At 39.7% G+C, this 1,153,433-nt stretch overlaps 4 protein-coding genes and 1 long non-coding RNA gene across 7 annotated transcripts; 3 read left to right on the forward strand and 2 right to left on the reverse strand.

Moving 5' to 3' along the window:
• Nucleotides 1-1,037: 1,037 nt before the first annotated feature.
• On the reverse strand, nucleotides 1,038-112,593 carry TYR (tyrosinase). The gene is made up of 5 exons (XM_005896255.2): nucleotides 111,775-112,593; nucleotides 101,847-102,063; nucleotides 65,233-65,380; nucleotides 19,423-19,604; nucleotides 1,038-1,644 (listed from the first exon to the last, which is right to left on the reverse strand). The coding sequence occupies exons 1-5, from the start codon at nucleotides 112,591-112,593 to the stop codon at nucleotides 1,418-1,420; spliced, it is 1,593 nt and encodes a 530-aa protein (XP_005896317.1). The 3' UTR covers nucleotides 1,038-1,417.
• Nucleotides 112,594-229,761: 117,168 nt separating this feature from the next.
• GRM5 (glutamate metabotropic receptor 5) lies at nucleotides 229,762-873,312 on the forward strand. The gene is made up of 10 exons (XM_070365141.1): nucleotides 229,762-229,899; nucleotides 251,175-252,036; nucleotides 469,959-470,208; nucleotides 689,149-689,384; nucleotides 761,500-761,746; nucleotides 765,946-766,114; nucleotides 772,573-772,699; nucleotides 799,131-800,070; nucleotides 850,887-850,982; nucleotides 872,469-873,312. Exons 2-10 carry the CDS (start codon nucleotides 251,376-251,378, stop codon nucleotides 873,310-873,312), a joined length of 3,570 nt encoding a protein of 1,189 aa, XP_070221242.1. The 5' UTR covers nucleotides 229,762-229,899; nucleotides 251,175-251,375.
• Nucleotides 873,313-969,816: 96,504 nt separating this feature from the next.
• LOC138986226 (uncharacterized) lies at nucleotides 969,817-980,712 on the reverse strand. 2 transcript variants are annotated; one of them, XR_011463084.1, is made up of 4 exons: nucleotides 980,395-980,712; nucleotides 974,027-974,118; nucleotides 972,045-972,537; nucleotides 969,817-970,760 (listed from the first exon to the last, which is right to left on the reverse strand). It is a non-coding gene; the product is annotated as an uncharacterized lncRNA (long non-coding RNA). The 2 variants fall into 2 exon arrangements; XR_011463085.1 differs by lacking the exon at nucleotides 980,395-980,712 and adding an exon at nucleotides 977,633-979,134.
• A 62,443-nt stretch (nucleotides 980,713-1,043,155) lies between these two features.
• On the forward strand, nucleotides 1,043,156-1,043,536 carry LOC102273005 (histone H2B type 1-C/E/F/G/I). The gene has a single exon (XM_005908725.2). It carries the CDS (start codon nucleotides 1,043,156-1,043,158, stop codon nucleotides 1,043,534-1,043,536), a length of 381 nt encoding a protein of 126 aa, XP_005908787.2.
• Nucleotides 1,043,537-1,059,803: 16,267 nt separating this feature from the next.
• Nucleotides 1,059,804-1,100,070, forward strand: CTSC (cathepsin C). 2 transcript variants are annotated; one of them, XM_005908724.2, is made up of 7 exons: nucleotides 1,059,817-1,060,075; nucleotides 1,062,171-1,062,316; nucleotides 1,080,927-1,081,093; nucleotides 1,086,127-1,086,282; nucleotides 1,090,585-1,090,700; nucleotides 1,096,969-1,097,100; nucleotides 1,099,079-1,100,070. In XM_005908724.2, the coding sequence occupies exons 1-7, from the start codon at nucleotides 1,059,904-1,059,906 to the stop codon at nucleotides 1,099,579-1,099,581; spliced, it is 1,392 nt and encodes a 463-aa protein (XP_005908786.1). In that variant the 5' UTR covers nucleotides 1,059,817-1,059,903; the 3' UTR covers nucleotides 1,099,582-1,100,070. The 2 variants fall into 2 exon arrangements, with proteins under 2 accessions (XP_014338031.1, XP_005908786.1); XM_014482545.2 differs by lacking the exons at nucleotides 1,080,927-1,081,093; nucleotides 1,086,127-1,086,282; nucleotides 1,090,585-1,090,700; nucleotides 1,096,969-1,097,100; nucleotides 1,099,079-1,100,070 and adding exons at nucleotides 1,067,108-1,067,192; nucleotides 1,068,831-1,071,310 and having other exon boundaries at nucleotides 1,059,804-1,060,075.
• The last annotated feature ends 53,363 nt before the right edge of the window (nucleotides 1,100,071-1,153,433 follow it).

A 1,153,433-nucleotide genomic window follows, 5' to 3' on the forward strand; every position in this document is an offset into this window, starting at 1 on the left:
AGACAGTGTTTAGGGATAGGGCTGGAAGTATAAGTTAAGCAGTCAAATGGAGATACATACCTAAAAATGCTGAGCAATTAAATGCAAACTAGACATAAGGGAACTAAAAGAGACTAAGGATTCAAGCACAGAGCTATTGAGTTTGGATGAGACGGTGGAAGAAGAAATTTGGTGAAACACACTGAAATACTGTGGTAGAGTCAGAGGGCCCTTTTCTAGAGCATGTTTGGCCTCATTTCTGAATGGGGAGTTGTTATAAGCCCTGAGCCAATGTAAATAAGTATGACTATAGACTCAATACTTAAATTCTATTTCTAGAATTCAAGTCAAATTTGTCATCCAACCTCTATGTGAAGAACTTTAGTGTCAAACACTTATTTTTTTCCAAAAATGTCCATTTTGGTTTTGGAAAACTCTGAATATTGGACAGTTTTTCCTTTTCTTATACCCAAATGAGTCCCTGATAACTTCCACCCACTAGTCTTTTATGCTGTACATAACAATAGAAGGAATGGAATATCAATTGGATAATTTTTAGAAATTCAACTGGACCAAAAATTCAAGTAGCAAGATTATCTGGACATCTTAACTTAGGGTCTTAATTGCCAGGAAAAATAGAAATAAGTTATTTTACTAAAACTACAGACAGGCTAATATTCATGTAATTGTTTTCTACTAGCAAATGTTTCACAGCATTTTAAACATTCTGTAATAAAATAAAGTCCTTTTTAGAAGATATTTTAAAAGCACTATAATAAGATTATTATCTTTATTGTCAACACCTTCGGTGAGGACATCTTGAGGCAGGTACTTAGCTTGATTCTTTGCAGGAGAAACGTCCTTGATGTCAATGACCTTCAAATGTACAGTCAAAATTATGGCAGGAAAAGTCTGAAGACTATTTTTTACTTGAATTCCATAACATATTTTGGAGCAAGAATGTAAAATATAAGGGGAACATTGTGCTTTCTTAAGATAATTGGAATGTATTTATCAAGCTCAAAGGAGTCAATTAGTGTAAATTTGTTGCTATTTTATTAAAATTAAAGAAAGGGGATAATAAAAGGAACAAGTCATTCCACAATCAAGAGGAAAAGAATCACAATCGTTCCCATATTTTACAAGAGCACGTTCATTCAGATACATCTATAGTTACTTATTACCAAATGGCATCCTTTCCATGGAAATATGAGCTTGAGAAGAACCCTTCGGGGAATGATCAAAATCCAGCAAAGCAAGCACAGGTGGCTTCTACCTGAGTAGGAGGAGGGCTACATTTTGTATTGATAACAGTTTTGATAAGGGTCTCCAGAGACACATGCCAAGGATTTCCGCTGGGACATCCCCTGGGGACTTTAACATCATTTAAGTTATAGCGAGGTCAGGTTTTTTGCCCCAGCTCTATTGCCTAAACCTTTCATAAATGGCTCTGATACATCAAATTGTGGTAATCCTCTTTTTCCATGAGCAGGGGCTGCTTTTCTTCTGGAAGCTGGTTTCTCTTTCGACGACGTAACAGGCTAGTAAGTCCTCCCAGCACAGCAGTAAGGACAGACCCAACCACAGCTGCCCCAATGAGCCACGGCCAGATTCGTTGCGCTTGCTCTAAGTAGGGCTTAATGTAATCTTGAAAAATGTCCGGTTCTGAAATAGAAAGACATCCCAATGTTTTTACTATCATCATCATCACCATCATCCTTGCTGCATACTTTGGAGTCAGAGGCTTAAGTCTAAATGCCAGCTCTGCTACTTACTAGCTATACGAGCTTGGGAAAGTTACACCTAATACCCCAAGGCTTCAGTGTCTTCAACAGGAAAATAGGAAAACAATACCACCTTGCTTGGATGTTTCAAACTTCATAGACAGTATCTGACCTGTAAATTGTATAGTGCCTGCTCCCTGCCAGCTACTCTAACTCCTTTAGCTATTTTTAGTTATTTGGACTCCATATTTCTAAATAATAGGCAAATACTACTATCTCTTAATTTCTTGAGTTTATCTCTGGAGTTTGTCATGCATAAGCAATTATTTTAGCTCTCTCACAACTTCCCTTTTCTCCATCTTTTCAGTATAATAACATCAGGATTTGGGGCCAAATCCACATCTAGGACTTTCATTATTTTTAGTATTTAAATTTGATTCACAATTGAACCTAATAGTATTCTATGATTACATTATGATTACATTTCTTTCTCACATCATTTTCCTCTTGGAGTTGCTTGATTTTAAAGGAACCATCATTATTTACAAGACACTCTAAAATATCAGTTTTGTGACACAAAGGAAAGAAGAGAGTGTATCTTGGGCTTACCTTGCAAAAAAAATATGACTTTATGTGACTCAAGTCTTAAGCAAAAGTAATGCATGTAACTGTGGGGCAGTTCCCTAAAAAAGAAAAAGGATGCCTTCTCCTTTTCCCTTTTCTCCTTTCAACTAATGCAAATAGCATGTTGGTGAGCCAGCACAGGTCATGTGATCAAGGGTACACCCTAGGTCTTACAGAACTACAAGGAAGCAGCGGCTCTGGTCCCTGAAATTATGGGGCATGTATTTAACTATATACCAAGACTGCTATTTGACCAATTAATAAACTAACTTATCTAGGCCATGGATATTTGAGCCTATATCTGTTCCCCAACCTTACTTTCCCTTTGTGGCTGATGTTGGAACTGTAACAGCTTTTTTTATAACCTATTTTGTTGGCTACAATTGATTAGTTCTGAGTGAACCACTGACTCAAGATGGGCCAATCAGAATTGGCCATTACTCAGAATTCACTGTGAAGAATTGAGTCCAGTGACTCAGGAGCTGGTAACAGTCTTAGTGCTAGGGAAGGGGTGGGGAGGGGAAAATGACAAAGGGAGAGAGAGAGGAGATAAATCTTTAGACTGCTTGTTTCCTGGTTCCTACTGTTTCTCAGTCCCAGCTACATTTTTGTCTTTTTTATATTTCTAGTGTTCCTTCCTTCCTTGGGTTCTGTAAACCAATAAATTATCTTTTTATGTAATCTTGTTTCTATGGAGTTTCTGACATTTGCACTTCAAAAAGTCCTAATTATTTTTAAAGGTTAATTAGATTCCTGCAGTAATAAAAGATGGAGTAAGTACCTTAAGATACTCTGAAATTACAGTTATATGAAAGCTATGTTGTCATAAAAAATTACATCAAATAAAAAGAAAATGAGTATTAGTTTATAAAATAACTAGGAAAGAATGGGTAGCAATGTGTTGTGAATATAAAATGAGAGTCTCAATGTTCACCATAAATTCAAGAACTCAGAACAATTAAAACAAGAGAATTTGTTAAAAATTAATTTTATATTATATTTCAATCTTCATTCAAAGGAGGAAAAAGTGGCGTTTCCTGACTTAAGCAGGACAGAGCTCAGACCCTGTTTCTCCTGTTACCTTCTGCATTCCTGTCCTTCACACAGCATTTTGCCAGCTGTCACTAAGATACTTTTAATATTCTTAGGTTCCATTAAGCATAATTTGAAAAATATAGCCAATTAATGTTTCTCTTCATCATGAAGGGGCAATAAGCTCCAAAGAATTAACATTATAGAGTAAATAATAATAACAACAATTTATAACTTTGAATTAATATTAATTTAAATCTAAGAAATAAAAGCTAACAAAACTAAAATAAATTTTAAAATGTGAAAAATATTTTCATCAAACATAAAAGTACCTGTTTTAATACATTTAAAAATCATATTGAAAATGAGACTACAAATGCTGAGCTTGCATTGCTATTAATCACTTCAATATAGCATGCATTTTAACTGTGACATAATGCAGATACATAGACGTTACATAATAATTATGATTTTCTTTATTGCTTGCTGCTCAGCTCAAATGCTTTCAAAATTTTAAAATACTATTTCTTTATATGTCCTTTCCAGCTTATTTTATTATTTCTCTACTTTGGTTCATTTCAAGCAGTTTTAAATTTTACTGTCATCAGTGGACTATCTTCTTTGAAACAATCCGTGTTTCTTAATGGCTTCAATCTAAACTTTTGACTTTTCCTTCTCAGTTGTTTGTTTTGCAGCCTCAATAGTGCTCCTGTAAATTATTTTTTAATATAAAAAGTTTTCTATTATTTTTACCTACTTAAAATTTCATTTTTCTTGTTACCTATTCTCTATAGAATAATCATATAGTTTTCTATTTGTTTGGTGCTCTGTCATTTCCAAAGCATTATTCACATGCCCATTTATCTATACAAGAAATGCATAAGGTAGTTAGGAATCATTATCCTAATTTAATGAATTCCCAACTTGAAACTTAGAAAATTTGCCTGTAATATTTAAATTCTGCAATGTATGTGTAACGTTAGGTATGATGCCTTTCACATAAAAAGTAATTTATAACTCTTATTTATTATTCTTATTCTATACTGTTCATGGGGTTCTCAAGGCAACAATACTGAAGTGGTTCACCATTCTCTTCTCCAGTGGACCACATTCTGTCAGACCTCTCCACCATGACCTGGCCATCTTGGGTGACCTCTGCATGGCATGGCTTAGTTTCATTGAGTTAGACAAGGCTGTAGTCCACGTGATCAGATTGGCTCATTTTCTGTGATTGTGGTGATGAAAAGGCAAAAAGTTAGGATACTGAAAGATGAACTCCCTAGGTCATTAGGTGCCCCATATGCTACTGGAGATCAGTAGAGGAATAACTCCAGAAAGAATGAAGTGACAGCCAAAGCAAAAGCAACACCCAGTTGTGGATGTGACTGATGATAGAAGCAAGGTCTAATGCTGTAAAAAAACAATATTATATAGGAACCTGAAATGATAGGTCGATGAATCAAGGCAAATTGGAAGTGGTCAAACAAGAGATGGCAAGAGTGAACTTCAACATTCTAGGAATCAGCAAACTAAAATTGACTGGAATGGGTGAATTTAACTCAGATGACCATTATATCTACTACTATGAGCAGGAATCCCTTGGAAGAAATGGAGTCATAGTCAACAAACGAGTCCGAAATGTATTACTTGGATGCAATCTCAAAAACGACAGAATGATCTCTGTTCGTTTCCAAGGCAAACCATTCAATATTACGGTAATCCAAGTCTATGACCCGACCAGTAATGCTGAAGAAGCTGAAGTTGAACGGTTCTATGAAGACCTACAAGACCTTCTAGAATTAACACACAAAAGAGATGCCTTTTTCATTATAGAGGACTGGAATGCAAAAGTAGGAAGTCAAGAAACACCTTAAGTAACAGGCAAATTTGGCCTTGGAGTACAGAATGAAGCAGGCAAAGGCTAATAGAGTTTTGCCAAGAGAATACACTGGTCATAGAAAATACCCTCTTCCAACAACACAAGAGAAAACTCTACCCATGGACATCACCAGATGGCCAACACTGAAATCAGATTGATTATATTCTTTGCCGCAAAAGATGAAAAAGCTCTATACAGTCAGCAAAAACAAGACTTCTGACTCTGACTCATGAAACCGTATTGCCAAATTCAGACTGAAATTGAAGAAAGTGGGGGAAACCACTAGATCATTAGGTATGACCTAAATCAAATCCCTTATGAGTATACAGTGGAAGGGAGAAATAGATTTAAGGGACTAGATCTGATAGACAGAATGCCTGATGAACTATGGACGGAGGTTTGTGACATTGTACAGGAGACAGGGGTCAAGACCATCCCCAAGAAAAAGAAATGCAAAAAAGCAAAATGACTGTTTGGGGAGGCTTTACAAATAGCTGTGAAAAGAAGAGAAGTGAAAAGCAAAGGAGAAAAGGAAAGATACACCCATTTGAAAACGGAGTTATAGAGAATAGCAAGGAGAGATAAGAAAGCCTTCCTCAGCGATCAATGCAAAGAAATAGAGGAAAACAATAGAATGGGAAAGACTAGAGATCTCTTCAAGAAAATTAGAGATACCAAGGGAACATTTCATGCAAAGATGGGCTCAATAAAGGACAAAAATGGTATGGACCTAACAGAAGCAGAAGATATTTAGAAGAGGTGACAAGAATACACAGAAGAAATGTACAAAAAAGATGTTCATAAGATCTTCATGACCCAGATAATCATGTTGGTGTGCTCACTCACCTAGAGCCAGACATCCTGGAATGTGAAGTCAAGTGGGCCTTAGGAAGCATCACTATGAACAAAGCAAGTGGAGGTGAGGGAATTCCAGTTGAGCTATTTCAACTCCTAAACGATGATGCTGTGAAAGTGCTGCACTCAGTATGCCAGCAAATTTGGAAAACTCAGCAGTGGCCACAGGGCTGGAAAAGGGCAGTTTTCATTCCAATGCCAAAGAAAGGCAATGCCAAAGAATGCTCAAACTACCACACAATTGCACTCATCTCACACGCTAGTAAAGTAATGCTCAAAATTCTCCAGGCCAGGCTTCAGCAGTACATGAATTTCCAGATGTTCAAACTGGTTTTAGAAAAGACAGAGGAACCAGAGATCAAATTGCCAATATCTTTTGGATCATCAAAAAAGCAAGAGAGTTCCAGAAAAACATCTATTTCTGCTTTATTGACTATGCCAAAGCCTTTGACTGTGTGGATGACAATAAACTGTGGAAAATTTTGAAAGAGATGGGAATACCAGACCACCTGACTTGCCTCTTGAGAAACCTATATGCAGGTCAGGAAGCAACAGTCAGAACTGGGCATGGAAAATCAGACTGGCTCCAAATAGGAAAAGGAGTACGTCAAGGCTGTATATTGTCACCCTGCTTATTTAACTTATATGCAGAGTACATCATGAGAAACGCTGGGCTGGAGGAAGCACAAGCTGGAATAATGATTGCCGGGAGAAATATCAATAACCTCAGATATGTGGATGACACCACCCTTAAGGCAGAAAGTGAAGAAGAACTAAAGACCATCTTGATGAAAATGAAAGAGGAGAGTGAAAGAGTTGGCTTAAAGCTCAACATTCAGAAAACTAAGATCATGGCTTCCACTCCCGTCACTTCATGGCAAATAGATGGGGAAACAGTGGAAACGGTATCAGACTTTATTTTTTGGGGCTCCAAAATCACGGCAGATGGTGTTTACTCCATGATATTAAAAGACACTTACTCCATGGAAGAAAAGTTATGACCAACCTAGACAGCAGAGGCATTACTTTGTTAACAAAGGTCCATCTAGTCAAGGCTATGGTTTTTCCAGTAGTCACGTATGGATGTGAGAGTTGGCCTATAAAGAAAGCTGATTGCTAAAGAATTGATGCTTTTGAACTGTGGTGTTGGAGAAGACTCTTGAGAGTCCCTTGGTCTGCAAGGAGATCCAAACAGTCCATCCTAAATGAGATCAGTCCTGGGTGTTCATTGGAAGGACTGATGTTGAAGCCAAAACTCCAATACTTTGGCCACCTGATGCGAAGAGCTGACTCATCTGAAAAGACCCTGATGCTGGGAAAGACTGAGGGCAAGAGGAGCAGGGGACAACAGAGGATGAGGTGGTTGCATGGCATCATGGACTCAATGGACATGAGTTTGGGTAGACTCCAGGAGTTGGGATGGACAGGGAGGCCTGCCATGCTGAGGTTCATGGGTCACAAAGAGTTGGAAATGACTGAGCGACTGAACTGAACTGAACTGAATTCTTATTCCAAAGTAGTACCATCAGTATTTCAAATGAATCAGCTTGCAATAAAATTTTATCTCTTTAAACTTGTTTTGGTCACTGATTTTGTTCAATTTTCTCTTCTGGATTCCCAGATTCTTTTCTTCTATGCTCCTTTGTGACACTCGGCACAATCATCTATGTGTTATAGTTATTTATATATGTTTCTTACTTTTCAAACTTGATCACAAACTCTTGACAGCAAGTAGTGTATCTTTTTTTTTTTAATTTTATTTTATTTTTAAACTTTACAATATTGTATTAGTTTTGCCAAACATCGAAATGAATCCACCACAGGTATACCTGTGCTCCCCATCCTGAACCCTCCTCCCTCCGCGTACCCTCACTCTGGGTCTTCCCAGTGCACTAGCCCCAAGCATCCAGTATTGTGCATCGAACCTGGACTGGCGACTCATTTCATACTTGATATTATACATGTTTCAATGCCATTCTCCCAAATCTCCCCACCCTCTCCCTCTCCCACAGAGTCCATAAGACTGATCTATACATCAGTGTCTCTTTTGCTGTCTCGTACACAGGGTTATTGTTACCATCTTTCTAAATTCCATATATATGCGTTAGTATACTGTATTGGTGTTTTTCTTTCTGGCTTACTTCACTCTGTATAATAGGCTCCAGTTTCATCCACCTCATTAGAACTGATTCAAATGTATTCTTTTTAATGGCTGAGTAATACTCCATTGTGTATACGTACCACAGCTTTCTTATCCATTCATCTGCTGATGGGCCTCTAGGTTGCTTCCATGTCCTGGCTATTATAAACAGTGTTGCGATGGACATGGGGTACATGTGTCTCTTTCCCTTCTGGTTTCCTCAGTGTGTATGCCCAGCAGTGGGATTGCTGGATCATAAGGCAGTTCTATTTCCAGTTTTTTAAGGAATCTCCACACTGTTCTCCATAGTGGCTGTACTAGTTTGCATTCCCACCAACAGTGTAAGAGGGTTCCCTTTTCTCCACACCCTCTCCAGCATTTATTGCTTGTAGACTTTTGGATCGCAGCCATTCTGACTGGTGTGAAATGGTACCTCATAGTGGTTTTGATTTGCATTTCTCTGATAATGAGTGATGTTGAGCATCTTTTCATGTGTTTGTTAGCCATCTGTATGTCTTCTTTGGAGAAATGTCTGTTTAGTTCTTTGGCCCATTTTTTGATTGGGTCATTTATTTTTCTGGAGTTGAGCTGCAGGAGTTGCTTGTATATTTTTGAAATTAGTTGTTTGTCAGTTGCTTCATTTGCTATTATTTTCTCCCATTCTGAAAGCTGCCTTTTCACCTTGCTAATAGTTTCCTTTGTTGTGCAGAAGCTTTTAAGTTTAATTAGGTCCCATTTGCTTATTTTTGCTTTTATTTCCAATATTCTGGGAGGTGGGTCATAGAGGATCCTGCTGTGATGTATGTCGGAGAGTGTTTTGCCTATGTTCTCCTCTAGGAGTTTTATAGTTTCTGGTCTTACGTTGAGATCTTTAATCCATTTTGAGTTTATTTTTGTGTATGGTGTTAGAAAGTGTTCTAGATTCATTCTTTTACAAGTGGTTGACCAGTTTTCCCAGCACCACTTGTTAAAGAGATTGTCTTTAATCCATTGTATATTCTTGCCTCCTTTGTCAAAGAAATTAAGGAAACACTTCCATTCTCCATTGCAACGGAAAGAATAAAGTACTTAGGAATGTATCTACCTAAAGAAACTAAAGACCTATATATAGAAAACTATAAAACACTGGTGAAAGAAATCAAAGAGGACACTAATAGATGTTCATGGGTTGGAAGAATCAATATAGTGAAAATGAGTATACTACCCAAAGCAATTTATAGATTCAATGTAATCCCTATCAAGCTACCAACGGTATTCTTCACAGAGCTAGAACAAACAATTTCACAATTTGTATGGAAATACAAAAAACCTCGAATAGCCAAAGCTATCTTGAGAAAGAAGAATGGAACTGGAGGAATCAACCTACTTGACTTCAGGCTCTATTACAAAGCCACAGTTATCAAGACAGTATGGTACTGGCACAAAGACAAAAATATTGATCAATGGAACAAAATAGAAAGCCCAGAGATAAATCCACGCACATAAGTAGTGTATCTTTATTTATCTTTCATTCTTCTATTTATTTATTCATTCATACAGCAACATTTACTGAGACACAATATATGCCACTTGGTTGTTCACACATGTGAAAGGATCAGAGCCCCTGGCCTGAAGGAAACAATAACTGGAAGAGGAGCCTGACAAGTAAACAAATTGTTTTAAGAACAATGCTGTTCTAATGAAAGCATGTAAAAGATATAATGGGATCACAGGGAAAAGACCTCCTCTATCTGTCTGGGGAATCAGAGAAGGCATCCCAGGAGACTATCCCTCTGAGTAGAATGAATTAGAACTTGAATGTAGGATGCTGATGGCAAGCCATTCCTGGCAGAAGGAACAGAATACACCTTTGCATACACATAGGCAAGCATAAGTGAACAAATCCACGAACAACAGAGACCTCATCAAATCCCGTGTGCAGAATGAAATATTCCAATTATTGTGCATGCCTCTTCCTCTCATTTTTAAAAATTAATTTATTCATTTTAATTGGAGGCTAATTACTTTACAATGTTGTAGTGGTTTTTGCCATAGATTGACATGAATCAGCCATGGGTGTACATGTGTTCCCCATCCTGAACCCCCCTCCCATCTCCTTCCCCATCCCATCCCTCAGGGTTGTCCCATTGCACCGGTTTTGAGTGCCCTGTTTCATGCATCGAACTTGGACTGATGATCTATCTCACATATGGTAATATACATGTTTCAATGCTATTCTCTCAAATCATCCTACTTTGGCCTTCTCCCACAGAGTCCAAAAGTCTTTTCTTTATATCTGTGTCTCTATTGCTGTCTCACGTATAGGGTTGTCAGTACCATCTTTCTAAATTCCATATATATGCATTAATATATCGTATTAGTGTTTTTCTTTCTGACTTACTTAACTCTGTATAATAGGCTCAAGTTTCATCCAGCTTATTAGAACTGATTCAAATGTGTTCTTTTAAATAGCTGAGCAATATTCCATTGTGTATATATACTACAGCTTTCTTACCCATTCACCTGCCAATGGACATCTAGGTTTGTCCATGTCCTAGCTATTGTAAACAGTGCAAAAAAACAATCCCATTCACCACTGTGATGAAAAGAATAAAATCTTTAGGAATAAAAAGTGAAAGTGAAGTTGCTCAGTCGTGTCCGACTCTTTGCTACCCCCATGGACTGTAGCCTACCAGACTTCTCCATCCATGGGATTTTCCAGGCAAGAGTATTGGAGTGGGTTGCCATTTCCTTCTCCAGGATATCTTCCCGACCCAGGGATTGAACCCTGGTCTCCCGCATTGTAGGCAGAAGCTTTACCAGCTTAGCCATTTATCCTTAGGAATAAATCTACCTAAAAAACAAAAGACCTATATATAGAAAACTATAAAACACTGATGAAAGAAATCAAAGATGACACAAATAGATGGAGAAATATACCATGTTCATGGATTGGAAGAATCAATATAGTGAAAATGAGTATACTACTCAAAGCAATCTAAAGATTCAATGAAATCCCTATCAAGCTACCAATGGTATTTTTCACAGAACTAGAAAAAATAACTTCACAATTTGTATGGAAATACAAAAAATCTCAAATAGCCAAAGCATCTTGAGAAAGAAAAATGGAACTGGAGGAATCAACCTGCCTGACTTCAGACTATACCACAAAGCTACAGTCATCAAGTATGGATGTGAGAGTTGGACTGTGAAGAAAGCTGAGTGCCGAAGAATTGATGCTTTTGAACTGTGGTGTTGGAGAAGACTCTTGAGAGTCCCTTGAACTCCAAGGAGATCCAACCAGTCCATCCTAAAGGAGATCAGTCATGGGTGTTAATTGGAAGGACTGATGCTGAGGCTGAAACTCCAATACTTTGGCCACCTCATGTGAAGAGTTGACTCATTGCAAAAGACCCTGATGCTGGGAGGGATTGAGGGCAGGAGGAGAAGGGAATGACAGAGGATGAGATGGCTGGATGGCATCACTGACTCGATGCACATGAGTTTGGAGGAACTCCGGGAGTTGGTGATGGACAGGGAGGCCTGGCATGCTGCGGTTCATGGGGTTGCAGAGTCAAACATGACTGAGCAATTGAACTGATTGACTGACAGTCATCAGGACAGTATGGTACTGGCACAAAGACATAAATATAGATCAATGGAACAAAGTAGAAATCCCAGAGATAAATCCATGCACCTATGGACACCTTATCTTTGACAAAAGAAGCAAAAATATATAATGGAGAAAAGGCAATCTCTTTAACAAGTAGTGCTGGGAAAACTGGACAACCACCTGTAAAATAATGGAACTAGAACACTTTCTAACACCATTCACAAAAATAAACTCAAAATGGATTAAAGATCTAAATGTAAGACCAGAAACTATAAAACTCCTAGACCAGAAACTATAAAACTCCTATAAAACATAAGTAAAACACTCTCTGACATAAATCACAGCAAGATCCTCTATGACCCACCTCTCAGAGTAATGGAAATAAAAGCTGAAATAAACAAATGAGACCTAATTAAACTTAAAAGCTTTTGCACAATGAAGGATACTATAAGCAAGGTGAAAAAACAGCCTTCAGGATGGGAGAAAATAATAGCAAACAAGGCAACTGACAAAGAGTTAATCTCTAAAATATACAAGCAGCTCATGCAGCTCAATACCATAAAAATAAACTACTCAATCAAAAAATGGGCCAAAGAACTAAACAGACATTTCTCCAAAGAAGACATACAGATGGCTAACAAATACATAAAAAGATGCTCAACATTTCCCATTATCAGAGAAATGCAAATCAAAACCACAATGAGGTACCATCTCATGCCAGTCAGAATGGCTGCTATCAAAAAGTCTGCCAAAAAATAAATGCTGGAGACGGTGTGGGGAAAAGGGAACCCTCTTCCCCTGAAAGTGGCACTGCACAGTAGTGTGGCCACTATGGAGAACAGTGTGGAGATTCCTTAAGAAAACTGGAACTAGAACTGCCATATGACCCAGCAATCCCACTGCTGGGCATACACACCAAGGAAACCAGAATTGAAAGTGACACGTGCATCCTCCTCTCATTTTTAAAATCAAATGTCAAGTCTTTTGGAATATATTAGAAGAAGGAAGCTCTTAGCAAAGTAGCACCATATAGATGGATAAAAAAACAAGACCCCTACATATGTTGTCTACAAGAGACCCACCTCAAAACAGGGGACACATACAGACTGAAAGTGAAGGGCTGGAAAAAGATTTTCCATGCAAATAGGGACCAAAAGAAAGCAGGAGTCACAATACTCGTATCAGATAAATTAGACTTTAAAACAAAGGCTGTGAAAAGAGACAAAGAAGGTCACTACATAATGATCAAAGGATCAATCCAAGAAGAAGATATAACAATTATAAATATATATGCACCCAACATGGGAGCACCGCAGTATGTAAGACAAATGCTAACAAGTGTGAAAGGAGAAATTAACAATAACATAATAAAAGTGGGAGACTTTAATACCCCACTCACACCTATGGATAGATCAACTAAACAGAAAATTAACAAAGAAACACAAACTTTAAACGATACAATAGACCAGTTAGACCTAATTGATAGCTATAGGACATTTCATCCCAAAACAATGAATTTCACCTTTTTCTTAAGCGCACATGGAAAAAAAAAAAAAAAAAACAGCTTACTTGAAAAAAAAAAGCATTTCAATGAAATAGCAGTAAATAGAAATTATGATTCCTCTTTCTATGAAATGTCAAACATTAGGAGAAATAATATTAAAATTCCCAAATACCTCCATGATAGCAATATTCAGGAAATAGTTTATGGTAAACATTTTTAATAAACAGCAGCATAAAATAATCAGTGTTTAATATCTCTGGTGTGTGAAATACAAATGCATATATCCTCAATATAAAATAGGCTTCTTGTCATTACAATTTCATGCTTGTCTATTTGAAATGCCCATAATAACAAAAAAATAAATTAAAAAATAAATAAAAATAAAAAACATTAAATTGTATATCTTAGCACGGAGGCAATATGATAATCAATAAGTTCAAAATCTTCATGAATCTTTAAATTAAGACTTCTACTACAGCATATATTTTCCCCCAGGAAAATGCAATAAAATTTAACTGAATAATGCATAAAAAAAAATGAAGTATATATGTTTTAGAAATACATACAGATTAAAAGTTAAAAATACTGTTGAAAAAATAAATAAATAAAAAAATAAAATAAAATAAAATGTCAAGTCTTTTGGAATATATTAGAAGAAGGAAACTCTTAGCAAAGTAGCACCATATAGAAAGCAGGAGTACATTTGCCAACAGGATTCAACCCATTTCGGTTTCATCTTTTAACCAGTTATGAATGTGAAAAAATGACCTGCTACTCAATTTTTTAAAACATCGCTATATTCAATTATAAGAGAAAATGTTTGACTAAAGCAAGAAATTATCAGCAGCCTTAATTATAAACATGTCTGCCTAAATGATGAATAATTAACTGCCTGAACTAAATTATATTGAAAAATTTAAAGACATTTTTAGTAAGGTGGTTAGAGTTTAGCAATTAATAGAGATAAAACTTAAACTCCTTGAAAGTACTATAGGAGCACTAGAATAATTCATAAAATGGAAAATAGGCAACAATTGTTATTTATTTTAAAGCAAAACTTTTCTAAAACTTGTGCAAATTCACAGCTGTATGAAAATACTGTAAATACATAAAACATTTAAAATCAATTTTATTTTAAAAAATCTAACTATAAATAAATAATAAATACCATTAATCCCTTAATGTGATACTCCTTTCCCTTTTCTTCTCTAATACTTCTTGTTGCCTTTTCGGTAAAAAGTACCCATTTGGACATTAGGGAAGGAACAATGAGGTGGAGCTTTGTAGGCTGCAGTCTACGGGGTTGCAAAGAGTTGAACATAACTGAGCATGAACACATGCATGCATACAATGAGGTGGAGCATGAAAGTCACTACCGCATTGTGATCATAAAGGACTGTAAAGACTGGCAGTTTATATGCTCATGTCTCGCACATCAGCATCTACAGGCCCCAATCTCTTCTGAGGTTCGAGGCCATCTAGCTACCTCAGAGACATCTTGACTCTGATGTGCCATTCACCCCATTTCACTGTGTAATGGATACCACCGTGAGATTCTCTCCATGTCTGGCCCTGTTCCTATTGTTACTGCCTTAACGAATTCAATCACCATTTATCATAGGCCAGAAAGCTTAAAGTCATCTCTAATATTTCCTTCTTTCTCATCTATTACATAAATCATTTTCCAAGTTCCATAAATTTTGCTTTCAAAATAACTTCAAATTCTTTTGTCCTTTCTACCTCGCCTCCTATCACTGCTGCTGCAATTCAAATTTCCTTCAGCTCTCCCCTGGATACTTGTAATAGCATTTTCATCAGCCTCCCTGAATGTGCTTTGCGACTGCCATAAAACTTCCTACACGCTGCAGCAAACATAATCTTATGAAAACTCAAATTCGACCCTGATTTGTTTAAAATTCATTAATGAATCTGTTATCCTAGCAGTCTGGCCCAAATTCATGATCAAGACTCCCTTTTCAACTAATGAATTCCTCCTGTCATGGATATTCTCTGAAATGTCACTTCATTGACTCCTAGAGATAAGCACATCTCTAAATAAATGAGTCATTAGGAACGTGGTGGTTTAAGGTCTTTCTCTTTCATTAGGAGGAGACTACGTTGCTTGCCACTGTATTTGTAGTGTCTAAAAGAATGCCTTGTACAAGACAGTTACTAAACATATGTATGTAAAAGGAATAAATAAACCAATAAAATCACCTAAAAAATACCTAGTGCAATAGAAGGCTTGAAATACAGTTTAGTTCAGTTCAGTTGCTCAGTCGTGTCTGACTCTTTGCGACCCCATGAATCGCAGCACACCAGGCCTCCCTGTCCATCACCAACTCCCGGAGTTCACTCAGACTCACGTCCATCGAGTCAGCGATGCCATCCAACCATCTCATCCTCTGTCATCCCCTTCTCTTCCTGCCCCCAATCCCTCCCAGCATCAGAGTCTTTTCCAATGAGTCAACTCTTCGCATGAGGTGGCCAAAGTATGGGAGTTTCAGCTTTAGCATTATTCCTTCCAAAGAAATCCCAGGGCTGATCTCCTTGAGAATGGACTGGTTGGATCTCCTTGCAGTCCAAGGGACTCTCAAGAGTCTTCTCTAACACCACAGTTCAAAAGCATCAATTCTTCAGTGCTCAGCCTTCTTCACAGTCCAACTCTCACATCCATACATGACCACTGGAAAAGCCATAGCCTTGACTAGACGGACCTTTGTTGGCAAAGTAGTGTCTCTGCTTTTCAATATGCCATCTAGGTTGTTCATAACTTTCCTTCCAAGGAGCAAGCATCTTTTAATTTCATGGCTGCAGTCACCATCTGCAGTGACTTTGGAGCCCCCCAAAATAAAGTCTGACACTTTCCACTGTTTCCCCATCTATTTCCCATGAAGTGATGGGACCGGATGCCATGATCTTCATTTTCTGAATGTTGAGCTTTAAGCCAACTTTTTCACTCTCCACTTTCACTTTCATCAAGAGTCTTTTTAGTTCCTCTTCACTTTCTGCCTTAAGGGTGGTGTCATCTGCATATCTGAGGTTATTGATATTTCTCCCGGCACATTAAAAATATCTAAAAATGACCTGAGTATTAAGCGGTGTGATTTTTTTTTTAGCAAGCTTTATTTATATGTATTGTACTATACACAAGAAAGTGTTAGGCCCTCAGTTGTGTCCATCTCTGTGACCCCATGAACTGTAGCCCACCAGGCTCTTGTGTCTGTGGGATTTCCCAGGCAAGAATACTGGATTGGGTTAAGTATACTTTATTTGTGTGTAATTACATGTAAGTCATACTTACATGCATTTATTCTTCATGATAAATATCACTTGTGTTCAATTTAATTCATTGATTTTACCCCATACCAGATATTCTTTGGTATTTAGACTAGAGAAGCTTGCAAGATATCAATTCTGATTTTGTAGGGCTTACAGCCAAAGTAGAAAGAAAGAAAGTGAAGTTGCTCAGTTCTGTCTGACTCTTTGTGATCCTATGGACTGTGGCCCAACAGGCTCTTCTGTCCATGGGATTTTCCAGGCAAGAATACTGGAGTGGGTTGCCATTTCCTCCTACAACAGCCAAGGTAGAGAGGGGGACAAATCATATGTAGAAAAACTAGCATGCAATTCTAACAAAGGAGTGATTAAACATGACTGTGTGTATATGTGTGTGTGTATATATATATATATATAATTATTTTGTATCTGAGAGTTTGACAAATAGATGAAGAGGATCAGAATTTAGCTAGAGAGAATAGTGTGATCAAAAGCATGAGCCCATGAAAGAGTCTATTATGTTCTGGGAATGGAAATCATAAAATCTTGATGGTGAATCTTTGAAAGACTGTTATCAACATGTTCCTTTCTTTACACACTATGGGTGTTTCTAGAAGGAAGGGGAAACATGTCACTGGAGATGACCCTTCTTTTTGACTCACAGGAATTCACCCCCCTTATCACTTCTCCACACTCCACCCTTATCACATCTTAACCCTGTTCACAGTGATCTTAAGGTTTTCAAAGAACTGATCTCCTCCACCTGGAGAAGGCAATGGCACCCTACTCTAGTACTCTTGCCTGGAAAATCCCATGGACGGAGGAGACTGGCAGGCTGCAGTCCATGGGGTCATGAAGAGTCAGACACGACTGAGCCACTTCACTTTCACTTTTCACTTTCATGCATTGGAGAAGGAAATGGCAACCCACTCCAGTGTTTTTGCCTGGAGAATCCCAAGGACGAGGGAGCCTGGTGGGCTGCCGTCTATGGGGTCCCACAGAGTCGGACACGACTGAAACGACTTAGCAGCAGCAGCAGCAGCAGATCTCCTCCACCAGCCATTTTAGTCCTCTTCCCATTGGCTATGATCTTCAGATAAAACAGAACAGGTCAATCAAACCCATATCTGTCCAACCAATGGCTCCCCAAAGGGCAAGAGAATATTGATAAAATACAGATTCTCCTGTTGACCTTAAAGTGTGGTTCTGCTATGCCACATACTAGCTAGATGGCCTGGGACAAGTTATTCATATGCTTTACGCCTCTATTTTCTCATCTATGATCTGGAAAAAGAAATAATAGTATCTTCATAAGGGTAGTTATGAAGATTAAAGCAAATAATGCATACAGCACATCTAGAAGAGTTCATGACACCTAAAAAGATTCATAATGTGTTGGCTATTATGAAGTGATTCAGTTTATCACATCTGTGTAATTTCCCGTTGCTCATGCTTCTCAAATTGGACAATTTAGCATTCCAGAAATATATAGTACACTTTATACCTCTATTTTGTTATTCTTTTACTTTAGAATACTCCCTACTCTTTTCCATCTGGTACCTGCCCGCTCACCTTTCACGGCCTCATCTTGTTTCTCTAGTTTGAACTATTCTGAAGTCATTGCTTTCTCCTCTGTGCTCCCGTAGTATTCTGTTTATGACTCCTTTACTGCACTTAACACAGCCTGATGTTTCATAGTTTCTTTGCCAATGGTCTGATTTGTACGCCGAATTTAGAGCTCTTTGACGCTAGAGGTATGTCATTAATGTATGTGTCACTAAGGTGTAACAAGAGGGGGTAGGAAGTTGATAAATGTAATTTATCTGTTCATTTAATTTTACTAATTTATTCACCTTTTCATGAATTATCCATGAATATAATGAAACATCAGTGCTTGTTGAATACCTCTTATCCACAAGCTCTGTGTTGTTTTATTGCTTTTGACCATCTTCTGTTAAGTGGAGAGGACCCTGTAGAATTGAAATCTGGCTCTTACGTATGCTTGTATTTGATACTGGGAAAGTCACTGAGATTGTTTTAGCATCAATGTCCTCACCTTATTCTAGGGATAATAATACTTACCTAATATATTCTGACTAATAATGCATGTATAGTATGGAGTAGACTCTCAGATTGTATGGGAACTTTGCTATCTGTTCCTCATTTATCAAGAAAATACACACATACTTAAACTAAGGAAGATTATTCAAAGCCTAGGTATAGTTACAATCCTAGGCTTTTATAACACTACCTTAATCATAGTCATAGCAATTATTATTATTATATCTATTAGCATTATTATTATTAATAGAATTTAATATCAAAATGTTCACAGGTTTTCTTGATAACCCTAGCAGGAAGCTCCCAAAGATGATTCTAAAACTGGTAGATATTTTTCTTGTGCAGACTGCACTAGGTTCTTAATGCCCTTAATTATCATAATATCTCTTTGAGGTATTATATTCCCAATATCTTAGGTTAAGAAGCTGAAATTCAGGGAATGGAAGTCAGAATTCCCAAGGTCACACCAAAGTCTGTTAGCATCAGGTCTCACACTCTCTGATTTTAATTCTTGTGCTCTTCCCAGGTTGCCACACACAGAATGCCTTATATTAAGCACAATGGATAAGAGCTTAAAGATTATTTCAGCTTGGGCCATGTAATAATAAATCAGTGATGAACTAAGGATTATAATGCACTTTCCAAGTTAAAACATTGGGGGATAACACTTTAAAATCATAAGGTTTTGCACACTCTCAAAAAAGATTGGTCACATCAGACTGAGCAATTCATATGAAAGAAACTGAGCTTTACCTGAATCTTGTAGGTAGCTATAGTCATAGCCTAGATCTTTGGATGAAATAAAGAAGTCACCGTTTCTGTAGAGAGGGATGAAAGGAACCATGTAGGATTCCCGGTTGTGCCCAATGGGTGCATTAGCTTCTGGATAAACATCTTGAAGAGGATGATACTTTCGAAGCCACTGTTCAAAAATACTGCAGAGGAAAGGATTATTCAGAATCAGAAACATATTGTTGTTGAAGAAATATCTGGAGTTCTTAAAGTAAAATAACAAGGCATATCTTAAAATCTAAAGCCATGGAAATATACCAAACATAGTTTTCATGCTTTGAAAAGATTTTGTAAAGCCACAGTTCATGCTGTCAGGCCCTGATGAAATCCACTCATTTGAGAGAAATATTAGAGGATAATTTTGGAAAAGGAATTTCTTAGATGATAAGTGAAAGTTAAATGACAAGTTAAAACCCTTCAGAATGCCACAGAGCAAGTGTAATTATTGGCTGAGTGACAACCGAGACATAGTCATAAATAATATATGTCTCTTATCTCAAAGAAAGTTCACCCAAAGAAAGAACATGCAAAACTAAATTGGAATCAGTATTAGAAGTTGGCTATTTTTTGATCATGGTAGGGGACTTTATTTCAACCTCCTTGTTATGTTTAGAGAAGTATATGTTTAATGAGGGCTGTCCCTGTTGGTTTGGCGGTAAAGAATCTGCCTGCAATGCATCAGTCCCTGGGTTGGGAAGGTTCCCTGGAGAAGGGCATGGCAACCACTCCAGTATTCTTGCATCTCATGGACAGAGGAGCCTGGTGGGCCACAGTCCATGGGGTCACAAAGAGTTGGACATGACTGAAGTGACTTAGCATGCATGCACACATACTTCATAAGTCTTGTTGAGAAAAAGAGCTCACCTTCCATGACAGAAGGTAAACATACTTAGCACTTACCATTTCCCAGCTTCCCAGAAAGCTAAAGTATGACCACATGATCAATACTCAGCCAATCAGACATACCCATTCAAGACTGAAACAGGAGATACTGATACGAAAAAGTAAGGACAACGGAAAAGCATTCTAGCAGTGGGCAAGGGCAGTGGTGCTAACATCATCCTGTTTATAAGCATGAGATCAGAGGTATCAGTAAAGGTAAGCGCTGCCCAGAGGCAGCCTGTGTTCGAGAGCACAGCTTTGGCAGATGATTTGGCTGCTGCCCTCCTTTCTCGTTCTTACCTGTTTCTCAACCTGCATCTCCACGATCTCCTGAATTATCCATTATTCTTTCAGCAAATTTGTTCCCTTTTTAATTCAGCCAGAGTGAGTTTCTGTTGCAAGCAATTAAAAACCCTGACAGGAACAAAAGCTAAAAAACTAAGAGATCAAAACTGTCCAGTAGGGACGGAAGTGAAACTAAGTATAACAGAACATGTAGTGGATAATTACAGGGGTGACAAAGACAATGCCTTTGTATGATCAGACCACATAGCATAGAGGGAAGAACACTAGATCTGGGGTCAGAAAACTCCCCTTGGGTCCTAGATTTGTGATTTAAGAGCTGTATACATTGCATAAGCTCATAAGCAAATCACAGAAACTCTTGAAGGTTTAGCCTTCACATCCTTAAAATGAAAGTAATAATATCTATCCCATCTGTCTCCAAACAAATTCTCCAACGTGGTAGTTTTTAGGAAAGTGCTAAATAGATAAGCTATTGTTATTTAGCTCTAGAATTAAAGCTCAGAGGCAAAAGTTTTGTGCAAGAAGCTGGTATCGAAAAAAAAAAAAGTGATGTTTCAAGTAGACAGAGAAGTTTAAAAAAATTTTTTTTTTGAAGTACGATAAAGACGAGAACAAGGAAGCCAGATGGCAGCAGTGATAATTGCTTTTTGGTGATGAAAAAGAATTCTATTTGTTTAAAAAATCCGGACTTCAAATGCTAGTTGTGGTCAAAGTTGTTTTCATTGTGAATTAATTGAAGGATAAGTAGGCTGCTGATAAATACCTCGATTATTAAATACATTTTCTGAGTATTTACTATATATTTAGTTTTGAAGAAATATGAACCTACATAAAACTCAAGTTCTGTGGGTTTTGACAAAGTTGTCTTAACGTTAAGACAACTTTAAGACTCTAAAATGTTTTAACCTGTTTAATTTTTCTTTTATTCATCTGAATAATGAGAGTGATATTTAAGTCATGAAGGTATTGCAAGGATTAATTAAGCAACCTAAATGTCAGATGAATGGATAAAGAAGATGTGATATATATTTATATATATATATATATATATATATATATATATATACACACACAATGCAATATTGCTCAGCCCATAAAAAGAATGATATAATGCCATTTTCAGTAACATGGATGGACCTAAAAATTACCATGCTAAGTGAATTAAATAGGTAGACAAAGACAAATATCATATTATATTACTTATATGTGGAATCTAAAATAGGATACAAATGAACTTATTTATAAAACAGAAATAGACTCACAGACATAGGAAAAACTTGTGGTTGCTAAAGGGGAAGGGAGTAGAATGGTAAAATAGGAATTTGGGATTAACACATATATACTACTATACATAAAATAGATAAACAAGGACCTACTGTATTCAATGTCTTAAAATAACCTCTAATGGGAACTGTATTCAATGTCTTGTAATAACCCATAATGGAAAAGTATCTGAAAAGTATATATACACATGGGCATCTCTGGTGGCTCAGTGGTAAACAATCTGACTGCCAATGCAGGAGATGTGGGTTCAATCCCTGGGTCAGAAAGATCACTAAGAAAAGGAAATGGCAACCCACACCAGTATTCTTGCCTGGGAAATCCCACGGACAGAGGATCCTGGCGGGCTACAGTCCATGGGGTTGCAGAAGAGTTGGACATGACTCAGTGACTAAATAACAACAATGTATGCATATATATGTGTGTGTGTGTGTGTGTGTACAATATAAACTAATCAATTTGCTGTACACCTGAAACATTGTAAGTCAACTCTACATCAATAAAAATTAATTAATTGAAAAGATTAAAGGGTTAATTAAAATAACATAAGTAAGATATTAGAACAGATCCTGATGCTGGTAAAGACTGAAATCTAAGGAGAAGGTGCAACAGAGGATGAGACAGTTAGATCGCATCACTGACTCAATGGATGTGAATGTGAACAAACTTTGGGAGACGATGAAGGAATGGAGCCTGGTGTGCTGCAGTCCACGGGGTCTCAGAGTTGAACACAGCTTAGTGACTGAGCAACAACAACTGAAATATATGGCTAAGCGTTGGACAGATGGTGAGGAGACGCCGTCTTCACCCCACAGCATCTTTCTCTTCTTCATGATTCATGTTATACTAGAAGTTACAGCTGGTGAGAGATGTGAGACATGCTATCACAGAAATGCCAAAGCTGTGCATATTTGAACTAGCTCTTTTAAAATGGTTATTATTCTTTAAGCAGCAATGGGGAAACAGTATTCAAGAGGAATTTTTTTTTTTTTTGGTGTGTACCTCCATTTCCTCAAGTGAAGAAATTAGGAACTGGCTTAACTGGCTTAACAAATAAATCCCAAATTCTTTTCAAGTCCTGTATTTTATGAACTACTCTTCTTATTTTGATGTCTATGGTTTTCTTCTTTTCATGAAAGCATTACTTGTTCATTACACAAAATTCAGAAAATAGAAACATGCAAAAAGGAGAAAATTAAAAAAAACACACATACTTGCTTAATATTTCTGTTAGTTTTTTAAATATGCAAATATAACACTATATATATATTTTAACAAAAAGAATTATAACATAGACACTATTTTATAAGACTTTTTATTAGTATTAAATGTTGAAGTTATATTTAAACATGTTTAAACAATATTATCCCAGGGACGGGGGAGCCTGGTGAGCTGCTGTCTATGGGGTTGCACAGAGTCGGACACAACTGAAGCGACTTAGCAGCAGCAGCAGCAGAAACAATATTCAGCAGTTTGCAAGTGGTAAATCTATTTTTTAATGAGAAGGAGGCCCTCTGATAATTAATCTCTCCCCATCCCTATTAAACTTTGGCTGATTTAGAAACAGTCCAATATACAATGAGCTATTATATAAGAGCTTCAGGCAGACATTGTGCCTTTTGTCAATTGAGAAAAATTACTCTTATAGTTCAGTTTATATATAATCTTATTTCTGCCAAGAAATAAAAATTCTTTACCTAAATAGGACAAGGACATCAATTCTTAGCACCAAGAGATATAATGGATGAAACCATTAATGTGCTCACCTACCTTATCCACCTTTTAAAATGAAGGTATTAATCCTGTTTAAATTCTTCATCAGTGGTTCTCATCTTCAGTTAATTTCATCACACCATGTCTAGAATGGCTCACATCAGAATACTAATGTTTAACTTGGATAAGCACACTGACATTTTGGGAAGCAAATTATCTTCTTACCAAAGATTTATTTAACCTGCATCTAGATGGTTTTTTGGAAGCCTGGGCAACAATGAAATGCACAAGAGAGGGTTTAGGAAAAGGTTAAGCTGATCACAGACAAAAACAAGGAGGAATGTGTTTTATGTATAAAAATAGCACGGATGTCTGGTCACTTCCATCCTTACAATAAGACAAAGCTAGATAAGTGGAAAATCAATAACTTTTCTTGGACTTATGAGAGAACCGAGGTCACAGAGCAGACTACTTCTCCCCAAACTGCAGAGATAACTGCAAGCAGAGGAACTCAACTGCTATTCCCTTTTCAGGAGGAGAAGCTAGATCCATAAACCCAAACACTTTGATAAATGCCTGGAGACTGGTGATGAGAGAAGCTAGTGATGAGATGGACAGCTAGTGATGAGAGACACTCCTGGGACCCATAGTCTTAGGGGGATTCCCACACATGTGGGGCTTTTACTTCCAGGAACTCTGTCCAATTTTCACAATAAAGATCTGAGAAAGATCCTCTCCTGGCTGTGTTGGGGGAGGGAAAGAGTATCCATTGTGAAATACACACAGAGGTCTTCCCCACACCAAAGCCCTTCAATCCAGAGGAAATAACCACCAGAGTATTATTCCAGTAGGAGGAAGGGAACTCCTCAGTCCAGCCTCTTTCAGCCTTCCTGTCTCATTTAAGGCTACATGGGTCAGGGCTTCAAGGAAACAGATTGGGAATATGACAACTAAAAAGGGAGATCAGAGGTGGAAAAATCAAGAAGCTATACCACTGCAGAAACACTCATGACAGTCACAGCCCGAAGACACTGGCCAACTAAAAGATTGAAATTTAATCAGAATACTATAGGACACTTTCCCTCTCCTGTACTCTACCATGATACCAACAGAGTTCTAATATGATAAGAGTGGATTATAACTAAAAGATCTGTGAGACAAATAGTTTCTGAGGAATAGTATCACTTTGAGTCATAGAATAAATGTTTGATTATAAGCAAAAGTGTAAAATAATAGTCTCTGTGGAATAGTATCAATTTGAGACATGGAATAAACGATTGTAAGCAAAAGTGTAAAATAAATATAGATGAATGCAAACTGATAATATGTATACCTACCTACATCTACCATGTGGAAGAATTCCAAATAATTATGCAGACATCTCATCCTCTATCATCCCCTTCTCCTCCTGCCTTCAATCTTTCCCAGCATCAGGGTCTTTTCCAGTGAGTCAGTTCTTCTCCAGAGAAGGCAATGGCACCCCACTCCAGTACTCTTGCCTGGAAAATCCCATGGATGGAGGAGCCTGGTAGGCTGCAGGCCACAGGGTCGCTGAGGGTCGGACACGACTGAGCTACTTCACTTTCACTTTTCACTTTCATGCATTGGAGAAGGAAATGGCAACCCACTCCAGTACTCTTGCCTGGAAAATCCCATGGATGGAGGAGCCTGGTAGGCTGCAGGCCACAGAGTCGCTGAGGGTCGGACACGACTGAGCGACTTCACTTTCACTTTTCACTTTCATGCATTGGAGAAGGAAATGGCAACCCACTCCAGTGTTCTTGCCTGGAGAATCCCAGGGACGGCAGAGCCTGGTGGGCTGCCGTCTATGGGGTCGCACAGAGTTGGACACGACTGAAGTGACTTAGCAGATGCAGACATTTTGAGTACATAAAGGAGCAATGCGTAACTCCCACTCCTTATGTATGGGGTGTCTGTAGTAACTTTCCCCCAAAGAGCGCAATATGGAAGGGCAGTGGAACCATTTAGGAGTTTGAAAGTGAAAGTATTAGTCGCTCAGTCATGTCCGACCCTTTGCCAACCCTATGGACTATAGCCCGCCAGGCTTCTCAGTCCATGGAATTCTCCAGGCCAGAATACTGGAGTGGGTTGCCATGCACTTCTCCGGGGGATCTTCCCGACTCAGGGATCAAACCCAGGTCGCAGATTCTTTACCATCAGAGCCACCAGGGAAGTCCTTAGGTTTGAGAAAACTGGTGAATATGGTATCTGCCAAGTGACCAAAGCAAACACTGCCCATGGTCAGCCATGTTGATAGCGTGTACCCTTGATATGATGGGGAGAGAAGAGTGCTTTCCACTCGGTCCTCTTCCTCCCCAAGTAACTCCAGTCTACAAAATTCCAGTCGAGGGTCAATCTGTAAAACACCTGAGCAGTACTCCTCAAAACTGTCAAGGTCATCAAAAACAAGCAAAGCTCGAAAAATAGCCACAGTCAAGAAGGAGGGAGGAGACATGATCACTAAATGTAATATGAGATCCTGGATGGGATCTTGAAATACAAAGAGATATTAGATAACAACTAAGTAATCTTAATAGACTGTAGTTAATAATAATATAGCGAAGTTGTTTCTTGAATTGTGACAAAACTTCCATACTGATGTAAATTAAGAATAGGGGAAACTGGATGTGAGATATATGCAAACTCTGGTATGTAAAGAGAAAATGATTCTTAAATTTCCTTTTTAAAAATAGAACAACAGGGTTCAGGATGGGGAACACATGTATACCTGTGGCGGATTCATTTTGATATTTGGCAAAACTAATACAATTATGTAAAGTTTAAAAATAAAATAAAATTTAAAAAAATAAAATTAAATAAAATTAAAAAAAAATAGAACAACAAAGAAACCTAATGTGATTGGATATTAGGGAACTGATTTGCTTTAGTACATTCACTGGTACAACACAATTGTATAAAAACAATAGAATTCTTTTTCATTGACTTATTCAACCATTTCATAAATAGTTGAATACATATACGCATCTATAAACGGGCTCTTTGTCGGGTATTGATGTAGTTCTGTGTCCTTGTAGTACTTAGATCTAGTGGTGGGGATAGATACTAACCAGTAATTTCAGAAATGTATCTTTAGTTACAGACTGGCAGATACAAAAGCAACATGGCAATACAATTTAGTGAAGAGGTCTGATTGATTCTGCCGCCTTTGGGAAAGTCTTTGATGGTGTTAAAGGATGACTATTTGGAGAAGTGGTATATGAGTTTTTCTGAAAAAGAATAGAATTTGCAAGAACCTTCAATGGGAGGCTACATTCTCTTATCTGTCTCACTCCTCCCGTAGCTTGACTTATTATCTACAGCTGATGACTTCTCAATTTATATTTACAGAGTAAATCTTGGTCTTAAATCTCAGCCCAAATTTCCAGCTGCCCATCTGGCACCCTCATTGAAATATCTCAAAAGCATCTTAAAGCACAGCACACAGAATCTTCAAAAATCTTGACATTAACATCTCTTCCTTATGCTACCCTTCTCCACTGATCTGTAACTTTGGGAATAAAAATATCTGTCCAGCCAGAATATGTAAAGAGTGACCAATGTATCTATGGAGAGAACAGTTTGAGATGAAGCTAGAGAGGAATCAGGGTCAAAATCAAGAAGGGCAGTTGAGGACATGCAAGAAGTATTTGCAATTTCTCCTAAGAGCAATAGGAAGTCACTGTTTGTCTCTGCAGTGGTGAGAGATAACATGAACAGATAATTTTTTAAAGAGTACACAGATTGCACTGTGAAGAAAGAACTGGAGGATAGTCAGAACTGATGTGCAGGGAACAAGGGAGGAGGAAATCAGCAAGAAAATGTATCTATGTTAAAAAAAAAAAAAATGTGTAGCTTTCCAAGTGGTACAACTCAGGAGTGAGGCATCACAGAAGACTCCACATTTTCTGGTTAAAGGGGACTCACAATCAAAACAGAAGCAGAAGAAAGGAAACTGGAGAAATTTGGTAAGGCCCTGGAGGCAGATAAGAACCCAGGTCTTTGGGCTGATATACTCGGGCTGCTTTTTCCTCTGACACTCCAGTCACCTCTGCCGGGGACTTGGTTTTTTTCTTCCTTATTTTCCCCAAGTGGATCCTGAATTACTTCTGTCACTGACTAAGCCTTGCATTCGGGGGCAGGGTTTGGAGACAGGACTGGAAACGTACAGAAAAATAGATGCTAGAATATGAGTTAAAGACTCCACTTCAGAAGTTATCTCTGAAAATAGAAAATAGTCTATAGTCATCCACTATAGTCTATAGTCATCCTGTTTTCTTTCCCTGTGGGAGAAACAAACCTAGAATGAGACAGACATTGTTTTCAGAGCAAGCAAAAGTACACTGGAGAATATCAGTGCTATCTCCAAGCTACAAACCTCATCCTTCTAATCTTCCTTTTCTCTGTGCCTAACACATAGTAGGTGTTTAATATTTACATGATCATTGCTGCCGCCCTCCTGAGTTTATAATCTCACCCAGGAGAATGAGTTCTTAATAAAGCCATTTCTCTTAACACAACCTCTCGGTGTATGTTGCTTATTGACGTAAGCTTCAACAAATCAAGGAGGTAACTGTTATATTGATCCCATTTTACAGAAGAGAACATTGACTCAAAGGGTTGAAACTCTGCCAATGCTGACCCAACAAGACTGTGGCAGAGAATCCAGTGTTTCATGTCAGATTTCTGTTAGTTTTACAATTATACTCAACTTGCAGAGCTGTGGCCAGAGCCCAGGTGTTCTATTCCAAGTTAAATATTCTTCCACTAACAAGCGAAATGTTATTGATTACTATTTAAAGCAGAAAGATGGACAAAGCATTAATGCTTTACTCCAGGTGGTGCTAGTGGTAAAGAACCCATCTGCCAATGCAGGAGACTTGAGATGCGGGTTCGGTCCCTAGGTTGGGAAGATGCCCTGGAGAGGAGCATGGCAACAATGCCAGTGTTCTTGCCTGGAGAATCCCATGGACAGAGGAGGCTGGGAGGCTATAGCCCATAGTGTTGCACAGTGTCAGACACGATTGAAGTGACTTAGCACACACTAAGCATTTTAGAGCTGTGCACAGAAGTGAGAACTAGGTATCCTTTGTCATTTTACTTTACCTGAGAAATGAACATTTTAATACAAAGTGTCTCAACAGTGCAGAGAAGAGTTGTGAAATATTAACATCGATAGTCTGAAGAAGTGATTTTTATCTGTGGAACTGAGACCCTTTTTACTTCCTCCCAAAGGCCATGAGAACCCATAGACCAGCACTGGCTTAGTAGGTCACAAAGTGGAGACAGAGAAGGGGGCCAAAGAGAATGGCCTTGGCACGGATTCTGGGTCTGTGCGTTGACCTGTCCTTGAGGACCAATGGAGAGTTCCTCCCGACGGAGGCCAGTGAGCACCCGTGAAGTGACTCTGGAAGTGCTGAGCCTTATCTAGAAGCTCACACTCACTGCAGGCACGTGGGAGAAAGAGGAGCTAAGGGAAGAGGTGCAATGCATGCTGTGAACACAGGGGAGCCCTGCAGGAGGTGTGGACAAAAGGGCAAAAATCCAGCTTCAACCGTTTATAAGCAAAGGTTCAATGCCTGAGTGTGTGCTAAGTCGCTCTCAGTCATGTCAGACTCGAGAGACCCTATCCACGGGATTCTCCAGGCCAGAATACTGGAGTGGGTTGCATGTCCTCCTCCAGAGGATCTTCCCAACCCAGGGACTGAACCCTCACCTCTTATGCCTTTTGCATTGGCAGGGGGGTTCTTTACCACTAGTGCCATCTGGGAAGCCCAAAGCTTCAATAAAAAGTCCCAGTTTGGGTGCTGGGATTTGGGGTCCCCAAAAGAAGCCAAAACATAAAATTTCTTGAGAGACCTTGATTCATATTTCTGGTTTTGGTTTTGTGAGAGGAGAGAGGATAATCTTTGTGAGCCTCAGTTTACTCATCTGTAAAATGTGGATAATAAACTTCAAAATGCCGTGAGATATAACTGAGATTAGGTGTACAGTACACCCAGAACAGTGCCAACACACAGTAAGCACTCAACAGTGGGTAATTGTTGTTGTTGTTCTTACACCCATCAGAAGCCATCATTTCGGCAGTTTAATATAAGGAGCCAATTTGAATTCCCTTAGAACAGAGGTTTTATATTTCTACTCCTTGGGAATTTTGGTGTATCACAAGAAGGATGGAGTTAACTTAACAAACAAATATGTCAGTGAATTTTATTTCTTGTTTTAAAGAAATTATATGAACAGAGAGTGAATTAATTATAGAAGTTAGCTTCACAGATGCTGAAATTGGATTGCTCAGATTCAGATTTTGGTTGTGATGCTCAGAAGCTGTGCAAACTTGGGCAAACTATTTCACCTCTGTGTGCTTCAGTTTCCTTCCCAGTAAAATGACAGCTACAATATGGGTTGGATTGTGCCTCCCCAAAATACACGTGTGGGTTTTCAGAAAGTGGTTATATTTAGAGATAGGGTCTTTAAAGAGCTAATTAAGTGAATATGAGATCCTCGGGGTTGGTTCTAATTCATTATGTCTGGTGCCCTTATAAGGAGGAGAAATTTGGACACAGACAGGTACAACAGAAGGAAGAGCCTGTGAAGACACAAGGAAAAGGGAGTCAAGAAGAAACCATGAAGTGAGGTCTCAAAAGTCACCAGTTTTGCCCATACCTTGATCTTGAAATTTCTAGTCTCCAGGATTGCAAGAAAATAAATTTCTCTTGTTTAAGCCACCAAGTCTATGGTACTATGTCACGGTAGCCGTAGTGGTTTAATACAAAACAGCATGTTATATGAAGGGTTTCTTGTAAGTATTTAGTGAATAAATATATGTAAAATTACTTAGAATAATACATATAATAGAATACAGAATGCTGTTACTTTTATGAAAATTATAGCTACTTTGTTTTTAAGTTTCTTATTGGAGTATAATTGCTTTACCATGTTGCATTAGTTTCTGCTGTGGAACAAACTGAACCAACTCTATGTACACATACATCCCTCCCTCTTAGGCATCCCGCCTGCCCCACTCCTTTCCACCCCCCAGGTCATCACAGAGCACTGAGCTGAGCCCCTTGTGCAATACAGCAGGATCCCATTAGCCATTATTTTACACGTGGTAGTGAATACATGTCAGTGCTAATCTCTCAGTTCATCCCTCCCCTTCCCCTACTGTGTCCACATGGCTATTTTTGTGTGTGTTCTTGAATTTTGAGTCTGTTTTTGAGTTCTTCTTCCTTTGCTGTTGCTGTTTAGTTGCTAAGTCATGTCCAACTCTTTCTCAATCCCAAGAACTGCAGCCCACCAAGACGTGTCTGTCCATGGGATTTCCCAGACAAGAATACTGGAGTGTGTTGCCATTTTCTTCTCCAGGGTATCTTCCCAACGCAGGGATCGAACCCATGACTCCTGCATTGCAAGTGGATTCTTTACCATGGAGCCACCAGGGAAACCCCTTTCCTTATGATTTCCTTAAACTTTTATTTGCCACTGTATCCTTTGCTTCTTTAAGGCTTTTAGGGTATAAAAACATCAATCAGATTTACTGTTTCCCTCCTTTGATCATTACATATGTCATGCTAGATTGTAATTATTTGATATTGTGTCATTCTCCAATAGTATATGGGGAATCCAGGGAGAGTAATTACATTGTCTTATTGGTCACTGCAGACCAAATGGCCATCACAATGCCTTCTCATTAACAAAAGGGCTAGATTTGTGTAGATCAAAAATAGGTAAAATTTGAGAATTTTGTAGTATTTTTGGGAGAGAGCCTACATTTTATCAAATTCTGAAAGAGTATGAATTAAAGAATCATTTACTTAGTGGTTAACTATTAGAACTGAGAGAAGGAGAAATCCAAGAGATGCTGATGATTTATTTTGAGTTGGTTGTCTCTAAATGTGGAGTTACTCTCTGATCCACACCAGTTAGCACAGTGTCTGGCATGTAATAAGCATTGTTGTTGTTGTTGTTTTTCTGTTGCTTAGTCACATCCAAAACTTTGAGACCCCATACCCAGCCTCCCTGTCTATCACCATCTCCCAGAGCCTGCTCAAACTCATGTCCATCGAGTCAGTGATGCCATCCAACCATCTCATCCTCTGTCATCCCCTTCTCCTCCCACCTCCTTCCTTTTCTGCTGAGACCACTGGAAAGACTTGGAGCCTTTCTTTGGGTTTGAAATAACAGTGTCCCAGTAATTCCTCGTCTTCATGTTGCTGGCTAATGATATTATAGAACTCATTTAAGGAGTATTTGAAAATTTTTACTGAAAAGCAATACTTTTAAAAGAAATGGACACTTTAAGAGCATAAATTATTAGGAATGAGTAGCTGCAAATGAAAAGCCTGCTATACAGCTAAAAAATTCAACCTCAGTTGACTATAATTCCAAATGTATACTCTACTCCACAATTTCTTAGCTTAGTTGAGGAAAAGGCAAAGAAGTCTTTGGGGAATGGTACAGAGTGAAAACCAGATTACAATCATTTAAGCTAATGATAAAACTTGAAGGAACTTAGGGTACAAACCAAAATATCAATGATAGCGAACTGAAAAAAAACAGTAAACTAGAAGTCTAAAGGGAGGAAAAGGCAGTTTCATAAGTTACTGTTTTTTTCTTTTCCCATAAATATTTACTGGTATCATAAAGTGGCAAGGTACACTACTAAGAACTGTGTACACTACCATATGTAAAATAGGCAGCCAATGGAAATTTGCTGCATGACTCAAGGAACTCAAACCAAGGCTCTGTAACAACCTAGAGGGATGGGAAAGGGTGGGAAGTGGGAGGGAGCTTTAAGAGGGAGGGGACACATGTAAACCTATGGCTAATTCATGCTGATGCATGGCAGAAACCAAAGCAATATTGTAAAGCAATTATCCTCCAGTTAAAAATAAATATTTTAAAAAACATGAAAAAAGCAAGCCATAGTGCTTCCCATGTGAAGATAACATGCACCCAGAATTGAGAGAAAATTCATTAGACAAAAATAGATTGAAATCAAATGAGCCAAGATGCACTCACAGACCAGAGCTAGTTAGAGTGAATTTGTGAAAAAGGTATCCTAAAGGGTCAGCCCTCTCAGCTGATGCTCACTGTAAGTGAGAGGAAGGCTATTCATGTGGCTCTTAGTAAACACTACTGATTGACCTTCAGAGACTCTGTGCTGTTACCTGGGAAGTTGTGCTAATAAAGCTTACCTTGTTCCTTTCACTATGGTGCCCATTTTGTAATTCGTTAAATATTGTATCTTGAACCCACTACATGTTAAATTCCAAGGATGGAAAAGTAATGTTCCAATTCTCATGGATCTCACTCCATGATAAAAAGATAAATAAAATTTCAAAGCAATGTAAATGACACTTTGGAGGGGGCATGTGTATAAAACCTATGGGATTACAGAAGAAGCAGCTAACTGCTGGAGTCAAGGAAAGTTTCACAGCAGGGATGATATTTAAACTGGATGGATAGATTATAGGGAAGGCATTGCACAGACCAACAGGGAGCCTGGGCACTCATGCTACTGAAAAATGAAAGTGGCTTGTTGTGTCAGAGTGGAATATAGAGTTGTGCAGGATCAACAGGAAGTGAGACAAGAAAGGTGAGAAGAGTCAGACTGTAAAAGATCAGCTGTCCACCAAGGAGATGGAAGAAGTAGGGATGGGGAAGTAATTTTAATTCCATTCTCAGAGTTAATTTGCCATCTAAGTACACCTGATAAGGAGTGAACATGACTAAACTTGAATTTTCTAAATGCAATTATAATGGATATGTATATTATTAGATAACAATAAATCAACATCTATTACTTCTGTCTATTGAAGATCGCACAGTGTAACAGTGGACCAATAGTAAAACCTATGCAGACAATTACTACTTTTCTGCAGGTAGTTACGATGCCTCTCTTTCATACAAAATTTCTCTTCTCTTAACTTTTCCATCACTTTCTACTCTTCAGAGTGATGCTTGTAAACAACTAAGCAATTCAGTAATGATTCCCATTTATTACGTAGTCATGTATCTACTAGGCTTGGGATTTTGATATATATCATTATATTATTTCTCCACCAATACTGCAAGAGAGGTCTTAGTAACAGTAGCAGTAGTGAGAGTTAGCTCATATAACACTCACTATATATCAGGTACCATTCTAGGTACTCCTATATGGGAACTCAATTAATCCCCAAATAATTCCATAAGGAATGTTCTGTTGTTATTCCTATTTTGTGCATGAGAAAACTGAACCACAAAATGGTTATGACAATGGCCCATGGTCACATAGCTTGGATTCAAATCCAGGATTTGGAAGGATTCAAATGCAGGAGTGGCAGGATTCAAATCTAGGCAGTCTGATCTCAGTACTAGCTCTTAGCCTTAGCAAAGTACGACCTCATGGTGGTATTCACATTAAAATACAGGAAAAAAAACAAGCAAACAAAAAGCAGGAGTTTAAATAACTTTCCTCAGTTTATTTAGCTAATAAATGTAGCGGCAGGGCTCAAACTCAGGTTTGCTGCACTCAGCACTTCCCATAAATGCTTCCAGTTGTGTGTTGTGCAAACACACACACACACACAGAGTAGACCTGTGTGACTTGCACATTTTCCAATTTAGTCAGGAAAAGAAAAAGAATGTTGGAAAGAGATTTTGAGTCTCAGAGATTTTCTGTGACTGAGTATTAGAAATGAAAGCTCAATCTGTTCACTGTTATATTCATAGAACTTAGAATAGCATCTGTACACAGCTGGCACTCAATAAATGTTGGATAAATAACGATCCCAGAGGGATATGGAGAATATATTGTACATATTCAGTGAACAGTGGTGGTGGTTTAGTATTTAAGTTGTGTCCGACTCTTGTGACCCACAAACTGCAAGCCCACCAGGCTCCTCTGTCCATGAGATTTCCCAGGCAAGAATGTTGGAGTGGGTAGCCATTTCCTTCTCCAGATATTTAGTGAATATTTATTCACTAAATGGGGATTTATTGAGCATCTCCCCATGCAGGCAAGTCAGGCAGTATACATGGTAATGTGGAAGATAAAAGGCTACAAAAGGCAGAGTCTTTCCCATAAGCAATGTTTAGGAAGGATTTATACCATTTACACATATTGTTTTTGTATCTTTCCTTTAGTCAAGGCTCTAGGACCTGTATATGATGTGAAAAGCCTTTTTAGGTATTGATACTTAAAAGTCATCCTTTGTGGTAATAACAATATGCTCAAGGTGGGCATAATTAGTATACAGTTTCACCCACCTAACATTCCTTTCATGAACACTAGACAATACTCTGTGGTTTCCAACTTTCCCTGTGAATTATGGTTTTAATACCATTATCTCTATGTCATAGGGGCTTCCCAGGTGGCGCTAGTGGTAAAGAATCCATCTGCCAATGCAGGAGATGTAAGAGTTGTGGATTCGATTCCTCTGTCGGGAAGATCCCCTGGAAAAGGAAAAGGCAACCCACTCCAGTATTCTTGCCTGAAGAATCCCATGGACAGAGGAGCCTGGCAGGCTACAGTCTTTGGGGCCGTGAAGAGTCGGACACGACTGAAGTGACCTAGCACAAACGCAAGCTTATATAAGCATCACTTTCAATATGATGTTAATGGCTTTACTGATTATGGTAGGATTCACCTCATTCTGATGGTCACGGTGGAAAGTCCATCAAACTAAATAGATAGAGAACTCCTTCATTTGGAGAGATAACACCTTCCTCCAGACAAAAGGATATTGCTACCATTTTAGCACAGTGCCCTTCAGACACAGCTTGTATAATTTCAGCCTCTCATGGAATTGATATTGGTTTGATAGGAATTCAGAGAAGTTATGGAATTATTCCTTCACCTCATAGACTACATCACAACCTAGAGATAATGTGCATTCACAGTTAAACAAAGACTATAAAATCAATTTTATTTCCCTTGCTGGCTCTAAGAGTCCATGTTAATAGAAATTACTAAGATCCTCATTTTTCATCTTGGCTCACTAATAGGATATTTGTCAATTTATCAATATCCATACCTGGCCTGCATATTTGCTGGTCTCTGTCTCTTTTCCAGAACATATAATGAGAAAACTGAATAGGTTAATTCAGTACATATGTATTTTAAAAGTGAGTAATGAGGAAAGTGAGCCGATAGGACAAAAATCTATGATTGTCAGCTTAAGGCATTTGCACTTCTCCATATGTAATGAGTCTGTGTTGCCATTTGAGAGGTTGAATGACATGAAAATAACTTATGCATAAAAGGATTTATATGAAAGTGTCACACTTTTTTTAGTTGGAGGGAATTAGAGGATTTTTTGGTTGGAGAGATTAGAGGCAACGCATACTTCTAGGCAGTTAAGTATCTTACAGCCTCTACTAAAAATGTAAGAAAAATCAAAGGTAATGTGTGTAAATGAGATAAGGGAGCAAAGAAGATCACAAATGTTTGAACACCAAGGATGCCATCTGGCAGAGGGAAAAAAATCATTCTGAGCTCAAGTACTGCATTTCAATGAACAGAAAATATTCCATGCACGCCTAAGAGTATTTATGATGTTGTACAATTATAGAAACATATGCAACAGAAATGCATAAATAATTTATAAAGTAATAATACTAATATCATTAGCCATTTAGATGAAAAAATATATAATGTGCTCAAGACTAGCATAATGAACAAAGAAGACAATGTAAAACATCCTTTAGAAAGTAAATTCATCTGGAGCTGACAACCTGACATCTTAATCACAACTAATGATTCTGACGGCTGGAAGGAAAGAGCCCAGGAAAACACAGGTCAAGGACTGAAGAAGAGATTATTTTCTGTGTGATTTTCTTTAAAATAGTAGTTATATACCCATCTAGTCACTTTTTTTTTTCCTGCAGCTGAAATCTTCATCTACGAATATGCCCTAATCTTTCCTTTCCTACTCCTCTAATCTCCTATTCAACTTGAGAAAAACTGATGATATATTTCTTACAAAGGTCAGTGATCTGTCCCCCAACCTGGAATGCTGCTATGGAACACTTTCTCATCTTTACACCAGTATGTCACAAACTACATTTGTATATATTGAGTACCTATCATTTTTAACTTTAAAATTTCCTCTTAATAAGATTTATCTCTTTATTAATATTCTCTGGTAAGTTGCCCTTCTTATATTGTCCTTTAATTCTTTATATATGGTATCCTTTAGCTCCCTGCACATATTTAAAATAATTTATTAAAGTATATTCCTAGGAAGTCTAACGTCTAGATTCCCTTAGTCACAGTTTCCACTGACTGTTTTTCCTTCCTTGTGTGTGGGATACACTATTTGTCTTTTCATTCATTATGAATACAATTTTTAAATACTCAACAAAATACCACCAAACCCAATCCATAAATACATAAAAAGAATTATACAGAGTAACGAAGTGGGATTTATCCTAGGAATTCAAGTTTGGTTTAACATCCCAAAATCAATTAATGGAGTTCACTCATGATCTCCTAACTAAAGAGAATAATAGGATTAAATAATGAGAATAATTTTTAATTATCATTAGAAGAAATTCAGTACAATAATAGTGGCATATGTTTTAAGAAGTTCCAAATGTTTCTGTTGTTACTTACTGATGTTAGGTCAACAAATACATTTGCAAAATTGAATTTCAGCTTGGAACAAAAGAATGTAGTCACAAGTAAATGAAGTTTCAACACTGCCCTGGCTTTTGGTAGGTAAATCTTAAATGCAGAATCCAGGGATCCAAACAGAAGCATTCAAAGGCACGTGATGGACTCTGGTTTGACTTTGACTTACCTAAATTCACAGGTATTGAAAAGTCATTCCTGGGTCCTCCTATTTCTTCCAACCCTTCGTATGAATAATATCCCCCCCCCCACCGCCACAACCTAGCTACATTAGATACTTAAGTCAAGTCATATTTGGCACTATTTACAATTTTTTTCTTTTTGCAGAAGGACCAAATTTAATTTCCGTGGGTCAGGGGCAGATGAGTGCTAAGGTTATAGTTGTAGGTAGTCTGTCTGCTTGATATTTTTAAAATCAAGCAGACTTAAACAGTGGTTTAAATCGTGATAGAGGTTTAAACAGCCTCAACCTTCTTGAAAAAGAGGCTAAGAAGAGTCAGGCAAGATATATTAGCATCCTAGCCAAATATCCTTCACAACAAGGAAGAATTTGATTTTCAATATGAAGAGTTTCTCCTGTGTCTCTGGAGTAAAGAATCCACCTGCAATGCAGGAGACCTGGGTTTGATCCTCGGGTCAGGAAGATCCCCTGGAGAAGGAAACGGCTACCCACTCCAGAACTCTTGCCTGGAGAATCCCACGAGCAGAAGACACTGGTGGATCGTGGGGTTGGAAAAGAAGCAGACAAGACTGAGGGATTAAACTACAAGCTTGAAAGAAAGAAGTCCAGGTGCACAAAGAGCAGGTTAACAGAATGCTGTATGTTGGTGGATATCTGTGTTCATAAAATTAACTTTTGCCAAGTCTGTGGTAATGTGAACGGTGCTTATTCAACCTATTCATCTAGGGCATGAACATAGTGGTTCTGAGCACATTAAAATGCTGATGCCCAAGCTTCCATATTTATTAACTAAGAAGTTCTATGTCTCAGGTCTGTATCTGGGTATTTTTAAAAAGGTATCCAATGGATTTAAGCAGCAAGGATTGAGAACCACTTTTACAGTAAATAACCTATTTTGTTAGGTTTGATTTATGAAATGAATGAGACAGACACTGAACAGAACATAAGTATCTCAAGCTGAGTGGAGCTGCAAAGCTACTGACTAATTGATTTTTAAAAAATAAGCCATTCACAGTTCTCATAAAATTTAAAATGTGTAATTGTGTTTTGGTAAAAACAAAATCCCAAGAGATTGCTTTAATTGCTTCCACAATATTTATTTTTATGTCTTTTGATTCATTTTGAAAGAGTGGCATTGTGACAGTGGGATGCATACTGATTACTGTGGAGAAAGGCAAAAATTATCTCAGACGATTTCAGACAGTCTCTCCCTGAACACAGATGAAAAACAGTTGTGTTTTTTGTCTTTGTTTATTTTACTATTATAACTTGAAGAATCGTGACACCTTATATCTTGAAGGCAATGAAGAAGAAAAATTGCATTTTCATATTAGCTGTCTGCATCAAATCAAGCAAGAATAAAAAGAAAATTGATTTTTTTTCTAAAAGTCTGGTGGATAGAGTAACCTGTTTTAAAGAAAATAAGGAAAAATTTCCATCACCTATTTGCCAACATCTGGCCAAATAAAATGTGCAAAATGGAAAAATAGCAAAATTACCTGGGGATACTGTTTATTCAGTGTGAAAAATGAAAAGATTTTCTATTTAGATATTAGACTAGAGAAATGAGGATTTAAGGGCCACCTCTTTTGGTACCTTGGACGATGTGCATCACAGATGGTATTTGGGGGAAAATCTCATGACGTTATGATTGGAAGAGTGAATAAATCGATAAACAAACAAAAGCAAAACATATATTGATAGATATTGCATGGATTTGAGAAAAAATGGAATATTTTTATTGCCCACAAAATAATCATTATGATGTTCGTTGTAGACAATGTAAATAAACACTGACCTATTTTTCCAGCCCCAACAGGCCCCTTTCATGCAGATCTTGCTAATTTCTGCCCGGAGTTCAGGGTTGTCCCAGTTTTGAGGACTGATCTTGATCTCAGTAGGAAGAACTGGTTATTGTTGTTGTTGCGGTTTAGTTGCTAAGTTGTGTCCAACTCTTTGCAACAGCATCGACTGTAGCCCACCAGGCTTCTTGTCCACAGGATTTCCCAGGCAAGAATACTGGTGTAGGTTGTCATTTCCTTCACCAGGGGATCTTCCTGACTCCTGTGTCTCCTGCATTGCCTGGTGGATTCCTTACCCTGGGCCACCAGGGAAGCCCAGGAAGACCTGGGACATGACTACAATAGAACTTAAGTCCTACCATAGACTAACCCTGACCGTTTGTTGACATATCTATTCCAATAACTCTGCTTCTTTTCTGCCATGTTTCCTTGATCTGGCTACTATCTTATTAACTTATTTGTGAAGTTCTTCTAGAATTGAGTCTCTACCTATCTAAACAAAACTTCCAAAGACAATCGGGTGTCTTGCCCCAAATTGAATCTACTTGAGTAAGCAATTTTCTTTTCTAAACAGACTGTCCCTTTCAACTGCAGCTAATACAATGTTAACTGTCCATACCCTGCCTAGAACAGAACAGAATATTCAGCACATTCTCCTTCTGCAATTAAGAGTTAGTATTTGTTAATCCCCAAATTCAAATACCTCCTAAAAATTCAGCAAATATTTCTGAGTGGCTACTATGATTCTTGCACATAAAAATCTTAAAAATATATTTCCTGCACTTAAAAGCACACAATCTGGAAAGGAAGACAGATATATGAATATGCTATTTTAATCTACACTAGGATAGAGACAAGTAAAAGACAGTAAAAAGGAGGAAGTGATCAGCTTCTATTGAAAGGAAATAGAAAGTAACAGTGTTTGAGCTGAATATCAAAATGCTGCTAGAAGACCAGGTGATAAATGAAGACCGAGAAGCTGGTGGAGAATTTCGAGGAAGAGATTCTAGTTTACACAAAGGCTCCGTGGAGCGGGGTACATTTGTGACAATTCCACGCAGGGATATCTTAAGGAGCTGGCACGTATACTTTGCCTTCAACACTTGGTGCCCTGTGTTATGGTATCTACTTTTCATTCTCTCCTCAAAGGTTGTGTACTGCCCTTCTCTGCATTTAGAGGCCTGTAGGCCAATAGGAAGAAGCTTCATGATTCATCATGATATACCAAAATCTTTGGGGTTTGTCAGTCTAAGAAGGAGTGAAAGACACTTTGAAGAATACTTCATTTCCTTTTCTCCATAGAAATAATTCTCAAGGGAGGAGTCTCTGAGGGAATTTTTATTGAGGGGGTTAGATGCTATAGAAAAATATTTTATATTTAGATCCTGTGATAGTTATTATACTATTGCTTTACAGACCCAAATATACCCTACCACTATCAATAATAACGTGGACAAACTGCTATATTCTGTTGAGGTCATCCATCCTCTTTGCCAAGTTGCAACAATGTTTGCTCAATACATTCATGTACAGAGTAGCCACAGTGGCAGAGATGGAGGCCAGGACATGGGTTCAACCATATAGCTCATACAGGTTTCCTTCTCAGGAAGGCTGACCTAGCTACCACCACTGACTGCCAAATCTGCTAACACCAGGGATCTGTTTCGAGGTTCTGATCAAGTGACAACCTTTGGAAGCAGAGCATAATTTACTACCTGGTATGTTGATTATATTGGATTCCTATCATCATAAAGTATACCACAACTGCTTTCACCAGCACAGATGAAAATTTGTGTATAATTGATGTTTTTGAACTGTGGTGTTGGAGAAGACTCTTGAGAGTCCCTTGGACTGCAAGGAGATCCAACCAGTCCATTCTGAAGGAGATCAGCCCTGGGTGTTCTTTGGAAGGAATGATGCTAAAGCTGAAACTCCAGTACTTTGGCCACCTCATGTGAAGAGTTGACTCATTGGAAAAGATCCTGATGCTGGGAGAAATTGGGGGCAGGAGGAGAAGGGGACGGCAGAGGATGAGATGGCTGGATGGCATGACCGACTTGATGGACCTGAGTCTGAGTGAACTCCAGGAGTTGGTGATGGACAGGGAGGCCTGGCGTGCTGTGATTCATGGGGTCACAAAGAGTCGGACACGACTGAGCAACTGAACTGAACTGAACTGTACTTTCTCTGTACTTCTGCAACTACCACCACCCATAGACCCATGAAATGTTTCTTTAGTGCTACATTCTCCCATTCAACATTACTTCTGAGTACAGAATCCATCTCATAGCAAAACCAATGCAACACAGCTATTTCCTATGGAATTCACTAGTTTTACCATGTATTCCTATCTAAAAGCAACCAGCCTGATAAAATGATGAATTGGCCACTGAAGATTCAGTTAGGTGCCAGTGAGGACTTGCATCCTAAAGAGCTGAGGTCCTCTGTTTTATAAAGACAGTAAATGCTTTTAAAGACAGTGGTGGTGGTTTAGTCGCTAAGTCATGTCCGACTCTTGCGATCCCTGGACTGTGCCTGCCAGGCTCCTTTGTCCATGGGACTCTCCAGGCAAGAGTACTGGAGTGGGTTATCATTGCCTTCTCCAGCAGATCTTCCCAACCCGGGAATCGAACCCGGGTCCCCTGCACTGTAGGCAGATGACTCACGAATTGAGCTATGAAGGAAACCCCAAAAACATGATTCACTACTAAAACTGTCACTGGTGGTGGTGGTTTAGTCACTAAGTTGTATCCGACTCTTGCAATCCCATGGACTATAGCCCGCCAGGCTCCTCTGTCCATGGGATTCTCCAGGCAAGAATACTGGAGTGGGTTGCCATTTCCTTCTCCAGGGGATCTTCCCAATCCAGGAATCGAACCCAGGTCTCCACCATTGCAGGCAGATTCTTTACCGACTGAGCTACAAGGGAAGATTTGAAATTATATACTGTTGAAAGACAGTATATGCTTTGAAATTCTCCTGTGTATATTCTCTACAGGCACTAGAAATAAGAGTGGAAATGGAATGGTTCCTTTCACAATAACATCTTATAACACACTTACAAACGTTTTTCCTGTCACTATCATTTTGAAATTGTCTGGTTTTTAGGTATTAATTTTCTGAAATAGAAGAACTGCTTCCACATGGGTACATAGAAATATTTCATTGAATTGGAAATTTAATTGAAAAATATTTTAGGTGCTTCATGATACTGAGTATATGCATATGAAAGAGGATTACTATATTGGTTAATGATTCTATGTTAAATTATCCTGATTATTAAGGTATATTTGAGTTTCTTCCACACAGTAGTGCAGGAAGCACTATGTAAGATATTCAGGGAATTCTCTGGGGGCGTTTTTAGTGTTTCTACATTAAATACTAATGAATTAGTGGAAGACTGTTGTAACCAGAGAAAGGTAAAACAACTTAAAATTCAGGTTCTCTAGGAATAAAAGTTCGATATTAAATAGCCAATGGATGGGCTCCGCTTGTTATTAGCTAGTGTTTCTCAGTCCCAAAGATACTTCTACTTCTACTGGGAATGGGACTGTATAATTTGCACACATCCTTTGCCAAATGGATCCCTGACAGACACTGCTAGTAGACTGGAAGAAGCAAAGGGACTTGTTCATCCTCGTTTATTTCAGCAACTGCTTGTTACCCTCAGAAGGGCAGCAGAATATAGAGAACAAACGTATGGATACCAAGGCGGAAAGGAGGGGTAGGATGCATTGAGACATTGGGATTGACATATATACGCTAATTATACTACGTACAAAATAGATCACCAATGAGAACCTGCCATATAGCACAGGGAACTCTACTCAATGCTCTGTAGTGACTTAAATGGGAAGGAAATCCAAAAAAGAGGGGGCATATATATATGGCATAGCTGATTCACTTTGCTGTACAGGAGAAACTAACCCAACACTGTAAAACAACTATAATTAAATAATTTTTTTTTTTTTAAAGAGAAGAGCAGTAGAGTCCAGCCTCCAGCTTTTTTTATCTAAACTCCTAGTCATCATCACCATTCCGTCTAAGAAGTGTCTACATTGTTGGGCTAGCACCTCCCACCAAAGTCTGGTATCTAGTGCTGTAAAATGCTGAAGACCAGCTGACTAGAACCCCCAACGAAACTTTTGAATTCCTGCTCTGTGAGGCCCCTCTTCCAATGTCAAAACACCACGAAATACCTATTCTAGCTGAACAATACCCTCTGTCAGAAGTCTGAGTCCATTTCTGTGTTTTGTTGTTTAGTCAGTAAGCTGTGTCTGACCCTTTTGCAACCCCATGAACTGTACCCCACTTCTTTCAAATGCCACTTATCTCTAACCATCGCCATATCTCCCCTCAGCCTTAGAAGGGGTACTGCTTCTTCTACTTCCTTTCCCTGGATATATTCTTTCAATTTCTTTGTTTACTTTTTAATTCTCTAATCTGATATGAAACACACACACAAATCCTTATCATTTTTCATAATAAACTACAGAAAATTAAGTTCTTATTGGCTAATTGATTATGGGTTAATTTTTTTTCCATACAAAGTTAAGAAAAACCCAGTGAGTAATCATAGAGCATAGTTTGAAGATATAAGGCATAGGACAGTACCACAAATATTTGAGATGTATTGGGGTTGCACAGAGTCGGACACAACTGAAGCAACTTAGCAGCAGCCGCAGATTTCATATATTTTACAGGTGAAAAAGTATATTCACATACTCAAATTGTTCCAAGCATACAAATTTTTTAATAACAGATGCACACATCTGTTTTTGAAGTAAAACTAAAAATTACATCTTGAGTTGCACTAGTGAAATTTCCAGTGCTCAAAAGTCAAATTTGCAGACCTAGATGATTAACCTTCTTACTTATATTAGACTACGATGATATAAGGTAAGGTTAAGGTAAGGTGAAGTCGCTCAGTCGTGTCTGTCTCTTTACGACCCCACGGACTGTAGCCTGCCAGGCTCTTCCATCCCTGGGATTTTCTAGGCAAGAGTACTGGAATGGGTTGCCATTTCCTTCTCCAGAGGCTCTTCCTGACCCAGGGATCGAACCCAGGTCTCCCACATTGTAGGCAGAGCTTTACCGTCTGAGCTATATGTGGCAGTCGTATGATGCCAAAGATCAGAATGCAAATAAAATACCACTATTCAATGATGTTTCCATTTTCCATCTTTGTTCTAATTTTACACGTGCCCACAAGACTGACAGAGCTAGGGAACACAGCTCTCTCATGTCAATCCCATCATAATAACAGTGCACCACGAGAAATATCTTGGATGGAAACTGGGGCCACAGCAGCACGTGACTCTTTTTCTTCTTTTTGTTTTTGTTTCTGAGCTTTTGTACTTACTCATGAACTTTGCTTCCTGAGTTTACACCACTCTGTTTCAGCAGTTCCTCTGACATCAATTCTGTCTCCGCCTCTGAACACATTTTTATGTCTTAGCTATTATTCATTGATCTCTCAGGATTCCTCACTCCCTAGTCTCTGTCCCAAGGTCTTTGCTTGATGGCTTCCATATTTACACTCACCACTGACACTAGTATTGCCTTTACTTGTAACTGAGAAGACAAAATTAATACTTGTCAGTAATCAGTTCTGTTTCTGCTTAAGAGGTAAAATGTTGCAAGAGGTTGTAGCTCCTAATTTAACAATAAGAAGAAAAATCATTAAAACAAACAAACAAACAAACATATGTTTGTCTCATCCAAGAGCTAGAGTCACAATGAAACCAGCAAACTGATTACGGTGGGTGATAAAAAAAATGTTGAGGGGAGACAGGATATGTGAACGGTTTCACCTTTGGCAGAATAAAAGTCATTAAACTGGGCAAGAGGGAAACACTGAAATTTTAACAAATTGATTAAGCTACATGTGGGCTACGGAACAGTTTAGGAGTCCTGGGAATCCCAGACGGAGGAATACACAACCGCTTGCCAGTCCTTTTCTCCAGGACTCCACTGGATGCCTATGGACAGACTGGGAGGCCTGCCTGTGTTCTGAAGATGAAGGAGGTGCACCTGGAGGGCCCACTGTGCTCAGGGGCGAAGGTGATAACTGACTGTGTTCAGACCCCAGATCTTTCTTTCATATGAAGAAAGCTACTGGGAAATGGAAGATGCTGGTTCACAAACCACCTTGGGAACTTTCCCCATGTAATCTGAAACTCACCCCCTTAGCAGGGGGCTGGGACAGCCAGAAGCAAGAGGCAGACCACTTCTGACTGGTAGGTGGAGGGTTTAATACCCAAGGGATCTACATTGCGGAGGCTGGTCTTGGGGGCTTCCAGGTGGCTCAGCATTAAAGAATCCGCCTGCAATGCAAGACCTCAGGAAACTCTGTTTGATCCCTGAGTCAGGAAGATCCCCTGGAGGAGGGTATAGCAACCCACACCAATATCCTTGTCTGCAGAATCCTATGGACAGAGCATCCTGGCAGGCCTGATGCTGGAAAAGATTGAAGGCAGGAGGAGAAGGGGCTGACTGAGGATGATGGTTAGATGGCATCACTGACTCAATGGACATGAGTTTGTGTAAACTCTGGGAGTTGGCAATGGACAGGGAGGCCTGGTGTGCTGCAGTCCATGGGATTGCAAAGAGTCAGACAAACTAAGCAACTGAACTAACTATCTCAAGCCTAGGTCTTGGGCATAGCTCCCACTGTCAATGAATGGGAGTCAGACTGTCCATTCCTAATATGGGCAAGTAGATTAGGAGCCTCTGATTGCCTGGTTTCAGCTCTAAAGAAGACCACAATAGTCACATCTTCTCAATGACCTCCTTCAGCAGGGGGAAGCATTTCACCACCACCCCTGTCATCAGACAAAAATTAACTGCCTGTGGGAGATAGCTAAGAATTCTGCCACCAGACTCCATGCTGTAACTGACATTAGCACACCCCCACAACACAAATCTGAAAACTTGTTCTGATTTTTCCTCCCCTCCTGAAATTAAAGGGACTCTGCTGCTTCCATTTTTGAGGAAGTGAGCCTTTTGTTTTACAGAAACGATTTTTCTTTTGGTAAATATTTCTCTTTCTCCAGATAAACTCCTCCGTTTAAGGATATAGCTGTAGAAAATTCTTTTCATTACTGACATTTTTGACATTGTGAGTCTAGTAACATGTCTTTCCTGAGATTCCAACAGATTCTCATCCTCACTGCTATTTCTAGACTATTGTGACATCTTGTGCTTGACATTAGTTTTCTTGGGGGTTGTTGACTTCAGGATGGAAATAACATTTGTATCATACATCCTTGCAAAAACTTTGTTTTGATATTTCCAGAAATCTTCATATCATCTAAATCACCTTAATAAAACAAATGCATACTGTAAAAAGACGTTTTATGAATAATTTGACAATTGAGGTTCTGAATATAGCATTTCTTATTGATAGTTTGCACATTAGTTATCATTCTTCGATTAATTTTTTCTTTGGGAAAAATATGGGATAATCTACTCTAGATGATTATCTTTTAGAATTAAAACTGTCTATCTTTTTTCTTTATTTTTTAAAGCATTTCAATGTGCTTCATTTCAATGCTGTTTTTTCTTATTTCCTTAGCAATATTTCCCTTAAATTATAATTCAGGCATGTATCTCTTTCTATTTGTTGATGGAAAGAAAAGCCATTCCAAAAAGATCTTTTTCTTAAATCTTTTCCTCAAAAAATTTGTTGTCCTTTCTGTTTTAGTTTGTTACCACATTTAAAAAACTTTGACCTAATTTAACATTTTCAATTCCTTTTCTGTTACTAGTATAGTTAGAAAGTCTACTACAGTTAGATTTCCAGACTCACCACTCGTTAGGATGAAAATTATGCTCCCCCAAGCCAAATTCATATGTTAAAGTTCGCATCTACAGAACCTTCAGTTCAGTTCAGTTCAGTCGCTCAGTTGTCTCTGACTCTTTGCAACCCCATGGACTGCAGCACGCCAGGCTTCCCTGTCTGTCACCAACTCCCAGAGCTTGCTCAAACTCATGTCCATCAAGTCTGTGATGCCATCCAACCATCTCATCCTCTGTTGTCCCCTTCTCCTCCTGTCTTCAGTCTTTCCCAGTATCAGGGTCTTTTCAAATGTGTCATTTCTTCACATCAGGTAGTCAAAGTATTGGGGTTTCAGCTTCAGCATCAGTCCTTCCAATGAACACCCAGGACTGATCTCCTTTAGGATGGAGTGGTTTGATCTCCTTGCAGTCCAAGGGATTCTCAAGAGTCTTCTCCAACACCAGAGTTCAAAAGCATCAATTCTTCAGCACTCAGCTTTTTTATAATCCAACTCTCACATCCATACATGACTACTGGAAAAACCATAGCTTTGACTAGATGGACATTTGTTGGTAAAGCAATGCCTCTGCTTTTTAAAATGCTGTCTAGGTAGCTCATAACTTTTCTTCCAAGGAGCAAGCGTCTTTTAATTTCATGGCTGCACTCACCACCTGCAGTGATTTTGGAGCCCAAAAAATTGGTCTGCCACTGTTTCTATTGTTTCCTCACCTATTTGCAACGACGTGATGGGACAAGGTGCCATGATCTTAGTTTTCTGAATGTTGAGTTTTAAGCCAACTTTCTCACTCTCCTCTTTCACTTTCATCCAGAGGCTCTTTAGTTCTTCTTTGCTTTCTGCCATAACAGTGGTGTCATCTTCATATCTGAGGTTATTGATATTTCTCCCAGCAATCTTGATTCCAGCTTGTGCTTCATCCAGCCCAGCGTTTCTCATGATGTACTCTGCATAGAAGTTAAATAAGCAGGGTGACAATATACAGTGACATACTCCTTTCCTATTTGGAACCAGTCTGTTGTTCCATGTCCAGTTCTAACTCTTGCTTCTCGATCTGCTTATGGATTTCTCAGGAGGCAGGTCAGGTGATCTGGTGTTCCCATCTCTTTATGAATTTTCCAGTTTGTTGTGATCTACACAGTCAAAGGCTTTGGCATAGTCAATAAAGCAGAAGTAGATGTTTTTCTTGAACTCTCTTGCTTTTTCTATGATCCAACAGATGTTGGCAATTTTATCTCTACTTCCTCTGCTTTTTCTAAATCCAGCTTGAACATCTGGAAATTCACTATTCAGGTTCTGTTGAAGCCTGGCTTGGAGAATTTTGAGTATTACTTTGCTAGCATGTGAGATGAGTGCAATTGTGCGGTAGTTTGAGCATTCTTTGGCAGAACCATAGAATGTAACTATATAGAGATAGGGTCTTTGAAGAAGTAATTAAGTTAAAATGAGGCCATTAGAGTGGTCTTCTACCCAATCTGACTTGTGTCCCTATAAGAAGAGGAAATTAGGACATGGACATGTACAGAGAGAAGATCCTGTGGAAATATTGAGAGAAGACAGCCATATACAAGCCAAGGAGACAGAAACTAAACCTGCCAGTACAGTGATCTCAAACTTCTAGCCTCCAGAATTGTGAGAAAATTAGAGTGTAAGCATCCTAATGTCAAATACCTTGTCTATTTTGTAACTGTGTGCCAGCAACTTGAATATGCATTTATAAAAATACAATATTAACTATTAAAGCTACAACTTCAGATTGGTACCAATATTAGCAGAATTTAATGGCTGAGGAAGGTAAGACTTAGAGGAGAATAAATAGCTTGCCAGAGATCATGTAGCTAGATGTAGCAGCCTTGGGATTCAAAATGTCACATATCTGATGCTAAAATCTGTGGCCTTAATCACATGATTGACTGCCTCCAGGTCTCCTGATTTTTGACCTTTTGATAAATTTTACAGTCCTGTTCATCCCTTGAATCTGATATTTGGTGCTATTTCAGCAGGCCTAAGCTTTGGATCTCTATATGATTATGGTGAGTAGCTTCCTATAGTCACACTACTTCTGCCTTCTTTGGTTAAATCTCCCCTGTCATATTAGATATTCCATTCTTACCCTTCCCCACAAGACCTTGAAACACTCTTCCCTTTACTTTGCAAAAAAGTGTGTCCTTGGTTAAGTTATACTCTCTGGGCCTCAATTTCTTAACACTCTGTTTCAGATTTAAAAGTTCAGCAATAATAGTCACAACTCATGTTTCTTTATTGTCTTTCATTTGGAACTTTTAAGTTATCATGATTTTAACTTCAGCAATTTAATTTCCCTACTACTAAGACATACGAATCCTACAAAGAGTTGGGAGATTCCCCAGATTGTAGGAAGGTCATTCTTTACCTTATTTATAGCATATGGCCTCTTCATCAGTTAATCAAGTACAACAATGCTTTAATAAGTATTTCATGAATGTCTCCTATGTGCTAGGGTCTTTGTTAGGAGTTTGGTGTGTTGAGATGCTACAGATGATCAGTGCATAGATGTGGCCACATGTGTGCATGCTCACTCACTTTAGTCTGTCCAACTCTTTGCAATCCCATGGATGGTAGCCCGCCAGGCCCCTCTGTCCATGGGATTCTCCAGGCAAGAATACTGAAGTCAGTTACCATGCCCTCCTCCAGGGGATCTTCCTGAACTAGGAATTGAACCCATGTCTCCTGCATTGCAGGTGGATTCTTTACCATTGAGCCACTGGGGAAGCCCAGGTGTGGCCTTAAAGGAGTTCAAAATTGAGTGGGAGATACAGACAAACCTATGATACGTCTAGTCAAAGCAACTGATATCAGAGTTAAATCCAATGATAACAGCAACAACAAAATCAGTTGTGGAAATATGGATAAGCATGACTATAATGGTATAACTTTCTATTTGTTCTGGGGATTTAAGTCCAGGGAGCATCTTTAAAGCCGGTAGAATCCAAAAGTATGAAAAGAAACCAAGAAACAGGGAGGTCCTCCTCTACCATCTGATCTGATTCCTACAGCAGAATTTCAGACACTCCTCTGGTTTCTGAGTTCACCTCCTTCCCTAACCCTGGGATTTCTGTCTTTTTAAGCAAGCTTCAGCCTTGCAATCACCAGCAGGCAGGCAATCTGCTGTTCATTCCTGAAGCTCCAGGGATCTGCTTTCTGCTTGGACTATTTTTGAGCTGCCACATTGGCAAGGCATTTGGTTTGCAGGCATGTGGGTCGGGGCAGCCTTCTTAGCAAGATGACCCAGGGGAGGCTTGAGGAATAGAATGGAAAGGAAGCCTCATCAGCAATCACAGCCAAGAAGTCACTCCAAAAGATATAGTTAATCTGTAGCTGAGGAGTGAGGCAGGCTTGGCATCCCTGGAATGTTTTGTTTCAGGTTAGTACCTAGCTGGGATTCCAATGCCCTCAAGAGACAGACTACAGGAGAACTGAGGAAGTGTTGTTGATCCCAGAGAGCACTTGAAAATAGAGCAAAGAACAAAAGTATTACATATGCTTCACAAAAGTGCCTTATACTCTACTCTCTTTACAAGAACTAGTCATATGTGTGTGCTCAGTCGCTTCAGTTGTGACTGACTCTCTGCGACCCCATGGACTGTAGCCCACTAGGCTTCTCTGCCCATGGGATTCTCCAGGAAAGAATACTGGAGTGAGTTGCTATGCCCTCCCTTCAGGGGATCTTCCCGACCCAGGGACTGAACCCGAGTCTCCTGTGTCTCTTGAATTGCAGGGAGATTCTTCACCACTGAGTCACCAGGGAAGCCCTAGTTCTTGTATATAATGCATTATCAACTGCAAAGTCATTTTCCTATGAGAAAAGGAATAATATTACCACACTGTGAGTGAGGAAACAGAGGTGGGGAGAGGTTCAGCCACCTTCCCAGGGTTGTACTTGTATCTCAAAGCAAAGCCAGGACGCGCTCACAGGCCTTCTGCTCCCAGGTCTCATGGTTCTTCCGCTACAGGACTTCTCATCCACGCTTAGAGTCTAGGAACTATGCTATGAGATTCTAGAGGTTGGGTGTCCTTTCCTGCCTTCTCCAACTTTGCCACATTTACTTCCTGAGTCAGTGCCTGCTGCCTGCTCAGCAAAGATGAGCCCTACCCACATCAGAGGAGGGTTTAACATGAATGCATAAAGAAGGTGTATTTTATATATATATATATATATATATATATATATATATATATAAAACATATGACATATGACATTTTAGATGCATGGAATATCATCAAAATATATTACATGATATGCCACAGGGTATGTCCAAGTGATGTTTGAAGAATTTAGAGTCTACATTGGAAACCTGTGCAAAATTAAGGATAAGTTATTCTATTTGGGGCAAAAACTAATGTGGTTGCAGACTTCTGTACTGTGTGTGTGTGTATGTGTGTGTGTGTGTGTGTGTGTGTGTGTAGTATGGGCTTCCCTAGTGACTCAGTGGTAAAGAATAACTGGCCATTGCAGGAGACACAGGTTCAATCCCTAGGTTTGAATCCCCTGGAAAAGGAAATGCAACCCACTCCAGTTCTGGCCTGGGATCCCATGGACAGAGGGGCCTAGCGGGCTACAGTCCATGGAGCTGCAAAAGAGTTGGATACAACTTAGTGACTAAACAAAATGTGTAGTATACACACAATGGAATATTCAGTTCAGTTCAGTTTAGTTGCTCAGTCATGTCCGACTCTTTGCAACCCCATGAATCGCAGCACGCCAGGGCTCCCTGTCCATCACTAACACCCGGAGTTCACTCAGACTCATGTCCATCGAGTCAGTGATGCCATCCAGCCATCTCATCCTCTGTCGTCCCCTTCTCCTCCTGCCCCCAATCCCTCCCAGCATCAAAGTCTTTTCCAATGAGTCAACTCTTTGCATGAGGTGGCCAAGGTACTGGAGTGTCAGCTTTAGCATCATTCCTTTCAAAGAACACCCAGGACTACTCAGCCATAAAAGAATGAGATAATGCCATTTGCAGCAACATGAATGGGCCGAGAGAGTCTCATACTAAATAAACTAAGAGAGAGATAAATATATGATATAGCTTACATGTGGAATCTAAAAAAAAAGATACAAATTAATTTATTTACAAAACAGACTCACAGACATAAAAAATGAACTTATGATTATCAAAGGACAAAGAAGATGAGGAATAAATTAGGAGTTGGGTTTAAAATATATGTACTACCGTATATAAAATAGATAAGAACCTATTGTATAGCACAAGGAACTCCACTCAACATCTTGTAATAACCATAATGAAGAAAAATGTAAAAATAACATATAAATATATTTTTTCATTTATATATGTAAAACTAAATCACTTTGCTGTGCAACTGAAATTAACACAACATTGTAAATCAGTTATATTTCAATACAATTTTTAAAAAGAATCAGTTAAAACTGCAGGCTCAAGCTTCTGGGGACTCTAAACTGCAACCTTTATTCCAAATATTTGGTCTGGTTTTTGTTACGCTTAACATCTCCCATTCCTCACTGTCTAGCCTCCACTTGCCCCCTGCACCCTTCCCCGACCCTCACACTCCCCCTGTTGCCCCACACCCTGTCCAGTTTGAGGTTGCTAAATTTTTCACCATCTAATTCTGCTTAGTTGATTGGCCTCCTGCTGCAGTAACCACGCTGCTTGACTAGGGCTCAAGATAACCACCTATTCTGTTAGCTCCTGTTCTTATGTTGGGGTAATATTAGATTCTCTCTATATATAGACATATACTTCTTCTGTTCTCCAAACCCTTTATGAAGCAGTAAATAGTACAGGATGAGAACATGGGTTTATATCCTGACAGGTTACTTAAACTTCCTGTACTTTAGTCCGATCGTCCCTAAGATGGGGATAATAATGGCACTTAATTGGTAGGATTGCTGTAACTATTAAATGGGTCAGTCCGTGGATGCCCTGAACATGTGGTGTGTAGCATGCACTCACATCCTAAATCCTAAAAGATGATGCTGTTAAAGTGCCGCACTCAATATGCCAGCAAATTAAACTGGAAAAGCTCAGCTTTCTTTTCAGTCCCTAAGAAAGGCAATGCCTAAGACTGTTTAAACTACCACACAATTGCAATTATCTCACATACTAGCAAAGTAATGCTCAAAATTCTCCAAGTCAGTCTTTAACAGCACATGAACTGTGAACTTTCAGATGTTCAAGCTGGATTTAAAAAAAGGCAGAGGAACCAGAGATCAAACTGCCAACATCTGTTGGATCATCGAAAAAGCAAGAGAGTGCCAGAAAAACATCTACTTCTACTTTATTGACTACACCAAAGCCTTTGACTGTGTGGATCAAAACAAACTGTGGAAAATTCTGAAAGAGATGGGAATACCAGACCACCTGACCTGCCTCCTGAGAAATCTGTATGCAAGTCAAGAGGCAATAGTTAGAACTGGACATGGAACAAAACACTGGTTCCAAATAGGAAAAGGAGTACATCAAGGCTGTATATTGTCACCCTGCTTATTTAACTTATATGCAGAGTACATCATGCAACATGTTGGACTGGATGAAGCACAAGCTGAAATCAAGATTTCCAGGAGAAATATCAATGACTTCAGATATGCAGATGATACCACCCTTATGGCAGAAAGCAAAGAAGAGCTAAAGAGCCTCTGGATGAAAGTGAAAGAGGTGAGTGAAAAAGTTGGCTTAAAACTCAACACTCAGAAAACTAAGATTATGGTATCTGGTCCCATCACTTCATGGCAAATAGATGGGGGAACAATGGAAACAGTGACAGACTTTATGTTTTGGGGCTCCAAAATCACTGCAGGTGGTGACTGCAGCCATGAAACTAAGAGATGCTTGCTCCTTAGAAGAAAAGCTATGACCAACCTAGATAACATATTAAAAAGCAAACACATTACTTTGCCAACAAAGGTCCATCTAGTCAAGGCTATGGCTTTGCCAGTAGTCATGTATGGATGTGAGAGTTGGACCATAAAGAAAGCTGAGTGCTGAAGAATTGATGCTTTTGAACTGTGGTTTTGGAGAAGACTCTTGAGAGTCCTTTGGACTGCAAGGAGATCCAACCAGTCAATCCTAAAGGAAATCAACACTGAATATTCCTTGGAAGGACTGATGCTGAAGCTGAAACTCCAATACTTTGGCCACCTGATGAGCAAAGACTCATTGGAAAAGACTCTGATGCTGGGAAAGATTGAAGGCGGGAGGAGAAGAGGACGACAGAAGATGAGATGGTTGGATGGCATCACTGACTCAATGGACACAAGTTTAAGCAAGCTCCGTAGTTGGTGATAGACAGGGAAGCCTGGCGTGCTGCAGTGCATGGGGTCTCAAAGAGTTGGACATGACTGAGCAACTGAAGAGAACTGAACTGAAGCACTCACATTAGGGCTTCCCTAGTGGCTCAAATGGTAAAGAGATAGCCTGCAATGGAGAAGACTCGAGTTAAGCTGTGGTTTCAGTATTTTATTTGGGTATTAACAATGACCTATTTCCTGAAGTTTCTGAGTTTTTCTTGTTTTGTTTCTCATGAATTGACATTTTTTACTATCGAACTTCACGTGTCAAAATCTTACTCATTCTTCATAAAGTTATCAGTCATATGAATTCCAAACAGTAGACTCTAACAACTATTCATGACTCTCTGCTCTGCGCTTGGCAGACTGCTTGGTCTTGCAGATCCAGGGGTTGAGGAGGACCATTCTGTGGCCTCTACTTCCTTGATGCTCTTCTCTTCACTCTCATATATTCCGGCCTATTAAGCCACTACCCCTGCAGAAGTTACATTTTCTTTTATGTTACTTAGTTTTTACATATCTGGATCAGTGGCATTAGGTGGGGAGGAATAATATTAGTGACTGCTGCATCCTGGTGGCCTAATATATAATATAGCACACAAAACAGAGAGAGGACTTATTGTTTGTTGAATTAACAGCTGAATGAATGCATGCATGCAGAGATGTGCTTATTTTTGTCCACTTGAGCCCTCCTAAGTAATGAGGTATTAAGGAAAAGAAAGTATTTCTAAAGCTCTCTCTGTTTCTCTGACAGTTATCCATAGAGTACCCTCAGGCATCAATGTTCGTCTTCCTTCTGGAGGAATTTATGGGCATAAACATTCCAGATTCCATAGCTAAAAACATCAGCTTGGCTTGATGGGTGCTGTAGTCTTAGGTTGCTTTAAAGTTTCAAGTGTCTCTGTTTTTAGCATACTCAAAATCTGATCTTCTTAGAGAAAAAGAATAAACAACATTCCAAACTATTTGCTTTTTTAAGAGAATCACTCTTCAATCCTTTCTTCTTTTGAAAAGTTTTTTTACAGATCTGAGAACAGAATGGAGTCCTTTGTCAGACCTTAATCTTTATAGCAGAGAAAAATAATTTACACTATAAATTGGACTTATCTATTTGCCAGTTACCTATTAATCATTAACTAAAAGCATGATTACAATGTCACTAAGAAACCCGCCTAAAGCCCTGTAATTGTCCTAATGCATTCTACTTTCATCTCATCAAAAGCACGTTATCCAAAGGACTGTAAAGTTGAGAAAGAACCAAGGAGTTTGAGATCAGTCCATTCTTTTGACAAAGAAGAATACTGAAGAACAAAGAGTTAAAGACTCTGAAGCTATAAACATTGAATATGAAAAATTATATAAAAGGTCATATATTAACTTCTGAATACCAAGAAACATACCAAATGACAATTAACAACTGCAGAAAATATTCATATAGATAATGACAAAAAAGACCAACTAAGAAACTATGAGGATCCTATACAATTCAATAATAAAGTGACAAGTTAACCTAATATAACATACCAAAGAATGTAAATAGACACACATAGGAGACAGAAAATACAGATAAATATTTTTCCACTTGAGTCAAAAGATTATTAAGTTTGAGAATAGATAGTGTAAATGAGAGTACAGGTTGGCCAACACACTTTATTTGTGGAAATGTGTAAATAGGTAGCACAACCAGTTTTGAATGGCAATTTTAAAATATTGACAAATTTTAAATGTATTTAACCTCTCACCTTTCAATTCCAATATGAAAAATCTATTCTTTAGCTATGCTTACAAATGTCCAAAGTCATATATATATGATTTAAATTTTTATAAATAAATATTATATTAAATAATATATGTATATTATTTTACCAAAAAAAGATAGAAAAAAGAAACAATCAAAATGCCTGTTAATAAGTGATTGTTGTTGTGTTTAGTCACTAAGTCATGTCTGACTCATTTGCAACCTCATGGGTTGTAGCCCATCAGGATTCTCTCTCCAGATTTCCCAGGAGTTCCCAGGCAAGAGTACTGGAGTGGGTTGCCATTTCCTTCTCCAGGGGATCTTCCTGACTCCGGGATTGAATCTGATTACTAAAGAATGTTGCAACCAATACAATGAAATTCTATTTTTTTTAAATATTTTATTGAATCACTTAAACAGTGACTAGATTAACACTGCATGATAATAACATCTTTTAAAAATTTATTTATTTATTTTAATTGGAGGCTAATTACTTTACAATATTGTGGGTTTTGCCATACATTGACATGAATCAGCCATGACATCTTAATATTATAATGAAATTAGTGTTGACCTTGTGGAGTCCCTAGAATCTGTCTTAAAGTGCCATTGTGTTCCAGGATATGAAGGAGTTAATGAAGGATAAATTTTGGAAAGTGAATTTTATTTATAATACCTAAGTTTGAAAAATAAGTTATAAAATTTTTTAAAACTTTAAAATGGTCTCAATTTTGACTTGGTTTACTTACTGACAGACTTATTTACTTATTTATTTACTCACTGGCTTACTGCTTACAACCTTTGCCTACAATATAAAGATTAAAAAAAACCTTTCTAGATAGCAGATATTTTGTGTCTAACTAGAAGAATTTTCTGAGACTTATGTAGCCTTTACTATAATCTTGATTGTTTAAGAGAGAAAAGCAAATGTTTCTTGTTCCTCACTTAGAATGAAGATTCTTTACAATCCTGTTACTGTCTTTTTAAAAGTTTTATTGACACTTTGATTAAAAATATAATGAAATATTATTTCTCAGCCATTCATAATCCTACTTACTCATGCCCACGTTTCCTCCTTCGATTTTTGCCTTGCTCAAATCAGATCCTCCGTATAGAAAATGTGAAATAAATCTTGTAGAGTATCTTTTAAATTACCTTCGTGATTTCTTAGAGGGTTCTCAGAAAATAACAGAGTTTTGTTGCTTCACCTTACAAGAAGAGAGATGCTAGAAATACTTGGGTTCATTTATTAGTTACGTTTGATGAGTTGCATGAGAAACATTCTCAAATAAGAAGCTACTCAGGCTGCTGCTACTGCTAAGTAGCTTCAGTCGTGTCCAACTCTGTGCGACCCCATAGATGGAAGCCCACCAGGCTCCTCTGTCCACAGGATTCTCTAGGCAAAAATACTGGAGTGGGTTGCTATTTCCTTCTCCAACTCAGGCTACCTAGGTTAAATTGGTATAAGTCAATGCCATTAACTTTTTTGAACTTCTGGGCTTTATGACAGTTTCCTAGAGATTCATCAATGCCTCACTGTCCATGTCACATTTCTGATTATGAGTCTTGATGGTGTATTGCTTGATATTAGGCAACAACAGTATATTGTGACCAGTCATAATTTCAGTTATTTAAAGTGCTAACTTGGCTACAGCCATACTTACCTCTTTTTAAACACCTTTTTGAAAGAGAAGTTTTAGCCTTACAACAAAATTAAAGGAAGACAGAGATTTCCAGATACCTCCCTCTCCCTCCACCACACACACATAACCTCCCCCTCATCAACATCCCCCACCAGAGTGGTGCATTTACTATAACTGATGAACCTACAAAGTGATGCCACAGGCAAGCAAAGTCCATAGGTTACCTTAGGTTCACTCTTGGCCTCATATGTTCTATGCATTTGGACAAACGTATAATGATGTAACCATCATTTTGCTATCATACAGCATTATGCTATCATACAAATTCTACTGCCATCATCATTTTGCTATCAGACAGCATTATGCTATCATACAAATTCTACTGCCCTACAAATCCTCTGTGTTCTACTTGTGTTCATTCCTGCTGCTCTTAACACTGACAACAACTGATCATTTCATAATCTCCACTGTATTGCTTTTTTTGAGAATGTTCTATAGTTGGAATCATACAATACATAGCCTTTTCAGGTTGGCTTCTTTTGCTTAGTAATATGCATTTAGGTTTCTTCATGTCTTTTCATGCCTTGATAGCTCATTTCTTTTTAGCACTGAATAATATATTATTGTCTGCATTTATTTATCCATTCACCTATTGAAAGACTTTCTGTTTGTATCCAAGTTTGGAAGTTGGAGGTTGCTATACACATGTATGTTCAGGATTTTAAGTGCACATAGGTTTTCAACTCCTTCGTGTAAATACCAAGAAGCATGTTTATTAGATCCTATGGTAAGAGTATTTTTAGTTTATGAGAAGCTACCAAACAGTCTTCCAAAGTGGCTTGCATAATTTTGCGTTTCCACCAGCAATGACTGAGAGTTCTCACAGCTCCATGTCCTCACCAGCATTTGGTATTGTCAGATGCTCCCAGTTCTTCTAAGTGTATAGTGGTATCTCTGTGTTATAATTTGCATTTCTCCAATGACATATAACATGGAACACTTTTTTATGTGTTTGTGCGCCATTGTATATCTTCTTTGGTGAAGCGTCTGCTAAGACTTTGACCCATTTTTTACTTGGGACCATTTTCTTATTGTTGAATTTTAAGAATTCTTTGTGCATTTTAGATAACTATTTTTACCATATGTGTGTTTTACAAATATTTTCCCCCAATATGTGGCTTAAAATGAAATTCTATGAAGCTTTTAAAAAGAAAGAGATAGATCTGTATGTACTGATGTAGAAATATACCTGATACAGATTATTAAATAGAGGGAAAAGTATAGAATCAAGACAACTTTGTGCATATCAGACAAATATTTTTCTTTCTGGAAATACCAAAGAAAAATGGTTATGTGAAACTTCTCTTACTTTGTTTCTTTCTCTACTTTTTAAAATTTTCTAAACATTTAAAATTCATTTATTGTACTTAGATGGTAGTATAGACTTTAGGCAATTTTCCTCAATTTGCTTATTCCTTAGGTTGTATGTGTGATTTAATTTAAAATTAAAGAAAAACTAACATATTTTAATAGAATTTTAAAGGAAATCCTTCAAAGAAATCAAGAACATGCAAGTTTCCCCAAATTTGACCTTAGCTTTCTCAATATTCGCTCATGGAAAACTATTCTCCAGCCAGCCTGGCCAAATACCTCAGTTTGTTTTCATCTATCTTACAATTTATCTATTTTGTTTCCTTAGTATGACATACACTTCCTTACCTTCCTGTCATGTCTGTAATTTCTCCTCATCTTTAAGAATCAATCTAAGCATAGTCTTCTTTAGAAAGCATTTAATTTTCAGGACAAAGTTAAGTTCTTCCTTCTCTGGATTCACATACCTCTTACATTTTTTTCATGGGCTTTCCGGGCAGTTCAGCCATAAAGAATTTGCTTGCATTGCAGGAGATGCAGGTGAAAGTGTTATATTACTATTTATTTTTGTCTCCTGTCTTTTTGAAGGATTATAAAGAAGGTTGAGAGCCAAAGAACTGAAGCTTTCAAACTGTGGTACTGGAGAATAGTCTTGAGAGTCTCTTGAACGGCAGGGAGATCAAACCAGTCAATCTTAAAAAAATCAACCCTGAGTATTCATTGAAAGGAATTATGCTGAAGCTGAAGCTCCAATATTTTGGCCACTTGATGCAAAGAGCCAACTCACTGAAAAAGATCTGATGATAGGAATGATTGAGGGCAGGAGGAGAAGGGGGCAACAGAGGATGAGATAGTTGGATAGCATCACTGACTCAATGGACATGAATTTGAGTAAACTCTGGGAGATAGTGAAGGACAAGAAAACCTGGCATGCTGCAGTCCATGGGGTTGCAAGGAGTTGGAACAACTTGGCTACTAAACACCACCAAAGCATCTGGAGGTCAGGCCTTTTTATTCATACCAATAGATAAAAAGGCACAGTTACTGGCATAGTATCTAGAATATAGTAAAAACTTAAAATGTTTGATGAATGAATGAATTTTTAATGAAAATGATTTATCCTCAATCTAAGAGTAGTCAAATCAAGTCAAGTCTAGTCAAGGCTTTTTCCAGTAGTCATATATGGATGTGAGCGTTGGACTACAAAGAAAGCTGAGTGCCGAAGAATTGATGCTTTTGAACAGTGGTGTTGGAGAAGACTTTTGAGAGTCCCTTGGACTGCAAGGAGACCCAACCAGTCCATCCTAAAGGAAATCAGTCCTGAATATTCATTGGAAAGACTGATATTGAAGATGAAACTCCAATACTATGGCCACATGATGCGAATAACTGACTCATTGGAAAAGACCCTGATGCTGGGCAAGATTGAAGGCAGGAGGAGAAGGGGACAACAGAGGATGAGATGGTTGGATGGCATCCCCGACTTGATGCACATGAATTTGAGGAAACTCCAGGAGTTGGTGATGGACAGGGAGGTCTGGCATGCTGCAGTCCATGGTGTCGCAGAGTCGGATACGAATGAGCAACTGAACTGAACTGAAGAGTAGTCAAAAGTAAAACTCATCTTTGGACTTTTCAAGAATTCTCCACTGTGGTTAAGAACATGGCTCTTTAGTAAGACTGCATTGTTTAACTTTCAGTTCTGCTCTCTTATTAGCTATATATCTTGGGACAATTACAGAACTTCTCCAACTCTCATTTTTAAAATATAAAGTAAGGATAATACTAGAACATTGCAGACTTGTTGTGGATTAAATGAAATAAAACTTGTAAAGAGTTTAGAATAGCGCCTACATGCGTGCATGCTCGGTCGGAAGTCATGTACAATTCTTCTGCAATTCCATGGACTGTAGCCCACCAGGCTCTTCTGTCCATGGAATTTTCCAGACAAGAATACCAGAGTGGGTTGCCATTTCCTCCTCCAGGGGATCTTCCTGATCCAGGAATCGAACCTGCGTCTCCCAAGTCTCATGCATAGGCAGGCAGATTCTTTTTGACTGAGCCACCTGGGAACAGTGTCTAGCACACAGTAAAAGCTAAATACATATTATCCTTTAGAATTACTGTATTAGATCCATTCTCCTACTTTTTTAGAAAAAAAAATATTAATTCATTATTTTTAAAATTTTTGGCTGAGCTGGATCTTTGTTGCTTCTTGTGGACTTTCTCTAGTTGCAGCAAGAAGGGATTATGCTCTCATTGCTGTGCATGGACTTCTCATTGCAGTGGAGCACAGGCTTTAGCATGCAAGGGTTTCAGAAGTTATAGCTCACGGGCTCACCAGTTGTGGCTCACCAGCTTAATTGCCCTGTGGCATGTGGGATCTTCTCTGTTCGGGGATGTATCAACTACATTGGCAGGTGGCTTCATAAACATTGAACCACTACAGAAGTCTCATTCTCTGATTTTCTTTTCTTTCTTTCTTTTTTTTTTTTTAACTTAAAGTGATGGAAAGAATTGGAATTACTCTATGTCTTGAGAGTCGCTTGGACTGCAAGGAGATCCAGCCAGTCCATCCTAAAGGAAGTTAGTCCTGATTATTCATTGGAAGGACTGATATTGAAGCTGAAACTCCAATACTTTGGCCACCTGATCTGAAGAACTGACTCATTGGAAAAGACCCTGATGCTGGGAAAGATTGAAGGTGGAGGAGAAGGGGACGACAGAGGATGAGATGGTTGGATGGCATCACTGACTCAATGGACATAAGTTTGAGTAAGATGCGGGAGTTGATGATGGACAGAGAGGCCTGGTGTGCTGCAGTCCATGGGGTCACAAAGAGTCGGACATGACTGAGCAGCTGAACTGAGCTGATGTCTTTATTTGCCCAACAATGGTACGTTTTGGTGGTAAGCTAATTTGTTACTGGAATCTTCTCACTTTCTCTAAACATGCGCTTTGAGACATGTTTTCCTAGTTTTGGATCCTACGTTTCCATTTTCTTCTTCAGTTCATGTTTCTGGCTTGTGCCTGGTTTCAATGAGGTAAGAGTTATTCTCCCGATCCTGAGTATCCTTTTTGTCTTGTAGGCCTGCCGCTCTTCAGGGTTCCATTCATGTTTCATCCTTTTTATGTAGTTTTCCAAGAATGGCTGTAATGATCACATGAATTATAATATACTACAGTTGTTTACTTGTTTGTATTTCCCAGTAGACTAAGCTTTGTTAAGCCAGTGATCTTATCTCATTATTCTGTTTAGCCAATGCCAAGAACAAGGTCTAATGGTCTAGAAACATGCTAAATCTTGAAGCAAGTTTATAGCTTTGGATGATTTGTGCTTTACCAGACTTGCAAAAAACATTTTTTAGCTAAAATGACTTCTCTATAATTTCCTTTGTAGCTATGATGAAAGTAACTTGCTAAGATTTTTTTCAATTATTTATTTATTTTATACAAATTTATTACAGATCTTCTAATTACAAAGTAGACAAAATGTTGTGGGGAAAAACAAAACAACAGATATAATTCCAGACGTGGGTCCTGCCATAGTGGCTCAGAGATTAGTGGTAGAGACAAAGCACAATCAATAAGAAAAGCACACAATCAATAAGAATGATATAAATGATGTGTTCAAAATAAGAAGTAGAGAAAGTGATGTGAGTTAACAGATAGGAGCAGGATTATGCTGGCCATTATTTTAACAACCAGCTCTCTGAGTGAAAGCCTTGATTTGTAGCATTTGCCAGCTTCCTGATGTAAATACTCCTACCAACACTGGTTTCTAGCTATGCTTGAGATCACCGAATGCAAAGTTGTGAAAATATGTACATAATTCAACCTTGCTAGTGATTTGCGGCTAGCTCCAACATGCCTTTGGATGGGAGAAGTGGTTTTAGACAGTCATGGTCTGGTCATTCATCATGGAAGAGCCAGAAATTGAAAATAGTCTTGAAGACTGCATAGAAAATAGTTTAGTCATGGAAAAGACATTCCAGATTTGGAGACTGGTAAAAGCAATGCATAACAGCAGTAATGAGTGTGGGACATTCAGGCAAAGGTATTCAGCACACAGTAGGCATTCAACAAATATGTTTGTGAATAATTGAACAGTAGTAAATAGACCATCTGATTGGAAAATGCATCTCTGTATGCCGAGAACTAAGAGGACGGCTCAGATGTTGCAGCAATCCACAGGTCTCTATCTTTCTTCGTAAAGATGCTTTTCAGAGGAGATGATTGGATGACATCACTGTTTCAATGGACATGAGTTTGAGCAAATTGTAGGAGATGGGGAAGGACAGGGAAGCCTGGCATGCTGCAGTCCATGGGGTCACAAAGAGTTGGACACAACTGAGAAGCCATAAGATAGGATTAACAAATAATTCTAAGAAAGAAGAAAATTTTAGTTTTCATAGGTGGGAGAGGCTTCTAAATGTTGTATATCTTCCTAATAGCTTTACCTCCCTTAAACATGCCTCTAAACGTTGAATTAAATTATAGTATTTTCTATAAATATAGATCAAGGAGGGCTAGATAAAGATCAATCATTTTCTCTCACCTGGCTTATAAATATGGAATTCGGTGGTTGGCAGGAGTCAAGAAATGTTTTTTTTTGTAAATGACCAGAAACTAGATCTTTTCTACTTTGTGGGCCATATAGTCTTGTTTCAACTCTGCCATTTTAGCACGAAAACAGCCATAGACAATATGTAGATGAATGAGTGTGGTTGTGTTCCAATTACATCTTATTTATGAATAAGGTAAGGGACAGATATGGCCTAAAAGCCATAGTTTGCATGTTTCTTGCCTGGGGCATCAAGAGATCTAGGAAATTTAGGTTTCTTTAAAGTTCACAGGATGGCAGCAAAGATCAAAAAAATGCCAAAAATTCACAAAGATAATATGACATAAAAATGACTCAGTAATCAGGATGAGATGGTGAGAGGCATCATTGACTCAATGGACATGAGTTTGAGCAAACTCCCAGAGACAGTGAAGGACAAGGAAGCCTGGCATGCTGCAGTCCATCGGGTTGCAAAGAGTCATACAAGACTGAGTGACTGAACAACAACAGCAAACAGAGTTTAATCTGTTCTGGTAGGATATTATTCCCAACACTCTTCCTTCTGCCTTGATGTCTAGGTTTGGTGGTTTTGATATTTGCTATCATAATTTTGGTACTTATATACTTTCTTGAAAATTGATCTCTGAATAAAACTTGATATGGGATATTACTTAATTCTATTATAATATTAAAGTTGCCAAGAAAACAATAAAATCTGCTTAATAATCTTCCACTTACTTATTTGATACTATATCCATGTTCTTGGGAACATGAGTGAGGTGGAGATGGTAACAACTTCTTCAACCACTCATCCATTGATAGACCCTTATGTTGTGTCCACATGCTGGTTATTGTAAATAATGCTGCTATGAAGGTAGGAGTGCTTTTTTCGAGTTAAGTGTTTTGTTTTCTTTGGATATGTTCCCAGAATTGGGACTGCTGGATCATATGGCGGTTGTACTTTTAATTTTTTGAGGATCCTCCATAGCATTTTCCATAATGGCTATATCAATTTACAAATTTCACCAACACTGCACAAGGATTCCCCTTTCTCCACATCCAGGCCAGTGTCTATCTCTCGTTTTTTGTTGATGGCCATTCTAACAAGCAAGAAGTACTGTTTCATTTTGGTTTTAATTTGCATTTCTCTAATGACTAGTGATGAAGGCAATGGCAAGCCACTCCAGTACTCTTGCCTAGAAAATCCCATGGATGGAGGAGCCTGGTGGGCTACAGTCCATGGGGTCACCACGAGTCGGTCGCGACTGAGCGACTTCACTTTCACTTTTCACTTTCATGCAGTGGAGAAGGAAATGGCAACCCACTCCAGTGTTCTTGCCTGGAGAATCCCAGGGATGGCAGAGCCTGGTGGACTGCTGTCTATGGGGTCGCACAGCGTCGGACATGACTGAAGCGACTTAGCAGCAGCAGCAGCAATGACTAGTGATGCTGAGCATCTTTTTATGGACCTGTTGGCTTTTTGTACATCTTCTTGACATCCACTACATTTAAAACCAATAAGCACGTAATTTATGAAGTGCCAACCAACCTGTCAACAAACGCGTGATGAAGAAGGAAGATGGGATCATTGGCAGATCCTGGTACCTGAGACATCGTTCCGTTCATGTAGATGTGCAAGGCGTTGTGCATACTGCTTTGAGAGGCATCTGCTATCCCAGTAAGTGGATCAGCAAATCCTGTTGGCAAAAAGAAAATCGGGGGGGAAAAAAAAAGTAGTTTGTTTTAATGATTGAAAATCTAAGTGAGTTTCTCATTTGGTTTACAACTGCACTTGAAAAATAATTGCCTGATTCAAAACAATAAAGTCAATCATAAAATGCATTCTGTATTGGGATTGTTCATATTCTAGATACCCAGTGAGCATTTAGTAAATCTTTGTAGAGTTGAATGGTATTAATCTGGTCACAATGGACTGATTAGCCAGATGGAATTGGCTAAGCCAGTCTGTGTTCCATCCTGTTGCTTCTGCCTACTATTCCTCCTTTAGATCCTAAAAAGTAATAAGATCTTTTTGTAATAATCAGCATAGTCACTCTCACTTCAGTCTGTACCAGCACTTAAAAACAGATCTTTCCAGCTGTTATGTGTCCTCTTGCCCTCTAGTTCTGGTGGTTACTTTTTTTATTTCTGATTCCAGAGAAAAATTAAAACTTGTGACCACTGACATTACAATTCATCTTTGACAGTCTGGAGGACTTCGGGTAATGTATTTCATTTTGCAAAATATTTCCAAGTTAATCAGGACTCCATTAAACGGCTCTATTCATTGCACCAGGAATAATAATTATGATAAGAGTTATTTTTTTCTGTATATTAATTGAGCTAAATGCTTTCTGTGACATAAGTCCTTCAGTCTTTGCAGTAGCTCTACTGATTAGAAATTATCCCTACTGGAAAGAAGAGAAAAATGAAGCTTAGAAAAGTCCTGAGTTTTCCAAGCTTGCATAGGTAGTAGCAGAGTTGGTATTTTAACCCATATCAGTTAGACGGCAATATCTGAGCTCTTGATATTCTGTGTTCTCTCCCATACATTACCAGGGAATAGGTGAAGTATGATATCATTTCAGTGTCCATTCAGGGAAAACACAAAACAAAAATAGAACTCAGATTTAAAATCAAACAAAGAGGGAGGAACAGAGTTAAACTGTAAATCAGAACCAAGCTAAAGGAAAATGCCAAGGACATATTGAATTTCAAAATTTAGCCTTATCAGGAAAACAGAAACTGTGAGGTTATAATTTTATTTTAAAAGGTAGGATAGAAACAGTGCAGACAATAGGAGGCAGAGGGAAACTAGCTTCCTTTCAAACAATTAGGATTATTTTGTTGTCAGCTCCATTTTTAAAGTGCAGCTCTTGACTTTTGAGTTCAATGCTTTGTTTTCTCCTACATTTGTGGGTGACAGTATCTCTGCCCCTTTAGCTGATGTTTTTGTCTCCTCCTTTTGAGCTTTTATATTCATTCTCAGAGACAGTATCAAGCCCAGTTACCTCCGGAAGCTTAGCCCAAGAGCACACACTTCTTTCTCCCCTCTGACTTTGCTCGTGTATGACAACTTTTATGATTGTGTATGTGTGTGTGTGCTCAGTTGCTCAGTCATGTCTGACTCTTTGAGGACCATGGACTGTAGCCCACCAGGCTCCTCTGTCTACGGGATTTTCCAGGAAAGAATACTGGAGTGGGTTGCTGTTTCTTCTCCAGGGGATCTTCCTGACCCAGGGATCAAATCCACATTTCTTGCTTCTCCTGCATTGGCAGGTGGATTCTTTACAACGAGCGCAACCTGAGAAGCCCAAGATTGTATATACATGGTTCTTAACATGTGCAGGGATTTTTCTAAAAGCTTAACATGATTATTTTCTTGTAACCTTCAGAATGATTCTACAAATTAGATATCTTCATAATCTCTGTTATGTAGATTTGGATAAAGCAGTTTAGAGAGTTTAAGCAAACTGTCTAAGATTAAAAAGCAAACAACAGAAGCTAAGGTTGGAACATAAACCTGTTTTATTCCAGAACTTAAGCTCTTAAATGCATTGGTTTATTGCTTTTTCTATTAGTAATAAGTCATATATCATGGGGGGAATTTTTGTAGAGCAATGGTCTTTAAGCTTTTATCTTTGAGTAGAACAAAATGAAAGCTTTAAAACCATCTTTTATGTATGCTCTCACATATTTTAAGTAGCTTCTAAATTGCTTTAATTATAATTGCAAATAGTTTTAGAGGAAAAAATTCAGGTGTAGATATTGCAAATAGTATAAATTTTAAAATAAAAATTTGAAATCACTTTATAAAAATGTATCCAGTGTAATGATTTGATATTTGCCATCATCCATATCAAAAGTACCTAAACAAACTCTTCTATTATAGTCTGAAATTTTATAGGATTTCCTTTTTTTCACTAGATCTCATGTTCTTGTTCTGTTTTCCCACAGGAATATGCCAAAATGTTATATATTATGCTTGAAATATTTTTTAAAAATTCATCAGCCTATCATACTTTTCTGAAACAAAACTAGGTATAAAAGTTAAAATTACCTTTTAAAAACTTCATGTGACAATATAATCTAGATTGTCATTAAAAATTTTAGTAATACATATTTTATTAGAACGATGTAACACTAAATATTTTACAAAATAAGTTATTAAATGTAAAAAGTAAAGTTTTATTGAAAATTCATTTATGAACAATATTTATGGAAGATTGTTATTTAAAAGGGCTTCCCTGGTGGCTCAGACAGTAAAGGATCTGCCAACAATGCAGGAGATCAAGCTCGATCCCTGGGTTGGAAAGATCCTCTGGAAAAGGGATGGCTTCCCACTCCAGCATTCTTGCCTGGAAAATCCCATAGATGGAGGAGCCCGGTAGGCTATAGTCTATGGGGTCTCAAAGAGTCAGACACGACTGAGCGACTTCACTCACTCACTCACCCACTCCAGTATTCTTGCCTGGAGAATCCCATGGACAGAGGAGCCTGGTGGGGTGCAGTCCATGGGGTTGTAAAGAGTCAGACATGACTGAGTGACTAACGTCCCTTAGTTAAAAATTATTGCAGATATCTACAATACCCTACAATAGTCATTGCTAGAAAGAATAAGGCTCAGCATATTACTCAGCCATTAAAAAGAATACATTTGAATCAGTTCTAATGAGGTGGATGAAACTGGAGCCTATTACACAGAGCGAAGTAAGCCAGAAAGAAAAACACCAATACAGTATACTAGCGCATATATATGGAATTTAGAAAGATGGTAACAATAACCCTGTATACGAGACAGCAAAAGAGACACTGATGTATAGAACAGTCTTTTGGACTCTGTCGGAGAGGGAGAGGGTGGGATGATTTGGGAGAATGGCATTGAAACATGTATAATATCATATATGAAACGAGTCGCCAGTCCAGGTTCGATGCACAATACTGGATACTTGGGGCTGGTGCACTGAGACGACCCAGAGGGATGGTACAGGGAGGGAGGAGGGAGGAGGGTTCAGGATGGGGAACACGTATATACCTGTGGCAGATTCATGTTGATATATGGCAAAACCAATACAATATTGTAAAGTTAAAAAATAAAATCAAATAAAAAAAGAAAACAAACAAACAAACAACAACAAAAAACCATTAGTCCTGAAAACTTAATTCTCATAAAAAACTAGATGGTAATAAAAAGATTTTTATAGGAGTTTCACTTAATTACTTAAAGTCTTTTCTTAGTATATGCCAAAAATGACATAGCTGATTCAGCATGAAAATAATCTAATCCATCAGTGACAACTCAAACAAAAATTCTCTGATGAAAGTAGCTATAAGTGCTTTTGTTTACAAAGCACTTAACTTTCAAGATACTCACTACTTTTCGTTAGAGCCATTCATTCCAGCAACACTGGCATCAATATTCTGAGTTCTCTGCTGCTTTAGTACCTCGTATGATTTTACCCCTTCTGGGAGTGTACTGTGATAAGTAGGGATATAGGCTAGAGGTACGCCTTTCTTCTGAAAAGTTGAAGGGAGATTATGCAAGGGTATGTGGTAAAGAAGAATCTCAGGAGATTTTTCATTCAGAGTCATTTTAGTAAAGTATATTTGGAAGAAAGATCTGGAAATAAATTTTCTTAAAACTCTCTGTGCGAGGTACCCTTTAAAGTGTCTTAGTGAACCTGTAGTGGTGTTTTTTTTTTTTTTTTTTTTTTTTTTAGCAATTTGAAGATACTGTTTGTAGAGAAAAGACTTTTAGAGAAGACCAAACTGGGTTTAAATTCTACGTTTCTTACTGAAAGTATTACTTTTCTAGTTATGTTTTGTGAGCCTTGTTTTCTTCACTGGTAAAAGAGGGAATAATTAATACCCATCTCTCATACCCTTAGTCAGTCAGTTCAGCCACGGAGTCCTGTCTGACTCTTTGCAACCCCATGGACTGCAGCACACCAGGGCTCCCTGTCCATCACCAGCTCTTGGAGTTTACTCAAACTCATGTCCATTGAGTCGGTGATTCCATCCAACCATCTCATCCTCTGTTGTCCCCTTCTCCTCTTGCCTTCAATCTTTCAGAGCATCAGGGTCTTTTCCAGTGAGTCAATTCTTCGCATCAGGTGGCCAAAGTATTGGAGTTTCAGCTTCAGCATCAGTCCTTCCAATGAATATTCAGGACTGATTTCTTTTAGGATGGACTGGTTGGATCTCCTTGCAGTCCAAGGGACTCTCAGGAGTCTTCTCCAACACCACAGTTCAAAAGCATCAGTTGTTCAGTGCTCAGCTTTCTTTATAGTCCAACTTTCACATCCATACATGACTACTGGAAAAGCCATAGCTTTGACTAGACAGACCGTTGTTGGCAAAGTAGTATCTCTACTTTTGAATATGCTGTCTGGGTTGGTCATAGCTTTTCTTCCAAGGAGCAAGCGTTTTTTAATTTCATGGCTGCAGTCACCATCTGCAGTGATTTTGGAGCCCAAACACTATAAAGTCTCTCAGTGTTTCCATTGTTTCCTCATCTATTTGTCTATTTATCAAACAATTTCTCTCACTTTTATAGCAAGTGTGTTACAATTAGTATAGAATCTAGCACAAGACAAATGCTTCCTGAATAGCACCTATCTAAGTTTGCTGCATCTGAGAAATCGGTGCCTATCCAGAGAGCTGCTAACCAAGAATATGGGCCACTCCAACTGCAGAAAAACTGCTTTTGCCACAAATTTCCACCTTAAGGATCCTTCCCAGCATCAGACACTTCTTGACTCATGACCCCATGGTCTGTAGCCTGCCAGGCTCCTCTGTCCCTGGGATTTACCAGGCAAGAGTACTGGAGTGGGTTGCCATTTCCTTCTCCAGGGGATCTTCCTGATCCAGGGATGAGACCCATGTCTCTTCCACCTCCTGCACTGGCCACAGATTCTTTCTAGCACCACTTGGGAAACCTCTCCTAAACTCGATTTCTCTACAAAAGCCTGCCTGCTTGCCCTCAGCCAACAATAGATGCGTCAGGGTGATCTTGAAAACTAGATTGCTATTCGAAGCATGTTTTCAGCTAGGCTAGAGTTTCTATACTCATTTTTTTTGCTAACTTGCCAGATGATGCATCTAGGAAAGTCTCCAATGTTCTTATGAAGGGTATTTGAATGAGAAGCATGTGGGGTTTGTCAGAATATATCGTGTTATGTGCTCAGAAATAGTTCAAAGGTATAGGTTGGACAAACTCCCAACCTCTTTGTGATAAATACCAAATTGTTAATACAGACAATCTGATTATATTAACAATTTTAAACGGACTATGTGTATCTAATGTCTTAAAATAGGACTGGAAAGTCCTCAGAAACAGAAACCAAAGACTTTGCTTTGATTGTCCATAGTCAGAAACAGAACCTTGCACATCTTTGTATTTAAAAGAAAATATAAAGTATTTCTCAACATATGTATGTGTATATGTATATATATATATATATTATATGTATATACAGATACATACAACGTATATATGTGTGTGTTTGTTATACACAGTGGAATACTACTCCAGCCCTAAAAATGACAGAACTTTCGCCATTGGCACCAGCATGGATGGACTTGGAGAGCATTACACTGAGTGAAATAAGTCAGATAGAGAAAGCCAAATAGTGTATAATACAACTTATATGTGGAATCTAAAAAATATATCAAACTAGTGAGTATAACAAGAAAGGAGCAGACTCACATATATGGAGAAGAATTTAGAAACCATCAGTGAGGAGAGAAGTGGGGAAGGGCCGGTATAGGGATAGGTGAATAAGTATGAACTATTAGGTGTAAAATAGGCTACAAGGATATATTGTACAAGACAGGGAATATAGCCAATACTTTATAACTATAAATGAAAGATAACCTTTGAAAATTGTGAATCAGTATGTTGTACACCCGTAACATATGATATTATACAGTAACTATACATCAATTTTTTAAAAAGCCTTAAAAAATACTTCTCAATTCTTCACTGATACCATCCTGTAAAGATTGGGAGGAGGAAAAATAACAGTGCTCTCCATAAAATCTACAAGGGACCTTTAAAGAGCTCTATGTGCCTAGTTGTTAAGTGACCAAATAAAGAGAATGTCATGGATGTAAATTAATATAAAATGTGAATAATTTGTTTTCTATTTTACTTCTTCACACAATTCATTTTTTGCCTGGTGAATCACCTTGAAAAAATAGAAAAAATAACACCAACATCAGTAGTTTCTTTTGCCAAGATTTTATTCCCTTTTGGAAGAGCGAGTCCAGGAGGAATTCTAGTCTATAGATTAAACTTTTCAAATATCTTTCATGTACATGATCTCATTTGAATCCCAGGGGTGAATATTATCACTGCCCCAAGTTTTCAGATGAGAAGACTTAATGGAAGTTAAAAAACACACTTAAATTCAAGCTAGAAACCAAGGCAATCAAGGAATTGACTATGGCTCTGACTGATTTCAAATGCCATGCTCTTTTCTGCACACTAAACCAGGGTAGTGTTCATATTGACTTGCTGACACACCTTGAAAACCTTTTATTATGCCCTATGAGATGAATTTAGTGACTTGCTATTCTCATCCGTTGACTATCATCAGCAAGGTGCAGAATGCATTATTGCCTCTCTCTTGTCCAAGGGTTCCCCATGGATGGAAAGTCTAATAAGCCAGCAGGGACCTTGTTAGCAGTCACAAATGCCAAAATGGCTCAAAGTTCTTTGTGAAGGGCAGTGACAGTTGCCCAAATTACTCTTTGTTATGCCTTCATGTCTGCGTGCTACATTCCTATGGGAAATTAATAAACACAGTTTCAGGCTAATGATAACAATAGGAAATTTCAGCTTGTCACTCCATCTATCTTTCTCTTTCGTTTCTTCCCCAATAGCACTCTGGAGAGTTTTTGTGTTTGTTCGCTTGTTTTTTAATATTGATGCCTATCTCTGAGCCCTGGAGATTCAGATTTAATTGGTACAGAGTGGGGCTTAGGCACTTGGAGTTTTAAAAACTCCCCAGGTGGTTCTAATGTGCAAACAGGGTGGAAATTCAATGATTTAGGCAAAATTGCTCTCTAACCTCTAAACTTGAACTCACACTTAAAAAACTTTACCTCTGAATATATTATTTTCTTCACCTAAAATATTTTCCTCCTATATTGTGACAGTCTAAAAATGCTTGTCTTTAAAATTCCACATCATGAACTTCTACCTTGAAATATTTTCATATTGATGACTGCTCCAATGTGTACCCATGAAAATGATGTTTTAAAAAATTGAGCAACTACTACAAAGCAGGCACTAGGTAGGCGTTTTCACATGTATTATCTAATTCAGTATACTCCTTTCTAGGAAGCTGGGCTATAAATGTTACATTTTATCATGTCTGTTGGAGTCTGAAATGGTAAAAAATACATGGTTAAATTTTTAGAACAGAGTACATTGAATTTATTTAATTTTAAGTGCTTCTCTAACCTATTTTAACATTTCATAGAGTTTCAGGGATATAACTGGAGGAAAAAACCAAACAGAAGATAGAAAAATGTACATTGATGCATGTAAAGATCAAAGAGAAGGGACGGTTGATAGCATTCCCCACTCCCTACCCTCCCCAGCTATATTCCAATTCACTCTCCTGGTGCAGCTTTCTTCTGGAACTATGAAGTACATAGCCTCACAGGGTTACACACAATGATTTTATGAGGTTGTATTTCATGGTTGAGTACTTTTCAAAAGTTTATAATTTAGATGACTTGCAGCAGAAATATAATACTGTAGATCAAAAAGGATCCTCGGACCTGTGCAAGTCCCTAGTTACAATGAAGCATTAACTTTCATTCCAACTTCAAGGTTTCTTACACAAAGTGCTAGCTCTACAGTCATAATTAATTAGCATTTATGTTTATTAAAAATATTTTTAATTTGACTCAGGAAGTCTCTTCAACTATGCGGAACAAAGCAATGAAGCAAACACGGTTGTGGGTGACTGTTTACCCTGTAATTATTAGATGGCAGTTAAAAGGTCACAGTTCAGATGGTGCAGAATCTGCCTGCAATGCAAGAGACCCTGGTTTGATTCCTGGGTCAGAAAGTTCCTCTGGAGAAGGGATAGGCTACGCACTTCAGTATTCTTGGGCTTCCTAGGTGGCTCAATTGGTAAAGAATCTGCCTGTAGTGGGGAGGCCTGGGTTCGATCTGTGCGTTGGGAAGATCCCCTGGAGGAGGGCATGGCACCCGACTCCAGTATTCTTGCCTGGAGAATCCCCATGGACAGAGGAGCCTGGAGGGCTACATACAGTCCATGGGGTCTCAGAGAGTTGGACATGACTGAGCGACACAGCACACACAGCACAGAAGGTCACAAATGATCCACAAATTATGTAAATTGCTTAGAAATGCAAACACTCAAACGCGACCAAAAACTGTGAATCAGAAAGTCACTGGGATTCACCATTTGTGTTAAAAAGTCTTTCCCGTGGTTCTAAGGCACACTAAAGTCTGCATTAGAGAACTGCTGCTCTAATTTTCATTGTTTGCCCAAAGACAATGGTGAAACCAGTCAAAATTATAGTCATCTCCATGAACTCAATAAAGAAAGTAGAATTATTTTCTGTATTATCACTTGAAATGGTTTATTTTAAATATCAGACTGATTTCTCCTCTTGGTAACACCAATGTTCATGTGTGTATATGTATACTTGTGTGTGTGTGTATGCAAAGAAAATGACATGTAATCCTTTTGTTTATATACATATTTACACAGTATACATGTGATTTACATTATCCAGTGATTTTTTCAACATTTCTTAGATCTTATCTCCAGTTTATAAACATATCTATAAAATTTTCTTACACATTAATCATAATGGTTCAGTCTTCATTTACAATTTGTCTGAAGGTTGTTTTAAGGTAAAATTTTAAATGGCATTCCATATTCTTAGACTTGTGCATTCAGGAAAACTCAGGAGTCACAGTAGAATCATTTAGTTCACTAAATGGCATAGACTGAATCAAGCAAACGTCTTATAGGCAAAGTGGTATTCAAGCTGTCTTCTCTTCCTTGTCCTTACTTATGACTGAATTGATAGTACCTCCTACAGTTGGTATACTTCATTAGGTGTGATAAGTCTTTGATAATACATTAATGTTAATTTAATGCTAACTGTTTTTGAAGCAAAGGTAGAGTCACAACCATCTTAGTCTCTGTTTCCCCCAGTCTATTCTGATTTTAGCACTAAAAGTCCTGGGTCCTAGGTAGAGCCAGCTTTATTGCAACTGAGTGTTCCTCACCCAAACCTATCTATATCTGGTTTAATGCTTTGCTGTTGCTATCTTGAAATTTTTAATAATTTTTGAATGAACTGCTTCATGTTTTCATTTTGTGATATATTCTGGAAATTATATAGCTCATCTTAATTCTGGAAAACCCCATAGTCTCGGGCAAACAAGGATGGTTAGTCATACTGCAAAATTTCTATATATAATATTCCTTCATCAGCTTGATTTGATAGGGCATTTCTATCATACAGAAGTCTATTAAATCATTTAAATGTATCCTACAAGCTCATTTATGTCTCTGCTTTTTAATTAGATAAGATCATTTAATGATACTTTCATATGCAACTCACAGATTGTCACTCTATTTATAATTTTTTGTAATGAATATTATAACATATTTGCATAACATGTTAGAGTTCATAAAGCATTTTTTCACTTGACATTCCCAGTAATGTACTAGAAAAATATTAACCTTATCTCAGAGGAAAAATGAGGGTGGTAGTGGAGAATATATCGACTTGTACTGTCTGTCAATTTCCATAATGTAAATAGTCCCATGATTGTTTCTTTCAAAGTACCAACTGGGTCTCATTGAGTAAAGGGTCGGGAAAAGGTATTGTCAACTCTCAAAGCAGATATGAATTAGCACACACTTGTATGTTCCTCACATAAAGGAGACAGAATAAAGCTCAGCATGCTTATGCTACAAATAAAGTTAATGAGATTGAAAATCTAGATGACACATTAAAAGTCACATGTCTTCTGAATGGCTAATTCCAAAACTGTATCAATCATCTCATTTCAAATCCCATATTTTCTCCTTATATCATTGTTTTTCTCCTCTTTCATATCTATAAACTTGTATATGAGTTATTGCTATGAATGTGTAAGAGCATACATATGCACAGATGAAAAAAAAATCAACATCAAATAAAGTTAGGTGGTGCTAGTGGTAAAGAGCCCACCTGCCAATGCAGGAGACATAAGAGACGAGATGTAGGTTCAATTTCTAGGTTGGAAAATACCCTGGAGAAGGAAATGGCAACTCACTCCAGGATTCTTGCCTGGAGAATCCCATGAACAGAAGAGCCTGATGGGCTACAGCCCATGAGGTCACACAAGAGTCAGATATGACTGAAGCAACTTAGCACACAAAGTTAGCCGCAGGAAAGTATAATTAGTAAAGATTCTATTTGTACTAAGGGTAATTATTTTTAAGATGCTTTGATTAAAGTCACTTGAAAATGTTTGAATTTTTTCATAGGTGTGCTTACATTCATCAACCTTCAATTTAAAAAAGAGTCTTCCCTAGGCTAACAAATTACAAAGCCTCATCTTCATAGTTTAATTATAAATGGAAGTATAATTCATATCTTTGTTATGGCTTAATTACCACTTGGCAACAGAGATTACTGCTTTTACTATGCTCTCAACTACTGTGTAGTGGCCTGTTTTATTACATAGTTATGAAACAATCCTCACAGTAACTCTGTAAAGAGGATACAATTGAAGCAACTTTCAGGTGGTGAAACTAATGCTTAGAAAGATTCACTGGTTTATCCAAGGTCATTCAACTGGTAAGTGGTGAAGCCAGAATTTGGGCTAGTTATCGAGCAGATTTCTGCTCTCAATCATTCTGTTATACTCCCTTACTCGGTGCAGATTTATTAATTGTATTGAAATATAAATACATTAAGATGACAGCAGATCTTTTTTTCTAGTTATAACGGTACCCTTAATTCTTTTTAAGGAATTCCCTTAATTCTTTTTATGAAAAAAGTTGTGGGGGAAAAAAAAAAAAAACAAAGCATCGAGGACTTCCCTGATGGTCCAGTTGCTTTGGTCTTCACCTTGCAATGCAGGTGTTGTGTGTTCGACCCCTGGTCAGGGAGCTAAGATACCACATGCCTTGCAGCCAAAAACCAAAACATAAAACAGAAGCAATATTGTAACACATTCAATACCGACTTTACAAATGTTCCACGTTAAAAAAAAACTTAAAAAAAACAAACAAACAAACAAAAAAACACAAGGCATCGTATCCAGCCCCGTTTTCTATAAAATACTCTTTAAGCATAGAGAAGGCCCTTGATATTATGGACATTCCCACTGTCTTTAGATGACTACCTTAAAAGCTTTGTGTTATAGAACTTCAAAGGCATGTAGTCAGTTGAATCAATCAGATTTTTGTCACAAAACACAGAGAAGTTTGGAATTATTTGGTAATGCCACCAATATACAAGGTCAGATGTTTATCCAGTGTTTGACTCTGTCAAATGCAATTCCCTTGCTGAATGTCAAATGTTTGTAGACTATATTTTTCCTTCTTTTCCCTTGATATTCATTGTCACTTGCTGCTGTTGTCAATTCCTCTTCCATCATCCCACTCCATCCATCAGCTTCCCAGGCAATTGCTCTTTTCCTTTCTGCTTTTATTTTTAGCCATGCAGGATCCTAGTTCCTATTTTAGAGGGCTGTCTACCAGCATCAATACCATGCAGAGTGCAAGGTGAAAAGAAAAATCAGTAATACTGACTCTGTCTTTATTTAAATTTTTGGTATTTCATTTTAAAAAAGTTTCTAGACTAGAGATATAACTCCATCTCAAAGATTGCTTTTATGAATCTTTCTAAGTAGAAAGTACTATCATTTTGCTACAATTTGGATATCAGCTCAGCTTAGATCTTATATATATAACGTTTCTGAAATATATAATATATAATGTTTCTGAAACATTTTTTGTCCACTGGAGGTCTCAAATACTGGTCTATTCCATTGTTTAGAATTTACTTTCTAAATGGAGTTAAAAAATAGACTAAGCATCAACATGCAAGAGAGTGACTTTATCACTTAATGAAAATTTTCCATTAATAGATACGCATTTACAGATATCTGTAAAGATAACGTAAATTTTACAACGATGTATGAGGTAGGTATTGTGATTTTCCGTATTTTGTAAATGAAGTAATTCAAGTCAAGACAGTGACCAAAGGTCAACTAATTAGTAAGTAATAGTTATCAGGATTTTAACCCAGGTAATCTGTTAACCATGGGAGAAGGAAATGGCACCCCACTCCAGTGTTCTTGCCTGGAGAATCCCAGGGACAGGGGAGCTTGGTGGGCTGCCATCTATGGGGTCACACAGAGTCGGACATGACTGAAGCGACTCAGCAGCAGTAGCAGCAGCAATCTGTTAACTGGGATTCCTGGTGGTTGAATGGTAAAGAATTTGCCTGCCAATGCAGGAAATGGCAACCCACTCCAGTATTCTTGCCTGGGAAATCCCATGGACAGAGGAGCCTGGTCCTCTAAGTGTTGGATACAACTTAGTGACTAAACAACAACAAATCTGTTAACCACAACCTTATGGTTCCTATAAAACTCTATTTGGAAGACTTGGGGATATGACCTACCCTGGTGATGGTCTAACTTTACTACCTATTAGCTGTGTAACCTTGTCAAGTTAAATTCTCTGAATCTCAGTCCTTCATCTACGAGTGTAATAATGAATACGGTATTAGTCATTTGAAAGGAGTAATTAAGATAATGGATATGAAAGGCTGTCAGGAACTGAAAATGTAGGGCTACATTGATGTCGGCAGTGGTTTTTAATTACAAGGGACTCTGGGAATTTCCACGACTATTTTTTAGCAGACTGAAAAAATGTGCATTTTTTCCCTTTTTTTCCTTTGGACCTTACCTGACATTCCAGTTCATCTCTGAGAATATCAGATCCTCAGAGTTTCTCTGACAATAAACACTTGTTTAGGTCCCCTCTATTTAATAATACTCATAATTCCCTGCTTTTAGTCATTTATTTTCTTTAGATTATAGTTATTCACCACCCAGTTCTTAATTACACTGTAAATTCCAAGACAAAAACATCTGCATCATATTTGTTAGTTATTCCTGGTGTCATATCTTTTCCCCTTTTCATACTGTTCATGAGGTTCTCAAGGCAAGACTGCTGAAGTTGTTTGCCATTCCCTTCTCCAGTGGACCATGTTTTGTTAGAACTCTCCACCATAACCCATCTGCTTTCAGTGGCCCTACATGGGCCATAGTTTCATTGAGTTAGACAAGGCTGTGATCCCTGTGATCAGTTTGATTAGTTTTCTGTGCTAGTGGTTTTCATTCAGTTTGCCCTCTGATGGATGAGGTCAAAGCTGTGGTTTTTCCAGTAATCATGTATGGATGTGAGAGTTGGACCATAAAGAAGGCTGAGTGCCGGAGAACTGATGCTTTTGAACTGTGGTATTAGAGAAGACTCTTGAGAGTCCCTTGGACTGCAAGGAGATCAAACCAGCCCATCCTAAAGGAAATCAACCTTGAACATTCATTGGAAGGACTGATGCTGAAGCTGAAGTCCCAATACTTTGGCCACCTGAAGAGCCAACTCATTAGAAAAGATCCTGATGCTGGGAAAGATTGAAGGCAGGAGAAGGGGCAACAGAGGATGAGATGGTTGGATGGCATCATTAACTCAATGGACATGAGTTTGAGCAAGCTCCAGGAGATAGTGAAAGACAGGGAAGCCTTGCATGCTGCAGTCCATGAGGTCGCAGAGTCAGACACAACTGAGCAACTAAACGACAATAATTCCTAGTGAATAGCGAAGTGCCTGCACAGAGTGGATACTTTATAAAAGTTTGTTGAATAAATAAATATGGAATATTTTTCTTTCTAAAACCATGTAACTCCAGTTGCTAGCATAATTTTATTTGACCTTATTTTAAATTTAAGTCCTTGATTTATTTTTACAAACAATTTCCAAGTACAATAGCATAATTATAAAATCAGTTAAGCTGAAATTTTTGGAACATGCCTTTAGTATTCCAAGGTTTATGATTGAGTAAAATGGATCTTGGCCCTGAATTGGCTCTTATGCTTTTATTTAATAGGTGATCCTATCAATATTCTCCTGAGGGAACAGTTAATTACATATAGAGAAGACCCTGAGCTTGTATGAAAAATAGGTATGGTGTTGCTCAGCATGTAGATGATAATAGATGTTAGGAGAGGAGAGATAGGCAATTCTTTTCTCAAACAAACCATATTAATATAAATAATTATTCACCCATAAATAATGGAATATATTTTGGGAAGTTCCATAGAAAAAAAGGACATGGAATGGCTAAGGAAAACAGAATTTCATAGCCTTTTTATACTTGTTGGAAAATGAGCTTAAGTGGGAAAATTTTATAGAAAATGGAGAAAAGTAAATAATGGCACGTGAGAGAAAATAATTTACTTTTTCTCAGTCAAGAATTGAGGCTTCAACATAAGTGAGGCATCCTAGACCAAAACTAAAATCCCAAGCAATTACTAGATCCTAAAGTGTAAAAAATTGAAAAGGCTCAAACAGAAAGACCTAACACACATCTGTTAATATGTTCACTAAACCCATTTCCTCAAACTCCTACTCACAACCAAACTCATACCCAGTTTTGGCCTTGTCAATGAATTGTGGACAGTGGAATGTGGGCAGTAGGCAGGTAGATCACTTTCAGGTTTGGCCCATATATTCCTCCTCTGCTAACTGCTAAGTCACTTTAGTTGTGTCCGACTCTGTGCGACCCCATAGACGGCAGCCTACCAGGCTCCTCTGTCCATGGGATTTTCCAGGCAAGAGTACTGGAGTGGGGTGTCATTGCCTTCTCCAATTCCTCCTCTGGGACCCTCCAAATACGCTTTTGCCTTATCTCCCAGAAGATGCAGAAGATCATCAGGGAGATGGGGTTTAGAGAAGCCATTAAAATGGTCATGTGAAAGACTGCTCACCAGCCATTAACATCCACACTGGACTTGGCATGAGCAAGAAATCAACCCATTTTTATTAAGTTAGGCCATTGGGTTTGTTTGTTACAGCTTCTATGACTTGTCAGTTTGGACTACCATAACAAAGTACAATAGACTGAGTGTTATACACAACATAAATTTATTTCTCAGAGTACTGGAGGCTGAAAGTCTGAGATTAGGGTGCTGGCATGATCAAGTTTTGATGACAGCACTTTCAGGTTGCAAACTGCTACATTCTGGTATACCCTCACATGGTAGACAGCAGAGAAGGGAAGCAAAATTGTGTTGTCACTTACAATGGCACTAATTCTATTCATGAGGGCTCCACCCACATGACCTCATCTAATCCCAATTGAATCTCAAAGGTCCAACTTCTAATAGCATCACACTGGGGAGGAGATAAAGTTTCAACACAAGAATTTGGAAAGAACACAAACATTCAGTCTATAATATCTTAACATGTTTCTCTTATACATTCTAATTTCCATTTGTAAAACAAATGCTCATAAGTTTAATAACTTGAAAAGTCTGGAGTAAAAGAATATCTTGGCATTTCATTTACCAGTAGAGAATTAGTTTTGTTTTAAATGAAACCCAGACATAATACTGTGGTAAAGGTATATGATTTTAATTTTATGCACTTCAATGAACACTAGGAAAAGGCACTGTGACAGAAGCTGCTCCTTTTTTTTTTTTTTTTTTTTACCAATACTAATTCCTTTCTTTTCCAAATAATGACTATACTAAATGTGGGGCACATGGCTACTGGCTGGAGGTTTTATTTTCCAGTTTCCCTTTAGAGCTAAGTGTGGCCATGTCTGTGTGACCATGGGGATAAAATAGAATTGATAAAAAACTCATCCAACGTAGGTCTTTAAATAGGAATGGGCATGTGCTCCTTTCCCCATTTTGTGTGCTTCCTACTGATTAGAGTGAAGGCATTAGAATGCCTTCTAGAGGTGGAAGTTGGGAATCAAGGACCATAGAATTGTACTACCAGTTCTAGATCATCTACCTCTGCATTGTTTCATCAGAGCAAAATAAGCAACCACTTTTTCAGTCACATTATTTTGGGGTTTTTTTCTTACAATATTTTAACAGGAGAAATAGACTAATTCAGCAATGTCCTATGAAACTCACGGCATATGGAAGGAATCTCAGAAGGGATACTTAAAATCACAGTTGCTGTTGGTGTATATATAAATGGGGCTTCTTATCCTGATTAATTACCATACTTCAAGTATTTATTACAACTGATCCTTTTTATCAATATATTCTTTTCTACCTTTTTAAACACCTAAGTTATAATTTCAAGTTCACAAGCTTTCAAAGCTTTTATTTTCAAGTCACCTACTGTGAAGTCATTGTCACAAGATTCTGAATTTATTCTAGTATGGAAAAGAAAAATATATACAGATAAGGTTAAAATTAATAACCAAAGGTAACAATTCTAATACTTTGAATAAATCCTAAACAGTACTTTCTTCATTGTAATATTTAACATTTAACAAACATTATCTGATTGGAGGAAGAAATGGCGACCCACTCCAGTATTCTTACCTGGGAAATCCCACGGACAGAAGAGCCTGGCAACAACAGTCCATGGAATTGGACACAACTTACTGACTAAATAGCAATAATCTTATTTGATACATGGACATTCAGAGATAATACAGAAATACTATCTCCATTTTATAAACGAAAAAGATGTGCTCTGTGAACTTCAATGACTTACACAACGTCTCAAGTCGAGCTCAATAGAGCGTGTAACAGGAGCAGCTGTCAGCGTGCGACTGTTATCGCGAGATTGGCCGTTAGCGCGCTGCTGTTAGCCGTCCCCTCCACCAACGGTTAGAGTCACAGTGGTCCCCATGGCACCAGTCTCCCAGGGTGGCAGTCTGTGGAACCTGGCCCAGTTGCCTGCCAGCGCTGACACCGGGCAGGGCAGGGCCCCTTTGTTTGGCTTGTAAAAACTGCGAAACAGAGGCGCCCTCAGTGACAGCCGGCGAGCAGCCCCAAGCTGGAGTGGCGGCCTGTGGGCTACTGTGAGGAGCATCGATGGTGGAGGTGACCTCCTGCCCGGCCTCGCACCGGCTGCCCCGCAGGTGTGAAAGGAGCCTGTTCTGACATCTGAGGGAGGCTCCGTGAGTCCCTTCTCTGATTGTTAAACTTCAGGAGTATTATACTTTTAGATAAAATTTTGCAGAACAGATAATAGCATTTGTTGCTTTGGAGGTTTACAGGAACATCGTGACCTGACCCACATGGTCAGCTGCAAGAACAAGAAGTATGCAACAATTAACCACGTCCCTCCATCACCTTGCCTTTAAAAGGACTTTGCTGAAAGGCTTCTGGGAGTTTGGGTTTTTTTTGTTTTTTTTTTTTGTTTTGTTTTTTTTACGGCGTGAACCACTCCTCTTCTGCAATAAACTTCTGTCTCCTTCAAACTCTGATGTTTTGGTACCATTTAGCCTCACTGTGCCCTGGGCACAGGGACTTGGGGTGAGTAACAGTCATTCTTCAAGGATCAGAGTATCCTTATAATATATCTAAGCATTTCCCAATGAGATTATGAGCTCAGAATTCGGCATTTGTATTCAAGGTTTTATGATCTACATTTGGATTTCAGCTCTTATGATTTATGTGCTGCAAGCAGATGGCTTCCAACATACTTTTTTTAAATCTATGAAATGGGGATAATAGAAATCAAGGCTGATACCAGGCAGATAAATTGTATACTAAAACACCTTATTTAGTAGTAACCTCTCAATAAATGTTAGCTGTTAGTTCTTTTTGAGTTTTAATTTTTGAGACAGAATAGATTTATAGGACAATAAAAATACACAACCCTAGGGAGTACCATTTATGTTGTATTTTATGATAATATATTCCCTAGCACAATACAATAAAATCTGGATGTTGCCCCTAGAGTTGTACAATGTAGTAACCTTAATGAATTTTTTTAAAAAAACAATTGAATAGCTTTTATCTTGAGGAAAGTGGTATCTCACCACACACTCAGCATTGAAGATAAGCTCCTATTTCACATGTATTCCCTTGGATCCGGCTAAAGCTGTAATATAAATTTCTGCTGAAATTGACCTAAATAAATAAATAATCACTTTCATCCTCTTATATTTCACTTTTAAAAGGCAAGGATAATTATTCATAGTCTCTGGCATGAAATTGATTGGCTCTAAAAAGATGAAGACTAGAGTTAACCCTTGGCATTTGTAGCTGTGATATTTTAAAAGACCAGATTTTCCTAAGTAAGTTTCTTGAGATTTAAGAGTAAAAAGTTTATTTAAAATTTTTTTTTGAAGTAACATTGGTTTGTGATGTTATATGTTTCATGTGTTAAACATTATATTCAACTTCTGTCCTGCTGCTGCTAAGTCGCTTCAGTCGTGTCCAACTCTGTGCGACCCCATAGACGGAAGCCCACCAGGCTTCCCCGCCCCTGGGATTCTCCAGGCAAGAACACTGGAGTGGGTTGCCATTTCCTTCTCCAATACATGAAAGTGAAAAGTGAAAGTGAAGTCATTCAGTCGTGTCCGACTCTTAGCGACCCCATGGACTACAGCCTACCAGGCTCCTCCATCCTTGGGATTTTCCAGGCAAGAGTACTGGAGTGGGGTGCCATTGCCTTCTCCGAGCTTCTGTCCACACTATAGCAAAAGTTTAGTTCCATCTATCATACAATTGATTCCATTTACCCTTTCTGCTCTCTCTCAACCCCTTCCCTTCTGGTAACCACTATTCTGTTCACTGTATCTATTTTCTTTTTATTTATTTGGCTTTTGGTTTTTTTTTTTAGTAAAATAATAGAATATCTGTCTTTGCCTGACTTATTTCATATAGCCTAATACCCTCAAGGTTCATCCATGTTTTTGTAAATGGCAAAATTTTCTGTTTTTTTAAGGCTGAGTTATATACCATTGTGTGTGTGTGTGTTTATCTCATCTTTACTTCTCATCCACTGATGGACATTTAGGTTGTTTTCATACCTTATAAATAATGCTGTAATGAATATATGAACATAAGTAGTGTTAGTTGCTCAGTTGAGTCCGACTCTGCAACCCCATGGACTGTAGCCTGTCAGGCTCCTCTGTCCATAGAATTCTCCAGGCCAGAATACCGGGGTTGCCATTTCATTCTCCCAGGATCTTCCCAACCCAGCGATTGAACCTGGGTCTCCTGCATTGAAGGCAGACTCAGGGGATATATTTTTTCAAATTGATATTTTCTTATTCTTCAGATAAGTATGCAGAAGTGGAATAGCTGGTTCATACAGTAATTCTATTCTTAATTGTTTTGAGGAATCTTCATAATGTTTTCCACAGTGGCTGTACAAACTTGCATTCCCACCAGCAGTTGTAGAGGGTACTTTTTTTCTCCCCATCTTCTTCAACGTTCTTTTTTGGCCAAGTCACATTATTTGCAGCATCTCAGTTCCCTAACCTGCAATTGAACCCATGTCCAGTACTTTTAATTTCTTGCCTTTTTGATAAAAGCCATTCTAACAGGTATGAGGTGATATCTCATTGTGGTTTTGATTTGCATTTCCTTAATAATTATTACTTTGACAACAAAGGTCCGTCTAGTCAAGGCTATGGTTTTTCCTGTGGTCATGTATGGATGTGAGAGTTGGACTGTGAAGAAGGCTGAGCGCCAAAGAATTGATGCTTTTAAACTGTGGTGTTGGAGAAGACTCTTGAGAGTCCCTTGGACTGCAAGGAGATCCAACCAGTCCATTCTGAAGGAGATCAGCCCTGGGATTTCTTTGGAAGGAATGATGCTAAAGCTGAAACTCCAGTACTTTGGCCACCTCATGCGAAGAGTTGACTCATTGGAAAAGACTCTGATGCTGGGAGGGATTGGGGGCAGGAGGAGAAGGGGACGACAGAGGATGAGATGACTGGATGGCATCACTGACTCAATGGACGTGAGTCTGAGTGAACTCCGGGATTTGGTGATGGACAGGGAGGCCTGGCGTGCTGCGATTCATGGGTCGCAAAGAGTCGGACACGACTGAGTGACTGAACTGAACTGAATTGAATAATTACTGATGTTGAACATCTTTTCTTCTGCCTGTTGACCGTCTTTGAAAAAATGTCTATCCAACTCCTCGGTCCATTTTTAAATTAGGTTCTGTGTTTTTTGTTTTCTCTTTGCTGTTTTTGAATTGTATGCTGCTGCTGCTAAGTTGCTTCAGTCATGTCCAACTCTATGAGACCCCATAGACGGCAGCCAAGAAGGCTCCTCTGTCCCTGGGATTCTCCAGGCAAGAATACTGGAGTGGGTTGCCATTTCCTTCTCCAATGCATGCATGCGTGCTAAGTCGCTTCAGTTGTGTCCAACTCTTTGCGACCCTATGGACAACAGCCCACCAGGCTCCTCTGTCCACGGGATTCTCTAGGCAAGAGTAGTGGACTGGGTTGCCATTTCCTTCTCCTGAGTTGTATGAATTTTGTATAATTGGGATATTAACCCCTTATCAAATATATGATTTGCAAGTATCTTCTTCCATTCAGTAGATTGTCATTTCATTTTGCTTTTTTTAATTGTGAAGAAGATTTTTAGCTTGAGATAGTCTCATTTTTTATTTCTGCTTTTATTTCCTTTATCTGAGGAGACACATTCAGAAATATATTGCTGAGACTCATGTCAGAGAACAAAGAGGAATAGGGAAAAGTATATCTAATCTACTTCCTCAGAAGTAGAAATGTATACTTTTATTAGTGTGTTGACTATGATTCTTCCATATTTTTGGCCATCTAAAATGTCCACTGTTTTCACAAAAGAATTTCTTCTAAGCATCCCACATAGAGTAGAGTGATTAGTGCTGAACCATGAAACAGATGCAGGATTAGAAGTGTGTCAGAGCTCTAAGTTCTGCTCTGCCAACTTAGGGAAGCCAGAATGGGATACACATGTAATATTTTACATATATAGTATTTCTGCTGCATTTTGAAATATGATGGTTACCTAGAGTAAAAGCCCTTATGCTTGTGCTGAGAACTGAAGTAACCATATACAGTACTTTCCAAGGAATGCCATTTTTACCTGAAGGCACACTTGAGAAATTAACTATGATTATTCAGAATTAGGCAGTTTGGTAGACAATGTATTCAAAGTAAGTATGTCACTTAACACAACTGATAATATTTTTTGCTAATGAGAAAATTTTAGCTTTCAAGCAAAAATTAGAATTTTGGAATGTTTTATTCCATCATTGTAATTTTGCCAGATTCTCAGTATTTAAAGACATTCTTCATGAGATTGTTGGTGATATTAATAAATTTGACATTTAGTATTGTACAATGAGAAATGTCAGCATTTGAAAGATCTACATATTGCAGTGAACCTGTATTTTGCAAATGATCCATATGTGATATTACAAACTAATTATGATAAAAATCATTCATAATGTAAGATAGATCAACAAATTTTAATATAACAAATACAAAAAGCTTATTGATCTGCTTTCAGCTTTGACAGTACAACTGAACATTTAAGAAATTATACTAGTTAAGTTTTGGTAGAGAAAGATAAAGAAGATCCAGAATTATCAAAAAATATTTTTAAAACACTGTTCCTATTCCAGTTTTATATGTGTGAAGATGGATTTTCTTCAAGGTCTTCAATTAAACATCTTATCATAGTATGTTGAGTGTGGAAGCAGACATAGAATCCAGATGTCTTTTTTTTTTTTTGGCAAATATATAAATCAGTGTCATGCCACTCACTACTTTTTTAAAAATAAAATTATGTTATTTATATTAGCATGGAATGACTAATATTATTATATAAATATTTACAAATATTATGTTTTACTTTAAAAATGGCAAGTAGCTATCAACATAACCCACATTAAAAAAAAGCTTTTTGGCATTCTCCATATATTATAAGATGTGTAAGTAGATACTGAAACCAAAATACAGGATTTTAGATCAATCATTGTAGAAGATTATAAAGCAGTCGTACAAATACATGAGGCATAGCCAAATTGTATTTGGTTCCTCAAGTCTCCCAACTCATAATTTTTAAGTGAACAAATGCATAAAATAGAATTCTAATTTTTCTTTGCAGTGTTTTTACTGCTAATAAGTGGTGGCATTTTCCCCAAGATTTGTCCCAAGGAAGTGAAATCTCCACAGACCAAATGCCTGACTCTACATTTAGAAAAGATACATTGTTAACTTTCTCCTTAAAGGTCTTCTAGGTCCTTAAATTGAAACATTTATTGGAAAAAAAATATTATCCTGTGGAAAATGGCTATTTGCCATTTTTTACCTTCCAAAGGTAAAAAACCTAAATGAAAACTACTATTAGTAAATACATATCATTAAACTAGTAACCCATGCCTAATTATAAGGGACAGTGGGATGACTAATGAGATTGCAAAGAAGACAGATGTAGGGGGAAAAAGAAACATGTCTTACATACACAGTTGGAGGTACTGATGTGTACATCCTTACAATAACCTCGATATGTAATTATTAAATACATTTTTAAATGAGGGAGAAGACGCTCATAATGTTAGAATTGATGCTCAAGTATATTGCTACATGCCTTCAAAATTAGTATTTCAATCCCTTTTAAATGGCCCTGTCCCAGTATGAGATATTTTTCCTCTCTGAACTTCCCAGATGGCGTTAGTGGTAAAGAACTCACCTAACAATGCAGGAGACAGTAAGAGACTGTATTAGATCCCTGGGTCGGGGAGATCTCCTGGAGAAAGAAATGGCAACTCACTCCAGTATTTTTGCCTGGAGTATCCTGCCGGGAGCCGGTGAGGCATTCTGCTCATGACAAAGGTCATGAGGAAGGAGGCTCGGCATACGCAAAGGCGGGATCGAGCCTCAGGAGTCCGCCCGGATATTCTCGAGCATTTTCCCCCAAAAAACCAGAGTCTGCCTACTTTATTGCTTTGTGCTCTCACCTCTGACTTTACTGGGGGCTGTCCCCTACCACCATCTCTCTCTCTCTGTCAAAGAGTTAACTTACAGCTCCAATTAATAAAGTTCCTGGGCAATTAGGAGTGTTTAAATCCAAACCCCTCAGATGGCTCTCTAACTCGCCTGACAAGTTTACCCGGACTCCTGCAGCTACGCATACGATTGTTTACAGTCTCCTAGCCTCCAGAGGCACAGGAAGCTTAAGATATTCAAATAGCTTAGAGCCTCTCAGAGAGTTAAAAACTGTCAGAATAAACTAGTAAAGGACTTCATTGATGAGTCAATGCTTGTTGCCAAGTTTTCACATCCCCTGAATTGTATCCTTGAATGTGTATTAATTAATAGTTGGTATATAGTAAAAAATAAGTAGTGGCCTTGGTGTTAGTAACTTTAGACCCTTAAGGTAATAAATTCTTTCCTTTGTTGTAAACCCATTACACATCCGCCCTATAGGAATGCAATTTTATCTTTGGAAGATGGCGCCAAACCTTAAAATAATTACTCTTAGAGAAAATAAGTCTTTGTTGATAAGTCCTTGTCAAGAGTCATAAAATGTTAGTAGGCCTTCTGGCCAGAAGATGATGTAAATCACCTAAACCATTTGTATACGATAAATTTGCAGGAAAGAAACCTTGGTTTTTGATAAGAATCAAAGACTGCTGACTTTGCATCCCCTATTATCCTCTATGTGTAACTTAGGGTATAAAATCCCCTGTTAAAAATAAAGCTACGGGCCTTGTTCACCAACGCTTGGTCTCCCCATGTCATTCTTCCCTTTAACTTCCAGCTGAGTCTCCATCTGGAGCGCGGAACCCACCACGCTTACTAATTATGCCTGGGCTTCTAAGACCCACTCGAGAAGGTGTCTAGGGTGAGGCACCTTCCGCTATTCGAGAGGGCGCCTGCGGCCTACGTAAGTGGTGCAAACTTCTTGTCTTGAAGTTTTATTGGTCTCCCGCGTAAACCAAGCTACTCAGCTTCTTTTCTCCACTGAATTTTCCTACTGAGCTATCCTCATTCTATTGTTCTCTATATCTCTAATTAGCATATAAATAGTCGCCTAGGCCGTCTCTCCTTCGAATACCCTGGATCAGCTGGGGCTGGTCCCCAGCAGTATCCCATGAACAGAGGTGCCTGGCAGGCTGCAGTCCATGGGGTCGCAAAGAACTGGACACAACTGAAGTGACTTAGTACTTTCTCTAATGTAGCACTCCATATTATTTCAGGCTTTTTAAAAAGGGAACATTACCTTCTAATAAAAGAATCCCAATTCAAAGCAAATTCACTCAGACAATAATATCCAGGATACTTATTTAAATTTCTTACATATAATAGAAAGGATCCTATTTGCACTGAGAGTTTGAAGTAAAGAGAAAAAAGAATATTCTTCAGGTCAAATTAGTTGAATCAGCTCATTCAACTAAAAGGAGACAGGATATCTCCTAAACTCATTGAATAACTACTTCACTGAAGATGGTGCTTCAGCTTAATTTGTGAATATTAAATATTGCAAGAGTGTTGCGAGGATTAAGTGATATAGCATGTGGGAAATGAGAAGTCTGGCACACAGAGGATTTTATTATTATGATCAGGATCATTGCCTGTTCAGAATATCAACAAGGTTGGCAAGGTGATAATTCTGGGGTGTTAAGTAATCCAGGCAAAGAAAGATTTTCCTGGTCTGCATGAACTCTTTCTCAAAATCTTCCACCTCATTCTAAGTCAGAGTACACCAATCTATACCAACCTACTTAGTTTTTTTATTTTCTCAGCACTGGTAAAGAAGATGGGTAAGGAAGAGCTTGAGCCTTGCCATCACTAGAATGGCTCATCGCACTTAACAAATCTCCTTGGCATTCTGGTTTACACAGTAGTTCTGTTTAATTTATATTTTGAGTTTGAGTGACCATTTCTGGATATACTAAGAAAGTCCATTTCTCAGGCAGGGAGACTGGAAACTAGAACATCCTTTGAGACATCATTGTGACCTGTCACTGACCTTTCTCTTCTGGTATGAACAGTTACCTTAAGACTTTATGCAAAATTTCAAAATTCCCATTATCTTTCATGAAAACCCAGAACTGACAATTTCCTAGACTGGCTTCCCTGGCAGCACAGTGGTAAAGAATCCACCTGTAATGCAGGAGGCCGCTTGCAACACAGGAGACTCAGGTTCGATCCCTGGCTCAGGAAGATCCTCTGGAGAAGGAAATGGCAACCCACTCCAGTATTCTTGCTTGGGAAATCCCATGGACAAAGGAGCCTGGTGGGCTACAGTCCCTGGGGTCACAAGAGTTGGACATGACTGAGAAACTAAACTACCACCAGACTGCTCCTCAAAAAATTCTGGCAAATGAAAAGGTAAGATACTTTCCAGTAGTCACAATAAAATAGAAAGGGTAGATAGACTGCATGAAAAAAAGATTCCAGAGAATCATAAAAGGGATTTTTTTAGAAGAGCTGCTACATAAACTAGATGTTTTAGTGTTGTACAGCTTAAGAGGACAAAACAAGGACCAATTATTAGAAGTCAATGGCAGAAGTTTCATAATTCTCAATCTGATGCTTACCTTTCTGCCTCCTAAAATAGTCACCAAGTGTTTATGATACTCTGTACTCTAGAGTCTACAAGATTTTCTATACTCCAACCAACTCATCTTCATCTCCTTCATCCTACCTTGGATAAAGTCCTCACCATTCATCATCCTCCCACAGCTTGTTGATTAGTATATTCTACACCTTCTATTGTTGTTTTTGTTCAGTCGTTAAGTCGTGTCCAATGCTTTGCTACCCCATGGACTGCAGCATGTTAGGCTTCTCTGTCCTTCACTATCTCTGAGTTTGCTCAAACTCATGTCCATGGAGTTAGTGATGCCATTCAAGCATTTCATCCTCTGTCACCCTTTCTCCTCTTGCCCTCAGTCTTTCCCAACATCAGGGTCTTTTCCAGTGAGTCAACTTTTTGCATTAGGTGGCCAGAGTATTGGAGCTTCAGCTTAAGCATCAGTCCTTCCAATGAATATTCAAGGTTGATTTCCTTTAGGATTGACTGGTTTGATCTCCTCGCTGTCCAAGGGGCTCTCAAGAGTCTTCTCCAACACCACAGTTCAAAAGCATCAATTCTTTGGTGCTCAGCCTTCTTCACAGTCCAACTCTCACATCCATACATGACTACTGGAAAAACCATAGCTTTGACTATATGGACCTTTGCCAGCAAAGTGATATCTCTGCTTTATAATACACTGTCTTGGTTTGCCATAGCTTTTCTTCCAAGGAGCAAGCATCTTTTAATTTCATGGCTGCAGTCACCATCTACAGTGATTTTGGGGCCCAAGAAAATGAATCTGACACTGTTTCCATATTTTCCCCATCAATTTGCCATGAAGTGATAGGACTGGATGCCATGATCTTAGTTTTTTGAATGCTGAGTTTTAAGCCAGCTTTTTCACTCTCTTTCACATTCATCTAGAGGCTCTTTAGTTCTCATCACTTTTTGCCAGTTTAATGGTGTCATCTGCATACATGAGGTTGTTGATAATTTCTTCCAGCAATCTTGATTCCAACTTGTGCTTCACTCAGCCCAGCATTTTGCATGATGTTCTCTGCATATAAGTTAAATAAGCAGGGTGACAATATACAGCCTTGATGTACTCCTTTCCTAATTTTGAACCAGTCCCATATTCTATGTCCAGTTCTAACTGTTGCTTCTTGTCCTGCATACAGGTTTCTCAGGAGACAGGTAATGTGGTCTGGTATTCCCATCTCATTAAGAAGATTCCATAGATTTTGTGATCCAGTCAAGGGCTTTAGCATAGTCAGTGAAGCAGAAGTAGATTTTTTTTGGAATTCCCTTGCTTTTTCTCTGATCTGCCTTCTATATGTCTTTGCTATTTCTCACTATAAACATGGGCTTCCTTCATAGCTCAGTTGATAAAGAATCCATCCGCAATGCAGGAGACCCCAGTTCGATTCCAGGTTCGGGAAGATCTGCTGGAGAAGGGATAAGCTACCCACTTAAGTATCCTTGGGCTTCTGTTATGGCTCAGCTGGTAAAGAATCCACCTGCAAAGTGGGCGATCTGGCTTCAGTCCCTGGGTCGGGAAGATCCCCTGGAGAAGGGAAAGGCTACCCACTCCAGTGTTCTGGCCTGGAGAATTCCATGGACTGTGTAGTCCATGGATTTGCAAATAGTTGGACATGACTGAGTTAATTTCACTTTCACTATAAACACTATTCTAGCCATATATATTTTATCCTTTTGTTTTATCTACACTTATGTTTTCATACTTCTGTTTCACTGCATAAGTTGTTCCCTCTACTAGAAATGCTTTTCCTTCCCTTCTTTTCTTGGTGAGAAATTACTGATATTTCAACTGTCAGTTCCAGTTTCACCAGCTTGGGAGATAGTTCTGGTTTAGCTCTGGGTTCCTATCTCATTTTATATTGACCATCATATTGTGTTTTCCTTGTGGATTTGTGTGATGTTTTCTCACTAGACAGTGAGCTTCTCAAGGTCAGAAAGTGTGTAAGAGTCATCTTTGTATGTCTTTGAACTTTCATAATTTTCCATAGTACCAGTTGAATGCAATTAGATTTCATCTTAACCTAAAGAACTTCCTTTTTTTTCCCTAATGAGATAGGTTGATCTGTATCCTTAAATGGTCACATAGACATACCATTAGAGTGGACATGTCAGCAAAATACGAGATGTTGAAATGAATATGTTGAGAAGAGTCTTTGAACTATAAGTCCCATGGTTCTATGCTGCAATGTGCTTGAAGCTGAAACATACCATTCAATTAGAGTTGTTCCTTGTTCCTGCACCTTCTTCTATTTTAAGTAACAGAAACTGCTTTTGCTCTTTCCTCCTTGATTCTGGGAATTCACCCTGAAAAGCAATAGCTTTTATCTCCAGAAATGCTCCTTCCCTGAGTCAATCTCAAGAAATTTTCTTTTCTGTCCTTGCTCCTCCCTATGTTTTTCTCTATACCTCGCACATCATAATCTGTTTTCTCAGGACTCAGTCTATACTTTGCTTCTAAGCTAATTGTCAGAAAAATTAATGACTGATAACCAAGTTGTCAAAAACTAATTCCAGTTTAACATAATAATAGCTGCCATTTATTGAAAAAATCTTATATGTTCCTTACATGTATTATATTATTAAATCCTTACATGAACCCTGTAAGTTATTATTCTTATCTACATTTTCCAGATGATGACATTAAGGCCCTGAGAAGTTAAATAGCTTACTCAAGGTAACAGATGTAGGAAGTGGTAGAATTTAAATCAAATCCCAGTCACCTTGACTGCCTTTAACTACTTTGCTAAACTGCCAACCCATACCCATCCTCCAATATACACTCCAGTATGAATTTTGCATTAACATTATTATAAAGTGTGCAATGCAACACACCATGGGTATCAGAGATTTGCACATGAGAAGATTCTTCTCTGAATCCATAGCCCATACTCCACAGGGACCACCTAATCAGAAGGCTACCTTTTATAATGCATGCTAATTTTTCTTTGCTTTCTGGGTATCTTTCATGCAATTTATAAATCGCACATCTTCAATCTTTAGCATTTAAATCTAAGAGGAAAGCTGCAGTTCCTCCATCCCAGGACTGACTGTGGGAATCTGTTTTATGGGAAGTACATTACATACCTCTAACAAGACCCAAAAGAAAAAAGAAAAGGCAGCAATAACTGTGAGGTTCAATCAAAACCCACAGTTCAACTCCACCTGCAATAATTGAGGGAGCAGAGAGTCTGTGCTCCAGCTTCTCCAGTCGTGTCCTCCTGGCAGCTGTACCCACTTGAGCACTCCCTGAAGTCCAAGACACCTCTAATCCTTAGCTCCTATCCTGGTTTTGAGATGAACTCTGTCTCTCCGGTGAGCAAACTATTCTCTCGATCTTGATCTTTGTCTTTATCCTTCCCCACTGAAAGGAACCAATGTTTCTTGGAGATATGGCTGATTCCAGGCTTTGGGCAGTGTAGGCACAAGATGAATCTAGAATATTTTTTTGCACCAGAAAAAAAAAGAAAGAAAACGCTAAAAATGATAGGTCATGAAACAGAGACAGAGCGTCACAAGAATCAGCTTAAAGGTAGGCTCAGTGGTGAAATCTGGAACGGTTATTGTGCAGTGGGGAATCTGGGCCACACCTAGAGCAGGTGATCAAATTAATGTCTCCTAAGTGAGACATGTTCACCATGTACCTTCAGCTGTCATACTCTCTTAGAAAGACACAAAACCACTTCTATAAAATTCTGGCTAAGAATATACTACCTGGATCCATTCTGTTAAAAATTCTATTTAAAATGTGTTGTGTGCATGGTCAGTCATGTCCAACTCTTTGCAACTCCATGGACTACAACCACCAGGCTCCTCTGTCCATGGAGTTTTCCAGGCAAGAATACTGGAGTGGTTGCCACTTCCTACTCCAAGGGATCTTCCCGATCCAGGGACTGAACCCACATTTCCAGAGTCTCCTGCATTGGCAGGTAGGTTTTCTACCACTGAGTCACCTGGGAGGCCCACCCACTAAAAGTAGGAACATTTTATTTAAAATCGGGAGACTATATTCTCTAAAAATCATGAATCTCATTTAAGAAAAGGTTGTGAAGATATTTCAGATTAAAAGAAGCTCAAAGAGACAGAACAACTAAATGTCACTTGACCCTAGACTAGATCCTGTTACAGAGAAGAAAAAATGATATAAAGGATATTATTAGTGAATTAAAAATATTGCACTATAAACAGCAGATTAAAGCATTACACCTGTATAGAATTTACTGAAGTTGTTAACTGTTTTGTGCTTATATAAGAGAATGATACCGTGAAATATCCAAGGGTAAAGTATTCTTTACCCTTACAATGTATCTATGCAGTTTATCCTCAGATGGTTCAGAATAAGAAAGGAAAAAAAAAAAAAAGATAAAATGTAAACAGTAAGCGAATCTGAGTAGAAAGTATATGTGTGAATGAGAAAGAAAAAAAACTTAAAATGTAAACAGTAAGTGAATCTGAATAGAAAGCATATGTATGGTTTTTTACAGATTTTATTGTTGTAATTTTTCTGTAAGCTTAACATTATTTCTTAGTAAAAGTTTAAAGATAAGAATAAATAACTATGTCCCTTGTAAGGAAAAGCTCTTGGTGGTGGCTGAGATCAATGTTTTCTGACATCTTGCTACCAGTAAATAGGCTTCATACAATCGGTACAGACAAACTAAGTGTTGGGTTAAGTGCAATTGGAAGAGTTTTAGATAATATTTATGTTTTCATCATCAAACACACATTGAATATTTATTAATATTATGTTCTATAATGTCTTTTCTCTCCTCAAGAAAGAATAGTAGATTGTGTGTATGTCGGGAGCCGCATTGGGCATTACTGACAAAATAGAGGCACGGCCCTAAACCCCCTCCCTTTGTTCTGTAGGCACGGACCCGGAATGAAGGAGTTAGGCTTTGTGATTCTGACTTGTTTTTCCCTTTCCTCGGCTGAGTTGACTGAAGAGAATATTAAGGTGCTTATTGTTTTTGAGAGGAGCATGAGAAGGCATAAAGCCTTCTGCAGCTGTGCTCAAAGAATAATTCATAAAGTTAATCACTGACATTTGTTCAAGGACTTTTACAAAAAAGCATTCCAGGGTAAGCACATAGGCCACAGCTTGAGGCCATGGGAGGGATTGCTATCTGAAGCCCATTTGTGAGAAAAGTTTATGGCAAAGGCGTTTGCTGAATTTAGGGCTTCGGAATAATTAAAATAGTTAGAAGCTAAAGATTTAAGGATTGCTGTAGTGTTAGCATATTCTACTATAGCTTATAGAAATTAGGGACTTTAGAGATATTATTAGCTAGAAGCCCCTTCTAAGAAATGGTGAGCTTAGGATACTAGGGGCAAATAGGACTTAGAAAGACAAGAAATAAACTGAGGAATGTGGTCTGCAGCCCAGACATTAGCATGAGTTACAGTGTATTCACAAGGACACATGAGAAAAAGTAGATAAGAGAATCGCTGAGGAAGGAACTCCTTTTGAGGGGCAACAATGATTTTTGGAGAAAAATAAATCTGGGTCCATGGGAACTAAAAATATCAAACCTCTGACCTAATCCTTTTGTAAAAGTATAAAAGAGAATCATAAGCTTGAAATAAACAGGCAGTCCAATAAAACTGAGAGGCTGCCTCAGTTTCTCTCTTGCCGACACCGCTCACCCCTTCAGGCTGAATCCCTGGCTGCTGGAGCTGGACTCCGGCATGTGTACATAAGAATGCTTTATAGGAAAAAAATAATTTACAAACATAACTTATTAGTATTAACAAATTATTTACAATAAGCCTGATGTCATCTACTGATTCTGCACATTAGAAACTTATTTGAAAGCCACTGGCTCTGTTGACATGACTCAAGCAGTTTTCTTTTTTGACTTGAGATCCAGAGAAATGAGGATCCCTACCTTATTTTTAAGATCAGCCCAATTTCCCAAATAACAAAATTCATGCTTTCTCCCAGTTAGAAAATATGTCTGAATAACCTGTAAACGTCTTGATCCCTGTCTCCTGTAAATGTCACAAACCTCCGTCCATAGATCTTCAGGCACTCTTTCAGATCTAATTCCTTGAATCTATTTGTCACTTCCACTGTATAATTGTAAGGGATTTGATTTAGGTCATACCTGAATGGTCTAGTGGTTTTCTTGACTTTCTTCAGTTTAAGTCTGAATTTGGCAATGAGGAGTTCATGGTCTGTGCCACAGTCAGTTCCTGGTCTTGTTTTTGCTGACTGTATAGAACTCCTCCATCTTTGGCTGTAAAGAATATAATCAATCTGATTTTGGTATTGACCATCTGGTGATGTCCATGTGTAGAGTCTTCTCTTGTGTTGTTGGAAGAGGGTGTTTGCTATGACCTGTGTGTTCTCTTAGCAAAACTCTGTTAGCCTTTGCCCTGTTCATACTGTACTCCAAGGCCAAATTTGCCTGTTACTCCAGGTATTTCTTGACTTCCTACTTTTGAAATCCACTCCCCTATAGTGAAAAGGACATCTGTTTTGGGGTGTTAGTTCTAGAAGGTCTTGTAGGTATTCATAGAACCATTCAATTTCAGCTTCTTCAGCATTACTGGTCAGGGCATAGATTTGGATTACTGTGATATTAGATGGTTTGCCTTGGAAATGAACAGAGATCATTATGTTGTTTTTGAGATTGCATCCAACTACTGCATTTCAGACTGGACATGGAACAATAGACTGGTTCCAAATAGGAGAAGGAATACGTCAAGGCTGTATATTGTCACCCTGCTTATTTAACTTATATGCAGAGTACATCATGAGAAACGCTGGGTTAGATGAAGCACAAGCTGAAATCAAGATTGCCTGGAGAAATATCAATAACTTCAGATATGCAGATGACAATACCCATATGGCAGAAAGTGAAGAAGGACTAAAGAGCCTCTTGACAAAAGTAAAAGAGGAGAGTGAAAAAATTGGCTTAAAGCTCAACATTCAGAAAACAAAGATCATGGCATCTGGTCCCATCACTTCATGGGAAATAGATGGGGAAACAGTGGAAACAGTGTCAGACTTTACCTTTTTGGGCTCCAAAATCACTGCAGATGGTGACTGCATCCATAAAATTAAAAGATGCTTACTCCTTAGAAGAAAAGTTATGACCAATCTAGACAGCATATTAAAAAGCAGAGACATTACTTTGCCAACAAAGGTTCGTCTAGTCAAGGCTATGGTTTTTCTAGCAGTCATGTATAGATGCGAGAGTTGGACTATAAAGAAAGCTGAGCACCAAAGAATTGATGCTTTTGAACTGTTGTGTTGGAGTAGACTCTTGAGAGTCCTTTGGACTGCAAGGAAATCCAACCAGTCCATCCTAAAGGAGATCAGTCCTGAGTGTTCATTGGAAAGTTTGATGTTGAAGCTGAAACTCCAATACTTTTGGCCACCTCATGCGAAGAGTTGACTCATTGGAAAAGACCCTGATGCTGGGAAAGATTGAGAGCAGGAGGTGAAGGGGAAGACAGAGGATGAGATGGTTGGGTGGCATCACCCACTCAATGGACGTGAGTTTGTGTAGGATCTGGGAGTTGGTGACGGACAGGGAGGCCTGGCATGCTGCAGTTCATGGGGTCTCAAAGAGTTGGACACGACTGAGCGACTGAACTGAACTGAACTGCATTTCAGAATCTTTTGTTGACTACGATGGCTACTCCATTTCTTCTAAGGGATTCTTGCCCAAAGTAGTAGATATAATGGCCATGTGAGTTAAATTTACCCATTCCAGTCCATTTTAGTTCACTGGTTCCAAATAGGGAAAGGAGTACATCAAGGCTGTATATTGTCATCCTGCTTATTTTACTTATATGCAGAGTATATCATGAGAAATGCTGGGCTGGATGAAGCACAAGCTGAAATCAAGATTTCCAGGAGAAATATCAATAACCTCAGATATGCAGACGACACCACCCTTATGGTAGAAAGTGAAGAAGAACTAAAGAGCCTCTTGACGAAAGTGAAAGAAGAGAGTGAAAATGTTGGCTTAAAGCTCAACATTCAGAAAACTAAGATCATGGCATTTGTCCCATCACTTCTTGGCAAACAGATGGGGAAACAGCGACAGACTTTATTTTTCTGGGCTCCAAAGTCACTGCAGATGGTGACTGCAGCCATGAAATTAAATGATGCTTGCTCCTTGGAAGACAAGTTATGACCAACCTAGACAGCATATTAAAAAGCAGAGACATTACTTTGCCAAGAAAGCTTTGTCTTGTCAAGGCTGTAGTTTTTCTAGTAGTCATGTATGGATGTGAGAGTTGGACTATAAGAAAGCTGAGTGCCAAATAATTGATGCTTTTGAACTGTGGTGTTGGATAAGACTTTTGAGGGTCCCTTGGACTGCAAGGAGATCCAACCAGTCCATCCTACATGAAATCAGTCCCGAATATTCCTTGTAAGGACTGATGCTGAAGCTGAAATTCCAATACTTTGGCCACCTGATGCACAGAACTGACTCATTTGAAAAGACCCTGATGCTGGAAAAGATTGAAGGCAGGAGGAGAAGGGGATGACAGAGGATGAGATGGCTGGATTCATCACCATCACTGACTCAATGGACATGAGTCTGAGTAAACTCTGGATGTTGGTGATGAACAGGGAGGCCTGGCGTGCTGCAGTCCATGGGGTTGCAGAGAGTCAAACACAACTTAGCGACTGAACTGACTGAGGCTGCAATGGACTGTAATTCCCTTAAGAATCAAGTCCTGCTTTATAATGTCTTTAAGTCAACATCTGGAATCTAGCTATTAACCCCTACAAAATCCAACAGTGTGCCCAGTCGTCCCATGCGGTGACCGCCAACTTGTCTGTGTGCCTTTCTCTTAGTTGTAGCTTCAGACTCTTGTGTACCATACAGTGCCTTCTCGTGTTATGTTATTGTAGGACCAGCTTGATGTTTGGCCTTCAAGAAATGTTCAACTCACTCAGGGTCATCAGAGTGCAATAGAAAGGACTCTTGGATTTTGGCACTTGGCAAATCCAGGAATATATTTAGCTCTGTTGCTGCTGCTGCTGCTGCTAAGTCGCTTCAGTCGTGTCCGACTCTGTGCGACCCCAGAGATGGCAGCCCACTCGGCTCCCCTGTCCCTGGGATTCTCCAGGCAAGAACACTGGAGTGGGTTGCCATTTCCTTCTCCAATGCATGAAAGTGAAAAGTGAAAGTGAAGTTGCTCACTCGTGTCCAACTCCTAGCGACCCCATGGACTGCAGCCTACCAGGCTCCTCTGTCCATGGGATTTTCCAGGCAAGAGTACTGGAGTGGGGTGCCATTGCCTTCTCCGATATTTAGCTCTGCCACTTAGCAAATGGATGGTAGCCAAAGTACTTAATATCTCTGATCTTGTTTCCTCTCTTTAAATTGGAAATAACAATGCTACTTCCTCAGAGGATGGTTGTAAGAATTGAGACAGTGCTACACAGAATCTTTGGTATGGTGACTTGCACATGGTGATTATTGGAAAACATTAATTACTAACACTATTTAAGGAAAATAAACAAAATTTTTATTTTAATAGCTGCACCATGTTCTCTTTAGTGTGATACTCTTCTTATTTAAATTCTTCTGGGAAAAAGCAAGGCTCTAAGGTGTTCGGGATTAAAAGAATCCAGGAAAATGAAAGAGACAATGAAACTATCCTGCGTAGCTCAGCAACAGAAGTTAGAGGACACAGCAGAAACCACAATGACGAGAATCAAGTGAAAAGTCAAGGAGGTTAAGGAGAAAATAGGAAAAGAGAAAGTTTCATCTCCACGATAAGGTACCAGAGAGATAAAATATCTAGTGGTAAATTTTGAGTATCTGCCTTGCCACGAATTGGCAGCCTTTGTCTTCCTGGAACTCAAATTAAATCTGTAACTTGAGTGAATGTTCCTATTTTCTCTGTTTGTAGGCTTGTTTCCACAGTGAAAATTGAAGTGGCGGAGATGAGTTCTCATGACTGAGATGTCGCTGAGCAGAGAAGGATGAACAGGTACTTAAGGGAAGGTGTAAGCAAGGTTGAGAGCTTTGCAGGAGAAGTAAGTAGGCCTTAGAAGAGGCTATGAGAGGGGATCTCTGATAAAGCACAGAAAACTTGAGGGATAACAGGATGGGACCTTAACCTGACCTCTGGATTTTATCCTTATTATAGTTAAGAACATGGACTTGTCTCAAAGAAGCTTGTGTTCAGAATATTTTAAACTAGATAAAAATACTAAAAGTTAGAAAAATATGATAGGTCCCCAGTCCTCTATCTATGATTCCAAAATACAACAGTTCTAACAATGTGTTGTTTTGTTTGGCACCCATAAAGTGGTGAAACCTGACTTTATTCTCCAGTAGGCTGCCTATTGTTTCTGTTTATTGCCACGGTAGGTATAGTCATACAATTTGCTGAAGAGTTATTCATGTTTTGGAATATGTGTGCCACCCACGTTCTGCTAGAGTGATTGGTTTTATTTATATTATCATATTCTCAAACACTTCTGGGCCCAGGGTTTTGGATAAGAGTTTGTAAACATAAATTCAGAAAAAAGGAAAATTTAAATGAGTGAAAAAAAAAGAAAAAGCATTTACCTTCCAGGGTATTTCTAAAGCTGAAATTGGCAGCTTTATCCATGGAACCTGATTCATACTGGGTCAAACTCAGGCAAAACTCCACATCAGCCGAGGAGGGGAGCCTCGGGGTCCTGGCTTTGTCGTGGTTTCCAGGATTGCGCAGTAATGGTCCCTCAGACGTCCCGTTGCATAAAGCCTGGCGACTGTTGTACTCCTCCAGTCTGCTGCAGACGATCTGCACAGAACGCCTTTGTGTTAAGAGTTTTGTAAAAGGGGGAAGGTAGGGAGGTTGGGATTCCTTATTTGGATTTTGGATATTTGGAAGTCTAATCATCAGGAGATTCATGTCTTAAATTGTTGAAGGAAGCAGCTTTCTGACGCTTGCAGAGTAACTGTAACCCATGAAAGTTACAGTTCAGACCACAGTTCTAGTCTTGCATCTACCACTTAAGAAAATAAATTCCACAGATCTCATCTAACAAATAATAATAATTACTTCATATAATTGTTGTCAAATATTTGTTAGGAAAATTAACTTGACAAACATTTGCTAAACATCCACTGTGTATCTTCACTGGGCATATGCCTGTGAAGCTAGCCATGGCCCAGAGTTTAGGTCTGTACCCTCTTCTTTTAATTCTTCCTCTATCTGCCTCCTTGGCTATAATAACCAGTTTCATGGCTTACATGCCACTGCATGATAAGAACTTTATAATTCCTATCTCAAGTTCAAAAGCTCTCTTCTGAGCTCTAACCCTGTATATCCACCTCTGACTTCATATTTCAGTGTTATCTCACAGGCATGTCAAATGTAGTATTTCAAAAAAAAATTGCTCCTTCATAATAGCTAATAAGGGGAAAAATCTGAAAAAAGATATATATGCACATATAACTGAATCACTTTGTGGTACACCTGAAACTAGCACAACACTGTAAATCAACTATGTTGTTATTATTGTTTAGTTGCTAAGTTGTGTTTGAATCTTTGACCCCATGGACTTCAGCCCACCAGGCTCCTCTGTCCATGGGATTTCCCACCAAAGGATACTGGAGTGGGTTGTCATTTCCTTCTCCATGGGATCTTCCTGACCCAGGGATCAAACCTGTGTCTCCTGCACTGGCAAGTGTGTTCTTTACCACTGAGCCACTTTACTATAAAAATTAAATGTAAAAAGAAGTTAAAAAATGAAAAAAACTTGAAATTAAAACAAGGTTAAAGAATTGTATTCCTCTCCCTATACTTCCAGTCATATCAACTATCCTGAAACTTAAACCAGAAGTCCATAAATCTTCATTTTATAGCCAAAGACTGTTCTCATCTGTATTTTGTTCCCCTTTATTTTTCGCATTGAAATCATCAGCCAAACTTATCAATTCTACCTCCAGAATACATCTTGAATCTCTATTTGTTTACAAATTAGACCAAGTCAGACTGGCTACTCTTCTCTGCGCATCACCTGTGCTTCTCCATCCCATGCCTTTGTTTCTACCTAAGCACATCCATTCCTTACCGTTTATCTGATATTCTACTTAGTCTTCAAGGTTAAATCAATATTTCGTAAAAAAAATGAAAAGGTCAACTATGACTTAAAAATTCAAAATTGTCCAACTCTAAAATCTGAAGAAGTTTGAGATACTTCGCCAAATTGCTTTGCCTACAATTTCATCTATATGTGAAAGTCACTCAGTCATCTCGGACTCTTTGTGACTCCATGGGCTGTAGCCTGCCAGGCTCCTCTGTCCGTGGAATTCTCCAGGCCAGAGTACTGGGGTGGTTAGCTGTTCCTTTCTCCAGGGTATCTTCCCAATCCAGGGATTGAACCCAGGTCTCCAACGTTGCAGGAGGATTCTTTACTGTCTGAGCCACCAGGGAAGCCCCAAAATACTGGAATGGGCAGCCTATCCCTTCTCCAGGAGATCTTCCTGACCCAGGAATCGAACTGAGGTCACCTGCATTACAGGTGGATTCTTTACCATCTGAGCTACCAGGGAAGTGCTCACTTATATGCTGGCAGAAGAATAAACTATGATCAAAATATTTGACAAGTCAAAAGGAGTTCTTTTGATAAATACAAAATAAAAATTCTAAGTGATTAAAAATATCACATTATAATTTAATTAGCAGATTTTTTTTCTCAGTGGTATGTAAGTTAATTCCTCAACTTAAAATCATTGATGCCTTAAATTCCATGAAGGCAATTAAACAGGTAGCAAGATAACAAACTTAAACCAAAGCATAAAGTATAGGAGAGCTCACCTTGCCATTTGTGACTATTCACAATGGCACTTAATCCATAAGAGGCCTGTGCCCACTGAGTAGATAATAAGGTTGTTTGTCAAACTCAAACTTGACTCATTTTAATCTCCCTTGATAGTCAGTAGCACATCCTTTTAAAATAATATCTCCATGAAGATAACTTTCTTTTTTTTTTCAATTGTGTTCTTCCCCAGAATCTAGAATAGAGATGCTATAAATATTTGATGGAATAATAAAAAAAAAATCAATGGAAGAATCAGTGACTCTTCAACTACCAACATGTGTTGAACACCACTTTTTCCTAGTTCTGTTATTGGTACCAACATTGGCCCTAAAAGATATTTTCAAAAATGTATCATTTGTGTTAAACATATATTGAGTCCTCACTCTCAACAGGAAAGGCATCTCTGTGTACACTTTCTAAAATTCACAAATCGCCTTGTAGGTTGATATCATTTTATTCCTATTTTAATGATAAGGAAGCTGAGTGTGGAAGTGTGTAAGAGGCTGGTAGGATCTAAAGCCCTGTACCATGATTAATTTATGGGCAACAGGCAAGGTACATGGAACAAAACTTTAAAAGTGAGTCTTCCTGCTTAACTGTTTATATCACTGTTAAGAATAATCAAGGTAATCCTATCAGTGTCCTACTCCAGTGAGTTGGCAATCTATAAGAATGTAAAATCAAGTTATGTTGTTGTGCTCAGTCGCTTCAGTCATGTCCAGCTCTGCAATGCCATGGACTACAGCCCACCAGGCTCCTCTGTCCATTTCTCCAGGCAAGAATATTGGAGTGGGTTGCCATGCCCTCCTCCAGGGGATCTTCCCAACCTTGGGATCACACCTGCATCTCATGTCTCCTGCATGGGCAGGCAGGTTCTTTACCACAAATGCCATCAAGTAAAATCACCATCAAATAGAACTGAATGAGCCTTGCTCCCCAGGAATGGCTGCTACTATGTTACACAACAGACACTTGGAGAAGCTTTTAATTTCCAGTCACAAAGATATCACTTACTAAATCAAGGGCTGTGTGTTAGAAAAAAAGTAGGTTCCACATTCACATTGGTGTGGGCTTCAGTTCTGGCTCAGCGACTTACTAGCAATGTGTCAATGAATATATTATTTAGGCTTGCTAAGTCTCAATTTCTTCAACTGTAATACGAAATAATAAATATAATGTTAATATATATCGTATTTACATGTGTTTATTTTTAAAATATACTTAAACACATTATTCATATTTAAATATGCATTAAATATATATAACAGACTAGTTCAAAATTGGGAAAGGAGTACATCAAGGCTGTATATTGTTATCTTGCTTATTTAACTTATATCAGAGTACATCATGTGAAATATCAATAACCTCAGATATGCAAATGATACCACCCTTATGGCAGAAAGTGAACCAAAGAGCTTCTTGATAAAGGTGAAAGAAGAGAGTGAAAAAGCTTACTTAAAACTCAACATTCAGAAATCTAAGACCATGCATCCAGTCCCATCAGTTCATGGCAAAACAGTGGAAACAGTGACAGACTTTATTTTCTTGGGCTCTAAAATCACTGCAGACGGTGACTGCAGCCAAGAAGTTAAAAGACACTTGCTCCTTGGAAGAAAAGCTATGACAAACCTAGACAGCATATTGAAAAGCAGAAACATTACTTTACTTTGGGGGATACTGAAGGACAGGGAATCCTGGTGCATGCAGTCCATGGGGTAGCAAATAGTCAGATACAACTTAGGGATGGAACAACAATTTTTGCATTAAATGTAATATATTGGATCCCTTTATAGTGTTAATTAACTACCCATCACAGCATGTATATAGATGGAAGCATTTTCATTCCTGTTTGAAAAATAAATCATACCCAGATATTTTTAAAAGATCTAAAAAATCCTACTGCCTAGAAGACTCCTGCAGTAGACTCAGTTAAATTAGAGAGGTTTGAATGAAACTATTTTACTTAAATTACAACTGCCAAGTGACTAAATGTTCAGATGGCTAAATGTCTTAGTAACAAGGAGTAAATCTACCCCAGTTCCAGAAATAATTTGAAATAAATCTCAAATTATTGTTCTTATATTTGATATAAAAGGGGAGGCAGGGTAGGAGAAAGTATTAGCACTAGCTATCATCATGGAGATTGCAATCAGACATGGTTTCCAAACTGAGCAAATTACATAATCTCCTACTATCAAGGTTTTTCATCTGTAAATGGGGACTATAACAACTTTTTATGAAGGATCCAATAATTTTACCTATGTAAAGCACTTAGTATATAATGCCAAGTAGAGAGTGTTTAATAATGACAGCTATTATATTATTATTGCATACAAGACTATTGGGCAGGCCACCAAATTGTTAACCCTGACTCTATTACACAGGATGAATAATCATTATTATAATAGCTATCATCAATATATCATATGAGGATATATTGTGATAATAATTCCATACTTAAAATTCAAAGAATATGTCAGATACTAAACTAGTCATTTTACATTAACAGTTTTCATTGAATCCCTTCAGGATAATGCTTTAAAATATATTATTCTAATTTTCAGGGGGAAAAGGTCTCAGATAATTAAGTAACTTTTCCAGGATCTTGTAGCTAAGTGAGTTACAAAAGTCATGTTTTTATGGCTCAAAAGCCTATCCCCTTCCACTTCATTAATCTGCTTTCCATTCAGCTTAGTATTTTCATTAGCACAGAAAGCACACATATATCTTAATTGCACCCCATTTTTTTCTGTTGAGAAAAGAAGCCAAAGGTCAAAGATTACAAATAACTTGTCCAATATCATCTGACAAGTGGCAGAGGTAGAATCTGGTGACAAAAGTCTTCTGGTGAGGATTTGTTCTTTTTCTGTTTCAACAAAGGTGACTTATATAATGTAGAGAAAAATCAAGTGTCCCAAGTCAAATGAAAAAAAAAAAAAAAAAAGAAGAAACGGATTAATGGAGAAGGTGAGCTTAGTGTTCTCTTAAACTTAAAGAAATAGCAGGAAAAAAAGCCCAGTTATTAAAAGCGTTAGGAGCAAAAATTCTATTATGGCATTAGAGGTTTATCTAAAAGAATGTAAAACATATGACATTCCACAGAATGTTTTTCATAAAGAAAAAAAGAGAAGCTGTTATTTCACAGAGCTATTGCCATGGTTACCTAAAACCCATGACTCTCTGCTGAAATGTAACTTTTTTTCTTCCTATTGTTTGCTTCCATGTGATGTGCTTTTCACCTGATGAGTGAATTCCCTGGCCATACTTCACTCATGTCCATCATCTCGAAATGTTTTTTCCTCTTTATTTTGATCCATCATAACAGCTCTTCTTGAAATACCTTTTCTTCTTACAGCTAGCTCATCTGCTGCTTGCATAACATTGGATCTAATTGTGTTGAGCAAAGTTCGCCGCACCCCCCACCTCCAAAATCAGTGAACTGCTTTAATTCAGGAGCACTTTAAACATGCTTCTAGTTTAAAGGCTCTTGGAATTAAACAAACCAATAAATAAATAAATAAATGAACAAATATACAGAAGATATGAATACTGAAAATAAGCTTTCTATAAAAAGTAACATTTAGTAATTAAGTAATGCTTTTTAATGTATTACTTTATTTAATAATAAAACTTGTCAGTAAATATTATTAGTCTCACTTAAAACTCAGATTGGGTTATAACATGCTTGATCTTCTCTATGTGTGCTTTCTTTTTTTGCACACACACAAACACACACCTAGAGAAAGCTACCAAAAATGTTTTATTCCAGATTATAAGTTGCTGCTTATTTTTGGCATCATTGTTTTCTTGGTCTTGGTTATCCAGTGGTTAAGGTTATGGTTATGGTTTAAGGTTCCAGAAATCTAGCTATGTCTATACAGAGTTTAGTTTTTTATGTGTGTTAGCACTGGAGCTAATGTTTCTATGGTTTTCAATTTTGTTCAATTTAGCATATACTGATAAAGCCCATTCTATGTATATATTATGTTCCTGGGTTATGTGGATATAAAAATAAATTAGAAATGGTTTCTACATTGGAACAATTGGCAGTCTGTTAGATAAAGACAGGTCTGAAAACCTGAAGAATTACAGTTAGTATGTTATAAAATCTGTACAAAGTGTAATGATAGTACACAAGGGTGAAGGTCAATTCTACCTGAATAAGGGCTATGAATAAATAAACACCTAATGGAATATTTTCACTATAAAGTGAATGAAAGGGACTACTTCAGAATATCTGCCGCAGTTGTGTAACTGAACTTTAAGAGAGTTAAAGCGACTACAAGTCAGAATTTACTTCCATGAATTAGCGGCTCGTTTGATCCTTTCTCAGCCTAAATGGCCCTTTATAAATAGGAAACTGCATGGTTGACTTGAAATAGCACTGGAGTCAAAGGCACTGGTTTTTTCCGTCCTCAGCTGTGTCACCTTAGGCAAAGTATTTTACCTTTGGGGGCCTCACTATGTTTTACAAAATGTAGGTACAACACTACAGACCAATTGCGGTCTCTCAGCTAAGCGTTAATAAATTCAGTGAATTTCTGAAAACTCCATTTTTTGTGTGTGAAGTAAAAGATATTTTAAATCAAGAAAAAGCAGAAGGTATTTTTTTTTTTTTTACCAAAGGGGCTGAGTATAACTACTTAGGAAGATATTAATGAATTCACCAAGTGTGGAAGATATTTAGTCTCACCATCTCACACAGTCTAGTTTTTTATTTGAGTGTTCGATTCAGGCAAACGCATTTCAATTAGTGATATGTTTATTATAGAACCTAAGTCTGTAAAGTGAAAAAGATACCAAAACAATTTCCATATTAATTAAATCAGTCATTCTTAGGGCTGGCTCTGCATTAGAATTACAGTAGAAGGTTTTAAAAATACAGATGCTAACGGGGGAAATTGGAAGAGGGGACATATGGGAACTCTGTACTATTGTCTCAATTTTTCTGTGAATATAAACTATTCCAAAAAATAAAGTGTATTTAAAAACCTACATTCAGCTAGAAGAAAATTAAAGGCTTTCTTGAAGACAATAAAAAAATAAAAATACAGATGCTTGAACTTCACAGTGGACCTCCTGAATATGATTTTCTGGCAGAAGGTAGATGGTGGAGCACATAAAAGTTTTTAAGTTCTTAAGTGAGTGATTTAGAAGATACTGAGAATGGCTGCATTGTTGTTGTTGTTCCATTGCAGAGTCATGTCCCACTCTTTGCGACCCCATGGGCTGTAGCATGCTAGGCTTCCCTGTCCTTCCCTATCTCTCGGAGTTAGGTCAGTTGCATTGATTTAATTGCATTAAATCGATATAAATAACTGATCTTCATTTTTAAAGGACTTTAACCAGAAATGTGCAAAGGAATGGAAACAGCCAACTAGAACTGAGTTTGACTGTAACCACAGGTAGCAACACTGCTCACAGCAGGTGGGCATAAATGTTCACTCATTCTACCTTCCTTAAAGTATTGTTTGCTCACTTTTCTTCAGTGGTCTTTGTCCCCTGTATTTCCTAATTTTATTTTTAATACCAGTTACTCCACAGTGGTTTAATCATAGAATGATATTAAATCTAATGCTGCAACTATTTTAACCTAGTGTTTACATACTAGACACACAAAAAACTGTTTAGAAGTAAAATTGAATATAATCATAAAGAAAAAAGAGAACAATTCCACTCAATAATCAATAAATGAATAGAAAAAGTTAACATAATTTGGTACTTCTCATGTAATTAAGTGGCTTCCCAGGTAGCCAGTGGGAAGCCAGTGAGCCAGTGGCTCAGTGGTAAAGAATCTGCCACCCAATACAGGAGATGCAGGAGACATGGGTTCAATCCCTTGGTCAGGAAGATCTCCTGAAGGAGGAAATGACAACCCACTCCAGTATTTTTGCCTCAGAAATTTCATGGACAGAGGATGCTGGCAAGGTACAGCCTGTGGGGTCACAAAGAGTTGTACACAACTGAGCACACACACACACAAATACATGTAATTAAATACCAATTAGTATTTGTCTATGAAGCTTCAGTGTGGATGTTGTAACTTTTTGGTAATTTAGATAATCCACCAGTTTTTCTAGGTCAAGACAAGCTGTACAGTTAAGGAAAGCATTATAACTAACTGAAAAATCCCATGTTCAAGCTTAACAGTATTTTAAGCAGTAACAGAGGATGTGAGAGTTAGATGAGTTTTGCACTATATAGATTAAGGTAGGAGGTCTGAAGGCTTATTGAAATAGATTTTTTTGAAGCACATTTTTTCCAGCCTTTCCTGCACAAATACACTCCTTGCTTTTGGTAAATAGCTGACATTAGTGACACCAGATATTACAGTGGCCATTTTCAATGAGTTTCAATAGGTCCATTTTGAAGTTGTAGTAACTTAGTGTGGGGTTTGGGGGGTTGGGGGTGGGGGAGGGGGAATGTTTGGGAAGCAGTTCACATTTCAAAATTGCAGAGTTCAGGTGAGAAGGCAAGATTCTTCCCATCTTATTTAAATATTGAGCTTATTTCCATAAAGCATGGCTAGTCAAAAGTGCTGTGTTAGAAATGGTTGGAACACAGGCAGACAAGCATTCCTTCTACCTTATAGTTTTAAAATAATAAATAATTAAAAGCATATTTCTTTTGTTACCTTTTGCCCCTAATCCAAGTGAAAAAAATCAGAATAGGAAAAATAGAAATTAAATTTCAAAATAGCGATCTCTTATCCTATACCTCAAAAGTTTACACAGGTTTAGGGAAAATGCTTATTTCTTCTGCATCCTATTTTAAAAAGTGAGTCAGGATGGGTCAGATCCTTTGCCTAAAGATATCATCACAGATAGGTCCTTGGAAATAGTATAGTGTGGTTGTGCAACCAGGCTGCCTGAGAAAAAATTTTGTCTCTGCTACTTACTAGCTTTGATATCCTGTACAAGTTACATAATATCTCTAAACCTCAGTTGTTGTTTTTTTTTAAATCTTTAACATGGGGAAGGTTAGTAAGATTATTAAATGAATTAATGCACAAAACCACTCAGAATAGGGCCTCACACTTGCTAATCGATCAATGAATATTAGCTATTTTCATTGTTTACCTGTTTAAGCCTGAGTATTCATATTTTTTTAAAAGAAGATTTAATCTAAGTAATATTCCCCTAAATTCCTAATGGTAATAATCACTATAGACATTTAGTAAATGATGTCTTCCCAGGACCCTCCTTTGAATATTCTTATCAATAGGGATCCTGGGATATGGCCAGAGATTTGTATTTTCAATTTATACACTGAATTTTATTGGGAATAAAATTTCAGAAATATTGACCTAAATCATTTTTTTTACTTAATCATCTAAATACTCATTCATCCATTGGTTCAACAAATACTTCATGAGCTCTTACAATTTGCCTGGCATCGTATTATGTGCTAGGAGATAGAGTGATGAACCAAGTACTTTTTATTCATTAGATTTTAGGACCCAAGTACAGGATATTGGACAAAGAACCGCACAAATCTCTATGGAACTGCAATTGTGAAGTGTGCTATAAAGGAAAATTATAAAGTATGTTGAGAGCTTTTGACAGGGGACATTTTCTAGGCTTGGCAGGAGAATAACAGATGGAAAAGGAGGTTTCTGAAGACCTGCCAGAAGTGGTGGCTAAGGTTCTTTTAAGCTTTGATACTGTATGTCCTGCACACCTTACCTGCCAAGAGGAGAAGAAGGATGCTGGGCTGAGTAGATTAGGGTTTGCAGGGTTGCGCCCTCCCATGTACTCATCTGTGCAAACGTCACAGTTTTCTGCATCTCTCCAGTCCCAGTATGGAATCGTGAAGTTCTCATCCCCGGTCAGCTTCTGGATTTCCTGTTCCCACAGCAGCAGGAAGAGTCTATGCCAAGGCAGGAAACCTGGGGCTTCATGAGCAAAATCAATGTCTCTCCAGACTTCAGAGTCCCCAAGCAGCGTGTCCCTTGACACATAATAATGCATCCAGACAAACAGGTCGTAAACACTGACGTCATTAAACAGGGGTGTTGTTCCATGATTCATTTGGCCATAGGTGCCTGTGGGGATGACGTAGTCTGGGCTGGTGGTATGTTTTGCCAAAGTGAGATAGGCAAGAAATTTGTTCTTCTCTGGGACACTCAAATCAAAGATGTTTCTTCTCACCAAAAGTCGCCTTTCTGTGCAGCGGGGTCCCCTAAATCCAAACTTACAACTTCCGCAATTGAATCCCATGAAGTTGCCAAAGCACTGGCAGGTTCTGTTATAAAAGATGGAGGGCCAAGACTCGCGGTCGTCCACCCCCGTGAAGGGGAACTGAGGTCCGAGTGGTGCCGTGGACAGAATGACGTCCTGGCAGGAGCCCCTGCCTGAGAGCCGGCCACAGGGGCTCCCATCGCCCACCCAGGGCGGGCAGCACTCCTTCTCCGTCAGGCTCTTGGAGGAGGCACAGGCTCGAGGGAAGTGGCCAGCGGAGGTTCGGAAACTCCACAGTAGGCAGTACAGGGCAGCCAGGAGCATTCTTCCTCCGGTCCTCACACGGTCTGCCTGAGCTGGTTAATGGAGCCACACTCTTCCCTTTCCAGCTCCCCACTCAGTGACTATCACATGTTTTGGCTAAGATCTATATAATACCACTCCCACCTCCCGCATTAAACCCTCTCAGCCTTTATCTAAGCTTTCATCTTCTGAAAACCACATGACTAACTTTTCTCTGGAGTTGGCATATATCCATCCCATCAGTGGGATAGGCCTATGTTAAAGTCAGAAACACTATTCACCATTAATAGTTTAAGTCTTATGGTTAGAATAATACTAATAATACCATCTCATCTACATAAACCCAGTTAATTGACTATATAACTAGTGATATTTCAATTTGAAAATAAGAAGGCATGCCAGGAATAGAGCCTCTTTATAAGACAATTCAGGTACTGTTAGAGATTTTGGACGTAAGATGGTTTGTTTCTCAAAGACCCTAAATAATAAATAGGCCAAGGCATTGGTAGGATTTGGCTTTGCAGGAAGAGACGTTTTTCAGAGCCTGGAGATTATGTCTTATATTTGAAGCTTATTTATTTTATACAAAGTATCAGAAGATTAAAACTTTTTCTGATACACTTCCAGATTATCTTGATGCCAGTTGCTGCTTGCTGTCTAATTGCTCATTTTCTGAATATTGCTAAGGATATGTCACTTTGATAGCTGGGTCGTCAGCTTTACTTTGGAAACATTTTCTGGCGAATATTTGAAAGAAATCTTCCCAGGTGGCTCAGTGGTAAAGAATCTGTCTGCCAATGCAGAAGAATCAAGAGACATAGGTTCAATCCTTGGCTTGGGAAGATCATCTGGAAATGGCAACCCATTCCAGTATTCTTGCCTGGAAAATCCCTTGGACAGAGGAGCTGGTGGGCTATAGTCCATGGGCTCACAAAGAGACAGACACGACTGGGCAATTGAAAACACAGCACACATTAGAAAGGAAACTTTTTTATTGAAGTGTAGGTGGTTGTCAATATTTTATTAGTTTCAGGTATACAACATAGTGATTCAATATTTTAGTGTTATACTAAAGTTATTATAAAATATCGGCTATATTACCTGTGCTGCACAATATGTATTTCTGCTTATTTATATATAGTATTATATACATAATAGTTTGTACTTTTCTTATTTTAATGCTTTCACCACCTTGTTTCACCCATAAGTTCTAGAAATCAGTAATTCATTTGAAGTTTTGTTTGCAATTTGGTCTTGCAAAGGAGTTCTCATTGCAGTGAGTGAGCGAATAAGGTCTGATACTTTATTCAACAAATTTTTATTGATCATGCAAATTCTTTCAAGATTTTTTTGTCTCTCTGTGTATAGTGATCTGCTGCTGCTGCTGCTGCTAAGTCGCTTCAGTCGTGTCCGACTCTGTGCGACCCCATAGACGGTAGCTCACCAGGCTCCCCCGTCCCTGGGATTCTCCAGGCAAGAACACTGGAGTGGGTTGCCATTTCCTTCTCCAATGCATGAAAGTGAGAAGTGAAAGTGAAGTCGCTCAGTCGTGTCCGACTCTTAGCGACCCCATGGACTGCAGCCCACCAGGCTCCTCCATCCATGGGATTTTCTAGACAAGAGTACTGGAGTGGGGTTCCATTGCCTTCTCCAGTACAGTGAGCTAGATAAACTGAAATGCATGGATAGAAATATCATTTTACCACTACACTAGTTTTTAAATGAGTAGTGTGTCGATGTATGGCAAAACCAATACAATATTGAAAAGTAAAAATAATAATAATAATAATAAAGAAAATCAAAACATCAGACTTTTAATGGAGAGACATCTTTGAGAACTGAGGATATAGAAAAGATTGAATAGTTTGAAATAATAATGCAAGAGTTTTTTAATAGAAGTATTCTCTGAGTCAAGCTTTAAAGGATAGGCGTAAGTTGGAAAGACAAATGAGAATGGAGACAATACTTCAGGCAGGGGAAACTGTAGAGAGATGAGAGCTGTATTTTTCATCTGCTGAGTAGGAGCATGAGCTTCATGTATGCACCCACGCCATAGGAATTAAACCTGGGCCCAATCCATGTGCTGTGCTCTGCTTAGTTGCTCAGTCATGTCTGACTCTTTGTGACCCCAGGGACTGTAGACCGCCAGGCTCCTCTGTCCATGGGGATTCTCCAAGGAAGAATACTGGAGTGGGTTGCTATGCCCTCCTCTAGGGGATCTACCCAACCCAGGGATCGAACCCAGGTCTCCCACATTGCAGGTGGTCTTTACCATCTGAGGCACCAGGGACCCAATCCATGGAGGGGCTTAAAAACTAAGTGGTTTGAACTCAAGTGAGTTGAAGAACTAGAAGATAAGAGCAGTCAAGTCAAAGTTGTCCCTGTGAGGCTTTTTTTCCTTATCCTGTTCCATACTTAAAGCTAGTGGCCCCTTGAACTTGCAGAACAAGGCAAGAAGGTGAAAACTGAAAAAGCAGCAGGGATGCAGAGAAGGTCATTGCTACATGTGATGCTGGAATGTCAGCCTTTCTGTTCTCTTCCCATTCTGCTTGAGTTTGTCTCGCTATTTAGAAAAAATATTGAGGCCGCCCTACAACTCTCTTGAGACTCAAGTAGCCGTTTTAGGTGGAAGGAAGCAGTGTGTGCATGAGAGGAAGAGAAGAGAAGTTTCCATGGAAATGCTGCCTCTGGCTGGATCAGAAAGTCATCACATGATCTCCACAAGGAGGCTTAATCTTTTTTCTTTTTGCTTTCAGAGCCAGAGAGAGACTAACACAAGGCTTCTTGTCCCTGGAAGTCTTGCTTCTATAAGCAAGCATATGTGGCCTTTTAAAATTCTATTCCATCTACTTACAGACAGAACTTAACTTTTCATGTTCAATTTAATTAGAAATTTTGCTTTATATCCCCTCCCCACCACCCCTGCATCAGGCTTCCCAGTGAATAACTGAGAAAGCCTCCATCATACCACTGGACTTCTGTGTCTATTCTCCCAAGTCTCTTTTTCATACTCTTCAGAGCATGCTCAGAGGAATTCCTGATGTACTTTGTCCTCTTAATTTCATTTGCAAAACTGATAACCTTAAATTGGTAGACTTCTTTATTAGTCTCAAATATAGGACATTATCTCCTCTGGCCTATTTGTAAAACAGTCTTATTGCTAATACAAAATTCTTTGGAGAAATGTCTATTGGTACAGTCACTATGGAGAACAGCATGTACGTTGCTTTAAAAACTGAAAATAGAGCTACTATATGATTTAGCAAGCCAACTCCTGGGCATATATTAACAGAAAATCATAATTTGAAAAGATGCATGTACCCCTGTGTTCATTGCAGCACAATTTACTATAGCCAAGACACGGGAGCAACATAAAAATCCATTAACAGATAAATGGATAAAGAAGAAGTGCTTCATATATACAATGGACTATTACTCAGTCATAAAAGAGAATGAAATAATGCCTTTTGCAGCAACGTGCATGGACCTAGAGATTGTCATACTAAGTCAGATCAGATCAGATCAGATCAGATCAGTCGCTCAGTCGTGTCCGACTCTTTGCGACCCCATGAATCGCAGCACGCCAGGCCTCCCTGTCCATGACCAACTCCCGGAGTTCACTCAGACTCACGTCCATTGAGTCAGTGATGCCATCCAGCCATCTCATCCTCTGTCGTCCCCTTCTCCTCCTGCCCCCAATCCCTCCCAGCATCAGAGTCTTTTCCAATGAGTCAACTCTTCGCATGAGGTGGCCAAAGTACTGGAGTTTCAGCTTTAGCATCATTCCTTCCAAAGAAATCCCAGGGCTGATCTCCTTCAGAATGGACTGGTTGGATCTCCTTGCAGTCCAAGGGACTCTCAAGAGTCTTCTCCAACACCACAGTTCAAAAGCATCAATTCTTCGGTGCTCAGCCTTCTTCACAGTCCAACTCTCACATCCATACATGACCACAGGAAAAACCATAGCCTTGACTAGACGAACCTTTGTTGGCAAAGTAATGTCTCTGCTTTTGAATATGCTATCTAGGTTGGTCAGAGAAAGACAAATATCATTTGATATCATTTATATGTAGAATCTAAAAATAAAAAAATTATACAAGTGAGCTTACATAAAAAAAAAAACAGAAATAAACTCACAGACATAGAAAACAAAGAGATGATTACCAAAGGGGAAAAGAGGTGGAGAGATAAATTAGGAGCTTGGGATTAACATATACACATTACTATACAAGAAATAGACAACAAGGATCTGTTGTATAGTACAGAGAAAATAATATTTTGTTATTACTTATAAGGGAAAAGAATCTGAAAATTATATATATATAGATATATATATATCTATATATGTATATATCTATATCTGAATCACTTTGCTATGTGCCTGAAACTAACACAACATCATAAATCAACTATATTTCAATTTTTAAAAAGTGCAAAGTTTTTGTCAAACCCCATCTAGATTGGTTCCTCCTTGAACTCTAGATATACATTTACTAAGTGTCTCCAGTTTACAGAATTTGAAAGTGTTCTGTCCTATCCTGGGAGATTATTGTATGAGTTAACACCTTAGCTAATGTGAGACTATATTAGTCAGAATTAGGGCCTCTGTAAATATTCTGCAATTATTTATGGAGCATCAATTATCAGGCATACTGTGAGGAAGGGATACTATGGGAAGCACAATGAAAGGTTTGGTTTCTCATATGAGAGGTTTCTACCCTCATGAAACATATAGCCTATTAAAATAATATCTTAATTTTAGTAATTTTAATAATATTTATTGGAGAAGGGAATGGCAGCCTACTCCAGCATTCTTGCCTGAAGAATCCCAAGAATGAAGGAGCCTGGAGGATTGCAGTCCATAGGGTCACAAAGAGTTGTCATGACCAACAGACCAAGAACAGCACAGCACAGCATATTTCAAGAGACATCTGAAAGATTACTAGAAGTCTGTTTGGTGAAGAGAATAATAGGAGTGTAAGCTTTCTAGACCGAGGAAACACAATATGCAGAAGTTCCAACTTGGAAACAGTATGGCATGTTCAAGGATCCTAAGCAGTTAAAGTGGCTATAACCCCCAAAGAGATGTGATGTATGTATAGAAGGTATGTGTGGATGGGGTCATAGTACTTGAAGAATTTGAAGCAGAGTTTTGATGTAATCATGTGCATGTTTAAAATATTTAAACATAAAACTCAAGCTGCTGACGTGAAAACAGATGTAGGGTGGAAGCAAGAGTAAATGTAGAAATAATTCCTTGGAGATTATTGGAGTAACCTAGACAATAAATTATGTGGCTTGGACCAGAGTGATGATCCCTGTGATAAAAAGAAGGGAAGGAATTTAAGACACACACAAGTGATGAATTCAAGAGGCATGAGAGGTGAAGAGAAAGAGGATCAGGTGTTGACTTCTAGGTTTCTGGTTTGTAGAGGGTAAAATGTTTTTTGTGAATTGAAGATGGTTTCAATTTTAGACATATTGAATTTGAGTGTTTAAGTTTAGTCTAGCCACAAACAACTGTCCTCTCTTTTCTGGTGTTTGCACTGGTAATTCAGCTACTCACAAGTTGTGGCCTAGCCAACTTTGATAGTTTCCTTCACTCTGACCACTTGCCTTTGCTTCTTTATTTGATGAGGACTTGAACCTTCTTTTCCAGCATTTTTAGACCCCTCTTCTAAATTTTAACAATAGCTAACATTTATTGAATATAAGTAACATAATTAGTTCAGTTTGAGTAGTTACCATTTTTAAAATAAATATAACTATGCATATTAAAAAGCAGAGACATTATTTTGCCAACAAAGGTCTGTCTAGTCAAGGCTATGGTTTTTCCAGTAGTCATGTATGGATGTGAAAGTTGGACCATAAACAAAGCTGAGTGCCGAAGAATTGATACTTTTGAACTGTGGTGTTGGAGAAGACTCCTGAGAGTCCCTTGGACTGCAAGGAGATCCAACCAGTCCATCCTAAAGGAGATCAGTCCTGGGTGTTCATTGGAAGGACTAATGCTGAAGCTGAAGCTCCAGTACTTTGGCCACCTGATGCGAAGAACTGACTCATTTGAAAAGACCCTGATGTTGGGAAAGATTGAAGGCAGGAGGAGAAGGGGACGACAGAGAATGAGATGGTTGGATGGCATCACTGACTCAATGGACATGAGCTTGAGTAAACTCCAGGAGTTGGTAATGGACGGGGAGGCCTGGCATGCTGCAGTCCATGGGGTCGCAGAGTTGGACACGACTGAGTGACTGAACTGAACTGATGCAAATAGTTAAATACACTCAAGTTAGGAAAAATAATATAATGAATTAGCATGTACCCATCATCAAGCTTCTTTAACTATCATCTTTCTCTAGGTACTGTTTCTTCAGTCCTATCCACAAAAAAAGCAAAAAATTGTTTAGTGTTTTAAAACTCTCAGATAGCATATATTGCCTGTGATATCTCAGTGAAGATAGTTCACAATTAAGAACTTGAAAATACAAACAGAGAAGTAGTACAACATCTCAGACAGAGAGAACAGTAACTCCTTAATATCATCTGATTTTAAGTTTATGCTCAATTTAATTATATTAAAAGTATATTTTTCCCAAGATCCAAATAAGGCCTATACATTGCTTTTGGTTGATATATTTCTTAGGCTTTCTTTTTAATCAATGTTTCACTTCTTTTTTTTCTTCCAAATAAAATACTTAAGGAAGAAACTAGATTCTCTTCTATAGAATTCTCCACATTTTGAGGTTGACTAATTTTATCCTGTGGCTTCATTTAATGTTTCTTTATCCCATATTTCCTATCACTTCATGAATCAGTTCAGCTCAGTCTCTCAGTCGTGTCCGACTCTTTGCCACCCCATGAATTGCAGCACGCCAGGCCTCCCTGTCCATCACCAACTCCCAGAGTTCACACAAACTCATGTGCATTGAGTCGGTGATGCCATCCAGCCATCTCATCCTATGTCGTCCCCTTCTCCTCTTGCCCCCAATCCCTCCCAGCATCAGAGTCTTTTCCAGTGAGTCAACTCTTCGCATGAGGTGGCCAAAGTATTGGAGTTTCAGCTTCAGCATCAGTCCTTCCAATGAACACCCAGGACTGATCTCCTTTAGGATGGACTGGTTGGATCTCCTTGCAGTCCAAGGGACTCTCAAGAGTCTTCTCCAACACCACAGTTCAAAAGCATCAATTCTTTGGCACTCAGCTTTCTTTATGGTCCAACTTTCACATCCATACATGACTACTGGAAAAACCATAGCCTTGACTAGACGGAACTTTGTTGGCAAAGTAATGTCCCTGCTTCTGAATATGCTATTTAGGTTGGTCATAACTTTCCTTCCAAGGAGTAAGCATCTTTTAATTTCATGGCTGCAATCACCATCTGCAGTAATTTTGGAGCCCCCAAAAATAAAGTCTGACACTGTTTCCACTGTTTCCCCATCTATTTCCCATGAAGTGATGGGACCAGATGCCATGATCTTCGTTTTCTGAATGTTGAGCTTTAAGCCAACTTTTTCACTCTCCACTTTCACTTCATCAAGAAAGAGGCTTTTTAGTTCCTCTTCATTTTCTGCCATAAGGGTGGTGTTATCTGCATATCTGAGGTTATTGATATTTCTCCCGACAATCTTGATTCCATCTTGCGCTTCTTCCAGCCCAGCTTTTCCCATGATGTACTCTGCATATAAGTTAAATAAGCAGGGTGACAATATACTTCATGAATATTCACTTATAATCTCATATTTTCTATAATTAGGGAATTAGAAATAGGAGATTTGATTAGATTCAAATGCAATTTTGTGTTTATTTTGTTTAGAATGACTTCATATGTGTTTCTGTGGCCTGTTAGTTTAAAGACATCAGAGGAAATGGTTGTCTTATTTTTGCACTGTTAGTTTTTTTTAAATTTGTTATCAATATTTATTAACTACACATGTGATATCATTGAACAAGCAACATTAGGCTTTTTTTTTCATGTAGATTTTTATTTTAAAATTCCAGCATATTTTTAAATCCCTGATCAGAATATTTTATTTACTTATTTTAATATAAATTTATTTATTTTAATTGGAGGATAATTACTTTACAATATTGTATTGGTTTTGCCATACATCAACATGAATCCATCATGGGTGTACACATGTTCCCCATCCTGAACCCCCCTCCCACTTCCCTCCCTATACCATCCCTCTGGGTCATCCCAGTGCACCAGACCCAGGATCCTGTATCATGCATCAAACCTGGGCTGGTGATTTGTTTCACATATGATATTATACATGTTTCAATGCCATTCTCCCAAATCATCGCACCCTCGCCCTCTCCCACAAAGTCCAAAAGGCTGTTCTATACATCTATGTCTCTTTTGCTGTCTCGCATACAGGGTTATCATTACCATCTTTCTAAATTCCCTATATATGTGTTAGTACTGTATTGGTGTTTTTCTTTCTGGCTTACTTCTATAATAGGCTCCAGTTTCATTCACCTCATTAGAACTGATTCAAATGTATTCTTTTTAATATCTGAGTAATATTCCATTGTGTGTATGTACCACAGCTTTCCTTTCCATTCATCTGCTGATGGACATCTAGGTTGCTTCCATGTCCTGGCTATTATAAACAGTGCTGCGATGAACACTGGGGTACAGATATATCTTTCAATTCTGGTTTCCTTGGTGTGTATGCCCAGCAGTGGGATTGCTGGGTCATATGGCAGTTCTATTTCCAGTTTTTTAAGGAATCTCCACACTGTTCTCCATAGTGGCTGTACTAGTTTGCATTCCCACCAACAGTGTAAGAGGGTTACCTTTTCTCCACACCCTCTCCAGCATTTATTGCTTGTAGACTTTTGGATCGCAGCCATTCTGACTGGCGTGAAATGGTACCTCATTGTCGTTTTGATTTGCATTTCTCTGATAAGGAAGCAACAGTTAGAACTGGACATGGAACAACAGACTGGTTCCAAATAGGAAAAGGAGTTCGTCAAGGCTGTATATTGTCACCCTGTTTATTTAACTTATATGCAGAGTACATCATGAGAAACGCTGGACTGGAAAACACAAACTGGAATCAAGATTGCCGGGAGAAATATCAATAACCTCAGATATGCAGATGACACCACCCTTATGGCAGAAAGTGAAGAACTCAGAAGCCTCTTGATGAAAGTGAAAGTGGAGAGTGAAAAAGTTGGCTTAAAGCTCAACATTCAGAAAACAAAGATCATGGCATCTGGTCCCATCACTTCATGGGAAATAGATGGGGAAACAGTGGAAACAGTGTCAGACTTTATTTTGGGGGGCTCCAAAACCACTACAGATGGTGACTGCAGCCATGATTAAAGACGCTTACTCCTTGGAAGGAAAGTTATGACCAACCTAGATAGCATATTCAAAAGCAGAGACATTACTTTGCCAACAAAGGTTCGTCTAGTCAAGGCTATGGTTTTTCCTGTGGTCATGTATGGATGTGAGTTGGACTGTGAAGAAGGCTGAGCACCGAAGAATTGATGCTTTTGAACTGTGGTGTTGGAGAAGACTCTTGAGAGTCCCTTGGACTGCAAGGAGATCCAACCAGTCCATTCTGAAGGAGATCAGTCCTGGGATTTCTTTGGAAGGAATGATGCTAAAGCTGAAACTCCAGTACTTTGGCCACCTCATGTGAAGAGTTGACTCACTGGAAAAGACTCTGATGCTGGGAGGGATTGGGGGCAGGAGGAGAAGGGGACGACAGAGGATGAGATGGCTGGATAGCATCACTGACTCGATGGACGTGAGTCTGAGTGAACTCCAGGAGTTGGTGATGGACAGGGAGGCCTGGCGTGCTGCGATTCATGGGGTCGCAAAGAGTTGGACATGACTGAGCGACTGATCTAATCTGATCTGATAATGAGTGATGTTCAGCATCTTTTCATGTGTTTGTTAGCCATCTGTATGTCTTCTTTGGAGAAATGTCTGTTTAGTTCTTTGGCCCACTTTTGGATTGCGTCGTTTATTTTTCTGGAATTGAGCTGCAGGAGTTGCTTGTATATTTTTGAGATTAATTCTTTGTCCATTGTTTCATTTGCTATAATTTTCTCCCATTCTGAAGGCTGTCTTTTCACTTTGCTTATAGTTTCCTTTGTTGTGCAGAAGTTTTTAATTTTAATTAGGTCCTATTCATTTATTTTGGTTTTTATTTCCAATATACTGGGAGGTGGGTCATAGAGGATCCTGCTGTGATTTATGTCGGAGAGTGTTTTGCCTATGTTCTCCTCTAGGAGTTTTATAGTTTCTGGTCTTACGTTTAGATCTTTAATCCATTTAGAGTTTATTTTTGTGTATGGTGTTAGAAAGTGTTCTAGTTTCATTCTTTTACAAGTGGTTGACCAGTTTCCCCAGCACAAATTGTTAAAGAGATTGTCTTTTCTCCATTGTATATTTTTGCCTCCTTTGGCAAAGATAAGGTGTCCATAGGTGCGTGGATTTATCTCTGGGCTTTCTATTTTGTTCCACTGATCTATATTTCTGTCTTTGTGCCAGTACCGTACTGTCTTGATGACTGTGGCTTTGTAGTAGAGCCTGAAGTCAAGCAGGTTGATTCCTCTACTTCCATTCTTCTTTCTCAAGATAGCTTTGGCTATTCAAAGTTTTATGTATTTCCATACAAATTGTGAAATTATTTGTTCTAGCTCTGTGAAAAATACAGTTGGTAGCTTGATAGGGATTGTGTTGAATCTATGGAATGCTTTGGGTAGTATACTCATTTTCACTATATTGATTCTTCTGATCCATGAACACGGTATATTTCTCCATCTATTAGTGTCCTCTTTCATTTCTTCACCAGTGTTTTATAGTTTTCTCTATATAGGTCTTTGTTTCTTTAGGTAGATATAGTCCTAAGTATTTTATTCTTTTCGTTGCAATGGTGAATGGAATTGTTTCCTTAATTTCTCTTTCTATTTTCTCATTATTAGTGTATAGGAATGCAAGGGATTTCTGTGTGTTGATTTTATATCCTGCAACTTTACTATATTCATTGATTAGCTTTGGTAATTTTCCGGTTGAGTCTTTAGGGTTTTCTATGTAGAAGATCATGTCATCTGCAAACAGTGAGAGCTTTACTTCTTCCTTTCCAATTTGGATTCCTTTTATTTCTTTTTCTGCTCTGATTGCTGTGGCCAAAACTTCCAAAACTATGTTGAATAGTAGTGGTGAGAGTGGGCACCCTTGTCTTGTTCCTGACTTTAGGGGAAATGCTTTCAATTTTTCACCATTGAGGATAATGTTTGCTGTGGGGTTGTCATATATAGCTTTTATTATGTTGAGGTATGTTCCTTCTATTCCTGCTTTCTGTAGGGTTTTTTTTTTTTAAATCATAAATGGATGTTGAATTTTGTCAAAGGCTGTCTCTGCATCTATTGAGATAATCAAATGGTTTTTATTTTTCAATTTGTTAATGTAGTGTATTACGTTGACTGATTTGCGGATATTGATGAATCCTTTCATCCCTGGGATAAAGCCCACTTGGTCATGATGTATGATCTTTTTAATGTGTTGTTGGATTCTGATTGCTAGAATTTTGTTAAGGATTTTCCCGTCTATGTTCATCAGTGATATTGGCCTGTAGTTTTCTTTTTTTGTGGCTTCTTTGTCAGGGTTTGGTATTAGGGTGATGGTGGCCTCATAAAGTGAGTTTGGAAGTTTACCTTCCTCTGCAATTTTCTGGAAGAGTTTGAGTAGGATAGGTGTTAGCTCTTCTCTAAATTTTTGGTAGAATTCAGCTGTGAAGCCATCTGGACCTGGGCTTTTTGCTGGAAGATTTTTGATTACAGTTTCAATTTCCATCCTTGTGATGGGTCTGTTAAGATTTCCTATTTCTTCCTGGCTCAGTTTTGGAAAGTTGTACTTTTCTAAGAATTTGTCCATTACTTCCAAGTTGTCCATTTTATTGGCATATAATTGCTGATAGTAATCTCTTATGATCCTTTGTATTTGTGTGTTGTCTGTTGTGATCTCTCCTTTTTCATTTCTAATTTTATTGATTTGATTTTTCTCTCTTTGTTTCTCGATGAGTCTGGCTAGTGGTTTGTCAATTTTACTTATCCTCTCAAAGAACCAGCTTTTGGCTTTGTTGATTTTTGCTCTGGTCTGTTTTGTTTCTTTTGCATTTATTTCTGCCCTAATTTTTAAGATTTCTTTCCTTCTACTAACCCGAGGTTTCTTCAGTTCTTTTTTTTCTAGTTACTTTAGGTGTGCTAAGTCACTTCAGTCATGTCTGACTCTGTGCGACCCCATAGATGGCAGCCCACCAGGCTCCCCCGTCCCTGGGACTCTCCAGGCAACAACATTGGAGTGGGTTGCCATTTCCTTCTCCAATGCATGAAAGTGAAAAGTGAAAGTGAAGTCGCTTAGTCATGTCCGACTCTTAGCGACCCCATGGAGTGCAGCGTACCAGGCTCCTCCATCCACTGGATTTTCCAGGCAAGAGTACTGGAGTGGGGTGCCATTGCCTTCTCCAACTTTAGGTGTAGAGTTAGGTTATTTATTTGACTTTTTTCTTGCTTCTTGAGATATGCCTGTATTGCTATGAACCTTCCCCTTAGCACTTCTTTTACAGTGTCACACAGGTTTTGAGTTGTTGTGTTTTCATTTTCATTCATTTCTATGCATTTTTTTAATTTCTTTTTTGATATCTTCTATGATTTCTTGGTTATTCAGCAGCATGTTGTTCAGCCTCCATATGTTGGAATTTTTAATAGTTTTTCTCCTGTAACTGAGATCTAATCTTACTGCATTGTGGTCAGAAAAGATGCTTGGAATGATATCAGTTTTTTTGAATTTATCAAGGCTAGATTTATGGCCCAGGATGTGATCTATCATAGAGAAGGTTCCGTGTGCACTTGAGAAAAAGGTGAAATTCATTGTTTTGGGGTGAAATGTCCTATAGATATCAATTAGGTCTAACTGGTCTATTGTATCATTTAAAGTTTGTGTTTCCTTGTTAAGTTTCTGTTTAGTTGATCTATCCATAGGTGTGAGTGGGGTATTAAAGTCTCCCACTATTATTGTGTTATTGTTAATTTTCCCTTTCATACTTGTTAGCATTTGTCTTACATATTGCGGTGCTCCTATGTTGGGTGCATATATATTTACAATTGTTATATCTTCTTCTTGGATTGATCCTTTGATCATTATGTAGTGTCCTTCCTTGTCTCTTTTCACAGCCTTTGTTTTAAAGTGTATTTCATCTGATATGAGTATTGGTATTCCTGCTTTCTTTTGGTCTCTATTTGCATAGAATATCTTTTTCCAGCCCTTTACTTTCTGTCTGTATGTGTCCCTTGTTTCGAGGTGAGTCTCTTGTTGACAGCATTTATAGGGGTGTTGTTTTTGTATCCATTCAGCCAGTCTTTGTCTTTTGGTTGGGGCATTCAACCCATTTAAGTTTAAGGTAATCATTGATAAGTATGATCCATTGCCATTTACTTTATTGTTTTGGGTTTGAGTTTATATACCCTTTTGTGTTTCCTGTCTAGAGAAAGTCCTTTAGTATTTGTTGGAGAGCTGGTTTGGTGGTGCTGAATTCTCTCAGCATTTGCTTGTCTGTCAAGGTTTTGATTTCTCCTTCATATTTGAATGAGATCCTTGCTGGGTACAGTAATCTGGGCTGTAGGTTATTTTCTTTCATCACTTTAAGTATGTCTTGCCATTCCCTCCTGACTTGAAGAGCTTCTATTGAAAGATCAGCTGTTATCCTTATGGGAATGCCCTTGTGTCTTATTTGTTGTTTTTCTGTTGCTGCTTTTAAAATTTATTCTTTGTGTTTGATCTTTGTTAATTTGATTAATATGTGTCTTGGGGTGTTTCGCCTTGAGTTTATCCTGTTTGGGACTCCCTGGGTTTCTTGGACTTGGGTGATTATTTCCTTACCCATTTTAGGGAAGTTTTCAACTATTATCTCCTCAAGTATTTTCTCATGGTTTTTCTTTTTGTCTTCTTCTTCTGGGACGCCTATGATTCAAATGTTGTGGCATTTAACAGTGTCCAAGAGGTCTCTGAGATTGTCCTCATTTCTTTTAATTCGTTTTTCTTTTTTCCTTTCTGATTCATTTATTTCTACCATTCTATCTTCTACCTCACTAATCTTATCTTCTGCCTCTGTTATTCTACTATTTGTTCCCTCCAAAGTGTTTTTGATCTCATTTCTTGCATTATTCATTATATATTGACTCTTTTTTTATTACGTATAGGTCCTTGTTAAACTTTTCTTGCATCTTCTCAATCCTTGTCTCCAGGCTATTTATCTGTGATTCCATTTTGATTTCAAGATTTTGGGTCATTTTCACTATCATTATTCAGAATTCTTTATCAGGTAGATTCCCTATCTCTTCCTCTTTTGTTTGATTTGTTGGGCGTTTATCCTGTGCCTTTACCTGCTGGGTATTCCTCTGTCTCTTCATCTTGTTTATATTGCTGTGTTTGGGGTGGCCTTTTTGTATTCTGGCAGTTTGTGGATTTCTCTTTATTGTAGAGTTTCCTTACTGTGGGTGGGGGTTGTACGGGTGGCTTGTCAAGGTTTCTTGGTTAGGGAAGCTTGTGTCGGTGTTCTGATGAGTGGAGCTGGATTTCTTCTCTCTGGAGTGCAATGAAGTGTCCAGTAATGAGTTATGAGATGTCAATGGGTTTGCAGTGACTTTGGGCAGCCTGTATGTTGAAACTCAGGGCTATGTTCCTGTGTTGCTGGAGAATTTGCATGGTATATCTTTCTCTGGAACTTGTTGGCCCTTGGGTGGTGCTTGGTTTCAGTGTAGGTATGGAGGCTTTTGGTGAGCTTCTGTTGATTAATGTTCCCTGGAGTCAGGAGTTCTCTGGTGTTCTCAGGATTTGGACTTAAGCCTTCTCCTTCTGGTTTTCAGTCTTATTTTTACAGTAGCCTCAAGACTTCTCCATCTATACAGCACTGTTGATAAAACATCTAGGTTAAAGATGAAAAGTTTCTCCACAGTGAGGGACACCCAGAGAGGTTCACAGAGTTACATGGAGAAGAAAAGAGGGAGGAAGGAGACAGAGGTGCCCAGGAGGATAAAGGGGGAAATCAAAAGGAGAGAGACAGATCCGGCCAGTAATCAGTTCCCTAAGTGTTCTCCACCATCCAGAACACACAAAGAGATTCACAGAGTTGCATAGAAAAGAGAAGGGGGAGGGAGGAGATAGAGGCGACCTGGTGGAGAAAAAGGAGAGTCCAAAAGGGGAGAGAGCAGTCAAGCCAGTAATCCTGCTCCCAAGTAAAAATGGGTACTGAAGATTGGCTTCTTTGAGGTACAAAATTGATAACAAATACCAAAAAGCAAAGATTAAAAATCTAGAGTAGAGGTTGGATTTTCAAAAATACAATATTAAAAAAGAAGACAAAGTCACAAAAATTATAAAATATATATATACATATATATATATATATATATATATATATATATATATGAGCTTTTTTTAAAAATAGGGTATCTCTCTGTCTCTTCTTTTTTTTTTTGCAAAGTAATAGTAGGTTGTAAAAATGAAAATTAAAGGAGTAATTGAGGACTTAAAAATAAAAAAAAATTAAAGAATGATAGTAAAACTATATCTAGGACTTTCTCTGGTGTTGTTGTGGGAAGTGTGGTGTCAGTTCATTTTTGGATAGTTCCTTGGTCCGGCTTATATTTCTCAAGATCTATAGGCCCCTTCCTATGTAGTTGGTACTAACTACAGGGTTTTACCCTATTGCACCTGTCACTTCCAAGGAGGTTCCCTCTGTTTTAGCTTCTTCTGTTTGCTGGTCTCATCAGTGTCTAATTTCCACCCTGGCACAAGGGGCGGTGGTGGACACTTTTTTAGGCTCACTTGTTGAGTCATGCTGTGGGGAGGGAGGGACGCTGCAAACAAATAACACTGGTGTGTGCTTGCAGTGTCTCGGCCACACTGGATTTGCCTCCACTCACAGTTGTGTGCTTTCCCTGTCTACCCTGCTTAGGCTCTAGGTTGCTCTGCCAGGAACTGTCTGAGGCCGGCCCTGGGTTGTATACACTTCCCAGGTCTAAGCCGCTCAGGTTCAGGTACTCGGGTGGTCCTCAGAGGCACAGACTGAGCAGCTCAGGTGACCAGGTGTTTGGCAAGCGTGGTCGCCGCTCCCGCACCTTCGCAGGTGGATGTTGACCATCCAGAATTCCAAGAAATCTTGGTTAGCAACGAAGCCTGCTTGCAGTTTGGTAGATGATGCCTCTCTGGGGCGTGACTGCCCCCTTCCGGCTCTGGCTTTCCTCCACTGCCTGTCACCAGAGGGGCGGGATGGGCTGGTCTGCAGCCTGCTAGCTCTGCTCAGTCCTTTGTTCTGTGAGCAGGCCTGGCAGTGTCTTAGGTTAGGGCTTTTCACGTGGTAACTATCCCACAGTCTCATTTGCTAGCCCAAGTTAGTTCCCTCAGATTGCCCTCGGGGCATTCAGGCCAGGTCCTTACTCTAAGCAGTGCAGCCTGCACCTTCCTGCCCAGCCCCTGCTTGCTAGTGGCGGATGCAGGCCTCTGAGCTGCTTTTCCGCTGGGAGTTACCATTGGGCACGTAATCTGTGGGTTTTAATTATTTATTTTTCCTCCCAGTTATGTTGCCCTCTGTGGTTCCAAGGCTCGCCACAGACTTGGCAGTAAGAGTGTTTCCTGGTGTTTGGAAACCTCTCTCTTTTTTGACTCCCTTCCCGGGATGGAGCTCCATCCCTACCTCTTTTGTCTCTCTTTTTATCTTTTATATTTTTTCCTACCTCCTTTCAAAGACAATGGGCTGCTTTTCCAGGTTCCTGATGTCCTCTGCCAGCATTCAGAAGTTGTTTTGTGGAATTTACTCAGTGTTCAAATGTTCTTTTGATGAATTTGTGGGGGATAAAGTGGTCTCCCCGTCCTATTCCTCCACCATCTTCTCTGCTATCTGCACTGTTATTTTTTAAATTGATCCGTGGTTTGAGGTGATGTCAGATGGTCTTCTCTATTATATAGTTTTTAAAAGCAGAGACATTACTTTGCCAATGAAGATCCATCTAGTCAAAGCTATGGTTTTTCTAGTAGTCATGTATGAGCATGAGAGTTGGACTATAAAGAAAGCTGAGCACTGAATAATAGATTCTTTTGAACCATGGTGTTGGAAAAGACTCTTGAGTGTCCCTTGGACTGAAAGGAGATTCAACCAGTCCATCCTAAAGGAAATCAGTCCTAAATATTCATTGGAAGGACTGATGCTGAAGCTGAAACTCCAGTACTTTGGCCACTTGATGTGAAAAGCTGACTCATTTGAAAAGACCCTGATGCTGGGAAAGATTGAAGGCAGGAGAAGAAGGGGATGACAGAGGATAAGATGGTTGGATGGCATCACCAACTCAGTGGACATAAGTTTGAGTAAGCTCTGGGAGTTGGTGATGGACAGGGAAGCCTGGCATACTGTAGTCCATGGGGTTGCAAAGTCAGACACGGCTGAGGGACTCAACTGAACTAACAAACTTTTACCTCATGGCTTCATCATTCACTAATTGTTTCTTACTTCCAGAATTTCAACTAAAGATTGCAAGAATAGGTAATTTTGTAGTTGTACTTCTCCACTTGCATTTATTAAACATGATTCTTTTGTAAAAAAAAATAATAACTTTTCCTCACCAACTATTTGGCTACTCTGAAATATGCTCAGTACAAGAAAGGTGGGGAAATGTTCAGTTCTTACCCCTGATTTACTGATTTTCAGAATAATGATTTGATGCCCCAACAACCTCTAAACAGAACCTATATTTTTGTTTTAACGCTCATGAAGACTTCTGGAGTTTTATGTGTTTGATGTGTTTCCTTTAGATGTAAAAATTGATGCATCTTTGGTCAATGTTCAGTTTATTAGTGGCCATTAGCCAAACTACATTATGATATGTTAGACATTGATTTTTATAATTGTGTTAGGTCTATGCTAGTGAAGAACTGAAGGGGGAAAATTGTAACCACTAACCCTCTACCTTCTAAGTTTAAACTCATTAAATTTATTCAGTAAATATTGAGCATCTACCATGCCTCTGAACCTGTACTAAATACTGAAGAAATGCAAAGCTGTATAAGTCACAGGCTTCAGCTGCCCCTGGATTTGATGCCCTGAAGTCAGACTTTTTTTTTAATCTAAGGTCTATGAATTATTAATTCATAGACCCCATGAAGAGAAAAGGGAGGAGGAAATAAGCAAATAGTTACATCTTGTTCAGTAATATAATTTGTTGCAGCTTCAGTATATTTAGCCATACCAAATAGGGCTCTCTTGAGTCTTAAATGGTATAATACATGTTAAACACTCAACACAAGGTCTGACACCTATTAAGTACTCAATAAATGTTGAAACTGTTATTATTAAAGACTACAAATTGGGTATGGACTGTGTTCATTGGTACAGGGTTCTCATTAGTTCTATATCTTTTCAGTGTAAAGAGCTAGGAAATAGCCATTTTATTAGATATAATTAAATACCATTATTATAAATTGGCCCCTTTTTCTCTTTCCAGCAACCTCACTTGCCCTTTCTCTCCAATTAAATCCTTATTTTATAAGATACTAAACTTTTGTCATTATACTGAGAAATCATGCTTCCTCGGGACTCAGCTTAGCACAGGCTCCTTCCCCAATAAAATCCTTCCTTTTTTATTTCACTTTCACAGTCTTGTTACAATGAAAGATTCAGTTCAGATATTAAGGAAGACTTTGCTAACATACAAACCTCCTTCAAGGATTCGTTGTGGGACTTTCCTCTATTTTCTCACTGATTCATGGGATCACCTTTGTCATTGCACTCATCTCATTCAGCACTGGTTTAGAAGAGTCATCGTGATAAGGTAGAAAGCAATGGGACTCAGAATAGTTCAAGTTAACTTTGGTGCTGCCATGTTATGTGTGACTTTGGGCAAAGCACCTAAACTTTCTGATTTTCAACTTCTTCAGTTAAAAGTCATAGTGCCTGCCTTTGTTGTTGTTCAGTCGCTAGTCATGTAAGACTCTTTGCAGTGCCATGAACTGCAGCACACCAGGCTTCCCTGTCCTTCACTATCTCCCAGAGTTTGCTTAAACTCATGTCCTTTGAGTTAGTGATGCCATCCAACCATCTCATCCTCTGTCGACCCCTTCTCCTCCTGCCCTCAATCTTTCCCAGCATCAGGGTCTTTTCCAAGGGGACAGATCTTCACATCAGGTGGCCAAAGTATTGAAGTTTTGGCTTCAGCATCAGTTCTTCAGGGTTGATTTCCTTTAGGATTGAGTGGCTTGATCTCCTTGCAGTCCAAGGGACTCTCAGGAGTCTTTTCCAGCACCAAAGTTCAAAAGTATCAATTCTTCGGTGCTCAGTCTTCTTTATGGTCCAACTCTCACATACGTGTGTGACTACTGGAAAAGCCATAGCTTTGACTATGTGGACCTTTGTCGACAAAGTGATGCCAACAAAGTTTGCTTTTTAGTATGCTTGTTAGGTTTGTCATAGCCTTTCTTCCAAGGAGCAAGTTTCTTTTAATGTCATGGCTGCAGTCACCATCTGAAGAGATTATGGAGCCCAAGAAAATGAAATCATCTACTGTTTCCATTTTTTCTCCATCTATTTGCCATGAAATGATGGGACCAGATGCCATAATTTAGTTTTTTTCAGTGCTGAGTTTTAGGCCAACTTTTTCACTCTCCTCTTCACCTTCGTCAGGAGGATCTTTAGTTCCTCTTTACTTTCTGCTATTAGGGTGGTAATATTTCTATTACCACCAGATTATTTCTCCCAGCAATCTTGATTCCAGCTTGAGTTTAATCCAGCCCAGAATTTTGTGTAATATACTCTGAATATAAATTAAATAAGCAGAGTGACAATATACAGCTTTGATGTACTCCTTTCTGAATTTTGAACCAGTCTGTTTTTCCAGGTCTGGTTTTAACTGTTGCTTCTTGATCTGCATACAGATTTCTCAGGAGGCAGGTCAGGTGGTCTGGAATTCCCATCTCTTTAAGAATTTTCCATAGTTTGTTGTGATCCACAGAGACAAAGGCTTTAGCATAATCAATAAAGCAGAAGTAGATATTTTTCTGGAATTCCCTTGCTTTTTCTGTGATCAATGGATTTGACAATTTAATCTCTGGTTCCTCTCTATACCTTTTCTAAATCCAGCTTGTACATCTGGAAGTTCTTGGTTCACAGAGTAGCATAGGTTCAAGCATAGCTTGAAGGATTTTGAGCATTACCATGCTAGCATATGAAATGAGTGCAGTTGTGCAGTAGTTTGAACATTCTTTGGCATTGCCTTCCTTTGAGATTAGGATGAAAACTGACCTTTTCCAGTCCTGCGGCCACTGCTAAATTTTCCAAATTTTCTGGTATATTGAGTGTAGTACTTTCACAGCATCATCTTTTAGGATTTGAAGTACTCAACTGGAATTCCATCACTTCCACTAGCTTTGTTCATAATATTCCTTCCTACGGTTCACTAGACTTCATACTCCAGGATATCTGACTCTAGGTGAGTGGTCACACCATTGTGTTTATCTAGGTCATTAAGACCTTTTTTTTTGTGTAGCTCTTCTATGTATTCTTTAGACCTCTTCTCAATCTCTTCTGCTTCTGTTGGGTTCTTGCGGTTTCTGTCCTTTATTGTGTCCATGTTTGCATAAAATATTCCTTAGTATCTCGTTTTCTTGAAGAGATCTCTAGTCTTTCCCATTCTATTATTTTCCTCTATTTCTTTGCACTGTTCACTTAAGAAGGCTTTCTTGTCTCTTCTTGCTATTCTCTGAATCTCTACATTCAGTTGGGAATATCTTTTCCCTTTCTCCTTTGCTTTTTGCTTCTTTTCTTTTTTTCCAGCTATTTGTTAGGCCTTCTCAGACAGCTATTTTTTCTTCTTGCCTTTCTTTTTCTTTGGAATGGTTTTGGTCACCACCTCCTGTACAGAGATATGAACCTCTGTCCATAGTTCTTCCAGCACTCTGTTTATCAGTTCTAATCCCTTGAATCTATTTGCCATTTCTACTGCGTAATCATAGGGAATTTTATTTAGGTCATACCTGAATGGCCTAGTGGTTTTCCCTACTTTGTCCAATTTAAGTCTGAATTTGGCAATAAAGAGTTCATGATCTGAGCCACAGTCAGTTCCAGATCTTGTTTTTGCTGACTGTATAGAGCTCTGGCAGAAGGAGAAGGGGACAACAGAGTATGAGATGGTTGGATAGCATCACCGATTCGATGGACTTGAGTTTGAGCAGGAGCTGGGAGTTGGTGATGGACAGGGAAGCCTGGCGTGCTGCAGTCCACGGGGTTGCAAAGAATCGGACATGACTGAGCAATTAAACTGAATAGAGCTTCTCCATCTTCAACTGCAAAATATAATCAGTCTGATTTTAGTATTAACCACCTGGTGATATCTATGTGTAGAGTCATCTCTTGTGTTGTTGCTAGTGGGTGTTTGCTATGACCAATGTGTTCTCTTGGCAAAACTCTGTTAGTTAGTTAGACCTGTTTCATTTTGTACTCCAAGGCCAAACTTGCTTATTATTCCAGGTATCTCCTGACTTCCTACTTTTGTATTCCAATCCCCTATGATGAAAAGGCCATCTGGATTTTTGGTGTGTTTTGTTTTGTTTTTTGCGTTAGTTCTAGAAGATTTTGTAGGTCTTCACAGAAGAAGCGTTCAACTTCATCTTCTTCAGCATTAGTAGTTGGGGCATAGACTTGGATTACTGTGATGTTGAATGTTTTGCTTTGGAAGTGAACTGAGGTCATTCTGTCATTTTCGAGATTGCACCCAAGTACTACATTTTGGATTCTTTTGTTGAATATAAGCACCACTGCATTTCTTCTAAGGGATTCTTGCCCACAGTAGTAGATATAATGGTCACCTGAATTAAATTTGCCCATTCCCATCCATTTTAGTTTACTGATTCCTAAAATGTCAATATTCACTCTTATCATCTCCCGTTTGACCACATCCAGTTTACCTTGATTCATGGACCTAACATTCCAGGTTCCTGTGTAATACTGCATTGGACTTTACTTTCACCAACAGATGCATCCACAACTGGATGTCATTTCTGCTTTGGCTCAGCCTCTTCGTTCTTTCTGGAGCTATATTTTCGCTCTTCCTCAATAGTCTATTGGACACTTACTGACCTGTGGGGGATGGGGCCTCATCTTCCAGTGTCATACCTTTTTACCTTTTCCTACTTTTCATGGGGTTCTCAAGCCAAGAATATTGAATAAATGGTTTGCCATTCCCTTCTCCAGTGGACCACATTTTGTCAGAATTCTCTACCATGACCCATCAGTCTTGCATGGCACTGTATGGCATGGTTCATAGCTTCATTGAATTACGCAAGACTGTGATCCATGTGATAATTTTGGTTCATTTTCTGTGATTGTGGTTTTCATTCTGGAGGCCATGGGATTGTAGTTTTTTCTTTCTTCTTCTGTCTGCCCTCTGATGGATGAGGCTAAAAGACTTGTGCCTTGATGGGAGGGACTAGCTGTGGGGAAAACTGAGTCCTGCTCTGGTGGGCAGGGTCATGTTCAATAAATCTTTAATCCAATTTTCTGCTAATGGGTGATGCTGTACTCCCTCTCTGTTAGTTGTTTGGCCTAATGTAGCTCAGTCCTGGAGTCTGCAGTCTCTACTGTATGGCTATAGGCTCTATAGTAAGGTAAACGGTGACCTCCTTCAAGAGAACTCATGCCAACACATCATGCCTCCCAGGACTGCTGCTACCAATGCCTCTGACCCCACCTCAGGCCACTGTAGACCCACACCTCCACAGGAGACCCCCCCAAACACTCACATGCAGGTCTGGCTCAGTCTCTTGTGGGGTCACTGCTCGTTTCCCCTGGGCCGATACACACAAGGTTTTGTTTGTGCCTGCCAGGTTTCTCTGTTTCCCCCAAGCCTGTGGAAGTTCTGAAATAAAATCTTCTGCCCTTCAATGTCAGATTCCCTGGGGATTCCAGTATTTGTCGAGGTGCCTATTTAGGGTAAATCCCTTGATTATTGTAGTATTGTAGTCAGTTTTGAAATCAGGAGGAATGGTTGCTTCAACTCCCACCTCCCCTCCCCCACCCCAGGATTCTTTTGGCTATTCTGAGTCCCTTGTCCTGCTGTATGAATTTTAAGATCTGTTTGTCAATTTATACTGCCTCACATTAATGGTAGACACCTCTGACTAGGAAATCTGTCTGCCCTTTGGCACTACAAACTGGAGCACCCAAAGCAGGGCTGCCTGCTGCCTATGAGGAGTGGGACAGCCATTGAGGCGAACGGCAGACAGACCCGGGGGGGTTTTCCGGGCCACGTGGGCAGCCCAGGGGCCTCAGGGCAGGAAGTCCACTGGCGGGGGATGCACATGACTGGCTGGCTAGGGCAGTGGTGGTGGCCTCTCCTATCTGCTTCCAAAAGTTGCTAATGTGCCACAGCTTTCTTCTTCTTCTTCTTCTTTTAAATATATAGCCTTAGATAACAAAAACTCAATTTCTTGTCTCTTAAAGTTTAAACTGTTTCATCCAAAATCTGAGCACTCATTACAGTTCACAATTTCTGATTGGCCATTTTAAGTCAATTGTCTTTTCCTGAGCGGCTCCTCTTGTCCCTGAGTATCCTGTGATCCATTCAATAAATAAAAAATATAATTCCCAACATAGGTCTTAGCAAGCCAAGTTAACATCATTAGCATATCTTTTATGGTGAATACAAAAAAATTAACCTAGTGATTAAGTTTGAGGTGATATATTTCCAAATGGATGCAGCAGAATAATGTTCTATGCAAGATGACAGTTGAAAAAATGTTACCTAAATAATCTATAGAATTTTTTCTTTCCCACTTCACTTTTCTCCAAATAGCTGCATAAATTACTAAAGTATGGGTTTATGAACATATTCACCTAATCTCAGCTTTTGTGCCCTCTCTATAGCATTCAATGAGTCTTGACTATCCTTTTAAGCTAATTTTTTTGACACTTAACCTGATAGCCTTTTGACTGTTTCCAAGATCAGTTTGCCCAGAAATATTCCTTTTAATCATATTATGTTCTTATTTCTGGGCAAACTCACATTCATTGCAGCAAATATTTATTTATATTATTCACTGTGAAGCTTGTACTCAGAAGAATAAAGGGCAGTGCCTTATTTTTTCATTTAATCAACCAACATACATTTATTAAAGCTTGTATTTTGCCCAGCAATGTATGTGACAATGGAAGATAACAGTGACTAATGAGCCATGGTCTCTGCTCTGAAGTAGTTTGGCAAGGGAATTCAGAAAAATCAAGAGAAAATTGTGGAACAGTTTGTTAAGTGCATATTGTTAATAATAGTGAATGTGGTATCTGTCAGGGCCCTTGCAGGAAACAGCTGACACACTCAAGTTGACTTTTTGAGGAGAGTTTAATAAAGGAACTATTTACAATTTTGGCAACAAGGTTAAAGGAAAGGAACATGGGATAATGCTGTACCCTGGGCATGAAGGGCAAGGGGAGGAAACAATTACTGGAAGACAGAAAGGTTACTGTGTTGACTGAGCCAGCTGGCAGTAGCTGTGGCCTTGTAGAAGGAAGCAGGCAACCCCTTGCTACGTGGCAAAGAAGGATTGGGAGATTAAATACACTGACCCCTGACTCCACTTGCTTTCTGATTTTTCTGTCTGTGCACCTATATGGATGAAGCCAAGCTTAAGCCAGAGGAGCAAGGAGCCCACTAATCCAGATCTTATAAGTCAGTTATGTATTACTTGGGGCCCAGAACAGGGTGGAGAAGGCAAAAAAAAATGGGTCTGGAAGACCAAAGGAATGATATTCAGCACAAATGCCAGTTCTGTGCTTTTCACATAATGTTATGCATCTTTACAATAAACCTGAATAAAGTGGTTATTCTAATTCTGCAGATTAAAAAAATGAGGTTCAGAAATAATAAATGACTTATCTGAGAGTATGCAACTAATAACTGATGAATCCAGGGCTTAATACACTGTCTCTGTCCTTTTCACCAAGTCTATCTCTTGGGATTTATGTGCAGGGAATCATGGGAACACAGTAGAGACACATACTATCCTGTGAAAAGGCCTGCAGAGACAAGATTGTCAGGAACGGCTTCCTGGGGAAAGATGATACCTGAACTGAACTTTGAAGGAACACTGGTCTAAGTGAACAGATGAAGGGAAGGAAGTGCAGTGTAGGTAGAGGGAGCAGCAAAATTCAGAGATCACAGATGCAATTAATTGATTATGGATGGAGCAGACAAAGCAGAAACAAAAATATGATTTCTATTCAAGCAGTGTGAAAAACTGATAGAATTTCGTATTTAGGGCATTTTAGGTGAGTTAAAGACTGGATGCTTTAAAATATGTGGAAAAACGGTACAGATGAACCTATTTGCAGAGCAGGAATAGAGATACAAAAGTGAGAATAGATGCCTGGACATGGTTGAGGGTGAGGTGAGTTAGTAGTTTAGGATCGACTTATATACAGTACCATGTTTTCTTTTTTTCCTAATTTTATTTTTATTTTTAAACTTTACATAATTGTATTAGTTTTGCCAAATATCAAAATGAATCCGCCACAGGTATACAGGTGTTCCCCATCCTGAACCCTCCTCCCTCCTCCCTCCCCATACCATCCCCTCTGGGTCGTCCCAGTGCACTAGCCCCAAGCATCCAGTATCGTGCATCGAACCTGGACTGGCAACTCGTTTCTTACATGATATTTTACATGTTTCAATGCCATTCTCCCAAATCTTCCCACCCTCTCCCACAGAGTCCATAAGACTGTTCTATACATCAGTGTCTCTTTTGCTGTCTCGTACACCGGGTTATTGTTAGCATCTTTCTAAATTCCATATATATGTGTTAGTATACTGTATTTATACAGTACCATGTTTTAAATAGATAGCCAGTGGAAACCAGCTGTAGAGCTCAGGGAGCCCAGCTTGGTGCTCTCTGGTGCCCTAGAAGGGTAGGATGGGGGTGGGTGAGAAGGGGCTAAAGGAGGGAAGGGAGATATGTAGGTGTGTGGCTCATTCATTTTGTTGTGCAGTGGAAGCTAACACAATGCTATGGAGCAACTATACCCCAATAAATTAAAGAAAAAAACTGGATACTATTACTTCATGGCATATAGATATTGGAGTTTATCTGGACAAATACATAGGATTATTTTCAATGAAAATAAGAGCAAAGGAGATATATTAAAAAGTCATCATCATGACCAGTGACACAACATGTTTCCTCATTACTGAAACCCGACTCTTTTACCATTCCCCGATTCATCACTCTCAAGGATGAGGCCATCATTTTCTAGAAGTTTCACCATGATAAAATTTATAATTTTTACTACTTCCCAGAGTATAATAATTTGTGCTGTTAATGTGGCTGACAGACCTAATCCCATTAAAATATTACATATGTGAAAAAAAATCAATCAATAATGCTAGGTCTATGAGGAGATTAATAAGATTTCTGGTCCCAAAGTTCTATAATAGCACATTTGTTATAGCTTGGTGCCCACACCACTTAGATATAAACTGTATTATTTTTGTTAAACATTTCCTTTTTATCCAGTGGCCGATGACATAGCCTCCTACGTAGAGTCAATCATTATGTATACCAAAATCCAACATATAAACAAAAATAGGCTTTGAAACAAGTGAGTCCATTACACAAAACCAAAGTTTTGTCTCATACAATATTTGCCTCATTTTGAGCCCTCGTTTGTTTGTTTATGGTAAAATAAGGGTAATAAAATCAGTTTACAGGATTACTGTGAGAACTAAATTAGACAGTGTTTTTAAAACAGAAGACTTCAATCCTCAACCCTAAAATGTTCCATAACTTTTCCTCTTGTATTCTATACACTTCTTTTCTGGAGGACATGCCATTGTTTGACTTTTAAAAAGACAGGTGCTGTTTTAAAGTGTAGAAATCATGTACATTTAGTTTGTTCCTAATTAAGCAATTCTAAAAGATTGTTAGGCAATGAACATGAAAGAATTATATAGAATTTTAAATTATCAACTTCCCTTTCATCTCACATTATCTGAACTTATTAATAACTGAGCTTAATGACAAATATATTTTTATACTACTAAGATTATACATCACACTATTCTTATTTTATAAGCTAGAGAATCAGAAAACTTAAGATATCAAGAAACTTTTCTCTGATCCTTTGCATATTTCATAGTTGTAACTAAGTTCCCAGGCATAGAATTCCTCATTCTTTCTGATCACTTTACTCCTCAAGGATCTGATATTTTTAAATCCCTTTGATAGCATCATATGAAAATCACTACTGTACACAAAGGCATATTTACATCATATGATCAAAGGAGTGAAATAGAAAGCATGCTTTATGCCACAGGCAAGCAATTCTGATGCAATCTCAACTTTTTTGGCTTTAACTTAGCCTGGAATAAGCTAGAAATGAGGCAAATGCCTCACACTCAGTTCGTGTTATGAACTAGTTCTGAGGAAAGAGAAACTCCAGGAAAATCGGCAAGCTTTCCATAAAATCAGGAACTTTCACCTACACTTCAAGTGTGTCTTCCCACTGGCTTGACTGTAAAACCAACCTGCTTCTTTTCACCCTGTAGAGATGATAGTTTATTATCAACTAGGAACATACAGAGCACACTGACAGCTTTCAGACCAACTTTCATGCCAACTATATGACGCAGTTTCACTTCATTGAGGAACAATGGTTAAATGCAAAGCCCAAAGGCCACACTCTACAAAGGGCGAGCGAGGGATATCAGGACTGTGTCAGAATGACTGAAGAAAAGGCAATTTTCCTTTGATCTGACAGCCTAGGCCCGACTTCAAACTCAGTTACCTTGTCTACGGTGCTATTTAGTGGCTTAGAATCTTTCCAGCCAAGAGTTGGCCTAATAGTGAAAGTCATACGATTTTCAGTATATCAGGTAAAGATATAAGAAACTATGTCAGACATAAGCTTTTTGTTATTAAACTCCTAGGGATGCATGTGTTTATTAATTTCATTTTCTTCCAGCTTATACACATATATATTTATAGAAACATGAAGTAAAATACTGATGCAGACACTCAGTTGCTTTAAAAGAAATTTAAATTTGAAAAAAGATATTGAAAAATATATTACATGAGTGTTAGTTGCTCATGCGTGTCTGACTCTTTGCAACCCCATGGACTTAGCCAGCCAGGCTAAGTCTGCCCATAGGATTTCCAGGCAAGAATACTGGAAAAAGTTGCCATTCTCTTCTCCAGAGGATATTCTTGACTCAGGGATTGAACCTGGGTCTCCTGCATTGCAGGCAGATTCTTTACTGTCTGAACCACCAGGGAAGCCCTACAAGGTTGAAGTCAAAAAAAGAAAGAAAAGAAAAGAAAAAAGGTGGAAAGAGGGAGGAAGGAAAAAGGAAGGAGGGAAGGGAGGGAGGGTGGGGGAAAAAAAGAAATGTAGGGTAGGAAAACATTTCCTATCTTCTTTTCTAGTTTCTTCAGTTCAGTTCAGTTCAGTTCAGTCTCTGAGTTGTGTCTGACTCTTTGCAACCCCATGGACTGCAGCACGCCAGGCTTCCCTATCCATCACCAACTCCTGGAGTTTGCTCAAGCTCATGTCCATCGAGTCAGTGATGCCATCCAACCATCTCATCCTCTGTCATCCCCTTTTCCTCCTGCCTTCAATATTTCCCAGCATCAAGGTCTTTTCCAAGGAGTCTAGTTTCTTAGGCTGGTCTAATAACTGATGTGAGACAGATTAACAGGAGAAAAACAAGTTTACTGTTGTAAATACAGAAGGTCGTAAAAAATATGAGTCTCAGAGAAGTGACCAAAGCAGGCAGCTTTCATGCATTTTAGACAAAGAATCAATTATTTGTGAAGATTTGACAAAATAAAGGGATTGGGGGTTGGAGTAACAAATTAATGAAGTAATAAAGTTCTTTTGTACAGTGTTCTTGTCCTTGAATTTCCTGTCTGGTGATAAGGTGTAGGGTGAATACCTTCACATGGGAGATTTAATTCATGCTTTCAAAGGATAAAGGAAGGTTAGAATGTCCTTCTTGCATTGTTATTTCTCAAGTAACTTTAATTCAAAATAGTCAATGTGCCAAAGTGGCATATTTGGAGGTAGTGCATTTTGCTCTCCCTTAGAAAGAAAGAAAGGCAAAGAGGAAGGAAAGATGGATGGAGAGAATTCAGAAAGGGAAATACTTGGTTAATAATATAGATAGGGACTTAATGGTAGGAGGTAAGGTTTCAACACCCAAGTAGGACATTAAATAATTTGAGTGATATAAAAATGAGGTAGAACTCTAAGATTAATTAACAAACAGTACAGACTTTAAGCTAAAAGCTTTATTAAGGAAAAATAGTCATTTCTTAAAGATGCCAGAATCAATTTATTTACCAGAAAAGTAAAAATTTTCTCAATTTGAATACACCTGTTTATTGCTCAAACCCAAATCCCAAAAGTGAAGTTACCAAAAGGATGAAATACAGAGAAAAGAAGAAAACTAGGAAATTATTAACCAAAATCTGTGGTAGCTTTATCAGATAAAATAGATAAAAGATTTATTAAGGATAAAGAAAGTTATTGTTGACAATAAAAGGAACAATTTCTTACCATATGAATTCAGGATTATTAACTTACATTTACTAGTATCTTCTGTGTATAATAAACGTTCAATTGTATTGTTTTTGTTGTATAATTTAAAATATTTTATAGTTTTGCATCAGCAATACACAAATTCTCTGTACTTTTATATTTCCCCAAATTTGTAGAGTGAACACTGACCAAATTGAACATTGATGTTGAAATGTTTAAAATTATAGCAGGGATCTTTCAGAAACTATTACACCAAAGTCCATCATTTTAGTAAAGTATTAAACATTTCAATAATTGACCATCAACCAGGCCAAAAATTAAATATCAAAAATACTGAGTAAATAAAATTACAGAGATGACTTTTCTGACCATATTACAATAAAGTAATTAGATACAAAAAAGGCAAAGCTACAAAACATATATTTATAAATGTGCAAATTATATAAGAAATTAAAATAGATGTTAACATATATTTAGGAGTTAACACACAAGTTATATGTAACAAAACCTGGGGGATGCAGGAAAAATGTTTCTTAGAAAGAAATTTGTAGTTCAAACTGCATATATTTCAATACAGGTCCCACTGAGAATTAGTGATTTAAGTGTTCCGTTGAAGAAATTAAAGGAAAAAAAAAATAAACCAAAGAAAGTAGAACAAAATAAATACAATTAAAGTAGTGATTTTTAAGACAATGAAACAACAAAAAAATATTTTTCTTGAGAACTAGTAGTTCAATTTCTAAGATCAATAAGAAACTCCAGTGAAATCATAAGTTAACTCTATTAAATTGTAAAGAAAGCATAACTATAAGTCCAGAGAGAATTAAACAAAATCATAAGAATTATATAAGCATTTATGATCAAAATTCTTAAGTTTAAATGTTTATGATCAAAATGGAATGTATACATCTAGGGGAAAATACAATAAACAAAACTAACTTGATAAGAAATAGAAAATATAAATATACTCTAAAACCATTAAATAAATTTAGTCAGTAATAATATATCTATGTATTTTCAGAAATGCAACTTTTCCAGTTGGTCTTATAATTGTTTAATTAAAACATCCAGGAACACATATCTCCTATATTATATTAAAAATAGTAAAAATGGGAAACGATGCTATAACTTATTTTATGAGTCTAGTTCAATTTATTTCAAAACTAAACCAAGATAATATGAGACAGGAAGACAAGAGGGGATTAGCATTTATGGAAATCATGAAAAAAGTTCAATTTTAGCAGAGAAAATTAGCAAAGTAATCAGAAAACAACATGTTATGACAAACTAGGACTTATCTTAGTAATTAGAAGATAATTTCAAACTATAAATTCATTACTGCTGCTGCTGCTGCTGCTAAGTCGCTTCAGTCATGTCTGACTCTGTGCGACCCCACAGACGGCAGCCCACAAGGCTCCCCCTATCCCTGGGATTCTCCAGGCAAGAACACTGGAGTGGGTTGCCACTTCCTTCTCCAATGCATGAAAGTGAAAAGTGAAAGTGAAGTCAGTCAGTCATGTTCGACTAAGCATACTTAATTTCACTTACTGCTAACATTAAACACAAATACATGATAAAAGGAATTCTTAAATGAATAAATTCACAAGGACATGACTCAAAGGAGAGATGGTGACACATCACAGGAGGGAGAGACGTAAAGGATGAACACAAACGCCTACAAAATTGAACCTGAGCCAGAAGAAAGGAAATCAACAAAGCTACAGAATATGGACTGTAGAAATTCCAAAGTGAAAGTCGCTCCCTGTCTGACTCTTTGGGACCCCATGGACTATACAGTCCATGGAATTCACCAGGCCAGAATACTGGAGTGGGTAACCGTTCCCGTCTCCAGGGGAATCTTCCCAACCCAGGGATTGAATCCAGGTCTCCTGCATTGCAGGCAGATTCTTTACCAGCTGAGCTATCAGGGAAGCACATAGAAATTTCAAAGGGCTCAGCAATTGACAGCACAGTGCAGGCCTGGAAGTGTGTTTGGAGGCTAACCTGGATACAACTTGATTATTTGAAAGACTTTTGAAGATGCAGTTGAATTCTAAGATCTTTAACCCCAATTCTGAGAAACTGTGTCTTCTGCACTCCACTGTCTTGCCAGCAGAAGTCAGAAGATTCTTCTCTGAGAAGGGCAGGAAGTGCACAATTGGGGGAGGAGTATAGTGTTAAAAACAGAGGAAATGGGGAAAAGCCCATCCAGTTTTTGAAAAGGAGCCCCCAAACGTCAATCTTCATCCTCTCCTTGGCTTGTAGATTTTGAACAGTATTTTTTTTTTTATTCTAGAGAAGAGATTGGAAATATTATTTGAAAAACATTACCAGCCCTAAGAACTCAGTGTTTCTGGAAAGCTTTCTGAAAAGCTACTTGACTCCCTGTGATTAATCTTACAGGCTACAAGCCCCTCCTCCCAGTGGCTCATGTTTTCCAATTAGCTTTTTTTTTAATTCAAATTAAAGTGTGAGCAAAGATCACACAATACTCAAAGAAAGCTTTCATGTGAAAGAGACAAAAGCAAAGAGGTGACAGTAACTGTGACCCTAAACTAACTGATACAAGATTTTATTTTGTCCTCCAGAAGCACCTAATGTCAGATTTCTCCATCAGAATATAAAGATGAATATACATGAACTTCAGACATTAGCTTTTACAGAGAAGTATGAGGCCAACCTCCTTTTTATTTCTTTATAGATAACTTATTTTATCTATTTGGATTCTTATAAGATTCTTTTCATCTTCATAGAAAAGATCAGAATTTTGTAAAGATTTTATAGAGAGGAAAAGAAGAAATTTCATTGAGTACCTGCTAAAAGGTCTTTAGGAAATTTTTGATAAAGAAGATTATTATGAAGTCTTGAAATGTAGTTTTCCTTTTGTTGCCTCTTTTAAAATACTTCACTAAATATACATAATTTTTTGAGAGTGTGACATCAATGTTTAGTTCTTTTTGATGGTATGCCATGTCTCTAAGACTGTCCACAAATTGTCCCAGTTATATTTGGGTAACAGGGTAAGTGCCAACCATTTCGTTAATGTTTCCTTAGAATTGTTAAACCTTTATGGGTATTTTCATATCTGGGGGCATGGGGAGAAGAATGATAACCTCACATATCAGACATAGCATTTAACAAGAGGTAGTTGCTCATTGTCCTCTGACAAAAACCTGGGGTTCTAAATGGAAGAATTTCAAATCGACAGGAGTGAGACAGAAATTACCTCCCTAACTTCTTCAGTTGTGTAGGATTGTCCTTCAAGAGATGATTCAGGAATAGGACACAATGATATTTGTTTGTGAATTGGTTTATCTTACCCAGTTATATCAGTTTTATAATTAGTGGAAATTCTTAAGGTTTAAGCTGGCAGTGTCCATTAAATTATGGTATGCATATTTGTCTTTGTCTACATCCCTAAAAGTACTTTGATGTAAGTATAAGAGGTTGTATATGGAGTTTGCTAGTCAAGTACCACTTTAAAGAAGTCGAAGTCGTCATTTAATTGAATAGGCAGTTCCATATTAAACGTGCTAAGTTAAACATTTAGCATCTTTACTAAAACTCTCTGACTCTCCAGTGAGAAAAAATGATTTGAAGTATTCATCCACAGAAACTGTTTATTTTTTATCACTATGTACTGAACTCTGTGTTTGATCCTGCTGCTGCAGCTGCTGCTAAATCCCTTCAGTCATGTCCGACTCTGTGCGACCCCACAGACGGAAGCCCACCAGGCTCCCCCATCCCTGGGATTCTCCAGGCAAGAACACTGAAGTGGGTTGCCATTTCCTTCTCCAATGCATGAAAGTGAAAGTGAAATCGCTCAGTCATGTCTAACTCTTAGCGACCCCATGGACTGCAGCCTACTAGGCTCCTCCATCCATGGGATTTTCCTAGGGAAATACTTATTAATGTGGTATTACTTCACGTCCCAAAAGGAGAACAATCTAATGTGAAGACAGCCATGAAACTATGAAATTCAGTGCAAGTGGAAAGAGCTATGATAACGGGCAGCACAGAGTAGCATCATACACACCAACCTAGGCAATCGGGGAGGATTCTTGGAAGAAATAACCAGGGTCAAACACCGATAGAGGGTTCAGAGTAGAACAAAAGGCTCCCACATAATTTTTTTTAGTTTGATGCAAATATCTTTTCAAATTAATTTTTAGTGTCTTTATTGAGATATAATTCATATACCATGCAATTCACTTAAAGTGTACAATGTGTTGGTTTTGGGGTTTTTTGTTGTTGTTGTTTGTATTTAGTTTCTTTTATCATTGCTGTTCCTTTTTTAATTGGAATATAATTGCTTTTCAATATTGTGTTAATTTCTGCTGTACAATGAAGTGAATCAATCATATCAATGCATGTATTCCCCTCCCTCTTGGGCATTCCTCCCACCCCAACCCCATCCAACACCTTTAGGTCATCACAGAGCCCTGAGCTGAGCTTCCTATGTTATACAGCAGGTTCCCACTAGCTATCTAGTTTACATTGGTATTGATTTTTAATATATTCAAAGACATGTGTAGCCATCAGCACAGTCAGTCTTAGAACATTTTCATCACTTCAGCAAGAAACCCCACACTCTTTAGCCTTTAGCCCTTATATTCTCCCCTCTACTTTCAGCCTTTTGCCATCATTAGTATACTTTCTGTCTATCAATTCAGTTCAGTTCAGTTGCTCAGTCATGTCCGACTCTTTGCAACCCCATGAATTGCAGCACTCCAGGCCTCCCTGTCCATCACCATCTCCCGGAGTTCACTCAAACTCACGTCCATCGAGTCGGTGATGTCATCCAGCCATCTCATCCTCTGTTGTCCCCGTCTCCTCCTGCCCCCAATCCCTCCCAGCATCAGAGTCTTTTCCAATGAGTCAACTCTTTGCATGAGGTGGCCAAAGTACTGGAGTTTCAGCTTTAGCATCATTCCTTCCAAAGAACACCCAGGGCTGATCTCCTTTAGAATGGACTGGTTGGATCTCCTTGCAGTCCAAGGGACTCTCAAGAGTCTTCTCAACACCACAGTTCAAAAGCATTAATTCTTCGGTGCTCAGCGTTCTTCACAGTCCAATTCTCACATCCATTCATGACCACTGGAAAAACCATAGCCTCAACTAGACGGACCTCTGTGGGCAAAGTAATGTCTCTGCTTTTCAATATGCTCTCTAGGTTGGTCATAACTTTTCTTCCTATAGATTTCTTTATTTTGTACTTTCAAATGAGTGAAATCATATAGTATGTAGTCTTTGTTACTGGCTGCTTCCACTTTGCATAATGTTTTCACTAAGCATGGAATTACCATATGACCCAGCAGTTTTAATCCTAGGTTTATATGCAAGAGAAATGAAAACATATGTTCACATAGAAATGTGTATATGAATGTTTATGGCAGCATTATTCAAAACAGCCAAAAAAAGTGGAAACATACCGAGTGTCTATTAATGAATGAATGAATGGGTAAACAAAATGCAGTGCACATTTACAGTGGAATGTTACCCAGTCATAAAAAGGAATAACCCACATCCACGCTTCTATATGCGTGTTCTGTGACAGCGAGCATGAGGGGTCTAAAACAAATTAGGACTGCAATCATCACCAATTCCTATTAGCCTGAATTGCATTGTCCACAAGGCATATTCTCTGTCTCCGTCTAAAATCTTCATCCAAGTCTCTAAGATCATAGGCTTTCTGAGAAAATTGAAGGCTATGCAACTGGGTTTGACTCAGATTATTTTGTCATTCACCAGAATGACCAGAAATTTACCAGAATCACCAGAAATTTACCAGTTTGAAGAGATATATGAGGAAAAACTGAAAAAAAGAAAGGTTAAAGGAAAGAAATAAGCAACTCTAAAAGACAGCAACATTTGCTGTAATAGAAGAAAGGAAGAAGTCTCTTTGTTTGAACTTGCTGAACACCGATCCTGCCCCCCAGATTGGGAGAGCCACTGTGAGGATCGCTGGAGGAGGTCATGGAGAGGACTAGACCGTTGATTGACCCTTGAGCCAGCCCCAGGCAATCAGAGGGTCCTCACCCCTCCTCTGTCCTTGGAATGCACATCTGCCCACCGTTCCCACAATAGGAGCCATTTTCAAGGACACGGCTCTGAGAGAACACTGTGTTTTTGAGACCTTCTGGATGGTATATGTGGTTAATTATTCACAATAAGGCCTCTATATAAACTTATGTATGTATATGAGAAGCTGTCAGGTAGGTATGGAAATGTACTCATCTCAGACTCACCAAGGCAAGCTTCCTACGTAAGTTTCCTTGCTTATTAAAGGATTCCTACCAGTCTGGAGTGGTCTGCCTATTTCTTTGGGATCTCTTTGACCCCAAGGTACAGGTCCCAATATGCAAACTAAAAGAGATACAGAAAAGAGAATAAATACATTAGTCAGTGCAATATGAACAACAACAAATTCCTCCTTCTTGTTCAATTGTCTGCTTCAATTTTCAAGCTTTTCAAAGTTTACCTTATACTATGTCTTTCTTGGTGCCACAGTACAGATAATCGCAACTATGATGCCATCAGTATTACACTAGATCGTTTTTGGCACATGATCCAGAGTTCAGTTTTGTCTCACTTGGTGTCTTTCTCTCTGGGGCTCTGTCCTCTCTTTCCCTTTCTCCCTTCACCCCTTCTGTGCTCTTTGTCTTTATGTGTATTCTCTCTTTCTCTCTCTCTCTCTCTCTCTCTCTCTCTCTCTCTCTCCCTCTCAGAAATGTTTATACTTATTGAAGTTAAAAGAATTTCTTAAGATTTTGGTGTCCATTTTCTAAAGCTTAGTGACACATTTCTTATTCACCTGAATCTCAGTTTCATGTACCAATTTTTTGAAGCATAGGTCTTTTTTTGTGGGGAAAATAGAGGAACTTAAAGATGATGTGTTAATAATTCCATTCATTCTCTAGAGCAGGAAAATAAGGGGAAAAGAGATGTAATAAAGTAGTCAAAATTACAGTCAGATAGGAGCAGAACAAGGAATATGGTCAAGTTTTCTTGACCCTTTTTTAATGCTCTTTAAATCCTTCATCCCTACCTGTTGTGAGAAACTTGAAAGAATTCAAGATATGAAGCCTTTGAAAATTGTCTATCGTATCTATAAATCAAAAGCAGATTTCCCATGTGTGTTTTCTTACGAGGCCCCTTCAGAGCCCTTTCCATTGTGAGACTTTTCTCCCACTCCTGTTTATTTTTCCCTCAAACCATTAATGATGATTAACTCGGTGAGACTGCTATGCACACAGTCTTTTACCTCTTTCCAGACACCTCTCTGCTCACCACCAGAGGCTGGTTTGGTAACAATCTGATTCCATGCACAGTAGCTTTCACATTGCCACTCCCAACAAGTTTGTGAGACTCGGATTCAGTCCAGAGTATAATTTTAGCATGATAAAACATATAGCACTATTGAAAACCAAGATCTTCCAAATACCTTCTTAGTTCCTACCCTTTCACTGGTGTTTACTGTGAAAACATTCTATTCAAATCAGTATTTATTGGATAAAGATATCTGCTAGATGCTTTGGCGAATAAGAAGCATATTGAAGAGGTACTTCATGAGAAGAAAGAGGAAGTAAAAGCCTCTTTCAACCTAGTAGAAAAAATAACATCACTTTAGTTCAGAAATGTACCTGAATGCAGTATCTGAATACAGACCTGACTGCAGGAGAATCACCTGCAAACTCTGGCAAAATGAGGATTCCCAGGCTCCATTGTTAAAGATTTTCATTCAAGAGAACCAGGCAGAAGTCAGGAAACTTTAATTTTGAAGTTAAGATTAAAGTTTTAACATCCCCAGAAGATTCTAATATGAAGCCAGATTTGATTAAGCTCATCAATATTTTGCAGTTTGGGGCATACAAATTTTGCACATCGTTGCACATATTCTGTTGGATTTATCCATGAGAATTTTATGCATTTTTACGATTGTAACTGGTACTATTTATCTAATTTCATTTTTTTTCAAATAGTCATTGCTACTATGTAAATATTCAACAAATATCTTGGTACCTCTTTGAGATTTTCTGTATATTCAATCATATCATTTGTGGAAAAAGCAACAGCTTTTATGCCTTCCTTTCCAATCTGTGTTTTTACCTCCTTCACTTGCTGTACTGATTAAACCTCATATTCCTGGGATAAGTTCCACTTAATGTATTTTACTATTTATAGGTTACTGTTTTGATATACTTTTTTTTTAGGAATTTTTGCATCCCTGTTATATAAATATGATAGTAGAGTTCATGGGTTAAATGTTATAGAATAAGAATAATAAGTTCTAGGCTAAATTCTGGCTGAGAATATGGGATCTTATTCATTCTAAGCTATCACTGTTCATCTAAACAATATTAATATAAATATCTTGCTTTTATCATACATGTACACTTTAAATATTTCTCTCATAAGCATTATTTCATAAGATTTTAAAAATAACCCTGTGGAGGAATATTTTTTCATTTTTCAGATAAAGTGCCTGAAATCTGAGAAAAGGTGATATAAGCTCAAGTGCTTACAATTTATTAGTTTTATTAGTAATTAGGGGACTGCACTCTAATATAGCTAGTATTTGGAATATAACATTTCTAAATTTGAATCAGTGTTAACATTCTCCCTATGTTCCTACTAACACTTTGGCTTGTTAATTGCAATTGCTGCTGGCTATAAAGTATTGGAAATTCTTAATGTCTCTATAGAACTAAAATTTACATGTTGCGATCATAATAGATTTTCACTTTTTGTGTTTTCTCCGTGTTTTCCAAATACATTTTAAAGAATATTAAAGAAACACGAGATCAGTCCTGAGTGTTCATTGGTAGGACTGATGTTGAAGCTGAAACTCCAATACTTTGGCCGCCTGATGTGAAGAACTGACTCATTTGAAAAGACTCTGATGCTAGGAAAGATTGAAGGCTGGAGGAGAAGGGGACGACAGAGGATGAGATGGTTGGGTGGCATCACCGACTCAATGGACATGAGTTTGAGTAAACTCCGGGCATTGGTAATGGACAGGGAGGCCTGGCGTGCTGCAGTCCATGGGGTTGCAAACAGTCAAACATAACTGAGCGACTGAATTGAACTGAGCTGGAGTAAGTCTTGGAAAGATGAGGGGAGGCCATTGGAAAAGTTAAGATTGCAAATCTTTGCACTTAATCCTTTGCATTACATGGATTTCCATAATAATGAGACGATGAAAGAATTGGAGAGGGGGATTCTGGTGGTATTCTTTAGCTATTTTAACATACAAAATCTTTGTACCTGAATCTCCTGGATTGCAGACAGATTCTTTACCGTCTGAGCCACCAGGGAAACCCTTGTAAAATCCCCTCTTTCTCAATTAGGCTTAGCCTAATTAAGCAAGGCCACATATCAGGAAAAATCCCTAAGATCTGCCAGGCAAATGACGTTCATTTCTTTCTAGAGTATTTTCCCATTTTAGAATGTCCCTTTACCCTCAAAAGGGCTGTATCTACTCAAAAAGGGAATGGATGGAGTGGATACTTGTAACAGAACACTCTTAGTTCCTAGTTAGTGGAAGAAACAGGTGATTATTTCTGTAACCACTCTAGGGTCACTATAGGCATCAATATTCTTATGAAATCAACTAATTCTTCATCTTATTTTTAGTAAAGCCTCATCAGGTGAAAGAAGTAAGCATTGGAATGGAAGCTTCTGAAGATTTCATAATGAAATCTCCGAGAGTTTAAAGACTGATGTGCCCCAAATCTGTCAGAGAGGACCCTGTGTATGGGTTTTTTTTTTTTTCCCCTCATTTACTGTGATGCTCTTAGTCACACTACTTTCTGAACTTCTATTAAAGCACGCTACAGTAGTAGGCACTGGAGCAATGAGAAATAAATTTTGCAATATTTATAGTTAACTCCCCACTTCCTGATTTTCTCCCTCCCTGACCATGAAGCCTCAAGAGCCCGACTTATCTTCTACAGATCAGATTGACATTGAGTAAGGTGTATCCAGAGTTTGAGCCTGAATCTGTTATGACAGATAATAAATCACCTTGAATACTTACTGTATTTGAGGAGGTGTCAAAATCACTTCTATAGCAAGTTGATGACAGGGATTATTTTTCCCCTGAGATAAGAACTTTCACAGTAACACCAATTTTAGAATGGTTACTGAACTAATGATCCAATTCCAATCAAATGCTTATGATTATTTCTTGCCATCTAATTTGTGATCATGAAGAAAGTGGAGTGCTGAAAGCACTAATGTTGTGATTTTTTTCATATCTTTTAATACATAGAGAAAGCATTCTTATTAATCTCCTAAGTACTTCCTCCCTATCTTTTTCTACTCAAAATCCAGTAAGTTTCATTAATAATGTTTTCTCCTAGATTCCCAGAGTGACATCACTAGGGAAAAAAATCACAGTTCTGTGACTGTCTAGTCAAATACAAATTAAATTTATATAACTTCAACTGGACCTTGAGTGCACCTTTTCATCTTTTCTACAAATACTCCAAACTTTAAACACACACACACACACACACATACACGTACACACTTCCTGGCAGAGGACCTGATCTTTTATCTTAGCTAGAAAATGTCTCCCTTTTTCAAAGGAAGAAGCGCTTGTACCCTTCTTTCCATTATTTTATTTCTTCTTTGTTTCTTTTTTCAATGTTTATTTGGTTGCATTGGGTCTTGGTTGCGGCATGCAAGATTGTTGTGTCATGTGGGATCTTTGCTGTGGTGCAGAGACTCTCTAGTTGTGGGCTCAGTAGTTATGGCATGAGAGCTTAGTTGCTCCACAACATGTAGGACATGAAGGATCTTAGTTCCTTGACTATGGATCAAACCTGCATCCCCCACATTGCAAGGCAGATTCTTAACCACCGGACCACCAAGGAAGTCCCCTCCCATCCTTTCATTTCTCTGGCACCATGCATTTTTGCTCTTTTGTACCTCTTCTCAAGTCCTGCCCGCATGCCCATATTGTATGCTGTGACAGTCTTTGATTTCTGCCCTGAACTCATCAAATCTTTCTTCCTTCAGTTGTAGAAGAAGAGAAGCTTGATGAGTTTCAAAGAAAAACTTTCTCTTGACTCTCTCAGGATGGCTTTACCCTGCCTTCATTTCACTGCCCACTTCCCTTCATCTTCTAATCTGATGAGTTTCCTTCAAGATACTAAATACCTCTTTAACAGGTCAGTGGCAGATCCCTAGAGCTGTAGTGATTAGTCTTTGATGTCTCTCTGCACACTGATTCTGTTATCTTCCTCCTCTCTACTGAAAATCTCCCCACTTTGGTTGTCCATAATTTCTTCCTTCCCTGATCATTCCACCTGCTCCTTCACTTGCTTTTTTCCTATTATTGTCACTTATGAATAGATTTCTCAAGGTTCTATTCTCAACCTCTTCTTTTAATATACTTATTTGCTTTCCCTGGGAGAATATCTAAACTTGAATAGTTTTAAATATTCTTTAAAAAGTATTTCCAAATCTATAACTCCTAAATTGTTTCTCTTGTATTTTAATTTCCTAAGCAGAAAAATCTAGGAGCTATTTGTAGAATTTTTTTTTTTGTCTTTCCATTTAGACCAATAAGCCATGAAGGGGAGCAGAACTTGCCACCCCCAAAATATGACTCTGTGCATAAAGATCGTCTTAAGCTGGTTGTTATTTTTTTTGAAATAGCAGACACAGAAAAGCTCTGAAAACCAAGTAGAAGTTATCCTTTTGTAAAAGACACATATTATAAGGGAAATCTCCATCTTAAGGATGACTGTCTCTGGAGAGAGGAGGGTGACAAATTATCCAGAAACTCTTATTGATGGTGATGGCCAAGGGAAGGAATTAAACCTACATTAGCAACCATACCCTTGTTAACTGGATTTTCCTGACAGCCCTCCCTAACTCACTCTTCCCGACCCCTCAAAATCTTTTTTTTGTATTTAACTGGAGATTGTGTTTAGGTGGTGACTTGGGCCATTTCATACTGTTCATGGGGTTCTCAAGGCAAGAATACTGAAGTGGTTTGCCATTCCCTTCTGCAGTGGACCACATTTTATCAGAACTCTCCACCATGACCCATATGTCTTAGGTGACCCTACATGGCATGGCTTATAGTTTCATTGAGTTAAACAAGACTGTGGTCCATGTGATCAGATTGGTTAGTTTTCTGTGACTGTGGTTTTCAGTCTGTCTGCCCTCTGATGGAGAAGGATAATAGCTTACGGAAACTTCCTGATGGGAGAGAATTTGGCCACCTGACACAAAGAATGGACTCGTTGGAAAAGACCCTGATGCTGGGAAAGATTGAAGGCAGGAGGAGAAGGGGATGACAGAGGATGAGGTGGCTGGATGGCATCACCGACTCAACAGACATGAGTTCGAGTAAACTCCAGGACTTGGTGATGGACAGGGAAGCCTGGCGTGCTGCAGTCCATGGAGTCACAGAGTCAGACACAACTGAGTGACTGACCTGAACAGAACTGAACTGGGCCATTTCAGTTACTCAGTTTTCCTGGGTATCTCTCACGCATACAGGAGGTATTCGTGTTATTAAACCGCTGCTCTTTTTTTTTTTTTTTTTCTGTTAATCTTTTTTAAGGGGAATGGGGGAAGAAATGGTCTTATTCAAGAACTAGAAGGGAAGGCTACTTTTCCTCCCTTACACATCTAATCAAGATGCTACCTCCAAAATACTACTCCTTGACTCATTTCCTTCATCCTGAGTACACTGCTTCCTCTTTAAAAAGTCACCATTTCTTGTCTGGACATGTGAAACCATCACCCAACTCTTCTCCACACCTTTACTTTCTGATCCCACATCTGTTTCTCTAACCGATACTTTGCTAGAGTATTCTCTCTAAAAATTTGCCTAAGCCTGTCTTTCTTTTACTTGTAGAGTCTTGGCAGTGGCTCTTCAAAGTATGCTCCAGCAAACAAATGTAAGGTTTATTTCTCTTTCAATTATTATCATAATGTGATAAATCAGTGCCTGCTTATTTTTTCATTTCTCCAGTGGAAAACAATGAAAATTGACAGATACAAGCCTGAGGTTGCTCTGAGATCTGAAAATAGATCAGAAAATATAATTGATCTTGGGTGGTCTCAGCCTAAAATCAGTTGGAGTGGGAATTGGGTTCCCAGCCAGAGACTGAGATTGGACCTCGGCAGTGAGAACACCAGATCCCAGACACTAGACCAGTGGTCAGTGTCAAGGGCCCTGGCTCTTTGGCTTTGCAGAAAAGAATTCCCACAAAGACAGAAGGTAGCACACAAGTAAAGTATTTATTAAGAGGAAAAAAGTACAGTGTGTGTGGATAGACACTTGGGCAGATTCAGGAGAGAGAGAGTCACTGAGTCATGCCCTCATGGCAGTTTGAATTACTTTTGCGGGTTATTTGTTCCAGGTTTCCTTTGGCAAGTCATTTTGATTTGCCTGGTTCACAGTCCACATTTAGTGTACCTCAGGATGGCCCATGTGTGCACACACATCTCTTAGCCAAGAAGGATTGTACCAAAAAGGCATATGGGTAGAGAAAATCCATTGACATAGCTTCCTCTTTGACCTCCAAGGAGCCTTTTCTGCACATGTGTGGTCAGGGAGGTCTCCTGACTTCGAGAACAAGAAATATGTGGTCTGCACAGGGCCCAGGCTTCTCTCTTAATTGTCCTGCTATTCTTGTCTTAGATTTTGGACTGTAGGGAATTAATCTCCAGTTGCTTTACTGAGGGGCCCACCTACTTCCTGCCTCATGATTATAATACAGATTTCAAATTTTTTTTGTCTAACATGCTGATTAGTTATACTTATTCAAACTCAGACAGCTTCTAAATAAATAAACACATGCAAAAAAATGAGTAAATCCCATTGGTATTTGTCATGATATTATAAGTGGGTTACTCATTAAATAAGAAGCAGTAATCATTTTAAAAAATGGATATCCATCTGGCTGGATATTAAAATTACCTAGGAAATTTGTTTGTTTTCTTACTGTTGATACATAAGCCTCAACAGAATCTTCAGAGGTGGGGAGTGTGCATGTGCTCATGTGCGTACACACACACACACACACACACACACACACACACAGGTATTTTAAGACTCCCAGTTGATTCTAATCACAGACAAGGTTGAGAATCAACAGTATCCTTTGTGAGTTAAAGTGATTCTTCCGCCAGTAGTAATGTTACCAAATGCAAGTTCTTTTGTCCAATGCCCAATGAGGCCAAACAAATCAAATGTTGAAATTTAGAGCAAAGAAAGGTTTATTAAAAGGCCAAGCAAAGAGAATGGGTGGCTCAAACTCCCAATAGTTTGGGGAGAGAAGTTTTTAGAGGCAAAATTTGGGATGAGGACTTCCGAGTTGGTAATTTTCTTCAGATTGATTGGTGGTGGGTAAGAGGACTGCTCCAGAAATCTTGTGTTATAATGGCAGTTATTATTAAAGGCCTGTCCCACATATTTCAGGCAATTTTGCCTCCCTGATCCCTGTTTCCCCCCATATCCTCTGCTTTAGCTCCTCTTTGAAGTATGTAGATAATAGGATTCAATCCACATTTCCTGAATTGTTTGGCAGATATGAAGACGCCCCTCCCCACCAAATGGAAGTGTTAACTACTTGATGACCCTGAACACATAGCCCCAGGCCTCTTGGAGCCTAAGGACTGATAAAGTTAACCCCTATGACACTACTCTGTTACCTCATCATTAGTCAGAGAACTGTACATGTTCTATAAGGACAAAGACCCATATAGTCAAAGCTATGGTTTTTCCATTAGTAATGTATGGTTGAGAAAGTTGGCCCTAAAGAAGGCTGAGTGGTGAAGAATTGATGTTTTAGAATTGTGGTGTTGGAGATGACTCTTGAGAGTCTCATGGACTGCAAGGAGGTCAAATCAGTCCATCCATAAGAAAATCAACCCTGAATATTCATTGAAAGGACTGATGTTGAAGCTGAAGCTCCAATACTTTGGCCACCTGATATGAAGAACCGACTCATTGGAAAAGACCTTGATGCTGGAGAAGACTGAGAGCAGGAGGAGAAGGGGACGACAGAGGATGAGATGTTTGGATGGCATCACCGTGTTTGGATGGACATGAGTTTGAGCAAACTTCGGGAGATAGTGAAGGACAAGGAAGCCTAGCGTGCGGCAGTTCATGGGGTCACAAAGAGTTGGACAGAACTTAGAGACTGAACAACAACAGCATGATCTGATCACATACCCTCTGATACCCTCTCCCTATCTGGCATTTGAAAATGCTTTGCTGAAACCCTTCAGGGAACTTGAGGATTTTAGAGACCTGTGCCACCTCATCAAGTTGCATGATCCTTTCTCTGCTCCAGCCTCCTGTGTTTCAGATTGTTTGGCCTCACTGTGCATAGGGCACATGAGCTTGCATTAACATGTTCACTAATAATCAGCAGCATGCCCTAGTGATTTTGGTAACTTAAAATATCCCAATAAATTGACAGTCACTCTCAGGGAGATGGTATTATCCCAAGTTTAGAGCTATCATATAGCTAGTTGGTCATTAAGCCCAAAGAATAGGGGAGGTTAAATCCATCAGTTGGGAGTTATTCTCACTGCAAATCTCTGAGTCTTGTTAGCATTGGTCCTTATCTTTCTTGTTGTCTTTGTTTTGATCCATTATGTAAATCAGTGATCCCTGCTAGCGCCGTATCTAGATTTCTGAATCCTTCAGAGCATTTCCAAAAGCTATAGAGGCTCAAATTTCTCAGAGAGGTTTTGCCCTATGAAAAGATCACAAAAGTTTACAGCCAATGGGGAATATTACAACAACAATACCAATGGGATTACCTGGGCCTGATCACAGTTATGCTGTGATCACATCATCTTTAGCCATCCATCCTTAACTTCCAAATATCTATCAGAGATTTTTTTTTTCCTAAATCACTAATCAGATTGTGTCATTCTGCTACTTAAAGATACTTTATTGGTTTCCATTTGCTAAAGATAAAAATGTAGATCCTTAGTGTGGCATTTTAAAAAAGTACCATAATATGTGAATAAGTTGCCTTTTTCTCACATATTCATACAAACCCATACACCCACACACTCTCTCTCCCTCTCCATTTCTCTGTCATTTCCAGTGTGCACATGCTCATTCGCTAAGTCATGTCTGACTCTTTGCAACTCCATGGACTGTAGCCACCTAGTCCCTTCTGTCTGTGGGATTTTCCAGGCAAGAATACTGGAGTGGGTTGCCCTTTCCTATTCCAAAGGATCTTCCTGACCCATGTATTGAACCTATGTCTCCCACAGCTCCTGCACTGGCAGATGGATTATTTACCACTGAGCCAATTCCAGTAACTTGAGCCTTTTCTGACTAAATTTTTACTATTTGGCAAATGACATATACTCTACATCTCTAAGCTTTTGCTCCTGTGACTTGGAATGCCTTTTTCAACTTGACAGTCTAATAAAAATCTTGTGTAACTTTCAAAGCATCTTTGAAATGTCAAATGTCAGATTGCATCTCCTCTGCAAAAAAAAAAAATCTGCAACACTGATGTGGACCAGTCACTTCTTTCTGCTCATGCCTTCAGACTCATACCACTCATGGCAGCGATCCACATGGAATTATAATACATGGTGGATATTGCCGTGTTGCCAGAAGGCGGACCCATTTCAGGGCCCAAGAGTGAGCACTTGTCTAACACTCAGAAAAGAAATTTTCTGAGGAGACACATGTACTGACAAAGCAAAGGACTTTATTGGGAAGGGGCACTGTAGCAGAGTGCAGCAGCCTGAGGGAACCCAGGAGAACGTCCTTGCCATGTGACTCACAGTTGGGTTTTATGGCAATGAGGTTAGTTTTACAGGTTGTCTGTGTCTCCATCTTCCTTGTCCCCATTTCTGGTCTGACTCAGAGTCCTTCCTAGTGGTATGTGCATCTCCAAGCCAAGATGGATTCCAGCATGACCATTTCTGAGAGGTTGGCAGGACATATGGGCTAGTGGCCCCTCCTTGCTTGTGGCCCCTCCTAAATTCTCCACGTTAGTTATCCACGGCAGCACAGTGTTTCTTATTGCAACTTGCTGTTGTGAGACAACTCAAACAAGCATTTATTATCATTCATGGCACAAGTGGGCAGGCGGTTTAGGTCAGAAGTTCCCCCAAAGTAGGACATATCTTTTTTCCTTCCCTTCATTCCAGTCTGGGCTGTTAGAGGAGGGCACTCCCGTAGATCACGTGTCCTCTGACATCATGCTGAGATGGCAGCTTCCATCATCTGTGAATGGCCCTACTTGTCCCACTCAGAAGAGAAAGAGTAGTTAACCTACTATGTGAGACTCTGGCGTGTAATGAGCAACACTGTTCTGCTAGCTGTTAGGAGTCCTTTGTCTACATATTAGGAAAGACCCTTAGGAAAGACCCTTTGCTTTCCCTTGCACTGCCTGTCTCACAGACGAGAAGGAAGGTCAGTGGAAGAAGTTTCCTCCATGTGGTAACAATCTAGGGTCAGAGTCTTAAAACTGCCTTCTAAAGGAGTAGCCTTCGTCTCTCCTTGTCTCTGTCTGTCTTCATCTTTGTGTGTGTGTGTGATTCTCATTGCCTCCTCCTTCTCCTTGCCTGTTTTTGTGTATTCTCTGTCTTTATGTCTTCCTCCCTCTTTTCCTTGACTCTTAATTGTGAGAGGCCTGAATTTTTTGAAGCTAATAAAGTGAACTCCATGCCTTAGTTATGTGTATGTGTGCGTTTGTGTGTGTGTGCGTGCACTTGTGTGTGTATGTACCTGCGCAGTCATGTGTCTGACTCTGCAACCTCCCTGGACAGTAGCCGGCCACGTTCATCTGTCCATGGAATTCTTCAGGCAAGAACACTGGAGTGGGTTGCCATTTCCTTCTCCAGGAGATCTTCCCAACCAAGAGATCAAATCAGCATCTTTTGCATCTCCTGCATTGGCAGGTGGATTCTTTACCATTGAGCCACCTGGGAAGCCCATAACATAGGTGGGTGTTCCAGGCTATTAATATGGGTAGATTATAAAAACACCCAATTACTAAGCCACTTTCTTTAGTATACTTTTGAGAGATTTGTTCTCTGGAACTATCAGAGACATTGCTTGACTGATTAAAAGGTTTTCATTTGGTCTGCTTTTCTTGAGTCTTGTTTCAATTTTCCTGATAGAACTTGTGGAGAACCCCCCAACCCCACTTGATCTCCAGCATGTTGGTGTATTGGTCATAGGGAGTGCTGGGAAAGAGGGTGGCAGTTGCTCTATTGTGGCTAAATTGATCCCGATTCTTTGAAATTGCATAATAAATAAGAAAAGTTGGGTTTTCAGAAGGTAACTATTATAAAGGAAACCATGTTCCATTTAAATAAGACCTGCCTTAGATAAGACTAGCAAAACTAAGATACTGATGCTGGAACACATTTGGATATTGATGCAGGAAGACGTCATAGGGTTGATTTAATAAGATGTCTGGTGTCTAAATATGACACTATTGCAACATTTTTAAGTTTTGAAAGAGTACAAGAGCATTTAAGATTCCTCAAATGATTTTCCTTTCAAATTTGCAGCTCCCTGAATATCATTTATATATCTTTGTTATTTTTTTTTTGTAATGACAGTCTAAACTGTTCTTAGTCATAGTTGCAAGAAGCAAAATTTTGCTCAGCATATTTTTTTGAAGTACTATATTGTTTTTGCAATGTTTTAGAGAGAAAATGCATGTCTAGTTGTAGAGCTGATTATGTGATATTCTTTGAGTCCTATTGCCTTTTCTCAAGTCTTTAGAAAAGTGGAACTTACAAGAGACTTAGAGTAGGATTAATATAATTCCAAAGATGTTGGAGGAGTTACAGCTATGCTGAGGAACCAAGATATTATTTGAGAGAAATTCTTTGAATTGAGACTGAATGTATTAAGATATCAGGTTGTTAGAAATTTCTAATTTGAATTTCTTTAAGCCAGAAAGCGTGGGTGATTTCATTTTTTGGACTTAAATTTTCTTACTAAGAGGAGAGAATTAATAATCTTTAAACATGAATTTTTTATATGGCAAAAACTGTATATTATTTCAAGTATGCTGGCTCACAGCACTCACTGTCCAACATGTCCTGTGAGACCCACTTGACTACATGACAAGGAAAACTTAAGATCGAAATTAGATTGGAAAAAAATGTAATTAATATACATTTTTAAAGTCCATTTTAGATTCATCTGAATATATAAACACTGAACCACAGGAAACTTGTTCCAGAAGAGCAGAGATTAGGGAGCAACATGAGGAAGGTGAGTGTAGACCAAGCATGATTTATCATCGGTCTTTCTTCTTGGTGTCTCACAAATACTACTGGCTGACCACAGATATCACTATTGACTATCTGGATAAAAAAGCAAAATCTGAAGAATGTGAAGGGAAACCTTCTTTCTTTCTATGATATTCTACTTTAGCCTCACTGGAGAAGTGCTGTAGGAAAATTTCTGTCTTATAACCCCACCCCCTTTCCTTCAACTCATTCTTACCTATATAAATAAGAAAAAGTAATTGGACTGGTGAGATTTTTCCTTCAGTAAGCTATATTCTCCTCTATAAGTTGGTGCTCTGCATTCAAATTCACTTCTCGTGTAAGCAATGGTCTGTTATTTGGTGGGCACTTGGATTCTCTTTTCTTCTTAAACACAAACTGTTTCCACTCAACAAGCACACCATCAGACAAGGACAGATCCATCTCCTGATTTTTATATTTGTCCTGTAGAATTTGGCCAGCCATTCTTTCACTTTTTGTTTTTGCAGGCAATTTGATACAAGAGCAAATGCCACACAAATTGGATAAAGCTTGTGCTACAAATCTGATTCCCATCACTGTGCCCCAAGGTTTAGTTTCCAGGAGGTAGTGAGCTGGCCCATTATAATACCAATTTAAATCCATACACTCTGACCCAGTATTCCAGAAATCCTACATTTGAAAATAATTGAACATTAACATCTCTGCTGGGAATCAAGATTGCTGGAAGAAATATCAATAACCTCAGATATGCAGATGACACCGCCCTTATGGCAGAAAGTGTAGAAGAACTAAAGAGCCTCTTGATGAAAGTGAAAGAGGAGAGTGAAAAAGTTGGCTTAAAGCTCAACATTCAGAAAACGAAGATCATGGCATCTGGTCCCATCACTCCATGGCAAATAGATGGGGAAACAGTAGAAACAGTGTCAGACTTTATTTTTTTGGGCTCCAAAATCACTGCAGATGGTGACTGCAGCCATGAAATTAAAAGACGCATACTCCTTGGAAGGAAAGTTATGACCAACCTAGATAGCATATTCAAAAGCAGACATTACTTTGCCAACAAAGGTCCATCTAGTCAAGACTATGGTTTTTCCAGTGGTCACGTATGGATGTGAAAGTTGGACTGTGAAGAAGGCTGAGCACCAAAGAATTGATGCTTTTGAACTGTGGTGTTGGAGAAGACTTGAGAGTCCCTTGGACTGCAAGGAGATCCAACCAGTCAATCCTAAAGGAAGTAAGTCCTGAATATTCATTGGAAGGACTGATGCTGAAGCTGAAACTGCAATACTTTGGCTACCTGATGCGAGGAACTGACTCTTTGGAAAAGACCCTGATATTGGGAAAGATTGAAGGCAGGAGAAAAAGGGGATAACGGAGGATGATTTGGTTGGATGGCATCACCAACTCAATGGACATGAGTTTGAGCAAGCTCCAGGAATTGGTGACAGACAAGGAAGCCTGGCATGCTGCAGTCTATGGGGTCATAAGAGTTGGACACAACTGAGCAACTGAACTGAACTGACTGAACTTCCTTGTTAATAAATGTGTTCTTTGATTTTCATTTAGACTGCCTCTGTGTTTATTATTTCCATCATTCCTCTATTACTTGAAACTTGGATAAAAGGTGGACTGAAGACAGGCTCTTGTTCCCTCTCTCTGAAATGCTTGTGTCCTAGATAGCTACTCAACTTACTCAATTTTTTCATTCTGTTCTCTGTTGAAAGGTCACCTTTTCAGAATACCTTCATCTGACAATCCTGTCTAAATTCATATGTTTGTCTTGCTTTGGCCTCTTCATATGTTCTAACTTTCTAATTTTGATTAATGAGTCAATTTTGTATAGCCATGTTGTGATAATTTCCTGAATTTTTGTTGCACATTTAACACTATAAAACATTATATAAGTAAATTTATACTAAAGGTATATAATTATGTAATATGTAATACCCGAAAAGAAATTATCATATACATACATTGTTGTTGTTTAGTCACTAAGTAGTGTCCTGCTCTCTGTGATCCCATGGACCGTGCACACCAGGGCTCCTGTCCTTCATTATCTCTCAGACTTTGCTCAAACTCATGTGCATTGAGTCAGTGATGCCATCCAACCGTCTCATCCTCTCATTCCCTTCTTCTCCTGCTCTAAATCTTTACCAGCAGCAGGGTCTTTCCCAATGAGATAGCTCTTCACATCAGGCTGCCAAAGTACTGAAGCTTCAGCTTCAGCGTTGGTGTTTCCAATGATTACTCAGGGTTGATTTCCTTTACACACACATCAGTCAGTTCAGTTCAGTTGCTCAGTCATGTCCGACTCTTTGCAACCCCATGAATTGCAGCATGCCAGGCCTCCATGTCCACCACCACTCACAGAGTTCACCCAAATCCATGTGCATCGAGTTGGTGACGCCTTCCAGCCATCTCATCCTCTGTCGTTCCCTTCTCCTCCTGCCCTCAATCCCTCCCACATCAGAGTCTTTTCCAATGAGTCAACACTTTGCATGAGGTGGCCAAAGTATCGGAGTTTCAACCTCAGCATCAGTCCTTCCAATGAACACTCAGCACTGATATCCTTTAGGATGGACTGGTTGGATCTCCTTGCAGTCCAAGGGACTCACAACAGTCTTCTCCAGCACCACAGTTCAAAACCATCAATTCTTTGGCACTCAGCTTTCTTCACAGTCCAACTCTCACATCCATACAAGACCTCTGGAAAACCATAGCCTTGACTAGATGGACCTTTGTTGGCAAGGTAATATATTTGCTTTTGAATATGCTATCTAGGTTGGTCATAACTTTCCTTCCAAGGAGTAAGCATCTTTTAATTTCATGGCTGCAATCACCATCTGCAGTGATTTGGAGCCCAGAAAAATAAAGTCTGACACTGTTTCCACTGTTTCCCCATCTATTTGCCATGAAGTGATGGGACCAGATGCCATGATCTTCATTTCCTGAATGTTGAGCTTTAAGCCAACTTTTTCACTCTCCTCTTTCACTTTCATCAAGAGGCTCTTTAGTTCCTCTTCATGTTCTGGCATAAGGGTGGTGTCATCTGCATATCTGAAGTTATTGATATTTCTCCCAGCAATCTTGATTCCAGCTTGTGCTTCTTCCAGCCCAGCATTTCTCATGATGTACTCTGCATAGAAGTTACATAAGTAGGGTGACAATATACAGCCTTGACGGACTCCTTTTCCTATTTGGAACCAGTCTGTTGTTCCATGTACAGTTCTAACTGTTGCTTCCTGACCTGCATATAGGTTTCTCAAGAGGCAGGTCAGGTGGTCTGGTATTCCCATCTCTTTCAGAATTTTCCAGTTTATTGTGATCCACACAGTCAAAGATTTTGGCATAGTCAATAAAGCAGAAATAGATGTTTTTCTGGAACTCTCTTGCTTTTTCGATGATCCAGCAGATGTTGGCAATTTGATCTCTGGTTCCTCTGCCTTTTCTAAAAGCAGCTTGAACATCAGAAAGTTCACGGTTCACATATTGCTGAAGCCTGGCTTGGAGAATTTTGAGCATTACTTTACTAGCGTGTGGGATGAGTCCAATTGTGCAGTAGTTTGAGCATTCTTTGGTATTGCCTTTCTTTGGTATTGGAATGAAAACTGCCCTTTTCCAGCCCTGTGGCCACTGCTGAGTTTTCCAAATTTGCTGGCATATTGAGTGCAGCACTTTCATAACATCATCTTTCAGGATTTTAAAGAGCTGAACTGGAATTCCATCACCTCCACTAGCTTTGTTCGTAGTGATGCTTTCTAAGGCCCACTTGAGTTCACATTCTAGGATGTCTGGCTCTAGGTGAGTGATCACACCATCGTGATTATCTGGGTTATGAAGATCTTTTTATGAAGATCTTCTGTGTATTCTTGCCACGTCTTCTTAATATCTTCTGTTTCTTTTAGGTCCCTACCACTTCTGTCCTTTATTGAGGCCATTTTTGCATGAAATGTTCCCTTGGTATCTCTAATTTTCTTGAAGAGATCTCTAGTCTTTCCCATTCTGTTGTTTTCCTCTACTTCTTTGCATTGATCACTGAGGAAGGCTTTCTTATCTCTCCTTGCTTTTCCTTGGAACTCTGCATTTAAATGGGAATTCTTTCCTTTTCTCCTTTGCTTTTCTCTTCTCTTCTTTTCACAGGGATTTGTAAGGCCTCCTCAAACAGCCATTTTGCTTTTTTGCATTTCTTTTCCATGGGGATGGTCTTAATCCCTGTCTCCTGTACAATGTCACGAACCTCCGTCCATAGTTCATTAGGCACTCTATCAGATCTAGCCCTTTAAATCTATTTCTCACTTCCACTGTATAATCATAAGGGATTTGATTTAGGTCTTACCTGAATGGTCTAGTGGTTTTCCCCACTTTCTTCAATTTCAGTCTGAATTTGGCAATAAGGAGTTCATGATCTGAGCCACAGTCAGCTCCTGGTCTTGTTTTTGCTGACTGTATAGAGCTTCACCATCTTTGGCTGCAAAGAATATAATCAATCTGATTTCGGTGTTGACCATCTGATGATGTCCATGTATAGAGTCTTCTCTTGTGATGTTTGAATAGGGTGTTTGTTATGACCAGTGCATTCTCTTGGCAGAACTCTATTAGCTTTTGCCTTGCTTCATTCGGTATTCCAAGGCCAAATTTGCCTGTTATTCCAGGTGTTTCTTGACTTCCTATTTTTGCATTCCAGTCCCCTATAATGAAAAGGACATCTTTTTTGGGTGTTAGTTCTAAAAGGTCTTGTAGGTCTTCATAGAACCGTTCAGGTTCTTCAGTGTTACTGGTTGAGGCATAGCCTTGGATCACCATGATATTGAATGGTTTGCCTTGGAAACAAACAGAGATCATTCTGTCGTTTTTGAGATTGCATCCAAGTACTGCATTTTGGACTCTTTTGTTGACCATGATGGCTACTCCATTTCTTCTAAGGGATTCCTGCCCACAGTAGTAGATATAATGGTCATCTGAGTTAAATTCACTCATTCCAGTCCATTTTAGTTTGCTAATTCCTAGAATGTCGACATTCACTCTTGCCATCTCCTGTTTGACCACTTCCAATTTGACTTGATTCATGGACCTAACATTCCAGGTTCCTATGCAATATTGCTCTTTACAGCATGGCACCTTGCTTCTATCACCAGTCACATCCACAACTGTGTATTGTTCTTGCTTTGGTTCCATCCCTTCATTCTTTCTGGAGTTATTTCTCCACTGATCGATCTCCTGTAGCATATTGGGCACCTACCAACCTGGGGAGTTCCTCTTTCAGAATCCTATCATTTTGCCTTTTCATACTGTTCATGGGGTTCTCAAGGCAAGAATACTGAAGTGGTTTGCCATTCCCTTCTCCAGTGGACCACATTCTTTCAGACATCTCCACTGTGACCCACCCATCTTGGGTGGCCCCACACAGCATGGCTTAGTTTCATTGAGTTAGACAAGGCTGTGGTCCATGTGATCAGATCGACTAGTTTTCTGTGATTGTTTTCAGTGTGTCTGCCCTCTGATGCCCCCTCACAACATCTACCATCTTACTTGGGTTTCTCTTACCTTAGACATGGGGCATCTCTTCACGGCTGGTCCAGCAAAGCACAGCTGGTGCTCCTTACCAAATGCACACATGCACATATAATCAATCAGGTTTGAGTTGAGAATATGTACAAAGACCTTAAGTAGATAATGCTAAGAGTTTGAATTACTAGTAATTACTGACAGCAATATCTCTAACTTTCAGGAGATTTTACAATGTGTGTGTGCATATATATGTGTGTGTGTATATATATATATGTGTGTGTGTGTGTGTGTGTATATATATATATATATATAATCAGATTATGGTTTGGGAAGTGGTTTACAATATAAGTCATATGCTATTTAGAGTCTTTGTGCATAGTTTTCAACTCAAACATAATTGATAGAGTACATATCTGTATGTGTATGTGCATTGAGTGTTTATATGTGTCTAAGTGTATATATATATATATATATATATACACTATACACACACTTTTTAAGGTATTTTATATAGAAAATATATTATACTATATATACTATATACATCTCATCTTTTTATAGAATGATTTATTATGAAACATATGCAATCTAAAGTATCCCTTAAATCAACCTTCATCATAAGAGCACTTAAAAAAAATAGTACTGAGTATTTTAAAAGTTTGTTATTCTCATGTGTTTTCACTTTTTATTTCTCATCTTACTCTGAGTCTTCGATTGGAATCTTTTTTATCGGTTTGACTTTAACCTTTGGTTTTATGAAAGAATTATAGAATTTCAGAGCTGGAAGCCCTTGCTGAACATCAAAGGGCCGGAGCCGCTTATCTTTGAAGCAGTCAGATATTCTCTGACTTGGCCACAGGCTCTGTCCACCCATCCTGAGTTGTTTGGCCTGACAGGGAAGATTTTAATTCACTTTTATGCCCCACTGCCCTCAGAGAACTGTTACTTTCTCTATATTCTTCATTAAGAAAACAGACAGAAAAGGAAGGGGAATAGAATTCAGACTTCCACTATGCCAAGAATTCATATTACTCTTACCAACTTGTCTTTGCTTTGATGAATTTTACCAGGCTGTCCCTAGCAGCAGCTCAAAATTCCCACACAGCTTGGTTTTTGGAGCAGCAATACAGTGGAAGGGTGACCAAGGTGGTCTTAAATCTGCATGTACATGGAATGCACACAGTTTTTATTTACAGATATTATTTGTAAAAGTATTGTATTCAGTTCACTTCAGTCGCTCAGTCATGTCTGACTCTTTGTGACCCCATGAACTGCAGCACACCAGCCTTCCCTGTCCATTACCAACTCCCGGAGTTTACCCAAACTCATATCCATTGAGTTGGTGATGCCATCCAACTATCTCATCCTCTCTTGTCCCCTTCTCCTTCTGCCTTCAATCTTCAGTTTTCCCCAACATCAGGGTCTTTTCAAATGAGTCAGCTCTTCGCATCAGGTGGCCAAAATATATATACAAATATACAAAAAGGGTACATACAGTTTCTAAAAATGATGCTTTTCAGTTTTACATAAAGTTGAGGAAATATCCATTGTCTTTATAAATTAGTTTTTGGTGTTGTGATTCGGGTGTTCCTGGAGATTATCTAGGTGTGAGTACTAAAGCCCTCCACAACTATTTTTGGCACCATCACTAACAAAGCAATTTAATTAATTTATTTGAAAATAGTTTGTTTTAATGACCTACTTCTTTCAGTATCAACTATCAAGTCTTGAAAGCTAAGGGTAGTCAGGATTATTTTTTTCAGGAAATATTTGGTTAATAGGAAATTCATCCATTATCCCAATAATCCATAACCTGAGATCCAAGTTCAGATGGACAGACTTCATCTCATCCAAAAATACCTAAAATCTGAGCAAAATTCACATGGATATGCACTTTTCTGTAGAGAGGGTCTATAATTCCATAGAAGCATGCTAGATTATACTGGTTCATAGGATGTTTGTAAGGCTGAATATGAGAAAGAAAGAATGTTTTGAAATCTTAACATGATAGAAATGTATTTCTTCCTCACTTAAAATTCTAGGCTGATATGGTGACACTACATTCTGAAATGGTCAAAGATCCAGGATCCTTTCATCCTTTGTTCCACTATTCTATGATATTTATTTCCAGACAGATCATAAATAGATCAGAGTTTGAGCCAATAAAGAGAACTCTTCCCTTTAAAAGTAAGCCTGAAAATTGTTCCATGCTTTCAATAAATACCCTATTAATTAAAACTTAAAGTCCTCATTTTGGGTTGCATGTATCTAGGCAAATATTAAATGTTCTGTTACCTTAAAGGAGGAAGAGGGTGGATACTAGGTAGTATCAGTAGTCTCTGACATAAACATACACTGTTAGTGGTTAGAATGATACTTGGTACACACAAAAAAAATGTGTAATAAATAAATACAGCTCTTTTAACCATGGATTCTTTTAAAGAGCTCTATCTTATCTAGGACGGAAAGAAAGTAGAAGCAGAAGAGTCAAGATAATATGATTTATAAATTATTCCACGTAGTATTGCCTTTTTCATCTTATAGATAATTTATTGAATTCTGCCTTAGTAAGAATGATCTACTACAGTGAGATCCAAACTGTTTCTTCCACAGTGCTAGGGATGCACGAGAGGACTTGCTCGTTCACAGAATTCCAGAGTGATAACTTCAGTTTGTGATCATTGAAAAGCATTCTGTCAGGTGTGAGGCTTTAGCTGTAGATATTCTTTATCCTCTGCTACATGGGAATAGATATTCTAGACTTGCACTAAAGAAATAATGGCTCTACAGGATTATTTTATGCCAACCACATTGTTCTATTTGATGCAAGAGGCAGGGTTAATATTTTTTTTTTAATTTCTCCAGAACAAAGAAATACAACTTTGTATATCTCAAAGAAGAGATATGGCATATATATATCAATATTTCTAAACTATCTTAGAATATTATTATGTATTATTATTATCATCATCATTATTGATATTAAAATTATTTCTCCATGAGGAGCTTGATGATTATCTAATCAAGAAGATGGCACATCTTTGGAGATTCTCAATGTCATAAAATCTAAGTTCCATATCTAATCAGATTCATTACTTTATAAACTATAATACCATATGTTTGGCATCAAATAGCATTACTATTCCCCTTATTTAGTATTTGTTGTTGTTGTCCAGTTGCTCAGTCGTGTCCGACTCTTGTGACCCCATGGACTGCAGCCCGCCTGGCTTCCCTGTCCATCAGCGTCTCTCAGAGATTGCTCAAAGCCATGTCCATTGAGTCAGTGATGCCATCCAACCATCTCATCCTCTGTTGTCCCCTTCTCCTCCTGCCTTCAGTCTTTCCCAGTATCACGGTCTTTTCTAGTGAGTTGGCTCTTTGCATCAGGTGGCCAAAGTACTGGAGCTTCAGTTTCAGCATCAGTCCTTCCAATGAATGTTCAGGTTTGATTTCCTTTAGGGTTGACTGGTTTGATCTCCTTGCTGTCCATGGGACATTCAAGAGTCTTCTCCAAAACCACACTTTGAAAGCATCAATTTTTTGGCATTCAGCCTTCTTTATGGTCCAACTCTCACATCCATACATGACTACTGAAAAAACCATAGCTTTGAATAGGTAGTCCTTTGTTGGCAAAGTAATGTCTCTGCTTTTTAATACACTGTCTAGGTTTATCCTAGCTTTTCTTCCAAGGAGCAATCATCTTTTAATTTCATGGCTGCAGTCACCATCTGCAGTGATTTTGGAGCCCAAGAAAATAAAGTCTGTCACTGTTTCCATTGTTTCCCCATCTATTTACCATGAAGTGTTGGGACTGGATGCCATGATCTTAGTTTTTTGAATGTTGAGTTATTTAGTATACAGAGACTTAAATATGATTTATTATTCTCAATAATTATGAAAAACAATTCCCAATAACTATAATCATGAAACATGAATTTGATATTTGTTAGGGATTTTATCAAAAGCATTCAAGTGTTACACTGGGAATTAGAATAGGTGAGTTTTATTGCTCCTTTCAGCTCCAAAAGGTCATTATTATTTTATCAATTATGAGACCTAGATTCTAATTCTAGTTCCTCTCCTAACTGTGCAAATATAAGTAAGTCATCCAAATTTCCAATTCTATAAGGCCAAATGATCCACTTCAAAAAAAATGTAAATCTAAATCTAAAGATTTATAATCTAAATTTAGCCATTAAGTGTATTAATTTCAGAGAAAAATCTTTAAAAGAACATATTGATGGAAACTTTGTAATTTTTCTTGCAAATAAAGAAACATTTTAAAATAAATTAATAAAATAGGTGGAAGAAAGATTTCTTAGAAAGCAATGGAAGCATTTATCTTTGAAAACATTTCATGACCAGATGAATCATAATGGCTAGGTTCAGGGGATAATATAACTGGCAAGCCTTGGCATATGTCCACCTTTGTGCTTGCAATAGGGTTGCTGGTCTATAATCAGAGAAGGAAGAGTATTGTAAGAGGCCTTCATATTCACGTGGAATTTTCTCTATATACATGTTTATGTCCCAAAATTTCCTTTTTATAACACCAGTTATATTGGATTAAGCTTCAACCAAATGACCTAACTTCATCATCTCTGTAAAATCCTATCTCTAAATTATTGGGGGTGAGGTCTTTAACATAAGACTTTCTGGGGGTTATGGGTCAACCCATAACTAGAATGGGTCCATATTTAAAACTTTATTTAAAGATACATAAAGATCACATCTCTTCAGTAATTCATTTTGCTTTTACCTTTCCAAGACCAGGAGCTGACTGTGGCTCAGACCATGCACTCCATATTGCCAAATTCAGACTTAAATTGAAGAAAGTAGGGAAAACCACTAGACCATTCAGGTATGACCTAAATCAAATCCCTTATGATTATACAGTGGAAGTGAGAAATAGATTTAAGGGCCTAGATCTGATAGATAGAGTGCCTGATGAACTATGGAATGAGGTTCGTGACATTGTACAGGAGACAGGGATCAAGACCATCCCCATGGAAAAGAAATGCAAAAAAGCAAAATGGCTGTCTGGGGAAGCCTTACAAATAGCTGTGAAAAGAAGAGAAGCAAAAAGCAAAGGAGAAAATGAAAGATATAAACATCTGAATGCAGAGTTCCAAAGAATAGCAAGAAGAGATAAGAAAGCCTTCTTCAGTGATCAATGCAAAGAAATAGAGGAAAACAACAGAATGGGAAAGACTGGAGATCTCTTCAAGAAAATCAGAGATACCAAAGGAACATTTCATGCAAAGATGAGCTCGATAAAGGACAGAAATGGTATGGACCTAACAGAAGCAGAAGATATTAAGAAGAGGTGGCAAGAATACACAGAAGAACTCTACAAAAAAGATCTTCACAACCCAGATAATCACGATAGTGTGATCACTGACCTAACACCAGACATCCTGGAATGTGAAGTCAAGTGGGCCTTAGAAAGCATCACTACGAACAAAGCTAGTGGAGGTGATGGAATTCCAGTTGAGCTATTCCAAATCCTGAAAGATGATGCTGTGAAAGTGCTTCACTCAATATGCCAGCAAATTTGGAAAACTCAGCAGTGGCCACAGGACTGGAAAAGGTCAGTTTTCATTCCAATACCAAAAGAAAGGCAATGCCAAAGAATGCTCAAACTACCACACAACTGCACTCATCTCACACACTAGTAAAGTAATGCTCAAAATTCTCCAAGCCAGGCTTCAGCAATATGTGAACCGTGAACCTCCTGATGTTCAAGCTGGTTTTAGAAAAGGCAGAGGAACCAGAGATCAAATTGCCAACATCTGCTGGATCATGGAAAAAGCAAGAGAGTTCCAGAAAAACATCTATTTCTGCTTTATTGACTATGCCAAAATCTTTGACTGTGTGGATCACAATAAATTGTGGAAAATTCTGAAAGAGATGAGAATACCAGACCACGTGATCTGCCTCTTGAGAAACCTGTATGCAGGTCAGGAAGCAACAGTTAGAACTGGACATGGAACAACAGACTGGTTCCAAATAGGAAAAGGAGTTCATCAAGGCTGTATATTGTCACCCTGTTTATTTAACTTCTATGCAGAGTACATCATGAGAAACGCTGGACTGGAAGAAACACAAGCTGGAATCAAAATTGCTGGGAGAAATATCAATAACCTCTGATATGCAGATGACACCACCCTTATGGCAGAAAGTGAAGAGGAACTCAAAAGCCAATTGATGAAAGTGAAAGAGGAGAGTGAAAAAGTTGGCTTAAAGCTGAACATTCAGGAAATGAAGATCATGGCATCCGGTCCCACCACTTCATGGGAAATAGATGGGGAAACAGTGGAAACAGTGTCAGACTTTATTTTTCTGGGCTCCAAAATCACTATAGTTGGTGACTGCAGTCATGAAATTAAAAGACGCTTACTCCTTGGAAGGAAAGTTATGACCAACCTAGATAGCATATTCAAAAGCAGAGACATTACTTTGCCAACAAAGGTTCATCTAGTCAAGGCTATGGTTTTTCCAGTGGTCATGTATGGATGTGAGAGTTGGACGTGAAGAAGGCTGAGTGCTGAAAGAATTGATGCTTTTGAACTGTGGTGTTGGAGAAGACTCTTGAAGAGTCCCTTGGACTGCAAGGAGATCCAACCAGTCCATTCTGAAGGAGATCAGCTCTGGGATTTCTTTGGAAGGAATGATGCTAAAGCTGAAACTCCAGTACCTTGGCCACTTCATGCGAAGAGTTGACTCATTGGAAAAGACTCTGATGCTGGGAGGGATTGGGGGCAGGAGGAGAAAGGGACGACAGAGGATGAGATGGCTGGATGGCATCACTGACTTGATGGACGTGAGTCTGAGTGAACTCCAGGAGTCGATGAGGGACAGGGAGGCCTGGCGTGCTGCGATTAATGGGGTCGCAAAGAGTTGGACATGACTGAGCGACTGATCTGATCTGATGTTAGTAGAAAATGTATGATCTCTTTTAGTGTAGCTTCCTCCCTTGAATTACATTGTTTAATAATCCCGTAATTTATTCAGTCCTGGGAGCCAGTCTGCTGGAAAATATTCAATGCAAGAAACTTAAAGGTTTTGATCAGTGTAGCAGTGTTTCCCCCCACCCCCTGCTGCCTTTGTTTTTTCACTGACACCTGATGTCACTGTTTTAGGGAGACCCCAGATAGTAAGGATGTTCTCAGTTACCCACTACTCCAGTGGCTCCTTCACTCGTCAGGCAGGAGTTTCTAAAGCTATGAGATGGGAAAGAAATGGTTTCTACAAAGTATTATGCTTGGCGGTTGTAGCCATATGGACAGCTGGGGCTGTCAGGCTGACTGTGCTTGAATAACCCAGGAGGATGTAGATCCCTTCACAGTCTGTTGTGACTTAGTTGGAGAACTGCCAGAATCAGTCTGCCTTGTGGTCTCCAGAATTACCGGTTTTTATTTGACCTGGTATGCTGAGTGACTATTCCCAGAGTACTCCCTCTGGACCAAAGTATTTGGGATGTCAGGGGTGGGAGTGGAAGGTTTTCAGCCTTATCCATACATTTTTTTCTTTGTGACATCCTTTTTCTCCATAAACACTCAGTCTTGGAAGTGAGCCTGAATCACTTGCCTGGACAATTCCGAGTGAGTAGCCCTTGGATGACCTTGATTTCTTTTCAGCCAGCATTCCCAACCTGGTTGATTTCAAGCCGTGAGACCAGAAAAATTTTAATAAAACTGAGCCTAAGGAAGGAGAGGGATTGAGTATAAACTCTAGCTTATGTTTTTCTCTCTGAGGCTCCTTGCCTCTATAAAGATATTTTTTGACCCATTTATCAGTGATATGAAATAGATGTTATCAGTTAAACCACAACTTACCAGTAATGGCTTAGTCCACCTTTTTTAGCTAGAGTGATTTTCCCTTTTGTGATCTTAGCTAGAAGAGAAAATTTAAGCAATTATTCCTATAGCAACAATGACATCAGAAAGGCCCACTCTGTCAAAATAAATATTTTTAAGTTAAAAATAGTAATTCTTATACAAATGTATATGAAACACATTTCAAAAATTTAATACTTTGAGGGAGTCAATAGAGTGGTAATTCTGGTTCAAAATACGTTTGTTCTTTGCATCTTGTAGACACAAAGAATAGATTAGTTGTTGCCAGAGGTAAAGGGTGCAGGGTGGTTGAAATGGATGAGGGGGATCAAAAGGAACAAGCTTCCAGTTGTAGAAAACTAAGTCATAAGGATAAAACCTGTAGCAAGGCAGCTACAGTTAATAATACTCTACTGCGCATTTGTATGTTGCTAAGAGAATAGTTCTTAAAAGTTCTCATCACAAGAAAAGAATTGTAACTATGTATGGTGATGGGTACATTGTTGTAGTGATCATTTCACAATGTATACAAATATTGAATCATTATGTTGTACATATAAAACTAATATTTATATGCTATATGTCAATTATACCTCAATAAAAAAGATTCATACAATGGATTCCCTTAGGGCAATGAGGGAAAACATAACTTGGATGAATTTCACAAATTTAATGTTGAATTGAAGCAGTCAGATAGGAAAGAGCACATCCTTTATGACTATATATATATATAATAATGATATATGATATATGTGATATAGAGAAGCTTGGCATACATATAACTTGTACTTTATATGTGTACATATGTATTCATTTTATGTATAATGCAAAAATAATCATGATTAGAAGTCAAGTGGTGGCTATCATTTTGTGTGTAAACTGAGTTTGTAGGGGCTTCTCTGATGATTACCACAGTCTGCATCCTGATTTGAGTGCTGGTTACATTGGGCGAGTTCAATTTTTGAAAATTCATTGAACTGACACTTATTCTTAATATCCCTACCCCCAAAAAACAAAGAAAATTTGTGGAACACATTTATTTATTAAGCTATCAGATAAATGTGTAAATGCATTTGCTAAGTTAGATTTAAAAAAAACTGATATCCTACATGTAAATAATACTATAATGTTTGGGGTTATCTTTTCTATTGGGCAAGAGTTATTTTATATTTACACGGACTAAAATATTTTCAATTAGGAAATTTCTGAAGGTTTAAAAAGTTTGCAGCTCTATTGTACAGTATTTTACAGAATCTATTTTACAGAATAGATTTTACAGAATTTAAAAATTTTACAGAATTTTACACATCCCTGTGTGCTTCGTTGCCCAGTCGTGTCCAACTCTTTGAGACCCTTTGTACTATAGCCCTCCAGGCTCCTCTGTCCATGGGATTTCCCAGGCAACATACTTGCCTGGGAAAGTAGAATACTTGCCAAGGAAATGGAGTGGATTGTCATTTCCTTCTCCAGAAAAGTGCCCTGCTGCTGCTGCTGCTGCTAAATCGCTTCAGTCATGTCCGACTCTTAGCGACCCCATGGACTGCAGCCTACCAGGCTCCTCCGTCTATGGGATTTTCCAGGCAAGAGTACTGGAGTGGGGTGCCATTGCCTTCTCCAAAAAGTGCCCTAATCAATAGTAAATAGTAAGTCAAATATACATTCACCTAGGAAATAAGTTAATCATGGGTTGTGTGTTTAATTTAGCAAACTTATTTCTGCATTCTTTTCCTTACTGATTATACATCTTTACTTCTCAAATACTCTTTGAATTCTTGGCTGGATCTGTTAGACAATGTGACATTTAAAAGTACGAAATAATCTTTTTGTGCTATTTCCATATTTTGAATAATTTTATCTTAATTACTCTAAAGTTACATTCTGCATAAATAATAGCTTTGGGAAGGAAATCGATCTTTAAAACGGCAAATTCTCTCCCTTAAATATAATTTTAAAAATTTTATATTATCAGTCACCCAGATACATGTTAATTGTTATTAATAAAATAAATCAAGGCCTTAAATTTTCTCAGTATCTACTTATATTATCACTTCTCTTTCAACAAGTTAATGAACAACAAAAAATTAACAGGTTCCTCGAAAACGTTTGTTGGACATAAAAAATATGCCTGTTTATCATGAGAGGAGATTAATCCTCAAAACAGTTTGGCAAGGTTGGTATTAATTTGTCACTAATTCATCAAAATATGTAAGTAATTGGTCCAAGATCACTTGACTTATAAGTAGTGGATTGAGATCATAAGCCCTCAATCTTTTTCCAATATCATCTCAGAGATGACTTCTCAACAATTTGCAAGGGGCTTGTTGGAAGAGTGAAATTTAATGAGGTGATTATCAAGAGTTTAGCCTAAATCTCTAATAGGATAAAAGCAATTTTGTTTGAAATGGCTAAATGAGCATTAAAGAATGTCAACTATTCTAATTCCACATAATGAAAAACCAATGTCTACTTTTTTTCTGTCTCACACTGGATGTCAGATATGATAAATGTGGAAAGGGCAGAAGGTGATGTCATTAGGGTTAGAATTACACTGATTGCTACTGGCTTGAATTGATGATTGTTAAAAACCCAGGAAGAGACTATTAGCAAAAGGAATACAACATGAACGTATAGACTGAGTCTGGAGTTCTAGATTTTAATTGTACCCTACCAGCAAATTTCTATAGCCTGACGAGCCAGATGGTCCTCTCTGAGCTTCAGTTCCTTGCTGTAAATTAAAATAGTTGAGCTAGGTGGCCTCCACGGTCCATTTTAGCTTGAACCCAGTAAGGAGTCAGTAATAGAAGACTGAACTGAACTGAACTGAAGACAGTATTTACACAGAAGCATCATTTTCTTGCTTAAAAACTTTCAATGACTCCCCATTACAATATAGCATTGTAGTTTAAAAATTAATTTCTCTCTATCCCTATTTTCTTATTTGGGTTGTTGTAAGGATTTAAGTAAGATTCAATTCAGGTCAGTTCAGTCGTGTCCAACTCTTTGTGACCCCATGGACTGCAGCATGCCAGGCTTCCCTGTCTGTCACCAACTCCCAGAGTTTGCTCAAACTCATGTCTATTGAGTCGGTGATACCATTCAACCATCTCATCCGCTGTCATCCTCTTCTTCTGCCTTCACTCTTTCCCAGCATCAGGGTCTTTTCCAGTGGGTCAGTTCTTTGCATCAGGCGGCCATAGTATAGGAGCTTCAGCTTCAGCATCAGTCCTTCCAATCAATATTGAGGGTTGATTTCCTTTAGGATTGATTGGTTTGATCTCCTTGCTGTCTGAGGGACTCTCAAGAGTCTTCTCCAACACCACAGTTCAAAAGCATCAATTCTTCGGCACTCAGCTTTCTTTATGGCCCAATTCTCACATCCATACATGACTACTGGAAAAAAACATAGCTCTGACTATACAGACCTTTGTTGGCAAAGTAATGTCTCTGCTTTTTAATATGCTATGTCAGTTTGTCATAGCCTTTCTTCCAAGGAGCAAGTGTCTTTTAATCTCATGGCTGCAGTTCCCATCTGCAGTGATTTTGGATCCCAAGAAAATAAAATCTGTCACTGTTTCCATTGTTTCCCCAACTATTTGCCATGAAGGATGGGGCTGGATGCCATGATCATAGTTTTTTGAATGTTGAGTTTGAAGTCATCTGCATATCTGAAGTTATTGATATTTCTCCTGGAAATCTTGATTCCAGCTTGTGTTTCATCCAACCCAGTATTTTGCATGATGTACTCTGCATATGAATTAAATAAGCAAGGTGACAATATACAGCCTTGACATACTCCTTTCCCAATTTGGAAACAGTCCATTGTTTCATGTCTGGTTCTAACTTGCTTCTTTACTTGCATACAGGTTTCTCAGGAGGCAGGTAAGGTAAGGTGGTCTAGTATTCCGTCTCTTTCAGAATTTTCCACAATTTGTTGTGATCCACACAGTCACAGGCTTTAGCATAGTCAATTAAGTATGTTAAAAATACCACAGTGTTCATAAAATGGTAAACATTTAATAAATACTGGCTATTACTATTGACCATGGGCTGAATTAATTTTTCACCTGACTCACCTAACAGCCTTTAGTCTGCATTTTATCCACCTCACTACCATTGTCTCTCACCGTTCTCTGCCTTACTCGTCCTGCTGAACGAAACAAGAGTCTGTTTTTCAAGGATCATTTGCAGGGTAAGGATTCTAAATTAGTCATTTTTGTCCCTCAACACTTTATTCACTCTATTTCCTTCTTGCTTGCCTAGTTTCTGAGAAGTTGGATGTAATTGTCTTTTTTTCTGGCTTCTTTAGGGACTTCTTTTCATCTGTGATTTTTCTGCAATTTAAATATGACATGTAGAGATGAATTTTTTTTTTTTTGGCATTTATCCTACTTGATGTTCTCTGAGTTCCTGGATCTGTGATTTGATGTCTGACATTAGACTGGGGAAATTCTCAGTCATTATTGCCTCAAATATTTTTAATATTCCTTTTCAGCTTTCTTCTCTTTCTGATATTCCCCATTACAAGTATGTTGCACCTTTATTTATTTGGCTGAGCTGGATCTTAACAGTGGGACCTGGGATATAGTTCCCTGACCTGGGGTTGAACCTGGGTCCCCTTCATTGGGAGCATAGAGTCTTAGCCACTGGATCATCAGGGAAGTCCCTATTGCATCTTTTATAATTGTCCCACATTTCTGGTTATTCTGGGTTTGTTTCTTTTTTCAGTCTTCTTTTCTCTTTGCTTTTCAGTCTGGGTGATTTCTGTTTAGATGTCCTCAGGCTCAGAGATTCTTTCTTGAGGGGTCCACTGTGTTAGTAAGCCCATTAAAGACATTCTTTAGTTTGTTTCCATCTCTAACATGTCTTTTTTATTTTTACTTCAAATTTCCATCTCTCTGCTTACATTACCCCATCTACTCTTTTCTTTTAAATTTGTTTTTAATTGGAGGATCACTGCTTCACAGTGTCCTGTTGGTCTCTGCCTTACAACAGCATGAATCAGCCCTAAGGACACATGTGTTCTCTCCCTCTGAAACCTCTCTCCCACTTCCCACCCCACCCCACCCCTCTAGGTTATCACAGAGGACCAGGTTGAGCTCCCTGTGAAATATAGCAATTTCCCATTAGCTATCTATTTTACAAACCCTATCTCTTCTTGTATACTGTCTACTTTATTGGAGTTCTTATATTAATCATAGTTGTTTTGAATTTTCACAGTCTGATCATTCTAACATACCAGCGGTATCAGAATCTGGTTGTGTTGCTTACTTGGTCTCTTAAAATTAAAACTGTATTTTTCACCCTTTTGTATGTTTTATATTTTTTTCTGGGTACCTGGACACAATGTGTTGGGTTAGAGAACTTCTTTAAATAGGCCTGTAGTCATGTGGTGATATACAGAATGGACATGAATTTGAGCAAACTCTGGTAGGTAGTGACGACAGCGGAGCTTGGCGTGCTTCAGTCCATGGGGTCACAAAGAATCGGACATGACTTAGTGACCGAACAACAGCCACAACGTGGTGACAGGGTGTCAGGGGATGGGAAGCATCTAGGGTCCTGTGACCAGATCTTGATCTTTTAATGAGTCTGGGCCTCTGGAGTGTTGATTTCACAAGCGCTTCTGAGTTCTCCCTGCCCTCAGGTGGGAAAAGAACAAGCATTTTTCCTGACATTGAATTAATGTGTGTGTTCTTAGACACTGAATAGCAAAATAAAAAATACTTAACACCTTATCTAAACAACCTCTATGTCTTCCATGGCGCTTATGAGGCCAACCAAGAATGCAGAAGGGAATGTACTAGATTTTCTCTGTTGCTTAATGTCTTGGTAAACTGGCTACTCCCTTTTTGCTTGCTAACAACTGAAGAAGCAGTTGCATCACCTATCCAAGAATAAGTGAAAAAAGTCATTTTGAGTTATGTGTCCAGACTTTCAGACCCTTTCCATTTGTACAACTCAGAAGATTGATGAGGTCACCACTCTAAATTTCATTTCAGAATCAAACCACTAGCCCTGAATTTCATGTGCTAGAAATCCTTGGTGGATAAAGGATGAACCACCAAGAGCTACGCAATGATGCTGAGAAGAGAGCAGTATCCAGGAGACACTTAAATAATAACAGGACCACCTCACCTGAGAAAAGAACTCCTTCTGCATCAAGTGGTTTTACTGTAAAGTAGTGAAATTATTGGATTGCTTTTTTTTTTTTTTAGTATTTCTGTGACTCACTTGGAAAAGAAAGGAAAGGGAACAAGTAAAATGTTAAATTTTGGATTTAATTTTATAGCAGTAAACTCGGTAAAGACATTCTCATAGGTCAGGGGAAAAAAAGATCAATTTTTTCATATATGAGGCATAAAATCATGTGTTAATGTAAACTGACAGAATGTATGGTATTGGAACAAGAATAGAGAGGACTGTGAAATATAACAAAAGGAAAAGTAGATCCTGAAAAATGTGGAATGATAAAAGTGGCATCTCAAATCTGTCACAGATAAGCTTTTTAATAAATGTTGGAGCAACTGGTGAACCATTCGAAAAAAAAAAAATTATAAACTTTGACCAATCCTTTACCCTACACACAAAAATGTCTAAATGAGTTAAGCAGTATTATAGCAAAATCAAACCAAACTAGTACTAGAAGAATAAATCTTTTTACCACTTGTAAAAATTAACTCAAAATGGATTACGGACCTGAAATTTAAGAGCTAAAAACTAATATCTAGAAGAAAACATAGAAGGTCTTGAATTCAGATATTTTAATAGTACAAAAGGAAATGAGATATCAAAGGATGAATTCAACTTTATCAAAATTTAGACATTTTACTCTTTAGAAGACTCATTAACCAATGAAAAAAAATTAAGCTATGGCTGGGGGAAAACATTTGCAAAACATTGACAAAAGAAATATATATCTAGAATATATAAAGAACATTTCAACTCAATAATAAACCAATTTAAAAATAGGCAAAAGATTTTCATAGACACTTCATAAAAGATGGAAAATAGAAAAATGGTCCTGATGAACCTCTTGGCAGGGCAGCAGTGGGGACGCAGACATAGAGAGCAGACTTTTGGACACAGTGGCGGAAGGAGAGGGTGGGACAAACTGAGAGCATAGCATGGAAACGTATAAATTACCGTATGTAAAATAGATAGCAAGTGGGAATTTGCTGTGTGACACAGGAAGCTCAACCTAGTGCCCTGTGACCACCTAGAGGGGTGCGGGGGTGATGAGCGGGGAGGCTCGGGAAGGAGGGGACATGTGTAAACTTGTGGCTGAACCGTGTTGATATATGGCAGAGAGCAGCACAATATTATAAAGCAGTTACCTTCCAATAAAAAAAAATCCAAAACAAGATCCTTAATATCAGGTGTAAGGAAAATGCAAATTTAAACCACAATGAGTCAACACTACAGAGCTGCTGTAATGCTTACAACTTTAAAGATGAACTAGCCAAGTGTAGGTGAGCAACCGGAACTCTAAGACACCACTGACAGAATGTAAAATGGTACAATCAATTATTTTCTACTTCCTTTCCTCTGTTTATCTTGGATTTGATTTGCTCAACCTTTCCAAGTGTCTTAAAGTGAAAGTTGAAGTCATTATCTGAGACCTTCCTTCTTATCTAATATCGGCTTTTATGCTCTAATTTTACTCTGATTATTGCATTAGGTGCATCCACAAATTTTAATATGCCACGTTTTCACTTCCATTCAGTTTAAAATGTTTTCTATTTTGATGTCTTCTTTGAACCATTTTCAAGTATGACATTTAGTTTCCAAATATTTGGTGATTTTCTGGATATCTTTCCACTATTGATTTTTATTGAAATTTAATTCTGATCAAACATATTTATAAGACTTGTTTTATGAACCAGAAGATAGTCTATCTTGGTAATATTTCATGTGCACTTGTAAAATATGTGTATTCTGATATTTTTGGATGGGATGTTACATAAATGTCAAACAGGTCATGTTAGTTGATAATGAAGTGAAAATCTCCTATATCTCTACTGACTTTCTGTCTCCTTGTTCTCTAAAATATTGAGACATCCTCAACTATATTTGTGGACTTCTTTATTTGTATAAGTCTATGCTTCATGTGTTTTGAAGTTTCATTATTAAGTGCAGAAGTATTTAAAACTGTTATGTCTTCTTGATGATTTAACACCTTTATCATTATAAAATGACTATTTTATTCAAGGTTATAATCTTTACTCTTAAATATACATTTTCTGATATTAAATTTGCCATTCTACCTTCCTTTTGATCACGTTAACCTGACATGTCTTTTTTCATCCTTTCACTGATGTATATTCTTACTATTAAAGTGAATTTCTTTTAGTCAACATATAGCTGGATCTTTTTATAAAATTCAATATACTTTTTATACTTTTTGATTGCTTGTTTACATAATATACATTCAACATAATTATTGATATGGTTTGGGTTAAATCTTCCGTCTTGTTTTTTTTTTTTTTTTTTTTAATTTCTTTTTCTTAACGCTAAAGGAAAATATCTTCTGCCATCTCTGAGGAGGAATAAAAGGTAGACAGAAGATTAAAATGAGTCCTATTTCAGCGTAAAGAAAAGTTGCAACTGCCGTCCATTGGAGTGTCATTGTTTTTCTTCACACCCCGCCTGCGGCTGCCTGGCTGCCCGCGCTGCTCCTCGGCTGCTCCGCGGCCGCCGACGCGCGGGACGTCAGACGCCGCGGCCCCCGTCTTGTTTTTTATTTCAATTGATCCTCTTTGTGGTTATCACAATTTCCCTTAATTTCTTTATTTTGGATTAACTGAATATTTTTAGTCATTACTCCATTTTATCTTCTTTGCTAACTTACTAGTTTTACCTATTTATTTGAATATTCAGTGGTTCTTTTAGTGTTCATATTATGCATCTTTATATTCCTTGAACTACTTTAGTCCTGTAAGTATATAAATTAAGAGGGCCAAAGCATTTGGCCTCTCCTTTTGGTTAAATTTTGGATTGTTTCTTTTCTATGCCTTAAGTCACTAATATTCTGCCCCACCCCAAGTGTGTGCTCTTCTCTTAACCAAATATAATGTAATATAGTTTTTGCTTCAGACAATACATATTTTTTATCTCTAGAAATTCAGTTTTGCATATTTCTGTTTTTAATCTCTCTCCTTAACATGGTCATGGTTTCGCCTACTTTCTTGAACATATGAGATATACTCTGTTATGTCCTTATGTACTTATGCTGTTATCTGTGCCTTTTTCATTTACATTACTCAGTTTTCCTTCTTATTAGAGGTTATATTTTTCTGCTTCTTGTATATTTGCTAAATTTTTTATTAAATGGCAGATATGGTGGATTTTACCTTGTTGAGTACTGGATAATAGATTCTTTAAATATTTCTGAGTTTTTATCTGTGGTGCAGTTTATTTTCTTAAGATTAGTTTCAACCTCTGAGGCTTGCTTTTTAGCTTTGTGAAGTTGGTCTAGAGCAAGGTCAAGTTTTTCCATAATATTCAGGTAACATTAATTACCTGAGTCCTCGACCTGGTGCGTCATAACACATAATGTTTTCCACTCTGGCTAGAGGGAAGGAAAACTGTTTCTAGCCAGAGTCTTCCATGTGCCCCTGTTTGGCAGTCCTTGCCCTGGCTGTGAGTAATATCTCACACTCATGCACAGTTCTGCACTCAGCCAAAGATTCAGAGGAAGCCCTCTGCAAAGGGTTTTTTCGGCTCTCTATGTAGTTTCTTCCACTCCTGGCAGCTTTCCTTGTTCTGGTACCTGCCTCCAAAATTGCAGCTGCAAGTATAAAATGATGGGTATTATCCTTATCTGACTGGGTTTTTGTGATGATTGAATTAGACTGACCATGATATAAATAAGGTATAATGTCCCTACCCATCAAGGGGTTACCAAATGTTACTTCCTGTTCTCTATTCTTTCTCCTTACTCAAGAATAAATGAGGCTAGTTTGAGTTTCCACTTTAGTCAATGGGGTAACAGTATTTTTAGAAGGAAGGACTAGAAGACAATTCACCTGCTTACAAGCGTTTTCTTTTTTTTTTTTTTTTTTTCTCCAGCCGCCGCGCTTCCCTCTCCGCGCCCGGTGGCGCCCGCGGGCTACCAGCGTCCTGGCTCAAGCGTTTTCTTAAAAGTATAGCAGTAAGACATACTTTCCACTGTGCTTTGCTGGATTAGATTCACAGCTTCCACCCTTCTCCCCACGCTGCACAGAGATTAAACAGAATGAAAGTGGCTAATTGCTTATCTATGCTCTATACGTCACAAGTAAATGGGCTGCCTTCACATGGAAAGCTTTGAAAATAGCCTGTGACTAGTGTATGTATGTATGTGTGCTCAGTCATGTCTGACTCTCTGGGACACCGTGGACTATAGCCCGCCAGGCTCCTCTGTCCATGGGACTTCCCAGGCAAGAATACTAGAGCAGGTTGCCTTTTCCTACTCAAAGGGATCTTCCCAACCCAGGGATGGAACTCGTGTCTACTGCATCTCCTGCACTGGCAGGCAGATTCTTTACCACTGAGCCACCTGGGAAGACAAGACTATGTAGTAGCCAGTCTCTAAGATGGACCCCAAGGATCCTCCCTCCTGATACTGAAAACCTTGCTTACCTGCCTCCAACAATGTATCAGGTATAGTCTGCATGCCAAATAGAATACAACAGAAATAAAGAAATGACAGCTTCTGACTCTGAAGAGCATAGATCAAAAAAGCCACTGAAGTTTCCTGCTTTCTTGCTCACTCTCTCTTTCTGAAATTATTCACACTGGGGAAAAGTCAGCTACAGTTGTTTGAGGAGTCACATGGAGAGGTCCCTGTCACAGGGAACTGAGTTCTCCTGCCAATAGCTATACGAGTGACTTGGAAGTGAAGCCTTCTGCCCCAGTCAGGTTTCCAGATGACTGCAACTTCAGCAAAAACTTGATTGAAACTTCACAAGTGCTCCTAAACTAGAACCCAGGTAGCCTGCTCCTGGAGTCCTAGTCTTCAGAAACTGTGCTAGATATTTAATGTTTAATGTTTTAAATTGCCAAGTTTTGGAGTAATTTTTTATACAGACTGGATAACTAATATTGATGTTGGTATTTGGATGTGGGAGTGGTCTAACAAATATCTAAAAAATTGGTAGTGGCTTTGGAACCAGGAAGTGTTAGAAGCTGGAATGATATGAAGAGTTTTAGTGAGGAAACTGTCGGCCAGACATCATGGATTTTGAGAAGGCTTCCTGTGATGGGATAAAGGGGCATGAGGATAATACTGGAAAACAGGAAGGAAGATCCTAGTTATGTGGTAGCTAAAAGTTTAGCAAAATTTTCATCTACAATAATGTCCTGAATATTCATTGAAAGGACTGATGATGAAGCTGAAACTCCAATACTTTGGCCACCTGATGTGAAGAACTGGTGCATTGGAAAAGACCCTGATGCTGGGAAAGATTGAAGGCAGGAGGAGAAGGGGACAACAGAGGATGAGATGGTCGGATGGCATCACCGACTCAATGGACATGGGTTTGAGTAAGCTCCAGGAGTTGGTGATAGGGAAGCCTGGCGTGCTGCAGTTCATGGGGTCACAAAGAGTTGGACACGACTGAGTGACTGAACTGAACCGAACTGAATGTGAAAAGTAGAAAACACGCTTATTGAACTAAATGACCGAGTAGGGAGATTCTTGGACAAGATGTTTTTCTCCTTGTTGCTTCTAGTAAATGAAAAAGAAAAGTGGTAAACAAAAGCAAAAACTGTTATATGTGAAAAGGCTAGGATGTGATTGCTTTAAAATTACTAAGCCTCTGAAGATAGCAAAGGATGTTAAAATTAAGAAGTTATTTATTAATTAAAAAATTAAACATTCCTTGGGATTTCCCTCGGGGTCCATTGCTTAGGACTTCGCCTTCCAATGCAGAGGGTACAGGTTCCATCTTTGGTCAAGGAGCTGAGATCCCACATGCCTGGCAGCCAATAAACCAAAACGAAAAAACAGAAACAAATTCAATAAAGACTTTTAAAATGGTTCACATGAAAAAAAATCTTTAAAAAAATATTAAGCAATCCAGGCTACTTCCAGGAAAACTAAAGATGTAACAAATACTGTAACAGAAAAATATTTTGGTAAGATTCAGATAGATTGAAGGTGATGTCTCCAGGTATGTCTGGAGGCAGAAGACCCTCCAGAGACATAGGGTTTCTGGGATAATTAAGGGTGCTGTACATTAGCATCACCCAGCATTGGACAGAGACCCACAGAAGAGAAAGGGTTATTACAAAGGCATTTGTTACAGTAGATTTTGTCTAATGAACTCCAAGAAGATTCACAGGGGACCCAAAAATTTTTTAAGAGGATTATATCAGTAGAAACAATGTCAGCTTGGAGCAAAAGGGACAGAAAGAGGGCAAAGTGAAACACCTTCATACTCTAAGACTCCACTAGGAGGAAATAGGCTGATAAGACAGCTTACCTGTTAATACGCACTGTTTCTCATGGAAAAGGATGAGTGGCTTGGTGTAACCAAGAGCCTGGAAGGCAAACTCAAAAGCCATGGAACATAACTCCTGAAGAGGAGTAGGACTGACTGATTTATAACAACAACAACAAAAACTTTCAACATTTTCTCAGCAGGATCTGAGAGCTTCCAGGAACCATGACTCCTGTGTGCCACTCATGTCTCCCTTTTTGAAAAAGGATGTGAGTAGTATACGTAGACATTCTTGTATGTTTATGTTGGATGTATGAGGGCAGATAACTAGTTTCATTAGTTTATGACTTCAAATGGAAAGGAACTAAACTTCAGGATTTCAACACAAAATTATATCCGAGGATCCTTATTGACAGCTGGACTTTAGTTAGATGACCAGATTATGTACATCAAGCAGACACTATAATGGAATGAAGCTTTGAGGGGCCTTGAATGTGTTTGTGCGTTTTGATATAGGAGTGATATGAATCCCTGGATCCAGACAGAAACATATTAATAACATAGTCTTTACTGATCCCCACCTCCTAGTACTCATGTCCTTGCATATTCCCTACCTGCTTTATATTGTAGATACTCTGTGTGTACAATGGAATACAACAGAAGAGGCGCTGTGAAACTTTGGACACTGTAGGTCAGAAAAATTGAATATATGTTCTCTCTCTTCCTTCCTCTCTCTCTCTTTCACTTTTTCCACTACAGGAAACCACCTACGATGTTATGAGCAATGCTATGGAATCAATATTTGGATGAGATTCTCTAGTCCATGCCAAGCCTCTACATGATTGCAGTCCTACCTGATAGCTTGACTGAAATCTCATGACACACCATGGATCAAAAATATTCACTTAACCTGTTCCAGGATCTGTGCTCCTCAGAAACTGCAGGTGAAAAAATGTTGATTTAGGTGGATAACTTGGGAGTACTTTATTAGACAAAGATAAATAATTAATACACCACTTATGCAAAGCAATGATGTGCAGGACAGCTGGTCTAAGCATCAAGCTGTCTTATTATTTCACCAGCTAAAAAATAAAGCAGAAGATGGTGGGTTCCATTATAATCACTGAGCAGCAGTAGCATCGAAACATGGCTTTTCTGTATGGTTTGTACTCAGTTATTCCTGATAAAACCTTAACAGAGTAAGTGAGATGTGCTGCGATTTATTGCCCACTTGGTAAGTCAACTGTTTCCATCACTCTTGTGTTACAGCCCATACTTCACCCACATAGAATGACTTGTATTTCCCCAGTGTGTCATATTTTTTATATGCTTGCATCGGATTTTCCCTTTGTCCTGTTGTCTTCTTGTCCAGCTAACAAACTCCTTCTCATCCTTCCTCAAATATGTCCTCTTCTGTAATGCCTTCCATAATGCTTTCGAGAAAATTGGCTCATTCTTTCGCCTGCTAATGCACCTTGAATATAATTCTTCCTGATGTCTATAATACTACAATATCTCTTTATTCCCAGTGCTTCCTAGACTGCCATACATGGAATAGGTGTTATTAATAAATATTCTCTGGCTTAAGGAAAGAATGAAAAGATGAGAAAGCCCTCTCAGGAGATCTGTTGAATAGGAAATACAAAATAAAAAATAAACTTAAGTTCTAGAATAAAGAGATGCAATATGCAATTAAGAAGTGACAATTTTATTATAGTGTTCCTAAATGTATCATTACTTTAAAATAGAAATATCTAACATATCACCAAGACAGATCCCTTGATTTAATATAGAAGCAAATTTTAATTTTTGTAGGAAAAAAAGCTGTGTTTTCTACTCGAGATGAATGACTGGACTAGTTGAATCTGATAGTTGTAAAACTCTGTGTGTGCACACACACTCAGTCATGTCCGACTCTTTGCAACCCCATGGACTATAGCCTATCAAGGTCCTCTGTTCATGGAATTTTCCAGGTGCAAATACTGGAATGGGTTGCTATTTTCTTCTCCAAGGAGATCTTCCCAACCCAGGGATCAAACCTGAGTCTCTTGTGTCTGCTGCATTGGCAGGCAGATTCTTTACCACTGCACCCCCTGGGAAGCACATAAAACAGCTATATCCCACTTATATTCCCAGAGATCATAAATTATGTTTCAAGACTGGCACATCTAGCAATGGTAAAAGAGATGCCAAGCAACTGGACTCGGCCAAACTGAACCGCAGATTCCAGGACCCTTTATAAAACAGCAGGGTCAGTGAGAGTTTCTGTTGACTTAGGGACATGTTTCTAAACACCTAGCACATACTTGAGCTTAAGAGTGGGCACGGACCCTGCCCATGAACTTCCTACAACAGAATACAAAAAGTAAGGAAACTTGGCAAGTGACTCATAGAATGATGGGTAAGACACCATAAGAGATGTAACAAACAGAAATTGAAAAGAGGCAACTAGGAATGTTGAAAGAATGGTAGCTCTTAAAGGGCATGATGGAGAATGTGGGTCTGAAAGAGGTTTTGAAGTACAGTTACACACCAGTGTATTCTATTACTCATTCAATGATTCTAAGAAACAGTACAACAAAGGATTGAGAGCATCACAGTGAGAGCCAGAGAGAACAGATCTGAAATTGTGCTTTTCCTTCTTGCTAATTATATGACCTTGAATATATGAACTTACCTTTCTGGGTCTCAACTTTATTGCATGTAAAATGAGGTCAAATAAAACTGTACGTAGAATAGTCAGAAAGATTATGTAAGGGAATCTATAGAAAAAAATATTATACAACCTAGCATATGTGCAGTTACAAACACACTGAAATAATTATTACTGCTCTTATTATAGCTATTAATATTAATATTAGTAGTTCTGTAGCTACCTGAGAGCCACAAAGGTGAACTTGTCCCTTTTCTCCTTCATACTGCTGTGATGGATGCCGATATGATGCCTGAAGTTGGAGCAATCTCCATGTGATGATGAGAAAAGGTCAAGAGCATGATACAGCGGTAGAAATGTTGACACTGTTTTCATTGGGCCTTTGGATCATGCCATTGGCATCTTTATTTTATTTATTTATTTATGACCATGCTGGGCCTTGGTGCTGCACAGCTTTCCTCTGGTTGTGGAGAGCAGGGCAGCTCTCTAGCTGTGGGGCGTCTGCTCCTCACTGCCGTGGCTTCTCTTGTCGTGGAGCAGGGCTCCAGGCACGTGGGCTTCAGTCCTTGTGGCTCCTGGGCTCTAGAGCACAGGCTCAGAAGCTGTGGCTCACAGGCTTAGCTCCTCTGCGGTGTATGGGATCCTCCCAACCCAGGGATCAAACCCGCATCTTCTATACTGCCAGGTGGATTCTTTACCACTGAGCCAGCAGCGAAGTCCCGACATCAGCATCTTACTGTAAGATGGTTGTTATAGGAGAGTCATAATTTATGTATTTTAAGTCACTAGTTAATAAATTTTATTTGTATCCCCAAGCACTGCTGGCTGGTCTGTTAACCATCCAGCAAAGCCCTTCTGGAATGATTATGATGTGGGAGACACTACATGGCATGATGGTGTTGGTAGGTGAAAGCAGGCCCCTTTGTTCTAGAAAGCAATACTATCCTGCAAAGTCTCACTAGATTCCAGGTTGGGAGGAAAGAGGACCGCTGCCGTCTGGATTCAGACTGCAGGCCCTTCCTTCCCCTTTGTGTTATCTCTGTGCCTATGTCGGAATCTGAGTTTCCTCATTGGCAGAATGGAAATAAATAATGAAGACTTTATCAAGCTGTCATGAGGAATAGATACAATAACATATGAAAATTTTCTTCCATAGTGCCTGGCAATAGAAATCATCATCAACTTGTAGTTATTCATGTTTTTATAGCATCATATTATCATTTCCTAATGGATTTTCTTGAAAAATTCCCCAAGTATGTAATATGTAAGCAACTAGGCTCCTAATTTGAAGTATCATTACAAAATTCCTCCTGGTCCAAGACCCAACTATTCTTATTTTTGATCTGTTTCTCTTATCCCCAGCCCCACCCGCCAACCAGTCAGAGCCCAGCTTAAAGGCCAGTTTATTGAACTGAACATTTCCAAAGTACCTTTATGTATATGGTAAAGAATATGGGCTTCCCTGTGGCTCAGAGGTTAAAGCGTCTGCCTCCAATGCGGGAAACCGGGGTTCGATCCCTGGGTTGGGAAGATCCCCTGGAGAAGGAAATGGCAACCCACTCCAGTATTCTTGCCTGAAGAATCCCATGGACGGAGGAGCTTGGTAGGCTACAGTCCATGGGGTCGCAAAGAGTTGGACACGACTGAGTGACTTCACTTTCACTTTCATGGTAAAGAATCCGCCTGCAGTGCAAGAGACCCAGGTTCAATCCCTAGGTTAAGAAGATGCCCTGTAGAAGGGAATCGCTACCTGCTCCACTATTCTTGCTTGGATAATTTCATGGACGGAGTGGCCTGGTAGGCTACAGTCCATGGGGTCACAAAGAGACATGCCTATCACTTTTTCTTTCACAAGAGCACCACTATTCCTTTACATATTTGAGGCTGCTCCCATGATACAAATGTGAGACTCCTGAGAGTTTTTGTTAAGTGATTATATCATACTAATTATCCTTGGAGGTTAAAATTTCTAAAAGTTAAATAGGAACCTCAGATTTTCTTTGAAATATACATTTACTTCCTGGGCATAATGAAGAGAAGTTTGCAAACTGTGTGAGAGTTGCATTAGAAGAGCTCATTTTGATTATGTTTTAAATGGTGATAATAAGGAAACATCCTAACTAATGGCTCCATTAGCATATTTCTTGGAATCGTGTTAGCACTATGTGACAGGGTTGAATCTAAATTAGTGAGTAATTTAGAGATAAAAAGTTTCTGCTCTAACTACAATTATATCTGCAAGTTCTTGAAATTATGGAGTAGAACACTTTTTAAGGTCATAGACACCTTAAAAACTTCGGGTGACCTATCTGATCCTATACTGATTCTATTTCCCATGGGATTTTGAGAAAAATTAAGTAGTATCTCCAAGCCTCACTGTTCATTTGTAAAATGCTAATGATCATTATATTCACTGAATAGAGTTGTGAGAATTGGATAAAACCATGAATGGAAAAATGCACTGAAAGTCATCCACGGGTTACAGGTATAATCTAGACATCAGACTCTCCTTTCTTCACAATACCTGGGTTGGATCAGCCTGAGTCCCCCTGTTGCATACCATATTTTCTCTCCAGTATTTCTGAAATCCTGAGGGAGGTCAGTTCTCACAGTCATATTTCATCTTGGCCTTCATTTCTGTTCAATACTGTTCTCTGTGTGAATTTCAGGATTTTTCTCTTTGTTGCTGTTCAGTGTCAATTCAAACAAAGCAAAGCGCATCCTCCTGATTTTCTTCTGTAAAAATTTAGTTCTTACTAGACCCCACTGCCACACTCTGCTCTATATCTCAGGTTTGTATAATCATATCATTAAACATCCATTAATGTACTCTGCCAAACAACTGGACTGCCTCCGCCCTTGGTTTCTCTTTCCCACTTTCCCATCTGAGAGTATTTATGTCACTGCTGCTTACCTCCCCATCCTCTCCACACACGTGATTATTGTGTTTGTTTTTTATGTCTTTTTAGCATTTTGAGTAAAGGAAATGTAGTTCTGTATGTTTTTAATTACCTAATGAATGGGCAAGTTGAGTTGCTCTTAAGAATCCATCTAGGACTGAAAAGACCCATCTTATCTTGACCGCCTGTTTGATCTTAGTTATAAGTTGAACAGCCTGACCTACTTTACAAGGGCAGGCCATTTGTTTAAGGAAGATAGTATTTATTTTCAAAGTGTATATGCTCTCATTCTGGCCTTAATATGCTCATCTGTCTGAAGAGAGAAAGAATATTTTATCTGTCCAATATGGTGCTTGTGATGAGTAAATTAGAAAATCAGTATTGATATATTTTGCAAAATGTAAAATCTAATACATGGGCAAAATTGAATTGAAACATGGCACAGTAAACAAAACATGGACCCTAAAATTAATAGACCTGTTAAGTGACCTTAATGAGTCTTTCGACCTGCCTTTACTTCACTGACTCTTAAAAACATTGTTGCTGTTGTTCAGTTGCTAAGTCCTGTGTGACTCTTTGTGACCCCATGGACTACAGCATGCCAGGCACCTCTGTCCTCCGCTATCTCCCTGAGTTTGCTCAGATTCGTGTCCACTGAGTCGGTGATGCCATCCAACCATCTCCTCTTCTGTTGTCCCCTTCCCCTCCTGTCTTCAATCTTTCCCAGCATCAGGGTCTTTCCCAAGGAGTCGGCTCTCCTCATCAGGTGGCCAAAGTACTGGAACTTCAGCTTCAACATCAGTCCTACCAATGAATATCCAGGGTTGATTTCCTTTAGGATTGACTGGTTTGACCTTGCTGTCCAAGGGACTCTCAAGAGTCTCCCCCAACCCCACAGTTCGAAAGCATCAATTCTTTGGTGCTCAGCCTTCTTTATGGTCCAACTCTCACATCCATACATGACTACTGGAAAAACCATGGCTTTGACTGTACAGATCTTTATCTGTAAAGTGATGTCTCTGCTTTTTAATACACATCTAGGTTTGTCATTTTTCCTGAAAAAGAAGAAAATAATAATACTTTTCTGCAGATCTGTTACAAAAATTAAGAGAAAGCTTTGAATTAGTTTCTTTTTTGTTTTTACAGTACAAAAAGAATAGACTAAATGAATTCTATTCATACTCCTTTCTCATATATTTGGCTCTGGGAGTCAAGAATATTATCTTTCTTCTTGCCCAGAATTCTGTTAGCTCTGCTTGAGGGAGACAGGATGGTAAATGTGCTGTAGCTGACAGGCAGCAGGACCCTGTCCATGAAAAGCACAGAAGAGAGCACAGGTCTTAGGCCTTGTTTGGACCGCGGGTCGGGGGATGATCATCTTAAGGCCATTCTGCTTTCCTTTCATGCAGTTTAGCTTCATTCATTCGGTGTCACTGTCAGCTTGCTGCCTAAAGAGATAAGTAGGTGAGAGGCTTCCTTCGTGGTGCTGCTGACAAAGGAAGAGTTATGTCTGGTTTCTGCTGAGCATAAGATAGAAACAAAATTTGTCACACTACTGCCCCTTTTTAGGAAGACAAACTTTAAAAATTACCATCTGGGTTAACTGCTTTTTGCGATAATATGAAGTCTTACAATAAATAGCAATGAGTATCTATAAGGTACCAGGCACTGGGCTTGTTGCTGGGATTGCAGAGAAAAATCCCACACGGTGATTTGCTCCTGCCTTCATGTAGTTCTCAAATTAGGGGAGAATCTGAGACTCAAGTTTTAATTCTGTATGCTGCTGCTGCTGCTAAGTCGCTTCAGTTGTGTCCGACTCTGTGCGACCCCATAGACGGCAGCCCACCAGGCTCTGCCGTCCCTGGGATTCTCCAGGCAAGAACACTGGACTGGGTTGCCATTTCCTTCTCCAATGCATGAAAGGAAAAGTGAAAGCGAAGTCGCTCAGTCGTGTCCAACTCTTAGCGACCCCATGGACTGCAGCCTACCGGGCACCTCCGTCCATGGGATTTTCCAGGCGAGAGTACTGGAGTGGGGTGCCATTGCCTACTCCATTAATTCTGTATAGGCTCCGCTTAAGCTGGGGACTCAATATGAACAGATGTTTGCCAGAGAAGGAAAAAAAAAGGTTTGGGTCTTAAGGTCTCTCAGAACACTCAGAAGCCATCGTGTTGCTAATGGGGTGGAATTGAACAGAGATAGAGTAAAGAGGGGCCACTGTAGGGATAGACACTTGTCATGTTATTTAGCAAGAAATGGAATGCTTGTTAATAGGTAAGGGAGCTTCTTGGGGCTTCTCACGTGGCTCAGTGGTGAAGGATCCATTTGCAGTGCAGGAGACAGGGTTCAATCCCTGAGTAAGGAAGATTCCCCGGAGAAGCAATGGCAACCGATGACAGTGTTCTTGACTGGGAAATCCCATGGACAGAGGACCCTGGCGGGCTCTAGTCCATGGAGTCACAAAAGAGTCAGACATGACTTAGCAACTAAACAACAGGAGAGTTTATTAGAAAAGTGCTCTCAAATTGTCACTTCAATATGCTACACTCTCCCTTCTTTCCAGGGCATGTCAGTTCTATAGTAGTCCCAGCTCTTATAAAAGCTGTTGCTGAGGCCAACTCTTGGACTACCTTAATGCTGTATTTGAACTGATCTCGTTGGGGGAAGACCTACGCCCGCAGCGGCGTTCACTCTGCAACCCTCTGCTACCCTCTTCTGGTGAGAGTCTATCACTGCAACTAGCCCTTAAATCCGGGCCAATCTGTCATCTCTAGGTATGGTTCAGATCAGATCAGGTAAGATCAGATCAGTTGCTCAGTCGTGTCCGACTCTTTGCGACCCCATGAATCGCAGCACTCCAGGCCTCCCTGTCCATCACCAACTCCCGGAGTTCACTCAGACTCACGTCCATCGAGTCAGTGATGCCATCCAGCCATCTCATCCTCTGTCGTCCCCTTCTCCTCTTGCCCCCAATCCCTCCCAGCATCAGAGTCTTTTCCAATGAGTCAACTCTTCGCATGAGGTGGCCAAAGTATTGGAGTTTCAGCTTTAGCATCATTCCTTCCAAAGAAATCCAAGAGCTGATCTCCTTCAGAATGGACTGGTTGGATCTCCTTGCAGTCCAAGGGACTCTCAAGAGTCTTCTCCAACACCACAGTTCAAAAGCATCAATTCTTCGGCACTCAGCCTTTTTCACAGTCCAACTCTCACATCCATACATGACCACTGGAAAAACCATAGCCTTGACTAGACAAACCTTTGTTGGCAAAGTAATGTCTCTGCTTTTGAATATGATATCTAGGTTGGTCATAACTTTCCTTCCAAGGAGTAAGCGTCTTTTAATTTCATGGCTGCAGTCACCATCTGCAGTGTTTATGGTTGGTAAGGGCCAAATTGCGGAAAATGACATAGGGCAGGACTTCATAGCCAGATCCAGCTCCAGGATTTAGGAAAACAAGCACAACCCAAGAATTTGACATCTGAAGGCGATGGTGAGAGACTTCAGGTGGTGGGCTCAAAGTCATATCAGGCAATGACCCATTCCGTCACTGGCATGCTCCCCTCAAAAGGGTAGACAATACATGAGTAACAAAAAGATTATTTTCCATTAGATCATGTTAGGAAGCATCTTCCATGATACCTTTCCTGGTCATCTTATTTAAAATGATAATCTTCCCACTTCTATTTCTTTTCATGTTTCATTTTTCTCTATAACATTTAGTTATCTAACAGATTATATTTAATAGCTTAATTTTTATTAATTGTCTGTATATGCTGCTAGAACAGCAGGAGATCATGGCCTTTTTGTGTGTGTGTCACTGTTCTGTCTGTAACACTTAGATTGGGGCCCAACACCTATTATTTGCTCCATAAACACTTTCCGAATAAAGAAAAAACACTAGGAATCAGAATCTGATCACTAGATTATAGGTTGGGATGAGAATCTTCCATTACAAATGCAATTAAATCCTTCATTCCTGCTGCTTAGAAGTGAGAACCAGGTAAGGACTGTAGATATGAACTGAATTATCAAAATTAGGCCCAAGATTAGTCTCACTTTCAGTTAGTGTGATTGGTGGGTTTGGCTATCATTCTCAAAGTTTATAAGAATTACCCAGGAGGCTTGTTTAAATGCAGATTCCTGAATCCCAACCCTAGAAGTTATAATTCAGAGGGAATGGATTGTGGTTCAAACATCCGGATTTTAAACAAGCACCCCCAAGATATTCTAATGGAGGAAGTCCATTCATGACATTTAAACGGAAAGGAAAAAAAAAACATAAAAGCAAGTCCTTCATGATTCAAGATTAAAATCATTCTTAGAGATTGAGGCAGAAAAAGCAATGGTACCCCACTCCAGTACCATTGCCTGGAAAATCTCATGGATGGAGGAGCCTGGTGGGCTGCAGTCCATGGGGTCGCTAAGAGTCGGACACAACTGAGCGAGTTCACTTTCACTTTTCCCTTTCAGGCATTGGAGAAGGAAATGGCAACCCACTCCAGTGTTCTTGCCTGGAGAATCCCAGGGACAGGGAAGCCTGGTGGACTGCTGTCTATGGGGTCGCACAGAGTTGGACAAGACTGAAGCGACTTAGCAGCAGCAGTGGCAGTAGAGATTGAGGAAGATCATTCAAGTGGGAATTTTGCTTATGGAATAAAATGGTGGTGGAGACTGGGGACCAGTGAAGCCTGAATGTATCAGAGCATCACTGCAAGCTTGATTTTAGCACTTGCTAAAATGTACTTTCTGCGATGTTATTCTCAAGAGTTGCATTTTAGTATTCAACGGTGATTTTGATGCTAGGAGTCCGAAAGTCATACTTTGAAAAATACTGGTATGAAAGGAAGAGAAGGGAAATTTGAAAAAAAAAAATACGTGCTGATTTCAAGTACTATTCCAAAAGAGCTTTACACAGAGGAAAATATTACGACCATTATTTTACAGGTGAGAAAAATTAGAACTACACATGATATAAGACCCTGCGGTCACATTGATAGGAAAGAGGTGAGCTTTGACTTGAGTAAAAGAATTCTTAAATTCACCAGCGATGGTCCTTTTGCTGCTGTTAGATTTATCTAGTGTTTGCAGTGATCATCTTGTAGCACTTATACAGTTTGGCCAACTCTCCATAGTTGTGTGGGCTTCCCAGGCGGTGCTAGTGGTAAAGCACGCACCTGCCAATGCAGGAGATGTAAGAGATGCAGGTTTGATCCCTGGGTCAGGAAGATCCCCTGGAGAAGGGCATGGCAACCCACTCCAGTATCCTCAGCTGGAGAATCCCATGGACAAAGGAGCTTGGCAGGCTATACACAGTCCATAGGGTCACACAGAGTAGGACATGGTTGGAGTGACTTAGCATGCAAGCACACATGTAGTTGTGTAAACCCTGCTACAATCAAGATATAGAATCTTACCACCACCCCAGAAGATCCTCTGGGACCATTTTGCAATTATTTCCCTTCTCTCATCACTGGAAGCCACCTTTCTATTTTCTGTTTCTGAGTTTGACTAATTTCAGTTCAGTTCAGTCACTCAATCTTGTCCAACTCTTTGCAACCCCATGAATTGCAGCACGCCAGGCCTCCCTGTCCATCACCAACTCCCGGAGTTCACTCAAACTCACGTCCATCGAGTCAGTGATGCCATCCAGCCATCTCATCCTTTGTCGTCCCCTTCTCCTCCTGCCCCCAATCCTTCCCAGCATCAGAGTCTTTTCCAATGAGTCAACTCTTCGCATGAGGTGGCCAAAATATTGGAGTTTCAGCTTCAGCATCAGTCCTTCCAATGAACATCCAGGACTGATCTCCATCAGAAAGGACTTGGGTCTCCTTGCAGTCCAAGGGACTCTCAAGAGTCTTCTCCAGCACCACAGTTCAAAACCATCAATTCTTTGGCACTCAGCTTTCTTCACAGCCCAACTCTCACATCCATACATGACCACAGGAAAAACCATAGCCTTGACTAGACGGACCTTTGTTGGCAAAGTAATGACTCTGCTTCTGAATATGCTATCTAGGTTGGTTGGAACTTTTCTTCCAAGGAGTAAGCGTCTTTTAATTTCATGGCTGCAATCACCATCTGCAGTAATTTTGGACCCCCCCCAAAATAAAGTCTGACACTGTTTCCACTGTTTCCCCATCTATTTCCCATGAAGTGATGGGACCAGATGCCATGATCTTCGTTTTCTGAATGTTGTGCTTTAAGCCAACTTTTTCACTCTCCTCTTTCACTTTCATCAAGAGGCTTTTGAGTTCCTCTTCACTTTCTGCCATAAAAGTGGTGTCATCTGCATATCTGAGGTTATTGATATTTCTCCCAGCAATCTTGATTCCAGCTTGTGTTTCTTCCAGTCCAGCGTTTCTCATGATGTACTCTGCATATAAGTTAAATAAGCAGGGTGACAATATACAGCCTTGAGGTACTCCTTTTCCTATTTGGAACCAGTCTATTGTTCCATGTCCAGTTCTAACTGTTGCTTCCTGACCTGCATACAGGTTTCTCAAGAGGCAGGTCAGGTGGTCTGGTATTCCCATCTCTTTCAGAATTTTCCACAGTTTATTGTGATCCACATAGTCAAAGGCTTTGGCATAGTCAATAAAGCAGAAATAGATGGTTTTCTGGAACTCTCTTGCTTTTTCCATGATCCAGTGGATGTTGGCAATTTGGTCTCTGGTTCCTCTGCCTTTTCTAAAACCAGCTTGAACATCTGGAAGTTCACAGTCCACGTATTGCTGAAGCCTGGCTTGGAGAATTTTGAGCATTACTTTACCAGCGTGTGAGATAAGTGCAATTGTGCGGTAGTTTGAGCATTCTTTGGCATTTCTTTTCTTTGGGGTTGGAATGAAAACTGACTTTTTCCAGTCCTGCGGCCACTGCTGAGTTTTCCAAATTTGCTGGCATATTGAGTGCAGCACTTTCACAGCATCATCTTTCAGGATTTGGAATAGCTCAACTGGAATTCCATCACCTCCACTAGCTTTGTTCGTAGTGATGCTTTCTAAGGTCCACTTGACTTCACATTCCAGGATGTCTGGCTCTAGGTGAGTGATTGATCACACCATAGTGATTATCTTGGTCATGAAGATCTTTTTTTTTTTGTAGAGTTCTTCTGTGTATTCTTGCCACCTCTTCTTAATATCTTCTGCTTCTGTTAGGTCCATACCATTTCTGTTCTTTATCGAGCCCATCTTTGCATGAAATGTTCCCTTGGTATCTCTAATTTTCTTGAAGAGATCTCTAGTCTTTCCCATTCTGTTGTTTTCCTCTATTTCTTTGCATTGATCGATGACTAATTTAAGTATCTCATATAATTGAATCATGAAATTTTTGTTTTTTAGCCATGGGATTATGTAACTCACCATAATGTCCTTAAGGTTCATCTGTGTTGTGTATATGACAGGATTTCCTTTTTGAAAGCTGAATAGTATTCCATTGTGTATGTGTGTGTTCATATATATGTGTGTATGTGTATCTATATATATTTATTACATCATATTTTCTTTATCCATTCATCCATTGATAGACACTTAGGCTGTTTCCATGTGTTGGCTATTTTAAATAATGCTGCAACAAACATGGATATGCAAATATCTCTTTGAGAATTTTATTTTTATTCTTCTGGATAAATGCCCAGAAGTGGGATTGCTGAATTATATGGTTATTTTTAATTTTTAAAGAACTCTATATAGTGGTTTCTAGACCATCTGCACCACTTTACACTCTCATCAATAGTGCACAAGGATTCTGAATTCTCCACATCTTTACCAGCATTTGTTATTTTATGCTGTGTTTTTTTTTTTTTTTTTGTAGTGGCTAATCAAACTGGCATTAGGTGATATTTCATTATGGTTTTGATTTGCATTTCTCTGATGATTAGTGATGTTGAGCATTAAAAAATATTTTTAATGTCTTTCAGCCTACTGGGGGTCCAGCACTCAGTTGCAACCACAGACTGAATCCTGACTCTCGTGCTGTCTCTGTGACTGCCTTCACCCCAGCTCCTCTTGGTACCTTTAATAAATTTAATGGCAATTTTTATATCTTCTTTAAAGAAATAGCTACTTCAGTCCTTCTTACCTTCTCCTGGTAACTTGAAGGGATGTTCTCATCCAGCTGATCACTCAAAAGATTCTTACACAAAATTTCTTCTTTGGAGACCGCAAGGTAGAAACGCCCTTATTGTCTTGCTGGCTTCATAAATATCAGCATTCGTGCTGTGTGCAGATTGATTCAGAGCTTTTAGACACCTACAGTTTTATGCCAAAAATAAGATGAAATCACTGTTTCCTAGGCAACAATTTCATGGAAAATACATAGTTTTCCTCCAAAAGTGTCTTAAATGGTAAAATTTACTATTTACTATCCTAACGTGTTCACTTTTTAAAGGAACAATTGACAACCAAATGCTTTAGCAGGCATGGATTATTAAATTAGGCAGCTAAACTCTGATCGAGTTCTAACTCATGCACAAGGGCCGGATGACCTTTTCTGTGTAAGCACTACATGGCAGATACCAATGGGGCAGGGTGTAAGGACAGAAGGAAGGATGGAAGAAAGCAGAGAGAAGGACAAGGAGTTGGGGAGGGAGGAAGAATTTACTAATGCATATCTATGGGATTGTTTTGAAGATTAAAGCAAAAGGCTCTTCATGGGACTAGACGCTTACTATACCCTCAGTAAATGGTGACATTGTTATTTTTTATCTTGTTAAACTAAAAACAGTTGTTTCCAAGCCAAAAACTTAGGCAAGCACTCAAGTATTAAAAGTATCCAGAAACATGTCCTGCATTGTATCTGAGATGGTATGGTATGTTTGGGTCTAGGCATTGATAGACTGGCACAGACAAATCTGTCCTTTTTGACTTAAATTGACATTAAGATATAAAGATTTGGAGTCTGGATGAATTTCATCCCAATTATTCCAGCTATTTAGACCTCCTATCTAGAAGGCTTTATAAGAAATATTTTATATACATTAACTCTTTACACTCTGACACTCCTAGAGAAGAAACATATCATTGTTAATACTTTAAAGGCATGAAAGAGATGCTCAGAGATTTAAGTGATCAGATCAAGCTTGCAAGATTTGTTTAAGTCTAGTTTCTAGAATTCAATGTCAGGTCAGCTCCTTGATGTCCAGCTGCACACTAACCTACAGGTCCTTTCTTTTGTCCTTTTTCTAGGGAAATTGATAAGGCATTTTCATAAATTAGAACTAGCTAAATAATATTTAACAAAATGGTCCTAGACAAATCATGTACGGCTTATCTAGTAGAGTGAGTCAGTACACACTACCTAATGCTCCAGGCTACGAGTAGGACACAAATCAAAATTATAAATTGTTTTGGTAGTACTTTCCCACCAGAGAACCTTCTTTAGAACTAGGTTAATTACACAATAATAAGTATATTTCACAGTAATTCATAGTGTTATTATATCAAACCTGAAACCTCCCTGGGTTCATACAGATGCCTTAGAAACACAACTGCTACAGAATAGGTTAATGGCAAATTCTGGGATAGAAACACATCCTGTCCCTTTTTATTCCCTCATCTTAAGTCACTTCAAAAATAAACCTCAGAAAAGAGTGCATTGAAATAAGACACAAATGAACTCATTCAATGAACCGGCACCCAACCTTCAGCTAGTTTTATAAACTGCAAAACTATTATTTCATTTAATTTGTATGCAGTTCAGTTCAGTTCAGTCGCTCAGTCATGTCCAACTCTTTGCGACCTCATAGACTGCAGCGTGCCAGGCTTCCCTGTTTATCACCAACTTCTGCAGCTTGTTGAAACTCATGTCCATCGAGTCGGTGATGCCATCCAACCACCTCATTCTCTGTCATAGATTTTCTTATTTTGACACACTTATACTCACACATTTTAGAGGGAATAGCTTACAACAAATTTCAGGGAAGTCTTCTTGGTGTATTTTTCAAACAAACAAAACATACATGTTCTCGTCAGTTAAAAACATATTTTCCTCTCTCTTTTCCAGAGTTGAGTGCAATCCTCCTGTAGGCTGATGACATTGCATTTATTTTCATTTAAGGGCTGGCTTGGATGGAGACGTTCAACTGGTTCACTGTTTCCCGCTCTCTCCCTTGGCTAACAGATGAGAATGTTTTTGTTTCCTTTGTCAGTTTGGATCCAGACTATTAGCTCGATATTGATAATATGATGCTCTGAGAGGTATCAGCTGATTAGGCTCTGAAACAGAATATGCTTTTGTTGAAAATGGATCAAACATTTATATATCCTTTTAACAGTGTTGTAACCACATTACTGTGGGTGAGGTATAACGCGGTTAGCCACCGATCAAGAGAGGGAAACCAGAATGTGGTTTATAATTCCGTCACTCACAGTCCCCTGGGGGGAACACAGTAGGACAGCCAGTGTCGCCCAGGGGAAGGCAGGAGAGCAGGGAGCTGTGCTTGGTGTCTTTGCTGTGGTTTCCATGGGTAAGCAAGTTTAGGATTAGCTACTTTGAATAATTTCAGCTAACTTTCAGACATAGGCGCTGCCCCTGGTTGTCTGATATCTCGTCTTGGGACAATTAGGGCAGGTACACAGTGACCCGGGGCTTCCCGGTGGCTCAGCGGTAAAGAGCCCATCTGCAGTGCAGGGGACTCGGGTTCAGTCCCTGGGTCAGGAAGATTCTCTGGAGAAGGAAATGCAACCCACTCCAGGATTCTTGCCTGAGAAATCCCACAGACAGAGGAGCCTGGTGGGCTGCAGTCCATGGGGTCGCAAAGAACCAAAGACGACTTAGCGACAACAATAACATCAAACAGTGGCCCAGAGCGTGAGAACCTGATGGGAGCTGGTTCGGAGTGTGAACTTAATGGTCCATTGAAAGGAAACTGACTGGCCTTTCATCGGGGCCTCAAGATGGGATCAAGACAGAATTAACAACAACAACAAAAAAATCATAGACAAAGGAAAGAATGTAAGCGGTATACCTTGTTTCTATGTTTTGTTATTGCCTCTCAGATCCTTTGGGCTTCCCTAGTGGCTCAGTGGTAAAGAACTTGCCTGACAATGCAGGAAATGCAGGTTCAGTCCTTGGGTGGGGAAGATCCCCTGGAGAAGGAAATGGTAACACACTCCGGTATTTTTGCCTGGGAAATCCCATGGACAGAGGAGCCTGGCAGGCTACATTCCATAGGGTCGCAAAGAGTCTGACATGACTTAGTGACCGAGCATGCATGCACACTCAGATCCTTCTCTTTTCTTATGGGTTAGATAGAGATTCTCTGCCAGATGTTCAACCATTCATTTCATTTTCCCCCTGGGTATAAAGGAGGAAACTCCAAATTCCCTTATAATTAAGTCGGTCCATTTGACTTAATTCTGGTGAAAAAAATGAAGATAGAATTGAGAACATATTCAGATCTGATCACAAAACCCTTACCTTCCCCCTTTCAACCCCATAGACATTTGGGGACTGTATATTGAAAGTAAGTGGCACAATTAGAAAGTAACTTGGGTCCTAAATTAATGTGTAGCAGAAAAGACACCATTTCCAGCAGAAAAGAAATCAATCCCCAAATGTCTTGCTGTCACAGCTAACATAAGCAACCAACAAGTCTTTTGAAGTTTAAGGACTTATCTGTTAACTTGCCTATGGATGCTTGGTCATTTTCAGAGCAATGACATTGTTAGATAGGAAATCTTATAGTTCAAATCTCATAGGGTATAAAGTATGATGCTAGTAAGATATGACACTAACACTGTAACATTTCTACATAGTACAATGAACCAAAATTTTTCTCAGTGTTTAGAGAAAAATTTTCTCAGTGCATTTTCTCCCTTGTTACTATTCTCAATGATAATTCCTTGGTTTTGCAAAAGTCACTGTGAGACAGGAATTCTTGAGATATAGGAAAGGTTTTCCTGTGCCTTAGATTAGGAGCATCTAGAAGGCAGAAGGGTTTTGTTGTTGTTGTTCTCTTTTTCTTTTCCTTTTTAATTTTCCACTCTATACCAACGTTTGCTGTTGTTGTTCAGTCACTCAGTTGTGTCTGATTCTTTGTGACCCCACAGACTCCAGACCACCAGGCTTCCCTGTCCTTCACCATCTCCTAGAGTTTGCTCAAACTCATCTCTGTTGAGTCGGTGATGCCATCCAGCCATCTCGTCTTCTGTCATCCCCTTTTCCTCCCGCCTTCAATCTTGCCTAGCATCAGGGTCTTTTCCAATGAGTCAGTTCTTCGCATCAGGTGGCCAAAGTATTGGAGCTTCAGCATCAGTCCTTCCAATGAATATTCAGGGTTGATTTCCTTTAGGATTAACTGATTTGATCTTCTTGCAGCCCAAGGGACTCTCAAGAGCCTTCTCCAGCACCACAATTCAAAGGCATCAATTCTTCAGTGCTTAGCCTTTATGGTACAATTCTCACATCTGTAGATGACTACTGGAAACTATAGCTTTGACTATACAGACCTATGTTGGCAAAGTAATGTCTCTGCCAACAACTTTCTCTCTCTAACTCACAAACTGACTGGTCAGCATGGAGTCATGTATATAGTAGTTTTGTATCATATATTTGTGTGTTTAATTTTATAAACACTTACTTAGTTATTGTGGTTTGAGCTGTTTAAAGGTCTGTTTTCTGTTTTAGCTAGCCTGACAAGCATACTTGTGGAAAACACTACAAAGAATCACCTATTATTAGATTTTAAAGCATGAGGCTAATAAGCCCTTATTACACATCCCTTGTCATCTGTGGTGCCTACCGCTGCTCCTCAGGGTTACCTTTTAGATTATTTAAAAAAAAAAAAAACACCTTGCTTCCAGGAACTACGCCTATAGTTGTAGTTGATTGATCCTGGTAAAGCTAGATGAAGCCTGCAAACTTTCATAATCATTTATGGTTCTGAGAAGCAAAGGAACCCTTGAAGATTATATAACATGCCCATTCCCCAGACTTTAAGGCAGTTTAGGTATGTTTGTGTTGTATGTGATATATATCATGGAAATATAATAAAATCAGTTTTTTCTGTTTTTATTTAAATTCTCTAGAGCTCCTTCTCCATTCTTTTTAAAAATCACATGCATTGTTGAAGGAGCAAAGCTGACTAATTCCATTTCTCATTTTTCCTACTAGGGAAACTGAGCCAGCCAAGCAACATTTTTTCCTTCTGCTTCAAAGAATTTTTTATTTCTTCCCTTGTACACATCCCCTTATCACTCTGTCCTTTCCAAGTCACATTTTGCTGCTCCTTCAGAAGGTAAAAGTATTTTTTGAAAAATATCATATCACTCTGTTGTATTCACTGGCTGTCTATACCATTTCTCTAAGATTGACTTGTATCTCTATACCATTTGAATGCTTCTGCCTTTCTCATAGAACCGAGATGGTAGTGTTGTTCAGAATTTGTGTAATGAATGCTTATTGAGTGACTTCAAATCTACTACACAGGAATGTCTTCTGCATCCCTGATTGTGAAAACTGCACAATAAAAGCTGTATCTATGTAACTTGTCTTGCCACTGCCTTGGGCTGGGAGCTTATGGACTGTGGATACTTGATTTATTTAATTTCTGTACTAGATCTAGAATAATGATGATATACTAATAATATATACAACTAATAATGCAACTATATAATAATATATATCACAATGTATTAACCAGAGTCACACTATTTGTCCTCATGGAGTTTACTCTAGCAGGAGAAACACACATAAATAGATTACAAAACAAAAGCTTATTTAGTTTCTTTGTAAAAAGGGATTTAAAAGTAATGAATAGAGTGTACAGAGTATATAATAGGGGTGCCTGACTTGGTTGGAAGAGTTATGAATGGTTTCCCTGTTGAAGTGATTCTTTAAGCTGAGACCTGAAGGATGAATAGAAATGAGTCAGTAATTATTTTACTTGGCTTCAGTATTAATCACCAAATTGCTAAATGTGATTTAAATTATTTGCTTCCATTTACATTTTTTTTTTTTTTTTTGGATAAACCTATGTAGGGCATCAGATAGTTTTTAACTTAAAAAAAGTTTTTAATTTAAAAGTCAGGGATGAAAACTAAAATGCTATGCAGGAACATAATGTAAGGATTCTACATATCTTATTCTTTCCAAAGAGCTTTCAACCAAAGACCACGTGTGATTACATGTTGAGTCCTTTTTCTAGTGAATATAAAGGAGAACATAGCAACGTCCATGTTAGCACTACACTTTTTTGGCTGTGCTGTGCTTGTCTTCAAGTTAAGTAGATGAATTCAGTTTTTTTTTTTTTTAATTTTAAACAAACAGTTAAGGTTTGTTTTAATTGCACATCGTTCAAATATGACCATATGCATTGCAATTGTTATATCACATTTACAAAAATGAACCAGTGTTTACAACAGGCATCCTACCTGCATAGGGACTGTTTTGAGATTCAAATAAGAAAATAAACATGAAAGAGATATGAAGAGGGATGAAATACAAGGTGTAGGACACATGCTATATTTGTGACATTCTTTCCACCCTTCTGGTTACTTCAAAATACAACTATGAGAACTTAGGAATGGTTCATGAGATTGTTTTAATGAAAGAACAAAGTTAAGATGAATAGAAGAAAACAAAAAAAGGAAGAAGAAAAACCTCCACATAATTATTTTTAAAATTAGCAGTAGATAACTTTGAGGATTACATCAAAATTATGAATTGTGGGACTAAAATGCTCATCTAATACTTAATGCCAATTAACTTTAAAGTGGTTAAAATAATGCATTTTATGTTATATATATTTATCACAACAGAAAAAGTGATTCTACAGTTGATAATATAATAAAGTGTTTGCTCAAATACAATATAGTATTGATGCAAAAATTTTAAATAAACAATTAATAAATAGAACCTAATAGAATAATTAAAGCGTGATAAACTATCATCAAATGAAACCTAGTCCAGAATGAAAGAATATTTTATTATTAGGTAATCTATTCATAATTTTATCAAGATTATTTGACAAATGACAAATCTCCAAACATGTTACAAAAAAGGATCAGAGTTAAGCATCTGTTTCTGACAAAGTAGCAATAGATAGAGATGTGTCATGTGTATCAGAAAAGTATTCTTACTAAAACCAGGTGGCTCAGATGGTTAAGCATCTGCCCGCAATGTGGGAGACCCAGGTTTGATCCCTGGGTTGGGAAGATCCCCTGGAGAAGGAAATGGCAACCCACTCCAGTATTCTTGCCTGAAAAATTCCATGGACGGAGGGGCCTGGTAGGCTACAGTCCATGGGGTCACAAAGAGTCAGACACGACTGAGTGACTTCACTTTACTGCCACTATTATGTAGTATCATTTGTGAGTATTGAACAATGCAACTGGACAAAGAATAGAAAAAAATTACGCACATTAGGAAGTATATAAAATTCTTATTCTTTGTACTTCATATAATTGTTTGCTATAAAAACTAATCACTTTTTCAGAAATTTTTAAAGTCAAATAAAGGTACTCACAAGGGTTCTATCCCTGGGTTGGGAATATCCTGTGGAAGAGGAAATGGTAACCCACTGCAGTATTCTTGCCTGGAAAAATCCCTTAGACGGAGGAGCCTGGCGGGCACGACTGAGCACATTAAACTCTAATGCTGTCTAAAAAGGTTCTTACAAAGGATAAGAGAATGTATTAAGCTGAAAGTTAATTTACCAAAACCAATTAGTATAAAACAAAGTACATAAAGAAAATATAATGAAATATCCCCATTTCACATAAAAATAAAAAGAAAATAAATTTTATATTTTATTTACTTATTGAAATATAGTTGATTTACAATATTGTCCTAGTTTCAGGTATATAGTAAATATACATATATATACATAAATATTTATATATACACGTATGTATTTATGTATACTTTTTCAGTTGTTTCCATTATAGACTATTACAACCTACTGAATATAGTTCCCTGTGCTATATCAGTTCAGTTCAGTTCAGTTGCTCAGTCGTGTCTGACTCTTTGTGACCCCAAGGACTGTAGCACGCCAGGTCTCCCTGTCCATCACCAACTCCCGAAGTTTACTCAAACTCACGTCCATTGACTTGGTGATCCCATCCAACCATCTCATCCTCTGTCGTCCCCTTCTCCTCCAGCCTTCAATTTTTCCCAGCATCAGGGTCTTTTCAAATGAGTCAGCTCTTTGCATCAGGTGGCCAAAGTATTGGAGTTTCAGCATCAACATCAGTCCTTCCAATGAACGCCCAGGACTGATCTCCTTTAGGATGGACTAGTTGGATCCCCTTGCAATCCAAGGGCCTCTCAAGAGTCTTCTCCAACACCACAGTTCAAAAGCATCAATTCTTTGGCGCTTAGCTTTCTTTATAGTCCAACTCTCACATCCATACATGACCACTGGAAAAACCATAGCCTTGACTAGATGGACCTTTGTTGGCAAAATAATGTCTCTACTTTTGAATATGCTGTCTAGGTTGGTCATAACTTTCCTTCTAAGGAGTAAGCGTCTTTTAATTTCATGGCTGCAGTCACCATATGCAGTGATTTTGGAGCCAAAAATAAATAAATAAATAAAGTCAGCCCCTGTTTCCACTGTTTCCCCATCTATTTCCCATGAAGTGATGGGGCCAGATGCCATGATCTTAGTTTTCTGAATGTTGAGCTTTAAGCCAACTTTTTCACTCTCTTACTTCACTTTCATCAAGAGGCTCTTTAGTAAGAACTAAAGAACTTCACTTTCTGCCATAAGGGTGGTGCCATCTGCATATCTGAGGTTATTGATATTTCTCCCGGCAATCCAATTCCAGCTTGTGCTATACAGTAAATAGGAAGTCCTTGGTTTTCTCATTTATTTTATATATGGTAGTGTGCATCTCAGAGAAGGCAATGGCAACCCACTCCAGTACTCTTGCCTGGAGGATCCCAGGGACAGAGGAGCCTGGTAGGCTGCTGTCTATGGGGTCACACAGAGTCCGACACGACTGAAGTGACTTAGCAGCAGCAGCAGCAGCAGTATGCATCTGTTAGTCCCATACTCCTAATTAATCCCTCCCCTGCCCTTCCATTTGATAACCAGAAATTTGCCTTCTGTGTCTGTGAGTTTCTTTCTACTCTATAAATAAATTCATTTGTACTATTTTTTAGATCCACATAGAAATGATATCATATAACATTTACCTTTGACTTACTTCACTTAGTATGGTATTCTTTAGGTCCATCCCTGTTGCTACAAACAGCAATATTTCATTCTTTTATGAATAATGTTCCATTGTATTTATGTATTCCACATTTCTTTGTTTTTTTTTTTTTTACAGCATTATTTAAAGGAATTTTATTGATCTCAGAGAAGTAAAGGAATGTCAAAACTGAGAATTAAGCTTATCATGATATAGCAGGCCTTATGTGTTTAATCTTACATTATTAATTCTTTTATCTCTTCCTTGCACTCAGTGTATTCCTACTATAATACTTATTGCATCATTATTAATGAATAAAGAAATGTCACTTTGGAAAAAGTTTATTTGCAATGATAAAGAAATGAATGATAAAATTGTATTCTTTATCCACATTTCTTAAAATAATTGTCTGTCGATGGGCATTTTGGTTGTTTCCATGATAAACAGTGCTGCTATGAACATTGGGTTACATGTATCTTTTCAATTTACAGTTTTCATTTTTTCCAGATGTATGCCCAGGAGTAGGATTGCTGGATCATATGGTAACTCTATTTTTGTTTTTTTTTTAAGGAAGCTCCATACTGTTTTCCATAGTGGATGCAACAATTTATATTCCTACCAACAGTGTAGGGGGGTTCCCTTAGCTCCACACCCTCTCCATAATTTATTTTTTGCAAACTTTTTGATGATAGCCCTTCTGACCCATGTGAGGTGGTACCTCATGCAGTTTGATTTGCGTTTCTCTAGTAATTAATAATGTTCAGTATCTTTTCATGTGCCTGTTAGCCATCTGTATGTCTTCTCTCAAGAAATGTCTATTTAAGTCTTCTGCTCATTTCTTAAATGTTTTTTTGTTGTTGTTGATATTGAGTTGTATGAGCTGTTTGTGTATTTTGGAAATTTAACCCTATCAGTCACATTGCAAATATTTTCTCCCAGTTCATAAGTTGTCTTTTTGTTTATGGTTTTGTTTGCTGTACAGAAGCGTGTAAGTTTGATTAGGTTCCATTTGTTTAGTTTTTCTTTTCTTTCTTTCTTCTTGAGAGACTGACTTAAGAAAATATTGCTACAATTTGTGCCAAAGAGTGTTTTGCCTATGTTGTCTTCTAGCAGTTTTATGGCACCCCACTCCAGTACTGTTGCCCAGAAAATCCCATGGATGGAGGACCCTGGTAGGCTGCAGTCCATGGGGTCGCTAAGAGTCAGACACAACTGGGCGACTTCACTTTCACTTTCCACTTTCATGCATTGCAGAAGGAAATGGTAACCCACTCCAGTGTCTTGCCTGGAGAATCCCATGGACAGAGAAGCCTGGTAGGCTGCAGTCCATGGGGTCACAAAGAGTCAGACACGACTGAAGCAGCTTAGCAGCAGCAGCAGCAGCAGCAGCAGTTTTATGGTGTTGTATCTTACATCTAAGTCTTTAAGCCATTTTGAGTTGATTTTTGTGTATGGTGTGAGAGAGTGTTCTAAATTCATTGACTTACATGCAGCTGTCCAGCTTTTCCAACATCACTTGCTGAAGAGATTATCTTTTCTCTATTGTATATTCTTGCCTCCTTTGTTGAAGACTATTTGACTGCAGGTGTGTGTTTTTGTCTCTGGGCTTTCTCTTCTGTTCCTTTGATCTATATGTCTGGTTTTGTACCAATACCACACTGTTTTGATTGCTGTAGCCTTGTGGTATAAAATGATTTTATATTTTATACTTGCTATTTAAAATAAATATTGAGGCAGACATCACGGGGATAAATAAGAATTATGTAGGACTTTTTGTACTGTTTTAGCAGATATTTAAAGTTTTGTTTTGCGTTTTATATGAGTATGTTCCTTAATCATTTGATTGTTTAGGGGACTCTTAATTCTTCCTGGAATAAATCTGCATCTAATACCCCTGAATGACACTCTTTCCCTCTACCTTTATGTCATATTAGCCATATGGTATCCACATTGAAGTATCTTCCTAGGGTTGAATCTAATGAAACCCAGCACACCTATCTTAAAATGAAAACTGTATGACCTTAGCCTGAATTTCCACTGGAGGCATACAGGATCTTTCCTTCTCTTGGAGCCCCAGCAAATCACCTGGAACTAGCTGCCTCTGTCTACCTGACTTCAAGGGTCATCAGGCACTTCAGCACCTCTCTGCATATACCTCTGTGTATGTATCAGACTGCTTCCTCCTGATGGTGAAGCACACTCATACCCAGGGCAACTTTCCCACCCTCTTTGGTGATTGTAGACAGAGATTCTAGTTGTAAGTACTCCTTGAGGGAAATTCTACAATACAGCCATTTTCCATAGTCTCTGTGAGTTTGCTTCCTGGCTGAGAATCCCAGTTAATGTGAAAAAGGGACCAAGAAATAGACAAAGCAGAGAGGATATACAGAATAACTGCAGGAGGCATTCATTCATTTATCCTAAAAATATTTTTTTGATTGTTCAGTGTAAGGCAATGTGCTATGTTAGGAACAGTGAGAGGAGGAAAGCCTGGTTGCTGTTCTCTAGGACTCAGATATTATTAAAGGACCTTTCATCAAAATTATTTCCAAATTTTTATAGAAAGTGCCACAGGCTTCATAACTGATGCTTTCATGCATTTTAAAAAGCTTATCAATGGCTATGTTGTATTAGTCTGGGTGCTGCTCTTTGATGATGCCTCTTTGATATCAACTTTGATATAATGAACTGCAGGTCTGTGAGGCACCTTAAAAAAGAGAAAGGGTCGTTTCAAAATTCCTGAAAGGATTTTGGTATGACCCTCCCCTGTGATACTGCTTTTGCTTTCCAGTTTTATGTATTTAAATTTTAGTATAAGTAATTACGTGTGACCACAGCTTTCTGACATCACAAGATCTTAAATCTGTTTCTCCTGGATGCTTTCAGCGTGTCTGTAGTCTGCCCACGGGCGGCAGCTTTACTTCGCTCTCTCCTGGCACTCATCTCACCGTGTTGTCACTGTTATGTTGCCTTCTAGACTGTGAGGTTCCCAGAACAAAAGGTGGTTTGACTATACAGATTAAAATTGCCAGGTTTATTAAGTAAAAATATAGGACACCCAGTTAAACTTGAATTTCAGAAAAAAAAAATATATAGTGTAAGTATGTACCCTGAAGTGTTTGGGACATACTTAGATTATAAAAATGACTCATTAATCTGAAATTGAAATTTAGCTCAGCTTTCTCTGTTTTTTTTTTTTTCTGGTAACTGTAAAAAATGTCTTAAAACCTGAAGATCCTATAATTCTGTTTTTAAATATTATTTAATGATAAAGGACATGATATAATCAGTAGCAATGGAAAGTTTAAAAATTATGTCAGTCCTTTTATCAAATACTGTATTATGGGTTATGTGTGCATGCTCAGTTGTTCAGTCATGTCCAACCTTTTTGCAACCCCATGTCACTGTAGCCCACTAGACTCCTCTGTTTATGGGATTTCCCAGGCAAAAATACTAAAATGGGTTGCCATTCCCTTCTCTAGGGAATATTCCCAACCCAGAGATCAAACCCATGTCTACTGTGTCTCCTGCAGGGGTAGGCAGATTTTTTTTTTTACCACTGAGCCACCTGGGAAGCCCCATTAAAGGACACACACACACGCGCGTATAAAACATGGGAATAAGTCTTTACGTGTAGATGGGTAGGCTTTCACATCTGGGCTTACTGCAGCATAAACTGCAGTACTGGGCTTATTGCAGCATAAAGTAAACTGTAGAAACCCTAACGTTACAGGTCTGTTAAACAATTCAAAATGTATCACATATTGGGTATAAGTCCATTCACTGAAACAGCACTGTGACCAAATTTTATTTCATGTATCTACAGATTTTATAAGATCTGACTTTTAAACCATAGTCTTAATAGGTATTAATTTCAGTTTTTTCATGAATTTGTGCTTTATCAAAGAAAATGAAAAAATCAGTGCATGCATTCATTCAGTAAAGACTTGTTTAGATGCTAAAATGTGCCAGTCCTAACCTAAGCAAAATCCTAAACAAAGATGGTGACATAACAGTGAGAAGAAAATGAGCATTCATAGAAATAAAATTGGCAATATGTTCTTATAAATAATGTCAGATGATCCAAACAGTAAGCAGTTAATACCTATATTGTGTAATTATGTGATTATAAAAATTTGTGGAACTTTGGGAACAAAATAGGAGATCTGCTAAGTACTTGAGAGTAGCAAAGTAGTCAAGTAATGTGAATGAGGTAGAGATATCAAGGTTACACTAGAAAGGTCTTTAGTTTTTCCTATTACTCATATCTAGATTCAATGTATTGTTTACCTGCTTTCAGTTGGTAATTGATTCTTTATAATAAAATACATAGAATTATCAAATAAAAAAGAACTGGATCCAACAATTGTGGATCCAAAAAATTAAGGGCTTAAGTTTAGATAGGACATGTTTATAGGAGAGAATGCCAAGGTATCTAAGAAACTTTCTTAATTGTATTTTGAGTATTATTTGATGTAGGAGAGCCATCTTCAGAATGTTTTAAATTAAAAAAAATCTAAAAAGTTGGTTATAGGTTATTAACTTTATCCCCCTAAAGCACAGCTTATTTCCTCAAAACAGTTCTGTTTCCTCATTAACTCTTTACTGGTTATAGTTCCTATGTTTCCATGGAAAAAGGAAATCTAAGCTTATGTGCATTTCATCAGAAAAACAAACACAAGACTATTTTACTCCATCTAGCTATCACGTATTTATCTAAAATACTACCTTGTCGAGCTCCATACCTCTTTACTTCTCTCACACTTTTTTATTGAGATGATAATTTATGACCTAAGTTAAGGGCATTTAAGTCAAAGACAACCTTCCTTCAGACGCCAGGAAGGCAAGAAAAATTCCTCCTAAGATTCTGATAATAAATGATAAGATAGATTTTTCTTATTGTTTAAAAGACTCATGAAAGTGGTCACCATGGAAACCAGACGTGAGTCTCTGGAACATCAAGAAATCAGAAGAGAGGTCTTGAGCTGAGACTCTGAGTCTTAATTTTGGAATGCTGACATAGATTTTAACCCTCATCTGAGGATAACTTCTTCATAAGCTGGGTGATTTATTTTAGATTAGTCTTGGGATCTGACTTTTTTTTTTTTTTTGTAAAATTCTACTCTGAGCTATTTTCTTTCTCTTTTAGTTCTCCTTCCTCCCCCTCTTCTTTTCTTCTTTTATTTCTCTTTATCTTAATTTTTTTTTCCTTTCCTTCTTCTTTCATTCTTTTTCCTGCTCTTTCCCCTCCTCCTCCTCCCGTTTCTTCTTTTCTTCATTTTTTGATGAACATTTTATGGTGGCACATGTGACAAGAAAGAAGACAGGAGAAGACTCCCTTGGCTTTTCTACACTTGGGATATTACTAAGAGGACTTCCCTGGTGGCCCAGTGGATGAAAATCCCCTGCCAGTGCAGGGGACTCAGGTTCAGTCCCTGGTCTGGGAGGCTTCCACATGCTGTGCGGCAACTAAGCCCGTGAGCCACAACTGCTGAGCCTGCACTCCAGAGCCTGTGAACCTCAACTACGGAGCCTGCGTGCTGCAACTACCAAACCCTGTGTGCCTAGAGCCCGTGCTCTGCAACAAGGGAAACACTATGAGGAGAAACCTGTGCACAGGGAGGAAGGAGAGTAGCCCCTGCTCCCCCAACTAGAGGAAACCTGCGTGCAGCAATGAAGACCCAGCACCCCCAAGAATTAAATAAGAATATTGCCAAGAACTGTGGGAAACAGTACAACATATTAAGGTCTAAAATGAAAGCAATACTTGGGAAACATATTACTTAAGTATTCTGACTGAGCGAATATTCTAGCTAGATCAGAGTTAACTCATAATTGTTAAAAATGATTTTTTTCCCAGGATCTCCTTATATAATTATATATGATTTAAATAGAATGATATGTATTTATAAATCATATTTATAAATGTATTCATAGCTTATATAAATACATTTATATAATAACTTATATAAATATAACATATATAGTAAATAAATATATATAACATATATAGAACTCATCTAATTTATATAAATATATAACACATTAATATAAAACATAACTTTTATAAATATATTTAACTATATAAATACATTTATAAATATAGGAAATTGTTTAGAAAAGAATTTCAAGTAAAACAATTAAAATACAATTCATATTCATGTACAATATAAAGGTAGCTAGACTTCCAGATGGAGAAGGCAATGGCACCCCACTCTAGTACTCTTGCCTGGAAAATCCAATGGACGGAGGAGCTTGGTAGGCTGCAGTCCATGGGGTCGCTAAGGGTCAGGCACGACTGAACGACTTCACTTTCACTTTTCACTTTCATGCATTGGAGAAGGAAATGGTAACCCATTCCAGTGTTCTTGCCTGGAGAATCCCATGGATGGGGGAGCCTGGTGGGCTGCCGTCTATGGTGTCACACAGAGTCGGACACAACTGAAGTGACTTAGCAGCAGTAGACTTCCAGAATGTGAGGTTATTGCTCTTTGTAACCTTAGTGCAGGGGCTGATATGTAACAGCTGCTCAATTAATATTTGCTTAAGAACTCTACAGATAGATAAGAATACACACATAACATACACACACACACACACATATAATTTTAAGGAATTGAAAATGAAATGCCAGTCACTTCAAAGTTTCTGGATAACAGAAATATTTTTTCTTCGTTTATTTGCTTTCACTTAGGACATTGAATCAAAGCTCTTGCAATATTTTGAACCATTATTCCTGAATATGTTTTCATAAAATGAATTGCTAATATGATTTTATTTCACTTTCCTAGAAATAAAATGATACTTATTTAGTAAATTTTATAATAAAAATATTTTATTCCTGATTATGTGAATATAATATGTTAATATTTAAAATTTATACAAGTTATGTGTCAAAATGTAGGGATGTTTACAGGAAAAAGAGGTGGCATAAGATACTGGAAATAACATGTTTTGGGTTTCTGGATGTTATTTTACTTTTTGTAGTTGCTATTTCAAACTTGCGAGATAGGGCAAACTACTTCACAAACTACTTTACTGCTACAAACTTTAAGTCGTTTTACCATCTACTTCCAACAATTGATATGAAGAATATTTGGAGATGATATGTGTCCTTCTGACTTAAAATGGACCTTTAAATTGTTTATAAATGTGAAATGTGGGAGTTCATTTTAAAAGATTCCTGTACTCAGAAGATGCTAACAGGATATTGACCTCATAAAAGTTATTTTATTTTCTTGTGGTCAAATTATGCTTTACCTAATAACATGGTACCTATACTCTTATTTGATATAATTTATGTCAAGTTAGTTAAAAAGAAATACAGAGGGTTTAAATGGACTGGCAGTTGTTCTCAATATTGGCTGCATGTTAGAATCATCTGTGAAGCTCTCTAAAAATCGAATTCCCTGGATCTCCACCTGATAACAATTAAGTCAGTAATTTTTTTTTCTTTAAGCTATAGATGATTCTAATGTGTATCCAAAGTTCAGGACCCCAAAACTAGAAAGTCCACAGATCTGAACTCATTTTAGCTTGCTCTAGAATCTAGTTTATGAGAACCTGGATTGATCAATAAAATGTATTTGTAGAATGTATTCATTAATTTGGGCTTCTCTGGTGTCTCTGCGGTAAAGAATCTGCCTGCCAATGCAGGAGATATAAGAGATGCAGGTTCTATCCCTGGGTTGAAAAGATCCCCTGGAGTAGGACATGGCAACCCACTCCAGTATTCTTGCCTGGAGAATCCCATGCACAGAGGAGCCTGGTGGGTTACAGTCCATGGGGTCGCAGAGTCAGACATGATTAAGCACGCACATGCACGCATACCTGCTAAGCAGCACAACCAGGCGTCAAATCCATGCAGATTGGCTTCAGAAAGCGTGCTCTTACTCAGGTGGTACACAGCATCTCATCTGCAGTAATTGTAACTAACAAGGTTTCAAATGCTTACCATGTACCAAGCCCTGTGTTTTATAAGTATAACTTGTTTAATCTTCACAATTAACTTACGGAACTGGATTTTCCTTATTTTACAGATAAAGAGAGTAAGGAACAGAATTAAATGCTTTATATTACTTCAACTAGCACGTGGGCTCTCAGTCTATCAGAGTTCTTGATGGATCCGTATGTCTGTGTTTATCTAGAGCAGCTCAACATCCCTGCTACATCTTAAAGAAATGAAAAAAAAAAAAAAAAAAGTTTAGTACCATAAGAGAAGGTATCAGTTCATCAGTCTCCAAGTTTCTGGCACTGTTCTGATTACTACATAACTTTAAATCATTTAGCTCAATAAGCTACTTCTAAGAAAATTAAACATTGAAAACAATAGACATCTCCTAAATTATTGCAATGAATTAGATACAATGTTGAATTTCAGGTGGTTAAGACTCTTTATAATTAAACGCATTATAATAGTTGCAACAGCTGTATGTATACCATTGAGAGCATAATTGTCTCTTATGCATACAATGCAAAGTTTCCAGGAATTCTATTAAGCAATGATTCCAAGGCTCTGTTTTGAAGGAAAAAAAAAAAATCCTCTGTATAACTTTACTTGGGCATTTAAGTGCAAAACAGAATGCTGCTGCCATAAAGTTTAATCTTTGATAGTAGACGAAAAAAAAACTGCCTTTGCCAAAAGTATTAACTAAGAATACCACAAGACTTTACCCAATTTAAATGCATTAACCAAGAGATGAACTCTAGTTGGTTGGAAGGTGTTTTTCAAATTCCCAAGTGTCTCAAAGAGCAGACATCAAGAGGCGGTCCTAAGATGGAAGAGGAATAGGGCAGGGAGACCACTTTCTCCCCCACAAATTCATCAAAAGAACATTTAAATGCTGAGTAAATTCCACAAAACAATTTCTGAATGCCAGCAGAGGACATCAGGCACCCAGAAAAGTAGCCCATTGTCTTCAGAAGGAGGTAGGAAAAATTATAAAAGACAAAAAAAGAGACAAAAGAGGTAGGGATGGAGCTCTGTCCCAGGAAGGAGTCTCAAAAAGAGAGAAGTTTCCAAACACCAGGAAACACTCTCACTGCTGAGTCTGTGGCAAGCCTTGGAAGCACAGAGGCAATGTAACAGGGAGGAAAAATAAATAAATAATTAAAACCCACAGATTATGAGCCCAATGGTAACTCACCCAGCGTAGAAGCAGCGCAGATGCTTGCACCCACCACTAGCAAGCTGGGGCTGGGCAGGGAGGCGCGGGCTGCATCGCTTAGAGTGAGGACCGGGCCTGAATGCCCCGAGCGCTGTCTGAGCAAACTAACTTGGGCTGGCAAACCAGACTGTGGGATAGCTATCACGCGAAAAGCCCTAACCTAAGACACCGCCAGGCCTGCACACAGGACAAAGGACTGAACAGAGCTAGCCGGCTGCAGACCATCTCCTTCCGGTGGGCAGCCAGAGCTGGAAGGGGGCAATCGCAGCCCCAGAGAGACATTTTCTACCGAACTGAAAGCAGGCTTCTTTGCTAACTAAGACTTCTTGGGGCTGTGGATGGTCAACATCTGCCTGAGAAGGCACACCGGTTGTACACCCAGAAAACTGAGCGGCAGGGACGGGGGAGGTGATAAGTTGCAGCAACCGCACTCACCAAACACCTCATCACCTGAGCTGCTCGGACCTGGGAAGGACACACACAGGCCCAACCATGTCTGCGCCTCTGAGGGCTACCTGAGTGCCTGAACCTGAGCGGCTTAGACCTGGGAGGTGCATGCACCCCAGGGCTGGCCTCAGACGGTTCCTGGCAGAGCAACCTAGAGCATGAGCAGTGTGGGCAGGGAGGGCACATGCGCCGTGAGTGGGGGCAGGCCCAGTGTAGCTGAGACACTGTAAGCACACGCCAGTGTTATTTGTTTGCAGCGTCCCTCCCTCCCCACAGCGCGACTGAACAAGTGAGCCTAAAAAAGTGTCCACCACCGCCCCCTTGTGTCAGGGCAGAAATCAGACACTGAAGAGACCAGCAAACAGAAGAAGCTGAAACAGAGGGAACTGCCTTGGAAGTGACAGGTAAATAGATTACAACCCTGTAGTTAGTACTGACTAAATAGGAAGGGCCCTATAGATCTTGAGAAATATAACCCGGACCAAGGAACTATCCAAAAATGAACTGACCCCACACTGCCCACAACAACACCAGAGAAAATCCTAGATATATATATATATATATTTTTTTTTTTTACTATTTTTACAATCATTCTTTTCTTTTTAATTTTTTTTTTTTTTTAAGTCCTCTATTACTCTTTTAATTTTCATTTTTATAACCTACTATTACTTTGCAAAATAAAGATCCTATTTTTTAAAGCAAACTTCATATATATATATATTTTATAATTTTTGTGACTTTCTTTTTCTTCTTTTCTTTAATATTGTATTTTTGAAAATCCAACCACTACTCTAGATTTTAAATCTTTGCTTTTTGGTATTTGTTATCAATTTTGTACCTTTAAGAACCCAATCCTCAGTACCCATTTTTACTTGGGAGCGAGATTACTGGCTTGACTGCTCTCTCCCCCTTTGGACTCTCCTTTTTCTCCACCAGGTCGCCTCTGTCTCCTCCCTCCCCCTTTTCTTCTCTACCCAACTCTGTGAATCTCTGTGTGTTCCAGACGGTGGAGAACACTTAGGGAACTGATTACTGGCTGGATCTGTTTCTCTCCTTTTGATCCCCCCCTTTTATCCTCCTGGCCACTTCTGTCTCCTTCCTCCCTCTTCTCTTCTCTGTATAATTCTGTGAACAGCTCTGAGCGGTCCAGACTGTGGAGTGCACACAAGGAAGTGATTACTGGCTAGCTTGCTCTCTCCTCTTTTGATTCCACCTCATCTCATTTGGGTCACCTCTAACTCCACCCTCCCTCTTTCCTTCTCCATGTAATTCTGTGAACCTCTCTGGGTGTCCCTCATTGTGGAGAAACTTTTCATCTTTAACCTAGATGTTTTATCAACGGTGCTATATAGAAGGAGAAGTCTTGAGACTACTGTAAAAATAAGACTGAAAACCAGAAGCAGGAGGCTTAAGTCCAAATCCTGAGAACACCAGAGAACTCCTGACTCCAGGGAACATTAATTGACAGGAGCTCATTAAACGCCTCCATACCTACACTGAAACCAAGTACCACCCAAGGGCCAACAAGTTCCAGAGCAAGACATACCACTCAAATTCTCCAGCCACACAGGAACACAGCCCTGAGCTTCAATATACAGGCTGCCCAAAGTTACTCCAAACTCATTGACATCTCATAACTCATTACTGGACACTTTATTGCACTCCAGAGAGAAGAAATACAGCTCCACCCACCAGAACACCGACACAAGCTTCCCTAACCAAGAAACCTTGACAAGCCACCCGAACAACCCCACCCACAGCGAGGAAACGCCACAATAAAGAGAACTCCACAAACTGCCAGAATACAGAAAGGCCACCCCAAACTCAGCAATATAAACAAGATGAAGAGACAGAGGAATACTCAGCAAGTAAAGGAACAGGATAAATGCCCATCAAACCAAACAAAACAGGAAGAGATAGGGAATCTACCTGATAAAGAATTCCAAATAATGATAGTGAAAATGATCCAAAATCTTGAAATCAAAATGGAATCACAGATAAATAGCCTGGAGACAAGGATTGAGAAGATGCAAGAAAGGTTTAACAAGGACCTAGAAGAAATAAAAAAGAGTCAATATATAATGAATAATACAATAAATGAGATGAAAAACACTCTGGAAGCAACAAATAGTAGAATAACAGAGGCAGAACATAGGATTAGTGAAGTAGAAGATAGATTGGTAGAAATAAATGAATCAGAGAGGAAAAAAGAAAAACGAATTAAAAGAAAGGACAATCTCAGAGACCTCCAGGACAATATTAAATGCCCCAACATTCGAATCACAGGAGTCCCAGAAGAAGACAAAAATAAAGACCATGAGAAAATACTTGAGGAGATAATAGTTGAAAACTTCCCTAAAATGGGGAAGGAAATAATCACCAAAGTCGAAGAAACCCAGAGAGTCCCAAACAGGATAAACCCAACGCAGAACACCCCAAGACACATATTAATCAAATTAACAAAGACCAAACACAAAGAACAAATATTAAAAGCAGCAATGGAAAAACAACAAATAACACACAAGGGGATTCCCATAAGGATAACAGCTGATCTTTCAATAGAAACTCTTCAGGCCAGGAGGGAATGGCAAGACATACTTAAAGTGATGAAAGAAAATAACCTACAGCCCAGATTACTGTACCCAGCAAGGATCTCATTCAAATATGAATGAGAAATCAAAAGCTTGACAGACAAGCAAAAGCTGAGAGAATTCAGCACCACCAAACCAGGTCTCCAACAAATGCTAAAGGAAATTCTCTGGACAGGAAACACAAAAAGGGTGTATAAACTTGAACCCAAAACAATAAAGTATATGGCAATGGGATCATGCTGCTGCTGCTGTTAAGTTGCTTCAGTTGTGTCCGACTCTGTGCGAGCCCATAGATGGCACCCCACCAGGCTCCCCCATCCCTGGGCTTCTCCAAGCAAAAACACAGGAGTGGGTTGCCATCTCATTCTCCAATGCATGAAAGCAAAAAGTGAAATTGAAGTCACTCAGTCGTGTCCGACTCCCAGCGACCCCATGGACTGCAGCCCACCAGGCTCCTCCATCCATGGGATTTTCCAGGCAAGAGTACTGGAGTGGGGTGCCATTGCCTTCTGCACAACAGGATCATACTTATCAATAATTACCTTAAACGTAAATGGGTTGAATGCCCCAACCAAAAGACAATGACTGGCTGAATGGATACAAAAACAAGACCCCTATATATGTTGTCTACAAGAGACCCACCTCAAAACAGGGGACACATACAGACTGAAAGTGAAGGGCTGGAAAAAGATATTCCATACAAATTGAGACCAAAAGAAAGCAGGAGTAGCAGTACTCATATCAGATAAAATAGACTTTAAAACAAAGCCCTGAAAAGAGACAAAGAAGGACACTACATAATGATCAAAGGATCAATCCAAGAAAAAGATATAACAATTATATATATATATATATATATATGCACCCAACATAGGAGCACCACAATATGTAAGACTAAAATGCTAACAAGTATGAAAGGGGAAATTAATAATAACACAATAATAGTGGGAGACTTTAATACCCCACTCATACCCATGGATAGATCAACTAAACAGAAAATTAACAAGGAAACACAAACTTTAAATGATACAATAGACCAGTTAGACCTAATTTGTATCTATAGGACATTTCACCCCAAAACAATGAATTTCACCTTTTTTTCAAGCACACATGGAACCTTCTCCAGGATAGATCACATCCTGGGCCATAAATCTAGCTTGGTAAATTCAAAAAAATTGAAATCATTCCAAGCATCTTTTCTGAGCACAATGCAGTAAGATTAGATCTCAATTACAGGAGAAAAACAATTAAAATTTCCAACATATGGAGGCTGAACAACACGCTGCTGAATAACCAACAAATCACAGAATAAATCAAAAAAGAAATCAAAATATGCATAGAAATGAATGAAAATGAAAACACAACAACCCAAAACCTGTAAACTTTTATAGCACTACTATAAAAGTAGTGCAAAGGGGAAAGTTCATAGCAATACAGGCACACCTCAAGAAACAAGAAAAAAGTCAAATAAATAACCTAACTCTACACCTAAAGCATCTAGAAAAGGAAGAAATGAAGAACCCCAGGGTTAGTAGACGAAAGAAATCTTTAAAATTAGGTCAGAAATAAATGCAAAAGAAACAAAAGAGACCATAGCAAAAATCAACAAAGCCAAAAGCTGGTTCTTTGAAAGGATAAATAAAATTGACAAACCATTAGCCAGACTCATCAAGAAACAAAGGGAGAAAAATCAAATCAATAAAATTAGAAATGAAAATGGAGAGATCACAACACAACACACAAATACAAAGGAACATAAGAGACTACTATCAACAATTATATGCCAATAAAATGGACAACGTGGAAGAAATGGACAAATTCTTAGAAAAGTACAACTTTCCAAAACTCGACCAGGAAGAAATAGAAAATCTTAACAGACCCATCACAAGCACAGAAATTGAAACTGTAATCAGAAATCTTCCAGCAAACAAAAGCCCAGGTTCAGATGGCTTCACAGCTGAATTCTACCAAAAATTTAGAGAAAAGCTAACACCTATTCTACTCAAACTCTTGCATAAAATTGCAGAGGAAGGTAAACTTCCAAACTCATTCTATGAGGCCACCATCACCCTAATACCAAAACCTGACAAAGATGCCATAAAAAAAGAAAACTACAGGCCAATATCACTGATGAACATAGATGCAAAAATCCTTAACAAAATTCTAGCAAACAGAATCCAACAACACATTAAAAAGATCATACATCATGACCAAGTGGGCTTTATCCCAGGGATGCAAGGATTCTTCAATATCTGCAAACCAATCAATGTAATACACCACATTAACAGATTGAAAAATAAAAGCCATATGATTGTCTCAATAGATGCAGAGAAAGCCTTTGACAAAATTCAACATCCATTTATGATAAAAACTCTCCAGAAAGCAGGAATAGAAGGAACATACCTCAACATAATAAAACCTATATATGACAAACCCACAACAAACATTATCCTCAATGGTGAAAAATTGAAAGTATTTTCCCTAAAGTCAGAAACAAGACAAGGGTGCCCACTCTCACCACTACTATTCAACATAGTTTTGGAAGTTTTGGCCACAGCAATCAGAGCAGAAAAAGAAATAAAAGGAATCCAAATTGGAAACGAAGAAGTAAAACTCTCACTGTTTGCACTTGGCATGATGCTCTACATAGAAAACCCTAAAGACTCCACCAGAAAATTGCTAGAGCTAATCAATGAATATAGTAAAGTTGCAGGATATAAAATAAACACACAGAAATCCCTTGTATTCTTATACACTAATAATGAGAAAATAGAAAAATTAAAGAAACAATTCCATTCACCATTGCAACGGAAAGAATAAAATACTTAGGAATATATCTACCTAAAGAAACTAAAGACCTATATAGAGAAAACTATAAAGCACTGGTGAAAGAAATCAAATAGGACACTAATAGATGGAGAAATATACCGTGTTCATGGATTGGAAGAATCAGTATAGTAAAAATGAGTATACTACCCAAAGCAATCTATAGATTCAATGCAATCCCTATCAAGCTACCACCGGTATTTTTTACAGAGCTAGAACAAATAATTTCACAATTTGTATGGAAATACATAAAACTTTGAATAGCCAAAGCAATCTTGAGAAAGAAGAATGGAACTGGAGGAATCAACCTGCCTGACTTCAGGCTCTACTACAAAGCCACAGTCATCAAGACAGTATGGTACTGGCACAAAGACAGAAATATAGATCAATGGAACAAAATAGAAAGCCCAGAGATAAATCCAGGCACATATGGACACCTTATCTTTGACAAAGGAGGCAAGAATATACAATAGAGAAAAGACAATCTGTTTAACAAGTGGTGCTGGGAAAACTGGTCAACCACTTGTAAAAGAATGAAACTAGAACACTTTCTAACACCATACACAAAAATAAACTCAAAATGGATTAAAGATCTAAACATAAGACTAGAAACTATGAAACTCCTAGAGGAAAACATAGGCAAAACACTCTCTGACATAAACCACAGCAGGATCTTCTATGACCCACCTCCCAAAATATTGGAAATAAAAGCAAAAATAAACAAATGGGACCTAATTTAAATTAAAAGCTTCTGCACAACAAAGGAAACTCTAAGCAAGGTAAAAAGACAGCCTTCAGAATGGGAGAAAATAATAGCAAATGAAGCAACTGACAGACAACTAATCTCAAAAATATACAAGCAACTCCTGCAGCTCAATTCCAGAAAAATAAATGACCCAATCAAAAATGGGCCAAAGAACTAAATAGACATTTCTCCAAAGAAGACATATAGATGGCTAACAAACACATGAAAAGATGCTCAACATCACTCATTATCAGAGAAGTGCAAATCAAAACCACGATGAGGTACCATTTCATGCCAGTCAGAATGGCTGTGATCCAAAAGTCTACAAGCAATAAATGCTGGAGAGGATGTGGAGAAAGGGAATCCTCTTACACTGTTGGTGGGAATGCAAACTAGTACAGCAACTATGGAGAACAGTGTGGAGATTCCTTAAAAAACTGGAAATAGAACTGCCTTATGACCCAGCAATCCCACTGCTGGCATACACACTGAGGAAACCAGAATTGAAAGAGACATGTGTACCCCAATGTTCATTGCAGCACTGTTTATAATAGCCAGGACATGGAAGCAACCTAGATGTCCATCAGCAGATGAATGGATAAGAAAGCTGTGGTACATATACATAATGGAGTATTACTCAGCCATTATACATTTGAATCAGTTCTAATGAGGTGGATAAAAGTGGAGCCTATTATACAGAGTGAAGTAAGCCAGAAAGAAAAACACCAATACAGTATACTAACGCATATATATGGAATTTAGAAAGATAGTAATGATCACCCTGTATATGAGACAGCAAAAGAGACACAGACGTATAGAACAGTCTTTTGGACTCTGTGGGAGAGGGAAAGGGTGGGATGATTTGGGAGAATGGCATTGAAACATGTATAATATCATATAAGAAACGAATCGCCAGTCCAGGTTTGATGTAGGATATAGGATGCTTGGGGCTGGTGCACTGGGATGACCCAGAGGGATGATATGGGGAAAGATGTGGGGGGCGTGGTTCAGGATGGGGAACATGTGTACACCCGTGGCGGATTCATGTTGATGTATTGCAAAACCAATACAATATTGTAAAGTAAAAAAAAAAATATATATATATATATATATATATAGGACCAACAGACACAGGAAAAAAATAAAATGATATATAAAAAAAGAGTAGACATCAAGTTCCAAGCTACATGTCTAGCACCTTGTCCATTCTATGTATAGATGTAAATAACTGAATATTAAAATAAACTAGTCCTCATTCCCATCATTATCATCACCAAATATTCACTTACCACATTACAATTGCTTCACATCCCTTATTGCTTATCTACAGCAACCTCACTATTATTTATGTTTTAGAGAAGGAAAATAAGACATCTCTGACCAATTTGAAAAAAAAATTGAGAGGAATTTTCTTTTGTTATTTATGATCTTAATAATCCAACAGTATTATCAAAATTCTTGCCTCTACACAGTATTGTACTGGAAGAATAGAGCCAGATTGTGAGAGAATGTGAGAAAAAAACAACCATGATTTGCCTGAGATGACTATAATAATGCTTAGTTTATAAAGTGACTTTATATATAACCAAGAGAATTAGTTTCAAAATTATTTTCCATTTTTCCCATTTCCAGATAAGGAAATCAGGTTCTAAAATTCAATAGCTTGTACAAGTTCCCTTGTCAAGTAAGAGCCAGATAAACCATTTGGACTGGGACTCAAAATCTAAGTGGATCTGGGTATTCATTCTGGGCTATCACAGAAGTGCATTGCCTAGAGTAATGACAGTTCAAGTAGGGCTGGCCAACGACTGTACAGTGAAGATAAGGATCTGTGTTTGCCACATGTATGTCAAGAGCACTGGTTGGACAAGGGCTTTATCCTAGAGAACACTGACTGAAGAACTTGTAGTTCCCCTTGTACTGAGGGGAAAAGCTCTTTTATTATTGTATTTTTACCCAGTATCAAGACAAATTAAAAAATTCCCAGGGTGATCTTCTCCATTTGTCCTGCTTGGAGAATAATAAAGACATAAGTGACACTTGACTCATAAGTAACAACTTCTTTGACGTAAATTTCCAAGTTACGCCTAGAACTTAGATTGAAATTTTATGTACAACAATGTAAAATGAAAAACATTTCATTTTTCATTGAAAGCATTGAATTTTTAAGGGTCATTTAAATAAGGGTCTATGTAATAATAATAGCCTTCAAAATAGCAAGAATAACAAAACTTTTTCGAAGAACAGGCTACTTTTCTTATAGTAAGTATAAGAAATGTATAAGAAATCTAAGAAATAAAGAAATCTTATACTAATTATAAGAAATATACAATTTATATTCTTAAATACTTATTAGTTAAGACATTTTCCCTTTTCTCTTTGTTTTGCTAGTGAACTCATCACTAAACATTTTTCATAAACCACTGGTACAACAATAAAAAACCACTTGGGTGTTTGTCAGCTCCTTTTTCTACATGGTTTTCATTTTATATTTCTAGTGACTTTTATATCTCACTCACATTTAGAAATTTGGCAGATTAAATGCATTGAATAAAATGAGATAAAATAACAAATTCTATTTTGCAATTAAGCAAACTGAGATATGCTGAAAGATTGTCCAAGCTCTACTTCACTGACACCAATGTCTTTTTGGTTTTCAAAATATAGCAATGTAGTATTCTATTACTTCAGAGGTTATAGTTGTTGTTCCCTATGCCTGTAAAGCCCCTTCCTTTCTTCCTTCTCTTGGGTGAACCATACCTCCCCACCACCAACACACAAACACAAGCACACAGAGAACATTTTTTGCATAGTTGACTGGAATGGATCTTTACCTATTGTTATTGCCTCAGAGAGAATTTATTTTTTAATGTTCTATACAAACAAGACACCATGGTCCCTCCTCATGTCATGCTCTACTTTACAGCTTACCGCGTCCAATTCTTCTTTGCCTCCAATCCACAAGTTGTGAGAAAAATTAGTTAAGTTTGTGTGTTCCTTAGTTGACTGTAAGCTCCATGAGGACAAGGGCTAATTCTACTTCATTCATCACTGAACCCCAATATCTAGCTATGATTTACACACAGTTTAAAAAATACCTAATCAATGGGATGAACAAATCAATAAACATATAAACACTCATATATACATACCTAATGGCTATAGGCTTTTTAAAACTAATCAAGTATTTACTTAGTTTATCATTCTTATTGCAGTCCCTCGTATAGTAACTGATGAAAAGAAAAGGAAAAGCCTTGATAAGTTTTCATTAAATGAATGAAAATAAAATTCCCTTAAATTATTTTATAAAGCCACTTATAATCTGTTAACTGGTGGGTTCAGAGAAACATATAGTTGCAAAACCTTTAGAATTGCAATAACCCCTTTGGAGTCTAGAACGTGAGCAGGTAAAATCTGTAAAGCACAGATGCAAAAACAGAATGCAAAAGGTGGCTAAGAGTGCCCAGGTTGGAAAAAGGCCCAGTCAGTAATCCTGCATATCTCTTACAAACCTAATTTATTGTCAGTGATGTTAGCTGAGAAAATGGCTGACAGCACGTACTGTGTGTACCTCTATTTTCATAAATATTCATTTAAACATTCAGACATACTTATTGAGTGGCTTTTAGGTTCTAGAATCCTTTCCTAAGAATCTGAATACATCAAACAAACAAAGATAGATTCCTTCCTTGAGGAGCCCACATTCTAATGGAAGGGAAGGGAAGACACCCACAATAAACAATAATCACAACAAATGGGTATCTTATATGGTACATGGGACAGGATAAAGAGATACAGGGGAAAACAGATTTGAGTAGAGGGGTCAGGAGTACTGAGGCTGTAAGGGAGAATAGGTTACAGTATTAAACATGCTAGTCTGGGAAGGCTTCATTAAGGAGGTGCAGGAAAGAAGCAAATTAGCCAAGACGGTGCGGTCAGGCTCTCTCGCCCTTCATCCTCTTGGCCCTCCCACCACGTTCTGTGAATAAAGATTATGTTAACAACCGAGATCACATCTAGTACTGCGATGCGCGGCACGAGGTACGCGCTTGGCCACGGGCTAGTTTTGTTCTATAAGCACGTATAAGCTCCACCTGAAACGCCCTTGGTGAAGCAGTCGTGTCTGCTGCTCTGGCTTTTGTGCCGGCCGGGAGAGACTAGGTCTGGAGTTCCTACGGCTCCTTGAGTTTTCTTCCAGGCTCTTGGCTCACACCTTGCCTACCCCGGGTTCAGTGAATGGTGAGATACAGCAAGGCCGGAGGTAAGATTTTAGCAAAGATTTGAAGAAGAGAGGGCCCAATGATTACTTGAGAAAGAGCATTTCATGAGGAAGAAACAGCTCCTGCGAAGGCCATCAGTGTTGGAGCATGCCAGGCTTGTTTTAAGAAACAGCAGAGAAGTCCTGGTGGCTGGGGTAGAATGAGGAAAGAGAATGAATACTAGGAAACAAAGTCAGAAAGGTAGTGAAGTGGGAACAGACTCTAGAGGTTCCATTTGACTCTGTTTCAAATGGAAAATTACTGGAGGATTTTGAGTTAAGCTAACTTCTTAAAAAGAAAATTCTGGCTGCCGTGTTGAATATTAGATTGTAGTGAAAAAGTGAAGAAGCTGAAAGACCAGTTTGGATGCTACTGCTGTAGGCAAATAAAAGATGATGGTGGCTCGAATCAACATGGTATCTGGGAAGGCGGTTAGAAGTGTAGGATTCTGGATAGATTTTGAAGATAGAGCCAAGAGGATTTCCTGACATTGTCATGTGTGAGAGAAAGAAAAGAACCAAGGGAAATTTTGAGTTTTAAATGTAATAAGTAGCTTTTCCATTCTTTTTTGCTGTTCTACATATTTTTATATGTAGAATTCCATAATAGCTTGTGCATGGATGCTACATCACTTCAGACTCTTTGTGATCCCATGGACTGCAGCTGGACAAACACCTCTGTCCCTGGGATTCTCTAGGAAAAAATACTGGAGCGGGTTGCCATGCCCTTCTCCAGGGTATCTTTCAGACCCAGGGATCGAACCCAAATCTTACTATGCTTCCTGCATTGGCAGGAGGGTTCTTTACCACTCGTGCCACCTGAGAAGCCCTATTAATAGCTAAGCCTAAGGTAAAAGTCTTACCCTTGAGCAATTTACAATCTGAATTTGCTTTGGGGACTTAAAACAATGCTCCTTTTAATTTTTACCTAATTCATCACTACAATTATGAGGTTAAAGCTGTATTGTAAAATGTCACTGAGCAATTTAAGATTATGTAATACTGTTTTCCTTTCTCAGCTGAGAATATCACTGTTGCTCAACATGAGGAATGTCCTTTAGTTCTAGCTTTTACAGCATGGAAGTGGCTATGTCTTGATAAACTATATGATGCATCTATGGAGTGCTTTATCATTTCTGACATGATTTGAGATGTCCTATTGTGTCCCATCCTCTCCATAACCCTGGGAGACAGCAAGAAAGATATGCAGGAAATTGAAGAATTTAAGTGACTGGGTAGCCACTGTGAGAACCCCTTCTTACATAGGTTCGGCCCACTTGGGTGCTTTAAGCTAGTTTTCCATGAAGAAAAAAGACAGGGAACTTGTGTTCCATGCTCATTCAAAGCTAAATGCCTCACACAAGGGTCAAATCTATGACCATGTGTATCATCACTGATGCCTCAGTCAACTGGGCTTGCAAATCATTTTCTTCATCAGACTTAATCACACTTCCACAATCATCTAGTCATTAGTTTTTCTTTATTTTCCTCACTATTTTTGTATTCTCTCATCTATCCTACCTTATCTTTCTTATACAGGAAGGTCCACCAGAGCTCTGCTGGCCTCTCTACAAAGTACTAAAGCTTGCTTTGCAGATTGCAATCAAAGAATCTCAAAAACAAAGAATGCCACCATCAGTACACAGGAAAAATGGGGAGAAGAAAGATGCCATTGCAAAGACCAACAGGGTGTGAGATACATATCTTTTTTTCTTGTTGAATCAGAAAGGAAAGCTATCAAAGAACAACTTGCCTTGCTTTCAAGAGTCGTGTGTGAAACCTACATTAGCAGTGTCTACCTTAGAACCTGACTTCAGGGTCCTCATCTTTTAACCTTTCACACAACTGCTGCAAGCACATGGCTAGGGAAACATAAGGGGGCACAATAATCATCCTGCTGTAACGTCTTTCTTTTCTTTAAGCCGCACAATTAATTTACACTAATTTCTTTTTTCAGAGGCAGAAATGAAGTCTGATTTGGGAATTTAAAGATAACCTCAGCATTTTTTTTTTTTTTTTACAATATTGGTCAGTTACAGGGGTAGTGGTGGAAAAGGAAGTCAAGTCATTTAAGGAAGTAAAAGATACTTGCTACAGAGAAAGAAATTTTAATGGACGTAGAAAGAATCCTTTGTAAGAAGTGCAGGCAAATGCAAAATGGCATTATTAAGTAATGCTAATAAAAAGCTCATTCTTTCAAATCATTCACACCTCTGAATCCTATTGGGGTTCCCTGAATTCCCGGTCCTCTGCACCCTACCGCCGTGACACCCCTTCTCCCAATCCCGGTCGGAGGTTTAAGTGCCGTAGTCAGGGAGAAGCTTATGATCTACCTGCTCCCCCAGCCTCTCTCTGAGTGACGAGCCACCCACGCCTCCCCGCACCGCTCTGCTCCTCCCGCGGCTCCCGGAGGGAAGCCGAGGCGCCGCAGAGGGAGCCCGAGGCGACCCTGGATCGAACCCCAAGCCTACGAGGTTCCAAGACCCCGGTCACCCGGCCTGTGCGCGCCCGCTCGCTTCCCCGGCCCCGCCGCGCGCCGCAGGAGCCGGGCCGGCCGGCGCTGCGTTTCCAGCCGCGTCTGCCCTAGCGCGGCACGTGCTCCCGGCGCGGGCCCGAGAGCGCGAGCGCCCAGGCCGCCGCGCCGCCTGCCGCTGCCGCCGCCCGCACCGCCGCCGCTAGCGCCCCAGCCGCAGCCCAGGCCGCTCGGCGAGCGCGGGTCGCCGGCTAAGAGCGGCCGGCCGGGGGACGCCGGGCTCCGGGCGCGCACCCGGTAAGCGCAGCGCGTTCTCCTTCTTTGGGCTCGGGGGTCGCTGTGGCGGTGGCGGTGGGAGCCAGCTGGGGCCCCTCCCCCAGCACAGGGATGGAGGGCCGCCCGGCACGGAGCGGGAGCCGGGGCGATGCACCCGGGAGGGCGGGCTGTGGGCAGGCGGAGAGCCGGGGGAGCCAGGGACGCTGCGAGGTCCTGCAAGTTTGGAAAAGTCACCCGCCAAGGACGTGTGCTGGGTGAATCAGACAGGAATCTCGAGTCCGGAGCCCAGGCTACCGCGGCGTCTCTCCAATGAAAGCTTTATGAAGATCGCTTTGCTCGTATTTGCATAAGTGAGGAATTTAAGTGGGCTTGTTTCCATAGAAAATGAACTAAAAAAAAATCAGAGGAGAAAAAATAAAGAGGTCTGAGCCAAAGGGAGGGTTTGGACATTCCTCTTTCTGTCTCTTCACGCATACCGATACATGTGCACAGAGGGGCACGTTTGGCAAAGGAGGGGAGTCTCTATTTTTGAAGCCATTAGGTGTTGCTGGGGGAGCTCATAAGAGCGTTTGCTGGCGCTTCACCCTGAAGAAGAGCAAGAGAGGAATCTCGCTGGGTGTAAATGCCAGTGTTCCATTTCTAAAATGACACTTCCATGACTACATTTCCGAGAAGGAGCAGTTTTCTAGAACAGGGGCCATTTTAAGGGGTACACCTGCAACTCTGGACCTTTAAGCTCAAGTTTATGTACTCCCTCTGGGGCTAGGAAAACACCCTTACTCCAGGTTCCCTTATGGGACTTTGCAAAGAATGGGGTCAGAAAGAGGGTGATGGAGAGAGAGGAAAGAGAGGAGAGCTAAACATGACCGAATGGGCTGTGTACGGTGCCAGAAGGAGCAGGAGCTGGGGGTCAGGTTTGCCATCACTGCATTTATTTGGTATCACCTTGGGTTAGTAGTCTCTGGGCTGGTGTCTAGGGAAATGTGTGACCTTGAACATGTAGAAATGTAGAGGCTCTTCTGTGTATTGGGTCACTAAGGTCCCATGCAGCAGCAGTGTCTGCCTAGGATCGAATGGGTTTGAGGATCTGCACACAAGGAAGAGCACCCAGAAAATCTGGATCAAGGGAGCTTCAGGTTAAAGTATCAAAGGCATTTGCAAGCTCTTGGCTGTGCTGTTGGTGTAATGCATATAGACAGGTCTGTAGAAATGGCTGGGAAGGACAATCAGACATGTCGCCTATAGCCAAGAAAATCTGGAGTTCTGAATGTGATTTGGAGAGGTTCAGATCCAGAGTCTAAAGTCACATGCTTTTCTAAAGGTAGCAGTTAAAGAAGAAAGTTGGGTGGCAAGCTGTGATGTTCTTTGAATGAGGGTTGGGAAATACTCTAATTGATTCTAGTGCAAGGAAAATGAATGGCATCCTACTTTAAAGGTTGGGCACTCAGGTGATGGCAGGATGGTTTGAGAGTGATGTTTGAGAATACTGTAATCTGGGCAGAAGGGTTAGCAGAGAGAAGGGTTTCTAGGCTTCTAGGAGGCTACTGGCACCTGCCTAGTGTCCTTGACACCTCTGCCACTTGTGTGCAGAGGGCACAGGTGCCTGTTGCCCCTCAACACCAGCTCATCCTTAGAATGTAAGGATCTGAATCCCAGGGATTGAGATGAGAAAGAGCACATGGGGAAACTCAAGTCCTAGGGGTGTGCCCCAATCCCCCGACCCTGGGAGCATCTGGCTGTGGAGCTGGTTTACCCATCCAGATTCGATCCGAAGTCTGTTTTCCTAAAGGAACTCACTGTGCCACTTGGTGGCACCAAAAAGTTGCGCTGAGAACTCTCTTCTCTATAAATACAAACTACCACCCCTCCCTCCTCCGCGCTTTCTCCCCCTTCCCCCCTTTCTCAGTAGCAGGGAGAATTGCTGCACACGCCGCCCTCAGCTCTGCTGTTCTGCGCGCACCGAGCGCAGGAGATGAGCTTAAGATCATCTTGGGGCGGGGGGAGCCCGGGACTGGAGAGGCCGACTATGCCCCGCTGATCCGCGCGGCCCAACTTTCTGGGGGGCTGGCTAGACCGCGACTCCCTGCCTGCTGCGCCGCCAACAGGGGGTAAGCTTGCGAAGTGTCTGTGTGCCTAGAGGGTCCCCGGGCCCACCGAGGACGAAGGAGCTGTAAGCTTGCGGGGTGCTCCCAGTTGTGTTTGGGGGAGGGGTCGCGGGTGGAGCGGCGGGGGTGGCCAGAACCTCGAGGTTGAAGCCCGCTCCATTCGCGGGTGGCTTCGGTTAAACCTGTTGGCGAGACAGGGCGAGAGCAATCGGGGAAAGGAGGGAATGGCCGGGGCTGGCGAGGAATTCTGCATGCCTTCGGGGGCGAGGTCCCGCGCCCTAAGGCCAGGGGCTGGCGTTTAGAATTCGGACTGGGCTCCACCGACCCACCCGAGGGCTCAGAATTCAGAGATGCGAAGGCAGAGGGGAAGAGGGGAGAACCGCTTCCCGGTGGATCGCTTGGCTGTGGTGACCGCGGCTCCGGCTGCGGGAGCACGGAGGACAGCGGGTGGTGCTGAAAGCACTCTCTCCGCTCCCGGTCCGGCCCTCCGGCTCTTTGCTCTCCCCTGGATGTAGCTTGCCCTTCGGACACAAAGCCCGCTAGTTACCTTCAAGCGGCATTGCCCAGGCTACAGCCACTTGGGAGAGAACCCGGGCAGGCCAACGAGCTAGCCAGGTGACCAGAGCCTCGCCTGCACCGGGACCTCACAGAGGGAAGAGGGCAGTCCACCTGGAGGGCTCAGGTGCTGGTGCTAGGTCTCCCTCCGGAGCAGGTGCTGTGGGGAAGGGAAATTGAGGGGCGGGTAACAAGTGCTTGTGCTCACTCAGGCACCATCTCCGTGCTGCCTAAGCTGAATCGAAAGCTCTCGAGTGAGCAGGCAGATAGACTCTCCCACAGTTTACTCTCCGCCGAGTTACTGACAGAGGCCAGTCGGAAGGCAGTGGCTTCCTGCCACCGTCTTGATTCCCTACGTGTTTCATTGTTCTGAGTCCCGTGAGACTGAGCTAGAGCTCATCTGCTGGCCTTTTGAGGCAGCCAAGAAATCATTGTCGTGGGCTCTATGCAGCCCCCCACCCTACCCCCGTGGGGAGCTCAGCTTAGGCTTTCTGCAGAATCTTCTTGGCTATGCAACGTTCTAGACATTCTTTAGAGTTCCGAGTGTTCGGGCATGCCACCTCTTGTTAGGTGTGCTTTGTGTACCTCCTTCCTCTCATGGAGCACAGGGCATCTCCTTCAATTTCTCTCTTATATCCATTTAAAAATTAGTTGTGACTGTTTTTGTCCTTTATGGACGTCAGTTTCTGTTTAAAAGGATCTTTGGTTGGGACTTGAAAATCCTGCTTGGTGAGCTCGTCAGATTACTTGGTCTCCCAGACTCCAGCCTTCTCCAGCGGAAACCTTTTCAGCACTCCGGACAGATCCTACAAGGTTTGGGGGTTTTTTGGGTTGTTTTTGACGGATGGGAATAGAATGTAGTATTTCCTACATAACTGCTTGACTGTTTCTTTAAGAGAAAAGCTTTCCCTGATCATTAACTCCAAATATATTATTTAGGTAGTTTCATTGCACTCCTGAGACTGTTGCTATCCCAAGGTAATGTTTTGGCTGTAGGTTACGCTCAAAAAGAAACCGAACTCTTTAATGTTCATTTATTAAAGGGCATATTGAGATTGTTTGGAGGAGAGGGATGGTATTTGAATATTCAAGTACTTGCCCAGTTCTTCACTTTCCTTTCATAGGTAGACAAGCCTTTGCCATCACATCATGGTACACATTTTTTTATGGACATAATGACAAATGTCAAGTTGAAAACTGAAAAATTCACTCATAGGTGAATTTTTTAATATGTCCAACCAGTACAAAATATGCAAACTTTGAGAATGTTGAAGCAACTACATAATATTTTCAGTTTTTACTCTGTTGACATTGTTATATTACCTATTCAATGATTTATCTCATTAAACATGTTTACTTTCATGACTAAAGGATTTTACTAATTCTAATTTTTTTACATTTCTTCAAAACATGTTGAAGGTTTTATGAGTTGTATTATATTGTTTCTTATGGTATTTTCAGAGCATTTTATAGAGAAAAACTAAACTAAATGCCAATGAAAGTAGAAAAATGTGAGATACAGTTAATTGTGAAAAATGTTGCACTTATTTGTGTACCATTTTTTCCTCAGGATTTCTGTCCTCATGAGATGAAGAGACACACTTATTCCTCCTTATACTTTTTGCTGTGTTATTTTAGTAGGTAGTTTAAACTAACTTCATAAACAGTGAAGATTGTTTTTTGATATATGGTGATATATGCTGAAAGTGATCAGTTTGGAGTTTGGATAAATTGAAGAGGTATTAATACAAAGCAGAAACCTTCTTACAATTGAGACATACAAGTCACTTTTAATATTCACAGAATTGTTAACACTAGTCCCCAAGTATCATTTAGTTATTTTCATTGAGTAGAGTTTGGGGAATATAAGAATATAGGAGCATCAGAAGACATATTTTAAACATATGACATGCTTGTATAACATGAGAAAATTTAAATTTTGATTTTACATTTTAACTATTTGAAACTAAGAAAATATTTTCTTGATATTTCTTTCTCTCAGTTGGTTAAAATGTAGTTCTATAACAGTTCTAAGAAACATCATGTCATAAGCTTACTTTCATTTCCTTTAAATTCTCAAACAGAAGGAAAAATATTTAGATTTTACCAGTTCTAATCTCATTTGAATTGTGTTTGCCTTTAGTCGGAAGGGAAACTAAGCAAAGGTCTTGATGCAGGCTTATCTCTGCTCTTATAACTATCATTTATTGAGCATAGGCACCATGCCAAGTATTAAATATGTTAATTAATACATATAACAATCATACAAGGCAGTGATTTTTCTGTCGTTAAAACTGAGGGCTTTTTCCTTTCATTGTCATGTAGCAGAGAAGTGGAAAAATAAAATTATATGTGTATATAATTTTATACACATAACTGCATACATAACTCTCTCTCCACACACACACTTATACACATGAATCTGATTTGTTTGGAACTCAGACTTATCCTTTTCCCATTATATTGTTTTTGTTGTTTAGTTGCTAAGTTGTGTCCGACTCTGAGGCCCCTTGGACTGTAGCCCACCAGGCTCCTCTGTCCATGGAGGAGTGGACTGCCATTTCCTTCTCCAGGGATCTTCCTGACCCAGAGATCGAACCTGGGTTTCCTGCATTGGCAGGTGGATTCTTTACTGCTGAGCTATTAGGTAACTTTAATCTGTGATGTGGCTAAGCACCATGGAATGATTTCATTGTGGTTTCCAGTGACTTATGATACAATTGGGAGTACAGACCCTTGCACAAGATTGCTTGAGTTTGAATCCCAGCTTTGTGGCTTATTAGCTATGTGACCTTGGGCAAATTACTTAGCATTGCTCTACCTCTCTTCCTCATTTTTGAAATGAGGAACAGGTTGTAACACTATTAACCTCATTGAGTGATTATGGTGAATTAATTACACAAATAGGCTTCTCTGGTGACTCAGTTGGAGAAGCCAATGGCACCCCACTCCAGTACTCTTGCTTGGAAAATCCCATGGATGGAGGAGCCTGGTGGGCTGCAGTCCATGGGGTCGCTAAGAGTCAGACATGACTGAGGGACTTCACTTTTCACTTTCATGCATTGGAAAAGGAAATGGCAACCCACTCCAGTGTTCTTGCCTGGAGAATCCCAGGGATGGGGGAGCCTGGTGGGCTGCCGTCTATGAGGTCACACAGAGTCGGACACGACTGAAGCGACTTAGCAGCAGGTGACTCAGTGGTAAATAATTCACCTGCCAGTGCAGGATACATGGGATCGATCCCTGGATCAGGAAGATCCCCTGGAGAAGGAAATGGCAACCCACTCCTGTATTCTTACCTGGAGAATCCCGTGGAGAGAGGAGCCTAGTGGGCTACAGTCCATGGGGTCTTAAGAATCAGACACAGCTGAGTGACTAAACCACCACCACCAATATCATCTTTGACAGTTTACTCTGTATTTCTCAAATTGATATTCAAAACAAGAAACGCAGCCAGAAACAAGTTACAGTGTAAAGGAGAAAGGCAAGTCTATTCCAAACTACTCTCCTTAGAATTATTAGAACATTTCAGAAAAAGGCTTTGTGGGAGTGACACATCCAGATGGCTCTTACTTGCTTCTTTTTTTGATGATTATGTAGACCTTGACAGGATGAGTTTCAAGTAAATCAGCAGTTTTCAATTGGCAATGGCTTTGACCTGCAAGGAACATTTGACAGAGTCTAGAGACATTTTTATTCGTCACAAGGATGAGGAGGTGTGTGCTGTTGGCATCTGCAGATCAGGATGCTCTAAGCATCCTGCAATGCATAGGATGGCAGCCTGCCAAAACCTCCAAAATTACCTAGTCCAAAATGGCAACAGGTGTAAGGTCAAGAAAGCCTAATCTAAATGATTCTATGAAACAGTTAGCTATATTTATTAGGCTTGTTTGTGTGGCTTCTAAATGTAGCTGACTCACATTACATAAGAATTTGGTGGAAAGTTGAATTTCCAAAATGTTTTGTAGCCAGTGCATAAGGTTTAACTAACCATCCCATTTGGTCAGATGGGAAGCAGTAGCATCTGATTATGTTGAGTGTGGGTTTTGGAGCCAGAGAGAATTGAATTTATGTCCTGACTCTGCCATTCATTATATGTGTGAGACCTCTGGCAAGACTCTTCACCTCTAAACCTCAATTTCAAGAGAGATTTAATGTAGGTAGTAATCATACCTACCCCATAAGGTCATCGTGAGACTTACATTAAATTATGCTTATATATTATTTAGCACAAAGTAGGCACTCAATAAATATTAGCTATTAATAAGTAACTAGAGATTGAGTTAGAAATGCAAAAGCACGTTTTCAAGCACCTGATGCTGGGTAATACAATATGCACAATAATGCTCTACAGTCTTTTGAGGTGTGCCGTAAATAACAAGAAAGCAGCAAAGGCTGCAAAATAGGAAGAAGTTTAGAATCCCTGCTTGACAATTCAATTGAGACTAGTTAACAGTTGATCACATCATTTTTATTGCTTTGCTTTAAAGGCTGTTTTAGGTCTTCATGGACTACTAAACCAGTTGTGTAATGATTTAAGATGATTTAGTGAGCTTTATTCTACTGCCAGCACCTTTTAATTAATGCATAAAATTACAGACTTCACTTTTGCACAATGTTATTTTATGGCCCCTTTTTGCTTTAAGGGGATTTCAGTTTAAATATGGCATATTTTTCATCCTGGGCTAGATGGAGGGGGTGCTGGACTTTCCTATTTACAAGGTCACAGATGTGTGCTTGAGATAGCTATGACAATGGAGCTTTCCCCAGACTACGATGCTCTCGGTATCATCATACCCCAGAGTGTCTCTTATCTATGGGATGCACTTGTTTTCAGGAAAATGTATCCGAGGCATCCATGCACATGCAGTATTGATACCCCTATCTGTGAGGAGGCTGCTGCTCAGGCAGAAGGAATCATTTTAGTGCTGATATCTTGAGCTGTGTGATTTGCTTGTGTGGGGATTAAGTTATATAAGAGACATCTGTGCCAGAAAGATGGTCAGCATTTGAGAAAATTGTTGAGAATAAGACAATGCGACTGTGAATCTGATTACTATGTAAGTTGCCATTTATGCTAAATTCTGTCCACCAATAGTTTCTTCTCCATCTTCACTTAGGATACAATATGAGACCGTATGGTTCCCTGAGGCACAGTACTTTTATGCATATTAAACATATGTCTATTTTCTATAATGGGGTAGTGATTGATTTTATTATGGTATGAACCTAGAATATTGAGTAAAGTAGTCTAGTGCTTCTGAGGAGAAGGCAATGGCACCCCACTCCAGTACTGTTGCCTGGAAAATCCCATGGATGGCGGAGCCTGGTGGGCTGCAGTCCATGAGGTTGCTAAGAGTCGGACACGACTGAGCAACTTCACTTTCACTTTTCACTTTCATGGATTAGAGAAGGAAATGGCAACCCACTCCAGTGTTCTTGCCTGGAGAATCCCAGGGATGGGGGAGCCTGGTGGGAGGCCGTCTATGGGGTCACACAGAGTCGGACACAACTGAAGGGACTTAGCAGCAGCAGCAGCAGTGCTTCTGAAAATAGGACCCTGAACCAAAATATCATGTAAGTTATAGTATTTATGTAAACTCTTATCATTTACTACTTTTGATTGAATTATAGAGTACTGCATATTTTTAGATCACAGGTCTATAATATTTTGAAAGCTTTTAAAATTACTGTGATAATTAACTTCTTCCCATTATAACAAGAAAAAATATATAGAATATATATTCACATATATATGAATTAAAAAAATATATAGCTAACCCTGCCACATCAGAGTTATAACTTAAAGCAATAATTTGTTCTCTTGGGGATTCTGTTCTGATATATGAAATGGCAATAATCAGACCTTCTGAGTGGTAATTTTGTTTAGTTTAAAATGGGATTAAAAGGGAAAAGGCTCTGTATGCTGAAAATAAAATAATATGATTTTACTATCCTTTTTTTTCCTATAAGACCCTTGCTAAATGAATGAGTGGACCTCCTGATGCAATAGCTAGGGAGAAAGGGCCTCACTCATGAACTTATATAGAAGCAAGAGAGAGCAGGTTCTTATGGAAAGAACACTGTGTGATACAAAGAATTAATAAGCTTAAGGAGAAAGGACTGAGAGTGAAGTTAATGCCACCTTTTACAGTCTAAGTTCATAGACTGTAAAACATGAAAAGATTTATGCCAGCAACATCATGCATTTGTCCTACAGAAATACATTGAAAAGTAATTAAAGTGCAACACTGTTTATGATAGTAGTAAAATCTATGAGGAATCTAAATATTCAAAAATAGGGAATAATTAAATTTCTGTACATTCATATAATTGAATATGATGCAGCTGTTTGAAAGAAATAGGAGTTCCAAGTGTGAATCTCGACTCTGCTATTCACTTGCTTTAGAATCTTAGCCAAACCATCCTATCTCTCTGAGTCCTAGATATGTCAAGTGAAAATATGCATAAAATGATCTATCTTGCAGTTTTTTTTAATGATAGTTAAATGACATTTCATGTGAAATGCTAGCCTAGAACATAGTAAGCTGTGGTGAATTATAATCTTATCATTATCCCCATCTTCAAAATGAGCTAATCTCAAAAGATATTTATAATACATTATATAGAGAAGAATAAAATATATTGCATTGTGGATTTCATACTAATATTCCATTTAAATAAAGTCTCTGTGTTAGAGATTATATGCTTAGAGAATTATAGAAAAGCAGAACCAAGTTTCAGGATGTGATTAAATACTAGTTTTGAGATGATATTTTGCTGGGTTCTAGTCCCAGTCAATGGACATGAGTTTAGTAAGCTCCGGGAGTTGGTGATGGACAGGGAGGTCTGGTGCGCTGCAGTGCATGGGGTCGCAAAGAGTCAGACACAACTGAGCGGCTGAACTGAGTCCTAGTTCTGCTAAAAAGCATTATTCTTCATGAGTCTCAATTAAACTATATCATATAGAACTCTCCCTAGTTCTGTGTTGCTGTTTTTCTTCATATATCGAGAAGCCACGTGGAACACCAGAGGTTTCTCCTTCCTACTTCGGTTAGTCTGTACTTCTCTTTTTGGTGGTCTCTGTTGCCTGGACCCATTGGACAGGAGGATTTTCATGATCTGTTTTTTAATTTTCCATAGTGGGATGGGGGCACGTGTTTAAATCTCAGTCAAGTAGCTGACCAAAGCACCTGGTGGAGGCAGTTCCCTTTATTCCTTTGTTCAGCAGAATTTATTGAATATGCATTTTGTGTAAGGATTATATCAGGTGTTGTGTATGGCACAAATTTACTCTTTTAAGGGTTTGAAGTCTGTCTGAAGACAAAACTTGTGTATAAATAGTGATAGTGTTGTGGTTTAGTCACTCAGTTGTGTTCAACTCTTTGTGACCCCCTGGACTGTAGCCCACCAGGCTCCTCTGTCCATGGGATTCTCCAGGCAAGAATGCAGGACTAGGTAGCCATTCCATTCTCTAGGGGATCTTCCCAACCAGGGATCGAACCTGGGTCTCCTACATTGCAGGCAGATTCTTTCCCATCTGAGCCACTAGTTCAGTTCAGTTCAGTCACTCAGTCATGTCTGACTCTTTGCGACCTCATGAATCGCAGCACGCCAGGCCTCCCTGTTCATCACCAACTCCCAGAGTTTACTCAAACTCGTGTGCATCGAGTTGGTGATGCCATCCAACCATCTCATCCTCTGTTGTCCCCTTCTCCTCCTGCCCCCAATCCCTCCCAGCATCAGGGTCTTTTCCAATGAGTCAGCTCTTTGCATCAGGTGGCCAAAGTGTTAGAGTTTCAGCTTCAGCATCAGTCCTTCAAATGAACACCTAGGACTGATCTCCTTTAGGATGGACTGGTTGGATCTCCATGCAGTACAGGGGACTCTCAAGAGTCTTTTCCAAGACCACAGTTCAGAAGCATCAATTCTTCGGCGCTCAGCTTTCTTCATAGTCCAACTCTCACATCCATACATGACCACTAGAAAAACCATAGCCTTGACTAGATGGACTCTTTGTTGGCAGAGTAATGTCTCTGCTTTTGAATATGCTATCTAGGTTGGTCATAACTTTCCTTCCAAGGAGTAAGTGTCTTTTAATTTCACGGCTGCAATCACCATCTGCACTGATTTTGGAGCCCCCCAAAATAAAATCTGACACTGTTTCCACTGTTTCCCCATCTATTTCCCATGAAGTGATGGGACCAGATGCCATGATCTTCGTTTCCTGAATGTTGAGCTTTAAACCAACTTTTTAACTCTCCTCTTTCACTTTCATCAAGAGCTTTTTAGTTCTTCTTCACTTTCTTCCATAAGGGTAGTGTCATCTGCATATCTGAGGTTATTGATATTTCTCCCAGAAATCTTGATTCCAGTTTTTGCTTCTTCCAGCCCAGCGTTTCTCATGATGTACTCTGCATATAAGTTAAATAAGCAGGGTGACAATGTACAGCCTTGATGGACTCCTTTCCCTATTTGGAACCAGTCTGTTTTTCCATGTCCAGTTCTAACTGTTGCTTCCTGACCTGCATATACCTTTCTCAAGAGGCAGGTCAGGTGGTCTGGTATTCCCATCTCTTTCAGAATTCTCCACAGTTTATTGTGATTCAAGCCCATAAATAGCTATACTCTTAGCTGCTTAATAAATCATATGAAAAAGTATGGATGAAAATGCCTCTTAAATGGAGAGAATAGAGTATATCCTGCAAGGTGAGGGACCTGGGGAGATTTTATAAAGAGACTATTTAAAAATATTACTTCATTCTATCCACATTAATCTTTGAGGTAGTTACTGTTCTCATTCCAGTTAGGCTCAGAAAGACTAAGTGATCAAGAGCGCACAACCAGCCCATGGCAGTGCCAGGATTTAAACCCAGGTTTTCTTGACTCCAAGCCAATGCTCTTAAAAAACTCTGCCTTAAAAGCCATGAAACAAGAGCATATCAGGGCTAAGTTCCAGTGTGAACAGAACCACTGGGGCAAAGGGATATACACCCAGAAGAGAAAAAAATTTAACTTGACTAGCAGACACCCTGGGCTTCCCTCATAGCTCAGTTGGTAAAGAATCTACCTGCAATGCAGGATACCCTGGTTCAATTCCTGGATTGGGAAGATCCCCTGGAGAAGGGAAAGGCTACCCACTCCAATATTCTGGCCTGGAAAATTCCATGGACTGTGTAGCCCATGGGATCACAAAGAGTCGGACACAACTGAGTGACTTTCACTTTCAGCAGACACCCAAGTAGGGGGCAGTTTTAGGAGAGATCAGGGCACAAGGAAGACTGGGATAGCAATTTGGAAAGCAGATCGCTCAGTCCAACACTTAAAAAATACTACAAATAACGAGTAGTCTTGATAGCAGAAATTCAGAAAATTACAAAACAAAGGTAAAAAGCAAAGAAGAAATTAAAAATTATGCATATTCCCACCACCCAGTGGACATCTCATCATATCAGTTCAAACTGCAGGGAGATCAAACCAGTCAATCCTAAAGGAAATCAACCCTGAGTATTGATTGGAAGGACTGATGCTGAAGCTACAATACTTTGACCACCTGATGTGAGGAGCTGACTCTTTGGAAAAGACCCTGATGATGGGAAAGATTGGAGATAGGAGAAGAAGGGATCAATGTAGAATAAGATGGTTGGATTGTATCACTGACTCAATGGACATGAGTTTGGGCAAACTCTGGGAGATAGTAAAGGTCAGGGAAGCCTGGCATGCTGCAGTTCATGGGGTCACAAAGAGTTGGACACAACTTAGCGACCAAACAGCAACGTTTCCAGACCATGTGTGCGTACATCCACACTCATAATATTTCTTGTGAAAACACAGCCGTATCTGTTTTTTAATTTTTCTCAATATGTGTATAGTTCACTTTTCATCTCCCCTCCCCACCCTCCACACATACACTTTACAAGATAAGCTTTCTATTCAAATTTTTTTTTTCAGTCTCTTTTACTGGTTCCTCCTTGTCTCTGGGTCTTTCGGAGTTTAAACATTGAAATTCCTTGGGGGCTTAGTCTCAGAAGTAGTTTCCTTTCTCTAATTCCTAGGTCATTTCATCCAGTTTCGTGGTGTCCAAAAAAAAAAAAAAGTCATACCAATGCCCCTTCCATTTATATCTCCTATGAAGAGCTCTCTGTAGAATTTCAATCTCAGATGCTTATTAAATATCTCTTTTTAAATTTCTACCAAGTATTAAGGTGGTGCTGGTGGTAAAGAACCTGCCTGCTGGTTCAGGTAGATGAAAAGATGTGGGCTTGATCCCTAGGTGGATAAGATCCTTTGGAGGAGGAATTGGCAACTCACTCCAGTATTCTTGCCTGGAGATTCTCATGGACAGAGGAACCTGGCTGGCTAAAGTCCATGGGGTCACAAAGAGTCACATGCATTAAAAATTGATGTATTAAAAAACTGAGTTTTGGTTATCTCCCCCCAAGTCTTTTCTTCTACAGTTTTCTGTCAACATGACACTATCTTTTGTTTGACCAACCTGAAACCTTAGTGTCCTCACTGATTCTTCTCTTTCCTTCGTAGCCCCAGTCAGATCTGAAAGCAAACACTTCCACTCTATGGTCGAGATAGATTCAGAATCCTATCAGTTCTCAACCACCTATACTACCATCTCCCTAAGCTAAGCCGCTGTAATCTTTCCCACCTGAATTGCTGCAGCAGTTCCCCCAGTACTTCTTTGGTTCTGCCTCTGTGCCCATATTCTTGTTGAAGAGTTGGTCATCTGTGTCCCTCCTCTGTTAAAAACTCCTTGAACAATTGGTCCTTGTCTGTCCCTCCTCTGCTGAAAATTCTTCCAGAAAGTCACTCTCACAGTTTTAAAGCCGAAGTCTTTTAAAGTCCAAAAAGGCTTTGGTCATCACTCTCGCTCTCAGACATGCCTTCTTCCTCTCTCCCCAGTTTTACTTCACTTCAGTCACCCTGGCCTTCTTGCTGTCTCTCAGCACACTAAGTATAAACCTGCCTTAGGGACTTAGCCTTTTTTTTTTTTTTTAACCTGAAATTTTTGTTCCCTCGATATTTGCATGACTCATTTTCTTTCACAAATTTTGCAATTTAAACTTCTTTGGCTTAGAAATTTTTGTTTTTCCTATGTCTTGACCCTTTCTGCCTTCCTTCCCTGCATTACTGTTTCTCTGTAATCTTCATTACTGTGTACTATTTTACCTCCTTACCTTGTTTGACAAACCACCTTGGGTTACAGGATCCAGTGAGGGTGTGAATTTGTGTCTTCTTTGTCTACGATTGAATCCTCCGCAACTAGAAGAGTGCTTATTACAGAACAGTTACTTAATAGAGACTTACTAGACAAATGAGTGATGCTGTCAGAGTTAGGATATATTCTACTGATCTATTTGGAATTTATGCTCTATTAATTTCTTGTAGTTTGGAAGCACATGGGATGACTTGTTGCCTAATAATATACTGAGTCATAGCACAGTTCTGTCAAATTTCTAAGTCATAATTTATTTCAAACTATATTGCATGGGCCAAAAAGTTTGTTTGGATTTTTCCATAAGATGTAACAGAAGAACCTGAACAAACTTTTTGCCAACCCAATACTTTCCAGGTATCTGAGGTTCATAGCTAGTGTCAGTAACATACAGTCCCTGTGTGTAGTCAAGGCAGATGATGAAGCAATCATTGATTTATCATCTGGCAGGTCACAGTCTAGTGGCCGATGCCAGGGCAATAAAAATACATTTGAGCTAGATAGCCATACACTTCTGTACCTTCTTCTGTGTGCTGATTCATCACTCTCTAGTTTTTAAGCAAACTCCTGTTAGATTCTATGTCCCTTGGAAGTTCAAACTATGCTGGGTGGCCCCTCTCATTTTTCATGGACTTTGGAAATGACCTATTTTGAAAGAAAGGTAAGTAATGTGACCAGGGATGATACAGAGAGTATGTTATAGAGTTATTAGGTGTAGACATGAATTCTAGCTCCACAACTCTTTAAGTGATTGGCTTGTTTTTAAGTTCCAAAACCCATTATGTCATTAGGAAAATAGAGATAATAAAATAATACCTACATCTCTGGGTTGTTATAAGGATTTTTCATATACACATAACACATATAAAGGCATACCCACATACAGACCTAGATATACAGTGGACATAGTATATAATCTGTGGGAATGAGAAAAAGAGAGCCTTGCATGTGTCTGTTCTTATAAAGTGCTCAGGAAACTCTCTTGTCTTTCTGACATCATATGTTCTTACTTTTTCTGCTTCCTTCCTGAGCTGCCTGCTTTACCACAGCCTTGCCTCTTTGGGGACTTCCTTTTCAGCCACACTTTTTCTTTATTTATACTTGGTCTTCCCTGGTGGCTCAGACACTAAAGCATCTGCTTACAATGAGGGAGACCCGGGTTCGATCCCTGGGTTGGGAAGATCCCCTGGAGAAGAAAATGGCAGCCCACTCCAGTACTCTTACCTGGAAAACCCCATGGACGGAGGAGCCTGGTAGGGTACAGTCCATGGGGTCGCAAAAAGTTGGATATGACTGAGCGACTTCACTTTCACTTTCATACTTGCTCTTCAGGTAATATTACTCATTCCAAAAGATTTATATATTGGTGACCCTCAATTTATATCTATAACCCAAAATGCTTCTCTCGGTCCAGCCTTACAAATCTACTTTCTTCTTCGACAGCTATACCTGGATGCTTCCAAAGCATCTCAAATTTAACATGTTCAGAAGAAAAATCACTGTTTTCCTTTGCTTTCATTTGTTTCTGTTCCAGTCGATCCTATCTCTATTAAATAGTATCCCAAATATGCCAGTTTTATAGACTCAAAACCCAGGAGTAGACCCTAATTCCCCTCTACCTTACCCAGATCCAATCCATCAGCAAGTCCAGTTGATTCTACTGGCAAAAGATATCTGATTGTGTCCACTTCTCTCCGTATCCTTGTCACCAGTCACAGCCAAGTCATTATCATCTCTCACCTAGGGTATCATGTCTCCTTATCAAGTCCACTGTCCAGAACAACGACAGTCTTTTCTAAGGCTTTATGTGCCTGTCATTTGTTTACACCTCTTCAATGGCTTTCGGTTGCACTTACGCTCCAAATTCCTTTGATGAGCTTACCAGACCCTACATGGTCTGGCCCTTTCTTATCTTTCCAATCTCATCTTGTACCACAGTTGCACTCACCCTTTATGTTCTAACCACACTTTTCACATGACTGACTTAGTTTCTTTCTTCATTTTATTGTTTGCATTCATCAGGTTCCAGCTAAAGTCAGGTTTTTAGTGTATTCATCTGTAATCTCCATGAGTGTGGTAAGCATGTACACCCTGTTCTCTCTTGAATATTTGATTCCCAGGAGAGAGTCATAGCATGGGACATAAATATATGTTCAATAAGTTAATGAATAAATGCCTGGTGTATGATGAGTGCTCAATGAAAGATAATAAGGGTAATCATCAGTGTACTTCACTGCACTTGTTACATTAGTCTCTCCCACTCCATAGTTAATAGATATTCATTGAATGAGTTAAATAATTTAGCCTATCATGAGAAGATTATATATATATGTATATATATATATACACATATACACACACATATATATATTCTCAGTACATGGGGCTTGCTGGAAACAACTAATAAATACATGAAACTGGTATTTAAAATTCATTAGTTTGATGTGCTGCTTCTAGCCTCACATCACTTTGATGTTCTTACATAATAAAAATGAGCCTTGTTTGCTTACTAGATTTTCTCGCTAACACTCTGGATTTAATGAGAGATTGTTTGCTTTTACTTCAGATTTTTTCTGTCTGCAGTAGAATTCACATGATCATGAGAATAAGCATTGGTCTCCAAGTCTTTGCTAAGCAAAGTGAAGGGAAAGCTTGAGAATATTCAGATAATTTCCCAGTGACAAAACATCTTTGCTTCCTTCCCCCCTTGCTTACAGTGCCAATTTCCATACAGAAGCTGATTTTTCCTTTAAATATTGCTAAAAATCTGGTTGTTCTGGAACATCTAGCTATTTTGATGACAGGTTTGTGTGTGTGTGTGTATGTGTGTTTGGCAATATATAGAGGAAGCCTTTTTCTGTTGCCATAGGAGCCAGTGGAAGGAAATGGTGAAAATGAAGGTGAGAGTGATTAGAAATGTGATTCAGGTTATATTCATTTTGTGTCTGGACTAGAATTTTTGCGGATCTGATGAGTTTTGAAAACCATTAGTATTCTTGAAGAAGCATCATAATTACATAAATTCCTGAAGCAACATCACCTGTCTTTGAAAGAGACAGATTAGGGAATTAGTCACTTTAAAACAATTTGACATCCTTGGCTGGAGGAGTGGATATCTTAAAAAATAAGTCTTTTGAACAACCCTTTAAATAAACCAAATCACCAATCTGTCCATTGTTTTTCTTTCTTTCTTTTTTTTTTTTTTTTACAAATCATGCTAGAATTTGCTGTAGGCAACCTGGGGCAATTTTTTTTCTTATTCCCAGGAGTTTAAACTGAATTAGATGACTGTATTCATAGCTGTCTTAAGTTTCTACTTGGAAGTGTAGTTCTACATACTCATCTTTCCAGCCCTTTGAGTCTTCATGATGTGGAAATTTTTCCTGAATCAGGAGTAAAGGACTGATTACTGTCAATTTTATTACAGGACTTTGTAATTACTTTGAAGACTCTGGAGAATTAAGTGGGTTGCCAGAGAATTTTCTGTCCTCACCACCTAGCCACCAAATGCCCTTGGAAATTTAATAACAAAAAAAAATCATCTCTTTATATAGCCCCTTTTCAACATACAAAACATTTGCATAGCTGATATCTTATATTAATTCCCATAAGGGCAGCCTAGCACATGTTATCCCCATTTTTCAGATGACAAAATTCTGGTGCTGAGAGGTTAAAACAATTTAGTAACAGTTCTTAGTAGCATAACTGGAATTTGAATATTATTTTCTGCAAAAGTTGGTACACATTTCACTATGCCTATGTACTTGGGGTTGCTTTACTTTATAAATCTTCCATACCTCTTCCTTCTATCCTATAGTTCATTTAATGTGCAAATATCAATCTGGCCTCATTTGTTATTTTCTGTATTATATGGAAACTAAACAATACTTGTTGGGAAGATCATTCAACTTGCTTTATATTGCATTTGAAAGGGAAGATGTAGGCTTTTTTTGAAGTAACTTTTTTTTAATTGCATACTCAATACATGTCCAATGCTGGAAATTTGGAAGGAAACAAAGAACGTTTTAGAAAAAGAAGCAAAAAAACCCATTATTTTTATTGGATATCACTAGTGTTTAACATTTTGGGATTTTTTTTTTTTTTAAGATTTTTGTTCATGACATGCTTCTTATTTTAGGATACTTTCCCTCACCTCTGTGTGATAATATAGGTTGACCTCCCACACATAATTTTTGGTTTTGTGTACTCCATATAGGGCTTCTCTGGTGGCTCAGATGGTAAAGAACTTGCTTGTAATGCAGGTGACCCAGGTTTGATCCCTGTGTTGAGCAGATCCCCTGGAGAAGGAAAATGGCAACCCACTCCAGTATTCTTGCTTGGAGAATTCCATGGACACAGGAGCCTGGGGGCTACAGTCCATGGAGTCTCAGAGAGTTGAACACAACTGAGCAACTTATTCCATACGAACAAATAAAGAAATTAACCTAAGCAAAGTAGGGTCAAGATGCTTAGCAAGCTGCTTTTATTGAATCACAAAATAACAAAGGAGACAAGAAAAAGATTTGGGGATTCTTTTTTTCAAGTTACATCATAAGCACTCTCTTTCTCTGCTACCATAAACAGAAGTTCCCAAACTGCTTATACTTCTGTTGTTAAATCCCCTTTCTGTTTACTGTTCCAGGTGTTGAAGATGATGATCACATGGATGCATTTAACCACATGGTCCCTGGAGACATGATGGTCCTTTAGCGAGCGCATCTAAAGTACTGGCTGACTTTTTGGGTTGCCACTCACCATTGGACATCGTTGGATTCCATATGTCAGAACCCTCCTAAATTTTCCCCACCATGCTGTCTTTATTAGCTTGAACTCCTTCCCTAAAATGGTCCTTCTGTTGATCCTGTCAGTCCTGCTTTTGAAAGAAAATGTCCGTGGGAGCGCACAGTCCAGCGAGCGGAGGGTGGTGGCGCACATGCCGGGCGACATCATCATCGGGGCTCTGTTTTCGGTCCACCACCAGCCCACGGTGGACAAGGTTCACGAGCGCAAGTGCGGGGCGGTGCGGGAGCAGTACGGCATCCAGCGGGTGGAGGCCATGCTGCACACGCTGGAGAGGATCAACTCGGACCCCACGCTCCTGCCCAACATCACGCTGGGCTGCGAGATCCGGGACTCCTGCTGGCACTCGGCCGTGGCCCTGGAGCAGAGCATTGAGTTCATAAGGGACTCGCTCATTTCTTCGGAGGAAGAGGAAGGCCTGGTGCGCTGCGTGGATGGCTCTTCATCGTCCTTCCGCTCCAAGAAGCCCATTGTGGGGGTCATCGGGCCGGGCTCCAGTTCGGTGGCCATTCAGGTCCAGAACCTGCTCCAGCTTTTCAACATACCTCAAATCGCCTACTCGGCCACAAGCATGGATCTGAGCGACAAAACTCTGTTCAAGTACTTCATGAGGGTCGTGCCTTCCGATGCCCAGCAGGCACGCGCCATGGTGGACATCGTGAAGAGGTACAATTGGACCTACGTGTCGGCCGTGCACACAGAAGGTGAGTCTTTACCACTCTGAGTATGTCTCGTGCCCTCTAGCCTCCCAGTTAGCATTTCAAGGTTTGAGGGCTAAAATTGTCCTCATCATTTGAGATTCTTTGAGTGTCTCAGTTATACCAGTTATATAAGAAGGGACAGGATAGAGGATGTCTAGAGCAATACAGATTTAAGCTAAGGCGACTGGATACCTGGCCATCATTTGGCAAAATGTATGCTTTATGTTTGTTTGTTTTGGCTTACTATTATATTATTTGTACCTCTTCTATAATGATGCTAGGGACTTTTAAGTTCCAGATCTTCACTGAACTCCTGACATTTTCAACAGTTGCTCTGAGTGCCCTCTGAGAGGCTCTGTGTTAAAGGGAGTTACCCTTAAGTACACATCAGGCCTCAAGGCAGCCAGATCTGGCCCAGGTATGTTGTAAGAGGAAATGACCAAACAGTTTACTCTAACAACTATCTTTCAGTAGTGTGTCTGGTTAAATCTGAAATGGAGATGTGTTAGTTCTATCCTTGTATGAGACATTCTCTGGAAGTGTAAGTTTTAATAATTTAATGTTAGTTGGTTTTGAAATTTATTGCTGCTTTATGCTGAAAGCATTGTGAGGGAGGAAAACATGACTGAGGTCTTATACCAGATAATATTAGCCTTATTTATTGTTGATAGTGCTTTTAAAGTTCTTTTGTATAATTTGTTAATTCTCAACCAAGACTGTTTGAACGATAGGTTTGATTGGACCTACAGAGGTTAAGACACGCAAATCGTGAGGTTTGCTCATCATGCAACACTCTTTCTAAGAAAGCATGCTGCCTGTGCTTAAACACTGTGGTATACCAAAGAAGATGAACAATACTTTGTTAGGATTAGCTGAGATTCTAAAATTCTGCAATAACACTGTCTGTACGTTCCAAATAATCTAGTCTTGTAAACTGTGAGATTAAGTTATTAGGAAATTAATGAAATGGCCAGAATAAGACTACTTCATAGGTTGGGAGCCAATCACCAGTTAGATTTAGCAAACCTTTCATTCAATGTCAAGTAGCGTAATATGGATTGCACTGTGTGGCCACTCAATAATATTCAGAGTTGCACAAACATAAAATAATAAGCCTCTACACTGGATTAAGACTTCTATGCCTTTGGAAATTTTCATACATAATTTTATGGATTATTTACATAGATGTTGATGTATAGAAGTTTTGTGCAATGGATAGGTGATTGGACTAGGAGACCTTTGAAATTTTTTTTCCATAATGCTGGGATTTTTCTTACAAAAACACTAATTTATTTGATTCTCACAACAAGCAGTGATACAGACAATCCACATATTTTGTTTCTATTTTAAAATACAAATGTTTCAAGAATTTAAATAATTCATCCAGTAAATACATGATAGCAACTTGAGAGGCAGAAGTGGGGCTTATAGCTACAAATTTCTAACTCAGTACCCTGTTAGAATTTAGTAGACTCCAATAGAAATACACCCAGAGGATATATTTATGCTGCTGCTGCTAAGTCGCTTCAGTCGTGTCCGACTCTGTGCGACCCCATAGACAGCAGCCCACCAGGCTCCCCCATCCCTGGGATTCTCCAGGCAAGAACACTGGAGTGGGTTGCCATTTCCTTCTCCAATGCATGAAAGTGAAAAGTGAAAGTGAAGTCGCACAGTCGTGTCTGACTCTTTGCGACCCCATGGACTGCAGCCTACTAGGCTCCTCCATCCATGGGATTTTCCAGGCAAGAGTACTGGAGTGGGGTGCCATTGCAGCACATATTTATTAAGTTCTAATATGCAAATAATATACTAATATTCTGTGAAGGATGGCAGTATGTTTCATGCATTATCACCCTCAGTGGGTATGCAATCTGGCAAAGGAGGTGGAGCATGCATTAATACTTGCATAACCATAAATCAAGATGACCAGAGTTACAAATGTTTCTAAAGTAGATTGAAGTAGAAAAAATATAACATCCTGCTCCATGATGATGGAGGCCAGGGTGGAAATCTTAGAGAAGAAAATGAATTTGATAGTGAAATTTTAACTGGATGAATACTGACAATTGGTGAAAATTAAAAAGGCATGGGTTTTCAATAAATAAAAGATGAGACAGTATCTTCCGTCTAGCTTCAGAAGAGTTGGTCGGTCTGTAAGAGATACTAATCCAAGATTGTATTCAAACAGAAACTAGTCATCGTTGATTCTTACTAATTTAAACTTTTTTTTTTTTTAACCTAAGTGTACACCAGTAGTGAATTATATAATACATTATGATATGTCCACATAATACACTATTACATGGCTATTAAAATAAATGAGGCACTTTATAGATAATTAGATCATAATGATCTCCACAATCATTTTAAATGAAAAAAGCACAGCATAGTTGTATGTAAATGGTGTGTTATTTGTATAAAATTGAGTTTGTAAAAGCCATTTGATTCAACTTTCATAGAATTGTTCTCAAGAGAAGAGCAAAACTGATAACAGTTTTTCCTTCTGAGGAGGGATTCTAAGGAGTTAAGGAATAGAGTGGAAGGGAAGACTTTCTTTTCTTATGTAACATCTATATGCAAACATTTGAAGTTGTGTGTTACAAGCATAGGCTACCTATTGCGACTTAATAATTAACAGAAAATATTCTCTTTGTGGGCAAAAAAAGGAATAAAATCTTGATTGCCAAATTTAGGCAAATTTAATTATTTTTTAAAAAATAGGCCAATAGAAATTTTGTTGACAAATTTGGACAGAATATTTGGAAGATACCACTGGGATACAAACATTAAAAATCGGAAGAAATGCTCTTTGGTTTGTTGTTTTATGTGGTTAATCAAGAGGTATTTATATTGCTTGGCTCCTCAGCAAGTAAGTGGCTAGTGAAGTTACATGGTGTTCTGTCTTAAAATGTATTAGCATAGGGGCAGTGTGGTAGGAAGTTTTATAAAGTAAACCTTACCTCCAGGGTCAGAAAAGTGCTTGAGTATAACAAAATACAACTCTGTTGGGTACCCTGGAAGTCCTCAAAGGGATGCCTGCCTTTCTGTTGCCTGGCCCTTCAGGAAGCCCCTGGAGGATTTTCATGAAATGACAACACCACGTCTTACTTGAGCCTTTTTCTTGGCTGGTTTAGGGCAGTTCTCTCTAGCAGTAGGTCACCCTATTCCAGTATCTCAAACTTAACCCCATGTCCGAATAATTATCTCTTTCACTCAGTAGATACTCCTCCTCCTTGAAGAGAATGGAAATTTCCAAATGCTTTTATACACAAGACATTGAGGTCTGTAAGCAGATGTCTTATTTTCAAAAACATCTTTTGTCCCCCCCATGTTGCCTGTTCACTTTATGCTTAAATGTGGCAGTACTTTGTCACTCAGTCCTCTTGGTGGCTGTCTCAAGATCTTCCTTGGAGAATGCATGTGCTATCGCTGAATTTCAGAGGAGAGCACAAGGAGACTTGGATTTCAGCTCCAAGGTTAATCTCCTACACTTGCATTTCTTTGATTTATGGTTTTTGTAGGTTGTGCTAAGTTGCTTCAGTCATGTCCGACTCTGCGACCCCATGGACCGTAACCCGTCAGGCTCCCCTGTCCGTGGGATTCTCCAGGCAAGCCTACTGGAGTGGGTTGCCATTTCCTTCTCCATTTGTAGATTACAGGACTGTGAATTTACTGTGGCTTGTTATATTATGCAGAAATACTGACTAGGCCTTGAAGGCAAAGATATTAAATGCATGAAAAAAAAAAAAAGAAAAAATATTTTTAAAGACAGAGCACTCTAGCACTTCAGCTGTATGGAGGAAAGGAATGTGCAATGACTAAGAAGAAGAAAATTGTATTCCTTGTAAAGGAGTCAGTCCAATAGCCACTGTCTGTGCTCTAAGAAAGTTTAAAGGGCCCTTTGCTGCCATACATTTGGAAACCTTGGTACATGTGTCCATTGACAGAGTGAGTGGGGCTTGCCTGTGGAGAAGTGTGGCAGGTCAATTGCTTTGGCTCTGATGACTTCCACTAATGACTTCTTCGCTGTACAACTTGATAGTTCCCTTCCACTCTCACTTGCTTTGGTCAATAGAACTTGGTGGAAATGAGTCCTTTCTTCGTAGTCTGCCTGTCTTAGAACCCTGTCTTCAGCATGTAAAGGACGAGAGCTGCTCAGTTGTCCAGATGAGGCCACCTTAGATCATTTGACCTCAGCTTTGTGAGAGCACTCAGTCAACACTCACACAGTTGCTGTCCTGACCCACAGTCAGTTTCAGTCACCTAGTAGATCCTAATCAAAACTATAAACATTAGCTGCTGCTACTGCTCCTGCTGCTAAGTCACTTCAGTCGTGTCCGACTCTGTGCGACCCCATAGACGGCAGCCCACCAGGCTCCCCCATCCCTGGGATTCTCTAGGCAAGAACACTGGAGTGGGTTGCCATTTCCTTCTCCAATGCATGAAAGTGAAAAGTGAAAGTGAAGTTGTTTAGTCGTGTCCAACTCTTTGCGACCCCGTGGACTGCAGCCTACCAGGCTCCTACACCCTTGGGATTTTCCAGGCAAGATACTGGAGTGGGTTGCCATTGCCTTCTCTGAAACATTACCTATGTAACCACAAATTCTTTATTTGTTGTTCAGTCGCTGAATCATGTCCAACTCTTTGAGACCCTATGAACTGTAGCATGCCAGGCTTCCCTGTCCTTCACTATCTTCTGGAGCTTGCTCAAATTCATGTCCATTAAGCTGGTGATGCTATCTAATCATCTTTTCCTCTGTTGTCCCCTTATCCTCTTGCCCTCAGTCTTTCCTAGCATCAGAGTCTTTTCAAATGAGTCCGTTCTTTGCATCAGGTGACCAAAGTATAGGAGCTTTAGCATCAGTCCTTCCAATGAATATTCAGGGTTGATTTCCTTTAGGATTGACTGGTTGGATCTCCTTGCAGTTGAAGGGAATTTTAAGAATCTTCTCCAACACCACAGTTTGAAAGCATCAATTTTTCAGCTCTTAGCATTCTTTATAGTCCAACTTTCACATCTGTAAATGACCGCTGGAAAAAACATAGCTTTGACTATACAAACCTTTTCAACAAAGTGATATTTCTGCTTTTAAATATGCTGTCTAGGTTTGTCATAACTTTTCTTTCAAGGAGCAAACTTCTTTTAATTTTTGTAGCTGCAGTCACCATCCACAGTGATTTTTGGAGCCCAAGAAAATAATGTCTGTCACTGTTTCCTCTTTCCCCTCCATCTATTTGCCATGAAGTGATGGGCCCAGATGTCATGATCTTGGCTTTTTGAGTGTTGAGTTTTAAGCCAGGTGTTTCACTCTCCTCTTTCACCTTCATCAAGAGTCTCTTTAGTTCCTCTTCACTTTCTGCTATTAGGGTGCTATCATCTGCATATCTGAGATTATTGATATTTCTCCCAGCAATCTTAATTCCAGTTTGTGAGTCATCCAGCCTGGTATTTCACATGATGTACTCTGTATATAAGTTAAATTATTGTATAATAATAGATGCCTTCAAGATGGTTTCCAGGATAAGTATTTTCATTCCAGTAACTTTAAACTTGAACCCTACTGCCAAATAGGATACTATTATAATGTTTAAACTTCAAAATTAAAACAAAAATACATATATTAATATGCATTAATATTCTCAAGCTTTCAGTGAAATAAATGCCATGGGCAAGAAAGAATATTTAAATGCCTCACCCATACCTCTGGTTCAAAGCTAGAGATTTGATATTTTCCTTAAAGTACAAATGCTTTAAATAATCAGACGCTTGCATATATTCCATTATTATATGCTTCCCTTTGATATAGCTCAGTTTCATTGAGAAAAGTAATTATAAATTGGCTTTTATGCACAAAACATGTATATTGTACTCTATGGTTGACTTACAGCGTTTTCAAACTGCCCAGTTTTGCTGACTTTAGTTGAAACTCTACTGTACATTAGCACCCCCTGTCAGAGTGCCTAGCATATAGTAGATGCTCAAAGACTGCTTGGTGAATGAATGTATTTGTATTAAAATAGTATCCACCACACTATTAATGAACATATAGCATGTGGACAAATAGCAGGCACTTGTAAGTTTTCACAGTTTCGATCTCTATAAAAGTGAGGTGACAAAATGCCTCCCCTTGATTAATTGTAAAATCCTGTTCACACCCAACTCCGCTTTTTGTTTATGCTGATTCTTGAATTAGTTACTTCCACCTAATGATAAAGGGATGCTAATTTGTTTTAGCCAAACAAAACAAAAGGAAACATCTGAGTGATGCTCCAGGGGAAACAATGTACCAGTAAGTTGAAATGGTAATGTGACATCCTTTTGGCATTGTCTTCAGGCTAACTTTCAGGTGATGATACGGTTCTTCCAACAATTATTTAAAAATTTGATAACAATCAAGCTTTGGTTGAAAGACCTTCAATGTGATTCATAGACTGTGTTTAGAAACTTCTGGAAAGTGGAAACAATCACCATCACATCTTTTCTACTGCTCGAACTGGGAAGGGTTAATTTTGACTCCACATTCCATCTGTTTCTGTGACTTTAATCCTGTGTTTTGCTGCTTTTGTTATTGCAGCATACATGATGCCCTGCCTCAGGGAGTCCTGCCCCCTCCCTGACCCTTAACCTGAAGTACGTTTGTTTAGCTCACTGCCCACCTGTGAAGGACTGTGACTTTGTTAAGTTCCTTGTGTGAGGATGGAGGCCCTCATCTGCCGCTTGCTGACGTGGCAGCGACCTTCACTTTGTGGGGCCAGAAGCATGGACAGCTGTGGCTTCCCTGTTGATTGATGTGGCAGGAGATATTCCATTTCATAGTGCCTGTGAAATGGTGGTGAGGATGTGAAACTAGCACATCTGCCTGCCTGAGGCTTGCCATTCTAGGAGATACACACAAGAAAAGATCTTTTTACTTTGTTTCCTCACTTCCACCATTTCTGATCCATAATGAACCTGACATCGAGGCCCCAACAAGTGGTTATTTTGAGAAGTTAGTCTGCCGTCTTCTCGGTTATCCGGCTTTGTGAATAAAGTCATACTCCTTGCTGCAACATCTTGTCCCTTGGATTTATTGGGCTATCACATGGCAAGCAGGGTGAGCTTGGACTTGGTGACACTAACTGTGACTCTATGAAGACAACAATTTAGTTTGGAAAGATGAGAAACGTCAGCATGGGTCCTACTGAGTACTTTTTAAGGGGGTTTCATTTTGCTTCTTTCAGGAGTTGTATAGTGTTGAGAGTTGAGATCAATCTTCAGATAGTCATGATGTTAATTCAGACAGAAACACTATTGTTAATTTTATACAATGTTTAACATTGGAAGCATCTTAGGCAAGCATTTAATAACCCCTTTATCTTACATTTGAGGAAACAAACAGTAAGGATAAATAATTTGGCCTTATTTTACATGATCATTCACTGGTGGCTCAGATGGTAAAGCATCTGCCTACAATGCAGGAGACCTGGGTTCGATCCCTGGGTGGGGAAGATCCTCTGGAGAAGGAAATGGCAACCCACTCCAGTACTCTTTCCTGGAAAATCCCATGGGAGGAGCCTGGTAGACTACAGTCCATGGGGTCTCAAAGAGTTGTACATGACTGAGCGACTTTACTTCTACATGATCATTAACAAAGTTGAGTCTCACAACTCAAGATTCCTGTACAAAATTTTGTTTTCACATTCAATGTAAGAATTATGTCTCTAAGAGGTAGAGGGTAAGTTCTTGTTAAGTCCTGTGTACAAGACTGGAATAAATAACCTCACGGATGGGCTCTGGAGAAATGAACTTAAACCTCAGGTGGGTGATGAGGAAGTTGGATTATTTGTCCTTTTTGACAACTCCCTTTCTTGACAACCAAATGTTTAATTGAGATTCTGTTATTCTATGAGTTAAAGCATGGTCATTTATACTATATTGTGTCATTAATTTTCTAGTTGATTCATTTATCCCATCAGATAGTCTGATAAAATTACTTTTTTTTTTTTTTTTTTAGGTTAGAGAATAGATATGGAAAGAGAAAGTGATTTTTCCCATAATACTCCAGCTACTTAGTGACAGAGCAAGGATTTGGACCCAAGGCCAACTCTTTGGTATCTCAGATAGTAAAGAATCTGCCTGCAATGCAGGAGGTCTGGGTTTGATCCCTGGGTTGGAAAGATCCCCTGGAGAAGGGAAAGGCTACCCACTCCAGTATTCTGGCCTGGAGGATTCCATGGACAGAAGAGTCTGGTGAGCTACTGTCCATGGTGCTGCAGAGTCAGACACAACTGAGTGACTTAACACACAACTCTTTTTAATTAAGCCCAGACTCCCTCCCTGTATACTGGGATAGGTGTTGCTTCAAGGAAAAGTAGAATACACATCTATGAGTCTCTTCCCTTCATAGGAAACAAGACACTGTTCATCCTTCTTTTGAGAAAATCTTTTGAGCATATTTCCTGTGTCTTTGTATCTGACTTTGAAAGCAGCACCTTTCCTTGTTCCCATGGAAGGATTTAATTATAGTAAAAAGAAAATGAATTAAGAAGGAGGCATGTGGCAACAAGTTGCCCTCATAGAGGACCTTTGTGTGCGTCTGATGATAAGTACAGACTGTACCTGGTTGTTTCTATTCTCATCTCCATTGCAGATGCCCCAGCCCGTCCTTCAGATGCCAATTATGGGAGGAAGCCTTATGGTACAATTTTTTTCAGCACAGGAAGACATATTGTTAAATGTTGTAGCCTTATGTATTAAAAACTTCTTTGGAATTCATCAGAACTAGGAGTTATAAAACCTCATCTTGGCACATTTGCAAATACTCCAGAGAGACTTCTCAATTTAACCAAATGTTGAATTGAGGATGTATTTTGGCAAGAGATGTAATAGTCAGATGTGTTCATCTTAGGGGACTTTGAAACCAGAGATCATGCCCCAGTGATGCTTTTTATGCATCATTTTTCACATATTCAGAAAGGGTTTTTTAAAAGAGAAAAATATCTAGTCAGTGGTTTTTTTTTTCCAAAAAAAAAAAAAAACATCATGGGCATGAATTCATTGTAAAACCAACTTAGTTGCTTGTGACCAGCAGTTAGTATAGAGTAGAATATAAATATCAATATATTACATGATAGAGTAGATACTGCTTTGTAAATTTTTATCTTTAGATGCATATAGCCATATGTGTATATGGTTACCATTTACAGTGTTTTCCTTACTGTGTCTTACTGCTAAAAAAAAAAAAATAAGCTTACAAGCAACTAATTCTGCTTTTCTCTTTTAGAGAAATGCAATTCACATACAGATGTTTATTCTTCTGTGACAATGTCATTTCAAATTTAAGGTGTCTTTAGAGTGTGAAGATCATTTACCATTACTAAAAAAAAATGTTTGATAAAACATGAGAGAGCGCTTTTAGAAATAAAAGTTGTTCAATGAAATAGGCAAGCTGCAGTGGAGTCATAACCTTAAATCCAGTGTGTTGCAAAGACATCTCAAGAATTTACATTTCTTGACCTTTTAGATCACTCTAAGTAGTAGTATGAACACAGGCAGGTTTGAATGAAAATCCTGATTAATATTCTTGCTAGTTGGATGGATTTTGGACAAGTAAGTTATTTAGTTTCCTCATTATTAAACTGAGATGATAATTCCTGCCCCATAAGACTGTTTTGAAAAGTAAGCATAAAGCAGTTAATGTTTGGCACAAAGCAAGTGCTCAATAAGTGCGTTCTAAATTTGCCTGCCAGGGACTTGCCTTGCCTTACCTTGGGCATGAAGACAAATGCATCGATAATGTTTCAGTTTGGCTTTGGTTGGTTAAAATTGATTATTGGATGAGATGGAAAGTTAGCCAGGAAAGTGAACAGTAAATACAGTGAGTTTTAGATTCTTCCTGATTTTCCTTTTGGAAGTTGGGTCTGTAATCACGTATTGTGACATAGGGTTCTTAGTGCTTTGGAACAATTGTAACTGGATCCCACAACCTCTCCTCCAGTAGCTGAGATGCATTGTGGTGTGGTATAATGAACAAGGTCTGAGGAGTCCTCGCTAGACTGCTTACACCATTATCTCCAGTGTGTGAGGGTGCAGGTAGGGGGGCCAGGAGGGAATCAGGTTATATAAACACGAGATTATAGGTGGAAAGTTGATGCTGTATTGTAAGCACTTCTGAATTGTCACTTTTATAAAGAACATGAATATCTTTTGTAGTAAAAAAAAGCACAATGGTTCCATAACTTCTTTATAAATTTCAAATTAGACTTGCTCCATCACCTTCACTCGTCAGTAACTGCAACTTTGTTAATGAAAGCTAAGCTGTAGCACATTGAGGCATGCCATGGGCTTGAGTTTAAAGCTGAAAGGATATAACATGGACTTCAGGAAATAAAACAGACTATATCTAAAAATAAATAATAACATTAAGTTATAATATATTAATATAAGTTAATATTAATTATATCATAATTAATATAAATATATAATATAATGTAAATATACTATAAATATTAGTCAATATAAATTATAATAATAAAATTAAATAAATTAATAATAAATATTTAATAATAATAAATGGACTATATTTAATAGCTATTCTAGTTTATAAACAAAACAGATGCTGTCTTACACATCATTAAAGCTCAGCTATAACAATGACAGTAATAACTTATTTATCAATTATTTAATGTGTTATCACAAATTACCTGTTTTTTTATAATCTGTGAAGTGGTATCAAAATACAAATGTTTATGCTATTATTAGTATATTATTACTAATATTGTTTGAAAGTCAATCTTACCCATAGCTACAATGAGAAGTAGATAGCAAATAAGCAAAGCAAAAAGAGTGTGTCTATGCTCCTTTTCTCAAGGACTCTAAAAACAAAAAAATTTGTATCTTTGACAATTCTTTCATCATATTTCTTTTTTTGTTGATTGTGTAACATTTTTTAGAAGTTTTATATCAGCTTTTCACCAGATTTTGGTTCAGAATTCAATCTTTGATTCTTCTTGAAGAGAGTAGAGGGCCATTAATATTAAGGAAAGCTGTATTCTTGCATTGCTGCATGATGGCTTTATACCCTTTAAAGAAGCTGGAGAAATTTAAAAGTAAGACATATTGAAGTATTATGTTAGTTTAATGTCAATTTTATGGAATTTGAAAAAAATTTAAAAATGAAGCCCATAATAGGTTTTATTGTAGTAAATTGAGAAAAGAGAAAAACTATATTAAGAAACTGAAAAAGTTAAGCTATCTGGCTATATTATTTATGATCAAATTTAATTTGATTGTTTTCAGTTCCCATGTTAGTACTCTCCTCCATTATCAGTTCGGCTCAGTCACGTCCGAATCTTTGCGACCCCATGAACTACAGCACGCCAGGCCTCTGTGTCCATCATCAACTCCTGGAATTTACCCAAACCCATGTACATTGAGTTGGTGATGCCATCCAACCATCTCATCCTCTGTGGTCACCCTCTCCTCCTGCCCTCAATCTTTCCCAGCATCAGGGTCTTTTCAAATGAGTCACTCTTCACATCAGGTGGGCAAAGTATTGGAGTTTCAGCTTCAGCATCAGTCCTTCCAGTGAACACCCAGGACTGATTTCCTTTAGGATGGACTGGTTGGATCTCCTTGCAGTCCAAGGGACTCTCAAGAGTCTTCTCCAATGACACAGTTCAAAAGCATCAATTCTTTGGTGCTCAGCCTTCTTTATAGCCCAACTTTTACATCCGTACATGACCACTGGAAAAACCATAGCCTTGACTAGACAGACCTTTCTTGATAAAGTAATGTCTCTGCTTTTGAATATGCTGTCTAGGTTGGTCATAACTTTCCTTCCAAAAAGTAAGCATCTTTTAATTTCGTGGCTGCAGTCACCATCTGCAGTGATTTTGGAGCCCAGAAAAATAAAATCAGCCACTGTTTCCACTGTTTTCCCATCTATTTGCCATGAAGTGATGGGACCAGATACCATGATCTTCGTTTTCTGAATGTTGAGCTTTAAGCCAACTTTTTCACTCTCCTCTTTCACTAAGAGGCTCTTTAGTTCTTCTTCACTTTCTGCCATAAAGGTGGTGTCATCTGCATATCTGAGGTTACTGGTATTTCTCCCGGCAATCTTGATTCCAGCTTGTGCTTCCTCCAGCCCACCGTTTCCCATGATGTACTCTGCATATAAGTTAAATGAGCAGGGTGACAATATACAGCCTTGACGTACTCCTTTTCCTATTTGGAACCAGTCTGTTGTTCCATGTCTAGTTCTAACTGTTGCTCCTCATCCCTTATCAGTTCAGTTCAGTTCAGTTGCTCAGTTGTGTTTGACTCTTTGCGACCCTATGAATCACAGCACACCAGGCCTCCCTGTCCATCACCAACTCCTGGAGTCTACCCAAACTCATGTCCATCGAGTTGGTGATGACATCCAGCCATCATCCTCTGTCATCCCCTTCTCCTCCTGCCCCCAATCCCTCCCAGCATCAGGGTCTTTTCCAATGAGTCAACTCTTTGCATGAGGTGGCCAAAGTATTGGTTTCATAGATGAGCATAATTATTAATAATTCTTAGTTGTTTTTTTCTTTTTAATTTATTTATTTTTAATTTAAATTTATTTATTTTAATTAGAGGCTAATTACTTTACAATATTGTATTGGTTTTGCCATACATCAACATGCATCCCCCACGGGTGTACACATGTTCCCAATCCTGAACCCCCCTCCTACCTCCCTCCTCATATCCAGAGGAAATAACAAATATAAACAATAATTAATTTTCTTACAATTAATATTGAAACTCTACATTTTTATTAAAAATATATGGTGGTGAATCAGGCTGGCAATATTAATTACATAAATCTATATTTATATGCAATCAATAACAGTAAACTGTTATTAATAATGAAAAAATTCCAAATTATTTGGCAATTTGTAGGTACTTTCATTTACTGAATTGCACAAAATTATGAAAATAATTAAAAACTGGGAGCAAAACTTTTGATTTGAGAGAATATTTTACATAAAATGTATTATACATTTTTGACAAAGTGCAATATATTTCAATACAAGTATATAGTATAGAAAAGCATACTTAATAGAGCTTGAAGTCCAAGTGATGCTATAATGAATGAATGAATTTGCTCATTAAACATTTACTGGGAATATACTATGAGCTAGACTCTGTCATAGTATGAAATATGAAAAGGTAATATGAAACATATTATGAAATGATATATGAAATATATCATTTATATATTATGAAAAGGTAAGATGATATGAAAAGGTAAAAAGGTAAGATGGAAACACTTGTCAGCATGTGACTTTTCTCAGATATATAACCAAACCCTGATCTCATACTAAGATAAAATGTACACTTATAGAAAGAATAGGGTATGTGTAAGCAGGAACTCATAAAGTGCACCTGTCTGGCAAGAGATTAATGTATTAAGCAAATTGATTGAAAGAAGTCTCTATTAAGTGTATGTAATTTAGAAAATTATAGAGAATATAAAGATTTTTTTTTCCTCAAAGCAGTCTCCACTTACCAGTCCTTACCAAATAATACCAGTGAGATATGTTATCCTATAAGCAGGATATTTACATGACTTAGGTGAATAGGGATGGATATCTCTGTCAGAAGAAAAAAATAAAAAGAAATAAGCAGTGTGCTCCATCATTTTGTTTAACACAATATGATTGTATACTTGCCTTGTGCTTAGTATTCTGGAATTGAAGGGAGCCATGTGAAGTGCCATTGGTGACCTAGTTTTGGTTTTGTTAATATTGTTTAATGTCCCTGGTCTATTATGAAGTTTTTGTTCCATTCAAGATAGGAGATCTGATCTAGGTGCCAGAAAAATGCTTTTTTTATTTAATAAAAAGGAAAGATTTTAATCTCCCTCACTGACAGATATAGCAGATAACCGCAAACAATAAGCTGTGAAATGCATTATCATACATTATCACTAGTAATTAAGATATTCTCTGGCTTAACAAAGTTGAAATAATTTATTTTCTGAACTTCAGACTTCTGATAAATATCTAGTTATGGGGAACACTCAGAAAACTTAAATAAAGAAACCTTTTCTCCCTTTTAATCATACTACATTTTTCTTGGTACAAACTTAGCATTCTTTGAGCAAAGTTATTATCTCAAACCTATCTCTAATTTTGATGTTATGTGGTATCTGGATTTTTCTTTAAATTTTCAAGCCTCCCCCTCATCTCTGAGTCTTTTCTGAGTCTTAAACTCTCTAAAAAGCATCAAGTTCTTTTGAGTAATCATTGGAATTAATGGTTGTACCGAATTGGTTTCACTTACTTGAAAAATGCCTTTTTTCAGGAGGCTGTGCTGCTTTGTGACTTTAGGCAATAGTGTTTTGGATTTGTCGGGAACCTAGCCTCAAAGCCTATTATATACTTTTCTTTTACCTTCACTTTGTCAGAAGATGGCAAATTATTGTGTATGGTTAGAAGGTTTCTTTATTGTATATGGTTACTGGTTTTTCAGTAGTCATGTATGGTTGTAAGAGTTGGACTATAAAGAAAACTGAGCGCCAAAGAATTGATGCTTTTGAACTGTGGTGTTAGAGAAGACTCTTAAGAGTCCCTTGAACTGCAAGGAGATCCAACCAGTCCATCCTAAAGGAAATCAGTCCTGAATATTCACTGGAAGTACTGATGTTGAAGCTGAAACTCCAAAACTTTGGCCACCTGATGCGAAGAGCTGACTCATTTGAAAAGACCTTGATGCTGGGAAAGATTGAAGGCGGGAGGAGAAGGGGACGACAGAGGATGAGATGGTTGAATGGCATCATTACCTTGATGCACATGAGTTTGAGTAAACTCCAGGAGTTTGTGATGGACAGAGAAGCCTGGCGTGCTGCAGTCCATGGGATCACAAAGAGTCGGACACGACTGAGAGACTGAACTGAATTGAGAAGGTTTAAAGAGACTGAGAATATAATACTTGTGCCATCAATAGAAAGAAAAAATATCATCTGTAAACATGAAGAAGAAAAATAAGCTCTCAAGCTCTTTATATACAACACACTAAAGTGGTCATTATTGGACTTTCAGAAGTTGTACACAATTTCTGAAATGCCTTAACCATTCCTGAAGAAAAGCAGAAATGCTGAAGTGATTGAATTTGAATATGGAAAACTTGACTTTTGATCCAGGTACCACATCAAAGAATTTGGTTTTGAGATCAGTGGAAAGAGTATTAATCTTGGAATTATTCCGGAGACCATATTTGATTTCCCACTTTGGGATGACCTTGGGAAGTTCACTGAACCTTTCTGAATACATGAATTCTCATTTGCAAGAGGACAGAAGACTACATCTGCACTTTCTGTACTCATGTTTTGTTATGATGGTCAATTGAATAATCAGTTAATGCACTTTGTAAATCTAAAGCTGCCTGATATCTTAATTAAATATTAAATGAACACTTACTGTGTGCCAAGATCTATATGCTTGGACTTTCACAAAATATTTTGCTTTTACAAAATATTGAGTACAGTACTGTGAAAATTAGATGCTAGTCAAAGACTTCATTAATAACATTTTCACCACAGTAAGTACAGTAATGATAACTGTAACAGTAAGAGTTCAAAAAATCGTAGCTGTTATTTTGTGTTCTTTTTTCAATCTCAATTTTAGGAAAGAGAAACTCAGGGTTTAGAAATTTAAATAACTTGTCTATAAAGTAGCAGACTTCCTGGTGGCAGGATACCAGTTGGAAAGGAAATTTAATGTTCAGAGAACATTTATTTTAAGGACACTCAGTTTTACAAGCAATTGTGTTTTTGTTATATTGAAAGATTTATATTTTTACTGTTTTTATCATTGAGTCTAAGGGCTTAGACTCTATGGTTAAATAGGCCAAAATTTGAGCAAGTTACATCATAACCTCTGTACATCTCAGCTTCAATTGTTCAGTGATTGATGATGTTGATGTTGCTGATGATGGTAGAGAGCCATTGCAAGGTGTTTCCCGGATGTCCAGGCACTTTGCTGAGTTCTTGTACTACATGGTTCTTGTACATACATGGATTCATCCAATACATCAATCATATGAGATGGTACTATCATTATCTCAGTTTTATAGATGTGGGAACTGAGTCACAGAAATTAAGAATACTGGCTGACCTACATCAACTATTTATTGTGCAAATTAAATGAGCCTTTTAAATATATAAAACATTTATGGTGTGCAGTTCATAGCAAGCAGTCAATAAATATCATCCATTACTACCAATTTAATTATTAGAAGTATATTTTTCTTGGCCTAATAATGGATTCAAATGTAAATTCTTGGCCTGTGTTTGCACTTTGAAGCATCGTCATCCTATCTTTCTGGTAGCTGAAAACAACTTAAATGATAGTAAAAACAAGACAGGCACAAATGATACATTTAAAAACATATATTGTTTCCAGATACAAAAGTAATATATAGATATTATTTAACATTTGGAAAAGAATAAAGTAAAAAGTAATCTTAAAAGTCCTTAATATAACAGCAATAAAACATTTTTGGTATCTTTTTACCTATCTTATGCATGATTTTAATAACTAGTTATAACTAATTTTAAATTTTGCAATTTTTGTTCACATTTTTAAACTTAACATTGTAAAGAGAACAATTTCCTTATTTTCCATACCTTTTATGCACATTATTAACAATGGTTATCTATTATCTTTTCTCCACAACATTACAGATATGAGGGCCAGTAGACAATTTTTATTTTTTACAATTATGAAAAGTGTATAAATGAACATATTTTATGTGGTATTTACCTTTGTATTTAAAAGTTTTTCTTAGATAAATTAATAACAACAACTATTACAAATGCCACAAGTAAAAAAGATTAAATTCCTGTATTAACTTTAAAAGGGTATGAACAACTTTTAAGACTCAGTATTTGACTGTTTATAATACAGCAAGATTGAATTTTTAAATAATTGCTGGCAAAAAAAATTCAGGTAATGTAAGTATATTTAACTAAATACTAGCTTTCTTAGGAAGCAAAGCGTTGCATTTCTCCCTGCCCATATATGACCCTTGGCTTCCTTGATGACCCAGTGGGTAAAGAATCTGACTGCAATGTAGGAAACACAGGAGACACAGGTTGGATAACTGGATTGGGAAGATCCCCCTGGAGGAGGAAATGACAACCTATTCCAGGATTTTTGCCTGAAAAATCCCATGGTCAGATGAGCCTGGTGGGCTACTATCCAAAGGGTTGAAAAGAGTCAGACATGACTGAGTGACTAAGCATGCACGTAATGTATGGCTCCATCAAAGTCGTATTCAATTAAAGCTTTTGGTACTATAAAATAAATTCTGAAGATTTAAATATATAAAGTGTGCACCAGTTATGAGGTTGTTATTAACCTACCGTAGAGACCTCATCTCTATGGTGAATCATCCTCCTTCATAAGTCCTACTCTTAACCATACACAGACATTGTATTGCCACTTTAGTCACACTCCTTCTTTATTAAGAATAGTCATAGTGACGTATAACTGATACACAACAACCTGTACACTTTTGATATTTACAACTCAGTGAGTGTGAGCACACGCATACACCTGTGGGACTATCTTTTAAGTCCACCTGCACTGAATGGCCAGAATTCTTCTAATCATGTTTCATCCATCTTTGATGTTTGGTCCTGCTTCCTCCATGGGCTCCTTAAGCCCGTGTATATCATTCTTTCCCATTTTCTGTTGTAAACTTTGCAGTGTTTGTCCCCATTATTATAATACTTTATAACGCTTTGCAATTTTGTGTCTGTGCCCTATTGTCTTAATGAAGCATAAAAGGAGGTGAAAGCATAGAATTTGGAATTAGAATATCTCGATCTGAGGTTCTCAATTTTAAGCTATCTTGCAAACATGATAGAGCACATCTTAAGGTCTTTCTTTATATATTTTAAAAGAGTTGTTCTTTAAGATTACTGTAGATTGACTGAGAAGGGGCATGAGCAGCATTTAGCTGGTAAACTGGCTCTCAGGGGGATATAGTTTGTAATATTTGCTGATTTCCCATCATGGCCAACTTTAAGCTAACAACAGGATGGGGGGATATTTGTTTTTCAGTCACTAAGTCATATCCGACTCTGCGATCCGATGGACTGCAGCATGCCAGGCTTCCCTGTCCTTCACCATCTCTAGAAGTTTGCTCAAAGTCATGTCCATTGAGTCAGTAATATCATCCAACCATCTCATCCTCTGTTGCCCCCTTCTCCTCTTGCCGTCAATCTTTCCCAGCATCAGGGTATTTTCCATTGAGTCAGTCTTTTGCAGAGGTAGCCAAATGTATTGGAGCTTCAGCTTCAGCATCAGTCTCTTCAATGAACATTCAGGTTTAATTTCCTTTAGGATTCACTGGTTTGATCTTGCAGTCCAAGGAACTCTCAAGAGTCTTCTCCAGCACCACAATTTGAAAGTATCAATTCTTCGGTGCTTATCCTTCTTTATGGTTCAACTTTCACATCTGTACATGGCTACTGGAAAACAAGCTTTGACTATATTGACCTTTGTCAGCAAAGTGATGTCTCTGCTTTGTAATATGCTATTTAGGTTTGTCATAGCTTTTCTTCCAAGGAGCAGGTGTCTTTTGATTTCATGGCTGAGGTCACCATCTGAAGTGATGGTGACCAAGATGGGCTCCAAGAGCCCAAGAAAATAAAAGCTGCCACTGTTTCCACTTTTCCCCATCAGTTTGCTATGAAGTGATGGGACTGGATGCCATGATCTTAGTTATTTGAATGTTGAGTTTTAAGCCAGCTTTTTCACTCTCCTCTTTCAGCCTCATCAAAAAGCCCTTCGGTTCCTCTTTGCTTTTTGCCATTAGAGCAAAGAGAAACTAAAGAGTCTACTTAGGTGAGATGTCTGGAATTGTCTGAATGGAAGCTACCTCCTACACACTACTGGCCCCAGGGGGCTTTTCTGGGGTGATGAAAATGCTCTGTACTTTGGGGTAGTAGTTACTTTGGTGTACACGGTTGTCCAAATTCACTGCACTATATAATAAAGATATGCATATTTCACTGTAAAGAAAAAGACTACTGAAATGGTGGTAGTTGTTATCTCATTACTGTAGGTAAACCTGAGTATTTATTATGTTCTAGGAAATGTGGTTCTATTTTGTTTAATCCTTACAACGATGCTCTGAGTTAGGTAAAATTATCATTACTATTTAACAGATGAGGAAATGGAGGCAAAAAGGGACTAAATAAAAGAATATATTTATCAGAATGTATCCTTAAATAGTCTGCATGGTCATGTGATTATTGCTGCCTTACTTTTTAAAAAATTAATTTATTTATTTATTTTACTTTAGAATATTATAGTGGTTTTGCCATACATTGACTTGAATCCACCATGGGTGTACATGTGTTCCCCATCCTGAATCCCCCTCCCTCCTTCCTCCCCATCCCATCCCTCTGGGTCATCCCAGTGCACAGCCCCAAGCACCCTGTATCATGCATAGAATCTGGACTGGCGATTCATTTCACATATGATAATTTACATGTTTCAATGCCATTTTGCCATATCATCCCACCCTCTCCCTCTCCCACAGAGTCCAAAAGACTGTTCTATACATCTGTGTTTCTTTTGCTGTCTCACATACAGGGTTATCGTTACCATCTTTCTAAATTACATATATATAGGTGAAGTCGCACAGTCGTGTCTGACTCTTTGCAACCCCACACAGTGTAGCTTAACCAAGCTCCTCCATCCATGGGATTTTCCAGGCAAGAGTACTGGAGTGGGTTGCCATTTCCTTTTCCAGAGGATCTTCCTGACCCAGGGTTCGAACCCAGGTCTCCCACATTGTAGGCAGACGCTTTACCATCTGAGCCACCAGGGAAGTCCATATATGCGTTAGTATACTGTATTGGTGTTTTTCTTTCTGGCTTACTTCACTCTGTATAGTAGGCTCCAGTTTCATCCACCCCATTAGAACTGATTCAAATGTATTCTTTTTAATGGCTGAATAATATTCCACTGTCTGTATGTACCACAGCTTTCTTATCCATTCATCTGCTGATGGACATCTAGGTTGCTTCCATGTCCTGGCTATTATAAACAGTGCTGCAATGAACATCGGGGTACACATGTCTCTTTCAATTCTGGTTTCCTTGTTGTGTATGCCCAGCAGTGGGATTTCTGGGTCATATGACAGTTCTATTTCCAGTTTTTTAAGGAATCTCCATACTCTTTTTCATAGTGGCTGTACTAGTTCGCATTCCCAACAACAGTGTAAGAGGGTTCCCTTTTCTCCACACCCTCTCCAGCATTTATTGCTTGTAGACTTTTGGATCACAGCCATTCTGACTGGCATGAAATGGCACCTCATTGTGATTTTGGTTTGCATTTCTCTGATAATGAGTGATGTTGAGCGTCTTTTCATGTGTTTGTTAGCCATCTGTATGTCTTCTTTGGAGAGATGTCTGTTTAGTTCTTTGGTCCACTTTTTGATTGGGCTGTTTATTTTTCTGGAATTGAGCTGCAGAAGTTGCTTGTATATTTTTGAGATTGATTCTTTGTTACTTCGCTTGCTATTATCTTCTCCGTTCTGAAGTCTGTCTTTTCACCTTGCTTATAGTTTCCTTTGTTGTGCAGAAGCTTTTAAGTTTAATTAGGTCCCATTTGTTTATTTTTGCTTTTATTTCCAATATTTTTGCCTATGTTTTCCTCTAGGAGTTTAATGGTTTCTGGTCTTACATTTAGATCTTTAATTCATTTTGAGTTTATTTTTGTGTATGGTGTTAGAAAGTGTTCTAGTTTCATTCTTTTACAAGTGGTTGACCGGTTTTCCCAGCACCACTTGTTAAAGAGATGGTCTTTTCTCCATTGTATATTCTTGGCTCCTTTGTCAAAGATAAGGTGTCCATAGGTGCGTGGATTTATCTCTGGGCTTTCTATTTTGTTCCATTGATCTATATTTCTGTCTTTGTGCCAGTACCATACTGTCTTGATGACTGTGGCTTTGTAGTAGAGCTTGAAGTCAGGCAGGTTGATTCCTCCAGTTCCATTCTTCTTTCTCAAGATTGCTTTGGCTATTCGAGGTTTTTTGTATTTCCATACAAATTGTGAAATTAGTTGTTCTAGCTCTGTGAAAAATAGTGCTGGTAGCATGATAGGGATTGCATTGAATCTATAGATTGCTTTGAGTAGTATACTCATTTTCACTATATTGATTCTTCCGATCCATGAACATGGTATATTTCTCCATCTATTAGTGTCCTCTTTCATTTCTTTCACCAGTGTTTTATAGTTTTCTCTATATAGGTCTTTAGTTTCTTTAGGTAGATATATTCCTAAGTATTTTATTCTTTTCATTGCAATGGTGAATGGAATGGTTTCCTTAATTTCTCTTTCTGTTTTCTCATTGTTAGTGTATAGGAATGCAAGGGATTTCTGTGTGTTAATTTTATATCCTGCAACTTTACTATATTCATTGATTAGCTCTAGTAATTTTCTAGTGGAGTCTTTAGGGTTTTCTATGTAGAGGATCATGTCATCTGCAAACAGTGGGAGTTTTACTTCTTCTTTTCCAATCTGGATTCCCTTTATTTCTTTTTCTGCTCTGATTGCTGTGGCTGCTTACTTTTTCTCCTTTTGCTTGAGAAAACTTCCCCATTATGGATGCATGTTCACATTTTGGAATTGCCACAAAGCTTTGTAGTCACTGATAGAGCTAATGAGACAATTATAATTTATTTTTTGAAAAGTTCATTTGGGTACTTTTATGAATTGTAACTATTCTGAAGACAATTTTATTGAAAAAGTAATAGATTAGAATAGTTAGGAATAAACTCAAATATCCAAATTTTTCCATTCAGAGAATGCGTTAAAGTTAGATGATTAAAACTGGTATGAGCTCCCATACTGGCACTCATTGTAGTAGTATTATTTGGAAAAAGGGTGAATTATGGCTGCTAGGTTTTGTGGTAAATGACATGTCATTATTCATGTCTGTTTTAGAATTGTTAAAGGAGGCTGTGTCTCTTTAAGAATAAATTAGAGTAATAAGCTATAAATAACAACTTAGTGGGCATAAAAATTTTTATATAACATAATATGTATGGCTTCTGTTGTCTCCTTTGTTTTTGTCTCCCTACCCGCCTTTTTATACTCTTCAGATAGGCAAGCATTCACTATTGTCTATACCCAGCTTACCACCTTACTGTCAATCTGCAGTAAATAAGTTTTGTGGGGAATTCTGTAGGAAATTTTGACTATGTGATGTAAAAATACAAGGCATTTAAGAAACAAGAAGTTTTTGCATACGTCACCGTCACTGTGCAGCACCACAGTGACTTCAGCAAAATCTGATTAGGGTTGCATCTAGAATAACCAGGAACACAGTATTCCCATGGTAGCAATACTTAAAAACTCAAAGAACTAAATATTTAAATATTAGCAGGTGTTCTTTTCATGTCAGTGTTTATGATAGAAGACTAGGAATTTATTCTATAAGTTTATTGTTTACTTTTAAATATGTATGTCTAAGGAAAAAGCACTTACCATTCAAAATGAATATAACCTCTGCTGCAGAAACAGACACACAGATCAGTAAAGTAGATCAGACTAGAGAGCCTAGAAATAAACCCACACACCTGTGGTCAATTAATCTATGACAAAAGGGCAAAAATTTACAATGGTGTAAAGATGGCCTGTTCAGTAAGTGGTGCTGGGAAAACTGGACAGCTACATGTAAAATAAGATATTAGAACATATTCTCATCCCATATGCAAAAATAAACCCCAAATTAATTAAAGACTTAGATGTAAGACCTGAAACCATAAAATTCCTAGAAGAAAACTCAGGCAAAACATTCTTTGACATAAATCGTAGCAATGTTTATTTTGGCTCTGTCTCCTATGGCAAAAGAAATAAAAGCAAAAATAAACAGAAGGGACCTGACCAAAGTTAAAAGCTTTTACACAGCAAAAAAAATCACTGAAAAAATGAAAAGACAATTTAACTGAACTGGAGAAAACATTTGCAAATTATATGGTCAGCCAGGGATTAATATTCAAAATATATGAACTACTTGTGCAATTCAATATCAAATGGACAGACAACTCATTTTGAAAAATGGGCAGAAGACCTAAATAGACATTTTTCCCAAGAAGACATTCAGCTGGCCAGCAGACTCAAAAGTTGCTAATCATCAGAGAAATGCAAATCGAAACCATGACTAGATATTTCCTCACACCTATCACAATGGCTATCATTAAAATGAACATGTATAAGAAATGTTGGTGTGGATATGGGGAAAAGGAAACCCTTGTATATTGACAGTGGAAATGTAAACCGATGCAGCCACTGTGGAAAAAATATGGAGGTTCTTCACAAAAGTAAATGTAGCCCTGCCCATAAGATCTAGTAATTCCACTCCTGGGGACATAGCCAAAGAAAAGGGAAACACTAACTGGAAAAGATACATATACCCCAATATTCATAGCAGCATTATTTACAGTAGCCAAGATAATGGAAGCAATATGAGTGTCCATCAACAGATGAATGGCTAAAGAGGATGCGGTCTGTGCATACACACACACTCACAGAGGAATATTATTTAGCCACAAAAGGAATGGAATTCTGCCATTTGCAACAACATGCATGAACCTAGAGTACCGCACTCAGTGAAATAAGTCACATAGGGAAAGACAAATACTGTATGTTATCACTTATATGTGGAATCTAAAAAAGAAAACAAATGACTGTAAATAACAAAACAGAGACCCACAAATATAGGGAACAAACTATGGTTACCAGTGGGGAGGGGGAAAGAGAAGAGGCAAGACAAGAATATGGGATTGAGAGATACAAGCTTTTGTATATATATGTGTGTATATATATATATATATATATATATATATATACACACACACACCCACACATACATGTATGCAAAATGGATGTATTATACAGCACAAGGGAAATACAGTCACTATTTTGTAATTACTCTAAATGAAGTATACTCTATAAAATATTGAATTACTATATTATGCACCTGAAAAAAATCTTTATAAAGTTAGAACTTGGATTCATCTTTAGAAAAAGCATTCCCAAGCCTCATGCATGTATCTGGCACATTTATTATTGAAAAATCAATTTGCGTATTTGCATATAATATTCTAAATAAAAGCCATCTGCTCTAAGAAAGCTAAGATGAGGCAAATTAATAACTTACATAAAACAGAACGTACCTTTTTAAAAAAATGTTTGCATGAAAAAATGAATGTTACCTGTGATCAAATGGTATCAGAATCTTAGGAAAAGAGCACTGATTATTAAGGAAACCTGTTTTGTGTTAATGTTCCCATTTATAGGTGGGTTAATATACAATATCTAACTTTCTTATATGTCACTGAGTCTTTCTACATTGTTTACTTTTTGTTGTATTGAATTATTCCTCAAAAAATACTATATTGACAGAATAATCCAAAAATATTTTAATAGTACATTTACTAAATAATTTTAGCTTTCTTTTCCTAATTAACTTCTTAGGTTTATTTGTGTTATAAATTTTGTAATGTTCTGATCAGAAAAACTGCATTTGAGATGTATCAGGGCACTTATTCTCTTTAACTAACATTATGTTGTGTGTTTATTTAATGTCACTAAATACTTTGGTCATTGACATATAAGCTAAGAAGTACCAGTTGAGTTGAAAGTACAAGTTTGGTTTTGGTATTGAATTGTTAAAAATTAAGTAATAAAAATTCTATTGAAGCAAGGTGTTAAATAGATGTTAATTATAATTCGTGAACATGGAAGCTTCTTTCAGTAAAGGAAGAAAAATTCCTTAGATGTCTTTCATAACATTTGTCACAGTTCTTTTTTTTTAATTGGAGGATAATTGCTTTACAGTGTTGGTTTCTGTCGTACAATAGCATGACTCATCCATAAATATACATACATCCCCTCCCTCTTGGGCCTGCCCCCTTCCCCCACCATCCCTCTCCTCCAGCTTGTCACAGTGCGCTGGTTTGAGCTCCCTGTGTTATGTAACTTCACACTAGCTCTCTGTTTTACATAGGGTAATATGTATGTTTTAATGCTACACTCTCAATTTATCCCACCCTCTCCTTCACCCACTGTGTCTACAAGTCTCTTCTCTATGTCTGCATCTCTATTCCTGCCCTGCACATAGGCTTATCAGTCCATTTTTCTAGATTCCATGTATATGCATTAATATCTAATATTTGTTTTTATCTTTCTGACTTGCTTCACTCTGTATAACAAACTCTAGGTTCATCCACTTCAGTTCAACTGATTCTTTGCCGTAGTTTTGAGTACACGATGAATGAATACATGTTGAGTTACATTTATTCAAAGTTGAATTTAAATACCACCATATATTCTAATAAGGACATAAATATGCTAAATTATATAGAAATTTTTCCTTTTAGGACCTAGAAGTCACAGTGTATTTTGTGGGCTACTCTTGGCAGTTGATTTGTGAAGGCTTGCTCTGTATTGCAGCCTTAGGGTGTTTGGTTTCCCACCAGTATGAAAATCTGAAACTCTGTCATAAACTAATTTTATCTAATAAACCAACAGTTCTCGGATTCCCCTGTTTCAGTAGCCTGTTGAGCACTATAACTTAGTTACCAGTTGCTACTAGACTTAAGATGTTGAGTGAGTAGCCAGATATGGTATACAACAGTTACGTGTTGCTGGACGGGTTAGTGAGCAATCATCCCTTATGAAAGAGAAAGTGGAGGGTGAGGAGTGAGCGTTAACTTGTCCCTGCTGCTTGAAACAATTTGATTAAACCCTTTTCCTTTTATCCCATGCACAATCACTTGACCGTTCTTTACTTGAAGACTTCCACTTTGTCCAATGGGTTACTGCAACATTTGGATTTAATAGTATATGAGGTATTGTAAGACTGTTTACAGTATTTGCATAGTCATAAAAACTGATCAGCCGAGATGACTTTCCATGATACATTATGGGTCTTTTTTCCTTACATTGTATTCGATTCACAGGGGAAAATAAAAGAATGCTTAATCTACTGTATTCATCTTCCTATCTTCCAACAAGGACTGAGAATATGACAAACAATAGCAGATCTCACACACTGAATGACAATTCTGTATAGTACCTCATACGTATGATCTCATTTGATCTTCCTGTTGACTGGTAATGCACATTCAATGATTGTCATTTTATAGGCACCAAGGAAACTGAAGTATAAAGAAGACAAATAATTTTATAAGGTTGCATTATGACTGAGACAAAATTTATTTTTGCCAATTTCTGATTCCAAAGACTCTTTTCATTATATCATGCTATATTTAATGTTCCAAAGTCAAATGCTACAGAAGTATAAAGGGTAACTGTGAAATCCTGAACCTCCAATTCCACTCACGAAGGTACCTACTAGGGACTGTTTCCTGTGTAACTTTCCACCTTTTCTTTGTATTTTTTTCAAAATCAGTTTCTTTTTCTCCTTTCCTCTTTTCCTCCATACTTTGTTAAGTAATATTTTTAACAAAAATTCAGTTATGTTTACCTTCTTTTGTAGCTTAATCTTTAAAGCAACAACAATATATTATGGACTCTTTTTCACATCAGCGTGTTGCATCTTGTGAGTATAAATCAATTCCAGGTCATCATCCAGGTGCTTTGCTCTGTGTGTGTGTAATTCTATTGGCCACGTTCTTTCTGTCTGTATTCCCTGTTTCAGATCTCTGCTGTTGATGATATCATCAGCCTTGGACCTATACTTTTCCTTTCTACCATGTTTCTGACTGCCATCCTCAGTTGACTTCTAAACATAAGTTTGTGTCCTTCTCAGGTACTGAGCTCACAATTTATCTTCAGCCAGAATTACAGATACAAAGTATTATCACTTGAATAGATTACGTTCTTACCCTGGCCATCAGGAACACAAACACAAGTTTACCCTCAGAAAGGAAAAGCATTGTTTATGTTCTTTTTTCCCCATAGCCCAGTGCTCTGACATCCTCATATCATAGAATGTAGAGGGAAAATGGAAGCCTGTGTAACATAAATAAGACTTTCTAGATGGATTTCAGCTTTCACTGTCTCCTGCCAATGTCTTAAAGATTTCTGGCTAAAGAAAGACATCAAGAGGAGAGAAATTAATCTTTCTTGGTGGAAGACTTGCCTAATCATGTTGTAGAATTGATTTGATTACTTGCCATTTGAGATAGTCATCCATAGGACAGCCAGTTCTGGTTATTTAGGGAATCTGCTATAAAACAGGACTGGGCCAAGGTGTAGAAGATAATTAGTGAGTGTTCGAGCCCAATATTAGGTTACAAGGCTTGATTCATAAATTTCAAGCTTATAGACCAGGCTGTTTGATTTGTTCTTTTCAGTTATACAAACAGCAACTGAAAATACGTAATTAGAAAGCTGAACAAAGTAGAACACGTTGTTTCCCAGCACTGTGAGCCATAGCATGTTGGTGTGTGAGTGTGTAGTTGCTCAGTCGTGTCTGACTCTTTGTGACCCCATGGACTGTAACCGGCTAGGCTCCGCTGTCTGTGGAATTTTCCAGGCAAGAATACTGAAGCGGGTTGCCATTTCTTACTTCAGGGGGTCTTCCCAAACTCAGGGACTGAACCAGTGTCTCCTGTATTTCCCACATTGGCAGGTGGATTCTTTCCCACCACGCCACCTGGGAATCCTCACAGTTTATTGGAGTAGAGTACAAATATTTTCTGTTCTTTTGACTTTGAGATCTTGAGATCTTTGAGCTACAAAAAGTAATACAGTGGTGGGAGTGAATATGTTTGCTAGTATTTTGTGTTTAGCAAGGTCTATATCAATTGAAAAAATATTCTATTGTTGTAAGAGTTAAGTCAAATACTAATTTAATGCTGAAGCAAGCTGCCTCTATAACTGGTGAAATATCATAATTATTTGTGACATATGGATTCTGAAATCAGATTCAGGCTGGGGGATATTTTAAACCAGTGATGATACAGCAGGGACCTATCCAGCATATCTCTTTCTCGGAATCTTGAGCATGGCAGGGCTAGCTCCCTGAGTCTTTATGTGTATAATGTTTCAGTGAGTATCACTGGTATAAAAGGAAAGATATTTTTTATAAGAGGGGCAACCTCAAGAGTAAGATGAATATTTTAATATTTATTAAGGAACCCACTTTAGGGAAAAAGAGCATCAAGGAACTGATGGAACACATAAGGCGGATCCAGGAAAGCCCTTGGTGTGTTTGGGCCTAGAGTTACAAACTAGCCTGTGTTACCTTGAGACTAGAGCATTCCTGATGACTTCATTGACTACTGATCTCAGTTTAAAAGCAAATTCTATTTATGGCAGGTAGGACGAGTCTGGGAAGTGGCAGGAAAAGGCAGAACAAGAGTTGATAGGTCCATGTTGTATAAAATGGAAAACAAACAGTTCCCAAAGGGATAACATTTGTCCCTAGTATTCTATTAGGGACCATTCTCCAATTTTATTCCAATATTTTTCATCTACACATTTAACGAAAGCACACACAAATACTGGAGAAGGCAATGGCAACCCACTCCAGAGCTCTTGCCTGGAGAATCCCATGGGAGGAGCCTGGTGGGCTTCATTCTGAGTGACTTCACTTTCACTTTCCACTTTCATGCATTGGAGAAGGAAATGGCAACCCACTCCAGTGTTCTTGCCTGGAGAATCCCAGGGACAGTGGAGCCTGGTGGGCTGCCGTCTGTGGGGTCGCACAGAGTCGGACACGACTGAAGTGACTTAGCAGCAGCAGCAGTAGCACACAAATACACACACGTGATCCCACATATCCCTGACATGTGTTTTTTTCATGCGTCCTAGTAGAGCCGGGGATGTCGTGACATCACCCTGGACTAACATACATCACTGGGAGAAATACAAGCGGGCTTTAATGAGGATCACCTGGCAACCTGTCAGAAATACACATTCTTGCCCCGCTGCCCCCTGCCAAGACTTAATGAATCAGAAACTTTGGGGGTAGGGCCCAAGCGATCTGTGTTTTAAGCATTCTGATGAAGGCTAATGTTGAGAAGTACTGAATTGAGTCCCTGGGGGTTTAATTTTATATAATTCTTGAGAAGCATCTGCTCCTACATTCTCATTTTTAAATCCTTCCAGTCACAATTCAAAACCCACTTCCCGCTTCAACTTTCCTGGGACCCAAGTGGACTCTTCTTCCTCTTGACATACCGAAACCATTTCATACCATACTAAGGACTAAGGGACCTTGTAAGGCACTGTCTTTTATTACAGTTCTGTTGGCACACATTTCAAGTCCCTAGCCAGACTAATAAGGAACACAACTTTGTCTTACTGTGTTTTTAAAATCTTGCATAGCTCCTAGCTTGCAGTGGATCATATTCAGTAGTTGGTGATTATGGATTTAAGGTCCTGTGATACATGCTGGAGACACAGGAGATGTGGGTTCGATCCCTGAGTCAGGAAGATGCCCTCGAGTAGGAAATGGCAACTCACTCCAGTATCCTTGCATGAAAAATTCCGTGGACAGAGAAGCCTGGTGGGTGATGGTCCATGGTGTCGCAAAGAGTTGGACATGACTGAGCGACTGAGCACGTGCACACACACACACAGACACACGCAATACCAGAATGCTTGAATTTTCAGTTACCCTGTATAGTGTACATTGAATGCTTTAGGCCATAGAAACCAACTTTCATAGAACATTCATGAAGTGAGATCCTATTGCGGATCAGGCACTAATTCATTTAAAATTTATGTTGAATAATTGCTGCAAACCAGGCTTAATGTGATACACTGGGAAAAATTATGATATGGCATCTGCCCCTAAGAAACATACAGGCTGTGTTTACTTACAGTTCTCACGAAGCCTTATCCAGACCACTCCATCCCTTCCAGGCCACATCTAATCTAACCAAAGCCTCAAGACACTCTAACCACCTACTCTTGTTTTATTTTCTTAGGAACGTTTATCATTATCTCAAAATGTCATGTGGTTTTCATTGTCGTTTTGTTTTTTGTCTACCCTTCTCCCAACTCCTTCAGAGTAGGAACTTTGCCCAGTATATTCACAGCTGTATCCCCAGTGCTTAAAAGAGGACTTGGTACATAATACCCACTCATTAAATATTTTTAAATGGATGAATGACTTCCAGGGTGAACAACATTGTGGGGAACATATTTTAACTCCCTTCATTGATAAGGAAACTGAGGCTTCAAGAATTTAAATGATAAAGAGCCTAGAATTCAAGTTAAAAATCGAATTCCAAAGCTTGTATTCCTAGCTAGCACCATCTGTCTCCATGTGATTTTTTCCCCATTAGTGTCTCTATCTCTCTTTTTTCCAAGGGCACACAGGAATTTGAGCTGCAGTCCTCATTACAGATTGCCTATGCTTGAAAACTCTGCTCAGAATGTTAGGGAACTTTGCAAGTAAGCATTCCTATGCATTAAGTCCTATACCTAGGACTGCCAGGACCTTCATAGAATCAATTCTTCCAATAGTTTTGGTTATCTGCAGTCCTAGGTTGTGGAAGCTTCCTTGAACTGAATCAAGGAAGCAGAAAGATGGGATTAAGGAAGCAGCTAGCCATGCCAGTTCAGTAAACTGACAGCAGGAACCTTGGCCATGAGGTTGTTTTTAAAGAGGCCTGTGCAGGTAATGGGGTGACCTTCTTGGCGGCAATAATTTTTCCCCTTTCTGAGTAGCTTGCTTTCTGTTCATGATATTGAGAGAAGAAGGCTTATGAAGAACTTTAGAAAGCTTTTCTTTTTTTTGATCAGGACTTCAAATATCCATTCAATCAGTAGAATCATTTAATTCTAACATTTTCCTCCTTAGCTTCAAAGTATCAAGTATTAGATTGGTATAGTAACAAATTCACTGATTATAAACTAATGGGGTTGTATAAAGATACTACTTAGGTGGTGAAATTAAGCAATTCCTTCTTCATGGGGCTCTCACGTGCTGTGGACAGGGAATAGGCTTGTTGGGAAGAATGTCCTGAATTTCAGTCCTAGTTCTGCTACCATTGGAAAGCCTTTATTCTCACTCAGCCTTAGTTTTTCTGTCAAATGGGATTCATCAGGATTATGTGGCAGAGATATTTGAGAATTAAGTGAGATAGTAATTGTAAAGGACCTTAGAACTATGTTTGGCATGGTACAGCTTAAAGGTGCATTAGACCTATTATTTTAACATGTGTGTGTGTATCAGTAGCTCAGTCGTGTCTGACTCTGCGACCCCCATGGACCACCCACCATGAGTGGTCCACCAGGCTCCTCTGTCCAAGGGATTCTCCAGGCAAGAGTACTGGAGTGGGTTGCCATTTCCTCTCCAGTTATTTTAACATAGGATAGTATATAATGGGGAGAAGGCAATGGCACCCCACTCCAGTAGTGTTGCCTGGAAAATCCCATGGATGGAGGAGCCTGGTGGGCTGCAGTCCATGGGGTCTCTAAGAGTCAGACACCACTAAGTGATTTCACTTTCACTTTCCACTTTCATGCATTGGAGAAGGAAATGGCAACCCATTTCAGTGTTCTTGCCTGGAGAATCCCATGGACGGAGAAGCCTGGTAGGCTGCAGTCCATGGGGTCGCACAGAGTTGGACACAACTGAAGTGACTTAGCAGCAGCAGCAGTATATAATGAATGAGGTCCCAGGTATAACAGATTGGAAACCCTTCAAACCTAGACTGGGCCCGGAGCTGGAATTGTTGCTGCCTGCAGTTCTGTGTCCAGATCATGCTGGCCAAGTTAGCCTGAAGTCCTTAAAAAGGCTACCTGCTAGCTACCTGCTAGACTAATTGAATGAGGGTCATCTTGGCCATACTTTGGCTTGGTTTTGTTCCTCTTGATAATAGTGTTATAGTTATTTATTTTTCTGTTAACATCCACCAATCTTTCATAATTCAAGTCTATCACTAAATTCTGCCCTGGTTCACATTCTCAATGAACCTCTTTTATTTTTCTTCACTCACAGGAAAGATGAAGGCTTAGCTTAAGAATGTTTTCTACAAATGAGTACACTGTACAATTTCTGTGGTGATACAAAGAATGGAATATGTGTTAAAGTTAGGTCTTTGCTTAAAAGTGGTCTCCCCTATGGCTCAGATGGTAAAGAATCTGCCTGCAATGCAAGAGACCTGGGTTTGATCCCTGGGTTGGGAAGATCCCCTGGAGGAGGGCATGGCAACCCACTCCAGTATTCTTGCCTGGAGGATTGCCTTGGGCAGAGGAGCCACGAGGGCTACAGTCCATGGGGTTGCAAAGAGTTGGCCACGACTGAGCGTCTAAACACATTTCCCATTCCAGGCCACATGTCAGTGCTTTAATTCAGAGGGCTTTCATTTAGAGCTTGGCCAATCTCTCCCTCTTCAGTCCTGAAAAATGGTAGGGGGTGCAGTTCTTCCCTCTGGAAGATTTGAGCTCCATGAACCCTCAAAATCTGATAAGCATATTTGCTTAAAATATGTTTTGGTGCTGTAAACATGGGACTCCAGACACCTGAGTTCTGCTGCTTGCCATCTGGTGTGATCTAACTTGCACTACTCTGCTATAAAATAAGGCCAGCAATGCCTCCCTCACAAGGTTATTAGGTAGGTTAAATTAAATAAGATAATGTATATTCATCACCTTGAAAGGAAGAAATTAACAACTGTTGATGTGTTTGCTTATCTCCTTCCGCAAACTGCATAGCTGTGTGCCACCCCTCTCTCTGCCCAGATTTTGCCATGATAAAATTATGAGGCATATCCTAAGGAAGCTGTAGCTACAGCCCATAAACAGAGCTCTGTGTCTGTGTGAAGAAAATGGGAATGAGAGTGCCTTCCTGAGTTGTGTCACTTTTTTCAGGCAATGCGCCATCTTCCATTTAAATCATGTGAATAGTTGAACCAAAGGTCACCAACTCATCACCCTATTTTATGGCAGAAACATTTCTGCAGATTTCTGCATCAGATATAATTCTCCCACTCAGAAATTTGGGGAGAATTTAGGAATGTTTCTCAGATGGCACTTTTCTCTGCACTAAAAGTCCATATAGTGTGGATGGAGGAGAGTAACTTTCCAGTGGGGGAATCTAACACGCTTCTACAGCCAGGTGACCAACTTTGCCATAAAAGTCATAAATCACACTGATAATATGTCCCCTTGATATGATGTGATGAGAATGGTACTTTCTTCTGTGGTCTTCTCAAAACACATGCTGTTGTTCTTCAGTTGCTAAGTTGTATCTGACTCTTTTGTGACCCCAGGGACTCTAGCCCACCAGGCTTCTCTGCCTGTGGGATTTCCCAGGCAAGAATACTAGAATGGGTTGCTATTTCCTTCTCCAGGGAATCTTCCCTTCCCATTGGTAGGCAGATTCTTCACTACTGAGCTACCAGGGAAGCCCAAAACACATAACCCCCATGTAATGATGAGAGAAACAGTAGAAGAATCTGAACTTTGAAAGTGAAAGCAAAGGTCCCTCAGTCATGTCCGACTCTTCACGACCCCATGGGTTATACAGTCCATGGAATTCTCCAGGCCAGAATTCTGGAGTGGGTAGCCTTCCCCTTCTCCAGGGGATCTTCCCAACCCAGGAATTGAACCCAGGTCTCCTGCATTGCAGGCAGATTCTTTACCAACTGAGCTATGAGGGAAGCCCAATTTTGAAGGGCATGTACAAAATACCTGATTAGTACCCCCTCAAAAATGCCAAAGTAATAAAAGAAAACAAGAAAAGTCTGAGAATGAATCAGTCATGAGGAACCTAAGAAGACATGGCAACTAAATATAATGTGGCATCCTGGGTGGGATCTTAGAAAACAAAAAGGAAATTAGGTAGAAAAACAAAAAACAGGAAATGTGAATAAAGTATGAACTTTAATTAACAGTAATGTATCAGTAAAGATATTAGCAGTAGGAGAAACTGGGTATGGGACATATGAGGAATCTCTGTACAATCTTCACAATAATTCTATAAATCTAAAATTAAAATAGTTTTAAATCATCGTTTTTCTAACTTATCCTTCACAATTCAGGTCACTCCTTTAGGAAACCTTCCTTTTATGTAATCCCAAAATCTCACAACTTCCTCTCACCTACCACCATGGTTTTATAAGCTTCTTCTGTCTATTCCATATTACATTGTGTTACAATTATTTCACAAGACTAAATGTGCCTTAAGGACAGGCATGTGGTTTTTTATCTTTATATTCTAGTGCTATCCAGAGAGTGTATGGGAGACCTTAGAGATAAATGTTCAGTAAGTGGTAGAATAGATGAAAATGTTAAACAAATCAAAGTTAAAATAATTAGATGTTTTAAAAATGAATGAAAAGCTTAAGGGGTAGGCCAATAGATGCCATGAACTGTCATATGCTGAGATGCTGTTGGAGAAGGGCAGTGACTGACAATCCTGCTCACAGTACACTTCACATGTTGTTACATCACTGAAACCATCATCATTAGCAAGTGGTTCATTTCTGAAGGGCAAGGCTCCACTGTAGGGATTGAAAATGGTACACAGAGACCTGTGGGTATTAAGCACAGATGTTCCATCTATAGTTACTCCATATGTCCTGCCTATGGGCTTCATTCATTAATTCACACATTCGTTCAACAAATGTGTCATGACAAAGATAACACTACTAATTTTCATTTATTGCATAAAACTGTATATAGCCATATATTGTTGCTGTAGTTGTACTAGCTGATTTTATCCATGTAACAACTTTCAGATATATATTAATGCTATTGCATGCATGCTCAGTTGCTTCAGACATGTCAGACTCTTTACAACTCCAAGGACTGTAGCCTGCCAGGCTCCTGTGACATGGAATTCTCCGGGCAAGAATACTGCAGTGCGTTGCTGTTTCCTTCTCCAGGGGATCTTCCAGACCTAGGAATTGAACTTGCATCTCCTGCTTTGCAGGCAGATTCTTTACCATCTGAGCTACCAGTGAGGCCTATATTAATGCTTTTAGTCCTGTTTTAATAGATGAGGAAATTGAGGCAGAGAAGTTAGGTAACTTTGTCTGAGGGTAAAGAAGAGCTTGCCATGTTGTGAGCACTGGATATACAACTGGCAGAGTTGGGGGAGAAAATGGAGAGGGCGTGGGAAGAAGCAGAAATGGTGTGCTACTGATGAATGTGTTGCCTTGGACTTTTGCCTGAAAATTTGTTTCACTTACACCCTTTCTTTGAAGGAACTGAGAAACCAAAACTTCTGTAGATTTTCTTCTCAAGCTTTTCTTTTCCTTCTTCAATAGAAATTCAGTATTAGTTCAGTTCAGTTCAGTCACTCAGTCATGTCTGACTCTTTGAGACCCCATGAACCGCAGCATGCCAGGCCTCCCTGTCCATCATCAACTCCTGGAGTTCACTCAGACTCACGTCCATTGAGTCAGTGATGCCACCCAGCCATCTCATCTTCTGTCATCCCCTTCTCCTCCTGCCCTCAATCTTTCCCAGCATCAGGGTCTTTTCCAATGAGTCAGCTCTTTGCATCAGGTGGCAAAAGTATTGGAGTTTCAGCCTCAACATCAGTCCTTCCAGTGAACACCCAGGACTGATCTCCTTTAGGATGGACTGATTAGATTTCCAGGGGACTCTCAAGAGTCTTCTCCAGCACCATATTTCAAAAGCATCAATTCTTCAGTCCTCAGCTTTCTTTATAGTCCATCTCTCACATCCATACATGACCACTGGAAAAACCATAGTCTTGACTAGACGGACCTTTGTTGGAAAAGTAATGTCTCTGCTTTTGAATATGCTATCTAGGTCGGTCAAAACTTTCCTTCCAAGGAGTAAGCGTCTTTTAATTTCATTGCTGCAATCGCCATCTGCAGTGATTTTGGAGCCCCCCAAAATAAAGTCAGCCACTGTTTCCACTGTTTCCCCATCTATCTGCCATGAAGTGATGGGACCAGATGCCATGATCTTAGTTTTCTGAATGTTGTGCTTTAAGCCAACTTTTCATTCTCCTCTTTGGTTTTCATCAAGAAGTTCTTTAGTTCCTCTTCACTTTCTGCCATAAGGGTGGTGTCATCTGTGTATCTGAGGTTATCGATATTTCTCCCTGCAATCATGATTCCAGCTTGTGCTTCCTCCAGCCCAGCGTTTCTCATGATGTACTCTGCATATAAGTTAAATAATCAGGGTGACAATATACAGCCTTGATGCACTCCTTTTCCTATTTGGAACCAGTCTGTTGTTCCATGTCCAGTTCTAACTGTTGCTTCCTGACCTGCATACAGGTTTCTCAAGAAGCAGGTCAGGTGGTCTGGTATTCCCATCTCTTTCAGAATTTTCCACAGTTTACTGTGATCCACATAGTCAAAGGCTTTGGCATAGTCAATAAAGCAGAAATAGATGGTTTTCTGGAACTCTCATGCTTTTTCCAAGATCCAGGGGATGTTGGCAATTTGATCTCTGGTTCCTCTGCCTTTTCTAAAACCAGCTTGAACATCAGGAAGTTCACGGTTCACGTATTGCTGAAGCCTGGCTTGGAAAATTTTGAGAATTACTTTACTAGCATGTGAGATGAGTGCAATTGTGCAGTAGCTTGAGCATTCTTTGTCATTGCCTTTCTTTGGGATTGGAATGAAAACTGACCTTTTCCAGTCCTGTGGGCACTGCTGAGTTTTCCAAATTTGCTGGCATATGGAGTGCAGCACTTTCACAGTATCCTCTTTCAGAATTTGAAATAGCTCAGCTGGAATTCCATCCCCTCCACTAGCTTTGTTCCTGGTGATGCTTCCTAAGGCCCACTTGACTTCACAATCCAGGATGTCTGGCTCTAGGTGAGTGATCACACCATCATGATTATCTGGGTCGTGAAGATCTTTTTTGTACAGTTCTGTGTATGCTTGCCACCTCTTCTTAATATCTTCTGCTTCTGTTAGGTCCATACCATTTCTGTCCTTTATCAAACACATCTTTGCATGAAATGTTCCCTTGGTATATCTAATTTTTTTAAAGAGATCTCTAGTCTTTCCCATTCTATTGTTTTCCTCTATTTCTTTGCATTGATTGCTGAGGAAGGCTTACTTATCTCTCCTTGCTATTCTTTGGAACTCTGCATTCAAATGGGTATATCTTTCCTTTTCTCCTTTTCTTTTTGCTTCCCGTCTTTTCACAGCTATTTGTAAGGCGTCCTTAGACAGCCATTTTGCTTTTTTGCATTTCTTTTTCTTGGGGATTGTCTTGATCCCTGTCTCCTGTACAATGTCACGAACCTCTGACCATAGTTCATCAGGCGCTCTATCAGATCTAGTCCCTTAAATCTATTTCTCACTGCCACTGTATAGTCATAAGGGATTTGATTTAGGTCATACCTGAATGGTCTAGTGGTTTTCTCCACTTTCTTCAATTTCAGTCTGAATTTGCCAATAAGGAGTTCATGATCTGAGCCACAGTCAGCTCCCGGTCTTGTTTTTGCTGACTGTATAGAGCTTCTCCATCTTTGGCTACAAAGAATATAATCAGTCTTATTTCGGTGTTGACCGTCTGGTGATGTCCATGTGTAGAATCTTCTCTTGTGTTGTTGGAAGAGGGTGTTTGCTATGACCAGTGCGTTCTCTTGGCAAAACTCTATTAGTCTTTGCCCTGCTTCATTCAGTATTCCAAGGCCAAATTTGCCTGTTACTCCAGGTGTTTCTTGACTTCCCACTTTTGCATTTTAGTCCACTATAATGAAAAGTATATATTTTTTATTTAATTTAATTAATTAATTTATTTATTTTTAAAAATTTATTTATTTTATTTTTTAACTTTACAATATTGTATTGGTTTTGCCATATATCAACATGAATCCACCACAGGTATACACGTGTTCCCCATCCTGAACCCTCCTCCTCCTCCCTCCCTCCTATGCCTGACCAGTAATGCTGAAGAAGCTGAAGTTGAAAAGTTCTATGAAGACCTACAAGACCTTCCAGAACTAACACCTTAAAAAAAAGATGTCCTCTGGGGCTGGTGCACTGGGACAACCCAGAGGACATCATTTTAAGGTGTTAGTTCTGGAAGGTCTTGTAGGTCTTCATAGAACTTTTCAACTTCAGTTTCTTTGGCATTACTGGTCAGGGCATAGACTTGAATTACCGTGATATTGAATGGTTTGCTTTGGAAAGGAACAAAGATCATACTGTCATTTTTGAGATTGCATCCAAGTACTGCATTTCAGACTCTTTTGTTGACTATGATGGCTACTTCATTTCTTCTAAGGGATTCTTCCCCACAGTAGTAGATATAATGGGCATCTGAGTTAAATTCACCCATTTTATTCCATTTTAGTTCACTGATTCCTAGAATGTCTATGTTCACTCTTGCCATCTCCTATTTGGTCACTTCCAATTTGCCTTGATTCATGGACCTAACATTCCAGGTTCCTATGCAATATTGCTCTTTACAGCATCGGACCTTGCTTCTACACCAGTCACACCCACAGCTGGGTATTGTTTTTGCTTTGGCTCCATCCCTTTTCATTATTTCTGGAGTTATTTCTCCACTGATCTCCTGTAGCATATTGGGCACCTACCAACCTGGGGAGTTCCTCTTTCAGTATCCTATCATTTTGCCTTTTCATACTGTTCATGGGGTTCTCAAGGCAAGAATACTGAAGTGGTTTGCCATTCCCTTCTCCAGCGGACCACATTCTTTCAGACCGCTCCACCGTGACCCGTCCGTCTTGGGTGGCCCTGCACGGCATGGCTTAGTTTCACTGAGTTAGACAAGGCTGTGGTCCGTGTGATCAGATTAGCTAGTTGTCTGTGACTGTAGTTTCAGTCTGTCTGTCCCCTGATCCCCTCTCTCAGTGCCTGCCATCTTACCTGGGTTTCTCTTACCTTGGACATGGGGTATCTCTTCACGGATGTTCCAGAAAAGTGTAGCCACTACTCCTTACCTTGGACGCGGGGTAGCTCCTCCTGGCCGCTGCCCCTGACCTCCAGCCTGGGGTAGCTCCTCTTGGCCTTAATAATCCAGTATTAAGTACTCAGTAAATGCCAGGTAACCACTATGCACCTGACAGAGCTTAGGAGAGAAAGGCCTTCGTTATTTTGAAGCTTTCAAGCTAGACTCAGAGAGAGCACCCTGGAATCCTGGGTCTGCAATTACTAACATTTTCACTTTGGCCAGTCAGATTCCAGCTTCCTCTTTGTAAGTGGAAACTCTCATTCTTCTCTTGCAAGGTTATTGGGAGGATTAGAGATATATGTCAAGCAGTGGGTGAATGGTATTTATTTGATTAATGGTAAACAGCATTTTTATTACCCATGGGAAGATAAAAGCATGGGGGCTGGTGGGAGGAGGAACTGTGCTGAAAGCTGGCTTTCAATTTTCATATATTTTCCTGGGCCTCGTTTGAATTTTAATTTTATTGAACGCGCTTACCCCATGAGGAACATTCTGAATAGGGTTTATTTTGTAGGGAGAAAATAGTATTAACAGATGTGTCAACTTATCTTTTATTCATTGTGCATTATTTGCAGATGGGAGCCCTGTTCATGCTCAGAAGTCCAGTCGTTTGGCATGGACTGTCTGAGGCTCATACTGGAACCAGAATGCACTGATGAGTTCTTCACTGTCAGTATAGTCAAATGCAGGCTACTCTTACATATAGCCTATTCTGTAGTGGCTGAATCTTACAGTTGGAAGGGATCTGACTGCTCATCAGGTTCATTCTCCCTATATCCACCTCTGTGTAGGCATCCACATGAAAACATGAATGACTTCTTGGTGTTTATTCATATTCCAGTCTTGCTGCTTATATCTGTAGTAAAAATAGGGAGCCTTACTTTCTACCAGCTATTTAAAATGCCCCCATTTTATAATCTCGCCAGGAAGCTTGTCTGCAGATGGCTCTTATTCGGTTCCATTTGCCTGTGAAAACCTGAGTGGAGGAAATACTTTAGGGTGGAATGTTCCAGACTATGTTCAGCTGTTCTACCCTCCTGCCTTTCTAGAGGTGAAAACTGCATCTGTGCCCCACATGTCCTTATGTTCCTCGTTGAGCTGGTCTCTCAAAAGAAGCATGTCTACTGATTATGCCCAGGTATGTGGAAATAGCCACATGATGATGGCTTTGTATTCTCCCAGCTCATTGATTGTGATCTAAGTGCTGGTTTCTTCCTTTCTAGAAGTGGAGAGGACAATATCTACTTTTTAGAGCTATTTAAATGGCTATAGAATGTATGTAAAGAACTTCACATTGGCCAGCAAATACCACACCCTCAAAGTATTGGAAAATTAAAGAATATCTTTAAAGACAATATAAATCTTGTTCACAGTTTTGTATAAAGGAAAATCCGGAGGAAAAAAATTCTGGAACAAATTTTATGAAAATATGTCTATATGGAAAAAACATTATCTAAGCATATAACATATAAATATATGTATAATATATATAATAAATGTAACATTATATGTCATTATGTTATATAACATGGTTTATGTTATGTATAAGTATATAAATATAGTATATAACATATAAATAATGGTGATAAAAAGAGAGATAAAGATTTTTTCTTTTTACCTAAACTTCCAGGGAACTCAGTTCTAAAATAAATTTTAAAATATACTGTTATTTTCCCTTAGATGATTGATACCTTTAGTTCTTTTTCCTTGTAACTGAGTTTTGATTGTTCAATTTCAGCAATCTGCTCCTTTTATTATATGCCTCATTAGATCACTTTTAGATGACCTCAGTTACAAACATGTCATGCCTTTTATTTCAAGAGAAAAATGAAGGCAGTGAGATTTGATGGCATGCTCCTTAAATCACACTGTTAGTATTGGTAGATTCAAGGTGAGGGCGACCAGATGCTGCGAAGTGTTCTTCCAAGCTAGTCTGTGGAGTCACACTCCAAGTTTTAATGAGAGCTTATGAAGCTATTTTCAGTCAAATAACTTTTATCCAGTCAGGAAGCTATTCTAATGGGAAGTTCAATGAATACCTTCCAAAGTACTTAATATTTTATACTTAGGAAATGGCTGTTAGTGCTATCTTTGCTCTTAAAAAAAAATACACAGAAAAAGTATTTGCCTACCCTCTATTTAATATTTTCAAGGGAAAAAAATGAACTGGCAGTTGCCTGATGCAGAATTAAGCTCTGAAATATCCACATGAGGGCAGACTCATATTCAGAAACAATTTCTATTTGCCCACGAGTAACCACCTCTAAGTGTTACCTACCGAATATGCCTTCTAAATCCTGCCAGTGGGCCCCCATTGATTTCTTTTCAGTCCTGAGCACTGAGTAGCAGGAAGAAGCACAGTCAGATAAACAGACATCCCAGTCCCTCAGAGCTGGCACCCAAGTGACGTCATGAGTTACGTCGCAGTAGAGGGAGACAAAAGCAATGCGATAGCTGCCTATATGTTTTATCTCGTACTTTTCATTCTGAGTGATTCTCCCAGGCTCATCACCAGCGTTGTTATCTTGGTGTTCCTAAGTATCTATGTTCTTAAAAAAAAAAAATTGACTGAAGTATAGTTGATTTACAGTGTGTTAATTTCTGCTGTATAGCAAAGTGACTCAATTATACATGTATACATTTTTATATTCCTTTCCATTATGGTTTAACACAGAATGTTGAAGGGAGTTCCCTGTGCTAGACAGTAAGACCTTGTTGTCCATCCATCCTGTATGTAACAGTTTGCCTCCGCTAACCCCGAACTCCAGTTCTTTCCCTCACCTCCCACCTCTCCCTCTTGGTGACCATAAGTCTGTTCTCTATATCTGAGTGTCTGTTTTTGTTTCAGAGATATGTCGATTTTATCATATTTTAGACTCCACATGTGAGTGGTATATGGTATATTACTTTTTGCCTTTTGTCATAAATTTGAAGTTATATGATCTGATATCACTGATTTTTATATAATAAAATTTACAAAATTATGTAGTATAGCAATCTCGTGAAGTAAATCTATGGAATTTTAGAATGGTGCTGATTTAACCAATAAGAAATTTGAGGTTTAGACAAGCTGAGTAGCCAGTCCAAGTTCAAATAATTATTAAGTTATGGAATGTTATTAAAAACCCAGGTCTTTTGACACCTAGTTCTATGATTCATTTGCTATTCTTTCATTTTACTTTTCAAAAAAGTCTATAGTAATCTTTCTTTTTTTCTTTACAGTTTTAAAGGCTATACTGTCTCAGTGGTAAAGAATCCGCCTGCCAATGCAGGAGCTGCAGGTTTGATCCCTGGGTTGGGAAGATCCCCTGGAGAAGGAAATGGCAATCCACTCCAGTATTCTTGCCTGGGAAATCCCATGGACAGAGGGGCCTGGTGGCCTACAGTCCATGGGTTTGTGAAAGAGTTGGGCGTGACTTAGTAACTAAACAAAAATGACACACTCCACTTACAGTTATTATAAGCTGTTTGATATATTCCCTGTGTTGTAGCCTACCTTACACCCCACGCTTTCTCCCTCTCCCCTTCCCTGTATTGTCTCTCCCTCCCTCACTGTAACTAATTTGTTCTCTGTATCGGTGAGCCTCCTTTGTTGTCATATTGACTAGTTTGTTGTATCTTTTAGATTCCACTTATAAATGATGTGACACTATATTTATCTTTCCCTGTCTGACTTATTTCACGTAGCGTAATACCCTCCAAGTTCATCCATGTTGCAAAATTCCATTCCTTTTTATGGCTTAATAGCATTCCATACACATACATCTTCTTTATCCATTCATCTGCCTATAGACACTTAGGTTGCTTATATCTTGGCAATTCTAAATAAAGCTGCTGTGAACATTGAGGTTCATATATCTTTTCAAATTAGTGTTTTCTTTTTTTCAGTGTATACCTGGGAGTGGAATTCCTGGGTCATACAATAGTTTTTTGAGGAGCCTCCATACTGTTTTCAACCCAGGCTATACCAGTTTACATTCCCACCAATAGTGTAAGGGTTCCCTTTTCCTCATGTTCTTGCTGAATCATGTTATACTGTGTTTTGTGTGATTTGACTGATTGACATGAGCAACAGGAAATAGTCCTTCACAAGGCACTGGCCACACTGGGTCAGCCTTGGTGAAAGGCGAAGGGGCACAGGTCTGCTGAGTGAGTGCCTGCGGTGGATCCTCTGCTTGCAGAAAGTTGGCGGAACCAGGACTGGGTATTCAAGAGTAATTAAAGCACAGAAGAAGCCACAGCCCCATTTGCAGGAGAAATGAATGTAGGCAATCGCTTCTAAACAGGTTTATATCAGCTTAGGAAACTTTTCCTGGTGCTCTTATCATACGGCAGCATTGTTGACCAGGGGTTTTTCTACCACATGTTGTGAAACTGTATCACAGAAGTGGTCCATGACCTTTGCAATTTTCTCTCCTGAAGCAGGCTAAAATTTTTGATTAAGAAATAGAGGTTGCTGCTGCTGCTGCTGCTAAGTTGCTTCAGTCGTGTCCGACTCTGTGCGACCCCGTAGATGGCAGCCCACCAGGCTCCCCAGTCCCTGGGATTCTCCAGGCAAGACACTGGAGTGGGTTGCCGTTTCCTTCTGCAATGCATGAAAGTGAAAAGTGAAAGTGAAGTCGCTCAGTCGTGTCTGACTCTTAGTGACCCCATGGATTGCAGCCTACCAGGCTCCTCCACGCATGGGATTTTCCAGGCGAGAGTACTGGAGTGGGGTGCCATCGCCTTCTCTGGAAATAGAGGTTGAGTTACTAGCAAATACTGTGAGATGATAAGGAAAGATGTCTGTAGCACTGTGTGTGGGTGTGCGTCGGAGTGCTTGAGTTTGTGTAGTGGAGGCGTACATGCACTCATATGTGGACAGATGGTTGTGGTCAGGAATGCTATGACTGACTGTGCTGGTGGACGTGTTCTGTAGAAGACCTGCTTTAGTAAAATTTGGCCACTGGGTCTTTCCTGACCTAGGACAAAAATATATTTAGCCTGACAAATTGAAATCGGTCCATACCTTTCACATATAATATACTTTGAAAGGACTGAGCAATTCTACAAGCATGTCATATCACCTCTACTCACTAGACATACTCATTCTAGACCAAAGCACATACTCAGATAATTTCAATAATCATCTGGCAGGTTGTGATAAGCTCTGTGAAAGGGTTACAATTGCTGAAGGATCACAGAAGAAGGGCATTAAATTTAGTTGTGTGTAAAAACCATGTGTCAGTAGAAATGACATTGGGCTAAACTCTTTTGTGTGTGTGTGGTTTTATTTTTTATTATTTTTTAATATAAATTTACTTATTTTAATTGGAAGGTAATTACAATATTGTATTGGTTTTGCCATACATCAACATGAATCCGCCACGGGTGTACACATGTTCCCCATCCTGAACCCCTCTCCCACCTCCCTCCCCATACCATCCCTCTGGGTCATCCCAGTGCACCAGCCCTGAGCATCCTGTATCCTGAATCAAACCTGGACTGGCAATTTGTTTAATATATGATATTATACATGTTTCAATGCCATTCTCCCAAATCATCCCACCCTCTCCCTCTCCCACAGAGTCCAAAAGACTGTTCTATACATCTGTGTCTCTTTTGCTGTCTCGCATACAGGGTTATCATTACCATCTTTCTAAATTCCATATATATGCGTTAGTATACTGTATTGGTGTTTTTCTTTCTGGCTTACTTCACTCTGTATAATAGGCTCCAGTTTCATCCACCTCATTAGAACTGATTCAAATGTATTCTTTTTAATGGTTGAGTAATATTCCATTGTGTATATTGTACCACAGCTTTCTTATCCATTCATCTGCTGATGGACATCTAGGTTGCTTCCATGTCCTGGCTATTATAAACAGTGCTGCGATGAACATTGGGGTACACGTGTCTCTTTCAGTTCTGGTTTCCTTGGTGTGTATGCCCAGCAGTGGGATTGCTGGGTCACAAGGCAGTTCTATTTCCAGTTTTTTAAGGAATCTCCACACTGTTCTCCATAGTGGCTTGGACTAAACTCTTAATTGTGAAAAAGATGCTGGCATGGTATGATGAGAAGTCTTCACAGTTTACAGCTATTGCTGCAACCAGAAGCTGAAGGAGTCCTGCTTGAAAGTAGTGTGTGGGTAATTCTGCTTTCGTAGGTAAAGATTTGCAAACACTTCAGAATATTTTGTGTTACTGGGGGACTGAGTTGGGATTTTGCTGCCTGATTTTTATTATTCACTCTCTTCTTCACTAGTAGCCTGACCAAAATATGATGCCCATAAAGTCAGTGCGGGGACCCATAAATCAGCTTTATTCAGGTGTCATATGCAGGGTTCTACCCTCTCTCTCTCTGGTGCTATTTTTTAAAAATAAAATAAGTTAGAGACAGAGATATTTCCTTCTACTATCCCCAGAAGATGGAAGTGTTTGTGGCCGTTTGTTCCCCTTGGGCCATGGCAGGAACATAGATGAGGAGAGCCTAAATATTTTCCCCTATAATTGCTATTGACAAATATAGAGAAATAACAAGTGGCTGTTTTACTTCTTATGTTTTTCATTTATCTTACATTTACAAAACTCTCACACAGGCAAGCACACATGTCATCCTAAAGACTGATCTGATCTGAATTGAAAAGGGAAATAAAACTGCATGTAGCAACTTGGTCCATAGGGACTTAGATTCACTGAAATATGGAGAATGGATCATATTACATTTATAATGATGCAGCTAATGAATAATGAATGTTCTGATGCTATCTTTGGGTAATCATCTACAAACATATGTTTTTTTTTTCCCCAAGACTTCATGGGATGTTGATTTTTATGCAAACTAGAAATTCTCCACCATCTGTAATAGCAAACAAGTTCTCAGTGCTTTGGCAAATAATAGAACACCAAATGAATTTGTGAAATTATTCAAGCAGTGTGGAATGATTTCTTAAAGTTGTTCTTGAGCATTACTCTCTAGCTCTTTGACCGCTGGGGCTGGCTGGCTTGCTGATGCGCTGAAAGCTTTTTAAAATTTAATGTTTTGTCTATGTCTATGTAGGGTCTTCAGTTCTGTTTAGTTTTGTGTATGCTTTGAGCGCTTGTCTCCTACGCACTTCTTTGTTTTTAATATTAGGTTGTGGGTTGTCAGAAGCTTCTTTGCAGTAGCAGCTTTTGCTTCTTAGTAGACCTAGCCCTGGAGATAGGATTCTGTACGTACTCAAGGTGGAATTAAAAGGCACACATTATATAGCTTTCCAGTTTCTATGGTTATGATGGATTAGTCACTAAGTCATGTCCAACTCTTGTGACCCCATGGACTGCTAGGTTCCTTTGTCATAGATTGTACCAGATAGGTCCCAAATTTGCAATGAGCAGAATAACCAGATTTAATTCTCTTAGCATGCTAGGTTAAATGATCCAGACTTCGCTTATGGTAATTTGATGCCAGGGCTCTTTGGTTGGATCTGAATTCTTTGACCTAAAGAATGTGAGCCAGTTTATTAGATTCCTGCTACTGCTGCATATATTCAATTGCAAGTATTATTTGTAGGCATATTTGCTTTCTTTTGCCCCAAATTCTGTTGCAATAAAAGTCTACTCTTACTCTGCTCTTTGTTTCATCTGCAGCTCCTTCTCCTTTGATCATAGATGTCCCACCTTACTTACTTAAAATGTATGATAATCTGTCTTCCTTCCTCCCTCCCTTTTGTCTTTTCTAATCAATATGAAATTTACATTCATTAACCTGTGCATTATTGCTATCATGTGTGGAATATGAAAGAAAAAAATAACTTGGTGATTAATAGAGCTAACTTTGGAATCAAAGTAATTTGAAATCAAATCCAGACTCTGTTCCTTACTAGTTATGTGAGAAGGGACTAATCATTTAATCTTATTAAATGCAAGTTTCCTCATCTATCTGGAGAAGGGAAAGGCAACCCAATCCAGTCTTCTTGCCTGGAGAATCCCATGGATGGAGGAGCCTGGCGGGCTACAGTCCATGGGGTCACAGAGAGCCAGACACGACAGACATTTTCCTCATCTATGAAAATATCTATGCAGTGGCAGTGTTGTTATATACGTATTAATAGGAGTAATAGCATCTATGTAATAGCAATGTCATGAATATGACATAGAATGATGTATGCAATACATTTAGCAGACTGGGCGACAGTAAGATGCTGGGACTGCCATTGCTGCTCTGGTGGTAGTGTTGGTGGTGGGAGCAACAGTGGAAAATCGTGCTTTTTCAAGTGCTTTCTAGTGTTTTCTAGTACCCTTTAAAAGTGTGTTGCAAAGTTCAAGTCATCAGCATTGGGACGCCATCATGACTGAAAAGTGGTGTGTAAAGTTTTAGTTTTCACTAATGACTTAGGATTAATTTTTACACATGAACAAACTGAGCAGCTCCTGCCAATTTCTTTGCAACTCAGCAATACTCAACACCACTGAATTGATAATGGAGATGTCATCTCTCCTTTAAGTTATTCCTATAAAATCTATGACTATGTTAGCCTGAAGACCTTCATGACTGTGTCTTTTAAAATTGCTTTTTTCATCCCTCTATCTTCAAAAACAAACATCCAGAATAACATTGCACTATAATGTTACAATAAGATAAGAAACCTGACTGTAAGCTACTGAAAATAAAGCTAATGAAGGATTAAAAGAGCTTCAAAATGAGGAAAAAGACTAACAGATTAGGAAAATTAAGGAGAGGCACCATGAACATTACTTACAGCACACTGAGGTTTTGTTTACTGAGGTTAGCAGGTTCTAAGTCATTGAGTTTTCTTAGAAAATGGCCATGGTTAGCCTTGCACCATAATTTATAAAGCAGAAGATATTGTTTCTCTCTACACATTGAACCATTTGAAACTGAACACAGATTTTGTTATTAACCTCTTGAGAAGCAAAGAAAGGAGGGACAAAGAGAGAAAGGATCACTCTAGAAATCCTTAACACCACCAAGTCTTCTCACTTTCACATGTGTATGTGCCATCTTCTGCAGATACCATCTTCGAGTTGGGGGTATTACGTGTGACCCTGTAACATGGGAAAGGGTATTGGGATTAGAAGGAAGAGACCTGTGCTCTAGTACTGTACTTCCAGTGTCCAGCTGCTCTGTCACCAGAAGCCACTGTAGCTCTCAGTGCCTCCAGTTTATCCATAAAAGTTTGTTTGTTTTATATGCTGCTGCTGTTTTATATGACTGGTTCTTAAATGTCTTCAATCAAAACCCCCTTTGATAATACCATGGAACCCATGAATTTTCATGCCAGAGGTGTACAAATCTTATGAAATATATCTATGTAGAGTTTTAATAATTCCATACTTCCCTAAAGCTCATACATCGATATTGACCTTAGGCTAAGAACTGTTACTGTAGGTGATTGCTGTTGTCCATCATAACTTCTTAATTCTGTGATCCTTGGGCATGTAAAATTTAAAATTTTTCTGTCAAATAACTTAGCTTTTTAGGGTCTAGTGGGAAAACTGTTTGTGTAAATGTTCTAGTAATAATTTTGAGACTCAGGTATGTCTATTTCGTACTTCCTCTCACTTTGGATTTACTGTGAGATTTGGGCAAGTTTCATAGTTTCTCTGGGTTGTCTCCCTAGGGTAATGGAGTTGCAGAAAATCTTGGACTTCAGAATCAGATCTGTCCAAATTCTGGTTCCTTCACATAGTCACTTTGCAAGTTTAAGGGAAAGTACTCTTTGAGCCTATTTTCACTGTAAAAAATCCAATGGTTTGTGATCTTGAGGTATAAAAAAAATTTTAAACGATTTGCCCAGTACTGACCTCAATCCCTAACAACTGATCCCCTCTCAAATCTGAGAATGTGCTTACTTTGGTTAGCCTTGCATTTTCTTTCCTCCTCTCTCTTCCCATCTTTAATCTTGGTCCTCTTTCAGCTCATTCCAAGTATTCCTCAAGTCATCACTTTCTGTTTTGGATCATGGTGTGAACTATGATATGGTGTGTTCCCAGTAGCTCTGAATTTTTAAACAGGAGTAATAATACATATCAAAGCCATCGTAAGACATTTATAAGCCCTGGACATCCTTACAGGTAGAACTGCTTTTCTCAAAATAACATTCACAGTTTAACACAGTTACATTCCATATCTTAAGGAGTTTTCTGTTGCTAAAGATGTGAAAACATTTTTGTATTTTATAATTCTGAGATTTGAGTTTTAAAAAGAAATTTGTTGTTCCTTAATATATGCATGCATATAAGTATACAGATATATGTGATTTGTCTTGTGTTTGTATATATAGAGAGTTATAACTAATTACTTGATGTATGTTTTAGTTTGCAGATTTTCATGGCTTAAAGGTAAAAGTCTCTCAGATCGACTCTTTGCGATCCCATAGTCTATAGTCTACCTTGCTCCTCTGTCCATCGAATTCTACAATAAAGAGTACTGAGTGGGTTGCCATTTCCTTCTCCAGGGGATCTTCCTGACCCAGGGATCGAACCCGGGTGTCTTGCATTGCAGGCAGATTCTTTATCAACTGAGCCACTAGGGAAGCCTGTGCGGCTTAGAGAGGATACTTGTTTTTGTTTAGGTCTTTTGCACTTTTGATAGTCTCTACAATTTTATATCTGTCATATTATTACCAAGGAATACAATGGCTATGTTTTTCCCCAGTTCTGTTGAAGTATAACTGACAATTAAAATTATAAGAGAGTTGAAGTGTATATCATGATTTGATATACATATGCATTGTGGAAGGATTCTTTTGATCTAGTTAATTAACACACTCATCACTTCACACACAGTGGCTGTGGTTTGAGTCCTAGTTTTGTTACCTATTAAGTTTCATGAGTTTGGGTAAATTCTTGCATTTCTCCAAGCTTATAGTTTTATTAATGGACTGCTCTTTCTCATTCAGGGAAACTTAGGTTAATTAGTAATTAAAATGAGGCCATATATAATCTTGGGAGAAGGCAATGGCACCCTACTCCAGTACTGTTGCCCGGAAAATCCCGTGGATGGAGGAGCCTGGTAGGCTGCAGTCCATGGGGTCGCTAAGAGTTGGACACGACTGAGCGACTTCACTTTCACTTTCCACTTTCATGCATTGGAGAAGGAAATGGCAACCCACTCTGGTGTTCTTGCCTGGAGAATCCCAGGGACAGGGGAGCCTGGTAGGCTGTAGTCCATGGGATCGCACAGTTGGACATGACTGAAGCGACTTAGCAGCAGCATATATAATCTCATTCTTCACTCTTGAATTTTTTTTCAAAATTAAAATTAGTTTATTCAGCTTGAAAAGTCAAATATAAAAGAATGAAAAGAGTTAAGAATAAAGACAGTAATTATTTGATTTACAATTTAGTGTCTTTCATCTTGTATGCTAACACGTCAGTTTACCTTCCCGTTGATGAATTAGTTTGATTTCAAGTTTATAAAATGAATTATTAATACTGAGATTATCCTCTAAATTTTAGCTTTTGTTTGTAATTTGCTTTTGGTTGAGGGCTGCAAAGAAGAAAAGATGCATAAGGGAGATTAGTTGTTGACAGTCTCTTTTATACAGTGTTTTAAATGATAGGGCTAAAGACGGTTTAGACTGTTCATTACTGATAAGTATGGAGGTATCCTTTGTCATTTACTTAAAAAAATATGCCAGTGTCTTTAACTGGGAAACAGAAATACCAGAAGCGAATGAGAGTGCAGCAGTTTTAACCTGTGCACATTTATTCCTTCCATCCTCTACGTGTACTTTCTCTTGATTGCTTTTACTGAAGCCCTTACTTATATGTGAGCAGCTGCAAATCATAACTCACTGTATAATGTAGAGAAACAAAATATGTCTTGAGTTTGAATCAGAAATAAAATGAAACATCTTTAAACTTAAACTAGGACATACAAGAGAATGGAATAGGTCAAACTATTTTCTCCAGCATCAGATGTTACAATGAAATTCTTACTGTGCGAAACTAGAGAATTTAAGTTTAAAATTAAAACAATAACAACAAAACTATTATGAGTTTTGAGTTCAGTTACCACTGAAAAGTGTTTATGAATTATCATGTCTGCTCTAGCTTTAGTTCAAAGTATATGCTATTATCAGAAATAAATCTTTTGCAATCTTGATGTCTGTACAACCATAGCCTTGAGGAATAACATTTAGATGTTTGAATATAGACTGTGTAGTAGAACGGTTTTACCTGAAAATAGTTCTTGTTTATTCACATATAACGGAGAGAAATAAAAGAGAAAATGTGTTACTTATGAACTTAAGATAGAAATCTCAGCATAGTCAAATTTAATTTTACTTGGAACATTTACATAATTATCCAGCTGACCATTAGCTCTTATTTTAGTAAAATCAACAGCTTAAGTAGTAAATATTTGTTTACTTATCAGCACTAGATAAGCCTTTTTTTGCAACATAGAATATCAAAGAATAAATTTTGACCCAAAGAGAATTCTTCTTCTCTTAGTACTTCTATACAGTACTATTTTTCTATAGATTCCTTTTTAATCAAGACTCTACAAAAAGAGAAACATAATTTTATTCTGTATCTAATAGCAAAGATAAGTATTTTCTGAGTATGTAATGATCATACTGAAGTTTGGAATTCTGTTTTCTTAATGGTCCTGGGACTGCTTTTGTTTATTTGAAGTTATAGATCCTTTACTATTGTAGGTAATGGCATAATTGATTAGGGATTGCCGCTTTAGCCATCCACAGCAGTGGATCTAGGTAGATAGGAGAATTGAGAAACTCAGGACCCACAGCCCTTGTTCAGCAGCTGCTTCTACTCTCACTCCGATGACATAGAAGACTTCTAAATCACTCCCCTGCCTTCCCTTTGTCCTTCCAAGCAGTTTTATACTCTGAGCTGAGAAAGTTCTTAAACACTGATCTACTCATAACAGTCTTCTTCTTTAACCCCTAATTACTTCCTCTTATACACCTGGATAAAATCCATATTACTTAGCAAGGCATACAAGAGGCTCCATTATCTATTCCTGTCCTACTTCCCCAGGCATTATTTTTCCGCCTTCATTGCCTCACATTTTTGTTATTCATAAAAAACCTAAACATGAAATAACAGCAGAACAATAATAGTAACAAAACCCCGCTCATTGATTCATTACCAGCTGTGTGATCGATCACTGGATTTGGAGTTTTCATTATTCATCTAATCAGAAATTACTTCCTGAATGCCTACTGTATACTTGGCATTATACTTAGCAGAGGTTTCCATTGGCAAGCAAAGAATACTAGTTGTACAGGTCAAGCAATAGCAAGTACATTCCCTTCCCTCTTAGAGTTGCAGTTTTGGGAATCGGGGGGTGGCGAGATAATGTTATCACTTAAGCAAATGAAAAGTTTCATTTCTTTTGGGTGCAAGTCCTAGGAGACTCTGATGGAGCATGTGACTAATCAGAGAGGATGGGGAAGGTACATTTAATACAAGAGCTGAAGAATGATTAGAAATTGTGTAGGCAGAGTGGGAGGTATAGGAGTGCAATGTGGAAGTAATATGCAAAGTACAGAGCTGGAGGGGAAGTGGATATGTGTGAACTCAAAGAAGGCTGGAGTGGCTAGAAAACAGAATGGGGAAAGGGAGTTCATGAAAGGGACTTCAGCATGACAGGGAACAAAGCATGCAGAACCAGTGAACTTATCATTAATAATTTGGTTTGAGGGGTACTAGGACATCATTACTTCCCTGGTGGCTCAGACAGTAAGGAATCTGCCTGCAATGCAGGAGACCTGGATTCGATTCCTGGGTTAGGAAGATCCCCTGTAGAAGGAAATGGCAACCCACTCCAGTATTCTTGCTTGGAAAATCCCACGGACGGAAGAGCTTGGCAGGATACAGTCCATGGGGTCGCAAAGAGTTGGACACAACTGAACTACTTCACTAGGAAGTCATTTGGGGTTTTTTCATGAAACACTTTGGCCACCTAATGTGAAGAACCAACCCATTAGAAAAGACCCTGATACTGGGGAAGATTGGAGGCAGGAGGAGAAGGGGACGACAGAGGATGAGATGGTTGGATGACATCACCGACTCAATAGACATGAGTTCAGGAGTTGGTGAAGAACAGGGAAGCCTGACGTGCTGCAGTCCATGGGGTCACAAAGAGTCAGACACAACTGGGCGACTGAAAAACAATGACAGTGTAACTTTGATATTTATTTTGAAAGACTCTTCTTCCTGCATGACAGGGAATTAGTTAGAAGCAAGGGTCCAATTGGATGCACGGGAGAGTTAGAGTTAATGGCTAGAGTCCAACAAAGAGGACATCAGTTTATACTTATGCTAGTTTGCAAATGGTGAGTATAAAAAGAGATATATTTCTGGAGTAAAATATATGATCTCATTTAAGCCTTACAACCATGCTAAGAAGTTGATCTCATAAAGCCCATTATACAGATCCGTCAATTGAGGCTTCAAAGAGTTATGTAAATTTACTTAGTCCCACAGGGATGTTGGCATAGTCAAGCCACAGAAGCCAGGTCCCTTAATTCTAAATCATATTCTTTGTCAGCCATGCTGCTGTTTTTCCATATTCTGCCATGCTGGGTTTCTCACATTGCTATGACTTTTCATTTTCTATTTTCTCACATTACAATGCTGTTCCATGTAGTGAAATCCTGAAAGTCTTCTCCAACCATTTGCTGCTTCATGTTCCTGGTCTTTGGTAATATCTGTGCTTTATGATTTCATAGCACGTTTTGCTCCCTTCTGTCTCCTTGTTTCTCTTTTTAGTAGTTTATAAGTTTTTAAAGACAGGCAGTAGAGCTTTTACTTTTAAATCCCCAATGCCTAGCAAGATGCTAGGTGTATAGGGTGAACAGAAACATTTAAGTTAAAGGAATGTTCATGATAACCATCTAGATCGAGCACTCTAACACCTGGTAGATTATCTGTACAGCACTTCTGCCAAATGATCACTGCAGACATCTGCCGGTACTCTTGATAATACTTTATTGACCACTTTCTACATCTCAAGCACATAACTTAAACACTTACTACATTATCATATTTAATAATCATAAGGTCTTTATGAAATACTTACTATGATTGTATCCATGTTGCAGATAAGGGAACTGAGTAACTTACCTAAGGTCATCAACTCCAGAATTCAAATTTAAGTGGCTCTGAATTCAGAGATCCTTGGTCTCGATTACAATGCATTCATTCCTGTTATACTTGTTTGGTATTCTTTTTTTTTTGGCTATCCAGTCCTAGATGCATGTAGCGCTTTGACTTCCCTGACCCGAGTCTCACAATGACGTCTTCTCCATGCCAAACAAATCTGATAGAAATGAGTGGCTCTTTCTGACCCCTGCCATTTCTGCTCTAACTCCTTCCAGTAATGGAATGGAGAGCCTGCTTTTGGTGTACAATGACATATACTCGAGTTGTGCTGAAATGATGAGAAAGCTCTCAACAAGCTCTGGCATCGATGGATAGGAATCTGTTCCTTTTATAAGTGCATTTAAAAATATAAGACATTAGTAAAAGTATTTAAAAACCAAGTTGTTGGAATCTTACTTGTCAGTGTAAATCTCAAGGTTGGTTTCACCTATGTGAAAGTTTTGCTGAATGTTGGCCCTGCTCTCAGCACATGAAATCTTGCAGTCATGGAAGGATTAGTGTCCTAATCCCAGAAGCAGTCTAGTCTGCCAGAGTGTGTTCCAGTTTTAGAGGTGGTGGAATCATTGAGTTCTCAATTGCTTGTAACCCATATATTCTCTGTCTAGGATCAGCTTTCTGATTGGGCCAAGGAACCAGGCAGAGGTCTGTTTGAAAGACAATATCTCTCTGTGAAAGGAAACAGGCTTTAGTCTCAAAACATAAATTTTGTACCCACTGTATCAAAGCATTGTGGATTTGAAGTGGATCTTAATGTTCACATAATCAAACAATTCTCAGCAACCTTGTAAATGGCTTCCTTGGCCATGCTTTATAAAGGAAGAAAATGATTGTTAGAAAGATAAGTAACTTGCCTAAGTTGCAAAGCTGGATTTCAAATGTAGGTCTGAATGATTCCAGAGCCTAAGCTTCTAAACATTAAGCCCTTGTCCTATACAAGCGTTCCTTTAGTATTTTAGCACTGTTGTATTTTCCCTTTTGGTTTCAGGTTAAATATCCCCATAGCTTATAATTTTTCTTTACATGATGTGTCTTTGTACCATCCCCACCAGTAGTCCCAGTCTTGGTTGACTAAGGGGGAGAAGAACTATAGCCCTCTAATCCAAGTGCAATAGATTCTTTAGAGAGACAATCAAAAGTAGAAATGTAAAATAATGGAGAAATTCAATTTTATTTAAATTACAGAATGTAAATGTCAATATTAGACTTTTTCAGGCTTCTTTGCATTTAATAATCTACCCCTGATAAAATCACATATCAGAATATTACAAAACATATTTTCTTCCTGAGTGAAATGAGAAACCTACCTTAGAAATCTTTCTTGCAATTTAGCATAAAGGATAATAGATCATTTGGTCCAACCTCTGGCATTTTAGGAGAAAATTGTGGTGAATTCATTCATAAACTATAGCATTTAGTACCTACTAATTTGCCAGGACCTCTGATACCCCCTGGACTTCCCTGGTGGCTCACTGGTAAAGAATCTACCTGCCAGTGCAGGAGACACAGGTTCAGTCGCTGGGTTAGGAAGATCCCCTGGAGAAGGAAATGGTAATCTACTCTAGTGTTCTTGTCTGGAAAATTCCATGGACAGAGGAGCCTGGTAGGCTCCAGTCTGTAGGGTTGCAAAGAGTCAGACACAGCTTAGCAATTAAACAACAATTGATATCTTCTGTTTTTTTAGTTGTGTTCCTTTAGTATGCCCAGCTCTAATTATTCTTTGATTCTGTGAGGACCTACAACTCATGACCTTACCTACCGTTTAATGTCCATTATCCTTCTGAAGCCCACTCCAGCACTCTTGCCTGGAAAATCCCATGGACGGAGGAGCCTGGTAGGCTGCAGTCCATGAGGTCGCTAGGAGTCGGACGTGACTGAGCGACTTCACTTTCACTTTTCACTTTCATGCATTGGAGAAGGAAATGGCAACCCACTCCAGTGTTCTTGCCTGGAGAATCCCAGAGACGGGGGGGAGGGGGGCTCATGGGCTGCCGTCTCTGGGTTCGCACAGAGTCGGACATGACTGAAGCAACTTAGCAGCAGCAGCAGCATCCTTCAGAAGTCTTTGTTTCCATTTTATTTAACCTATATTTCGAGTTCAACTTTATAATCACCCATTGGCAGATCTTAATTTTCCCCTGTACATCATTCCTGCCACCATAACTTCCCAGACATGACTCCAGCTTTGATAATCCCAATTTCTCCCATTTAACACATGCCCCTGAACCGCTGAACAGGGCTAGAGTGAACATGTAGTGATACTGGTTGGTTTTACTTTAATTTGTGATCGTAAACCTTATGTGGTTTCAATTTACTGCCTGTCAGTCCTGAAACCACATTTGGTTAGTCAGTTCACTCTCCCACCATCCTGGTTTACTATTTCACACCTGTTTCTCTCTTCTGGAACATGTACTGTTTCTCTTTCTCTCTATGCTGAATAATGTCCTTGATCTTATTTCCCTGAGAAAGTGGAGAAAATCAGGAGAAATCTTAATTCACTCAGCAACACATCCATCAAACCTTCTGGTTTTCTACCTGTGGATTTTGTGTTCCCTTCTGTTTTAATAGATGAACAGAGCACAAGGTCTTAAGGATTATGGTTCTCGGCATATGGGTCCTCTCCTAATGAAATGTAGCAGCTAATGAGAATGGTAGGTTTTAAAAAGATGAGTTTGTGTGACTTGATGTCAGAAAAGTTGGGCACAAGTTCTGCATCTGTCATCAGCTAGCTATGTAACTTCGGATGTTGCTGTTGTTCAGTTGCTAAGTCGTGTCTGAGTATTTGCCACCCCGTGGACTGCAGCACGCCAGGCTTCCCTATCCTTTACTATCTCCTGGAGTTTGCTCAAACTCATGTGCATTGAGTCACTGATGCCATCCAACCATCTCATCCTTGGTCGTCTCCTTCTTCTCCTGCTCTCAATCTTTCCCAGCATCAGAGTCTGTTCCAGTGAGTTGGCTCTTCACATCAGGTGGCCAAAGTACTGGAGCTTCAACTTCAGCATCAGTCCTTCCAGTGAATATTCAGGACTGATTTCCTTTAGGATGGACTGGTTTGATCTCCTTGCAGTCCAAGGGACTCTCAAGAGTCTTCTCTAGCACTGCAATTTGAAAGGATCTATTCATTGACCCTCAACCTTCTTTATGGTCCAACGCTCACATTAGTACATGGCTACTGGGAAAACCATAGCTTTCACTATAAACTTTGAAAGTAGGTAAAAGTAGATATTTTAAACCTCACTTCCTTATCTTTTAAGAAAGGAGGCAGCAATATCTACTGCCCATATTGTAAGGAGGCAGCAATATCTAGTGCCCATATTGTAAGATTTAATGAAATAACAAATGTTAATGTGATTTGTATATTATGAAACAAATAAGCATGAAGATTAGCCTGCTCTGTTGGAACCTGGGATCCACGGTCAGCTGCATGGACCGTGCCCTGCACCAATTGGGCGGAGAGAGTGCGGACAGAGGCGTTCACTTAGGTTCACCATGGTGTCACCACTCAGATGTGCTGCGTGGCTGCCCTGACTGACCCATTCCAATAACAGGTTGTTTAATTGTTCAAGGAGAGTGTCTCAGCAGCTTCCCTTGGCAGTGCACTCTAGCTTTACAGTTTGTAAAGCACCAGTAAAAATGTATCAATAATCCTTTAAGGCCCAGTTCAAGAGTTACTCTGAGAGTTACCCATGCCGTCTCAACAGGCCTTCCTCCGAGCTTCAAGAATCCCAAGTTTTTGCATTCATATTCATGCACACAATGTTGTTTCTTCTTTTGTTTTTCCTTCCTCCCCCTCCCTCTCTTTATACCATGACACAGTAGACGCTTTGATCCCTAAGGGTAAGGATGTGGAGGGCTGTTGTGCTCTGTGTGTCTTTATTTCCTGGGATTTAACAAGAGGGAGAAGCCTGGCACCGTGGCCCGAGCTGAGCTGAAGCGCTACAGTTGCCCGTCTGTTTTCAGTACCTGCTCCTCACCCAGCTCCGACTTATTCTTCCGTAGTGTGAACCCTGAGGGCAAAGGCTGCAAGCACATAGTTCTGGTGCTAGTATGGCGCTGGGAACGTAATAAATACTAAGCAAATGGTGGACATACAGCAAGGCGGGGGACCTGAATTCTTCCATCTATTTAACACATTTTTTCAAGGATGTGATCTGTTCCTAATTATGAGGGAAAGTACTGAAAATAGAGCGGTGAACAAACGCAAAAAAAAATAATATGCCTGCTTTTTGGAGCTCGTATGTTAGTGGGTGAAGATGGACAGTAAGGTAATAAATGAATGCTGATGTACGTTAGCGTGGGATCAGCCGGATCAAATGTTAGATAAGGTTCCCGCAGCAAGCCTTACTGGGAAGAGGGCTTTGGACTCTTGGTTCAAGGGGGTGCGGGCTTGTGCCTCTCTAGGGAACAGAATTCTGAAAGGTGGGGAAAAGTGCAGGATCCTTGGTAGTGATGAAGCCTTTAGAGTATTTCAAACAGAAGCTTGAGATGATCTGATTTATGCTAAAATACATATTTATACATATATGTAGATATAGATATGTACATTTATAAGTGAAAATACTGTATTATATTTACTGATTGTAAAAAATGTCCAATAACTTGTTTTATTAAATACCAATTTCTGTTGCTTCTGTGTATTTTACTGGTGCTGGACACATGCAAAACAAGCTTGCTCTTGTTGCAAATAATATATTTGGTGAATACATTCACCAAGTACACTCATATACTCACATCATATACTTGATGAATAAAGGAGCTAATGAACTTGAATGAGAGGTTGCCAAGGAGCCCATCTACCAGGATTCTTTGAAAAAGTGTCCTGGGTTTATGTAAGAATTAGAGGCAACAAATCTAGTTATTAGCATTCACAGCTTCTCATTTTTCAGTGTTTTTTAGGCAGTAAGGATTCCGAGACAGGATTTTCTGTCTGCCTTTACCTAATGTTCTTAAATGGCAAGATCAATGCACATCCGGCTGTCTAAATATATCCATCAGCTCTTTCCTTGATGAAAATAACACACATTTTTATAAACTCCTTCAGTTCCTTATTATGACTTTATATAAAATATAATCTTTTGGAATTCTTAATGGTCCCTACTTTAGCATCTTACGTTTTTCTTAACCTAAATCCAGTTTTAAAAAATAACAAGCCAAAAATAGATGCACTTGAAATAGAAGTCAGTGCAGGGAAGCCAAGAAGTTTAGAAGAGGACATGCATACCATGTACTTGTTTTATGTCCACATGTCTTTTAAAATGTTATCACCACATTTCCAGAACTCTCCTGGGGGCAAAGATAGCTCGAGTTCCAGGAAATATAGGTGCTTCTTGTTTTAATATAAGTAAGAGTTGCACTGAAGTGAGAACATGAAGAACGAATAGAGGAGGCATTTTTGTTTCAATAATGACAATCTGCCTAAAAAAAATATATATATATATATATATATATAGTTGATATTATTATGATTAATGTGATTTTATTTGTAGTCATTGCATGATTTATTTTTTTAATAAAGTCAGATGGTGATCTTAGGGGCTTTGTTATAATTGGGGGATAATCACTGGCTCCCATGCAGTTGTGAGAAATATAAATATACAGGGAGATCTCCTGTGGTCTTTATACAGTTTCCTCCACTGGTGACGTTTTGCAGACATCACCAGAACAGTGATTTTCATGCAGTCAAGGGAGTTCCCTGGCAGTCCAGGGGTTAGGACTTGGCGCTTCCACTGCAGGGGACACAGGTTCGATCCGTGCTTAGGGAATTAAGTTCCTGCATGCTGTGCAGCGTGGCATAGTGGTAGTAATAATGATGGTGATGCAGTCAAGACACAGTGAAGCTCCACCACCACAAAAATCTCTCATGCCTTTTTTTTTTCCGCTAGCCACGTCTACCTGCCTTCCCACTTCCACCATGTGGCCTCTGGCAACCACTAAGCTGTTACCTATTTCTGTAATTTTGTCATGTTAAGAATGTTATAAACATAGAACCATGCAGTATGTGATCCTTTGGGACTGGCTTTTTTTAAATTAATTTAGCATAATTCTCTGAAGATTTATGTAGATTGTTGAATGTGTCAGCAGAGTGTTCCTTTTTACTGATGGCCATATTCCATGGTATAGGTACATCAAGTTCGTTTAACCATTCACCCACTGAAGGACATCTGATCTGATTCCAGATTTTGGCCATGATTAATAAAACTACCACAAACCTTCCACTACAGGTTTGGTGTCAACATAAGTTTTCATTTCTCTAGGATAAATGCCCAGAGATGCAATTGCTTGGTTGTAAGATAGTGGAAAGTTTGGTCTTTTGTTTTTCCCCCAAGAAACCTCCAAACTGATTTCCCAGGTGGCTGTACCCATTTTAAATTCCCACTAGTAACGTATAAATAATTGATTGCGTCATTATTCAGCTTTTTCAGTTTAGGCCACTCTGAAGTGTGTAGTGATATTTTAATGTTTAATGAGCATTTCCCTGATGGCAGTTGATGTTGAACATCTTTTTATACACTTGTCGTCAGCATGGCCTCTTCAGTGAAAAATATCTCAGCAGGACTTTTATCCATAATCTAATTGGAATATTTTATTTGACTGTTGAGTTTCAATAGTTCTTTATATATTATAGATGGTATTCCTTTGTTGGCTATGTGGTTTACAAATGTTTTCTCCAGGTAGACTGACTTTATTCTTCCTCTCCAAAAAATATTTTACAAATACTTTCTTATAGCTGTCCTTTTAACAAACTCTTTTAATGGGGTCTTGGCGGAGGACAGTTTTGAATTTGATAATGTCCCATTTATCATTGTTTCCTTAAATGCTTTCTATTTCAAATTTAAGCACTTTTTGCCTAACACTAAGGTATGAAAAATTTTTCCTAGTTTTTAAAAAATTTGTAGTTTCAGGTTTTTCTTTAACTTCATGATCTATCTTGAATTATTTTTTGTATGAGATGTGAGTTTAGGTGGCTGCTCTTCTCCTTCTCCACCCCCCCCTCCTTTTTTTTGCCTATGGGTGATGACTTTTCCATCATCATCTGTTGAAAAAGCTCTATTTCCTCCATTGAATTACTTTACTCCTTTCTCACAGATCAGCTGGCATATTTGTGTTTGGGTGGTTTCATTTCTGAGTTCTCTGATCCTGAAACCAGGTAGACTGATTTTATTCTTCCTCTCCAAAATTGTTTTAGCTATTCTAGTTTCTTTACTTCTCAATATAATTTTATAGTTATCTTTCTTGTCTCTACAAAAAATTATACATGTTTTGTTAGCTCTATACCCAAGTACTTCATTTTTTGACTGATTATATTTGCTATAGTGATTTTTATGTTTGTTGCTAGTGTATAAAAATACAATTGATTTTTATATGTTTGTCTTATATCCTGTAGCTTTGCTGAACTCACTTAATAGTTAGGCATATGTTTGGAGATTCTTTGGGATTTTGTTTTTAGACAATCATGTCATCTTCAAATAGGAATCATTTTATTTATTCCTTTAAAATCTTTATATCTTGTATTTACTTTTATTATCTATTGCATTGGTTAGAACACCTCTGTCTTGAGTAAAAATGGGAAGGTTGGACATTCTGCTTTGTGACCAGTCTTATGGGAAAGCCCTCAGTCTTTCCCATTCATATAACAGCATGTGTTGTCTTTCTATAGGCACTCTTTATCAAGATGAGGAAATGCCCCTGGATTCCTGTATTCCAGAGTTCTTTTTTCTTTTTAATTTATGTTGAATTTTGCCAGATGATCTTTCTGTACTGATTGGCACAATCATATCATGTGGTGTGTTACTTTGATTTTCAAATATTGTACTAGCTTTGCATCCATGAATAAACACCATTTAGTCATGGTGCTTGATTCCTTTTATATATTGCTGAATTCCATATGCTAGAATTTTGTGTAAATATTTTGCGTGTATATTTATTAGGGATATTGGTCTTCAGTGGTTTCTTTCTTTCTTTCTTTTTTTTATTTTGGCAAGGTTTTGGTGTCAGAGGACTACTTTCTCTAGCTTGGGTATCATAGATTACTGGATTCCTAAGTTAAATTGAGAAAGGAATCTTCCTCTTCTTTGTTCTGGAAGAAATCGTGTAGACCATATTTTAATTCTTCCTTAAATTGTTGGTAGAATTCTGTAATGAAACCCTCTGAACCTGGAGATTTCTTTATTTTGAATTCTAAATTATGACTTTAATGTCTTTGATAAATATAGAGTATTCAAATTATCTATTTCCCAATTGGGGGAGTTGTGGTTTTTTGAGGAATTGCTTCATTTCCTCTAAGCTGTTAAATTTATGTTTATAAAGTTGTTCATAGTATTCCATTATGACCCTTTGGATGTTTTCAGGTTTTGTGTTGAGATCCAATATTTCATTTATGGTATTGATAATTTACATCATCTCATACCAGCCTTCTTAGAGATCTGTCAATTTTATTGATCTTTTTTTAAAAGAGCTAATTCTTTGCTACATTGATTTTCTTGATTTGTGTGTATTTTCAGTTTCATTGATTTCTGCTATTATTTTATTATTTTCTTCCTTTAGCTTGCTTTGGATTTCCTTTATACTTTTTTTTTCTTTTTAAGGTAGGGGTTTAAATGATTTATTTGAGACTTCTGCTTTTCTAATGTAAGCTTTTAAGTGTTGTACATGTTTCAGAATTCCATTAACTGTGCCCCACAAATTTTGATTTGTTATATTCCATATTTTATTTTCAGTGTATTTTAAAATTTTTATTGAAACTTCTTTTTGGCCCTTAGATTATTTAAAAATTTGTTACTCAGTTTCTTAGTGTTTGAAGATTTTCCTGTTATCTTTCTGTTGTTGATTATAGCTTGATTTGTCTATAATAAAACAGTAAACTGTGCATGATTTCAAGTCTTTTATGTTGAGGTTTGTTTTATGGACCAGAGTAATGTCTACCCTGATGTATATTCCAAGGGCACCTGAAAAAGAAGTTTTTTTTCTGCTGTTCTTGGGTTGAATGTTCTATAAATGTTCATTAGATTCTTGATATGTTCATCCGTGGTATTGTTCTTTGTTTTATATCCTTACTGCTTTTCTGTCCGGTTATTCTATCAAAATGGTTTAGAGTGAAGTGTTGAAGTTTCCTACTAAAATTATGGATTTGTGAAATGCTCCTTTCGATTCTGTCAGTTTTTGCTTCACGTAATCAGTAGCTTTATTGTTTGTTGCATGAATATTTAGATTAGATTGCCCTCTTTATTGTTATATAATGTCCTGCCCTATCTCTGATAATTTTTTTGTTTTGTTTTGGATTCAGAGTTGTTTTCTTTCAGCCCTTGAAAAATACTTAGTTAATTCTTTCTGGTCTCCTTAGTTTCCAATAAGAAATCTACTGTCAATCAGATTATTTTTCCTCTTAGGTAAGGAGGCCTTTCAGTCTTATTGTTTTAAGGGTTTTTATCTCTGTGTTACAGGTTTCATTTAATTGGATTTCATTGGGTTTGTAATGCTTAGGGTTTGCTCCAATGAGGTACCGTATTAGTGGAGATCACAAATCTCTTATTGATATGTGGGCTTCTTGAATCTGTAGGCTGTTTCTTGCCATATTTGGGAAGTTTCAAGCCATTATTTATTTCAGAACTTTCTCTGCTCCACCCTCTTTCTTTCCAGGACTCCAATGCCGTGAATGACAAGGAAATTGGGTCCTTCCTTACTCCTTGGCAAGGTTGGAGGTGTAGTCTCTGGCATAGCCTTTGCTAGCATAAGGGGAGGAGAGGGGAGCAGTTTTGCTGTAGATTTTTAAGTTGAGTATAGGGATTATTATCTAGAAGTTTTCTTTTTTGTCAGGCTGCTCCTTTTCTCATCCAGTGGCTAGAGGGAGCAGGCTTTTGTTAAGGCTATTTTGACTGCGCACCCTGGTATTTCTAGGTTGCCACCTTTTTTAGATCCAAATCTGGGATACATGAGGCGAAAAGTAAACTCAGGAAACTCAATGTCATGTTCTTCTTTAAGTCTTGGTATTCATACTTTCTCCCTCCCTCTACTCTTAAGATGTTTTAATACTTTTTTTTTTTTAATTTTCTTTAAAAAAATTTTTTTAACTTTTAATACATAAGGTTTTAGTTTTACCTAGTGAGGTGAGTAAGAAAAAGTACATCTATTCCATCTTCCCAGAAACAAAAGTTGGCACTTGGATTTGAAAATTTTTATAGTTTTGAAAATTTTGACAGTTGAATCATTTAGGAAAATATAAATCTTTGTAATCTTATACATTACGTTCGTATGTAGAGTGAAGAATTTAATTTGACTGGGAAGATGAAAGTGGGTGAATTAAGAATTGAGAGTTGTGTTCTCACAGCTGATAAGATAATAGTTTATATGATCTATGGGAAGACACCATTTGGAAACTTTTTTATTGTTTTACATGGGAGGAAATATTTTTAAATTTGCATGCCAATTTCCTTCTTGAAGCACTTCCTTTATGAAGCATTATCCTGTTGTATCTGATGGTGGTGGTGGTATAGTTGCTAACTTGTGTCCAACTCTTGTAACACCATGGACCCCAATTCCTCTGTCCATGGAATTCCCCAGGCAAGATACTGGAGTGGGTTGCCATTTCCTTCTCCAGGGGATCTTCCCAACCCAGGGATGGAGCCTGGGTCTCCTGCATTGCAGGTGGAGTCTTTACCAACTGAGGCTCCAGGGAAGCCGTACTCGATTTCATCTTTCACTATTTTTTGAGCCTAGTTTTCTAATATAATCTCTTGAATATACTAGCTGCTCAAAAAAAAAAAAAAAAAGGCGTAATTAAATAATAATAAGCTTCTTTTCTGCTTATTTAGGCTCTGCCTTTGACCTCTGCTTGCAGGTATTTGTCTTCAGTTGGTGAGCTGGGTTTCTTCTAAAATATTTGTTTTCAAAGAGATCTTATTCATTTTGAGGCCTCTTAAGTGTTCAAACCTGATCCAGCTTCTCTTCTGTTTCTAGGCTTTCACTTATAAAGACATGTATTATGAAAATATGGATGAACCTGGAGGACATGATCTAAGATACAGAACAACAGATACTACATAATTCTACTTATATATCTAAAATAGTCAAACTCCCAGAAGCAAAGAATCTAATAGTGGTTTCCAGGGGCTGAGGGTTGGGAGACATGGGGAGTTGTTGTTCAGTGGGTTTAAGGTTTCAGTTATCCAAGATGAATAAATTCTAGAGTTCTACTATACAACATAGTCCTGTAGTAAATATTGTGTAGTTTAATTTTTTTAAGAGGGCAAGTCTCATATTAAGTGCTCTTATTGCAATAACCAAACAAACAAACAAAAAAGACATAAGAAAACTCTGGGAAGTTTGGGGTATGTCCATTACTTTGCGACAGTGGTATCATAGGTTTTGCGTGATGGCAGCCCACTCCAGTGTTCTTGCCTGGAGAATCCCAGGGACGGGAGAGCCTGGCAGGCTGACGTCTGTGGGGTCATGAAGAGTCAGACATGACTGAGTGACTTCACTTTCACTTTTCACTTTCACACATTGGAGAGGAAATGGCAGCCCACTCCAGTGTTCTTGCCTGGAGAGTCCCAGGGACGGGGGAGCCTGGTGGGCTGCCGTCTGTGGGGTCGCACATAGTCGGACACGACTGAAGCGACTCAGCAGCAGCAGCAAACTCATCAAATCTTGCAGTTATTTTGCTATCAGTTGTACCTCAGGAAAGCTGTTAAAAGGGCATACATTAGATATGTCATCACACCTAAATCTGCACATCATAATACTCAATCAGTAATCTGTTTATTAAAAACCACACGTTTCTTTTCCTAATTCCAACTTTAATGTCAAAGATACCACTTTAACACTCCCATCAAGACTTAGTATCAATCGAACCTAATTCAATTCAACCTCTCTCACCCTTTGTCCCTCATTGTGGAGCAAGTTTTGCCAGCTCTTTCTTCATGGTGCTCTCTCATCTTTCTTTTCCTTTGCTATTCCACTTTTGTCAGTGTAACCCAGGTCCCTAATCGCTTGTTCTTGGAATACTATAATTGCCTGACTGGTCTTTCTGTCTTGTTGCTCTGCCAGTCTACCCATGTGAAATTGCACATGCATCTTATAAACACATTTTCCATATAATTTCCCTGATAATAACCTTAATGACTTGCCATTACCCACAAGACTGAGTTCAGCATGCTTTAACCTGGAATGCTGTGACCTTTTAAATATAATTCCAATGCATCCTTCCTTGCTTCTCTACAAAGCTTCTTAGAAAAATTTACATATATACCTAAATTGGAAAGAGTTCCAGAAGATAGTCAATTTGAGTTTTACATACAGCTCTCCCTTGGTAGCTCAGTTGGTAAAGAATCTCCTGGAAATGCAGGAGACGTGAGTTCAGTCCCTGGGTTGGGAAGATCCCCTGGAGAAGGGAAACGGTACCCACTCCAGTATTCTGGCCTGGAGAATTCCATGGACTGTAGAGTCCACGGGGTCGCAAAGAGTCGGACACGACTGAGCAACTTTCACTTTCACTGCCCTTAGCTGTGAGAACTTGGACAAGTGACTTAATTTGGTGACTTTTTTTTTCGTCTGTCAAACTAAGGCTGCTGCTGCTGCTGCTGCTAAGTCGCTTCATCGTGTCCGACTCTGTGCAACCCCATAGACAGCAGCCCACCAGGCTCCCCTATCCCTGGGATTCTCCAGGCAAGAACACTGGACCTGGTTGCCATTTCCTTCTCCAGTGCATGGAAGTGAAAAGTGAAAGTGAAGTCACTCAGTCATGTCCGACTTCTAGCGACCCCATGGACTGCAGCCTACCAGGCTCCTCCATCCATGGGATTTGCCAGGCAAGAGTCCTGGAGTGGGGTGCCATTGCCTTCTCCAAACTAAGGCTATAATTATATAATTAGATAATTCCTAAGGCCAAGTATAGATTTCACAGTCTTAAAAAAATACAAATAATATACCCTTTATCTACTCTATTTTGTCTTTTTCCTCTAGAAAACCACTTTTGTTTCTTACATTTGGATATCCAATATGCTCTTATTTTTTTTAGCCAGTAGGTATGCTAGGTAAGGCCCATTAGTGGGTTTGGAAACAATTTTGTGAACAAAACCAGAATGTTTTTTTTTTTTTTTCTAATTTTATTTTATTTTTAAACTTTACATAATTGTATTAGTTTTGCCAAATATCAAAATGAATCCGCCACAGGTATACATGTGTTCCCCATCCCGAACCCTCCTCCCTCCTCCCTCCCCGTACCATCCCTCTGGGCCGTCCCAGTGCACCAGCCCCAAGCATCCAGCATTGTGCATCGAACCTGGACTGGCAACTCGTTTCCTACATGATATTTTACATGTTTCAATGCCATTCTCCCAAATCTTCCCACCCTCTCCCTCTCCCACAGAGTCCATAAGACTGTTCTATACATCAGTGTCTCTTTTGCTGTCTCGTATACAGAGTTATTGTTAACATCTTTCTAAATTCCATATATATGCGTTAGTATACTGTATTTATGTTTTTTCCCTTCTGGCTTACTTCACTCTGTATAATAGGCTCCAGTTTCATCCACCTCATTAGAACTGATTCAAATGTATTCTTTTTAATGGCTGAGTAATACTCCATTGTGTATATGTACCACTGCTTTCTTATCCATTCATCTGCTGATGGACATCTAGGTTGCTTCCATGTCCTGGCTATTATAAACAGTGCTGCGATGAACATTGGGGTACACGTGTCTCTTTCCCTTCTGGTTTCCTCAGTGTGTATGCCCAGCAGTGGGATTGCTGGATCATAAGGCAGTTCTATTTCCAGTTTTTTAAGGAATCTCCACACTGTTCTCCATAGTGGCTGTACTAGGTTGCATTCCCACCAACAGTGTAAGAGGGTTCCCTTTTCTCCACACCCTCTCCAGCATTTATTATTTGTAGACTTTTGGGTGTTTTTAATGAACTGCCAAAGTATAGAACACAACAACATAGAAATATCAGAGTACATTCAATGTAGTAAAAATAAATATATTTCATAATTTTTGTTCTAAATACACACATGACGGATATGTTTTAAAATATATTTCTTTCCATCGGTCAATGACGTTGCAAGTCACAGCTTTAAGTCATATACCACACATTCAGGAATGCCGTATTTAAACCAAGGAGACTCTACTGGACAGTTCTCTTCGATGCTACACTGACCCTTCTTCCCTTTGTCTTGTGCTTCCATCTCAGTAGCATTTTGTTTCTTTCAGCCTGGTCCTGAATCTTGCTTCAGACCCAAGCTTTTTTTTTTTTTTTTCTTAATAGATCCTAGGTGAGTTATATTTTAAATTTATTTGGGGGAGATATAATTTTTTATTGGAGTATAATTGCTTTTCAATGTTGTGTGGTTAATAGTTCTAGTTTTTGCTGTACAATGGAGTGAATCAGCTGTAAGTATACATATACCCTCTCCTTCTTGAGCCCCGCTCCTACCCTTCCCATCCTACCCCTTCTAGGTCATCCCAGAGCACCGAGCTGACCCCCTGTGCTCTACAGCAGCTTCCCACCAGCTATCTATTTTATACATGGTCGTGTTTAAATGTTAGTCCCTATCTCACTACTGGCCATATACTCAGAGCCCAGCTTTAATATCTATCTCTGGCACCTGCTGGTTTGATACCATGTGGAATCTATCCTGGCTTCTAGCATCTTTACTTTCTTGTGTGACCTGTGATAATGTTCTTAGTTTTTTTCCACATGTCTCAATGGAGCCCCTGTCCTGAATTAGCTTCTGTTATGTATCTGACACTCCCCAGGTAACTTGAAATAGACAAATAGAGCAATTGAGGAAGGGGGGAAAGATTCATATTTTTTAAAAGTAGACATTTCCATTTATTGTCTTTAATTGCAAAGATAAATAGAGAGCATCTATTTATGGCCTTTGGGAACCGTTATTACTGTGCACGTTTGTTCAGAAATTAGTTCAGGCCATGCCTAGTGCTTGTACATGTATGTATGCACGTGCTTATGTGTGTTAAGTGTGTGTATTGTTTCTACTTGAACTATTCTGTATGGTTTATAAAGCCCCGCTGCGCCGAAACCCATCATTTCTTCTCTTCAGAGGCATTCAAAGGAGTCCTTGAGAAGTTCAGCAGCATTTTTCCTTTTGTTTTTGAAGATGGAGTATGTCTTTCCAAATGGAGATAGCTTTTCTCATGGACTTCAGAGACAGACATAGTTGTAATCAAATTTTGTGCATAAAAAATATGCCATTTTGTAGTAAAACTCTCCCACAGGGTTTTTCATGCTAAATTGAACTGTGAAGTTAATAAATTGAATGATAATTAAAATTTCCCTGAGAAATGTGAGGCTGTAAGCTCTCACACAAATGTGTATTTTTTCTAACAAATATGTGTAATTGTCCCTATAATCTGTGAGGTTTGTTCTTTTTTTTTTTTTTGTCTCTGCTTTTAAAGATCATGTCTGAGGTAGCTGTCAATCTCTGGAAAATCTCTGGATGAAGAATTCAGGTGAAGAAGGCAATTATATGATTCCTCCCTACTCTATGCCCAAGGCTTCAGTTTATGATCACTCCTTATTCATATGTGGGCTTCCCTCGTAGCTCAGTCAGTTAAGAATCTGCCTGCAGTGCGGGAGACCAGGGTTAGATTCCTGAGTCAGGGAGACCCCCTGGAGAAAGAAATGGCAACAACCTCCGGTATTCTTGCCTGGAGAATCCCATGGACAGAGGAGCCTGGCGGGCTACAGTCTATGGGGTTGCAAGAGTCGGACACGACTCAGCAACTAAACTACTGCTGTTATGCACTCGTACGTGTTTTATCACTTGGAATTTCAGGATCTAGAACTTGATGGGCATCCTTCCCTGTTTGATACACCTTATAAATTATTTTTCAGTCACATTATTAGAAATGAGAACGGTGTTGAGGCACATGTCAAATGATTTGCACCCTGTCTGTATTGGTATTTCAGTAGCCATCATAGTTTTTAAACAAGCCAGAAAAATCAAAGTGTTAGTCGCTCAGTCATGTCAGACTCTGCGACACCATGGGCTACAGCCTGCCAGGTTCCTATGTCCATAGGCTTTCCCAGGAAGGAATACTTGACAGGGTTGCCATTTCCTTCTCCAGGGGATCTTCCCAACCCAGGGATCAAGCCTGGGTCTTCTGAATTGCAGGCAGATTCTTTACTCTCTGAGCCATTAGGGAAGCCCAAACCAGTCTTGAGGTTAAATTGTTCCTGCCTCAACTATGTCCCACAGCATCAATGCATTGACATCTTCTACAACTTGTAGCATACACACCCTTCCATACTTTGCACTGTGTACATTCCTGGCCTTATTTTAAGTCACATGTTTGCACGTAGCCTTTGCCTGTCCAGCCATTTCTTGGTTTTCCCATTTTAGTTCCTTTCCTGTGTAGGTGCCAGTTATTTCCTATTCTCTCTGCTTAAAGACCTGCTGTTCCACTCTGACTCCCAAATCTCTCCAAGTTTAAAAAATCTTGATTGTAGTTTTCTCATCTTCTGAGAAATTTTGCTTATCCTCAGACCTACAATTCTCAAAGTTTAGGTGGCCTAAACCAGACAGGATTAGTTTTGTTTATTTCTGTATTTCCATAGTCTGGAAAATTATGGGTACATTAAATCCTTTAAATGATTTAATATTAATATTAACAATGGTTATGGGAATACATGAAAAAGTAGGTCAAGGTTCTAAGTATAATTAAGAAGCAAGTTATTGGTGAAGTATTTCCCAGGATAATTAAGATAACTTAAGGCATAACTCTTGTAGCTGGGGAGCTTTGTGGCTCTCAGCTGAACACTACCTTGCCAACAAAGTAAATACAAATCTTAGTGTTAATTGAATCCTAATCATACCAAGAATATCAACAGAGTGTTTCCTTGTTTCATATAATTTCCTTTTTGATATCATGACCATGAACACCTGAAGGGATCCTAAAGACCCTTTCAGAGGATGTATAATGTCAAAATTATTTTCTTAGCAATGTTGTTTTGCAGTTGCTAAGTTGTGTCTGATTTTGGGGGCTCCATGGACTGCAGCACACCTTATCTCCTTTATCCTCCACTATCTCCTGGAGTATGCTCAAATTCATGTCTCCTGAATTGGTGATGCTATCTAACCATTTCATCCTCTGCCACCCCCTTCTCCCTTTGCTTTCAATCTTTCCCAGCCTCAGGGGTCTTTTCCATTGAGTCATTTCTTCATGTCAGGCGGCCAAAGTACTGGAGCTTCAGCTTCAGCAGCAGCCCTTCCATTGAATATTCAGGACTGATTTCCTTTAGGATGGACTGGTTGGATCTCCTTGCAGTCCAGGGGACTCTCAAGAGTCTTCTCCAACACCACAGTTCAAAAGCATCAGTTCTTTGGCACTCAGCTTTCTTTATGGTCAAACTCACATCTGTAAATGACTGCTGGAAAAACCATAGCTTTGACTATATGGACCTTTGTCAGCAAAGTGATGTCTCTGCTTTTTAATATGCTGGCTATGTTTGTCATAGCTTTTCTTCCAAGGAGCAAGCATCTCTTAAATTCATGGCTGCAGTCATCATTCCCAGTGATTTTGGAGCCCAAGAAAATAAAATCTTTCACTGCTCCCACTTCTTTCCTTTCTATTTGCCAAGAAGTGATAGGACCAGGTGCCATGATCTTAGTTTTTTGAATGAGAATTTTAAGCTAGCTTTTTCAGTTTTTCTTTCAGACCAATACTTAAACATTATTAAAATATGTAATAGTGACAATAATTTAAAAGTAACAATAAAAATTAATAATAGCAGATTAAAATTAAAATATAGCAAATAAAAATAGCAAATTAAAAATTAAAAATAGCGTTTTTGTGTCAGGCATCTTACCAGATGCTTGAGGTATTTCCTCTCATTTAATTTCACAGAAAATCTCTAAAGTACAAATAATACTCTTTTTTTTTTTTTTCTCTAATGAAGACAACATCAGGGCTCAGAGTTAAGTGTCATACCTCTGGTTACAGAGTTAAAATATGTGTAGGAGAAACTCAAATCCAGGTGTATTTTAATCTAAAACCCATGCTTCCTCCTGGGCTTCCCAGGTGGCGCTAGTGGTAAAGAACGTGCCTGCCAATGCAGGAGACCTGAGACACAGGTTTGATCCCTGGGTTGGGAAGATCCCCAGGAGGAGGACGCAGAAAGCCACTCTAGTACTCTTGTTTAGAGAATCCCATGGATAGAAGAGCCTAGCGGGCTACAGTCCGTAGGGTCGCAAAGAATAAGACATGACTGTGGCGACCAGGCATGTATGTGCATATATTATGCTTAGTACTGTACTACTCTACTGCTTCATCAGAGTTTCATGGAGAGGAAAACCATGGTACCAAACCATTAGTCATTTAAGAGTATATCATTTGTTTCTGTGTAAGCTGAAGAAACTAAAGAGCGATTCATACTGTCTTCAACAAGGTCAAGGAATAATTTATGAAAAAGATTTTGTCTGAGCTGGGTATTTAAAAGATGACTAGGTTTTATCCTGTGTAAAAAACAGAAAGAACACAAGATCACAATTGACAAAGTGACTAGTCTGTATAATGGCATAAAAGTGTTGACCCAGCAAAACACATTTGATGAACTGCAAGGCATTCCTTATTAATAAAGATTCAAGGACAGCAAGCCAACTGCTGGAGAAGAGTTTGGAAGGGTGCTGTGCTTAGTTGCTCAGTCGTGGCTGACTCTTTGCGACCCCATGGCCTCTAGCCCGTCAGACTCCTCTGTCCATGGGATTCTCCAGGCAAGAGTACTGGAGTGGGTTGCCATGCCCTCCTCCAGGGGATCTTCCCAACCCAGGGACTAAACCCAGGTCTCCCACGCTGCAGGCAGACTCTCTACCATTGAGCCACCAGGGAAGGGTGACAGGCGCTAAATCACCTTGTAAGCCAGGATAAAGTGCTTAGTCTTGGACTAAAAACAGTGGGGAGGGGACAACTCTTAACCGTAGTCTTTATTAAAATCTTTTGGGGCAGGGGGTAATTTTAAATTTGTAGAACAGCTGCAGGGATGGTTCTCACATGCCCTTAGCCCAGTCTCCCCTAATGTACATTTTATATACTCCTGATACCTTTGTTAAAAGTAAGAAATCAGCTTTGAAATGACAGTCTTTATTTGTATCCCAACAGTTTATCCACACATCCCCCCTTTTTTCCATTTCAAGGATCCAATTCAGGATATTATGTTGCCTTTAGAAAGGTTTCCTAATTTTGGTACCACCATTATTTAACAGTTTCTCAGTATTCACTTGTTCTTGGTGATCTTGCCACACTTATGAAGAGTATGACTTCCTCATAGATTTTAAAAATTAAATTCTTTGCGATAAATACAAACTCATATGCAGTTGTAAAAACAATATAAGAAAAAAAAAACAGCAACTATATTCCCAATGGTAACATCTTGCAAAACTATACTTTCAAATTCCTATTAGAATAAGTGAATAATTGGTGTTGCCTTTTTTTTTTTTTGACTCTACTGTGGGTCTTGGATCTTATTTCCTCTACCAGGGATAGAACCTGCACCCTAAGCAATGAGACCATAGACTGTTAACCAGCAGGGAATTCCATTTTTTGGAGGGGAGGTGTTGTCATTTTTTATTTTAGGCTTTCCTGATGGCTCAGATGGTGAAGAATCTGCCTGCAGTGAGGGAGACTTAGGTTCAATCTCTGAGTCAGGAAGATACCCTGGAGAAAAGAATTGGCTACCCACTCCTGTATTCTTGCCTGGAGAATTCCATGGACAGTAGACCCTGATGGGCTATAGCCCATATTCCATGGGATTGCAAAGAGTTAGACACAACTGAGCAGTTAGTACTTCCACCACACACTTTCAGTAGTTGTGTAGTAATAACTCATTATGGTTTGAATTTCCAGTTCCCTGTTAATTACTGATTTAGAATACCTTTTCATCTGCATATGCTCTTCAGTGAATTATCTGTTCATATATTTGCCCATTTTCTAATTGGATTGTTATTTTTTAACATTCAGTTTTGAAAATTCTATATGTATTGTAGGTACTAGTCCTTCATCAGGTTTGGTTTGCAAGTATTTTCTTTCAGTCTGTAGATTATCCCCTCATTTCCTTCACATGGGCTATCGCAAAGCAAAAGCTTTTCATTTTGATGAAGTACTATTTCAATTCAGTTCAATTGCTCAGTCGTGTCTGGCTTTTTGTGACCCCATGGACTGCAGCACATCAGGCTTCCCTGTCCATCACCAACTCCCGTTGCTCAAACTCATGTCTATTGAGTCGGTGATGCCATCCAACCATCTCATCCTCTGTCGTCCCCTTCTCCTGCCTTCAATCTTTCCCAGCATCAGGGTCTTTTCAAATGAGTCAGCTCTTTGCATCAGGTGGCCGAAGTATTGGAGTTTCAGCTTCAGCATCAGTCCTTCCAATGAACACCCAGGACTGATCTCCTTTAGGATGGACTGGTTGGATCTCCTTGCAGTCCAAGGGACTCTCAGGAGTCTTCTCCAACACTACAGTTCAAAAACATCAGTTCTTTGGTGCTCAGCTTTATTTATGGTCCAACTCTCACACCCATACATGACCACTGGAAAAACCATAGCCTTGACTAGACGAACCTTTGTTGGCTAAGCAATGTCTCTACTTTTTAATATGCTGTCTAGGTGGGGCATAACTTTCCTTCCAAGGAGTAAGCATCTTTGAATTTCATGGCTGCAATCAGCATCTGCAGTGATTTTGGAGCCCCAAAAAATAAAGTCTGACACTGCTTCCACTGTACTATTTATCAGTTTTCATTTTATGGATGATCCTTTTGGTATCAAGTCTAATCGAACTCTTTGCCTAGCCATAGATACTGAAGATTTTCTCATATGCTCTTAGTTTTTTTCCTAGACTATTATAATTTTGTGTTTCACATGTAGGCCTCTTATCTGTTGAATTCATTTCTGTTTAAGGAAATGGTTTAGGTTGAGGTCCATTTTTCTGCTTATGAGTGTCTGTTTACTCCAGCATCATTTGTCAAAAGGCCATCCTTCCTCTACTGAATTGCTTTTGCATTTCTGTCAAAAATTTATTGGACATATTTGTGTGGTTCTATTTCTGAATATTCTATTTTAAAGATCTGTGCATGTCTCCTTCCACCAATACCACTTTGTCTTGATTACTGTAATTAAATAGTAGATATGAATATCATTATGCATAGATTTTTAAAGAGATAAAGCAAAAACCATATTTATTTTCTTCTTGTGCCTTGTATTATGAATTCACACCAAAGGCGAGTGATTTTTACTAACTCTAAAACTCCAGATTGAATTCTGCTTCCTTACTTTCTGGCTGTATGATTTTTATCATTTCACTTAAGCTCTGTAGATCTGTTTCCTTAACAGTATATATCACTGGGGGACTAAAATAAAGTAAGATAAATTAATAAAGTAGTTTATCACATTTTTCTATTTCCATGCTTCCTTATAGTCTTAAAAAATAACACGCCTCCCAAAAGCTTTTATATTACTTTTATTTATTGATATTCACCATATTAAAATTAATACTTAAAAATGTTTTAAGTATTCATAAGTTAATTTTAGAACAACAATGTAACAATTATATGTTATATCAATAACAATTTTTAAAATAATTTTAATTTCCAAACAAAATAATTGTTGAAAAGAGTGGTACTTGTTAACATATTTGCAAACCTTTCAAATATCTGGCTTAAGAGAAGACATCTCATTTCTCATAACTGCTTCAGAATTGTCTTTTTAATTTATTGTTTTGACCTAAGTATTTGAAGAAATTCTAGCATCATGCAGATATATAAATGGAAAAGAGAGGAATATTTCATAGTCTTTCCAATAATTGTAGATATTACTCATTGCTTCTGCAATGAAAGGATGCAAGTAGCAGCTTCTAAAAGGTTAGTTGCCATGTAGCATCTGATAGGTTTAGCAATGAAAATTTGATGCTCTTTGACTTTAAATCCAATGGACAGTTTTGGGCTTTGAATGAATCTTTACCCTTGAATACTTTTGTAACTCCATCCATTCATCACTTGGAAAATTTTGTTCACTGAGTTGTGGACATTTTCAAATGTTTACAAATATCTTGTTATATACATTCAAATAGCTCATTTGTTAATATCACTATTGATCACATTAGAATAGTATTGAAGTATTGAGAAATTAACTTCATAGTAGTGGGTAAAAGTTTTCCAAAATTATTTTTTCCTTTTAATCTCAAGTTTTATTACTGGCATAAAATAGAGTCAGCTGTTTTCTTTGAAATGATAAAGTTACTTCATAAAACTTGGATAAAATACCCGCTAAATATCCAAATCTAAAAACCATCAATTGTCTGTCGGTCATTCTTTCAAAGAAAGTTGTGCTTCCGTGAAAAATGTGGCCAGTTCATTTCCCAATTCAGTCTCACAAGGGCTGTTCCTGTAGATAACCACCCTGCTTTGATATGCAGCAATGTGCCTTATTAATACTTATTAATACCTGCCACTTTATTATGCAGAATATTTTTTCTTTTTTTAATTATAGTTGATTTACAATGTTGTGCCAATCTCTGCTCTACAGCAAAGCAACTCAGTTATACTCATCATACAGAATATTTCAAAGATGTGTATTGAAAAAAAGGGTTGATGTGAGTATCACTGTAATTTTCTTTCAATGTTTTATTTAAGTGTGTGATAGTGATAAAACAAACTTTTCCAGTTTCATACGACTGTCCTGATTCCTATTAATGCCCCAGGAGTTTTACCAACCAGTGCTTTTGTACCATCAGTGCAAGTATCCATACAGTGGAAAAACACAAACACCACCTTAGTAATATTCTGAGAATAATTTCAATATTGTGAATCCTCGGAAAGATTCTTCAGGACCGCCAGGGTGCATGGCCATTTTTTGAAAACTGTTGAATTACAGCATTATATAAAACGGGAGGACACTCTGTTGGTGTTCTTAGTATGATTAGAATTTGAATTTATTTTGTATCAGAAAAGTTTGTTTATTAAAAAGTTGTCCCAGGTGTGCATGGCTGGGGGTGGGGTTTTATTGAGATCCACAAAGCTCCCCTGTTCAAATGAGTTATAGCTTTAATTTTCTTAATCGTCTTTAAGAACTGCCTCAGTTTATGCTTGGATATTCACCTACTGTTAACATTTTATCTAGTCCCATAATCATTATTAAGAGGAAATAATTTCAAAGATGTTTATTACATACTTACAATTTGCCAGACTCTGGGGATACATTAACAAGTAAAATGAGTCTTGTCTTGCTGTGGTGGCATGAGATGGGGCACTTAACTTTTGGAAATTGTGAGCACGTGGGTAGTCAGAAAATAATTTCCAGAAGAATGATAACACTGCAACCACGTCTTAAAAAAAAAAAAAAAAAACATTTGTGGCTAACAGAACTGAGGTTGAGAGTTGGAATAGCAGACCTTCTTCCTGGAGAGTAGCGTTTATGATTCTTTGTGTGCTTCATCCTTGGGGTATAATGTCAAAAGCATGCAATAATTAAGTTGAATTGAGTCAAACTGAATACCAGATTTTAAGTTACAAATAATCATACAATTAGAAAGAAAATGACTCAAATTGTTCAAGTGGCAGTTTAACAGAAAATCTTAGATAAAAATAAAGGATTTTCTTTTCATGATACCATCAGTCAAGTTCCTAGCTTTAAAGAAATGAAATGGAATGTTTCCTTGAGATGCTATGCCTGGCAAGTAAAAGTGCCTCAAGGCTGTCTTTAGGTTTTATCAGTAATACTGCAATTCAAATCTTAGCCTTCCTTTCTCTTGGTGCTTTTAATAAACCATCTAGGCATTACATAGATTTAAAACCCGTTAGGTTAAAAAATATATATCTTACAAGTGTAAAGTGAACTTCATTTAGCTGGGTTTTATGATCTTTATTTAAGTTTAGAGAAGTAACTTTCTTAAAGAGAATAAAGATATTGCTAATTAGTTGCATAATATACATAAAGTTGCTTTACACATGGAAGCTTTAGTTGCTAATTAAAATCCATTGGGCAAACAAACAAGGAGGAAATAGTTTTATTCGTGTGTCCATTTAAAGTAGGCAGAGAATTACTATCAGGGAGAAGTTTGTAATGGATTGATCCAAAAATTATTATGCTCAAATTGCAAAGACTTGCCTGCTACTGTTACAGTCAGTCAGTTCACTCAGTCGTGTCTGACTCTTTCTGACCCCATGGACTGCCACACACCAGGCTTCCCTGTCCATCACCAACTCCTGAAGCTTGCTCAAACTCAAGTCCATCGCATCGGTGATGCCATCCAACCGTCTCCTCTGTCATCCCCTTCTCCTCCTGCCTTCAATCTTTCCCAGTATCAGGGTCTTTTCAGATGAGTCAGCTCTTCTCATCAGGTGGCCAAAGTATTGGAGTTTCAGCTTCAGCATCAGTCTTTCCAATGAATATTCACGACTGATATCCTTTAGGAATGGAGTGGTTTGATCTCCTTGCAGTCCAAGAGACTCTCAAGAGTCTTCTCCAACACCACAGTTCAAAAGCATCAATTCTTCAGTGCTCAGCGTGCTTCACAGTCCAACACTCACATCCATACATGACTATTGGAAAAACCATAGCTTTGACTAGATGGACCTTTGTTGACAAAGTAATGTCTCTGCTTTTTAAAATGCTGTCTAGGTTGGTCATAACTTTGCTTCCAAGGAGTAAGCGTCTTTTAAATTCATGGCTGTAGTCACCATCTGCAGTGAATTTGGAGTCCAGAAAAATAAAGTCAGTCACTGTTTCTATTGTTTCCCTATCTATTTGCCATGAAGTGATGGGATTGGATGCTATAATCTTAGTTTTCTGAATGTTGAGCTTTAAGCCAACTTTTTCACTCTCCTCTTTCACTTTCATCAGGAGGCTCTTTAAGTTCTTCGCTTTCTGCCATAAGGGTGATGTCATCTGCATATCTGAGGTTAGTGATATTTCTCCCTGCAGTCTTGATTCCAGCTTGTGCTTCATCCAGCCCGACATTTCACATGATGTACTCTGCGTATAAGTTAAATAAGCAGGGTGACAATATACAGCCTTGACGTACTCCTTTCCCGATTTGGAGCCAGTTTGTTGTCCCATGTCTGGTTCTAGCTGATGCTCCTTGAGCTGGATACAAATTTCTCAGGAGGCAAGTCAGGTGGTCTGGGATTCCTGTCTCTTTCAGAATTTTCCACAGTTTGTTGTAATCAACGCAAAGGCTTTGGCATAGTCAATAAAGCAAAAGTAGATGTTTTTCTGTAACTGAGAGAGTCAATTCCTAGGCAGGTTGATTAGTTCAGGGTCCCCAAGGAGGAGAGAGGGGTTGGGGTTCTCAAGGAGGAGGAAAGGAGAAATAACTCAGTTTAAACTCTGTGCTGGGGATCATATAACAACAGTGTATCCTGCTTAAGGACAGTTTCTCCTTCCTGAAAACCTGACTAATCCTGATATTTTAGAATGTATATTATGGGAGTGGGTCTGGTAGGATCTTTCTAATGTTAAGTTCTAATCCTGTTATCCTAAAATGTAAATTGGGGGAGTGGGTCTGGTAAAATTTTTACAACCTTGAGACATTCTTTTGATTAATTGTGATAACCAATTAAAAAAGTGTATAACTCCCTTGCTAACACCAGCAAGGGGTCATTCTCTGTCCCCCTTCTGATGTCTATGTCAGAAGCTTTTTCTGGCCCTTTTCTTATTTTAATAAAACTGCTACACAGAAGCTCTTGAATGATGAAGGCTGGTCGCTCGTCCCAAAGCTAAATCTTCTTCAGAGATCACGAATCCAACATCATTCGCCATAAGCTATCAGAACTGTCTTGCTATTTCGATGATCCAGCAGATGTTGGCAATATGATCTCTGGTTCCTTTGCCTTTTCTAAATCCAGAATACATGCCTAACTGCAACTGCAGAAAAGAGAACCTTCCCGTGAAAGACTCCAACCTAACAACCTAAGGCACAGCCTGGCTGGCTCACAGAAGGAAGGATTGAGAGAATACCAAAGGAGAGCTAGCAGGCTGTGTACCGGCCCCTCCCTGCCTGGAGGCAGAGAAGCAGGCTTGAGACAGCCAGAGCCTGCAGGCAAGGGGCTGCTGCAACCTCAGCCCTGAGATGACATCCTCCACCAAACTATGAGCAGGCTCCTAGATGCTAACCAGGTCTTCCTGGGATCCTGGATGGTTGACATCTGCCAGGAAGATCACAGCCTGAGATCAGCTCCCCAGAGGAGAGCTGCGGGGCACCCGGGAAACAGCAGCAGGAGCAGGGAGGTGATTAAGACACACAGACCCCCTGGGACAGTGCGCTCGCCAAGCACCTGGTCGCCGGAGATGCTTGGACCTGGGAAGGGCACAAAACGCCACCCAACCCACAGAGACTGAGACAGAACTGTGTCTGAGTGTCTCCTGTGGAGGTTCCGGTCAGCAGTGGACTGGGTGTGGCATAAGCCCTCTTGGAGGAAGTCACCATTAACCCCATCATAGAATGACCAGAACTTACACAGGACTGGGAAATAGACTCTGAGGGGCACAAACAAAACCTTGTGTGCACCAGGACCCAGGAGAACGGAGCAGTGACCCCACAAGAGACTCACCCAGACTTGCCCGTGAGTGTCCAGGAATCTCCAGTGGTGGCATGGGTCAGCGGTGGCCTGCTGCACGGTCAGGGGCACTGAGTGAGCCATGGGCACCTTTGGAAGGAGGTCACTATTATTTTCATTACCTCCACCATAGTTTGGCCTCAGGTCAAGCAACAGGAGGGAACACAGCTCCACCCATCAACAAAAAAATTGGGTTAAAGATTTACTGAGCATGGCCCTGCCCATGAGAACAAAACCCAGTTTCCCCCTCAGTCAGTATCTCCCATCAGGAAGCTTCCATAAGCCTCTTATCCTTCTCCATTAGAGAGCAGACAGACTGAAAACCACAATCACAGAAAACTAACCAATCTGATCACATGGACTTCAGCTTTGACTAACTCAATGAAACTATGAACCATGCCGTGTAGGGCCACCCAAGACAGACGGTTCATGGTGGAGAGTCCCGACAAAATGTGGTCCACTGGAGAAGGGAATGGCAAACCACTTCAGTGTTCTTACCCTGAGAACCCCATGAACTGTATGAAAAGGCAAAAAGATAGGACACTGAAAGAGGAACTCCCCAGGTTGCTACTGGTAAAGAATGGAGACAAAACTCCAGAAAGAATGAAGAGACAGAGTCAAAGCAAAAAACAACACCCAGTTGTGGATGTGACTGGTGATGGAAGTAATATCCGATGCTGTAAAGAGCAATATTGCATAGGAACCTGGAATCGAGGCAAATTGGAAGTGGTCAAACGAGATGGCAAGAGTGAATATCAACATTTTAGGAATCAGCGAACTAAAATGGACTGGAATGGGTGAATTTAAATCACATGACCATTATATCTACTACTGTGGGCAAGAATCCCTTAGAAGAAATGGAGTAGCCATCATAGTCAACAGAAGAGTCCGAAATGCAGTACTTGGATGCAGTCTCAAAAATGACAGAATGATCTGTTTGTTTCCAAGGCAAACCATTCAATATCACAGTAATCGAAGTCTAGGCCCTGACCAGTAATGCTGAAGAAACTGAAGTTGAATGGTTCTATGAAACCTACAAAACCTTATAGAACTAACACCCAAAAAAGATGTCCTTTTCACTATAGGGGACTGGAATGCAAAAGTAGGAAGTCAGGAAACACCTGGAGTAACAAGCAAATTTGCCCTTGGAGTTCAGAATGAAGCAGGTCCAAGGCTAACAGAGTTTTGCCAAGAGAACGCATTGGTCATAGCAAACACCCTCTTCTAACAACACAAGAGAAGACTCTACCCATGGACATCACCAGGTGGTCAACACCGAAATCAGATTGATTATATTCTTTGTAGCCTAAGATGGAGAAGCTCTAGACAGCAAAAACAACACTGGGAGCTGACTGTGGCTCAGATCATGAACTCCTCATTACCATTTTCTGACTTAAATTGAAGAAAGTTGGGAAAACCACTAGACCATTCAGGTATGACCTAAATTAAATCCCTTATGTTTATACAGTGGAAGTGACAAATATATTCAAGGGATTAGATCTGATAGAGTGCCTGAAGAACTATAGACGGAGGTTCATGACATTGTGCAGGAGATAAGGATCAAGACCATCCCCAAGAAAAAGAAATGCAAAAAGGCAAAATGATTGTCTGAAGATGTCTTACAAATTGCTGAGAAAAGAAGAGAAGCTAAAGGCAAAGGAGAAAAGGAAAGATGTACCCATTTGAATGCAGAGTTACTGTTAACAGCATACCCTTAAAAATGTAGATATGAATGCCTTGCAAAAGAATAATTGAAAAAGAAGGATAACCATGTAGCTAACTGTTGGTTAGCTACAGTTTTACATCTCCGGAAGAAGAAAATCAGAAGAGAAAGATAGTGAAGAAGTATGTCCTAAAGCAGTGTGGATTAACATGAACTCTACAATAAATTATTCATTCATTCTAAAGTGATTTATTGAGTACCTACTGTGTTCTAGGCATTTTTCAAGGGATAGAACAGCAAGTAAGATGGATTTAGTTTCTATCTTCAGAGTCCTTCCCTTGTAGGCTCATGAGTCTTTACTCTTCCAAATTGCCCCAGAACTAGTTACTTAAAACCAGCATATTGCACCAGTCGAGTGCTATCTCATTTGTTTTCAAACTCTTGCTCACATAGATGCTAAAAGAATTACATGCACACACAATATATATGTTTATGTATATATATACATACACACTTTTGAACATGTTGATGTTATTCTCTGAAATGTTTAATTATAAATTTTCAGAGTTGCAAAGGATGCAATTCCTACTATATTGTATTTACATTATGAAATAAACCATAACAATGTGGCCGTCTGGATAGGAGGGGAGTCTGGGGAGAATGGATACATGTATACATATATGGCTGAGTCCCTTCACTGTTCATCTGAAACTATTACGTTGTTAATAGCCTATACCCCAATATAAAATAAAAAAGTTAAAAAAGAAAGAAGCTTATCTATAATGATAAAAAAATAAACCGTAACGTCCTTGATTTAAATGTAATCAGTGAAATCTAAAACATATAGTGATTTAATATACAGCATTGAGCCATTTAAAAATACAAGTATATATTTTTATTAATGTCCATAAAATTAATATTGCTCTTAGTTCCTCTTGAATTTGTATTTCCATTGTATTTCCTTCACAAAATTTTGTCTTAACATAATGTATTTTTAGTTTTATCTTAATATATTTTTATTTGTAATCTACTGTATGTTCCTAAAACAACAACAGGAAATGCAGACAAATTATGTGTGTGTTTCCTGTGATTAAAAGTATCCAGGTTTGAGTTATTCTCATAAATATTTTACTATTCAATTTATCAAAATGTTATAAAACATAAATATGATATAAATTGTGAAATATAATTATTACACATATGAAAGAGTTATTTATTGGAAATGTTAATTTTTTATAAGGTGGATGAAGCTTTTCCCCCTTATTATTCACAAACCCAGGGCTAAATATTACTTAATGTTAGGATTGAGCTTAAGTTAGCAAAAGATTTATATGTCATTTTTTTCTTATTTTTTAATTTTATAAATATATGGACTATGAAATACTCTTTACATAAATAAAGAGATGGGCTCAGAGCAGTTCTGTTATTCAAATGACAGTAAATTCTTTGAACTCCTTCTGAATTATCTGCCAAAACCACATCATGAACATAAGGAAGTATTTAATGACCAACTGACCTGATAAATCCTCCTTCAGTTTTGATAAAAGCAGAGAATTATAATCCATTTGATTTGCCAAAGTACTGGTTTCCCAATACCACTGCCACGATTTTGAAATGCTATTTTATTTGCTTTCCCCAAGGCTTCACATCTTGGGGCAATATATCATGGTAAATTTAGGAGAGAAAATGCTGTGTGTCTTGCATTTTAAGTGTACTATGAAGAAGAAGAAACCAGCACGGCTGATCAATAGTAGAATGTAGCTCATTTTTAGACTTAATTTGACCTTCCAGATGCCAGTCGCTCAGTTGTGTCTGACTCTTCACAGCCCCATGGACTGTAGCCCACCAGGCTCCTCTGTTCATGGAATTCTCCAGGCAAGTATACTGGAGCAGTTGCCATTTCCTTCTCAGGGGATCTTTCTGACCCAGGGATCGAACTCATGTCTCTTGTGTCTCCTGCATAGGCAGGCCAGATTCTTTATCACTAGCACTATCTGGGAAGCCCTTCAGGTACGAGTTTCTCTCTAAACCTTTCACCTGCCTTATCTCATTTAACCTTCATATCCACTTAGGAAATAAGAGCTTCTCTTACTTCTTTCTGTAATCTTCAAATAACTTGGTGTGGATATGGTGGCACGGTGACTTGAGAAAGTTTTTAGTTCACATACTGAGAATAATAAATGTCTAAATCACTTGGAACAAATGACTATCTTGATTCATCATTAGAAAGCAACCCTTTGATAATGTATTTCAGTGTTTTGTCTGTAAATGGTAAAAGATCATTATTAACTAGAATAATCTTTCATATGAAATATATGCCATTTTTAAAATTTAACTTTAAGATATGCTGGTTCATTACCATTTCAAGAAGGACAGTTTCAAATCTAGGATTTGAACTCATATAGACTTACACATGTTAATGCTTTACTGAATATATCTGTAAAATACAGCTAATAACAAGGTTCTTATAAATTTTTAATGAGATGATATATCTAAAATATTAATGAAGTGAGGGGCATAGAATCCACACTTGCATGACATTGACTAGGAAAAAAAGCATGCAGCCTCTGACGCGATATGGAGCTGAAAAGAAAGTAGAAGCTGGATACCGAGGTGGGTGGGGGGGTGTGTGAGTTGCTCAGTCATGTCCAACTCTTTGTGATCTCATAGACTGTAGCTCAGCAGTCTCCTCTATCCATAGAATTCTCCAGGCAAGAATACTGGAGTCAGCTGCCATTCCCTTCTCCAAGGGATCTTCCCGACCGAGGGATTGAACCCAGGTCTCCGACACTGTGGTCAGATTCTTTACCTTCTGAGCCACCAGGGAAGCCCAGATTACTTTGTATTCTGGAAAAAAAAAAAAAAGCTTAATCTTTGAGGAAAGGATAGGGGTAAGGGATAGTTACTACTCATAGATTAAGAAAAATAAAACTCATTTATTTGGCAATAGTTTCAGATTTACATAAAGACTTGCAAAGATAGTACATAAAATTCTGGTATACTCTTCACCCAGTTTCCCTATTATTAGCGTCTTCCATTTGTGAAAACAATGAAAGAGCATTGTACAGGATTTTTAACTAAACTACTACTGGTCGTACCCTTTTTATAATGTAGGAACTACTAGGAAAGGCAAGAACGCTTTACTTTTATCAACATAACTCTTTGGGGATATGTTTTATAGACTTTCATTTTTCATCCACATCCAGCAGCCATTTCAGTTTAGTCAAGACTCTTCTGTCCCACTCAATGCTCAGAAAACAAATTCAGTAAGAATCCTCTCAATTACATCACTTATCTAAATATAATTAAGATCTAGTTAGTTAACCAGACAATATTTACCTTAATTTAAATTTTTGCTTTTAACTATCCCAATTGAGTGGGCAATTGAGATATTATATTTGTCATTAATGTTTCCAATGTTTTTTAGTTGTTTTTTTTTTTTTTAACATATAAAGCAGGAGGTAATTATCAAAATGTGCACAGAAGCTTTAGTTAGTGGATAGAATAACAGGTGTGCAGGACTCACCTCTACACAGGAGGAACATTTCTCTACGCTGTAACTCATACAGTAGAATGCCTTTAATTTTTGAGCTTTTTGCCATGGACCAAAATCACTGCAGATGGTGATTGCAGCCATGAAATTCAAAGACACTTACTCCTTGGAAGGAAAGTTATGACCAACCTAGATAGCATATTCAAAAGCAGAGACATTACTTTGCCAACAAAGGTCCGTCTAGTCAAGGCTATGGTTTTTCCAGTGGTCATGTATGGATGTGAGAGTTGGACTATAAAGAAAGCTGAGCGCTGAAGAATTGATGCTTTTGAACTGTGATGTTGGAAAAGACTCTTGAGAGTCCCCTGGACTGCAAGGAGATCCAACCAGTCCATCCTAAAGGAGATAAGTCCTGGGTATTTATTGGAAGGTTTGATGTTGAAGCTGAAACTCCAATACTTTGGCCACCTGATGTGAAGAGCTGACTCATTTGAAAAGACCCTGATACTGGGAAAGATTGAAGGCAGGAGGAGAAGGAGATGATAGAGGATGAGATGGTTGGATGGCATCACCGACTCAATGGACATGGGTTTGGGTGAACTCTGAGAGTTGGTGATGGACAGGGAGGCCTGGCATGCTGCTGTTCATGGGGTCGCAAAGAGTCAGACAAGACTGAGCAACTGAACTGAGCTGAAGCTGATATGGGCCCCATGGCAAGATGTTGGATTGGAAAATACATTCATATTTGTTACAAACCTCTGTGTGTCTGCTTGGTTACCCATCAGTTTCACCCCAGACTCCTATCAGGAAGTGTGTTTTGCCACAAAAGGAGTTTAAAATTCCTCCTCTATACTGTAGTGCATGAGAGCAACAGACAGGAATACACAGAAGCATCAGAGTTGAAAACAAAGAAGGGCAGAGCCAGAGTGTTTAGCAGATGAACCAGAGACAACTCTTAGCAAACCTGAAGGCCTTCTGCAATGGTAGGAAAGTCCCTCAGACAGTATAAATGGCACGGGGACCTCAAGAGATCACTGGCAATGATCAGACATGTATACAAATGAAGGTCAACCCAATAAAAATATATCCTAGCAAGGATTATCATTTTTTCAAATATCTATAAGGAAATGGTTTGGAAATTTATATCAGACTCCCAGAACATTTATGTTTGATGTGTATATTCATAATGAAGTTAAAGAATAAGTGTTTAGCTCCTTATTCCAGCAAATGGTTGGTCCCTGTATCTCAAGAAATTATTCAGTTTATTTGTTGGAATCAAGAGTTAGATCCTTCAGGTGCTGTGCCGACACAGTGGTGGGATGTTTGACTCTCGTGACATTGGCAGCTTCTCTTGCTTTAGCAGTCGGTTTGCTCTCAGGGTTAGCTGAGCATTCATCACAGAACTCCAGGGCCTTCCTGTTGTCACCTGCCTATGACTCCTGCCACCTTAGGAATGCCATTCATTAGGTTTAGATTATGTAAGAGTTACTAGCTACATTGGGGATGAAATTGCATTGCTGAGCAAGAAAATGAATTTCTTTTGGGTCTTTGCAAAATGGATTTTTATTAAAACTGGGACTCTTTTAGAGAAGGCTGGAGGTGCATGAAGGACCTTGAGACACCCTATTAAGGTTATGCCTTCTTTAAAGCAGTAAAGGTCTTGTAGTTTTAAAGGCCTGTAAATTGAAGTTAGGAATCACACGTTGAATCTCAACTTCCACTTGCTGGTTTGGCAGCTTTTGGCAAGTTGTTTACTCATTCTGTGCCTCGGTTTTCTCACCAGTAAAATGGAGATAATACACTTCTAATAGAGGATGAGAGAATTCCAGGATATAACAGCTTTGCAGTTCCTCATGTGGCAGCTGACACATACGAGACACTCAAAGTATTAGCTCTTCGTTCTCTCCACCGTCAGTCTTTTAGGGCAGACTAACGCTGAAGAAGATTGATCTGCTATAAATGAAGGAACTTAACTGAGTAGAGTAAGAGGGGACATGTGTTACATTTAACTGATTCACTTTGCCATACAGTGGAAACCAACACAACATTGTAAAGCAACCATGCTCAGATAAAAATGATTTTTAAAAAAGATACATGCACCACGATGTTCATTGCTGTGCTGTTTACAATAGCCAGGCCATGTAGGTAACCTAAATATCCAACTCCAGAGGAGTGGATAAAGCATATATGGTACATGTGCACAATGAACTATTAGCCATTAAAAGAATGGAATAATGTCATTGCAGTAACATGGATGTATCTAGAGATTGTCATACTGAGTGAAGTAAGACAGAGAAAGACAGATACCACATGATAGTGCTTATATGTGGAATCTAATAAGAGGATAGAAATGAACCTATTTACAAAACAGAATCACAGATGTAGAAAACACATGATGGTTACAGGAGGAAAAGAGGCAGGGAGGGGTAAATTGTGAACTTGGGATTGACATACACACTACTCTGTGTAAAAGAAACTAATGAGGACCTACTGTGCACCACGGGGAACTCTGCTCATACTCTGTAATGGCCTATATGGAAAAATAATCTAAAAAAGGGTGGATATATGCATACGTTTACCTGATTCACTTTGCTGTGTACCTGAAACTAACACAGCATTATGAATTAACTATACTCCAATAAAAATTTAAAACAAACAAAAAAGAAAATATCTGAAACTTTCATATCAACTGTAATAATAACATGTGTTTGTTAGTCGCTCAGTCTTGTCAGACTCTTTGCGACCCCATTGACTATAGCCCGCCAGGTTCCTCTGTATGTGGGATTCTCTAGGCAAGCATACTGGAGTGGGTAGCCATTCCTTTCTCCAGGGGATCTTCCCAACCCAGGGATCAAACCTGGGTCTTCCACATTGCAGGAGGTTTCTTTACCATCTGAGCCAATGGGGAAGTCCCAATAATATGCAAATAAATTTATGCAAACATGTGCAAATAAAAAGAGTTTCTACAAATGAAAATGTGCAGAATTTTCTGTATGGCGATAGATAAAGCAGATCTAAATTGTTATAAATCTAAGGATTTATAAGCAGAAATGATAAATGTCAGGGGAAGTTAAAAATTATTTGCAAGATTTCTGTGAGATTGAATGCCTTGGCAGTGGAGTTATGTCGATGGGCAAGAGAAAGCAAGCCTTCTCTCCATCCGTCATTACCAGGGCATTTTGAAGTCAAATAACACTCCTATCAAATGCTGATACAGAACCTAAGAGTTGAGGGAATTCTATGCATATTAAATGTCATCCTGTTCAATATTTTTCTCCATAACAAATGGCCTATCCTTAAACTCTGAAGGTGACACAGTGTGATAGCTTAAATTAATATCTCCATCTTGCACCTGCAGAAAGTGTCCTTCTTGCCTGCTGTGGTCCTTTACTAGAGCTAGTACCAACCTCCAACACTATTTCAGATAGTCAAGACCTTCATATCTGATAACAAGGAGATAATACCCTTGAAATTGAAACTTGTACATTCTGGGTTGAACTTACTCAAAAAAAAAAAAAGGCCAGTTTTTTTAAAAGACTTAAGCTATCATTAATTATCAGATATTCCAGGGTGTCTTACAATGAAAGCATCTGGGATGAATTTCTCCAGCTCATTTATTTTTTTTTTAAATGTTCCTTCACTTGGCAAAGAAAGTGAAAGTGTTAGTTACTCCTTCGTGTCTGACTCTTTGGGACCCCATGGACTGTAGCCCACCAGGCTCCTCTGTCCATGGGATTCTCCAGGCAAGGATACTGGAGCGGGTAGACTTTCCCTTCTCCAGAGGATCTTCCCGACCCAGAGATCGAATCCATGTCTCCTGAATTGCAGGCAGATACTTCACCATCTGAGCCACAGGGAATTTTTAACATTTTCAGATGGATCTGTTGTTTGAAAATACAGTTTTGCTGGGCTCTCCTTTTCGACACCCCAGAAATAATATTTCATTCAATCTATGAGAAAATTAAGATAAGAATGCTCCAACAGCAACTGCTTTACTAGAGATGCAATTATACATTTACTCTTCTAAACAGGATGAGTCAAGAAAAATATGCTAAGCCTAGAGGAAAAATTAGAATACCTAAATGTTTTAAATGTATTTGTAGAAAAACTTCAGTGAGAAGAAGTCTTCACTTGCAGTTCACTAAAGGAACTTCCATTTTTATGTCTGAATAAAGGGAAATTTATGTTTTTCAATTTACTGCTAAATTGCACTGGTGCAATATAAAAACTTACTCTGAATTAAGAGTCAGCAAACAATTATTGGGTTGCTTCTATGGATGATAGAGTGCTGCTAATCTTAAAGAACATAGTGTTGAAAACTTAGCATCATCAACTTCCTTACAGATCTATTGTGGGTAAGATTTATATAATAACAGCTATCATTGATTCCTTTTGTGCCAAACCTGGTGTTCAGCCCTTGGATTTTCAAGTGTACTTCTTATAATAACCTAATTTATTAGATGTGATTATCCCAATTTATTAGATAAAGAAACCAAGTCTTTGAAAAATAAGATTCAGGTTAGCCAAGTCCTATTTAAAAAAAAAAAAAAAAACTGAGTTTAAGAAAAGAGAGGTAATAGTAGATTCATAAGACTCATAAGACTGAATTACATTTCAACAGGGATTTAGAGCTTATTATTGAAGACATTCTGAGAACTCTGAAAGGGAAACAGTAATGAAACAATAATAAAGTTTCAATAAAGCTCATATCCTTTTTTAATGGAAAGTTTAGAAATACAAAGTTATGACCCGGAGGGATGGTATGGGGTGGGCGGGGAGGTCAGGATGGGGAACATGTGTATACCTGTGGTGGGTTTATGTTGATGTATGGCAAAACCAATACAATATTGTAAAGTAATTAGCCTCCAATTAAAATAAATTTAAATTAAAAAAAAGAAATACAAAGCTATGAGAATCTATAGGCACGTTATATCTGGATTTTGGCAAGGAATTTAATAAGATAAAGTAGTCTGACATCTAATGTGAGATGGACGGTTCTGGTAGATTTATAACTTGTTTGCTGATGCTAATAAGCATGTAGATTCTGTGGTGGTTCAGAGTTTGGGTTCTAGATTCATATCTGCCTTCCTTACTGTGCCTCAGTTTCTTTGTGCTGTCATTATGGTGCCTCCCTTATGGAACAGCTGTCACACATTTGTCTTAGATTTTACTATGATAGAGTAAATAATCTAGGACAACCCAGAAGTTATCAAATTCTTTATCATCAACTGTAATGTCAGGCATGTCCTGCTGGACATATGCATTATTGATTTGAATACTGGCAGAGATAGAGTACTGATGAAACTTGAGATCATTCCAACCTTTGGGATATTGTCACTGACAGATTAGACACAATACTAACAAAAAAGATGAAAGTATAGTATCATTTGCTGAGCGCCAAGTATATGTCAGATGCTTCTCATGCATTGCCTGTAATCATCAGAGTCACCTAGAAGGGTATGCATCATTTTCCTCCCTTTACCCACAGAGGATTTCAGGCACTGAGAGGCCCGGGGCTTCCCAGGTGGCGCTGTTGTTTAGTTGCTCAATCGTGTCTGACTCTTTGTGATACTCTGGACTGCAGCCACGCTAGGCTTCCCTGTTCTTCACCATCTCCTGGAGTTTGCTCAAACTCATGTCCATTGAATCAGTGATGCCATCTCACCGTCTGCCATCCCCTTGTCCTCCTTCAGTCTTTCCCAGGTGGTGCTAATGGTAAAGAACCTGCCTGTAGGTGCAGGAGACATGAGAGACTCGGGATCCATCGATCCCTGGATTGGGAAGATCCCCTGGAGGAGGGCATAGCAACCTACTCCAGTATTCTTGCCTCGAGAATCCCCTGGACAGAAGAGCCTGATGGGGTCATAGGGTCACCAAAAGTCAGACACAACTGAAGTGACTTAGTGAGTACACACACAGGGTCAAGAAAATGACCTTCAGTCAAACAGCCAGGTCATAGCAGTCCTGGGAACAAAGGCCCAGATCTGCTTCATCTACTTCACACCAAAGCTCAGGTCTTTCTGTTACATTTTACTGTCCCTAATGAGATGGAATTTTACAAGTATAAATAATTTATTTTTAATTTTAGGTTAAAACATACTATGCTTGAATAAGAACAGAATAAGGTATCTGTGACTTCCTAAAGTTCTCATTAAAACAATCATGAAGACTTTAATTTATTGGAAATTAAACATGAATCAATAATATGGTGGTCATTTCATGATAACCACAGAAGGCTCTAGGAGTGATAATATAATGGATGTACTCTGTAAAGGATCTGTCCACCTTATGCCTGGGTTCATGGGAGACAATTAATAAATGGTAGTGATGTTGATAATGATGATGGTTTTTTGCCCTGAGCAGCCAGTGTAATTGTATTTCATTTTGAGTTCAGGGACTCTTAGTTAAGAAGGACTCAAATAAGCTGATAATGTCTCACAAAAGAGCAACTTGACAGGTTTCAATACTATGCCACTTAGGTAAGATTGAAGAAATTAGAGATATTTGGCTTAAAGAAGACTTGATTAATGGGTATCATAAGATACGTATAGAGCTGTGAGAGAGACTCACAAACATTAGTAAGTTAATTCAGTTCAAGATTAGAAAGAAAGTCTGGAGAATTGGAATAAACTGTCTCATGAGGTCCTGAGCTTCTCGTTACTGGAAACATTCAGGCACATAGCAGATGACTGTCAAAAATATAGGAAAAGTTTGAGGATAAATAAGCATTGGAGAGATGGCCTTACTTCCTGTTACTTTCTCTCTGAAAATTTATACACATTTACATACAGCATTTACATTACCACACATGTATAGTCACATGTGCACACAAATACACATACTAGGAGTATGTCTAGAATAAAATTGTAGTGTTTGACCAGCTTGAGATTATGGGGGATAACAGTGAATTACTAAAATACAAATTTTGCACAGCAATCCCTTCTATATTTTAAAACTAAAATATATTCACTTTGAAATCCTGGTAAAACTCATTTCGAAACCTCAACTGAGGCATAAGGGTAATCTAATACTGTAAATTTTATATACAGGTTATTAAAGAACATATTTATCCTTGAAACAAAAAAGCCAAAGCCGAAGTAGTGGCTGTGACTGAATCTCATAAAACAAAAAATTTTAGGAAACTTCCTAGATTACATGTGATGAGTGTGGTACCCTTGGGGCCAGCAGTATTGACTCAATAACTTGTCCTTCAAAGGGGTCATTAGTAATCTTGTAATCATCAGTGATCATTAATACTAATAATCTTGTGATCATTAGTCATTCTTAAGGCCCCTGCCTTAAGGAATGGCAGACTTCACCCATCAGACCTTTTAGCATTTCTCTAATATTAGCTTTACCCTCAGTTTCTTCAGGGGGCTTCTCTGGTGGCTCAGTGGTAAAGACTGCCTGCAGTGTAGGAGACACAGGAGACGTGAGTTTGATCCCTGAGTCAGGAAGGTTCCTTGAAGAAGGAAATGGAAATCCACTCCAGTGTCCTTGCCTAGGAAATCCCGTGGACAGAGGAGCCTGGCGGGCTACAGTCCATGGGGTCACAGAGAATCGGACATGACTTAGTGACTAAACCACAACAAAACAGAAGTTCCTTCAAGCAACATAAAAGTTGAGGAGGCAAGTGAAGGCAAACAGCTGCCGAGTTATGGTCAGCTTTGCTTAGCATTTCTTCCAGCACGTTTACTAACTCCCTTTCCTCTTGAGACCCTGAAGCTTGTCACTCCACTAGATCTAGAATGAGCCAGCTCTCCCAGTTCTCGAGTACTTTTTCTGATGTGACCCCTGGCAGCTTTACACTTGTGATCCTCATCAGACCTGTGTTCCTTAGCTGGCCTCCACTCTTGGCTCCAGCTACACTGTCTTCCAGGTGCCTAGAGCAAAGCCTCTCCTAGACACTATCCTTTTACTACCGTTATCTCAACCTGTGCGCATCTTTTGTGTGTTTTACCTGATGATGGGAACCTTCAGAGAAACTGTGTTTAGATGTAAACTATTGAGATCTTTGAGCAGGTAAAATAACAAAGCTTGGAATGAGAGGTCGTAGGGTAACAACGCTTGAAGTATTTAAGCAGAATCTGATCATCTGACAAGAATAAAGTTGAAAATGAGACAACATAAAAATTTACTTTCAACTTTGTAAGAGCAAAATAGCATGTTTCCTGTGGTAACATCTTTTTATGGGTCAGTCCAACCGTATTCATCTCTGACTGTTCCTTGCTAGACAACGGGAAGTCAAGGTGGGTGATGCTCATCATTGCCCTGGTAGTGTGCTGATCTATCCTGTAATTTATTCAGTGCCATAAATCTGTTAATTAGTGTGGCAGAGAGTTGTTAACTTCTGAGGGGTGTTTTGCATAATAAGTTTTGCTTTGATAATAGTAGTAGGCAAAAGGCTTATAACCTTATTTGACTAATTCCTCAGGGTTAAGAGATTCAGAATACAACTTTTTGAATCACTCTTAAAATATGGTCATTTTTGAGGCAATTGATGTAAAAAGTGAAGACTAAAAGCAGCAAGAGGGGAAAAGTCCTATGGATTATTTCTTCAAGACACGCTCAAAATACAGAAAGTTTTAAGAGTTATCTGTTGTCATGATTCCTTCAAAGAAAACCAACTGCTGAGTTGTCTGTCACTTCAGTTCAGTTCAGTCGCTCAGTCGTGTCCGACTCTTTGCGACCCCATGAATTGCAGCACCCCAGGCCTCCCTGTCCATCACCATCTCCTGGAGTTCACTCAAACTCACATCCATCAAGTTGGTGATGCCATCCAGCATCCTCTGTTGTCCCCTTCTCCTCCTGCCCCCAATCCCTCCCAGCATCAGAGTCTTTTCCAATGAATCAACTCTTCGCATGAGGTGGCCAAAGTACTGGAGTTTCAGCTTTAGCATCATTCCTTCCAAAGAAATCCCAGGGCTGATCTCCTTCAGAATGGACTGGGTGGATCTCCTTGCAGTCCAAGGGACTCTCAAGAGTCTTCTCCAACACCACAGTTCAAAAGCATCAATTCTTCAGTGCTCAGCTTTCTTCACAGTCCAACTCTCGCATCCATACATGACCACTGGAAAAAACATAGCCTTGACTAGACGGACCTTTGTTGGCAAAGTAATGTCTCTGCTCCTCAATAGGCTATCTAGGTTGGTCATAACTTTTCTTCCAAGGAGTAAGCATCTTTTAATTTCATGGCTGCAGTCACCATCTGCAGTGATTTTGGAGCCCCAAAAAATAAAGTCTGACACTGTTTCCACTGTTTCCCCATCTATTTGCCATGAAGTGATGGGACCGGATGCCATGATCTTCGTTTTCTGAATGTTGAATTTTAAGCCAACTTTTTCACTCTCCACTTTCACTTTCATCAAGAGGCTTTTTAGTTCCTCTTCACTTTCTGCCATAAGGGTGGTGTCATCTGCATATCTGAGGTTACTGATATTTCTCCCAGCAATCTTGATTCCAGCCTGTGCTTCTTCCAGCCCAGCGTTTCTCATGATGTCTGTATTAGTTTTCTATTGCTCTGTGGTGAATTTCCTCTGATTTTGCAACTTAAAATAAAAAAATAAAAATATATATATATTTTCCTCTGAGTTTCTCTAGGTCAGGAATCTGAGAGAAGCTCAGCTGCATGATTTGGGCCCAAGGGTCTCTCCTGAGTCTCATATGAAGGTTTGACACAGGGAGCGGTCTCTCCCAGACCCACTCGTGTTTCTTGAAAGCTCTGTTTCTTTTTTTTTTTTTAATTGGGGCATAGTTGCTTTACATTACTGTGTTAGTTTCTGCTGTACAATGGAGTGAGTCAGCTATGTGTACACATATATCCCGTCCCTCTTAAATCTCCTTCCCACCCAAGCCCCATTCCGTCTTCGAGGTCACCACGGAGCAGCAGCTGAGCATCTGCAGTATGCAGTAGCTTCCGACTAGACATCTATTTTACACGTGGTAGGGACATGACTGAAGTGACTTAGCACACACGCACAGTGTATATGGAGCCCTCCCCTGGGGCTCAGCGGTAAAGAACCTGCCCGCTAACGCAGGAGATGAAAGAGACGCGGGTTCCATCCCTCGGTTGGGAGGATTCCCTGGGGAAGTAAATGGCAGCCCACTGCAGTATTATTGCCTGGGAAATCCTGTGGACAGAGGAGCCTGGGGGGCTACAGTTGGACTTGACTGAGTGGCTAAACAAGTATATATACGTCAACCCCCCTCCCAGTTCATCTCATGCCTCTCCCCACCGTGTCCACATATCTGTTCCCTGTGTCTGCATCTCTACTCCGGCCCTGCAAATAGGTTCATCTGTACCATTTTCTAGATTCCATATATATGTGTTAATATACGATATTTGGTTTTGTTTTCCTATTTTTTAATGACTGGTGCCTGAAGATTCCAGTTTCCGACAATGTGAGCCTCTCCATGGGCTACCTGAATGCCCCCAGATCATGTCAGCTAGTTTTCCGGAGTCAAGAGTGCCCAAGTTGGGCACTTTAACCTTTTTATATCTTAATCACGGAAATGATAGATCATCGCTTTTGCTGCATCCTACTTGTTAGTTACGAGTCAGTCATCCCAGTCGCCCAGTCGACATTCAAGCAGAGGGTGTGTGTGCATGTGTGCTTGGTCACTTCAGTCATATCCGCCTCTGCAACTCCATGGACTGTAGCCTCCCAGGCTCCTCTGTCCATGGAATTTTCCAGGCAAGAATACTGGAGTGGGTTACCACACCCTCCTTAGGGCATCTTCCTGACCCAGTGATAGAACCCACTCTCTTATGTCTCTTGTATTGGCAGGCGGGTTCTTTTACCACTAATGCCACCTGGGAAGCCCATCAAAGAATTTGTTGACCTAATTTTAAAACCATCACATGGTCAACTTTAGGGAGAAACATTTGTAGATCAGTATGGTGAGGGACAGGGAGGCCTGGTGTGCTGCGATTCATGGGGTCGCAAAGAGTCGGACACGACTGAGCGACTGAAGTGAACTGAACTGAACTGATGGCTTGATTAGTGCAGCTAATTCCAGCTTTGGGAGGAAGAGTCTGGTAGAAAGGAAAAAGGACTGCTCAGAAGAGTGAGGCGACAAAGTTTCTTGTTCTGATGCTATTCAACGTGCAAAGTGAATGCTTCTAGAGTTTTAGTGTGAACATGAATTACCTTGAAGCACTGGTAAAGCATGGATTTCCAGGTCCCATGCCCAGGTATTCTAATTCAGTGGGTCAGAGAGCTTGAATTTCTAAGAAAGTCTCAGAGATCACTCTGATCCATCTTCTGAAACCAACTTTAAATTTCAAGACTCTAATTGAATTAGCCTCCTCAAAATGTGGCCCAAGGGCTAGCAACCTCATCCCCTGGTAGCTAGTTAAAAATGTGAAATCCGAGGCTCCAGCCCGGGTCTACTGGGTCAGAAACAGCAGTTTCACATTATCCCCAGGTGATTCATAATGGCGTTAGAGTTTGACAAGCCCTGCAATCTAGATGGTATTTCTCAACTGAACAGGACCTCAGTTTTATCCTCTGTTGAAATGGCAGTATTAATCTTATTTTAAATCCAACCTACTGTGGGGTGAAAAATTAGGATTTGAAGTCAAATATGCAGGCGTGAACTGAGCTTCCACTAGCCATAGTTTCTGCGTGGATAAAATGGGGACATTTCGTAGCATCCTCTCTTGGTTATTCTAAAAATGAAGTAATGCTATGATTGTAATGTGCCTAGCTCCCTTTTGAACAGTCTGACATTCATTTTTACATGAATATTCAAGATGCAGCTCCTGCAGAACCGCTTGTGAAATTGCTTATTTGTTATGTTGGTTCCACCTATTTGATTAGTTAATTTGGTAAATTTAATGATGCTGTAAGTGAAATGATTCCAGCTAATGATTATTGATTTGAACCTTAGGAAGAGGGAAATAAATTGATTCCTAGGTAATTACAACTTAAAATACATACATTGAGTGTGTGCAGATGCTGGCTGATTAAAGATAATGAATATTTAAAAACTGATATAAAACTGGGGCCAAGTTGTAGGGAGGTAAGTTGTGGTTCAGAGAGTAATTAAAACAAAAATGAGGGATGACTGACCAAAAATTAAATGGGCTTGCCTGTTAAGTGGGGTATTCTTCAAGCTGAGGTTAGATGTTCTAAGAAGGTATATCATTGAGGGGCTTTTGCTCTAAAAGAAAGCTTAAAATAGATGATTTCCAATGTCCCTGAAATTCTAAGTCCTGCTTTATAGTATCTGCATTTCTTTTTCCTGCTTATACTCTTTCCCCTCATCTTCAGGGAAGTGCATACTTTGATCTATGATTATTATCTTCTGAGAGATGTTGGTGAGGTCCCAATATAAACAGCAGGGTGTATTGCTGAGTAATTAAGAATACAATATGAAGAGCCAGTTAGGCCAGAGTTAGAATCAAAGTTATTCTACTTACAAGCTATGTAACATGGGCAGGTTATTATATACCTGTCAGCATCAATTTCTTCATCTGTTCATAGGCTTGAGAAGAGTAATCAGTCAAAGGATGCTCTGAAGGCCATAGAAAATGAGACATAGAAGGGATTTTGCAAAGTGTGGCATGTGGTAAACTTTCAGAAAGTGCTAGCTACTCTTATCTGAAATATTTATCTAGGATATAAATCTCTTATCATTTCAGAGCCCTCACTTCTCTTACCGATCACAGTAAGGACAACATATATATTACAAGCTAATTCTCTTCCTGTATTACATTCTGACCCTGTAAATTTCACCATAATATTATTTTGCTGTATCCTCATTTTTAATATAGCCAGGTACCCAGAAAGAAAATTTCACATTCACCAGAACCTACATACTTATTTCCAATGATGGGCTTTATTTGATTTGGAGATATTTTAGTTAGAGTGCAATAGGATTTTCTTGAACAAACATGCTGACCTGAATTCTGGCACATGCCTTATCTCTTCCTAAGGCATCTCCTTACTCCTTATTTCCACTCCCACAAAACATCTCCCTGTCTCTATTTTTCTCATATCATTGTTCTAACTAATGTATTTCACAATCGAATCTGTGACTACACGTTTCATCTTCTCCTCCCATTCAAAACTGAAATTGTTTAAATTCCTTTTAGAGTTTATAAAACCCCTTCTTCATGTATTTTCAGCTGACATTTCATGGGCAAATATCACCAGTGATTTCCAAATTGCAGATCCAAGGTCTCTTTTTCATCCTTAACCTATGAAACATCCTCACACCGTTTGATTGGTTAAGAACTCCTAAGCTCTTTTTTGTTGTGGCATTCATGCCTCTCTGTGTTTTAGGGTTCCTTCTTTTGTTCAAGGAACAATGGCTGGTAGACTCCTAGCTCTATTTCTAAACAGGGACAAATGATTTATACTTTCTGGCTTCCAAGGATCTATGCCTATATGAAGGGTCTGTACCTAGCGTCATGGTGCTTTGCATGTAGGAGTAAATGGTTGCTCTTGTTATAGTAATAATTCCTTATAATTTTTCTTTCAATTCTCTAGCTGCCATTAGGGTTTGTGAATCTTCAGGGTTTTATTCATAGTTTTTTTCACACTTTACATGGTTTCCTTTTTAATTTTTATATTTTTAACTTTTTTTTATTGGAGGATAGCTGATTACCAATGTGATAGTTTCAGGTGGACAGCAATCAACTGAGCCATACATATGTATATATTAATGGTTTCTTGATCCTCTCTGTTCACAGGCTTCAGCTATCACTTTCATGCAGAAAAATGCCAAATTTTTATCTCATGTTCTAACTTCTCTTAGTTTAAGGTTCAAATGGCTAATTCTTAACTATTCATCTGCAGAAGGATGTCCCACAAGCAAATCATACTTTATGCCTCAACATCATTCATCAATTTTACATCATCTGTTTCTTATCAATTAATCTCTTTTGCTGTTTGGTATTCCCATCCACTTAGTTATCAAGGACAGGATCTTCAGAATATTTATTGAGTACCTTATTAACCACCCCTTATGCTTAACATTTGCCAAGATTTACCTTTCTCATTTTCCCCTCTTCTTTATGTGCTTCGTTACTTGCATCATTTAATGGGGTAAGAGACAAGACGTTGAGAAAGTAAAAACTAAGAGACTATTTCAACAATTCAGACAAGAACTTAGTACAGGTTTAGTCTATATTATTATACTCGGCACAAAAAGTGAATCTATAGACAATTTGTCATGATGTAATATAAAACTTACATGATAAAAGGCAGATGACAGCATAGGTATTCAAGTATTCCAAAATACTGATGCTTTTTAAATGATTCTGCTTTGGGGACTGTGTTCTAACAAAGCTGATATTTATTCACATTTTTAACATTATTAACATTAACATGTTAACACTGCTAACATTTATTCACATTGTTAACATTTTTAGAGTATTAGATTCATTAATCTGTTCATTCACATATTCATTCATACATGCACAAATTAATTCTATAAGCAATTAATGAGCACATATTTAAAGCATTGTGGCAGGATCTTTAACCACAGCTCTTTCAAGGAGCTGACAGTCTGGGAGGGGAGATAAGCAACTCCATGTAAGGTGTATGGTTTATTAGCCAACTCAGCTGACCATTTCAGTCTTTCCTCCATTGTGATACCCACTCAAGAAACTGGGAAAGTCAGTTCTCACATCCATAGACTCTTCAGCTGGATACAGTTCTAGCTATTGAGGTTGAAACAGAGCTTTTCTATGGATAGCTCAAAAAGTTCTGCTTTTTGATAAAAAGAATAGATTCAGCTGAGATGATCCCTTTTCCTCTTTTACTGCTGATCTTGAAGGCAAATGTGATATTTGTGAGTATTACAACTACCTTGTAAAGAGGAAGTAAAGAGTTTAGGATACAGGTCAAGATTCTGAGGATGAAATGCTAGAAATTTAGGAGTCTGGATGTCTCTAGAATTTTTATCTTTCTCAGTTTTCATGTTACTTGAGTAATAGCTCTTAACCTATACCAAATTAGTCATCTAATTTTTAATTTTTTTTTTAAATTTTAAAACAACTTCAAATTTATTAAAAAATCAGAAAGGTATACAGAGCTCCTATGTATTTCTTAACCTAGAATTTTTGTTAGCATTTCTCCTACTCTGAAAAGCTTGAGAACAAGTTTTAGATATGATGCCCTCTTATTCCTTGTGGGGTGGCTGGCTATGGGCCCATAACTAATCACCACAAACTTGGTAGCTTGACAACAGAAGTTTATTCTTTCACATTTCTAGAGGCCAGAAGTCCAAAGTTAGTACTACTGTGCTAGCATCAAGGAGTTAGTGGAATGGTGCTCCCTCCAGAGGCTCTAGGGGAGATCAGTTCCTCACCTCTTCCAGCAACTGGTGTCCCCTTCCTTTGGCCTGTGTCTGCATTGCTCTAGTAAATGCCTCTATCTTCACACTATCTTTTCTTTGTCAGATTTCCCCTTTCCTCTCTCTTATAAGAGCATCTGTAATGTCATTTCACAGGCCATCTGTATAATACAAAATAGTCTCCCCATCTCAATATAATTAATTTAGTCACATCTGCAAAAAAAACCCTTTTATAAGGTGATACTTACGTGTTGTAGGTACCAGGCCCTTGACTCCTTTAGATCATGATTCTGTTTACCATGGACTTCCCTCATGGCTTAGCCGGTAAGGAATCTGCCTGCAATGCAGGAGACCTGGGTTCGATCCCTGGGTTGGGAAGATCCTCTGGAGAAGGAAATGGCAACCCACACCAAGTGTCTTGCCTGGAAAATCCCATGGACAGAGGAACCTGGTGGGCTACAGTTCATGGGGTCGCAAAGAGTCAGACACGACTGAGCAACTTCCCTTCTTCTCTGTGTTTGCCATAGCTCTTGATTCTCTAATATATGTTTCCTATTTATAAGAACATTTTGTCACATAGGCATAATATAGCCATCAAAATGAAGAAGTAAACATTGATTCAGTAATATTACTTAGACCACAGACCCTGTTCAGATTTTTATAATAATAGCAAATATATCCTTTTTAAAGTCTGTCAGCAAATCCAGGATCAAGTATTCTTCATTATCATTTCTCTTTAATGCCCTTCAATTTGAAATAGTTCCTTGGTCTTTTCTTACCTTTCATGGTCTTATTGTTTTTAAAGTATGTAGTCCAGTTACTGTGTAGGATGTCCTGCCATTTGGGCTTGTCTGATATTTGTTATGATGAAAGAATTTGTATATTCTGTGTGAGATTACCACAAACGTGATGCTGGGCTCAGTGTTTCATATCAGAAGACACACAATGTTGATATGTGTCATTATCAATGATATTGACATTTGTCATTAGGTTAGTGAGATCTGTCAAATTTTCTCACTAGGAAATTCATTAACAACCGTGTGATATTTATTAATGAATAAAGAACCAAAATGTATCTCCTGAGAAGTTACTTTGAAAGCATGTCAATATCCTCTCTCATTAGCCTAAATCTCAAACACCAGACTTAGTATCCACTGATGATACCTGCCCAAAACAGTTATCACTATGATGATGGTCAAATGATGTTCAAACCTTCTAATTACATAATTCATTTTAGATTCATTAGTTGGCATGGAAGAATTCCATGCTCTTCCATTTAAATGTGTACCCATTTATGTTTTTGTATCAATGCAGTCTCATGGGTTCTTATTTAACTCAAAAGATTACAACCTGTCATCATCAGCATTTATTTGATGTTCTAATTGTCCCAGGCTTGGCTTGTGGGAGTTGCTGGTCCCTGTGTCCTTTTGATATGTCCATTGAGTATTTTTGGCACAACACAATGTTCTCAGATTATCTTGTATTTTTCCTGCTTCAGCCCTGGAGTCAATTATATGTCTTTAGGAAACTCTTCATCCTTGGCAGTTATAAAAAAATACTTGGACATTCTGTATTCTATTTGTGACTTGAATGTCACCTTTGCAACAGACTGAGATAAGAAAAATCTGTAAGTTATATGTGTGTTTGCATGTATCTATGTATTTCTCTATCTTACCTTAATTTTGACTGGGGCTATACCATAGTAGGTTATATTTCACATTGATGCTTCCAGTTGCTTTCCAACATCATCGCTTTTCCATATTCAGAAATCTGATTTTCAGTAGTGAGAAACTGGTTTTCCATTATCCTTAATGAATTGACCCATTTCGTCAATCTTGTCTCTGTGTTACCAAACTCCTCACTATGACCGCAGAAAGCTTGGTCTTGAGTTCATTGTCTTCCCCCTTGGATATATTGGCTACCCTAATTTAGGTTCTCATTTTTCCCACTTGGGCTAACCAACTACCTTGCCTCATAGATTGTCTTATGCTTTCCACCTAGATGCTAGAGTTTTCTGTTTAAATATCTGATCTGACTGTTACTATCTCTAAAAACCCCTGCAAAGGCTAATCATACCCTATAGAAGAAATTTAATATTTATTGGCATAGTATATAAGCCCTTTGATTGCATGCCTCTTGCCTACTTGTTTTTCAGTTTATTTTAAATTTTTAAGTGTATAATTTAGTGAGCTTTAATATATTTACGAAGTTGTGCAATACCAGTGCCAGAACATTTCCATCACTGAAACCTTGAACCCATTAGCAGTCAGTCCTCCTGGTCTCTGGAAGCCACTAATCTGCTTTCTTTTTCTGAAGATTTACTAATTCTGGACATTGCATAGGATTCCAGACAATATGTCCCTGTCTGCTTTTAAACTCCCTTTCTTTTATAATCCATCTCTCAAATCCTTCTTTCCATCTATGCAGTTCTGATTGTAACACATCACATTAATATAGGCTAAATATTGAATCAGGCGTTCAAAATTAACCATGGCTTAATAAGACATATATGTATTTCCTTTTCTTATAAACCTGGTCTTATTTATTTATTTTTCCATAAAAGCCTTGATTAAGCTTTCACTAGCTCAGGCTCTTTCTATCGTCCTGTCCACCATCAACAGATAACTTCCTATCACATCCAGATTCCAACCCAAAGGAAGGGCTAGACCAGCTATCCTTTTCATGTATATTTGTTGGTCATTCATTTAATGCTGTGGACTTCCCTGGTGACTCAGATGGTAAAGCATCTGCCTGCAATGTGGGAGACCTGGGTTCAATCCCTGGGTTGGGAAGACTCCCTGGAGAAGGAAATGGCAACCCTTATTCTTCCCTGGAAAATTCCATGGTTGGAGGAGCCCAGTAGGCTGAAGTCTATGGAGTCACAAAGTCAGACACAACTGAGCAATTTCACTTTCTTTTCTTTTTCTTTCTTTCATTTAATGCCGTAAGATGCATGTCTTACTTTTCCTGTTCTGCCTATAACCCTGACGATGACCTTGCAGGCAGGGCAGCTCTCCCCTCCCTGTCTGCCTTGAGTGGCATCCACAGCAGCTGTTCTTCCTTTTGCTCCCGTTTTAGATGATCCGGACTCCATAACCCAGGGCTCCCCACCACTTCTCCCATTTCTCTTGGTTCCCAAGCAGCTGTAAATAGGAAGCTCTGGTTTCTGATATCTTCCTGTTGTCCCTTCATCCTCGTGAGTTGTGGTGGTGTCCTTCTACCACTAACCTTTACCAGTAGTATGACTAGTCGTCCTATATCTCCTTTAGTGAGTTTGGATAGTTTGTGATTTTTAAGGAAATCACTTGTGTTGCTTCCCGGATGTTTTATTATTATGCAACAAATCTACTCTACAAGACACTTCTGATTAAAACAGATAGACTGGTCTCTGTTCTAATAGCTGACCTATGCCTGATAGAGAACATGATACTGAATTCCACACATCATGTTTTCACTTCTGTTGGCCTAACTTCATGGGCACAGTTAGCTTTAAAAGATGGTGGGGAATACAGTTAATATTTTGGTTGGCCATGCACACAACTGAAAATCGTGGATCTTATTCTGTGAAAGAAGAGGACACTGCAAGTTAAAGGACAGCCAGCGTTATTTGCCACAGTGGGCACCCACGAGCGTTTGTGCACACTGCCTCCTACGTTATCCATCTTACACCCAAGAAAGACAGCTTTAAAACCTCGTCCAGTTCAGGATCTTGAGGTTGGTACTCGACAGTAGCGGCTCTAGCTGTGAATCTTTGTGAGCACACGACCCCCTAATGTACACAGAGTGCAACCCTGGAGTAGGGGCAGGACAGCTCCAGCGCCACTGCCGTCTAACTTTCCAAATTTATGGCCGCTAATTTGCTCAGTTTTCCCTTATTATTCTTATAATGTCTGAGGGTATATAGTGATACTTCTTATTCTATTTCTGATATGCATCATTTCTCTTTTTTGGTTACCAGTTGACTAGAATTTTATCAATTAAAACAATTTTTTTTTCAAATATGCTGCTTTTGTTTAAATTTATTTTTTTCATTGCTTGTCTGTTTTCAGTTTTCATGATTCCTACTTATAACTTTATTTCCTTATTTCTGCTTATCCTGAGTTTAATTCTCTCTTCATATTCTAAATTCTCAAGTTGCAAGTTAGATTACTGATCTAAGATCTTAATTATTTTATAAGATAAGCATTTAATGCGATCACACTAAAATTTGTTTAACTTCATCTTACAGATTGTGATGTATCTTATTTACATATTCATTCAGTTAATTTTTTTCCCTGGAGACTTTCTCTTTGGCCTTTGTCAAAGTGTGTGATTTAGAAGTACACTGTTTACTTTCAAATATTTGAACATTTCCCAGATATCTGCCTGCTATTTATTTCTAATTGGATTCTATTAGGATTCAATAAGGAGAAGGCACTGGCGACCCACTCCAGTACTCTTGCCTGGAAACTTCCATGGATGGAGGAGCTTGGTAGGCTGCAGTCCATGGGATCACTGAGTTGGACACGACTGAGCGACTTCAGTTTAACTTTTCACTTTCATGCATTGGAGAAGGAAATGGCAACCCACTCCAGTGTTCTTGCCTGGAGAATCCCAGGGACAGGGGAGGCTGGTGGGCTGCTGTCTATGGGGTCACACAGAGTCAGACATGACTGATGTGACTTAGCAGTAGCAGCAGGATTCAATAATACAATTATATGATTTTTACTTTTGTAAATTTAAAGTTTCTTGAATTTACCAGCTTCTGATCTATATTGGTGAAGGCTCCATGTGTGTATTTGAACAATGTATATTCTCCTATTTGAGGGTAGAGCATTCTATGATGTGTAAATTAGGTCAGGTAGGTTACAATGTTTTTGAGATCTTTTATGAGTGTCCTGATTTTTTGCCTACTTGTTCTATAAATTATTGAAAAGAGTATTGAAGTCTCTAACCATAGTTGCAGATTTGTCTATTTCTCCTTTCTGTAATAAGCATTTTTATTCTTGTATTTTGGGCTATCATATATACTTTGCCATATAGAAAGCTTTATATTTAACGTGAGCTTCTTATAGTCATATGCCTTAGAATTTTCATCTATCTGACAATCTTTTAACTGATGTTTTTAGATTATTCCCACTTAATATTATCTTTATTAATATGGATGAATTAAAATCTACAAATCTGGTAGTTGTTTTCTATTTGTTCCATCTGTTCTTTGCTTGATTTTTCTTCTTTTTCTGACTCCTCTTAGGTTAACTGCAGTTTTTTAGAGAGAATTTTCAGTTTTCTTTCAGCATTTTGAAGATGTCACTTCATCATCTTCCAGCTTGCCTGGTTTCTGAAGATATATCCATAATTCTTATTCCACTAAATATAATTTGACTTTGTTCTTTGCCTACCTTGAAGAAATTGTCCACGGTTTTCCGAAGCTTGAATATTATGTGCCTAAATATGATACTTTTGGTAGTTATCCTGCTTATTCTGAGCTCCTTGGATTCATGATTTGTCTTCTATCAATAATTTTGGACAATTATTATGTTTCACTTATCTCTGCAGGTATCTCTCTGTTTGTAGTTTTTGGGACAGTTGGTTGCTTATAGCACTTTGATGAGTTCAACAGAATTTGTGAACTTGCTGTTTGCCTGGCTTTTTCTTCTTGTTAGATTGGGAGTTGCACACATTATGGCCCTCAACATCCTTGAGCAAAATATGGAACTTACTGTAGTTGTAAATCTGGAAAATTTGGCATTTTTTAAATCCTCTATAAGTTCTATCTATCATACTCTCTCTTAAAATGGTGCAGCTATCCCAGAGTCATCTGGAATAACAGAGTTGAATGGGAAAACAAATCCCTAAATTTGACTTTTACTACTGTAGTGACTCCACTGTGTCACACTTTTTTAATGAAAAAGATCTGGTGCCACATTCTTTTCTCCACTAAGGTACTTTTTTGAAACTTCCTAATGTGACTGTTTAAGATAAAAATATCAGTTCACCTTTCCAACCCCTTAGGCCACAAGTTACCAGATTTTCTATCAAATCAGATTGAAAGCTGCATCAACAGAGTGCCTCACGTAGCGTATCTGTATAGTCAATCAATCTGTTTAGCTCCAGCCTAGTGGCATCCATCTCTTGGGTCTTTACTAAAATATTAAATGAGAGCCCAATAAATACCAGTATTTCAGTGCTTCCAGTCATTTCCTCTTCAGCATAGACTTGCAGAAAGTGGTCTTCCTTCTAGATATTGGGACAAGTTTCACCAAATACTTGTCACAACAGGCTGAGAGTTATCAAGTTTCCAGAATATATTACCTGTGTGCTCTCAGCCTGTTCAACTACCTCAAAGACAATACCACATATTTTATATTCTGTTAGAGAACATTTCATAATATGGTACCAAAATATAAGCTGTTTAGAATATAGTTTCACATACCTTTAAAAATCTGAATTAATAGATTGCATGTGGTATGTGATAAAAGGTAAAATCCCAAGATCGGGGATGTTCAAAAGCACAAAGTCATCAGAGGCCCTGGATTTTCCTCTCCTATTACTCTGCCATCTCTAGCAGATTGCTTTTATCTGCTTGATTCAAGACGGTTTAATAGTGCAATGGCATTCCAGCCAAAAGGCAGACAAAGATACGATTCTTTCCATTTAAAATATAATATAGATATTGCACACATCACTCCTGCTCACATTCCATGATAAAAATTTATATAAGTGGCAATATTTAACTGCCCAAAAGAGGTTGGAAAATTTAATTTGATTTCATGTAACTATTTACCTAGCCTTCATATTTCCCATTGCCTGAAATGATTGTTTCCCTTGTTTTCCAACTTGTCAACTCATATTTCTTTTGAAACTGCATTTGTATGTCACCTAGTTTGAGAATAACTTTTTTATTAAGTTACCTGATGTCTCCTTGCATAGTTTTCTCCTCTGCCACCTGGTACTTTTTCTAGATTCTTTCAATTAGAGCAGAGACTGTGTCTTACTCATTTTGGTATTCTATGTGTCTAGCAAAGGTATGCTGTAAATGAGTTTGGATAATGGTAGTGCATGAATGTATTTTTAATTGCTAGATGAAGATGTGAGTGAGTGAATGAATGGATTAGAAATAAGTAACTTATTACATGAATGGGTGACTGAATAAATGGACAGATTTTCAAGAGATTTGATATAAAGATGAATGGTGAAATTAATGAGTGAGTTAGGGAATAATTGGATGGGTGAGAAGATTGATCAATTAATGAATTATTTAGTGTGTGCATAAATGGTTAGATGAATGGATGGGTTAGATGATTGGCTGGTATGAGAGTGAATGAATGAATGATAAGGGTGAGTGGATGTATGAATAGATGAATGGATGAATAGATAGAAAGGAGGGTGGGTGAATGGATGAATCATTAAATTGATGGATAAATGGATTCATATATATACGTGTATTGGTGAGTGAATGGTAAATGAATCATAGATATAGCTAGATATATACATCTATATGCATCTCTGTATATATACATATATATATATATATAGATATGCACACACACACACACATATCTAAGGGCTTCCCTGGTGGCTCAGACAGTAAAGAATCCGCCTGCAATTCAGGAGACCTGGGTTTCATCCCTGCGTTGAGAAGGTCTCCTGGAGGAGAGCATGGCAACCCACTCCAGTATTCTTATCTGGAAAATCCCCATGAACAGAAGAGCCTGGCAGACTACAGTCCATGTCATCGCAAAGAGTCGGACACGACTGAGTGACTAAGCACAATAATTCACAATACACATCTGAATTGACCCTTCTGCCATGTTGGATCATTTTGGGAGATAGAAAAGTCAGCCTGGATTTTGATCATATCTCTGCCACTTTCTCTCTGATTCTTCTGCTACTTAAACAGGTCCCTTGAAAGTTTTTTGTGAAGGGGAAATAAGGCACTATGTAATGTGATTGGTGCAAAGCATATGTTCCATAAACAGTAATTGCTATTACACTCATCATCATCATCATCAAATACTTAGTCAGCTCCTGTTTCCCACACAGCTTTTGACTGATGCCTGCACATATGTGGACACGTATATATAATTTTGGCTCTGCCTTCTAGGATCTCCCAGTTACTCTGCGTAGATAGGACATATGTATTAAAGGATAACCACCGTTAAGATAAAGGGAACACTCAGTGCCAGATGACAAATTAATGAGGAACTGAAAAAAGAGAAAGATCATTAAAAGTCAAGCAAGTCTTGGAATGTTATGTTGGAAGTTGGGAGGTAATGAGAAGGAGGATTAAATTAGCAGAGAGCAGATGATAACATCTTGCCCATACTTCTCATTATATTGCCACTTATCTCAAGAATCTATCAGTAAAAATGAATAAGTAGCAGGAGTTTCATTTAACTTAAAAAAAAAAAAAATGAGGTCTCGATAGTCAAGTGAATAGCCCAAGGACAAACAGTGACTTTGACCCTGGCTCAGTTGCAAATGGCAACCTCAGTTCTTGGCTGCTGAGTCTCGTTGGACTTGCCAGTTTTCTCAAAAATCAGCAAAATATTTTTTTAATGCTGTAACATTGCTCGGAGGGCAACTTGACTGAATTGTTTTGACTTAAAAACGTTAATCACTGAGAACAGGTGAGATGCTTATCCATTGTATCCATTCATTTACTTACTAGTCCAGATATTCTAACAAGAGCAATATTCCAAATATTGAATAAGAACAATATTCTAAAACAGTAAATTCATATATGTTGCCTAGTCTCAGTGTTCTTTTATACCTCCTGTCTCTGGTCAAGGCTTCTAGGTTAAGTTGATTTATTTACTTAGGTTATTCCTGAAAAAGTTCTCACCTAGCGATTCAGAGGCTCCTACAACTATAAAAAAAGGGGTTAGTGATCTAATATAACAGTAATTTTAGGCCCTAAAGTCTAACCCAAAGGGATTCAAATCAAAATTTTATAAGTTGTTTGATATGTGTCATTTAGTATATACTGCCTAATCTCTCTGAGCCTTATCAGTATCTTTTTCAGTATCACAGAAATGCCTGTACCTGTTGACTCACTCACTCTGATGGGTCTAGAATATTTGTTTTCCATACACCAATGGAATCATAAATAAAAGGTGACTTTACCTCCATCCGCTCTGGGCATACCATTTATACTAACTACAGCCTGTAGGATTGGTTGTAGATCCAGGCTCTAGATTGGTTTTAGACTGGGTTTTGGATCTGGGTACTCGGATTTAGATCTTTAGATCTCTAGATCTCCCGGATTCCATTACTGCTGTATTTGTCCTGTGCTATCAAATGTAGCTAACTCTATTAGATCTCTAGCAATGATGAAGAATACAGGATAAATCAACCAAAACATTTTTATCTCTCAGTTTCCTGATTATCCCCAAATTCTTGAATATTGTTTACCAAATTTTGTTCCTGCTTCCACATTTTTTTCTGTCATTGTTTATTCTCAACATGCAGTGTGGTCCTTTTACATTAAAAATTAGTTCTGTTGCACTGAAGCATTAACCAAAAATCAACTTCAGTTATCAGTGGACGTTCCTTTCTAGAAAACTTTCTTGGTCTACAGATAGTTTAGAAAGCAGTTTTAAGAACCCTATAAAGCTCTTTTGGTATTTAGCAACATTCTTTTGTAATAAAAGTTGTACATACTTAAGAGGTACAAGATGATTTATATATATATATATATATATATATATATGTACACATTGGCAGGCGGATTCTTTACCACTATTACCTCCTGGGAAGCCCTACCTAACACGTAGTAATTGTTGTATGTTAATTATTGGATAATATCTCTGCTCTGTTTACAGTCTCTCAACATTTCCCAAACCCATTCATGGTAAGTGTAAATCAACTCACACATTCTGATCCTTCCTGCTTCTCTGACCTCATGCCCTTACTGCACTCATTCACCCATTAAGGTAAATTAGTCTCCTTGGTCTTCCTCAAAATCTCCAAGCACAGGTCTGCCTCAACAGTTTGCTCTGCCTACAAAAGACTTTGTCTCAGTCTGCTTGGTTTCCCCTCTCTCCTCCTTCAGATGTTTACTCAAATATCATTAATGAAAGCCTTTGTTGAACACTGTATTTTGAGTTGAACATGTTCTATATAAAATAAGAGAAAAAGATCTTTCCAAGTTCCAATTGTATTTTTTTCCCATCAAGAAGACTTCATTGGCTTTCATGATTTATTCCACCACATCTCGTCTAAGCTTCAGTTCAGTTCAGTTCAGTTCAGTCGCTCAGCCGTGTCCAACTCTTTGTGATCCTGTGAATCGCAGCACACCAGGCCTCCCTGTCCATCAGAGGCCAGTATTATGATGAATAGCTGTACAGTGAACTCTTATCACATTTCCTCCTTCTTGGCCGGGCAATGGTGCTAACCCAGAGCTCTTTGTCTCTGGCTGACTCAACCATGGTCAGTACCTCAACAGTCTCCCAAATAAGAGGTAAACCTGTGTGTGTTTATGCGTTTCTGTGTGTGCATGTTGAGGGGTGGGGTTCAGACTTTTGATCCATTCCTCAAGTAAGAATTTCTCAATTGCTGTAAGAAGCTACAGTTATGAAATGAGTATATCTGTATTGCAATTCATAGCTGTAAAACTGTATTTTCTCAGGGACTTAACATTTTAAAATTAAAATTTCAAATGCATGTGAAATGCAGAATTATTTCTAAAAATGGTTCAACTGGTAAAGAATCTGCCTGCAATGCAGGAGACAAAGGAGATGTGGATTCAATCCCTGGGTCAGGAAGATGCCCTGGAGGAGAAAATGGCAACCTACTCCAGTATTCTTGAGTGGAAAATCCCATGGACAGAGAAGCCTGGAGGGTTACAGACCATAGGGTCGCAAGGAGTCAGACATGACTGAAATGACTTAGCAAAGAGCAAATATGCACTAAAGATAAATTTAAAAACTGTTTTATATTGAGTTCAGTTCAGTCGAGTACTTGAACATTAAAAATTACATAACTTGAATAATTATTAGTGGTAATGATTTTATGTAATTCTATCAGTTTCCATTATATCTGTCCTTAATAGAGTCACTGGTATTTTTCTGAGTATATTTATTTCAATACGATGTCAGTTTTTAACTTTTCTATAAAATTGCTACAATCATCTCAAAACTGCATTTTGGGTTACTAAAGTTTAAGTTGTTGATACCTTCAATTGACTTTTCCATGAAGAGCAACAATTACCAAAATATGGTCCAAAAACTTCAGAGGAGTCTCAAAAATCTTTTCATGGGGTCCATGTGATCAAAACCACACACACATATATATCAATATATATGTATCATTACCTTTTTGGTTTTCATTTCCTTATGAATACATGATAGACTTTTCTATAGGCTTCTTGATATGGTATCACAATAGACTGAATCAGAAGCAAATATGAAAATCCAACTGTCTTCTGTAAATCAGATACTTTATAAAACAAAAATGAAAAAAAGAAGCCACTTTTAACAGAATTTTGTATAGAAATATGCCAATCTTTGTCAAAATATTTATAACATGTAATGGTTTTATTATTATTGTAAGTAAATTAATAAGTAATTATTTTAAGTTTTTAATTTTGTAAATGTCAACACATCACACACATAAACAAAAGCCATTCTTGTTACTCAATAGTATACCCAGTAGACATCAGAATAAATTATATTAAGTGAAATATATGTTCAGTTATATTATATTGAGGTGCATACACATTCATACACATTTAGGTTGACTCTTGAGAGTCCCTTGGACTGAAAGGAGATCTAACCAGTCCATACTAAGGGAAATCAGTCCTGAATATTCATTGGAAGGACTGATGCTGAAGTTGAAACTCAAATACTTTGGCCACCTGATATGAAGAACTGACTCTTTTGAAAAGACCCTGATGCTGGGAAAGATTGAAGGCGGGAGGAGAAGGGGATGACAGGATGAGATGGTTGAATGGCATCACGGACACAGTGGACATGAGTAAACTCCAGGAGTTGGTGATGGACAGGGAGGCCTCGTGTGCTGCAGTCCATGGGCTCGCAAACAGTCAGACACGACTGAGCAACTGAACTGAACTGAACTGAATCGAATCTTATAGGTATGGTCTTTAAAAAAATTTTGTAAAATGAATTCATCAAACAAATTGTTTCTATGATTTTTTAAATTATTTTTAACAATTTTAGATTCTGAAAAAAATCTGTATCTTGTCAATTTTAATCTTTTGTGTTATAAAATATGTTTCCAAAATTAAAGTAGGAGTCCTTAAAAATATTATCTTCACTCTCGGCTACATTACAAATATTTCAAAGTTCAGTCACCCTCTGAATATGTAGTTGTGCTTGTGACAACTATAGATATGTACTTGAATTGGTAGAATATAGCAGCTTGTTTTCATGTTTTCATAATTTATGTGTGTATCACAACTTGCAAGTAGATTTCTGATCCTTTTCTTATGTAGTAAGAATACTATTTTTCCATGGTACTGTGCTACATCAAAATTAGAACTTCATTTGTGTTATAGAAACAAACCATTCTATCTCCAAATGCTTATCTTTCAAACTGAACTTAATTGTCTCATTCCCCATACTGCCAGATATTTTACCTTCAGTGGAAAGAACTTCGAAAAGTTTATTCCATGAAGTGGAAGAAAAAAATTAAGAAGCTTCTAGTGATTCTCTTGTAAACTGTGTCATTAAACTATTGCAGTTAACCTATTTACCATGCTTTTATTTTTCTTATCGACACAACACAGCTTAAAATGAAAATGGGCAAAATTACTGCAGAACACAGTTATTTGATCTAAATGAAAATTCATGCACCTTCTGTGTCTATATGTGGGTTGCATTATTGTCTCAGACATAGTGTTCTAAAATGAATGACTGACTTGGGAATCAGATGCTGGCTTTTTTAGAAAGTTATCAAGTTTTCATCTGGTCAGTGATATGACTGTCATGCTGGATGGTAAACATCAAACAAAAGTTTGTTATATTGTACATCAATTTCTATAGAAATGGGAATGGTAACTTAATTAAACATGCACCTCTAATTTTTTTATGTCATTGCTACTGAAACAGTTTATTTACGAAATAAAAAAGCATTACAGTATAATCAAGTGTGTGCATAGTTGGAGATTGATCCCATTCTCAAGAGAACGAACTACTGCATTAAGAGTTCAAATTACTCTCTCATACTCATTGACTGTTGCCTGGAGAATCCCATGGAGGAGGAGGCTGGTGGGCTACAGTCCCTGGGGTCATAGAAGAGTCAGACACGACTTACTGACTGAACAACAACTCATTGACTGCTTGACCTCTGTTTACTGAACATATTCCATATACACTTAACTTATTCATTTTCCATTTTCCTTGATGCAGCTCACTGTATGGCATGACGCATACTGCTGCTGCTGCTGCTGCTGCTAAGTTGCTTCAGTTGTGTCCGACTCTGTGCAGCCCCATAGACGGCAGCCCACCAGGCCCCACCATCCCTGGGATTCTCCAGGCAAGAACACTGGAGTGGGTTGCCATTTCCTTCTCCAATGCATGAAAGTGAAAAGTGAAAGTGAAGTCGCTCAGTCATGTCCGACTCCTAGCGACCTCATGGACTGCAGCCTACCAGGCTCCTCCATCCATGGGATTTTCCAGGCAAGAGTACTGGAATGGGGTGCCATTGCCTTCTCCGACAATGCATATTATAGCATCAAACATATCCGCTACAAACACAGACTGGAAAAAGTTACCTGTCCCTAGCTACTCATGTCAAAAAATGCTGTGTGTTGTCAGCATGGCTTCTGTGTGCTATCCTTGAAAGAAAATTAGTTATATTGTGTCTGAAAAGTCATCAGAGGAGAAAATAACTTTCTTCCTATTTAACCATCTGTTTAGGTAGAAACTGTTCAGTTTAGTCATTCAGTCGTGTCTGACTCTTTATGACCCCATGAACCACAGCACACCAGGCCTCCCTGTCCATCACCAACTCCTGGAGTCCACCCAAACCCATGTCCATTGAGTCGGTGATGCCATCCAACCATCTCATCCTCTGTCGTCCGTTCCTCCTCCTTCCCTCAATCTTTGCCAGCATCAGGGTCTTTTCAAATGAGTCAGCTCTTTGCATCAGGTGGCCAAAGTACTGGAGTTTCAGCTTCAACATCAGTCCTACCAATCAACACCCAGGGCTGATCTCCTTCAGAATGGACTGGGTGGATCTCCTTGCAGTCCAAGGGACTCTCAAGAGTCTTCTCCAACACCACTGTTCAAAAGCATCAATTCTCCAGCGCTCAGCTTTCTTTATTGTCCAACTCTCACATCCATACATGACCACTGGAAAAACCATAGCCTTGACTAAACGGACCTTTGTTGACAAAGTAATGTCTCTGCTTTTTAAAATGCTATCTAGGTTGGTCATAACTTTTCTTGCAAGGAGTAATTGTCTTTTAAATTCATGGCTGCAGTCACCATCTGCAGTGATTTTTGGAGCCCAGAAAAATAAAGTCAGTCACTGTTTCTATTGTTTCCCTATCTATTTGCCATGAAGTGATGTGACCAGGTGCTATGATCTTCATTTTCTGAATGTTGAGCTTTAAGCCAACTTTTTCACTCTCCTCTTTCACTTTCATCAAGAGGCTCTCTAGTTCTTCTTCATTTTCTGCCATGAGGGTGGTGTCATCTGCATATCTGAGGTTATTGATATTTCTCCCAGCAATCATGATTCCAGCTTCCTTTGTGCTTCCTCCAACCCAGTGTTTCTCATGATGTATTCTGCATATAAGTTAAATAAGCAGGGTGACAATATGCAGCCTTGACGTACTCCTTTTCCTATTTGGAACCAGTCTGTTGTTCCATGTCCAGTTCTAACTGTTGCTTCCTGACCTGCATACAGGTTTCTCAAGAGGCAGGTCAGGTGGTCTGGTATTCCCATCTCTTTCAGAATTTTCCAGTTTATTGTGATCCACACAGTCAAAGGCTTTGGCATAGTCACTAAAGCAGAAATAGATGGTTTTCTGGAACTCTCTTGCTTTTTCGATGATCCAGCGGATGTTGGCAATTTGGTCTCTAATTCCTCTGCCTTTTCTAAAACCAGCTTGAACATCTGGAAGTTCATGGTTCATGTTTTGCTGAAGCCTGGCTTGGAGAATTTTAAGCATTACTTTACTAGCGTCTAAGATGAGTGCAATTGTGCTGTAGTTTGAGCATTCTTTGGCATTGCCTTTCTTTGGGATTGGAATGAAAACTGCCCTTTTTCCAGTCTTGTGGCCACTGCTGAGTTTTCCAAATTTGCTGGCATATTAAGTGAAGCAGTTTCACAGCATCGTCTTTCAGGATTTGAAATAGCTCAACTCTTAATTGCATGCTTTTTTAAACACTTTAACAGATGAGATTATGGACAAAGGTAGGAGTACAAAGTAGAGATCTGTCAGAACCATCCCAGAAAAAGAGAAATACCATTTGATACCACTTATATGTGGAAGCTAAAAAGAAATGATACAAATGAATGTATTTACACAATAGAAAGAGACTTCCGGGCTTAGAGAACAAACTTCTGGTTACCAGGGAGAAAGGGTAGGGGGGAAGAATAGTTAGGGTATTTGGGGCTGCCATGTATATACATTGTTGTATTTAAAATGGATAACCAACGAGGTCCTACTGTATAGCAGAGGGAACTCTGCTCAGTATTGTGTGTCAACCTAAATGGGAAAATAATTTGAAACAGTGTATATATGTAACTGAATCACTTTGCTGTACATCTGAAAATATCACAACATAATTAATCATCCAATATAAAATAAAAAAGTTAATAAAACAAATAATCTCAACTCTTTTAATATAGGCTTTTTTCCCAAATGAGAAAGATATTCAGAGGTGGATAGGCAGTCTTCAGCAAGCAGGGGGCTCTGCCCTGTGAGATTACTGAGGGCCATAGGTTCATCTGTCCGGCTGCCCTCCACTCTCTTAGGATGTTGCTGTCATCTCATGCTTGAAGCTAGCTGATGACCACCATTCACATTTGAGCAGGAAGGCAAAAGAAAAAAGTGCAGGACAAGCAATTTCCTCTTAAAGAGGTAATACGGAAGCTCTGTACCTCTTTTCTGCTTGTATTCCATTTGAAAGACTGTAGTCATGGATACCCATAGCTGCAAGTAAGATTAAGAAATATAGGCTAGGAAATGTAATGGGGAAGATACCACAAACTCACTACTTGAAACCAAGATTGTGCTAGTGATATGAATTACATTGTTAAAGGAAGGAATTCTCACCAGCCAGGTCTCAGAAACATATTAAATTAAATATCTTACTTTATGCATAACTATGCCCAAGAGCCCCTACAATATTTTCCTTGAGGTTTAAGGCGATTATTAAAATAATACTTTATTTAAAAGCAAAGAAGTCCAAGAGGAATAACTAAACCAAGGACACCAGGATAACGAGAATAAACTGGGACAATTTTGGGGAAACTGAAATACATATTACCTCTATAATGGATGATAGTAGGAAACGGCCTTATATTTATTTGGTACCTAATACATAGCCAGACTATGCCAGTTACTGTAAATTTGCAGGTTATTTTGGCCTCTTAACCATCTAAGCATGTCAGTATTATTATCCTCAATTTCTATATGAATGAACCAAAAGGCTAGGTGACATCCCCAAAGGCCTCATAATCACTGACATACTCAGACCTCCAAATCATGCACTTTCCACTACACCAAACTCTCTCAGTTCATAAATAGATTCTTAAATAAATGCTTATCAGAAAATAGAAAAGTATTACAAGATTGCTGCCGCTAAGTCGCTTCAGTCGTGTCCGACTCTGTGCGACCCCATAGACGGCAGCCCACCAGGCTCCCCCGTCCCTGGGATTCTCCAGGCAAGAACACTGGAGTGGGTTGCCATTGCCTTCTCCAATGCATGAAAGTGAAAAGTGAAAGTGAAGTCGCTCAGTCGTGTCCAACCCTCAGCGACCCCGTGGACTGCAGCCCTCTAGGCTCCTCCAACCATGGGATTTTCCTGGCAGGAGTACTGGAGTGGGGTGCCATTGCCTTCTCCAATTACAAGATTAGATAATGCTTTAACAGATTTCCCCCCATGGGGATGGTATTGCTTTTTATTTTTGTTTTGAGTAATCTTAGTTAATAATTTGTTACTTTTAGTATATAAGTCCTGGTAACCCAGCTGCTGCTGCTAAGTCCGACTCTGTGCGACCCCATAGACGGCAGTCCACCAGGCTCCCCCATCCCTGCTATTCTCCAGGCAAGAACACTGGAGTGGGTTGCCGTTTCCTTCTCCAATGCATGAAAGTGAAAAGTGAAAGTGAAGTCGCTTAGTTGTCTCTGACTCTTAGCGACCCCATGGACTGCAGCCTACCAGGCTCCTCCATCCATGGGATTTTCCAGGCAACAGTACCGGAGTGGGTTGCCATTACCTTCTCTGGGAAACCCAGAAATATGTTTTATGTTTGGATGTAGTACTTGAGAAAATTCTCACGCAGCAGGATACATAGTAACCTGGTCAGAATAGCACACATCTTGTTGGATTAAATTCTCCCCACCGTTTCTAATATGATCCGGTTAGATCCCAAGAGACTTCCCAGGTGGCGCAGTGGTAAACAGTCTGCCTGCCAGTGCAGGAGATGCAAGAGATGCGGGTTCAATCCCTGGATTGGAAGATCCCCTGAAGAAGGAAATGAACCCACTCCAGTATCCTTGCCTGGAGAATTCCATGGACAGAGGAGCCTCGTGAGCTACAGTTCATGGGGGCACAAAGAGTCAGACATGACTGAGTGACTGAGGACACACAGTTAGGTCCCAAGCAGTGATTGAATTATCCTACTTACTATTAGAAATTACCATTCAAGCATTTGTGTATACATTTTCATCATAACAAATGGGTGAAAAATATCTCATTTAAGGAATATACTTTCTGCTAGCATAGTGATATCTCAACTCCTGTTACCGTCATTTGACTCTTGCCCATCTCTCCCTTACCTCTATGTAGCCTGTAACGAAATTTGAAGTTTTGTCATAGATGGCTTGGTTATCATTGAAGTGACCTTCCAACTTATTTTCTAATTTAAAGCATCAGCTCCCTAAAGTGTTTGTGAAGTGTGGCCATACCGATCCTTGTAAAATGGAAATTCATTACCAGCCCTCAGCTTCTGAGTTTCGTGGATCCCTTTGCCATGTTCCACAGTTCCATCTCCACATGCCTTTGGCTCCAGCTACCCTGTGCTGCTTACAGATCTCTGAATATAGTCTCCTGTCTGTGTTTCCTTAAAGGAAAACAGCCATCTCTTGCCCAGTGATGTCACCTGGAAAATTCCTACTCATCTTTCAAGTCTTAACTTTCAACATCACTCCCTCTGAGAAGGCTTCTTCCACTCAGCTCTGACAGAATGAGGTCCTTGTGTTTTCACATTTGCATAGCAGACTCTGTATTCCTTGGTCATAGCACTTTTTGCCTTGAATTACAATTATTATTACTAATTGCACTTATTAAACTCCAAACATTGGAGGAAGTATTTTATATATTTATATACTTTGGCTTACTTCAGGTAACAACCCAATGAGAGTTGTTCTTTTAGTATAAAGAAGGCTCAAGAAGAGCAAAGGGAATGTCCCAAAATTAAATTATTAGTTGATCAAGCCAGAAATAAATGGGAGTCAGTGTACTTAAGGTTATGTTTTGAACTATTATGTGATTTTGTTCCCCTACCAGACTTTGAGTTCTTAAGAATAGGGACAATATAATATTTATAATCAATCTCTAGCCTAGCAGAGTGCCTACCATGTAAATGCATGCTTAATGAATATTTGTGGACTAAATGAAGAAAGAGTTTATGAAAGAAATGAAGAAAGTCCTGCTAAATAATGTTGTATTAGGATAGGAACTGGGCAACCAAGAAACTCACTTAATTAGAATAAGTTTTATGATAAATGTCACCTATCACTTAGATTTATTTTATTCTTTGCTTTACTTAAGAATTCTGCTAAGAGAGCTGCATTCTGAACACTGTAGTTTTTATATGCAAGGCTTGTTAAGGCAAAGTGTTAGGTGATTATTTATTCTGACAGATTTAACAAACTGAGGGGATCCTGTGTCAACTTGCTACTCTAAGCTTTGCACTTGCACGATCTCACTTATGAGTAGTATCAACAATGCTTGAGTAGAGGTTTTGAATTTCTTTTGATGCTGTTTTGTGAAACTGATGGTCTAGAATCAGTAAGACAAAAACAAGTGACTCTCAAGTGCTGTTTTCACATCTTGATTTTTAAAAGATTCCTTACAACTGGCGTTATGTAAGAATCAATTTTATAGGCAGGCATTCAAACAGTCTTCACCTCAAGGTGCTGTTCAACTACTGACTAATAGCAAATGCATTCAGACATTTATTTATTGTGCAAAACATGATGTCGAGGTCAGAATTGCTAAGGGAACACTGAGGAGAGAGTGATGAATTCTGATGAAGGAGAAGATTTTCTGTTAGTGGGAGGCATCTAGGTGCTGAAAATGTAAGATTTTGTAGGTGGATGACAGGTGGGGAGGAAACTCCATATATAATGGCAGAAAAGCAAGAAAAGTTCAGGGTAAATTTGGAACATGGAGAGGAATAAGGTGTGATTAGAGAGTAGGTGAGATGTGAAGAAATTTGATAGAAAGAAGATAGGCTTTTAAACTAATGAAGTTGTGGGGAGAGGAGGAAGAGTGGCAGATAATTTCTTATGTGCTCAGAAAATGCAGATATTTTAAAATTTTATAATTGCATATTATATATATATAGTTTTAGTTATCAAGAGGCAATATATGTGGCATACAAAATGTACTGACTTACAGGATAGAATAATTAAACATACATACGGTTCTTATGAAACTTGAATACTCGGCATGAGATTTCTCAGTATCATCATTTACGCACAGCAGTGATCAGTGCATTGGGGTGGCCAAAAAGTTCGTTCAGGTTTTTCCGGTAAGATCTTAACAGCAACCCAAATGAACTTTTTAGCCAACCCAATACCACTGTAAAACATATGCTGCGTTGTTCAAAACTTTTTTTAGAGCTAGTTTTTAAAGACTTTTCACCATCCTTCTTATTCTTGAAGACTCATGATATTATACTCGTCATGGTTACATCCCTGAACAAGGGCCCTTATCTTAGCTTTAGTTTACATGTGTATGAAGGCAATATAAAATTACTTTCTTGTAGACTTATTACTGTTGTTGTTAATGTGCAACTAAAGTGTGGTTGTTGTTCAATCACTAAGTCATGTCCAACTCTTAGCAACCCCATGGACTGCAGCACGCCAGGCTTCCCTGTCCTTCACCAGGGCTCAAACTCAGGTCCATTGAGTTGGTGATGCCATCCAACCATCTCGTCTTCTGTCACCCCCTTCTCCTCCTGCCCTCAATCTTTCCCAGCATCAGGGTCTTTTCACATCAGGTGGCCAAAATATTGGAGCTTCAGCTTCAGCATCAGTCCTTTCATTGAATATTTGGGGTGGATTTCCTTTAGCATTGACTGGTTTGATGTCCTGCGGATGGTCATAAATCATTAGAAAATGTGTCCACATCCTTTTTCAGGAGCTTGGTGAATGGAAAAGGCATACAGATTTGGAAGGGATAATGGAGTCAAGAATCCTTACTCTTTACCCTGTTAAATTTTGATCCCTCAGGTTTGCCATCCCAGCCTTCCTCCATCACCAGAGCCTTCTCCCCCAAACACACTATGAGGATGTGAGGGTGAAGAACCATCATTGCCAGCAAGCTGAGCTCCCACCAGTGGTAATAGAAGCAACTGGCTGATAATGGGACTGATCAAAGAGGGATTGGACAGCACTGTGCTATCCAAGACAGTCGCTGCGAGTCACATGTGGCTGTTTAAACTTAAATTAATTAAAACTGAATAACCAAAAAATCTGGTTCTTTAGTTGGTACTCGCCACGTTTTGAGTGCTTACTGATACTAGACAGCTCAGGTTTACAGAACATTTCCATCATTGCAGAGAGTCATGTTGGGCAGTGTTAGACTCTAACCTTAGGCCTGCCTAGGGTACTAAGTTGTTAAATAATTACTCATCAATTATCTTTCTATCTGAGCATCACTTCTCTTTATGTAACATGATAAAATGATAACACTGGCTTTAATGACTTGAAGGAGAAGACAAAGAAATATTAGCTAAAGTCCCTTTCAACATTGTACTAAAAGCCACTCTAAAGTGTCAGATATCACTGTATCATGTGGGGGGACTCGTGGGTTTGATGGCAGGCTTTTGAGTTGAGCACTGATTTCTTTTTAGTGCATTTTTTTTAGTATATCATTATATCTTACATGGAACATTTTTGGTACAGTTAATATGAAAGGGGAAACACGGGTTGGCTATTGTGTTTTATTCTGTCTTCAACTGGGAAGGGGAAACATTTTAGCTAAACTACAGATTCATACTTTGAATAAAACTGCTGAAAAATGGCTGAAATGTGAGCCTACCCTAACAAAGTCAAACAGCATGTTGATAACTATGTTATTTGAATACTAACTTTGTCTACACCATTTGTGACCCTAAAGACTGCGTTAACATGAAGAAGAGTGTGTTTCTTTCAGTGGTGTTTACATAAGCCTCTGCTCTGTGACACGCACATTTAGGTGAAACACTCTTGAAACCTTGCAAGGCAGGAAGCCACATTACAAAGGTCATATGCAAATCACTGCTGAAATATCTTTAGTAGCATGAAACGTTCAATTATATAATTTTCTGCCTCGCTTGAATTCATACCTTTTTTCTTTCTCCATAAAATGACATTTTTAGTATTTTTTCCCTATAACTTACATGACTAAGCAGCAAAGATTTGGAATAAAATTGCCACGTTAGGCAGTGCTGACGCTGTGGATACTAAGGATTCTGTGAGTATTCTGCTTGCCTGATGGAGGCTGACTGACAACATTTATTCAGGGTCCAGAACATCCCATGAAGCCCTGTAATAATACCCATTAACAAGGGGACAGAGAAGCAAATGAAAGGGGCACGTTCATATGGTCTAATGGCTTATGAGCAATCAGAACATGTGACTTTAAGGAAGCATCAGAATATATACATCCAGGTTATATCTCTGCTTAACACACTTTTTTGTACTTCTTTGAAGATACTCTATTAATGAAGAAAAATATGATACCATAGGCTTTTGCCATTTAAAAAAACAGGTTAGTTTCTTCTTAAGTTGTCATTTGAGAACTTATTCTCTGCCTAGTTTTAAGCAAGGAACTTCTAATCTACTTGCAGTGATGTGTGTGTGTGTGTGTGTGTGTTTGTGTGTGTGTATACATCACAGTGAATGAATAAAATTAGTTTGGAAACTGTTATGTTGCTATTTGTGTCTTGATCCTTCCTTTTTTCTCATAACGTTCAATCAGTAAACACAAGACTTCTACCAGCTGCAAGGTGCTCTAATGGTCTGCAATAAATTTTATCCATAACATCCAGGGGTTTTATTTTATTTCTAACAGGGGAAATGGCAGTTCAGAAATCTGGGTGTTTTCTGTGTTTTCTATCCATTTTATCTATAACCATAATGTGGGAGACCTGGGTTCGATCCCTGGATTTGGAAGATCTCCTGGAAAACAGAAAAGCTACCCACTCCAGTATTCTGGCCTGGAGAATTCCATGGACTGTATGATCCATGGGGTTGCAAAGAGTTGGATATGACTGAGCGACTTTCACTTTCACTATTCACCATAACCATAAAGACAATTTAAGATTATAGGAACTGTAGAAAACAGAAGAAAAAAAAGGTCATCCATAGTCCTAACACTCAAATTCAGTGACCCCTACAATTTTATTTTCTTTCCATCTTCTCTCTATTCATATTAAGAGATGTTTTACAGATAAAAACAGTCATGGGGTAACAGATAGAAGTAGATACCTGTTCTTCTGTTTTGTTATTATTCTCATGTAAGAAATGGAAATCAGATGCCCAAGACTGGAGAGAAATTGTTCTGGTGAGATGAGAGTAACATGGAAACTTACATTACCATATGTAAAATAGATAGCCAATGGGGAATTTGCTGTATGGCTCAGGGAATTCAAACAGGCTCTGTATCAAACTAGAGGGGTGGGATGGGAAGGAGGTTCAAAAGGGAGGGGACATATGTATCCCTATGGCTGATTCATGTTGAGGTTTGACAGAAAACAGCAAAATTCTGTAATGTAATTATCCTTCCATTGAAAAATAAATTTAAAAATAGTAAAATAAATAGACAACCAAAAAAAAAATTGTTCTGGTCTTTTTTTGGAAAAAAAACCCGTGTCTGTTTTTCCTCTAGCCATATGCAGTGATGGGGCAGTAGCCATTCTGACAGCACCCGTGTCCCTGTGCCTTCTCAGACTAGAATTGCTTGTCAGAAGAGCTCTCTATCCCCAGTGGTCCTTTTCCTATTTACTATGAAATTTAGAGGACATAGTGGACTGAGAAGTTGATGGTACAAGTTTTTACCACATTTTGGAATATAAATTGTGTATTAGAGTATTTGTTCAACCATTCAACCGATAGTCATTGAGTGTATGCCACATGCCATTCTGTGTACCATTTGTTGCCGTTGTTCAGTCTCTAAGTAGTGTCCAACTCTTTGCGACTTCATGGACTGTAGCAACCAGGCTCCTCTGTCTTCTCAGTCTAAATCTATACAAGCAGACAATATGCCCTTTACCTCCTTTCCTCATTTCCTATCAATATATATTTTAAATTGTTGTTGTTCAATTCTGACTCTTGGCGACCCCATGGACTGCAGCATGCCAGGCTTCCCTGTGCTTCACTGTCTCCCAGAATTTGCTCAAATTCATGTCCATTGAGTCAGTGATGCTATCTAACTATCTCATCCTCTGCTTCCCCTTCCCCTTCTATCTTCAGTATTTCTCAGAAGAGGTAGATGTTTTTCTGGAACTCCTTTGCTTTCTTCCTGATCCAACAAATGTTGGCAATTTGATCTCTGGTTTCTCTGCCTCTTTGAACCAGCTTGTACATCTGAAAGTAGTCGGATCATGTACTGCTGAAGATTAGCTTGAAGGATTTCGAGCATGAACTTGCTAGCATGTGAAATGAGCACAATTGTACAGTACTTTGAACATTCTTTGGCATTGCCCTTCTTTGGGATTGGAATGAAAACTGACCTTTTCCAGTCCTGTGGCCACTGCTGAGATTTCCAAATTTGCTAATGTATTGAGTGCAGCACTTTCACAGCATCATCTTTTAGGATTTGAAATAGCTCAGCTGGAACTCCATCACCTTTAATAGCTTTGTTCATAGTAATGGTTCCTAAGGCCCACTTGACTTCAAATTCCAGGATGTCTGACTCTAGGTGAGTGATCACACCATTGTGGTTATCCAGATCATTGAGACATTTCTTATACAGTTCTTCTGTGTATTCTTGCCACCTCTTTTTAATATCCTCTGTTTCTGTTAGGTATTTATCATTTTCTTTTTTTTATTGTGCTCACCTAATGTGAACTATTCCCTTGATAGCTCCAGTTTTCTTGAAGAGATCTCTAGTATTTCCCATTCTATTGTTTTCCTCTATCTCTTTGCATTGTTTCTCCTTGTTATTCTCCGGAATTCTGCTATCCGTTGTGTATGTCTTTCCCTTTCTCCCTTGCCTTTTGCTTTTCTTCTTTCCTTAGCCATTTGCAAAGTCTCCTCAGACAACCACTTTGCTTTCCTGCATTTCTTTTTCTTTAGGATGGTTTTGGTCATGGGTTTTGTCCATGAGGTTCTCCTGGCAAAAATACTGGAGTGGGTTGCCATTTATTACCTTCCCCAATGCACCACAATTTTTCAGTATGTATGACCCATTTGCCTTGGGTGGCCCTGTATGGCATGACTCATAACTTCATTGAGTTATTCAAGCCCCTTCACCATGACAAGGCTGTGATCCCCGAAGGAGCCTGTATAATCCACTGGAGATTAAATGGCAGGTGAGGGAGAAAAATCTCTGCTCTTGTCCAGGTTACAGGCTTGTGTATGAGACGTGTAGTTAAACACGCAGTTATAATCCAGTACACCCAATGATACTGCAGAGACAACAGATGTCCAGGAGCTGTCTAGGCCCTTAAAGAATCTAGGAGGTCAGAAAAGCCTTCAGTGAAGAGATTTGAAAAATTAACAGGAGATTTTCAGAGAAGGAGCAGAGATCGGTGTTCTAGGAAGAGAAAATAGCGTGAGTGAGCTCAAAGGAAAAGCAAAGAATGTGGTGCATTCCACGTGTGTGTGAGTGTGTGTGTGTGTGTGGTGGTAGAAGAGTAGTGGGCTTTGCTGAGAGCTTATACTGAAGATTCTGGCAAAATGTAACCGAAAGACCCTCCCATGAAGGTGGATCACCTTATCGAAAAGGCATGCAAAGAAAGTTGGGAGAGTTCCGTGAGTTCTAATGAGGGGAGTGGCAGGAAGAGAATTGCGTTTTAGAAAGACCATTTTGCCAGAAGTGTCTTCTGTTATTCCTTGGCTGAACACTGATAGGAAGAGACTGTACAGAGCAATCACATTTGAATGGGCTAAATGAACCCACCACGTTTGGAAGATGAGGTAACACATAGTCTGTTTAATGATGGGTAAATACACACACATACTGACATAGATCTAGGTCAGAATTTGTCATCAGTAATCATAACAGCTCTTAGTTATTGAACATTTAATATGTATATTAGCAATTGCACATAGAATATCTTTAGCCTCTCCAAATTCCTGCAGTGTAGATATCCCTGTTTATAGTCCAGAGAGTACTGAAGCTCACAGCCTGTTTCCTAGGTCCCTCTACTCAGTGAATGACACAGGCCTCTCTTCACTAAAAACCCCCCATACTGTGTCAACCATACACTGTAGTCCTTCTCTATTTAAGTGCTGACCCAGGAGAACCAATATGAACCACTATTGAGGTTTGTTAGATTGGAAAAGCAAACACAGCATGAGTCAGTTTTTTCCTCCCAACACACTGAAGAGAGGGATCAGCCTGTTAAGGGGCAGAGACATGCAGTTTAATCCAGGGAGACCTGAGTTTCTGAGCAAGGTAAAAGCTCTTTCCCTTTAATTTCTCATGCTTCTCAAAATCTGATTTTTCAATACCCCAATTAGCCCAGAGATAATTTTCTTACATTCAAACCTTAGCTCTTACCTCATCGTTCTTCAATAAAATATTTGAAAGCTGAAGCAGTTCTGGAAATGGAATTGATGCTGCTAACATTGTCCCTCTCTGGTTTGGATTCAACCCAGTTTACCTGCAAAGGAGAGAAGAGATACGAATCTATTCACTGGTTTAAAAAATGAGATAAACTCGTTCTGTGTCTGTCTTATTCACACACACATGGGCGCAAATGTGTCTGCCATTTGAGGAGGAGAAATTGTGAAGCAGAAATTCATAGACCAATTTTCTGTAGTAAAGAAATTCATTTTCTGGTTTCAGCCCTGTCTCTTTGCCAGCAGTGATGGGCAAATAGCTGGAATGTTATTCATGGGTGCATTTGTACACTTAGATATTTCCAGCTTCTTTCACAAGTAGCATCTCCTTTGATCTTAACAATAGATCTGTGAATCGAATGTGAGTTAGACTTGAGAGGTGAAAATTCTCTTCAATGATCACAATAGAACGGGGTTTGCTACAAAGTAGCTTTTTAGCTAGGAACTCTGAAGATCAAAGAGAATAATGCCAAAAGAAGAATTTTCTTGTAATAGGACAGGATGGTATTTTTGACTGTATGGTAGAATCCCCGATAGTTTTTCTTAGTATTTTTCTGATTTCTTAGTTTTGTACTTCTATTTGCCATTCTAACAAAAGATTGTCCCATGTCAAAGCATATCACCTTATAAACACTAATACTGGTTTCAAGATTTGTATTTAATTTTTCTCTTAAAATTAATATATTCATTGCAGGAGATTTAGAAGATATTTCTGATTAAAATAATAAAGTTTCTCCAAGGACAATTATGCTATTATCTGTCTCACTATTACTTTGTCTCCCCCCTCTCTGTTTCTCTTTGTCTGTCTATATCTATGCATATTATATATGCACACAGACTTACCCAGTATACATACATAGCTGTCTATGTACACCCATCATTTATCACATACTCTCTTAATAGGTTCTTTTTATAAATATTTTCTGTTATGTTTTTCAATTGACAGTACTACATAGATTCAAGTGAGTTACTACTGGGTACCAGGAGTATTGCTGAAGAGTTACGGTTGTAAATGAGAAAGAATAGTTATTCTAATGGAGTCCAGTTGATAACAAACAGAAGAAATACTTAATCATAGGTAATACGGTCATCATTTTAGGTTTCTAAAATATTGCTTCTGATGGTTACATACTATTGCCGTATGGGTATATGTATTAGATATATATACACACACACATATATACATTGCTATTTGTTAAATGTTGCAATGAATATCCTTATAGATAAGGATATAACACATTTATATCTTTTCTAACACATCCACAGTTATTTTTAAAGTAATACATTTCAAAGGTTTCCTTAAGGTTAGCCTTAAGTTTCTTAGAAGTAAAAGTGTGTGTCTTATTTATATATCTAGTATCTTATAATATCTTTCACTTTATGAATTGTCCATGTTTCAGTGCCTCAGGCTCAACCATTGATCTGATCAGTTGCTTGAAATTTTTCTTCAGTTAGAATAATATTTCATGATTATACTTTCTATGGTAAAATTTGTTCATCTAACAAATGTTTAGCTAGTATATTACCTAATACAGTTCAAAAGTTGGGGTGCACACTGGGGATGGAATGAAAATTGACTAGAACGTCGTATTTTCCTCATCGTGTTTATAGTAGTGGAGGAGACATAGTAAGCCACCAGTTACAATAGTGTGATGACTTTATTGATGGAAGAAATTCAGAGCTGAAAGAGCACAAAGATAGAAGAGGGCAACGAAAACAATTAGAAGAATGTGAGCTCATGCATGAGAGAAGGTGAGTTCCCTCTGGACCTCACTCAGATTTAAATTGAGGTCTGTTGGTTGATCCATGTTATTTTTATTATAAAACCGTAATTATAGTAGCCTGAGACTGCTTGTACATCCTAGGAGGGATAGCTTCAAGGGACAGCCAGGAAATCAGTCATCATCCAAACAGTAATGAAGAGGCAAAGAAAACTCATTCTGGTCTTGATGTTTAGTTTGGGAGCAAAAGTAATGTCATTCCAGGTATACAAACGGGAAGGTGGCCGTGTTTCATTTCTCATCACTTGCCCCAGTTGAAAGCAATTGTTCTTTTTACTCACTTTTCATTTTATTTGTATTTTGATTTTATTACTCTTCTTTCTCTTTTGTATTATATTAAATTCAAATCTTATTTCCCCTTTAATTCTGCTCTTTGGATGGTTTACATGATTAACTCTTATCTCTTCGAGATCTGTTATTTTGCATATATTATAATAGGAGACCAATAAGTATTTCTTGAATTCATCCTGTCTTTTGGAAATTAGTCTATTCCTAATAATTATAATGAAAAGTGTGTGTGCATATTAGTATTTGAACAACAAACATACTCGAAATAAAGATTTCTATCAATTTTAACAGGCAAGAGCAGCAAAAGGATATAGGGGTGAATCAAAGTTTTGAAAAAATATTTGCTCCATGTAATAGAGACTCAAAACTTCTAGGAACTTTTTCTGAGATCTTCGAGACTTGAATTCTGTGTCCAGTCAGGGTATACCTAAGTTAACCAAGAAACATGATGCTTTCTGCCTTGTCAGGTGAAATTCATTAATGTGTAAAAGAAAGAATAAGACTTCATTTTTGTACTGTCATTGGTTAAGTTTCGTTTCTGGTCATTGGAGAGTTGTGTAAACTGGAAGCACTGTGTCATCTTTAACTGAAACTGTAGCCATCTGGCTTTTGTGAACCACACTGGGAGCTTAATTAGAGAAACTGGCCCCTGACTCAGACTGCTTTGAATACCAATACCTGATTCATTAATTGGGGAGTAAAGTTCCTCATGCTTTGAAACACTAATACTGGAAGGCAGAATGTTAATACCAGTGATTTTCAAAATTAGAGTAAAATCAGCAGTTTTCTCCTTTTCTTTCATTTTAGAAAGGGAATCTTACACCGAAAGCGTACAAAACAGCTCTGGGTGAGATGGCACCGGGTTGCCAAAGGCCCCCTCCTTTGTCCTCTCCTTCCCTTTTTGGGCCTGCCTCCTCCTCCCAGTCTCCCAGTCATATCTGAACTTTTGCACAGAATCCAGGTTTCTTCCGATCATGTTTGAAAGCCAGGGGCTGCACAATCTAATTTTTTGGTTCTAGGTCCATGGGTTAGCCCTTAACATTATAGTCATTTCCAAGGGACATCTTAACACTCATGCAAATTGCTGATATTCTTCTTGGTAGTTTTTGGATAGGAGTGAGGTTTATAATAGACTGTTCATTTGCTGCTCTTTCCTCATCTCTGAACAAGGTTGTTCAGAAAGAGATGATGAATCCTGGTGTCCCACCCTCACTATCCAGCAAAAAGCAAATCTTTTCCTGCATTGCTGATGGTTGATATTAATGTATCTGTTCACCAGAAGCACACAAAACAGCAGAATGGGTAGCTAACTTGAAAACAAGAAGTGTTGTTTTAAAGTTAAAGCAGAGACTTGAAAGGTGAGTTCACCCAGGGAAGAGTGTGAAAGAGGTACTAGGAAAAGGGAATCACCATTCCAAGGGCACAGAGGTTAAAATAATACATTATACACGGCTGAAGCTCCTTGGCGTGCATGTGCATTGATCAGTAGAGGAATTCAGTCAGGAGGAAAGACCTGTGAGTGACTTCATTGTCCTAATGAGGAGTTTACATTTATCTCTGTATGGGAGGCACTGGCATGTGAGTAAAAACAATTTTTTTTGTGTGAAAGTTTTTTACCCAGTATTCACTCAGCAAACATTTTCAACAGAAAGAACAAGCATACTCAAAAATAGAGATTTCTATCAATTTTAATAGGCAAGAGCATCAAAATATTAATGCAGGTTGTTGTTTAGCCACTAAGTCATGTCTGACTCTTTGTGACCACATGGACTGTAGCCCACCAGGCTCCTCTGTCCAGTGAGGCTTCCTAGGCAAGAATCCTGGAGTGGGTTGCCATTTCCTTCTCCAGGGGAAGGTGCTGATCCGGAGATTGAACCTGTGTCTCCTGCTTCACCACTGCATTCTCTACCACTGAGCCATCAGGGAAGCCATTAATGCGGGAGATAGGATAATAAAAGCTGTATATTTAAGTCATACAGGAGGCTTCACAAGTGATGCAATCACAGGGAATCACTTTTCAGAATTCTAGTTATAATCTCTCGTTTAGTTATCCTATTAAAAGTCTTATCAGTAATGTGTTTCCCATTTCTTTGTGTAAAATATTCAGTGTGTTCAACCCATTTTTAAAGCCAAAGAACATTTTATTGATGGAGTTGCAAGATTTTTCAGTGAGTCTACCTGTGCAGAGATTTTTCCCATTGGTAAACATTCTCACTCCTATTAAAGCACAAGAAGTAATAAAGTAGTTAGAGTAAGAATGCTCCAGGTGATAGTATTTCATTGATTGGCAGTCCATCAGCAGTTTGAATGCCATCCTGCTCTCATCTGCTCCCAGAGCCCTGTGGAGGAGCCAGGTTGAATAACTAACCTAAAACAATCATAATGATATTTTTTGAAAAGTTCATGACAGTTTGGTGCCTCAGATAATTGATTACTTTCTTTGCATGGACAAAACCAGAATAGATGATATGGAAGACTTAAGGACACCATCACACATCCACTTGGTGTTTGTATTTAGTTAACTGATAATTTATCAATTCTAAGCATCCTTGTGAATTGCAATCTTTGTTTTTAGCTCTTTATGATCAGCGCATTTTCTGCCTAGAAATTGGATCAAAATAGTTAATAAGAATTATAAAATTGTTAGAAATGTAGCTACAAGCTACACACAGCTGTCTTCTTTTAAACCATAAAGGAACAATTAAAGAATTTATTCTCTCCCTCTGACCCAAAACACACATGCACACACAGATGTACCAAACTTGATTGTGTTTCTTCCCCTTATAAAACTTCAGTGGTTCTTGATCATCCAAAATCCTGAGTTTGTTATAGTTCCTTTATAATCTGGCCTCTCCCTGTCTTTCCAGCTTCAGCTTCGCCTCTGTGTCCCAGGCACCTTTTGCACCTATCAAAGCAAACTTCTTGCTCATCCTGTCACAAGATAAACCTGTAAGGAGGAAACAGTGCCCCTCTCAAAAAAAAAAAAAGCCTTTTCAAGAGGTCACAGCAACAATCAGTTTAACCTTCACATGTATCATGCTTTAGGTCACACAACTTTAGGAACATCTGTTCTCTGGCCAATGCTCTCAAAGTATCAAGCATTTGACACTGATTATTTTGAGTTCTTATTTACAACTTCTTGAATAAGGTTTATCACGTCCCTTTTAGGAAAGAGGAATCTGAGGCCCAAAACAAGTGAGGGTGTGGGCTCAGTTCAAGATGCAACAGAATTTGAATGCATGTTTATTGACACAATTCCAGATCTAGCAATATCTATTATTTTACTGTTTCCTCTACACTCATAATGGGCGAGAACGAGGCAGACGGCATCAAGAATTCTCACTTGGAAGGCCGGTGAAACATCATTTGTTGATGAAAATATCACAGAACATAGAATGTTTTCATGGGAAGAAAATGATCTTTCTGTTTATTTTGAAATATTACCATGTCAGTGAGGGGTAGCACTGTGGCTTCCCAGATGGCACAGTGGCCAAGAGTCCAGCTGCCAATGCAGGAGACACAAGGAGAGACAGGTTTGATCCCTGGGTCGGGAAGATCCCCTGAAAGAGGAAATGGCAACTCACTCTAGTATACTTGCCTGGAAAATTCCATGGACAGAGGAGCCTGACTGGGCTACAGTCCATGGGGTTGCAAAGAGTTGGACATGACTGAGCCCGCACCTAACAATAGCAATATTGCATACTATTGTTGAGATGGATACAGACAATAGAAAATTGACCATACTCAGAACTCAGAATTAGTAGCATTTATCCATTTAGTGCTTCCCTGATGGTGCTACTGGTAAAGAACCCAGCTGCCAATGAGAAGACATGAGAGACATGGGTTCTATCCCTGGGTTGGGAAGATATCCTGGAGAAGGGAAGGTCAATCCACTCCAGTATTCTTGCCTGGAGAATTCCATGGAGAGAGGAGCCTGGAAGGCTACAGTCCATGGGGTCACACAGAGTTGGACATGACTAATGTCACCTAGCATGCATGCACACATTCTGATATATTCACCGAGTTGTGCAACTGTCTCCACCACCATCATGCATTTATGTGCTGGAAGAAATGGATGAGATTATCCAGTTGCTGCTAACTCTAAAGGTAATATAGAGAAGAGAGACCCAGATCCATTTTGTGTTGATATCTACTTGTCCAGATAAATTTTCATATCGTGTAATTTTCACAAATGAAAGTTAAGTTGTATCAAATGACTACTGTAAATTTTAAAGCTGTACAGAGTCAAAGTGATTACCTAATATATGAGAGGAGGGATAATGCTGATCATAGAGTTTGAATTGTTTACTAATGACTCCTATGGGAAGACACATCAGAATACTTAATCCTTCTAAACCTCAAAGTAATAGCAGTTATTAGTAATAACAGCCGTAATGTGCTCATATGAGACCACTTGCTCCTTGCTTCCTAGGGGGTTGTAAAGATTCACGAAATGGTGCCATTTGAATAGCACAATTGGAGTTACTTACCTGATACATGCATTAATCTAAAACTTTTGACTTAGGTTTCTACTTTGCATCCTGAAATTTATTAGAACAAAAAAAAAAAAAAAAGAGAGAGAGGCCTGGGATGACAATGATATTGAAACCCATTTGTTGAGATATTAAAAGAGGAAATGACATATTATAAAAGTCAAAGTCAAAACATCAAAGTAATTTCAATGTTCAGCAGTGTCACGTTATATTTTTGAATTTCAATACTGTCCTTTTAAAGTAAAAATGAGATATCTAGGTCATCAGATCTTCAAATGGAAGCTCTTGTATGCTGTGCTAATCTTAAAAGTTGTCCAGTAGGGCAACAGAAGTACTTAAAGTGTTTTAAATAGTTTAGTGATGTGTTCAGATTTAATTTATGAATCTGCAATCCTGAGAGAACCTTTGAGGGATGTAAGAAACTGGTTGTGGGGGAGAGGAGCAGCCAGCCTCTAGTGCCGTTAGCATTTGAGAAGGAAGTAGATAATGAGCATATACTCTGGGATCAGGATGAACTGAATGTTCAAATAGTGTCTTTAACTTGTTATCTTTTCACTTAAAAATATATCTAGCTAAAAAATGTTGAAAGTTGGTACCGTATATTCATATATCTCTCACCAAATTCACCATCTGTTAACATCTTACCTTGCACTTCTCTTTTGTCAAACCACTTGAAAATGTCTGTAGATGTCATAACATTTCACCCGTAAGTACTTCTGCATGCATATTTCAAGAATGAGCAACTTCAGCCAACAGCACCTTGAAACAACTAAGGAAATCAACCTTAATTCAATACCACCACCAGTACACAGTCTGTACAAATTTCCCCATCTAAGAACTCTTCTTTATGGCTATAATTTTTGCTTTTATAAACGTGTGTTTTTTTCTTTTTGTTTTCATGTATAATATCCCATTGAGTTTCATATATTCACATCATTTCTCATCACTTTATTGTTCAGTCTATGGTATTTTTTATTTTATTGACGTATCGTTGACTTACAATGTTTTGTTTATCTCTGCCAAACAGCAAAATGATGCAGTTATACATATATGTTCTTTTAATATTCTTTTCCATTATGGTTTATTACAAGACGTTGAATATAGTTCCCTGAGCTATACAGGAGGAGCTTGTAATTTATCCATCCTGCATATACTGATTTGCATCTGAAAACTTTAAACTCCCCATCCATCCCTCCTCCAGCCTGCTTCCCCTGGGTAACCACAGTTCCCTCTGTCTCTCATCAGTCTCTCTTGATCAAGCAACAGTCTCTTTCAGTTGCATCATTTCTCCATATTATTGAATTACTAAAAAAATACTCCAGGCCAGTTGTCCTTTGAATACCTCATAGTCCAGGTACACCTGATTATCTTTCCTCATGAATAAACTTAGGGCAAACATTTCAAGCAAGAACACCATTGGTGACGTTGCATCTCTCACAGCATGGTGCAGGCACAAGATGTACCCCTACTTGGTTAAGATGAGGATCGATAGGTACCTTCATCGCATTGATTCATTTTGTCAATCCATTTTGTATTGATAAAATGAAAATTGATATCTTGTTCCCTAGCAGCAGTTCGACCTATGGTTTAGTGATCTTGTCTAAAGTCATTATTACCATTACATTGTTTTCACATTTGTGATATTGGCATTTTTCCGTATAAGACCTTCTGTCTCTTCTCTTCTCTTTTTGCTCTTTCTCTGCCTGTCTCTCACTCACTGCTGTGTACACGTGGTGTCTTTCTGTTTTCAATTAGAATATGGTATATTCCATTATCATCATTGTTCTTTTTGCCGTTCAGTTTGTCCCAGTTTTGATGGTGGGATCTCCTTTAAACTGACGTCCTTGTCCTTCTGTTGTTTCTCCATTAGACATGAGCATCTCCTAATTTCCTGGCACAACAAGATGTTCCCGGCTCATATTGTCCTTTTTCTGCCCCAGAGTGGAATCAGCCATTTCCCCAAGAAGCTCTGGTTTTATTATTAGAAAATGATGAGTAAAGAAACAGAGATCTAAGTTCTGGATGTTTATTTACTTTGGTGTCATACCTTTCGGGCCCTTGCAAGGGTTCAGTTGGGGACAAACGTGCACACACGTGTTGCACATGGACACAAGCATTAATGTGTTTTTACTGACAGTTCACACGGAAATTCAACACCACAGGGTTTGTTCTCCCCTTCCTCCTTTTGATGTTCATGTTTCTTTCCTACACTAATAGTCTTGCTTCCCAAAATGTCCATGTTTACTCATATTTCTAATCTCACAATGTTCCCAAAAAGGTTTCAGATTAGACCGCCAACTCCACTACAATTTAAATCATCTAAACAAACTTTAAGATTGTTTTCCAGTTCTTTTTATCCCTGTGTTACATTTCACATAGGTTTTACAGCCATTGTTTCCTTAATATAGGTACTATATTTTTGAACAATTAGATCCTTTCCATTATTCTAAAGTTACAACTACGTAAAATTATAAACTCAGGGAACTGTTTATTATTCCTACCCTTATTCCAATCAAAAAATTCTCCTTTTTCCCAAGCAAATGAAGTAAAAAATAATTCCCAACTCTCCCTGGAGGTCGAAATGCTTTTAAAGTTCCTCCAAAAAGATAGAAACCTGGGACGAGGTCACAGTGCCTGGGGAGATGTCAGACGAGAAAAAATAGGGCCACTCAATGTTGCGGGTTGAAGCTAAAGCACAAAGAAGACAGAAAATGACCATCGGTTTATTCTGGAGAATTTTGGAGTGTATCAGCTAAGGCCTGAGCCACTAATAGGGCCTATTTTGATGTGTCCAGACAGGCTTATTTAATTTTGTGGTAAGAAGTTCCAAGTTTAAAACTAGGGCACCCAGATCTGGGAGAAATTACCAAACCCCATTCAATGGTATTTGACCAAGTCAATTTGACTGTCAAAATATACCAGACCTTCTACAATCTAGCTCCTTCTATTTCTGCATTCTGACTCTTCATGTTATCTTACTTGTTCTTTCCATTAAGCCACTCCGACTTATGTCCTGGTTCTTGCATACACCCTTTGATTTCTCATTTCTCTGCTTTTGTCCATTGCTTAGAATATGTATAGCATTTTCAACTGCGGAGCTACTAATTTAAATACAAGACAACAGATATTTTGTTTCCTTCCTGTCTCTCAGCATTTGTTTACCTGTGGCTACTAAATGCCAGATGTGCTCTTTTTATTTCACCAAAGACAGACATACTTACAATTGTTGTTTGTTTAGTGTTTATTTGTCCTAAACTGTGAGCTCCTTCAGGACTGGCCTTAATGGTCTAGCGTAATGCTAACACCTGGGGGTGTCCAATAATTTTTGTTAAATAACCAAGTATAAATTAGCAAAGAGGAATGATCACGGTTTCTTCCTTTGTAGCTTGCATGTGGAGATAAAATGCACAAATTACAAGTTTCAAATGTCCTTAGCTTCAGTTGTCCTTTGATATATTTTTGGCCTATTTTTTTCTAGATCTATCCCCATGAGCCATGATAGCATAATATTGGTCCATCTTACTTGTTTGAGCTTCATGAATATGGGTAACCTTGGCTTTTTGCTGTGAAAATTAGTTGTTTTGTATTCTACAGAGACTATTTTAAAGTAGGTAGACCTGGCGGCAAGGTTCTGGGTGATTAAAAACAAAGCAAAATAAAATTGAATAAACAGTTCAGGCCTTAACAGTGGCATTGGGTGCCACTCAGTTGGACTTGGGATACATGTTGTGGTGATCTCAGGAGGAGAGAAATTATGTCAGATGTGCCAGAATAAAAAGGAATTCTTGAGTCATCCACAGATGAATTAGTCATCAACTAAAAATATAGAATATGCAAGGAAAATTATTGCAGGAGATGAAAAATAGAGCAATTGTGAATTTATAATATAGTGCAATCAAGCATTTTTAGGCAAGTATCAGTAGCGTAGCAAACACAGCACAAATTCAAAGTTATGAGGATAAAAGAGAAATATGGACTAGAGTCAGTGTTGGAATGTGTTGATGAGGATGGTTTGTTTTTAAGATGAAAAGCCAGTATACCTTAGGAAATCTAAAATGAATTTAAACTATATATTTGATACCAACACACATGTAAAAATATAACCAAAGTTTAAAGTTAATAAATCTCATTCTAATGGCCACACTGTTTTGCTTCAGGTGGGATTGTTGTTGTTCAGTCACTCAGACATGTCTGACTCTGCAACCCCATGGACTATAGCATGCCAGGATTCCCTGTCCATCACCATCTCCTGGAGCTTGCTCAAACTCATGTCCATAGAGTTGGTGATGCCATCCAACCATCTCATCCTCTGTCATCCCCTTCTCTTCCCGCCTTCAATCTTTCCCAGCATCAGGGTCTTTTCCAATGAGTCAGCTCTTCCATCACGTGGCCAAAATATTGGAGCTTCAGCATCAGTCCCTCAAATGAATATTCAGGGTTGATTTCCTTTAGGATTGACTGGTTTGATCTCCATGCAGTCCAAGGAACTCTCAAGAGTCTTCTCTAACACCACAGTTTGAAAGCAATTCTTTGGTGCTCAGCCTTCTTTATGGTCCAACTCTCACATCCATACATGCCTACTGGAAAAACCATACCTTTGACTAGATGGACCTTTGTTGGCAAAGTAATCTCTCTGCTTTTTAATATGCTGTCTAGGTTGGTCATAGCTTTTCTTCCAAGGAACAAGCATCTTTTAATTTCATGGCTGCAGTCACCATCTGCAGTGATTTTGGAGCCCAAGGAAATAAAGTCTGTCACTGTTTCCATTGTTTCCCCATCTATTTGCCATGAAGTGATGGGACCGGCTGCCATGATCTTAGTTTTTTGAATGTTGAGTTTGAAGTCAACTTTTCACTCTCCTCTTTCACTTTCATCAAGAGGCTCTTTAGTTCCTCTTCACTTTCTGCCACAAGGGTGGTGTCATCTGCATATCTGAGGTTATTGATGTTCCTCCCAGCAATCTTGATTCCAGCTTGCGCTTCATCCAGCCAGGCATTTCACATGTGTACTCTGCATATAAGTTAAATAAGCAGGGTGACAATATACAGCCTTAACGCACTCCTTTCCCAATTTTGCACCATTTTGTTGGTCCATGTCGGTTGTAACTGTTGCTTTTTGTCCTATATACAGATTTCTCAAGAGGCAGGTCAGGTGGTCTGGTATTCCCATCTCTTTAAGAATGGGTGGGATAAGAAACAGTAAGTGTAAGTTTTGTACAGAGGTACTTGAGAGTCAGAAAGACTGGATTTGGTTCTACCACTTAGTGAACTGAGGGCTTCCCTGGTGGCTCAGTAGTAAAGAATCTGCCTGCCCGTGAAGGAGATGCAGGTTCATTCACTGGGTTGGGAAGATCACTGGAGAAGGAAATGGTAACCCACTCCAGTATTCTTGCCTGGGCCATCCAGTGAATAGAGGAGCCTGGCGGGCTGCAGTCCATGGGGGTCACAAAAGAGTTGGACATGCCTTACCGACTGAACCACAAACTTACTGAATTAGACAAATTACTTGACTTCTCTGAGGCATAATTTTTTTCTTTAAAAAGAAAGAATAATAGAAATTCTCTCACAATAATATTGTATAAATTATATCAGAAATTTTGTGAAAAGCATTTGTATAAGACCTGTAATATAATACATGCCTAGTGATGATCATTTTTCTTGTTGAAGATCAGGCTCTTTTAGGTAAATTTTCTAAATAAAGGATGTTCAAAGATTAAAAGTATAAAAATATGTTTTCGCCATTTAAATAATAATCTATTTTTAGAAATAAAAGAATGTATTTGAAACTTGCTTGTCTTCCTAAAATGAATAAAAAGTAAAGATTAAAATCTTATTCATAAAGCTCATTGTTATGATTATTTGTAATTACATTTGTGTTTTATTACAGACATGATGTGTAATTTTTTTGGATCATTGCAACTGTTTGTCCCTATTGTAAATGACACTGACTGTATGTCATAGAGTTTGATTCATTACCTTCCATTTTCTTCCCACATATTCATTTACTTTGCTTATTGGTTTAATGTATGACTCTAACAACCATCTCTTCTAATTTTTTGCTTCTATTCCACAGTATTCTTAGTCTGGGTTTGCTTTAAGATCTGCTTATAAAATAAGAGGACATATACTTCAAGTGAGTCCTGGACATTCTCTTGAAAGAGATGTACAGAATTGAAGGATTTTATGGCACAGAATTTGTTTATAAATCTTTTTTTTTTGTCTAGTTACTGAGTGTATTTCCTTTATTTTAGAGTTTGAGACATAGGAATGCTAGATAAAAGAAGTGTTACTATTACTATAATTGTTTTCATTTGGTTCATTTCTTATCCTACTGTTTATTTGTTATATACTGATAAATTGTGATATATGAATTGATGTCGGAAATAAAGAAGGCCCTGTTGTCACTGTCCGTGTCAAACATGAGCAGTCTATCAGATTTCCAAGTCATTATAAGTGATGAAAGGAGAGAGCTGTTAAGAACAGCAAGCGTATGACTTAGAGGAGTGGAATGGGGGTGTGGGAGGGAGACTCACGAGGGAGAGGATATAGGTGTACTTATAGCTGATTCACATTGATATATGGCAGAGACCAGCACAACATTGTAAAGCGGTTATCCTCCATTTAAAAATAAATTGAAAAGAAAGAACAGCAAAAGTAAATTTTGCTTTATCAGATCCTCAGGTTATTTTCATGTTTCATTTGTCCTACTCAGAGACTATTATGATAATGTCATTTTCTCTTTGATATTAAGCACCTTAAAGGCAAGTCTATATGAGGAGTAACATCTTTAGTACAAGAAATCCTGATGACATCTCCATGCATGAAGGCCAAGACAGCTTGGTTCCTCTATGCGCAGATTAAGCTGAGTACTTACCTTCTTTCTTACAGATTCCAGATCCACAGACACATTCTTCTCTTTAGACTGACTTTGAGTCACACACTGTGTATCTCTGTGTATGTGTATGAATGTGTTTAACCACTCACATTGATGTCATTTGTATATTATCTTCTGTAATAAATTATAAATTATAGTATGACCAAGATTGGACTTGCTCTTTCTTTAGTAGTGTTCCCGATTCTAGCTTTTCCAACTCCCTCTACCTGTACTTCAAATGCTAGAAGAGTTACGTGTACTGTAATGATCAAACTGACTACTGTTTAATAAATTGTACCTGAGCTACCTCCTTCTCTCAAGGGTAGGTTTAAATTTTAAAAAGCTAGTTGGTTCAAATAAAACTAACTGACTGAAGGAAGTGATTGAGCTCTTTAGGTGCCTTGTGCCTTGTTAATTGTGAACAAATGGATTAATGATATTTCTATACCATTCATAATCATGGTTTAAAATTAGCAAATTAAAATATTACATGTGGGATCTTTAATTCTAGTTTTAATATCCATAAAGGCCAAAACCCCACATTTTCATCCTTTGTATAAAGTACTTGTTCTTACCACATGTCTTATCTAGTTAATTTGTCAGCTTTCCTTGGTTGTATGTTAAATGCCGCTTTATTTCACATTGTTTTTCATATTTTCCCAACTTTCATTTCTTCCTTTGACAAGAGAGTAAACAGAAGAAAGTGTGAGAGACAATAGTGAGAAAGACCTGGGTGACTCAGATGTGTCTTATTGCTACTGTCCTTGATAGCCAAGCCTCCGCTACCTTCCACAAGGGCTTTCATCATTAAGTTTTGACTTACACTTAAAATAATGGTCTCCTGACCAATAACAGTAGTCATTATATGTTGACTTTTTGCCAATTCCAGGCACTTGGTTAAGTACTTTACATATGTCATTTTGAATCTCTGCAGTCACCCTGCAAGGATGACTTGGATGGCTATTTAGGTGAGGAAATTAGACCCTATGGAGTTTAAATAAAGTAACTAAGTCACAGAGCTACTAGGTAGTTGAGATAGGATTTGAACACTGGTCTTTCATCTTTCTTATAACTCTTTCTATAGCTACCTGCACACTTTCTGTTTGTGTCCATTAATAATCAGCAGTTCCTCCCAACTGCCAATAATCAGAAAAAGGAAATGTGGGGTACACTTTAAGGAGGAAAATGTAACAAAACCTTAAAATAGATGTAATGTTTGTGTCAGCTAAATATTGTCAAAAGAGATCAGGATTAGTTGGAGTTTATTTTTGTTTTTAATTATCCCTATCCCAAAATATACTATACTAATCAGCCCATCATATCTTTGCAGGAACCATAGAATGTATGTTTTTTTTTTTTTAACTTTTTAGGAAAAGTACAGTTTAAAGACTTTTTAGAAAAAGTATAATGAACAAAAAATAGCATGAAAAATATGAAACATATAGTTTACTTGTAAAGGTTATTCATTCTATAAAATTTCTATGTCTTTGAATGTTTTTGAATAGAGCATCTTCCCTGCCATTGATCCAGTGAAGGAGTGAGGCTTGAGGCCTATCTACTCTTTGCTCTTAGGGAGGGTCATCTGCCCATCACACCTTAGTAATGGGTGAAATTAACACCTAAACCCCATTGACAGAATTCCTTCCTGTTTATTTGGAAGCATATGCTTCCCTGGTAGCTCAGATGATAAAGAATCTGCATGCAGTGCAGGAGACCCAGGTTCGACCCCTGAGTCAGGAAGATCCCCTGGAGAGGGATATGGCAACCCACTCCAGTATTCTTGCCTAGAGAATTCCATGGACAGAGGAGCCTGGCAGGCTATAGTCCATGGGGTTGCAGAGTCGGACAAGGATTGAGCAACTATCATTTTCACTTGCTCATAATAACTAGAGTACCACTTTAGATCTAGATAAATGTGATTAGTAATTACGACTCTAAGTCTTATAACCATGTAGCTTTTTCAGCCTTGTTTCCTTATTTGCAAAATAGGAAGTCATTACAAGGATTGGACGAATGACAATTTATGTATATATAAATGTATATATAATTTCTTATCATCTATGTCATCATCTCTCTCCACTCTTCTATTCACACCTGTCATCATATACATTTATTTTATTTTTGGCATCATCTAATCTGAAAATTGACAGCCATCACAGTCTCTTAAGAATAAAATATGAGGTTGTAAAAAATAAAATCAAAATCTGAATCTTAGCTCTGTCATCTCCTAAGTTGGGACCTTGTGAAGTCACTTAGTCTTTCTGTACTCCAAATTTCTCTTTTGTCATATGGGGATATTAATAGTTGCGGTTCTACACTGTTGATGTGAGCATGCAATGCAGTTGTTAATTACAGTAGAAATTAGCACTGTGCTGGGCATACAGTAGGCCTACAATCAACAATTGAAATATGTTAGTTAGTTTGCCACTCCCCTTTCCTTCCTCAGAGCTTTACATTGTAGAGTCTGGTAAAGCATCTTGCACATTGATGTCTGTTATTGTAGCCCAGTGTTTTTCATACTTAAATTTCAGCTCCTTTAAGAGGGAAAGCATTAAGAAGAAAAGTGGAACCTTGCCACTGACTTCAGTTCAGTTCAGCTGCTCAGTCATGTCTGACTCTTTGCGACCCCATGGGCTGCAGCATGCCAGGCTTCCCTGTCCATCACCAACTCCCAGAGTTTACTTAAACTCATGTGCACTGAGTCGGTGATGCCATCCAACCATCTCATCTTCTGTTGTCCCCTTTTCCTTCTGCCTTCGATCATTCCCAGCATCAGGGTCTTTTCCAAGGAGTCAGCTCTTCACATCACGTAGCCAAAGTATTGGAATTTCAGCTTCAACATCAGTCCTTCCAATGAATATTCAGGACTTATTTCTGTTAGGATGGACTCGTTGGATCTCCTTGCAGTCCAAGGGACTCTCAAGAGTCTTCTCCAACACCACAGTTCAAAAGCATCAATTCTTCGGCATTCAGCTTTCTTTGTAGTCCAACTCTCACGCCAGTCAGAATGGCTGCAATCCAAAAGTCTACAAGCAATAAATGCTGGAGTGGGTGTGGAGAAAAGGGAACCCTCTTACACTGTTGGTGGGAATGCAAACTAGTACAGCCACTATGGAGAACAGTGTGGAGATTCCTTAAAAAACTGGAAATAGAACTGCCTTATGACCCAGCAATCCCACTGCTGGGCATACACACTGAGGAAACCAGAAGGGAAAGAGACACATGTATCCCAGTGTTCATCGCAGCACTGTTTATAATAGCCAGGACATGGAAGCAACTTAGATGTCCATCAGCAGATGAATGGATAAGAAAGCTGGGGTACATATACACAATGGAGTATTACTCAGCCATTAAAAAGAATACATTTGAATCAGTCCTAATGAGGTGGACGAAACTGGAGCCAATTATACAGAGTGAAGTAAGCCAGAAAGAAAAGCACCAATACAGTATACTAACGCATATATATGGAATTTAGAAAGATGGTAACAATAACCCTGTATATGAGACAACAAAAGAGACACTGATGTATAGAACAGTCTTTTGGACTCTGGGAGAGGAAGAGGGTGGGATGATTTGGGAGAATGGCATTGAAACATGTATAATATCATATATGAAATGAGTCACCAGTCCAGGTTTGATGCACGATACTGGATGCTTGGGGCTGGTGCACTGGGATGACCCAGAGGGATGGTATGGGGAGGGAGGAGGGAGGGGGGTTCAGGATGGGGAACACGTGTATACCTGTGGCGGATTCATTTTGATATGTGGCAAAACCAATACAATATTGTAAAGTTAAAAGATTTAAAAAAAAAAGAACAATAAATGTGAGAGGACACAGAAAAAAAAAAAAACTATCGCCTTGACTAGACAGACTTTTGTTGGCAAAGTAATGGCTCTGCTTTCTAATATGCTGTCTAGGTTGGTCATAACTTTTCTCCCGAAGAGTAAGTGTCTTTTAATTTCATGGCTGCAGTCACCATCTGCAGTGATTTTGGAGCCCAGAAAATAAAGTCTTCCACTGTTTCCCCATCTATTTGCCATGGAGTGATGGGACCAGATGCCATGATCTTAGTTTTCTGCATGTTGAGCTTTAAGCCAACTTTTTCACTCTCCTCTTTCACTTTCATCAAGAGGCTCTTTAGTTCTTCTTCGCTTTCTGCCATGATGGTGGTGTCATCTACATATCTGAGGTTATTGATATTTCTTCTGGCAATCTTGATTCCAGCTTGTGCTTCATCCAGCCCAGCATTTCTCATGATGGACTCTGCATAGAAGTTAAATAAGTAGGGTGACAATATTCAGCCTTAACGTACTCCTTTCCCAATTTGGAAGCAGTCTGTTGTTCCATGTCCAGTTCTAACTGTTGCTTCCTGACCTGTGTACAGATTTTTCAAGAGGCCGGTCAGGTGGTCTGATATTCTCATATCTTTAAGAATTTTCCACAATTTGTGGTGATCTACACAGTCAAAGGCTTTGGCATAGTCACTAAAGCAGAAATAGATATTATTCTGGAACTCTCTTGCTTTTTCCATGATCCAGTGGATGTTGGCAATTTGATCTCTAGTTCCTCTGCCTTTTCTAAAACCAGCTTGAACATCTGGAAGTTCACAATTCATGTACTGTTGAAACCTGGTTTGAAGAATTTTGAGCATTACTTTACTCGCGTGTGAGATGAGTGCAGTTGTGCAGTAGTTTGAACATTCTTTGGCTTTGCCTTTCTTTAGGATTGGAATGAAAACTGACTTATATTTTTAAAAATTTTATTAGCAATATTTAAAATACAAAAGCAGTACATTATGAATTAAGTGCTAATGTTTATAATGCCTATCCAATTATAAGTGGAACAGATTTCCAAATAAAGCTTAAATGAATTAACAGCCAATAAAACTCAATAAAGTCATTCATTTATTGTGCTTGATGATGCTATTTTTCTGAAATTAAATGATAGTGTGCTACATGAGTTTAACATTGAATATGATTTTGTATTTAGCATGATTCTATCTCATTGTTGTATATTATAACTCGTCTCCTGTTACTTTTCTTTAATTATCCAAATCCTTTATTTGTGCATTTGGTCAAAGTATGATTTAACATTAACTTTTACAAATGCATTATCTATGTTTTGTTTTTCACCTTTTTTCCCTCAAAAAAAACACACAGTAAATAATGAGATGTGGCTTGACCGCTGAAATGCACGATAGTATTTGGCTATTAATTATCCAGAAGATAAGAGCTATTGATTTATTTGGGTTATCTTTGAAATCAGTTGACAAAGTTGGACAAAATTTGACAAAGTTTGACTTCATTATGAGCCCTTTTATCAAAGAATAGCAGATCACTCTTTGAAAATCCTTCCTTATTCAAAGACCAATACAAGAATAAAAAAATAAAGCCTTTCATAGTTGTTTCAATGATGTTACTAAGATAGGAAAAAATAGACAAGAAGCAAGTTACAAGGCAGTGTTAAGTAAAGGGTTTTGGTTTTCTTTTTTTTTTAGCCATGCTGAAAGAAATAAGACTTTTATTATGTTAAGCCCCCTCTTGAAAGAAGAAAAAGAAAATTATCACTAAGATAAAAATCAATCTTATTACCCTAGACCTGAAGAACCCTCTCCTTTTTTGTATCTCAGGGTACATTTTTATTTTAATAAATCCAGGTCTGGTTCACTTTTATATTCCCTTTAATGCCTAGCATATGTAATAGATGTTCCAAGTCATTTACTGAAGGAAGTAGTGATTTAAATCTCTGAAGAATATTTTCAAAGCTGCTTCACTCTTATCTCCCAGGAGCAGTTTAGGCAGCCTATATATAAGGAAATGAATGAATTAAATAATATTTTTAAGCATGTATGATTTCTAGGTTCTCATGATTTGAATCTAATGCAAGAGTAAATAATGAATGGGATTAGGAAAAATGTCAAATTTGACGTAGGCAATTGTGTGGTGTTGGATTGATTTTTAAGACCCAAGATTCAACAAGTGAGAATGAATTGACTATATGACATAGGATGATAAATGAGAATATTAATGAAACTATTTACAATTTTAAAAGTAAAGGAAAATGTCCAAAGAATAGCATGTTCATGGATTTTGAGAAATGAGAAAGTATGAACAGTTGAAAAAGAAGTTTGGCAATGAACAGTGAGATGGGAAAGTCACAGATAAGGAAGCAAAGACATTTCACAAATAGAAAAACACCAGCTTGTGGACTTTTGCTTCAGCATTCATTGCTGTTATTTAATTTTTTATTCTTGAGTCCACATTTAGTTAGATGTTAGTTGAGGGAAAAGAAGACACATTTCTTTTCAACTGGCAAATCAAAGCATATGCTTAGCAAAAAGAATGGCCAAAAACATTTGAATTTAAGAGTTGAGATATTTTCTGAAAATCTCTCAAGTTTTCTAGTGTATTTAAAGATAGGAAATAATATGTAAAGTTTAAATGTTAATTACCTATGAATGACCTTTCTGAATTGCCTGTTTGGAAGGCTTGTCTCTGAGACAACTTAAAGGAATTTCAAAGAGTATGTTTTTCCAAATAAAATTGATTTATAAAAAGGTCATCTACATGACTTAGAGATACATGGGTCAGGCAAGTAGATAAGTAATTGCAAATTAAATGTTAACAGTTTAGGAAGTCTTTAAGAAAAGCCTACCTGGCATTTTGGTAATATCAGCTTTTAAAGGATTCAACAAGGCACTGAAACTTCCATGAAACAGTTTTTTCTAGAGTGGATTTCAATCCAAGTCAGCCAATGTGATTTAAATATATTGATAACCTTAGAAAAATAGACAGTACCAGCTATTTGTAAAACAAAGAATGATTATTACATCCCTGTAATATCATGACCTAAATATAACAACACCTAACATTGTTATTTATACGATTATTTTTCTATGATCATTCTGTATATACAGATATAAAGCTTGCTTCTTGCTGTTTATATATTTTGCATTTTGTTGCTAATAGAGAAGTAACAATAGCTGCTGCTGCTGCTGCTAAGTCACTTCAGTCGTGTCTGACTCTGTGTGACCCCACAGACAGCAGCCCACCAAGCTCCCCCATCCCTGGAATTCTCTAGGCAAGAACACTGGAGTGGGTTGCCATTTTCTTCTCCAATGCATGAAAGTGAAAAGTGAAAGTGAAGTCGCTCAGTTGTGTCTGACTCTTAGCGACCCCATGGACTGCAGCCTACCAGGCTCCTCCATCCATGGGATTTTCCAGGCAAAAGTACTGGAGTGGGGTGCCATTGCCTTCTCCATAAAAATAGCTAAGCAGGATCAAATGCTCACTGTATGGAAGGAACTATGCTAAGCACCGCTTACACATATCACGAATGTTTCCATATCATTTATTATAGGTATATACAGTGTAAATTAATATCTGTAGTAGGAATATGTCAGCATGGTACAGATGACTCTGTCACAGCTATCTCTAGGCATTTACTTTATTTCTAAATTTACCGTAATATACATATATCATTTATAGATGTATATCCAGCACATACATAAGATGACTTTTTGTAGTCAGATCTTTCATGAATCTTAAATCATTACTTTGGGATAAGTTGTTAGAAGCAAAACTGAATCAAAACACATATTCCATTGAAACATCATTATTTTATTGCTGTATCAGAAAGATATAAACATAGTGAGGTTTTGATAGGGTTGATAAATTATCATCCAGTAATCTCATGCCAGTTTACACCCCTATTAGTAGTTCATGACACGTATTTCCCTACATCCTTACTGACACTGGAAGTCGAATCTATCTTATTCATATTTGCAATATATCCAGAACTTTGCCTGATAAAACACATACTTAAAAATATTTGTTGAATAATGAACTTATCTACAAAATATTAATAAACTCACAGACATAGAAAACAGCTTTCTGCTTGCCAAGGGGGAGGTGTTGGGGAAGGGATGGATTGGGAGTTTGGGATGAGCAGATGCAAACTTTTGTAAGTAGATTGAATAAACAACACGTAGCACAGTGATAAATCATAATGGGAAATAATGTGAAAAAGAATAAACATATATGTATAACAGAATCACTTTGCTGTACAGCAGAAATTAACACGACACTGCAAATCAACCATAAATAAACTAATAATATAAATTGTGGAAAATTTATTGAATAAATAAGATATACCATTTATTTATAAGGCTTGTTTTTATAGCCTGTAATAGTCTAAAGTTTTTGATTTTTCTTAACTGAATTGTTTTCAGGAAAAGTTTTCAATTTTTTCTTTGACTGTTTTCAAAGAAAAGCATCTTTGTATTATGATAGCACATCTACACATCTGTAGCATATATAATAGCATTTTTTCATTCTGTCATTAAAATAGTGTTCTTTACTTTTATTAATATGTACTTGACCTAAATTTTCACAGCTAGAAATAATTAAATCAGAAACTACACTCCTTCACCTTTTTTTTTTTAGCAAAAACTATCACCATTTTATCTATAATTGAAATAGTTCTTATGTCCGCCTGTCTATTTCCTTTTGTTCTCTACCTTCAAGCAGTAGGAATATGACATGAAACCATATTTGAAGGTCATATAATCCAAGCCGTGTTTCTTTTCCTTTGTGTAATGCGCCAGATTATCTTTTAATCATCATTTCTCTTTTCCTAAATTAACAGACAAACTTTCTTTGACATGTCTTATTTTGAGGTGGGGAAGGGTTGATAAACATGGACAGCAGCAAAGTTTAGAGATGACAGTTTCTTATTCGTATCTAACAACTTCATTCAACTATTTATATATTAATTTATGTCTTTGTAATACAAGTCTGACCCAGTGATATTTTTAGGAAAACTCAGGGAATAACACAAAGTAAGATCTTGGGTGTATTTAAGCACAACAGAAGTGGATGAGAATAGTGCATATATCACTTATGTACATAGTGATTCAGTCCAGATGAACTGGGGAAAAGAAGTATTCTTTTTTATACTTTTGATCAGATTATGTATATTTAATTAGAAGACATTTATAGCACTAGCAAATGATAAATACATTTAATTTGTTATCATTTGACTCTATTTTTTCACACAGAACTGTGAAGTCTCATTGATAAATATAGGTCAACTTTTTCCAGGTCATAAAATGCTTACTGATAAGTGGTTATCTGGACTAGTCCTTTCAGTACGTTTTGACATAGCCCACACTTAACTGTCATTTTTTTTTTTCAGTAATATTGGTTGATCTAAAACTATAATGAATTGAAGAATGCTTTTAAGTGTTTCTGTATGTTATTAATCACCATTCAAACACCATTCATTAGAAACATGTATGTGTGAGATCAATTGTCGGTTTATAAATGGAGCTTGGTGCCCATATGGATTCGTACACTCACAAGTACTCTTTGGTACTGACATTGATTGCAGCCCAGAGTGTAGAATCACTGATACAACCTATTATTCTCATTTCAGATGAAGTAACTGTGGCCAGAGGGGAAGTGATTTCCTCACTGTTACATAACTTGTGAGCACCCTACTATAGTGAGAATCCAGAATTGCTAAATTTTGGTCTTACATGCTTTTCCCCTCTCACCATTTTTCCTCATGGCCCCTTAAAAAAATCTGATGGGCTCTTAGCCCAGGAAAATATCTGTGCACCCATCCATATGAAGTGTTGTATATAGCCCTGAGAGAAGTTACAGACCTGTCAAAAGACAGTCACAAGCCCAGGTAGTAATCCTCATCAAAATTACCATCATCATTTTTGTGTCTGGGAGGCAGAGTGAGTGTGGGCTTCCAGAACGTGGGGCTGAAATGAAATCCAATGATTGAGGGAAGTTTTAAGACCATATTTTTAAATTATTTTATTAATTTTAATTGGAGGATAATTACTTTATAATATTGTGATGGTTTTTGCCATACATCGACATGAATCAGCCACGGGTGTACATGTGTCCCCCATCCTGAACCCGCTCCCACCTCCCTCCGCACCCTATCTCTCTGGGTTGTCCCAGAGCACTGGCTTTGAGTGCCCTGCTTCATGCATCGAATTTGCACTGGTCATCTGTTTTACATATGGTAATGTACATGTTTCAGTGCTGTTCTCTCAAACCATCCCACCCTTGCCTTCTCCCACAGAGTCCAAAGTCTATTCTTTATATCTATGTCTCTCTTACTGCCCTACATGTAGAATTGTCATTACTGTCTTTCTGAGTTCCATATATAGGCATTAATATAAAATATTTGTGTTTCTTTTCTGACTTACTTCACTCTGTATAGTAGGCTCCAGTTTCATCCACCTCATTAGAACTGACTCAAATACATTCCTTTTTATAGCTGAGTAGTGTTCCATTGTGTGTATGTTCCACAACTTCCTTATCCATTCATCTGGCAATGGACATCTAGGTTGCTTCCATGTCCTAGCTATTGTAAACAGTGCTACAATGAACATTGGGGCACGCATGTCTCTTTCAATTCTTGTTTCTTTAGGGTGTATGCCCAGCAGTGAGATTGTTGGGTTGTATCACAGTTCTGTTCCTCCATTTTTAAAGGAATCTCCACACTGTTCACCATAGTGGCTGTACTAGTTTGCATTCCCACCAACAGTGTAAGAGGGTTCCCTTTTACCCATATCCTCTCCAGCATCCATTGTTTGTAGACTTTTTAATGATGGCCATTCTGACTGGCTGAAGAATTGATGCTTTTAAACTGTGCTGTTGGAGAAGACTCTTGAAAGTCCCTTGGGCTGCAAGGAGATCCAACCAGTCCATCCTAAAGGAGGTCAGTCCTGAATATTCATTGGAAGGACTGTTGCTCAACCTGAAACTCCAATACTTTGGCCACCTGATGCGAAGAACTGGCTCATTTGAAAAGACCCTGATGCTGGGAAAGATTGAAGGCAGGAGGAGAAGGGGATGATAGAGGATGAGATGGTTGGCTGGTATCACCGATGTAATGGACATGAGTTTGAGTAAACTTGGGAGTTGGTGATGGACAGGGAAGCCGGGTGTGCTGCAGTCTATGGGGTCGCAGAGAGTCAGACACGACTGAGCGACTGAACTGATTCGATTATGATTGGCATGAGATGATACTTCATTGTGGTTTTGATCTGTATTTTTCTAATAATGAATGATGTTGAGCATCTTTTCCTGTGTTTATTAGCCACCTGTATGTCTTCTTTGGAGAAACGTCTGGTTAGTTCCTTTGCCCACTTTTTGATTGGGCTGTTTGTTTTTCTGGTATTGAGCTGCATGAGCTGCTTGTATATTTTGGAGATTAAATCTTTGTCAGTTTCATTCACTATTCTCCCATTCTGAAGGATGCAAGACCAAATTTTTAAAGTATATTTTCCCTCAATTTTTAAAAGGAAGCAGTTGATATAATATGCATTTATTAGAGGCTTCATTTGAGCTGTAAATAGCATCCTGGAGAATGTCTTTAAGGAATTTAAATCTCACTCCTATTTCACTAAAATTAATTGAGCACACACAAAAACAAAATAAGCAAAGAAAACAAGAGAAAATAGAGAGTGAAAATCCTTCCTGACTGTATTGGTGGCTTGACTTTGTGGTGTTTCAATAGTAACGACAGCCTTTAGTTTGAGAAAAGATGGAGGAGTTACTACTGTAGCTCATAAATATTGAGGAGGGTGATCTTCCTCCAGAGACAGTGCCTACCAATTCATGTGGATTCTGGTTGCCAAGAGACAAAGTTTGGCCCATTTAAATTATGTTCAGTGGTCTGACAAATGCCAGATTTATGATAAAATCCTCTCTTTTGTGGCAGAAAAATTCTACTTAAAACATTTAGACCTTTTAAAATTTAATTATCTTTCTAAATGATGACAAATATGGGCAGCTTTCAAATTGAGGGCTTTTTTCCCTTTTATCTCTTTGTTTGTTTGTTTTTTTTGGGGGGGGGGTCAGCATTCACATGGAAAATTAAATAATGCTTTCTCCCAGATAGTCAAAACAACCTAACACTGAAGTCTTACTTCTAGAATACATTCATGCTGCCAAAAATTCTGAAGGCTTGAATTTTCAATCCTGGGGTATTTGGCTTTGTGCAAAGAGCTAGTAGAACTGGAGGAGGGCCAAGAAGAGGCCAGAGCTCCCTGAACCACTGTATTGACTTTCTTCCTTCTGGTACATCCTCTGTCCTGGTGGACTCCGCTAAGCTCTTCCAAACCAGTGAGTGATAAAGAGGGCTTTCTTTATTCAAGACATCGTGAGCCTGAAAATCAATTAGTATGGTATGCCTTAAGGTTCTAGACTTCTGAAAAGAAAGACTAAAAAAGCTGCATGAAATAGGAAAGCAGTAGTTCATACCATTTTAGCGTAAATGGTTTCAAGATGAGATGGCTCGATGGCATCACTGACTCGATGGATGTGAGTCGGAGTGAACTCTGGGAGTTGGTGATGGACAGGGAGGCCTGGCATGCTGCGATTCATGGGGTCGCAAAGAGTTGGACACGACTGAACGACTGAACTGAACTAACCTTATTATACTTAACTGTTCATTAAATATTAAGTAGTTGAAATAGAAGTGCTAAATAGTTATTTCAAATAGAGAGGCTAGATGCTCTTATTCATTGTATATATAATATTTGCAGAGGTGAAAATCCATTCTTGACTTGGGATCAACAGCGAACAGAGCATGGAGCTGTCCTCATAAAATTTATGTTTTTGTGGGCTCAAGATTGAGGTCCCTTAAGGAGTGGATTCCTCTGTGATTTATGTGTGAAGCTGCAACCTGAGGTTACTTTAACAAAGCTTTACAAGGCAGTTTGGAGAACTGCTTCAAAGAAGAGCAATTGATATTTCTTTCCCTACTCTTCCTTCCCCTCCCCCTTCTTGTTTTGCATTTCTTTTGTGTGCAACATAATTCAAGATTAAATTTTTTATTTTATAAAAAGTAGGTGGTACTATTTGTACCCAATGTTCTATGTATTATGAGTATCAATTATTCTATCCCCTGAAAAATATGGACACTCTCTTTTTCTTAAAAGCTGGTTTTTGAAAAGCTATTATAAATCTTATTGAAGAAACTTTATCTGAATATCTTCTTTGTCTTATCTGACCATTGAGACCAATTAAAGGTGATAAATTTCTTTTTATTTTGTTTTAGACAATGTTCAATGACTGATTCAATAAAAGGTCTTTCATTTGCCTTTTATTTTTAATTTTGTCATGGCCCTTAGGCAGCTAGTTATAATTTCATTTTCTTATGTTTGAGAAGAGACAAAGTCATAAATATTGCTAAGAAAAAGGAAAATTCCTTTCCTTGTCCTTCTGAAGTGTGCAGTATTGACCTTTCATCCATTGTATAGTTATTTATACCTTGTTCCGTGGTGGCTCAGATGGTAAAGAATCTGCCTGCAGTGTAGGAGACCCAGGTTTGATCCCTGGATCATGACAATCTCTTGGAGAAGGGAATGGCAATCCAGTCCAGTGTTCTTGCCTGGAGAATCCCATGGACAGAGGAGCCTGGCGGGCTACAGTCCATGGGGTCACAAAGAGTCAGACACGACCGAGCAACTAACACTTTCACTTCTCATACTTTGTGTGAAGTGAATAAGTGACTTGCAGATGGCATATGGATCCTACTTTAGGATTCAGTGGAACAAGGCAAGAGAGGCAGGAAGAGCGGTACTGAGGTCTAGGATTAGCCTTAGTGATCCTGCTGCCCTTACCATGGTCTGAGCTGCCTGATCTTTCACCCGGGATTTTTCTAACTGTCCTTCCTGCTTCTGCCCCTGGCTTTGGTAGTCTGTTCTCAATACAGCAGCCCAAGTGGTTCTAAATTGTGTCAGTAATATCACTTAGCCCCTCAGAGTCCTCTGGTTTATTATCTGTCACTTTTTGAAAGAATATAAGCTCCATTAGGATGAGTGTATTTTATGTGCTTGGTCATTACTATATCCCCAGCTTTTGGAAGAATCTTTGGCATATGATAACTGTTTCTTCACATTTGTTTAAATGAGTGAATTCTGGAAGCAGTTTATTCTAAGGCTAGAGTTTTGAGTATTATCAGCCTGCAGACAGTGATTGAAAACATGGAAGAAGACAGATCAGTTATTGGGTGAATCAAAGAAAGTCAACTTCAGCCTTCCAGAGAAATTTTCAAAAAAAAAAAAAAAAATGCGAACTGGTTGCATTAATTGATGCATGGTCTTCTCCTGCCATAAGGTTTATCATTTAGGGTCTTGGGAGAACTTACCCCATAAGGTTCAAGAGAAAGTACTTTAATGAAAGGACTCCATACTGATGTGTGATTAAGGCTGGGGACCAGCAGCAACAGGAGACCAATACTACCCACTAGAACTGTGATCAAGGAGAGACAACTAGTAATACGAGTCCAGGGAGATAGGAAGCTGTAGAAGAAGGGCCACCAATGCGAAGTCTACTCAGGAAGGAATGCTGCTTCTCTCAGAGATGCGACTCTGAAATGGGAAGGAAGGACAGAAAAATATGCTAAACTCTCTTCTATACCCCCTCCCCTATTGCCTCCCATTAGCCAAACCCAACTAAAAGCCAGGCAAAAGGGACACCTACCACTGCCCCCTTTAGGGGTCAGCCTTCTTGGGCCTAGACCGTAGAGCAGGGCAGATAAGTGTAGAGACTGGGCTTTGCACTCCAGTGAAGGGAAAAAGGGGGACCCAGTGGATATGCACCATACAACAGAATTATACTTCTATTTTCTCAGTGATCAGACCATACCTGGGACACTGGGCTTTTTCTGGGCATCACCACTTTACATGGTCATAGACAGACAAACACAAGCTATTTCATGTAAGTCATTGTGAATATAGGAACTGGGGTTACTGAGTTTCAGAATACATGATTTGAGAAAACATACAGAATTGGCTATATAATTTGCAAGACCCACTGGAAAATAAAGTTATGGGATCAGTGTTCAAAAATCATTAAGCCTGTCAGGACAGTGACATCAGAGGATTAAACCAAGCATGTTGCCATTCTAAGCCATGCTTCTAGATTGTATGCCCATGTAGGCAGCCCTGGGGATAAGTTAACTCCATCAAACATTTAGAGGACTGGCATGTGGATGATGGGGTCAACAGGTGAAGCTCAGTATGTATCTTAAGATGGTACAACCCAGATCCAAGCTAGAGCATTTTATCAAAAATTCTTTGTTTGTTTGGTGTTCTTGGTTCTTTGTTTTTGTTTTTAATTGATCTGTTAAACACCAGAAGATCCTTCCTATATAAGCTGGAATTGTATGTGCTGAATTTAGCTACAATCTGTCAGAGATGTTATGGAAAGGATTAAGTAAAATGTTGAACTATATGAATGTTTCTAACACTAAGGATTATAGATTAACATTTTTTGGTGAAAATTTTATCAGGGAATGATGTATTATTCTAATTAGAGAAGACTAATTTGAGGTTGATATCACTTCATGGCAAATAGATGGGGAAACAGTGGAAACAGTGGCTGACTATTTTTCTGGGCTCCAAACACACTGCAGATGGTGACTGCAGCCATGAAATTAAAAGACGCTTACTCCTTGGAAGAAAAGTTATGACCAACCTAGACAGCATATTAAAAAGCAGAGACATCACTTTGCCAACAAAGGTCCGTCTAGTCAAGGCTGTGTTTTTTCCAGTGGTCATGTATGGATGTGAGAGTTGGACTGTGAAGAAGACTGAGCACTGAAGAATTGATACTTTTGAACTGTGGTGTTGGAGAAGATGCTTGAGAGTCCCTTAGACTGTAAGGAGATCCAACCAGTCCATCTTAAAGGAGACCAGTCCTGGGTATTCATTGGAAGGACTGATGCTGAAGCTGAAACTCCAATACTTTGGCCACCTGATGTGAAGAGTTGACTCATTGGAAAAGACTCTGATGCTGGGAGGGATTGGGGGCAGGAGGAGAAGGGGACAACAGAGGATGAGATGGTTGGATAGCATCACCAACTCAACGGACATGGGTTTGGGTAGACTCCAGGAGTTGGTGATGGACAGGGAAGCCTGGCATGCTATGGTTCGTGGGGTCACAAAGAGTTGGACACAACTGAGCAACTGAACTGACTGATAGATAGATATTAGCCATGGGGTACTATGCCAAAGCCTTTGACTGTGTGGATCACAATAAACTGTGGAAAATTCTGAAAGAGTTGGGAATGCCAGACCACCTGATCTGCCTCTTGAGAAATTTGTATGCAGGTCAGGAAGCAACAGTTAGAACTGGACATGGAATAACAGACTGGTTCCAAATAGGAAAAGGAGTTCGTCAAGGCTGTATATTGTCACCCTGCTTATTTAACTTATATGCAGAGTACATCATGAGAAACACTGGACTGGAAGAAACACAAGCTGGAATCAAGATTGCTGGGAGAAATATCAATAACCTCAGATATGCAGATGACACCACCCTTATGGCAGAAAGTGAAGAGGAACTAAAAAGCCTCTTGATGAAAGTGAAAGTGGAGAGTGAAAAAGTTGGCTTAAAGCTCAACATTCAGAAAACGAAGATGATGGCATCTGGTCCCATCACTTCATGGGAAATAGATGGGGAAACAGTGGAAACAGTGTCAGACTTTATTTTTTGGGGCTCCAAAATCACTGCAGATGGTGACTGCAGCCATGAAATTAAAAGACGCTTACTCCTTGGAAGGAAAGTTATGGCCAACCTAGATAGCATATTCAAAAGCAGAGACATTACTTTGCCAACAAAGGTTTGTCTAGTCAAGGCTATGGTTTTTCCTGTGGTCATGTATGGATGTGAGAGTTGGACTGTGAAGAAGGCTGAGCACTGAAGAATTGATACTTTTGAACTGTGGTGTTGGAGAAGACTCTTGACAGTCCCTTGGACTGCAAGGAGATCCAACCAGTCCCTTCTGAAGGAGATCAGCCCTGGGATTTCTTTGGAAGGAATGATGCTAAAGCTGAAACTCCAGTACTTTGGCCACCTCATGCGAAGAGTTGACTCATTGGAAAAGACTCTGATGCTGGGAGGGATTGGAGGCAGGAGGAGAAAGGGACGACAGAGGATGAGATGGCTGGATGGCATCACTGACTCGATGGACATGAGTCTGAGTGGACTCCAGGAGTTGGTGATGGACAGGGAGGCCTGGCGTGCTGCGATTCATGGGGTCGCAAAGAGTCGGACACGACTGAACGACTGATCTGATGCTTTTAGTGGTCTTTTTGTATGTAGAGGACTTGTAGGTCTTTTTTATATATAGTCACAATGTCAATAGTTTGGACATTTGCTTTCACATTATTATAGTTGTTATAACTTACCATATTTATATGGTTCGGTTCAGTTCAGTCACTCAGTACTGTCTGACTTTTTGTGACCTCATGGACTGTAGCATGCCAGGCTTCCCTGTCCATCACCAATGCCAAAAGCTTGCTCAAACTCATGTCTAACAAATCGATGAAGTCATCCAACCATCTGATTGTCTCTTGTCCCCTTCTCCCACCTTCCATTTTTCACAGCATCAGGGTCTTTTCCAATGAGTCAGCTCTTTGCATCAGGTGGCCAAAGTACTGGAGTTTCAGCTTCAGCATCCTTCCAATGAGTATTCAGGACTGATTTCCTTTAGGATTGACTGGTTGCATCTCTTTGCAGTCCAAGGGGCTCTCAGGAGTCAGCTCCAACACTTCACTTCAAAAACATGAATTCCTCAGGGCTCAGCTTTTTTTATACTCCAACTCTCACATCCATACATGACTACTGGGAAAACCGTAGCTTTGACTAAATGGACCTTTGTTGGCAAAGTAATTTCTCTGCTTTTTAATATGCTATCTAGGTTGGTCATAGGTTTTCTTTCAAGAAGCAAGTGTCTTTTAATTTCATGGCTGCAGTCACCATCTGCAGTGATTTTGGAGCCGAAAAACATAAAGTCTGTCACTGTTTCCACTGTTTCCCCATCTATTTGCCATGAAGTGATGGGACCAGCTGCCACCATCTTAGTTTTCTGAATGTTGAATTTCAAGCCAACTTTTTCACTCTCCTCTTTCACTTTCATCAAGAGGCTCTTTAGCTCTTCTTTGCTTTCTGCCATAAGGGTGGTATCATCTGTGTATCTCAGGTTATTGGTATTTCTCCAGGCGATCTTGATTCTAGCTTCTGCTTCATCCAGCCTGGGATTTCACATGCTATACTCTGAGTATAAGTTAAATAAAAAGGGTGGCAATATACAACCTTGACGTACTCCCTTCCATATTTGGAACCAGTCTGTTGTTCCATGTCTGGTTCTCACTATTGCTTCTTGACTTGAATACAGATTTCTCAGCAGGCAAGTCAGTTCAGTTCAGTTCAGTCGCTCAGTCATGTCCGACTATTTGCGACCCCATGAATCGCAGCACGCCAGGCCTCCCTGCCCATCACCAACTCCCGGAGTTCACTGAGACTCACGTCCTTCGAGTCAGTGATGCCATCCAGCCATCTCATCCTCTGTCGTCCCCTTCTCCTCCTGCCTCCAATCCCTCCCAGCATCAGAGTCTTTTCCAATGAGTCAACTCTTCGCATGAGGTGGCCAAAGTACTGGAGTTTCAGCTTTAGCATCATTCCTTCCAAAGAAATCCCAGGGCTGATCTCCTTCAGAATGGACTGGTTGGATCTCCTTGCAGTCCCAAGGGACTCTCAAGAGTCTTCTCCCAACACCACAGTTCAAAAGTATCAATTCTTCAGTGCTCAGCCTTCTTCACAGTCCAACTCTCACATCCATACATGACCACAGGAAAAACCATAGCCTTGACTAGACGAACCTTTGTTGGCAAAGTAATGTCTCTGCTTTTGAATATGCTATCTAGGTTGGCCATAACTTTCCTTCCAAGGAGTAAGCGTCTTTTAATTTCATGGCTGCAGTCACCATCTGCAGTGATTTTGGAGCCCCAAAAAATAAAGTCTGACACTGTTTCCACTGTTTCCCCATCTATTTCCCATGAAGTGATGGGACCAGATGCCATCATCTTCGTTTTCTGAATGTTGAGCTTTAAGCCAACTTTTTCACTCTCCACTTTCACTTTCATCAAGAGGCTTTTTAGTTCCTCTTCACTTTCTGCCATAAGGGTGGTGTCATCTGCATATCTGAGGTTATTGATATTTCTCCCAGCAATCTTGATTCCAGCTTGTGTTTCTTCCAGTCCAGTGTTTCTCATGATGCACTCTACATATAAGTTAAATAAGCAGGGTGACAATATACAGCCTTGACGAACTCCTTTTCCTATTTGGAACCAGTCTGTTATTCCATGTCCAGTTCTAACTGTTGCTTCCTAACCTGCATACAAATTTCTCAAGAGGCAGATCAGGTGGTCTGGTATTCCCGTCTCTTTCAGAATTTTCCATGGTTTACTGTGATCCACACAGTCAAAGGCTTTGGCATAGTCACTAAAGCAGAAATAGATGTTTTTCTGGAACTCTCTTGCTTTTTCCATGATCCAGCGGATGTTGGCAATTGGATCCCTAGCTCCTCTGCCTTTTCTAAAACCAGCTTGAACATCTTCAAGTTGTCGGTTCATATATTGTTGAAGCCTCACTTGGAGAATTTTGAACATTACTTTGCTAGCATGTGAGATGAATGCAATTGTGCAGTTGTTTGAACATTCCTTGGCATTGCATTTCTTTGGGATTGGAATGAAAACTGAACTTTTTCAGTCCTGTGGCCACTGCTGAGTTTTCCAAATTAGCTGGCATTTTGAGTGCAGCACTTTCACAGCCTCATCTTTTAGGATTTGAAATAGCTCAGATGAAATTCCATCACTTCCACTTGCTTTGTTCATAGTGGTGCCTCTTCCTATGGCCTACTTGACTTTGTATTCCAGGATGTTTGGCTCTAGGTGAGTGATCACACCATCATTGTTATCTGGGTCATTAAAATCTTTAATATATAGTTCTTTTGTGTATTCTTGCCACCTCTTCTTAATATCTTCTCCTTCTGTTAGGTCCATACTATTTTTGTCCTTTATTGTGCCCATATTTGCATCAAATGTTCTCTTGCCCTCTCTAATTTTCTTGAAGATATCTCTAGTTTTTCCCATTCTGTTGTTTTCCTCTCTCTCTTTACACTGATCACTTAGGAAGGCTTTCTTATCTCTCTGTGGTATTGTTTGGAACTCTGCATTCAAATGGGTATATCTTTCCTTTTCTCCTTTGCCTTTCACTTGCTTCTTCTCTCAGTTGTTTGTAAGGCCTCCTCAGACAGCCATTGTGCCATTCGTGTTCTTTTTCTTGGGAATGGTCTTGATCACTGCTTCCTGTACAGTGTCTTGTATCTCTGTCCATAGTTCTTCAGGCACCCTGTTTCTCAGATCTAATCCCTTGAATCTATTTATCACTTGCACTGTATAATCATAAGGGATTTTATTTAGGTCATACCTGAATTGTCCAGTGGTTTTCCCTACTTTCTTCAATTTAAATCTGAATTTGGCAATAAAGGGTTCATGATGTGAGCCACAGTCAGCTCCCAGACTTGTTTTTGCTGACTGTAGAGAACTCCCCCAACTCTGGCTGCAAAGAATATAATCAATCTGATTTCTGTATTGACCAAGTGTTGTCCATTTGTAGAGTCTTCTGTTGTGTTGTTGGAAGAGGGTGTTTGCTATGACCAGTGCATTCTCTTGGCAAAACTCTGTTAGCCTTTGCCCTGCTTCATTCTGTACTCCAAGGCCAAATTTACCTGTTACTCCAGGTATTTCTTGACTTCCTACTTTTGCGTTCCAGTCCCCTATAATGAAAAGGACATTTTTTGGGGGTGCTAGTTCTAAAAGGTCTTGTAGGTCTTCATAGAACTGTTCAATTTCAGCTTCTTCAGCATTAGTGGTTGGAGCATAGACTTGGATTACTATCAAATTGAATGGTTTACTTTCAAAACAAACAGAGATCATTCTGTTGTGTTTGAGATTGCACTCAAGTACTGCATTTTGGAAACCTTTTTTGACTATCATGGCTATTCCATTTCTTCTGATGTATTCTTACCCACAGTAGTAGATATAATGGTCATCTGAGTTAAATTCACGTATTCTAGTGCATTTTAGTTCACTGATTCCTAAAATGTCAATGTTCACTCTTGCCATCTTCTGTTTGACCACTTCCAATTTGCCTTGGTTCATGGACCTAACATTCCAGGTTCCTGTGCAGTATTCTTCTTTATAACATCACACTTCACTTCTATCAGCAGTCACATCCACAACTGGGTGTTGTTTTTGCTTTGGTTCCATCTCTTCATTTATATTGTTACACTGTGACAAAAAAGTGACAATATACAGAAATATAAGATAATTGCTTGGAGGGTGAATGCCAGCGTTTGACGCCAAAGTTAGTTTAGGGACCCAAATTCAAAATCATAGCAGCTTGATTACCAGCCTACAGTTATTCCCACAAAACATGAGGAACAGTGAAGTTCCTCCAGATAAGGGAGACCCTTTTTGAAAATAATAAACATGGATTTGTTATAAGATAGTTAATGTCAATTTAACATTATCATTTAGTTAGACTAAAGTAAATTTAAAATGTGTTACCTTGGTATAGAAAAGACCCCAAACTGTTGAAGATTAGAAGTTTAACCTATATTCCACAATCTTAAATTTTGAGCAGTCTGCAATTCATCATTTTGGCTATTTTAGGAAGTTATGTAGAAATGTTTTTCTGAACATAACTTTGAACACTTACAGCATAGCTTAAAACTTACTGCTCATCAGCACCCCCAAATGGTTGTTGCTGTAATTTTAGCTGGTTTGTATTTATTAAGTTTTTATTTACATATTAAAGTAAATTAAATTAAACTTAATAAGGACTTCTTTGGTGGCTCAAATGGAAAGAACCTGCCTGCCATACAACAGATGGGGGTTCCATTCCTGGTTTGGGAAGATCCCCTGTAGAAGTGAATGGGAACCCCTGTTCCGGTATTCTTGCTTGGAGAATTCCATAAAAAGAGGACCATAGGAGTCTTCTGTCCATGGGGTCACAAAGAGTCGGACATGACTGAGTGACTTAACACTTCAATTCAGTTCAGTTCCATCACTCAGTTGTGTCCGACTCTTTGTGACCCCATGAATCACAGCACGCCAGGCCTCCCTATCCATCACCAACTCCTGGAGTTTACCCAAACTGATGTCCATTAAGTTGGTGATGACATCTAGCCATATCATCCTCTGTCATCCCCTTCTCCTCCTGCCCCCAATCCCTCCCAGCATCAGGGTCTTTTCCAATGAGTCAACTCTTCGCATGAGGTGGCCAAAGTATTGGAGTTTTAGCTTCAGCATCAGTCCTTCCAATTAGCACCCAGGACTGATCTCCTTTAGGATGGACTGGTTTCATCTCCTTGCAGTCCAAGGGACTCTCAAGAGTCTTCTCCAACACCACAATTCAAAAGCATCAATTCTTTGGTGATCAGCTTTCTTCACAGTCCAACTCTCACATCCATACATGACCAGTGGAAAAACCATAGCCTTGACTAAACGGACCTTTGTTGGCAAAATAATGTCTCTGTTTTTGCATATGCTATCTAGGTTGGTCATAACTGTCCTTCCAAGGAGTAAGTGTCTTTTAATTTCATGGCTTCAGTCACCATCTGCAGTGATTTTGGAGCCCCCAAAAATAAAGTCAGCCACTGTTTCCACTGTTTCCCCATCTATTTTCCATGAAGTGATGGGACCGGATGCTATGATCTTCGTTTTCTGAATGTTGAGCTTTAAGCCAACTTTTTCACTCTCCACTTTCACTTTCATCAAGAGGCTTTGTAGTTCCTCTTCACTTTCTGCCATAAGGATGGTTTCGTCTGCATATTTGAAGTTATTGATATTTCTCCTGGCAGTCTTGATTCCAGCTTGTACTTCTTCCAGCCCAGTGTTTCTCATGATATACTCTGCATATAAGTTAAATAAGCAGAGTAACAATATACAGCTTTGACATACTCATTTTCCTATTTGGAACCAGTCTGTTGTTCCATGTCCAGTTCTAACTGTTGCTTCCTGACCTGTTTATAGGTTTCTCAAGAGGCAGGTCAGGTGGTCTGGTATTCCCATCTCTTTCAGAATTTTCCACAGTTTATTGTGATTCACACAGTCAAAGGCTTTGGCATAGTCAATAAAGCAGAAATAGATGTTAACTAACACTTACTTAAACTTAATAAACAGAAATATACTTATTTATTAAAATAATTTCATATTTTGATAACAGATACTTTATTATTACTGATTAGTTCATATTTGTAGGTTCCCCATTACTGCTTCCAGTAAGAGAACTTTTTCTTCTTTTCTTCAAACAAAATTGTCCCAGACTCTAGAAGTATGAGACAAATAAAAGTAAAACCCCTATGTTTGAAGTGAAGAAAAGGAGCCCAGAGCCTCACCAGTTTACCAACAGTTTACATCTAATTTTAACTTCTGAGATAACCCAACATTTAAATCAGCAATCTAGTTCAACCTCCTTAGCTTACAAATAAAGAACATAGCTCAGAGAGATTTGGTGGCTCATTCAGTATCACAGAGCTCATTAGAAACACAACCAGCATAAAAACCAAGGCTGTGAACCTCAGTGCTTCTTTGAGTATAGTATGCTGCGTGGGCTAAAGTTTTGTTGGTACCGGAGAACTACTCTGACTGCTAATCATACAGATAGAAAAGTCTGGAGTGTTTTAACAGAGAGGGAAAGTTTTGCCTTTCAGTACTTGTATCTCATGCCTTCTCATTTGCTTGTGTTAATTTCACCTTGCTTATGCCATCTTTCTTTTCTTCTTTCAGTAGGAAATGAGCAGGAAACAGGATAGATAAATAAATAAAGATATAAACACCTACACAAGCTACGCAATTACAGTACTGAGTAGGCGAATGACCTGTTAAAAATGAATCATTTTTTTTTTTTTTATGAGTCTCCAGAGAGTTCAGTCCAGTTATCCCTGTACCCGAAATTGAGCTGTACACAAAATGGCCAGTCACCTTTTATTGTTATTAGGCTCTATATTGTGGATTTTAATCTTTTTCATCTCTTTGGGAGTAGGTGTGTCACATGGAAAAATCTTGAAGTGGCTAGGGAAAAAAATAATGTTCCTGTTTATAAAGAAACCATTTTGTTTCCAGTATAATATCAGATGCTTACTTGTTAGTTTAGGGTGTATATTCATACCAGTAGAAGATTTAATACTTCAGAGTGTGAGAGAAATTTGAATTTCCTTTCCCTCTCCATTTCCTAGCCATCAAAAAGGACAGAAACCAGGAATTCCTAAGCATTTGTTAGATTTTAAGTGGCATGGAATTTTAGAACTTTTATTTGAAACTGAAATAAAATGTTCTGCTGTGTATATGTGTGTGTGTGTGTGTATACACACACTCCCCCAGATAGCACTAGTGGTAAAGAACCCACCTACCAATCAATGCAAGAGACATAAGAGACATTGTGGGTTCAGTCCCTGGGTCGGGAAGATCCCCTGGAGGAGGGCATGTCAGCCCACTCCAGTATTCTTGCCTGGAGAATTCCATGGACAGAGGAGCCTGATGGGCTACAGTCCATGGAGTCAAAGAGTTGGACATGACTGAAGCAACCCAGCACATAGGCATATATATATATATATCTCCTGTGAATGGATATTTCAGCTACTGAGTTCCTGCTTAAAATAGATTTTAAATACCTCAGCTGTTTTTCATAGTTTTGCTTGTAACTGCCACTGATTCAAATGCCATAAGTGGCAATATTTCTCTTTGTCTAACTGCTTGACAATTTTAGACATATATACAAGAAAATGTATTAAGCTTTTGTCTAATCCATCTCCTCCTCACAATGTCAGTTAAAGGAAAAAACAATTGAAATTACACCCACCAGAATGTACAATGGTGCAACTACCATGGAAAACAGTTTGGTGGGACCTCAAAAGGTTAAATGCAGAGCTTCCGTATGACCCAAATATTCCGTTTTTAGGTGTGTACCTGAAGTAATGAAAAATGGACTCACAAAGAGATTTGCACACCAACATTTGTAAAATCATTATCTTACAGTAGCCAAAAGGTGTAAACAACTCAAGTGTCCATGGACAAGTGAATGGATAAACAAATGTGGAATATATCCATCCAATGTAATGTTACTCAGCCATAAGAATGAAGTTTTGATGCATGCTACAACATGGATGAACCTTGAAAACATTAAGAGAAATAAACTAGACACAAAAAGTCAAATGTGTGATCCTACTTATATGAAAAATCTAGACTAGACCTATTGAAAGAGACAGAAAGTAGATTAGTGGTTACCAAGGACGGAAGGGGGAATGGGACATTGTTGTTTAATAATTAAGAGTTTCTGTTTGGGGTCAAAAGATTTTGGAGATGGTGAGGATGGCTACACAACACTGTACATATAATTAATGAAAAAATCACAGTTTAGAAAAGAATGAAATGTATCCAACAACTCTAGAGGAATAAGAAAGGAAACACCAGGGAAAATCTTATTTGCCTGCAAAATGACTGTGAGCGAAATATCTGTGGCTGCCCACTGCAGGGCTCTGGATGCCCGACACCAGGTGAACATGTACTGATCATTACTGTGCTCCCTATCTATGTGAGGCGTTGCCATGGAGGCTCTGGTTGCAGAGGTGATAAGATAGGTCTCACCTTCTGCCCTCTTGGAGCTTATGTGCCAGTGGGAAGGCTGAGAAGCAACAAGCAAACAGACTCAAAAAGAGGAAAAAAGTAAGTTGCAGTAATTGCCATGAAGGAAAGAAGCAGGGGGTTGAAATAGAGTGTGTTTGTCTTGTCCATGTGTGTACTGGGGCAGATGAGGGTGGAGCAATTTCTCTTTCTAAAGAAATGTATGGTTCAGAGTAAAAGGAAAAGTCATAGAAAATGCAGAGTCAGAAATAAGAATGGCAAGGTACTTTAGCCATTCAGCCACATGGTAATGGCAGGTAATAAAGAAAGAAGAATATTAATAGGAATGGACCTTGAGACTCAGTGTACTCCACACACCATCCACATTGAGAGAGGAGGCAGATGAGGAAGAGCAAGATGCCAGCTTCCGTAATATGTTAAGTGTAAGATGAGTTTTAGATTTCTATTAAATTGTATTTGGCCAGAAGAGCTCAGGATTGCTCGAACCACGTCTTATAAATAATCTATTCCCCTTGAGGCTTCCAAGGTAATTATATCCTCAATGAACAATGAATAATGAGAAATCAAAGTTCCACTTTAATTTTACTTAAGCTAGTGCCTATAACTGCCAATGAAACTTGTTGAAAAAGCTGGATTGGAGTGTGTGAATTGCTCTCAATACTCCCAAGCTAAGCTTCCTACATCAAAGTCCAGGTCGTATCAAACCAAATCTGGCTGCCAAGTTTATAGTGATGGGAGTTCCTGAGCACCAAGGGAGTAAGAAAAGGCAAAGAAAAGTAGGCTGATAGGATTCTGTGAGGAGTGGAGAGACAGGACAGCTGCATACTTTGGCGTGACTTTACTCTTTGCTAATGCAGCCTGTGCAGTGGGTGTCCTGAAATCTGACCTACATCTAAATCAGTTTAGAATCTACTCTGTGGGGGCATGTTAGATTAATCTGAGATATGAAAAGGGCTTTCACAGGCAAATAACAGGAGAAGAATAATGTGTACCAGTCAGAGGAAGAAGATGACCAAAGGTTTATGTATATGTACCTAGAAAATAGAATATGGTCATAGAAGAAAGTATAGTAAGAGAAGCTGAAAATGGAATTTATGTCATGTTACTTTCCCAGGTGGTTCAATGATAAAAGAATCTGCCTGCCAAGAGGAGATGCAGGTTCAACCCCTGGGTCAGAAAGATCCCCTGGAGAAGGAAATGGCAACCCCCTCCAGTTTTCTTGCCTGGAAAATTCCATGGACAGAGGAGCATGGTGGGCAGCAGTCCATGGGGTCCCAAAAGAGTCAGACATTACTTAGCAACTAAGCAACAAGAACTATAGGCCAGCCAAACCTGTAGGCACTGTAAGTGCAGTTACTTAATTCTCACAAGCATCCCTATTATACAGCTGAGAACATTACAGTACAGAAGAGCCAAATAACCTGTGCAAAGTCTCATAACCGGAAAAATGGAACAGCTAGAACTTGAATTCTGACATCTGCTTCCAATCCAGCATTCTCCATGCATTAGCCAAACTACTGCAGCTCCTCAAAGTAACTGTTAAATTACTAGAACAGACAGACAAAGGTACTGGCAGTTATAAGTGTTCAAAATAGTGACAAGAACCTGGAATTACTTACTGCTGCTTCTCAAGAAGAATAGTCACGGATCATCTCCTAAACCTTAACCTGTTCTGGTGTGGACTGCTTTCCACATGCAAAAGTGGCAGTGTGTTTTAATCCATCTAACTGTGCTGTGATGATGCACTCAGTTTTGAGCAGTGGAAGAAGGTGTATAAGTAGGATTAAGTCATTTGCACACGGTCATGTCACTAATATGTGACAAAGCTCAAAATTTATGCCCCATTTCCCAACTCCAAGTCAGATGTTATAGTCATTATACCCTGATTGTGGTAATTTTTAACCAAGGTAATTTCTAGTATTTTGGCATATATTTCTGTCTTTCTTTTTTTTATTTTGTTTTATTATTATTATTTTTTTTACTTTACAATATTGTGTTTGTTTTGCCATACATCACCATGCATCCACCACGGGTGTACACGTGTTCCCAATCCTATTTCTTGAAAACTGACTGACATCTGCTCTTCATAGGAATGTAGGTTCACCTCTGCCTAGAAAGTAAAATGAAAACAGACAGAAAAAGCTCTTATGAAGGTTTTCTCCCAAATGAAGAGCATTATTTCATAGTGCTGCCTGTACCCTAGCATGATATCTAGTGAGATCATTTCTTGAAGATAACTCTTGGATTTATGTATAAATACCCTCAAAATTTGGGAATAGTGAATAAAATAATGAAATATGTCTTACCTGCTAGAAAAATGACTTGAGAGACACTCCCTGATTTTTTTCATCAAAATCAGATCAGATCAGTTGCTCAGTAATGTCCGACTCTTTGCAACCCCATGAATCGCAGCACGCCAGGCTTCCCTGTCCATCACCAACTCCCGGAGTTCACTCAGACTCCCGTCCATCAAGTCGGTGATGCCATCCGGCCATCTCATCCTCTGCCGTCCCCTTTTCCTCCTGCCCCCAATCCCTCCCAGCATCAGAGTCTTTTCCAATGAGTCAACTCTTCGCATGAGGTGGCCAAAGTACTGGAGTTTCAGCTTCAGCATCAGTCCTTCCAAAGAAATCCCAGGGCTGATCTCCTTTAGAATGGACTGGTTGGACTTCCTTGCATTCCAAGGGACTCTCAAGAGTCTTCTCCAACATCACAGTTCAAAAGCTTCAACTCTTCGATGCTCAGCTTTCTTCACAGTCCAACTCTCATATCCATACATGACCACAAGAAAAACCATACCCTTGACTAGATGAAACTTTGTTGGCAACGTATTGTCTCTGCTTTTGAATATGCTATCTAGGTTGGTCATAACTTTCCTTCCAAGGAGTAAGTGTCTTTTAATTTCATGGCTGCAACCACCATCTGTAGTGATTTTGGAGCCCAGAAAAATAAAGCCTGACACTGTTTCCACTGTTTCCCCATCTATTTCCCATGAAGTGATGGGACCGGATGCCATGATCTTCGTTTTCTGAATGTTGAGCTTAAAGCCAACTTTTTCACTCTCCACTTTCACTTTCATCAAGAGGCTTTTTAGTTCCTCTTCACTTTCTGCCATAAGGGTGGTGTCATCTGCATATCTGAGGTTATTGATATTTCTCCCAGCAGTCTTGATTACACCTTGTGTTTATTCCAGCCCAGCGTTTCTCATGATGTACTCTGCATATAGGGGCTTCCCTTGTGGTTCAGTTGGTAAAGAATCCACCTTTAATATGGGAGACCTGGGTTTGATTCCTGGGTTGGGAAGATCCCCTGGAGAAGGGAAAGGCTACCCACTCCAGTATTCTGGCCTGGAGAATTCCACGGACTATACAGCCCATGGTGTTGCAAACGGACACAATTGAGTGGCTTTCATCAAAATTGCCCAGTATTAATGCTAGAAACTTGAATTTCAGAGGCAAGAGGATCTGAAATTAACAAGCTAATAATTTTAAATATCTTTGATTTAGTTGTGAATAAATATCAATTATTTTATCTGCCTTACAGAGATGCTTTCAAATTAATTCATGTTTAGCAAACATGGAGGGCCAGTATAATTCATTTTCTACTGTTTTGTATATTAAGTAGATTTAAGGGTTCTTCAGAATTTTGAATGTATTTTTAAACTTCTTAGGAGTATTTAGATAATGTTCTTTGTTTCTACCTTCCCTTCTTTTTCTTTTTGATATGCTGAAAAAATTAAAGTATGCTAAGATTATATATCTTATTAAATCATATGTATGTGTATAATACACTGTATTTCTTGAATGCAGTCAATGTGTATGTATCTCCCCAAGGCCCCACCATCCACTACAGCCCTGCGTACTCCAGGCTTTATGTTACCCTAGAGCTTCCCAGGGAACGCTAGTGGTAAAGAACCTGCCTGCCAATGCAGGAGATGGAAAAGACACAGGTTCCCTGGGTCAGGAGGATCCCCTGGAGGAGGGCATGGCAACTTACTCCAGTATTCTTGCCCACAGAATCCCATGGACAGAGGAGCCTGGCAGGTTACAATCCCTAGAGTCCAAAAAAACAGACATGACTGAAAGAACTTAACATGCACGCAGAGCAAGGGACTTTGTTGTGTTCATTTGCTCATCTCAGTATCTGGCATTTACTAGGTTTCTAATAAATGCCTCTTGGAATGAGCTTTTGAGAGATAGTAAAGGAGCCCAGAAAGGAGCCCAGCACTCAAAGACAGATGACACTAAGACAGGCTTCCAGGAGAACCAATCTAATGAGATCCGATCCTCTTGAATACATTGTCTTCTTGGTTCTCGTGGCATGCCTTTTGCTTCCTGACATGGTCTGCTGTCAGGCCAATTTTATTACTAAATATTGCCCCATCTTTGGGAATATATACCCAGACATAATTTTCCCACTCTTTTCTACCTTCTAATCATTCTCCCAACTGAAAATCATTTATCTGCAATGGTAATATTCTTCTTCCCCCCCAGAGTTTTTGTAAGATCAATGGATAAAAGTATATAAACACAACAGGCCTGAATCTTCTGATTGGGTGCAGATGTGTGTATGACATATTCATGGTCCCTGTGGAACCTGTGAAAAGTCAAATGAACACGTACCATTAAAAGTGACATTGTTAACATAATAGTTCTAGATGCTTAACAGTTAATGCAGCTTGATAGCTCTCCTTTCCAATCCATTTTCCAGAGACTATCTACATCTGTCTGTCTGTCTGTATATCTTTTGGAAGCTATCTTTTGTTTACACATGTGTGTGTGTGTGTGTGTGTATTTCAGTAGGAGTTGAGAAGTGGTCCCCAAAAGATATATCCACATCCTAACCCCCAGGACCTGTGAATGTTACCTTTTTTAGGAGCATCATATACACAATTTGTACATATGCTTTAGAAATACAGTGTATTATATACATACATAGATTTATTAAGATATATAATGCCTTATGCAAGACAGAATTTTATATATGTTTATATAAATATATGTGTGTATATATATATATTTGCAAGTTTTCATGAGTGTTTAGTCTCAAATCTGTGGTTCGTATATTCACAAAATAAATGGTGTAGAAAGTTATTTTCAATATTTAAAAGAACCCAAGAGATAGCATATGATGCTTGCAATAAAGTAACACAGGTTGATGAAAATTGGAGATTCATTTGCTCGTGCTTGGATATGCTCTTGGCTAGAATGGTGATTCTGGGAGAGGATGACATTGGTTTGTTCCCAACAGTCAGAAGTTCAAATTGATGGTGACTTATGGCTTTGGTAAATTACGTATGGTAAGATGAATTAATTATAAATTGTTTTTGGTGAACAGAATGTTCTAAAGTATGAGCTCCTAGAGCAAAATAAAATAAATGGTCAAAGATTCTTGAAACTTGATAACTAAACCCAGACATGCATACGTACACTCACAGTCTTACACTGATCACAGTGTCTTTGTCTTAATTTTCCTTCACACAGGGTCAGTCTACTTTTACTGTTAATATCTCATTCATCAATTCATAACCATTTCCTAAACTTCATCCCTTTTAATGCATCCTTTTTATCAGCTGGCTACTAGACATTTTGTTGTCTATCTGAAACTGCCCTTCTTGGCAGTTATTTATTTTATTCTCAATTGAAGCATTGTTAGTTCATGTCATAATCTCTCTCCAAACTCTGAAATGGCTCTCCATCTCACTCAGAATGAAATCCACAGTTCTTACCTGGCCGACGAACCTGAAATGTCTATCACGCTCTCGTGCCCACCCTCTCCCCCTAGTATTGCCCAGCTATATTCCCCACCATCACTCAGCTTCTACCAGGTGCAGGAGCCAAACTGTTTTTGTTTAATAAAAATGCTTCTCTGCTTTTAAGCAGCCGATGGCTTTATGAGAGAAGGAGAAAGCAGCATGTAATACAGTAGGACAGGGTTAAAACAGAGTTAAAAATGGAGATCATTTGGGAGCCTCTCAGAGGATCATCGAAACCACACAGAATAAAGAGAATAAGAGATGTAAAAAAAATGAGCAAAAGGCTAGGGCCACTCCCAGAAGTGGACAGAGCCTGCATAATTCCAGAGTTGTGGGAAAACATGGCTCATTTGCAGAATTCATTTTGGCTGTTTGCATAGAAAACGGGGGAACAAATTGAAGCATTTGGCTTGTTTAGCCCTAGGTTGGAGATGCATTCAGAAAAGGAGGTTTCAAAAATGTTAAGTAATTAAAAATAAACAACCCAGAAGAGATGAAAAGAAAATATCAGAAGCAATGGGAAGATCTCTGATGAGAGCAATCAAGCGGATGATCACTTTTTCAAAGGCCAAGGAGAAGACAGACCTCCCTCCTAATTAGTAAACTGGGGAATATTGCTGAAAAGTTAATGTGAAGACTTGATGGCAAAATTCCCTGCCATCAAGCTTATTCACAAAGATGCATATACCTGACAGAGCACAGCCTGGCTCCTTGGTTACCCCCGGCTTTGCTGTACAGCAATTAAGAGAATGTTCCAGGGTGGCTCTGAGATTTAAAACAAACAAAAAAATTAACCCTAGGAACTACCTCAGGAGATGTCTGACAGATTTGAGTCAGGAAGAACTGGATTGGAATTCTACTTCCATGCATTTTTAATTTGGGGATTTTATGTAGCTTACAATGATCTCAAATTTCTTGAATATAAAAAGGGAAATAAAGATATCCACTTATGGGTCTGTGGAGAGAATTAATGTATGTGATGGACTTAACACCATTGAAATCACACAATAAAAACAGCTGTTATTTTGTTATTATCCAGCCCAAACTATTTATTTCACTGATAAGGAAACAGGTAAGGGAAAAATGACTAAGCCAGCACATGGAATTCATTAACTTCCTGGTCCATCAGCCTACCACCAGCTCTCTCCATCTCACCATCACCCCTTATGGCTTTAGGATCATTAAGGATTTATAAATGACCTAAATTTCTATTCAATTTTCAGCTTCTGTTTATCATCCTCACAAAATCATGGACTTGCTTCATCTTCAAGGAAGTCTTCAGAGATCACTTCAAATATGAGGGCCGGGTGTAGGGGGCAACACTAGAATGATCCTAAAATAAAAGAATCTGTTTCAGACTGTGACTCTGACAGCACCGTTTTCCCAGAAAGCCATCCTGAACCAGACTAGGCTAAATATCCCTCTCTGCACTGCAGAACCGGTGCTCACCTCCGTGTTACTACTTGTTCCATGACCTATTGGAACTACTCGTCTTACCAGCGGCCCTCTCTAGAATGTCAGGGCATATGCAATGCCCAGCTCGTCTCTGAATCATTTGTTCATAGTATGGTGTCAGAAACATAGTATGTATTCTATATAATTGAAAATAACCTTATATGTTCCATAGAGGATGTCATTACTGTGTTTTATTTAATAACATCAGTTAAAAGGATGACTGTTCCCATGTGGCTCAGTGGTAAAGAATCCGCCTGCTAGTGTGGGAGACGCAGGAGACGTGGGTGCGATCCCTGGGTTGGGAAGATCGCCTGAAGAAGGAAATGGCAACACACTCCAGTATTTTTGCCTGAGAAATCCCATGGACAGAGGAGCCTGGCAGGCTACAGTCCATGGGGTCGCAAAGAGTCGACATGACTGAGCACACATGCGTGCACGTGCAAATCTATATATTCAGAATTATAATTTTGACCACCATTCTTTTGGATGCGTAGAATTTACTATCTTAGTTGAAGTTCACATAGATTCTTTAATACTGTATCTAGCAAAATATGCATTTGCTCTACACATTTGTGTCTAAGCAGCAGTGCATTGTCGTTTGTTCACCTCAACTCACAAGGTCCAACTTTATGCTTCTCTTCCCAACTCGGTGTTCAGCAGCTTCATGCTGACAGCTTGAAATTGGCAATGGTGGGAATATTTTATGCCATGGAAATCAACAAGTGCTGTGTATCAGGGCTCTTTATTTTCCAGAGAGCGGGTTGTTGTACCCTTATCAGAATATCACTGCATATAAGATTCTAAATCCACTATGATTTGTGTAGTTTTGCATTCAATGTTTTGTCTATCTAAAGTAAAAGCTGTGTCTAATTTTCTGAGTCCACTTCATTCTTTATACCACCTAGATTCCTGTAAATAATTCCCAGCAGAGTTGTTTGGATTTATAACAGACACCAATAAAATAAATAGTGAATTAATATGGAAACAGGCTATATATCTAACTTGCTCTTTTCCTGATTTACCTTTTAAAGTTGCTTAGGTTTATTAAATAGTAGTTGAGAAGATTAGCTTTTTGAGTGGATCAAATTTTAGTGAACAGGGGAAAAAAAAAACTTTGTGAAGCTAGAAAACAGTGATATTGCTAAAAGTATAGATGAATTTAATTAGCCTGATGAAACCTTTTCTTGGTCTTGTTCATTTGGACCAAAAAATGTGGAAGTAAGGTGTTTCTTTGGATTTTTTTGGAAAGTATAAGGCTCTGATTGTTTTATACCCTTTTACATAGGAAAGGGGTGGATTTCCCCCCCCCCTTAATTTCTGATTTGTATGCAGCCAGATTATTTCAGGCTATTCCAGTGTTAAGAATAATTTGTTCATGTCCCTAAATGAAGCCTGGATTTTGAACTGCAGGTCTTTATTATAAATCTGTCTTTAGTGATAAATCAGTCCATTTCCTCTGTCGTTACTTCAAGAATATGGGTGTGTTTTAAAATTCTATTACAAGACTGTTCTCAGGCCTTTTACTCATAAATAATCAGTGAAGCTAATAGATTTTTCTTCCAAATATAGTAAATGGAAAAGAAATAATTTTTATTGCAAAATGTAAATTGGTTCCATATCTCCGCCTTCTCCGAGTGTGTGAGATAACATTTAACTGTGATAGATGTCTGAATTATAACCAGGAACATTACTTTTGAGACTTCTCCCCATATACACTCCTGCACAGGGTGTTGATATATTTGGAGATGAAATAACCTGAAAGAACAATTAATTATTTGGGCAGATATTCTAAAAGGAAACTCCCAGGAAATGGCAGTGGATACCATTAGGATTTTAAAGATCTAAGCGCCTGGTGTAGTGAAAAAATCTAAAGATCTCAATTAGTTAACTAGGAAACTAACAGGAGATGAGAAAACATAAGGAAAGCAGTAACAATGCAAAATATGACTATTCCTAAGGTTACTTTGAAACTACCTAAACTCTGACCCACTAAGAGAAATTAAGGAAATAATTTTGGTAAAGTTGGTACGTTTCATCTATCCATCTATTTGTTCATTCCTCCTTCTATTTAATCAATGAATCCTTAATGAGTAGACTAAGTTGTATATTAGGTGTCTAAAAATTACTGTGACAGTCTCTAAGCTCAAAAATAGTACCAAGTTAGACAAATAGATATGCAGTTTCAATAGAATGTAATACTTGGAAATAAAGTTGCATCATGCTTTGTGTGAATGCTTAGGAGATATAAATATCTGGGAGAAATGCAAATGAAAACGGAAAATTCTATGTATTTGAGCACCTGTGATACACCAGCTGCTATGCTAGTTGGCTCCCTCCAGCTTATTTCTTCCACTTTTCTCAATAATACTGCAGACAGTATTATTTCCATTTTACAGACCAAGAAACTGAAGCTAAGGAAAATAGATAAGTTGATGTTTGGCTCAAATTTGTCCTTTCCAAAGGGTATGTTGACATCCTAACGCCAGGCATCTCAGAAAGTGACCATATGGAAATAGTCTTTACAGAAGCAGTCAAGTTAAACATAGGCTATTAGGGTAAGCCCTAATTCAGTATGACTGATTCTCTTATAAATGGAAGAAATTTGAATACAGAGGCAAGTATGCACAGAAGGAAGACAGTGAGAAGGCAGACATGTCAGATAGGGGACTGGAGTAATGCATTTATAAAAAAAGGAAATGCCAAAGTTTGCTGTCAAAGCACTGGAAGCTCGAATTAGACCCGGATTTCATACTGAAATTGTGGATTTCAGCAGATCAGGGCCCCGAAGTTTTGGGCTACTAGCCTACTGTGAGACAGTGACTTTCTGTTAAACTAAGCCACTCAGGGTGTGATACTTTGTTATGGCAACCTAGGAACTAATAAAGCTGGGCAAAACCAGAAGGCTAGTAAGTAGTGACTCACAGTCATCCTTTTCTGGCTCCAAAGCCCACGTTTCCTCCAACACAGAGGAAGTGATTTTTAACCCACATCTTTAAGAATGAGTTCCAGGTGGAAAAGTAAAGAAAGTGCTTTCCTGTATTAGAAAACTCTGAGAGTTCAAGCTGAATCTAAAGGCTTTGAAAAATGGTTTCAACCATAAAATCAGCTCTGTCTTAAGGAGACTTTGAAGACCTCTGTTTAGTTTGAGCAAGTAGCTAGCGTGGCTGTTAGCCCCTGGAGTTGTCATTTTGTTTTGTTTTTAAATTCATACTTGGTTGCCTGGTATGAAGGATGGTAGAGCTTAAAAACAAGAACCTTTCTGATCCTTGTGATCCTTCCAGGCAGTCATAGCTCCCTGACCCTCAGCACTCAAGCACTTATTGCCTGATGCCGTAATTTTGACAACTTCATCCTGCCTTGTAAGGGTACATCTAGTTTCCTATCCATGTTTTACTGAACACTTCTCAAATGTTTCCAGACTCTACCTGTGTATTTCATTTTCCTATCCAGAGTCTAACACAGTGAAATTTAAAACCCATGTTGATTGTGGGGCAGCTAGTCTAGAAAATTTTTATCATTGGTGTGCTTGTGTTCAATGTCCTGAAATAGGTATAGGATTTATTGTTCTGAGAAAGGGAAGAATTTCTTCCCCTTTATTATTGTTGATAATTAGATAAAGCCAAATGCTCCTACTCAGTTTCATATCCCAAAACAGAAGAAATTTTAAAATCATATATGAAGACTTTAAAAAATCTTCTATGGGACCATACAAAAGAAATGTATAATTATGTAGAGAAATGCATATGCACAATTTTAGGATTCCCAAACATTGTACTAATACTATGCCTTACATAAAAAACAAAATACATATGCTTATGTTTTGGTATTTTAATTTATTTTTTGTCTTTCTTTAAAATACAAATATTTAGCAATATTCATGCTTAATTAACATATAAATAAATTTATAGATGAATAAATGATCACAAACTCTATTCTTAATTACTACCCTAGTGGGTATTGTTCTTTTAACAATGTGAAATATATCTTAATATAGTAAGCTACAGAAGAAAAAAGATATCTTTCTTATATTGAGTTTTCATCAATATTTGAAGAATAAAGTTTTATTTTTATATTTGCCTTCTATAGGAAAAATTACAGTTTTTAAAACATTAATCTTTATTATATTCTTGAGCATTTGATAAGATATATAGCTTGTTCTGGGCATTGTGATAGCAGTATGAACAATTAGAACATACATTTCTTTCTTTTTTTGGTTATCTGGTTGTTTGCAAACATGGAAAAGGTTCTCCACTTTTAAGGACTCATGTGATTTGCTGAGACATCTGAATAGTCCAGAATAAATCCCCCATTTCAAGGTGTTTAGCCTTAATCACACCCGCAAAGTCTCTTTGCCCAGGTAAGGTAACATTTCTTGGATACGAGGATTATAGCATGAACATATTTGAGGACCATTATTCTGCCTTTCACAGGCAGAATATAAGTTTAAATGCCAACTCAAATACAGAGGTGAAAGAAGTATCTTCTAATTTCTCCAGATTTGAGTTGTCAAATCAAACTTCAAACCAAAGTTGAAGTGAAATAATATTTATTTGAAAGCCAAATAAATGTAGACAATAATGTTACCTTTGGAGGAATGTTTCTATGTCTTATGGAAATCATTAATATCAATTTGAAGTTGATTATGATGAGTTAAGGTGTATATTGCAAGCCTTACAGGAACCACTAAAAAAAAAAAAAACACAAAAATATTTAAAGGAAAAACTGAGTTGATTTGTTCTTTGCAGATGCCACTGATTTTAGATTGGGGAAATTTATACTGCAGAATTATCAAACAAACTCTGTGATGTATTTTAATCTTCTGTAAAGTGCAGGTTTCTGAAAACTACTTCTCAGTTAAGTTGTAGGAGAGATGAACTTGAATGAGTTTTGGCAGTAGGCAGACTGGAATTTTGAATCACAACTGCAATGTTGTGACCTTGAGCATATTATTTTACTTCAGTATGGCTGTTTCTTTCATTGTCAAATGGGACGATCAGTTCAATTCAGTTCAGTTGCTCAGTCGTGTCTGACTCATTGCAACCCCATGGACTGCAGCATGCCAGGCTTCCCTGTCCTTCACCATCTCCCAGAGTTTGATCAAACTCATATCCATTGAGTTGGTGATGACATCTATCCATCTCATCCTCTATTGTCCCTTTCTTCTCCTGCCTTCAATCTTTCCCAGCATCAGGGTCTTTTCCAGTGAGTCAGTTCTTCACACCATGTGGCCAAAGTATTGGAGTTTCAGCTTCAGCATCAGTGCTTCCAATGAATATTCAGAACTGATCTCCTCTAGGATGGACTGGTTGGATTTCCTTGCAGTCCAAGGGACTCTCAAGAGTCTTCACCAACATCACCATTCAAAAGCATCAATTCTTCTGCGCTCAGCTTTCTTTATAGTCCAGCTCTCACATCCATACATGACTAATGGAAAAACCATAGCTTTGACTAGACAGATTTTGTTGGCAAATGGGATGATGAGTGTACCCATCTCTGAGTTATACCATGAGGATCAAATAAAAATAATATGTTAAAGAATTTTGGACAGGTAACAGTATATTTTGACTATTATAATTGGATTTATAAGCATTTTTGAGCTATAAAGAGTATAAAATATTACTATTAATCATTATTACTTTTATGCAAGCTACTCTGCCTATTATCCAGGGCAAAAATAGACAGAGACAAGTCTGTGGATTTCACTTGCTTTCTTGGCATCTGTGCGAACCTTTAATTAATAACAATGTCAACATTCTGAACTGTTATAAATTGCCTCTGCTGTGAAAATATTTGCTGCTCAATGGCATGTACTACAAGTAATGTATCTCTCACATCTATTATAGAAAGCATGTGTAGGAGGTCTGCATGATCAAATATAATTCAGCAATATTTACTGCGTCTGTCGGGCACTATGCTAGATTCAGGGAATGTAGAGGTTAAAATGGTATGTCTCTATCCATAGACTTGTGAAGGAAATGGAACAAAAATTGAGAAATATTAGGATAATATTAAAATTTGACTTCAAGGGTGAATCGGAATTCTCTAGGCAAAAAAAGTAGCAAAGATATCTTAAAATATATTAACAACTGCTTGTTAGAGTGTCTACAATGTACAGGGAGTTTTACATATAAAGCATTGGTTAGACAATGACTACTCCAAATTTGTAGATAAGAAATACGAATTCAGAGAGTTTAAGGAATCTGAGCAAGTAACAACAGCTAGTAGATGATGAGCCAAGGTTAAAATCTAAGCTTGTCTGACTCCAGAATGTGTGCATTGAATCACTGGTTTATCCAAAGGAATAAGGCAATAAGGTTTCAAAGAAGTGTTTGAAACCTCCCTGAGCATTCTAAAAGGAAAAAGCGTCAGATCACAGAGAATCTGAGCTCCAGTAAACCATTCTCTAATCAACTGAACTACCAAAGTTGGAAAACTCAACAGTGGCCACAGGACTGGAAAAGGTCAGTTTTCATTCCAATCCCAAAGAAAGACAATGCCAAAGAATGCTCAAACTACCGCACAATTGCACTCATCTCACATGCTAGCAAAGTAGTGCTCAAAATTCTCCAAGCCAGGCTTCAGCAATATGTGAACCGTGAACTTCCAGATGTTCAAGCTGGTTTTAGAAAAGGCAGAGGAACCAGAGATCATATTGCCAATGTCCTTTGGATCATCAGAAAAGCGAGAGAGTTTCAGAAAAACATCTACTTCTGCTTTATTGACTATGTCAAAGCTTTTGATTGTGTGGACCACATCAGACTGTGGAAAATTCTTCAAGAGATGGAAATACCAGACCACCTGACCTGCCTCCTGAGAAATCTGTATGCAGGTCAGGCAGCAACAGTTAAAACTGGACATGGAACAACAGACTGGTTCCAAATCAGGCAAGGAATGTATTGAGGCTGTATATTGTCACTCTGCTTATTTTAATTATATGCAGGGTAAATTATATTTAAATTAGATACTGTACAGGATGAAGCACAACCTGGAATCAAGATTGCTGGGAGAAATATCAATAACCTCAGATATGCAGATTACACCACGCTTATGGCAGAAAGTGAAGAAAAGCTAAAGAGCCTCTTGATGAAAGTGAAAGAGGAGAGTGAAAAGTTGGCTTAATACTCAACATTCAGCAAACTAAAATCATGGCATTTGGTCCCATCACTTCATGGCTAATTGATGGGGAAACAATGGAAACAGTGACAGACTATTTTTTGAGGCCCCCAAATCACTGCAGATGGTGACCGCAGCCATGTAATTAAAAGATGCTTGCTCTTGGAAGAAAAGCTATGACCAACATTAAAAAGCAGAGACAGTACTTTGCCAACAAAGGTCCATCTAGTCAAGGCTATGGTTTTTCCATTAGTCATGTATGGATGTGAGAGTCAGACTATAAAGAAAGCTAAGCACCGAAGAATTGATGCTTTTGAACTGTGGTGTTGGAGAAGACTCTTGAGAGTCCCTTGGGCTGCAAGAAGACCCAATCAGTCCATTCTAAATGAGATCAGTCCTGAATATTCATTGGAAGGACTGATGCTGAAGCTGAAGCTCCAAAACACTGGCCACCTGATGTGAAGGACTGACTGACTTGAAAAGTCCCTGATACTGGGAAACATTGAAGTCCGGAGGAGAAGGGAACGACAGAGGATAAGATGGTTGGATGACGTCACTGACTCAATGGACATGAGCTTGGGTAAACTCTGGGAATTGGTGATGGACAGGGAAGCCTGGTGTACTGTAGTCCATGGGGTCACAAAGAGTCTGACATGACTGAGTGACTGAACTGAACTGAACCAGCTAGTGCTACTGAAATTTAAGGTGCGACATCAGTTCAATCATGATGGCTAAAGCTAAACAATTTTTCCTTAATGACTACTTTCATCTGCCAATTATCTGAAATTTTTTTTCAAAATAAATTTTTTATCAAAATACTGACTCTTTACATACTTAATCCCAAGGGACTATCTCAAATTTTATTATGTCAAATTTCTCCAATACAAGCTAATTCTTCACCATTTCCAACATCTAGAAATCCTAACATTTTGGTGAATCCATATTTATATGAAATGTTTATTTTAAGCATCCCATTTTTACCACATATTAGAATAATTGTCTGACATAGAAGTAATAATGTAATTTCAATATAAAGAATTTACTTTCTATCCAAGAAATATTTGGAAGAATGTCATTTGAATTTTGTTAACATGCACATGTTTACTTCATTGTAATATTTTTAAGTGTTCCCAACATTTGTCCTCAAAGAACTTACAATTCTCTGACAACACAGAAATCTTTAATGATCATTTATCCTTTTTTAAAATACTGAAGTTTTATTTTTGAATACTTAAGCCCCTGTTCAGACATATATATGTTACTGAGTAGCATTTTTTGCAAGGCACTCTGCAAAGTCCTGTGCATATATATGGATGAAAAAAATATAAGATTAGATCCATTCCTTAACAAAGCGTGTTCTACTCAAGATAACAAGGTATAACAAGTCTTGGCAAAAAAGTAGAGAAAAGGGAACCATTGTGCACTGTTGCTGGGAATGTATTGGGTATAGCCACTATGAAAAACAGTATGGAGGTTTCTCAAAAAATTAAAATATGATCCAACAATTTCATATCTGGGTATGTGCCAAAAGGAAATTAAAACAAGATATCAGAGAGATGTTTGCAGCCCTATGTTTAGTGCAGTGTTGTTGACAATTAGAATATTTGCATGTGCATGCATGTCTGCTCAGTCGTGTCTGATTCTTTGCAACCCCATAGACTGTAGCACACTAGGCTCCTCTGTCCATGGAATTCTCCGGGTAAGAATACTGAAGTGGGTTGCCATTCCCTTCTCCAGGGGCTCTTCCTGACCCAGGGACCGAACCCACCATTGAGCCAGCTGGGAATTACTGACAATAGCCAAGTTACAGAAACAAGCTAAGTGCTCTTCAGTGGGTAAATGGATAAAGATGTGATACACAAAGGCAAAATATTATTCAGCCATGAGAAAGAAATCCTTGACATGCCTATAAATACAGAAAATGATAACAGCAATTTTTGAAGTGGGGTTACTAGTAACAAAAAAGAGATATAAAATATTAAAAATCTTGAAAAATAATTTCAAATTTATTAACGAGAAGTCTTGACCAGTTTACAAAGAAAAGGATATGTCTCAGTTTTGCTTTACTTTTGTATTTGTTAGACATTCAATAAAACTGCAGTGTTTTTTTTTTTTTTTTTTTACATGTATTTATTACTCTCAATTTATCTTTTGCAATTTGTTATTGGGCTTCCCTGGTGGCTCAGTGGTAAAGAACCAGACTGCCAGTCCAGAAGACACAGATTGATCCCTGGTTCAGGAAGATCCCCTGGAGTGGGAAATGGCAACCCACTCCAGTATTCTCGCCTGGGAAAGTCCCATGGACAGAACAGCATGGTGGTTTAGAGTCCACGGGGTCTCAAAAGAATCGAACACAACTTAGCGACTAAACGACAAATTTGTCATTTTTCATTTCTACTTTTCTACTGTCATGGACATTTTTTCTTATGAATTGATGTACATTTTTAAGTTAAAGATTTAAACTTTTTGGTGTATATATTCAAAAATTTTGCCAATTATAAAATTGATTTGTTTTCTTATGTGGTTTTGAGAGTCCTTTCTGTATTCTGGATTCAAGGCTTTTGTCATATGTATAGTTTCTCAGATACTTTATTAAAGTATATGTTATTTTTAACATAGGAACTGTTTACACATTCATCCATTTAGCCTACTTTATTCACTATGCTTCTTATTATGCTTATACTTAGAACGTCCTTCTCAGTTAAATATTTAGGGAAAAAATTCCCGCACTTTTCATATTTGTATTTCTATTTTACATTATACTCCTTATCCTATACTGTCTTCTAAATTTATATCCAGTAAATATATTCATTTTGATAAAAATCAACCTATAAATTTTGAAAAAATACACAGACTTTCATAACGAAAATCAAAACAGAAAAGTTTCTTCACTCCCTAAAATTTGCCTCGTTGGCTTGTGACCAACCATTCCCTCGTCCCTCACAAACACTGATCTGATTTCCATCCTCACAGCTTTATCTTTCTCAGCAAGTCTTGAATGAATCGTATAATGTGAAGCATGTTGAATTTGTTTTCTTGCTTAATATATTCAAGGTCCATCCAAGTCATTGCATGTATTCATTCTTGGATCTATTTTATCAATGATTGGCCTTCCACTATATAGATGCATGGCCTAGTTTGTGAACCATTCACATGTTGAAGAATATTTGTGTTATTTCAAAATTTAGCATTTATATATACTTGGTGAGAGCAAACATTACGTAAATTTTGCGTGAACGTGAATTATCAACTATATTGGGTGAAGAGAGTAGGATTGCTGGGTTACATGGTGTGTTTCTTGATAATAAACTGACAGACCTCTTTTCACAGTGGTTATACCATTTTGTATTCCCATCAGGGATGTATGAGAATTCTTCTTGCTAAACATTTTTGCTAGCACTTATTGTTATTTTGTTTTATTTAAGCCTTTCTAATATTTGTGTGAAATTCTCTTTGTTTTTAATTAAATTCCTCTAATGACTAATGGTGTTGAACATCTTTTCATGTGCTAATTTACTATTCACATATCTTCTTTGGTAAGTTACAAATTAAATTATTTTGTCTGTTTTTAAAAATGATATTATTTGTTTTCCTGTTGTTGAGGCTTGAAAGTATTCTCCATATTTAAATACAAATCCTTTGTCAGACTTCTGATTAGCAAATACTTTATTCCTGTCGATGGCTCTTCTGTAAGTACTGAGAATATTTTTCACAGTTCAAAGATATTTCATTTTGCTGAAGTCCAGTATATCAATGTTGCATTAATTTTTTTCAATCACACTCAGATAAGGCACATAAAAATTATTTATATACTCATAATCACAAAGATGCTCTCTTCTTTCTTTAAGAAGATTTACAGGTTTAGGTTGTATGTTTAATGACCCATTTGAGTTGTTTTTTTAATAAAAGGTATGAGTTTTGGTTAGAGGTCCATTTACTTACATATTGATGCCCAATTGTTCCAGCAATGTTTGTTAAATACAGTACTGTCTCCTTTAAATGGCACTTGCAATGAAGTTGACCATATATCTTTGGGTTTGTTTCTAGACTCTTTTAATTTTAGTCTGTTCAGTTGCTCAGTTGTGTCCAACTCTTTGAAACCCCAGGGACTGCAGCACGCCAGGCCTCCCTGTCCATCACCAACTCCTGGAGCTTACTCAAACTCATGTCTATCACGTTGGTGATGCCATCCAACCATCTCATCCTCTGGCATCCCCTTCTCCTCCCACCTTCAATCATTCCCAGCATCAGTGTCTTTTCCAGTGAGTCGGTTCTTAGCATCAGGTGGCCAAAGTATTGGAGCTTCAGCTTCAGCATCAATCCTCCCAATGAATATTCAGGACTGATTTCCTTTAGAATGGACTGGTTGGATCTCCTTGCAGTCCAAGGGAGTCTCAAGTCTTCTCCAACACCACAGTTCAAAAGCGTCAATTCTTCGGCATTTGGCTTTCTTTATAGTCCAACTCTCACATCCATACGTGACTAATGGAAAAACCACAGCCTTGACTAGGTGGACCTTTGTTGGTAAAGTAATGTCTCTGATTTTCAACACATTGTCCAGACTGGTCATAGCCTTTCTTCCAAGGAGCAAACATCTTTTAATTTCATGGCAGCAGTCACCATCTGCAGTGATTTTGGAGCCCAAAAGAATAAAGTCTCTCACTGTTTCCATTGTTTCCCCATCTATTTACCATGAAATGATGGGACCAAATGCCATGGTCTTAGTTTTCTGAATGTTGAGTTTTAAGCCAGCTTTTTCACTCTCCACTTTCACTTTCATCAAGAGGCTCTTTAGCTGTTCTTCACTTTCTGCCATAAGGGTGGTGTCATCTGCATATCTGAGGTTATTGATATTTCTCCCAGCAATCTTGATTCCAGCTTGTATTTCTTCCAGTCCAGCGTTTCTCATGATGTACTCTGCATAGAAGTTAAATAAACAGGGTGACAATATACAGCCTTGACGTACTCCTTTTCCTGTTTGGAACCAGTCTGTTATTCCATGTCCAGTTCTAACTGTTGCTTTCTGACCTACATACAGATTTCTCAGGAGGCAGGTCAAGTGGTCTGGTATTCTCATCTCTTGAAGAATTTTCCAGTTTGTTGTGATCCACACAGTCAAAGGCTTTGGCATAGTTAATAAAGCAGAAATAGATGTTTTTCTGGAACTCTCAGTATACAAATCCAACACTGTTTTGCTCAGGTGTAATTTGAATCTAAGTATTTAATTTGTGTGGGGTGCTATTGTAAATGTCATTTTTTAAAACTGCATTCTAGTTATTCATTGCTAATACTTAATATGCTTTCTTATGTAAAATGATCCTGTATTTTGTGATCTTGCTAGACTTTTAATCTAGGGGATATCTCTGTAGACTCCTAAGGATGTTTTGCCTAGACTATTATGTTGAAACAATGTCTGTGAGAGGAGATATTTTTATTTTTGATTTCCAATCTAACTTTATATTATTTACCTTCCTGTCTTATTGCACTTATTAGTACTTTCCAGTATGATGTTGAATCATAATGATAAGAAAGGACACACTTTCATTGTTTTTTATTTAGATTGAATGTATTCAGTCTTTTACAGGAAACATTGTGTTATCTGTATATTTTTAGTAAATATCCTTTATCAGCTTGATTAAATTTCATTCTATTTCTAACATGCTGAGAGATTTTATTATGAGTGGATATTGAATCTTACCTAAAGTTTTTCTGTAAACATTGTGAGGACCATGTTATATTTCTTCTTTATTCTGTTAATTTGGTGATTTATATTACTTGATTTTTGAATATGGAACTTGTCTTGCATTCCTAGAGTAAGAAGTCATACTCTGTGGTGTTTTCTTTATATATTTATGGAATTTATTAACATTTTATTAAGGGTTTTTCTTGTCTCTGCTTATTAGGAGTATAGGTCTGTGGTTTTCTTGTAATATCTTTTCATACTTTGGTTTAGGACATTTCTGGCTTTATAAATGAATTGTGAATTGCTTTTTCTTATCCTATTTTCTGAAAGAGACTGTATGGAAATGGTGTTATATCCAACTTAAATGTTTGGAGGAGTTCAGTAGTAAAATGATCTGAGCCTGGAGCTTTATTTTTGGAGGAATTTTAGATATTGACTTACTATTTTGCCAAAAATAAAACTATAGGAATTACCCATTTTTTTCTTGAGAGAGTTTTCATAGGTGTGACTTTGAAAGAATTATTCCATTTCATCGAAGTTGTCAAATTTTTGTTCAGAGCTGTTAGTATACTTTTAATACCTGTAGGGTATTTAGTGATCTCCTTGTTTCATCCCTGGTTATTTGTGTTTTGCCTCACCCCCCTTTTAATCATGGTTAGTATGGCTAGGTGGTTCTTTAGGTTTCATTTATTTTGTCAATGGTTTTTCTGTTTTAGATTTTATCAATATCTGTCTTTATGTATGTTATTTCCTTCCATCTGTTTGCTTTGGGATTAACTCATTCACTCTTTTTCTAGCTTATTAAGTTCAGAGCATAGCTTATTTTTTTAAGATTGAAGGTTTGATTATTAAGACTTTTTCATTTCGAGTTTAGGAATTTATTGCTATCAGTTTCCTTCTAAATGCTGATATGCTACATTCTACAGTTTTGGTATGTTTCATACAATTTTTGCCTAACCAAATTCATGAATGTGATGAATTCAACCTGTAGACTCTTTGAGGCTATGGAGACAAGGTAAGGAACCCTGTAAAGTTAGAGTAGACAGAACACATCTCCTTACTTCTCAATGGTCCATGTACATATAAGTGACAACCGGCTATTAGGGAAGAAGATTCTCAGACCAGTTGATCTGGGGCTAATTTACTCAACACATACTCAACATACTCATCACATACTCAACTCTGTAATTTGCCATGAAGTTGTATGTTCACTCTAATGACCTTCTCTTGTGTTATGGCATTATTTCACATTAAGCCAAACTTGATAATACATTGCAAAATGAGCTTATACCCCTTCATCTTTGTGTCTCTCTCCCTTCATTTGCAGTGCCTTCTTTCTTGAACTTCAAGTTTTATGAATTAGTGTCCAAATCTCCAGCCTGCTTCTTTTATCATATATTGTATTGAATTGTTATTTCTGTTTTTAAGTGAGTTTGTTTTTTGTTTTTTGTTTTTTTTTTTTTTACTGTAATTAGGCTTCTTGCCTGGAAAATCCCATGGATGGAGGAGCCTGGTGGGCTACAATCCATAGGGTCACTAAGAGTTGGACACGACTGAGCGACTTCACTTTCACTTTTCACTTTCATGCATTGGAGAAGGAAATGGCAACCCACTCCAGTGTTCTTGCCTGGAGAATCCCAGGGATGTGGGACCATGGTGGGCTGCCGTCTATGGAGTCGTACAGGGTCGGACACAATTGAAGCGACTTAGCAGCAGCAGCAGCAGCAGCAGCAGGCTTCTCAAAGTCATGGCCTATCTCAGCATTCGGTATACCCATCTCAGTGCCCAGGGCCTCCCAATATAAATGCTCAATAAATATTTACTGTTTAGTTTTTGATCATTTCATCTTTCAGTTTATTGTCATTTAATGGATGTCTTTAAAGCACTGTAATTGCATGCCTTGCCCTATAAAGGTAGATTTGATTACCATAGAACATCTTATATGCTCTATTTTGCTTTCATTAATGCTCAGAATACAATTACCATATGAAATTATTTTTATGTGTTCTAAAAGCACCCTCATTTAAAATATAGAGGTTTTTATTTCATTTAAATTGAAGTATAGTTGATATAAAGTACCACTGGGGATAATATGTTGACAACATTACAGACTGATCACCACAATACATCTACTAACCATCTGTCACCATAAAAAGTTAGTACGTTACTGGCTGTATTCTCTATACTATACATTATATCCCCATGACTTATTTAGTTTTTTACTAGAAGTTTCTACCTCTTAATCCCCTTCACCTACTTTGCCCAACATCCCACTGCCTCCCCTCTGGCAACCATTAGTTCTTCTCTGTATCTGTAAATCTATTTCTCCCTTGTTTTGTTTGTTCATTTATTTTGCTTCTTAAATTCCACATGTAAGTGACATCATATGGTTTTGTCTTTCTCTGATTTATTTCTAGAGCATAGTACCCTCTAGATCTGTCCATGTTGTCACAAATGGCAATTTTTCATTCTTTATGGCTGAGTAGCATTTCCGCCAGTGTGCCTGCATATGCCTTGTGCCTTCTTCTTTATCCATTCATCTAGAGATGGACACTTAGAATGCTTCCATGTCTTGGCTATTGTAAATAATGATGCAATAAACATAGAGGCACATATATCTTTCTGAATCATTTTTTGTGGTTGTTTTCTTCAGATAAATACCCAGAATAAGAATGGCTAAATCATCTGGTAATTCTATTTTTAATTTTTTGAGGAACCTCTATACTGTTTCCCTAGTGGTTATACTAATTTATAACCCCACCAATAGTGCATGAGCATACCCATGTCTCCATAGACCAGCAAGTACTTATTATTTCTTATCTTTTTGATAGCAGCCATCCTGGCAGGTGTGAGATGATATTCCACTGCTGTTTTTATATGCTTTTCCCTGATGATGAGTGATGTTGAACATCTTTCCATGTATCTGTTGGCTATCTATATATCTTCCTTAGAAAAACATCTATTCTGGTCCTTTGCCCATTTTTTTTTAATCAGATGGTTCAGTTTTTGAGATTGAATTGTGTGAGCTTGAGTGCTTTGTATAATTTAAATATCAACTCCTTGTAGAATGCTTCATTTGCAAATAAGTCTTCGTATTCAACAGGCAGCCTTTTTATTCTGTTGCTAGTTTCCTAACTGGGCACAAGCTCCTTAGTTTGATGAGGACTTGTTTATTTTTTCTTTTATTTCCCTTTTGTGAGGAGACATTTACAAAAAAAAATATTGCTAAGACTAATGTCCAAGAGTATACTGCTTATGTTTTATTCTAGGACTTTTATGATTTCTGGTTTTATAAAATACAGAGGTTTTGAAGGAGAAAAGACTTGCAGCAATGCTTTAGATTATCAAGAGTTTACTATTTAGAAACTTATTTTGATAAGGTATCAGTTCAGTTCAGTCACTCAGTCATGTGTGACTCTTTGTGATACCATGCACTGCAGCACGCCAAGCCTCCCTGTCCATCACCAACTCCTGAAGCTTACTCAAACCCATGTCCATTGAGTCGGTGATGCCATCCAACCATCTCATCCTCTGTCATCCCCTTCTCCTCTCACCTTCAATATCATTCCCAGCATCAGGGTCTTTTCAAATGAGTCACTTCTTTGCATCAGGTGGCCAAAGTAGTGGAGTTTCAGCTTCAGCATCAGTCCTTCACATGAGTATTCAGGGATGATTTCCTTTAGGATTGACTGGATGGATCTCCTTGCAGTCCAAGGGACTCTCAAGGATCTTCTCCAACACCACAGTTTATTCTTCAGTGCTCAGCTTTCTTTATAGTCCAACTCTCACATCCAAACATGACTATTGGAAAAACCATAGCTTTAACTAGACAGAGCTCTGTTGGCAAAGTAATGTCTCTGCTTTTTAATATGATGTCTAGGTTGGTCATAACTTTTCATCCAATGAGCAAGTGTCTTTTAATTTCATGGCTGAAGTCACCATCGGCAGTGATTTTGGAGCCCCCAAAATGAAGTCTGTCACCGTTTCCACTGTTTCCCCATCTATTTGCCATGAAGTGATGGGAACAGAGGCCATGATCTTAGTTTTCTGAATGTTGAATTTTAAGCCAACTTTTTCATTCTCCTGTTTCACTTTCATCAAGAGATTTTTCAGTTCTTCTTCGCTTTCTGCCATAAGGATCATGCCACCTGTGTATCTGATATTTCTCCCAGCAAACTTGATTCCAGCTTGTGCTTCTTCTAGCCTAGCGATGTACTCTGCATAGAAGTTAAATAAGCAGGGTGGCAATATACAGCCTTAACGTACTCCTTTCAGATTTGGAACCAGTCTGTTGTTCCATGTCCAGTTCTAACTGTTGCTTCCTGACCTGCATACAGATTTTCAAAAAGCAGGTCAGGTGGTCTGGTGTTCCCATCTCTTGAAGAATTTTCCAGAGATTGTTATGATCCACACAGTCAAAGACTTTGGCATAGTCAGTAAAGCAGAAGTAGATGTTTTTCTGCAACTCTCTTGCTTTCTCAATGATCTAGCAGATGTTGGCAAATTGATCTCTGGTTCTTCTGCCTTTTCTAAATCCAGCTTCAACATCTGAAAGTTCATGGTTCATGTACTATTGAAGCCTGGCTTGGAGAATTTTGAGCATTACTTACTAGCTTGTGAGATGAATGCAATGGTGCAGAAGTTTGAGCATTCTTTGGCATTGCCTTTCTTTGGGATTGGAATGAAAGCTGACCTTTTCCAGTCCTGTGACCACTGCTGAGTTTTCCAAATTTGCTGGCATATTGAGTACAGCACTTTCACAGCATCATCTATTAGGATTTGAAATAGTTCATCTGGAATCCCGTCACCTCCACTAGCTTTGTTTGTAGTGATGCTTCCTAAGGCCCACTTGACTTCACATTCTAGCATCTCTGGCTCCAGGTAGTGATCACACCATTGTGATTATCTGGGTCATGAAGATCTTTAATGTGTAGTTCTTCTGTGTATTCTTGCCATCTCTTCTTAATATCTTCTGCTTCTGTTAGGTCCATACCATTTCTGTCCTTTATTGTGCTCATCTTTGCGTTAAATGTTCCCTTGGTATCTCTAATTTTCTTGAAGAGATCTCTAGTCTTTCCCATTCTATTGTTTTGCATTGATCTTTGCACTGATCACTGAGGAAGGCTTTCTTTTCTCTCCTTGCTATTATTTGGAAATCTGCATTCATTTGGGTATGCCTTTCCTTTTCTCCTGTGCCTTTTGCTTTTCTTCTTTTCTCAGCCATTTGTAAGGCCTCCTCAGACAACCATCTGGCCTTTTTGCATTTCTTTTCCTTGGGGATGGTCTTGATCACTGCCTCCTGTACAATGTCACAAACCTCCGTCCATAGTTCTTTGTGCAGTCTGTCTCTCTGATCTAATCCCTTGAATCTATTTCTCACTTCCACTGTAGAATCATAAGGGATTTGATTTAGGTCATACCTGAATGGTCTAGTGGTTTTCCCTACTTTCTTCAATTTCAGTCTGAATTTGGCAATAAAGAGTTCATGGTCTGGGCCACAGTCAGCTCCTGTTCTTTTTTTTTGTTGATTATATAGAGCTTCTCCATCTTTGGCTGCAAAGAATATAATCAATCTGATTTTGGTATTGACCATCTGGTGATGTCCATGTGTAGAGTCTTCTCTTGTGTTGTTGGAAGAGGGTGTTTGCTATGACCAGTACGTTCTCTTAGCAAAACTCTGTTAGCCTTTGCCCTGCTTCATTCTGTACTCATAGGCCAAATTTGCCTGTTATTCCACATATTTCTTAAATTCCTACTTTTGCATTCTAGTTCCTTATATTGAAAAGGACATATTTTGGGGGGGTATTAGTTCTAGAAGGTCTTGTAGATCTTCATAGAACCGTTCAACTTTAGCTTCAGCTTCTTCAGCATTATTGGTCGGTTCACAGACTTGGATTAATGTGATATTGAATGGTTGGCTTGGAAACAAACAGAGACCATTCTGTCATTTTTGATTTTGCATCCAAGTACTGCGTTTTGGACTCTTTTGTTGACTATGATGGCTACTCCATTTCTTCTAAGGGATTCCTGTCCACAGTAGTAGATATAATGGTCATCTGATTTAAATTCACCCATCCCAGTCCATTTTAGTTCACTGATTCCTAATACGTTGACATTCACTGTTGCCATCTCCTCTTTGACCACTTCCAATTTGCATTGATTCATGCACCTAACCTTCCAGGTTCTTATGCAACATTGTTCTTACAGCATCAGACTTTACTTCCATCACCAGTCACATCCACCACTGAGTGTTGTTTTTGCTTTGGCTCTGTCTCTTCATTCTTTCTGGAGTTACTTCTCCACTGATCTCCAGTAGCATATTGGGCATCTATTGACTTGGGGAGTTCATCTTTCAGTGTCCTATCTTTTTGCCTTTTCATACTGTTCATGGGGTTCTCAAGGCAAGAATACTGAAGTGGTTTGCCATTCCCTTCTCCAGTAGATCACGTTTTGTCAGAACTCTCCACCATGACCCGTCTGTCTTGGGTGGCCCTTCAAGGTATGGCTCGTAGTTTCATTGAGTTAGACAAGGCTGTAGTCCATGTTATTAAATTGGTTAGTTTCCTGTGATTGTGGTTTTCAGTCTGTCTCCCCTCTGATGGAGAAGGATAAAAGGATTATGGAAGTTTCCTGATTGGAGAGACTGACTGAGGGGAAAGTTGGGTCTTCTTCTGATAGGCAGGTCCATGCTCAGTAAATCTTTAATGGAATTTTCTGTTGATGGGTGGGACTGTGTTCCCTTCTTGCTATTTACCTGGGGCCAAACCATGGTGGAGGTAATGAAGATAATGGGGACTTCCTTCCAAAGGTCTCATGCAGGTAGTGCTACACTCAGTGCCCCTGACCATGCAGCAGCCCTCTGCCAACCCACGCCTCTACTGGAGTCTCCTGGACACTCACGGGCAAGTCTGGGTCAGTCTCTTGTGGGGTCAGTGCTCCTTTCTCCTGGATCCTGGTGTGCACAAGGTTCTGTTTGTGCCCTCCCAGCGTCTATTTCCTCAGTCCTGTGTAAGTTTTGGCAGCTCTTGATGGGGTTAATGGCGACCTCCTCCTGAGGCTTATGTCATACCCAGGTCTGCTGCACCCAGTCCACTGCTGACCCGTACCTCAGCAGGAGACACTCAGGCACAGTTCTGTCTTGTCTCTGTGGGGTCTCTGGGCCCTGGTGTGCACAAGGTTTGTTTGAGCCCTCTGAGCATCTCTGGCAGGAATGGGGTTTGGTTGTAAATGTGATTTTGCCCCTTACCATCTTGCTGGGGCTTCTCCTTTGCTTTTGGACATGGAGTATCTCCTCACAGTCACTCCCACAGCACGCAGTATAGATGTTAAATTATCCCTGCTTTCTATCATTTCACTGTATTATAATTCTTGAATCACTGAATTTATCTTATCACATTGTGTTTGCGCGTTGTTTCCTATATCTTGACCTGCCAACAGAATGCAGGTGAAGTCATTTAGTTTAAAATTTTAGCCCTTGGTTTAATCTCTGTTAAGTCTTTCTTTAATAAATAGCATTTTATGTTAGTCTGAAGGATGAAGATATCACAGGGATGAAAGCTTCCCTAATACACTAGTACATTTCTTGTTGGTGTTGATTTACCTAATGTAGGTTGGTTACCTCCTTCCCTTCATCCCCATGTAAGTACTAGAATTTTCAGTCCACAGAGGGGTGGTGTGAGGGGAGGAGAGGGAGTCGAGGGAGGGAATGATGACTGATTCACATTGTTGTATGGCAGAAACCAACGCAGAGTTGTAAAGCAATTTGCCACCAATTGAAAAATTAATAAAAAATTTTAGAAACACTCTGTGTACCTCCTATTTCTCATGTTGCCTGTGTACTCTGAAGTCTGATCTGTTTTCCACCACTCTTTATAATGCCAGACACCACTTTCTTCTTACAGGTGCCTCATTCTCCGTTTCTGCGGCCTGTGTCCCACTTCAGGCTCTTGTCAACTTGTAGTTGATTCCTTCAGTAACTTCTCATGTGATCTTTCACTGTTCTTTCCTCCAATCACTGCTACATACATCTTCCCCCCAAAATTAATACAGTGTTTATTCTGGAACTTTCCTGCTTGATGTATTAATAATTTTGTCATCTCTCTACCCGGCTTTGATGCCTTTCTGTATTTTAGGGCTTTCTCCCATGGTTAACTCACATGGACTCTGTGATTCAGAAAAGCCTGATGACAAATACAAGTATGTTTCATGTCTGTTATCCCTCCCCTCAACTTCATATAAGGTTCTGTTTCCTATGTGGAGTTCTCTGAAACCTACTATTTACTTTCTCTACTGCCCTTTCTCTGTGGCTTAACTAAAGTTCTAACACCTCTATGAAATCATTCATTCCTTTATCTTATTCTTGTTCCTGACTTTGACTAGAACACCGGTCAGGAAGCTATCTATCATTGTAAAAGGATAGAAATTGAATTCAAGTTAGCTTAACCAATAAAGGGAATTTATTTATTTATTTATTTGCATAATTATGAAAGCCAGGAATGCAGTAGAGGAAACTAACATAAAAGTAGGGCCCCGTATTGACAGATCTACTCCGTTCACCTCTTAATTTTTCTCTTTTTCACTGGGGCATTGATTTTCTTTTCATTTCTTCATGAGTCTAAAACAATGGTTGCTGACTACTCTTGGCTTACATTATTGCAGAGAATAAAAAGATTTGCTATGTTAGCTTGAGTTAAAAAAAAAAAACAACCAAAAAGAACCTCAAGTAACTTTTCACCTCTTTAGGCTAATCACTGAGGCCAGGGGACTAAAGAGCTGTGAATGTAAAGTAGACCGTAGACTCGACTCATCTCAAACAGAGAGACGGGGGAGACTGTTGCTAGGAAAAGGGACTATGCCCATACGTGGCCCTTGGAAGCAGGACTGATGCCATGATGGTATCAACAAGAATGAGTTCTAATTAAACTTAAACATGACCATAGTCATTTCCTTTTCTCCATAGGTGGCCTACAATGCCACAAGTTTATGACCCAACATAGTCTTGAATCCTAGGATTGTTTCTAAAACTGACTTGCCCTTTTAGTGCAACATTAGGAGTAGGAAGGACTCCCATATCAGGGACTTTTCTCAGCCAGAAGTGCCCCCTGCAGACCTGGGAAGAATCATAGATATCCTGAGGGACAAGGAGGAAATAAGCCACACAGGCAGCCTCCATATGCTTCAGAGGAGACTTTGCAATTTCTGTGTGTTAGGTAATCCCAAATGGTTTACTCCGCTGTAGTATCCCAAAGGTATGATTAAAGGATTAGAGTGTGGGGAAAAGAGCAGACATTAGTGCAACAGAGTGAAAAAAGCCAACACTTCGGTACTCTCCTGGGATTTCATTAGCTGCAAAATGAGGACAAGAGAATTGGACCATGAGTGATTATGAAAACACTGGGTGAATCCAATCGAGATGTGTTAGCTATTAAGTTCCCTGTTGACAGAAGTTATATCTGTTCTAATTTGCTTTTTGAGTTGCCTACCTAAGTAATAGGGGTAGTGATCATGTTTTTAAGAAATATTAAAATGTTGTTACTTTTTAACAGCATTACACTCAGTGTACTACCCTATCCAATGAGCAGCTTTTTACATTTTTTGGAAGAATGCTTGGCAGTAGTTGAATGAACATATTCCAGGCCAGGTATCTACCTAGAGTTATAAATTGAGAGCTGTAGGTGTTAGCCCAAGAGTTGAGAATAGAAACAACACAGGGAGAGTTTCTACTAAGAGTTGGGCATAGACAGTGATGGCAAATAGAATGAGCAAAAAGAACTTACATCATGAGAAACGCTGGACTGGAAGAAACACAAGCTGGAATCAAGATTGCTGGGAGAAATATCAATAACCTCAGATATGCAGATGACACCACCCTTATGGCAGAAAGTGAAGAGGAACTCAAAAGCCTCTTGATGAAAGTGAAAGTGGAGAGTGAAAAAGTTGGCTTAAAGCTCAACATTCAGAAAACGAAGATCATGGCATTTGGTCCCATCACTTCATGGGATATAGATGGGGAAACAGTGGAAACAGTGTCAGACTTTATTTTTCTGGGCTCCAAAATCACTGCAGATCGTGACTGCAGCCATGAAATTAAAAGACGCTTACTCCTTGGAAGGAAAGTTATGACCAACCTAGATAACATGTTCAAAAGCAAAGACATTACTTTGCCAACAAAGCTTCGTCTAGTCAAGGGTATGGTTTTTCCTGTGGTCATGTATGGATGTGAGAGTTGGACTTTGAAAAAGGCTGAGCGCCGAAGAATTGATGCTTTTGAACTGTGGTGTTGGAGAAGACTCTTGAGAGTCCCTTGGCTGCAAGGAGATCCAACCAGTCCCTTCTGAAGGAGATCAGCCCTGGGATTTCTTTGGAAGGAATGATGCTAAAGCTGAAACTCCAGTACTTTGGCCACCTCATGCAAAAAGTTGACTCATTGGAAAAGACTCTGATGCTGGGAGGGATTGGGGGCAAGAGGAGAAGGGGATGACAGAGGATGAGATGGCTGGATGGCATCACTGACTCGATGGACATGAGTCTGGGTGAACTCCGGGAGTTGGTGATGGACAGGGAGGCCTGGCGTGCTGCGATTCATGGGGTTGCAAAGAGTCGGACACGACTGAGTGACTGATCTGATCTGATCTGATGATTAATAATAGCTATACTTGTTGAGACTTTTTTTATGTACCAGACATTGTTCTAAGCATTTCACATGCACAAATCACATTTAACCCTTGTAACCACTTTATGAGAATTTTCTAGATAAGGAAACAAAGGCTAGGAAAGTCTAACCAATATGCACAAATGCTGAAATTAGTGATGGAGCCAGGTTTGATGAATTCAAATGAAATTTAAACTTAATCTAACTTTAGAGACACTTTTTAGGCCAATTTTGTGGCTGCCTCTTTAGAATAGAAAAACTAAGAGAGCTAGGACAGGAACTAACCTTCATTGAGTATGTATTTTGTGCCAGGCATTGGGCTGGTGGTTGTCCTACCATATCTGATGTGATTTTGAAAACTGAAGCTCAGAGACATTTAAATAAGTTATCTAGGCTCATCTATCTATTTGCAGATGTAAGATTCAGACTTTGTCTCTTTATTGCAAAAGCTAGTGTGCTTTCCAAATATCATGATACCTGTGACAAAAAAAATTGTATTCATTTTTATCTTGCCTAAGAATTTGCGTACCTTTGGTGACTGAAACTTTGGGTAAGCTGCAGAGGACCATATTAATTTGATTGGACAGCAGTAGCAAAGAACCATAAACTAGGTGGCTGAAACAACAGAAATTTATTTCCTCGCAGCTCTGCAGACTAAAAGTCTAAGATCAGTGTTTTAGCAGTGTTGTTTCTTTCTTAGGGCCTTACTCCTTGACCTGTGGATGGTCATCTTCTCCCCGGGTCCTCTTATAGTTTATTCTCTGTGCATATCTATGTCCTGATCACCTCTTCTTAAAATAATACTGATCATAGTGAATTTGGGGGTCAGCCATATGACCTCATGTTACCTTAAGTACCTCTTCAAAGGTCCTATCTCCATATAAATTAACATTCTGAGGTACTAGAGGTTAGAATCGCAACATATAAACCCAAAGAACATACAATTCAACCTATAACTTGGGCAAACAGTGCTCTGGGATCAAAACCCCAACTGCCACCACTTTCAAGGTACCATTCTCTCTCACCTGACTGCTGCATTAACCTCCAGGCTAAGCTTCCTGCTTTCTCTCTTGTCTAATCTCACATGACATAATAACATGTCAGTGGTTTTTCTTAAACAATCACAAAGCATAATTCCAAAGACCATCATTCACTTTGTATTCCACATGAATGGCAACACCCTCTGAGCAATATTACCAAGTGGCCCCGCATACCGCCATGCCTTTATTTCCATCATCCCCATCCTAATTCAGCCCCTTATTACTTCTAAGTTTTATAATTATACTTATAAAGATGGTCTGTTGTTTCTCTCTAGACCGTCACTCTACTCTCTTGTCTCATTATCGCTAGCGTTCTCTTTCTTAAGTGCAGTTCACATAATGTCACCTGCTCTCTCAAACCCCTTCTCTTGTACCTCTTTGCCTAAGAAGTCAGGGCCTCCACACTGTGATCCTAGCCTACTTCTGGACCTACGTCTGGTCCTCCCATCTCGTACCCTCTGCAGTGGGGAAACCGGATCTTCACCACACACTTACCCACCCCAGCCTGCCTGTGTCATTCTGTTTACTCCTTCTGGAACGCCATCTCCTTTTCTTTTTAAAATATATTTTAAAATATGTATTTATTTGCTGTGCTGGGTCTCACTGGTGTGCAAGATCTTGGATCCTTGCTGTGGCATGTGGGATCTTAAGTTGTGGTGTGGGGAGCTTTTAGTTGCAGAATGAAAAGCTCTGAGTTGTTGCATGTGGGGTCTGGTTCCCTGACAGGGATCAAACCCCAGCACCCCGCACAGCACCTTAGCCATTGGACCAGAAGAAAGTCCGAAAAACCTGGACTTTTTCTTCTTGGCTGCACCATGTAGCTTCCTCAACCAGGTGTTGAATCTGGGCCCACGCCAGTGAAAACACTGAGTGCTAACCCCTGGACTGCCAGGGAAGCCCTGGAAGACCGTCTCCTTATTGTCAAAACCCACTCCTTCTGCAAGGCCCAGCTAAAATTCTGTGTATGGGCAGACATTTTCCTGACATATTCAAACAGAAGTTATATAATCTTGCTCTCTCTACCACCAAAATTTCAACTTTATTGCATTGGATCTTCTTACAAAGAAAGTCTCTATTGTAATCACCATAAGCAAAATGGTTCTTTCAAAGTCCTGGAGTAACTGAAAATATGACAGATATTGGTGAGAAGAATCTTAGAAGATTCTATTGGCATAGTCCAGTGTTGGTACTGGCAATAGGTCATAGAAATATGCACAGAGAACTGTTAAATTTTCAAGTCTTTTGTTAAGCATGATCATTATTAAACATTAAATTTTATTAAATAAATTATTTTAAAGAAGTAAAATATCAGGAAATTGTAATGAAAAACAAATTGCTGTTAAGTATTTGACAACATTTTATTGTTTTCTGTACTCTTTAAGCTGTTTACAGCCATAGTATTTATATGGTCAATATACTATATATTGGTATGCTACTATGAATCCATTTCCAGCTCTATATTCAATCACATAATGTTGGTAGCTTGAAATTAGTCATAGTGAGAATATTGCTAAAAATTCGAGGCTTGATTTTTATTGTCTACACTTAAGAAAGTGATGAAGAAATTGTTAACAATTCAGATTAAATGTTAAGTGTGGCATGCCTATAACCATCATATTGAGAATAGCACAATATAAGAATTGTAAAAGAATATTATACTTTTTGAAACTGTTTTCCAATTTAGTACAGGAGTTACTTGTGCCATGGATTGGTGAGCAAAGATCTGATACACAACTTATTTGGTTTCACTTTCATCAAACATATTAGCATAAAACTTTCAGTCACCATCCATGTCAGAAATGCACTGATTAGTCCATTGTAATCATACATTGATTACTGACACAAGATTTTGTCAAAATTCAGTGAAGGCATTTTACAAAAAGAGGATTGTCTATTTTATTATTATTTCTAAATTGTATGCTACATTTATTTTATAATTAGTAAAATTAATATCAAACACACACACCCCTGGAGAGAAGTTGTTGTTAACCATTTACCACCAGATGTCCCTCATATTCTGGGAGTCAAGGAAACTCAATCAAAAGCTATGAAACAGAGATATTTGCAAATAGTATAAATGACTCCGGTGTTTTCCCCTTGCCTGTAGAGATGTTATTTAACATACCACTTCAGATCTTGACTTTACTTATTTCTAGACCTTTGTTCTTTATTTTACTCCCAGCCAATGTAGATACTAAGGGAACATTTCATGCAGAGATAGGCACAGTGAAGGACAGAAACAGAATGGACCTAACAGAATCAGAAGTGGCGAGAATACACAGAAGAACTATACAAAAAAGATCTTCATGACCCAGATAACGACAATGGTGTGATCACTCACCTAGAGCAGATATCCTGGAGTGTGACTTCAAGTGCATCTTAGAAAGCATCACTACGAACAAAGATAGTGGAGGTGATGGAATTCCAGCTGAGCTATTTCAAATCTTAAAAGATGATGCTGTGAAAGTGCTGCACTCAATATGCCAGCAAATTTGGAAAACTCAGCAGTGGCCATAGGACTGGAAATGGTCAGTTTTAATTCAATCCCAAAGAAAGGCAATGCCAAAGAATGTTCAAACTACCACACTTTTGTGCTTATTTCATATGCTAGCAAAGTAATGCTCAAAATTCTCCAAGCTAGGTTTCAGTATACTTCCAGATGTTTAAGCTGGATTTAGAAAAGGAAAAGGAACAAAAGATCAAAATGCCACATTCTATTAGATCATAGAAAAAGCAAGAGAGTTCCAGAAAAACATCTACTTCTGCTTCATTGACTATGCCAAAGCCTTTGACTGTGTAGATCACAATAAATTGTGGAAAATTCTTGAAGAGATGGGAATACCAAAACACCTTACCTGCCTCCTGTAAAACCTGTATGCAGGTCAAGAAGCAACAGTTAGAACCAGACATGGAACAATGAATTGGTTCCAAATTGAGAAAGGAGTACTTCAAGGTTGTATATTGTCACCCTGCTTATTTAACTTATATGCAGAGTGCATCATGTGAAATGCCAGGCTGGTTGAAGCACAAGCTGGAATCACGATTGCCGGGAGAAATATCAATAACCTCAGATATGCTATACCACCCTTATGGCAGAAAGCAGAGAGGAATTAAAGAGTCTCTTGATGAAGGTAAAAGAGAATAGTGAAAAAGCTGGCTTGAAACTCAACATTCAGAAAACAAAAATCATGGTATCCAGTCCCATCACTTCACGGCAAATAGATGGGGAAACAGTGGAAACAGTGACAGACTTTATTTTCTTGGGATCTAAAATCACTGTGGATGGTGACTTCAGCCATGAAATTAAAAGATGCTTGCTCCTTGGAAGAAAAGCTATGACAAACCTAGACAGTATATTAAAAAGTGGAGACATTATTTTGCCGACAAATGTTCCTATAGTCTAACCTATGGTTTTTCCAGTAGTCAAGTATGGATGTGAGAGCTGTACAATAAAAAAGGCTGAGTGTCGAAGAATTCATGCCTTCAAGACTCTTGAGAGTCCCTTGGATAGCAAGGAGATCAAACCAGTCAATCCTAAAGGAAATCAACCATGAATATTCATTGGAAGGACTGATGCTGAAGCTCCAATACTTTGGCTACCTGATGCGAAGATCCAACTCTTTGGAAAAGACCCTGATACTAGAAAAGATTGAAAGCAGGAGGAGAAGAAGGCCTCAGAATTAGATGGCTGGATGGCATCACCAACTCAATGGACATGAGCTTGAGCTAGCTCTGGAAGATGGTGAAGGACAGGGAAGCCTGGCATGATGCAGTCCATGGGGTCACAAAGAGTCGGACACAGTTGATTGACTGAACAGCAATATTGCGGTGACCAACTTTGCATGGACTCCATATTACTGTACATGGGTATGAGTCAGTAATGTCTTGCTTCCTCTCTCTCTACTTAGGAGTTACCTGCATGTGTGATGTGTGTGTGCTTAGTTACTCAGTCGTGTCTCACTCTTTGAGACCCCATGGACTGTAGCCTGCCAGGATCCTCTGTCCATGGAATTCTTCAGACAAAAGAATACTGGAGTGGGTTGCCATTCCCTTCTTCAGGGGATCTTCCTGACCCAGAGATCGAACCTGGGTCTCTTGCATTGCCTGTGGATTCTTTACCGTCTGAGTCACCAGGGAAGCCCAGAAGATACCTTAATATCTTGCTAAAACAGCTGGAAACCAACTAATGATAAAAACAAAGAACAGGGGAATCAATGCTCTTTAGAGGCAGTCTGTAACCATTGGCAGTTGAGAGACTGAGGACATACTGTTCTCTCTTCCTCCTCAACACAGCCTTGAGTTGCAGTCTTAATGGCCTCTTGAAAGATGTTCCCATGAAATGAACAATCTAGCAGCCTCAATAATCATTCTTGTACTGACTTCCTCTGCTTCCCTGTGTCTCTTGATTTCCCTTAGCCTTGTGTTATGGAGGACCGAGGCTATGGGACTCTTCATAATCGTATGGGACAGATGGAGAAAAGCTTGATAACATCTGCTTCACCTGAATGAACTAATCCTTTGAAATAGGGTGTAAGTAAGCTATTTGCCATGTCAAATATAAAAATTAAAATTACCCAGACATCATTGAAGAGGGAAACAGAAGATGCAAAAGGGATATAGTGTAGGCCTCATCACCTGAGGTGTCCAGTTAGAAGTAATTTTTCCTTCCTTTGGATCCTAACACCTATATCCATCCAGTGTTTTGAACCTTTATTATGGTATATACATGAATATGTATACATATGTACATATGTGCATATCATATTTGAATATGAATATCTTTCATATATATGCAAACATATATAAAATGCCTATCATTATATGTATATGGACATTCTTATACCAACCCCCTCTATATGCTTATTAATATTATATGAACAAAGACTTATGTACCCACCCACCCCCCAGCCCCATATGGTTTTTATTGTTTTATTCATTTCAATAAGTGCTTGGGTATTGCCTGAGATTCCTCCAAGTGTTGAATCTGAGGCCAATGGAAACTACCTAAGATCAGGAAACTAGTAAACTGATCAATCTTCCTCCAGCTATTCCATTTTTTCCCTAGATTAAGCAAGAATTTTAGTGGCATTTGTATTTAAAACCCTGGAGTTGACATACGAATGCTTGAAATTGAGCTTCTTTCTAGAAGACAGCCAAAATCACAACCTTTATGGACCCAGGCTGGGAGATAGTCCCCTTGCTTTAGAATAGATGAAAGTGTTAGTCGCTCAGCCCTGTCTGACTCTTTGCAACCCCATGGACTGTAGCCCCGCCAGGCTCCTCTGTCCTGGGACTTCTCCAGGCAAGAATACTGGAGTGGGTTGCCATTTCATTCTCCAGGGGATCTTCCTGACCCAGGTATTGAATCCAGGTCTCCTGCATTGCAGGCAGATTCTTTATTGTCTGAGATATTAGTATTAAAAAAACAAAAACAGAAAAAACAAATCACAGCAACAAAAACAAACAAACAATAGCTGGTGAATCTGATTTACAAGTAAATGTACATTTCTTCCTAACAAGGTTACAATTATTATCAGCAAAAATTATAGTTCTTTTAGAAATGTATATACTGAGTTTTATTTTCTTTGGCTTTATGGGGAGAATGCATGTCATGTGTCTGGTGAAAACTTATTGCCATTGTTCGACTCACTGAACAAATTGACATGAGTCCATAGAGTAGAAAAATAAAATCTTTATCATACTAAGTGGATCTTATAAAAGGTAGCATATCTCAAAAGATGAACAAATACTTTATTCAGTGTCTGAGAAATTAGGTAGAACAAATAATTGAATGAAGAGTAGTTATATAAGTTACAAAATTTCCCACTTCAATGATGGTAGTTTTCTTACTGTTACTAGACACCTTTCCAGTAACTCTGCTTTAGGTAGAATTTTTTACTCTGGAAACATTTAATTTTACAAAGCAAACTTAGCTTAGGAATTACCCACAAGGCTCAAAATATATATTGAGCAATGGAAAATGAAATGCAGAATGGAATGTATACTGAAAAATGGAAAATGGAATTTGAAATGGAGTAGTCTTGAGAAATGGAAAATTGAAATTTGAGCAAGTAAGTGTAAGAAAAGTGTGAAGAAAGTGTAAGAAAAAGTGAAATTCTCTTTATAATCATTGCAACTTCATAAAACAATGTAGGAGGCAGATTTAAAATCCCACTCTGTGGACCGTATACATATCATATTATACAGAGACCATGTGGGTGAGATGTTGAAGAACAAGGTTTCAGACACTATCTCCTCACTGTGTCCAAGGTACAGGTTACTGATTGGTGCTCCCCGTCCTCATAGATCTAAGTCCAACTCTAACCCTTTTGGATCACAATGAATGCATATTAGCTTCAATACCAGAGATGATTTGCACAGCTATTCATAGTCAATGCTCAAATAATTTATGAATGGAAAGTCTATGAGCCTCAAGGGCATTACACTAAGTGAAATAAGTCAAGCAGAGAAAAACACAAATACTGTGTGATCTCACTTATTTCTGGGGAAAAAAAAAAAAAAACAACCCATAGACACAAAGAGTAAACTGGGGGTTGCCCATGGCTGGGTGAGGAGGGGAAACGGGGAGATGTTGGTCAAGATACAAACTTTATCTTATAAGATGAATAAGTTCTCAGAATATAATATGCAGTATAGTGACTGCAGTTATCAATGCGGTATTGTACACATGAAAGTTGCTAAGAGACTAGATCTTTTGGTGAGATAAATATTCTCACCAAAAAAAAAAATTCCTGGTAAATATATGAAGTGACAGATATGTTAACTAACCTTATTGTGGTAGTCATTTCGCATTAAATACATATATAGAATCATCATGTTCACACCTTAAAGATTTAGACAGTGTTATCTGACTGAACTGACTGACTGATATGTCATTTATATCTCTATAAAGCTGGTGGAAAACTCAATACTCATTTTCCAAAATGCATTTATTCAGCACATACTTAAGGCTGCCAAGGCTCTGGAGAAAAATGGGTAATTAAGATGTAATCCTTTTTGTTGAATAACTCACAGCATGTTAGAAAGTCAAACAAATACATAATTTCAATAAAACGTGAAAAATCTTGTGACATTGAAGTGGGGGTCAGCAATGAAGGAATAGTGAAAGGGAAAGTGTTAGTTGCTCAGTCGTGCTCGTGTCTTACTCTTTGTGACCCCACTGAGGCATCAGTTCAGTTCAGTCATTCTGTCATGTCCAACTCTGCAACCCCATGGACTACAACACGCCAAGCTTCCCTGTCCATCATCAACTCCTGGAGCCTACTCAAACTCATGTCCATCGCATCAGTGATGCCATCCAACCATCTCATCCTCTGTCGTCCCCTTCTCCTCCCGCCTTCAATCTTTACCAGCATCAGGTTCTTTCAGTTCAGTTCAGTCACTCAGTCGTGTCCGACTCTTTGCGACCCCATGAATTGCAGCATGCCAGGCCTCCCTGTCCATCACCATCTCCCGGACTTCACTGAAACTCATGTCCATCGAGTCAGTGATATCATCCAGCCATCTCATCCTCTGTCGTCCCCTTCTCCTCCTGCCCCCAATCCCTCCCAGCATCAGAGTCTTTTCCAGTGAGTCAACTCTTCGCAAGAGGTGGCCAAAGTACTGGAGTTTCAGCTTTAGCATCATTCCTTCCAAAGAAATCCCAGGGCTGATCTCCTTCAGAATGGACTGGTTGGATTTCTTTGCAGTCCAAGGGACTCTCAAGAGTCTTCTCCAACACCACAGTTCAAAAGCATCAATTCTTCGGCGCTCAGCTTTCTTCACAGTCCAACTCGCGCATCCGTACATGACCACTGGAAAAACCATAGCCTTGACTAGACAGACCTTTGTTGGCAAAGTAATATCTCTGCTTTTCAATATGGTATCTAGGTTGGTCATAATGGAGGTTATTTATTTTGAATTGAAGCGCTTGAGAATTCTGTCCCTTTCAGCTGAATGTTGAAGTATGAGCAGGAATTAAACAGAGGAATTTTGCAATAACAAAGAGTGTTGTGAAATTAGAGATGGGAGAAAGCATGGTGTATTTGGTGGTCTATATATTTTTGGTATGGCTGAAATGAGTGTGTATACATAAAGAAAAGAAAAGCAGTAAGACGAGAAACAGGCTAGATGCTAGATAATAAAAACTCCTGGATGTCATAGAGTATCCTAAGAAATTTAGATTCTACACTGAAATTATAGGATATAAATCTCTTTATATACATAATTCATTACTCTCTAATAAAGATAATAATGCTAGCCATGTGTATGGTTTTAAGAAAAGGTAAAACGAAGTGAAATTAATGTCTAAACCATATTTTATTTAACTGAATACATCCAAAAATTTATCATTTCAACATGTAATCAATATTATATTTTACATTGTCTTTTTTTATATGTCTGTGAAATCTATTTTGTTTTATGCTGACAGTGCCTCAGTGTGAATTAGCTACTTGTCAAATGCTTATTTGCCACATGTGGCCAGTGGCAACGATATTGGACAGCAAAGATCTCAACTTGAGAGGACAGTCACCAGGGCCATAATCCCAGAACCCAGCATGGTTGACCCCCTCCTGAATGGAGCTTAGAATTTAGCAACAGCAACAGCAGCAGCAGCACAGCCATTACACAACACTTCAGTTCTTTCTACTCATTTCTGAATCCTGCCATGAATGATGGTGCAGACAGACATTTCCAAACTGAGCTCCTCCTCTCAGTGCCGTGGGAGTCACTGAGTCCTTCCAGAGGGGAACTGGCAGCCACAGAACCCACACAGTGCAGATCTGCACTGAAGAAGGTGGTGGCAGGCCAGGGAGCTGCTGTCAAAGAAGTTTCTTCTTTTCAGCAAAGGCTGTCAAGCTTGAACAGATTTGGCTGTGCTGCAGAGGATTTTCTGCCTTCATCTGGCGATGGGAGAATTTCTGGGTTGTCATTAGATCCAGTTAGAACCGAGGATCAGAGGTGACTAGTGAGCTAAAACAGAGGCACAGTGAATAGCTCACCAGCCCACCCAACCCACTGACACACAGTTCCGTATAGAGACGTGTCCTTTCTGTGGAAATGGAATCACCCTTAATGAGACATGCACTGCAGGTTTCAGCTGGGAAGTTGACAGCTTACAAGGAAAGCAGAAGGCAGTTGAGTTCTGCAGGGTTACAGTAGGAATCTGGGTCATAGCTTCTGTCTCAACTTTTCATTTTCCTCTGGGAAGAATAGCCAGGAAAAAGAACAAAGGCAAAAACACTGTTATTTTTTTCAGAAGATTAATACATTGATATGTTTTCACTTTCAAATCTCAGTTTAAGTTATACTAAAAAGATAATTGGGGCTTCCCTGGTGGCTTAGTGGAAAAGATCTGCCTACTAATGCAGGAGACTTGGGTTCAATCCCTGCAGAAGGAAATGGCAACCCACTCCGGTATTCTTGCGTGGAGAACCTCATGGACAGAGGAGCCTGGTGGGCTACAGTCCATGGGGTAGCAAAAGAGTCAAGACAGGACAGTGACTAAAACAACAGCAGCAGCAGCAGCAAGGTAACAATTAAAATACTGTATCCCTTTTAACGTCAGAACCAGGTTTTTCTGTTCCTACTGTGCCGCTGAAGTCCTTCCTTCCTCTGCAACGAAGATTTAGTTAAGTATTTAATAATAAGTGTGATGGTGTGTCTATTTCCAGAAGTCTCTTCTTATTTTCCAGCCCTTTTCTATAGAAAAACTATAGTTAACCACTGTATATTTTGTAGGAAGACTCTGATATTTAAACATCAATTCTCTGTAATGATGTGGATTGGGTCATTTAGTACTAAATAATACATGTCTATAATATTTCTAGAAATTGGGCAAAAGAGCTCTGTTTGTTAAATAACATGTTTTCTGAGATGAATTCTATTTGGTAGTATCTGGAATTGAATTCCGATGAAACACTTCGTGGTGGGTGAATGCCTTTGGAAGAGCCACCGAACTAAATTGAGCGATTCTCTCTCAGGGCTTTAAGGCAATAATGTACTAAAGGAAAGGAGCATGACTTTGAAATTTAACAGATGAACAGTGAAATTCGAGCTCTTCTACTCACTAGATATCAATTATTTGGCAAATTATTTCAGCATAAATGCTCTGTTATATAAATGTGGGAAATAATAGCTACCTCATAGGATTGGTTGGTTTAAATAATAGCAGTAGGAATTCTTATTACTAGTTTAATTTGAAGTGACCAGTGCAGTGTTTGGTACATACTATGAACCTTTTACCAGCTAATTCCACAGAATCTAGGTAAATGTTGTTGATAATGATGATTAAAACTGTCATGAGTGATTACTTTGCCCCATGTTCTGGTCTAATAACTTTCCCTAAAGTACCCTGTGGGCTGACCCTAGTAGTAAAGAATCAGCCCGCCAAGGCAGAAGATGCAGGAGACGTGGGTTTGATCCCTAGGTCAGGAAGATCCCTGGAGTAGGAAATGGCAACGCACTCCAGTATCCTTGCCTGGAAAATTCTGTGGGCAGAGAAGCCTGGTAGTCTGCAGTCCATGGAGCTGCAAAGAGTCAGACATGACTGAACAGCCTAGCACACACACACAAGGTATCCATATCTAGAAATAAAATCCCTCCTTGGGCTTCCACATTCTCTTCCTATTATCATCATACTTCTTAGCTCTTCTTCACTGCCAAGCATCTCTCAAAAAAGTTGTATAAATATATTGTCTTCACTCTCTGACTCCCATTTACTCACAGTCTACTCCTTTATGGTTTTGGCTGTGTTGCCAAAATCAGTGGATTTTTTCCACTATGCATCTCATTTTAGTAGTCACATTGTTAATGTCCAGAAGAAAGTAAAATACGCTGTTATCTTCATTCCCGTAGCCATACATTCTCTTGGTTTCTTCTCCGTTGTCTTTGATAGCTTTGTCTTTTCAGTTAATGCATAAATATTTGAATTCTTTAGGGTGTAAGCAGAGCTCTTTTCCTTTTGCATCCTACACATTCATCTATTACTGTTGCTGTCCATATTCTGATGATCTCAAATACTTCCAATTTTAACTTCTCTTTTCTGAGCCAGAATGTCATTCAATTTCCAATTTGGCATTTCTACTTGGCAGAAATTTTAAAATAAATCTAAAATAAATTCTAAAACTTGATACTTTTTCTAACTTTGATTCTCTTTCAGTTTTGGCTATCTCAGTTCAACCCAGTTGTATGAACTAGAGTTACTGGAAGGGCTAGTTATCATAATTTTTTATTCCAACCCCCAGCAACCCACATTACAGAACCACAGATGACACTCACACTGGCTATAATTTAATTGACTTGTTGGCACCCCACACCAGTACTCTTGCTTGGAAAATCCCATGGACAGAGGAGCCTGGTAGGCTGCAGTCCACGGGGTCGCTAAGAGTCAGACACGACTGAGCAACTTCACTTTCACTTTTCACTTTCATGCATTGAAGAAGGAAATGGCAACCCACTCCAGTGTTCTTGCCTGGAGAATCCCAGGGACAGGGGAGCCTGGTGGGCTGCTGTCTCTGGGGTCGCACAGAGTCGGACACGACTGAAGCGACTTAGCAGCAGCAGCAGTGTGATTTTTACACAAGTCAACTCCCATATATTTTTATTTCATTTATTTGATTTCATGACATCTGCCATGTATGGATTTGTATGGTCAACTTGTACCTTTGTTCTGAAGATCAAATTTCTTTTTCTAGCACCATGCCTGGTAGCCAAAAAAAAAAAAGTTCAGCAACACATTATACCACTCAGCAATGCACTTGGCACATACTTTTCTGACAAATTCTAATATCCCTGGTTAGGATTTCATAATTATTATTTCTGTGTGTATTTCAAAATCCAAATTACTGTTATGCTATACTAGCTTTATTTTTCTGAATTATCTATTGGAGTATTGCTCAAATGTTGCTTATATACTCCTTGCTTGGTATAATGTCTCCAGTGAGTTTGCAGAATGAAATCCTTCTAGTATTTCCAATAATAAAACATCTTGGATGAAATTCAATAATGTCCTGCCTCACAGTGAATAATCTGCTCTGTGGGTCATGTCATAGACAGACTCCAGGGTAAGATTTTAAATAAATGGCCCAAACTTGGAAATCTGTTAGCAAAGGTTTTCACGACAAAGGCATTTGCCATCATTTGTGGAGTCTTATGAGAGTATGTGTTGTGTTGTTTTGTTCTGAGGAGAAAAACATCTGCCTTGAAGAACTGTATTGGCTTGTGCCGGGAAGTAAATAGAGACCAGTGAGTCAGTAGAGAGTTTGGAATTGCTCTACTCATTGTGCGTATGGCTGTAATGGGGAAGGACACACATTTCTGAAAAGGGGAACAATTTCAAAAAGAGATGGTGATGAAATGAGAAGAGGTGTTTATCTCTCTGGCTTTTCTCGCTCCCGGTTGTTTAATTAACCACGAGCTTAACCAAGACACAGCCCACTCAATATGGGCAGTTTTGTCTAAGATCACTTGATGAATGCTTATGGCCCTGTGAACAGCCAGGAAGTGGTGATTAGGCACTCACTGATTAATCCTGCCCGCACATATTTTGGGGGTTGGTATCGTGCCAGGCAGTAACTCCCATGAAAAATGGCAGCATTTTCCTTCACCAGTAGTTGCCAACAAAATATACTGTTTATAATAGCAACAGGGAATTAGGAATAAAAACCACTTGGAATGTATTTATAAATTATTATTTATATTGAGAATCTTAATTTCCTTTTGGAAAAAAAAAGATAATTTGTGTCAAATAAAAGGGGGAAAAATCTCTTAATGTGGAAGTCCAAGCTCAGTATTTTTTTTAAAGTGAATTACATTTCCTTTTCTTAAAGACTAGATTTACATGTTTTGAAATAAAATTATTTGTCTCTGGCAGCACTGGGTCTTCGAGGGCTTTCTCTAGCTGCGGGGAGCAGAGGTTGCGCTCTAGTCGCAGTGAGTTACTCGTTCCTCTGGAGCTTGCAGGTGTCGTAATTGTGGTGCCCAGGCCTCGCTGTTCCCCAATATGTGGGATCTAACCTGACCAGGCATTGAACCCACGTTCCCTGCATTGGCAGTTGGATTCTTAACCACTGGACTCACCAGGGAAGTCCAGTTTTTACATTTTTTTAGCATCCACTTGATGATTATATTTGAACAAATAAATTTACTCTTCCAGAATTTTGTCTTTGTGTTCAAAATATCCCTGAGTAGGACTTCCTTGGCAGTCCAGTGATTAAGACTCTGTGCTTCTAATGCAAAGGGCATGCATATATTTCATCCCTGGTTGGAAACTAAGGTCCTCCGTGGGGAAGTGAGATCCCACATGCTGCATGGTACAGTCACCCCCTCAACTGAAAAAAATGAAGGAAATACAATTATAAACTTTTCTAGCAATTACAAATAGCAAAAATTATGCACTTCAGTGTTATAAAATAGAGCAATAGGCTCCAATGTGTTAATGTCTAGAGTCTACCATGTGCCTAGTATTATACCTGTATGTAATTAATTAACTAATATTTGTCAAATGAATATCTAGGTTATACTATCCCTCTAGGGAGATCCTTGGAAAGCATGATGGAGCAGGTCAGTTTTATCCCACAAGCATTTGCTGGATGGCACTAGGGAGATGTGGTCTACATCTTAAGTTACACCCTGGGCAGTTGAGTTGGAACAGAAAGAATTCAACATAGAGAAGTGGTAAGATTTCAACATAGAGAAATGGGAAATAGGTATTCCAATTAGAAAGAGCATCACGAATAAAACTAAATAAGTGGGAAGATGTGGGGTATGTTCCATATGAAGGAACATAATAAGAAGTAAGATCCCCAAAATGAAAGATAGGAGATGATAGGAGGTTATGCTACCAAGTAAGTAATAATGAAGGTCTTATTATGCTGGGAGAAGTAAAAATACAATGGAAAAAAGGAAACAACTGTCAGAGAAAATTATTTGTGTCTCTCTGGTATGATTCTATTAGTTTAACTTTTATTCTTATGATCAGTTTCTCTAATACACACAGGTTTATATAATTTGAATCATACCTCCAATGGACATTTTGCCTGAAAAAAACTCATTTACCAGATATAGCTTATCAGTGTCGCCATACTTTATTATCTATCCCGGAGTGTGTTTGAGCCACAGCAGCACAGTCTTTACTAATAGTGAATTGGTGTCCCCTGAAATAGTAGTTACCTGTGGCTGTGGGTTGCATACTAAAGGATTGTTCCATGCCTATGCCTTTAAACACAAAGTTAAAATAAATAATCTCTCTTAGGTTAAAAGAAAGATTGAAGTCATTCTTTAGCAAGTCTTGTTTTCACTGTGTACTTTATACAAATGGAGGCAGATGCTTCCAGATCCCACCTGAAACAGTACAGGTCAGACAGTACTAGTGAAAGCATCTAGCTTTAAATGACAGTCAAGTGTGAAATATTAGAAGCTCTTATTATCTGAATATCGAAGCCATCGGGAGATAATCTAGATGTTTTGATTGTGGTACAGTTCTATCCTTCAGGTTTTTAGTGGAATAATGTATAATCATTCAGTAGCGTGATACATTCTAGACACAACCATTGCAGTTCTGGTTTCAGGTAGGATAGTTAATTGTACAAATATTTTCATCTGGAAGATTTCCTTTTAATGTTGATAACTTTGTATCTGCTCATTTATTCACTTATTTTTTTTTATTCTGCTTGTGCAAACTATCTTCCAGGGCCCTTTAAGGACTTAAGAATACAAAAGAGAATAATATACATGTCCTGAAGGTATATAGTCTTATTGGAGCAAAGACAAGTAAAACCAATTCTCTATTGGAAGACTGAATGACAAATGTATGCAGGTATACAAAGGTTGGGAAGAATTTGCAGAAAAATTCCTTGAGCTTAATATTAAAGTAAGCAAATATCAACAGTAAGTAGAGGTCATTTGACAGAAGGGAGACAAATTAACTGGGCTTTTCTATTTTAATTTAGATGTATAACATCTTGTGGAAACCATCTCAACTGTAAAGTTTTTCTGGCATACTAGAAATGAAATGACTCATTTGATTTTAAGTACAGCATCTGCTCTTAGAATAAATGTGAATTAAGCATTCTGCTGTGGCTTCAGGATTGGTATCTTTCTTGATATAAGAAAAAGAATAACCTTGATCCTATTTTACATTTTCATTCATTAGGTTCTCATTCTGTGGTTGAAATTGGAAAAAAAATGCATACAAATTAAAGTTTTGAAAAACAATGTAGCAAAATCTAACTGATGTGATAGAAACATTGAACCAAAACAAAATGATATCTAAGCAGTTGTTTGAGATAACGTTTGATTCAGATCAATTTTGCTTTGTAATAATACTGTTTACAAAATTAGCTTCCCCCAAATTTCTCGTTATTTTTATTACTGAGATTGTTTTGTAATAATTTCATGAGTGTCTCTTATCAGAAATAAGCCAGGATATCTAAAAATTATAATTAATCTTAACAATTTTATGTTGGATTCAAGGAAATTATAGGAAAATTTTATCCTATCAGCAGGCTGATTTTCTTTATTCAGTGATATTCACTTGGCATTCCATTTAAAACTGTCCATATCTACTCTCCAATTTCAGTAACTTTTAAGTATGTTATTTAAATTTTTTCATCAAACTTGTACTTTTATATTTTTCAAAATCATATTGTGGAGAATGGCTTAAAGTAAGAAAGAAAATTTTAGGTTTGTTTTTTTTTTCCTATTTTTTCACCTTCATATTTCTAAGCACTATGAATATATGCTTGCTTTTTTAAAGCCTACTTTTTAATTTATGGAAAATACACATCTCTTGTTGTTCTTCAGTCACTAAGTCATGTCTGACTCTTTGTGACCCCATGAGAGGGAGTACGCCAGGCTTCCCTGTCCTTCACCGTCTCCTGGAAATTGCTCAGACTCATGTCCATTGCATCAGTGATGCCATCCAACCATCTCATCCTCTGTCACCCCCTTCTCCTCCTGCCCTCAGTCTTTCCCAGTATCAAGGTATTTTCCAGTGAGTCCATTCTTTGCATCAGGTGGCCAAAGTACTGGAGCTTCAGCATAAGACATCTCTTAATTCACATATATTATTTCATCTTAGTATAATTGTATTATTAATCTCATTTATTAAGATTCAGATAATTCTGTTAATCATCTCTCTCTTGTTTTCTGTGTATCTTGACTTCCAAATAGTGAGTGGAGTATTTTAATACCCTTCCTTTTCTCATCAGTTCTCCCTACTTCCACAGCTCAACCTATAATTTTTCTCCTTAATTTTCAGTGGAAAGATTGCTTACATAGTATTTTCTATTACATAATAAGTTTTCTACCTTGTGTAGTGTTGAAGCTGAAACTCTAATACTTTGGCCACCTGATTTGAAGAACTGACTCATTTGAAAAGACCCTGATGCTGGGAAAGATTGAAGGTGGGAGGAGAAGGGGATGACAGAGGATGAGATGGTTGGACGGCATCACCGACGCGATGGACATGAGTCTGAGCAGGCTCCGGGAGTGGTGATGGAGAGGGAGGCCCAGCGTGCTGCAGTCCATGGGGTCACAAAGAGCTGGACACGACTGAGCGACTGAACTGAACTGAACTGAACTTTGTGTATGTGTGGATTTATACAGTTGAAAAATCAATAACTGATATTTGAATCATTGCAACTATAATGTGGACTGAAAGTAAACTGGACTATGATTACATTTTCTTCTCATAGTTCCCAGCCACAGGGCCTCTGCTACTTGAAGAAGAGTGTCAAATGGATTCTTTCTTCCTTTAACCAGTGGCTTGAAATGAAGCCACAGACTAGTTTCTTATTTTACACCACATCTTCCTTTCTCCATCACCTTTGTTTCATTCTGTACCCTGCTTGAAATCAATTTCATTTTCTTCAAGAAGCCTATGAAAGTTTTTAGTTTCTCCTTTATTTTAAAATATATGATTCTAAAATACAGTCATTATATCAACTGCTGAAAAATCTAAACACTTAAAGCTTTCCAATTTTACTGGAGCACATACTCCCATTTTTTAATTCCCAGCTTACAGGAGGTTTCTTTTGTGAACTTAAAATTAGTATTCTGCAGAATTTTTATGTTAAACATACATTACAACTCTTTTCTATTTTAATTTTAAAGACTACTGTTTGGACTTTGCTCTGAGAAAATCATATTTCCCTCACTAGTTTAAGCTTATTTTTTAGTCTAATATCCAGGATTAATGCCATTTGCTCCATGATTTATTTTAGTTGCTCCAAGAGAGAGAGAGTATCTTAACTATACTAGAATATTCTTTATAACCCCAATGTATGCAATTATTGGGGCTTCCCTGGTGGTTCAGGGTAAAGAATCTGCCTGCAGTGTAGGAGCTACAAGAGACAAGGATTTGATCCCTGAGTCAGGAATATCCCCTGGAGGAGGAAATGGGAACCCACTCTGGTATTCTTGCCTGGAGAAGCCCCATGGACAGAGGAGCCTGGCAGGATGCAGTCCATAGGATCTGAAAGAATCAGACACGACTGAAGCGATTCGGCACACCTGAAGTGTTATTAGGTCCAGGCTGCCTATAAAATATTTTGTTGTTGTTTAATTGTTAAGTCATGACCTGCTCTTTTGCAACCCTCTGGACTGTGGCCTGCCAGTCTCCTCTGTCCATGGGATTTCCTAGGAAAGAATACTAGAGTGGGTTGCCATTTCCTTCCCCAGGGTATGTTTCCAACCCAGGGATAGAACCAGCATCTCCTGTATGGCAGGCAGATTTTTTACCAGTGAGCCACCAAAGAAGCCCATGGGGAACACATGTATACCTGTGGCGGATTCATTTTGATATTTGGCAAAATTAATACAATTATGTAAAGTTTAAAAATAAAATAAAATTTTAAAAAATTATGATATACAAAAGCCCATATATTAGGCAGTGTTGTTTGTGATTTTCAGGTGATAAAACTGAGACTTAGAAATGATAAAAGCTAAATTAGAACCCAGACCTAATAATAAAGTTCTCTATTACAAGCTGCTTCTATATAACTCACTGTATAAACACACAATGTTTAAACAAGGCTGTTAGAAGGCATGCTAAAGATTATTACTTTGTAAAGGTATTTTCTATTTAACTATGAATATATTGAGAATTTTCATTATTGCCATCACAATCATTATGCACTAATATCAAGTTATTTTTGCAAATGTCCCAGCATTAATGTAACCATCAAGTGTAAGACAGTCAATTGAAAAGTAGAGCTGGCTAAAAATGATCAGAAAAAAATAGATTACTCAGGTTAGTGTAAGACTGATAATGTAGCCCCCTCGGCACATTTTTCAGGAAGAGCCCTTTAAACTTTGTTAATTGAAAAATAACTAAATTGCCTACTTGCCATCATCATAGAGGCTTCTTCTTGCTTTAATTCTGAAGAAGGAAACATGCAGATGGCCTACTAGCGTTTGTTGGCTGGGGCTCAAGCTGCTATAAAGGGTCTAGCTCTGCTTTGCCCTTTACAGTTTGTTCATAAGGATGAAATGTCACAAAAACCCACCCTCAACGTCTGAGGCTCCTATGTGCTGTGTGCTTAGCTGCTGTGATGGAGCACACGTAGGGCTGGGAGGGAGAAGATAGGTGTTCAAACCCAGACTCTGCCATCTACCTGCTAATTGCAAGCTCCAGTTGCATCAGCTGCAAAAGGAAGATAATAGTATCTTTATCATGGAGTTGATGTAAGGAGCATTGAGCTCAAATGTATGAACTAACTTTCCATACATCAAAATGTTGCAGGGCATAGTTATTTACGAGTTCTCTCTCTTATCATCTTATCGTGAAATGTGTGCAATTGAATGACTCGTAGTCATTTATTCCTTTGAGATCAACCCCTCCTGGTGAAATTCCATCTCCTGACTGCTAGGCCATTTCCATCCCACAGCTTGGTCCCACAGCTCAGTTGTCTTGTAATTGTCTCCTGTATTTTTCAAATTAATCGCCCTTTCCCACCTTAACTTTTGAAAGCTCAAAAAATGAACCTGTCATGATTTATAGGGCCTCAAAATGCTCCAAAAATATCTAAAATTGAAGCATCATGACCTTTAAATTGGAAAGAGAAATGCAGATATAATTGGGCTTCTGAGTCTCCTAAAAGTCAATGGTAGAAGAGTGGAGGGGGTAGAATCTTCAGTCTTAGACAGATCCATGAATAGAATGCAGCTTTCTGCCTCTGGGGATAGCAACTCTGGACAACTGTAAACCTAACTGCCTCATCTGTTTTCTTATCTGTGGAAGGAGGTCATAATATATATCTAAATACATTATTCTGAAAGTTAAATGAGGTCACATATATCTTCATATACCTCCTGGCCGATAAGTAGTCGTCAATCTTGATCCCCATGTTCCATAATTTTAAATGATCGCCATGAGTCCTTAACCCCAGAACTTTACTAAATACTTTGGAATTATTCCCCCTGAATCAGTAACTTTCCAATGGTATATAAAATTTCAAATATTTTAAATGTGCTTATACTTTTATCTGTGACAAGACTGAAATCTCAGTCAAGGATCTGGAATTTTCACTTGCAATAAAACCATAAACTATCATGATTAGTAATAAAATATATGCATAATAGTCTGTAAAATATAATAGTAAGATATTTTTACATCTATTCTACATAAAGTATATGTTTTGCATCTGTATATTATGGCTTTAAACACAAAAATCTGAATCAGTGGGGTGAGAGGATCATCTAATGAGAAACAGAGATGAGAAAGTGAGACAGAATGAAAAAACAGCAGGTAAATATTTTCTATCATCTCACACTAGAGTATAAGCTTTTTGGAATCAAAGGAGGAGCCAGATTGCTAGTACTGTTTGTAATATTCTCTCAGTGGAAAAGTTTTAAAAGATCAATGTGTATATGCCTACTGTAGTTTGACTGTATATTGTCCAAATAAGCAGATCAGTGAAAGAACAAAATCTCATTCATGTCTTCAAGTGCCAAATCCAACACTCCCAGGGGACCTGCACACTCCTGGCCCCACCGCATTCCAGCTCTACCCAGTGACTCCAACACTCTCCCCTCTGCTTCTCTGTTTCCCTACAGGCAACTATGGAGAAAGTGGGATGGAAGCTTTCAAAGATATGTCAGCCAAGGAAGGGATTTGCATCGCTCATTCTTACAAAATCTATAGCAATGCGGGGGAGCAGAGCTTCGATAAACTGCTCAAGAAGCTCACGAGTCACTTGCCCAAGGCGCGGGTGGTAGCCTGCTTCTGCGAGGGCATGACGGTGAGAGGGCTGCTGATGGCCATGCGGCGCCTGGGGCTGGCCGGAGAGTTCCTGCTTCTGGGCAGGTAAGTGCCGAGGAGACAGTTCACTTGCAGGTAATAATGTCAGGGATTTGGCAGCTTCAGAGGGTATCTTTTGCTTTGGAAGCTTAATCTGTTATAGTGCAAGTAGAGCTTAAAAATCATTAATACCAGAGCCTGGAAATAATCACAGAAAATAAGTAGATAGGCCATGAGATGATGACTAACGACAGCAGAAATCAACATATGAAAATGAGGAATCCTTAAGTCTTCAAAAAAGAATTGTAAGGAAATGAGAAGGCTTTTAAAATAACTTGCATAATCCCCCTTGGTAAGTAAACACGTGTCAAACTTTATGCAGTCTCTTCTGAAATTGATTCTAAGAATGGCTGTGTAAGCTTCTTTTATAACATAGCATTTTAGAATTTGGGGCTGGAACGGGGGAATTGCTTTTAGTACTAATTTTAAGGCACTGGTAATTTGGCTTATTATTTTATTTCACAAGTGTTATCACATTGCCTGATCACTCACATTGTTACCAGAAGAGTTTCTGAAAGATTTACTTCTACAGAGACTGACTTTAATTATCTGGATGATATACTTGATTGGCACAACTCATCTCATTTCCTCCTGATCTTGTTGAATCAGTATATTAGTTAGTGTTCTGCAAAGAAACAGAAACAGCAATGTGTATCTATGAAAAGAGATACCCAGGAGAATCAAAGTTACAGCTCTGGTCCAAAAACTGGCAGGTGTGATACTCAGGAAAATCGAATGCTTCAGTTTCAGTCTGAAGTCCAGAAAAGACTAATATCCCAACTCGAGCAGTCTTGAAGGAGGAGTTCCCTCTGACTCAACCTTTTTCAGGTTTTCCATTGATTGGGTGAGGCCCACCCACCTTAGAGAAGAAGCTTCATTACTCAGTCTCCCCATACAAGTGTTAATCGCATCCAGAAATATCCTTGTAGACAGAATAATGTTTGGCCAAATGTTTCAGCACCCTATGGCCCAATCAAGATGTCACATAAAGTTAGCCATCACAATCCAAGTCAACACCGTAGTTTGAAAAGGTGAACACAGTTCACCGTTTCATACCTTTAAAAAGTCACGATATTATCACACCTTTTCTCGCTAGGTAGCCAATTTAAAGAAGAGAGAGAACCTTCAGAACCACTACATCTTTCTGAGTGTAACTGTCCAAATTAAAAGCCAGCTAACTTGTTATTAGCTTTTGATGGCTCATTAAAGAAAACATGCTTCCTTTATTTTCCGAATGCTTAACTGGCCTTCTGTGATGAGACTTAGCTCCTGCTTGGCTACATTTTATGACAGCCAGTTTATGTACCTAATTCTCTTCTGTCTGCGCTGATGGCAGTAGATTGATGGGACTGTTTTATATGAGGCCAACCATCCTTCATAAAAATGATATGAGTGAGATTCCTTTCTCATCGGTGTCATACGTTTTGTTTAAAATCATCCTTGTTGGAAAGAGTGATGCATCAGCTAGTTTCACACAATCCAGGAACCTCCTCACTGCCAATATTCTGATGTTCCAAAGTCCAGTGTCACCAGTGGGCTGAGAAGCACAAGACAGAAGCTGGCTTCATACAGTCCTGTTTTTCTTTATGGGGAGGGAGACAAGGCATTCTGCAGTTCCTGTCTGCTGCTTTGCCAACGTAAATAAGACAAATCCGAAGCACTTGCTTATCAGCCATATGTTATATCAACAAACAAGTGTATTTTGATCACATGTACCCAAGAAAAGTAGGTTGGTAAGTACTATATTTGACATTTTCCATCTACATTTTTTTGCCAATAGTATCACAAGGCCAAAATTCAATATTTTGTATATTTTAAAATTTATTCTGTATATGCTGTTGATAAGTTCTTTTCAACTCAATTCATTCATGAAATAATAAATTCATAGCCTTAACTAGATTTCTTAGTTCTCTCATTGATTGGCTAATAATCATACAACATTTACTTGAGTACCAGTTCATCTTTGAGCAATTCTGTTAGAAAAATCTTCCTTTTTCTGAATCTTAAAAGTATCTCTCTGTAGTTTCTACATCTTGGATCATATTTTTCTCTTTGAAAGTAATATGCTATACTCTTTCAAATATTTGGAAACCACAGTCCGGTCGTTAGGCCCCCTTCATCTTCCCTTGGAAATCCCTAATTTTTCTATTCCTATTTCTTCATAGTGAAAAGGCACTTTGGGTCCTGACCATTTATCAGGACCATTTATAGGATCATTTATCAACTGTTGTGTGCCAGTGTCTTCACTAGCCATTTAAATGCATTGTTTCATTTAATTATTAATTTGACAAATATTAAGTTGCTAGAGACTTCCCTATAGCTCAGATGGTAAAGAATCTTGCCTGCATTACAGAAGACCTGGGTTCGATCCCTGGGTCTGGAAGATCCCCTGGAGAAGAAAACGGCAACCCATTCCACTATTCTTGCCTGGATAATCCCATGGACAGAGGAGCCTGGCGGGCTACAGTCCACGGAGTTGCAAGGAGTCGGACATGCCGAAGCCACTAAGACATAGTATCTGTTAAGATGCTTGGACTGTATTAGTGAACAAAATAGATAATAATCACTACCCTTGTGGACCTTGAAGATGATGAGTTAGATAAAAGTTAATAAGTGCTGTGAAAAAAATCTAAGAACAACTTGCATGATGAATACCATTACCATCTCCATTTTATAGACAAGGACTTTAAGACTCAATAAATACTGAGTTATAGTAATAATAATTTGTTATATAGACGTATGCCTGGAAGGCAGAATTCCAAATGCCTTTGTAACTCTAGAGACTGAACAGTTAGCATTGTGTTCTACTACTTCCAACAGCAAACAACAACAAAGAGAATTTAGATCATCTATTCACTCTCATTTTATAAACGAGGAAACGGATAACGCAAGTGTTTGAATGACATGGTCAAAGTCCCACAGGAACCCAGTTACCTTGACTCAAAATCTTGTGCTGTTTTCTTCTGTCAACTATAGAGTAGGAAAGGGGAAAAGTTATAAATTGATAGCAGATTCCTGGTTCTTCATAGATCCTTGGTGTAGGAAAAAAAAACTACCCTAGATGATTTCAATTGAAGTTAGCATTTTTATATTAATGTTCCCTCCTAAAAACTCCCATTCAGCTAACCCTGTAACTCCTAGTATTTTAAGGTAATTTTATTTGCATGTACTTCCCTGATCTCTCTGTATGCTCCTTCCTTCCCTTACCCCCAACTCAAACTTAAATGGATCTTAGATACAAGAAGTCAAAATTAAGAGAAAAGACTATATTCAGAACTTCCTACAGGACTCCACATTTAACCACTATAGTTACTTAAAAATCTGTCCAGCTGCCTTGAGACAGGCATGTTTAATAGGTCATTCAACTAAAATGTTAGGCATGTCTAAGATAACTCTGCCTCCAAGACAACCTCATCAATCAATATATCTCACCATCTGTGCTGCTCATCTGTAGACTGTTAGAGTGATATGGACCTGGCCACTGGGTCTTCTCGTTTGAGCTCTGGGTAATCTGTTGTCTCATTGCCAAGAAAAATGGCCTGTCCGGGTCCCGGAAATAGTCTTGCTAAACACCTTAGCCTTGACAGCAGAATGAGATCAGTAATCTGAACAAAGGGGCTTATTTTTCTAGAATGGATACAGTGTTTTAGAGCTTGACTTGGGAAAATATTGTTTGAGATGTATTATTTACAACTTGTAAAACCTAAATGTTAACTTGGAAACAAGGACTGATTTTCAACAAAGTAATAATTTAAAGATTGTTTTACCTTGTCTATGATTAAAACTATTTAGCTATTTGAATTGAGAATTTGATTGTTACCAGGACACAAGAGGAAATGTACTTAAATTTTAAGACTCATTGGAATTATTACTAGTGTTTTTCCCCCCCAGAGGTTATTTATTTCAAGCTATTGTTTTTAGCTTTTAATTTTTTTAAATTGAAGTATAGTTGATTTACAATGTTGTGTTAATTTCTGCTGTACAGCAAAAATATTCAGTTATATATATATATACTTTTCCCATATTTTTTTCCATTTTGGTTTATCTCAGGATTTGAATATAGTCATTTATTCATCCTCTGTGTGCTAGTTTACATCTGCTAACCCCAGACTCCCACTTTATCCTTCCCCTCTTCTCCTGCCTCTTGGTAATCAGGTTCTCTGTGTCTATGAGTCTGTTTCACAGATGGCTTTATTGGTGTCATATTTTTGATCCAACGTATATGCGATATCATACGGTGTTTGTCTTCCTTTCTCTAACTTATCTCATTTAGTATGATAAGCTCTAGGTTCATCTATGTTGCTGCCAATGGCATCATCACATTCTTTTTCACATGTGGGTAATACTCCATTGTGTGTGTGTGTGTGTGTGTGTGTGTGTGTGTGTGTATACACCATATCTTCTTAAACCATTCATCTGTTGACTGACAGTTAAGTTGTTTCCGTGTCTTGGCTGTTGTGAATAGCACTGCTGTGCACATAGGGGTGCATGCATCTTTGTGAATTACAGCTTTATCTGGATATATACCCAGGAGTTGGATTGCTGGATCATATGGCAACTCTATTTTCATTTTTCTGAGGAACCTCCATACAGCTTTCCATAATTGCTGCACCAACTACATTCCCACCAACAGTGTAGGAAGGTTCACTTTTCTCTGCACTCTCTCCAGTATTTGCTACTTGTAGACTTTTTAATGGTGACCATTCTGACCAATGTGAGGTGATATCTCACTATAGTTTTGACTTGCATTTCTCTAATAATTAAAGATGTTGAGCATCTTTTCCTGTATCTGTTGGCCAGCTGTGTGTGTCCTTTGGAGAATTGTCTATTGAAGGTCCTCTGCCCTTTTTTTGATTGGGTCATTTATTCTTTTGTTGTTATATGAGATGTTTATCAGTGTTTCTCATAGGAGGTCATGCTGCATTAATATTTTTCAAGATGGAAAGGATAAGAGCTCACTTTAGTAAACATCTTTGTGGATAGAATTATACACTATTGTTCTAGTAAAACTATGATAGCTATTATGCAGAAGTAGACATTAGTCTTTATACTTGTATCTCACCAGAGTATTCATTATATTTGTAAATAAGTGTACTTGATTTCCATTAGGCCATTTAGTGTAATTTAATTGTAGTTTGAAAAAAAGTTGTTTTGGGGGAAATATTTATAATTTATTTACAGTTCCTCTCAATCCAGATGCAATGTACCCGTCAGAGGTTATTTTCATCAGAGGTGATAATGCTGGGATATAGTTGACATTCTACTTTTACCAAGTTGCCAGGAGTACAGTGTTCAATAGTTAGGAAACTTAAACACTCATAAAGAAGGGAAAAGGGCTTGGCCAACACTTTACCACAGAATGTATCACAGTTTACTCACCCATTCCCCCTTTCCATGGAAATTTTGGTTGTTTCCAGTCTTTTATTATTATAAAGTAGGTTGTAATATATAGGACTTCCCAGGTGGCTCAGTGATAAAGAATCTGCCTGCCAATGCAGGAAACATGGGTTCTATCCCTAGGTCGGAAAGATCCCCTGGAAGAGGAAATGGCAACCCACTCCAGTATTCTTGCCTGGAAAATCCCACTGACAGAGGAGCCTGGTGGGCTGCACTTCATGGGGTTGGAAACAGAGTCAGATACAACTGAGCGACTGAGCAAGCATGCACACACACACATGTTGCAGTGTGCAGTCGTGGGCATGTGCTGTTTCATATTTACAGTGATGAATCTTCACGGTAGATTCTTTGAAGTGGGATTGGCTAGATCAAAAGATAAATGCATATGTACTTTTGTTAAATAGTGTCAAATTCCTTTTGAAAAATTTTATTTTCCCTTCAGTGATGTATGGAAAGTAGCTATTTCCCCTCAACTTGTCTGACAGGATATGTGTCAAGCTTTTCATTTGTAAATCTGTTATTGGAAAAATGGTATATCAATGTAATATAATTTGAATTTATTTTTTTCTGCATAAGGTTAAACTTTGTTTTCTTATGCTAAAGTACAAATATATACTTCTTAGTGCACTATCTCTGTACATCTTTTGTCTGTATTTTATTAGGTAAAAAAGTTGCTTTCATTGAGTTCCTGTTCTGTGTTAGAAGACAAGGAGAGAGGGAAAGAGAGTGGGAAGGAGAAGGATGTCAGCAGGAGAGGAAAGAGGGGGGAGCAGAAATTTAATGCTCTAAGCAACGTTGGATGTTTCAAGTTTTAGATGCCTTTAAGTTTGGTAATTTGTTGTTGTTCAGTCCCTCATCCGTGTCCCACTCTTTTTGACCCCGTAGACTGCAGCATGCCAGGTTTCCATGTCTGTCCATCACCAACTCCCAGAGCTTGCTCAAACTCATGTCTATCGAGTTGGTGATACCATCCAACCATCTCATCCTCTGTTGTCCCCTTCTCCTCTTTCCTTTAATCTTTCCCAGCATCAGGGTCTTTTCTAATGAGTCAGCTCTTCGCACCAGGTGGCCAAAGTATTGGAGCTTCAGTTTCAGCATCAGTGTTTCCAATGACTATTCAGGGTTGATTTCCTTTAGGATTGAGTGGTTTGATCTCCTTGCAGCTCAAGAGACTCTCAAGAGTCTTCTCCAGCACCACAGTTCAAAACCATCAATTTTTGTTGATATCCCCATTTTATAATTAATTTGTGTAATATTTTATATTCAGCATATATGTGATATCATACCGTATTTCTCTTTCTTTTCCAAACCTACTTTGCTTAAATAATCTCTAGATCCATCTATGTTGCTGCAAATGACATTATTTCATTATTTTTACATATAATATTCCATTGTGTGTGTGTATGTGTATATATATGTATGTATATATATATATATTTATACACGCCGCATCTTCTTTAAACATTCATCTATTGATGGACAATTGATTACTCACTGGACTTAAATGACTGGACAAGGTCACATTAGTTTATCCTAGTGGCTGTTCTAAGTATCACAAAGAGAGATGTCTTTTAGCAACAGAAGTGTTTGCATATTTATAATAACTTCCCTGGTTATAGGTGGCTCAGAGAGTAGAGAATCCACCTGCAATGCTGGATACCTGGGTTTGATCCCTGGGTTGGAAAGATCCCCTGGAGAAGGGCCTAGCAACCCACTTCAGTATTCTTGCCTGGAGAATCCCCATGGACAGAGGAGCCTGGAGAGTCCTTGTCCATGAGGTCACAAAGAGTCAAACACGACTGAGTGACTAAACACCCAGCATATGATAGCTTCAGTCTAATTTTGATTCTGCTTCGTTTTTGTTGTTTTAGGTTATCCTGTGAAAATTAAATAAACCTAGTAAATGTAAATGCCTTAAAACCTGTTGTAAATTTTGTGATGATTTTGTAATGCAAGTAAAGTCGGCCAAACTCTGCCTGCTTTGCCTGGAGTTGTTTTCCTCCTCATCTTCATTTGAGTTGGAAAGACCAGACGAATTACATTGTGTTCAGTCTATAAACAACCCGTTGTTTAGATGCATGTGCCTTGGATCATATGAAAAACTCTCTGAACCATATGGATTGAGCACTGAGTATGTGTTAAGAAATTTGGAGAGCAATCTAGGAGACAGTATTTTCAGCCTTGTAGTATTTTGATAATTATTCCATCATTGGAGAAGGCTTTTTTTAGGAGTGTGAGAATATGATAGGTGTTATTTTCCAAAAGATAATCCCAGGATATGGCTTATGAATAGACGAAGTCAGACGCATATGGAAGAACAGTATCTCTAATGAAAATTACACTATTGAGGACTATGGCAGTGTGAATGATGAAAAGGCAATAGACCATGCCCTCCTTACTAATTAAAATGTGCATATCACCTTGTTTGTGATAATAGCATCAGGAATGCATGTCTGTGTCCAAGCTCACCAACATGTATACATCTAATATGTGCAGCTTTTTGTATATCATGCACAACTCAATGAAGTCGGAAAAATATGTAGGAGCTGCTGATGTGTTGGATAATAAGGAGTGTAGGGAGATGTCAAGGGTGTTTTCTAGATTCAGTTCATTTGCTCAGTCATGTCTGACTCTTTGCAACCCCATGGACTACAGCACGCCAGGCTTCCCTGTCCATCACCAACTCCCGGAGCTTGCTCAAACTCATGTTCACCAAGTCGGTGATGCCATCCAACCGTCTCATCTGCTGTCATCCCCTTCTCCTCCTGCCCTCAATCTTTCCCTGAATCAGGGTCTTTTCAAATGAGTCAGTTTTTCGCATCAGGTGGCCGAAGTATTGGAGTTTCAGCTTCAGCACCAGTCCTTCCAATGAATATTCAGGGCTGATCTCCTTTAGGATGGACTGGTTGGATCTCCTTGCAGTCTAAGGACTCTCAAGAGTCTTTTCCAACACCATAGTTCAAAAGCATCAATTTTTTGGCACTCAGCATTCTTTATAGTCCAACTCTCACATCCATACATGACTAGTGGGAAAACCATAGCTTTGACTAGATGGACCTTTGTCAGCAAAGTAATGTCTCTGCTTTTTAATACACTGTCTAGGTTGGTCATAGCTTTTCTTCCAAGGAGCAAGTGTCTTTTAATTCCATGGCTGCAGTCACCATCTGCAATGATTTTGGAGCCCAAGAAAATAAAATCTCTCACTATTTCCATTGTTTCCCCATCTATTTGCCATGAAGTGATGGGACCAAATGCCATGATCTTAGTTTTCTGAATGTTGAGTTTTAAGCCAGCTTTTACACTCTCCTCTTTAACTTTCACCAAGAGGTTCTTTAGTTCTTCACTTGCTAATTTCTAGAGTATTAAGTGTATAACAAGATAGATGATGGTACCTTTATTGAGATGAAAATAATTGGGTAAGAACCAGGTATGAGGTTGAGAGCAGATCATGAGTTCAATTTGGATAAGTTGACCTAATGTGCATTTCACACATAGAAATAGGCAAGAAAGCAGAAGAACTTGTAAATCTGGAGCTCAAAAGAGAAATATGTGTACTCAGTCACTCAGTCATTTCTGACTGTTTGTGGCCCCTTGGCCTGTAGCCAGCTAGGCTCCTCTGCAAATGGAATTCTCCACGCAAGAATACTGGAATGGGGTGCCATTTCATACTCCAGGGGATCTTCTCGACCCAGGGCTTGGAAACCACATATATCTTGCATCCCCTACATTGGCAGGCAGATTCTTTACCACTACCACCACCTGGGAAACCCCAAAAGAGATATATAGGCTGTAAATAAAAATAAGCAATGCGTCTGAATAATTTAGCCTTATTAATGGAAGATGTGGATATGTAGAATTAGAAAGTCTAAGAAATTGTCTTGGAGGGACCTCAACATTGAATGCATGGAAGAAAGATGAACTCAGCAAAGGAGATAGAGAAAAAGCATATTCAGAGTTTGGGGAGGAAAACCCAGATGGTGCTGTGACCCATGGAAGAGCAGGTTTAAAGCAGAGGCCACCAGGGTCAAATGATTCTAGGAGACAAGTGCAAATAATTTTGAGAGGACCTTTTTTTAAGTGGAAGTAATTTAGGGTTTAGTAAGTGTTGAGTGAATGGAGAAATAAAAACAGTCAGAATGAAGTAGCTAAGAAGTGAGTAGGAGGTGAGAAAATGAACCCAGAGCATACAAGCCACTGCTTTGGAAAGTGAAACTGAGGAATGAAGAATGATAGAATTATATATTGAGAGAAAATGAGCTCAAGAGAGAGGTTTTTAACATAATATTTTACTTTTTCTCCAAAACTGTAGTTTATGATGAAAAGTATTTTAAACAGTGAACAAGCTATACAATTAAAAGCATTTATTTTCACATCTGTAGCAACACAAGGTATTATTAAATGTTTTGATGTTTACTAATGTTACAGGTGAAATTTAACATCATCATGTTTTAATTCCTAATTCCTTAATTATGAGTGAGATTATATATCTTTCATATTTTAGTCAATAGGTAATATATGTTTATATTTTTTGCAAGCTACCTAATCATGCACGGAGTCCATTTTTTTGTTTATTTTTTCTTATTGGTTTATATAAAAGTTGTTTATAAATTAAAGAAAGTAGATTATTGACATGTGTAGCAGATATTTTCCCTCTTGTAATTAATTTGACTTTACTTACAGCACTTGGAACAATACCAAACTTTATACTTCAGCTATTTTTTCACATTTTTCTTCTATGACTCTTGCAATTTGTATATTGCATACAGAGGCCTGTCACAGAGATTTTTTTAGTGGGTTGTTTAACTTTAGGATCCAGGTAGAATAGGAGGATATAATAAATGGGGGGACAGTTTATAGTATCAACTCCCTAAAAATGTGGAAATGAGTGACATTTACAGTGTAGGTGGGAGGAGGAAGCCGAGAAGGTCAGCTCCAGATTTGGAACAGAAAGAATTTATGTCAGGGGCAAAGGTAGGTAATGTTTAAAAGTTTGAAAATAGGAAACTCGTTTAGTAACCCCTCTTTCCTTTGTAAAATCAGAGGCAAGAAGGGGGGCAGAGAGAGTGTGTGTGTGTTAGGAGGATTGTGTACCAGTGATCTAAGGAGTTGTCACTGGAGATTGGAGAAAAAGGAAAACAGTACTTTCAATAAGTGGTTTTCTATATTATCATTTTATTTTCTTACTCCATTTGTTATAAATAATAGAAGAAGATTGGTTATACTGTAATGAAGACATGTTCTTAAAATAACCACACATTTAACATTTGTACATATGTGGTCACATCAAGTATTGTAATGAATTCTCTCTGTTAGGGTTTTAAAGGTTGATTGAACAACAGCCTTGATCTCAAATTAAAAACCAAGAGGAGCAAGTCGTGGAGACGAGTTATCTTAGCTAACTAGAGACCAAGTCCATGACCGGATAGACCTCCCTCCTAGGCAGTGAAGGATGGGGAAGCTTGGTGAACTGCAGTCCACGGGGTCACAGAGAGTCGACACGACTGAAGGCTGAACGACAACAAAACGCAGCCCTGAGGCCTGGCACGCCTGGACAATGCAGAACTTCCTCCCTTTAGAAGCGGCTTTAAGGATGACAATAGGGAAACGCTCACATTCAGAGGGATGATTTGCTTTGAAAAAGAACAGACTGAGTGGTCAACACTTGGCCCAGTCTCACCAAACAGACGTCAGTCATTCTCTCGAGCAGAAAGGAGGGTAATAGAGGAGAGAATCTGTGTGTCTTCATTTTACGCGTTTTGGTTTTTTTAACCCCTGCCCAGTGGGAAAGTCCTCTGAAATACTCCTTTTTGAAGTGTAAAGAATGAGATGTATTCTCCTTCTGAAGCAGATAGATAATATTAACTTTGCTTTCAGATGAAGACTATGATGCTCAGAGACATCCCTTGTCTCATCAATGTCACCATCTGAAATGTAAATGAAACCAATTGTTTTGTAAGGTGCTATCGATCTGACAAGTGGAAATGCCCAGAAGGAGAACAGAAGGTCTTTGTATTATTCCACAGAGCAGAATTCTTCTGTGACAGATGAAACTAACCAGAGTCTTCAAAGGCTCTTCTAGTACTTGGGCTTGTGCTTTGGAGGCATCTGCATCCCAAAGGGGTCTGGTAGCTTTAAGGCTGATTGCTCTTCCAAAATTTTGTTTAGATGAATTTTTTAAATAATTGGATGGTAATAGTAGCTCTTTATGGGGTGTTCTTTGTGTAGTAAACACTGTTCTAAGTGGTTGGTTTTCATGTGTTTATTGACTTTTCATAACATTCCAAATTAAAAGTTATTGTTATTAACATCAGTTTATTGCTGAAGAAACTGCCATACAGAGAGACAATGAATTTTCTCAAAATCACAAGGCAGGAAGTAGCAGAGAGGGCACTGTTTGCTTAATCACTGTGCTAACCTATCTAGATCTTTGATAATCCTTAATGTCAGTATATATTTGATCCATATGGTATAAAATATTTTTCTCCATCTTTAATAAAAAAAATAATAGCAATTAAAGATGATTCTAAAAGAAAGATTTCTTTTTTTAAGTAAGATAAATAAAGCCTGGAGCAATCCAACCTTCTGTAAATGAGAAAAATTCAATGATTAGATGGGCTGTTCCTTTGGACTGCAAGGAGATCCAACCATTCCATCCTAAATGATATCAGTCCTGGGTTTTCAGTGGAAGGCCACCTGATGCAAAGAGCTGACTCATTTGAGAAGACCCTGATGCTGGGAAAGATTGAGGGCTGGAGGAGAAGGGGTTGACAGAGGATGAGATGGTTGGATGGCATCACCGACTCAATGGACATGAGTTTGGGTAGACTCCAGGAGTTGATGATGGACAGAGAGGCCTGGTGTGCTGCAGTTCATGGGTTCGCAAAGAGTCGGACACGACTGAGCGACTGAACTGAACTGAGATGGGCTGTTGAATCTGCATGACTATTTTTCCATGCACAACTTTTTAGGAAAACACTCTAGTAAAGTTTAGCTTCCAGGAAAGAGAAAAGTTTAGAGTTGTTTATAAGAATGATCAAACATCTGTGCAGAAACGAAGGCAAACATAAAATGTTATTCTGTGGTGAAACCAGTAGAAATTCATTTGTTCTTCCAGTGTTTTCCAGAAGACTAAAATGTTTTGGTAAGGTGACCATATTGTGTACATATTTCTATTAATTGGAGGACACTGTGATAAATCATTCTATGCCAGTGGCTGGCAAACTAAGGGCCATGGGTTAAATCCAGCCCTCCTCCTATTTTTGTAAATAAAGTTTTATTGAAAAACTGCCACACTCATTTATACAATGTCTATGACTGTTTTGGAGCTACAATAATACAGTTGAGTAATTGCAACAGAGACTGTATGTGTCATAAAGCTTAAAATATTTACTGTCTGGCCCTGTGTAAAAAAATTCATTGACCCTTGATCTAGAGGGTTTCTTTTTGTGTGTGTGTGTGAATCTGGCTTTCCTTACTCACACAGCTTATTAGCACTTAGGCTTCGGATATTTATTCAGCAGCACTCATGATTTCTACATACATTCCACTTCCTTTTCAGTTCTCCTTGTGGTTTAATGGCGGCTGCTGGTCATGGGATCAGAAAATTCTAGAACTGTTGGTTGAGTTAGGACATTACTTATTCACTTCACTGTCCAGCAGAAACTAACACAACGTTTTAGTTCCGTTCAATTCAGTTCACTCGTTCAGTCGTGTCCGACTCTCCGCGACCCCATGAATCGCAGCACGCCAGGCCTCCCTGTCCATCACCATCTCCCAGAATTCACTCAAACTCACGTCCATCAAGTCAGTGATGCCATCCAGCCATCTCATCCTCTGTCGTCCCTTTCTCCTCCTGCCCCCAATCCCTCCCAGCATAAGAGTCTTTTCCAGTGAGTCAATTCTTCGCATGAGGTGGCCAAAGTACTGGAGTTTCAGCTTTAGCATCATTCCTTCCAAAGAACACCCAGGGCTGATCTCCTTCAGAATGGACTGGTTGGATCTCCTTGCAGTCCAAGGAACTCTCAAGAGTCTTCTCCAACACCACAGTTCAAAAGCATCAATTCTTCGGCGCTCAGCTTTCTTCACAGTCCAACTCTCACATCCATACATGACCACTGGAAAAACCACAGCCTTGACTAGATGGACCTTTGATGGCAAAGTAACGTCTCTGCTTTTCAATATGCTGTCTAGGTTGGTCATAGCTTTTCTTCCAAGGAGTAAGCGTCTTTTAATTTCATGGCTGCAGTCACCATCTGCAGTGATTTTGGAGCCCCCCAAAAATAAAGTCTGACACTGTTTCCACTGTTTCCCCATCTATTTCCCATGAAGTGATGGGACCGGATGCCATGATCTTCGTTTTCTGAATGTTGAGCTTTAAGCCAACTTTTTCACTCTCTTCTTTCATTTTCATCAAGAGGCTTTTTAATTCCTCTTTACTTTCTGCCATAAGGGTTTTGTCATCTGCATATCTGAGGTTGTTGATATTTCTCCCAGCAATCTTGATTCCAGCTTGTGCTTCTTCCAGCCCAGCATTTCTCAAGCAGGGTGACAATATACAACCTTGACGTACTCCTTTTCCTATTTGGAACCAGTCTGTTGTTCCATGTCCAGTTGTGGTTTCTCAAGAGGCAGGTCAGGTGGTCTGGTACTCCTATCTCTTTCAGAATTTTCCACAGTTTATTGTGATCTACACAGTCAAAGGCTTTGGCATAATCAATAAAGCAGAAATGGATGTTTTTCTGGAACTCTCTTGCTTTTTCGATGCAATCATAACTCCAATTAAAAAAAAAATCAGTGGAGAGAAGACCAAGAACAAAGGAGCTTTCCTGATTATCTTGAAACATAATGTCCAAAGCAGTTGGAATATACAGTGCACTGGAAATACTTCATTTGAGTACCCACTCAGTTTTGAATTATTTAACTTTATCTAAAATAAATTTAACAAGGAATGGACTGTTTGGGTATAAATGTTAGTCTTTCTAGTATAGTTATGTTTACTCCTTTCATTTGCTGTCATGGACTGATGACATGGATTAAAAAATCACCCTTCTGAATATTTTCTGAAATCCAGTCTCAAAATCAAATATCTGTTTTTATTTCATTTACTTTTTCAAATTTGAGGTTTTGAAATGTGCCCATTGATCTTTATGTGTAGCAGTAAGTAGACATGTAAGTAGACATTATACTAATACTTATTTCCTTGTTTTTCCAGTATTGCTTTTTTTTCCCTTATATCATCCTTCTCTCCCTACCTCACTCCCTTCTTTTCCTCCACCCCAGTCCCTCCCTGTAACCAACATGAATAACTTGCCTGTTTTCTTCTCACATTTCTTCTTGGTCTTATAATCATTGACATACATATCTCCCTCCAATTTATGGGGAATTTGCTCAGAGGGTAAAACATCTGCCTACAATGCTGGAGACCCAGGTTCGATCCCTGAGTTGGGAAGATCCCCTGGAGAAGGAAATGGCAACCCACTCCAGTACTCTTGCCTGGAAAATCCCATGGACTGAGAAGCCTGGTAGACTGCAGTCCATGGGGTCACAAAGAGTTGGAAACGACTGATCGACTTCATTTCATGTTAAATTTTGTAATTTGTGTTTGTATCCATAATTAAGTATGGTTCTTTTTATAGCTTCTGGATTTTTTCCTCAATCTCTGAAACCAGGAGAGTATTGTTTGTTTTTTCCCTTTATTCATCTAATCCAACCAGAAGTGTTTAAATTAAATTCATAAAGGGGAAAGCCAACATTATTTTCTGTAAGATAGATGTGCCTGCATCAAGCATTGTGTGTGCGTGCATACTCGGTCATGTTCAACTCTGTGACCCCTTGGGCTCCTGGGCTCCTCTGTCCACAGACTTTTTCCGACAAAAATACTGGAGTGGATGATTTATTAAATAAATAGTCCTTTCACAATGAAATAACAATATTTCATATATTAAATTTTACATGTTAAAAAATTACATATTTTCTGTATACCAGTATGTAATTTTAGATTCTTTTTTTGATGCCGTTGTTTTATTTGTTTTTTTCTAATGCTAGAAGCATAGTGTTTTAATCATACTGTCTCTCTAGAATACTTTAATAACTGGTAAGGTATATCATCCTAATTATTCTTATATCCATAATTTTAGTGTTTTATTAAAATATTTTTGTCTATAAAGACATTATTTTCTAATAGTAAAATTAGTTTTCTGAGAACTAATTTTAGAAAACTGAAATTTAATGATATTAAATGTTCAATCCAAAAATTGGAAATGAGTTTTATTCACATATTTGCATCTTTCCATAAAGATAGATTGCTTTATAAAGATTGTGTAGTTTTTCAGTTATTACTGTGCTTTGTAGTTTTTCTTAGCATATTTTTAAATTTCTAGCTAGTTATTGCTAGTATAGACAATAGCAACTTAACGTTTTTATAATTCAAGTTCCTTTTTAATTATTTATAGCTTTTTCCAGAAGTTTTGGATTTTGTAGATATACAATAATTTTATCAAGGCAAATTAGCTGAGTCACTTCCTCTCCTTTACTTATACAAATTATGCCATTTCCAGAATTTATGACATTGACTAAAATCTCTAAGACATTGTTTTGTAATTATAGTGATAATAAGTATCCCTTTCTGTACTTATTTCAGTACTCTTGCCTGGAAAATCCCACGGACAGAGGAGCCTGGAAGGCTGCAGTCCATGGGGTCGCTAAGAGTTGGACATGACTGAGCGACTTCACTTTCACTTTTCACTTTCATGCATTGGAGAAGGAAATGGCAACCCCTCCAGTGTTCTTGCCTGGAGAGTCCCAGGGACGGGGGAGCCTGGTGGGCTGCGTCTATGGGGTCACACAGAGTCGGACACGACTGAAGCGACTTAGCAGCAGCAGCAGCAGCATTCTATTTTTGTCCTTAGCATATTTGCTTTTTTTTTTTCTTCTTACATTGTTATTTTAGTCATGCTGGGTGTTCATATCTTCAGATCCAAATACGCACACACACAGACACACACACACAACTTAAACAAGAATAAATAAAATTGGATATGAAGTTAAAAGCTTCAGTGGTGTGTTTATAATTTGCTCTATCACCAGGAATTCTTTTAAAAATTAATTTGATTCTGGCTTAAGGTGACAACCTAAACACACACGTTTATCCCTGCTCCTGCTTCAGAAATCCATTAATCTGATCTGCCATTTCATTTAAAGTAAAAGCTAATCTTTACAATATTTTGCTGGACTCCCAAATATATTACTTCCCCCTCCCACCTGTGTCCTATTGCCCCTCACCTCTCTCACTACAGTCCAGCCACAATGGCCTCTCAAAAAATCGTAGTCCCATTTCTACCTAAGGGCCAGTGCGTTTACTCTTTCCATAGCCTGAAACAATCTTCTGCAGATACCTTCTCACTGAATTCTTTATCATGAAGTCTTCACTCACACATCACCTTCTCAGTGAAACTTCCCGAAACACTACCTTTAAACATGAGACATGCACTCCCATGCACACTTCTCACTCTCTACCTACTTTATATTTGTCAGCAATACACATTACTTTCTAATGCACTATGTAATTCTCTTATTCACTCAATTTATTGTCACTGTAGTCTGTGCTAGAAGATAAACTCCAGGAATTTTTATCTGTTTGTTGCTCTCTCCTCTGTCCCTGGAAAAATACATACATAACAAGCACTTAATAAAATTATATTAAGCAGCTGGAAAACCTTTAGCCCCTATGTTGGCAAGCAAGATTTAAAAAAAAAAAAAAAAAACCTTTTCCAAGCTAAAATCCTGAATGAGCTGAGATCAGAGATAGTGGAGCTGGGAGAAGAAGCAAGTTTCACATCCTCAGACAAGTGTGTAGTTTTATGATCTCAGAAAAGTTCGGCTAGTTCTGTTGTTTCCACCATCCTCATCTCACCCAAACTCTCTTTGACCATCTGATTCTTCCTTTGTCGCCAAACAAGCCTTAGCTAGGAAGAGGGGGCTGATATATTTAAGAGAAAGTTAAAAGTTAAAAGTTCTAGAGGTCTCCATGAAATACGAGGATATGTGTGGAGATGAATTGTGTGAGTCTATGCAGATTATGGTACGAAAATGTCACAGTGCTAGTATGAAGCAGTGTTCAGGTCATGGCCCAAGGGGTGGCCCTAGGAATGAGTGACTGAATTCATGCAGAGATGAATAATGTTGCTAATAGGACACTGATTAAGTTATCTGCATAAAATGTTGAATTTGCTGTTTCTGTGTTTTTGGTTTTCCCTGGTGACTCTGATGGTAAAGAATCTGCCTGTAATGCAGCAGACCTGGGTTCAATCCCAGGTCGGGAAGATTCCCCAGGAGAAGGGAATGACTACCCATTCCTGTATTCTTGCCTGGAAAATCCCATGGACGTAAGAGACTAGCAGGCTACAGTCCATCAGGTCACTGAAGAGTCAGATGCAACTGAGCAACGGACGGTGTTTTTAGTATTAAGAACTTTCATATTCCAAACAAATAATTTAAAAAAAGGCATTTGACAATTCTACAAATCATTTAGCATGAGAAGAAGAGCATTATATTTTTTAAATTCATTACAGAAAAGCATTGTGTTCCCTGTAACAGAATTTAGTTTACATGATATGCCCCCAAACTTTTAAAGATGTATCTACATTTACTGTGATAATCTCAAGAGATGGTTTAGCTTGACAATTTCATTTTTATATTTTTACAGTTTCTATGGTAGGCTAGATTATGTGGCAAAACAATTGAAAAAAGACAGTGGTGGAAACTCCTGTGGGAAAATTTCATTTCTAAAAATGCTACATAATCTTGATTTCTAAGTACACAGGAGGATTTTTTTTCTTTAGCTTAGACTTTACTGCTGTGCATGTTGAGGCAATATCATAACCACAGCAATGCTAATACCTTATATTTCTGTGGTGCTCTACAGATTACAAATGCTTTTATATGCATTATTCCATTTAATCCTCCTTGTTCCATAAATGCATGATAGTCATCAGTAAAAATATGTCCAGATGGACAAATTGGACATCAGCCATCCAAATAAACACGAGGCCAGTGGCTACCAAATACAGTCTTATAGGCCCTTAGAAAGCTTTAATGAAAATTTCAAAGGTCCACAATGAAATTAAAGAAATAAATGGATAAATAAATACATAAACAGACAATTATCTGTACATATACATGCGAATGTGTCTAGTTACTGGCTGCCGTTATTTTTTTTTTAAAGATATTTTCATTTATTTCTTCAAGTATTTATTTGGTAATACATTGCAGGTGTGAGTGCATATCTTAGTTGTTCCAACTCTTTGCAATTCCATGGGCTGTAGCCCTCCAGGCTCCCCTGTCCTTGGAGTTTTTTAGGCAAGAATCCTGGAACAGGTTGCCATTTCCTCCTGCAGGGGATCTTCCCCACCACTATACACTAAATATAATATAACAAAAATGACCAATATAATCCTGTCCTTCTGCAGCTTAAGGTTTAAGTAAGCAAAAAATAAGAACTAATTATTTAATTCTATGATTTTTAGCTTTATTGAGGGATATATGAAAAATTGCACACATTCAATATGTATATCTTAATTAGTTCAGTTCAGTCACTCAGTCATGTCCTACTCTTTGCGACCCCATGGATTGCAGCATGCCAGGCCTCCCTGTCCATCACCAACTCCCGGAGCTCACTTAAACTCATGTCCTAAGTCAGTGATGCCATCCAACCATCTCATCCTCTGTCATCCCCTTCTCCTCCTGCCTTCAATCTTTCCCAGCACCAGGGTCTTTTCAAATGAGTCAGCTCTTCACATCAGGTGGCCAAAGTATTGGAGTTTCAGCTTCAACATTAGTCCTTCTTAATGAGTTTGGACATATACCTAACCTGTGATACCATCACCACAACCAAAGTACTAAACATCTATCATCTGCAAAAATTTCCTTGTGTTCTTATGTGTGTGTGTGATTTGGTAAGAAAACTACCCTTTTAACATATTTTAAAGTATACAATATTATATTGTTAACAGTATATACTGTGCTCTACAGCAAATCTCTAGACCTGTTCCTATAAAAACAAGATTTTATATCCATTAAAAAAAACAAAATTTCTCCATCTCCTAGGCCGTGGCAACCAGCATTTTACTCTCTCTTTTTACGACTTTGAATGGAATTATGCAACGTTTGTCCTTCAGTGATTGGCTATTTCACTTAACATAAAGGTCTCTAGGTTCATCTATGTTGTCATAAATGGCAGAATTTCCTTTTTTAAGACTGAATAATATTGCATTAATTAAATTTGAGGTTTTCCATATCTTGATTGGGCTTCCCTGGTGGTTCAGTTGGTAAAGAGTCCACCTGCAATGCAGGAGATCTAGGTTCGATCTCTGGGTTGCGAAGATTCCCTGGAGAAAGAGAACAGCTATGCACTCCAGTATTCTGGCCTGGAGTATTCCATGGTCAGAGGAGCCTGGCAGCTACAGTCCATGGAGTTGCAAAGAGTCGGACATGACTGAGCAACTTTCATTCATTCATTCATATCTTAATTATTGTGAATAATGCTTCAGTGAACATGAGGACACAGATACCTGTTCAAGATTCTGATTTCAGTAAGCTTGGGTATACACTCAGAAGTGCGGTTGCTGAGTCATATGGTACCTCTGTTTTTATCTCTTAAAGAAACCTCCATACTGCTTTCCCTTGTGGTTGCATCAATTTACATTCCTATCAACAATATATAGGGTTCCAGTTCCTCCACATCCTCGCCAATATTTATTGCTACTGCTAAGTCGCTTCAGTCGTGTCCGACTCTGTGCAACCACATAGACAGCAGCCCACCAGGCTCCCCCGTCCCTGGGATTCTCCAGGCAAGAACACTGGAGTGGGTTGCCATTTCCTTCTCCAATGCATGAAAGTGAAAAGTGAAAGTGAAGTCGCTCAGTCATGTCCGACTCTTAGCGACCCCGTGGACTGCAGCTGACCAGGCTCCTCCATCCATGGGATTTTCCAGGCAAGAGTACTGGAGTGGGGTGTCATTGCTTTCTCTGGCCAATATTTATTATCCTTTGTTTTTTGATAATAGCCATTGTAACAGGTATGAGGTAATATCTAATTTTGATTTTGATGTGCATTTTCTTAATGATTAGTGATGCTGGGCACCTTTTCTTATAACTGTTGTCCATTTGTATGTTTTCTTTGGAGAAATATCTGTTTGACATTAACCCCTTACCAGAGAGATGATGTCCAGATATTTTCTCCCATTCCATATAATGCCTTTTCAATATGTTGATTTTTTTGCTGTGCAGAAACAAAGTTTAATAAGTACAGTGAGTAAATCTTTTTTAAACATTTTTTTCAAAATAGAATATTCATTTTTATATTAGGTGATGATGATAATTAATGGTAATTTGCTGAAAGATTTCCAAATAGAAAATTGAATTGCCAGTGCTCTGTTGGCTTTCAAATAATCTGTAACCAGAATGGTGTTTGTGAACCACCATTCAAGGCTGACACTGATGTGCACATACTGCTAAAGATATTATTCCAGAGGGAGAAGTGATGAGTTGAGATCCAGTTTGGCAACTTCTGTGTGACTTGTTCTTTTATTTTACATGAATGTAATTGCTACTTCTTAAGTATAATCCAGTAACTATCTACAAAATGCAACATATTTGTGTTCTAAATTAAAATGCAGAGTATGGTTAGCACTTATAATAGTGTTTCAGTCATACAGTGTTAAAGGTGAAATAACATTAGGATGAATGAAAATATCAAAGAAAGCATGTAGTGTCATTCACACTAAAACCCAAGCTGCCTTGATTTCTTTCCATGTTCTTTCAGATATATATTTGTTGTTGTTGTTCAGTTGCCAAATATCCAACTCTTTGCGACCACATGGACTGTGCATGCCAGCCCTCCCTGTCCCTCACCATCTCCTGGAGTTTGCCCGAGTTCATGTCCATTGAATTGGTGATGACATCCAACCATCTCATCCTCTGTCACCCCCTTCTTTTGCCTTCAATTTTTCCCAGCATCAGGGTCTTTTTCAATGAGTCAGCTGTTTTCATCAGGTGGCCAAAGTATTAAAGCTTCAGCATCAGTCCTTCCAATGAATATTCAGGGTTGATTTCCTTTAGGATTGACTGGTTTGATCTCCTTGCTGTCCAAGGGACTCTCACAAGTCTTCTCCAGTACCACAGTTCAAAAGCATCAAATTCTACAGTGCTCAGATGTATAAAAACCATAATCTTTCTGTTGGCTACATTTGCCCTAATTAATCTTAATTCCAAAAGCTGTCATCATTCCAGTCCAGCTTGTCTTTCTACATTCACATTTTGAGTGATTTATTCTTATTTAAAACACAAAGCAGCTTTTTCAGATGTCTCACATTTATTGCACCCTGCTTATGATTTATGTTGTCAATCTCATTTCATAAGGATCATTGAGGTATTGTGAGAGATACCCATGGCTCTGTGTCAAATGATATCCAGTCCTTCATCTTGAAAGAAGTCACAGGAAAGGTTGATTTGCTGATTTAAGACATAACTCATTTCTGAATTAATATAATTATGACAGAGTAGTAAATAAAGCAAATAAGACTGCTTCAAGTATTCTTGAACTGGTTGGGCTGGTGCTAACAGCTTTGGATAGAAAAACTAAAGACAGCTGATAACATACTTAACAAAAACCTCTCAACCTCATTTGAGTGATATTTACCTTGTTATCACTGGCACAAAGTAAGTCAAGAAAGAAGAAACTCAGCAATAATTAAGAAAAGAACACACCTTAACTAAAACAAAGGATTAAAAATCCAGCTTCATTGATCTTTATCCTGTTAGTTGAAAGTATGCAAATATCCTGAAGGTGAATTGAATAACTAACAGAAAGGTAATAAAAATAAAAAGTTGCAGATAAAAATGTAAGGAAAAACAAACACTTCAGACTAAGGCAGTAAGAATTGTGTAGGCTACACAATTTCTGACTGCATTCAAAGTCAGAAATGGTAGTTTTCACATGAACTTATAAATCCAAGTATTTATATATCAAAAATTAAAACATATATAATTTTTACACATATGGTTATGCATGTAAGATCTATAACTGAAAATGAGACACAATAAAAATATATGACTCCTGAAGGATAAGGGTAATTAAAGATATTCAGTTTAACATATGCACATGTATACCCAACCAAACATACATGCTGAAGCTGGTTAATGATTTAGAGCTTTCTAAATAAACCACTGGACTTCCCAAGTGACTTAGTGGTAAAGAATCTGCCTGCAGTGCAGGAGAGGTGAGTTTGATCCCTGGGTCAGGAAGATCCCCAGGAGAAAGAAATGGCAACCCACTCCAGTATTCCTGATTGGGAAATCCCATGGACAGAGGAGCCTGGCAGGCTACAGTCCATGGGGTCGCAAAAGAGTTGGATGTGACTAATGACTAAACAACAACAAAATAAGCCATCTCTGACTAAAATGACATGAGTTCGACCTTCACAAATTCTGGGAGATAGTGAAGGACATGGAAAGCTGGGGTGCTGCAGTTCATGGGGTTGCAAAGAGTTGGACATGACTTAGTGACTAAACAACAAATGGATTGTCTCAGGGAAGGGCAAGGCATATAGAGGTTCAAAGAGATGAAAAGACCCCTCATATAATCTAGCCCTTTAGTTTCTGATGTTTTTGATAAGTATTATATCACTATGTTGTACATCTGAAATTAAAATAGTATTGTATATCAATTAGAATTCAGTTTTTTAAAAAACCCAACTATTATCTGCAGTCTTTCTAAACAGCCTCAGACACAGAGTCTCCAACCTTTTTTTTTTTGATGTCCCACCGTTAAATATGAAAAGACCATTTTACACTCCTGAACATCTGAGAAAAGCCTCTAACAAGGAAGACAGAGCACAGACCCAGTCAACGTATAAGTCATTTAGAGGAAATAGGGACTCTTCAAGGAGATGACAAGTTCAGATAAGAACTATAGTATCTTCAAAGACATGGTAAAATATTGCATCCTTGAAAATAAAAGAAAATAATGCACAAAGGAATAGAATAAGAGACTCAGAAGCAAAAAAGCATATGCAATAATAGAAATGAAAATGTATGAATAATCAAATTGAGGAAATATATGAATATGTAAAACAAAAAGGCAAAAGGAATGATGATATAGACAAGAAGATACAAGAAAACTGATCCTGGATGCCCCAACATTTAAATAAGAAAAGTTTGAGAAAGAAAGACAAAAGGATTACCAGTAAAGCAGTGCATGAGACCCGGGTTCGATCCCTGGGTCAGGAATATCCCCTGGAGAAGGAAATGGCAACCCACTCCAGTACTCTTGCCTAGAAAGTTCCATGGATGGAGGAGCCTTGTGGGTTACAGTCCATGGGGTCGCAAAGAGTCGAACACTGAGCAACTCAGTCAAAGACTGAGCAACTTCACTTTCTTTCTTTTTTTCTATCGTTAAATCTATATTTCAAGAAAATTTCCCAGAACTAAATTTCCCAGAACTAAAGAACATGAATTTCAGGATTGAAGTGCCCTCTGAATAGCACAATGGGTGGAGATCCCTCCCTTCTCTTCTGATGTTGAGGTATGTTTTTGTCAAATTTTTGGTAAGTGGGGAAAGAAAATGAGAAGATATATCGTTTCCAAAGGGAGATGAAAGAGTGGAGGAAAGTGGGGGAGGAAAGGAAAATCAAAAGAATTAGGAATTAGGAATCACTGAGAAACATTTAAAAATAAAAAAATGAGAGGCTATGCCACATTCAGGAATAGGAAGAGTTGATATTGTTAAGATGGTAATTCTACTCCAACTCTGTCTGCTGCCTCGCTTTTTAACCATGTACTAGCTGAGCTGTAATTGCTTGAGTTCTTAAAATATAACAAGCCTCAGAATGCTGGCATATGCTGTTCTTTAAATCTGAATGTTCTCATAGTTTTCATCTCAGCTAGCTCCTACGCATCCATCACATGTCAGTACAGATGTCACTTCATCAATGAATTTTTACCTTATTACCTAAAATAACTCCATCTTTGTTGCATGATCTTATTAATATAAGATCCTGTCATTTTTAATCATTGCATTTGTATAATTTGTAATTATATATTAATTGGCAATTTTATCTTCAGGTTTGTTCACAAGATTATCTCCACTAAACCTAGTATCATGGCTAGGACCACCTATCAAATTATGGTTCCCTGTCAAATCATGAATCATCCTTGCTGAAATTACCTATTTTTGTAATCCTCCTTCCAAGCAAGACATAAATTTCATGGGGCATGTATCAGGTCTGTGTGGTTTACCATGCATTTTCAGTGCTGGCATTTAGTAGTTAAAGAATATATGTTATATGAAGTCATTTAAATACTTGATCCAAAAACAGTCTGAGAGGAATAATCAAAAGATACTTGAGTAACAACTTCCACTGAAATTGTTTCCCATGAGAAGAGGCATCAAAAAGGTAAAACATTAGGTATAAGCTGCTTCATAATAAAATTTGTGTATCAAATAAGGGGAAATCTATTATTCAGTAACTCATTCTTCACCAGGTATTTCTTTTTTAAACTGAAGTAAAGTTGATTTGCAATGCTGTGTTAGTTTGAGGCGTACAGCACAGTGAATATATATAAATATTCTCTTTTCAGAATCTTTTCCCTTTGAGGGTATTACAAAATATTGAGTATATTTCCCTGGCTATACAGTAAGTCTTTATTGGCTATCTATTTTATATAGTATGTATATGTTAATCCCATCATCCTAATTTATCTCTCTCCCCTCCTCCTTCCCATTTGGTAACCATAAGTTTGTTTTCTATATCTGTGATTCTACTTCTGATTTGTAAATAAGTTCATTTATATCTTTTTAAAAAGATTCTACATATAAACAATATCACGTGATATTTGTTTTCCTCCATCTGGTTTACTTCACTTAGTATGGAATCTCTAGGTCGATCCATGTTGCTGCAGATGACATTATTTTATTTTTTATGGCTGAGTAAAACTCCATGGTGTGTATGTAAATATAACACATCTTCTTTGTCCATTCATCTTTTGATGGTCAAGTATTTCTTATAGACTTATCATGCGTCATATCCACGAAGGACAAGTGATTTCCTGGTGGGAAAGAAGTGAAGTATGTGGGTGAATGCTGTGGTCATTTCATGCAGACTCTCCCTCTCTGTCTCCTTCCTTCAGAATCATATGTGAATGTCCTTCATGTCCTGGAACTTTCTCACCATTCATCATAGTTAATGTAGTTTCTCTATCCTTCAAAGTCACCCCAAGAGTCTTAAATCATATCAAGCCCACTATTTCTCAGGGGTTTCTGTTGCTCATTTTAGCTTCCCTTACTGTTGGTTTTACTGAGGACACTGTTTTGTTGCTTAGTTGCTAAGTCATATCCGACTCTTTGCAATCCCATGGACTGTAGTCTGCCAGGCTTCTCTGGCCATGGGGTTCTCCAGGCAAGAATACTGGAGTGGGCTCCCATTTCCTTCTCCAGGAAATCTTGCCAGACCAGGGATCAGACCCACATCTCCTGCACAGGTAGGTGGATTCTTTACTACTGACTCACCTGGGAAGCTCCCTATCCATAGTACTACCAGTTTTTAAGGGCCTGCCTTTTCAAGTCCAAATTTCCCTGTGGCTGCAAAATATTCTGGAAACATATACTAAGTTGAAAATTAGAGTTCTTTTTTTCCCCACAGTTTAAACTTGATCCTGAAGGCAGTGAACTTGCGAGACATTTTAAGCAGGGGAAATACAGGAGCAGTTTTGGTATGTTAAGAATCATTCCATCAGTGAAATGGAAGGGAATCAGAAGGGGAGCCAGACTCCACAGAGGGGGATAATCAGCAGGAATGCCATTGCAGTAATTCAGGATCTGCTAAGGGCCTGAGATATAGTGGTAATAAGGGGAGAGCAAGAAACTGTGGATCATAGCTGTGCAGCATGAAGGGAGGTAGCAGTGAAAACTGGGCTTATTTCACTTTGAGGCTGATCCTGGAACGGAGGGCTACCTGCTCAGGTGCTTACCAGTTCAGCCCTGTGCCTGATCGCCCCTTGCTTTATTCTTCCCTTTCTTTCTGTCTCCTTAGGAAAACTCCCAACGATGCAATCAACTCAAAAGACTAAAGAGCATCTTTTAAAATAGGAAACAGGAAGCCAGGAAATTTAAGGAGCCCAAACTCTGTGCTTTCACTTCTCTCCTTTTGATGACTTACTCTCAGAAGCTTAGAACAGCCCTTTTCAAATGGATTTTCAGGACAGATGCTTAATTATCTTGTTATTTATGGCCATTTTAGCACTGATGTAGAGACCTTTTGGGAACTCAGCTGAGGCCATTGGATCATTACCTTTGCTGACAAACTTCCTGACTTCAGTGATGCATGTCTGCAGGCAGTGCCCTCTGTTTGTATATATTTCTCAAATGAGATCCTACATGTCTGAACAAAGAGAATTTTGCCTTTCCTGTATGAGGCTAAATTGTCTGGGGCCCCAAGGAAAAAGGCTGTTGACAATACCAATTTTGGTGCTTTTATTGGCTTATGCAAATTTTAGAAAAGTCATTCCCTTAGTGTTCACTGTATTTCCTAGTTAGAATATATATTTAGGAAACCATGCCTCCAAATGATATATCCAGGAATATCTCATTTATTTCAGAGAAGAGTGGGGGGGAGGAGGAGGGAATGTAAGGTGGGTAACATTTGGTGTGGCTCAGATATTAAATACAACTGAATGCCTATTTATTTAATTTTCATACAGAACAATGAAATTTAAAATGCTATGCATTTCTATGGATGAAGAAGCCAGTTCTCAGAAAAGCCAGGCTACTTGCATGGATAATAAATGTCAGAGTCAGGTTTAAATCATAGTTTTTCAGACTCCAAACTTCTTTCCCTACTAACTAACAGCAAATGAGTCAACGGACCAGTGAATGCCTCATTTTTAAAAGGAAGATGGTTGAGAAGAATGGAAATTATAGGAACTTTAATTCTGCTGATTATGTTTATTATGGCTTATTTTCAAAAATTTGGCTTATTTTCAAAAATTTGGCTTTGGGCCTATGTAAAGGAATTATGTGATGCACAGGATTCACATATAATCACTAAGAATGACTTAAACAAAAGTAATCATTTTTTTCTTACATTTTTAATGATTTTGCCATTAACAACATACAGTATTTCAATCCTTCTTTCAAAAAAGGGCAATTGACATACTGAATTTAGCAATATATCTGGTAAATCTCTGTACAAATATTATTAATAATGACATAAAAATATGAATTTGGATGAGTTGATAAATATGAATTTAGATGAATTCATTTTTTAAATAATGTTTATAGATTATTATCAATTTAAGAGATGTCTTCAGTGATATGCCTACTGTATGGTATGAACACCATCTGTACATTTATATAGTCATTTGCAGTTGATGAGGTATTTTCTCTTTTTTTTTAATATTATCTCTATTTCGGAGAAAAAGGCTATGACTCACAATGTTATACATTTTATCCAAGGTCACAAGCTCAGAAAGTATGGCATTAAGCCTCAAACCTAGTTATTTTGATTCCAAGATCTATATTCTTTTCTGTCTACATAGACTGCCTTTCTTTCTTTGGAAACATTTGTATTAGTGATTTGTATGAAGTCACGGAAGTGTTGCTTATCAAATTTGTCCTTCACACAGAGCTGCAAGTTTCAACTAATGTGACTAATGACAGAATCCACATCTGAAGGAGAAAACCTTCCTGACTGAGAAGTTGAACTTAGACAGATGAAATTTAGTAGAGGTAAATATAGACTCTAGCAATTAGGTTCAATTAATGGATTCAGTGACCTTGAAGTTCTATGCACAAGTGTAAGAATTTTTTGTCAATATAATTAATGCTTTGTCTTTATTTCCTTTCCTACTTTATAGAGTTGAAATCTTTATTTACTTAATATTTTTGATATATACTTTGCTGCTTTTATTGAATATTTGTATAGGAAACCATGATCTAGAGAAATATGATTATTAGCTTTGTTCTTCAAATGAATTGATTGATTGTAGCTACTTAGGGGAGAGAAATTTGAGAACTCGATGTAGAACAACTTAGGGTTGAATAAAGCCTACTGCCTACATACAGATTGCATATTTCATTCTGTTATAATTCATGAAACAATAATTCCTACGTAATGAATGTTTAACAGCAATGAGAAAATTGTATGAATATCAAAGTAGCCATACATTTATGTCTAATCCTGTTACCACAAAGAGCATGACTTAATCACATTTGAAAGATACATTCATCATTCATGAACATACTTTCAAAATATAGGTACACCATACTTCTGCACAGAGTAGAGGCATTTATAGAATGTCAAAGGCTGATTTTTTTTTCCCTGTCAATATCTTAAATATAACCTATTGCTGAATAAGCTAGAGATAATGATGGCAGGTAAACTAAATATGCTCTTCCAACTTAGATGTGCAGGATTCTGTCTTCCAAGGCATCATCAAGATAGGACTATCACAGATCCTTTAGACCAGCGGTCCCCAATCTTTCTGGTACCAGGGACCAATTTTTCCCCTGGACCAGGTTGTGGGGTGGTGGTTTGGGGATGGTTTAAGTGAGTTACATTTATTATGCACTTTATTTCTACTTAGATGCTGCTGTTGATCTGACCTGAGGTAGTGATCCATGGCCTGGAGGTTGGGGACCCCTGTTGTAGGCTGTATGTTTATGTTTCAGAAGTGATCTCCCTTTGCGAAATGAAGAGGGATTGAGGTTTTTATCTGTTTAAATAGTGGAAATGTCTGTGAACCACTTGTTCCATGGTGCTCACGGATGCTTATTATGATAATATCAATAATGTAATTAGAATCCCATGTAAAATTTTTAATATGGTAAAATATTCATACTTTTGAGTTGATATAATGACACCAATTAATTCTTCAGGGTTTGGGAATTATTTTTAGGCACAGCTGAAAGCTGGGTAGGTCACAAGTTTTAAGACCATCTAGCAAGAAAAAAACATGGGTAAAAAAGAGAGAAAAATTACTTAATATACTTAATAATATTAAACTCTCTTAAATCAAGAGGGCATTTTGTACACTGACTACACTTCAGTGGCAGAACTAAGCAAATATATTCAAAATTATCTGTGGAAAATTCCCATCTGTTTTCCTACTATACACTTCCAATCCTTAGGACCAATCTATGTGAACCCCAGCTACAGAGCATTACAGAGACAAATTTTGTCTTGATAATCTGGTTGTTTAGTTTGTTCTTTTATTTCATAGGCATTAATTTATTTTGTATACCCACATGTATATGTTTCCTGGTAATATTTGTTAATGGCTTTAATGAAGTATAATTGACATACAATTAACTAGACATTTTAAAATATACAAATGAGCATATCTTTAATCCAATCTACATGCCCTTAATTTCTTTTCTTATTTTATTGGCTAGAATCTCTACTATAATGCTGAGTAAGTATGTGGACAGAAGGCATCTTTTTCTTCTTCCTCATCTTAGGAAGAAAGCATTCAGTCTTTCACTAATAAGTGTGATATTGGCTTTAATTTTCTTGCAAACACCCTTTAACAGGTTGAATAAGATCCCCTCTATTCCTAGTTTACTGAGATAATTTATCAGGAATGGATGCTGTGCTGCTGCTGCTAAATCGCTTCAGCCGTGTCCAACTCTGTGTGACCCCATAGACAGCAGCCCACTTGGCTCCCCTGTCCCTAGGATTCTCCAGGCAAGAACACTGGAGTGAGTTGCCATTGCCTTCTCCAGTGCATGAAAGTGAAAAGTGAAAGTGAAGTCGCTCACTCATGTCCGACTCTTTGCGACCCCATGGACTGCAGCTCACCAGGCTCCTCCATCCCTGCTAGATTCTGTCAAATACCTTTATTGTGTCTATTTAAATAATCGTATTTTTTCAATGTGTTAATATATACTATTAAATGAGTTGATTTTTGTATGTTAAACTAATCTCAAGTGTCTGTAATAAGCTCCAGCATGAAGCAATGAGCTGTTTTTTGTTCGTTTACTGAAAAAGTCTTAAATTACAAATGCATTTTAAAATCGCTGCATCTGCTTGAGTTAATCTATTTCTTCTTGAATGAGATATGAAGGAATTTTTCCATCTCATCTATTTTGTCAACATCATTAGAATAGAGTTATTAATAACTCTTCTTTATTACCTTTTAATGCCTGTAGAATCCATAATGATGTAACTTCTTATAACTCAAATTGGTAGTTTGTGTCTTTTCTTGCTCTTGTTTTTCCTTGATCAGTCTGGCCAAAGATTTATCAATTTTATTGATCTCTAATAAAAAGGTTTTATTTCACTGATTTTCTCAGACATTTTTCTGCTTTCCCTTTTATTGGTTTCTGCTTTCTTATTATTATATCTTATATAATATATCTTATTATTTTAGTTTCATTTGTTTTTCTAACTTAAAATGGAGGATAAGGTCTTAGATTGTGACCTCTTTTCTAATACAGGCATGTAATGCCTAAATTTCCCCTTATGTAATAGTTCTCTATTGATATCCACAAATTTCTCATGCTGTATTCTTATTTTTATTTATTTCAAAATATTTTCTCATTTCTATTATTTCTTCTTTGATGCATTATTTTAAGTGTGTTACTTGGTTTTCAAATAAAGAAGGATTTTCCCAATATCCTTCTATATTGATTTCTAAATTAATTCAGTTTTGGTCAAAAGTATACTTTCCTGGTGGCTCAGACAGTAAAGGGCCTCCCTGCAATGAGGGAGACCCAGGTTCAATCCCTGGATTGGGAAGATCCCCTGGAGAAGGAAATGGAAACCCACTCCAGTACTCTTGGCTGGAAAATTCCTGGTATGCTATTCAGTCCATGGGGTTGCAAAGAGTCAGACACAACTGAGCAACTTCACTTATACTTTGCGTGGTTTAAATTATTTAAAATTAATTTGTTGAGTTTTAAAATTTTTATACAATTTTAAAGGCTGCCCTCCATTTATAGTTATTACAGAATATTGGCTATATTCCCCATGTTGTGTAATCCTTGTAGTCCATCTCACACCCAATAGTTTATAGCTCCCACTTGCCCATCCCTGTGTTGCCCTCCCTGCCCACATCAAGGTTTGTTTTATGGCCAAGTACATGGTCTGTTTTTGTAAATGTTCCATCCGTACTTTAAAATAATGCTAATTCTATTAATTCTGTTTTTTTGTAGAATATTCTATAAGTTTCAACTAATTCATGTTGGTTAACTCAGTTCAAGCTTTCTCTACCATTAGTATTTTTCAACCAACTTATTCTTTCAGTTATTGAGAAAGGGGTTTTGACATTTTGACTTGACTATAGTTATAAATTCTTCTGTGTCTTTTCTTCAGTTCCATCAATTTTCACTTCATGTATTTTGAAGTCCTGTTATTTGGTGCTTAGATGCTTAGGATTATTATGTCCACTTGTCCAATTGACACTTTGATATAGTATAATACTTTTTTCAATTCTGGGTCAGATTTTATTGATTAATCTTTTTATTTCCATATGGATTGCATTTTCCTACCATCACACATGCCTGGTAACTCTTTTTATTGCAATATAGGTAATATAAGTTTTATCTTTGTGCTGGCTGCCTGTTTTTCTATCTGTCCTCCATAGGTATTTTTTTTTTTTCTTTTGGTATTCATTATTATTTGGGGATAAAGTTCAGTTAGTTGAAATAAGCTTGATCCTTATTGGTCTTGGTTTATAAATTTGTTAGGCAGGGCTATACACTGGAAGTGAAAAATAGATTCAAGGGATTAGATTTGATAGAGTGCTTGAAGAACTATGGATGTAAGTTCGTGACACTGTACAGGAGGCAGTGATCAAGACCATCCCCAAGAAGAAGAAATGTGAAAAGGCAAAATGGCTGTCTGAGGAGGCATTACAAATAGCTGAGAAAAGAAGAGAAGCTAAAGGCAAAGGAAAAAAGCAAAGATATACCCATCTGAATGCAAAGTTCCAAAGAATAGCAAGGAGAGATAAGAAAGGCTTCTTTAGCGATCAATGCAAAAAATAGAGGAAAACACTAGAATGGGAAAGACTAGAGATCTCTTCAAGAAAATTAGAGATACCAAGGAAACACTTCATGCCAACATGGGTACAATAAAGGACAGAAATGGTAGGAACCTAACAGAAGCAAAAGATATTAAGAAGAGGTGGCAAGAATACACAGAAGAACTATACAAAAAAGATCTTTATGACACAGATAACCACGATGGTGTGATCACTCATCTAGAGCCAGACAACATGGAATGAGAAGTCAAGTGGGACTTAGGAAGAGGCATCACATGAACAAAGCTAGTGGAGGTGATGGAATTTCAGTTCAGCTATTTCAAATCCTAAGATATGCTGCGAAAGTGCTGTACTCAATATGCCAGCAAATTTGGAAAACTAAGCAGTGGTCACGGGACTGGAAAAGGTCAGCTTTCATTCCAATCCCAAAGAAAGGCAATGCCAAGGAATGCTCAAACTACAGCACAATTGCACTCATCTCACATGTGGAGGAGCCTGGTAGGCTGCAGTCCATGGGGTCGCTAAGAGTCGGGCACGACTGAGTGACTTCACTTTCACTTTTCACTTTCATGCATTGGGAAGGAAATGGCAACCCACTCCAGTATTCTTGCCTGGAGAAACCCAGGGACAGAGGAGCCCAGAGGGCTGCCATCTGTGGGGTCGCACAGAGTCGGACACGACTGGAGTGACTTAGCAGCAGCAGCAGCAGCAGCACATGCTAGCACAGTAATGCTCAAAATTCTCCAAGACAGGCTTCAACAGTACGTGAACTGTGAACTCCCAGCTGTTCAAGCTGGATTTAGAAAAGGCAGAGGAACCAGAGATCAAATTACCAATATCCATTGGATCATTGAAAAGCAAGAGAGTTCGAGAAAAACATCTACTTTTGCCTTGACTATGCCAAAGCCTTTGACTGTGTGGATCACAACAAACTGTGGAAAATTCTTCAAGAGATGGGAATACCAGACCACCTGACCTGCGTCCTGAGAAATCTGTATGCAGGTCAAGAAGCAACAGTTAGAACTGGACGTGGAACAACAGACTGGTTCTGAATAGGAAAAGGAGTACGTCAAGGCTGTATATTGTCACCCTGCTTATTTAACTTATATGCAAAGTACATCATGAGAAACGCTGGGCTGGAAGAAGCACAAGCTGGAATCAAGATTGCCGGGAGAAATATCAATAACCTCAGATATTCAGATGACACCACCCTTAAGGCAGAAAATGAAGAAGAAATAAAGAGCCTCTTGATGAAAGAGAGGAGAGTGAAAAAGTTGGCTTAAAACTCAACATTCAGAAAACTAAGATCATGGCATCTGGTCCCATCACTTCATGGGAAATAGATGGGAAAACAGTGGAAACAGTGTCAGACTTTATTTTTGGGGGCTCCAAAATCACTGCAGATGGTGATTGCAGCCATGAAATTAAAGGACACTTGCTCCTTGGAAGAAAAGCTATGACCAACCTAGACTGCATATTAAAAAGTAGGGATATTACTTTGCCAACAAAGGTCCATCTAGTCAAAGCTATGGTTTTTCCAGTAGTTATGTATGGATGTGAGAGTTAGACTATAAAGAATGCTGAGTGCCAAAGAATTGATGCTTTTGAACTGTGGTGTTGGACTCTTGAGAGTCCTTTGGACTGCAAGGAGATACAACCAGCCCATCCTAAAGGAAATCAGTCCTGAATATTCATTGGAAGGACTGATGCTGAAGCTGAAAATCCACTACTTTGGCCACCTGATGCAAAGAACTGACTCATTGGAAAAGACCCTGATGCTGGGAAAGATTGAAGGCAGGAGGAGAAGGAGATGACAGTGGATGAGATGGTTGGATGGCATCACCGACTCAGTGGACATGAGTTTGGGTAGACTCCGGGAGTTGGTGATGGACAGGGAGCCCTGGCGTCCTGCAGTCCATAGGGTCACAAAGAGTTGGACACGACTGAGCCACTGAAGTCAACTGAACTGAGAATGCTAATGCACTGTGCTGAATCAAGATGAAAAATGACATATTAAAGTGAGATAAATATAAAGTCTTACAGTGTGGTTAAAACAAAGTGTTGAATATAAATCTATTAAGTTGGGGATGAGGATAATAAAGAGGTAGGACAGGAAAGTAGGACTTTTCCAGCATTTAGGTAAGTAAGGATATAAATGATGACTATAAAATGCAGAGACTGAAATTCAGAAACCCTGGATTCAAGTCATCTCTAGATGTGAAAATATGTCCAAAACACTTAAAATATTAGTGTTTCCATTTCTCTCTATGAAAAACTGGGTATATATTTTTCTATTCTAACTTCAAAAGGAATATTTTACTTCTTAGAATTCAAAGCTTTCTGGGTTAAAACCTAGGTTTGAGGGAGAATGTAATTTTGGCTTTTATTATTGAAAGGGTTTAGTAAGCTTTTTGTTTCATCTTCTTATAAGTAACTTCAAAGTAGAGACAAAGCATCATATGTATTTGTATTATCAATAATAGTTTATTGCTGGAAAGAATGGGGCTTCCCTAGTGGCTCAAGAATGTAAGCCGAGAGATCGTTCAGGACCACCTCTTCCACTTACAGGACAACCCTAAACAAACAGTCTCCAGGTAGCAGTTGTCTTATCTCTCCAAGGAATGCTTTAGGAATGATCCTCTTCAACTAGAGCATTCAAAAATTCTTAGGTTCTTATTCATACATAATTCAGCAGCTCTCACCAATGTGCCTTTGGTAGTTGATGTATCACATGTAATTATCTCAAGTTTGTGGGGACACTTCAAAGCCTCATCTTTGAAATGGCTCTTCCTGCTGAGCCAACTACAGTATGTATGAATATTGGGACAATATCTCTTGGATATTTATGGAAATACTATTGAAATATAGTGCTTCTTTTGGCAGAAAATGGTTAAGATTGCATGTAGGTTAATATTATTGCACTCTTCAGGCTTACAAAACATGTAACTTCTGAAGCAAGGGAAATTAACTTAACCTTCCTCTTATTACCGCATAGCTGTATCACCTAGATATTTCCTAAAAGTGGCTTAGAGTGTGCACATTTAATGTTGAGTCTTATATAACTAACCTAATTCTCCCTCTAAACTCTGGAAAAAAGACTTTCTTCAGAGACGAATCATGTCCTTCCTAACCGGTATCTCTGGAAATGTTGTAAATTTGTACTACTGGGTACTGGCTTTTCTTTGCACGTTGTACCCCTGGAAGGGCACAGACATTGGGCTTTGAAGGACAGATTTGATTGGAGGAGGAAGGAAATCACCATTTATTGTGTGCCTGTGGTATGCTTTGTTGAAGATAACTCACTCAATAATATGAAAATAAATATATTTTGTGGGCTTTCCTGGTGGCAAAGAGATGGTAAAGAGTACGCCTGCAATGCAGGAGATCCAAGTTTGATACCTGGGTCGGGAAGATCAGTGCAGAAGGGAATGGCTACTCCCTCCAATATTCTTGCCTGGAGAATTCTATTGTTGGGCTACAGTCCATGGAGGTGCATAGTGTCGAACACAACCGATCTGCTAACACAAACATACATACATGCATATATTTTGTATTGTTACTCCCTTAACTTCTCAAGCCTGTACTTTGTTAGAGATGTAAATCTCTCTGACTCTGAAAAATCCATTCTACTTTCACTTTTCAAGGCAGATTAGGCCCATTTGATCTTCAGAACTGCACCATAGCTGACGTCAGACAAAACCATTTTCTTCTGCATCTCTCAGAGAGCCCTCCAGGAATCCTGTCTTCCCTCTTCCAGAAGTCAGAATTTTCTACATGTAATGAAAAGGAACTAAAGAGCCTCTTGATGAAGGTGAAAGAGGAGAGGGGGAAAAACTGGCTTAAAACTCAACATTCAGAAAACGAAGATCTTGGCATCCAGTCCCATCACTTCATGGCAAATAGATGGGGAAAAAGTGGAAACAGTGTCAGATTTCATTTTCTTGAGCTCCAAAATCACTGTGGATGGTGACTTCAGCCACAAAATTAAAAGGCAGTTGCTTCTTGGAAGAAAAGCTATGACAAACCTAGTCACTGTATTAAAAAGCAGAAACATCACTTTGCCGACAAAGGTCTGTATAGTCAAAGCTATGGTTTTTCCATTAGTCGTGTATGAATGTGATAGTTGGACCATAAAGAAGGCTGAGTGCTGAAGAATTGGTGCTTTTGGACTGTGGTGCTGGAGAAGACTCTTGAGAGTCCTTGGACCACAAGGAGATCAAACCAGACAATCCTGAAGGAAACTAACCCTGAATATTCATTGAAAGGACTGATGCTGAAGCTGAAGCTCCACTACTCTGGCCATCTGATGCAAAGAGGTGAAAAAACCCTGATGCTGGGAAAGATTGAGGGCAGGAGGAAAAGGGGGCAACAGAGGATGAGATGGTTAGATGGCATTACTGACTCGGTGGACAGGAGTTTGAGCAAACTCTGAGAGATAGTGAAGGTCAGGGAAGCCTGGTGTGCTGCAGTTCATGGAGTCACAAAGAGTTGGACATGATTTAGTGACTGAACAACAATTGAATACTAGAAAATACTGCAGGTTACATAAAAGATCTTGTTTTCTTATAAAATATTCAAAATTGGATTTATGATTCCTTATTCAGTTTATCAACGTCCTTATTTCTTTATATTCTAGTTTCATTTTAAGCCTTTTATTCTATCTAACCTCTTTTTTCAGTCTGTCATAAAATCAACTAAAACTTATTTTGAATATTTTTTGGAAAAGATCTTTCATTATTTGTCCTTAAGACACCAGCTTAGTCTTTGTCCTGCTGGAGACACGTTTGGATAATTGAATTGTTTTCCTCCTAGGTGTTCTAACTTTTAAATTGTCCTAATTGCTCAGAAAATCATAGTTTGGAAAGAACAGTAAAGTCATTTCTACATCAGTGGCTTTTTCAAAGAGGAAAACCCAGAATATTAGAGCTCAGGTAATTTTTGCTCAAACCATATCTAATTTAATCTTCATGATCTTTCTTGAAGTAATTTTATTCCCATTTTATAGGGAAAAAAACCTGTTAATATGTTAGTTGCAGAGTCAGGTTTTCAGACTTGAGTTCTGATTCTCTTAAATACTGAGATAATTTTGTAAACTCTTCAAGGACAAGGAGAGCATCTGTCAGTACAGACTTCCTTCTTGAATGTGGTTGGCTGCTTGGTGACAAATGGATTAGAAAAAACCGATATACAGCAGTCCTGGTCCCACCAATTAAGCTTTAGGACCTACATTATGACAACATGTAGAAGTAGTGAGACACATATCAGCTGTCAGAGGAAGTTGTTTCTTTTCCTCCTGTTCAGTCTCTGTTGGAGAAATGAGGAAGATTCATTTTGTCAGTGATGCCTTCTGCAGTATGCTTACTCTAACAGCCCCCTAATTAATCTTTTGAATTTTCTTTCCTGATTCAGTCCCTGTTTTCCAAAAGCCCTGCTCTAGCTTGTATATTATTTATGGGTATTTCCTCTCAGCTGTTTCTTCCTACAGAGCTACTGAGGTATTAGTACGGCATTGATGTTTAATACTCAGTCTCATATTTTGATTTTTGCTAATACTTCAGGGAGAGACTGATCCTGCTTTATATCTCTTCAGATTCCTAAATCCTACTCATCATTCAGGATTCTGCCCAAAGCCTTTCTCAACTACCCTCACCTCATAATTACTGACTTTCCTGGATCCCACTGAGACCACCACACACAGTACTCGTCCATTCATTCAAACAGGCTCATCTAAACTGCAGTTTTATCCACATGGTTTTATCCAACAGTTTTGCTCTGGAATCTTCTTCATACTTACAGCCTCTTTTCTATGATTGATGGTCATCATATCAGAGGTCTAACCCAAACATAGAAATCATATAAGCTCCTCCAGTGGTTTCTATCCACACTAGCAAAGTTCTTTTTAGCCTTTATTTCTTGTAGGTGAAGTGCCCTGAGTAGGGCTGGTGGATAAAATATGATACTCACTTTAATTTGAACATCAGATTAAGTTAAAAAAAAGAAACATTTGTTTAGTATCAACTATGTGCTCCTGGAGGACTCTTGAGAGTCCCTTGGACAGCAAGGAGATAGATCAAACCAGTCAATCCTAATGGAGATCAGTCCTGAATGTTCATTGAAAGGACTGATGCTGAAGCTCCAATACTTTGGCCACCTGATGAGAAGAGCTGATTTATTGAGAAAGACCCTGATGCTGGGAAAGATTGAGGGCAAAAGGAGAGGAGGGCGGTGGAAAATGAAATGGTTGGATAGTATCACCAATTAAACGGACATGAATTTGGGGAAACTCTATGAGACAGTGAGGGACAGGGAGGCCTGGCGTGCTGCCATCAGTGGGGTCACAAAGAGTCGGACATGACTTAGCAACCGGAAAACAACAAAATGCCATATAGTTCCTAGGAAATACTTACACTTAAAAAAAATTGTCATTTTAATGACATTCAGATTTAAGCCCCTATATTTTTATTTGCTAAATCTGGCAACTGTATACCTCCCAAAGTTTTTGACGTATTAACTGCGTGATACCTGGTCTCAATCAATCTTGATTCAGGGAGCTTATCTGATGCACTGTTTTCAAAGCACGCTTATTACCTTATTGGTTCCTCAGAGTTGTCCAGGTGTATGGTTTACCACTTATTAACTTTACTACTTATTAACTTGTTTATTATCTCCTGGTTTCAACTTTCTAGTTTAAACAGAGTTAATTACACCTACTTTGATGAATATACAGTTTCAGTTCTGTTTTAGGGAGTTTGTGCTATAAAATCAGTTGCTGACATAAGCTTATTTTCCCCATTCCCACTCAATCACTGTATTCTTTTTCCTTGGAAAGTTCCTTTTAAAAATTATATGTTCAGTTTACCCTTATGATTGGGAGAATATTTTAAGCGGAAAATAACATTTGTTTACTTTTCGTGAGTGATATTTTCTATTATATTTGGAGCAATAAATATTCGTGGGAGGCACTAAACCTTAGGGGTTAGAGAAACATTGGACTTTCCTGGTAGCCCAGTTGGTAAAAAATCTGTCTGCAGTGCAAAAGACCCCAGTTCGATTCCTGGGTCAGGAAGATCCCCTGGAAAAAGGATAGTCTACCCACTCTAGTATTCTTGGGCTTCCCTGGTGGCTCAGACGGTAAAGAATCTGCCTACAATGAGGGAGATCTGGGTTCACTCCCTGGGTTGGGAAGATCCCCTGGAGGAGGGCATGGTAACCCTCTCCAGTATTTTTGCCTGACAAATGGACTGAGGAGCCTGGCGGGCTGTGGTCCATGGGGTTGCAAAGAGTCGGACATAACTGAGAGACTAAGCACAGCACTTTGACGAGTGGTGTCAAAGATTAAATGGGATGAACTACATAAAACAAACTCCCTGACAGATAAAAGTAAACAAATGATGAAATGAAACTTGTAGCCTCTACACTCCTCTGCCATCACCCTAATTAGCTTGCTTAAGATCACAGACCCAGCACATAGGGAAACTGGGAACTTAAACTTGAGTCAGCTGGTTATAAAGACTTTTTGTAACATGCCCCGCAGTGAGTCCGACGTGAAGAAAATACATACACTCATCACCTTCTTTCCTTCTGTTGGCTATTCCACTACCTTCATGGTGAGATTTTTTACATGTAGTTCCCCAGTTTTAAGAAATATATGAAATAATGTTCTTAATTTGAGAATTTCTTTTCAGTGACTTGAGAATTTTAAAAACAATGTTTTTAGGGAGTTTGGGGTTAAACTAATTAACACTCTTTACACAGGAACAAACAGGCTATTCAGAGATAAAGGAAGTATATTGTAAGTCTGTGCCTATTCTCCTCCATGGATACACAAGAACGTTAATTGTAAAACGCTGATGCCAATAAATGCCATAGAACTGTTTCTTATAAATCTTTGTGAAATGTGAAAAATAAAACTGTGTCCTGGCTAGTAGAATGAATTCATGTCCGAGGATCACATTTCAAGGAACTTGATTAGTATTCATGAACAGTGCTAGAACAGAATTCGGTGATTTCTGCCAAGCCAGTGGTTCATTCAGGACAATTGAGAGATTAAGAAAAGGAAATGTTAAAATACTTAATTTTGATACCATTACTATTAGTAGTATTCCTGCAGTCATATTTTAGATTCCACCATATCATGCTGATACCTAGGAGTGTCATTTTCCACAGTCATTGTGTTGAAATGTGTTGTAAGAAGTCAGTCACTTCTTAATAAAGTGTATGAAAACTTACTTTTTACTTTATAAAAGCTATTTTTCACAATTCCAGCTATTGGACTTTAAAAATTCACGCCATTCTGTTTTTCTCTCCCTTTTAAAGTGGAGAAATTAAAATACTGCGAATACAGCATATAATTTTAGTATGTTTTCCATTCAATTCTTTGTGTGCCTGTATGTCCTTTCAAAATGCTGTTTGCCCATAGTAAATACTCACTTTATGTAGCACATCTAAAATTATATGATCATAAAGTATTGAGATATATAGATATATCTTAGAGAACATATACAGTATCTAATGACAGATTTTCTCATATGTTGCTAATTTTTAGTGTTATAATTAGAAATTAGAAAATGATATCATTCCAAAATTTATTTTCCAGTAGAAAAGTCAAATATCAGATACTAGATAACAGGGCTTTAATATATATGTCCAAGTGCATTCCATATTTATATATGAAAAATGTGAAAATTAGTCACTCAGTCGTGTCCAGCTCTTTGCAACCCCATGGACTGTAGCCTGCCCAGCCACTGTGTCCATAGAATTCTCCAGGCAAGAATACTGGAGTGGGTTGCCATTTCCTTTTCCAGTGGATCTTCCCTACTCAAGGATCAAACCCGGGTCTCCTGTATCACAGGCAGTTTCTTTACCAACTGAGCCACTATATATATATATATATATATATATATATATATATATATATAATATATATATTCTGTAAATATGTCTATGCAATATAAATGACAGTATATAGTGTATATATTGTAACAACCAATATAAATAAATAATATAATTAGGCAATGATATGCATATTATAGAATAAATAACCCAAATCTAGAAATTTATAATTGAATATTTTACCAAAATATATGACACAAAATGTCCAATATAATTTTTTTGAATTAATATCAGCACTCAAGAAATGATAACAAATACTGAGAAATAAATTTCTAACCTGTTGCAAGAACTGCATGGCAAGTGCTGCTGCTGCTGCTAAGTTGCTTCAGTTGTGTCCGACTCTGTGCGACCCCATAGACGGCAGCCCACGAGGCTCCCCCATCTCTGGGATTCTCCAGGCAAGAAACACTGGGGTGGGTTGCCATTTCCTTCTCCAGTGCATGAAAGTGAAAAGTGAAAGTGAAGGCGCTCAGTCGTGTCCAACCCTCAGTGACCCCATGGACCGCAGCCCCCCAGGCTCCTCCATCCATGGGATTTTCCAGGCAAGAGTACTGGAGTGGGGTGCCATTGCCTTCTCCGTATGGCAAGTGAGACATGGCTTTTAACTTCTTAGCCAAGTATATGCATTTCCTAACTTTTGAATTCATAAAAATTAAAAGAAACTTTCTGCTTACTCTCTATTTAGGGACACACTACATAGAATTTACATATCAGATCTCTCTCTCAACAACACAAATGCTTAGCAGCCTGATGGCCAATAATTACCTGCAGTTTGCACGTTTTTCAAAAAGGTGTCAGGCATCAATCAGTCCTGGCTCAGGAGCCTGGCAGTGAGAGCTCACCAGAGTGGTGGTATTTACTGGTCGTGGGTATGATTGATGGTAAATGTCACATTAGCCCTTGGTAGAGCAGGGAAGTGTTTCACATAACAATAGCAGAACCATAGTTCCATAATTGTCTTCCCAGGTACTAAATACTAGGGGTACCTGTGTCCTTATCTTGCTCCCCTAGAGCACTAGCCTAGCCTTAATTGGCTCCTGTTTGAGCAAAAGTCCTCTAACAGTCTCCTTTTCCTATTTCTTCGTATTTCAAAATAGCACCCTCACTGTAAACAGGACAATCTTTCTAAAATAAAATACACCAACAAGATTTTGTTGAGTGAATATTAGAAGCTAAGCACAGTGTTCTGTGCTTTAAAGGGATCACTTCTTTTTTTAAATTAATTTATTTTAATTGGAGGCTAATTACTTTACAATATTATAGTGTTTTTTTCTGATATATTGACATGTATCATCTGTGGGTGTACGTGTGTCCTCCATCCTGGGATCACTTCTTTAATCCTTATGGTAACTAACAAAGCAGGTTACGAGCTGGCTCTGAGTGCTTAGGTAACTCACTTGTGCAAATGACTCTAAAAAATGACAGATCTGATCATTGAATTTAGGTTTGTCTTATGTGATAGGTTTTTCTCTTTCTGATAATGTCGTTTCTCCCGATGAGAAGTCCAGCGGTTTCCTACTGATGCAGGAAGACAGAATTCAAACTCAGTTGCATGCCCTCAGAGCTGTGCACGATCTGCCTCTATTCTACACCTTTTCAAACCTTTCTCCACCACTGGAAATGTGTATGAACCCCATTCGTGTTTTACTTCCCTCCTTGCTTTTGTAAATGTATTCTCTCAGCTTGGAATAACCTTGCCAATTCTCTGCTTATTCAAATACTACATTATTTCAGGATCCAAGTTCACTTTTCCTTTAATTCCTTTGTTAATCGCTTTCTCCAAACCATTGTAAGACGCCCTCTGTACCTGAATCACAACTTTGTATTACCATTATTCATCTATGTGTTGCACTCTTCCCACTAGACCATAAATTACTTGAAAGGAGAATTTACTTCAGACTCGTCTCTGCATCTAACAGTGCCTGTCTTGAATGGGATTGCAGATGCAGTTGGCCTGAACAAAAAAAGGCATGAATGAATGGATGCTGTGTCTTTACGTAAACAATCCAGTCATTTGATGATATAATTTCTTTCTTTCAGAAAATGTGGAGTACAGATTTACCAATATGCTCCATCGTGAGGGGATTTTTAAAGTTCCCTTTTAAAGGGTACCTGGAGTTTTAGGAAAGTTCATAAAAGCTGTCTGCAAGTCTCATTTTATCCATTCATTCATTTGTTCAACTGGCAATTTTTGAATGCTGACTCTGTTCTGAAATTATGATTGGCAGTGCAGAGACATGAAAGTGAAAGTGTTACTTGCTTAGTTGTATCTGACTTTTTGTGCCTCCACAGACTGTAGCTCACCAGGCTCCTCTGCCCATGGGATTCTCTGGCCAAGAATACTGGAGTGGGTTGCCATGTTCTTCTCCAGGGAATCTTCCCCACCCAGGGATGGAACCCAAATCTCCTGTCTCCTGCATTGGCAGGCAGATTCTTTACTGTCTGAGCCACCAGGGAAGCCCATACAGATACAGAGATAAAAAGGCAATGTCTTTATCATTGAGAGACTTACAGTCAAGGGAGAAATCTATGTCAGCAGATAATTAGTACAACATATAAAATGCAGAGGCAGCTCAGAGGAAACAGAACTTTGGTTTGCTAAGCCAAGTCAGGGAAGACTTCACTGAAGTAATATTTGAAGAAAGTCTTAATGTATTAAAGTTCCTTTAAGATTTAAAGTCAGGGTACGTGCATGCATGCTTAGTCACTCAGACATGTCCAGCTCTTTGTGACCTCATGGACTGTGGCCCACCAGGCTCCTGTATCCATGGGGTTTTTCAGGCAAGAATACTGGAGTGGGTTGCCATCACCTTCTCAGAGGATCTTCCCCACCCAGGGATCGAACCCATGTTTCCTGTGTCTCCTGCATTGCAGGTGGATTCTTTACCTGCTGAGATATTGGGGAAGCCCCCTAGGATACAGTTTAGGGTAGGAAAAGGACAGGGAACAGAACTAGCCATTAATGGCCCTGCAGAACAGTTGATATATTAGGACCATAAAATATTAAATCGATACAAGTCTAAGAATTTGGGTCGAGTGTCATAGGACACCAGACAGGTAGCCTGTGACACTTTAGTTCCTTGGGAAAACTCAGCACAGGAGTGTTGAAGGTAACAGAGGGTGCCAGAGTGGATGGATTTGACCCACATCATAAGTAGGCATATATTCAACTCCATCTGAAGTAACTGGAGTAGTACTAACTGCAGAGCTGCATTCTCTCCATCATCAGTCAATTCCCAGGAGCTAGTTAGTGTTCACAGTGGAAGCCAACTGAAATGAGAGTGTACTTTGCATATTGCCTCCTTGGCTCCAGAACTTAATTAGCTAGAGGCAGAGACCAAATAAATTAGAACTCATCTGTTAATAATTAAATTGACCATTAAAATTAATGATTAATAGGATAATTAAAATTAATGGTTAGATTAATGTTGAAACAGCCAATCATTCCCTCCAGAAAATTTAGAATATTACACAGAACACTATTCCTGTTTCATAAATTCTTCTTGAATAAATGATTGAGAATTCTGGAACTCCTGGGACTTCAAACTTACATTTGAAAGAAGTTTGTGGATCATCTTAGAAATACAGTTATTTATAGTAATCTTGTTGAACACACAATTGAAAAATGTGAAAATTCTAGGACTTCAAACTTACTTTTGAAATAACTTTGTGGATCGTCTTAGAACAGATTTAGAATCCCTGTGGAAGTACCTGGACGTGTGTGTGTTAACAGAGTCCCACAGGTGATTTCTTTGTGCCTTCTTGGTTAAGAATCATCATCAAAATTCATTCTCTATATTGCACAGATGAGGAAACTGAGGTCCAGAGGGATTAAGTACATTGTTCAAGGCCATACAGCTAGTAAATGACAGACCTGGGATTTAAATTGTTATTTTTCTTTCCAGTGCTCCTGGCAGCACCTAATAGCTGCCCTGAAGGACTTCAGCTCTAGAGACATGGGGAAGAACTAGCAAATCAAAATTAATGACAGAATAAAAACTCTGATCAGAAATTTTAAATGGCTGTGGCAATAATGCAGGAAAGCAAAGAGAAGAGACTACTCCCAACGCTTCTAAGATTCCTTAACTAGAACAAAACCAGGTAGAGAGATGGATTCCCTCATGCAATAAGCATTTTGTTGTTGCTGTTGTTTAGTCATTAGGTCATGTCTGACTCTTTTGTGACCCCATGGACCGTAGCCCATCAGGCTCCTTTGTCCATGGGATTTCTCAGGCAGGAATATGGAGTGGCCTTCTGCAGGGGATCTTCCCAACACAAGGATCAAACTTGCATCTCCTGCATTGGCAGGCAGATTCTTTACCACTGAGCCACGAGAGAAGCCTGTAATAAAAATTATTGAGCATTTATTATATGTTGATTCCTGAGAATAGAGAGAAAGGAGATGCCAAGTGACGAAGCCTACCTAAGCTTTCCTCTCTGGGGTTTTAGAGTTGTTGTTTTAAATATTTTTTATTGGAAGGGTAAAGATTGATAGATCAATAATATTTGATTTCCCTTGAAGTCTCTCTTTTGCATGAATCAAGCTGTGCAGGTGGTTAACCTGCCCAATTTTTCTGGAAACTAACACTGAGTGTATTAAACAGCAGCAGAATTTTCTGTTTTCTATCAGTATAGAGAGAAACGCCAGCACTTACGAGCTGATACATTCAAAAGCTTGTGAAATAAAAAGAGAGCTTCAGGCTCCAGCTTCTTAATAAGCCACCTACCAACGGTTGCAATGGTCCCCATTAGGCCTCTACTGCATGCATTTACAGGGAAGACACTGGACAAAAAAAAAAAAATACTGACTTTATTGCGATTGAGGTTTCAGCATCAGCTTCAATTTGGAATGTCCACTTTTTAATAAGCTGAACTGGATGTCATAGAGCCTTAAAGCCTAGACTGAATGCAGAAGAAATGTTATTCTTGGTCCTTTTTCTATCTCTGTATTCTTAAGTCTTGATCCATGATCTCATCACTCTCATTGCAAAAGTTGAAAAAAAAAAAAAAAATTCAAGGAAACCAAGGAAAAGGGAGAGAATTTGTCTCCCTGAAGCTTAAAAGAATTATCCCCAGTCATCCTCCACTTTTCCTTTATTCACAATTGTCCCTGCTTAGCCAACCAAGAGAAGGGGTTTTCTTCAGCCTGAGAATATTCCTGGACCTTACTCTATCATACACATGGAAGCAAAGGAGGGAAAGATTTAGCCTCTGCTCGGATACCAAAATCTCTGGCTCCTTTTGGCATGGCCTATGTGAGCTTTTCTCCTTGTGCAGGTTATAAAATTCAACTGCATTGTATATCTAGTTGAATTTTATAACCTGGACTGTGTATCTAGTGGGCTTTTCAGGTGGTAATAGTGGTAAAGAACCCGTCTGCCAATGCAGGAGGCATAAGGGATACGAGTTTGATCCCTGGGTTGGGTAGAGCCACTGGAGAAGAGCAACCCACTCCAGTATTTTTGCCTAGAGAATCCCATGGACTGAGGAGCCTGGCAGCTATGGTTTGTAGGGTCGCAAAGAGTCAGACTCAACTGAAGTGACTTAGCACACATACACATATATCTAGTAAGTGGCAGGACTCAAATTTAAGTCCAGAGCTAGGAAGCTCTGTCCCATAGCCGGTGTGACTTTTATTTCACTACACTTACTCTCTGTGTGAAAGAAATCTAATTTTCCTATTTTTGATATATGGGTTTTTGGCTTACATTTTACTCTTTCCCCCATTATCTGCTTGCTACCCACCTTTGGTATTTAAGAAGAAACTAATGAGGCTTTAGAGATCAATTCACAGAATTTAGCTTGGTTGATATACTTAGGAAGCCCTAATTTTACCTCCAGTAGGACTTGGATGAATGATTATTTACAACGGATTTCTTTGCTCCAAAGAACTACTTTGGTCTCTGTCTTTACTGTGCGATGTTGAAGTTCTTGAATTTAACATGTGCAACGTCCTCGATGAAAAAGGGGACCCAGCAGTCTGCAATATGGAGTAGTTTACTGCTGTATTGATATACAAGTAGGAGTCCTCAACCAAAGTCATAGAGGAAAATGCCCTTTGGCCAGTTGCCAGCTATCTGCATAACAACATCCTTTCTTATCATCCACTTGCAAATATTATGTGTTTTAGGAAGGAAATAGAATTTAAAATCTTTCAAGTTTCTGGGAAACCCCCAAATCTGTGGATGTATCACTCTCAAATATCAGAGCTGACAGATACGCCTTGAACTGCCTTTCTCACAGGACTGTATCACAAGTACCTTTGGATTTCTCAGCAGAGCATCAGTTCAGTTCAGTCACTCAGTCACGTACAACTCTTTGCAATCCCATGGACTGCAGAACTCCAGGCTTCCCGGTCCATCACCAAATCCCGGAGCTTATTCAAACTCATGTCCATTGAGTCAGTGATACTGTCCAACCATCTTATCCTCTGTCATCCCCTTCTCCTCCTAACTTCAATCTTTTCTAGCGTCAGGGTCTTTTCCGATGAGTCAGTTCTTCCCATCAGCTGGCCAAAGTACTGGAGTTTCAGCTTCAGCTGAAACTGAAATCAGTCCTCCCAGTGAATATTCAGGACTGATTTCCTTTAGGACAGACTGGTTGGATCTCCTTGCAGTCCAAGGGACTCTCAAGAGTCTTTTCCAACACCACAGTTCAAAAGCATCAATTCTTTGGGGCTCAGTTTTCTTTATAGTCAAACTCTCACATCCATACATAACTACTGGAAAAACCATAGCCTTGACTAGATGGACCTTTGTTGGCAAAGTAATGTCTCTGCTTTTGAATATACTGTCTAGGTTGGTCATAGTTTTTCTTCCAAAGAGCAAGCATCTTTTAATTTCATGGCTGCAGTTACCATCTGCAGTGATTTTGGAGCCCCAAACATAAAATCTCTCACTCTTTCCATTGTTTCCCCATCTATTTGCCATGAAGTGATGGGACCAGATGCCATGGTCTTAGTTTTCTGAATGTTGAGTTTTAAGTCAACTTTTTGACTCTCCTCTTTCACTTTCATCAAGAGGCTCTTTAGTTCTTCTTTGCTTTCTGCCATTAAGGTGATGTCATCTGCATATCTGAGGTTATTGATATTTCTCCCAGCAATCTTGATTCCAGCTTGTCCTTCATCCAGCCCGGTATTTCACATTATGTACTCTGCATATAAGGTAAATAAGCAGGGTGACAATATACAGCCTTGACACACTCCTTTCCCAATTTGGAACCAGTCTGTTATTCCATGTCCAGTTCTAACTGATCCTTCTTGACTTGCATACAGTTTTCTCAGGAGGCAGGTCAGGTGGTGGTATTCTCATCTCTTTAAGAATTTTCCAGTTTGTTGTGATCCACACAGTCAAAGGCTTTGAGGTGGTTAATAAAGCAGAAGTAGATGTTTTCTCTTGCTTTTTTGATGATACAACGAATGTTGGTAATTTGATCTCTGGCTCCTCTGCCTTTTCTAAATCCAGCTTGAACATCTGGAAGTTCATTGTTCATCTGCTATTGAAGCCTGGCTTGGATAATTTTGAGCATTACTTTGCTAGCATGTGAGATGAGTGCAATTGTGTGGTAGTTTGAGCACTCTTTGGCATTGCCTTTCTTTGGGATTGGAATGAAAACTGACCTTTTCCAGTCCTGTGGCCACTGCTGAGTTTTCCAAATTTGCTGGCATATTGAATACAGCACTTTCATAGCATCATCTTTTAGGATTTGAAATAGCTCAACTGGAATTCTATCACCTCCACTAGGTTTGTTCGTAGTGATGCTTCCTAAGGCCCATTTGACTTAACATTCCAGAATGTCTGGCTCTAGATGAGTGATCACACCATCATGATTATCTGGGTCATGAAGATCTTTTTTGTATAGTTCTTCTGTGTATTCTTGCCACCCCTTCTTAATCTCTTCTCCTTCTGTTAGGTCCATACCACTTCTGTGCTTTATTGTACCTATCTTTGCATGAAATGTTCCCTTGGTAGCTCTAATTTTCTTGAAGAGATCTCCAGTCTTTCCCATTCTATTATTTTCCTCTATTTCTTTGCATTGATCACTGAAGCAGGCTTTCTTATCTCTCCTTGCTATTATTTGGAACTCTGGATTCAAATGGGTATATCTTTCCTTTTCTCCTTTGCCTTTCAATTCTCTTCTTTTCTCAGCTATTTGTAAGGCCTCCTCAGACAACCATTTTGCCTTTTTGCCTTTATTTTTCTTGGGGATTTCATTTCTTTTTCTTTTTTCTTGGGGATCATCTTGATCACTGCCTCTTGTACAATGTCATGAATCTTGTACAGCAGAGCATACTTGAGACATATGTCATATACCAGTAGAAGCAGTCTTAAATATTGAATTTTATATACAGTGGATATCATATCTGAATGACATGTCCTTTAAAAGCCACACCATGGTTAAAAGCCCCCTGCCAATACCCACATCCCTTCCATTCATGTAACAATTTACTCTTAATAAAAGTATTTTTAATTCCAGCCTTCCCTGTTGATTCAGATGGTAAAGAATCCGCCTGCAATATGGGAGACCTGGATTGGATCCTGGATTGGAAAGATCCCCTGGAGGAGGGCATGGCAACCCACTTCAATATTCTTGCCTGAAGAATCCCCATGGACAGAGGAGCCTGGCAGGCTATAGTCCATAGGGTTGCAAAGAGTCGGACCTGACTGAGCAACTAACCACAACACAGCACAGCATTTTTAATTTCAGATGTTTCACATTTGATCCTCATGGCTAAATTGGGACGTAGAATTGCTGTTCAGTCGCTAAGTCATGTCCAAATCTTTGTGACCCTATGGACTGCAGTGCACCAGGTCCCCCTGTTCTTAAGTATCTGCCAAAATTTGCTCAAATTCATGTCCATTGAGTTGGTGATGCCATCCAACCATCTCATCCTCTGTCACCTACTTCTCATGCCCTCAATATTTCCCGGCATCAATGTCTTTTCCAATGAGTTGGCACTTCACATCAGGTGGCTAGCAGGTATCATTTCTTCAAGTTTATAGGTGAGGAATATGTTGCTCAGGGTACTTAAGAGTCTTGCCTAAAATCTTACTCTCAGGGAATGGTACAGATGAGACTTAAATCCAGGGCTCTTAACTATGAGACTCTACTCCATCATATCATGATATCCCTTGGTTAATCCATTGAGCATTCCTCTCATCACCAGCTATAATAGGCAAAAAGCGTTCATTCATTTATGAACTATTTACTGAGTACCTGCTATATTCTGGACAGTGTTATTGGCACTGGGGATTCAAGGTGAATAAAATATGATCCTTATCCTCAAGGAACACCTACTTTTCAATGACAGTTAAGTAAATAAGTGATTGTGTTTTGCAAGTAATGTAACAAAAGTTTTAAAAAAGAGGACATTAAAACAACAAAATATTGCATAACTCTGCCTGGGATGATCTGAAAATGATTTGATGTGACATAATCTCCTTTTGTCCAGATAATTACATGACCCACAGAACCAGTAGTGCTTTAGTTTAGGAGTCCTATTAGATAAGAACTGTACTAATTTGGGGATTAGGAGATTTGATTTTAAAGAACTAATTTACAGAGTGACTTTGGCAACTTTTTCCTCTTTGGAGACTAAATTTCTTCATCTGTGAAATGAAAGGATTAAGCTAAATGATAGGTAAGTTCCTTTCCTGCCCCCAAGGTTTTATTTTATTTTATCTATTTTGCTTTTCTCACAGATGTGCATAAACTCTCTGTAGGGCTGTTTTCAGAAATTGCTTCTTAGGATTTTTTCAAGTAGGAACTCATTCATGATGTCAGTGTCTCTTTTCACTGGGAGGTTGGCTCTGATTCCCATTGTCTCTCGACCCACAGAGTGTGTTGTTTGCCAGGAGGTCTGGGACCAAAGCCCAGACAGTTTCAGTTGGGGTTACTGATAGGGACTTCACTGCATTATCCAGGATTCGGTGTGAGCTGGGCACTTTCTAAACTATCCTTGCCATTCTCATTTCTGTAGGTAAAGGATAAGAAAATGTGGATTGAGAGATCTTTTGACTTCTATTATCCTAAAACTACTGTGATTATAGGTAAACAAAGAGCCAACATGGCTCCTGAGAAACCCAGGGCAGGTGGCCAGACATGTCCTTATGCAAACTGAGACTGAAATCATATCTGTTTTCTGTTAAAGGCGCTGAGTGTCATTTTATGTTTGGAATGTCCTTATGGTATGCACTTCTAATTATTTATTTCACTTTCTGTTTACCCATATATCCATAACAACATCAGATCAGATCAGATCAGTTGCTCAGTCGTGTCCGACTCTTTGTGACCCCATGAATCGCAGCACGCCAGGCCTCCCTGTCCATCACCAACTCCCGGAGTTCACTCAGACTCACGTCCATCGAGTCAGTGATGCCATCCAGCCATCTCATCCTCTGTCGTCCCCTTCTCCTCCTGCCCCCAATCCCTCCCAGCATCAGAGTCTTTTCCAATGAGTCAACTCTTCGCATGAGGTGGCCAAAGTACTGGAGTTTCAGCTTTAGCATCATTCCTTCCAAAGAAATCCCAGGGCTGATCTCCTTCACAATGGACTGGTTGGATCTCCTTGCAGTCCAAGGGACTCTCAAGAGTCTTCTCCAACACCACAGTTCAAAAGCATCAATTCTTTGGCGCTCAGCCTTCTTCACAGTCCAACTCTCACATCCATACATGACCACAGGAAAAACCATAGCCTTGACTAGATGAACCTTTGTTGGCAAAGTAATGTCTCTGCTTTTGAATATGCTATCTAGGTTGGTCATAACTTTCCTTCCAAGGAGTAAGCGTCTTTTAATTTCATGGCTGCAGTCACCATCTGTAGTGATTTTGGAGCCCAGAAAAATAAAGTCTGCCACTGTTTCCACTGTTTCCCCATCTATTTCCCTAACAACATCACTCCTTCAAAAAAAAAAAAAATAGGACTAGGGACTTCCCTAGCAGTCCAGTGGTTAAGACTCTTTGCTTCAACTGCCGGAGACAGAGGTTCAATCCCTCGTCAGGGTACTAAGATCCTACACGGCCAAAAAAAAAAAAAAAAAAAAAAAGAAATAGAACTAATAATTTGGAGCTTATACTTAAGAATTTCCCATGTACATATGTATGAATATCATTGTTTATCATATATGTAATATACATAATTCTCTTGAAATATACATTCACACAAACTTTTATGAAAATGAGATCACAGTAAACTACACTGCTCTGTAGTTCCTAATTACTGCTGAAGAGTTTCCATGGCAAGTGGTTAGTTTTAAATGTTCACTTTAAATCTTCACAAAGAATTTAAAAAGTCAATATTAAAATTTAGGTTGCATCAAATTATAAACATAAATGTATAAACATAAATGTAATGAATACTCTCATATGAAAAGATGCAGACAGTTTGAACACCAGTTTCTAACAGCATACTGAATTAAAGACTACTTACTTTTTAGAACTCATATGCACATGACCAATTTGCCCTAAAAAAGGACATTTAAGTCTCTGTTTTCACATCTTTGTTTACACTGGATACTGAACAGCAATTAATTTTAGGGAAAAATAAAGCCTCCTTTTTTTTTTTAACATTATATCTTTCTCATTTACTATACATGCAGAACTATCTTAGAACAAGTGTCAAGATTTCACCTTTGATTCCTCTTGAGTCTTCTTGAGTTTTTCATATAGGATAGGTTCCACATTGTATTTTTTCATGGTTTATAAGATTAAGAAAGAGCACTGAATCACAACTTTGACTGAAAAGCCAGGATTTTAAATCCCAGCTCTTTTGTAAACAGTCCTATCTATAAAACAATTGTTCTGTTGCTTAGTCATGTCCAACTCTTTGTGACCCCACGGACTGCAGCACGCCAGGTTTCCCTGTCCTTCACTGTCTCCTGGATTTTGCCCAAATTCATGTCCATTGAATTGATGATGCCATCCAACTGTCTCATCTTCTGTTGCCCCTTCTCCTCCTGCCCTCAGTCTTTCCCAGCATCAGGGTCTTTTCCAGTGAGACGTCTCTTCACATCAGGTAGCCAAAGTATTGGAGCTTCAGCTTCAGCACCAGTCCTTCCAATGAATATTCAGGACTGGTTTCCTTTAGGATTGACTGGTTTTTATCTACTTGCTGTCCAAGGGACTCTTAAGAGTCTTCTCCAACATCACAATCAAAAGCATTAGTTCTTCAGGCTCAGCTTTCTTTATAGTCCAACTCTCACATCCATACATGTGAAAGTGAAGTTGAAAGTGATGTTGCTCAGTCGTATCTGACTCTTTGTGACCCCGTGGACTGTAGCCTACCAGGCTCCTCTGTCCATGGGAATTTTCCAGGCAAGAATACTGGAGTGAGTTAGGGGATCTTCCCGACCCAGGGATCGAACCTGGGTATCCTGCATTGTAGGCGGACGCTTTATCATCTGAGCCATTACTGGAAAAATTATAGCTTTGACTATGTGGACCTTTGTTGGCAAAATGATGTCTCTGCTTTTTAGTATGCTGTCTAGGTTGGTCATAGCTTCTCTTCCAAGGAGTAAGCGTCTTTTAATTTCATGGCTGCAGTCACCATCTGCAGTGATTTTGGAGCCCAAGAAAATAAAGCCTGTCACCGTTTCCCTTTTCCCCCATCTATTTGCCATGAAATGATGGGACCATGTTAATACTTTATAACACTGCATGCTTTTTAAAAACTTGCATATTTACTTTCTCATTTATTTCTGTACCAATGTTACTAAAACTGTAGGAAAGATGTGACATTTAAAGATAAAAAGTTCACTTTTGTTGAACAGAGAATGGATTTAATGATGTGAGATGAAAAGTGCTGTTTTCTGTCCTCCCTGGACAGTCACCCGATAGTGACTAACTTTCCATTTAAGTTTTTCTTTAAAGTGAGCTGCATTTTAAAATGTTCTTGATTTGCTACATGTTCCTACTCATTCACTCCATAGAACTACGTTCTGTGTAACATACTAAATTTAAGGTCAAGAATTTCTAGCTCCATATACAGTACCTTGTACATAATAAATGTTCAGTAAAAGTCTTTGGAATGAGTGGATGGAAGAGAGTAAGACATAGTACCTACCTCAAATGATTTTTCAGACAGTTGATGAGAACTGAAGGAAAAAAAGTTAATTAAATGATGTTGTCATAGTCAATGATAAGATTGAGAGCAGAGTTGAAAGCCACCTGACACTAATTTAGTGGAAAGAAAGCATTTAAGTGGCAGAAAAAAAAATCCCATCAGAAATTGATATGGACCTGGGATGTAAGGCCCGAATAAGAGTTTGTGATTGACTAAGTGAGAGAGGAAAGAGCAGGCAAGAAAGGAAATTGGATATCAGTGAGTGAGAGAAGCACAGGATAAAAAGTTATGAAAAAACCCTAATGCACTTTTTGGCCAACCCCATATTACAAAATGCATAGAAGGAAAGAACATCATGGTAGTTGATCATATACCATGATATTTTAGATTTATTATTTTCTAAACTTTAGTCATATCACCAATTAAATTAAAAGATAAGTAGGGCCATGGGCAAGGCAAGAAAGAGAGCATGCCTCTATGTTTATGTTAACAACAGCAATTCATGAAACTATTCATTTAAGTATATACTGTAAATTATACTTTTAAAATCAAGATAGGATTATAGGTATCTTGACATGTGACTCAAATGTCTTATACCATACTAGGCTGCTGCATTGTAGCAAGTGGGAGAATCAAGAACATGTAAAACCTACTTTAAAAACCAAAAGGGAGAGTCTCTTATCAGCGTTGTGAAATTAGTGTTGCTTGATTTATTAAGTTTTAGATTTGGTGGATCACAGTTTTTTGGATATGGTCTCAAACAAATCTTAAAAGAATTCAATGGTTAGACCCTCTGGATTGCTTAGATCACTTAAGACACACTTGTTATATTTGGCATGTCTCAGGAATTAGATCTTTGATTTTTTTTTTTTTTAACTGACTTGATAATGAAAACCTCCCTCTTCTCATGTTGAACACCTAAATTTTGCAGAAATGATGTTCAGGCCACTGGAATTAATTTGGCATTCATTAATTCAATAGAAAACATTTTTTGGTTGCCTACTCTGTACCAAGAAGTAATCAAGATTCTAAGAGTGTGATAAAATTATGCCCCTTTCCTGAATGTATGGGTATACTCTCTTTCCACCTAAGTCATCAGGAAAAGCAATGTCAGCACCTGTTATATTCTGCATCTTTTCCATGTTTCATGGGCCCTCACAGGAGATAGCGGAGATACTTGATAAAGGAGATACTTGTATGACTGTAACTAAAAGCTCAAGGATGTTGTTTTCTGTCTACCAAGTTCAATTTTTTTAGGCTGTGAATCAGGCAGATGCTTCCCAGGTGGCGCTAGTGGTAAAGAATCTGCTGGCCAATGCAAGAGACACAGGAAACTCGGGCTCAATCCCTGTGTCAGGAAGAGCCCCTGCAGTAGGAAATGGAAACTCACTCCAGTATTCTTGCCTGGAGAATCCCGTGGACAGAGGAGGCTGATGAGATACAGTCTATGAGGTTGCGCAGCATCAGGCATGACTGAGCATATGCACAGAGACACAGAGAATCAGGCATGTATAATGGAGGACCCATGGCCAACAGGATTGGTCGCTCTTTAGTGAGCTCTTATGCACAATAGAAATTAGTCATTAAAAACATCTGGGTGCTTAAAAAATAGTTGCATTCCTTACTATTAGTTACCTGACTTCTTTTTTTTTAATCACCATACATTTTATAGAAGTGACAATATTGAATTGAAGCCATATATGATTTTCTGATCCAATTCTTTATCATTAGCATGAAGCAGCTTAAATTCACTAATGAATATGGCAAGTGTCATGTATGTATTTTAAATTGTGTATTCCATAAAATTTGGAAGAAAATATTTTAAAAAATAAAATTTCTTTATTGGAATATGTTTATTAAACAACTTTGATTCCAACAACATCCTAGGACTCAGAAGTATGGTCCTTAAAAAGATGGTAACCCTCATAAGAAAAAAATCCTTAGAGTTTGATGATTATTTTAAATGGATGATTCCTAAGAACTAAAATATATAGCAGGAAACCCAACTGCTGGAAAGAATTCAAATAATGACCTTGCTTTGCTTTCATTAGCTAACCACAGGACTGATTCCTTGAACCACATTTTGCTCATGGATCTTGTCTTTCCCACCACTTATTTTTAATTATGCTGGAAATGCAAGCAGTCCTGAAGATCAGTAACAGTGTTTATGTTAGCAGTAATAGTACACTAGGCAATTTAATTATATCCTTGAGATGATTTTCTGGACCAATTAGTTTAACCCATTTTCTCTGAGTAATTCATTGTAGTCCATTTCAAATTACTAATACATTTCATTTAAATAGGTAACAATTCTGAAGACTGGCTAATTGTTTTTGTTTTTTACCAAGAGATCTTTTGAAATGGCTCTCTAGGGCCCTTCTCGGCAGTAGGGACATGTGAGAGCACGAAATATTTTTTCTCAGGCTAAGAGACCCACCACAGTAAGCACACTGGCAGTATCGCAAAGTGGCTAAAACATGGAATGAGTTCCAAGTCTCAGTTCATGCACTTACTAGAGAAATTATTTTGAGCACGTCACATAATCTCTTTTTCGGACTTCCCTAGTGGCTCAGATGGTAAAGCATCTACCTACAATGTGGGAGACCCGGGTTCAATCCCTGGGTCTGGAAGATCTCCTGGAGAAGGAAATGGCAATCCACTCCAGCATTCTTGCTTGGAAAATCCCATGGACAGAGGAGCCTGGTAGGCTACAGTCCATGAGGTCTCTAAGAGGCTGACATGACTGAGTGGCTTTACTTTCATTCTTTTCATTTTCATAGTCTAAAGAAGCCTTTGTTTACTCATTTGTAAAACAAGGAGTAATAATAGTATGTAACTGATAAGATTGCTGTAAAGGTAGAATAATATCCAGGCTAAGAACATATCAGAGTGCCTTGCACAAAGTAAGTGTATAATACTATAGATACTATCATTATTATCATTGTTATTATTATCAGTAATTAGTTATTTCTAATGACTTCACAGATTTCTTGATAGTAATATCATGAAAAACATTATTTACCTTTCCCTACTATATATTCTGGGGAGTCCCAGGTGGCACAGCAGTAAAGAATTCACCTGCCAATTCAGGAGACGCAAGAGACATGGGTTCAATCCCTGAGTTAGGAAGATCCCCTGGAGTAGAAAATGTCAACCCACTCCAGTATTCTTGCCTGGGAAACTCTATGGACAAAGTAGTGGGGTGGGCTACAGTCCATGAGGTTGCAAAGAGTCAGACACGACTGAGTGAGTGAGCACACACACGACATATTCCGTCTTAACAGACTATCTATGTTCATGGTCAAGTTACTTCCCCTTCTTTTCCAGCTGCATTGTCCCACTCGAGCCTCCCCTCTGTGTTCTCTGTGGGAATCGCAACACTGCTGCTTGAACTTAAGCACCAGCTGTTATGTCGTATGGAGGGCGTGGGGGTGTGCATCTCATTGGATTTGCTATAGTCAGCAGCCGTATAACCCTGGCCGAGTCACTTCTCTGGGATGCTGCTTTCTCTTGTGAAGTAAAGGCCCCTTCAGCTCCAACCTGCTGCTACCTCTCTTGTGACATTCTACAGTTGGGGTTCCCTGTCCCTTTCCTTCTCATATTCCTCTAACAGAGGGTGAGGGGACCCTACCCTCTTTCCACATGCTCCAGCTCTGAGTATTAAAATGCTCTTCCTTATTCTGATCTGAAATGTTTGTAAATTCTACTCATGGCAGTTTGGTCTTTGGTCATTGTTTTCATCGCTAGAGCCACATAACTGAAGTGATTTCTCAGGTCGTGCACGTTGGGGGTGGTAATCAGGCCCTACCTGAGTTCTCTGGGGCTTTACATCCACAGTGGTCCTAGCTGTCTTACCAACGGGGCTCGAGACTTATAGAGAAAGAATGTGGACTCTTTGTGTAGCCCCTGCAGACAGCAGGTCCACGAGGATAAGAATGTACTTTTTGGCCCATTTATTTGTATAAATAGGCAAGGCACGATGATCCTACAGTGACAACATGTGACTCCTCGCCTTAATACTCTCTCTTCATAGCACCATCATCCTCTTCAATGTTCACGCTGGAATCTCCCAGAATATCCACATGTCTTGTTTTCAGGTCTGACTGAGTTTACCTCCTGATGCTTCTCACATCCATTCCCACTGCTTCCCTTTGCTTCAGGTTCTTAACATCTCATTGTAATCCATTTCTCACTGCTAATTTCAGCTCAGAGGGTCTTCACCTTGATTCATCTTCTAAAGTTCTAGCAGAATATTCCTCTCAAAATATCATTTATCCAAAAGTCTTTGATCTGGCCCCAACCTGATGCCCCAGACTCACCCACTATCCCAGATCTGCCTAGGAATTTTAAGCCATGGTAAACAATTTTGACTTAAAATGAGAAAAAAAAAATAGTATCAACAGAAGAGTTTTACAGAAGGGGATAAAATAGCTTTATTAGAAAGGTAGTTTTAATTTCAGTGCAAATAATAGACTGAATATAGAAAAGAGAAAGACTGAGTAATATGAGAGGCAGAAAAGCCATTTGGGAGGTTGTTACATCAATCAGAGAGATGCTTATTCCCAAAAGGAGGCTAGTACAGATATGAATACATAAAAATGGACATGCTCCAGACACAGTGAAAATTCCAAGGTTAGTTATTCTTCCTTCTCTGTCCTTTCTCCACCTGTTCCTGATGAGTTTGGTTTCTTCTTTTTGGCCTCACTGCCTGAATACATCTCTATTCCAAAGTGAGTGAACATGATTGACCCTCCTCGTAGTTTTGTCTAAACTCTGGTCCTGAAATATTAGACAATGACTATATAATAAAATAGAGATTCTAGGCCTTACTCAGAAATATATGCTAATTTTTATCTCCATACCATGACTGACACTTTGAAGTTTTTAAGGATTTTTAAAAATTCATCCATATATTCTTAGAGGTTTCCCAGGTGGCGCTAGTGGTAAAGAATCTGCCTGCCAAAGCAGGAGATGCAAGAGACTGGGGTTCAATCCATGGGTCAAGACAATCCCTTGAAGTAGGAAGTGGCAACCCACTCCAGTATTCTTGCCTGGAAAATTCCATGGACAGAAGAGCCTGGTGGGCTGCTGTCCATGGGGTCGCAAAGAGTCGGATGTGACTGAGCACGTATATTCTTAAGTTTATGAGAATTTTTTTTTAGTCCTCATGCAAGGTGGTGTAATTCCCTATGAGGCCACTTAAAAACTGTTTTTCAAGAAAATACTATTAGATGGCAGTAGTTTATGATCAAAACCATGTCTTAGAAGTTTCTTACCTTTTCTAAAGTATCAGAATATATCAGGTTAGGACAGGCTAATATTAGTTACCTAATATTTAGGTAACTAAATATTAGTTACCAGCTAAGTAGTGATTGAGTTGTTGATAGAAATTCTTGACTTTCAAATTTCCTTCTTACAACAGAGATGTGAGTTGGAGCTTTATCAGTCTGATATCTAAAAATTCCCCATTCATTGTCACTCTCATCTGCTCAGTACCAGAAATTATAGAAATTCTGACGTAGGCATGTTTTGCTTTTTTTTGAATACAGTATGTTAATGGCAAGTCATAAAAAGAATAGTTTTCCTGACCTCCACATTTCTTTATTTCTTTTCTTCTTTGAGACGTGGCATCAATTATGGTAATTCTGGCCCATAAATAGCTCAAATTAGAATAATGAAGCAATTGTCTCAATATCCCATGACTGATTGTGCCCAGGTAAGATTCATACATGCAGACTCATCTAAGCATGAGATAGACTATTTCTAGTACATAAATATCTGTGAGATTTATCAGGCTCCCACTAAGTAAATAGTGCTGTTGGTTTGATTGCAGAACTCAACCCTCTAATGCCTCCACAAGAATAAGAAAAAAAATCAGGTTTTTGGTAATGAAATTGGGTGCTGAGATGAAGCAGCCTAAATGTCAGCTTGCTCCTGGGATTCTCCATTCTACCCAACTTATTCTCCCAACTTCCTTTGATTGCCACAGATGTCCTTCTGCCTGGTTTGCAAATGATCAGGTAGTATCTTGACTGATGCCTTCTAATCCACTTTCCTGTCCTTCCAGAAAAGCTAAAATGGGTTGTTACAAGGAATTTAATAGGAAATAACTGACAGAAAAGCCCAGAGAAAAACAAATGAGTTTACAAGAGCACAAAGTAAACATGGATTAATTGAAGGAATACAAATTTCTGTCCATCGACTAAACGTGAATTAGTGTCAATTCCATTTCTGACCATCCCACAAAATGGTCAGCTTTTAAAAGTTTGCTTTCTTTTTCTTATTACTATTTTATCTTTGGCTGTGCTGGATCATTGCTGCACACAGGCTTTCTGTAGTTGCAGTGCACGGACTTCTCATTGTGGTGGCTTCTCTTGTTGCAGAGCACAGGTGGTAAGGCTTGCAGGCTCAGCAATTGTGGCACACGGGCTTAGTTGGCCCCTAGTATGTGGAATCTTCCTCCACCAGGGATCGAGCCTGCATTGCAGGTGTCTCCTGCAGGTGTCTCCTGCAGGTGGATTCTTAGCCACTGGACCACCAGTGAAGTCCCCTAAATTGTAAGCTTTTAAATGATTGATATAAAGAAAAGAAAGTGAAGTCTCTCAGTCATGTCCGACTCTTTTTGCGACCCCATGGACTATAGCCCACCAGGCTCTTCCATCCATGGGATTTTCCAGGCAAGAATACTGGAGTGGGTTGCCATTTCCTTCTCCAGGAGATCTTCCCAACCCATGGATTGAACCCAGGTCTCACGCATTGTAGGCAGACACTTTACTGTCTGAGCCACCAGGGAAGTTACATATAAGGATTGATATAAGGCCTGAAATTGATATAAGGCCTGAAAATAATTTGTTGTTTAGTCACTAATTCATGTCCAACTCTTTTGCGACGCCATGGACTGTAACCCATCAGGCTCCTCTATCCACGAGATTTTCCAGGCAAGAACACTGAAGTGGGTTGCCATTTCCTTGTCCAGATTTAAATTTAAATTTAAAATAAATTAGCTCTTCTTTATTTATTAGTATTATTCCCCTATATACTTCAGTGTAAATTGTGATGATGGCCATTTATTATATTGATATTTAATAAATTGAGATAATAGGAAAAAACTCAGCTGTCCAAGTTATCTATGATTATAGCCATTTCTTGAGCTCCTACTTTGTAACAGGGGATTTGCATCTATTACATAGCTAAACAAGAGAACTTGGAGGTCGGTGATGGTATTAGTTCAACATTAGTGAAAGCAGCTTAGCATTTGTTGAAAGTTCTAGGCTTTAGATTTTAAATTAAGAATACAGAGAAAATAAGACAAAGTTGCTCTTATGAAGCATCTTATTGTTTTCCCACATCTTTGTTTTCAACCCACAATTCTCTTCTAGATCTTCACCCACATGCAATTTTTAAATTCATTTTTCTCAGGGACTTCAAATTCAGCTAGAGTAAAGCAAAGTTATTAACGTCTAAAGCTCCACCTGCCTTCTTTGGAAGTTTCGGCCTTGAAAAATGAGAGTCGTTGTAGAAACTTTTGTAAAACACCTTAACCCTAATGTCTAATTCATTCCTATGTGTTCATTCTTCTGCTTTTACACTCCTGCTGTTTTCAGACCTTCATCACCTCTGGCCATTGTTGTTGTTTCGAATTTGGTCTTCCTGCATTCCATCCACCACCCTTGCAATTCCTCTTCTTTATTGCTGCCAGAGTGATCTTTCTAAAATTTAATTCTGCTGCTCAATTTCCAGAGGCTCCCCCATTGCCAAAGTTCAAATTATCTATCACGGCATTTAGAGGTCTGCACAGTCTAGCCCTTGCCACCCTCTCTAATCCATTGTTTGCTATGCTTACTCTTGCTGCCACATACTCCAACTTCGCTTTTTCAGAGTATATCAGATTATTCCCTACATCTGTATCATTACCTCTGTTACCTAAAATGACCTTTCCCTTTATCCGTATTCTTCATTTTTACTTTATGATTTTTCTCTCTATTCCATCTTAAGTATCCTGTCTTCTCATTATATCTTCAGTCTGTTTCCATGTCATAGACATTTAACCCATATATATGTTTTGAAAATGACTTATCTCATAGACACAGGAGCCTGGTGGGCTACAGTTCAGAGGGTCACAAAGAGTCAGACACAACTGAGTGACTAACACACGCACATGTGTGTTTTGAAAATGACTTATTACACCTTATCTCCCATTGATTTTTTAAAATATTTTAAAAGAGAAAGTTTCATGCTTCATCTGGAGTTAGAAATCTCATAGGGTAAGGTTTTTAGTAGAGCAAATATTGCTGATCATTGTGACTGTTACAGGATAATAATATTTAAAATTATTTTATGTGGACGTCCCTGGTGGTCCAGTGGTTAAGACTCTGAGCTTCCACTGCAGAGGCCTCATGTTTGATCTCTGGTCAAGGAAATTCTGCATGCCACAGGATGTGGTCAAAAAAAAAATATTTCATGTATAGGTTTATTGTTTATTTGCTTATTCAATAAAGATGTGTAAGACAGAATCTAGGTAGTCAACAAATTGAGTTTGATGGGGAAAATGGTCAGATACATTGGTAAGTACAGTACACTGTGCTATTTGTCACGTGTGTGCAAATAATATGAATCATATATTATGAGTGAACTAATGGGTATGTGGGTGCTGGATGAAGCACAAGCTGGAATCAAGACTGCTGGGAGAAAAATCAATAGCCTCAGATATGCAGATGATACCACCCTTACAGCAGAAAGTGAAGAGAAAACTAAAGAGTCTATTGATGAAAGTGAAAGAAGAGAGTGAAAAAGCTGGCTTAAAACTCAACATTCAAAAAACTATGATCATGGCATCTAGTCCCATCACTTCATGCAAATAGATGGGGAAACAATGGAAACAGAGACTTTATTTTCTTGGGTTCCAAGACCACTGAAGATGGTGACTGCAGCCATGAAATTAAAAGACACTTGCTCCTTGGAAGGAAAGCTATGACCAACCTAGACAGCACATTAAAAAGCAGAGACATTACTTTGCCAACAAAGGTCCATCTAGTCAAATTATGATTTTTCCAGTAGTCATGTATGGATGTGAGAGTTGGACTATAAATAAAGAAAGCTGAGCACTGAAGAACTGATGCCTTTGAACTGTGGTATTGGAGAAGACTCTTGAGAGTCCCTTGGCCTGCAAGGAGATTCAACCAATCAATGCTAAAGGAAATCAGTCCTGAATATTCATTGGAAGGACTGATGCTGAAGCTGAAACTCCAGTACTTTGGCCACCTGATGTGAAGAACTGACTCATTGGAAAAGACCCTGATGCTGGAAAGATTGAAGTTGGGAGGAGTAGGGGATGACAGAGGATGAGATGGTTGGATTTTATCACTGACTCAAAGGACATGAGTTTGAGCAGGCTCCAGGAGTTGGTGATGGACAGGGAGGCCTGGTGTGCTGCAGTCCATGGGGTTGCAAAGAGTTGGAGAAGACTGAGCAACTGAACTGAACTAAATGTATATATAGATGGGAAAATAAAATATGGTGAAAAAAGCACATAGCAGGTCTCCAAGAACACATAGAAGTTACCTGGCACATACTAAATCGTCAGAAATAATTGTGAGATGAATTGGTTTAATGATTTCAGTTGATTGGTGAGTGATTTTTAATAGCATCAAGGAAGACTGTATTTGGTATGTGATAACAACTAAACTTTGAAGAATATGTACAGTTTGGGTAGAAATACAAGGAAAGAAATTGTAGGCCAGAGCAATTGTATGTGTAAAACCATGAGGGAATTAAAGGAAAAAAAAAAAAAAAAGCATTGTTTATTTGGGAAGCATAAGTACTTCGACATCACTCCAGCATAGAACTCACTACAGGTAAAAGTGGAATAAAGATCTCTGGATCTGGTGAACTTATGATTTTGTCTAATAGCTATTCTGTAGACTAGGGAATACCACAGGTATGTGGTTTTAAGACTTTGAAAATTTCCCTTGTGTTTTTGATTTTGTACAGAAGGGGGTAGTTAAGAGTTTTTCTATCACCCCAAAAGATAGAACTAATTTCTAAATATTTTAGAAATTTTTTTTTGCTGCTTTTTTTTTAAATTTTTTATTTTATTTAACTTTACAATATTGTATTTGTTTTGCCATATATCAAAATGAATCTGTCACAGGTATACATGTGTTCCCCATCCTGAACCCTCCTCCCTCCTCCCTCCCCATACCATCTTATCTTGTTCATTTAAAAAATCTTTTTAAGTGGCTAAATATAGTAAACTTGGTGTTTCAATTTATGACACAAAATGAAAAGTATTATATTTGGCAGATAGCTTAAGTGACAGATAAGCTTTTCCTAAATAACTCATTCTTAAATTTTTACTTACAGATATTTTTTGGCTACTGTGCTACTTAAACTGAACTTCGCCTCTAAATTCTGACAGTTTATCTTACTACCCACAATTTCCTTCTTATTAAGGATACTATCCTTCTTTACTTTTTGGGTTGATGTTCATGTGTCAATCATAGATTCTTATAGCTAGAAGGAACTTTGGCAGTTGTTTGTCCTGTATTCATTATTATCCAGATGTTGTAACTGAAGACTAGAAAGGATAACTAACTTTACTAATTTCACATCTGGGCCTGGTTTGTAGCATGGTTCTAATTCTATGATCTTTCCTCCAGTAGTACTGTTAATCCAAGAAGATCCTGGCTTTTCTTCTAAGTTAATCACCCTCCCCAAGAGGCCAATAAGAAAATTGATGCCCACAAAAATACTGATAGTTTATGATAAAGGTGCCATAGGATCTCCATCAGAATATCAATTTCGATATACAGCAAACTAAAAAGCTCCTGCACAGCAAAGGAAACCATCAAGAGTATGAAAAAACAACGTAATCAATGGGAGGAGAAATCTGCAAACCATACATCTTATAAGACATTAATACCCAAAACACATAAAGAGCTCCACAAAAAACCTAATCAAAAAATGGGCAGAGGATCAGGATAGATGCTTTTCCAGAAAAGGCAGATTGCCCACAAGCACATGAAAAAATGTTCACCACCACTGACTATTAGGGAAGTAGTCAAAAACACAAAGAGATGTTATTCACACCTATTAGATGGCTAACAAACATCAAGTATTGTAAAGGATGTGGAGAAAAGGGTAAACCCTTTACACTGTTGGTAGGAATGTAAACTGGCACAGCCACTATGGAAAACAGTATAGATGTTCCTCAAAAAATTAAGAATAGAACAACCAGATGATGTAACTCCATTTACTTCATTATTTATCTGAAGAATACAAAAACAGTAATGCAAAAAGATGTATGTGCCTCTACATTCATGATGGCATTATTTACAATAAGCAAGATAAGGAAACAACCTAAGTGCCCACTGAAGGATGAATGAGTAAAGATATGGTGTGTGTGTGTATATATGGTGAGTCCCCTACATAGAAACCGTCACGTTGCCAACTTACGAACGTGCATTCACATGTCCAGTCATGTAAGTTTGTTCATGTGTCTGGTGTACATCGTCACGAGTGTGCGTCCTCTACAAGTAGTTGTGCTTTTGTGTCCTTTACAGTACATTATGATATACAGTAGTACAGTATCTTTATTTCCAGCCCAGGATGTCTGGAAGCAAGCATAAAAGCTGTGGTGATGTAGCTGGTGCTGCTAAGTGTCAAACAATAACAGTGGAAACAAAAGTGAAAATAATTGAGAGTGGAGCTCATTCTTATAACATGAATCATTCAACTATCAGCATGATTCTAAAGAACGAGGGCAGGATCAAGGAACATGTGAAGGCTGGCGATGTTGACAATAGCATCAAAGAAGCATGGAAAAGCGATGCAGGAGACGGAGAAACTCCTCAGTCAGACAGAAGTCAAAATAAAATATTGTGTGTATGAAACTTACATAACATTATAAGCTAGAGTATCTTGATTGTATAGGAGCTTTCATCATTCCTTTAGGCTATTATGCGTTTTATTGATTCTAAAAAGTTATATCTAGCTGCTTACATCTCCACTTGTATTTTGCAATCATATAGCTTTCCATTTACAGTTTAATAGCCCCCTTTCCAGTTTCCTTAGCAACTGACTGAATTTGAAAACTACAGTTTCTTTAAACAGAACTGGAAATTAAGAAAAAAAAAATTAACCTGTTCCTATCATAGACATATTTTCTGAGATCTCAAATAATGTAAACATATTTTTAGTAATTTACTCTCACTACTTTTACAGCCAAGTTCAACCATGTCTCTCTTGTTCATGATTAGAAAAGATGTCCAGTGAAATACAGCTCCCATGGAACACAATAAAAAATTGCCATTTCAGTATTTTTGGTGATAGAATTATTAGATAAATATGACTTCTTTATTGATAAATGTCCTTTCTACCACCCCAACATTTTAAATATACTTTACCATCTCGGGTTGTCCCTGATCTCTCTCCTCTTTATTCTTATGCTTTTTTGTTCAGTCTTAGATCCTCTCATCCAAAATTCTTCAAATTATCACACATACAATTATACTCCTATGTTTGATCTGATTTGTTTCTTCTAAAAATTTATCATCAGGTTTATTTGGCATTACCAAATGCCCATCAGGGTTACTTTACAAAACAAAGAAAAATATTTTTTAAATTTATTCTGGTCTAAGGAGTAAAGACAGAGAAGGCAATGGCACCCCACTCCAGTACTCTTGGAGCCTGGTGGGATGCTATCTATAGGGTCGCACAGAGTTGGACAAGACTGACACGACTTAGCAGCAGCAAGGAGTAAAGAAGAGTAAGGAGATGTTCCTTTTTTTATTTTCAGATAAATATCCTTTATTGTGTTGAAAAAAGTTTTCATTAATAATTTAAAAATCATTAAGAATTTTTGGATTTTATTGAGTGCTTGTCCTGCATGTTTATTTCTTGTTTATTTCCTCATTTGCAAATTTTATACTCATTTTGGGGATATTTTATCAGATGGATTTTGAATCTCATGCACTATTCCTTTATGTCTCTTAGCACAATATTTTACTTTATTTTGCATCTTTTTTTCTCATTGTGTTCTGGAAGACTTTCTCAAAATTTTTCACAGGCTGTCCATTAAATAAAAAAATTTAGGTAGAAACCTGGGAAGGCGGCAGTGTGGGAAAAGAGTCATGCCTTGGCTGGAGCAGCATGCTGTAATCCCTTTTACTCTAACCACTGGTATTGCAGGGTTAAAATGAAGGAAGATCGGCAATTGCAGAAACACTAAGGGCTTGGATGTGCAAGGAGTTCTGCAAAGCTAGGGGAAGTGCGACTTCTAATATTACTGGACATTCCTAAATACAAAAAGTCCAAACTAAGATAAGGCTAATAAAATAGCTGGATTTGTTGAGAGGATGGGACATGAGCCTAGTGCTGTCACCACCTTCTGTCTACCTAACTGGAGGACCTGCCATAAGTGGAAACAACACAGAGGAAAGCTGGACCTAAGAGATGGGAAGACTCCTGAGAAGGCCCAAGAACAGAATTTAAACCACAGAGTGGAACTTTTCAGAGACCAAGCCCTGAGCCATTGGAGTGGGAGCACTGACTCCAAGACCCTAGACTACCAGAGAACTAACCCTAGGGAGTATCAAATAGTGAGAACTCATGCAAAGGAAATCACTTAAATATAAGACCACCAACCAACCACCAGTAGCACGACGACTCATCCAGACAACAAACAAACAAAAAATACAAACCCAATCATCAGCAGACAGGATTACCACCTCACTCGGCCTTGCCCATCAGAGGAAAAACAAACAAATGAACAAAAACTCAACACAAATCTCACCCTATACAAGCTTACAAAAACAACGGGACCAGCCTTAGGAGGGCAGAAACCAACAGGAAGAAAGAATTCAATCTTGAGGCCTGGGAAAAGGAGACCTCAAACACAATATGTTAAAAAAAAAACAAAAAAAAAGACGGAGAAATACTGCACAAATGAAGGAAGAAACTAGAAACACAGAAGTCCAAGTAAATGAAGAGGAAAGAGGCAACCTACCTGAAAAAGAATTCAGAGTAATGATAGTAAAGATGATCAAAACCCTTGAAAACGGAATGGAGAAAATGCAAGAATCTATTAACAAAGACCTAGAAGAATTAAAGAATAAACACACAGAGACAAACAACACAATCCTGCCAGAAGGAATCAATAGCAGAGTATCTAAAGCAGAGGAATGAATCAGTGAGCTGGAAGATAAAATTATGGAAATAATTCTGAAGACCAGAATAAAGTAAAAAGAATGGAAAGAACTGAGGATAATCTCAGAGACCTCTGGGACAATATAAAATGCACCAACATTCAAATTATAGGGGTCCCAGAAGAAGAGGAAAAGAAAGGGTATAAGAAAATTTTTGAAGAGATTATAGTTCAAAATTTCCCCAACATGGAATAAGAAATAGTCCATCAAGTGCAAAAGGTACAGAGTTCCAAACAGGATAAACCAAGGAGAAACATGCCAAGACACATATGAATCAAACTAACAAAGACTAAACACAAAGAAAGAATATTAAAAGCAACAAGGGAAAAGCAACAAGTGACATACAAGGGAAACCCCATATGCTTAACAGCTGATCTTTCAGCAGAAACTCTGTAGGCCAGAAGGGAATGGCAGGATATATTTAAAGTACTGAAAGGGAAAAATCTACAACCAAGATCACTGTACCGGAAATGATCTCATTCAAAATTGATGGAGAAATGAAAAGCTTTCAGACAAGCGATAGTTAAGAGAATTCAGTACCACCAAACCCGCTTTACAACAAATGTTAAAGGGATTTATATAGTCAAGAAATACAAGAGAAGAAAAATGATCTACAAAATCAACCCCATACAATTAAGAAAATGGCAATAGGAACATATATATCAATAATTACTTTAAATGTAAACAGATTAAATGCTCTAACCAAAAGACACAGACTGGCTGAATGGATACAAAAGCAAGATCCATATATATGCTGTCTACAAGAAACCCACTTCAGACCTAAAGACACATACAGACTGAAAGTGAGAAGATGAAAAAATATATTCCATTTCAATGGGAAGCAAAAGAAAGCTAGAGTAGCAATCCTCATATCAGACAAAATAGGCCTTATAATAAAGAATATTACAAGAGATAAGGAAGGACACTCCATAATGATCAAGAGATCAGTCCAAGAGGAGGACAGCACAATTGTGAATATCTCTGCACTCAACATAGGAGCACCTCAATACATAAGACAAACACTAACAGACATAAAAGGAGAAATTGACAGTAACACAATAACAGTAGGAGACTTTCACACCCCACTCACACCAACGGACAGATCATCAAAACAGAAAATTAATAAGGAAACACATAAGGAAAATTAATAAATACATTAGATGAGATGGATCTCATTGATATCTTCAGGACATTCCATCCAAAGGCAGAAGAATACACCTTCTTTTCAAGTGCAAATGGAACATTCTCCAGGATAGACCATATCTTGGCTCACAAATCAAACCTCAATAAATTTAAGAAAATTGAAATCATATCAGTCATCTTCTGTGGCCACAACACTATGAGACTAGATATCAATTACAAGAAAAAACTGTAAAAAAGATAAGCACATGGAGATTAAACAATATGTTTCTAAATATCTAACAGCTTACTGAAGAAATCAAAAGGGAAATCAAAAAATTTCTAGAAATGAGACAATTAAAACATGACAACTCAAACCCTATGGGATGCAGCAAAAGCAGTTCTAAGAGGGAAGTTGATAGCAATACAATCCTATCTCAAGAAACAAGAAAAACATTGAATAGACAACCTAACTTTACACCTAAAACAACTGGGTAAAGAATAAAAAAAAAAAATTAGTAGAAGGAAAGAAATCATAATGATCTGAGGAGAAATAAATGAAAAAGAAATGAAACAAGCAGTAGTAAAGATTAACAAAAATAAAAGCTGGTTCTTTGAGAAGATAAACGAAATTGACAAACCTTTGGCTGAACTCATTGAGAAAAAAAGAGAAAAGAATCAAATCAACAAAACTCAAAATGAAAAAAGAGAGGTTACAACAGACAATGCAGAAATACAAGGCTTATAAAAGACTATTATGAACAGCTATATGGCAATAAAATGGATAACCTGGAAGAAATGGACAGATTCTTAGAAAAGTTCGACCTTCCAAGACTTAACCAGGAAGAAATAGAAATTATGAACAACCCAACTACAAGCACTGAAATTGAAACTGTGATCAAAATTCTCCCAAAAAACAAAAGCCCAGGACCAGATGGCTTCACAGGAGAATTCTATCAAACATTCAGAGAAGGGCTACTGCCTATCCTTCTAAAACACTTTCAAAAAATTGTAGAGGAAAGAACACTTCCAAACTCATTCTATGAGGCCACCATCATCTTGATACCAACATCAGACAAAGACAACCCAAAAAAAGAAAACTACAGGCCAATATCACTGATGAGCATAGATACAAAACTCCTCAGCAAAATTTTAGCAAACAGAATTCACCAACACATCAAAAAGCTCATACTTTGATCAAGTTGGATTAATCTAGGGGTGCAAGCATTCTTCAAAATATGAAAATCAATCAATGTGATACACCATATTAACAAATTGAAAGATAAAAACCATATGATCATCTCAATAGATGCAGAAAAACTCTTTGACAAAATTCGGCAGCCATTTATGATTAAAACTCCTCAACAAATGGGCATAGAAGGAACCTATCTCAGCATAGTAAAGGCCATATATGATAAGCCTACAGCAAATATTATTCTCAATGGTGAAAAACTGAAAGCATTCCCCCTAAGATCAGGAATGAGACAGGGGTGTCGACTTTCACCACTATTATTCAACATAGTTCTGGAAGTCCTGCTGCTGCTGCTGCTAAGTCGCTTCAGTCGTGTCTGACTCTGTGTGACCCCATAGACGACAGCCCACCAGGCTCCCCCATCCCTGGGATTCTCCAGGCAAGAACACTGGAGTGGGTTGCCATTTCCTTCTCCAATGCATGAAAGTGAAAAGTGAAAGTGAAGTCGCTCAGTCGTGTCCGACTCTAGCGACCCCATGGACTGCAGCCTGCCAGGCTCCTCCATCCATGGGATTTTCCAGGCAAGAGTACTGGAGTGGGGTGCCATTGCCTTCCCCATCTGGAAGTCCTAGCTACAGCAATCAGAGTAGAAAAAGTTATAAAAAGTATCCAGATCAGAAAAGAAGTAAAGCTCTCACTGTTTGCAGATGACATGACAATGTACATAGAAAACCCTAAAGATAGTATCAGAAAATTACTAGAGCTAATCAGTGAATTTAGCAAAGTTGCAGGATACAAAATCAATACACAGAAATCACTTGCATTTCTATATACTACCAATGAAAAATCAGAGAAATTAAGGAATCAATCCCATTCACCATGGCAATAAAAATAATTAAATGTTTAGGAATAAACTTAACTAAGGAGACAAAAGAATTGTACACAGAAAATTATAAGACACTAATGAAAGAAATCAAAGATGACATAAAGAGACAAAGAGATATTATATGTTCCTGGGTAGGAATAATCAATATTGTAAAATGGCTATTCTACCAAATGCAATCTATAGATTCAGTTCAATCTCTATCAGATTATTACTGGCATTTTTCACAGAACTAGAACAAAATATTTCAGATTTCATATGGAAACACCAGAGACCCTGAATAGCTAAAGCAGTCTTGAGAAAGAAGAATGGAGCTGGAGGAATCAACCTTCCTAACTTCAGATTATACTATTAAACTATAGTCGTCAAGACAGTGTGGTACTGTCACAAAAACAGAAATGTAGACCCATGGATCAAGACAGAAAGCCCAGAGTTAAGCTCATGCACCTACTGTTGCCTTATTTTTGACAAAGTAGGTAAGAACGTACAATGAGGCAAAGAGAGCCTCTGCAATGAATGGTGCTGGGAACACTGGACAGCTACACAAAGAAGAATGAAATTAGAGCACTTCCTAACGCCATACACAAAGATAAACTCAAAATAGATTAAAGACCTAAAAAGACCAGAAACTATAAAATTCTTAGAGGAAAACTTAGGCAGAACACTCAATGATATAAATCAAAGAAAGATCCTCTATGACCCACCTCCTGCTAAGTCACTTCAGTCGTGTCCGACTCTGTGCGACCCCATAGACAGCAGCCCACCAGGCTCCCCGTCCCTGGGAGTCTCCAGGCAAGAACACTGGAGTGGGTTGCCATTTCCTTCTCCAATGATGAAAGTGAAAAGTGAAAGCGAAGCCGCTCAGTTGTGTCCAACTCGCAGTGACCCCAGGGACTGCAGCACCAGGCTCCTCCGTCCATGGGATTTTCCAGGTAAGAGTACTGGAGTGGGGTGCCACTGCCTTCTCCTAAAGTAAGGGAAATAAGAAAAAAAGAAAGCAAGTGGGACCTGATTAAACTTAAAAGCTTTTGCACAGCAAAGGAAACTATAAGCAAGGTGAAAAGACAACCCTGAGAATGGGAGAAAATAATAGCAAATGAAACAACTGACATCAGATTAATTTCCAAAATATACAAGCAGCTCATATAACTCAATACCAGAAAAAAAGCAACCCCATCAAAAAGTGGGAAAAAGACCTAAACAGACATTTCTCCAAAGAAGACATACCGATGGCAAAGAAACACATGAAAAGATTCTCAACATTGCTCATTATTAGACAAATGCAAATCAAAACTACAATGAGATATCACCTCACATCAGTCAGAATGGCCATCGTCAAAAAATCTACAAACAATAAATGCTAGAGAGGATGTGGAGAAAAGGGACCGCTTTTGCATTGTTGGTGTGAATGTAAATTGATAACAGCCACTATGGAAGATGATATGGAGATTCCTTAGAAAACTAGGAATAAAACCAGCATATGACCCAGCAATCCCACTCCTAGACATATACCCTAAGGAAAACAAAATTGAAAAAGACACATGTATCCCATTGTTCATTGCAGGAATATTTACAGTAGCTAGAACATGGAAGCAACCTAGATGTCCATTGACAAATGAATGGATGAAGAAGTTGAGGTACATATACACAATGGAATGTTTTTCAGCCATAAAACGGAACACATTTGAGTCAGTTCTAATGAGGTGGATGAACCTAGAGCCTATTATACAGAGTGAAGTAAGTCAGAAAGAAAAAGATAAATACCATATTCTAATGCATATGTAAGGAATCTAGAAAAATGGCACAAAGAATTTATTTACAGGGCAGCAGTGGAGGAACAGACATAGAGAATAGACTTATGGACATGGGGAGAGGGGAGCAGAGGGTGAGATGTATGGAAAGAGTAACATGGAAACTTACATTACCGTATGTAAAATAGATAGCCACCGGGAATTTTCTGTATGGCTCAGGAAACTGAAACTGGGGCTCTGTATCAACCTAGAGGGGTGGGATGGGACGGGAGGTTCAAAAGGGAGGATATATATATATACCTATGGCTGATTCATGTTGAGGTTTGACAAAAACAAAATTCTGTAAAGCAATTATCCTTCAATTAAAAAATAAACTAATTTAAAAACACAAAAAGCAACTTAGGTATTTTTAATTTCTAAAGGCTCCTTCTTATTTAATGATGTCTTTAGTAGTACTGAAGTGTATATTTATTATTACTAATATTATTATTATTTATAAATGAATACCTTCTTGAATCTCTCTAAAGATGCTAAGTATAATTTTAAGGATTTTTTATACTTTCTTTTCATCATAGGTCAGTTGTGCTGTTGTGCTATTTTCATCTTCGTTCTCATGTCTGGAGAGCTTTGGTTGTTGATTCGTATTTATAATGAAATTGGTTCTTTCAGACCTAATATTCAGTAGCCTGAGCTGCTAAGAGCAGGATATAAAGAGAATAGTTTTCGCAGCAACATACAAAACACCCACTTTGCCCACAGAGATGAATAAAGTAAACTGTCTTCCCTGGAAAAATTCACAGCTTAATGGTGAAGACAGGCATAGCTGGAACCTACCTATCCACCCATCTACTTGTATCTCCACTTGGACATTACACAGGCCTTTCAAACTTAAAATGTCAAAACAAACAAATCAACAAACAGAACAACTAGATTTCTATTCCTCTCCTCCTAATCAGGTCAGAGTCCCCATTTTACTAAATAATATTATTTTATGACCAAGGCCAGAAAATGGAAGGTCATCTCTTTTCTTTGACTCTCAAATTCAATGCACCAGCAACACCTGTTAATTTATCATTAAAGTAGATCTTAAATATACTTAACTTCTCACCATTGTTTCTGCTCTCCTTCGAACCCAAACAGTTGGATCCACCTGAACTGCTGTAGGAGCCTTCTAGCTCCATCCTTGCAGCAGTCCCATGTACTCACTGCAAATAATCCAGAAGACTTAGTTTGAAACTACTAAGAGATCATACCGTCTTAACTGAAACCATTTGACACCTTTTGAAAAATCCCAGTGAATTATCATGTCTCCTAAAGCCCTGCCTGATGTGGCCTCCACCAATAGCCTTACTCATCCTTCTGTCATCCACCCTTGTCTTTTCAGCTGTCCTGACATTTAAAATTTTTTTCCAGCCCTTTGCTCCCTGGACATTTATATTTGTCTCATCCCTTATTTTGATTGCTACTGATCCCTGCTCACCAGCTCTATGTTCCATCTTAGACAGCAGATTGCAGCTAAAATATTATTTCCTCCAAGAATGAGTACTGCCCCAATCAAAACACATACCTGCACTATATTTTTATGTAAATAAATATTTCCTTTATTGTATCAATTCCAATGTATATTTTCATATATTTGCCTGTATATTGTCAGTCCCTTCCATCTAAAGGTCATGTCTAATGTATTGTAAGGGCTTAATATGTATTTTCAATAAATAAGTGCATTATTTTCATTTTAATTTATCCTATAAATATTTATAGAGTGTGCCCCATGTGTCGGAAACTCTTCATGGCCCATGGGGACCCAGCAATGAGCAAAACAAAAAATCTCTGACTTCATGGAAATCACATTCTAATTTATGGTAAATGGAATTATTGGATAAAAATTTGATTTGCTCACCCATAAAAGTCCTTTTCTCTGCTCCAACTAACAGTAGGGAGGGGAGATAGATGACAAACACAAAAAGCAAAGTATGTGATACAAGTAAAGTAAAGCAGGAAAAGGACAGTAGGAGACCATATGTGAAGGTGACATTTTTAACAAGGCAGTCAGGAGTGACTCCTGAGAGGGTGATGTTTGAGGAGACTTTAAGGATGGGTGGGGGGAGTCATGCTGGTACCTATAGGGAGAGCTGTCTAGGCTAAGGGCACAAAAAGAGGGGCTCAGAAGTGGAGATGCTCCTCAGATGTCAGTAGCAGCGAGAAACCCAGGACGGCTGACATAGCATGGATGATCCAAAGAGTTGAAAGGGGAAAGTACAGAAACTTCAAGCTAGTGGACTGAACAATGAAAGAATTGTGAGCACTTTGGCTTTTACTTTTAAACACATAGGAGGCCCCGAGAAAATTTTGTGGTGGTACCTAATTATAACAAATCATGGGAGCGCAATACATTAATCATTCTGGGAACCCAGGGGTATCATCTCAAATCATCTGGATGGTGCAGGGAGGCCAGAGGCAGCAGAGAGTTCTTAGAGGAAATGGTAGCTGAGATGATGTTCATTTATCTATCAAGCTCCTACCCATCCTTCCAATCACACCCCAGGTGTGGCCTCCTCATGCCACCACTATATCTTAAATATACTCTGATTTCATTATGCCACGTGTTTATAATCTTCTGGCTGTGAGGTTTTTGGTGCTGGAGACCAAGTCACATTCATGTCTGTATATTCAAAACCTGGTGTAGTGTATGGCAAATACTTGATGTCTCTTGGAGAGATAGGCATGGGTGGAGATTAGGAAATGAGTGCTTGCTCTCGATGCTTCTGAACTAGCAGATTTTCAAACTAAGTGATGGGGCATCTCATCTAACATATCAGTATAGGATTAGATGATACTGTATTATTATTGAACCTAAGAAGAGCACCAGGGTGCTGCCAATAAAAGCACCATATTCAATTTTCTTTCCAGTAGTTAGCTTTCACCCTGCCTTCAGCCAAATGGTTCATAGTCAATATCACTATTGCTAGCCATGTCAAAAAAAAAAGACAAAAATACAGATACTCTTTTCTTGTTAATTTCTTTACTGCTAAAATTGTCAATAAAAATTTGAAGCTTCAGGACTTCTCTGGTGGTCCAGTGGCTAAGACTCCAAACTTCCAAAGCAGGGGGCTCCCAGGGAACTAGATCCCACATGCCTCACCTATGACCTGGTGCAGCCAAATAGATAAATGAAGACAAAAAAAAAAAAAAAAAACGACTTGAGGCTTCACTTCATCAGCTATACCAAGCCTTTCCTAGACATGTATTATTGGCAAATATCATTAGTAAAAGTGACTAATTAGGTCAAGCAGCTGAATGCCTTGACTGCGTAATGTCATGTGTATGAGGATTATATATCATTTGCCAAACTGTGTTTTTCATAACTACACACACAGTATTCTTAGACACAATTTTCCAGCTGCCTTAAGTGCTAAACTCTTTTTCTTAAAGTGTAAGTGTTTTGAAGTCACAGGGAATACTACAGTATAAGTCTTCATTCCATCCTTCTCAAATCATTTGTTTTAATTTAGTCTGTTTCCCTTCGCTCTATTCATCTCCACATTGAGCTTTAGCATAAGCTAACCTTTTTTCTTCAGAATGTAGAGAAATGTCAAGAAGATCATGCTCTCTACATTTAGCAATTGAGTGAAATAGCTACCCAATACAAAAAGAATAAAATTCTGGTAAAGTGTGTAATTTGTTCACAAAACTATTTATTTGAAGGTCGTTAATTATAAGGGAACATAATTGCAATTTTAATGTTACTAAGTAACCACATGCTAACCATGGAATCATTTCAGTTGAGATAGAATGATAATCCCATACACTCCACCTCCACTGACAACCGTCTGCAGAATGCATTTGGAATCTTTCTGTTTAATGCCAGTAATCAAAATGTTCTGCTTTTTCAGTGTGTTAGTTACCACAGTGTGATAAATTGAATATAGAATTTTACATCTGGAGATCTCTTGAGAATGGTTTCAATGTGTTAGCTTAGGCTGGGTCTTTTCTTGTAAATTATGTGTCACAGAGGGAGCTGTAAAAATGTTTAAAGATAAAATTGCCAAAAGGGATTATGTGATGGAGATAACAGTTAAATATTTGCAGCATGTGACCAGAGATTAACATTCCCCAAGATGGACAGCCCTTTATCTGCTAATCGGGTTTATGGACTTGTATTTTGGATAATTCTGAAAGGACAAATGACATTCTGCATTTACGGGATCATTTTTTTTAAAAACTCTCATTTCCTAATGCCTCTGTTATCTTCACTCGTATGATGAATAACGTCTACCTGTGTCAACAGAGTTGTGATTCAGCAGGATGGGAGAGGGTATAATAACAGTGATAAAAAGTACCAGCTCTGGAGTCTGACGACCTGTGTTGTAGCCAGTTAAGTTCTATGACATTGGGTTATTCCCTCAGTCTCTCTGAACTCAATTTTCCTCCTCTGCATTTAGTGGAGGGTAATCTCTGTGGCACAGAATCACTGTCATAATTAAAGGTGATTTGCATTCACAAAATCTGGCACCTAAGTAAGAGTGGGCTTAGTGGAAAGAGCCCTCCAGTGGGCATGAGAGTGGAGAGCAGACCTGTGCTCCCGGGGCACATGAGCCGACTTTTACACTGAGTGCCGGTTCATCCTGTCTAATGGATTGGTATATGATTCGGTGACACTGCATTATCTTTGACACCTAAGCAGAGCATGAGATTGTCGTAAACCCAAACAGGATATCTGCTTACTCGCTTCCTAGGAGTTGCTTTCCACCCTGCCTGCTGCTCTATGATTTCCTAGATAGAACAATGTGGAAAGTCAATTGTGTATCATACTGGTGAACATGCAACAAATGGATTTCTGGGAGAAAAACGTGGAGGGAACTCAGTTTGTAACATTATGAGAATTTGAGAAGAAATGTGCACCAAAATGGGCTTCTGTAAACTGGCATGAGGCTGGCACAGCACTTCACTGATTATGGGGAATTATTTTTTCCTTTGTGTATGGAAGGCTTCACTGCTACCAGATTTATGGGATGAAAAGATAGAATGTAAAAGGATTCACATAGTGTTTCCTGCATGCCCAGCGTGTAAGGTGTTTTGCAAGCACTAGCCCCTCTAATCCTCCCCAAACCCTGTAAAATGGGCATTTTTATACATTTTAGGGATAAGAGAATGAAGGTTAAGGTACATTCTAAGTGCAAATGAAAAAATACGACCTAGAAGTGCTCCTTTGATTCTATCATAATACATCAGCTGCTGCCTCAGTCATAAGTGTGTTCTAGTATTCAAGATGAACATGGGTCCTCCTTACTCAGAGAGAGGAAAAGGAAAAAAAAATTAGAATTAGAAGTCAGGTTTCTGGAAAGTCATGGTTATTGTGTATTAGACCTAATTCTGGGTAGGCTTCCCTGGTGGCTCAGCTGGTAAAGAATCTGCCTGCAATGCGGGAGACCTGGGTTCAGTCCCTGGGTCGGGAAGATCCCCTGGAGGAGGGCATGGCAACCCACTCTAGTATTCTGGCCTGGAGAATTCCATGGACAAAGGAGCATGGCAGGCTACAGTCCATGGGGTCCCAAAGAGTTGGACATGACTGTGCGACTTTCACTTTCACTTCAGACCTAATTCTGGGATAGACACACTGCTTAAACTATTATCCTGCTTCATCACTTCCTTCATCTTTGTTTTTACTCTGATTTCTGCTGAGACACACCTACCTACATGCATTCTTACTTCCTTCTTATTGTGGTCTTCTAGAGCCTGGAGAATTTTAAATAGTCAACTTGCACTGACACACAGACGTCATCTGGGGTAACAGACTACTGTTATATAATAGAAGCTCAGTCATAATGTATATGGACGATGAGGAAGTGACCCAATATTTAATGCTGGGTTGTGTGTGAATGTGTGTGTGTGCATGTGTGTGTGCTAAGTCACTTCAGTCGTTCCCGACTCTGTGACCTTAAGGACTGTAGCCCACCAGGCTCCTCTGTCCATGAGACTCTCCAGGCAAGAATACTGGAGTGGGTTGCCATGCCCTCCTCCAGGGGATCTTTCTGACTCAGGGATCAAACCAACATCTCTTAATCTCTTACATCTCCTGCAGTGGCAAGTGGGTTCTTGACCACTAGTGCCATTTGGGAAACCCCACTGTTTACAGAATCCTAAAGATGCAAGGATTATTCTAATGAGCAAATCATTTGAACTAAGTCTATTACATTGAGTTTAATTTGAAGATAGCTCCAAATTATTATAAAAGGATGGTTAAACTTCATTAAATCTAACAGACAGCATCCATATCTTAACTATATGCAAAGATGCCCTCACTGTAAAGTGGAAAATGTGCAAACAAACATAATATTTAGAAAATAATTTGTGTATGAGTCAGCATCATGATTTAGTGCCAGTCTTTGGAGTCAGAAAGACTTTAGTTTCAGTCTCTGCTCTGCCACAGTCAAGCATGGTGATCCCAAGCAAATATCTTCAAACCTCAATTGTCATCTGCAAAATGAAAACAACCTTAATTTTTAACTAATAAATTTGCTTCAAAGATAAAAACCAACAAGGTCTGTCAAAGGCTCAGCACTTGGCCTGGCCTACTTAGTGAGTGGTCCATGAGTGTGTGCTGCCGGTATCACCACTGATGTTTCCTTGGAAGCTGTTGGAGCCAAAATTGGTCAGTCTTGAATCATCTGAATTGACATTTTAATTATTTTGGCATTATGGTAATAAAGACAATTTCTCCCCTGTAATATAGGGAAACCTAACATTTTCCAGTACCCAGAGCACAGTGAGGTACAGCTGCATTTATAATAAAAACAATCTTAAATGAGCCAATACATTTAAAAATCACAGGGAAGTGTCTAGCATAAAATGTATATCATTACTATTATGTTGCTATTACTGCTGCTACCACTGATACCACTACCACGGCAAGTATTGGGCTTCCCAAATAGTTCAGTGGTAAAGAATCTTCCTGTCAGTGCAAGAGACACAGTAGATGTGGCTTTGATCCCCGGCTCGGGAATATCCCCTGGAGGAGGAAATGGCACTCCACTCCAGTATTCTTGCCTGGAGAATCTTGTGGACAGAGGAGCTTGGTAGGCTACAGTCCATTGTGTTGCAAAAAGTCATACAAAACTGAGCACACATGTACTGCAAGTATTATTGATGTTTTCTTATTAAAAATACCAGTTTCTTCTTAGTTTGGGGGGAAAATTAGACCTATAGTAATACATTTAATAAATATCATGTGATATAAGGAGAAAATATGTAAAACGTCTAAGTAAATAAAATTATAATTTTGTGGATCATGATATTTTGTCAGGGCATAAAAGCAAAATTTTTATCCGAGAGGGATAGCATACGAAGAAGACTTAGAAATGGCGCCTATAAATCCACTACAGTGTCAATGTGATTCTTAGGCTTCTGCTGTCTTGGGACAATGTCGTTGGCAGGGAGGAGAGCCCCTAATTCCTCCACACAGCATGGGATCTCAGCTATTGACCTGTCAGTTTCAACAGGTGTCAATGAGCGAAGAGGCGATTAGACCCAGGATGCTGGTTCCCCTGTGAGGCAAAATGCCATGCCTGGGTTGTGGTATGCTCAGCACTTTGAAGGCTCCTTTCTATGTTCATACTTAGCAGGAATCCAGGGACCCTTCTGAAAGTCACTGGGCAGCAGAACATGCTCACTGTTTGCCTGACAAATGGGCCTGGTTGGAAGCAACCAGGAGACCATCTGTGAGAATCAGTGTAGTTACGATGGCTGGCATCACAGCCAGGAAAATCCAACCTGCTTGGAAACTCCAAGAGATATATAGCTTTACTTCACTTAACTGTACATGCCACATTCTATCTGTGTGTAGAAGTATGAATAGAGTGGTTTGAGTTCTGTGAACAAATGAACTGTGGGCTTATCCAGTGTCTGGGTGCTCAATTGTGTCCAATTCTTTGTGACCCCATTGACTGTAGCCCCGCAGGCTCCTCTGTCCATGGGATTTCCCAGGCACGAATACTGGAGGAGATTGCCATTTTCTACTCCAGATCTTCCCAACCCAGGGATCAAACCCGCGTCTCTTGTGTCTTTGCCATTGGCAGGAGAATTCTTTACCACTGCGCCACTTGGGAAGCCCGGCCCACACAAGTACTCATATGTATCTTGTGACGTTCATCTCTGTTTAAGTAGTGTTTCCAGTTTTCTGCTGCCAATGTTCAGAACCCATTCAGGGATTCTTTGGCATCAGATGCAAATAGTGCTGATAATCAGAGAGACAGGTCTTGAAAATGTTGAATCTTTTCTTCTCCCAGTCCAGGTTCGATGCATGATGCTGGATGCTTGGGGCTGGTGCACTGGGACGGCCCAGAGGGATGGTATGGGGAGGGAGGAGGGAGGACGGTTCGGGATGGGGAACACGTGTATACCTGTGGCGGATTCATTTTGATATTTGGCAAAACTAATACAATTATGTAAAGTTTAAAAATTAAAAAAAATAAAAAAAAATAAAATTTCCTAGTGAAAAACAAAAAACTCCAGGTTTTAGTGACTGCAGAAATGAGATGTGTGAATAGCTCAAAGAATGATGTAAATGTTTCTCACTCTTGAGATTTGCTGCCAGCAGTAATGGCAGTTTATTTTTGAGAGCTTGCCAGGTTTGCTGTGTCTCTAAGAACTGATCTGGGGTATATTTATACCTCCTAAATATATAGATATTCTGAAAATTCAGACATATTGGATACTGGATAGCACTGATGGACATTATGTATGTACCTGAATATATTACCTGAATTCACTCTAAAATAGATTCAGTGCCATTTGCGTCCCCATGTTCCAGGTGAGCAAACCAAAACACAAAGAAGTTAAGACAACTTCTCAGTATGATATGACTGAAAAGGAGTTTGGTCAATGCTATCTAGATAGACTAAGAATAGGAGTCTAAAGTCATAATCAGTCTAAACCATGCTAACGGCCATCTGTAGTGGTAGTTTAAGAATTCCAAAACACTTAGTACTTTTACTAGTGTTTTGGAAATTTTCAAAGATGGAAATAGTAGAGGAAGCTCTTTATTAGAAAAAGCCACATACTATAGTGGAGAAGCAGCTTAGCATGATATTTAAGAACATTCCAGCAAGCAAGACGAGTGCTAAAATATAGCTGCACAATTGTTATAAATGGTGTGAAGAAAACACACAGGATGCCATGAGAGTCTATTCAAATAAGATTTTCCTAATCTCCCTTATTTCTGCAGGAAAGAATTCTGCAGAAAAATTGAAACCTGGAGAAAGGGTGAGACTTCGGTAGAGAAAGGAGGAGGAGGGAGGACATTCCAGGCATATGGAGCAGCAGCTCATTTTCTAGGAAATGAAAACCCCAGAGTGACTAGAAATGGAGAGCAAGAGTCAGAAGCACTGTAGCACTAGCCTAGAAAGAGGTGATGAGGGCCGTGACTAGGGCAGTCCTGATGTCCAAGGATAGGAAGGAGAGGAAAAGAGACGTCGTGGAGTTGGTACTTCTGGGCATCAATGACCTGTAGAGTGAAGAAGGTTGATGCGAAGCTGTGGAAGATGAGTTGTGGCAAATGAGATGTGGCTTTTGCTTTTTGTTGACTAAACACCAAATAAAGACAGTTTGTAACTGCAATATACAAGTTAGGAGGAGGAGCAGTTTCAAGGGTGAAGAACCTTTTCCAGAGCTATATGTGTGGGTGGGCAAGAAGGTGGGTATGTGAGGATATTAATTTCTTTAATTCTGAAATTAGAAAGCTTTGATGTCATTTCCTCTTTCTTCTGAAAGAGCACAGAACAAAATGCTATTATTGAAACCTTCAGATAATTGGGGGTTTTCTAAATAGCAGGAGAGTTGAACACCAGTCCAACTCAAAGCTGTTCTCCTGTTTCCTTAGCCCCTGTGGCAGTGTGAACCCTTATCCCCAGCACACACTGACAAATTTAAGACACCAGAGAACAAAACACGGTATGGTTATTTTCTTCAGAGCAAATGCCACCATGGCTAGATTCAGCCAGATGAGGTTGAAGGAATCTCAACTTGTCTTCTATTCCCAAATATCTGTGAAAGGCTAAAATATCCTTGTAGGGCTTGTTTTCAGCTCCAACATCTTAGATAGACACCTCTCCTTGTCTCTAGGATGCAGTTGAAACAGTAGATGGAACACAACTTGAAATTGAACACGTCCATTTGAATACCCTGTCCACCACTTTCTGACTAGGATGGTTCCTTCAGTGGCTCTCTGAGCATTACATTCTTCACCCATCAAGGATTCTGGCTAGAATTAAACTCCATAAATTCTGCAAGTTATTTATTATACAAAACACAGCCCTGGTTTAGATAGAGTAGGCCTTCAGTAAATGGTAGCTCACTTTATTTAACCCAGAAGAGCAGCAGGCAAGATCTTGCCTCAGTAGAGAGCAGTGAATGTGTTTTATAAAATATATTTAAACTTCATGAAAGCTAAGTGAAAATATCCTAAATGACACATGATTTGAAACAAATCCTTTCCCCATTTTAACAGAGAAACATCTCTGTTTAAAAATATCCAGTTGACTGGCAACTGCCAGTCCAGGTTCGATGCACGATACTGGATGCTTGGGGCTAGTGCACTGGGACGACCCAGAGGGATGGTATGGGGAGGGAGGAGGGAGGAGGGTTCAGGATGGGGAACACATGTATACCTGTGGCGGATTCATTTTGATATTTGGCAAAACTAATACAATTATGTAAAGTTAAAAAATAAAATAAAATTAGGAAAAAAAAAATATCCAGTTGACTAACAACAGGACCTTGAATTGATGATACTTAGGTTCTGTGGGTCATAGTCTCTTCCCTTATACAAAAAACAAGATGTCCAGCAGAACCACATGTATAATTTTATACTTTCTAAGGAAAACATTGTAAAAGTGAAAGGAAAATTTTAATATTATATTTAATATACCTAAAATATTATCATTTCAACATGTTTAAGTATAAAAATTATCGAGTTATTTTGCTTTCTCTTTTTTGGTACTAAGTCTCCCAAGTCATGAGTGTGTTTTACACTTTCAGCACATCTTAATTCAAACCACCCATGACATGTCATAGGCCTAGTGGCTACCATTCTAAACAGCTCAAGGCTAGCTTATCTCTCAAAATCTCTTATTCTGTGTTATTAGCTACATATGTAGCCATTTTAAAAAATTATTATTACTGAATATTATTTTTCATGAGCACCTGGGTTTACCATGGTGCAAGGGATGAAATTCTGATTTCACTGAGTTAAGAATGAGAAAAGGACATCTAAATTCCTTAGCAACTGCTGAGTGGCAATATGGTCATATCTGTCCAGGAATCCATTCTGAGGCTAAGTGACAAATGTCCCTCTGTTATTCTTTTTAGAACTGAATACATTATAAAATGATTATATTTAAATTAACACTCTGCCAGATTCTACTAATACATATGTCGTAAATGATTTAAATCATTAGATGCCCCAGAACTGTAACCCTTATCAATTTCTGTCAAGAATACATTCTTTGCTGGAAGCATATTCTTGTTACTCCTTTCATGTGATAAAATTCTGTTCAGCTTTAGTGACACAAACTATCAATCACCAAGTAATAAAACAAATCCATAACCAAGCCTACACAATCTCTGATTTCCATGTTAACACAGAAACTATTTGGAATTTTCACCCATTAGTTAAAAGCAAGGGATTTTTTTCAATAGATTTCCTTATGAATAGACTATGTTTCAGAATTTTATATTTATAGGAAAAAATGAGTTAATGGTAAAATTCCTTATTACCATCTAAATACACAATTTCCCCTCTGAACATCTTTAAATAATACATTAATTTTAAATTAAGATGGTATATTTAACTGAAACACAGATACGTCATTATTAAGTAAAGTCCATATGTTAAGATTTCCTTGGTTTTTGCCTAATGTCCTCTTACCGTTCTCAGATTCCATCCAGGACACCCCATTACATTTAGTCATCATGTCTTCTTAGGCTCTTCATGGCTCTGATGGTTTCTCACAACTTTCCTTGTTTTTGATGACTTTGAGAATTTCAACGAGTATTGGTCAGGTCTTTTGTAAAACATTCCCAAATTGAGATTTGACTGATATTTTTCTCATAGTTAACTGGGGTTATAGATTTTTGGACAGCAGAACATAGAGGCAAAGTGCCATTTTAATCACATCACATGAAGGATGCAAACTGTCAACACGATTCAATTGATGACTCTTAATCTGGACCTTGGTCGCCTGGCTGAAGGAGTGTTTATCAGATTTCCCTACTGTAAAGTTACGGTCCCCTCCCCGACTTCCACACTTTACTCTTTGGGGGAAAAAGTCACTGCATACTCTTACTTTAAGATTGTAGAGATTTGCTCCCCCACCTTTATGATGGAATACTTAACATAATTTATTTGGAATTATTCTGTAGAGGAGATTTGTTGGTACTTATTATTCAATAATTTACTTATACTGTATCATTATGAACTTGTGGCTGTTTATGCTATACTTTAGATTATAATCTAATAATACTTTTTTTAAAAAAATACAGATTGTCTTGCTTTGTCCATTGGGGGTCCTTTCAGTTGGAAGCCAACTGAAACTCCCCCTTTGATATATCCCCATCAATTTGTGTCTTTGTGTGTATCTGTCAGCAATTCCTTGCTTTATGATGATACCATAGGATGCTCCAGGCTCATCTTTAAATATTTTCTGCACTGAGAATCAGCCATGTTTCCAAGCAGCCCTTGTTACTTTTCATGGAGAATGGTAATCACCTTGCTGATCTATATAACTGCAGCCCAATAGTAATAAATCTGGCTTCCATGATCTGCTATCCATTTACTTTATTCTTCAGTTGAGGAATACTTCTATATCACTATCATCCTACTTGTCATATCCTCACAGTAAACAACTTCACTAACTATAGCACAGTACTTCTGTGTCATTCCTTTTGCCTTATTCAGTTCAGTTCTGTTGCTCAGTCGTCTCTGATTCTTTGTGAACCCATGGACTGCAGCACACCAGGCTTCCCTATCCATCACCAGCTCCCAGAGCTTGCTCAGACTCATGTCAATCAAGCCAGTGATGCCATCCAACCATCTCATCCTCTGTCGTCCCCTTCTCCTCCTGCCTTCAATATTTCCCAGCATCAGGGTCTTTTCCAATGAGTCAGTTCTTCACATCAGGTGGCCAAAGTATTGGAATTTCAGCTTCGGCATCAGTCCTTCCAGTGATTATGCAGGATTGATTTCCTTTAGGATGGACAAGTTGGCTCTCCTTGCAGTCCAAGGGACTCTCAAGAGTCTTCTCCAACACCACAGTTCAAAAGCATCAATTCTTTGGTGCTCAGCTTTCTTTATAGTTAAATTATCACATGCATACATGACTACTGGAAAAACCATAGTTTTGACTAGATGGACCTTTATTGGCAAAGTAATGTCTCTGCTTTTTAATATGCTGTCTAGATTGGTCATAGCTTTTCTTCCAAGGAGCAAGCATCTTTTTAATTTCATGGCTGCAGTCACCATCAGCAGTGATTTTGCAGCCCCCAAAATAAAGTCTGTCACTGTTTCCATTGTTTCCCTATCTATTTGCCTTGAAGTGATGGTCAATAAAGCAGAAGTAGATGTTTTTCTGGAACCCTCTTGGTTTTTCAATGATCCACTGGATGTTGGCAATTGGATTTCTGGTTCCTCTGCCTTTTCTAAAACCAGCTTGAACATCTGGAAGTTCATAGGTCATGTTCTGTTGAAGCCTGACTTGGAGAATTTTGAGCATTACTTTGCTAGAATGTGAGATGAGTGCAATTGTGCAGTAGTTTGAACATTCTTTGGCATTGCCTTTCTTTGGGATTGGAATGAAAACTGACCTTTTCCAGTCCTCTGGCCACTGCTGAGTTTTCCAAATTTGCTGGCATATTGAGTGCAGCACTTTCACAGCATCATCTTTTAGGATTTGGAATAGCTCAACTGGAATTCCATTGCCTCCACTAGGTTTGTTCGTAGTGATGCTTCCTAAGGCCCACTTGACTTTGCATTCCAGCATGTCTGGCTTTAGGTGAGTGGTCACACCATTGTAGTTATCTGGCTCCTAATCTTTCATACAGAGGCTAAAATCAAAGGGACACAAAAATAGTCCATGTAAATAGTAAGCAAAAGTGAGCAGAGTTGGCTATACTTACATCAGATATAATAGGCTTTAAGTGAAAAGCTATCACAAGAGAGAGAAGGGTCTGCAGCAACAAAGTTTTTCTTTATTGTTAAATAACAAAATTAACAGTAACAAAATTGCATAACAAATAAATTTATAAATAAAACACAAATTTATAAATAAAAAGAAGTAAATAACAAAATTGCAATAACAAAAGGGTCCATTAATCAGGAAAACATAACAACTATACTTTATAACAATTATTATAAGTTTTTTTGTGCATCAATTAATGTGATTACATGATTTTTCTTCCTTAGCCTATTGATGTGATGAATTATAGCAGCCTTGCCTACATGAAAATCATCTGGCTGGGTAACTTCTTTTCTAAGGGGAATGTTATTAATTATTGATTCAATTTCCTAAGTAGTCATAAACCTATTCAGAAATACGTCTCCTTCTATAAAATTCTGTGAATTTTGGTTGTTTTGTATCTTTCAAGGAATTGGTTCTGTTCCCTTTGGTATCAGACTTGTGGGCACACATCTGTTCATAATATTCTTTTATTACCTTTTAATATCTATGGTATCAGCAGTTATCATGCCTGTTTCATTCCTGATGTTAGTAAGATGTGTCTTTATCTTTTATTGTTTAGCTTGAATACTTGTTTATACTTTTTATAGTATTTTCTAAGAATCAGCTTTTTGGTTTCATTTGTTTTCTCTAGTGAGTCTTGCTTGCAATTTCACTGAAATGTGCAAAAGTTTTATTACCTCTTTTCTTCTCCTTTCTTTAGATTTAAATTCTCACCTTTCTTTGGTATCTGAAGGTAAAAGTTTAGACTATTGATTTTAAATAGTTCTTTTCTAGTGTGTGCATTCAATGCTATTAACTCCACTCTAAGGTCTGCTTTTGCTGCCTACTACAAATTTTACTGTTTCATTTCAGTTACTTCCCGAAGACTTCTTCTTGGACATATGTATGGGAAACATTTGATGCTGTATTCTACAATGTACCTATTCTCTTGGAAAGAGTTTTGATGTCTTACTTTTCACTGTTAAGAAATGGAAAACCAGTTTAGGGGCCTATGGTTTCAATGAGAAATAGAAAGTGAACACAAATGGGATTTTCTCATTAAAAATATTAAAGAGGATATTTTGCTTATGAAATCACAACGTTATACTGATTGTACATTTACTATAAAAAAAACTTTAATTTCTAAATTTCAAAAAATATATAGCATTAAAAAAATAAATTGGATAATCTCTGTACCTGAAAATTCCAAGGAAAACATAGGTTCTAACAGAAATGATTAGCAAAGTTTGCATTTTTCTGGCTAGGTTTCTTGACTTAATTATCACTTAAAATTTTTTATTATGGCAACAGCAACAATCATTCTTCATTGGCAAATGCTGACATGCTAAATATATTTTTCTGCTTGAAATTAGCATTGATATGTGAATGTATATAAAATGGTAATTTTAGCCATAATAGAAACTCTCTGGCTATAACAAGAAATCTGGAATTTTGAAAACTTATTTTTAAATGCATATAATAAAAACACTTATCTCAGAGAATTTTTTGAGAATTAGAGAAAAAGCAGGTGTCTGTTGGGACTTACTGAAGAGGCCAAAGAGGAGTGGATGGAATCTGAAGATTATCAAATTCACAGCAAAGGCTGGAAGCAAAGAAGGCCATAATGATCAACATTTATTGAGTGATTGCTGTATACCAGGCTCTCAGCAATGGGTTATTTCCTATTCTCAAACAACTCTTTGAGATAAATAGTATTATTATATTCATTTTACAGATGAAGGAACTAAGACAAAGAGAGGCTAAAAAAATTTTCCAAAGTCACATAGGTAGTAAAAGGAGAAACCAAAATTTGTTTCAGTTCAGTTCAGTTGCTCAGTCGTGTCTGATTCTTTGCAACCCCATAAAATGCAGCATGCCAGGCCTCCCTGTCCATCACCAACTCCCGGAATTCACTCAGACTCACGTCCATCGAGTCAGTGATGCCATCCAGCCATCTCATCCTCTGTCATCCCCTTCTCCTCCTGTCCCCAATCCCTCCCAGCATCAGAGTCTTTTCCAATGAGTCAACTCTTCGCATGAGGTGGCCAAAGTACTGGAGTTTCAGCTTTAGCATCATTCCTTTCAAAGAAATCCCAGGGCTGATCTCCCTCAGAATGGACTGGTTGGATCTCCTTGCAGTCCAAGGGACTCTCAAGAGTCTTCTCCAACACCACAGTTCAAAAGCATAAATTCAATGCCAGAGACTGAGCATTTGATCATTTGTCTTCACAGAAAACAGGATCCAAGTTTACCTGAAATGCTAGAACCAAGAAAGCAGTCTAGAACAAGTGTTCATACAGGAGTGTATGTCAGAAACGAGGAAGCCAAATCTCAGTGGTTAATTAGAACTTAGGAACACATTAATTCAGAAAACAGAGAATAAAGCAAGGTGTAAACACAGTCAGAAAGCTATTTTCTGTCCCAGATGGAAGCAATTAAAGAAGCTTCTCAGTCAGGGTCTGGCTATCCCTGGCCACATTAATGATAATTCCTCATGTTACCATACCAGAGGTGTCCCAGCTACATTTCACAATGAAAACTGGTTTTACCAACTTTTGAATATGAAATAAGTATTAAATCATATTAATATTAATATAGGATTATTAATACTTTATTAGGTATGGTTATGATATTGTGAAATATAGATTTTTAAAATATCTTTTGGAAAGAAATACTAATGTGTTTGCAGGTAAAATGCCTTGATGTCAAGGATTCACTTTGAAATACTAGAACATGAGAGATAGTTTAGGCGGGACAAGATGCTTGGCAAAATTCTGAAGAGTAATGAAGCCAGTAGTGGATAAATGGGAATTCATTATGTGATCCTGTCTCTCTTGGAATATGTCTGAAACTTTCTACAAGTAAAAAGTTAAAAAGAAAAGTCATTTTATTTCAAGATTTTATGCTTACTGGTGATGGAGTTGGGTAATTTTATCTCAAACAGTAGGTGTCTGTTCAACAGATTTCAATTCACCTAGGTAACTTGAAGTCTTATTTAACATATATTAAAACCCATTAAGCATATCAAATATTAGAGCTAAGAATACCCATTTTTGATCAAGGCTAGAAAAATACAATTACTTTTAGGATATTTGAATGTTTCAAGGTCAAATTATGCAAAATTTTTGTATGCAACACTAAAGAGGAAAAGGAAATTTTATGAAAAGTATCATTTCCTTCAAATATTCTGCTTCTAATCATAGTGGAAAACCAAAGTAGGGAGAATATAATCTTTCACATCACTTAATTCAAGGAAGTTTCTCTTCAAGCTTGTTTCTCAAAATGAACTTGATTTTATTCTGAATTTCAATCTATTCCTAAATGTTATTGTGCCTTGCTCTTAGACCACTGATTTGGTGTCTTTAGGTGCTTATCTACTTACAGTTTTCCATTCTGGTCTCATTAGCAGAGGAAGATCTCTCTGCTGCTTCTCCATTTTGAAGTGTTTTCTTAAGTTCTGTTGCCTTCCCCGGGGACCAGAGCTCATTGTCACTGGCTTATCCTCTAGACTGGATTCTGGGTTGTGGAGTATCTGCAAAGGAAAAAAAGAAGTTGAGAGAAATGTGATATGATTATGAGAAAGGAGAGGAAAGGAAATAAATAAAGGTTACAAGTCTTTTTAAAACAGGATCATTTGGGAGATTCAGTCGGTTGAAGTTGCTTGGCTCCTGTTGCCATCTTTCCCACAAAGGTTGGGGTGTTTATAGGCAAAGGCAGGTCCTGGGTCAACTGGATATTATCAGACCCTATGGTTTACCCATCAACCACTTCCTCTAGACTTGTTAGGAGTGATTTACTCTTGAATGCTTTGGACAGTTCTCAGCATGGGAGGAAATCAGCTAAATAAAAAACCCAGGATTGAGGGTAGATGCTGGGAACTCTGCCCAGAGCTTGACTATAGCAGTCCTTTGCCACTGGTATCATTGCCAGTGCAGGAGATGCAGGTTCAATCCCTGGGTCAGGAAGAGCCTCTGGAGTAGGAAATGGCAACCTACTCTAGTTTTCTTGCCTGGGAAATCCCATTGACAGAGGAGCCTGGCAGGCTACAGTCCACAGGGTTGCAAAGAGTTTGACTGAACAACTGAGCACATCACCCCTAATATGGGCTATGTAAGAAGTATGTGAGGTACCATCCTATGTGTTGGGAATATAAAGAGATATCTGAGTTTGCCATCTTCTTGGGAACACAGGGCTGCCACAGAGAAAAACCTTGGAAAGGTTTATATAACAGGATATATAACATGGTCCAGATCCAATTGAATTATTCAGACTGAGAATGCTATAGGAATTCAGTGGATATTCAGGGAATTTCAAGAGATCTGAGTGGTTAGAGAAGCAAAATCAGGGCTTTGGGGCCTATAGACCAGGATATAAAACCTGGCTTTGCCACTTCTTAACCATGTGACCTTGTGCAAATCACTTAAACACTCTGTGATACTTTGATTTTTTTTTTTCATCAGCAAAAAGGCCTAACAATACTTATACTACCAGGTATTAGTAAAAGTAAATTGCTATTGTACAGCCAAGTGTATAGTTGGTATTCAGTCAGTGGGAGCCAGCATTATTAATCAAGGTATTCTATTGGGCTTGCTTATTCTAAATTGGCCCATAGACATGAGACTATTCTGAAGTAGTAAGAAGCTACCCTGTCCTAAAAACTAAGATCATGGCCTCTGGTCCCACCACTTCATGCCAAATAGATGGAGAGACAATGGAAACAGTAGCAGATTTTATTTTCTTGGGCTCCAAAATCCCTACAGATGGTGAATGCAGTCATGAAATGAAAAGATGCTTGCTCCTTGGAAGAAAAACTATGACAAACCTAGACAGCATATTGAAAAGCAGAGATATCGCTTTGCTGACAAAGGTCTGTCTAGTCAAAGCTATAGTTTTTCCAGTAGTCATGTACGGATGTGAGAGATGGATCATAAAGAAGGCTGAGCACCGAAGAATTGATGTTTTTGAACTGTGGTGCTGGAGAAGACTCTTGAGAGTCGCTTGGACTGCAAGGAGATCCAACCAGTCAATCCTAAAGGAAATCAACCCTGAATATTCATTGGAAGGACTGATGCTGAAGCTCTAATACTTGGGTCACCTGATGTGAAGAGCTGACTCACTGGAAAAGACCTTGATGTTGGGAAAGATTGAAGGTAAGAGAAGAAGGCAACAGAGGATGAGATGGTTGGATGGTATCACCAATCCAATGGATGTGAGTTTGAGTAAACTCTGGGAGATGGTGAAGGATGAGGAAGCCTGGTGTGCTGCAGTCCATGGGATCTCAGGGAGTCAGACATGACTTAGTGACTGAACAACAACCTTGTCCTAAAACCCAATGGCTGTCAGATGCTTACACTTTTAAAATTTTCCTAGACACTATTTTTGAGATTCTAGAAAGTGTCTCTGATAGAATTTTTATGGGCTGATTCCTGGGTGAAAAATGAACACACTCCTGAGGCCAGAGTTCAGGCCAAGCACTGGCACTGGTTCACCAAATGGGCCAGACGTGACTGCATCCTGAAGGGCAGCGTGGAGTGCCAGGAGGAGCCCCACCACTTCTTTGAAGTCTTGGTTTCCTCTTTTGTGCCCTGGGACAGTGACACATGCCTATCAAGGCTTATATGGAGACTGAATGAGTGGGGTCTGGAAAAAGCTTAGAGATGTGCACTTTTCCATGATAGATACTTAATAATTGTTAGTTTCTTCCTTTCTCTTCCATTCCTTATTCCTGGGCTCCAGTTGTAGAAGATGGAAAATGAAGGGGATGGATTTTGTAATTTTTCAGGTCTCCACTGGCCTATAACTCAATGGTTGCTGAATATCTACTTATAGCCAAGGTGACCTTGTCATAAATAATGGTTTGCTGCACAGAATGTCTGGCTGTTAATGCCTCTCTGTCTGTTTGTAATGCATTGCAATTAAGTCTCAGTATCATTTTTTCTTGTCCTGCCTTTTTTCCCCCCTCTGGCCTTTCATTAATATTATTCAGTTGGGAATATTTAATGTAAATCAAATTGCTCTCATTTGGCTTTTTGCTAGACTGTGGTGGAAATTTATCTAACTCTGGTCCTAGATTTATAAATTCAGACCTTTGTAAATGGAGGGTATGTGCTTATTATCCTTTTGTAATTATGATATAGAAGAGAATTTACTAGCATGTTTCTCATATTAATGTTCATTTGACAGATCTGCAAGCAGCTGTCTTGTTCACCAGTCTTCAGTATCATTTCAATCTTTCCTTGAAGCACCTTGAATTTTGCTTTTGATGTTTGCCCAACTAGTCAATATAAGCTCCATTACTGCTGGCAATTAATAGCAGTTCCTTCCAGCGTGTTTGCTCAAATCAGTGTGTGTGGTCAATCATCTAGAACTAATTAGAAGTCTCTGCTGCGTCTGGGGCTACAATCTGCCATTTTTGGTTAGTGATTACTTGTGGAAAGTTGTTGTTAGGTTTCTGATATGATGCAATGTGATTTTCCTTGTCTTGCGCCTCTTCCAGACAGGCTGTTGTGTTCACTGATAATTTGCATCCTGGCAGAATGGCCCACAGCCTTACTGAGGCTTAGTAATCATCTCTCTTTCACTGTCACCTGCAAGCCTGCCCAGACTGGGGGAGCCCGCAAAATGAAAACGACAATGTACTTGAAGAGGTCGCCATTGAGGGTCAAAAATCTGGGGACCACCCAGGCTTTGGCGTTCCCAATGACAGCATTTAGCAGTTGTGTAGCAAACCATTTTCCATGGGAGATAAAGTGTGCATGTCCCAGATACTTGAAAGCTAAAGTGGGGTAGTACCTAACAAACTCAGGTTATCAAATTATCATCTGCCCACTACTCTTTTCTCTCCCAGAATCTTTTGTGTGTGCTACTAAAAAACTTCTTTTTTTTTAAATTGTGAAATCTGTTGTGTTTCCCAGATTCTGAGCCAAACAGTGGAAGCCTGGGTGACTGTTTTCTTTTGGGGCTTTCGTCAGAGCTTTGCATATTTCCTTACTATCAGAGTCCTGTGGGGAAGGTGAGATGGTTCCTCACCCTCTTCCCTGCAAACCTTGGGTCTGATGTCATAGCCCACGCAGGAGCAAATATGGAGTTTATGTAAAAGTAGGGTTTGATGGGTGGCAGTCTCATTAGAAGGAGAGCCTAGGAGACCTTTCTTAAAACAGTGTTGCATAGCAAGCATCCTGTTTTCATATGTCTCTTCAGGAGTTAAGAACAGAGGATCAGAAAGATATCTGCATCCCAAGGCTTATTGCAGCTTTACTCACAATAGCCAAGCTGCGGGAGCAACCTATGTGTTGGTTAACAGGTGAATGGATAAAAAACATGTGGTATATATAGTTATACGGTGAACAATTATTCAGCCACGAGAAAGAAGGAAATCCTGCCATTTGCAACAACATGGATGAAACTTGAGGGCACTATGCTAAGTGAGATCAGTCAGAAAGACAAATATTATATGATGGCACTTATTGGGATCAAAAAAAGCTGAACCCTTAGAAATGGAGTAGAATGGTGGTTACTAGGGGCTGGGGGATGAGGAAATTGGGGAGATGATGGTCAAAGGGTACAGACTTAGAGTCAGAAGAAAAATACGATCCCTAATGCAGAGCACTGTGATTATAGGTGACAATAATGAGTCATGTCCTTCATTAAAGGTTCTCACTATGAAACATAATTATGTGACTTGATGGAGGTGTTAGCTAATGCGATGATGGTAATTATATCACCATATATAAATGCGTCAAAATGTTGTACACCTTAAACATACACAGTGTTGCATGCCAGTTTTATTGCAATTTTTAAAAATTTTCATGTATTTTTTATTTCGCTGTGCTGGTCTTTGTTGCTACGTGTGGGCTTTCTCTAGTTGCAGCCAGCGGGGGCTGCTCTCTAGTTGCCGTGTGCGGGCTTCTTGTCCAAGTGGCTAATCTTGTTGCCAAGCACAGGCTGTAGAGCACGCAGGCATCAGTCGCTGCAGCGTGGGGGTCAGTAGTTGTGGCCTGTGTGCATAGCTGCTCTGAGGTACGTGGGGTCTTCCTGGACCAGGGATCGAACCCATGTCCCCTGCATAACAAGGCAAATTCTTCACCACTGGACCACCAGGGAAGCTCTGTTTTTTTTTTTTGTTTGTTTGTTTGTTTTGTTTTTTTTACTTTACAATATTGTATTGGTTTTGCCATACATCAACATGAATCCGCCACTGGTGTATACCTGTTCCCCATACTGAAACCCACTCCCACCTCCCTCCCCATACCATCTCTCTGGGTCATCAAGAGACAAAACAAAAGGGTCGATAGAATTTGTGAAGGAGCCAAGGCCCCTCCGATAGAAGCTGAGTGCCTGCTCCCCACCTTTTTCCTGTCATCTATTCTGATGGGTGGGGAAGACTTCTGAGGACAGATCTTCCAAATCTCTGTAAAGCAGTTCTCAAATTTCAGTGTGCATCCAAATTCCCAGATGAGCTTCTTGAAAATCCATTCCTCACACCCCCAAAGTCTCAAACTCCAGGATGAAGTCAGGATAAATACACCTATTCCATAAATTCTTGAAGAGAAGCTCAGATAGGTATTCCAGAGGGCTCACCCTATGAAAGACTTTCTCTGTATGATGCTATTACTCCCCGTTCTCATAACCCTCCATCAAGGGGAGATGGTAGATAGATGGGGAGTTGCTAAAACAGAACATCAGACCCTCCATTTCAAAGTATGAGCTGCCCCTTGATTAAGTGGCAAATCGGAGGAGTTGATTTTATGGAGAAGATACTGGATGAGACATTAGAAACCTTGATGTCACCTTGGCTCTACTTCCTAACTTTTCCTTCTATAGACATTGAATTTTCTAGCTCCTTTAATTTCCTCTTCTGGAAAAGGAGGATTTTAATAAGATTGTTTCTGCTTATCTCACAAAATTGTTGTGAAGATCAAATGAGATAAATGGTTATACAAGTGCATTATAAAGCATTATGCAAATGTAAATAATTATTACACTACCTTGTCTAGAATTAGAAATGATCAGAGATGGAACTCCATGACTGCCTAGATCTTTTGCAGCTCTGATCCCTGTGATGAGGAAAGGGGTTACACAAACGTCATTTGGTGCCACGCTTTATTCTATAAATACCTCTGTCACAGCCTAACCTTCCTTCCATTTCACAGTGCTGAACTCAGAGGTGCTCCTCAGAGGTGGTGAGGGTGGTTTGATGATATTCCTTTACTGAGGTTGTCATCTTGGGCACTTCATATTGTTTTAATGTCTTTGCATTTATAATAAGTATGTGCTTCTGTGGGTGCTTGTCTCAGCTTCTCTGCCTTGATTATCATCAGATCCGAATCTGTTTCCTTTGTAAAATCTTCTGTTAACCTCCTGCCCAGACACACCGCCACAGGTTTGAGCCTCTGTTCCCTCCTCTGTGCACTCCGTGTTTATTCCTGGAGCTCTCCCTCACTAGAATATCAATTTTCTGAGGATGCAGATCATGTCTTGATCATGGTCTATTTCCTGCATTTATTCATGGCTCTGTAGGCACTTGACATGGACTGAATGTAAGAATAAATGAATGAGAGAGCCCCGTCAATAGGTTCAGCTATGTCTGGTTCTTGAGACATTTTCCTGGCAGATGTAATCAGCACGTCAGCAGTCTCAGTCCCACCGAAAGAAGTTCAGTGTGAAGTCCAATCACCACAAGCTGAGCCCTGGCTATGAAACTGCTGTGACACCTACCAGAAACAGGTGCCTTGAAGGTTGTGAGGTCTCCAAGTTGCAATGTTCCTTTTTTTTTTTCCTGTGCCGGCCCAAGTGAGGGACTGAAATTTTGCTTCCATTCTCTACTCTCCAGTGTGCCTGACCAGCAGGAAGATGCTACCAATAGACAGTGTTTGGGACACTATGAGACCGCTCTCTGTTGTGTCTCTGTTGCTTTACCATCCTTGCTTGGACCTGCCTGGACAGCTAGATTTTCTCTTCTAACTTCCAAGTCCCTCATCCTTGTGAGCAAATTCTCTTTCTTGGTCCCATGAGTCTGAGATCCCAGCAGGACTTTTTACTCACTGATCGTGGCTATAGACATGTAAATGACAAGAGAGAGAAAAAGAAAACTCCTCTGATTCTCACCAAGCCTTATTAGAAGAAATGTATTTATTTTGGTTTAAACCACGGGCTCTGGAGCCAGTCTGCTGAGGTTCTAATCCTAACTCTGAATGACTTGGACAAGATATAAAAGTTTTCTGTGTCTCAATTTCCTTATCTTTAAAGTGAATGTGGTACACTACCTACCTCTTGGGATTACTTTGAAGATGAATGAGTTGAAATATAGGAACATTAAGAACAGTACCCATCTGAATACTAACCATATATTTTCTAATATATATATATATACACACACATACATATCAGATCAGATCAGTCGCTCAGTCGTGTCCGACTCTTTGCGACCCCATGAATCACAGCATGCCAGACCTCCCTATCCACCACCAACTCCCAGAGTTCACTGAGACTCACGTCCATCGAGTCAGTGATGCCATCCAGCCATCTCATCCTCTGTCATCCCCTTCTCCTCCTGCCCCTAATCCCTCCCAGCATCAGAGTCTTTTCCAATGAGTCAACTCTTCGCATGAGGTGGCCAAAGTACTGGAGTTTCAGCTTTAGTATCATTCCTTCCAAAGAAATCCCAGGGCTGATCTCCATACATATACATATATGTGTGTGTGTGTGTGTGTGTGTGTGTTCTGTTCCAATATGTATTTAATTCTATTAAAATATTAAATGGGCAATATTCATGAGAGAATAATAGAATTAAATGATTAAATATGAGTAAATGAGGGGTGAGGTAGAAAGATATTCCTGATGGTAGAATTTGAATTAGTGGTGTTGAAAGTGATTAAAATAGAAAAAAAAATCATCATCTGATAAACATCATAGTAATATTGTTTTAGGCATGTATCATCAGTAGATGCTAAAATTTGTGTGTTATGAGAAATAGGATATTTTCATATTCTGAAAGTATCTCTCTACAATATACTTAGCTATTACCCAGGAGAAAATAGTAACTTTATATTGGAGAGACTAGACAAAAATCATCTCAACCAAGTGATCAAAATGAACACCATTAATAATGAGACATATCAATATCATGTCCCTCTTGATAAAGTCCCCTCAGAGGGCTCAAAATAACCTCTATGGCATTTTTACCAAAAATACGCAATCTAAATTTAATCAGGAAGAAATGCAGACCAACCCAGATTGAGCAATATTCTACAAAATGACTGGCCTGTATTCTTCAAAAGTGACAGACATCAAAAATAAAAGACTGAAAAAAATAAATAAAAGACTGAAGGTCTGGAGTAAAGGAAAGTTGGGTGATGTATCAATTAAATGCTGTATATGATCCTAAGACTGGATCCTTGTCCACAGAAAGGTCTTTAGTGGTGAAATTTAAAAACATTGAAAAAACTCAGTAGACTACTTATCATTTTAGAATTGAAGTCAGTTCCCTGGTCTTGAAAATTATACTTGCTTATGTTACCTGTTAGCACTTGGGGAATCTGGTTAATGGCTGCATGAGAACCACTTGTACTAGTGGGATTTTTATAAATCTGAACTTATTTGCCATATGCCAAGAAAGGTACTAGTTCCAATTTAGTGATGGTTACATAAAGCAAACATAGGGGTTTATACTCCAGGAACCAATAGTCTAGTAAAAGATATTAAAATAACAATGTAAAAAGTGCTAAATACTATGAAATATTTGACTTTATTTTTTTTAGGCTTTTATGCAGTGCATAATTTTATTTTTTAAATTTTATTTTATTTTTAAACTTTACATAATTGTATTAGTTTTGCCAAATATCAAAATGACCTGTGGGGATTCATTTTGAAATATTTGACTTTAATTCTATGTAAAGTTTAGAAATTGAGAACTTTCTTTTAATGGCAATAAAAATACTTCATGAACAAGACAGCATTTTAGCTGCACTTTGATTAACATCTGGAATCAAAACCTGCAAACTTAGAGGAAGAGTGAGGTCTGGGTGCAGCGATGGCATCACCAAAGAGCCCAGAGGAGGCGGTTTTACGGGGAGGTTCAGTGTGGGGCATGAGGCTATTTGTAGGAGATAAGGGGACATAGGTATTAGAGTTTCGCTGAAAAGGGTCTTGAATACAGTGACAAAATGTCTTAATTTCTTCCAGTTATCAACAAGGGGCCATGGAAGCATTTTGGACAAATGATGTCAAGATCATTAAGTACAGAGGGACATGGGTGACTGTGTTCTGAGGTGGAAGTGAAGATCGTGGTGTAGACCACTACTTTATTATTTATTTTGCATTAAAAATTTTTATTGAAATATATTTGATTTACAATGTTGTGTTAGTTTCAGGTGTACAGCAAAGTGATTCAGTTTTATATATATATATATATATGTGTATATATACACACACACACACATACGATATCTCATCACATACATCGCATCTTCATCCATTCATCTTTTGATGGTCACTTAGTTTGCTTCCATGACTGTCTACTGTAAATAGCGCTGCAGTGAAAGTTGCTGTGCATGTATCTTTCCGAATTATGGTTTTACCAGATATAAGCCCAGGAGTAGAATTGCAGAATCAGATGTTACAGTATTCAGAGAAAAAAGGTAGTCTGCAAGTATGAGCATTGCTCTCTTAATTGTGAAGCAGTTGTTCATGTTCAAATTGACCAATCAAAAACTGTAAACTCAGACATCTTCACACTGACAGAGGCAGATGGTGGAAATGAAGAAAGTCGTCTACCACTAACACATTTGCTACTCAGCCATCCCAAACAATAGACAGGGCAGTTTTAAGTAAAGGCTTGGAATTAGGTGAAAATAATATAAAATAAAATAATAAAATAATATTATCTTATTATAATGAAAATTTAGGAAAGGAAGCATGTCAAATGCAACTCAGGAACCTGAGGACACCATTTTACTGAGATTTTGACCATTGATTTTTCTATAACATTTTCTAAATACCCATTTATTGCACAAATGTTGGTACAAAAACAAATGTTGGCACAAAAAGATATAATACATCTTTTTATACTCTACTCTTATGTTTTGTATTCAGAAGAGATTTTACAACTATGTTAAAATACAAATAATAAAATGATAACACTAAAAATACAGAAACATGAGTTTAAACATTTTTAAAATGCCTTGAGATTTCAAATGTTAGTAACAGCTCAGTGTTTTGCTTCTAAACTACTCTCTGAATAACTGAATTTTAAAAATCTATTTTCACTTTCCAACTTCATTCTAGTTTATTCATTTTCATATGTATATTTCAAAAATATTGTAATTATGAATTTGGCATTCCACTTTTTATCACTTTAATATTTTTAATACTTTTCTGTGTATTATGTAATTTTCTTATCCATTGATTTCAGTGACTGCAAAATACCACATAATGTTGCTAAACATATTTACCCTAACCATTCTATTACCCCTGGAGATAGAGGTTATTTTTACTGTTATAAACAATGCTAGTTGAAACATGTATAATATCATATGTGAAATGAATCACCAGTCCAGGTTCGATACACGCTTGGGGCTGGTGCATTAGGATGACCCAGAGGGATGGTATGGGGAGGGAGGTGGAAGGGGGGTTCAGATGGGGAACACGTGTACACCCATGGCAGATTCATGTTGATGTATGGCAAAACCAATACAATATTGTAAAGTAATTAGCCTCCAATTAAAATAAATAAATCTATATTAAAAAATATATATAAGCAATGCTAGGACAAATACCCATTTACATATAAATAGTTTTTTTCTAAATAAAAAATAGTAAGTATCTAGAAACATCCACTTCTAAAGTGATGTATGTTCTAGTTCCTAAAAGTAAATTTGGTTTATTTCACTGATCAGAAAATATATATGGCACTTTTGTAATTGAATTTTCATTACTGATAATTAATATTGTTCAGTTTGATAGGAATTATTAAAATAATGGATACATTTGTTCTGAAATCCAGAGAAGGAAATCTTCCAAAGATATGCAGCAAATTCATACAAAAGATAGGAAAGTAACCTAAGGTCCCTACATTTTGTTTAACCTTTCTTTCAAAACATGTTTAATTGCATGCCATGAATCAAAATCATCATTGCTGTCTCTTGGGTACTAAGATGAGTAAAACCATCTTTGCCCTCAAGAAGGTTATAGCCTACAGGGGAAAATGAGCAAAAACATTCATTTTTAGTGTAGTAAGTTCCATGAGAAGAACATACCCAGGTATCATTTGACAATAATTATTAATATCAATTTAGTAATAGATTTTTGATGAGTGATTTTAATCTCCATAATAGTCCTTTGAGATAAAAGTAAAATCGGGCCCATCTAAAGGGCTTCCCAGGTGGCTCAGTGGTAAAGAATCTGCTTGTTAATGCAGAAGATGTGGGTTCAATCCCTGGGTCAGGAAGATCCCCTGGAAAAAGAAATGGTGACCCACTCCAGTATTCTTGCTGGAAAGTCCCATGGACAGAAGAGCCTGTCAGGCTACAGACCATGGGGTCACAAAGAGTCAGATACAACTTAGCAGTGAAACAATGATACTGTAGTATCGCTTGACAATAAAAGTTAGAGACTAAAATCATGGCAAGATGCCCCATCCACATCTTATTTTCCATAGACCTGGAATAAAATACCATAAGATAGTCTGTACAAGTATCCCATGTAGCTCTCCTCCTTCTGACATTCTCAGATGATGTGCCTTGGTACTGGCTTATCGGTATGGAGGGCAGATAACTACATGTGCAATTTACAAACAGTAATTCTTGCTCTAGCACATACAGGCATTGTGAAATATCCAAGGTTCAGCTTTTTTGTGAAAAAAGAAAAGATGTGAAAGAACTTAACATATAAGGGAGGTTTAATATATGTTACATGTCTCTCTTGCTGTGCTGCTGCTAAGTCACGTCAGTCGTGTCCAACTCTGTGTGACCCCATAGACAGCAGCCCACCAGGCTCCCCCGTCCCTGGGATTCTCCAGGCAAGAACACTGGAGTGGGTTGCCATTTCCTTCTCCAATGCATGAAAGTGAAAAGAGAAGTCGCTCAGTCATGTCCGACTCTTAGCGACCCCATGGACTGCAACCCACCAGGCTCCTCCGTACATGTCTCTAAGTTTCATTAATTTTCATCAACATTTAAGTATTAAATACCTTCTGGGTGTAAGACATTGGGGCTTCCTGAGAAGGATACCATTCCTGACTTCAACTTAGTTCTAGAGGTTAGACATGCAGATCGAATCAACTTTTAACTCTGTCTGTGAAAAGGCTGAGAACTAGATGTGAATGCTAATAACTACACTGTTAGAAAGAGCCATAGACCTTGAAATCTGTATCTGAACATAAGAAGCAACACTTTATGGGCACTGAATGTTCTCTTAGTAGACATTACATTTTTTCAAAACTTGAACTTCAAGATGCAGGCTCCTATCTAGACATAATATCTGTGATTCAAATGATCACTTTCTCTAGTCGTGTCTTCTTCAAATCCTTGAATTCACAATCAGTTTATTTATTTAAGTAGCTTAATAGCTCAGAATTTAGTTTGATCTATCCAGTGCATCTATTAATACTTCCTAGATGAAGAGACAGATTTGGAGGCTACACAACAAGGCCGCACAGCCTTAACATGGGAGCCCTGGGCCAGGGGCCAGGAGCTGTCCAGGACTCTTGCTAAACTGGGATACCTCATTCTTGGTATACTGATGATAAATGATTTTGTACCCCTGATGGAATGGCTACTGACACTATGAAATGACTATTCTAATCTTGTCATGGTTGTATTATATTGTTGGCATGCAAAGGGATTTAATGAAAGAGAATTAGACAATTTATAGTTTCTCCATCCATTAACAACCTGTAGAGAAATATGCCTGAGTGGGTCAAATGGAAGGCACCATGGAAAATGCTAGCAAAATGGGACCCTGCTTTTTTCACACTCACATATTTGTAAGAAAGCTAGACAGGAAGGCAGGGAATACCAACTCCACTATGTAGTAATAGGTGTCTTAGTTGAGGAAATGGCCTTGTTGGAAAGGGACCTCCAGAGTGAAGCTGCAGGAATCAGCCTGTTCTGTCTTTGAACTGACTCAGACCCATACATCTAGTTGCTTGCCAAGAGATGCCAAGGAAGAGACAGAGAGAAAATAAGCCTCCTAGTGCCATCAGAACTTATCTTTCTTCACCTATGTAAGCTTGGGTAGATATAACATCAATTTGCACATGAAAACACAAAATCCCTGGAGAAGTTAGTCTATGAGTCCAAAATGTAAGCAAATTTTATATTATTACTCAGAATGGTAGATTTCAGGAAAGTTTTGATTTTGGTTTCTAAAATTGTTTATTTTCTGCATACTTAAGGTGGGCCTTATTTCCTGTAGGATGTTAAAACTGGAAGGATCTTTAGAAACTATAGTGTTGAGTTCCTTTGGTTGTGGCTAAGAGAGATGAACAAGGTTTTGTAAGGACATAAATAAAGTGACCACATGGATGTCTAAATGAGTACAACTTTGAGTGCACCTCAAATGCACTATTACTCTGGGAAAACAGGCATAAAAGGAAATACCACAGGAAAACTAGCCTTTGTGGTTACTTTAGGCATAAGAGTAATTAATGATTGTCTCTTTTGAACTCAGTTATCAAACAATTTTTCAAGTGCACCCTCTTCTGGACTGTGAGGTAGTGCCCAAGTCTGCGGGTGTCGTGTGTCAGAAGGATGGAGAATGGCATTACCCCAGGCCGTGTCACCTGCCCGGTCTGCCATCTGGACACCATGACTTGGCAGAGTTGAGAACAGGGTTAAAAAGCAATGAACTGTATTCCAGTTGTATACTAGGGGAAAGACAGACCGCACACATAGATGGGTGTGCGTACAAGTGTGCACGTGCAGCTCAGTGTATCCCCTGGGCTGTCTTCATAGCCCGAATATTGGGCGTGGGGACAGTAGACACGTTTTAGACCCTGTTTACCCGTTAAAGGGAAGGAAAACCCAACCGCCTTCCAGATTCTCCTTGGCTCAGGGTCTGGGGAATGAGACTGCTGTGTGGAAACCAAGATGACAGGCGTGGATAGAACAGGTGAGAAGTGACACGGAGCACAGTGAAAGTTTACTCATGCAAAGTTAAACGAGTTAATGGGCATGGAGTGTGTGTGTCCTGAGAACTTGTTTTTATTTCATTTTCCAGCAAAATGGAATGCCCGCAAAACTACATTTTCAGGCTGTTTACTGACCATAGAGTTGCCAGGGAAGCTGAGAGATTTCATTTCACTGTTAAAGTAACAGTTATTTTTGGGAGAATGAAGCGAAAGCCCATGAGACAGGGGTGAGATTGTGGTAAATATCAATGTTTTAAAAAACTACACTAAATTTAATGTATTTCTTAGAGTTATATAATGAGATGATTTTATTAGAGCGAATAACTCGTATTACAAAAGCAGTGATAATTTAAAACAGGTTTATTTTTAATGAGCACATTAAATACAGAATCTCAATAATAGACTAGTTTAGGAGTAGATTATAGAATTTATTTTCATATACTGTTATCTCGTGTGTGTGTGCTCACTCACTCAGTCATGTCTGACACTTTGCAACCCTGTGGACAGTAGCCTGCCAGGATCCATGGGATTTTCCCATCAAGAATACTGCAGTGGGTTGCCATGCCCTCCTCCAGGGGATCTCCCCGACCCAGGGATTGAACCCGTGTCTCATGCGTCTCCTGCGCTGGCAGGCAGATTCTTTACCACTAGGCTACCTGGGAAGCCCATGTTGTTATCTTATTAAATGTTTAATTTAGTGAACCTAAACTCCATCTATGATGTCTCTCCCTGGTCACACAGCACAGCCATATGGTAACTACATACTATCAATTACAACTCTGGAATCTGTTTTCAATTTTCTGTATAAATCATCAGACACGGGCTCTTTAAAAATGCATAATTGGCTGCTCTTATTTAGCAACTACTACACCAAGCATTGTGGGTTTTTAGAAAAATAACTCACAAAACTTTTGTTTTAGGTTTCTAGCATTTGTGCCACTAAAAGAAGTGATCCAAATAGTCTCAAATTTAAATCAGGTTTGCAAGTTGAGGAAACACAACTGAGAGGGCCTTTTATTTTGCAAAAGAAGTTGGAAGATAAGACTACTTTGGTCAACTTATTCGTAACCTAGTGTTTCTTAAAATGTCAGTCACGCTGATTTCATTTATCAGAAATAATTTCTTTGCTGTTTCTGAATCAAACCACTTCTACACTGAAATAAGGATTTTAGAAGAAGTTGCTTTACTTCTATAAATGGAAGAATGCAGTCATTTTAATAAAACACAGTTCAGTTCAGTTCAGTTCAGTCGCTCAGGCGTGTCCGACTCTTTGTGACCCCATGAACTGCAGCACGCCAGGCCTCCTGTCCATCACCAACTCCCAGAGTTTACTCAGACTCATGTCCACTGAGTCAGTGATGCCATCCAATAAACACAAGGTAACCATAAAAAATGAGTGATTGTTGAAATAAAAGTATTCATCAGTAACACTGGGACGACCCAGAGGGATGGTATGGGGAGGGAGGAGGGAGAAGGGTTCAGGATGGGGAACACATGTATACCTGTGGCGGATTCATTTTGATATTTGGCAAAACTAATACAATTATGTAAAGTTTAAAAATAAAATAAAATTTAAAAAAAAATCATCTTGTATATTCCCAGTGGTCTTCACACTACACTTTGCTAAACATTATTCACCCAGTGTCTTAGAAATGCAGAGCACACGGGCATCAGGTGATGCCTGATTTAGCATGTGAGGAAACCTCTAAGGTAGGGGTCGGTAGGATTGGTTAGAGGCACTCTTATTTTCTGCACTTTTCTTTCATGACTGCATTTTGTTCTTAGAGAAGCCAGTTGCCTTCTGTAAAATGTATTAATTCCCCTGAGCTTTCCCAGAACCATAAACATTTGCAATAATAACATTTATTCTAGTTCCTGAGAAGCTCCTCTGCTGTTATATAACACAGACAAGCAGAAAAAACATCTGCAGTCCTGTGGGGTCACCTCCCAGAAATCTTAATATCTATCCACAAAATCTTTGCTATTTCCAGCTTTTTGATTTTCACTTGTTATTGTATCTAAGAGTACCATGTATATATAGATGGCAGCATTTCTCATTTTCTCTGAAAAGAGAAAAATCTCATAGAATTTGCTGGGCTTTCAAGGTGTATCCCTGGTGGCTCAGAGGGTAAAGCGTCTGCCTGCAATGCAGGAGACCAGGGTTCGATCCCTGGGTTGGGAAGATCCCCTGGAGAAGGAAATGGCAACCCACTCCAGTATTCTTGCCTGGAAAATCCCATGGCTGGAGGAGCCTGGTAGGCTACAGTCCATGCGGTCACAAAGAGTTGGACATTCACTTTCAAGGTATATCATATATGACACCCACTAGCCACCCCCAAGATGCTTAAACTGAAAACAGAGAGGACTGAGAGTCAGAAAATGTGGGTTCCAGCCCTCCCAATATACTAAATCTCAGTTTATACACTCACACACACATATCTGTGTGTGTGTATAATGGGAAAAATTATTCATCTCAAAGTGTGTTACTTTGATGAGGCTTTCCAGAACCTTCAGGAATAGATGGAAGGCTAATATTATACCTTTTCATTATTCAATAACAGACTTTTATTTACACCTGTTATATTTAAGATATTCTTCTAGATGCTGAGGATACACAGCTAAGCAGAATGTGGTTCCTGCTTTCAAAGAGCTTACAATATAAAGAGGAAAATAATGTATAAACACCCAGAGAAATGACACAATGTAATACAAAGTACTGCTCGATCCAACAGAAACTAAAAATTTTTCATCTGCTATTTTATATATTGGACTTTCCTGGTGTTCCTGCTTCCCTGGTAGTACCGCAGGAGACATAAAAGCCATGGGTTCCATCCCTGGGTCGGGAAGATCCCCTCGAGAAGGAAATGGCAACCCACTCCAGTATTCTTGTCTGGGAAATCCCATGGACAGAGGAGCCTGGCAGGCTACAGTCTATGTGATGGCAGAGTCAGACATGACTGAGCATCTTAGCTCACATGCATTATATATATTATTGCTAGTTTTATTGGCCAATGAAATATATTTGGCAAGATCAATAAATTGTACTAAAATTAAAATGTTCAAGAATATCAGGGAAAAAATGCCCTTAAGTAATCATAACTTTGGAAGGATTATTTGACAGGTATCCTAGGTTAAGGCATTTCTGATACCACGCAGTCCAAGGCAAATCCTGCCAGGACAGGCCTTCCAGGGTTTGTAGGGTGGCATGAGTTCTCTTGGCTTAGATACAGAGAGCCTTGTCAGGGACCATCAAGGGGATGGGGTGAGACTTTGTGTTCTGAGATCAGTAAAGTTTTACATGAGGAGGGTTACTTTTGACTCTTAGTCAGAGATCCCTTCATCTTCTTTCTCCATGGATTTTCCCATTCTGAATATTTTTCTCTTCAAATAATAGTCTTTCAGTGCAGGAAAGGCAACGTTAGTGTCAGATGTTTCTTAACTGAATAACCCCATCCTCTGAATTCATGTTTATTCTTCTGAAAAATAAGGTGATTGTGTCTACTTTGACAGGCTATTATAAAGATGAAACAAGGTAATATTGACAGAACCCGGCATGGTACATAGTAGACATTCAAATAAATGTCAGTTCTTCCCCAGAGCCAGTGTTGGACAGTATTTTAAAAATAGTGTGGATTTCTTTGTTGTTGTTGTTCAGTCACTAAGCTGTCTCCAACTCTTTGTGATGCCATGGACTGCAGCATGCCAGGCTTCCCTGTCCTTCACCATCTCCCGGAGTTTGTGCAAACTCATGTCCATTGAGTTGATGATGCCATCAAACCATCTCATCCTCTGTCACCCCCTTATCCCCCTGTCCTCAATCTTTCCCAGTGGATTTCTTATATATGTATAATATCTATTCATAACAGTACTCTCTACTTATTGTACATATGGTCATTGTACATTACTGGTTCATTCATTTGAAAAATATGGATTGCTATGTCCGTGCAATATATGCTTGGAATTTAGAGGCTAATGGAACAGGGTCCTGCCCTCAGTGAGCTTGCAATCAAACGTGAGAGACATACATTTCAACAAATACTTTTAATACACTTGGTAAGTGCTGTGACGGCAGCATGCGCAGTGTGTGGTGGAACTCAGAAGGAATGCTCAAATTTGGTGATAGACAGGGACATTTCAAAGTGGAAATGGGTGAATATTGACTATGTCATCACTGAAGGAAGAATTAGGATGCAGTCTGAGAGAACCTGGGTAAATCTTACTTCTGGTCTCATTTTTGTGAGGTGTCTAGCAACAGGAGCCTTGATTCAGTAGTCCTAGATCAGCCTAGACTGAAGCTGGGACATAAAGGGACATATCACTCTGTTTATAGTCTAGAAGATATACATGCTGTCAGCTGTTGGGGAAGTCAGCAAATTCATACACACAAATGTATAAACACATACACACATAATTTATATTGAAGTATAGTTGATTTATAATGTTGTCTTAGTTTCAGGTATGCAGCCAAGTGATTCAGATATAATATATCTATATATATATATGTGTGTGTGTTCCTTACATATTCTTTCCAATTATATTTGATTACAAGATATTGAATATAGCTCCCTGTGCCATACAGTAGGTCTATGTTGTTATTTTATACACAGTAATGTGTATATGCTGGAGAAGGCAATGGCACCCCACTCCAGTACTCTTGCCTGGAAAATCCCATGGACGGAGGAACCTGGTGGGCTGCAGTCCATGGGGTCGCTAAGAGTTGGACACGACTGAGTGACTTCACTTTCACTTTTCCCTTTCATGCATTGGAGAAGGAAATGGCAACCCACTCCAGTGTTCTTGCCTGGAGAATCCCAGGGACGGGAGAGCCTGGTGGGCTGCCGTCTATGGGGTCGCACAGAGTCGGACACGACTGAAGCGACTTAGCAGCAGCAGTAGCAGCAGTGTGTATATGCAGCTATGTGTGACTGATATAAACTTTCTGGAGTCATTTAGAAGGGGGCAATCGTTCTGGATAATATATATTTCTGTTTGGAGTAGTGCACTGAAAAGATTTTGTTTTTAATTTATGGTTACTATCTGGAAGTATAATATTTATATGTTTGTTATCTATTCATTTACTCAATAAATACTTATTGATTTCCTGGGATGCCTAATCATTGTGATGGACTCTAAGAATAAAGCAGTGAGTAAAATACACACAAAATCTAATCCTCATGAGACATACTGTCTAGAGAGTGGGATAAATTCAAATCGATTACCATGAAATAATAATTATGAAACATACCATGAAGAGAAAGTATGGAGTATTAGGAAGCTGGTAGCTTTAGAGCCCATTGTGAATAGAGTCCCAGGGAAGGTGTCCTGGGAAAAAGTGGGTTTGGTGTAGACCTGAAGAATGCAGGTGCTTTCAGTAGGTGAAGATGGAGTGAAGGAGCAGAGAGGTGAATAGACTTCAGAGGATGTTTAGGGCCATATACTGTCCTGTAAGATACTATAGTAGTGGGCACATGTCATTATACACTTGTCAAAACGCACAGACTGTACAATACAGTGAAGCCTAATGTAAACTTCAGTGGACTTTAGCCGATAAGAATATATCAGCGCTGGCTTTTCAGTTGTAAGAAGTACACTACACTAATGCAGCACATTAATAATAAGGGAAACTGGGGGTGCAGAGAGAGGATATATGGGAAATTTATACTTTCTGATAAATTTCTCCGTAAATCTGAAACTGCTCTAAAAAATAAAGTCCATTAATTTTAAAATATAAATAAATCATGGCATCGCCACGAATTGCTAGAAAGCCCAAACTAAACAGAGAATTCTGTCATATGGCAAACAATGGGAAATTTTGGCTTTCTGCCCAGGGCTCTGCCTTGTCTCAGGGAGGAGAGATTTACTTTGCCAGTATCTCCTGGACAAATGTAAGAGATTTATGTAGTAAGAAGCAATTGTACCTAGAGTTCTGCATGTTACAGCCTCTGAAAAATATGAAAGCTACCATGAAGTGGTTCCTTGCACTTCTGGGTTTTCTTTCTGCTCAATGCATAGAGATGTGTCCAAGAGAGGGTCACAGCCAGAGCTCTGGAGCAGGATGGAGCAGTGTCAAAAAGCCCAGCAGATTCCCCAGGAAGCTATAAATGTTAGAGGGAGATGTTACATCAGGTCATCAGAGCTCTCGGTGGTAGCACCAACTCAAATTATCACACAGTTTTACAGGAGCGGCTTATTAATATCATTCTACAATTCCATACCCTGCCCCCCGCCCCCAGAAAAAAAGGCCAAAACCAGAGGAAGGTGCAAACACAGCGTCAAATATGTTTACAAGCTAAATACACAGGTGCTAACTGTTAGTGATTCTCAGCCATGCCGTATATTCTTGACTAAATGTGGACCCAGAGAATATTCAGTTATTGATGCTTTCTTCTCATTGCTTTGCTAATTGATTTAGAAATGAGAATTGCCCCAATACTCGGTGACGGGCCATGTGTTCAGCTTGTGATAATTAGATATCACTAGTCATGCCGTCACACCTTACATTCCCAGGCTGTTTTTCTGGGAAGAAATTAGAAAGCAATGAGGTGTGTCTTCATAAAAGTGAGCAGTCTTTCAAATTTGCATATGCTATTGTGAAGAACAAGAGCTGTCTTTTCCTTTGTCAATTTCTTTTCACATATTTGATAATCTTGGTACAATAGGACATTCTCATCTACATTAACCTCGGAAGCATACATTTTTCATTACAAAGAGAGACTTCATCTATGCTCTGCATTCATTTCCAACAAACTGTCAGTGGCTGGGTGTCAGTAACTAACTTCAGTTACTGAGATGGACCATGATAAAACTGTACGTGTGCATTTGTTAACAGTATGATTCTGGGGAGGTTTATTCTTGTTTGGAATAATTGCTGATATTTATCTTAAAAGTATACATGATTAATACCAATACAGCGATAGTGCCGCAACTATGTTAAATTATGTTGTTGTAGTTGCTAATTTGCACTAAACATATTTTTCTAATTTAGGAAGCGAGCTCCCACTTTTGAACAGTTCCTAGTTCTCTACTCCTCAGTTAATAAGATCAAGAAAATATGAAACAGTGCATTCTTATGTTCAGATTCCCAAATGTTGGTGAGGTGGCTGTAATGAACAGATGCTATAATGACTAGAAGGTCTATGGACCTTTCTCAACCCCATGTTCACAACAAAAGAAGGCTCAATTTCTAGAAAGAAGGAAAGTTAGTTGTTCTTTCCATGATAGAAATACCATTATAGAAAACCATTACTGAGTATGCTTCTGTGTTACAGGCATGATGCTAAACATCTAACATGTATTCTCTCATTTAACCTTCCAACAATCCCACATTGAATTTATTTTATTATCAAATTTATAGCTAAGCAGAAACAGTTTCAAAAAGGTTAAATTACGTACTTAAGGTCACACTGGAGGTAAGATGGCAATGCCAGGATTTGAACCCATATACTAAAGTGCTACGTCATGGCTAACCTATATTAACCACTATATATTTGTTTTACCTTATAGAAAAAAACACTTGAGGTTTTTGAGACATTACTGAACATTTGTTGCTCTCCATAGGGACTGGTTTTGAGCCAAGAATGATTTTAAGCTCAACATGGAACAGCCCACCACACACACAGGCATGCACGCATGTGCTCGCTCTCGCTCGCTCTCACTCTCTCTCTCTCTCTCTCCTAGAAATGAAACTGCGTGAGTCTAAGTCCATGGAATGGTCTTAAGATAGGGCACATAACGATTTTCAGAGAGGTTGAACAGAAGTGCTCCCCAGCGTTCTTTTCAGCTTTTCTTAGGTCACATTAGCTTCATATTGCCGAAAGGAGAGAATGGTCTAAAACAAATGCGTCTTTTGTTGTTGCTCCCGGGCTGTTGCCTAGGTACTCAGCTAGTTAAGTCCGTCAGTTTCTCCTCCCATTTATCTGGGGGAACTGCAAGGAGGAAGCCACGTGCTCTGAAAGTGCTTTGTGGAGATTGTACCCTGACTAGAATGGGTATCTGGTAACATCTGCATGAAGTGTATGTCAAGCTAACACACGTTTGGCTTTTATTTGTGGGGTACAATTTTAAAGCCTTCTTCAACCATCCGATTGTGAGACAGGCAGGGTCTAAGCAGTTTTTTTAAGGTGAACGGCAGGTTATCTTGCAGATATTCCTGCAAGTACCTTTTATGAGAGGCTGGGTGTGGTCTCTTAGGTCATCTGCATTTTTCTAATTAATTGATTTTCACTTGAAGGATAATTGCTTTACACTATTGTGTTGGTTTCTACCAAACATCAACATGTATCAGCCATTTAATGAAAAGATGCTCACCCTTCCCTTCACTTAATTGTCTGCGAGGGACAACTAAGGTTCCGATGAGATCTGCACTCAGCAGTCAGTATAAAAGACTCCCGCTCATAGCTCTTTCAGGGTATTATCTTGAATTCACTGCCACTCCTTGGTTGTCAAGACAATATTCAAGAAAAAGTCTTCAATTTTGTATAGCAGAGCCATGCTGCTCTTCCCTTCTCCTGTGCATCTCGCCCTAATTTTGTACATGGCATTCATTTATTCTACAAATATCAACTGGATATCTCCTGTATACCAGGGCCTGTTTTAGGCTCTGAGGATAAAGCAGTGGACAAAACAGACACGTATCTCAGTCTTCATATGGCTGATATCCTACTAAGGAGAGACAAGCAACGAAGGGATGAGTTAGTAATGTGTATACCATGTTAGCGAGCTTCCCAGGTGATTCAATGGTAAAGAGCCTGCCTGCCAATGCAGGAGACTTGGGTTCAATCCCTGGGTTGTGAAGATCCCCTGGAGAAGGATTGGTAATCCACTCCACTATTCTTGCCTGGGAAATCCCATGGACAGCGGATCCTGGTAGGTTACCGTCCATGGGGTTGCTAAAGAGTTGCTGTGACTTAGTGACTGAACAACAGCAACAATACCATGTTAGGTGGCAATAAATACTAAGGAGGAAAAACATAACAGGGAAGGGAAAGACAGTGATGGACAAGGGAGGCAGGGAATGATGCCATTCCAACAGGATGGCCAGGCATGCTTTGCTGTGGATGCGCCTTGGAATAACAACTGGAAGCAGATAAGGACTTAGTTCAATGTCACCTTCTGGGTGAGGTCTTTTCCAGAGTCTGTGAGTTATCTGGGAAAGGAGTCCTGTGTCCGTTCAGCCATTATGGAATGTACACTATGAGTTAAGTCTTTAGAGTAAAAAGTGAATTCGACCTTGTGCTCTCCCTCATGTAAGAGTAGGAGAAATGGTCATGAATAAATAATTGCAATGCAGTGAAATATGTAGAGATAGAGACAAAAAAAGTTAAGTGGAAAACAGGAAGATAGAGAAGCAAACTGGGTCCAAGGGAAGTACAAGCAGGATCAGGCTTCTCAATATTTTGATAAATTTCCTTATAATCTTTTTAAGACATTAATAGGTTTTATTTTAATTGGTAACATATCATTATCCTTCTGACTATAAATAGTTATTATAGAAATTATGGAAAAACACCAAAGTATTGGGCAGAATACAAATACATCTGTAGTTTGCCCACACAGACAAAAAATGCTAACATTTTGATATATTTCTCAGATACACATTTTCCTAGATGTGTACGTTTTTTAGTGTGTATCATATGAACTTACTATTGTATCATGGATATTTCCCCACATCTTTCAATATTATTCAAAAACACAATGACTAGAGAATAATATTCTGTTGTATGGGAAGATCTAATTTATTTACTTGGAAATAATTTAGGTTGGACCTTAAAAACATGGGCTGGAGAGTCAAATACAAGTGCACTTGAGTCCTTGCTGTGAATTGCCCACTGGCTGTCTCAGGGAACTCAGTCTCTATAAACCTCCATTTCCTCATCATTAAAATGAGATCACAAAGGGATCTAGTTCATAGGTTTCTTAGGAAGATTAGATATGGAAAAAAGTTTCAAAGCATAGTGACTGGAGTCAGTAAATGTTCAATAAATATAAGTTAACTGCTATCGTTAACAGTATCAACAAATCTAATAAGTATATGGAATAAAACGTTAACATCTCTTTCTTAATGTTTCAGTATCTATAAAGTAATCTTAATATACACAAAGATTAACATGTGTCTTTCATTAGTATGTAGAAATACTCAATAGACATTATTGGCTATATTGGCTTTCTGGGATAAAGAGAACTGATTGCTATTTAAGTGGCTTAGTTTATGGAACAGAAGCTTGTTTTTGTACTGAGTGCTTTTTCTCTAAAGAAAGGAAGCTGTTGCATTGTGCAGTTTGGCTAGTAAGACACAGACCTTCATGATGGTTTACTCCTTTTCTAAATGAGAAGCCGAAATACAAGCAACTGGTTGGCTTAGTCTTCATAAAGTCAAAGTCACTCCAAATTAGCCCATTCCTGAACAGTCTAGGGAATCGACCTCTGGCCTAAGCCATTCAGGATCAGAGCTGGCACTTGCCCAAGCCCCCCTTGACTTTCCAAACCAAACTCTCCTCCTTACAGCAACAACTCTCATCTTTTTTCCCCCTAGTGTTCCTTCTTGGAGCACTGCTCTGCTTGCAGAAACATGCATCTTTTTATCACTATTTTTGCAAGAAACTTTTAGAATGATAGAAAATCATAGACGTATAAAGCTGGCAAGAGATTTTAATGTGCATCTAATTCAGTGCTTCCTAAATTTGGCTGTGAATCATTATGATCTAGGGCTATGATCAAAACAGAAATTCTCAGACCCAATCCCAGAGAGCTGCATTCTGTATGTTTAATAGGCTCCACGAGTTATTCTTATATACAACCAGGTTTAGAAAATACTGATTTGCTCTAATCTTCCCACCTAAAATAAAGCTATGAGCTAATTCAGGCAGGAATTGTATCCTTCCTCCATTATGTATCTGATCCCTAATAGCACATATCCAGTGCAGAAATCCATACTTGGCACTTAATAAATACCTGTTAAAATGAGTATGAAACCATACTATATCCTTGGAATTACTTATTTGTGTATTATGCTTACTCATCTTTGTTTCAAAAAAGATTTAAGGTATCTTACAAATATTCATGTAAAATCTCTCTCCATTCTGAATCCGGAAAAGATTCAATTGTACAATAATCCAAGAAGGATTAGCAGCTCTGACTGCTTCCTAGATAAAGTCTAATTCTCAATTAGTAACATTTATCTTACTGAGAATCATATGTATTTTTTCTTCCATGTAAAATGCTATCGTGGAGAGGAATTATGACATAGTTGAAAAACCATGTGTCATGTAGTCAGATAAATCTACATTCAAATCTTCCTCTTTGCACCCACACTTAGCCCATGGTAGCTCTGAAGTCCTGGGAAATGCATTTAACCATTCTTTACACTATTTCTTCAAAGACAAGACTCAACTCAATTCATTTTTACCTGACAGGTATTTTTTTCAGCATCTATTATGTAAGGTGCTATTTTAAGCACTTGGGGAACAAAACAGACAATAATCACCACCCTCATGATGCTTTTATTCTATAAGGCATAATTATGCCTATTGCAGAGGATTAATATGAGGGTGAAATGTACATAAAGGATTCATATACTCATAAACATTTCATAAATGTTAATTCTCTTCCCTGTCTTTGATTTTCTTCTGATCATATAAGACAACCCAAAATGTCATTGAGAAAATAATTCTCCCTAAAGTCGCTTTGCCAAAAAACTTCAAATTTTGAAGACAAATCAGACGCTAACGTCCCCTCCCAAAAAAGTCCCTTGATCTGTATTTAGGCTCTTTCTTCCCTTGTGGCTCAGCTGGTAAAGAATCCACCTGCAATGTGGGAGACCTGGGTTCGATCCCTGGGTTGGGAAGATCCCCTGGAGAAGGGAAATTCTACCCACTTGAGTATTCTCACCTAGAAAATTCCATGGATGTATAGGCCATGGCATCGCAAAGAGTCAGACATGACTGAGTGACTTTCACTTTCACTTTCCATGCAGAACTAGTGGAATTTACAGACACCTTTGGAATTTTTCAACTTGACCGGTCCCAGGGGAAGAGCAAGCAGGCAGTCACATCTTCACAGGGTTCTCAAGGCAGCTACAGGTAGATGCATTCAGTATACAGCAACAGGGAACATGCATCCATTCTCATTCTCATGCTCATCAAACTCCAGTTCACAAGGAAATTTATGCAGTGACACTGGCAAGCAGCAGAGGGAAACTGATGACCATCTAGGTGTACTTCTTCAAACTACATCTCGAAGAAGGCACCACAGTGATTTATAAAACTGTCTGGCTCCTCAGTGCTATATGGCCTTATCTGTGAGCCATAAGACATGCTCTAGATTTTCATCACTGTTGCCCAGAGTGTCTGCATCAATATAATTTCCCTCCATTTTCACCCTGAATGAATACAGTGCTTCTAAAGTCAGTGATGTTGATGTCACATTGTGAAGCTGACTCGCTAGCTGACAATCCCACCCCAGCATCTCCATGCATGCCTAACATTAGGCGTGCCTTTCCTGCTCTTTGAGAAATCTTCCAATGCCTTTCCTGCTCCCCACCACTGTTCTAATTGTCTCTCAAAGCCCAGTTCATGACCTACATCTTTTAGAAAACCTTCCACAGTTCCCTGCAACCCATGATGGCTCCTCCACCTGCTAAATTTCTCCAAAGTTGATTCTCTGTGCTGCTCTGTCACAAGTTAATTGAAGCTATAAAACAAAACCCTTAGATCTATATCAAATTAGGAAACATGACTGAAAGAAAAAACTAAAATCCATGTTCTTTGCACAAAAATATCTACCTATTTGAAATCTAAAAAAAAAAAACTTTAATAAGTTAATTATAACCCTAAAGATTCATAAATCAGTGTCAATCTTGTTCCTGTATTGTCTTAAAAAGTCTACTGCTTTCAACTGAAAGGAAAAAGGTAACTTTTTTAAAGTTTTATAGAGACTCAGCAACTTGGAGGATTTTTAGAAATAAAGGGAAGTGTTTGTCTCCTGTAGTGTTTTAAACATCTAGTCCCCTGGATCAATTAAAGTCTCTAAAGATGGCCCCGAGTGCCTGAGCCAAGCTGCACATACCTGCAGAGGCAAAGCTGCATCCTTCCTACTGGAGAAAAGGACTACTCTTCTTCCTTCCATGGGATGCACACAACCTCGCATCCATGGCTCTGACACTATAATCGTTAGTATAGAGCAAAATGGGTGTGTACCCTGGGACAGAAAAAGAAGACAGGCAGAAGATTTTCTGCTGGACTTCTCCAGTGGCTCAGTGGTAAAGAATGCACATGCAGTTCAGGAGACATAGAAAACATGGCTTCAATCCCTGGATCGAGAAGACCCCCCTGGAGGAGGAAATGGCAACCCGCTCCAGTGTTCTTGCCTGAAAAATCCCATGGACAGAGAAGCCTGGCAGGCTGTGGTTCATGAGGTCACAAAGAGTCAGGTGCAACTGAGCATGTACATACAAAGATTCTCTAGCTCAGTGGTCCCCAACCTTTATGGCACTGCTGCTGCTGCTGCTGAGTCGCTTCAGTTGTGTCCGACTCTGTGTGACCCCATAGATGGAAGCCCACCAGGCTCCCCTGTCCCTGGGATTCTCCAGGCAAGAACACTGGAGTGGGTTGCCATTTCCTTCTCCAATGCATGAAAGTGAAAAGTGAAAGTGAAGTCGCTCAGTCATGTCCGACTCTCAGCGACCCCATGGACTACAGCCTACCAGGCTCCTCCAGGCTCCTCCATCAGGGACCAGTTTCATGGAAGACAGTTTTTCCAAAGACTGTGGGATGGGGGGCATGGTAATGCAAGCAGTGGGAGCAGCTATAAATGCAGGTGAAACTTTGCTCTCCTGTGGCTCACATCCTGCTATGCAGCCTGGTCCCTAACAGGTAATACACAGACTGGTATCGGTCCAAGGCCCGATGGGGACCCCTGCTCTAGATGACCACACCACCTCTGTTTTGTCACTATGTAGCACATGTCATGGTAAGATCTGTTTCTCTATGTGCTTTTCCTAATAAAAAATTTAAAAGCCATCATTCAGTTCAGTTCAGTTGCTCAGTCATGTCCGACTCTGCAACCCCACGAATTGCAGCACGCCAGGCCTCCCTGTCCATCACCAACTCCCGGAGTTCACCCAAACTCATGTCCATCGAGTCGGTGATGCCATCCAGCCATCTCACCCTCTGTCGTCCCCTTCTCCTCCTGCCCCCTCCCCCATCATTACTTGAACACTAATGTGACAGACACTGCTCAAGCTTCATAATTATCAACCTCTTTCATCTTCACAGCAACCTTAGGGATAAATTCAATTATTATCTCATGACATGCGATATGACACAGCAAAAATGGAAGCTTGCAGAGAAAGGATCAAGTTACTTACTCAAAGCTCTTACTCTTGATTGCTGCACTAGAGTGTAATAAACCATGACTCCCTTGGGAAAGAGGACATTTGTTAATATTTATTTAGAGCCCACTTGGCTAACAGCAAGTGGCTCTTAATACGTGCTCAGTAAATGTTTGCTATGTTGAGTAAATGTTCAGAGTGAATTAGAGGCACAGTGTGGCACTGTGCTTTCTGCAACGTAATGGCACGCTCTGGTTGTTCCCCAATTTTGCCACCATCTTCAATATCTGCCCAAATCACTGTATTATTGTAAAGTTTTTACAAAAACAAAGGTAACAACTTCGGGGTTTTGCCTTGGTTTTTCTATCATTCACAGCATGTTCCAGATAAAACTGTATCTGATTCTAATGCCATCACTGAGATGATAGCAAGGCATTATTTTCATTTTATAATTTAGTGAAATTTCCCTGTCCAATAATCAATGATATGACAAAAGTCTTCTGACTCCTAGTCTGTTTTTCCTTATGGATTTATTGACATCAAACTATGAATAGGATTCCTTCTAAGAGCATTCTAAGACTTCAGATCACTAAGTGACCTCTGTTATCATTTAAGATGCCTATGTTACTCCTTTTTCCTGTGGTCATGTATGGATGTGAGAGTTGGACTGTGAAGAAGGCTGAGTGCCGAAGAATTGATGCTTTTGAACTGTGGTGTTGTAGAAGACTCTTGAGAGTCTCTTGGACTGCAAGGAGATCCAACCAGTCCATTCTGAGGGAGATCAGCCCTGGGATTTCTTTGGAAGGAATGATGCTGAAGCTGAAACTCCAGTACTTTGGCCACCTCATGCAAAGAGTTGACTCATTGGAAAAGACTCTGATGCTGGGAGGGATTGGGGGCAGGAGGAAGAGGGGACGACAGAGGATGAGATGGCTGGATGGCATCACTGACTTGATGGACATGAGTCTGAGTGAACTCCGGGAGTTGGTGATGGACAGGGAGGCCTGGCGTGCTGCGATTCATGGGGTCGCAAAGAGTCGGACATGGCTGAGCGACTGATCTGATCTGATGTTACTCCCAAACAAGTAAGACTTTAAATCACAGCTCTAAGGTTCTACTCTTAAAGGCTTCATTTCCCCAGGGAAGCTCCAGGTTGTCCCCACCCTCAAGGCCAGATGAAATGAATAAAACTCCAATGAGACCACTGAAAATGTTTCATTGAAAACCATCACAATATTGTAAAGTAATTATCTGCCAACTGAAATAAATTTAAAAAAAGAAAATGTCTCATTGAATGATGCACTGCATAATGCATCATTCCTCCACCAAGCAATACCAGAAGTCTTGGACTACAGAGAATGCTGGCTCTGGTGGGTTCCTACAATCACAGAGCATCTCTACTTCCTGTTGATACATGGGATAGGGGAGGGGAAGACTTCAGAAATGGTGACTCAAATATTTCAACCAAAGCAGTGGACTTCAGAGCAGGCATACAATATGTCAGTCATTTATAATTTACGACTAAAGCTCAGTACCTTCTGAAAGAAGCCAAGTTACATTTTGTTTTTTATAGCATTATTTATGTAGGACAAGAGGAAAGGACTTTAGGCTTGCAAGAGAGGCTCTCCTCTCTCCTCCAGTAATTACTTCTCTACCTTCAGTCACAGTGCTTTATATACTCATTCATCAAACATTTATTGAGCAAAAATTATGTACTATGATGGGTTTTTAAATGCAAAATAATCCTTGCCCTCAGGAATTTACAGTCTTGTGGGGAGGGAGAGTGACAAGCAGAAGTCTAGATGGTCATTTTTAGAGTTGCTATGTTGTAGTGGAATCTTTACCCCCTGGTTCTGTCACCGACTAGTTGTACAATTTTTGAAAAAATCTCTAAACTTTGATTCTTTATTCTTTGAAATGTCAATAATATGAATGAGGAGAGTAAGCATTTTTTTAATGCCTACTATTTGCCAGATATTGCTCTACATGTTTTACATGTATTAATTTTATTTAATCCTTCCAATAGTTCTAATAAAAAATTACTATTAGTATCATCTTACAGATGGGGAAGGGCGCTTCCCAGGTGGTCAGCAGTAAGGAATCTGCCTGCTCATGAAGAGATGCAAAAGATGCGAGTTCAATCCCTGGGTTGGGAAGATCCCCTGGAGTAGGAAATGGCAACCCACTCCAGTATTCTTGCTTCGGAAATTCCATGGACAGAGGAGCCTGGTGGGCTGCAGTCCATGGGGTCGCAAAGTGACCCCAAAAAGTCAAACATAACTGAGTGCATACTCATATGCACGTGCACACACACACACACACACACACACACACGAGGAAACTGAGAGATTAAATGATTTGCCCATGGTCTAACAGGTGGTAGGTCCAGGTTTGACACAGGCAATCGTAATCCCCCTCTGTAGTGGAGGAGTGCACACCCAAATGAGGACACTTGGGACCTCTAAGGCAAAGGTTTCTCAGCCCAGGAGAGGAAAGCTGGCTTAAAACTCAACATTCAGAAAACTAAGATCACGCATCCGGTCCCATTACTTCATGGGAAATAGGTGGGGAAACAATGTAAACAGTGACACTTTATTATCCTGGGCTCCAAAATCACTGCAGCTGGTGACTGCAGCCATGAAATTAAAAGACGCTTGCTCCTCCGAAGAAAAGTTACGACAAACCTAGATAGCACACTAAAGAGCAGAGACATTACCAACAAAGGTCCGTATAGTCAAAGCTATGGTTTTTCCAGCAGTCATGTATGGATGTGAGAGTTGGACTATAAAGAAAGCTGAATGCCAAAGAATTGATGCTTTTGAATTGTGGTGTTGGAGAAGACTCTTGAGAGTCCCTTGGACTGCAAGGAGATCCAACCAGTCCATTCTAAAGGATATCAGTCCTGGGTGCTCATTGGAAGGACTGATGCTAAAGCTGAAACTCCAATACTTTGGCCACCTCATGTGAAGAACTGACTCACTGGAAAAGACCCCTGATGCTGAGAAAGATTGAAGTCAGGAGGAGAAGAGGTGTCAGAGGATGAGATGGTTGGAAGGCATCACTGAATCGATGGACATGAGTCTGAGCAAGCTCTGGGAGTTGGTGATGGACAGGGAAGCCTGGCGTGCTGCAGTCCACAGGGTCGCAAAGAGTCGGACATGGCTGAGCGACTGAACTGAACTTCTAAGCCCAGAAGCTTCCATTGCTGTTAATGATGCATTCCTCGGTAGGGAACACCCCTTCCATTCATCACTCCGGATTCACAGCTGCCTCTTCTCGGCCCCACCTGATGCCCTGAGAGCTGATGCACATAACTGCGTCCTGGGCTCTTTTGCCTCTGGCTGCAGAACCAGTGCGAGGCACTAGCCAAAAGCTGATGGAAAGAAGGAAAAAGATTTCAAGCTGTTTATGCCCCTGGCGGATGTCTTTTCAGTGGGTTTACTGGCTGCATCCTTTCCCAGCATCGGCTGACTTGGCCGTCTTTGCTCAGGCCTGTTTATCCCTGGGTCTCTGTAAAGTCACAACTCTCTCCTCTTGCTCCTTTGCTTTAGGGTTGGTAACTGGGCCCCACTGTGACTAGAATCCGGTACTGCAGTACCACTAATGAGTTCACACACCCTGCCTACATCTTCACGAACAGCTCCTTTATTAGTTTTGCTCAAATTTTCCTAATTATCCCAATCTAAGCGTGCCATCTGTTCCCTCCTGAGATGCGGATGAATACACTGGGTTTATAAGGTACAAAAAGGTCAACATCTCTGACCCCAACTCACCCTAAACAGTGTAATTTTTTCCTGTCTCAATTTTCAGTGCTTCTGTAATATAGTCCTTTTCATCTCTTCAAACTTCCCTGTTTTTTTTTTTTTTGCAGGTACATTCCATACCCTGTTCCCCCTACCTGGAATATCGCCTTTTTAATATTACCCCCTCTCTTTCCCTGCAACATACACTTATACCTAATTATACAAATCTACCTGCCACATATTTATGTTCTTCATACAAATCCTGGTAAAGAAGTGTTACATCTTTAAAAATAGTTTATTCTATATTAGAACATAGTTGATTAACAATGTTGTGTTAGTTTTAGGCGTATAGCAAAGTGATTCAGTTATACATATATGTGTATCTATTTTTTTCAAGTTCTTTTCCCATTGGTGTTACAGAATCCTGGGCAGAGTTCCCTGTGTTAATACTAGTTCCTTGTTGGTTATCCATTTTAAATATACCATTATGTACCTGTCAATCCCAAATGCCTAATCTATCCCTCACCCCCCAACCCTTCTTTCCTGGCAACCATAAGTTCATTCTCTCAGGCTGTGAGTCTATTTCTGTTTTGTAAATCAGTTCATTTGTATCATTTTTTAGATTCTGCATATAAGCACTATCATATGGTGTTTGTCTTTCTCTGACTTCCTTCACACAGTGTGACAATCTCTAGGTCCATCCATAGGGCTGCAAATGGCATTGTTTCGTTCCTTGTAATAACTGAGTAGTATTTCACTGTATATATGTACCACATCTTCTTTATCCACTCATCTGTTGATGGACATTGAGGTTGCTTCCATGTCTTGGCTATTATAAACAGCACTGCAATGAACACTGGGGTGCATGTATCCTTTTGAAACATCTCTCACTCTGGGTATATGTGCAGGAGTGGGATTTCAGATCATATGGTAGCTCTATTTTTAGTCTTTTAGGAACCTCCATACTCTTCTCCATAGTGGCTGTACCAATTTACATTATGACCAACAAGGTAGGAAGGCTCTCTTTTCTCCACACCTTCTCCAGCATTTTTTTGTTTTTAAAATTTTTGAGGATGGCCATTCTGACTGTTGTGAGGTGATATATCATTGTAGTTTTGATTTGCATTTCTCTAATGATTAGTGATGTTGAGCATGTTTTATGTGCCTCTTGACCATCTGGATATCTTCTTTGTAGAAATGTCCATGTAGGTCTTCTGCCCATTTTTTGATTGGAATGTTTGTTTTTTTTTTTATATTGAGCTTCATGAGCTGTTTGTAAATTTTGGAGATTAATTCCTTATTGGTCACATTGTTTGCAAATATTTTATCCTATTCTGTGGGCTGTATTTTTTTTGTTTTGTTTATGATTTTCTTTACTGTGGAAAACTTTATTTTAATTAGGTTTTATTTATTTTTGTTTTTATTTCCATTATTCTAGGGGACAATGAAAAATATATTATTGCAGTTTACATCAAAGAGTGTTCTCCCTATGTTTTCCTCTAAGAGTTTTATAATATCCAAACTTACATTTAGGTCTTTAATCAATTTTAAGTTTATTTTGTGTATGGTGTTAAAGAATGTTCTAATTACATTTATATGTAGCTGTCCGGTTAGCCCAGCACCATTTATTAAAGAGGCTATCTTGCCTCCATTGCTGAGTTATGCCTCCTTTATCAAAGATTAACTGACCATAGGTGCATGGGTTTATTTATGCGCTTTATATCCTGTTCTGTTGATCTATATCTCTGTTTTTGTGCCAATACCATATTCTTTTGATGTAACTTAGTTTGTAGTATAGTCTAAAGTCAGGGGGTCTGATTCCTCCAGCTCCATGTTTCATTCTCAAGATTGCTCTGGCTGTTCCATTTTTTTGTGTCTCCATACAAATTAAAAAAAAAAATGTTTTGGTTCTGTGAAAGATGGCATTGGTAATCTGATAGGGAGTGCTCTGAATCTATAGATTGCCTTGGGCAGTATATTTATGTTAATAGTATTGATTATTCCAATCCAAGAACATGGTATATCTTTCCATCTGTTTCTGTTATCTTCAATTTCTTTCATCAGCATCTTAGAGTTTTTGGAGTATTCTTTGTTTATGCAGTGGTAAATTGAGTTGTTTCTTTAATTTCTCTTTGTGATCATTAGTTACTGATATGTAGAAATGCAACAGATTTCTGTGTATTAATTTTGTATCCTGCAACTTTACTGAATTCATTGATGAGCTCTAGTAGTTTTCTTGTAGCATATTTAAGATTTTCTGTGTATAGCATCATGTCATTTGCAAAGAGTGACAGTTTTACTTCTTCTTTTCCAATTTGAATTCCTTTTACTTCTTCTTCTCTGATTGCCATGACTAGGACTTCCAGAACCATGTTGAGTTAAAGTGGAAGGAGTGAGCATCCAGAGCTTCTTCCTGGTCTTAGAGGGAATGCTGTCAGCTTTTCCCAATGAAATGATGCTAGCTGTAGGTTTGTCGTGTGTGTCCTTTATTATGTTGAGGTATGCTCCCTCTATGCCCTCTTTCTGGAGAATTTTTATCATCAATGGGTGCTGAATTTTGTCAAAAGATTTTTCTGCCTTTGAGATGATCATATGGTTTTTATTGTTCAGTGTGTTAAGGTGGTATATCACAGTGATGATTTGCAGATATTGAAATATCCTTCCATTCCTGGGATAAAGCTCAGTGATCATGGTGTATGATCATTTTAATGTATTGTTGGAATTAGTTTGATAGCATTTTTTGACAATTTTTGTGTCTACGTTCATCAGTGACACTGGCTTATAATTTCTGTGTGTGTAGTCTTTGATTGATTTTAATATCAGGGTGATGGTGGCCTCATAGAAGGAAATTAGGAGGATTCCTTCTGCAATTTTTTGGAACAGTTTCTGCAGGATGGGTGTTAACTCTTATCCAGCTATTTGATGGAATTCCTGTGAAGCCATCTGGCCCTGGGCTTTTGTTTGATTTGGAAGATTTTTGTTGTTGTTGGAACATTTTTAGTCATAGTTTCACTTTCAGTACTTTGTGATTGTTTCTTCATGTTTCTATTTCTTCCTGGTTCAGTCTGGGAATGTTGTATTTTTCTAAGCATTTATCCATGTCTTCTAGGTTGTCCATTTTATTGGCATATAGTTGCTTGTAGTAGTCTCTTATGATCTTTTGTATTTCTGTGGTGTCAGTCAGTTGTTTGACTGACATTTCTAATTTTACTAATTTGAGTCATCTCTCTTTTTTTCTGATGAGTTTCCCTAAGGGTTTACCAATTTTGTCAAGAACTCACTTTTAGTGTCATTGATCTTTGTTTTCTGTGTCTCTATTTCATTTGTTTCTGCTCTGATTTTTGTATTTTCTTTCCTTCTACTAAGTTTGGATTTTGTTTGTTCTTCTTTCTCTAGTTGTAGAGGTGTAAGGTTTGGTTGTCTGAGATTTTTCTTGTTTCTTGAGGTAAAATTGTACTGGTATAAACTCCCTTCCTAGAACTGCTTTTGCTCTATCCCATGGCTTTTGGATTGTGCTTTCATTTTCCTTTGTCTTTAGGTATTTTTTGATTCCTCTTTTATTTCCTCAGTGATCCATTGATTATTTAGTAGCTTATTGTTTAGCCTCCACATTTTTGTGTCTTTTACAGTTTCTTTTTCTGCACCTCATTTCTAAAGCATTATGGTTGGAAAAGATGCTTCATATGATTTCAATTTTCATAAATTTACTCAGGTTTGCATTGTGGCCAAGCATGTGACCAATCCTGGAGAATTTTTCATGAGCACATGAGAAAAATGTTTATTCTGCTGCTTTGGAATGGAATTTAATTTTCTGCTGATGGGTGGGGCTGTGTTCCCTCCCTGTAGTTCAGCCTGAATTCCCAGGACCATTGTAGTCAGTCCCCCTGACCCTGCAGCAGGCCACTGTCCACCCACATCTCCGCTGGAGACTCCCAGACACTCACAGATAAGCCTGGCTCAGTCTCTCGCAGAGTCACTGCTCCTTCCTCCTGGGTCCAGCAGACCCAGGAGGTTTTGTTGTGGCCTCCAAGAGTCTATTTCCTTGGTGGTGCTCCATCCTTTTGCTGGATCCCTAGGTTGGGAAATCTGTTGTAGGCCCTAGAACTTTTCCAACAGTGCGAGAATTTCTTTGGTATAATTGTTCTCCAGTTTATGGGTCGTCTGCTCAGTGGCTCTGTAGTGGGGCTAATGGTGACCTCCTCCAAGAGGACTGACGCCACCTGCCAGGCCACCCAGGTCTGCTGCAGCCAGAGCCCCTGTCTCCACAGCAGGTCACTGCTGACCCGTGCCTCCACAGGAGACACTCAAACACTCAAATGTGTGTCTAGCTCAGTCTCTTGTGGGGGTCACTGCTGTTTTCCCTCAGTCCTGGTGCATACAGGTTTTGTTTGCACCCTCTGAGTGTCCCTGGTGGGTCTGAGATTTGATTTTAAACACGCCCTTTGTAGCCTCTGCTACTGTCCTGTTGGGGCTTCTCCTTTGCCCTTTACGGTGGGATCCAACATTCTCATGTCAATGGTTGTTCAGCAGTTAGTTGTGATTTTGGTGTTTACCTAGGAGAAGATGAGTGCACATCCTTCTACTCCACCATCTTGATTGGAATGGAATGCTCTGTAAATATCACTTAAGTTCATGTCATCTAGTATGTCATTTATGGCTGTGTTCCTTATTGATTTTTCTATCTGGATGATCTCTCCACTGATGAAAGTGGGGTGATAAAATACCCTCCTATTGTTGTGTTACTGTTGATTTCTCCTTTTATGACTGTTAGTATTTGTCTTATACATTAAGGTGCTCCTATCTTGCATGCTAAGTTGCTTCAGTCATGGCCAACTCTATCCGACCCTATGGACTGTAGCCTGCCAGGCTCCTCTGTCCATGAGATTCTCCAGGCAAGAATACTGGAGTGGGTTGCCATTCCCTGCTCCAGGGAATCTTCCTGACCCAGGGATTGAACCTGCATCTCCTACCAAGATGCACCTGTTCTCAGTGGATTCTTTACCGCTAATCACAAGTGCATATATATTCACAATTGTTATATCTTCTTGGTTTGATCCCTTGATTATTATATAGTATCTTTCTTTGTCTCCTCTAACAGTCTATTTTAAAATCTATTTTTTTCTTATATGAGTACTGCTATTCTAGCTTTCTTTTGGTTTCCATTTGCATGGAATAACTTTTTCCATTCTCTCATTTTCATTCTGTATGTGTCCCTAGATCTGACATGGATCTCTTATAGACAGTATTTATATTGGTCTTGTTTTTGTATCCATTCAACAGTCTGTCTTTTGTCTCTTTGGTTTGGGGCATTTAATCTGTTTACATTTGAGGTAATTATCAATATGTATGTGCTTGTTGCCTTATTGTTAATTGCTCTGGATTTGTTTTGGTAGGTCTGTTTTCTTCCCTTCCTCTTTGGTTTTCTACTCTTGTTATTTGATGACTAACTCTAGTGTTGTGTTTGGATTTCTTTTTCTTTTTTGTGTATCTACTGTAGACATTTTTTTTACCATTACCATGAGGTTTTTATAAAACAGTCTATATATAAACAAGATTGTTTTAAGTTGCTGGTCTTTTAACACATTATTCACCAGAGTTATATTAATAAAAGACACATTAATATGTCTTTTGTTGCTCATGCTCAGTCGCTTCAGTCATGTCTGACTCTTTGTGACCCCATGGACTGTAGCCTGCTAGGCTCCCCAGTCCATAGGATTTCCCAGGGAAGAGTACTAGAGTGGGTTGCCATTTCCTCCCCCCAGGTGATCTTGCCAACCCAGGGATCAAACCTGCATCTCCCTTATGTATTTAAATGCTTCCTCTCAGAGAAGCATTTAAATACATAAAAAAAAAAAAATCCAATTTCTAAGGCTGACTTCCCTCTTACCAGTTCTTCTCTTGTCTTTGAAATTCTCTCCTTTCTTGACCTTTTAAACTCCAAGACCTATTTCTTCTCCAACCTTTTTGCCAGTCTTCTTCTCATTTACTTCACCTGCTTCTAAATATCCATGTTCCTCTAAGCACAATTCCTCAGGACTCTTCCCACTTGCTCATGTCTTTTGTCACCTTAACATTATTGACTAGAGATATATCAATACATTTTTGAACAGTGACACTGTTAACATCACCATCACCATGCTAAGTTGTTACAGCTTAAAACTGATCGAGGGCTAATAATACAACTTGTGATTGTCATTATCATTCACATTTTGCTCTGTTAGACTTTTGTTCCAACCTTGTGTATATTATAAATGTAAAATTTTCAAAAGTGACACATTATGAAATTTTGAGTGAAGAATTTTTTTGGTGAATTTTATGATGATACTTTCTTCAACTGTCCACATAGCGTATATACCAGTGTCTTAGAAGATGACAGGTCTTCAGAATATAGTTCTGATTCAGACAATGTGAATATTAGACCAACAAAAAGATAAAAATTCTTAGTAATTGATTCTGATACAGAAAGTGAAAATGAAACTCAGTGCTGGAGAATGTTCCTGTGCTTCTGCAGAAGAGTGGATTGAAGACAATGTTTCATGGAAATTAGAAGACTTTATAGGTGTGTGAGGTGTAACTGTTGAATGTGATAACTCACAAAGTGTATGTGAAATAAAATAATTCTTGGCCTGCAAAAAGAAAAGCTGCTGGCCACAGGAGTTCATTTCTGCAAAAAATCCCCTTGTCAAAAATGACTTAATTTCAAATGCATTTCCAATATCCTGCATTTATCTCTTCTCACAGTTGCTGGGTTTGATATCATATTTGTGTGTGGATGATTTTCTGCCTTTAGTGTATGTCTGCCTTTCCTGGTGAGCTTTTCCATTTTGTAATTTGCTTGTTTCTGTGAAAGTGAAAGTGATAATCACTCAGTTGTGTCCAATTCTTTTGCAACCCCAGGGACTGTAGCTTCTAGGCTCCTCTGTTCATGGGAGAATCCTGGAGTGGGTTGCCATTTCCTTCTCCAGGGTATCTTCCTGACCCAGGGATCAAACCTGAGCTTCCTGCATTGCAAGCAGATTCTGTACAGTCTGAGCCACCAGGGAAGCCTAGCTGTGGCCTTTTCTCTTCCGCCTAGAGAAGTTCCTTTAGCATTTGTTGCAAAGTTGGTCTGGCGGTGCTGGATTCTCTTAGCTTTTGCTTGTTTGTAAAGCTTTTGATCTGTTGAATCTGAATGAGTGCCTTGAGGGGTAGAGTATTCTTGGTTGTAGCTTCTTTCATCACTTTAAATACATTCTGACACTCCCTTCTGGTCTGGAGAATTTCTGCAAAGAATTCACTCGATAACCTTATGAGAATTCCCCGTATGTAATTTGCTGCTTTTCCCTTGTTATTTTCAATACTTTGGCTTTAAATTTGTCAATTTGATTACTGTTTGTCTCAGCAGGGTTCATCCTGCATGGGACTATTTGTGCTTCCTGGGCTTAGATGACTTTCTTTTCCCATGTTAGAGAAGTTTTCAGCTACTATCTCCTCAAATATATTTTCTCGGGTCCTTTCTTTCTTCTTGTGGAAGCCCTATAATGTGAATGTCGGTTTGTTTCATATTGTCACAGAGGTCTCTGGGTCCTCAAGTCTTTTCATTCTTTTTTCTTTATTCTGTTCCATGGCTGTGATTTCCATCATTCTGTCTTCCATATCACTTACTGTTCTTCTGCTTCAGTTATTCTGGTATTGATTCTTTCCCGTGTATTTTTCTTTGCTGGTATTGTATTCATCTCTGTTTTTTAGTTCATTTAGGTCTTTGTTAAACATTTATTGTATCGTCTTGATCTCTGCCTCCGATCTTTTTCTGAGATATTGGATCATCTTTATTGTCATTACTCTGAAGTATTTTTCATGTAGATTGCATACCTCAACTTCACTTAGTTGTCCTTTTGGGGTTTTATCTTGTTCCCTCATCTAGGACACACCCCTTTGCAGTCTCATTTTGCCTGCTTTTCTGTGATTATGGTTTCTGTTCTGTAGGCTGCAGGGTTATAGTTCTTGCTTCTGCTATCTGCCCCTGGGTGGATGAGGCTGATCTAGAGTCTTGTGCAGGCTTCCTGGTGGAAGTGGCTGATTCCTCCACTTGGTGGGTGGAGCTGGGTGTTGTCCCTCAAGTGGGTAGGGCCATGTCAAGAGCTGTGTTTACCAGGCAGCTGGGTGGTCAGGAAAACTTTGGTCTGTCTGCTGATGGGTAGGCTGTGTTTCTTCCCTGTTGGTTGTTTGGTCTGAGGCATACCAGCATCGGAGTCTACAGGCTGCCAGGTCTTGGTGAGACAGTGGCAGCCTCCAGGAGGGCTCACGCCAATAAGTTCTTCCCAGAACTACTGCTGCCAGTGACCTAGTCCCTGCAGGGAGCCACTGCTGCACGCTGCCTCCACAGAAGACCCCCTAATACTAGAAGGCCTAGCCTCTCATGAGATAACTGCTTTTTACCCAGGATCCTGGTATGCACAAGACCTTGTGTGTGATCTCCAAATGTGGAATTTCTGAGGTCAGACCCCCTACCCTTCAAAGCCAGACTCTCTGGGGGATCCTCCTCCTATTGCCAGACCCCCAGGCTGGGGAGCCTGATGGTGGGGTTCAGAACTTTCAATCTTATGGGAGAACTTCTGTGCTATAATTATTCTCCAGTTTGTAGCTCACGTGAGATTTGATTTCACTGTGATTGTGCCCCTTCTACTGGCCTGTTGTGGCTTCTTCTTTGTCTTTAGGTGTAGGACTTTTTTGGTAGGTTCCAGCAATTTTGTTGTTGTTAATGGTGGGTTCTGGAATTAGTTATGGTTTTAGTGTTTTTGTAAGAGGTGTGTGAGGCTTATGACCTTCTATTCTGCCATCTTGTCTCCATCCAGCATATATAATTTCAATGATAATTTTTAATTAATTAATGGACTAGGGATCAAAAAAGACTGCTTTCTTCAAGGATTTAGCAAATAATTTTGATCTTTTAGAGTCAAATAGCTCATTATATTTTACAAAGTGATTTATAACATGCTATATTTTCATCCACACTTATTCTGCAAGAGTGAAGAAAATGAGTTCTGAGGATCTTAAGTGACTAGTCTATAATACTACAGGTAGAGCCATAATAAGCCCAAGTTGCTGGGAATTCATGTCCTGCCTTGGGCTGTTAAGCAAGCCCGTCCTACTCACCTGCTCAGCAAAAGTTTCTCTCAGATCCTAAAAATAAAAGGGTTTCAATAAACTTTTTTTAGGGATGTGCTGAAAACTATGCTTTTCCAGACCTTTTATTTTCTTTCTTTCTTTTTTTTTTTTTGCCAGTATGTTCTTCCCACCCACCATTTTTATGAAACCAAACAACACTTTCTGTGGTGAACACAGTTGTAACTTTGCAAGTGCTTTATTTTTGAACAGATGAAGGAACAATGACTGTCTTCAGGGAATCTCATTCGAAACCTCTTGATTGTAGAGTGCCACATTTCTGAGAAACAGTAGCTAAGGTAATTCAACTCCTGGGGCAGTTTAATATGAACTGTTTAGATTGATGAATGCGAGTACACAGCGCTCTCCCTCTGGTTGGTGGGGGAGAGAGAACGGAAGGGGCCTTTAGCAAGAAGCTAGGAGAGGCAGCTTGGTAGGCAGCAGAGCTGTTGCTTTCTTTCCAATGTTATCCTGCCAACTCCAGTGCACAGTTGTTCCCTATTGAGAGCAGATGCCTTTTGTACAGTTCCGGTGTGCAGAGAGAGATTTTCAGACACTCAGATATAATGGGGCATTCACTCTTTCAAAGACCATTTAAATTTGTCCCCAGGGCACGTGGTGATGGTGCCAGGAACACACACGTGCCTAGAAATGGTCATGGAAGTATAGCCTCTGTCGACGTAGGGTTGGATAGGTAAATCAACCTGCACATGCAGGTTTCTGCTCTGACCAGTCAGGATGATGTTTAGCTGGCTTCTTTTTTTTTTTTTTCTTTTAAATTTTATTTTATTTTTAAACTTTACATAATTGTATTAGTTTTGCCAAATATCAAAATGAATCCGCCACAGGCATACATGTGTTCCCCATCATGAACCCTCCTCCCTCCTCCCTCCCCACACCATCCCTCTGGGTCGTCCCAGTGCACCAGCCCCAAGCATCCAGTATCGCGCATCAAACCTGGACTGGCAACTCGTTTCTTACATGATATTCTACATGTTTCAATGTCACTCTCCCAAATCTTCCCACCCTCTCCCTCTCCCACAGAGTCCATAAGACTGTTCTATACATCAGTGTCTCTTTTGCTATCTCATACACCAGGTTATTGTTACCATCTTTCTAAATTCCATATATATGCGTTAGTATACTTTAGCTGGCTTCTTTTCCAGAGCCCTTCTTTGGTTACCTCACTACAGACACCTGGCTTTAAATTCCGTTTCCAAGAACGCCCTTCCTCATTCTGGTCCTTAGGTCATTGCCTGCTTTCTTTATGCCAGCAGTCCTGAAAATCTATCAATATTGCAAATCCAAGCTTGTGAGACCCTGTTTAAAAGATGCCTTATTGCTCCTCAGATAAAATCCAGATCAGTTAATCTAGCTGTATACGACCTGACCTAGAACTAACCATTGCCTCATTGTTAATTAGTTCTTCATTCCCTCTCATGCTGCTGATATATACAATGCTTGGCAGGGCCCTGAACATAATTAATAATCTGACTGTGTCTTTGTACACACCACTCTCTTCCTCACCACTCTAATTCCTTAGTCCACTCACTTATCCTTCCACATAACGAAGTATCTTCTCCTTTGGGAAGCTTTCTCTGATGTCTAATCTTGCCTACCCTTCCCAGAGTACTCTAGAATTCTTTCCAAAACAGTACTTACCATGTTTGTCATGTACAAGGTATAGTTGAAAGTCACAATGCACAAAAATCTTGAAAAAATATTGTGGAAACTGGTATCCATTTTCTTGCCTCTCCCATTAGACCTTTTGAGGGTAACTATTCTATCATTTCTTTGCATAAATTACTTCCTACCATTATCTGGTTAATTTTGGGATCTTGGTAATTGTTCTTTAATAAGCACATGAGATTTTATGGGTAGTTAAGCAGGTGATATTTCTAATGTGTCCAGATGTGATACACAATAGAACTAAGAAAGCTGGGTTTTATCACTACTAAAATTTGGGGGTTAAAGTCAATTTTCCCATAAAAGTTTTTATATAACTCTAGAAAGACTAAGTCGTTTCCTCAATCCTGAGGATCCTCAATGTTCAAGACTATGTGTGGGAGGATCTTTCACATACATAGTCTAGTGTGATGGTCACTAATCTTTATGGTGGAGAAGTGGTCTTAAAAATTTACAGATGAAAAGAAGCTCGGAAAAGGAAAACAGATTAAAAGATAAGGTGTTAAGTAGCAGAGACACATTTCAAATCCAATACTCACATTCAAAGTCATTAGCCTTTATATCATTTCTTTGTCTCCTTCCACCATCCAGTGGTTCCCAAAATGTGAGCTGTTTACAAGAGACTGATACAAAGGAAAATCATTAAACAGGTCTGAATCTCATTCTACTCAATTTCTTGTTCAGTCCTTTTGTTGTTGTTCAGTTGTGTCTGCCTCCTTGCAACCCCATGGACTGCAGCAAGCCAGGCTTCCCTGTCCTTCACCATCTCCTGGAGATTGCTCATACTCATGTTCATTGAGTCAGTGATGCCATCCAACCATCTTCTTCTCTGTCATCTCCTTCTCTTCCTGCCTTCAATCTTTCCCAGCATCAGGGTCTTTTCTAATGAGTTGGCTCTTTATATCGGGTGGCCAAAGTATTGGAGCTTCAGTTTCAGCATCAGTCCTTCCAATGAATATTCAGGACTGATTTCCTTTAGAATTGACCGGTTTGATCTCCTTCCTGTCCAAGGGACTCTCAAGAGTCTTCTCCAACACCACAGTTCAAAAGCATCAACTCTTCAATGCTCAGCCTTTTTTATGGTTTAAATCTCTCATACATACATGACTACTGGAAAAACCATAGTTTTGACTAGATGGGCCTTTGTCAGCAAGGTAATATCTCTGCTTTTTAATATGTGGTCTAGGTTTTTCATGGATTTTCTTCAAAGGAACAAGCATCTACTATTTCAGGGCTGCAGTCACCATCTGCAGTGATTTTGGAGCCCAAGAAAATAAAATCTGCCACTGTTCGCACTGTTTCCCCATCTATTTGCCATGAAATGATGGGGCTAGATACCACAATCTTAGTTTTTCGAATGTTGAGTTTTAAGCCAGCTTTTTCACTCTCCTCTTTCACTTTCATCCAGAGGCTCTTTAGTTCTTTGCTTTCTACCATTAGGGTGGTATCATCTGCATATATGAGGTTATTGATATTTCTCCCAGCACTCTTGATTTCAGCTTGTGCTTCATCCAGCCCAGCATTTCATATGATGTACTTTGCATAGAAGTTAAATAATCAGAGTGACAATATACAGCCCTGACATGCTCCTTTCCCAATTTGGACCCAGTCCATGGTTCCATGTCCAGTTCTAACTGTTGCTTCTTGACCTGCATACACGTTTTTCTGGAGGCAGGTAAGGTGTTCTGGTATTCCCATCCCTTGAAGAATTTTCCACAGTTTGCTGTGATTCACACAGTCAAAAGTTTTAGCATTGTCAATGAAACAGAAGTAGATGTTTTTCTTGAATTATCTTGCTTTTTCTATGATCCAGTGGATGTTGGCAATTGAATCTCTGGTTTCTCTGCCTTTCTAAATCCAGCTTGAACATGTGAGAGTTCTTGGTTCATGTTCTCTCTTGGAGAATTTTAAGCATTACTTTGTTAGCGTGTGAAATGAGTGCAATTGTGTGGTAGTTTGAACATTCTTTGACATTCCCCTTCTTTGGGATTGGAATGAAAACTGACCTTTTCCAGTCCTGTGGCCACTGCTGAGTTTTCCAAATTTGCTGGCATGTTGAATGCAGCACTTTCATAGCATCATCTTTTAGGATTTGATGTAACTCAACTGGAATTCCATCACCTCCACTAGCTTTGTTCATAGTGATACTTCATAAGACCCATTTGACATCACATTCCAAGATGTCTGGCTCTAGGTGAGTGATCACACCATCATGGTTATCTGGGTCATTGAGATCTTTTTTGTATGGTTATCTGTGTATTCTTGCCACGTCTTCTTAACATCTTCTACTTTTGTTAAGTCCATGCCATTTCTGTCCTTTATGGTGCCCATCTTTGCATGAAATATTCCCTTAGAATCTTTAATTTTCTTGAAGAGCTCTCCAGTCTCCCATTGTATTCTTTTCCTCTGTTTCTTTGCAAGTTCACTGAAGAAGGCTTTCTTACCTCTCTTTTCTCTTCTTTGGAATTCTCCATTCAGATGGGTATATCTTTCCTTTTCTCCTTTACCTTTTGTTTCGCTTCTTTCCTGAGCTATATGTAAGGCCTCCTCAGACAGCCATTTTGCCTTTTTGCATTTCATTTTCTTAATCAGTCCTTTTAGAACATATAAAATAGATACTTTCACTTTGCTTCACATGTGGGCAGGCAATTGTGCCCAGTTAGGCTACTTCCTTTACATTGATAGATGTTCCCCATGGCTCAGAAACTGCCTGCAATGCAAAAGATGCAGGAGACACAGGAGATGCAGGTTGGACCCCTGGGTTGGGAAGATCCCATGAAGGAGGAAATTTCAACCCACTCCTGTATTCTTGCCTGAAAAATTCCATGGACAGAGGAGCCTTGTAGGCTACTGTCCAAGGAGTTGCAAAGAGTCAGACATGACTGCGTGACTAAACACACAGACACACACACAACTTAATGCTCTTCAGCCTCCTTTTACCAACTCAGTAAAGGAGTACAGTTTCAAAGATACATGGAGGTTGTTTGAAGGCACAAAGAATGTTCGAATCCCCTACTAACACAGTTCTTCCTTTCCAAAGACTCCTGGAGAACTTAGGCGTAAAGATCAATACCGTGATTTATTAACTGGGTTACGATCCATAGCACCACTGAGGTACTGCTAAAGTTTGAGACCTAAATGTCCTCCTTATTCCTCAGCTAAACTTCCTCAGAGCCTCATGATTGCATCACCCATTGGAGGCCCCATAGTACAGAAATTTGAAGTAATAGCCAGCATTCTCAGCCAGACGCAGAGAGAAATATATGGGTACGTGTCATTTATGTATGAAGTAGAATAGTTGGTGATGCACAGGCTGGTTGGCTTAGCCAACTAGTACCTTCATGTGCATGGGTTTTTATATTCACAATGACAATGCTCTTTTATCTACCACATACTTATATATAACATACCAAATGGCAGGCATTGATCTGAGTACATTTAAATGCTAAGTCACTTTAGTCGTGTCCAACTCTTTGTGACCCTATGAACCATAGCCTGCCAGACTATGTCCTATGTCCATGGAATTTTTCATACAAGAATATTGCAGTGGGTTGCCATGCCCTTCTCCAGGGGATTTTCCTGACTCAGGGATTGATTGAATCTGAGTCTGTTAAGTCTTCTGCATTGAAAGGCAGGTTCTTTACCACTAGCGCCACCTGGGAAGCCCCATTGATCTGAGTATTTTGAGATATTAACATAATAACTATATGTGGTAGTTATAATATTTTATAAATGAGGAAACTTGGGCACATTAATTTCCCCGAGATTACACACCTAACAGCAGAACTAGGAGTCACCGTCAAACATTCAAGCACCAGTGATCATCTTGTGACTGACTGAGCTAGGATCAGACTACCCACTGGTGTTCCCCTTGAGGGACTCAGAAGGGAGTAACACAGAGAGATGCAGAAGTATTCTTTGGACCTCATCTAGTGAGAATAAGAGAAAGAGAGAGAAGTTTCAACTTCATTCATCCTCAAGCACCGCAATCTGTATACCAAGTCAGTCAGCATTTCTCCTACTGTAAGATCCCCAGTTTCATGAGATTTTAACACCAATGATTTGTGACCACTCACTAAATACCATGCCCATTAATGAGATACCAATTCTACACACAGCTACTAACTTTTGATTTATATTTAGCTATGAGAAAAAGTACAGATGTTGTAGAACTAAAAGCATGTGTACCTTGGAGAATTTGTATAAGCTTTCTTGCAAAATAAAAGGATTTACTTGAAGGCAGATCAATTTCTCTATTCTGCCTAAGAATTTGCTATTAAGACCTGGGGGAAATCACTGTAGGAAGCAGTTTTTTAAATAAGGAAATTATACATACAGGTTTATGCCCATTAATCCCTGGGCAACTGTTAACATTGTCCCCTTTCACCCTCAAAAGTGTCCTGGGCTGGATGATAAATGGCATAGCTACTCTGTGTCTAGAAACACCCTTGTCCAGGACTTTACTCTCACCTGTGATGAGTGACAGCAGTACACAGATGGCGGACCAGAAGACACTCCTCCCCCAAAGATTTCAGAAACTGTATTTCACTCCACTTTTAGGGAGATCCATAAAAAATTATAATATAGTACAACAAATGCCAGGATGGAGATGCTGAGACATGGTGCCTGGAGAGTAGAGAAGAGGTACTAAAGGTAGCATGAAATGTGAAGGCTCAGAGACTGTTTCTAAACACTTTAGCTGCATATTTAAGTTTTGAAAGTTTTAATCAGTATCTGAGGATCTGTTGAAAGATGAACTTTCAAAACAGAGAAACACCAACTGAAGTTTGATAAGATTGACAGAGATAACACATGGTGGTCAAGAAGCACAGAATCTGGAATCAGGTGTCAGATTTTGAATCCCAGGTCTGTGAAATTCAAGCAGGTTATTGAACCTGAGTCTTGGTTTCTTCGTGGATAAAATGGAGATCAATGGTATCTAGGGTTGTTGTGAGTCTTTAATAATTGAATGCATATAAAAACCTTTAGATATATAGTAAGTGCTATAAAATATTGGTTGTTACTGGTTTAATAAAACTGGAATATGTAGAGTGTCTGCATGTGAATGTAAGTTGGGAGAGGAGAGCAGTTTCTTGTGTGAAATACCCAAGGAGTCTGCCTTGATCCTGAGGAAAGCAGCAATTATTGAAGGAGTGACATAAAGAGGAGTGATATGATCAGATTGGATTTTTAAAGATTAATCTTTCTTGGAAATCTTTCCTTTGTTGAAGATGGATTGGGGTTGAGATTAGCAGGAGGCCAAAGGAAAAGTTCTATCACAGTAGATTACAAGCAGCATTAAGGAGGAGGAGAATACCCTTGTTCTATTTAGGAAACATTTAGGCAGCATCACCTAACTCCTTGTCAAAACCTTCACTACAATGGAGGCAGATCCTTACCACGAAAGCTTCTTAACTAAATTAGGGCTGTAGAGATGAAATTTGAGCCAGTAATACTTTGATGCAAAGTAATACTTTAGCATCTATTTTTATAAAGGTTTCACTGAGGGGTGACTGAATGTTAAAACTGCAAAGAACCTTCAGCCAGTAGTCTGACTGACTACTATTAACATTCCATACAATACCAATCCCCAGGTCCCACACTTGAGCAATTAAGGAAGGGGCTCTGGAAGTGGGACTCAAGCTCTGATGTGTCTTCAAAGTTCTCCAGGTGACCTAAATGGGCAGCCTCGGCAGAGAGCAACCACTGATCTCATCCAGCCTCCTCCTCTGAACACATGGGGAAGGTGAGTCCCCGACTTCTTTCAGAATGTGGGTGGCACTCATATTACCAGTCTTACCTATAATATGCAAATACTGTTTCTAAGGAACTTATAGGGCTTCCCAGGTGGTGCTAGTCGTAAAGAATAATGCCAATGCAAATTCACCCCAATGCAAGAGAACAGGAGATGTGGGTTTGATCCCTGGGTCAGGAAGATCCCCTGGAGGAGGGCATGGCAACCCACTTGCCTGGAGAATCCTTGCCTGGAGAATCCCATGCACAGAGGAGCCTGGTGGCTTACAGTCTCTGGGATCACAGAGTTGGACATGACTAAGCACACGAGTGCACACACAGACACACACACACACACACACACACACACAAATTTATAACTAGATTAGAACTTCTTGGACACTGAATATAAAATCATATTTTGTAATAAATGTATGCCAATGCTAAAACTGGAAGAATACATAAGACATGAAAAGAAAAATTTAAAATAAGAAAACCAAGAGAGGAAGAGATTTATGCAAACAAAAGGAAATGAGACCATATATGCATTCCAGTGACCTAGGGTGGACAGGGTTTACTAAGCTATGCATACCAGTGTCTTCCTCTGGGAGGCAGAGAAAAAGTAGTTAGGAGAGAATAGAAAAGACTAGAGATAAGAAAGAATGTCCTGTGAAAGCAAGGGGTTGTGTCTGTCTTCTTCATTCTTGCATCCCCAGCATGGAGGGCAGCACTTTGCAAATAAACTAGTTCCATGCCTTTGCTAAGGATGAAATAAGAGGAAAAAAGGAACGAATGAAGGGGAGCAAAAGAGTCGGGCAGAGTCATGCATTCACTTTTTCTCATAGGCCTATTCCTTCTGAATGGCCTCAGGGATGAGAAAATAATTTTCAAAATGTTCAGTTCCTCTGATATCCCAGCCTTTCTCTTTCTGCCAGAAGCAGCTTTCTTTAGGAGAGGAATCAGCGATGGTCCCTGTCCTGGGTCTGATGCGCTTTGTAGGGAGGACATTTACTGATGCTCCATGTGTAAAAGTGGGGCCTCAGTAGAGAAAAAGTTTGGATTTAAAATCAGGCCCTGTTGCATCTCATGTGACCTGAGGCCAAGTCCTTAACTGCTTTATCAACAGATTCCTTACAGTGGATATTTCTATGGACTCAGTGCTTGTGTGCCCTGTCCCACACTCCCTCCAAACCCTATTGACATGTTGAGGCCCTAATATAGTAGTATTTGGAGGTGGGGCCTTTGGAAAGTAATTCAAATTAGATTACAGCATGAAGGTATTAATAGATTCCTCATCATGGGATTAGTGAAAGTCACTCAGTTGTGTCCGACTCTTTGCGACCCCATGGACTATACAGTCCATGGAATTCTCCAGGCCAGAACACTGCAGTGGGTAGCCTTTCCCTTCTCCAGGGGATCTTCCCAAATCAGGGATTGAACCCAGGTCTCCCACATTGCAGGTGGATTCTTACCAGCTGAGTCACAAGGAAAGACATCATGGGATTAGTGCCCTTGTAAAAAGAAAGACAGAAGCATTCTCCCTCCCTTCCCCTCCCCTTTCTCTCTGTGCCTGCACTAAGGAAAAGCCATGTAACAGCATGAGAAAACAGTTGTCTGTAAACCAGGAAATAGCCCTCACCAGAGGGAATCTGCTGGCACCTTGATCTTGGACTTCCCAGGCTCCAGACCCTGCCCTATAGGCCTGCCTGTGGTCCCATTTTGATCGAAGACTGGGAATCAGGCATTTTAAGGTAATGTTCAGTCATGCCCAACTCTTTGCAACCCTGGACTGCAGCACGCCAGGCTTCCCAGTCCTTCACTGTCTCCCAGAGTTTGCTTAAACTCATGTCCATTGAGTCAATGATGCCACCCAACCATCTCAACCTGTGTAGCCCCCTTTTCCTCCTGCCCTCAATCTTTCCCGACATTAGGGTCTTTTCCAGTGAGTCAGCTCTTGGCATAAGATGGCCAAAGTATTGGAATTTCAGCTTCAGCATCAGTCCTGCCAATGAATATTCAAGGTTGATTTCCTGTAGGATTGACTGGTTTGATCTCCTTGCAGTCCAAGGGACTCTCAAGAGTCTTCAACACCACAGTTCACAAGCATCAATTCTTCGGTGCTCAGCCTTCTTTATGTTCCAACTCTTACATCCACACGACTACTGGAAAAACCATAGCTTTGACTAGATGGATGTTTGTTGGCAAAGTGATGTCTCTGCTTTATAATACTCTTTCTAGGTTTGTCATATACAGGTGTTCCTATCCCATTCATCAGGCCTCCAATCCTGTATACAAAGTGATACGTTTCTTATAAAGAGATTGCCATTCTTACTTAGAGTGTAATCAGATAAGTAGGACATATCATAACTGAAAAGAAGCTTCTTTCTTTCTTTAAATATTTGCTTTAGGGGTCTTGATTGTTCCATGAGAGGTTACATGTGGCAGGGAATGGTTATCAGTGGGGGACTCAGATCTTTCTCCTGGATACAGACATGTGCTAATGATTTAGAGTTTATATACAGCAAGATTTTAGGCTGAATTCGCCATTTTAAGTTGACCCAACTTGAGAAAATATTTGCTGATTAAATCAAATAGGATCTGCAGTCCTCTCATTGAAAACATCCCTATATATATTCGTTTGCTAGAGTGGCCATCACAAAAGACCACAAAATGGCCCATTTAAACAAAGAAACGGGGGCTGGAAGGCTGGAATCCCAAGAGCAGGGTGCTACAGGGTTGGTTTCTTCCAAGGCCTCCCTCCGTGTTTGGCAGATGGCTACCCACTGTTGCCTCTGCACGTGGCTGTCCGTCTGTGCATGCACACTCCAGGTGTCACTCTGTGTCCTAATCTCTTCTTATAAGGACACCAGCCCATTGGGATTAAGCAACCCCTAAGACCTCATTTCAGGCTTCCCTGGTGGCTCAGTGTACCTAAGCTAATACCTCAGTTGTACTTTCAAGATGCCCCCCCATTACTCTGTAAGGTGGGAGGAGTCTGGGAGGGGTGGTACGTGATGGGACCCGTGAGTCCAGCGGATGTGTGTGGCTCCCATACCTCTCTGGCTGCTCAGCAAGTCCCTTGTTCTGGTGCAGAATTATGCAGGACCCTGTGTTGGTGGGTCAGACAGTTTTGTGAAATCATCATTTAGTGAGGTCAGTGGAGGTTCTGTGGGCAGGAAAGGTAAATCCATAAATGGATTATGCACTGATATCAGAGAAAATTGCTCATTTCAAGATGGAAGAAGGACCATACAGATGACATGCCACCCAGTGTCTTGTGGGTCTCGTGGAGTGATACTGCCATCCTGGGAACTTGGACATGGTCTCTGTTGCTTCCAGGTTAAACTCGAGACACTGTCAGGAACGGGACCATTCTTGGAGAACGAGAGCCCATGCTGTTAGCCACAGGTGTGATAAGTAGCTCCCCTCTTTGTGGCCCTCTGTGTCAGCAGAGGGGTGGCCAGGGACAGAGGACGGTTGGTATCATGCGGTTGTTCAGTGCCTCCTCTGTAGTGGCTGCTCTGTGATGAGCTGTAATTTTCAACACACAGGTCTTCACACTGTGGCCACTCTCACAGGTCCATACATGTGTCTTTTCCACAGACCTCTTTGTTGCTGATTAACCAGCCATTCAACACTGTCTAATAATCCAGATATATTCTACTTTAGGCCCCTTTTATTTGCACATACATGGGTATCCACCAAACTTCGGCCTGCTAGGAGGATTTTCTCACACCACTATTTTTCAGGGCTACCCTGAGAAGATCTGTGGTGTAGCAACAGCCCAGTTTTGCCTTTGACCCATTCACTAGCTCATCCATTAAACAAGCTCAGGTTTTTTCTCTTCTGTTATTGGGCCAGGAGAGATTCTCCATGCAGCCATAGGTATTAGCTTCAGGAGAATTACTGATTTATTATTATAGTGGGTGACATGGAGTCTGGACTAGCTACACATCTGGCACACAAGTGCTTGCTGGCCTTGCTCATGCCTGATCCAAAATGTACCACTTGCTCATCTTGCACTAGAATGCTACTTCACCCACCAGAATTGCCTCCATTTAGAATAACAGGGTCTGCCTTTGTACCTCCACATCCACCAGTCACTGGAAGGTGGCAATGCCCATGGATGCTGGGTGCTGGGTGAGTCAGCTCCCGAGCCCCTTAGGCAGAGGCAACTGCCTGGAGGGGGCTTCCCTAGGGTCCCAGCGGTAAAGAATCTATTTGCTAATGCAGAAGACACGAGTTCAATCCCTGAATCAGGAAGATCCCCTGGAGTAGGAAATGGCAACCCACTCCAGTATTCTTGCCTGGAAAATTCCATGGACAGAGGAGCCTGGCAGGGTACAGTCCATGAGGTCACAAAAGAGTCAGACAGGACTTAATGACTACCCACCGACCTACCTGCTGGAAAAGGGCTCAGTTGTGAGTCATCGGCAGTCAATACTCCCAGCAGCTGAGAGAATGAATGCCTTGGTCCTGGAGAGAGACCTTCACGGCACCTCACTGCAACCACTATACATATGTTAAAAGATAATATTGACAGAGATAAAGCCAAGGAAATGAGGGAAGTTTGGTAACTCTGAATCTTGCCTGGAGTCTGATTTCACGATGAGTTTTTTATTTGTATACTTGAAAAGAAGAAGCTTCAGTAAAAAGTCAGATTCAGAACTTCTATTTCTATATATAGGTTTAAGTCTCTCTCTCCCAGGTGCCCTACTGAATGTTGATAATAGACTATCTCAAGCTGCAAAAACTTTCATCCCCAAAGCTTTTAGACATCATAATCAAGAATGATCCTTAGAGAGTAACTAATCCAGCTCTTTTATTTGTAACATTAGGATACTAACACATACAAGGAATGGCTTATCTGCAAGGAATGGCTTATCTGCTGTTACTAAGCCTCAGTTTTCTGCATCTGTAAACTTGAAATAACAGTAGTTCCTACTCATAGGTTGTAACTACTTGTAGAACAGGGAGGCTCAAAGGGACCCCAGACCACATAGCTAAGAAAGTAAATGAAGAGGGCGTGTGATGTTAGGGCAGATGGTTAGAAAGCCTTCAATTTGTTCAATCTACTGCACAGCGATAACTTCTACTTCTAAAAACTTTAGAGTTCAATAGAAGAGACCATCCATTCATTCACTCAGTAAAAACTTATTGAGGCCTCCTCTGTATTAGGCACAATGCCAAGCCATGGAAATTGAACAATAAAGAGTACTTGCTTGAGACTTCCCTGGTGGTCCAGTGGCTAACACTCTGTGCTCCCAAGGCAGGGGGCCTGAGTTTGACCCCTGGTCAGGGAACTAGATCCTGCATGCTGCAGTTAAGATCCAGCATAGCCAAATAAGTTTAAAAAAAAAAAAAAAGAGTACTTGCTTTCAAGAAGCCTAGAGTCTAATTGGAAGGATTCACATTTATTAAATAACCACAAAGTAAATAAAAACTTATAATTTACTGTCTGAGCCACCAGGGAAGACCCTCTAATTGTGATAAGTGCTCTGAAATAGAGAAAGGTGGGTCCCATGGAGGTGCTTAGAGTGAAACTGACCTAGCTGTGGAGGACATAGAAGATTTTGCTAAATGTCTACTGCGTGGAGAAGTGGAGAGTTAATAGAGGTGACTGGATAAAGAGAATAGAAAGGAGTATTCAAGGCAGAGGGAAAAATATGCTGAGACCCTTTGGCAGATGAGGACATGGCACATACCGAGGATTAAAGAAGGTTATTCTGGCTGGAGTGTTTAGCAGAGAGGGACTGCAAAGGCCAGACCATTCAGGATCATGTTCAGGACTTTGGTCTTTAACTTGAGAGAACTTACAAAGTCATCTTCATCAAGGAAGGATGTAATCAGGTTTGCATCTTTAAAAGGTCCCCTAACTTCCCTGTGGAGACTGGATAGGTAGAGGACATGACTGGATGATGACAGAGTTATGGGGCTATTGCAGCTGTTCAGATGACTTAGTAGAACTGGAGAAAAGTGAATGGATTTGAAAGTATGTAATCAGTAGACTTGATAGCACTTGATGCTAGATTACATCTGGGAGAGCTAATGTCTACAATGACCTTCTAGATTTTTGGTTATTATAACTGAATGGAAGTAGTGCCAAGATATACACATATAAACATTTCCAGGCAAAATGTGATTAAATATTTGATGAGTTGACTTGCAGTAAATATTTGATGAGCTGAATTTAGAGCTTTGGTTTTGAATATGGTCCTTAATTTTTGAATTGTGGATTCTATAAGAAATTGATGAAAGTTATGAAACCTCTGTTCAGACAAAAGCACTTTCCTATCAACTCACAATTTTGCATGTATTCTCTGGATCAGCTTCATCCATGTAGAGTTAAATGCACATGACACTTAGGCAGCCCATGGATACAAGGTGGGCTTCCCTGGTGGCTCAGAGGGTAAAGCGTCTGCCTGCAATGCAGGAGACCTGGGTTGGATCCCTGGGTCAGGAAGATCCCCTGAAGAAGGAAATGGCAACCCACTCCAGTACTCTTGCTTGGAAAATCCCATGGACAGAGAAGCCTGATAGACTACAGTCCATGGGATCGCAAAGAGTTGGACAGGACTGAGTGACTTCACTTTTTTTCTTTCTTGAATATAAGGTCAAAAATACTAAATCTTTATGTGTGCTCCGTTGTGTCAGTTATACACTGCACCATCCAAAGTTGAAAGATAGGGAATACGGCTTTGCACAGCTGCTACAGTTACCCAATTATTACATTTTACTTGATTAACAAATGAATGTTGAGTGTGTGGGCTCAGCTCCTCCTTTGTGGCTCAGTGATAAAGAATCTGCCTGCCATTGCAGGAGATCCAGGTTTGATCTCTGGGTCAGGAAGATACCCTGGAGGAGGAAACAGCAACCCTCTCCAGTATTCTTGCCTGAAAAATCTCATGGACAGAGGAGCCTGGAGGGTGGGCTACAGCCCATGGGGTCATGGGCTGACTTAGTGACTAAACAACAATAACAATTGAGTGGGCACTTGCAAAGTGTTATTCTAATTCTCACAGGGAATCACAAAACAGAAATGCTCCTCCCTCTCAGAATCCATACAAAAGTACATCAATCCTTCATGACAGAACCAAACGCAAGGGTTGCTCCAGCATACTGTTAGGAAAAGGCAGCTCTCCCTGAGAAAAACTGCGTGCTCTCAGCTGCTCTTCATGTCCCTGTCTTTGTGTGGCCTTGGAGGGAAAATAAAATATTTCCTTCTCCAGGGAAAGAGTCATTTGGATGCAGCTGCACGTGAAAGAGAATTGCTGATTTAGGATCTGACTCCATGATGAGCATTTTATAAACATACTATATATAGCAGTGATATACACTACCTACTGTATACACATGAGACACCAATTATATGCTAAATCAGCTCCTGTGCCAATCTGGAAATAATGGGGAAAAAATAAGCGCTTAAATTGCAGCTGGCAGGCTTGGAAGGAAAGATATTTTAAAGGAAAAGTCACATACAAGGAGATGCAGTATCACCTTCTCCAGAGAGCCTTTTCTTTTCTTTTTTTTTCCTTCTTATTTTTTAAAATGTATTTCTTTTTAATTGGAGGATAATTGCTTTACAATATTATGTTGGTTTCTGCCATACATCAACATGAATCAGCAATTGTTTATTCACTAAATCATGTCCAACTCTGTGACCCCATGGACTGCAGCACACCAGGCTTCTCTGTCCTTCACTATCCCCCTGAGTTTGCTCAAACTCATGTCCATTGAGTCAACTGATGCCATCCAACCACCTCATCCTCTGTCACCCCCTTCTCCTGCCTTCAGTCTTTGCCAGCATCAGGGTCTTTTCCAGTGAGTTGGCTCTTTGTATCAGGTGGCCAAAGTATAGGAGCTTCAGTACCAGTCCTTCCAATGACTATTCAGGGTTGATTGCCTTTAGAATTGACTGGTTTCATCTCCTTGAGAGCCTCCAAGGGGCTCACAAGAGTCTTCTCTGGCACCACCGTTTGAAAGCATCAGTTCTCCGATGCTCAGCCTTATTTATGGTCCAACTCTTACATCTGAAAATGACTACCAGAAAACCATAGCTTTGATTATGCAGACCTTTGTCAGCAAAGTGATGCCTCTGTTTTATAACATGCTGTCGTTTTTTGTGTTAGTCACTCAGTCATGTCCAGCTCTTTGTGACCCCATGGACTACAGCCCGCCAGGCTCTTTGTCCATGGAATTCTCCAGGTAAAAAAACTGGAGTGGGTAGCCTTTCCCTTTCCAGGGGGTCTTCCCAACCCAGGTCTCCCACACTGTGAACAGATTCTTTATAGCCTAAGCCACCAGGGAGGCCCAATAGGCTGTCTAGGTTTGTAATAGCTTTTCTTCCAAGGAGTAAGCATCTTTTAATTTCATGGCTGCAGTCTCTGTCTGTAGTGATTTTGGAGGCCAAGAAAATAACATCTGCCACTGTTTACATTTTTTCCCCTTCTATTTGTCATGAAATGATGAGACTGGATGTCATGATCTTAGTTTTTTGAATGCTGAGTTTTAAGCCAGCCTTTTCACTTTCCTCTTTCACCTTCATCAAGAGGGTCTTTAGTTCTTCTTGACTTTCTGTCATTAGAGTGGTGTCATCTGCATATCTGAGGTTGTTGATAATTCTCCTGGCAGTCTTGATTCCAGCCTGTGATTCATCAAGTCCAACATTTCACATAATGTATTCTGCATAGAAGTTAAATAAGTAGGGTGACAATATACAGCCTTGAGGTACTCCTTTCCCAATTTGTAACCAGTCAGTTGTTCCATGTCCAGTTCTAACTGTTACTTCCTGACCTGCATACAGATTTCTCAAGAGGCAGGTCAGGTGGTCTGGTATTCCCATCTCTTAAAGAATTTGCTACAATTTGCTGTGATTTACACAGTCAAAGGCTTTAGCATAGTCAATAAAGTAGAAATAGATGTTTTTCTAGAACTCTCTTGCTTTTTCAATAATCCAGTAGATGTTGGCAATTTGATCTATGGTTCCTCTACCTTTTCTAAATCCAGCTTGAACATTACAGTTCATGTACTGTTGAAGCCTGGCTTGGAAAATTTTGAGCATTACTTTGCTAGTGTGTGAGATGAGTGCAATTGTGCAGTAGTTTGAATATTCTTTGGCATTGTCTTTCTTAGGGATTGGAATGAAAACTGACCTTTTCCAGTACTCTGGCCACTGCTGGGTTTTCCAAATTTGCTGGCATGTTGAGTACAGCACTTTCACAGCATCATCTTTTAGGCTTTGAAATAGCTAAACTGGAATCCCATCACCTCCACTAGGTTTCTTCATAGTGATGCTTCCTAAGGCCCACTTGACTTCACATTCCAGGATGTCTGGCTCTAGGTTCCTTCCTCAGAGGGAGCTTAATTAGTGTGGTTCTGGGCTTCTCTCTGAGGATGTAGAGTGACTTCTCTGATTGATAAGTTTTGGAGGAATAATGAGGATCAGCTCATCTTTACCTTCTTCTGCAGGGAGTGATCTGTCTTTTTAGGGTGAGAGCTGTCATGAATTCCCAAATCTCACCTGGCAGCCTGTTCCCCGTGGAGGTGTAACAGCTCTCCATTAGACTCGTCTCCCAGCTCAGTATCTTCAGTCATTATGGTGATACTTTGCCGTACACTGTTAATCTTCATTTCCCAGGTTTTTTTTTTTTTTTTTCCAGAATGAGGTAGGGATGAAGGCTTCAGCTGGAAGCCTGCCCAGACCACTAGATTCTACACTCTCTGCAAAGCTTTTCCTACATCTCAAGTCAGAAATCACTTTGCTCTTTGCTCTTCCTACAATACTTTGTATTTCCACATAGCCATTAAAACAGGTTCATTTATGTTAGTGACACATTCTACCTCTACTTATGTGAAACTGCAGAGGCTTGGAGCTATTTCTCATCGATTCATCAGTGGTCCTCCCACAGCACTGAATGTAGACAGTAGAACCTCAAAAACAGGCTTGTTGGATTGGTTTGAACTGAATGTTTTAATGCCATGTCATCTCTATATGTAGCTTTAAACTTTTTTTTTAATGTACACTTTCCTTAATTCCCTAGTTGGTTAAAAGCTGTGGGAAGCACACACTCCCATTTTCTTTCCTCTGCATTGGAGAGGAATCATCAGTGCAGTGATTCAGGTCCAGTAGAGAAACTGTAAAATTGCTGGCTTTCTGACTGCCAGCCCCTTGACTCTTTCCATTAGGAGAATTGCCTGTTTGCCCCCACCTTCATTCCCTCTGATTACTTAGCCTGCACCCACCCCCAGGTGCAGGCATCACGGAAGCTTGCTGTAGAATTAAAGGCCTTTGCGTCTCTGATGTAGTAATATCCCCATGTTTGAAGCTGAGGCATCTTCAGGAACAGCTGGGAGACAGCTGCCATTAAATCTATTTCAGGGAAGAGGGAATCTAGCATTTTTAATTGAAAATGGAGTATAGTTGCCCATCTAATAGTTTTATTCCAAATGACTATGAGCGTGATGGTGTTTCCGAAGCAATGAATAGAACACCTAGCATTTTATGGGCTTGCACTTATTGCTGAAGCACTAATTAAGCTTTACAGATGAGAGATTAAGTGACTCATTAGCGGTCACAGGGAACATCAGTAATGGAGTCTTCAGGATGTCATAAGGAGCTTGTGTGAAGGTTGGATTCGTATATTCAGCATTATTTTGTACTTAGAGTTCATTCTACAGCTAATCATAATCCAGTTCTTTCACTTATTCATTCATCCACTCATGCATATATGCCTTAACACAGAGACCTTATTGAGCACCTGTACTGTGCAACACCCAACATGCACATGTGCAAAGTCGCTTCAGTCATGTCCAACTCTGTGCAGCCCCATGGACTACAGCACATCAGGTTCCTCTCTCCGTGGGTTTCTCCAGTTAAGAATACTGGAGTGAGTTGCCATTCCCCTCTCCAGGGTATCTTCCCAACCCAGGGGTCGAACCTGCATCTCTTACATTTCCTGCATTGGCAGGCGGATTCTATACCACTCGAACCACCTGGGAAGTCCAGGAGGTGCTAAAGACAGATAAAAACAAATCATCACTCATGCCCTTAAGGAGCCCACAGGAAAGGACAGATGAGAAAAGGAAGTACTGGAACACACTGGCTAAGAGAGAGAGGTGCTAAAGGAGGATGAAAGAGGGTCTCTAGCCAGCCTGGGGTCTAGGAAATTTTCCTAAAAGAGATCAGGTCTGAGCTAACATTGAGGGCTTTAAGGGAATAATCAGAGATAAGGAAACATGGTGCAGAGCTTCCAGTGTTTCCAGAGTGGAGTTTCCCCCGGGAAGAGGGGGAGCAGATGAGGACTAAGAGCTGGGACCAGATTAGGAAGAGCAGCATAGAACGTATTAAGTAAGTAATTTTAGACTTTGTCCTGTAGCTCATAGGAAGCTGCCTTAAGCAGGAGGATAATGTCATCAATTACATCATAAAAGTTTGATTGTGGAGCCATGGAACTAGATTATAGGCTTGAAGTATTCCTGTCTAATCAGAATCAACAGGGTGAAGAGACTTCTCTGAGAGACATTTATGATGGAATGACAGGCCTTGGCTCTGATTCAATGCTTGCTTTATTAGGAGTTAATAGGAAAGGTCATGGGAGAGATAGTAGAAGAGAAGGTGGGAATGCCTAAAGTTCTAGCTTAAGGACCTTAGTGGGTAGTAGCATCTATTAACAATATTATGAAACATAAGATGACAACGAAGTTTGGGGCAATAAGTTGTAAGTGCAGATGTTGAAACTGCTGTGTCTGTGAAATATACAAATTGTGGTGGGCAGACACGGTAGCGAGTAGCTGAGGAGTATGGTCAAGAAGTATAATATAGCCCCCTACATAGAGACAGCAGTGACTTGCAGATGGATGTAGGTGGGATCTACTCTACATGCAACCCTATTTCTAATTGCTTTGACTGCACAGATGATGCTTCTTACTTATTAAAAGCATAATAAGCAGGTCACTCTTGGGTCTTCCTTTCTACATGGCTGAGCAAAGACCATTATTCTTTTGAAATACCAAACACCAGAATTATTACACATCTACACATTCTCAGGAATGTAGGAAAATGACTACAAGAATAATGACAGTAGTCAAAATATGTTAATATTAAATGTGATCCTTTCTCTGGTAATAGAGAAAAGAAAAACTGCGCTTAGAGGAGAAGAAGAATTTGACCAGGCCCCTTTCCAGCTTCACTGGAGATAGAATATCCTCTCCTGGTTCCATCCCATCACCTCTGCTATCTGCAGAACTGCACTGTGCTTGTAGCCTTCTCTTTAAGAATTAGTGGCACCTTATTTAAAGAAGAACCAAAGGGTCAGAGTCCTCTTTGTGTTCCACAACCTTCACCCATCAGAGTAGGTGAACATGTCCATACCCTGGTTTCAAACTGATTCACTTCCAAACTCTACATATGCCAGTTCCATTGATAAAGCTACCCCAAACCACTGAACAAAGAGATGAATAAAAATATGAGGTCAACATTGAATGGGGGTTCAGTAACGGTAGAATTTGCTTCCAAAGCTCAATTCAGGTTACTCCTCTGGCTCAGAAAACCTTCCACAGCTCCTCTCCCTGCCAGCCCAAGCCTGACTTAGAGGAGCCCTTTGCAACACCACATCAGAACAACCTGAATCTCTGTGACTAGACTGACAGCTCCTTCAGGACTGCGCCCTGCCATGCATTTCATTTCCACCAGCACCTCACGTGGCATCAAACACAAAATAGGAATTTAGTTACTCATCCACCAGTGCAAATGGTGACAAGTCATGTGAATTAGGAACTATTTCTTTTAAATAAATTGTAATTCATGCCAGAAGTAATTTTTTTTACAAAGAAAAATCAATGTGAACGAAAATGTCATTGGCAAATTGCATACAATATCCTATTTTAAGCAATGGATTTATGTCAGTTTTTAAATGGATCCATTTATTGAACAGATTTATGTCACTTTTTTGTTCAAGTTTTATCATATGCATTCCCACAAGGATGGAGTTTCTCTTCTCTGCCACCCTGCTTCTGCTGCTACTGCTGCTGCTAAGTCGCTTCAGTCGTGTCCAACTCTGTGCGACCCCATAGATGGAAGCCCACCAGGTTCCTCTGTCCCTGGGATTCTCCAGGCAAGAACACTGGAGTGGGTTGCCATTTCCTTCTCCAATTCATGAAAGTGAAAAGTGAAAGGGAAGTCGCTCAGTCGTGTCCGACTCTTAGCAACCCCATGGACTGTAGCCTACGAGGCTCCTACGTCCATGGGATTTCCCAGGATGGGAATTTCCCAAGAGTACTGGAGTGGGGTGCCATTGCCTTCTCCTCTCTGCCACCCACCCCCACGCAAAAAAAAAAAAAAATCAACACATTGAGTTCTTTTTTTTTTTAATTTATATTTATTTATTTTAATTGGAGGCTAATTACTTTACAATATTGTATTGGTTTTGCCATACATCAACAAGAATCCCCCATGGGTGTACACGTGTTCCCCATCCTGAACCCCCTCCCACCTCCCTCCCCGTACCATCCCTCTAGGTCATCCCAGTGCACCAGCCCCAAGCATCCTGTATCCTGCATCAAACCTGGACTGGCAATTCGTTTCTTATATGATATTATACATGTTTCAATGCCATTCTCCCAAATCATCCCACCCTCTCCCTCTCCCACAGAGTCCAAAAGACTGTTCTATACATCTATGTCTCTTTTGCTGTCTCGCATACAGGGTTATCATTACCATCTTTCTAAATTCGATATATATATGTGTTAGTATACTGTATTGGTGTTTTTCTTTCTGGCTTACTTCACTCTGTATAATAGGCTCCAGTTTCAACCATCTCATTAGAACTGATTCAAATGTATTCTTTTTAATGGCTGAGTAATACTCCATTGTGTATATGTACCACAGCTTTCTTATCCATTCATCTGCTAATGGACATCTAGGTTGCTTCCATGTCCTGGCTATTATAAACAATGCTGCAATGAATATTGGGGTACACGTGTCTCTTTCAATTCTGGTTTCCTCAGTGTGTATGCCCAGCAGTGGGATTGCTGGGTCATAAGGCAGTTCTATTTCCAGTTTTTTAAGGAGTCTCCACACTGTTTTCCATAGTGGCTGTACTAGTTTGCATTCCCACCAACAGTGTAAGAGGGTTCCCTTTTCTCCACACCCTCTCCAGCATTTACTGCTTGTAGACTTTTGGATCGCAGCCATTCTGACTGGCGTGAAATGGCACCTCATTGTGGTTTTGATTTGCATTTCTCTGATAATGAGTGATGTTGAACATCTTTTCATGTGTTTGTTAGCCATCTGTATGTCTTCTTTGGAGAAAAATCTATTTATTTCTTTGGCCTATTTTTTGATTGGGTCATTTATTTTTCTGGAATTGAGCTGTAGGAGTTGCTTGTATATTTTTTAGATTTATTTTTTGTCAGTTGATTCATTTGCTATTATTTTCTCCCATTCTGAAGGCTGTCTTTTCACCTTGCTTATAGTTTCCTTTGTTGTGCAGATGCTTTTAATTTTAATTAGGTCCCATTTGTTTATTTTTGCTTTTATTTCCAATATTCTGGGAGGTGGGTCATAGAGGATCCTGCTGTGATGTATGTCGGAGAGTGTTTTGCCTATGTTCTCCTCTAGGAGTTTTATAGTTTCTGGTCTTACATTTAGATCTTTAATCCATTTTGAGTTTATTTTTGTGTATGGTGTTAGAAAGTGTGCTAGTTTCATTCTTTTACAAGTGGTTGACCAGTTTTCCCAGCACCACTTGTTAAAGAGATTGTCTTTTTTCCATTGTATATTCTTGCCTCCTTTGTCAAAGATAAAAGTGTCCATAGGTGTGTGGATTTATCTCTGGGCTTTCTATTTTGTTCCATTGATCAATATTTCTGTCTTTGTGCCAGTACCATACTGTCTTGATGACTGTGGCTTTGTAGTAGAGCCTGAAGTCAGGCAGGTTGATTCTTCCAATTCCATTCTTCTTTCTCAAGATTGCTTTGGCTATTCGAGGGTTTTTGTATTTCCATACAAATTGTGAAATTATTTGTTCTAGCTCTGTGAAGAATACCGTTGGTAGCTTGATAGGGATTGCATTGAATCTATAAATTGCTTTGGGTAGTATACTCATTTTCACTATATTGATTCTTCTGATCCATGAACGTGGTATATTTCTCCATCTATTAGTGTCCTCTTGGATTTCTTTCACCAGTGTTTTATAGTTTTCTATATATAGATCTTTAGTTTCTTTAGGTATATATATTCCTAAGTATTTTATTCTTTCCGTTGCAATGGTGAATGGAATTGTTTCCTTAATTTCTCTATTTTCTCATTATTAGTGTATAGGAATGCAAGGGATTTCTGTGTGTTGATTTTATATCCTGAAACTTTACTATATTCATTGATTAGCTCTAGTAATTTTCTGGTGGAGTCTTTAGGGTTTTCTATGTAGAGGATCATGTCATGTGCAAACAGTGAGAGTTTTACTTCTTCGTTTCCAATTTGGATTCCATTTATTTCTTTTTCTGCTCTGATTGCTATGGCCAAAACTTCCAAAACTATGTTGAATAGTAGTGGTGAGAGTGGGCACCTTTGTCTTGTTCCTGACTTTAGGGGAAATGCTTTCAATTTTTCATCATTTCATATATAGCTTTTATTATGTTGAGGTATGTTCCTTCTATTCCTGCTTTCCGGAGAGTTTTTATCATAAATAGATATTGAATTTTATCAAAGGCTTTCTCTGCATCTATGAGATAATCATGTGGCTTTTATTTTTCAATTTGTTAATGTAGTGTATTACATTGATTGATTTGTGGATATTGAAGAATCCTTGCATCCCTGGGATAAAGCCCACTTGGTCATGGTGTATGATCTTTTTAATGTGTTGTTGGATTCTGATTGCTAGAATTTTGTTAAGGATTTTTGAATCTATGTTGATCAGTGATATTGGCCTGTAATTTTCTTTTTTTGTGGCATCTTTGTCAGGTTTTGGTATTAGGGTGATGGTGACCTCATAGAATGAGTTTGGAAGTTTACCTTCCTCTGCAATTTTCTGGAAGAGTTTGAGTAGGATAAGTGTTGGCTCTTCTCTAAATTTTTGGTAGAATTCAGCTGTGAAGCCATCTGGACCTGGGCTTTTGTTTGCTGGAAGATTTCTGATTACAGTTTCAATTTCCATGCTTGTGATGGGTCTGTTAAGATATTCTATTTCTTCCTGGTTCAGTTTTGGAAAGTTGTACTGTTCTAAGAATTTGTCCATTTCTTCCAAGTTGTCCATTTTATTGGCATATAATTGCTTATAGTAGTCTCTTATGATCCTTTGTATTTCTGTGTTGTCTGTTGTGATCTCTCCAATTTCATTTCTAATTTTATTGATTTGATTTTTCTCCCTTTGTTTCTTGATGAGTCTGGCTAATGGTTTGTCAATTTTATTTATCCTTTCAAATAATCAGCTTTTGGCTTTGATGATTTTTGCTATGGTCTCTTTTGTTTCTTTTGCATTTATTTCTGCCCTACTTTTTAAGATTTCTTTCCTTCTACTAACCCTGGGGTTCTTCATTTCTTCCTTTTCTAGTTGCTTTAGGTGTAGAGTTAGGTTATTTATTTGACTTTTTTCTTGTTTCTTTAGGTATGCCTGTACTGCTATGAACTTCCCCCTTAGCACTGCTTTTACAGTCTCCCCAGCGTGATGTTCAGCCTCCATATGTTGGCATTTTTAATAGTTTTTCTCCTGTAATTGAGATCTAATCTTACTGCATTGTGGTCAGAAAAGATGCTTGGAATGATTTCAGTTTTTTTGAATTTACCAAGGCTAGATTTATGGCCCAGAATGTGATCTATCCTGGAGAAGGTTCCGTGTGCGCTTGAGAAAAAGGTGAAATTCATTGTTTTGGGGTGAAATGTCCTATAGATATCAATTAGGTCTAACTGGTCTGTTGTATCATTTAAAGTTTGTGTTTCTTTGTTAATTTTCTGTTTAGTTGATCTATCCATAGGTGTGAGTGGGGTATTAAAGTCTCCCACTATTATTGTGTTATTGTTAATTTCCCCTTTCATACTAAGCATTTGTCTTAAATATTGCGGTTCTCCTATGTTCGGTGCATATATATTTTTATAATTGTTATATCTTCTTCTTGGATTGATCTTTTGATTATTATGTAGTGTCCTTCTTTGTCTCTTTTCACGGCCTTTGTTTTAAAGTCTATTTTATCTGATATGAGTGTGGCTATTCCTGCTTTCTTTTGGTCTCTATTTGCGTGGAATATCTTTTTCCAGCCCTTCACTTTCAGTCTGTATGTGTCCCCTGTTTTGAGGTGGGTCTCTTGTAGACAACATATATAGGGGTCTTGTTTTTGTATCCATTCAGTCAGTCTTTGTCTTTTGGTTGGTGCATTCAACCCATTTACATTTAAGGTAATTATTGATAAGTATGATCCCGTTGCTATTTACTTTATTGTTTTTGGTTTGAGTTTATACACCCTTTTTGTGTTCCCTGTCTAGAGAAGATCCTTTAGCATTTGTTGGAGAGCTGGTTTGGTGGTGCTGAATTCTCTCAGCTTTTGTTTGTCTGTAAAGCTTTTGATTTCTCCTTCATATTTGAATGAGATCCTTGCTGGGTACAGTAATCTGGGCTGTAGGTTATTTTTTTCATACTCTAAGTATGTCTTGCCATTCCTAGCCTGAAGAGTTTCTATTGAAAGATCAACTGTTATCCTTATGGGAATCCCCTTGTGTGTTATTTGTTGTTTTTCCCTTGCTGCTTTTAATATTTGTTCTTTCTGTTTGATCTTTGTTAATTTGATTAGTATGTATCTTGGAGTGTTTCGCCTTGGGTTTATCCTGTTTGGGACTCTCTGGATTTCTTGGACTTGGGTGATTATTTCCTTCCCCATTTTAGGGACGTTTTCAACGATTATCTCCTCAAGTATTTTCTCATGGTCTTTCTTTTTGTCTTCTTCTTCTGGGACTCCTATGATAAGAATGTTGGGGCATTTAATATTGTCCTGGAGATCTCTGAGATTGTCCTCATTTCTTTTAATTCATTTTTCTTTTTTCCTCTCTGATTAATTTATTTCTAGCATTCTATCTTCTACTTCACTAATCCTATCTTCTGCCTCCATTATTCTACTATTTGTTTCCTCCAGAGTGTTTTTTATCTCATTTATTGCATTATTCATTATATATTGACTCTTTTTTTATTTCTTCTAGGTCCTTGTTAAACCTTTCTTGCATCTTCTCAATCCTTGTCTCCAGGCTATTTATCTGTGATTCCATTTTGATTTCAAGATTTTGGATCATTTTCACTATCATTATTCGGAATTCTTTTTCAGGTAGATTCCCTATCTCTTCTTCTTTTGTTTGGTTTGGTGGGCATTTATCCTGTTCCTTTACCTGCTGGGTATTCCTCTGTCTCTTCATCTTGTTTATATTGCTGTGTTTGGGGTGGCCTTTCTGTATTCTGGAGAATTCTGCTGTGTTTGTGGAGTTCTCTTTATTTTGGAGTTTCCTCGCTGTTGGTGGGGTTGTACGGGTGGCTTGTCAAGGTTTCCTGGTTAGGGAAGCTTTTGTCGGTGTTCTGGTGGGTGGAGCTGGAATTCTTCTCTCTGGAGTGCAATGAAGTGTCCAGTAATGAGTCATGAGATGTCAGTGGGTTTGGAGTAACTTTGGGCAGCCTGTATATTGAAGCTCAGGGCTATGTTCCTGTATTGGTGGAGAATTTGCATGGTATGTCTTGCTCTGGAACTTGTTGTCCCTTGGGTGGTGCTTGGTTTCAGTGTAGGTATGGAGGTGTTTGATGAGCTCCTGTCAATTAATGTTCCCTGGAGTCAGGAGTTCTCTGGTATTCTCAGGAGTTAGACTTAAGCCTCCTGCTTCTGGTTTTCAGTCTTATTTTTACAGTAGTCTCAAGACTTCTCCTTCTATACAGCACCATTGATAAAACATCTAGGTTAAAGATGAAGTTTCTCCACAGTGAGGGACAACCAGAGAGGTTCACAGAGTTACATGGATAAGAGAAGAGGAAGGAGGGAGTTAGAGGTGACCCAAATGAGATGAGGTGGAATCAAAAGAGGAGAGAGCAAGCTAGCCAGTAATCACTTCCTTATGTGTGCTCCACAGTCTGGACCGCTCAGAGATGTTCATGGGGTTATACAGAGAAGAGAAGAGGGAGGAAGGAGACAGAGGTGGCCAGGAGGATAAAGAGGCAAATCAAAAGGAGAGAGACAGATCTAGCCAGTAATCAGTTCCTTAAGTGTTCTCCACCGTCTGGAACACACAAAGAGATTCACAGAGTTGGTTAGAGAAGAGAAGGGGGATGGAGGAGATAGAGGTGACCTGGTGGAGAAAAAGGAGAGTCCAAAGGGGGAGAGAGCAGTCAAGCCAGTAATCTCGCTCCCAAGTAAAAATGGGTACTGAAGGTTGGGTTCTTAAAGGTACAAAATTGATAACAAATACCAAAAAGCAAAGATTAAAAATCTAGAGAAGAGGTTGGATTTTCAAAAATATAATATTAAAGAAAAGAAGAAAAAAAAAAATTCAAAAAATTATAAATATAAATATATATATATATATATATATATAGTTTGCTTTAAAAAATAGAGTCTTTTTTTTTTTTGCAAAGTAATAGTAGGTTATAAAAATGAAAATTAAAGGAGTAATACAGGACTTAAAAATTTTTTAAAAAAGAATTATAGTAAAAATATATCTAGGACTTTCTCTGGTGTTGTTGTAGGCAGTGTGGGGTCAGTTCATTTTCGGATAGTTCCTTGGTCCTGCTTTTATATTTCTCAAGATTTATAGGCCCCTTCCTATGTAGTCAGTACTACCTATAGGGTTTTAGTCTATTGCACCTATCACTTCCAAGGCTGTCCCCTCTGTTTTAGCTTCTTCTGTTTGCTGGTCTCTTCAGTGTCTGATTTCTGCCCTGACACCAGGGAGGTGGTAGTGGACACTTTTTTAGGCTCACTTGTTCAGTAGTGCTGTTGGGAGGGAGGGACACTGCAAACAAATAACACTGGCGTGTGCTCGCAATGTCTCAGCTACACTGGGCCAGCCCCCACTCATGGCACGTGTGCCCTCCCTGCCCACACTGCTCAGGCTCTATGTTGCTCCGCTGGGAACCATTCAAGGCCAGCCCTGGGCTGTATGCACCTCCCAGGTCTAAGCCACTCAGGTTCAGACACTCGGGTAGTCCTCAGAGGCACAGACTCTGTTGGGCCTGTGTTTTGTGCCCTTCCCAGGTCCAAGCAGCTCAGGTGATGAGGTGTTTGGCGAGCGCAATCACTGTGACTTATTGCCTTCCCCATCCCTGCTGCTCGGTTTTCTGGGTGTACAACCAGCACACCTTCTCAGGTGGATGTTGATTGTCCAGAACCCCAAGAAGTCTTAGTTAGCAAAGAAACCTGCTTGCAGTTTGGTAGATAATGTCTCTCTGGGGCTGCAATTGACCCCTTCCGGCTCTGGCTGCCTGTCACCGGAGGGTGATGGTCTGCAGCCGACTAGCTCTGTACAGTCCTTTGTTCTGTGAGCAGGCCTGGCAGTGTCTTAAGTTAGGGCTTTTCATGTGGTAGCTATCCCACAGTCTAGTTTGCTAGCCCAAGTTAGTTCCCTCAGATTGCCCTCAGGGCATTCAGGCCTGGTCCTTACTCAAAGCAACGCAGCCTGCGCCTCCCCACCCAGCCCCCACTTGCTAGTGGCGGGTGCAGGCGTCTGCGCTGCTTCTCTGCTGGGGGAGTTAATGCTGGGCACGTAATCTGTGGGTTTTAGTTATTTATTTATTTTTCCTCCCAGTTATGTTGCCCTCTGTGGTCCGAGGCTTGCCACAGACTCAGCAGTAAGAGTGTTTCCTGGTGTTTGGAAACTTCTCTCTTTTTAAGACTCCCTTCCCGGGATGGAGCTCCGTCCCTACCTCTTTTGTCTCTTTTTTTGTCTTTTATATCTTTTCCTACCTCCTTTTGAAGACAATGGGCTGCTTTTCTGGGTGCCTTATGTCCTCTGCCAGCATTCAGAATTTGTTTTGTGGAATTTACTCAGCGTTTAAATGTTCTTTTGATGAATTTGTGGGGGAGAAAGTGGTCTCCCCATCCTATCCCTCTGCCATCTTCCACATTGAGTTCTGTTCAAAAAATGAAATGTGAGTTATTAAGTTAGAATCAAGTATTCTGAATCATTTATCTGAAATTCAGAATCAAGAAAGCTGCTTACAAAAACTGATTCTGCAATATAAAAGGGTTGATTTAACTATAAATAAACAAAAAACACCGTGATGCCTGATGCAGGCATTTGTGGTATAGATGCTCAACTGCCCTCTCATTTATTTGCATTAGTAAGCTGACTGCTTGATAAGCCTTGTCTCTGTGTTATTAGACCTTTGCACAGATTTTCATCGGTGAATTGCTGTGCTATTCATTTGTTCTCATGTCATTTACCTAGCTGGATAATGAGCTCCTGAAGGACAAATTGTTTTGATGCCCCAGTATCTATGACAGTATCTGGCATAAAAAAGGAACTTCAAACGTATCTCCTCAATTAATTAAAAAAAAAAAAAAAAAAAGGCTCCAAGGTTAAGGGCATCAGGACCATTTTTACCCCCACAGCTTAGGCTGGGATGGTGTCTAAAGATCAAGTGTATCACCAGCCTGCCCAGGCAAACCGTTGTGTTCATGCCAAGAGCAGTGCATAGGAAGGGAGCCAGAGAAGGGTCAGGAATTGATGTCAGACAACAGCAGGAATAGTCCTTGTTGTTATTCAGTCACTAAGTCATGTCTGACTCTTTGTGACCCCATGGACTGCAGCACAGCAGGCTTCACTGTCCTTCGCCATCTCCTGGAATTTGTGCAAACTCATTTCCATTGAGTTGGTGATACCATCCAACCATCTCATCCTCTGTCATCCTTTTCTCCTGCCCTCAGTCTTTCCCAGCATTGGGGTCTTTTCCAATGAGTTGGCTCTTCACATCAGGTGGCCAAAGTATTGGACCTTCAGCCTCAGCCTTTTCAATGAATATTCAGGGTTGATTTCCTTTAGGATTGACTGAATTGACCTCCTTTCAGGAACTGGCACAACCTCAAAGCTGAGCAGGTAGAAGACAGATAGAACTGGTGATCTGCTAAAGTTCAGTCCAGATGCAAGTGTGAGCAATAGTTTGTTGAGGGATCTAGAGAGTGACACAAACTGACAGAAATGAGCAAGTGTTTTAACGGTGTATAATTTCCTCACTGTAGCTCTACAGGCCCATAATGAGCAGGTTTTTTCTAGTGTTTACATGTTCCCTCCACCTATAAAATGCTTTCATCACCCCAGTTCTTTTACTATTTTTGTACAGGCTCATCCGTCTCAGTCATTCTTGGAGAAGACTTAACAAATTCCTCAAAACGAGTTAGGAGCTTCCTAGAAGTTCATATTATTCTTGTGCTTACTGAATTCATCACAGTGTATGGAAATTGCCTATTCAGGGATCTCTTTTACTAACTTGTTTGAAAGTTACACATATCTACTGTACCCACACAGTGCCTAAGACAGACCAGGCATTTGATACACATATTTGTTGAATGAAATGGGATGGATGTTTTGTTCATGTGAAGAGCTGTTGAAACACTGGGTTGTCTTTTCAGTACGGCAGTTAGCAGTTTCTAGTATTCACTCATTCAACAAATATTTGTTATTGTTGTTGTTCAGTCCCTAAGTCGATGTCTTTTCCAATGAGTCAGCACTTGGCATTAGGTGGCCAAAGTACTGGAGCTTCAGCATCAGTCTTTCCAGTGAATATTGAAGGTTGACTTCCTTTAACATTGACTGGATTGATCTACTTGCAGTCCAGGACTCTCAAGAGCCTTCTCCAACACCACAGTTGGAAAGCATCAATTCTTCGTGCTCAGCTTCCTTTATAGTCCAAATCTCACATCCATAAATGACTACTGGAAAAACTATAGCTTAGACTATACAGACTTTTGTTGGCAAAGTGATGTCTCTGCTTTTTATTACGCGGTCTAGGTTTCTCATGGCTTTCCTTCCAAGGAGCAATTGTCTTTTAATTTCATGGCTGCAGTCACAGTCCACGGTGATTATGGAGTCCAGGAAAATGAAATCTGTCACTGCTTATACGTTTTCCCCTTCTATTTGCCATGAAGTTATGGGACCAGAGATCAAATTGCCAACATCCACTGGATCATGGAGAAAGCAAGAGAGTTCCAGAAAAACATCTACTTCTGCTTTATTGACTATGCCAAAGCCTTTGACTGTGTGCATCACAACAAACTGGAAAATTCTGAAAGAGATGGGAATACCAGACTACCTGACCTGCCTCCTGAGAAATCTGTATGCAGGTCAAGAAGCAACCGTTAGAAATGGACATGGAACAACAGACTGGTTCCAAATCAGGAAAGGAATATGTCAAGGCTGTATACTATCACCCTGCTTATTGTATTTAAATGGAGAGTACATCATTAGAAATGCTGGACTGGATGAACAATAAGCTAGAATCAAGATTTCTGGGAGAAATATCAATAATCTCACATATGCAGGTGATACAATACTTATGGCAGAAAGGAAAGAAGAACTAAAGCATCTCTTGATGAAAGTGAAAGAGGAGAGTGAAAAAGTTAGTTTCAAATTCAACATTCAAGAAACTGAAATCATGGCATCTGTTCCCATCACTTCATGGGAAATAGATGGGGAAACAATGGATACAGTGAGGGACTTTATTTGGGGGGGCTCCAAAATCACTGCAGATGGTGACTGCAGCCATGAAATAAAAAGATGTTTGCTCCTTGGAAGAAAAGCTATGACCAACCTAGATAGCATATTAAAAAGCAGAGACACTATGTTGCCAACAAAGGTCATCGAGTCAAAGCTATGGTTTTTCCAGTAGTCATGTATGGATGTGAGAGTTGGACTATAAAGAATGCTGAGCATGGAAGAATTGCTGCTTTTGAACTGAGGTGTTGGAGAAGACTCTTGAGAGTCCCTTGGGCTGCAAGGAGATCCAACCAGTCCATGCTAAAGGAAATCAGTACTGAATATTCATTGGAAGGACTGATGCTAAAGTTGAAACTCCAATACTTTGGCCACCTGATGTGAAGAACTGACTCATTGGAAAAGATCCAGATACTGGGATTGATTGAAGGTGAGAGGAGAAGGCGACAACAGAGGATGAGATGGTTGGATGGCATCACCATCTCTACGGACATGAGCTTGAGAAAGCTCTAGGAATTGGTGATGCACAGGGAGGCCTGGTGTGCTGCAGTCCATGGGTTGGCAAAGAGTCAGACATGAATGATTGACTGAATTGACTGAACTGAACTGATGGGACCAGATGCCATTAGTTTTTAGAATGTTGAGTTTTAGGCCAGCTTTTTCACTCTCCTCTTTCACCCTCATCAAGAGGCTCTTTAGTTCTCTTTGCTTTCTGCCATTAGAATGGTATTATCTGCATATCTGAAGTTGTTGGTATTTATCTGAGCAATCTTGATTCCAGCTTGGCATTCAACCAGATTGGTGGGATTCATCCTGACTTTTCATGATGTATTCTGCATAGAAGTTAAATAAACAGAATGACAATATATAACCTTGTCATTCTCCTTTCCCAATTATGAACCGGTTCACTGTTCCATGTAAGGTTCTAACTGTTGCTTATTCATCCACATAGATTTCTCACAAGAAGTGTAAGGTGATCTGATATTCCCATCTCTTTTAAGAATTTTCCATGGTTTGTTGTGATCAACACAGTCAAAGGCTTTCAGGTAGTCACTGAAACAATAGTAAATATTTTTCTGGAATTCACTTGCTTTATCTGTGATCCATCGGATGTTGGCAATTTTATCTCTGGTTCCTCTGCCTTTTCTAAACCCAGCTTGTACATATTAAAAAGCAGAGACATTACTTTGTCAACAAAGGTCCGTCTAGTTAAGGCTATGGTTTTTCCAGTGGTCATGTATGGCTGTGAGATTTGGACTATAAAGAAAGCTGAGTGCAGAAGAATTGATGCTTTTGAACTGTGGTGTTGGAGAAGACTCTTGAGAGTCCCTTGGACTGCAAGGAGATCCATGCAGTCCATCCTAAAGGAGATCAGTCCTGGGTGTTCATTGGAAGGACTGATGTTGAAGCTGAAACTCCAATACTTTGGCTACCTGATGCAAAGAGCTGACTCATTTGAAAAGACCCTGATGCTGGGAAAGATTGAAGGCAGGAGGAGAAGGGGACGACAGAGGATGAGATGTTGGATGGCATCACCTACTCAATGGACATGAGTCTGAGTGAACTCCGGGAGTTGGTGATGGACAGGGAAGCCTGGTGTGCTATGGTTCATGGGGTCGCAAAGAGTCAGACACAACTGGGTGACTGAACTAACTGTACATCTGGAAGTTTTTGGTTCAAATACTTCTGAAGCCTAGCTTGAAGGATTTTGAACACGACCTTCATAGCATGCAAAATGAGCACAACAGTCTGATAGTTTGAACATTCTTTGGCATTGCCCTTCTTTGGGATTGGAATGAAAATTGACCTTTTCCAATCCTGTGGCCTCTACTGAGTTTTGCAAATTTGCTGGCATATTGAATGAAGCACTTTAACAGCATCATGTTTTAGGATTAAAATAGCTCAGCTGGAATTCCATCACCTCCACTATCTTTGTTTGCAGTAATGCTTCCTAAGGTCCACTTGACTTCATACTCCAGGATGTCTGGCTCTGGGTGAGTGACCACAGCATCATGGTTATCCCTTTCATTAAGATCTTTTTTGTATAGTTCTTCTGTGAATTCTTGCCACCTCTTCTTAATCTCTTCTACCTTTGTTAGGTTGTTACTGGTTCTGTCCTTTATCGTGCCTCCTGTATCATACCCATCCTTGCATGAAATGTTCCCTTGGTATCTCTAATTTTCTTGAAGAGATATCTAGTCTTTCCCTTTCTATTGTTTTCCTCTATTTCTTTGCAGTTTTCACTTAAGGCTTTCATATGTCTTCTTGCTCTTCTCTGAAACTCTGCATTCAGTTGGGTATTATCTTTCCATTTCTACCTTGCCTTTTGCTTCTCTTCTCTTCTTAGGCATTTTTAAGGCCTCCTTAGACAACCAGTTTGCCTTCTTCAACAAATATTTATCAAGGGCTTATTTAGGGGCCAGGTAAAATACTAGATATTGTGAGCCTTATATTGTGAACGTTTATCTTATCTACACAATGACCCTTTCCTATAGTGTCTTGTTTTGTATGGCTCATTTTGTATTTTAACATTAATTATAAAAATAACTATGTAGAAGTGGTGCTTTTATCTCATTTTGCAAATTATGAAAGTGAATTACATGGAAGTTAACTACTCAAAAGCTAATCTTCTAATAAGTTGAGGGGGCAGATCAAATCAAACTCAGCTCTGTCTGATTCAAAGTCAATCCTTTTTCTACTATGCATCTATGAATATTTGTTATAATTAATATAATTCCCTTACTTGGTGAACAGAAAAATTACAGAGATCGTGTCCCTTTTTGAGGACTTTGGGACTAGTGAATAAAATATCTGGGTAAATTTTTTCCCTTTAGTATTTATCTAGATGACAAAAAATTGTCTCAGGATAACTGAAAAGTTTTCTAACTGGGTATTTTTATGTGCCTTAAATACTGGCTTTTGCTAGGCAATATTTAATTTGAAATAAAATAAAATTTGTTAAAATATAAGACACCCCACTCTTGGCCAATATTTTAAGAATGCTCTTAAGATTTGTACTGAATGTGGAGAATATAATCCTGAGTTGTTATCTAGGTCTTCTATAACCTGAGCATCAGAAAATAATTTGTTTGTTGTCTACTTGTACCTTAATTATACCTACTGGGAATACAATGATTTAAAATTAAATGCAATTAAAGAAACTTGAAAGAGATTATGTAACAATGAGATGTTAAGATGTAAACGTTATTTTATCCACTATGTAGTACCTTTAGGACATTTATTTAAATACCCAGTGATCTTAATCCCATGTGGCATTAGTGGTAAAGAACATGCCTCCCAATGCAGCAGACAAAGATCCGAGTTCAATTCCTAGGTTGGGAAGGTCCCCTGGAGGAGGGCATGGCAACCCATTCCAGTATTCTTGCCTGGAGAATCCCATGGACAGAGGAGCCTGGAGGGTTACAGGTCCTGGGGTTGCAAAGAGGTGGACACGACTGAAGTGACTTAGCTTGCCCAGTCTTATTCCCAGAATTTAACTCTTTTATATTCGAGCGCAGTACCTCAGGTAGATCTTTACAGAGTTTTACTTTTTAGGTCATACTGCCCTTCTCTCTTCTCATCCACAACTTTTCTAAATGGTCTAGCCTGTTTGACCACTTAATGTAATGAGTGAAAATGAAAGTCGCTCAGTTGTGTTTGACTCTTTGCAACCCCATGGACTATACAGTCCCTGGAATTCTCCAGGCCAGAATACTGGAGTGGGAAGCTGTTCTCTTGAGTATATATATGCAAACACCTGTGAAGGTGTGAATGTAAATATACACAGTGAAAGGAAGGAAGATTAAAAATTAAATCAAGTCTAAAGTGAAAATTGGAGACTTCTGAACAAGTTGTTAAGGTGGAAGGAATACTGCAATCGTAGGAGAGTTCTGGATCTGGCTCTCAGTACTGCTAATATCTTATAAGTTAGATAAAAATTTTAAAGTCTCCTAATGTTTACTTTTCTCATACGTAGTATAATTGTTGTTGTTTTAGTAGCTAAGTCGTATCCAACTCTTTTGCAACGCTGTGGACTGCAGCCCAACAGGCTACTATGTCCATGGGATTTCCCAGGCAAGAATATTGGAGAGGGTTGGTGGTTCCTTCTTCAGGGAACCTTTCAGACTCAGGGATCAAACCTGTGTCATTGCAGGTGGATTTCTTACCGCTGAGCCACTAGGGAAGCCCCATAGTATAACCATACTAACAGTTAATTGTATAGGAGGCAGTGTACAGGAGGCAATAATCAAAATGATCCCCAAGAAAAAGAAATGAAAAAAGGCAAAATGATTGTCTGAGGAGGCCTTACAAATAGCTGAGAAAAGAAGAGAAGCTAAAGGCAAAGGAGAAAAAGGAAAGATATACGCATTTGAATGCAGCGTTCCAAAGAATAGCAAGGAGAGATAAGAAAGTCTTCCTAGGTGATCAATGCAAATAAATAGAGGAAAACAATAGAATGGGAAAGACTAGAGATCTCTTCAGGAGAATTAGAGATACCAAGGGAACATTTCATGCAAAGATGGGCACAATGAAGGACAGAAATGGTATGGACCTAAGAGAAGCAGAAGATATTAATAAAAGGTGGCAACAATACACAGAAGAACTGTACAAAAAAGAACTTCATGACCCAGATAACCACGATGGTGTGATCACTCACCTAGAGCCAGACATCCTGGAATGCAAAGTCAAGTGGGCCTTAGGAACCATCACTATGAACAAAGCTAGTGGAAGTGATGGAATGCCAGTTGAGCTATTTCAGATCCTAAAAGATGATGCTATAAAAGTGCTGTACTCAATATGCCAGCAAATCTGAAAAACTCAGCAGTGGCCACATGACTGGAAAAGGTCAGTTTTCATCCCAGTCCCAAAGAAGGGGAATGCCAAAGAATGTTCAAATTACCACAGTTTCACTCATCTCATACGTTAACAAAGTAATGCTCAAAATTCTCCACATCAGGTTTCAAAAGTACGTAAACTATGAACTTCCGGATATTCAACCTGGATTTAGGAAAGTAAGAGGAACCAGAGATCCAATTGCCAACATCCAATTGATCATGGAAAAAGCAAAAGAGTTCCAGAAAAACATCTACTTCTGCTTTATTGACTATGCCAAAGCCTTTGACTGTGTAAATCACCAAACTGTGGAAATTCTTCGAGAGATGGGACTACCAGACCATCTTACCTGCCTTCTGAGAAATCTGTATGCAGGTCAAGAAGCAACCGTTAGAAATGGACATGGAACAACAGACTGGTTCCAAATCGGGAAAGGAGTATGTCAAGGCTGTATATTGTCACCTTGCTTATTTAACTTATATGCAGAGTACATCACGTGAAATGCCAGGCTGGATGAAGTACAAGCTGGAATCAAGATTGCCAGGAGAAATATCAATAACCTGAGATACATAGATGACACCACCCTTATAGGAGAAAGTGAAGAGGAACTAAAGAGTGCCTTGATGAAAGTGAAAGAGGAGAATGAAAAAGTTGGCTTAAAATTCAACATTCAGAAAACTAAAATCATGGTGTCTGGTCCCATCACTTCATGGCAAATAGACAGGGAAACAATGGAAACTGAGAGACTTTATTTTGGGGGGCTCCAAAATCACTGCAGATGGTGACTGCAGCCATGAAATTAAAAGACGTTTGCTCCTTGGAAGAAAAGCTATGACCAACCTAGATAGCACATTAAAAAGCAGAGACATTACTTTGCCAAAAATGTCATCTAGTCAAAGCTATGGTTTTTCCAATAGTCATGTATGGATGTGAGAGTTGGACTATAAAGAATGCTGAGCACGGAAGAATTGCTGCTTTTGAACTGTCGTGTTGGAGAAGACTCTTGAGAGTCCCTTGGACTGCAAAGAGATCCAACCAGTCCATCCTAAAGGAAATCAGTCCTGAATATCCATTGGAAGGACTGATGCTAAAGCTGAAACTCCAGTACTTTCGCCACCTGTTGTGAAGAACCAATTCATTGGAAAAGACCCTGATGCTGAGAAAGATTGAAGTTGGGAGGAGAAGCAAATGGACAGAGGATGAGATGGTTGGATCGCATCACCAACTCAGTGGACATGAGTTTGAGCAAGCTCCAGGAATTGGTGATGGACAGGGAGGCCTGGCATGGTGCAGTCTATGGGGTTGCAAAGAGTTGGGCATGACAGAGCGACTGAACTGAACAGTTAACTGGTATAAGTTTAATAAGTTAATTAAATAATGTTTGTGAAGGGACAGTTCTAAATATAAAACACCATACAGATACACATATTGAATCAAAAATCCCCATTTTTCTTAGTGAAACTATATAGAAATACATATAGATACACAGTGTGTTTTGATATAAATCATTTTCCACCACCATGTGTAGACAGGTGTGAAATGCATAATTTTTTTAGTGATGGATATCTGATCTGGCTTTCCTTTTGTGGGAAGCCCTGCATCTGGAGTTGTGCCAGAGCCTCCTTTAGATTGGGAGGTTACAGAAAGTTTGGGGAAGGAAGGGCCCTGCCCAAAGAATAAATGTAGGCTAGATAAAAATGCTCAGGCAAGAGCAGGGATGTAGAAAGGAAGTACCATTTCCAGGCAAACTGAACAGAAAATCAGAAGCTTCCATGTGGACTCCTGACTGAGGGTCTCATAAAGGAGATAAAGACAAAAGAGCCATGAAGTGTTAGTCCTTCGGTCGTGTCTGACTCGTTGTGACCCCATGGACTGTAGCCGGCCAGGCTCCCCAGTCCATGGAATTCTCCAGGTGAGAATACTGAGGTGGGCTGCCATTAATTGAAAGCAAAATCTCGTCAGTGCTATGAGAGTGCCATGACATGGGAAAGGGATGAACTGAAGGGAGCTTGGAGAAGGACCACTTCTAGCTGAGCAATCGTGAAGGGTGTGGGGGTCTGGGAGGGTGGAAGGATGGAAGAGAGGGAGGAAGGCTCGTGCTGAGTGCAGCTGACCTGTGCTCCTTGTGTCACAGTCACATTTTTCCTGTGGTTCTGAAGGCCATATATTGCTGATTCTCAAATTTACTGTCTCCAGCCTGGAACTCTCCCTTTGAACTCCAGATTCATCTGTTGAAATGTTTTCTCATCATGAATGTCTAACAGGCATTTTATATTTACCATATTCATATAGGTACCTTGATCTGTGCCTCTAAACCCTGCTCTGCCCCCAAACATCTCCACTTTAATTCTGTTTCTTCAAGTCAAGAACTCTGGGTTCACCCTTCACTCCTATTTATAACTCCTCCTATTTGGTCCAACAGCAAGTTACACTGTGTTTAAGCTTCAAATATATATATATATATATATAAGTGTGTGTGTGTGTGTGTGTGCATGTGTGCACAGTAATTGGTATTACCAACATTTCTAATTCTCTGTCCCAAGCCATCATCATCTCTTACCTGGACACTATATTAACTTCCCAACTGAGCTCTCCAATTCCACTCTTGATTCCCTGTAATACATTCTCCACAGAATAGCTGGAATCATCTTTAAACATAAATCAGTCATGTAATTCCTCTGCTTAAAACAGCCAAAAGGTTTCACATCACATTTAGAACAAAATGGCCCCCAAGTTCAATGTGATTGTATCCCTCTCTTCATCTTCAAAGGAATCTCTAATCCAGTCTCCCTTTTCCATTATGCTTTGGTTACATTGTTCTTTGTTCTATTCTCAGAACAAAATGCTTATTTCAAGCCCTTGAATTTTCTCTGCCCAAAATATTATTTTCCCAGACTTCCGTGTGACTGCTTCCTTCTCATTATTCAGGTCTGAGTTCAAATACCATCAACTCTTTCCTGATCACTCTAGCTGAAGTACCACAGTTCCTTCCACCATATTATTTAATCCATTGCACTCAGCTCTTTTATTACAGCAAACATTGCTGTCTAAAGTTATTATATGTATACCTGTGTGTGTCTGAATTTTTTTCTGCCAGTCCCTCTGAAAGGTGCTCCATAAAAGAAGTCACCCTTCTTATTTCTTTTCTCGCCTGATTTGCCAGTGCCTAAGCCAATGCTTTGTACGTAAGAGGTCTCATTAAATATTTTTTAGCTGTTGAATGATTTTGTCGTATGTAATCAGTTTTCATTTATTCAACATAGTTATTGAATCTTGCCTGAAGGAACAAACTCTTCTTTTTACATTACCAATTATAAATTAACATATAGAAAATTAATTTGCAAATAATAAAACTTATTAAAGATATTTTGAACGGGTATTAATGAGTTTGAGGACAGAGTCAACTGACAGACTCATTCTGATAATTCCATGCATAACTTACTACATTATAACTAGAAAATCATTAACATGTTTTAGTCCAGCAGAAGAAAAATAAATAAATAAAATTAACAGGTACAGTACAAAATGCTAAGGTAATAGAAGATGATTGTGTGCATAGCTACATGACATGCCATTAGGCACTGTTTTTCCTGTTGACAACTTAGTGGGAAGGAATTCTTGGTAAAAGAATAGAATGCAAGCCAAGTAATCAGGAAACGTCAGGGATTCACAAACACCCATACCTCATGGGGGTATTGACAATACCATTAATAAACCACAGTGTGAAGTTAATGCACTGCCTTGTGGTGAAAATGACCCCCTGAGACCCGGCTGTGGTGGCACTGAGGCTATGACTCATTGTCAGAAACTGTTGGGAGGAAAGGAACCTTGAACATAGGATTAAAACTTTATGAATAACGTAATGTTTATATGAGTTGGGAGGGAAGTATTTAGCTTTTGTCTCAGAGCTGAGAAATTAACTAAGTTAGCTATGAAATTGACATCATTGAAAATGTTGATACAAAATGGTTGCCTCACATGTCAGTGGATGAATAAGACTGCTCAATTTAAACACAAGTAAACTATTTAGTCAAGGCTATGGTTTTTCCAGTGGTCATGTGTGGATGTGAGAGTTGGACTGTGAAGAAAGCTGAGCACCGAAGAATTGATGCTTTTGAACTGTGGTGTTGGAGAAGACCCTCGAGAGTCCCTTGGACTGCAAGGAGATCCAACCAGTCCATCCTAAAGGAGATCAGTCCTGGGTGTTCTTTGGAAGGAATGATGCTAACGCTGAAACTCCAGTACTTTGGCCACCTCATGTAAAGAATTGACTCATTGGAAAAGACTCTGATTCTGGGAGGGATTAGGGGCAGGGGGAGAAGGGGACAACAGAGGATGAGATGGCTGGATGGCATCACTGACTCGATGGACGTGAGTTTGAGTGAACTCTGGGTGTTGGTGATGGACAGGGAGGCCTGGCATGCTGCAGTTGCAAACAGTCGGACATGACTGAGCGACTGAACTGAACTGAAGCTATTGAGCAGCCAGAATGAGCCAGAAATGGGGAAAATATGAACAAAGAATGAAAGGAGAGAGAAAGGGAGGAGGAGGAAAAGTAGGAAAGACGGAGGAATAAAGGCTCCTTTAACTCACGAAGATCACAAATTACTGAGTATACACAAGTAAACATTGGACTGTGCTCTGTCCAACTCAAATGAAAAATAAGTGCATTAATAGGCATACAAACAAAACATCACAAGCAGGTGTATGAAAAAAACAATTCATTATTGAGACAGAAGGGAGGATTGTATAAAGTGTCAGGAAGTAATTAATACTAGAATGTGTCCTTAAAGGACAAATAACTCTTTGCATCCCCATGGATGGTAGCCTATCAGGCTCCTCTATCCATAAAACTCTCCAGACAGGAATACTGGAGTGGGCAGCCATTCCCTTCTCTCCAGGGGATCTTTCCAACCCAGGTATCAAACCCAGGTCTCCTACATTGCAGGCAGATTCTTTATTGTCTAAGCCACACCAGGGAAGCCCTAAATACAAAAGAGAGATGGTATACACACAATCTTTTTTTAGTTTTTGAATAACTAATATATATTATGGGGGTAGCTTCCATGGAGCTAAATAGTAGGTAGTCCACAGTCATATATATTATTGTAGCATATGATTATATATAACACCAGACCTGATTATAATCAATGTTTACTTTTACTTATTTGAATTGTAAGCTCAGTATTTTTATTAAAATTTTTTATTAAAATAATTATTCTCCTGGAATAGATTTTTGCTAAATTTTTATATTATATTTATAAGAAAGTTGTAAGATACTCCTTGCATCTTTCAGGTTCTGCCTCTCTTGCTAACTTTCCAGTAGCCCTGTAGACATGTACTGACATATACGGATATAACTTACCTATTTGGGGCCCTGACTCCTGGTTTAAATCAGTTTATTGGATATAAATCATACAGTAACCATCAGTTTTAAATTGCACCCACAATATTGGTAATCTAGTGAACACTAGACTTTTCATAGATAAATATTTGATAAGTACTTGGTGGCTACAATTTGGATAATTCGGTGAGTAGCACAAGCAATTTTCATGAGAACAATAATATTTCTCAAGAGAAAGAACATTTGACATGATTAACAAAGAGAGAGGTACTCAACCTCTAGTTTGTGAACAAGACAGGAAATACAGGGGACAAATGAAAAGGAAGAAGAGAAGTCAGGAAAAATAGTTCTAAGTTAAATAGCTCTGGATCACAAAACTAAAGAGAAGAAAGGAGTTTAAAGAAGAAAGGACTCCAGAGAAGTACAAGGGGAAAAGGACAAAAACTGCAAAGAAAAAAGTCAACATTTATTTACTTTACAAAACAATTTTTGGAGGAAGAGTTGAAGATGACTTTAAAAAGTAGTGTGTTTCATAATAGATATTTGAAAGTGAATAAAAAGTTATAATATGTTGTAATTGGCAGGGATGGAACAAATTAAGAGCTGTACTTTTTATGATGTTGAGATCTCTGCAAATTTGAAGATCTTAGGAAAGAAGGGAATACAACGAGAAAAACAAATGCTGACAAGGATTCTGAGAGCAAGCCCACTCAAGTGTCTTGAAGAGGGGAGTCTAAGATGTAGAGACAATGAAGGACATTGAATATGAGACTTAGAATTAGTCATGATGACATCTTACAGAAGCTACAGAATCTTGCAAAATTCCTGTTGTAATCTCATCTGTAATTCTCAACTACCTTTATCACATAGTATTGGACACCGTGATAGATTTCTGATTTCCAAATTTGTTCCAACATACTCTCTTCTTTTTTGTTAAGTGATATAGGCCTCTTCATTCAAGGGATCTCTCAGTCTAACTCTAGATTAGGAAAAAACCTTACATGTAAAGAAGTAGCCTCTTCGAGGACCTCATGAGAGTCGAGTGGGACATTTATATCATGAGGTCCTCTAGATGGAGTGGAACCCATGTCATCATTCCACCTTCACTTCCTTGTACACTTCTTTCCTCATGCTTTTCAGGAAGGCTCAAGAAGGAAAACGGTAAGGGTGATATGATAGAAGTGAAATGTAAACACGATGAAAGATCAAGAAGGTGTGAATTTTTTATTTAATGCTAAGAATGTCACTGAAATGACTGTTCATAGAAAGAATATCCACAGAGCATCTGGAGAAGCCAGAAGAAAGGGAACAGGCTAGGTTTGTGTAAGTAGGTGAAAGTGTTGTTCAGTCGTGTCCCACTCTTAGTGACCCCGTGGACTGTAGCCCGCCAGGCTCCTCTGCCCATGGGATTCTCCAGGCAAGGATACTGGAGTGGGTTGCCATGCCCTTCTCCAGGGGATCTTCTCAACCCAGGGATCGAACCCAGCTGTCCTGCATTGCAGGAGGATCCAGGGAAGCCTGTTTAAGTAAAGTATTAGTTTAACCATTAAAACTGTAGCAATTATCAGGTCTTTTGGGGGTTTATTTCTTATTAAGTGGTCGAGGGAAAACTGAAGAGTAAGGAGAGTGCCATGAAATATAGAGGTGTGGGAGTGAGTTCCAAGTTTAAGAACTCGGAAGTAAAAAATTACCTTACTTAAAATGGATCTGTGGTCAAGCTTCTGTTTTACTGAATTTAATTAGTGCAAATCAAGTATGGTGAAGTTAAGTGGCATCAATAGACATGTTCATCAGCATAATGTCACTTGTTCTTCAATTTATTCCCCGTCCACGTAGATTTCAAGCCAATTTAATCCAGCTTCCCTCCCAACTTCTAAATTAAAGGAGTTAATAAAGTAATTTGAGTTCCAGTTTATAGTGATAATATGAAGCTAACTCTGAGCGTGGACTTCTCAATAACATAAGGCAACAGACATCAGATAGACAAAGACAGGCAGGCAGATGGACAGAATAATTAGTATAAATGCATACAGACATGTCCTTACATAGTTAATCTGTATTTTATTTTTTAATAACCTTAAAGTCTAGACTCCTCACTCTCAGATTCATGTCTCCAATGCACAGTCACTGGAATCCCAAACTAGCATCTCTAACATATTCACTTGTATATTAGAAAGTCATCATATTCAAAATAGAATTTATAATCTTCTCGTCCAAACTGATTATTTTCTGTGAACCTTTTCTTGATGAATGCTACAAATAGCCCTCCAGTTTTTTAAGCCGGAGATCTGAAAATCATAGAATCCTCTGTTTCTCCTCTTATAGCCCATGAGTCTGAAAGTCCTATGATTCCATTCTTCATTGTCTCTCAAATTCCTTCACTCTTCTCTTTATCTCTGTCTCCACTACCATCATCCACGCTGCAATGACTTCTCTTACTGCATCCTCATTTCCAACTACATCTTCTACTTTTACCTCTCATTACTAATGTTTTTTCATATTTTAACTAGTATGTAGAGTGATGCAAATCTAACATGCAAATCTGACTGCATCATTGCAAATAGCAAGACTTTTCATTGTCTTTAGGACAAAGACTAAAATCTTTAAACTGGCCTGGGACCTAGGATGTGGTGCTTGGCACCGTGTGCCATTCTCTGCCTCTGCCACAGCCATCCTTCATTTCTGTGAATGAGTCATGTTCCTTCCTATCTTAAGGACTTCAAATAATGACTTCAAATAGGATACTTCTTCCTAGGATATGGCTTTACCTTGTTAATTATTACTGGCATATTTCATTACTTGGTTAATTATCACTCATCTTTTGAGCTCAGATTAAACACTGGCTTCATGGAAGTCTTCCTGTTCCTGAGACAGGGTCAAGTCAGCTTCTCATATTTCTTCATTGTACTTCTTTCCCTTCTTGCAATCAATTTGTAATTTAAAATTATTATGTGATCTTGATGTTAATATTTGTATTCACTGTTATGGCCTCAAATATATCTTTTCTGTTATATTGGGTGTTTCATATATAAGTTCATTGCATAGCCTTTAGGAGCTGCTAAATAAATGTGTTGAATGAAGGAATTTATAGATAAAGGAGAAAATTATATAGAGAAAAGAATTTTCCAATTGCTGAAATGTATTAAAAGCTAGAAAATGAGTGCTGATGGCCAGCAGACTAAAGCAGCAGCAATTTGGATGGTGTGATTGTGATCATGGACAAGCAAGGAGAGGGCCAGGAAGGGCTGCGAGACCTATTAAAAAGTATCATGTCTGTAGTCCTAAGTCCACAACCTTCTGTGTGTTGTGCTTTTTACTTAGTACAGATCATAAGTTCATTATCAATACTATACGTTAATTCCAATAGTTTGAAACATATACAGCATAATTGTCAGTAGCTGATTATCTGGAAGCAGTAATAACATTCATCTAACGTGATAATATGCACCACTAATCAAAAAATTTGCCAATTTTTAGTGTTCAGTAAAATTAAATTCTCTTTCTTCCAATTAAACATTTAACATAGCAAATCAAGAACAAAGACAGTCTTATGATCAATGAAGAATTAACAGCCATGTTTCAATTTAATGCCTACTTGCAGCATTTAATGTTTTTGTTTTTGATACAAATAGAACATAATTCAACATAGACTGACTTCAGCATTAAAGAGGATTGATTATTTTGTGTAAATAAGAAGTCCAAGGTGGTCAGGATTTGGTATGGTGTGACCAGGACTCTGACTCTCTTTCTTAGGGACCCTTCATATTTTAGTTCCACTCTCTGGCTCATTTCTCTGTCATGGTGGAAGAATAACATTGAGCAGCTTTACAATCTCATGTGACATTGTCCATAGGGACAAAGAGAGTGTGTGCATCCCACAATTCCCAGTAAAGGAGAAATATAAAGTCTAATTATATTAACTTAGGTTACCTCAGTCAATAACTGTGGCAACAAAGGAAACCAATAGGCACATGGCCTTGGAGTTGTGTTTACTACAGGGGAGTACAGGAGTGATATTGACAAGAAAACACCGCCCGTTATAAGCTAGGGCTTTTGGATAATGCTGCAAACATACAACTGAAAAGAGAGGTGTGTGTGTGTGTGTGTGTGTGTGTGCACGCATGCCTCTAGTCACATAAATGCATATAGTAAAATTAACTTTATTGGACATTAGTGTAAATAAAAATGTAACTATGGGCTGTCCACCAAAAACATTTTTAAGTTATTAATTAATTTATATAGCAACTTGTTATCTCAGTTATTCGAACTGCATTTCCACAGATTTCAAGTATGTTTTAAAGCAGTTTCGTAATGAGAAGAGATTATTTTCATTTCTCAAATACACATTGCTTTTATATAATTTCAGATGAATAACCACTGAGTTCTTTCAACAAAAATGACTATGTCTTGGTCACCATTTGACCACTCACATTAAGTGCTTGCCTAGCACACAGTAGGTTCAAAAAAAAAATAGATGTTGATTAAATTAATGAATTTCCACTTTAATCACATTTATTATCTAGCAGCTTGATAGTAATGGAGTATTTGAGTTGAGGCTTTTACTGGGTCTCATTCACTTACTCATCTAAAAAAAAACAATTAAATTGAAAATCTGCTCTCTGAAATACACTATTCTAGGTAATAAGTAAAAATAAGTAATAAAAAGTCATTATTCTTATATTTATCATATCCTGTGCATATATAAATCATAGAATTTATAATGCTTAATTTGTCATCCATTAATTCAATATATATTTATTCATTGTTTACTATTTGTCAAATACTGGGATATAAATATAAAAAATATATAATACCTGTCCCCAAGGAACTTAAGTATGGGTGGGGTGGGAATGAAGGAGGATAAAGAATGTGTTATTTGTCATTGTAACTCAAATGATAGCATAGATATGTAGTAAGTGCCTAATAAAGATTTGTTAAGTTTACATATAATCATTGAAGAATGAATTAATAATGTCCTTTGGAGAATTTTACAGCTCACTCAATTCTTCTGGAGGGGATTAGAGTGGAACTCCAGTCAATCATGGTTATAAAACCAATCAATTAGGGGAATAAAACACTGAATTAAATAGACTGAATTTTATGAGAGTGTTGTGATAAAATTCAAGACATTAAATTAAGTTTTATGGAATGCTGATAAATTCCCTAAAGGATAAAATACTTTAACTTTCCTAATGAGCCCAGTTGCCAAGTTCTTCGTTATAATTAACCTCAGGGCTTTTATCCAAGAGTTCTTGAACACAGAGCTGCAGTTCCCAGAACCTGATGTTTCTCTTTCCAAACACTGTTTGATTCTCTTGCATTTGCGGATGTCCAGACCCTCAGTTATGACCACCTGTTCCTTCTGCATATCCAAACTCAATCCATCATCCCTGTGTTTAACCTTCACATGGTCACACTAGACTCCCAATTCATTTGTTGATTCAACAAGCATTTATAGAATGCCTGTTATGCGCCCAAACCATTACTTGACTTTGTCAGGGATGTGTAAGAATGGGTTTTTGCTCTGATGTCTGGGTGACTCAAAAGTCAAGACAGAGAAACTGACTAGGGAAGAAAGAAGATAAGTTTCAGTCTAGAGTTTCAGATGAGGATGGGACACACCTAGATAGAACCAACAGGAAAATAGTTATAATTGTGGGACAGAATCTTTGGAGAGAATCTGGATCCTCGTAAATGCAATAGTTTAAATGGAATTCTTATCACTACTCACACATGCCATAAAATTCTCCTTCCTTGTACTTGATGGGCCCTTGGTCTGAAAGAAAAAATTTCTCAGCCTATACAAAACCTATGGATATGTCAAGACTCAGTTCAAATCCTTTCTTTTCTTTAGAGCCTGCCTCACCTATTCTTATTCCTGTAAATATTCCCTATTGCTACAACTTCTCTTTTAATGTGTATCATAACAGTTGTCATTTGCTTACAGATAGCCTTGTGTGGGTTAATTGCTCAGTCATGTCCAATTCTTTGCAGTCTCATGGACTGTAGCCCATCAGGTTCCTCTGTCCATGGAATTCTCCTGGCAAGAATACTGGAGTGGTTTCCATTCCCTTCTCCAGGGGATCTTCATGACCCAGGGATCGAACCTGGGTCTCCTGCACTGTAGGCAGATTCTTTACCATCTGAGTCACCAGGGAAGCACAACAGATAGCCTTAGGTTGTTCTAAATTAGTTTGTGAACCAAAAGTGTATCAACCAAGAAGACTAATTTTCTTGAAGACAGAAAATATTATTTCCTCTCTTAATCCCCCAGAGGCCTTAAACCTCAATCTATTTTCCAAAATCATTATCCATTTAAATTGCTAGCATATCTCTCTTTTCCATCTTACAACAATGTCCTTCTTCTTTAACAACTGCCACACTCCTTCCTGTTACCCAATACTAATGGAGTCCCTGTTTTAGTGACAAGCAATGGGTTATGTGCTGGACTTATGGAACTAAAACACCATCTTCAGAATTTCACCATTTCTTGAAGAAAAGCATATAAAAAAATGCAACGCAATGCAATGCATGCTAAATCAGAATTGAACACTGAGAGTTTAAGGTACAAAATGCATATTTCTTTCAGACTGGATGAGTCATAAAATGCTTAGAAGAGAAGGCTCTGAAACGAGATTAGAAAAACAGGTGAAAGTGAAAGTGAAGTCGTGTCCGACTCTTTGCGACCCCATGGACTGTAGCCTACCAGGCTCCTCTGTCCATGGGATTTTCCAGGCAGTAGTACTGGAGTGGATTGCCATTTCCTTTTCCAGGGGATCTTTCCAACCCAGGGATCGAACCTGGGTTTCCCGCATTGTAGACAGACGCTTTACTGTCTGAGTCACCAGGGAAGTACTGAATGAGTCACAAAATGCTTAGAAGAGAAGGCTTTGAAACGAGGTTAGAAAAACAGGTAGAAGTTAATAAAATGAAGAAAGAATAATGTGACTAAGCAACCATGAATGATTATTAAAACTAGCTGTTGGGAGAATTAGTAAGAAACCATGATGTTTTCTGAGAACTTAATCAAGGCATGTAAAAAGAACAGGAGAACGATGAGAGACAAAGGGAGGACAATATAATGAAAGATCTTATCTGATTGGTGATTGTCAAGGAGTCTGCGCTTTATTTAAAGGCAAAGAGAGCCAAAGAAAATGTTTATATAGAGGTGTAGTGTTATTAAGTTTGTGTTTTATAAATCTCACTGATAACAGCAAAGGAAGACACGCAGCACCTATTCCATGTGAGAGAGGATGGATTCCTAAATAAACTCATATCTGGGATGATCATAGGAAAGGAATAGATTCTCAAGATAGTGAGGGCATGGAGTCACCATGACTCTGTCTCTGGAAGGAGAAGATCCTTGGTAAGGAAGAGTGAGACTACCCACACCCTAAGGCTCTGGTTTAAACAACTGAAGGAATAATTGTAGAACCCATCTAGAGACACACAGCAGAAAAGGCAACCACTTTCTGTAGCGGGAAGTGATGAGGATTGTAGTTTGGGTCAAGCTGTATTGGGGGAAGCTTGGGTTCAGCTATCTCACAGGTGTGAAATCCTCTGATTTAGAGTGGGAAGAATAATAAAGTTGGACTCAGAGATTTAGAAGTAATTAGAAAAAAATAGAAGTTGAAGTTACAGCATGAAATGTAAATGAGAGACTATATAAAAGTAGAGAAAATGCTTCCCCTGGTGGCTCAGTGGTAGATAATCCACCCACCAATGCAGGAGACACAGGTTCAATCCCTGATCCGGGAAGATTCCCACATGCAGCAGAACCACTAAGCTCCTGGACCACAACTATTGAGCCAGCGCTCTAAAACCCAGGAGCCGCAAGTACTGAGCCCGTGTGCTGCAGCCACTGAAGCCGGCACAACCCAGAGCCTGTGCTCTGCAACAAGAGAAGCCACTGCAATGAGAAGCCCGTGGAGTAGTCCCCGCTCGCCACAACTAGAGAAAAGTCCATGCAGCAACAAAGACCCAACAGAAACAACAATAAATAATTATGAAAAAAAGCACAGGTCAAAAATACCAAAGACAAAAGAAATTGTGCCATAGACATATATGCATATACATACATATACACACACACACACACACAGGAATATTACTAAGCTATAAAAAAGAATGAGATTTGCTGTTTTCCTCAACATGGAAGAACTGTGAAGGCATTAGGCTAAGTGAAATAATTCAAACTAAGACATATACTATATGATCTCACTTAAATGTGGAATCTGAAAAGAAAATCATAGATACAAAGAACAGACTGGTGGTCACCAGAGGTGGGGGTGTGTTGGGTGGGTGAAATGGGTGAAGGGAGTCAAATTTCCATTTATAAAGTCAGTCAGTTGTGGGGGTATAATGCATAATGTATAGCATTTTGACTATAGTTATAATACTGTTTTGCATATTTGAAAGTTCCTAAGAGAATAGATCTCAAAAGTTTCCATCACACACACTAAATTCTGTAACTGTGTGTGGTGATGGACATAACTAGACTTATTGTGATCATTTCACAGTGTATACAAATATCGAATCATTATGTTGTACACCTAATATAATGTCAATTATATCTCAATTTAAAAAGGATAAAGCCCCAGTGAGCACTAACAGGTAAGGTATAGGCGTAAGCAGAGAGGCTTACTCAGAGGATGAAGAAGGCAGGGGGCAGTGAGGAGCGGGTCATGAAGAGTATATTAGCACGGGATAAGACGTGTTCAAGGAGAAAGCAGCCAGCTGTCTAAAGTGCAGCAGAGGTCAGTGGCCCTCAGCACCCCTTCCCCATCCCAACGTAGTGCAGAATGAGTCCCCATCACACTCTGACATTTCTTAGACCCACCATATGAATGACACGCTTCCTCCATACTTCTCTGAGTCTTCCCAGTGCTTCTCTTTATATGGTCCTGACCTCACATCTGCTTACTACAAACGCTGCAATGCAGTCCACGTAGATGCTTGACAATTACACTCCTTGTCCTAATAGTGTGGTATTTCCTGGTCTGAAATTACAGATATTAAACTATGAACTGTTTGGCCCTGTCCACTTCTTCTCTGTTCTTATTGTCTGATTCATATTTTCTACTAAACATAAAATACATTTCCATGAATGCTTTATCCCTCCCTTTCTACCTCTGAAACATGACTTTTGCTCTAACTGGATATTCAGGCATGCACAGCTAGTACATTTAAACCATTTAGGGGCAATAGCAAACTAGAAAAATGATTTCATTAACCTAAAAGACATCTGTAATAAATGAATTTAGTAAGATGAGGAAGAAATGAGTCCATTTCTCAGAAATAAATTACTTTTAAGTTGCCGGGCTTCTCTAGGGCAACTTTAATAAGAGACACAGGTCAGAGCAAAATGAGTAAGCTGCCTCAATTCACAGTGTTGATTACATGGTTGTTGTTGTTGACCCTTCTGTACTGAATTGTGACTAAAATCTTGTACTCCTCATTGCCAGTAATTTCAAAACCGCAGATCATGTTGTCCCAGCTCTTTGGAACAAATGATTTTCTGTTTGCCCATTTCAAATGTATCCTATGAGGAATAATATCTCAAATGAGGTGAAAATATCAGGTTTTGTTTCCTTGTGAAGGTGTATGTGACATCCAGGTGTGTGTGTGCAAGCACATAAGTGTGTCTGCATATGTTAGTGTGTGTATTGATGTGTGTGCTTGTGTGTGATTGTTCGTGCAAAATCCCAAGTGCTCTGCTAGTCAGATACCATCAATGCTTTTCTGGTTAGCAGAGAAGACTAGCAGGTCCTATACCACGTTAGATAAAAATATTCTGTCCATCAGATGAGGATCAGATTGGGTTAAAACAACTCAGCAAATGAACAAGAATAATAACAAACAAAATTATTTCCTTGTTATTAAAATCTTGCTTACTGATGCCTGCGCAAGTAAAATTTCTGTTAATCTAACACAATCTGTAGGTGCTTAAGATAATTTTTTTAAATTTTATTTTATTTTTAAACTTTACAATATTGTATTAGTTTTGCCAAATATCGAAATGAATCCACCACAGGTATACCCGCTCCCCATCCTGAACCCTCCTCCTCCTCCCCCCCCTCCCTCTGGGTCGTCCCAGTGCACCAGCCCCAAGCATCCAGTATCGCATCAACCTGGACTGGCGACTCGTTTCATACATGATATTATACATGTTTCAATGCTATTCTCCCAAATCTCCCCACCCTCTCCCTCTCCCACAGAGTCCATAAGACTGATCTATACATCGGTGTCTCTTTTGCTGTCTCGTACACAGGGTTATTGTTAACATCTTTCTAAATTCCATATATATGTGTTAGTATACTGTATTGGTGTTTTTCTTTCTGGCTTACTTCACTCTGTATAATAGGTTCCAGTGTTATCCATCTCATTAGAACTGATTCAAATGTATTCTTTTTAATGGCTGAGTAATACTCCATTGGGTATATGTACCATGGCTTTCTTATCCATTCATCTGCTGATGGACATCTAGGTTGCTTCCATGTCCTGGCTATTATAAACAGTGCTGCGATGAACATTGGGGTACACATGTCTCTTTCCCTTCTGGTTTCCTCAGTGTGTATGCCCAGCAGTGAGATTGCTGGATCATAAGGCAGTTCTATTTCCAGTTTTTTAAGGAATCTCCACACTGTTCTCCATAGTGGCTGTACTATTTTGCATTCCCACCAACAGTGTAAGAGAGTTCCCTTTTCTCCACACCCTCTCCAGCATTTATTGCTTGTAGACTTTTGGATCACAGCCATTCTGACTGGTGTGAAATGGTACCTCATAGTGGTTTTGATTTGCATTTCTCTGATAATGAGTGATGTTGAGCATCTTTTCATGTGTTTGTTAGCCATCTGTATGTCTTCTTTGGAGAAATGTCTATTTAGTTATTTGGCCCATTTTTTGATTGGGTCATTTATTTTTCTGGAGTTGAGCTGTAGGAATTGCTTGTATATTTTTGAGATTAGTTGTTTGTCCGTTGCTTCATTTGCTATTATTTTCTCCCATTCTGAAGGCTGCCTTTTCACCTTGCTAATAGTTTCCTTTGTTGTGCAGAAGCTTTTAAGTTTAATTAGGTCCCATTTGTTTATTTTTGCTTTTATTTCCAATATTCTGGGAGGTGGGTCATAGAGGATCCTGCTGTGATGTATGTCGGAGAGTGTTTTGCCTAAGTTCTCCTCTAGGAGTTTTACAGTTTCTGGTCTTACGTTGAGATCTTTAATCCATTTTGAGTTTATTTTTGTGTAAGGTGTTAGAAAGTGTTCTAGTTTCATTCTTTTACAAGTGGTTGACCAGTTTTCCCAGCACCACTTGTTAAAGAGATTGTCTTTAATCCATTGTATATTCTTGCCTCCTTTGTCAAAGATAAGATGTCCATATGTGCATGGATTTATCTCTGGGCTTTCTATTTTGTTCCATTGATCAATATTTCTGTCTTTGTGCCAGTACCATACTGTCTTGATAACTGTGGCTTTGTAATAGAGTCTGAAGTCAGGTAGGTTGATTCCTCCAGTTCCATTCTTCTTTCTCAAGATAGCTTTGGCTATTCGAGGTTTTTTGTATTTCCATACAAATTGTGAAATTATTTGTTCTAGCTCTGTGAAGAATACCGTTGGTAGCTTGATAGGGATTGCATTGAATCTATAAATTGCTTTGGGTAATATACTCATTTTCACCATATTGATTCTTCCGATCCATGAACATGGTATATTTCTCCATCTATTAGTGTCCTCTTTGATTTCTTTCACCAGTGTTTTATAGTTTTCTATATATAGGTCTTTAGTTTCTTTAGGTAGATATATTCCTAAGTATTTTATTCTTTCCGTTGCAATGGTGAATGGAATTGTTTCCTTAATTTCTCTTTCAGTTTTCTCATTATTAGTGTATAGGAATGCAAGGGATTTCTGTGTGTTGATTTTATATCCTGCAACTTTACTATAATCATTGATTAGTTCTAGTAATTTTCTGGTGGAGTCTTTAGGGTTTTCTATGTAAAGGATCACGTCATCTGCAAACAGTGAGAGTTTTACTTCTTCGTTTCCAATTTGGATTCCTTTTATTTCTTTTTCTGCTCTGATTGCTGTGGCCAAAACTTCCAAAACTATGTTGAATAGTAATGGTGAAAGTGGGCACCCTTGTCTTGTTCCTGACTTTAGAGGAAATGCTTTCAATTTTTCACCATTGAGGATAATGTTTGCTGTGGGTTTGTCATATATAGCTTTTATTATGTTGAGGTATGTTCCTTCTATTCCTGCTTTCTGGAGAGTTTTTATCATAAATGGATGTTGAATTTTGTCAAAGGCTTTCTCTGCATCTATTGAGATAATCATATGGCTTTTGTTTTTCAATTTGTTAATGTGGTGTATTACATTGATTGATTTGCAGATATTGAAGAATCCTTGCATCCCTGGGATAAAGCCCACTTGGTCATGGTGTATGATCTTTTTAATGTGTTGTTGGATTCTGATTGCTAGAATTTTGTTAAGGATTTTTGCATCTATGTTCATCAGTGATATTGGCCTGTAGTTTTCTTTTTTTGTGGGATCTTTGTCAGGTTTTGGTATTAGGGTGATGGTGGACTCATAGAATGAGTTTGGGAGTTTACCTTCCTCTGCAATTTTCTGGAAGAGTTTGAGCAGGATAGGTGTTAGCTCTTCTCTAAATTTTTGGTAGAATTCAGCCGTGAAGCCATCTGAACCTGGGCTTTTGTTTGCTCGAAGATTTTTGATTACAGTTTCAATTTCCGTGCGTGTGATGGGTCTGTTAAGATTGTCTATTTCTTCCTGTTCCAGTTTTGGAAAGTTGTACTTTTCTAAGAATTTGTCCATTTCTTCCACGTTGTCCATTTTATTGGCATATAATTGTTGATAGTACTCTCTTATGATCCTTTGTATTTCTGTGTTGTCTGTTGTGATCTCTCCAATTTCATTTCTAATTTTATTGATTTGATTTTTCTCCCTTTGTTTCTTGATGAGTCTGGCTAATGGTTTGTCAATTTTATTTATCCTTTCAAAGAACCAGCTTTTGGCTTTGTTGATTTTTGCTATGGTCTCTTTTGTTTCTTTTGCATTTATTTCTGCCCTACTTTTTAAGATTTCTTTCCTTCTGCTAACCCTGGGGTTCTTCATTTCTTCCTTTTCTAGTTGCTTTAGGTGTAGGGTTAGGTTATTTATTTGACTTTTTCTTGTTTCTTTAGGTATGCCTGTATTGCTATGAACTTTCCCCTTAGGACTGCTTTTAAAGTGTCCCACAGGTTTTGAGTTGTTGTGTTTTCATTTTCATTAGTTTCTATGGAAATTTTGATTTCTTTTTTGATTTCTTCTGTGATTTGTTGGTTATTCAGCAGCGTGTTGTTCAGCCTCCATATGTTGGAATTTTTAATAGTTTTTCTCCTGTAATTGAGATCTAATCTTACTGCATTGTGGTCAGAAAAGATGCTTGGAATGATTTCTATTTTTTTTAATTTACCAAGGCTAGATTTATGGCCCAGGATGTGATCTATCCTGGAGAAGGTTCCATGTGCGCTTGAGAAAAAGGTGAAATTCATTGTTTTGAGATGAAATGTCCTATAGATATCAATTAGGTCTAACTGGTCTATTGTATCATTTAACGTTTGTGTTTCCTTGTTAATTTTCTGTTTAGTTGATCTATCCATAGGTGTGAGTGGGGTATTAAAGTCTCCCACTATTATTGTGTTATTGTTAATTTCCCCTTTCATACTTGTTAGCATTTGTCTTACATATTGCGGCGCTCCCGTGTTGGGTGCGTATATATTTATAATTGTTATATCTTCTTCTTGGATTGATCCTTTGATCATTAGGTAGTGACCATCTTTGTCTCTTTTCACAGCCTTTGTTTTAAAGTCTATTTTATCTGATATAAGTATTGCTACTCCTGCTTTCTTTTGGTCCCTATTTGCATGGAAAATCTTTTTCCAGCCCTTCACTTTCAGTCTGTATGTGTCCCCTGTTTTGAGGTGGGTCTCTTGTAGACAACATATGTAGGGGTCTTGTTTTTGTATCCATTCAGCCAGTCTTTGTCTTTTTGGTCAGGCATTCAACCCATTTACATTTAAGGTAATTACTGATAAGTATGATCCCGTTGCCATTTACTTTATTGTTTTGGGTTCAAGTTTATACACTGTTTTTGTGTTTCCTGTCTAGAGAATATGCTTTAGTATTTGTTGGAGAGCTGGTTTGGTGGTGCTGAATTCTCTCAGCTTTTGCTTGTCTGAGAAGCTTTTGATTTCTCCTTCATATTTGAATGAGATCCTTGCTGGGTACAATAATCTGGGCTGTAGGTTATTTTCTTTCATCACTTTAAGTATGTCTTGCCATTCCCTCCTGGCTTGAAGAGTTTCTGTTGAAAGATCAGCTGTTATCCTAATGGGAATTCCCTTGTTTGTTATTTGTTGTTTTTCCCTTGCTGCTTTTAATATTTGTTCTTTCTGTTTGATCTTTGTTAATTTGATTAATATGTGTCTTGGGGTGTTTCGCCTTGGGTTTATCCTGTTTGGGACTCTCTGGGTTTCTTGGACTTGGGTGATTATTTCCTTCCCCATTTTAGGGAAGTTTTCAACTATTATCTCCTCAAGTATTTTCTCATGGTCTTTCTTTTTGTCTTCTTCCTCTGGGACCCCTATGATTCAAATGTTGTAGTGTTTAATATTGTCCTGGAGGTCTCTGAGATTGTCCTCATTTCTTTTAATTCGTTTTTCTTTTATCCTCTCTGATTCATTTATTTCTACCATTCTATCTTCTAATTCACTAATCCTATCTTCTGCCTCTGTTATTCTACTATTTGTTGCCTCCAGAGTGTTTTTAATTTCATTTATTGCATTATTCATTTTATGTTGACTCTCTTTTATTTCTTCTAGGTCCTTGTTAAACCTTTCTTCCATCTTCTCAATCTTTGTCTCCAAGCTATTTATCTGTGATTCCATTTTGATTTCAAGATTTTGGATCAATTTCACTATCATTATTCGGAATTCTTTATCAGGTAGATTCCCTATCTCTTCCTCTTTTGTTTGGTTTGGTGGGCTTTTATCCTGTTCCTTTGTCTGCTGGGTATTCCTCTGTCTCTTCATCTTGTTTAAATTGCTGAGCTTGGGGTGTCCTTTCTGTATACTGGCAGTTTGTGGAGTTCTATTTATTGTGGCGTTTCCTCGCTCTGTGTGGGTTTGTACAGGTGGCTTGTCAAGGTTTCTTGGTTAGGGAAGCTTGTGTCGGTGTTCTGGTGAGTGGAGCTGTATTTCTTCTCTCTCCTTTCGAAGACTTGGGTTGCTTTTCTGGGTGCCTGATGTCCTTTGCCGGCTTTCAGAAGTTGTTTTGTGGAATTTACTCGGCGTTTAAATGTTCTTTTGATGAATTTGTGGGGGAGAAAGTGTTCTCCCCGTCCTACTCCTCCACCATCTTAGCTCCTCCCCCCAAGAGAATTTGTTGAAGTGAAATTTTATTGGAAAGAATAGTGTTGCATGATGGGTAAGGAAATAAGGGTCTAATCCATGCTGCCCCCTGCATAATGGCACATCTTCAATTCTTCCATCACCTAAAAATCATAATTCCAGTATTCTACTCTCTGAATAGGAGCTTCCAGGTGGCTCAGTGATAAAGAATCTGTCTGCCAGTGTAGGAGACATGGGTTTGATCCCTGGCTCAGGAAGATCCCCTGCAGAAGGAAATTACCAGAGAAAATTCCACTCTGGTATTCTTGCCTGCAAAATCCTGTGGACAGAGGAGCCTGGCAGGCTACAATCCATGAGGTCACAAAAAGAGTCACACACAACTTAGCAATTAAACAACAACTCTCTGAATAAGCACGCTTTTATCAACTCTTGATTTTGCTTTTACTGTCTCTTATTTTCACTGCTTTTCATATGCCCTTGCTCTCAGAGAATGCCCTTGTTTTACAATTTCTCTCTTTCCCCCCAATATCTCAGCTCTTTCCCAGGCAAGTCAGACTTTAAGGATCTGACGCCACAGTTAATTATTCAAATCACTTTCTCAGCCAGATCATCAGATCTCTCACAAACCTGATCATTTAGCAAATTCTGTTCTGTAATTCACCTCTGCACCCCTATTTTTAACTGTGTAGAATTACTAGATAAAAACATACAGCTCTATTCCTTCATGATCTGCATCAGCTCTGTCTTCTTCCTCACTTCTTCCAGTGCCTCCTCCAGTAAAATCTGGCTTCTGTCTTTACCTCTCCACCAAAACTCCCCAATCATGTTGCCAGATTCTAAAAACAATTTTAAATCCTGTGTCCTCTGCTAGATCTGACATCGCCAGCTGTCTTGTTTCTTGTAAAGCTCTTGCCTTTCTTGGCTTTGTGGTAGCACTGCACTCGCCCTCACTACTATCCATAGGCATTCTCTTCCCTCTACACCTTTCCTTTATCAAGTTCCTAAAACAGTATCTTCTTTTCCACATATTCCTTAAATATTTGTATTATCTGGACTTCTACACTTATGACTTAAACTCGTATCATGCAGAACACTCTCACTGGGTGATCACATTTCTTCTATTAGTTCTACCAAGTATCGATTTGTTGACATTTAAACGAAATATCTCAGACCAGATTTCTCTTTAAGTTTCAGATTATAAGTGTAACTGTATTCTTGACATAATCCACTTGAATGTCGCACAAATTATTCAAATTCAACATATCTAAAACTGAACTATCCTAACACACATTTCTCACTAGTAAATACTACTGATCACTCAAGTAAGCAGATCTGGTCATTCTAGACTCCTTTTCCTGCCTTACATGCCAAAGAATATTAATCAACAACACTGTTTCTTTTAACCTCTTAACCTCTAAAATAGTAATTCTTACTTTAGTCCATTACTTTCCTTTTTTAAAAAAAATATATTTACCCACATTTATTCCATTGCAACTTTTATTTGTTTATATGTTCAGTTCAGTTCAGTCGCTCAGTCGTGTCTGACTTGTTGCAACCACATGAATCGCAGCATGCCAGGCCTCTCTGTCCATCGCCAACTCCCGGAATTTACTCAGACTCATGTCCATCGAGTCAGTGATGCCATCCAGCCATCTCATCCTCTGTCATCCCCTTCTCCTCCTGCCCCCAATCTCTCCCAGCATCAGAGTCTTTTCTAATGAGTCAACTCTTCGCATGAGGTGGCCAAAGTACTGGAGTTTCAGCTTTAGCATCATTCCTTCCAAAGAAATCCCAGGGCTGATCTCCTTCAGAATGGACTGGTTGGATCTCCTGGCAGTCCAAGGGACTCTCAAGAGTCTTCTCCAACACCACAGTTCAAAAGCAGATATTCTTTGGCGCTCAGCTTTCTTCACAGTTCAACTCTCACATCCATACATGACTACTGGAAAAACTATAGCCTTGACTAGATGGACCTTTGTTGGCAAAGTAACATCTCTGCTTTTGAATATGGTATCTAGGTTGGTCATAACTTTCCTTCCAAGGAGTAAGCATATTTTAATTGCATGGCTGCAGTCACCATCTGCAGTGATTTTGGAGCCCAGAAAAATAAAGTCTGACACTGTTTCCACTGTTTCCCCATCTATTTCCCATGAAGTGGTGGGATCAGATGCCATGATCTTCGTTTTCTGAATGTTGAGCTTTAAACCTACTTTTTCACTCTCCACTTTCACTTTCATCAAGAGGCTTTTGAGTTCCTCTTCACTTTCTGCCATAAGGGTGGTGTCATCTGCATATCTGAGGTTATTGATATTTCTCCTGGCAATCTTGATTCCACCTTGTGCTTCTTCCAGCCCAGCGTTTCTCATGATGTACTCTGCATATAAGTTAAATAAGCAGGGGTGACAATATACAGCCTTGACATACTCCTTTTGCTATTTGGAACCAGTCTGTTGTTCCATGTCCAGTTCAAACTGTTCCTTCCTGACCTGCATATAGGTTTCTCAAGGGGCAGGTCAGGTGGTCTGGTATTCCCATCTCTTTCAGAATTTTCCACAATTTATTGTGATCTACACAGTCAAAGGCTTTGGCATAGTCAATAGAGCAGAAATAGATGTTTTTTCTGGAACTCTCTTGCTTTTTCCATGATCCAGTGGATGTTGGCAATTTGATCTCTGGATCCTCTGCCTTTTCTAAAACCAGCTTGAACATCTGAAAGTTCATGGTTCACGTATTCCTGAAGCCTGGCTTGGAGAATTTTGAGCATTACTTTACTAGCATGTGGGATGAGTGCAATTGTGCGGTAGTTTGAGCATTCCCTGGCATTGCCTTTCTTTGGGATTGGAATGAAAACTGACCTTTTCCAGTCTGTGGCCACTGCTGAGTTTTCCAAATTTGCTGGCATATTGAGTGCAGCACTTTCACAGTATCATCTTTCAGGATTTGAAATAGCTCAACTGGAATTCCATCACCTCCACTAGCTTTGTTCATAGTGATGCTTTCTAAGGCCCACTTGACTTCACATTCCAGGATGTCTGGCTCTAGGTGCGTGATCATACCATTGTGATTATCTGGGTTGTTAAGATCTTTTTTGTACAGTTCTTCTGTGTAGTCTTGCCACCTCTTCTTAATATCTTCTGCTTCTGTTAGAGCCATACCATTTCTGTCCTTTATCGAGCCCATCTCTGCGTGAAATGTTCCCTTGGTATCTCTAATTTTCTTGAAGAGATCTCTAGTCTTTCCCATTCTGTTGTTTTCCTCTATTTCTTTGGATTGATTGCTGAAGAAGGCTTTCTTATCTCTTCTTGCTATTCTCTGGAACTCTGCGTTCAGATGCTTATATCTTTCCTTTTCTCCTTTGCTTTTCACTTCTCTTCTTTCACAGCTATTTGTAAGGCCTCCCAGACAGCCATTTTGCTTTTTTGAATTTCTTTTCCATGGAGATGGTCTTGATCCCTGTCCCCTGTACAATGTCATGAACCTCCATCCATAGTTCATCAGGCACTCTATCTATCAGATCTAGGCCCTTAAATCTATTTCTCACTTCCACTGTATAATCATAAGGGATTTGATTTAGGTCATACCTGAATGGTCTAATGGTTTTCCCTACTTTCTTCAATTTAAGTCTGAATTTGGCAATAAGGAGTTCATGATCTGAGCCACAGTCAGCTCCTGGTCTTGTTTTTGCTGACTGTATAGAGCTTCTCCATCTTTGGCTACAAAGAATATAATCAATCTGATTTCAGTATTGACCATCTGGTGATGTCCATGTGTAGAGTCTTCTCTTGTGTTGTTGTGTTCTTACTTAGAATTTCTGAACCAGTGAACTAAATGTATTCAAGAGTATGTAATTTTCAACGTCTGTCAGATTTACTTCAACTGATCTTAAGACTTATGTGAAGTTCTCTCTCTGTGGTTATATGTAAACCTGCTTGGTCTCTTCCTGTCTCAGTCTCATTCCCTTGTTCTCCTGACTGGAGAGGGAGCATCAGGACCTCAATGTCCTGCTTTAAAAAAAAAAAAATTATTGAAGTAGAGTTACTTTACAATGTTGTGTTAGTTTCTGCTGCACAGCAAAGTGAATCAGCTATATGTACGCATATGTCCACTCTCTTCTGGATTTCCTTCCCATTTAGGTCACCACCAGGCACTGAGGAGCGTTCCCGGTGCTGTCCTGTTTGTTCTTATTCATCATGTATTTTATATACAGCCATGTACATATGTCAGTCCCGTTCTTCCATCTCATCCCATCCCTCTCACCCGCTCCGGTATCCGAACATCCATTCTCTACTTCTGTGTTTCTATGCCTGCTTTGCAAATAAGTTCATCTGTATCATTTTTCTAGTTTCCACATATAAGTGATATTATACAGTATTTGTTTTTCTCTTTCTGACTCACTTCACTCTGTATGATAGTCTCTAGGTCCATCGACATCTCTGCAAATTGCCATTTCATTCCTTTCTATGGCTGAGTAATATCATTGTGTATATTAATACAGACCACATCTTCTTTATCCATCCTTCTGTTTACGGATATTTAGATTGTCCCCATGCCTGGCAATTGTAAATAGTGCTGCAGTGAACTACTGGGGCGAATTGAAATGCTCAAGACTGTATGAGACTTGCACAAAAACAGAAATGCAGATCAGCGGAAAAGGATTGAAAGCCCAGAGATAAACCCGTGGACCTGAGGTCACCTAATCTATGACAAAGGGGGTAAGAACATACAATGGAGAAAAGATGGTCTCTTCAATAAGTAGTTCAGGGAAAGCTGGACAGCTACATGAAAAAGAATGAAATTACAACACTCCCTAATATCATGCACAAAAATAAACTTAAAATGGACTAGAGACCTAAATGTAGGAAAGATATTATAAAACTCTTAGAGGAAAACATAGGCAGAACCCTGTTGGACATAAATCACAGCAAGATCCTTTTTGACCTACCTCCTAGAGTAATGGGAAAAAAACAAACAAAAACTGGGACCTAATTTAACTTAAAAGCTTTTGCACAGCAAAGGAATCCATAAACAAGATGAAAAGACATCCCTCAGAATGGGAGACAGTATTTGCAAATGAAGCAACTGACAAGGGATTAATCTCAAAAATATACAAATAGTTCATGCAGTTCAATAACAAAAAAGAACCCAATCAAAAAATGGGCAGAAGACCTAAACAGACATTTCTCCAAAGAAGACATACATATGGGCACCAAGAACATGAGAAAATGCTCAACATCATGAATTATTAGAGAAATACAAACCAAAACTATAATGAGTATCACCTCACACCAGTCAGCATGGCCATCATCAAAAGAATCTACAAACAGTAAATGCTGCAGACAGTATGGAGAAAAGCGAACCCTCTTTCAGTGTTGGTGAGAATGTAAATTGATACAAACACTATGGAGAACAGTATGGAGGTTCATTAATAAACTAAAAATAGAACTACAATATGACCCAGCAAGCCCACTCCTGGGCATCTACCTGGAGAAAATCATAGTCTGTTACTTTTCACCCTGTGATCACTTCTTTTTTTCAAACCCTCATCAGTCCTCACTTAAGTTATTGCAGAGACTTCCTAGTAGGTTCACCTGCCTTTCTTTAAATTTATTTGTAGAGAAGAACCATCTATCAAAACTGTAAATTGAATTGTATCATGTTCATGTAAAATTTCTATAGAAATGAAACTTCTGGCCAGAGTGTCACCTCAGGATGGAGACACAGGCAGTTCTTTATTTCTGTTGTGCTCCAAGAAGCCCAATTAGCAACTATCCATAGGTAAGACAGCAATGTGAAAATCTTAGAGCCTAGGAACAAGGCTAAAGCCCTCCCCGTCTTCCAAGCACAGAGACTGTGAAGGACCCCAACGGAAGGTTAAGAGGAGCAGTTACACTCTGACAGCGTCACCTCTTCCCCAGACAAGCAGGGGAAGAACCGCAGTGAGAGGGCCTCTCAGAGCCTACAGCTTCTCCAGTGGGAAAGAAGGAGCCCAGGGTGGGTGTCCTGCTCCCTTAGTGTGGCAGGACACTTCCCAGCAGGGACACTTGGGTCCTGCCTCACAGAGCTCACCAGGAAATCTGTGCGACTTGCCACTGAGGATCAGACAGAAACCGAGAAGCATGGAAGGGAAGCAACCAGGGCTCAGATCTCTACAGGACACATTGCTCCTTGCCCCTGGGCCCCCGTGGAGAGTCCACCCAGAGACTCTATCCATCTGCAGAGCTGAGCCGGGCGCCCTGTTTGCTCAGGGTGGGCAGTTCAGCCTGGCTCGAGTCGCAGTGAGTTATGCTGGCCTTAGAGCTTGTTCTAAAGCCACACTCAAGCACGGAAACAAATACGAAGCCCTGCCTACACAGAGTTCAGTCAGTGGTACCGTATGGTTGAGAATCACAGCCTGAGATTCTACACAACCAGGAGAAATTACTGAGTCAAGCCCACAGCCCCGGCCAGTCTAGAAATCCAAGCAGTGGCCCTGCCCTGCCAGGGAATACAGCCAGAGACCTCTGACCAGAGGTGGAAACTGTCCACCAAGAATACGATACGAAGCAAAGCTATCTTTCAGAAATGGGGAGATAAAGACTTTCCAAAACAAATAAAATCTAAAGAAGTTCATCACCACTAGGCTTGCCTTATAAGAAAGGATAACAGGTGTTCTTTAAGTAAAAGGATGCTAATTAACATTGTAAAAACATATGAGTGTGAAAAATTCCCTGGTAATGGTACGTGCATGGTCAAAGTCAGATTCTCTAATACTGTAATGATGGTGCATAGTTCACTTACAACTCTAGGTTAAACGTTTTAAACCAACATTAAAATAACCATAACTACAGTGATCTGAAGTTGGATGCATAATATAAAAATATGGAAATTATAACATCAGTAACCCAAAATGTAAGGGGGAAGAATTAAAGGTCTAAAATTTCTGTATGCTATTGACGGTAAAGTTATCAGCTTAAAATAAGATGTGATAAATGTAACATATTTTATGTAAGTCTCATAGTATTGTGTATTCATTCTCAGTCATGTCCGACTCTCTTTGCAACCCCATGGACTGTAGCCCGCCAGGCTCCTCTGTCCATGGGGTTTTCCAGGCAAGAATACTGAAGTGGGTTTCCATGCCCTTCTCCAGGGGATCTTCCCTTCTCAAGGATTGAACCTGTGTCTTCTGGACTGGCAGGCAGATTCCTTACCACTGAGCCACCTAGGAAGCCCTCATGGTAACCACAAAGGAAAAATCAGTAGTAGATACACAAAAAAGTCTGGTAAAAGGTCAAAGAATATGACTACAGAAGTTGACCAAACCACATCAGAAGATAGCAAGAGAGGGAGCAAGGAACAAAATATACAAACAGAAAACAACAAAACTACAGTATTAAATCCTTACAGATCAATTACTATTTTTTTTTAATGGCTTAAATTATCCAATAAAAAGGACTTCCTAGGTGGTGCTAGTCTTAAGAACCTGCCTGCCAATGCAGGAGACATAAGAGATGGTGGTTTTATCTCTGGGTTGGGAAGATTTCCTGGAGGAGGGCATGGCAACTCACTCCAGTACTCTTGCCGAGAGAATCCCATGGACACACAGGAGCCTGGCGGGCTACAGCCCTTAGGATCACAAAGAGTCGGATACAACTGGAGAGACTTATCATCCAATAAAAAAACATAGAATGGTTGAATGAATAGAAAATACAAAATCCAAGGATATATGCTGCCTATAAAGGACTCACTTTTGCTTTAAAGACATGTATAAACTGAAGGTGAAGGAATAGAAAAGCTCTTTTAAGCAATGGTAACCAAAAGAGAACAGGGGTAGCTGTACTTATATCAGACAAAATAGATTCTAAGTTAAAAATGATCAAAAAGGACAAAGAATTTCCATATAAAATAAGTAATGGCTCCATCTCAGGAGAAATAACAATTTTAAATATTTGTGAACCTGTCCTGTGTTATGCACCTAAATATATAAAGCAAATACTAACAGAACACAAAGGAAAAGTAAACATCAAAACATTAGTAGTTGGGGACATTAATACCTGACTCTTAACAAGGGATAGATCATCTAGATACAAAAATCTATAAGGAAACAGAAGATCTGAACTACACTATAGATCAAAGGGTCCTAACAACCACATATACAACATTCCTTCTAACACCAGCATATTATACATTTTCCTCGTGTACACAGAATATTCTCTAGGATAGGTCATATGTTAGGCCATAAAAAGTCTTAACGAATTCAAGACAATAGAAATGCAGCAATGGAATGAAACAAGAAATCCATAAAAGTGGGAAACCTAGAACATACTCATCAAAAGGAACCAATATTTTAACTGTTAAAACTGTAACTTACTTGATGAAAATAAGTTATCAATCTTATTGTAAATACACTTAACAATCTTGACTTTATGATTAATCTTTTATGTGATGTGCTAGAGAAACCTTTCTTATCAATGTATTTCCCCCAAATATAAATTTGAAAGTGAAGGTGTTAGTCGCTCTGTCATGTCCAACTCTTTGTGACCCCATGGACTGTAGCCTGCCAGTCTCCTCTGTCCGTGGAATTCTCCAGGCAAGAATACTAGAGTGGGTTGCCATTTCCTTCTCCAGGGGATCTTCCCAACCCAGGTATTGAACCCTGGTCTCCCACTTGCAGGCAGATTTGTTACCTCCTGAGTGACCAGGGTTACTGATATTACTCCCGGCAATCTTTATTCCAGCTTGTGCTTCCAGCCCACCATTTCTCATGATGTACTCTGCATATAAGTTAAATAAGCAGGGTGACAATATACAGCCTTGACGAACTCCTTTTCCTATTTGGAACCACTGTGTTGTTCCATGTCCAGTTCTAACTTGCTTCCTGACCTGCATATAGGTTTCTCAGGAGGCAGGTCAGATGGTCTGGTATTCCCATTTCTTTCAGAATTTTCCACAGATTGCCGGGAAAAATATCAATAACCTCAGATATAGAGATGACACCACCCTTATGGCAGAAAGTGAAGAGGAACTAAAAAGCCTCTTGATGAAAGTGAAAGAGGAGAGTGAAAAAGTTAGCTTAAAGTTCAACATTTAGAAACCTAAGATCATGGCATCTGGTCCCATCACTTCATGGGAAATATATGGGGAAACATTGGAAACAGTGTCAGATTTAATTTTGGGGGGCTCCAAAATCACTGCAGATGGTGACTGCAGCCATGAAATTAAAAGATGCTTACTCCTTGGAAGGAAAGTTATGACCAACCTAGATAGCATATTCAAAAGCAGAGACATTACTTTGCCAACAAAGGTTCGTCTAGTCAAGGCTATGGTTTTTCCAGTGGTCATGTATGGATGTGAGAGTTGGACTGTGAAGAAAGCTGAGTGCCAAAGAATTGATGATTTGAACTGTGGTGTTGGAGAAGACTCTTGAGAGTCGCCTGGACTATAAGGAGATCCAACCAGTCCATCCTAAAGGAGATCAGTCCTGGGTGTTCTTTGGAAGGACTGATGCTGAAGCTGAAACTCCAATACTTTGGCCACCTCATGGGAAGAGTTGACTCACTGGAAAAGACCCTGATGCTGGGAGGGATTGGGGGCAGGAGGAGAAGGGGACAACAGAGGATGAGATGGCTGGATGGTATCACCGACTCAATGGACATGAGTTTGGGTAAACTCGGGGAATTGGTGATGGACAGGGAGGCCTGGCGTGCTGCGATTCATGGGGTCACAAAGAGTCGGACATGACTGAGCTACTGAACTGAACTGAGCCACCAGGGAAGCCCAAATATAAATTTACCCAGAATCATTTATTTAATAGAATGTTTTTCCTACTTCTTTGCAGTGTTGCCTTTGTCAAAAATCAATTCTCTAAGTACCTGTGAATTCTGTTCCATTAGTCTATTTATCCCTACAAATTGTATATCATTGAAAATATACAAATTGTGTATCTTTATGATGTCTTACTACCTAATAGTTTATTTCCCCAACTTTGTTCTTTATCAGTATTATCTTGACTATACTTGGTCCTTTATTTTTTTAAATTAATTAATTTATTTATTTTTACTTTACAATATTAGAAAAATGGTAATGACAACCCTGTATGTGAGACAACAAAAGAGACACAGATGTATAGAACAGTCTTTTGGACTCTGTGGGTTGGGGAGGGGGGATGATTTGGGAGAATGGCATTAAAACATATATACTTGTTCCTTTAAAATTCCACAAAAATTTTAGAATTTTTTCATAAATATCCTCCACATGTCTCCTCTAACGCTCCCTTCCCCCCAAAAAAAAATCTCTTGGAATTTTGATTAGGATAACGTTGAATCTATAGATCAATTTCAGGAAAATGAACTTTATTGACTCCTCTAATTTATGAATGTAGCATTTCCTTTTTAATTTAAGTCTTCCATAATTGCTTTTACATGCATGGAGAAATATTATTTATCTTCTTTAGATTTTTTTCTAACTATGGCTTTTAAGTAGTATTTTAAAAACAGTTTTCTAATTGTATGTTCCAGATATATAGAAATTAGCTGATTTATGTAGGCTACACTAATGTTCACCAAATTTTCTAAATTTATTCACTACTTATTTTAATAGCTTATCCATACAATTTCAGATTTTCTATGTAAACAATCGACTTGTCTTGAATAATAACAATTTATTCCTTTTTTTCCCTTAATTGCCTAGAAGATGCAATAAAATATTGAAGAAAAGTAAGAGAAGATATCCTTTACTTGTTCTACATATCAGGAAGAAATCGTTAAACAATTTTTGTGTATGATGTTTACTGTAAAAACTCATGCACAGATTTAGGGAGTTGTCTTTTTTAGCTAGTTTGCTGAGGACTTTTTATCAGAGTGATGTTAATTTGTCAGATATTTTCCTCCATAATTTTGTTAACATGGTAAATTAAACTGGTTGATTTTAAAATATTAAACTTCAAATTTCATTTCTCCATTTTCTTTATCCATTCATTTACTGATAGACATTAATGGATGTTGTTTTCATATTGTGGCTTAAAACCCAGTTGTGCATATCACTGAGATCCTGATTTTAATTATTTTGTATAAATACCCACAAATGGGATTGCTGAATCATATGTTAATATATTTTAATTGTTTTAGGAAATGCCAAACTCTGTTCAATGATAGTTGTACCTTATTGCCATATGTGACAACATGGACGAACTTTGAAAACATTATCCTAAGTGAAATAAACCAATCACAGAGATGAATGTCACATGATTTCATTTATGTACATGCTAAGTTGCTTCAGTCATGTCCAGATCTTCGGGACACTCTGGACTGTAGCCCGCCAAGCTCCACTGTGCATGGGATTCTCCAGGCAAGAATACTGGAGTGGGTTGCCATGTCCTCCTCCAGGGATTATTCCCAATGGAGGGATTGAATCTGCATCTCTGATGTCTCCTGCATTGGCAGGTGGGTTCTTTACCACTAGGCCCAACTGGGAAGCCCAATTTCATTTATATGAAGTATCTTAAACAGTCAAGTTCATAGAAGTAGAAAGTAAGATGGTACTTGCCAGGTGTGGAGGAAAGGGAAAAATGGGCAGTTACTAGTCCATGGGTACCAAGTTTCAGTTATGAGAGAACAATTTCTTGAGCCTCACCTACTGCTTTTGATCCAGCTTCTTCACCTGCCATCCTTGTCTTTCAGTAAATGTGTCACATACCTCAAGGGAATGTCTTACCTCAGTACATCATTTTTTTTTTCCTCCCTAGGATTTTGGTCACTTGAGTTCTAGCTGTCTAAATAGCTTTCTGATAGTTTAAAGACATTTAAGTTTACCCAGCCTTTGTAGTTGTCTTCAGAGGAAGGTTTGTCTAATCTATAGTAGCTAGAAATGGAAGTAGTTCAGTTTCTAATATGTGATTTACCATTTCAGTCTATTTGGATTAATTATTGGGCATGTGGCTGGAGAAGGCAATGGCACCCACTCCAGTACTCTTGCCTGGAAAATCCCATGGACGGAGGAGCCTGGTGGGCTGCAGTCCATAGGGTCTCTAAGAGTTGGACATGACTGAGCGTCTTCACTTTCACTTTTCACTTTCATGCATTGGAGAAGGAAATGGCAACCCACTCCAGTGTTCTTGCCTGGAGAATCCCAGGGACGGGGGAGCCTGGTGGGCTGCCATCTATAGAGTCGCACAGAGTCAGACACGACTGAAGCGACTTAGCAGCAGCAGCAGCATTGTGCATGTGGCATCTAAATTTTCCAGACTTTCAGGCTGTGACTTTTACCTGGATTCTTACTTAATGACTACTTCTAAACCTTAATGTCACGCCCTGAATAATCTTTGATCATTTACTGGTCTTCTACAGCTTGTGTTCATTTGTAAACCAGATCTGATGGGTGTGAGAAGTTAACAGTGGACTTGGTTTCAGTGCTTGTCATGGGGATAATTGGTCAGTGAAGAACATATTGTCTCCAAGTAAAATGGGAACTGAAGAGAGTTCATTCTGTTTATGCACAGATATCAGTCTCCTGAGCATCTGCTAATAGCCCCTTACCTTGTCAGTAGAGAGACTCTTAATAACTCTGCCAGTTTATTTTAACACTACAAAGATGGGCATTTTATCAGAAGATGAATGCAATGATTTAGGCAATTCTTTATTTAAAGTCTCAGAAAGGAAAAAGAGAAATGAATTCCAAGGCGCATGTGTGCGTGTGTAACAAATAAAAATACTTCCCCCTGTGCATTTTCATGGACACAATCAGAAAAGTTTGGGTACAGGTTTGGATCAAAGACCACAATGATGGGTTGTACTGGTTCAGTTTTGTTTTGTAGATTTAGGTAGGCTGAATTTACTGAATCCTCTTTAACTCAGTGTTACCGCCTGCTTTTCAAGCTGAAAAGTGAAATGTAAAGATGTAAAAATATTTATCTCACCAGTTCACACTTGTTATCACTCTAAGTATTTGTTTGCCCGAATCTAATGTTCAAGAGTGGGTAGGGAATGCCAGTTTTTCTTTTCTTTATCCCTCCTGTGCAGTACTCTGCAGGAAAATTGGCATGTACGGTGTTGGTCACAAGATTCAGCTAAATGAAAAAACAGTATCAAATACTGGAGGAAGTTGAAGAAAGTAAGAGAAAAACATCTTAGATCTGAAATTATGAATTCTTTTGTGACCTGTTATAAGGGGTAAGGTTAAGAAAACAAATTGGACACTTGGAATTATAATCACCAACATCATTATAAAGTCTGCCTTACTGCTTGGGATTGAATAGATGTCCAATAATTGACTATCCAGCTGAACACCATGCTCAGTTAACAGAGTAACAGAAGAAATTAGCTCAATTCAATGGGAAGGGGTTTGAAACTGGAAGTTACCCTAAGTAAGGAAGCTTTCAGGAAAAAAGAAGGTTATGTAAAGTAATCGATACAATAGCTTATTCATAACATGCTTTCTCTATTTAACTGAGTCATTTCGCTCACTATATTGCACATTTTACACAATTGCTGCAATTTCTGCAATTCTCTAAATGGCTGTAATATGACAAGAGAAACAATAGATTGTGTAATTCTCAATCTATTTACAATGATTTTTCTCAGCTTCTCTGTGAAGGATGTGTATGGTAAGGAAGCATCCATGGAGGGATAAAATTTTTAACCAGAGGGGGAAATATCTACCTCAATTTAAACCCTAAATGGAGGCAGGATGGATGTTCCAAGGATGGATGGAAGGATTTTGTATGTAATACCTTCCATCATTTTCTGTGATCCCTAAGTCTCTGGAAGTTGGTCTGCTCTGATCAAACCCAGAATTAGGTCAGATTATATCACTTCTGATATTAACATGCTTTAGCCTTCCAAGGAGATCAACCCAGTCAATCCTAAAGGAAATCAACCCTGAATGTTCTTTGGAAGGACTCATTTGAAACTCCAATACTGTGGCCACCTGATTCAAAGAGCCAGTTTAGTTCAGTTCAGTCGCTCAGTCGTGTCCAACTCTTTGCAACCCCATGAATCCCAGCATGCTAGGCCTCCCTGTCCATCACCAACTCCCGGAGTTCACTCAGATTCACATCCATCGAGTCAGTGATGCCAGCCAGCCATCTCATCCTCTGTCGTCCCCTCTTCCTCCTGCCCCCAATCCCTCCCAGCATCAGAGTCTTTTCCAATGAGTCAACTCTTCGCATGAGGTGGCCAAAGTATTGGAGTGTCAGCTTTAGCATCATTCCTTCCAAAGAAATCCCAGGGCTGGTTTCCTTCAGAATGGACTGGTTGGATCTCCTTGCAGTCCAAGGGACTCTGAAGAGTCTTCTCCAACACCACAGTTCAAAAGCATCAATTCTTTGGCGCTCAGCTTTCTTCAAAGTAAAGAGCCAACTCATTGGAAAAGACCCTCATGCTGGGAAAGACTGAAGGCAGGAGGAGAAGGGCGGCAAAGGATGAGATGGTTGGATGGCATCACCCACTCAATGGACATGAATTTGAGCAAGCTTCAGGAGATGATGAAGGACAGAAGACCTGGCATGCTGCAGTCCATGGGGTCACAAAGAGCTGGGCAGGACTTAGCGACTGAGCAACAACAACAACAAAGCCTTCCAAGTGATGAAACATAGAAAAGAGGTGGAGAGTGAGTAATAACTATTGCTGTGTGACAAATTACCACATATTCAGCTACTTAAAACAATTTTTCAATATTCTATTGAACTTTCTGGAGATCAGGAGTCTATGTAGAGCATAACTGGGTTCTCCAATCAGGAGAAAACAGGCTGAAACCAAGGTGCATTCCTTTCTGGAGGCTTTGTGGAAGAATCTGCTACCAAGCTCATTCGAATTTTGGTGGAATTCAGTTCCTTTAAGTCTCCATTTCTTTGCTGGTATGACCCAGGGGCACACAGAGCTCCTCAGGGCCACCTGCACTCCTTACTGGGCAGCTCCCTCCATCCTGCAGCTTGGTGCTGTGCTTAGTCACTCAGTCCTGTCTGACTCTTTGCAACCCCATGGACTGTAACCGTCAATCTCCTCTGTTCATGAGAATTCTCCAAGCAAGAATACTGGAGTGAGTAGCCTATCCCTTTTCCAGGGAATCTTCCCAACCCAGGAATCCAACTGGGGTCTCCTGCATTGCAGGAAGATTCTTTACCAGCTGAGCTACCAGGGAAGTCCCTCTTGAACTCTTTCTCCTGCCAAATCCTACTCATGTTTCAATGTCTTTTGTCAGGAAAAGACATTCACTTTTTATGGACTTTCCTGATTATGTGAGACCTACTAAGACTTACCTCCCTATTTCAAGGCTACTTTTCGTGGGATCTTGTCTGCATGCTAAGTCACTTTAGTCGTATCTGACTCTTTGTGACCCCATGGACTGGAGCCCACCAGGCTCCTCTGTCCATGGGATTCTCCAGGCAAGAATACTGGAGTCGGTTGCCATTTCCTACTCCAGGGGATCTTCCTAACCCAGGTATTGAACCAATATCTCTTATGTCTCCTGCACTGGCAAGTGGGTTACTAGGAGCGCTGCCTGGGAAGCCCCCTTCGGATATTAATTATATTTTAAGTATCTCTTCCCAGCAGCATCAATCTAGATTAGTCTTTGATTGAAGCAGTAGCCGGTGTGACTGCACCAGCGTGAGAATCTTACTCATGTATCCCTGGCTCTTTACTCTGTTTCCTGTCCTCCTTCATGTGCCTCTTGAATATGATCCCCTTAACATTTCTCAGAGCTACTGTCACTGTATGTCATCACTTTGGAGGCTCTAGGCAGTATGGAACATGCTAGAGTGTTGGAGTAAGAAAGATTTGTAGGATTTTGAGTGGGTTATTTAATTCCTCAGAGCCTCAATATGGCTCAGAGGGTAAAGCATCTGCCTGCAATGCAGGAGACCCGGGTTTGATCCTTGGGTTGGGAAGATCCCCTGAAGAAGGTAATGGCAACCCACTCCAGTACTCTTGCCTGGAAAATCCCATGGACAGAGGAGCCTGGTGGGCTACAGTCCATGGGGTCTCAAAGAGTGGGGCACAACCGAGTGACTTCACTTTCACTTTCAATGTCCTCAATGGTAAAAACTAGAGCTAATTATTACCTCTAAGGCCTGCAGAGAATTAGGAAAGTGGTATAATGAAATTCGGGCTTCCCTGATGGCTCAGGTGGTAAAAACTCTGCTGGCAGTGCAGGAGACCCAGGTTTGAGCCCTGGGTCAGGAACATTCTCTGGAGAAAGAAATGGCTACCCACTCTAGTACTCTTGCCTGGAAAATCCCATGGACAGAGGAGCCTGGTGGGCTACAGTCCACGGGGTCACAAATAGTGGGACACATCTGAGGGACTAACAAAAATATAATGGAAATCACCTGACTTACACAAGTCCTGACATTTCTTCATTCTTTTGAATGTTCCCATATAGCTCCTCCATCCCTATCACTTATCATTGGAAATGGGACAAAACTAAGATTTACAAGCCCTGGAGATAAGGTGATTTTCAGTCAATAACCTAACCATTTTCTCAAGAAGTCTATATTTCTGTTCACTTTGGAATTAGTTCATTAGTGTTAACTGGTGTACATTCATAAGAATTTTCATTTAAAAGCTCAGTATCTTTCTTTGTTTTCACTATTTTTTAGGGATCCTAATCTCTTACTCCCCCAGGGGCGGAAAGCAAAGAATATTACATAAAGACAGACAACCAGTCAGTAGACTTCTAGTATTAGGGGGAAAAAAGTCCCCAAATATCTGTTAAAATGCTATTGGTAATGCCATATATCAAAATGAATCTGCCACACGTATACATGTGTTCCCCATCCTGAACCCTCCTCCCTCCTATTGTAAAGTTAAATAAAATAAAATTTAAAAAAAATGCTATTGGTAAGAGATTTGGCAAGATGATGATTACACGTGAGTAGAACAGCAGTTTCCATAATAATTATGTGGGCTGTGAACAGATTTTGAAAAAAAAACAAAAAATGCTGAGATGCAGCCTAATGAATGTACTCATTAACCTTAATAGCATCAGGTAGAGGAGAGGACCAGTTTGGAGGAGGCATGAATTCAGCCCTTCAGAGTCATTTTATAAGGCACATCCAACAGTGTTGTTTTCTCGGTTACAAATGAATACAGGCAGTTATCTGAAAAGAATGCTCTATAAACTGAAATTTGCTTTTTAAAGTCTAATTTTCTAATGTTATGTTAAACATACATTAAGTATTTAGCATGTTCAAGGCATTATAATAAACGTTAAGGATAAGATGTCCAAAACATGAAATTTATAGTCAATATAGAGAAAACATAAATAAAGATACCTAATTTTTTTTATTTTATTTTATTTTTAAACTTTACATAATTGTATTCATTTTGCCAAATATCAAAATGAATCCACCACAGGTATACATGTGTTCCCCATCCTGAACCCTCCTCCCTCCCCATACCATCCCTCTGGGTCGTCCCAGTGCACTAGCCCCAAGCATCCAGTATCATGCATCGAACCTGGACTGGCATCTCATTTCATACATGATATTTTACATGTTTCAATGCCATTCTCCCAAATCTTCCCACCCTCTCCCTCTCCCATAGAGTCCATAAGACTGTTCTATACATCAGTGTCTCTTTTGCTGTCTCGTACACAGGGTTATTGTTACCATCTTTCTAAATTCCATATATATGCGTTAGTATACTGTATTGGTGTTTTTCCTTCTGGCTTACTTCACTCTGTATAATAGGTTCCAGTTTCATCCACCTCATTAGAACTGATTCAAATGTTTTCTTTTTAATGGCTGAGTAATACTCCATTGTGTATATGTACCACAGCTTTCTTATCCATTCATCTGCTGATGGACATCTAGGTCGCTTCCATGTCCTGGCTATTATAAACAGTGCTGCGATGAACATTGGGGTACACGTGTCTCTTTCCCTTCTGGTTTCCTCAGTGTGTATGCCCAGCAGTGGGATTGCTAGATCATAAGGCAGTTCTATTTCCAGTTTTTTAAGGAATCTCCACACTGTTCTCCATAGCGGCTGTACTAGTTTGCATTCCCACCAACAGTGTAAGAGGGTTCCCAAAAGCATCAACATGTTATCTCTATGAGAGAAGAAATCTTGTCTTCTGGTTGACCTCCCTATTCCCACATATCTAGCAAGTTATTAGTTACCCAATACTTATTCAGTGAATAAGAAATAAATGTCACAGGATTTTGTAAGCAGAGAGGAAGGGACTATTAAACCAACGGGAGCTTGAGAAAGGTTTTAATAAGCTGCATTCAAGTTCAGTCTGTCTGCTTGATAGATGAATTGGACTTTATCAAATCAGGAAAAATGTGAGGGGTTAAAACAGAGGTGACTCTCCATGCAGAGGGACCAGCATACTCAAAGGCTTGGAGGTGTGAAAGTCTGATATATTGGAGGAATAAGAATCAAGTACAGTGTCTCCAGTGCACAGTATGTGTGTGAAAGCCGCAGCAGTACCAATATTACCATGCTGCTGCTGCTGCTACTAAGTTGCTTCAGTCGTGTCCAACTCTGTGCGACCCCATAGATGGCAGCCCACCAGGTGCCGCCGTCCCTGGGATTCTCCAGGCAAGAACACTGGAGTGGGTTGCCATTTCCTTCTCCAATTCATGAAAGTGAAAAGTGAAAGTGAAGTCGCTCAGTCGTGGCCGAGTCTTAGAGACCCCATGGACTGCAGCCTACCAGGCTCCTCCATCCATAGCATTTTCCAGGCAAGAGTATTAGAGTGGGGTGCCATTGCCTTCTCCAATCATCATGCCAAGTGGGACTAAAGAGTTCAGTGACCAAGAATAACTGTGTGTGCCTGGCATACCCACAACCCTATCTCCAGCTCCCTAATACACACATGCACACCTGACACAAATTTAATGACTACTATCCAGGTCAGGAAGCAACAGTTAGAACTGGACATGGAACAACAGACTGGTTCCAAATAGCAAAAGGAGTACGTCAAGGCTGTATATTGTCACCCTGCTTATTTAACTTATATGCAGAGTACATCATGAAAAACGCTGGGCAGGAAGAAGCACAAGCTGGAATCAAGATTGCCGGGAGAAATATCAATAATTTCAGATATGCAGATGACACCACCCTTATGGCAGAAAGTGAAGAGGAACTCAAAAGCCTCTTGATGAAAGTGAAAGTGGAGAGTGAAAAAGTTGGCTTAAAGCTCAACATTCAGAAAACGAAGATCATGGCATCTGGTCTCATCACTTCATGGGAAATAGATGGGGAAACAATGGAAACAGTGTCAGACTTTAATTTTGGGGGGGTCCAAAATCACTGCAGATGGTGACTGCAGCCATGAAGTTAAAAGGCACTTACTCCTTGAAAGAAAAGTTATGACCAGCCTAGATAGCATATTGAAAAGCAGAGATATTACTTTGCTATGGTCCATCTAGTCAAGGCTATGGTTTTTCCAGTGGTCATGTATGGATGTGAGAGTTGGACTGTGAAGAAAGCTGAGCATCAAAGAATTGATGGTTTTGAACTGTGGTGTTGGAGAAGACTCTTGAGTCCCTTGGACTGCAAGGAGATCCAACCAGTCCATTCTGAAAGAGATCAGCCCTGGGATTTCTTTGGAAGGAATGATGCTAAAGCTGAAACTGCAGTACTTTGGTCACCTCATGTGAAGAGTTGACTCATTGGAAAAGACTCTGATGCTGGGAGGGATTGGGGGCAGGAGGAAAAGGGGATGACAGAGGATGAGATGGCTGGATGGCATTACTGACTCAATGGACATGAGTCTGGTTGAACTCCAGGAGTTGGTGATGGACAGGGAGGCCTGGCGTGCTGCAATTCACGGGGTCACAAAGAGTCGGACATGACTGAGCAACTGAACTGAACTGAACTTCTCAGAATGGGCTTCCCTGATAGCTCAGCTGGTAAAGAATCCACCTGCAATGTAGGAGACCCCCGTTCGACTCCCAGGTCGGGAAGATCCCCTAGAAAAGGGATAGGCTACCCACGCCAGTATTCTTGGGCTTAGATGTTAAAGAATCCACCTGCAATGCAGAAGACCAGAGTTTGATCCCTGGGTTGGGGAGATCCCCTGGAGGAGGGCATGGCAATCCACTCCAGTATTCTTGCCTGGAGAATCCCCAGGTCAGAGGAGTCTGGCAGGCTAACGTCCATGGGGTCGCAAAGAGTCAGACATGACTGAGTGACTAAGCGCAGCACACCTTCTAGGAAAAGTCATTCTGATGCCTACATTTTTGGTCTGGTATTGCTCCTTCTAACACTTTGAGATGATTTATTTATGTTGTTTGCCCATGGCAGATATCTCCCCAAGAACTCTGCAGAGTTATACTAAATAATCATGTTGCCATTTGAGAGTTCAACTAATGAAATCCTTACCCGTTGTATGTGATTAGCCTTTCATGTAAATAAATCAAGAGACAATAGATGTAAGAACTAAGAGTTTAGGAACACCCAGAATACTAATTGAGGTGATGGGAGAATAAATCTCAGGAAGGCAGGACTGGAATGCAATTTTCAGTAAGTGACGATTCAGTGACTGGGAACCTAATGAATTGTACTGTTAATAGGAAGAGTGAATAAAAAGAGAAGAGGATGTTCAGTCTGAAGGATAAATGAGGAAACTTCCAGTGGGCTAGAAGTCAGCATCACCCATTCAAGCAGGCCGTGTCTAATGGACTACCAGCTCCTTGAGGGCATGTATTGGCAGCTACCACACTATCTATGCAATTTGAATGTACAGAATATGCATAATATGCATTCAAATGCTTATTAGATTAATTAATTGGAATAAAAATCACATGGAGACTGTTACTGGAGGATCACTTGACTCAACTTTCTGTGTCACACAATTTTTTGTTTCCATAGCAATAACTTAAAATACATATTGAGGATCTTCCCTGGTGGTCCAGAGGTTAAGAATCCACCTGCCAATGCAGGGCACATGGGTATGATCCCTGGTCTGGGAATATTCCACATGCCATGGGGTAGCTAAGTCCATCGGCCATAGCTACTGAGCACACACTCTAGAGCCTGAATGCCCCAACTGGGAGGTAGCTCCCGTTCGGTGCATCTAGAGGAAGCTGTGTGCAGCAACAAGTACCCAGACAGGCAAAAATAGAAATAAGGTAACTAACTGATTAAACAAAGAGAAACCAGGGGACTTCCTTTGTGGTCCAGTAGTTTTTTTTTAAAGATATATTAATACAAAATGAGGAAAGAAAAGAAAGAACATATTGTCTGCATTGTACAGATTTATATTTTGATAAGAGAGACAAATTTTTAAATTATTGATCAACTCTGTTTAACATTCAATAATTAGTAAACCTTTCTCCTTCATAATTCTCCAATGATATTTTATTACTCTGGATCCTTAAGGGATTCCACATTCCAGAATTATATTTTGCAATTAATTCTACTGACTATAAACCCTGCAGTAATTATATTACAGCCATGATCACTGGCCTGCTTTAAATATCTATTAGTTAACACAAAAATAATTAAAATAACAATTCTAAAGTTAAAATGTTTATAAGGATATAATTGTATAGAGCATCAGATCTTTAGAGTGCTATGATTTTCATTAGCTTTACCTTTTTTTTGAGTGCAAATAGCTATTTCTCAGCATACAAAATGCTAAATACAATAGTAAAAGGTGGATTAAAATGCTACTGCACCACAGCAAAGATTTTTAACCTGTACTTTTTTACACTCATTAATTTTATTTGCAGAGAACAGAAATCCAGAAGAAACAAAGTGCTGGAGAGCATATAAAAGGAAATTGGATCATTGCAGAGCCCCTACTTGTATTCATTTCCCTCCTTTTTCAAACTCAAACCTATTTTTCTATACTTTAACCTAGGATATGGAGTGACAATGTCACTTACAGTATCATTAATGTTTCCCATAAACCATAAATATCTTCCTTTACCCACTATTCTGCACATAACTAGTCCTTGGATTTCTGAGAATTCCTTACAAATAACCTCTTCCTTCCCACTGCTAATACAACCATCCATTAGTTTCCTTAACCACTGACGCATATTTCCTAACTTGATTCTCTAACACACATCTACAAGGTCTCCTACCAGGAGAGGCTTTTCTAACTCTCCTTGCTATTCTTCAGAACTCTGCATTCAGATGGGTACATCTTTCCTTTTCTCCTTTGCCTTTCACTTCTCTTCTTTTCACAGCTATTTGTAAGGCCTCCTCAGACAGCCATATTGCCTTTTTTGCATTTCTTTTTCTTGGGGATGGTCTTGAACACTGTCTCCTGTACAATGTCATGAACCTCCATCCATAGTTCTTTAGGCACTCTATCAGATCTAATCCCTTGAATCTATTTGTCACTTCCACTGTATAATCATAAGGGAATTGATTTAGGTCATACATGAATAGTCTAGTGGTTTTCCCTACTTTCTTCAATTTAAGTCTGAATTGGCAATAAGGAATTCATGATCTGAGCCATCCTCATGCGAAGAGTTGACTCATTGGAAAAGACTCTGATGCTGGGAGAGATTGGGGGCAGGAGGAGAAGGGGACGACAGAGGATGAGATGGCTGGATGGCATCACTGACTCGATGGACGTGAGTCTGAGTGAACTCCAGGAGTTGGTGATGGACAGGGATGCCTGGCGTGCTGCAATTCATGGGGTCACAAAGAATCGGACACGACTGAGCAACTGAACTAAACTGAACTGATCTGAGCCATAGTCAGCTCCCAGTCTTGTTTTTGCTGACTGTATAGAGTTTCTCCATCTGGGGATGCAAAGAATATAATCAATCTGATTTTGGTGTTGGCCATCTGGTGATGTCCATGTGTAGAGCCTTCTCTTGTGTTGTTGGAAGAGAGTGTTTGCTATGACCATTGCATTCTCTTAGCAAAACTCTGTTAGCCTTATGCCCTGCTTCATTTTGTACTCCAAGGCCAAATTTTCCTGCTACTCCAGGTGTTTCTTGGCTTCCTACTTTTGCGTTTCAGTCCCCTATGATGAAAAGGACATCTTTTGGAGGTGTTAGTTCTAGAAGGTCTTGTAGGCCTTCATAGAACTGTTTGACTTTAGCTTCTTAAGCTTCACTTGCAGGGGCATAAACTTGGATTACTGGGATATTGAATGGTTTGCCTTGGAAACGAAGAGATCATTCTGTCGTTTTTGAGACTGCACCCAAATACTCCATTTTGGACTCTTTTGTTGACTATGATGGCTACTCCATTTCTTCTAAGGGATTCTTGTACACAGTAGTAGATATAATGGTCATCTGAATTAAATTCACCCATTCCAGTCCATTTTGGTTCACTGATTCCTAAAATGTCAGTGTTCACTCTTGCCATCTTCTGTTTGACCACTTCCAATTTACCTTGATTCATGGACCTAACATTCCAGTTTCCTATGCAATATTATTCTTTATAGCATTGGACTTTACTTCCATCACCAGTTACATGCGCAACTGGGTGTTGTTTTTGCTTTGGCTCCGTCTCTTCATTCTTTCTAGAGTTACTCTGCACTCTTCTCCAGTAGCATATTGGGCCCCTACCGACCTGGGGAGTTCATCTTTCAGTATCCTATCTTTTCGCCTTTTCATACTATTCATGGGGTTCTCAAGGCAAGAATAATGAAGTGGTTTGCCATTGCCTTTTCTAGTGGACTATGTTTTGTCAGAACTCTCCACCATAACTGGTCCAACTTGGACGGCCCTATATAACATGGCTCTCAGTTTCTTTGAGTTAGACAAGGCTGTAGTCCATGTGATCAGTTTGATTAGTTTTCTGAATTGTGCTTTTCATTCTGTCTGCCCTCTGAAGGATAAGGATAAGAAGCTTATGGAAGAGAAAAGGAAAGATATACCACCTGAATGCTGAGTTCCAAAGAATAGCAAGGACAGATAGGAATGCCTTCCTAAGTGATTAATGCAAAGACATAGAGAGGGAAAATGGAATGGGAAAGACTAGAGATCTCTTTTAGAAAATTAGAGATGCCAGGGGAACATTTCATGCAAAGATGGGCACAAGAAAGGACAGAAACGTATGGAACTAGCAGAACCAGAAGATATTAAGAAGAGGTGACAAGAATACATAGAAGAACTACCAAAAAAGATCATAATGACTCAGATAACCACAATGGTGTGAACACTTACCTACAGCCGGACACCCTGGAATGTGAAGTGGGCCTTAGGAAGCATCACTACGAACAAAACTAGGGGTGGTGATGGAATCCCAGTTGAGCTACTTCAGATCCTAAAAAACGATGCTGCGAAAGTGATGCACTCAATATGCTAGTAAATTTGGAAAACTCAGCAGTGGCCACAGGACTGGAAAAGGTTAGTTTTCATTCCAATCACTAAGAAAGGCAATGCCAAAGAATGTTCAAAGTACTGCAAAATTGCACTCATCTACTAGCAAAGTAATGCTCAAAATTCTCTAAGCTAGGCTTCAACAGTACATGAACCGAGAACTTCCACATGTTCAAGCTGGATTTAGAAAAGGCAGAGAAACCAGAAATTAAATTGCCAACATTTGTTGGATCATAGAAAAAGCAAGATAATTTCAGAAAAATGTCTACTTCCACTTCATTGGCTACACTAAAACCTTTGACTGTGTGGATCACAACAAACTGGAAAATTCTTACAGAGATGGGAATACCAGACCACCTGACCTGCCTCTTGAGAAATCTGTATGGAGGTCAAGAAGCAACAGTTAGAACCAGACATGAAACAATGGACTGGTTCTAAACTGGGAAAGGAGTACATCAGGCTGTATATTGTTACCCTTCTTATTTAACTTATATGCAGAGTACAGCATGTAAAATGCTGGACTAGATGAAGCACAAGCTGGAATTAAGATTGCAGGAGAAATATCAATAACCTCAGAAATGCACATGACGCCAACTTCTTGGCAGAAAGCAAAGAGGACTAAAGAGTGAAAGTGAAAGAGGGGAGTGGAAAAGCTGATTTAAAACTCAACACTCAGAAAAACGAATATCATGGCATCCAGCCCCATCACTTCATGGAAATAGATGGGGAAACAAGGGAAACAATGACAGACTTTATTTTCTTGGGCTCCAAAATCACTGCAGATGGTGACTGCAGCCATGAAATTAAAAGACGCTTGCTCCCTGGAAGAAAAGCTCTGACCATTCTAGACAGCATATTAAAAAGCAGAGACATTACTTTGACGACAAAGGTCCATCTAGTCAAAACTATGGTTTTGCTAGTAGTTATGTATGTATGTGAGAGTTGGACTGTAAAGAAAGCTGAGCACTGAAGAATTGATGCTTTTGAACTGTGGTGTTGAAGAAGACTCTTGAGAGTCCCTTGGACTGCAAGGAGATCCAACCAGTCCATCCTAAAGGAAATCAGTCCTGAATATTCATTGGAAGGACTGATGCTGAAGCTGAATCTCCATAATACTTTGGCCACCTGATGCAAAGAACCAACTCATTGGAAAAGACCCTGATGCTGGGAAAGATTGAAGGCAGGAGGAAAAGGGGACAACAGAGGATGAGATGGTTGGCTTGCATCACCAACTCAATGGACATGAGTTTGAGTAAACTCCAGTAGTTTGTCATGGACAGGGAAGCCTGGTGTGCTGCAGTCCATGGGGTTGCAAAGAGTTGGACACGATTGAGTGACTGAAGTGAACTGAGTCAATATATAACCTTGTTTCATAGATATTCCAATCTAAAAACACTTTACTTTACATATACATATATATATATATAGTTGATGAATTCATATTTAATTCATAGAAAAACAGCCCTGTACTCATGCCTGAATGCATCTGACTTTGTATGTAAAGCATATCACAGATTTCTTGCCATTGGGAACTCTAGATAACATATCAGTATTATATATTATATACTTGGGGGTATTTTAAACAGCAAAACCATTTTTTAAATTCAGTTAAATTGGAGGATAACTACTTTACAGTATTGTGGTGGGTTTTGCCAGACATCAGCATGAATCAGCCCTGGCACACATGTGTCCCCTAGTTCCTGAACACCCCTCTCAGCCCCTGCCCCACTCCACCCCTCCAGGTTGTCCCAGAGCACTGGCTTTGAGTGCCCTGAATCATACATCAAACTCCCACTGGCTATCTGTTTTATATGTGGTAATGTATATCTTTTAATGCTAAAATCACAAAATACAAAAATTTGGCACTTAATAGACAATGAAGAAAATGTCTTTATAGTAGCAAAACTGAAGCAAAAAAGCAGAGGTTCACCTTGTCCAGCTTCCTCTGTGAACATGCACATCAGGAGACTCGAATTTTTTGCTACCCTGTGCATGTCTAAGAGTGACCATAAAAGTGGTCTGAGTATTGAAATGGGGCTGCAAATAAATTTTAGGAAACCCATGAATTTGCAAATTCAGAATATGCAAATAATGAAGAATGACTATATAGCAAAGAATTGGAAGGAAAGTAATGAAATGGATTATAAGGAGATGGTTAAAATGCCCACCAATTAGAAGAGAGAGAAACCAGACAGATGGATGGACAGATAGACATAAAGAAAGGAAGGAAGAAAGAATAGATACTAAATCTATAAAACTGCTTTAAATGTGGTACATTTTCAGTTTTTCTCCTTATCTCCCCCTACTTTTTTATCTAACTTGGTAAAATTTATGTCACCCAAGTGGCGCACTGGTAAAAAATTTGCCTGCCAGTGCAGGAGATGCAAGAGACACGGGTTCCATCCCTGGGTCAGGAACATCCTCTGGAAAAGGAAATGGCAACCCACTCCAGTATTCTTGAGAATCCCATGGACAGAGTAGCCTGTGGGCTACAGTCCACGGGGTCACAAAGAGGCAGTCATGTCTGAGCACACACACACACACACACACACAGGTCACCCAAAAGCATTACAGTAGTGCCAGAATCCTAAGAGTCCACTCTAACAATGCAATGGAAAGCATTAGATAGTAGAAAGGTAAGCCCAAGGTTTTCTTGGCTATTCATTTTTGGATTTATTATTCCTTACTAAGAGATACCCTATCATCTTAAAGCAAACCTTAAAAGCATATTTTTATGAAAATGTTAATATTTAATAAGCTAAAGTCAATAGAGCACCATCTAACTTAGCCAATATGGATTGAACTTTATTGAGACTTAGATGGCAAATATTCCCCACTAAGCTTAAACACAATAACACTTTTCTGTCCACAGATACTGGAATTTTCTGTTTATGTACAAACTATGCTACAGTTTTTATTTTGCTGTTGAATGGAAATCCCTACAACAAACCTGTTTTAAAATCAGCTTACTTATATACTACTGAAAAAAAGATCATCTTTTACTAAATTAAATGTAGAAATTAATTCCTGGGGGAAAAAAAAGAAAGAAAAAAGCTGAAGAATGTTATGAGAGAGGAGTAAATTAACAAACTGGTCCTGACTTTTTAATGGAAACATTACCTCCAGAAAAGTTTATCAAGACAGGCTTTTTACAATCCCCATTAAATTCAGTGAATGAATTGTGAAGGGTAAATTGGACCCATTATAATCTTAACATTTCTTATGTAATACTCATAATCACAGCATTACATAAGAGCAAGCTAACACTAACAAAAGGAGCAATTTAAATTTCCCCTTCTTGAAGAACGCCGCTCCGCCTGACAAACAGGGCTTCCTGTCCCATTTGCAGCACGCCCATGCATCTCCTCGAGTGCCAGTGAGACCCACACTCTCCTATCAGTGATATAATAAACCCTCCAAAACAGAGCGAGAAAATGAAGCAAACAAGCCCACTTCATTTCAACTTGTCAGCTTTAAATAAAACCTCTGCAGCTGAAAATGAGAAACTTGAGGGAAGACAATGTGTGAAGTAACCACTTTCAACTTGGGGACAAAACATATTCCATTACTTGTTTTTTCCTGATCTGCCACAAAAGTTTCTGAAATTTCAGCAGAGATCATTTTTAATAAAATCTTTTCTTGTCAAGGAGGACTTAAGAGGAAGAAATTGCTTATTTTTTCTGTTTGTTTATTTTTCCTCCTTCTTCACCCACTGATGCCTTCGGAAGAATCTCAAGTTATCCTAAGCCCCTATGATATCTTAATGAGTAATCTGTGACCTTTGGAACAACTCTCATCAATTTTTAAGTCAGAGTTAGTATAGCAGAACACACTGAAAAAAGTACATGCTTTTTTTTTTTTTTTTACTTATTCTAATTTATTACTTACATATTACTTACATAAAACCTTACATAATACACAGATTTTATATCCAAAATATTGGAGCATGCCCTCTGCTTACTGAAATAAAAAGTATAAAAAACAAAAATGCATTGGGAGGAAGATAAAAAGAAATGAACATTCCAATAAATAGAAATACCTGAATATTGGTGAAATAAATAATGATTGTTAATGTAAACCATTTCACTCAACTTTTCCCAGTGCCTACTGCCCCTCACCCAGCTTATCTCCAAACCCTTTCCTGCCTTGCATTCAGGAGGCTCCATTCCACTCTTCCTCTCAACTCTCTCCATGTCATCTCTTCCTTCTTTGTTGTTACCCTTTTTTCATTGTTAAATTTCCCTTGACTTTATTTACTTCTCCTGAAAGGGCACGTGTGCCTCTTTAAAGGACGGTTAGTACTGCTGGGTCCAGCAGATACACAGCATAAGCTATGCATATTTCAAATGACAGGAAGGATGGGAAAAGTCAGACACTTTTTTCCTGAATGTCCCAAGGTGTGTCCAGATTTCAAAGAAACACATTTTTATGTCTTTTATTTCCAAAGTTTTATCTCATGTATTTTCCAAATAAGCTTAGAATACTCTTCCTTATTCTGTTACATTATTATAATAGAAACTCTCCAATTTCAAACTTGTTTTGAAATTCCTAGGTTACTTTGAGTGATCAGTACATAGAATGATATTGATGTTGAAGAGTATGATTCCTGTCACCATCGTTGATGGCCTGTTGTTAAGAAGTTGTTTCAATGACTCTAGTGTAAAGAGACACAAAAGCTATGACCAACCTAGACAGCATATTAAAAAGCAGAGACATTACTTTACCAACAAAGGTCCATCTAGTCAATGCTGTGGTTTTTCCAGTAGTCATGTATGGATGTGAGAGTTGGGCTATAAAGAAAGCTGAGCACCGAAGAATTGATGCTTTTCAACTGTGGTGTTGGAGAAGACTCTTGAGAGTCCCTTGGACTGCAAGGAGATCCAACCAGTCCATGAAAAGGAAATCAGTCCTGGGTGTTCATTGGAAGGACAGATGCTGAAGCTGAAACTCCAATACATTGGCCACCTGATGCAAAGAGTTGAGTCACTGGAAAAGACCCTGGTGCTGGGAAATATTGAAGGCAGGAGGAGAAGGGGACAACAGAGGATGAGATGGTTGGATGGCACCACCAACGTGATGGACATGAGTTTGAGTAGGTTCTGGGAGGCCTGGCTTGCTTAGTCCATAGGGTCACAAAGAGTCAGACACGACTGAGTGACTGAACTGGTACTGATAGTGTAAAACATGATTTCATATGTGTATTTTACATGTATCCTTATTAAAGAAGTGTCATGGGATAGGAAAGAGGATATGGACTATAAGGACTTCGGTTTGGGCTCTGATGAATCAATTAATAGAATGATCATGATCAGAAAGTTTCTCTTGTTTAACCACTCAGGAAAATCCCCTCAAGTAGGAAATGGCAACCCTCCCTAGTAGTCTTGCCTGGAAAATCCCATGGACAGAGGAGCCTGGTGGGCTACAGTCCATGGGGTCACAAAGAGTCAGACACAAGTGATCACACACACACACTCACACATCATTACATGTAAAATGTAGGAAAAAATGAATATCATATGATGGTTAAATTAACATTAGGTATATTTTAGAAGTATTTTTCAGTTTTACTTTATGATCCTTATCATGATTTATTATTAAGTAAAGGAAAAGAAATATACTTAAAATTAATTTAACCTAGCTATTAAACATTCAGTAAATAGTGTGAACGGTGATATATAGCTTTCATGATTATACTCTATTTTACAACCAGTGAAATTCTGCCAAAAGCATTAGGTTATTCTCTGCAGTCCAAGGTAAGTGAGACCAGTACCTTCCAGCATTCTTAGACGCAAAGTTTCCATTGTATTTTGCACTTTTTATCCTATTTGATTTGAGCTGCTATCTCAATAATCATGTAGTATAATGTAAGACCATAGTGTGGCCTGAGTGCCATTTACTGATGAATGTTTTCAAAACGATAGCAAACAGCATCGTTTTCTCAGACGAGACCTGTTCTGAGCTGAGGGGTTTTTGTTTCCCCACAGTGACGGCTGGGCTGACAGGTATGATGTGACAGATGGCTATCAGCGAGAAGCTGTTGGTGGAATCACAATCAAGCTCCAGTCTCCCGACGTCAAGTGGTTTGATGACTATTATCTGAAGCTCCGGCCAGAAACAAACCTCCGAAACCCTTGGTTTCAAGAATTCTGGCAGCATCGCTTTCAGTGCCGGCTGGAAGGGTTTGCACAGGAGAACAGCAAATACAACAAGACTTGCAATAGTAAGCAGATTTATTCTTTCATTTAAAGTGGGTAAGGCTCCAATTTAAGTGAACTGTGTTATGAGGATAGCGGCTGTCATCTGTTAGAAAGGAGGGCTCTTATATAGAGTGGGTACTGCTTCTTAGAGGGATAAGAAAACATAAGAGAGTAAATGTTCACTCTATTAAGATTGCAAACTGTTTCTATCATTCAGGATATTGGCAGTGTACTACAAAGCTAATGTGAGCTCCAGAAAGGAACTCTTCTTGACATTTTTGAAGGCAAGAACTACATTCTGGTTATTTTGATTATCTTTAGCAATTAGCACAGTGGAAGGCACATAACAAGGGTTTCATGTATGTCTGAAAAATGAATTAGTGCATGTTGAAGGACGGACCAATTCCTACTTCCATCAATAAACTATAAAACAGTAGCAAGGATTTGCTGTGTATAATTATGATGTTCCAGGAGACATAAACTAAGCAGAGCCATTCAAATGATTTATAAGGATTCACAACGAATCCTTTAGTTGTAAGGGTAACAAGATGAGGAAAACTAGATCCCGCCCTCAAGGGATTTATTGTCTAGTTAGGGAGATCATGATGCCAACAAAAGTTGCACTTCAGTGTTGTACATGATGTAACCGGAATTTTAAACAAAGGGTTTGGTCAGTTTTATTTGTAGCAAATCCAAAGGGAATCTTGACTCTTAATAATCAGACAGGGTCAATGTTGATCTGTAAGTCAAAGTGCAAAGGTTAAGATTTGTTAAAACCAACAAAGGGTTTGCTAAGACTGATTTGTCCCGCATTGTGTAACAAGCACCTCATATGTGTTTACAAAGGAGTGAAATGTTTTAGTTGGTGGTATAATGTCTCTATCATGATGCTGGAACAGGAGAGAGCACTGGAGCAATGAGGCTGAGGTTGAAATCCTAGCCCATGAATTAATTCCAGTCTACAGAGAAGCTGTCACCAGCACCAAAATGAGGAAAATAGGAACAATGTAGGGACTTCTTTATAATGCATCTCCTGAGTTCACATCCATACTGTGTTTTTTCCATCAGTCCCTTCTTTTGTGAAATGAAAGAAGTAGTAAGTGCTGATCTGTGATGACTCTTACATGTCAGTATTTGGAAAAGTGAGACTGTGGTAGCCTCATGTAAGTTCCTACCTAGTCTAGCAACAGTGGACAGGAAGGCTGGGGTGTGGGATGGTACTGCCCCGTGAAATCCAGAAGCCACAGCAGCCTGCTATGAAACTACATTTGCTTCTCTCCTGCTTTAAATACTGCCAACTCTTGTCCAGAATCTTCAAATGCTTCTTCATTTCCTTTGTTTTTATGTTTTATTTTCATGAAAAAAAAAAAACGTGTGTGAATACACAGGACTGTGACTTCTGTTTCACAATTTTTATACCCAAGTTTATATTTTTCACAGTTCTATCCAGTTTCTTTTTTCAATTTAATTTTACTTCTAATTGGAGGATAATTACTTTACAATATTGTGATGGTTTCCACCGTACACCAACCTGAATCTGCCATATGTATCCATACATTGCCTTCCTCCTAAGCTCCCTCCTATCTCCCACCCATCCCACCCCTCCCTCTAGGCTGTCACAGTGCACTGGCTTTGGGTTCTGTGTCATACAGCAAATGCTCACTGTGTGCATTAGTCGCTCAGTCATGTCTGACTCTTTGTGACCCCATGGACTGTAGTCCACCAGGCTCCTCTTTCCATGGAATTCTCCAGGCAAGAATACTGGAGTGGGTTGCCATTCCCTTCTCCGGGGACTCTTCCCCATCCAGGGATCAAACTAAGGTCCACCGTATTGCAGGCAGACTCTTTACCGTCTGAGCCACCAGGGAAGCCAAAAGTCCACGGGCTAGCTACTTTACATATGGCCATAGATATGTGTCAATGCTACTCTCGCAAATCACGCCACCTTCTCTCCCCCTACCGTGCCCAAAAGCGCGTTCTCCACGTCTGCATCTCCAGGGCTGCCCTGTACATAGGTTCATCACTACCGTCTTTCTAGACTCTACACATACGCGTTAAAATACAATATTTGTCTTTTTCTTTCTGGCTTCACTTTGTATAATAATCTCTAGGTTTGTCCACCACATGAGAACCAACCTAAATGCAAAAAGTGGTGCTGGGAAAAGAGGCCAGCGACATGTAAAATAATAAAATTAGAACACTTCCTAACACCATACACAAAAATAAACTCAAAATGGATTAAAGAAACACCCAAATGTAAGACTAGAAACTATAAAACTCTTAGAGGAAAACATAGGCAGAACACTCTTTGACATAAAGCACAGCAAGATCCTCTATGACCCACCTCCTAGAGTAATGGAAATACAAACAAAAATAAACAACTCTGACCTAATTAAACTTAAAAGCTTTTGCAAGGAAAGCTTATGAAGGAAACTAAAAGCAAGGTAAAAAGAAAACCCTCAGAATGGGAGAAAATAACAGCAAATGAGACAACCGATAAAGAACTAATTTCCAAAATATACAAGCAATGCATGAAGCTCAATACCAGAAAAATAATCCAATCAAAGACTAAGCAGAAGACTTAGACAGACATTTCTCCAAAGAAGAAGACATTTCTCAGTCATGTCTGACTCTTTGCAACCCCATGGACTGTAGCCTACCAGGCTCCTCTGTCCATGGGATTTTCCAGGCAATAGTCCTGGAGTGGATTGCCATTTCCTTCTCCAGGGGGTCTTCCCAACTCAGGGATCAAACCCGGGTCTCCCGCATTGTAGACAGACACTTTACCATCTGAGCCACCAGGGAAGTCAAAGAAGACATAGGGATGGCTAATAAACACATGAAAAGATGCTCAACATCGCTCATTATCAGAGAAATGCAAATCAAAACCACAACAAGGCATCATCTCACAACAGTCAGAATGGCCATCATCAAAAAGTCTATCCAGTTTCTGAAGGACACAAACTTCTTTCTTCCCTTGAGATCTGGGGTGCACACATCCTCTATGCACTGATCCTATGATTGTGTACAGATAACTCTATGTAGCTACATTGGAGGCATTTTGGAGGGTCAGCTGCAGACCCAGTCTCGTTTCTGGTAAGGAGTTAGTGACAGCCCCTAACCAGTGTGGCTAAGTAAATTTTTCCAGTTGTTCCTTCGCCCTCTTTTGTACTAGTGTTCTTCCTCCCCAACTTCTTTTTGTCTGAAATGTCCTCTCCTGGAAATAATTCTTTGTTTCTCTTACTTTTTTTTTTTTTCTTTTGGAGGCCTTTTGACATACAGTCTTGAAAAACTCTTTGATTTACATGGAAACATTATTTCTATGGAAATTATTCTATAAAATTCTCCATTTGAAATTGTTGCTGCAGCTCTGCCTTTCCCATGAACACCCTGATGTGATTTCTCTGCTCAGGGGCTGTCCCTTACTCTAGTTATGGAAAAGCATTCTTTTAGTCCCACCCCCATGGAATGTTATCTGTCAACAGGTGTCATCCGTGTACATAAAGATGAACACGGGTATGTAATACCTCCGTTATTCTTCTCAATGAGAGAAGAACTGTCGTTATCATTAAAGATAACAAAACCAAGAATTAGAGAGACAAAACAACTTGCTCAGGAAAACACCAGAACTGAGACTCAAACTCAGGTTTGTCTGAAGTTTAGCTTATATGCTACACTAAGTGAAAGTCACTCAGTCATGTCTGCCTCTTTGCGATCCCATGGACTATACAGAATACTGTATAGTAGAATACTGGAATGGGTAGTCTTTCCCTTCTTCAGGAGATCTTCCCAACTCAGGGATCGAACCCAGGTCTCCCACTTTGCAGGTGGACTCTTTACCAGCTGAGCCACAAGGGAAGTCCATACTACACTAAAGAGAGAGACTATTTAATTTTAAAAATCACAATCAAAATTGCCTTCTATAATAGTTAACATATAGGTCAAAAATACAAAAAAGAGAAAAATAAATATTAAGATTATTTGTATATAACTATGGAATGCAGTAATAGATACCTCAATATTCAATAATCTCTACTTTTGACCATATTTCCTTATTTACTCAAATGTCCTTTCAGTATCTACATTTTCAAATGACCCCAGGTAGTTTATTCTGTAACACTACTGAATATGAGTAGTGTTTCCCTGAATATACTTTCATCAAGCAGTGTGCATAAGACAACCATTTTTGAGTTGGAGAAGTAAGTTGGACTTTACAATTCATGACAAGCAAGAAATCTTCACCTTATTCACTCTCTATAGTACCCAAATCTAATAGATACGTCAATAAGCAAAATGACTTGATACAAAGAGTGGAAATACTCATAGCTGAATAACTGCCATTTTGTTTTGTTTTTTTAGAAACTTCTTAAAGGCAAAGTATAAGACCTAGGAGAAGTATATGAATCTGAGTAAAATTAGCAGTAGCCTTATACAGAATGAGCTAAAGAAAAGCTCTGAGTAACCAAAAAGCTTAACACTTAACAGAAAACACTTAACACTGAATAAGTATAGGAGCCATCTTAGAGACCAACTCCTAGAAATTAATTCCCAATAGATTACAGCTGAAGTGATTTTTTTTAATCTGTATGGGAAACCAATGTGACTAATATTAACAGCACAATGTTCATGGCAAAACCACTAATATTACCTTAGTATAATTTTCTAAGTACAGTTTATTTTTCTTTAAACTAATGATTTATAGTAACACCTGGATAACAGTCTTTCATATAGCCTCTTCTGGTTTCCCACTAAAGTACTGATGACTGTATCCATAACAATAGAAAACTCATGTAACAACAATCTTTGAGAAAGGCAGCCATCGGAATGCCAGTGCCCGGAAGACTTCCACTAAATAGCCATTACACCTATGAAATCAGATATTGGTACAACTGGCTAACTATAGAGAAAAAAGCTGGTGTAGCCTCATACCACAATGTATACACACACACACTTGTATACATATATACATACACACCCAGATGAGCAAAATACTTAAGTGTGAAAAAAGAAAACTATGGAGACAAAAGAAATCACTGTAGAGGGATTCAATTCAGAGCAGTCACTCAGTCATGTCTGACTCCCCGCAACCCCATGGTCTGCAGCACGCCAGGCTTCCCTGTCCATCAACAACTCCCAGAGCCGACTCAAACTCATGTCCATCACGTCAGTGATGCCGTCCAACCATCTCATCCTCTGTCATCCCATTCTCCTCCCACCTTCAGTCTTTCCCAGCATCAGGGTCTTTTCCAATGAGTTGGTTCTTCACATCAGGAGGCCAAAGTATTGGAGTTTCAGCTTCAGCATCAGTCCTTCCAATGAATATTCAGGACTGATTTCCTTCAGGATGGACTGGTTGGATCTCCTTGCAGTCCAAGGAACTCTCAAGAGTCTTCTCCAACACCACAGTTCAAAAGCATTCAATTCTTCAGTGCTCAGCTTTCTTAATAGTTCAACTCTCAAATCCATAAATGACTACTGGAAAAACCATAGCTTTGACTAGATGGACCTTTGTCAGCAAAGTGATGTCTCTGCTTTTTAATATGCTATCTAGGTTGGTCAGAGCTTTTCTTCCAGGGAGCAAGCGTCTTTTAATTTCATGGCTGTAGTCACCATCTGCAGTGATTTTGGAGCCCAAGAAAATAAAGTTTGTTACTGTTTCCATTGTTTCCCCTTCTATTTGCCATGAAGTGATGGGACCGGATGCCATGATCTTAGTTTTCTGAATGTTGAGTTTTTTTTGTTTGTTTGTTTTTAAATTTCTATATGTTTTTTTTTTTTTTTATTTTATTTTATTTTTAAACTTTACATAATTGTATTCATTTTGCCAAATATCAAAATGAATCCGCCACAGGTATACATGTGTTCCCCATCCTGAACCCTCCTCCCTCCTCCCTCCCCATACCATCCCTCTGGGTCGTCCCAGTGCACTAGCCCCAAGCATCCAGTATCGTGCATCGAACCTGGACTGGCATCTCGTTTCATACATGATATTTTACATGTTTCAATGCCATTCTCCCAAATCTTCCCACCCTCTCCCTCTCGCATAGAGTCCATAAGACTGTTCTATACATCAGTGTCTCTTTTGCTGTCTCGTACACAGGGTTATTGTTACCATCTTTCTAAATTCCATATATATGCGTTATTATACTGTATCGGTGTTTTTCCTTTCATCAAGAGGCTCTTGAGTTCTTCTTTGCTTTCTGCCATAAGGATGGTGTCATCTGCATATCTGAGGTTATTGGTATTTCTCCTGGCACTCTTGATTCCAGCTTGTGTTTCACCCAGCCCAGCATTTCACTTGATGTACTCTGCATATGTTATATAAGCAGGGTGACAATATATAGCCTTGATGTACTCCTTTCCTGATTTGGAACCAGTCTGTTGTTCCATGTCCAGATCTAACTGTTTGTTGCTTCTTGACCTGCATACAGATTAGGAAGGTTTTACTCAGAAAAAGAATGATACAGTTTATGAGACTGAGGATGTTTCGTGGTTTTTTTTTTTTCATGTTGTTGTTGATTAGTCACTAAGTTATTTTAATAACTTAAAATAACTTTAAATAACTGTGTATTTCATGTAATTACTATTAATTATTATATGACATATATGCACCACATGCATATAAATGAAAATGCCTCAAAAATGTGTGTGTGGGGTGTAGTTATTGTTATTGTAACATTATTGTAATAATATTGTTTTTATTTATAATAAAATGTTCTATAACATTGAACAGTTATTGTTCAACCCTTTTGTGACCCCATGGTCTGTAACCCACCAGGCTCCTCTGTCCATTGGATTTCCCAGGCAAGAATATTGGAGTGGGTTGCCCCTTCCTTCTCCATGGTGGTTTTTTTTTTTTTTTTTAAACTTTACATAATTGTATTAGTTTTGCCAAATATCAAAATGAATCCATCACAGATATACATGTGCTCCCCATCCTGAACCCTCCTCCCTCCTCCCTCCCCATACCATCCCTCTGGGTCGTCCAAGTGCACTAGCCCCAAGCATCCAGTATCATGCATCGAACCTGGACTGGCATCTCATTTCATACATGATATTTTACATGTTTCAATGCCATTCTCCCAAATCTTCCCACCCTCTCCCTCTCCCACAGAGTCCATAAGACTGTTCCATACATCAGTGTCTCTTTTGCTGTCTCGTACACAGGGTTATTGTTACCATCTTTCTAAATTCCATATATATGCGTTAGTATACTGTATTGGTGTTTTTCCTTCTGGCTTACTTCACTCTGTATAATAGGCTCCAGTTTCATCCACCTCATTAGAACTGATTCAAATGAATTCTTTTTAATGGCTGAGTAATACTCCATTGTGTACATGTACCACAGCTTTCTTATCCATTCATCGGCTGATGGACATCTAGGTTGCTTCCATGTCCTGGCTATTATAAACAGTGCTGCGATGAACATTGGGGTACACGTGTCTCTTTCCCTTCTGATTTCCTCAGTGTGTATGCCCAGCAGTGGGATTGCTGGATCATAAGGCAATTCTATTTCCAGTTTTTTAAGGAATCTCCACACTATTCTCCATAGTGGCTGTACTAGTTTGCATTCCCACCAACAGTGTAAGAGGGTTCCCTTTTCTCCACACCCTCTCCAACATTTATTATTTGTAGATTTTTGGATCGCAGCCATTCTGACTAGTGTGAAATGGTACCTCATAGTGGTCTTGATTTGCATTTCTCTGATAATGAGTGATGTTGAGCATCTTTTCATGTGTTTGTTAGCCATCTGTATGTCTTCTTTGGTGAAATGTCTATTTAGTTCTTTGGCCCATTTTTTGATTGGGTCATTTATTTTTCTGGAGTTGAGCTGTAGGAGTTGCTTGTATATTTTTGAGATTAGTTGTTTGTCAGTTGCTTCATTTGCTATTATTTTCTCCCATTCTGAAGGCTGTCTTTTCACCTTGCTGATAGTTTCCTTTGATGTGCAGAAGCTTTTAAGGTTAATTAGGTCCCATTTGTTTATTTTTGCTTTTATTTCCGATATTCTGGGAGGTGGGTCATAGAGGATCCTGCTGTGATGTATGTCGGAGAGTGTTTTGCCTATGTTCTCCTCTAGGAGTTTTATAGTTTCTGGTCTTATGTTTAGATCTTTAATCCATTTTGAGTTTATTTTTGTGTATGGTGTTAAAAAGTGTTCTAGTTTCATTCTTTTACAAGTGGTTGACCAGTTTTCCCAGCACCACTTGTTAAAGAGATTGTCTTTAATCCATTGTATATTCTTGCCTCCTTTGTCAAAGATAAGGTGTCCATATGTGCGTGGATTTATCTCTGGGCTTTCTATTTTGTTCCATTGATCTATATTTCTGTCTTTGTGCCAGTACCATACTGTCTTGATGACTGTGGCTTTGTAGTAGAGCCTGAAGTCAGGTAGGTTGATTCCTCCAGTTCCTTTCTTCTTTCTCAAGATCGCTTTGGCTATTCGAGGTTTTTTGTATTTCCATACAAATTGTGAAATTATTTGTTCTAGCTCTGTGAAGAATACTGTTGGTAGCTTGATAGGAATTGCATTGAATCTATAAATTGCAGAGGAAGGTAAACTTCCAAACTCATTCTATGAGGCCACCATCACCCTAATACCAAAACCTGACAAAGATCCCACAAAAAAAGAAAACTACAGGCCAATATCACTGATGAACATAGATGCAAAAATCCTTAACAAAATTCTAGCAATCAGAATCCAACAACACATTAAAAAGATCATATACCATGACCAAGTGGGCTTTATCCCAGGGATGCAAGGATTCTTCAAATCCGCAAATCAATCAATGTAATACACCACATTAACAAATTGAAAAATAAAAACCATATGATTATCTCAATAGATGCAGAGAAAGCCTTTGACAAAATTCAACATCCATTTATGATAAAAACTCTCCAGAAAGCAGGAATAGAAGGAACATATCTCAACATAATAAAAAAGCTATATATGACAAACCCACAGCAAACATTATCCTCAATGGTGAAAATTGAAAGCATTTCCTCTAAAGTCAGGAACAAGACAAGGGTGCCCACTTTCACCATTACTATTCAACATAGTTTTGGAAGTTTTGGCCACAGCAATCAGAGCAGAAAACGAAATAAAAGGAATCCAAATTGGAAAAGAAGAAGTAAAACTCTCACTGTTTGCAGATGACATGATCCTCTACATAGAAAACCCTAAAGACTCCACCAGAAAATTACTAGAACTAATCAATGACTATAGTAAAGTTGCAGGATATAAAATCAACACACAGAAATCCCTTGCATTCCTGTACACTAATAATGAGAAAACAGAAAGAGAAATTAAGGAAACAATTCCATTCACCATTGCAACGGAAAGAATAAAATACTTAGGAATATATCTACCTAAAGAAACTAAAGACCTATATAGAGAAAACTATAAAACACTGGTGAAAGAAATCAAAGAGGACACTAATAGATGGAGAAATATACCATGTTCATGGATTGGAAGAATCAATATAGTGAAAATGAGTGTACTACTCCATGGTGGTTTTAATTAAATTAAAAAAATTAAATTCCATGTGTTAAAAACATAATAAAAAGGGAAAAGGGGCCAATATGTCAGTCTAAATATTTATTTCTTACAAGAAAAACCCATCCAACTTTAAAACATAAAAATAAAAAACAAAACAAATGTACAATGGATATTCTAGCAAATGCTTCATAGAACAATTAAAAATTATTAATAAACATAAGAAAAATTCACTCGTTATTGAGAAAAGTTCACTCTCATTATTAATTGTAAAAATACAAATGTTCTTCCTTTTATCTTTCTGTATTTTCCAAACATTCCAGAATGAGGATAAGTTATTTCTTATCCCCCCAAAAAAAGAAAAAGAAATAACATTTTCAAATTATTATTTAAGGACACTACACCCCCCACACACATTATTGAGGCATTTTCATTTATATGTGTGTGGTGCATGTATGTCTTATAATAATAGTAATTACATAAAATACACAACTCAAGTGAATTTATGTTTTATGAATTTATATAATAAATACATAAACACACACACACATCTCTGTAAATACCATCCAAAGAAACAATATCAGAAAGTTCTCTCATACCCAGTCCCAAACAATAACATGCTCCATTAATATAAAATTGAAAAAAAATTAATTTATTTTTTAATTGAAGGATAATTGCTTTATAGAATTTTGTTTCCTGTCAAACCTCAACATAAATCAGCCATAGGCATACATATATCCCCTCCGATCTCCCTCCCCATCCCACCCTCCTAGGTTGATACAGTGGGCTGGTTTGATTTCCTGAGACATGCAGCAAATTCCCATTGGCTATCTATTTTACAGATGGTAATGTAAGTTTCCATGTTACTCTTTCCATACATCTCACCCTCTCTTCCCTCTCCCCATGTCCATAAGTCTATTCTCTATGTCTCTTTCCCATTGCTGCCCTGCAAATAAATTCTTCAGTACCATTTTTCTAGATTCCGTATATATGTGTTCATATATGATATTTGTCTTTCTCTTCCTGACTTAATTCACTCTGTAAAATAGGCTGTAGGTTCATCCACCTCATTAGAACTGACTCAAATGTATTCCATTTTATGGCTGAATAACATTCCATTGTGTATATGTACCACAACTTCTTTATCCATTCAACTGTTGATGGACATCTAAGTTGCTTCCATGCTCTAGCTACTGTAAACAGTGCTGTAATGAACAATGGGATGCACGTGTCTTTTTCAATTTTGGTTTCCTCAGGGTATATGCCTAGGAGTGGGATTTCTGGGTCATATGGTGCTTTTATTCCTAGTTTTTTAAGGAATCTCCATACTGTCATCCATAGTGGCTGTATCCATTTACATTCCCACCAACAGTGCAAGAGCATTCCCTTTTCTCTTCACCCTCTCCAGCCTTTATTGTTTGTAGACTTTTTGATGATGGCCATTCTTACTGGTGCAAGGTGATACCTCATTGTAGTTTTGATTTGCATTTCTTTAATAATGAGGCAAGAGTAGTGGAGTGGGGTGCCATTGCCTTCTCTAATAATGAGTGGTGTTCAGCATCTTTTCATGTGTCTGTTAGCCATCTGTATATCTACTTTGGAGAAATGTCTGTTTAGGTCTTTTTCCCAATTTTTTATTGGGTTGTTGTTTTTCTGGAATTGAGTTGTATGAGCTGCTTGTATATTTTGGAAATTAATCCTTTGTCAGTTGTTTCATTTGCTATTATTTTCTCCCATTCTGAGGGTTGTCTTTACACCTTGCTTATAGTTTCCTTTGCTATACAAAAGCTTTTATGTTTAATCAGGTCCCACTTGTTTACTTTTGTTTTTATTTCCATTACTCTAGGAGGTAGGTCATAGAGGGTCTTGCTTTGATTTATGTCATCGAGTGTTCTGCCTATGTTCTCCTTTAAGAGGTTTATAGTTTCTGGTCTTACATTTAGGTCTTTAATCCATTTTGAGTTTATCTTTGTGTACAGTGTTAGGAAGTGTTCTAATTTCATTCTTTTACATGTAGCTGTCCAGTTTTCCCAGTACCATTTATTGAAGAGGCTGTCTTTGCCCCATTGTATATTCTTGCCTCCTTTGTCAAAAATAAGGTACGCATAGGTGCATGGGTTTATTTCTGGGCTTTCTATCTTGTTCCATTGGTCTATATTTCTGGTTTTGTGCCAGAACCACACTATCTTGATGACTGTAGCTTTGTAGTATAATCTGAAGTCAGGAAGTTTGATTCCTCCAGCTCCATTCTTCTTTCTCAGGACTGCTTTGGCTACTCAGGTACTTTGGGGTTTCCATATGAATTGTGAAATTCTTTGTTCTACTTCTGTGAAAAATGCCATTGGTAATTTGATAGGGATCACATTGAATCTGTAGATTACATTTGTTAGTATAGTCATTTTCACAATATTGATTCTCCCTACCCAGGAACATGGCATATCTCTCCATCTGTTTATGTTATCTTTGATTTCTTTTATCAGTGTCTTATAATTTTCTGTGTACAGTTATTTTGTCTCCTTAGATAAGTTTATTCCTAGATATTTAATTATTTTTGTTGCAATGGTGAATGGGATTGATTCCTTAATTTCTCTTTCTGATTTTTCATTGTTAGTATATAGAAATGCAAGAGATTTCTGTGTATTGATTTTGTATCCTGCAACTTTGCTAAATTAATTGATTAGTTCTAGTAATTTTCTGATAGTATCTTAAGGGTTTTCTATGTACAGTATCATATTATCTGAAAATAGTGAGAGCTTTATTTCTTCTTTTCTGATATGGGCTCCTTTTATTTCTTTTTCTGCTCTGATTGCAGTAGGCAGGACTTCCAAAACTATGTCGAATAATAGTCATGAAAGTGGACACCCTTGTTTTGTTCCTGATGTTGGGGGAATGCTGTCAGTCTTTCACCACTGAGAACAATATTTGGTGTAGACTTATCATATATGGCCTTTACTATGTTGAGGTAGGTTCTTTCTATGCACATTTGTTGAAGAGTTTTAATCATAAATGGGTGCTGAATTTTGTCAAGGGCTTTTTCTGCATCTATTGAGATTAATATATGTTTTTTATGTTTCAATTTGTTAATATGGTGTATCACATTGATTGATTTGTATATATTGAAGAATCCTTGCATCCCTGGAATAAACCCAACTTGATCATGGTGTATGAGCTTTTTGATGTGTTGCTGAATTCTCCTTGCTAAAATTTTGTTGAGGAGTTTTGCCTCTATGTTGATCAGTGTTACTGGCCTGTAGTTTTCTTTTTTTGTGTTGTCTTTGTCTGATTTTGGTATCAGGGTGATGGTGGCCTCGTAGAATGAGTTTGGAAGTGTTCCTTCCTCTGCAATTTTTTGAAAGAGTTTTAGAAGGATAGGCATTAGCTTTTCTTTAGTTATTGATAGAATTCTCCTGTGAAGCCATCTGGTCCTGGGCTTTAGTTTTTTGGGAGATTTTTTTTTATCACAGCTTCAATTTCAGTGCTTGTAACTGGGTTGTTCATACTTTCTGTTTCTTCCTGGTTTAGTCTTGGAAGATGGAACTTTTCTAAGAATCTGTCCATTTCTTCCAGGTTATCCATTTTATTGCTATAAATTTGTTCAAAATAGTCTCTTAAATCCTTTGTATGTTGGCATTGTCTGTTGTAACCTCTCCTGTTTCACTTCTAATTTTGTTGATTTGATTCTTCTCTCTTTTTTTCTTGATGAGTCTGGGTAAAGGTTTCTCAAATTTGTTTATCTTCTCAAAGAACAAGCTTTTAGTATTATTAATCTTTACTATTATTTCTTTCATTTCTTTTTCATTTATTTCTGCTCTGATATTTATTATTTCTTTCCTTCTGCTAATGTTGTGGAGTCTTTTGTTCTTTTTCCAGTTGTTTTAGGTGTAAAGTTAGGTTGTCTATTTGATGTTTTTCTTGTTCCTTGAGGTAGGATTGTATTGCTATCAACTTCCCTCTTAGAATGGCTTTTGCTACATCCCGTAGGTTTTGAGTTGTGTTTTCACTGTCATTTGTTTCTAGAAAATTTTTTTATTTCCCTTTTGATTTCTTCAGTAACCTGTTATTTAGAAACATATTGTTTTGGGTGTGTGTGTGTGTTATATAGAAACATATTGTTTGATCTCCACATGTTTTGTGTTTTTTTTACAGTTCTTTTCTTGTAACTGATATCTAGTCTCATAGCCTTGTGATCAGAAAAGATGCTTGATATGATTTCAATTTTCTTAAATGTACTGAGGTATGATTTGTGACCCAAGATGTGGTCTATCCCGGACAATGTTCCATGTGCACTTGAGAAGAAGGTGTATTCTTTTGCATTTAGATGAAATGTCCTGAAGATATCAGTGAGATCCATCTCATCTAATGTATCATTTAAGACTTGGGTTTCTGTATTAATTTTCTGTTTTGATGATCTGTCCGTTGGTATGAGTGGGGCGTTAAAGTCTCCTATTATGATTGTGTTACTGTCAATTTCTCCTTTTATGTCTGTTAGTGTTTGTCTTATGTATTGAGGTGCTCCTATGTTGAGTGCAGAGATATTTACAATTGTGCTGTCTTCCTCTTGGACTGATCCCCTGATCATTATGGAGTGTCCTTCCTTGTAATATTCTTTATTATAAGGTATGTTTTGTCTGATATGAGGATTGCTACTCCAGCTTTCTTTTGCTTCCCATTTGCATGGAATATATTTTTCCATCTTCTCACTTTCAGTCTATATGTGTCTTCAGGTCTAAAGGGGGTTTCTTGTAGACAGCATATATATGGGTCTTGTTTTGGTATCCATTCAGCCAGCCTGTGTAATTTGGAGCATTTGATCCATTTACATTTAAAGTAATTATTGATATATACGTTCCTATTGCCATTTTCTTAATTGTTTGGGGTTTGATTCTGTAGATCTTTATCTTCTCTTGTATTTTTTGACTATATAAGTTCCTTTAACATTTGTTGTAAAGCTGGTTTGGTGGTACTGAATTATCTTAACTTTTGCTTGTCTGAAAAGGTTTTGATTTCTCCATCAATTTTGAATGAGATCCTTGCTGGGTACAGTAATCTTGGTTGTAGGTTTTTCCCTTTCAGTACTTTATATCCTACCATTCCCTTTTGGCCTGCAGTTTCTGCTGAAAGATCAGCTGTTAAACCTGTTGGGTTTCCCTTGTATATTACTTGTTGCCTTTCCCTTTCTGCTTTTAATTTTTTTTTCTTTGTGTTTAGTCTTCATTAGTTTGAAAAGTATGTGTCTTGCTGTGTTTCTCCTAGGATTTATCCTATATGGAACTCTTTGTGCCTCTTGAACTTGATTGACTGTTTCCTTTTCCATGTTGGGGAAATTTTCAGCTATAATCTCTTCAAAAATTTTCTCATACCCTTTTTCTCTTCTTCTTCTGGGACCTCTATAATTCTAATGTTGGTGTGTTTGATAGTATCCCAGAGGTCTCTGAGACTGTCCTCAGTTCTTTTCATTCTTTTTACTTTATTCTGCTCTTCAGAAGTTATTTCCACCATTTTATCTTCCAGCTCACTGATTCATCCTTCTGCTTCAAATATTCTCCTATTGATTCCTTCTAGAGTATTTTTAATTTCAGTAATTGTGTTGTTTGTCTCTGTATGTTTATTCTTTAATTCTTCTAAGTCTTTGTTAATTGATTCTTGCATTTTTTCAATTCTGTTTTCAAGGTTTTTGATCATCTTTACTATCATTATTCTGAGTTTTCAGGTAATTTCTTCTTCATTTCTTTGGACTCCTGTGTTTCTAGTTTGTTTATTCATTTGTGTATTATTTCTCTGCCTTTTTGTGTGTTTTTTTTTTAATTATTGTGTTTGAGGTCTCCTTTTCTGAGGCTTCAAGGTTGAATTCTTTCTTCCCCTTGGTTTCTGCCCTCCTATGTTTGGTCCATTGGTTTGTATAAACTTTGTATAGGGTCAAATTTGTGCTGAGTTTTTGTTGATGGGCAAGGCTGAGTGAGGTGGTTCTGTCTGCTGATGACTGGGTTTGTATTTTTGTTTTGTTTCTTGTTTAGATGAGGTGTCCTCATGGTGCTAATGGCGGTTGGGTGATGCTGGGTCTTGTATTCAAGTGGTTTCCTTTGTGTGAGTTCTCACTATCTGATACTCCCTTGGGTTAGTTCTCTGATAGTCTAGGGTCTCGGAGTCAGTGTTCCCACTCCAAAGGCTCATGGCTTGATCTCTGGTCATGAATGAAGATTCCACAAGTGGTTTGTTACGGCATTAAGTGAGATTGAGTCAGATATCCAAAAATAAGAAACCAAAGATGTTTGAACCCCAGACAAATGGCCGTTACAAATCAGGCATTTAATAATTAAAATAAGGGAATATACACATATACACCCATAAATAAAATCAAAATAGTTCAACAAAAATAAAGTACAATAGATTTACCCAGCAAACAAAGGAGACCCAAAATTGTATCTACCAGTTAAGGACAAAACTAACTAATGCACAAACTAGAAGACACAACTAAAGCAAGGTGCCAAGTGGGGAACAAAGCAATGAACACAAAACTAGCAAATATGTGGAGAGGAAAGGAAAGAAAGAACAGATATGCAAAGAAAATAGAGGTAGAGGAAGATTTATATACATTAAAGATTAATTGCAAGGGGAAAAGAACAGTAGGAAAGGTAAACAAAGGAATAAATGTGGAAAAATAATATTAGGTTTAAAATTTTTAATTAAAAAAAAAAAGAAAGGAAGAAGAAAGAAAAAAGAAAAAAAGGAAAACTCCACAGAACTGAGAAAGCCCAAAATAGAGACAGAGGTTTATAACAACAATAAAAAATGTTACTGAGTGGGAAAAAAAAAAAATCAAAAGCTTAATTCGAGTTTATTGTGCCAATAAAATTGACAACTACAATGGAGGTGGGAGGAAAAGAAAAAAAGTAAAAAACATCCAAAAGAATCTACAGAACAAGTCAAAACATAAGAATAATAGGTGTTTCTCTTGAGTCACTGCTGTCAGAGTCCTTCCCCTCGCTGGGAGTCACAGTCCACCTCACCTCCCTCGGATGCCCTCCAACACTGTGCTGGTCTCTGGACCTGCTGTGGGGGCGGCTCAGATTCTAATCTGGTCCTCCTCCTGTGTGTTCTTGCCTCCAGTGTCCATGTCTATCAGAAGTAGTGTGTTTTCTTTTGTGGGAGCTTTCAATGTCCTTTTATATATTCCAGAGGCACAGAGTCTGCTTAGTTGATCATGTGGATTTAATCTGCAGCTTGTACAGCCTGGGGAAGGTTTTGAGTGTTCTTCTTTAGCCACACTGGCCCTGGGTTTCAATTGTAGTTTTATTTCCACCTCTGCATGTGGGTCATCCACTGGGGTTTCCTCCTGAGGCTGTCCTAGAAGACTTGGGTCTGCCCCAGTGAGGGCCAGGTGTGGAGGTGGTGCAGCTGCTTGGGTTGCAGGGGTTCTGGCAGCACCAGGTACTCAGGGGGGTTGGCGACTAGGGTAGTAGGAAATATAGTGCTCTAGAAGGGTATGGCAACCAGTATTGGCCAGTACGCTCCAGTATTATTGACTGGAGAAAGCCCCTGACAGAGAAGCCTGGCAGGCCACAGGGTTGCCAAGAGTTGAACATGACCGAAGTGACCCTGCGTGCATAGACGCAAGCTTTTTTTTGCCTGTGGCAGGTCTGCCCCAGTGAGGGTTGAGCCTGAAGTTGGTGCAGCTGCTTGGGTTGTGGAAACCCTTGTGGCACCAAGTGTGCAGGGACATGGACTGCCTCCTCTGCAGGAGTTATGGCCCAATCAGAGTCTTTTTTCAACCCCTTGTAGCTGGTGATCAGAAGGCCTCTTTGGCCAGTCTTTCTCCATAGTTCCACCTGTTCAGGCACTTAGAGGGCCCCCTGGCTGGGGTCCTATTCTGTACATTGGCAGGTCAGGTGCTTGATGGGCCAGCCTGTCTATTGTTAAGTTGCCAATGCTGGCATGTGGGAAGAGAGAGGCTATGGTTGATGGCTCTACCCCCTATGCATGACTCAGCAGTATTGCCTTGCTTCCATGGCTGCCTGGCTTTCCTCCACAGGCATTTCCCACCACAATCTCCTCCTTCACATCCCCTCAGTCCTTCTCTCTGCAGTCGACAACAGTCCTCACCCTGGGATTGCTCTGCAATCCCTAAACTCCAGCTCCCAGCTGCTGCTCCCTCTAGGGGACCGGCATCCCCATTCAGGGTATGTGTGGCTGCGGCAAGGCCAGTCTGATTCTCATTCCATTTAGGCCGCCACAGATCAGCTGTTTCACTCTCAGCCTTAAAGATTTCTCCTCTGACTCAGACAGTTCCCCCGGTGTGGGGATCAGACCCCTGCTTCAGCTCCCCTAGCCGCCGAGGGCAGGTCCAGTCCTACTAACACTCCTGTTTCCCCCGCTAGTTCCTTCATCCTACCGAGGTTTGTGTGGGTCTATATATTCTTTTCCACTGGTCAGGTCCTCCTGTCCACTCTCAGCGGGTGTTCTGCATGCACTTCTGTGTCTGAAGGTGTGTTCCTGATGTATCCGTGGAGAGAGATGTACTCCACGCCCACCTACTCCTCCGCCTTCTTGTTCTCCTCCAATATAACATTTTTTAATGCCCATCAGTTTCACCTACCCTTGTACATCATATAAATGGAATCATATCTTATTTACCTTTTGTGTCTGGCCTTTCCCCCTCAAAATAATGTTGTAGGGTTCATCCCTGTTGTTATATGTATCAGTAGTTTATTCTTTGTCATCATTGTGTAGTGATCCTTTGTATGGAGAGAGCAGAATTTATCTATCAGTTCTCCTATAGACGGAAATTTGGATTATTCACAGTTTTAAGTATTATAAATAAAGCTTTTATGAACACTACTATACATACCATCTGGCAAACACATCCTAATTCCTGTTAAATGTACTATATACCTGTAAATTGCTAGGTCATAAGCTAAGCATATGTTTAGCTTTCTTAGATATTACCAAGCAGTTTTCCAGACTAACTGAACTAATTTAAACTTCCACTGAAATGTGTAATAAGTCAAGTTTCTGTGCACCCGTCACAAGAGTTGGTATTATCTTTTTTCACTTTAAACATTGTTAGTGTTGGATTATTATATTGTGATTTTGATTGGCATTTCCCTTGTGCATTAGGAAGCTAAGTTCCATTTCAAATGTTTATTGGAAATATAGGTATCCTCTTTTGTAAAGTATATTGTCCAGTCTTTTGCATATTTCTTTGAATTGATTACTTCTTAATATATATTTTAAAACTTCCTATATCCTATGGATACAAGTCTTTGGTTAGATATACATACCATGAAAATCACCCAGTTGAAGTGTAGCTTATTACTATTTTCTATTTCTCTCATTTGCTATTTATTTTGCTTTTTTTTTCTATTTGTCCAATTTTTCTTTAATTTTTTTATTCTTTTTTTCCTACTTGCCACTTTATTTTGGATTAATCAGTACTTTTTATTATCCTATTTTGTCACCTCTATGAGCATTTTTATTTCATCTCAGTACATTTCATTTTGAGTTTTCAATAAATATAAATGAATCCTTAATACAAACTATGTTAAGTTGGCTCTTATTTACATTCAAGAATCTTACAAATATTTATACCTGTTTATCTGCTTTCACAATGGTGTGATCATTCACCTAGAGGCAGATATTCTAGAATGTGAAGTCAAGTGCGCCTTAGAAAGCATCACTATGAACAAAGCTAGTGCAGGTGATGGAATTCCAGTTGAGCTATTTCAAATCCTGAAAGAGGATGCTGTGAAAGTGCTGCACTCAATATGCCAGCAAATTTGGAAAACTCAGCAGTGGCCACAGGACTGGAAAAGGTCAGTTTTCATTCCAATCCCAAAGAAAGGCAATGCCAAAGAATGCTCAAACTACCACACAATTGCACTCCTCTCACACGCTAGTAAAGTAATGCTCAGAATTCTCCAAGCCAGGCTTCAGCAATACGTGAACCATGAATTTCCAGATGTTCAAGCTGGTTTTAGAAAAGGCAGAGGAACAAGAGATCAAATTGCCAACATCAGCTGGATCATGGAAAAAGGTAGAGAGTTCCAGAAAAACGTCTATTTCTGCTTTGTTGACTATGCCAAAGCCTTTCACTGTGTGGATCACAATAAACTGGAAAATTCTTCAAGAGATGGGAATACCAGACCACCTGACCTGCCTCTTGAGAAACCTATATGCAGGTCAGGAAGCAAAAGTTAGAACTGGACATGGAACAACAGACTGGTTCCAAATAGGAAAAGGAGTACGTCAAGGCTGTATATTGTCACCCTGCTTATTTAACTTATATGCAGAGTACATCATGGGCAGGAAGAAGCACAAGCTGGAATCAAGATTGCCAGGAGAAATATCAAATAACTTCAGATATGCAGATGACACCACCCTTATGGCAGAAAGTGAAGAGGAACTAAAAAGCCTCTTGATGAAAGTGAAAGTGGAGAGTGAAAAAGTTGGCTTAAAGCTCAACATTGAGAAAACAAAGATCATGGCATCTGGTCCCATCACTTCATGGGAAATAGATGGGGAAACAGTGGAAACCATGTCAGACTTTATTTTGGGGGGCTCCAAAATTACAGATGGTGATTGCAGCCATGAAATTAAAAGACACTTACTCCTTGGAAGGAAAGTTATGACCAACCTAGATAGCATATTGAACAGCAGAGGTGTTACTTTGCCAACAAAGGCCCATCTAGTCAAGGCTATGGTTTTTCCAGTGGTCATGTATGGATGTGAGAGTTGGACTGTGAAGAAAGCTGAGCACTGAAGAATTGATGCTTTTGAACAGTGGTGTTGGAGAAGACTCTTGAGAGTCCCTTGGACTGCAAGGAGATCCAGCCAGTCCATTCTGAAGGACATCAGTCCTTGGTGTTCATTGGAAGGAATGATGCTAAAGCTGAACCTCCAGTACTTTGGCCACCTCATGTGAAGAGTTGACTCATTGGAAAAGACTCTGATGCTGGGAGGGATTGTGGGCAGGAGGAGAAGGAGATGACAGAGGATAAGATGGCTGGATGGCATCACCAACTCGATGGACGTGAGTTTGAGCGAACTCCAGGAGTTGGTAATGGAGAGGGAGGCCTGGCGTGCTGCAATTCATGGGGTCCCAAAGAGTTGGACATGACTGAGTGACTGAATTGAACTGATCTGCTTTCACTGTTTTTTTTTGTTACTGCCATTTAATTTATTTTATATGTATTATATATACTACTTTGTTATGATTCATTTGATTTGTCATGATTGTTGCTCTGAATGGTCAACAATCAGATTTACTCATGCTTTTTCTTCATTCCTTCTGGTATGTCTTTGTTTTCATCTCTGATTTTTTCAGGCTAAAGATTTTTCTTTAGTGTTTTTTATAATGTAGGCCACTACCAACAAATTTATCATATTTTTTCCTCAGAATATCTTTATTTTCCCTTTATTTTTTCAAGTTTTATAGAGATATAATTCACATACAGTGCTGTATAAATTTAAGGTGTTTGACATAATGATTTGACTTACATACATCATGAAAAGTGAAAGTGTTAGTCACTCAGTTGTGTCTGACTCTTCAACCCCATGGACTGTAGCCCACCAGGCTCCTCCATCCATGGGGTTCTCCAGGCAAGAATATTGGAGTGGGTAACCATTTCTTCTCCAGGGAATCATCCCAACCTGGGGACTGAACCCAGGTTTCCTGCATTGAAGGCAGATTATTTACCATCTGAGCCACCAGGGAAGCCCTATGAAATGGTTACCACAATAGTTTGGTGAACATCTGTCATCTCATTTAGACACTTTATAGAAAAAAAAATGTTTTTCTCTTTGTGATGAAAATTATTAGGATTTACTCTCTCAACAGGTTTCCTTTACAATGTACAGCAGTGTTATTAATAATTATTTTTATCATATTGTACATTATATCCCTAGTACTTATTTATCCTCTAAGTTTGTACCTTTTGACTGCCATCATCCAAACCCCTCTCCTGCCCCCTCTCCCTCTGGTAGCCAGAGATATGATCTATTTGATTTGATGTTTGTTATTTGATATTTCTATACATTTCAAAATGTATTGTTTTTGAAGGATATATTTACTGAGTATAGCATTCTATATTGGTAGGTTTTCTCATTTACGTTTTTCTCAGTTTTCTTTTTCCTTTAAAAACAGCTTTCCTTTTTTCCCTTAAGATCATGATTTCATTGAGAAATTAGCTGTCATTCTTTGTGTTGTTTCACTGATACAAATATGTCTTTTTCTCTAGGGTTTCAAGATGGCTTTTTAAAAATGTTTTGGTTGACTATAATGAAAGTAGTTGTGATTTCCATTACGTATTTCGTTTTTAGGGTTTCTAGAACTTCTTAAACCTGTGGATTAAAGACTTGCATCTGTTTTGAAACTTCACCAGATATTGTTCCCTGAAACATTCCTTCTGCCACATTTCTCTCTCTGCTCCTTATAGTACCCAGTCACACCTGCATTAGATCATTTGACTATGTCTCACATGTGACATTTTCTCTGGGCTCTCTTTCTTTCACTCTGTGTTTGACTTTTTTCTGCTTTTCTTTCTTTGATTTCACTGATCATGTCTTCTCCTGTGTCCAGTCTGCTGTTAACCATCATTAAATTTCTTAATTTCAGATATAGCATTTTACAATCCAAGAATGCCTACTTAATTCTTTCTATAATTTCAAATTTTCTGTTGAAGTTCTCCTCATTCATTTTTCAATCCTTACTCAATTTTTTGAACATATTGATTATAGATATTTTAAGGTACTTTTCTTCAAACTGTAACATCCAAGATCTTCTATCAGTCTACTTCTATTGACTTATTTTTCTCAGTTACTGGTCACCTTTTATGCTTCTTGACACATCACAGTGTTTATTTTTAATGCCAGATATTGAATATAAAGTAACCATATGGACTGGATTTTACTTTTCCCCCAGTGATGGTTTGCCTTTTCCAGATTCAAAGTAACTGAGATAGACAAGGTTGCAGCAGAAGACAGAAGCAATCAACTTCTGATTAAGAACATCTTTACAGGACAGTTGGCATGGAATTTTAATTGAGAGTCTGGCTAGCATGAGGGCTTCCCTGGTGGCTCAGTGGTAAAGAATCTGCCTACCAATGCAGGAGACAAGTTCAGTCCTTGGCTCAGAAAGATCCCCTGGAGGAGGGCATGGCAACCCACTCCAGTATTCTTGCCTGAAGAATCCCTTGGACAGAGGAGCCTGGTGAGCTACAGTCCAAGGGGTCACAAGAGTCAGGCACAACTTGGCAACTTAGCAACAACAACTAGCTAACGTATCCCCTAACCTGGCTGACTTAGATTTTTATATTTTTGAGTTTTGTCCTCTAACCTCCTGCACCATAATGTTTCTAAATACAGCATGAGTAAAAACCTAATGGAAGTTTGAGCAGTTTTCATTCCTCAAGTGGTGCTTTTCTTCCAAATATCACGAAACAGTGTAAGATTTCAGTATTCACTTTCAGAGTCATGAGCCTCTCATGTAGCTTCCAGAATCAGCAAGTGAAGCATGAGGTCAAATGACTATTATGCATTTAGGTCTCCTGGAGTTTACAAATTCACACATCAGATCATTTCAATATCCAAACATTTTTTGAGTTTCTTTCTTCCAGCAGTGTCATATACTAGGTATAATTACATTGCCCCCTCTCCCAACCCCAATTCATATCCTTTCCCAGAACCTCAGAATGTGACTTCACTAGAAATAGTGTTACTGTAGATGTAATTAGTTAAAATGAGGTCAGACTGAAAGAGGATGTGCTTGTAATTCAATATGACAAAAAGAAGAGAAGGGACAGGGCCTTCCCTGGTAGTCCAGGGCTTAGGAATCTGCCTGCCAATGCAGGGGTTAGTGGTTCAATCCCTGGTCTGGGAACTAAGATCTTACATGCCATGGGGAAACTAAACCCATGTGCCACAACTTCTGAGCATGCGCCCTAGAGCCTGGGAGACAAACTTCTGAGCCAGAACACCCCAACTACCGAAGTTTGCTCCTCCTAGAGCCCATGGTCCCAACAAGAGAAGCCACTGCAATGAGAAGCCTTCACATGGAAACTTGAGAGTAGCCCCCACTCACCACAACCAAAGAAAGCCCACATGCAGCCAATAAATAAATCCTTAGAGAGAGAGAGAGAGAGAAGGGACACAGAGATGAGAGACACAGAGGGAAAGTGGCATGGGAAGACACAGCGGGAGCTTGAGTGATGCAGCCAAAAGCCCAGGAACGCCAAGGATTAACAGCCACCACCAGAAGCTAGGAGAGGCAAGGAAGAGTCTACACAGAGTCTCAGAGGAGTGAGGCCCTGCTCCCACTGTGATTTCAAACTTCTAGCATCTAGAACTGGGAGAGAATAAATTTCTGTTGCTTTGCTGCTGCTAAGTCACTTCAGTCGTGTCCGACTCTGTGCGACCCCATAGACGGCAGCCCACTAGGCCCCCCGTCGCTGGGATTCTCCAGGCAAGAACACTGGAGTGGGTTGCCATTTCCTCCTCCGATGCATGAAAGTGAAAAGTGAAAGTGAAGGCATTCAGTCGTGTCTGACTCCTAGCAACCCCATGGACTGCAGCCTACCAAGGCTCCTCCATCCATGGGATTTTCCAGGCAAGAGTACTGGAGTGGGGTGCCATTGCCAACCTATTTTGTGGCACTTTGTATGGAAAACTTAGGAAACTAATGACCCTTCATTTAAACCAAGCTGGATCATCAGCCTGAGTTCAGCATCTGCAGATACCCTCCAACAGTAAAGAGGCTTCCTGGGTGGAGCTAGTGGGTACAGAACCCACCTGCCAATGCAGGAGACTTAGGAGACGTGTGTTAGATCCCTGGGTTGGGAATTGCCCCTGGAGGAGGAAATGGCAACCCACTCCAGTATTCTTGCCTGGAAAAATCCCACAGAGAAGCCTTGTGGGCTACAGTCCGTGGGGTCACAAAGAGTAGGACACAACTGAAGCACCTTAGTACGCTCAGACAGTAAAGCAACTGGTGACTCCTGTCCACTTGTACAGGTTTCCTCTCTGTTCATTTTAACTTTGTTGCTTCTCTACATCTTCATTGCCTTAATTTTTTTGGTTTTTGCATTTTTGACCTTTTAAATTACTGCACAGTAGCTGTATTGTACTGCATAACAGTAAAAGAATGTTCATTTGCTTTCTTCTCCCTTCTACCTAACACCACAAGTTCCTCCTCTACTTTTAATTGCTACCACCCCATCCCAATGTTGATGTCTAATTAAAACCTGTAACTTAATAATGCCTATAATGCTTATACTTTTGTCAACTTTGTTTTGCTTTTAAGCATTCAGAAACTTAAACTATGTGGTATTGTTAGACTACAGCTTTATCTACTGATAACCATGAGCCTGATTTAGTAAACTTTACTTGAAATGCATAATTATGTCAGAGCTAAATTATAAATTCAATGAATACTAATAAATTAAAAGCATTAAGAATATAATTTAATTCTAATTGTTCACTTAAGTAACCCAGTAAGAAAAGCTACAGAGAATTAAAATAAAACTGTTTTCTATTAATGGAATGCTGTTCTATTTTGGGACCAATTTAAGGACTATTTCCTTTACAGTTATACTCTGTCACCCACTCACATTCATTTACTGTCTCCTTGCTATGATTTCTCCCTGTCACCTCCGGTAACTTCCAGTGGTATTATTTATGACATTAACACACAAACATTCTCACCTCCATATCCTGAGAGCATCTCAAACTTATGTGTTCAAAACTAATCTCATTATAACTTTTCCAACCACAGCCCCAAAGTTTGAGTTCCTTCTCTTCGCCTCTCCAATTTAAGTAGATAATACACTCATCCACTCTGTCTCCAAAGATGTGGGACTAAGGGATCCTCCTGTATCCCCTTCTGTCATCTTCACCGCCAACTGGTGACCAAATACTACGAATTCTTCTGTCTGAACACCTTCCACATCTGTTCCCTCCTTTACATTGCTGCCTGAATTCAAATCTTTATACTATTGCTGTGGTTTAGATTTTCATCATCTCTCACCTCAGCATTTAGAATAATCTCCCTATTGAATCTTCTCTCTTTAAAAAAAAAAAAAAAAACTAAATTTATTTTTTTTAATTGGAGAATAATTGCTTTACAATATTGTGTTGGTTTCTGCCATACATCAACATGAATCAGCCATAGGTATAAATATATCCCCTCCATCTAGAACCTCCCTCCCACCTCCCACCCCATCCCACTCCTCTAGATTGATACTGGCTTTTTCCTCCTACCGTTTATGCTGAAAACTAGTTCTTAAACTGTCTATGCAAAGAACAGGTTTTATCACGTTACTTCCATTTTTAAAGATCTTTGGTTCTGCAGTGGCTACAAAAAGGAATCCCAACTCCTCTGCTCCAGTCAAAACTCTTCAGATTCATCATTTACATTTTTCATGCCTCTTTAATTCTTTAAATGCATGAAATCTATGCTCCAGCCTCTTCACTGATAGTGCTCTTGCATTTTAAAGCTGCACGCCCACTTATATCCCTGTGCTTCTGCACACGCTAAGTCTCTCTCAGTGAAAAGCCTACCTCGAGTTATTGGTCAGTTCCACTGAGCTCACATTCTCCTGGTTTCTAATAACTCTAGTTGTCCATTCTCAAATAAACTATGTCCCTTACATGTCACTTCCTGTGTTTGTCTTCCTTTTGTCACGTACAATCCAGATACTGAACACAGATTTTCTGCTTCCTTAGCTTTATGCCACCAACTAAGCACTCACTCGGGCTTCCCAGATGGTTCAAGTGGTAAAGAACCCCCTGCCAATGCAGGAGATATGAGTTCAATCCCTGGCAACCCACTCCAGTATTCTTGCCTGGAGAATCCTATGGACAGAGGGGCCTGGTGGGCTACAGTCCACAGAGTCCCAAAGAGTCGGGCACAACTGAAGCGACTTGGCACGGCACATCACAACCACTCACACAGGCATCTATGTGTGCGCCAAACTACTATCAACAAAATGAGGATGAGATAAATAGGTTCAGAACAATAAACAAGTTCTGAACAAATTCCTTAGGGAATTTCTGGAGTTCTAATAATGCTCTATTTCTTGAGCCAGGATGTGTGTGTTTCGAGAAAAACTAATGTATGGTTATGATTTTTACACTTTCCTGTCTTAATGTTTTCATAAGAGTTCACCTTAACCCTCTATGCAGATAAAAGTCCTATGATCACTATATCCAGTCTAACATTTCTTCCAGTCCACATTTTTTTTTTCCACAGCACTCTCCCCTGCACACTCCTGTGCCTCCAACCGGATTTCTGCCACCATGATGATTGATTCTTCTCCCTTGCTTTCTCTGTAATCCTTACTTCCTTTCTTCTCAGTATTTCTACACACCAAAATAAATAAGTTACTCTGTCACATAGAAGGCCATTTACTCCAGAGGAAAAAAAATGATGTGCTCCCTACAGGGGATAACGCAACTGCAGCAATGTAATTTTTTCCACTGAATTACACCAACATACAAATGGAAATCTCATATTGTTACACCAGCATATAAACATGTTCCTTTTTCTCCATTAAACTATAGATTTCTGGAGAAAACAATGCCTTACTTATCTCTGCTTTCCAAATTCCTAGCACAATGCCTTATATATGGCAAGTATTTGAAAAATACTGCTAAATAAACATGACTTTATTTCCCTCCGACCTAGGTGGGGTTACAATGGCTAGAGAACCTAAAACAGTGCTTCTTCCCAGTCTGTGGGCTGCAGGTTCCAGGGGTCACCGTTGATTTGTTGACTGGGTCTAGAATTCTTGTATGGTTGAGCACTGTCAGGATACTGAATTATACCTTGCATCTCCTTTTATAGATGTGTATGTGTTTATACATACATGTGCCTTATTTTTAATACACAAGCTGCTGCAGTTAACAAATTATAAATTAATTGTTAAGTGACTGAAGTCAGTAATTTCTGGTTACTATGTGTTTTCTGTAAGAAAAAATACTAAAAGTACAAATAACATTTATGAAGTACATGGAATTTTTTGGCATTAAAACAATTTTCTTTATTTAAAAAGGCTGGTCCCACTAGTGTGGCAGAGTTTCTTTTCCCTTTCTGTTACAGTACATTTCCAGCTGGAGCTGTCCACATTTTATCTGATAAAAATATCTCATGAGGATTTGAGGTGGTTAGTTACAGGATACTTCCTGATGCCTCAGAATTTCTTTCCTACCACCTTGTTTGCTTTAAAAAAGCTTATTAATGGTTTAGCCATTGCTCAAAACACTTCAGCAGCTCCGTCTGAAAGCATGAGTGGAAAAGCCAAAACAATGTGTTGAGAGGAAAGAACTGTCTGGTAAGAGTAGCTGGACTAAAGGAAAACTATCACGAGGGCCAAACAAAATAAACTAAGTGTCACAGCCACCCCTGAATTAGAGATTTCTCGTCATAAAATACACCAACACATTGACAAAGGTCAAATTTTGTAGAAACAAAAAGAAAATTATCTTTCTTTAATTCAGCACTTCCTTTTTGTTTTACTATGTATGAACTCACTTCAAGAAAGACTATACCAGAACAGTATTAATAACCATACATTGATGAAGAAATTTCATCACATTATACTAGTGTTGTTGCTGTTGTTGTTGCTGTTGTCATTGCTGTTGTTCTACTGCTAAGTTGTGTCCAACTCTTTGTGATCCCACGGACTGCATACGCCAGGCTTCCCTGACCTTCACCGTCTCCTGGAGTTTGCTCAGACTCACGTCCATTGATTCAGTGATGCTATCTAACCATCTCATCATCCGTCACCACCTCTCCTCCTGTACTCAGTCTTTCCCAGAATCAGGGTCTGTGCTAAACAGAAGTCCATGTTTGTCTTTCTGTTAGCCAAAGATTTAAGTTAATTAACATTTGACATGACAGCTTTGGCTTAATATACTTCTTGGATTTTTTACACTTTGACACTACTTCTCATTGCCGGGGTAAATAAAAATTTCTGTCTTGGAGTCTACTTTAAGGAAATGGAACATAGAGCCAGATCAAGACCTCAGATACTAACACATCAAAGTTTTGAGAAACATTAGCTGTCACATTTTTTTTTATTTCAATTCCAGAGTTTAAGAAATGAGAGTAATTATCCATCCAAGTGTTAGTGCATGTAATTTTCCATGATGAGTACCCACCATCAAAAGTACTCCAAGAGATCCTTTGAAAAAAGCCCCTGCATTAGAAAACTGCAAAATCTTATAAACTCTTAATACACTGGGACGGAAATCCAAGATGTAATAAAGACGTTTAAAATAAACCAACCAGTTTGCTCAGTCAGTCACTTGAGGCACTGGATTTAGATTCCAAAGATCTATAAAGAAAACTTAACCAGTAGCTGACACTATATCTTCCCGAGTCTCAGTTTCTCATGTGTAAGATGGGGATGATTATTAAAAACACCTAACTCACAGGACTCGAGAGAGGATGATGATTATTAAAAACACCTAACTCACAGGACTTGAGAGAGGATTGAATAGGATGGTGTGTGGGAAGAAAATGCCTGCTTCCAACCAAAACAAAATAATTGACACTGGACTTATTTTCCTGCTTGAAATAACAACAACATATAAGACAAAGCACTAAAAATAATTGTTTTCAAGATATTGGACATGAAGAGGTGGAGGACAGTTTATTCTTAAGAGACAGGAAATAAATGAGGTGAGCCCTCTGAGTTGAGAAGATGGAATTGTAAGTTAAGAGAGACCATGAAAGCTAGAGTTCACAGAGCACAGAACAAAAAGGCAAAGGGGCCATGTAAAGAGAACTCGGAATCTGTGTAGGCTCCCTTTTGAGTATTCAGCTGAGTATTGATCATTATATGCATGTGAGGATAACACTTGAGACCCGAGAAAGAACCACCCCGAAGGAACAGAGAGATCAGGGCTCCTGGCACCCATATGGGACAAGAACAGTGTCTGTCCCCAGCAGTCAGAATGGAAAAACTCATAATTCACTGGGCAGAAACAATACTTAAGAGAAACTATGTAGCACTAATGGATTCCCAGGTGGCGCAAGAGGTAAGGAATCCACCTGCCAGCACAGGAGATGCAAGCGACTACAGTTCAATCCCTGGGTTGGAGGGATCTCCTGGAGAAAGAAAGGGCAACCACTCCAGTATTCTTGCCTGGAAAACCCCATGAACAGAGGAGCCTGGTGGGCCACAGTCCATGGGGTTGCAAAGAGTCAAACACAACTGAGCGATTAAGTATACACAGCACATGTAGCATGAGCAGGATATATTAGAGAAGAAAAATATCTCAACTCAGTGACCATAGAGCCAGCTTAAGAAAAAAAAAAAGAAATTTGGAAAAAAAGAGAAAATTAAACCCAAAGTAAATGGAAGAAATGAAGTAATAGATCAGAGTGAAAACTCAATGAAATATAAAACAGAAACACAGTAGAGCAAATCAATGAACCGAAAGCTTGGTTCTTTGAAAAGATCAATAAAACTGAAGACAGACTGATCGCAGAGAGATAGAAAACACAAATTACCACTGTCAGGAATGAGAGCAGTAACATCACTACAGTGTCTATAGATGTGAAAAGGGAAACAAGGAAATATTTTTTAAAACATCTAATAAATGTTAATTTAAATAAAATGGAGAAGTTCCTTGAAATTCAAAACCTACAGGACTTCAAAGAAGAACACACAGCCTAAATAGTCCTATAGCTCTTAAAGAAATTCAATTTAAATTTAATTTAGTTAAAACTTTATCATAGTAGTAGTATGATAAAGTAGTAGTAGTTAAAAACTTTATCTTACACACATACACACACACATCCCTCTAAGCTTTATCATTTAACTGGTGAAATGCCACCAAATATTTAAGGAAGAACTGATATAAATTCTATGTAAACTCTACCAGAAAATTAAAGAGGCAAGAATACTTCCCAGTTTGATCAATGAAGCTGGCATTGCCTTGTACAAAAATCAGACCAAGATGATCACAAGAAAACTACAACCAATGTACTTCATAAGCATTGGTATAAATATTCCAAACAAAATTTTAGCAAATCATATCCAACAAATGTAAAAAGTATATTATGTCATGAACAAGTATGATTTAGCCCCACATGTAAGACTGATTAAATAGTCAAAGATTCATCAAAGTAATTTTATGAGTGAAAGTCATTCAGTTGTGTCCAACTCTTTGCAACCCCATGGGCGCTACAGACCATAGAATTCTCCAGGCCAGAATACCAGACAGGGTAGCCTTTCCCTTCTCCGGGGGATCTTCCCAACCCAGGGATTGAAACCAGGTCTGCTACATTGCAGGCAGACTCTTTACCAGCTGAGCCACAAAACCTACAAAACTGTTAAATGTGTTGAAACCTAATATTTATTTCTGACAAAATTCTCAGCAAATTAGAATTAGATATAAATCTCAAGCTAATAATATATCCCCCTATGATTAGGCAAAGAGATAAGCTCTTACTACAAGAGGGTCTAGTCAGTGAAATATACATCAAGAAAGGAAATTAAATGCACCCAGATTTGAAACAATAAAACTGTCTTTATTAACAAATTATATGAATTCTAGCCTAAAAAAATCCAGTGGTATCTACAAAAAGTTCTAGGGAGTGTATTAAGTCTGCAAGATTAACCTACAAAAATCTACTCTATTTCTCTACAGTAACAGTGAACAGAAAGTAAAATTAAAAATTAGTACTGCTTAAAATAATACTAAAACTTTGAAATACTATAGGGTGTATCTAGCAATAGATATGCAACTCTTTATGATAAAAGCTACAAATCATTGCTCAGAAAATTAAAGATGACTTAAGCAACTTTTTTGTTGTTTAAGATACATTGTGTGCACATATCATGAGACTTCATAACATTAAGATGTCAATTCTCCCAAAATTGATATATGGATTTGAAGAATTCTAATCAAAATCCTAGCAATCTTTTTGAAACATAAATTGGAAAACTGATTAAATATATTTTATGGAAATGCAAAGGATCTAGAATACTCAAAATAACTCAATATTCAAATATTGGGCTTCCCAGTGGTGCAAGTGCTGAAGAATCTGCCTGGCAATGCAGGAGATGTAAGAAATGATGGTTCAATCCCTGGGTCAGGAAGATCCCCTGGAGAAGAAAATGCCAACACACTCCAGTATTTCTTTTTCTATTTCTGGAAAATTCCATGGACAGAGGGCCCTGGTGAGCTACAGTCCATGGGGTTGAAAAGAGTTGGAGTGACTAAGCATGCACCCGCCATATGCAAAGATAGGCTTTTTAACAAATGGCACTGGAAAATCTGGATAGCCATTAGTTCATTGGAAACTCATCAACAGAAAGCAATACACGATTGATATACCTGTGTAGCAAATCTCAAAATAATTACGCTGAGTGAAAGACACCAGGAAAAGGAAGATAAACACTGCATGATTCAATTTCTATGAAACTTTAGAAAAATACAAAGTAATCTCCAGGGACAGAACACAGATTAGTAGTTACATCAGATCGCATCAGGGGATGGGAGGCATTAAGAAAGTCCATGAGGACACTTGGAGTTGATGGATATATTCGCTATCTTGTTTGTTGAAATGATTTCACAAAAGAAAACATAAATGAAAATTTATGTTTACCAAATTGCTCAATTTCAATATGTGTAGTGCATTGTATGTCAATTTTATCTTAAAAAAGCTCTTTAGAGGTGTTTAAGTATATATATCTATATAGATATAGATATAGATATTGTTGTTTAGTCACTAAGTTGTATCTGATTCTTTTGCAACCCCATGGACTGTAGCCCACCAGGCTCCTCTGTCCACGGGATTTCCCAGGCAAGAATACTGGAGTGGCTTGCCATTTCCTTCTCCAGGGGATCTTCCTGGCCCAGGGATCGAACCTGTGGTCTCCTACGTTGGTAGGCAGATTCTTTATCAATGACCACCTGGGAAGCCTCTATTCAGAGAGTAGGATACTGGAAATATGATTTCTAGGTGATGGAAGAATAGAGGATGTGCCATTATGCATGCAGCAACATAAATTAGATGTTTATTTTCCTTCCCCATCATGCAACACTATTCTTTTCAATAAAGGATACCACTGAGCCACCTGGGAAGTGTTACATAAAAATTATATAACAATCTACCTATACAAATTATATTAATATATCACATTAGGATAGGTATAAAATATATATTATATAAAAATGTACCATTTTTTCCCAGACTTTGTCTCAGGCTTCAGAGAAGTTTCGCAAATAACCAAGCTGTCTATCTCTTACAACTCTTGCAATTTTGATGCCCAGAGCCAAATAGAAATTGATTTTATAGAAGGATTTTTTCCCTCTTGCTTTTCATTCCTAAGCTCATCACTTTGGGGTTGCCCAGTGGAGCATTCTCTCATGGAGCTGACTCAGGAGGCTGTGCTGAGTGATGGCCAGAAGGCTAGAGAGTAAGGAGCAGTGTTAAATTCAGCTTCACCACTCACTCGCTCTTTAACCTTGGGCCAGTCACTTAGCCTTGCCTTCTTTAATGATATAATGTAAATAATTCTTATATTTCAGAGTCATTATGAAGATAAAGGAAGATGGTATAGGTAAAGATTCTAATAAAAGGATCTCTAGAAATGTTCTATTGTACTTATGCTTATAAATTATCACAATAGATTGTGCTTTAAAAAATTCTTATGCTTACATTGTTATGAAGAAGGAATATACCAGGTGGTATGGTTAAATATATTTTCTAATAATCCCACGGCTACAGGTGATGATTGCATGTGTGCTCAGTCGCTTCAGCGTGTCTGACTCTTTGCAACCCTATGGACTGTAGCCCGCTAGTCTCCTCTGTCCATGGGGATTCTCCAGGCAAGAATACTGAAGTGGGTTGCTGTGCCTGCCTCCACAGGATCCTTCCAACCCATGGATTCAACCCATGTCTCTTCTATCTACTGCATTGAAAGGTGGCCTCTTTCCCATTATTGCCACCTGGGAAGCCCACATATTATTAGAATACAATATAAAAAAACAGATGGGTTCCTCTGCCTATTGGTGGCCCTAGTCTTCATATTAACGTAGGTGTTTTAGTTTAGTATACCTGCCTTATAACAAGTGCCATTCCCTGGAGACACTACAGAGAGCAAATCTCTATTGTAATCTTATGGCTCAGTGTCGGATGCTATATATGTGTCCACATCACCATAGCAACTGTGTGGGATAACTGTTGCCGCAGCCCACATGCTTGGCCTGGAGTTTTGACATTCCAGTAATTGCAAGTGTCGCAACCTTTAAAAATTGTCAAGAACTGGCACCCAGGCCATATGGCTACTAAATAAAGAAGCTACTGTCCCCTACAACTGTGATGGGCATTGAGGTGACAAGTGAGCTTCTATCAAAGATGCGGTCACTGAGAAAATGATGTGAAAGAACTTGACCATTAAAAGATGATGTGAATTAGGAAATTGTGATTGCATCCTGACAACATGCCAGGGTAGAATCCAGGGGAAACACATGCTCTGGTACTTGACTTCAGGGTATCCATATAAATGAATAAAAAAATGTACTATTAAAACTAGCAACTTGTTTATCTCTTCAGCAAATACTTACTGAATGCTTATTATGTGCCCCTCATTTATTTTTAGATTCTGGAGCTATAGCAGGAAACAAAACAGAGAAAAATATTAATACCTTCCTGAATGGAGCTTAACATTCCTGTTAGAGGAAGGCAGGAAAAAATAAAGTAAAGTAAGTTATACTATGTTACATGATGATGACTGCTAAGAGGAAGATACACTAGGGAAACAGGATTTAGAACGTGAGACAGAGCACAACTAAATAGGGTGGTCAGGGACCATCTTACTGGGGACGTGACTTGGTAAATCCCAGGAGGAGATGAGGGAGTAACATGGGGGAAACAGGTGGACACAGAGGAAGATGATCCCAGGAGGGGGAAACCACAGGTACAAAGTCCAGAGAAGGGCACGAGCTGCGATATTTGAGGAAGCAGTTGGAAGGCTGGTGCGGCTGGAGCAAAGTTCAGGGAACCCAGCAGATGATGGCAAAGAGGTCACAGAGGGGAGGTCTTGTAGGGTCGACTGGCACTGCATTGACCTTGGCTTTTATTCAAATGAAACATGAAACCTTTAGAGGTTGGGCAAAGGAAGTACTTGCACTGACTTTTTTTTTTTTTTAAAGATCACTTTATGTTAAGAATTGATGGTAGACGTACAGCACATGGAACTCCACTCAGTGTCACGTGGCAGCCTGGATGGGAGGGGAGTTTCAGTTCAGTTCAGTCGATCAGTCGTGTCCGACTCTTTGCGACCCCATGAATCACAGCACGCCAGGCCTCCCTGTCCCTCACCAACTCCTGGAGTTCACTCAAACTCACGTCCATTGAGTCAGTGATGCCATCCAGCCATCTCTCCTCTGTCATCCCCTTCTCCTCCTGCCCCCAATCCCTCCCAGCATCAGAGTCTTTTCCAATGAGTCAACTCTTCGCATGAGGTGGCCAAAGTACTGGAGTTTCAGGAGGGGAATTTAGGGGGGAAAGAATATATGTATATGTATGGCTAAGCTCCTTTGTTGTTCATCTGAAACTACGGCAACACTGTTAACTGGCAATACCCCAATACACAATAAAAATTTTAAACAAAAAATGAATAGATAGTAGGCATGGGCATAAAAGAAACCACAGAGATAATTAGAAGACTACTGAGATATCAGGATGAGATATGATGCCTTGGATCCACGCAGTTAGCAGTGGAAGCAATGGATATTTTTAGTTAGTGAAAGTCAAATACAGGGAACCTCCATTTGCTGAGTGCCTCTGTGCCAGGCACTGTGAAAGGAGGTTCAGGTACAGTCGTATCGTTTGTTCTTCATGTAGTTCTATTGGACAGTGCGTGCTAAGTTGCTTCAGTCATGTCTGACTCTTTGCAACCCTGTGGACTGCAGCCCATCAGACTCTTCCCATGGGATTCTCCAGGCAAGAATAGCAGAGTGGTTTGCCAGGCCCAGTACTCTTTCCTGGAGACAAGTAGTAGTATAACTGTTTTGTTCAATAGGGAACTAAAGCTTGGGCAGGTTCACTAGTTTTTCTAAGACCACATGTATTGAACTCAGTCTGACTCCAGAGTCCACAGTCTGCCACAAGGTCTCTCAGGTTTAAAGCACTACAGGATGTGTGACTGCATCAGTAAGAGTCATGGAAGTCTATGGGCAGGAGAAATCAGCACGGATCAGGGTATCCAAGGAAGGGACATCTTGGATGTGATATGGGTGAGTAGAGAGGAGAGGTCAGGCCAAAGTAGCCCAAGCAAAGAGAAAACAGTGCTGGAGGAGAAGAGTCCATTACAAAGGGGGCTTCTACTTGCTGAGGGACAATCATGACAGGATTCCAACCCACAAGTCCTGTGATAGAAAGCTTCACCGTCTACGTCAGACTGTTATGTGAGCAAGAAATAAACTTTTATGAAGCTGGCAGAAATCTGAGGGTTGTCACAGAAGGTATATTTACTACTCTGACTTGATACATTAATACCTTCCCACAACTGCTGAGGGGCAGCAGCTCCCAGGCTTTTCATCGAGATTCGCAAACGCTCCGCCACTCCAAAGTGACTACAGAAATTAGAGGATGCATCCGTTTCCATGGTGACTCCCACCAAGCTGTTGCTTACAAAATATTTACTGATTAATTCAAAGCTTCATGACTATCAGAGCAGATATTAAATATGACTGAAGTGGCACGTGATTTCTTTTCCAAGAAATAAAGTATTAATCCAAGTTCAGGGCATTTATTAAACTTCTGCTATAGCTTCTTTGGAGAAGGCAATGGCACCCCACTCCAGTACTCTTGCCTAGAAAATTCCATGGACAGAGGAGCCTAGTGGGCTGCCGTCTATGGAGCCGCACAGAGTCGGACACGACTGAAGTGACTTAGCAGCAGCAGTAGCAGCATAGCTTCTTTACCCAATTACCACTTTTTGAACATCCTTTAACATGCTCATGAGTTCATTCAAGAGTTGTTAAGAGAGGATGCAAAGATTAGCTAGCAATTGATCTCTTTCTTCTTTCCAGGTATGTTATAATTTATCTGGAGATACCTTTAAAATAAGGTTATACAGGACTTCCCTGGTGGTCCTGGTGGAGAGTATCTGCCCGTGCAGGGGACATGGGTTCAATCCCTGATGCAGGAAGACTGCACATGCCTCAGGGCAGCTACGTGCATGCAGAGCAACCACTGAAGCTGGCACTCTAGAGCCAGTGCTCCGCAAAAAGAGAAGTCACCACCGTGAGAAGCCTGCACACTGCAACGGGAGGGCGACCCCCTGCACAGCAAGCAGAGAAAGCCCAGCACGGCCAACAATTAATTCATTAAAAAAATGATAAAACTACACATGTTAAGTAGAAACTAAGTGAAATGGTCCTTAAGAGCTCTAGGCATTAGCAAAGGTAGAAAATGCTTGTGTCTGGCTGGGGACGTTAGGGCTTCACGATATGGTTAGCACTTGTTGAGTCCTAAAGTTTGGGCTGCAAGAGGGAGAGTTTGAGGCAAACTAGTTTTCTAGTTTTCTAGTCTTCCAAGCTTGGAAGACTAGGAAAATGGAAGACTGGAGCTGAGAAAATACAAGGCCGGTTCAGATAATGGAAAGTAACTTGTTTCAACCAGAGTGGAAGTGTCATATGGAACAACAGATAAGGCTGGGCCGTGAAAGTGGGAAAAGATGTCTTAAGGATCAAATATGCTAGGCCATGAGAGGGGGAGTTTTCTTCTACATCCTAAGTAATTGACAAAAACATTGGAGCAAGAAAATTATATGATAAAAATCACACTTAAAAATGTTAATCTGACAGTATCATTTGAAGTTCATTGGACGAAACAGAAGTCAGTACTGGATGTGAGCAAGAAATGAACTTTTATTGCACGAAGCTACTGGGAATCTGAGGGTGTAACAGCATGTGCTGTCGAATGACACAGGAGTGGTGTAACCTTGGTGATCTTCCGCAGGGCTGAGGGGAGAGGAGGTGTCAAAGGTGACTTCAAGATTTCAGCTGTAGGTTCTTGAGAAAATTTTGTTAGTAGGGAAAAGGGAAAGGGGGACAGGGTGGGTAAAGAAGCTGAGTTTCGCACAAAATATTTGAAGTGTGAAGTTACACAGGTAGACGTGTGAAGACGAATGAGAGAAGTGGAACCGGTACCACAGTGACGTGCGGCGGTAGTGGAGAGCCCCTGGAGCAAAATGACTGGCAGTCAGTAGAGGACTGGAAGCCTGGAGGCATGAAGAACTTCGAGGCAAATGAAAACTGTCCTTAATATCTGTGTTTCAGACAGTACCTGCAGGAAGATCAGGGACCACTAGAGACCTAAAAATGTTTCACAAAGAACTATGAGGTAAACTTATCAGATCAGATCAGATCAGTCGCTCAGTCATGTCCGACTCTTTGCGACCCCATGAATCGCAGCACGCCAGGCCTCCCTGTCCATCACCAACTTCCAGAGTTCACTGAGACTCACGTCCATCGAGTCAGTGATGCCATCCAGCCATCTCATCCTCTGTCGTCCCCTTCTCCTCTTGCCCCCAATCCCTCCCAGCATCAGAGTCTTTTCCAATGAGTCAACTCTTCGCATGAGGTGGCCAAAGTACTGGAGTTTCAGCTTTAGCATCATTCCTTCCAAAGAAATCCCAGGGCTGATCTCCTTCAGAATAGACTGGTCGGATCTCCTTGCAGTCCAAGGGACTCTCAAGAGTCTTCTCCAACACCACAGTTCAAAAGCATCAATTCTTCAGTGCTCAGCCTTCTTCACAGTCCAACTCTCACATCCATACATGACCACAGGAAAAAACCATAGCCTTGACTAGACGAACCTTTGTTGGCAAAGTAATGTCTCTGCTTTTCAATATGCTATCTAGGTTGGTCATAACTTTCCTTCCAAGGAGCAAGTGTCTTTTAATTTCATGGCTGCAGTCACCATCTGTAGTGATTTTGGAGCCCAGAAAAATAAAGTCTGACACTGTTTCCACTGTTTCCCCATCTATTTCCCATGAAGTGATGGGACCAGATGCCATGATCTTCGTTTTCTGAATGTTGAGCTTTAAGCCAACTTTTTCACTCTCCACTTTAACTTTCATCAAGAGGCTTTTTAGCTCCTCTTCACTTTCTGCCATAAGGGTGGTGTCATCTGCATATCTGAAGTTATTGATCTTTCTGCCGGCAATCTTGATTCCAGCTTGTGTTTCTTCCAGTCCAGCATTTCTCATGATGTACTCTGCATATAAGTTAAATAAACAGGGTGACAATACACAGCCTTGACGTACTCCTTTTCCTATTTGGAACCAGTAAACATATATTGTGACAAATATATTTTGTATGACAATGTGACTGATTTTTGAGTGGTGAATTTGCACAAATGGAAAGTTAAGACATCATCATAGAGAGGCAATTGTTGGCATTGGACTAGCCTGTCAAATGCCAAAGTCATTTATATGCTGACTTTTCTGCTTGGTAGCTTTGTTACACTGGACAAAGGGCTTCCCGGAAGAGCACTGGTAAAGAATCCACCTGCCTGTGCAGGAGATGCAAGAGACTTGGGTTTGATCCCTGGATCGAGAAGATCCCCTGAAGAATGAAAGTACTGAAGTATTGGCAACCTGCTCCAGTACTCTTGCCTGGAAAATCCCATGGACCGAGGAGTCTGGTGGGTCTACAGTCCATGGGGTTGCAATAGAGTCAGACACGACTTCATGACAAAACAACAGCACTGGACAAGTTACTGAAATGCTCTTTCCACACTTTCTTCTCTTGTAAGTTTGGGATATTAAATGCCTACTTGATAGCGGTCTTAAGAGAAGAACATTGACTGGTACCCATGAAGCATTTAACAGTGTCTCAGTTCAGGCTACCAAAACAAAATACTGTTGCCTGGAATATTTAAGCCTGACCAAGATCACGGTGCCAGTATGGTTGGGCTGTGGTGAGGACCTCTTCCTAGCTTGCAGACAGCCACCTCCTCACTTGGCAGAGAGAAACAGAGCAAGCTCTCTGGTATCTCTGCTCATAAGGACTCTAATCCCATGATGAGGGCCCCACCCTTGGATCTCACAGGCCCCATCCCAAATACCCACCTCAAAAGTCCTGTCAACACTCTGGCAGTTAGGACCACAATGTGTGAATTTTGAGGGGACACAAATCGGTCCATAGCACATAGTCTCTAGCATTTAGTAAAATTCAAAAAATCATATCACTAGTAGCATTTTTCTTCTGCACAGTATTTTTCTCTAGAAATTTCACAGAGCTTCTTACGAATCCCAGCATTTCAAAATAAATACAATAATGTGATTCTAAGAACAACAATAAAAAAATGTGATTCTAAGAATTCTAAACCAAAATTTACAATGTATGAAAAATGCAACTCAAACAAGTGTAAGTCACAAATCTCTACTGAGTACAGTAGAAACACAAGAGATTTGTGCATTTATGAACCATGTGCAAACCCTTGCTTCCACAAATGTTCCAGGTCAAAATGTTTTCCAGATTCTGATTGAATTGGTGTATGTTGCATCTGGGAAATTCTAGCAAAATATAAAAACCTTATTCAAGGGCATTTAATGGTTCTAAAATACTTTATTTGGCATTTAGTAAACTCCTTCAAAGTGGATGTTTCTTTAAAATTCTGGATAACTAAGGGTAATCGGACCCCATGTGGGAGATTTGGGACAACAAAATTCGTATTTGAACTGACTGCCTCAAAAGCACATGGCAAATTTTGTTTCATGGGAGTTCCCTTGATGCCTGAAATTTTAAGCCTCTGATCCCACTTTATCTGATGTTATTTTTTCTTTCTTCCATGTCTCTTAGTTTCTTTGGAGGAGGTGAAGAAGTAGGCATGGACCAGGGTTTCCTTTTATGTTCTCAGGCAATGTTTAATTAAACCTCAATTAGTGATGAGAGAGAAGAAAAGTCATCTGCTGATTCTTTCTAAACTGAATAGGTGGTTCAAATAGTCACAGGTAACTGGAGAATGTTCTTCATCGTGAGGTCAGCTTCCAGGGTACAAGGCATCTGCTATCCCAGATGAGGAATTGTGAGTTAAATTTGATGTCTGCATTCTCTTTGTCAAATAATTCAGTCCCAGAAATCTTTTGGTCCATGGTTCTACTTCAATATAAAATTAAATAATTTGCCTCTCTTGTACTGTAGGCACCCATGAAATACTAGATAGAGTAAAACCAGTAATTATTACAAAAAATTAACAGTAGAATTAGAATTCAAATAATTAGTCCATTAGTTGTCCAGCTGATAACAGGTTGCTTTTCCAAACAAGAATCCGACTCATGTTGGGATTTGGGTTGTAATCACTGGAAACCAATTTTAGCTTGGCTCTCTTAAGTAAAATAAATACATATAAATATAAATAAATACTATTATTTGGAAGAAAATTGTGGACCTGTTACTGGTAGCTAGAGGACTAAGTTGAAACAGGACCTGTTCCCAGCTTTCAGCTTTCAGCAGTTTGGCCAGAGTATATCTGCACTTGGACCCTATCCACTCACTTTATTTTGAATAAATAGCGGCCATGCTTTGATTTACTTCACTTTCTCCAGATTCCTGGGGAAAAGCTTCTAATTCCTTGGGCCTGGGTTACATTCCTGTTACCTGGCAACCAGGGCATGGAGAATGAAGGAGGAAACAGCTACTTCAGCTTCCCTAATGAAAGGAATATATGGTCTTCTAGAATCTAAGTACAATGAGGAATTCATCAGTATTAGGAAAGGATTTGGATTCTAGGCAACCAAATAGTGAAGTTTACTATCGCTTAATTCAGTAATTGGAAATGATATAAGTGGCTTCATTACTAGCATCATTATCATAATTAACATTTAATAAGCAGTTATTTGCTTGCTAGGCTCTGTCTTATTTTAAGCTCTCAACAATCTTATAACTACCTTTAGCATTCTTTTATGGAAAAAAATGGAAGAAAAAATACTTAGTGAGGTTAACTGACTTGCTAAGATTACACAGCTAGTAAGTAGCAAAGCAACCTCAAACTTCAGGCTGTGTAACTCCAAATAAGCTAAAGCACACACATGGAGCTGACTTCTCAGCTGCCACGAGGCAATTTTATAGATTATTAAATACACCAACTGCTTAATAAGTACCTGCTGAAAACTCAGCTTGAACAGCTGGAGTATATAGTTGGTGCTCAATACTTGTTGAATGAATAAAGAAATGTATATTACATCATGCAAAATGCCAGGCTGAATGAATCACAAGCTGGGATTAAGCCTGCCAGGAGAAATATCAACCACCTCAGGTATGCAGATGGAGAAGGCAATGGCACCCCCACTCCAGTACTCTTGCCTGGAAAATCCCATGGGCAGAGGAGCCTGGTAGGCTGCAGTCCATGGGGTCCCAAAGAGTCGGACATAACTGAGCGACTTCCCTTTCACTTTTCACTTTCATGCATTGGAGAAGGAAATGGCAACCCACTCCAGTGTTCTTGCCTGGAGAATCCCAGGGACGGGGAAGCCTGGTGGGCTGCCGTCTATGGGGTCACACAGAGTCAGACACGACTGAAGCAACTTAGCAGCAGCAGCAGGTATGCAGACAATATCACTCCAATGGCAGAAAGCAAAGAAGACTGAAAGAGCCTCTTGATGAGGGTGAAAGAGGAGAGTGAAAAAGCTGGCCTAAACCCAACATTCACAAAACTAATATCACAACATCCAGTCTCATACCTACTTGGCAAATAGAAGGGAAGGAAGTGGAAACAGTGACAGATTTTATTTTCTTGGGCTCCAAAATCACTGTGGACAGTGACTGTAGCCATGAAATTAAAGACACTTGCTCCTTGAAATAAAAGCTATGACAAACTTCTGTTTAGTTTAGTTGTACAGTCATGTCTGACTCTTTGAGACCCCATGGACTGCAGCACGCCAGGTCTCCCTGTCCATCACCAACTCCCAGAGCTTGTTCAAGCTCATGTCCATTGAGTCGGTGATGCCATCCAACCATCTCATCCTGTTATCCCCTTCTCTTCCTGCCTTCAATCTTTCCCAGCATCACAGTCTTTTCCAATGAGTCAATTCTTCGCATCAGGTGGTCAAAGTATCAGAGTTTCAGCTTAAGCATCAGTCCTTCCAATGAATATTCAGGACTGATTTCCTTTAGGATTGACTGGTTTGATCTCCTTGCAGTCCAAAGGACTCTCAAGAGTCTTCTCCAGCACCACAGTTCAAAAGCATCAGTTCTTCAGTGTTCAGGTTTCTTTATGGTCCAACTCTCATATCCATACGTGACTACTGAAGAACCATAGCTCTGACTAGACAGACCTTTGTTGGCAAAATAATGTCTCTGGTTTTTAATATTCTATCTAGGTTGGTGACAGCTTTTCTTCTAAGAAGAAGAAAAGCTTTAATTTTAATTTCATGGCTGCAGTCACCATCTGCAGTGAGTTTGGAGCCCTAGACAGCATATTAAAAAGCAGAGATATCATTTTGCTGACAAAGGTCTGTCTAGTCAAAGATACGGTTTTTCCAGTAGTCCTGTACGGATGTGAAAGTTGGACCATAAAGAAGGCTGATTGTCAAAGAATTGATGGTTTTTGAATTGTGGTGCTGGAGAAGACTCTTGAGAGTCCTTTGGATTGCAGGGAGATCAAACCAGTCAATTCTAAAGGGAATAAATCCTGAATATTCATTGGAAGGACTGATGCTGAAGCTCCAGTACTTCGGCCACCTGATGCGAAGAGCTGACTCATTGGAAAAGACCTTGATGCTGGGAAATATTGAGGTCAGGAGGAGAAGGAAACAACAGAGGATGAGATGGTTGGATGGCATCACCAACTCGATGGACATGAGTTTGAGCAAACTCCAGGAGATGGTGAAGGACAGGGAAGCCTGGCATGCTGTAGTCCATGGCGTCACAAAGAGTCAGACACAATTTAGCTACTGAACAACAACAATATTACATATTTAATAAAACACCTGGCAGGTGTCCCTCCCCTTCATAGTTCCCCCGCAGCATGCAGTCTGAACCCAGTGCTGAGTTGGTGATCCCATGGAAAAAAGGATTGAAGTCTAAGTTATAATGAAATGAATGTATATTCATAATGATACCATAAACTGTGTATTTAAGCAGTTTCTTATCTTTATTAATTTGTATATATGATAATATTTTTAATGGCTTCTTTGGATAAAAGATTGTATACAGTTGGAATATCTTTGTGAATATTTAATGCTTTAACTCCATGGTTTTCCACTCCACCTTTTAAAAAATGGATCAATCCTGGAGATTAAGAAATAAAGAATATTTTAGACACTGGACAGACATCTATGGATGAGCCACAGTTAACATACCCAAAGACAGGTTCCACCTTAACCTCTAGCAATAATTAGAATGAAGAAACTTAAATTTTGCTTAAGACTTAAGCAAAAATTAGACTTAAAAAGTCAGAAATTCTTTTCAAAGTACAGTGTGTCAGCTCTGAACTGCTTCACTGTAGATAGTAATCAGACCAGAATGAGACAGGCCAAATATTTCTTTGGAGATCTTATTCTCAGATCTATAGATTAGAAAATAATAACACTAATTTATTACAATTGCAAAATGGTTCATTGTTTCCTCTTTGATTCACTGGCCCTCTCTTGATCCTCAGATATTATTGTTGTTATTTTACAGATGAGCAAACTCAAAAAGGTTTCCTGGCTTGCCCAGGAAAGGGCATATAACTGACAAATTAAGAGCTAAAATCTGAATCTGTGTTATTTTAATTACATTCTTTTAATTATATTGTGTTGCTTTCAGTAAATGCAAAACAAATCCATGGGACACTGTATAGAAACAAAATTGTAATTATTATAAAAATGAATAGTTGAATTGGAACTCAAATACAGTAATTAGCAAGTGGTTGTCCAGTTGCTAATATTGGGACACCACTGAATCCAACATGGAATCGCAGAATGATGGAAAGCAAGAAAAATCAGTCTCTCACTGAGTAGTCTCAAGGAGATTTAGTCTAGTGCTTCCCATGTTATTGGGTTTTGACTTCAGTACATTGTACTGCTAAGTCGCTTCAGTTGTGTCCGACTCTGTGCAACCCCATAGACGGCAGTCCACCAGGCTCCCTCGTCCCTGGGATTCTCCAGGCAAGAACACTGGAGTGGGTTGCCATTTCCTTCTCCAATGCAGGAAAGTGAAAAGTGAAAGGGAAGTTGCTCAGTCGTGTCCAACTCCTAGCGACCCCATGGACTGCAGCCCACCAGACTCCTCCGTCCATGGGATTTGCCAGGCAAGAGTACTGGAGTGGGGTGCCATTGCCTTCTCCCTCAGTACATTGTATTAGATACCAATCCACTGGAAAGGACCTGGGCTGTGTTGTGTCTGGCATTCTGAAGGCATGTCTGGTGACATGATGGCATAGAGTTAAGTTGGGACTGAGTCCAGGAGATAAAAAAGTATTTCAAAGAATGGTTTCTTATAACCCCTCAGTGATTCTCTATGTTAATACAGTGCTGCAGTGTTTGAAAAATGCTCAGTCAAGATATAAGCAATTTGATGTGTTTTCAACCTGTGAAGAAGGAAATGGCAACCCACTCCAGTGTTCTTGCCTGGAGAATCCCAGGGACGGGGGAGCCTGGTGGGCTGCTGTCTATGGGGTCACACAGAGTCGGACACGACCGAAGCGACTTAGCAGCAGCAGTAGCAGCAACCTGTAGTAGTAGTGTTATTTGCTCAGTGGTGTCTGACTCTTTGCAACTCCGTGGACTGTAGCCCACCAGTCTCCTCTGTCCGCGGAATTCTCCAGGCAAGAATACTGAAGTGATTAGCCATTCCTTTCTCCAGGGGATCTTCCTAACCCAGGGGATCGAACCTGGTCTCCTGCATTGCAGGCGGATTCTTTACCATCTGAGCCACCAGGGAAGCCCTTTTGATCTATGAGTTCTTAGAAAAAGTGAAATGTCTGCAAAACTCAGTTTCCTTGTTAAAAAAAAAAAAATACAGTGAGACTAATGGTAGTAACTACTTAGAAGGCTTTTGAAATGGCTAAATTAGAATAGTAGTCATTTCTCAATAAATGTACCCATTACTATTAATCAGAATCTTTTACATATAACCTCTCATTTATTTTCTCAAGTGCTGTCTTCAGAAGTTAGTAGGGATGATTATTCTTGTTTTCCAGTGAAGGAAAATGATAGTCACAAAATTAAGCTTGTTACATTTATAAAAAGGGGAGATACTGAGTTTGAAATCCTACTTTAAGTTTTAGTTTTATGTTACTGGGCATTTTACTTTAACTCTATGAGTCCAAATTTTCTCATCTAAACCAAGGCAGAGGACAATGCTTATCAAGCTTTTATGTTTGCTGTGAGGGTTAAATAAGGTACTGAATGTCCAGCACATAGCATCTAGCATGTGTGGGATACTTCCTTCTCCCATCTCTTCTCCTTTAATGACTGCCTTTGAACTTTTCAAAATAAAGTCACCTATAGAAAATAATCATTGTCATTGTTGAAAGTGACATTATTGTCATTTTAAAGTAACCTCTATAACAAAGAAGCTGGTACAAGTGGCATAATAGCCACTCATAAGTAGCATACTCATAAGAAGGTGCTTCATAAAAACATTTTGATAAAAATGATCCAATGTCTATCATTTTATACAAATCCTTCTACCCTAATCAAGTCTCTTGTATTAGACATGATAATTAATCTTCCATGGGTACAATCTGTGAACTCTGCATTTACAGATTTATACGCTGAAGTGTATTTTTTTTTAATTTTCTATTTCACTTCTAGTGAAGCTTATTATATGAGATGGGGTTTTCATTTAGCTGCTTGTTATTTTTAATTAGAAGTAAAAGTCTTAATGGAACTTAAATTTTTAGCATCACTTATTTTCAGAAACATAAACTCTGGAACATTTTGTGAATAAAAATATAGTAATTCTGAAATTTTCAAAGGTGGGAGTGCTAATTTTACAAATATCTTACACTAATCTAGTGACTTCTTGTATTAAATTGTACTAGATATACAACAGCAAGTACCCTACGGGGTCTTGACTTCTACATATATTGTCTTTAATTGTCACAACTCTACAAGAAGGTATTATTTTCTTTATTTTCCAAATGAGGAAGCCCTGGAAAAAGAATTCTACCTGAATAACTCTAGCAAAGCTGTACACTAAAGTGGTCGTTAAACCATGTTTTAAAATATGATAGGAAGCTCATCAAATAGAAATGGGAAAGTCAAGACTTCAGGAAATATTATGAAACACAATTAAAATGAAAAAGAAGAGTGGTGATGAAGATGGACCAAGTAGGATGTACAGCCAAGTAGGAAAGGTCTGGCCTAGGAATTTGGTCTTAGTATAGTAAGGAGAATGGAATGCTAGGACTTTTTGCAACATAGTCTTTTAAATAATATCATAACCGCCAGCTTTCATATCCCTGTGAAATTCTTCCTTCATTTACACACCATATGGAAGTTCCTCAAAAATCTGTAATGTGAATAAAAGGGATATACTATCTGAAATAACATATCCATCAGAGGGCTGCCAACCTGCATTTCATGGTGAATCATTTAAATTTAAAATTTGGTGTTTTGCACATAGAAGTTTACCATCCCTGTTGAGTTTCTGTAGCTCCCTGGAGACATGTCTTCTCTCCGCAGATGCTGCCTTCATTTGCATTTCAATGTGAGCATTTAGGGGTCAACTGCCTGTATTTCAGGCACAGTTTAAATTGAAGTAGCTACAAAAAAATAAATTAAATAAATTGAAGTAGCTACAGATATTACAAACCAGTGTCTCTCTAGGCTTGTGGCTACAGCTCTGGGTTCCCAATGTTGCCATGCTTCCTGACCCAGAAGAGGCACATATAGTGTTAAGAATAAAGGCTGAATGATTTATATGATGTCATCAGTTTTTTCCAACACTTTTGTAGGTTGTGCCTTCCAGCTTGACATCACTAGTCCCTGTTCAAGCCCTACATCACCTAACTGGTCCTAACCAGTTCTTTATTTTACTAATCTTAACCTAGATAGCATATTCAAAAGCAGAGACATTACTTTGCCAACAAAGGTTCGTCTAGTCAAGGCTATGGTTTTTCCTGTGGTCATGTATGGATGTGAGAGTTGGACTGTGAAGAAAGCTTGTGAAGAAAGCGGAACACTGAAGAATTGATGCTTTTGAACTGTGGTGTTGGAGAAGAATCTTGAGAGTCCCTTGGACTGCAAGGAGATCCAACCAGTCCATCCTAAATCAGTCCTGGGTGTTCATTGGAAGGACTGATGCTGAAGCTGAAACTCCAATACTTTGGCCACCTCATGCGAAGAGTTGACTCATTGGAAAAGACCTTCATGCTGGGAAGGGTTGGGAGCAGGAGGAGAAGGGGACAACAGAGGATGAGATGGCTGGATGGCATCATGACTGATGCACATGAGTTTGGGTGAACTCCAGGAGTTGGAGATGGACAGGGAGGCCTGAAGTGTTGCAATTTATGGGGTCACAAAGAGTCGGACACGACTGAGCGACTGAATTGAACTGAACTGACTGAACCTACACTCCCAAGAACCTACCTGCATCTTCATTATAACATTCATTTCTCTGTCTGAATCACTATACAGTAAGTTTGTTCATATTCATTCATCATTTATATGCATGCTAAGTCACTTCAGTTGTGTCCCACTCTTTGTGACCCCATGAACTGCAGCCTGCCAGGCTCCTCTGTCCATGGGATCCTCCAGGCAAGAATACTGGAGTGGGTTGCCGTGTCCTCCTCCAAGGGATCTTCCTGACCCAGGAACTAAACCAATGTCTCTTATGTCTGCTTCACTGGCAGGCAGTTTCTTTACTACTGTGCTACCAGTGAATGATGGAAGCCCATCATTCATATAACCAACCATTATTATGACCATAGTTCTGGGTACAAGCAATGCAATATATGCAGAATCAGTGTGGGCCCAATCTGCTTGAAGCTGAACTATTCTGAACAAATCTAAGTCTATTCTGAATCAATCCCTGAATCCCATGGTATGTTTATAGAGGCTTTTGCACCAAAGAAATGCTTAGTAAATGTTAAGTGAAAGAATGGATTGTTCACTCGATGCCACTGTGTTAGGAACTGTGGAGGATACAGCCTAAACAAGACAGTTTTAAGTTTTCAGGATGCTCATACTCTGTGGTGGGCACAGACAAGCACATAGATAATCCTAATGCATGGCAGAAAGCATTTGTGCCGTAATAGAGGTATAAACACATTTCTGTGGGAGCGTGTAATGGCAAAAGATTAATTCTGGCTAGGGGGACACTTTGCCCTTCTGTCACGGCAGGAAACAAATTATTGTCTCATCCACTGAGTATAAATGGAATCCATTCGCCAGATGCGTAAGGAATGAGTAGAAAATAAATGAGAGCGGGGAGAATTTGTTTCACTGCAATGTTACAATATGTTATCCAACGGACTCTTGTAGATTTATGGTCTCCTTCCCTTGAATCCCTGGTGGCTCAGATGATAAAGAATCTGCCTGCAATGCTGGAGACCCAGGTTTGATCCCTGGGTCAGGAAAATCCCCTGGAGAAGGAAATGGCAACCACTCCAGCATTCTTGCCTGGAAAATTCCATGAACGGAGGAGCCTGGCAGGCTACAGTCCATGGGGTCACAAAGAGTCTGGAGCCAACTGAACAACTAACACTTTCACTTTTTTCCCCCTTGAATCCCTTTCCTTATATCCTCCTTCCCTTTACTATCTTTCCCCTACTGGTGAGTAGAAAGGAAATAATGAAGATGATCCCAAAGTATTTCGGTATCTAGTATAAGGGCTAACACAAAGAACAGCTTTGGATTTTTAAAAAATAAATTGTTGCTGGTTTCATTACTCTCTGGTCATAAATTCACTTGCTGAAAAGAGTGTTAAATCATGATCTCCTTTGCCTCCCATATGAAAACAGCTTCAGTCCAAGAGGTGATGCAAAAGGTCTGGGGCCAGCTGTCACTAACCACAGGTATGACTTTAGGGATGTACTTTTTCCTCTCTTGGCCTTATTTTCCTCCAGTGAGTTTGCTGGACCAGATTATGAGGTGCCACTCTCCAGTGAGTATAGGGTCAGGGAGAGAATGTAAGAGATAGAAACAGGTCAGCATTTGCCATTTCAGAATCTGATGCCAGAATTGTGATAACTTCTGATTTTTCCCAGAGAGTGTACAAAGCTCGATTTTTACGTGAAATTTCCACACAATAGCACGTAGGCCCAACGAAATATAACTAAAGGCCAGATTCAGCCCAAGGGCTTGCTTTCTGCAGCTTCGGAACTAGGCACTCTCTAGTCAATGTCCCTTGGATCTCAGACCTTCTCTGATTCTGCATTCAGAGTCTGATTTCCCTTTGTTTAACAGCAACTTCAAAGTTCCGGTTCCCCAGATGAATTAAAGAACAGGCTTTGAGTGCTGTAAAATTAAATTGTGATCACAGATTGAAGTATTTCAGTTGCTGCTTATCCCTTTGGAGCCTTCTGATTTGATTAAACAATAGTAAAATTAGGATGGAATGTGAAGTGTTCTAAATCAGAGAACCCAGCTCTGAAGAAAGAAACAAAGCAGAAACAGCCATGCTACCCGGCTTCCACTTCCTCTCTCCGGGTCGCTGATGGACAGACCCAGCCTGGAGGAGCAGCTGGCAAGCTCGGGGTTGCACAGATCCTCATGCTGACCCTGGGTCTGGCCTTCAGGAGACCCTAAAAACTCATCCTTGAGCAAAGCAAATACGGCTGAATGAAGTCTAGTTGTTTTGTGCGTTAACATGCCAACTAATTAACATCCCCTCTCTTCCCTACCACTTAGTGGATAAGAAAAGAAGCCTGGATAAAATGAGCACTCAGGGCTTTTTCTTGTTGTTCAGTCACCCAGTCGTGTCCCACCCAGTCACGTGTCCCCCTGTGACCCCATGGACTGCAGCACACCAGGCTTCCCCATCCTCCACTATCTCCCAGAGTTTGCTCAAACTCATGTCCATTGAGTCGGTGATGCCATCCAACCATCTCATCCTCTGTTGCCCCCTTCTCCTCCAGCCCTCAGTTTTTCCCAGCATCATGGTCTTTTTCAATGAGTCGGCTCTTTGCACCGGTGGCCAAAGTATTGGAGCTTTAGCATTAGTCCTTCCAATGAATATTCAGGGTTGATTTCTTTTTGTTGTTGTTGTTTTGTTTTCTTTTTGTTTGTTTGTTTTCTTTTTTAATTTTATTTTATTTTTAAACTTTTAATATTGTATTAGTTTTGCCGAACATCAAAATGAATCTGCCACAGGTATACCCGTGCTCCCCATCCTGAACCCTTCCTTCTCCCTCCCCATACCCTCCCTCTGGGTCGTCCCAGTGCACCAGCCCCAAGCATCCAGTATCGTGCATCGACTTTAAACCTTGCCTGATAAGGTGAAACTCCTTGGGCCCACCACACACTTCTATCCCTGAGCCAGTCCCTCATAGGCTGTGTTTCTGAGGAGATACTATGTCACTCATGCTGGGATCACCAGCATCCAGAAAAACAATGGTCCCCAACCTTTTTGGAACCAGGGACCTGTTTCACGGGAGACAATTTTTTCACAGACGGGTGGTGGGGATGGTTTCGAGATGGTTCAAGTGCATTACATTTATTGTGCACTTTATTTCTATTATTATTACATTACAATATATGATGAAATAATTATACAACTCATCATAACGCAGGATCAGTGGGAGCCCAGAGCTTCCTGCAACTAGATGGTTTCATCTTCGGGTGAAGGGAGAACAATGGGAAGCAGCTGTAAATACAGGTGAAATTTTGCTTGCCTGCCCGTCACTCACCTTCTGCTGTGTGGCCTGGTTCCTAACAGGCCACTGACCAGTACTGTCCATGGCCCAGGGGTTCGGGACCCCTGCAGCATAATATCTGACCTACAGTAAGGGCTTAATAAATGTCTGTTTAATCAATAACTTAATCTCTGAGTGAGTCAACAAATAAATTACTTAAGAAGCCAGGATTTCTCTTTAGGGCCTAAGAAGCAAGATAAAAAACAGTGGAATATAATTCTAAGTTTCTATTAAGACAGCTAAAGAAAGGCTATGCCGACCAAAGAAGAGCGTTTGGGAATATAGACTCTTACAGCACCCCCAGTGGTCACAGATGGTCCCTTTACGCCAAGTGTCATCTCGTGGTTCTGGATGTTTCAGATATAATGTTATCTTACAGAGAATACTGATTTTTAAAAAATTAGAAACCAGCCTGGTTTGCTTTAGGCTGTGAGTTCACACCTGCCTTCTGTGGCTGTGGTCCCGTCGTCAGTGCGGTTTTCAGAGCCTTTGAAGTTCGATCAGAGTTTGCTGAAGGTGTGCCTCATTGAATGAGTCTGGGATTCAGGCAGAATTCTATCCTGTTGTTTCCTTCTCAGAACTCTGGTGTGTTGACCAGGGTCAAAGCCATCCCTGCACAACTCAGCAAGGAGCCCAGGAGTTCATACTCAATTTCGTGCGATCGTTTTCTTGAGATCTGCCCTGTTCACGGTCTCCCTGAAACTTCCCAGCCTCCAGTCCCTTCCATCCCGTTCTTGGACCTCTGGGCAAAAGTCAAAGGCTTTAGTTTCTACCTCTGCCTCACACATCCTGTTCCCCAGCTAGACTGCCATGGGAGCCAAGTGGGGAGAGGCTCAAGAATGGAAAAAAGCAACAGGGAGTTTCCCCATACTTTTGGGGACAGTTCCTCAGGTCATGGAGAAGGGTTTCCTTCCTGAATTACAGGTGCCTGCCCAGCCACCATGGCCTTCGCTACCACCATCTCTGCAGGGCTGCTCCAGGACTTACACAGGAAAGCAAACAAAAAACAAAAATGGAATTTCTCCCACTCTCCTTGACTTGTAGGGTGCCCCTTTCCACAGACCACAAAGGAGGCCCTCTCGTAGAGCTCTTTTTGTCTGGTACCCGTTTGGGGCTGTCTGCTGGCTCAGACAGTAAAGAATCTGCCTGCAATGCAGGAGACCTGGGTTTAATCCCTGGATCAGGAAGATACTCTGGAGAAGAAAATGGCAACCTGCTCCAATATTCTTGCCTGGAGAATTCCATGGACAAAGAAGACTAGCTGGCTACAATCCATGGAGTAGCAAAGAGTCGGACATGAGTGAGCAACTAACACTTTCACTGTCTTTATTTGACTCTAGCTCTGGAGACTCTGAAGGAAAAAATCCAAAAATCTCATGCATGGCTCAGTAGCATTCTCAATTCTGTTTTTTTCCCCAATCCACTCATTACCATTTACTTTTCAGAATGCTCAAAAAGCTGCTCCAGTCATTCCATTCAGGATTTTCAACTGCACTCCACAGGAGAAACATGGTGGACAGTGCTTACTCCACTTTGATTAGATCAGAATTTTCCCCATGAAATGTTATTAGATGGTGAAAGCACAGAAGATTGCTTACTGGGATTGTATGGATCACCTGGCAGATTCTGTTGTAAACTGACATTGATATTTAGTTTTGTTTGGTGCCATCCTGCAAAGCAATGATTACTCTAATAAACTGACTTGACAATCTGAAAACCATACGTGGTATTTGGTGACTTGCTTTGAGACATCTGGTCAAGCATCAGACCTCATTCATATCCTAAGTTATTTTAATAGTGACAATTATGTGTCAGATGCTATGGTAAGCACAAAGGCTACCTCTGTGAAAGGCATAGGACCCTTGTCCTCAGGGAGGCCACCGTGTACTAGAAATCAGCCACAGGTCATCACCAGTGCTACGAGAGGACGAAGCAGAACCTTAAGTCTATATTAGAGACAGATATGTAAGCAGGAAATTTCCTTATAGGATGTTCAGTGTATGATAAACTGATGTTTATCAGATATTTACTGAGCACCAGGGCTAGAGGAGAACAGAGCAAAACTTTAATTCTGAACTGGAGGAGGGCCCTAAACAACTTCTAAGTGGAAGTGACTCCTAGACACACACAAATTAATAAGTAGAAAATCTACCAGAAAGTATGTTCCAGATGTATGGAGTGAGACACCCAGAGGCTCAGATACAGAAGAGTTTGTTATGTGGATGCAAGAAGTTCCAGACAGCTGATGCACAGTGTATGATGGATCAGAGCAGAGAGGCGAATACAGGGCAGGAGAGGAAAGGTCTTGAAGGTCAGGACAAAGTATTTAGGGTATAATTTGTTTATCAACTGAATGGTTCCAAGAGAAGACTACCAAAATCACTTTTGTTCTTGAGAAAGACCACTCACTATATATCTACACTGGAAATACACAGATTTGAGCAGGGCAAGATTAGAGGCAGTGATGTTAGTTAGGAGGCTGTTGTAGTAACCCAAGCAAGGAATTTTTAAGACATTCTGAAACCAGTAAAAATACATCCATACAAGAGAACACTATACAGCCAGTAAAATTAATCTAGCATTTCTGCTTGTTTTAAAGGAGTGATCAGGAACTCAAAAAGAAGTCTGGTGTCTGAGATAGATCCAGGTACTCATGTCAGTTCTATTTTCCAAATATGTCCTGAATCTGAACACTTCTTATCATCTCAACTGCTATCACTCTAATCTAAGCCACCAATACCCCTTGTCTGCTCAGTCCCTTTGGACACTGACCTCGCTGTTTAACAGGTTAAACAGCACTTTTGAGCCTACATCCCCACCAACCTATTTCTCACATTCAACGTCATTCTAATCCATTGCTTAAAAAGGAAAACCTGGACTAACTCCTGATTCTTCTTTTTCCTTTACAACTCACATACAATCCACCAATATATCCTATTCTCCCTGATTTCAATATATAATTAGAATCCTACCCTGGATTAAGCCACCATCACCTCTTAGCATCCTATCTCATTATCCCCTAGTTTTTTCCACTCTCGTTCTATTTTCCATCCTCAATGAAAAAAATGTTTAAATGAAAATGAGATTATGATCGTTCTCTGAGTAAAAAAAAAAAATCCCCAAACCTATACCCTACAGCCCTGCCTAGCTGCCATCCCTCAAATCCTGCTTCTCTTCCCCTTCCTCACTGTTTTAGCCTTTGTTCTATTCTTTACTCAATAGCTAATGTCTCTTCTTAGCAACATACTTCTTCCAGATGTTTATATTTTGAATAGAAAGAAACAAACAATCATTAGAAACAGAACTTGGGTAACATCGATCAAGAACCAAGTAATATTGATCAATTTATCAAATGCTTTATAAGTATAAATTCATTTATTCTTTGTATAAATCTATTCAGATCAGATCAGATCAGTTGCTCAGTCATATCTGACTCTCTGCGACCCCATGAATCGCAGCATGCCAGGCCTCCCTGTCCATCACCAACTCCTGGAGTTCACTGAGACTCACATCCATCGAGTCAGTGATGCCATCCAGCCATCTCATCCTATTATAAATCTATTAGTTAGAAACTATTATTAAGCTCATTTTTTTCAGGCACAGAGACGCTAATGACTTTGGCCATAGTCACACAGCTATGAATAGTAAGTAGCAGAGCCGAAAACACTAACCTGCTACCTTGTCCCAGAACCTGTACTCTCATCTTGTTTACTCTGCAACCCACACCCTCTAACACAAAGTAAGACAATATCACGCAGATTCACCCCCTTTAGATATGTGGCATTAGGGAGGGGTGAAGATAGACAGAGATCTAAGCCTAAAGAGATAAGAGGCATAAGAATCCCCTAAGAAGCCAATATCTCCCCAATAGCTACAAATATTGAGTCTATTGCATAAATTTCTTTTAATTATGGGTACCAGATGCCCGCCTACATCCAAAGAAAGACAAGCTTGTCAACTACTGTCAGTCGTCTTGATTTCCTTCATTTCTTCATGTATAGTGGAAATAGCTCCTAGCTCCCTGAGTCTTATGATATTTAAATGTTTTTAAAGCACTTGTTAGCTCACATTTCAACAGAGCTTTCTTAGCAACCTGAAGTTCATAGCCCATCTATGGCTGCTTCTTATAATGGAGGGATAAGACTAGAAAGATGACAAACTGGTGTAAGGAGAATTCAAACTTGAATTGCACTGAATTGATCCCCTGTTGCATCCTGAATGCATGAAACAGATTAAGATATCTTTCTTTAAAACACACACACACACAAATACTGAGTCTTCACATCTGAAACTAATATAATATTGTAAATTAACTATACTTCATAAAAATAGATAAATAGAGACAAAATCAGGGAAGGAGGGTGGGAAACCACAGGCATCAAAATGACTTAAGGAGAAATTACAAAGGTACACTTCCATTGGTTTTCTTCTGGCATATTTTTTCCTTTTTTCGTTTTGAATTTGTAATCATTTGGAATGTTTGGGTGGCAAGGGAAGATAGTCACCAGGACATCTACAAGACCCTAATGTTGCCCAAAGAGGTCAGATGTTCCCAGATGCCTAACAAAACCAAAGGACTTGGCAGACTACACATGAACACTGTATCCCCTGGGTTTCAACTTCTTGCTCTCAGTCAGCTTCTTCTGCGGATTCCGGGCCCAGGTCTTGGGCAGCACTGATGGGCATTATTTGAGGGAACAGAAACACAGCACTTTCCAGGAAAGACCTGATCTTGTTATCAGTTTGTCTTCCCTAACTTTATATCTTAATCAGAATATTTTTAAAAGGTGATACAATAATACTGTTCAGGGAGTGCATATTTCCAATGCAAAGCAATTGAGTATATCAAAAAGGACACTGATCTTGGAATTAGAAACCCTTGTCAACTTCCAATTATTATTATCTTTGTGACCCTGGGAAACCTACTTGACCCGTCTGCACCTTTGCTTCTTTATCTCTACAGGATGGAAACAGTATTGATGCACCTGGCTAATGAATGCCAAAATTATTTTTTAAAGTATCATACAAATGCAAATTTTCATCCTTGCCTCCATTCAATTCAACAAACAGTACAGTAACCGGGCCCTGACACTTTGGTTTGATTTACAAATGAATAAGGCTCCAACTGGCCTTTATGCCAATTGCTGTCTGTTGTCCAGGAGGCACAAAGAAAAATCAGGAAGGGAACCTGAAAGATGACTGCTGGAGAGCTCTCCTGGGCATCACATCAGGAGAGACCTTTGGCTTGCTTTTATTCTCCAGAGTCTTAACCACAAAACACAGTGGCTAAACGTTATTATGATTTACATCTTGGCACAGTTAATCTTGATGAAGCATCGACCTTGTGCCAGGCTGTGTGCAACATAACATTTCATTCTTACATCCCCTTTTCAAGATAAAGGTCACTATATTTAACAGATGGTTAAGCTGAATTTTAAGAGAATCCAAGTAACTTCTCCAAGTCACAGAGCTATGATGACATCAAGCAGGAATTTAAACCTAGATCCCTTTCTTCTGCTCAAAACAAAAGAATGAGAATCAAAGTACCTACCTACCACCTTTTACTAGCTGCAAAAGCACTTACTGCTAAACCCTGATAGTGGGTTAGGAGGCTGAGTTGTAGTACCTAGCTTAGGCTCAATATGAAGCATTTAAGCATGGCCTCAAAGACTACCTGGAAAGAGAATCAGTCAGGTGAGTAACTACCTCCATTTAGGGAGTTACATGGAGGAAGGGAGCTGGACTAACTTGGGAACTGGATGTTTCAAATCCCCCTCCCCCTAAGTATGCCCACATTTCTAAAACATAGTGGGAAGGGTACCTGACAGAAGTATAGGCTGACCTAGCAGATGCTGCAAATTCAGTTCCAGACTGTCACGATAAAGTGAACGCTACAGCAAAGCAAGTCTCACAAACTTGTAGGTTTCAAGTGTATATGACAATTATGTTTAGATACTGTACTGTAGCCTACAGTACATACATACGTGGTACAATAGCATTATGTCTAAAAAAAAAGATGTACATACCTTCCTTCAAAAATCCTGTGCTGCTAAAACATGATAACCATCATCTGTTCTTTCAGTAAGTCATAGCAGTAGCAGCAAAGAACACTGATCACAGTTCAGTTCAGTTCAGTCGCTCAGTCGTGTCTGACTCTTTGTGACCCTACGAACCGCAGCACGCCAGGCCTCCCTGTCCATTACCAACTCCCAGAGTTTACCCAAACTCATGTCCATTGAGGCGGTGATGCCATCCAACCATCTCATCCTCTGTCATCCCCTTCTCCTCCCGCCTTCAATCTGTCCCAACATCAGGATCTTTTCAAATGAGTCAGCTCTTCGCATCAGGTGACCAAAATATTGGAGTTTCAGCTTCAGCATCAGTCCTTCCAATGAATATTCAGGACTGATTTCCTTCAGGATGGACTGGTTGGATCTCCTTGCAGTCAAAGGGACCCTCAAGAGTCTTCTCCAACACCATAGTTCAAAAGCATCAATTCTTCGGTACTCAGCTTTCTTCACAGTCCAACTCTCACATCCATACATGACCACTGGAAAAACCAAAGCCTTGACTAGACAGACTTTTGTTGACAAAGTAATGTCTCTGCTTTTTAATATGCTGTCTAGGTTGGTCATAACTTTCCTTCCAAGGAGTAAGCATCTTTTAATTTCATGGCTGCAATCAACATCTGCAGTGATCACCATAACAAGTATGATAATAATGAAAAAGTATGAAATTAGGATTGCCAAATGTTACACAGAGACATGAAGTGAGCAAATACTGTTGGGAAAAATAGTGTCCATAGACTTGCTCAACACAAGGTTGTGATAGTCTTTCAACTTATGAAAAAGATGATATCCACAAAGAGGAATAAAACAAGGTATGCTTGTATAGAGAAAATGATAGGGAGATCAGAAGAGCAAGATTAATTTTAGTACCTGAAACCATGGTGGCTTTAGGAAAGAAGTGCTCTTGGAGTCTTGAAACATTGATTAGCATTAGTAGGGTTGAGGAAAAGAAAACAGAAGGGATAGTCCAAGTTGGTTCTTTAATTCATTTAACAAATATTTATCAAGGGCCTACTATGTGCTAGGAATTGTTCTGGGAACTGTTCTAAGAAGTGGTAAGGAGAAAAATAATGTTGAGAAAAGAGATAGGGAGTGTGTGTGTGTGTGTATGTGGTGGTGGGGGGTGGAGGGGAGTGGAACAGAGATGAGATTTAGACAGGATATCAGAGAAATCTCACAGAGGAGATGATATTTGAGGAAAGACCTGAATTGGGGAGGGAATAGCTCTGCACATCTCTGAGGCAAATATTCCCCACATAGAATGAACAGCAAGTATTGGGTGGACCAAAACATTTGTCCAGGTTTTCCCAAAACACTAATAATCCAGATGAACTTTTTTGCCAACCCAATTCAAGGGCCCAGAATGCTTGAGGATCAGGGAGGAGGATGGTGTAGCTGCAGAGGATTGATGAGTGATTTAACTATTTTTATTAAAATATAGTTGATACACAATATGATATTAGTTTCAGGTGTACCACATAGTGATTCAACATTTATGTAAATCGTTTATTGGGAAATGGTCACCACAATAAGTCCAGTGACCATCTACTCTCATACAAAGTTAATACAATATTTTTGACCACATCCCTCATACTGTATATTACATCCTCATGATCTGTTTATTTTAGAACTGGAGGTTTATACCTCTTAATCTCCTCTACCTATTCCACCTAACACCCCACCACCACCCTGCCCTTGGGCAACCACCCACTTGTTCTCCATATGTATGAGCCTAGTTTTGTTCTGTTTTGCTTATTTGTGTTTTAGATACCACATGTAAGTGAGGTCATTTGGCATTTGTCTTTCTAACTTATTTCACTTAGCATGATGCCCTCTACATCCATCTATGTTGTCACAAATGGCAAGCTTTCTTTTTTATGGCTGGATAATATTCCATTCTGTGTGTGTGTGTGTGTGTCTGTGTACCACATCTTCTCTATCCATTTATCTACTTATGGAATATAGCTTGCTTTCACGTCTTCGTTATTATAAACAATGCTGTAATGAACATTGGGGTGCATATATCTTTTCATGTTAGGGTTTTTTGTTTTCTTTGACTGAACACCCAGAAGTGAAACTGCTGAAAGCATGACTTTTGTTTTTTTTTTGAGGGCCCTCCATACTGTTTTTCCATAGTGACTGCACCAGTTTATGACCCCACCAACAATTCTCAAGAGCCCCTTCTCCATATCCTTGCCACCAGTTCATACTACTTGATGCCAGTCATTCTGACAGGCATGAGGGAGTAACTCATTGTGGTTTGTATTTGCATTTCCTTGATGATTAGTGATGTTGATTATTTTTTCATGTGTCTGTTGGAACTCTACGTGTATTCTTTGGAAGAATGTCCATTGAGGTTCTCAGACCACTTTCCAATTTGATTGTTTCCCTGATTTTGAGTTATACCAATTCTTTATATATTTTGCATATTAACTTCTCATTCAATAGACTGCCTTTTCATTTTGTTACTGTTTTCCTTTTCTACACAAGAGCTTTTTTAGTTTGATATTTTTAGTACCATTTCTTTATTTTTGCTTTTGTTTCTCTTGTCTTAGGCAACAGATACAAAAAATGTTGCTAAGACTATCAAAGAGTATACTGCCCGTGTTTTCTATGGGTTTTATATTTTTAGGTCTAATATTTAAGTCTTTCATCCATTTTTAGTTTATGTTTGCATATGGTGTACAAAAGTGATCCAGTTAAAATTTTTGAAAGTAGCTGTCCAGTTTTCCCAGCACCATTTATTGAAGAAAGTATTTTTGTGTATCCTTGACTCCGCTGTCATAGATTATTAATTGCCAATATAAGAGGTTTATCTCTGAGCTCTCTATTCTGTACCATTGATCCATGTGTCTGTTTTTGTGCCAGTACCATACTGTTTTGATTACTGTAGCTTTGTATTATTATTTGAAGGCAGGGAGTTCTTCCAGCTTTGTTCTTTCTTGAGATTGCCTTAGCTATTTGGGATCTTCTGTGGTTCCATAGAAACTTCAGGATTATTTTTTCCAGTTGTGAAAAATACCATTGGAATTTTGATAGAGATTACATTGAAGTGGTACATTTCCTTCAGGAGTATGGTCATTTTAACAATGATAACTCTTCCAATTCATGACACATTTCATTGTGTCATCTTCAATTTGTTTCATCAACAATTTACAGTTATCTGAGTACAAATATTTACTATTTTGGTTAGATTTACTCCTACTGTTTTATTCTTTCCGATGTGATTATAAATGGGATTGCTTTCTTAATTTCTATTTCTAATCATTTGTTGTTAGTATATAGAAACACAACAGATTCCAGAAAAATTGTATCCTGAAAATTTAATTGATACTTTTAATACTTCTAATAGTTTCTTTGATGGAGTCTTTAGGGTTTTCTATATATAGTATCATGTCATCTGCAAACAGTGACAGTTTTACTTCTTTCCCACTTTGTGACTCAGCTGGTAAAGAATCCACCTGCAGAGGGGGAGATGGTTCAGCCCCTGGGTTGGGAAGATCCCCTGGAGAAGGGAAAGGCTACCCAATTCAGTATTCTGACTTGGAGAATGCCACGGACTGTATAGTCCATGGGGTCGCAAAGAGTAGGACACGACTGAGTGACTTTCACACTCACTTTCCTCTTTGCATTACTTTTGTTTTTCTTATCTGACTGTTATGGGTATGATTTCCAATATGATGTTGAATAAAAGTAGAAAGAGTGGGCATCCTTGTTTTTTCCGGATCTTAGATGAAATACCTTGTTTTTCACTGAAGAGTATGAGGTTGACTATCAGTTCAGTCGCTCAGTCGTCTCCTACTCTTTGCAACCCCATGGACTGCAGCACACCAGTTTCCCAGTCCATCAACAACTCCCAGAGCTTACACAAACTCATGTCCATCAAGTCAGTGATGCCATCCAACTATCTCATCCTCTCTTGTCCCCTTCTCCTCCCTCCTTCAATCTTTACTAGCATCCGGGTCTTTTCCAATGAGTCAGTTCTTCAAATCAGGTGGCCAAAGTATTGGAGTTTCAGCTTCAGCATCAGTCTTTCCAATAAATATCCAGGACTTATTTCCTTTAGGATGGACTGGTTGAATCTCCTTGCAGACCAAGGGACTCTCAAGAGTCTTCTCCAACACCACAGTTCAAAAACATCAACTCTTCAGCACTCAGCTTTCTTTTTAGTCCAACTCTCACATCCATACATGACTACTGGGAAAACTATAGCTTTGACTATATGTACCTTTGCTGGCAAAGTAATCTCTCTGCTTTTTAATATGCTGTCTGGGTTGGCCATAGCTTTTCTTCTAAGGAGCAAACATCTTTTAATTTCATGGCTGCAGTGACCATCTGCAGTGATTTTGGAGCCCCCCACCACCACCTCAAAATGTCTCTGATTGTCTCCATTGTTTCCCCATCTATTTGCCAAGAAGTAATAGGACCAGATGCCATGATCTTAGTTTTTTGAATGTTGAGCTTTAAGCCAAATTTTTCACTCTCCTCTTTCACTTTCATCAAGAGGCTCCCTTTCTGCCATAAGGGTGGTGTCATCTGCATATCTGAGGTTATTGATATTTCTCCAAGCAATCTTGATTCCAGCTTGTGCTTCATCCAGCCCAGCATTTCACCTGATGTATTTTGCATATAAGTTAAATAAGCAGGGTGACAATATACAGGCTTTATGTACTCCTTTCCTGATTTGGAAGCAGTCTGTTGTTCCATGTCCAGTTCTAACTGTTGCTTCTTGACATGCATACAGATTCTCAGGAGGCAGGTAAGGTGATAGGTCTGATATTCCCATCTCTTGAAGAATTTTCCACAGTTTGTTGTGATCCACACAGTCAAAGGCTTTGGATTAGTCAATAAACCAGAAGTAGATGGGTTTTTTTTTTTTTTTTTGGAACTCTCTTGGTTTTTCGATGATCCAACTGATGTTGGCAATTTGATCTCTTGTTCTTCTGCCTTTTCTAAAACCAGCTTGAACATCAGTAAGTTCACAGTTCACATATTGCTGAAGCCTGGCTTGGAGAATTTTGAACATTACTTTACTAGCGTGTGAGAGGAGTGCAATTGTGCAGTAGTTTGAGCATTCTTTGGCATTGCCTTTCTTTGGGATTGGAATGAAAACTGACCTATTCCAGTCCTGTGGCCACTGCTGAGTTTTCCAAATTTGCTGGCATATTGACTGCAGCACTTTCACAGCATCATCTTTCAGGATTTGAAATAGCTCAACTGGAATTCCATCACCTCCACTAGCTTTGTTCATAGTGATGCTTTCTAAGGCCTGTTTGACTTCACATTCAGGATGCCTGGCTCTAGGTGAGTGATCACACCATCGTGATTATCTTGGTCATGAAGATCTTTTTTGTACAGTTCTTCTGTGTATTCTTTCCACCTCTTCTTTATATCTTCTGCTTCTGTTAGGTCCATACCATTTCTGTCCTTGATTGAGCCCATTTTTGCATGAAATGTTCCCTTGGTATCTCTAATTTTCTTGAAGAGATCTCTAGTCTTTACCATTCTGTTGTTTTCCTCTATTTCTTTACACTGATCACTGAGTAAGGCTTTCTCATCTCTCCATGCTATTCTTTGGAATTCTTTTTTTTTTTTTTTTTTTTGAAGCAAAATACAAAATTTTATTTTATATCATGTAAAGTATATATTATACATTTTATTATTTTTTAATTTTATTTTATTTTTAAACTTTACAATATTGTATTAGTTTTGCCAAATATCGAAATGAATCCACCACAGGTATACCTGTGTTCCTGATCCTGAACCCTCCTCCCTCCTCCCTCCCCATACCCTCCCTCTGGGTCATCCCAGTGCACCAGCCCCAAGCATCCAGTATAGTGCATCGAACCTGGACTGGCGACTCGTTTCATACATGATATTATACATGTTTCAATGCCATTCTCCAAAATCTCCCCACCCTCTCCCTCTCCCACAGAGTCCATAAGACTGATCTATACATTAGTGTCTCTTTTGCTGTCTCGTACACAGGGTTATTGTTACCATCTTTCTAAATTCCATATATATGTGTTAGTATACTGTATTGGTGTTTTTCTTTCTGGCTTACTTCACTCTGTATAATAGGTTCCAGTTTCATCCACCTCATTAGAACTGATTCAAATGTATTCTTTTTAATGGCTGAGTAATACTCCATTGTGTATATGTACCATGGCTTTCTTATCCATTCATCTGCTGATGGACATCTAGGTTGCTTCCATGTCCTGGCTATTATAAACAGTGCTGCGATGAACATTGGGGTACACGTGTCTCTTTCCCTTCTGGTTTCCTCAGTGTGTATGCCCAGCAGTGGGATTGATGGATCATAAGGCAGTTCTATTTCCAGTTTTTTAAGGAATCTCCACACTGTTCTCCATAGTGGCTGTACTAGTTTGCATTCCCACCAACAGTGTAAGATGGTTCCCTTTTCTCCACACCCTCTCCAGCATTTATTGCTTGTAGACTTTTGGATCGCAGCCATTCTGACTGGTGTGAAATGGTACCTCATAGTGGTTTTGATTTGCATTTCTCTGATAATGAGTGATGTTGAGCATCTTTTCATGTGTTTGTTAGCCATCTGTATGTCTTCTTTGGAGAAATGTCTATTTAGTTCTTTGGCCCATTTTTTGATTGGGTCATTTATTTTTCTGGAGTTGAGCTGTAGGAGTTGCTTGTATATTTTTGAGATTAGTTGTTTGTCAGTTGCTTCATTTGCTATTATTTTCTCCAATTCTGAAGGCTGCCTTTTCTCCTTGCTAATAGTTTCCTTTCTTGTGCAAAAGCTTTTAAGTTTAATTAGGTCCCATTTGTTTATTTTTGCTTTTATTTCCAATATTCTGAGAGGTGGGTCATAGAGGATCCTGCTGTGATGTATGTCGGAGAGTGTTTTGCCTATGTTCTCCTCTAGGAGTTTTATAGTTTCTGGTCTTACATTGAGATCTTTAATCCATTTTTAGTTTTTTTGTGTGTGTATGGTGTTAGAAAGTGTTGTAGTTTCATTCTTTTACAAGTGGTTGACCAGTTTTCCCAGCACCACTTGTTAAAGAGATTGTCTTTAATCCATTGTATATTCTTGCCTCCTTTGTCAAAGATAAGGTGTCCATATGTGCATGGATTTATCTCTGGGCTTTCTATTTTGTTCCATTGATCAATCCGCAAATCAATCAATGTAATACACCACATTAACAAATTGAAAAATAAAAACCATATGATTATCTCAATAGATGCAGAGAAAGCCTTTGACAAAATTCAACATCCATTTATGATAAAAACTCTCCAGAAAGCAGGAATAGAAGGAACATACCTCAACACAATAAAAGCTATATATGACAAACCCACAGCAAACATTATCCTCAATGGTGAAAAATTGAAAGCATTTCCTCTAAAGTCAGGAACAAGACAAGGGTGCCCACTTTCACCATTACTATTCAACATAGTTTTGGAAGTTTTGGCCACAGCAATCAGAGCAGAAAAAGAAATAAAAGGAATCCAAATTGGAAAAGAAGAAGTAAAACTCTCACTATTTGCAAATGACATGATCCTCTACATAGAAAACCCTAAAGACTCCACCAGAAAATTACTAGAACTAATCAATGATTATAGTAAAGTTGCAGGATATAAAATCAACACACAGAAATCCCTTGCATTCCTATACACTAATAATGAGAAAACAGAAAGAGAAATTAAGGAAACAATTCCATTCACCATTGCAACAGAAAGAATAAAATACTTAGGAATATATCTACCTAAAGAAACTAAAGACCTATATAGAGAAAACTATAAAACACTGGTGAAAGAAATCAAAGAGGACACTAATAGATACAGAAATATACCATGTTCATGGATTGGAAGAATCAATATAGTGAAAATGAGTATACTACCCAAAGCAATTTATAGATTCAGTGCAATCCCTATCAAGCTACCAACGGTATTCTTCACAGAGCTAGAACAAATAATTGCACAATTTGTATGGAAATACAAAAAATCTCGAATAGCCAAAGCTATCTTGAGAAAGAAGAATGGAACTGGAGGAATCAACCTACCTGACTTCAGGCTCTATTACAAAGCCACAGTTATCAAGACAGTATGGTATTCTTTGGAATTCTGAATTCAAATGGGTATATCTTTCCTTTTTCCTTTGCCTTTCACTTCTCTTCTTTTTTCACCTATTTTTAAGGCCTCCTCAGACATTGCCTTTCTGCATTTCTTTTTCTTGGGGATGGTCTCTATCACTGCCTCCTCTACAATGTCATGAACCTCAGTCCATAGTTCTTTAGGCACTCTGTCTATCAGATCTAATCCCTTGAACCTATTCGTCACTTCCACTATACAATTGTAAGGGATTTGATTTAGATCATACCTGAATTGTCTAGTGGTTTTCCCTACTTTCTTCAATTTAAGTCTGAATTTGGCAATAAGAGTTCATGATCTGAGCCACAGTCAGCTCCCAGTCTTGTTTTTGCCAACTGTATAGACCTTCTCCATCTTTGGCTTCAAAGGATATAATCAATCTGATTTCAGTATTGACCTTCTGGTGATGTCCATGTGTAGAGTCTTCTCTTGTGTTGTTGGAAGAGGGTGTTTGATATGACCAGTGCATTCTCTTGGCAAACTCTTGTTAGCCTTTGTCCTGCCTCATTTTGTACTCCAAAACCAAATTTGCCTGTTACTTCAGGTATCTCTTGACTTCCTACTTTTGCATTCCAGTCCCCTATAATGAAAAATACATCTTTGGGGGTGTTAATTCTAGAAGGTCTTATCCGCCTTCATAGAAGCATTCAACTTCAGCTTCTTCAGCACTACTGGTTGGGGGACAGACTTGGATTACTGTGATACTGAATGGTTTTCCTTGGAAATGAACAGAGATCCTTCTGTCGTATTTGAGATTGTATCCAAATACTGCATTTTGGACTCTTTTGTTGACTATGAGGGCTACTCCATTTCTTCTAAGGGATTCTTGCCCACAGTAGTAGATAAAATGGTCAATGGAGGTTGACTATGGGTTTATCCAGTAGGACCCTTAGGTTGAGATACATTCCCTCTACACCACTTTTTGGAGAGTTTAATGGATGTTGAATTTTGTCAAAAGCTTTTTCTGCATCTATAGAGAAAATCATATTACTTCAATTTGTTAATGTGGTGTTGTCACATTGATTGTTTTCTGAATATTGAAACATCCTTGCATCCCTAGGATAAATCCCACTTGATCTTGATATACGATCCATTTACTGTACTTTTGAATTCTATATTCTAGCATTTTATTGAGGATTTTTACATATATTTTTATTAGTAATATTTGTCTGTAATGTTCTTTTCTGTGTATGTTGTGCCTTTAGCTTTGGTATCAGGATGAAACTAGCCTCATAGAATTAGTTCAGACGTGTTCCTCTCTCTTAAATTTTTTGAAACAGTTTGAGAAGGCTAGGTTTTAACTCTTCTTTTAAATGTTTTATAGAATTCACATGTGAAGCCATTTTGTCCTAGACTTTTGTTGCTTAAGAGTTTTTTATTTAGTGACTGATTCAGTTTCATTACCAGTAATTGGTCTGTTCATATTTTCTATTTCATCTTTATTGAGTCTTAGGAGATCATTCATTTCTAGGAATTTATCCATTTCTTCTAGTTTGTCCATTTTATTGCCATATGATTATTCATAGTAATCTCTTGTGATCCTTGCTATTTCTGTGGTGTTAACTGTAACTTATACTCATTAATATTTTATTTATTTAGGCTACTTCTCTTTTTTTTCCTTAATTAATCTGGATAAAGTTTTATCAATTTTATTTTTAAAAAACAACCTCTTAATTTCATTAACCATTCCTATTTTTCTTAGTCTAATTTATTTTCATTTTGATCTTATATATCTTCTACTAATTATGGGTTTTGTTTGACCTTTTCCTCTAGTTACTTTAGGTGTAAATTTAGGTTGTTAACTTGGCCTTTTCTTGTTTCCTGCTGTAGGCCTCTATCACCATCAACTTTCCTCTAAAGCAGTTCTAAACTGCTTTTGCTGTGCTCCTTAGAGTTGAATCATTGTTTTTCCATTTTTCACTTATTTCTAAGTATAATTTCCTCTTTGACTTATTCATTGATGGTTGTTTATTTTCATATTCTTTAGACTCCAGCTGTTTGTATTTTTTGTAGTTTTTTCTTGTAGTCAATTTCTAGTCTCATACTGTTATGGTCAGAGTTTTATTTATTTATTTAATAAATATTAAATTTATTAAGGCTTGTTTTCTGGCCTAGTATGTTTTCTATCCTAAGGAATGTTCCCTGTGCACTTGAGAAGAATGTTGCTTTTGGATGGAATGTTCCATGTGTAGCTGTTAAATCCATCTGGTCTAATATATCATAAGGACATTACTGACTTTCCGTCTGGATAATCTGTCCATTGATTTAAGTGAAGTCTTAAAGCATTCTCCTACTATTGAATTACTGTCAATTTCTCCTTTTATGTTTCTCAGTTATTTGCTTTATATATTGAGATGCTTCTATTTCGACTACATATATATTTACAACAGTTATATCTTCAACTTGGATTGATCTCTTTATCATTAAGTAATGTCCTTCTTTGTCTATTGGTACAGTCTTTATTTTTTTTTAATTTTAATTTTATTTTATTTTTTAACTTTACAATATTGTATTGGTCTTGCCATATATCAACATGAATACCCCACAGGTATACACGTGTTCCCCATCCTGAACCCTCCTCCTCCCCTCCCCATACCATCCCTCTGGGTCGTCCCAGTGCACCAGCCCCAAGCATCCAGTATCGTGCATTGAACCTGGACTGGTGACTCGTTTCATATATGATATTATACATGTTTCAATGCCATCCTCCCAAATCATCCCACCCTCTCCCTCTCCCACAGAGTCCAAAAGACTTCTGTACATTAGTGTCTCTTTTGCTGTCTCGTATACAGCTAATCTCAAAAATATACAAGCAACTCCTGCAGCTCAATTCCAGAAAAATAAATGACCCAATCAAAAAATGGGCCAAAGAACTAAATAGACATTTCTCCAAAGAAGACATACAGATGGCTAACAAACACATGAAAAGATGCTCAACATCACTCATTATCAGAGAAATGCAAATCAAAACCACAATGAGGTACCATTTCACGCCAGTCAGAATTGCTGTGATCCGAAAGTCTACAAGCAATAAATGCTGGAGAGGGTGTGGAGAAAAGGGAACCCGCTTACACTGTTGGTGGGAATGCAAACTAGTACAGCCACTATGGAGAACAGTGTGGAGATTCCTTAAAAAACTGGAAATAGAACTGCATTATGACCCAGCAATCCCACTGCTGGGCATACACACTGAGGAAACCAGAAGGGAAAGAGACATGTGTACCCCAATGTTCATCGCAGCACTGTTTATAATAGCCAGGACATGGAAGCAACCTAGATGTCCATCAGCAGATGAATGGATAAGAAAGCCATGGTACATATACACAATGGAGTATTACTCGGCCATTAAAAAGAATGCATTTGAATCAGTTCTAATGAGGTGAATGAAACTGGAGCCTATTATACACAGTGAAGTAAGCCAGAAAGAAAAACACCAATACAGTATACTAACACATATATATGGAATTTAGAAAGATGGTAACAGTCTTTGTCTTAAAGTCCATTTTGTCTGATTCAAGTATTGCTGCCCCAGTTTCTTTTCATTTCCATTTGCGTGGATTATCTTTTTCCATCCCCTCACTTTCACTTGTCTTTAGATCTGAAGTGAGTCTCTTATAGACAATGTATACATGGGTCTTGTATTTCTATCCATTCATTCTATGTATTTTGATTGGAACATATATGGACTAAAGTCCCTTTACATTTAAAGAATTATTGATAAGTATTTACTTATTGGGTTTCCCTGGTGGTTCAGTGGTAAAGAATCTGCCTGCCAATGCAGAAGACATGGGTTTGATCCCTGGGTCAGGAAGATATCCTGGAGAAGGAAATGGCAACCCATTCCAGTATGCCTGCCTGGGAAATCCCAAGGACACATGAGCCAAGTGGGCTACAGTCCATAGCGTCACAAAAGAGTCTGACTCAACTTAGCAACTAAACCACAACAGCAATTAGCTCATTGCATTTTGGTTAATTGTTCTGGGGTTGTTCCATAGTTCTTTTTCGTTCCTTTTTCCTTTCTCTCTTCTGACTTTATAACTGCTGTGTTATGTTCAGCATCCTTTCTCTTTTTGGTGTGTATCTATTATATAGGTTTTTGGTTTGTGTACCATGAGGTTCCTATATAACAATCTATATTTATAGATGACTATTTTAAGTTAGTGATCTCATAAATTCAAATGCATTCTAATAAGCTTATGCTTTTACCACCACCAGTCCCCACCATTTTAGGGTTTTGATGTCATATTTTACATTTTTTAAATTTTGTGTATCCCTCAACTTCTTATTGTATTAATAGGTACAGATTATTTTAATATTTGTCTTTTAACATTCTTAATTGTATGTAATTAGTTGCTTTTCTTTCTAAATATTCAGGGAGGAATAATTTAAGTAAAGAATATTAAGAGTCAGAAGGATAAGGTGTAGAATACCATGAGTCAAAATCCTGTTTGTCTTTGAAAGTCATGGCTTGGACATTGGCTTTTTCCTTCAGTAATAATGGAGCCACTAGAAAGTCTGATCAGAGGAGTATCATAATCTGACTCTTATTTTAAGAATATTTTTATAGTTATTGCATTAAAAATTTACTGGAGTGGGTATAGAATAGTTTAAGGTAGAAAGAAAGAATCTAGTTAAAAGACTATTGCTATAATCCAGACAGGATATATATCTTGAACCTGACAAAAGTAGATTTGCATCAAATAATCTAATTCTGGATATATTTTGAAGATAGATCAAACAAAAGTAGACAGAGAATGAAGGAAAGAAAAAAAGTCAAAAGTGACTCCCAAGTATTGACTTAGCACCTAGAACAATGGCGTTTCCAGTGGTATGAGGTCAAATGTCAAATGTGAATGTGAATAGAGTCTGTGCAGAAAAGGAAATTGTAAGATTTGGTTGGAAAGTAGCCTAGGGCCAGTGTCTTGTCCTGAGATGGAAACAAGATTACCCATCTTATACTTATGTTAGGATGAACCATGCTGGCTTCCCCAGGAGCCTCTATGCCAATACTGTTTGAAAGTCATAAAAAGTCATGTCATCTTTGGAGAGTTCCTATATATCTCTTAAATAAAAACTTCTCCCCATATGAAATGTTCTGTCTTTACCTGATCTGTTACTTTTATGTAATACCCATGTTCTTTCTACATGTTTCACTCCTCTCCATTCCTCAATCACCAGGCCTGGTAGTAGATTCCATCTCCTAAATACTTCTGTCCATAATCATGACCTCTACCCTCAGCAAGGGCATTTTCACCTGTCCCTGGGATCACTGCATTACCGCTTAATGGGTCTTCATGACTCCACTCCTGCAGCCCTTTAAATGTTTCTCCAATGTAGTCAGATTGATCTTTCTAAATTAGAAATCTGATCATGTTTTTTTCCTATTTTAAACACAGCAAAAGATCCTAGGGCTCTTAACCTGGCTTAAGCAATCCTGCCTTCCTCTACTATTTCATTTCTCCTCATTCTCCTACCTCCTACCCTACATTCCAAACATTCCAACCTCTTTAAAGGTTCCCCAACATAGTGTGTTTGATCTCACCTGTGAACCTTCAAACATGCTGTCCTCACCTCTTCATCCAGCAGATACTCAGCTACAGTGCTCAGCATCAGTGAGTTTCTTGGTCTAGTGCTCCTCCCTGTTCAGTCCTGCTAAGATGCTTATCTGCCCTCTAGACTCTGAGTAACAAAAACAATAACCATGTCTATTTTATTCTACATTATGTTCCCCACTTTCAGCAAGTTCTGAGCAGTCAGAACGAACAGGCATTCATTCCATATTTGTTTAACCAGTAATTCATCCCAAATGTTAGTTCTTTAATGAAATGTTCCCAAGGGCCCTTCATTGACAGGGATTGCTCCCTCTTTGGATCTCAATAGATTTTAACTCCACATCTGTTATAGATTTATCACCTTCTGCCTTTCAGTGTTACATAATTTATCTCTATTACTGAACAAGTCTCCTCTTAAGTGCAGAATCCATCTCCAATTCATTTTTATATTTTCCTTAGATCACCATACACAGAGCTTTATGTGTACTCAGACTCCAGTAAATATTTAATTCATGGATGAATTAATGGGGCTTAAATATTGTATTTCAGAATTTCCAAATAGGTCAATTTATGGAGCACATATACTTTGAGGCTGGAAGTAGTAGGTGTTAAATCCAACTAGGTAAGTTGAGGCAAGACAATAGGGTATCTACTTTGCTCAGCTAAGACTTAATTGGAGATTTGTCAGATATTAATTGGAGAAACTGGAGATTTGTTGAGGATATCTAAACCAAGGAAGTGTATTATCACAGGTAAGTACTTGGTAGATTAATCTGTCTTTAAGATAAAGTTTGTGGAATTTGATGGAGTGCTATACTCCATCCATCCCCAGAATTTGGTAATAGAGGAAGTGAATCTTGGTACTGGAGGGGATTCAGGTCTTTAAGGTCTTGGGGGGAAAACATGAACATAGAAGAGAATTAGGAATACTAATAGTATTAGGAATACTATTTTGGCACCTGTCCTTCGTATTTCCTCTGGTTCTAATTCTTATAAATTGTTCTAATGCATTGTCAAATTATTCAGAATCCATAAAGAGCTACAGTAGGATTAAATCTCAAATTTAATCCCTAATTTGTTTTCCCACAGGTTCTCTGACTCTGAGAACACATCATGTGCAAGACTCCAAAATGGGATTTGTGATCAATGCAATCTATTCCATGGCCTACGGGCTCCACAACATGCAGATGGCCCTCTGTCCAGGCTATGCGGGCCTCTGTGACGCCATGAAGCCAATTGACGGACGGAAACTTTTGGACTCTCTGATGAAAACCAATTTTACTGGGGTTTCTGGAGACATGATCCTATTTGATGAGAATGGAGACTCTCCAGGAAGGTATTGTTACCGTTCTCCTCTAGACACCAGAGCCTGATCACTCTGTCTCTTGATCCTGTGGAGCCTATTTCTCTCCTTTGTGGTTATCTATGCTTCCCGGACATGTGTGCTTAGTTCTGACATCACAAAGCGAGTAAAGACAGAGAGAGGAAGCCCCATTTCCTGTGGCCAGGAAAAAGTGTGAATGCCGATGTCTAAAACGCGCTCTTGGAATCATCACCACACTTCCGAGACCCACACTTAGAGGCAGGAACCTCACAGTATAGTTGGATAATTAAAAGCCAGTTCATGGTTTCTCTGTACATACTTGCCCTGTTATTCCATGTATTCTGATATCTTCTTGGGTCACAGAATTATTCTGAAACAGGAAGAATTTTATTTCTGGTAATCCAGAAACAGGACTGAGGTGTTATTCTATTGTTTGTTGTAGGTACAGTAAGTTACAAGTCATATTTTATTTTAGAATCCTCCACTGGAACACTGTCTCCCTTCTTGAGGTCTAAATGGCATTTTTCTCTAAAATTTTACCTTTCACTTACAGAGGAGCCTGAGAAATACGAACTCACTCATAATTATAGGCCAGCCTCCAGGGAAGTCATTAAGTACCTAGAACTTACCATCTTCCACATCTATCTAAGACTCTAAATTCTTAAGTGACTCTTCACATGAGACTTTTAATCCATGAGGGATAATGTCACTGAAGTGACATTCTGACTTATAGCAGGGCTGAGTCTTCGATCTGCCCTGCATTAGGACAGTCAGGGTCCTTGGGTTGGCCACTGTAAAACCCCTGCTATTTTTCCAGCCACAGCTTTTGCTTGACAGGTATGCCTGGAGAGGCTGTGTTTACACTGTTTGCAGCTTATCCTGCCAAGAGAAGGTCCCATGAGTCCCTCCATGACTCACACGCCATGTGCCCACACATGGTACCAGCCATCTTGGTCTAGCTTGTTTCACATGCCTGATGCGAGCTGGAGTTTGTCGCTGATGCAGCTGTTACTATCTCACAAGCTGAACTTCTATGTGACAGCAGTTCCAAATCAGGCAGCCAAGAGGAGAGCTGGATACTTTCTCTGTTCTAGCGAGTTGATGACTACTGCTCCATGCAAGCTGTTGGCCAAGATAAGACTTTTATATATATATATAAAGACTTTTATATATTGCTTTCTACTTGGCAGAAATGTAAGCATTTTCTCTGGGCCAAAGAGAACTTCACATTCATTGTAAGGCAGCTTGGTGTTCGGTGTTTAGTTGTTAAGTCATGTCATTTGTGACCCCATGGACTATAGCCTGCCAGGCTTTTCTGTCCATGGGACTTCCCAGGTGAGAATACTGGAATGGGTTGCCATTTCCTTCTCTAGAACTTCTTAGGACAGGTCAGTGAATAAGCTCAGGCTTCAGGCTCAGGTCAAGGCTGGGCTCTGACATCGTCCCGTGGATTTATTATTCCTGTGTGCATCCCTGGAGCACTGACATCAGCTTGGGACTTGTTCATAGCCTTTGTTGACTACAGCTCCATCCATTCAAATAGTTTTCATGACATGTACCTAAGTCAGTTCCAGAAACCAGACAATGAAGAAATAGCTCAGATGGCTCAGCTCTATTCTAGTGGGAAAGCTTAACAGATCTGAACATCACTGTCTCATTCACAATCTCCCAAATATGCTGGAATAGGGGATGTTTAGGACACTGGCCCTTAACCATTTGCAGAATAGGAATCTCTTTAAGACTCAGATGAGATTTATAAGTATTCTCTCATGGACAATATCCATAAAATTTTGCAAACAATTTCTGGGAATTCACAGTTGTTTAGAGACTTCTCATTCATTACTAAGGTTGGATATTACAGTAATCTACTAATAAATAATCAGAATTGGCCCCTGAGCATACAAGCCAAACTCAGAAAAAAAGCGGTTTGCAAATTTTCTGTTTTTTCCAATGAATCCAGTGATAGTTACAAGATAATTACAACTCATATTTACTGAGTGTGTGTTCTGAGGCAAACACTTAGCTAAATCCTCTACATTTTAATCCTATGAGGTAAGTAATATTATCATACTCTTTTCTAGCTGAAGGCTCACAAACTGAGACTTACAAAGGTTAAATGACTTGCCCAAAGATACAGCCTAATATATGATAGAGTCAAGATTCTAACTCAGTCTTCTGGACTTCAACTCCTAACCCGATACAGCAGCCTGCCAATTACAGTATCAAAATCAAAAAGCCCCTGTTCTCGTGGAAATGTATTTGTAGGCACTGCATTGTTATTTCTCTAGAGTAAAAGTTGCAGCTAAATCAAAGGCATTTCAACCTGGGCCATAAACCAGAGGAGACTAGGGTGATTAGGGGTTCTCCTAAAATGCTGGGGTCACAAGGGGAAGATCATAAACAGGGGAAGCTAGGAGAGGTGACAACTTAGACTGGCACGCGTAACTACAGATTGTTAGAGACTCAAATTCAATCACTGCTTTTAAGTCTCACATAACTAGACTATTACAGTTCTTGAAACCCTTGGGCAAGTGTGGTACAGAATTCTGAATTTTTGGTTTACAAAAGTATACAGTCATATAATGCCTGCAGCATACTATGGAGCAGTATTCCTTAAACAACGCATTAATATTTCTACCGCAAAACATATGCATATTCACAGTTAAGTGTCTCATGACACTGTGGGTCAAGTTCTGTCACTAGATAAGTTCAGAATGGCTCATGATTTGCTGCCAAGTGCATTATGAAAAAACTTATGGTTTGTAAGAGCTCTAAGGATTTTAGAATTATAGACAAAAAACATGGACCTTTACTATTTACCACTAACGGGATAGATCACAGGTTGGCAAACTGCCCCACAGGCCAAATCAGGTCTGCTGTTTTTGTAAATAAGGTTTTACTGGAACACAGCTTAATTTATTTTGGACTTTCCTGGTGACTCAGTGGTAAAGAATCTGCCTGCTGGTGCAGAGGATCCCTGGGCTGGGAAGATTCCCCTGGCGTAGTTGTTTGTTTAGATACTGTCTATGGCTCTTTCACACTGCTCTAACAGTGTTGTGTAGTTTCAGCAGAAGCCATCTCACAAAGCCTAAAATATTTACTATCTGTCCCATTATAGCAAAAGTTTTCTGACCCCAACAGATAAATAGGAGTCCACTGACAAATAAGGTTTAAGAGGCCCTGTGACTGCCTGGGGCTTCCCAGGTGGCTCAAGAGGTAAGGAATCTGCCTGCCAATGCAGGAGACACAGGCAGTAGGCTCGGGTTCAATCCTTCAGTCAGGAAGATCCCCTGAAGGAGGAAATGGCAACCGGCTCCAGTGTTCTTGCCTGAAGAATCCCATGGACAGAGGAGCCTGGCAGAATACAATCCATGGGGTCGAAGAGAGTCAGACACACACATGCGCGCGTGCGCACACACACACACACACATGTTGATGCCTGGGAATAACCATAACTGAGCAGAGGAGACATGGAGAATCAACATCAGATTAAGTACAAATCACTATTTAAAGCAAAAATATAAACATTATATTGTGGGGATTTGTAAGTATGAGTATATAAAACAGACAACATGGCCTAAGAACAAGAGATGATAAAGGCTGAGAATTCACAAGGTACTAGTACTTTCCAGCATTTCTACATTGCATACGGTACTTTAGAAGCTGTCAATTGTCACAACTATTTTAAACATCATTCCTTAAAGTGTCTTTATACAATGAGTTTAGCCATTGATAAAGGATAAAATAAGAAAGGCTCAGATCCTATCCAAATTACCTCCACATTCTCTAAAGCTGAAGCTAAGATTAAAGATTTACCAAATTTCTCACTTAGTTAACAAAGGAAATTTATCATTTTATTTCAGAGGAGATGAAAACCTTGCTGTCTTTTTAAGAAGCCTAAAGAAGTACTTCCTTAAACTTCTTAAAGTTTTTCCAAAACTGTCTTTCATCACACTGAGGTCAAGTCACCTTCTCACACGGGATTATTTTCTATTTCAGGTGTAAGCTTCAAAGTTAAAAAAAAAAAAAAAAAGGTCTCTGAAGAGAAAGTGAAACAGACAAGCTTTTTGTTATTCTAAGTGTACTGTCATGGAAAATTCCAGTGTCACTAATATGACAATAGGTACATTTTGGAGGACAGAAATCTGTTGCTTTTTCATAACTGAATATTTATATTTTAGCTGAATAATTATTACATTCTTGTTTCTAAGGTATGAAATAATGAACTTCAAAGAAATGGGAAAAGATTATTTTGATTATATCAATGTTGGAAGCTGGGACAATGGAGAATTAAAAATGGATGATGATGAAGTGTGGGCCAAGAAAAGCCACATCATCAGATCTGTGTGCAGTGAACCATGTGAAAAAGGCCAGATAAAGGTAAAATAGAGCCTGTGTTTCTTTCATTTTTGTTGTAAGTTCTAATGGATTCATTATCACTGAATGTTTTGAACAAGTTGAGACATTTGTTTTGCCTTTTCCACAGTAAGCTTCTAATGTCAAAAACATCTAATTCTTTTCTTATTAAGTCCTTTCAATACTTAGTAAAACCCAGAACAGTCTTAGCAGTGGGACTGACTGAACCAACTGGTGAGTCATGCTTACACCCTGTCTACTCACGTAAGCCTTTAGAAGACGTGCTTCCTGGGAATAAAGAGTTCACAGCTGGAATTCACATCAATTTCTAATTAACAACAAATATTTATCAAACTCCTCTAATGTAATAGTTTACATTAGTGGGGCAAAAATAAGTAAGACACATTTACTCTCACAAGATTAATAGTCTCAATGAGGAACAACCGTGTGGGCACAGAGAAGTAATGTTATATAAAATGTGATGACTTCATTAAAAGAAAGAAAATAAAAGGGAGCTTAAATAAGTTCCTACAGAAGAAAGGAACAAATGTCTTCTCCATAAAATGTCAGACATTGAACCATGAAAAGTGGATATGATATCAGAGAGGGACGCAGGGAAGTCATCAATTTAGAGGGAAGAACAATAGGAAAAGTACAGAAGTGGTCAGATTGTTCTGGAATAACAGTGAATTAAGCTAGGGTGCAGTGCTCTAAATGGTTACTGTGAAAGAGAAAGCTGCAATGATAGATTGAAGCCACATTTGTGGAGAGTTTTGGATACCATACTAAACAGGTTGAACTTATTTTTAACCAGGAGTCTGAAAAAATTTTGTCCAAGATGCTGACATATTAAGGCGAAAGTGTTAGTCACTCAGTCATGTCCAACTCTTTGCGAACCCGTGGAATGTGGCCCACCAGGCTCCTCTGTCCAAGGGATTCTCCAGGCAGGAATACTGGAGATCCAGGGGATCTTCCTGACCCAGGGATCTGCTGAATTGCAGGCAGATTCTTTACCGTCTGAGTAGTGAAGATTCATGAGAAGAGTTATGAGAAAAGAATAAAGAAAGAAGAGACAAGTTAAAAGGACACCGCAACAGTGATGCCAAGGGCCCTGCATTATGGAAGCAACAGTGAGAGTGGAAAGTGGGAGGGGAGCTATTTGAAAAAAACATTAGAGGGGTAGCCTTAATCAGCCCTGGCTATCGACCATAAGCCGAAAATATTTACTATCTGGTCTTTTGTAGAAAAAGGTTGCCAACTCCTAATATTCAGTGACCATTTGCATCTTGACCAATCATCTTGCAATTAAACTCTTCATGTGAAACTCTTTTTAGACTCACTTAAAATATCAACTGTCCATAATTTCCAGCCCTTCCCATATAAAGATTAGCTGGTATAAATTACTACATGGAAGTGGTCTGTTTTGACCCTTCATAGCAATACAGTTTGAACCTGTAACTTCAAAATGTTGAATGATTGTTTCAGGAGATTTCTTTATATATGCTTTTCTACCCCTTTCTCCCAGGAATAACTTACCCAGTGGAAGAACTTAACTCCCTGTTACCATATTTTCAATACTAGTTAATTTGTTGTAATGTTTATATAGTCTTTTTTAATCCCAAATTCTATTTTCCCAACCAGATCTCATTTTCACTCCATTAAATATATAATGGAGGTTCGTGACATTGTAGAGGAGGCAGGAATCAAGACCATCCCCAAGAAAAAGAAATGCAAAAAAGTAAAATGGCTGTCTGAGGAGGCGTTAGAAATACCTGTGAAAAGAAGGGAAGCAAAAAGCAAAGGAGAAAAGGAAAGGTATACCCATTTGAATGCAGAGTTATAGAGAATAGCAAGGAGAGATAAGAAAGCCTTCTTCAGTGATCAGTGCAAAAAAATAGAGGAAAAAAATAGAATGGGAAAGACTAGAGATCTCTTCAAGAAAATTAGAGATACCAAGGGAACATTTCATGCAAAGATGGGCTCAATAAAGGACAGAAATAGTATGGATCTAACAGAAGCAGAAGATATTAAGAAGAGGTGGCAAGAATACACAGAAGAACAGTACAAAAAAGATCTTCATGACCCAGATAATCATGATGGTGTGATCACTCACCTAGAGCCAGACATCCTGGATGTGAAGTCAAATGGGCCTTAGAAAGCATCACTACGAACAAAGCTAGTGGAGGTGATGGAATTCCAGTTGAGCTATTTCAAATCCTGGAAGATGATGCCTTGAAAGTGCTGCAGTCAATATGCCAGCAAATTTGGAAAACTCAGCAGTGGCCACAGGACTGTAAAACATCAGTTTTCCTTCCAATCCCAAAGAAAGGCAATGCCAAAGAATGTTCTGACTACCACACAATTACACTCATCTCACACGCTAGTAAAGCAATGCTCGAAATTCTCCAAGCCAGGCTTTAGCAATACGTGAACTGTGAACTTCCAGATGTTCAAGCAAGATTTAGAAAAGGCAGAGGAACCAGAGATCAAATTGCCAACATCCGCTGGATCATCAAAAAAGCAAGAGAATTCCAGAAAAACATCTATTTCTGCTTTATTGACTATGCCAAAGCCTTTGACTGTGTGGATCTCAATAAACTGCGGAAAATTCTTCAAGATATGGGAATACCAGACCACCTGACCTGCATCTTGAGAAACCTGTATGCACATCAGGAAGCAACAGTTAGAACTGGACATGGAACAACAGGCTGGTTCCAAATAGGAAAAGGAGTACGTCAAGGCTGTATATTGTCACCCTACTTATTTAACTTCTATGCAGAGTACATCATGAGAAATGCTGGGCTGGAAGAAGCACAAGCTGGAATCAAGATTGCTGGGAGAAAGATCAATAACCTCAGATATGCAGATGACACCACCCTTATGGCAGAAAGTGAAAAAGAACTAAAGAGCCTCTTGATGAAAGTGAAAGAGGAGAGTGTAAAAGTTGGCTTAAAGCTCAACATTCAGAAAACGAAGATCATGGCATATGGTCCAATCATTTCATGCCAAATAGATGGGGAAACAGTGTCAGACTTTATTTTTCTGGGCTCCAAAATTACTGCAGATGGTGATTGTAGCCATGAAATTAAAAGATGCTTACTCCTTGGAAGGAAAGTTATGACCAACCTAGATAGCATATTCAAAAGCAGAGACATTACTTTGTCAAAAAAGGTCAGTCTAGTCAAGGCTATGGTTTTTACAGTGGTCGTGTATGGATGTGAGAGTTGGACTATAAAGAAAGCTGAGCACCAAAGAATTGATGCTTTTGAACTGTGATGTTGGAGAAGACTCTTGAGAGTCCCTTGGACTGCAAGGAGATCCAACCAGTCCATCTTAAAGGAGATCAGTCCTGGATGTTCATTGGAAGGACTGATGTTGAAGCTGAAACTCCAATACTTTGGCCACCTGATGCAAAGAGCTGACTCATTTGAAAAGACCCTGATGGTGGGAAAGATTGAGGGCAGGAGGAGAAGGGGATGACCGAGGATAAGATGGTTGGATGGCATCACTGACTCAATGGACATGGGTTTGGGTGGACTCCAGGAGTTGGTCACGGACAGGGAGGCCTGGCGTGCTGCGGTTCATGGGATCGCAAAGAGTCAGACACTGCTGAGCAACTGAACTGAACTGAAATATATAACTGACTACACTTTCTTGATATGGCTTAAAATGGTCACTGAACAGCTTCCCTAATGATATCAACACCTCATAGCATTGGTCAGATTTGTTAATTTAGGGTCCATGAAAGGACACTTAGTCTGGCAAAGGGTCAAATATTTTACATATTGTTATTCATAAGGAAAGCATACTACTTCCAGGGTGTTCAAAAAGATTGGAAATTAGTCTGAAAGAACTGTCAGCACCTCTTGTATTCAAAATGAATGTGAAACAGAACATATATAACAAATGACAAAAGGTAAAACAAACCAGTTCTTAATGATCGGAAGACATTATGTTGTCCCTATCAATTCAAAAAAGATCATAATAATTGGAATTAATCTTGGAAAAGGTCATGAGCTTTTCTGGTAAAAAACTGAAATTTATAAAGCCATGCAAGTTGAATCACAGAAAGTCAGCATATTTCTAAGAGGAAAAATGCAAGTGCTTTTGTTTGCTAGGCCGCTAAGAAAGAATCCTTCAGCATTTGAAATGTGCCTCCTTGCATTACAAAATCTAGTAACTGTCCCAATGATAATTTTTTACCAAGTGTGGTTGAAAATACCCTGAAAATGAATTCCATATCTCTATGTGGGTATGTATATGTATATTACTAATAAAATAGTTAATATTTAAAAGTATTCTACAGTTTACAAGGGCTTCCCTGGTGTCTCAGATGGTAAAGAATCTGCCTGCAATGAAGGAGACCTGGGTTTCATCCCTGGGTCGGGAAGATCCCCTGGAGAAGGGAATGGCTCCCCACTCCAGAATTCTGGCCTGGAGAATTCCACGGACAGAGGAGCCTGGCAGGTTACAGTCCATGGGGTCGCAAGAGTCAGACGCAACTGAGCAACTAACACACACACAGTTTACAAATCATCATGATACTCGATTCACTCAGCTGTGTTTGACTCCTTACAACCCCATGGACTATAGAGCATCAAGCTTCTCTGTCCACTGAATTTTCTAGGCAAGAATACCGGAGTGGGTTGCCATTCCCTTCGCCACAGACTTAATCCTCAGGGGACTCTAAACACAGGTTTTATTTCAAAAGCATTAGTCTCGGTTGGAAGAAAGAGAATCAGCTGGGAGACTGCTCCAGGCTACACAATTATTTGGTGGCTCTAAGTAAGATGGCTTCCCTGATGGCTCAGTGGTAAAGAATGTGCCTGCCAATGCAAGAGACCTGGGTTCAAAATCTGGGTTGGAAAAATCCCCTGCAGGAGGCAATGGCAACCCTGTATTCTTGTCTGGAGAATCACATGGACAGAGGAGCCTGGTAAGCTACTGCTCTGTGGGGTCACAAAGAGGTGGACACAAGTGAGCGACTGAACAACACCATAAGTAAGACTGGAACTTTGGTACCCCTTGATTCTCTTTCCTCCACCTATTTCAAAATATCATGAACCCTATCTTGATATAAACCAATAAGGCTCAATATTTATGAGCATGACCTCAAAGTCCAACAGGCATTATTTGATCTCTCATTTACCCACATGTTGTGCGAACTCTCTAAACTTTAGTTTTCTCCCCCACCCCCAAAAAAATGAATAAAATAAAACTAGCTGCCTTATACAGAGCTATTCCAAAGTTTCAATGAGATGACACCATATGGCATGCACTAAATTACCTGTACACAGTCAATATTCTTATGAAGGAAGCTTTAGATAGATGAAGCAGGTCTGATTAGCAGTTTTGCCTCATGTATCTGGTTATTTTAGGGAAAGGATGTTTCAGGTCCTTTTGTCATCATTTCCTACTTATATTGCTGGAGTGCCAAAAGTCAGCACGAGGGACAGTGCAGAATAGAAGAAAGGCGTGCCAGCTCACAACTGTGTTTAGCTACAGAAATCCAGACGTTATTATCAAAGGTCGTTAAGAGAGTTAGCATCTCAGACAAGGAATCTGAAGTGTAATCACTTCTGTGTCTAGTTTTTAATCACAGATTTAATTATTTATAGGAATGTTTAATGAATGCTGTCTCTATTCCACAGAGGCTATTCATGTACCAGTTGGTGGGGGGAAAAAAAAAAAAGAGAGAGAGAGACCCATTTCTAAAGAATAACATCTGGGACTCTTTCAGCTGTTAAATTATTTCAATTATTTCCCATTGCCTTTTTAAAAAATGAAACAGATGAAGAGGAATATAACAGTCTCAGTGACCTTATCCCTCTTCCTCCCAAGCAAATCAAAACTACTAGAATAGGAAGGAATGGGATGAATTGTTGAGCCAGATTTTTAGTAGAAACAGTCTAAGAAGTGATCTCCAGAAAAAGCATCTTCTGCCTCTGAATTCAAAACAAATTCTTAATTGCTTTATCAATATAGATAGATTTTTTTAAACTTTAATAGATATACCACGAGGGGCTTTTTTTTTTCCCTAACAATTATTCAACTAGTGGCAGGAAGCCAAGGGAAATCCAGAAAGCAAAAATTCATAATTTGAAGCAAAGAAAGGCACAAACTCTGGGGGAAATTCAGTTACATTTACACATATGGAAATGTAAACATATTTACTTGTGAGCACAAATACAGTCACTTCATTAGTACAGGTAGCTAAAGCTAATTATCCAGAGATTTACACTTAATTTCATTCTTGACCCTGTCTCCAACCAGGTTTATGATGTTGGACTGGTTGCTTAAACTCAGTCTGTTTCTTTAATTATAAAATGAGAATGTCCATATTCATACTAACCAAAAACATCTGAAATAATTTATGTGAAAGCCCCTTTCGGCTTTGTAAAGCAGTATGTTTGAATAGGAGATTGCTGTATTTTTATCTATGTGAGAAAAAAAATAATCAAAAATGTCGATATTTGCCGTAGGTGATCCGGAAGGGAGAGGTGAGCTGCTGTTGGACCTGCACACCTTGTAAGGAGAACGAGTATGTCTTTGATGAGTATACCTGCAAGGCATGCCAGCTGGGGTCCTGGCCCACTGACGACCTCACAGGTACACGCAGCACTATGTCAGCACAGGCACCTCCCTCCAAACTCCGGAAGGACACAGACGTGGGAGGGGGTTACATCTCCAAGCGGTCCTCATCTTAGTGGAACTGTTTATGCAACAAAGAGTTCCCTTAGGAACAGAATGCTTCCCAACACCCAGGCTAATCATGAAAATCTTGTATCTCAGAGAGAAATCAGCCTACATTCCTGCCTTCACCGCTAAACTGGACCAGAATCCTTAGGTTGTCTACTGGGCATTTTCAGCCCATCTTCAGGATATTCCCAGAAGTTGCTAGGAAGGACCCCAGTTAACTGTGGAGGCGTAGAGAGGAGTAGAGAGAGAAACATTGGCCGGGAAGAGACTAAAATACGTCATGCTATGTCCAAGGACCAAAGGATAGCACAGAATTAGGTAGAATTTGGTCTAAAACTCTTTGTTTCTCTTAGTGCTTATCCTAACCTAAACCAGAAACCTCTAACTCATTAGAGTTTTCAAATAATGTCAACACAGGGTAAGACTCGTGTCTCCCTGATCTGGGGGGTACTTTGGGAGGGTTGTTTTTTTTGTTGTTGTTTTCGTGATGTTTTGGTTTAGGAGTTTTTCCTCCAAAAATGTTAGGAAATGATTGTCACTGTCTTCTCAAAATGGTAGTTTATAGTTGTTTCTAATCTTTACAATATGAAAACCGAATGATACCTTCCATCTTTCCTTCCAATTTATTCAATAAACCTTTAGTAAATGCATTTTATGCACCTTTTTGCCTAACACTGAAATATATAAAAATAAAGATATGCCACTCTATTGTCAAGAAGTTAATGAGAGAGGCAAAAAGTAAAAGTGTGATTACAATAAAGTAAAGGATACAGATTTGTGAACAGAAAGTATGAGAAGGGGACCTGTGAAACTAAGTTTTCCAGGAAAATAAGAGAAAAAGACATTTCAGGCAGAGGGCCCACCTGGTAGGTCAGGTCATCTGGTCATTTTACAATTAAGATGGATTTAACACAAACTCCTAGAGGCTAGATTATAATGTCATTGGTGTTACACTCAATCCCTCACAGGACAAGAGATTATCCATGGTAGCTGTGTTAGCTTATTGCAAAAGCCTGGTTCTAAAAATCCTGCGATTTTGGGCCCTCTGAGACCAGCTCACATTAAGACTTTGTTTTCAGTGAGTGGTATTTATGCAGAAAACTTTCCTTTTCTTAAAAAAAATTAAAAATTCTGATTTAATAAAACACCCAAGTACCTTGTGACAGCATTTGAGTCCCATTTTCACCACAGACGATAAGCTTTCTGATACTCATAAATTCCGGTGTCCCCAGAGCCAAGTCAGGGCTGAACATAAAGTTTTTATTAAATTTAGCTAAACAGATGAAATAAAGCACACACACACATAGAGTAAAAATATAAGAAAGAAAAAAAATACAATTGGTTCTCTTGTGAGGGAAATAAAAATCAGTATTGGTGATCTTTTCCTTTATACTATTTCTTTACTTTTTTTCTATTCATAACTTCTTATTTCAATATGGATTATCATTAAATTGAACAAGTATTTCACAGATTCAACTATCTACATGGCTAAACACCTTGAACATGAGTGTAATGATGTAAACTCTTGTCCTATATTTTGTAAAACTATCACAATGAAACATGGTCTTTTCATTCATTCAATAGAAAAGTATTTTATTATTACCATTTGCACTAGAATAATGTGCTGGATAAAACTAGGGTTGAAAAATATACATGGTTCTTATGTAGTTTACCCTCTTGTTGGGAGAGAGATATGACTCTTTTCCTCTTCCTCCCTCCCCCTGTCCCACATACACAGGCACAGACAGATTGTGTTAAGGAGTATGAAGCAAAAGAATAAGCATTTTTAGAAAATGAATATAGTAGGGGAGACATAATTTAAATTTGTGATCATAAAAGATCTCTCTAAAGAAGTGAAAATTAGCAGAGACCTAAGTGATAAATACAGACGTAGCTATCAAAAAATGATGAGAAGGGCATTTCTGGCTAAGATAAATGGTCTATTTATGGATAAGCCAATGAGAAAACGATGTGATAAGAGATCATAAAGAGAGCAGGGGCTGGTTCACATACAGCCTTACAGAACAGGTTCAGGATTTGCGTGTTTAATCCTAAGTGCATTGAGAAACTTTGCAGGGAGTATAGTAGAAGAAGAAAACATGATTGGATGCATATTTCTGAAATATTATTCTGTTTGCTGTTGGGGAGAATAATTTGGAGATGAATGGAAAGTGGAACCAGGGAGATAGATGGGGTGGTTACCGCTGCTTGCCACTGCAGGCACCAAAAGTTCTTGGTGTCTTGGGCTGAACAGTGCATTGGAAGATTTCGGATGTACTTTGGAGTAGAATCAACGGGACATACAGATGATTGGTTGCAATGGATATTAAGTAAGGCTGCCCAGTTTTCTGCCTTGAGGACTGGAGAAATAAATGCTTTTTTTGATAAAGATCAGTAGTTTGGTTTTAGACAAGATCAGCTGGAGATGTCTTTGAGATTTTCAAGTATGAATTCATTTAACAAATTAAGGCCTTAGTGTGTACCAGAAAATGTAACAGATAAATAGAAAAACTGGAAATATAAAATTAGTCTAATTTTCCAAGAAACTTAATAATCTAGTGGGAGAAAAGCATGTAAACAATAACCGCTTCTCCTGGGAGAGGGAAAGAGTCTTATCTCTCTCCCAACAAGATGGTAAATTATATAAGAATTATGTCTGTTTTTTAACCCCAGTTTTCCCAGCACATTATTATAGTCCAAATAGTAATAATAAAATTCTTTTCTGTTGAATGAAAAAGTAGACCATGCTCATTGTGATAATTTTACAAAACATAGGACAAAAAAATTTTATTTGTATATTCACGACCAAGTGCTATAGGGGAGAAATGAGCAAAGTATTATGGAAAAATGGAGAAGGCCACACCTAACCCTGGGGAAATTTAAGAAGGTTTAGTCTTGAGGCATAGTCTTCAAGTTCACTTTTAAAACAGTGAAGAAGAGGACCTCCTTGGTAGTCCAGTGGTTAAGACTTCAGGCTTCAAATGCAGGGGGGCACAGGTTCAATTCCTGTTCAATTCCCCCTTAATTCAGGGAACTAAGATCCTCCATGCTGCATGGTGTGGCCACAAAAGAAAGAGAAAAATAAAATTTAAAATTTTTAAAGTGAAGAAGATCATACTGGAAAGAGTATGCAGCATTGAGGCTCTGAATGGCACCATCATTCTCATTTCTCCAAATAAAAAGAAGTGAGTCATATAAACTCTCCCCTCTCCCTGGCCACCCATATCCAGTCACTCAACAAGTTCTCCTATTGGCACTGCTAAATATTTTTATCCCTCCTCTCCATTTATTTGTAAAACTTTTCCCTTAGCTAAGTTATCATCTCACATTTGACTATTGCAGTAGTCTCCCATTTTATTTCTCTACTCCCAAATTTATGCTACATGCCTCTGTTTTTTCATCTCACTAGTACATAATGTATCCAAATACAGATCTGTCCATTTTATTTAATTGCTCAACACTTACCAGTGTTTTCATAACTCTAAGGGATATATACAAGTTTTTCAACCTGGCATAGAGTTCCCTCACCCTCCTATGATCTTTCTAATTTCATTCACCACCACTTTACGATTCTCATTTTACATTCTAGTATCAAGGGCTGCTTATAATTTCTCATCTACACACAACACTATTTGATTCCTCCATGTCCATACATGTGTTACCTTCCCTGCCTTATTTACTTGAATAATTCCTGCTCACCTCTGCCTAGATGTCACCTTCTCTCTGATACTTTCTTTGCTGTACTTAGACACTGATAAGCCCCCTATTCTGTATTTCTAAAGCAAATTCTGCTTCCCTCTTTACATTTTCAAACAGATTTTAAGGTCCTATATCCTTATCTCCCCCCACCCCCCGCTACTGCTGAATCATTTAGTTTCTCAAGGACATAACTGTATCTCACTTATCTTTGCGTCCCTAGCATCTAACACCATGCCTGACACAGAGCAGGCCCTCAGTAAGTGTGTGTCAATCTGCAATAAATGATGGGGAATGTTAAAAAAAAGAAGATGGAAGTATTAGGGCCATCCTCTGAAGACAGCTTTAACTAAGGAGTGTGGACCTTAGCCTATGGACTGTGTGGGGCCAGGGAAGTTTTTCAAGCAGAAGAATGAAATGACCTTCCTCTTGCTCCATGCATATGTGTGAGCATGTTTATATGCAGGGATAGGGGGGAGAAAGTGGGAGGGGAGAAAGGCGAATAAGTGCTAAACCTGGAAAGGTCTCCACACTGACAGTACATGAAGTTTAACTTTTAATTAAGATCTGCAGCACTTTTCCAAAGAGCTTATAGCTGTTTGTAGCTATCTCACTGACTCTGATTCAGTCACTTGGCACCTGGCTCTGCTAGCTAAGCCGGACGACTGCTCTGATGGCTTCAGCTATTCCAAACCTTGTTACAGAGATGCTTGGGTCTTTCTTCTACCTACTCGGCTTACAGTTGCCCTACTTCAGCCTATAACATGACAGCTCAGGTCACTCCGGGTCAGTGCCCTCACTGTGATAATGGCAACTAACACACACATAATGTTTCCTGTGTGCCAGGAACTGGCTGAAGCCTCATACAAATGTTAATTTGTTTAATTCCAATACAACTCTGTAAGATTGTTAGCACAGTTAGAGATCTTAGGATTAAATAACTGCAAAAACAACTAGGAGAGGCAGTCAACTGACATTAATGTCTATATTATATTTAGCCATTTCCTTGTATATATTCACAGAAAGATGTTTGAAATGCACATTACCTATTGTTAAAAAATGTTTATGAGAGGTAAGATTGTGGGTTACTTGTTTGCACACACACATACAGATGCATATAATATTGTATTATGAGAATGTATTTCCATCAATAACTCCATTAAAATAAATGTGTGTGTGTGCATGCACCCTCAGTCGTGTCTGACTCTTTGCAACCCCATGGACGGTAGCCCCCACCAGGCCTTTCTGTCCATGGAATTTTCCAGGTAAGAATAATGGAGTGGGTTGCCATTCACTACTCTAGGGGATCCTCCTGACCCAAGGATCGAACCTGCATCTCTTGGTCCAGGCGGATTGTTTACCACTAGTGCCACTGAGGAAGCCCCAATATCACGCCAACAATATTTTTAATAGCCATCATAAACTGAAAGTAACCAGGAACCAAGAATTAGAAAGAGAAAGAACGGAAACCTGGCAGGAAAACGAGAAAGAAAAGAAAGATTTTAAATGGGGATGAGGGCAGAACATAGACAATATTCCTAATTCAAGTCACTTTCATTAATGACAGCAAGTAGTTTGTCTAACAGTCTTCAGGTATCCATGTTGGCAGTGAAGAGGATAAACAGGATCGCTGCCCTCATAGTGATTATCATCCTAGATACTGACAAGTAATAAGATGCTGAGTGCCAACAGAGAAGACTAGAATGGTGTAGGAGCCTGTGTCATTGGAAGCTGCTTGGATGACGTTTAGAGTTGCCTCCTCAATGAACTGCATATCCATGTAGGAATTAAAGATGGAAGTTGGCCAAATTCAAATGAAAGAGAAGAGTGTCTGGGGCCTAGAATACAAAAACTGAGGAGGAACTGAGAGCCTGGGGGAATGAGACAGGTAAGCCAAGCAAAAGCCAGCTCTTGCAGGGCTTCATAAGGCATGGTAACTATTTTAAAGTTTATTCTACAGGAAATCAAGACTCATTATATATATTCATTCAGTCATGTAGTCATTCATTCAACAGTGATATAACTAGCAATGCCTTTATCCCAGGCAATGTTCTAAGTACTGAAAATGTCAACATTTCTCTGACCAAAACATAAAATTCTCTGACCTTATGTCTACATTCGAGCAGAGAGAATAGTTTTAAACAGAGCAAGTATTATTTCCAGGAGTATCCAAAAATTGAATGAGAAAAGGAAGTGCGATCATGATAGTTGTTACTGGTGTTTAGTCGCTAAGTCTTGTCTGACTCTTTTGCAACCCTATGGATTGTAGCCCACCAGGCTCCTCTGTCCGTGGGATTTCCCATGTAAGAATACCAGAGTGGGTTGTCATTTCCTTCTCCAGGGGATCTTCTGACCCAGGGATCGAACCCCAGTCTCCTGCATTGGCAGGCAGATTCTTTACCACTGAGCCACCAGAGAAACCTGCAATCATGATGGGCTACTTTATAAATATCATTCATATAGTCAATGTAAAGTGTTAGTGTTGTTTAAAAACATGAGTAGAAAGGATATTGATTTCGGAATAGTGGTTTCATCTGGAAACAGATGGGAGGGAGTCTGGTAGGATTTATAAGAGGGTTTTTAATTATATCCGTAAGTTGTATGTGTATGTAATTTGAAACAAATGACCAAATATCAGTATCTGTTGAATCCAGATGTTTATGTTTGTTCTATACTTCCCTGTGTGTTTAAAATTTGTTTAAAATACTTTATACTATTTGAGCTAGTTAAATAATTGAATATTAAAAGATAAAATTTTAAAATAAAGACTCCATTTGGGGACTTTGAAAGGAGGGAGAGAGAAAACCATGGGAATGAAATGTTGCAAGTCACAGCGTGAATCTGTTGGTGGTTTGGACTGTGATGATGCAGTGGGAATAAAGGGCAATGAAGAGATCAGAAATTACAGTCAACAGGAGGAGGTCACTGTTGCCCTGAGACAAGAATGTAACTTCAGTGAGGTCTGGTTTGAAAGAGGAAGGAAGAAGAAATAGTGGAAGGCAACAATTGGGCTAGGCACTCAGAAAATTCCCTTCAGTTTTCTGCCAAGACAACTTTTTCACTGAACACAACTCCCCACCAGTACATGCAAATATTGTACTAGAAAGCATCTTTGTTTTCCTTCAGAGAATTTAGGATGGGTTATAAGCAGCAGATCACAAGCTGCCCAGGCCAAAGCCAAAGCCAGGGAAACACTTTCAGGTGGGTATGCCAACTCTGGCAACCTTCCAACAAACCCAAGTAAAAGGAAAAAGCATAAAACAACAACAACATGACTTTCAAGAAGTAAATTGGTGGGAAGCTTTATGACAGAAAGAATGATTCCCTGCTTTTCACTCATAAAGAAATATAACTTAGAGTGCAAAGTTGTAAAATGGAAGGAGGGCAGTACCCATCTACATTTTAATGTCAGTAGGAACATTCTCTAGGAAGTCCTGTGGTTCCCTAAGTTACCTAATTGCTTTGGAACCTTTGTATCTTCACTTCAGGGGAAAAAAAGAGAACAGAGTCAAACAAAAGAGAGTTAGTGGGAACCCTGGCAGGGTGGAAGGGGGATGAGCTCCAAGGAGGCAGAACTGCTGACAAGTTTCACAGCTCTGGCATTTGAGTTACTCTCTTCTTACAAATGTGGCCTTCATCTATGTTCCTCGGTTTGCCCTACTTTTCTTGGAACTTTATTTATTTATTTATTTTTTTACCTTTTAACGAGTAAATAGAAACATGGGAAGAATTGCTTTTCATCACCAATATTTTTTAACTATCTTAAGCATTACCCTTTTGAATCCAATGAGGTACATATTATTTTACCACTGAATTAACTAAGACCCAGGAAGATTCTATAAATTGCTCAAGGTCACAAAGCTAGTGGAAAATCAAGCCCAGCCACTATGATTCCACCATTTTATGCTACACCACATGTCTCTCTTCACAATTACATTTGGGAGCCCTGTATTTTCAGGAAATTATAGAAAGAGAAAAAAATTCAGCTTTCAAACTGGTTACATGTTAATTATCTCCAGGTTGCTCTGATATTTTTCATTTGAAATGTTTGTAAAAAGTGCTGCCTATTTGATTATTACAATTCACTTTGGATGAGGAAAGGGTAAAAAAAAAAAAAAAAAACCTCTTTCCATTTATTATGTGTTTCTGGTTCTTTAGAGGAAATTTGTTACAAGTTTAGATAAGAAATATGCTTATTTTTTTATAATTACAGTGGTAATAAGTAGTTCCTGTTAGTATTTTAAATGGAATAGTTTTTCATAATGCAACCTCTAATTTCTTGGCTTCTAAGTTAAGTAATAATCTGAATGGAAATACATGCTATACAAGCTGTCTATCCCATTACTCATTCATTCAGCAAAAGTTCTTTTTGTTAATCAACTTTCTACACTATTTTCAACACTGTACTAGGTTCTTTTGATTAAAATAAGTATGTTAAGTGTCTGACCTCCCATTTCTATGCATCAGATGTCCACAGTAGAAGAAGGTTGACTTAAATAACCGCACTAAGAGTACAACATATAATACATACAATAATTAAATTTGCATTGGCGGCACAAAGGACAGAAACACTCATTAGCAAATAGCCCCAGTGAGGCTCAAACAAAGCACTGGACACTGGACACACAGGGATCATGGAGTCACAATTCCCACCCTCGAGCATTCCAGGGCCTGGGCAGACACACACACAAATAAAGAGCAATTTCAATGTGTTAAGTACGCCATGCATACATGGAAACTAATCTAACGTTTGTCTAATAATGAGAGAGAGAAGGAATAAGGGAAAATGAATGAATTAACAGAACAACAAAGGGAAGGAAGGAAGACAGAAGGAAAAAAAAAAAAAAACTGCTTACATGAGAGTAAGTGCTGATTATATTGGAGGAGAAAAAAATTAACCAGGTCATGGAATGGAATAAAATTTCATGTCCAAATCAAAGTTCATGTCTAAATGAGAAGTTAACCAGGTAAAAGGGAGAAGAATTTTTAGGGAGAAAGCAAAACTCTAAGGAATATTTCTAAGGAATGTGTATTCATAAATATTTTTTCGAATATAACCAAGCTGTTTCGAAGCACGTGAATCACTATTTCACATTTAGTTTCCTATCAAAGCCTACTTGTGGAAAATATCCTTTTCTAAATATCAGACATCATAATGGTCAGATCAGATCAGATCAGTTGCTCAGTCGTGTCTGACTCTTTGCGACCCCATGAATTGCAGCACGCCAGGCCTCCCTGTCCATCACCAACTCCCGGAGTTCACTCAGACTCATGTCCACGGAGTCAGTGATGCCATCCAGCCATCTCATCCTCTGTTGTCCCCTTTTCCTCTTGCCCCCAATCCCTCCCAGCATCAGAGTCTTTTCCAATGAGTCAACTCTTCGCATGAGGTGGCCAAAGTACTGGAGTTTCAGCTTTAGCATCATTCCTTCCAAAGAAATCCCAGGGCTGATCTCCTTCAGAATGGACTGGTTGGATCTCCTGGCAGTCCAAGGGACTCTCAAGAGTCTTCTCCAACACCACAGTTCAAAAGCATCAATTCTTCAGTGCTCAGCCTTCTTTATAGTCCAACTCTCACATCCATACATGACCACAGGAAAAACCATAGCCTTGACTAGACGAACCTTTGTTGGCAAAGTAATGTCTCTGCTTTTGAATATGCTATCTGGGTTGGTCATAACTTTCCTTCCAAGGAGTAAGTGTCTTTTAATTTCATGGCTGCAATCAACATCTGCAGTGATTTTGGAGCCCAGAAAAATAAAGTCTGACACTGTTTCCACTGTTTCCCCATCTATTTCCCATGAAGTGATGGGACCAGATGCCATGATCTTAGTTTTCTGAATGTTGAGCTTTAAGCCCACTTTTTCACTCTCCACTTTCACTTTCATCAAGAGGCTTTTTAGTTTCTCTTCACTTTCTGCCATAAGGGTGGTGTCATCTGCATATCTGAGGTTATTGATATTTCTCCCAGCAATCTTGATTCCAGCTTGTGCTTCTTTCAGTCCAGCGTTTCTCATGATGTACTCTGCATAGAAGTTAAATAAACAGGGTAACAATATACAGCCTTGACGTACTCCTTTTGCTATTTGGAACCAGTCTGTTGTTCCATGTCCAGTTCTAACTTTTGCTTCCTGACCTGCATACAGATTTCTCAAGAGGCAGGTCAGGTGGTCTGGTATTCCCATCTCTGTAAGAATTTTCCACAGTTTATTGTGATCCACACAGTCAAAGGCTTTGGCATAGTCAATAAAAGAGAAATAGATGCTCTTCTGGAACTCTCTTGCTTTTTCCTTGATCCAGTGGATGTTGGCAATTTGATATCTGGTTCTTCTGCCTTTTCTAAAACCAGCTTGAACACCAGGAAGTTCATGGTTCACATATTGCTGAAGCCTGGCTTGGAGAATTTTGAACATTACTTTACTAGCATGTGAGATGAGTGCAATTGTGCAGTAGTTTGAACATTCTTTGGCATTGCCTTTCTTTGGGATTGGAATGAAAACTGACCTTTTCCAGTCCTGTGGCCACTGCTGAGTTTCCCAAATTTGCTGGCATATTGAGTGCAGCACTTTCACAGCATCATCTTTCAGGATTTGGAATAGCTCAACTGGAATTCTATCACCTCCACTAGCTTTGTTCATAGTGATGCTTTCTAACCAGTTGTAAAAAAAAATACTTTAACAATAGAATTCCTGGATCCCTAAGCATTTTCTATTAATAGATTTCCCTTACATTTGTTATATATACTCACCAGTGCTATCTAAGAAAGGCAACATTTATGACAAACATAGTGTAAAAAAATATAGCTGAGATTTCTAACTGCGTGTGAAACATGTCTTGAACAATTCATCTTTATTATCTCCCAATAACAGTGGCTTAAATCAAAAGGCTTGGAGTCAGACACATCCCTGTTGAAATCCACACACCATCAATGACTCACTGTGTGACTTTAAGAAAATGTAAATTTCCCTTCCCTGAGCTTCAGCTCCTCTTACCTAAAAAGTATAGGTAACAGTAGTAATTAGTTCATAGAATTACTGGAGAGATTAAATAGCACACAAATAGTTTGGTCAGATCAGATCAGATCAGTCGCTCAGTCGTGTCCGACTCTTTGCGACCCCATGAATCACAGCACGCCAGGCCTCCCTGTCCATCACCAACTCCCGGAGTTTGGTACCTATTAACAATTCAATTATGTTAGTTATTATTACTTTTTTGTGGTGGTTGTTGTTTAGTCACTAAGTCGGGTCCAACTCTTTGCGACCATGTGGTCTGTAGCCTGCCACACTTCTCTGTCAATGGAATTTTCCAGGCAAGAATACCGGAGTGGGTTGCCCTTTCCTTCTCGAGGGGATCTTCCCAACCCAGGGACCGAAGCTGCTTCTCTTGCCTCTCCTGCACTGGCAGATGGATGATTTACCACTAGCATCACTTAATTGACTAGTGTTAATTAAGTTTAAAAACATAGTGACTAAAAATGAATATAGAGATAGACTGATTTAAAAATAAATGAGAAAATCTGGGAAAAGTTCCAACCTCTATTGAATGTCTTTCACATTTTAAAGTAATATCCTCTAAGTCAATGATTGTCTAGCCCAGCAAATGGCACAGAATAGGCAATGAATTTGAATTTGTTGAACTATTATAAACTTCTCTTTTAACCTCACTTAGATTACCTTCTTAGAAAATATAATAAGATTCCAAATGATTTCTGATTCCAAATGAATGGATCACACAAGGTTAATGTAATTTGGAAGCTCCAAAAAGATATCATAGTCATGAGCTCTAACAAATCTAAACAGCATATGCCATCTTTCTATTTTTAATTTCTTGTTGTTTCCTATTTATTTCTTTTAGGTTCTGGAGTGCTGATAAACTCAGCTACAGTGCCCAGTCTCTACTGTTTTTTTCTTTAATTAATATATTTTGCTGCTATTTCATTATCAATGCATGAATGACAAGGAGTACAATAATCACTGCCTGTATATTAACAACTGGACACATAAACCACATTTATTATTTTGTGTTAATGTTGGTTGTTTCCAGTTTGCCAAAGTATGTTAAAAAATATTATGTGAACACTAACATTAACATATTTTCATACATGTGCCTATTTTTGTCTTTCATTCTAGATTGAAATCTATTCCCAAGACTGATGCTTTGATTCCTCTTATGCTTGAAACTAGATTATTTTCCCCCCTGCTATCTATTTTTTTAATCACTATCTCCAAACAAAAGTTTTTCTGGTTTCAGTGGATAATAACAGAATCATTATTCGCTTTTTCTGTTTTCCTCAATGACAAAAAAAAAAAAAAAAAATGAACCTTCTCAGGGGAGATCTAGCGTCTACTGCTTTCAGTATTCTTACATTTACATCTAACTGTGTGGTGGAAATAGAACTAAGGACAGACTTTTGGGGTGTCCCGGGCTTCAGTCTTCATCCTCTTCTATCTACATTTGCTTCACTGCTTTTCTTAGTCTCATTCTCGGTTATACACTGCAAATTTCTGAATTTAAATATATAGCCCAGACTTCTCTTAAACCTCCAGACTTGAATATTCAACTGCCTACTTGACATATTTATTTGAATGTGCAATAGATATTTCATTTTACATTTCCAAAACTGAAATCCAGGTCTTTACCTTCTGAGTCCCCAAGGCTGCTCTATCCTTAGCATTCTGTATTTCATGGGATGGCAAATCCATTCTTTCAGTAGCTCAGGCCAGTAACTTTGGAATCATCTTTCGAATTTTCTCTTATCCTTTGGTCAACTGGTCAGGAAGTTCCATTGACTCTTCCTTCAAATCTAGAAGTCCACCACATCTCACTACCTCCCCCGGGAGAAACAGATCCAGCCCCTAGTAATCATGATTAATCACCTTTACTAGTGAAATAACCTCCTAACTAATCATCCTCATTCTACCCTTGCCCTGACCTAAAGCCACTTTCTCAATAACCTGGGCAAAGATACCTTTTTAAAAAGTAAGCCAGATCATGTTAGTCCCTGGTCCAAGGATACACAGTAGTTCCCCCTCATTCAAAGTCACATTTATGGTCTTATAGAACCTGGATTACTTTCCCTTTGAAAGTATAAATCTGGACTACTTTCCCTTTCCCTTCATCTCTCTTTGTCCCCCGATATACTGGTCCTTTTGTTCTTCTGTTAAATATCCGGAAGCTCTTATCCCAGGGTCTCTGCCTAGAATGCTCCACCCTAAACACCCACACTGCTATTACAAGTCCTTGCTCACATGTCTACATTGACCAACTTGCTTAGGACTACCAGTTGTTCCTCTTTAGCCTCTTCTACCTCTTATTTTCCCCACTTCACATATAACCTTTTATTCTATCCTGTTGCTAATGTGTTCATTTATTTTTGCTGATTACATATTGTTAGTCTCCCCAATTAGAATACAAACTAAAGTGGGGGTGAGGGTTGTATGTTTTGTCCACTTGGGAAAAACAGGCTTCTAGAACACAGCAGACACTCAATAAATATTTGTTAAGAAATAAATTACAGAATAGAAGAAAGGCAACAAATCCCCATGTATTGAGTGCCTGTCACCCACTATAATAGGAACTTCATGTTCTGCCCCCAATCCTCCTTATACTGAAAGGTCTTATCCAGAAAAATTGGAATCACTATCTCCATTTTACAGAAAACTGAGTTGAAAATGTAAAATATCCATACTTGTGATCACACAGTAAGTAGCAGGAGTAAGGCTCAAGCCTTAGTATGAAAGTCTTCCTTGAAAACTCATGTTTTTATCCTTGATAATCAGAAGCTGCAGGCAACAACAAAATGGCCATTAATTGCTGGATTCTCTCTAAAAGAATTTCTAAAATGCTGTGAAAATTTTTGTGCAGTGGTCTTTTTCAAATAAATGAATTTGATGAAGTTGTTTCAGTCACTGCTAAAAAGAACAACATCTTTTCAGTGAGGTGCCAGGACTCGTATATTGATAAATTATAAAATGGCTCCTTACTATTCTCATTTCTCAGTAACTTATAAATTTATGTATCTCACCAGATCAGTCAAAAAGATGGTATTCTTATAAATGTAAACACCATTTCCTTCAGGAAAAATAAATGCTAAAGTGCCCTGTCTCAATGGACCTTCTCAAAACAGGTCCTCAAAGAGAACATAAGCCACTTTGCATCTTGCCAGAAACTGAGCAATGAAAAATGTACATTACATTCCTCTTCACAATGATAAATTTGTGGTCTGGCTAAAAACAATGTCATCATGGTCAAAAACCACTCTGATATAACCAGACTGAAGGAAATACTGTGGTTTCATTGATTTCAGCTTTTGATAAATATAGCTTAGCCGAAATAAATTCTCAAGTCTCACCCTCCCCACCCCCCCAAGGAACATAAAACATTATAACACAGTGCCTACCACTACATTATCTAACCTACTTGGAAAATGCTTCATAAAGCACTGGTGTATTACAAGAGTAATTTGAAGTAGATAAATGTCTCCTATCTTGCCACCTCTTAAAAAATCACTTTGAGTGAAAAATTCAGAGAGCGTATGTGCTGCCTTGTACTTAGAAGCAACTTAAGACAATACAATACCATTTACTTGGGTTGTGTATTTATAAACCGGCTGGAAAGATAAAACAGGCCTGGATTTTCCCCAGAAAAACATAGCACAATCCAATAAAACACACAAGCAATTTAGCAGATGTTGACTCGGTATTGTTTTATGTATATACTTCTCTTTCCCCCTTTTTCACACTTCATAATTATTACACCACTGTTCAAGTCACGTGTTATTTTATATGGTGTTCACTTTAAGGCAGGAAGGCATTATTATCTTCCCTCCTAAAGCTTTTACTGATTTCCCACCTGAACTCTCAGTAGTAATTCCCAGAAATACTATAATTCTCTCATGACATTCTATCACTGTGCTGTAGAAGGCTTCCTCTGTATATCTGACTTGTAATTTTGGCTGTTTCCTTTACATTTCTTCTTTTTCTCTCCCCTCTTCTCTCTTCTTCTCCTCTGGCTCCTTTTCAAATGCTCCTCAATTACAATCCTACTACCTTGGTTTCCTTGATTGAAAATGCATGAAACAACGGGGCCCACTTCACAGAAGGTTGTGGATCGTAAAAAAGAAATAAGTGTACAGTACTCAGGGTGGTGCCCAGCAGAGCACAGAGCCTGAGCACTGGACCAGCAGACCATTTTTATAAACAATTGCCTTTGTATAGACACAGTGCAGACTCAGGACCTTGGGCAGAACAGGCACTCAATAATGTGAACTGAACTAAGAGGGGAGTGTAACACACTAGATTTGCTCAGTGAACAATTTTCAGTGCACTTTCACATGGGGGCTTTGTTTCTCATATTTTCATTTTGTAATAAATATGAGTATTGTTGTTACTTAAATATATACCAGTAGCTTACTTGTGGAATCCTTATAATATGATAATACTTAAAATTCAGAAACTGGCATCCTGAGGAGGAGAAACAGGAAGTAAAAATCCATGGCAGGGTATGCACTGAATTTTTGCAGCCAATCTTAGGAAAGGTGATGTAAACCCAAGCCCTAGAACAGTCTGGTGTATCTCAAAGGAAAAAATAAAAAATCAAGACTGTGTAACAGGGTCTATGGAAATACAGGAGTACCGTCAAACCTAGAGAGTGGCAGCAAGAATTCTGAGTCACAAAATCTGAAACCCTTTGAACATTTGGATAGAAGAACAATCACAAGAAGAAAAGGCTTTTTACTGTCTAAGCAGATTATTTGTAAAAAAAGTTAAAAAAAAAAAAAGACTGACTGAAAGCAGAGGAAAGGGAGCCTGAAAAGAGTCTGGCAAGCCAGAAAATTAACAGAAATAAATAGAAATTAATTGTAAAACACTCATTATAGCTCAAATCATGTCCGTAAAATTTCATTCATTATCTGTTGTTTTAACATTGATGACTTCAATGTTTTATTCCAGTAAAATACAAAAACAGTCTAAGTGTTTTATTTTCTCAGTCCTGAATAATTGCTTCACTGGGCTTTTCAGGCAATCAGTCTTAAATTTCTCATACGCAGACTTTTCTACAAAGGTTTTCTATATTAAAGTCTTCATCGGGAAAGGGAGGTTTGCGTTATTTCCATTTTTTGTATAGAAAAATGGAGACGCAGATGAGCGGAGGAAGACCCCCATAATCACAGGAAGTATTTGCACGCGAGCCGGAAGTGAAATTTGTGTCTCCGGAGTCCTCAGCTGGTCTCCCTGCCATTGGCAGAATCATTCATTTGTTCAACCTGTTTAACGGCCTGTTGTGTGCTGGCTACAGTGCCTGGCGCAGCAGAGCAAAATGCAGTCTCCTGCTGCTCAGTCTCTCCGCCTACTGCATGAAACTGACAAGCTCACTATGAGCATCATAGTTGTGCTATCATGTGCGAATAAAAAGTGTGCAAGAGACATGACAGGCGGGAGGAGCTGTCTGACCACATGGGAGGAATCTGTCGCTCCAGGAATCAGAAAAGCCATGCTCAAAGAAGAGCCGGAAAATGAAAGAGTAATGTCAGCTAGGGAGGGAGAGAGGAAAGGTAAAGATGGAGTGAAGTATCCCAGCCAGCACATTTTATTATTACTTAAATTCATATGATGTGTTTTCCCTCTCTTATTCATGTGCAGTATGACCGGAAGTCATGTTTTGCAAAGCTGTTCCCTGCCAATGTGCATCTGTGATAATCCCCCCTCTCAGCACTCTGCAGAACTATTAGATCATTCTTTATTGTCTTAATTGTGAAATAAATCTTTGCATACAATTTTAAATTCCCCTATAAAATAAACCAGCAAAAAATAAATAAATAAAAACTATAGCCCTGAGTTGCCATTTCTCTGAGGGAATGTTATTTAAGGGAATCTAAAACAAAAAATATGCCCTAAACCTGGAAGGGCGTGAAATAGGCTGGATCTGATGACAAATGGGTGGCTGGGAGTCCCCTATGTTAGCTGTGTCCTACCAACAGTTCTTGTCCCCATGTGCTATGGGTACTGGGTGCACATTCAGAAAAAAATATCCACGCTAGAAAACTTTAGGGACACAAAAGGACTAATTTACTAATCTGTGTCTAGCTAGCAACCCTCGGGACAACGTATAAGCCAGGATGAGAACCTTGCTGAAGACTCTGAACCAATGAGACTTCTCAGATGGGAGCATGGATTTATATCAGGATAACAAATATCAATGTCTCAGATGGTAAAGAAACTACCTACAATGCAGGAGACCTGGGCTCCATCCCTGGGTCTGGAAGATCCCCTGGAGAAGAGAATGGCAACCCACTTCAGTATTCTTGAGAATCCCATGGACAGAGGAGCCTGAGGGGCTGCAGACCATGGGGTTGCAAAGAGTTGAACACAACTGAGTGACTAACACTACTACTAACAATCATCAAATACCTATGTCACCATTAACACCTCCTTGCCCATGGCAGACACTGCTGATAATTCATGAGTCTCCCTCCTACAATTAACCTCAGGGGCCCTTTGAAAGGAACACTTTGATCAGTCTGGCTCCCCTGATGTAACATAAGCTTCTCTGGTGGCTCAGATGGTAAAGAATCTGCCTGAAGTGCAGGAGACTTGGGTTTGATCACTGGGTTGGAAGATGCCCCTGGAGAAGCGAATAGCTAAGTCAATCAGTTAATCAATCAATAAAAAAACTTTCACAGGGTTTTAATCTCAGCACCAAGTCAGATTAAACCTCATTTTGTCTCTCTGTAAAATAGAGTTAATGATGCTTACCTGACTTGTTTATTAAGAAAATTACCTAAAATATCTAGGATAACACCTGAAATTTAGTAGGCATTCAATAAATGTTAGTTTCTCCTTTTTTTAATGCTGGCATAAACAAGAATAAAGTGGCTTCCCACTGAGTGACTGTCATAAAACCTAACATTTTGAATAGAGACTAAATTTTTATTTGAGGGAGTGTTCATGGTAGGTTTTGTTTCATGCTAAGGGAAAGGGAAAATCAATCAACTCTAGAATATGCTTTTCCTGAAGAGGACCTGGGGACTTTTGTTCTGGCCTAGAGTAAAAAATGTTGCAATTAACAACAGCTTTTTGGGGAACAGTGTATCTGAACTTTACAGTAAATGATACTTGTTAAAGAATGACTTCTGACTGCCACCGTCTTTCTTCTACTCATAATTCCCAGATCCAGTGAATTACTCAGAATTAATCAGTCAAGTACAAATATTGATCACTGCCAAGTCAGTACCAGGAACATTTCTAATGTGAGACACGTCATGCCACTAGGCAGGAGGAAGCCTCTTAGGTGTTTACTTAGTTTTGCCCTCTCTGGTTTAGAATCCTGACTCTAAGATTCAGTTGTAAAACACCAAATTTAAATTTCTTTCTACAACAGTACATAACAGTTCTGTAACTTGGGACTTCCTAAAGGCAACAAAAAGGTTTGCTGAGAATGACTTGATCTATATACCACAATGATAATTACATACTTTGATTATATAGTAGGTACTGTATATTAATTTGTAAATTCTATGCTAACCATATGAGTGAAGCACTGTGCTCAGGACAGGGTTCTATTTGTGAGCAAAAGAGGCAAAGTCGTCTCTGACATCAGGGTTCTTATAGTAAAGTAGAGCTGCTGCTGCTGCTGCTAAGTCACTTCAGTCATGTCGGACTCTGTGCGACCCCATAGATGGCAGCCCACCAGGCTCCCCCGTCCCTGTAGATAGACCTAAACAATATGACGTCTCTCTCACACCCCCTCACATATGCACATATATACACACAAAACAGATTGTATTTACAGTAATACAAGGGAAAATAAGGTATCTAAATAGAACATGGGCTTCCCAGGTGGCTCAGTGGTAAAGAATCTGTCTGCCAATGCAGGAGACATGGGTTTGATCCTTGGGTCAAAAAAATCCCCTGGAGAAGCAAATGGCAACCTTCTCCAGTATTCTTGCCTGGGAACACCCATGGACAGAGGAGCCTGGCAGGCTACAGTCCATGAGGTTGCAAAGACCTGGACACAACTTAGCAACTAAACAACACTAAATATAACACAGACACACACACCACTTCCAATTCTTCTCAAATATCAAAGCAGAAAAACTTCAGCTTAGGCTAAGTGATGAGAAGATATTAAATGATCAGGGTTATGAACAAGGCAGAAAGAATTCTGAGTTTGCATCATCCTGTGATCTCAAGCCAGCATGCAAGAGACCCAAATCCAAACACGTAAAGAAAGAAGCACAGGCAGACCCGTGGTCTGTTGGTGGAACCACATGAAAGCAGGCATGACGGTGTTGGTTCCAGGCAGCCCCTTGCACTCTGGGCACACCTGTTGTTCATGTGCCAAAGGAGAGTCCCACAAGAGCCCCACATGAGCTTTATACCTGAAATGCCCTGACTGACAGCAAAGGACACACAATCGGACTCTCAGATATTCTCAGCAGCATCTTCCTTTCCTCCAAAATCATACAGGAAGTGTGGAGCTCAGTAAGGAGTCCCTGCCAAGTCAACATACAGACCATCAGGTACATGTTCTAAGATCTTTGACTCCTCATTCACTCTGCCTGAACAAACACTTGGAAGAGGGTTTGAAAACCCAACAGTCTAGGAACTATGAACTACAGGAATATTAACCCTGTAAGACTGATACCCAAACAGTAAGCATGAGTACCAATTATTACTAAGCAGTCATATTGTTTTTAGGTGTCCAGGAAATCACTGAGCCATCCATCTCTCATCAGATGTATGGGCAGCACACAAGGGGAATCACAGGATAATGTGCATAGTACAGTTTTGGCACCTTGCTATCCCTTAAAAAAAAAAAAAAAAAAAAACTTGTATTTTCTGCTGGAGAAGGTATAAAGAAAAGGGAAGTCTCCTACATTGTTGCTGGGAATGTAAACTGGTACAGCCACTATGGAGAACAGTATGGAGGTTCCTTATAAAACCAAAAACAGAGTTACCAAATGATTCCTATAATCCCACTCCTCGGCATCTATCTGGGGAAAACTCTAATTCAAAAAGCTTTATGAACCCATGTTCACAGCAGCACTATTCACAACAGCCAAGACATGGGAGTGACCTAAACGCCCCCTGACAGATGGGTGGATAAAAGACGCGACACAGATGTACACACATATACGGGCATGTATACATACATATGTATCATGGAATATTATTCGGCCGTAAAAAATAAAATAATGCCATTTGCTACAACATGGACGGACCTGGAGATTATCATGCTAAGTGAAGTATGTCAGAGAAAAGCAAATATCATATGATACCACTTATATTTGGAATCTCAAAAAAAAAAATGATACAAATGCACTTATTTTCAAAACAGAAACAGACCCATTGACATAGAAAACAAACTTGTAGTTACCAAAGGGGAAAGGGGGTGGGGAGGGATAAACTAGGATTTAGGGGTGAGCAGATACAAACCACTATACATGAAACAGATACACAGCAAGATGCCATGCACAGCACAAGGAACTACATTCAGTATCTTGCAATAAACTGTAATGGAAAAGCAAAAAACTCTTGTTATCTCCAATATATGTCACTGCACGCTATGAAAGGATGGATTATACTAGAGAACCACAGAATACAGATCAGGCATGAAAGTGGGGGTGGGGGGAAAGTGAGAAATGGAGACCTTTCTAAATAAATGTCATCAGAAAACAGGCCTTGATTTTGTAATTTATGCCTCCTGTGCTTTTCAGAAAGGAAATACTTGTGCATCTTCTGAGAAACTCTAATATGCTTGTTAGGAGGGAACTTCACTGATATGATCAAGATTCTTTAATCTAAAATATGAAAGCATATGCTAAACTGATTAAATGCATAATAAAATATAAAGTACACATTCCATACATTCTTAGTTAACTTCTAAGACTAACTTTAGTTAGACTAAAATTCTAGACTAAACCCTTCTAATCGTGACTTACCAGTACACTGAGTACTGCCAATAATTTACCATTATACTTATATACCATATATATATATTCTTATATATATAAGAATATATATATTCTTATATACCATATATATAAGAATGAAACAGGGATTAAAATAAAAAAAGAAAGAAAACCATTACTGGAGAAAAGACCCAGTAATTCACAGAAGAATATAAGGAAGAGATTTAGGAAGAATAACAGGGCGTTCGGATGTTTGTAAACCAATGCAAAGTGGGGACAGTAATCAATGAAAATCTAAATATATAATAATGTTAACAGTATCTCAAGATTCTGAGATTGGATAGAACATGTCCCATGACAGGAATACAGCAATGGAAGGATACCACCCCTTGCTCAAAGGAATTAGATGTAATAGTAGGGAAAGCAGGGGGCTTCCCAAGTGGCACTAGAGGTAAAGAACCCACCTGCCAATAAAGACATAAGAGACGAAGGTTCAATCCCTGGGTCGGGAGGATCCCCTAGAGAAGGAAATGGCAACCCACTCCAGTTTTCTTGCCTGGAGAATTCCATGGACAGAGGAGCCTGGTGGGCTACAGTCCATGGGTTGCAAAGAGTTGGGCACACCTGAAGCAACTGAACACGAGCATGAATAGGAAACGGGTACATACGAGAGCAATACGCCACTAGGAAAGAGCTCTGGAAACTGAAGCTCAGAAACCTGTGCAAGTTCTTTGGGTGAGGATTTAAGAAGGCAAAAGAAAAAAAAAATAAACTGTATCTTTAGAGAAGGGGTGTGGTGGGTCATCCAGGGAATCACTTTCCTTTGGCCTCTGACATCCTTCCTTCCTTCTAGCTGATCTAGCTTATGTCTTCCCTGGCATGTCATCTTTCCGCTGCCATTCCTTGAGGTCAGTGTCACATCAGACTTGCAGGCTCCTCAGAATTCTAAATCTATATCCATGAATTTTCTGTTGATTACATTCATTTCCATGTCTCTAATTTCTACTCATAGATGATGCCTAAAGCTATACCTTCCACCCTGATATCTCTCCTAAGCTTCTGCTTCTGTCTGCTCCACTGGTCATAAACATTTCAAATACAACACGTCCAAACTGGGACTAGATGTCATTCCTATAAACTGTGATCCTTTTCTTCCAACAGCCCTCTTCGCAGTTAATAGCACTGCCATTGGCTTGGTTGGAAGCCTCTATCCTGACTCTGCTATCTATCTACATCATCATTTCTTTCAGTACTAGCCCTAAAATATCTTTACCAGCTGAATGTTCTCAGGACAGTGGCTTTTAGTTCTCGCCCTATTGTGATAGCTTTCTAACCATTTAGTTCACCTCTAGTCTCTACCTGCCATCCAGACCTCCTGAATTTCCAATCTATCTTCCCCCTCCTACTAGTCCTGGCCTTGAGACACTATAGTTCATGGAAAGCCTGAGGTAGGGTTAGGGAATTGTCATATAAGACATTCATATACTGGATGAGAAGTCAGCTTGATGATCTCTACGGTTGGGCTGCCAACCCAGGGCCAGTTGTACAGTCACTGAACTTTGTTGTTGTTCAGTCGCTCAGTTGTGTCTCACTCTTTGTGACTCCATGGGCTGCAGTGTGCCAGGCTTCCCTGTCCTTCACTCTCGCCCAGAGTTTGCTCAGTTTCATGTTCACTGAGTTGGTATTGCAACCCAACCATCTCATTCTCTGTTGCCCCCTTCTCCTGCCCTCAATCTTTCCTAGCATGAGGATCTTTTCCAATGAGTCAGCTCTTTGCATCAGGTGGCCAAAGTATTGGAGCTTCAGGTTCAGCATCAGTCCTTCCAGTGAATATTCAGGGTTGATTTCCTTTAGGACTGACTGGTTTGATTTCCTTGCTGTCCAAGGGACTCTCAAGAGTCTTCTCCAACACCACAGTCCAAAAGCATCAATTCCTCAGTGCTCATCCTTCTTTATGATCCAACTCTCACATCCATTGTTGAGCCTTCTTATTAAAAAAAAAAAAAATCCTTTGTCCCACCCCCATGTACTGATTCGAAATCTCTTGAGTTTAGACTCTTGAGTTGTACTTTTCTAGACTCTCCCAGTGACTGTGATGCACATTCATTTTTGGAAACTCTAAGATCTTATCCAATTATAAGATTCAGTGATTATAACACTCTAATCAGAATCCAATTTACTATTCCAAGAGAATAGCTTCAAAAGTATTTCGTGCAATGGCAGCATCATTAAACTCAACATAAAGTCTTTGGAGTGGTTCATGTCAAATGAAAAAAAAAAAAAACACTAATTTGAATGTATAAATTCTCACAAGTTTTTGAAAATAGTCACAACATATTAGAGGCATCCCTTATACACATTTCTTCCAACACATATCTAGTGGAGCTCTCTTTAGGTTCACACATGATGTTAATAGGTTATACATGAAGAGTTCAAGAATATATTTGACATAAAAATAGTGTGAATCTTATCATATAGAAAGCATTTAGTAATTAGTATGCTAATTACATTTGTACAAAAACAGTTAAGATTCAGTAAAACAGTATGGGGTAACAAAAAGAAGTGAGTCGAGGGAAAGCCTTTCTTGTTGTTGTTTCATCGCTAAGTTGTGTCCAGCTCTTTGCAAGTCCATGGACTATAGCCCTCTAGGTACTTTGTCCATGGGGTTTCTGAGGCAAGAATATTGGAGTGCATTGCTGTTTCCTTCTCCAGGAGATCTTCCCAAACCAGGGACTGAAACTGCGTCTCCCTCATCAGCAGGTGGAGTCTACCACTGAGCCATTAGGGAAATATATATATGTAATTATATAAATACAGTGATTCTCTTTAGCTAATGAAGGGATTCCTGCTTCATGTACCACATAATATCTTTCCTCTATAAGTAAATTACTATGATCATTTAATAGCTCAGGACCTAGAGGGGAAATAGACTCCTAGAGAATTAACTACAGTATATGGTAAATTTCACTGCCATATCACTATTATAAACTGTTATGGAAGAATGATAAAAATGTTTGGTCCCTATTTTCTTGTTGTAAAATAGTCTCTATGAGGAACAAATGTGTAAATATGAACCTTAACCCTATGGTATACTAAAGTTTCAGAAGCTGAATTCCTACATATAAACAGCATATGTGAACACGGTTGCCTAAACTGTGGATACAGGTATAGTCATTAGCGGGCATCCCTGGTGGCTCAGGTGGTAAAGAATCTGCTTTCAATTCAGGATACCCAGGTTCGGTCTCTGGGTCAGAAGATCCCCTGGAGAAGGGAATGGCCCATTGCAATATTCTTGCCTGGAGAATTCCACGGACAGAGGTGCCTGACAGGCTACAGTCCACGGGGTCACAAAGAGTCAGACACGGCTGAGCGACTAACACACATATTCATTAGCAATGAGATATGCATTTATTTATAATTCTATATACTATATAAAATAGCTCATATTTTCTCTGGGCTATCCACATACACACTTTTTAAAGTTAAAAGCACAGGTGTTTTAAATAAGCATATATTTTCCCACAGAAACTATTTTGTAAAGTGTGCTGGGGATCCTAAGCTAACTCACAAATCCTATTAAGCCCATAATGAATCTTATTAGAAACTAATAATACTATTTGGAATCTAAGATCTTGAAGAAAGAGACTGGCAAGTCAGAAATAAGGGAAAGGAAAAAAATGTTTCCATTCCTTTTTACAAGACAGCTGCCCTTAAACATATTTTGAAAGAACCACACACTTCTTTGTCACTATCAGGGAGAAAGAATTTTTCCTCTGCCCTTCTAGGTTCTTCTGGCTGGTCTAAGAATAAAATTGACACGAGACAACAAGAAGAGAAATCGAAGAGCTTAATAACCTGTAGACAGGGGAGAGACTCAGGAAAAATGAGGAACTCACCAAAATGGCCAAAGCCCTTACCTTAAATACCATCCTCAGTTAAAGACAAAAGATGTTAAGGGTGGTGACAGTCAGGAAGGGGAGAAAAAGCACAGCAGTAAGGGGAACAAAGGTCATTATGCAGATTTAAGTCTTTGCCTTCTCCATCAATCAGAATTTCTAGCGATATTGTTCAGCCTCCTCTTCTATACCGTGAGGGAGATCCCCTTACAAAAAGAAATTTCCCTTATAAATGCAAACGTTTCTGACAAAAAGGCGGCTCCTATTTGGTTTTCAGAGTTCTTCCTCTGTCTGTAGTTTCTTAGAAAATAACCATCTTAAAATAATTAATATGTCAAAGAGACATACTTTGGGGTAGCAAATCCTGCGCCCCCATACCATCATTACATACTGTTATTGCTGCCTCCCTTAGCTCCAATTAACCATTGACATTCAGTCACTTACTACAACACCCTTGACCATGGGATATAGGAAGTTATGCCTATATCAGTTAGGATCTGGTCTGGCTGCATTGTTGTTATTTAATCACTCAGTCATGTCTGACTCTTTTACGACCCCAAGGACTGTAGCCCAACAGGTTCCTCTGTCCATGGGATTCTCCAGGCAAGAATACTGGAGTGGGTTGCCATGCTCTCGTCCAGGGGATCTTCCCAAACCAGGGATCAAACCCTGGTCTCCTGAACTGCAGGCAGATTCTTTACCACTGAGCCATCAGGGAAAACCAACTCCTCTCCTGCTTACTCAATAAAGATATCTCAATTCTGTTTTAAAAATCTAATTGACAGGAATGATCCTTCTAAAGCAATGGTTCTCAACTCTGGCTGCACACTTAGAAGCCCTTGGAGTGCCTTTTAAAAATCCTGATGCCCAGGCCAGTGAAATCAGAAACTCTGGCAGTAAAACCTAAGCCACAGTATTCTTAAAAAAAATACCTAAGTGATTACAGTGTGTAGTCAAGCTTGAGAATCACTGTCCTAAAGACATTTTAAAAGAAGGCACATAACCCAAATGTTGCCACATTGCTGTGTTTTTTGTGGTAGAGTCAAAGATAGCATAGATGGATACAACGCTGGTCATCTTGATGCCTTTACCTTTCACATACCATCTCATCTGCGTAAACAGTCTATCATTTCAAATAGTTCTCAAATCTTTCTACACCTTTATCTCATCCAAAATCCACACAGCAATCCAAAGAATGTTTAAAACACACACACGCAAATCTGACCACCTCATTCCTCTACTCTGCATAGATCCCTCCAATGACTTCCCATCTATCTAAGACTCTTTGCTGGGCAAGATCCCCTCCTGCCTACATCCTGGGCTTATCTTGGGCCACTCATCACATTACTGTATATGACCTCCTCCCATGCCCCCAAGCTCTTTCTGTACAATTGATTTGTTTGCCAAAAACAACCAAATCCACAAAGGAAGCTAACCCTCAGCGCTTGCATTTGCTCATTCCTGTTGAAGGAGACTTTACTATCTGCAGATGGAGTCAAGATTCTTGCTGTGTGTCAACATGGCCCTTATCCCACCTGTGAGTCTTTAAAAGTGGCTTCCCCACCACATTTGTTTGTTTAAGGGCAGGGAATACGTTCTTTATCATTTTGTTTTCAGAACCCAGAACAGCTCCTGTCACAGAGTATACATTTCATAATCTAAAGATAAATATTTAATGACTGAATATCTGAGGAAAGGAGCAGTATGTGATACTGAAGTTAAAAGGGTCGACTGGAGACCAACTGAGAGAGTCACAAGCATCTGCTTGTACCTTAGCGCAGGTGACCCACATCCACATTTCTTCCCTCTTCTTCACTGTGTGTCTGTGTCTCTGCAGGTTGTGACTTGATCCCAGTGCAGTATCTCCGCTGGGGTGACCCCGAGCCCATTGCAGCTGTGGTGTTTGCCTGCCTTGGCCTGCTGGCCACCCTGTTTGTCACCGCGATCTTCATCATCTACCGAGATACGCCGGTAGTCAAGTCCTCTAGCAGGGAACTCTGCTACATTATCCTTGCCGGCATCTGCCTGGGCTACCTGTGTACCTTCTGCCTCATTGCAAAGCCCAAACAGATTTACTGCTACCTGCAAAGAATAGGCATTGGTCTCTCCCCAGCCATGAGCTACTCGGCTCTGGTCACCAAGACCAATCGGATTGCCAGGATCCTGGCTGGGAGCAAGAAGAAGATCTGTACCAAAAAGCCCCGATTCATGAGTGCCTGTGCCCAGCTGGTGATCGCGTTCATCCTCATATGCATTCAGCTGGGCATCATCGTCGCCCTGTTTATCATGGAGCCTCCGGATATAATGCATGACTACCCGAGCATTCGAGAGGTCTACTTGATCTGTAACACCACCAACCTGGGGGTCGTCACCCCTCTGGGATACAACGGACTGCTGATCCTGAGCTGCACCTTCTATGCCTTCAAGACCAGAAACGTTCCGGCGAACTTCAACGAGGCCAAGTACATCGCCTTCACGATGTACACCACCTGCATCATTTGGCTGGCCTTTGTGCCCATCTACTTCGGCAGCAACTACAAGATCATCACTATGTGCTTCTCCGTCAGCCTCAGCGCCACGGTGGCGCTCGGCTGCATGTTCGTGCCCAAGGTGTACATCATCCTGGCCAAACCCGAGAGGAACGTGCGCAGCGCCTTCACCACATCCACAGTGGTGCGCATGCACGTGGGCGACGGCAAGTCCTCCTCCGCCGCCAGCAGGTCCAGCAGCCTGGTCAACCTGTGGAAGAGGAGGGGCTCCTCTGGGGAAACCCTAAGGTAAAGCCTCTGTGTGTGTGTGTCGGGGTGGGGGGGTGGGGGGGGCGGTGGCTGGCCCCTGTGGCCAAAGCAGTGGCCTTTGTTTCCCGGGGCTTTTACATGGAAAATAGCTGAGGAACTAAAACTAGGGGAGGCGGGGTGCTGGCTAAGGGTTTTGGACATCAGCCTTGAATGGTTTTCGTGGAAAGACTTGGATACGTACCTATAAGTGGATATGGGACCTAGTGACTTAGCCTAATCCTAGAAACTTAAAAGTTGAGATAAAGGGAAAAAAAGCAAAGACTTAGGGCAAAGGGAAGTGAGGTCAGAAGGACTGGGAGGGCACAGCTAAGTCACTAAGGCAAGGCAGGGTGTCTGGGTCGTGAGGGGCACAGAGATCCACTGTGGACTAAATTCTGACTCACTAGAATAGAGCAGAAAAGAGTGTGTAGAGAGCAGGGCACCAAGAGCCTTACCCGTCTGCTCTCACACGAGTCTGACTTTCCTGAGCCCAGACGAACCCTTGACTACCTGTGCCACAGAGATGCAAGAATATAGGATTGGTATTTTCATTCTTAAGGGGCAACTTGAACCCCTGGGACATGTCTAAGGAGCTGAAAGGAGCAGAACAACAGAGTGGTTTTGCCTATAATCAGCCTTAACAAGCAGCCAGTTCCCCACGCTGCCTGTTGTCCCGCCCCACCCACCAAGGTCAGTGTCCCAGGTAACAGTTTTTGGCCAACCGCTATCAGAAAAGAATCTGAAGCCAACATGCAAGGACGCCCCCTTGCCCCCATATGAGGGACTAAAGTGCTTCAAAAGGCAATGAGATCATTTTAGTGGCTTGAGAACCATTTTGGAGGTGTCAAAAAGGCTACATAGACTGTTACTGGGAATAACATTTAAGAATACATCTCAAAAGAACCAGTCAGAATATCATCCGCTAACTCTTACAGAGATTTGAGAATTTTCCGAAAATCTGAATAGACAAGTGGGAGAGAAATACTTTTCAAACGGAAGATAAAAAGCTAAACACAAATCCTTGAACAATTCTCTTACCCCATCATTTAGCCAGCATGAAAAGTCCTACTTTCCAGTCAGCCCTAATTCATCAAAGCCTGGATGATGGGTGATGGTAAAGGTACTGTGTCTGCTGAGGACTAAAAAAGATTTCACAAAATGCTTGGAGTTTATCCACACGGCCTAACTCATTTGCATTGTTACCTTGCCTCCTTGCCTCTTTCAATTCTCTTCTGATTCCTGTATGCCTCTCATCTCTTTCCATGTATACTGTGAAAGGTCTTCAACTAACTTGTAAGCCTTAGTAAAAATAACCTCTTCTACTTCTTCAATAAATCCTGGAAATGCCATGGTCTATACACAGAAGACCTTCCACATATCTAACTTCAGGCATATTTTCCATCTACCTTCCTGACTCCACTCTCAAACATTCTTTTTCTGCAGCTCTGCATGATCAGCCTTTTATTTTGTCTAAGAAATTTTATTTTTCCAAGCTTTCATTTTATCAGCTTTTCTTTAAACTCTCTCTTCAAATATAATCTTCCAGGGCATCCTGATAGATAAAAGAAACAGGTTGCTGGAGGGAAAGTTGTGAGTCTGTACCTAAGTACCCCAAAACTCACCGGGGTAGGCTCCTTAGAGAGAGGATGCAGCAGTGGTGAAGAGCACTGACCTTGAAGCCAGCTTGTCCTGAGTTTGAACAGTAGCACTGCCATTTCTTCTCTCTGAGCCTTAGTTTCTTCCTCTGCCATACTGAGATCCTATCACCTACCTCACAGGATTGTCAGGAGTGAAAAAAATAGTGTGTGCAAAGGCCAGGCAGACAGTAGACATGTTAGTGGAGGTAGCAGAGTGCAGAGCTGGGCAGCATGGAATTGAACAGCAGCAGCATCACTCACCAGCTGTATGACCAACCATAGGCAAGTTACGTGACCTCTCTATACCTCGATTTCCTCCTCTGATGAATGAAACACATATTACATATAGTCGTTATAAGACTAAATGAGTAAATATACGTAAGTGCTTGCCACACAGTAAGTACCAGGGACAGAGGAGCCTGGTGGGCTACAGTCCATGGGGTCACGAAGAGTCGGACATGACATAGTAACTAAACGACAACAGCAAGTACTACTGAAGTGTTTGCTATTATTATTCAATTCGGTCGCTCAGTCTTGTCTGACTCTTTGCAATCCCATGGACTGCAGCATGCCAGGCTTCCCTGTCCCTCACCAACTCCCAGAGCTTACTCAAACTCATGTCCATCAAGTTGGTGATGTCATCCAACCATCTCATCCTCTGTTGTCCCCTTCTCCTCCCACCTTCAATCTTTTCCAGTATCAGGGTCTTTTCCAATGAGTCAGTTCTTCCCATCAGGTGGCCAAAGTATTGGAGTTTCAGCTTCAGCATCAGGCCTTCCAATGAATATTCAGGACTGATTTCTTTTAGGATGGACTAGTTGGATCTCCTTGCAGTCCAAGGGCCTGTCAAGAGTCTTCTCCAACACCACAGTTCAAAAGCATTGATTCTTCGGTGCTCAGCTTTCTTTATGGCCCAACTCTCACATCCATACATGACTACTGGAAAAACCATAGCTTTGACTAGGCGGACCTTTGTTGGCAAAGTAATGTCTCTGCTTTTTAATATGCTGTCTAGGTTGGTTATAGCTTTTCTTCCAAGGAGCAAGCATTTTTTAATTTCATGGATGCAGTCACCATCTGCAGTGATTTTGGAGCCCCAAAATATAAAGTCCCTCACTGATTGCATTATTTCACCATCTATTTGCCATGAAGTGATGGGACCGGATGCCATGATCTTAGTTTTTTGAATGTTGAGTTTTAAGCCAGCTTTTCACTCTCCTCTTTCACTTTCATCCAGAGGCTCTTGAGTTCTTCTTCACTTTCTGCCATAAGGGTGGTGCCATCTGCGTATCTAAGGTTATTGATATTTCTCCCAGCAATCTTTATTCCAGCTTTATTCCAATCTTTATTTCCAGAGAAATCCCAGCATTTCACATGATGTATTTTGCATATAAGTTAAATAAGCAGGGTGATAATATACAGCCTTTACGTACTCCTTTCCTGATTTGGAAGCAGTCTGTTGTTCCATGTCCAGTTCTAACTGTTGCTTCTTGACATGCATACAGATTTCTCAGGAGGCAGGTAAGGTGGTCTGGTTTTTCCATCTCTTGAAGAATTTTCCACAGTTTGTTGTGATCTACACAGTCAAAGGCTTTAGCATAATCAATAAAGCAGATGTTTTTCTGGAATTCTCTTGCTTTTTCTATGATCCAGCAGATGTTGGCAATTTGATCTCTGGTTCCTCTGCATTTTCTAAATCCAGCTTGAACATCTGGAAGTTCTTGGTTCATGTACTGTTGAAGCCTGGCTGGGAGAATTTTCAGCATTACTTTGCTGGTGTGTACTAACTTAACAACTGTCCATCTTTTTCCACACCTGAAAGTGTCTATGTCGGGTATGCAATAAGGATGATCTTAACAAAGAGAGCATCATAAAAGGCAGGACAAACCTATAGATATATTGATTATATAGCATGGGCCTGATGGAGTATCTGTTTTCACCTTGTCCAGCTGTATGCCCGACTAAAGAGCAAAGCCTTTGCAGGGTAAGCTTAGGAGTGGAGGCCTTGTCTACCTTGTTCATCACTGTGCCTCCAGTGCCTAGAAGTACTGAGAAGGGTGCTTGACACATAGATGACACTCAGCAATCATCGTTGGTATGTCTGTTGAATGAATGGACTGGAGAAGGTAGTAATGTGGTAGCTACTTTTTGCTTGTCTTCAAGTGTTCACACTACTGCCCCCTAGTGGTTCTTTCATAAGACCAAGTCTGCAGTGATCTGTATTACAGATACCCTCTGTGCTCACTCCTGGGGTCATCAGTTTCTGCTCAAGACTGGGATCATTAATCCCATCCACAGATCTCATGTTTTGCTATAATTCTAACGGAGAAGGCAATGGCATCCCACTCCAGTACTCTTGCCTGGAAAATCCCATGGATGGAAGAGCCTAGTGGGCTACAGTCCATGGGGTTACTAAGAGTCGGACATGACTGAAGCGACTTAGCAGAAGTAGCAGCAGCAGCATTCCTCTAGTAATATTAAATTACTGTTTTCAACTACCTCATTTCTAATAGCAACATAAGCAACAAAATTCACTGATAATGCTAAGGCATGTGCGCATGCTAAATTGCTTCAGTCATACCTGACTCTTGCAACCCCATGGATTGTAGCCCGCCAGGCTCCTCTGTCCATGGGATTTTGCACGCAAGAATACGGGAGTGGGTTGCCATGCCCTCCTCTAGGGGATCAAACCCACATCTCTTTCTTGCCTACACTGGTTCTTTACCATAGCGCCACCTGATAGTCCATACAAAATAGGAGTACTCAAGATTTGGGGCAGTATTTTAACTTGTTTCCCCTATGGGGTCATGTAGTTATTCATGATTAGATTTTGCAGTCAGTACCTCTGGGTATTAGAATATCAAAGAAATTACAGAGGGAACTTTGGCTAGTGTTGGCTTTTCTGTATGCAGTGTTGGCAACTGCTGGTCTGGTCTATGTGATTATAGCTGAGATAGGCTACACTCTGATTATATAGAAACTTCTTTCTGCCATTAACCAAGATATTCAGGCTGGAACCTGCTTTTGACATAAAGAAGACGGAAGATCAGAGAAAGCTAGCATACCCTTGCGTCACATATATTCCACAGCAACTCCCCGTTTTGAAGCTATAATTCTAAGAAATAAATTAGATCCAAATTAAAATTCTTCTTATAGCGCTTCCCTGGTGGCTCAGTGGTAAAGCATCCACCTGCTAATGCAGGGACATGGGTTCCATCCCTGGGTAGGGAAGATCCCCTGGAGAAGGGAATGGCTACCCACTCTAGTATTTTGCCTGGGAAATTCCATGGACAGAGGAGACTGGTGGGCTATAGTCCATGGGGCCACAAAGAGTTGGACACGACTTAGCAACTAAACAACAACAAAAATTCCTCTATACCTAACATGAGCCCTCGAACTAAGTATTCCTTCTCTGTGGTCCAAAATCAAGACATTCAGAACACTGTAGACATAACTGCTCATGTATGGATTTCTGTCTCCTTTTATAGCTTTCTAGAGGCCAGTGTATATCACCTTACCTGTCACTCTGGGGCTTATTTAAAGGCAAGCAAGTGGACTTGGGTGCTCCAAATATTTTCACATTTTAGTCTGAATTACCTTCATTAGCGGAGAAGGCAATGGCACCCCACTCCAGTACTCTTGCCTGGAAAATCCCATGGATGGAGGAGCCTGGTAGGCTGCAGTCCATGGGGTCGCTAAGAGTTGGACACGACTGAGTGACTTCACTTTCACTTTCATGCATTGGAGAAGGAAATGGCAACCCACTCCAGTGTTCTTGCCTGGAGAATCCCAGGGACGGGGAGCCTGGTGGGCTGCCGTCTATGGGGTCGCACAGAGTCGGACACGACTGAAGCGACTTAGCAGCAGCAGCAGCAGCACCTTCATTAGTTGCGCTTCTCCGGTTTGCATCCTGTAATATGCCAATGGGCCCACTACTGGGATCTAGGATTAATTTAACGGTGTAACCTAAGTCTGTGGATATCAGTCTCTGGGGTGAAGCTGCCATGCCTGCCTGGCCCTGCTCCCCTCTATATGGTGTATGGAGAGGCAGGCCGCTGTAAACCCGCACTGTGTGCCATAAACCCATCCTGGGTGCCGTAAACCCTCACTGGCTGCCGTAAACCTGAACTGACTGCTGTAAACCCGGACTGGTTGCTGTAAATCTGCACTGGGTGTGGGCCCTCTCTCTGAAAAGGCTTATACATGTCTCTTCCACATTTCATGGCAGACGGTGAGGGCTCCGTTTTAAAAGAGGACACTAACTGCCTAATTTAAAATGAGAAATATTAATAACTTCTGAGGTTATAGTGACTACATTTCCAAAGGTTAGTCCATCCTTTGTGTGAATTTGAACAAGGTCTGCTTCCTCACCTGTGAAATTGTATTACAGTGTTGTGAGGAGTGACCGAATTCATATGTATTAAATGCTTCCTAGGAACACAAGGAAACCACTCAATAGATGGTAGATAAATCTTTTAGAAGAGTGTTCAGCTGCAAGTAAACTTTCTTTTCAGAGACTTATATGACTTGTTTGCTTTTCACTTCCACGTGTTACAAAAAGTATGCTGATAGACTGTTCCTGGCATTCCTCCAGTGCTCACCTATGCCAGAGGCAACTTCCTCAGGTGTCTTATGTGCGAGAGCTCCATGCATGGCATCCCCTTATGAGGGAAAGCAGTATTCTTCTAAGAGTCCCCTAAGAATTGCCTTTTAGTCTTATTGGCCCAGACTGTCTCATATAATAGATACCCCTAGCTGCAAGAGAGTGTAAGAAAGCATGCATTTCATTTAGTTTTCACATCTTCTATTATGGAAACTGAAAGGGAGGGAGGAGGTGTCAGGTGCTTGTTGGATACTCAAAGAGCAGTGTCTGCCATGGACAGTGGCAGCACTTAGCAGTTTAGCAGTAGTAGTAATACTCATGGGCTTCCCAGGTGGCTCAGTAATAAAGAATCCGCCTGCCAATGCAGGAGATGCGGGTTCAATCCCTGGGTCAGGAAGATGCCTTTGCAGGAGAAAATGGCAACCCACTCCAGTATTTTTGCCTGGGAAATCCCATTGACAGAGGAGCCTGGTGGGCTACATCCATGGGGTCACAAAAGTCAGACGTGACTGAGCATGCATACACACACACACACACACAGAGTAATACTAATAGAATTGTCTAGCAGCCACAGAATACTTTGGCCACCTGATTGATGCAAAGAGCTGACTCACTGGAAAAGACCTTGATGCTGGGAAAGATTTGAAGGCTTGAGGAGAAGGGGGCAAAAGAGGATGAGATGTTTGGATGGCATCATTGACTCAATGGACATGAGTCTGAGCAAACTCCAGGAGACAGTGAAGGATGGGGAAGCCTGGTGTGCTGCAATCTGTGGGGTCACGAAGAGTTGGACACAACTGAGTGATTGAGCAACAACAACACAAAATGTTTAAAGTAGAAGCAATAATTATTCCCATTTTTCAAATGAAGGGTTTGAGGTCCAGAGTAGGTAGAACACTTGCCCTAGTCTCATGACTAGTAAGTTATGGAGCAGCTTTGGGGCTGCTTTTTGGCTTTGGAGCAGAGCATTTCCCAGAATATATTCTTTGGTAAGCTAGTGTCACAAACCGTTCCTTGAAAAAAAAATTTATTTGGTCAAACAAGCTTGAAAAAACTCTATTACTGGAGATAAACACCAAGAAGCCTTGCAGTGTGTACACCAATCTTTTCCAACTCTTCCCAAGCTCGCTGAGCATAACACTACTTTTTCAAGTAACTCTCCTAATGTTCTGGAGAGTTGATATTACAAGCAGGATTCTCTTTGGAAACCATCACCATAGCCAAAAAAGAAGACACAGTTCAGGGGGCCTGAAGAATAGTTCCTATCTTCAATGAGAAGGAGGCTAGAAAGAGCCAATTCCACCTCCAATCATGGAGAGAATCCCTTTTGTTCTCTGAACACCAAAGGGAAGCACAGAGCCTAATTCTAACAGATCGAAAAGTTTCCTGAGAAGTTAAATAGGCTCATCCTAGAGCACAAAAAACAAAAGTGCCTGGAGTCAGTCATTCAGTTCACTGAAATAGCAAGGGGAGATTTTTATTTAAAAGAGAGTGAGTCACTACAGATTTTTTTTTATATATATAGAAATGTATTATTTGTGCCATCAATGTATAGAGGTCCCTGTGATTAACATTTTGGTTCTAGACCCTAATTTTCTAGCACAACATGGTGAGCGTCAAATCACTGTCAGGAAGATAATGCCATGCTTCTGTTTAGGGCCTTCACTTCAGCTGCAAATTGACAAATGAACACAAAGCCAGTTCTGACCTAAATAAAGCATTGAATTGGATGAGTCTAAAGTTCTAGCCCTTCAACAGTCAGAAATGCCAGGGTCACAGGGCTGAGGTTGTGAGCAGCAGTGGGCCTTTTGTGGTTAAACGAATGGCAGAGGCCTAGAGCCCTAAATGATAAATTTTCTCAGAAGGTAAAACCCTCCCCGGGGATTCTGGTCAGGTGGCAGAGACATTAGCATTGTCTCCACCTTAATTTTAGAAACTATCATTTGCCACTTTTGTTTTAATTAACTAATTAACTTTGGTCTAATTAACATTGTCGTGAAGGCACACTTTAGGCTATTTTCTAAAGCAACTGGCCAAGCCCTTTCACGTTCATCGCCCGAATTACAATCTGCCCGGAAAATTGGCTCTCTTGTGTGAATTCCAATATATCCAACTATTAGAGCTTTGAAGATTTCCAATTGCTTAGATTTCATTAAGTGGTGATTCGTCTTGATGAAGTGATTTGCATGCTAATTGTCCCTCTCTAGAATTGTCTGCCTCTTCCTTCTCTCTCTCCAGATCTTTTTTATCTTCCAAGGCCCAGGTTCCTCAGTGAAACTCTATGAGACTAAACTACCTCTTAGACTTTCCCTCATCTGGACTCAGAACATTTAGCATGCATTCCTCACGCCTTCTTCATTTATTATTTATTCACAAGCAATTACTGAGAACTGAGGATTGCCAGGCACTGTGCTAGGTCCTGGGGATCTGAGGGTTATTTTGTGTATGTACACAATAGTTTCACAACCTAGCTAATGAGATATTAAAAGTATCTGGATTAACATATACACACTATATAAAACAGATAACCAACAAGTAGCTACTGTATAGCACAGGAAACTCTACTCAATGTTTTGTAATAACTGACAACAGAAAAGAATCTGAAAAGGTACATACATGTATATATTTTTAAGAGGTACATGTGTGTGTGCTAAGTTGCTGAGGTGGACTCTTTGTGACCCCATGGACTGTAGACCACCAGGCTTCTCTGTTCATGGTATTTCCCAGGCAAAGATACTAGAGTGAGTTGCTTTTTCCTCCTCCCGGGGATCTTCCCAACTCAGGGGTCAAACCCACATCTCTTATGTCTCCTGCAGGGAGATTGGCAGGGAGATTCTTTACCACTAGCGTCACCTGAGAGCCCTGGGCGAATGTAATTCAGGTGACTATTATATCTACTACTGTGGGCAAGAATCCCTTAGAAGAAATGGTATAGCTCTCATTGTCAACAGAAGAGCCTGAAATGCAGTAATTGGGAGTGATCTCAAAAATGACAGATGAAATTGGTGCATTTCCAAGGCAAATTATTCAATATCACAGTAATCCAAGTCTATGCCCCAACCACTAATGCTAAAGAAGCTGAAATTGAACAGTTCTATGAAGACCTAAAAGACCTTCTAGAACTAACACAAAAAGAGATGTCTTTTCCATCTTAGGGGACTGGAATGCGAAAGTAGGAAGTCAAGACATACGTGGAGTAGTAGGCAAGTTTTGCCTTGGAGTACAAAATGAAGCAGGCAAAGACTAACAGAATTTTGCCAAGAGAACGCACTGGTCCTAGCAAACACCCTCTTCCAACAGCACAAGACTCTACACATGGACATCATGAGACAGACAACACCGAAATCAGACTGATTATATTCTCTGCAGCCGAAGATTCAGAAGCTCTATAGAGTCAGCAAAAATAAGACCTGGAGTTGACTGTTGCTCAGATCATGAACTCTTTACTGCAAAATTCAGACTTAAATTGAATAAAATAGGGAAAGGCATTATTGAATAAAATAGGGAAAGGCATTCATCTATGATATAAATCAAATCTGCTATGATTATACAGTGGAAGTAACAAATAGTTTCAAGGGATTAGATCTGATAGACAAAGTGCCTGAAGAACTAAGGATGGAGATCTATAACATTGTACAGAAGGCAGTGGCCAGAATCATTTAAAAGAAAAAGAAATGCAAGAAGGCAAAATGGTTGTCAGAGGAGACCTTACAAATAGCTGAGAAAAAAAGAGACGCAAAAGGCAAGGAAGAAAGGGAAAGATATATTCAACTGAATGCAGAGTTTCAAAGAATAGCAAGGAGAGTTAAGAAAGCCTTCTTAAGGGAACAATGCAAATAAATAAGAGGAAAACAATAAAATGGGAAAGACTAGAGATTTCTTCAAGAAAATTGGAGATGCCAAGGAAATATTTCATGCAAAGATGGGGACAATAAAGGACAGAAAGAGCAAGAACCTAACAGAAGCAGAAGAGATTAAGAAGAGGTGGAAAGAATAAACAGAAAAACTGTTTGTTTGTTTGTTTTTTAAAAAAGGTGTTAATGACATGGATAACCACAATGGTGTAGTCACTCACCTAGAATCAACATCCTGAAGTGTGAAGCCAAGTGAGCCTTAGGAAGCATTACTAAAAACAAAGCTAGTGGAAGTGATGGAATTCCAGCTGAACTATTTTAAATCCTTAAAACGATGCTGTTAAAGTGTTGCACTCAATATGCCAGCAAATATGAAAAACTCAGCAGTGGCCACAGGACTGGAAAAGGTCAGTTTTCATTCCAATTCCAAAGAAGGGCAATGCCAAAGAATGTTAAGACTACTGCACAATTGCACTCATTTCACACGCTAGCAAGGTAATGCTCAAAATCCTTCAAGCTAGGCTTCAATTGTATGTGAACCAAGAACTTTCAGATGTATGAACTGGATTTTAGAAAAGGCAGAGAAACAAGAGATCAAATTGCCAACATCTGCTGGATCATATAAAAAGCAAGGGAATTCCAGAATAATATCTACTTCTGCTTCATTGACTATATTAAAGCCTTTGACTGTGTGGATCACAACAAACTGTGGAAAATTCTTCAGGAGATGGGAATACCAGGCCACCTTATCTACCTCCTGAGAAACATGTATGCAGGTCAAGAAACAACAGTTAGAACCAGACATGGAACAATGGACAGGTTTAAAATTGGGAAAGGAGGACTTTAAGGCTGTATATTGTCACCCTGCCTATTTAACTTCTATGCAGGTACATCACGTGAAATGCCAGGCTAGATGAATCCCAAGCTGGAATCAAGATTGCCGGGAGAAATATCAATAACCTCAGAAATGCAGATGATACTACCCTAATGGCAGAAAGCAAAGAGGAACAAAAGAGATTCTTGTTGAGGGTGAGGAGAGTGAAAAAGCTGGCTTAAAATTCAACATTCAAAAAACTAAGACCATGACATCCTGTCCCATCACTTCATGAAAACAGAAGGGGAAAAAAGGGTAACAATGGCAGATTTTATTTTCTTTGGCTTCAAAATCACTGTGGATGATGAATGCAGTCATGAAATTAAAAGAAAAGCTATGACAAACCTAGACAGCATATTAAAAAGCATATATCACTTTGCCGACAAAGATCTGTCTAGTCAAAACTATGGTTTTTCCAGTATTCAAGTATGGATGTGAGAGTTGCACTATAAAGAAAGCTGAGCACTGAAGAATTGATGCTTTCGAACTGCAGTGCTGGACAAGACTTCTGGAAATCCCTTTGACTTCAAGGAGATCAAACCAGTCAAATCCTAAAGGAAATCAATATTTCCTGAATATTCATTAGAAGAAGTGATGCTGAAGCTGAAACTGTAAAATTTTGGCCACCTCATGCGAAGAGCCGACTCATTGGAAAAGACCCTGATGCAGGGGAATATTGAAGGCTCAGAGAAGGGGACAACAGAGGATGAGATGGTTAGATGGAATCACCAACTCAATGGACATGAGTTTGAGCAAACTCTGGTAGTTGGTGATGGACAGGGAGGCCTGGCATGCTGCAGTCCGTGGGGTTGCAAAGAGTCAGACATGACTGAGCGACTGAACTGAGTAGACTGAAGTTTAGTAAAGGGATACAGGATACTTATTAAGAATCTACAGGGGACTAGAGGGGCCCAAATGTAGAAGCAGTAAATTGTACATATTAAGGATTAGCAAAACTTTTCAAAGGAACCAATTCAAATGATAAAAATTATTTATCATTTGATAAATTTCAATGTCTACTTAGATGTCCTCAGGACTTCTTTATTGGCTAAGATAGGACAGAGAAGAGCTCTCTCTTCCTGGAAGGGAAGGCCCCTGATAATACGACAACCCCTTCCCTGGCCATCCTTGCATCTCATCCCTCCCTGCTTGATTTTCCATACCAACCTGCTCACAAGTTTCCAGCTTTCAGGCCTCTATCAAGGTGGCTCCATTGGTATTGAATATACCTGGCCCACTCACTTTCAACTCTCACTTGGCCAACTCAGACCCATTTTTAACATCATTTCTACTGGAAATTCTGTCCTGACCATCTGGGACATTACAGGGGCATTAGGTCTCTCTCTTCACAGTCCACATGAGCTTCTCCCTACACAGAATTTATCATCTTTGTTGTTATGACCTGCTTAACTGTGACCCTCTTACCCACAAGCATGTGTGCCCATGTACACACATACACACAATGCCATGGATTTACTCAGCACAGGATCCATGTCTTACTCTTTTTCTGTGTAGTTGACACCCAGCACAGTACCAGACACATAGTCAGTGTGCAAACATACTTGCTAAATGAATGGATGAATGACTGGATGGATGGACAGATAACAAAAAATGATGTCTGAGCTACACTGGCATTTGACAATGAAAAAAGAAGGACTAAAGATAGTGGATAATTGCATTTATTGAGCACTTGCTATGGGCCAGGTACTGCTCTGAACCCCTTACAAGTATTAACTCTTCTAACCTTTATTGTACAGATGAGGAAACTGAGGCAAGCAGAGGTGAATTTATCTGCTCGCATCCATACAGACTAAGTAGGAGAGAGGGAGGCTAGTTTCAGAGCCCATGCGTGTTAACTACTAAATGGATATTCCCCATTCCAGCTCTTATACACTGTGGCCTGAACTTAGGAAAAACAAGACCACATGGGCATGGAAAAGGACTCTCCTCCAAGGAGTCTCCCTGAGCACTGCTCCCTCATTCTTTTCTGTACTGTATTTTCTGGGTGTGGTCATACCTTCAGCTGAGCCTGACATGATTTACTTTTATGCTACATATGAATAATGTACACAGAGGCCTGTGAGATAAAATCTGAACTTTAAAGGTTGCCTGAAATCTTCTCGATGAGTGGTGATGTTAAAATTTCTGTATAGATTCTGCTTGTGAGGGAAAAAAATCTGGCTGACCCATTTTTACTACTTATTATGCTTATTAATAATACCATTTTATTATAACAAGGAATAATGAGGATTTATACTACTTTCATGTATAATAATAGTTCTCCTTCCTCTCCTCCTTTCTCCCCCCACCCTCCTCCTTTTGCTCTGTCTAATCTCATATAAGGGCTTCCCAGGTGACTCAGTATAAAGCATCCACCTGCCAATTCAGGAGACACAGGAGATGTGGGTTCAATCCCTGGTTTAGAAAGATCCCCTGGAGAAGGGGATAGCAACCCACTCAGAATTCTTGCCTGGGAAATCCCATGGACAGAGGAGCTTGGAGGGCTACAGGCCCTGGGGTTGTGAAGAGTCAGCCGCGACTGAGCACGCATGCACACAATCTCATATAAGAGCTCATGAAACAGGCAAGGAATCCTGATGTTTCCCACCTTGGTCCAGTTCAGTTTAATTCCAACCAGTGTTTTTAAAGTAATCTCTTAATACCAGGCACATTGCTGAGTTCTAGCTAGGAGTATAAAGATAAATAAGACACAAACTCTGACCTTAGGAGCAGCTCACAGAGTAGTGAGGAAGACCAACCCATACACAAATAATTAATTTTTATAGTACATGAATAAGGGGCCTCCCTGGTGACTCAGGTAAAGCATCTGTCTGCAATTCGGGAGACCGGGGTTCAATCTCTGGGTTGGAAAGATTCCCTGGAGAAGGAAATGGCTACCCACTCCAGTATTCCTGCCTGGAAAATCCATGGACAGAGGAGCCTGGTGGGCTACAGTCCATGGGGTCGCAAAGAATCGAACACGACTTCACTTTCACTCTCATGAAGTAATAAAGGAAAGAATGCACCCAGAAGCAGAGGTTACTAAGGGCACTTTGCCCAACCTGAGGGTCTCGGGAAGGCTTCCTAGAAGGGTGATACCTGGGTTGAATCCCGATGGATGGAAGATGAGACAAGTCAGGTGAAAACCAAGGGACACACTGTTCTGGGCAAGAATATGAATGAGATCCCAGAGGTGTGAGCCGAGCAGTGCATGCAGGGACTCGGAGGGTGTGAAACGTGGGCCAACGGTTTATAGGAAGTGGGCTGGAGAGGTGTAGCCGGAGGAACTCTCTGCCAACCACCTCCCTGCTCTCTTGATTTCCTTCCAACAACCTCTTTGTTTAACACCCACTTCATTTCCTTTTATAGTTGTATTTATTGACCTGTTTCATTTCTGGTTGCTCTGGGTCTTTGTTGCCGTGCGTGGCCTTTCTCTAGTTGCTGCAAGTGGGGGCACGCTGTAGCTGCAGTGCACAGTCTTCTCACTCTGGTGGGTTCTCTTCTTGTGGACCATGGGCTCTAGGGTGCGGGCTCAGTGGTTGGGGTGCCAGGCTTAGCTACCCCACAGTATGTGGGATCTTTCCGGACCGAGGATCGAACCCGTGTTCCCTGCGCTGGTGGGTGGATTCTTAACCACTGGACCACCAGGGAAGCACCTAACACCCACCTTAGATACCTACTTTCCTCGCAGCCACCTTCCAACATCAACTTGACACTCCCCACCCTGTCTCCCTGCTAGACAACAGACAGATTCATTTACGCTTCTAAATACTGATTACTAGTGATCTCAGTTCAGTTCAGTCACTCAGCCGTGGCTGACTCCTTGTGACTCCAAGGACTGCAGCATGCCAGGCTTTCCCATCCATCACCAACTCCCAGAGCTTACTCAAACTCATGTCCATTGAGTCAGTGATGCCATCCAAGCATCTCATCCTCTGTCGTCCCCTTCTCCCCCGCCTTCAGTCTTTCCTAGCATTGGGGTCTTTTCCAATGAATCAGCTCTTCGCATCAGGTGGCCAAAGTATTGGAGTTTCAGCTTCAGCATCAGTCCTTCCAATGAATATTCAGGACTGATTTCCTGCTTCATCCTTTATGTAGCAAACACTTATTGTGCAACTACTTTGCTACAGACACTGTGCCAGGCACTTTGACATACATTGTCTCATTGGGTCTTCACACAGTATTATATAATAGAAAGCATTACCCCAATCCACGGGTAAGAAAACATAGTAAACTGAGATGTGTACAGATGCTGCTGCTGCTGCTGCTAAGTCGCGTCAGTCATGCCCGACTCTGTGTGACCCCATAGACAGCAGCCCACCAGGCTCCCCCGTCCCTGGGATTCTCCAGGCAAGAATAATAAGTAGTAAGTTTTGGATTCAAACCCAAGTCCATAGATTTTCATTTTCTTTCATTCTAATATAAATTAAACATTCATTTTCTCAACCGTGTATCCCACATTATCGTTGTTCATAAATAAGGGCACTGTGAACATATTTCTGTCACATAAAATATCCATATTTTGATTCTGATTTTACACCCAGGGAAATGACCCCAAAGGTGACTTTTTTTGATACAGAGACAGATCAGTTGAGGTGACGTCATGCAACAGGGTAGCCTTTGGTGCCACTTACCTTCCAACTTGGCAGAAGCAGTGTGGTGTGGGGAAGTGAGCCTGGTCAGCAAGGACATTGATTCCAGTCCTGGCGGCTCTGCCGTGTCTGAGCTGGGATCTTAGCTGGAGCCTCTGGCTGGTGAGGACAGTAACACACACCACTCTCTGCATTAAGCTCACAGGGTCACTGAGAGCATGACATGGAGCGCGTCCAGGTTCATGAGATGAGACCCCTCATCATGGGGCCCTCTCAGCTCCTGTCGACCCCATACACAGCTCTGGGAACATAATATGAGGAGGCTCCATAACGTCACTCTTTGGGAAAGTTACTGAACTAGAAATGTTTGACCATGTAAATCTGGCCTGGATGTGTGTGTTCCGTCGCTTCAGTCGTGTCCAACTCTTTGCGACCCCGTGGACTGTAGCCCACCAGGCTCTTCTGTCTGTGGGATTCTCCAGGCGAGAATACTGAAGTGGGTTGCCATTTCCTTCTCCAGGGAATCATCCCAACCTGCAGATTGAACCCAAGCCTCTTAGGTCCTCTGCACTGGCAGGCCAGTTCTTTACCACTAGCACCACCTAGGGGGCCCAAATCGGGCCCAAGTTATTGGTCAATCACTGCTATATCCTGGGGGCTCCTGCTCCCCCACATTTCCATCATATTCTGAAGTGGTGCATTAAGAAATTTCCATTAAACTATTTTTTTAGAAGTCAGGTCTTCCTCAGAGTTTCAAGGTGACTTGTAGGAATTAGCCGTTTTTGTCATTCTCCTTGTGGTTTTGGTAATGCATTTATACTTCATGAAAAAAACAAAATTGACTTTTAACTTGGCCTAGAACATGCAGCTCCACTTCACCTAATGTACAGAAACGAGATGACAAACCCCTGTGGTGAATTTTATACATAACATAATATGAAGCTCTGTTTGGTGAGGCAAGTGCATGCTCACATTATTCACTTATGTTTAACCAAAAAAGAAAAAGCAGCGGAAGGAAAGAGTTACCACCTCCCTGATGGGCACAAGGGAGCCGCCTGGCTGACTCTGGGGCACACAATGGATACACCAGGTGGTGGGAGCTGCCAGGGAGCTCTCTCTGCTGAGTTAAAATGGCGGAGCCCAAAATGCAAACTAATCACTCTGTTTTCTCCGATCTGTTATTCACATGGCTGTTTAAACTGGAGAGAAAAAGAGAGACCCTGAGTTGGGAAACAAACAGATGGGGCACTGACCTTCCTCTTCCAAAAAACAGACAATGACTGAAAACAAAGCATGGTAAGCCCAACGAAACTTCCGGGGAAGATAAGGGAAGGTACGATCCAGGTCTGTTAAGCAAGTCTCAACCACCATTGAGAGATAATAGTGGTCGATATCATTAACATGCTGCCGACACAGGCCTCATGCTTTGAGAACCACCAACTTCCATATGCTAAGCTCACAGCGACCACATGAAGTAGATAGTGTTATATTATTATTCTCTGTTTTAAAAGTGAGAGAACTCAAGTGCAAAGAGGTTGTTTTGTCCAAGACGGCAAAGCTGTTAAGGGAAATGGATGGTATTCAAATCCAGTGTCCTCTGAATCTAAACACCATGTTTTTTCCACAACAGCATCACTGGTAAGTCCTGAAGAGGATATAACAAATGGGTAATTGTCCCCCCTTCCTGTCTGCCCCCCATTAGGACTTTTGCTCTGTGGACTCATGAAACTCTAAGAGGCTGGCTACTGGCTGGAGTCTTCAGCATATGCTCTGCTCTCCACATACGTAGTAAAGGCCACAGCAGTCTCAGAAATGACCCTAACATGCTCCTCCTCTGTCTGCCTGCTTCTGACGGTGGGGCCTCCCCACGTGCCCCAGTGCCAGTGTCCAACATCAGGAGCCGCTCCTCTGCACACAGGTCTAGATACACGAGTGCCTCAGTGCCAGCCGGGGGCTGTGGTTAGCTAGTGGGAGTGTGAACAGGCCTTGGGGCACACACTGGCCAGAATCCCAGGGTGTAGTCACCACATAACACTGCCAGAGCAACAGGAGTAAAAGCCGACAAGCGAAGACACTTTCTTCTGGCTCAGCTGGCATGGGTAGCCCAAGGGAGACACGGAGTGCTACAGTATCAGTGTGGATGCCCGCTGTGACGGGCAGAATAATGATTCCCAAACACGGTAACGCCTCGTTCCCTGGAACCTGTCAGTATGCTATCTCCCGTGGCAAACAGACTTTGAGGATGTGCCTATGTTCAAGATCTTGAGACGAGATTATCCTGGATTATCCAAGTGGGCCCAATGTAATCACAAGGGTCCTTATTGGAACTGGTGGTAAAGCACCTCCCTACCAATGCAGGAGGCACAAGAGATGCTGTTTCATTCCCTGGGTCAGGAAGATCCCCTGGAGGAGGGCATGGCAACCCACTCCAGTATTCTTGCCCAGAGAATCCCATGGTCAGAGGAGCCTGGCGGGCTACAGTCCACAGAGTCGTAAAGGGTCGGACATGACTGAGTACACAGGCTTACAAGAGGAAGGCAGGGATATCAGAGTCGGAGAGAACTGAAGATGCTGACTTAGAGGATGGAGGAAGGGCCTAGAGGGCAAGGCAGCCTCTAGAAGCTGGAAAGGCAAGGAAATGGATCATCCTCTAGAGGCTCAGAAGGAATGAGGTTCTCTTAACACCATGATTTTAACTTAATGGAAGCCTTGGACTCCTGATCTATAGAACTGTAAGATAATAAATTTAAGGCATTAAGTTTGTGGTCATTCATTATAGAAGGAAGAGAAAACACACACCTTCTGTAAGATCAGGGGCACAAACACCCCCAAAAAGATACCCTGATTCAACCAGACAGAGAGGAGATTTTCATCTTTACACAGAACTCCTGTGCAGTTCATGACATTCTCCAAGGTTTTATTCTGGTTCAGTGTGAGACACACACACACACACACAACTAGAGATCACTGAGACAAGACCATTTTCTTACTCATCCCTAGGTTGAATTATTCAGTCCCCACGTTTCTCATCATCTCTAGCAGAAACCTGGTAAATTGTTATTGTGATCACAGAGGAAATAAATGGAAATCAAGCCCTACTGAGCCCTGACTTTGCTCCTCTAAGTATCCACAGGGCCCACTGTGCTACCCTTCCATCTCAGCCTCTCCCAAGGTTATGTCCTGTCCATGGTACTCCAGATCCCAGCGGAGTCCTGGTCAGCAGCTGAGAGGAGCAGGGCCCAATTGACTCACTGGGGCGAGCCTGGCACCATGGACAGTGTGCTCTGACCCAGACAGACACACGGTGACATTGCGGGGGCATCTGAGGGAAATGAGGGGAGACCTGAGTCCAGAGTGACCGTAGACACGTCTCGCAGGGACTCTCCCACCACCGGGCACAGCCAAGTGTGCAGCCCCTCACTGGAAGGATGGGCCTGGGCGAAGCAGGCTCTGCTCCTCTGGGCACAGAGCTGGCGGCTGCCAGGGCAGCACGTGGAGAACCCAGTGTTCCAGCCCACAAGCGGACTAGCAAGCGCTTTTCCCTTTCGATAGTTCACTAATGAAAATCTAAGGAAAAATCGATTCCAACCTCCACTCACAACTGGAGTCTAACTCCAGGATTTGTTTTAATCTAAAGGATGTTTGCAATATCTGATGATACTTGAGAAAAACTGAGCACCCTGACTTCAGTGGAGAGCTTGCAGACACCTGGGCAGAATGCTAACGTGCCAAACGGGAGCCGAGCGGATACGGACTTTGGGCGTCTGGCCTGTCTCTTTCACCTTCAAACTCCAGATCCCTGCATCAAGGCACAGGTTATCTAATTTCCCCTTGGACATTTCCAGAGGCTTCTGTTTAATTGTATTCACTGTGCAGACACTGCTTTGTGACTGCTTCTCCAGGGAGAACCGTGCCAGACAGAGTGTGAGCTAGCAGACAGCTTCTAAACTCCAGGGCATCTCTAACTGTCCTGAGAGATGCTGGTGAAGGACCAGACTCTGGGTGTCAGCTGCTTACAGACGCCTCCCCCCTTGTCTCCTTTCTCGCCCTGCAACCTTCGTCCCCAGCCCCCAGCAGTCAGCGGACCAGGTCCCTCACCTGCACTGGCTGCCAGCAGGGAGTCTGGGCATCTAAGAAGGGACAGCGTGTTTCTGCTGTAGGAGTTCTCACCTTGTGTACCAGGGAAAAGGAACCACCACCATGGGCTCGTACAAAGAGCCTGATGCACGGAGCCAGACGCTAACTCTCATGGAAACGCTGCTAACAGCAGATGTTCTGACTCCTGGCTGTACCAACTGAAGGACATTCCTCATACTAACATGCTCATTTCCTCATCATCGTGGCTATCATATTTCTATACCCACAAAGTAATATAGCATATAAAAGCTGGGGGGAAAATCAACATTATTTCCTAGCACACAAATGCCAAATTTTTATAACATGCCTATTATTCTCACACATCACAGAGAGGCCTTGCCTAAATATTCTCCTGCCGCTCACTTTTCCACCAGAAATGCCTTTCAAATCCAACAGGTCATGCTACCAGTGTTGAGTCTTCAGGAATCAAACTGACTACCATCAATAGCTTCCATTTACTGAGGATGCCCCAAATGCCCATAAGTGCGATTTATTTCATCCAGTGTGTTTCTTACAGCAACCCTGTTCAGGAGGGTCAGTATGCCCACTATGCTGATGAGGCTTAGAGAGATAAAGACACTTGCCCACCAGGGTGAGCGGCTACCTAAGGGTTTGAACTCAGTTGCTGCAGTGAAGAACTTCAGCCCTAAGACACCCCAAAATGTAAGGCTTTCTCTAAAGCCTGAGAAGCCAGTCTGCTGTGTCACACGCTTAGTCCCACTGTTTCTGGAGAGGGACAAAGAATAGTGAAGAGACAAGTCGTAGCCTTCAACCTGAGTGAAAATTAATGAGTCAGATTCTGTATGCAGCACTTCATATCTGGGGCTCAGTGCAAGTGAGATGGGTCTGGGGTGGGAGGGGGTGAGAAAGCACGCTGAGGGCGGGGTCAGGCAGTCACTGCTGCCGGACGTGAAATCAAGCCCACAGGCACTCCAGCTCAAGGTTTAAACAGGCTGAACCTAGGGAAGGGAAGGTGCCGCGTAGGATGTGAAAAAGGCTAATCACCGTGATGACGCTGGTGACGACAGCCTACTTTTATGAACACTTAGCACATGGCAGGCACTACGATCAGTTCCTCACAAACATTCATTGACTCCTTGAGACAGCCCCGTGAAGGAGGCAACGTGAGCAGCCTCATTTTATCATTGAGTGAACTGAGAGACAGAGCCGGAAAGCCCACCGCCCAGGGACAGATATCTGGAAAGGATCTGAACCTTGAATTCTAATCCAAGCAGTCCATGGCCTTCACCAGCAACAATTACAAACGTGAAAACTGTATTTGAAAGGGTAGTAAAGAGTTAGTAGGAATGGACAAAAGGTCAGGCTCGAGAAAGACGACATTTGAGAATGTGTCACCGTCGCCATAATTTGATTTTTTTTATTTTTTATTTTTTAGCTGGAGGATAATTGCTTTACAGTGTGTTGGTTTCTGCTGTACAACAATGCAGATCAGTCCTATATATATATATTGTATGTATTTTATACATATTGTCTCCCTGTTGAGCCTCTCTCCCACCCACCCTCTTTCTGGAAGTCTTAAAGCCCCTCTTGGGAGCACCAGTCCCCAACCTTTCTGGCACCAGCGACCAGTTCTGAGGAAGGCGATTTTCCCACAGACGGGGGTGGGGAAATGGTTTCGGGATGGTTCTCATAAGGAGCACTCAACCTAGCCCCCTCGCATGCCCGGTTTACAGGAGGGTCTGAGCTGCTATGAGAATCCAAAGCTGCCGCCGCTCTGGCAGGAGGTGGCACTCGGGAGGTGATGCCACAAACACAGGTGGGGGTGGCCGAAAACACCCAGCAAAGTTCCCTCACTCACCTCCTGCTGTGCGACCTGGCGCCCAACAGACCACCCACAGGCCCCAGTCTGTGGCCCAGGGGCTGGGAAACCCTGGTCTAGAGCACTCTAGTTAATCCAGTTAAGGCCCAGAGCCAATCGGGTTTGGTCATTAAAGCAAACACCCAAGAGAAGGACATTTCAATGTCTTGACAGAAATGTCTGCATAAGGCAGACAGCACTGACTGAAATACATTACTACAAGGAAAGGGATATATCTTCTAAAGGCAGATTCAGATTAAGTATGTGGTACTTAATAACTAATTTTTCTTAGTTATGATTCATTTTAAATATATATTTATAAATATAAAATTATATATTATAAATCATATATTTATAAATATAAAAATAAATGATTTACTTTTATGATTTCTTTGTCTTCCCATTCTTCAAATGAAGACTATTCCTAAAGTTGTCCATTTACAAATGTTTGAGATGGTGAAGGTTTCTTTTACAAATGGCTAGATATAGTTGAAATTCACCAGAGATTTCTCTAGCACCTACTTGATGCAAATATTTCAGTTAAATTTTTAGAATTAAGTGTATTTGACATCCTGGATAATTATAACATGTAAGACAGGTAATCGGACGAAAGCATTATTTTGACCAAGAAATTAAATAATGATTTCATCATAACTTGTGAAAGTGCTAAATGAAAGAACTTGTCAGAAACTAGGCGCAATTATCATTGCCTTAAAAATGGCTCTTTTCACTATTATTTCTGCAACTTGAGACAAGGTGCTAGCTTCAACTTGTTGTTCAGTCATTAAGTCATGTCCAACTCTTTGCGACCCCATGGACTCTAGCTCACCAAGCTTCCCTGTCCTTCACTATCTCCTGGAGTTTACTGAAACTCATGTCCACTGAGTCGCTGATGCCATCCAACCATCTCATCCTCTGTCGCCCCCTTCTCCCCCTGCCCTCAATCTCTCCCAGCATCAGTGGCTTTTTCAGTGAATCAGCTCTTCACATTAGGTGGCCAGTATTGGAGCTTCTAGCTGCTAGGTTTAATACTTAACTCTTATTGCCCCAGTGGGAAGTTTGGGATTATCTTGCATATTTAAAAAAAAAAAAACTTGACATTGAATAAAATGAACATTTCTCAAAAGGGAAAAGGAGTTATCATTGAAGGTTCTTCTTCCTCTTATACCTCCACTCTAGATAAATGCAATACCTTCAACCTAGTTGCCCAGCCCAGTGTCATTTTTGAGTCTTCCCTCAACCATTTTTTTCTATTTGTTTTACTTCATCTTTTGCATTCTTAATGATACTACTGTAGATCAGGACACCATCAACTACAGTCTGAACTTACAACAGAATGTCCTAAATCTCTAAGACTGATGTATACCCATCCCAACAATCTTCCCAGGTGGCTCAGTGGTAAAGAATCAGCCTGCCAATGCAAGAGACACAGGAGATACAGGTTCGATCCCTGAGTCGGGAAGATCCCCTGGAGAAGGAAATGGCAACCCACTCTGGTATTCTTGCCCGGAGAATCCCACGAACAGAGGAGCCTGGCAGGTTACAGTCCATGAGGTTGCAAAGAGTGAATTAGTGACTGAGCACGCATGCAACACACTTTCTCAACAGCCGCCCTCCTAAAGTACAAATTTGATCACACCACTCAGCCTTTAAATTGGCAGGTATACATGTCTTAAAATATAAACATCAAAAACTCTTGTCCATGGCTCACAAAACCCTTTAAGACCTGGCCCTTAAAGACTTGACCTTCTCTACCTGAGGCCCAGTCCCCAATCTGTTCCACCAAATTCCCCCTTTTCCCCCATCCCAACATTGCTCCTCCCAACACATACTGCATATGCTCGCAAGGCCAGACTGCACACAACTCCCCAATACTCCACACTTTAGCCAGTCCTTTGTCTGGCCTACTCCTGCTGTGTATATTCTATTCTTTCTCATTCACCTCTCTTCCTTTTACCTAGAAAACACCTTCTCACCCTCCAGATTCTCACCTAAATGTAACACCTCCTTAAAAACTGTATTTCCCCTGGACTTTCTGGATTGCCTCATACGGAACTCTTCACATTGTATTATCGTGTCGTTTGTGTGTCCTTCTCCCTGCTAGACTACGTTTCTTGTAGGCACTGACTTCTGTGTCTCCATCACCAGTAACTCACAATGCCTTTTTAAACAGATTCACCAGTAAAAATGTGAGGAATAGGCAGCAAAAATGCACTTCTATAGTCTCTGGTGAAAACCCAGTTCCTTCCCTAATAGTGAAAAAAACACTCAATGGTAGTTCATTTTCTAAAAGAATAAGTCAACTTTTTAAGTCTCACTCTACCATTGTCTAATATACTATTTAAATGTGCTTCTGTCTTTCACTGGGCATGTAGAAAGCAAATGCTAAGAAGATTTAGATCTGGTGGGTTATAGTGTTATGAATAACGTGTTTCAGGTGTTTAATTCGGGGGAAGAGAAATGCTTTGAAATGATTAATTAACTGTCTTGGCTCTGCAATAATTGAAGTATATCTGTGGAGCTATAAAAGACTATGTCTGGATGATTTTGATGAATCGCATCTAAAACACTCCCTTTGTATAATGAATTGATATTTTTGAATGCTGTGATTACAGTGAATTTTAATTTGGATGTGATGTTAGTAGTCTCATTTGTTACTACTTGAATTTGATTAAAATGTTTTTGATTAACTGATATAAATTGTTGGGTGGTGGGGTAAATAGCATTTTTGTCAAAATTCTGTATCCAGAAATGTTCCTTTTATTTGCATTAGCCCTGTGTGGCTTAACTACATCATATCTGGGCATGCAAGTCATATCTCTTGTAGAACATACCCAGAAAAAGAGTATGTCTCAGGCATACACCTGTGAGTTAACAATTCCTTCTCCTCCCTTAAATCTATTCCCTTGGTAAAGATGGAATGTCCTTTTCTCTAACTTCTTGGCGAAAATAAGTTCTCTACCTTTCCTGAGTTGTTCCTGGTCCCCTCTTCCCCCCACAATTTGTCTGGCATTCCTATTACATATATTATTTTATACATACATATATATATATATATATATATAATGCCTTATTATACTCTCCGTTACTCAAAGCCACAAAAAGATTCCTGTGGCTCTTCAAAGGGAGAATCAGTCATAGACTTTCAACCCTCAGTTCAGTTCAGTTCAGTCCAGTCACTCAGTCGTGTCCGACTCTTTGCGACCCCATGAATCGCAGCACGCCAGGCCTCCCTGTCCATCACCATCTCCCAGAGTTCACCCAAACTCATATCCATCAAGTCAGTGATGCCATCCCACCATCTCATCCCCTGTCATACCCTTCTCCTCCTGCCCCCAATCCCTCCCAGCATCAGAGTCTTTTCCAATGAGTCAACTCTTCGCATGAGGTGGCCAAAGTACTGGAGTTTCAGCTTTAGCATCATTCCTTCCAAAGAACACCCAGGGCTGATCTCCTTTAGAATGGACTAGTTGGATCTCCTTGCAGTCCAAGGGCCTCTCAAGAGTCTTCTCCAACACCACAGTTCAAAAGCATCAATTCTTTGGCACTTAGCTTTCTTTATAGTCCAACTCTCACATCCATACATGACCACTGGAAAAACCATAGCCTTGACTAGACGGACCTTTGTTGGCAAAGTAATGTCTCTGCTTTTCAATATGCTATCTAGGTTGGTCATAACTTTCTACCCCCAGTAACATGCTAAAGAGACTCAGGAAGCAGATAACACTGAAAAGAAAGATAAGTAGGAGTGTCTGAGTTGCTTAGGTGAGGAAAGAAGTTCCAACAAGAGATAAAACAGACACAAAGGTTCAGAGGTCAGGGCTGTTTGGGGCCACTTCCTGTATCCCAGCTCTCCGTGTCACTAAGGTTAATCCACGGCCCCTGGCTCCTTTGTCCCTGTGTTCTCTTCTTCAGAGAATTCAGCTATCATCCTACCTTCAAATCTCAAGGGTTCTTTCTTGAGGTCTAGTAATGAGTAGCCAGATGGCAGCTGGATAGTTCCATCTTCATACCCAGCATCATCTCAACACATACTGAAACTCACTCTTTTATATCAAATAAGTTCTTTAATGATTTCTTTTTTCTGTGTTGCTGTTAAATGTAACAAGTGCTACTTCCCACCATCAAAATGTTAGCCATGCTTGTCTTTGTCCCCAACTGAAACATATTTAATTAGAGATTAGATGCTGGTGAGATATTACATGTTATTTAAAATGTTTTTTCAAACATTTTTTATCTTCATTTGTATTTCAATAACTGCTACACAAATCCATTACTTTATCTCTGTACATCTGAATTACTGCAAGGGTGATAAATCCAATACATTTGACCTTCTCAAAAACCGTCAATGTTTCCTCAGTTCCTATATGTTGAAAAATACACCAGGGACAGTTCAAGGCTCTTCAGAACGTCTTCAGGTTATCTTCTTACCTTTCCAACCTTCCTTCATGCTCCTCCTGAGCTTTAGTCTTCTGCATAAATCAAGTTGCCTCAACTATGGACCCCAAATGCTTTTTTTACATCGCTGCTTCTATACATTATTTACTGACCATGAAATTAATTCACCCTCACTCATATTTACTGATCCAGCTTATGCCATTTATAAAGCCATTATTCACCATCTAGTCTACAAAAGTTCTAAACACATATACCCCATTATTAATGACTTCACCATTCAGTTAGATGGAGATATAGATATATATAAATATGGTAGAGATCATTTAAGCTATTATAATGTGTGTGATATCATATCTCTGTAGTAAAAAATTTAAATTTCTTCCATACCTTCCATTTTTATGGGTTCTTCATAGTACATAGAAAAACTTGTTAGTTTTGAATGCTATAGTTTTTATATAAACACCTTTCTAAAAGGAATAAAGTGCAGTTTGGTTATAGTTTGTCTAAGTAAAATTTTCTTCCTTTTAGAAAGATGTTTGTATAAAAACTATAGCATTCAACTACTACAATAAAAGTATACTAATACATAATACATCAGATATATATTTCATATATATATGTGTGTGTGTGTGTGTGTATATATATATATATATAGTCCCCATTGAAGATAAACCAAAAGTTATATGACAGAGAACTTGGCATACATTTCAATACCCTGACTTGCTCACCACTACACCCAGCAATGATTTACTGAGAAGGTGCTGTGTACCAGGAATTGTCCTCTCTTTGAGGACAAAGTGGTAAAGAAAACAAAATCTCAACCCTCACAGAACTTCAACTGCAATCAGAGAGAACAACAATAAAAAGTAAACAAAACAATTCTATATAGGTATAACTGCTATTAAAAATAATGAAGAAAAGTGAAGAACTAGAGTGTGCTGGATAGAGAGTAATTTTAGACATTTTTAATTATGGTGTCATGAATAGCCTCTCTGACTAAGTTGAACAGAGAGCAAAATGAAGTAGGAAAACAGGATTTATAAAGATTGGGGAGGTAGAGGGAACAGCAAGTGAGAAGATTTTGAGGCAGGAGCGAGACTATCATTTTGGGGGACAAGCAAGACCCACTGTGGGTGGAGAAGCCTAAGAAGGGGCGATGATGGTCAGAGAACAGGTGGACCGGCACGTGGAGATCAAACGGCATGAGATACAGATTTTGTACTTTGTCCTGCGTATAATGGGATGCTTTGGCAGGTTTGAGAAGTTACATGATGAGACTGATATGTTAAAGTGATCCTTCTGGTTTCTATAGATAGAACAGAATATAGAGTGGAAAGAAGTGAGAAATCAGCTCGATGTCCATTGTGATGCGCTAGGCTTAGAGATTATGATGGCTTCAAATAGAAAGTAAAACAATAGGACTTAATCATTGGTATGTGTATGTGAAAGAAAGAGAAAAAGATGAGTCCTAGGTTTTTGACCTGTATCAAAATCGGGGGATTGGGACCTATATAATTCAGACTTGGAGAGGAGAATCTTGAAGGATAAAATGAAGTGTGAAGTTTTGTCAATACTATGTCTGATGAGCTCAGAAAAGTCCAGGATGGATACTAAAATTAAAGGGTTGGAGAATCATTTGCATTGGATGATAATCAGACTAAATGAGCATAAATTTGGGAGCAAAGATGGTAAGATAAAGGAGAGAAAGGTGGAAGGAAAATGAGCTTCATTTTGGAACTGTTAAATCTGAGAATCCTAAGAGACATCTAAGTGAACACATCCAAGAAGCTGCTGGAAAAACTAGCCTACAAAACTAGAGAGTTTGGTGTCTGAAGTACAGTTTGGAAAAGCAAAGGGCAGGGTCCTCTAGATAAAGAGCCCAGACTAGATAAAGGGAAGTCTGATAAGTAGACAAAAAATTCCTGAATATTAGTATTAAGTACATTTGAGACCTAGACACAACTGATAACACAAAAGTAGGAAGAATGATCCGAGAGTGATCAATAGTTCCAGTGTTACAGAGAAGTCAAATTAGATAGAGTTACGAGTCATCACCATTGGATATGGTAACCAGATGTTGGTTTGGTTTAACCAAGAAAACCACTGAGGCCCCAATTCTTTGAGGAAGTTCTTTATATCACAGAGGCCCAAGCAAAGATGGAAATCATCATTCATTTACCAGGTAGAACACTCTCATTAGCTGGATACTGGATTCCAGAGAATAAACTTTGACATAATATGCATACTACCAAGACACTTTCCTCGTGGCTCAGCCAGTAAGGAGCCTGCCTGCAATGCAGGAGACCCGGTTTGATCCATGGGTTGGGACGATCCCCTGGAGAAGGAAATGGCAATCCACTCCAGTATTCTTGCCTGGAAAATCCTATGGACAGAGGAGCTACAGTTCACGGTGTCGCAAAGTGTGGGACACGACGAAATGACTTCACTTCACTTCACTTCTCCAAGATACAGGTGGGATACTCACAGCTGAGGATCCTGTTGGTACCAAGAGCACTGGGACCCAGTGGCTGCCACCTCAAAAGCTCCTCTTGGGATGGGATTCAATTTTTGACAGCTTCCTTGCTTGCTTATGCCACAGGCTCATATTCCTAAGCCCATTACACTGTACAGCCACAGGTTTATAAACTGGGGGCTGCAGGAGCAGATAAAGGAGCCTCAGAGTCTGGCAGCCCTGCCATGAGGGCAGCAATCCCAACCAAGGACTGGATGGTCAATCGCAGAGCAAACGGGGTCTGGAGACGTATGTGGTGAGCAAGGCCCCCTAGAGGGCAGCAGAGTCCTGCAGAAGGGGGCAGAAACACCTAAAAGGGGATGCTTATGGGCAGTTCCATTGAAGGAGACACAAGAGGGCAATACACACTTTTATGGAGCATGGAATCAAAATTAAAATGTAGTGAATTAAAGGGAGTCAGTAATACAAGAGGTGGAAAAATGTAAGTTGTGTATCAGGCAACAAAAACAAGTTAGCAGGAGGAGACTTGGGCAGAAGTCAATCACAGGAAAGTAACGATCTCCACTCAGTGCTGTTTATTACCCAAACAGCAATAATAAATAGGTATTATTTGCTGAGAATGTATCATTCATCATGTTGTCTGCTGAGCTAGATGGTGTTTTAGGGACTAGAGATATAAAGGTGAATACGATACCTTCCTCCCTCTAGATAACACCTCTCCTTTCAATAGAGCCAGGGATGTAAGCCAACAACGTCAGCAGAGGGTTGGGGGAGGTTTAAGTCTTTGTAGGAGGACTGTAGGAGCACAGAAAAGGAAATAATTACGTGAGAGGGGAAGGGAGAGACCTCAAAGAAAGGATAATATGATGGTATGGATCCTGGTTGTGATTTTTTTTTTTTCCGCTCCCCTTTCTGATCTCTGTAGGTCTTCCCTGAAATAATCCATCTCTTACTGTGTATGTCTCATTCATTTATTCGTTCATCCAGCACATTTCTTCATGCAGCCCTGCCAGGCTCCAGTCACTGTTGAGGGCACTGATACAGACGTGGTCCCTGACCTGGCATTAACTGGCAAGGCAGCGAGCATGCCCCTGCGGGACCGCCCCCTCCTACCCTCTCTCCAGAGTTGAAGGGGAAAGCTAATAGGTCCTGTGTGAGGAGGAAGGTGACTGGAAAAGAACTATGTCTTTTCTCTTAACTCTCCTGATCACTTAGGCATTCGACAAACAGTGATTGTGCAGTGTGCCAAGCTTCAGCCTCTCGGTCCAGGTGAAGATCAAGGTCCACCGTGACATTTTCCATTTGAGCTCTAGGATCTTTCCCGTCCTAGCCACCCACACCGATGGGTGTTGTTACCTTCACCGTGAATGTTGCGTTTCCTTGCTTGCGGCTCCCATGCCTGTCATCCCCGTTAAGACTCTAAGCTCCTTGAGCTCAGAACCTGTGAAACGTATTTTCCTAATGCCAACTACAGAACTATGCTATGTACCTAGAAGCACAAGATGTATCTCAGTATAGCATTTATAATCAGAAGGACCTAGATTGAATCCCAGTATCAGCTTTCATCAGCTGTAGTTGTGAACTGCAGTTCTTTTTTAAAAGGTCATCACGGCCCCGCCCCAGGGTTTTAAGGATGTTTGAGACAATGTCTAAAGACTCCTCAGGGTGCCTGGCACATGTTTCCTCTTATTTTTTGGCTTCTTCTTGATTCTTCTAATTGAGTTTTATTTTCTCTTGTAGTCATCCCTTTGGCAATTTCAGTTATTTTCTTTGATCTAATGCCCTACAGTATAAGCATTATAGTTCGACAGCCCAGAGATGTGTCTGATTTTGCCCTCTGACCTCTGAGCAAGTCATTTAACTACTTTGTGACTCAGCTTCTTTATCTGTAAAATGCGGATGACAACAGTTCCGACTTTATAGTGTCTTTGTGAAAATAAACGCTAAAATCCAATGTAAAACATCAGTGTTGGGAGTTAAGAAACACTGCTCTCATTATTCAAAAATGAAATTTAAGAAAAACTATATAAGTCACACGAAATCATATAGCAAGTAAGTGGTATTGCTAGGAACCAAAACCATGCTGATTCACTCCAAAGCCAGTCCTTGGGGTCACAAAGAATCGGACATGACTGAGCACAGGCACTCATATCTACATACATACATTCATAGCCTGTCTCAAGAAAACAAGCCCAGTGCCTTCAGAAAAATTTGGAGAAATATTGTATATCTATCTATTCGTGTGTATTTGTATATGATTTTATAGAGACATGTGTATTTGTATGCATATATGTGCAGTATGTGTATATATGTTATACATGTAGTATAATAATGCTGTATAATTGCATAAATTATTTTATTACATTCTATCCGAATTTCTAGATCACCATGCAACTCCTCGTTCAGTATCTGGTACATAAGTCCTTAAGAAACACAAGAGACTAAACTCTACAGATGAGGCCTTATTGCATCGTTTTTATGTAATGTTTCTTTATCTACCATTATGAAATTAGAACAATCTCAATTAGAGTTTTTGTGATATTAGGCAATGAATAATGAGAAACCTGTTTAGAAAGGGCAAAATTAGTAAATACTTCTATTGTAATGACACGTGATTATAGTAAACCATAAGACATTATCCTAAAACCAGAAGAAACATAATTCCCTTTATTAAAATGATACTATTAAAACAATGGGAGGAAGAATGGAAATGGACAGACAGTCCCTGGCCTGTGATTAGTATCTTGTGCGGTAACATGGAGCAGAGATGGTTCTCTTGACGCTCAGGTAAGAGCGCCCTCAGACAGCTAAGGATTTGCAGAGAGACCACCTCCCTCTCTGCAGGTGCTGTCCGCACTCTGCCACCGTAACTGTATGGTAAGCATGCCTCTCCCATCCTCATCCCCATGTTCCTATAGGGGCTGGGAACTCCCCAGCCTCCCTTGACCACACTACTTCATCTTGGTCTTGTCAAAAACCAAGTAATCTTTAAACCTGAGTGAAATGGGACCTAAGGTTTTTTTTTTTTTTTTTGCAATATTTGGAAACACTTTGTGTTCCTCCATAGAAGCCAGAGGAAGAGAAAAAAGAAGGGCATTTTGTGTGCGGATGTGAGATGGGACCAACCAAGGTGAAGGAAGAGGACTAGAGGAAGAAAGGGGGAATACAAACAGAAGAACTCTGCTGAGATACAAAGAACTGGTGAACGTCTGTGTACAACAGAAGGGGAGAGCCCGTGCGGAGGGAGCCACGTTTGGATGAATCGCAGGGCCTCACCTCTGGCAAATGTTCTTGCCTTTACCATCTTCATGGCTACCTACATGCAAAAAAGCATTTGTTGAGTTGCTGCTATATGCCTGGCCATATGCTAGGTGTCTGTGAAAAGAACAAATGTGCCTTTGGTTCCATGAAATTCACAGGCTAATGAGAAACACAGATCATAGACTAATAAGCAAACTAATATCTATTTATAACTTGAAATGAGGGTATGAAGGAGGAGAATAGGGTTCTAATACAGATTAACAGGGGTGATAGGCTTAGATACAATAGACCATCATCTGTCTCCAGTTCATTTTCAAATCCAGCCTAAATCACAGCTGCCTAACTTAGAATGTGCAGGAGCACATGAACTAGGTCTGGATGGTGTTAAAAATCAAAGATTTATTAAACCATAAGATTTAGTGGAGATGATACATGTCATACCCAGCAGAAGGGCCAATGGTTTCATAAGTATTAGGAGAACATGTGGAGAAAACAAGACAAAGTATTCTGTATCAGAATTGTCTGGGGAAAACCTGCCTGGACACAGAAGTTACTAGAATCACAGATAGAGTAACATTAATATGCACCTACTAAGATCAAGAATTTTACAAGAATTTCACCTGATCCCCAACATTTCCATTTTACAAATATAGAAATTATAACTCAGAAAGCATCAGCAAGTCTTTTAGCGGTGAGAGGGAGGTGTTTGTTTGTTTTTTAGTTAAAATGTATGCATTTCTACTGTATAGCAAAGTGAATCAGCTACAGGAATACATATCAGTTCAGTTGCTCAGTCATGTCTGACTCTTTGTGCCCCCATGGACTGCAGCACGCCAGGCCTCCTTGTCCATCACCAACTCCCGGAGCTTGCTCAAACTCATGTCCATCAAGTCGGTGATGCCATCCAACCAGCTCATCTGCTATTTTCTCCTTCCCCTCCTGCTTTCAATCTTTCCCAGCATCAGGGCCTTTTCAAATGAGTCAGTTCTTCACATCAGGTTGCCAAAGTACTGGAGTTTTCGCTTCAGCATCAGTCCTTCCAATGAATATTCAGGACTGATTTCCTTTGAGATTGACTGGCTGGATCTCCTTGCAGTCCAAGGGACTCTCAAGAGTCTTTTCCAACACCATAGTTCAAAAGCATCAATTCTATGGCGCTCAGTTTTCTTTATGGTACAACTCTCACATCCATATATGACTACTGGAAAACCCATAGTTTTGACTAGACGGACTTTTGTCAGTAAAGTAATGTCTCTGCTTTTTAATATGCTGTCTAGAATGGTCATAACTTTTCTTCCAAGGAGCAAGCATCTTTTAATTTCATGGCTACAGTCACCATCTGTAGTGATTTGGAGTCTCCCCCAAAATAAAGTCTCTCATTGTTTCCCCACCTATTTGCCATGAAGTTATGGGACCAGATGCCATGATCTTACTTTTCTGAATGTTGAGTTTTAAGCCAACTTTTTCACTCTCCTCTTTCACTTTCATCAAGAAACCCTTTAGTTCCTCTTCACTTTCTGCCATAAGGGTAGTGTCATCTGTGTGTCTGAGGTAATTGATATTTCTCCCAGCAATCTTGATTCCAGCTTGTGCTTCATCCAGCCTGGCATTTTGCATGATGTACTCTATCAGATCTAATCCCTTGAATCTATTTTTCACTTCCACTGTATTTGTGAGACTTAGAGTTCATGCAATTCCAGGGAAGGGGGAACTCTATTTAAGAAAAAGTTTGAAAAATGTGAATACACAAGTAGGAACAGGGCCTTGCAAGGGACTGCTGTATGTGAGGGGCCCTGATCCTTCATCAGCTTTAAAGCAATCTGCTTCCACGGAGACGCCCTGAGGTGTGGGCTCCTACAGACCCCAGACAGAGAAAACCAAGTTGCTAAGGGCAAATTGCAACTGAGATCAGTGCTGAAAAGGGATCAGGTTTCCAACCTTCTAGGGTTCATGTGAGTATGCTAAGTTGCTTCAGTCATGCCCAACTCTTTGCCATCTGATGGACTGTAGCCCGCCAGGGTCCTCTGTCCATGGGATTTTCCAAGCAGAATACTGGAGTGGGTTGCCATCCCCTCCTCCAGGGTATCTTTCCAACCCAGGGATCGCACCTGAGACTCTTCTATCTCCTGCATTGGCAGGCGGGTTCTTTACCACTAGTGCCACCTGGGAAGCCCCTCTTTTAGGGTAGTAATGGTCAAAAAAGTGCGAGGCAGTGGCTCAAGCCAGTAGATCAGAACAAAGGTGAAAGGATTTGAAACACAGCACAGTTACCTGAGTACCTTAAGCCACTTAAAATGAAAAGACAGAAGAGCCCAACAAATGGCCCAATCGGTGTCTATAACCAGCATTTAAGTGATAATATGCATCATGGTTAACCAATCCAGTAACCCTGGGCAAGTTACTTAATCTCCTTGTGTTCTAGTTCTTCCTCATTTGCAAAATAAAGATAAGAGACGTATCTAGTTCAAAGGGCTGTTGCAATGATTAAATCAGTAAAAATTTGGGTATAGACTGTGTCTGATCTATTCCTAGTGCTCAGTAAATATTGGCTCTCACTGTCATTATGACCCAGCTTGGTCTGACTCCAAAGCTTTTCCAATTTCCATGCACAAAAAATGTTAGGAAAAATGCCTCCTTGAAAGTTACTCATCTATCTTTAGAAAGAATAAATAATTTAGTCTAAAAATTTCTCAACCCAAAGATATGCTCAGTCACTAATTCATGTCTAACTCTTTGTGACCCCATGGACTGTAGCCCACTAGGCTCCTCTGTCCATGGAATTTTCCAGGCAAGAATGCTGGAATGGGATGCCATTTCCTACTGCAGGGGATCTTCCTGGCCCAGGGATTAAACCTGTGTCTCTTATGTCTCCTGCATTGGCAGGTGGGTTCTTTACCAGTAACACCACTTGGGAAGCCCACCCTGAAGATCGCAGCCAGCAATATTAAATTAACACTCCTGCGAGTTTCTTCTGGCTGACCCTGTTCTCCTAAGGAGACCCTCCTTCTGGTCAACATTTGGCTCCTTGCAAACTCCTCCCTCTTGATGTTGCGTAAGCATGTAAAGCACATTAGAATTAGTTTTAAAATCTGTATGTTCCCAAGTTTCTACCGATTGTGAAACAAACAGCAACATCAAGGGAAAGTACACAATGGAAAGGCAATGACTTAAGATGATTCATATCTGAAAACAAGTTCTCTTCGTAAGTGCGATTAAAATACATGCTTTGGGAACTCTCTGGAAGTTCAATGAAAGGCTTTACCCAATACAAAATTTAATGCATTTCCATAATATTGCTGTAATTTATTACACTGTTCTCCAGTGGTTTATTTGTTCTTCTTTTGTATCATTTTTGCCATTTTCTATATCACTGAAGAGAGAAGTCTTTGCAAGAAGCCTTCCAGATTCTGTTATTTCTTTAGAATGAATTCCTCTGAATAGAATTACTGGGTTAAGATGGCTGATTCTTTACATTTTAAGTGCTTATTTGCATTGCTTCCCCACCTGCCAACTTCTACTTCCTTTTATTTAATAGAGGATAGAGCCATATGCTCCCTGGCAGCTTCTCAAATACTTTCGCAACGCATATTCAATTCTGACATTCTTTTCTGGGCCTATTAATCATGCTCAATTTTTGTTTTTAATCTGAAATCCCTGAATGGATCAAGCTGACATTTCAAGTCTGGGCAAATGCTGCTTTTCTGCAGATGGAGACCACAAGATCTGCCGGAACACGTAGTAAAGTACTCCAAAGTATTTACTTCTGTAGCAGCTCACAGAGGGCAGAGGGATGAGACTGAAGTATCGAATTACTCTGCAGTATTACTTGGTGATAATGAGCCAGGTTGGCCTTCCCCTCGGAAGATTCACTCATAAGAACTCTCATTCACTCACGTCTAAAATTCTCCTTTGATCAATGCGATTTGAAAGGATGACTCAGGCTTTTGCTTCAGCTCTCTCCAGTATCCCCCACTCCCCCGTCTGTCTCTGCGGTCACACAGCGTCCCATGCAGCAACACTGATGCTCTTCTCAGAGAAGCCTCTGTCACAGGTTTGAGACTTCTGCGTAGTCCTGGGTCTGCAAACTCCTGTCAAAGGGATGGCTGGGGCCCTGGAGGGTGATTTATGCCACCTGGCCACTATGGAGTCGAATCTGACCTTTGGAAAAATAAGTTTATATTGTGCTCAAAACCTCCCTCTCCTGAATACACACTGTTGCTCTCATGTGTGACCTTTTCGGTCCCTCAAATGGGTTATCAAATTATTTAGATAAGGGCATTTTTTCCAGCATAAAATGAAGAAAGTGAGGTGTTAATAAGGAGCATGATTGGAGGTAAGACATCTGGTTTCTAGCCCCATTTCTGTGACTTACCACTTATGGGGCCATGGCCAGACTGGAGCAGCTTTCTGAGCCATACATTTCTTATTTGAAGGATAATAATGACTTTAGTTTATTGAGAGAATTAGATGGTAGAGGAGAAGCTTCCTGCAATATTTTAAATGCTATTCAAATGTATATCATAGTTTCTCTCCTTACTTTATCACTGTCAGGATCCAAAATTAGGATGATCCTAAAGGTACCATGGCAATAAATCTGAAAAATAAAATGCCGTTTTACACTCTGCCTCGTTCATTTTAAAATTAGAAACTGTGAGAAAGTCTAAAAAAGAGGGGATACATGTATATGTACAGCTGATTCGCTATGCTGTACAGCAGAATGTAACATGACATTATCAAGCAACTACACTCCAATAAAAATTTTAAATAAAGTAATTTTTACAAAATAAAATAGAAGTAGACACTGTGTTTCCGGGTGGTCACTACAGAGATCTCCTAGCATATATCTGTAGGATCGATCCAAACTTTGCCTGGAGGCTACAAGCCTGGTGGTTGAGGAGACCACATAGGAAGAGAGCTGAATGTGCCCAGAGCTGTTATAAAGGTTGTAGACAGGAAAAGTGGGGACGATGACTGGACCAAAGTTAAAATTGAAAACTGAAGGCAGAAACAGCCCGTCCAAAGCCAGGGAGGCAAAGTGAAAGAACAGAGAAATAAAACTGGCTCCTAAACTTACTATAATCAGGCTCAAATAAGACAGTACCTGGAAAAGGGCTTCCCTGCTGGCTCAGCTGGTAAAGAATCCGCCTGCAATGCAGGAGACCTGGGTTCGATCCCTGGGTTGGGAAGATCTCCTAGCGAAGGAACGGCTACCTGTTCCAGTATTCTGGCCTGGAGAATTCATGGACTATTCCATGGGGTCGCAAAGAGTTGAACATGACTGAGCAACTTTCACACTTGGAAAAGAATTCCAAAATCATCACTGGGTAAAGCCAAGCGCTCTTTTACATAAATGTGTAACTGCCCAAGTAAGGGATAAGCACACAGAAACACTAAGCTTCGTTTTCTTCATTTTGTGTTTGTTGATACTTTCCTAGTCTAGTGACTTGAAAGGTAACTGAGGGAAATATTTGAAAAATACCTGCTAGCCAATGCCAATTCTGCAAACATGTGACCAAAAACTTTATCTAAGTATTTATAAGTTCTTGGACTTGTGTGGTTCCACTAGTTAAAGCAGTTTGAGAACGCAACAATGAATACATAGTTAGTGACTGGTTATTTTGGGTTTCTGGACTCAGTTCCAAGTATGGGGTGGTCCCCCCACACAAACAAGCAATTCTTTGAACACCAACTGGATGTCCGACAATTCAGCTCAATTCTAACCCTACCTACCTGAAGATAACATCAGATCCAACAGGCTAAGGGTTCAGTCCCACAAGTCTACCCTCCCCCTCACAGCTATCCCCAACCAATGACAGATGGGAGGTGCCCACGACCCCTTCTTTGGATGTCAGGACCAGTCCCAAGTCCAAGCTGTTATCTGTATTTCTCTCTGACTGGCCATAAATCAGAGGTTCACATGACCTCCTCCTCGGCTGGATAAATTTGCTAGAGTGGCTCACAGGACTCAGAGAAACACTGTACTTACTAGATCACTAATTTACTGTACAAGGACAGAACTCAGAACAGCCAGACAGAAAAGATTCAGAGAGCAAGGTATGTGGTCAGAGACACTGAGATTCCATTCCCTCTCCAGGCTCTGCATCCTCCCATCATCTCTGCTGCTAAGTCACTTCAGTCGTGTCCGACTCGGTGCGACCCCATAGACAGAAGCCCACAAGGCTCCCCCATCCCTGGGGTTCTCCAGGCAAGAACACTGGAGTGGGTTGCCATTTCCTTCTCCAATGCATGAAAGTGAAAAGTGAAAGTGAAGACGCTCAGTCGTGTCTGACTCTTCGAGACCCTATGGACTACAGCCCACCAGGCTTCTCCGTCCAGGGGATTTTCCAGGCAAGAGTAGTGGAGTGGGGTGCCATTGCCTTCTCTGCTGCTGCTGTTGCTGCTAAGTCACTTCAGTCGTGTCCAACTCTGTGCGACCCCGTAGATGGCAGCCCACCAGGCTCCCCCGTCCCTGGGATTCTCCAGGCAAGAACACTGGAGTAGGTTGCCATTTCCTTCTCCAATGCATGAAAGTGAAAAGTGAAAGTGAAGTCAGTCGTGTCCGACTCTTCATGACCCCATGGACTGCAGCCTACCAGGCTCCTCCATCCATGGGATTTTCCAGGCAAGAGTACTGAAGTGGGGTGCCATTGCCTTCTAGAGTTACACTATTACAATCATTGATCACATATTGAACTATACATTTGATCAACTGCTTCAAGTCTAGTCATCATTTTCGTTGAAGACTCAGTCACATACTTGGTAATACAAGAAATAATAATCTTGTGAAACAAGCAAACTACAAATGGAATAGTTAATAACATTAGTGGAATTAAAAGTAAATATTTTAGCAATGAGCCTCCCACACCAGTTTTTTTTTTAAAGATTGTCAAAACTAGGGAATGGGTCACTTAGAGCAGAAATCTGATTTTTCATGTGGTTCAAATGTGTTACATTAAAGGATTTACCAGGTACAAAAATACAGCATTCAGTTTGAATTACAGCAGATATCTCCCCGAGATGCTGTAAGGTGTCAAGGGTCTTGCAGTTGTGTAGCACTGCCTTTCTCATCAAAGAGATCTCAGAATTCAATAGGCTAATAGCCCAGTTACTATCATTTAAAGCTTATGAAAGTTGTCAAGGCTTAGATATGGTCAATTACATCCTCCAACCCCACTGAAGGCACACACACACACACACACACACAGCTAAATGGTCATACCAGTAGAATACAGATCTTTGACCCATTGGGATCATAGCAATGGTAGATTGGTTGGGGTTACCTATAATTTGTTAACATGTATGACCTTAAATTCATGGGAATCCCAGGCTACACCTTCGTATCATCCCTGTAGATGTCAAGGCCATAAATTAGTGCCACAAAACCATTGAGTCCCATACCAATCTCTCTCTCTAAGGGTAATAACAGGCATAGTTCATTAAGCACCCAGCCTTGTCTCAAAATTACCAGGTTGATCATTTTTAGTATGATTTAACCATTCCCAACATAGAGGAGCCTTTAAACTTAAATGACCATACCCTGGTGTTAAACATGTAGATTCCCCCCCATAATTGTAGGAGTTTTCTCTCCTTTTACTAGATGAGAAGTTAATTTTTTATTGAGACTTAGCTCATCACTCCGATTGAGTTTAAATGACCCTAAGAGAAAACTTAAATCTATGGCCAGCCTCAGAGCAGGTATTTTTTAACTGGCCAGGTGAGAGGATCCCATCTAGAATTATTATGAATAGATAGAACAGGACTGAACACTCATCTAAAACAAATTTCCTAGGGGGTATCCAATCAGAGCCCTAAAGAAGAGAAATCCACCAAGGTAACCCAGAATAGGTATAGGTATTACCTGTGGATTGGATTGAGTTTTAAACTAGCATAGAATCATGTCCATGATAGAAAACATGGGATTGATAGGCATAGGTCCAAGGAATCAAGAAAACATTATAAATGATCATACAAGTCAGATCAGCATCTTGGGCAAGCTGTCTGCTTCTGATGTCATCTTCTCCTCCTCCTAGTGTAGTGTAGTTTTGCATTGTTTTCAGGTGAGTTTGAGGTCAGCAGGCCTCTCTATGGACCAGTCCAGCTTAGGGGCCTTTGGAAGTGGGAGTTAACTGAAGAGTGAATTTCCCATCATCTCTCAGTTCAGTTCAGTTCAGTCGCTCAGTTGTGTCCGACTTTTTGCGACCCCATGAATCGCAGCACGCCAGGCCTCCCTGTCCATCACCAACTCCCGGAGTTCACTCAGACTCACGTCCATCGAGTCAGTGATGCCATCCAGCCATCTCATCCTCTGTCGTCCCCTTCTCCTCCTGCCCCCAATCCCTCCCAGCATCTCTACAAGAAACCAAAGTTTCCACACCCATCCTTTGGATTTTTATGGAGGCTTCATTACATAGGCCTGATGGATTAAATCACTAACCACGGGCAACTGAAATCAATCTCTGGCCCCTTTCCCCTCCGTGGAGGTCAAAAGGGTGGAACTGGAAGTTCTAACCCTCTAATCACATGGTTGGATCCACTGGCAACCAAGCCCCATCCTTAGCTGAGTTTCAAAAGTCACCTCATTAACATCACAGAAGACACATTTATCACTCTTAGTACTTAGGAAATTCCAAGAGGTTTTAGAGCTGTGAGCCAGGAATAGTGGAGGAAGACCAAATATATATGAAACACACATTTTGGTGATCTGAAATCTTATAAATCATGATACTGTACTGGTTATAAATGTAATTAGCATAGCTTCTGATAAGTGAACAGTGGTGTTTGTACCATGGCTACAAGGGCCAACTGTTTAGGCATTTTCTAAATCTGGATTACTGAGATCACAATACATCTTTTTACTCAGTCTATCTCCCGCTTCTGTTTTCTATACAAATATAACGCTATGAAGACTCTCATACTTTTTATATACAACAATATGTATAAAAAGGAACACTATTTAAAAGACTATTAAAAAGCAGAGATATTACTTTGCCAACAAAGATCCGTCTAGTCAAGGCTTTTTCAGTGGTCATGTTAAGGTTTTTCCAGTGGTCATGTATGGATGTGAGAGTTGGACTGTGAAGAAAGCTGAGTGCCAAAGAATTGATGCTTTTGAACTTTGGTGTTGGAGAAGACTCTTGAGAGTCCCTGGGACTGCAAGGAGGTCCAACCAGTCCATCCTAAAGGAGATCAGTCCTGGGTGTTCATTGGAAGGACTGGTGCTGAAGCTGAAACTCCAATACTTTGGCCACCTCATGCCAAGAGTTGACTCATTGGAAAAGACCCTGATGCTGGGAGGGATTGGGGACAGGAGGAAAAGGGGACGACAGAGAATGAGATGGCTGGATGGCATCACCAACTCGATGGACATGAGTTTGAGTAAACTCTGGGAGTTGGTGATAGACAGGGAGGTCTGGCGTGCTGCGATTCATGGGGTTGCAAAGAGTCAGACACGACTGAGCAATTGAACTGAACTGAACAAATGATTAGGTAAGACTAAAGTATTTGGTAGTAACTTGCTTCTTTAGGATTTTCATAAATACATATAAACACACTCCCTGATAAATACCTTAACATAAACAAATGCCATAAACAACCTTAGAAATTTTGAACTGAGCCTTGGTAGAGAAAGTAATGAAACAAGGTAAGCCGTAGGAGGGTGCTGGCATCAGAGTATCTAAAACATCATGCACAGTTACTTACATCATAAGGAAACTAACCTCACCTAAAGAAAGTTCTGAGGTTCAAGAGGCTAATTCAGTGCCTCAGAGAGACTGTCTAGGACCTACATTCATTTAATCTTCCATGCCACCATTTTTTGGAAAGTTGGCTTCACTTCTCTCACTTTACAGCATATTGTAACATTGTCAGATATAACATCCAAACAACCATCCACAGCAAAAGGGGCCATGTTTTCCAGTGTCTTATTGATAAGACTAAAAAAATCATTAGAAATCTCCAGAATACCCCCTCTCATGATCACTGGCTGACAATGACAAGTAACATTGGTTACCATTATCATCTCAGTTTAACTCGAATGCAAGAATGGAACAGCTTGGTGTGAAGAATGGGATAATGTGAAAGAGAGGCAAAAATATTTTTTAAAATGAGGATCTTTTACACAATCTTCTGTGTTTCACTTGACAATCATTCTCCCTACATTCTTGCTTACTCCATAAGCTTCCTGCCCAACGTTGCTCTTTCACTTTTCCACCCAAACTTTCACAAACCTCCAGTTTCAACCACTCTACTCCTATTATCACTCCAACTCTGAGAGACCTAATGTCATTTCTTATGAACTTGCTACTCTTTCCTCCTCCCCAGCTGAACATTTTCCCTTAACATGATTCTCCTTTCATTCATTTGTTCATGTACGCATGTATTCATCGAACAAACATAATCGCCTGCAATAAGCTCAGTACTGTCACAGTGCTGGAAGGATGGCAGTGAAGAAAACAGTCTAAAATCCATGACTTCACAGAGTTCACATGCTTTTGACGATTCTGCTGGGAAAAAACAGACAGTAAATAAAACAAATAAGTAAAAATATAAATTACGATGGATAAGAGAAAAGCAGGAAATGGTAGGAAGAGCAGGAAGAGTGAGGTCACAGTTGCATTTTTTAAACTGAGTGGTCATGGCAGGCCATATTGCAACAGTAACATTTGAGAAAAGATTTAAGGGAGATCCTCTCTCAGGATATTTGGGAGAAAAGCCCTGAAAGCAGAGGAAATGGCCATAGCAAAGGCACTTCAGTGGGAGGATGCCCAGGGTCTTCAAGGAGAAGAAAGTGAGCAAGAAGGGAGAAAAGAGTAAGTTATGGGATCAGAGAGATAATAGAGGATGGAGAAGACTGTATAGAATTTTGTAAACCATTATAATAAATTTAGATTTTACTCAGGGAGATGGGTAACTAGTTGAGAGCTTTCAACAGAGAAGTATTATAAAAATAATTTTGTTTTCAAAGGATTATGCTGGTTGCTGTGTAGAGATTGGGTTGGGTTGGCTTGGGTTGAGTAAGAGGAAGGGATTAGTAAGGACAGAAGCAGGACCAGTTTGGGAAGCTATTGTAATTTTCATAATAAAAGTGATGGTGGCTTGGACCAGAGTAATAAATAGAGGAGGTGGTTAAAAATGGCCAGGTTCTGGGTATGTTTTGAAAATGAAGCCTGCGGTATATGCCAACTGGTTAATGATGAATTATAAGTGAAAACTGTGTGTTCTTTCCTCCTTTTTTTCTGTAATTATCTCAAAACACTATATTAGTTTTTCTCTTTCCCCAAACATCTTTCATTTGTTCTCTTTTCCTTGGTCTCTTAACATAAGTCTACAAAGTTGCTTCAGTTTCCATTTATTGAAAAAAAAAAAAACAAGCAAAATAAACAACAACAAAGCCCTTTGAAGATCTGATAACCCCTCAAGTTACCTTTCCATTTTATTCATTTATTCATCCACATACTCATTCACAAGTTTTACTCACTCTGATCATTTAATTCTCCAGTTTTCCAGATTTATTCTTAGTCTTAGCCTCAAAACTCTGCCTTCTTGACAGCAATTTTGGTGTGAACATCTTTCTTGGGTTTTCTGACATTCAAAGTGATTTGTTTTATAATAACTTCAATAATTCTTATTTTTTCTGTACTTTATTGGCCAAAAAGACTCTTTTCTCTTATATCATTTTGCACAGCTCATACATATGTCTATCCTGAATAAGAGAAAATAGATGAAGAAAAATAAGATTTAAATTTACTTTGTAAATGGGATGCATTTATGATCATTTAAATGAGAGACTTCCTTAAAGAACACTCTCCTACACACTAACTGTGCAGTACTCCTCTCCTGCTCCACTGATGTCCATTTCATATGGAATTTACACAGAAAACATACATGAAATTTCCAACATTTTCCATGATCCTTTCACTGACTTTTTAATTTTATTAATGCCTTCAGTTTGTGCATCATTTAAAATAAGGTATGTGCTTCAAAAAGCAATCTTATACATAAATAGACCAAGGGATGGTTAAACAGTTTATCCCTAAAACATGCACTTCCTGTTTTTCAGGTGTGTATAAGACAGGGAAATAAGCTTTAAGTCTTTTCTTTGGATTAAAGACATTTGGAAATTATTATTAAGGGAGTGGTTAAATGCAAGTGGTCGAATAGGAGATGGCAAGAGTGAACATGGACATTTTAGAAATCAGTGAAATAAAATGGATGGGAATGGGGAAATTTAATTTAATTCAGATGGCCATTATATCTACTACTGTGGGCAAGCCCTTAGAAGAAGAAATAGAATAGCCTCATAGTCAACAAGAGTCTGAAATGCAGTACTTGGGTGCAATCTCAAAAACAAACCACTCAGCATTAAGGCCTAGAGCTGACTGTGGCTCAAATAATCATCTATTTATTGCAAAATTCAGATTTAAGTTGAAGAAAGTAGAGTAAGCCACTAGGCAGTGTTCTTGCCTGGAGAATCCCAGGGACAGGGAGCCTTGTGAGCTGTCATCTATGGGGTCGCACAGAGTTGGACACGACTGAAGCGACTTAGCAGCAGCAGCAGAAGAATAAAGTAAAATATGTGTACTGTGGTTTCTGCACATCAGATAAACTATGTCCCTGTGGATTTCACTAAACTGAATGATACCTAGTGTGGTTTGAGAGTTAAAGAAATACAGTAAATGGTATGTTTGGTGAAGAGGCTGAAAATGAAGGTGGATCTAAGGACATGCCTCTCTCTACAGGCCTTTCATAGAACATTACTTATCCTTCAGCATCACATATTCCTCAACGCACACGGCTGGGAGTTAGCAAGTCCATACTGCCTCCAGACACATTCCACACGTCATGTAGACACGCAAAAGTGAAAAACCACCTTCTTTGAGGCTCCTGACATCTAGTTATCCATCTATCCTTCAACTTTGTTTAAAAGTACCATCTACTGGGTAAAGAATTTCTGTCTACTCCAAGCTCTGCTACCATTCTGAGTTACTTTAATGGCTATATAAAGGGCAAACTAGGGCTTCCCAGGTGACTCAGTGGTAAAGAATCCATCTGCCATCTTTCAATCCCTGCGTCGGGAAGATCCCCTGGAGAAGGAAATGGCAACCCACTCCAGTATTCCTGCCTGGAGAATTCCAAGGACAAGGGAGCCTGGGGTCACAAAGAGTCAGGCATGACTTTTTAGCAACAAAACAGCAACAAAGGGCAAACTATCATCATAGGCTCATTTCTCAGTTGTAACGATTAGCTTCTAATACAATTAGAATCATCATTTTAGTCACTCTACTTCTGATAAATGTATTACCCGAATCTCCCTCACATAAGTAATAGTTATTTCTAATATCAAATTCTCTTTTCCTTCTAGCTTTAGGCATCATCTCCACAATATCTGCTATTTCACCTAACATACACACTTTTGTTTGAATATATTCATTTTATTCTAATCTTTCATCTCATTCTGCATTCATTTACCCAGTTTGAACCACATAGCCTGTATAGAAATTTCAATATGTCTAGTAGATTTCTAAAAATTTCCAATGTCTAGTAGACACTGATAGAAACAGAGGAAAGGAAATAAAGAAATGGAATTTTTATTCAAATCATTATGGGCAAATTACATTTATTATCCACCCCTGTATTTTTTTATTTTATTTATTTATTTTTAATTTTTTAATTTTGTCACCAGATAAACATGGTCTCTTGTAGAACTAAGTAAAGAGGAACTAGAGCTTTCTGAACAAAGGAGATACAAAAGGAACAAAAATAAAAAATCTTTACAGAAGGTAACTAAAGCTAATTTCAGAACAATTCATTCTTAAATATTTAAAAACTATTATGACAGTTTTTGATACCAGAGTTATGGCATAGAAACCAAAGTGTCAAAGCTATACTGAGATCTGTAGCATTGATCTACAAGTCTAAACAGTATGAAGAAAAAAACATATTGCAGATTGAAGAACCCTGAATTCAGCATCTAACATATAGTAGGCACTCAAAAAGTGTTTATCAGGAATGCTTACATAAACAGTGTTATAGAAGTTTTTGAACAGGTAGACTGAATATGTAATTCCCTTCCCTCAACCATCCCATAGTTTATCTGCTTTCTGTGGGTACCTTCAACCATCCTCATGGTATTTGCAATCATCTGTATGCTGACGGCTCCCAAGTACGTAAGAATCCCCTAACTTCTGGATTCTTAAATCCACGTGCCTACTAAATGTGTCCAATTGTATGGTCCACCAGCTCATATTCCACAATGAAGCTTTTTATTTCTGCCTCCAAATATATACCTTCTCCTATATTTTCTTAACTTAGTTAAGTGCACCACGCAAGGCAGTAACTGAGGTAGCATTCTACACTTCTCTGTTTATCAATGAAAAGTGAAAGTTGCTCAGTCGTGTCCAACTCTTTGCGACCCCATGGACTATACAGTCCACAGAATTCTCCAGGCCAGAATACTGGAGTGGGTAGCCTTTCCCTTCTCTAAGGGATCTTCCCAACCCAGGGATTGAACACAGGTCTCCTGCATTGCAGGTGAATTCTTTACCAGCTGAGCCACAAGGGAAGCCCAAATTCATCAATAATCCTACTCATTTTACTTCCCATATATTCTTGAAACTGTTATCTACTCTTTCTCCATATCATCACTACCCCAAGGAATTATCTCATCATCTATTGCACGACTATTGCAGTCGAATGAGTCTATTTCAAGTAGTCTATCTCAAGTCTGTACTCAAGTCCACAGTATTTTATCTAAATGTCAACTCTATGTTTTTTTCTTTAGCCTTAAGATCTCACAGTGGAATCTTACAACATACAGTATAAATTCATCCATAAGCTATGTTTTATATCCTGCTCCATCTACACCTGTATTTTACTTTGTCTTATTTTACACTTGATTGGCTCAGTGGTAAAGAATCTGCCTGCCAGCACAGGTTAGATCCCTGGATTGGGAACATCCCCAGAGAAGGAGATGGCAATCCACTCCAAGATTCTTGCTTGGGAAATCCCATGGACAGAGGAGCCTGGCGGGGTGCAGTCCAGAGGGTCACAAAGAATTGGACAGGTCTTGGCAGTTAAACTACCATCACAGTCGGCGGTAGGGTTGGGGGTGCCGAGGGGGAGAAGCACTGTTTCCCTGTCTACACCATGCTGCTAAGACTCTCACGTGTTTGTGCTTGATTTTTTTTTTCTGCCTGCTTACCAGTCTCTTCATACTGTATTCCTTCTCATCTTTGACGATTTACCGTAGGATCATATCTTGCTAAAGTTTTTCCAGCCCTCCTAGTATGGGTTAAGAGTCCTTCTTGAATGTTTCTACAATAAAACTTCTCACTTTCTTTAAAAATTATCTGTTTACAGTTCATCATCCCACTCCAGATTGTGAATGTATCGGTGAGTTACCCACATGCTCCTTATCACAGTGCCTTGCACAGAGTATTCAGTAAATAGGAATGCTGTAAATTAAACCCAAACCAGAGAACACGATTTAAAGTTAATAAGTCATCAGTTCAGTTCAGTCGCTCAGTCGTGTCTGACTCTTTGCGACCCCATGAACCGCAGCACGCCAGGCCTCCCTGTCCATCACCAACTCCCAGAGTTTACTCAAACTCATGTGCATCGAGTCGGTATGCCATCCAGCCATCTCATCCTCTGTCGTCCCCTTCTCCTCCTGCCCCCAATCCCTCCCAGCATCAGGGTCTTTTCCAATGAGTCAACTCTTCGCAGGAGGTGGCCAAAGTATTGGAGTTTCAGCTTCAGCATCAGTCCTTCTAATGAACACCCAGGCCTGATCTCTTTTAGAATGGACTGGTTGGATCTTCTTGCAGGCCAAGGGACTCTCAAGAGTCTTCTCCAACACCACCGTTCAAAAGCATCAATTCTTGGGCGCTCAGCTTTCTTCACAGTCCATAATAAGTCGTAGTCTTGTTTCTAAAATTATTGACATTGTTACTTATATGGAAGTTGAATGGAAATAAGATGAGCTTAGGAATCAGAGGCACAAATTCTCATCCTGAGTTCCCCATGCATAAACCACGTAAGCCTGGGTTTACTCATGTTCATCCTCAAGGCCTGCCTCTTTAGGATGATAATAGCACCCACGCTTTAGGGTAGTTTTAAGAACTGAGGATAATATAGCAAAAAGAACCTGGTACACTCAATATTCTGTTGTCACTATTTCTTTTTTTAGGACTTTTGAACATGGAAGTATAGTTGATTTACAACGTGTGTAAGTCTCTTGCGTATAACAAAGTGATTAAGGTATTTACATGTATATATAGTTATTATTTTTATTGTGACCTTGAAAATAATTACAAAGCAATTTGAAAAGTGAGTCAATATTTGTAAAACACTTAAAACAGTCCTCACAAGTATGTGCATGTGTGTGGATACATGTGGATATGTGCGTGTGTGCCTAGGTTTTAGTAGGTGCCTAAAAGATATATGAACTTATTACAGAAGAGAAATAAATTTCACTGACATTGTATTAATTATACATTCTGAAGAGCTTCAACTATTTTCAGTTGATGTTTTTTATTTTTTAAATAAGCTCAAAGAGAAAGAATTATGCAGCTGCAGCAGAGACTATAAAAGCATTATTAGCTACTTTAAAGTGTACATTATTGTTGAATGGAATAATGCATAAGTGAATGAATGAAAATGTGGTCTATTTAGGCATCTGGTAAACATACTTACACTGTAATTATAGTTACAGACAGGAAGAGGGAGGCTCCCATCTGATAGCAAAGATGAGCTTCCCAGTCTGTAAGTGACAGTCTGTAAATTCACCTTACTCTGAAAACAAGAACTATTTGGAAGTTCCAAATAAATCTAATGTATCTCTTGCTTTACTAGAATTAAGTTGGGACTTGTATTTCTTTATAAAATTTTTTACCAAAACAGAATGGGTTATGAGACAATAGAATGTTTAGGATCTGTTTCATAAGCAGGGGCACTTGGCAGTGTGTGTGTGTGTGTGTGTGTGTGTGTGTGTGTGTGTGTGTATACATAAGCAAGACAGACAAACAGAGACAGAAGTTTTTGAACTGGAAGTGTAGATGTCCTAAATTATCTATTAAAATATTTAAATTAACTGGAAATTAGCCTAACAGAAGATATTAAAAAATAATTCAAGGACCCCTTTGTAAGGAACTGTGAATAATTCTATTGTTCTATTAACATTCTCTTAATCTCTAAAGCCATGCCCTGGCAGTGTGACTAAGTTCACAAATAAATACAACATGTTTTCTACTGCAATGTGACGACTGGTACTTCACAAGGGACCCTCTTTTGAGGTGTTTTCTTTGGTGCAGTAAAGACTGCTCAATCTGGTCTTTAAGTTCTTTTCCTCTCTTCTTTATGGCCTAGACCTAAAGTTACTGAGTACATACTGCCTTCTCGCCTTCCTTCTCCCAAGAGACGGTGAGCTCTATGAGGTAACGCCTGTGGGTTATTATCTCTCTATCCCCAGGACAAAGCCCAATGCCTAGAATTTAACAGATGCTCAGCTAACATCTACCGAAGACGCTAATCCATTTTGCTTCACTTAAAAAGCCATTTCACTTTCATTCAGATGCTAAATACTTTTTAACATCTTAGAAGAAAACAAAGTTATGAGGAAGGCCTTTATCCCAGGACAAATAATGATTATAATTTTATTGCTTTTTGTTTTATTTAATATTAATATTGAAACAGAAGGAAAAGAAACTTTTCTAAAAAGTGACTATATTGAGGGCAAACAAGTCTTCTGAAAGTAAGACACTCTATCACGACCTGCTGAATGTCAGGAACCTGGATGGCGTGGCACCAGATCAGGCTCCTGATTTAGGAGGGAAACGTAATAAACACAATAAATCTTAAGAGTCTTGGATGCTTACAAACTCCATGGACGATTCCACCCTGCTAGGTAGGCTTGTGATTCCTGTCAAGTTACTTAAGTAAGTCTGTTTCCTCATTTGGCCAATGGGGATCACAGTGCTTCCCCCGCAGACTTAAACTGATGAATAAAAAAGAGATTATTTCTGTGAAAGCATGTAGACTCTGAAAACTGGCATACAAATACAAGGGCTCATCTTGATGCACCACGTAGCTGACACATGTTGGAAGTGCCATATTTTAGTTGAAACTTCTAGTATCTTCCAGGAGTGCTGAATTGCAAACTCAGGTAAAAGCTGTTTGAGCCACCCTCCACAATCCAGGCAGCTCAGTGCTGACTGTTACACGTCAGTTTAACGGTTATATAAACCTCCTACACTGAAGGAACATCTCTTTTCTCTTTTAGCATCACCAGTTTCCAATATAACACACAGACATAGTACTATTCAGTGAAGCTTCATTATTGATACTTTTTAAACTAGGAGACAACACATTATCATAGCTAAAGTGTAGGTTCTAAATTTAGCTTCCTGTGTTCAAATCCTTGATCAGTCTGCTCAATCCTTATAATCTCAGGTTTCTGCTTCAGTAAAACAGATATAATAAAAACAGAGGCTCTGCCACGAGTTGTTGCCAGGACTGCATTTAGGTCAAATGCCAGCATCATGGCTGACACATGGTAAACATTAAATAAATTCTAATTTACTGACATTCATCTTTTCCTTGCTGCTGCTGCTAAGTTGCTTCAGTCGTGTCCGACTCTGTGCGACCCCATAGACGGCAGCCCACCAGGCTCCCCCTTCCCTGGGATTCTCCAGGCAAGAATACTGGAGTGGGTTGCCATTTCCTTCTCCAATGCATGAAAGTGAAAAGGGAAAGTGAAGCTGCTCAGTCGTGTCCGACTCTTAGCGACCCCATGGACTGCAGCCTACCAGGCTCCTCCATCCATGGGATTTTCCAGGCAAGAGTACTGCAGTGGGGTGCCATTGCCTTCTCTATCTTTTCCTTAGATGCTATGAATTATGTTCCTTTTACGAAAGATTATCAAATATGATCAACAGGCAATTTAAAAGGGTAGACCATAAGTGGTTCAACCAAGAAGTAACAAAATTGTCCCACAGTGTGATCCACATACCATCACAAGTATCTACAGTGTCACTGGTCAGCCACCGCAGTGAAAGCAGGGGCCCGTTCAGCCGTGGGGCCACCCTCGAGAGCCCAGCTCTCCCTCGGCCCGGCCAGTGAAGCCCACAATCACATCTTTCTGTTTGCTCCTGTCCTTGTTCACGCTCACCAGGTACAAAGACAGGAGACTGGCCCAGCACAAGTCGGAAATAGAGTGTTTCACCCCCAAAGGGAGTATGGGGAATGGTGGGAGAGCAACCATGAGCAGGTAAGCAAAACGTGAGTGGCCTGAGGTGGTGTGAACTAAGTGTCTGCAAGCTGTAGGCACAGGTGGCTCCCTGGTCCAGGCCCTCACTCAACCCTGCCTCCCAGGCAGTGTGTTCAACCTGGGCCACCGCTGGGTTTCTTTGTGTGTTTGATTTGCAAAACCCACACCATCCTCACGAGAAGTGATGGGAGCCTCCTGTCCCAGATGCTGCTGTTCCCCAGGGCTGTGCGCTTTGCATGTCTGAAGCCTTAGCTCACAGTCAGTGTCCCTGGTTACCTGTTAACTTACTGGTCAAACGCTTCTGTGGAGTTTGCAAAGTGGAAGAGATGGGAGGAAACTCAAAACTATCCAGTCACTTGACAAAAATTAAACGGCAAAACCCTAGGACTGGTTTTGAGGGAAGGACTGCAATGGAGGGAAAGAGCCAGCCCTGATCTCACAAGCCTGGGAATTAATCTGACTTACATTGAATGAAAAGTCATCTCACAGCCAAGGGCAAATGCCAGGCCAAACAAGCAAACCGCAGAGGCCAGAGGCTTTTTGTGAACTGACAGCAGGAAAGCTAGTCCTCCTCTAGCTACTGCAGCTTTGCAGCTCCCTCCTCCTCTGTGTTTGGTGGTGAACACCCCATGTCGCTGCGCTGTGCATGTTCCTTCCCACCAGGCCTTCCCAATCGAGCTGTGTCCAGGAAACGGGAATACTTGGAACTATGAGCATCGACTGAGCTGTGTTGCATGAAATAATCGTGCTTTATTGCATGGGACTGGGTTTCAAAGAAGAGGGCTCTGGAGATAAAGACTGTCAAGGCTGGCATTAAATGGTTCCAGGAGGCTGCAGGGGCCCTGAGTTGGGAAACTGATCACCATGAACTAACTCCCCACCTCTAATTTGCTGTGGCATTTCCCAGTCCATCTGTCGTACACAGGTGTGGAAGGGAAGCTCTCGCAAGTCAGCCTGGGTTAAAGGAAAGGTGCAGAGTGCAGTGTGCACACACGTGTGTGCATGTGCTGAGAGCAGAGGCTGCGATCCTGCTGCAGAGCAACGAGAGAATCCAGTCCCACTGAACTTTCACTCCCCAACACTGTTCGATTCCACAGCAGTGGGTTTCTTTTGGTTTCCAAAATAATGCCTAAGTTTCTACAAGGACACTGCACAACTTTTGGAAGGCCATTCACATTGCAGTCTGTGAAAATGGTGTCCTGACCTGTGCAGTGTATAGCCTGAGCCATTGTTCCTCACAGCCTGGTCAAGAGCTTGACTGACTTCATCCACTGCTCCCAGACACAAGACAGTGAGAGCATGCGTACGTGTAGGCACGTACGTGCGCACACGGGTATATCTGATGGCCTTACGCCTCTTTATAGGGCCATCTTCAGATCCCAGTGTATCTGGAAGATAACCACCAATGCATCATTTTGTGGGGGTCACTCAACAGACTGCTACTGGGGCTCCTAGTGTCCTTCCGTGCAGATCTGAGAAAGTGGCATAGTTCCTGTACTTGAAAATCATTCAAACAGTGTCAGGGTCGGCAGGACAAGGTGAAAAGACTGCACCAGATGAGAACAGGGGCTCTGTCCAAAGTGACTTCTGATTTGAAGCACTGTCTCTGGACTTCCCAAACCTAGCAAACCTGATTGCCTATCAAATATACTAAGGCAAAACCGGATAACACGGACCTAGTGTATATAGCACATGGAACTCTGCTCCATGTTATGTGGCAGGATGGGAGGGGAGTTTGGGGGCAAGTGGATTCATGTATATGTATGGCTGAGTCCCTTCACTGTTTACCTTAAACTATCACCACGTTGTTAATCGACTTTACCGCAATACAAAATAAAAAGTTTATATATATATATATATATATATATATACACTGAGGCAAAACCCAGGAATCTGTACTGCAACAAGTTTCCAAGGTCATTCTGATGTGGTCAGTCCATAAACCTGTATTTTGAAATAATACATTTGTGTAGGAGATGACGTGGACTATTCATGGCAAACATCAGGTTTCAGTTCTGTCACGCAGTATTCTTGAGAGTGTTTGGTCAGTGCCTGGAACTCTCACGTCTGATCAGCCTAGCAACTAGATTTGTTTAAGGCTGCCTTGACTGAAAACAGGTGAGAAGACAGAGCGTGAGTATGGGGACGCCAGCTTCCTTGGTTCAAGTCCAGATCTACAAGGGTAGCCATGCAGTATGTCTACACTGGAATGGTCTGTTTCCCTACAATAGGAAGACGTCATTTAGCATTTGTTTGTATACAGCCACGGTAATGGCGACGCTTATTACACTGATATGTCCTGGCAGGCAGATGGGAACAGTGTACGCTGCACCAAAGACAGTTCTGTTGGCGCAAACACCTCAGCCCCACATATAACAACAGTTAAGAAGCAGCAAATGACCTTCCCTTCCTACTTTTTCTTCTAATTTCTTTAGCATCAAGTAAAAACTGACAGAGAGAAAGTGTATGGGAGGAGTCCTTATAGTTGTTCATATCAATACACACACAAATATATTTATCCAGAAGAAATAAGCTTAACGTGAATATTAAGAGAAAGATATTAAGATATCAGAGGGGAGACCACTGCAGTGTAAACTATTTCTAAATAAAGGGTTAGAATAGTTAATCTCAAGTCGCTTGCTCAGAAATAGAATGGAAGGGCTGGAAACCGAATACCTACAGGAGACTTTGGTAGGTACTTTTCGTACCTGCTGATAAGGCCCTCTTTCTTATCCACTCTCACTCCGTCCCCCAGTCACTTCGAAGAGTCACAGGCATGCATCCTATTTACTCTGCAAACATCGGGGGTGGTTCTGTGGCCATCAAGTCCAACCAGTCCCAGGGAGGGGCTAAGGGAAGCTCAAGCCACCACAGAAAACCAGGAACATCAGCCTGCATCTCACTGCCCACGGTTTCTATGATGAAACTACAGAGTGGACTGGATCCTATGAATTTACGCCTGGGGAGGTCCTTGTGATCCACACTGCTTAGCAGGAAGGAGGAGCAGCTGTACAAGGCATGCAGTCACAGCCCAGCAGAACAGCGTGACCTTATCAGCAGCGCTGGCAGGGCCTGGAGACACCCCTCCCCTCTCCCTCCTCCTCCACACTTGGAAAGGAATCGGAACACTGTAGGTATCCGTAACAGTCTAGCTTCCTGGAACACTATGTCATTGTTTTCCCTTGGGGGAACTTTCTTTTTCTGTCTGACTGTAGCGTAATTTGTCATTTGTTCCTACTTTCACAGTGGACAGTCTGTGTTTCAGAGTAGTCTTCCTGATTGCAGGAGGAGTGAAAGAGAGTCCTGAACAGGGAGATGCCCTAAGAAATGGGAATTCTCTAAACCCTGGAACGTGGGAGTTCATACAGAGATGATCCACCCCCAGGAATGGCTAGAACCTCAACGATGAATGTCATCACTGCCCGTCTCAGCAGGGGGATTCCACCTCTGTGCTTCTTAAGTCTGCATTCCGACGTGCTCACGTTAGACTCCGTGATGGAGAGGCACAGCCACTCTGAGTCTCCTAGTCTCTGAGAAAGGGCCCTCCTTCAACAAATGAAATAGATCTAAAGCCCCCATTCAGTGCTTGAGGGAAGGAGGGTGGCAAGGGGCGATTTTTACTGTTGCTATGTCATGATATCAATTATGTGAAAGAAAGATCAATCCCCAATCAGTTGATTAACTGATTTTCACCTAGTAGATGCAGCATCTAATTTTAGTGGGTATAAATATTTAATAATTCCTTGGAGAACCCAGTAACAGTGATGTCATAAGAGTCATTATTAAATGAATAAGGAACTCAGATTTGAAAGTAACCCCAAAACATGATATCTGTACTAGGATTCTTTTGCCTTTCATTCATTCAATTACTTCTTCCTCCATGTAATGCTCACTATTAAGCGTCTACTATGATCCAAGCACTGACAAGACCCAGGGTGAATGGATGACCAAGACTAATGTTTCTGAAAACCCACTGTCCATTGAGGAACAGAGTCAGAAAAACAGATCACTGCAAAGCAATGTGGAACTCTTCCCCCATAGAATAATTATTTATCAGATTAACTCCTCATTTAATATCATATACAGTAACCTATGCCAGTGCAAACAGAATTAAGAATAATAGAAACTAAATAATAATAAATGTTCAGAAATGGCTAGACACATACAAAATTCAGAGTCCATAAAATGCTCCAATCAAAAGACATAGAGCAGCAGATTGTTTAAAAAAGAAAAGCCTACAATATGTGGCCTACAAGAGACCCACTTTGGGGCAAAGCACACAAACAGATTGAAAGTGAGAGGTTAGAAAAAATATTTCATGCAAACGGGAATGACTAAAAAGCAAGGGTCCCAATACTCATATCAGACAAAACAGACCATATCAAAACAGGCATAAAGAAAAACTTCCGAGTCCATAGAAGAGAAAGAATCCAGCTTTGCAGCATAGCAGAGGCCAGCTGGTTGCTGAGCAATAGATGAGGATGGGTGAAATAGTCTTGTCTTCATTCCTCCCCAACATCAACTTCAAATTAACGTTCTAACATATTCAGAGACGCTCTAAAACAAATAAAACCAATAACAGTTGCCTCCATTACTGTGATTACTGTGCACCAGACACTGGTAGTCCCTTCACAAATGTTATACAAGTTCTCACAAGCGCAAGACATTTTTCCTTTCCATGGGACATATGAGATCATAACAGTATTTGTCTTTCTCTAGCTTATTTCACTTAATATAACGCCCTCGAGTTTCATCCATGTTGTCACAAATGGCAGGATTTCCTTCTATTTCTAAATAGAATTAGTTGAATAATATTTTTTAACCGCATTTCCTTTATCCATTTGCCCACCAATGGACTCTCAATGCTAGTGCTAAGTCGCTTCAGCTGTGTTCGACTCTGCTCCTCTGTCCTTGGGATTCTCCAGGCAAGAATACTGGAGTGGTTGCCATTTCCTCCTCCAGGGCATCTTCCCAACCCAGGGACTGAACTCACATCTCCTACACCTCCTGCTCTCGCAGGTGGGTTCTTTACCACTAGAACCACCTGGGAAGCCCATGGACTCTTACATTGCTTCCATATTTTGGCCATTATAAATACTGCTGCAATGAACATGGGGTACAATGTCTTTTCAAGATATTGATTTCATTTCTTTGGGATTAATATCTAGTAGTGGAATTGCTGGATTCACATGGTAGTATGATTTTTTTAATTTTTTGAGGAATCTCCAAACTGTTTTCCACAGTGGCTGCATCCATTCATATTCCCACCAAAGTGTACAAGGGTTCCCTCTTCTCCCTATCCTTGTCAAGACTTGTCATTTCTTCTCTTTTTTGATAGCAGCCATTCTAACAGACATGACGTGATTGTGGTTTTGATTTGCATTTCCCTGATTATTAATAATGATAAGCACCTTTTCACATACCTGTTGGCCATTTGTATGTCTTCTTTGGAAAAATGACTCTTCAGAAAGGACACATTCTCTTTATCCACTTATCCATCAATGGGCATTTAGGTTGTTAGGCTACTGTGAACGTGGAGGTACTAATGCCTCTTTGAGATCCTAATTCCAATTTTTTTTTAAAATATAAGATTGCCGGGAGAAATATCAGTAACCTCAAATATGCAGATGACACCACCCTTATGGCAGAAAGTGAAGAGGAACTAAAAAGCCTCTTGATGAAAGTGAAAGAGGAGAATGAAAAAGTTGGCTTAGAGCTCAACATTCAGAAAACTAAGATCATGGCATCTGGTCCCATCACTTCATGGGAAATAGATGGGGAAACAGTGGAAACAGTGTCAGGCTTTATTTTGGGGCTCCAAAACCACTGCAGATGGTGATTGCAGCCATGAAATTAAAAGACGCTTACTCTTTGGAAGGAAAAATTATGACCAACCTAGATAGCATATTGAAAAGCAGAGATATTACTTTGCCAACAAAGGTCCATCTAGTCAAGGCTATGGTTTTTCCAGTGGTCATGTATGGATGTGAGAGTTGGACTGTGAAGAAAGCTGAGCGCCAAAGAATTGATGCTTTTGAACTGTGGTGTTGGAGAAGACTCTTGAGAGTCCCTTGGTCTGCAAGGAGATCCAACCAGTCCATTCTGAAGGAGATCAGTCCTGGGTGTTCTTTGGAAGGACTGATGCTGAAGCTGAAACTCCAGTACTTTGGCCACCTCATGCGAAGAGTTGACTCATTGGAAAAGACCCTGATGCTGGGAGGGATTGGGGGCAGGAGGAGAAAGGGATGACAGAGGATGAGATGGCTGGATGGCATCACTGACTTGATGGACGTGAGTTTGGGTAAACTCCGGGAGTTGGTGATGGACAGGGAGGCCTGGCGTGCTGCGATTCATGGGGTCGCAAAGAGTCGGACACGACTGAACGACTGAACTGAGCTGAACCCAGAAGTAGGATTGCTGGATCAGGTGGCAGTGTGTTTTCAATTCTTTAAGGAACTTCCATACTGTTTTCCACAGATGTTTTGCATTCCCACCAACACTGTGCAAGGATTCCAATTTCTCCACATCCTTACGAACATTTATTATCCTTTGTAAAGGATAATAAAAACAACAAAGTTTTGTTGTTGTTGTTTAATAGTTATCCTAACAGGTATGATGTGATAATACTATGTTGTCCACTAAAAAATTTAAAAGGGTGAGTCTCATTTTAAGTGTCCTTATGATAATACAAGGAAGGAAGGAAGGGAGAGAGGAAGGAAAGTTTGCAAAGATATATCATGAAGCGTGTGAAGCATCCCAAGGGGAATAGAACCGGAACTGAGTGCCTCCCATCTGTGGCATGTGTCCATTTTATGCAATAAGGAAAAATAATCCAAAAAATTGCTTTCTTAAATGAGAAGTTCTTTTATAGATGTTAACAATAAGCAGGTCAGTGGTAGACGTTTAAGTGGGATTCAAGCCGTGAACTTCGAGTACTCTTCATACATCAGATTTAAACTCCATGCTTTAGTTGAAGTGCTTCAACTAAGGTCAAAAGGAATCTTTTGTCTAAATGGAAACCATTTTGGGGACTTCCCTGGCAGTCCGGTAGTTAGGGCTCCATGCTTCCACCGCAGGCGGCATGGGTTTGACCCCTGGTCAGGGAATTAAGATCTTACATGCCACAACGAGTGGCCAAAAAAAGAAGAAGAAGAAGAAATTAGTTTTCAGTAACTGCTGTAAAATTCCAGGGAAGTTCTCTTATCCTACAATCCCTCAGGAGTCATCTCTGCCGTGTTCAGGTGAATGTCGATACAGAGGTTTGGAATTTATCAGCAGGTCATCGTACGGACACAGACTTTGGCGCTGCCATTGCCATTGCTGTTCCACAAAGTATGTCTTGTCAGGCCCTCAGTTCAGCATGCATCTTGGCCCTTCGCAGAGACAATATTGCGTGGTGGCCGTGATCTTCATTCAGGGTCATATTCGAGGCCCTGTTCTGCCTTTTGAGTTAGACAATTTAGTTAAGTTCCATAAACCTCAGTTTTTGCATCTATAACACAAGTTAGTAATACCTGTCTATACCAAGCATTCAAGGTGAAAGAATTGACTTCATCTTCTTGAAGTGAAAGGGAGAAGGAAATGGCAACCCACTCCAGTATTCTTGCCTCGAGAATCACACGGAAGAAGGAGCCTGGTAGGTTACAGTCCATGGGGTCATAAAGAGTCGGACACGATTGAGCAACTTCACTTTAACTTCTTCTTGATACTCCCAGCCCCCTACTCTGTACCAGGTACCATACTAAGCACGGGAGATGCGTGCAGTTGCTGCCCGGGAGGGTTCCACATTTACTGCAGGAACAGACCTATCATTAAAAATGCTATATTGCTAAGTGCATGTCAAACTGCTGTTGAGAAGGTCAAATATAACAATATAGGGAAAAACACCTTGTGAAGTAGAAAATTCCATTCAAATGGGAGCTATTAGCATTCCAGGACTCTCCTTTGCCACCAATCCCAACCCCATGTTTTATTCAAGGCTTACATCAAGCTGGATTCTTCCGCAAAGTCTTCCCGCCTGCTCTGGGCAGCAGAGGCACAAAACAGCTGCGTCTTCTTTTGTTCTCTCCTCAGTTGCAATCTGGGCATTACAGTGATGGCTCAGGGAAAAAAAATCATTTCCTATTTCGGAAAAAACTGCTCATCTTAGCCAAAGCACCTCAGCTAAGCCTAGAACCCATATCTCAGTATGAAGAGGAGTTGAGAGTCCACGTTACTGAATTACGGATTGAAAGAAACAGCTTAATGTGAGAAAGAAAACTCTGATCATTCAACAAACTGCCTCTGCTTGGCACACACTATTGCCTGTCCTGCATTGGATATTCCTTTTTATAAAATCTTGCGGTTTAGTCACAATTCTATACTGTGTACAAAATAAATAAGCTGGGGGGAGGGGAAAATAAATAGCCATAAGCCTATATATTGTACAGTAAAAGATAGCCATCATTTTGTAGTGACTTTAAATGAAATATAATCTATAAAAATTTTGAATCACTTTAAATTCAATACAAACTATAAAATATTGCAAATCAACTTTTATATTCAAAAGAAATTTATAAAATATATTTTTAAAGCAAATCAACTATTTATAACACCTGAGTGGAAAAATACAATAAAAAGTAATTTAAAATATTTATATATTTTTTAAAGCAGCATCAGTACTAGACCATCAGGCACTTTAATAACCCACCTGAGTGGACCTGGGATGTACTGAAAAGGCCTCCTGCTGCTATTTGACCAAAGACAGTTAAAATAGGGCTGAAAGCTCCTCCTCCCACCAGGGTTTTATTAGGGACTAAATGCTTACTAAGAGATGTCCTCTGAGAGAACCGTGTTAGAAGCATGCAGCCACTGCTCTTGTTCCAGCTACTTTAAAAGAGAGGCAAAAGTCCACCATGGGGTTCTTGGAAGGGCTGCTTAGGATTAAACACATGGAATTATTTTCTTCGCCATATATGCATGATGCATATTAACTGGATTTTGTTTATCCATGTTATTTCAACATTCCCTAGGCTTTCAGGCCTCGGTAAGCTCCACTTTATTTGCAAATCCTTCTTTGAGCTTCTTCCCCCATGAGCAACCTTTTCTCTGAATTCCCCTAATACCAACAAGAAAAACTCAGTGCACAAGGACAAACGTCTTTTTTTTTTTCACAATAGTTTTCACATGCATATGTTCCTTTCTATCCTCATTTTGGCCGCACCTGTTAGCATCTTCAAACTGTATCCTACCCTCTTAAAACAAGCTCTTAAATCTACCCTGGGCACCACTATTGTTTATGTCACTTTTCTTCTCACTGCCTGAAGGACTAAGTTAAATACTAAATAGGCTTGAATACTTTCCTGAAATAGGACCAGGACTAGGGACCAGATGAGGAGTACGGTCAATGGATGAAGCTGTGGTGAAGGTTAAAGAAGATTACGGCATGCACGCTTCCTGTATTCAACTGTTTTAGTTGAGCTCAAGAAGATCGAATGCATAAAATATTAACGAACAGAAGGAATTCTTATACTTGAAGTTTAACACAGAAAAGCCATGTGTATTTCTGTATATAATCATTTACTAATTGATCAGTCCTGTAGATTACATGGGCATCTAATAATGAGGGGCTTCCCAGGTGGCTCACTGGTATTAAAGAACCCACCTGCCAATGCAGGAGAGTCAGATTCGACCCCTGGGTCAGGAAGATCCCCTGAAGGAGGAAATAGCAACCCACTCCAGTATTCTTGCCTGGAGAATCCCATGGACAGAGGAGCCTGGTGGGCTACAGTTCATGGGGTCACAGAGAGCCAGACATGAGTTGTTGACAAAACAGCAGCAGCAGCAGCAGCATAAAAACCCAGCATTGTAACTAGTGCTCAAAGAAGCTAAGGCCTTTTCTACTTTCCTCCCTTCCCAACATACCATTTTCTCAGAGATTGGTCACAGCTGAAGAGACTGAGCATGCACACACAGTGACAGCACTCTCTGGTCTAATATATCAGACCACCCATCTATCCCAGATGCTATTAATAATAAGCCCAAGGTGGATTACTACTGAGTTATTAAAAGAGAAAAAGAAAGTAGAAGAAAGAAGATTCTTGTAGGTCTGGGATGGCCAAGAATACTTTTTATAGCAGACAAAAAAATCTAAACACTACCTTCTGATTCCTTAACTTCTTAACTCTATCCCCACACATTCAAACTGGACTACTGGCTATCTCCTGGAAAGGTCTTTGTGGATTCCCGGACTTCCATCACTGTGAACCTTCCTGGAGAGCACTGCCTGGCATTCTCTCTTTGGATCTTGCCATAAGCTACTAATTATTCAAAATCTAGATACAGTCTGCCTCGTGTATGCAGGCAGCATTCCCTGGCCAATCCCCTCCCGTGGGAAATGGCTTCTTCCTCCTGTGAGGTTTTGAACCCCTTGTGATTTGTACCCTCTAATAGCTCAGTAAACTGACCACTTGTCCCCACGCTCCACCATCCCTCACTCACCTCATGCTTAGCATCCTTCCTTCTGTCCATCTCCTTCCTCATTTCAAGGTCCTAGGAAAAGAAAAACATCTATCAGAATCCTGTAACTCACAGTGCTAGCCTTCTTCCATAAGTCTGCTCTCTGTTGAACTCAGTTATACCCTCTTTGAGGGAAGTCTCATATCAAGAACTCTCAACTGCAATATAAAAAGCTCAGGTGAATCAAAATCATTGGCAAATGTGTCACAAAGATCTTATTACCAATATTAGTATTTGAAATACCAAAATTTTCAAAACAGTGCAGATTTAAGATTATCCCTGACAGTATACCCCTCTTATTTACTAGTATTTCAAAATAAGTCAGAGAGAAAATAAGTGTACTACAGACACAACACCTGGAGGAGGGCATGGCTACCCACTCCAGCATTCTTGCCTGGAGAATCCCGTGGACAGAGGAGCCTGGAGGGCTACAGGCCATAGGGTCACACAGAGTCCAACACGACTGAACTGACTTAGCATGTATGTATGCATACAGATATAAGCATCTGAATGCAGAGTTCCAAAGAATAGCAAGGAGAGATAAGACAGCATTCCTCAGTGATCAATGCAAAGAAATAGAGGAAAACAACAGAATGGGAAAGACTAGAGATCTCTTCAAGAAAATTAGAGATACAAAGGGAACACTTCATGCAAAGATGGGCTCGATAAAGGACAAAAATGGTATGGACCTAATAGAAGCAGAAGATATTAAGAAGAGGTGGCAAGAATACACAGAAGAACTGTACAAAAAAGATCTTCATGACCAAGATAATCACAATGGTGTGATCACTCACCTAAAGCCAGACATCCTGGAATGTGAAGTCAAGTGGGCCTTAGAAAGCATCACTATGAACAAAGCTAGTGGAGGTGATGGAATTCCAGTTGAGCAATTTCAAATCCTGAAAGATGATGCTGTGAAAGTGCTACACTCAATATGCCAGCAAATTTGGAAAACTCAGCAGTGGCCACAGACTGAAAAAGGTCAGTTTTCATTCCAATCCCAAAGAAAGGCAATGCCAAAGAATGCTCAAACTACTGCACAATTGCACTCATCCCACATGCTAGTAAAGTAATGCTCAAAATTCTCCAAGCCAGGCTTCAGGAATACATGAACCATGAACGTTCAGATGTTCAAGCTGGTTTTAGAAAAGGCAAAGGATCCAGAGATCAAATTGCCAACATCCACTGGATAATGGAAAAAGCAAGAGAGTTCCAGAAAAACATCTATTTCTACTTTATTGACTATGCCAAAGCCTTTGACTGTGTGGATCACAATAAACTGTGGAAAATTCTGAAAGAGACGGGAATACCAGACCACCTGACCCGCCTCTTGGGAAACCTATATGCAGGTCAGGAAGCAACAGTTAGAACTGGACATGGAACAACAGACTGGTTCCAAAGAGGAAAGGAAGTACATCAAGGCTGTATATTGTCACCCTGTTTATTTAACTTATACGCAGAGTACATCATGACAAACGCTGGGCTGGAAGAAGCACAAGCTGGAATCAAGATTGCTGGAAGAAATATCAATAACCTCAGATATGCAGATGACACCACCCTTATGACAGAAAGTGAAGAGGAACTAAAAAGCCTCTTGATGAAAGGGAAAGAGGAGAGTGAAAAAGTCGGCTTAAAGCTCAATATTCAGAAAACTAAGATCATGGCATCTGATCCCATCACTTCATGAAAAATAGATGGGGAAACAGTGGAAACAGTGTCAGACTTTATTTTTTTGGGCTCCAAAATCACTGCAGATGTTGATTGCAGCCATGAAATTAAAATATGCTTACTCCTTGGAAGGAAAGTGATGACCAACCTAGATAGCATATTCAAAAGCAAACAAAGGTCCGTCTAGTCAAGGCTATGGTTTTTCCAGTGGTCATGTATGGATGTGAGAGTTGGACTGTGAAGAAGGCTGAGCGCCAAAGAATTGATGCTTTTGAACTGTGGTGTTGGAGAAGACTCTTGAGAGTCCCGTGGACTGCAAGGAGATCCAACCAGTCCATTCTAAAGGAGATCAGTCCTGGGTTTTCATTGGAAGGACTGATGCTAAAGCTGAAACTCCAATACTTTGGCCACCTCCTCTGCGAAGAGTTGACTCATTGGAAAAGACTCTGATGCTGGGAGAGATTGGGGGCAGGAGGAGAAGGGGACGACAGAGGATGAGATGGCTGGATGGCATCACCTACTGGATGGACACAAGTTTGAGTAAACTCCAGGAGCTGGTGACGGACAGGGAGGCCTGGTGTGCTGTGATTCACGGGGTTGCAAAGAGTCGGACACGACTGAGCGACTGAACTGAACTGAATGCATACAGAGGACAACTGTCTTTTGTTGAATCACAGCATGAAAAAAAAGGCTGATAATATTAACTTGTATGATTGCAAGTTTCAAGTTCCTTCATCCTTATCCTTGACCAATACAGGTGCTCAATCAACCTGTGCTATTTGAGTCAGCAACCAAAGAGATACGCAGGGTGTTTTCTTGAAATTGCAAATATGTGAAATGTAAAGAGATATGGGGTAAATAAAAGAGAATATAAATCAATAATTTATCTCCTTAAAAACACATATCATCACCAGATAATATCTGAGGCCGCTCTTCCATGGAATAAAGAAAGTTCACTTCAGAAAGCAAATCTGGCAATGTACTGTCATGGAAAATGGAATTGAAAAATCATGACATATTAGTACACATTTTGCCACTTTCTGTGTAACCTTGGGTAGATCACCTAATCTCACTGAGCCTTGATTTTCTTATTTTTGGAAGGAGGATAAAGACTTTGATCCTATCAACTTCTGACAGTCAGTGTTTCTAAAAGTGCTTTATAAAGCACTATGAAAATAGATGTTGTTGCTTTGATTATTATGTCTCTATCAGGTAATTTGGTCCTTGACTTCATTTCAATTTACTCAAGTGTTTTTCTCTATACGTGCATCTCTAATGCATACATCATCCTGGCCATTTAAATTGTTCTTGACAGCAAGCCAGCTATTTACATCCATTTACGCCGTAACTGGGAAAATTTATATAGATGATTCTGCCATTTTCTTATATATTATGGTGCGTTTCTCAGTGTAACTGTCAAAATCAAGATGTCAGGTTTTAGGCAAAGCTCAGAAAGAAATTTTTCCATCTAATTTAGAGTGTCTGAATATAAACAATATCAGATTCCTCAGTATTTTTAAAAAACTGTATTTCCATACTTTGTAATTCAAAACTATTGAAAGCAAAATACTGATTTTTAAAAGTTTAAGAAAATGCTCAGAAAATGGAACTGCAATTGCAAATTTCCTGCTTGTAATATTAATGAAATTATTTTATTGATCTGTTGTCTAATGTAACTCTAAAGACATATTTGCTAATGATGTTATAAGGTTTTTGTATTTTTTAAATACATTTTTATATTAGGAAGTTCTTTTTTATATACCTCTCTCTTGGCTACCCCTGAATTCAAAATCACAAACAAGAGAGGTTAGTAATGATAGTTTTTTCATAACAAGAATTTTTGGATTTTCAGAGGATATAGTCAATATTTAATTTTTCTTATGCCCTACAACTGTGCAACTTAGGAAAGTGTTAATAAACCACAGAACAAAGGAGAGGATAAACGCCTAGTTTTTTAAATTTCATAAAGTAGTCTGAGAATTTTAATTGCTTACATGCCATTAATAAAACTAAATGAGTTCTGAGGGGGAAAAAAATCAGACTATTCAACAGCCATTTAAAATGAACACAAAAATTCTAAATTCCATGGACCTTATTGACAGTCAAACTCTCTCTTTATTCACTTTTGCTTCCTAATGATGGCATACCATAGCAGTGTGCTCTAATTCCTGCAGGTTTTGGCAGATGAATCGAGGAATCAGGAGAGGTCATTGAGCTGACATTCAGAGCCTGCCTGAAATGAATAAATTATTCAAGGGTCCCACATGGAAGGGAAGAAGTTGGGAGAACAAACTTTGAGAATAGAAGTAGAAAGGGTCATTTTGGCAGGCCCAGAATGTAAACAAAAAGAAAGCAAACAAAAAATCCAACCCTCTAATATTGGAGAAGGCGATGGCACCCCACTCCAGTCCTCTTGCCTGGAAAATCCCACGGGTGGAGGAGCCTGGTGGGCTGCAGTCCATGGGGTCCCGGAGAGTCGGACACGACTGAGCGACTTCACTTTCACTTTTCACTTTCATGCATTGGAGATGGCAATGGCAACCCACTCCAGTGTTCTTGCCTGGAGAATCCCAGGGATGGAGAAGCCTGGTGGGCTGCCGTCTATGGGGTCGCACAGAGTCGGACACAACTGATGTGACTTAGCAGCAGCAGCAATAACATTATTGAAATGTTGAATTTTGCTGTTTTTGTTTTTCCAGAGATAAAGAACAAATCATCATAAAAAAGAGAACATTAGACTACAGACTAGACAGTATTACATATGGCAATAGGGTAACTGGGGCCTGCAAAGAGCAAGGTCCTTGTTTTCTCTTCTTTTTTTTGGCCAGTGTGTTCTTCCCAAGCAAAACACTGGTTCTGTCTCTCCCTCCAATCCTCCTTCCTCTTCCTCCTTTGTTAATGCCCAAAATATTACCTGAGAAAGTGAAGTGCTATAGACAAGTAAGGAAAAGCTCAGTCCTTTCTCTTACCTTGCACACTAGGACAAACATATAATCCTGATACTTTATATGTGTATATATATATATGCGTGTGTGTGTGTGTGTGTGTATATATATAGTTGTTGTTCAGTCTCCAAGTCATGTCCAACTCTCTGTGACCCCATGAACTGCAAAAAAATATATATATATATATATAATATATATATTTATTTATATAATATATATATATATATATATATATATCAGCCTAAATACTGTTAATAATAAACAACATTTTACCTCCATCGAGTGGAAGGTTTGATGGTGCTAACCCCTTGCAGAGGTGCTCTGCTTCATAAAGTACCCTAATATATAGTAACCCTTTTGGTTCCTCCCAGAAATCACATGAGATGAGAAAGAGTGGTTCTTCTATTTTTTACCACTAAGCAAAGAGGCTGAAAGGTATTAACTGATTTGCCCAACATCAATCAGGGCCAGCTCTTGTAGCCACATTTTGGGTCCCCTACTCATATTGCCTCAATAAGCTTTCATCACTGAGAAGTTTCTCTCAAACAGATACAAGAACGACAAAAACGAAATCAACAGTTCCTTTGTGTATTTCATGACAGATATCCAGATCTGTGTTTTTTACTTCATTTATGAAATAACCTTTTCTCTGTATACACTGAGTACTAATTACACTGAGTTATATAAAAAGATGAATCCATATGACAAAAGAAATAAAATGTCATTAATACTAAATTTTTAAAACTTAATTCTAACAAAAATAATTATGAATGTATGACTTTTTAAGATTAGAAAGGATTTATCCACTCAGTTATGAGCCAAAAAATATTACTGAGCAGGCAATGGAGTGTCCCCAGTGGCTCCATGGCAAAGAATCTGCCTGCTAAGCTGGAGACATGGGTTTAATCCCTGGGTCAGGAAGATCTGCTGGGGAAGGAAATGGTAACCCACTGTAGCATTCTTGCCTGGAGAATTTCATGGACAGAGGAGTCTGGTGGGCTACAGTCCATGGGGTTGCAAAGAGTTGACACAGCTTAGTGACTGAACAACAACACCGCACTGGGTATTATGCATATAACAGGAAACAAAGAACCCTCTGTCTCTGTCTTCAAACACTCCATCCCTCAGATGCAATGGACATACCACAGAGTTACTCAGTGCCTAAGGCGGGGGCTCTAGGAATCTAACCCAGTCAGGGATGGTGTCAGGAAAACGTCCTTCAAGAAAAAGCAATTAAGGTAAAGTCCAAAAAAAAAAAAGGAGCTATTTAGGCAAAAAGGAAGAAAAAGGCAGAGGAGGGAGTGCAAAGGAAAGAGCAGGAAGTAAACTTTGAAAGTAGAATAATGTTGAATCTATTGGAGTAGAGGTGATCACCCAAGGAGACAGCTAGGGTGAGAAAAGGCATGCCGCAGATAAAACCCTATGTAACTCCACAGCTGAGTACAGTTGGTCAGGTTAAGGAGGAACAACCAGAAATATGTTACAGCATTACCATAAACACTGACTTTGCACTGAATTCTCTCTTCTTCAAGCAGAGCTCAAGACAGCACAGGGAATAGTGGGCCCTCCATATCTCCTGGGCATTGATTCTAGGAGTCCCGATGGAGACCAAAGCCCCAGCTGCTCACACCCCTGACATAAACGGCACAGTAAAATGAATGCAGTTGGCACTCCATATCCTCAGGTTTCGCATCCAGATTCAACCAACAGCAGACCTGACTGCTTTGGGTTGTAGCCAAGGACAGCAAACTGCAGATACCGAGGGCCAACTGTAGATATTATTTTTGTTTCCTGAAACAGCATTCACATAGAATGCAAAAAATAACTCCTTAGATACTTTCTTACTTTCATTGTTTCCTTTAATCCTTAGAACAGTCTTCACCAAATGAAGTCTATACCACCTGCTTTTTTACTGAGACTTAAGGAGATTATTATTTTGTAAACATCCAGAATGACAGACCCAGAATTAGAACTCTGATTTTAGAATCCTTTGTCCACTGTACTTTCCAGGACACCACACAATGGCCCTGCTGGCTTAAAAATCCTAATCTTCCATCAAACCCTTATTAAGATCTTGCTGTGTGCCAATGAACAAGACAGAACAGGTTCCTATCTTCATGGAAACTATATTCCACTAGTAAACTGACTAATGTCGTAAGGTCAGTTTTCTCTTAATTCCCATGTGCTTTGGAGAAAAAAAAAAAATACCCCATGACCCAAGAAAGGCAATGAAGTGTTCAGTTAGGGACTCCGTATCTCCAGCGTCTCCTGTGTCCATTTCCACTGTTATTTAGATTGCCTGGTGCACTCTCTCCTGTGTGACCACAGGCCCTGCCACTCTGTGAGCAAAGACACAGCCAGGAAAGGTGGCAGTCCCCTGCACAGGCGGCCTGGTGTCTGGCCGATCCTGCCGGCCATGCCAACCATCTCGCTGATCACACTGTTTGCACTGTTCACTGAACCTGTGGTGAGCAAGGCGCGAGCTATGAGGCTGGAAGAAAGCGCGAGGAGCCCTAGGAACTGCAGATACGTTTATTCTCTGGGGGCGGCACTGCGGCTGTAGCAGCCGTGCTGTATTCTCTCCTGGTTGACCCAGTGGACACAGCCCTTCCGCAGCCTCACCAGCTTAACGTAGCCATCAGTTCAGTTCAGTCGCTCAATCGTGTCCGACTCTTTGCGACCCCATGAATCGCAGCACGCCAGGCCTCCCTGTCCATCACCAACTCCCGGAGTTCACTCAGACTCACGTCCATCGAGTCAGTGATGCCATCCAGCCATCTCATCCTCTGTCGTCCCCTTCTCCTCCTGCCCCCAATCCCTCCCAGCATCAGAGTCTTTTCCAATGAGTCAACTCTTCGCATGAGGTGGCCAAAGTACTGGAGTTTCAGCTTTAGCATCAGTCCTTCCAAAGAAATCCCAGGGCTGGTCTCCTTTAGAATGGACTGGTTGCATCTCCTTGCAGTCCAAGGGACTCTCAAGAGTCTTCTCCAAAACCACAGTTCAAAAGCATCCATTCTTCAGCGCTCAGCCTTCTTCACAGTCCAACTCTCACATCCATACATGACCACTGGAAAAACCATAGCCTTGCCTAGACAGACCTTTGTTGGCAAAGTAATATCTCTGCTTTTGAATATGCTATCTAGGTTGGTCATAATTTTACTTCCAAGGAGTAAGCATCTTTTAATTTCATGGCTGCAGTCACCATCTGCAGTGCAGTGATTTTGGAGCACAAAAAAATAAATAAAACACGTAGCCATAGCACAGCCCTAATACCACCCCAAGGGTTTTTTAAGGTGGAGCTTATATATACCTTGGGGCTTCCCTGGTGGCTCAGACGGTAAAGCATCTGCCTACAATGCGGGAGACCTGGGTTCAATCCCTGGGTCATGAAGATCCCCTGGAGCAGGAAATAGCAACCCAGTCCAGAATTCTTGCCTGGAAAATCCCATGGACGGAGGAGCCTGGTGGGCTAGAGTCCATGGGGTCGCAAAGAGTTGGACACGACTTCACTTTCACTTTCTATATTCCTACACAACAAAAGCAGCCTGTGGGCAAGCCAGTGCCTCGGGAGGCACATGCACAGTGCCCTAAGTGAGCTCAGCTGTTACATAACGATTATTTACAAAGTGTGGTGAGAGGGCGGGGTGAGAGAGCCTGACCATCCCATCTTGGCTAACTTGCTCTTTCCCGACACTCATTGGGACCGTTTCCTTCTCACACATTCACCCAAGGGTTTTTCAACCCGCTCTCCTGTCTTGGAGCCCGGCTACCTGGGATTCTGATGACTGTCACTGTTAGGGTTACGTTCCATCAAAACCTCTGTGTGCTGGAGGTGAGAGCTTCCCTAGGGTAAAGCTTGGTAGAGTGAATCCAGCTACACTTCTAGCTTCTAGCCTGTGCTTTGTAGCAAAAGTGGCCCCAGCTACCCGAAAGTCTAACTGTCCCTCCAGACTTGTGTTTCTTATCCTGCCTGCAGGAGAGAAACGGGGTTGCTGGCAACCGTGTTCCCAATCAAATCCCATGCATCATTTGGCCCGTTTCTCCTGTGCCATGCTCCAGAAGTTAGTGGACACTTGGGAAGAAGAAAAGTGATGTGCTGAAAACAAAAAGGGTGGCAGGTCAGGTTAATGCAAAAATGTTAAAAAAAAAAAAAAGCACCTGAAACTCTCTGGAAAGTTTACAGGTTAGCAGGGTCCCTTCTGTTACTGGGGATGCATAAAACCTCAATAGCTGGAAATAATGTCCATTGGGGCAGGGTGGGGGCGGGGATATCTCATATTCCAGAATTTTGAAGGACACCAAGTGGCAAAATACAGGGTAGATTAAATGGACTGGGATTTCAGTGGAAAGAGCAAAAATAGGAAGACCACACAGTGGAAAGGGACAGATGAAGACATGGGAAGCAGTGTGGCAAAGAGGCAGGAAGCATGCTTGTCATAGGGGCTGTAAAAACAGTGGTTTGTTATCAAGGGACTGGACGTCTCAAGCAACACAGGGTCTCAAAGTTACAGTCGGCAGTCCCAAGGCAGGTGGGCTCCAAACACAATTCGGTCCCTTGCCTGGCAAAGGCCAGTCAGTCTGCCAGCCAGGAGGTCAAAGGAACAACAGGAACCTAGAGAAAAAGGATACCTTCTTGTTAGAGTTTCTTAGTCTGTGAAACACTGACTGCAGAATCACTTTAGGGAAGCAGAGTGCTTGTCAAATGCATGGATCCATAGAACCCAACCTAGACAATCAGAATCTCTGGGGTCCCGCCTGGGTATATGACAAATACCACAGGTGAGTCCTATATGCTATTAAGTTTAATAACCACCAGCTGAGATAATCAAATTGAGTGGCTAAAGCCTTTGTTTAGACACTGCCTAGTGCTCTCTCTCGGAAAAGGCAATGGCACCCCACTCCAGCACTCTTGCCTGGAAAATGCCATGGACGGAGGAGCCTGGTGGGCTGCAGTCCATGGGGTCGCTAAGAGTCGGACCCGACTGAGAGACTTCACTTTACTTTCACTTTCATGCATTGGAGAAGGAAATAGCAACCCACTCCAGTGTTCTTGCCTAGAGAATCCCAGGGACGGGGGAGCCTGGTGGGCCGCCGTCTGTGGGGTCGCACAGAGTTGGACACGACTGAAGCAACTTAGCAGCAGCAGCAGCACAGCTCTCTCTTGGTCCACAGCACCTAGAACAGAGCTGTCTAGACATAACAGACCCCTAGTTACAGAGCTCTCACATTCCTTCCTGGGGGTAAACCACACCAGGATCTCTCTATATCACCTCCCTGAAGGTCAGGCCACATCCTCTGAACACAGGTGAACTTCTTGATTGTGTTCTGAGAGGCAGTTGTCTCATTTCTTTAGAGGGAAGAAGGGTATAGGCCCTCTGTCTGTAAGGCTGAAGCATCAACTCATTAGAGGCTTTCTTCACCAGAGGAGATTTCAGTTCCCAGAGGGGAGACCAGAAAGGACTACTTGGGAAAGAAAGGCGGGAAAAAGACTCTAAGAAACCATGTCAATCAGGCACTACTCGTCAAGACCCTAACTTGAATGTAGTGTGCCAGGTGCCAAGGGCAATAATACTGCAATGCTCCCTGGCAGAATTGTTATTCGACTTTTAGGCCTAAAAATAAATGTGTGAGGAAAGTTTCTAGGAGGTAAAAAAGTTCTAATTATAAATCAGTGTATGTGTTCACTGAATTTGTATTTTCCACCCCATAAGTCAGACTAAGTAAAATCGTGTTCTAAGTCAGGAGTTCTTACAGTAAACCCTAGTTAAATGCACCAACCACTGGCATGCAGAATAAAAACTGAATTGGAACCACTATCTCCTTTCTGGTGACCCCCGACTCCTACCTCTACGGTCCCCTCTGATGATCAGGTTGAGGGGTGCCCCTAGTTTTAACGTTTCCTTTCAGAGGCTCCCAACTTTAGGAAGCCCGTGCTGTATACCGGGCACATCTACATACAACCACAATACCGCAATTTTGCTTCTAGGTTTGCAACTTAACCAGCTGCCGCACTCCCGGGTAGGCGGAACTGACATTATTGTTTAGTCGCCAAGTCCTCTTGGATGGGTTTTCCGAGCCGGTGGTCTGCAGCCCGCCAGGCTCCTCGGTCCATTTCGTCCTCCAGGGTTCCCACGAACAACCCCTTTAACCTTCCTAGTATCCCCTTCGACATCCTTTCGCGTTAATGATGAACGAACGGAAGGCCAGAGACAAGAAAGCAGCCTTGAACTCAAAGGCAGCAGAAAGCCCGTTCCCAGATCTCTTCCCCTGGTGTCCTTGGATGCCTCCTGTCCCCAGTCCGAGTCCCACAGCCCCCCAGCCCCACCACCACCACGGAGGAGCGCGCAGTCACCTCTCGTCTACCTTCTCTCCGCAGCTCCAACGGCAAGTCGGTCACTTGGGCGCAGAACGAGAAGAGCAGCCGCGGGCAGCACCTGTGGCAGAGGCTGTCGGTGCACATCAACAAGAAGGAGAACCCCAACCAGACGGCCGTCATCAAGCCCTTCCCCAAGAGCACGGAGGGTCGCGGCGCGGGGGGCGCGGGGGGCGCGGGCGGCGGCGGGCCCGAGCCCCCGGACACCGGCCCCAAGGCGCGCCCCGCCGCGGCCGAGGCCGAGGAGCGCCGCGCCGTGCCGCGCGCGCCGTCGCCCATCAGCACGCTGAGCCGGCACGCGGGCGGCCACCCCGACGACGAGGACGCGCGCTCGCTGCGCTCGGAGCCCGCGGCGCGCAGCAGCTCGTCGCAGGGCTCGCTGCTGGAGCAGATCAGCAGCGTGGTGACCCGCTTCACGGCCAACATCAGCGAGCTCAACTCCATGATGCTGGCCTCCCCGGGGGCGCCCGGCGCGGGCGCCGCGCTCTGCTCGGCCTACCTGATCCCCACTGAGATGCAGCTGCCCGCCGCCGTGATGACCACGTTCGCGGAGATCCAGCCGCCGCCCGCCCCCGAGGGCCCGGGCGGCGCGGCCCCGCCGGCGGAGGGCGCCGCCCGGGAGCCTTCCCCCTCGGCGGCGGCGGCCGGGCCCGAGGCTGCGGCCGGCAAGGCGGACCTGGAGGAGCTGGTGGCGCTCACACCGCCATCCCCCTTCAGGGACTCGGTGGACTCCGGGAGCACCACCCCCAACTCGCCCGTGTCCGAGTCGGCCCTGTGTATCCCGTCGTCCCCCAAGTACGACACACTTATCATCAGAGATTACACCCAGAGCTCCTCGTCCTTGTGAATGTCCTTGGAAACCACGCTGGGGTCCCCCCCGCCCCAAGGAGCCGAGACCCTCCGGTGTCCCCACAGACAGCAAGGACAGGCCTGGGCGCCTGCTTAAGACCCGGAGGTGGAAGACATCGCGTACACCCGCAGCGGAAACAAGGGATCAAGAGTGCTATCTACCATCCACCGACGAAGACACCAACCACAAATCTTTCGGCAGATTTTCTTCTAGTGGCCTTAGAAAATATGGGCTTTTACGAAACACCGCTTCTACTTTTGAGGGCTCACGAGGAGTCTGTTGAACCAGTTACATCCCAAGTGCTTTGCTCTAGGGAAACAAGGAGTGTGAAACAGCAAAACGGAGGGTTGAAAAGACATAGTTAATAAGCTACTGTAAAAAAAAAAATTTTTTTTGTTTACTTTAATTCTTTTCCCAGAAGATTCTTTGATTCACCAAACATGAATGTACATTTTCTAACAAACTCAAAATCTGGGACCAAAACATCAACCTTTCTCTTCCTCTTTTTTTTTTTTTTTTTTCCCTTTTTCTTTCCTTTAAAGACCTTGGAAAGCAGACTTGGGCCCAGTATTTGCTGAGGCGTTGATATGATTGTGTCCCATGGGCAACACGCAACTGTGTGATGAGGGCCACGCTGATGTATGTAGGGCTTTTACCAGACACTTTCCAATTTGGTTGTGACCTCCACTTCCAAAAGCCTGCATCCTGGATTCCACCTAGTTATTTCAGTTCACCTCCATTAACCAAGAAAACCAGTGGAGATTTCTTGACTATTTCACCATGTTGCCAATCAATACTGGAGTAGCAAAAAATATTTTCTGGAATACTGTTTTGTAATTCCCTCACTGGGGTGCGTTGTGTAGCTGGAAATTCTCTTTCTAATAATAATAGTTCTTGAGCTCCAGCTTGGCTATCTCTTTCATGAAATGTGGCCACTCATTATGAATGCATTGCCAGCTAAAATATTTAAAATACGCATTTGGGCTTCTTCATTCATTTCTTCTGAGAACCTGACGCACAAAGAGCTCCTCTGTTCTTTTCAAGTCCCACCACGGGAAGAATGGTCCGGAGACCCAGTGAAGACACTGTCGTGACTGGAGGGGCTGTTCAAAAAATTAACATGATCTTAACACACTGGAGGCTTTAAAACTGTCAAGTCGGCTCAGCAGAGATTTAGCTACGCCAGTAAGCAGTGATTTTAACTTTTCTCGGCTGCTTAAACAGGGCAGCTATGAACTATGACACATGTAGATGTTTCAAAGCAATACAGAAAACTAAAACAGAGGAACCTTAACAGATACAAACCACACCATCTTTCTTAGCCATTCCAAAAAGAGGCAAAGCAATTATTAATATTTTCCTTTTTAAGATAATTATGAATATAATTTTGTGCACTTCATACTGTCACTTTTTAAAAACTGCAGAAAAGAGATTTAAAGTTCTAATAGACATATCTGTGCTTTGATAGGCTCCTATAGATAGAATTCAGCTCAAGACCTGCATCCGCTGTCATTTCTTTCTTCCTCCCATTACAGCTATCCTCAGGTGCCAAATGTTTTTGATTTTTAAATAAGGATAGTAATAAAAGGAGGAGGTATCCTATAAATTTAAAGTCCAGTTGACCCAGCCTTATACTAAAGATAGCCTTATGAGAAAGATTTGCTGTAAGGCAGAAGTATATTTTTAGCAGAGAGAAAAATAAATAAAAACCTTTTTCCTTTTGCTCAATATCCTTATTTGGTATTTTTTATTTCACATCTACTTAAAAGAAGGAATTGAGAAATGAAAATATATCTATTACCATAATTTATCATTCTCTACTTTTAAACGTTATAATACACTGTTTTACCTTTCCTGATAACTATCCTCATATTAAATTATATTAAATCAAATCTCCCAATATAAAACATTAAAAGCTAACATTAATTTACTAAAATAGAAATTTTTAAAAAATCAAACCTCCCGTGCAAATTTGAAAATAGCATCGTTGGAGCCCCTTGATCCCAAATATTATGAGACTCTTGAAACAGTCAATCTAGCTAAGTTTTGTGGTTTCATTGAAAGCAAATGTCTGCGTCTACTTGAAAAACAAATGTAAATATTTTGAAGTAAATATTAATATCCCTGGATTCTCATCAAAGGGGTGGCATTCACCTGGGGGTTCCTGTCTTGATTTCTTAGGCATGGAAACCTTCCTAAGTATGCTCTATCTAAGTTTTTAAATTTGTTTCAAAGAACCATTATGTTGGTTTCCACTGTATTCTCAAATGCAAGTTTCACTGTGTTGACCAACAGGAAAACACTTTTAAAACTTTCTCCATGATCAAATTCCTTTTCTATTTTTTTAGTGACATATTTCCTTTAAAAGTATACTACCATATGAGAAAATTCATTAGAAATTAAAATTTAATGTGAATAAATTGCCATCATATAATTCTATGTGAATTAATAGTCAACATAAGAAAAATAATTTATCTAATTAGAGGAGAACAAGAGGTATTTTTCTGTGTATTTATATAACCCTTTGCCACTTCATTCAGTACATTGTATAATATATAATATTATTGGTAATGCATTCTTGGGATCTTTTATTTTGGAATGATACTAACTCTGTCTCTTTGCCAATTCTAATACCAGGTTCCAAGTTAAATCTACAGTACAAAAGAGAACTGAATATTCATTCTAGGGCTAGGATATGAACTTCACAATTCATTTGAGTACCTATTTTCACTGAATTTCCTAGAAAACAATCTGTTCCTGGTGCCCAGTGATAATTGAGGTGGGACCAGCATGACTCAAGGGAAGGGGAAAGTGCAGTGAAACGCTGAGCTTCAGAAGAGCGACCCTAAAGGACAGTTTGGTCCCGGGATTAAAAAGAGAAGACCTGGTTCGATCAAGTTGTACGGATGATCTGAGCAATCCACCCATTCTGTATTGTGGGAAGTGGTGGGGACCGCCTGAGAAGACCGTGTCTGCACCGCGAAGAAGCAGAACCACCTCTCTGGGTTAGGGGTGGGGAACAGAAAGGGAGTGTGGAAAGGAGAACATGTGAGATTTGACTGAAGCAAAGAGAAAAAAGCAGACCCCTGAATGTGCTAATCCTTGTTAGTAACAGTCTTTCCCAAGTTTCTGCTGTTACCAGCGTGTGATCAGAAAGACTAGGAACTATTTCTGACTGTCAATGAATTGTATAATTCTGTGCAGTTCTGTGACTTCCAAACCAGGAATAAACTCTTTAAAAAAATTTTTTTCCTGTGCTAGTCTCCCAGCAAAATGTATGTGTTTCGGAGACTTCAAAGGTTATTACCTGAGTTCACATTTAGCCACAGCTTATTAATAACCCTCAAGCTGTCAGAATCTCTATAGTTACCATTTACAATTTTATACTGTGAAAAATATACAGATCAGTGAAAACTGAAAGATAAGTTGGAATTCACTTTAAAGAGGGCCTGAAGCCTGAGAGATGCTCTACTATCTGTTGAAGAATGAGGCATGTATGAAATAGTTGGCCGAATTTCACTGATCTTCCCAATGTGAACAAATATACTATGTATATTGTGTGTATTTCTAGAATTCAATGGCAGCTGCTGGTGGTGTTGTAATTAGAAATCTATATAGAATATAGATGTTTTAGAGAGATGGTGCCAATCCTAAAAGATTTGTGTGGGCTACAAGTGCTTGTACTTACTTTTTTCTGCACTTTAACTGATTTGGTTTTAAGATGGTGTGCGTGTATGTTTTTCTTTTATTTTTTTCTGTTGTTGCAGCTTGTGCTATTAAAATGATAGAGAATGTTAAATTATTTTGATGTGAATTGCAAATGATTTTTTCATAAAGTTTAACATTTCTATCAGCATTGTTTTGCTTTGTACTTGTATAAATGTGTTTTATTTTAGTACTTTAAAATATACTTGCCTGTTTCTCAGTTGTCTAACTCATGTTAGAGCTGGTATTTGTGAAGTCAGTTACTTTTTGAAAAATATTAAAAAAGAAACTATGACATGACTTTAAGATTCTTCCCCTTAAATGTTTAGATTGTTGTCTTAATAGTGTTTTCTGTGACCCAAAGAGCCATACTATTAATTCACCTTAAATTCTGAACAATCTGTACGTTCAAGTTATGGGGTTTACAAAGCAGCCTGTGGACAATAGATTAAAATATAAATGTAAACTAAGCACAAAACAACCAGAGATGCTGTCCCCAAAGGCACCTGCAAATACCTTTCAAGACATAAATAAATACTTATATTAAAACAAGGAAGCATGTAGGGAATAAGTCTTGTGTGTGTCTGAAAATACCAATACAAATTATAGGTGTAGTTCCACAGTTATCTGTGTTGATAGAAGATCACAAAAATAATATAAATTATGTGTGTGTGTATATATACATATATGTGTCTGCATATGTATACAGACTTACACACATCAACATAGATATTTTACCTTAGAATCTATATAGTTTTGTATGTGTATGCTTATGTGTGTATGTATGGGCACATCTATATAATTTTTCTGGAAAAAATTACTTATTAACTCACTTTTTGCTTTGATAGATTCTTAAGCAAATTTACACTCCCTGAACACAAATTAGCTAAAACCTAAAAGCATAATGTAGATTAGATGAATGATGTATGGAAAAGAAAAACAATGTAAATTTTTTAAATATATCTTCTTTCTACTCCCCTATATTATTTGTACACATTTAATATGTATATACACATTTATTCTTATACGTATATAAGTGGATACAAAGTATGTCTGAACTTACAAAAGAAAACCTTTTTTTGTCAGACTCTCTAATTCAGTCTCTTCTAAGTAATCCAAATGGGCATATGTTTATGTGAACTTAAGGTTAATATGAAATACCTGGACTACATACAGAAAATTATCTCCTAAAGATCAAAAGAGTTTTGTAAGACTCCATAGAATCACAGGAGGTCAGATAAAACCAGATGATGCAGTAGAAACAGCATTAAATAGGATTAAAAGTCACTCCCTATTGCCCTGTCCCATATGATCTTGGATGAATAACCTTGACATCTATAAAACTCAGTTCATTTTTATTTAAATGCAGACATGAGTAACAATAACCTGTGAGATTTATTTCATTTCCAGCATTCCTGGTATGTGGTAAATACTTAATAGGTGATAGCTATCAATGGCAACATAGTATTTTTTATATAGTTAATATCCAGCAGGCAGCTTAGATATATTAAGTCCAATATTACTTGTGGAGTGGTAACAAATTCTTGTCCAACATAAGGCATATATCATTGCGGGGGAAAGCCTATGGAGGTTGGAACTGTCCATATAGTATGACTTAGTAAAGTGATCTTAAGCACCACAGAAAGAACGTTTTTCTTCTGTTATAGTCTATGCTGCATGCTAACCAGTTTGGGGGTATAGTATGTAAATGATCAGTTTGTAAAAATTAACAGTTCTCAAACATTTTCTTTTTTATGGTGGCTAGCTAGATAGGTAGGTGCGTGCTAAGTCACCTCATTCATGTCCAGCTCATTGTGACTCTATGGACCTTAGCCTGTCAGGCTCTTCTGTCCATGGGATTCTCCAGGCAAGAATACTGAAGTGAGGTGCCATGCCCTCCTCCAGGGAATCTTCCTGATCGAGGGTTCGAACTGGTATCTCCCACTGCTCCTCCACTGCAGGCGGATTCTTTATTGCTGAGCCACTAGGGAAGCCCCAGATAGGTAGGTAAATAAGATTATATTAATGAAATTGTCCCCTTAAAAACACAGTAATTTCATTTTTTTTTCTCAAAGTATTTTGAAATATGAAATCAGTTACTACATTATTTTTTAAGAATAATTTCAATAGATAAGTTTTAAGAAGAGAACTTCAGACTCAGGTTTCCTGGCCATGTTTATACACCTAAACAAAAAGTATTATGGGAAAACTTAGCTGAACCTCCACAAGAATAAATATTTTAAATTAGCTTTAACTCCAGACCAAACACACTTATTTTTGTCATGACATGTCAGTCTTTTTGTATGAACATTTATACAAATATATGGTATATAGACCAGACACATTTGGTTTATGTATATATAACTTGTATTTTGTCTCATTGACATAAAGCAAAGCCTTACATAACTAGCATGTTTCTGTAACAGGATAGATATTATATAATAAATTTATTTCTGTAACAGGATAGATATTATGTAATAAATTTATGAATTATATGTCCATGAAAATTATAATTTAATATATAAATTGGCTTTTCTGAACTGCTAAATGGTAATAGTTTTTAGAGTTTTAAATGTTTGGAAATCATAACAACTCCAAGTTTAATGGCTGCCTTTACCTCAGAATTTGCCACTCTTCTTTAAATATGCTAATACGCATTAACCTTGGAAGTATTTTTACTTTTATTTTTTTATGAGTAGTCTTCTCAGAGTAGAACTTCATAGAATGAATTTCAAAAATGCTATGATATAAAATTTATAATTTGTAGACAACTTTTTCTTTCAATCTTGAAAATTAATTGCAATTTCCATGATGCTCTCTTAAGGATTTCAGAGAAGAAAACATAGAGTCTATCATCACTTTCAGAGCCATTCTACTGAATCATGGAATGCCTTTCTTCATTTTATTATCCTCTTTCCTCCTGTCTTCTGATTTCTCAGAGCTCGACCAGCACTTTAACTTACTCCCAGCAGTCAAACAGAAGATTTTCTTTTTCTTTTTCAATCAACATGTTGGATGGTTTCCTTAATTCTGCCAGCCTCAGATGAAGCTATACATGAAATAGTAGCAGTAGTAGATGTTAAGTAGCCAGTGAACTATATTCCAAGAGCAGTAAAAGGCTATGGGAGTATTATCCAGAACTTATTTTGGAAACTCTTATCACATGTTTTCTAATTTACCTAAGTAATCAAAATTACATGGCCACATCTAACACATGTACCATACTGATGTGATCCTACTCCAGCATGTTAAAAGCCGTGATTTCCACCTTTCACTTCCCTGTATGCTGGGGTACTTTCTGTCATGCACTTTCTCTCTCTAAAGAGCTCAAGTCATATCACTAATCCTGCTACATTCACCCCGCTCTTCAAGGAGGCATGAAACACTCTAAATGTATACAGAGAGAAAAGGGCTTATTCTGGGATTGCAAATACCCACTCTAATAATCCAGGACAATCAGCAAAAAAATCAGGGGACTATCCTGACTAGTTCTATTCAGTCACTATGAGAGCAAGAACACTTATACTTTGCATAGTAACAAAAACCCCCAAATTTAATTTTAAGAAATAAGAGAAGGCTGAGATATAACCATTTCTAACTGATAAAGTGGTGGTCAGGAATCCAAGAAAAATGCAAGTAAGAAAGATTAGGCTAATAAATAGATAAAAAGTCTGAATAAATTAAAGGAAACTGAGAGGCCCTAAGAAATAATGCAGTTGTGTTAGTGATGTTATTTGCTGAAGCAACACCATCAGCTAACCTAGCTCTGGTATATGCAAAACACTGGGGAAGGTGAGTGCAAGATAAACAAAAGTAGGTGTAGGAATATTGACGTCTGGCAAGAAGTAACACAAATTAAAATGTATTAAAATGGCCAATTTTAAATTGGTGAACAACATATAGTGCATGAACCAATATGTGCTTTAAAATATGGGTTTAAAATATACAAAGTAAAGACTAATAGAAACATACACACACACATACAAATTCCACAGTCACAAAGAACCTCTTTAATATACTTAAAACACAAATACATTAAGAAGTCAAAAAAAAAACAAAATTTAAAGGAATCGAGTAACAAAACAATGAATAATGAAATTTATTTAGAGCTTTATAGGTATTAAAAAGAGAATAGACATTGTTTTCATGAGAGTTTCATGAAACATTCACAAACATTAACCTTGAATTTGACCACAAAAAAGACCTTAACACATTCCAAAAGGTAAAAATCATATAGACTACATTCACCAACTTAAAGTCAAAATTTTTAATTAAAAAAAAAAAGTGATACCCCTCCAAAAAAAACTTGGGATCTCTCTTCTAAGAGCATTTTTGGTTAAAGAGAAAAACTTAACTATATCTTACCTAGAAATGAAGTTATTGAAAACCCTGCACACAGTACTCTAAAGAAAATGTTTTACTCTAAATGTATACATTAAAAAATTAACTAAAAATAAATTAACTAGACATTCAGTTGAAGAAGTTGAAAAATAATCAATAAAAAAACAAAGAAAATACAAAAAACATTGAATAAATTGGAATTAATACAAGAAAACAAACATCTAACAAAAAATTTTAAGTGATCATTAAAACCAAAGTCTTTTAACTTGTAAAGACCAACACATTGATGAACATCTGTCAAGCTTAATCTAGTAAAAAAGAAACCACAATTACTATTGTGAGAAAAGAGATATAGCTAAACATTAGAGAAGATATGCAAAAGAAAACACTAGGTAAAACTTTGTTTTCAATTAATAAATTTTAAAATATAGATGAAATAATATTCTAGGAAAATATAAATTATCAAATTGAAACAAAAACAAGTAGAAAATGCAGATAAACCAATATTGATAGAATATCATGAAAAGGAATTTGAAAATATTTAACTCTAAGTGTAATAAGCTTAAACATTTTAGTTTCATCATGATATAGAATACGGATACATGGAAATATCTATAGCTCATTTTATGAGGCTTTTATAACTTCGGTACACCAATCAGACAAGCAAGGACATAAAGTTATAAACTATTCCCATAAACATCAGTTTTAGAATCCCATATAAACTATTCATACATCAAATTTTGAAATTTAATAAACTAATAATACTTCATGACAGTTTACACTAGGATTTTAAATGTTGCTCAATATTAGGAAATCAATTATTATAGCTTGCTACATTAAAATGTAATTATCTAGTAGATAAGATAGAAACATTTGATCAAGTAAACAATTTCTGATTAAAATAAAACAACAACTAAAAATAAAAGGAAATTTTTGTAAGATGAAAAATTTCTATTATAAACCTATGGCAAACATAATACTGACAGAAAAATATCAGAAGAATTCCCATTAAATCAGGAATGAAAGATGTATTCCATATATCCACAATTCTAAACTGAAAATGAAATTTTTCAGTTCTTCTCAGCACATTTTCTGAAAATTAAATAACGTGCAAGCATTTATTGCACCCAGACAGTGGCCTTTCTTGGGACAACCATTTATACCTGTACTGTTCTGGCAAACCAGAACACAGACCCATTCTAAATCACTAGTATTTACTATGGTATTTGATGTTCTAGATAAAACTCTAAGTCAAGAAAAAGAAAGTAGATATCACTGGGCTTCCCTGGTGGCTCAGAAGTAAAGAATGTGCCTGCAGTGCAGGAGACCTGGGTTTGATCCCTGGGTTGAGAAGATCCCCTGGAGGAGGAAATGGCAACCCCCTCTAGAACTCTTGCCTAGAGAATCCCATCGACAGAGGAGCCTGGCGGGCTGCAGGTCAGACACGCCTGAAGTGATGCAGCAGCAGAAGCAGATATTAATACTTAGAAGAAAGAAATAAATCTACTATCAGCAGATTCATTAACCTATAGAATCTAAAATAATCAAAAGATGAAATATTAAAAGATTAAGATTAAGAAAATTATTAAAGCTTTCCCGGTGGCTCAGTGGTAAAGAATCTGCTTGCCAATGCATGACACATGGGTTCAATCCTTGATCTGGGAATTTCCCACGTGCAGTGGAGCAATTGAGCTTGCGCGCCACAGCTACTGAGCCTGTGCCCTAGAGCCAGGGAGCCACAGCTACGGAGCCCACGTGCAGCAACTACTGAAGCCTGAGTGCCCCAGAGCGCATGCTCTGCAGCAAGAGGCGCCATCACCATGAGAAACCTGTGCACCGCAACTGGAGAGTTACTCCTACTCGCTGCAACTAGAGAAAAGGGTGCAGCAATGAAGACCCAGCACAACTAAAAATAAGTAAATAAATGAAATCATACAAAATAGAATAAAAATAAAAGTCAATGTAATGATATGAAAGGGCAAAAGGAACAATAACTAGATGAGCTATATGACTTTGAGCAAGCATTTTCTTGTCATGGGTTGCTCATGAGCATCATAAGATCTGCTAAAGTAATAGGAAAACTTAAAGATATAAACAATGATCTTTTAATTGTCAAAAATACGGTAAAGTGTGCTTGATGAAAAGGAAGCAAAGGGGAAGAATGTTGGTGAAAGCAGTGTCTCCGAACACTTCCCTAAGAGATTTCCAAATAGAATTTTAAAGAGTCAGCACCTGCTAACCAGATAGATACAAGCAAGGAAAACAGGCACAGGAAACAGCCTGTCCACGGAGACAAGAAAGTGCATAGAGTGTTCAGGGAAGTAGCATTAGTTTAGTAATTAGAGCTCCTTGGGAGGATTAAATGAGATAAAATACATGAAGTATGCAGTGCTGGGCACGCGGTATATGCTCCTTCAATGCTAGCTGCTTTAATAGTACTACTAGTCATTGTAGGAATGGCAGTGCTAGATGTCTAGATCTCACAGAATACTATATAAAATCTAAAATACATGTAATCATTCAGTTCAGTCCAATCACTCAGTCGTATCCAACTCTTGCGACCCCGTGGACTGCAGCACACCAGGCCTCCCTGTCCATCACCAACTCCCAGAGTTTACTCAAACTCATGTCCATTGAGTCTATTGAGTAATCATGCATCTTTGTAAAACTGGTTATTCTACTTTTATTCCTGCATATATATGCATCTTTTTCTAACAACACAACTAAATTCAACCATTCAGAGCTCAGAAGGATCCTAATCACCTGTGATCACGTGTGTACACAATTGTTTGCTGTAGCAAATACCAGAACTATAATAAATTCAAGAAAGAAATTGATATTGATATTTACAATCAAATTTGATGAAATGAAAGATGAAATTAGTAAATCACCTATGGTTAGTAATTAATAAAAAATAAATAAATAATACTCAATAATAACAAAAATGCAGAGAATATAACAAAGGCATGCCATATTTAAAACTGGGGAGAAAAAAAAAAGAAAGGATTTAGAAATATACAAATTACATTGTGTATAACTTTGGTCAAACACGTTCTTCAGTTCTGAAGCCTCCTGCAGTCACTTAAGCCTCTTTTTATAGATCTTCTTTCTTCCATAAGCTTCAACAGCTGTTTAAGGTCAACATTTCCAAGATTTTCAAAGTTACTCTATAGGCTTTATGCCATTGTAAGCATCCATTTTCATTTCTCTGTCTCTTTTTTTTATTGTGGTAAAGCACCATGAAACCTACCCTCTTAAAAGTATTTTAAGTGTGCATTACAGTATTGTTAACTGTAGGCAACATTTATGTAGAGCAGATCTCTAGAATTTATTCGTCATGCATAACTGAAGCTTCTTCACAGGAAACAACCAATGCAGAGGACACTACTATCTGGATTTCACCAAAGGTAGGCCAGGTAGAGAGTCACGGAATTCAAACAAAAGCCCTGGCAGCCTCACCATGACATAGTCTAACTAAAATGGGCTGGACAGGAGACAGAGTAAGCCTACTGGGGCCTTACAGAACAGCTCATGAACCTGAATCAAAGCCAGAGTAACAGACACCAAGAGTGACAGTTACAAAGGCAGGAAGGGCCAGGGAGGCAACTTGCTGGTGAAAAGTTTCACAATTCTCCCATGTTGGGATGTGGGCAAGTCCAGAGGGTGCGAAAAGCCATACTCATTTTGGGAGAAAACCTTACTGTAGTGTTGGGAGGTCACAAGAATGGCATGAACACTGAGAAAGGCTAGGGAGGGCTCACAGCTAAGAATGAGACTCATGTGGCTTCAGTATACCTTCATTTAGACTACTAAACACTATTAAGCACTGAGTTACTTTTGATTATTTTTCAACTTAATATTGGTTTGAACATGTTTGGCTTAATTTAGAAACAAATCATGAACATTATCAGTTCAGTTCAATTCAGTCCAGTCGCTCAGTCACGTCTGACTCTTGGCGACCCCATGGACTGCAGCACGCCAGGCCTCCCTGTCCATCACCAACTCCTAGAGTTTAACCAAACTCATGTCCATTGAGTCGGTGATGCCATCCAACCATCTCATCCTCTGTCGTCCCCTTCTCCTCCTGCCTTCAATCTTTCCTAGCATCAGGGTCTTTTCCAATGAGTCAGCTTTTCACAACAGGTGGCCAAAGTATTGAAGTTTCAGCTTCAGCATCAGTCCCTCCAATGAACATTCAGGCCTGATTTCCTTTAGGATGGACTGGCTGGATCTCCTTGCAGCCAAGGGACTCTCAAGAGTCTTCTCCAACACCACAGTTCAAAAGCATCAATTCTTTGGCGCTCAGCTTTCTTCACAGTCCAACTCTCACATCCATACATGACCACTGGAAAAACCATAGCCTTGACTAGATGGACCTTTGTTGGCAAAGTAACGTCTCTGCTTTTCAATATGCTATCTAGGTTGGTCATAACTTTCCTTCCAAGGAGTAAGTGTCTTTTAATTTCATGGCTGCAGTGATTTTGGAGCCCCCAAAAAATAAAGTTTGACACTGTTTCCACTGTTTCTCCATCTATTTGCCATGAAGTGATGGGACCAGATGCCATGATCTTTGTTTTCTGAATGTTGAGCTTTAAGCCAAATTTTTCACTCTCCTCTCTCACTTATGCAATTTGGTTTTTTTAAACTCCAGATATATTTTCTAACATTAGATCATGAAAGCAAGGTGTTTTTGCCATACTGTATAGTGTCTACTCTTTGCAACCCCATGGACCATGGACCACCAGGCTCCCCTGTCTATGGGATTCTCCAGGCGAGAATACTGGAGGGGGCTGCCACTTTGCTCTCCAAGAGATCATCTCAACCCAGGGATCTAACCCATGTCTTCTACACTGCAGGCAGATTGTTTACCAATGAGCCATCTGGGAAACTCCAGTGTCATTTCAGCCTACCTTTAAATTATATTCAATATCTAAACTACATATAAAATGATCCCAAGCCTTCTTTTGTCACCAAAACTTGATTTTCGCTTCTGAATGTAATTGAGAGTAATTTTCAAGAAGCTTTCTGATAAATAGAAAAAAATTGAAATTTACCTTTGTATATTATTTATTCAAATAACAAATACTTTCTGGGTGTCTGCTATGTATGTGCCAGGACAATTTTCTAGATTTGAGGGAATCCAGCAATGAACAAAACTAAAATTATGTTTATATGGACCTTACTTTATATTATGTGTATGAATATGAGTGTTGATGGAAAAGACAAAAATTAAAAAGGAAGTTTAGTATACATTATGAAATGATAAGTGCTGTGGAGAAAAATAAAGTAGGTAAAGGAGACATAAATTCTGGAAAGGGGAGTAATTTTAAATACGTTTATCAGGAAAGATTGTTCCTGATAAATCAGGAACAAAGACTTGAAGGAAATAGAAAAGCAAACCATGAATATATCTGGGGACAGAATATGGCAGGCAGAGAAAATAATTAAAGCAAAGAGCATGAGGAAGGGCTAAGACTGGAAAAGTTAGGAACTGAAATGGCAACCCACTCCAGTGTTCTTGCCTGGAGAATCTCAGGGACGGGGGAGCCTGGTGGGCTGCCGTCTATGGGGTCACACAGAATCGGACACGACTGAAGAGATTTAGCAGCAGCAGCAGCAGCAGCAAGTCTAGTGTGGCTGAAAGGGACTGAGCCTTAAGTAGGGCAGTCAGAGCTGATCTTAGTAAGCCCGGCATCAACTCATGAAAGTTCTGGAAGTCAGTATAAGGAAGTTGGCTTTTATACTAAAGATTTTGAGTAAAAGAGAAACATCTGGTTTATTTTAAGAGAAGCAATCTGGAAGCCCTGGAATAAATTGTTAGGAAGTAAAGTTAGAAACAGGGAGGCTAGTAAGAAACTATTGCAATAAACAGACATAATAATAGTGACTTTGAGGCCATGGTGGTGGCAATGGAGGTCATGAGAAGCGGTCATACTTTGTGTATGTTTATAAAGTAGACTCATCAAGCTTTGCTGATGGATGTGTGCTGGACTTTAAAGAAAGAAGAGTACAGAATAGCTCCAGGGTTTGGGGACGGGATGGAGTGGCCCTTAACTGAGTTGAGAAACAATTCAGTCAGAGATGTGGGTTCGATCCCTGGGTTGGGAAGATCCCCTGGAGGAGGGCATGACAACCCACTACAGCCTTCTTGCCTGGAGAATCCCACGGACAAAAGGGCCTGGTGGGCTAAAGTGTACAGAGTCACAAAGAGTTGGACATGACTGAAGTGACTTGGCATGCACACACCTAAAACTTAGGATTTTTTTTAATTCTAAGGGGTGTTGCGAGATTACGTATCACTATGAAAGTGATGGTATTTCCTCCAGAAGAACAGAGCACCTTGCCCTGGCACGTGCTATCACCTGCAGAACAGAGGCCAACGGAACCCTTGAGATGCTCCCAAACAAGTTATAGGGGTTGTGGTTATCTGGGCAGGTGGCCTAGAGAGGGTTATGCTGGAGGTAGGACTTGAAGGACTACCATGCAGAGATTCCCCTTGGCAAAGGCAATAGAGGTACAAATGCATGAGTGTGAACTTCAACCATCTCTGATAAACATGGGAGGACTTTGTAGCACTCAATATAGAGTGCTTATGAGGAAGTACCAGGAAAAAGGTTAAGAAGTTTAAAAAAAAGGAAAGGAAGAAAAAGGGGATCTCCTTGGTGGTCCTGTGGTTAAGCATCCACCTTGCAATGCAGGGAATGTGGATTTGATCCCTGGTCAGGAACTAGGACCCTACATGGCACAGGGCATCTAGGCCTGAGGGCCGCAGCTCCTGAGCTCACGAGCCACAACAGAGAAACCACCCCGCTGCACACAAGAGCCTGCATGACGAACCAAGGTCCCTCCCACCACAACTGGCGCAATACAGCCAAAGAAATATATATGTTTTTTTTTAAGGAAGGAAGGAAGAAAAACAAACTTACATGCTTTGTTAAGAAGTTTAAACTTTCTCTTTATGGTGATAATAAGCCATTAAAGGTTTCATAGAGTACTTGGTAGAGACAGTTTTTGTCTTTGTAATGTACGATTCTGAGAAGACGAAAACTATGGAAAAGAAATAGGGAAGGAGAGTTGGGGGCAGCTGGATCCATTAGAAGGCAATGTTGACAAATAATGAGAACAGAGCTGTAAAGATGGTGAAGAAGTGGTAAATTTGGGAAACCTTAGGAAGGAGTTGATATAAATTAGTGATGATCAGGGTGATGTGAGATGGAAAGAAGTGGGTGATATCTCTGTGTCTGGGGTGGTACCTAATATAAACTAGAGTCTCTGCTGAGTCAGGCAATGCATGAAGAGGGGCAGCTTTCTGATGAGTTCTGTTTGGGAGTTGAGACTCCTGTGAAGTGACAGTCAATACATTCAGATAGTACTGGACCATAGGGGTAGAGCTCAGGAAAGAGAATAAGTGAGGATTACAGCAAGTAACAGGTGAGTGATGCAAAAGGGGATTGGAAAGGTGTTACCAAAGGAAGTATTTATCAAGGTACGAGCAGGGCTAGGCAATTAACTGGGAATTCATAGGGAGAAGTAACAGTGGGAAGTGGCCATAACTCCTAGGACTGAAGGGTAAGAGGGAAAAGGGTTTCCTGCATGGTAAGACCTGCAGCTATGGTGGCGTTTTGGAGCTGGGCGATGCCACATTCCCCCAATCAAAGCTGTCCGCACATGTCATCTGGGCTGCCTAGAACTGTCTGATGGTTGACTACAGGAGATACACAGACTCAGGAGAAGGTAGTCATCAGTCCTAACAGCTGGTCCTTTACAACAGCTGAGGGAGACTGCCCCATGAACAACTCTTGAAGCAACTGTCCTTGCATTAAGATGGCATTACGTTTCGAAGTGACAACTGTTCACCTCTACAATGCTAACTGCTTGGTAACCAGTGAAATTAGTTAAAGCTCTAAATCATTAAAATCAGAAAGGGACCATAGAGACCATCTGCTAAAGTTTATTATTAACACATCTCTGGATGTGCACATTGTCTAGGAACTAACACATAAAGGGGATACACAGAAGCAGAAATTGAACACAACTATAAGTTATTCATTTTACAATACAACAATCGCACACACATGGTGGGGTAGAAAGCAAATAAATCCATACGGATTTTAAAGAAAAAACAGAAAATGTAAAGTGACTTCATGTGTTCATGTTCTTCTTCCATGAGGAAAAACTTGAGAAGCATTATTTCCACTTCTCTCATTGACCTTAATATTGGAGCCCACAATATCAATTGGAGTCCAACTCTTGTCAATTCAAATTTTGCATGACCTTGAACAAATTTTTTAAATTGTCAGAGCCTTGGATATCTCCTTTGTCTCTCATGATGATAATGCCTAAACATAAGCGTTCTGAGGATGAAATGAGAGCATTTGTGTTAAATACCCAACATAGTATCCGAATGTGTACTCCTTCCGTTGTTAGCATTTCTTCCCCTGGAGATGTGGTTACACAGTGTTGCTGATGTGCTCAATGCCACAAGTAATTCATGAACAAGGAGGAAAGGGAAAGACTGAGCATCTGCTCTGTGACTGTAACTGGACATGGAACATACGTAGTGGCATTTAATCCACACAAAAGCCCTGGTGAATTAAATTGGAACCTACTTCCTAGCTCCCTTTCCAGAGGCTTCCTGCTCCAGCACACTGATTCTCTTTGGTTTGTATCTTCTACTTTCTCAACATGTAATTGCATCAGCTTCCAATGACAGAGACATTCACATCTAATTTGCCCCCTCGCCGCAGCCTCTCTCCTGATTACCATGGTGACAGGTGGCTTGAAAGTCATAAATGGATGGGATTCTGGAGGAGCTGAACAGAGCAGCTGGTGGGCCAAGGTCATAAAGGCACTCTGATTCAAATGATTTTAGGATATTGGGATCAGACTTGAAAATCTTTCTCCCATCCAGTTCTTTCCTAGAGACAGTAAATTAGGATGGTCCCAGATGACTTCTCACTCTTCTTAACTAGAGAATATGAGATGCTCATGCAATCACTAACTAGCATCAAGGGGTAAGAGATGGTATACAGCAGTGTTTCCCTCAGCATTCTCCAGACATGAGGCTGACACACTTCTGACTCAGAACTCCTGGCCAAGGGATTGTAGCCACTGCTAACATCATCCATCTGTAGACAATATGCTAAAAATTTGTTCTGCCAACAGATAGGCAAGCTGCATGGAACAGCATCTGGGAATGTGGGAAATGGTCGTCTTTCAAGATTATGCATTATACCCCATGTTGGCCTCCCAGGACCACTGTGATTAATATTTTAAGTCAGTTTTGCCAACACTGCTGTTCAGGGACGACACGCCGAGCATCCAGAGAGACATTCAGAGTGCTGAGAAACGTGCACCTATTTGAGCCAGGCAAACAGCTCAGTACCAGCACACCTTGCCCGCTGTCGGGTCCCAACTGAAGTGACAAATCGTGTCTGGACAAAGGATGGCAAGAGACGAAGAAGAGGGAAAGGATAAAGCTTAGCAAGTTTTTCACTAACATTTTGATTTTAGAATGTTCAATAGATCAAGCGTTCATGAATTGTAGCCAAAATTCTTGAAGATGAAAGAAATAAAGTAGAAGGTTGGCCCAAGGTTTTCAGAAGACTAAGTATGGCAAGTTTTCTGCAAAGAGCAATGGACTTAACGTGTCCTCAGTTCTGTTTACTATTTACTAACAGTCTCAGAATTCTCATCATTAAGAAATCCTCCTTTGCCGGATTAGTGGAGGCTGAATCAAAGTAATATTTGTGATCAATGTCAGTCATGAGCTGTTAGTTACTGTTATTAATTTTAATAAGATAAAATCCCATTCTAAATAAGCTCTGTATCAGCTTTTTGAAAGGAACATGATCAGACAGCTAAAATGCTAAAACTTGAACTAGGTCTTCTAACTTTAGTTCTTGATGTCAGGTCTACCTCTGTGACATCCCAATGCCTCCTCCTTTAACTAAACTCTTGCTGTATCTTGGCAATTTGCAAAAGAAGTTGCGCTTCCGGGTCACAAGTGTTCATGGCTAAGTGTCAATTTCTTCGAGAAGCAAGGTCATACAGTTAAGCATTCCTCTCTGTCGCCTTTCCCCTTGTGTCTGCATCTCCCCAGAATGGCATTAGCTGTCAGTTGCCTGGTTCCATAAGTTGGAGTAAAAGAAAACAATAAGCAAACAGAAGTACTTTTAGTTTGAGTAAACTTTGGATAAACAGCAAATTGAAAGGCAAACAGACGGACTGTGACCTGGATTTGGCTCCAACAGATCTGGACAAAAATTCGAGTCTCATCACCAACTAGCTGTGAGATCTTAGGCCAAGTAATTTAATTTCCCTGAGCCATGGTTTCATTTTCTGTAAAATAGGGATAATAATGATGCCAAGCCTATCTCAAGGTTGCTTGGATGAAAAAATAATGTAATAATATATACAAATGCCCTTGTCATTATAAAGAATTATAAAATGATTAGCCATTAGCTGTTATAGCAGGTATTAAAATGCTAAAACGTTTCGGCTCAATCTGCTATCTACTCCATTCTTCTAATTGTTCAGAAAAAACTGCACCCATGACTCGTCTCTTTTTTCCTTCCTCCCTCTCTCATGCATTCATAGCAGTCATTTGATCTACATTCAAAATACATACAGAATCAGAACACTTGACACCAGTCTGTACATGTGTGTATCAGTCACTCAGTCATGCCTGACTCTTGGTGGCCCTGTACGCTGTGGCCCACCAGGCTCCTCTGTCCGTGGGATTCTCCAGGCAAGAATACAGGAGTGGGTTGCCATTCCCTTCTCCAGGGGATTTTCCTGACCCAGGGATCGAACCCAGGTCTCCAGCATTGCAGGCGGATTCTTTACCATTTGAGCCACCAGGGAAACCAATCTACTTCCACCCTGTTCAAAAGCTCACCATCTCTTGTCGGAGTTTCAGGGAGAGCCTTCAACACATCTCTGCTTTCACCTTTGCCTCTCTCCTACCTCCTTCCCCACCCAGCTCCCCCCACCCCCAATTTTTTCAGCACGATAGCCAAACCAATTTCTTTCAAAATAAGTATGACACTCTTCTACTCAAAACCTTCTAGGACTTCTGATTTTACTAAAAATAGAAGCTAAAATACTTACAATAGCCTTCATAGTCTTTTTATTCCTTTAAGGCTGTCCTTCTAATAAATCACAACATATATGTCAAAACAATTTGCAGTCTCTGAAGACCAACTAAGAGGCTGTGAAACCATTCACTTCCAACTTTAACCTCCCATGGAGTTTGGACAGATTTCAAGCCACTTTCCTATCTGTTTGGCTTCCCTGGTGGCTCAGACGTTAAAGAATCTGTCTGCAACGCAGGAGACCCAGGTTCAATCCCTAAGTTAGGAAAGATCCCCTGGAGAAGGGAATGGCCACCCCCTCCCATATTGTTGCCTGGAGAATTCCATGCACAGAGGAGCTTGGCAGGCTACAGACCAGGGGACCTATCTGTTATTATTTCTGTGTTAGATCATAAGATGTGGCTTTAGACCAGGCTCTCAAAATTCTAGAAACCAACCTTTCAACACAGGCAACATCGTGCACCCACATGGAATACCTGTGAAGCTCAGGGAAATCACCTTACAATCCAGTCAAGGGAGAGAACAGAGCTGACCTCTGGTCTAAGCTCCCAAGACACCACGCTAGAGTGTCAGGGCTCTGTGTCTAAGTACCGCTGTCTTTCATCTGTCATGCGTCAAAATCCCGCCCCCTAGCCATGGCTGACCTTGTGTAACACCGCCTTCCTGGCTCCTTAAATAACCTATCCAGTCAAGAGTGGTTATTCCTTCCCTTGCCCAACCCCCACCCCCAAATTTCTCCTTCTCAGTTTTCCTCTTCTAAAACTACTGAGTAAGTCTGTCAAGTACTGACAGATTGTCTTTTCCTCCAAGACAAAATTAGTAACATTGGTTCATTGTAACATTAGTTCTCAAGGCAAGTAGGGAAAAGATCCTTCAGAATTTCATAGTGGGGATTCGAGGATGATGAGACTTCTGAAATGGCCCAGTGTGGAGTGTGTTTCTCTCTCAATAAATCTACTTCTTACCTATCTGCACCCCTCCCCCACCAAAAAAGTGTGATGAGAAAGACCACACTTTCCTGTAGGGTAACATACCTTTTCAGAGAGAGATTTGTTGTCCCTCCCTCCCCACCAAGCCCCCATCCCAGCCCTGCCTTCTCCAGTCTCATTTCAGTGTGTTGACTCTGTAGACCAGACCAGCAATTCCTCAAAGCAGCTTAGGGAGAGTCATCCCGCACGATCATATGGGGTAAATTTTGAATACCTGGACACCTGAGCTACTTCTCTAGAAGTCCCTAGAAATTCAGATTAAGTAAAAATTAAGATTAAGATTAAGGGCCTGAGCCAGGACCTAGGTATAAAATTCAGCATCAAATGATCAGCAAAGTTTGGCAGTAACTAACTTAGGGGTGAATGTTAATAGATTTTTAAGAAGGAAAAAAGAGGACTATAAATGCCAGCATGGCACAAGAGAGAAGTGATCTAGGTAGATGATGCAATTTTCCAATTGAAGCTCATTTCATTTTTTTAAATAATTAATTTATTTAGATATGTCTTAGAGGTGGGGAAAAGTTTTGGTTTGGGCTTAGGTGACAACAGGGAATGAATATGTGGGCCAAATATTACAATATTTTTTCTTTTGAAAGTTATATTTCTCAGGATACAGTAATAAATGGACATCCTAGTAACTATATGGCTTCCCAGGTGGCGCTAGTGGTAAAGAATCCACCTGCCAATGCAGGAGATGCAAGAGATGCAGGTTCAATCCCTGGGTTGGGAAAATCCCCTGGAGTAGGAAGTGGCAACCCACTCCAGTATTCTTGCCTACAAAATCCAATGGACAGAGAAGCCTGGCAGGCTACAGTCCATGGGGCAGCAAAGAGTCAAACACAACTGAGCAATTGAGCACACAGTAACTATACATTAGCTTATGTGGGCTTGTTTGCTATGAGTCTGTTTTAAGAGACACATCTGTTATCATTATGTTAACAAAATCAGGTTTCTGAACCTGAAAATCTCCAGGCTTTGAGAGGGCCTGTGAGAGCTTCACCTCATTCAAAACCCATAAATTAATAGCTGGTGGAAACCCCTAGGTACCCTAACATCTTTTACCCATTAATATATAATTAATACATGAGAAATGATCAATAGGGAAGATCTGGAAACTTAGACACAGGTCTTGAATTTGGCCAGTTTGCTCTGTAATACTGGTCACTCACAGGACCACTTGTATGCTCAACTCCTAGTCCCAGGCATTGTGCTTGGCATCTGACATACATTATCCTGTTCAATTATCCCACTAACCCTGCAAAAGAGTTATTACGTGGCAGACACTGCCAGATTTCCACACCTTAACTGTTCTCTCCTTTGTACTTAGCAAAAGATCCCCACTTTGATGTTAGGTTCTTAACACCTCGAGCGTATATAAGATGACTGGAACTCTAGCGGCTGCCTTGGACTCTAAAAGGACTTTAAGGATGGAAGCCACATACCATGGAGGCAACGTGGAAATAACCTGAGTTCCTGATGCTAGAAGACACTATACATTCCCTGGATGGTCTCCGTCTGTAATTCGTTTACAAAAGAAAGAAAGAAAGAAACCACTATAATTTTGGATTTTATTTTTATGTTGCCAAACATAATCCTAAGTGGTACAGAACTGGATTCTCATTTTAGATTTAGGAACCCAAGTACAGAGAGGTTATATAATTTATCTGATATTATACAGCTGGGAGTATTGAGCAGAAATTATTCACCTGGAAGTATGATTCTAAGACCAATGTTCTTGAATATATGCTATATAGGCTTTCCAAAAAAGAAAATTTTGCTTTTATGTTTGGTATGGAAGAAGCAAACTAGTTATCCACTGATGCTTTTCATATGCCAGACACTGTGCTAGGTATTATCAGATATATCATCATGTTTGTTCTTTAAGCTTGGGTTTCTCTGAATCTAAAAATTAGGTGATTAAATTATCTTCTTTTTTTTTTTTTGTCATCTCTGTAAACCAAAACCAAAAATATTTCCTACAGTTTAGCAGGGAGCACTTGCCAATCTACAGCCAATCTTTTCTCCAACTCAAGCAGCTCCATAGGAGAAAGTGATCTCTTCATTTTTGATGAACACTCAGACATGAGATTCAAACAAGCCCAACGTGTTCTCGTCCTTGGCTTTCCTTTCAAAGTCACTCTCCCGCTGTGGAAGCAGTATTAGAACCTTCAGACCCATTGCAAACAGGATAAAGGATAATAGAAATAAATAGCTCTCCTGCCACAGGAAAGAAATGAAAAAGGAAAGAGAAAGGCTCTTTTTCCCAACCAGCAGCTTCATATTACAAGGTTAAAAAAAGAAGAAATGCCCATACAACACAAACATATACCTGCCACATAAAAATACAGCAAGTGAAAACTGAAACTAGAGAATTATGAAACACCAAACACCATGTTATATTTAAGTACAATTGAAGTGTTAAATGTAAATGTAATTAAGTAGTTGAAGTTCTAAAAAAGAAAAAAGTGGTTATTTAAGCTTGAGATTAAAAACAGGACCCTTAGCTTAGAAGCAAGGAAAAGATCACAAAAAGGGAAAAAAATCAACGTATTTGATTATTTTTAAAAATTAAAAGAAATACAAATGACAAATAGGAAAGATTTGAGTTTTCTGAGAAATGAAAGAATTATACATTACAATGACAAATAATCATTTCTAACACGTCAAGCAAACATGTTTAAATGATAAATCTTAATGTTAACCAAAAGATAATTAAACAAGTCCCATTGAGGGTAGGGAAATAAAGTGCATAGCATCTCTAGCAAGAATTTTAGCAATGACTGACTATTTACCCAAGAATTCAGACCAAACCATCTATGTAAATATTTTTATTTTTTCAAATATTTTATCAGGCATGACCTTTGACTCTTTCTTTAAATAAAAACCACTCTTAAATTATAAATATTTGCTTTCGCTGAAGATATTTATCTAATGAAATGCACAGCAGGCTCAGTGGATTTCCAGAACTGATTTGGTAATGCTAGATTTATCATAAGCGTGGAGTTTCCCAAGGGAACTAATGGAAGTGCTCTGAAATCCTCCATAAAGTGAATGTTTTAGGGTGATGGCTAGGGCAAGAGTCTCACGAATTCATTCACTCGTCCTCCAGCCAATGGTTTTGATTGTCTACTATGTGTCAGGTATGAAGGTAGACCCTGTGTATCTGACGGTGAGCAGGAAGCTTGTCAGTTGTCACCCTCAAGGATCATCTAGTACAGTGATACAAATAGTAATCAATTTATTACACAAACTAACGGGGACATTGCAATTGTAGAGATATTCATGTCTTGAATGAGGTTGCATGGTACCCAGAGAGCAGATACTAGAGAAATGATGCAATGACAAAGCCTTTCATTTTGTTGTGAGTGTAATGGAAACTTTTATCCACAGATTTGACTCTTGATTTCAACTATTCCCTGACACACTTGTAGGTCTCTGTTTTTTAGCTAATGAATGAGCCTTCCTCCCTGTAGCTTTGCTGTTCTCTCTTCAAGGCTTTGGAAATTTGTGAAAATCTCTGAATTCACCCCTTATGAATAGCAAGTGTCTATCCTACAACTAGTATTTCTATCCCTAGCATTAGAGCTCTCTCAAAATTATGGTGTTGAAAGAAACCTCTGTGCTTAGTTGCCGTGCAATCAGCATCTGTCTTATTCATAGCTTTATCCTCTCTCTACAACTTGTGCCCATCATATGCATTATACATAATTCTTTGTTGATGAGTTACTGGGATGGCTGATTTAGAAGAGCTATAAGAAGGTTCTGAAAAAGCAGCTTGCAACTCTGTTAGTCAGAATTAGCTGGTGGGCTTAAGAGAGAAATAAAGAGAGAGAAAGAAGAAAGAAGCCAAGTCCACATGTACTAACTCCAAAAAAATATAGAAAGAATCTCTAGGGATGGAACTCAAAAAGCATATTTTTTATCCAATCCAGGCGATTCTGATGCAGTCTATTAGAAGTCCATATGAAGGAACATTTGAGGTGGTTAAAGGAACACTGGGGGCTTCCCTGGTGGCACAGTGGTAAAGAATCTGCCTGCAATGCAGGAGACCTGGGTTCAATCCCTGCATTGGGAAGACCCCAAGGAGGAGGGAATGGCTACCCACTCCAGTATTCTTGCCTGGAGAATTCCATGGACAGAGGAGCCTGGCAGGCTACAGCCCATAGAGTTGCAAAGAATCAGACATGACTGAAGCAGCTAAGCAGCAAGGATTGCTGAGTATTATTCTCCTTTTATTTTATTATTTTACTGACATGGCACTGTGATGAAATTGATGGAATACCATTGACACTAATGAGGTAACAAGGTAGAGGAGTGACCCATATGAATGACCAGAAATGTATAGAAAAAGAAATAGAAAGGAACTTATTTGTATACAAGAAAGCCTAGACATAAATCATTTTTCAAAAATAGTTATTGTCAAATTTTACATGCCATCTATTTCCCCAATAACCAAATCATAAAATATATACTGTATGCCAATGAAGTTTCCTACCTATACTGTGAGTGGCAAATCTGATTTTGTACCTCACATCCTCAGGGTATTTAAATAGTGATATGAATACTTATGCAAATGTATGAGTGAGGAAAAAATACCTGATGGGAAAGGAGGGAAGTAGAAAAGGTCTTAGCTTCCTTGAGCACTAGTTATAATGCTCAGTTTTTATGATGTTGCTGCTGTTGTTTAATCAACAACTCAGGTCTGACTCCCTGTGACTTCATAGAGTGTAGCCTGCCAGGCTTCTCTGTCCATGGGATTTCCCAGGCGAGAATACTGCAGTGGGTTGCCATTGCTTTCTCCAGGGGATCTTCCCGACCCAAGGATGGAACATGCATCTTCTGCATTGGCAGGGGGATTCTTTACCACTGAACCACCAGGGAAGCCCTTTTATGATGCTGGGTGATCTACAAATATCTCATTTAAGAATTTGATTATAATCACTTTGCTGCTGCTAAGTCGCTTCAGTTGTGTCCAACTGTGTGCAACCCCATAGACTGCAACCCACCAGGCTCCCCCGTCCCTAGGATTCTCCAGGCAAGAACACTGGAGTGGGTTGCCATTTCCTTCTCCAATGCATGAAAGTGAAAAGTGAAAGTGAAGTCGCCCAGTCATGTTCAACTCTTAGCGACGCCATGGACTGTAGCCTACCAGGCTCCTCCGCCCATGGGATTTTCCAGGCAGGAGTACTGGAGTGGGGTGCCATTGCCTTCTCATAATCACTTTAGTCACGAGGAAATCAAGGTTTTTAAAATGAACTGAATCCTGAGATTGTTTCACTCCTGAGTCTATGCTCTTGCCTCCAGTAGACACATAACTAGGATGACACAGCCTGATTTTTCTCGGGACAGTCCCAATTTATGCCTGCTGACTCAGCATAATCTTTGACAGCATCTGCTTTCACCCTCAAAAGTATCCCAATTTAGGTATTAATTATGTGGCCTCTAAGTATGGAGCCCGAATATTAGATGTAAGTAGACTATAGATATCAAAGATGGACTTCTGTGAGACATACGTTGGAGTCAGACACATCTACATTCTAATCCCTGCTCTTCCAATTAGTATTGTTTATGTTGTTTAGTTGCTAAGTCATGTCAGACTCTTTTGTGACACCATGGACTGTAGCCCACCAGGCTCCTCTGTCTGTGGGATTTCCCAGGCAAGAATATTTGAGCAGGTTGTCATTTCCTTCTCCAGGGATTCTTCCCAATCCGTGGACTGAACCCATGTCTCCTGCAGTGGCAGGCAGATTATTTACCACTGAGCCACCCGGGAAGCCCTTCACTTAGTTCGGGCTTGGCCAAAAAGTTTGTTTGGGTTTTTCCATAATATTTTACAGACAGAAAAACCCAAAGAATGTTTTGGCCAACTCAATAGTATCGTGTGTTGTTTACTGAAACTGGAATCTTGGGCCAGTTACTTTATCTCCCTAATACTCAGTTTCATCAACTACAAAATGGAAATAATAATGCCATCTTCCTCCTAGGACTGGGTGAAAATTGAAATTTCAGAAACAATATTTACATGACACAATTTAAAGGATAGATGAAGAAAATAGTTTCTCTCCAAGATGGAACAAGGACAGTTTGCCAACTGTCTGTTGACCTTAAGTAATGGAATGAGACCCATACTTTTGAAAATGGACAGGGACAATCATTCAAACATGACATACTTAATGCCTTGTGGGAAGCATTTTCACTTCAAATCACTGTTTTGTTCAACATGTCTGAGTTATGGTTTCTTTCTAGAGAATGAACATTTGACCTGAAGATGATAATATGCACAAAGCCTTGTCTTTATATCCAGTAGAAAATAACATGGTTTCAACTGTCCAGCGTTCATCTCTTTGAGGCTTCCTTTTGTAATTTGTTTCAGGGTTTAAAAAATATCAGATCTCACAGTTCGGAGCCTTTCAGCAACATGTCATGGACACGGGTAGGGAGATGAATTGGAGATTGGGATTGATGTATACACACTACCACGTGTGAAATAGACAGAAGTTGGGACGGTGCAGCAGAGCACGGGGAGCTCAGCTCGGTGCTCTATGGCCACGTGGAAGGGGGGCTCCAAGGGAAGGGGAATATGTATACATATATGGCTGGTTCACTTCGCTGTACTGCAGAGACTAACACAACACCGTAAAGCAATTTTATTCCAATTAACTAAACAAATAATAAAAGGTATATTATTTGAGAGATGACGTCTATCCATCTAATATCTGAAAGTTTTACAGCCTACCATTGAGCATATAGAAGCCAGCAGAAGAAAGGCAAGCATTAGGCACTGTTTTATTCTCTGCAAATGACTGTCAGTTTACTATATGTGTTGCCCAACAAGCACAGATTGTCAGTTTCAGTTCAATTCAGTCTCTCAGTCGTGTCCAACTCCTTGAGACCCCATGAACTGCAGCACGCCAGGCCTCCCTGTTCATCACCAACTCCTGGAGTCTACTCAAATGTCCATTGAGTCAGTGATGCCATCCAACCATCTCATCCTCTGTCGTCCCCTTCTCCTCCTGCCTTCAATCTTTCCCAGCATCAGGGTCTTTGCAAATGAGTCAGCTCTTCGCATCAGGTGGTCAAAATATTGGAGTTTCAGCTTCAGCATCAGTCCTTCCAATGAACACCCAGGACTGATCTCCTTTAGGATGGACTGGTTGGATTTCCTTGCAGTCCCAGGGACTCTCAAGAGTCTTCTCCAATATCACAGTTTAGGTATTACTAAATTTATCATATGAGAAATATCAACACAGTTCTCAGCCTTCCTCACTTTTTACCTCTCATGACTGGCTTTTTTGTTGATCTGAGCTCAACCTCATTTTACCCTACGTGCTTGTATCAAGGCAACTGTAGAAATGACTGTAATCCCATTCCCAGACCAGTCAAGGCTTGAGGACTAGCTGTAGGACACAAATCAGGCCAATGAGATCCTTAAACATCTTTCCATATAATATCCTCACTAAGGAAATGGCAACCCACTCCAATACTCTTGCCCGGAGAATCCCATGGACAGAGGAGCCTTGCAGACTATAGTCCTGGGGTCACAAGAGTTGGACATGACTGAGCAACTAAACCATCACCACCGCCCCTGCCATAGCGCTCTATCCCTTGGCCCATTAGGATACTGCCAAAGGCAAATACTGGCAAGTGTCAGCTCCACATGGCTTACACCAGAAGGAAATGCACAATCTGACCCAACCAGACATCCAGAGGACTGTGAGCTTCTCTGAGGTGCCATCTTCCTCCCTGAGAATTTTCTCCTTGGGTAAGTATTAATAGTAAGATGACTTCAGCAGTGCCACGTGTAGATACACCAGTGCCTGGAAGAAGAAAGGGAATGTGTCTTCCTGGAGCACCCTCTTTCTAGCAGACAACCCTTCCCCAGAGCCCGTAGATGACTTCCCTTAGAGCTGGTGGGTTTGAATTTTTCTCATTTTGGGCTCCTCAAACCTTAAAGTGAAAGTGAAGTCGCTCAGTTGTGTCCAACTCTTTCCAACCCCATGGACTGTAGCCTACCAGGCCCCTCTGTCCATGGGATTTTCCAGGCAATAGTACTGGAGTGGATTGCCATTTCCTTCTCCAGGAGATCTTCCCGACCCGGGGATCGAATCCGTGTCTCCCGCACTATAGACAGACACTTTACCATCTGAGCCACCAGGGAAGTGGTATGGAAATGGGATTATAGTTATTTCCATTATTGCCTCAAGACAAAGCGTTCAGGGTAGAATGGAGAAATAAAGTAACCACATGACCTCTACCATCCTTTTAACTTTCATTCTTCAACACTATCAAAATTTGTTTGTTGTGTGTGCCTATCAACTTATCACTGTAATTTTAGACTCTACGACATAGCTGTGCATTAATTCATTTGTGCTAAGTTGCTTCAGTCGTGTCTGACTCTTTAAGACCCTATGGACTGTAACCTTCCAGGCTCCTCTGTCCAAGAGATTCTCCAGGCAAGAATATAGGAGTGGGTTGCCACTCCCTCCTCCAGGGGATCTTCCTGACCCAGGGATCGAACCCATGGCTCTTGCGTCTCTGCACTGGTGGGGAGTTCTTTACCACTAGCATCATCTGGGAAGCTGCAGTTATCACACAATAAATATTGGTTGAGTGATTATGTTGATGCTATCTGCAATAAAGGCCACTTCCTAATTGAAAGAATTTTTATGACATTTGACATTCAGATGGGTAGCATTACTCTTAGCGTGTAGCAAGTCAAGAAAATGAGGCCACAAATGCATTAAAAAAAAAAAAAGAAAACAATGGGATAATAGGTAAGCAACCAGATCCCGAGGGACATGATGCAGACTGTCCACAGAGGAGTCTTCCGAGACAGCAGCTCTCTCTAATGATGAGGATGCTGTTTTTTTCTGCAGGTCATTCAGTTTGAGTCTGTATTTATTTATTGGCAAATGAAGCTACAGGGCAGAATGGAAGTAGCCTGGGTCTCATCGTGAGGCTTGGCCTGCAGGTCTGCTGAGCACCTATCTCAGTCATTTTGGTACTTACTCTAGCATTCACTCTGAACCTCAGTTTGCTTATCTATAAAGAATAAGGGAAAATTATCATAACTATACAAAGATTGCAGACCTAACGGTGGATCTATCCACAACCAATTGTGATTAACCAGGGTCATGTTAAAAAACATTTTTCCTGTGAGTTATGTAGGTTCTAGATAATTGACTTTATTCACTCCCACCTTTTCCCCTATTCTTGCTTCTGAGTCTTCTGATTTTGCATCCCTCTAATTCTTTTTAATTCAATATTTGATTTTTCTAGCCTTTGACTGAAAGTGTCCTTGGGATTCTACTTTGACTGCCCCCTCTTAGGATTGAGGATGATATAAATTACCTTCTGGAAAACACTACCTGGATCAAAACATCCCCTGACACTTGCTTTCTGTACACTGCCCTCCTGGGTAAGTTAGTTTAAACTGATATGGGGGCTAAAGTCAGGCAAAGTCAGGTATGGAATTAATGTTTGTGGCAGTTTAGACATGATAGCAGTAGCTCTCACACTCCAGTGGGCACCAGAATCATCCAGAGGACTTGTTAAAACCTTAATTGCTGTGCCTTTCTGCACAGCAGAACTTCTGTTTCAATCAGTCTGGAGGGAGGTTTGAGAATTTACATATTTATTAAGTCCTGTATAAAGTGACACTGATCCTGCTTACTGGGAGACTTTGGGACCTTTTGCTCTAAGGACTCTACAAATGGTCATAGTAGCTGAATAAGGAGCAGCCAAGTTGGTCTAGAGAGGTTCTCTCCCCTCAGTTCAGTTCAATCACTCAGTCGTGTCAGACTCTGCGACCCCATGGACTGCAGCACGCCAGGCCTCCCTGTCCATCATCAACTCCTGGAGCCCACCCAAACCCATGTGCATCCAGTCGGTGATGCCCTCCAGCCATCTCATCCTCTGTCATCCCCTTCTCCTCCTGCCTTCAATCTTTCCCAGCATCAGTGTCTTTTCAAATGAGTCAGTTCTTCGCATCAGGTGGCCAAAGTATTGGAGCTTCAGCTTCAGCATCAGTCCTTCCAATGAATATTCAGGACTGATTTCCTTTAGGTTGGACTGGTTGGATCTCCTTGTAGTCCAAGGGCCTCTCAAGAGTCTTCTCCAACGCCACAGTTCAAAAGCATCAATCTCTCCCCTCAAGTTTAGTTAAATCAGCAAACAGAGGTAAGTATGTGCCATACATAGGTTTACAAAGGTGAAAAAAATATTCCCTGCCCTCAGGGAGCTTACAGTTTAGAGAAGTGAACATGTGACAGATGTTGTCCAGCACACAAAAAGTGTGTGCTGTAAGTGTTCACAGGGTACTGTGGAACAGTGGATGAGGGTAGAAAACCAAGAAAGGGGGGTCAGGAAAGGCTTCCAGGAGATGGCTCAGTTGCCTCATTAAGCTTACGGTATAGCTTAGTGGTGGGAGAGGTATATGGAAGTAACCCCTGTACCAAGAGAATTAAGAACGGACATGGTGAGGGTGTATGAGAGGTGCAGGCACAGCAGAAGCATCATCAGTCAGCCTGGGACATTCTGAAAGGCTTCTTGGAACATAAAGTTTGTGATTCTGACTTAAGGAATAAATAGGATTATCCCAGGCAGAAAAGATTCCAGAGGGAACAAGTTATCAAGATATGGAAGAGCTACATGACTTTAAGGAAAGTTAATAATCAGTCTAGGGAAGGTAGAGTGTACGTGATGTCAAGCATACATTGGAAAATGAGAACTGAATGCTGTGTAGGGGGCAGATCTGAAGGGTTTCAGGTTCTAGATTAGTAAGCTTGGATACTATTCTCTATGTAGAGACTGTGGGGAACAGGACAGCATATTCCCTACTTATAACTATCACTTTTTTCTCAGCAACAGCGGGTCAGCCCCATTCGACAGTGCTGTTCTGTGCCTACAGTTACCTGCCCTGGAAGCAGTGTGAAAGACAGACACCTCTGTGATCTAATGAGCCTTGTGATGAAATGCGGGAGTCTGGAGGGCAGTAGCCAAGCATCACAGTGCTAGAAACTGTAGGACTCAGTAACTGATTAGATTCAGAAAGTCAAAGAAAAAGAGAAGGGAGAGGGTTCTGATATTCAAATTGGATTGTTTGGAAGATGGTGATGTCCTAAACCACTTAAACAATGCTAGAGTCGGTAGGACTGAGTAACTGATTGGATTTGGAAAATGAAAGAAAAAGGGAAGGCAGATGACTCTGATATTCAAGTTAGATTGTTTGGAGAAATGGTGATGTCCTAAACCACTTTAGTTGCTGGCCATTTTGACCTAGCGTAAGCTCCCAAGGGGAGTTTATTATAAACAGAGTAACAGCTAACACTTATTGAGCATCTATAGTGCCAGGCATATACGTTAAATAAATAAGCAGGGTGACAATATACAGCCTTGACTTATACTCCTTTTCCTATTTGGAACCAGTCTGTTGTTCCATGTCCAGTTCTAACTGTTGCTTCCTGACCTGCATACAGGTTTCTCAAGAGGCAGGTCAGGTGGTCTCGTATGCCCATCTCTTTCAGAATTTTCCACAGTTTATTGTGATCCACACAGTCAAAGGCTTTGGCATAGTCAATAAAGCAGAAATAGATGTTTTTCTGGAACTCTCTTGCTTTTTTGATGATCCAGCAGATGTTGGCAATTTGATCTCTGGTTCCATTCAGAAAACTAAGATCATGGCATCCAGTACCATCACTTTATGCCAAATAGATGGGGAAACAGTGGCTGACTTTATTTTTCTGGGCTCCAAAATCACTGCAGATGGCAATTGCAGCCATGAAATTAAAAGACACTTACTCTTTGGAAGGAAAGTTATGACCAACCTAGATAGCATATTAAAAAGCAGAGACATTACTTTGCCAACAAAGGTCCGTCTAGTCAAGGCTATGGTTTTTCCAGTGGTCATGTATGGATGTGAGAGTTGGACTATAAAGAAAGCTGAGTGCCAATGAATTGATGCTTTTGAACTGTGGTGTTGGAGAAGACTCTTGAGAGGCCCTTGGACTGCATGGAGATCCAACCAGTCCATTCTGAAGGAGATCAGTCCTGGGTGTTCATTGGAAGGACTGATGTTGAAGCTGAAACTCCAGTACTTTGGCCACCTGATGCAAAGAGCTGACTCATTTGAAAAGACCCTGATGCTTGGAAAGATTGAAGGCAGGAGGAGAAGGGGATGACAGAGGATGAGATGGTTGGATGGCATCACCAACTCAATGCACATGGGTTTGGGTGGACTCTGGGAGTTGGTGATGGACAGGCAGGCCTGGCATGCTGTGGTTCATGGGGTCGCAAAGAGTTGGACACAACTGAGTGACTGAACTGAACTGAACTGAATAGTGCCAGGTACTAGTTATCTCATTTCCTATCTGTAATAGTATTGATGAGCTAGGGACTATTTTCATCCCCATTTTACAGAAGAGGAAAGTGACACCAGAGCTTTTAACCAAGGTCACATGGCCAGTAAGTGGTAGAGGTAAGATTTGAAATCAAACAACCTAGACAAAAGTCTTTGGTCTAATCAGCATTTCTCAGCCACAGCTAATTCTTGTCTCACAGAATCCGCACCTTTGCAGAAGGAATACAGCCAGCTCTCAGGAAGGGCTGAAAATTGGGAACGGAAATGGATGGCCAAAAAACAATGGTCTTCATCTTTTATGGGCTTCCCTGGTGGCTCAGCTGGTAAAGAATCCACCTGCGATGTGGGAGACCTGGGTTCGATCCCTGGATGGGGAAGATCCCCTGGAGAAAGGAGAGGCCACCCACTCCAGTATTCTGGCCTGGAGAATTCCATGGACTGTATAGTCCATGGGGTTGCAGAGTCAGACACGACTGAGTGACTTTCACCATCAACATCTTTTACAGCCACCTGGCAGAGTATGGGAATAGTGCATAGACAGGTTCTATCCTTGGTTCCCAAGGTTATATGACCGAGTTCTGGCTCTTTCTCTCTTAATTTTATTCTTATTTTTACTCTTACTCTCTTTCTAGATGCCAAATGCCTGGCAAAATAATTCTGACTGGGGACTTCCCAGGTGGTCCAGTGGTTAAGACGTCACCTTCCAATGTAGGGGTGTGAGTTTGATCCGTGATTGGGAGAGCAAAGATCCCACATGCCTTGTAGCCAAAAAAGCAAAACAGAGCAGGAACAACAAATTCAATACAGACTTTCAGAAATAGTGCACATCAAAAAAAAAAAAAAAGCTTAACAAAAATAAATTTTTAAAGAAAGAGAATTCTAATTGAACTATGAGTAGACACCCAATTGTGATATAGTCAATGGGGTCTGGGAGGGCTTGAGGGACCATCTCTGTATATAAGAGGCATTTTATCCCTTAACAATCACTGTAAATTGTAAAGAGAGTTCAAAAATTTTCTATCATCAAATATCCCTGGACTTGAAATTTTAAAGGACTGATTTTTAGATCTGCTTTATACAAATGTCATTAAATAAGTGGTTTGTTCTCTCCGGGTCTTGATTTCCTCAAAATTAAAGTCTCCATAAATATCCTTGCCTAGTCCAACTCACAGGTTGATTGTGATGGACCAAACAGAACAACTTCTCCTCCTCCTAGGGTAAGGCGAGTTAAGTTCTTATCACACGTAAGCACTATTTTAAGTCTTTTACGTAATCCTGACGTCACTCTCTCATTAACCCTATGAGATGGTGGCTGATTTATTTAATGGAGAAATTGAGAAACAGAGAAGAAAAACTTGCTCAAGTATACAGCTATAAGCAATGGAATACAGCTTTTGAGGCCACCTTCTCAACAAGTCCTAACATGGAGGTGAAAACACTTAGAAATCAATAAAGCATGACTCAGATGTAAGAAACTGTCATTACTCTCAACCACTGAATCTGAGTACCAGAAAACAGTGTTATAGTCAGAGGATCAGACAATTGAAATATTACTGAGCATCTGGATCTTTGTTTATACAAGTTTTTCATACTCCGGTGTCCTATTTTGGTAGTTTTAGGGAAAAAAAATGCTTTCAATGTTGGCTCAAATTATTTCATGAGAGTCTTTTGGGAAGCACTGTGTTTGGCATTTGTGATAAATATTTTGATGCCTCTCTCAGAAATTTTGGTTTCACTCAGTTTCATGGTTCATAAAATTTATGTGATTTATTACTCGGCCTCACTCAGTTCTAGTTCCAGAGTAAAGTCCCATGACCAAAGGAAACGAGAGCGTGAGAAAAATGGCAAGACTGACTGAGTCAAGGAGCAGAGAGCCAAAAGACCATGGCAGGGAGCCAGGGAGCCAGGGAGGGGAGGGGATCTCCATCATTTCCCAAAGGAACATGCTTTCTCGAGAAAGAGTTCAGTTCAGTTCAGTTGCTCAGTCGTGTCTGACTCTTTGCAACCCCATGAATCGCAGCACACCAGGCCTCCCTGTCCATCACCAACTCCCGGAGTTCAGGAGACCTACCAAATGAAGAGAAAAGGGCGAGGGTGTTGTCAGGATACAGTGGGGCTCAAAGACTGGTGGACAAGCCCCCTGGCACTGCTGGGCACCTGGATGCTGGGCTGGAGCTCTGAGAAAAAGGCAAGAGTGTTGACCAGAAGGCCTGCCACTAATGTGATCGTAGGCAGAATTTGCCTCTTTCTTTTCTGCATTTAACTAATTCCATGTAGGAAAGAGTGGGAAATGGGAGGTTTCTTTTATTCGTAGATTCATTTATGCAAAAGGTATTAATTGAACCTCTCTTTATGTGGCATATCTTGTGCTGGGATGTGCAGACCTGAAAAGGTACTCCATACACCCTTTATGAAAGGAGGGATGGAGATTCTGCATACATAGGAGGGAGGTGCTACACAAGGTAGGAGATGCAAAACTGAGATGAGGCCAGGAGATATGGAGAGACCTGAGAGTCAAGCAATATACTTCATCGATAAAGATGAACTGAATTTTTTAAAACAAAATCTTTAATTTTTTTATTTTGTACTGAGAGTCCCTTGGACTGCAAGAAGATCCAACCCATCCATCCTAAAGGAAATCAGTCCTGAATATTCATTGGAAGGACTGATGCTGAAGCTGAAACTCCAATACTTTGTCACCTGATGCAAAGAGCTGACTCATTTGAAAAGACCCTGATGCTGGAAAAGATTGAAGGCAGGAGAAGGGGATGACAGAGGATGAGATGGTTGGATGGTATCACCGACTCAAAGGACATGAGCTTGAGTAAACTCTGGGAGTTGGTGATGGACAGGGAGGCCTGGTGTGCTGCAGTCCATGGTGTCACAAAGAGTCAGAGACGACTGAGCGACTGAACTGGTTGGGGTATAGCCAATTCCCTTCACAATTACTGCCTTGTCATGGTGAAGAGGCTCGTGTAACTCAATAAAGCTATGAGCCATGCTGGGCAGGGCCACCCAAGATGGACGGGACATAGTGGAGAGTTCTGACAAAACATGATCCACTGGAGGGGGGAATGGCAAACCACCCCAGTATACTTGCCATGAGAACCTCATGAATTGTATAAAAGGACAAAAACATATGATCCCGAAAGATGCATCCCCCAGAGTTGTCAGAAGGTGCTCAATATGCTACTGGGGAAGAACAGAGAACTACTAACAGCCCCAGAAAGAATGAAGTGGCTGGCCCAAATCGGAAATGATGATCAGTTGTGGACGTGTCTGGTGATGAAAGTAAAATCTGATGCTGCAAAAAACAGTATTGCATAGGAACCTGGAATGTTAGGTCCATGAATCAAAGTAAATTGCATGCGGTCATCAGGTCAATCAGGACTTTCTCCTGAAAGTCCCTTGGACAACAACAAGATCAAACCAGTCAATCTTCAGGGAAATCAACCCTGAATACTCTTGAAAGGACTGATGCTGAGCTCAAGCTCCAAAGCTCACAAAGCTGACAAAGCTCAAGCTCCGGTATTTTGGTCTCCTGATGCAATCAGACGACTCATTGGAAAAGTCCCTGATGCTGGAAAGACTGAGGACAGAAGAAGAGGGCATAAGAGGATGAGATGGCTGGATGGCATGACCAATGCAATGGACATGAACTTGGATAAACTTCAGGAGATGGGAGGGACAGGGAGGCCTGGCATGCTGCAGTCCAGGGGGTCCCAGAGAGTCTGACATGACTAGGTGACTTAACAACAACATAGCCAACTAGTAACATTGTGATAATTTCAGGTGAACAGCAAAAGGGACCCAGCCATACATATACATGTATCCATTCTCCCCAAACTCCCCTCTCATCTAGGCTGCCACATAATTTTGAGCAGAGTTCCCTGTGCTATACCGTAAGATCTTGTTGTTTATCCATTTTAAACATAGCAGTATGTACATGTCCATCCCAGACTCCCTAACTATCCCTTCTGCCTGGCAACCATAAGTTCGTTCTCTAAGTCTTTGAGTCTCTTTCTGTTTTGTAAGTAAGTTCATTTGTATCATTTCTTTAAGTTCCACATATAAGGGATATCATATGATATTTCTCCTTCTCTGTGTGACTTACTTCATTCAGTATGACAATCTCTAGGTCCAGGATAAACCAAATTTCAACTACAGCTTATCTTTTTGCAGCAGATTGAAGGGTCAAACTTTGATACAGGTGTAAACCCTGACCTAGACAGCTGTTTGCCAAGAGGATATTTAAGTGTTTGCTCAGCCAAAACTGGGCAAACATATTCTAGTAGAAAAGACTGTGGCTGGGTAGACACAATACACTATTTAATACCATTCCTTAACCATGAATAATTGTGCATTTATATAAAGGTGGCAAAGTAGCACAAGGCAAATTATTTTTCTGCACAAAATTTGAGCTTTGTTTTGAATGATCGGACTATCATAAAACAGAATTAAAGGAGAAATTGGTCGACTAATAAAACACTTTATGATGCAATGAAGATATCAGATAGCGTAAAAACTTGGAGAAAATGAAGTCAAATGACCAGAGTGGAAGGAGAGGTTTCCCCACGGGAGTCTGATCATGCTCTAGACCTGGAAGGATTGCTGTGTTTGGAATGGGATACGACAAGGCCGTTCCATGTAGGAAACAGTGGGAAAGGGGAGGTTTCTGTGATTCGTGGATTCGTTTATGCAATAGGAATGGACTTCTCTTATGTGGCAGATCCTGTGCTGGGAAATGCAGATATGAAGGGGTGTGCCATCCATTCTTTATCAGTGGATGGGTGGAGAATCTGCACACATAGGAGAGAGGTGCTAGAAAAAAGAAGATGCAAAACTGAGACGAGGGCAGGTGTCAGAGAACTTGAAAGCCAAGCCACAGACTTGCAGGAAAGAGAAAATTATCAGAGGCACTTAAATCAGGAAATGTCAATGATGAAATTGGCAATTAAAGACTATGAATTGAGCTGAGATGTATGGCCAGGAGAAGTCAGCCAGAAGAACATGGCCACAGACTAGGCATGAATTATTGAGACCTGGTCCAGGCTGCTGGCACAGCACAGAGAGGAAAAGACCGACGCAGATGATATTCTAAAGGAAGAAGACAGGAGAGGGTAACCTGTGATGCTTCTGAGTGCTTCCTGCTGTGACTGGAGGTGGTGACTGGTCAGAGACCGAGGAACTGGACGGAAGAGTGTGCTCGGGCATCCTCCTAAATGTGATGTGTAGCTAACAGAAAGTAGTAAGCCCTTAAAGCCCCAATTACACCTTCACTAATGGCATGGCTCAGGGCATTTCTTTTCTTGTTGCTTTCTATTTCTTTTGCTGTCTCATATTTGGTACAGGATTTCCAGTGGATGCAGAGAAAAGAAACAGACCTAACATCAGGCTTCTTCATGTCTTTGGGAAACGACAAGACGACACTTAGAGGTCCTTGTTAAGAGGAAGGCTGCCCCGAGTTGAAGTGTCCCTGCGAGGCGTGGAACAGCTGGCTGTTTCCTCTGGGCCACACGGGCACACTGATTCCAGGCTCCTCTCAGCAGAGGCTGTCACACTGAGCTGAAGGCTCTGGCGGAGCAGGTGAGGGGCTGGGGAACAATGCCCAGTTACCTAGGATGCGTGCCAGCCTCATTTTACTCCACCCCAAAGGGAACGTTTATTTGCTGCTCACCCATAGGGCAAGCCGTGCTTCAAGAATACATATGCTTCAAGAGTACAGCATCAAGGACATATATCCAGACTAGAGCAGAAAAGTTCATTTCTGCTAACTAGAAGATTAAATCAAAAGTGTCTTACTTACTAGAAACAAATAAAAATTAAAAGTGTATTGTGTGTGTGTGCTTAGTTGCTCCGTCATGTCAGATTCGTTGCGACCCCACAGACTGTAGCCCGCCAGGCTCTTCTGTCTGTGGGCACTCTCCAGGCAAGAGCATACTGGAGCAGGGTTGCCATGCCCTGCTCCAGGGGATCGTCTCCACCCAGGGTTCAACCCCAAGTCTCCTGCATTCCAGGCAGATTCTTTACCATCTGAGCTTACTCACTGCCAAAATACTACCTTTCTTGCTCCCAAATGTTTCCGATTTTTAAGCCTCTTTCTTTGGCCAAAAGACAAGACTGTGAGGCCATGTTCCTTCCAATCTCTATTGTAAAAACCCTGCTTTCCACCAGAAAGCAAGTTGAGTGTCTTTCCAGAGAGCCTAACCCAGAAAATCTATCCCAGAGGCAGGGTCTGGGGACAAGCAGGGCTGAGTGTAGGCATCCCCCCGGAGTTCACTGTCAGTAGAATTTTACTTTTTGTACAGAATAATTTTAACAGAACCGGGAAACATGACAGGCTGTGCTGCTGCTGCTAAGTCGCTTCAGTCGTGTCCGACTCTGTGCGACCCCATAGAGGGCAGCCCACCAGGCTCCCCCATCCCTGGGATTCTCCAGGCAAGAACACTGAAGCCATTTCCTTTTCCAATGCATGAAAGTGAAAAGTCAAAGTGAAGTCCCTCAGTCATGTCCAACTCTTTGCGACCCCATGGATTACAGCCTATCAGGCTCCTCCACCCATGGGATTTTCTAGGCAAGAGTACTGAAGTGGGGTGCCATTACCTTCTCCGTGACAGGCTGTGACTGGCACCAAATAAATCTTGTTGAAAAGCAGAAATTCAATCCTGTTGATGTCAAATTTCTGGATGACATACCTCAAGTGGGATCTTGAGTCCGTAAAGACCTTTATGGAGTTTAGGGAGTGATTATGTTTCACTTTACAGTAAGCCCTCCCTCTTATTCCACCTTATTCTTAGAATGAAGTAAGTAATTCTATTCACGGTGGCCTCTCCATCATCAGGGGTTTTCCAACATTATTCCATCTTGAGCATATCCATTAACTGCAACTTTGCTAACACCTTACCAAGGTCACTGAAAAGCAAAGTATGAATTTTACTACTTGAGACTCTCCACAGCCCAACCCCATAATCTTTATTCCTCATCTGTATTCTGTACACAGGCTGTGTCTTACCATCTTTCCATATTTGTTCATGTTCTTCCTGCTGTCTGGAAAACACTTGCCTCTTGATTCCAAATATCAACATGCAATCTTTATTTTAAAATTGGAAGTGTGAACATGAGGGAAAGGGGGAGAATTGCCATTTACCACCTGTCAGACACAATGCTGTATACTTTGTATAATTAAAACAGGAGAGAAGAGGGCAGGGCACAACCTTTAAAGAATGGTGTAACCATGCGTGTATACATGCGAAGTCATTTCAGTCGTGTCCAACTCTGAGACCCTAAGGGCTATAGCCTGCCAGGCTCCTCTGTCCAAGGGATTCTCCGGGCGAAACTACTGGAGTGGGTTTCCATGCCCTCCTCCAGGGGATCTTCCCAATCCAGGGGTCTACCCAGTACCTCTTAAGTCTCCTGCATTGGCAGGTGGGTTCTTTACCACTAGTGCTACCTGAGAAGCCCAGTATAACCATAGGACATAAAAATCGGTTAGAACCAACTAGGTCCAAAACGGTAGAAGATCTGACTTCCAGCAGACCTTGGGCCTTGTTGTATGCTCATCGTGATACATTAGCATGCTAAATGCCACGCTACCAGTGCCATGACCGTTCTAAAAGGAAAGTGAAGTCCCTCAGTCATGTCCGACTCTTTGCAACCCCGTGGACCGTAACCTACCAGGCTCCTCTGTCCATGGGATTTTCCAGGCAAGAGTACTGGAGTGGGTTGCCAGTGATAGTTCTGAGGCTAACCGTAAATAGTCTAAAAGTGAGTGGTGGCCCAACTCCTGGAAATTACCACCCCATCCCCCCAAATAATTAGAATAATACTCCCGCTTATTAACCTATGAAATTACCCAGCCCATAAAAACTAACCAGTCCGTACTTCAGGGGTGTCTCTCTCTCACCTTCTGCGATGGCACACACTCTGTCTATGGAGTGTGTTTCTAAATAAATCTGCTTTTTAACCTATCACTTCATGTCAGAATTCTTTCACAATGAAGCAAGAACCTTAAATTCACCAGCAACATAATTATCTCATGTAATCCCACCAACACCACCGTGCTAATATCCCCATTTTAGAAAAGAGGTGGATGAAGCTTATTGAGCTAGAGTAGTTTTTCCTGATGTAGCAGCCAAGAATCAAAACCAATTTGTCCGAAGCCTGAACCTTCAATCTCTCTGATGCTGTTTCCTGACATTTATTGGACTGTGCCTGGAATCAGCTGAATCTGCTTCCTAACCTGGCTCTGCTGGAAGTCACTGATTGCATCCTTGCTTTCCTCCTCATCACTGAATTCCCTTCCCCACCACCATCTCCCTGAACACAGAGCCTCTGCGGAGGCACCTTTATGCTCAGATTCCTCTCTCTCTCTTTTTTTTAATCAGTATCTCCAGACACTCAAATGAGTCCATCCTCACTTGATTCCTAGGATTGTGCTGTTTCAAAGGCCTACCCAAGGGAGGCCCCAGACTAAAACTCATCTGACCATATTTGAAAAACATTAATAGCCAGTGAGTGTTAGCTTTGTGGTTTCAAGAACACGGGTCTCTAGGAGTTTTATTTTTTTATTATTTTTTATTTTATGTATTTATATGTTTATGTACTTATGGTAAATACATAAGAAAGTACATATCAGAAGTGCAGGCTGAACACACAGATGTGTAACCAACAACCTCAAAGCCCCCCTCATGCTTCCTTTTAGTCTCTGCCTTCCCGAGAGAGGAACACTCAGCTTCCCAGGTCCTAGATCTCTCTTTCCATGACTTGGGTAAGCTGGATGATAACAGTGTACACTATTTGTGTCTGCCCCTTGCCTGGAGAATCCCAGGGACGGTGGAGCCTGGTGGGCTGCCGTCTATGGGGTCGCACAGAGTCGGACACGACTGAAGCGACTTAGCAGCAGCAGCAGCAGCTGTCAGTTCACACTGTCTGTGACATTCATTCATGCGGTTGGAACATACGCAGGTTATTCTTATCGTTGCTGAGCACTCTCTCGCTTAGTTTTATGCTCTCAGAAATGATGAAAATATTTTACTTACGAAGGTCAGAAGAATCCCATATATCAAATGTGCAATATTTAATATATAATTAGATTTTCTAATTTTTAAATTATACTTTTTCCTGGCCCAGCTTCATTGAGGTATACTCGACACAGATGAATTTCATATATTTGAGGTATAGAATGTGGTGTTTTGATGTAATGATTACCACAGTCAAGCTAATTAACATATCCACCACCTCACAAAGTTATGGTTTTTTGTGTGTGGGACATTTTTCTGTGTGCGTGTGTGTGTGGTGAAAACACTTAAGATCAAATCTCTCAACAAATTTCAGGTATATGATACAGTATTAACTATAGCCATCATGCTGGACATTAGATCTCCACAATGTGTATCCAAACAGAACCTTCATGCCCTTTGATCAATATCTCCTGACTTCTCTCCACCCCCCACCTCAAGCCCTGGCGGCCACCATTCTGCTTTCTGCTTTTAAGAGTTCAACTCTTTTAGATTCCACATATAGATGAGATCATGCCATATTTATTTTTCTGTGTCTGATTTATTTCACTTAGCATAATGTCCTCCATGTTTATCCATGTTGCCCCAAATGCTGTTGCAAGATTTCTTTCTTTTTTAAGGCTGAATACTATTTCATTGTATACATAAACACGTATTTTCAGTTAGTGGATTATATAGTAGTTAGAAATTGATTAATGAAATCATACTTGTTCAAAGATAATTAGAAGCTTCCTCTGTACTGGAGAAATAGCACATGTTTCATCCCACTATTATAATCTTTCTTTTTTGCCCTCACTGTTATGACCCTCAGAGCACTTTGCTTCCCTCATAGCTCAGTTGGGAAAGACTCCACCTGCAAGGCAAGAGACCCCCATTTGATTCCTGGGTTGGGAAGATCCCCTGGAGAAGGGATAGGCTACCCACTCCAGTATTCCTGGGCTTCCTTGTGGCTCAGCTGGTAAAGAATTGCCTACAATGTGGAAGACCTGGGTTCAACCCCTGGGTTGGGAAGATCCCCTGGAGAAGGGAAAGGCTACCCACTCCAGTATTCCATGCACTAAACAGTCCATGGAGTCACAAAGAGTCACACACAACTGAGTGACTTTTACTTTCAGAGCACTTTGGTTCTGTGTTAATGAGAACAAACATTTAAATGAGAATTATGCAAGTACCAGTAAATCCTTGATAAGAAATTACTTTAATAATTCCATTTGTTGTTGCTCAGTCACCGAGTCATGTCTGACTAACTCCATGGACTGTAGCACACCAGGCTTCCTTGTCCTTCACTGTCTCCTGGAGTTTGCTCAAACTTATGTCCATTGAGTAAGTGATGCTATTTAACCATTTCATCCTCTGCCGTCCCCTTCTCCTTTTGCCTTCAGTCTTTCCCAGCATCAGGGTCTTTTCCAATGAGCTGGCTCTTTGCAGTAGATGACCCAAGTATTGGAGCTTCAGCTTCAGCATCAGTCCTTCCAGTGAATATTCAGGGTTGATTTCCTTTAGGATTGACTGGTTTGAGCTCCTTGCAGCCCAAGGTACTCTCAGGAGTCTAGAGCACCATAATTTGAAAGCATAAGTTTTTTGGTGCTCGGTCTTCTTTGTAGTCCAACTCTCACATCTGTATGTGATTATTGGAAAAATCTTAACTTTGACTATAGGGACCTTTGTCAGCAAAGTGATGTCTCTATTTTTAATATGCTATCTAGGTTTGTCAAAGCTTCCCTTCCAAGGAGCAAGCATGTTTTAATCTCATGGTTGCAGTCACCAACCACAGTGATTTTGGAGACCAAGAAATTTAAATCTGCCACTGCTTCCACTTTTCAGACCAGATACCATGATCTTAGTTTTTGTAATATTGTTTTAAGCCAGTTTTTAACTAATTAATTTAATTAACCCAAATAAATTTCTTGATCAGTTTTCTATAGTACACTTACTATATTTCTAAGTTTTTCATGTGAATAAAACATTGAAGTTGAAAAAAGTTTACAAGGATCTCACATGAATATTGTCTTAAGGGAAAAGAAGCTTAAAGTTTAGAGCTTCTTAGGACTTCTGGACCATTTGGCCCAATATTTTTCAAACACTTTTTCTTCCAACGAACACTCAGTGATGGTGTGCCCATGGGCAAGTCAATTGCCCTTATCTGTAAAGTGGAGATGATTCCTATTCCAGAGAGTTGCAACCCAGATTACAAATTATGATATTTGTGCAAATTCCAAGTAGTATGCTTGACATACAGTAGAGACTCAAGTTTATATATATTTCAAATATATAAGTAGGTAATTGTGTTTGTAGGACCAACCTCACTCCAGACTTGTGATCATTACTGTAAATTACCAGTTAGAGCGGGGAAGTAGTATGAATGTGCTATAAAGAAAATGTGTCTTCATTTCTGAATACTTGAGGTTTATTACTAACCTCCCTTCTTCCTATCTTGATACGGGGAAAGATTGAGGGTAGGAGGAGAAGGGGGCGACAAAGGATGAGTTGGTTGGATGGCATCATTGACTCTACAGACATGAGTTTGAGCAAGCTCCGGGAGACAGTGAAGTACAGGGAAGCCTGGTGTGCTGCAGTCCATGAGGTCGCAGAGAGTCAGACACGACTGAGCAACTGAAAAACAACAAAACTTTCAACCTAAGGCTTAACATTTCCAGCCTTAATACTATTATCTGTTAAATGGGGGTATTTTACATATATACCACATAGACTTTTGGTAGTAACATTATGCATACAGAAGTTCTTTGTAAAATAAAATGCTTTAAAAATCCAAATGACTCATTTTACTATAGAAAAGACTACAGAGAAACACTATGGCATCACTTAGGGGAGAAGCCAGAGGGTTTTGTTTTTGTTTAATATTTTTCTTTTTTTACTATTTATTTTTGGCTATATGGGTCTTCGTTGCTGCCGCAGGGACTTTCTCTAGATACGGTAAATGGGGCTGCTCTCTAGGTGTGGTGCACAGGCTTTTCCTTATGGCTGCTTCTCTGTCTCAAAGCTCGGGCTCTGCAGCGCAGGCTCAGTGGTCTTGGCACATGGGCTTAGCTGTGAGAGAGGCAATTCCTAGGCAAGTTGATAGGAAGTCCGGGGTGCGTGAGGAGGAGAGGGGGGTCTGGAAATCTCAAGGAGGAGGGGGACAAACGCCTTTTGTTTCTCTACGTTCCTTAGTCACCTAAAACGTTTTATTTTTCTTTAAGCATGGAACTGATGATTACACAACAAACTACTCAGTTTAAACTCTGCTCTAAGGATTCAGTTTGGTTCAGTTCAGTCGTTCAGTCCTGTCCAACTTGGCGACCCCATGGACTGCAGCACGCCAGGCCTCCCTGTCCTTCACCAGCTCCCAGAGCTTACTCAAACACATGTCCATATACTCAAACTCATATGCTGCTGCTGCTGCTGCTAAGTCGCTTCAGTCGTGTCTGACTCTGTGCGACCCCATAGATGGCAGCCCACCAGGCTCCACCATCCCTGGGATTCTCCAGGCAAGAACACTGGAGTGGGTTGCCATTTCCTTCTCCAATGCATGAAAGTGAAAAGTGAAAGTGAAGTCGCTCAGTCGTGTCTGACCCTTAGTGACCCCATGGACTGCAGCCTACCAGGCTCCTCCATCCATGGGATTTTAAATATTATATAACAAAAATGTATCCTGCTTGAGGACAGTTTCCCCTTCCTGAAAACCTTTTGACTAATCCTGATATCTTAGAATGTATATTATGGGGAGTGGGTCTGGTAAAATCTTTCTATTGTTAAATTCTAATCCTGTTATCTTAAAATGTAAATTGCGGGAGTGGGTCTGGTAAAATTTTTACAACCTTGAGACATTCGTTTGATGTATTGTAATGATTAATTAAGAAAGTGTATAACTCCCTTGCTAACACCAGCGAGGGTGGTGCTCTCCATCCCCCTCTGATGTCTATGTCAGAAGCTTTCTCAGTCCCTTTTCTTACTTTAACAAAACTCTGGTACACAAAAGCTCTTGAGTGATCAAGCCCGGTCCCTGGTCCCAAAGCTAAATCTTCTTTGGAGACCATGAATCCCACACTGTTCGCCATAAGCTATCAATTGTCCCGCAGCAGGCAGAATCCTCCTGGACCAGAGATCAAACCCATTCCCCAGAATTGATAGGCAGATTCTCAACCATTGAACCATCAAGGGAAGTTCCAGAGTGATTTTAGTTCAATTTTTTTATAGATGTACATTATAGAGTATCTACAGTATGCCAGTCACTGCTAAGAACTTTATAGACACATTCACTGATTCACTAAATTCTCACAACAAGCAGGATTTAGCATTCCTCCCACTTTCACATGAAGACACTGAGGCTCAGAAGAAGTTAAACATCTTAGCCAAGGCTACTTGGCAGTGGGTAGGACCAAAGCACAGTTCCAAGTCTCTTTGGCTCCAAGGCCCATGCTCTCTGCACCACCTGGCACTGCTACAGCTGTGTGAAGTAACAGATGTTGCCCAAATTAAAATTGCGTGGAGTTGTGACTGGTGTGAGCTGTGCAAAGTGGGTGGGAGAGATGTTGGGGCTAGGCAGAAGTGCGTACTCTCTGAAGAAACCAGGACAAACCATCAAAGGATAGGCTTATGGAAAAAAAAAAAAATCTATTGCTCTTAAAATGTTAAAACATTTTGGGTAGAATCTTCATTTCCCTGTAATGATAAGCAGTCAGGGACTCAGTGAAATACGGTTAGTGAGGCAATTGAGAATGCTGTTCAAAGTTAGTGTGCTGCAAGGTCTCAGGAAGATCGCTCTTAGTAGAAAGTGGCCTTTAAAAGGGTCTAATTTAAATGTGACCCTTCAGTCCATTAGCATCTATTTTGTGAGCATTTTAAAATTACTTGTAAAAACATTACACAGCTATTTAAATGAAACATAGAGGAGATTTTCAACCCTCTTGGCTAATATGGTCCTAGAATCAGTTCAGTTCAGTTCAGTCACTCAGTCGTGTCTGACTCTTTGCGACCCCATGGACTGCAGCACATCAGGCTTCCCCCTGTCCATGACCAGCTCCCGGAGTTTACCCAAACTCACGTCCATTGAGTCGGTAATGCCATCCAACCATCTCATCCTTTGTCGTCCCCTTCTCCTCCTGCCCCCAATACCCCCCAGGGTCTTTTCAAATGAGTCAGCTCTTCGCATCAGGTGGCCAAAATATTGGAGTTTCAGCTTTAGCATCAGTCCTGCCAATGAATATTCAGGACTGATCTCCTTTAGGATGGACTGGTTAGATCTCCTTGCAGTCCAAGGGACTCTCAAGAGTCTTCTCCAGCACCACAGTTCAAAAGCATCAATTCTTCAGTGGTCAGCTTTCTTTATAGTTCAACTCTCACATCCATACATGACTACTGGAAAAACCATAGCTTTGCTAATAAAAGAGGTTTTATTAGAAATAGCACTCTTTCTTTTTTAACTGTGAATAAAGCTACTTAAAAATGCAGGAGAAGTGGGTTCAGTCTCTGGATTGGGAAGATCCCCTGGAGAAGGGAATGGCAATTCAGTCCTGTATCCTTGCCTGGGAAAGTCCATGGACAGAGGAGCCTGGAGGGCTACAGTCCATGGAGTTGCAAAGGAGTCTCACACACGACTTAGTGACTAAACAATAACAACAAAAAAGCCACTAAAGCAACTTCATTATCTTAAGTTAAATTTAAAAGAGCAGAGAAACTACTCAGTTCCACCTATACTACCTGGCTATACAGTTCTTAAAAATACCATAAAGTGGAAACTTTAAGAAGGAAATAAAATCATTGGGATTCTCTAGTAAAATCTTTGTTGAATCTCCAAGCAAACTTTACAGGAAGCAATTTCCTTTTACACTGTAAATAACAATTTAGCCTTTTTGTGGTTTTACTGATCACAAGCAATAATGCATTCTTGATGCAATTATTTTAAGGGATATCAAGATTATATAGAAAAAATAATCTAAACATAAAACATTGCTAGCAATTTTGATGACCAGTCCTCTGTACACATGTACCTTATCTGTCTCTCTTCTGCATGTGCTCACACACAGGAACATACACACACGTACAGATATATACATAATCCTATATAAATGGAATCATACACATGTAATGTACACTTTATTAATCTTCTTTGCAAGTTTCCATGGATATCTTTTCAAGTTTTTATTATCATGCTAAAGGTCTGCTTCAGTGTAGTACAGTTGAGTCACTCAGTCGTGTCTGACTTTGTGACCCCATGGACTACAGCACACCAGGCCTCCCTGTCCATCACCAACTCCTGGAGCTTGCTCAAACTCATGTCCATCAAGTCAGCAACGCCATTCAGCCATCTCATCCTCTGTCATCCCCTTCACCCCCTGCCTTCAGTCTTTCCCAGCATCAGGGTCTTTTCCAGTGAGTCAGTTCTTTGCATCAGGTGACCAAAGCATTGGAGCTTCAACTTCAGCATGAGTCCTTCTAATGAATATTCAGGAATAATTTCTTTTATGATTGACTGGTTGGATCTCCTTGCTGTCCAAGGGTCTCTCAAGCGTCTTCTCCAACACCACAGTTCAAAAGCATCAATTCTTTGGTGCTCAGCTTTCTTTATAGTCCAACTCTCACATCCATACATGACTACTGGAAAACCATAGCTTTGACTAGATGGACCTTGTTGGCAAAGTAATGTCTCTGCTTTTTTAATATGATGCCTAATTTGGTCATAATTTTTCTTCCAAGGAGCAAGCATCTTTTAATTTCATGGCTGCAATCACCATCTGTAGTGATTTGGGAGGCCCCCAAAAATAAAGTCTCTCACTGTTTGCATTGTTTCCCCATTTATTTGCCATAAAGTGATGGGACTGGATGCCATGATCTTAGTTTTCTGAATGTTGAGCTTTAAGCCAACATTTTCACTCTCCTCTTTCACTTTCATCAAGAGGCTCTTTAGTTCCTCTTTGCTTTCTGCCATAACGGTGGTGTCATCTGCATATCTGTGCTTATTGATATTTCTCCCAGCAATCTTGATTCCAGCTTCTGCTTCATCCAGCCCAGCATTTCGCATGATGTACTCTACATATGTTAAATAAGCAGGGTGACAATGTACAGCCTTTTCCTGATTTGGAACCAGTCTGTTGTTCCATGTTCAGTTCTAATGTTCCTTCTTGACCTGCATACAGGATGCAGGTCAGGTGGTCTGGTATTCCCATATCTTGAAGAATTTTCCAGTTTGTTGTGATCTACACCATCAAAGGCTTTGGTGTAATCAATAAAGCAGAAGTAGATGTTTTTCAGGAATTCTCTTGCTTTTTTGATGATCCAGTGGATGTTGGCAATTTGATCTCTGGTTCCTCTGCCTTTTCTAAATCCAGCTTGAACATCTGGAAGTTCACAGTTTACGTACTGTTGAAGCCTGGATTGGAGAATTTTGGGCATTACTTTGCTAACATGTGAGATGACTGCAATTGTGTGATAGTCTGAACATTCTTTGGCATTGCCTTTTTGGGGGATTGGAATGAAAACTAACCTTTTCCAGTCCTGTGGCCATGCAGCACTTTAACAGCATCATCTTTTAATATCTGAAAGAACTCAACTTGAATTTCGTCATCTCCACTAGCTTTGTTCATGATGATGCTTCCTAAGGCCCATTTTTCCTAAGGCTGCTTCTCTTAGGTCCATACCATTTCGGTCCTTTATTGTGATCATCTTTGCATGAAATGCTCCCTTAATATCTCTAATTTTCTTGAAGAGATCTCTAGTCTTTCCCATTCTATTGTTTTCCTCTATTTGTTTGCACTGATCACTGAGGAAGGCTTTCTTATCTCTTCTGGCTATTCTTTGGAACTCTGCATTCAGATGGATATATCTTTCCTTTTCTCCTTTGCCTTTCACTTCTTTTCTTTTCTCAGCTATTTGTAAGGCCTCCTCAACCATTTTGCCTTTTTGCATTTCTTTTTCTGGGGGATGGTCTTGATCTGTGCATCCTGTACAATGTCATGAACCTCTGTCCATAGTTCTTCAGGTACTCTATCAGAACTAATCCCTTGAATCTATTTGTCACTTCCACTGTATAATTGTAAGGGATTTGATTTAGATCATACCTGAATCATCTAGTAGTTTTCCCTACTTTCTTTGATTTAAGTCTTAATTTTGCAATAATGTAGTGTCTGCTTAGCATTTCTTTTTCTTTTTTGAATTTTTTTATTTTAAATGTGATTTTATTTAAATAAAATCCAGATTTTATTTATTTATTTTTTGTTTTATTTTTTTAATTTAAATTTATTTATTTTAATTGAAGGCTAGTTACTTTACAATATTGTATTGGTTTTGCCATACATCAACACGAACCTGCCACGGGTGTACACGTGTTCCCCATCCTGAACCCCACTTCCACCTCCCTCCCCGTAACATCCCTCTGGTAGAGATGAGGCTTATTAACAGTAGTGACTATGCTGGAATCACAGTCAGTAGTTTCTATCAACTCATAATAAGTCCCTTTCTCTCATATCTTTTAAAAGTTTGTACCCCAAAATAAGGAATTTGAAGTAGGTGACATCCCTAAGGCTGATATTCCAAACTTCTGGACATCATGCCTCAAATTTTCCTTTCTAGATTTATGTTCCCTATCTTTGTTCACCTCCCAGAATGAGGTAGAGACACAGAGACAGAGTGACAAAGAGATAAAGTGGGGAGGTAGCTTCATTTGGGAATCAAGAGATTCCCAAGGAAAGCTTTCCAAGACACCATGACTTTGGAGACCTCATAGGACCAAGTGTGATGGCTCGATGTGGATCAAGGCATCCAGAGAGCAGGCACCAATGCTAACGTGGGAACTGAGGCAGGACAGAGCACCCTGGCAAAACTGGCACGCGACCTAGGAGAAAGTGGCAAGGACGCTGGGCTCATTTTATGGAGGACCTGTAAATTGGGGGAATTGTGCGAGTGGGTGGAGAGGCGTAGGTGACAAAAGGTTTTAAAGATTTTAAGTGAGAGGAAGATAAAATAATGTCCGAAGAATTTCTCTTGTCCTCATCCTCTCACCTTTCCTGAGTGGTTCAGAACAGGGGAGTTGCTAGATGCAGAAAGACCGGTTCGGAGACTGCAGACCTGGTGGGATTAGCAGCACTGGGATGGGCAGGCAGCAGAGCTGCCCCACAGGGCAGCCAGTCCTTAGGAGCAAGGCTTCTAGGACCAGGCTGCCTGGATTTGGATTTTTTTTGTTTTAATTATTTATTTTCAATGGAAGGATAATTGTTTCACAATATTGTGTTTGTTTCTGTAATGCGTCAACATAAATCAGCTATAGGGGATTTGAATCTTCTCCTGGGCCTCAAAGAGTCAGAAAGGACAGTATACATACACGCCCAGCCCTGTGTCTGATAGCTGTGTGACCCCAGGGAGTTACTTAAGCCCAGCTTCAATTTCTTCATTTGCAAAACAAGGATAAGACTATCAACTATCTTCCTTGGGGTCTCATGAGGGTTAAATGTGTTAATGTTTGTGTATAGCAAGCACTATATGTCTTTGGAAAAGCAGTATAAAGGTGTGACGAATGAAAGAGACGTTTCAGAGATAAAGTTGGTGGGGCATTTAGGGGACAGCTTTGATGCCATTAGCATAGGAAAGTAAAGATGACTCTGACATTTCTATTCGGGTTACGGAGAAGATACTACAATGAGAGCTAGGAGCAAGGGAAGCAGGTTTGTAGAGGGACAGCGTGAAACATGTCTGATTCATGCCACATGGATTTTAAGATATAGAAAGGATATTCGCATGAAATATGCAGCCGGAAACTTGAAACAGAATGTGGGACTCAGGAATCCAAGGACAGGTGTAGATTTTGGAGTCATGAGGCTCATATATCATTGGGTGTGATTTTCAGCTTGGGATGTGATCGGTAGAAAATTCTATGTATAAGGAGATAGAGTGCGTGCATCCATCAGGAAATATATATTAGAGATATCTAATATGTGCGTGGCAGAAATGTAATTTTAACACTGGTCCTGGATAACAAGGATCCATTTAGGCCACGACTTAAAATGATCTGTCATTCTAAGAAAACATGAATGATACTGTGTTTATGACATTTGACTAGCCTGTAGTGTAATTTCCGAATGGTGATTTTCCGACTGGATGGCATAAGACAATGACAAATTCTCTACTTAATGAGCTCCAACACACTCAAACCACAGACACATCAGAGAATTCTACTGCATTGATATCAGAGAAATAATAAACAACACTTCACTGTGATGATTAAATGAGCTTGATAAATCAATTAAAAGTTAATTTTCAGAACAGACTTTGAAGGCTACAGAAGTCTGGTCTGACTGGGCTGTAGGTTGTTGTTCAGTCTTGACAGAATGAGAAGGAAATAATGGAAAAAGAACTTAGCTAGGATTAGAAAAACTGGGTGTTTACTTATGCTTATGAAATTATCCAAATAATTTCATGACTTGGGTCAAATCTTTATATTTCTCCGAACTTCAAATTTCCTTATATAAATTACACTAAAATACCTTTGTGACTCTGTGATGGGAATGAGTGAGCTATTGCAGGAAGACATTATTTCATAGTCTGCCGATCAGTTTTGCTAACACATGAGGGACCGGGTTGGGTGGGTCATTGGTTTCTCGGCAAAGAGGGTAGGCCTGGGTGCCAGGAAACTGCCTTAGAGTTTCACCGTCACTTTGGTGTGCTTCACTTACTGTGCCTCGAGGTCTGACCTCAGCCTTGCAGGCTCAGCAGGAGGGGAAACGGATCCATTTCCCAGGGGCAGACTCGTGCAGAAGCGAATAAAACGGGAAAAAGAACAGAGTTCCAATGTTCTAATTTATAACAAGACATGACGATCGATGAGAATTAAATACTTGAAGTAGAACTTGCATCATATTTTCTCTTTTGGCCAACTTTCACAAGAAGACTGATATTAATGATGTCAGATATTGATCATTTTAACATATGGAATTAAAATATGAGGAATTACATAGAATGTGAAGTATAAAACTATAACTGTATGACATTATACTCTAAGCTACTATAGGAGTACCACGATAAAGAAGGTCTTAGTAAAGTACTTTGGGTGGTACTTAGATGGTCACGGTCCAAAGCGTACCTCTGTGATTCTCCTTTCCTAATCTTGAGTGCGGAGAAGGCAATGGCACCCCACTCTAGTACTCTTGCCTGGAAAATCTCCTGGACAGAGGAGCCTGGTAGGCTGCAGTCCATGGAGTCGCTAAGAGTGGGACACAACTGAGTGACTTCACTTTCACTTTTCACTTTCATGCATTGGAGAAGGAAATGGCAACCCACTCCAGTGTTCTTGCCTGGAGAATCCCAGGGATGGGGGAGCGTGGTGGGCTGCCATCTATGGGGTCGCACAGAGTCGACACAACTGAAGCAACTTAGCAGCAGCAGCAGCAGCAGCAATCTTGAGTGAGTGATCTAATGCCATTCTAAAAGCCCATCATAAGTATGTTATTATAATCAAGCATCTTATTTTAAGCCCAATGGCTGGGGAGCTGCTGCTGCTAGACCTTTCATTTCTGTGAAATGACCTTGTTTCTACAGGTTTCTTCTCAGAGGAACATCTTACCTCCAAGTTCTGGAGGACTAACTCATAGTGCTTCTCCACACCCTGCATAAATTTTTGGTAGCAAAACCTCTTCCTTTGTATGTAGTTAGGCAAACTGTTCCCGAGAGAAGGATGAGACAGAAAAGCAGTGCAGTGCCCCATAGAACTTCTGGTGGTGATGGGGATATTCTACAATCTGGGTGGTTCAACACAGGAACTGCTCGTTGTATGTAGCTAGTGAGCACTTCAAATGGAGCCAGTGTGACTGAGGCACTGACTTGAAAGTTTATTTGATTTTAATTCAAATGTAAGTAGCTGCATGTGACTAGTGAGCAGGCTCCTGGACAGTAAAGGTATTGCGGTGGCTCCTAAAGTCACTGAACCAGAAAACTTTGTAAGTGGGCCTCAGGCATCTCTACTTTGAGTTCTGAAGGCTTCCTGGAACTTTCCTGGTGGTTTGCTGATTAAGAATTGGCCTGGGGTCAGATACCTGAGACAGACAATACAGGGGACAAGGGTTCGATCCCTGGTCCTGGAAGATCCCATATGCCACGGGGCAGCTAAGCCTGGACACCACAACTTCTGAGCCTGGGCCCTGCACCGAGAACCTGTGCTCTGCAATGAGAGGAGCCCCTGCAATGAGCAGCCCCCTGACCACAATGAAAGAAAGCCTAGGCACAGCAACGACGACCCAGCACAGCCAAAAATAAACAACCTGATATTTTCTTAACACATTTAAAGAAAAAGTTTCCCAGGGAATTCTGATGTACAAACACCTTTGGAAACTTCTCGAGAAGAAGTAGTGTACGTAGAATAGAGAAGTGTATTCCTACCTTTGATCTTTTAGTTTGGGGTGAGTAACTTAGCCAATCTGATTTTCAGCTTCTTTTTATGTTGAAAGAAAATTGTCTTAGGGTCACTGTATGTATTATTTAAATCAATACTTGTGATAAACTGTTAGGTCCACATTTGGTGAGTCCCAGAGTTTCTAGCACAACAGAAGATGCTGAATAAATGACTGAATGGTTTTAAACTATGCTGTGAGAAAATTCCTAACAAGACACTTGCTTGTTCATAAGTATCATCTAGTCATAATATTTATAGCTAAAATGTATTAACCAGTTACTATGTGCCAACCAATATATTGAATACTTGTATTGCTCTGTGTAGGAGATATTTTGCAGGGGTGGCATCTAAGATTAAGGGAGGTTAAATTTTTTACCAAAGGCCACACTGTTAACAATTCACTGGGGAGGGGGTCCAATCCATATCCATTTGAATCTGGTATCGATGTACATAATCAGTAAACTCTACTTCAGTTTCATCATCAGCTCTTCTTCCATCGGGATCTAAATTAGACCTATAGAAGAAGTAGCACTTGGGGGCTTCAACTGCTCACATCCTGTCTGGTTTGAAGCCATCATCAAAATGAAGAGACTGGATGTATTCTAGAGCAGAGAGACTTGGCAGGAACCACATATGAATTGAGAGAGAGCTGGCGGCAGGGCACAGCAAGCTCTGGAGGGGTGTCAGGCTTGGTAGCCTCTACACATCTGTGCACTTCAGCCCACAATAACTCCCAGCCCAATTCTCAGTTTTAATTAAGATATCTGAACATCCTAAAGGATATCAGTCCTGAATATTCATTGGAAGGACTGATGCTGAAGCTGAAACTCCAATGCTTTGGCCACCTGATGCAAAGAGCTGAGTCATTTGAAAAGACCCTGTTGCTGGGAAAGATTGTGGGCAGGAGGAAAAGGGGACGACAGAGGCTGAGATGGTTGGATGGCATCACCGACTCAATGGACATGAGTTTAGGTAAACCTTGAGAGTTGGTGATGGACAGGGAGGCCTGGTGTGCTACAGTCCATGGGGTCGCAAAGAGTCAGACATGACTGAGCGACTAAACTGAACTGACTTCCATGGCAGATTTTTGCGAACATACTACAGTCAGGAACCAAATTTTTCCAAAGATCTCTCAATTTTGACATCAGATCATTTTACATAATTTGGCTTTGTTCCTTTTAAAAATGTACAATTTTCCCCAACAGAATTCTCTTCTGTCAAAAGCCACTTTGCCCTACACTGTAAAGTCTCGAGCAGTTTCTCTATTTATGCTTGTAATAGCAATGACAAGAGACTGACTTGTCTAATTTTAATTTGCCACCTATTTCTACTCTGGAAGCTGTAAAACTACCTACCTCAATCCCCCACTCCTTGTGAGGAGCAGTGGTATCACACTGGTCCAGGAGACATAAGCAGAAGTCTAGCGAGATGCACTCTTGCCTCTTTCAATCATCATCACACTTTAACCCTTAGGGGCTGGAAGTGCAGGAACCATCTTGAGGGAAAAGCCGGGGAATAGGAGAGCTGTTGGTTTGAACTTCCTAACCTATGGAACTAAGGCCAGCAACCCCCCTGCCATGGACATGCTTGTTTCAAGGCTGACATTGCATTTATTTTTATCCATTGCAGTAGGGTTTTCTAATATGTGCAGTTAAAAGGATCCATAACTGATATGGCCAAACTAGACAACATATTAAAAAGCAGAGACATTACTTTGCCAACAAAGGTCCATCAGTCAGAGCTATGGTTTTCCCAATAGTCATGCATGGATGTGAGAGCTGGACTATAAAGAAAGCTGCGCCTAAGAATTGATGCTTTTGAACTGTGATGCTGGAGAAGACTCTTGAGAGTCCCTTGGACTGCAAGGAGATCTAGCCAGTCCATCCTAAAGGAAAGCAGGCCTGAATATTCATTGGAAGGACTAATGCTAAAGCTGAAACTCCAATACTTTGGCCACCTGATGCTAAGAACTGATTCATTAAAAAAGACCCTGATGCTGGGAAAGACTGAAGGCGGGAGGGGAAAGGGATGACAGAGGATGAGATGATTGGATGGCATCACCAACTCAATGGATATGAGTTTGAGCAAGCTCCGGGAGTTGGTGAGGGACAGGGAAGCCTGGCATGCTATAGTCCATGGGGTCATAAAGAGTTGGACATGACTGAATGACTGAACTAATCCTAATACAGAAAAATCATTTTATTATTGCCATGTAATAAGACGTTGTGGGCTTCCCAGATGGCCCTAGTGGTAAAGAACCCACCTGTCAGTGTGGGAGACATAAGGGACATGGGTTTGATACCTGGGTCAGGAAGATCCCTTGGAGCATGGAATGGCAACCCACTCCAGTATTCTTTCCTGGAAAATCCCATGGACAGAGGAGCCTGGCAGGCTACATACAGTCCATGGGATTGCAAAGAGTCGGACACAACTGAGCGACTGAACTGAACTGAACTTTTATGCCTGGCTTAAAATGAATTGGGGTATTACCCTTCTTTTTCAATGATCCACAACTATTGACCATTGGAATTCTGTATATTTTAAAGTTAGATCTTAGCTATAAAACCATCTAGTCCTATTGTCTGTTAAAATTATATATCTTAGTCACATCTCTTCTTGGAAACTGATTTAAATGACATATGGAGGGTGAAGTCATTTTTGTAACATATTTTGTTGATTAATTATTTCTTTCTTCTAGATCTGAAAGTTTGGGAGTTTTTGGCCAAAGAGTTCCATATATTATTTTTATATATGGTTTCCTCATTTTCAAAAATTTTCTTACTACCTTTAATACTACTTTAGATTTTAATATGTTCAATCTCTCTACTTTTGACTAAGTAAATAAAATCACTTGTTAGATTATGTTAAGTGATGAAGATTATTTATTAGAATATCATATTTAATTTGTTGCCCTAATTTAATTATATTTTACTACTCAGAGCCTTACAGATATCATTGAGCCAACTTTCAGAACTCAATAAATTACAAGAAATACAAAACTTGTTATTTGTCATATTCTAAGCATATTTTCCTATAACTTGTTATGCAATCTAACCCCCTAGGAATTGTTACTTTGTTTTGTTTCAAATGGCATGTTATCTTTGTTCATTTCTAGAGTTTCACTTCTCTTTCATGAATTCTTTGTTTTGATTCATACATTCAGTCACTTTAATTGTTTATTGAATTAATCTATGAGGCTTATTATTGATATGTCTCTTTTTGTCATATTTTTGAAAAGAAAAAATAGCATATTTGTTAAAATACCATTTAGAAAAGCCAAATTTAGCCTAAAATTTATTCTTCAAATTTTTAATGACTTCCATTTCACAATTTTCAGCTAATTGAATATCTGAGGGCTGATAACATTTCCAAACCACTTCACTAGCTAGAAGAGGAGAACTGGCCAATTTGGCTTATATTCTTCCCATTTCCAGTTTCTAGCTCCTCACATTTTTTAATCCTCCTTGATGTTTCTATGTTGACTTGGAGTAAGTATAACATTCATTGAAAAAGATGATTTAAATGATTTTCTTAATTATTACAAGATGAAGAGATACTTTTTTCTGGAGACAGTGCCAACCTAAACATCTGGAAACTTTCAGAATCTTGGCTGAAACTCCCATCTCTCTCTCTAGTGTTATACTGTACCATCTGCAGCAAGGTTTTCAAAGTTTTTAATAACCCCATTCTTCTGTCACAAATAATAAAGCTAGATATATCATTTCGGATAATGTCCTTTACAGTTCACACGATCAACATAAACCATAAAAATAACTTCAAAGTTAGGAATTCTATGTTTTAAGTACATTTCTAAAACAAGTGAAGCAGATGAAACTTTTGAAGTATAATGAACAGAAGTAGGAAAGCATGCCCATTGTGAGTTTACAGCTCTCTAAATGATCCCAGTTCCATGGACAGAGGAGCCTGGTGGGCTACAGCCCATGGTGTCACAAAGAGCTGGACGTGACCAAGTGTGGGCACGTGCTCGCTCACACACACACACACACACACACACACACACATATGAATTATTACAAAAGAATGACTGCTACTGACGATCCCTTCCCATATGAAATGGAAGCTGCAAACTCAATGTCTCTCATCAGTCCCACTTCCTTTTTTTCACTGTAACACTTATTGTCATCTCATATAGAATAAATTTCCTGTCTTATTTGCTTGGGCTCTTAAAATAGCCACCTCAGTCTGCTTGCTTCCACTTTTATATGATCTTGGTTTTTAAGTTCTCAAAACTTTATTTTACCATTTCAGTATTGAAATGGCCCTTCTTGTTTTTTCAATTGAAATTTCTTCATACCACTTGGTAACTAATGTAATAATGCTTGTGGTACACAGCAAGCTTAACTAATGATAAACACTGTGATTTCATTTGTTGATGCTGTGTCTGAGGATGCTTGGGGACTGGACTACCATCATGGTGGCGTGTGTGAAATACTCACACTGCCTTCCAGTTGGCCAAAATCATGATTAGTTGCAAGGCTCCTCCAAAGATTGTTTATCAAATGCTTTATGCTTTAAGTGAAGTACCAATTCATCATTATCCTTGAGTTACGCTATGACTAATACTTCTGAGTTTAGATAAATCCTCCGAAGGTAAAGGAGGAAAAAAACGACATTAACAATGAACTGCAGTCTAGACATTTTTCTGATATTGTGCAAAATTTAGAAAAGCCGGGAATATTTTTTGATGATGTGAAAGTTAGTTTTAAAAAAAAGTAAAAACAAATTAATTGGTATGTTGGGTAAGAAAAACTAATTTATTATTTTAACCAAGAGTATGAGCGACTTCTTGATGCTAGTAATGAAAAGGCTGGATACAAGTGGCCACTCAAAAACTTTATCATTAATAATTGAAAGTGTTAGGCAATTTCCAGTGCAGGTATTCACTGCTCTGCTTTCTATCACTAGTTTTTCCAATTATAAGATTTCATATAAATGCAATCAGACAGGATTTATTCTTTTGAGTTTCACCTCTTTCACTTAGCATAATTTTTGGTTTTGTGAAAAGTCAACATGTATCTATAAGAAATGTTATATGATGCTTGCTCTTCTCTTCCTGACTTGCTTTACTCTGTGTGACAGTTTCTAGGTCCTTATGGTTACCAAAGGGGAAAGTGGGGTGGGATGAACTGGGGGGTTGGGACATACACTGCTGCTGCTGCTAAGTCACGTCACTCATCTCCGACTCTGTGCGACCCCATAGACGGCAGCCCACCAGGCCCCTCGGTCCATGGGATTTTCCAGGCAAGAGTACTGGAGTGGGTTGCCATTTCCTTCTCCGAATACACACACTACTATCTATAAGTAGATAACTAAGGAGAACCTCATGTGCAGCACAAGGACCTCTGCTTACTGCTCTGTAGTGACCTGAATGGGAAGGAAATCCAAAACAGAGAGTGGGTATATGTATACATACAGCTGATTCACTTTGTTGTACAGCAAGAAATCAACACACCTTTGTAAAAACAACCATACTCAATAAAAATTCATTTAAACCAATTTTTAAAGTTAAAAAATAACTGAACATGCTACGCATTTACTATTTCTCTCAGGGTGGCACACATGTTCTGTTTAAAATTCAGTTTCAGATAAAGAATACGTACACGCTTCAACAAGGAAAATTTCTTTTAAAGAACATAAATCAGTTTCACATCATAAAGCAGTGAAAAAAAACACCTGGGGAAAATTCTTAGCCACAGTGAGCCTACAAGCCCTCTTGGAGATCGTCTCCAAAGCACCTTCTTTCAGACAGTTTTGTTTGTCTGAAAGCTTCTAGGAAAATTTCCCTTGCCTGTTTTTGGTGTCTTAACAAAGGATCTCACAGCCATATCCTAATTTTGATCTTTAACTGGCGCTCGTTTCATAAATTCAGAATTTTTCAACATCTGGACAAGGTGGAAATGAGATGCAGTTACATTTCTGAATCCAGCAAGTCCTGGATCCTTCACATGTAACTTTTTTCCACCCCTTTAGCTCATCAGTCTCCTTTCACATTCATTATGGCAGTGAGAGAAAGTCAGGTGATACTTTTGTCTTCCTGGAAACCTCCATGACTACATCACAGAGTTTATCAGATACGTGTCTTATTTTCCACATTGCTGTATGTGACAGTGTTGCCAAACTCTCTATACTAAGTAACAAGGGTCCCCTTTCCTCCCACTATCAACAAATGTTACTCACTTTCCTTCAAGCTTTCACTGATGGCCCTTCTCAAAACCGTTGACCTCACTGATAACTCTTTTTTGAGGCCCTTTGTGAAGAAAGCTGAGCGCCGAAGAATTGATGCTTTTGAACTGTGGTGTTGGAGAAGACTCTTGAGAGTCCCTTGGACTGCAAGGAGATCCAACCAGTCCATCCTAAAGGAGACCAGTCCTTGGTGTTCTTTGGAAGGAACGATGCTAAAGCTGAAACTCCAGTACTTTGGCCACCTCATGCAAAGAGTTGACTCATTGGAAAAGACTCTGATGCTGGGAGGGATTGGGGGCAGGAGGAGGAGGGGACGACAGAGGATGAGATGGCTGGATGGCATCACTGACTCAATGGACATAAGTTTGAGTGAACTCCGGGAGTTGGTCATGGACAGGGAGGCCTGGCGTGCCACGATTCATGGGGTCACAAAGAGTCGGACACGACTGAGCGACTGAACTGAACTGAACCTCACTCACTGCATAATTCCAAAGTTAATGATCATTATTTTAGGCTTTTGTGATAGCGGTACACAACTTCTGGTGCCCAAATATCTTCTAGTTACTCTTTTGCTGCATAACAACCCCAAACCTAGTGATGTAAAACAACCATCATCTAATTATGGTCCTTAATGCTGTGGGTCAGGGTTCAGAAATGTTACTGTAGTAATAGGTTGCTTCTACTCTAAATGTCTGGGGCATAGGATAGTAAGGCTCAGTGACCAGGGTTGACTCCACAAGTGAGATCTGGAGTCACCTGATGACTGTTTACTCGCATGGGTGGTGGATTTTGCTGCTTATCAGCTGGGACCTCATACCTACATTGTTGTTGCCGTTCCATCATCCAGTCGTGTCTGACTCTTTGTGAACCCCTGGACTGCAGCACGCCAGGCCTCCCTGTCCCTCACCATCTCCCGAAGTTTGCCCAAGTTCATGTCCATTGCATCAGTGATGCCATCCAGCCATCTCATCCTCTGTCACCCTCTTCTCCTTCTGCCTTCAATTTTCCCCAGCATTAGGGTCTTTTCCAATGAGTCACATGTTTGCATCAGATGACCAAAATACTGGAGCTTCAGCTCAGCATCAGTCCCTCCAGTGAGTATTCAGGGTCGATTTACCTTAAGATTGACTGGTTTGACCTCCTTGCCGTCCAAGGGACTTCCAGGAATCTTCTCCAGCACCACAGTTTGAAGGCATCAATTATTTGATGCTCTGCCTTCTTTACAGTCCAGCTCTCACAACCATACGTGACCACTGGGAAGACCATAGCCTTACCTGTACTTACATACAAACACCTAAAATGACCGCTCTGTATGGCTGATTAGGCTTTGGCATGCATAGTGACTGGGTTCCCGGAGGAAAAGTCCCAAGAGAATAAGGAGGATGTTCTGTCACCTTTGCAGGTAGCGTAGTGGTAAAGAACCTGCCTGTCAGTGCAGGAGAGGTAAGAGATGCAGGTTCGATCCCTGGGCAGGGAAGATCCCCTGGAGGAAGCATAGCAACCCACTCCAGTATTCTTGCCTGGAGAATCCCTTGGACAGAAGAGCCTGGCAGGCTACAGTCCATAGGATGGCAAAGAATTAGACATGACTAAAGTGACTTAGCATGCACTCATGTGTCACCTTTTCTGACCTAACTTCAGAGGTTACATAGCATCACTCAGCTGTCTCAAGCCCAGGCAGCTTAAAAGGAGAGACCATAAACCTCACCTGCCTATGGAAGGAACGTCATTGTAGGAAGAGCATGTATGATGGGAAGACTTTTGTGGCTGATTTTGGAAAATACAGTCAGCAACAATAGTATTTCCAAACTACATACACCATAATTTCAAGAGCTGAATCAGAGGAATATAGCAGAGATGGTGTACATAAATTATAAATTTTGAGAAGAGTTTACAGGAGACCATTTTGCAAATGTGGAATTAAGCTGTACTAAAATTGCCAGGGATAATGTAGTATCCCAGGCACGCCACTGTTACCACTCTTAAGTTGGACACAGCAAACCCAGTTTTGAATTATGCTGTATGCATTATTTCACAAGTTGCTCCTTTTTTTCCCCAACAGTATATTTGTAAGATTCATTCATTTTCTTGAACATCGGTCATTTATTTTCATAACTGTATAGAATTCTCTTTTATGAATATACTGCAACTTATCCATTCTCCTGTTGATGGCCTTTCTTTGCTTTTTTCTAGTTCTGGCCATTGTGAGTAAGGCTGGTGCACACGTGCCCATTTTCTTGTGTATCTGAGTCAATTTGCAAAACCACCAATGGTGACTAAGAGTAACTTTTGGTTGATATCCTGGATAACATTTGGTATTCTTAAACTCTTCTATTTTTGTTTACCATTCTGCTGTAGAGGTATTGTTAAATTTTTCTTTTCTGAGTACTGATACCATCTTGGGTTTTTTTTTTTTTTTTTTAATGTTTAGTGACCATTTGCATTTCCTACTTATAGAAGGAAATCATAACTCAAGTCTTCTGCTTAATACGCTGTTGAGTTTCCTGTCTTATCGTTTTTACAGATATTTTAAAGTACTCTCAGACAAGCCTTTTGCCAGGTATATATATTGCACATATCTTTTGTCTCATTTCACTTACGATAACAGTCTTTCATCATATTGCTTTTTTCCCTTTCTGTTTCACTTAAGCAAGTTTTCCGTAATACTAGGTGGTGATATCTTCTCATGTAATCTTCTGAAAGCATTGTAGTTTGCCGGGGTCCTGCCCCGGCTGATCCAGGGTATTCGAAGCGGGGACGGCGTCGGCGACCTATTTATTTAAATATTTTATCAAAGATATAAAGAGTAATAGGATGAGGATAGCTCAGTAGGAAAATTCAGTGGAGAAAAGAGGCTGAGTAGCTTGGTTTACGCGGGAGACCAATAAAACTTCAAGACAAGAAGTTTGCACCACTTACGTAGGCCGCAGGCGTCCTTCCGTTCTCCCGAAGGAGAGGAGACACTGAGGCCTCCCCGGTCGGATCTTAGAAGCCCAGGCATAATTAGTAAGCATGGTGGGTTCCGCTCCCAGATGGAGACTCAACCAGAGTGAGAGAGAGAGCGACATGGGGAGACCAGTATTTCGAGAAACTGATCCCAATTCTTTATTTTCCATGGTCTACTTTTATACACTGAGATGTTATGCAAAAAGTCACGCTGGGTCAGCAGTCCTGACTTTTATCAAAGTCAGGTGCTTCATACAAATGTATACAGAGGTCTTAGGGTGTTACATCATCTTCTGGCCAGGGGGCCTGCTGACAATTCTGACCCTCTCCTTGTGACAGCGGTCAGTCAATCAGGACACTTATTTCTCCAGGGCTGATTATTTTCAAAACAGACGCCACCCAAATAAAGTTACATTCCTACAGGGTGAGGGTGTAGTGGGTTTTAGTTAAGGAAAGAATTTACTTAGCCTAAGGTCTAACGTGATTAATATCAAAGGTTAATTCTATATATTCATTAATGTGTGTAAGGGCAGGGGATATGGAGACTTAGCAACAAACATTGGCTCAACAAATGAAAAACCCTTCACCAACACAATTTCTAATTAGCCCACTATACTTATAGTTTTCTAACTTCTCTAAAGAACCTGTTTTTAGAGGGTTTAAAGCATCTTGTGCCTCTCACGGTTGGGAGGCTGTGAGCAATCACATGTGGCCGGACGAGCCTGTCAGGCAGGCTAGAGAACCTTCAGAGGAGTTTGTAGGTTAAAACACTCTTATCACACCCAGGAATTATTATTAACTGGAGCTCTAGGTTAACTCCTTCTCCGAAAGAGGTGGTGGGGGACAGCCCCCTGTTAAGTCAGAGGTGTAGGTAAGAGCACAAAGTAGTAAAGTAGGCAGGCTCTGGTTATGGGGGTAGACGCTCGAGGATTTCCAGGGGGACTCCTGAGGCTCGATCCCGCCTTTGCGTATGTTGAGCCTCCTTCCTCATGACCTTTGTCACGGGCGGAGTACCTCACTCTGGCCCCCAACAGTAGTTTTTTCCATTTTTATTTAGGTCAAAGGAGAGCAGTCCTGAGTGTTCTTTGGAAGGACTGATGCTGAAGCTGAAACTCCAGTACTTTGGCCACCTCATGTGAAGAGCTGACTCATTGGAAAAGACTCTGATGCTGGGAGGGATTGGGGGCAGGAGGAGAAGGGGACGACAGAGGATGAGATGGCTAGATGGCATCACTGACTCGATGGACGTGAGTCTGAGTGAACTCTGGGAGTTGATGATGGACAGGGAGGCCTGGCGTGCTGTGATTCATGGGGTCACAAAGAGTCAGACACGACTGAACGACTGAACTGAACTGAACCGACAAACTCTCTGAGGTAAATGCCTTTGTTTCATGTGTGGGAAGCATCCACTTTTATTTATTTACCTACAAATACTCAATTGTCTAAAGCATTTATTGAAAAAGATGCCTTTTCCCCATTGCTCTGCGTTTCAATAAGGGAAGAGGCATCTCACATTTGCTGTAGCAAATGATATGCTTGGTTTTTCCTCCACATTTTACTCTGTATTGACTACATAAGTTTTCCTTTTTATTCATTAAAAAGTTTATTTTGGTTTTGTTAAATATTTACTCAATATTTCTCCCTTTTGTTATGAAAGATGTGTGTTTTTCCAAACCACTGTGTCTACCCTCCATTTCCTCAACCTCAAATCTATATATCCTTCTATAAGTCTATACACTTAATACTATATGATACCAACTCTTCTCCACATCTGTAATTCCCTGTTTTACTTGCCTTATTTCGCACTGTGTTAAGATAAATATTTTAGTGTATTTTGCTTCCCTAGCTATGGGTTACTCCAGGATAAGAAATTTAGAAAGTTCCAAGATTTCTCTCCTGTCACCTACTTCCTGAACACCTTCAGATAAATTAGAGATTTTAAACAAAGACAGTTATCAAATTTTCCCTTGCTTGCAGTATAACTATAATAAAGAGTCCCTGTTTAGAATTTTTATTCTACATTTATAGCCTATCACTAACCATTTACAGACACATGCATAGAGGTTAAAAATAAGAGACAGACTGAGTCATTTCTAACCACTTAACTTTCTCCCATCTTGATTTTCTGGGCATTCCCTGGAGGTCCAGTGGGTAAGGCTTGGTGTCTCAGTGCAGAAGGCATGGGTTCAATCCCCGGTGGAGGAACTAAGATCCCACATGCTACAGAGTGTGGCCACACACACACACACACACACACACACAAAAAAAAAAACCCTAAAATAAAATAAAGATTGATTCTCTGATTTGTTTTATTTCTTGGCTTGTTAGAATCCTTGCAGGAGTATTTTTATCAAATAGATATATTCTCTAAATATTTCAATATCTGTAAAATTATTTTCATTTTTCCTGACAGATAAATGATCTACTGATTGGTTATAACAATCTAGTATAGTAGCTCTTTTCTCTGTCATCTGTAGATAATATTCTTCATCTTCTAGATCTACTGTTTCAGATGAAATATCTGACAACACTCTAATTTTTTTATAAGTAACTTGTTTTTCTGCAGAAAAATTTAATATTTTGTGTAAGACCAGAAACTATAGGAAACTATAGTTTCCTAGAGGAAAACACAGGCAAAACACTCTCTGACATAAATTACAGCAAAATCCTCTATGACCCACTTCCTAGAGTAATGGGGAAAAAAGCAAAAATAAACAAATGGGACCTAATTAACTTAAAAGCTTTTGCACAACAAAGGAAACGATAAGCAAGGTGAAAAGCCAGCCTTCAGAATGGGAGAAAATAATAGCAAATGAAACAACTGACAAAGAATCTCCAAAATATACAAGCAGCTCATGTAGCTCAATACCAGAAAAATAAATGATCCAATCAAAAAATGGGCCAAAGAACTAAACAGACATTTCTCCAAAGAAGACATACAGATGGCTAACAAACACATGGAAAGATGCTCAACATCACTCATTATTAGAGAAATGCAAATCAAAACCACAATGAGGTACCATTTAACGCCAGTCAGAACGGCTGCGATCCAAAAGTCTACAAGAAATAAATGCTGGAGAGGGTGTGTAGAAAAAGGAACCCTTTTACACTGTTGGTGGGAATGCAAACTAGTACGGCCACTATGGAGAACAGTGTGGAGATTCCTTAAAAACCTGGAAATAGAACTGCCATATGACCCAGCAATCCCACTCCCGGGTGCATACACCAAGGAAACCAGAATTGAAAGAGACACATGTACCCAGTGTTCGTCGCAGCACTGTTTACAATAGCCAGGACATGGAAGCAACCTAGATGTGTGTTGGCAGACGAATGGATAAGAAAGCGGTGGTACATATACACAATGGACTATTAAAAAGAATGCATTTGAGCCAGTTCTAATGAGGTGGATGAAACTAGAGCCTATTATACAGAGTGAAGTAAGTCAGAAAAAATAAAAAAAACACCAATACAGTAAATTAACGCATATATATGGAATTTAGAAAGATGGCAACAATGACCCTATATGCAAGACAGCAAAAGAAACACATGTAAGGAACAGACTTTTGGACTCTGTGGAAGAAGGCAAGGGGGGATGATTTGAGAGAATAGTACTGAAACATGTATATTACCGTATATGAAATAGATCACCAGTCCAAGTTTGATGCATGAGACAGGGCACTCAAAGCCGGTGCATTGGGACAACCCAGAGGGATGGGATAAGGAGGGAGGTGGGAGGGGGGGTTCGGGATGGGGGACACATGTACATCCATGGCTGATTCACGTCAATGTATTGCAAAAACCACCACAATATTGTAGAGCAATTAGCTTCCAATTAAAATAAATAATTTTTTAATTAAAAAAATATCTTCCCCAGCCCCCCTCAAAAAAGTAACACTTTAATCTTTCTTTTAATATTTAAAAAAACCTTTCCCTTTAGAATGTAGGTGTTTTACCAGGATATTTGTGTGTGTATACCTTTGTCCTACCAATCTTGCCTGGAATATGATGGGGACTTTAAATAAGATAATTTAAATGCTCTTAAATTCAATGAGATTTTCTTCTATCATTTAACCATTTCCTCTCTTATTTCAGCTCCTTTACCTTCTAAAGGGCTTCCCTGGTAGCTCAGCTGGTAAAGAATCCACCTGCTATAGAGGAGACCCCAGTTCGATCCCCAGGTCAGGAAGATCCCCTGGAGAAGGAATAGGCTACCCACTCCAGTATTCTTGGGCTTCCCTGGTGGCTCAGATGGTAAAGAATTCACTTGCAATGTGGGAGACCTGGGTTCAATCCCTGGATTGGGAAGATTCCCTGGAGAAAGGAAAGGCTACCCACTCCAGTATTCTCGCCTGAGAATTCCGTAGACAGAGAAAACTGGCAGTCCACAGGGTCTCAGAGAGTCGGACACGACTGAGTGACTTTCACTTTACCTTCTAAAAGTCCCATTGTGAAAGTTAAATCCTGTGGGTTTTTCTTTTAAGTCCTTTTTCCCATTGCTACCATTTCCTTATATTTTATGTTTGGTCATTTCTCCTTTTTCTTCCAAAACACTAGTAACTGTTTCAAAGGTGTCTACATTATCTTTTTTAATTCCTCTTTGGACACATTTTAAAATTTGAAAATTATGTATATTTTTTCACCTCACACATTTAGCTACATTTTTTTGGTGCAAACCTTTAAATTTTTACTCTTAGCAAATTCCAACTTATTTGCCCGTTTTCTCTTACAGAATTTTGTGAATCTAAAAGCCTTCCTTTATTTTGTATTTATACTTTCTTTTTTCATTCCATGCTGTGTTTCTGATGGTATAACATTTTCAACAATTTTGGGGGAGACCATGTATGTTTCAAGAATTCACTCCATTAAACAAGAAATGCTTCTACAGGTCTTTCTCCTGTAACTTCGTCTCTATTTCTGGCTTCTATTTAGATAGCTGAAGGGAATCACGTGACCAGTCTCTTCAAAGAGTCTTCTGTATGACTCAATACACTGACTTTCTAAAAAAAATATTTATAAGCCACTCTCAAAAAGCTCTTGAACTATATTCTTAGCTTTCTGTCCAGGGCACAGATTCCTAACAGCGAATCTTCCAATCATTGCATCCTTTGCAACGCGGATAGGTTGAGAACGTTCAAAAATCATAAAGTCACAGTTCCTTTTTGCTTCAAAGTTCTTCCCTCAATCTATTTTTTATTTTACTAAGCAGCAAGAAGGGACCAAGTTACGCCATCAAGCATCTGCTTAGAAAGGTATCTGGGTAAATATCCAGCTTCACTGCTCACAGGTTCTGCTTCCCACAGAGCTGCAGGTACAATGCAGCTTGCTTTTCTGCCACTGTATAGCAAGGCTCTCCTTTCCTCCAGTTTCCAAGAACATGATTCTCATTTTGTTTTGACCCTTCATCAGCAATATCTTTAATGCTCATATTTCCACCAACAGTCTGTTTATAATGCTTTATATGTTCACTAAGACAATGCAGGTTTTCTTTACCGTGATTTTCAGTTTCTTGTGAATCCTCACAAGAAGAGTGATTCATGCCCACTTCTAAACTAACAGTCTGTTCGAGGCAATCTAGTCTTCTTCTATCATGTGCCTAAAAATTCTTTCATCTTCTGCCTACTGCCCAATTCTAAAACTAGTTCTATATTTTAGGTGTTTACCCAGCAGGGCTCCACTTTCAGGTACCAAAATATGTATTAGCTTCTTATTGCTTCTATAACAAAATGCCCCAAACAGTGGCTTAACACAATTTATTATCTTATAGTTTTGAATGTCATAAATCTAAAATAGATTTAATTTGGTTAAAACTATGGTGTCAGCAGGGCTGAATTCCCCTGGAGGCTCTAGGGGAGAATCTGTCTCTTTTGCTTTCACAGCTTCTAGGAGCCTCGTGAGTTCCTTGGGTTGTTACCTCTTCCTCCATTTCCAAAGTCAGTCAGGCGGCACCTTCATCTTCTCTTTAACTCTGCTGCTCCTGCCTCCCTTGTGACTATGCTGGATATTTTGGATGACCCAGGGTAATCTTTCCATCACAAGATTCCTAACTTAGTCACCAAGCTCCTTTTGCTTTGTCAGCTCATGTAACATAGTATATCATTCAGGGTTCTCCAAAGAGGCAGAAAGAACCAATTATATGTACATTGTGCTAAGTCGCTTTGGTTGTGTCCAACTGTTTGCAACCCTATGGACTGTAGCCCACCAGGCTCATCTGTCCATGGGATTCTACAAGTCAGAATACTGGAGTGGGTTGCCATGGCCTCCTCCAGGGGATCTTCCCAACCCAGGAATCGAACTTGTGTCTCTTATGTCTCCTGCAATGTCAGATGAGCCCTTTACCACTAGCACCACTTGGGAAGTTATCTATCTATACACACACACACACACACACACACACATATATACATGTAAATAAATACACAAATCTGTGTATTATCTGTGTCATATATGTACATACATATATACACATATATACAAATATTTTTCTTTCTTCATTATTGGAGGTTAGTTTTCATGTTTTTTTTTTTTTTCTATTAAGGTCTACTCACATTATAGAGGATAATTAAAGCCATTGATTTAAATGTCAATCTCATGTAAAAATTACTTTACAATGTATAAAATAACACTTGACCAAGTACCTGGCCTAGCTGACACAGAAAATTAACCATCACACATACAGGCAAACTTCATATTATAATTAGATTATTATTAGATTATTGTGCTCTGCAGATACCGTTTTTACAAAATGAAAAAGCACCTGTGGTAACCCTGCATTTCTCAGATGATGGTTAGCGTTCTTTAGCAATAAGTCATGCTTTTTAATTTTGTTTATTTTTGGTTATGCTGAGTCTTCGCTGCTGTGCAGACTTTTCCCTGGTTGTGGCGAGCAGGGGCAGCTCTCTAGTCATGATGTGCAGGCTTCTCATTGAGGGGGTTTCTCTTGTTGCAGAGCATGGTTTCTAGGGCACACGGGCTTCTGTAGTTGTGGGTCCTGACTCTAGAGCACAGGCTCAATCATTGTGATACACGGGCTTAGTTGCTCCTTGGCACGTGGGATCTTCCTGGACCAAGGATTGAAACTGTGTCTCCTGCACTGGCAGGGGGATTCTTTACCACTGAGCCAACAGGGAAGTTCCGCAATAAAGGATCTTTAAATCAGGTATGTGTCTTTATTAGGCATAACGCTGTAACACATTTAATAGACTACTGCACAGTGTGAGCATAACTTTTATATGCACGGGGAAACCAAAAATGTGTATGACTCAGGTTATTGAGACAGTCACTTTATTGCAGTGGTCTGGAGCAGAATTCTACCATATTTCCAGGGTATGCCTGTGGCGATAGGTTTCAAGGATTAATAGATGAACAACTTTGAAGGGCCGATATTCTGCCTACCACAGTGATGGTTTTAAAAGGTGAAGAGTGAAAGAAGCGAAAGAAGACAAAAGTGGCAGCGAGGGGAGCACAGGTATAAACAGAGTTGTGAAAGAGCATTTCAAACAGAGAAAATGTAATTGGTAACAGTGTGGAGGCACGGGGGAATAGACGGGAAGGGAGCGGTCAGAAAAGGTGAAAGGAAGCGAGGCTGTTTGCATAGGTGGCCATGGGCTGGCTTACAGACGTAAGGGGGTTGTCTTCATACTGCTGCTGCTGCTAAGTCGCTTCAGTCGTGTCCGACTCTGTGCGACCCCATAGACGGCAGCCCACTAGGCTCCCCTGTCCCTGGGATTCTCCAGGCAAGAACACTGGAGTGGGTTGCCATTTCCTTCTCCGATGCATGAAAGTGAAAAGTGAAAGTGAAGTCGCTCAGTCATGTCTGACTCTTCGAGACCCCATGGACTGCAGCCTACCAGGCTCCTCCGTCCATGGGATTTTCCAGGCAAGAGTACTGGAGTGGGGTGCCATTGCCTTCTCCATGTCTTCATACAGGGTACTGATTTTTACCCTTCAGTGAATCATGCAGTGTGGACAATAAGATGATCCATCCTATGCGTTCTGAAGAGTTTGAAGTAGGAAATGATGGGATCACCACTGTGCTTCATGAAGGCCACTCTGGAACCAGTGTGAAGAAAGCCTGACTTCCAGGGAGAACCACTGGAGATAAAGGGAACAGTGGCTGAAAAAAACACTCTAACAAGGGCTCTGAAGGATCGGAGCTCAAGGCTTGATCAACAAGACTTGGTGACAGATGAGCTCAAGATGATAAATTGGTAAAAATTTGCCTGCCAAGCATTGAAAATATTGTGCTCATATTTAAGCCAGAAATGTGATTATAAAGACAATTGATCATATTATTAGAAGATGGTGTAGGCATCTGGCAATGTTTTGTCAGAGTGGTGATATCTGATTACATTCTAGGAAAATGTCACAGTCAGTGGGTAGGAAACGGTGGAGTCTTCTCATTACCAGAGACTCTCAAGGGAATCAGATTGCTTTCTTGGCAGTCTCAAGGCAAGAGTAGAGAGGGGAGTATTTGCAGAGGATCCTAAGGATGAAGAGGAAGCAATGGAAGACTCCCAACGTGTAAGACAGAGAAAACGAGGAAAAGGCTCAGAGGCTTTTGGTGCCTATCGAGTTACACATCGTAATAATAGTGACGACTTTTGTCGAGCGTGGTGTTTTTAGAGGAAACACTGACTGAGCCCACGACGCAGGCACCACAGTAACTGTTTGCCTGAGTCACTTTCCGACAGGAGGGCCTGGGAAGGAACATGGAACTAACAAGCCACCAGCAACCGGAAGAGTTCGAGAAACGTCAAAAGGGGGCACCAGGTGCCCTGCCACCTCCCAGGACCCTCCCTGGAATCCATCTTGGCCAAGTGACACATGAGTCACCAGGAACCCCTGGGACAGGATGATTGGCCAGAGACAATCCGGGAGCATAAACCCCTGGCAGTCACGCGGCAGAGCAGTCCTCCTGGGTTCCCTCACCCTGCTGCTCTCCACCCGGGGGCTCCTTCCCAGAAAAGTCTCTTGCTTTGTCATCGCATGTGTCTCCTCAAATAATTTCTGAGTGTTAGGCAGAAACTCACTCAAGAGCCCTGCAAGGGGTCCCTCTTCCTGCAACAGTATCAGGCTTCAACAAAAACATTTGCATGCATTTATCATTTAATATTTATGGTATGGTACATATGTACTGTTAGTATATTACCATTGAAGCTTAGAAAGCTATTGTAGCATATTACCCTGAGTTATATAGTGGAGAAGTAAGAATTCAAACTTAGACCTCTCAGACACTCATAGATGTTTGTTTAGTGTTTAAGAAAAGAAAGGCACTTTAGTCTTTTTTAACTGACAAAGTCTCACTTGATCTAAATAATGAACCAAGTAGCAGCTATGATGTAAAATACCAAGAGCATAACCAATAGCCTCAAGGTCGCATCTTCAGACAGCCAATGACCGGCTGTGCGACCTTGAGCAAGTCTTTACTCTCTCTTTATCCCATTTTATTCTCTGCAAATTAGGTCTGTTTTCCATTCTACTGATCACTGACCAATGCAGCAAATTGTTTACCCCTGAGTGACTATTTTTTCACCATTCATCACTGTGGGAGTATAAGGTTCAGATTTCCCTCTTCCTGACACATATTCTATATTTTATCTGGTGGATGATGACCACTGAGTCTGCAATATGATTTGGTTTGCAAAATATCAGACAGTGGAAACTTGAAAGTCCCTTCTAGATCATAAAGCCTAAGAATGCACTATAGCTGACAATGTTTGCTTTTTTAAAAAGGCTGCAAATGTATTCAGCTGTGAAAGAGAAATACTATTTACTGAGACCCTTTTGAAGGTCCATTTCATTTTGTACAAAGGAGAAAGCCCACAGGAAGAAAAAAAAAAAATAAGGCTGGGGATTTTTTTTTCTCTATGGGAGAGATTACAGAAATGCTAAAGTACATCAAGGACAATGGAATGTAGACAATATAGATTCATCCCAAAACTTTGAAACATCTTCATACCCTGGAATTAGTTATAGAGAATGGATAAAAAGAAGTGAAGCCTTCCTGGAGTGAACCCAGAAAAGGTAATTTGACATTTGCAAAACTCTTTAGGCCTGAATCCCCCAAAGATGAATTGTTTATTTTCCTTAGAAATTTAATTTAACAACAGCTGCTAGTGATATGAGAGGAGCAGGCAGGCTTTTAAAGATTAATACTGAAGTACAGAGAGCTATTATACCAAGGGAATCATATTCTGTAACAAGCTTAAAAGCAGTATCTTCCTTCAGTAGACATGTTTGACAGGGTTTGGGGCTGTTAAACCATTAGAATTCCTTATAATTGGGAAACTGCCTCTTTCACACAGGCCATCAGGTGCCCACTTGGCTGTACTTAATGGGAGATGCTGATGGAAAGCCACAAAGGCAGCACTGGGGTGACATTCCATTTAATGCCATCCCCAGACAGACAGAAGTGTGAGCTTTCCAAGGGGAGGCATAACCACTGGGCTGGAAGCAGGATTATAGTGCAGAACCGAACAATTCAGGAGAGGGTTGTACAGCCTGGTGACTTAGGATGGGGCTCAGTGGGTAAGCAGGGCCATTGCTGCTCGTGGATGGATTTCCCGTCCCTCTCTCCACATCTCTGCAACCCTACCCACCCCCTGGAGAAAGAGTGCGGATTGTGGAAGCAGTGCATGCTTCTGTTTGAGAATTTATTTAAGTGAAAATAAGGAGTGGAAAGAACAACCAAAGCCCTTGTGTAATGGCATGCAGAGCGGACAGAGGGCAGGGGAACACCTCTTTGTGTTCGAGGTCACAGCAAAATGTCACCTCTGTTTGGTCATCGATGCGAGAGCTGCCTCAGATGATGTCAAAGTCAGCCCTAAAAGTTTATTTCTGTGGATTAATAATTGCTTGCTTATTTTAATTGGGGAGAGGGATTTAAGGGATAAAATAAAGAGTAGCTGTGTAGAAATTGGGAGTTCCTTTTAAGAAATAAAAGAGAAAACTGACCTAAGTCCATTATGGTGACTGGTGGTTACATGACACTGAATCTACTGATTGACTCTAGAATCACCTCTCTGTCCCCTTTGATCAGCTCCCCATCACCATTCGTGGTCTTGAAAGGTTGTTGTTGAATCACGCGAATACACCAGGATTCTTGGCCCCCGGAGGAGAAGAATTCAATCCGGAGCCAGAGACAAGGCTTGATCGCTCAGAGCTTTTGTGTAATAAAGTTTTATTAAAGTATAAAGGAGATAGAGAAAGCTTCTGACATAGGCATCAGAAGGGGGCAGAAAGAGTACCCCTCTGCTAGTCTTTAACTGGATGTTATAGTCACTAGCAGTCTGTTAATGAAAGAAAGGAGTGTCTTAAAATTCAGAATGGCACCAGGCCCCTCACCCATAAGATGCATTTAGGGATAATCTTGGCACCAAATGGTTTATCCTGGGCCATAAAATGATTAACTTGAATCTTGAAGAAGGGCAGACCACCATACAAATAGTTTCATTTACATAGATTAGGGGGACAATATCCATACTGGTTTGTCAAGTAGGTTCTGGGCCAAGAGGCAGAACCGACTTGGAGACAGTTTGGGGTAAAGGCATAGTACATTAGCATAGCTTAAGACAAACATTTCCATAAGAAAAAGGCATTGGTTATCTCTAGACTCGAGAATAGCTAACTTCAGGCGAAGCCGGGTGTCATTATGGCAACACAATATTTTAAGAGAAACCTCCCTTTAAATTTGTATAGAGAAGGAAAAAATATTGCTAGTTTGTTTCCTCCTGCCGCTTAAGAGAGATAAAAATGTCTGACACTTGCAGGCTATTTCCTCTATTTGGAGACCCCTGGCCTTCCTGCCTGTTACCCTCTCATTCCCCCCTTTTCTTTTAGGAGAATTATGTTGCCTAGGGAAAAGGGGCGTCGTTCTCATTCCATAACTACTTCCGAGCTGACAAGGGGCGTTGTCCCTAAATTGGTGAGGCAACATATTCTCCTAATCCTCATATTGAGGATATCTGATCCAGGGGCCCCAAATAGTAGCTGGAGGAAGCTACAGTAGTAGCAGGAGTTTGAGCAACCATTTGTAACTTAAAAGCTTTTATGCGGCTAGAAACAAATCCAGTTATACAATTACAGATGCAGGAGCAAACAGCAAGAACAAAACAACCAGAATTATTGTAATTAAGATAGTTGTCCACCATGGGGAATTAGTTAACGTTTTCCAAAGTGAAGCAATTGAGGCTTCAGGAGTGTCCATGGCCCTAATCATCTTGTTCATGTGGTTAGTAAAATGAGTAACATTAGGTGTGCTCATATCAGGTATATATGTACAGCATTGGGTATGAACAATGGCACAAGTTCCTCCCTGTGCAGCTGTCAGAATATCTAGAGCCAATCTGTTTTGTAAAACCACCTTTCTAATTTGTGCTTGTTCAGCATTAAGAGCTGAAATAGCCTTTTGAGAATCTTGTAATGCCTGTTGAGTAAAATTAGTCAAAGCATCCACTCGTAACATAACATCTGTAGTTCCCAAAGAGGGAACAAACGCTGCAGCCAAATAATCATACCAATAAAATACAGACCTTGCCCACGAGTTCTAAGGTGGGGTAAATTAGCAGGCTTTTCCGGAAGCTCTGAAAATATAAAGCCGTGAGTAAAGGCTAGACCCAGGGTGCATCTCCTATCCAACCAGAGGGAAGCCATGCCCATAGGTAAGAGCCACATATCCAATAAGTCCCGTTAGGAGCAAGCCAGCGCGACTGAGATATCCAGTCCCAATTCGTGCCTGGCCAGACAAAGGGAGAACCTGAATTGGGATTGGAAAACACGGGAATGACTACATTGCATGTTTCCTGAGACAAATACCCCATTTGTTTCCAATCATTGTAATTAAGTTGTTGGCTAACTTTGGGGACGGCTCTGTTTGTTCTCAGCATATAGAGGCAGTAGATATTAAACGTCCTTTTTTTCAGGAGTTAGCCATGTAACCTCATCCCATATTTGATAAATATCAGGTAAAAAGCCATTAGATCTAGACCTATTTACCTTATATGTAGCAAAATAGTCATTGAACCGAGACAATGTATAATCAAAATTAAAAGTCACATTATGTCCATAGTTAGAGTACAAAGTGTTGCACCAGTCCATTTTAGGGTTGGTAGATGTCATCAGATGACGAAGAGGCATCGCATGTGATTGTTGTCGAAGGTATTCACAGACTTGAGAAAGTCTTTTTCCTTGAAGTGGGGATGTCCACCACGGGAAGCCTTCCACTGACGAAGAGGGAAGCGCTCCGCAGACCCAGCAGTTAGACTGATTGTGGAATGCAGCATAAGAGTGAGCCCAGGACAGGAAGACATTGTCTTGAGGATCCAACGGCAGACTCAGGATATTTGGAGTCAGCAGAAGTAAGCTCACATAGGTTATCAGGCCCATCTAAAAGGTACAAAGTCAGAGCATAGAAAGTAAAGACATAAAATGAAGTCACTTAATTTTGGTCAGGGTGCCACCTCTTAACTCGAGTATGATGTACCCACGAATCAATTCCTGGCACTTTGACAGCTGTGGGAGAGGAAAGAATAACCTGGTAAGGACCTTCCCAGAGAGGCTCGAGGGATGGGCCCCCAGATCCCAATGTTTTTATGAGGACCTCGGTTCCTGGCTCAAATAGAGGCTTGCTTGTCTCGGAGGCTGGGTCAGAGTCGTCTCCGGAGTTCTGTTAATGTCTGTTGAAAAGCTGAGAGCTGAGTTACATAATTAGTTAATTCCAAGGCTTCAGGGTCTATAACAATGTCTGTGCGTAAGAAAGGCCTTCCATAAATACATTCAAAGGGGGACAGTCCCTCTTTTTTGGGAGTAGTTCGAGCCCTCATTAAAGCTATGGGTAGGACTTTAATCCATTTGTCCTCGTCTCTTGAGTTAATTTATGCAGATGTCTTTTGATAATGTCATTAGCTTTTCAACTTTTCCGGAGGATTGGGGTCTCCAGGAACAGTGTAAATGATATTCTATTCCTAGAGCTTTAGACACTCCCTGAGTTAGAGCAGCTTTAAAGGCAGAGCCATTGTCACTCTGAAGGCTCCGTGGCAGCCCAAACCTGGGGATAATTTCATGGATTAAAATCTTTATAACCTCCTTAGCCTGTTCACTATGACAGAGAAAATCCTCAATCCATCCAGTAAAAGTATCTACCCAAACTTGTAAGCAAGAATATCCATTAGCTTTTGGCATATGAGTAAAATCAATTTCCCAATCCTCTCCAGGATACTTCCCACTTCGTTGTAATCCAGATTTTGCTAGCTTTTCAGTCTTTGGGTTATTTTTCTGACAAATCTCACACCTTTTGATAATATTCTCTAAAGTTTTCATTACATTTTACCTTGAAGCAAACGAGAAGCCATTTGGTAAATACTCTCTGCACCAAAATGAAAACTCTGATGTCCCTTAAGAATTTTCCACTGAGCATTTTCAGGAGTTATTAATCATCCATCCTCGGACTGTAACCGTCCTTTATCAGTAAGCTTTGCTCCTCATTTTTCATATCTTTCTAATTCTTCCTCAGTATATTGTGGTCTGTAAATATTTCCATGTCAGGATTGTCTAATGGGATATCCTTTAGATCCTCCCGAGCTGCATAGTTTAAAGTTAGGAATTGAGAACAATCGTGATCAGGTGTTTCATTTTCCTTCTCAGGAAGGAAAGTGGCAGGATTTAAATTTCCACAAACTTTAAAGCTTAGTTACTGGTCCTTCTAACAACAATGACTGATACTTAAGAAGCCTACTGTCTGTCATCCAAATATTAACCTTAGAATTTAAGATTCCACTCACATCATGAGAAGTCAGTACAGTAAGGTTTTAGTCCATTAATTATTTTTAAAGCTTCGGTGCTAATAAAGCCGCTGCCCCAATTACTCTTAGGCAGTGGGGCCACCCACATGAAACTACATCTAATTCTCTGCTTAGATAAGCAATAGGTTGCTGGTGAGGCCCTCGGGTTGTGTCAAAACTCCCAATGCCACACCTTTTCTTTCAATGACAAATTAAATTCTGACCCTGTGGGCAAGCTCAGAGCTGGAGCTTGCAGGAGAGCAGTCTGAAGAACCTTAAAAGCCTTTTGAGTTTCTGGAGACCAAACCAGTTTGTCGGTTTGGGCCTGCTGAGTTTCAGGTATAAGTTTGTATAAAGGCCGGGCAAGTTCCCCATAACCTGGAATCCAAATGCAACAGTAACCTGTGATTCCCAAAAATCCTCTCAATTGTCTTAAAGTCATAGGTAGGGGGTGATTTAGTATAGGTTTAATTCTCTCAGGGCCTATGGCCCTAGTCCCTTCTGATATGATTAGGCCCAGATATCTAACCGATTGTTGACAAAGCTGAGCCTTTTCTCTTGATGCCTTGTAACCACAGTCTGCCAGAAAGTTTAAGAAATCTTCTGAGGCTCACGAACAAGCTTCCTCTGTCTCAGCACAGAGCAAAATATCATCTACATATTGTAACACCACTGCTTCAGAGCTATTAAAGTTTTGTAGATCCCGTGACAAACTTTGTCCGAATAAGTGAGGACTGTCATGAAATCCCTGGGGCAAAACTGTCCAGGTTAACTGAGAAGCTGGCTGCGTAGGGTCTTCAAAGGCAAATAGGAATTGACTTTCTTCCACCAAAGGCACTGAATAGAAGGCATCCTTTAAATCAATTACTGAGAAATATTTGGCCCGTTCAGGAATTTCAGACAATAGAGTATAAGGATTAGGCACCACGGGGTGTAAAGGAACTACAGCCTCATTTATTATTCAGAAAATCTTGAACTAGTCTCCATTTACCATTCGATTTCTTTATACCCAAAATAGGAGTGTTGCAAGGACTGTTACAGGGAATTAATAGTCCCTGTTCCTTTAAATTTTCGATGATGGGTTTTAACCCTTCCTTAACTTCAGGTTTCAGTGGATACTGCTTCTTATGTGGAAATACGTGTGGGTCTTTGAGCTTAACAACTACAGGAATAGCATTTTGTGCTCGACCCACAGATTTTCCATCAGCCCATACTCTAGGATTTACATTTTGTTCAACTAAAGGGAGAGAAAGGGAGGGCTCCATATTCATGAAAACAGAGGCATGGACCTTGCTCAGTATATCCCTTCCCAAAAGGGGTGAGGGAGATTCTGGCACAATCAGAAACTCGTGTGAAAACAGCACAGAATCCCAGTTGCAAGATAAAGAATAACTGAAATAATACCTTTGGCTCATCCAGACAGTCCCATTACGGAAGCGGATCGGGAAGAAAGTGGGCCAGGGGGCTTCAGTAAGCACAGAATAAGTTGCCCCAGTATCTAAAAGGAAATCGACGGATTGGCCCCCCACAACTATTAATACCCGGGGTTCCTCAGGTGTAATTAGGACGGGAGCTTGTGTGGGGACCCCCGGGCACCTTCAGTCCTGATTGTCTTGAGAGTCCGACCCGGAGACCTACGCCTCTGGGGGCAGTCTCTCTTCCAGTGTGGTCCTTTGCAGACCGGACATGGAGCCGGGGGCGGCTTAGATGCCTGAGGGCAATCCCGCTTGAGGTGCCCCTCCTTTCCACAGCAGTAGCAAGCCCATCCCTTTTCACCTGGGCCCCTCTGGGCATTTTTCTCAGGCTGTTTAAGAACGTTTTTCATAGCCATGGCGAAGGCTTCCGCCTTTTCCTTTGTCTTTTTTTGCCTTTCTTTCTTTTCCTCATATTCCCTACCATAATAGACTGTCTGAGCCAGTTGTAACAGAGTATCTAAAGACTGATTTGGTCCATACGCCTGTTTTAATAGCTTACGGCAGATATCTGGAGCCGACTGAGTGAGAAATCTATCCTTTAAGATCACTTTTCCCTCTTCACTTTCGGGATCAATCTCAGTGAATCTGCGAAGGCCTTCTCTCAGTCTATCTAGGAATTTACCAGGAGCTTCTTTCTCCTCCTGTTCTATGTCTGCCAATTTGCCATAGTTTAAAGGCTTAGAACGCGCCTGCCTAAGTCCTTCAAGAATACATCTAACAAAATGACTCTGATCCCATCTTCCTTTAGCTGTGTTGTAGTCCCAGTCTGGTTCTATAGTTGGGACCGCCTGATTCCCAGTGGGGAGGGCCGCTATCTCATTCTCCCTCTTCCCTACTGATTCATTACCAAGCCACTCATCTCCATAAGCAACCGCTTTTCCCAAAACTCGAGTCTTTGACTCAGGAGTCAGCGTTTGTCCCAAGATATACATCACATCCTTCCAAGTGAGGTCATAAAGCAAAGTAACACCTTTAAAAGCTCTGATATATTTTTCTGGGTCCTCTAAATAGTCTCCCAGATCCTCCTTGATTCTTTGTATTTCTTGATAAGAAAAAGGCTTATTAACTCTCATGGACTGATTATTTCTCCCGGTGGGTGTTTCATAAAGAGGCAACAGCTTGTGTGGCTGTTCCTCAGTCTCTCTGGCTGCTCTGCATATGATCCCAGGGATAGATTGAGAAACCTGTTTTTCCTCTTCTCTTTGTCTTCTGTCCTCCATCTCATTGCTTACTTGATGGTCTGAGTTTCTACTGAAACCAGAGTAGTCTGAGGTCGTACTGAGACAGAAGTTGTTTGGACCTCCATGTGGGCAGTTTGAATCTCATCGCTTTTTGATGGTCTGAGTTTCTACTGAAACCAGAGTAGTCTGAGGTCGTACTGAGACAGGAGTTGTTTGGACCTCCATGTGGGCAGTTTGAATCCCAGTTTGGAGTCCCAGGTACGGGGGCAAAGTAAGAGGATAGGGAGGAGCTGAAGGTTTCACACCCAAATCTATACCCTTAGGACATAAGTCTGGCATATTTCAGAGAGAGAAAAAGGGCAACACATATGTTACTTCTACCCATTTTCCTTGTTCCTTACAGAACCGGTCTAATTGTAGAACAGTATTATACTTAAGAGACCCTCCAACTGGCCACTGTCACCGTCCTCCAATGGATACCGTGGCCATGCAGTATCACATAGGAAGACCAGGTGTGTCTTCTTTAAGCCCTGGGGATCAAATCTATCCCAGTTTTTCAGGATACAGTTCAAAGGAGTGAGGCTGGAATTGTTAGCTCCCATCTGTAAGAGAGAAAAAAAAGCGACCAGCACCATTTTTTCTACCAGAGGCGTCCCTCCTGCTCTAGATGGGGTGTAGACAGACCTTACACCAAAAGCTTTTCCTTCCTGGTCGGACTTAGTCTGTCCCTTACCGACGCAGGCGCCGTACTCGTCCCTCCCGGTTCTACCACCGAGATGGGGTGGGGATGTACCAGGGGTAGACTTGATAGCATCCCTACTTGACGTCCAGCTCTTCACCCTTAATCTTGCTTGCCTCTGATGTCACCCGGGGTGAATCAGAGTAACCTTCCGGAATGCCTCCCAAGCTAAGACCGCTGTAGGAAACATTCGTCACCTGAGTGCCTGTGCACGACCCTGAGTATTTCCTGACCACAATAAGACCGACGCGAACATAAAACTGAGATGTTCTTTCCAAGCATCACCACACCAGTATAACAGCCTCCTCTGATCCACTAAGAGCCGGTGTTACCAAAGAAAAAAAAACCCATCGCAGTCCCAATCTGAGTAACCTTTAACCTCAGAGATGTTCTGGGAGCTAGAGCTCCATCTAGCTTCCGAACTTTCGATTCCTAGCGAGGCTAGACACTTTCTTGACTACCAATCCAAGTTTGGGACCTAAGCCACAGTACACAATAACAGTATAGATCACAAGTCCCTTGAAAGTCTATGATCCGATAGATTAGGTTAGTACTTCTAATTCCCAAGGAGTTATGAAATGGTCAAAGAGACCGAAAAGTTTGACCGAGAAAGGAGAGTTCGGTCCACACGCTTTGCCCATTTCTAAGGAGACATTGGGTGCCTCTTGGCATTGGCAGGTCGGTATAACGCTCCGACAGGTTTCTGCCATAAGCCGTATGAGATCACCGTGGAACCGCAGAGCAGGGCTCCTTACTTGTTTCACACAGGGCATGCCATTCATTCACACAAGCACACGGTAGAGTTAGTAAAGCACAGCAGAAAACGTGTTCGCTAAGAGAACAAAGAACTAAAGCTCCAAGCATCCTTACCTTGTCCTGAAGGATCCCGGACGAGCGCCCAAGATGAAAGGTTGTTGTTGAATCACGCTGAATACACCAGGATTCTTGGCCCCGGAGGAGAAGAATTCAATCCGAGCCAGAGACGAGGCTTGATCGCTCAGAGCTTTTGTGTAATAAAGTTTTATTAAAGTATAAAGGAGATAGAGAAAGCTTCTGACATAGGCATCAGAAGGGGCAGAAAGAGTATCCCTCTGCTAGTCTTTAGCTGGATGTTATATAGTCACTAGCAGTCTGTTAATGAAAGAAAGGAGTGTCTTAAAATTCAGAATGGCACCAGGCCCTCACCCATAAGATGCATTTAGGGATAATCTTGGCACCAAATGGTTTATCCTGGGCCATAAAATGATTAACTTGAATCTTGAAGAAGGGCAGACCACCATACAAATAGTTTCATTTACATAGATTAGGGAACAATATCCATACTGGTTTGTCAAGTAGGTTCTGGGCCAAGAGGCAGAACCGACTTGGAGACAGTTTGGGGTAAAGGCATAGTACATTAGCATAGCTTAAGACAAACATTTCCATAAGAAAAAGGCATTGGTTATCTCTAGACTCGAGAATAGCTAACTTCAGGCGAAGCCGGGTGTCATTATGGCAACACAATATTTTAAGAGAAACCTCCCTTTAAATTTGTGTAGAGAAGGAAAAAATATTGCTAGTTTGTTTCCTCCTGCCGCTTAAGAGAGATAAAAATGTCTGACACTTGCAGGCTATTTCCTCTATTTGGAGACCCCTGGCCTTCCTGCCTGTTACCCTCTCAGTCTCAACCATCTTGAACTTGCCCATCAACTTTCCTTCTTCCCTTCTTATTATCTTCCAATTTGCTTCTCCACTGCAGCTGCTATCATATGAGTACAAGCTCAGACTACTCCCAGTGTGACAGGCCAAGAAACTGAGAGATGAGGTTGCTGGGGCAAGGGATAGTGACTTTATCGGGAAAGCCAGCAGACCAAGAAGATGGGAGACTAGTGTTCCAAAGAACTGCCTTACCTGAGTTAGAATTCAGGCTTCTTCTGTAAGTATTTAAAGGGGAGGAGAGAGTGGCCGCTTGTTGTAAACATCTTGGTGCAGGAATTCTTTGTTCTAATACCTATCCACCAGGGCTGTGGTCACAATGCTACTGAAAACCTCCAACAAGACAAAAGTTGGCAGCCCACTCTAGTATTCTTGCCTGGAGAATCCCATGGACAGAGAAGCCTGGCAGGCTGCAGTCCAGGGGGTCTCAAAGAGTCAGACACGACAGAAGCAACTTCACTTTCTTTCTTTCAGAAGAATCTTTCTGTCTTGCAACTATTCATCTCTGTATGAATAGAAAAGTGTTATACCTTTAAAAGTCAAAGTCTGGAGAATGGACTAGCATACACATTTCAGGCTATAGGCAACATTCTTTTAGTCATTTTTAGCACAAGCAACAGACACAAAGGTTAGAGCTAAAAGGATAGATGCAGTATGGCGCCAGGCTTGTTCTTCCCTATTACATAACCAGAGATAGTTCCCAAAACGCAAATCTGCTCATGTCACTGCTTTGTTCACAGATTATAAAATGTTCACCACTGGCCTCAAAATAAAATCCAGACTCCTTAGCATGTTGCACAAAGCGTCTGTGATATGGCCTCCAGGAAGGCCACCAGTGGCAGGGCTAAGGAGGAAGCCTGCAAGGACTGTGAATTGTGCTTACCTGAAGGATGCTCAGGAATGTTCCTGGGAGAGAGAACAGGAGTCACGTACAAAGGGAGGTGCACAGAAACCAGCAAAAATGCCTTGAGTCGAATTTGAAGGGTTGAGGAGGAAAAGCCTGAGCCCCAGTTAGAAAGCTCTGTAGCAGAACAGACGGCAGTGGTGCAGAGACACTGGGCAAGGCGAGGGTGGGGCTCTTCATTCCCTGCCGCCATCTGTCTGCCCTGGCACAGAGGGAGAGTGAGGCAGGGGATGCCCCTCATGGCCCTGTCCAGCCTCAAACTCCTGCTGGCCTTCAACCATGCTCTCCTCCTGCAGGGGAAAAGCGTGCTGAAGAATGAAGAACACTGTCTCTCACATGGCTCTGTTCACACTCGCCCCGCTCTGGAGCAGACTTGGCTTTTCCTTTTTTCCTTTTCTTTCTTCTACCTAACAAACTATTTCTCAACCTTCAAGACATGGCAGAGATTTCAAAAGCTGAGTGTACCTTCCTACAGGCTCTGACTATTCATTGTTCCTTCTCTGTGTCTTGTTAGGACCTTGCACATTACCTAAGATATGACTTATCACATACTATAATGACTTGTTAAAGTGGCTGTGTCCACACTAGAGGTAAGTTTCTAGTGAGGGTATGTCTTGCTCAATGTGCTAAGTGTGAGAGAGAGAGAGCAGGACTCATGAAAGGCGCTCTTCTTTCTCACTGATTGAACCCAAAGAACTAAAGTAGAACTCTATATTAAATGTTTTTATTTTTCTGACTTCAGAACCTCAGGGAATGTCTCCTTCTGATTTAAAAGCTGTGCCAAAAATGTTCTTTGCCTCTACCCATAAGAGGGAGACCTGTGTAGAAGAAAAGGAAGAGGAAGCTAACAGACTTCGAAACTCTAAAGATATGGGGTGGATTCCAACTTGTCTCTGGAGCCATATTGACGTGAAGAAAAGGTTTTAAGCTGCTTCCAGAGAACAGCCTGCTCTGGGTGAGGCTGAGTAAATAGTAAAGGGAGCTGGAGTTGGATTTAGTACTGCTTATATGACAATAATATTTCCCTTGGGATGTGAGGCTACATATCTAGAAAGATGGATTTGAGAAGAGAAAGCACCTTGAAAGACATGAATATCAAAAATCTTAGGTTGATAGTTGTTTCATTGCTCTATTATCTTTCTGGGATGAGGAGAACATTTCACTGTGAAGAAGGATTCATTTTAAATAAATTCAGTTCTGCATGGCCATTAGGTCTCTACTAAGATAAAAGTTACTGTACTGAGTTGGAATTATAAAGGATAGATGCAGTCATGTTTGAATGAATGAACAAGGCAATATAGAAGAATGATTAAATGCTTTAGCTTTGGAGCCAGATAGATCTGGACTCACAACTCAAATCTTTCATTATTCTGTGTAATACATTTTGGTGCTATAATAAAAATTTTAAAACTAAGGTACATGGATCGGGGAAGGTAATTCCAGCTGAAAGTAGCAGACTACCCATCTAAAAGTGGCTTAAACCATACCAAAACAAAATGTCTCACCCAAGAGAGAAAGACATGAGAAGAGGCAGTACTAGGATTAGTGCTGTGACCCCCTGACATTAACAAGGACCATGTCTCTCTACTCTGTTGTGGGTTAAATCGCATCCTCGCAAAATGATATGCTGAGGACGCAACCCCCAGTGCCTAAGAATGTGACTTCATTTGGAAATAGGGCCTTACCAGAGGGAGTCAAGATTAAGTAAGTGGGCTCCAACACAAGATGACTAGAGTCCTCATAAAAAAAGGGAAATTTGGATATAGAAACGGACATTCACAGAGGGAAAATGTTATAAACAAACATAGAGAAAACACAGGTTGTAAACAAACACCCATCAAGACAGAGGACTAATGTATTTAAAGGCGAGGAAAGCCAAAGGTTGCCAAGAAATCACCAGAAGTTAGGAGCAGGCAAGGAAAGATTCCTGGACAGTTTTCAGAGACAGCATGGCCCTGCTGATACCTTGATTTCAGACTACTAACCTCTAGAATTGTGGGGCAATCGGTTTCTGTTTATTTTTTACTTTTACAATGTTGTGTTGGTTTCTGCCATACAACAACGCAAATCGGCCATAATTATATACATATCTCCTCACTCCACCCCTCTAGATCGTCACAGAGTGCCAGACTGGGTCCCTGTGCTACCCAGCAACTTCCCACCAGTTTACACACCATCGTGCAGGGATTGGAGAAAAGAATAAGGTTGAGGATGGCAGAGCTGCAACAATGTGTATTAATTTCCTAGATGTGAGCTGCCACAAATAAGTACGGTAAACTGTGGGACTTAAAACAACAGAAACTCAAAACATAGAAGAATGAATTTGAGTTTCTGTTGTTTTAAGTCCCACAGTTTACGGTACTTCGTTGTAGTAGCTCATAACTAGGAAATTAATACACGTTGTTGAAGCTCTGCCATCCTCAACCTTATTCTTTTTGCCAATCCCTCCACATAATCACAAAACAACTGCTACAGTTCCAGGCACTATATTCTGCCACATCCAAAAAAGGACAATTTCTCCTAGAGTGCTATTTTTTTTTTTTTTTTTTAGGAAAAAGAAAAAAAAAAGTTTTCTTTCCCAGGAGGAAAACTTAGCTTTAGGTCTCCAAGAAGACTTATTTTCAGGTCCCATTTATCAGGAATGGTGATATGCCCACACTCTACGTGCATGAGTGGCTGAACATGATGTCCACAATGCCAAGTATCTATCATGAGAGGCAGACACTGCTTTCAAAGCAAAAAGGAGAGGAAAACAGTTGCTAGATGGGCATGGGCAGCCAATGCCATCTGCCATAGGACAGAAGAATCAGATGGGTGACGACAGCTATCAAAGTCCCAAGTTTATTCGATGTTCACACTTTCTGTATTTATGTAGACTCCATCATGAAATTTTATGTTAAAGTAACAGCTAGCAGGACTTCCCTGGCGGTCCAGTGGTCAAGAATCCCCTTCCAACGCAGGGGACATGGATTTGATCCCTGGTCTGGGAACTCAGATCCTACATGGCAAAAAACACAACAGCTAGCAAAGGTCTATTTGACCATCTACTGTGCGCCAGGGCATTGTGATGGATTTTGCATGTATTTCCTAACTTTATTTTAACAAACACCTATAAAGTCAGTATAGTTATCTACTGTATACCAGGGCATTACGATGGATTTTGCATGTATTTCCTAACTTTATTTTAGCAAACACCTACGAAGTCAGTACAGTTAATGATCCCAGTTAACAGATGAGAAATCTGAGACAGAGAACATAAGGAAATTGTCCAGTGTCACACAACTAGTAAATGAACTTAGGCAATCTGATTGGAAAAATCAATTGATAAAACCTCTGAACATCTATCCTGTGAGATAGAAAAATATGTCCCTCACTAACCAGTTTCTCTTTGGAAGCTTTATGACAAAGTTGAAAATTTTCATCAAATGAAACAAATTCCCTTGGAGATTCTCACAAACAACCTCTAATACAGTTCTGTAAATTCCTTTCTTACATATATAAAAGTCCGTATTCCTCAGAGGAAAACATTTTCAGCAAAATTCAAAAATGGAATATTTAAAAACCAAATACAAATTGTTTTCTTATCAGAGAGGTTTGGTAGTATGGGAAACTCCCTAATTTCAGAGTCTTTGAATCCTAGCTTAATCAGAAAACATATAAATTTTGATCAGTTACAAAACTTCCTCACACCTAATTTTCCTCATCTGTGAAAGGAGTAGTATAAAAACTAATTTGTGAGGCGGTTCAGGGAAGAAATGAGACAAAGTATGTAAGATATCTGGGACTATTCTGTGTTGCAGAGTAGTCACTCAATAATTAGTAGCTCTTATTATTAGTCTGGCTTCCCAGGGAACTCAGTAGTAAATAATCCACCCGCCAATGCAGAGGACGTGGGTTTGATCCCTGGGTCCAGAAGATCCCTTGGAGAAAGAAATGGCAACCCACTCCAGTAGTCTTGCCTGGGAAATCCTATGGGAGGAGCCTGGCGGGTTATAGTCCGTGGGGTCACAAAGAGTTGGACATGACTTACTGACCAAACAAGAAATGATTAGTCCACATTAGAAAAGACTGTTTCACTCATCAGGCATGGGTACTGTCTTTGAAATTAGCATCATCTGAAGAATTTTTTTTTAATCTACATAATTTAAGCAACGGTGAATCAAACTGAAAAAAAGGAAAAAAAAAAAAAAAATCCAGGGACTTACCCGGTGATCCAATGGTTAAGACTCCATGCTTTCACTGCAGGAGGCACGTGTTCATCCTCAGTCTGGGAAAGAAGATCTCACATGCTGCACGGCACGATCAAAAACAAACAAAAATCCAAAAACTGCATTTGCTTTTGCACTGGAACAGCCCCAAGGAAGTATCGTCAGAGCTAAGTGCCATATTTCAAGGTAACCAAAGTTAGTGCTTTTTGATATAGCTTTACAGTAATTAATGTTGTCCTGTGGCAATAGCCTATGAAAAGTGGCAAGAACTGATCGATTTAGACTTGTATTTTGCAATATGAAAACATTGGGAGGTATGAAATAGTATTGGAGTTCCTGTTAAAAGTCCCTCTATGGCTTTGGTCATTTGGTCACTTGAAATTCTGAATGTGTCTTAGAAGTATGGTTCTTTTTAAATACAAATTTATTTCTTCTAAATGCATTTAGCATTGACTTCTGTGCAAGATTAATATTTGACTTGGCAACTATAGTTTGTTCATTTGGGAGTTGAGTAGTGCCTAATTCAGAGGATTTTTGTGAGGATTAAATGCATTTATACATACAAATTGCTTAAAATAGTGTCTGACACACAGTGACCGTTCCATTCAGTTCAGTTCAGTCACTCAGTCGTGTCCAATTCTTTGCGACCCCATGGACCACAGCACGCCAGGCCTCCCTGTCCATCACCAACTCCCGGAATTTACTCAAACTCATGTCCATCGAGTCATCCCCTTCTCCTCTCACCTTCAATCTTTCCCAAGATCAGGGCCTTTTCAAATGAGTCAGTTCTTCGCATCAGGTGGCCAAAGTATCGGAGTTTCAGCTTTAGCATCGGTCCTTCTGATGAATATTCTGGACTGATTTCCTTAAGGATGGACATATTAGATCTCCTATACATACTACTGGAAAAACCATAGCTTTGACTAGACCATTCCATAAGAATTTGTTATTATCATTGTTACTATTATCTTTGTCATCATTATTAATATTCTATTGAGAAATGAAATCATTTTCATTAGAAAATGATTAGAAATAAGAAGCCCATAGTGTTTTCTTTAGAGCGGTCTATGTGAATTACTTCATGATTATAATTTAAATGTACATGAGGAATTATTATCAGCACATATTAAGAAAGGCATAAAACATGAAAAAAGTCTGGATTATTTTGCCCAAGATAGATGGGCAGGATAAAAGAAAAGACATATTGCTTTTTCTCTTTCATTCCATTTTTTAAAATTTATGATTATATCCCAAATCTTCTTGAGGCCAAAGAAAAAATTATTACATTGGGGAGAGAGGAGAAGAGGGTGAGATTCATGGAAAGAGTAACATGGAAATCTACATTACCATATGTAAAATGGACAGCCAAGGAGAATTTTCTGTATGGCTCAGGAAACTCAAACAGGGGCTCTGTATAAACCTAGAGGGGTAGGGTAGGGAGGGACATGGGCTGCTAAGTCGCTTCAGTTGTGTCCGACTCTGTGCGACCCCAGAGATGGCAGCCCACCAGGCTCCCCCATTCCTGGGACTCTCCAGGTAAGAACACTGTAGTGGGTTGCCATCTCCTTTCCGATGCATGAAAGTGAAAAGTGAAAGTGAAGTCGCTAAGTCGTGTCTGACTCTTAGCGACCCCATGGACTGCAGCCTATCAGGCTCCTCTGTCCATGGGATTTTCCAGGCAAGAGTACTGGAGTGGGGTGCCATTGCCTTCTCTGAGGGACATGGGAGGGAGGTTCAAAAGAGATGGAATATATGTATACCCATGGCTGATTCATGTTGAGGTTTGACAGAAAGCAACAAAATTCTGTAAAGCAATTATCCTTCAATAAAAAAAATTAATTAAAAACAAACAAACAAAAAAAAGTATTACATGATAAAATGTTAGGGATTTTTGGATAACTTAAAGACATGAAACATATCTCATATTTAGATATATAGATATTCTTTACTATTCTCTCTGTGGTCAGGGGAACTTCCTAGAGGGTTGTAATTAGTTGGACATGAGACCATGGAACATGAGACCAATTTAGAAAAATTGTTTTCTGTCTCCCAATTTAGAAAAATTCATGAGGAAATGAATTATCCTGATCTTTTTTTTATGAAATGGGAAGTGGAAAAGTAAGTGAACAAATTAATAGTTTGATAAATTATTCTACCACACACATGCTCCTTACCAAAAAAGAAAAAAATCTGGTCACTTCAGCACTGTATACAATGCCCCTGATTTTTTAAATCATGTCCTGTTGTTCTTCATTGAGGCTACTTGGAAGTGTACAAAGCGAACTGCTTTTCTTTTTTAAAACTTTGCAATCTTTCTAATAGACTTCCCTTCCAGATGTTTCAGATGCTGTGTCATGACTGTTTTTCTCTCTGAACTTCTTGAAATTTGCTTCTTGAAGCAAACTTCAGACTGTGCTCGGTCTTTCTTTCTCCAGCTATGAGATCAACTAGCAAACATGACAGCTTCTACCCCAAGGCTAATCTCTTTCCTTTCCCTTCATGGTGAGGCCCCAAATATCAGTTCCCTGAGACATTTTATCTTCTTCTAAAGACGAAATTATCTAAAAGACAGTAAAGAATTTGTCAGAAACTCTTCTTTGAGCCAAAGGAGCGTTTTGACAAATGTTACGTGAGGCTCCGTGTGTTTTCCTGGTCAGGGTGTGTTGTTCTTTTCTGCAGCTGGTTCCTCATGCTTACAGTGGGCAGCCACTGTGACACCACTGTTCTTTCTCTCCTTCCGTCATCATGCAGATACACTCTAAAGTCTAATGTGCAGATTTCCACATTGTATACACTCTTGATACACAGAGCTCCAAATCCCAGGTTGAAAGAAGCATTTAAAAAAAATAAGACTCACACTTAAATCACCATATTCCAATCTTGAGCTTTAACTCAGCAAGTCTCAGTAATCCTTAAAAGATTAGTATTATCTGAGGTAATAATCTTAATTTCATAATTTAATATACATGTATACCTGGTCTTATCTTGTTTACCACTTTTTTTTTAAGAATTGAGAGATACTTGATATTTTTTCCTTTCTTCACTTTATCTCAATGTATTTTCACTTGCTGACTGCCTGGTTTGGCGCTATTTAATTGACAGATAAACTAATAGGCCATGAATTCTCAAAGCCCACAGTACATAACAGGCACTTGTAGGATGAATTTAGAGTTGCAGATTCAATGATATCCAACCCCCCTTTCACAATGGAATCCATAGATTTATAGTAGGGCCCATGAATTGGTATTCTAGGCAATAATTTTGACGCAGACTACACTTTGAGAGGTCCATCTAGTCAAGGCTATGGTTTTTCCTGTGGTCATGTATGGATGTGAGAGTTGGACTGTGAAGAAAGCTGAGTGCGGAAGAATTGATACTTTTGAACTGTGGTGTTGAAGAAGACTCTTGAGAGTCCCTTGGACTGCAAGGAGATCCAACCAGTCCACTCTAAAGGAGATCAGTCCTGGGTGTTCTTTGGAAGGACTGATGCTAAAGCTGAAACTCCAATACTTTGGCCACCTCATGCGAAGAGTTGACTCATTGGAAAAGACTCTGATGCTGGGAGGGATTGGGGGCAGGAGGAGGAGGGGACGACAGAGGATGAGATGGCTGGATGGCATCACCGACTCGATGGACAAGAGTTTGAGTGAACTCTGGGAGTTGGTGATGGACAGGGAGGCCTGGCATGCTGCAATTCTTGGGGTCACACAGAGTCAGACACGACTGAGCGACTGAACTGAATTGAACCCTTTGAGAAGTACTATTCCAGACCAAAAAAAAAAAAAAAAAAAAGTTCCTCCTTTACTGAGACAGGCTACATTATCCAAGAGCCTATTATTCCAACATCTTAAGCTATTGTCCAGAAATTCCAATGATTGCCAATACCATCTGTGTAGCCAAATGTTTGACTTCAAGACAGTTTTTCTCTTCTAAAATCTTATGGATAGAAAAATATGTTGAAAATACCACTTAGCATCCATAGCCCCTTTCCCTCCTTTCACTTCCTACCCAACATTTCAGAAAGAATCCTGTTTTCAAATGTCTTTAATCCTGAGATGAGTCAGCAAGAGTGGGAAATGGTTAACCATCTTGATAAAGTTATTCTTGCCTTATAGGATATATGCTTTGGAAAAACAACACATCTCCTAAATTATGAGGATATTTACATTCATCTGCATCTAAATGAATCAGTAGAAAGTTATCAACAGCCATGCCAACTTTTCCATGCCTCCTGTGATCAATGTCAAGCTTTCCTGTTCCCAACAGTGCTTGAAAATCATACTTACTGGATCATGTCTTTTCCAAAAGATCTGAAATCTCTAAGTCAGTGGTACCAAACCAAGTGCAATTTGGACCCAGGGTACATTGGCGATATCTGGAGACATTTGTAATTGTTACGAACAGAGCTGGGATGCTACTAGCACCTGATACGTGGAGGCCAGGATGTTGCTAAATACTTGACAATGCACAGAGAATAAATATAAGTTGCACTGATACTGTGAAACTCTGCTATACAAAACAAGCCTCACACTTGCCATGAATACACAATAACTATCATATGCTCTTTAAAAATTTTTATTATTAAGTGTATATATCCCATTAGATCAGAGTCGGACACGACTGAGTGACTTCACCTTCACTTTTCACTTTCGTGCATTGGAGAAGGAAATGGCAACCCACTCCAGTGTTCTTGCCTGGAGAATCCCAGGGATGGGGGAGCCTGGTGGGCTGCCGTGTATGGGGTCACACAGAGTCAGACACGACTGAAGCGACTTAGCAGCAGCAGCAGATCAGTATTATAGCTTCTCAAATTTTGTTCTTACATCAACTGAAAAAAAAAAAAAAATTCACAACCTAATTATGTTTTACTCAATGGACTCACTGAGGACGGAAGCCCAGAAGACAGCCTTTGAGGGGCTGCTCCAAAGAGGTAAGGGAGGAGCCAGGATATACAAGAGTTCAAACAAACAAAAAGTCTCGTAGTTGAACATCAAAGATTGCTGCTAATTAAAGAAAACCAGACATCTCAAATTAATGAACTTAGTACTTTTCTATATACGGGAAGATGCAAGAGTCTGGGCTCCTTGAAATCATTTCTTTGATCTGCACCCTAGCTTCCTGGGGCCAGTATCCCGGCTCCTTCCTCCCCAGTCCCCTGGGCTGCACAGTGCGGGGCTGGCGGCAGTGACTGATGTCTTGATGGCCTGCACATCCTTGTTTACTGATGTGGCAGGCAGCGTTTTTTAAACTACGCTCCAACTCAGCTTTTGGCTTTCTGATAGAATCTTTAATTCCACACATACTTCTTTTTTTTTACTTTTCTGTATTAGAAACAGTATCGTGGACATTTGTGTTTCTGTAGTTTGGCAACTCTTCCCTTGGAAGAGCAGTATCTCACCTGCTCTGTTTCTGTAATTTTTAGTGAATCTGCTGTTCATGAGTTCCCTTCTCTCCTGAACACACGGTGACCGGGGGGCCCAAAGCTAGGCCAATCTGTCTTCTCTGTTGGGAATGACACACTTACGCGCTCGTGTGAAGGCACACAAGAGCACGAGACAGTTGTAAGGGCTTCATCCAGCGGCAGCGCTCATCAGTCACGTGCTGCTGGTGCTACAGCTGCACTGATTCCTCTCTCTGGGAACTCTGCAGAATCTGCCCACTAACTGTTCTCCTCATTTAAAATCTTTAGAGACCTATGCCTGCAAATAGCCAAGGAACCTACAGCGAAATGGAGCCAGACCCTGTGGTTCTTCCCCCACCATGTCATCAGTCTGCCTTTTGTCTGTAGAAAAACATGAGCCAAAGAATACGTTTAATCCGAGAAGTGAGAACATGCAGAAGCCAAGAAAAGCAGTCAAACAAGAAAAAAACAATAACAGTTTGGTCATTAAGAAAAGTCAAGGGCTTTCAGTACCCCTTCCAGGATCATAGATAATATTCTGAGCTATATTTCTGAGCTGTTTTGTAGATACTGAAACCCTCACCAAGTGGAAGAAATTAACTACATGATGACCAGACCATAATATAAGCTGCAACAATTCTGAGAACAGGCCTCAAAGAAATGGAAACAAACCAGCCCTGGACTTGAAGATTAACTGTACTAAAAACAACTAAGATGATGCTGGTCAGACCGCTGCTTGAGCAATTTCAAGTCACTATCAGAGCTGACTGTGCTGTCTCTGCATGTAGCCCCCTCCCTCCACCTATACACCCTAAAATCCCATTTAAAAGCTCTTGCCCGCTGCTTGTTGGGAGGAGGAACACCGCCTTTGGACAGGCATCTGCCCCTTTATTGATTTTAGAGCTAGGAGCAGCCAGACCCCACTGTCAGCAACAACAGGATACACTTTTCTTTATCACTGATGTGCTGATACAAAGAAGAAATATTCTCCCAGTTGCTTCACCTCCTCTTTTGGAAAGAAATCGACTTGAATTAGTTCACAGTTAGAGCTTACCTCTGGTAAGGAGAAAAACTTAGTATTCATCCCTCAAAGCTATGAAGTCTTAGCCTCATCGTCCACCCAGGGGAGTATTTCAGAGGAGCTGCTCAAAGGCGGTCTGCCTTCCAAGGGCATCAGCAACACCTGTGGCTTGTTGGAAATGCAAATCAGGCGTCGATCTGGGCTGCAGTGGTTCAGATTTAGTAGGTCTGGGATGGGGCCCAAGAATTTGCTTTTCTAACAAGTTCCATGGTGATGCTACCATTCTTCAGACCACATTAGAGCAGAACAAGGAGACCCTGTCACTTTTTTCTGCTTTTAACCTTTATCTTACCTGACATAAAGCTCAGCTGCTTTCGGTTGCAAATAACAGAAACTGGCTTAAATAACAAAGGGAATTTATTTCCTCATGCAGATTGAGTTTAGAGGTTTGAGGGCTTCAGCTGTAGCCCAATTATGTTGCCAGCTATCTGCTTCTTTCCAAGTAAATGACCTCTTTTTGAATATAACTGAAAACTCTAGAGCTGCCAGGTGTGAACATACTTACCAACTAATCACCACTCCTCAGATTTATCTCTAATCTGTGCATTTTTAGCACATTTTAGGGGCTTAATAAAAAGTAAATGTTAATCTCTGCCATTCCTCCTCCTTTGAGGATGTCTGTTAATAACTTCAGGGCTTCCCTGAGGTTTCTTTCAGTGGTAAAGCCTGCCAATGTAGGAAAGGCAGGCTCAATCCCTGAGTCAAAAAGATGTCCTGAAGAAGTAAATGGATACCCACTCCAGTATTCTTGCCTGGAGAACCCCATGGACAGAGGAGCTTCTCAGTCTATAGTCCACAGAGTTGCAAAAGAATCCGACATGACTTAGAGACATAATAACAACAACGTCTGTTATTTCTACCCAAAACAATTTCTTTTTTCCATTTCCACATCCTTTTGCCATACCGGAGGAGCTCCCATGTGCTAGGTAGAGAGTGGAGAACAGACATGGTTCTTCTTTGAAGAGCACTGCTGTCCAGCTCAGATGACTCTCTAAGTTTTCTTCGTGTGTATGTGTTAGTTGCTTAGTCACGTCCATCTCTTTGCAACCCCATGGACTGTAGCCCACCAGGCTCCTCTGTCCGTGGAATTCTCCAGGCAAGAATACTGAAGTGGGTTACCGTTCCCTTCTCCAGGGGATCTTCCCATCCCAGGGATTGAACCCAGGTCTCCTGAATTCAGGCTGATTCTTCACCATCTGTGCTATCAGTGAAGACCAAGTTTTCTTTACCTACTCCCCAAACCAACTTAGGGATCCTTGCTTCTCCAATCTTTCCTCTTACACACTGTATCACATTATACTGGGTATATATAATAAATGCTGTGTATATAGAAAAATATGAATAAATATAAAGAAGGCTCAATGACATAGAATTGTTACCTGAATGTTGGGTTTGCCTTTTGGTGGTATTGCCAAAAGACAGAAAAGCCAAATTGCAGAAGGTCTTTTTTACTCACTGCAAGTGAGGCGAACACTAGGGATCTTTCCCAGAGCAGTGTTTTCTCTGAACAGCAAAAGTGGGAAAGTTTAAGCTATTGGTACATGCATATTCATGAAGGGGCCTGGATGGTAGGCAGAGTCCAAGCTTCAGTTGATTGAAGTCAAGAGGGTCAGAAAAGGTCAACATTCCTTTCGATTCCAGTTGATCTAGTTGTTGGCATTTCGATTCTGCAAAATGGCTCAAGACCGTGCTTTAGGCTAGTCTTTACCATCAAAAGAGAACTGAGAGTCTTTGCGACAGATCTAATATTTTTGCTCTTGTTATTTCTCTTGCCCGTTAACAGTCCGTTGTTTATGCATTCTTTTGTTCCCTTAAGACCGTTTATCACTGAGACCTGTTCAAGACCAAGCATTATGGCCAGGCTGAGACCACCAAGGGCTTGGGCCCAAAGCAGCTTCTCTTATGTCAAGAAAGCCATGCCTGGTTCTCTTTCTCCAGGGACGACCCCTGCCCCACAAATCTACTTACAGAAAGAGGTAAGTGGAGGAAAATGACAATGTGGCCATAAAGGTTTTTGTAACTTAGATCAGGATTTGTTCAGCTGATACTTAGTAGACACTCTCATTTTCAACTAAGAAACACACAAGGGTGATAAAGATTGGGAAAACATAAAAATCCCATAAAAGAAATCATACTATGTTTTATTAAATCAAAATCTTAAAATATCTCACAGTTACTTGAGAAATCAATAATGTTGCAAAGTATTCTTTTTTTAATAATACTCTTCTGCCTTGGGATAGTTGACTATATTAACTGTTATTTCTCCATGTAAGCAAAAAGAAAACAGAAAGCCATAAGGTCCTGCATTGGACACGTCTTCAGTTGAATAGAAGTCCTCGGAAGAGCACAGAGCTGATTTATAACTCCCGCTTTCCTGGCTGTCTTTTCTTCTTCCATCCAGCCTGGTAAAGCCCCGTCAAAGAAAACGAGTGACTGGAACCCTGTGTTGATTCCGTGTCTACTTTATCTGGAGGCCTTCACGTTCTTCTCTTGTGCGCGTCCAACAGTCAGCTCTCAAGGTAAAGGAGAGTGTGAGAACACACGGCTGAGCAAATGGGAAATAAAACTAGGGAAGTTTTTGGAGAAAGGGCAGAAAAGGAGAAGCTGTCTCCTGCCCCCACCGCACCTTGCCTTTAGATTTCCCCTTTCTGTCCTCCTCTCCTCTCAACTCATCAACTCAGGCGCTGGCGTAGATGAGTGGTAATGGCTGCATTGTAACACGTTGCTGTTAATGGTAATGATGGAGAGTGTGTCTGGTGACTTGGACAAGGGCCAAGAAATTGCCAAGACCGTACACTGAGAAACAAGGCCCGTCCTTCTGCTGTCTGGGTCACTCACGCTGCGCAGATGGGCAAACCACACGTAACTCAAAGCGGTGAGACACCTGCTGGGCTATTTATCAGGAGAGGCTCAGAGTTGTGTGCGACCAGAAGTTCTCCCAATGTGGGGTTCCTAAGAAAACAGGGCACACAATAACAAATTAAAATTGTGTAACCAAGTGTTTAGAAAATGGCAAAAGAAACCCGGAAAATGACACATGTAGAAGTAATGACAGATACTACAGCCATCACAAAACCTAGAAAAATAGCATAATATTCTTATTAATAGACTGTCTCTTCCACCATGATAATGCTTTTTTCCCTCCATACGTATGTCCTATTACTGGTGCCTTATATGGAGCACTTTTATATAGCAAATAACTCTGGTCCTCTAGGTTCTGGAGCTTAAAAAGGCAATAAGCAACTCATGTGGTTAAAATGTATTAGGACTGTGCATTTAACAAGGCATATCAACATGTTAATAGTGCACCTAGGGAGCTTTCCTAGTGCTTCAGTGGTGAAGAATCTGCCTTGCAATGCAGGAGACTTGGGTTCAGTCCAGGTAGGGGAAGTAAGGTCCCACATACCTCAGAGGAACTAAGCCTGTGTGTTGCAACCACTGAGTCCACGTGCCACAACTAGAGAGTCCACACACCACAATGAAAGATCCTGCCTGATGCAACGAGGACCTGAGGCAGTCAAATAAATAATAGAAAATAAATAAAAATTTAAAAATAAAATTCATTATGGAAGAAAAAAAATAATGTTCCTAGAAGATGACTTGGAAGTGGCCTGCTACAGACTGAATGTTCATGTCTCCCCAAGTTCATATGTTAAATTCTAGCTCCCAATATAATGGTGTTAGGATGTGGTGCCTTTGGAAGATCACTGGGTCGTCAGGGGAGAGCCTGCAGGAATGGAATCCGTAACATTATAAAAGAGACCCCAGAGAGTCTCCTTCCCCCTGCCGCAGGTAGAAACACTGTGAAAAGACAACTGTGAACCAGGAGGCAGGCTTTAGCAGACATCAGACCTGCTGGCACCTTAGGCTCAGGCTGTTGAGCATCCAGAGCTAGGAGGAATTTCTATTATTTATAAGCCACCCCGTCGATGGTATTTTGTCACAGCAGCCTGAACAGGCTAAGACAGGGCCCAAGCAGGTAAATCCATCTCCTGTGCTAAGTGTACTCGGCTAGGAACTTGACAGTTAAAATTCAGCAATGATGTTGAGATTCTACACTAGCAAAACTGGAGACATTTATGAGGAACATGGCAATGTGGAACGGATTCTTGGTACTTACCTACTTTCATCTTAGAATTCTGATCTTTCTGAATGAATTGCATATTCAAAAAAAAGTGAATCATTTTAAAGTGAAAATTACAAAAAGAAACCTATAAGACATAGTTCTAGTCTTACCTTTGATTTTTTTTGTTGTTCAGTTGCTCAGTCATGTCCAATTCTTGGTGACCCCATGGATTCCTGCACGCCAGGCTTCCCTGTCCTTCACTATCTCCTGGAGTTTCCTCAAACTCATATCCATTGAGTCGATGGTCCCATCCAACCATCTCATCCTCTGTCGCCCTCTTCTCCCCTGCCCTCAATCTTTCCCAGCATCAGGGTCTTTTCCAATGAGTCAGCTCTTCGCATGAGGTGGCCAAAGTGCTGGAACTTCAGCTTCAGCATCAGTCCTTCCAATGAATATTCAGGGTTGATTTCCTTTAGGATGCACTGGTTTGATCTCCTTGCTGTCCAAGGGATTCTCAAGAGTCTTTTCTAACAACACAGTTCAAAAGCATCAGCCTTCTTTAGCACTCAGCCTTCTTTATGGTCCAGTTCTGACATCTGTACATGACTACTGGAAAAACCATAGCTTTGACTTGATAAGGTTGATAAGCTTCTTCAAATTATGCTGGAAGGTGGAAGAAAAGGAAAAAAAAAAAAACCTGAAATGTTTGATAACTATCAGGAATCTAACAGGGACCTCGACTACAGTTTCTGTGAAAATACCAGGGCATCTCAACTCATGCTTAGTTCTGAGCTGAAGGAAAGAGGTGAGAACAAGCAGGATAGAAAGGTGGTCAAGAGGGGCCACTGTGGCCTCAGGAGACCAGTCCATTCACAAAAGTCCATTTATAAGGCCCTGTTTAGAGGGAGAGTAAAGACCCAGGCACGCCCCCTGGTGCCAAGCAGGAGCTCTGCAACTGGAAGGTCACAGGAGGCCCAGCTGAATCAGCAGGACCAAGGAAACTGGAGGAGGAGTCTGCCTCCCAGAAGACTCTTAAAGTGCCCTGGCTTGCCCCCTGGGCAAGAACAAGTGGCCCACCAAAGACAGATTCTGTACTCAACAGGAGATAGCCTTCAGACATGGATGTGTGACAGGCTTCCTCAACACTCTAGTATGAGCTCCTGATCCACATAAACAAAACAATTGTCCTTTTAAGCCACTACCTGTAGAACAGTTTCTTACACAGCATAGTAAACGGAACACTCTTCTCCGTTGATTTATTTCTGAATCGAGGCACTAGGTGGGCCCTTTGAACATAAATGATTTTTAACATGTTTTTAGGTGAGTACATTGAGAAGCAGTATAACCGTCAAAGACCAGCAGATGCTCTATCTTCAGAAAGGAGAATGAATCCCAGAGGTGTCTCTAGTGGTAAAGAAGCCCCCTGCCAATGCAGGAGATGTAAGAGACGCAGGTTCCATCCCTGGGTTGGGAAGATCCCCTGGAGGAGGGCATGGCAACCCACTCCAGTATTCTTGCCTGGAGAATCCTGTGGAAGGAGGAGCCTGGCGGGCTGCAGCCCCTAGGGGCGCACAGACCTGCTGTGTACCAGTGCATTTCAAGAATGCCAAACTCCCACCACCGCCTCTGCAGCCTGGCTGTGTTCTACTCTCTTTCTTTCTTTTGTACACACTCTTCCTTTCACCAGGGGTATCTCCCCTGAATCTCACTCCTTCCATCATATTCCTCCCCTCCATCATCACCTTCTTCCTTATCCAACTCCCTACAGTATAAATGAGCCTCTTCTGACTGCACAGCCCCCTGCTTCTGCATTGTGAATGAGCATCACATTACACAGTAACTGCCTTTTTTCGTGTTTCTCTCGTATGATTATGAAATCATGAAAGACTTCCAATTCAAAATGAAACCGGATGATACGAAATGGAAAATCTTATACACGTGCCCTCAGAAGAATGGAATTTAAGAAGTGAGACTGATTTCTATACATGCCTGCTGTACTAAAAACTAAGACTTACCTCCAGACCAATGAATATTTGCTAAGAATCTCTCCCATCCTCAAACTGGTGAACTTCCTGCCTGGACTCTCGCTGGACTTCTCCTTCTTCCCACTTTCCCCCATAAATTCAGCCTTCCCCGATCCCCATGGACTCACCTGTAACTTGCTACAGCACGTTTTCTGTTTTGTTTTTTTTTTAACTTTATCTTCCTTATTGCAAGTGGATTCAGGTCTCCTGGCTAGATATTCTGCAGAAAAGTCCAGTTATAATTAGCACATGTTTTCTGAATTGCAATTCATCTGCTATTTCCAAACAAACTCAATTTCTGGTAATTGGAACTTGTTCCAGTTTACTTCTTTATTTAGACTGACAAAATCCCAAAGGTGTGGAAAAATTCTTGGTCAATTGTACTTCTAAAGCTCTAATATGCACATATATTTTGGTGTATAGTAAGTGCTCATTATTTTCTCATTAAAAGGATAAATGAACTGTAACATGCCCTTTATGCAGGATTCAGTTAAGGGACTCTTTAACCCAATTTAGTTTTTCTTAGTATGTGCTGGCCAAATGGACCTGAATCTTCATTCTATTCTCAGAGAAGAGCAGGACCCATTCTATAAACCAATATGAAGATTTCAGCTGATAAAAGCCACTGGGTATATTGATCTGGTCATATAAAGCCACTGGTCATATTGATCTGGCCCCTTATATCCTATAATTCTCCAATATAAAGGGAAACTCTACATTCTATTGGAGCTCACCCTTCATTATCCCTGGGAGGGACTGGTTCCAGGACCTCTACTGATAACAAAATTCACGTATGCTTTAGGCCCTTATATAAAATAGCATAGTACCATGAAGACAGCTCTCCAAATCTGTGGATGCAAAACTTGCAGATAGGTGACCACCTGGACAACTTGAGAAAGATCTGAGCTCTCTCTCCTTTGTGTAGCTCTTAGATAAAGCCTGGGCCAGTATGGGCCACACCCCTGCCCTGGTACCATAATTTAGATCTTTTGGTAGCTGTGGTGAAGGGAAAGTTCTAGCCCTACAAAGGCAATGAAATCACCAAGCTGACCTTGCAGGAGGCCAGGGAAGGGAGTTCAGTGGCCTGGGGTAGGGTGAAATATCACCTGGCCGAATACTATTTCTGCCACATACCTCCTGTGAAATGTGGGAAAAATAGTAATAACAACACCACAAAAGTATTTTTGACATTAATGAGCTGATGAATGGTAAAATGTTAATCCCCTTACAAATGTCAATTATTCTTGCAAGCAAAAGGTAGGTAAAACATAAAATCTTAGCAAAAGATGGAGTACTATCTCTACCAATACAGGAAATAAATGACTCTACCGTTTCCCAGCGGTCATGGGCAAGTCACATGATCTCTTTGTTCAGATATGAGATGGAGTCAAAAGTTGCATTTACCTGCAATGTTAATACATGTAAAATGCTTAACCTAGCACCTGACGTAGACTAAATTGTCATCATAAATTAACAAAACCCAATGTATACCCTTAAATGCACTTGGAAGTTTAAGCAAGGGAAACCTTACATATATATAGTTGTTTTTATTTAGTTGCTAAGTCATGTCCAATTCTTTTGCACCCTTTGGACTGTAGCCTGCCAGGCTCTTCTGTCCATAGGATTTCCCAGGTAAGAATACTGGAGTGGGTTGCCATTTCCTTCTCCAGGGGATTTTCCCAACCCAACCCAGGGATCAAACCCTGTCTCCTGAATTGACAGGCAGATTCTTTTCCACTGAGCCACCATGGAAACCATGTATATACATATAGTTTGTTTCATTTAGTTTTGGGTTTGGAAAAATTAGAGGAGGCTTCACAATGTATGTTGTCTATGCTTTGAAATATAGGTATCATTTTGACATAGAGAAGGGTCTCAGAATCTGCCTCTAACGCAGAGAAGGAAAGAGGTATATTTTGCCAGCTAGCTGTCTTTCTCAAAAAGTTAGATGACATTCTTTCACTGTATAATATGGTAGGGAAATGATAATGCAGGGAGGTGGGAAAGTGGAAGTAATCTTAGGATCTCAAGTCTGTCTAGCCCTTAGCATTTCACAACAGGGGACCCTCAGAGGCAATGTAGAAACTGGACCTAGAGCCGTTGTTCTGGGGGAATTTCAAATAGAGGATCAAAATGCAACGTTAAAATTGGTCAGTGTATCATCCATTCTGCTCTGAGTACTTGGAAATATGATAATTAACTTTTTCTAAGGGTTAGACAGACAGACACATAACACACACACAGAATTTTTACCCGCTCATCAAGGTAGGAATCCCATTCAGATTTTCTTACTCCACCCACACAGCCTCCCTCAGGCAATTTCAGCCCCTCCCAGAACAAGACCTAGCTTATAGAAGTGCAGTCCAAACAAATACTTTAAAAAAAGAAAAGGCAAGAGAAATGTTATTGTATGTCCCTGTGGGCCTAACCAGAATTAAAACAGCAGATAATTCTTTTGCCTGTGAATTAGAATGCAATAGGAAAAGGGAAAAGAAAGCCAGAAAAGGAAATTGCTGGCTTCTCTGAGCCATTTTGGAGGGCAGGACTCCAGGGCAGCAGAGATCAAGGTAGATGCTCTTGCCCTGCTAACCCGTGAGCTTTAGGACTTACTGGCTAGAAGAAGCTGTGGGTGAGGCGTTTGCTAGACAAGATTTCTCAGAAAAGTGATTCCTCAAGCCTTCAGGTTCTTGGAGGTCACATGAGAGGTCGTTTCCTGGTATCCAATCTGAGGACACCTGCCACCCCACCCCCACCACCCACTGCCACCTCACTATATTTCCTCTGCTCTGGGCCTTTATTGCCAAAGAAAGAATTTTCACTCTCATTAAAAGAAATCAACACACAAAGACAGCACCCTCCCAAACACCAAGTTTACTTTAATACAGGGCTAGAGGGGGACACATCCCTTTGAAAGTCAGAACAGACCTCACTGGAAAAAAAAGTATTCCTCTGAGTTCTACCTCTGGCTTTCTGTGCTGGTTCAGTTTAAATCCTCTGTTATCCTGTTGTAGAAAGCTCACTCTTACAAGTTTCTCTAATTTTCTGCAAAGCTGCAAATAATTGTTATTTTAAGTCCTCCTGGTCCACGGAATCTAAATATACAAATGAAAAGACCGTTAGGGATTACCTGAGGTTGTTCAGCCCCTTCTGATATGACCAGAGACTTGACTTCCCCAAGCAGCTGAGCTCAGAGAGACCCTCAGAGAAAGATGCTGTGACCCTCTCTGGGCTGACGTCAGGGCTCCAGACCTCCAAACCCAACTCTTTGCGCTCTATGATAAAGCCTTCTTGTGTTCCTGACTCCTTGTATTAAGGCTTCTCTTGTGCCTGCCTACATCCAGCCAGAGGGCTGAGAGCATCTAAAACTTATCTTGGATTTCAATATCAATATTCACTTTTTCATGAAAGAAGATTTGTGCCTTACTTGGAGGATTTTAGACACTTCCCATGAATGTGATTAGAAAGAGGGGGTTAAGAAAAAGCCTCAAAATTTCATTAGGAAAGCATTTACTCACTTGGTGCAAACATAAAGCAGAACGTGGATGAGATTGAGAAATGAAGTATTTGTTATCAGATCAATAAGCAAGGAGGTCACAGTCATCAGGGATTCCCGTCCTCCAGGGCGCTCAGGAAGGAGAAGAATACCTGCACAGATCTGGCAGCTGCAAGGCTGCAGCCACTCCCTGCAGGGCGTCCTGAAGGACTCAGGATGTGAAAAATCACTGGATACTCACCCCAGCTGAGATGATGAAAGCAATGATTTCAGGGAGCAGACTCCTGCATCTTCTCACACATAAAAAAGTGCTAAACTCCTTAACTTGAGATATCTAGGTTTCTTTAATTCACAACAATCTCTTGATGTTCAGGCTACCAGTCCTTTGTTACTAACTTCTGGCTCAGACGGTAAAGCGTTTGCCTACAATGCGGGAGACTTGGGTTCGATCCCTGGGTCAGGAAGATACCCTGGAGGAGGAAATGGCAACCCACTCCAGTACTCTTGCCTGGAAAATCGCATGGACGGAGAATCCTGTTAGGCTACAGTCCATGGGGGCACAAAGAGTCAGACACCACTTCACTTCACTTCTATATAACCTGACCCCTTACTTCCCACCCGCCGTTCCTCGGAGCAATTCTCTCGGGATTACTTGAGATGCTGTCTGTTGGCCTTGAAGTCCTAAAAATTCCTACCAAATAAAACATAACTCTCAGTTTTTAGGTTGTGATTATTTTTTAAGTCAACAAAGTAAAAACATGAGCCAAAGAAGAGCTCAGGAATTTATTCCTCCCTGTGCTCATGTCCCTCCTTAGCACGGACAGCCAGGCTGCTCCTAACCGCTAGCAAACTCGTGCTGGCACCCTGCTGGCATGACATACTTAGGTGCTTTGCTTTCTCTCTTAACTCCTGACTGTCTTTATGCCAGTTGGAAAGTCTGCTGTTATAAAAACTAAACATGACTCAGAAAAAGCCAAACATCTCACACACACACACACACACACACACACACACAAAACCCTCCTGTCTCTTTCCAAGTCACATCACTGCACAGCCTGCTCTCTGACTGCCCATGACACCAGAGTTGCTCATCTGGTCTTGTCTGCCACGTACGTTGGTGGGTCCTCCTCCAGAGTCTCTCAGGCCCTCTGCTGTTTCCAGTCTCCCCACAGCTTAGTTTCCAGCAGGAGGGAAGCATTTTCTAACTCTGACTGTCTCCTTTGGGCTTGCAGAAGTGAGACCCAAGCCAAATTATGAAATCGTCCAAGGTCTTTGGGTCTTAGCCTTCCCATGCCCTTTGATACTTTTCTTCCAGTTGGAAAATTATGCAGGCATATTATATAGGCACCTAAGTACACTTTCTTAAATAAGTTATAGTGTTGCTAATTTAACAATATAGTATAACACAGGCAGAATGGGAAATAAGCCATAAACAATTCTCAACTATCCCTAAAATATTTTTCTCCATTCTCACTACATTGTTCTGGTCCAGACCTTCATTGTCTTTTACTTGGACGCTAGCGTCCTGACAAATTTCCATGCTTCCTGTCTGCTTCTAACCTCTTTACACTATGCATTCCACACTGCCACCCACTGTAATCTATAGAAATGAAGGTCTGACTATATGAATCCTCTGCTTAAATGCCTCTGTACTTAGAGGATAAAAGCTAAGATTCATAGCATGGCTTCTAATTCCCATCTCCTAGTGTGACCCAGGATGCACTTCAGGTGACAAGAGCTGACCACTCCAGTGTGTGCACACCTCGGGTCCTTCTCCCGAATGCCATTCACTAAGGTCTTTCCTAAAGAGCTTTTTATCCTTCAAAGCTAAGCATAGAGATTCTACCCAGTCAACATTTAATTCAGAAACATCCATTCCCATAACATCCTATGTATAACTTATTCCTAGCATTTGACATCTTGTATTTTTCTTAAAACATGTTGGGCTGCTTTACTATTTATAAAATGTATTTCTTGCAGAAAATTTGAAAAATACGGGGAAATGGGAAAACAAAGCCAAATGAAAGCATCTAGAGGTATTCTACTAATGTTTTGAGGTATATTTTCTAATGTTTGGCTCTATGAATATATTTGTACTTTTTCTCTCTTGCTCCCTTTCACGCAGCACACACATATTCACCAAAACACCTGCTTGTCAATCGAACATATTTTGTAATCACTTTTATTTTCCACTTAAAAATACATTAGGAGCTTTGTTCTGTATCCTTAAGTGTTCATAGAGTAAGCTCCATGATGGGAATGTGTGTGTTAAGCAGACATGGACAGACATTTAGATGAATGAATAGGCTCCCAAGAAATATTTGTTGAACTAATTTAATAAAGAAAACAATGAAAGGAAAGAGAGAGAGAAAAAAAAAGAATATGAGAAGAACTAGAGCACATGGATGGTAGACAGACAAAGAGAGGAAGGTGGATCATCTGAACAGGGCTTTCATGAGGTTTAAAGTTTTTATCTACTTTGTCTTTGATTCCTGCAATAGCCTGCTGAAGTAGCTATAATAGTTATTTACAAATCAGAAAAGGGAAACTCAGAAAGGTTAAGTGACTTGCCCTGGCTTGTGGGCTTAATAAGTGGCAGAACTAGTTGTGGGAATCCATAAACTATATTTATCTTACTCCACATGACTTCTGGAAAAACAAGAGCAATAACAAAGGCCCTGCTGAGGTCTGGGAGCTCGGAGCAGTGGGTGTCCCTGCCCCCTGGAGTGGTGCCCTACACGTAGCTGGTGCTGTGAGTAACTGAGATGAGAAAGAACAAGCAAGCATATGTTGGTCAGTGTCTGGGGCTCGCCACCCTCAAGCCACTCTTCCTGCTCGCCGGCTTCCCTGACTGACGAAGCCGGGGATCCTGAATGCCTGGTCCCAGGCTGTGCCGTGTTCCTCATGCTCCATAAGCGCAAGCTCTGTTAAACAGTTCACTGGTTCCCTTTGCTCTTGGAAAATAGTCTCCTGGCTTAAAATGCTCTTCACGATCAGACTCACCTCATCTCGTCTTTCAGTCTCTTCTCTCTTCTCCTCACACATTCCATTTCCTTCTCCAGGGGATCTTCCAGACCCAAGGATGGAACCCCAGTCTCCTGCACTGCAGGCGAACTCTTTACAGACTAAGCCACCAGGGAAGCTCCCTTGTCCATTCCAAACACCTCTAAATCCCTGAAAGTGTTGGCATATTCTTCCCCACCCTGCTCTTCTTTAGTAGCTATTACTCTGATCCTTTCTTTACTGACTGTATTACTTTTGTATTGATGTGTAATGAATTATCACACATGTAGCAGTTTTACACAAGCCTCACTGTTTCTCTAGGTCAGATGTCTGGAATGGTATGGCTTGGTTCTCTTCTTAACGTCTCACTGGGTTAAAATCAAAGTATTGGCCAGGACTGGGTTCTCATTGGCAGCTGAGGGAGGTTCCTCTTTCAGACTTACTGGTTATTGACAGAATTCAGCTTCTGGCGGTTAGAGGACAGTGGTTGCCATTTCCCTGTGACATGATTCCCCTCCTCCTCAAACAAACAACAGAACCTCAGATCTTTTCTGTGCTTTGAACCTCTGTGGTTTCTGCTTCTGCCTCCCTCTTCTGTTTTAAGGGTTCATGTGATTACATTACACACACTTGGATAACCAAGGATAACCTCTCTGTCTAAAGGCCATCTAATTAATAATTTTTAAAAAATTTTTCCGGCCTTGCCATGACTTGCAGGATCTTAGTCCCCCGACCAGGGATTGAACCTGAGCCCCTGACAGGAAAAGTGAAAAGTCCTAACCACTTGACCACCAGGGAATTCCTGGTCTTCTGCTTTATAAAACCAGTGAGATCTACAAAGTCCTGTTACCATGTATCATAACATATTCATTGTCATAACAACCACATGGTGAAGGTTATGGGGGTCAAATTTCTGCCTACCCCACTGATCACTCCTTTGGCTTCGTGTCCTCATAGGAACCACGCCCATTCACTTCTGGACTATACGCTTCATGAGGGCAGTGACTGCCTCTATTTCACAAGTCAGCAATGCGCTGGAGCCAGCCTATATCAACTAACAGGGCCTATTATTAAATGTTCACACATTTTGTAATCCAGAAGCTAACCGTACATATTATTTAAAAAATGAACGTATATAATCAAATAAATTTTATTCCTAAGAGGTAATAAATAATCAGACTCATCATTCCTATTTATCGCTCACCTATTCACTCTTATCTTTTCTCTTGAGGTTACTTTCATTGATGGTATCTCTGTGGTGGAAACATTGTTTACGGACGTGCACATTTCTTCCTAACTCCTTGTTCGGTGATGTCATATGGCTAGCTTGAAATTGGCCATAGTGGATATATTTATACCACAGAAATCAGAAAAAAGCTAGCTGCTGGCTTGCTTTACTGTTTCTTTCTCTCTCTTTCTCTTTTTTTCTTTCTGGCCATATAACAGGGCTTGTGGCATCTTAGTTCCCAGACCAGGGGTTGAACCTTGGTCCTCGGCAGTAAGAGTGCAGAGTCCTAACCCCTGGATCGTAAGGCATTCCTTAGTGCAGGGCTTCCCAGCCTCTGGGATCTAATGCTGGAGAGCTGAGGTGGAGCTGATGTAATAATAACAGAAATAGAGTGCACAGCAAATGTGACGAGCTTGAATCATTCCAAAACAATCCCCTCCTCAAGTCTGTGGAAAAACTGTCCTCCACAAAACGGGTCCCTGGTGCCTAAAGTGTTGGGGACCACTGCCCTAGCGTTGATTTCTCTTGTCAGAAGTGAAGAAACTAGATAATAAGGTTAATAAATGTGTCCAGACTCAATAGCAAATACAAAACAGAAGCCAAAGTGGTCTGAGCTTACAGCCTGGACTCTGAAAAACGACACCAAAATTGAACCAAGAACAAGGCTATGTATGGGTAGGTGGAGGGTAAGCCCTTGCTCCTCTGTGTGTTCAGAAGGGGGAACCTCCCAGAATGTTGACATTGGGGGTCCCACTCCAGATTCATAAAGTCAAAATCTGTCTTTTAAAAATTCTTTTGCAAGATACCCTTGAAATTCTTAAGCACCTTAAAATAGAAAGCCACTGTTTGGGGAGGCAGATGTAGCGGCAGGTGACTACACTGCAGATTGTCATTAGAGCTGAAGAGGCAGAGAAATACTGTCAGGGGTTTTACAAGGCGGAGTGGGTGCTTCCGCTATCCTGCAGCACAGTAAAATCGCCTAGAGGACTTTATACACTGTCAGGGCCTTGTCATGTGCTACGTACATACATGGGATCTGCACAAGTGCTGTTGATGAATCAGTCTGCAGGGCAGGAATCGAGATGCATGCAGACACAGAGAATGGGCTTGTGGACACAACTGGGGAAGGAGAGGGTAGGAGGAACTGAACGAGTAGCCCTGAAATACATGCACTCGCATGTGTGAAACAGACAGCTAGTGGGAAGCTGCTATACAGGGAACCCGGCCCGCTGCTCAGTGACAACCTAGAGGGGTTGGAGGGTGGGGGGAACTTGTCAGAAACAGGATGTTCCTCACAGCATCCTTAGATGGGCACAGCCGTGCACCAGCTATTAAAACCAACAACGAAACCAGCGTCTCCGTGGCTCTCAGCTCAGGTTTCGTAGGCTGCAGCAGTCCTCTGCCCAGAGCTGTAATTTGCCCCCTTCCCCACAGTGGTTTCCCCGCCCTGCTGCTCGACACAAACAGCCTTCCCTTCCCTCCCCAAGCAGATCTCCTGTCTCCTGGGATCTCACATGTCACATGGCCCTCCCCTAACACATCCTCTTCTCTCCTTGCCACTAAGCCACATCCTCTCCTTCTTCCTGCCTCCATTTCTTTTTCAGTCTTAAAATGATGTCTTAATATAAGCCTTTTTCAGCTCACATGACATCACTTCCCTCATTGGAATCAAATTTTTACCACAGATCCTTGGAAACCAACTGCACAAAATAAGCAGAAGGATTTAAGGGAGGCTACAGAGCTGCTTGTTCAAATCAAGCATTCTCTTTAAAAAAAAAAAAAAGTAGCTGAATCTAGCTCGTTTCCTTTTGTCAGGGTCCTCTGTGTGCAGCAACAATCCAGGGCCCACAAAAGAGCCCCGATCTCCCTCCCACAGGTACCATTTTTGCTGCATTAATTGACTGTGTTCTGGTCGACCTCAAAGCAACAATAGTTGACTCCTGCTGGCCAGCTTTCAAAACAGGTCTCAGAAGAAGCCGGGAACAGGGCAAGTTCTTGCTTCTAGTTTTCTCCCAACAACCCATCTCCAGGGTTCAGATTTATACGTGGACTCCTGTTATCACCTTCAACCTCTTTATGGAGGTCCCTTGTCTCTGAGTGATACGGAGCCTCTGTAAGACTAGCAATAAGAAATCTTATGGTCCCCTCAGATGATCAACAGACTGACTACATCTTCTCTTTTAGCAACTTCCTCTTTATTCTCACAAGCTGCTAAACAAGTTGCCAGTAACCCTGATTGGGGATGTAATTGATTCTTTGGATTTTGTTTCATTCCTAACCACATTTCAAGGTTGTATTTAGGTAGTGGGTAATTCCCTTATAGCTCAGTTGGTAAAGAATCCGCCTGCAATGCAGGAGACCCTGGTTCGACTCCTGAGTGGGGAAGATCTGCTGGAGAAGGGATAGGCTACCCACTCCAGTATTCTTGGGCTTCCCTTGTGGCTCAGCTAGTAAGGAACCCACCTGCAATGTCGGGAGACCTGGGTTCGATCCCTGGGCTGGGAAAATGCCCTGGAGAAGGGAAAGGCTACCCACTCCAGTATTCTGGCCTGGAGAATTCCATGGACTGTAGAGTAATGGGGTCGCAAAGAGTCAGACATGACTGAGCAACTTTCACATATAGATGGAAAAATGGTTCAGCCGAGTGCAAGAGAAAATGCTTCCAGGTTACTCTTTCCTCCTAAAAATTCATCAAAACATGCAAACTGACTTCACTTATTTCTTTTGTTTCTCAGAGAACAGTTTTTTGTTTTTTTTTTTTTTTTTTTTTTTTTTGTGGGGGAGGATGGGAGTTAATAGTGATGGTGATGGCTTATAGAAATGTTAGGAACAAGACTTGGAAATGAATTATATTTAAAATAAGCAACATAAAACAGTCTCTAGAAAAGATCCACCAGAACTCCTTTTGACAATTGAAAGATTTCAGTTTGATTCGATCCCTCACTTGAGTTTGTTATATAAAATTTCCTATGTTTAGATTATAAATTCTATGAGCATAGATACCAATATCATTTATTTACTTATTATGAATATATATGTTTAATCACGAATTCATCCTTTCATACAACAGACATTTACTGAATGTTTGATATGAACAATAGATTCAGAGTAAACAGGTATAAATAAGACATATCCCTTGCCCTCAAGTAGCTCATTACCTAAAGGGATAGAGAAGGGTATGTAATGATATATACTGTCTAACATTTTACATGTGCTAAAATGGACATTTCTAGAGAATACAACGGGATCGGAGCAATCAGCAGACACTGTGATCAACTTTGCAATGATGGGAGTAGCTGGGTGGGAAATTGTCTTAATAAAGCAAAAGGAAGAAAGAAGAGGAAGTTTCTGGGGGAAAAGCACTTTAAGATCACCTTTCTATGATCAAAACTGAGGCGCTCAGATTTTACGTCGAGCTTGTCCCATGTTTTCTGCAAGTGACATCACATCCTCTACCAGGATTGAATCATACCACAGATACTTGGAAACAAATTGTACAAAATAAACAGGATTAAAAGGAGAGTAAATATTTCTGTTTGTTCAAATCAAGTATTCTTAAAAAAAAAGAAAAGTTCATCTAGTGTTATAGTTTACACAATACCCGTAAGTCAACTGGGGTAATGCTGTGCCTTGAGCTAAGATTACTCAGAACTCTACTGCTACAATCAGAGTTGTTCCGTGAATCCCTGGCAGACTTGGGTGTCCAATGTCATGCCTAGCTCTGAGCTCCTGCTCCCACAAATCAGCTCTGTTGAAGGATTATTTCATTTTCCTTGCATAATGCCTCCAATTTACACTTTGACTCAGGTATAGGACTTCAAATCTTTTCCTTGACCTTAATAAAATCTTTTCCTTCACCTTTTGGGCCCCCAAATCACTGCAGATGGGGACTGTAGCCATGAAATTAAAAGATACTTGCTCCTTGGAAGAAAAGCTATGGCCAACCTAGACAGCATATTAAAAAGCAGAGACATTACTATTTTGCCAACAAAGGTCCATCTAGTCAAAACTATGGTTTTTCCAGTAGTCATGTATGGATGTGAGAGTTGGACTGTAAAGAACGCTGAGCACTGAAGAACTGATGCTTTTGAACTGTGGTGTCGGAAAAGACTCTTGAGAGTCCCTTGGACTGCAGGGAGATCCAACCAGTTCATCCTAAAGGAAATCAGTCCTGAATATTCATTGGAAGGACTGATGCTGAAGCTGAAATTCCAATACTTTGGCCACCTGATGTGAAGAACTGACTCATTGGAAAAGACCCTGATGCTGGGAAAGATTGAGGTAGGAGGAGAAGGGGATGACAGGATGAGATGGTTGGATGGCCTCACCAACTCAATGGACATGAATTTGAGTAGGCTCCGGGAGTTGGTGATGGACAGGGGGAAGCCTGGAGTGCTGCAGTCCATGGGGTTGCAAAGAGTCGGACACGACTGAGCAACTGAACTAAATAAATATCACCAACAAAATCATGCTGGTATCATTCTCATACTTGTAACAACAGTATAAGGCACAAGGAACAAAAGCCCTGTGTGAAACCATGACCCATTTGAACCAGGACACCTCAGTCCTCTGGCCACAGAACACAGGGCTGTCATCTGCTGTTTCTTCATCTTGATGGCGTCCCCTCCTCTTTCCCGCTCACTTCTCCTTCCAGGCAGGCCTCCTGGCTTGCTCCTAGGAACTCCACATCCTTTGGAGAATAGTGTAGTGAAATCAAGTCCCACTCCCCAAATTCAGCTCTAGATTACTTTTGCTTATTCAAGAGCCTACAGGGTCTGAGTAACCCTGGGATGGTGCTTTTGTTCCCAAGATAAATTACGCTTCTAATACAATTGGCTTTCCTGAGACAGTCCTCATGGTTTTATGTAGCCCTCTCCCCCTACATTACACCCAGCACTCTTCACATTTGAGGATGACATTACTATTCATCAAACCTTTTTCTCTTCTTACTTTCATTCTGGTTTTCTTTGGAGCTGGTCTGCAATAAATCCAGTTCTGTTACTGTATAGCCATACTTCACCATGAACTCCAAACATAGATCATGATTTTGTTGCATGTGGTTGTCTTAAATCTCTAGACACCCAAAACACCCAGGAACAAGTATTCTCCACCAGTCAAGGTGTTTCAAATGTGACCGTGTCTCTGGATTAATTTACTTGTTCTATAAACCTTAATCATGCATCATATGTTCTTTGTTCTGCTCTAGGCGAGTTCACAGGAGAAGGCAATGGTACCCTACTCCAGTACTCTTGCCTGGAAAATCCCATGGATGGAGGAGCCTGGTAGGCTGCAGTCCATGGGGTTGCTAAGAGTTGGACATGACTGAGCGACTTCACTTTCACGCATTGGAGAAGGAAATGGCAACCCACTCCAGTATTCTTGCCTGGAGAATCCCAGGGACGGGGGAGCCTGATGGGCTGCCGTCTATGGGGTCGCACAGAGTCGGACACGACTGAATCGACTTAGCAGCAGCAGCAGCAGGCGAGTTCACAGTCTGACCGAATATAAATTCCAAGATGCATTAATGAAAGACAGCATTTTTGGAATTAGTGCAAAGCCTCTCAGGGGGTGACTTTAAAGAGGCAATCTTGTTTTGCAGCATATTTCCCAGTTCATTAGTTAGAACATTAGTTCCAGGCTTTGTAGTTGTGCCTCGTACTACATGCTCCATCTCCCTCCTGGGATAGAATGGTGGAATACCCTTGGAAAAGCAAAAGTTGTAGAAATTTAAGGTTTAAGATTCTTCCCCCACCCAACATGTGACTTAGAAAATCCTCTCCCATGCTTTTACAGAGTCGACAGCATCACACATACTATGTTATATTACAATCATGCAATTACTTGTCTGTCTGCTATCCTAGACATGACCAGGGCAGGGTTTTAGTTTACCAAAATTCAGTTCCCAGCATAGGAAATGGAAACTGGCAGTGTACTCACAGGAGTTTTTATGGAAAGAAAGGAAAGGGAGGAGTGGGAAGAAGAGAGAGAAAAGAACCTATTATGACTATCATTCATGGGAGTGAGATTATTCTACACAATAGCTTTGATTTGGCAACTGGGAGAATCTCCCTTCAGAGGTGTGGTCAAATGAATAGCTTGTGGATGGCTTAGCACAGGGCAGGAGGAGAAGGGGACAACAGAGGATGAGACGGTTGGATGGCAGCACCGACTCGATAGACATCAGTTTGAGCAAGCTCCAGGAATTGGTGATGGACAGGGAGGCCTGGCATGCTGCAGTCCATGGGGTCGCAGAGTCAGACATGACTGAGTGACTGCACTGAACTGAACTAGCATAAGGATCTCAGCTGTCAGCTGTACCAAGCTGCATATAGTCTAGGCACTGGGATTAAAGCTCTTTGGTAAGATGGACAAATAATAAGAAAGTCTAGTCGATATTTTATGCCAAACTCTACCAACTTCATACTCCATGAGCACCACTGCTGCTGAAGACCATGATGGGATTCTAATCATCATTTCTTTTATTTTGTTTTAATGTAAAATGCTTTCAATTTGTCATATCTTTGTGTTATCAGCTGAACTATGTCCTGCTTCCCAAATGATGTGTTCAAGCTGTTACCCTGAGTACTTCAAAATGTGACTATATTTGGGGACAGGACTTTTGAAGAACTGATTAAGGTAGGTGGCTCAGTGGTAAAGAATTTGCCTGCAGTGCAGGAGATGTGCATTCGATCCCTGGTCTGGGAAAATCCCCTGGAGGAGGGCATGGCAGCCCACTCCAGTATTCTTGCCTGGAGAATCCCACGGACAGAGGAGCCTGGTGGCTACCGTCCATGGGGTCACAAAGAATCAGACAACTGTGCACACACAGACACAAACACACACACAACACTTATATTTATGGAGTTATTGATGAAAATAATCCTCATAATATAGTTCAACATTGCATTCACCTTTATATGTGTGTGCAAACATGTAACCCATAGTCCAGACACGACTTAGCAACCTACAACAAGGTAAAAAGAGGCTCTGAGGGTGGGTCATAATCCTATCTGACTGGCGTCCTCATAAGAAAAGAAAACTTGGACACTCACAGAGACACCAGGGAAACGTGTGCACGGGGGAAAGACCGTGTGAGAACACACATGAACACGACCGTCTGTGCACCAGGGGAGGGGCTGCAGAAGCCAACGCCACTGACAGCGTGAGGACTTCCAGCCCCCAAAACTATGAGAGAGTGGGTCTCTGTTTAAGTCATGCAGCCTGTGGTGTTTTGTTATGGCAGCCCTAGCAAACTAACCAGAGAAGGCAACGGCACCCCACTCCAGTACTCTTGCCTGGAAAATCCCATGGACGGAGGAGCCTGGTGGGCTGCAGTCCACGGGGTCGCTAAGAGTCAGACAGGACTGAGCGACTTCACTTTCACTTTTCACTTTCATGCATTGGAGAAGGAAATGGCAACCCACTCCAGTGTTCTTGCCTGGAGAATCTCAGCGACGGGGGAGCCTGATGGGCTGCCGTCTATGGGGTCGCAGAGTCGGACACGACTGAAGTGACTTAGCAGCAGCAGCAGCAGCAAACTAACACGCTTAGAAGCAGCACTGGTGGTTAGTAAAAATCATTAGGACTAAGTAGCAAATATTCACTTGTTAAATTTTAACCTAAAAAATTGAATGAATAAATGAATGGAGTAGGTTACACGGTACAAAGACCTAGAAAAATATCCCAGGTTAAAATTTAAGAGAAAAGTACCTGGATGTTCCCAGATAAATTTCTTATCTTTTGGAAAATCTGAAGTTTCTCCTTTCTGAAATAAGACTGTTAGATAGCTTATTTTATCCTTTAAGAGTCTCTAATTTACTGTTCAGTACATGATTGGTAATACTGATTATGATTTAAAAAGTAAATGATTCAAGCCAGGATTCCACTAGCCAAGAGTATAAGATTTTATAATGAACTTACAGCATGTGTTTGCATTGACCTGAAGACTATCTTTAGAAACTAACTTTTCAGTCTGAGAAGATAAGATTAAGAATCTATAATGCAGTTGCGTTTTATTGCAGTAGTGTAGATTATGCTGCAGTAACAACCGACTTCTGAATCTCTATGTCTTAACTGCTGACTTATTCCTCTCTTCTTTGTACATTTCCATTCTGGTCATCACCGCTCATACTATTCCCTCAGGGACCCAGGCTGATAGGGGTTTAATCTTCAATTACTTTGACAGGAGAAAAGATGGGGCAAATAGAGCATGGCTCTTAAAATTTCTGCTCAGAAGTTCATATATGCCACTTTCATTCAGATTTCACTGGGAAGAGTAAATCACATGACTATCCCCAATACTGGGCTTCCCAGGTGGCGCCAGTAGTAAAGAACCCGCCTGCCAATGCACAAGACATAAGAGACGCAGGTTTGATCCCTGGGTCAGGAAGATCCCCTGGAGAAGTCAGTGGCAACCCACTCCAGTATTCTTGTCTGGAGAATCCCATGGACAGAGAAGCCTGGTGGGCTACAGACTCTATAAGGTTGCAAAGAGTCAGACACAACCCAAGTGACTTGGCATACACACGTGACAGAAAGGATAAGAAATGTAATACTTGTGAACAGCCTGGAGATGATGACAACCAAAATGCTTAAAAATACTCCCCAAATCTGATCATATTCATAGGTGAACATAATTTGGAAGTTTCAGTCTATCAGCTCTAGGAAATGCTAACTTAAGCCTGACAGTTAATTTTACTACAAAAAGAAGAAAATAAAGGAGGAGGAGGAAAGAGCAAAGGAAAGGGAAGGGGAGGAAGAAGAGAAGGCTGAGTCCACACACCAGGAAGCAAGCTTCTGAAACTCATTACTTCAAGAAGCGGTACAGATTGAAAAACGGCTTCAGATAAAGTCTAAATCGATACACGGAACAGACTCTGTGCCAACAGGTAATGAAAAAAAATGTATGATATCCCCGTGTCTCCAGTCAGCCAATCATGCAGTTTTGATTTGTTTTATTTTAGACAGATAAGCTGGATGTTAATACATTAATATCCAATGTACTGATAATTCAGTAGTAACAACAGTTCTGGGTGCCCATAGAAACAAATATAATGTGTCCTGAAATTTGAATTTCCTGTCAGTTTATGTTTTATTTATTCAATGATTGAAGAAGGACAACCAATTTTGCAGCATAAAATACAGTGGTCCCCCCAAACCTAGGAAAGCAACTCTTAAAATTGTTTAGTATATAGGTTGTCATGAACACCTCCTGAATGTTGTCTCTCTGCTAGGCACTTTACATACAGTGAAATGCTTACTTTTCTCATCCGCCTGCAGACATAATGTGCATGACCCTGAGCTGTTCCTACAGGTGTGTAGGGCCAAGACTGATGAACATTTGACATTAAACCACTCTCCCTTTTCAGGAAAAATTTGGGCTTTTTTTCAACTGTTATTAGGAGAAGGCAATGGCAACCCACTCCAGTACTCTTGCCTGGAAAACCCCATGGACGGAGGAGCCTGGTAGGCTGCAGTCCATGGGGTCGAGAAGAGTCTGACACGACTGAGCGACTTCACTTTCACTTTTCACTTTCATGCATTGGAGAAGGAAATGGCAACCCACTCCAGTGTTCTTGCCTGGAGAATCCCATGAACAGAGGAGCCTGTTGGGCTGCCGTCTATGGGGTCGCACAGAGTCGGACACGACTGAAGCGACTTAGCAGCAGCAGCAGCAGCAACTGTTATTAGAGGAGCAATCTGGAGTACAATATCTAAAAAGACTTTGCCCCCAAACTACTTAAATAACAAGGAAAGAGAACAAAAGCACAAAACCATCTTGTCTTTTCAAATTACTGATCAAATCATGTCCATGAACTATGAACTTGGGCCAACTTCAGTCCCTAATCTGATATGAGTATCCTTTCATAGTAAAGATTTTGAAATTCTAGATTTTGAAATTTTAAAAAAAGTAAAAGATTTTGAAATTTTAAAAAAAGTAAAGAATTCTTACCAGGGAGAGCCAAGAAACAAATACAGGAGATATCAGAAAAGATTATTTTGATGATATATATCTCCTGAGATTCTGAATTTTACAGTTTTGTATAGAGAACAAATTAATTAATTAGTCTGACAAAGGAAAGAGAGTCTCCCCTGATCACTGGCCAAGAATCTCCACAAAAAAATGTTATTGGTTCTATTTTACAGATGAAGAAACTGAGGCTTAGAAAAGTCAAATCATCAGTTCTAAATCCAATTGACCTCTACTCATCTGATCTCCTTCACTTTCTGAGCCCTTATCTTCCTTTTTCCTTCTTCCTATCTACCTCAAATGGCTTCCCAGGTGGCCCTAGTGGTAAAGAACCCACCTGCCAATGCAGAAGACAAGTAGATGTGAGTTCGATCCCTGGGTTGGGAAGATCCCCTGAAGGAGGGCATGGCAACCCACTCCAGTATTCTTGCCTGGAGAATCCCATTGACAGAGAAGTCTGCTGGGTTACAATCCATAGGACTGCAAAGAGTCAGACATGACTGAAGCCACTTAGCACACATGCACACATCTACCTCAAATGCCTTTCTGTTTCTGCTTGCTGCTAGAATTTCAAAATCTGGGATCAGGGATGACTCTGATGGGCTGCATTCTCAGGAATCAGTGATACATGTCACTACAGCTTTTTCTCAGGCCCTGAGAGATTCAGACAGAATTTTATCTTTTAATAAAAATCCTTTTACCAGGAGGTGCATTTTAAAACCAAGTTTGAGATGCTGATTGATTTTGAGGAAAGAAGGAATCCTTCATGGTGAGATTACAAACTTCATGGAGAAAGAAAGGTCGGTGAAGGCTTTCCTGGTGGCCTTGAAATCATACCACCATGGCATCAGCCTACATAGAGATATGGCCTTGCTCTCATTCTTCTAATCCAGGTACCAGAAACCTGCTAGGCAAAGACAGTGATCCTTGAGTAGGACTCACGAATCTCCTCCCCCTCCACACACACACAAAAAAGGGGGTTTAAAAATATATAAGGCATGAAGGAGTTGATTTCAAACACCTAATCCAACCACAGTGTTTAAAAAAAGGGCAAATCCATCAGCATTCATGCTCTCATCTGCTCAGACATGAGTCATCCAATCCTTTATCTCTTTCTGTTGTTCACGCAGCCTGTGATTCTCTTCTAATTAAATCATCTGGCAACTTCTACAGATGTTTCTAGACTGACTAGTGCACCCTTTCTTCATGGCTTGCTAGACCCCCATCTTATAAAACAGTCTGATCTCTTCTGGTGAGTGCTCAGTAGCATTTCAACACAGCACTGGCAGGATAATTTGAAATGATCAGAGGCATATCTAAGCTAAAGACAAGGGTCTGCAAAGGAAATAGGCATGTACCAAGATCTGCGCTATAATCCAGTGAAAAAAAGACAGGGAACTGAATAAAGGGGCTACTTGCCAGAAAACTGATCCTGCCCTGATTTTCCCCACAGCTATTTGGCCAACCAGCAAGCACTTGAGTTAAATTCTTTGTGGGTGCTTGTCTCCATTTTATCCCCAGTGATGCAATTTGCTTACCTAACTCTCAACACCCCAGTTAAGCAAACATCAATGGGAATTTCCATGGAACATATTTCTACAGAACCTCTGATGTTGGCCATTGAATTGGAAGCAGCTGTGTTATCTAATGTACACAAAATGCTAATTAACCCCTTTTGCTACCGTCATTCTTCCACTCCAATATTTTAATGTTCAACCAGAGAGACTAAATTTAGAAAAGGCCTCTTTCCTGAGAGCTCTAAGTACACCTAAAGAGCTCAATCTGAGAAATAAACTCAGAAACTGAGATGTGACCTGGAAACGGGATTTTTCTGGGACTCCCCATTAGACAGATGTTTGGGCTCTGGGGTCTTTCAGTTGACTCACGGCTCAACAAACGCCTACAGAAACCTACTATGAGCTGTTGGAGCATGAACGCAAGGAGAAAAAGACCACTCCCTAGCTAATGTTTGTCACAATCTGATGGAGAAGTGAGATAATTCATGTCTATAATTTAGATGACTTTAGAGGGCAGATACTACCAACTGGTATTACAAATAAGCTTTAGAGAGGAACTCTTAGCTCCTCCTTCTTTGATGCTGATGATGTGTTTCTTAAGGTTGGCGGGTTCAGTTTGTGCTTTTATGTAGTTTTCTATATCAATTTTTAACGTATTTCTGTATTCTATATGTACTATTTTAATTAAAAAAGTTTAAAATCCCCTTCACCTAATTACATATAGTTGTTATTGTTGTTCAGTCATTAAATTGTGTCTGATTCTTTGTAACCCCATGGACTGCAGCACTCCAGGCTTCCGTGTCTTTCACTATCTCCTGGAGCTTGCTCAAACTCATGTCCATTGAATTAGTGATGGCATCCAACCATTTCATACTATGCTGCTGCTGCTACTCCTAGGTCACTTCAGTCATGTCCAACCCTGTACGACCCCAGAGACAGCAGCCCACCAGGCTCCTCCGTCCCTGGGATTCTCTAAGCAAGAACACTGGAGTGGGTTGCCATTTCTGTCTCCAATGCATGATAGTGAAAAGTGAAAGTGAAGCCGCTCAGTCATGTCCAACTCTTCGAGACCCCATGGACTGTAGCCCACCAGGCTCCTCGGTCCACAGGATTTTCCAGGCAAGAGTACTGGAGTGGGTTGCCATGTCCTTCTCCCATTTCATACTATATTCAGCTCTAAATCCAGTATTGTTTCTAATAATCATCCTAATAATATTTAGCATTTGACCAACTTAAATACTTTTGTCCAACAGTTCAGTTCAGTTCAGTTGCTCAGTTGTGTGCGATTCTTTGTGACCCCATAAACTGCAGCACACCAGGCCTCCCTGTCTATCACCAACTCCCAGAGTTTACCCAAACTCATGTCCATTGAGTCGGTGATGCCATCCAACCATCTCATCCTCTGTCATCTCCTCCTCCCACCTTCAATCTTTCCCAGCATCAGGGTCTTTCCAAATGAGTCGCATCAGGTGGCCAAAGTATTGGAGTTTCAGCTTCAACATCAGTCAGTCCTTCCAATGAATACCCAGGACTGATCACCTTTAGGATGGACTCGTTGGATCTCCTTGCAATCCAAAGGACTCTCAAGAGTCTTCTCCAACACCACAGTTCAAAAGTATCAATTCTTCAGTGCTCAGCTTTCTTTATAGTCCAACTCTCACATCCATACATGACCACTGGAAAACCATAGCCTTGACTAGACAGACCTTTGTTAGCAATGTAATGTCTCTGCTTTTTAATATGCTGTCTAGGTTGGTCATAACTTTCCTTCCAAGGAGTAAGCGTCTTTTAATTTCATGGCTGCAATCACCATCTGCAGTGCTTTTGGAGCCCAGAAAAATAAAGTCTGCCATTGTTTCCACTGTTTCCCCATCTATCTGCCATGAAGTGATGGGACCAGATGCCATGACAAGGGGGGATAAAAACAAATAACAACAAAAATAGCTTCTTTGGTTAAATACGACAGTGTGCCAGGCACTGGAGATCAAAAGTCACAGTGTTGGGGTGAAGCTTGTGCTTTTTGGTTAATTGCTAACCACACCACTAGCTGTTGCCATGTGCCCATCTGCTTCACACACACATGCCCACTTGCAGGGCCCCAATCAGTGCTAGGCTCTTCTATTCTTAGGATTGCCACCTGCAATTTGAATTTGAATGTCACCATCAAGCTCCACGAGGGATCACTGAGCAACCTTTGATATCTCCAAGCAGCCAACTGTGCAGTTAACACAAACATATAGGCTTGGTAGTGGCCACATCAATAAAACAAAAATCAACCATCTCCTTCACAGGCGGTGTGGAAAGTCCAGTGAATCCCTCATAACCTTCTAAGTAGCCACGGTCATACAGTAGGCACTATCTATCCTCATAAAATGAAGGAGTAAGAGTAAAAATCAAAACCCTTTTACTGTATTTTGTGAACATGGTGGCCTCATTTGTATCTCAGGAAATTATAAAATGTTCTCTCTTGCCCTTGTCCTTTCCATTCCATCTCCATCCCTGCCTCCCTTCCGCAGCCCTGGCTTCTGCTCCAACTGCCTTGTTGCTGTTTACAAAGCAGTGGCCACCCAGCCTGTGAGGTGGTAGATGCCAGTGATAATATCTTCCCCATCTTGTATGCCCACTGGTCAGATACCAGGCAGCCACTCAATAAATGTGGATAAAATAAGGAAGAAAATACAAATAGCAATCAAATTATGTGAGACTAAATATACATATGGGACTTGAAACAAGAATCCAGTTAGGAATTCCCTGGTGGCTCAGTGGATAAGAATCTGCCTGCCAATGCAGGGGACACAAGTTCAGCCCCTGGTCCCGGAAGATTCCACATGGCGGGTGGGGTGGGGGAAGGGCGGAGCAACTAAGCCAGTGTTTCACAGCGACTGAGCTCACGTGCTGCAGGTACTGGAGCCGACGTGCCGAGAGCCTGTGCCCTGCGGCAAGAGAAGCCACCACAATAAGCCCACGCAGCACGATTACAAAGGAGCTCCTGCTCTCCACGCCTAGAGAGAACCCGCATACAGCAACGAAAGACCCAGTCCAACCAAAAAAAAGAACCTATTTAATCTGCTAGAAAATTCTAGCCCTCTATAAAACGTTAAAATTGGAAAGGATCTTATATATCATTTGATCTAATATCCTTATTTTAAAAATGAGGGTCATATGGCCAGAAAAGTCAGTTAGCCTGGGGAAAGCCAGGCATAGACCTCCCTCCATGAGTCGTGCAAATTTCTTCACCTCATAATCTTTTCTGATTACCTTTCCTACTCTCATCACTTGTAGCTCTGGTATTGTTTGATTTTGAAAAATAAAAAATCTGATTTTTCTGGTTTGCTTTTTTTCAGTTAAACGTGGCTTTTTTTTTTTTTTTTTAGTGAGTCACACCCTTCTTGCTAATTGTAGTGACCTTTCCTAAATCTTCTGTTACTTCTCTTTTGTTTTAAATATTTTCTACGTTGCCTAACAACCTGTTCAAGTTTAGGAGGGGGAAACCATGCATAGTAGAATGTGGTTTGGAAACTCCATCCTCAAAGACGATGTGAATTGATCTGGCGGAGAGGTGGCTCAGGGGGAAGTGCAGGGTCCTCCCAGACTGTCAAGAAGATACCAAGCCAGACAGGCTAGGGTACAACGGAAAGATCTGGCAAAGACGACCCAAAGGAATAAAAATGAATGGATGAGAAAACTCAATTGAGTATTTTCTTTTAAAAAGTAAGCAATGTAAAAATGAAACAAAGTTCATAGTTGGTGAATTTATTCAAATATTCGTTTATTCAACTGACATTTAGAAAGCACATTCTTTGGTACACAACCTCCTACCAGGTAACTGGGCTGCAGCGGAAAGAAACAAACCCTTTCCCAAGGAGTCCAGGTTCAAGAAACAAAGGGATGTTAACGGAAAGTTCTCAGATGCTTGGTTTTGAGCAAAGGTCAAGGTTTACTTCAAACTTGCCACAAGGGCACAACTTCAGGGAAAGCCCACTCAAATCTTACTTCCACAAAGAGAAGCAAACCAAAACAAAACACTGTCTTAATAAGTTTGTAAGTTGAGGTGCTAGAAGGAAATATCTGTCAACATTTATTGATCTAGTCCCAAGATTTCTGTAAAACTAGCCTATGCACATCCATTTTGCAGGCGAAATTCTAATTTCACTGACCTGGAAGTTAATCAGATATACCACCAATTTAGTAAAGAAAGATTGGTCAAGTATGCCATCAAAAAGTAATCACGTGTTTCCTCAGGTTTGGGACATTTCATTTCTTTTTCAATTCCTAAAATTTATCCTCAGAAAAAGGTGAGACAATACAGACTGAAAATTATAATGCATACTCTCTATCATGAAAAAAGATAGTGATGAGTTTTTGTGACTAGTAAGAATATTTAGTAAGAATGAAAAATAATAGTATTAAATATTCAATGTATGTTGCATCATGGCATGAAGGTACATGATCAGTCCCTCCTAGGAGAACTTCAGTGGTTTTCTATCCTCTACCACACCCCTGATGAAATGTTCTATCTACTAACAAATTCTTTCCATTCTGACTCTTATTCATCAGATAGTCTTAACATTGTCTGGCAGCAAAAAGTACTTTGTGGGCAGAGAGACCTGGTTTGAACATCGGCCCTTCAATTAATCAGGTTAAGAAAGTTATTTAAACTTTTTGAGCAAACTGTTTCCTCATTGTTCAGTGGAAATAGTTTCTCACTTAATAGAGTTGCTAAGGTTACATAAGATAATGCATGTCAAAGTATTTAAGGTAATAGCAACCCTCTCCAGTATTCTTGCCTAGAGAATCCCATGGACAGAGGAGGCAGGTGGGCTATAGTCCAAAGGGTCACAAAGAGTTGGACATGACTGAAGAGACTTAGCAAGCATGCATGCATGCAGAAAATATCCAATAAATCATAATTACGTTAATTAAATAATTATCTTTTTTTTTTTTTTCCAGCCAGTGTGGGTGCACTCTGCTCATTGCATGGGGTAGAAATCAAAGCACTTGAATCTTAGCTCCAAAACTTATATGCTGTGGGATTAAAGTAGATAATTTAATGTCTGTCACTTAAGTTTCTCATATATAAATCTGGGACAAAATAAGAACTATATCACAGAGTTGTGGTGACAAGTGATTGAAATAATACAAGGAAATGCCCACTATCACATGGAGTAGTTCTTCACTAAATGATATTCCCTTACTCAGCACATCCAGATCTGGTATTTTGGATAATGGAGAGTCATCCCTGTGTTACAAATGAATAAGTTGCCATTTAATTTGTCAGTTCAGTAGTTAAGTATTTTTAGTATGAGGTGGTCCTCTAGGGCCTCTAAGGCCTGCTCATCCCTGGAGAAGGTGATCAGATCGCATTAAAGAACCTGCAGGAGGATGATTTGGGAGAATGGCATTAAAATATGTATAATATCATACAAGAAATGAATCACCAGTCCAGGTTCGATGCAGGATACAGGAAGCTTGGGGCTGGTGCACTGGGATGACCCAGAGGGATGGTGTGGGGAGGGAGGTGGGGGGGGAGTTCAGGATGGGGAACACGTGTACACCCATGGCGGATGCATGTTGATGTATGGCAAAACCAATACAATATTGTAAAGTAAAATAATAATAATAAAACAATGTGGCAGAAAAAAAAAAAAGAAATCACAATGTCAACTCTAAAAAAAAAAAAAGAACCTGCACAATTGTGGACAAAATCAGGTTATTTTTATCAGTCTTTGTCCACATAAGAAGTCCTGCCCCATTAAATCATTTGTTCTCTCATTTAAAATGAGTATAACCATATTAAAAAATAAATGAAAATCAAAGTCCTTAGTTCCATATTATACATCTAAGAGGGAAAAAAAGAAAATGGTTGGAAAATCCCTGTGGGTAGTGTCCAGGAGATTGAGTCCAGTTTGGGGTTCAGTTGGTTGCCAGGCATGAGAGTAGTTTCTCAGGAGCTTGCCTTGCAGATTGCATCGCCTATTGCTCCCCAGGCTCATCCCGGGGCCCATGCACTGACCTGCAGCAGGCTGTAGCCGTTCGGGACTATCTGCTGTTCTCTGATGATTCTGGGATTCCTCATGGTAATGCCTTAGTACCAGCTAGTCCCTCCCTCAGAAATGGCTTGGTGCCCCTTTCCCCTACCTTTCTTCTGCATCTGCCTATCTTTAAGACTCAGCTAAGGGTCACTTCCTCTGAAAAGACTTGCATCTCTCACACCATCAAGACCCTGTGTCTGGGTTTCTTTGGACTCTGTCTTGACTTTCACTGTAGATATCTAGGGAATATCTTGTTAGTCTCCATCTTCTTTCAAACACTGAATGTAGGGACCCTCTCTTATTCTGCCCCTCTTCCTTTTTTTTTTTTTTTTCTTTTTAATCTCAAGCCCAGTGCACAATAGGTTCTCACTAATACTTAACTGGAGACTGGTCAAAAATAGAAATAAAAACATGATCAAAATTCCAAGTAGAGGTAAAATAAACAGACTTACTGATTTGTTACTGTTGTTGCTCCGTTGGTTTGTTTGTTTTTTGCCACACCATGCGGGATCTTAGTTCCTCAGCCACGCACTGAATCCATGCCCCCTGTATCGACAGCATGGAGTCTTAACCACTGGACTGCCAAGGAAGTCCATAAGCAGCCTTATCTTTGCATTTATTTTATTTATTTATTTTACCTCTTACTTATTTTATTCATTTACCCGGCTGCACCAGGTCTCACTTGCAGCCTGCAGGACCTTTAGTTGGGGCAAGTGAACCTTTAGTTGTGATATGTGGGATCCAGCTCCCTGACCAGAGATTGAATTCAGGACCCATGCGTGGACAGACAGTAGTCTTAGCCACTGGAGCACCCGGGAAGTCCCAGCTCTATCTTTAATCGGAACGTGGAGGGCAAAGTTTGGGACCTTCCAGTATGTTATTCTTAGCAAGTTTTCTGTTGCTATCTGTTTCATTTGGGGTTTCGTATGGGGTATATGTTTTTTAATCTCTAAAAGGGTAATAATAATTACTGTTCAAAATGTATGATTTGAAATAGATAATATATGTGACTGTGCACAGTAGAATACCTCAACAAAGTTAAAGGGTCAACAGATGTTACTATTGTAGCCAAATCATCAACAGTCTTTTCATAAAAAAAACAACTGATACACAATAACCAGTGACTTACACAGACCTTACTGAAGGTTTCACGGGAAAAATAGAGAAAAGTGTTTACATGTCGCTCCAACCACAAACCACAGAAAATCCTCACTGGAAGACCTCTTCTTGGCCATGTACTATTGGGGACTTCCTCTCTGATCTTTGAATAACTACCCAGGAGTAAAATGACTGGATTATACGATAGATGAAATTTTTTAAAAATTGCCAAACTATTTTACAAAGTGATTGTACCATTTTACATTCCTATCTAGAGTACACGAGAGTTTTGGGTTTTCCACATCTTGTTCAACTTTTGGTATAATCAGTCTTTTAAAATTGTAGCTGTTTTATGTATTATATCTATAATGATCTTATATCTCTAGTACCTAAAGAATTAATAAGAAAAAAACCAAAGATGGTCATGATTCTTGAATAAGCACTTAACTAAAAACAAAACAGCCAATTCACTGCTGGAAGTAGGAGCAGGAAAATCCTAAGGAGAAAGAAGAATCTTTAAATTAGGCTATGAAAGGAATGAGAACAGTTTGTAACCAGTAGAATGCAGCGTTCCATGGCAATACTGTGAGTCCTGTTGAGGTAGTATTCAACAGGGTTGAAACAATTTTTCCCACACTGTTCATTCTCTTGGGAATAGCAGTAAACAATCAGAGTCCAAGTCATTGATAATGATTATTGCAGATTATTCAGCAAGGGTAGAATAACTGCTGAAAGAAATAGTCCCCAAATTCTAGTGACTTACCTCGAAATAGAACTTGCTTCTCGCTTGACATGGAAGTGTAGGTCTGTGGATGGTCTCTGATCCATAAAGTCACTTGGGCACCCAGATCCTTGCCTCTTGCCTCTCATGCAGGTCTTCCAGTTCTCTTTATTTATCCAGTGATGCAGTAAAAATGCTAGGATCAGACATGGGGGGCTTTGATGAGCTAGGCTTGGATGTACTTGCTGCTTATCCCTTCCACTCCAGCTTCACTGGCCAGGACTTTAGCACTGGTTTTATGTAATTGCCAGGGGAAATGAACAAAGAAATCATATGTCCTGGAGATGAGGACAAGAAAGCTACTGGTGACCATTTTAAGTCTCTGACACACAAGGCAAGTGAGGTACCAGAATGCTTTTCAGTATAAGAAAAAAATAGACATGGGAATTTTTCAAGCTCAGTTCATATAGTGACATGATGTATTTTTACATCTTAGTCTCTCATTTCTCCTCCTAAAAGCTGATTCATGCCTCCACCTTCTTAACTTGCTTCTCACTTAATGCCCAGTCTCCTCTCTTATCTTATTCCTGGCTTCATTCTCAGTTGTACATGAGCATTCATGTTCCCCATCAACTTTCAGCTCTGCGCCAAGAGCTCACTTTTGTGCTTGAGTTCACTCCCTCTACAGAGATCCATTCCACACCTGTGCTCAGGCAGTTGGCTTCCTCTGCTGTTTTCTTTGCCTTTTCAAAATTCTACTCACTCTTCCTTCAAGGCTCAGTTTAGTTCAAAGGACACTCCTCTAGGAAGCTTTTCCGTAAACAAATACCTGGGCTGGAGACACACTTTTTGATTCTAAATCATCCCTTTATTTATTTTATTCTGGGTTTGTGAACTCAAGAAATTTAAGGATCTTTTTTCATTCATTGGCAAGTGAGTAAAAATACAAAATGAGTTGTTTTACATAAAAATGGTCAACTATTCAAACCTAGTATATAAAGTACAAAGTATCTAGTGTATAATAGATACTCAAATATCCTAAATGATAGTTTTTCTGCTCAGAACTTTTTTGGCATTTTTATTTTATCAATCCTTTCACATATTACCACATTTCTCTTGAGTTATTGGTGTCTAGGTACTTGTTCTTGCTTTATACTGGATTTCGGATCATGAGCACATGTTTTTTTTCTTGTGTGTGTGTGTGTGTGTATGAATTCTTAAATGTACTGAGCACAAGTATTCCTGGTACAGATCCAATAAATGTGTTTTCATCAAAAAAGTTCTGGGAACCTCATCCCAAAAGGAGATGATGAAAAGACTAAAGCTAACGTGTTAAGTATAAGAAACACAAAAATTCTTTAACAAGAAAGTATAAGCAAGCACAAAATATATTTCAGTAAACATGGAAATACTATAAGAACCTTATAATGTTACACAAATTACAAAGGATTATTATTAGAAAGTAGAATAAAATTGAAGTTAAAAATTTATATTTTTTAGTTGCCATTAAGAGTCTAGCTTATAACTGCTATTTTATTGCTTTCCATCCCAGGAAGTGAGGCAGAATGATTCTCTCTTGGGAGAAATTGAACTTGTTTGTTATTTTCCACCAAAAAATTGCTTGATGGAGGCAAATAAAATTCTGCAACTACTCCTCTTTCCTAAATACTGCATGGAATCCCCATGCACATCTGGTTTAAGCAAATAGAGAGAAACTTCAGCATGAGACAAATTATGCCTATGAACAGGAGAGAAACGTGACAAAAGATTCAGAAATTGAGGGTCCACAGCAAAACAAGTGGTCTTCAACATATGTTGTATATTTCAACTACATAGATTTTTTTTCCACCATACATGAAACTGAAAAAAATAAATATAGCAAACCCTTGCACTATATGTAATGTTCATCTTTGTGTAGATCTTGTTTCCAAATTTGCTTTTCAGGAAGTTGATTTATAGCTGTGAAATTGCTGTTCCTTTTGTATTTCTAAGAAACTAAAAGTTATCAAGTTATCCCATGGAATTAAAAACTGGGCCTCAAATAAAGAATAACGACAACTAAAAATATTTCATGCCCTCATTTTTTGAAGCCTTGAAGCATTTATTTTAAAGAGTTCAAGTTATGGCCCTAGTTGAAAATAGTTCTTTCATTGCCCTTTTATTCCATAGAGCATTAAACTAACATAGAATCTAGGTTGCTTCTGATTAAGTAAAGACTGGAGGAAACAGAGACTTTTCAGATTTAGAGATCTCCCGCCAATGCTAGGGACTTTTGTAGTTAAACAAAGTGCAAGAGTATCAGAAATGTTTATATAATCTAGCTAAAGTAGTGGAGAAGGTAATGGCACCCCACTCCAGTACTCTTGCCTAGAAAATCCCATGGACGGAGGAGCCTGGTGGGCTACAGTCCATGGGGTCGCTAAGAGTCGGACACGACTGAAGCGACTTAGTAGCATCAGCAGCAGCTAGAGTATGATAATGAGCAGTAACACATGTAGGGCAAAATGTGTCTGCAGAGTGCTCACTCTTTTATATGCATGCACTGGCGTTCCTTCAGTAACAACAATGACATATTAAGCTCCCACTCTGAGTGAAACCTTGCTGAGAGTTGCTTTACAAATTGCGCCTGTTGACCAGAGTGCAATCCCCCAGCCCCTCCACCACTCACCAGACACAGACAATTTCATAAAAGACATTCTGGAACCAGTCATTTTGGGAAATGATATGGCCAGCTAAATCTACCAACCTACTCATTTGGCCTTTTAGATACTAAGTCACTCTCATCCATCCATCCACTTGTTCAAAACTATTCAAAAGTATGCATTGACTTACTCTACTAAGTTAGGCATTTCTTTAAGGGAGGCAAAAGAAATATGATTCCTATTCTCATAGTACTTCAGTAGAAGAGATGGTAAGTAAATAGTTGCCTAAATACCAAAGAGTTGTTGACTGAAATAAAGAGTATGGTAGAAAAGTATCATATCCTTTAAGAGAGACTAAGAGTGAGGTTTAATTTAGTTTGAGAACTTAGGTGGAAAAAAGAACTTTAAGAAAATAGCACTTAAATTGGGTATTTAGGAATGATTAAGAGTTAGTCAAATAAGAAATGGGAGTAGAGAGTACAGTATTCAGGAGGAAGCTTTCAAGTTGAATGTGTCTAGGCACTGAGAAAGTGAAAGGGGACCAGGGAGGAAATAGTACAGCAAACAGAGGAAGAGCCAGATCGTGAAAGACTCAGTACATCTTTCAGAGAGGTTTTAGACATTTTCCTAAAACTACTGAAGACTAAAAAGTTCAGATTTATCTTTTGAAAACAATCACTCTGGTTGCTGGTGAGATGCAGCCCCTTAGATGAGGGGCTCCAGAGAGGCTATGTATATTAAACAAGAGAAAAATGACCGTCTCTTGAACCACAGTGGTGGCACAGCTGAGAGATATTTCTCACCAAAAAGAGAGAAGACTTGATCTGTGTATAATATCGCCTAATACAGTACTGTATAAAACAGAAGGTAATCTGGAAATTACTTAAAGGACCACCTATAATGTTAAATTTGGTAATTCTTAAGCTAGATTACTAGGAAGTGAGTAAAATAGTAATATAAATCTACATTTATTAACTGGACATATGCCTATAACATGTTGGGTAAGACAAGTGTGTACTATGAACCTGGATATATTATGAAGGTCAAACTAAGAGGGTTTGCATAAAGAGATACCTAAAAAATTGGCCATAGAAGATGAAATTTCCAATGATTTGTAATTACTTCTTTAAATGTTTTTGTATCGTTTGAATGCTTTACCATCAGAATATACAACGTTTACAATCAGAATATTCACTAAGGCTTTCTGTATTTTCACTTTAATAACAACAAATGAAGCTAGAGAAGACTTAATGATCTCGGAGTCACCTCCAAAATGATTCCCAGTGAACCTCACCTCCTGATAGTCGCGCGCTTCTATAAGCTACTTCCATATTGAGGCGGATTGGCCAGCATGACCAACAGAATGTTACAAAAATGACAATGTATGACTACTGAGGTTAGATCATAAAAGGCATTGCGACTTCTGCCTTGGCGTCTTAGAGCACTCTTTCTGGGGAAAGCTAGCAACTGTGTCATGAGTACACTCAAGCAGCCCTTTGAAGTCTATATGGAGAAGAGTGGGGCTTCACATCAACAGCTAGGACCAACTTGCAAACCATGTGAATGAACCAATTTCAAAGTAGATTTTTCTGCCCCAGTCAAGCATTCAGATCAGTGCAGTCTCAGCTGACATCTGACTACATCCTTAAGAGAGTTCCCAAGCCAGAATTGCCCAGCCAAGCTACATCTGAATTACTGAATGACAGAAATGGTGAGATAACATAGGTTATTGTTGTCTTATGGAGAAGGCAATGGCACTCCACTCCAGTATTCTTGCCTGGAAAATCCCATGGACGGAGGAGCCTGGTGGGCTGCAGTCCATGGGGTCGCTAGGAGTCGGACACGACTGAGCGACTTCTCTTTGACTTTTCACTTTCATGCATTGGAGGAGGAAATGGCAACCGACTCCAGTGTTCTTGCCTGGAGAATCCCACGGACAGAGGAGCTTGGTGGGCTGCCGTCTATGGGGTTGCACAGAGTTGGACACGACTGAAGCGACTTAGCAGCAGCAGCATTGTTGTTTTAAACTACTAACTTGTTACATTGCAATGGACAGTTAATAGGGTGACAGATTAAACATTATAACTGAGAAAGGTGGAGCTATCAAGGATAATTCCTAGATTTCTGGCTTGCACAGCTGGTTTGACATGCTTTTACAGATAATAGAGGGAATGACCTATTTTTGAAGGTAGAACAAATTTTGCTTTATTTTGTATGGATCTGGGGTACCTTGGGACATCTAGTAATTACAAATATCAGGATTCTTAGTTGCAAGCAAAGTAAGCAAGCTTTGTCTGGTTTATACAGAAAATAACTTGCTGGGGAAAAAAATCTTTGGAAGAAAATATGGAAAAACATCTACATGAACTCAGTTGTTTCTTAATTAGGACAAAAAAGCACTGAACATACAAAATAACTTCAAAATTTTCTTCTTTAAAAAAACTTTTTTATAAAAAGACATCAGTAAGAGAATGAAAAGATAAAAGCAACCCACAGATTGAGACACGATATTATGTATCTCAAAGGAATCTTATCCAGAAAGCATAAAAAAACCTACAAATAGTTACATGCATATGTTAACAAAGCAATATATGCAGAATATACAAGAAAACCTACGAATTAATGGGAAAGGCAGAACTCTCAAGAGAGAAATGATCATAGGCTATCCAAATGGAAAATATACACATGAAGAGACGCTCAATTTCATTGCTGCTAAAAATTGAATGTTTATATCCCCCCTCCAAATGTGTTTATTGAAACTCTAATCCTCAACATGCTGGTATTTGGAGATGTGGCCTTTGGGAGGCGATTGGGTCATTAGGGTGGAGCCCTTATTATGTCATTAGCATCCTCATAAAGACACAGAGACCTTGCTCCCTCTCTCTCAACCATGTGAGGATAGAGGGAGAAAGGGGCTGCCTATATGCCAGGCAGTGGGCCCTTTCCAAACACTGGATCTGCAAAAACCATAATCTTAGACTTAACCTCCAGAACTATGAGAAATAAATGATTTTCATTTAAGCCACCCACCCAGCATATGGTGTTTTTGCTATAGCAGTCAGAACAAAGACAATTGCTTATAAAGGAAATCTGAAATAAGTTCATTCAACAAACTACCTAGTCACCAAAGTGGCTAAAACGTAAATGTTGACTTAAAATGTTGATGACAGTACACAGGAACTGGGGTGCTTATACACTTTAACGAAAGAGTGAATTGTAATAATCACTTTAGAGAACTGTTTGGAAATGTCTAACTGAACATTCAAAAACCCTGTGACTAGCAATTCCACTCATAAATAGGTATCCAATTGAATTGCCTACCTATTTTCACCAAAAGATAAATACAGGCAAGTTCAAAACAATACTGTTGCAAATAATGGTGGACATAGTCCCTCTCTGGCAACTACTCGGATGTATACAGGAAAATGGATTAATAAACTGTGTATTCTCACCTGATGGTAAATATAAACCAATAAGAATGAATAAGTCGACAACCACCTGCAAAAATGTGGGTGAATCCCAAGTATATAATGTTACGTGAGAGAAGTCAGACGCCAAGGACATGCATTATATGGAACTATTCATACAGAGTTCAAATCTGTGGTTTCACAAGTCAGGGTTCTAGTTACATTTGTCAGAGAGGCTGTGAAAGGAAGTAGGCATAAAGGGTGCTTCCGGGGGTGTCGATTACATGTTCATTATTTTTTAGTTTGCACTCATTTCATTAAGCCTAACCACTTAGAATTTGGTCACTTGTCTGTATCAGTGTTATGTTTCAGTAAACAGTTTGCAAGCAAAAGAAATGTTATCTAGTGGCTCACAGAATCACCAGTCTGGTAGAGAGCCAGGTCCATGAATGCAGATTCAGCAACAATGGCCAAAACTATGCCATAGAACTGGTCCTTGAGAACCCACCCACAGACACCGTAGACTGCGCCCTGACCTTACGAACTCTGAACACTGAGTCCTGTCACCAGCCCCACCATAACTGCTAGACCATTTTTCCCCTTGACACCACGGCCAGAGGAAATGTCTCACAAATTTTGATTCCTTATGTCACCAGTTCTCCATTCAAAGTCTGTGACACATACATCAGATTGACGGATCCTATGACATGTCCTCATTTGCTCCCCGTTTACCGGGAAATATGGAAAAACAAGGATATGGAACTTCAAACTTTTATTGCAGGACGAGGGCTATCTCTCTTAATTTTCTCAAGTAAGAAAAGAGGGTTCCCATACTGGGAAGTTAAAAGCAAGTCCAGTTTTAACTATAATTTGTCGTGTGGTAGCAGGGATTTGTCAGGAATCTGTAACTTGAAGAAGAAATCTTGGCTTTAGATAAAAATTTGGAATTACTGACACGTAACTATTATTGACCCCAAGGGATGAATCATATCATCAAGAATATAGAAAGATAAGAGAAAGAGATTTCAGGTCTGGCTCTGAGGAATTTCAACATATGATAGAAAGTAAACAAGGATGAGCTGGCAGGCTGACAGGGAGGTCAGGAGGAAAAATAGAGTGGGGGGTGTCACAGAAGAGAAGGGGGTCCTTCAAGAGGGAGGGGGAATTTAATCAGGTCAGATGATGTCAAAAAGATAATTAAAACCAGGTGCCAAAAAATGTACATTCATTATAGAGACATGAAGTTACTGGTAAGTATGATAGTGCTGTTTTCATTGCAGTGATAAGGTTCAGTTCAGTTCAGTTGCTCAGTCGTGTCCGACTCTTTGCGACCCCATGAATCGCAGCATGCCAGGCCTCCCTGTCCATCACCAATTCCTGGAGTTCACTCAAACTCACATCCATTGAGTCGGTGATGCCATCCAGCCATCTCATCCTCCATCGTCCCCTTCTCCTCCTGGCCCCAATCCCTCCCAGCATCAGAGTCTTTTCCAATGAGTCAACTCTTCACAGGAGGTGGCCAAAGTACTGGAGTTTCAGCTTTAGCATCATTCCTTCCAAAGAAATCCCAGGGCTGATCTCCTTCAGAAGGACAAGATAGAAACGGGAAAGACAGATTAGAATAGACTGGAAAGAGACTGGGGGAGGGGGCAAAGAATGAAGTCAAGAATAAATAACTATTTTGAAAAGTTTAGTGATGAAGGAAAGTAGCAAAACTTTCTTGACTGCCTCTTCTGTCTCCAATAATAACATACGGCCTGTCATACCTTATATTTCATAATAATTTATAACCCAGGACAGTGCACTTCTTTTAAGATACTGACTTCCCTCCCTAGAAACTCTTTAGGGGGCATTCCTGTGTTCATTTTGCTTTTCATACTTTTACGAACTAAGGGGTTGAAACAATAAATGTTTTTAAATAAATGTACCAATGTTTTACGGTATTGATAAGATTTTCACAGGGACCTTGAAAAGTACATGGAGAGGAAACTGAGACTCATAATGTTTTCACATAGCTGTGAGTGGAAACCAAGATTCAAATTATGCTACACTAACTCCTGAAAATTTTCACATGTACGTATGCATTACATTATTCTCACTGTCATGATTCTTCATTTCCAGGTATTGCACCTTCACGCTTAGGCGCAAGGAAGGAAACAAAAGAAGATGCCAAGAACCAAAGAGGTATGCTAGGTAAGCATGCTACATTACATTAAGGACATACTGCTTTCTGGAAAGATCCTCCCAGTAGCCCCTAACAATATCTTCTTGGCCAGGCTACCAGCAATAAAATGGAGATTGTGACACCAAGTTTTCTGAGGACATGGTCATGCTGAATAAAACTGAGGTTGTGCTGGTACTGAAGAAGGCAAGAACCAATAGTGGACACACGACGAGCAGCAACTGTCTCAGCACATAATCAGAAAATCAGATTGAAAAATTAACACTGAGAACATTCTTTGTCAGAGGTATGAATACAACAGAACAAAATTTTCTACACCAGTAGAATGGAGCACTCTTTTCTCTGTCAGTTGAATGCCTGTTGAAGTGCGGTTGAAGTATTATAATACTGACAATTTCATTCGCTGCCTTGACGTGACTCAGAGGGTCCCCAGGGTCTAGGAGTTCCTTGCTTACCCGATATGCCTCCTGCCGAGCAGGAAACTCTCCTCACTCAGCTGGTTCCCCTGGCAGCTGCACACTACCTCAACCTTGCTGCTCTGCTTCCTGTAATCTGGGAAATTTTTCAACCTAGTCAGTTACATTCTCCTGCAGGAACCAAGGGCATCTATCTTCATCCTCTAAAGCCTGCCTCCCACCACCCCTTCTTATTCACTCTCCTCCCAAGTGCGATCCTTGTGGCCCTACAGGGCCAATAATGTCCTTCTCCCCCTGCTGTGAGTGCATGTGACTATAAACAGCTGTTGATCTTATTTGTCCAGAGTTGGGTGACCTGTGTTTGATTATCTCGTATTACTTAAGGTAGGGAAATCCCTCCTTCATCAGCAGAATGAGTAGAAGGTGATCTAAACAGTGCAACAATAGAAAATTGCTAAAATGTGACATATTTGACCTGAAAAAATGAAGTTTATATGATCCAGCCTAATAATTGGCTTACATTAGTGACCATGCCATATCAAAGCAAGACATTCTTAAATCTTGAAATCATTCCAGTTCAATAAGATGATCATCCTGGGCATGTGGAAAGAGACTGTATGAAGGAGCCAACATTCCTCTTGCTCTCTCAGAAAGTAGAACATATGGATTCTGGAATTTCTCTTTCTCTCACTCTTGATCTCACTCCATTTCTGTATATAAATATATAAATTTACATTTAGGTATGTGTGTATAGGGCTTCCCAAGTGGCGCTAGTGGTAAAGAACCCGCCTGCAATGCAGGAGACATAAGAGAGGCAGGTTTGATCTCTGGGTCAGGAAGATCCCCTGGAGGAGGGCATGGCAATTCACTCCAATATTCTTGCCTGGAGAATCCCATGGACAGAGGAGCCTGGTGGGCTACAGTCCCTGGGGTTGCAAAGAGTCGGACCCAACTGAAGCAACTTAGCACACATGTGTGTATATGTATGTATCTTGCTAACTGTTTCTCTGTATCTCTCTTCCCAGTGCATTTGATTAATGTCAGGTAGCTGCAATTCCTTGAGAAACCATGAATATTGTACCCACCATTGTAAAAGTTGATTCATGCTTTATGGGAAGTTGAAGAGTCTTGTGAAGATACATATGATTGTTGTAAAGTTGTTATTCTAGTATTACAAGTTTGAACATCTGTTTAGAGGAATTTAGGGAGAATCAGGGAATTAAATTATTCTATTGTCCTGGAAAATAGTTGAGAGAGCTGTGTCTTTCTCAGGAAATGGCAAAAGGAAGCAACCAGAGGTGTATGACAGAGTGGACATGATGAACACCTTCCAGTTTATGGGCTTGAAGACTCCCCATCTTAAACACTCTACATGAAACAAGATAGTTAGAGAGAAACAGGGATAGAGACATTTCAAAAATTCTGAGGGAAATTCTTCTTGTCTAAAAACTGTCTTTAGTTGCTTTTGAATGATTCCTTCAGAGAATATAGACACCATCCCAAATGAACAGAGTTTGAACATCAATATTTCTGCCTTTCTTGTTCAATCACTCAGTCGTGTCTGACTCTTAGCAACTCCATGAACTGCAGCAGCCAGGCCTCCCTGTCCATCACCATCTACCAGAGTTTGCTCAAACTCATGTCCATTGAGTCCATGATGCCATCCAACCATCTCATCCTCTGTCGTCCCCTTCTCCTGCCTTCAATCTTGCCAAGAATCAGGGTCTTTTTCAATGAGTCAGCTCTTTGCATCAGGTGGCCAAAATACTGGAACTTCAGCTTCAGCATCAGTCCTTCTAATGAATATTCAGGATTGATCTCCTTTAGGATTGACTGGTTTGCTGTCAAGGGCCTCTCAAGAGTCTTCTCCAGCACCACAGTTCAACGGCATCAATTCTTTGGCACTCAGCCTTTAGGAGAGGTGATTAAAAGTGATCTGATTACGGTTGTCCATTGGTAGCTGTGGGGAATTAGTTTCAGGACATGCTTCCATCCTCCCTGTGGATATCAAAATCCGGCTCTCAAGTCCTTTATAAATAATGGCATGGTACACTCGGCCCTCGGTATCTGTTGGTCCGACCGCCTAGATTCAACCAACCACATCTGTTGGTTTTGTTGGTTGAACTGGTAGAGGTGGGACTCGTGGATGCAGAAGATCAAGTGTACTTACCTTTGAGCATCCTGTAGTCTTGCCTGTGGACTTTGACTTTGGGGCAGATTTAATTTCTGCTTCCCTTTCCAAAGGAGATATGCCAGTTCAAGTGTCTAGATGGCTCAAGGGTGCAAAATAAACCTACCTTCAGCAGAGAACTGCAAGCAATGTACATGATATTTAAACACTGATAAGTATGTTCTCAGTGAAGCATTTAAATGAAAAAATTATTTGACTTGTTTTTGTATTTTGACATTTTTGTTGCATTTTATTTAAAAGATTTATAAAAAAAAATTTTCCTCATTTCTTGAGGGACACATTTATAAAAGAGCTCTGCTTCTTGCTATTTTTCAGTGTGCTTTTTGTTTAATTAATTAAAAAAAAAACATTTATTGAGCACCCTGCTAGTTACTGGGCTAAGGATAGGGGATGCAAAAAGTGATAAGGCGTTCAGTTGTGTTTAGAAAGTGATCATGTCTTTTTCATCTTTATAATCCACCAGAGTGCCTCATTTATAATAGACATTCCAGAAATTTGTTTGACTGAATTTATCAGGATAGAATTACATTACCACGAGTATTCTATTAAATGCCGTTACTATTCCTACCAGTTGAGCTCTGAGTGGGTGGTCCTAGAAAATCAGGATCTACTAAGGATACAGAGAAAGCAGGAGAGTGGGATGGGAGTTACAGCCCACCCTGAATAGTAGACGTCATCTGAGAATAATAAGTAACGAGTCTGACATGGGATACGTTATTTGTTGCACTGTGCTGTGTGCTCAGTCCTCAGTCATATACAACTCTTTGACTGTAGCTCACCAGGCTACTCTGTCCATGGGACTTTCAAGACAAGAATACTGGAATGGGTTACCATTTCCTTCTCCAAAGGATGGTCCCAACCCAGGGATGGGACCAGCCTCTCCTGCACTGGCAGGTGGATTCTTTACCACTGGCATCACCTGGGAAGCCCCAGTGTTATTTGTTAGGAATCTTCCATCTTCTCTGCTAGCCCAGAACGATTCACTCAGTTTTGAAAAGGAACATAGCAATAGTTGTCCTTGAGTAGCACCTCGTGAGATATAAAAATAATGGTTTACTACCAGGAATACCAGTGGAATAGAGACACAGAAACCGTTTATGGGTTTAGGTCATTTGTCAAGTTCCTAGATGGTAATCCAACCCACAGGTCCCCAGTGAAGGGGAATCTGAGAAAAGAGAGCTGTGTTGATGAATATATACCTCTGCTTTGACCTCACTTGACGTAATGGCCTCCAACTCAACAATACCTGTTTCCCAAAACAAACGGTTTACAGATAAGGCATACTGATGACTCAGATTTTACATAGGAAAAAAATAATTGTAGAGCAGAAAATCAGCATTAAGCTGACCAAAATTGAAGGAACAAATGTTTATATCATGAAATATCTAAAATACAGTAGAAGTTTTTAAGGAGAAATGAAACACATGGAAAGAACTTGGCAAAGCATTAGCAATCCTATATTTTACAAAACAGTAAAATAAAACAATATGCACTAAAAGGAAATCTTTCACATTCAATTAACATTTATTGTACCCATTGAAGGGAACACCTCTTGGAAAAGATATCTCAGAAATTAAAGCTTTAGTCAGGTATGTGGACCACAAAAAAGAGAAGAAAAAAAAACATAACTATCAGGGTTACACTACACTCATAGTTTCCTATTTCATTCAATGGGTTTTCATCCATCACTGTTATTTTTTTATTCTGATGCTCACACTGTCCCACATTTGGCCTGTGGGAGCCCATTTTAGCTGGCTTCCGCATCATTTTGACACGTCTCCATCACTCCTTGAGCACTTCTTTCTTTCTCTCAGAACAGGATATTTGTTCCAGCATCGTTTTGTACTTTCCCGCCCTCAGACCTGGAAACAGCTATTTCTCCAAGGAGTCCTCATTCCGCGTGGACCACACACCTTGTGCTGTGTGGCACAGTGACAGGAATCAGGCACCTACTTGGCAAGGAGGGTGTGCAGGGGGCTGGGTTCCCAGGTTGACCTGAGAACTGTTGGTTCCAATCCCCAGCATGCAGACACCCTCTTCACCCTGCTCTGGCTTCAGCACCCTGTGCGGGACCATGTCCCCCCACTCTTCGGTTCTGGTATCATCACTGTAGCATGCCCCCATAAAGATGCCCTCCTTGCCCCCACCCCGACCCCAAGTTCTGTCTCCCCACTTTGTGCCATAGTGGCCTTCTTCCTACTATTGGCTCCATGTCATGATTTCTGGCCTCAATTATTCAGGAAGGCAAAGGAAGAAAAAGGAAAGAGAAGAAAAAAGAAGTAAAGTGGGGAGAAGAGTAAGAAAGAAGCTAAAGAGGAAGAAAAAAGAAAAATGAAAGATTTGGGGAAAAAAATAATAGAGCCATACAATTTAAGGAGACCTTAAGGACATGTATCCAGTGATCCTCAGTTCAGTTCAGTTCAGTCACTCAGTCATGTCCGACTCTTTGTGACCCCATGAATTGCAGCACACCAGGCCTCCCTGTCCATCACCAACTCCTGGAGTTTGCTCAATCTCATGTCCATTGAGTGGATGATACCATCCAACCATCTCATTCTCTGTCGTCCCCTTCTCCTCCTGCCCTCAATCTTTCCCAGCATCAGGGTCTTTTCAAATGAGTCAGCTCTTCGCATCAGGTGGCCAAAGTATTGGAGCTTCAGCTTCAACATCAGTCAGTCTTTTCAATGAATATTCAGGACTGATTTCCTTTAGGATGGACTAGTTGGATCTCCTTGCAGTCTAAGGGACTCTCAAGAGTCTTCTCCAACACCACAGTTCAAAAGCATCAATTCTTCAGCACTCAGCTGTCTTCACAGTCCAACTCTCACATCCATACATGACCACTGGAGAAACCATAGCCTTGACTAGATGGACCTTTGTTGGCAAAGTAATGTCTCTGCTTTTGAATATGCTGTCTAGGTTGGTCATAACTTTTCTTCCAAGGAGTAAGCGTCTTTTTATTTCATGGCTGCAGTCACCATCTGCAGTGATTTTGGAGCCCAAAATATCTGCCACTGTTTCCACTGTTTCCCCATCTATTTGCCATGAAGTGATAGGACCAGATGCCATGATCTTCATTTTCTGAATGTTGAGCTTTAAGCCAGTTTTTTCACTCTCCTCTTTCACTTTCAACAAGAGGCCAGTGATCCTAAGTCTAGCTAAATATTGGAATCACTTGGAGAACTTTTAAAAATTAAGATCATGAATGTCCTGGTAAAAAGACTGTTATTTATCCATGTCTCCCGATGCCCTGTTTATGATTCCTTCTAGTGCACAGATGTTTTCAATCTGTCTCAGATGGGGCAGTGCAGTTTCCTTGAGCTTCAGGGGAGTGTGTGTGTGTGTGTGTGTGTGTCTGTGTCTGTGTGTAAATGCAAAGGAAGTGGAAGGGGATCCTCCTAAGGAAGCTTTCTGCACTTCCAATTCAACCTGCTAAGAATGGAGCTATAAATATATTCGCTGTATTTGGCCTCTATTCAGTATTCCTGTAAAAGGCTTTTTTGGCTTTAAAATGATGATAAAGCATTGTATTACAGTATTTGCCTTCTTTTAATCATTGTATTTCACCTTTACTATAATCAAGACAAATTCTGGAAATACTCAAGGATTCTTTTAGAGATACAAGCATTCTTCTAACAAAAATTACTTGAATTGGCTAATCTCATTTAACATTGTATCTAGCAATACATAACTTTTCATAATATTTTGTACATAGTTTAACAGGCTTCATCCTTTCATACAAAGGGTACATTTTTACAAATGCATTCTTTCTAAAACAAATCTAATATTTTGGAAACAATGATGCTTAGAAAACTATGTGCTACCTAAATCATGGCAAACATTATAGCTATGGCTATTTTTAAATCACAAAGCAGGTGAAGTACAGTGATGTATACATACTGATGTGTATACATATAAATGTGTGTGTATGTATATATATATGTATATATACGTGTATATATATATATATATATATCTTTTTTACATCACAAGGACATTAGTTTAATGAATTGTCTGACTCTCTGCAACACTATGGACCATAGCCCACCAGGCTCCTGTGTCCATGGAATTCTCCAGGCAAGAATACTGGAGTGGGTTGCCACATCCTTCCCCAGACAAATCTACTTAGTATGCTTCTGAGATAAAATGATTGTGAGAGATGAGACAATTCAGATAAATCAATCAGAATTTGATGAATCTGAAAAAAGTATAAATCACCTGAAGCAAGGGAAATCAGGGAAAACTTCATGAATGAGTAACATTTGTTTGGTAGGGTAGGTAAGTTTTCAAGCGTTGGTACAGTATATGAAAGAAAGAGAGACAGAGAGCCACATCCTTGGTTGTTGGCAAATTTTCACTGGAACATGATTAACAGAGGAAATAGATGCACGGATGCTTACACATGACCTAGAGTCTCAGGCCTTATCATCAGAACAAGAGGTTTAGATTAAATACAGAATATAGTGTATTGTATTTGAATCGGAGAAGGCAATGGCACCCCACTCCAATACTCCTGCCTGGAAAATCCCATGGATGGAGGGGCCTGGTAGGCTGCAATCCATGGGGTCACTGAGGGTCGGACACAACTGAGCAACTTCACTTTCACTTTTCACTTTCATGCACTGGAGAAGGAAATGGCAACCCACTCCAGTGTTCTTGCCTGGAGAATCCCAGGGATGGGGGAGATTGGTGGGCTGCCCTCTATGGGGTAGCACAGAGTTGGACATGACTGAAGTGACTTAGCAAGATAGTGTATTTGAATAGATGAGTGATAGATCTAGATATAAAATTCAGGAGAATTAAACTTGTCCCATCAACAGTTGCAAAATGACTTAAGGAGAGCAGAAATAATGGATGAAATTGTCAAACTCAAATTACTTATTAAAAATCTACTTTAAAAGTTGTTCTCTATTCATTCAATAGATTTTTATTGAGGACCTGTTATGCTTCAGGAACAATGTAATATCAATTTGTTTTCATGTCATCTGCTAGTTTATAGGCATTATTTTTAAGATTAAAAACGATAGCCTACATCTTGGTATCCAAACACCATACTTCGCTAAATGGAGGAACAAGCGCTCAAGGGAGAAATAACTAGCTGTAGAATCCAACAAAGGAAGAGAAAAGATGTTCCTAGAACATCTAGTGGTAACAGAAAGTAAGGTTGCTAAAGAAAGATGTGTATGTGTGCGTGTGTGTGTGTGTGTGTGTGTGTGTGTATGTGTGTGCGCATGCACTCTGTCACGAAGTCAGGTCAGCTCTTTGCAACCCCATGGACTAGTCCACCTAGCTTCTCTGTCTATGGGATTACCCCAGGCAAGAATATTGGAGGGGGTTGCTATATTCTCCTCCAAAGGATTTTACTAACCCAGGGATTCAACCCACATCTCCTGTGTCTCATGCACTGACTATGGATTCTTTACCACTGAGCCACCAAATAATGATCAGTCATGTCAAAAGGGCACAGGGGTCAGCTTTAAGTGGTTCCTCCTGGCCAAATCAGGAAAAACTGAAACATCAAAACAATGACAGCAAAGGATTATAACGCTTGAATAAAGAATCTGTGAGTCTTCTCTGATATAAACAAAATAGGTAAATATATAAGGGGATAACAAAAGTTCTTCCTTACAGTAGAAAGCTGCCAAACAAATATATAAGGAATGATGGAATTAAAAATTACAACTTGTCAAGCATCATAATAATAATTGATTTGGGCAAAGTGCATCACTAAATCCTAAAGCTAGCAGGTACAGTTTGAGGAAAAATACAATATTTACATAGACACACAGTTCCCCTGCATGGTAAATTACGTACAAAGGACAAGGGTATAATTTTCAGCAGAGAAATGTGGCAGACAACCAAGGAACTAGAGACTTGTAACAATAGCAGTTCCTTCCTTTATAAAATTAACTCTTAAATTTTTAAAATTATTGTTTCATCTCATAGCATCATCAGAAACCTCATTACTTTGCAATGTCATGTGTGCTGGGAGAAAATAGCAATGGTGTATAGGATACTGTGGATTGATGATCTCTGTATCTACTTCAATCACTTTCTAGTATTGTTGAGGCCGGAAAACTGAAAAATCACTTTTTCCATATTCCCTTGACACTAAGATTCTGCATATGCGTATGTTTTACAAACCAGATGCACAAGCTTGAAACCTGAATTTAAACTGGGTTAATATAATGAAGGGTCTTCCCTGATGGTTCAGTGGAAAAGAATCTGCCTGCCAATGCAGGAGATGCAAGAGACACAGGTTCAATCTCCGAGTCTGGAAGATCCCCTGGAGCAGGAAGTGGCAATCCACTCCAGTATTCTTGCCTGGAAAATCCCATGAACAGAGGAACCTGGTAGGCTACAGTCCATAGGGTCACAAAGAGTCGGATCTGACTGAGCAACTGAACACGCACACACACACACACAATAAAACAGAGAGAAGGGCCAGGTGTGATGGATATGTTCTGCTGATGTGACTTACAGCAGAATAGAGTTTATAGATCTGACTCTAGCAGCAGCATCTTGATTTAACAGGAAGATTCTTGACTACAATGGTAATAGCAGCACCTGTAGATTTATGGGCTTTTTTAAAAAATTTTTTGGGGGCACCTTGGTGGTGTGTGGGATTTTAGTTCCCTAACCAGGGGTTGAACCCTCACCCCCTTCAGTGGAAGCACAGAGCCCTAATCACTGGACAACCAGGGAAGTCCTGAAGTACAGTTCTATGCTGAAGCTTTGGGGGTCATTGATAGCAGTTCAGACTAAACTCTGTTACATTATTTATCCCCAGATTTTTCTAGGTCATTTAATACAAGTTAGTAAATTTCTTTCTCTTTGCATTAGCTACAGTGGATTCAGTACTATGCAATCAAACAGACACAATATTGAGTAACAAAAGGAGAACGTGCCTTGAAAGAGTTGTGATAATAGTCAAAGTCAAAATCTCCCAAACTGATCTGAAAATGTTAGTGACCTGAGAGATATCTAAATAGCTGTTTAAGTATAATAGATTTCTTTTCCGTAGGACTTCTCAAAAACTTTAAGTGCTCCATGTGTGTTGTGAATCACACTGTGCATCATTTCCCCAATGTGTTTCACTAGGAAATTATTCATTTCAGGGGAAACTTATTATCAGCTTGAGAAACACAGACAGAGTTTGTGAAACATTGGTCTAAGTAAAATACCCAGCACTCTGAGCCAAAAACCTTTGCTTTTGTTCCAAGTCTATTTGTTCTAAGCGATCTGTTATTAGACTTTTTGTTTCCATACGCCTTGTTGTCATGCTGCAGTAGGCAGTTTTCTGGCTAGGGCTATCAATGTCCAACCAGTATAAAAAAATATATACTCTTATTTTATAAGTTGACAGCATTATTTATTTGGACAAAGTAATTTCAGTTTGTCTAGAATAGCAAAAACCAGACACAAAAGGATGCCCAGCTTACTGTATGATCCCAAAGAAATCAAAGTGAAAACACTAAGATAAATATATCTTGTCTTCTTTATTTCTTAGCTTATGTGTGGTTCCAAATGAGTTCAATGGGGATGAGAATTTTACAAGAGTCAGGTAAGTGTTTTTGTGGTGGGTAGTATTTGAACACTAAAGCTTATAAATGTATAGGCTTGGGATTAGCCTTAGCTTTGCAAAATTAATGACGTTTTTCGTGAACTGTGATAAACAGTCTTATTTTCTAGAATAGATGGGAAAATTAATTCAGCCTAGAGTGCTAGGAAAGACTTCTTCATGGAAGATGTGATGTTTGATGTCTAGAAGGCTTATTAGAACTTGAGTTACATAGTGTAGGGCAAGCATGCGTGCTAAGTCACTTCAGTCATGTCCAATTCTTTGCAACTCTATGGGCTGTAGCCCACCAGGCTCCTCCGTCCATGGGATTCTCCAGGCAAGAATACTGGAGTGGATTGCCATGCCCTCCTCCAGGGGATCTTTCCAACCTAGGGATCGTCTCCTGCATTGCAGGAGGATTCTTTACCACTGAGCCACCAGGAGGAAGTCCATATAGAGTAGGTGGTGGTTTAGTCACTCAGTGATGTCTGACTCTTGTGACCCCATGGACTGTAGCTCTCCAGACTCCTCTGTCCATAGGATTCTCCAGGCAAGAATACTGGAGTGAGTTGTCATTTCCTTCTCCACATGTAGGGTAGAGTGGAATGTAAATAAGATGATTGAGGGTGGGTCAGTGTGATTACAGATGCTGGATGTAACTTCTGCATGTCTAATGGATTCTGAAAATCACAATCAAGGCTTTCAACTTGGCAATATGGACATCATGTGAATTAAGTGATTAGGAAAGAATCATAACGTGGAATGTCATTACTGCAGTTAATTATCATAAATAAAATTCATGCCTCCATCTTAGGCAGGGCCCATATGTCTGGCCTTAGAGTCATAATTTTTCTGCATTCCTGCTCCTTTCCAAGATGTTTTTTGTTTTTCCTCTCAGTGTCAGGTCTTGGGCAGGAAAGAGTTTCCTAACCATCTCCCAGTAGTAACTGAACTCTGCTGTGTCAGTCCAGCAACCAGGGTCCAGGAGCTTTTCTTTCACCTTTCCCAAAGGCAGAGGTCTTTTAATGCTACACTTCTCCCAGGAGAAGAGGATTTTTTACCCCCTAGGTCCCAGGACTGGGAGAGTTTCCTATTTTTCCTTGGGAATAGATAGTTTTCACATCATCACTTTCACATAAATAGAGGACCTTTCTCTGGGCCCTTCATGTTGGAGAGGGCACTACCCCTCCCCCAGTTGGCTTAAGAATTGTGTTTTATATGAGACACGTTTCCAGCCAAGTGAGAGGTAATTTGCAACTTTGTCCCAATGACAACCAATCACTAATCAATCACCTGCGCACTAGTTTCACTGAGGGGGAGTCTCTGCTGTTTTCAGCCCTGCACCCGGTCTTACACAGGAACACTTCTGGTGGCCTGGACACAGGGGGAGTTCATGCTAACACACACGTTCCATTCCACAGGCCAGGTTCTTGCAGTCATTTTAAACTGATAGGCTATCCTACACACTGATTTTCAGCATTTGGTAGCTGATTTCCTCTTCAACTGCTTTGATGACAGCAAAACTGTCCTCTACTGTTCTGTCAAAGATAAAATAGTTCCTTAGTCTCATCTCTTCTCAGAGGTGTATGCCATTCGTTGAAATTCAGTTGCTTTGCCTTGAAGTCTCAACTCTGGGGGGAGTTTGTAATTTCCTCAGTTCTGTCTCATCACAAGAAAAATTTGAAGCAATGGCCAGACCATTGTTAGAGCCCCATGTAATTTCCTCGAATAGGCCAGTGTTACAGCTCCGGGTTGCAGCTCAGTTTTATTTAGAAAACAAAGGAAAATGTATCCTCGAGGCGTGAGGGAAGGTCAACCCATAAGGTGCAAAGAGAAAAGAGGCCTCCGGTTCAATTTTGGCTCCTGTTTTTATGTTTTTCTCCTCCCCACGAGCCTGCCCTATGTAGACTGGGCTAGCCAGGAGGGCTGTTTGTTTTACCTGAGGTCCTCACTCCCATCCTTGGACCTTCCTCTGTTCTATTTCTGTGGGTTTTCCCCTTCTTTGTCTTTTAGCCACAGCCATTTTGGACTCCTTTTTCCTATTCTAACTACCTAACAGTTTCAAGAAAATTTATGATTTTGTAAATTACCTAACTTTTTCTTATTGTTAAGGCAGTACTGACGTTTGCTTGCCACTTCCTACATCCTAAGCAGAAATGGAAATGCTTGTCCACTAGTTTTCGCATCATCTGATGACTTATCTGAAATTGTCAGTCCTGTTGTAAATTTTTCTAAGTTCATCATCCTTTTCACATTTATTAATTGACATTTGAGAGCTTGTATTTTGGGGAAAAAACAGGTGGAAAAGCGTTCTTGAGTGTCAGTGAGTAAAAAGGAGGGCACCTCACATTAAGTTTCCTGAGATACATGAACTATGAAGAAAAAATAGGTACAGCTGTCAGTAAAGTTTAGGGATCTTGGAAACACCACTGATTCCTGGTTAGGTTCTGTTCATCTCTGTTTAGTTTTTCATCTGAAAAACAGGCAAATAGTACCTGTACAATTAAGTGATTAAAACAAAGTACAGGGCTTCCCTGGTGGCTCAGTGGTAAAGAATCTGCCTGCCACTGCAGGAGACACAGGTTTGATCCCTCATCCAGAACTACCCCACATGCCGCAGAGCCACGTATGGCCACGTGCCAGGACTAGTGAGCCTGTGCTCTAGAGCTTGAGAGTCACAACTACTGAGCCCACAGGCTGCCACCACTGAAGTCTGCGCACCCCAGAGCCCACACTCCATAACAGGAGCAGCCCCCGCAACAAGAGGCCCACACACTGCAACTGGAGAGGAGCCCCCCACCTCCACAACTAGAGAAAAGCCTGTGCAGCAGTGATGACCCAGCACGGCTGAAAATAAACACATAAATAAAATAAAGCTGTTAAAGAAATGAGTCACAGAATATTTTAAAAATTGAGTATTGTATCTGATGGAACAATGACTCAATTAACACTTAGTTTCCTTTCCATTTCCCTTTCCAGCCAGGATCTTGATTTATTGCAAGTGAAATGTGTTTTAAGGGTAGCAGTACTAAGAGATGTGTGAAGTGCTATCCTAACATCAAGGAGTTATTTCTTCCCAACTGGAGAGAAAGTTGGAGAAAGTTACACAGGACAAATGAGCCTGTAGTACTAGAAAAGCACCACCTAATCCGTGTACTTGAAATGAGGGATAAAAATCACATTCTCACGCTGGCTTCCTCTTCATTCACATTCGCAGATGTAGCTGCTATATAAGCCTTGATGATAGTTTTAAAAAGCCTTAGATCCTTGAAACAAATCTTTCTTCATGAACAAACTCTTGTTGGTCCTGACTCTGGACTCTGCTGTTACGGTTAACACCGAGAAGATCACTCCCAGGTCCACCCCAAATGTCCACTCTTAAGAAACCAGTAGGTGGGATTCACGACCCTTTTAGGTATTTTATGTTCTACAAAACATCTCAAAGGCTGTCACTTGTCTTCCTCTTCTGTTTATTTTTTTTAGTAACATTCACTGGTATACCAGACACTAAGGAAGACACTGGGAATACAGTGGCAAGTGGGAATATATATCCCGCTCTGGGAGAAGAGTACAGATTAGGGAGAAGTCAGACAAATGAACTGGTCTTCCCCTGTGGCTCAGCGGTAAAGACTCTGCCTGCAATGCAGGAGCTGCCTCTTGCTCAGGAGACTTGGGTTTGATCCCTGGGTTGGGATGATTCCCTGGAGAAGGAAGTGGCAACCCACTCCAGTCTTCTGTCCTGGAAAATCCCATGGACAGAGGAACCTGGTGGGCTACAGTCCGTGGGATCAAAAGAGTTGGATGTGACTTAGCAACTAAACAACAGGTAAATGAATAGATCTTCTTTCAGCGTGCTGTGGATTCCAGGCCCTTCTTCCTCCATGCTTCCACCTCTGAACAAACACCACCAGTAAAACATGAGCAAACCTCACATTTCAGTCACATTTGATGTGTATGAAATTCTTAGAAATCAAAAAAGAAAAAAAAAAAAAAGAACAACATTACGGTGAAATTATCTCTCTTATCTCTCAGTAAGAAATTCCTGGTTCTGGTTCAAAAAAAAAAATTAAAAAAACTACAGAACCGGAAAAGTCAACCTGACTAATCCTGCAGAGAAAGAGACAGAACTTGGAGGCAGGAGAGCAAAAAACTGACTGGTGCAGAATCAGTTGAGATGGCACTCTAAACCAGTTGGTATAATGTGGACCTCAGGCCAATGTGTTTCCTGTTCTCATGATTATATGAAGTATCCTCCCTGGTGTAGATGAAACGATTGCCTTGTTTTGTTTTCTGAGGCACTCCCACAACTCTGCTGACTGAATCCCTAAGGAATCACACTCATCAGCTGGACTTCTTAAGTAGTGGCTGTTTCACAAATTCAGTGGAACTATTAATACTTCAGTCATGCTTGACTCAAGCATACTCTTCATTTTTCATTTGTGGACTGCACTGTACTCAAAGAGAGGTGGAAATATCTTGGCACTTTGCTGTCAGTGAGAAATAAAGTTGGGGAGGAAGGCTCTTCCTAACTTCAAATATTCTTCATTCCTCGCTCATGAAAGTGAAACTACGGATCCAAGATCAACGGTTTTCCTATTTTGCAGTCTGGTGATTAAATGCATTCACAAGGTGGCCAGCCAAATTCAGCAGTTCATTCTGTGACCACAGATTAGTTTTTCTTGCATAGCAATGGGACTTCTGCAGACTCAAACATTGACAACATCATGTCTTTACTGGACAGGATCATAATTAACTATCCAGGCCCCTGAACTACATACTTCATCTCCACAGCTTTGATATCAGGAATGATGTAAGCCCTCCAATTTGTCAAAAGAAAAATTAAGTTTTTAAAAACTAAAGTTTTGGGTCAGAGGGAAGGTACTGATGCTTTAAGGAGAAGACCATGATTGAATCAGCTCTTTCAAGACTTCTTTTCAAGGAGATGCAGAAAAAATAGGTAGGTTTCATAACCCATGCCTCCTTGGACCTCAGACCCAAATTTTATTTATTCCTTAAAATTATGTGAAGCTGGTACAAGGAGAGAGCAGAGTTATAGCTTCAACAAAACAGACTTCTATAGACACAAAGTGGGGGAAAATTTTAGGATTTTAATTTAAAAAATAATGGAAATAAATGTCTTTGTCATGATGTATGTATGTACGTATAGTGGTAGGGAAGTACTGAAGTACTAGGCTCTAAGGGTTATTCTCTTAATCTCCAAGAGTGGTTACAGAAGTCTATTGATTTCTTCACAACTCCTTGCTAGGAGAGATTGCAAGCAAACTTGATATACATGATGAAAGTACATGACTAAACTAAAGTTTTACTAAAGAGTTTTGCTTTGGGACTCTATGGACCTTTGAGGCCCCATCTGAATTATTTCATCAGTCTCAAGCGTGACTCAGTAAAAGTCACATTGAAAGTTATTTTATTCAAGAAAAATATATGAAATCTGGACATTGTACAAGGTATTATATTAGACTTTATTTGAGAGAGATATAGAAATTAAATATATTTATATATACCAGGTACAGATAAAGGAAGTGATAGAGAGGAAGAAATTCATAGAAATGATGGAGAAGAAGAAATCTGATCATTGCTGCCAGTGGAGCTGGATAAGGAAGAACCTAAGAATGTGAATTGGCTCTTGAAGGATGGGTAGGGTTTGAACCTGAAGAGAGAGAGCGGGACATTCTGAATACAGGGACGAATATGAGTAATAGCATGGCTCAGAGGCTGAGGCATATTTGAAAGAAAATATTTATTGGCATGTTTAGAAAGGAGGATTGAGGTCCAAGAATACTGAGCAAAGGCCAGGAATTTAACCACCAATGAGAACTGGAGTTATGCTCATTATAGAACAGTTTGACTCTATAAAACAGGATATACTTCTTTGAGTTTCTTCTTGATGAAATAAAAATTCATATTTTAAGGTAAGATAAGCAAGAATTAAACATGAAATTTTCTCTGCCTGTCGGAAACTCCTCCCTCCCCACCAGTGTGCATCGTCCATCTGCATAAAGCATTAATCAGGCCTCCTCAATGGCAGAAATACTTGCTCAAGCATAAAGAGCAGTTTTTCCTCTTCTGACACCACCCACGTAACTCCTTAAAAGATAACATTTTTTTCTCAATCATATAAGTAGTCACAGTGATCCATCACTCATCTGGTATGTGCAGACATCTTTGGTAAACTTTATGTACAATGCCAACAGATCATTTCCCTTGAAGACGGCAATCGGGGTCAAACAGACTGGTCAGACAACTCAAGAAGATCCAGGCTGCGTCTAATGAACATTCTTAGTTTAAATACTTACCTGTGGTTTTTTGTTGCTAGGTATATTACTTGTATTCTTTTATTTTATTTTACTTTTTAAATTAACTAATTTATTTTCATTGGAAGACAATTACTTTACAGTGTTGTGATGGTTTTTGCCATACATCAGCATGAATCGGCTATAGGTATACATGTGTCCCCTCCCATCCTGAAACCCCCTCCCTGATCCCTCCCCATCCTACCCCTCTAGGTTGTCCCAGAGCACCAGCTTTGGGTGCCCTGCTTCCCGCATCAAACTTGCACTGGGCATCTACTTTACATATGATCTTGTATATGTTTCAATGCTATTCTATTTTATAAGATTATTGTTGCCCACATTACCAAATGTGTGCATGAGACTCAGAAAAAATTAATGATGGTTGGATATTTTAAATGACTGAACAAATACAGTTCTATAAGATCAATAATTGTAATAGTGTAACTCTAAGAGGGTTGATAAGAGTCGGACACGACTGAGCAACTTCACTTTCACTTTTCACTTTCATGCATTGAGAAGGAAATGGCAACCTACCCTAGTGTTCTTGCCTGGAGAATCCCAGGGACGGGGGAGCCTGGTGCGCTGCCGTCTACAGGGTCGCACAGAGTCAGACACGACTAAAGTGACTTAGCAGCAGCAGCAACTCTAAGATAATGGAAAAAAGAATAAGATGGAGTCACTTTCTGGACTATAACAGACCAGTGAGACCGGTGATCCAGAGGCTTTTAGTGCCTGTAACAGGGCCTCATCCAATAGTAGTAAACTGAGTAACATAATAATGAAATTGTCTCTCCGTCTAGGAATGAGCATTCTTAGGGACAAACAGATCATGAAATGCCTGCCAACTCTGGGTCAAAATGAAGACTGAAAGGGAGAGAATTATAAAATCACGAAGGCTGACACCATCTGGTTCTATAAGGACAGAGCCACTAGCTACTGCCGTCACTGACGCTACAACCTGAAGGGAATTCAGAGCAAAATCGAGATGTGCTCTGAGAAACTGAAAGATTTGGCTCTCTGACAGCTGGATGTTTTCAGGGGAAATTTTTATGAGCCTAATTTCCTGCATCTTCCCATATTCAGAAAAATAACTAAGATATCTGTTCCTCATGAAAGTTCTACTGGAGAGTGCCGCTCAAAACAGCTAACATTGGATATTATAAATCTTTTATATTTGGGGCAATAAAATAAATTTAATAAGGCCTCATGTTAAATTTTATGTTTTAATTCAAGTTGTAACCATTTAAAAATTGTTATTGATTACATTTCTTTTAGTAAATGGCTGTTCACAGTCATTCTCCATTTTTCTATAGGATTGTTTGTCTTTTATCATTAATATGCAAGATAGTTATTGAATGACAATGTATCAGAGCAAGAGTGATTTAAATAATATTATAGTGGTATTATTTCTCCCATAAAAGGGTTTTGCTTCATAAGTTGTAAAATATATATGTATTCATCAAAGTAATTTTCTGAAGATCTCAGATCAAGACTTGATTGATAGACTTATGATTATGAATAGAAATGAATTAAACTGTTTTTCTTAAAGAATTAAATACATCTTAAATAAGCTTAACTTTATTCCCAGTTTTCCATAACTACGGAGGCTTTATTGAATTGCAAGACTGAGAAGCTATATAAGTCTTCAAACATCTGGAAAAGTGTCCTACAAAAAAAAAATGATGTTGTAAAACCTTCTCCTTCAGAATATAAGTAAATGTGTAACTTTGTTGTAGATGTACAAGTATAGAAAAGATCAAAATGTAAATAAGATTTTCGATGTGTTAGTTTTATTTGGGGGGATTTTTGTAGTTTTCGTTTTGGCTGCCCAGCATGTGGGAATCTTACTTCCCCAACCAGGTATCGAACCCCCACCCCCTACATTGGAAGCACAGAGTCTTAACCACTGGACAGCCAGGGAAGTCCCAGTGTTTTAGGTATAATAATCAGAATTTTGTGATAAGAGTTACTATCAGCTAAGCAGAAGATGGAAGCAATAACAATTTCAACATTTCTACAGCACTTTATAATTTTCAAAGAATTTCACATAAATCACTCTTGAACCAGATTATACTAAGAACAACAATTAAAGGTTTTGGGAAAGCTTGAAAGTGCAGAGTGAGAAGGTTGAAATTATGAGTCACAAAAATAGAAAAGCCTTTCTTGAAATCTTATCTTAGCCTGTGTGCAAGAAACAGAGGCCTGTTGTAATGGGTCCTGATGGTATTCAACAGGGACACTGTCATCCCGGATGTCAAGGAGCAACAGAACCGTCTATGGGTTGGCCAGAAAGTTCCTTCGGTTTTAAAACTAAAAATAAAAGATACATTTTCATTTTCTGCAAGAACTTTGTTGAACAACGTTTTCAACGTTTTGTTCCACTACCTTCTGCCATTTTTCAGGCAACTTCATAATTCCATCTTCCCTAAACTTTTAATCTTTTTGAGCAAAGAACTGTTTCAGGTGCTTTTTTAAAGGCTTCCAGGGAATTGAAATTTTTTCATGAAGAGAATTTTGTAAAGACCTAAATAAATGGACATCTGAAGGTGCAATGTCTGGTGAACACAGCAGATGAATCAGAACTTCCCAGCCAACCTATAAGAGCTTTCACCTGGTTATCAGAGAAACATGTGGTCTTGCGTTATCCTGTTGGAAGATGACACATTTCCTGTTGACTAATTCCAGACACTTTTCCTCGAGCGCTATCTTCAGTTGGCCTAACTGGGAGCTGCACTTGTTGGAATTAATCATTTGGTTTCCTGGGAGGAGCTCATAATAGAGGATTCCCACCACAGACACACATCACCTTTGAATGAAGATGGCCTCTGGTGTGGTTGCTGGCGGTTCATTCCGCTTGCCCCACCGTCTCTTTCGTTCCACCTTGTGTATCGTGTGTTCATTCATGTCCGACTCTTTGAGACCTGCCAGGCTCCTCTCTCCATGGAATTTCCCAGACAGGAATACTGGAGTGGGTTGCCATTTCCTACTCCAGGGGATCTTCCCAACCCAGGGAGTGAACCTGCATTTCCTGTGTCTGCTGCACTGCAGGTGGGTTCTTTACCCACTGAGCCATTGGGGAAGCCCAAATCAAAATGTTAGCCACTCAGTCGTGTCTGACTCTTTGTGACCCCATGGACTGTAGCCTGTCAGGCTCTCTGTCCATGGAATTCTCCAGGCAAGAATACAGGAGTGGGTAGCCCTTTACTCCTCCAGGGGATCTTCCCAATCCAGGAATTGAACCTGGGTCTCCTGCACTGCAGGTAGATTCTTTACTGTCTGAGCCACCAGGGAAGCCCACTCAACAATACAATTACTGTACAATATTCACTTTCATTGCCTGTGACAATGTGTTTTAAAAATGAAATGTTTTCTTTATATTTAAGTAGAGAATCACATGTGGAAATAGGTCCAAAAGGATGTTTTTTTTCTAACTTCTATGGAACCCAAACATAAAGTGGTTAACATAACCAAGCTGGTGCAATGATTTTCAGTGCTTGATTTGGATATTTTGAGTATTTCAGCTATCTCCCATGTGGTATAACATTTGTTGTTCTCAGTTAATGTCTTGATTTGATCACCATCAATTTCAACTATTGTGTTCGATTATGGAGAATTGTTTGGTGAGAAACTTCCAGACAAAACTTCACAAACAACTTTTGACACATTTGATCAGTTACAGCACTTTCTCCATACAAGGCTCTTTGCATTTCAGCTTCATTTTTACCTTTTTTGAAATAATAAAATATAATATGATGAAAGTGTTGCTTTTTCCTTCCACCCTCAATCTTAAATTGGCTACACAAAAATTTACCAATTTTTGTAAGTTTTTTATTAAATGCACATTGATATGATAGCTGGTGACTAAAATAACATGATAACTGTCACAATACAATCTAACAAAAATGTTTCAAATGGAATTAAAGACAGCAAAAAAGCCTCTTGATGAAAGTGAAAGAGGAGAGTGAAAAAGTTGTCTTAAAGCTCAACATTCAGAAAACGAAGATCATGGCATTTGGTCCTATTACTTCATGGCAAATAGATGGGAAAACAGTGGAAACAGTGTCAGACTTTATTTTTCTGGGTTCCAAAATCACTGCAGATGGTGATTGCGGCCATGAAGTTAAAAGACGCTTACTCCTTGGAAGGAAAGTTATGACCAACATAGATAGCATATTGAAAAGCAGAGACATTACTTTGCCAACAAAGGTCTGTCTAGTCAAGGTTATGGTTTTTCCAGTAGTCATGTATGGATGTGAGAGTTGGACTGTGAAGAAAGCTGAGTGCCAAAGAATTGATGCTTTTGAACTGTGGTGTTGGAGAAGACTCTTGAGAGTCTCTTGGACTGCAAGGAGATCCAACCAGTCCATCCTAAAGGAGATCAGTCCTGGATGTTCTTTGGAAGGACTGATGCTAAAGCTGAAACTCCAGTACTTTGGCCACCTCATGCGAAGAGTTGACTCACTGGAAAAGACCCTGATGCTGGGAGGGATTGGGGGCAGGAGGAGAAGGGGACGACAGAGGATGAGATGGCAGGATGCCATCACCGACTCGATGGATGTGAGTCTGAGTGAACTCCGGGATTTGGTGATGGACAGGGAGGCCTGGCGTGCTGTGATTCATGGGGTTGCAAAGAGTCGGATACGACTGAGCGACTAAACTGCACTGAAGCTCTACTAGAGCTATTGTACATAAAAAGAATGAACAAATTTTTTGGCCACTGTAATAGTTCCAAAGGCTAGACAAGCATCAGGTGAACTGAGCACTCCCGGGGAAGTCGGAGGAGATGAGAAATGAGTCATAGTTGAAGAAAAGTTCAAGCCTGGGGTCAGAAAGAATGGACAGTATAACCCAACATGGAAGTTGTTAAGGTTTTTAGACCTATAAAATATTAATTATGGTGATGATGATGACGATGAGAGCTTCCTATGCTGGCCAGCCACACTTAATATTCACAATTTTATGAAAAATATAATAATAGTTTTGTCATTATATAAAAGCTAGCTTGTTGTTGTTGTCATTCAGTTGCCAAGTTGTGTTTGACTTTTTGCAGCCCCATGGATGCCAGGCCTGTCTGTCCCTCACCATCTCTGGGAATTTGCCTAAGTTCATGTCTATTGATTGGTGACGCCATCCAACCATCCAACTGGAGGAGGGAATGGCAAACCACTCCAGTATTCTTGCTGAAAACCCCATGAACTGTATATATATATATAAAGGTGGCTCAGAGCTAGCCAAAATTTAATTGCCAAAATTTAATCAGGAGCAGACCGGTGATTGTGATGAAAACCTTTTAACTTGAAGTTCTATGCCCATAACCACTACTCTCCTGCCTCTGGAGGAGTAAAGTAGGTTGGCATAACTTAATACTAATGTCCTTGGGCACAACTGAAATGCATGACAGGTCTGTCCTTTAATAAATGAATATGCAGAATTTCGACTCCAAGATTCCAGATAGTGCGGGGAAGCTGCTTTGAACCCTCTTCGGTAGACTGAAAAAAACCCCGTGGGTTCTGCAGAGGAGAAGGGGAAAGACCAGGCATTCCAGGCTATGACCTCTGGAGAGGGGGAAACCTCCTTCAATTAGGAGTCCTTCAGAGGCAGAAGGTGTGGTGCTTTCTGTAAGAAAAGGAAGCTTCCGTTTAGGGGTGATCTTCCCAGCGTGAAGTGTTAAAGCTAAGATTATTCTCAGCCTCTCCATTAAACTCATGCCTCCTCTTTGCCTTTGCTCCCTTCACATCAAGTACCTCAGCAGTGCCCAGTCCTGCACTTAAAAAAAAAAAATCCACTTATTTATTTATGGTTGCGCTGAGCCTTCCTTGTTGCTCGTGGCTTTCTAGTTGCCGAGAGTGGGGCATACTCTTCACCGGGGCACACGGCTTCTCACCGAGGTGCTTCTCCTGCTGTGGAGCACAGACTCCAGGCACACGGGCTTGAGTAGTTGCAGTGTTCAGGCTCAGTACTTGTGGCTTGCAGGCTCAGTTGCTCCTCTGCAGGTGGAATCTTCCCAGACCAGGGATCAATCCCGTGTCAGCTGCTTTGGTGGCCAGATTCTCATCACTATAGCACCAGGGGAGTCCGGTCCTGTGTTCTTTTCATTCATCTGGTTTCCACCAAAATGTCAAGGGGAATTTGGGGACATATGAAGGAGGAATAATAACTTAGTTCCACCTAAGGAGCAGTAGCTGAAGATGTCCAGTGTGGTAACAACAAGGAAGGAAGACTTGAAACGGAGAATTCCTCCTCACCTGACACCTGTTCTTGGGTGGGGATGAGTCTGTTCTCACAGTGAGAGGGATCACTCACTAGTGTTGCTTGACACCCTCGCTAACAGCCTGGTAAGTTAGTCGTTGATGTGAACTAAGACTTTATTTTCTTTGAATTTCCTCAGATATAAATTTGGGATATGTATCCACTTGAAGCTTTTCATGGATTAAACATAATGATTGCTATGCTATGCTAAGTCACTTCAGTCGTGTCCGACTCTGTGCGACCCCATAGACGGCAGCCCACCAGGCTCCCCCGTCCCTGGGATTCTCCAGGCAAGGACACCGGAGTGGGTTGCCACTTCCTTCTCCAATGCATGAAAGTGAAAAGTGAAAGTGAAGTCGCTCAGTCTTGTCCGACTCTTAGCGACCCCATGGACTGCAGCCTAACAGGCTCCTCCGTCCATGGGATTTTGCAAGCAAGAGTATCGGATTGGGGTGCCATTGCCTTCTCCGAACATAATGATTATGTAACCATTAATCAAGCTCCTAAACTGAAATAGGCAATTTAGAAGGAGCTTTTTATTTTTTTCTTTAAAGTGGCAGTGAATCATATTCTCCTTACAAAATTTCTCTGAACTTCTCAGAGTTGGTAAAATTGGTAAAATTTTGGTACATTTTGGTAAATTTATTGGTAAATTTTGGTAAAGATTGGTAAAATCAGGACACTAATACTATGTTGCTATTGTGAGAATGAAAGTGTTCTATAAGGTGGTTGGGTAGTAGAAGTACAGAGGAAGGGAAGGTGTTAATGTAACTGTTTTCCTTCTAGGGACCCCTGTGTTAGGCCACTTAATCCTAAATGCTCATCTATAGGGCAATAATTATGTCCATTTGGGGACTTCTCTTTAATGGAATATTCAAAATAATAATTACTAAATTAGGTAATAAAATAGGAAAAATAATAGCAGGTATGAGTTCTAAGAAAGAGTAGAGAAAACATGTATGCACACAGTCTGTTAGCTCTATGAGAGCAGAGATGTGTGTGTGTGTCTGTGTGCAATGTGTATTTGCATATATATTATAGTTGTTTCGCAAAATTCATGGCATAGATAAAGTATTCAAATAATATATGTGCGGGGAATAAATAGAGAAAAATTTCACATTATACCTTAAGTGTATTAAGGTTGAAATTTTGCTTTAAGCATTTTCTTTGAGTTTACAACATAAAAATTGGGGTGATAAACACCACTGCCTCGCAGAGTATTAGGGTAAGTGCTCATTTAGAAGACTGCAGTGCACGTGTCCCGCTGCTTCCCCTACCCCCTCACCACAAAGCAACCATTGTTAAGAGTGTTCTGATTATCTCAGTTCCTTTCTTGTATATACAAACATGAAATTACTCATTTTCTTTTACCAAGTAATTTGTTTTCATATCATGCATTATGTCTACCTTTCCATGTGTGTGTGTAAACTTCTACCTTATTCTTTGTTTGAACATCTCCAAAAATGTCATAGTATGCATTTTCCTTAATTTACTTTACCTCTCTTTTATTACTCATCATTTCACTATTGTAAGCAATGCTATAATGAACCCATAACCCATGGAATTGCAGAGTCAAAGCACTACATGTACTTAAACTTTTTATCAATATCATCAATTACTCTTCAGAAAGGCTATTTCCATTATTGTGCTCATCAATAATGTAGCAAGGTACCTATTCTCCCACATCTTCAGCTGAAGTGGATATGATCAGTCTATTTATTACATTTTTATCACTGTAATAGGCAAACATTAATATCGCACTTTAATATGCATTTTGAATTAATTGGAAAAAATTAAAATATTTTTATTTCACTTAAACTGCTAACTCATATTTCTGGTTCATTTTTCTATTGAATTTTCTTTCATTATTAATGAAGAATGTGTATCTGTTCAAAAGGAAGATTGAAATGAAATCACTAAAGAGCCTTGCTAAATGTAAGTCTTTTTCCCAGGAGAGATAAATCATTTACAGCTGGGGAGTAAAGAAAAGTCCAAAGGGAAGCAGAAAAGATTCAATTTGGCAATTTCAGCAAGAGCTAGCTTTGCTCTTATTCCCTCCCTAGAAGCAAAGAAAATCCTTTGTGCTTGAAAACAAGTATCTAAGCCCCCAAAGCAGAAGGTTAAGAGTTTGACTGGGCCCTCAGTTTTCTACTGGGGAGGGAAGCTCCTATCAATGTTTCAGATACTTCTTCACCTCTTCAGGTTGAAGAGGTGTCAGTTCATCTATTCATAGGTGATTGCTAGTTAATAGGCACACTGTAAGATAGAACAGTTGTGACTTAATTCCCAAAAGCTGGGGAGAGAGACAACTAGAATTCTTCTTTCCCCTTTTCCTTTACTTCAGTAGAGGTAGGGGCGTAAGGCAGAGCTAAATATACAGACTGATAAATTTTGAAAAACTTGGCAAAATGGGGAGACAAGGTGCAAAGCTGGTGAACATGTTTGGGTTATTAACAAACATAACAATGGTAAAAATAGTTCCTAAACTATAATTATTTTATCTAGTTATTTTTTATTAATATCTAGCAAAGTTAATAGAAAACACTTCGTGAGTTGCTTTTCTCTTTTCTGGTTACGTTTTCTTTGGGTTAAACCTTCCTGTTTCCCTCACTCTATTCCAGAGATGCTGGTTTGCATTCAAGAAGTTGACTAGTGTTAAAACAGTATTGATGTATGTGGGTGTATTAATTTGTCACAAATACACAATAAATGCTTGGTCCTTTCTATATTTGGAAGAAATAAGCCTATTTCTGACTATTCCTAAAAATTTTTAATGTTTTATAAGCTGCTAACTAAAATAAGTTTCTAAATGTAAAACTGTGATTTCAGCATACCAAAACTAAAAGAATAAACAGTCCAATCTTCTACTTTTAGAGATAAGAAAGTAAGACAAAAAAATTAAAATCTTTCCCCATATAAAAATGTCCTACTTCTTTCTTTCAAACCCTTCCTTTGTTCAAGAAAAGACGAAGCAAAAGAGAAAAATAAAGGGAAATTCATCCCGGGTTCGGGTGGCATACGTATTCCAACTGGACATGTGAGAGCTTCGTCAGCATCTATAGAAACCATTTCCTCATTTCTTAAAGCCACTGCAGGGTCAGTTTACTCTCCCTGTGGATAATTACATGCCTTCCAAGGATGCTCAGCGCCTCTCATGGCCACACTGCACCCCTGCTGGCCACAGGGTCTACTAGGGTGGTGGTGGTTGCTTCAGTTGCTAAATCACGTCCAACTCTTTGCAGCCTCGTGGACTGTAGCCTGCCAGGTTCCTCTGTCCATGGAATTTCCCAGGCAAGAATACTAGAGTAGGTTGCTATTTCCTCCTCCAGGGGACCTTCCTGACAAACTCATGTCTCCTTCATCTCCTGCACTGGCAGGCGGATTATTTATCAGTAAGCCACCTGGGAAAACCCCATTAGGGTGGTAGTTGCTCTCATTTCGAAACAAAGGAAGTTAAAAATGACTCTAACTCACCCAAAAGTGAGAGATCTTGTGGTTTGGGGAGCTCTGTCAGACTGATTTTGAAGTTTTGTCTATGAGAGAGATACTTGTTGAATAATAGAAATGTTTCTTAAACTCTCACAATTTCTCAAGGGAAACAGAAGCTCACAATAATGTTAGACAATGTTTAATTTTGGGGGTTTTGGAGGATAGGAAAGTTTACTTTTATTTTTATACAATAAAAATTTGGGTGCATAAGGCATGTGATACAAGGAGAGAGCATGGGGATTAGACACTGGCCTGGGTTGAATGTTTACCATGATTTATAAGCAGGGGGCTGTCTGCAAGGTGGTCACCTGTACATTGTTATACATATTTCATGTTTTTATGAGGGTTGCATCTGTTAAAAATTAAAGCAAAATATCAGAATTAGCAGGTACTATACTATTTGTGCTGAGATTCAAGTAACCAAATTTCAAATGACTAGAATTTTTGGTAAGTCTTTACCCAGGGAACTATCATTCCTAAATCTAATTCAGGAACTTTGATGATTACAAAATACTCTCCTGATTGTTGTTGTAGTTATTTAGTTGCTCAGTCCTGTCTGACTCTCTGCGACCCCATAGACTGTATAGCCCCCCAGGCTCCTCTATCCATGGGATTCTCCAGGCAAGAATACTGGCATGGGTCTCCACTTCCTTCTCCAACTCTCCTGATTATCCTTAAGACGTCTGACTAACAAAAACAGATAAGTCAAGGCAGACCCATTAAGGCAGAGTGACTTGTCCAAGATCACCAGCTAGATAGTATTCAATGATTAAGTTTGGCCTGAAATCTAGTTTTCCTGACACTTGAGTGGAGAATACCAAAAGCTGCTTCTCAAAGACGGTATGCGGTAGTCCCTTCCACGTTTTCAAATATAAAATCTTCATTTAAAATAATTTTTAAAATGTCACCATTTCCATTTCACTACTCTCTTAATGGCTCTACCTTTAAAGTTAGTTCCTAAAGAACACACATTTTAACTAAATATTTCTATGGATTGCCTTACATAAAATTGTATCTTCTTAATCCAACAGGACCTACTTTAATACATATCTATGAAAAAGAGCCATGCACATGAATATGAGACATATTACCTATTTACATACATATTGATGCATTTTGTTCCTTACATCCTACAAAATAACTTCATATAATCCATGTTTGAAAATTGTGGAAGTACAGTTCTTCTTTTTTAAGCACATGAGTTTGCTGAAGGCAGGGAGGGCCAATTCTTGGAAGAAATATGAGGAAGGTCAGTGTTGTTTCTATTGCTCCATTTCCCCTTTCCTCAGGCTGCTGCTGCTGCTGCTAAGTCGCTTCAGTCGTGTCTGACTCTGTGCGACCCCATAGACGGCAGCCTGCCAGGCTCCCCCGTCCCTGGGATTCTCCAGGTAAGAACACTGGAGTGGGCTGCCATTTCCTTCTCCAATGCATGAAAGTGAAAAAGTAAAGTGAAGTCACTCAGTCGTGTCTGACTCCTAGTGACCCCATGGACTGCAGCCCACCAGGCCCCTCCATCCATGGGATTTTCCAGGCAAGAGTACTGGAGTGGGTTGCCATTGCCTTCTCCCTCTCTGAGCTTTACTCAACTCTGAATCCACCCCTATTTCTAGTATCACTAAGGGGTTGTGTAGGAAACAGGATCTTAGTCAACAGTGAAATTAGAAGTGGTTTTTCAGTTTTATTAGTGCAGAGATCATGATTTAGGCACATTTTGTCATAGTGCTCCAAAGGGCTTGCATGTTAACTGGGGACAATTCAATCCAACAACCCTTCATTAAAGCTGAATCCAAGCCCATATAGTACTAGTCACAGCCCCTCCTCCGCCCCAGGCCCGCCCCTAGGACATGCTCAGAAACACAGACAAATCGATGAATTGAATGAGTACGGTGGGGCTTCCCAGGGGACTCAGATGTAAGAATCCTCCTGCCAATGAAGGAGACGTGAGTTCAGTCTCTGAGTTGGAGAAGGAAACGGCAACCCACTCCAGTTTTCTTGCCCGGAAAATCCCATGGACAGAGGAGCCTGGTGGGCTACAGTTGACGGGGTCGCAAAAAGTCGGACGTGACTGAGCAAGCATGCTTACAATGAAACTGTTGGTGAAAGCAGGTACATTACAAATCTGTTTTACAGAAAAAGGAATGGTTAAGCATAGTTGGTATAATAGGAAGGTCTTGGAATCAATCATACAAGCGAAATAAAAGTGAACTTTCGGACATCAGTGATAAACTAGTAGTGAAATTGCTACCAAGAAGCTAAGCTCTGTCTTCTTGTCACATCGACACTTTTTACAAAGTAGAAACTTTCATACCTCTTTGCCTGTTTTTCCCCCTCTACCCAAGGTGCACTCCTTGTCAGTGACCCTCTCTCCCCACCACAGATCCCTTAGCAGATAATTCTGTGTATTATCACCATCACCACCCAATTCAATAGAAATAAACCTTTACATTCCTATTGTAGATGTTACAGTTTACAAAGCACTTTTACCTATATCAACACATGTGACCCTAATGGCAGCTCTTTATGGTAAAACCTGTTTTTGTTTTATATTAAGAATATCTAAACCTCAGAGAAATTTCCCAAGATAATACACCTAGTAAGTGGATGCCAAAATTGTCTTCTGATGCTAGTGTTCTTTCCACGACAGAACAATGAGACAAAATTCTTTATATAACACCTTACAAATTGAGAAAATCATACTTGGCTGTGAATGGAGAAAATAATAAGCAGCATATTTTTCAACTTTCTAGTTTTCCTTGCTTCTCCTTGTATGTTTAAGTTTACAGTAGTCTTTATCACATCTTGTTATTATCTATCTTTAAAATCACAGCTGTGTTTTTGCTATAGAAATAGCCTGTGGAATTAATATGTGCATTGAAAACTACTTGAATTTGGTTTTAAATCTATATAATTCTTTATATTTCTGCACGCAGAAGATGTACTAGATCTTTGATTGGATTAATTTAACTGTATACTATTGAGATTACAACTGGACAAATTCCTTCAAATAAAGTGATTTAAGTCTGTTTGTATTCACTAAGTTATATGTATCCCCCTCCTCCACATATGGAATAACAAAAAGACAGAATTTAAAGTAGGCTAGAGATTAGACAGCCAACAAGTCTTGAACTGTCATTTAATAGAAACTGGAGCCCATAAAAGTGTTACAGCTAATTAGTGGCAAAAACTTTCCTAGATTGGCTAACACTTCCGGGGAGGGAAACCTGGGTCATATGTTGCCAACTTTCTATTTTTCACACAACTATGAATATTATATGCTTGTTATAATAATCCTGGCTAAAACAACATTAATAATTATCATCAGTTAAAATGATAAAAATATTAATAAGGGATTTAAGGAGCCAATTCTCCATGGCAATTCTACACATCTTGTGAGAGAGTATCTTTTCAAGATTGTTCTCTTAGCAGAAGGCCTTGGAAGCTAGAAATGGGGTCTCTCTAGAGGTCAAAAGAGGGCTTCCTGGGTCGTGAAAGTGGTAAAGAATCTGCCTGCCAGTACAGGAGATGCAAGAGACATGGGTTAGATCCCTGGGTTGGGAAGATCTTCTGGAGGTAAAAATGGCATCTGGCAACCCATTCCAATATTCTTGCCTGGAAAATTCCATGGAGAGAAGAGCCTGGTGGGCTACAGTCCATGGGATTGCAAACAGCTGGACATGACTGAGCATGCACACACCATGCCAGAGGTCAAAGAACAGATTTTTTTGGTGACCAGGACAGTAAATACAAGACGATTCCCTCTTATTCCCGGAGACAGTCCAGACAACAAAGATAGTATCTCTCTGCAGATGAGAGGTGAGACTAATTTGCCAGTAACTCCTACAGAGATCAGGATATCCTCATCTGAGAATTCCTCAGTTGCGATCCAGACCATGGTGTGAGCATTGCTCACCTGGACCCATGCCTGGACTGCCTGTTTCTTTCTTTAAGTATTACAAAACAGTTTATCATGTAATGTTTAATATTGTTACAAACTCTTCACAAACAGACTTCTGTTAGCTGTATGTATTTCTTGATTTCCACACGCTATATTTTTGCTCACCTCTGTGTAGTCATTTATTTTCCTGTTACAAATGCACTGCACAATCTTTGTTCTTAAAATTTTTTTCAGTATTTCACATGACTTTTAGCAGAATAGACTTCCAGATATCAAATTGTTGAATCAAAGACTAGAACTACTTTTTGAGACTTTTATTTCATGTTGCCAAAATACTTTCCAAAATGTTCAAACCAATTTACGTTCCCACGAGCCACGTCACAAGGTGTCTTCATAACTGCCTTTCACTTCTTCCCCATCACTTACCATGATAGCTCTTCTGAACTTTTCATACGTCCTCAGATACTTCCAGCCTCTCTATATGTTGTTCCTTCTACATAGAATGGTGTTGACGTGTGCAATTCTCACCCTGCACATCTCAGCTTACACGTTATCTTCTCAAAGGATTCTTTTCCGACTCCCAAACTAACACACACTACCCTTACCTCTAATACTTTCCTTTGTGTTATTTATGCACATGTAACTGTTAAGTAATTTTATTCTTGGCTTGAATTTAAGCCCAGGAAAGCAAAAATCTCATTTGGCATGTTCTTCACTGAATCCTTGGTGCTAAATCAGATCTTGACATACAGTAATTACTTAATACATATTTCTTGAATCAATTAATCTTTTTCAAATTTTATAAGAATCCAGTAAAGTTTCAAGGAAGAATCACAGGCATAGTTTGAATTGATCTCCTCAAGATCACCATGTGAGTTAGTGGCAAAGACATTATCACAACCCAGCTTTCCTGACTTCTGGCAGAGATTTTAGAAAAAGTTCAATCAATGCTTCAAGAAATATTTGAATATATTTATCATTAAAAATAACATATCTCAGGGAAATTGAGATCTCAATTAGAGATATCATAGAGATTCTTTAAATACATTACTGTCTCTGTAGAGATATATCATAATGTCTCTGATTTAATTATTTCCCAATTAATGGATTCAGTTGAACCAAATGAGGAATTATAACTGTAGAGTGAAGAACTGTTTTCCCAGTCTTCTAGGGAGCCAGAATGTTGAACTTAACATTGTACGGGAAATGAAATTACACTTTCTTTTTGACTTTGAGACATGTCATGTGAATCATGCGCAGATGATCTTTTTTCATTAGCTCTCGCAATTATGCAACAAGTCTGTTGCCTACAGGTAAAGGTTTTCAAAGAAATTAATAAAGAAATTCAACAAGGCACAATAATTCCTGTTTATTCCTATTTACTCAGGTTCTAAGTGACTAGAATTATGAAAGTTCAAATTATGGTAATGTGTCTGCATACTTTTATAAAGATACACATACGATGGCTTGATATGAAAAATTTATTTTTTAAAGCAACTCTAAGCATGGCCACATTGTAGTAAAAAGGTATAATGAAACAGGACAGGTATGAGACACTATTCAGTCTATATCTTGTTGTTCAGTCGCTCATTCATGTCCAACTCTTTGCAACCCCATGGACTGCAGCATGCCAGGCTTCCATGTCCTTCACCATCTCCTGGAGCTTGCTCAAACTCATGTCCATTGAGTCAGTGATGCCATCCAACCATCTTGAGTCACAGAATATGAGTCAGGGCTTGTGGTCCTGTCATCAGGAATGGCCCTGCTGCAGATTCAGGTAGCTGTCAGCTGTCTAGAGGATTTCAGGACTATCACCTCCAGCTTTCTGAATCAGTTTCACAAAGAACAGGGATCTTTGTCCTGAACCAAAGAAATAGAACACCAATTTGGTATGTGGTTCTAGAAGCAGAAGCTAGAATTGGTCCTGACTTAGTGACGGTTGAAGCAAAAACTTGTTCATTAGATTTTAGACTCGATATTTCCTCTTATCGAGTTAATGATATTTCAACGTATCATTAACCTTCTTGGTCCTCCTTCTGATTCTCTTAATTTTTCCTTTGTGAACTCCTGTTCTTCAGCTTAGCCCTTACACTTTGGTAATTGTCAGGCTGTCTTCAGCCTCTTCCCTCCACTTCCTCTATGTTCTATGGGCTTGCTTTGGGTGATCTCTACCACCATGTCAACTCTTACTTATTTGGTGAGAATTAATAAAAACTGCACTCAGTCAATACCTAAAGTAGTCTGAATACCCTGCAGGTATTCTCATTGCCTGTCTATACCTGAGTAGAGGAGATGCCCGATAAATATCTGTATTAACCTGAATGACTGAATGACCCCTTCCTTGAGTCCTACAGCAATATATCCAGCTTATCATTAGATACCCTCATTCTGATATCCCACAGGTACTTGAAATAAATGTCTCCATTTGTTTTTGTTGTTGTTGTTGTTTAGTTGCTAGGTTGTGTCTGACTCTTTTTTGACCCCATGGACTCTAGTGCGCTGGGCTCCTCTGTCCTTGGAATTTCCCAGGCAAGAATACTGGAGTGGGTTGTCTTTTCCTTCTCCAGGGGATCTTTCCGACGCAGGACTGAGCCCTCATCTCCTGCAAGGGCAGGTAGATTCTTTACTGCTGAGCGACCAGGGAAGCCTCCATTTGTCTTTACTTTCTTCCAGAAACACCTACTCTACCATCACTTCCTCTTACTGGCTACAACTATACCATGTTGAATAAATATATATAGTTTTGTGGCTAAAGAAGTATTGTGCTTTTTATTTATGGACAACTATTTATTCAGAATATCTCCTTAAGTCTGCCTACAAGTAAAGGAGTGTGCTACAGTGGAAAGAAGGGGGCACTGGAACTCAGATACACTTTGGGAATCAGCCAAATTCTCTAGCTCAGTCACTCAAGTTGTATGACACTCGGCATGATCCTTAATCTCTCTGCTCTAAACACTTTTTCATTTCTAAACTAAAGTGAGTAATACCTACCTTATAGCGCAGCTGTAGGGATTAGACAGTGAGCACATGCATGTAGTGTCTACACACAGAAGACATTCAATAACTGATAACTGTTATCATAAAAAGCAATTATACCTGTGCATTTTGCCTCTCTCCATTTCCTCACTTTTAATTCAATTTCTCTGTTCTTCTTAGTTTACTACTAATACTTGTCAGTATTCTGTATTCCAAATTGTTGAGAAGACTTGTTAAAATCATAAAAATCAGGAAGAAAAAAATATATTAGACATTAAAAGCCTAAAGCACCTAATAGCAGTGTGAATTTGCATTTCAATCATTCTTTCCCTCTAAACCCAACCTTAACTAGGTCTTGGAACAAGTCAACACCCAGGAGAGGCAAGTCTTAGAACTACTTTTGAGATTGCAGGTTTAGGTAGAAATTCTAGAGGAGAGGGTTATTGTAGGACATCTATGATCAGGCAAAAAGCATATGTTTTTCAAAGTATGGAAATGTACTAAATAAGAAAGCAATTAAAATATTAAGAACAAATGATGAGATAACTAAGAAATGTATTAAAATGAAGTTACCTTGAGATACTTCAACCTTTTACAACTGAAAGATGTAATAGACAAAAATTAAGCATGGTCATAAGAGATGTAATCACTTTGAGTGTATATCAAAGTTCTTCTGAGTAGAGAAAACATAATTTTTAATGTTTAACTTAAGCCATAAATTTAACCAGAAAAAATGATTGCTTAAATTTTAAATGTTAATATTATATATGCTACATTCTTAGAACATAATCTAATTTTTTAAAAAAGAAAATAAATATAATTAGTTGAAATAAGAAAGATCTTTCTGTGTTGTTGGGTGTTGTCATTATAGACATGCCTGAACCGGCTAAGTCTGCTCCTGCCCCTAAAAAGGGCTCTAAAAAAGCTGTGACCAAGGCCCAGAAGAAGGACGGCAAGAAGCGCAAGCGCAGCCGCAAGGAGAGCTACTCCTCCTACGTGTACAAGGTGCTGAAGCAAGTCCATCCGGACACCGGCATCTCGTCCAAGGCCACGGGCATCATGAACTCCTTCGTCAACGACATTTTCCAGCGCATCGCAGGCGAGGCATCCCGCCTGGCACATTACAACAAGCACTCGACTATCACATCCAGGGAGATCCAGACCGCCGTGCGTTTGCTGCTACCTGGGGAGCTGGCCAAACATGCCGTGTCTGAGGGCACTAAGGCTGTCACCAAGTATACCAGCTCCAAGTAAATATAATATGCCTAGCCGCTGTTAACAGAGAAGGCAATGGCACCCCACTCCAGTACTCTTGCCTGGAAAATCCCATGGATGGAGGGCCTGGTGGGCTGTAGTCCATGGGGTCGCTAAGAGTCGGACATGACTGATTGACTTCACTTTCACTTTCACTTTCATGCATTGGAGAAGGAAATGGCAACCCACTCCAGTGTTCTTGCCTGGAGAATCCCAGGGACAGGGGAGCCTGGTGGGCTGCCGTCTATGGGGTCGCACAGAGTTGGACACGACTGAGGCGACTTAGCAGCAGCAGTTGAAATAAGAAATGGAATCAACTAGATATTAAACCTTAGTTATAAACTTTTTAAATTACAAAGAAAAACAAGTATGTCATGTGATAACTTGTGGAATACAGTTAAAACTTGTTTCAAAAAAAAAAACCTGAGCCTAATACACCTTTATTATTAAAGGAAAAGACTAAGAGTGAGGTGCTAAGTTCTCATATTAACAAATTAAGAAAAGAAAAGCAAAACAAACTCAATAAAGTAGAAATAAAAAATTATTCCAAATAAAAGATGAAATTGGTTAAAAAATAAACAAACAAACAAAATACCCAAAATTGGTTACTTGAAAGTAATATCCCAAATTTAATTTCACTGAATGCTCCACTGAATTAAAAAAATAGTAGAGGGGGTAGCAAAAGCATACAATTTTGAAAGTGAGTAAAAAATTTTAAAACAAATAAAGCAATCATAATATTTATGCAGAGTGGGAGCTGAGAAAAACATGAAAAAGAAGACTAGGAAGCAAACTTGCTTTAAAATCAATCAGTGAAACAAAATATTCTAGTATTTAATGAACTGAATATATTCATATTTGGTGTTTAATTTGGAGGGAAAATAAGGTTTATTTTATAAACAGCACTATCATCATTGCCTTAAATAAAAATATGATACCATATACAAAAGCAGACCTTCAGATCAGATCAGATCAGTTGCTCAGTCGTGTCCGACTCTTTTCGACCCCATGAATCGCAGCACCCCAGGCCTCCCTGTCCATCACCAACTCCTGGAGTTCACTCAGACTCACGTCCATCGAGTCAGTGATGCCATCCAGCCATCTCATCCTCTGTCGTCCCCTTCTCCTCCTGCCCCCAATCCCTCCCAGCATCAGAGTCTTTTCCAATGAGTCAACTCTTCGCATGAGGTGGCCAAAGTACTGGAGTTTCAGCTTCAGCATCATTCCTTCCAAAGAAATCCCAGGGCTGATCTCCTTCAGAATGGACTGGATGGATCTCCTTGCAGTCCAAGGGACTCTCAAGAGTCTTCTCCAACACCACAGTTCAAAAGCATCAATTCTTCAGCGCTCAGCCTTCTTCACAGTCCAACTCTCACATCCATACATGACCACAGGAAAAACCATAGCCTTGACTAGATGAACCTTTGTTGGCAAAGTAATGTCTCTGCTTTTGAATATGCTATCTAGTTTGGTCATAACTTTCCTTCCAAGGAATAAGCGTCTTTTAATTTCATGGCTGCAGTCACCATCTGCAGTGATTTTGGAGCCCAGAAAAATAAAGTCTGACACTGTTTCCACTGTTTCCCCATCTATTTCCCATGAAGTGGTGGGACCAGATGCCATGATCTTCATTTTCTGAATGTTGAGCTTTAAGCCAACTTTTTCACTCTCCACTTTCACTTTCATCAAGAGGCTTTTGAGTTCCTCTTCACTTTCTGCCATAAGGGTGGTATCATCTGCATATCTGAGGTTCTTGATATTTCTCCCGGCAATCTTGATTCCAGCTTGTGTTTCTTCCAGTCCAGCGTTTCTCATGATGTACTCTGCATATAAGTTAAATAAACAGGGTGACAATATACAGCCTTGACGAACTCCTTTTCCTATTTGGAACCATTCTGTTGTTCCATGCCCAGTTCTAACTGTTGCTTCCTGACCTGCATACAAATTTCTCAAGAGGCAGATCAGGCGTTCTGGTATTCCCATCGCTTTCAGAATTTTCCACAGTTTATTGTGATCCACTCAGTCAAAGACTTTGGCATAGTCAATAATGCAGAAATAGATGTTTTTTTGGAACTCTCTTGCTTTTTCCATGGTGCTTCCAAAATACTAATTTAAAATTAAATGGCAATAATTTAAAATATTTCAATTTGAAACAACTTAAAATATCAAAATTTAAAACAACTTAAAGCATTTAAAACAACCCAGGAAAGATAATTTGTAAGGAAAGGATATGGTTGTCACTTTCCTATGGAAATAAAAGGAGCTACAGAAAGTATGTGTATTCAAAATTTCTTATTGCGATATTGTTTGCACTGGCAAAAAATAATGCTAAATACCTAGAAACAACACAAATGGCCATTTAACAATAGTTAAATAGATTTGCTACATACCTTAGTATTCAATGCCTTAAGTATTGAACATTCTTTGGCATTGCCTTTCTTTGGGATTGGAATAAAAACTGACCTTTTCCAGTCCTGTGGCCACTGCTGAGTTTTACAAATTTGCTGGCATATTGAGTGTAGCACTTTAACAGTATCATCTTTTATGATTTGAAATAGCTCAACTGGAATTACATCACTTCCACTACCATCACTGACTGGATGGACATGAGTTTGAGCAAGCTTTGGAAATTGGTGATGGACAGGGAAGTTTGGTGTGCTACAGTCCATGGGGTTGCAAAGAATCAGACATGACTGAGCGACTGAACTGAACTGAAGTACTGGTTAAAAACAAAATTCAATTGATTAAATTTGAAGACATGTTTGGTGTTATTCAAGGATGTGTATGTGTGCTTAGTCACTCAGTCATGTCTAACTCTTTGTGACCCCACAGACTGTAGCCTGCCAGGCTCCTCTGTCAATGGGATTCTCCAGGCAAGAATACTGGAGTGGGTTGCTGTGCCCTCCTCCAGGGGATCTTCCCAACCCAGGGACTGAACCCAGGTCTTCCACAATGCAGGCAGATTCTCTCCCCGCTGAGCGACCAGAGAAGTCCATAAATCTAATAAACAGAAGAGAGCTCTGATAAGTGCCACAAAATGGAAGGCTTTTATAGAAAAGAGGGTAGGGGCAAGGAGTTCAGTTCGGTTCAGTCACTCAGTTATCTGACTCTTTGCGACCCCATGGACTGCAGTACACCAGGCTTCCCTGTCCATCACCACCTCCTGGAGCTTGCTCAAACTCATGTTCATCAAGTCTGTGATGCCATTCAACCATCTCATCCTCTGTCATCCCCTTCTCTTCCCGCCTTCAATCTTTCCCAGCATCAGGGTCTTTTCAAACGAGTCAGTTCTTCACATCAGGTCGCCAAAGTATTTGAGCATCAGTTTCAGTATCAGTCCTTCCAAGGAACACTCAGGACTGATTACCTTTAGGATGGACTGGTTGGATCTCCTTGCAGACCAAGGGACTCTCAAGAGTCTTCTCCAACACCACAATTCAAAAGCATCTATTCTTCGGCACTCAGCCTTTTTTATAGTCCAATTCTCACATCCATACATGACTAGTTGAAAAACCATAGCTTTGACTAGATGGACCTTTGTTGGCAAAGTAATGTTTCTGCTTTTTAATACACTGTCTAGGTTGGTCATAGCTTTTCTTCCAAGGAACAAGTGTCTTTTAATTTCATGGCTGCAGTCACCATCTGCAGTGATTTTTGAGCCCCCCCAAAATAAGTCATCAGCAATAAATAATATATAAATATATAAAAGGTTCCCTCTTCTTCCTCTGTAGTAGACTGGAGAAGGCCCAGAATACCTCATTGGTTCTAACCGGAAAATTCCAAACTGCTTGATTAAGGTTTTATTTGGGAGTAAGGTCAACATCCGCTGGATCATGAAAAAAGCAACAGAGTTCCAGAAAAACATCTATTTCTGCTTTATTGACTATGCCAAAGCTTTTGACTGTGTGGATCACAATAAACTGTGGAAAATTCTGAAAGAGATGGGAATACCAGACCACCTGACCTGCCTCTTGTGAAACCTATATGCAGGTCAGGAAGCAACAGTTAGAACTGGACATGGTACAACAGACTGGTTCCAAATAGGAAAAGGAGTACATCAAGGCTGTATACTGTCACCCTGCTTATTTAACTTATATGCAGAGTACATCATGAGAAACGCTGGGCTGGAAGAAGCACAAGCTGGAATTAAGATTGCTGGGAGAAATATCAAGAACCTCAGATATGCAGATGACATCACCCTTATGGCAGAAAGTGAAGAGGAACTAAAAAGCCTCCTGATGAAAGTGAAAGAAGAGAGTGAAAAAGTTGGCTTAAAGCTCAACATTCAGAAAACGAAGATCATGGCATCTGGTCCCATCACTTCATGGGAAATAGATGGGGAAACAGTGGAAACAGTGGCAGACTTTATTTTTCTGGGCTCCAAAATGGTAATGCAGATGGTAATTGCAGCCATGAAATTAAAAGACACTTACTCCTTGGAAGAAAAGTCATGACCAACCTAGATAGCATATTGAAAAGCAGAGACATTACTTTGCCAACAAAGGTCTGTCTAGTCAAGGCTATGGTTTTTCCAGTGGTCATGTATGGATGTGAGAGTTGGACTGTAAAGAAAGCTGAGCGCCAAAGAATTGATGCTTTTGATCTGTGGTGTTGGAGAAGACTCTTGAGAGTCCCCTGGACTGCAAGGAGATCCAACCAGTCCATCCTAAAGGAAATCAGTCCTGAATGTTCCTTGGAAGGACTGATGCTGAAACTGAAGCTCCAATACTTTGGCCACCTCATGCAAAGTGTTGACTCATTGGAAAAGACTCTGATGCTGGGAGGGATTGGGGTCAGGAGGAGAATGGGACAACAGAGGATGAGATGGCTGGATGGCATCACCGACTCGATGGACGAGTTTGGGTGAGCTCTGGGAGTTGGACAGGGAGGCCTGGGGTGCTGCAATTCATGGGGTTGCAAAGAGTCAGATATGACTGAGCGACTGAACTGAACTGAACTGAAGGTCAAAACTGCAGTTAGGTATTAAATCTAGGTTTGGTACTGTGGATTTTTAGCACATGTGAGGCCGTTTTGGATCTGTGGACCATGTTTAGCAGTGTGTGTGTGCGCGCGTGCGCACAGTGGGTCATGTCTGACTCTTAGCAATCCCATGAACTGTAGCCTGCCAACTTTTCCAGGCAAGAACACTGGAGGGGGTTGCCATTTTCTTCTCTAGGGGATCTTACTGACCCAGGGATCAAATCCACATCTTTTGCGTCTCCTGCACTGGCAGGCAGATTCTTTACCATTGTGCCACCTGGAAAGTACCATGCAGCTATTTTCCTTAAAATGAATTCAATTTCTTGCTGTGAAGAGATCTCTCTAATGTATTTTTAAGAATGAAAGAACTTCATTAAGAATGAAATGAGGTTGAAGAGAATGAAAGAAAGAATGAAAAGTAGTTGACAGCATTGTTCTAAGCATTTCACCTTTTAACTCAGTCAGAACTTCACTACATCCCTATGAGGGAGGGCCTATTATTAATCCCAGTTTTGCTAACAAGGAAACTGAGTCAGAGAATATAAATAGCTTTTCTGAACATAGTAAGAAGTGATATTAAGATTCAAATCATGGCATTCTGTATCTAGAATCTGTACCCTTGAACATATGTGCCCTGTTTCTTATTCATATTTGTAAGTGACTGGGTAATTTTAGCAGAAAATTTGGAAGTGTTCACACCAGGGAGGGAACAAAAGTTGCCTTTCTTGGCAGAGTATAGATGGAAATGGGAAAAATCTGTAGCAAATGGCAAAATATATTTAATGTAATTTATTGAGTTTTACTATCTCATATAACAAAAACACAAATATGATTAAGAAGGGATTTTAAAAAAAGAAGGAATAGGAACAAATGAAAATGACGATAAATTTGAGAGCTTTTTGGCTCAAGTTGTTACATTAACTGAATCTGAACTAATTTATTTAAATATTTAACTATTTTTAAATTCTAAGAAGTACTAAGTATTAGTTTAAAAAATGAGAGAAATGCATAAATCAGTTTGATCTTGTCAATTAAATAAGTAAAAAGTAATGATAATCTCAGCTTATTTTCAACCTATCAAAATGAAATATTTTAAACATTCCCATATCATTACCTGGGTAAATAATGTAATTCTTGGTAAAGGAATGCACTTTCTCAATGTGAATAAACTGATAGTCTTGACCTTTAAATCAGCCACCCTGTGCTGGTTTGGCTATCTTCATGCCAAGACTCTCTACAGCTTGCTATTTTAGAATTTACCTTGACTTCATGTTTCCCTTTTGGCAATAACCTAGGGAAAGAAGGGGAGTCAAACTGAACTGCAAAACTTTGGAAATAAAGTGCCAAGAGGAGAAGGGGGGTGACAGAGGATGAGATGGTTGGATGCCATCACTGACTCAACGAACATGAGTTTGAGCAAACTTAGGGAGATGGTGATGGACAGGGAGGCCTGGTGTGCTGCAGTCCATGTGGTCGCAGAGGTCGGACGCGACTGAGCGACAGAACAGCAAGACATGGTCCTCTTGTCCTCCGTGTGCTTACCCCCGACCTGCTGATAGCATATGAAATAGTTCCAGGTCAGTGTCTACAACTTCGAAGCTAATCCACACAGGTATATAAACTCAAAATTTTAGATATTGCTGGGGCTGCAAAGTTGGTCCCTTACAAGCTGAATATCTCTGAAAGTGAACAGCATGAGATGAGAAATATAAATATTTATCGGGTGACATATTTGCCCCGTGAAAATTTGAGACTGATCTAAAGGTCAAGACTATCAGTTTCTCCAAGTTGAGAAACTGCATTCATTTCCCAGGAATCACATTACTAACCCTGGTGATGATATGGGGTTGTTTAAAATACTTCATTTTAATATGTTGAAAGGGCTTCCCTCATAGCTCAGCTGGTAAAGAATCCCCTGTAATGTGGGAGACCTGGGTTCGATCCCTGTGTTGGGAAGGTCCCCTGGAGAAGGGAAAGGCTACCCACTCCAGTATTCTTGCCTGCAGAATTCCATGGACTGCATAGTCCATGGGCCCTCAAAGAGTCGGACATGACTGAACGACTTTCACCAAAATAAGCTGAAAATAAGCTGACATCATAAACCTGATTGTCAAAGTTGTAGAGTACGTGGTTTCAACCAACATTTAATAAATATTTATTGAGCATCTATTATGTCCTGGTGACACAGTGGTGAACAAGACAGACGAGGCCCAAACCTCATGGAGCTTCTGTTCCGGTGAGGCAGATACACAATAAACAAGAAAGTGTAATAAATATAGGCATTTATCATTGTAGAAACAGCAATAAAATGAAGAGCTAGAGAAGACCACTTCAGATAGCATGATTAGAGGATCCCTTCCTGCAGGGATAAAATATTTATCAGTGAGAATTTCATACAGTGAGAATGACAGGTCGTGGGGAAAGCTGACTAAATTATTTCAGGCAGAGAGGACGATAAAGCACAAAGGTAATCGAGACAGAAAATCTAGAAGGTTTGAGGATTAACAGAAGGCAGAGTTTCCTGACACAATTAGGGGGATGAAGGAATAAGTTGGGCATATTGTACAGGATCTTATAGAATTTTATTCGAAGATGACGCAAGTAACCTATTGTGAAGTATTCCACTTGTCAACATTGGGAGTACCTTGATATGGTTTACATTTCAATAATAAAAAAATGGTTCAAGTAAAACAAATTTTGTATGATAAATTGGCAGATCAGCTTGGGTGGGGGCCCTGGGGGGGAGGATGAGTCAAGGACGACACTTAAGTTCCTGGCTTTCATAAATTCAAGAAACAGTGGATGAAACTAGAAGGTAAATTTGATCGACCAGGAAGAAATGATAGCCTATTGGCCCAGAGTGGTGTTGGCGGGAAAGGAGGAAAGTGGAGACATTCACTATTTATTGGGTCTCTAGGGTTGCTCTCCCTTTGTGTGACCTATAGCAGCCATCCCCAGGGCTGGGTTTCGTGGAAGACAATCTTTCCATGCCCACTCCAGTGTTCTTGCCTAGAGAATCTCAGGGACGGGGGAGCCTGGTGGGCTGTTGTCTATGGGGTCGCACAGAGTCGGACACGACTGAAGTGACTTAGCAGCAGCAATCTTTCCAGGTGGGGGCGGGGGGTGGTGTGGATATGTATGTGCTGGTGTTGGGGGTGGTTTCAGGATGATTCAAGCACATTATACTTATTGTGTGCTTTATTTCTATTATTATTAATTGTGATGGATGATGAAACAATTATACAGCTCACCATAGTGCAGAACCAGTGGGAGCCCTGAGCTTGTTTTCTTGAGCTCAGGTGGTTATGTGAGCTATGGGGAGCAGTTGTAAACACAGAGGAGGTGCAGCTTGCTCATCTGCCATTCACTTCCTGCTGTGTGTGCTGGTCTATGGCCTGCGAGTTGCGGACCCCTGACCTACAGGATAATCCTGGTGTATCAGTAAAAAGTAAAGCTTCTCAAAATTCTCATTTCAAAAACACGGTTTATTTAACAGAAGGAAATAGTGAACTGAGAACAGGATCAACAGTAGAGACTACCTCAGCAATTCTTAGTTTCACAGTTGCATCAGCATGCATCTGCTGTAGAACTTTTCTTTCTCTTAATTTTGTATCTGACTCTCACCCAAGCAGGCAAAGCTTCACGTGTTTAATTTCATTCTAACACTCTAACTTAAAAATGGAGGCTTTTCATTGGTTATCAGATCTATACTCACTGGCAGTTTGACCACAGAAATGTCACTTATCCTTTCTAAGTCCCATTTTTCTTATCTCTAAAATGGGAGTAATACTATCTGGGAGATTACTATCATATTGACACAATATGTGAATGTACTGTGCAAATAATGATGAACTATTCAAATAGAAAACATAATTGTTATTTTTCTACCTTCACCAGCTCAGATCAGATCAGATCAGTCACTCAGTTGTGTCCGACTCTTTTCGACCCCATGAATCGCAGCACACCAGGCCTCCCTGTCCATCACCAACTCCTGGAGTTCACTAAGACTCACATCCATTGAGTCAGTGATGCCATCCAGCCATCTCATCCTCTGTCATCCCCTTCTCCTCCTGCCCCCAATCCCTCCCAGCATCAGAGTCTTTCCCAATGAGTCAATTCTTCGCATGAGGTGGCCAAAGTACTGGAGTTTCAGCTTTAGCATCAGTCCTTCCAAAGAAATCCCAGGGCTGATCTCCTTCAGAATGGACTTGTTGGATCTCCTTGCAGTCCAAGGGACTCTCAAGAGTCTTCTCCAACACCACAGTTCAAAAGCATCAATTCTTCGGTGCTCAGCCTTCTTCACAGTCCAACTCTCACATCCATACATGACCACTGGAAAAACCATAGCCTTGACTAGACAGACCTTTGTTGGCAAAGTAATGTCTCTGCTTTTGAATATGCTATCTAGGTTGGTCATAACTTTCCTTCCAAGGAGTAAGCATCTTTTAATTTCATGGCTGCAGTCACCATCTGTAGTGATTTTGGAGCCCAGAAAAATAAAGTCTGACACTGTTTCCACTGTTTCCCCATCTATTTCCCATGAAGTGGTGGGATGCCATGATCCTCATTTTCTGAATGTTGAGCTTTAAGCCAACTTTTTCACTCTCCACTTTCACTTTCATCAAGAGGCTTTTGAGTTCCTCTTCACTTTCACCAGCTCACATTGCATCAAATTCAAGGTAACTTCCTTCTTTTCTGTATCTTAACTAAGTAAACCTCCAATATTCCTACCCCTGGAAAAAGACACTGGAATGTGCTTGAGTGGATGTTTTCCATGGTTGGAATTGTGTCCGTGGTCACATAACCACATCTCTGCTTGCCCCTATTCACCTCATGACCAAGGGCACACACTTTTCAGTAGTTGACAGTGAGAGAATCTCAGAATGTAAAATTATTCTGGTGAAGAAGTTCTCAGAATGTGGTCCAAGGAGCCAGGGGATTCATGAGACTCCTTCATGGGTTGACAGGTTATTCCTTTTTCAAGTATTAAGTCTGTATAATACTGTATTTTCTTCACATACTGTAACCGAAACAATGTATCATAACAAATGGAGTAGAGGAACAGATAATACAGCATCCATCAATTAAGCCAGGCAATAGAGTTTGCAAAACTGTAAAACAATGTAACTCTTCTGATTTTTTTCATGCTATATTTTAGAGTGCCACTTTCATTTTATTATTATTAAATGAGTAAGTCAATTGTTAATTTTTTTTTTTTTTTTACTTTCATCCTAATGGAGTTAACACTGCCAGATATAATCCATATAAAGCTCTTTGGAGTCCTCATAATCTTTAAGAATGTAAAGGGATGCCAAGAACAAAAAGTCTGTGAAATATTGGCAGAGTGCAATCAACCAGCCTATGCAGCATTATTAAGCAACCCTGTGATCTTTCCCGGATAAGCTCTCATCAGTTGAGTTTTCATGCACAGAAAGCTAATCCTTCTGCCTTCTGTAAAGGTGTAAAACCTTCTGCCTTTCCTCTTGCTTATCTTCCTCCCTTCCTTTCTTTCATTAATTTTATTGAGAGGATGAATGAGTTGGCTAACTGACAAAATCTTGAGATGCAAAATAATAGTCCATAGAGTCCATATAGAGCATGGACTCTAGTGGAAAAGGCAGTCAATAAAATGATGATAGTGAACTGTGAACACAGGAACATAAGGTCACAGAAGAGAGAGTTTTGACATCTGCCTAGGAGATCAGAAGGAGAAAAGCAGAGTATGGCACTTGGGGCATCACAAGATCTGAACAAATAATTCAGCTCTCTTTTTACTCTTGTGGCTCAACCTCTTATTTTAAATAGAAGTGGCCCACTGTAGCCACCAAGGTGGTACCTTACTCCTATTTCTCTTCAAGAGAGAAGGTGTCACAGGAGTGCAGTTTGCTGACAGACTCCGGTTGCAGTGACTTCAGGAACCACCTCAGTTTTCCAGTCCAGGACAATGGCAAGTGCACCATGAATTGACCATCGGCCTGGGCATTTTTCCCAAGACAAGCTCTTGCATGGGTGTCATCGCACAAGAGTTCCCTATTGGACCGGCTGACACTATCTCAGAGTAGTATTCCCAAGTCTCTTTCTCTCAGATTGATCCTCCTTCATTTTCACAGAGGTCAGAACTACACTGGAGTCTGAGACTTTGCCTTCCTATTCCTTTTCCCTCTCTAAGTTCTTTTGCAGGCAATCAGTTCAGTGCAGTTCAGTCACTCAGTCGTGTCTGACTCTTTGCAACCCCATGAATCGCAGCACGCCAGGCCTCCCTGTCCATCACCGGCTCCCGGAGATCGCTCAAACTCATGTCCATCGAGTTGGTGATGCCATCCAGCTATCTCTTCCTCTGTCCCCTTCTCCTCCTGCCCCCAATCCCTCCCAGCATCAGGGTTTTTTCCAGTGAGTCAACTCTTCACATCAGGTGGCCAAAGTATTGGAGTTTCAGCTTTAGCATCATTCCTTCCAAAGAATACCCAGGACTGATCTCCTTTAGAATGTACTGGTTGGATCTCCTTGCAGTCCAAGGGACTCTCAAGAGTCTTCTCCAACACCACAGTCCAAAAGCATCAATTCTTTGGCGCTCAGCTTTCTTTACAGTCCAGCTCTCACATCCATACATGACCAGTGGAAAAACCATAGCCTTGACTAGACGAACCTTTGTTGGCAAAGAAATGTCTCTACTTTTGAATATGCTATCTAGGTTGGTCATAACTTTCCTTCCAAGGAGTAAGCGTCTTTTAATTTCATGGCTGCAATCACCATCTGCAGTGATTTTGGAGCCCCCAAAAATAAAGTCTGCCACTGTTTCCACTGTTTCCCCATCTATTTTCCATGAAGTGATGGGACCAGATGCCATGATCTTCGTTTTCTGAATGTTGAGCTTTAAGCCAACTTTTTCACTTTCCTCGTTGACTTTCATCAAGAGGCTTTTTAGTTCCTCTTCACTTTCTGCCATAAGGGTGATGTCATCTGCGTATCTGAGGTTATTGATATTTCTCCCAGCAATCTTGATTCCAGCTTGTGCTTCTTCCAGCCCAGCATTTCTCATGATGTACTCTGCATAGAAGTTAAATAAGCATGGTGACAATATTCAGCCTTGATGTACTCCTTTCCCTATTTGGAACCAGTCTGTTGTTCCATGCCCAGTTCTAACTGTTGCTTCCTGACCTGCATATAGGTTTCTCAAGAGGCAGGTCAGGTGGTCTGGTATTCCCATCTCTTTCAGAATTTTCCAGTTTATTGTGATCCACACAGTCAAAGGCTTTGGCATAGTCAATAAAGCAGAAATAGATGTTTTTCTGGAACTCTCTTGCTTTTTCAATGATCCAGCAGATGTTGGCAATTTGATCTCTGGTTCCTCTGTCTTTTCTACAACCAGCTTGAACATCTGAAAGTTCCCAGGCATTACCCCCTAATTAATTCTCTGAACCTCAGTTCTGTCTCTAGTTCCAGTGAAATTGAAATCATGTAATATCTTGCTCACACAATTGTATAATAATTAGATGAGATGATATATGTGAATTACCTTGATAAAATGTAGACTCCTAAATGGGCTTCCCTGGTGACTCAGAGAGTAAACAACCTGCCTGCAATGGCAGAGACCCAGTTCGATTCCTGGGTTGGGAAGATCCCCTGGAGAAGGAAATGGCAACCCAATCCAGTATTCTTGCCTGGAAAATCCCATGGATACAGAGGAGCCTGGCAGGCTACAGTCCATGGGGTCTCAACGAGTCAGACATGACTCAGTGACAAACACACTAAAGTCGTAAATAAATGAAATTATTATGGTTGCTACTCTGACTACCAATGCCAGATATGTAGAATGCCAAATGGTATTCTACATTGATATGTCATATTTTTTCTCTATTTCTTTGATCCTTCTTTGTTTCGATATGCATTTCTGAACAGTGACTTTCAAACTTATTCAAAAGGAATATGGGAATCAAGATGCTCTTTGCCAAATACATGAAATATAGCTATATTTATGCCCATGATACTATTCATTCATTCAAAAAATACGTGAGTACTATGTACCAGAATTATTGAGGGTGCTAGGATTGTAGCAGAGAAATAGGATTTGGAGTCTATTGTCTAATAAAGATAGTTTTCTAGTAGTAATATATACAGTAATAAATGTCAGTTATCTGTAGAATCTGTATTAACTGTCTTCTCAAAGCTAGATGAGGTAGTCATAGGTCTACACCAATTATGCACAAGTTGTAAATGAGAAAACTAAGGCACAAAGAGAAGTCAGATAACTTCCTCAAGATCAAAATATTAATAGTTGGTGAGTAGCAGAACTATGCTTCAAACTTAGGCAGTGTGATACAAGTTCTTGTTCACCTCTAAGCTCTCGCTGAGAATCTAAGTGATTCTCAAGCTGCAGCTATCTGAGGATCCTTTGAAAGGGTTAAAACATAAGATAGTGGGGAACTGATTCAGTAGGTATGGCTGGGAGTCAAGAATCTACATTTCTAGCAAATTCCAAAGAGATGCATATGCATCTGGTCATTTTCATCCAGCAGTTTGAGAATTACTGCCAAGTAATGCTGTGCTGTGCTTAGTCACTCAGCCGTGTCCCACTCTCTGTGACCCCATGGTGACCCCATGGACCATAGCCTGCCAGGCTCCTCTGTCCATGGGATTCTCCAGGCCAGAATACTGGAGTAGATTGACATGCCTTCCTCCAGGGGATCTTCCCAACCCAGGGATCCAACCCAAGTCTCCTGCATTACAGATGGATTCTTTACCATCTGAGTTACAGGGAGGTCTGATAAGCAATGCTACTTCTTTATAAACCTAGTTAAAATGATCTGAGCCCAGTACCAAACTGTGGTGTGCTCAAAAATTGACTTTTACTTCATATCCTTTGAAATATACGAAATTTTCAGGAATGCAACTTTTAGATAAATCAATAGGACTTTGTTCTGCTGGGAACTTGACCAAGAGTTTTCCAGCATGACATCTGATAAAGCAACTGTGACATTCATTCAAGATACTGTCATCTCTGGATCATTTCCCAATAGTAAAATACATCCACTAGACTAAGGGGTATTTGAGTTATAAACTCACTGAAATACTTTCTATTCTTAGAAAAAAGGTACCTGTCAATTTTACAATTCTACATAGAGACATAAAATGCAAGTATCTGAATATCTCATTTTATTCTCCAGTACATTCATACATGAGCATTTTAGGTAATGAAATACAGGTGTTTGTATTAAACTTTATCTAAAATATCTTTTCCTCAATATTTACACCTTTTGCCCTTACTTTCTGTGGTCATATCAATGAGATTTTTTTCCCTCTGTTTTCATTTTAATTTTTTAAAATATCTTTTTGTCTTTCATATTATCGGTACTTTTCAAATAAGCTTATATATGAATTTCATTTCAAATTAGCAAAAGGTCTCTATAAAATATTTGTTATAAAAATAAAACTTTACATCTGATCAATTTGAGAATCACTAGTTTTTTTCCCTGCTAATGGAGAGAGGACTAGTTTGAGAATTATTAGATTAGTGGAAATAAACTAAATTGAAAGTCAAAGTACCTGAGGTTTATTCCTAAATCTTAGTAACTGGCAATGCGATGTTATTATTATCTCTGGATCTTCATTTCCAAATAGCAAAACAAATCCATTAGGTTAAGAAGTCTTCAAGATTCTTTCCTATTTATTCACTGACTAGAGATGTGTTTTCAACTTTTTTCACAATTGTTTGTGCTACTTTGCACGATCAAAGAAAATTTCAACTTGATTATTCAATTCATAACTGATGATCTAATATAAGTTTTAGTATTTTAACAACCAATGGCACATTTTCTCAGAGATTAGGAATGCTGTTTCTCTGTCAGAGTGTTATCTCTGAACAGTAAATGGGCTAGTTTAATTCATGCTGTCAGCTTTTCATCCTAAGAAAATGGCAATAAAACCTGGAAGAAGGGTGTTAGCCCCACCCATGCCTTTGCAGTTTGTGACTATATTAGAGAGCATTTTCATTTCTGAGCTTTCAACAGCAACACCTTCTGCCAAATTGAAATTGGCTTTCAGGCCTAGAAACCAAGATAAGGTTATTAAGTGAATTTACTTTAACACCTTAGGACACTTCCTTAGTTTTTTCAAGCCATTATCTAGGGAGACAAAGGTGTATAATCTGGACTTGCTTCCTTCAATCTGGTGGAAAAGGTGGACATAAAAATATTTATTTGAAACCAGTGTAATGAGGGCAAAATGAATGTGCCCTAGCAGGAACACAGGAAAGTCTGTCTTCTTCATCACCTGACGCCTAGAACACTCTGTGCAGGAAAGGAGCCCCGACTTCCAACAACAGACAGGAAAGACAGCAGCTCTCACAGAAAAGGGTGATAATTAAACTGAACAAGGAAGCATCTGGAAATCGTGCTACTTAATAATTACCAGCGATCAGACTGGCACTCTGAAACCTGATCACAAGACCGGCTTTCTCCCACCAGCTACCTTCCTCATCCAGGGCAAGTTACTTCCTCTCTCTGGGCCTGAACCTTTTCAGTTGTAAAACAAGAGCTTCAGTGCCTGTATGCGTTTGCCAGCGCGCGTGAGCACAACTAAATCCTATAAAATTAACAGGAGGACAAAAAAAACAAAACACTAGTACACAAAAACTGCAAGTTTGCACTACAACTGAATTCTCCTGTAGACAACAGGCCAAGAACATTAACGGGAAACCGACAAAATCCAGCAAAAAAAAAAAAAAAAAGGCAGAGAAAGTTTTGGGAAAAGGAAGGAAGAGCAGTTTTCAAACAGCTGGGGGGTGGGTGGGAGTGTGCTGGTGGTCGCAGGTAAAGAAAGTAGTTATGAGGGAAAAAAAAGTTAACTGAGTGAGGACTAAGTGGGGACGACGAGCAAGTAAGGAAAGCTGCCCTAGTTAGACCGCGTGCTCTGGACCTCTTTCCCAGCCTGGATGCCGCCAGCCCCTCACCGCCGCCTCCGCACCTGGCTCCCGCTTCTCTCTGACTTTCGGTCTCCCCTCGCCCGCAGGCCTGACTCTGTACGGCCCCCGGCCTTTTATTTTTCTTTTTTATTCTCAGTCTGCCTCCCTCCGTTACCCCTCCAGGAGCGAAGGAGCGCGTCCTGGGCGCCCACGGAGCGGCGGTGACTCTCCCGCCCTCGGAGAGCTGTCCTCGGGCAACCGAACCCCAGAGCCGGCGGCCCCCGCGTGACCCACGCGCCCCGAGCCCCACCTGAGGGGCGGAGCGACTCCCGGGCGCGACCCTTAGCCCCGCCCGAGGCCCCACCCCCGCCGGGCCGCGTTTCCGGCCCCTCTGCCGACTTTAAGGCGCGCGCGGCCGCGGTGGCTGCAGTCTCGCCCGGCTCGCCGCGGCTTTCTGTCGCCCCAGCTTCCTCCCGGCTCTGCCGGCATGGGTCCCTGGTCCGGCTCGCGGCTCGTCGCTCTCTTGCTGCTCGTCTATGGCGCTGGCTCCGTGCGCGGGGACACGCCTGCCAACTGCACCTACCCCGACCTGCTGGGCACCTGGGTCTTCCAGGTGGGCTCCAGCGGCTCCCAGCGCGATGTCAACTGCTCGGTGATGGGTAAGCCGCTGGCGCCTGGGCACCCGCTTCCTCCCTGGGTCTGCCCGGGGCTCCTGCGCTTCGATCCCTGTGCCCTTGTCCCCGCAGCGAACCCCCCACTCCCCCGCCCCGCGTTGGCGGGAGGCCAGGAAGTCCTGGCTGGACTTGGGGTCCCCCCGAGCGCCCCCTCTCGCTCCAGGGCGGCGATGTCAGAGTGGAGAGGCTGAGCGCTTCTAACTTCACGTGGTCTTGATTATTTCCTTGGGCCCTCAACACTTTCTGCAGTAACTTTTTTTTTTCTCCCTTGAGTTTTGTTTCTTGTTTTTTGTTTGTTTGTTTGTTTGGAAGAGAGTTGAGAACAGGCAATCTTATCTCCCCATCCAATCCTCAGTATTTCATTGTGATAGTGAAAAATGAGCGTAAAGACTCTTGAGAATATAGCTGTTAACTTTTTCTCCTTTTATTTGATTGTGGAAAAGAGCCCTTATGCCCAGCGGTTTTGATTTGGACTTGTGTTGATGCTGTTAGTCTGAGAAAGCTTCTGGTATGGTACCCCTCCACAGTTTCATGCATTGCAGGATGGGTTCATGTATTGCAGGGCAGGTAGTATACAATTTTTTTTTTTTTTTAATACCTCTTTAGCCAGTAATTTGAAATGCAGGGAGCCAAGCACAATGTGTAGCTCACGGAAGGCTCTCAGTATCTTGTATCTGAGCAAACTCAGGGAGATGGTGAAGGACAGGGAAGCCTGGCTTGCTGCAGTCCACTGGGTCACAAAGAGTCAGACACGACTGAGTCACTGAACAACAACATTTGAACACACTAGAACATTTCATCTGGTCTCAGATAACACTGCTATCCTGAGGACAAAGGGAGAAGGGAGAGGAAAAAAACACAGTCTTGGGTCTTGTTCTCAGACCCTTACCACACTGTGGCTTCTGCAGAATGAGCAAAGCTCTTGGCCACAATTTCCTTGTTAACAGAACAAAGATTGCCAGTTCATTTGTCACTGAACAGACTGACTCAGCTGTCCAACTCCAAATGACTATGTGGCACTTCATAATATGGGGCATTATAATCATGTTCTCTTTTAAAAGTTGAACTTGGAGGTCCAAAGCAGAAGGGAGATCAGGATTTGCTTTGTTCTGTCACATGGAATCTCCTGTGTGCACTCGGTCACTCAGTCCCATGCAACTCTTTGCAGCTCCCATGGACTGTGGCCCGCCAGACTCCTCTGTCCTTGGAATTTTCCAGGCAAGAATACTGGAGTGGGTTGCCATTCGTACTCCAGGGGATCTTCCCCACCCAGGGATCGAACCCAGTTCTTGTGCGTCTCCTGCCTTGGCCTTCACCACTAGTGCCACCTGAGAAGCCCTTGGAATCTCCTATTTCAGAGCAGTAATAGGAAACATGGAAAATTTGTGTACAGTGTGGAAGCTTCCAGAGTGGACAGGCAGAATCCTTTTCAGGCAGCCTCTGCCCACATACCATACTTTGACCTTAATCTAATCATTAAAGACAAATCTGAGTCCCCATTTTCTGAAGGTTAAAAGTTTAGTTCCTATCAATATAAATTAGTTATGTAGGATAAAAACCTTGAGTTTGCTGAAGACTGGAAGGATTGAGATTCTGAGATTCTGAGCTTTGTAGACATTTTGGAGAAAGATACCCCATTTCTTCTTTGAAGAGATCATTGTCCTTTGTTCTTATGACCTGATAGCAGATGTTTTTATATTTCCACTTTTTGACTACCATTTTGTCTTCTCTCCATTTCTGTCTCTCATTTTCAACATTCCCTATTTCTCCTTTTCTTCAGGGAAAATTTTTTTTTAGTGCTTGGATCCTCTGGGAAGGTAGTGGCTGCACTTTTGGGGGTCTCTACGTGATGGGTTACTTAATATATCTTTTTGAGCCTTCACTTCACAGGCTTGCCTGAGACCCCTCTGGGATTATTCAGAAAGAGGCCACAGCACACTCTGATATCTTCATAAGCCAGATCCCTGGTATTCAGCAGCGTGAAAAGAAAGCTGCTTAAAAATAATGGAACTTACAGATGAGACGACCTCCCATCGAAGTCCAAATAACTTTCCTTTGTTGTGTATTTTCTTTTCTTTAGGACCCCCAGAAAAAAAAGTGGTGGTGCACCTCAAGAAGTTGGATACAGCATATGATGACTTTGGCAATTCCGGCCATTTCACCATCATTTACAATCAAGGCTTTGAGATTGTGTTGAATGACTACAAGTGGTTCGCCTTTTTTAAGGTAAGTTTTGTTGGAATATGCATTCGTTATTTCCAGTGATTTGGTATCTGAAGACTATTCTAATAGGGAGACCCTCAGTATTTGAACTTTAGATCAGGAAGATAACAAGAATTGTACCAGTTTTTCAAAGGAGAAATTAAATGATGTAATTTTGCCACTTTATTTAAAATTATGACTTTGGTTTAAAAAAAAAAAACACATCAAATCTATATTTGTGTGCAATCCATCTGTATTTAAATTTACATTTTGGTAAGTATGACTAAATACTTAATTTATTTTCTTAATTACTACACCTTTATTTCTGATTGCTTAGTTACTTGGCTTCCTAATGAATCTGTAGGAAAGATAGGAATTTTATAAATTGTTCTTGAGGTTATTATACTGTCCCTCTTATCATTGTTTGTTAGCTCTAAGAAATTGACTTGAATGACTCATTGAAATAATGTCATATACTAAATATATTAATGTGAATAACTTATTTGACTAAGCTCAAAGAGATGGAGAGCGTTGGAGTTACCCCTTGGGCTAAAGTAAAAGGTAGCCCCACCAGCCCAGCTGGTTTTCTTCTCTCACCAGGGAAGAACTGATGTCCATTCCGGTAGTCTTACACACTGCTTCTAATTGCAGACACGCTCTAGGGTAAAACAGTTGGGCACAAACTGCAGTCCATCCCAGATATCCTTTCTGTTTGCAGAGTATTAAATGGCTTAACTAAGTTGAATCCACAAGCCTGAGACTAGCTGTTTCTTATTATAAATAAAGGTTAATAAATAGAGACTCTATCAAGGGATAGTGTCGATAGCGTTTAAAACATATGGTAAGAGTTAACCGGTTAAATGGTAAGAGTTAAGCAATTACAGGATTTTGTGGAAACATGAGGGAATGAGTCTGTTAAAGATGAGGAAAGACAAAGAACCAGCAAAAGACGAGTTTCTAAATTTATTGTGATTCCTCATGTGGGTTGTGATGTAATGAGTCAAATGTCTTAGAATCATAATGCCCAATACTTTTTTTTTTTTTTAACTATGAGGACCCTTTCTTAATATGAAAAAAGAAAAGAGAGACAGGAAAAATTGTCTCCTCTCACCTGGATTGGCTATCTGCTTTTTAGCTGGTGGGAACCAGTCCATCTGTGCTGGCCACTGGCAGGCCAGCAGTCTGCTGTATTAGTTGAAGCCCATGCTTGACCATTTATTAAATATTTTTTATCACCACCCCTAGATACTATCACCCTATAGATACTATATATTTTTAAAAATTGTTAAGAGTATCTGTATGAGCTTTTAAAGTGGTAGTGTGTAAATGTGATTCCATCTGAGTATAATTCTTGATCTACGTTTTGATAGGTCTAGGGCTTTGGAGACCTCTTGCGGGTACTCTGTTACAGTCCTTTAAAAGTTCTTGGCTTTTAGGTTGGGAGTCAGTGCCTGTGAACTTGATGCTCCATGAAAGAGAGATTCGAATCAATTCTTCCCATGTACCCTCTTGCCCCTCCTTTCCCTTTTTCTCCCTTTCCTTTTTCTTCTGTGGATACAAAACAGGTAACCAATATTTGTTTAAAACATGCAAGTGAAGTAGAATTCAGTTGAGAAATAGGTTGCCTGAATAAGTACAAGATAGGGTGTAGTATGTAAATAGATGAATAAATAGTTTTACCCATTTAGCTTGGAAGACTTTTCATTCTTCACTTCGGTAGACTTGGAGAAACAGGTAGCGGAGCTCTGATGACCCCGTCAATTACCCGAGATGTAATCAGAAAGAGGCAAGGGCCATTTCCCTCCACTAATATTTTCCTATCGGTTTGTCTGCTCTCAGCTTGAATAGGAGTCTGGAGGTGGTGGGGACAGAGGGTATGGCTACCAGCCATACTGACCCTTGAACAGTAACAGGTTTGAACTTCATGGGCCCACTTACACAGAGATTTTTTTGTTCTATAGTAAATGCTGCAGTACTACACGATCAGAGGTTAGTTGAATCTGCAGATGAGAATCCAAGGTTGGTTGATACCTTAGATGTGGAACCCTGTTTGTGGAGGGCTGGCTATTAATTATTGGTGGGTTTTCAGCTACTTGCGGGATTGGTGCCCCAAACCCTGTGCTCTTCCTTTGTTCAAGGGTCAGCTCTTATTTCTCTTTAGGTTGAAGGTGTAAGCAGATTTCGCACTTTTCTGTAGCCTCAGAACATTATTTTCAGGTAAATAAAGGCTTTTTAAAGCCAAATAAGGTTTTAAGTGTTCTCAACCATAATTGGGAAGTCATTGTATACTCTCTTGTAGGGTAGAACCCTACCTGATCTTGTGCTTCTGAATGGCATCCTCTCATTAGTAATAAAAATAACAAGAGTGTTCTCTTGCTACTGATTTCAGTATATTTTTTTAAAAGTGTCCATTTGACCAGAACCATTATCAGGAATGTGTTTTCTTTTCCTGTTGAAAAATCAGACACTCTCGTCTGTGGTTAGGTCATGTGATGTCATAATTTCAGTAAGCAGAGCAAAACATTAACAAGGTATATGGTTTTAAAATTTCTCTCAACATAATCAAGTAGTTCCAGAGAAACATGCTTTCCAGAGTGATAAAATGCCATGTTCTCTTAGCAAATCCAACAGGAAAAGTAATGGAGAGCAGCAAAGCTTAACAAATTTAGGAAAAATGATAAAGTGGAGTTGACTTTACATAATAGGACAAATACTTTGGCGGGAACACTTTTTAACATAAAAGTCTTGCTGGCCTTTACCCGAAGCTTAGGGTATTTCCTGCAGTGCTGGAGGTGCTGGGGAGACCATGCTGTGACCCAACAAAGGGCACCTATGTACGCAGAGGCGCGTGAGATTCTTTTCTTCCTACCGATTTTAGAAGTAACTTTTAAATGAAAATTACTTTTTTAAAAAGAGCAGTTATCAAAATATAAGCAGTATTTTACTATTCAGCTATCATACATAAGCTAACTGCTATTGTAATCCACTCAACTAACTGCCATTGCAGAAACATCTGACGAACGTTTGTCAGATATACCCTCCGTTGTTAGTCTGCGAATCAGCTGAATTTCAGGTCTCTCCACTGACTCATAACAGACTCTCCCACTTGTTTCCCTTCGCCCTGTTTCAGATATGCTTTCATGAAATTGGTTCTTAGGGTTGTTCCTGCTCGAGTTTGTTGAGCAGGTAATGCGGGCAAGGTTTCCTGTTCGGTGCCTACTCCTCATCCCCCAGCTCAGCCTGCAGTTCAGAACAGACAGCTTCCACCTCATTCTCCCTGCATTCCAACTTTGGAGCCATGGGGCACCACTTTTGTTGCCAGGAACGTGCTGTATTCAGTTCTCCTTATTCTGGCCTCATCTGGAGAGTAAGCAGAATTCTTCATGATTTGTTCTTTTAGGCCTTTTTCCCCTTGGTTTTAACTGCTTAAGAAATCGGCAGTGGAGTAGGATGATCTTGTTTTCTTGTAATGTATGATCTCAAGCTAGATAAAAGTTTGGGAGGAAATCTTGACGCTGAAAGTTTACGCACTGTGTGAGTCAGGAAGGAAGCACTGGGTTTGTATTTTTGGAAGACACTTTTTCCTACTCAACTTTCACCGTAGGTGCAGTGATCAGAACACTCTGGGGGGGTTACAAACTCAAATGAATTTAGGGCTCACCGAGGCAGATACCTAGGCATCTGAAACAACTTTATGTAAAGCAGTAAGGAGTAATTTGATTTATGGCCTATGAAATGAAAACTTTCCTACAGACATTTGAATTCAGTTTTCCCTTAAAATAATGTGCTGGCCACAGACCAGTTTCTAAGACTATCAGCTTTTAATAGCATTGCCATTTGATTGTAAGTCCAACATCTCTGCAAATGAAAAGTACTTGCAGATAAAAACAACCAACTTCGTTTATGAGAACACACAATGTAACAAAACAATACAAAGGATGTTTAATTATGACTGACTTTGTGATGGGTAGGTAAGTGATTATTTTTTCTTCTTTATGCTTTTGTGTACTTTGTCCATTTTTTTACCATGAGCATGTGTAACGCTCCTCTCCACTGTCCTCTACCTGATTGCCAAGGAAGGAAGTGGTATGAAACAGACTCAGCTCCAAAGGATACCCTTAAGTTGAATAGGCTTTCTAACATTTTGCTGTTTCTCCTTTTACTTTCTGAGACGGTAAAAGGGAGCAGCAGAGAATGAACTCAGTTTATATTTTGAAGATTAAACTACTCAAGGGCTAAAGAAAGTACATAGAAGCTAGACTCATAATGGCTGAAAAACTTATTTGGTGATAGTTAAACAAAGTTCACTGATTTTCTAATTGAGTTTTTGTTTGGGACCTACCAGTCTTAGTAGAACTGTAAGCTAAAAACTCTACCGTGAGTATTTCTAAAGCAGCTTGGTACTCAAAACAAAGATGTTGGGAAATCCATACCAGAGGATTTATTTGCCCATTTCGTGTGCTAGTGACTTGCAAATTTCAAGCTTGTTACACAGCCAGAAATCATGTGTTTTCTACAGCAAAGGATTTGGGAGTCTCGTGTGGTCTCTTCTGTTGTGACTTCTGGGTTTATTTCTAAGATGTAACAATTCAACTTTCAGAGTATTACTGAGATAGAGTTACCTGCTTTAATATAGATTGAATACACCAAAATGAGGTGTTTGTCTTGTCTTTCTTTTAAATAATTTGATGTTTACTTTTTAAAGTGTTTGGATTGAGGAAAAGAATCAGAAGACGCCTAGCCATTTGTTTTCTTTCGTGATGATGCTTTAATCTCAATGTAATGACTGAGTTTTCCATTGTAAACCTTTCATAGGATGTCACTGATCTTATCAGTCAGTTTTTCATGCAACTGGGAACTGTGGGGATGTATGATATTCCACATCTGAGGAACAAACTGGGTGAGCTCCATTGAAATACTTCTAACTTTCTTATTAAATGCAAGCTTCCCTCCTCCCTGGTGGCTTAGGCAAGTTAATGTTTGTTTTTTCATCAGGGAGAGGGAGTTGGAGAATAGACAGATTATGGTTTTCTTACAGATTCCGTGCTTGAGCCTGCTTATTTGCCGCTTCTTACCTGCCTGCAGTATTTTCACTTTAGTATGCTCTGTTTACACACAAGCTTTCCCAAGCGTGATGCTCGTAAGTGGACATGAAACCAAAAAGGTAAAGACTCAGTGAAGGAGAGGATGGCCCCAATTCAGTTCACGCCCTTGAAGTAGCTGTGCTGCCTGAGATTACTCATTCTTTTCCTAAAATGACTCAAGAGGGACCTGTGTGAGACCATGGCATTTTAGATGTGCCTTCCCAGTAGAAAAGGTGGCTCCTCCTAATGACAGAAATTAGTATACCTGTCATTCAGCCCTATGAGACACCACCTGTGTCTTTTTAAACTGGTTTCTTCTCAGAACAGACTCTTGGCTAGGGAGAAGAGGATCTTTTTTTACTGTGTACATTCTCCTCATACTTTCAGAATAGATGTTTAAATCACTGCTCTCCCTGGATCCATAAATTTTGATGGAGAAGTAGGCGGTGAGAAAGAAGAGCTGATGGGGACTTGCCGTCCCTTGCGTTTTATACAGCAATCTTTCCCCTTTCCCTTCCTCTTTTACTTAGCTCCCAAGTAAGGAAATGAGATATGAAAAAGGGAACTGGGGCAGGTGATGAAAGCACCATAACCTTATCCTGGGTCAGCATTTTTCAAGCTGTTTAATGGGCCAGCAGTGGGCCACACATCTGCCAGGAAAAAATTGTTCCTAAGTTGTGTCACTTCGTTTCGTAAAGCTCTCAAGGTTCCAGGCAGCCACTAAGAACAGATCAAAGTGCAGATTAGAGCTGGAACCAATAGGCTCTTTCTTCTGAATTTATTTCTGGTAGTTGAGTAAGTGTAGACTGTGTGAAATAGCTTCCTTTCAGGACTGCTCAGAATCTTTATTATGCTGTAGCTGAGGAGGGAGATACAATAGAAAAACTTTTCAAAAGTTTACCACGTTTTCCTCACAAAAAATACGGTATTCTCAGAATGCGGTTTATAAAATTCTGTCTTAAAGCTCTCGTTCTTTTCCTAACTGGGGAGATGCTTCTACCGGTAGAAAAGATAGATCCTAGTATTTACTTTGTAAATGGGATAAGTGGCCTTGTACCTGGAAATATTGATCAAAGTAGCATTAAGCCTATGCTTGGAATTTGTAAGATATACGTGCTATTATGTCTAGGTTGCTAGATTAGGCTGTTTCTTATCTATATTCAAAAGCCAAATTAGGCTTATTTGGTAGCGTTTAATTTGAAATGCATCTGCATGTGCTTCTTAAGCATGTTGGCTGCACGCACAGTACGTGTTGCTTAAGCATTCAGCTTTTGAGAACAGTGGCTTTTTTGTGAATGTCTTAAATAACATTAAAAAAAAAAAATACCAGCATTTGAAATACTAAATGCTGGTATTTTTTTTTTTCCACGTAAAGAAATGAATCTGTTTAAGCATTTTTTAAGAGACAGTATGATCCTTGTTGGCTTGTAACTCTAGTTTTCATTGTCTTTTAGTTATTAAATAGAGCGTCTGTTGAGCGGCTCTTTTAAAACCACAGCCAAAAACAGACTTTGGGGCTAAGAGGCACAGCGGACCTGCCTCCCTCTAACAGCTAGCAGAGGCCTCTAGCAGCTGCAGTCCCTCTGGAGTCTCTAAGGGCACCTAACATGCAGAGGAGTCCTGGTACCTACCTCCGAGGCAGCTGCCCTCCGAACGTTTCCTTGGAAAGCAGCCACCGCCGTTTTGGACTGTGAGCAACCAAAGACCAAGCAGGAAAAAGGAGAAAGTTCTGCAAGTCTTAGGTGGCTTTATCCTTCGGCCTTTGAATGAAAGGAAAGATATGCAACACAAGGGTTTTTTGTTGTTTTTGTATTTTTTTCCCTTTTGAATGTTCTTTTGTTGAAGTGATTTTTTTTTTTCAAACTGCTTAGGACTTGAATTATTTGTTGTATTTTATGCAGATTTTACTCACAGTTAAAATGGTCTTCCCACGTGCCTTCTCTTTCTCTAATGACCTTGAGGAACCCCAACACGTGTTATAAGAAGAAAATCAAGCTTCAGAATATCTTGAGATGCATTATGGGAGGGAAGATGGTCCCAGGGAAGACATGTTTTGGGGGAGGGGGCTTTCTGAGATAAGCTGAACTGCCGAAGGGTCTCTTTTTGCAGATCATGGATCTGCAGTGCCCCTGTCCAGAAAGATGGTATGATTAATACATTTGGGGCGGGGGAGGGGCTGTATTTTTTTACTTAAATGCCAGTCTTGTGCTAAGAGCTTAACACGGTTTACCTTACAAATGTCCTGTGAAGTAGATATTACTAGCTTCAGTTTTCACATAGGGAGAATTACTCTCATACAGTGCTTAAGCTCACACAGCTTCTTTTTTTTTTTTAATTTTGTTATTTTTTTAAATTTCTTTGGCCATGCTTGTGGCATCTTAGTTTCCCTGCCAGAGATCAAACCCACACTCCCTGTACTGAAGTGTGGAGCCTTCATCACTGGACCACCAGGGAAGCCCCCACGGCTGCTAATTGTAAAATGATATGGGCTATTTGTCAAGTTTGTTTCAGAAAAAAATACTGGTACTTCAAGTCACATTTGGGCAGATTTTCTGGTGAATCCCAAATGTTAGTTCAATGCACCGCATTGCTCTTGTTGAAATTTTAGGAGAAGAACTGGCCTCAAGCTTAGATTTCTTTACCAAATGAGGCTACTCATTTTCTTTCCTAAGCCTAGGTCCCTTTATTCAAGACAAAAATTTACTTTCTCTTTCCTTTTACAGTTCTCCAAATTGGAGGAGTGTTTTATAAGCTTCGAATTAAGTACCCTTGCCAAGCTTACTTCTCTTAAGGTGTTGTTCAGAGCCATTGCTGCCTTTTAGTTCTTTCCTGCTACACAGTGGACCGGTTTCCTCCTCAGTTGTGTAGAGCTGATTAAACATCAGCCTTGGCAAACCAGCAACGTGGGGCTCCACCCAATTCAGATTTCCTGGGAGGACTTTTCTGCATCCCTTGAATTACTCCTTGAGTGGAGAAATCTTTCTCTAGATGGTAGGTTGTCATCATTACTTTATTGGTTCAGATAATTATGTCGTTTGAGAGGCACTGATCTGCTGTTCTGGAAAGGTTGTATCTTATAAATACTAAGGAACAGTACATCCAACTGCTGCCTGGATACTTTCTTCCCTCCTGATAATTCTGTATCACTCAGGTTCTTGGTGCCACATCTGTGCAGTTCCCCAGCTCTCTCCGTTACTGGGAGGGATGCCATTATGTTGGTTCCAGTTGTACTTGACAGGCATCTCTGACCTGGTAGTACTCATTCTGCTGTAAAAGGAATGACTTGAGCATGTCATCTTCTTCCAGACTGAAAACCTGTATATCTTCAGATTCTAATGCATGTAGAACTTTATCTGGGAACTTTGGAAGATTATCCACATTTCTCTAGTCTTTTCAAAGACTTCAGAAGTAATACCAGCTTTCAAAAAATTAATTACGTAGGGTTCTAGAAGCACAAATCAGGAATGGTGCTGGTGCTATGTGTATATTTTTGGTGTTCTGTTCTAAAAAATATGTTACATGCCTCCAGTGTTCTGTAAGAGTTGTGTATTTTCAAACTGACTGGATGTAAATACTGACAAAGCAACAAATGTTTATATATTTAGCAAGGCATTTAAAATCACCCCTACCAAAGTGGTTTTTTTTTTTCCCAAAGTGGTTTCTTTGAGTAATTTTGCATTTAATGTTTGTTTTGATTATAGAAGACTTGGTACAAAATTGCAGGTATCTGTGTTAGAAGTACCCATAATAGATTACTGCTTAGCATTCTCTGTTGTAATTGCCTGTTTGTCCTTTCCTCTGATTTTTAAACTCCTTGAGGGCAGTGATCAACTCTGTGTTACTGACCTTTTTATTCCATATGTGTAGCACACTATGTGATAAATAATAGACCTTCAATAAATATTTGTAAAAAAAAAAAGAAAATTGAATCATATATCATTGTGTTGTTTTCCTGTTTCATTGTTGTGTTTCTGAAAGTATTTTTGCCTTTGTGTCCTTTAGAGGCTACGGTGGACCCTCAAGCCATATTTGTTGAATGACTTTGTAGAAAAGGGATGAGACTTTTAAAACTTTATTCTGCTTATTTGTCATTTTTAATTTTTTGTGTGAGACTATAGAGGCTAAAATGAAAGTCATTTAAAAATAGTAAACTTCTAACTTTCAGAATTACTAAAAACTAAATTAGCTGTTGGGCTTCCCAAGTGGCTCAGTGGTAAAGAATCCGATGCAGGAGACACAGGTTTGATCCCTGTGTCAGGAAGATCCCCTGGAAGATCTTCCCCTGGAGGAGGAAATGGCAACCCACTCCAGTATTCCTGCCTGGAGAATCCAGTGGACAGAGGAGCCTGGTGGGCTCTAGTACATGGGATCGCAGAGAGTCGGACACAGCTCAGTGACTGAGCATGCACACAAATTAGCTGTCGGGAAATACTGAGCTTTATTGGTGACTACGGTGGTTCCCCAAAGCCTAGGTAACCAAGGACTCATGTCTGCTTAGGATGCTGTGGGTTATCTGTGCCCCGCCCCTTGAGAAGCGCTAGCTGAAGGTCATTATTGTCCAGTCACTCAGTTGTGTCTGACTCTTCACGACTTCATGAACAGCAGCATGCCAGGCTTCCTTGTCTTTCACTATTTTCTGGAGTTTGTTCAAACTCATGTCCATCGAGTCGGTGATGCCATCCAACCATTTCATCCTCTGTTGCCCCCTTCTCCTGCTCTCAGTTTTTCCCAGCATCAGGGTCTTTTCCAGTGGGTTGCCTCTTAGCACCAGGTGGCCAGAGTATTAGAACTTCAGCTTCAGCATCAGTGCTAGAGTCAATGAATTCTGACATTTCTTCCAACCTTACATCTTAAGGGTTTATGAGCAAGTAAATGAGGAATGAGCCAAGGGACTTTGGTTACCTTGCTGAGGATCAAATTGCTGTTTTCTTAACTAGTTCTAGAACCTACATTTTGGTTTAAAGGGGACATCTTCTCAGCTCTGGAAATAAATCTGTGAGCCTCCATTTTCACATTAAATCTAATTGCCCATTCCTTAAGTAAAATGCTAGAAATTATTTGGTTGCAACCACTGCCACAGTTTCCTATCAGTTTCACAATTCATTAAAATTCAACTTTTAAAATAAATGGTCCAGCTGAAATAGTGGGCAGAAAACTACAAGGATTCCTTGAAATGACATAGGTTTGTTGATGAAAGATGTGACCGTCCTGGACGGTTGGCGAAATACCTGTTTAGGAAGATGTGGCCTGTTCTAAAGGCTTTATTCACACTCCAGACTGATGGCATGTGCAAATCTGCACTTGCGGAGACAGACACGGAACACAAAGGGCAGAATGTGGAGTGAACACTGTTCTTCTGTGTTGTTGGAAGGAAATCTCTCTACTTGAACGGTGTATCATCAGATCATTTAATGTCATGCAAAGTATTCTTTTCCAAAATGGTGCTTGATGGATTAGACCTATATGTCCAGATTTTTTTTCTTATATATTTCACAGTATGTGTTGTTGTTTAATCACTAAGATGTGTCTGACTCTTTTTTTTTGTGACCCCATGGACTAGAGCCTGCCAGGTGCCTCTGTCCATGGAATTTTCCAGGCAAGAGTACTGGTGTGGGTTGCCATTTCCTTCTCCAGGGGATCTTCCCAACTCAGGGATCGAACCCAGGTCTCCTGCGTTGCAGGCGGATTCTTTACCAACGGAGCTATGAGGGAAGCCCAGTTACATCATTAGTATTTGCAAATCCTGTTTTCCTTGTAAGTGTTATTTGAAGCCACTTGTTCATTTTGTGTGAGTTAGTTAATTACATTGGATGTGCATGAATCTAAGCAGGCACACATGAGCGGGAATATGCCGTGTTCTAGCCGTCTTACAGGCAGCATGCTGCAATTAGCAGGTGAGCGTCTGACACTGGAAGTGCGTGGGCATATCAGTGTTACTTTGTATATATACTTTTGTTATATATACTTTGTATATATACTTTTGTATATATACTTTTGTATATATACTTTGTATATATACTTTTCAGTTTTATTTCTGTATTATAAATATAAACTATAAAATTTTCTAATATTTTAGTGGATTATCTTCTCATTTTGGAAAACCGCTGGTTGACAAAATAAAAACTTTATCAGCTGCTCAGTTGAGAGTTGGGTTTGAGAGTACATGAATAAAGTCTTAACGGCTTCGTATGCCCCATGGTAGCAGATGGTAGTGTTTATATTGTTACTTGTTTAGTGTTTTATAAGGTTTTAAACTCTTGACGTCAGTGTCATCTTTATCCTTGATAGGAACCCAGTGAAGTAGATATGCCTGTTACCAGCTGGTGGAATTGAGGCTCCTTAGTTGTGAGTTGTCCAAAGTTCCATAAATGCTAAGTGGAAGAACGGGAATTTAAAGGGCTAAGTCCTTTTACTAAAGAGCATTTTTTTCTCATAGGCAGTGCATTACATAAAGGAAGGATTCAAATGTTTGTGAATGTAATCAGGAAAACAGTGGAATAAAAGGTGTAAGTGATTTTCTCACGCTTAGTGTCAAAAAGCAGTTGAGAATGAGATCCAGGATAAATAACTTAAGTTCTAAAATATCCCAACCTTTTCTTTTTCAATTGGTTAATATTGCTAGGTAATTGGATGGAATTGAAGAGTTGATAAAATGAATAGCAAACTGAAGAAGGGCGGCTTTCAGAATGGCAACTCAACGATAATTTTGAAGAAGCAAATGAATAGTTACTGAATGCTAGTAGTTTTCTAAACTTAAGTGCTAGGATTTGTAATTTCTTCACATTTTGTGTGATTATCTATTTGTTGCAATAGAAATTGGCATCAATGAATAGAAACTTAAATTATCTCATTTGTGCAAGTCAGTATTCAGAGACTGTTTATATAAATAAATGAAAATGGTTAGAAAAAATTTTGACTACATTTCAAGCTGGATAGTGTGGCCAAAACTTCAGTTTCCTACTTGGTAATATTTTCAGAAATCACGTAAGATGTATTTTACAGTAGCAGAAAAAATGACAGGAATACTGAGAATATTCAGATCAAGAAAACAATGGGGGCACCCTGCATGGTCCTCTCAAGGTACTGAGTACTTGGCTTATAGGGTGGGTTAAATATCTCTTTTCTACTAAGTTACAGCTGTCCTGCATAGTGGTATTACAGCCCTCACCTACCCTTCATAAGGTGATTTCAGGTTCTAAAAGAAAACCATATTATTGTAGATTGGGAAAACTACAGAATAATATAAAATAAAAATTTTAAATGGAAAATAATGCCATCAAATTAATGTATAAAAAATGGTACATAAATGGGTATAGCATCTCTTAGTAATTTGCTTGAGTGAAAACAGGTATAGTTTTTTTAGGATTATTTTGGATCACTTAGAATGTTTAGATGGGGCTTCCTTGGTGGCTCAGATGGTAAAGAATCTGCCTGCAGTGCAGGTGACTTGGGTTTGATCCGTGGGTCAGGAATATGCCCTGGAGAAGAGAGTGGCTACCCACTCCAGTATTCTTGCCTGGAGAATCCCATGGACAGAGGAGCCTAGTGGGCTACAGTTCATGAGGTTGCAGAGAGTCAGACACAACTGAGCGACTAACAAGCACATTTAGAGAATGTATAGATGCTCTGTATAAGTAGGGAGTCTAAATTATTTACCTAGTTTGTGAATAATAAGAAAACCGTAGATGTAAAGACTGTGCAGTTAGGAAGCTTGAAGGGATATTTTGGAACTTTCAGGTCAGCTTAAGTTTACAGGTAAGGAGACAGGTTTGGAGAGGAAAAATTGACATTCCTGAAGTCATACTAGGAGTCAGAACTTGGGTCTCTGCGACCCCTTTTTAATTATAAAAGTATCACACTTTAATTATAAACTTTTCTGAGTTTCTTATGTTACTGTTTAAGTAGAATTTGGCATTTGTTGTTCTTTCTGTTATTCATTTATTTATTCACTCATCACTCATCCGGTAACTAATTGCTTTCTACTGCTAGTGTCCTAGTTACCAAATAAGCAAAAATCCTGTTCACTGTGAGAACAGTGCTTATGTGGAAAGAATAACCCTACAGGCTACTGTGAAATTAAACGGGTTAGTATTTATAAAATACAGCCTGTGAGGCCCAGTCTGTTACACCATCCTGATTTTGCAGATGTGGACACGGAAAGTACAGAGAGGGTAACTTGCTCAGGATCACACAGCCTATAAGAAGCAGAACTGGGTGCTATCCAGGAGTCACGCCTGCAGACCATGTCCTCTGCCTCTGCCCTGAATCAAAAATCTTCAACAAAAATTTAGGTGAAATTAGATGATCTTTAGATGTGTGGCTCTTAGATGAAATCAGATGAAATAAATGTTTAGGTGAAAGAAAAATTTAAAAATTAGGTAAAAATTTAGGTGAAATTAGATGACCTTTAGCCATGTGGGTCTCTCCTTGGATGGAGAATTTAGGTGACCCTTAAGATGTGTGGGGCAACAATTTGAATCTGACTCATGAAAGCCAGTTAATTTCCAACTTTTTTTTTAAAGGAAATAATAAAGCAATGATTCTTACAACATTTGAACTCATACTTTAATTATATCTTCTCTATTTAACTTTGCAAAGTCTCCTTTTTTTTTTCTCCCCATGAGAACAGTATCCCAAAGAATCATTTTGAAACTCACATAATATAGATGAAAACCCTTTGCAGATTGCTTAAGCCTTTCCTGTGTGGTTTCCAGGTATCTCCTCTCAGTGTTTTTGGCCATTGACTTGTATGTTTATTTCTCTGGCACTCTGTGAGAAGGAGTGTACAAAGAAATGGTGCTTGGTATTTGGGAAGAACACTTGGTTCTAGAGTCCTTGGTTCTAAATTCTAGTTCAGCCACCTCTTTTAGATCTTTCTCCTGTCCCCCGAGTCTATACCTTTATGTTCTGTTGAACCTCTAAGATTTATGAGTAATCTGTAAAATGTATATAAAATGTGATAGGTAAATGTTAAGATCCTGTAGTTCCATAATATTGATGATGAAGGGTATAGAGTCATTGATCAATATGAACAGTAAGAATCTTTAGCACAGTTGGTCATGTTTTAAGGATTTTTTTCCTTCTTCTTCTCCAGTCAAAGTAACAACTCAGCCTTTCCCTCAAAGGGAAATTCATTTCGTATTAGCGATCATGTTTGTAACTGACCAGCTGTGCCAACTAGGCAAACAAAGCCACACTGACGAAACACACGGGGCCCATTTCTTCTGACTTGCATGCCTTGAGCTTTTGGTATGTGGGGAAAGTCACTTCATCTGTGATCTACACTGCTGGGGAAATTTCCCAGGCTTTTCCAAGCATGGTTAACTTGCTGAACCACAGGGTTTTGGTTCAGATAAATAACTCCATTAATTACATTTTGCATATTTCACGGAGTTCCTGTTGTCTTAAGGTCTGGTGCTACATCAGTATACAGTGTGTGCATGGCTAGCACTTAGCATAATGCCTGGAAAATGTTATGTGACCAGTAAGTATTTGACATATAAGTGAAAGGGCTTATTGTTGTTCAGTCGCTGAGTCATTTTCGTCTCTTTGCGATCCCATAGCACGCCAGGCTTTTCTGTCCTCCACTATCTCCTGGAGTTTGTTCAGATTCATGTCCGTTGAGTTGGAGATGCCCTCTTCTCCTTTTGCCTTCAGTCTTTCCCAGCATCAGGATCTTTTCCAGTGAGTCGACTCTTCGCATCAGGTGGCCAAAATATTGGAGCTTCAGCATCAGTCCTTCCAGTGAATATTCAGGGTTGATTTCCTTTATGATTGATTGGTTTGATCTCCTTGCAGTCCAATAAGATATATAAATAATGTGTTTTTTTTTTTTTTTTTCCCAAGAAACTTAACCATAATCTCAGACAGAACAAAGTTATTCTAGCAACATCTGGACCATCCCTCATAGATGTTCTTTTCTAGGACTTTGTTGGCATGTTTCTTGTTCTTAGGAAACAGGAGCATTTTTTTAAAGTGATGAGCTTTACAAAATCTACCTTTTATAAATATATAACTTTATAAAGTTAAAAAGTTTTACATAACTTTTTATATAGCTATTTTTTTATAAATAACCAAGAAAACCCCACCCAAAGGCTGTTTTTACCTTTCATTTTTTAAAAATCATATTTCATATTAACATATTTACATTCCACTCAAGTACCATCTTGTAATTTTTTTTCCTGTTAATACCTCTTGGGTTGTTTTGTTTGTTTTTTCTTTGGACACCCTGCAAGGTTGTAGGATTTTATTTCCCTGTTGTTGTTCAGTCACCCAGTCGTGTCTGACTCTTTGCAACCCCATGAACTGCAGCAGGACTCAAACCTGGGCCCTCGGTGGAGAGCGTGTGGAGTCCTACCCACTGAACCACCAGGGAATTCCCAGGTTCTCTCTCTCTCTTTTTTAATTGTTCTAAGCAGAGAGGTCAGCATATTTTCTTGCAGGGTAGATAGTAATGTTTTAGGCTTTATGAGCCTTGTAGTCTCTGCTGCAGCACCTCATTCTTGCTGCTGTTGCACCAAAGCAGCCAGAGTCAAGATACTCTAAACAAGTGGCCCTGGCTGAGTTCCAGCAACACTGTGTGTAAAAGCAAGCAGCCTTCTCCAGCCTCTTCCTCTGTGATGAACATGCTCCTGTGTTTAGCTTTTTTTTTTTTCATTTATGTGTATCTGACACTTTCAACAAGGTAGCTCTGAAAAACTCTTAAAGCCTTGTTAGATTACTTTTTTGTTTAATTGGAGGAAAGTTGCTTTACAATGTTATTGGTTTCTACTGTGAGTGAGTGAGTGAGTGAGTGAAGTCTCTCAGTCGTGTCCGACTCTTTATGACCCCATGGACTGCAGCCCACCAGGCTCCTCTGTCCATGGGATTTTCCAGGCAAGAGTACTGGAGTGGGTTGCCATTTCCTTCTCCAGGAGATCTTCCTGACCCAGGGATTGAACCCAGGTATCCCACATTGTAGACAGACGCTTTTCCGTCTGAGCCACCAGGGAAGCCTGCTGTATAGGACTGTACAGTAATGCAAATCATCATAATTTTATATATAAAACCCCTCCCCACATGGGGCTTCCCGGGTGGTGCTAGTGCTAAAGAACCACCTGACAATGCAGGACCTGTAAGAGACATGGGTTCAATCCCTGTGTGGGCAAGATCCCCTGGAGGAGGGTATGGCAACCCACTGCAGTGTTCTTGTCTGGAGAATCCCATGAAGGAGGAGCCTGGTGGGCTATAGTCCATGGGATAGCGCAGAGTCGGACATGCCTGAAGCGACTTAGCACACAAGCTCTCCCACGTGAGCCTCCCTCCTCTCGCCTATCCGGCCCCTGTGGGTCATCACAGAGTGCCAGGCTGGGCTCCCTGTGTTACATAGCAACTTCCCATCAACTGTTTTATGTATGGTGGGTGCTTATATGTCAGTGCTACTTTCTCAATTCATTCCGCCCTCCCCTCCCCCTAATGTATCCCAAAGTCTGTTCTCTATGTCTGTGTCTCCATTTCCTTCCCTGCAAATAGGTTCACCGGTATTATTTTTCTAGTTTCCATACATATGCATTGATGTATGGTATTTGTTCTTTTTCTAACTTAACTTCACCCCGTATAACAAGTTCTGAGTTCATCCACCTCACTAGAACTGACTCAAATGTGTTCCTTTTTGTGGCTGAGTAATGCTGCTAAGTCACTTCAGTTGTGTCCGACTCTGTGCGACCCCATAGACAGCAGCCCACCAGGCTCCCAAGTCCCTGGGATTCTCCAGGCAAGAACACTGCAGTGGGTTGCCATTTCCTTCTCCAGTGCATGAAAGTGAAAAGTGAAAGTGAAGTTGCTCAGTCGTATCCGACTCTTATTGACCCCATGGACTGCAGCCTACCAGGCTCCTCCATCCATGGGATTTTCCAGGCAAGAGTACTGGAGTGGGGTGCCATTGCCTTCTCCATCTTCTTCCCATACCAGGGATCAAACCCATGTCTCCTCCATTGGCAGACAGATTCTTTACTACTGAGCCACCAAGGAAGCCCTTTTAACTCTACACCTAGGTATAATTTGAATTCAAAGACTCCGATGCAGTAAGGTAGTTTTACCTTTCAGTGTAGTTCAGCTTATACATTCCTTTAAACTTGGGGTTTGCAAACCATGGGTCTGTTTTTGTAAATGAAGTTTAATTGGAACAGACTATGGTTCATTCCTTTATGTATTTCTGGTGTACCTCTCACACTGCAAAGGCAGGGTTGAGTATGGCAGAAGCCTTATAACCTGCAAATGTTAATGTATTTACTGTTTGGCCCTTACTCAGGCCACCTATCACAGGTAAAGTAGTATCCATTATGCTAGATTTAAGAGTCTACAAACTACATCCTGTGGGCCGAAACCACCCTACTGTGTGCCTCTGTAAAGAAAAGCGTTGAAACACAGCTGCCTGTGCTCATATGTTTATGTTGCCTTTGACTGCTTTTGTGCTTCTGTTCCATGAAGTCAGTGCCAGAAGCTGTCTGTATTCAAGTCCCTTCTTAAAAAAGTTTACCATCCATTTTTTTTTTTCTTTCCTCCTTCTATGCTGTCTACTTTCATTCAGAATTATATATCCTTCCTCCATAAGGATATATTAAAATATGAGGGTTTTTTTTAAGGCTCTGGAGCCAAAGTATCTGAGTTATAGATCTATCACTTTATACAGTTGACCCTTGAATGACATAGGTTTGAACTGCACAGGTCCACTTGTATTCAGGTTTTTAAAAATTAAATACATACTGTAGTACTACGTGAGCCAGGGTTGGTTGGTTCCTTGGACGCAGCACCCAGGATACAGATGGATGACTGAAAAATTATATGTGGATTTTTGCCCATGGTGTTATCGGTGCCCCTGCTCTCTTCAAGGACCAGCTGTAGTTATTTTTCAGTGTCAACACTGATATAAAGCAACAGGCTGTGTTCGTGAAATAAAGTGGAGAGAATATTTAATAATTAGGATATTTTAACTCCCTCATGCTTAGAATTTGCTAAGAAGTTGGGAGGTTGACGGAAGAAAACATTTGAATTCTTTGGAAGGTTTTTGTATTTTGCTGGCGTGCCTCTTCTCTCAGTGGACCAGTCTGAGGAAGTGAGCAGGGCTGTGTTGTTTCTGCCCCTTCACAGCTCTGTTAGCGTAGGTAGGGACCGCTTGCTGTCTGAGGTGAGCCTCCGCTTACTCACTGGTCAGTTGGGGTTATTAGTGCCGCTCTCCTCAGAGGCTTGAAGATTAAATGAGGTGACTTTGGCAAAGTGCCTTGGAAAGCAGCTGCTTTAAAAATATTATTTTCTTTACCTGCGTTTCATTCTCTTGCAGTGTTGGTTGTGTAAATTTTGCTCGGTGGTCAGTGATGCTAATCCTAGAAATGTTTCTTTCTCTTCCTCTTCTAGAATAGTTCTCAGACTGAAACTCTCAGATTTTGTTTTGGCTGACAGAGGCTGGTCCCTCAGGTGAAGAGAAAAAGAGGCATCGTTACTGTGAATGAGAGACGAGGAAACGGACCTGAGAGAGAACAGGTTCATGGGGCTTTTCCTTCTCTTGATTGCAGTATAAAGAAGAGGGTGGCAAGGTAACCAGTTACTGCCACGAGACCATGACTGGCTGGGTCCATGACGTGCTGGGCCGGAACTGGGCCTGTTTCACTGGAAGGAAGACAGGAAATACCTCGGAGAACGTGAACGTGAACACAGCACGCCTTGCGGGTCTCGAGGAAACGTGAGTTGTTGTCAGTGAAAGATCCATTTAGTTTCTTATGGTGTTTATAGGGATGTGTCTATATTAATCCTTGGAAAATTTAATTTGATTATATTAACTTTATTTGACCTAGAAACATAAGCCATGTTATGTACCACTTTACTGGAAAAACACATTGGGTGATTTAACTGAGAGAAGAAAGTATTTTTTCAAAATACTTCTAAAGTAATGGACCAGTGAGGGCTTTAAAGAAGATTCATATAAAGGACCACGGAATTGAGTGACTTATACATGCAAATGGAACGACAGACGGGGTTCCAGATCACAAAAGGAGTACGTCAAGGCTGTATATTGTCACCCTGCTTATTTAACTTATATGCAGAGTACATCATGCAAAATGCTGGGCTGGATGAAGCACACCCTAAAATAAAGATTGCCGGGAGAAATATCAATAACCTCAGATATGCAGATGACACCACCCTTATGGCAGAAAGTGAAGAGGAACTCAAAAGCCTCTTGATAAAAGTGAAAGAGGAGAGTGAAAAAGTTGGCTTAAAACTTAACATTCAGAAAACTAAGATCATGGCATCCGGTCCTATCACTTCATGGGAAATAGATGGGGAAACAATGGAAACAGTGACAGACTTTATTTTTGGGGGCTTCAAAATCACTGCAGATGGTGATTACAGCCATGAAATTAAAAGACGCTTGCTCCTTGGAAGGAAAGTTATGACCAACCTAGATAGCATATTCAAAAGCAGAGACATTACTTTGCCAACAAAGGTCCATCTAGTCAAAGCTATGGTTTTTCCTGTGGTCATGTATGGATGTGAGAGTTGGACTGTGAAGAAGGCTGAGTGCTGAAGAATTGATGCTTTTGAAGTGTGGTGTTGGAGAAGACTCTTGAGAGTCCCTTGGACTGCAAGGAGATCCAACCAGTCCATTCTAAAGGAGATCAGTCCTGGGTGTTCACTGGAAGGACTGATGCTGAAGTTGAAACTCCAATACTTTGGCCACCTCATGCAAAGAGCTGACTCATTTGAAAAGACCCTGATGCTGGGAAAGATTGAGGGCAGCAGGAGAAGGGGGCGACAGAAGATACAATGGTTGGATGGCATCACTGATTCGATGGAGATGAGTTTGAGTAAACTCCAGGAGTTGGTGATGGACAGGGAAGCCTGGTATGCTGCAGTCCATGGAGTCACAGAGACATGACTGAGTGACTGAACTAATTCTAATACAGAAAAATCATTTTATTATTGTCATATAATAAGATGTTGTGGGCTTCTCAGATGGCCCTAGTGGTAAAGAACCCACCTGTCAGTGTGGGAGACATAAGGGACATGAGTTTGATACCTGGGCCAGGAAGATCCCTTGGAGCGTGGAATGGCAACCCACTCCAGTATTCTTTCCTGGAAAATCCCATGGACAGAGGAGCCTGGTGGGCTACAGTCCTTGGGATTGCAAAGAATTGGACAAGACTGAAGTGACTTCACAGCACAGCACAATAAGATGTTGCAGAATCCTTGCAGATACATATGTTTATTTTGCATCGAATATAGGTGATACTAATCTAACATAAATCTTAAGGCAATAATAACTGAATTTCAGGTTCTTAGTATTTATGTAGTATATTTGCTGAGGCTAACATAACAGATTACACAGACTGGGTTAAGCAACAGAGATTTATTTTCTCATAGTTCTGGAGGCTGTAAGTCCAAGGTCACAGCGTCAGCAGGTTTGATTTCTTCTGAGGGCTCTGTCCTTGGCTTGCAGATGGCTGCTAACAGTTGTCCCTACACAGTCAGCCTGTAAGTGTTCTAATCTCCATTTCCTATAAGTATACCAGTCATGTGAGCTTCCCAGGTGGCTCAGTGGTAAAGAATCCACCTGCTAATTGCAGGAGATGCAAGAGACTTGGGTTTGATCCTGGGTCGGGAAAATCCCTTGGAGAAGGAAATGGCAACCTGCTCCAGTATTCTTGCCTGGGAAATCCCAGGGACAGAGGAGCCTGGCAGCCTTTAGTCCATGGGGTCACAAAGTGTGACATGACTGAGCAAACACACACACAAATACCAGTCATACTGGAGTAGAGCCCATCCATGTGACCTCATTTAACCTTGATGTCCTCTTTAAAGGCCATGTCTCAATATAGTCACATTCTGATACGCTGAAGGTTAGGACATGAACACATGAATTTAGCTTATAACAGACAGTTAATATTTTTCTTAAGTCAGGTCCAGTGTAAGTCACTGTGAACCACACAAGAGATTTCAAACTTTATTAGTTTGGAAGGAAAAGATAAATATTATTGGTAGCAGATTTTGTGTTTTATTTGACTGTGAAATCCCCTGGAAGTGTGTATGAGCAGATCACCCAAAGCCAGGCCACACAGGCAGTGAAGGGCTCTGCAGCAGAAAAGGGGGACGTGAGTTCAAAGAGGACGGATTGCTCTTGTCTGGGGAGGCACCCCGCCGCCTCAAGATTTAGACCAATTCATCCCCTCCATTTTGAACATAGATTTTAAGTTGCTTTGCTTGGCTTGAGCTTTGAGTGACTCATTTCCTGTGAAGCTGCTCACTTTTCACCCTGCCATTTAGGATATAAAGGAAATGGCAACCCACTCCAGTGTTCTTGCCTGGGACGGAGAATCCCAGGGATGGAGGAGCCTGATGGGCTGCCGTCTATGGGGTCGCACAGAGTCGGACACGACTGAAGCGACTTAGCAGCAGCAGCAGCAGTGTACTGTGTACTTTTCTGATATTTCAAGCATTGCCTCATTTAGTGAAGAAGCTACAACCAGAGAGCTCAGAATCTATGTTGCCTCAGTTGGAAAATAAACATTTAGGACCTAAGTTACCATCAACATCTCTTTCAGCTCTTAATGATCAGATCTCAAAATAGATATTTGCAATTTAAAAACGTGTTTCTTTTGGTGTTTGAGAAGACTCTTGAGAGTCCCTTGGACTGCAAGGAGATCCAACCAGTCCATCCTAAAGGAATTTAGTCCTGAATATTCATTAGAAGGATTGATGCTGAACCTGAAACTCCAATACTTTGGACAACTAATGCAAAGAACTGACTCATTGGTAAAGACCCTGATGCTGGGAAGGATTGAAGGCAGGAGGAGAAGAGGACAACAGAGGATAAGATGGTTGCATGGCATCACTGACTCCATGGCCATGAGTTTGAGTAAGCTCTGGGAGTTCATGATGGACAGGGAGGCCTGGTGTAGGCCTGCTGCAGTCCATGGGGTTGCAAAGAGTCGGACACAACTGAGGAACTGAACTGAACTGAACCTGTGTCTTAAGAAAAAACAACTGTAGCTGGTTTTTATTGTTTGTTAGCTTGTCAGAAATAGAATACAGACAGTTTTATGTTTAATAAATGTACCTCTCTGTTTTCACATTTTGAAAAATGTGGGAAAGTACTTTGATAAAAACATTAAAAAACATTGTCAATGTGGTTGCACATTTTTGTTATTATTTCTAATGCTTCCAGGTTATTTGGCTATATCTCAATACTCTGTGAACATCTCTCTCTGTGAATGAAAAGAGAAAGAAAAGTTCACAGTATGCCTAAAGTTACTCAGGTTAGGTATATCTTGCTTTGTATAACTGAATGTTAATGGAAGTTATACACTCACTATATGTATAACTTATAGTGAATATAACTTATATAATAAGTTATATAATATGTAATAACTTACATAATATAACATAGTAAGTATAACTTATTCACTATATGTATAACTTATATGTATATATAGTGTATGAAGTTATCCATACACTATATGGATAGGAGTCATACTTAAGTCATAGAACCTTTTTTTAGTAGAAATAATGTGGTGAATTCTGTAATTCCTGGCACCTGGCGCATAGGTGTAATACATATTTGAGTTAAATGAATGATCAACTCCCTCAGTCTTTTGCCTTTGTAAACATGCTCTTTGTGTATTAGATTTGTTTACATCTCTGTCCAAGCATTTGGCATCAGTTAAACCAGTGCCTCTCAGTATTTAATGTTGCTGTGAATCATCTGGGAATCCTGTTAAAAATGTCTATTCTGATTCAGGTGGCCTGGAATGACATTTAGAGTCTTCATTTCTAGCCAGCTTCCAGGTGCGTCTGCTGATACTGGCTCAAGAACCAAATCTGAGTGACGAGGATATAAACCTTGTCCGAATGGAACAACTTTTTGTTCGTCATGTGGTTACAATACTTGCCTTGCTGTATGTACGTTGAATACAGTTTTGCTGTGCTTCACCCACCCTCTTTTATTATTGCAAAGTTTAAAAGGTGATGTTTGTGTACGCAGTTGTATCCAACTCTCTGTAGCCATGGGTTGCCATTCCTGCTCCAAGGGATTTTCCCGCCCGAGGGACCACACCTGAGTTTCTTTTGCCTCCTGCATTGGCAGGCGGATTCTTTCCCACTGTGCCACATACACACATTGAAGACAGTTTTGCTGTCTCCTCCACCCTTTTTTATCATTGCCAAGTTTAAAAGGTACATTGTAGAAATTGTATTAATAGAGGTGTGACTCTATCTTACCACTCAGAGATAACCTTGGTTGTATGTACTTTATATAGTATCAATATAAATATACACTTTCACAAAAATTTGATTCATGCTGCGTCAACTTCTTTGATAGTCTGCTTTTTTGTCTAATATAGTGTGAACATTCTCCCATATCACTAAATAATCTTCCAGACATTTTTACTGAATAAACTGTATAGCAAACGAAGTGCCATTATTTATTTAATCCATTGTTTGTTTTAGAATTTATGTTTATAATCTATTACTAGTATAAAAGTGTTTCACTGAGCATCGTTATACAGTTATCTTAGTTCACTTAAATTTTATTTTCATAGGACATATTCCAGTTCTAGGCTGTGGATATAAATGTAGAGATATAGAGACTGATATACCCAGTTGCCTTCCTGAAAGGTTATATCACTTTACACTCAAGCTCAGAGTATGAATGCCTATTTTAATGGAATCTGTTTATATCAGTAAAGAGTGTATGTGAAGCTATCTTACTTTTCTTGGCAGGTATTCTAATAGGCTCTACAGATATAACCATGACTTTGTGAAAGCTATCAATGCCATTCAGAAGTCTTGGACTGCAGCCCCATACATGGAATATGAGACTCTTACCCTAAAAGAGATGATTAGGAGAGGTGGTGGCCATAGCCGGAGAATTCCAAGGTAATAAAACATATCTCTTTATCATGAATAAAGATATATGTTGATTGATATTTTCCCTTCTAACCAGCCCTCCTTGCGATGCTCACTATTTTATTGGTTATCCCAGCTTAGATGTTTATGTTATCTTTTCTCTGACCGTGCCCCTCTCCTATTCATACATGTCCTGATGTTCTCCAGGCCCTGTTTATGGGCTTTGCTTTCACAGCATCTTCTGCCTGCTTTGCTCTCTTTGCATTTCTCCACTTTGGCTTGAGGGCTTTGTCGTCTCTTGCCTGTATGATGGATCCGCTTCCTGTCTTCTGTCCTTTTGATCTCTTTCCCTCCCTGTCCCCATTCTTAGCCATTCTATGAAATACTGCCAGTTACATCTTCCTATATTCAGCTGTGATCGGGTTACTACCTATTGTCTAAGGAATACATTTAGCCTGGTAATCAAAACCATCTAAATTTGACCGTAACTCTGTTTACACCTTGACCTGCTTTCAAACAATATGACAAAAAATTACTGAAAACTTTCACCTACCACCATTCATGAAACTTTCTTTGCCTCACATACCCCTGAACTGGCCTATAAAAACCATTGGCAAAAATCAATTTGCCACCGGTAAAAATCTCAAAATCCTTTTTCAGTTTTGAGGTCCAGCCAAAAAAAAAAAAAGTTACATATTTATCAATATACTTCTCCTGCCTTCAGCCAGAAGTGGCATTTCCTATCTTAGTTTACATACCCCATGATATGCATCTGATGGGAAATTATATCATTCTTTGAATTTATATAGTCAGGAGTTTGGTAGATTTATTTTATACCCTGAAAGCTATAGCTGAGTTTAGCATATGTAGTCTCTTGCTGCTGCTGAGTCGCTCAGTCGTGTCCGACTGTGTGACCCTATGATGGCAGCCCATCAGGCTCCCCCATCCCTGGGACTCTCCAGGCAAGAACACTGGAGTGGGTTGCCATTTCCTTCCATTAACATTTATTAAATGTCCAACGACGTTCTTGTAATGCCATACCTTGCTGCAGGAGAAACTGATGTAACTGAAGGGTGGGAAAACCAATTGGAAAAGTTAATGGGACTCAAAAATTGTGTAGATAGGTTATTTTCTTTTAGTATATTGAAGCATTTTCTAATATTCAGAGAATATAATGATTATTTTCTTAATAGCTATAGAGTCCTTTGGTCAAATTTTATTGTTTAAACAGACCACTGATAGATTAATGGTTAACTAAAATACATTGCTGGCTGAATGCTGCATTCAACTGGATGAATAACAAGCTAGAATCAAGATCGCTGGGAGAAATATCAACAATTCAGATACGCAAATGATACCACTCTAATGGCAGAAAGTGAAGAGGAACTAGAGAGCCTCTTGATGAAGGTGAAAGGGGAGAGTGAAAAAGCTGGCTTAAAACTCAACGTTTAAAAAACTAAGATCATGTCATACAGTCCTACCATTTCATGACAAATAGAAGGGGAAAAAGTGGAAGCAGTGACAGAGTTAATTTTCTTGGGCTCCAAAATCACTGAGGACGGTGACTGCAGCCATGAAATTAAAAGATGCTTGCTCCTTGGGAGGAAAGTTATGACAAATCTAGACAGTGTATTGAAAAGCAGAGATATCACTTTGCCAACAAAGGTCCGTATAGTCAAAGCTATGGTTTTTCCAGTAGTCATATACAGATGTGAGAGTTGGATGATAAAGAATGCTGAATGCCGAAGAATTGGTGCTTTTGAATCGTGCTAAGGAATACTCTTGAGAGTCCCTTGGACTGTAAGGAGATCAAGCTGGTCAATCCTAAAGGAAATCAACCCTAAATATTCATTGGAAAGACTGTCACTGAAGCTGCAATACTTTGGGCACCTGATGCAAAGAGCCAACCCATTGGAAAAGATCCTGATGCTGGGAAAGATTGAGGGCAGGAGGAGAAGGGGGTGTGAGAGGATGAGATGATTAAATAGCATCACCTATTCAGTGGACATGAATTTGAGCAAACTCCAGGAGATAGTGGAGGACAGAGGAGCCTGGCATACTGCAGTCTATGGCGTCATAAAGAGTAGGACAGAACTTGGCAAATGAGCAACAATAAAATTCATTGCTAAGTTTTTCTTCTGCAGACTAATAATCATAATCTGGCATTTTTCTACTCTGAGACTGTATGGAGTTTTTGCCTGTCCGACTGATAGCATTCTCTCATAATTCTACCACTCTCTCTCAAAAAAAATTTTGTATAATGTTTCTCATAGCGTATTCTAAGGAGTGGACTAGTCTACGAGATGTTCTGGTTAGTCAAAACTCAGAAAGGGAGCATATTGTATCCCTTCCCGGATTTACTAAAGTGAAAGAGTCATCCTGTGTCTGTGTGAGACGGAAAGTTGAGAGCTGTTCAGTAGCAATCCAGAGGAGCCCCCAGAGGAGATGTGATCAGTGTTGGAACCTTAGGGAGACCAGGGCTCCTATCTGAAAGATTTGAGCCCGAGACACAACTGCATTGCCACGTGTCAGATGCCATGTTTCTGAAGAACTCCTGAAGAGAGTTTCTGAAGAACTTTGAATTCTTCTCTTTCCACCCAACCACCTTGGTTTTAGAGAAGAGATAGATTTATGAAGCCCTGTTTTTAAGGCTAATAAGTCTCCATAGAAGGTTTAGGATAAGAAGATAGAAGTGGGAAATGTCGAAGCCAGACACTGTGGTCTAGCTGCCTGATTTTCAGTAGCACTTTTGTATATGTGTTAGATCTGCTGAAAGTGACATAGTAGAAACTCAGCGATTCTTAACCTGAAACTCTGAAACTGAACCTGCTCAAACTGGAGGAAAATGTACCGTTTATGGACATCTCTCTGAGTGAGTCCAGAGCTTTCTCCGAATTCTTAAAAGCATCTGGACCCAAAGATGAAGAGCCAATAATGTACAGTGTGCCTATGATGTCTGTAAATCTCACTTCTCCGCCACCCAGCGTCCTCTTTCACTCACTTCATTTTCATACCATTGAGCTTCATTTGTCACGTTGCTTTTATTCTGTCTGTGTGTGCATTGATAAATGGATAAATGCATTGATAAATGGATAAACACTCTGCCTATAGGATGTAGGAAGAAGGAAGTTAACACTTCAATTGAATGTTTTGTTCACATTTAAGATAGTTACTTAAATGTATCACCAGCATATTTAGTCTTAAAGACATGGATGTTGATGGTCGTGGTAATCACCATAATAGCTTAATAGCTTATTAAAGACATCCAAGACTAGGTAATGTTTTAAGCACATTAATCATTATTGCATTGAATTATCATAACAGTGCTTAGAGGTAGGTATGACTATGCACATCGTAATAGGAGGTGATCATAGTTTTATGATGTTAAGTTCTTTGACGAGTGTCACACAGCTAGAAAGTGGTGAAGCCATTGTAGTTGTCTTTATGTCTGTCTTTTATCTGTTTATTGACCTGGTTTGCCTTCTTCTACTTACATCCTGTATTTCTCTGCCTTTCACTTCTTTTGTGACTACCATCACCACCCTCCGTAGAGTCAAACATCAGTAATTCCTCTGTTTTTTCTAAAACATTTATAGGCTATCTTCAATTTCCCATATCTACTTTTTTGGGTCAAAATATATGAAAAGAGAATGCTGTTATTTAGGCATACTAAAACTAGCAATGGCAATATATAAAACCAGTATTGTTTCATAGGGGAAAATTACTAGATCCTGAAAAATAGATGAGTAATTTTGAGACTTCTCCAGTAGCCAGTGGCTGAGACACTGTGATCCCAGTGCAGGAGGCCTGGGTTCAATCCCTAGTCGAGGAACTAGACCCTACATGTTGGAACTAAAGATCCCGCATGCCACAACTAAGATCACTCATAGCCAAATAAATAAATTGAAAAATAAATAATTGTAACAGTTAAAAAAAAAACAGAAATGGGCAATCTGTATAACTTAGTTGTATAATTGACACATTGTATAATAGATACATTTTTGACTGCAGCCCACCAGGCTCCTCCATCCATGGGATTCTCCATGCAAGAGTACTGAAGTGGGTTGCCATTTCCTTCTCCAAGGTATCTTCCCAACCCAGGGATGGAACCCACATTGTAGGCAGACACTTTACGGTCTGAGTCACCAGGGAAGTCCATAATAGATACATTTTTGTATAATAGAAACATTGAAACACTGATGGACAAGTGTTCTTTGGATCTGAATCTACATCCAAGCCAGCCAGGTGGTTGAAATTATGGGATTACAGGTTAGGAAATCATCCTCAAAGGAAAGACTGTGCATTGATGTCAAGTGTCTATTTCCATCCTAGGCCCAAACCTGCACCAATCACTGCTGAAATACAGAAAAAGATTTTGCATTTGCCAACATCCTGGGATTGGAGAAATGTTCATGGTATCAATTTTGTTACTCCCGTTCGAAACCAAGGTAAAAAAATGTCTGTTTTTTTTCTTTTTTATTAAATCATTCTGAAATATTTATTGAACATTTACTATGTACCAGGCTCTCACATTCTGGGGATACAGAGATGAAACTGGTATGATCTACATTAGTAAAGAAATAGAAAATCTATAGCTAATGAATAAATCTAATGAATACACACTTCTTCTTTTTGTATCCTTGACAGACACTGGTAATACCTGATCTCTCCAGCTGAGCTCAGCATTTCTTCAGTGTCCTCAGTATGTGTTCCAGATAGCTAGTGATATTCATTAGAGTGGTATATAAGCCAAACTCATTTGCACTCCAGGTTACAGAGACTTGTACAGAAGCAAAGAATTGCAGCTAAAATTAGTCTTTCTTGTCTTCCTTCTGCAGGTGGTTTGTTGGAATCTTTCATTTTTTTAACTGAAATATAGTTGACTTAGAATGCTGTATTAGTTTCAAGTGTACAGCAGAGTGATTCAGTTTATATATACTTTTTCAGATTCTTTTCCATTATAGTTTAAGATATTGCATATGTGATATGAATAAGTGATCTCATACGTTATTTGTCTTTCTCTGTGATTCACTTGGGCTTCCCCTGTAGCTCAGCTGGTAAAGAATCCACCTGCAATATAGGAGACCCTGGTTCGATTCTTGGGTTGGGAAGATCCCTTGGAGAAAGGATAGGCTACCAGCTCAGTATTCTTGGGCTTTCCTGGTGGCTCAGTCTGTAAAGAACGCCTGCAGTGCGGGAGGCCTGGGTTCGATCCCTGGTTTGGGAAGATCCCCTGGAGGAGGGCATGGCAACCCGCTTCAGTATTCATGCCTGGAGAATCCCGATGAAAGAGGAGCCTGGAGGGCTGATTTACTTAGTATGAGAATCTCTAGGTTCATCCATGTTGCTACAAATTGCATTATTTCATTCTTTTCATATGGCTGAGTAATACTCCACTGTGTGTGTGTGTGTGTATATATATACGCACACACCGTATCTTCTTTATTCTGGAATCCTTCTCTAAGTATCCACCCACTCTCCCCCCACCCCTCCCCCATCATTAGTCTAATTATAGGAGCCCAGAAAATGAATCCTTAATTTTTTTGCTGATGAAGTAGATTTTTTGAATTGCGTAAGGATCTTTCAATTAACTTTACATCAGGATATGACATATAATGGTAAGTATTAACTCAGCTTCCCGGTGGAATGTTTACCAGCATTATCACTATAATTGCATTTTGTCAGTTGTTTCTGAAAATTAGATACAGTATGAGTAGATTTAATAACGTTGCCTCTAATAGCACTTGAGAGCAAATTATCTTAGCCTAAATTTTAGCCAACAATGATTGGAGAATCATTTATACAATGCTCAGGTTTATTACTTCTAAGCTCATTTTGAAGACAATTGTATGCAGGACTGATTTGTTACTATAAAGTGGGTATAGTATTTGCTGTCTGGAAACATTCTGATGGTGTCTCCTGAAAGGATTATAAATTAATAACACCCAAAGATAAATTTTCCTTCCCCTTTCCTAAAAATTCAGTAATTAGCCTCTGCCAGTTCTCAGTATTCACCACCACCCCTTCAGTTCATGCCCACTGCATTCTTAGAGAGTGTTCTGAATATACGGGGCTTTAGGCAAGTCTTGCAACGGCAGGGTTCCTGTCCTTTATCTGACACTGGAGGTCTCATCTCTTTGTCTTTCCTTTGTGCCAGTTATTCTTGGCCTCTTTGGCTCCAGAGAAAGTGTGGGTCCTGAAATCCATCCCTACCTTTCTTGGGGACAGCTTCTTTGAAAATGAGGGATTGGAAATTTAAAGGTAATTGAGAAATGAGTGGAAAGTCAGTTAAAAAGATTTTGATGTTAAGAGAGGATTAAGATTTATTCTGTCATCAAATAGGTTTCCTGTCCTTACTGGAGAGGATTAAGTAGACTTCCCTGGTGGCTCAGACAGTAAAGTATCTGTCTACAATGCAGGAGACCCTGGATGGGGAAGATCCGCTGGAGGAGGAAATGGCAATCCACTCCAGTACTATTGCCTGGAAAATCCCATGGACAGAGGAGTCTGGTAGGCAACAGTCCATAGGGTCGCAAAGAGTCAGACACGTTTGAGCGACTTCACTTCTACACGTTGATTGTCGAGGGCTTAGCACATGGCTGTTCCCACTGTGTTGTGTTTATAGGGTATCCAACATGTCAGGAATTTTTGTTTAAAGGCTGAGGATATGAAGACTAATATGATACAGTCCTTTGTCCTAGAGACTACAGCTTAGCAAGACTTACAAACAAAACATTAAGACACAATATAACTGCTTTAAGTAGGGCGCTTAAAAAATTCATTCAGAGAAGGTTGGAGGAAAAATTTAGCTCAGCTCACTTCCCAAAAAGGTTTAATTGACTAGTGATGAGATAATAATTCGAAGGAAATCAGACTTTCCAATCCCAGATTCTCTGACAGTGTCTCTCTTGTAGCTGAGTAAAAGCTCTTGTTGTCTGTAATATTCCATATTCTTTGAGTGTTATAAATATGGTTTGTATAGACATGGGCAGTTTAAAAACAGAGGGCTTTGAGTGATTCATTGCTTTTAAATTGAGCCCTCATCTGTGGTATCTTCTCAGATATCTGAGAAAATAATGTACACTGGGTACACGGAGGTTCCTCTTTGGACTTCTTTGTGGTGTTCTGTACTTTATGAAAAAAATTATTTTCTCTTCCTACTAACTGGGCTACTTGGAAGTTTCCACTAACTTAAATACACCAGCGTCCTATAGAATTCAAAATTACCCGCAGTTCAGGGAACTCACAACTTTCTCTATTCAGAGAGCAAATTAAGAGTAATGAAAAACAAAAAAACCAAAAAAATTCCTGGGTAGAGGGATAAACTTTTACCCTAAACTTGTTAGGGTAAGTTTAAGCATCAGCCTTATAGCTAAGGTCTACTTTGCATGTGAGAGGGAAGAGAGCTAGGAAATTGGAAGAGACGGACTTTGCTTGTTCATCTCCCAGTTGTGCTGTCTTTATTACCGTGTCTTCAAGAGAGAAGGGGAGTGTCTTTCAAGTCACATTAATTGGGAAATGCAGAGTGGCTTCCTAACTTTAAAACTCTAGTTCATCTTAGTCCTGTTCTAACTATTGTTTCTACTAAAGCTGGAAGGCAGGGGCCTTAAACTGTTCCACCCTATTCCTTTTACACCCAAGATGACAAGAAATGTCAGAAAGGTCAAGTGAATTGCCCAGTCACATAGCTGACTGATGGGGTGAGCAGGAAGGGCAAAAAGGAATCCTGGCTCCTTACTACCGGCTCAGTGTGTTCACCACTGTTAGAAGGTGAAGGCTGAGAACTGACACGCAGGTAAGCCATGTGGCAATCACATTATCTATTTTAAGACTGTGGAAACTTGATTACTCCAGAACTCTGCCTGGGCCAACTCCCCTTCTTATTCTTTTCTTGTTGTTGTTTAGTTGCTAAGTCTAACTCTTTTGCGACCCCATGTACTGTAGCCCGCCAGGCTCCTCTGTCCACAGGATTTTCCAGGCAAGAACACTGGAGTGGGTTGCCATTTCCTCCTCCAGGGCATCCTCCCAGCCCAAGAACTGAACTCTTATCTCCTGCATTGGTGAGCTGATTCTTAACCAGGAAAGCCCTCCTATTCTTTCTTGCCCTGTAATCTTAAGAGAAAAGGGTCCTTTTGGAAGCTAGACTCTGGCCTTGACTTTTGAAGAGATGTTAATTACTTTGGCAGCTGACCTTTTGGGAACATCAGAGGCTTGAGGAAGATTATTTCCTTCCCTCTTTCTAATTTCTCTGGTAATAGCACATTCTGAGTCCTGGAATGGACATGTGGCCTGTCCCTCCCACGATACTGGATAGGCTGATAATGAAGGTTTAATACTTAAAGCCAAGAGAGTTATTTCCGTGGCTGCCATGGGCCAAGACTGCTAAATGGCCAAATTGGGATCGTTTCTAGACTCTCTTGTGATACTACTGATGTCTCATGAAAGGAACATTGGCTTTGCCATTTACTGTCACTCACCTAGTTCTCTGACTTTCTATCATGTGAAAGAGGAGTCCTAAGGGTAGTAGTATTTAGATGGCTTCCTAAACAAAATGGACAAGTTAATTTTGGTCTGCCGAGTAATTGGAAGGTGGGGAAAGGAAATTTGAGAATTCTTTAAAGTAGATATGGATCTGCAAATGGAAGAAAACGGTATTCCTGTGTTAGGAGGCAGCTAGGTGCTGGCATCTGCCGCCCTTTAGTTTGGTGACTGGCCAGGCCATTGCCTCTTTCTGAGTCTCCATGTATGCGTTGTCAAGTGAGTAGATTGTACACTAGATGGATTCCAAGGCCCCCTTCCAAATGTTTCTCTTCTAATGGTCACAATTGAGCAAAAGCAGTATGGATAAATCTGAGATGTTTATGGGGAGAATTTTGGGAACCATCAGAAATGGTAGCAGTTAAAGGGTAACAGGGCACTAATAGACTAAAAGTAAATATTGACTGTTTCCATTGAAATAGCTTTCTTTCCTGGCTATAAATATGTGTCTGCTTGTTCATAATCTGACTTCTTTCTACAGAGATGCACTGAGTTCCTTCATTGCATCAAGGTGAAGAAGACAGAGTTCTTGTAAACACTCTAGGAAATTCATAGTTTAGTTTGAGAAAAACAGTATTAAGTAATTCAAGTAGAGTTTAGAATGTTCCCTGGTGGCTCAGATGGTAAAGAATCTGCCTGCAATGCAGGAGACCTGGGTTCAATCCCTGGGTTGGAAAGCTCCCCTGGAGAAGGGAATGGTTACCTCCTCTAGTATTCTTGCCTGGGGAATTCCATGGACAGAGGAGCCTGGCGGGCTACTGTCCACGGGGCCACAAAGAGTCAGACACAACTGAGCGACTAACACTTTGACTTTCTTGCATAGCACGCCGGAGATGGAGCTTAGAATATCCTGGTGCTCCTTGTTCCTAGGGAAGGACATGAATGAACATTTCCTTGGAGAAGAGAAAAACGATGCCCCTTGTATTTTTAAAGTGTAATGTTATGAATATTTTTCTGAGGAAGGCAGTCACTAAATTACTAAATTCAGATTTATTAAAGAGAACAAAGGCAGCATTCTCTTTATGTAGAATGAGTTTTGTTAGTTTTTTGGGGTTTTTTAAGTTACTAGTAAATTGAATAATATATCAACTTCATTTAATTTCCAGTGTCTTGGCTGCAGGAGATCTTGGATGCAGGATACCTGGGTTCAATCCCTGGGTCGACTGAGTGACTAGCTTTCACTTTGGGGGGTTTTGGTACAAGTATATCTCCATGTAGAATTTACATCAATGGCAGAGGTAAAAGAGGCCATGTTATAATAGAGATGTTAAAATTATGTTCATTTCTTCCTGGAATTGTAATAAGTGGAAATCTAGTTTTATTACATACATGCCATATTTTATTCTGTGTATAAATTTCTTCTACTCACATATTGAAGAATCAGATTAAAAAATATCATTATGTAAATTACCTCATAATACAGTATGTTTTTCTTCTTTTGAAGTAGCAACTATATTCCTAGCATATGCTTTGTAAGTAAATTCATTTTGTCTTTGCCAGAGCATTCAGGTATTAAATTAAGCTGTTTTCTTTTCCTTTCTCCCCTACTTCCATCCAACCACTTTTCAATTTATTTTCAATTTCACTACCTCCATCTGCTTTAATATCTTTACTTCCTTATTGAATACTTTAAATACCATATTGGTCATTATATAATAATTACTCTTTTTGTTACATTTTCCCTGGTTGAGTCCAACTCTCTATAATGATACACCTATACTTGAGCCATTCTTAGAGTTAATTCCACCCAACAAGTTGCCTTAGAAAACATCTCTCTAGAGATATTTAGAAGCTCAGTTCGTATGTATTCCTCCCTAATTTTCTTTCAACTTGATGACTCAGAATGTTGCAGATGTATCAATACATCATTTCTTCATTATTAAGAATATTGTCAAGTGCTTTGCAGAAGTTAGGAGGTTTTTTCCCTCCCAAAGCATTCTCAAGGAAAGTCCCATGTAGTAATATTTGCCTTCAGTGAAAAAGCTGAAATCTTAAGATTTGCCTGTAAGGTCAGTAGCGTTCATTGATTGAATCTCCTTTATTGTGCTAATCCTTAGGAACAAAAGCAGCAACACTCAATATAGCTATATTAATGTATTCATCCACTCAGGTTTTCTTTGGCTTTTGTTGAGGGCATCAGAGTCTCTTAGGTTATATGTCTTCCTTTTCCATCACCAGGGTCTTGTGGAAGCTGCTACTCATTTGCTTCTATGGGGATGATGGAAGCAAGAATCCGCATACTAACCAACAACACTCAGACCCCGATCTTGAGTCCTCAGGAGGTTGTGTCTTGCAGTCAGTATGCTCAAGGTAAGTGTTGTGTTTCAGGCACTGTGGAGCTGTGTGTAGTTTGCCATTGTTGGCAAAACCATCAGGATGGGGGGTAGAGAGAGCACAGTGTCTGCTCTCAGAAAACCTGGGTGCAAGTTCTGGCCCTGTCACTCACTACTTAGTGCTTTCTCATGGAACTCACTGTGGCATCCAGCACAGTGTCAGGAATCGCTATAATCTGAGTAAGGACGGGCTCTCTGGAGCCTCTTACATTCATTACCCAAGAGTGGTCAGAACCCTGAGGGAGCAGCTGTTACGCTACATATAGACAGGGGACAGACATGAAGCTGTTCTCTAGGATTTTGAAGACCTCCCAGCTTCTAACTACGAGTTTCAGTTCCAAATAAGGTCTCACTCTGAAACCTAATTCTTATTGAAAGCGTATGAACACTAGTTTCTCTCTAGAAGGATGTAAAAGTTTTGTATGTAGGCTTTCAGAACAGGGCATATATAAGGTATGTAGAAAGCCAGTGGATTCAGGGAGAAATCGTCTCATTTGGAAGTTTGATGCTGTCATCCCCACCCAGATTTGGCTGCTTGAAAGCTTCTCAGTTCACCAGTGCAACTGCTGGTGTGTAGTTATTTGTCAGTGAGCCTTTTATTCTTCCTGAGATACTTATTAAACACCCACATTGTGACTTCTGGGCCCCGAAGACTCTAAAGTATCAAGAGAGTGACCTCATGAAGCTTACAGTAAAGTGAGGAAAATAGAAATTCAGTGAGTATGAGAACAATGAAGGGAAAGTACAGGGTTATGGATGTGTATACAGGCATAGCTTGGTGTGTTGCTCTTCTCAGACACGGTGTGTTTTTACAAATTGAAGGTTTGTGGTGACCTGCGTTGAGCCAGGCTGTCAGCGCCATTTTCCCAGCAGCGTTTGCTCACTTCTTGTCTCTTTGTCACATTTTGGTAATTCTCAAAATGCTTCCAACCCTCCCCCCAGCAAAACTATTATGACTCACTGAATGCTCTGGTGATGGTTAGTGGGTTTTGTTTTGTTTTGTTTTGTTTGCAATAGAGCATTTTTAAATTATGGTGTATGTATTGCTTCTTTTGGAAAACATGAACACTTAGTAGACTACAGTAAACTGTAAACATAATTCTTATATACCCTGGGAAAACAAAGCATTTGTGTGGCTTTCTTCATTGTGATATTTGCTTTATTGTGGTGATCTGGAACTGAACCTGCAGTGTCTCTGAGATATAATAGGGCCAGGACTGGAGGGAAGGATATGGGGACCTGATTCAGACTTTTCTGCAGGAGACGGTCAGAGAAGACTTCCTTGAGGAAGCGTCTGCCTATTTAATAGTGACAATAATTGCAAGCTTTTATTGCTTTTACATGACTTAATCCTACGAGGAAGGTGCAAGTGCTATCTATATTTTACAGATAAGTAAACAGAGGTACAGGGAAATTAAATTCTTAACACAGTTTTGGATTTGAATCTACATAGGCTTCAGAGTCCACATCAGGGACCAAATAAATGTCTGTCAGATAGATGGGGATGAAAGGGTAGTTAGCTAGATGGCTGATGGAAGGGTGAATGGAGCGGTATTTAAGCCAAGAGCAACTTCCAGGGGTGACATAAGAATAGTGGGCTTCCTTGGTGGCTCAGTGATAAAGAATCCACCTGCCAATGCAGGGGACACGGGTTCTATCCCTGGTCCGGGAAGATCCCACGTGCCACAGGACAGCCGAGACCAGGATCCACATCTGGGGAGGTGCCCAACCAGAGAGGCACTGCGATAAGAAGCCCGCCCGCCACAGCTGGAGAGGAGCCCCCGCTCGCCACGACCGCAGAAGGCCTGCGCGCAGTAACCAAGGCCCGTCACAACCAAATAGCAAATAAATCTTTAAAAACAAATTAATGGAGTCAAAAACACGTGAAACAGGACAGTTTCTCCTGTAGCCTTTTCTGACAGACGGTGGTAACCCTGTGTGTTCTTCACCCGCAGGCTGTGAAGGTGGCTTCCCTTACCTCATCGCAGGAAAGTATGCCCAGGACTTTGGGTTGGTGGAAGAGGACTGTTTCCCCTACACAGGCACGGATTCGCCATGCAGACTGAAAGAGGGCTGCTTCCGGTACTATTCCTCCGAGTACCACTACGTGGGCGGTTTCTACGGGGGCTGCAATGAAGCCCTGATGAAGCTTGAGCTGGTCCATCAGGGGCCCATGGCCGTCGCCTTTGAAGTCTACGACGACTTCCTCCACTACCGCAAGGGCGTCTACCACCACACGGGGCTGCGAGACCCTTTCAACCCCTTCGAGCTGACCAATCACGCTGTGCTGCTGGTGGGCTATGGCACTGACGCGGCCTCTGGACTGGATTACTGGATTGTTAAAAACAGCTGGGGCACCAGCTGGGGTGAGAACGGTTACTTCCGCATCCGCAGAGGAACCGACGAGTGTGCGATCGAAAGCATAGCGCTGGCGGCCACCCCGATTCCTAAGTTGTAGGGTGTACCTCGCAGGGTTTCACGGTGACCACCGCCAGCCAGGAAGGGAAGATGCCTTATTCAGGGACTGGAGACATGTACGGTATTGCTACTGCAGTTTCAAAAGGTTATAGATAGCTTCCTGTGAAGATCTGTGCCTTTACAATTAAAAGTGCCCTTGATTTTAATTTTAATACACTTTCCCCCTGAAAAGCAGTCTGCTTTTTCCTCAGTACTCTGTTCAGTGCGGTTTTTATGGAGGATGGTGAGAGACGAAGTAATGGATTTTGCTAATCATTTTGTGATTCAAACGCATGCTGTATTTTAAAACAATCGACAGAACCACACAGGCTTATTTTTAAATTGTATAAATCATGAGACAATGTGACAATGGTTATTAAAATTAAAAATTTTTTTATAAATATTCAAGTGATATGAAAAAAAGAAAAAATATTCAAGTGATATGTACTATGGAATTTATGTATGTGCTTAAGAGAATTTTTACTCTTGACTCCTTCTGTTATATTTATTTATTTCACATATGTAAATACTTGAAAAAGAAAACTCATTTCAGGGTATCTCCACTAAAAACAAAATTATGAATCTTTACAATAGGGGGTATATGCAATTGAAATCTAGTGAACTGTTCTCCGGTGGCTCAGTGGTAAAAAATCTACATGCAATGCTGGAGACTTAGGAGATGCTATTTCTATGCCTAGATCAGGAAGATTCCCCTGGAGGAGGAAATGGCAACTCATTCCAGTATCACTGCCTGAAGAATCCCATGGACAGAGGAGCTTGGCGGGCTACAGTCCATGGGGTTGCAGAGTCAGACACGACTTAGTGAATGAGCATGCATGCATGAACCCTGAAAAGTTATCTCCTGGGTATTTGAGGAGCCAGGGATTATAGAGAAAAGAAACTCCAGTTTTGATGAGTCTGGATATTGGTTAAAACGTTTTACAGCGTATCTTGCCCTTGAAGGTATTGGTTAGCCTTCACTGGCTGAGCAGTAATAGCCCAATAAGTGGAATATTAGCAGTTTAGATTTGGTCAGGTCTTTGGGATCTCCGGGCTTCCCTGGTGGCTCAGACGGTAAAGCATCTGCCCGCAATGCGGGAGACCCGGGTTTGATCCCTGGGTCGGGAAGATCCTCTGGAGAAGGAAATGGCAACCCACTCCAGTATTCTTGCCTGGAAAATCTCATGGATGGAGCCTGGTAGGCTACAGTCCATGGACTTGCAAAGAGTCGGACACGACTGAGCAACTTGGGATCTCCAAGGGATATTTCAGAGATGTGAAACCTCCAGACTGAGTAAACAGATAGGATCCAGTAGAAATGATAGATCAGGCAAAATTAGGCAAATTAGTCAAAGCTCTAAACCATAAATAAGAACCATAAGGCTTCTAGAACTGACAGGAACCCTAGAGATCATAGAGATCATGCCGTCTTACTTTCTCTTAATCAGAAAAAGAAACTAAGGCTCACTCAGTGGGCAAGTGACTCATCCAAGGTCAAATGATGAGTCTTGATTAGAACCTAGATAAAGTCTGGCTCTCCTTGAGTGCCTTAGACACTGAATCTCTGCACTTTCCACCAGAGGGTCCAAAATCACCGAGGATACCAGGTGCATACTTGGAAATTTCACATTGACATGTGAAGTCTCAGAGCTTTGTCTTAAACCCCATGTCCTTCTTGCATTGCAACTCACTACAATGACATTTTTGCTCTTAAACTGAAGCATATTCCAGGAGTTTGCCTTGTTTTTAAAGGGTGGCCCCTGGCACATGGCCACATACCTTTGACCTTTTTACCACAGGATGACAAAGAGGCAGACACTCTGAGTAGCAGGTGTAACCAGAGTCCTCATTACCTGGAAGACCTCCAAGGAGGTATATTTTCTTTGTTACTGTTACTTGTTGAATATAGTTTATGCTTAGCCTTGTTGCTATATGAATGTGTAAATAAACTTTGCAATGAGGCAGGAATTCATTTTTCACTAAAATTTATAAAGATACATCAGCTTAATACCTAAGATTTTCTTTAACCTGTAAACATGAGCCCATCCTTTGGTTTTTATTTGGATATCAGTTAGCTGACCCACGGGAGAGCATGTCCAAACTTTTCCATAATCTCATGAGGGCCCTGGCTGAGCTCTGAAGGAAAATTGTTGGCCCGTATCATTCATTAAATACTTGAGGAAATATTAAAGGACTAAATACAGCCATGGTCTGGTCTCACAAGCATGATTAGTTGAGGACAAACAACGGTTTGAAGAGGCCCCAAGTTTTCAGAGATTGCAAGCAGAATCACCCAGAAGCTCCAATTACACTGCCCTCCAACTTGCATTTTTCTGCTGTGAGACGTCTGCTTTTCCTGTGACTCTACAAGAGAAAGATCACCATTTCATGTGCAGTGGTGGAATTAATTCAAGATGTTGACTGAATGGAACATCATGGTTCCTCAAGCCACGTCATTAAACTGTTAAACTACAAAAAGTAGCTAGTTGCATTATCTAAAAATTTTTTATATCAGAAAAGAACAATCATCAAAAGAACATATCATCAGAACATATCATCAAAGTCTGTTGAGAAAGTGAGCTCTAAGGGGAAAAAAAAAAATGAGTTTGGGAATTCTGGTAAGCCTCCCCCAAAACACTCCCAGAAAAGCTCCAGTGGTAATGTGCATTGATGATACCACTGGCCACAAAGAAAACAACAGCTTTAGCTGGGCAGTCCAGCACAGACGATCCTGACCCTGGTGCTCTAGTGCCTAGGAGGGATTGCTGGCTCTGCCACACGAGCTCTGAAACCTAGGGCAGCTTACTCAGCCTGCCTGTGCGTCTGTTCCCTCATCTGTAAAACGGGGATAATGGGGTAAATATCTATCCCTGTGTGAACGCTTCCTAAACCCTTGCTGTTACAATAAAGGAACCAAATGGGTTTGCACTTTTGAATGACATTATTTGCTTTATTTAAGGTCAGGCCTTACCCCATCCCAAGCAGGTAAACAAAGATAGATTCAGATAATGAAGTTTCCCTGACCTTTCAGACTTACTGAACTCTGATTTCTAACCTGGTCTCAGGAACTGACTAGATTTGGACTGTAAAGGATATATGTATCTACTTCTCAGAGCTCCGGGGGTTAAATGTCTTCACGAATGGAAAGCATGTGCAACTGTGCTTGGAACACAGTAAAGAGTATGTAATTATTAGTTACTGTTCAAGTCATCTTTTTCCCAGATTCAGATTGTAAAATAATCTTTTGCTTTGGGGAAGCAACTGAGATGTATTTCTGTTAAACAAGCTCAACTCTGCTGAGAGGGTAGAGGAGGGGTTTCAGAGAGATTTTTTTAAAGGGAGTAAAGAACAGGAACGTGGCACAGAGAAACCTACAGAGAAGAATCTTCAAAAACTTTGTGAATTAGGGAGACGATTTTGATTTTCTGGAACTGAGGTTTTACATTCCCCACCACATCATTGCCTCGCCTGCTGCCTTTGTGGAAAGAATTGTGACGGGCGATCAGGTTTAGATGGCTACAGCAGAGTGGAAAATCAGGCCCCAGCTGAGAGCAAGCAACTTTGAAGCAAGAAAGTCTAAAGGTTAAGCTAAGGTTGTAACAATTCAATTTTTCTAATCAGGATTTTCCTATTAGAATAAGCAACAGATTCACGAAACAACAGAGCTGGTAGGCCATCTATTCCACCTCTGTCATTAACATAAAAATGGATTCAGTGAGCTGGACATGCCTAGCTAATAAAGATAAATTTAGACCCCGGTGTGTGACAGACTTTCTACTGTACCTGCTGCCTCCCAATTAAGAAAAATGGAGAAAGAGATATAAATGTTACAAGACAAGCTGACCTTGTTCTGTAAAATCATTTCTAAGATCCTTTCCAGTTCTCAGAAATCCTATTCTGAACACTTGGTGGCAAGTTCTCTAAGCTCTAATCCATGCGGGGTGGCTTGGGAGATTTAATCTTAACAGTTTTCCTCTAAATACACTGATGTTTATATTTATTAACTGTAATAAAGATTTTTTTTTTGGACTATGGTTAAGTAGAAACTTCCTGACCAAGACAGGCAAGCTTAAGACATAAATTCTTCAGCTCGACAGCAAGCGCATGGACTTGAGTTTGTACATTGGTCATGGGTTAGCTAGCGATTGGGCCTTAGTTTCATCAGCTATAAAATACTGACCTCATTGAACTGTAGTTCTGATTAAAAGTGGATTTGCCTGAAATCGCCTAGACTGTGAAATAATTGAATCCTTAGCCTGCGTTATGGCTGCTCTGCACAATGTCCTCTTGATGACAGCAAACCAAAGCGGCAGGAGGTAAAACAGCCCTCGGACTCACGCCTTCGTTGGTGTCTTCGTTTTCCTTTCAGAAGATCGTTTATATCAAGATCCCTTTTTCCTACACGAAGAGAAAGCAGAAGTAAGAAATTAAACTTCTCCTTTTCCTGTTTTGAGGATGTGAAGCTGCTATGTTTTGAGTTTGAACTTTCTAGCCTAAAAGGCAATTTGCTTTTTGAAATTCAAATTCTATAGGTAGTTAACCAAGGAAAGACTGTGATGAACTCCAAACTGCCCAAATTGAGGGGAAAAAAAGCAGATGTGTTTCTTCCTCTAATGCAAAAGGTCTAAAGAGATTGAAATCCTAGCAATCAATTGGAAAGAAATAAGTTGGAGAAATAACCTTCCCTTGAGGAAATGAAGGAAATGCCAGGAAGCTAAGATTGTGCGTTAAAGTAATCATTGAGATGATTTGTGTGTGTGTGTGTTTCCTGTAAGGTATTTCTTGCAGCTTCAAAAGTATTGAATAGTTTCAAGTGAAGTATAAGATAAATGATAGAAAATGAATGCTTTTAGTATCAGATTTTTCTACCGCGCCCCCCCCATTCTCTCATTTGAGGGGTTTCTGGACAATTAAGAGAAAAGCTTGTTTTCCCTCTAGATAACTATTCTTATGCCCCCATATGCACAGTATTCCCAAGAGATAGTAGACACAATCCCAGTTCTGCAGACTGAAATTCAGCAGAGCAAAAAGAACAGGTCTATGAAGAGAAAGCAAAAGAGCACTGTGTCCTGAAAATACCATGTACTCTGGAATCAGACAACCTGTGCTCCTCCAGTGATTGTTATTTAGACCTTAGTCCAGTCACTGAACAGAGATCTATAGTCTTCAGTGTTCACTTGTTAAAAAGTGATGCCAGGGAATTTCCTGGCGGTCCAGTAGTTAGGACTTGGAACTTTCACTGCTGTGGCCTAGGTTCCATCCCCGCTTGGGGAACTAAGATCCCTCAAGCCATGGGGTATGGCCTAAATAAAGAAATAAATAAAAAAACAAAAGGTGATGCCAATATCTACAATCAAGGGTTGTGGCCAGGTTTCAAAAAAGCTGTGAGTATTTACATACTACCTGCCTGTGTAAAAAAAAAAATTTTAAGTTTTCAGGTGCTTTACAAAGGAAAAGATGCGGTACAAAATACGTTTAAAATAAGTGAGCAAACTGAAACCCAAAGAAGTTTAAGGTGGAAAAGTAGGATGTGGCTGTGAATAAAGTCTGAACAGAGTCTAGCACATTACCTGTGAGAAATGGAACATTTCCTGCCAGGTCAGTAAACAGAGGACATCACAGTCATCAGCAATTGCAGCGGTGAGCTGGTGAGCCCAGAGGGAACTCAGGCAGGAGAGAACACCTGCCCTCTATTAGCCATCATACTGCAGCCACTCTCTAGGGTGAGACCCAAGGAAACTCAGGACGCAAAAATAGTGGCCCTAGATAGCTGAGGTACATATCAAAGGGACAATTTCAGTGGGCCCAGACACTTGAACCCTCCCATAAACAGAAAAGTGCTAAATTCCTTAACTTGGGCTGTTTAGCTTTTCTCTAACAATAATCTTTTGATGTACCGACTACCTGCCCTTTGTTGCAAAGCTGCTATAGAAGCTGGTTCCTCCCCTTGCCTCCCTGGAGGAGTTCTCTCACAGTTGTTCGTGATGCTGCCTCTTGGGCTCGAAGTCCTAAAAATTCCCCCTGACTCAAACAAAGCTCTCAACTTCTGGGTTGTGCATTTAAGTCCACAACTGATACATGGGGATCCCACTCAAACACTGGTTCTCAACCAGAAGTGACTTTTGTTCCTCAGGGGACATCTGGCAACGTGTGTAGACACTTGGGTTGTCACACTAGGGGAGGAGATGCAGTCTCCAGTGAAGAATTATCCAGCCCCATATGTCAGCAGTGCCCAGGCTGAGAAAGTCCAAGCTACAACATGCCAACTCCTTTAAGCTTTCTTCCCTGCCACCAAATGAATGTTACTGACTCTGGAGGATGGAGAGAATTCTGAGATTATCCCAGAAGCTTCCAGAACTTGGGCTAAACTTCGAAGAATCAAGAGGAGTAGTAAAAGTCAAGGCCCAGGGAGTGAAGGCTAACTGACGTCATGAGACCAGAGAAGGGCTCTTCCCTTCCGTTCTGAGACGACAGGCTGAGCCCGTTCTGCAGGACCTCCCACCTGATAGGAACCCACTGAAACCATATGTTCCAATGGGAACTTGACTGATGGAGGAGAGACTGGATGAATCCTTATTCTAAAAAAGGAAGAGGGGAGCAAGTGAGAACATAGAATGCTAATTGGAGGTCCTTGTGTGTAAGACCCTGATGCTGGGAAAGACTGAGGGCAGGAGGAGAAGGGGATGGCAGAGGATAAGATGGTTGGATGGCATCACTGACTCAATGGACATGAGTTTGGGTAAACTCCAGGAGTTGGTGATGGACAGGGAGGCCTGGTGTGCTGCAGTTCATAGGGTCGCAAACAGTCAGACACAACTGAGCAACTGAACTGTGTGCAAGAAAATTCTGCCGTAGAAGATGAACACACCATTTCAACCCACCACACCTTTGAGCAAGATAAGGACAAGAGAGGTTGTAGTATTTTTGCTTACAAAGAGCATTTAGTTGTTGTTTGAACCCAGGTCTCTACGTGGTAGAACCACAGAGCTCAACTACTCTATATTCCTCCCTCAAGATGTCTTTCCTGTGTTTTTCCTTGTGGTGTGTTGATTCTTCAGGTCCTGGTCTGTAGGTAACTATTATACTTGCTCAAATCCTGAGAGATTAAAAATATATGCCTTCAGCATCTTAAAGCAAGATGAAAAAAAGAAGGGTGATCTCAGAGAGAGACATTAAGTCAGGAGAGAAATGGTGGGAAAGGGATGACATGCTCTGTCTTAGACGCGTTGCATTTCAGCTGACCACTGCACAAGCAGGGAAAGCTTCTCCTTTCAACATGTGTCTCAGCAGAAAGGTGATAGCTAGTCTCCGGAAGGATTTGGCAAACCTAATGTTTAGCAGATTTGCAACAATAGCTCTAAGCTCAAATGAAAGATATTTTCTGGCAGTGCATCTGGCCCTCCAAGGGAGAGTGGATTCTATTACTTGGAGTCACATGGCAAGGAAGGTATTAAGAGTAACAACGTCTTTCCAGTGTAAAATTAATTAATTAATTAATTAAAGACGAAAAATGAGTGAGGCCTTCTCTGCTGTATTCCATGTACCTTGGAATGTTGGTAGAAAAGATATCACCGCAGGACGGGTTCACAGAACACATTTGTGTGTCCTGTGCAAGTTTAAAGCCAGTCAGGGACTCTTTCTATATATTTGAGCTGCCTAGCTGTTGGGCTTTTGAAGTTGGGAGATAATAAAAAGAGAAGAAAAAATGGTTCCTGCGATTTTTGCATAAATTTTTATTGAATTCAGCTCAGAGCCCTTTTTTCATGAGGAGTGCTGGCTTTGGCAAGCGTCCAGAAAAACATCTCTTAGGGGAAGCCTCTCTGTTTTTGTTTTGGAGCAGCTTTGCAGAATTAATCACAGCATTATTTACAGTTGTAAGAATTTGGAAACAACCTAGAGGTCCAGGAGATAGGAAATAGATCATTTATAGTACATAGGCTTGACAATGTATTATACAGTATTAAAAATAACTATGCCACCAGTGTGACAACAGTAAGAAATGTCTATGTTATAATATGTAGAAAAAATGATACTGTGTTGTGTTACATAAAATGCGAGTGGGCATATAAGCACCTTTAAAAGGGCAGAAGGATTATGAATGGCTAAAGTTGTTTCCTTTATTGGTTTTGTTATAACAGCTATGTTATAAATAACAGAAAATGTAATCAAAATTTGCATGGTGGCCCAGAAGCCTTCATCACATAAATATGCTCAATTCTTTTTTGCCTCATAAAAAAGCCACCAATTTTTCATCCTACAAAGTATATCACATTATTCTTTCCTTCTCTCAACACCTAAGCTTCTTCAAAGAAATTTTTTTTTACCTTCTTGCTATGTGTTTTCTCCTTAATCTAATGACATCTGCCTTCCACCAGGTCACTTCTTTGAAATTTTTCACATTAAGATAAGCAAAAAACACCTTATGTTACTAAAAGCAGTTTTCAATGTTTATCTCAGTATTTGATATTTGGCCATGCCTTCCTTAACTTTGCACCTCTCAGCTTTCAGATCTCTAACTATGTCTTTGCAGTTTTCAGGCTCCTAGTCTTCTACCCGGTCCTCAATTTTACTATTCCTCCAGCTTCTGTACAATCCTCTTCTCCCCATCACTATATCTTTTCTCAAGCTGAGCTTTTTTACAGTCAGTATATATTATTTATGAGCTGGAAGAACCCCAATTTAGCCTCCCTCTCCAGAGCTCATGTATTAGTTATCTACTGTGGCATAACACACTACCCAAAGACTCAGTGGTTTAAACCAACACAGGTTTATTACCTCACATTTGCGGTGGGTCTGGAATGTGGGTGCAGTCTCACTGGATTCTGTGCCTCATGGTCTCTCACAAGGCTGCAATCAAGGTGTCAGCCTATGGTCTGTCGTCTCATCTGAAAGATCAGAGACTGTAGGCAGTATTCAGTTCCTTGCAGGTTCTTGGATGAAAGGCATTAGACCCTTGCCATCTGTTGACCAGAGACCGTCTTTGGTGCCTTGCTATATGGGCTTCTCTAATGTGAGTGTACCTAAGTGTGCCAGTTATGATAGAAATAGAGGGCGTGTACTAGCAAGGTAGGAGTCACCATCTTTGTAATCTAATCATGGAAGAAATAGCCTTCTCAGTGGTTCCATATTCTATTGGTCAGAAGCAAATTCCTCAAGGAGAGAGTATTTCAGAAAGCTTGACTACCAGGAGATAGCGATCACTGGGTCTGTCGTAATGATGCCTACCATAGCTTTAAACCAGATATTTCCTTTCCTACTTGTACCTAGATATACAAACCCATTAGCCAGTGCAAAATGCAAAAATCTGAATATATCATCTTTCTCCCATCCCCAAAGCCAGCTCACTTTCATCCTTCTGGTTATTGGTTGGCTCCCTCATCCACCCAGTTTCCAAAATCAGAAACCTAGGAATTCCATTGGGTCGTTCCTCTTCCTCACCCACGATGTTCAGTTAGTTGAACATGCTCAGTTGTGTCTGACTCTTTGCCACCGCGTGGACTGTAGCCCCCCAGGCTCTGGATCTGTCCTCCCGCCAATTCTAATTTCTAAATGCCTATTAGATCTGTCTCTCTGCACACCTGCCTTAAACCTTCGTGATCTGTAACTTGTGTCACTGTTATGTCCTCCTAGTATATGTTTCTACTTCCAGCCTTGCCCTCCCCACAGCAATGTTGACAATGTCACAGTTCTGTTTAAAATCTTTAATGGCTTCCCAGTTTGGGCATATTTCAAGGTAGACAGGCTCACAGTATAAAAACGCACATTCAGTAAACCTGTGGTTTTCATAATGCAGACTACAGAAATTTAAACCCAGCAAAATCTTCTTGGCTGGTAGGGATACACAGTATTTGAGAGACAAATATTATGAGGAAAATAGCTTTCTCTTTGAAACTCCTAAATAGAATTCTAGTGGTTTAGTGTGGTGTCTCAAATACGGCAGATGTAAAGTCAAAACAGTTGTGTCTGTCTTTGGTAACTGCCATCAATTTTTCTTTAAAACATTACTTTTTGGAAGCCTGAATTCCTCAAAGGTATTTTCTATCAGATGACAAAGTCCAGTCATATAACTTTCCAGGCATTTTTGTCTATTAAAACTTTCCTAACAGTTCTCAGAAACTCAGCCCTAACTATCCCAATGACTCATCTCTCAGAGTCTCTGCCAGCCCACAGGATGATAGTATAAGGACAGGAAGATGTTCCTATGTGGTCAAAGGCAAGGACCTGCACGTAACAGATCAAACTGTGATTCCTCCCCAGACCATATTCCATTATAGTTTCTTGGAGTTCAGCAATGTTGTCTGCTTTTAAATCTCCCTCTTGTTCTACTCTGGCCCCATGGGATTGAATGACTGAGAGTGAAAAATGGCACTTCCTGATAACATGCTGCTGCTGCTGCTCAGTTGCCTCAGTCGAGTCCAGCTCTGTGCAACCCCATAGACAGCAGCCCACCAGGCTCCTCTGTCCCTGGGATTCTCCAGGAAAGAACACTGGAGCGGGTTGCCATTTCCTTCTCCAATGCATGATGCATGCTAAGTTGCTTCAGTCGTGTCTGCCTGTCTGCAATGCTATGGACAGCAGCCCACCAGGCTCCTCTGTCCATGGGGTTCTCTAGGCAAGAACACTGGAGCAGGTTGCCGTTTCCTTCTCCAGGAGTTATAACATGATTGGTTGTTAAATATTTTCCTAATTGTTGTCCCCAGAAGGTACTGATACCAGTTCTGGAATGTTTGGCTGAGAGCTGTCTATGAAGTTGTCTATCAGAAGCAGACCTGATAAGCCAACTATAAACTGGAGGCCAAACACCTGTGCTTATTTTAATGTGTCATCATTATCCTTGAGACAGAACTCACAGGATTCCCTAAAATACACATCCTCCTTAAATTCAGTTTAGCTGGATCAATTTGCCAGGCCTGGAAAACAGTTGACACTTGTTATCCTGACAGCCCCATTCAAAAATGAGATATGAAAAATAACATTTTCATGGGGACATATGGGAAAGAACTATAAAAACCCCAAAGACTTGGTTTGGCAGAAATATTTTCCCATGCAAAAATGAATAGTGTTTCTGGCACTTGGCTGTAGTACTTTGCAGCTGGCAGCCGAATTATCTTGGTCTCTGCCCAAAACTCTGGCCTCAAAAGCTGATCTTCAAATCTTCTGTGTTAAAAAAGGATTTAAAACGCTTAATGACCATTTACATGTCAGAAATGAATCATTATGTTAACCTGATTATGAGTCACTGTGCCCGTCCAAGTAGTTAGAATGGTGAAATAACTGCTTTTTGAATGGAAGTGTACTGTTCATATGCACGTGTGCTAAGTCGTTTGAGTTGTGTCCGGCTCTTTGTGACCCTGTGGACTGTAGCCCACTAGGCTCCTCTGTTTACTGAATTCTCCAGGCCAGAATACTGGAATAGGTCGCCTTTTCCTCCTCCAGGGGATCTTCCCAACCCAGGGATTGATCCCAGGTCTCATGCATTGCAGGTGAATTCTTTACCACCAGAACCACCAGGCAAAGCAAAATAATCTCTCAGAGAGATAAGACAGGGTTTAGCAGTCTATTTTATAGGTATAATAACAGGTTCTGTGACACCAAAAGCCTGGCTCACAGTACTTGTAAGAACTAATACCTGAGCCCAGAACTTTAGACATAAGTCTGGTCTCTATTTTGCCCCATTCTTGTCAATGTATATTTTCTGAAATGCAATGTTTCAGGCACTAAGATAATAATTCTTCCTTGAACGGCACCTGACTAAAATTATACACCCCTCTTAGCCAAATAATGACTTGGAGAATTATTTATGCTTTCCTTACCATTAATACTTCTCCACTATTTGTGAATGTAATTATCCTACCCATGATTGATCTATTACTATAAAACAGGTATAGGCTTGGTTGTCTACAAACATGCCCATAAATGAATATGTCCTGGTCCATAAATTAGGATCAGCTATGTTCTTTTTTCCTAGAAAATTAATTTTGCCAGGATTCCTTGTAATTCACCATCCTCTAACCCATATCCACATATCATTTAATCTTTGGGACCTCCAAATGGGTCTTTGTTATGAGACAGTAACATAACCTGTCTCTTCTTTGTCAAAACCCAATAGCTTTAATTCACTGTCTTTCAATTAATCAGATAATTTAAATTCTGTGTTATTTCAATCTTGTGCATATTGCTTTCTATCACCCTATGTCCTTTTTTTTAAAGAAGGGAGAGCAGGAGTTGATGAGGGAGGAGTCAAAAGGGCAGCCTTATAAACCAATGCTTGTCCAATAATCAAGGGCCTCTGAGGTGGGTTGCGGTGGAATAAAAGGAAACAACAGTCCAATATATAAATTTCAATGAAACATGATGATATGATCTGGCTCTTGCCAGTAAATTTAAGGTTCTTTCTTCGTTGTGAAAGAATTTGGAGAGAAGCAGAAAGGTTAAGAAAGTAAAGTGAAAATTTATTTAAACAAGGATAATGCTCTCGGAGAGTGAGTACAGGGAGACAGGCGACCACCTACCGCCCTGGGTTGCTTTGGCAAGCACTTAGGAAGGGCCCAGAAATGAAGGGACAGAATATTCACTTGGGGAGGAGTAGTTTGGGGGTAGTATTCCTTGATTCTCATGTCAACTCTATTTTCCCTAGGGGTTCTTGTTCGTTAGTTGCTGAGCAGTGTCCAGTTCTTTGAGACATCAGGGACTGCAGTTGGCCAAGCTCCTCTGTCCAGGGGATTTCCCAGGCAGGAATATCACAGTGTGCTGCCACTTCCTTCTCCAGGGGAACTTCCCAACCCAAGGATCAAACCCATGTCTCCTGCGTTGGCAGATGGATTCTTTACCACTGAGTCATCAGGAAGCCCCAGTGGGAGTCGAAACATGGTCTAGATTTTGGCACCTAAGCCCACGGACCGAATCAGGGAGCCTGGGCACCTCAATGAACACACAGTGCAGTCAAAATTTGTTTTGTTTTAAGGAAGGAAGTAGATGGAATTTTGATTAATCTCTAAATGCTATGGCACAAGGATCTCCATATCCACCCCCTCATACCCCTGCTGTTTCTTTCATGTACTTACCGAGAGCTCACAAGTTCCTTTGTTGTGGGTAATAAACCTCCCCACCTTGCTTCACACACATTCTCCCCAACCTTCTACATTCTAAGAAAACGCTGGACTCAGATGATACATTTTCTATATTTAACACAATTGTTGGTGCAAAGTTGATGTTCAAAAAATATTTGCTAGTTTTATAATATGAATAGTCCTACCTGCTAATTATAAATCTTCAAATTATTGTTTAAGTTCATCTGTGCTTAAATCCAAATATGGTTTTGGAGAGAAAAAAGTGAAATAAACTCTATCATGTCCTTGAATATGAAGGGAAAACAGAATTCTTTTGTTTTGCTGGAAGTGAAACTCACTCAGTCGTGTCCAACTCATTGTGACCCCATGGACTATACAGTCCATGGAATTCTCCAGGGCAGAATACTGGAGTGGGTAGCCTTTCCCTTCTCCAGGGGATCTTCCCAACCCAGGCACTGGACCCAGGTCTCCCACATTGCAGGCGGATTCTTTACCAGTCGACCCACCAGGGCAGCCCAAAAATACTGGAGTGGGTAACCTATCCCTTCTCCAGGGGATCTTCCTGACACAGGAGTCTCCCCTGAATTTCAGGTGGATTCTTTACCAGCTGAGCTACTCGCTTGACATCAGTAAATAAGAGCAAAGAAGGAGAAGACCTTCTACAAGGCAGGTCTCCATGATAATCAAAGATACTCTGGGATGACTTGTTCCAAATATGACTACAAAAATCTAACAAAGAGAAAATACACTAATATCTCTATATTTCTTTTGTCATAGCTAATAAACCTTTCCACCTTGCCTCACTAAAGTGCCTTAGTCATGCTTTATTTCTGGGTCTTGGTAGTGACTCTGGGGAATAATTGCCATGTAACCTCATGTTAAGCTCTGATAACTACACAGACATTCTGAAGTGTGAAGGTTTGGGATATATTTGGAGTTCATCTAGAGATTATGTTAATATTCTACATAATAACATCTGGAAGTAGTCAAGGGAAGTGATCTGATCACAGTCCCCTCTAAAATATAGGCTTATTGCCAAGGAGGGAGAAGATGGACTTCTTTTTCTTGTGGCCAGAACAACAATACCTTCATGTCCTATAAAAGCAGCCTAAATATTATGAAACATTACTAGAAACAAAAAGGCTATGATTTCTTATTGTTCTGAATCTACCACTTATTGAGGTAGATTCTGAGCAGACTAACATGGGGTATCAAAAGAAAATTAATCACTAAACTATGCATGTATGTGTATTTAGATTGTACATGTTCCCAGGGGGCTCAGTGGTAAAGACTCCACCTGCCAATGCAGGAACTGCACATCTGATCCCCGGGTCAGGAAGATGCCCTGGAGAAGGAAATGGCAACCCACTCCAGTATTCTTGCCTAGACAATGCCATGGACAGAGGAGCCAGGTGGGATACAGTCCATGGGGTCGCAAAGAGTTGGACATGACTTAGCAACTAAACAACAATGTATACATACATTAATGTATATGTGGGGGTGCACACGTGTGTGTGACAGAGAGAGAGAACAGAAATTGAGAAGTAAAGGCCAATTGCCAAGAGAAATTTGAAGTTTTTATCATCAACTTACAAACGGAAACTGGGGCTGTGCCTGAGAGGAGGATGAAACATTTTGAGTTGATGAGGCATTCCTCCAGTTACAATTGTTCAGGTGTAGAATTTGCAGCATGTGGGTATTTCCTTTACACGCCTGTGGTTTGGAGACATTTAAATCAGTCCTGATGCTTCCTGCTAGCGCTGTCTCGAAATCTGATCCTGGAAGTGCTGGATACCTGAATGATCTCTTCATGCATCTGAAACTGTTTTATCCCAAGGCTTGGCATGCCATCTGTAACTCAAAAGTTCTTAGTCCTGCCATTAAGCTAGATTTTGCCTCACAAGAGAAAAGAGAGAGAGAACTAGACTTTTTGAAAAACCAGCATGTAGGTTGACCTTGGTCTAAACTCTAAAATCATCAAATGATTTCAGATCTGTTATATATTCATCTGGGTTATTTTGAGCTACATCTTTTTCATTTTTTTTTCTTTTTTTTTTGCATAGTAAGTTTTTTCTTTACTAGCAATACTAAGCTAACCTTTGTGTCATGAACTATTTTTCTATTTTATCATCTGAATGATTGTTATAAAACCCAAATATGTCTCAAATTGTTTCCAAACCTGCATTGGTTAAAACCTTCACAAGATTACCACTCTCTTTGGGTTAAAATTCAAGCAAGAGTCACTGTAACCGAGGTTAAAACCACAAACCCTCAAGTCAGACTGTCCAGCTTCAATTCTAGATTCTACATGCTTACTCACTTGTCTGTATTTCAGTTTCCTCATCTGGAAAATGAGTATAAAGATAGCATCCATCTCATACATATGTCAAGAGTATTAAAGAAGCTAAGTGACCTAAATCTGTTCAAAAAGTGCCTGGCACACAATAAAGGTTTAATGAATGGTATCTGACTTTAACATTGACCCAGGATACAGGATAGTTGGTGGCTGGATCCTTCAGTTCAGTTCAGTTGCTCAGCCGTGTCTGACTCTTTGCGACCCCATGGACTGCAGCACACCAGGCTTCCCTGTGCATCACTAACTCCCGGAGCTTACTCAAGTCATGTCCATCGAGTCTGTGATGCCATCCAACCATCTCATCCTCTGTCATCCCTTTCTCCTCCTGCCTTCAATCTTTCCCAGCATCAGAGTCTTTTCCAATGAGTCAGTTCTTCACATCAGGTGGCCAAAGTATTGGAGTTTCAGCTTCCAATGAATATTCAGGACTGATTTCCTTTAGGATGGACTGGTTGGATCTCCTTGCAGTCCAAGGGACTCTCAAGAGTCTTCTCCAACACCACAGTTCAAAAGCATCAATTCTTCGGCACTCAGTTTTCTTTACAGTCCAACTCTCATATCCATCCAGGAGCACTGGAAAAACCATAGCTTTGACTAGACGGACCTTTGTCAGCAAAGTAATGTCTCTGCTTTTTAGTATGCTGTCTAGGATGGTCATAGTATTTTTTCCAAGGAGCAAGCCTCTTTTAATTTCATGCAATCACCATTTGCAGTGATTTTGGAGCCCAAGAAAATAAAGTCTGTCATTTTTTCCATTGTTTCCCCATATATTTGCCATGAAGTGATGGGACTGGATGCCAAGATCTTAGTTTTCTGAATGTTGAGTTTTAAGCCAGCTTTTTCAGTCTCCTCTTTCACTTTCATCAAGACGGTCTTTAGTTCCTCTTCGATTTCTGCATAAGGGTGGTATCATCTGCATATCTGAGGTTATTGATATTTAGCCAGCAGTCTTGATTCCAGCTTGTGGTTCATCCAGCATGACATTTCGCATGATGTACTCTGCATATGTGTTAAATAAGCGGGGTGACAATATACAGCCTTGATGTACTCCTTTCTCTATTTGGAACCAGTCTGTTGTTGCATGTCCAGTTCTAACTCTTGCTTCCTGACCTGCATACAGATTACTCAAGAGGCAGGTCAGGTGGTTTGGTATTCCCATCTCTTTCAGAATTTTCCAGAGTTTGTTGTGGTCCACAGAGTCAAAAGCTTTGGCATAGTCAATAAAGCAGAAATAGATGTTTTTCTGGAACTCTCTTGCTTTTTCAATGATCCAGCAGATGTTGGCAATTCGGTCCCTGGTTCCCCTGTCTTTTCTAAATCCAGCTTGAACATCTGGAAATTCACAATTCACATACTGTTGAAGCATGTCTTGAAGAATTTTGAGCATTACTTTGCTAGCTTGTGAGATGAGTGCAATTGTGCGGTAGTTTGAACGTTTTTTGGCATTGCCTTCTTTGGGATTGGAATGAAAACTGACCTTTTCCAGTCCTGTGGCCACTGCTGAGTTTCCCAAATTTACTGGCATATTGAGTGTAGCACTTTAACAGTATCATTTTTAAGGATTTGAAATAGCTCAGCTGGAATTCCATCACCTCCCCTAGCTTTGTTCATAGTGATGCTTCCTAAGGCCCACTTGACTTCTTATTCCAGATGTCTGGCTCTAGGTGAGTGATCACACCATTGTGATTATCTGGGTCATGAAGCTCTTTTTTGTACAGTTCTGTGTATTCTTGCCACTTCTTAATATCTTTTGCTTCTGTTAGATCCATACCATTTCTGTCCTTTATTGTGCCCATCTTTGCATGAAATATTCCCTTGGTATCTCTAATTTTTTTGAAGAGATCTCTAGTGTTTCCCATTCTGTTGTTTTCCTCTATTTCTTTGCATTGATCACTGAGGAAGGCTTCCTTATCTGTTCTTGCTATTCTTTGGAACTCTGCATTCAAATAGGTACATCTTTGCTTTTCTCCTTTGCCTTTAGCTTCTCTTCTTTTTCTTAGCTATTTTTAATGCCTCCTCAGACAACCATTTTGTCTTTTTGCATGTTTTTTCTTGGGGGTGGTTTTGATCACTGCCTCCTGTACAATGTCACGAACATAGTTCTTCAGGAACTCTGTCTATCAGATCTAATCCCTTGAATCTGTTTGTCACTTCTACTGTATAATTGTAAGGGATTTGATTTAGGTCATACCTGAATCATCTAGAGATTTTCCCTACTTTCTTAAATTTAAGTCTGAATTTGGAAATAAGGATTTCATGATCTGAGCCACAGTCTGAGCCCAGTCTTATTTTTGCTGACTGTATAGAGCTTCTCCATCTTTGGCTGCAAAAACATGGCTGCCAAAGATGCTTGGATCCTTATCTGACTTTTATTTACAATTTAGTATATCTCAGGGACTTTTCTGGATTTCTCCACATGTAATTTTGTCCAGTATTCATAACAATCCTATTGAGAGATATTATTCTGATTTTCAGACTAATAAGTAGATTCATCTTCATTATCATCCTTCTCCATCATATATTATTCAAATTCTATACAGCAAGTAATTCCTTCATATGAATTTGATGATGTAAACACAGGACATTAAGTTAGAGAGAGAGTGAAAACAAAAATGAGAATATCTGTTAACAAGAGCTGAGATGACAGGCCATCCAGTTTTCTAATCTTGGCTCCAATATCTCCTAGAGACAAAGCAGGACTAAAATTTCTCTTAATTTACCCTGTGTCCTCATAGCACATTCCCACTTTGTCTAAAGTGATGTTTTTTTTGTGTGTAAAGGACAAAGTCCTAACTTACTGTAAGGGAGAATTCAGAGGATTAAAGTCTCTGGTGTGATGGATGGTCTTTGAACAAGGAATTCGCTTTGTAATGGAGAGGACAAGAGACAAATGTCAGCTCTGTATACCAAAGGGCACTTAAAGGGACAGCCTATTCTGAACCTCACGAGATCCTATTCATCTTTCACCACTTAATTCAATGGATGATAGAGGCCTGGTCTCTTTATATTTACACATACAGCAGCTGCTACTGAAAAAATTTCTGTCCATAATACTGAAAACTTACTTGAAGTGGACTTGCAGCCTCCAATTCTAGACATGAGTTTTTATTTCTAAGTCCCTGGAATATTGTGCTCCATGACTAATTCATATGCCTAATAGGTGGGCCACATACTACTGATGAGATAAGTGCTGGGATGAATATACAGAATTGATAAGGTCTCAGAAAGAATCATAATAATGCTAGGACAAGCCAAGGTCCCAGGGCACTGAGGCTGTGCTCCAGGTTGGCAGGGATAGCGGGCATCGTAACTGTAAATGTGTTGTCGGCATTCATCCACCAGTTCCCATTAGAAACCTTTGTTCTGCTTGGCCCCATACAAAGTGTTCTCAAATTTTATGTCAGGAGAAGAGTTAATTTCTAGACTTCCATATGGACAGTCATATTTTAAACAGAATACTAGTCACTCAATAACTGCTGGTGGCTTAAAACAAAGTCATGCTCTTTTGAGTTTTCCATTTCCCCTCATATCACCTATTTTATTTTATCTCTTCCCTTATTCTAGCTTTCTTTTCTTTGCAACTCCAAATAAATTGATTCAATAGGATTTTTGAATTCTGAATGTAAAAAGTCTTACCCTTAAACTCTGTGATACTGCAAAAGGTGAAGTTATTTAGCTACATAGATACAAATAGGCTAACAGAATCAGTTAAGAAAATAATGTAAGCTTATTTTTTAATGCAACACACATATATATGGTTTGCATTAAAAATATATAGATAAAAGCATTGATTAAAAAGTGCAACACAACAATTTCATACCTAGCTATAATTTCTTGACATATAAAACTACCCAGAGATATTTTCAAGCATCCCAGATCTCAGGAAATATGAAATCTATCAGTTATTATTGTAAAACAAACAAAAAAAAAACAACTTGAAAGTGAGATCTGGAGTATGTACAGATGTATTTAAAATAAAAATATCAGAAATGAAAAAAATAGGATAAAAGTGCTAGCACTGAATTATTTAAAAACAGAAGTATAGTTAAACATCTGTAGAGGCTATTGTTACAGGACAGAATTTATATATTATAAACATAAAATATTTCACTTTATTATATAATTTATTTATTTATTTGGCTGTCCCAAGCAGCTTGTGGATCTTGGCTCCCCAAACAGGGACTAAACCTGGGCCCTTGGCAGTGAAAGGCATAGTTTGAACCAGTGGAATTCCCAAAATATTTTAAGTGTAATAATATAAACATTAAAACCTGGGTTGGAAGAAAGGAAGAAGCAATAATATATAATTGTACTAATTTTTCACCTCTTACAGATGATCCTGAAGTTGAAAAAAAAAAAATACTTTAAAAAACATGACTCTAACATTTCAACAGTAAGTGTACATGTAATAAGTAGAAATACATTTTAGGAAATATCTCTTGGGATAACAAAAGACTTCAAAAATGCAATAATCCCCTTGATGCATTTGCTTTTAAAATGAACCTTTTTCCCTTTAGAATAGTTACAGATTTATAGAAAAATCATGAAGATAATACAGAGACTTCTCATCTACCCCCACAGCCAGTTTCCCCTGTTATTATCATCTTATGTTGGTATGGTACATTTATCAATATTGATCATTACTATTAACTAAAGTTTGTACTTTAATTCCTTAGTCAAAGTCCCTTCATTTTTACCCACTGTCTTTTCCTACTCCAGGGTCCTTTCTAGGATATCACGTTACATGAAGCGATCACGTCTCCTTCGGCCCTCACTGGCTCTCACAGTTTCTCAGCCTCCCCTAGTTTTGATGACCTTGACCATTTTGATGAATATAGGTAGGTATTTCATAGACTGTCCCTCAGCTGGGATTTATTTGATATATTTTCCTGGCTAAACTGGGCTTATGGGTTCTGTGGAGGAAGATTCCAAGGGTAAATGCCATTTTCATGATATTATACGGAGGATCCACAGTCAACATGACTGATCGCTGTTAACTGTGGCCACCTGGCCGAGGGTGCGGTTGTCAGGTCTCTCCACAGTAAAGGTCTTCTTTTCACCACTTCTCATACTTCACTCTTCAGAGAGAAGTAGATACACACGACCCACACGTAAGAGTTGGGAGTTACGTTTCACTTTTTTGAGGGTGAAGTATGTAGATAAATTATTTAGAATTCTTCTGCAGAGGAGATTTGTTTGTTCTCCTTATCTAACTAGCAGAGCTTCCCAGGTGGCACCAGTGATAAACGATCCTCCCGCCAGTGCAGGGGACGCAAGAGACGTGGGTTCAATTCTTGGGTCAGGAAGATCCCCGGGGGAGGAAATGGCAACCCATTCTAGCCTTCTTGCCTGGAAGATTCTATGGACGGAGGCGTCTGGTGGGCTCCAGTTTATGGGGCTGCAAAGAGATGGACATGACTGACTACACACACACAGTTGGGTTCCAAATTTAAAAGTTGAAATGTAGTCCATGGTATCGTGCAAGTAACTAAATTTAAATGAGTATCAGATGAAGTTTTCTCCTGTCACACACAACAGAGCTTATTTGTGCTCCTAAGAATAGAGTGCTCAGTCACTCATTCGTGTCTGACTCTCTGCCACTCCCTGGACTATGACCCGCTAGGCTCCTCTGTGGGATTTTCCAGGCAAGAATACTGGAGTGAGTTGGCATTTCCTGCTCCTGGAGATTTTCCCGACCCAGGGATCAAACCTGCGTCTCTTCTCTCCTGCCCTGGCAGGTGGATTCTTTACCACTAGCGCCACCTAGGAAGGCCTGTAGATAATGACAGCTAGGTTACAATTTAGGCTTAGCCCTTTTGGATTTGATTTTGAGAAATGTCTTGATTTCAGAAACATTAAAATGTGGAGAAGGAATAAGGTCTTAGCATCAAGACACTGTGGTATTTATTGTTTTTAGCCAAATATAGAATGGAATCATGAGGTAGGGACAGCTGTATAGATGGGAGATTTCTACCTATGCAGCAAAAAACATCTTTCCCCTAGTATAGGGTTCTGATAGGCAACACTTTCTATTTATTCATTCCCTATATCTACATCTCATTGATAATCTAAATTCTTCATAGTGAATTGAAAGCAGCTTGATAAAAACCTTAGAATATATTGTGACAGCACAATTTACCAATTTATTGTTAATATAAGTTTTTGTACTTTGATTACTTAAAGATTGAGAAATTGAAACAAGGAAGTCTTAAAATCAGGTAACTTAAAGTCCTCCCCAAATAGCCATACTTCCAATTCTCAAGATAAAGCAGCTAAGATTTCAAGAATAATTTTCCACATTCAAGGCAAAGTCAGGACTGAAATCCACATTTCCTGTCTCTCCTAATCTCCAGTTCCACACTTCCTGTGTCCTCCTAGCACAATGCATCTTATTCCTTGACCTACAATAGATGACTAAAAATCTGCAGTAAACAGCTCAGCCTGTTATGGAGAGCAAACATGTATATTGTTGATCAAGGTCGGCTTATCATCTGCAGGGTGATATACAAGACGTTCAGCGTGCCCCTAGGCACATTGACCCCTGCCCCAATCCTTCCTGGCTTGTCTCTGAACCCATTCCCCTCTTAGAGCTTATTGGCTGGACCTACTTCTATGTAAACATGCGCATTGGGAAATGGAATAAATTATCTAGTTTAATTAAAACAGCAGCATGATATGCATTATCAAGAGAAAATATTACTTTGACTTAAAAGTTTCCTTCTTGGAGCCCAGGAGAGACTGTTATGGAATGTTCAGCATTCTAAAGGCTGTGTTTGTTTTCAGTACATTTTAAGTGGAATATTTTTCACCCTTCTGAGTAGGGCATACAAAGGCTTTAATTAAACAATGTCACATGGGAACTCTTGCCCCCAAACCCTTTACTGGCCCTAATTAGCAGATGCAGCTGTAGACTCTATCAATATTAGATGGTCTGTTTATTGTGTCCATTTATATCACACTCATCAGGGAGCATGTGGAAGGCACCCCAGAAATATCAGCTTTAATTAAAACTGACTCAATTGGTGGAGAAAATATCCCACGCAAAAATGGGTCAGGTGAAAAAGGAAGATTTGAAAAAAAAGAGAAAGAAACAGTAACATTATACTGGGACTATTATTACCAAGTCTTCTTTAGGAAAAATGAAGGAGGATACTTGATGAACTGTGTCTCACCAACTGCTTGAGAGAAGCATAGGCATTTCAGGCCAGGTTGAATTACACGGACGTGGGGTCTCTCAGTCGGAATGTCTCCCTCCCCTGCCCAGGGTCCCCGAGTGACTGCCACGGCTCCAGCAGGTTTCTTTCTAAGTAGAGTGGTAAGGAGGAGTAGCACATTCATTTAGACACACTCACTGAATTCATCATTCAAGGAATTATATAAAACTACATGTGGAATCTCCTGGAAGATTGTTTTATGTATCTCAAATATAATATATAACAAAATTACTATTACTTATTTGATTTCTGCTGTGCACTTATATATCACTCCAATCCTAACAACTCAACACTGCTATTTTCCATTTTCTAGATAAAAAATCTGATGTTCAAAAATATTAAGTCCTTTCCAAATGTCATAGACTTAGTACACAGTAGAACCAAGACCTAAACATCTGTCTAATCCCAGAACCCAGACAAGTTTCCCTACCTCTCCCGTGTTAGTCAAAAGAATTTAACATTTTGCCAACAGCTTGCTTACAGGGATTCATGAGCCGAAGACAAGCAAAGTTGCTTTGAAGACAAGCAAAGTTGAGTTTAAACTCTTTCCCATTTTCTTAACTTCTCTAAGCCTCAGTTTCTTCATTCATCAGATCAGGGTAAGAAACATTTCTTGAAACTTAGATGACAGGGGATAACTTCTGTGAAAAGATTTTTAGCTTGTGGGAAATGCTTGACAAACACTATTTCATATCTTATTCTCACTTACATTCCACAGTGATCCTAGTTTGGAAGACGCTTTGACATGGAGAGTTCTTCCTATCTCTTTGGAGTGTCGCTGAGTTTGCTGACACAAAGCCCCTTTGAAGGATACGGTATGTTGTCATTCACCTTTCTGCTCTACAGAAATAATAAGCCTCCTTTATTTGTTCTATTTACAAGGAAAGAATTGCTGGCGACATGTCTCTTCAGGATAAATACTGTGAAATTTGAAAACATGATCAGCCAATAATGGGAAAAGAGTAAAGGTTTAGAGTCGGCTTCTCAAGCTTTTCCAGTGATGCCCCCTTAAAGGCATGGCAGAATTAACTTATATATCTATGTGGTTTGAATGCTCTAGTATAGATTTAAACACTCCTTTCCATCTTATTTAAAGAATATTATTTAATCTTTAAGATGTGCAGTTTTGTAACCCTTGGTATACATCTGTTTTATTTGAAAAAGAATTATTAAGTCTACTCCCCAACCTGTCAACTTTTCAAGTCATCCAGCCATGTCCATCATATTTATCTTATGTCTATGCTTCATAGAAACATCTCTAAGAAGTTTTGGGGGAAATCTGATATTCAGTCTAGGAAGTACAAATTTGGAAAATATTTCAGCCTAAGTAGAAATAGACCAAATAAGAATGTTTGCCTTCTAGGAACTGTTTCTGAAGTGATTGTCATGAGAATAAGCTCCTTTCTGACATTAGACCTAACATTCTGATGTTAGGTGGGATGGTCCCTGGGAGGCCAATGATTCCTGGATGGGGACAACAGAGAGGCAAGAGAAAAGTGATTCAGGTTCTATGCCAATGACATATTTTTCTATAAAGTTCATTGTTTATATATTAGAATATTAAACATAAAAAACCTCACCTAACTCACTCTTCAAGTGAAAGCACAATTTAATGAGAAATAATAAGCCATAGGCGGGGGTCTTCAGTTTTATAGCCTGTTCCATTTCCAGGCTAAAGTTTAAAGGTTGCTCCCCTGTCATGTTACTCAGGGCCCTAGATTCAGCTCTGAAGCCCTGAGCTCTCTAGTTTCCCCAGCTGCCGTGAGCATCCCCTGGTGAGGGCTTTTATTTAAGTCCCTCTCCAGAAACTTCCCTATAAGAGCACCACCTGGGCCAAAGTCAGGCCTGGCTCCCTTGCCACGATCCAGAATGCCCTTGAAGGACCATCTCAACTCCCCAGCTGCTGGGCAGACACTCCATAATTCCTGCCTCACAGTCAGCCTTCTTCTTACCCAGTCCAACTTCTCTCACCCCTTTTCAGGTGCCATTCCTACAGATTAAGTCTTTACCCCAGACTCTGTGTACTGAGGAACCCAGCCGAGGATAGCTTCTTACACTAGCAAGTTAACTGGCTTCAATTTGCCCTATGCAACGATTTCCCAGGTTTCATTAGACACCATCTCTGAATTTAAATGTGCAAATAAAGTAACAACTCTGTGAATCAGAAACATCATTGGTATGTGGATATGTAACTGTAGGCAGAAAAGTGATTGTTTCTAATTCAGTTTTAGTGAGTGAGTGAGTGAAAGTTGCTCAGTCGTGTCCAACTCTTTGCGACCCCATGGGTGGAATTGTCCAGGCCAGAATACTGGAGTGGGTAGCCTTTCCCTTCTCCAGGGGATCTTCCCAACCCAGGGATCGAACCTGGGTCTCCTGCATTGCAGGTAGATTCTTTACCAGCTTAGCCACAAGGGAAGCCCCGATAGCTCAGTTGTTTTAGTGAAAGCGTTATTTATTATGGTTCAGGCATGAAATTGTTTGAATGTACATATTTACATATGTACCACCATAGGGCGTAAGTATTATTCTACCTGTTTAGGAAATGAAGAACTGAAATCTACTCACTTGGTTAAAGTCATAGTGTTAGTAAATCAAGAGGTCACAATTTGAACTCAAATCTTCTTTCTCCACGGCTGGTAGTTTCCAGTCCATCTGTGATGCTTTGTGCTGTTTACACGTGTTTCCAGCTCTCTGCCTTCTGAACACAAAGAAGAATAGACTTTGCTACCCACCGAGTGTTAAGCATGGCCATGCCACTTGCTTTGGGTCCATGGAATGGAACCAGAAGAGATGTCTCCTTTCTGCCTTACTGCCCCTTCCTGCCACAGGGAGCAGTGACATTCCAGATGGTCGTGGCTCTGCCACCTTGTGCCCCTGTGTAAAAAAAACATGGAAAAGAGCTCCCAGCACAACTCAAGATGAGTGTGGATTGTAAGTGAAAAGGAATCTGCATTAAGTCACTGCTCTCCAGGGGTTGTGTGTGATCATGGCATAACCTTATGTGGGGCTTTCCAGGCGGCGCTAGTGGTAAAGAACCTGCCTGCCAATGCAGGAGACGTAAGAGATGCAGGTTCATGTAAAGTTTAAAAATAAAATAACATTAAAAAAAAAAAAGAGAGAGATGCAGGTTCAATCCTGGGTTGGGAAGATCCTCTGAAGGAGGGAATGGCAAGCCACTCCAGTATTCTTGCCTGGAGAATCCCATGGATAGAGGAGCCTGGCGGGCTACAGTCCAAGGGGTCATAAAGAGTCAGACACAACTGGATCGACTTAGCACACATGTATGCAACCTTACTTGATTAATTCATAAATTATGGCTAAAGAACAGATTAATTTTTAACTTAAGAAATATTAGTAGGAGGAATCCCCTGCTGATCTAATTGTTAAGACTTGGTACTTTCACTGCCAAGGGCCTAGGTTCGATCCCTGGTTGGGGAACTAAAAGGTCCCAAACTGTGCAGCATGCTCCCCATCCCCCCCCAAAAAAACGTATTAGATTAGTAGGGAACTGCCATTTTTGCTAGAATTGAAATATCCTTTTAACACTAGAATTTACTTTATAATATAATATAATTGAAAGAGTTTGGGTCTTGCAACCATGTAGATGTATAATTTAATTTGAATCTCTGATCTAACCTATCAGATCAGATCAGATCAGTCGCTCAGTCGTGTCCGAGTCTTTTCGACCCCATGAATCACAGCATGCCAGGCCTTCCTGTCCATCACCAACTCCTGGAGTTCACTGAGACTCACGTCCATTGAGTCAGTGATGCCATCCAGCCATCTCATCCTCTGTCTTCCCCTTCTCCTCCTACCCCCAATCCCTCCCAGCATCAGAGTCTTTTCCAGTGAGTCAACTCTTCGCATGAGGTGGCCAACTTGTTTAATAACCTTAAGTTTCAATTTCTCTTTTTCAGCCCCTGTTTACTCATCTATAAAATGAGGCTAGTAATATATTTTGTCACAGCATTGATGTAATGGTTTGATAAAATAAGGCTGGTAAAGCTTTTAGCAAACTGTCTGACACATAGATGGTATCAAATAAGTGTTTTACAGGAAGTATATCTTTTTATAACTCACTGCATCTGAAAGTCATTTTTACAAATATAGATTCCTGAGGCCCATACCAGACCTACTGAATTAGAATCTTAGGTTGTGATCTACATTTTCAACAAACTCCTCTAGCAATTCTTCCCTGAGATTGAAAATAACCGCACTAGACAAATGTTAAACATTGCTGACATATATATTATCTCAGAGAACCAGAAAAGCCTCCAATGAGAATCTTCAAATGATCTTAGAACCAACAGAAGTATCACTCACTGCACTGTAGATAAAATGAGCTTAACTGTATATAAATCAAAATGAGAGGATTTGGGGGAATACAATACACACTTCAAAGCCATGACATCTGAAAGAAAAATCTCTGTGAATTCTTTATGTCTTTAAGTATCACATGAATGGTATAGTCTGACTACAGTAATCTTTGCTGATGAGAATCAGGGTTTGGGGGGGCAGTCTGGGACTTAAAGACTGTCTGAAATCAGATGCCTATGAAATGAGAGTGACAACCAAGGAGATCAAGGCAAGGACAATTTTCTCAGAAGCCCCTGTGCGTACACGAAAATAACTGCTGAAACTTTCTGGTGGAATTCTAGGCTGGAAATTTTATTTCTGCTGCTTTTAATAATTCAGATGCCTTTGAAACCTGCTGTGCTTTATAGTTGTGGTGAGTAACTTTGGAAATGTGTGACCCTTCCAACCACCTAATCGCCAAGTCACTTTCTCTACTTCTCCTCTCGTCCTGAGTCTATGTTTATATATATGCATATTTACAGGGCAAAAAAAAAAAAAAAGAGAGAGAGAGAGAGAAGGTAGAAATAACCAAGGAAGAGGCTAATGAGTGTTAATGATGCCTTTCGGTTATCTTGTCCAAAACAGGAGTGAAGAGCACTTCTGACTTTGAGAGTGGGGCTGGAGTGGGAAACCCATAGCCAGTGGGATCTGGGAGAAAGGGTTAGAGGGAAAGCAGGGCTGGGCATTGTGAGCTGAGACCACTGTGCGAAGAAGCATTGGAGCTCAATTTAGCTTTGAGGTCCTGGAGTCCCCAGAGAGCTGCCCTCCAGGGCCCAGAGCTGGACAAGGACACTCCGCTACTGTTTGGGTCAGAATAGGTAGGGACTCCTCTACTCCTTCAAGGCATCACACAGCTGCAAGGAGCAAGCACAGCAGAGACAGGTCTACAATGATCACTTTTCCTGGCTCAAGACTATGAAGTCTGGTAGACACCATTTCAGATCTCTGTGAGCCCTGCCTCCCTCCCTGCTGCTCTGCAGGTGTTCTGTATCACACATGAGAAGAGAGAAAGGGACCCCTCCAGTCCTCCAAATAACTGGTATTGAATTTCTTATGACTTGGGGTAGGTGGGGAGGTCTTTCAGATCAGATCAGTTGCTCAGTCGTGTCCGACTCTTTGCGACCCCATGAATTGAAGCATGCCAGGCCTCCCTGTACATCACCAACTCCCGGAGTTCACTCAGACTCACATCCATCAGGTCAGTGATGCCATCCAGCCATCTCAGCCTCTGTCGTCTCCTTTTCCTCCTGCCCCCAACCCCTCGCAGCATCAGAGTCTTTTCCAATGAGTCAACTCTTCGCATGAGGTGGCCAAAGTACTGGAGTTTCAGCTTTAGCATCATTCCTTCCAAAGAAATCCCAGGGCTGATCTCCTTCAGAATGGACTGGTTGGATCTCCTTGCAGTCCAAGGGACTCTCAAGAGTCTTCTCCAACACCACAGTTCAAAAGCATCAATTCTTCGGCGCTCAGCCTTCTTCACAGTCCAACTCTCACATCCATACATGACCACAGGAAAAACCATAGCCTTGACTAGACGAACCTTAGTTGGCAAAGTAATGTCTCTGCTTTTGAATATGCTATCTAGGTTGGTCATAACTTTCCTTCCAAGGAGTAAGTGTCTTTTAATTTCATGGCTGCAGTCACCATCTGTAGTGATTTTGGAGCCCAGAAAAATAAAGTCTGACACTGTTTCCACTGTTTCCCCATCTATTTCCCATGAAGTAGTGGGACCGGATGCCATGATCTTCGTTTTCTGAATGTTGAGCTTTAAGCCAACTTTTTCACTCTCCATTGTCACTTTCATCAAGAGGCTTCTTAGTTCCTCTTCACTTTCTGCCATGAGGGTGGTGTCATCTGCATATCTGAGGTTATTGATATTTCTTCCGGCAATCTTGATTCCAGTTTGTGTTTCTTCCAGTCCAATGTTTCTCATGATGTACTCTGCATATAAGTTAATTTAAATTTATTTATTAAATTTATTAATTTATTGTTTATTTAACAGGGTGACAATATACAGCCTTGAGAAACTCCTTTTCCTATTTGGAACCAGTCTGTTGTTGGAGGTCTTTAGTGGATCTTAAATAAAACACACATTTAAATAAACACAATATTACTTGCCCTTTGAATACTGAAAAGTTTGGACGTGTGTACTAAACCCATCAACTTGCCTGAGTGATACTGGGGTCAGCTGGCAGACCCCAACGCTTTGATTTCTGCTGACACGGAAACGGAATGTTAATGGAAGGCGAGGCTGTAGCATGGTGATTTAGCATTGCGTGGGGGAGTAACTTGCTACAGTCATCATTTTACTCATCACTTTAGGTGAGATATGCTTGAGGCAGCTCTTCCTCAGTATTTGATTTTTCCAGTCTTTGTTTTGTTTTGTTCGTTTTTTACAGTTAGGTGCTGCATTTATATCTGCTGGTTTAAATTCTGTCGTATTTCACTTTTAGCCTTTTAGTGTAGCAAACCATGTTTTACTTTCAATTAGGTACTGCTAATGGAGTACCTGGTAAGGGCTTAGGGAATAATTCTGCAGCTAATTTTTGTACTCACCGCATAAGGATCATTCCTCATGTATAATGTGCCCCAAATGCAGCTTCACTTTCTGGATACCTTGATGCAGATAGAATAGCTTTTCATCATTAGGTGCAAAGAAACAAATCACAGAGAATGCAGAGAAATGGAAGCCAGCAGCAGATTTGCTCTCCCTTCCTTCCTTCCAGTGTCTTTTGGGGAACCAGATCCTAATCAACAGAGAAGAGTCTTGGGTGGCTTTTACCGATCTGAGTGAACTGGATTATCTTAGAATGATGTCTAGTCATTATTGTGCTTCCCTGGGGGCTTAGTAGTAATGCATCCGCCTGCTAATGCAGGAGATGTGGGTTCCATTCCTGGGTCAGAAGGATCCCCTGGAGAAGGAAATGGCAACCCACTCCAGTGTTATTACCTGGAAAAATCCCAGAGACAGAGAGGCCTGGTGGGCTATAGTCCTTGGGGTTGCAAAGTCTGAGACATGCCTGAGCACGCACGCTTCTACTACCAGTTGGCATCAGCACGTGGGAGTTAAGAATTGTGCTTTATTCTTCCATGGCTTACCTCTGGCAGCAGACACCATTTGTTGCCCTATCCATCATCCTGCTCCTCTGGGCACTCCCCTTTGCTAGCACATGCCTACACAGTTCTACTGGAAACCCTTGTGATTCCCACTTGAAAGCACTCTCTAGGTTCCAGCCCCTAACGACCAGAAGTGCCATGGGCTGATGCACCAGGAAACAACGTCAGGCAAAGAGAGAGGGGAATGAAAGGATCCAGTCACCTCTCCCGTGCCCCTGGGAACGGGGGGTGAGTAACCTTGTGCCATGCCCTCCACTGTCTCCCTGAGTTCCCACTGGGATTGGGTGAGTCCCATCTGCTCTCAACATTGATCTGCTTATTATTGTAAACCTTACTGGCTTTCTTCCAATTCCTGTCTCCTGCCCCCACTTTGCTATTGGGGTTTCCCAGGACCACCTCCCAAATATATTATTTGCCCACAAGTATTTGTCTCAGACTACTTCAGGGAGTATCCAACCACAGACAACTCCTTGGGATAGAAAAGGGAGGTAATGAACACTTCTGGAGTGACTAACATGGAAACTATTAATAAAACTAAAGAATATTTATTTATTTATTTATTTATTTTTCTAAAGAATATTTAATGTGGCCACACAGTGACATTGGGTTGTCCCATCAAAGGCGGCTGTCACCTAGGCTCTAAGGTCTCCCTCATTAGAGAAAACTTACTGCCTTGGTACATTTCCCCCAATCTAAGACCTTGGTGATCTTACCAGCAAAAAGAGCAGATTCATCTCTCAGGCAGGGTCAAAACTAGTACGTTCATAGAAGGGATGGATAAAACTTAAATACCAACTCATGAATTTACCGTTAGAAATAAAGGCCACAGGGACTGGAATACTCAACCTCCAAGTGACCACTGCATACTGTTGCCAGAGGCCGACCCACATGAGATTCCAAATAAGCAGCAGAGGTTGCATGGAAGGCATGGGATCAGGACAAAGGGAGCCGGAGGCACCCAAGGTCTAAAAGCATTAGACTCAGACACCCTGATATCACATCTGCAAGTAAGGGCGACAGTGCCTGGGAAAACAAGAATCTTAAACTCCTTGGCAGGAAACCCCTCCAACCTTTCCACACTGGGGATCTCCTTATGTGTAGGACATGGAGTTGTTGTGAGTTGTTCAGTTGCTAACTCGTGTCTGACTCTTCGCAATCTCATGAACTGCAGCACGCCAGGCTTCCCTGTCCTTCACTCAATCTCATGTCCATTGAGTCCATGATGCCATCCAACCATCTCATCCTCTGCCACCCTCTTTTCCTCTTGCCCTTAATCTTTCCCAGCATCATGGTCTTTTCCAAAGAGGAGATTATTGGCTAAATGCAAAACTCCTATGAAAAATATTTACAAGTGGAATGCCTCTAAGATACTCAACACCTCCTTCTGAGCTTCACATTCTTCCTTTAAATGTTAATAAATTCAATCAGACAGGAACAGTTCTGCTGGACTGTAAATTATTCAGACTTGTTCAGTGATTTTGCATATGTCAGCCCCAATTTTAATTTCCAAGGGGCAAATTCATTTCCATACTATTTGGTTTTGAGAGGACTAACAAACTACACCACCTCCCCGCTTGCCAATACCACCTGCCATATCGAGGCTGTGATTTCATTTGTTCTCACAACCAATCTTTGAAGTCAGTATTAATCATCCTTATTTAATTCACAAGCAAGCAGATGTTCAGGTCAAGTTACTTGGCCCAATGATGGAACTGGAATTCGAGCCCAGGTTTGTTTTCTAGCTCCTGCTTTTTCTGCATACTACCCAAAGGTCATGGTATTGAGCTTTTATTTAAGAGTTGACTTAAGAAAAGCTTTCAGTGCTAGAGCAAAGTCTGACAACTCCTAAGGGTCCATCTGGGTTTCCGTGGTGGCTCAATGATAAACAATCTGCCTGCAATGCAGAAGATGAGGGTTTGATCCCTGGGTTGGGAAGATGCCCTGGAGAAGGAAACGGCAACCCAGTATTCTTGCCTGGGAAATCCCATGGATAGAGGAGCCTGATGGGCTACAGTCCATGGGATTGCAAGAGTCTCGTACATGACTTAGCAATTAAACAACAACAAGGGGCCATCTAGCTCTAAGAGTGTATGATTCTTTACTGCACCTGGCTTTGTTAGACCTCAGAATTGAGACTTTTTTCTAAATAATTCCAAAACAGTTATTGTTCCTGGTTATTCAGGGATGATAAACTGTGACTGAGTTTTCTTTTTAAGTGCCTCAGTTATTCACTCCACTGACCTTGGGATCATGTTATTCGTCCATGTTACTCATCGTGTTTCCTTCTTAACCCACGTTTGCATCTGACATCGATGCAGTGTTTCAAGAGGAATGAGAGTAACTTTCTAAAGACTTTAAAAGATCTAATTACTCATATTGACCCTGCCCAGAAGCAACCACAAACAATGCTGTAATTAACTGAGTTTGGCTATAAACGGGAGATATATGGGTGACTTTTATTACACAAGAAAAAAAGCAAGCTCAGTAAACTGATGGATAATTTACTTAGCATTCTGAAATGTGTGCAACGCTGCTATATCTGCCTTTTTCTACTTACTTGCTTCCTCTCTCTCTCCCATTTTTCCTTATTTAAAAAAAATTATTTTTCTATTGTGAAATTAAACAGACTATCATCAAAGAACATTTTGGAAGTGATAGAAATATGGAAAGTAAAAAATATCCATTTTTACTATTTAGAAATGACTACAGTTAACCATGTAATGTATCTTTCCCTTTTGGCTGTGTGTGTGTTCCTATGTAATATATTTTTGGTTTGTTTGTTTTAAAGAATATCAGTGTATGCTATGTTTAAAATGGATAACCAACAAGGACCTACTGTATAGCACAGGGAACTCTGCTCATTGTTATTTGGCAGCCTGGATGGGAGGGGAGTTTGGGGGAGAATGGATACGTGTATATGTACGCTGCTGCTGCTGCTGCTGCTAAGTCGCTTCAGTCGTGTCCAACTCTGTGCGACCCCATAGACGGCAGCCCACCAGGCTCCCCCGTCCCTGGGATTCTCCAGGCAAGAACACTGGAGTGGGTTGCCATTTCCTTCTCCAATGCATGAAAGTGAAAAGTGAAAATGAAGTCGCCTAGTCGTGTCCGACTCCTAGCGACCCCATGGACTGCAGCCCACCAGGCTCCTCTGTCCATGGATTTTCCAAGCAAGAGAATTGGAGTGGGGTGCCATTGCCTTCGGCTGAGTCCTTTTGCTGTTCACCTGAAACTATCACAACATTGTTTGTTAACCTACAAAATAGAAGGTTTTTATTTTTTTTCCTTAAGAAGAATATCCATGTAGATGTTGTCATCTGCATCAGCCTCTTTGACCTAAAGGATCTTTGCCTTGATGTACCTCTGTGTTTGTTCCGAAACCACCTGGGATTTGACAGATATGTTTTGCAGCTGTTCTTAAAAAGACATGCAGTGATCACAGAACTGCCTGCACAAGTAAGGCCTGGAGGTGTCTGCAAGTTACTTTTGCTGACTACCATGCTAGGATCTCCCCTCAAGGTGGTTTTTGTATTTTGTTAGGCACAATCCATGCTGTGTGCAAAGAAGCCTGGAAGACTGTGCATGCCCCAGCTGCCCCAGGCTGCCCCTGAAAATCTCTGCCCCTTTGCTTGAGCCCTGCCTCCTACACCTTTAAAATTCCCTTTCTCCCCTCCCTTTGGGAACAAGGTGTTTTCAGAGCAGAGCTCTCCCTTCTCCAGTCCTAGTTCAATGATGACATTTCTGCTCTGCCATATGGAGCCCGGTTTTGTTTGATTGGTATTTACGACTTCCAGCAAAGGACCCATTGAGGGGTCACATCCCTTTGCTCTTGTTCTGTCGCCAAGTCATGTTTGACTCTTTGCAACCACATGGACTGCAGCACACCAGGCTTCCCTGTCTATCACCAGCTCCTGGAGTTTGCTCAAACTCATGTCCCTTGAGTCGGTAATCCCATCCAACCATCTCATCCTCTGTCGCCCCTTTCTCCTCCTGACCTCAGTCTTTCCCAGCATCAGAGTCTTCCAGTGGGTCAGCACTTCGCATCAGGTGGTCAAAGTATTGGAGCTTCAGCTTCAGCATCAATCCTTCCAATGAATCTTCAGGGTTGATTTCTTTTAGGATGAACTAGTTTCATCTTGCTAGCCAAGGGACTCTTACGTATCCCTTGGGGATCAACAATAATGCCCTCTGGGGGAGTCACGAGTGGCCATTGGGAGCCCAGTGGGAGGCCGCTGCAATCTTCAGGCCAGGACTCATCACCAGCGTGACCCCTGTCTGTCCTCTGTCCCATCTCCACTGTCCAGCACCCCCTAGGAGCAGCCTGATGCCTCTGGCCACTGGAGCAAGGCTGAGAGGACAGCAGGAGGACCGAGCTCTAGACAGCGGTGTTCCCCTGCCTCTCGCTGGGTTTCTATTCACATCTCCCCTTTGAGTTAAGGTCAGAAATCTGAGACTTGGTCTCAGATCAGACCCAGCAGATTTCTCTCCAGTGGCAGTAAGAGTTGCTAAGAAAAAAACAAGAAAGTAGGGACTTCAGTCCTTCCCCCAGCTCCCAGGTCTCAGGAAAGGGACTCTTCTCCAGGCTGAAGGGCATGGTATCTTACTATAATGGAAACCTGAGCAGTTCTCTGGCCTATTAAAAAGCTTTGTGCTTCTCCTTTTTTGGGCTTGCAAACTGTGTGCCAGGTATCGCTGCATCAAGGATTTCCTGTTTATCATCCCCTTGAAGCTTTTAGCAATCCTGTGACAAACGCGAGTTGACTCTGGCCTGCCAGACCCTGCGGAGGTCTCCATCTGGAGTTCAGGCCTTGGCTGAGCTCTCCAGCTTCAAGGCTTGCACTTCTAAGACCCCCGGCCCTTTGATTTTCTGGTGATGCAGAGTCCTCTGTGGTCCCTGGAAAATAAGCTGTCTCATATATGGGTCTCTCTTCCTGGAGTCACTCTCTCCTTCCTATCTCTGTGCTCAATTCCTACCCAGCCTTCAAAACTCAGCCCAAACTCAGGTCCTGTGTACCTGGGGTGCGTGCTCAGTCCCTCAGTCGTGTCCAGCTCTTTACAGCTCCATGGACTGAACCCCGCCAGGCTCCCCTGTCCAAGGAATTTTCCAGGCAAGAATACAGAAGAGGCAAGAATACCCGTCCTCCTCCACGGGTATCTTCCTGACCCAGGGATTGAACCCGTGTCTCCTGCATCAGCATGGGGATTTTGACCACTGAGCCACCCTATGGTCTCAATTTGCTTTCACTGGCAGTCTGTGTTTTGACCGCAGTTTTCAGCTGAGTCACACCTAGGTGACTTGAGATGGTAATTCTGTTCTCTTTGGGTGGGCGAATATATTTTTAACTCTGGGAAGGTATGTAACAATAATTACAGTACAGACTGTGGCAACACATTTTGTGATGTTGTTTCGTATACATTCTAGAAATGCACTGTTCAAAAGGGTGACCATTAGCCATAAGTGGCTATTTAAATATAAATTAATTAAATAAAAATTCCATTTCTCAGTTGTTCTAGTCATATTTCAAAGGCTCCACAGCCACATGTGGCAACCTTCCTGGACACCACATGTATTAAACATTACTATCATGAAAGTTCTCTTGGATGACACTGTTTTCTGGTTCTCCAGAGGGTGAGCTGAACCCTCATCTCATAGACAAGCTAAAGGAGTATCTCTCAAAATCAGGTCCAAAAGGACAAAGTGGGGAAAAAATATTCACCACTTATTACTAAGGGTTAAGCTCCCTAATATATAAAGAGCTTTCAAAAATAAAGTCTTCCCTGGTGGCGCTAGAGGTAAAGAACCTGCCTGCCAGTGCAGGAGATGTGAGAGACGCAGGTTCTGTCCCTGGAGGAGGAAATGTAACCCACTCCAGTATTCTTGCCTAGAGAACCCCATGGACAGAGGGCTACAGTCCACAGGGTCGCAAAGAGTCAGAGATGACTCAAGTGACTTAGCATGCAACATGAAATTAAAAAGGAAAAGACCAACTATCCAATAGAAACATAGACAAAGGATATGGACAGACAGGACAGAAACTGACACGGCCTTTACATATATGAAAGGACATTCGAATTCACCCAAAGAAAGAGAAAGTCAGCTGAAACTTCCCTGCGGTGCCATTTTCCACAGATCAAAAAAAAAAAAAATCCAACATTTGAAAACAAGGCTGTAAGAATGCTTTTGTGCACTCGTGCTCAGTCGTCCAGTTGTGTCCAATTCTTTGCGACCTCATGGACTGTAGCTTGCCAGACAGACCCCATGGAATTTTCCAGGCAAGAATACAGGAGAGGGTTGCCATGGCCTCCTCCAGGGTATCTTCCCGACCCAGGGATCAAACCTGCATTTCCTCCATGTCCTGCACTGGTAGGTGGATTCTTTACCACTGAGCTACCTGGGAAGCCCAAGAATGCTCTTGGACATGGCCTAATAGAAACGTTTCTCAAAATGACAAGTGCATATTCTGTGTGACTCAGAAATTACCTCTAAGAATTCATCTTACAGATTTAACTGCACATATGTGAAATGAGAGAGGCACAGTGTGGCCTTGTTCGGAAACAGCTCCCCACCCATCACCATTAATAAAGAACTGCTAAACCTAAGTTGGTGACATATATGTGTAGCTATTTAAAAGTATGCTGCACAGTTCTCTCTATATTGAAGCAGAAAGAGTCCACTAGATAAGTGAAAAAAGCAAATTCAGAACAGTTTGCATACAATGCCACCTTTTCTGTAAAAAAGGAAAAACAAGGAGAGTAGAGCCCAAAAGGTTCTGAATGAGCTTGTCCATGCGTGAAGAAAGCTCTTAAGAACTGCACTTAACTTGGTGCCGGAAGCAGAAGTAAGAGCGAAGCTTTCGCCAGACACCAACTTGGACTGTTTAATTTTTGAACTGGGCGATTCTGTATCATCTCTTATGATTACTAAATTGATCTTTAAAAAAAAACCTGATTCTGCTTTGGTGACTGGGCCACCAGATCAGTGACAATGCCCATCAAGGAAGGAGGGCGCTTACCCTCTGCAGAGTTCCAGTCCAGCAGAGGCCCTGCCCCTCCACGCTGTGGACAAGCTCTGCCCAGGGTTCCCACGCATCCTGCATCCTCCGGTCTGCTCACACAGCTGGATCCAGGGGCCCTGGAGTCCTGCCCTTCTTGGCTCGCAGAAGGCCTAAGACCAGAGGAATGTGTCCGTCTGCACCCCTTCTCACGCCGCGCCTGGCAGCCCTCAGAGGGCGGCCCCGCGGAGGCCCAGACTCACCTTCCCATGCGGTGCCTGCGGTCCGTGGCAGGCGGCTACGGCACAGGAGATGGGCGCTGTCTCCCGTTCTTCATCAGGGACGTTCTTTGATGGAGAAGTTGTTGAGAGCAGACGGGGTCCGGCGGGGCCCCAGGCGCTCCTTCCATCCAGCGAGGAGCCCTCACTCTTTGGATGTCCCGTGCCTACGAGTCTTGGTGGATTCACCGTGCTCCTGGAAGCAGCCTTCTTTCTCGACAGACGCCTAGTTGATGGTGGCAGTGGGACCCACTGTCAGCTCGCGTGGGGCAGCCCAGGTCCACAGGGCCTGCAGGAGGGGCACAGGAGAGGGCACGGCCTGTCCCTGAGGAGCCCCCATCCCCGCATCCCAGGCCGGGCTCTGCGTCCCTCCGCGTCCGCCCTCTACGCCGGCTCCCACCTCCTGTGTTTCCAGTTAGGGCAGGACCGGCCCGGCGTCGGGCTCCAGCAGCTTCTTAACCACATCACTTGGAAATAAATACAGGCCGGCCTTAACTATGCTTCTTGTAGATGAAGACACAGAATTTTCTTGGGAAAATTATAGACTTGCCCAAGATCACAGGCTAATTGAAGACAGAATCTTGCTTAAGAATTTAAGGCAGGGTTCTTCAGAGAAGCAGAATCCAAGATTGCTGGTTTCTGACACTGGGTGGTTTTCCTGTGCCCTGAGCAGCCTCCGGTCTTCTGGTCCTTCAGTGTGGTCCCGCTGCAGACCCCATCTGAGCAGCTGGATACAGACAGATCCACAGCCAGGGAGAACAGGACTGAGGGTTTGCACACGTGCCATGCCGGGCTCCAGAGTAGATTTCCGGTTGGTGACATTTCAAACATCTTACCTATTGTCGCTGCATGCCCTTTCAGTTCTCCATCCGTTCATCCATCCATCGTCATCGCTGTCATTAACATCATGGCTACTAATATTGAACATCTATTTTGTCTGCTGGGGTAGAAAGTCATAAAGTCAAACAAGAGTCTCTGCTTTTAAGGAGCTCACAGTCCAGAGGAAGAGATGGGTATATAAACAAATAACTGCATTATAAAACGGGGTTTTACACTGGATTCTGAGAGTATCTTATGAATATGCAGCTAATGTTACCCAACTGAGCAGAGTTCGGTTGCTTCCCCCGCCCCCACCCCACCCCACAACTGGAGATAGCTGTCTTTTGTAGGGAGAAAAAGGTTTTATTACATGGGGGTCAAGCAAGGAGACAGGAAGCAAGAAATCCCAAATCTGTCTCCCAGATGGCAAGATGAGGTGAGTATTTAAGGATTGGGTTCTAGGGCTGTGAAGAAAAAGGGAGGGTGTGGTGGTTATAAAGGTTAAGGAAGTGATAAGTTTTTCTTGTTGTTATTGTTAACTTTTTATTTTATATTGCAGTATGGTTCATTAACAATGTTGCATTAGTTTCAGTAAACAGTAAAGCGATTCAGTTATAAATACACATGTATCTATTGTTTTTCAAATTCTTTTCTCATTTAGGTTGTTACATGATACCGAGTAGAGTTTGCTGAGCTATACAGTAGGTCCTTGTTGGTTATCCATTTTAAACATAAAAGTGTGCACGTGTCCATCCCAGGCTCCCTAACTATCCCTTCCCCACTCATCTCTGTTCTCTAAGTCTGTGCGTCTGTTTCTATTTTGTACATAAGTTCATTTGTATCATTTTAAAAAAGATTCTACATGTAAGTGATATCATAGAATATTTTTCTTTCTCTGACTTACTGCACTCAATATGCTAATCCCTAGATCCATCCATGTTGCAGAAAATGGCATTATTTCACTCTTTTTTAAAGGCTGAGTAGTAGTCCATCGTATTTGTGTACCACATTGTTTTTTCACTCATTCATCTGTCCATGGACATTTAGGTTGCTTCCCTGTTTTGGCTATTGTAAATCATGCTGCAATGAATACTGGGATGCCTGTATCCTTTCAGACCATGTTTTTCTCTGGGTACATGCCCAGGGGTGCGGTTGTGGGACCCTATGGTAGCTCTATTTTTAGCTTTTTAAGGAACCTCCATACTGTTTTCCGCAAGTGCTAAGATCTCATGCACAGGTCCAACCTGATTTCCTGTGTCTTCGTGTGCAAACTCCAAGTGTGTTGGTATGAAGCATGAGGCAGAAAGTTGGGCTGTGTTACTGTTACCAACCAGGATTCTTGGCCTCCATAATCAATAGAAATTGATCAGAGGCCAGACAAAAACTTCAGGCAAGGCTTTGTTGGGGCCTCTGCTGCAGCGGTGGAGGAGCAAGAACAAACATGTTGCCTTGCTTGCCTGCTCACTCTTTAAGGGGTGGACAGATAGCCGGTTCCTTTGTGGATCCCTTGATTAAGGTCACAAGTGTGGAGCCTTGTACCAAGGTCACAGACGTGTTGGAGCCCTGTACCAAGGTTCTGGACAAAAATCTCCAGAACTGATAGAACCACAGAGCAACTGTTGCCATGAGCCCTGCCCTGACCTAAACTGGCCACTCCCCAACTCCATACTGGGTGAAATATCCACTGTATAGCACCCTAATCAATCACTTGATGCTGCCTTGATAGAAGGAATTTCCCTTGTCTTGAGGCTATAAAAATTAGCTGCTGCTACTGCTGCTGCTAAGTCCCTTCAGTCGTGTCTGACCCTGTGCGACCCCATAGACCTCAGCCCACCAAGTTCCCCTGTCCCTGGGATTCTCCAGGCAAGAACACTGGAGTGGGTTGCCATTTCCTTCTCCAATGTATGAAAGTGAAAAGTGAAAGTGAAGTTGCTCAGTTGTGTCCGACTCTTTGCGACCCCATGGACTGCAGCCTACCAGGCTCCTCCATCCATGGGATTTTCCAGGCAAGAGTACTGGAGTTGGATACCATTGCCTTCTCCAATAAAAATTGGCTACTAACCCACAAAAGGGGTCAACTTACCATGGTCTGTCAGGAGGTCAGCCCACTGTGTTTGTAGTACCCTCATTATCTCTGCTCTTTGCTCTGAATGAACTCAGTCTGTTCTGAAATACTCTGTGTCTGGAAATTCTTTTCCATCCTGTATGGACCACAAGACTTACGTGGGGTTAGGGGAGGGGTATGTCCAGGGGGTAGGCTGGAAGGATGTCCAAGGTGATTTGCCCTCCCCTTAGGTGGTGGTGGTCATGTATGGATGTGAGAGTTGGACTGTGAAGAAAGCTGAGCACCCAAGAATTGATGCTTTTGAACTGTGGTGTTGGAGAAGACTCTTGAGAGTCCCTTGGACTGCAAGATATCCAACCAGTCCATTCTAAAGGAAATCAGCCCTGGAATTTCTTTGGAAGGACTGATGCTAAAGCTGAAACTCCAATACTTTGGCCACCTCATGCAAAGAGTTGACTCATTGGAAAAGACTCTGATGCTGGGAGGGATTGGGGGCAGGAGGAGAAGGGGACGACAGAGGATGAGATGGCTGGATGGCATCGATGACTCGATGGACATGAGTTTGAGTGAACTTCGGGAGTTGGTGATGGACAGAGAGGCCTGGCGTGCTGCGATTCATGGGGTCGCAAAGAGTCGGACACGATTGAGCGACTGAACTGAACTGAACTAGGTGGCGTGGTACAGGGGCTCATTCAGTACCCTGCTTTTGCTCCCAGATGTTCCGGAGTGGGAGTTGGACTTTTTGCTCTTTTTTTTTTTATCTTGTCTGTAATTTTCCCCACCTGCCCATACAGATAGTTATTTTTAGTCCCTTGTAGTTTGTATTTCGTTACTTGAGGAGACATTTGTCCAGGTGTGGGCACTGCAGCAAAGCATCCCAGGCTCCAGATCCCATCCTGTCTCAATTTCAACAGGTCACCCATTGGACAAGCAGGTTTATTCGGCCCAAATTTTAACCAGCTATATTGGCTCCACCTGGAAGAGAGCATGACAACCCACTCCAGTAGTCTTGCCTGGAGAATCCCATGGACATAGGGGCCTGCTGGGCTACAGTCCATGGGCTTGCAAAGAGTCGGACACGACAGAGTGACTAAGCACAGCACAGCATAGCACGTCTTCCTCCATCTGTTTTCAGCCAGTTTTATTGTGTTAGAAGCAGAGCGTATTTCAGCAAGTTGGTTCTTTATCTGCTCTCCTATAAGACTAGCTCAAGAATTTGTGTTCAGTACTAGGTTGGGTTTTTTCCTTCTTTTTTTTTAGCCCTATGGGGCAGGCTCTCACTAGTAGGGGGGAGGAGTGTGATGTAGGGAAGGCCTTAATGGGGAGAGGTCACCTGGAGAATATGTAGTTTGGGATGAGGAAGAAGAAAGGGTTTTTAGAGGTGAGGCTTGCAGGGAGGCACTGAGTTACTGAATGTTCTGGTGTATTTGGAGAAATGCATGTGCTTTCAAACTACTGGAGTATAAAGTATGAGGAAAGAAGTGCAGAAGTCAAGGAGGGAAGGGGTCAGGGAGAGATGATTCACTGCCAGGATAGATATCATAGCAAGAGGAAATCCAAGAGGAGGAGAGCTGATTTTACAACGTAGGAACTGTGGGAATATTTCTATCTGTGTGTATATGTATGTGTGTGTGTGGTATCAGAGCCCTAGACTCTGAGAATGGAAATGGAGAGAAGACAAAGGGGTCTCAGACTTATCTAGAGTAGAAAGACAACTTGTTGGCTTCTTCTAGATTCTTAGAGCCTTCTACATTAACCGTTCTCCAATCTAGTTAATGCTTTTGCTTTTAACTTATCACTGTTATAAGTAAACCTTTATATGCAAGTAGCTTTTCCGTAGTTAATTTTCTTAGCTTTGAGTCCAAGGAAACAAATAATGAGCCTAAGTATATAGTAGTTAGGAGCACAGGTCTGGGAGCCAAACAGACAAAATATCAAATTCTAACTCTGACATTTACCGGCGACACAATTTATTTTTGTTGTTGTCTTGGCATTTTCTTTTGAAATATTGGGGTAATTCTACCTAACTAACAAATTTACTTGTAATGGATAGGTAAAATAATCCTTATATATCGCAATTGAAACAGGGCCTGGAATAAGTTAAGTGCTTTGTTATTTCAGTTTTACTAGATTACTAGATTTACATTTTAATTTTACTGGATTATAAAAACGTCTCCTAAATGTTCTCTGTAATATGGAATGACACAAAGTGTGAGAGCACCGACCTGCTTTGCACATTATCCTCTGTGAATGCTACGCTGCTGCTGCTAAGTCACTTCAGTCGTGTTCGACTCTGTGTGACCCCGTAGACCGCAGCCCATCAGGGTCCCCCGTCCCTGGGATTCTCCAGGCAAGAACACTGGAGTGGGTTGCCATTTCCTTCTCCAATGCATGAAAGCGAAAAGTGAAAGTGAAGTCGCTCAGTCGTGTCCGACTCTTCGCAACCCCATGGACTGCAGCCTACCAGGCTCCTCCATCCATGGGATTTTCCAGGCAAGAGTACTGGAGTGGGATGCCATTACCTTCTCCTGTGAATGCTATAGGAAGCTTCTAACTTACCTTTTACTTGCAATTTACAAATTTTAAAAATGAAGATGCCAGTGTCTAAATAATCCTTATGTGTGGAGGTATGGAGCATCTCTAATTAGAGTAGCTATTACATGCTATGTACAAATATTTAACTTACACAAAAACTCTCTGTCAGAAGACGAATCTCTTCTGTTATAGAGATAAAAAGATAGTCTCACTTTAGTTTTTCTTTAAATGTAGCACATCTGAGAGGAATGAGGCAACATAGAAAGAGCAACTGTTTTTTTTTTTTTTTTTTTTTTTAAACACTTCTGTGTATGCCAGAGATTTTGCTAGATGTTTGAATCACATCTTCCCCTAATGTCATGGTCAACCCTACTACTGCTGCTAAGTCACTTCAGTCGTGTCTGATTCTGTGTGATCCCATAGACTGCAGCCCACCAAGCTCCCCATCCCTGGGACTCTCCAGGCAAGAACACTGGAGTGGGTTGCCATTTCCTTCTCCAATGCATGAAAGCGAAAAGTGAAAGTGAAGTCCCTCAGTCGTGTCCAACTGTTAGCGACCCCATGGACTGCAGCCCACCAGGCTCCTCCATCCATGGGATTTTCCAGGCAAGAGTACTGGAGTGGGGTGCCATTGCCTTCTCTGCGATCAACCCTACCTATCATATTACTTCCATTCCTCAGATCGCAGTGTGTAATTGTGGCTTATCTGTTCTTTTCTCAGACAGAGGCGTGGTAGAATGAGGACAACCATGGGGAAAGGGAACTGACCAGATTGGAAGGGCAGAGAAGCTACTGGTGACAACCCATGATGATCAGTTTTGTCCTGTAATCTTCTTATCCCAAATCCTCATACCTTTTTGTTCTGATTGTGCCCATTAGGCAAAGCAGTCTGTGCTGTCTTCCCCCATGAAAGAAGAAGGCAGGAAACTTTTCTCTGAGAATACACAGTTTGTCAGTGGAAGGGCTCCAGGCAGCCCTTTCCACACACGGCCCAAACCCCTTTCCATAGCTGAAGCAGAATGGTGAAATAAGTGATGAAATAATCCCTTTGATTATCCAGTGGAGAGAAGCCTAGATACCTTCATTCTAATACACACTATTGCAGACACTGACCATGAAGCCCACTTCCTTTGGCTAAAAGAATATGACTGCAGGACACAAGCTAATTAATGTTATGCCAATACTGTTTTGCTTTGCCACTGAGGAGATTGATTGTGTGTATCATGTTTTTATTTAAGCTGTAAAAAGCAGAGACATCACTTTGCAAACAAAGATCCATCTAGTCAAAGTTTTGGTTTTTTCCATCCATGTATGGATGTGAGAGTTGGACCATAAAGAAGGCTGATCACTGAAGAATTGATGCTTTTGAACTGTGGTGCTGGAGAAGACTTGAGTCAATCATAAAGGAAATCACCCCTGAATACTCATTGGAAGGACTGATGCTGAAGCTGAAGCTCCAGTACTTTGGCCACCTGATGGGAACAGCTGACCCATTGGAAAATACTTTGATGCTGGGAAAGATTGAGGGCAGGAGGAGAAGGGGGCAACAGAGGATGAGATAGTAGGATAGCATCACTGATTCTACGGACATGAGTTTGACCAAACTCCAGGAGATGGTGAAGAACAGGGAAGCCTGGCGTGATGCAGTCCACGGGGTCAGAAAGAGCCAGACTCGACTTAGCGACTGAACAACAACATCTTTTCCATTCATAACTCTCATGACAAGATGATTACTGTGGCAAATTCAAAGACCCACAACAATGCAGACTTTGGGTGCTAATTTGGGGTTTCTACTACTGTTACCATCCAGAGTCAGAACCCAGCTCATCGCTCAAAAGTCAGCGTTTGAGAGACAAGGGTTGATGGAAAAAGTAAGATGCGTTATTCAGGAAGCTGGCAACCTGGGATAATAGTGGACTACTGTCCTCTAGAGTAGCTCCCTCTTACCAGTTAGAGGGAAAAGGGTTTCATAGGCAAAAGCCAGGAAGTCTCAGGGCTGTGCAGGCAGAGGCCATGGGCAGAAAAGCAGTCAGCTCCAATAATCATCTGGAAACTGGTTGTGCTGTGGTCTGGTCAGTGTCATCTTGACTGTTTTAAGCACAATTAGCCTTCAACTCTGTGTGCTTCCTACGTGGTGCTAGTGGTAAAGAACCTGCCTGCCAATGCAGGAGACTCAGAAGGTGCTGATTTGATCCCTGGGTAGGGAAGATCCCCTGGAGGAGCACATGGCAACCCACTCCAGTATTGTTGCCTGGAAAATCCCCTGGACAGAGGAGCCTGGTGGGCTGCAGTCCACGGGGTCGCAAAGAGTCGGACACGACTGAAGCTACTTGGTTTGCACACATAGCCTTCAACTTGAGGGTCTGTGTGTTCCCTTTTCCTTCAGGCCAGTTCCTGGGATTATGCAAGCCATAGACTCAGTACTGCTCAAGATGGAGACGCTGATGTCATGGTTACAGTCTGGTCACCATGCAGTTAGCTTTTTCCCTTTGGTGGTGGCTGTAGTATCTGCAAAGCAACTCAGGGATGTGCATCGGACACTGTTATCTATGTCCTTCAGCTAGGAACTAAAGATTCTGTGACTGTTGTCCTAATCATTAACTGCTTGAACCTCCTCTTTTGTGATTCAGGGGAGGTCTGGAGGCTATGGCTTTTCTACAGACGACTCAGGGTACATGGAATGGCCTCTGCATCTGACAGGGCCTCACAGGGTTCTGCCTGGTTTCGCTAAGGTGAATGTGTGACCTAGTTTAGTTCTTTTCCTAATTGGCCCCCAGATGCCCGCTCTGTGAAAATGAAGGGCTTGGCTTGTCACTCTCCTTGGTCTTTTCCTGCATGAGCATGCAATAAAGTGATTAATAAGGGCCCGAGATGACCAACTCTGGGAGTTGGTGATGGACAGGGAGGCCTAGCGTGCTGCCGTCCATGGGGTCGCAAAGAGCCGGACATGACTGAGGGACTGAACTGAACCGACATGACCATGTGTTTTATGGGGCTCCCCCTAGTGGCTTTGCCCCATATTGCAGTTCTAAGTTCTATCCGGTTTTCTTAGGCCTTTGGTGAGGGGCTTCAGATAGATTTGTGTTGCCCATCACACAGTAGGTTCGTAATTAGTAAAACAGGGGAGAATGGGGAGGAGTGGTATGAAGAAGGGGAGAAGGAAAATACTTACTTTGAGAAAGAATCTGCCTGCAATGCAGGAGACCCGGGTTCGATCCCTGGGTTGTGAAGATCCCCTGGACAAGGCCTTGGCAACCCACTCCAGTGTTCTTGCCTGGAGAACTCCATGGAGAGAGGAGCCTGGTGGGCGACAGTCCATGAGGTGGCAAAGAGTCGGACACGACTCAGCACAGCACAGCTCAGACATCTACTGAGTCTGTGAATGTCTGTGTTTCTACATACATTAATTAAATGTGCAGACTTAAAATGTGTTTACCTAAAATGTGATCCAGTTTTTGTACCCATGCTTCCCAGGTGGCACTAGTGGTAAAGAACCCACCTGCCAATGCAGGAGACATAAGAGATGAGGGTTTGATCTCTGGGTCAGGAAGATCTGCTGGAAGAGGGTATGATAACCCATTCCCGTATTCTTGCCTGGAGAACGCCATGGACAGAGGAGCTGGGCGGGCTACACCTTACAGGGTCGCAAAGTCAGGCACGACTGAAGTGGCTTAGCACACAGCATGCACACCAGTATCAGAACTGCAGCCTCAAATGATGGGAGTAAACTATTCTTACTTTGGAGAGATTTCATACATAGAGACCACAGTCAGTGCATTCCAAGCAGAGTTCTACTGTGGTGGAATCCTTGAGAGAAAAGTTCATAGGGGAGGTAAGAAAAGCATGTCAAAATACTTAGGCCAATAACATGATGGAGATGTTTCCACCATGCACCTCCTTTGTTGACCAAGGGACATAGAAAGATCCAGGAGACACGGTTGCTATCACCCTCAAGAGACTGGTAAGTCAGAAGGAGAGGCAGATGTTTATAAACATACTCATGATATTAATATAAATATAAGATCTATAATAAAGGTTTTTTTTTTTTTCCCAGTAACTACAGTTGTAATATAACAGAGACATGTATTTTATTGGGAGAGTTAAGGAATCCTTCATGGAAGCAATAACAGAATACTGTAGGAGAATAGAGTAGGAAAAAATCCTTCACAGAATAGAGGCTGGTGCTTGAAGGATAATTTAGCGTTTTCTAACAGGGTGGGAGGAGCTCGTCAAAGAAACGGAAGAGGATGTAACTGCACATGTTAAGTGGAAAGCGATTCACAGCACTGATGTCAAATGTGCGAGTGTTTGGAGACGGAGAAAAGTAAATTTATCTTGTTCCTGTTTCATTTGCTTCATCAAAAGCACTGCCCTTATATGCCTTTTCTTTTTCTAAAAGGACTGAAATCAGTATAACCATGACTACTGCGTACGTTTGAGGGGGGTATGATGTGTTTTTAAAGAATATGGGCTTTTGAGGCTACAGGTCTTGCTTTGAGTCCTAGCTCTGTGCTTTCCAGCTAATTAAACACTGATAGTGCTTTAGGTCTTCAGGATTCCTTTACTCCTACTCTTTTGTAAAGGTGAGAAATAATAATACTCATTATGTAGCATTGTTATGAAGATTAAATGTGAGCACAAATATCAGGAACAAAATTGCTGACATCTTTATTCGCTACGAGAGAAATTAAAATGATAAAAAGTAATGGAAGGTGTTTGCAAAAAAATAGTAAAATTTTGATAAAATGAGTAAGTTACTTTAAAATTCAATTTATTGGAACATACACAAGATGTATTATAAAAATGGAATAGTCCTATACTAGTAAAGAAATGTGTCTGAAAATAAAAACATTCCCACAAAGGAAACTCCAGGCATAGATAATGTTTCAGTTCAGTTCAGTTCAGTTCGGTCACTCAGTCGTGTCCGACTCTTTGCGATCCCATGAATTGCAGCACGCCAGGCCTCCCTGTCCATCACCAACTCCCGGAGTTCACTCAGACTCACGCCCATCGAGTCGGTGATGCCATCCAGCCATCTCATCCTCTGACATCCCCTTTTCCTCCTGCCGCCTATCCCTCCCAGCATAAGAGTCTTTTCCAATGAGTCAACTCTTCGCGTGAGGTGGCCAAAGTACTGGAGTTTCAGCTTTAGCATCAGTCCTTCCAATGAACACCCAGGACTGATTTCCATTAGAATGGACTGGTTGGATCTGCTTGCTGTCCAAGGGACTCTCAAGAGTCTTCTCCAACACCACACTTCAAAAGCATCAATTCTTCGGCGCTCAGCTTTCTTCATAGTTCAACTCTCACATCCATATATGACCACTGGAAAAACCATAGCCTTGACTAGACGGACCTTTGTTGGCAAAGTAATGTCTCTGCTTTTGAATATGCTATCTAGGTTGGTCATAACTTTTCTTCCAAGGAGCAAGCGTCTTTTAATTTCATGGCTGCAATCACCATCTGCAGTGATTTTGGAGCTCCAAAAAATAAAGTCTGACACTGTTTCCACTATTTCCCCATCTATTTCCCATGAAGTGATGGGACCAGATGCCATGATCTTCATTTTCTGAATGTTGAGCTTTAAGCCAACTTTTTCACTCTCTTCTTTCACCTTCATCAAGAGGCTATTTAGTTCGTCTTCACTTTCTGCCATAAAGGTGGTGTCATCTGCATATCTGAAGTTATTGATATTTCTCCCAGCAATCTTGATTCCAGCTTGTGCTTCATCCAGCCCAGCATTTCTCATGATGTACTCTGCATATAAGTTAAATAAGCAGGGTGACAATATACAGCCTTGATGTACTCCTTTTCCTATTTGGAACGAGTCTGTTGTTCCATGTCCAGTTCTAACTGTTGCGTCCTGACCAGAAGTGGTAAATTATTCCAAACATTCAAGGAAAATATAACACCAACTTCTGCTAAACTTTATGAGAATAAAAAAAGAAGGAATACTTCCAATTTTACAATGCCAGTATAATCTTGATAATAAAATCTGATGCAAACATAAGAAAGAAATATGTCAGGTTAATATCTCTCATGAACATAGATTCAAAAACCCTAAATTGTATTAGCTGGTAACTGAATCAAGTGAGATTAAGGTACGTTTGTTTTAGATTGTTTCAATATTCAAAAAATATTCACTATAGTTAGAACATAAAGAAGAAAATCATATGATAATCTCAGTAGTTTCAGAGAAAAGCATTGATACCTCTCCTCACTCATTCATGTTATAAACTCTTAGCCTGCTAGAACTAGAAAGAAACTTCTTTAATATGCTAAAGAACACCTATCCAACCTTTACTGTATACGTCACAATTAAAGGTAAAATCTTTGAAGTTTGCATCATGAGCTCAGGAACAAGGTCAAGATGCCCACTCTCATCTCTTCTGTTTAACAATATACTGGAGATCCAGTCAGGACAAATGGTGTGAGTCCTGGAAAGGAAAAAATACTGTCATTATTTGTGGATAACATGATTATAGATGTGGAAAATCCAAAAGAATCTCCAGACCATTTATAAGAATTAGCAAGTGAATTTAGTAAATTCGGCGTACAAGTATCAATTTGCACTTTATATACCAGCAAAAAAGTGATTAGAAAAACAATTAAAACTACATAGCTAATGAATGATGTACAAAGCCTGCCTATACACAGAACACTTTGAAACACTATTGTGAGATTCTAAACATACTCAGATAGATCCAGATCAAAAACAAAAACATTAAAAAATGCCCATGAAATGTTAGTCCTAATTTCCTGGAAGCCCCAGTCAGGAGACAACCTATTAATTGCTTATCAGAGGATGGTTTTCCAAAAAGTTTTGTGAAAAAACTCATTGATTTCAAGGCTTTGTTCATATCTGGCAGGAAGGGTTGTGATGTGTCTTATGAGTGTATCGAACATCAGAAGAGCTAAGGAAGATAATGTTGATAGTGATCTTCAAAGTGCCGCTGATGAGGGGGGTGAAGAAACTGGAGAGGGCTGATAGAACAGATGAATTTGTGCCTGTGTAGCTGCCCTGAGGGTCCAAAGGCAAGCAGCAGGTCACCTGACTTAGGTTTTCAACTGTAACCAAGGCACAGTGTTAACAGCAATTTCCATCTTTTGTTTCAACCTTAATGTGTACCCAAATCTAACTTTTAGTGTTCTGAAAGTCATTTATAGTCTGTCCTCTGTGAAGCTAAGCCCTCGTGGTGAGGAATATTAGGACAGTGTTATTCAAAGCATGGATAAATCTTGTGTGTCTGTCGTTAGGCTTGTAATTATTGAACACATATTATGTGTCAAGTGCTCTAGAAGAGATTTTACACATATAACACCTGTCAGATATTTTGGTCTTCTTAGAGATAAGGGACTGAGACTCATGGAGTTTATGCAACTTGCTCGACGCATCCAGATACTTGAGTCAAAAGTCAGTTTTGAACTCAGACTTACCTGACCCTAACCCTAAAACTTGAGCTCTTTTCATTACACCATGATGCCTACAAACTTGAGGTGTGTGATAAACCATTTAGTTCAGTAACTGATATATCATTAGAATTCAGTAAGTTCTATTCTTATTTCATTGTTATTAAAATATGGCTGAGTCTCCTAAGGAGTCTTTTTTTTTTTTTTTAAATGAACTAGAGTCTGAATCTCTTATCCAATGATTGATAGCTTCTTGGTGGTACACATTGTGAAAAACTATAGGAATGATAATACAAAACATGACAGAGAGAGATTTCTCCAAGCTTTTCTCTCAAAAATTGACGGTAAGTGAAGACATCGAGGATCTAACAAAATCCTAGCTGTCTGTGGGCTGGGGTTCCCAGGTGGTGCTAGTGGTAAAGAACCTACCTGCCAATGCAGGACACATAATAAGATGCGAGTTCAGTTCCTGGGTCAGGAAGATCCCCTGGAGGAGGGCATGACAACCCACTCCAGCAGTCTTGCCTGGAGAGTCCCATGGACAGAGGAGCCCAGCAAGCTGCATCCAGAGGACTGCAAAGAGTTGGACACAACTGAAGCAACTTAATATGCATGCATATACTTTCCCTCTACTGTATTCCCTTGGTAACAAACTCTTAAAAATCTGTGATACTCTTCAAAGACAAGAAAGATCTGCTCCAAACGCCGAGGATCAGTTTATCCCTGTGGTGTATTAATCATTGGATAAAACCTTAACTTATTTCATAAAAAACAATTTGGAAAGTCTTATAAATGAACAGCCTGGAGAATCCCAGGGATGGGGGAGGCTGGTGGGCTGCCGTCTATGGGGTCACACAGAATCGGACACGACTGAAGCGACTTAGTAGCAGAAGCAGCAGCAGCAGGAACTGAATTAGTTCTTCCATCTTGAATGAGTTAGATTCTTGTGGTCACTGAGTTTGCAGTAAAGGAATCTCTTCCTGCCTTTTGAGTAGGTTGTTGTTTAGTCACTAAATCATGTTTGACTCAGTGACCCCAGGGACTGAAGCCTGATAGTCTTCTCTGTTCATGGGATTTCCCAGGCAAGAATTCTGTAGTGGGTTGCCTTCTCCAGGGGATCTTTGTGATCCAGGGTTCGAAACTGTGTCTCCTGAATTGGCAAGTGGATTCTTTACCAATGTGCAACCTGGGAAGTTAAATTCTTCATGAAAATAATTCTTTTTCATTTTGCTATTCTGAAAAAAAACTCCAATAGAAACACAAGAAGCTATTTAAAGTGTTTGCATGATAATAAGTAGGAATGAATAACCACATTTCTAATTTACCAGTTATTTTCAAGGAAAGAGAAAGGTAACTTTTTATTTAAAAATACCATTAAAAAATATTACCCACATGTGAACTCACATTGTGGGTTGTATGTGACAAATATTTCATCTTCAGCAATCTTTTTATATTGACACTTGGTATTCCAAATAAAAGACAATCCTCGTTAGATTGTCCCATTTCTCTTTAGGGAGTTCAAACACTTTTTTTATTTAAGTGTAACAAAGCACAGTTACTGTTTCTCTAATGGTTCTTTCCTAGATTCATTTCATTTCTCACAATCTAACAGCTACCAGTGTCCTCACTTTACACCTCTTTCTCACAAAGCTCACCCGCTGTTAAGAAACTCAGTTAGCACATTATATAGGTGGCTGTTGTTTCAACACTCACCTTTATCCCGAGCTCCAATCATTTTTTCTGTAAATGTAATCAGGCAGTGCCCCTTGAATGCCCTACTAGTACCCCAAAATCAGATTCAGATTGTATTGACTTTTTTTTTTTTAATTTAATTTTATTTTTAAATGTATTGACTTTTTAAAAAAAAATTTTAAAGCTTTACTGAAGTGTAGTTCGGAGAAGGCAATGGCACCCCACTCCAGTACTCTTGCCTGGAAAATCCCATGGACGGAGGAGCCTGATAGGCTGCAGTCCATGGGGTCGCTGAGAGTTGGACACGACTGAGCGACTTCACTTTCACTTTTCACTTTCATGCATTGGAGGAGGAAATGGCAACCCACTCCAGTGTTCTTGCCTGGAGAATCCCAGGGACGGGGGAGCCTGGTGGGCTGCGGTCTCTGGGGTTGCACAGAGTTGGACACGACTGAAGTGACTTAGCAGCAGCAGCCACAGAAGTGTTAGTTGGTTTAAATATTGTGTTAATTTCCGCTTTACAGCAGTGATTCCCTCACACACACATATATCATTTTTCATACTCTTTCCCATTATGGTTCATCACAGGATATTGAATATAGCTCCCTGTGCTGTACACTAGGGCCTTGTCATTTATTAAACTGACTTTAAATACCAAGTATCTGTTGGGCAATTTCTAGGCATGCTTATCTCTGTTCTCCAACTGCAGAATAAAAAGTATCTTGAATTTAAATACATAGTCTTCTTTCCACCCCATATGATGTTGCATTATCATAAGAGCTGCTGTGCACTGAATCACCCGACTGTGCTCTATTTACTGTACATGTCACCCTGTATACAGGAGCTCTCTTTAATTAAAAAATAAAGGTGGATGATATTTATTTATATCTTGATACTTATCAAGATGATATCTTGATTAAAAAATATTTAGATTCAGAACGTTTTATGTACCCAGTTCAGTTCAGTTCAGTCACTCAGTTGTGTCTGACTCTTTGCAACCCCATGGACTGCAGCACGCCAGGCCTTCCTGTCCATCACCAACTCCTAGAGTTTACTCAAACTCATGTCCGTTGAGTTGGTGATGCCATCCAACCATCTCATCCTCTGTCATCCCCTTCTCCTCCTGCCTTCAATCTTTCCCAGCAGCAGGATCTTTTCAAATGAGTCAGTTCTTCGCATCAGGTGGCCAAAGTACTGGAGTTTCAGCTTCATCAGTCCTTCCAATGAACACCCAGGACTGATTTCCTTTAGGATGGACTGATTGGATCTCCTTGCTGTCCAAGGGACTCTCAAGAGTTTTCTCCAACACCACAGTTCAAAAGCATCAATTCTTTGGCACTTAGCTTTCTTTATAGTCCAACTCTCACATCCATACATGACCACTGGAAAAACCATAGCTTTGACTAGATGGACCTTTGTTGGCAAAGTAATGTCTCTGGTTTTTAATATGCTGTCTAGGTATGTCATCGGAGAAGGCAGTGGCACCCCACTCCAGTACTCTTGCCTGGAAAATCCCATGGACTGAGGAGCCTGGTGCGCTGCAGTCCATGGGGTTGCTAAGAGTTGGACACGACTGAGAGACTTCACTTTTAATTTTCACTTTCATGCATTGGAGAAGGAAATGGCAACCCACTCCAGTGTTCTTGCCTGGAAAATCCCATGGATGGGGGAGCCTGGTGGGCTGTCGTCTATGCAGTCGCACAGAGTCGGACACGACTGAATCGACTTAGCAGCAGCAGGTATGTCGTAACTTTTCTTCCAAGGAGTAAGCGTCTTTTACTTTCACGGCTGCAGTCACCATCTGCAGTGATTTTGGAGCCCAAAAAAACAAAGTCTGCCACTGTTTCCACTGTTTCCCCATCTATTTCCCATGAAGTGATGGAACCAGATGCCATGATCTTAGTTTTCTGAATGTTCAGCTTTAAACCAACTTTTTCACTCTCTTCTTTCAC

This window comes from Bos mutus, chromosome 29 (assembly GCF_027580195.1).
Source record: "Bos mutus isolate GX-2022 chromosome 29, NWIPB_WYAK_1.1, whole genome shotgun sequence".
NCBI lineage: Eukaryota > Metazoa > Chordata > Mammalia > Artiodactyla > Bovidae > Bos > Bos mutus.

Coding starts and splice junctions, on each gene's coding strand:
- TYR (XM_005896255.2), bottom strand. CDS start 112,593: ATGCTCCTGGCTGCCCTGTACTGCCTACTGTGGAGTTTCCGAACCTCC. Junction 19,605..65,232: donor CATCACGCGTTTGTTGACAG/GTTGGTTGGCAC, acceptor TTTCCTCTGCAG/TATTTTTGAACAGTGGCTTC. Junction 1,645..19,422: donor TAGCTACCTACAAGATTCAG/GTAAAGCTCAGT, acceptor TTTCTATTTCAG/AACCGGACATTTTTCAAGAT.
- GRM5 (XM_070365141.1), top strand. CDS start 251,376: ATGGTCCTTCTGTTGATCCTGTCAGTCCTGCTTTTGAAAGAAAATGTC. Junction 766,115..772,572: donor GTGAAAAAGGCCAGATAAAG/GTAAAATAGAGC, acceptor TATTTGCCGTAG/GTGATCCGGAAGGGAGAGGT. Junction 850,983..872,468: donor GGGAGAGCAACCATGAGCAG/GTAAGCAAAACG, acceptor TTCTCTCCGCAG/CTCCAACGGCAAGTCGGTCA.
- LOC102273005 (XM_005908725.2), top strand. CDS start 1,043,156: ATGCCTGAACCGGCTAAGTCTGCTCCTGCCCCTAAAAAGGGCTCTAAA.
- CTSC (XM_005908724.2), top strand. CDS start 1,059,904: ATGGGTCCCTGGTCCGGCTCGCGGCTCGTCGCTCTCTTGCTGCTCGTC. Junction 1,081,094..1,086,126: donor CTTGCGGGTCTCGAGGAAAC/GTGAGTTGTTGT, acceptor TTTTCTTGGCAG/GTATTCTAATAGGCTCTACA. Junction 1,090,701..1,096,968: donor TACTCCCGTTCGAAACCAAG/GTAAAAAAATGT, acceptor TTCCATCACCAG/GGTCTTGTGGAAGCTGCTAC.